This window comes from Phasianus colchicus, chromosome 7 (assembly GCF_987193195.1).
Source record: "Phasianus colchicus chromosome 7, bPhaCol1.hap1.1, whole genome shotgun sequence".
Lineage (NCBI taxonomy): Eukaryota > Metazoa > Chordata > Aves > Galliformes > Phasianidae > Phasianus > Phasianus colchicus.
In genome coordinates this window covers 10,938,036-12,091,468 of record NC_143442.1, presented here as the reverse complement: position 1 = coordinate 12,091,468, position 1,153,433 = coordinate 10,938,036, and the positions used below count along the sequence as shown (strand labels likewise).

Below are 1,153,433 nucleotides of genomic sequence, written 5' to 3'. Positions count from 1 at the left end.
GCCACTAGCAACACCACTGGCAGAAAACTTGACTTCTAGGGTATTCTCTCCAATTATAAATACCCATTTGACTCTTTTATACGAGCTGCTAAGGAGTCAGAAAAGCTTGTAGTTTTGCCTAAGCTATGCTGCTGATTCCTGTTCCTTAAAAAAAAAAAAAAAAAAAAAAAAAAAAAAAGTATTGACTAAAAACCAATATTTTTATCATAGAGCATTAATTAACTGGGGGATTGGAACTAGGCGATCTTTGAGGTTCCTTCCAGCTCAAGCCATTCTATGATTCTAACTGAACAAACTTCACACCACTCCCGAAACAGAGGTATTAATGTTACTTTAAGGAATGTGATGTTTCATGCCTAGAAACCATCTGTTAAATGAAACAGTGAGACTAAAATGAGGAGACCGCAGATAAGGTAGCTCCAGATTGGAAGCTTCCTCGTGCAGTGGGAATGCTAATCAGTGTGGATCCTGACAGCTGTAGGTGTTCCACTCCCAACAACAAGTAGCATGCTCTCATACCTTCTTTTTCCATTTTTTGTCTTTACATTTTCCTTCTAGAGTAAAGAGTAAACTGCAAGTCCTTGATCAACATATTTAGAGAAGAGAAATTTAAGGAGACAGGGAGTTATCTTTGATAGTGTTTTAAATGGCAGACACTGAAGGAAATTAAAAAGTAGCTACTGGCAAGTCATGAGAAAACATTTTGAGACTCCAACTTATGTTGGTTTGGTTTCTAGAATCTAATTTTACATTTCCTACTTTTGTCAGTATTCTTATTTCCACTCCCTTTTCCCACAGCGCGATGAGTTAGAAAGAACCCTTCCTTTGGAAAAGGATTTCTGTGTATCATAGTGTTTTTTGCAAAAGCATACATAGGCAACTAGGTCACAGAACTACAAGCACAGAAGCATCTCAGTAGCGCATGAGAACTGAATCCTGACTGATTCTGAAGGCAAATCATAGCCAGAAAGCTGAAAAAGATGCAGAAGTATTGTAGTTTGATTGTTCCCTTCTTTCATGTTTGATTGATGGCACTGCAGCAAGAAAAAGAAATTTAGACCTTTTAATTGGTCGATTACTTTGAATATCCCACCATGATTATATCATGATGATTACTCTGAAGTCTTAAGATTATTTCTGGCTCTATTGTTTATCATTTTTCTGCATCTTAATTTTTATGTTTTATAATACAGGTAGTAATGCTAAACTTCTGAATAATTGAGATTCTTGTAAAAAAAAAAAAAAAGTGCTAAATAAAAATCTTTTACTGCTGTTGAAATTCTGAGAAGATATTCAACAACTTATGCTAGGCTGAGATCTCAAAAAAGACCTCTGGTCATTTGAATTCACATTGTAATGGTTACAAATGAATAGAAGTCCCATCTAGACTCCTCCTGTAAAGAAATTCAAATATCTTCAGGAAAGCTATAATATCCATTTGTTCAGACAAAGTAAAGAAGATAAAATCTTCTAAAGATTTTTGACCAGTTATTTCCTTTTAGGTTCATTAAGAAGGGCATCAAAACTGCTGCCTTTTTTTCTTACTTTCAGTGACAAGAAGCAAGAAAAAACCCTGGTGACTTTTTTTTATCAGCCAATTCCAATACCAGCACAATCAGATGACATTACTATGATGTGCTTTCACGGTTGCTCTGACTGATTGTGCACACTGCAGTTTCTTAATGCCAACATATCTCTTTAATTAAAATCAAATAACCTACGGAGAAACAAAATGGAACACATACAAGGTAAATAAATCCTTGTGAATATTTCTAAGGTCCATTGAGCCTGAGGAATGTACAAGATACAGGTGGTAAAGAAACTTCCTTATACAGCCCCAATGCTCACTCTTCTCTCATCCTGCAAATGTAGATGCTCACAATGTCTCAGATAAGTAGCCTTTCCAAAAAAATGGCCATGTGAGCAAAGTACTTTTAAAAGTTTTTTCATAGGTGCCAATCCCCAGCGTCTATGTACTACAGCCTGTGTAAACCTTATTCATGCAAAATGCCTCAGAAAACATGGGAGGTAGGGAGTCATGGGCCAAAGAGGGTTGAGAGAGTCCTATTTTGTTTCATCTAGAATTATAGAATCAAAAAGGTTGGAAGAAACCTCTAGGATCATCCAATCCACCTTTCCACCTACTACCACTATTGCCCTCTAAGCCACGCTATTCAGTTCCACGTCTACACATTTCTCGAGTACTTCTGGGGCTGGTGACTCCACTACTTCCTTGGGGTGTCATTTATCTACACCACATCCCACTGGAGGGTAGGAAATAGTTGCTGCATTGTCCTTTTAAATCTGTTCCCCTCCTCCAGTCGTCACTGAGGTTGCAGTTCTGGAATGGCAGTTGTTATGAGTGATTTACAGATGCTGAAGTTCATTGGAGAGAAATCCACAGAAATATTTTATTCACAGCAAAATCCTCCTCTTAGAGGCAGGAAGCCTGTGTATGATGGTCTAAAATGTCAGCAACAAAGAGAAGTTGCACACTGTTAGCAAAACTAAATTACTGAAAACCAGCATAAACACCTTGTAGAGACAATGAATAAGGTAGGATGTCCAAAACTGGCATGAACATTATGAACATATCCCTCATACTTCTTACAAAGAATATATTGTATATTACAAAGTTAAGTGAGTAAATAAACCGATCAACTACCAACAGCAAAAATGGCCCTGGGGATTTAGACCTCATTAGCCTAGAATCAAATCAAAATGATGAATTCCATTCTTAATTGATTCTGCAAAGATTCCTAATGAGGCTATAAAGGGAGGTAACCTGAAGATAATGGATTGCTTTTGGAAAAAATGACGATAAGGGAGAGGGAAGGGCCATTGCTTAAATATGCATGTAAATAAATGAAAAAGACTGGGGATGGAGGTTATGGAAGAAGTCTGTAGGGATGAGTCTCCATTCAGATCTGTGAACTGTGTCACAGTTTGTTTGTTCCTGTATCTCTGAAAGTAGAAAGATATGTAATAGAAAACTAATTGTGGTGGCAAAATTCTGCAAGATTTATTCTTGATCTAATTACTAATATTGTCAAAACTTTACTGATTCCTATCACAAATGGCAGATTCAAACTTAAAAATGTAACCCATTACCTCACTGCAGAATATGAAACAAGAGCAGGCAGTCTCTGACATATCAGAAATTCAACTCTACCTGATAGAATTTCAATTATCTTCAGCAATGTTACCTTCATAATACTAGAATTCCTATGTATCCATTACCATGTAATTAATGGTTTTACATCTGAAAGCCCGTTCCAGTGGCTGCCAGTTACAGCTCTGTAAGTCTTACAGTCCTGTAACTCCAGCAACTAATCTGAGATTGAGACTGTATAAAGTAAAATCCTGTGTCTGCCCATCTCCATGAAGAATTCCTTCTTTATCCTCTTGGAGATGAGCTCCATTTGCGCAGGGAAATTTTTTCCTCATTTCATAGTGGATAGATGAATAGGAAGAAACACTGCTTAGGGTTATTACCCGCTTGAAGAGTAAATTCATTGTTGTATCATCTTAGATTTGTCCAAATTAGATATTGTCAGCCTGACTGTAAGCATACTAAAATTTACTCAACTTGTTTTTATGGGTTAAGAGATATAACAGAAGAACTCTTGGATCTTCATTTTCTAGCTATTCTATGTGTCTTCCAGTCAAACAGAATCACAGAATGGCCCGAGTTGGAAGGGACCTCAAGGATCGTGAATCTCCAAATCCCCTGCCACAGCCAGGGCCACCAGCCTCCCCATTTAAACAATAGGATATCTTCATAGAAACTGTTGCAAAGAACCCAAAAGCTGTCTAAGGCTTCAGGTATCTACCTATACATTAGTATAAGTTATGTGGCAAGCTGAAATCATTTAAGCACCAGCCTATAGATTCTTAAAGAAAGCAAATTCAAAGTGTCTTATCTGCACACTAATAAAGTTACTGAGGATCACTGTCCAAGCAAGAGTCAAGACTAAATCTTCAATAAAAACCCATCTAAATGAATTCCATGAGAAATGCGTGTGAATAATGGGCCCTGATGATCTCTGAAGCAGCTCTGGAGCATTACAGGTTACCTTAGCACAAACATAATTATTATGGTTCCTTCAGTCTGAATTTCTTTATTTTCATTGGTCTCGGTCCCAGAAGAACTAGTTAAAGAGAAGGCACATTTATGTCAACACTGTTAGGAAAATTTGGGAGAAAAAAAGGGAAATGCAAAAACAGGAGAAACACCCAAAGTTGTTTGCTCATGGTAAATGAACAACAGTGTTAAAGAGGAAAGGAAGCTGTTTCAAATACCAAATAATGCTAGGAGTATAATAAGCACTATGAATTTTACGATTGTGTCATTTTTTTTCATTTAAACAATGAAAATCTTGTGTAGGGTAAGAAAATCTAATCTCTTAATAAAATCATTATTATATATTATAATTAGAAAAATCTAATGTCTTAATATAATTGTGCAATCAGAGCACTCAACTGAGCATTGTACTTTTACTTTTTTTGTTCTTTTGGACATCTATAAACTAAATCAGCAGTCAGTGAAGCTTATTAGTGTATAAGAGATGTGGGGGGGCACATAAAATAGTTTGCAAGGTGAATATGGTAAGAAGTGATAGAAGAACGTAGCTGCATTTAAGTTTCAGGGCCTGACAGCACATTCCAGTTACCAAATCAGAATGGGAAATCCAGCCTCGACCAGATTACTAGACCCATAGCTACAGATATTTCACTTTCTTTATCCAGCATTATTTCACAGGGAAAAAAAAAAACAAACAAACACCACCACCACCACCAACAAAAAAAAAAAAACAGATCTGTTTGGTGGCTTAACCATTACAGCACAACCAACCTAATGTGGTGGTAGGGGGAATTCCCAGTTTCAACAGGTGAAAGGGGAAGTTAAAATGTAAATCATCTATTTCCTTTCAGTATAAGTACACCAGGTGAAAGGCAAAGTCAATATCAACTCAGTAGTTTACCTCACAGAGGTATTCAGCTAGTGTAAGTTTAGGGGGGATATAAATCAGGAGGAACTTGGACACCGTTAGGTGCCTGGATTTTGCAGTGATATGTTTTGTGATATGTTTTGTGATATGATTGTATCCAGTCTCCTTGCTTTAATAGAAGACCCCCAAACTGTATTACTGCTACTCAGAATGAAATTCACTAAGAGCAGGGTGCTTGCTTTTTGCTTTTGTTTTTCTATTAACTGAAAAAATGGCAATGATATGAGAGACCTGGAAATGTATGTACCATACACGTGCTTCTGCCATTTCCTTGGCTTATCAGATGGAAACAGTGAGTCCCGCGGAGTTGAGGTAAGGCACAAGAACAAGTTGTTGCAATTTAGCTGACCTTCTGTGAATCTCATGTGCATGTTCTTAGTTCACAGTTCACCTCTTTTGGCCTTCATTCAGTTAAAAAAAATAAAGGTGGAGTATTTGAATATTTAGTATGCATCTTTAATGCTATTCTGAAAGTTAGAATTCAGAGGAAAATGAAGGACATAAAGTTATTGTCTCATCTTAAGATTGTTTTGAGTAATCACCAAGCAAGTTTTTTTTTTTTTTTTTTTTTTTTGTATATGACTGTTTATCTGTGTTTTGAGACTTTATTAACTGAAGATTGTAAAGTGCTTAGTGATCCCTGGACAGAGCATGGTTTATACCACACTAAGCTAAAATATAAATAAGGATAAAGCATAGATATATACCTTATCCAGAGAATGGTCTCCAAAGAGGGGAAATCAGGGGATTGATTTTTATGTTTCTGAAATTCAGTGGGGAGTTCTGTTCTAAAATCAGTGGCACATGGAATGGGCTCATGTGGATGGATGAGGAAGTTAGTGTGCAGATAGCTGTGGATTTACAGCCCATGGGGTATTCTGTAATAACTTGCCATGAGGGTTTTCCTAGCCTACACTGTGAATACCTTTGTGTACAGCAATCTAATAAACTATTTTGCTCTTGTTCTCTATTAGATAGGTTTCTTATGCCAGCTGACACATCAATTTCTACACATTACCTTTTCTGTAATGATAAATCCTGTAACAATGTCTAGATAAGTTACACTTAGGTCTTGTTATATTCCCCAAATATGCCATCAGGCTGGCAGTACAAGCATACGAATTCCAATTCCTCACTGCTATAAAACAGAATGCTTCCTTAGAAGTCAAGGTAGGTCCAGCCATCCAGATCTGCAGCAAATGTGACCTAGTTACCATGGAATGGTCACAAAAGTGCTGAACAGTCTGAGCATCCTGCAGTTTTCTAGGGAAGAGATCTGAACTGTGGGCAGATTTTAGGAAGCTCTTTTGATACCATTGGCTATCATGAGCAGTTTGGGTCACAGAAATACGAAGAAGGTCCTGGCTCTTCCCCCACCATGAGGAAAAGCAAAGCAGCCATAATACATAATCCTTTACCTTAAGGTAAATCTGCCCCAGGAAATTTGACACTGTTTCTCTTCCAGGAGAAGTTTTCCTAAGGGTAAAGGAATTTGTGCAAAGTTATGCTAAATCAGCTGCTGTCAGACTTTCGCCTTGAGGGGTCTGTGGGGCAGCCCAGGTCATAAAAGTTTCATTAAGTTGGACTGCTCTGGTGGTGGTGGGCACATTGCTGCATGCACCGCGCCATCCTCCGGCAGCACTCTGTATAATCCTTGGTGAACTTATTATGCCAAACAAAAAGAAGAGAAATTCCTTATGCCTACTCTTGAAAATAATGCTTTATATAAAAAAAAAAAAAAAAAAAAAGATTTGGCAGCCAAAAGCACCATGCTATTGGAGACACACTGTCTGCACAGCAGCTTCTCTTGGTAACGGATCTTAAAAGCTTCGGCACTGATCTGTTATTCTTACAAGACACAACAAAGCTCCCAGCAGGCAGAGAACAGCAGGATTAATGGATTGGAAAGTGAGAGTCTAATGTATGAGCTTTCAAAAGTCTCCCAAGACTAACAGCCTCACTGTGCATATCCCGTAAGTTACTGCTATTGGTTTTGGGGTGTATGTGATACCATCAGTGGAAAAAAGGCACAAAGGTCAATATAGCTGCAAACCATCTCAGAGCATCTTGTTAATATTTCTATGGAAATCCTTTAACGCTGAGAGAAATAAATCATATTTACACAACAAAGGGCTTAAAAAATACCCAAGTAAGCAAAAGTCGGCTCAGTTCAACTACTTTACAGTTAAATCATTTTTTATTGAATTCAAGTTTCATGGATCATTAGAGAGCCAGAGGCAGAATTCCAAGAGCTGCTTTGGACTAATGAGCTTTCAGCAAATTGTTTTCTTAGGGATATCATGCCCTCTTTCTGGATACTCTGATGTATGCAATTTCTTTTTTTTTTCTTTTAAAAATGACACAAGTTTTTTAACTGGATGTGATTTATAACCAGTGTAATAAGCTACTGATAGGGTACACTTCCTTAATCTTCTGTTGCTGTGAATATAAATGTCCTGATACTGTAGAAAAGGTACTAACACTTTCCTTTATTTTCTTATGGACAAACTATGTACTTTTTTTTAATACTGTGGAAATGGGCTGAAGTCAATTTCCCAATTTCACAAGTCTGTGTAATCTCCAAGAACCTGTGGTTATAAATTAGTACAACCACTGCTCTTAATGTCTTAACCAATTTGGGAAAACAGGAGAGGGTAGTCAGTAACAGATTGGCTTTAATCTGTCAATATCACATAGCTCATATAAATATTCTCCCAAGGGTAAACACTTATTTCAAAATAACTTTATCATTTTAAGAGGGAAATGGAGAGTGAACTGAAAGTTAACACTTCCCATACCAAAGCAAAATTCGACATTGAATTCATCAAAATCCTTTCCAGCATCCTGCCCAGAACTCACTGTTACCTCCAGCCAACAGCACAGAAGGGATTGATTGGGCTGGCAGCACATTTGGCCAGCAAGGACTGTCCAGCTCAGATGCCTGGAATCTTCTTCACAGCTGGGTACACTGTAGGGTATTTTATGGTGCTCAGTTGGGGAGAGACTTGCAGGCATACTTTGATTTTACAGTCAGATATTTTAATTACTCTGCCCAAGAAACCTGTTCAGGCATCAGACAGTCACCCTGAAAAGGACACCAATCTATGCAGAGAGGTATTTCATCAAAAGAAAACTGCCTTACTAGGATGTTACCTCTAGCAGTTGTCTTGGGATTATAATTGAAGTTCTTTTTTCCACACAGAAAAATAATTAATTAAATAAATAAAAGACAAATAAAAAATTGGGAAATAAAAAAAAAAAGAAAGAAAGAAAGAAAAAAAAAGCAAACTCAGTGAGGTTTTTAATACCAGCTTGCTAAATGGACAGGCTGAAATTTGTATGTTTCCAAAAGTGGAACAAGCAGCACAGCAAGAGATATAGCTGCTTGTATTACATTTCATCTACTGTTAATCCAGTCATTTGGTCAGGAAAGTCAATCAGTCTTTGTAGCTCTGATTGTTGTGCAGCTAGAGTTGGCAAAAAAATGTTCTTGTAGTCTTGCCAAACAGTGAGGATTTGAGCAAAGTAGTGATTATTTGTTTGTGGAGTCAGATTTGGTGACTGCTGCCAGCTAGAGAAACAGGAGAGTGAATAATTTCTGAAATAAGCATTACATTTCTCTGCTCTGAACATCTGGTGGCACGCACAAAGTGGACTAGTCTTGCTCTCAGTGTGGTTCCTGTAGCACATCACTAGATCAGGCTGTCCAGGACCCCATCCAGCCTAGCCTTGAACACATCCAGGGATAGACATACACAACTTTTTAGGATGCTTTAGGACTTTGGGGCCCAGTGATCAAGAGTGAAATGTGGGAACAGAAGGAGTACAGCAGCCAAACAATGATGAAAGCATGAGACAAGCAAAAGGAAAGCAGAGTCTCCACAGTGGTTTTAAATAGTCTAGGGCTTTCTCTTGTCTGGAATTTAATCTCAAAAATAGAAGGCTGGGCTCCTTGGGGGGGCTATCAGCTATCAGCTCCAATGTGAGATCATGGAGTTTGCAGCCAGGGGCCATAGGAGATGGCAGAGAGCAGGAAGGGGCTTTTGAGATGCCCATCTCTGGCACCAGATGAAACTGCCATGGGACAGCCAGCTCCCAGGATTACTGGCCATGGTCAGCCTGGTGAGGCATCTTGTGAAGAGCTGAGCTTAAATTAAGTCAAATTCACTGCAGTGCAGCCCTCCAGTGAGAAGTGTGGAAGAGTTTGAGCAAGAGCTAAGTTAAGTACCTTAAGATTTGTCATGTTAAATTTAAGCCTTTTGAAGTAGTTCACAGCTGTCAGTGTCTTGTGTTATTTCGGATTTTAGCTTCCTGAGGAATTGGACAAAACCTGTAAGAACCCTTTTTGAAAATGTTCAACCCAGGAGCCACAATTCTTTTGCATTTTGCACTGTGAAAAGCTTACTGAAACTGCTTAACTACAGAAGGCTGATTGCTGCATATCTTCCATTTCAGACAAATCACAAGATGTTAAAATTGGGACTCAGTGTGATAATGATGACTTTGCCCACTTAGTTCACTACAGGCTTCGAGTACTGTAGTTAGTCTCTCAACATTAAAAGAAAAGTAGCTTTCTCCCCTGCTATTTCTCAGAAAGCAGGGGAATGAAACCCAACCAGCTTGAAACCATTCAGACTTAAATGCAAAATGATGATTTTGGCAGGGAGTGGTTATGTACAGTGGATAAAGTGCAGGAAATTAAAAACCAAGCGCAGAAATAAGCATTAACTGAAAGCGACAGTAAAGCACCTTCCTATATAGCATCCTTAGATAATATAATCCATAGAAAAATCCATCCATAGAAAATGATATGTTGTTTAAAATTAATTATAACATTCTTTTTTGAATTTCATACATGTATATATATATATATGCATGTGTGTACATGAATCCGTGTGTGTACATGCGTATTACAGAAGTAATAAAAGGGGTAGATAAATGACTTCTGTCAGATGAATAAGGAAAAGGAAGGGAAAAAAAAAGCATTTTAAATACACTCAGAGTATATAATTAATCAGAACTTCTCTGATTAATAATTATTGTTATTGTAGTTATTATTGATAAATGTTAGCACTAGACTTTAATGGCTAAGCTACTAAGAATTCAGATTAACTGAAATGCATCTAATTTGCCCGCATGTAGCTATAACCATTTTTATTAACCAATAATTCTTCTCTAATACTGCTGGTTAACATTGCTCTCCTGCTCCTTGTAATATACACAGTGCCTATTCCACTTAAAAATTCTGAGGGACTATGAATCTGTTCTTGCCTCTGCCCCAGGCTGTCTGTTGACATCAATGAAGTGAGGTTAATTCTCTCTACCTCCCTATTCCTGCCTGTGAAATAGAGGAGCAATCCTTCCTGAATTCACAGGGGTAGAAAGGAACAACCCTTATTGCTAGCAAAGGTGGAATAAGAAGGAATTCATGGCTGGGAAACTCCTCTGAATACACCTCTAATAGGTTGGATTGAATTAAGGGAGAACATGATGAAATTACAAATGAGCTCAAACCTAGGGAGTATGGATGTCATTTGGGCATTTTTAAGGGTTGTTTCTGTCTTGATAAGCATGCTCGGTGGAAGGGTAGGTAGTTCTGCAAAAGGAGAGAGGATAGGTGGGAGGTGGGAAATATGTTCATTACTGCCTACCTCAGATAGTGCTATGCCAGAAAATGGAAGATTGTCATCTTCCTACTAGATTGCAGAAATTCCTTGCTTTGTAAGGATAAAGCAGGAACCGAGCTTTTGGCATGGACACACTTCAGCTGGGAATATATTTCTAGGGCAGAGTTAAAGGTAGAGCTTTACCCCATTTGCTATTTCCTTTATTTATACGCTACTGGTGTAAGGGTAGTTTGGGCTCACAATAAATGCATGGCAGTACCAGGATCAAGATCCTTTTAGGTGAGTAATTCAACCATGCACAATTCATGTAGTCAACATGAGAGCTGAGACAAATGCCAGGGTATATTTGAGTTTCCTTGCTCAAGTGTGGTCCAAGTGTTGATTAAATTTTAGTGTCACTTTTCCATATGTTAGTAGGTCAGCCTGATTTGTGTACCAGCTGATAACTGTGCTTTCTTGATGCTCTAGACAGGTTCCCCAAGTTGCAACTGTGCTCTAGTCACTGAAGTAAGGGTAAAACTATACAGATGTGTGTGGGTTCTGTATTGATGAGCAGCATTAAACTCAGCAGTTACACCCACTACTAGTGAATTAATCAAGGAAAGACTTCTATCTGTCATAGGTTTCATTTAAGAGTAAGATTTTATTTATTTATTTATTGTAAACAGTTGTGGTTTTTTTTTCCCCCAAAATGGGAAAGATTATACCTTTTAAAATCTAGTTGCCCTGCTAACAGTGACTAATAGTTAAAACTAAGATGAAAAGGTATCATCAAATTATTCTGTGTGTTGTGCTTCTGCATGAAGAGTATACTATTTTGGCCAGAGACAGCCTTCTCCTATATGCTATAGTTAAATCAACTCCGAAGTGTGAAATGAGACACGACAAAATCTATCACACTTCCTTGCAACTTTTCCAAAGCTTTTTCCATCCTCCTAGAGCAAAACAATCCTTATTTTGAAAGGATGCACTTCTAGGTCATAACCATTTGTTTCTAATTACTTCTGCTTTCCCATAATCTGAAGTGGCAAATGAGAAAAGAAAGTGGTACCCAGTAAATTATGTTCCTTCTTTATCCACATACAAAAATATATTATTATTTCATAGCTATCTCTGGATATGTATGTGCTTCTTTTTTTCTACATTCAGATACAGTGCAAATGGATAAAGTTAGAAGATACGTTCATTTTACCTTTATTGCCACTGCAAGATGTAAAAGAATTCTGTTCTCTGTTCACAGTTGTTTGTTTTCAGAACTGATTCTTTTTTGTTCTCACTATTAAAAACATAAACCTCTCCCTAAAACAAAAGAAGTTAGTTAAGGAGAACTTTGACATATTTGCACGTAAAGTTTGTTGTTGTTTTTTTCCCAGTGCCTTCTTAAAGAATCTATACCTGCTTGAGTCAGAAGTAAGTTTACTCTCGATGTTGTTATTTCAAATTGCCTCGTGTTAAAATTTCCTATACCTGAGAAGACAACAATTTCCTAAAATCTTTGTCAGTCTCTACATGTCACCAAAACTGATTTTTGTCTGCTGTCAGTGAAGTCAAATAAGAAAGAAGCTGCTTCCAGCAGACATAGCCTACAGCTACTGCAGACAATTCAATTTAGAATCTCCATTAATGTCTTATCGAACTAGTTCTTGAATGTGTGCAACAATGATGTCTTGATCACATCCCTTGCAAACAGGTCCAGCTACCCAATTCTTTCTTCCAAGAACCCTACTCTTATTCTCTGTTGTGCACTCTGATCTAATTTTCTCCACTTGATATAATTCCCTTCTGCAGGTAGGATGATCATTTAGAGAAAATACATATTTCCAGATGTAAAGAGGAGATGAAACACTATAAAATTGACTTTAATGTATGCATTTCTTTGTAACATATATCATTACTTTTTTTTTGTTTCCATTCTTTTAGTACAGTGGCTGGTTGAGTAATAAAAAAGTTCAGGAGCCAGTTATGTATCTGCAACTGTATCCTTCTAGATAGAGAATTATGTTTTAACTGGTCAAATGAGATATAAAGTTGAAATTATGTTAAATGATAAAAAATTCCAGAATGACTTCTAAAATGTCTTTTAGAAAGTATAATGGAATTATACGTGCTTAGTTTTTGAAAATATGTGAGATTGTGGCTGCCCCATTCCCATACTAAATTTCATAACCTCTTCTTCTTTTTCTACCATTAAGTACTGCACGCCAGGAAGATAAATAGCTACAAGAGAAAACAAATCTCAAACTTACATCACCCGTTCTTCATATGCTGCTAAAATGTGCTTTTTCTTCAACAGTAGCAAACTAACTGCCTATTTATCTTTGAAGCCAGTCCTATTATTCATACAGTATTTATCAGGTCTTCACCTTATTTTGAAATACAGGGATGTTGAACTCTTCTCAGTGCCTAGAGTATTCAAGGGAAAATCATTACAAAGGCAGCTTCACTGCATAATAAAACTCAAGCTAATAAAGCAACCCCACTGATCCTTTTTCCTGCATTTCAAAGCTGTTTCAAATCATAACTTTTTATTTTTCTAGGAAAAAAAAAAAAAAAGGAAATTTAATAAGCATCCATCACACTGTACTCTTTGATTTTAGTTTTGTTTGATTGTTTAAGATAATGGGAGGAAGAGTAGCAGGGTAATTTTTAGTTTTTCCCTGAAGGACAGGAAGCAGTTTTATCTGTTACTTTTGCTCACAGTTGTGTCTATCAATCATCAACTCTTATCCCTTACTGCCTAGTTGTGCAACAAACACACATTTAGTGAAAGCCTAATAGTTTCTAAAACAGCCTAAACCAGGAGTAAAATACAAGTAGTAAAAGGTCACACTTTGACCTCTACTATTCCATGAGTTCTAGCCTAAAGATTAATATCTTCCAAATTACTGGAAGTATGATGCATCAGTCTTAGCAGGCACATGATGTATGTTAAGGAGCAGGTTTTCATGTGTTGTGTTAGGATATCATTTTTCACCCACCCACATGCCTTGATATATCACAGCTACTCTCTCCACCCATGCAATTTTACACCCAAAGCACAGCTAATGAGTCAAATCTCCAGCTGTGACAGATCTTGTGGTAGGAGGAAAAACCACAGTGCTAGACCACAAATGGATGTGATACACTGATAGAAAAGGGTAACACAAGATGGAGAGAAACTTACATTATAATGCATTGAAGTGGATTGGCATCAGGTGGACTAGTCCAGCTGATGGTCTGCTCTGACTGAAGGGAGATTTTTGTGAGAGGCTGCAGTTATCCAAGTCAAGCATGCTGCCTCTTCTCGTGTTCTTGTAGTTACATTAGCTGACCTAGAGCTTTAAGGGTACATCCTAGTTAGTCTTATCTAGATTACCTTTCAGCCTAGATTTTTGGGTATGAAACTCCCATCCCACAGTAAAAGAATATGGGGAAGTATGAGAGAAACAGGAGCACCAGTCACTTTAACTATAGTAGTACATACATGTTAATCAGAAGAATGCTGCAAAGGCAAACACAGCTGCTCTAGCTATCATCTAAACCTCATTACTGTACTATAATATCACTTGGAGCATCTTTTTTATTTCAGGGCTGCAGAAAAGGATAACACTGGGGAGCTAATCAAGGACTTCTTAACCTAACTGTATCTTTATAGATGCAGCAACAATGTCCATAAATACAATAGTAACAGACCCAGTGCCTCTATGAAGTGCAGAATATTTTGTATTATGCCCTGACCAATAATAGTTCACACAGGATTATGAGGAGCTATTGACAGTATATTGCTCTCTGGTCTAGCTTATCCAGAATTACTGCAATGGAGTAAGCATAAATTAGAGCTTAGTACTCTGGATCCTAACTCTTTTGCATTTCTACAGCATTTTTTATTTTAGATACTCAAAGAAGTGCACATCAGTTAACTAATTCAACCTCACAGTGCCCCTGAGATGTAGGTAAGCAAGTTTATGTATGTTTTACAGCTAGAAAAACTGAATCTAATATTTTTCCCCAAGAAATTTGTTGCTGCCTTCAGCAAGTAATCCAAGTCAGAAGTGGTTATAGGGTGAAACCTACACCAAGAGCCTCACCAACATCCATTGACTTTTGGACCGTAAGGGTAATTTACAGTACTGGGGATATGACCCTCAACTAATTGGCAAAAACCTTGGAATAGCCTCTTCCTAACAAGCAAGAAAAGAGAAGGTTCAGTAAGCTATTTTCTAAATCTAGGTTAGAGGAATATGTTGGCAGAATCAACTTACTTCTGTAGACTCAAACTCTGAAGCAAAGTGGTCAGAGAAGTAGTTAAGTTCTCAGTTTTCCCTCTGCTGAAAGCAAATGCATCATGTTGCACTTGAACTTCCTGAGAATGACTTAATTTGTCTTTTTTATTGCGCAACTGAGATATGGCATGATGTATTCTACTGCAGAAGCAGGTGAGGTACTGGCATTTTTTTTCTTTATTCTCCTCTAAATAGCTGATCTATGGTACAAACATCCATGTCACAGCAATGAAAAGACCATGTGCTCTTGCTTTCCCCTTTCAATGTATCGTGCCTGCACAGGTTAAAGGAGTCAAAAGTAAACACAAGCAGAGAGCTGTTTTATGTAATGAAAGATCCTGATAAATATATGAATCATCAATATATTTTGAACATATCCCATCTGGTTCTTCAAGATAATATTATAACCTTCTCTTCTTTACTGCTGAGGGGTTCTATCAGTTAGAATGATGCTTAAAAATAGCAAAGCAGTAAGACCTATTTCCTGCACTAATAAAAACAAGTTTCACCTTTACTGACTACTTCAGATACTTCAGTACATGTTATTTTGGAGGATTCCTTACAAAATATCATGTTCTACAAAAAATTGAGGGTCTTCCATTTTCATCATAAATATATTGTTATGCTGGAGGAAATAAGAGAACATAGGGGTAATCCTGTGCAATAATTTTCTTGTCTATTAATCTGACAAACACTTAGTGGATTGCAAAATTTTAAATATGATGGTTCAGGAAAAATTATTCCTGCCAGGTAGAGCATGCTGGGGAAAAAAAAAGTGGGAAAATTCTCTTTGTTGTAATCACTGTCCTATTTCAACAGGAGAGGCAGAAGGAAAGAGAACCACAAGGTAGTACTGTTAAACTGCCAAAGGACCTGCAGCATACCTTACTGTTTTTCAATATATTTTCACACTGGGAAGAGAAATCATCTGCTTCTCATTCTATGTTGTTAGTTGGGTTTTATTCTTTCTTTTAAGAGGGGAGCCCATGCAGAATGATTTATCCATTACCTTCACTGAATTATCTTCTTCCTTTCCTCTTGGTCCCAAATTTGACTGTGATTTTAATATGACATAGCTAGCCATTGGCTTGTGAAGGGTTAAACCCTCTCCAAACATTTGGATAAGGTGCAACTAAATAAACAACTTGTGTTTGTTGAAATGAAATATTATTCTGCAAATTCTCCAAGTCACGGGTGATTTTCTACACTGTCAGTCCAAGCTGGGCTTTAATATGATGAAGAGCACTGAAACCACAGGTTGAACACACTACTTAAGTTGTTTTGATCTACTTCTCCTATCTGATAAGCAGCTGGTATTTGGCATGGCTGAGTGGAGGGAGACATTTCTGAACTGACTTGAATGACCTCATAGTACATTTGCAACAGATGAAGACTAGCAGTTAATCATGATTGAACTTGGCACCTGAAACAAAATTCTACCTTGGGTTTGTGTTACAGTGGCAGTGTTATCTTCCAGAGATATCATTTGGAAGCTTTTCCATTCTAATCTCAAAGGAGTACTGGCTCTATAAAATAACTGCTTCAGAATTAATGGATTCATAGCCTATGCTGTATTTGTATAGTTCCAGGTTCACTGTTCATATTTGCATTTTCTTGAGAAGTTCATTGTCAGGCTTTCCAGGTGGCCTTTCTCCCAGTACCCTTCATGGTTTTCAATTGGATCAGACAGAGCAAATTTTTTTAATTGCCTAATTTTATTTTTATATATTATTTTTTTAATTTATTTTTTATTTTTAAGAGAAGGTCCCTTTGTTCTCAAATTTCCAAGCCATAGACTAATTAGGACCCAGGACGTTTTGTCCTATTTCCACTGGTGCTGTTATCCCATCAGTTCAAGCCCCCAGTACAGGATCATGCACTGAGTCTCCTGGGCAGCCTTGTGCTACATAAGGTAATTCTCAGCAGCTGAGCCATCACCTTTGTACATAGTGCACTGCAAAAGGCAAGGAGAATAGAGGGCTGGTGATACCCTAAGGATAGTATAGCCTCTCTACTGTGATTGCCAAGATACATAATACATTGTACAACCCAATGAACTCTTTATAAATGTTCATATCGTCTTCTGAATATTGCAGGCATAAATTCGCTTCCTCTTTGTTAGTGAAGTCTTTGTAATTTACCATAATCTTACTACTTTCCAGAAATTTGCTTTGAAATATCCTTCGCAATTATGAGGTACCTGACTACCATTATTTCATTTTCCATATCCAGACTTTTGAATTTGTTTTAACTCCTTTACAGCCATTTTGAAATACCAGGATAGTATTCTCCCTGCAAAGAAAAAATAAGTGTATAAAATTACAGTCAAACTCCTTACTTAAGCACATTTCCAACTTACTCTGTATAATGAAGTCATATTGCAGGTTTTTTGCAAAAGATTGCACGTTACTATTTATTTTCACTGCTATATTAGCCTTTGCTTCATTTACTCTGAAAGTACAATATACTCCCAAAAAGGTATGTGGCTTTTCTGGAAAAAATATCAACTATTTCATGATGACATGAAAAATCTTTCCTTCTTTCAAACTGGAAAAAAAAAGAAAAAAAAAAAAAGAAAAAAAATATGATAGTACTCTTATTTCACTGGTAGAAAATACTGGGTCCTAGAAGGCTTTTACGTTAACCGAGGAAAACATAAGATGAACTCATAGCTGGATGCTGAAAGGAGAGAAAGTCACTTGGGAGAAAGGTGCACTTTTTAATAGTATGGCTAACTAAATTCTATAAGGATCAAGACACTTACCTCCTACTGTCTCCTGATCAGGCCTGTCTGCCTTGCATTCTTCTGCCTGATTGATTTTTATCTTTTGTATCTACTAATTATGGTTCAGTGGCATGTTATTGAGCTCCCAAATCAAAGCTAATAGTCAGTGATAGATTCATGCAGACAACCACATTTTCTCTTTTTGGTTTAAACTGTATGAACTGAGGACAATTTGTCTTGAATGCTTTTTCTTTAAGGGAATACAGACCATATAAAAGCATTGTAAATGTATTCAAGTATGTAAACTTGGAGGAAGCTCAGAAATAGATTAGACATCTGTAGATTCAGACCAATGGAGCAAGATGAGCAGGAAGAACAGCTTCATCTTCCAGAAGAACGGATAGAACAACTTTTAACTGGCACTGGTGAGAGCTCAGAATTAATAAGAATGTCCAGAAACCTTTGGTTCCCCTGTAGGAAGGTGGCAAAATCCGATGGAAGGTATACATGAGAGCACTTGGCTTTAGAGGTGCAGTTTCTTCCTTTTCAGTTGGACCATTTTTCTGTGACTTTTTCTCTCTGTCTTGCAAACGTGTTCTTTGTTTCCAACAAAAAGGAGATAGAATGAAAAAAAATCTTGCATGCCTTTTTGCTGAGAAGGCTGAAACAAAGCTCAGAGCACTTCGGGATCTTTGCAGAATTAATAAGGAACGTGGAAGAAGGGCAGAGCAGAACAACTGCTATCTGAGCTCTTGATTACACTGACGATAATTGCTTTTATATTTCGTGATATAATGGCTTGCATTTGCCTCTCAGTCAGACACTCACAAAAACAATTACAATTAAGCTTAGAATAGGGATTGTTTCACAGTTAGAGGGGAATGGGGCTGGAGACGGATATTTGCACAAGTCATGGTTTTTACAGAGGTCTTATTTTCTTTCTTTCCCCCTTGTGTAAAGCACATATTTGCCATTTAGCCTCAGGATAGGAAAGAAGGGAAGTAAAACTCTAGGAACTAGGCATGGAAACCAGACAATAGGACACAAACTAGATCTCCCCACAGAGAAAGGATCAAAAGTGTTTGAGCACAGGTAGAAAGGATGAAAGACCTCATGAAAGAAGGAAGGTCTTCTGGCTGCAGAAACAGTGAAAGAATATGTAACCACATGCACAAGTTTCTGCTTTGAAAAAACTGCTTCCTAATCAAAGCAGGAAAAAAATATAAGGCCTGTTTCAAAGGAAACTTTCAACACCATCTCAGCTGCCAAAAGCTATCAATTATTTATCTGCAAGGCACCATTACTAGGGGTCCTTCCCTGTATAGTGCAGGTTGATGTGAGAATCTAACAACCTACTTCTGTTATCAGTCACTCAATTTGTGTAAGTGACAACAGAGATCTGTGTGGTGGATGAAAAGCATCTTGACTGACTGAAGGCAGCTTGCTGTCTTTATTCATCTTGCTTTAAAAATATGCATGCATATATACACACATACTTATATATATATGTACATTTTAATATATATGTGTGATAACAAAATCTAGTTAAAGAACATTATCAACTGACAAATCAGGTACTTATAAATAGCACATTTTAGTGCAAAATTTGTCCGTTTGAATATATTATTCACAGGTTATCCACACAGATTTTAAAGACACTATTTCAAGACTCTGATAGAGTTTTTCAATGTGACCTTGGGCTAAATGCCACAGGAGGAGGAATTCAGGTGCCTAAAGCACCTGAATTGTCTAACTAGTGTAATTTAAGATGCCCTAGCAGATGTGGCACATCTACACAGGGCTGACAGAAATGAAACAAGATTTAAAAGAGACCCACACTCATGTGGCAGCTAGAGGCCAGGTAAGAACACCTTAGAGTGCCTAAAAAGAAATTAGACACCTGTTTCTACACCTCCTTCATTTAACTCTGTATTTTAGCCCACATTTGTAAAGTCCTGACCTCTACCAGCAATTTTCTTGCCAACAGTTCAGAATAATAGTATGTAGTACCACTCAGCCACCACCATGATGTAGGGCCCTTTAGGTACGTTATTCTATTTGTGCACATGAATTCTTTTCTTTAAGTACACAGCCCTGTAGTACTCCTGTTTGCTTTGTTGTTGTTGTTTTGCTTTACTTAAAATGATCTCTCAAACAACTCACTGACATATATACAGAAAAAGAAGATTTTGATCTAGTGGCCATGAATTGTTTGTGAGCAAATATACCATAGTAGGGGTCAGAGGTTTGCTTTGGTGTTTGATGTTGCTTTATCACATGCGGACAGGTCTTGTTTAAAAGAAAGAAAGAAGAGGGAAAAAGCATCTTAAATTCAAAAGGCAAACTGATCTCTAAAGCCAGACATTTTTTTCATACTTATGTTGGCAGAGCATCCACAAATTTTATTCTTTAGAAGAATGAGGGAAAGATGTTTTGTATTTAAATTCATTTTAAAGCAAGATTCAGTTTTCATTTATTTATCATGTCAAAGATACAGAATTATTTTTTTTCCAGTGGTTAGGCTACAATGCCTCCACCTGATTGTAGTGGTCTTACAGCAATGCTTCCCTATGAATCACCATGGAAGAAGATAATAAAATATCTGCTGTTTGGCTCCTGGAACACAGCTGCAGCTGGAGCTCACCAGCTGTGCCAATAGGCTGAGAACAATCCAGCTAAAAATGGATTTTTTTAGAAAGGATAAATGAAAACAGGATCATTATTGCTTTGACTTGTTGTAAAAGACTTGCAGGGATATCCAAGGGAAAAAAAATAAAGAAATTAGAAAATGCTAAGTGGTTAATTAAAGTTCCCTCAAAAAGAGATGTATCTAATTGCAAATGGTAAATGAGAGAGATCTTGAGGAATAAGTGCATACAGAAAGTTTCACTGAGGGCCGTAAAGGCACCAGGAGAGCAGCAGCACTTAACCTTTGCTGAGTGTGTGGGTACTTGCTATAAACAGACCATTCTGTCCGGTTGTACACAGGTCACTCCAAAAGTAATGCCTCTTTCTTTCCATCGAAACTACTACAGATACAAAGAGCACAATAACGCTATTTGATAAAGAAACTTCTCAGCTACAAAGCACCATTTTTCAACCATAATCACCAATTTTTCAACTAATTGTATATTTTCACCAGTGATGAGCAAGAACCTGCACATCACGTTTGTAAAAATCCACATGGCCATATGGAATGTGGCTTGTCTTTCACATTGCTGTCGCTACTTCTGAAACACACCATCCACTACCTTACAGTGTGCTACATCCATTGTGTGATCCCCAATAACATTCAGCAAATGTCCATGAACATCAGTGGAGGCCATTTTTTCCACATGAAGAAATTCAGTTCCACACATTTGCTTCATATGCACTTCCATCTCAGATGTTACTTTGTCAGACTGCCTCTCTGCTGCCATCTATCACTTGGCAAAAAAAAACGTAACAGAAAATTGAAGGGAAGGTTCACCCTCTACTGCCATACCACCAAAGGCTGTGTCTGATGTCATGAGCCAACATCATGAAATTGAAGGCATTACTTTCGGAGCAGCCCTTATAGATGTGATGCCCAGTCGCTCTGCCACATCTAAAGCTGGCTGGAGTCAGGGTGTGATTACTTCTGTATGACATGAGATTCTGGTGAAACCAATGGATTTACTGATTACATAAACCATAATATGAGGAAGATTCCTTCACAAGGAACTTTGTAAAGGAAATGGTTAAAGATGTAAGTCAGGAGGAAGGCCAGTCAAACTCTGGATCTCTGTCCAGAAGTAAATTGTAAAATGCCAGCTGGCATTACAATATAGCATCCTTCTAGAAAATACAACTGGGGTTATTATACTGTGGCACATGACAGCTATTTCAGAAGGGCTGTGTGTCAACAGGGGTGACCCAAGGAGCGTTTTGTCCTTTATAGCCTGTCAAAAGCAGCTGCCTATTCAAGGCAGATCTGTAAATAAGAAAGGAGGATGGAACTATGCCAAGTGGCAGCCAATTGCACATAAAATGCATTTGATTTTTGTTGATTTAAAAGAGCAGTGTTTGGACATCAAGTCAAAATCATTTCTATCATGACAAATATTTTTATTGCAAAGCAGCATAGTTCTTCAATTCATCTCTCTCTCCTTTTTTTTTTTCTCTTTTTTTTCACAGAAAGATATAATTTGCTATTGCTCTCATCCTGATGAAATTCAGCCTCTCTATAGTCAGTAGGTGTTTGCCTTACTCTATGAACACTGAATTTAGCACAAATGTTTGCTGGAGGTATTGGCTTGAATTCAGTTTTGTTGACTTATTGTAATTACATGGGTAATTCTCACTGGATGCAAGATATTTTCTTAAGGTATAATAAGACTTTTCTCCCAGAAGAAGACTCCTGGGAGACCATTCCATAGTCTAAAAAGTGGTAATCAGTTTTTAAGAAAGTTATCACTTCTCTCTCCCTAAAAGGAAAGAAGGTATCTGTCTTATGGCTAAAAATGCCCTGGAACTCTAATCAAGCCACCTTAATTCAGGTTTCTGCTACTATACTCCTAGGTAAGGCATTTAATAGCTAGCTTAGCACAGACTGAAGCAGATTAAGCATGCAAAGAAACTCAACAACATCTCTGAGCTGATGCTGAGTGTAGCCTAAAGTTTGTTTTTCATGTCTTAATGAGAGTAGACAGTGAGACTGTATCCATGCTGATGATGTTGCATGTTTCTAGAAATTCTGACCGTCACACAAAGACTGCAAGAAGCTCTGCAGACACATTATCCATTTGATTCATGCATGAAATAACAAATGCTGGGATAATTTGCAGTGAGGTTTGAATTGAGATTGTTTTCTTTACTGACTTTATAAGATATCTCTTGGGTCATCTCTGAAGTTTATGGATTCTATTATAATTATCTTCATTGATACACATTTGTTGTTCTCAGCCCTAGTCTAATGAATTATCCATATCTTTCTGAATGTATTTTCTCTGATTCTTATTATTCATTCTTTGTTCTCATTTATTATCTACTGCAGTGAAAGTCTAGCTTTCAAATCCCTCCTCAAAATCATTCGTAAGAATAAACTCGTCATCTTTGTAGCAAATCAAGCAGATCTCAGAATTAATGATCAGCATCATTTACTGTATGCTGTGCTATGTTTCTGTTTGTTAACCTTTGGATTTGCCCATGCACCAATGGCTTGATTTTCCAAGCCTGGAAAATGTAGATATGCAGCAACCTTGAAGCTGATAAGACAATGCCACCCCTCCTCAGGAATGGCCTAAAATCAAAATCTGACTCTGGAAGATAAAAGCCTCTATTGGATTTTTGTTGCAAGGGTGTATTTCTCATTCTAGTCAGTTCAGGCATCATGTATCCATTTCTGAAAATATGCCTGTCAATCTGAATTGTCTTCTACATGTCATTTTCTCAGGTTGGAAATACACGAATGATTGATAATAAGAAAATATTTGAAATTCCTCAGCCTTTCTCTCTTCCAATTTGAAACTGAATTTAAAAGATGATCTAATTGAAAAGAACTGAAATAGAAATCCACAGATGAAAATCCAATAATTTGCTCAGTTACACTTCCGATGTGTGACTTCCAGTCGTGTGAACAACGCTCTACCTCAGTTCTCTGCATGGAAAACCCTACCTGGAAAATAAGCAGTAAACCTCAAAGGATCACATGAGGACACAGTGAGTTAGAGTCAGAGTCAGCTGGATACAGGTAGTGCATCTGCTCAATGTCTAAGCCACAGTTACCCTAACTGGCTCTGGCAGAACACTGAGGTGAGATTTACAGCCAGTCAGATAACACACCCTAGGAATGAAATGTGGAAAGAACAAACACTGCTTGACCTGCACATACCTGCTGTGTCCTGACTCCACCAACCTCCTACCTCTGCTCTTGAAACAATTTAACCAAGTTTGGAAGAGTAGAGATCCGGTAATCACTATTAACTTCTTCATGCTTTGAGAACTGTCCTTCTGATTTAGAGATGTTGCAACTTTAGGGATGTAAGAAATTTGCTGAACAAATTACCACTAAGAGAAGGAAAAACAATCCTTAATGCCATTTTGCAACATTCACTCAATCTGGTAAAATGCAGCTGCCAATTTTGGTCAATGTCTTTCCCATAAATCTGTTAAATATTAACGTTCAGCTAGTCTTGTACATTGCCAGATTTGCATCTGAAGTGCAAGGGCATGCAGCAAGGAGACATTAGAAAAGGGCTTACAAATAAAGGTCACTGAAACACTCACAAGCAAGATATGTCTAGGCATTCTCTAGAATAATACAGAATTATCTTCTTTTCATCTTTCATTTGAAGTTATTTCTGCTTTGCATTGGGGAAGTGGGGGAGTGGATCTAGCTGACATATGAAGGTCCTTGTCAAACTAAATTATCCTGCCATTTTTTGATTTGTAACTTTGCTATTAAATTTTAAATTAACACAGCCTGAATGAGTGACATAGTGTACTATTGTTTCACCAATTCAGGCTGTAGCTGCCTAATACTATACTTTGTCAAATATAATAATATACAAATAGAGCTGATGAAAGTTATTCTGTGTTCCTGCTCCCACTATGTGTGATATAGTAGATAACATCGCATGAAATCTGTAATGAGATTTGTCTCTATTTTTCTTCAGAGCAGTCATCAGATTTGTTGAGCCTTTCCTCTCTAGTATATCTTTTTGCTACTGTAATTTATTACAATTTTATATCTTTTTTTTTATGTTTCATCAAAGAACCTCTTTGTGTGTTCTCCTTTTTGCCATAAAAAAATGCCTGACTGATAGTTTTCTACTTGTGCTTATTTTGTTCTCTAGATCTTTCTTTGTTTTACTGTATGCCAGTTTTTTGCAAGAAGCTGTGATCAAGTTAATAATGCATCTTAAGTTTCAAAGATTCTCTCTTTAATATTAAGTCTCTAGATAGGGCATCTTCTGAAAGTAGGGCCAGGTGTCACAATATCACTGAAAACTTGGGTACATGCCTTTTTCTCCTGGTTCTAGAGATCTGTCCTCTGTCTCACAAGGCCCAGGAGCACTGCAAGGTCTGATTTCATTGCATGTGTAGAGTGTTCTGAGTGCCAGTCTGTGTAATTAATGCTCAGAATCATAATCATACATTATAATTCTGAAGCTTAAACAGGTAGACTTTATTCCTTCAAAATGTAAAATATTCCTCTTTTTTTTTTTTTTACACGTTTTCTGTGTCATTTATTGATGTAAAAATTTGTGACATTCTCTCAGTCACTCTTTTTTATCTGAGTTGCAGTGACAAAACCTGCTTGATGATGACAAAGCAATGAGCAAATTCTCTCTGACCTGCAGGTGGTTTATACTGAGCATCTAAGGAGAACATGTAATCATTAGCTTCACTTGAAAAATGTGGCCTTCACATATTTGCAATAAGCCTAACAAAACACTAAAGCTTCATCCACACCAAAGCCTCAAAGGACTTTTTCAACCCTGTCCTTTAATAATAGTATTGCCACTGAAGATCCAGCCTCATTGCAGTCCATGGTCTATGAGACAAAGTCAAATATGCTCCTGGAGGTAGCGTGAAAGAGAAGTCTAGGTAAAAAATAAAAAATAAGAAAAATAGAAGAAAAGAAGAGCTGTTCCTGTTCCAGCAGGCAGATATGTCTGGTAGAGGTCGGAACCAATTTCCTGGCTGAGAGGGCTGTGACTTCGCATGGAACGTTTGTGCTTGGCATATTTCTATAGAGGCTGCCTTTCAACCTAAGAGGCAGATGGAAAGCAAATGCCGCAATGATCACAACCTTTCACCTGTTTTAATTTCCCTGTTGCTGCCACTTTTGTGAGAAACTATTGCCCAATAACAACACAAAGGTCAATTAATTCCACTTGACTTTAATGGAACAGTAGGGGCTGAGAGGTTGAAGGAAGCCTGACATCTATGGTACTACCAACAAACTACTTGATCCAAATCCTCTGATCGCTAACCTCCACTCCATCCCCCAGATCATCACTAGCAACAACTTCAGACTTCCAGCCTCCCTGGAAGCAGTATTAATATTGTAACTACCACTACACTGAGTGATCAGACTGACAGCATTTTCTCAGTAGACAAGGAAACTTAATGTGCGTTGACATATGACAGGCACAAGAGGTGTGGTGCAGCCCTTTGAGTATTGTGTGTGCCATTTTCTGTCTTTCAGAACTGTTGAAACAACAGACTATCATTGCCCAAAATGGACAAGTTTAAACCAAATGCTGTCAGATCCTCTATTCAGTGATAGTGTTTGACAGGGTTGAGCTTTGCTTGATCTTTTTTAGCCTTCCTGACCAAATGGAAATAGCTTTTCTTCTTCAGTTGTTCTTTTCACTCCACACTGCACACAGCTTTTCTAAATGTGCACGATGTATTAGTCCCCATGTGAAATATTGGGAGCAGAGACACATAGCCAAGACGTTGTCGAATTTCTCTCTCTTATCTTTCTACTTAAGACAAGCAGCAAACCCCAGAACAAAATAAAACTCTGTGTGGGCATCTTCAGCTCAGACATGAAATATTCATGTTAATGTAGCAACATGCTGCTGGGTTTTGGAGGGTTAGTTTATTTATGTACTCACTTATCTGTTCTTTTTTATTTGTTAATCCAGTTAATTATGTCTAAACAAAAGCTACCTTGTTTACTTGTAGAAGCCTTATTCTCTGTTATACAAGCATTTTTACTGTGTCCCTATTATTCTTCGTTAGAATTCAAGAAGTTCTCATGAGACAGTGAAGCCAAGTTAGCCTGACAGTCACTAAAATGTTTGCAGACAGTTGGCCAGTCATGTCCTTGAATAGTTGTCACTAACAGCAATTTTAGAGACAAGTAGATGCCTAAAAATAACTCTAAAAAAAAAAAAATTCTTTACAAGAGTTCCAATGATCACTCTTGGAAATTATATTATGCCTGAACTATAGCTCAAGTCTGAAGCTGAGCCAAAGTGAAAGCCTGCGTGCCAAGGTTTAATTAAATATTGGTATGACATGGGAGAAAGTTTACAAAAATTCTCATGGTAAGTATTGTACTCCTCATGAGATCAGCTTGCTACTTTCTCTTTCTTTTGCTAAAAATACCCCAAATGAAAACCATTAGAGAAGAAGAATTAGAAAAATTTTCTTTAGTTAAGAAAATTTGTTGCCATTGGTGCTTCAGACTGTCTCAATTTTCTAGACACAGAGCAGCAAGCATTGGAGCTGAATGACTGGAAAAAGCCTTTTTAGAGCCCTGCCTGGTGAGCAGGATAAGCATTTTTCTGTCTCCCACCTACAAGGAGAAGCAACCCCATGTCTAGTGATGTGTATTATTTATTGTTAATATATCAAAGTGGGGTTTTGGTTTGGTTTGGCTTATTGAGGAGTTAAATCTGGGGATAAGTGAATTCAGGTTGAAGACACATTTGACGGGCCCTTTGCAGAGGTGATCTTGAAGATGGAAGTATCACCTGTAAAGGAGATAATGATCTTTTTGGAGGAAACACCCTTGAAAGCATATTCAATATTAACTCCCATAAAAATCATACTCCAGAAAGAAGTTGTAATCTCAGATTAGTCTTTCACTATAAGCTCTTTTTTGAAGAAATAAGAGGAAGGAGGAAGCAAGCTCCAGATGCAGAAAACCTACCTGGAGAGATGGCATAAGGACTTTAGCCAAAATTATTCGATATTAACAGCATGCTGATTCAGTCAATTGGTCTAAAACATAGCAGTCTTCAAATGGTTGCTTAGTTTCTCTCCATGGATGAAGTGTATAGTTCTCTACCTCACTCAACTTTCTGTGAGGTAGAGTTTTCTGTTTTCTTGCAACACTATTTAAGAAGTTACGTTAGAAGAAACATTTGGGATTGGGATTCTCTGATTCAGTTCTGACCTTGCATAACTCTTGTTCCTTCAGAAACAGCTACATATCTAAGGCTACTCATAACTTTTGCAAGGTTTCTCCTATTTAAAACCAAACTCTTCTCATCTATAGAAGGAATTCTTTCTTGCAAATGCAGTGAATGTGAGCACCTTTTCGGTCTTCCTTTATCTTATAGTCAACATGAGAACATAAGACAAGAATGAAGGATTCAAGACGTTTTTAAAAGCTTCCTTAGCAGGGAGAAGAGAGCCATCTTCTCTTTTGTTCCTCAGTAGCTTCTGACTTTTCATAAACAGTTTTGCTCCTTTGAAGTGCAAGCATTTGTGCTACATAAAGAATGCCTGCATATTTGTGGCATCTGGGTTTAAGCACCTGAAGATACTTCTTGATCTATAAGCTGAGATAATAGCATCTTCTCACTTCAGGAGGCCAGTGTGGGATTTTATCAGCCCAGCTGTAGTGAGAAGTTCATTACTGCCCTCGGGTGTGAAAAAATTGCCATAAAAGACCACAGTAGAAGCAATTAGTGGGTTGGTGGTAGTAAGGAATATCCACTCCTTACAGCTCTAGGGACTGTTAGGTAGGCTGGGAGTGGTGGGAAGGAAGGATAGAAGCTTGTGAGTGCTCTCTCATATTTTATCAGTGCCAGTTTTCTGGGCGAGGATACAAGAAAGAGCCTACAGAAAGGAATGGAGCAAGGAGAAGTATATTTTTGAGTGGAGGAAGGGCCTACCCTAAGTCTGTAGTTCTGGAATTTGGATTAGAAGTTCACTTGTTTGATTGCCTCTGTCATGACAAAAAATAAAATAAAATAAAATAAAATAAAATAAAATAAAATAAAATAAAATAAAATAAGGTGTACTGTGCTTGGCTACAAATGTCCTAAACACATGTAGAGCTTTCTGATGTGCGGTTCAGGTCTAAAACCTACTTTTCTTTTAGTTTACATAGGGCAACTATTTTCTGAGTCCTTCCTGGACTAGTTTGTCTGCCTCATTTTTCCAATAGTCACCTAGGAAAGAGTCATGTTCTTCTCTCGTTTGAAAAGTAAGAATGATTAGATCATTTTCAAGAGCTTCTATAGGATTTCCAAGTGCTCACAGACTGAATGGAACACCTCAAAAACCTACTATAAGTAACTTGTTTACACACACTTATGCCCTTACAGCCAGTGGTTGCTGCATGTCTTGGAAATATCTTAAGTAAATGATCATGAAACTGCTCTGCAATAGAAATAATTATTCCTCTTTCTCTGAATAAGATGCTTGGATATCCTGGCTACCAACAAACCCTGAAGCAAATGATCTGCTTCCTTTGCCAACCATTGCCTCAGTTTCCCAGTCTCAATTACAGTTAATTGAAATGTTATCTGAAAGCCTCAGCTTTATTGTTATCCTTTAGAAAGAAGTGAAACAGTATGATAGTGACTAGAACATTATCATTTAAGTACTCAGTTTATAATTTCAATATGGTAGGGACTAAAATTCAGCAAGAAAAAGTCTCTTTTTAATTTTATCTATTCACTTATTTATTTTGAAAGTAAAATTGCATGTTAACCATTACGTTCCTCTCTTTAAAAGAAAACTTGGTATTTTGCCATCAGATCAGTAGTTTTCAATGGAAGTGTTCTAACAAATGCTTTTGTTGCGGCACAGTACCTATTCAAAAGCACAGTTTTCAGGGGAATCTACCTACATAAACAGAACTGCCAGTTTGGGAATGTGTATTGAGTTCAGAAGAAGAACTGGAAATGATAATCTTAGGGCTGATTCCAGGATAAAAAGAAGATTGAAGGCTCCAATGTCCAACAGCAGTTTTTTATGGCCTTTCAAGTGATCTTATTTTTTATTCAAATACGCTCTTTCCCTGTACTTCTCTGTCAGAACAGTTGCGAAACGCTTTCTTAAAAAATTTTTTTCCTGCAGCAAATGAAAAACACGTATTGTTTCACTTTCACATGAAGTGCTCTTCCATAACAAGTCTGTGTGGTTTTCTTTTTGGTGATCTTGTGTGTTTGTGTATGTATTGTATTGTATTGTATTTTTTTAAAGGAAGGGAGGCATCGTCTGCAACTGTACTGTCACCTACAGCAAACTGGTCTGGAGGTAAATGACCAATCCCTCTCTCCCATCAAAATCCTAAGAGAAGATATGGGATAGCATGGATAGATGTCATTCTACCTTGTCTGTTTGATTCCAGTGTAACATTGTCCTATAAATATTGCTGATCTGCAGGTTAACATTCCCTTGTTGGAAATAAATTATCCAGGCCATGCTGTACATGAAAAGATATATTAAAAAAAAAAAAAAAAAGCCCTAGATATCTGTAAAAATTATAGAGATGTTGTTAACCCAAATTTTCAAGTCATTTCAAGTCAAAAAAATCTGTAATTTTCTTCTTAGGGTTAGCATAAGACCTGACGTGTTCAGTAATTCTTAATGATGAGCTGTTAGAATTAGGACCTATGCAAGAGTAATCTTCCTATTCATATGAAATCACTTCAGATTATTCTAGATATGTGATGTGCCTTTGACTTCTGATAAAAAATAAATGCCCTGTGAGTTTTGCACTGTGCGCTAGCTTCAGTTTCAGTAATCATAGGATTACTGCAGATGTGAAACATTTTCCGTTCCTACAAGCCTCCATGTCAAGAACCAGTATCATTTTAAAATATGTTGTGTGGTTCAGATATGTTACAGGCACTAAAGATCAACAGGCTCTATTGCACTTCTGGAAAAATAAATATATAGATAAATTAAAGTGATATTCTCCTCTAATCTTTATGTCTGTCTATTTATGGTTAGTTAAGAGGAGAAAGAATCTTGGCAATTTGAAAACTGAAAGGTGTAAAAATTGCATTGTCAATGACCTTGAATAACTTGCTGCTTTTTTCATATCCAAATTGTTGTTGCAGCTCTAGAAGGAGACATCAGTAAGTAGCTCTTCTCTTGATGTATAGTTGCAACAACAAATTGTAATTTATTTTTATTTATTTATTTTTTTGCTTTATAACATTTTATCAGTGGAGAATCATTTGCAAAACAAGATTACAATAAATATTTGATTTAGGTTGGGTGTAGTCATCAACTCCCAAAGCAAGCTGCAAAAACAAGCATGTAAATCTAGAGATTTCAAATGTTTTGCATAGAAAATGTGCCAGTTGGTTTGCAGTTTGCTTTGGCCTGGATAATCTGATTAATTTTGCTATTAATCCACCCCTTTATTTTTGCCCTTGAGACTGTGACACAACAGCAAATCTCCAATCTTGGTATGGGAGGTTCACTTCTGCTGTGAAAGGCAGCTCTAGTCAGTGCTGGGATGAAGCCAAAGCCTTCAGAAAGTGAGAGCTGCTGGGTGAAGATTGTGCTGCTGTTACTCCCTCCCCACTGCCTCAAAAGCAGAGGATATAAAATAAATTATCTGCATTCAGATATCATCACACACTACTACCTGTGGAAGAACTGCTGTGCTGGATTGTTATTATAGAATAGTTTTGAGTTGGAAGGGACCCTTAAGAGTCATCTGGTCCAACTCCCCTGCAATGAACAGGGGTACCTACACCTTGATCAAGGTGCTCAGAGCACCATCCAGCGTGTCCTTGAATATCTCCAAGGATGAGGCATCCACTACATCTCATTACTGAGACTGTTTATCTTCAAACTGTACACCAATTCATAAAATGCCTCTATACTTTAGATGGACAAATGTGTTTTTGTGGTCATCATTCATGCTGAAACTTAGGTCTTTGCCCCATTTTGTAGGCAGTCATCATGTCCATTTTATGTTCAGCGTGCCACAAAGGGAGTTTGCAACAGCCGTTCCTATATATCTCACTATTAACTTTTCCAAGTATGCATGAAGAAATTTGTGGGCTTGAAAAGAAATGTCTTTCCCAGCAGCATTTACTGAAGCAACACAATCTTCTTTATTTTTTTTAAGCTGTGCATTCAGTCTTTCATTTTCTGGAAAAGATGTTGCTGGTGGTTTATTCACACCTCAGAAATTACAATTATTCAGTGAGCTGAGATGGACTCTTCCTCCTTGGTTAGGAAGTTGTCTTATAAGTAGAAAATTTACATTGCTGTCACTCACCAGCAACAGTGGGTCAGTCATTGTCTATCTGCATTGAAAGGAAAGTTCTGTTTAGGGGAAGAAAAAGATTTTGAATAGGCCATGCTTTTTTGATAGCACCACACTACCTGTGTGTTGTAACAGTGAAATAAAACCTGGTCCATAGGCTGACAGTCTGCTCTGTTAACATGCGGCTGCTGAAATTGAGCAGTGGGGAGTTTATTGCTTGAAGATTACACTAACAGCAGAAGATGGATCACAGGCTGTTCTCCACTGCCAGGGCGTGCGTGGGGCTGTGAATGGCAGCTTGCTGAGCAAGGGGCAAAGTCAGAATGGGAGACAGCATAGAAATTCTCATTAGAGACACATTCTGCAACAGCAGCACTTGGGGATGCCTCTATAGCCCATCCTCAAGTGAGTGAGAGAAGGAATAAGTAGTTTCTCATAGGAAATAAGGCTTATTTTTACTTAAATGTTCTGGTGACTGTGGGCTCTCTGAAGAAAAAAAAAATTTTAAAGGCTTGTATAGTTTAGGGACTTGCATTATGAAACGCTGAGAGGTTACAAGTCACATTCAGTTAGACCTTGTTGAATAAGGTACTGAATGATTTCTTGTCAGCATGAGATGTACATCACAATGACATGAATCAGTGAAAAGAATTTTAGGAAAAAATCAATTGCTATTAATTCATGCAGGCACAGAATTAAATGATGGCTAATTTAATCTATCTATGGATAAAATCTTAGCTCTATTGACAGTGCAGAGAATTTTGCCATTGACTCCAAAAGGTGTGGAGTGATGAGCATTTTAAGTATATATTCAAGCTAGTTTATGCAAATAAAGCAATTATTTGTCATTCGTATTCTTGGATTAAACTTGCCAGTTAGTTCCCTGAAATATTTGTTGCTATTATACATATACATAATTTATTGCTATATTTGTTTACATGTGCCATGTTGGAAAATGAAGCAGTGTGAGAGCAAAGAACGTTATAGTTTCCCTGTTATAGAAAAGAACAGATTCCAAGGAGGCTTTTTTATTCCTGCTGTATTAAAAGTGATACGTTAAATACTTGGACCAAAGTGCCTTTATAAAAGTATACAGCAAATACAATACTCATTAAAACTCCTAACTAAATATTGATCATTATCTCCCTCATTAAGGACCACTCTGTGTTCATTTACTCCACAGGAAGGAGTCTGTGGGTGGAAGGAGAAGTTAATAGAAAGTTTGTGCCCTTTTTCTCCCACAACTGCCTCCTTGTGCTGACAGAATGAAATACCAGAGGGACGGATGCTTCCTTCAATGATTGCTTCTTAAGGACTTCTGGGTTATAAAACACTGCCAAGGTGGGGACATACTAGAGGCATGAAGAGCCACTTTTGCTAAGGGCTGTAGAAGGACTCTATATAGCCTCTGTACTGGTGTTTTAGCCTTTTCTATACACTGAGCATGGATGAAAATCAGTGCTTCTGTTCTGTGGTCATCAGCTGCAAAGCACCACAGCATGGATGATGATATGGTCAGAGGAAACAGGTCTTTTGCTGAGGTCAATAAAAGTTTCTTGCAGGCAGTTGTAATCAGTGTGTCCCTGGAAACCAGATTTACCCTTCAGCAATGTCAGACTGGTACATGCTGCCTTTCACATAGATGAGCATAAAGAAATAAGCAGAGGGCAGGGAACTAGGAGATGCTGGCACAATCCTAATTCTGCCACTTAGGGCCAAAACACACATTTTTTCCCATCTGTTTCCCCTCAGTGGAGTGGAGGAAGCACTTCTCTCTGAAGGGTGTTGTACTGTTTAATTAGGTAATGTCAGGATGGTGCTTTGACCATATAAACACCACATAAATGCTAAATGCGTGATTCATCCCAGTCCATGTTGCTGTGGTAAGGCAAAAGGGCATCCCTTTAATTTTGCATGCAGGCATCCAGCCCAAATGGCTGTATTGCTTTCCTGGGTGAGTATTCAGGCCCAGTTACTCAAACCCTGAAGCACATCCCATTTGCCTGGCATGTTGATCCTCCTACCCATCTGTCTGCATGGCCCGCTGCTCTCTTGAAGCATTCTGTCTGTTTTAGGAACTCTGAAGTGCCAACAGGAGAAAGGGGTATGTGTGCAAAGCCAGCAGTGCTTTTTCTTGGACAAGATCTCTGTGCAAGGTGACATAGTCTTTCTGTATCACACTGGCCATGATGGGCTGCTTTTCAGTAACAACAAATACGCTCACATGTAATTTCCTCTCTATGAACTAGAATTATAGAATTGTTAAGGTTGTAAAGACCTCTAAGATGATCCAGTATGCAACCCATCTCCACCTGCCCACTAACCACATCCCTCAGTGCCACATCTATTTCTTGAAAACCTCCAGGGACCATGGCTCTACCACCGCCCTGGGAGGAGCAGTATACAAACACTCTGTTGTATTAGTCACAAATTAGGGTCCAGTTACAATAGTCTGGTCTGATCTCCCTTTTAGTATAGAGCTGGGACAGCCTTTACAATTGTATTGTTGCAATGCCTCCTGTGAACGGCAACTGCTACCCAACAGGAGAGATTCAGAGATCAGCTGAACTGACTCAGAATTCCTTTGGCTGATCAAGCTTCAAGGATTGCCAGACAAAATTAAACACACAAAGCTTCAGATTTACTGTGCGAGATTGCTTCGAGCCTGTTAACACAATAAAATAATCCACAAAAGCACAGCGTGGATTTCCATTGAATGTCATTGGTTGGACAACACCGTGATCTTGAGTTTGCTGTGCCCTCAAGCTCTGCAGACAGCCTGTGTCCCAAACAACAGTGACGGTTCCTGGATCAGAGCCTGGAGATAAGGCAGCCAGGGGCCATTGTCATAGTAGTGGCAGAGCTGAAGGAAAATATGGATGAAATGAGCCCAGCCATGGAGCCAAATAGTTGCTTTCTCTGCAGCCTGTAGTCCAGAGCTGACTCCAGCAAGTAATAGTGCCAGCATACAGCAATTGGGTGTTTCTGGCCTGCCTGGTGTTTGTTTTTATGTTCCTCCTTCCACCTGGCTCCAGGCAAGGCCACAGGAAGGACGCCCAAAAGTTGCAAGAGGGCTGGCTGCTAAAACTGCCCAGGGAACCCAGGAGATCCCTGCAGAAATCAGCAGAGAGTGCTGCAGATGCTTTGTGTGATTGTTTACCCTGAGCAAAACATGGGATGCTCAAACTGATTAAATGTTCATAGTTCACCTATTGCTAACAGTAACCAGCACCATGAAAACACAACAGTCAGCACAAGACCTCATTGCCAGCTTAGATAATTTTCCCATACCACCCCTAGTCTTCAGCAATTGTTTTGAGTTTGGAGAACCCAGAGCTGTGTGACTCATGCAAATAAAATCATTTTAATTTTCCAAAAGGGTGCACATCTACGTTTAGTGATTTTGCCAAGATAAAACAGAAAATCTGAATCAAAATATTTTAACGCATAATACAAAATAAGCAAGCAGACTGGTTTCACAGATAGCTTCCAGCCATTCAAAATACATTTACTGCTCCTGCAGCCAGAGCTCTGCTCACTGTGTGCCTGTATCAACGTGGAGAAGTAGATGGTGAAACTCCCCATCTCACTGCATCCTTGTGAACTTGCTCTGTTTTCTGTGTCTGCAGCTAAAAAGCAAAATGAGGCTTAATAATCTTTCTGGACCCTAGAACTGTTTTATGCTAATTCTCTAATGAGAAAAGCAGTAAAATGTAGCCCAGTGGTTTAAAATATATGACATCACATTTCACTGGTGCAAAATCATTATGTTGTCTGCCCATAAATTCTTGTACCAGTCTAAGCTCTTTAACTGGCAAAATATATATCATAAAGCATGAACTTGAGAACTTAATTTTAATATCAGCTCAGCTGAATCTCAGGTGATATTAATCACAGATTAATACTTTTGGGGGATATTGTTCATGCAGAAAGAATCAGTACTCTAATTACCACTTGTCTGATAATGTGCCTTTATCTTTCTTTTAATGGGGCTGCCAGTTTATTTAGATGCTAACATCTAAAGATTTTTACATCCCCAAGAGCAACTGCTCTCTTAAATACTTTCAGTGATACAGTTACTTTAAAGCAATAAGCAGTGAGAGAAGAGCTAGCTCGAAATTATTTTATATCTCCCGAGCTTTGTAGTTATATAAGAACGCTTGGCATATTCCTCTAATTAATGGAATATGTTTACTATGGGTTTTTTGAAGTTATTAATTATTTTTATTAGTTTAAATTTCTTTAACTGTCTGTACTATTTCTATTATTAATTCAAGACAGAGATGTGTGATATCTTATGCATTCTTATATTAACTGAGAGATGAATATAAAACAAGAGAGATGCATTCAGTCAGATGTCACTCCATGTTCCAATTCTGCAAGTGTATATATCTATATATAGAGAGAGAGATAAAATATAAAAGCAATACCCAAAAAGCATGAGAACAAATTAACATTTTATGCCAAACATTTGCTACACTAAAATTAGCAACTTTCCAGGGAAAGTTTGTATTTAAAACACTAATATTTCTAGCTCATATTAGTTTATAAATGTCCTACAATGTCAAACATAGTACGATTAGGGAACGTAGTATTTAAAAGAGAAATCACTCCATTTTCACTTTTTGGAACTGGAATGAGGAAAGTATAATGCAGTTAGCTGAGATTTGTTGTTGTGTTTAAAGGAATGAGAGACAGTGATCTCTCTTACTTTGCATGATTCCTGCTCTGAAAGAGTGGTTGGGCACTGGCACAGGCTGCCCAGGGAAGCATTCAAAAACCATGGAGGTGTGGCACTGAAGGACGTGGTCAGTGGTCATTGTGGGTGTGGGCTGGAGTTGGACTGGATGATTTTTACAGATCTTTTCCAACATAAATTATTCTGAGATTCTATGATTTCAGTTTTCATTATTTCCAACAAAGACCTAATTGCTGTATCTTTTCAGCTGCCTGAAAAATGAATAATAGGTGTGTATAAATGAATAATGTAAAAGGCCTATACTATTTAATCATTTCAGCTTTCCCTTTCTAAGTGTGGGTAGGTCAGGTGTGAAAATACTTTCCTTCAGAGAGGTGTCTGAGAATTGACTCGTTAACAGTCATTAGGCACTCGTAATGAAAGTGATAATGGAATACAAAGAATTGCTATTTTCTTTCTTTACGTTCCTCAGACTAAATTGGATTAATCAGATTGGAAAAAAGTAACAAAATATTGGAGCTTTTTCTTATCTTTTTGTTTCCTCCTATTGGTTATAGAAGCGTACAGTGGAACACTTCGTGTTTCAAGAATGTTTGATGCACTCTGATCTAATTTCTCATTTTGCAGCTGCAAATGATACAGAAAGATCTTATTTTCTCATTGAGCTTCATTGCTGGGCAACAGGAGAGAGGGAGTGACTGTACATCACAGGCATTTTATTTCTTTTATGTCTGTTAAAAATATAGTAGTTGTAGAATACCATAATTCCCTCATAATCTTCAAACCTCTTCTTCAGCCATACACCTGACAGAGGTAAAACATACATCCCAAATTCCTTTGCCTTATGCTGTGTGGAAGAGTTGGCAGCATCATTTGCTCTGCTCTGATGTCTCCCATTTTCAACTCTTGTTTCATCTTGAGGGTGTTAGCACCCTTTCTAATCATGGTGTAATTCTACAATTTTGGCTTTGCCTTAGGGTGCAAAAGAGTATTGTTCTGCAGCCAGAAACAAGTCCGTTTCTTTAGTGAATTTCATAGAATCATAGAATCATAAAGGTTGGAAAGACCACTAAGACCATCTAATCCAGCCATCAGCCCACCACCACAATACCACTATCACTTAGAGTAATATCTACACATTTCTTGAAAACCTCTGGGATGGTGACCCCACCACTTCACTGGGCAGCCTGTTCCAAAGCCTCACCAGGACACCTGAAGACGACTGGTTCTAAAATGAGACCTGAAACTGTTTTTTATGATTTGAACCATCTTTTCTCTGAAGTATCCACTCACAGCAGTAAGAGGTTTCTCTTTATCCTGGCCTTGTGTCCTCTATGGCTGCCCTTTAACAAGTTCTTTTTAAATCAGCTATCTAAAGCAATTCCCATCCAGCTTTTCAGTTTTGTGAGGAAGATTTTCTATAGATTTTCTTTTCATTAAAACTTGATGAGAGAGATGAAACATTTTTAAATGGCTTTTAATCACCGTTTTCTTCACTTCTGTCAAAGATGATCACAAAAGTGTAACACTCCTCTCCAACCAGCTGTTTTCTGCAAGCCAGCTTAGTGATGAAAGGAAGAGGCATGTGAAGGCACACAAAGCACACAAGAGCCAAAAGCACCTCCAGGATCTCAGAAACTCAAGGTTATGTGCAGACAAATTTCTTCAGTAAGGACCTGCAGGACTCTACAGGGCAGTACCCAGAGGCAGTGAACAGGCTGCATTAATGAAGAGGACAAAATAAATCTACATAAGCAAATGTATCTTTGATCATGGAATATTTAGAGCTGAGAATTTTTTCTTCCATTGTCATATCAAAAAATCTAAGTTCAACTTTTCCTCAGGGCTTACAGCGTTGTCAGCACTTCTGTAGCAGCTTTTTCTATCTACTTTACATACATGGCTCCTGTGCTTGGAGCTGCAAACAGGTTCATGCAGCAGTCCATAACTTCTGCATTTTTAAAATCTTGGTGCTCCCTGCCCCTTTTAACATCTCACAGCAGACATTAAGTTCTGTGAGATGGTCAGCAGGAGGACTGAGGTGGTGCGCATAAAGTAAAAAGAGTAATAACAAATATTCTTCCTCTTTATAGGCCTGAATAACTTTGAAGAGGCACAAAAGGCAGTACTTACTTTTAGGTTTTTTATACCTTCACATGTTCATCATGCTTCCCAGGGCACTGATTTGTTCCAAGAATCACTGAAGTCAAATTTGTCCTTTGGTCTGTGCTTAAATGGGATCCAAAGTTTTTAAGAGCCAAGTAAGAGCCATAACTTCACTCATGTGGGGTGGAGTGAGATGAACCAAGCAGACCTTGTTCATAAGCACAGAAATACATTTTCTACTCATAACAAACTGTGAAGTTCTTTCATTTCCCTAGCACCTTCCAAATCCATTTTTGAAGCCAGAAGAGAAGAAATTGGACTCCACCATGCCCCCTTAAAAAAAAACAACAAAACTGCAGAACTAAACCTAATTTATATTTTATCTTTTGGGAGGAGTGAGAATTTTATCTTTTAAGAAATGTTTTTTCTAAAACTTTGGAATATGTCATCTTCAAAACTAATAGGAATTTTTTTTTTTTTTTCCATGATCATCTCTCTCTGCATCCCTCCCCCTGCTCTCAAAACTTTTCCCTCTATGGTGGAGACTGTGGTCCACATTCCTTTCCTTGTGCATAAGTGAACAAAATTATAATGAATTCACTGTAAGGTAGTCTTTCCTAAACTTCAGTTACTTATATACATATAAGTGTACACATATAAATATATATATATACATATATATATGAGTTTTTTTGTTGTTTGATTGGTTTGTTTTTTCCTGAACAACTCCCTCAGTCACCACCGTGCACTCCAATGTACATATAACAGCATTGCAAGTGCTGTATTAGCAATGGGCTCACTAAGCAGTATCAACTCTTTCCCACTGTGTGATTCTGGAAAAACACCAGGGAAGCACAACCCAGCAGCCATGCCAGAAGCACTTGCAGCTCACAGCTCAGGCCCTTCCCCTGCACAACCTACATTCCCTCTGTGATATGATTTCTTGCAGTGAGTCTTACTTGCTGGGAGGGCAGAAACTCAAGATGTCATCGATGCCACACACAGCAGCAATGCTGCTTCTCTGATCTGAGTCACATCCCAGCCGCTCAGGGGCTCCCTGTTCCCTAAGGACTGATGCACCAGCAGCTCAGACTGCCATCTGCCTTAGCCCTCAAGTGATTTGTCATAATGTGAACATCTTGCACATTTTGAAACACAATCTATTCCACTTCTCAGTGTAGACAAAGCCTGTCACTGAGTTCAAGTCAGCCCTCCTTCAGGGAATGAGATCTTCAGAAGAAAATGTCAGCATTAATGTAAAACTGGAGCTGAATTAATATTAATCCTTCCCAGTCTCCTATGTCTTTACATATCTTGTGCATTTTGGCAAATGAGCTCTTCTGTACTGTTGATTTCTGAAAGAGCATTTTCTAATTCTAAAAAACCAGACTTTGGGCAAAGTGTTGGATCATCCTCTCCCACAAACCTTATCACTGGTACCTTGTGCTCTAGAATCTGAGCCTTGGAAGTCCCAAGCACCGACTTTTTTTTTTTTGTCTGTGTAACACATGTTGCATTTTGTTAGAGGAACAAAGGACACACATTTGCTTTTATCTGTGCTACAGAGGCAAAACACCACTGTTCATTGTGATGAGTGTAGTCAGCAATGGTCTCCTGCCAGTTCTCCTCCTCCAGAGTCACATTCATTTGTTAAGTCTAATTAAAGACCCATGCTACAAAGAAGCTTAGGGCTGCTTTACATTCTGGCTCCTCTGCTTTTGACTGATAGTGCACCTTTTGTGTGTAACATTTTAGGATTGTGTAGAAATGACTTACAGTGACAGACTGCTTTTGTACTTGCTGGCTACTGTCCATTTCATTTTCATTATATGTTTCATTGTATACTTCAGACAGAGTTTGCTAAAGGTTTACAACATAGCAAATTTATAGTGGAATTTGAGCTCTCTAGAGATAGATAGGAAAAGCCTGGTCTCTTCTATCAGATTATCCTCAAGGAGCTATGTAGAATTGAGTAGATAAGAATACTATACAAGATACTAGAACTTCCTGTTTCTGCTTGCTTTCCTCCTTTTCTTCTCCAGTATTCCACAAGAGTGTTTGCTGAGAAGGCTGTATATAATTGGAAAGAATTAGGAAATCGGTTTTCATGACACTGTGGAGAAGGACCTGGGGCGTCCTGATGGATGAAAAGCTTAATATGAGCCAGCAGTGTGGTCTTGTAGCTCAGAAGACCAATGGTATCCTGGGCTGCATCAAAAGAGATGTGGCCAGAAGGAAAAAGGAAGTCATTGTCCCACTCTACTCTGCCCTCGTGAGGCCCCATCTGGAGTTCTGCATCCAGGTCTGGGGCCCCCAATACAGGAAGGATGTGGGGCTGTTGGAGAGGGTCCAGAGGAGGGTCACAGAGAAGATCAGAGGGCTAGAGCACCTCTCCTAGAAAGACAGGCTGAGGGAATTGGGCTTGTTCAGCCTGAAGAAGAGAAAGCTGCAGGGTGACCTCATTGCAGCCTTTCACTATTTAATAGAGGATTATAAAAAGGAGAATAGACAGTCTTTTTACTTTTTTTACAAGGGTAGACAGTGTTAGGGAAAGGAGGTTTTAAACTCAAGGAGGCAAGGTTTAGATTAGATGTCAAGGAGAAGTTCTTTACAGAGAGAGTGGCGAGGTGCTGGAACAGGTTGCCCAGAGAGGCTGTGCATGCTGTGTCCCTGGAGGTGTTCAAGACCAGGTAGGATGGGGCCCTGGACAGCCTGGTCTAGTACCAGATCTGGAGGCTGGTGGCTCTGCCTGTAGCAGGGGGGTTGGAGCTTGATGATCCTTGTGAGCCCTTCGAACCCAAGATATTCTATGGTACCTTGATTGTATGGCCTCACCTGAAAATCAAGCAGAGCTCTTTCCAGGTCATCATGTTCTGCAGATTCAGTTAACATCTTTGTTGGGATGCCTCTGTCTGATAACTGAAATTCTGATCGTGGTCAAGGCATCCTAGAAATTGGTCTTCATGTTTCAGTTCTACACAGTTAGTTGGCGTTGAAAATAGTACTCATAAAGGTGGTTAATCAAAGTTTTACATACTGAACTCCTGTGCTGCAAAGAGGTTTTTTTCTCTTGGAAATACGTCTCAATAAAATCACAGCAGTGAAAGTGGGAATCCAAACCCATAGCTTAGGAAGATTTTCCTTTTATCACTTAGTGAGCCCCACTTGGATTGATTTCTACAGAACTGTGATATAAAAAGAAGGCAATTTTTTTCAAGCCTTCAAAAAAAAAAAATCTGTATTTTAACAGGGGCCCAGTTGTCTATCACTGCATTCAACTCCACCTCCTCAGTATCAGAAAGCCAGTAAGAAACTATGGGAATTTGAATGAATGGATGAAATGTTTGGCAGGGCTTAGAGAAGGAAGAAAGAGGATTTTCAGGAAGAGACTTTGTGTTTCCATTTCAGCTGCTTCCATTTCCAGCCTGGCATCTCAGTTTAACCTGCTGATGAATGTGTGAGTTTGTGTTAAGACACTAGACTGCAAACTGAACAGCTAAAGGCAGGCATAAATTCACTTCTGCTGGTTCTGGTCTTCAGCATGGGCTAGGGCATTATATTCCTACATCTTGATTTGAAGATTGACAAAGAATCTTTGTTTCCATAGTAAACTCCCTGAAAAACACCCATATTTTACCCTCAACCATAAGTGTCCATTGCACTCTTGTAGTCATTATTTTGATAAGCATAGACCTTTGTCTATAAGGCAAAGCACAGATGAGATCTAACATACCTCGGCCACAAGAAAAAAACTTACATCTTTTTCTAGGAATAGAAATCTATAATAATTATATGGCAACAGTGCCCTATCTTCTCAGCAAAGCATTAGTACAGTGGTAGCAATAGTATCAGTCCAGGTCTTACCCTAAAGTATTAGCTGAGACCAAGAGTAAGCAACACTGTACCTATGTCCATAATATTTGCCTGGAATACCTCAAAATGGGTAACTGGATAAAGAGCATTGCTTTGCCATTGGAAAGCAAAGCAGATGTGTGCACTATCAGTTGCCAATCCTTGTTATCCCACTTGGGAACATACTCAGGCTTCACCTCTTCCTTTCCAGCTGATGAAGGAATTGCATGGAATATTTCTATTCAGGGAAGGATAGAGTTATTCCCCTGGCTGTTTTGATATCAGACTAAGACCAATTTGTATTCTCCAGTTTGGATCAGCCCTGAAATTTCTCATTCAGAGAACAGTACTTCATCCAGGCAGTTTTGTCTGCATGAGCCCAGATATCAATATGAAGGATTTTATGTTTTTAAACCTTAAAGCTGAAACTATTTCAGCTCTCAAGGTTTCAGATCCCATTCTTATTTCAGTTAGAATGTCATTTGGTATTGTTTTATGGGGATTCTTCTCTGAAAGAACTTCCACCAGTACCACTTGTTCCCTCAGAGGCCGCCAGTGTCTGCTCATTAATTTTGTTGTTAAGTGTTAAATGCATGGTTGACTTTGAAGCAAGCATCTTAAACTAACTGATACAAACAGTTCTTGCTCGTGATAATGTCAGCTCGACTATAAAATCACTTGATTTATTGTAGTAGGCGTGGCGAGGAAACGGTATGTGACGGGGTCAGGTTTCCTATGCTCAGGGCTTGCCAAACGCTGCCCCACAATAGGACAGCAGGTAAGCAAGGGGTGTGGACAAAGCGGGACAAGAATATTTAAGTGCCTACCACATTTTAATAAACGCCATTTTGCCTCACGCACTCTGGGGTCTGTGTGAGCATTTGGCCCCGGCCCGGTTGGGGTCGGTTTCGCTGGCAAGTGGCGCCCTCGGTCGGCAGAGGACGAACGATGAGAGACTACTACAACAAGTGGTGACCCCGACGTGATCTGCCTATCGAGGGTTAACCACCCGGCGTGCCCGTGAAGCGGAGAAGAGCCTGCGGAGTGGCGGCAGGTCGCTCACGGAAGACACATCGCGGAGAAGAGCCTGTGAAGTGGCGGCAGGTCGCGTGTGTAACCATGGAACAGATTATTAAGGTACTTTTGCAGTTTTGTAAGGACTACTGCGGCAAAAATACCCCTTCAAAGAAGGAGGTAGCCGCGGTGCTTTCGGTTTTAAAAAAGGGAGGGGAGCTGGACTCCCCTCAGCAAGTGCTGGATTCGGGTAGGTGGGATTCGCTCACCTCGGCTTTATGCCAACGCACCATGAATAACCAAAAGGCTGCTGAACTTAAAACCTGGGGCTTGATACTTGGAGCCCTTAAGGCGGCTAAAGAGGAGGGTAAGCTTAAGGTGGAAAAAGGGGTGGAAAGGGCTCCGGGGGGCGGGTCTTTGCTACCTTGCAGTACTGACGACCAAAGCGTGGCGGACAAGATGGCGACGGTCGCCGCGGCGAAGGGCGGGGAAGAGGAACTCCCGACCGCATGTCTACCAACCGCTCCGCCCACTCCGCCCGCTCCGCCCCCGCCCTACCCTCCGCGGTCGTTATATCCTTCTTTGGAAGAAGAAAAGGCAAGGGCGGGGCTTCGTCCCAAAGGGGGGAGGGACGGGCGTCTGCTGACTGATTGGGCTAAAGTAAAGGAGGAGGCACAAGACCGGGGCCTTGCGAACCCGGAGGCATTTCCGGTAGTGATTTCCGATGATGATAACCCGATCTGGGTCCCGCTGGACCCGAAAGCGATAGCGAGGGTGCTTGAGGCAGTTGAAAAGAAAGGATTGAAGTCCCCCCTGACAATGAACGCCTTGGAGACATTAATATTGCCGGGACCCCTGTTACCATACGATATTGAGAATCTGATGCGCATGATTTTGAAACCGGTGCAGTATACGCTTTGGAAGGAGGAATGGCAGGCTAGACTTAGACAAATGCTGGTTACAGCCCAGAACGATCAGGGGAATCCGCTTCACGCGTCTAACCTGCAGAGATTGACGGGTAGTACGCCGGGTATGATCACTGCACATGCCCAGCTTGCGGAGCTGAGGCCCGGGGAACTAATAGCCACTACAGACGCTGCCCTTGAGGCGTTCAGAAGGCTCGCAAGAAATGCTGAGCCGTCTACTCCGTGGACGGAGATTGCACAAGGTCCCACTGAATCCTTCCAGGATTTTGCGGATAGGTTGATCAAGGCAGTGGAGGGATCGGAGCTGCCTAGGGCAGTGCACGGCCCCGTGATCCTGGATTGCCTCTATCAAAAGTCGAGCTCGGACGTACGGGCTCTATTACGGGTGGCGCCAGACAGGTTCCACACCCCCGGTGAGGTCCTTAAGTATGTGATGGACAAGCAAAAGTCTCAATCATCAGTGGCAAGCGAGGTTGCTGCAGCGGTAGCTGAGGTGATGCTAGCGCATGGGGTTGCCGGGCGGCAGAGTCCAGATTGCCCGCCTGGGCCATGCTTCAGGTGCGGTCAATTAGGTCATTTTAAGGCACAGTGTAAGAGCAACGGGGGTATAGTGTGCCAAATGTGCGGGAGGAGAGGTCACACTGCACCGCAATGTAGAGCTCGTGGGCTGCGATCTCGAGGTAGGGGGGATGAGGGTCCCTCTTACGATTCACGGGATTCTCAGGAAAGGCGGGCTTTGGATCTAGGCCTGCCACTAGCTGCGCTATCGTTGAGCTGCGGGGAGCGCCCCTTGGTGAAGATTACAGCCGCAATTACGGAGCTTCCCGCTGGCTCCCCAGGGCCGCGATCTATTTTCCTTACCGCCCTGGTGGACTCAGGAGCGGATGTGACGATTTTTGCGGAGTCCGACTGGCCGCCCACGTGGCCAACGGGGGCCACTCAAACTATAGCGGGAGTGGGGGGAACTGCTCCAACGCGGAGGTCAGCCAAGCAGATCGAGATAATCGTGGTCAACAGAGACGGTTCCCTGGAGAAGCCCGTCCTGCTGACCCCGCTGGTAGCGCAGGTACCGGGAACCCTGTTGGGGCGAGATTACCTGCGGGGTGTGTCTGCTCGGATACAACTGCAGGGCTTAATTGCCCGGTGGGCAGGCACAGATCCGCGGCTGAAGCCATACAACGAGACCTCTTGGACTGTGGTCAGTCCTGTGAACACGGAGGCTTTCTCCATTACTTCGGGTTATTGCGGGTATACCAAAAATGAAACACGGGTCTTCACAGGGCGCAATACAACCTGCTTGTCAAAGGGTGGGGTCCTTTCTAAATCTAGCGGTAGATCCTCATTTAATTGTACGGCAGTTTGGGACTTTTATGGGTATGGGTTCACTTTCAAACGGGGGGTCAACGAGGTGCTATGGAATAACAAAACGGCTAAGGCGTTGCCCCCTGGAATCTTCTTGATTTGTGGGGATAGAGCCTGGCAGGGCATCCCGCACAATGCCTTAGGGGGACCCTGTTACCTAGGGGAACTGACATTACTGTCTCCGAATTTCACGACATGGATGCAGTATGGCCCGAGCATCACGGGTCACCATCGTCGCCGAAAGCGTTCGAGCCCTCTCCCGGAGAATTGTAACGATGAGGTAGAGTTATGGAGTGCCACAGCACGGATATTCGCATCATTTTTCGCCCCTGGGGTTGCTGCAGCACAGAGCTTGGCTCAGATAGAACGCCTAGCATGTTGGTCAGCTAAGCAGGCGAATTTAACAACATTAATATTGAATGCGATGCTAGAAGACACAAACAGCATTCGGCATGCGGTGCTGCAAAACAGAGCAGCCATCGACTTCTTGCTCCTGGCACAGGGGCATGGATGTGAAGACCTAGAAGGAATGTGTTGCTTCAATCTTAGCGACCACAGTGTATCCATCCATAAAGCGCTGAAAGCCCTGCGAGACCATACGGAGAAGATCCAAGTGGAGGACGACCCCATCGGGGACTGGCTGAGAAGTGTGTTTGGCAACTTTGGAGGATGGGTTGCGAAAATTATTAAGGTAGTTGCGCTAGTATTGCTCGCAATAATTTGTATTGCGGCCATTTTGCCGTGCATAATCATGTGTTTCCAGAATTGCCTCACAAGGATCATGTGGCAAGTTATGGACCAACGGATTCTGTATCACAAAACGAAGGAACAGTTGTGAGAGATGTACTTGCGTTGCGATCGCGCTGTTACGGGATATTCCTGAGCATAGGGAGGGGGAGATGTAGTAGGCGTGGCGAGGAAACGGTATGTGACGGGGTCAGGTTTCCTATGCTCAGGGCTTGCCAAACGCTGCCCCACAATAGGACAGCAGGTAAGCAAGGGGTGTGGACAAAGCGGGACAAGAATATTTAAGTGCCTACCACATTTTAATAAACGCCATTTTGCCTCACGCACTCTGGGGTCTGTGTGAGCATTTGGCCCCGGCCCGGTTGGGGTCGGTTTCGCTGGCAAGTGGCGCCCTCGGTCGGCAGAGGACGAACAATGAGAGACTACTACAACAATTTATAAAGGTCTCTGCTGTGCAGCCAAATTAAATAAATAATCTACTCAACACCTGTCCATGTTGTAAATGAAGCAGGGTATGATAAGGAAACACTTTTCCTGCCCACATTCCTGCCACATTCCTGCCCACCATTTAATTTTGTATATCTCTTGTGACTTGTCCCATCAAGAAGCTATGGGACAGACCAGTTACTCCAGAAGATTCAGAAAAATTCCATGCATTTTTTTTTAAGACTCAATGTCTTCATAGAGACTCCTAACAGCTGGCAGGATGGCACACTGGCATGAGCTTATCTGCAAGGAAAGCAAAGTGGACCAAACATTGCTGTGAACACCAGTTTGGGCTATCATGCACCCAGGTTAAGCTCCTGATCCTGCCACAGCTTTCCTAGCAGAAAAGGATTGGAAATTAAACTTGCTGCCCTGCAGAAGAGACATAGATTCTTTTTCTCACCTTTTTTGATCTAAGAGTTATTTAAGTTTTTTATAGCAAGTGGAACAATTTCAAATGATTTAATATTCACTAAGGGAAAGAGCCGCTGTAGTGTAATAGCTGGTTTTCTTTCCTGGAAAAAAGGAAGACTTTCATACAAAATCTCCATTCAGTAAATCTTTAATTATTTGAGATAAAGCTGAAGAATTCTGAATTGGTGAAACTAAATGTCTATCCAAGGCAATTCTCTTGCACAAGTACAATACTAGGAAATATCCAGACTTTATTTAAAGTGACAAAGTGAGTGGCTTGCTTGCTCACATTGTTAAAGTGAAAAGAAATGACATACCTATGGCCAACTCATGAATGTATCATTTGCCCAGAACAAGATGATTCAGTTAAGAGTGGCAGAAGTGTCATACTGGCTGAAACCAAAGTCTCACTCTTATCTATTTTGCAAAGCCCTGCAGCTAAAGATTATAACCAGACACATGGAGAGAGAGAAAGGAGGTGGCAAGTGACAACATAACCTTGGATCCCAGCGTGCAGGAAGTTGCCTTTGGGAAATCTAAGAAGGTGGCAGATAAGTTCACAAAGCTTCAGCTCATTCAGCTGGCTTCTGAATTTTTCCTGATGTTCCCAATATGCTGTAATCAAACTAAATGTATTCCCAGCCTGTTTTAATATTAAATGAAGAACAAGTTACAAAAGCAAAGCTTGTTGAAAGCAAGAAAATGCAATCAAGTAAATGCAATGTATTTGAAACCTGCTTGTTCTAATTGAAAATTCTCTCTGCTCATTTAGCATCTGGTGATGCTAATTAGCAGTACCTCACCTACAGCAGTGGAGACGTACAGGAGTAAAAAGAGTGCTCCTGGAGTGGAAAATCAGTCCCTAAAACTAATGCACAGAGGAACAGAGGAACTCTACAAATAAAAGTTTTCTACTCTCTAAAGACACATCTCTAAAACAACTGGCCAATTGCTTTATATCCCCCTTGCAAAGGAATGAATGTTGTCTGCTCAGAATTTGGGAAATAAATACAATACAAACCATATCTGTGTTGACAAGTTGAAAATTACAGGCATCAAGGGTCCTACCTCTGAGATACGTTTTTACAAATCATGGTATTTTTTAAGGTTCAACCAACCATTGACACAGACTGAAGTGGAAGCCATGAATTCTCATCTGAATGGCCTGCTAGCTATTTCAGTTTGCTTTGTTAACCATGTCTTCAGCTCTCAGTAAACAAGAAATCTGAGAAAATAAGCATTTAATTAACAGTATTTTTATTTTCATAATGATAACTCCAGGCTTCCTCATTTTTATCGATGCTAAGGTGGTAAAGGAGACCTTAGAAGTGTGTGTGAGGCAGCCCATAAATCAATCTTTTCCTGTCATTTTCACTTTCATCAAAATGGAAACAAAGCATTCCTTGAAACTTGAAAGATTTACACTCAAAACAATTTAACTGAAATGCCGTGTTGGTGTCTTGCAGTGTGCATTTTTTTTACTGTTTCCTAACTTTTCTTCCAGAAGGCATTATGCCTGTGCTATTCCAAGTGTGCACTGTTACTGAAAAGAAGAAAATATCAGTGGGAAAGAGACATTTCAGTGCTGGAATCCTTCAGATACTTTAACTTCTCAGCACTGACAAAAGGAGATAAACCCTAAAGTGACTTCCAAATCTCTGTTTCTGTTCTCCTGGAATGCAAAGTCCGGAGTTCATGGTCTTGTTCTGCTATATCAGCCAGATTCTGGCTCTTCCAAGTATATGAAGCAAAGCTTTTATATTTACACTGTAAGATATCTTCTTGATGCATTATGCTTTTGTTTTTACAGTATTTCTTCTGAATCAGCACTTAATAAAAGCTTTCCAGTATTCCCCATACAGAAATCACAACCAGAATTCAAATTATTTCTCTGCATATTCCAGTATTGTGACTTGAACTTCGGATTTCTATCTTTTAAAGCTGTAACTGTTAGCTTGCAGGTAACATGACACTTTCTGAGCTGAAGAAAAGTAGCATGCCTCTGGGAAATTTTCAGGTAACTGTACCCACAAGGTCTGATTATGGCTCCTTTCAATCTGACTGCACAGGTCTCCTGTTTTACTGAATTACTGAATGACAGATAAATAGTGTTATTCTGATTGTATTCACATAGTCATATGATAAAATCAATGTAGAAACTTCAAAGCCTGTTTTCCTTCAATTTCATCTTTATTGCTGCATTGAGTAACTTGAGACCCAGATCATAAAAGGTGATGCCAAAGGGATCAGCCAATTAAATCATTTTCTGGACACAATTTCCAGTGCCATCCGACATCACTTTCAAGTTTTGGCGTGTCCACTTTCTTCTTGATGATTGGACCAGATGATCTTAGAGGTCTTTTCCAACTTTAATGATTCTATGATTCTATTGTTCTTATTATCCTATGATTTCATTTACAGAGAAGCCCCTCTTCCTTCTGCCTGATCATTCACTGTCTATAGTAAGCGGGCTGGAAAAAAGTTGCAGAAGTGTTTGTTTCAAAGATCCAATCTGTCTTGAAGGACCTTAAGAGAAGAGTCCAGCTCTTCTCTGTTTAGCCGCTTTTGCACTTCTTCAGTGGTTCTTGTTTTCCTAAATCCTCTATCCTTTCCTTAGAAGAGAAGAAGAAGAGTTTGCAGAAAGAAAGAGTATTTTAATTTTCTGGCAGTAAACCCACTCAGTCAAGTTAATTATAACAGTTGCATCAACCTGTGTAAAGAGGGAAACAAAGATGAAAGAGAAGAACACACAGCCAAGATAAAAAAAGGGACCAGGAGATGAACTTGTCTTCAGCTTGTCACTCATGTGCTTTGATTTGCCATCCTTCTCAGACATTTTAAGTTTTTTAGGCAGCGTGCTCACACATTCTGACAGTCCTGTGGATTCTGCCAACTCGTTGATGTCTGTTTGAAAATTTGATCACCAAGTAGACAGGAGCACCACTTCTTTTAAAATGATTCAGTTGTTAGATCATGTCTTACAGATGCACGCACACAAACATATTTATGTAGCTTGTGTGCTTAAATGCATGCATGCACATGCACACACACATAAATATGGAATTACATAATCATTAAGGCTGGAAAAGATCTCTAAGATCATTTCCATCACCTCCTTGGGCAGTCGACTCCAGTGCCCAATCACTCTTTTGGAGAGTAAATTTCCTAATATCCAACATGAACCTTCCCTGGTACCACATAAGTCCGTTCCCTCTTATCCTATCTCTCGTTACCTGGGAGAGGAAGCCGGGTTTAGTTTCTTTGAAGACAATGAATCTATAAAAGAAGGGTGGTCTTTGCTAAGATTACAGAGAAAAGTACATACTTTGTCTTAGGAAAAATAAAAAATTGTCATGACATTAAAAGAATTGTGAACAGTCAATTTGTACACAGGAGTCCATGTCACCATGTTATGCACAAAAATAAACCAAAATATTTTTACTTGTGTGATAGTAATGCTCTTCACAACAAAAAATAAGGCATTTGTATATCAGTAGGTATCTTGGTGCACAGCTGAGAGGAGGAAACATTGCAATTCTATTTTTTCACATACTGACTCAAAGAAATCCTCTAGGTATATAAGAAAAGGATAATTCTAATATCTGTTAGCTAGATTGGCCTTGTCAGCAAGGCTGACAACAATAAAACAATAAAACTGCTAATATAAAAGCGTCATCAAGCCACCTGCAGTGGGAATACGCACAGATAGCAGGTACTGCCTTGGCTTCTGGTGACTTAGAGTAGTTGCATCAGTAACTCTGACAAAATGTCACAAGTCCATTGTCACATCCACTACATTAGACTTGTTTCCTTACTGTTTAACCCATTTGAAGTCCATAAATTCACTGAGGTGCTATTCCCATGAGTATGGAGAAAAAACATGGTGAATCGAGTTTCTCACATGGGAGAAAACCTTATATTACAAAGGGTAAGAAGCAATGACAGTGACAGCAGAAGCATCCAGGCATGCACAGATAGAAGTGACTGGAAACTCACCAGAGTGATCAGACTTGAGAGACTCTCCATAGCTGTAGCTTTATCTGCCCAAAAAGTAGATGGTGATTTCAGGAACAGTCAGTGAAGTTTAGGGTATCTTTATCCATAGGTGTTTGATAAATGGAATTCCCACTTGACTCCGCTGATCATGGTGACCCAGGAATTTTAATGAATTCCCACTTGACGCTGCTGATTTTCTAAAGATGCAAAATGGAGATGAAGTGTTATAGGCATGCACTCTTTGTCAAATGAAACCTGCATGCAGTATATGTTTTGTTGATATTATAATTTGCACAAAATACCACTTTTCATCTTTTTCTGCTACAAGCTTGTCTACCTCATGCTTTGACAGATCACATCTATTCATAGCAGGTATATAAGCATCTGTTCTGCTCATATCTGTAAGATTTAGACTGTAATTATGAATAAATGTGGTACGTATGCAGCAGCAGTAATTGGAGGTCCCTGAAGTTAAAATGAGAATGTCTGCTCTTCAGTATCCTGTACTCTCACACTGTGTTACATCTCTCATCCTTTTTTAAGATCTTGCCTAACTTGTACAGTGAGCACACGGCTTGTTTACTAATAGAGCTTAAGGGACAGGTTAGATATTCTCCTAGATACATGTTTCTAGATGAAAAAAAAAAAAAGAAAAAGATTGAAATCTAGTTGACAAAAGGGGAGGAAAGATTATTTGTGATTCTGCTAGTTGGATTTCAGTGATGTCTTCCTCTGCTGCAGAGATAGGAATAAAAATGGGTATGGCTTGTCCTCTAAATTTTGTTTCGCACTTGTACTAAAATCAAAACTCTTCTTGCAAACTCACCAAATTAATGGAATGAGAGGTTTAATAAATAAAGTGGACTTAAGAAAATAGTGTAGCACCATCCAATTAATATCTGCTATGCTTCAGAGTCAACATAATTCTTTTTTTCCTTTGCTGTGAGAAGATAACACTTTCCTACCATAACTTATTTTGGGACTCTTATATCAGTAAAGAGCAGCAGAGAAATGCATCTGCAGAAAGAAAGCTCAGCATTATGCAAAGAGTGATAAACTTCTCAGAAGGTGTTTACAAATGCATTCAGTGAAACAGAATTTTAATGAATCATGCCACATAGTCTTGCAGTTAATGAGCTGTAGAAGCCTTTGTCAATTATAGTGACTAGAAACTAACTCTTTTGGTTTCCAGATCAATAATGGGACTCTTCTGCACCATTTTGTTTTGTTTGTTGTTGTTTTTTTTTTAAGGGAAAATTATGATTTAAGAAAAATAAAAGGCATATTTCTCATATTAAGCATCTCAGAAAAGTCCCTCATTATTACAACAGTTACCTCTTGCTTCCTATTGGTAAAATCATCTCCTGGCTGCATTAGAAGAAACAAGATTCCTGAGATCAAATGGGACAGTGGTGTAAAATGTCAGTGGCAAATCCAGAAAAGATTAAATGACTTCAGTAATAAGCAGGGACTCTTTTCCAGGAGTTATATGAAGTTCGACTACTGTGCACAAGCTTTTAGAAAACAAAAGTTATGTAGCTCTTCATTTACCCTCCACCTAATTATTCTGATGTTTAAGAAGTGGACATCTTAGGATACTCTGGAAGTCTGGCTTGGCTGCACAGTTTCCTTTTTGGTCAAGTGAAATCACTGTTCCTGTCTAGAAGTACAGCATTATATCATAATAGAAATATCATAGTTCCCACAGATGTTTAAATATTGCGACTAAGTAGTTCCAGTTACTCTCTACATTGATAGTTAAATATTCATTAAAAAAAAAACACAAAGATTTGCCTCAATATTTTAATGTCTTCGGAATCTAGAGGAGACAGGACCAGCATTTATCAAAGAAAAATATGGAAGACAGTTTTATTGCCTGTAATCTCCGATTTATTATGTCACTTTTTTCCAGTATGAGTCTACTTTTTCCTTCTTGTAAGATTCTCTTCTCTTACGTTCACCTCTGTGTGGAGGATCCATTAGCAGAGGAACCACATAAAAAGTAATTTCAAGGAAAAGCTTTATAAAATCTGAAAAATTAAAGCTGCATTCAGATCCCCATTAAGAAAAGAAATTGCCTGGAGGCCTTCACTAAATATGTGAAATCCATTTCTTCTTCAGAGTTTATTCCTCTCTTACAAATGCAATTTCACAGCACAAGCTGAGCGTTTAAACAATGCAAAGCGAGATCTTTTCCCAGTTAGCATCTCTTTTCCTTGATTGCTGTCAGGTCACCAAGTGCAAATTTACATGAGAAGCTGAGATTATATAAATCTCAATCAAGAGGCATTGAGGGCATTTATGCTGGAGAATACTACAAACCAGGAAATGCTCTCAGCACGGAGGGCTTATTTTATTAGTAGTATTTATTTTGCTTGGTGTTACAACCTAGAGAAGGTTGTGGGCTTAACAACTCCTTACTTTAAGTGGATATTTAAGCTCTACTAAAGGCTCTGATTCAGGGGAATTTCAGAGTAGATATTAGAAAAATTATTACTATGGTGGTGGTCAAAAACTGAATCAGCCTTCCTAGGAAGGTTGTTGATGCCCCACACCCAGCAGTGCCCAAGAGTTATTTCAGCAATGCCCTTAATAACATGCCTCTTCTCTCACATAACAGTGATAGGACAAGAGTTAATGGCCTCAAGTGCCAGGGAGGTTCAGGTTTGATATTAGAAAAGATTTCTTCTCCAGAAGAGTGGTGATATACTGGCACATCAGGGAAGTGATGGAGTTATCACGCACGGAGGTGTTCAAGAACCATGGAGATGTGGCACCATGGAATGTAGTTAGTGGAGATGGTGGTGATGGGCTGATGGTTGAACTAGATGATCTTAGACGTCTTTTCTAACCTTAATGATTCTATGATTCTATGGTTTAAATTTTCGTTAGTTCTGAAGTGACAAAGCAGTTGATGAATTTTTTAGATTCCTTCCAGTTGAATTATTCTAATTCAAATCCTAAATCTAATTCTAATTCTAGTTTTCTTGCTTACTCATGCTTTCAAGACAGTACCTGGAGGGGAGGAGGAACAACATCTCTGAAGGTTATTGGGGATATTCTGCTACGGAATTTAAAAAGCAAAAAGACTGCAAGCCTGATGAAAATTCAGACAGTTTCTAATCCAGCTAAGATGTATGAAAGAGGCCACTAACCTTCTGCATACTTATTATTGGATGCTATTTCTCAAACAGAACTATATAGTAATATTTAAGCTCATTGGCAAAAAGCCTATCCTTCAGGAGCTGTATGCCAAAAATCATGATGTAAACTGCTAAATCGTTTCAAGGTCATGGGTGTTGCCTCTTACCATCCTGCATCCAGTATGAACATGCAAAAGAGACACTTCATTTTACATCTAAAAGGAAATTAAAGGGAAAAGTAATCCTTTGTAGATGCAGTGAAAATAGGTCCAATTGAAAACTGTTAATGCAGTACCACCAATTCAAATCACCAAGCATGAACAAATTATCACTACTAACTCTTCTGCAATATATTACTTGGCTAATATTGTACGGGCTCATATCTTCTGAAGAGTTAATTACAGTGTGGTTCTGTTTATACAATTTCTTAATTTCCTTCTTACTGAAACCACTGGATATCATCTAACAGTCCCCCTGTTTCTGAATTTTGAATGTGTTTCTTGGGTTTTGATTTTTATAGTGTTTATGAAAATGAACAAATATCTACATGCTTTATCTGTCTGCTGAACATCTACTTTTCTTTCCAACAGTTTCTCTGTTCCTTTATCTTTCTTTTTAACAGAAAATGCTGGTAATTTTCATGTTGTTTTTTTTTTTTTATAATAGGAAAAATATTAAGCTCTCAGTAACACTTCTCAAAATATGACATAGCTCTGCAAAATTACTGCAGATTTAATCATTATTAATGGCTTCTGATTCCACAGAGAAATATCATGCTTGATCATTTTTTTTAAGTAAGATGAGTAAATACACTCATTGGATATTACATATAAAATAAATTCTATGACATTAATGAAATGTACATTTTAATTAAACTAAACAAAAATATATGTGAGAGACCTTCATTTTGACATCAGTTACAGATGAGCAATCTTATCAAAGGATATTGAATTCCACTGATGCTACAGATCAAGGTTCATCCCCTAAAATTACAGTCTAAAAATGATGTTAGTTGAAAAATCTAAAATGAGAACTGACATAACACTTCAAACTTCAATTCAGCTTGAGCAGTAAAGTTGAATTCTCTGATGCTTTACGTAGTAACCTATGACTTGAGATTTCCAGCTTCAAGTCTTTATTTCCTCATGAGTTTCTATTTTGTGATCTTCAGTAAATCATTTAATGCCAGTTGCTTTGAGGTGTTGCAGAATATAGAGAATATATGTTCTTGAGGGAAGACAAGATCTGAAAGACTTGAGACATCACCATTCCACATCTCAATTGCCCCACTGTGAAAAGGAAGAATTTTTTAGGTAAGGGCCTTTTCTGCTCAGATATTTCAGAGAGCTGTTAGGCATCACACTGCAATTCTGCTCTGGTTTTACTGAAGTCCAGTAATAAACCTTCAAATATAATTCTATGAAATATAAACATAAGGAATTTAATATATGTCATAACATCTTAAGGCTTTGATGACTTCCTGAAATATGACTTTTATATCACCTTGTTTTCTCCCTTTCCATGAAGAATTAACTTAGAGCAGCAAAAGGCATTACTTTTTGACCAAATAGATTCATTTCTCTTCAGCCATGAAAATTAAATGGTTGAGTCGGGATTTTACTTGCAACTCTTCACCTGGAAAGATTATCTGTCAGTGTTCAAAAGCAATGGTCAACCTTCCCTGTGAGCCGCAGCATTCTTATTCCAACATCTTTCTCCCTTCACTCTCCCATCATCTTTTTCTCTCCCGTGCTTTTTATATCTGTAGCATGTTCTCTCTTTGGCATTTTTACTTCCCCCCCCTTCTCCCACCACCCCAAATCTTTCTTTGTCAGCTCTCATCCTAGATAGGGTCACAAGGAACTTTGGACCAAAATAGAAGACACAATTTCTGCAGACAAATTAAGCTGGCTAAGACTTTTGCTGATAGCCTGAAGAAAATCCCACGTTAGCACTTTTCAGAATTTTTTAATACAGAATAGAATAAAAATGTGCTGGAGTAGTCTCTCTTGCATACTCGGAATAGCCTCCTCTCTTTCATAACTGCCCTTGTTTGGCTGCCAGCCCCATCCCCAGCCATGTTCCCTGCCCTTCACTTCCTTGTTGATCTCCTTCTCTGTTCACCGCAAATCCTCTCTGCTACATGAGCATCTCTCCCTTATGGCCTTTCTCAGCCAACATTATGCACAGTGGACTCCCCCTGTTATTCCCTCCTACTCAGTAAATATACACCATTCTCCTCTTGACAGCCTTCACTGTCAAGTCTAGCTACCTTGCCAATAAAGGAAGCCATCTCGAAAGCAAATCCTTCCTGGAAACACTCTCTGTAAGGATAATAATTAGAAGCCTGCATTTCAGAGGCAAACCCAGTGAAATCAAAGTAACAAAGCTCTGACCAGATTGCTTTTTGAGGAGGTATTGCTGTGCTTTCATCATGGGGTAAACAAAGCCGATACAGGTCCTCTTTTCTCAGTAGCCACACCTTGAAATAAAAACAACTGTAGTAACAGTAATAATGATAAAATAATAGGCTGTGTTAGAAGCTGAATCAGTGACATGAAATGACAGCTGGGATTGTAGTCTGAATGCCTTTGTCCAAAACAGAACAAAGAATGATAGGGCAGTAAAAAAACATGAGATAGAAAGTGACTGCCTCTCAGCTTACTGTTACATCTTCAATCCTTACCTCTTATCTTGGGACTTCTACAAGCATGATATGCAGCCTCTTGTTCATTGCTGCGGAAAATGCATAGCTAATAGTGATGACTGCTGAAAACCTATTTAGTAGCTGGAAATTTGCTCTGAAAAACTATTTAATAGCTGAGAATTTGCTCTATCAAACAGTGTAATTGTGCAAATTGTAATTTGTAGCAGTTGTCATTTCCACAGAAATAAATAGGAGGCATTGCTTTCAGAGCAACCTACATAGTTTCATTTGAAAGAGATTAGGCATTTGCAATTTTGGAAATCAACTTGCGCCCACACACACATACACACAAGAATAGCCTTTTAGGACTATCCTAGAAGCCATATTACATGGAGAACAAATTTGTGGAAGGAATTTGAACATTTTAATGCAAACAAAATCAACACAGCAATTCTTTAAAACTAGTACAGCATAGAATGGAAGAACATTTGAATCCCTCTGTGCTAGAAAGCCCACATACCCAAGGGGACCTACTACAGCTAGGCATTATTCAGTGAATGACTGGGAGATATGCAATTGCAGAAGCCTTTTGCAGAGAAGATGATGGCTAATTTCTATAGACACACTGATAAACACTTTGTAAGTGACATTAAATAGTTATTTTACCATTTTAATTTCCTTTAATAATTCTTACATGTTACAAGTTTTCACAGCATGTCTCATCATATTTGGTTGTGTCAGTAAGAACTCATCAGTCAAATTGGCTGGCTTTTCTTCATTACTGAATGGAAATAGTGCAACATTTGAGAAGTGCCATGGGTTTTAAAACTAATTGAAGGCCCTTAATTGAAATGCACAAAGACAGCGTATTCATTCATCCATATTTTGCTAGAAAAAAAAAAAAATTAAGAGAACATTGAATTAATTTATGGTACTTTGTTTACATCTGAGCATAAATGAATGGGGAAAAGTGAGTGACACGCTTGAGAAACAAGAAAAAAATCTGTATAGAAAAATATAACTGCCTGCCAGTAATCTATTAGTGCAATTTCAGAATCAGATGATTTTCTGAAAATGGAGTGACATATTGCCGACTTACTTCTGTTCTGTATAAGCAAATCACAAAAAGAAATTTTAAAAAATCCAGGATGCTGTTTACAATTCTTGTGGTTTTCACAACACTTAAGGTGGCCTGATTATTCTGAAGTGTATTTCTGTGGCTATGCTTAGGGTTGTGAAATGTGCATGATTTTACACTTTCCTTCCAATGAAAGGAAAAAGGTTTAATCATACGTACACTCTGCATATCTGTCAGTATGGCTCTAAAGAAATATCTGGCCTTTGGACAGTCTCATCCAATGATTTGAACTTCTTCATTAGCGATCACACAGAGAAAAATGGTTTGAAACTAAAATCATCTTAGCACTTTCTACAGGGTATACAATGAAACATAAAACGTTGAGGGAAAGTCTCTGTTTATAATAGCGTGAAATCAAGACCGCTGGCTTTCAGCATGCCTTATTCCTAGAGGCCATGGAATAAGGCCTCCAGAATAGAGTGAGAGGATTCTCTGGTGTGGAAAACAAACATGGCTAGAAGGTGAGGGTGTTAAGTGCTACTAACAACATGAAATGTGCCGAAAGGCTGACAATAAACTGGCAAGAGTGGTAATGGCAATGGCAGCAACAACAGCAATGGTAGTGGCAATGGAAAGCAAGCATGAAAAAAATAAAGAAAAACCATGCATGCATATAGCATTTCAGAGGAAAATCTTCTAAATCTCCTGCTGTTACTTCCTAAATCATGCAACCTCTCACAATCACAGAAGTCTTATTGTGTTCTTTGGTAACATTGATTCTAGAAAAGGAGTCCAAGTTGTTCTTTCCCACCAACCCTCTTGTTCTGGGAGAGTATTTATGGGATGTACTTGCCAGAGCCAGACACTGCAAATGTTCTTAGCAGATTTTAACAGATAAAACTGAACGCTGAAAGGCAAGCTTATTCCTTTACCTATAGAAAAATAGACAAGAAAATAAAAATCTTTTACAGAGCATTTTGGGTTACACACAACCAACATTTGGTAGGGTGTTGCTCTTGTTTAGTTGGTTTGTTTTGGTCAGGGAGAATGGTTTCACTGAGGTGAGTTTTATTGGCTGTGCAAAAATAAAGTCAATGGTACTTGAAAATATTTTGTGTCATCTAATTTATGGGGGATTATTCTAACAGCTAGACATTTGCAATGTGGTGCTTTCAAAAACATGAAGCTTAAAAATCAGAGCATGAGGTTATGAACTCCCAAAAATGGATAAAACTTCGTATATCTGTCATAAATTTATGCAACTTTGGAAAAGCAAGCATGTCAAAAAACGTAACAATTTCAAATATATTCACATAAATCCTCATCTCAAACACCACTGGGAAAGGTTTGGGGACACTCAGTATGCTTGGCAGCTGCCACAAATGTTGGAGAAATCCATCTGTATTAGAAGCCATCCTGCTGCACCGACTCCGACATTGCAAAAATTCAAAATTTGAAATTTTGACTGGCTGAGCAGAATTTCATTTCATTTTTAGTTTGTTGGTTTAACTTCTGAAACATAGGGATATGTCTAATCTGAATTATGTGTCTAAACACTTCACCCAACAAAAGGCTAGGCATCTCTTTAAATGTATTCCTGAAATGTAGTCTTCATCTGTTCCATATGATATACGTGTCACCTCATTATTTTTAAAGACTGTTTTTTTTCTTTATATTCTGTGCAACTAAAACTCCATCTTAAACTGTTAACATAGAATTCAAATATTTCTGTTCTTTTTCCTCCAAAGTGTTTTGCAGTCTCTGTCATAAAGCAACTGACTCCAAACCGCAGAACATCTAATTCAGGTCAGTATTAAAAATTAAGAAAGGTATTTTGGACAGGATGGCCAAATAAAAGCTGCATTCAAAGAAATCCCAGGCCTCCTAATTCCTGGACTTTGATAAGGTCTTTGCTCTGGAAAGCTCAAATAAATAAGTAAACGAGGCCAGGGAATTCATTTGAAATATTAATTAAAATGCAAATTAAATCCAGATTGCATGGGCTTTAAAAAGTGCTCTCTGAAGTTTCCATGAATATAAAGCATGTGACGAGCCACTGTTTTAAACAATCTACATAAACATACATTGTTGAAAAACTGCTTGACTCGAAAATAACCTTACCAACACCGTGAACCGCAGATAATGAAAGAAAATCTTTAGTAGTGACAGCTTTCATTACCGACAGCAGTATCTGGCAGGCTTTGCATGAGGGACAGAGTGTGGATGTGCATGGGCAGCCCTGGCCCAGCACCACACGTGCCCATCTGTGGCAGTGGCCAGCTGCCAGCTTGCAAGGTAGCCCGCCAGCCTCTGCAAGCTGATGGTGCACAGCCACCACTGCCAGGGAGCAAGAACGTCACCTCCTGGCACCACGTTTGCAGCAAGGCCAGCCACACGCAGGGTGGGTGCTCTGATATTGCATGTTTCATCCAGTCCAGAGTAATTGTAAGCAGAAAATACATGATTCTTCATTTTGTCAGTGTTAGGATGCTTAGTAGTTGGCAATTCCCCTCTGAGGACATCGTTCTTCCACCCAGTATTTGAAGGGAGCATAAAAACAGGAGGGAGAGTGACTATTTAAATGGGCAAATAGTGGTAGGACAAAGGGAATGGTTTTAAACTAAAAGAGGGGAGATTTAGCTTAGATGTTAGTAAGAAATTCCTTTCTTAGAGGGCAGTGAGGCAGAGGCAGAGACTGCCCAGAGAGCAGTCCCCATCCCTAGAGGTAGTCAAGGCCAGGTGGGATGGGATTCTGGGCAACCTGATCTGGTGGGTGGCAGCCAGCCCACAGCAGCAGGTTGGAGCTGGATGATCTTTAAGGTCCTTTCCAACCCAAGTCATTGTATGATTCTACGATTCTATGGTTCTGTGAGTTAGTCTGCTTAAAATGCATCCCAGTATTAACAAATTCCTCTTTCTGCTCAGACTCATCTTGCACCACTGTTCAGTGCTGCAAACTTCTGCAAGTGAGAAGAAAGGCAAATGAAACACAGGCATCACCTCAAACAGAAACTAACCCAGGCATCTTTAAATCCCCTCTCCTAATACTATTTTAACACAAAATGAAGCTGTCAACAGATTACATTCTCTCTGTTTAATTTGCTGCTAAGCTCTCTCAATTCCCAGAAGCAAACCTGTGTCACTGGGAAAAGGTCCATCTTAGTTCTGACCAACAGAGTTATCATAGTTTGACTGGGCAATTGCTTCTGACACTCTGCCAAGAAGTGTAACTCTGGGAACAGGCAGTGGGATGACCATGGCTCTGCCAAAATGGCTCCAGCCAAGTCATGCCATTGAGTAATGCAATCTCAAAGCACCTCGTGAGGAAGATAAATGACATTCAAGATACATTATGAAGACAGAAACTAAGTACCTCACCAGAGAATTGAGAAGACCAGATTGTCGGAAGGTTTGCACAGCAAGAGCAACATGAAAGAGTCCATAAGGGAAAGACAGATTCTGCCTTAAGAGCATCATTGAAGCCATAGTAAATAATGCATGGGGCCATATGCTGAATGGCAAAGATAACAAGAAATATCAAACATCTGCACATCATCTGAGCCTCATCCATCCTGCTTGCCAATCAGACAGGTGCTCAGAGAACTTAGAGATTGTGATCATGTACAAGAAGAGCCTATCAAAACGCAAAAACACAAAGCAACTGAGTTAAAGTCACAAGGCTGCCATGTTCTGTCACTCCCTGGCTTCTAAATGTAGGACTTTTAGTAATGGAGAAAGAAATTAATGCAAGTTTGAGGTGAGACAATTCATATATTAAGTTTATACTGTCCTGCTAGAGAGCATATGGGAATACAACTATAATACTACATGTACCTAAAAAAGACCATCTCCCTGCATTTAGCCTGCTAGTCAGCTGAAATAACCTATGTCCTTGGCCATATCTTCATGGCACTGACAAGTATGAGGGATTCCCAGACTCTCAGTGAGTGATTCAGGGCATCTTCATGGTGAAGGAAAGCACAATGGAAAAAAAACTACCAGATGCCTGAAAACACAGCTGAGCTGTAAGTTGCACCAAAGCTAATTAACGCTGTGAAAAGGCCTGGCTCAGTGGGTGATGCTGTTCAGATATGATACTTCTGCCTTTAATTTCTAAGTAGACTTGTTTAAAACAAAGTCGTGTATCTTCACACAGAAGTGCCCTTTGTTTTCAGAGCTATCCGCCTTTAAAAGTATTTTTGTCACTTAATTGAAAATAAAATTTCCCCAGAGTGCTGGAGTCTGCTCTTAATGCATGTGCATAGCTCTAATTAATGTTAATTATTTGGATTCACCAGGGGGAGAAGCATATTGCTTCAGGTGCCTACTTGGAATATGCTACTTTAGCCCTTCATGAAACTCCAAGTGGTGCACTCTATGGTAAGAGTTGCAGCTGCCTCAAAGCCTAGTGTCTATTGCATAGGCATAATCCAAGCCAGGTGTAGGACAGGATGTTCCACACCACAAATAGCACAGACAGCCTGCCTGCACTATGCACTCTGATTCATAGAGATGGCAAAACACCGCAGCACAGAGATCACAGCTACTTCATTTTCCCCTCTGCACATCTGCGCAGGGGAATCGTTTCACTGGATGCCTGTGTGGTATTAAGCCAAATGGGCTAGAGCCTCGGTGTGTGTGTGTGAGTGTGAGTGTGTGCGTGTGTCAGCACAAATAATAAACAAGCAGGGCCCTGCCTGGGACCACATGAGTAGTCAGAGCTGGATCCAGGAACAAACCCTATACCTTGGGAGAGGTAACTCTGGCTTTATCTACTGAGCTACACTTCATTTTGTGGTAGGGCTGAAATCTCCAAGGATGTCTCTTCTAGAGCACTGCTGAAGTAATAAAGCTGGACAGATTTATCCCAGTTGAGGAATTGGGTCCATACTCTTTCATTATAAATAAACAGCAAAACTTGGACATTGTCCATGTTCTTCCCCACACATGCAGGTTCATCCAAATTCATCAACATCACCAGCATCTTTCTAGATGGTTACCCTTTAACTAGGGCTTTATTGGCTAACTGTAACTCAATTTGCTGCAGCTGTGTGACCCCAATTTGCTTTTGGAGCAGAGCAAGCTGCAGGAGGCAGTGCCAAGCGGGAGCCCACCTGCCAGGCAGCCAGTGCAGCCAGAAAGGGCTGCTCTGAATGAGCAAAACCTGGCAGGTGGCAAAGATGTGCTGTTTATTTTTCCTAATGACAAAATTAGCACATTGATAATAATCAAACAGAGCTGTGTGCAATGGGGGCTTATTTAATTAACAAATGTCCTTTTGCAGGTATGAGCAGGACGCAGGCACTGTGCTCATTCACACAAGCTGTTGCTGGAAAGCTCGGATGTAAACTGCCTTCAGCTTCCTTTGTCAGGCTTGCTCTAGGAAGGAGGCTGTTTGCACCCACTTTTTTAATTACATATTCTCTTTCTGCAGAATGTTATATTCTCACTCACATCCTAGAACACAGATAGCATCAAATAGAATAGATTACTCTAATAGGTGCAGTGGAAAAGACTTCTTTCTAATTTTTGCCCACAAACAACAGTGCTGGGAGTGACCCCTTTTGCTTGTTCTAATTACAGAGCATCTTCATATCTCTCAGCTACCTAACTGGATTTGTTTTTGTTTTTGTTTTGTGGTTGATTTTTTTTTCATCAACAGATGTTTGGTTTTTCAGTATTAAATAGGCAGAAACACCTACTGCTTGGTTACCTTTATGTAATACAGCAGTTTGATAGGCATGGCTATGCTTTTTGATAGACCTAGCTCTAGGGATCATACAGACAGCTGAAGCTGATGGACTCCTTCAAGCATGGGTACAGTTAAGATGGGTCTTTTGTTCAGCCTAGTCTGGTAGGTAAGTATCCATGTTGTTCTGACTGACCAAACAATCCTATCACAAGCTAAATTTAACTGCATTACAGTCATCCAAAACTTTTCATTCAGTGAGAGTCAAGTCTTGAAAACATTTATTAGATTTCTGCGACATTACTCCTTCTGTACTTGCAATATTGTCACTTCTGTTTAGTGAGTTTTCGATGCTTTCTGAGAGGGAAGTCCTGGACCAAAGCAGCTTTTCTGATAGAGGTTAAAATCATAGAATCATTAAGGGTGGAGAGACCACAGAGATCATCTAGTTCAACTGTCAACCTATCCCCCCCATGTCCACTAACAGTGACCCTCAGTACCACATTAGCATGATTCTTAGAATCCCAGATTCACCACCAAGATCACTTAGTCCAGCCATTAGCCCATGCCTGTGACTGCTCATCAGTGTGACATCTAATTATATTAGCAAACTTCGTACAGAAAATCTATCCATACACAGCGTGCAATGTCAGTAGTGGGGATATATTATTGTGGTTTTATGTATGTCATTTGTATCAGCCCACCTGTGCCTTACTTGTAAGAGGGAATTTGGTCAGTAGACTGTGATGTTGTTACAATAAATACTGAAGAAATAGAGCCATTCTCTCTTGCCCTTGGATGTGAAGGAAAGGTTGTTTGTTGAGGCTGGGAAGAGCTTCTTTCATGCAGTGTTTCAAAAAGCATCTGCAATGGGTAGTATTTGTTGTCAGTGTAGTGCAAAGGAATAGAGAAGGAAAAGGAATACGAGAGATCCAGAATTGTGCATTTATCTGATTCTGTGGTTCCAGATGTTGTGGAAGACCCCTTCCACTGTACATAAGCTTGAAATTACACACGTAGGCACACATTTGTATAACTTTTAATGCAAAGCACTGAAAATAGTAAATGTTCTGACAGATGGATATCATGGGCTTTGTTTAAGGCATAATCTCTATTGCTTTCCAGTTTATGAAGCAAAAAGAGCTGTTGAAATTGACTGAAAGCCACAGCCAGAGCCTTTAATCAATCTCCAAAGCTGTTTATTGTGAGCATAGTATAAAGCAATAGAGATTAATGTTGGTTTCTATAAATCACAGCAAAAAGCATCTTCTCTTTCATTGCCAGAGGTGTAAATATCTTCCTTCTCTTTTCTCAAGTTTTGCTGTAACAAACTGGCTGCAAAGGTCCTTCAGAGGAGAACACAAGCACAGTGCCATTGGCTTTTAACACAAGTAAATTAAAAATAACTTGAATATTTATTTTCAGAACTTGAAACTGCTGAAGGTTTTAGGCACCTTGCTCTCAATCCATCCACTGAACAAATCATCCAATGAAGTGTACCAGGGTGGAAGGACCATGCACTCCACAGGCAGCTATGTCTCCAGTGCACTTCCCATGGGCTTCAGTCAGTGCATCCAACAAACACATTGCCACTTCCTTTCCTTGCAATGGGCTTGTCTTCTGACTACCTTTTATTTTTTTTCAAATGGGGGGTGGTAGAAAGGGAAGCAAATCTTTCTGTGAGTGATAAATGGTACAAAGTCCGGGGGTGAAGAAGGTCTCTTGTTATTCATATGGCTTCAATCCCGTTTTACATTCATTTGCTGCATTATACTATAAGAGATGGATATAAAGCAGGGAAAACAGAAAGCTGTGAGACGGCTCATGTTGAAAATGTAAGAAGCCAAAGGGGAAATACTAAGCAAAGTGGAAAATTATTGCTGTGTAGCAGAGTCAAAATAGCTTCCCCACTTTTTGTCCTCTCCCATCAGTCCTGCTCTCTCATCATTAGCCGTTGATCCAACATCTCTGCAATGCCTTGCAAGAAAACTCTGACAGCTGCACTTGGCCTCGGTACTTAAATTGTCTAGGGTGCTTAAGGGGAAATGACATGAATGCACAGCAGTGGGCACAGCCTTCATTCTCAAGAGATACTTGAGGAAGACCAAAGTAAAAGATGACATGGTTTAGTCTGACATGGTTTAGTAGGCACAGTGGTGATGTGTTGATAGTTGGGCTAGATGATCTTAGCTGTCTTTTTCAACACTAGTGATTCTCTGATTCTATATGTTCATTCATCTAAAATGCAGAGACAGGTGCCAGTCAAAATACTGCACTGTAACAGACAGAAGGGTGAGCCTCCAGAGAGAGTTTCATATCCGAGATCTCCCTATAGCAGCCTGAACTTTGCATGGCAGGTTGAAGCAGCACACAGATTTTGAGATCTCAGCAAAAGATTTGGAAAAACATCATCACGCTAAAAGACATCTCACAAGATGCTTCCAGATCAAAGTTTGCAAACTTACTTAGCTAAATATAAAGTTGCATGTAGACTGAAAGTAAGAAATACACATTTGAATATTAATGTCATTTTCTGAGTTCAACAGCAGAACAGTGAAGTAAGATTCCATAATTTTATTTGGAGGAGGTTCCTATAAATGCCCCACTGATTTAAATGATTTTTTTTTCCTTCTAATTTATGTTAAATAGTTGAGACCTTTGAAAGTAATTCTCCTTGGAATTCAACTTGGAGGGAAATATTGTATGGATTAAAATCCAGTTTCAAGGCACCTTAAAGCCAAGGCACAATGCTTTAATGGATCTGAAACTAAACTGCAAACTTTATAGTGTTAGAAGATTCAGGCTAGGCTAAAAGATTTTTGCTTTCTAACTTGGGATTGAAAGTTTCAAGGAAAGAATATTTTCATTCCAAAAGTATTTAATAAATGCTAAGCTACTAGCTCCGTTTTAGTTAATTAAACTTAAGGAACATGGAAGTGGATAAAAGTTCATTAAATAGGTACAGGCTGACAGTGAATTAGAATACTAATTGAGCTTTTATGTGCAACAAAAGACATACAAATGGAAATGCAGTGTTATTCTGGTGAATGCCTCACATAAAAGGCCCCAGTGGAGCAGAGAATGCATGAAGGAAATTGGATTGTAAAATCTCTGAGATAAAGATCAGTTCTATGAAACACGATGCCCCATTGCTTGCTTTTCTATTTTGAGAAGATTCTTCTAATAATGCCAACAAATGATGCAGTGACTGCTGTAGGTGCATTTGAAAGGTTCCCAGTCAGAGTCAGAAATGAGGCAGTTACATTCAGGGCTTAGGAAATAGAGAGGGATGTGATGGGACCTTCATTTATTTAACAGTATGTTTGAGTATCACCAACTTAAATAGCGTGAAAATCTTGGTTTTTAAAGAGCCACATATTCCAATGCTGTTTTTTAAGCTTTTGCAATGTGGAGCTTATTTTGCTTGTAAAGCCTTTCGCCAATTCAATTTGTTGCGTAAGTTTGAAATACATGTGAGGTATTCTGTCTCAGTAGAGAAGCTGAAATGTATGAAGGGTTATTTCTGAAGGCTGTTGTGCACAGTTGAACCATGCATTTCTCCCTGGATCTCACCGTGTTACCTACATATAACTTTGTGTCTTCAAGCCAGCTGAGCTATACCTTGGGACCACAACTGTGGTCTGGACTTCTGACTTTTCACTAAGAGCATCACAGAAATTTCCCAGTGATGCTAATGGATTTTTTTGAAAGGCTAGGAAAATGGTATGTGTACATTTCCTACACCATTTGGAAACTGACCTATCTAGGAGTATCAACAGCCAGCAAAGAAAATTACAAGGGAGAATGGCAAGAATCTACATAAAGAAAGTCTGGATTTCAGGGCATCTTTGTCTACCTGAAGCAAACATTCACTGTAGAGCCAATAATCACTTTAAAATGTACTTAATTTTAAGTGAGTATTGAGCTAGAGCTGTTCATATATTAACCTCCATATTGAATTCTTCAGATATTGTTATGTGGTCATACCAGATGTAATTGGAACTGCTCCCAGAGTTCTCAAGAAGATATTGAGTCTGGACTTATGGCCTCTGTGTCCAGACAGCACAGTCTCTATGCATGTAAATTACCATTTAAAAGTCCATCGATCTATTTGAATTCTTCAGCTTTTTTACAAGGTAATTTTGGCTGTACAGAGCCATCTCCAGACAGTCTAATTCCATCTATGTCCCTGTGTCTTCAGTAGTGTCTAGCCAAAGGAACCATTAGACACAGGGACGCTGGTGGGATTTCAGGGGGAAATGTTTATGAATGTGAGGACTGTAGTGCCCTGGTGTGGATTTCCCAAGGAGGGAAGAGAATGCTCATTACTGAAGGTTTTAGAGATGTCTGGTAGGGACATGATGGATACAGGTCCTGGCTTGGGGAAGGAGAGGAACCAGATGACCCCTGAGATCCCTTCCAGCCATGTAAACTTATCATTACATGGTCATGGTGTTTTCTGCCTGCTTTGCTTTAGGGTACCTCACAAAGCAGACAAAATTAAATTCAGCTGTAAACATGAGTCCTGTCAAGTCCAATTTAAACTATGTGTAGATCTTGACTTCCTATTATAAAAAGATAATGAGCCTAAAAATATCAAGTCTAATTATTTAGTTGGCTCACAGATTATTCTTAGACATTTACATTATGGAATTCAACTGCTGTTTATGCAAAGATCCAAAAAAGAAAAAGTGATTCTTTTGGAGAGGATATTTGAACCATGCAACAACATGTTAGAAATGTAGGACAGAAATGCCATGATCCTAGAGAGTGCAAGATGCATGGGTCATCACCCATATGTGAACTGAAGATCTGATCCACATTTTGCATTTGTCCATGACACTCCAACAGAAATCTGACAGAAATGCCTTCAACCTGTGCTAGTCACAGAATCACAGAATGGCCAGGGTTGGAAAGGGACCTCAAGGATCATGAATCTCCAACCCCCCTGCCACAGGCAGGGCTACCAACCTCCCCACTTAATACTAGACAGGCTGCCCAGGGCCCCATCCAACCTGGCCTTGAACACATTCAGGGACAGGGCACCCACAACCACCTCTCTGGGCAGCCTGTTCCAGCACCTCACCATTCTCATAGTAAAGAATTTCCCCCTGACATCCAACCTAAATCTTCCCTCCCTCAACTTAAAACCATTTCCCCTTGTCCTGCTGTTATCACCCTTTCAAAGAGTTCATTCCCCTCCTGTTAGTAGGCTCCCTTTAGGTACTGAAAGGCTGCAATTAGGTCATCCCACAGCCTTTTTTTCTCCGTGCTGAACAAGCCCAGCTCCCTTAGCCTGTCTTCATAAGGGAGGTGTTCCAAACCCCTGATCATCTTTGTCTCGCAGTCTTGCAGATGATGAGCTAAGAAGAAATCCAAAATCAAACACAGAATATTGCAGGTCACAATAATGCATAATGTTCATCTCAATAGATAAACTCATGTGCTTGTTTATCTGCTTGTCCTCTCCAGTAATTTCAGCATAGTGCAGTGCCTTGATTTCTCCATCTGTAGGCAGTAGCACTCCCCTCAGTGAAATTAATTAATAATAATCTACACAAAGAAACCAGAGAAGGAAGGAAAATATACACCTGTACATTCTGGCACTGTTAATTACCACTGTTTGGTAAAAGCCAACTACAGACATAGCCTTAGGTATGAAGGTTATTAGAATTCTTGTTTTGTTCTTTCTGTTCTATTGATGGTTCGCCATCTGTTGCCCTGATAGCAATGCTAAAGGGAGTATTCACACTGTTAAAATGCCCCCTGGTAGCACTGCTCTCCCCATGTGTTTTTCCAGTATTGGTCTTTCCTCCTGTGTCCTCTCTATTGCACTATCTCTAAGCTAAGGTTCTTCCATTTGCCTTGATAATCCTGATGTCTTTTTAATTACATTTGTTTTCACCTCACCAGCAGTCATGTAACCTCTCGCTGTGATCTTATCAGCTCCCTGGGGAAAGCATTTCTGTACCTGCCTATTGAAAGAGTTTCTCCCTGCTCTCTTCAAAGTAGGCAGTCATTGCTAGAAGCAGGACACAGGATTAGGCAGACCATGTCTTTGATCCAGCAGGCATTTTCTCTCAAACCAACCGAAGGTGGCTTTGAGCAGTAATTAAGTGTGGCATGACTAGAGATAAACCAAGGTGTTGCAAGAAGCCTTACTTGATATGGAATAGTTTTCTTTCTGAATCAGCAATGCCCAAGCAAGTTCACATTGACTTACTGCTTCAAAAGCTATACAAGTAAAGAAGAACAGAAAGGATCTCATATGTCTGCCAACAACACACTACTTTAATGTATTGCAGTGTCCAAGATAAGGCTTTGCAGCATGTTTGGGGTTTAAAGCCCAAAATCCGGTGCGTTGCTGTGTAGCAAGATGCTGCCTTTATTGCTACCACCCTTCCTCCCCAGGCTATACGCTGTTTTCCCCAAATACATTTTAATGGAAACCTTTTCATTGCCTTGGATCATTTAAGGACTTTTTCTTTTCTCTAAAGGATAAATCTGAAAATGTCTGTCTATTCCCAAGTCTCTCACGTAACATTGCAGAGTCATTTTCCTTTGTATTTGCAGTGTGTTTTCATGCAGCTCCATCCTATCCCAAATGCCTGCAGTCACTGTTGCTCTGGTCACCCAGGGCTCAGCTCAGCTTTTTGCATGCCCCTGTGCTCAGCTACTCCCAAGGGTTTTGAGTATCTAAATGTGGAGTATCAGTGCCTAAAGTGGGACTCTAAGAAAGAAGAAAACATACTTTTTAGCAGGGTGTGTTGTAATAGAACAACAATTGTTTCAAACTAAAAGAGGAGAGATTTAGATTGAATACAAGGAAGATGTTTACCACAATAAGGGTGGTAAGGCACTAATACAGATTGCCCAGAGAAGTGGTGGATGCCTCAGAGTAAGGAAATTACGTCAGGGCTCAAACTGATGATTGGGCACCTGGTGAAGGAGTGGCTGGCCCAGGAAGCACGGGTGCAAATAATTTACCTGTGCTTCCTTGGGCTTATTTAAGGGCTAGCCTCCAAAGGGAGAATGTCTTCTGAGTGAGGGCTGCTTCCTGAGAAGGAGTGTTTTATAGCAAGAAGAGATTCATCATATGATTATATTCTCAATGATACTTTGCCTAGTATCTCAAAAAAGCATATCAGAAACTGTTTTGCTGCTTGTAAGAGCCAACATCTATTCCTGGAGATATCCAGGAATTCAGACTGGATGAGGCTCTGAGCATCTGATGGAGCTGTAGGTGCCTCTGTTTACTGCAGGGACATTTGAACCAGGAGACCTTTAAGAGTCCCTTCCAGCTCAAACAATTCTGTGAGTGGGATCCTTAGAAATGTAACATTTTTGTGCAAGTAGAACAGCACACAAGGAATGGATGAACTAAATGATTGAGATTTATAGCTATTAGTCCATGAGTTTTTGCAAATAAATAATATCTCTTCAATGGAAGTAAGATCAAGTTATTAAGGGTTGTAACTAGGCACAAACTAAAAGCAAGTAGAATGATCTTTTTGTTGTACTGAAAGCAAGACAAAAATGAGGAAGAAAAGCTAGCATTTGATGAGTAATTTTTTATGAAAATTGATTATAGAGAACAAAAGGCTTGACACAAGTAATTAGCTCACATTTCATACAGATTGGAAAAGCGATGGATTGTTTCTCTTCATTAACACATCCTTTTCCCTGAGTTCCCAGGGAAGATTTGCAAACAACCATCTTTGGTTGTACCCCAGGACAGATTCTGCTTGGGGTTGCTGCCCACAACACAGTATTTTGGAGGTGTTGGGGCTTCCTGAACTGCTGCTGCCAGCAGTGCCTAGGTTCACTTCTACAAGACCAGAAAAGCTTCTATGTCAATATAATTCTTTAGGATTTTTTGTCACATGAGAGAAGTGCAAGTGCTGAAGTGAGCTAAACTAATCCCTCATCTCACCCTTTTGCCCTTCTTTTGACAGTGTGGTAACACTATCTCTACTGAGAATTTTGGGAAGAAGTCAAGTAACTAATGAATGCACTGGGCTGCTCCTTCAGAGGACTGTGCATCCAAGCTGGGAGTTATAGTAATTAACTTCTGGCAGCCCATCATTTAATTTACCTGCTACTGACCCTTTCAGTGCAGCCAGAGGATAATCCAATCCACAACAGCTCTGCTATATCTCGTGTGCAAGAGATCATTGTCCTATTCCCAATTTATCCAATGTAATCACTTCATTGCCTGCTTATAAGAGCTCTATGCCATCAAGAAGCTTTGGAATAATGTAGAGACATTAGAGATTAGAATTTATCGGTCCTGAAGTTCATAAATTTAATGAAAATCATGATTCTCCAAAGGAACTTAATCCTCATTTGTTCTGTCACTGGCAGTATCAAGATTTGGTTTATGATTCATTAACCCATTGATTGCTGCTGCTTCCACGTTCAGTTATTCAAGAAAAAGAAAAATGCCCTGTGTGCATTTACTAACAGTGCCCTCTCTTAACATCTTATGTATAGGAGACAGCAAACTCATTGCAAGTCACTAGTTGTAAAAGGAAATAAAATTTAGTTTCCTACAATTTTTCAGACTGTACATCAGCTGTTCAATTGAATTCATTGGACAGGCACCAGGGTAGTCAGTTCCCAAAATCTCATTGACTTCAGGGGGATGTGGCCTAAGACCTTTCATGAGCACAGCAGAGAAGCTCTCAAAGAGACACTTTCATCCAAGAATGGTGATAATGGAAAAGATTATTTTTTCAGCATTATTCCTAGGTAATAGCTATATATAATATATATATAATGGTAATCCCTACATACTAAGAAATAATTTCTCCAACTCTGCATGATCATTGTCTATTGTTTTACTTTTGCTGCAGAATGGCCTGCACTGCAATTGGGTTGACCTGAGCTGTAATCTCAGACCCACTGAATCGCATCATTCTTGACTCAGGCCCAGTTGTATTGTTATTCTCCGCACTGTTTTCACAGTGTATAAATAGGGTTTCTTTTGAAAACACTTCAAAATTTCATTATGAAAAGCTTTGTCTAACAGCGAGGGGTTGGTGTTGTTGTTGTTTGTTTCTGGTACCTCATGCACAGAAAGATAATCTGATTTAGCTTATTGCCACCAATTCAGCACCTCCAGCAAGCAGATTACCTACTGGTATCCCACTGGATGAACCCTTCCAGCTAAAAAGACAGGTTTTGCAGCTAAGCAGTGCTGGTACCAGAGAGCACACAGTTAAGCTATAGGAACCTACAGGGAAATCAAGATACCACATTCAAGTCTTCAGTATGCTTAATGATGTGTTCCCAAGATAACTCCATGTGTTTCTGTTCCACTACGCACCTAATTAGAAGACTGCACATCACAAAACAAATCTTTTCCCTTCTGAGTGCATGCTATTCTTCCAGCTGATAAAACCTTATGATGAAATCTGTGTTCTTCCTGCTACATTGAGAAGTAGAAATTCATAAGCAATAGAAGAAGGAAAAAAACTATACAGAAAGGAAGTGCAGGGAAGAATTTTCAAAAAATCTGATACTTCTTCCAGAAGTGCTATAATGGATACTGTACATGGGGGGAGGAAGTTTTAAGAAAAAGAGGCTTCATACCAGCAAGGTAATCATGTGATGGTTGTTCCAGTTTGATCACAGGAGTCAATGGGATCCTACTTGATGATTTCAAGAAGCTTTAATACAAACCTTTAATCTCCACTTACCCTGTCTCAGCCCACGTGGCTTTTTTTCTCAGCGCTGATGTAAATATTGCAATGCAAAGCTCATCTTTGTCCTTCCTTCATCCTGCATTTATTTTGCCACCCAACAACACTCTTCAGTCTTGTGTCATGAAAAGTATCTGCTTTTAGACTGCACTATCAAGGCAACCTAGAGTGCTGGGAAGAAAACAGAATACCAGGGGAATATCACAGCCAGGGTTGCCTGAGTTTTAATAACTCAGCCTGCAAATCTATTGCCAACTGTGACAGTGCTACTGCTGCAAACCCCTGGACACATGCAGTGTGTGGTTTAGGCATGACTTCAGGCAGCAGCAGCAAGAGGCTTTTCTGCATCACAGCAATGTAAAATGCATCTGTCATTTGCAGCTCAAGCAGAGCTGGAAGAGCATGAAAGAAGGGTAAGTGCTCTCTTCCTTAGGAAAGCATGACAAGGGAAGCTGCAGCGATGTGACAAATAGCCTCTTTCATTATCTTTCTACTATTCTCCATTAGGCAGCCTCTCAAAGGACAGATCTTTCAGATTAAAACTACAAGCAGAAAATAAGAAAACAGAAAGATGAAAATGGATGAAAATCTAAAAATAAAAAAAAAAAAATACTTTGAATAACAGTAAATACAGAAACTCCTTTCTGAGTAGATTTTGTCTGAATTATCAAACATTGATGCTTCTGGGAGGCCACTCACTGTACTGGGTCACTTAAGAACAACCACAGTACCCTTAAAATTTAGCTTTTGCTTCAGAAATTGACCCCCAAAAATTCTCCTGTTGGGGCAGAATATATGGTTGACTTCACTTTTTCTCACTTTCTTGCCTTTTCTCTGTCTCCAAGTACTTATATTGCTGATAGCCCTCAGCAGTTTCCTCTAAAACTCTGCCTATAGCAAAGTTAAAATGCAGGCATAAAGCCCCAGGCTTATTACACTCTTAAGGTTTTCAGCTTGTATTCTGTTTCTAAACTGATGTGTCCTAGAAGCAGGAGTGGAAACAGTGAACGATTTCAGTTCCTTTACATTCAAACTAATCATGTGCTTCTGCCTGTACCTTTTCCAGAAAATACGATCTGCCCAATGTATTGTTAACCTGGACTGGCTAATCCATACAGATCATGCTAAGCAATGGCTTAGGTTGGAGGACACCTTAAAACCCATCCAGTTCCAATCTCCTGCTGTGGGCTGGTTGTCACCCACCAGCTCAGGCTGCCCGGGGCCCCATCCAACCTAACTAAGCACCTCCAGGGATGGGGCACCACAGCTCTCTGGGCAGCTGTGCCACTACCTCGCAGCCGTCTGAGTAAAGAATTTCTGTCTAACATCTAACCTAAATCTCCCCCCTCATTTAATAAAATGCCATTCCCCCTTTCCCTATCAGATAGTATGCCTTCAGTCCTCCTTGTACCATATTTACCAGTAAAAATGTTTATGCAGTCATTTTTCAGGTCCATCCAGGGACACAAGCATAAGGTAAGGACTTGTTCCCAAATGCCAGAGAAAATTGCAAAGCCCAGATCCTGCAAGGCACTAAAAAAAGGATAGCAGCACTAGAAAAGGGTGTCACCAGTATCTCAGTTCGTATCTTCTTATGGTATCCTCCAAAGGCTGTCAGACAGCGATAAAATGTGGTGCACTGCCTGCCAAAGGTCAAGAGGGCTGAATGGCAACTTAGTATGAGTTAAAAGGGAAAAATGAAAATAAAACACAGTTGAATTTCAACAGGAGATGTGCAATGGAGTAGAGATAACTTATGTTGGGAGAAAAGCCAAGTCTTAAAAATTACTCAGCATGCCTAGCCCCGCTATCTTCCACACTAGCAAAAACTGAGAACTGCTGGCAGCTTTGTGGTTTTAGGTTTTTTTTTTGTTTTTAGCAGGCCAAATGATGCACATCTACGAGAAACAGTTTAGGGATAATGTAATCATCCTGCCACTGTGAATTACTACAGATCCTGTTGACCCAAAGGTCACTAATTCCTCAAACACAGATAACCTGTGTTCTTCCATGGCTGTGTTATTCCATAGGTGTGTGTGTATGTATATGTAATATATATAAAATAACTGCTTGCTTACTGTTAAAGTAAACTACAGTGATCTAATCAGGCTTCACTGGCAGCACAGGCAGCACGACTTCATAAAAGCATACTAAATCATTGCTACTAAAGCTCTGAATAACAGTTTATGGGAGTCCTCAAGAAATTCCTATGACCATTTAAAATGAGTGAAAAGCTGTGTGGTGCACACCATTCTCTTCCCGCAAGAAAAACTTTTAATTTATAAAAGTTGTTCATTGTTCAATATCCATTGTGTTTTCTTCATTAACTCCAAAGTTTTCCTCATTTCATTTTTCCACCAAAGGGGAAAAATATATTGAGCTGTCAGTGATGTTATCTATGAAGGTTTCTACAGGTTTCATATATTGAATCTAAGCTTTACAAATAGTCCAGTAATGGGAAAGGCTTTTGTAATAAAACACAGGTAAAAATAAGCTTGCAAAAATCAAAGGGAACAGAAAAGTCTAAATTGTTTATGTAATCAGTTATATTCCCCTGAGTTGTTGATCATCATCTCCTCTTTGATATTTTTTTTTCCTAGAACTTTACAGAGTTGGTAAATCAGTATTTGAAACCAACTGCAGAAAAACAGCATATCAGTTGCTTCACAGATATCTTTGACTGGTTCTCTCTCGTGAGAGAAAGATCAAGAACGCATGTGTGTATACGCACATGCTCTTTGATCTAAAATTTGGACATGATATGGAACTTTGGGGGAAACTGAAGGAGGAACGGGCCAACACTAATTCTTCAAGGTCAGAGACAGCGTGAAGAAGTTTGTAGGAAGCATTCTGAGCTTGGTCATTTCACCTGATGCTGAGGTCTTTGCTGGGAGCCAACATGTAGGAATGGAGGTATGGGTACAGATAGGCTAGCAGCAGAAAGAGAATGGAATCATTTCAATTAAAACAGCAATGGAACAAATTTAAGAGAGTAGTAGAGCTCTGCTATGGGGAAACACCACAGGAGACTGGAGATATCTCAAAAGACTTGAAAGTGTATCTTTATGGAGGCACTGTCAAAAACAATTGAGAAAATAAAGAACATTAAGATGACCGAAAATCCAGAAATGTGGTCAAAAAGACACTTGAGGCTTTGGGAATAGCCATTTCAACACAGTAAAAAGAGAAAGATTGAATTTACAAAAATAAACCACTTAGATGGTAATAACAGAGGCAGAGATCAGGCAGCCCCAGGAGTTGGAGGCAGTTTGCTGGTGAGATTGATGAAGGGCTTTGAAGAGAAAAGCCACTGAGTAAAATAATTCCTATAGTGTGATGATAAAGTGTCACAAAAGGGATTGCCAAATACTTGAAAGGCTGAACATGGTGGAAGCGAGGTGACAAGCAGCTGACATGCACATGACTCTGGAGTACATAACACTTCTGATAACTGAACAGCAAATGCTGTGATAACTTAACAAGACAATTTTTGCTTCACCCTACCTGCAGCCTTTTCTGCTCTTTAATTTTCTTTCCTTTCTTTTAAACTTCAGTCTCTCGGCAACAGTTCAGTTCTATGTGCTGTATGCTTTCGTTTACTTGCTTGTTTGTCTAGTGAATAATCATCCAAAACCTCTAGAGCATATCCCGTTATAATTTAATGTGAAATGTTAAAAGCTGCTCACCGGCAAATTAGCTCTTGCCAAATTATGTGCACACCAGATCCTACAAGTCAAATAAAATTAAACTGGAGTTTGGTTTCCACTTTGGTCTAGACAGCTTAGAAAATGGCCCTGGGGCACACAGTCAACTGGCTGTCTGGCTTAATAGCTAGAGCAGGTACTGTAATTATGCCAGTCATTTCCTCTTAACCACTTGTTGGTGCAAAATGTGCATTTCAAAGATGTTTATCCGCTTTTTCAGGGACAAAGCACACCATGAAATTCTCCTCCTGGCCTTGACAGAGCTGCAAGTTATGCCTTATCCTTACATATCACTATTTTGGGGGCTGTACTTAAGGAGAAAGAAGAAAGAACTTTTTCAACACTGAAGGACGCAGCCCAACCTCTGATGAAATCCAAGGCCATTTTGCCATCAATCTCTATTCAACCCATACAGATTAAATGCCTAGAGAAAAGTAATGAGCCAAGGTAGAAAGGGGAGTTTTTCCTCAGACAGAAAATCAGCTCATTTGTATATCACCATTCACTCCAGAACGGGAGCCCTCCACAGTGACTGGGAAGAGAAACACCCCGAAAACAAATGAAGACTAAAACACCGAGACATGTTATTATTAGTGGCACTGATCAGTCCACAGACTTGAGATTTGACCTCTGACACCACTATGCAAATGTGAGCATTTATTAAACTGATGTGAATTGGCTCTGACAGACTTTGGATCACAACCATACAATATGTTACCAGCAGCATGTGTGCATTTTTTTTTTTAGTTTATACATTTTTTTTGTAGCACCAACAAGTGCTTCTGATCAGCCAAGGTGATTTCAGAAGGATGGAGCAAATCCATATAACATGTCTTTTCGAAATATAAGTACGTCACCCACAATAAATTGTTTAAAGTTTTTTAATAACTTGAGCTGCTTTCAAATGGATCCTCAAGATATACCAAAAATATCCCTACAGTGCTAAAGCTAATCATAAATCATGATGAAAATTTTCAGCTGGAAAAAAAAAACTTATAAATTTTATTTCTTCTACACTTTTGGGCAAATCATTTTGACTACTAAAATTACAGAGGAGAGTTTCAGAGTGTAAATAGCTATATTTAAAGTGAAAGAAATTTTTATTAACTTGATTTTGGTGTGGATTTTTTTTTCCCTTTGTCCAGAGCTTCATGAGTTTAACTGTTGCAATCCTAAGAGAAAAAATATCCTTCTTAAAAACAAAGTGTTACCAGAATTTTTGCCTAATAAAAAATAAATGTGTCTTCAGGTTATACCTTTAAGACTGCAAGCCTTGTCAGAGATTAATTCAGTCTCTCTGAAGCAGAATGCAAAGCAGATAGCAAGGAAGATAGATAGTAATCAATCAATATTGTAAATCACCACTAAATTCCACAGGCAGCATAAATGTAGAAAAACAGAAGCACTTTTATATGGAATTCATGTCAAAGCAGTACTGCTTTGGCACCCTGGGGTTCAATTATGCCACAACAGCTCTATGTAGGATTAGTCTCATCTCTTGGAGGGTGGAGAGAAAGGGAGAGAAGGAGAATGTCACACAGAACTGCAAAAACTTGGATGAAAAATGTAGGTGTGAGAGCTCTTTCTGGAACTTTAAAGCAAATTTAATTCAAATGAAGCAACCCAATAAATAATACCTTGCAGCTGACTTTGAAATGCTCACACCAGTTCTACTGAATCCTGCAGCTGCAAACTTTCATTCCCATCATAAATGACACACTATAATTACATTTTTACAAGGTTCCCTATATATTTTGATTTATTTTCTTTGATTTCTCTTTCATTAATAGACTTTTTCTTCCTTAGGAAGATAAGGTGATCTGAAAAATGCCCACTGGCTTTTTCAGTGACCCTTTTTTCCTTTGGTGTTACAATACCAATAATAAAAATTAATTTCCTCCTCTGATTTCCTCATCTGCACAAAGCAAAGATTCCTTCCACCTGCATTTGCAATCTACTGGGAATACAAAGGCCACCAAATAATTGGTCTAAAACATACATGCGTTTTTTCATCTTCTCTTTAAGTGCTCATTTTTTAATTTGAGACAATCACAAATAGCAAACCAAGTCATGGGTGGGTTGGATCCCCCCCCACTGCTTCTTGTCACTGCTTTAATTGATTGCCAGTTAACTTGTGTTAGCCAGCCAGTTCAGGAAGCCACAAACATTCATCTCCCAGAATGAATGTTTGCAGACTGTCTATACTAGCATTTACAAATGCGTTATCTTACTGGAGTTAATTCCAGCCATCCTTTAACTCAAATTAAATCTAGTCTAGAGAAGAACTCTGTTATTACTGTGCCTTGTATGTCTGCTTCTTGGATTGTTTGGATGGGATATTTGTTATTGACAGTACTGCATTACTAACTCTTGCTTTAGGGCTTCCCTGGAGCTGGCCTTGTCTGTCTTTCCTCCTTTATTCTGGCTGCCATTACTGCTCTTTTTTCAGCAGTATCTCTTGAGACTTCTTACTAAACCAGTGTGTGGACTGTCTATCCAGCACAAGTTTCTGTTCTGCAAACACAGCGTTGGCCAAAGTAGTGTTCACACCATGATGGACACCTAGTAGATGATTGGAAGTATGTCATGTGGTGTCCTATCTTTATACTTAGCCTAAATGTACTACCTAAATGTACTTCCTCAAAGCACTGATTAAAGAAATGTCACGTAGATGCAAGTTATAGTTCTTTCCTGAAATGGCTTGAGAAGTGCTCAGCTAAGACAGCAGGAAGATCAAGGAAAAAAGACTTCTAAAATGTTTTAAGCTCCTCATTTTGTTTATTAAGGCGGAAAGAAAAATTGGAGGGATACAGGAAATAGAATAAAAGCAGGAAATAGAGGTCCCTAAAGCCATTGGAGGAAAAACAGAAAAAATATTTTCTTAATTAAGACAGTGGCCAACTTGCAGCTCTCAATAGATCAGGGAAGTGGTACTCATACTTCTGTTGCCAGCAAAGCTTCTTTGTAGGCCAAGAAAAGGTTTTCAATGCCATTTTCTTTGCAACTATAGCAAAAAAGCTGTAGGGATGTATGCTTTAATGTTGGGACAAAACGTTCACCAGAGAGCCTCTACTAGAAAGCAAAGGTTATGAAAAGTGGTACTATAAAAGAAAACAACTGCAGGAATGAACAAGGACAATGGACAATCCAATAGGAAGAGGTTTGTAGGAGTGCTGGAAAACCCTGGACATGTACCTTACTTGAAGGAATTTACAGCCCCTTAAAGTAGAATTTGGCCTACCTTTGCTAAAATGCCCCCATATAGGTCCAGGGCTACTTAGGTAAGGGCATAAATGGTTTGCAGTGCTGAGGGTCGTGCTGACAAATTGCCAGGAGGCTGAGTCACACTTCATTTGCATATAAATTGCAACCATTTTTATCAAATATAAATGCACACAATTGTAATAGAGCATTTGCTTATTCTTCCTTCTCCTCTGAGAGAGGAATAAAAATTGTCTGCCTTTAAGTTTAATATTAAACTTTAATATTAAACAGCTGGACCATCTCCTTGCAAAAAGAGTGTGAAACGGGTAAGGAGCTGGCAGTAGAACACAACTTAAGACCTTGAAAAAACAGATCTGGCCAAATGAGCATTTAGTGGATATCCACGAGACCTCCAAGCAAACCAAAACTGAACAAATTCAAGGTGAGGGACTTGCCAGGTTTGCTATACAGCTGCCAAATGTTCAGACCTCAAAAAGATAGTAGCTCTCAAATCCTGGCCAATCTCCTAATCCCTAAAGTAGACATTCGAACCTCAGCCTCCTTCTCAGGTCATTTTATGAACATTATATTTTTTCCATAAGAAGTGGAACTGCCTACAGGAGGGTCTGAGTGAACTTCTATGAGCATGTAAGGAGCTCTGGTGCCAGCTAATACAGAGAGGAACTCCAGTAGGTGTGGAAGAACATCAGTATTTGTCCTTCTGTTGCTGTACCTCTAAGAAATTTCTCCCAGACAACAGGAGAGACATCCAAGATTAAGGAATGGGAAAATTTCTTCAAGGCTTAAACTAGTAGCCAAACTGCTCATGAAGGGCAATAACTGAGATCAATGTCCTGGCAGAAAATGGGAGGTTCCCAGCATTGCTAGAGGGATTAATGAGTGATATCTCAGCTGTTGCAGAAGCAGAAGAGTATTGTCGAGAAATAGTTATGGCGCAGATTTTTACTGCTGGGCAGTTTGAAGTTTGTCTGTACCATGCTATAGCACTTCTGCATTTGGGCAGCAGAAGTAATGAAACAGGAAAGCTGATGCACACAGATGTTCACCTCACTGCTGGTCTGGTCACTTGATCTCACCTCCCACCATTCATGCATTGATGAAATGGGGTTTACAGTGTCAGAGCACTAATGCCTGGCATTCTTATCACTGTTCACAACTTATTCCACTCAGAATGCAGACACTGTATCCATTACTAGCCAGACTTTGGAGTTTATTCCTCTTTATATCTATGATGATATGAGTTAAGAATATTGCTATTAGCTTCTAGTAATACATAGCGTTAATGATCTCTGGCTATACCATGCCAAAGGCTGTGAAAAGCCAGAAGCAAGAAATCACCTTTGTAAGGCCTGAGCAAAGATTGCTGATAGGTAGCACTCAGTGCCTTCTCAAAGATATAGAGAGAAGCAGAACTGTTAGGAAGTAGGGAGGAAGGAGACGCAATCACGACCTAGGATAGAGAAAGTTTTTGTTAGCGCACAGAAAGCTTGGAATTAACTGCATTGATATTCAAAGTTTCTCTGTGCGTGTTGGAAAGACTCCAGTTTTGCTTCCCATGACTGTAACAGGGCAACCAATACATCTGGTACACCTTTTGCTGCTCTGCTTTCTTTCACACTTTGGAAGAAGCTCTTTACTTTTTTAATCCATTAGCTAACATTTCATTCATTTCACATGTTGCAAATACATGTGCTTTCTCATTTTTCACTGCCAGTGCTGTGAACATACCCAAGGATAAAATTCGGCTCTCAGCAGCGTGTCCCAGCATTCTCTTCTAAACTGTGCCAGTATCTTCCCCATGTGAATGGAAAGCTTGTTGAGTTTTTCCACTGGCAACAGTAAATGAAGCTGCAGTGAGCTACCATCATGGTTTACAAAGGATGAATCCATGAACCCAGAGCTCTGGAAAGAGCATCATTTATTTAAGTGCCAACACCCACCCTTTATCCACAAAAGAGTGATTGAGAGAAGAAATTCAGGCTCTGTGGCCTTAGCGTGATCTTCTTCTGTGTCTCCCCCAACCCTTGCTAAGTGGGGTGAAAACAAGTGTCCACAGACACAGTTTCTATGGTAGACAGCAATCATGCAGGGCCAAAGTGAGGCCCCATACACAAATTACTTTGCCAGCTTGTAAGTACCTGAGGTCACCAACAGCACAGAAACTGTCTGCCTTCTTTTTCAGACTACAATATAACTGGTGATTAGGTAAAAGGGCCACGTGCTTTCCAGATGATAAAATTGAAAATGTCTCTTAGGGAATATTCTTTAAAGGCTGCTTTGTAGACACCCTGCTTACTGTACAGCAATTTACATCCAAACTAGCAGTCAACAATGGATCTTGCTACATGCTTCTGGAAGTTCAATATATAAATGATAAAAGACATTTTTTTCAAGCAGCTGTTTGAGAATCAGTATTGCACAAGACAGCTTCATGAGGCCATGACTTCATCTTACGTGGGAGAAATGGGTTGAAGCATAAGCAAAAGGAGATGAGACAAAAACAACAGGAAAGGATAAAGATTGTTGCCCTTCTCCCTTCAAAACTGTGGGAAAACCGTGCACTGTTGAATTTTACACATATATACAGAATAGTCTTAGCCCTTGCTCTCACCATAACTAACATGATTAAATGAAGGTGCTCTACACCTCAAGGAATAGAGATCAATACATAACAACAATGGTTGACAGCCTGACTTTTCATCATTCTGAAGCTGCTCCCTAAAAAATTTAGACATTTATGGTTTATAATTGCAACTTGTTGCTACGTGAACAGTAATTTAGCACTAAAAGGAGGAAAGAAAGCACCGCAAAAAGGTCATTCCTTCAAGAAAGGTCTTCTGTCATAAGTCCTGAGACAATTTGTACCCTGCTAAATTATGTCAAGGTACAGAGCTTATTAAAAAAAATTAAGCCCAGAAGCAGAAACATTAATTACACAAAATGTCCAAATGGAAAATTGAACTGGAAGCCTTCACCAAGAGAGAAAAATGAATCTAACTACAAACAAGCTAAACTATGTATGTCAAGATGTCAACTGTACCCAATAGGCAAAAAGCAGTGCTTTGGGCTCACAAACCCCTGAGTAGGTCCAATCAAAGGGCCTAGCTCTATTGTCTTGCCTGGTCTCTTGCTGATACATTTGAGCAGGAAGGAGAGGAGCTCACGCTGACCCGAACACCACTCTCCAGCAGAGCTGCACAGGGTGATTTGCATTTTACTCGGGGCTGTGTAGCCTTCAGGCGAGGCCAGTGCCCATCCAGCTGCATGGCCTGACAGGAGCTGTCAGCAAGAGCCTCCTGCAGCCCTGCGCTCTCTGCCCTGCAGGGGATCCTGCTGCCAGGCCATCTCCTCATATGCACTTGGGAGACAAAGAAAACTAAAACGTACCCCCGCTGCAGCTGACAGTTTTCTTGGGTAGTCTTTCTCCCTGCCAGAAGCCCTTAAATCCTTCAGAATCTGGGTTAGGCAGATGGATGGAGTTAAACTACCCTTTTAAAACTGATAAAACCTCCAAATTCCTTCTATTTTGCTCCCCATAGGTACAACACCATGAGATGAGATCTCATAGAGCTTCTACCCCAGAGATATGACATTGAGTCCAGTGGAACCAACACACTGTGAACAGCATGCACACACAGACACACACACGACTTTCTTTCTGGGGAATAGGAAAAGCTACTCTATCTTCAAATTAGACAATATCCCAGGCAGTAATCCCATTTCTTAATGACACTGATGTAACCTCATATTACTTTACCATTTGGGGATTTGCTTCTGTTACGTTTTTGTATTTTTCCTAGCTAAATTCAGAAGAAAATTAAGCCTTTCTTATTGTCCTTTTGTGAAAAAGTTCTTAATCCTAAAAGAATAGAAGAACTTTTTCTCCAGTGGTCTGTAATGCATAAATACTCTGAATACGCGCATTGGAGGATAACCTTCAAACATCAGTAAATAAAATCTCTCAAAGCACAGATATTTTCATTGGCATAGTCGACATTAACAATTAATAAACTAATTTTACCTTTTAAAATAATTTTGGAGGTGTGAACAATGCAAAATAATGACTAATGTTAAATCAATAGCAATCTAGTATACTTATAATTCCGGCTTTCTTTCTGATAGCTAGAAATCTTGGCTGCTTTTCTAACATCTATGGAACCTATTATTTTAAGTATGTGTTGTGGTTTAACCCCAGCAGGCAGCTCAGCACCACACAGTGAGCTGCTCACTCACTCTCCCCTGATTGGAAATGGCAAAAAATAGAAAGCTAGAAGTGCAAGAAACCATGAGCTGGAAATGGAGGTGATTAACTATGTAAAACAAAAGCTGTACTGATAAGCAAAGCAAAACAAGTAATTCAGTCACTACTTCCCATCATTAGGCAAACGTTCAGCTACTTCCAGGAAAGCAGGAAGTCATGCAGAATGGTTTCTTGGAAGACAAACGCCATCATGCTGAATGCCCTCCCCTCCTTCTACCCAGTTTTTATTGTTCAGCATGACACCATATGGTACAGGACATCCCTTTGAACAGTCTCGGTTCTTCAGACCACAAAGATCATCTAGACCAACCATCAGCCCATCACCACCATGCCCGCTAACCACATTCCTCAGTGCCACGTCTCCACAGTTCTTGAACACCTCCATGGATGGTGACTCCACCAACTGGGCAGACTCTTCCCATGTGTCACCACTCTTTTGGAGAAAAAAATCTTCCCTAATATCCAATCTGAACTTCCCCTGGCACAACCTGAAGCCATTCCCTCTTGTCCTATTGCTGTCACCTGGGAGACAAGGCCAATGCCACCTTGCTACAACCTCCTTTCAGGGAGCCTGGGAAGGAAAGTCCCTGGCTTTGTGTTTACACTGATTAACTAAACCATCACGTTATCACTGCTTGTATAATCAATGAATATACAGACGTTATAACTAAGAAATACACAGGAAAGTTAAGCTAAACAGGTTATTGCATCAAAGAAGAATGGATGGAAAGCTTGTCCCAGGCTCACTAAGAAGACTCCAAGAAGAGCAGTCTCCAGAAGTGATCCTTCCCCACTGGTAGTCAGCTCTTAAATGGGGTCTAGGAGAGATGTTCACCTGTGTTGCCAGTGCTGACTCTTTGCTCACCTCAGGTGGTCAATCAGAGGTTCAGGCCGTGATTCAGTGGTTCGCATACACCACTATATTCAAAAATGCAATATGCAGCATTATATGACACTGTACAAAGAAAACTGACACTATTCCAGCCAATACCATGATATTCTCTATGTGAAATTTTATTTCAGAACTCTTCAGTAGCCTTGGTTTTTTACTATTGACACACATCACTAATAAATAATTAAACTTGAGAGACTGAACATAGTAAATGCTCTAGTGAGAAGACAGCACATTTTGCCTCACAGGCATGCAATCATAAATGCTCTTTGACCAGCTAAGCAAGAAGCACGCAGAAATAAAATCTTCATAGACTGATCCAAAACTTGCTGCAGTCAATTGAAACAGTACTATTAACTTCATAGGATTTTAGATCAGCTCTTTACTGAATAAATGTGCATTGTTGCAATGATTAGGGGAAAAGGGAATTAGTTGTTACTGAGATGACAGCAATTCAGCCATCTCCACTGTTCTTCCTGCATTGCTGTTGTCTATAGGGATGCTGAGACACACAGGCGTCTCAAAGTCTCCGGATTTCTAATGTTGGATTTCATCTCTTCTCCCTTCAACAAAAATAAATTGGGGTACATTCATACAACATAACAAGGTCATATTTTCTTTGGTTTATTGTTGTGAATCAGTTGACTTTCTCTGCAAGCTGCTCTCCATCTTGTGTTTGACTCAGTGCATTAAGTAGTAAAAATGGAAAAAAAAAAGTGGACTATGTTTCCCTTGAAAAGCAAAATTGAAAGCAGGGGGAAGATCCCCTAATGGAATAACCTGCATCAAAACTGCTATAAAATACCATGCTGGTTATTGTATTCCTCATGCAATTTTTATTGAGAAATAGGCAAAATATACCCCTAACTAAAAGCCTCTGGAACTTCTTGAAATTTATTTTTAATATTGCTTGAGTTAACATTTTAAGTAGTTTATGAGTTTTTTTGTTGTTGTGTTTGTTACTAGTATTTTATATCAGGAGAAAGAGTTTCAATGCATAGTTATGGCCAAATAGATTAGAGTTTTTTCATTCAACTATTCTCCCTTCTCTATGACCTATCAAAGCAACAAAATACTGCATACAAATCAGTTTGCTGCCATTGATATTAGTAGCAGCAAAGATTTAAATGGCATGATTCCACATTACACTGTCTGAAAGATCACACCCTGGATACATCAGATACCACAGCACTAACAAGAGCCATTCTAATTAAGCAAAGATGATCAGGTTACAGGTTTGGGGATTTGTAAGTAGTGACTTGAACTGGTGACCAGCTGAAAGTTTGTAACTGGGAGAGGCCATTTTTACTTTGAGACTATCGTACAGAGAGAGTATAAAATAAAGTGTAAGGTTCCCTTTTTGCTTGAAGCAAGGCTGATTCAGTAGATAGATTTGCGGAGATGATTGCTTGGATTGTCTCTCAATGCTCCATTCGACTTCTAATAGCAGGTATAAAAATTTTATCTGATTTTCTACTTTATTCTTTTGAAATATTAACCATTGATAAATTATTAAACTTAATATAAAATGTTACAAATGTACATACTTTCATGAGAAGATCTACTCAGGCACTGTGTAATGGGAATGCTTCTGCTGCACAAACAGGACAGACAGCAGCTCCTGTCCTCTTTGCTATTTTTTTTACTTTTTTGTGTGTGTGGTTTTTTTTTTTTTTTTTTATCTGTTTGTCTCTGATATTTCTTAGGGGGTTACATGCCTGTGTACATAAAATGCAACAAATCTTTATTTGAACTCATTTTTTGCCTTCTCTCAACTCATCGCTGTCCTGATCATCTCCTTCCCTCTTTTTTTCCCCGATCTCTAAAGCCAGTGCAATCCTTTATGGATTCCTGTGAAACCACTAAATGTGCTTACTGAAAATGAGTTAATAAAACTGCTGATCCTACAGCTGGATCAGAGTACAAACATCTCTTTCCCTTCAGAGGATCTCCAGAGGATACTGCTGCTTCTCAGGCCACAGCTAGAAATTTTAGCAAGATATTCATGCTCAACGCATACTGAAGAGAGCAATGCTTCTTCCTAATCCGAGGATTTAAAATATTTCTTTTGTCTGCAAATCTATTTCAAGTGGAAAGCTCATGCATATCACGATGTTGGTATTTTTATCATTGAAAAATCACACATTCTTTCAGGCTAGAACAGTAACCAGGGTCAAGAAAGGCTTAAATTTCCCAAAGGCTGATGCTGCGCACTTCAGAGCATCTCTGTGTGGTACTAAAGCTTCAACAGTGTTTATACTACAACAAAATCACTGTGAGAAGTAATTTCTAAAGCACTTCAGATGCTTTTCTGCACTTGTATGGGAACTGTCACGGCCTGAACCTCTGATTGACCACCTGAGTCAGCTGCAGGAGCACAGGTGAAGGCAATTCACCTGTGCTACCGGAAGGGGTGGAGCCTGGCTCCACTTCTAGATCCCATTTAAGTGCTGACTGAGGACAGATCTTTTTGTGGAGATCATTTCTTGTGGAGTTTTACTGCAAGCCTGTAACACTAGTGAGTGTTTCTGTTTATTTTGATTATCTTTCTACTGTGATGATCTTACTAAGTTTAATCTTTTATGCCTTTTGGCTATTGAATAGTGTTGTATAAGGAGTCACAGTTTCTTTGGAAAGAAGGGCTAGTTTTGTCCATTTGTACTTTAACTTGTAGAATAATTCAAAAAGTTTAAAATGAGCAGCCACCAATATTGAAATATTTCAGCTGAACACTCTTCAGAGCTTTTAGTTTTCCATTAAGTGGCTAAGAGCTTAAAAGAAAACAGTTCCAATTTCTTCACAAAACTAAAATTAAACCACTCATTTCCGTTTATAAGAGGTATGCTAGAATCCACAATTGTGCTTTATCTACTGTTATTATGGATCGTAATATCAGAACAGTAACAGGCCCCAAGAAGTCTATTTGCCTATCCTAAAGCAGTTTCAGTACAAATTTGTTATGAACTGCTGATATATTAAACCAACTTGTTCTTAAGAGACTTCAATGATAAAGACTACAATATCTGCCCTACTTGTTTCTACTGTAAGAAATTTTGTTCCTTGAGGTCCAGCTAAAAATAATGGGCCAGATATCTGGGGCTGTTCCCATGCCTTTATCTTCAGACTCATGAGAGGAGACAAGGAACATGATGTGTTAAAACTGCAGCTCTTGACCACTGCCCCAGCAAGTAAAACGTTGCCCTTTCATGGCTTGGGAAATGTTGTTCCATTTTTCCCTGAAATCTCAAAAATCCTGTTGCAGGAAGGAAAAAAAATCCCATTTTCTGATCATCACAACTGGGGGAAAAAAAATCAGGAAAGAACAGAAAGAGCGAATGTTCTGTCTGATAGTGTCAGCAAATAGAGCTGTGTGTGTCAGAGAGTGAAACATGCGGTTCTCTCAGTTAGTATTTGAATTACAGACTTCAAAGAGATACTGTGCAAGTCATTTGAGGCAGAATCTAAATGCCACAGTGGGTATTATTTGGCCTTATATAATTCCAGCAGCTTTAGCATTATAAAGAAAAATGTCAAATCTGGCCCTAAGTGTTTGTAACATGGTGTATTATCCTGGATATTAACTGCATTAGGTTACCATGAAAATATAAGCTTTAACAAAAGTAATTAACACTCATACCTTGTTTTACCTTGGCAATGCACTTCATGGATAAGAGCCTAGCAGTGGTGTTAGAGTGAAGTCATGCAGGTTGAGCCATATCACACTGGTGGATTGAAGCCCTTTAGGTTAAAGGGTTCCGAATAATAGAAGAAAATCAATTTGCAAACTGCTACTGCTGTCTTGATCTAATATAAAATCCTTGCATGGTTAGCTGCTACACACGCTTGCTGGATTTCCTATCTGATTGTGATTTCAAGTTGCTATGAGATAAATTGCAGTGCCTTTGCATTTGTTTGCTTGGTTTCATGGGATATGGGTAACATCGAGAATGAAAAAATGTAGGAAGACAGATCAAAACAGTGGTGGCTAGAATCTAGCTAGTTGCCTTTTATTTTCTGCTTTTAAAATAGTGTGTCCAAACTTAAGCCAATAGACACAAGGATTACTGCATGCTAATGTGGAAAACTTCCACCTCCACCTAGCTGTTGCATAGGGCTTATTTCCCTGCCTTTCCATGCTGTATTTAAAGCTCAGAGACAGAGCTGCTGCCCCTCCACTCAGTTCATCATAGTTCATCATAGTTTGTCCTCTTTTGTGTGGTAGGACATCAAGATTTGACAGCTTGATTATTATGACAAAAATGCTACTATGTGACTATGATGGTTGAGCTAATTAAACCAAAATATAACTGGGTTATGAAAAGGTTGAGGAGTTTTCAAAACCGGATCTGAGTTATCTGAATACAACCTTAGAAAATGCAATTTAGCCTCTCTGCCGTACAACACTGCAAAATTACTTCTTGAGTCAATACTCATCTTTACTGCTTCAGCTCAGCTGAACTCCCTAAAAGAATAAAAAATCTGAGGTTATTCGGAGCTCCAGACTCTCCCTGAGGAAGATATTGGATAATAATGCTATCAGCCAAAATCATCTTTGACATTTTACCATATAAAAATTATTTCATTGACCAGCCATATGGTAGATCAGATTTTCTGAAGCATGTAAAATTAAATGAAGGCAAGTTATCTTAATATCTTTAATAGCCTAGCAATTTAAAAATAACCTTCTTATGAGTATGTAGTATATAACAAATATATATTCAAATATTTTTTCTCTTTAAAAAAAAATTGTTAACTTCTTACCAAAAGGAAGGAATTTGCCTATTGATTCACATGTATCTTGGAATTCTTCTACCCAAAAGTCACTAACAGTGCTGTACTGGGGAAAGAATGGACATTTTTTAGGTAAGAAAATTCCTAGATTCTAGAAAATCCTCCGAGAAGAATTTTTTTAAAACCACAGATGTTCTGAAAGATAACTGAACTTTCATGCCTCTAGCTAAAACTCTGCTTCCAACCAGTAGAGGTTAAAGCAACTTCTGTGGGCAACCTCCTCCATAATTAACTACCATGTGGTTTCTTGCACTGTGTTTGCAGGTTGATTCACCCATTGCTGTAGATAGAACATATGAATAATCTGGCATTACAGATTACAGCTCTGATCATATTAATAGTACAGTAGAATTTAGCACTGTTTATAAAGGAAGAGAGATGTTTTAGTTTGGGTATCAAAATCAATTCTAATGTGCTGAAAATAATCATAATGGTTTGATAATTCTCTTAATGCTGTGCACAAAGTCTGACTGCTGAAGTGCAACTCCTGAGGCAGTCCAGCTGGCTCTGTAACAGGACAGTAAGCACACCCAGATCTGGGTTAATGGATCTGGTTAGATGTTAGAAAGAAATTTTTCCCTGAAGGGGTAGTGAAGCCCTGGCACAGGCTGCCCAGAGAAGCTGTGGATGCCCCATCCCTGGAGGTGTTCAAGGCTGGTTGGATGGGGCTCTGGACAGCAGCTGGTGGTGGCAGCCCTGCCCACTGCAATGGGTTGGAAATGGGTGGTGTATAATGTACTCTACAAGCTAAGCTCTTCTATGATTGTGTGATTCTACAATATATCTCAGTATTAGCACTCAAGTTAGACCAGTTCTTATGCAAATAAGTGTGGAAAGGGGACCAGTGCACAGGGAAGTAAGAGGTAATGTGTTGTGGATTTTTTTTCTCAGCTTTACTTCCTGATATAACATTCCTGTATATATACTTTTCCGTAACCAAAATATGCTATCTTCTTATATTGCTGCACTGTAAGTGAAGCAAGAACATTACAGAGAGGAAATCGTAAAATCATGTCAATGGGAAGTAACACATTCCTTTCAGACCTATTATCCTGATGAAGAAGTGTGCTTGGAATTTGCAGAGATTGTCTGGCTCCATGGGTAATTTATCAGTGCCACCAGCTAACATCTAGGAAAGGCTTAAAACTAACAAAAGACAAGTAATCCATTTACAATAAATAAACAAATAGAATTGAAAATGTGTTTCAAAAGCTCATTGGTGCTTCTTGTATTAAACAGCTTACCCTGGTGCATTCCATCTATGGATTTAGACTATTCTTCACATCATTTGCATGAAGAAGCTTACAGCTCTCCCCAGACAGAGTGCGGATTACAAATGTTCATAAGTCAATAGCCTTCACATTTTAAAGTATTTGCTTATTAAAAGATACTTTAGAAAGTTCAGAATCAAAACCTTGCCATTCCTGTTTGACAAGAAAATCTTGGCAGTATTCTAATACTCAGTATGAAAATGATGTTTTACATGTCTTCAGTACTTTCCCCCCTAGGATCTTCAGGTGCTTTGAATAATTAACATAACATAGCCTTGCAAACATCCCTCTACAACAAAGACCTCTTTACACCATCTTCTTGGAAGAATGGGTCAAAAAGCTGGCATCCACAGGCAATCTATTCAGTGGTCGATTTTCTACTCACATAAGATTTTTTGATTGACTGCTCTGGCTGAAGACCCTCTCATGAGCATGCTGCCAGACCTTCACAACTGTGAACAATTATGTTCACTGAATCTTCAGGTCTATTATCCTATGTTCATAACCATATGGCCATACTGTCCTCCTCCTTTCAGCATTGAGTTGCATGCAGTTATTGTTCTGATTTTGTTAAGATTTTAGAGAAGGAAAAGGCAATATGGTCATGCTATGCATCCTACAGCTTGTCCTTCCCCCTCCCAGCGACTCTGAATCTATGAAGAACTGTTAAGAAGTTTTGAGATAACCAAAGAGACTTCACAGAAGGGCCGGAAAATCTTATGGAAAAATGTACATGTCTGAGCACTCAGGATGTAAGACATGAGACCACAACAGACTCTCTTCATTGACTGGGATGTTCCTGGACCAGGTTATTATTATTGGAACAGATAAATTGCAGCAAAGGCATGGAGAAATAGTTATGACTAAGAGAGAAACAAATCCAAGTGATTGTACTTTTCTCTTAATTCTCATTAGAGGCTATAGTACTACAAATATTTAAAATATTTTAAAAGTGAAGGAAAAACATACAAAACCAATAAAGGAAAACTCACAAATGCAAATTGTTGCACAGCTAAGGCAACACGTAGTCCCACTGGTTTGTAAATTATACTTGGAACAAGAAATTACAGCTCTTACTTAACAGGACTGACAAGTGCTTTATAAAAAAGTAAAAAAAAAAAAAAAAAAAAAAAAACCAAACTCAAGATTCAACAAAACTCTCAAGCCTGATCCAAAAGGCAAATATTAGACAAAAAAAAAAAAAGAGAAAATCAGGCAGGGTGCAGGAAGCTGCATCTATTTTATGGTATGACGTTTTCTTTATTGACTCTGGCCTAACTGAAGCACAATGGTTGTGGGGTTTGCTAAACTGATTAAAAGCAGGAAGAGAAAATAATGAGATTGTGGTAAGCTGTCTCAGTGAGTGAAATTTCCACCTGTCTTTAGATAATATAGATTGGTTAAAAGAATGTAGGATATATGTTTAAATAACCCTCTGTTTCACAAATGAACTTGTTAGTGGTTTGGTTTTTCATTCCTAAATATAAAGTTCTAGGAAAAAAGAAATGGAAGTACTAAAATAATCACTTGTTTGAACTTCTGATAGAGCTAAACATAGGTTCAAGATCTCTCATACACCACTCTTTGATCTACCAGAGATATTTTTACCAGTTTCTTGTTTCACTTGCAGGGTCATGATTTTCTACTGCAAGAGTTAAATCAATATTACTTTATAAATTGCATCAGTGTAGAAGTTGTTCATGGCTGGGTCGTATATTGCCCTTTTTGGACAGATATAAGGTGCATTATTACACGCACACTAATACAAATATACATGAATGGCACCATGCCATTTTTATTGCAATAGAATTTTGAAAGCAACTTCATTTTTGTGGTATAAAAAGCCCTTCTAAAGTTATGTAATATTTTTTTCTTCAAATCTTTCCCCCTTTCCTCCAGCATTAGGTTGAGATGACTAATTTTCTTCCACTCACTGCACATCTTACCTTACCAAATATATGATCTCTTTAGGTCAGAGTCTTTGTAGCTAACTGTAATGGAAATTGTCATTTGGATGTTACTTAGCAATGTTGTGATAACAGAATGATTAATACTTGGAAATGCCTTGTATTAATGTAGTCAAGTAATATCTCAGTAGATATCAGTGTAAAGAAACATGGATATAAATGAGAGACAGAGAGAGAGAAAAGCGGGGGGAATAGAACTCGAAGTCCCAAAGTCCCCATTAGTGAAAAAGGGAGCCACAGTGCTGGAGCCCAGTAGGACAGCCTCTGGATGCTAATCAAGCCAAATTAAGCTGCTTCAAAAAATTTCATCTAAAACACAGTGGCTGTTCTAATACTGGTGTGAGTTTGTAGTGCTTGGATTATATGAAAGGGAGAATGACTATTGACTGGCTCAGTGACTGAGTCTGTCCATTTCAGAGGATTGTTAATTATTATCATCTTAACTGAATCACCCTCATGTGCAGCTTATCAGCTCAGTTAAGTAGAAAGTCTGTTAAGAAACTGTATTTACTTTTCATTTTTATATTCATTTGGCAATCTCTCCTTTAAAAACTTCTTGTTATTCATCCTACTTAATTGTTGATTGTGTGGTTGACAACATTAATCTCTCAGAGCTGGCCAAATTTGTTCACGCCATAGATTTTTCATGCTGTTGCCAATACTGGATTTTCTTTATTTACCACAACCATCCTCACTATATCTGCATCCCAGGATAACAAGAAGTGTCTTGTTCTGACTGTGTATCACCAGTGATGGGGAACTTTCAGCTGGGAAGAGAAGGTGGGGTAGGAGAAGTGGATAGCAGGGTGCTGGGGTTGAGTTTTCTTGCCTTGGGTAAAAATGTTTTCTCAGGGCTGATCTGGGAGCCCTTCTATGAAGTATCATTTCATGAATAAAAGCAAATAGATGTGTAAATTCTAGAAGAGAAATTGCACCCATCAAAACATTCATAAAGCTGCATATATTCATACGCAAATCTGAGGAAGTATAAAATTAGTCTAAACCATTTTCCAAATAAGTTCTCTTTAATTGGCACAACGTGTTGAATTATGCAGAACAGATCTCAACAGAGACTTTTTTTTTAATTTAAAGTTAATTACTTTATCTTGGTTTGCATGTGGAAGCACAATACTTTTTGCTCTGACTTTGTATCAGAGACAGCTACTATCCATGTTATTCTGTTCATATAATAAAAATCAAATTGCATCAATTCCTTAACAAAGCACAGCAGAGGCTTCCCCTAATAGAATCTTTATTAGAGAATCAGATAAAACTATCTTCAAATAAAGGATTTTTAAAAAAGATGTTGGGATTTTTCTGTAGTGTATTAGGTTGAGCAACAGTGGAATTTGCTGCTGGGGGAGGTAGGCTTGGAATAAGAACTGCTGGGTAGAAGTAAAGGCAATGAGGATGCTCTGCACTGTTGTCATGATTCAATGGAAATTTTTTATTTTATAAGCCAAGCTGGAAAGGTAAGAGAGTCTTGTGCTATTGGAAATGCTAAGTGCTTCTAGACAGCATTTCAACACTCCATTTCTGTCCACACAATTCTTCCCTTACACCCCAGTTTCACTCCCAGGCAATGCCAGTTTTGCAAACTAAAACTTTCCTCTCTGTAGGTGTTGCTGAAGCCATTGTGTGGAACAAAGGCAAACTCAGAGGACTCTGCTATGATGGGATTCAGCTCAACATTCTTTCTGTGCCCAAAAACTGTATAAATCTTAGCTGGTCCAACCTGAGCTTGACAATGTATAAAGAAGCAGGTGAGTCTTTTGTTTTTGCTGAGAACAGTTTGCTCGGGCTTATTCCTAGCCTGAAATTGTATTCAGTTTGTGTCATGAAGCATGAGGATTGATAGCCCTTGTCATTTGCTCCCAGCCAGTCTAACTGCAGTTATCTTAGCAAAGCACACCCCATTGCCATTGGACTCCTCTGGAGAGCAATTAGTGGAGCTCAGCAGCTTAACGATAGCAGGGCAGGGGCAGTGTGGCTGCAGCCAGCCTGCTCAAGAAGTGAATCTTGCATACTCCATTGCTCTCCATGTCTCCCTGAGCCACAGCTGGTGGCTTTGGTGGTGGCAGGAGGCTGGCAGGGTGCTTTGAGGTGGCGCCTGAGGTAACGTAGCATAACATCATAGTTCCCCCCATAGACTGTCTCCATAGGGAGACAGAGCAAAGATGTAATTATTACTAGTTTTCACATTATGGTTCCTAAAGTACAGAGATGACTGTAATATTGAGTACAAATACCAGATTGGTTTCCTGACCAGTAATTCTATTGTACTGTAAAGCAGTGTTACACAGTACAGTGAAATGATAATCTTGATCCAAGCCCCAGACACAGCAAACAGCACTACAGGGAATGTATAATAAGTAAGGTGCTAAACAATATAGTTCCAAGTAAATCTTCTGAAATAACTCTGAAAATAATAATAAAAAAAGCATTGGGACTAGCAATTATTAAACTACTACAATATTATAACAACTGTTTTAACACATCCTGGTCAGATCTGCTGTTATCTCCACCCTTTGTGCCCCAAGCAGCACACCAGAAAGAACTGTTGTGATTAAACCCAGGCAGATAAGCACTGCACAGCCATTCCCACAACCATCACAAATCCTTTTTGATGTCTTGAGCACTTGAGGATGAAGCTCTGGAAGTCTCTGTTAGGGATATCTTAAATTATTCATGCCAAACACCTCAGCCACTACTGTTTATGTTATGGTACTCCTGGTGTTACATTTCCCCTCATGGCATGCTGCTATGTCAAAGGCTTTCATAGACCTGGATTTCAAAAGGATACAAGTTTTTTCCCCTTCTCCATCAGTAGAATGTCTGAAGAGCGTGAGCAACACCCAAAATATTGATGAGGTTAAAGATCCAGCAAGGTAGAAAGGTCCATGTTTCCACCTTGCCCTTCTTCCTCGTCTTCATTCCCCAGATGGACAAAAGGACCACTCCTTCTCTTGGTTGTATACCAAAACTGAGGCAGGAGCAGCATGGTACCTGGCTGTGATGGAAGCAGAGAGATGTGCTAAGGTTGATGCTGTACTGACAACTGCACTAACAACCAGACTCCAAGAAGAGCACACCCTTCAGTGGCACACAAGATTGCAGCAGCATGACTTTTGGATGGCCTTCACTTGCACAGTCTGCATTACTGGCACAGGGTATTTGGTCCTTGACATGAATTTTCATGCTCTACCTCAGGTGAGTGCCAGGAAGAAGCACAATGTGCTCATCTCCAGCTCACAGAGGCATTTGGAGACAGGAAGCAAGTTTAAGTGGAGTTTGGCAACACGTGGGGCAAACTTTTCCTGACAGCCAAAGCAATGATATTGAGTACTGCCATTCTCTGCTGTACACATCTTTGCCTGACCTTATCCTGGATGCATCCCCTTCAACTTACTTCTTTAAAGAGCCTAATAGATTTCCTTTAGCTTGAGGCAGAGCAAACCTCAGCTGGTTTGAACTAATGTAGAAGTATTAGAAAAGATTGGTGCTGGGAATTTTTTTCCCTCTTCCCCTTTCTGTTCAGTAGGAAGAAAACGTATGACCTAAATCTGCCAAGCACCTTCAAAGGGAAGGAAGAAACACTTGTGGAAAAGCATTAGAAAGCCACCCAGCTTCCTTTAATTATGATGAGAATGCCAACATTGCTAAATGAATAGAAAATAAACGGAATAAGTATTAAATGATTATGGTTTTCCTCACATATTTCTTTTCATCTATTCACCAGCAGATAGCTTTACAACGTAAATAAATCTTTTCAGATGTAAACAAGTCTCCAGCACATACTGCTCGAGTAGGTGATGAGGCCGTTGGCAGCTCGGTGCGGAGGAAACGACGATCTCCAGCACCCCCTGCAGCATCCTCGCCAAAAGGCTCCGAGCCCACTTCAGGTGGGCTCCAGTTCACTTCTGGCTGTTAGTATTTCTTCTGTTAGAGTAATTAGATTTATACGCACACAAAGTTTATGCGAAATGCGTTTATGTGCAGGCTTTAATAGCACCGGTTTCTTGGTTTCATCCCTGCAGCGTGGGAAAAGCAGAATCTGTGGGAGCCCAGTTCCCCACTGAGCACCACATAGAGCTGTGCAGATCTGTGCCAGCCAGGCTCCATCCTGCCCTGCTGTCCACAGAGAGATGTCCCTGGTTTTGTTTCACCACCTTTCAGAGGTCCCCGTGCAGATGGGCAGCAGAGCTGCTGCTGACCCCATTACGTGGCTGAAGCACAGCTGTGAACTTTTACATACTTACCTCAGAATCAGGATGGCCTGAGCTTGCTTTTTTCAAGTGCAAGGGAAAAGAAAATCCACAAATTGTTCTCTCTGCTAAAGTGCCTCACAGGCAGGTTCTGAGCAGCGCTAATTTGGCTCATCCCCATGGACCTCTCCAGTGACAATTACGCAGCCAGAACCCCTCCTGTGTGGGGCATTTCAAGCTGCTCAGGCATAAGTATAGGAAAAGGACTGCTTATACTGTATTTAAATTCTTTGCAGTGCTGTTTTTGAATGCCACAAACACCTGCCCTGCAGCACCTTACTCTTCTCTACTTTTCTGCTAAGTATCCCATGTGACTTTTTTCCTCTGTCCTGCCCTCTTGTCAAGTCATGCTCCTGCAGAGCAGTTGCTGCTGGAGCAGATGTAAAACGGTTCAGTAACACTCACTAATACTAGCTTTGACACCAGTACAGAGACAAAATAAATTCTTTTCTGGGGGAGAAGCACAAATTACTTAATGCAGCAGATGAGAGCACTGTCCGTGACAATGCTGGAAGGGAGCTAGTTTAATATCTGCCTGAACAGAACATGCACGTAAGGCAGAATAGCTCTCCCTTAGCAGCCAGAATGCAGCCTGCCATGACCTGCCCTGCTCAGCCTGGAGCCATTTCTCCTAAGCCTTGTGAGATCCTGGTCGTTAATCTAGGATCTGCTTATCAGTCTATAAAATGCTGCCTCTGAGGGCCTCAGCTTCAAGGTGAGGTGCTTCATGCAGTGAGCTTTCCAGCAATTCCAGCAGGTTCTGGAACCAGCAGGGAAGTGGCCAAAGCTCATTTAGATGGGACAGCTTTTCACTTTGATGCAGGTCAAAGGAAGTGAAGTTGGCTGGGGAGCAGCACCCAAGCATGACCCGTCCCCTCCTATTATGTATTTGGCTGGAAGCATGCCACAACCTGGCTGGTCATTGGCAGGAAGAGAGGTGTCTGCATATATAGTAAAGCTGGATAGAGAATGGAGAGCCTCCTCCAGGGGCATAGAAGAGCTTCGAGGGTGACATGCCAAATCCCCTCAATATTCTGTACTGTGAGGCTTCTACAACCTGCTTTTCCAGCAGCCTGGACAAAGGTGGAATTACACCAGTGCTGTTGTACAGAAATGAACCGCTCCCATCTGCAAGAGCATCTCTGTCCCCTCCTTGCCTGCACAGCTCCTCCCTGGAGGAATGGATTTATTCTGCCCTCACTGACTTTCTGACACAGTATTTTGTTTGGCCAGAGATTAATGGGTCTGTTCTGAAAGAGAATCAAATCTGACTGCCATTTTCCATGTGTACCAGCCCCAGTAGGAGATTTTACCTTCCTCCAAATCTCAGGTAGAAGGGGGATTATTCACTGATGGGATGACCTAGTATGCAAATTATTATGTTCCTGACCTGGAAACTCCTGTTGTTTCTCCTTTGTTCTGCTTTCAGGATGAAAGAACTGAAAGCATTTCAGCAAAGTCAGTACCAGCCACCCCAGTGGGAAATGCCATCAAAGAGTCCCTTTTCGCCAGTGCTACGCTGCTGAACGCAGCTCAGGAAATAAAGAAATGTGGCCGAATTCAGGACCTGCACCCATTGACATCACTGGTAATTGGCCCTTTGCTCCTCTGAGTAGTATGCTGGAGCTGTAATGAAAATCTCTGCCTGCTGTGAAAGTGTTGATCTGTTAATCACTGAGCACGTGCCGGCCCCGGCTGTTAGCTGATTCTGCAGACAGTTTTTGCTTGGCTTATGGATCACTACTGCATGTGCAACACAGAGCATTATATTCAGGCAGAAAGAAAGTAATGAATTCAGCACTGAGAAGTAAGAAACTAAACTGTTTAGATAACCTTAGGCTTTTTCTGCTAAGAAAATCAATACAGCTAGAAGCTTAGAAACTACTGACATTGCCAGCAGAGTTCAGCTACAGAGCCATGGAAAGCCCAATGTAAATGACCAAACCAGTTTACTTTCCATATTTTGGCTTGTATTACTTTGCTGTTTGTTTTTTTTTTTTTTAATTCACAAAATTTCTACACAGTTTGCACATCTCTTAAGATATCTTTGTCTGCAAGGCTTAATTCTTTTTAATCCAAAATATAATTTCACAGTCTGACATATTCTCTTTTGTTGCTATGTTTTTAGTCTAGAGAAACCTGACACGAAAATACTGTGCTAGCTCACAATTTCCAGTATAGGTAGTTTACTCTCTGTATTCTATTCACACGTTGATATTCTTGCTGCAATGGCCAACATGGGTGCTAATTAGCAGCTATGCTCCTCCTGGCAGGTTGTGTGGGCACCCATCAAGCAGCACCTGACTTGAATTTAATTAACATCACCATTTCACTGCTTTAGTATTTGTTTTGCAGTAATACCAAGAGGCCCCAGCCAGCGTTCAGAGCTGAAGGCACAGAAGAGAGAGAGGCAATGATAAATACTACAGGGTGCTGAGAGGACTAATAGACCTCAGTGACTCTGACCACCCACACCTGAGCCCAACAGGTGTATTTAAGTTCAGGCCAGGGAGCTGATCCTTTTCCCTATCTGTCTTGTGAGTTTGTTTGGTCTTAGCCCTGCTTCTGATTTTGTTTTCAGGGCCTGCTTGGTTGTATCTTGTCAATGGTTTCTTTCCAGCCCAGTCTCATGAATGTACGTACCTTGGACTCCTGCTTTTGCCATGCCTCTGGCACTACCTGTTTTTTCTCCTATGTGTGTTCCTTGGATAGCTCATGAACTCCATGACTGGAGCTGTGGAGTTACTTAGCACCCAGCTTGCTTTCTCTTATGGACGGCCTGACTCTTGTTGCTCCTTTGACGTAAGGGCAGAGCTGCCTACACTAGAGGAATTTCCATCAAGGAGAGAGCAAGGAATAAAGACCATCCTTGCTGTCTGCGGTGAAGAAGAGATGTATTCAGTAGTATTCATCCCAGAAGATGAACAGAAGGAAATCATGGAACTACGTGTGGCTTTCTCACCTCTCAGGTAAGAATTCAAGGAGAGTAAAGGTTGTATACAGCCACTTAGCAGTCAGATAAGATAGCCAGGGCATGGAGCTAAGGACAGCAGTACTTGCTGTGCACCAATCTCTGATTGTTATCTCATGACTTTTACTTAGAATCACATTTGTCTTCTCCTGAGCTTGAGCCAAAACTGGAGCACAGACCCTTTCATGGGTGTGTCTCAGACAAGAGCTCTAGAACAACTTGATGTAGGAGTCCCTTTTTGGGTATATCCAGAGATGTCAGAGTGCTAACAGGAGTCGCGTTGAGCTCGCCCCAGATTTTGCCTGGCCTGAAAAGCAAGGCATATGCTCCTTGTTTTTAGTCATTGCTACCTGCTGTGAGGCTGTACCACTGAGCAGTGCAGATATGCCCTTAAGTGTGTGATGACATTCAGAAATAGTTCTCATTAAAGGAGGAAGAAGAGAGAGACCAGAGAAAAAGAGTTCTTTTTAAGTAAATAACAAAGGGCTCTAATCTTTGGAGGCAATTTGTTCCCTGCATGTTTTAAAGCTTACGCTGCAGAAAGATGATGCCAATTGCTGCAAAGTGCTCCTTTTTTTTTTTTTTTTTAATCTTGGGAAGGGATTGAAGACAGAAGTGCTCAGTAGAAGTAGTATCTTCAGGCCCTGAAGAGTCAGAAAGCAGTGAGATCGCTTCCCTTTGCATATTTTATGTGTCAAATGGCTACCAGTCTCTGTCAGCCTTACAAACTATCGGAGCCTGTAGCAGACAGCATGCCTCAGCCATAAGGAGAGCCAGCTGGGCTGCCCCATCAGGCAGTGCTGCTGAGCCAACTCCATCCCCTAGCACGAACAGTAGGTTGGAGGGAGCCAAGCTTGCACCCTTGTGACAAAGTGCAGAGGAGGGAATTCAAATCCCTCCTGGAGCTTTATTGTGTTCCTCTCGCTATGCTTCCAGCCTGGAGCCATCACGAGCTGTGTGAGCCCAGGTGGAAATACTGTGTGAAACAGCTCAGCATGCTGCAGTGAATAAAACTTTAGGAGAGCCTTAGAATTCCCCATGGGGGCTGTGGATGTACGTACTGAGATGCTGGATGACAATATAATCTATAAAGCTCTCATGTTCACAGACGCGTTTCTCTGTAAAGAATGAGGCTATGCTAAACAGTGGGAGATTAATCATACCTCTTTCCCTTTCTTCCCACTTATATTGTGGGTCATTAGGTCTCAGGAAGGTGTTAATTCTGCCTTTTACATGTGTAGATGGAAAAAATAGATGAAAGTTTCACCTGGTTGGTGACTGGGTCACATTAAGATCTATATCAAAATCAACATTCATTGGTCCAAAACAACAAAGAAACAATGCTGCTTCTTGGGAGAGGGGGATATTTATCAGGTTAGGAGGATTTTATGCAGGGATTATCTTGTCAGCTGTGCACACAGCTCTTGCTTCTTTCCGTGGGAGCTACACATGTGAGTAACAGACAGGGAAAGCTGGTGCTCCTAAACATCTTTCTCGTTTCAGTGATCTAAATACAGCTTAGATCATCACAGCTTTGTTCTGGGTTGTTTCTTTCAAGGAGGATTTCCTTCACAGGAGCTGTAGGGTGAGAATTTAGAATGAAGTAATCAAAACTGAACTGATTAGTTCTGAAATACTGTCTTGCTCCAATGCAAATCCCTCACGCAGGCCTGCATTTACTTCAATATGAGCCTGTTCTGTGTCTGGTGTTATTTATTGTGAACCCGTCAGGTCTGGGCATTCACATCCAGAGCAACAAGTTGCAGTTCACCCTCCTTCCTTTCTTTATCAGATTTTGGTTTACTTTTTTTTTCTGACATGCTGCTGAGAAGTATTTTGTTGTTGTTCTTGAGCTGAGGTTAACAGTTGTTAACTGAATTCTGCTCATGCTTCAAGTGACATTCATCTGTGTGAAGGACAGGGCCACTAATACAAGAGTTCAGTGATCAGATAAGCTGAGCAGAAATCAGAAAGGGGAAGGGAGAAGATACAAATAAGTGTTTGAACTGATATAACATTTAGAGACTGGGAACTTGCAACTGAGGGGGAAAAAACTAGGGGAAACTTAAGTGAAAATAGTCCTCTATTTCATACCTATCACATTTTTAAAAACACTTGAATATTTTATTAATTTGGATATTGACTTGTGTTATCAATGTGTACAATTTAGAACTGGTTCTGAATTTAAAATCTTCAGAAGTAGCTTATAAAGACTGAAAGCTTGGGAAGCCTTGTTGCAGAAGTAGTCAATTAGATTATTTCTTTCCAACAGTTTGCAAGAATGGGCACAAAACTTTACTTTTCCTCTACAGATTAAACTGGAAGTTCCATTAAACTGCTTCACTTCATGCCTATTAGGAAGATGGTTCCACTGGCAACTGCTTCCACTGAGGGTTAAGAGACTGTTAAACTCTTTGGCTTTTCTATGACAAATGTTATTGAAGTGTATTGCAAGCTATTTTCAAATTTTAAAACAGATTGTCTCTGGAATTATGGTCTTTTATACCAACTTTCAGCTTAGACTAAACTTTTATAGTCAGGATATAAACTTCTGAATGCTTGTAATAGAAAACTTGGCTGACGGTGGGGTCACGAAGAGCAGTGGTATAATACAGCTCTCAGCCTGGATATACACCTCATCACAGTCCACTATAAAGGAGTAAATATTACAATGACTGTTATTCCTCATATGCAGCTGTGTAAAAGCAGGACATAATAGTCTTAATGTGTAAATGATATTTTCTTAATGGGAGAGCAGGAATAGCTCACATCTTGCACAAGTTTTCTTAGAAGCATAGCCTTTGCAACTGCTACACCTCTTAATCCCAAGCACTTCAGAAACAGAGCACTGGAAATACATCTTCTGGCTAACGTGTGAAATTAGAGGGCAGAAGTACAGGGAAATCAAAGTTTGAGCTCTCTTGAGATAGGCCAAGCTCCCGGGTCTCTGAAAGTTGATAGGAATGGATCAGTGTATTAAAGACTGGAGGAAGGACATTTATCACGGATGGTGCGGGGTTACAGAGATTGGAAAGACAGCCTGCAGGACTCTGGTTCAACCTTCGTGTTCAAAGTAGGGCTAGCAGGAGGGAAAAAAATCTCATTCTATTATGTGGCCATTCAAATAAATGCTACTTCTGCTGAACTGCAAGATTGTAGCAGTGCTTGCTCAGCATCCAGATTGAGTTTGATGGACAGCAAGTCACTCTAATATCACCTCAATACAATTTTTTTCCCTAGATCACAGTGTAAAGTGCATGTAGCAGATGAGTGCAGATTGAGTCCCTTCAGACACCCTGTTTCTATTCTGCTAGCAGAGTAGATATGAATAGCTGCCTTATGACACTTAATATCTATAAAAACACTTTATTCATAGGCTAATTTTGAGGGGGAAAAAAATGACTTAATACAAAATTAGATTTCAGTCTGACTTCATGCATCTCCTCCTGGAGAATGGACAGCTGCCTTTCAGGCTTCAGAGCCATGTATTTTGCCATCTACTTCCCTTTCTCAGAGGATGAATGAAATTAGCAAAAATTAGTGGTATTAGCAAACAAATCTATTCCAGGGTGAGACTAAAGATTTCTAATGTACCAGCTCACTCCTATTGTTGCAACATTATTACATACTTGGTAGCTAGTGCTTAATTGCTCTGCCACCAATGGAGTTAGCAGGAAAACAATAAGATTAAGAATTCTTCAAACACTCTAATTAGCTCCTGGCTGCAAGGAATTTGGTGAACTACTGGTGAACTCTGGCTGAGAGTTAATGCTTGTAATTTCATGCTTTCGAGCAGGTTCACTGGTATTTCCTAATAGTGTTCCTGGCCTTGAAAGTGCTGGATAACCTGTCCACTGGAAGGGGTGTTGATTCTGCCCTATTTGTTACAGAGATGGTCAGGTGGTGGAAGTGGCAGTGCTGAAGGGAACACTCCAAAATGTAGGGAAGAAAAAAAAAATCTCTGGATTACTGTATCAGTCCTTCTCACTCTACTGCTTTCCTTTTCCATGACTTTTCTGCTTCCAGCCTGACTCCCCACAGAACTCTCAATGTGCAAGGTTTGTAACTCCATGATAGTCTTGATGGAGGCATCAAGGGGTTATCAGCATGAAAATAGGTAGAATGAGTGATTAGAAATTTTCTGGAGGATAAGATGACAGGATGAATCTCATGGGCAGGAATTATTTTCCCTCCTATAATCCCAGAGAACCTAGGAGTTTCAATTAGGGCAGATGTGCTCTGCATTTTCACACATCAATCTTTCATTGGCCTCACATCAATCATTCACTGGTTTGTGCAAATAACTTCTCTCAAACAATCTTCCTCCATCAGAAACTGGCACTGTCATCTGCAAACATGCTTGAATATTTCATTGTTGCCAGATGATGTTTTCTTGTTGAGGCTTTTTGTGTGTTTCCTGAATGACATGGGAAGATAGTCCCTAATGAGACTGGAAAGCCAAGGTAAAGCCAGGCAATTGCTGGTGCTGCATCTTAGAAAACCTTTTCTCTGTGATCAGTGAAAGGAGGGACAAGAGGAACTGCAAACAGGGAGCTAGTTTTTCCATTCTTTGACTACTTCAGCCAGGTCCAACCCAGCTGATATCAATAGTGGTTGGGGCAATGACGAGGGCATCTCCAGTAGAATAAACCCCTGTAATTCAAGAAAAATTGTTAGTGACCTGCTACTCCACCTAGACTATCACACGTCTATGGAGCCAGATAGGATCCACCTGAGTGAGCTGATGGATGTGCCTGCCAAGCCACTTTTCATCATTTACCAGCAGTCCTGGCCAATCATGGATGTTCTAGAATACTGGAGGCTTGTCAATGTGATGTCCATCTACAAGAAGATTTGAAAGGAGACTCTGGGGGACTATGGCCCTGTCAGCCTGACCTCGGTATTGGGGAAGGTCATGAAACAGATCATCTAGAGTGCAATCACACAGCATGTACAGAACAACCAGGGGATCAGGACCAGAAAGCATGGTTTCATGAGAGGCAGATGATCCACCTACTAGGTGAAGGAAAGGCTGTAGATGTAGGGAAAAAGTATTAATCTTCCTGAGGGTAGAAAGGGTCTACAGAAGGATCTGGACAGGCTCAAGAAGACAAAGTGCTAGATCCTGCATTATGGTCACAGCAACCCCATGCAAATGCTACAGGCTTAAGGCAGTAGCTGGGAATCTGTGCAGAGGAAAAGGAGTTGTGTTGGATGACAGCCAGCTGAACATGAGCTAGCAGTGTGCCTAGGTGGCCAAGAAGGCCAATGGCATCCTGGCTTGTATCAGCAATAGTGCAGCCAGCAGAACTAGAGAGGTGATAGACTCTATACTTGGCACTCTGTCTGTGAGAAAGGACTTACTGATGTCCAGTTTGGACAACATGTTCACCCCCTTCTCAGAGAAGAATGTAGTTGTAACGCAAGTGCATCTAAGATGTCATTTTTATTCCTAATAATGCAATTATCATCGTGTTCAGTGATAGTAAACAGCTTCTAACACATAGTAGGCTAATTTGATTCAGGCCTTTTTTAAGTACATCAGTAGATGAAAAATACAAATTAACACCATCTTTGCTTCTGTGGTCATAGATGTTTCCCTCTGAAATTGCAACAGTTCCTGAAGACGTATGTTGAATGTCTGTTTTTGCTCTCTGTCTCATCATGTTTCTTCTCAGTCCTATGTTCTTACAGTAGAAAAGGCTTTGAAATCAACTGCTGAAATGTGGTTCCGTTTATGGTTCATAAAGGGCTTTGGGAAACTATTTTGTATAGAATGTGTGATATAAATATAGGCAGCATACTTATTCCCTTTTCTTAGTTTTAAAATGATACTATTAAGTTGCAAACACATCAAATGGGTAACATAGCTTACTAGAGTCCTACCTAACAAAAAGCACTTAAGTGGATGCTTAAAATTAAGCAGGTGATTTAATCCTCTCTTATACGGCTCTTAAACACATGCATAAGTCTCACTGAAGTCAAGGCAGGCACATTAAAGGTAAGTATATGCTAAGCACTTTGTTAAATCAAGACCTAACTCTACCTATACTCATATCCATTTCTAATTCTGAAAAACAAGTATGTTGCAAGAGGCAGTGACATCTCAACTTCTGCCCCGATTAAATAAGTTAAAAAATCATGAATCCTAAAGCAATTACATTGCTATCATATTTCTTTCCCTTTAGATTAATCTGAAGTTTGATATGCCTTTCTATAGGATTAATATCTTAACAGCAAGGTAATAGGTAGTATGACATTTAATCTCTTTGATTAAATTCCATACTAAAACTGTCCTATAAATAAAAGAAACAATTGAGGCAGCCATAAATTATCTTCATTGTTGCAAAGTGATGGATTTAGTGGTAACAGAGGATAAAATCTCATGAGCTCATTAAAAGCTATAAGGGTTTCTTCCTTCTGCAGACCTAAAAGACATGGCCTACGGCAGGTTTTTCCACGTTCCTTTCATTTAATGAGCTGAAACATTAAGAGGAAATAGAAGATTCTGTATGTGCCCACCTATTTCGTTTTCTGCTAGCGATAACCAGATCCAAAAAGGGATCCTCTGCCTCAGGTTTTATCTTGCATACCTCCTGTGGACTCAGCACTATATGCCTAATGAAAGGCAATATACTTTTGGTTAATAGCCAGGATCAAATCATTTGGGGATCTGAGTCTACCGCTGACCTCCACTGTGACCTTGGGCAAGTCGATGATGGCAAATTTTCAAGAGCACAGCATTGACCGTTGCAGTCAGCTCACAATGTATTAGCTATAGCCATAGTGCCAAATTAATAAGGCTTGGATGCAGTCCAGTGGACTGTGCTCTTCAAAGTATTTGCTTAGAAGCTTCAAAAGACGCTTATCTCTGACCTGCTTAAAATCTGCAACCAGAAGGATGTCCCAAACATCTTAAGGCTCTACTGTACCCGAGATGCACCTGGAGGATTCATTTCTCCTTATGCAAAACAAGCAGAAGATTGTGCCCAATCAGAAAAGGTTCACTTAACAAGGCACCACCTCATCCTCTTCAATTAGATAACCATTTTTACTACAGATACTGACATCCTTTTCCTTTCAGTTCAGGAACAGAAGCTTTGACAACTGCCAGAAGGAGAACGTGGACGAGACTTTCATCCGAGTTTCTAGGTCTTTCAATGGCATCTGTCAGCACATTCATTCTTCCTGTAATCAGTGTCCCTTTGACAACTTAGAACAAACTGTCACTGACATGAAACCCATCCTCTAGAAAGGACAGCACAGCTTCGCACACTGTGATTTAGGGTCCTATTGCACTGTCTGCCTATGATGTGTGTGGTCTCTAAGGATGGAGATTGACATTGCTTAAAAAAAATCAGCCTATTTGTGTGGTTAGGGATTCAAATGCATGGCTTTCTGCAAATATGCATTTTTAATATAAAAGGCTGCCAGCAGAGAGGATCCCATGGTGCAGTTTGTAGGATCTTGTAAGAATTTAGTGAGATTAAGTTCCTGTAAATTCCTTGAAGCATCTGTACAACCTACAACGCAGTTCTGCAGTGTGTTTTTTCAACTAAAGAACTGTTAGGTCTTCCTCAAGTACTTGTCAAAACAGCAGGGTCTACAATACCAGGAACATCCAGTTTCCTACTGGGGGTCTATGGGGAAAAGCCTTACTGTGAGTAGTGTGGGTGCTGCTCTGCAGGAACAGGCTGAGTGATCTTCTCTGCCATCAGCAGAGACCAGAAAGCTTGTTTCAGCCTCCTTAAACAAAAGTACGAGTGCATATTGACCAAGGAATTCCTATCACTAATCTCAGGAGTTGTCTACAACCACTCTTCCTTAATTCACACGATGCCTGTCTTTGCAGAGATCCATTGATGGTAGAAGCGTGCTAACAAACCCTGGTAAATCATTCCAATCTTGCACTGTTTTTAAAAACTTAGTTCTGCCTTCCTGAAGTTGATTATTTAAACATGTTCTGTTCTGACCATTTCCCTTCATAATGACCTCTAATACATTTTTGCTGAAGAAGCTATAAGAGGATAGCCAGTGTATTCTTAACTGTCCTGTTCAGTTGTTCATTCTTTGATTAATATTCTGAGAAAAAATCCCACATCAGGTAGCTAAGTACAGTTGCTCAAACCAAAGAAAATGTCTGCTTTAAAATTTGTTTGGAAGGCAATGGTTTAGAATGGATGAACCAGAATACAGTGAGCTGAAACAAGACAAATTTGATTAGTTAAGCTTTGTTTTTGTTGTTGCTTTCTATTTGTTTTAGTTCCTTTTCCTCAAATACAGCACTTCATCACTTACTGGTATGTGCTGATTTGCACCTATAAATGGCATACAACATTTTCTGCCATGGTCTACTTTTCTGTTATCTTCTTTTGATATCTCCGTATACCTTTTAAATCCCCCTGCCATATGGGTTTCAAGCAGTTGGAACTAGTGAATTTACAAGGTTCGTGTAGGTGAGTGTTCAGAGGAGCTTTTTGTTTACCTTCGTTGTTTGTACATCTATTGAGCCAAGTGCCTGAGAGATGCTGCAGACATTAACATTTACTAACATCACTGGCAAAGAAAAATGCTCAGCTTCATGTAGGTCTCAGCCAATTTTTTTTCCCAAAATTTTGCTCCTATAGCTTATTTCATCTAAGAAAACTGCTATAACACCAAAGACTATCACTAGGGTCACCTTGAGGAGGAAGACTTTAGCCTGTAGACGCTCCACTTTTATATTGGTGTTTAGGGTTGTTTTGGAGAATTTTAAGACTTTTTTTTCCTTTAAGCGCTGCATTAGTGTATCTCAGGTTGGCCTGATGAGCTATTCAAAGGATCAGTCTGCATGTTTTCCTTCCAGATCTCCTTTGATTTATTTGTGTAGAGGATTTAGAAAATGAGATACAGAACAGGGACTACAGACATTGCTGGCAGTGGTCTTGGTCTAGCTGGAGGCTTGAAGAATGAGTGAAAGCTCCAGATATACAGCAACATATGTCAAGAGGCAATACAATGGAACTGCAAATTCCGAAGTGGGATTGAGCTACACAGAAAAGGGACTTACTGGATACATTTCAACCAGGATATGTTGGATATATTCAACCAGGAGGTAGAATTTGATGACATCCTAGGGTTGACCCTTTTAGTATAGACAGACTTGAAAAGAAATATTCTGTCTTTTATGTACTGGCAAATACCCGTAAGCAGTAGGATTGTCAAACAGTGATAATCCTTTGTGTTTATTTCCAAGTGAAGAATTAGTGGTGTTGGGACTGGAATGTTTCTGTTTAGCTAATGAGAGAGCAGAAGTACCACTGTATGGCTTCCCTTGCCATTTTCTCCTTCCTCCTCAGGCTAGGAAGCCTGAGTTCCCAATACTCCATTCCACTGTTATGTAGTGTTTATTGTTTGTTTTTTTAATCTATCAAGTTCCTATGATAAACAGGTTTGAGTAATTTTTTTCAGTTCTGTGGATCCCATGAGAGGTGAAAAGAAGGAGGGCTAAATATATAAAATAAATTATTCATTCCAAGTTATTTACCCAGCTCTACTTATTTGTTCTCATTTACTTCCTTTTACTTAAAGTAGATCATTCATCTTCTCCTCTTTCCTTAAGAGATATTTCAAATGTTTTTTTAATCACTCTGTACATATGAAATGTAGTTAAATATTACCATCATTCTGCTGCTTGGGAAGCCCACAACTAGTATTACATACATTGAAGTAAATAAACCTCATTAATTTTGTTAACTCCATTAATCACAGTCAGCCACATTAATGAAGCCTACTTTGCTGTCAGAGTTGGGGAATAATTTTTCTCATTCTTAACTTTTGTGGAATCAGTTCTCTGCAAATTTGTCTTCCAGTACTATTAAATGCCGTACAAGGTCAAAATTTTACTGTGATTTTTTGAAACTTAAGTTTACAGGAATAAAATCTTTTAAAAGTATTTTGAAAGATTATGTGTTTGATCACAGAAGAAACCGAGAATCAGAAAGTGAGTGGGTCAAAACTGAAAGAGGGCAGAGTTAAGCATCTACTTCACTTCAGTTGTCATGCTGTACCTTCCATCTGATGGAGGTGCCTTTGAGTTCTGGGCCCCAAATCCCTAACGGAATTTAGTTGTTGAGTGTGATGTAATGGTCTATACTTGGAGTTCTGAGGAGCTTTCCAGTCTGCAGAATTAGTGTTTTCCGAAACGCTTGAACTTTACTGTAGTGTTTTGTAACAAGATGCTTACTGTACATTTATAGACTAGGATTTCCACATTTGGAGGGTATAGGAGGATGCTATCATAGCAACTATTTTAATGCTATGCTAACATCAGTTTCTGCTTTTGATGCTAATTTTTATTTTCCAAATATCAGACATTCTGTTTTCTGGCATGGGTTAGAATTGGCAGCATCTAAATTATGTCTTCTAATAAAACTTTGCAGCTAAAAACAGGAATAACCAGTGACATGAAAGAGAGAGTTTTGCTTGATACTGGACTATTCACATTAATACACACCAGCTTTCTGTATGTTCCTCTATTTCAGTTCCAATTACAAAATGCTCAGTGTTAAATGTCCATGTTGAGTTTTAGGGCTGATTAATGTGAATATCCTTAAAGAACAAAAACCTGATGCATCTCCTGTGTGGCATTGCTTCAGTCAGGAAGCCTTGAGGTGTTTCCCTGCTCTCCGTCCTTTGCAAAGTAAGATATTCTTCGTTCTTACATAATTGGCTTGTGGTAAGACTCAGGAGGGGGGAAGAATTTTAAAACGGCACTTCAGAGCAGTAATTGCCTGAGCCTTTATGTCACATCCCTTTAAACTGCTCTGTGGCTAACTTCCCAAATTTCTTTCAGCAACTAATTCTGAGTATTAGTTTAATGGGTCATAGTCACTGATTGGGTCATAAATACAGCAATCTCATAAATGAAGCTTAAAACAAAACAGCTATTCAGAAGACTAAAACTAAGCACAGCAACACAAAATAGCATGGATCTCTTGGCCTTCCGTGTAGAGTCAGCCTTTCCTTGGCTTGTTGCTTATCCTTTGCACTGAAAGGAAGAGCTTTTCACCCTTTAAAGACTTTATGAAGTCTTGCACCATTCTTTTTTGCTCCCTTTGTCTTGTTTTGTTTTTTGGTTTGGTTTTTTGAAGCCAGGAGAAGCAGAGTTGAGGGGCTGTCACTGTGGAAGGACTTGAAATTGTTTTTAAATTGTTTTAAAACCACCAGGATCTCGTCCGTTTTGCCAAGTATCAGTGATATTCCTGTTCTACAGCAGTCTGGTTTGTTGCACATTGGCGGGAGTTTCTAAGAGGAAAGGCTACAAATGAAAGCAACTTCATTATTGCAGTGCTTTATTGAAGCCTTTGAGGGGTAACTAAGGAGCTATTTACATTGACCTTTACAGCACTGGCCTGAGGCTCAAAGCAGCACAGCAATATTCATTGCCAGTGAAGCTCTGCTTACAGGTTTGATGCTGGAGGAGGCGGAGGGAAGCAGGTTGTTACAGCAGCGCCCTGAAAGGTTTCCAGGAATTGATGCCTCAGATCTGATATGCACAGGTGAATGGGAGGTTATTTTCAACTCTTTTTGTGTATCTCAGCTCTGCTCTGCATAGATGTCACTTTGCCATATAATAGTGACATCTTATTTAGACTATAACATCTGAAATTGCAAAGCTTTTTTGTATCTTGCAGTCTCCTGAACCAGAGCAGATAAATTCATAACAAGGAAAATGGCATAAAGACAGGGTCTTGAAGGCATCTGAGCCCAGTTCACAGGCAGAATGCAGACATAGCTTTCAGAGTGAGCAAGAGATCAGACTGAGAGATATGTCAGAAAGTGTGACCAACTGCATGCAGATGAATATGATGAATCAAGTCCTGAAGCTCGTGAGATTTTAAAGCAAGTTTTGTTATTTTTATTTTTCTGTCTCAGCAGTTCTCCCAACAGACCTCCTCAGAAAATCAGTCTGTGGTGCTTAAAATAGGATGCTCCTGTCTAGCCCAGAAACAAGATGATCTTGGTCAGTAAATGCAATCTTTTTCATTAAGAAATAATCGATCGCTTTTACTATTTCTGTGTTGGGTGAGTTTTCTTATGCTTTCTGAGTTTTCCCTTTCCACACCTCCTTATCTACCTAAATCTTCCCTGATTGTCACATTCAAGTATGTGACAGTTTCCTACCCAACTCTCATGAAAGCTTTCCAGAATTGATGATCAGTGTAGCCTGAGGAGACAGAGGAAAGAACCTATTGTCTTGGATTTTTTTTGGTGGTTGAAAAGCAGCAGTCCCAGTAATTGTACGAATTCCTGTTATATTCCAAGAAGTCTGTTCTGAGAGAAGCACAGCAAAAAGTAGGAAGGAAACTTTCCCAGCATGTGGTTGGGAAATTAATGCATTGAACCTGACCTGCACAGAACCGTAGAGTGGCTTAGGTTGGAAGGCACTTTAAAGATCGTTGAACTCCAACACACCAGCTCAGGCTGCCCAGGGCCCCATTCCACCTGGCCTTGAATACGTCCAGGGATGAGGCATCCATGCTTTCTCTGGGCAGCCTGTTCCAATTGTTGCTGGTCAAGTTGCTATAGAGTTGTAGAGGTGACAAATCACTTGTTCTTTCATGCAGTGGGGCCAAAGCAATCTCCTGGTTGGCTTCTGGAGATGTGGAAATCAGGTGGGATTGGCCCCTTCCTGCCAAGAACATCAGTTCCCCACAAGTTTTCTCCTCAAGACAGAGCCCTCTTGTTTCTTTTCCTGAGGGATATTCTGTGAGGACACAGTTAAATGACTGGTTTGAAGAGAACTTTTCATAGTGCCTTGGCTGATGCTTCCATATTTGAAGGTGACCTGCTATCTCCAGGTATATGGAAGTCATTACTGAGGATAAGTCCCTTTGGGGATTTGCTTTACCTTATAACTTTTAGGACCATATTCTTTACATCCATGAAAAATGAGTCCTGAAGCTTATTTGTTTATTTGTTTCAAGAGTAGGGATCTTTAAAATAGCAAAATGTTTGAAGAGTTAATGAAATCCAGACTGTGAGCGGTAGAAGCTGAGCTGTATCTCTGATATTGTTTTCCTTTTGTTGTGGATTTGCTCAGGAATGTCAGTAGTATCAGTTTCTTGCATTTTGAGTTTTACCTTCAAGGAAGCGTAACTCTCTTGAAGCATAATTTCCAAGGACAGGTCTCCAAGGCGGGATGTGCCAGAAAGGACAAACCAGAATGTGTATTTCTTATCAGATCTATGGGAACACTGTTCTCAGGTCTGGGGGGCAGAGAGGCAGGAATTGTATCCTAAGAGCCATATATCTGACAGCCTGTGCAAGATTTTCTGCAACAGGGAAAAGAAGCACCTGAAGTATCTGTCTGTGAGATGATGAGCCTCCCATCACACAGCTGGATTCTGCCTTTCTACCAACTGCGGTTTCTATTCTGCATATAGATAGACATCAGAGGCATGCAGTGTAAATAAGCATGCTATCAATCTACTGTAACTTTATTTAAGGCTTCATCATCACGCCAAAATTTCAGGATATTTTTGCTCTATTTCAGACTCTGAGCCAGCCACCTTAGCACTCAGACAGGTCTGGCTTTGCTGAATTTAAGTTGTTTGGATGAGCTTTCATTCCTTTTAACATAATGAAAACCAGAGAGTGAAGCGAGGGGATCAAAGTTAAAATGAGTTCATTGTAGTGCAGATGGAGTAAATTTCAGATTTGGGATGAAAGTCCAATTAGAGTACGGCTTGATGAAGATTTGTTATCTGCACAGAAACGTATGAGTGAAACTTCCTGCATGACAAAGTTTAGTCCTGCTTTATATAATTCCATTCATTTAAAAAAAAAAAAAAAAAGGAATTACTTTAAAGGAACATTTATTAAAAAATAAAAAAGTAGTACATTGGGGCTTAGCAAAGAGGAAAAGACAGGATTGAAAGAAGCTTTTTAGCTAGGCAGATAAGCCTGGAAACAGGAGGCATAATGGCCTTAGAGATCTGTATGAAATCAGGGTCACCAGTGAATTTAAGGAAAACAAGGTGAGAGGATCAGTCACGTGCCCAGCGGAAGCAGATAAGGGCTTTTGTTCTTTTTTACTAACTGGAGAGAAATGCAGGAGGTTTTGTAGGAAAACAGTGTCTGCAGTGATAGAGTAATGTGTAAACCTTGTAATTCTGCGCCTCCTGTGAAGTGTGCCAGAACTGCAGCAAAAGCAGCGCATGACAGACTTGATCGACACTTTGCCAAGGGAGGGCATGAGCACAGGGATGAAAGGGTTGCCGTGCTCTCCTGGCAGCTTGGATGTCATGCAGAGATAAAGGTTACTGCTAGTAACAAGTCTAATTTTCCAGGGAGAGAGCACGCAGCACACGGCTCTTCACATATGGAAAGTTTTAGTGGAGCAGTGAGCCGGGTACATGCAGGCTTCAAGACTAAAAGCAACAACAGAGCCAAGCTCCCTGCTGTCACTGCTCTGCTTGCAGAGATTGCGTGCTGCTTCTATCTGGTAAATGTGTGGGGATGTGGAAGGAAGGTGATGCTCTTTGAAAAGTGATGTACCCTGCAAACAGGGGTCCTCACCTTGTCACTGTAGGGGTGTGACACTGGACTTTGTGGTGCTTTGATGTTGCATCAGGATCAGAACTAATGCTGGCCACTCTCAGGCTCAGAAAGGCTCTGAAGTTGCAAGGTGTTGTGCAGGCAGGGTCACCAGCACTCTTATGCTCTTCAAATCTCAACCTCATGTACCTGCATTATTAGTTTGAAATGTTCAAAGCATAATGAATTTGACTCTCCCAGTTTCACTCCTTATTAGGAGCTGATTCCTTCACAAAGATCATAGCATAAATTGGGGGGAGGGGGAAAGACGTTTCATTAAATTATTAGAAGTTTAATGAGTGGATTGTTACATTGGGCAAAATAGGCAATTCTACATTTTACTCAGTATTAAATATTTCATCTTTAAATTTGCCAGCAAGGCCATCTTTGTGCAAACCTTTGTGCTAATGAGAAGTTAGAAAAACTGGATATGATTTGGTCATCTCTGAGTTTGCGGGAGGTGGGTGAACTCGCTCTTTCCAAACCTTCCTAGCAGTAGATCGATAGGATTAGTTCAATGCTTGACTGATTGCCAGCTGCCAAACCTCCCAGCCTAATCACCTAAACACTCATTTGGGCACCAAATTCTCTCTCAGTTAGAACACGGGAGGGAGGGTGGGATGAAATGGTGATGCACTGGAATGGGCTGTTCCAGGGAGGTGGTGGAGTTACCATCCCTGGAGGTGTTCAAGAACTGTCTGGATGTGACACTGAGGGATATGGTTAATTTTTCTTGGTTTTTTTGTTTGGTTGGTTGGTTGGTGTTTTTTGTTTTTTTTTTTTCAGCTTTCTGCCCTCCCCGCGCTGTAGCAGGAGGGCAGCAGGGATTTTCCCTCCTGTGGTGCCCTGCGGGAGGCTGCAGCCACTCATGGATGACTCGTGCCACCGCGCGGTGCTGCTGCCGCACTGCCGCTGTGCTGAGCCGGTAGCCCGAAGCACCATAAACACTGCCTTCGGGCTGCCGCTGCCTGAGCGGCTTCCCACCTACCGGTGTATTAAGAGCTCTCAAAGCACAAAGTGGCCGAGGAAGGAGGCGATGGGGTCTGCTGAAAAATGGCTTCGAACCCACCCCTGACCCAAGAGGCAGTAAAAACCCAAAATGAGGATACCCCTTTTTGTACTACGGAGCTGATATTTTCATCTGAGGGACATAAGGAAACAGCATTGTTTTCTTAGCAAGCAGTGAGCAATCTTTGCATCCCTGAAATCAGACCAGGGCAATATTCTGCTCAGTTGTCTCCTGCTGTCTGGTTCCTGGCATATGCTGAGTTCTGGAAAACTTTCTCACTATGTAAAATGATGGTAACATTAAGGTGGTTAATGAGGAAATAGATGCTTAATGGCATCCTAACATATTTTCTAAATTGCATTATGTTTTTCAGGGGACTCCACCAGGGAATGATCTGTCTCACAGACTTGAATCCTCACAGTTTTCCCTGGTTTCCTGAAGATGCAGTGTTTGCAGCAGTGTAAGTATCTCTGCCATTCTTTCTCTCTGTTTGACTGTCTTTTGCCCAGTAGAAGTTTCAAAGATTCCAAATTCCCATACATTTTACAAAAATATGAAAAGATCAGAGAGGCACTCCTAGTAATTTACCCAGATTAAAGAGTGGAGCAAGAGCTGACCCTTCATTAGATATCAAAGCATGCTCTTGGGAGGGCAGCTGGAAGACACAAGTCTGCAGAATTACCGTCTCCTTTTGATCTGCTGCTCATAAGATGACACGTTATTCTTCCCTGTGCACACAAAGACAAAGGTGGAAATCACAGGTAGTTCTCACACTTCTGCAGTTTTGTAACCTGAGTCATTTTTGTAAGGTCATGATAATACTCTCAACTTGTTAGGATGGCATCATTAGGGCTGCTTTTTAGGTCTAGATAATTCTGTTATCATTTCTATTTTATGGTTTTTTTGTTGTTGTTGTTGTTGTTGTTTTTTGTTTTTTTGTAACAAGAAATTACCCTGAAAATCTATCATCCAGTGTTTATGTCATAGAATGGCCTGGGTTGAAAAGGACCACAATGATCGCCTAGTTTCAACCCCTCTGCTATGTGCAGGGTCACCAACCACCAGACCAGGCTGCCCAGAGCCACATCCAGCCTGGCCTTGAATGCCTCCAGGGATGGGGCATCCAGAACTTCCTTGGGCAACCTGTGGCTGGCTTAGAAGTAGGGATTTTGAATGACAATCTAAAGAAAGAACTCCTCAAGATAATGAATTTATACATATGACGCCCAAGACTGATCTCCATGTTCCTAATGAAAAATAGCCTACCTAGTGTGTGGTCACAGTCAAGCCAGTCAAATATCTAAATTACCTATAGGTAATAGCTAAATCTTGAAATCAGTTCAGTAAAAAAAAAAATATATCCAAACATGACTGAAAGTATGTACCATAAAAAGAGGTGGATTAGAAGGAGATCAGAAAGGGGGCCAAACAGTATCAAGTCATTCTTAGTTTCTATTTGTTTTTATTAATATTCCGATCTTTTCAATCATAGGTTTTGGAGTTAGGAAATAACAGGTTGAACGCACCTGCACTATGTGTAAGCCAAAATAGAATATTTCTATACAGCCATACACATTCCTCTTGATTCATTTCACCTCCTCTTTCCTGCTCTAATTTTCTTCAGGAAGTCATTTTGGCAATTTATTTTTTTCCAAGTAACGGGGTGAGGGCTTCCATGCTGATTAGCAATTCAGTCAACTCCATCTTCTATTCACTTTTGGTTTTATTTCATCTTCTCAATTTCATCTGCTTTTGACTTCTAGAAACAATTCACTTTGACTTGAAGATTTTTTCTGATTATTAATACAATGCCTCATTAGATAAATCTTTGCTTAGAACACATCCTTCACACTCACCACTCATAGGCAACCACTGAAAAACAGCTGCTCCTGATGTGTATTTGATGGATGATAGTCAATTTCTAAAAGAAAAAGAAAAAATTCCTCCCGTGGAAGTCAAAAGATTCAGGATGGACACATTACCCCCTTCTTTTCACTTATATTTTCTTTCAGTTTGGGGTTGTTGGTTTGTTTTGTTTTTTTTTTTTAATGTTTTGTTTTTTAAATCAATGCTTGCTGGAGTTCAGTGTTTGTTATTCAAACTCTGTGCACCAGTGGGTTGGCAAAGCTGCTGTGCTCTGTCCCTCTGGACTGGAAAAGGAAGCTCCTGTCCAGGCTCCAAAGATCCCCAGTGACATTAAAAGAGATTTTCATGAAGTGGAAGGCAAATGCTATTAAAAGCTGTAATTTTTGCTCTTAAGAAATTATGCATATTTAACAGGATGTCTTTGAACTCATGCCACCTAAGTAGAAAAACAAACAGCTTTGTTGAGAATTTGAGGATTATTTTACACAAGAATTTAATTTCTTTAAATAGAAATGAATATGGATGAGGATATTTGAATAGATTCTGTGTGTTCATCAGTCACAATTGCCAAGCAGGGACTAATCTTAGTGATTAGTAAGGGTAGTGACAAAAATATGCTTGTACCCTGCATGCCTCCTGATTGGCAGTTTATCGCTCGTAGAGAACCAGATGTCAAAAGCCATATGCTAACATTCAACACAGAACAATCCTTTGCTTTACACTCCAAAATGCACCGACGTTGACAGTGTTGAACAGTGAGCAAACAACAGTCTGAAAGAGAATAGAGTGTTCAGGGAAAAGGAGCGTTCGTTGCAGCACTTGGCAGAGGAGGGGAGTAGGGGATTGAGGGGCTGCTCTGGGCTCTGCCCCAACTCCTGACCTCTTGTGACAGCCATCAGTGAAGGGCAGATGCAGCAGTTTACCTAAACTGCACTTTATATTATTTGGCCTAGGAATTATTTTTCCTTTATACAGTGCCTGGCAGTGTCATTCCATCTATTTACTGTGGTGAAGCAATGAGCTTACTAAATAAGAACACAAGAGAAAAAGTATAAAGCAAGAAGTACATTCAAAAAAAAAGAAAGAAAGAAAAGCAGATATCAATTACTTTGTCTTGAGTTTAAATAGGATTTCAGTCCTTGATCCTCCTGAGCTGGGAGAGTTTACTTTTTACTGGACTTGTGAGTTTAGAATACAAAATTAACAGTAGATTTTTTTTTTTTTTTCCTGTTACCACATGCTTTTAAAGACAAATGATAAAGCAGGGAGAAAAAACCCACAAAATAATTCATACAGAGGCAAAGCCAGATTCTACCTTCAGTTAAACCTTCTGTTTCCAGATCAAAGCAGCACTGGGTATGACCAAGGGCAGCGTGAGGCTCCCTTCATTCCAGTACAGTTGCAGTGGAACCACTCCAGCACCATGTGCCCAAAATGTTAATTACAGCAGTTACTACCATCTATAGCGGTAACATGGAGGAGAAAAGTGCCACTGCCATTAGACAAAAGGGGCAAAAAGGGGCTGGCTTTTCTCCCTACAAGCCAGGCAGAAGCAATTCAAAGAACTAGCAAGATTTCCACTCTGCAGTCCCCATCAGCAAGCAATGAATAGACCCACCCAGCTGGTGTGAAAGGCAATGGTGTTCTGCAACATGCTGCTGCAATCTCCCTAGCATTATTTTAATGTTTCAAGTTCTTCTAGTTTCTAAAGAAAAATCTTTTCTCTTTCAAAGATCAGTTGGGATGAATTGCAGTCACTGTAGCTGCTCTTAAAGGCTGTTATTCTAATTTTACATCCCATTTTCTTGTACGGAGACTAAGATGAGCACAATTTTGTGCCTGTATGATTTCATCTGCAATTGCATCTATGGCCATACTGTAAATGAGAAGAGTCTCTTTGATTCATTTCTATTCCAGGCTGTCTTTGATGCAAGACAAGGATAAAAGCCTTATATGAAAGATCACTCAAGTTCTTTTTCTTCAAGATAAAAACTTGGATTTCTGTATCTTGAAAGACACTTGAATTTCCAACTTGTTTTGGGCACTTGCTTTGAGGGTGTTGGTCTGGAACATATTTAAATTTCAAGAGAAGATACACAGCTATGATCCTGCTCTTGGAGAGGTGCTGTGCACCTAGGGTGAGCTTTCCTTTTGTGATGGGGCTTTACAGTGCTCTCTGACTCATTCCTTAGCAGGGCACTTAGGGAGCACACCTTCTGAAGTAAGAGCTGATAATACACTATGGGAGAAAGAGATATTAATCCAGCAGTTAGGGTACCTCCTAACCTCTTTCAAAACAGTAAAATAGTGAGATCATATGTTTCACTGTAGTATTTCTCTAATTTTCACAACTTTTTAAAATTCCTTTCATGAGTTATGTAATCCTACACTAATTAAGGAGGGCTTAATAGATCATCACATCTCCATTAGCTTCACTTTGAGTTACTCTTGGAGGGTGTGTAAAGCACAGGGAAGACTTAAGAGGTAGGAGATTGATAAGGGAAAACAAGCCCTAGGAGAGAAATGGTGCTGCTTTTCTGTATAAGACAGAGGCACTGAAAGACTCAGATATATACTGCGTGATCAGAGTTTTGCCTTTTCTATTACTGTTTTTCCCTCGTTGGATTTGTTTAATTTTGCTGGGATAAAGCTTGGGATGAGCATGTTGAAAGGACGCAGGCTGTAGAGAAGGCTGCTGGAATAACAGGTTTAATCGTTGCTGCGGTGCTTCTTGGGTTGTGATGCTTGGGAAGAGCATAGAGAAAAACTTGTTGAAGCTGCAAGACTCTGAATCAGATCTGGTTGGAGGCCTTCCAACCGAGAAATAAGCAGACAGCGCACTCTGTAAGAGCTCAGCTTTAACATACTTCTTAAGAGCTTGCATAATAGTGCACTAAAAGATTTGTTGAGATAACAATGCATGGAAAGATTTGCCTTAGGCTGGAAAGTTGGCCGTTCTATGGGTTGGTCCAGCATGCTTGTGAGAAATGGTCCTGCACTGCTTGAAGTTTCTGAGCACTGTTTAGTCTGGTAATTCTATTAACTGCTTTTCTATATATTCACCAATTGATTTTGTTCTGGCTGAAATATCAGCTTGATGAATGGTTTTCCACAGTCCTAGTTTTTTAAGGATAGTTGTTAAAGAGTTGATTAAAGAATATTAACAAAATTTGTTTTTTTTTTTTTATGGGCAAGGAGACTTTTTAAAGGTTTTCCTCATGCAATAAGTAGACAGGTCCCTTGAATTCTCGGTTTTCTTTTCTAGCCCCAGAGTATTCTCTATTCTGTTGAGTGAAACCCATTGAACCTGCTGCTAGGAACAGCTACTGCCTCAAAAGAGCTTAGCAAAAGTGGAGTGATCTACCTTTAGTGATGACTGAGATGCACAGTAAGGTGATCAAAATCAATGATTTACAAGGTTCAGAGTGTTCTATTCTGCCCTGGGCAGGCCTCATCTGGAGTGCTGCATCCAGTTCTGGGCTCCATGGTACAAAAAAAAAAAAGACAAGGATCTCCTGGAAAAGAGTCCAGTGGACTACCATTACAAAAATGGTAAAGGGCATGGAGCAGTTGAGTGATCTGGGTCTGTTCAGCCTTGAGAAAAGAAGACTGAGAGGTGATCTTATTAATATTTATAAGTATCTTAAGTGTGGAAGCCAAAGGGACATGGCCAACCTCTCTTCAGTGGTCTGTGGAGACAGGACAAGGGGAAACGGCCACAAACTGGAGCATAGGAAGTTCTTCACCAATATGCAAAGGAACTTCTTCACAGTAAGGGTGACAGAATACTGAAACAGGCTGCCCAGGAAGGTTGTGGATTCTCCTTCTCTGGAGATATTCAAGACCCACCTGGATGCCTATCTGTGTAGCCTGCGGTAAGGGGCCTGGTTTGCAGGGGGGTTGGACTCAATGATCTCTAGACATCCCTTCCAACCTGTACAATTCTGTGATACTGTACCACCACTTGACCTGATCCCTGCAATTTTTTGAAAAGTTACATAAAATCTTGCTGTAAATCATAACTGATTTGCCCCTTTAAGCACATAAATACCTGTAAGAATCCACATGAAAATCATGAGCATCTCAATGTTTGAAGGACTCCAGGATTATCTTACTACTAGTTTGGATCAAACTTTTTAAAGCTGTAGGAATATAGAGAACCATAACTTCACAAAGAGCTAATGATCTCTAGGGATGTTAATTAATTTCTGCCTGCTAAAAATCACTTGACTTTGGATTTAACAAAGATGAGACTTCTCTTTTATTTGTCACAAGGGTATATGTTCCGCAGTGTTAACTCTAGTATAATAGATATGTTCAGCATATACTCTATGAGGTTATTTCATTTTAAAACATCTAATATCTCCAAACATAATGAGTCTTGGGGGAAAAGTCTCTCAGGTTTGGGTCACTGAATCTTACCAAGTAATGCAAACAGTACAAGTCACAGCCTTATAAGCCCTTAGCCTGCAATTCTTTTGAAGTACCTTTTTATATCTGAGTCACTATGCTAGCAAGGGCACTTGTTAAAGGAGAACAGTATTTTCAGAGAGGTTATCTGGGGTCTGTGTGTTAAGCTGACTTAGAATGACCCTGCTACAACTGAGACTTTCTATATTTACTTGAAACCCCATCCTGTATCCTGGTTTGACTCCCAGCTAAACTCAGTCTGCTTCACTATCACAAAAATAATGACCTGGGTCTCTATGGGGGACCCAAAGGAGAACGTTTTTTGAAATGGGAGCTAGGTATTCCTGCTAACTGCAAGATGCATGGGCTGGGACACCTCCAGCTGCTGCAGTGGTTCACTGGGCTGTACCGAACACCCAGGCTCGTGGATGTGCAAGTAGCAGTGAATGAAGACAAATGGGGTGGGAGAAAATGGAGTTTTGTGTGTTTTCATAGCTTTCACAATTTGAAATAGCATCCTGGTGTCTCGAGGGTTGCCTATTCAGGGTAAAATTGAGAGTATGTTTGGGTATTGCTAGGCTTGCTTTCCAAATGGATTGTCCCTAAAAATCAATATTGATTGAGCAAGACATGGGCTCATCTTTCTCCTGACACCCTGCTGGCTCTTTACCTTAAGGCCTTATTTCCTGTTACAGCATCTCTCATGGGGTCTTCTGAGAAGCAGCTGATGCCTATTTTGTTTCCTATCATGGGGGATAGGCAGATGGAAGCTTCAGATTTCTTTTCTTCTTAAATACAATACACGAAGAAATGAAAAGCTTTCATAGACAATGGTAATTTCTAACCACACCAGAGACCTAATCATCTGTTTGTACCATATGTGATCGAAGTGCTAAGCTTTAAGAAAGAGCCAACAGTACAAAGTACAGGAACAGAAAGAGTTTATCTTTACTCAGAATGGTCTGGTGAGATGCTCAGCTGCAGGCAGCAGCAAGAGGATGTGGTAGAGAGAGCTGGCTTCAGTGAATGTTCAGATGTGAACAGCTAGAAAGGTGTTTACTTAATAGAATCATAAAATTGTTTGAGTTGGAATGGACTCTTAAAGGCCATCCAGTTCAACCCCGCTGTAATGAACAGGGAAACCTACAGCTCCATCAGGGTGCTCAGAGCCCCATCCAGCCTGACCTTGAAGGACAGGCATCCACCTGTCCTCTTTGGGCCAAACCATCACACTACAGCTTTAATTCAGAGGTGTAAGAGTTTTTTTCAACTCTACAGCCCTGCAAAGCTGCCTGTATGGCAATTCTTGCAGCTTTGGGGAACCCAGATTTGATCCCAGAATCAAAGCACTGTGCTCCTCTTTCTGAATTTTCTGCCTATAAGGGCAGATACAGGAGCCGGGTAGACAATGAATTAAATTTTAGTGCTTACTGATGCCCTGAGCTTTCTCCAGCTCCAGCCAGGCTGTTTCCTCCCTGCATACAGTGTGAAGTGCTTGAAGTTGAAGCATTTACACATTAGGTGGTGCTACACTCTAATAAATGTAGGTTAAGCAATTACTGGAGCTATTTCCCATCCTATTTGATATACTTGGCAAGGCTCTGCATTCATCTTCAAGCTGTGAATACTGCCCCGCAGCACTGTTAGTCAGTTCAGAGTCTTGCTGGTTTGCAGTTAAACTTGCCATCAAATAATCATAGATAAAAAGTTTCCTATATATGTATTTTTCTAAAGTTACAGCCAATATTTCCAAAAATAGTGACTTGAACTTCACGTTTTAGAACTTGCTTACTCTTAGGACTGCTCTCAGGGTTGGGAATAGTTATATAGGATAGTAGATGTCATCTTCAATTTGTCAAAGTCTAACAACACTCTTCTTCCATCCTAGAAAAGATGGTCATTCTGACTGTTCCACTTAATAAACTGTCACCAATTGCAACTAGAATTGGCCTTGAACTCAAATCCCAGCCAGGCAGTGGTGTTCTAACCCAAGTAAAAGGCAGAGTTCTTACAGAAGGCTCCTATAATTTCCAAAGAAGAAAGTAATTAGGACCTTCTTAAATGTCTTTAAGTCATTACAAAGCTGAAAAAGAAGATTCAGTTACTAACTGAAGGTTTATAATGGGTAAGAATGTTGGGGTGTGAAACCTTATTTAATTAATTGGATTATAAATGTATTTGAGTTGTTGTCATAAAGAATTCTAGTTCAAGAAGCTGCTACGAAGCGAAATCTGCAACTCTCTTTCACAAAACTGTTCTGTATTGACAGTTTTAAACAATCCACTCAGCTGTCTTCAGTGACCAAGAATTGTTGTGGCAGCAGGTAAGTCACAGAAGGTACCTAAGCTTCTAGGTCATTTGCCCACTACTTCTCTCATAAGCAACGAATGTCACTTCTTTGGGAGGAGACCTGGCAGAGCTGTGGACACCACTCTGCAGAGCCTGCAGAGGAGAAGATATTCACAAACTTTCCCTGCACATTGCAGAGCACTGTTGCTTCATGCTCTGTGCATGCAATAGCAGGCTACCTCCAGGCTGCATGACAGGCAATGGCTGGTGTGGAGCACACTGCACTTGCAGCTGCCTATCAGTTTGCTGTTAAAACACTGAAGAATCACAGAAAGGCTCTTTTGAGCTCTGTTGCACGGGGAAGGCTTTGAGTTAGGAGATCGGGACCTTACAGGGTAATCGTGGAGAGCATTAGAAATGAAGGCATATGAAATAGCTGAAGAGATGTCTTTGAAACCAGCTGCCAAATAATGAATAATCAGAGAGAATTTAAATGAGATCCGTAGTACAGCCTTTTGTTTCTTAAGGCACACTACCTCTCTTGGACTTTTTTCTTCCTCTGAGAACAAAAGGCAGAATCAATAAGCCAGTCAATGAGACTACTGGAAACCACTTTGAAGTTTGTGATGAAAGAGAATTTTCCTTCCTGTTTGAAATGCAGATTCCTCAACACAAACCATAGCTGGTTCACTTCCACCTCACCAAATCTGACATCTAAGCTCCTATCCCATCCTAGTGCTCAGCTCTTCTGAGTGCAAACCCACCAAGTGGGTTCAATCAGCTGTAATATGTATCATAGGAATTGATTTTTAAATTGAAGTTCAATCTGTTCCACCTTCCAAGCTTTCACGAAGTTTTGCTGTGGCCATTTTAAAGGCTTTTTGGGCTACCTTGAAAAGAATATGTTTTTCAAGCTCCTTGCCTTTTAGGTTTTTGTTTTTAGTTTGTGTCCAAGCATCAAGAAAGCTGCAGTAGCTCTATAATCATTAGTGGTAAAATAAAATGCAAGTTGGATGTGAATTATCATTTGGCAGCCTCACACAGTTAGAAACTGCAAGGGGAAAAAAAGCCTGATTATTAAATACAAAGAAGCCTGAATGCTGGGAACCATGTCAGCCTTACTTTTAGCTTTGTTACTGCGTACCAGGATAGAGATGGATCTCTTTTGACTTTCCAACTCATACCTGGATGAAAGTATCACTTTGGGTCTGGTAGCAGAGGGAAGTTTAACCACTGCATTATGACGCACAGTTTCTTTTCAGCAACTTCAGAACTAATCAGTGGCACAGCCCCAGTGAAGTAACTAGTTTATGGTTATCTGCAGCTAGTTATGTTTTAATCTTACACAGGGTGGCTCTTCCCCTCTTTTGCTGTCACTATGAGATCTCACCAGACATGGGTGGTTTTTACTTGTGTGGAGTTATGGAATACAAGACTGACTGTGACCAGGGCAGATCTCATTCACAATAGTTGAGATGGGGATAACTTCTGAACTCAGCATGTCTGCAGCTCCTAGCAGTTTCATGCCTGTTGAGGGTTCTTAATACAGTCACTAATTCTTATTTTATCCCTTTTGAAGACAGGTGCCTGAGACATTGGGATAGTTAGTTTTTAATTGGACTAGAAATTAGTGAAACACAATTTAGGGATCTTTTCTTGGTTATAAAATATTATCTTGCTAATACTGGCTGGTCTGAAACTTCTTGCATCTTGCTGCAGTCATTCAGCCTCTGAACCTACCAGGGTCCGCTCTTCTCTGCAATGGTTTGTGTGCTAATTGAGTGTGGCCCAGGAGACCCAGCCACATCCCACCTAGGAATTCCCTGTACAGATCCCAGGTACTTCAACTAACTTCCTTTTTAAAGAGGAAATGCAGAATGACAAAGCTTGGTGCCTTGCCTTACTAGCAGTAAGATGGATGCAGGATGAACAGCATTTTAGAAAGACCCAAGAGCAGACATCTCCCCTTCCCTCAGCCTTTCCCATATGGACACCAAATGACTCAGGTACAACCCAGGCTTCCTTAGAAGACCCTTAGTGTACCTAACATGGATTCATTGCTCACAGAAGTCCAGCACCAGCCTGGAGATTTATGAAGGAAGTTCATCCAACAGAAGTGCCATGCTGCTGTGAGATGCCTTAATTACTCAGGTTTCTAAGCTGAGGTAAAGCAGCAGTGAGTCATCTTCAATTGAGGGTGAGGAAGAAAAGGTTAACCAGCTGGCTGCAAAACTAGTCCCTTTAGCTGAAGGCAGCGAGGCAGACTGCATTTTTTATGGTTTGGGAGAGAAAAGCACACAGCGCGTGACATTAATGCAGAGTAAATGTTTCATGGTCTGGCTTCCTGATGGACGTATCCCTGAAAAGAAGCAGCTGCTGTGGCAGTGACAGCCCCACTGCCTGCATGAGCACACCAGGGAGCCTCTGATAGCTGAGACAGCTTTGTCAGAACCTAGATGGGGAGTTCCCATTGAGCTTCCACTGGTATTTCTTGAATAAAACAGCAGCCCCTTCTTAGCAGAAAGTGCTCTGGCAGATTATGCACTGGCAGATATTGGAGCTGAACAGTATTGGTGATGCCTGGTGGCAAGCCTGCCTGCCCCGTGCTTATGAATATGTGAATAAAAGAATGCTGTCAGACCACACTCCTATTCTTAGTAACCTTGCTGCAAATGCCCTCTGTGCTACAGAGATTTCCCTCTGAAAACCATTGTTTGAAACCTAATTTTAAAATGATTAGTGGAGTTTAAAAACATAGTAAGAGCCTTGGGAGAACTCTCCTTGGGGGAGAGATGAGAAAGACCATTGTGTTCATCAGAAGTTTATTATTCTACCTCTTTACTATGACAGCAGCACAGGTTATAGAAAACTTCTCTCACCCTGTTCACTAGTGAAAGATGAGGCATCTTTTCCCCCAGCTGATGCAGGTGGGAAAGACTGTTCCTAATCCCACCACCAGAAGGTGCTAAAAGATATATTTCCTGACAGCAGCGCAGTAATCCTCTCTGCTTACAAATGAGATGTAGAAGTCCACGCTATTTCTTATCATGCCTCACTGGGGTGACTGAGTGAACAAGCAGAAATACTAAGCTGGCCAGAGCACTGAGTTAGCATGAAGAAAACATGCTTGGAGTACGGAGGGAACGGGGACCTACATGGGTTTTGTCATTTATTCTGTGCCGGACTTGAGCAGGATTTCGGTGTGCTCGTCTGGAGGTCAGCGGTGCTATTGCTGCACTTGTGAGCAACTGTGCGACTGTTTTGCTGTATCTCCCCTGGATTCCTGCCGGAGAGGGGAGCTGCCCTCCCCAGGAGCCACCTGGGATTTGCGGCAGGTAGGAGGCTGCTGTTACGCAGTTCTCCACACAGTGTCCTCACTTGCTTGCTTTTGGCACCAGCTAAGGGAAGTGACGGTTTTGTTTCAAGAACAGGATTTAAAATGCAAGAGGTCCTAAATATCCACTGACTTTAAGTAACGATTTCAGCTTCTATGTTACACACTTTCTAGGCTCTGACTGTGCACCTTGGAGTTGGCAGCATCTCTCCTGATGTCTGAAGTCTGTCAGGTTTGGCTTCAGGATGTGACCCACCTTCCTGGGCTTGTCATAGCTCTTCTGAAGCCTGGGGAGCATTGCAAACTGCTGTCTGTGGGATACGGAGCTGGAAAGTCTGGGAATCTCTCTTGATCCATCATCCCTTGTGACCCTGAACACAGCTTTCCTATCCTGGATAAGCAAATGCTTTCACATCTTATCTGCTAATGACTTAGGAGGCTCAGGGGAGAGACCTTATGACTCTCTTCAACTCCCTGAAAAGAAGTTGTAGTGAGGTGGAGGTCAGCCTCTTCTCTCTGATAAAAGCGATAGGACGAGAGTGAATGGCCTCAAGTTGTGCCAGCAAGGTTTGGGTTGGATATTAGGGGGTAATGATTGAACTAGATGGTATTAGAGGTTTTTTCCAATCTTAATGATTCTATGATTCAATAAATTACTGAATTTACTACCATAAATTTAGTACTGATACTGAATATCTGTATATGCCTTTCATTAAAGGTAATTCCTCCTTCCATGTTTACTGACAACTGAGTGGCCAACTGGGAAACCTCATGTAGTTCTCTAGCTTTATTTCAGACTAGAGGAGAGCTACCCAACTTTATTTTTGTTTTTCTCTCCCAGCTGCCCTTGTTAACCTAATAATAGAGTATCCACCTTTGAACTTCACCTAGCACATTAATAAGAACTCATTTCCTAGATATCTAAAGATGTAAAGACCAGTATCTGTGCTCACTAGCCCATGTACTGCAATCATCTGCACATCACCTTTTCATACCATGCAGAATCATAGAGGATATCTCTTCACACTTACTTCCCCCTCACCAAATTCCTCGAAACTGAAATGAGTCTCTTTGTAATGGAAATTATTTCAATAAATCTAACAAAAGGATTTGTTAGTAATTTGATAACTTCAGTGTGATAACTCTTCCTCCCTCTTCTTTGCAGCGTTTATATATGCAAACAAGGAGGGCACAGAACAATGCCCCTGATCCAAATGTTTTCACCAGCTTGGACAGAGGAGGGATTGAACCAGGGCCCCATGTTTCAGATCAGCCCCAGGCTTTGGCCTACTAATTGTTGTAAGAAATCTTTCTTTTCTGTCCTTGGAACCGTAGAGTTCTGAAAGCTTTATTTCTATAGCTGGGACAAAACAAAAACCTATTTCAAAGCCAGAGTCTTTCATGAAGGAACAACATTGTATTTCAGATGATCCTAATTTTACCAAGTCTCCCTATTTTAAGGTCAAAAACTGTGGGTTTTTTGAGATCTTATACAAAGGCATCTTGTCTCCATAGAAAAGCACAAATGGGAGAAAATCCAGCCCTTCCATCAGGGATTTGTTCCAATGATAAACACTGACTTTGGTTTAGAATACTTTGCCTTATTTCTTTTTTGAAACTTTTTTAGCTTCAGTTTGCAGCAAGTCACTCAAACACTGCCATTCCCTACCAGAATAAACCCCAGAAGGATAAAATTTCCCATTAACAGGGAGTATTTGAATGCATCAGTTTATAAGTTGGACTTTCACCCAACAGTTACACCAGTAGTTCAGTAGCACAGTAAGAGGATTACCTCCTTCTGTTCCCATTTCTGTTCTCCTAACTCAATACTCATCAGTCCAAATTCTTCTAATTATTTTCTAGGACTTCCAACCATGGTCCAATTGAGTATCAACTTGTACACTTGCATCTGAAAACATTTTAAGTCTATTTAAATCCAGCTTAACTTGGTCTTGCTCCTTTGCTATGTAATTCCTGATTTATTTTCTTTGCACAGCCACATCTCAGGACATGGACCTCTAACCCAATATTTTTTCATCCACCAGAATAGATTGCCCAGAGAGGTGGTCAGTGCCCCATCCCTGGAGGCATTTGAAGTCTGGAAGGCTGGACAGGGCTCTGAGCACATGATGGAGCTGTAAGTATCCCTGTTCATTGCAGGAGAGTTGAACACATGTCCATGAAGGGCTTCTTTCAACTCAAATGATTCTATGATTCTGTTCTAGAATTTTGCCAGGGTGTGGTCTGAGAGCAGCTGGAAGGTTTGTCCTGTCACTTGTGCATTAAGTGCTGGATACCTGCTATCTTTAACTAGGTGAATCTCTGACAGCAGAGCCTGTTATTCATGCTCCCAGCAATAGGACTGCATCAGTGGGTCAGTTGTCACTTTAACTGTAAGTCATGCTGCATTTCTTTACAGAAGAGAAAACCCACTGAGAGAACTGATTCTATTTGGGTGAGTTGTACTGAAGAAATATTGCTATTTTAGAAATAACCATTATTGGGTTTGATTTGATGTGAAATACAATAAAGCTCAAGCTAAATTATGCAAGGTTACTATAATTATTTTGAAAGCTCAGCATGGAAAAATTGGTAACAGCTCATGTGCTCACATCAGGGATCGTTTCAATTTTACCCACATGAACAGTTGCTCATTCACTGCTGATTGCAACAATCTTTTAATCAAGAAAACAGTGTGGATATTTTACTCCAGCTGGTAATGGGGGCTGGGGGAAATAGTGAGATGAATTTTACAAACTGAATTTGAGAACTGCATTTCTTCAAAGTAATGATACTTGCTAAAGAGAATGAAGTGGCTATAAAGCTTCTTAAAAAGAAATAGTGTCAGATTCAGCCTTCAAGCAGCATGTTACAAATATGCTCTGATCCTAGGAGCAGTAATGGTAAGGTCTGTGGCACAGACAACCTACAGAGGTGGCTTTTCACATGGTTCTTCATGTGGCAGTAATGGACTGGAGCTCTGGTTTTCTTCCATCGGTGACAAATTATAAATTGCTAAGTGAATGAGCCAGCACATAACAAAACAGCTGGAATTAAAGGTCTCCCCATTCGTTCTCTTTACTGCCCAAATTAGTTCATTCAGTGCTTGCTTTCTTGTGCAAACCCAACTAACTGAGTACCTTAAAGACCGACAACTACAGCTGTAATAACAAAAAAAGCAGGCAGGCACTGCAGTTGGCTCCCCAGACAGGTTGATGTAGGGAGGGGATCAGGTGAGAAGTCTTTTCTGTGTTCTCAAAGTCCAATAAGCAGGGAGAAAAGCAGCTAGGTAGATCTCTTTAATTGCTAAAATGCTGGAGGAAAAAGGTATTGAATATGTTTAGTGACAGCATAAGAATTCTTGATGAAACCTGTTACACACATTTTTCAACAGGAAAATAGCACTTCTGTGCAAAAGAAACTCAGCTTTTCCAACCGCTGTTTCACCAGCTTCAGGGCTACAACTTTAAGTCCTTATTATAGCCTGATACTGTCTCACATCATCCATTTTAAGCAGGACCTATCCAGGTATAAATGACACAAGCAACTGTACTTGCATTGCAGAATGGTTTTGAAGCACACATATGGGAGTCAGCAGTGCCAAACAAGTGTTCAGCTTTGGGTTATTGCATGGCTTAGTTGCCTGCTGTTATTGTGCTCACTCACGCCTGACCCGGCTTGGATATGGACCAGTTTGGATCCATGATTCCTGCTGGGAATGCCATTCTGAGAGTAGGAAACTAGTGAGACTTTGACTCAGGTGGCCTTTCTGAGGGGAGACAAGAGCAAAGGAGAATTTATACCACAAACCTCACAACTGGTGTCATTGGCCAGTTTTGGGAACATGAAAGAAACACCCAAGCTATAAGAATCTGGAATTATTCAGACTAGTGCAAACAGGCAGGTATGGAATAGGAGCAAAGCCCCGTCAAGGTGTGCACATAACTGTCAGGCACTCAGAAGATATGAATAAGTAGTCTGTGCTGAATAGGATGCCTTTGTAAATGTTCTTTGGTGGTGGTGTTTTGTTGGGGGTTTTTTAATCTGCGTTAAAGAGGCACTTTTAGCAGGAGGGAGGAGACACTACTGAATTATGTGTAGTTTAGGAGCATTTCCTTTGAATATGGGCAAGACATTTTTGTCCTTCCTAGGCACAGGTGAAGGGACTCCAGATATCCAAAGTCACAACTGAGAGTTTTCTCTCCCCTCTGCCCCATCTGTTGGTGGTTTCACTGGGAATCTTGCACGCCTGCAGAATTCAGGTTGGGGCACCACTTCTTTCTAACGCAATAAAAAGAGAAAACCCTATTTAGGTATGTGATTACTGCCTGTTTTCCCACCTTAATCTTCAAATATATTGAGTCTGTGAGGACTGTGAGGGCTTTTTTTCCAATATTGTTCCTAGATAAATGCCTAAGGTATTCTCCTGGAGTGTTCATATGGAGTTGAAGACTTGAGTCTATTTAAATAGATTCTTGGCAATTTCTCCTTCATTTGTATATTCAGATCATTCAAAAATGGCAAAACATTTGAATTTGTCATATAAAATCATGCAGCTTTGAAATGCCATGCTTTCTTCTACCCCTTATATTCTACAGAGGGAGTATAAACAGGCCTTTGTAATGGTCACATCCTCCTTATCATTTTAGTGACATAAAAACAGGCAAGCAATCTTCTGTGGAAGCTCCCATCACAAAAATGAAACACAAATATTTAATTCCCATGGAAACAGCTCATCCTGGATGGAGGATTTCCCCTACAATCAGATTGTGAGCTTCCAAGAACACATCCTGGAAATGATGATTTCACATCAAAGTTGAAAAAGGGAGTGGAAGGGGAGAGGAGCTTTTTGGGGTGGAAGGGAAGCCCAACTGCTGGTCTTCACCCACCCTGTGCAGTCTCAGACTCTGAGATATAAATCCTGTGGATTTAGTGTACATGTGAGCACTTCCACAGATTTTAAGCACTGCAGGCAGAAGTGCCATTGTTTGGTATTTAATCTGAAAGCAAAGAGGATCATCTTTCTCCCTTTCAAATCTAAATCTCTTGTTAGCTCAATTTCTTAGAAGAGAAACACAGTCAGATCTTTTCCCTCTGAATATAATTGCTTTATTAATTTCCCCCACTCCTAAGGAAAAATACAGGCCACAGAGGAATGCTTACTTTTTCTTGTAGCTTTTTTTCTCATCGCTGAACTGTACATGATATGTCAGCTCCTTAATTCTCTCTTTGTTCTGTGTTTGAGCCTGTATTCTTTCAAGAATTTTGTTTTCAGTCAGCTAAATCACTTCCTGCTTTCCCAAAAGTTTTTTCTTTTAACTACAACATTTTAAAACTTGAGATCTGCGTATCATCACATCAAGACCATCTTCCCTTAAGTCTTGGAATTCCTATGTTAGTGGATCTCTACTTCCAGGTAACAATGCAGTGCTCTTTATTGCTTATGCCATCTGTCAGATGAGGAGGAAAATCTCTTGTTAATGGCCTTTGGTCACCCTCCAAAACCCACGTAACCAACTATTTATTTTCTTCCTGCAGATGACTGATTATTTCTCACACTTTGTTATGATGTTTCCTCAAATGTCTCAAGACATGACATTTGGACTTCACTTTTCTATAGACTACCTGTTTGAAAAAATGCTGCTCTGGCTCACAAATTGTGTAACTTTTCGTGATCTTTGCATAAGCAAGGGTGATTGGATAGATTCTGGTTAGTAGCCTGCTTTAGAGCCTTTTCTTTCTGTCTCTCCTGGTTTGGATGCTGGCTGGGTCCTGATTAAAAACCAGCATTGTTTAACAGCTTGTTATTAAATATTCTGGCAGCTTCTATCTTTTCTGAAGGGACATGGATTGTACGGAGTATTGGAAATTTTGGTGATGCACCAGAAGAAAATAGGCCAGGGACTGAACTAGCATGCCATCTGAGTTATGGGAACATGCTGAAGCATCTTTTTAGATCAAATTAATTTCTTGTCCATGTAAACAATCTCTGTTTGTTCATTCCAAATGCTATTTAGGTTATTCCTTGGAATCCAGAGTGTCACAGAATTCAAGAAATTATTTTCTTGGATATCGAGACGTGTGCAAGCCACATCCTTTTTTAAAACAGATTTAATTGACAGTAATGCTAGGGTGAAGAGGAGCCTCAGTGCTACAAGCAACTTTGCATGCATCCTTGCAACTGTTATTCAAGCAGAGATTCTGAGAGCTTTGGGAGACTTTCACCAAAGTCTTTTGATCCTCAATATTGTTTCTTGCAAGGAGAAATTCGTAAAGATACACAGCCTTCCATAAATACCACTGAAGCCTGATGAGCAAGCGGCTCAAGGGAGAAGGGTTGAGTCCTTGTTCATTCAGGCAACATAACATTTATTTTGCTTTGAAAACAAATAATTCACTTTTATTAAAAAATGGCAGCAAGCAGAAGAAGAATGAAGAGCAACAAAATCCAAGCAGCATCCCCTAAGGACTCCATGTAGTGCCTGGATGCTGGGAGAGCAGTGACTGCTAAGGATGAAATAATTAGTCTGTCTTTGAAACCATAGCAAAATCAACTCCCCTTCTTAAGGAAGCACCAAAAAAGGAGCTAACTTGTATCAACCACAATGGCAATTTCACTGACTTTCCATTTCAAAGTAGTCTCTTTAGAATAGAAGTCTAAGTTTGCTTGTAATCTGACCTGACACCTAGCAGATGCACTGAGCAGTGAGAAAAATTTGCTGTCCATCAAGATTTCCCTTAGCCACCTTCAAAACTGAGGGGCAAAGAACCTTTGTTTTCCTATTTCTCATACATGAAATGAGGTAATAATTCCTCTGAGGCTTGATTTACTGATGTTTGTAAAGCTCGTGGTAGCTCGGGGATTTCAAAGGGTTGAAGTTCTGTCTAGTGTAAGTACCTTGACTTCAGCAAAGCTATGAACCAGATAAACATCTCCATTTTATGCTAGTAACTCCTAACTAATCTTATTAAAACCTTTCCAGACCAAGATCAATATCTAAATGCACTCTGTCCTGTAATTAATCTGATGAGACATACTATCTATGTTTACAGGTCCCTTCACATTTTTCTTTAGAGTTTTTTATTTTAAAATTAAACAGGTTAAGGAGAAGCAGGGTTATGATCTTTGTTTCTGAGTAGCTTTTTCATGGACTTATTAAATATCCTGTACTAAGTGCACTCAGTAATTCAATGATCCTGCCCTGGTGAATGCAGTTGGATACCAATGTCTAAGAGACTGTGCACAGAGGTAAGTCTGACAGTTTGATGGCTTGTGTGTGAAAGACACCAGTCAGAGCAGACTGGCAGATGCGTGGAGTTGTACCTCAGAGACATAAATGTGTGATGAAGTGTGTGGATTTATAAAAGTTAGGGCTGCAGTATGTCAGCACTCCTGGATCCTACCCTGAACTGTCATATGTGCTCTCCCGTGCTTAGTCTGCTTCAGCTCTTCAGGACCTGACAGGCTGTCTTTTAGGATGATTTTCTGACACCTTACTCTTGGAATAAAGGACTATCTGACAACAACACCACTGATCAGTGATGGACCAAGTTAATACTGGTAGATGAGGACATGAAAACATCAGTCTTAATTTTATATGCCCTCCAGAGGGTGGTTGGACTCTGGAATAGGCTCCCCAGCGCAGTGGTCATGGCACAGAGCTGCCAGAGTTCAAGAAGCATTTGGGCAAAACTGTCAGACATATGGTCTGATTTTTGGGACGTCCTGTGTGAAGCCTGGAGTTGGACTCAAATGATCTCTGTGAGTGCCTTCCAACTTGGGGCATTCTATGGCACTATGATCTCTGACTTCATTATAGTACAGATGAGAAAAATACTTGGATAGAAGTGAGCTGTACGAATAGAAGGAATTAATGGAATAATATTATGACTCAGTTTTGTTGCCATTGTGTGACTAATAATCACACAACTCACACATCGGAGAAACCCTCCTTCTTCTCTTCCTCTTGTCCCATGTTGGGATACAGGGCTCAGCCTGGTGTACCTACTAGCAAGGTGACATAAGCACCTCCATTCCTGCAACTAAATTTTAGGAAAGTGCTCTGCACGGATGGAATATCCCACTGTGGGGTGGGGGACAGGGAGCACCTTTGGGTTTTCTCTCTACTTTCCTCTGCATGGGAATTAAACAGGAGAGCTAAGTGCTTGCTTTTCTGAGGCTATTATTGGTGACCAATACAAAATGTCCCTTTTCATGACAAGTAAATGACCTGCTAAGTACAAGCTATAAAAATTCAGGTCATGTTTTCTGTTTCATTAATATGCTGGCTGACAAAGCCATTGCCTGCTGGGTCTCTTCACTGGGGAATGGGAGTTAGAAAACCCTTAAGGATTTCTTACTGTCATTATGAGGTAGAAAGGCAAACAGGCTTCTAAAGGAAAGAAGGCTCCCAAAAGACAAGCTGCCTTTGTGTCCTGATCTCATGAGCAACCACAGGAGGAGGGAAGTAATGCCATTTACACACACAGTCCCAACAGTGTGGGGTTTGAATGCTTTTATGTTTCACTAATAGCTGGGCCTGACTGTCCCAGAAGTCAATAGAAAGGTTTTCCTTCAGTGAAACAGGCAGTGGACCAAAAATGTTATTCAGCCAGATAAATGTTTGCAAAGTTAGTAAGTAGAGGGAGAAGAGAAATTTGAATCAGAACAAGAATCTAAGGGAGAATTTCTCTGAAATGTTTTTCTACAAAAACATTGACTACTGTAAGTCTTTGTCACAGCGGTAGCAAGAAGTTACTGCAAACTGTTTTTTGCACATAAAACTGCCTTTCAGAAATCTGAGGTGTCTTCCTGCAGGAGACATCCAAGGTGGGTTCAGAGAGTGCACCACTTCTAGATGAATTATATGGCTTCTCCATAAATAATGCAGAGAGGCTGGACTTGGCCAGAGCCGGATGCTGCCATTGTATAATTCTGGCAGATGTTTGAATCCATGGCATTTTTCTCCATGTAGGGAGTCTGGGCTTAAAGGATTTTGAAGAGCACTATCTTCTGCTCTTGACAGGGTTAAGTATATTGCATCCTACCTCCTCCATTGCATTTTCTGGGCTTGTGTGCTGTGCTGTGCTGTGCTGGCAGTGAAGATGCACTGCCCTGCCTGGGGCTGAGGTTTGGCTTTCCTGCTCAAGGTCAGCTCCCATTCCCATCCTGCTTCCTCAGCTACATGCTGATAAAATGAGTTTCACCTGAAGAGTGTGGAGGCTGAGATGCAGCAGACAGATCTGGGATGTGATCTGACAGGTCAGCGCCATTCAGAGAGATATAAATATTTCCTGAAGCCAGCAGGTATTTCGGCATCCCATCCTGTCACAGGTGGGGTTTAGGGATCAGGCTGCTTCATTCCTTCTTCTGTGCTTTTCACCAACATGTACCTTGCTCTTAACAGTGCTCTCACCCAGAATTCCAGTGTTTTGGAGCAACACCACCCAGCTCATTCCAGGGATACTCAGTCTGCAATGAATGCATTGATTCATAGCTTATTTTTAAAGCCAGAAGGAATTGCTATGCTCATCTGCTCTGACCTCGAGCATGCAGTGGGCACAGGAGTATTTATAGCTCTGTTTACAGCATTCTGTTCTGTATACAAGCCAGTGAGGCCAAGCAAAGAGCAGGGTCCCTGCTCCAGTGTAGATCTGACAGCCCTTTCAAGCTCAACTGCTTTATTAAGGTATTGCCCTCAATAAATGGCACCGCATACTAGCCTTGCCAATTCCTGTGTGTGGGCAGAGGGGACTTGTTGTGCATGTGTACATCTGTGGCCCGTTTGCAGCAGGAGCAATAAACTCCAGATGCAAGGACAGATATCTGGGAAATCCTGGGTTTGTGCTTTAGCTTTTCTTAGACTCCATACTGAGTCTGTCATGCATCTTCTTTTAGGGGATCATCTCTCCTATGTTTCAATCACACCAAAAAGATGTATAAGGTCACTGGAAAAGGTGGTTGAAATGAGCTGGGAGAATAATAAATAACTTGTAGGGAGGTGCCTGCGAAGAGCAGGAGAGTCACCACCAACTGCATGCAGCTGCTACAGCTCTCACAGTATGGTATTGCTCGATGTGTTTTCATTACTTTGTACTTAGAGTTGCAGACCAAGATACAGCATGCTCCAAAGTGCCACACTGCTGCACCTCAGCTCTTGAACTGAACTTCCCAAAGCTCAAGCACTTCAAGAAGATAAGGGTGTTACTGAGTCATTAAAACAGGAGTAATGTTAATAAATACTCTACTTCCCATGTGCCATGCTCTGTGTTCACATCTCACAGCATGCAGCCACCATCCAGTCCGCTTGTCTTTCTCCCATGCTGTTCTTATCTCTTGACACGTGATAGGCATCTGACCAGAAATCTGAGCATTAACTAGACAAATTAACTACAGATTAGCCACTTTTGCTTTCTGTTTGTTATTAGATCTCTGCAAGGTAGCACACCACGACTGCTTTTGTGCTGCCAGAGTGATGTAAGAAGCCCTTACAATTCACTTTGCTGTTAAATGCAGTATTTTTAGAAGAATATTTTTTGTAGCTAAGTTTTGTTAGTGTTCTGGTTGACATGTGTCCCTTTAGGTTCAAACTCCAGAGAGACTGCCATTTCCATGACACTGTACTTGTGAGTGCACATGTAACATTGTAAATTGTTTGAAGTTACTAAAAGGGAAAGTAATTGCCTTCTTACGTGCAGAAATGGTAAAGTCAGCTGGAGCTGATGCTTTGATAGTTAAGGGAATCAGTTATTAATGTTTCTGTGTGGAGCCACAGAGGCCCTTGCAACTGTGAATCTCACAATCTTGCTCTTGGGCAAAGTATATGCAGTCATCTCTAATCTGTTCCATCTCTCCCCAAGTAGCTCACCCAGCAGTGTGAACAAATTGCCTGGAAATGTCGTCATCGGGCTTCATCTGGCACTATCTCCCTTTCTGTCTGGGTCATTGATTTCCTTGTCTCCTTTGCCTTAAAACTCACATCATACATCAATTTCTGAGTTTCCAGTACTGAAGCAGCTGCATTATGCCTTTCCTGCTCAACACCAGCAGCTTTCAGCTTCTGAAGTGTCCTTTACTGATGCTCATCTAAAGACCTCCTGAATGTGCCTCAAGTGGCCTCCCTGCCTGCTACATAACAGCCTATGCTCTGCCAGCTTTTGTTTCATCACAAGGTTTAGAGCTGTTCTGCTCTCGGAAATTGGGTAAAATTTGGTCTCCTTCCTACAATGACTCAGTGTGCTGGAGAAATGATTCTTGCCTTGTGCGAGCAGCTATGGCAGGGCACAGAGCTGTGCCAGCCTCTGCTAGCCACGAGCTCCCCTTGGGAGAGCCCCTCAGCCAGCAAGGAGCTGGGGCTGCTCTGCACACGGATCTTATGATGGCTAAATATAGGGTCCATTGATAAATAAAACAAATGCACAAGGAATGCAAGAACCAGCAGTTGTTACAGTGTCATTTTAGCTAATACAGCCTTTTCCTCTGTTCTTTTGCTCTCATCTTTGTGGCCCTTCATCGCAGACTTGTGCAATTTGAATATGTATCTTTGCGCACCCAACTAATACTATCAGTTCTCATGGAAAGAGTTTCCAGGATTAGACCTGCAATGCGCCATTCAACCCTGAGAAATGATTCTGCAAGAGAAAAAAATCTTGTCTTGCTACTCACTGGGGCTTTGGTCGCTCTGTGCTTGCACCAATCAGAGCTTACTCCTGGTCTGCTGCCATCATTTAATGGCCAGGTACCTCCCTGCTCCTGTGTCAGACTTGTTTGCTGAGCTGCAAACTGTTGCCTACTGTAGCTTTGCAAAACTACTCCTGAGGATCCAGTCTGGCCTGCAGAAACGTACTTGAGTTTTGTTAGGAGTAATAAGGTTCCACCTCAACCCTTGCAAACTGAGTGTGGAAATATGTGCAAGAAATAAGGTCTCAAATGTGTACCCCTTACTCCTAGATTAATGGTGATCTTAATGTGAATAATTTCACTCACAAGAAGTGTCAGATAAATTGAGTTTACTTAGGGAAGAGTGTTCTTCCAGAACACAGCTCTGCTGATCTTTGTCCTTCTAGAAAGCAAATTGACAGTCTCTTTGTTTTGCAGCCAAATTCCTCATCCTAGGCCTGGAATATGTATGGAAAAATATTTCCAGAGATTCTCCTGTTATAAATAACCTGGAGGACGTGAAGGACTCTGCAAAGCATGCTGCAAAGAGGATGGAGAAAGAATTCATCTCTTGGAGAGAAAAAAAGAATCTTCATGTTAAAGCTGATGTTTGTAGTGTGTGCTCAGGGTGAGCCACATGAGAGGCAAATGGAGATAAGAGCAGAGTCCTGAAAGAAAATGACTGATTTTAATCTCTGTTTCCCTGTTTACAGGGTCTTTGCTGCAGAAATTAAAAAGCTGTGCTTCCCTGAAAGATTGCCTGTTAAATGGTGCATCATCACCAGCTCCCAATATTTTTTTGCCTATATTCTCCATGTACGTTGTGCATATATTTATACACATATGTACATATATAAAGCTTCTCTGTGTCTTTCTCTTCATGGACTGTTTATAGCGTGTGCTGTACACTCAGCTTCTCACAGCCCTCTTGCAGCTGTTCGAGCCATACCGTATCCCATCTTTAGCCATAGCATCTTCTAAACAGTCACAGATGAACTTTTACCAGGTTTATGTAGTTACATCTGAATATCACTAGATGTCCTCTACTGCTAAGTAGCTTTACCTCAGTCCATGCCAAGCACCACACAGAAATTCAGTGAAATGAACCTCAGCTGTTTAAGCTGTATATTTATAGTTCAATAGTTCCCTGTCCATAGATGCACAATGCTGTTCCTCATTCATAGCCTGAAGGAGTGCTCTAATACCTCTTACCAACTAGAGTTACAGTGTGATTTAGAAAGGTGTTGTATTGGTTTCACACAGATTTGAAGCCATCTGACGTGTCGTAGGTACACTTCAACTATCTCCTTCGCTGCTCATCTGAGACAACCATCAGGTAGGGCTCAGCCTTTTGTTTCCTTGTGCCCGTCTCCACATTTAACACCCAAAGTCCACTCTCCGCCTTCTCTGCTGCAACCACTTACACCTTTAACAAGGAACAATAAACAGTCATGCTGTTTATTTAGCCCTAGTAGTGAAATGTTACACTATGTAGATAATACATCCCCTTAGAGACAGTAGGTCTGAGGTACAGCATGACCTGAATAGTTCAGAGACTGTATGGTCACTTTAATCCTATTGAGTGATGTTGAACCAGGTTGGAAATGTTGCCTGAAACTGTATGGGGAAAATGTGGGCCAACATTTTAAGGTGCTTTTTTTTCTTTGAGTTTTCTATAAAGTTTGAAGTTTTGCACAACCTGCACTTGCATCCTCCCAGGGAGGGCTCTTCCTGACAGTGTGTCTGCTATCAAACCAAACTGAAAGTTTTCTTTGAGGGCTACTTGAGGTGACTCAGCAGGATACAAAAAATGCACTTAAATAGAAGTTGTATTGTGTAAGAGCTCAACCACAGCAACAATTCCCCCGTAGCAATGTTAACTAATATGCACTACAAGACATTTAATGTTGTTCCAGATTCTGGCTGGAATTGAAAGATGAAATGGGGATTTCTGGCTTTCCTTCTTACAAAAGTTCAGTGTTTCACATGGGCAGGAGGACTCTAGAGAATGGAGGGATAGCCAGGAGCCAGGCCATGGGCATTTTCTCTTGAGCGTTGTTAACACTGATATGAAACACAATAAGATTTTCGGATTTGGGTGTCCAAATGTTGGTCTGCTCCTTGTTTGGGAATAGAGGTACCTCCACGTGAGCAGAAATTTACCCACTCTGATCAGAGATCTGTTTAAGATGCCCAAATACAAAGTTGGATGCTCAGATTTAAAGATGTAAACCTAAAACCTCTGGCCTACTGGTGCCAGATCTGCAGTGTCCCAGCATTTAGTGACAAGGTTTGCTCAGAGCTGGGCACCTCTATTGCTGCACTGCACGCTTAACAAGTCCAACAAAAGTCTGTCCTCAGGAAACTGAGAGGATTTTTGTCCAGGAAAGAAAATTTGCAGTCAACAAAAGCGCAGTTTTGCACTGAATTCACATGCAACCCTGAGACTGCTGTTGATAAACCCCCATCCTAAATCCAAGCTGTTGATTCACATGAACAAAATGTCTCAGCCCCATGGTTTAGTCAGAAAAGCCTAGGGGGGTTATTCTGGGCTCATTTTTTTATGTCTTGAGATGGAGCAAGATTAGTGAAGAATTTACAGGCAAAGAAGGCGAGCTTGCCTGCGGAATGCATTCATGGCAGTTCATAACACACCAGTTGGTATGAGGCTGGGCCCTCTTTCAGTGAGATAAGAGGGGCTCACCCAGTCTTGGAAAGCTCAGGCTCTGTACATCTGAGGGCTCAAGAAAGGCCCAGGCCCACTTGCAGGAGCTGAGCTGCCAAGGGTGGCATGGCCAAAAGGCCTGCACACAGCCTGGTGAGGAGCCCTGGTGCTCCACTGAGCCCTGTGGCAGCACAGAGGCAGCTCCAGGCTGACTGTCCCCGTTCATTGCAGGGGAACAGGACTAGATGCCCTCAGAGGTCCCTTCCAACCCTAAGGAATCTATGATTCTATGACTGCCCTCACTCATGAGTTATTCTCAGGCAGCTGTTGCCCACATCCTCTGTATAACAGTGTGTATGCCAATACTGGTGCTTGTGCAAACGCAGGGCTTTGGCTGCCTTCAGCTGCTGCAGAAGGTGCAGGGCTGCGGAGGAAGCTGCAGGTGAGGTGTGCTGTGAAGCACTGCACGGGTTTCACCTCCAGAGCCAAGGGCACAAAGAAGAGGAGAGGACAGCAAGCAGCACCCGTGCATTCCCTCAAGTCTCACCTGGGACTGGTACATAAAAGGCAAATTGTGTTATCACAGTAAGAGGTACATGGCTCCCATGTATTTAGCACAGATGTATAATATACAACACGTGTGCGTACAGCAGAACTGACGCTCGCAGTGCCCTACGGGACCCAGCCCGTTCGCCGCCGCCCGCCGCAGGGACCCGCGCAGCTCCCGGGGGAGCGCCGGACCGGCGCCCCGTCCCCGCGACAGCCCCCGGGCGCCTTAAGGTGCCTCCGCCGCTCCTCGGCCGCGCTCCACCTTAACGCCGGGCCCACTGCCACGCCGGGGCCCTGGGGCCGCGCGCTCCGGTCCACCGCTACACGAGCCCGGAGCGCAACCCATCTCCCATCTCCCACCCCCCGCAGGTGACGCCGGGCCTCCCCGCTGCCCGCAGCGCCCGGCCCGGCCCCCGGCGGCGGGGCGGCTCTATTTATAGCAGCGGCGCGGCGCTATAAGGGATGGCCGGCGGCGGGCGGGGGCCGGCCGGCGCTGCCCGGCGGCGGGCGCCTCTCGGCGGGCATGGGCGGGCTCTGAGGGCGCGGCCCGCGGCGGCGGCGGCCCCGGTGAGCGGCGGGAGGGCGGCGAGGCTCCGTCCGGCTGCCGGGGGACGCGGAGCCGGGGGGTGCGCGGGGCGGCGCTGGGGGCTTTGTGGAGAATCGCGAGCGTGGCCGCGTGAGCGCGCGGAGGTGCCCTCGGAGGGGTGGGAGCCGCGGCCAACTTCGCTCCGTCCCTCTCCCCGCAGCGCTGCGATGCGGAGCGCCGCTCGGGCATGAGCCGCCCCGCCGGGCCCTGCTCGGCAGAGACGGCGTCGGGAAGAAAGGGCCACGGAGGAAGCTCCGCGCTGCTCGGCTCGGGACCGCGGGCTGCCCACGGTAGGGCTGCTTTGTGCGGGCTGTCGGCTTCTCGGGGCTTCCTTGCTTCGTGGCGACGCGAATAAAGGGGCGGGGGGTTCCGCGTCTCTCCGTCCGCAGTGCGCGGTGGGGAGAGGAGGGCGTTCTCCCGAGTTACCCTGTGTCACACGGGGCTTTGTCGGGCGACGGATCGCTGCGTTTGCGGCCGGCTTCTCTCCTTTCCTCCCCGCGGGTTCAGGCGCGCGGCGATCTTTTACTTTCCTCCCTTCTGCCGATCTGCGCGCTGCCTCCGCTCTTATCTTTTGCACCTCTGAGGACTCTGTGAAAGCTTCCAGATTGGTTTGCTCGAGCGTTTGCCGAGCTTCTCGAAGCGAAACGCAGATGCTATCTCTCCTTACAACGAGGAGGAGGTAGTTTTTCTTTTTTGGGGCTTTTTCCTTGCTTTAAGACGGGACTGGGCGTTTTCAGCTCATGTGCGTGGGATCGTTGGTGATTAGAAAGCAAACTCGCAACTTGTTTTTTATTCCCAACGGCTCAAAAACTCTGGAAACAGTGCTCGGAGAGCCTTGACAACCGGGCAGAGGGGTTCTGACAGAGCTGAGCTGGCAGGTGAGGAGCAAGGTAGAATTGTGCTCATTATGGACTGCTCTCAGCATCCTGGGCTGTTCCTGGGACCCGCTGCAGATCGATGACTTTGTGCAACACACTGGGACGCTGTATCGGCGCAGGGTAGAGTCTGAGGCTTGGTTAGAGCAGCTCACAGTGGAGACCTGAGCCCTGAGTGCGGCTGAGCACAGGTAACTGCAGCACCTCCACGCGTACCAGCGGGCATCGCTCTGCTTTAGCTGCTCAGTGTTGTGAAAGTGTGAAAGTCTAAGCCCTCAAAGCCTTGGTTGTCTTATGAGTCAACTCAAGCTGGGATTTTGGTGGCAGGCTTAAAAAGATGCTGCTGTCTGGAAATATCTGTCTCATCTGGAAACTGCCGTTCATGCATTGGTTAGTACTGATGCACCAGCTTGGTGTGCTCCATACCTGGGTGTATCTTTTTGTATTTCTGCAATGAAACTACGCATTTAGCTTCACAAGAGGGACAAATCTCAAAGGCTGAAATTTGCATGGATTAGCTGTCATTTCTTTTCTTTCTCTGTTTCTCCAAGTCTGTTTGGATCATTGTAAAAATGGGGTTCTATTAGTTTAAGAGAAAGTAAAAGAAATGACAAGGGTGTGGCAAGGAAGTAAAGTAGGAGCTTTAGGAAGTTTACCTATGGCTTTGGATTTCCTGTCAGAGACAGGAGTTCTTTCTTCATGTTTATCCTGGCTGCGTCTCTTTAAAAGTAGTGGGTGCACTTCATGTCATCGTTTTGCATCAGTTTGTCTGACTTGCTGTTATTTTGATTCTCCATCCTAGGAAGTATCTCACTCGATACAGACTGCAGTGCAAATTGCAGCGGGCCAAACACCCCGCTAGTGTGGTTCCTGAGTCAGAGCAGCTGCAAGAGGAACGGAGCTGGCCCAACATCTGTGTTCAGGACTAACGTGAAAGACAGTTTCAATTTACTGAAGTTTTGGTGGGTGTTTTCACCCGCTTAAGATTCTTTGTAGAGGAACTAAGAATTGCAGAAACAAAGCTTGCCTTTTTTGTGGGACTTGTGTGTGGTGGATTGGGTGGTATTTTGTTTGCTTATTTCATTTTGGAGTTTTTTCTCCATAAACTAAGACTAAAAATTGAAGGGATAAAACAGATTTTTTCAGACAGACAGACAGAACTTGCTTTCTTTTCTCCACACCTTGATATTGGGAGAGACCCACTTGCATTTCAGGACTGGGAGGAAGAGAACAAGCCCTGTTTCTGAGCTGGTGTTGTCCCTGGCAAAGTAGTAAGTGAGGGCACTGTAAGAGGTGGATGTAGGACAAGTGATGAACCACTCTCACTGTTGACATGATGGTGTGATTCATCAGTGCTCCTCTTTGGCTGTATCCTGTGCTCAAGACCTGTGTGGCCTGCCACTCATACTGTGTGCTGTTTGTGGCTGGTAGGTGATGTTTCATTGCTGGGATCATTGGAGCAGAAACTCTCCTCTGTTCTATTAATAATTTTGGAGGGCACCTTGAGGATAGCTGTTTGGCCTTGCTTATTTCTGCCTTTTTTTTTTTTGTTATCTTTGGGTGTAAAATTACTCTTTGTGGATTCAACACAAGCTAAGAGTCTCCATGTATGTCACCTGTGTGTAAAGCCAGGTCTCCCTGCTGACCTGTTGCATACAAGTTGGGCAGTTTGTTCAGATGAGTTAGTCTATCCTTGAGGGGTTTAGGATGCTGACTTCAACTGGACCTGTCTTAATTTGTCTTTGCCTTGTTTAATTATTTACTTTGCACTGCTCCTGTGGTGCTGTCACTCCTGGTGGCTTCTTGCTCCTGCTGTGCTCAGACTTCACAACCCATGCAGTGCATTAGCCCTGCTTGTGGGAGTTACCCTCATTTTCTCCTAGATATGTAGCTTCCATGCCTTCCTTTACATCTTTTACCTGCATAGGCTGAAGGAGGAAGAAATTTTGCCTTAGTGTGGTAACGTGTAGCTTCTTTGTGCAAAGGGAACATCAGATTCTGGAGATGGAAAATACTAACGTGAATCCACAAGAATGGTATTTGCATAAGCTTCTGCTGTCCTCAATAAGTAGATCAGGGCTGAGGGGACAGATCTAATATGGAAAATATGGAATTCATTTTCAGACTTTCAAGCTAGTCCCTTAGACAGGGCTTAGGAAGAGAAGTAGTCTTAAAAGATATGGAAATGTGCCTTGAAAGTGACCTTTCAAATATCGACAATATTATTCTTGGTGTCTGTGGCATTCAAACTTAATGAAATGTAAAGCAGAAGAAGTTGGGAGGATTTGGTCCAAGTGAAAACAGAATGAGCGTGGGACTGGCAGATGGGAGGAACATTAGCCCACTCTTGGTGGAGTTACTGCTTCTCCTGTTGTTGCCTACAGAAGGGACTCGACAGAAGATAGTGGGAGGAGAGTGCAGACTGCTTGTCCTACTTGAATGTCACTGGATTTTTCTGCGTGGGGACAAATGTCCAATGGTCCAGTGGATCAAATCCTGAATGCTGGTATCTAATATACATCCAGAGCAAGTCCATCAACTTTGTAACATCTGCAGTAAGGAACAAGTGGTTTTTTTTCTGAACAGAGGGGAGGAATGAACAGCTGTTTCTTAGGATGCTGAATTTCTTGGCATACTTTTTTTTTGAGATTTATGACTCTTATTCTCTGTTTGAAAATGTAGTGGAGCAATTGCTGATCCATGCATGTATGCATGAGAAAATGCCAGTGGAGGAGTAATACATATGGAAATCTTGCATAGAGATATGACAAACTGGCCACCTGCTCTTAGATGATGCAATAATTTACAAAAATATATCTTCTGGAATGATGACTGAGGGAAGAGGTGGGGGCAGGTTTGAGGGAAGTTAGCAGTATTTATCTTTTTAAGTAGTTTGCTGTTGTACTTGCTGCTGACCCTCTTGCCAGCTTTACTGCTTCAGAAACAAGAGGTAGTTAATGCAGTAGCAGGTGCATAGGCTTCATCAGAGGGAGGAGTCCACTGGACAGAGCTAGCAGAAGAGATGGGAAACCTATCTCCCAGTGTTTTCTCTGTCACAGACTGCCTTTGTACTGATAGAGTAAGATCAGAAATTCTTGCAGATAAATACCTGTGACTGTGCATCTGCCTCTCATTAGGTTTGCTGGTTGATGCAGTGACTGGTGTTAAGCTACTGAAAACCAAGCATTTACTCCAAGTTTTCATAATCTACAGCAAAAAAAAAGGTAGAACTGCATCAGTGCGCAGCCAGTTTCCCATAAACCTGCTCCCTGGGTATTGGTTAACCTTGCTAAGTGTGTCCTGGGGTCAAATCTATTGCTTTTGTATGTGAAAGTAAGTCTTAGTTTGCATTGTGATTTACTGGAGTGTAAATAAAGCAAGTCTTTCACTTAGAAGCTCACTCATCGGCATATATTAGTAACACTCATCAGTTTTTGACTGGAACTGTGATGGCATAATTACTGTAAAAGGGTAACACGTTCAGAACTACCTGTGTGACTTTGGGAGTTGGATTCCTGAGAGGCTTAGTCATTATTTTAAATAGGAGTCAGCTTTTTAAGTTACACATATTCCTGGAAGTTTTAAGAAAGGACTTCTGTTATCGCATTTTTAAAATGTCAATTTCTAGGACAGCTATGGCAGCTCTTCCACTCTACTTATTTCAGATATTAACTGAGGAGGTTGAAAAAAGATTAGAAAAACCACTGTGGGAAAGTAGATTCTCACGGGTAATCAATCTTACTAGAGAAATCCAAGTTGTGAAAATGTCTATTCTTCTATCACCTGACAGCAGGATGGATATGCACATATGTATTTTCTGCTGTGTCGATGAGGACAGTGAGGAGGATGGCAGATACCTTGGCCATGGCTGTAGACAGACTAAAGCATGTGTTTCTTCAGACACTATTTGGGGCACTGAATTCAAACAGCATGTGATTGGAACAGTTTGAGTCACCAGACCAAACACAATTATCAGAAGAAACAGATTAACTAAGAAAATAGTCTTCTGTACTCTGGTATATGTGTTTGCATAGTTAAGACTTTAAGATTAAAAGCAAATTAGGTTTCTTTTTTAGCAGTGATAGATTACTCTTAGTACTTGTGGTGCAATTTTTTGAAGTATTTCTGGAACACTAATAATGTAAAGTGTATTTTGCAACATACCTATGGGATGGACACCTACTGCTTATCTTCTACAGCTGAGGAACTGGAGTGTTCAATAAAGCAAGATGCTGCACACAAAACTGTGCAGGGAGGACTGCAGCTGGACAGGCAGGAGGATGCTGAGACTGTCTTTCAGTACTGATGAAAGCCATCATTCTCTGCTCCGTATTCTACCCATTAGATTCTTCCTCAATGCTTCTAAGGTATTTTAGTGTATTTCCTCACCTGGACAAGGTGAGATTGGGCTCTTCCAAGGAGTGAATGTCAAGCCTGGTGAGGGAGGGACAAGACAGATGGATGCTGATGTAAGTCTGAGGAAAGGTGAGGAGTGAGGAATATCCTCTAGCTAGATATGCTACTGCTGCTTCTTTAGCAAACCTGGCTTTCCTGATGCTGGTACATCACAGCTATTGAAACTCTGTTCCTCTGGGCAAATACCTGCTTTTCCTGGGTCCAGAGCCAACTCTGCTGATGTCCCCTTTAGGATAGAGCTGATGTAAGTGGCTGGATTGGTCACAGAGCCTTCTGTCCAGTCATTGGCTCCAGAGTTTCTGCCACTGTGCCATGTCCTTGGGCTCTCTGGTGCCAGATGGCTGCCTTCTTTCTGACTTGGCCTTGCGAGGGGCACCAAACTTTTGTTTGGGGAAAAGAAACTTGTAAAGTTGGCAGGAGGAATTCTATTTTGGGGGAGTTGCATGGTGAACAGTAACAATGAGTTTTATTTCTCAGAATGTATCTACATTTATAGGTTGCTATATTTAAAAAGAAGAAAAAAGAGTCACGGGGAGCTATGCTAATGCTCTCGTGAGGCCAAAGGCAACAGGAGTTAAGTAACAGTTTTGTGAAGCATCTAGAGGATTTATGGAGCAGGCTGAAGCCAGCTGTAAGCCATGCAGTGCTTTGTTCTGGGCCCCTCTCATGTACTTGGTGCTGGTTACAGTGAAGTACTCTCCTAGCACCTTGGAAGTGCTCAGTGCTGTCAGCTTCCCTGCCCTTGAACGTGAGTTGCAGAGCTCAGGCTGGAGCTACTGAGCTGCTCCTCTAATGGAAAGTCACAGTGGCAGTCAGTGGTGGCATGTCCCTGTGTGTCTCAGGCCACACTAACTAGTAGCTAGTAGCAAATAACCATTAAAGTGAAATCTTCTAATTTAGTAGGCTTTTTGCTTCACTTTTTAAAAATCTGTCGTATCAGTTTCTTTTTTTTTTTTCTTTTTTTGAATTGTCCTTCCCACTTCAAGGACTACTAAAGCACCCACTGCCATGTGTCTGTAGGTACCCACAGATGCTAAAAGTATTTAGGGACTTATTGATTATAAGTGTGAGTCTGTGATAAAAGCTCCTTTAGCAGTTGGTTGTTGTGGCACAGAAAGACTCTACAAAGGTAGATAATGGGGGAAAAAAAGTGACTGGATCCAGATGGAATTTAATCTTAGGCACTGTTATTGGTCTGTCATCTTTACTTAACATATCCTGATAACTCTCAATATCCTGTTATCTGCCTATGTCTTCATAGGCAGCTGGTAATTCAGTAAGGATTGTGATCTTCAGGAAACATACAACTGATGTCTTGTGTCATGCTTGGTATGGATGTACTAATGCCACCAGTGTAAGTATAAGAATTGCTGGGTGGGGAACATCTACTTATGAAGTATGACCGCTGGGGAAGGTGTTTCAGTAGCAAGTGCTCAATCCCAGGAGGAGTCATTAAGAACCTCTGATGGACCAGGGAGGAGAAATAATCACAGGAATCCTGTTTGCTCAGGAGTGGATGCTACAAAGCTGCGGGCTGGAGGTTGGTTTGATGGCTGCTGGCTTTTGGTGGAAACAAGTTCACAGTGTGCATCAAGGTGAGGCAGATATGCCCCAGTGCTCTGGGAAAACCCCAAGCTGTAGAAAATTGCTTTTGTGCAACAGCAGAGCAACTTCACTACTGAGATTTTTAGCTCTCACAGGTACCTCTGTAACAATGTATCTGTATCTGATCTAATGACCCTTGGAAAACATAACAGGTGTCACCTGAGCCCATCCTGTGCACACAGTGCTTCACTTTCACCTGAGGAGGGCCTGTTGGTAGCTGGTGAGGAATTGTAGTTTGAGAAAGAGTGAGATTAAGGCTCTGAGGACACACAGTTATGAGGTAGACTTGGATGGTACTTGCTGTTCTCCCATCAGAAAATACTTTGTAGTGCAGGGGCAGAATGCTGGGAGAGACTTGTTTCTTTCATGTGCTGTGGATGCTCCTAAACTTAATCTGTAGCAGGCATAAGTGCAGACATGAGGAGCTGAATGGACCATTTGCTTTTCAGGAGTTTGGTGTGGTCTGAGAAGATCCTGGAGGCTCTGGTGAAGGGCTTTGCCTTCCATCATTTCCTTTGTGCTCCATGTGGCACAGATGCTGGCATGGTGCTGCAGCTCTGCAGGAGCATTTGGTTGTGAAATTTACCTACTGAATGTTAAGACCATCATCCAAAGTTTGGCTTTGACTGAATGCGTGTGAAATGTGCCAAGTCTCTCCCGTTAATCAGTGAGATGTGCTCAAGGCATGTGTAATTCTTTTTTTTTTTTTTAACAGTATAGCAAGTCTGTCTAATTAAGCATCTGGGATTTGAATTATTAGATAACAGAACAGTTTCAATCTACTTCTGTGTTAGTAAAGATCACCAGCAACCCATTTTTTTTTTTTTCCTTGGATTTTTCAATTACAGACTTCAGAAACTCTTTGAACCTCAGGAGGGTGACTTACTGGGTCCAGAAGAGCTGAGAAATACAATTCTTTTTCTAAGGCCTCCCAAGCTCAGCAAGTCACTCCCTGTTGTTTACATAGCAGCCTCGCAAGAGTATGGGAATAAGCGTTAAGTTGTCAAAGCAAAGGAGAAAAATCACATTTTCGGGTGTAGGCTGTATGGAAGCATGTGTTTGGATTTGTGCTGTGTCAGAATAAATCCTTTTGCTGTGCGAAACACTGGGAGCAGCTCTCTGGCTCAGAGGTCAGATTGCCTCATCTGTTTCTGGATTGGGAGGGGAAAGTGGCAATATTGGGAGTTGGTGTGGGCTTGGGAAGGCTGGTGAAGAGGTGGAAGGGTGTAGCTTGAGAGTTGGGAAGGGACAAGGCTGAATCAACGTGGCAGAGGGCTTCTGAGCACCAGCAGTGGGTGGAGGTCTGCTGCTTTAGACAGTGCTCTCCAAGCCCTGCTGACCCTAGGCTGACCGATGCACTTCAAAACCTTTCTGCAGTGTGGGTGGGGGGGACACAGTGGGTGGAACTGATGACCCAAAATACAATTTCCCCTTCCTAAGACTGGGTGTGTACCAAGCTGGTGTGGTAAAAGAGTATGAACAAAAAATGCTGAGAGATGCAGTGGTTAAACTGAAACATGCTGTGGCAGGATGAAAGTAATCGTGTCCCTTACCAGCCCTTAAACGCTTTGGGGCTTTTTTTTTTTTCCAAGTGGCTGCAATCCATGCTGTCTCTATCTAGGCTTCTCTGCTTTTAATAGAGAGAATTTTATATGCAGAAACATACCAAGACACCAACAGGGCAACCCATCTTGTGTTATGTTATAGCTCACAGGGTCAAGATAAAATGTAAGGATATCTCCAGTTATCTTTCTGTTCAAGTTTTGGTTTTGTCCTGTGTTTATTTTTTTCTCCAGTCTCCTTGAATGTATCAAAGCATATGAGAAGGACCCTTGTGTGGAGTGAGTGACCCTTTGGGAGAATCCTGCAGCTCTAGAAGGGACAAATCCCAATCTTGTTCTGTCTGTGAGCCTGATATTTAAAGAATGACGTACTTGAGCTGCTAAGGCTGGCATTCTCTTGCCTTGGTTTTTAAAAAAAAAATAGTGGCACTCTGCAGGCATAGAGGTGGCATATGGGACTTTACTGTGAAGTCAGAGCAGCACAATTCTGCATCCCAGGATTTTTGAGAAAATCAGTATCTTGACTGTTGTGATTTTGCAGCTGTACCTCAGCTGAATGGTGGATAGAAGGAAAAATGGCTCCTGCTAGTTGCTGTGAAATTTTGCTTTATGCATGGCTGCACATAGAAACAGTCATAGTTTAAGAAAAAAATGTGTGTCCAGTCCCAGTAAATAATGAGAAATGTGGTGCTATCAGTATTTAACTGATGTTTTATCTTCTCCTCCCATCAGAGGTTCCCTGGTACTAATACCGATTGCTGCATTTGCTCCCTGGGTCCCTATGGAGGGAACGTAGCTCTGTGTATCTCCTCATCCCTCTGGGACAGTGGTTCCATGGGAGGTCTGTTCTGCAGTTTCTGGAAGTGTGTTGCTTCCAGCCCAGTGACTGGACAGAAGGCATCATCTTCTGGCAGGGCTGAGTACCCTCAAGGCTGACTTCTGACATGGGTCTGGTTGTGTGTGGCATGGCATGTTTCTCCCATGTGGATGCTAGAAGCGGCTATAGTGCAGAAGCAAAAGATGTTATTGTTTGTGAGTGAAAGATGCTTAGTGGTGATGACAACTGAGGGTGTGCCACTCCCTTTTCCTTTAGCTACGGAGAAATTCTGCTCTTGGTTTTTTGTTTTGCTTGTTTGTTTTGGTTTAATTTTTTTCATCCAAATAGTAATTGATTTTTGAGGGGGATTATGTTTAAGTTGCAAGTGGATTTCTGATGTGATTGTGCAGAGAGAGCAGTGGTTGGAGCACTGCTCATCCAAGGTACTTCAAGAGAGCGCAAAGCACTCTGGAGGCACAATTTTCCATAACACTAATCCAGTGAAGTGCTGTAGACTTGCTTGCTGGCACTGTTTAAATCCATAATGCAGTGCCACCTGCCAAACCACAGGGCATAATGGAAGTGTTAATGAATGTACATATATACCCTCCCACACAGTGGGAAATTGACTTAAAGCTTGAGGCAGAGGCTTCAGACTGAGTGTAGATGGAACAGGCTTCATGTGTGCCCTGCATCCTCACAGGATGCTTCTCAGGCACTGGCAAGGCAAATGTGCTCAGCAGGAGGGAGGACTTGAGTCAGGCATGGCTGAACTCTGCTGCTTAAGGGTGGTTTGGGCAGTTGCCTTCTGGTTGCTTAGTACCTCCTTCATGTCTGAGCATCGAGTGTGCCTTTGCCACTCAGAGCACAAGAGGGATACAAAGAGGGAGGTGATTGCTGCACAAGAAGAGGCTAAGAGGTGCCAGAGCTTGGATGCTGGAGGTGGAAGTGCTGCATACCTTCAGGCAGGTTCATGGAAAGGTGCAGCTCTGGGTAAATGAGACCACAGCTCTTCTCATTTTCCTGTCTCTGTCCAGAAGACTGGCAGCATCAGCCTGGGATTCTCACATGAAAATACTGTTAACCAGGGACCTTTACAGTCTTAAAGCTATCTAAAGAGACACAAAGTGTGTTTGCCAGGAGGGAAGGGAGTCTTTTAAAAAGCCATTTACATCCCAGAAGACATCTGGTAGTAACAAGAGAGATGTAAAAAAGCAGCTGTGGGTGCCATGAAGTCTGCACCTATGCCCAGTGTGGTGCCCAGAAGGTCACAGCACAGCAGGCGGTGATGGAGCTGATCAGAGCTTGGTGCACGGCCTGGTGGGGGTCAAGCAGCCCTTGTTTTGTTGGGGATGCAGAACCACAATGGCGAATGCAATTTGGAGCAGCAAGGATGTTCCATGCTGGCAGTTTTTGGTCCTGCTCAGGATTCCTACCCAGTTGCATCACCTTGTTTGCTGCAAGCCATGTACAGGCAGTATAGAAACTTAGCAGTGCTGTGCTGCTTTTGCTATGGAAACCTTGCTGCACAGTACAGAAGAGTAGCAAAACTACCCTGGGTAGTGAATTTGGGGTCTTTTTATTGGTGTGTCAGCAGGCTGGGATGTATAAGAGGGAAGCTGCCCATTTCCAGGGATTGTGCTAGCAGGAAGGGCAGCTATTGGAATTCGAGGCTGCTTCCTCCACTGCAAATTTGTTCTTGTTATCTCTGGCTGGGCAGGGCAGGGGAACATCTTGGCTATCTGATTTCTTTTGCTACAGTATGTTTAGGTCAGCTTCACCGTTTCCATGATAACATAAGAGAGGCGTTCCTGGCCTCATTAGCAAAGAATTTTCAAGAGTTGTAGAGGAATCTGTCATTCCACAGTGCCTCCCAGGAGTGTTGGAATTAAATGACTAAGGAAAGGGATGTTGGATCTGAATACACAAGGAAGCAGTGGAAGTAAAAGCAGCTGAGCCATGTACTTTGTCAGGAGATGCTCTCATTTAATGTATTGGCAAAAGGGCTGGAACAACAGCAGGTGGACACCTGTAGACTGGAAACCATATCATGTTAATGCAGGTCTTGGAGATGCAGGAATGGCTTTCTCCTAACCGGTATGAATTTTCCCACAAAACTGATAGCTGTGGTGCTGCAACTCTAGACTTAAGTGTGGGGTGGGTTTTTTGTTTGTTTTAATATAAATCTAACCTCTTCATCTGACTGTAGACTCATTAGGGTGATGAATCTTGTTACATGTTTTGAAAAGGGCACTAAATCACCACAAGAAACATGCTGAAGATGTACAGAGTTGCTAGGGAGGTGGAGGAGGAGCTGCGGTTTGTTTTGGTGACTTTTGTCAGTATGACTGATATGTGCCGTGCTGCATTTAGGTAAAGATCAGAACAACAACAAGGGGTTCTCTCCCCAAGCCCAGCTTCAGCAATAGAGAGATGGTACAGTTCAGTGTTGCTCCAAGAGCTCCTTGCTACTGCCTGAGAATTTACAGGGCAGTGTGAGGGAGAAAAGCAGAGGGGGCTGCCTACAACCCAAGCAATTTCCAGTGATGTGGCTTTTTACATTATTATTTGTTCAGGCTATAATTCCATGTTTCCTAAAATAACCACGACGTATTCATCAGGCAGCTACTGCCTTTAGCTGCCTTTTGTGTGAATCTCAAGTGCTTCATTACTCCCCTGGTGAGTTTTCTTTCTCTTACAGTATCTGAGCTGCATCTGTGCAGTGGGGGAGGTGATGTGATCTTGGGTTGAACGAGAGAAAAGATCTGGTTAGCATAGAACATCAGTGAGGAGTTTAGGGAGCATGGCCTTTGGGATGCATCTTTTAGCACCGGAGGAGATTTTAAGAGGCCACTTTCAAGTCTGCAGCTACATCCTACAAATCAAAACTCAATCAGTGGAGAAGCAGAGGATTTTATTTTCAAACAACAGTAGGTTTATGACTATTCTTTTTTCTCTTCTTCAATAGCAATCTGATAATGCTTTGATCACTGTTCCAAAAGGAAATGCCTATAATTCCCTGTACAGGTCTTGCCAGGTTCTGCTCTCCATCAGACATCCTGGATGCTGAGGGAGTTGAGAGCACTCTCACCTGGCAAGATCCTCCTTAGAAAACCTCTAGGAGTTGGAACTTGGGTTTTGAACAGCTTAATACTAAACGGTGTCAGACTCTGTCTTCCCACACAATTGGTCTCTTCTATATTGATTTCCCACTGGAGACTTTCATGTGGTCAGGCTCAGTGCTCAGTGTATCCTTTTGGAGGCATCAACCAAGCAGGAACGCTGACAGACTGAAGGAAGCCTTGCTAAGAGTTAATCATCTTTATTAAGTAACAGCTGTCAGTGATTATTTGTACACCTGCAGGTCCTTTGGCTCTTGAAGGTTTGGAAGGCAGTCATGCCAACTTGAGGGAGAAATTTCTCCAGTTCACTCAGCATGGCTCTAGGGAGACAGCTCCCTCCAAAAATTGCACATCCCATGTTTCAAGGGTTTTCAGTAGCTTCCAGTCCAAGGGATTGCCTCCAAGATGCAAAGCCAAACTATTTTGGTACCTGGCTAACATCTCTGGGTGTGTCGTGGTAGCAGTGTGGCTGCAGCCAGCAGCCTGCAAGAGAAACAGAGAGGGAAGTGTTCAGATCTTGCAGAGTTTCAGCCCTAGAGGCATCGCAGGGAGCCGCTAACGCTTGCGAAGTGACTGGGTAAAAGGGTGTGAGCAAGTAGGCTGTGGCTAGGGGAAGAGTTATTAATGGCAACTGTAGGAGTAGTTGGCAGCACTGGTGGCTTCCTTGGCCTCAGGTGAGGCTGGTGTCCTCAAGTATGCAGAGCTCTGGCAAGGCATGTGAAAAGCAATCCGTGGACCGAAGCAAACCAGTAATGGCAAATTTGCTTGAGGATGGGCTGATCAACATAAATATGTATGCATAAGCTAATCTTGGCCTATTGCTCTAGCAGCTCCCTAAAGTTGTCATTTGTGAAGAGCTGTAGTGAGGAGAAGGGTGCTGGTTGCTCCCACACAGACCCCACTGCAGCTTTCTTGAGGTTTCATAACAGAATTAAGCAATTTGTCATGTGTTGCCATGGAGACCATAAATCACTGTCATGCTGGGCTTTTCTGTCAGGGAGCTGATGCCTTTAATTGCTATAACCTCAGCTGTGAATCCAGAGCCTGATTCTGAGCTCTTTACCTGAGGTGATGGTTTTGCCCTGGGAGCTCTGCCTCTGGGAGAGTGGAGCTGGAGCCAGGGCAGGAGCGCTCATATTAACTATATACATGTCACACACCTAGGGCAGATCTCGCTGTTGTGGCACAGAGCCCCACCTCTGCTCCAATCAGCATGAGTTATAAAGACTTACACAAACTGATATCTGCCTCATTTATGCTCAGGGCAAGTTTCCCTATGGTGATGTGCACCACATCCATGGTGTGATGACCCATTGGTTGCATTAGCTAAGCTGAATTTCTCCATTATCAGCATTCATTTATTTATCAGCCCCTTCCATTCCACCCATGTCCAGACAGGTAAATGGGGTTTTACTCTGTTCGCTCTGCCTCTGTACTTTAAATCCTTCTTGCTGAGGAGTGCTCAACCTCAGTGGTACTGATGGGCCACTGTTTCTCCTTTTCCTTGCTCTCTCTTAGAAGTGGCCGTGTCTCTGTCTCAGCATTAGGGGTACGTACTGTCAGGACACAGATCTTACCAGCATGTGTGGGGGGGGACTGCATAAATCTGCCTTCAATCAGTGACTTAACCAGAGCTCTGCCAGAGTCTGTTTGCATAGGGTATGCATCGTTCCCTTGGCTGCTTCAAAATAAACAGCTGTATAAATTGTAAGATGATTATCAACACTGCTTATTAGTGTATTACCACATGCTGCTTTGTATTCAGACAATAGATAAAAAATGTCTGTTTTGTTTTTCTCAATCAAATCTACAGCAAATACATTCTTCCTTGCTCCCTTCTGAGAAAGGCTGTGTCAGTACTCCTGCCAAAAACATATGAAAATCAGCCCAACTCTTGTGCACTTGCCCGTGGCGATGTAACCAGCAGCGTGAAGCTCTGCGCACCTTTGTAAGTGGTTAATGCTTTCCAGGAGGTGACATATGTTGTTTTCAAGGGATGATTTATTAGATGGTTGAGATTATAATCTCATCGAGGCATGATCCGTCTTCCTGCTTTGATTGTCAAGGCAGGTGGAGGTGTAGAGATGTGGAAGTACTTGGATTTTGGAGATTTGCATTATGTGCTGGTAGGTTTGGGAGCACTGCTTTCTCTTCTGAGGTGGAAACTTTTTCATGAACACTTCTGGTGTCTGTTGAAACACATGTCTGGCTTTGAACACGTATTCATGTCTAGAGTGCACAGGGGCACTCCTTAGGAAATACTCAAGTGATTTGGGCAGTTTGGCTGTCATTGCCTCAGGGGACCTTCAGCAGTGTGCTGAGGGTGGCACATCTGGGCAGCATGCTGGGGCCCCGCCGCTGCTGGTGGATGCTGACACAGTAGAAACACCCATGCAGAAACATTCATGTGCTGCCTTTTGACACAAGGATAGAAGGTTTTGTCCATTCATGCTGACATCACCTAAATGCAGTTTTTGTACTCAACAAACTAGCTTACAGTGCCTGATTGATCTTTTTTTTCTAATTAATTTTATTTTCCCAGTTATATTCTGGTTGGTTCTCTGCAGGCTCTATGTTGCTCAGTCTGGAACTTAAACATACGGTGTAACGAAGTAACTGCAAGTAAACACTGATTTGACCCCTTTACATGTTGGACAGTCAGTTTGTACAATGGGCTAAATGTTATATTAGTACTTTGGGAAGTGTTCTGTGCAAGATAAGCTCAAGGCTTCTCAGGAGGGAGTTAAAGGGGCTGGTACTTAATGCTGCTGAGCAGTAGCTTGCGGTTTTGTGAGGAGGTCAAAACTGTGCACAAACCAAGTGTGGTTTTCACATCTGTGTCCTGTCCTCTGCATTGCGAGCAACAATCGGTCTTTCATACGGCACATTGGAGACGCACAGGGTGGCTGACTCCTGGGCACTCCAGTGTAAATAAAGCAGGGGTGAAGCTGCGGCCACAGGCAGAGCAAAAAAATTGTTGTCAAATGTGTTGGGAAGTGATTGAGGACAGCTTTTAGACAGAGTCTTAGTTCTAAGGAGCCTCTAAGGATCTTCTGACTCTAGCATGATAATGCTGAAATAAAGCTTGATCTTGTGAGCCAGCATGAGAGAGCTGGTTGAAATTGGTAGATTCCTGCAAACCAAGCATGCTGCCTGTTGATAGCGTGATCTTGTAAAAATGAGAAAAATTGCTTATTCTCAGCAAAACAGAGGTAAGAAACTTTCCCTCAGGACTGTACTGAGGAGTTGAAATCAGAGTGGGTGAGAACAGAGCTGTGTTTCATCCCCTTCTCTCCATACATCTGCTGTTCCTAAAGGTGGAAATGCTGTTTTCAAGAATTTTTCCAGACAGTTTAGAAACAAGTGGGCTTGGTTGTATTTCTCCTTACTCTGAAAACGTTGGCTTGTGTCAAGTGTTTGACAAGAAGTCTTTGCAGTTCCCACCAGCCCCAGCGATCTCACCTCTGTGGTAACCCCTTTTCTTTTTAACAGGGCTTTGTTTTTAGAGGAAAATCTAGGATGGTTCCTATACATTTGGCCCCAGAAGAAGTCTATTACATAGCTTTAGTTAGAGGTCAAGGCACTCAACTTATACCAACATACAGCTTATGCAGATAGCAAGTTATTCTGTATTTTCAGAAGCACCCCTGACACAAGCTGTACTTTATCATATGTAATGTAGTGTTAGGCAGAAAGGAGGAGGGAAGACTCCCTCATTTAAAAATAAACAAATAAACCTTGTTCTTATGCCTGCTTGCAGGCAAAAATGCATATACACAATATGGTGAATCATTTGCATTATCTTTACATTGTCTTTTAGCATTGCTATGACTTGAACAGCATTCTCATAGCATGCTTTGGGGTCACTTGCTGACACCGAATATTTCAGGAGATACATTTTTGATTACAGCTTGGATTCTACAGGCTGCTTTGGCCTGAGAATCTTTTTTCCCATAAGTAAAGCAAACTCAAATTTGAATATTCACATCTGATTTTATTTTGCCTCCTTTCATGTGTTTGCCCGCATGCATGGGAAAGTGGGTGTGTAGTGGGGGTGAGAAGCTGGTTAGAAGAGCTGTGAAAAGCTCTTTGTGGAAGGGTAGGATCTTTGCTATATAATAAGGAATGCAGGACTCCCAAGCACTGTAAGTGAGAAATGCCTTTATGGTTCAATAATCTGCAATAAATTGAAATAGTGGTTTGGGAGAACAGAGCTAGAGAAAGCAAAGACTAAACTTGGAGGGCCATAATCATAGAATGGCTTAGGTTGGAGGGAATTTTCAAGGTCATCTAGTTCCAACCCCTCCTGCTGTGAGTAGCGTTGCCAGCCAGAGTTCCCAATAAAGCTAGGAAGTGCTCTTAGTTGAGAAAAATCCCCGCAGTTAATGAGAACTCCCAACAAGCTTGTGGTAGCTTAATGTGGATACCAATCAGGATGCTGATGGTTTATGGCAGTGTGAAGCACTCCCTCCAGCACAGCCTCTTCACACCCACGTGTGCTGTTGTCCAGTTGCACTCGGTGACTTTGTTTTGTCTCTTGAAAAAATCAATTCTTCTGCTGTCATCTTGGGGGACAGGCCACACACAAGGAGAAGCTCATCTCTTGACTCTCACGGCTGTGTCACAGCCATAAAACCAGCCTTCCTGCCAGGGCAGTTTTTTTCCAAAAGAGCAAAACAAAAAACACCTGTAGTTCCTGGCCTGCTGCCCTCTGTGTGTGTTTCTTGGTTTTCATTTTTCAGACTTGAGGCTGAGAGAGAGAAAAGCAGTTAAGTGTGTTCTTGTCTGCCGGCAGGACATGTGTTTGGTGACAATTAGCCAGCATTACAGACTGGGACCTGTGTAAATGAGCTGCAGCTGGGGTGCTGTCTGCCCATGGAAGTGCTGGGCTTGGGATGTTGGAGGGAGCTGTTGGGAGGGTACACGCTGTGCTGTGGGCCAGAAGGACTTTGAGTGCTAGCATGCAGGGGAGAACCCCTGGTGGAGCTCTTCTTCACTTCTTAGGTACCTGGTCAGAGTTGCCTGGTGCACGTTGCTCTTGTTTTTCACTAACAAGTAACCAGAGATGGTCTCTTTCTCCAGCAGGTTTAACACAGTGGAAGCATGGCTACCAGTGCTGTTCCCAGCGAAAACCTTCCCACGTACAAGCTGGTGGTGGTTGGAGATGGCGGCGTGGGGAAGAGTGCTCTCACCATTCAGTTCTTCCAGAAGATTTTTGTGCCAGACTATGATCCAACCATTGAAGATTCCTATCTGAAGCACACAGAAATAGACGGGCAATGGGCAATTCTTGATGGTGAGCAAGCCACTCTTGTGGTCCCCTTTCTTTTCTTGCTAAACATGAGAACAGGTAGACCTCAGTATCTTCCACAGTATATTGTACTTTTGTGTTCCTCCTGTGCTGTGGGCTGCCAGGGATTTTATTACAAGCTGTCCTGTGAATAGTAGCATGTGGTCTGTAGCTGATCTCCAGAAAAGCTTCTACTTCTGTCTGCGTTGGTTCCAGTTCTGCACAGAGCTGTTTCTTGAAGGAGTGTGAAAATCAGTAGATTGTCTTGAGTGGTGGTTTCCAGGCTGCTTGCGTCTATCTTGTCAGTCTTCAGAATGACCAAAGGGCACCTATTTTCCTCCTCTGCATTTAGCAAGGAGGATTTGTTAGGGTTGTGTGGACAGGCTGTGAGCTACTATGGTGACCTCCTCTAGTAGAGTTGACCTAAAGAGGCTTTAAGGAGCATGCCATGTGCTTCAACAGTGCTACAAGGAAGAAAAAAGCATATAACTTCTAGTTAAATCTATGCTTTCTTCTCATAGGTAATACTGAACTGCTGTACTGTTTTGCTGAGAAACTCTGGACTTTCCCATTAGTATAGTGTCTGTTCTGCTGTTTGCACAGGGAATTGTTGTAGCTGGCTATGTTTCAAAAATGACTACCCCATAGCTCTGCCAACTGTGAACTCCCCAACATGGAACTTTAGGCAGTGTCTATGCATGGTTATACCATGCTGAAAATGACATTTGGGGTAGGTATCCCTGGTAGATAGCTTTTGTCCTGGGAAATACTGGTAAGAGGGCAACTGAATTAGGGTTGTAACTAGAAAGAGCATTTAATCAAAGCTCTCATCCAGTGACAGGGAAGAACTGTAACATCTCTCAACTCCCATCTTTCAGGCATGATGTTCTCATATCTAGTTACCTATATTACTTAAATATGAGTAGCAGTCTAGAGAGCTGCTATAACCAGGGTTTTTCAGTTCTCTGAAGAAAAATTGCTTTTTTTTTTCTTAAGAAAAAAAACAAAAAACAACCACAGAACAAAAAAACCACACCCACCCATCTGATTCTGCAGGTGAGGAAGAAGCAGTGTTTTTACCTAAAACTGTGACCTTTCAGTTTGTGCTGCATAAGACAGACGAGAGCTCTAAGGGCAGTCTTGCTATCAAAATGCTAAAAGTTTTGTTTGGCTTTATATAATAATTAGGTTGTGCATGAAGTAAGCAAATACTTTGAGCCTTAATTACCCAAGTACACTGAACCAAATTTAACCTGCTTGCAGCAGGCTCCTACCTCAGCAGTCTTACCATGAAAGCATTCAAGATGACTGTTTCTTAACATGTGTAAAATTGGTGTACAGGGACAGAGAAACAGGAGATTGGCATTAGTGGTGGAACATGGAGGGTTACACAGCTTACTCTGAAGGCCAATAAATTTCATCTAGTTGAGATCTTAGTTGTACTCTTAAGGGTTTATCAGATGCAATTGTTTGAGTACGGATGGCCCCCATGACCTCCCAAGTGTTAAAGAACAGCCTTAGCTCATTTTTTTTTTTAAATATACCTTAATCTTGCCAACATTTGTTCACTTACATATGTCAGCAGTTGGTCGCTGATGAACATCTACTTCATCAATATTCCTTTGCAAGTACATCTCATGATGTTATTTGCATCAGAGACACCTGCTCTCAGTTGACCATCACATAATGTACTCGTGTAACTTTGTTTTTTAAATGCTAGTGCTGCTTTAAAAAAATAAATAAATAAAAAGATCCTGTTATAAATGAAATCCATTCTCTCATGTATATCTCTTTAGTCCATAATCCAACCCTTTAAAACTAGCTACCTTTATTTTCTCTGCTATAATAATAATATTATTAATATGCTATTATTATTCTATTATTTTGGTATCAGCTACTGTACATGTTGGCATTGACTGAAACAGCCTTTCAGGCATCTTTCACTGAACATTTTTATTCAAGAAAAATCTGACCTGGAGTGGGAGTGTAGAAGGAGGTTGTTTTCCAACAAGCAGAAGCTTAGCCTTTACCATCTGCCCAGTAGAAATAGGGCTGAAGACTGACTATCACATGTCTCCTACCACAGCTCTGTGTCATGGGACTTGGATCTAAGACATTCTCATACACTTGGGCAGCTGCTCTTTTTGTGGTTACATGTGGCTGCATGAATCAATTATGGTATAAAATTAGGGACAAACATGATAGGAAGGGTACAGATGCATCATGATGAATTCTAGACATTCCAGTTGGCTTTATAGCAAGTTCTTTATGGGGAGTGGTTTTTTGTTGTGTTTTTTTTCTCTGAGCTTGTTGTGGGGGAGAAAGGGGGGTAAGAGAGACTTTTGCCTCACCCTGCCCACCTTCAAAATAGGAAATAGTATTAGAAGATAAGACTGCCTAGTGAGGGCATAGTGTGAGGTGTACCATAAGTTTCTAAGTTTGCAGAAATAGTTGATTAAAATATTTATATATTGGCATCCAACAACTTAATAAAAAAACAAAACATACAGCCCATTCTCCTAGGCTGTAGCCTGAGCAGTTCTATACAAAGCATTTCCAGTACTTAATATCTGCACTAGCATTATGTTGGTTAAAAACAAAATAAAACAAAAAATGCACTAAGAAATCCCCACCTTGTGCTATTCAGCTTGTGTAAAGCATTTGGCTTCCCTCTGTGAAGACCTACACCCACATTTATTTGATAGCATTACAGCACCGACTGGCAGCTTGATAAAGTGTTTGACTTGGGTTTTTTGTTTTCTGTTGAAATCTCTCATTGATAGTAGACTTAAATAGAATGGGCTTTTATTTCAGATCTCAGACCTTAGAGACAAGCCTGAGGTGATACTCATCTTTTACACACTTCTTCTCTGGCATAGATGGGTCCATATACTCTTAAGGGAGAAGAATCTGTAATAATTTCATGCCTCCCAGAACACTGAGTGACCTGTACTTGGTGTATTCAAGTCCAGCTTGGCTGCTGAGTGCAGAAATACTTGATTGGTGGCCTTAACATCAGTTTTCTGGGACCATCGATTCACTGTTTGGAGAACAAGTGCCATAGAGTGGAACGAGGCACTTAACTTGCGTAAGAGATGTACAGGCAGTTTGTAGTTATCCCTTGTTTTTAGATTTCTGCATCTCCAACAAGGCTTTGAAATCAGCCTCCAATTTTCTCTGCATATGTTATCCTCATTTATTCCCTGCTGTTCATACTGAAATCAGCATGGTGATGTTCTTGGTTAAATGCATCCGCATGCAGGTGCTATATAGAAGCATCAGGTCAGAATTAAGTGGGGACCAGGGTTAATCTGCTTTGATTAGGTGTTGCTCCAGTTGAGTTGCTATCATTAATTTGGTATGCTCCCTTCTGTGTGCAGGCTGACTTAGCGGAGGATTCTTTTGATATGGCTGTGAAGTGCCAATATGGAATTATTCATCTGGGCATGAAACCAAAAGTGGAGTACAGGAAAATTCCCAATGGTTCCAAATTCCTTGTAGTTCATAAACCAGATGCAGGTAAAAAGGTGATGATGAAGAGAGGAAGTGATGGCCACAGTCAAGTGGCTTGGACGTGGTGATGAATTGGGCTAAACCCTTAGCTGCTCGTAGAGCTGTGCCAGTTGATAGCAGCAGAGCAAGGAGTTGTGCCTGTGTATTGGGTGACTGTGGTCTCTTTCTCCTCTTTCCTCCCACCAGAATCATTAAGGTGAAATTTCCGCTGACTACAAATTGTCTTCCTACTACTTTCTTTAGTTTTCCCTTTTTTCTTTTTTTTTCCTCTCTCTCTTTATACAAGTCCCCATCTCAATCCTTGTGCGTCCTTGCATTGGGCTGGACCTGGTGTGCATGCCCATGGAATAGCAGCAAGCACTGTTCTTTTTCCTGGGTTCTTTCTGCTCTCTCCACCCATGTCACCCATGCATTCCTTTTTGGAGAGGGTTTTTCTGCTAGTCATCTCTGGACAGGCTGTCTGCTTTTCTCTTTGGGAAGCTTGGGAACAATTCAGCCATGAGGCCAGAGGGAGAGCAGAGGTCACTTTAGACTTCCAGGCAGAATGGTTGCTTTGCAGCTCGCTTGTTTTATTTCTTTAAACTTTGGGTAATGTCATTGACAGAATTAAAATTCAAGTGAAGTTTGTGCTTTCATTCTCTTATTTGTGTATACAGTATTTTTCCTCCCTTGATTGCTTGGATTTTGCAACCTTGAAAGAGGGCTTTTTGTCTTGGGTTGTGGGGATTTTTTTTTTTTTTTCCTGCCAGGAAAATTTTGATGTTGCAACATGGAAAACACAAGGCTTTTGAATACTTGCCCTTTGCTAGAAAAGAACTCCTTTAAGGGCTCCCATCTTTATTCTGTACGTTGATGTGGCAGCCTTTCTTCTGAAGGCTCCCCTTTTCTCTTTCCTTAAAGAAAGGGCAAGAATTCAAGTACTCGGGTTTTCCATGTTATAACATCTGTGTATTTAGGGCACAGAAGAAGGGCTTATGAGAGCCCCATTGTTTTTCATCACATGTTTAACCCTGTGGAGGGTTCTCACACCAGAGGCAGTGTGGCTGTATCTCAGCAGACCATTGACAATCAGAGAGACCAAGCAAATCTCTTTGCCTCTCCTTGCTTGTGGCACCTTCCAAATCTCTACAGGGTGATTTGGGGTGCAGGAATACAACATACAAGCTGTGGGGCCCCTCTGCCCTGTCTGCTCAGCACCCAAAATACCAATTTCTCAGCTAAACCAAATGTCCCTGAGGACTACCCTCTACCAGACTACTGCTGATGGGAGGGTGAAGATTGGACATGGCTTTCTTCAGCCTGAAACTGTTAGGTCTGTCTTGTCAGTTCAAGTTAAGTTTTCCCTTGACCAGAGTTACCAAGCCACAGAGTAGCTGGAAATGGAGATTCTCTGGCCCCACCTTTGGAAGCGGAGCTGCTGTGCAAAGAGAAAATCAAGACTCGGAGAGAAGTGCCAAGAAGAGTCTGGCTCTGTAGCCCATGATGACAGCATTCCCCTGATGGTGCCACATTCCTAGTTCTGCTCTTTGCTCCAGGGACTTTTTCTGTATTTTGCATTAAGTTGTTGAAGAGGCAGAAAATGCCTGGAGTCAGACTTCTTGCTGCTGCTCCTATCCCTGGCTCCTGTCTGCCTGCAGACCCATCCGGCCCCTTAAAGGTTTGCACGTATGCTATGTATACGTAGTTGAAGGGACTGCTTGCAAAAATCAGGTCATGCACATTGTAGTTGCCTTTCTGAGCAGGAAATCAATGTGAGCATGAAGAACTGTCCTGCCCCTGAGCTGTGTGGTACACAACCACCTTTCTAGAATACAAGGTGCTCCGAGGGCTGCTTTCAGGTCTGGCCACAGTTATGTGTGGATGCCACTAGTGTATATATGTATTTTTTATTTATTTATTTATTTATTGAATGGAAGATAGGAAAAAGATTTAATGTGCTCTAAGTGCCTGTCTTGTCATCTTTGGCCCTTTGGTGAGGCAGTGGAGGAACTCTCATGTTGGTCTGTATACCTAATTGCCCAGCAATGTACAGTTAAAGACACAGGAGGGAGTGTTGCTTTAGTGTGGAAAAAGAGGAACTCTCCTGCACAACCAGATCTGAGCTGCCTCAAAGCTGGGAATGCCATTTCTTAATCTGAGCTAAATCCAGTGGAAGCTTTGGGAGAAGTAGTGTCATGGCTTGAATTTCATAGTCAGTATGTCTCTGTCCTTGGCTTAGATTTACATGCCTGTATCTTTGGATGGGCACTCAGAGCACTCTGTTATAGGGATTTGCCACACAGAAAACATCCACACCTGGAAGCACTGAGTGCTTCTAATTTTAGGTTTTCTGGGCTCCTACATCTACTCAGATGTACTTTCTCTGAGCAGCCATGCTCTTGTCCAACCCATCAGAACTCACAGGGAAATGATGTGTAAAGCTCTAAGGATTAACGTAGAGTTAATTACAGGTGGAAAGCAGAAAAGGCTATCTCTTTGCTTAGCAACCTTTCACTCACCAAGCAAGAGACCTCATGCTGGGCTCTGAAGGCTAATTGCTCTTAGTTTATTCTCCAGCCAGTTTGCATTAAAGCTCTGTAATAAGACTTTTGCCTACTTCGAATGTCTCTTCCTACTTCAGACTGTTGTTGGTTTCTTACTGCTCACCCATAGGTTTTCATTAGTTTCTCCCTCCTTCCTCTTCAGTGAAGTTTGTGGAAACTAAACCAAACCTGCTGTCAGAAGGCCCTTTCTGCACTGCACAGTCCATGAATTTGATTTCAGTTCTTGGAAGAATGAGCACCTGCTGTGCTTTCCTCCAGCCTTATTTCCACTTTGGCTTTTATGTGTTGCCAGGGTGGCAACTGACAGTCAGAGTACCGAGTGCTGATTTTAAAGAGTACCAAGGGAATAGAGCTCACAATTCTTTTCTACTTATTACTTTTTCTAAGTCTCCTGGCATCCTGTTGCAGAAACCAGGATTTTAAGGGGAAGCGTGCTAGCTGAAGTCCTAAATCTCCTCACCCTGTTGGGAAGTCAGCCAAATATCCTTCCCAGTTTCACCTTCCCAAGATTTCTGCTTGCTGCTTTTCCATTTCAGTGTATTACAGTCCTTAAGGTTTTATGCTACAGCATTACACTAGAGGCAAAGCTGCTTGCCTCTGTCCCTCTTTTGGAGCTGATGCTTTCCAGGATGTGACCGAGTTCTCCCTACAAAAGTATCCCAATTGCACTCTCCACTCTGATTTCTGCACTACACAAATTGTGAAAACCATTAGGATATAGAGGGCTGTCTTTAAGAAGAGCACATCTAAAGCTGAAGCAGGGCCAACTTCTGGCCACATCTATGACCCTTTAGTTTGCGTGAATAGGAAATTAACTTTTACTGCTGCATGTCGTCTTGCCTAAATTTCCAAAGTGCCATTTTCAGTGCTGTCTGGACTTGTTCTCCTTTCCAAGAGTGCTGCAGATGAATTCCCTGTAAATAGTGGCTGCTGACACAGCAGCCCTGTTTGTGTTTAGTGTTAGGAAGGAGGGGGAATGGCAGGAGAGCCCAGCCCACTGCTAGAAGCTGTCCCACTCCTCCACACGTTGGGTGTGTGTGTGTAAGAAGGGAAGGGAGTGTATGTAGGGCTGGCAGTCAGCTCCCATCGCTTCCAGCTGGTTCAAGAGTCAGATGAGGGCAGCCCAACCTCTCCTTACAGGTTGGGTGGATAGGAAGGATTGATTTCCACTTCCATTCCAGCCGCATAGTCTTGGCCTTCTTCCATAGTAGCTCTTCTGCTCAGGGTGTAGAAATTCACCAGTGCATGCAGTGTCTTTGGGTTGTTTTTTTCTTCCTTTTATCTTCTTTTCTTCTTCCTTCCTGTTCTCTTTTTTTCTACAGTCCTTAGAAACAGCCTTGGATGCCTTTGAGCTGAGACCCTTGTTTCCTAGACTTGAGGGAAGTGGGATAAAGAGCTGTGAAAGGATACTCGTGACTTTCCAGCAAGTTCTAGCTACTCAGCAAATAAGCCCCAATCTTGGGTTCTTTATAAGAGCCTGGAAGCCCTTTTTACCCTTCAGGTTTTCAAAGTGAGGGGAGGCAAATGAATACGACTGAGGAGTTTTAAGGGGTCTGCCATTGTCAAGTACCTCCTCCAGCACAGCTGCCTTTCCTCTAGACACAGAGTACTGTGGTGTGCTGCGTAGCATGTTGAGCATGTCCCCACATGGCCACCCTTGCTGATTCAGCATGTAATGCTGGCAGCGAAGTGGGCTTTATCCCAGCCTCATCTGGAAATGAGGGCAGCTGGAGTACTTACCCTGCAGGGAGTGTCTTCCTAGGACTGTGGGCCTGCTTGGACTAGAAAAACTCGCATCAAGCCCTGCTGCTCTGTCAGCAGTACACACCTGACACTGTCTCCATCCACCAGTGCCCAGGGCTTTCCTTGTCACTTGTGGGCAGTAGATGCTAACTCTGCAGCTGTACAGGAAAACAGTTTTCCTGCTCTGTACCATCTTGCTCTGAAAGCGCATAATTGTGTAGAAATAATATCCAGGCAGTGAGAAAGGGAAAAGGCATGCAGCTATCATTCCAGGTTATCTCCCAGCTCTGCTTCATCACAGTCTCTGGGTTGTCCCTGACATTTAAATTGTCACTTACTTGCTCTTTCCTTGTCCATGCAGGGATCAGTGAGAGCAGGAACAGGAAGAGTGTTGGAGGGCGGGGCTGCAGGACACTTTGAGCTATATCTTGCCAGAGAAGCAGTTCCCCAGGTTCCATGGGTAGTGTTTGACACTTGGAAAGATACCAATATGCATATAGCTCTCTTCTCTATCACTTTCTTCCTCCAATTTGCTTTCAATCTTGCACTGAATCTTGCAGCCTTTGGGAGGACCAAGTCCACCAAGATGCAGAAGGGCCATGTGGCACAGCAGCTGCTGTTTCACTCAGTAACTAAACACCTTTCTCTTTTGTCCTAGTTCTGGACACGGCAGGCCAGGAGGAGTTCAGCGCGATGCGGGAGCAGTACATGAGGACTGGAGATGGTTTCCTTATAGTCTACTCTGTGACAGACAAGGCCAGCTTTGAGCATGTGGACCGTTTCCACCAGCTGATCCTCAGAGTCAAAGACAGGTGGGTGCTGCACCACTGGCACTCCCCAGCCCTGCTGCAGACCATGCTGAGGGGTTTCAGGTCCCTGAGACCTCCTGCTTGTTTCAGGGCAACTTCTTGTGTGCTCTTTGTAGGTTTGTAGGTCTGCATGTGGGATAAGAGATACCTTTCTGATAAGCTTTCTGATTTGCTTTTCATGTGGAAAAGTTTGATGGATGGAATCCTATAATGAAGTGAAATGGTTTTGGAAGGGAGAAGCTCCAGCAAGAGTACCTGGTCATGCCAGACAAACCTTAGAAGGTTCTACCTTATATGGGCCTGGGAACAAATATCTGGGAGGGGAAGACGCCTTAGACTGGGAGGCATTGTGTTTCTCAAAAGGGAATAAATTCAGTTAATGCATTGTGCTATGTAGCAACTGTTTTCAATGAATGAAACATCTCAGTGGGGCAGGGGGGGAAAGCAAGACTGGTCGGCTGCTCCACTCCCTGTGTACATGTGGGAGAAATTAGCACTGGAGGATTACTATGGTGAGCAAATCCATCCTGACAGACCTAAAGGAAGCTACCAGGGCCTTATCTTTCAGGTAACTCCCTCTTCCCTTCCCAGTTCAAGGGAGGGTGTCCTTTCGCACTAAGTGGAGTGTGAATTAAGCCCTTATTTGTCTACAGCTTTTAAACATTTAGTTGTTCCGTTCATAATAGCTGTTAATTATGGAAGTCATCAAGAAAAGCCACCGGAGGGTTCGGACCTTGTTGCTGGCTTCCTTTCACAGCTCTGAATAACTTCCCCACAGGAAGGGTGGATGCGTATCATGTGAGGTTCATAGCTGACAGCTCTTCCAGTAAAGCGTCCAGAACAGAGCCCATGAGAGTAGAAAGTAGAGGAAAATCCACCCTTTGATTTCATCTAAATGAACAAAAACGTCAGTCACTCAGTCTGCCTCCCAGATAATGATGGTGTTTCCTTCACTGCTGGCTTAGCTTAGGGCAAGTTCACCCTGTTTCTGAAAGATGAGGAAGACAGCAAAGTGTTTCCTGTAACCTGCCGCAAGCAGATGTTGGTTTTGTCTAACTTAGCTTTGTGAAAATAGGATGCAGCGTTCGTTGTTTTGCTTTGGACTGAAACTTCTAGCCCTCCTTATGCCGTACAAACAAGCAGCAGCATGTGAGAACCAGGAAGTGAAACAGGCTCACGAAACTGCTTGTGTTTCCCCACGCTGGAGTATATAGTGCCAGGAGTGCAATACTTCATGCAGAGATTGTTCCTATTGCAGTGATTTTTCTGAACAGCATGAATAAACCATCCTGCTAGGCCTGTGCTCAGGTTTTCAGGCTAGCAGTCAGTTTTGAGGACTCCAGATCTAAAAGCAATTGCAGGCTACTGCTTAAAACCTCTGTCCCTTTTTTCTTCATAACCTTAATTACAGTAAAGCTTCCAACTGTAGCAGCTTGTCCAAATAGTAGTCACACAAATCACAGCAAAGTTCACACAGAGTTTTATGCCCAATGTAAACAAGGCAAATGAGATGCTGACCAAATGTAATCCTTCTCTTATCAATGTGCCACAAGCCAAAAGGAATCAAATAATCCAAGCAAGTGTTTTGCTCCAGAATAGACAGAGTCAAGATGTGTCAGTGCTCAGGTGTAAATGTTAAATCAAATGCACATTATCTGAATCAATAACTGTAAGACCTATTTAAAATGCAGAGTACAGTACAGTGCATTTCCAGCCAGAGCAATGGGCAACATGCCAGGGAGAAGATGAAGCCCTTATCATCTCAATGAAAAATGACACAGGAACTCTGTTTGAAAATCCAGGGAAATCTTTTATGCAACAGTGACTGCAGCCAGCTGCTCCTTACTCTAATAAAATCAGCTCCGTTACAGCAGAGAACACTGGAATCATTTTAGGAGGGTATGAAGTTAACTATAAGAGAATAATGCTGCAGTAAACATCAGTTATTGGCAGTTACCTCTTCCTTCATAGCAGTGGGTAAAGGCCATGCAGCACAGCTTTGCTCTGTGTATTGCAGCTGAAGGAGAGGCTCTCGTATGGGAGGTGGAGCAGGAAGGAGCCATGCTGCCAGCACCTCCCATAGCATGATCTGGCTCAGTGTAATCCCTGGAGCTACACAGGCCTGTACCATCATCCACGCTTTGTCAGGAAAGCCTCACACAACTCTTCCCTTGTAGTGTCTGAAGACGATCACTCACATGCCTGGTAAAGTTAAAGAAATACTGAGTAATAATACCACGCAAGATGGTTTTGGTACAGAAGAACTGTTGTTCATCATGCTTTTGCTCTATGATGAGAAGCAGAAGATAGTAGATAATAGCATCTGGAAATGTAGCAAGACTGTGTTCTTGCTCCCAGAACAGCCTCCACCCAGCTACCATTGCTGGTCTTGGGGTAATCACAGTATTGCCCCATCATTTTCTTCCCAATTTGATGTCTCCCTAAGTGTGAACTCCAAGTCTGTCTTCTCTTCCCGTATGGCTGCTTTCAGTGGATAAGCATTGTGCTGTTCTCCACAGGACATGAACTGACACCAATTCCTCTGACTTTTTATTACCTTGTAGTGATGAGCAGCTGTAAGGTATGCTGCTATTGAGATGCCTTAACTGTTATAAAAGAGTCCTGTTTCTTTGTTCAAGATTTGCTTCCATGCCTCTGTTAATTTCTTTTTATAGTGGCAGACTAACTCTGTGGTTCACTCCATTACTCAGCATTATGATGGCATTTAATAAGCTCCTGAAATCCCTGTGAAATAAGGGTGGATGTGTGCATGTTGTCAAGGTAAATTTTTATGAATGTGCATGGCAGTTCAGTCTGGGGTCTGATGTATGTTTGTATGATCTATCCTTATATTTCTTTATAATTACATGGTACATCTGTAGTTGAAAATGTTTGATGTCAGTATTAGAAAGTGAAACTTAGTGTTTTGTATTGTAGCCTCCTAATAACTGCTTCATTTTCTTTTTTTCCAGGGAGTCCTTTCCAATGATTTTGGTGGCAAACAAAGTTGATCTAATGCATTTACGGAAAATTACAAGAGAACAGGGAAGAGAAATGGCAACAAAACATAATGTAAGTCTGTAAAATTGTTTAATTGCTTGTTTTAAGTACCATTACAGGCATTCAGAATTGAATTACCTGCTTATATGGAGCTGAATTAAAGTATTTTTCTTAGAATTGAACATTTGCAATTGCATTTTAATCTACCACAAAGCCATAGCTATAGAGTTCCCTCAGAGTAGGGTCAGTTCATTACTGAAACTAGAAGCTCTACTGCATGCCAGGCTACAGCAAATCTGTGGCTGTCATAAAGTCATGTACATAAGCTGTCTGCAAATGGTGAGAAATGTGAATGTTCAAAATGAGGGAAGAAAGCACAACCTCTCGGACTGAAAAAGTGGAGTCAGAAGTTAGGAAGTGTATCCAGGTGTCCATATGAAATAAACTTGTTAAAGATCATGAAGTTAAAGGGTTGTGAAGTCTATATAAATGTGGCCCACCATCCTAGCTCTGCATTATTCACACTAGTTTAGCCTGAGAAGTTGCTCTTGGATTGGTGTAGATCACACGATACTTCACTAATCACCTGTAAATGCCAGAAGTCTTGAATACCCAGAGGGAGGCAACATCTCCCATGGGAGGTGCTTAATCAAGAGGTAAAGATAAAAGCAAACAAGCCTGAGACCTTTTGGCAGCTTGCTGTGCTTAGATGGCAAACTGCTCTGTGTTTCTAAACAAGGCATGATGAGAGTTTGGCAGGGCAGATTCATTCCCTCCCCTACCCAAGAAAACTCACTGCTGTAAGAGCCAGTACACTGAAACTACGCTCAACACGTTGCACCCATCAGTATGTACACACTTTGGAAAAGGATGTGCATGTAAATGCTTCATAAGAGGGCAATTTTATCAATCTGCCAGCATGCTGGACAAGTGCTCTAGGAGGCTCCATCTGTTTGTTAGACTTTGAAGAAGAAGATCATTTTACACCAAAGGGGAATTTTAGTCATGAAATATTCATGCTGCTGTCCTAATAAGATGGGGCAAACAAGAATTTTTGGCAAGTGCTCATCTTTCAATCACCATCAGCAATTGCTGTGTCTACAAACACAACCTAGGAAGAGAGAACATCTGGCTACATGGAGTCTTGTGATCACTCTTCCCTAAATCCAAGTTTTCTTTAAGAGTGAAGATGTTGATAGTAGTGTCATGACAACATTTTGTTTACTGGTACTTCTCTGGTATCTTAAACACCGCATTTCTCCTTCCTGTAGAGTGTTTTTCATTTTGAAACTGGTTTGTTTCCAACGTATAAGCTGATAGTTACCTCTTCTGTGATACACTTCTCTCCCTCAGATTCCGTATATAGAAACTAGTGCCAAGGACCCACCTCTAAATGTTGACAAGGCCTTCCATGATCTTGTAAGGGTAATAAGGTAAGCTGTAAACCTTGGTGCAGTTGGTGCCTGTGGATGAGACATGCAGGAGTCCTGGCTTGGAGAGCCGGGAGCCAACATCTGGGGGGGTGGGGGTGAGATGAGCTGGTTGGGGGTAGTTGATTTCTGGGTTTTAGTAATCTTCCTTGTTCTATACATGCACATGAATGTTACTAACAGGATGTTACCTTTGTGAGATACCAGTGCTAGACAGTTTGAGAACTAGTTGTGACCATGACAAAAAAAAAAGTTAGTCATTGAAGAAAGCAGAGCTTACTACAACAATTCGCTTTAAAAGGCCAATATTAAAAGCTGTGAGCCAGTAATGTGTTTTTTCATGGCTTTCTCATCTCAAGGTCTCATGTTGCCCTAAGTTTAAAGAGCTGCCTATTTTTTTAATCTCATAGGTGAGTTTTACTATTTTCTGCTCACTAAATGGAAAAAAATAAGCCTTTTTGTATGAAAAACAGCATGATCTAATGGCTAAGCCACAGGTTTCCTCCTCAGACAGCAGAGGTTTGTTCCCAGTTCTGGCATGAGCTGCTTTTGTTCGTTTTGGCAAATGCCTGCTCTCTGGGTGAACTCGGCTCCCATTGCTGTTGGCAAGGTACAGCTGTCCAAAATTCTGGCTGCCTCACAGGAAAAGAGCTGCATGCACACCTCAGCATCTCGTTGGTAACTTCAAATCTCTCAGAAGATTTGTTTTTCTGGCAGGGGTTTCTGGACCTTCATTTTTCATGTGTTGGGAGGGTGCTGAGCTGAAATAATGCTCCTCCCCACCATGCAGTCAAAGTGCCTTGCTTGGCAATTAAACCACGAGACATTTATTCACAACATATCTGTACTTGTGAATATCTTAGCGCAGCCTCGAGCCAGCCTCTATCAAAAGCAGATGGTACTGCCCACTCTTCCCACATATCTGAAAAGCAGGGGGCAGAAAATCTTCGGAGAACTACAGAGCAGAGTTGGAAATGTCCCAGGCTGTTTCCCAACTGTTCTGGAACTCAGCATTAGTTGGCTAGATATTACTTTTTGTTACAGCAAGCTCTTACCACAGTCTATTCTACTCTAGGGGAAAAAAAAATGAAACATAACAAAAATAAGATGGTGAGGCTCTGTTTGCTTTCTCTGCATAACGTGACTCCAGACACAGTCTGCATGGAGTACTGTAATGAGACAGCACTAACTTCAAGCCCTGAAAATGGACTTCATAACCTGAAATATAGGTGATCTATCTCATTCCCCAAAGTAGTTACAATGAGGTTATTGCTGCCCATGTGAAATTTTCTGTGGCATCAAAGACAACGTGTGATTTGTCCCCCAGCTTTGTCTCATTCTGGTCCTGATAGCTTGGTCCAAATGCTCAGCTTAATGCCTAGCATGTTGCATAGCAAAGAGGCTGATTTTGAACTGTTCAGGCTCTCGGGTTGGTTATTTAGGCTCTGAGTCAATGGAAGCTGCCTATGTCTGTGTAGTTTATCTTGCAGTAAAACTTAAGTCCACAGGCTGCCTGTCAGGTTTGAACCACACAGTCTTCTGTTGAATTTGCAATTCTGGGCTGATTTGAATGGTTGATGTGATCAGGTACAGCTCCCCTAAAGTTTTTGACACTATTACCGCTTGGCAAGACTGAGTATTACATTTGATGGCACAGGACTGTCAGTGTATCACCTGTTGAGGATCTGATGCAGCATTTCACCATCATTTCTCTTTAAACAGTATGACTGAGCAGTGCCTCATCTTTTAAAGAGAAGGGAGAAGCCACCAGCAGATGAGATGAGGTTGCTCACAGCCCACTTGACTGATGAGGGCTGCTGCAGCATGGCACAGGTGGGCTGGCAGCTGTGTTTTTAACAGCTATGGCTACTACCAGAATCTTCCTGGGGCAAGCAACAGAGAAGGGCACAGGGCGCATTCTGCTCCCAATGCACTGGAGCTCATCACAAGTTCCATGGGAGGCCAGAACCTTGCTGGCAGCAGATGCCATTTCTTTTGTCAGAAAAACAAAACGCAAAACCACATCCACATCAGTGGCTAGGAGACAGTGCCAGCTGAAACCAAATCTTTCCGGGACAGTTTATGTCTTGGGGTGTCCTGTATCATAGAATTGTAGAATGAATCATAGAACCATAGAATGCCTTGAGTTGGCATTCAACTCAAGGGAGTTAAAGGGCAAGGGAGACTTTAAAGAGCACCTAATGCCAACCCCTGCCACAGGCAGGGCTGCTACCCACTAGATCAGGCTGCCCAGGCCCCCATTCAGCCTGGCCTTCAATACCTCCAGGGATGGGGCATCCACAGCTTCTCTGGGTGATGGTTGATGTTGCATTTCTTGGAGCATTCCTGTTTCCCAAGTAAGTTGAGTAGCCCTCTGGTAGAAAAGCAGGTAGTAGTTCTCCCAGGGCAGCTAGAGGCACTGTGCCTTCTTAGGATGTATATTCCTACTCTTAGCCTTGATGTTTCTATATGGTTTCTTTCCTTGAGAACAGAGGTGGTTGTTGTTAGCTGTGTGGTGTGAGAGTCCACGTGTTGGTGGAAGGGCTGTATGGGAGCGTATGTATTTATAGCCCAATCAGATGTCTGACCCAGCCTTGTGGCTGCTGACCTCACCTTATTCCCCTTTCTCCCTCCCTCCCAAAACAGGCAACAGATCCCAGAGAAAAGCCAGAAAAAGAAGAAAAAGACCAAATGGAGGGGGGATCGAGCCACAGGCTCCCACAAACTCCAGTGTGCAATTTTGTGATGGGGGCACCCAGGAGCACCTTGGACATCTCCCTCCTGCTTCCAACCCACCATGACCTGAGGCTCCCAGCAGCTCTGGCTCGGAGGAGGCAGCTCGAGGGATCTGGACCCCAGCAATCAGCTGGAGGGGCTCCTCGTGGGGCTGCATGGAGCAGTGCTAGCAGGAGGTGGAAAGGAGCAGCAGGACTTTGATGCTCGGACGTTCCCAGCTCCTTCCAGAGGCCTCCATGGTGTGTGTTTAAAAGAAAAAAAAATGTGTTGGTTTTATCTGCAAACATTTCTCCTTGTGACCCTTTTATGAGCAGCCATGAATAGACCCATTTGGTACAGTCGTGTGTGTATGTGTGGGAGAAGGGAAAGGGCTTTTTTTTTCCTTGTCCTCTTCTCTTTTTTTTTTTTTTTTTTTTTGGTCGTTTGCTCAGCAAGCGTTGGGTTGCAAAGAAACATGGCTGGGGTTAGACTTTTTGCACTGAACTCTTTCTTATGCAGCAGTGCCAAAACACAACTTCATATGAAAGTGCATAGATTTGAAGGAAGAAAATGAATTCCAGCTGCTCTGGGTGCTCCAGACATTGTGTCAGACTCTGGAGAGCAGCCAGCTCACAGACCATAAACTCCAGCTTAGAAAAGGGGGTTTGGGCTTGGATATATTTTTTTTCCTACCCTTTGTCAAGAGGTTTTATTTCTGTTTTGTAACTTGGGGCATGTCAAAGTTAAGATGTTTTGTTAACCTGGAAGTATTTAAATTAAAGTAATTTACAAATGGAAGGGTATGGCATCTTTAAGGGGTTGAGGGGAAGGAGAGAGGAAGTAAAAAGTGAACTGAGTTTGTTATCTGAGTGTTGAATTTCTGCCTTATAAATGTGTTTAAAGTGGTGTGATCTAAATCCTTCTTTATTATTCCTTAACCTTTCCCTGCAATCCACTCTGGGGTAGATGAATTGTTTTGCTTTTCCCAGGCTCATCTTGCACTCAGACAAAAAAAATCTGTTTATGGGGCTTTGGCTTAATTCTTCTTCTTCTCTTCCCTGAGAGTTGATGACTGGAAAGGAAGAGGTGTTTTAAATGTGGTTCAAGTGGGATGTGTCTCTTCATAAGCTTAGTATATCTAAAATGTTTCACTGAAAACAGCAGAGACTAAATATTTTTGCCTTATGAAAACGCAAGGCAAAAAAACCGCACCCATTCAAGCTGCCAGAAAGATGATTGTGCACATCCTGGAGGGGCCACGTTTTTCTTTCACACCTTTATTGGCAGTCAGGATTGTAGTGGTGATTTTTTTTCTTTAATTTAATGGTTTGTCATCTGCTGGACCGAAGCCATCAGCTCAATTCATGGGGTCACTAACCTCCTTTGAAAGTAACAACTTGCTTTTCATCAGGTTGAATCCTATTCTGATATGCTTTATTGGCATGACTGAAAGTATTGGCAGAGCGTGAATGCTTGAGAGATGTGTGTCTGAGAACAGCAGATCGTGGCACTGGATACTGAAGATTCATAGAAGGTGGTGGATCATCACGAACTTAATTGTTTGTATTTGTCTTTATAACCTGCTGCTGGATTTCACTTTTTGACTCTTTGCCAGGCCACCTTGTAAAGTGGGAGTTGGCTGCTGGTTGTGTTTCAGGTGAGTGCAGCTAATGAAAACATCTTCCTCATTTGTCCAGTCTTTGTTACAGCCAAAAGGCAGCAATTGTCTCAGCAAGCTGCTTAGCATAATTCCGGCTCAGCTGCCTCCATCCTCTTCTGAGCAATGACAGATGCTGGGAATAGATTTAGGACAGAGAAGTGGAAAGAAATACTTTTCATGGACCCTTATTTTGGACAAAGGTCATATGCTTGAGTAAAGCTGCAACATCCAGTGTCAGCTGAGAGCTGGATGCAGCCCGTCCAGCGCTTCTCCCGCCCCAGTTTTCTCCTTGGCTGAAGCACAGTGACTGAAGCATCCGGGTCAAACCCCGGCCCTTGGGACCTGCCAGTGTCTTCTGGGGGTGGATCTCCCTGCAGGCATCACGTTCATTCTGCCTTTGAGAGGTGCTGGATGCTTTACAGCCGAGGCAACTTGATGTGGCCCCGTTGTTGCTTTCCTGTCGGAGTCCCTGTCTAGTCTGAGTACAGGCTTAATTTGTTTAATTACAAACAATTGATCTGTGAGATCCCCCATGCAAGAGGTTGATGGCATTTTCAGGGAGCCCAGCTAATACCCCCTAGAGCCCTTCCACTTAAAAATAACCTGATTTCTGTTGAAACTCCTCATCCTTATTATTTTATCTAGACCCTTGGGAACGCTTGCCTGAAAACAGCATGTATGCATCTCGAGTCACATCTGTAGGGTACTCAGCTCTGCATGTGGGAAATTGTCTGCTTTTTCTGAAGCATCTTAATTGTTCCTTCAGCTTCTTTAGCAACTGACAGCTACTGCAGAGTAGCGTGAGGAGGAGGGGAAAGGAGCAAATTAACAACTGAATAGGTGTAATGATAAGGCTCAGGGGGAGCATGCTCTGATTTATCTACCTTGATCAAATTGTTAGAGCACTAAAGGGATACAAAGCCTATTGCCATGTATGTCACCCTTTTGCATTCTTGGTTGTTGTAGTCCAAGAGTACCCTTCCTCCATCTGCAGCACATGGAACCTGATCGGTCTGATGGTTCAAGTGAGCAGTGTCTCAGCCAAGGCAAAGCTGCTGAGCGAGAGTGTGCTACATCTGAATAAACTGTGTTCAGATGATGGTGCTCAGCAGGAGAGCAGCAGAGATAGGGAACAAGATGACAGCAAGAGCTTAGTGGGAGGCTGGAATTGCTTGGTTTGGATCAGATGCTTGCATTAAACAAGAGGCCGTTGCACTGCATTGCTCTGTTCCTTAATCTGCCATAATTAATTTTGGCTGACTCTTAAAACCTACAGCTGTACTAGAATTTGTAAACTGGGCTAGGCTGAAGGTTTTAGACATACATTGTGTGTCTGGGCTCAAGAAGAAATGAACAGACAGCACTGGTAGGCATGGGGAAGACAGCACTGAAATACTGGCTCGGACTTTTTTGTTTGTTTGTTTTTTTAAATTATTATTACCGTGATGCAGCCAGAACTGAGACTGTCCAGAGCCTTGCTCAGCCTCAGTGATTTTGAGGGATGGTTGCTAAATGCTGATGCAGTGTTTGGGAACTTCAGACAGTTGCCACAGATCTTTAAGAGTGGAGATTGGGATATAGGAGTTTAAGCACAAACGGTAGCTTGAGGAGTGCTGCAGGGCTGGGATTTAGCTCCTTGTGCAGGGATGGGAGCTCTGCTGGGGCCAGCGGTCAGGTAGGCTCCATTCTGTGTCTTGTGTGCGTGTATTTCACATCATTGGAGATGCCACAGGACATCCAAGGCATTTGCTGGGACTTCCACATGGAACAGAGAGGTCTGTACCATTCTGGAGCAGCAGCCAGGTAAGACTGATGAGCAGTGGCTCTATGGGTGTATCTTCAGGCAGCTGTGTGCACTGAGAAAAGTCTGTGGGTGCTCTAGCTTCTCTTCTGTTTTATACAGACTCACCAGTGTATCAGAGCAAAGTCTGAAACAGAAGTCATCAATTTCATGACCTGTATTAGCTGCATCTTGCAGCCCAACTGTTCTCATGGACATCACTTGCACTTGTGAGTAATTCAATGTTTGGCTATCAGGGATTCCACTGATATTATGCAGGCTTTTTTCTTCTTCTTCATGTGAGGGCAATAAATATTTTATAGATGATCCCACAGGCATGCTTTTGCATTGCTGAGATGAGATGGGACTTGCCTGCAGCAGTGTGGAGCAACAGCTCTGGGAGTGCTGGATCCCCAGAGAGGAGAGCCAATGCTGTGGCACAGCAGTGTGCTCTGGGCTGGCTTTTGTTCCCACTGCTGTGACAAATGAACAGCTGAGGGAACTGGGATTGTTCAGTCTGGAGAAGAGGAGGCTCACTGGAGACCTTGTGGCTCTCTACAACTGCCTAAAGGAGGTTGGGGTGAGGGGGGGGTCAGCCTCTTCTCCCAGGTAACAGTGATAGGATGAGAGGGAATAGCCTCAAGAGAGGTTCAGGTTGGATATTAGCAAAAAATAGGCAAAATTTCTCTCAGAGTGGTAGTGCACTGTCCAGAGAGGTGGTAGGGTCACTGTCCACAAGGATGAACCCCACTGATGGTCATGGTTAGCAGGCATGGTGGGGGTGGGATGATGGTTGGACTGGATGATGTTAGACACCTTTTCCAACCTCAGTGATTCTGTGATTTTATGAAATTCCTGCTGCTCCCCTCAGCTCTGCAGGGCCCGCCCACAGGTGGCTGTGGGGTTGGGCAAGAGAAATGCGCAGGTACTGCTGGGGAGAGGCAGGAGGGAAACTCGCTGTCGGCGTGCCAGGAGCTCAGCATGCCTCTTTGCATCTTAAATAGCACACGTCTCCTTAGAGCTGGAGCTTTGGCATTGGGAAGCTGCTGGGCGGCCCGGGCATATGCTGGTAAGGCAGGGCATTCTTCTCTGCGAGCTCCTTAATGAGAGCTGTGTTTCAAACAACACTCCCCAGGATGCGGACTGACGAAAAGCAGGAAATTCAAAGTGAAGGCTGATGCGCCTACTCTGCTCGCACCATTGTGGCGGCCGCACAAAGCACAATGGTGTGAGCTGGGACGGGCGCTGGCCAGCCCTCCCAGGGAGCTTCCTGCCATTCCCTCATCCTGCTTCCCTAAGCTTCCCGAGAGCCCAAGCCATATTCAGGCACTGAGTTTCCCACAGAGCCAGTCACAGAGTTTCATTCCCACGTTCTTGTGCAGGGCTGCCCATCTCTTTTTGGCCAGGGGAACTCTTTGGAAGGGTTCTGTGTGTGGTAGGGGGCCTTGCTGAAGGACACCATTTGTCCAGCACAGCCTGCATCCAGCCCTTAGGGCACGGTTAGCACCAGCCGGACCGGTGCTACGGGGAGGAAGGCAGAGTGTTTTCAATGGCTTTAAGTTGCACCAGGGGAAGCTCAGGATGAGCGCAGACTGCCTATGGAGGAGGTGCACTCACTGTCCATGGAGGTGTTGAAGAGCTGTGGAGATGTGGCACCGAGGAAAGTGGTCAGTGAGCATGGTGGGGTGGGTTGCAGCTGGACTGAGTGATCTTAGAGGTCTTTTCCAACCTTAATGTTTCTATGATTCAATGTTTTACTGCCCAACTGCAGGCTTAGTGAGCCCCAGCAATAGGCTCAGCTGGGTTTCCTTTTACTGTGACCAATGTGGAGTTGTAGCAGTTAAAAATCCCCAGAGAGCCAAACATCAGAAAAGTTGTCTTTAACTCCTCAATCATTTGTGTCCCTTCTGAGAGTGGGAGCAGCACTGTCCAAAAATGCTGGTGGAAAGTTATTGAAAAGGGGGGAATGTTGAAGGGGACCCAAGCACTCTTCATGTGTGTTAGCAAGAGGTGCTCTCTGCTGGTTCTGTGACAGGAGAGAAAAACACGCACACAAAGAAAAAGAAAGGAAAAGTGGAGGAGACAGCTTCTGAGCAAACAGATCTCAAACAGCTCACAATATTTTTCCAAATGCATTAATCTTCCAAATCCGGTTAGTTGGACGCAAACCATGGTGACAGAGACAGTGTAACCAGAACCTTCTGCGAGGTCACGTTTTGTTCTCCGGGAGATCTCTGTAAAACAAAGGGCTGAAAATCTGAGCTTGGACGCGACTCGTTAGCACGGCTGTTTGGAGCACTGCTGCTCTGACATTAATTCGGGCAGATAATCAAAGAAGTATTAAAGCACGCAATTATGCAGAGATAAAATTAGCGCAGAAAGAGCTCAAAGTTAAGCCAAAAGAAAACGGGTTTATAAAAGCCCGTTTAGCATTTCAAACAAAACGAGGATAAAAGGCCGCGGTTACTTTGCATTCGGGATTATGGATGCTGATGGTACCTGGTGAGGGTAGATGGGGTGAGCGGCCCAGGGCCGTGCGGGTGGCAGCTGGAGCTTCCTCCGAGCTGAGGCTTTGGGCAGGCCCCGAGGGCAGCCCCATTCCTTCCAGCTGCTGGAGTTCTGTTCAATCACGCCCTGCCACTAAACTGTAGCTCATGTTCTTCTACCAGATGTCCTGCTGAAATGCTATTAGGAGCCGGCGCTTTTTGTTAATTAAAGGGAAGTTTCGTAATGAATTCTTTTTGCGAGGCAGCAGTGACCTACATCACCTCCCTTGGCTCTGCAGGCTGACAGAACACATTGTGGCCGCAGTGGGACAGGGAAGCTCTCCAAGCAGCAGGACAGCAGGGGGCCTGGCTGTGTGCCCCACAGTGCTGGGAGGAACCAGGGTGCTCCCCAGTGATGCCCCATGCCTGCTCACAGAGAAACCGTGGGGTAGCACCCAACGCTGCCTTGCAGCACAGCACAGTTACACACACATGTTCATCTGTGCCCAAGAGGCTTAGCTGTGTCATTAACATTAATCCATGACAATATAATCCATAACGCGCAGCAGACACGTGCAGCTGGCAGGCTTAAACCCATTCTGTGAGTGTGTTGAAAGAGTAAGCACCACACAGCTCCTATGGGAGGGAGAGGGTGGGCAGAGGGAGCCCTCTGCTCCTGAGAATGTGCTTTTAAGAGAGAAAATATGCCTATGAACCTGCAGATGAATGTTGCTTGGACAGAAAAGCCATGGCCAGCTTCTTCCTTCTTACAGAAGGCAGAGAACGGTGCCTAACTCAGAGCCATTCTTCTCACAAGACAATTTTGATGAAGAGATTGACCTCTTCCAAAATCATTCAGTTCTGCTGCGTAATTCATTCCTATCTGTGCTGGCACCTCTATAAGGCAGAAAGGTGCTTATGTGAGTGAATGGAGCGTACATCAGTCTGTGTACGTCCTTCATTTCTATCCAGCCCTGCTCTGAGCCCCATGGTGCTCTGGGAATTGCCCCGCTCATCTAAGGAGCTCGTGTTCACCAGGGTCAGGGTACAAGGCCACATCACAATCAATTCCTGCCCTTCCACCATGCAAAACTGAAAAGGGATGTATTTAATGCCTAAGGAGCAGTGTGAGTGCTCTCTGCTGAGCCGCTCAGGAAGCTGCTGGGCTGACAGAAGGTCACCAAATGCATGCACTGCAGATAGAATTGCTCTGCAGCACTGGTGCAGTTGGCTTCCAAAACAGAGCACTGGCACTTTGTTCCCCACTGCTTTCTGGTAATAAAGGGCTGAGGCACAACTGGAAGCAAATCCATGGGCCTTCTGGCTAATCCCATCTCAGACATAAAAAAGAAAACCCCTCCTGACAACCGTGGGCTCTCTGAGAAGAGTCGGCTCTTCCCCTCTTTCCCTAACCATAATGTCACTCTGTCACGTGCTGTCATCCTCCAATCCTCCTCCAGCATCACTAGCAAAGATCTGCTGCTGATCACAATGACAATGCACTGCAGATGGCTTTGCAGCAGCGGCTGTGACAAATCCGGGCTGCGTGTGTCCTGGAGAGGAGAGCTTTTAAAATAAAAACCTCATTCTCCTTCCCTAGGGCTTTCTAATGAATTGCCACATGCAGCAGTGCCCTAAATGAAACGTCAGTGATTAGCCGTGTGCCTATCAGACTGCATCTCACTGCAACACAAATCTGCTGGAAGAGCTCTGCTTGAAACAGGCAGGCTGGAAGGCTGTGCAAAGGAAAAGGATGTGAGAGTGTTAGCTGACAGTCACCTGAAGGTGAGCCAGCAGTGTGCCCAGGTGGCCAAGAAGGCCAATGGCAGCCTAGCTTGTATCAGCAATAGTGCAGCCAGTGGGAGCAGGAGGTGATCATTCCTATGTACTTTGAACCAGTGAGGGCACACCTCAGTGCTGTGTTCAGCTCTGAACCCCTCACTATAAGAATGATATTGAGGCCCTGGAGTGTGTCCAGCATGGAAAAGGGCAATGGAGCCATGAAGGGTCTGAAGCACAAGTCGTATGGGAGCAGCTGAGGGAACTGGGATTGTTAAATTTGGAGAAGACAAGGCTCAGGGTAGACCTTATGGCTCTCTACAACTGCCTGAAAGGAGATTGTGGGTGTGGGTCAGCCTCTTCTCCCAGGTAACAGTGATAGGACAAGAGGTGATGGCCTTGAGTTGCACCAGGAAGGTTCAGGTTAGATATTTTGGAAAAATTAGGCAAAATTTCTTCTCAGAAAGAGTTGCAGTGCATTGGAACAGGCTGCCGAGGGAGGTGGTGGAGTCACCATCATAGGAACCAGTACTGAAAGTCATGTTAGTGGGCATGGCAGGGAGGGGTTGGATTAGATGATTTTAGAGGTCTTTTCCAACCTTAATGAATCCAGGATTCTATGATTTTAAGTTCTCTCCCCCTTGCCAAATGCTAGTCTGCCTCAACCAACCCACCATGCCATTATCTTACCCCATATCCTCGGCTCTCCAGTCCCGTTACACCCTGTACACACAAAACTAACAACTTGCATGGGTCCCAAAGTGTGATTACATTCCAAAACAGACTACTCCCAACAGCCTCCATGCAGACAGGGGATGACCAGCACAGCCCAGGGCTGGGTGCCCAGCCACCCACACTGGCTGACATGCAGCCATCACAAGATCAGAGCTGGCAACTCCTCACTGCCTGCCCCCTGGTCATCTCCCATTGCTTTGGCGCTTGCCAGGGTAAATCTGGGTCAGCATCTTCCCAAAGCACTTCTGTTCCCTTCCTGTCTTGGCAGGCAGAAGGAGATGTGCCAGGACAGCACTGAAGGGCCACTGACTGATGAGGACGGACAGGCAGGGAATGACAGGTTTGGGTTTAACAGTGTAGAATCTGAGCACAAACACAGACACAGAGCACGAACCAGCAAATTTCAGTGAAATCAGAACCTGATAGACATGTAGGAATGTGTTTTGTTTCTTCAAAGTATCACACAGGTCAGTGGGAAATCCATTGTTTCCTTTTTTACTGTGGCTAAGAGCCTCTCAGTTTGTCATAATTTTATTATTGCTCATTATGTTATTCTGTATTATTGCTAATACATGTAAGAACGCAGGGATAAAATCATGCTTTCCGGATGGTCCTGTGTGAAGGTGTGGAGCCAGGAGTTGGACTCAATGATTCTTGTGGGTCCCTTCCAGCTTGACACATTTTATGAGTCTGTGATACATGGACCAACACAACTCTGACTGTTGGGACGCTCACAGAAAACAAATAAATGTATCTCAGCTCTATTTCAGTAACCATGCAGAAGGACTGAGGTGAGTAATGGTGCTTGTTAGTTCTCTCACACTTGGCTGTTGGTAATTGGTTGATATCTCGGGGATGGAGTAACGCTGGAAATTGTTTTCTGCAGCATGTGCTCCTATTCTTCTGGTTTCTTAAGATCATTTTGAAATTAGACACAGCTCCTGCAATCAGCCCAGGCGCTGTTTTTCTAGCCAGCAACACTGCATAAGCACCACTGATCCCAAAGCTGGCTCTCTGTGCTACTGTCCAGTCCTTTCTGCCTGAAGTCCCACTCAGCCTCGTGGCACCGCGCACCCTATGGAGAGGCAGGGCTTCTGCAGTTGGGATCTGGCCATTTTCTTGCACACTGCATTTTATCAATGCCTGGAGAAAACAAGCATGGAGCAGTTGGTGGCAGAGTGAGTAAGAGTCGGATGTGGCAGGGTATGAGATGTACAAAGTATGCAGGGCTGGCTCCACTACCAGCAGAGCAGTTGGCCTGGCAGCTGCTGGTGTCATGTGTTTCAGCTCGTGTGCTGTAACACAAGCACATGAGAAGTCATTTGGGCAGCAGCATAGCAGACAATTCAAGAGACAGGAGCAATTTTCTGAGTTCAGTACAGGGGAAGCTCTGAAAAACATGGGTGATTTGTAATGATTTTGATCATTTTTCTCTTGAGCAATGTCAGGAGGATGGGAGCACCCCATGACTGCTGACCCTGGGCACAGGGATGGGAACAGCAGACCCCAGAGTGGCTTGGAGCTGCACCTCCACCTCAGGTGCAGGGTAAGCACAAATAGGAGCTCGGTTCACATGTAATGCATTTATTTCACATTGAGTACATTTATTCCACTGCTTTGCATCCCCTGCAGCCCCCACCCCACTCCCATTAAGCACTCACATATGCTGCTGGAAGCCAGGGCAGCTGCACTCATCTATCAAAGCCTGTCAGCCAGAGAGCATAGGCTCTTCCCATTAATTAAGCAAATGTAATGTGATTAGCTAAGGCTGTAAATGTTTCACTTAGAGAGCTACAAAACACCGAGCAGCACAAGGCCCATTTTCACACCCTTGTGCCATCTCAGATGTTCCTCTGGGCCTGAGAGGTCTGTGCTCAGATTTCTGCCACTGAGAGAAAACAGGGAGCTGTGATAACGTTGGGGATGGCTCTTACTTTGTCGCTTTTAAAGTGCTGTTTGAATTATGGGAGCCTGAAGAAGACATTAATTTCTATGCTTCTAAAAATACCTTCCTGCCTACACCTTTTTAAACCGAGGTAACAAGAACTGCTGAAAACTGAAATTTTGCTAAGAATGTGCACCTCATTTAAGCTTTCTGCATGCTTTGATGGGAAACATGTATTACTTAACATTTAAAGATCTAAATTGGGGTGCTTCAGGCTGTCAAGCTGAAAGCAAATGGAATGTTCATTGAAAGTCAGGCAGAGAATAAGAACATTCTTGGAGTTGATTCAAGTAGCACAAACACGATCTACTTAAGGACTTAGAAATTAAAGTGGGATGGAGGTGCCAAGGTCTAATACAGCTGAGCAGCCCCATGCCAGCCCTCAGCTGACTTTCAGGGTGCATGAACCCCAAAGGCGCTCCCTGTTCCCAGCCCCACAGATGTTCACAGCCATCGTGAACGTCACAGTTGGACTAAATGATCTCAGGGCTCTTTTCCAACCTTAATGATTCTCTGACTGTGACTTCTCACTCCCACCCTCAGCTCGGTGGGATCCAGAAATGCAGCATTCCTTTCTCCAAATCCCTGCAGCAGCTCAGCCCTGTAGGCATGGCTATGAACATCCCAGTTGTGGTGGCTGTGTCCACAGATGAATCTGGCTGCTCCACATCTCCCAGTGGGACTTCCCAGCCACTCACCTCCATGCACAGTTTGCTGGAAGTTAAGCCCAGTGCCCAGTGTCTCACCCTGAGCACTCGGGATCAAAGTCCTGGCACATCCTGTGCTTTCATGTGAATGTGAGAAATAGCCTGGACTTAAATCGTGAGAATAATTTCTTGAAGCCAGATATATTTCAACAAGCCATCTCACCAAGCCCTGACATAGCTTGTGCAATCTTCTAGATGACCCAAATTGCCAATTTTATTTCCAGAAATCTACTGGGTTTTCCCTAATAGAAGAAGACACGACCATCACAGCAGCAAGGCAAGGCAAGGCAGGGATGTTTGCCCATTGAGCACACATGCCCCCCCCACACACACCTTCATGGACACTGGGGTAAGAACATGCTCTCTGCAATTGTTTCCCATCACTCACAGAAACATCCCAAGGGGCACCAGGAGGAAAATGTTGCTTGAAAGCCCTCTACCTCCCTACCTGCAACCAGCCAGTGCCACAGGTAGCTGTGGCTGTGGGCAGGAGAAGGGAATGGCTGCTGTTGGCTCACTGTCCTCCAACAGGAGGAGGTTCTGCTGCAGCTCTGCGCTGCTGATGCTGATGTAGCTTTGTATCTTAACGGTGCTCTGTGAGCCTCAGCCTCTGCCCTGGGAGTGCTTCTGATTACTGAGGTAGATATGGAAAGGGGAAGAGGGTTGTTGCTGTGCTTATCTCATCTACATACGTTGTTCCAAAAGTAATGCCTCCTATTTATTTCCATGGAAACTATGACAGACACAAAGAGCCCCTTTGCTTCATGCACAGTTCCATGTCAGACCCCATTTTGTCAGACTGTCCCTCTGCTGCCATCTGTCACATGGCGACAAAATGTAACAGAATATTGGTGGGAAGGTTCAACCTCTGACGTCATGGGCCAACATCATAAAATAGGAGGCATTGCTCTCAAAGCAGCCCTTGTAGATGAATAATAATGGAAGCCTAGATATTTAGCTCAGAGGGCCCAAGAAACCCATTCTGTACCTCAGTTTGACGCTAGCACTCCATGAGTATTAAGGTAATGGCTCCTTTAAAAAGACTGTAATTATATTTACCAATGCAGTCACTGCAGAGTCCTTTATAACATGTATATATAGTTGCAATTCAGCATGTGCTGTGGGTATTTTATAGGGTTAGTCCTAATATCACAAGCTAATAATACTGAAAGCAGAGAGATGGGTAAATCACAGGGGACAGTGCACTCAGTGTATAGCTAACAGTGATTAAGTAGTTTCTGCTTTCAGGAGAGAGATAAGGGCCCAAAAGAATAGGTCCCTCGATAACATCAGGTAATTCTTATATATGGTCCTCAGCGACACAAGCATAAATCACAATAAAATCCATCTGCAGATCTGAGAGGTGAAACCATAAATCCTGCTTTATAAACGAGACCTGCACATCTGATAGTGTGCACTACTCCAGATTTACAGCGGCTGTAAGCGATGTACCAAGGTTCACAAACCCATCGGCACTCTGGCTGGGAAAAAGAAGGGAGTCAAGATATTGCAAGGGAGGCAGACTTATTTCAAGGTACACTTAGGAATGAGAGGGACCGTGTGTGCGAGTGAGAAATTGATGCTTTGTGTAGACTTTTCACGTCTTGACTTTACACTTGTGCCCCTCTCATCTGGCCCTGGTTCCAATGCAGCCACGGCACCTTGTTGTGCCCTCCCTTTTGCTCGCCAGCCTGATGAGTAGATGCAGAAAGGGATATTAGAAATCTTTTCCAACCTTCATTGCTCTATGTCTGCATATCCTTACAAGCTACTCTCACGTCTGCAGTTAAACCAAGGTACTATTATTGTTTTGTTATTATATTACAGATTATTTCATTTTGTGCTCATTACTGGGACCAAGACCTTTGAAACGCCCTGAATTTCTTGCAGACTTTACATTTGGTATCCATTTGGATGCAGCCATCTAGCACACCCAGCCTGCTTCTTTGGGCAGATCCCCACATGAGCTTTCACTGCAAAATCTCTTCTCACACCTTTCCTTTTAGCAGCTTCACAGCAAATTTCCAGCACATTTTGCAGCTGGGGTTAGAGCAGCCTCACAGAGCTAACTTCTCTTCCTGTTAGGGTGTTTCTGCTAAAGCACATTCACATTTCTATATAACTGAGTCCAGTAGCTTTGTTTCTTTCAAAGCAGTGTGCAGCTCCCAGGCGTGATCTCTGTTTTCAAATGTCATCTATGTAAAGTTCAGCACCTCCCAGGTAATCAGAGGCAGCACTGTGTTTTCCTCTAAAATGCCTCAGGGAATGAGCAGAACTGAAATGTCAGCTCTAGGAAGAAGTGCCTCCCAAAGGGTGAACAAAGCGTGTGGAAATAACACACACTGTTTCTCTAAGGGCATCTACACGAGATCTGGTGATGGGCATCAAACTATTTGCTATCTGCCGTCTCTCCAGAAATATTCCTTTTGAGGTCTGTAAAAATAAATAAATAAATAAATAAAGATTTTTGTATTACCTTTTTGGGTATGCATAAGTACAGAACTCCAGCTGTGTAACAGAAGTCCCTGAGACAACTGTATCTGCACAGTTTCTCCATGTTTCCACCTGTTTCTCTGCCTACCTGAATTTCTTGGCCATAGAAACACATGAGGCAAACAGATGGAGGCCTCTGTGAGAAAAAGCTTTCACAAGCTCAATGCAGAACCCCATGGATGGAGAGAACGCTGTTAATGCTTCTGGTGAGGGAAGGGAGCCTAAAGGGAGCCTACAGAGGGGAGGGGAATCAACTCTTTGAAAGGGTAGAAAACAGGAGGATGAGGGGAAATGGTTTTAAGTTGAGGGAGGGGAGATTTAGGTTGGACGTCAGGGGGAAATTCTTTACGGAGAGAGTGGTGAGGTGCAGGAACAGGCTGCCCAGAGAGGTTGTGGATGCCCCGTCCCTGGAAGTGTTCAAGGCCAGATTGGATGGGGCCCTGGGCAGCCTGGTCTAGCATTAAATGAGGAGATTGGTGGCCCTGCATGTGGCAGAGGGGTTGGAGATTCATGATCCTTGAGGTCCCTTCCAACCCTGACCGTTCTGTGATTCTGTGAAGGAAAAGCTCCATTTGCTTTCAGAGGGTTTGTCTCCTTTTTACACTCCCATACCTTATTTCAGCACAGCCATAGCGTAGCTCATAGCCAGCCCTTGCACCCGAGTCAGCTGAAAGCTATTAACATTGTCAAGCAGCTCAGAACCAGTCAGTGTTACATGCATAGCTGCTTTCTGACTATCTTCTTAATTAGTTTTGCTGGCACTTGCTGCTAAGAGGAACAGAATAAAATAGAGTTTAATGCACTTGTCTTCCATATTTTCAGAGTATCAAATATGGGAGGGCTATTAACAGCTGAATTGCTCCACTCAAACTGTCATTTCATTTTACTTTCTTTTATTGGCAAGTACCGCCAACAGTGCACTCAGGGTCAGTTGTGTGGCCGAGGCAGCCATATTCTAAGCCTGAGCTCTTGTCTCACAAGCCTTTACCCAATGTAACAGCCAGCCTCAGCTTGCTTGCTGCAGCGTCTCTGGAAGTTCCCAATCCCAGTAGCAACTGTAGGGCTTTCTAGACAAGATGTCATCCGCTTGTTTTGCCCATAGCTGTCCAGTGCAGCTTGGCATTTCTGACCCTCTTGATGGACACCTGTGCTCTTCAGCAGTGTAAAGCACGGGTAAGATGAGCTTTGCAGCACCAGGGGGGTCGTTGCTTCCCATGGGCACTCATCAGAAATGTAATGTCTCCAGACATCCACATCCACTGGCCTCTCAACCCATCTGTCCCTCATGGTTTGCTGGCGGTCACACTTTATCTCCCTGGCCAGGAAAGGCTGGTTGGAGGTGGGATACATCATGTTTCAGATTATAATTGATCTTCAAAGAGCACATTTAATGCTGCTAGCCCACTTCAAAGTGAAGCAGTACCTTCCAACCACCCTCCTCCGTACCATCTGATAGCTTTCTTATGTTATTTTCCCCCAAGATTCATTCCACAGCCTTATAGACGTGCTCAGTATCTAAACCCAGCAGGGTCTCCAGAGTCTCCTTTCAGATGGCTTTCAGATGGCTTTCAGATGTCATCTGTCTGGGACCTGTTGACTAGAAAGACCTGGGGGTCCTGATGGCCAAAAAGCTGGACATTAGCCAGCAGTGTGTGCTTGCAGCCTGGAAGGCCAACTGCATCCTGAGCTGCATCAACAGAGGGATGGCAGCAGTGAGAGGGAGAGGATCATTGGATCGTTCTCTCTGCTCTGTGCATGGTGGTTCCTGCTGCTGTTGGAGCTGTCAACTGGGGCACCACGGCTGTGCTCAAAGAAATAAAAACGTTTCTATTCCAGGGGCTGCCAGGCAGGGAAAGGACCCCTCATTCTTTCCCTTCTGCTCCTTAAAAGAATGCGATTCTCCATTTTAAATCTGCAAAGCTCACTATTTCCCACCCCCATCCCCTACAGTGAACGTCTCGAAACTTGAAACAGGCTCCCCTAGCAAATAAAAAGAGGCAGCCCGATTAGTTGCATGGCAGCAAAAGTGGGTTAATCGCAAAAACTGCTTCTTATGCTGTCATGGTTCAGATAAATGGGTTTAGCACAGCAAGCAGCCAAAGGGCACACATTAGTGGTTTGTTCTGCAGCAAAGGGAGAGAGCACGCTCAGAGGACACCCCTTGGAGGCATCTGCCTGCTGCCTGTGGAGCTGGTGGCAGACTTCCTGCTGCCTTCAGCAGAGCTGAGACTGTGCTGTAAATAAATATGTCTGCTTCTGAAGGGTACAAGAGGCAGATCAAGCACAAGCGAGCTTCTCCTGTATCTTCTCAGATCTTTTCCTCTTTTCCCTCCATGGATTTCTACAGCATTGAAGTTTCATTAAAAAGGCAATGGTTTGAACACTGTTTTTACATAGAGCCTCTGTCCATATTGAAGCTGCGCAGGTGTGGCTGGGATTTGTTCACACAACTTTGTTGCATCAGTAAAAGGTGCATCAGTTCTTTGGAATCTCAACAGGTGAAGGAGGGAAATGGGTATCACCTGCCAGGTAGTAGGGATGAGAGCAAGGAGGTATGGAGGAACTGCTGGGGTCTGGGATTTGGCTGGGGCTGTGGGGAAGGAGATACTACAGAATCACAGAATGATCAGAGTTGGAAGGGACCTCAAGGATCATGAAGCTCCAACCCCCTGCCACATGCAGGGCCACCAACCTCCCCATTTAATGCTAGACCAGGCTGCCCAGGGCCCCAAACAATCTGGCCTTGAACACCTCTAGGGATGGGGCATTACAGATACAGAACATGGTGAACTTGTTTAATGGCTCACCTAATGCTGGTGTGAAGTAAAGCTGTAGTATAATGCAGTAGGTTGGTAAATGGCTGGTAACTATTTGAAGAGCTTATATTCCACTTGAACACGGTTATGAGCTCTTCAAGGGTAGTTTTATGGTGTATTGAGTGGTCAGAAAACATAAGGTAATTTTCCATTTCTTGAGTGAACAACTGCACCAGCTTCTCTGGATGCATGGATGGATATAGGATTGGAGTTCTGGTATTTCATGTGCAACAGAGGCATTAATTCCTTCAAAACAGAGTAATTATGAACTATAAATGGAGCAGAAACTCATCATTTTGGTGCTTATTGATTTCAGTTCTGATTTCTATCATGTTCTGTTGTTTATCCATTGCTATGGCAAACTGTCACCTAGAGACAATGAGGATGCGTGAAGTTATTAAGCTGAGATTCTCATTTCTAGCTGACACCCCTGTGCCAGTCACTGCCAGCTCCTCTCCTGTAGCCTCTGCTCTCTCTGGAGGCTTCCAACCAACCAGCTCTGCTCCTGCTTAGCCCCCAGCATCTCACAAAATGAGGACAGGCTGCTGTTGCACAGCCTCCCATTCTTCACAGAAAGCAAGATACAAAGCAGAAAAGCCTTGAGATTTTTTTCTCAATACGGATGTTTTCCTTTCAGCCTCATCATTTGCATTTCTTATTTCTTCATTTGCTGTCTGCTTGAAACACAGCAACACAGCCCAGCAGCCAGCTCAGGAAATGGGTCAGGCCCTATCTCTGTGCTCCCATTTATTGCTGTGTAACTGTATGAGCTCTGAGTCTGCTGCCAGATGTGCCAGGCATGGCACAGACAGGTGACAGCAGCACAGGCAGCCTTGGCAGAGCAGGGCATCCCCGGCAGCTTTTACAAATGCACATGTAGAAACACAGCCGTGCTCTCCTTGGTTGGCAGGACTGGCCAGTTGGCAGTTTCTATGACTGATGTCATAGAAACATAAGGATAGAAAAGACCTCTAATATCACCCAGTCCAACTGTTACCCATCCCCACCATGCCCACTATGTCCCTCAGTGGGCACATCACAGTTCTTGAACAGCTCCAGGGACTCCACCACCAACTTGGGCAGCCTGTTCCAATGCTTTGCCACACTTTCATCATGCCCCAGACTGGCACATAAAATGGAAGCCAGAGAGTTGATATTTATTTCATCCCCTCAAAATGGTGTGGTCCAACTTTTGCGACAGGTTGGGATGTATGTTTATCTTTGGGACCAGTAGCACCAGCCTGCAATTAGTCTGCTTCCTCTTTGGTCAGCATTTGCATCTCTTCAAAAATGTGTGTTCCCTGTAACAGGCTGATGCTTAAATTAATGCTGTGGTCAGGATGTTGAAATCCTCCAGCACAGCTGTACTCCTGCAAGCTGGCTGCCTATGGGACAGTCAGGATTTGGGCACTGCAGGGCCCTCCATGGATGTGGAACGGGCTGCAGAGCACCCAGCTGCTGGCTCAGCTGCAGGCAGTGGGAGCCCAGTTGGCATCTGCTGGGTTCTGTTGCAGGAGGGATGATGTTGCTGCTGTGAATTAGGATTGGTTTTGCTCCTTTGTGATGTGTGCCCTAATTGTGTCCACATTGCTGGTGTTCCCATCTGCTCCTCCACATCCTTGCTTTTCAGGGTCCTTACTCCTTTCTCTCCTTTCATTCCCAGGGTGTAATTATTCTGAATCCATGCTAAAGCTCACACAGTAAATCCGTTCTCTTCAGGCTCCCCCTGTGCTGACTTCCCCCATGCTATCCCTAAGGCAGCTCTGGCCTCTGGATAACCCCTGTGCTGCCTGGACCTCCAGCCTACATGGAACAGTCTGCTTCCAGTAGCCCTCAAGCAATTTGGAGAGGATATGGAGATATTATAGCCCAGAGAAAAGGTTCTTAGCAGAGAATATTTGGGTGGGAGGGTTTTTATTTTTTGAAGGAGAAAATATCAAAACATCACTCCTTCCTAGCCCCGGGAGATCCAGAGATGTCACAGCTCTTTGGGAACAGCGTTATGCCACAGAGACAAACTGCTTTATCTTCTCATTCTAATTTTCTAATGATATTAAATAGCATTCTTTCTCTGTCCTTAGGGTACATGCTGGCAAATTCATATCTCATTGTAAATCAAGAGCACTTGCACTAATCTCAGCTAAGTATGACTATGTAGAGAGTAGGATTTTGGCTAGATAATTAGGACATGAAAAACAGCATGGTCACAAGCCTTAAAAATGTCTCACTGATACTTTCATAGTAATCTCTCCTCAAGGGTGATCGGGTGATCAGGAAGCAATGCAACCTGCTTAAGAATTAACTACAACCATGATCCCTCTGTATGGGAACCCTTGAGTCACAGCCTGAACCACTGATTGAGCACCTGGGGAAAGGACTCAGTCAGCCCTGGGAGCACAGGTGAAGGCAATTCAGCCTGGAAGGTGTTGGAGCCGGGCTGCACCTCTCTTAGACCCCATTGAATGGCTGACTGCCATTAGGGAAGGATTTCTTTCTGGAGGTTCCTCCTTTTGGAGTTTTCTACTGTGAGCCTAGGATGCAGGTGAGCATTTCATTTTTGATTGTCTCTTTCCTCCACGATAATCTTTCTAACTATAGAACACCATTCTAACCACACCACTCTTCTAACTGTACATTTGTTAGTTGTACATCCCTCCTTCATGTAAAACCTTTTTTGATACCCAAGTGAAACAACCTAATGTCACTCTTAGACTTGTTATTTTGTGATGATAAAAATGTGGTCTGCTTTAATGTGTTTTTATGGTACTCTTCATCAGCTGAAGTTTGATGACATCTTCTGATAATTCACACTTTTTTCTGGCAAAAAAAACACCCCAGTTCTCAATTTTTAACCACAATTTAGAAAGCAGGCTTATGCAACAGCACTGTCTCTCAACCATCTCCTCGCAGTCCCACCACTACCACAGCCATCATCCAAATTGGAATCAATTGACAGAGGAGGAAATTACAGGCGTGAAACCTATGGAGGGCCCGCAGATTTCATGAAATGAGTAGAGCAGGAGCTTGTAGGAGCCTCAGGCTGCCACAGAGTTGGAGGGAAGGATGGGGTGAGTGGTGTCTGCGTGGAAATATTAACGTGTCTGTGGTTTTATCAACATTGCTATGTTTGACTTTTTTTGTCACGCTGCTCAACTTCAGCACTTGAGGAGGTATCCTTGTATGTGGACTATAATCTTCATTTTTTTTCCACCAATGGGACAGTTGTTGAGCACATCCCTTTCTCTGGGATGTGTTTTCCTGCTTTCCTCTTACTTGAGAGCAACGGCAACAGTCCTTTCCTCCCTTTCTGCCCCACAAACACATACTATGGGCCTTTCAGGACCTCTTCTTTAATGAGCAAGTGCATTTTAAATGATGCTTATATATGTCAGCACTTCATACTTCCTCCTCAGCCTGCCTCCCATGCATTACTTATCTCTGGTTGGTAATCCACCATTGCTTTGACATCTGGCAGCCCAATCAAAGCAGAATCTCACTCACCAGGGCTGCAACACAAGCAAATCTGTGTTTCCTTACCACTTTGTCATCTCATCCTGTTTCACAGCAGAAAGTTCACAGTACCCCCCATGGCCAGGGCTCTTCTGCTGCTAATGGTATGATTGCATTTTGAGATTTCTCCAGCAGTAAAGCCAGCGTGTGAGGTTTGCTTGAGTTTAGCTCCTACCTATGGCTGGTTCAGCCCTTTCAGGTACACTAATTTAACTATGTCTGTGCCCTTGAACTTTGAAGTTGATTTGCTGCTGGAGAAGCCTCAATAGAGCATGTCACACGCATCCAAATACTCTCGCCAAATGTATAAAAGTATCTTTTACTGCATGTTGTGAAATATTAATGGAAAGAGTGAAAACTGGGCTTCAAACATAATTACAAAAAAAGAAAAAGGAAATGTGATGTAATTTTGCATACTTTTGGATAGAAGAGAAGCTGATCTAGATTATGGCTAAATTAGGGTTCATTCCAATGCCTCCTACTCTATGATGAAATATTTTTATAGGAAAAATTTCTGCTCTGAAAGGGCAGTGAGGTATTGGCACAGGCTGCCCAGGGAGGTGGTGGAGTCACCATCTGTATAATCAAAGAGTATTAAGATGTTATAATTATGAAATAAAAAAGAGAGATAGGCATAGCAGGTTATAATAACACAAAGATAATAGATGGATTGCTTACCCATATCCTGGGCTTGCTTACAAAACTCTAGCAGAGTAGGCCCTGAGATGCATCTGACCATCCAACCCCCAGCTCTCCAGACAGATAACTTGTTGGGATCTGCCTTCACTTTTACTGAAAATGAAATAGTTGTACTTCTGTACTTTGGCTGTAGTTGCTCTAATCAGACTATCCAAAAAAACTTGAAATTACAGTAACGAATGCAAAGCTTGAGAAATTTTAAATTCCCTCCATTATTTCTTGGGGTCTGGATGATTTCATTCCTTCCCCACCCATCAGATATTGAGCAGTATGGTACTCCCACTAACTTTTACATTTCCTCCAAAGCTGTCAGTGCTGGCTCTGTCTATTTCTTGTCTGGCGTTCTATCTGCAGCTCATACTTTGGATTTCTCTTTTCCTCTTTGTTTCCAAATGCTTCAGGAACAAACCGGCTTTCTGTAACCTTACAGTCACTCCTTCATTTATAAAGCAGCCACCAACACATCTCTCAGATCTGTCTGCAGCATCCAAGGAAAAATCAATTCCAGACATACCATATCAATTTCAACACTTTGTAGGAACTGGCAGAGTTCAAATCTCTTAGCTCTGTATGTCTTGAATCAAATTCTTCTTTGTTTTGTGTAGATACAAATGCAGAACAATCCTCCCAACTTGGAGGGAGTTTAATTCAAGTACACATCTGTCTAAAGAAATTAAATAAATGTGTTGCTCCCAATTCGCATACTTCTTCTGAGGGGCAGATGTGACTGCTTGCTTTCAGAGGCCAAATTTTGAGCCTTTTAATAGTCACCAGTTAACTTTTACCCTAATTAACTTTTCCTGTATTCTCCAAGGGAATCATAATTTAGCAAGATCATGTCAGAAAAAAAATTTCCATTGATTTAAATTCTAGCATGAGTGATCCTAAAATATGAGTCAGAATTACACAGTGCAGCTTCCACTGGGTCAAGCTTGAAGGGTCTCTCTTTAACCACAATCTAGTATGTGCTCACCCAAGTTCCCTGCATGCAAAAATATCCTGCCTCATTCCTTCCTTAGCCAAGCTCCCACTGCAGCACTGTAAATATTATCCAGGGAATTTGATTTATCTTTTGCCCCCATCACACCATCACTTTTTTGTCTTCCTTCCCTTCACTGTCTTGTACTCTGCAAGTCCCCACGCTTTACCCTGTGCCTTTACAGAGACAGCAGAAACAATAAACTTTCATTTCCCTCTCCAAACATTATGAAACTGCTTAATTATTAAAGTGACTCTGTTGTTTCACTGAAGGGAAAAAGTCAAGCCCTCTATGTTCTAATTGTTTGTTTTCTTCTCAGTTTCCTTGGCATAGGGTTTTACCGTTGTGTTGTTGTTGTTTTTTTAATCTAAGCTTACACAAATGTTTCATGAGACTCAGCATTCAGAAAGTTCCTGGTGAATGAAACTGGGTGAAGCTCACAAACTTGAATCTTTCAGTGGAGACACGAAGAGGGCAGGTGATCTCATTTTATGGCAACATCTTCACAGAACATCTCCTATGAAACTCTGGGATTGGAAGCATGCAGATTGCCATATAATACCCAGGAGTTATGCTAAAAAAACTTGAGTTTGTAGCTGAGCTATAAGAAATATGTTGCAGAAAGCATTTTCTAATCAAGTGTTGGCTCATGCTCTGGTTCACCAGGTTTTTGTGGTTTCCAGGCCCTAACTGGGTTCCCTGTGTGCAGAGGCTGTGCATGCAGAGCTGTTTCCCCACACCTTCCCACAAGCACGTCATCAACCAGTGATGCAGGACATCAGCCTCTGGGCTGGGGCAGCATCCTTCTGCCAAAGAGCACAGGCTGTTACCCCCTGCTCTAAACCACTTCTGCCCCATGCTGGGAGCTACCCCCAGAAGCTGCTGGCAGGAAAAAGAGATGTGGTCATTGAAATCCGGGCATATACTCTGTTTGGAGGAAGAGAGAAAATTTGTCTGCAAACAGCTTGTAGCTTAATGTCTTCAAAGTGTGCCTGTCCTTTCTCGCTTGTGAGGACTGTGCTGTGGGAGATGAAGCAGAGGATTAATGAAGTGCATCTTCAACACCTCATCGACTTGAGGGTTTGTTAAAGCTAGGTCAGTAAACTCAATTAGCTGGTGGGATGTTCAGGTAGGTTTCATTTTGGGTTTGAGATAGGCTGCTAAAGAAATGCTGGGTGTGCTTCTGTTCTTCTGCTTGGACTGTGAGTTGAGTTTCATGCATGTAGGATGTGGCGTGACCAAGCTGCTAAAGCATAAGGAAAGCTCCCTGTGCTAAGTGGGGTGAGATGGGCTTTTCTCTAAGCTATTCCTCTGTGCTAGTCACATCCTTGAAGGCTAGCACTGAAATAGCAGGGCTGCTGGCAGAAGTCAGATGGTTGCATTCACAGTGGGCACCTCGCTGTTTCATAAGCAATTCACTGGGTAGAAGTTTGCAGAAGGACTTACTGTACCCAGAACGTTCTCAGATAATGATTATGCTTTCAGTTACATGAAGTTCAGTCACACAAAGCACACATAACAGCATGGTGTGGTGATCTCTGTGAGAGAACGTCGCATGCTCTGCCTCAGGATTTCTCCTTACAATGTTCAGTTCCTCCAGACAGAACTGGGAGCTCCTATCTGGGTTCAGTACTCACAGTTACTAAAGGTCCTTCAAAGTGGGTACAAAGCAGGTGCCTGCACTCAGCCATGCAGCCGTACTGTGCAAAGTACTGTAAAACAGCAGCAGGATGGTGGATGGAGGACCTTTTTTCACTTTGGACTTGCTAACCACAAAATCGCAGACGGCTGAGGTTGGAAGGGACCTCTGGAGGCCATGGGCCCAATTCTTCTGCTCAAGCTTCTAAATTCAGTTATTTGTATAACTGTGTTTAGGCAGAACATGGTGATGTTTTGTTTTCCTAAACCAAGTGGCCATTTTTAGGATCTGCCATAACTTTATTTCAGTATTTTACCAGTGGTTGGATGAACCTTCTGATAATGACTACCTGAGTACAGTGCAAAATCAGAAGAATCTCCTGCAACCGATTTGCCCTTTGTCAAATAGAGATGTTTTGCATAAGATCTGGAGGGATCCAGAGCTGTAAAGAACTGATTTATAGTGAACTGGAGGTCTTAGTTGGGCAGGAGAAGCTTTCTGGGTTAGCACAAAGCTTCAGAAAACAGAGTATGGGAACATGGCTTTCTACTCTGACATTTTTCCACAGCATTTCCTGGAGGAAAATACAGTTTGTGAAGCATTAAGCCTGCAAATTAAATGAGATATGTTGTGTCATCTGTGCAGTCAAGAATAGAGTCACTCTTTACATAATACTGCAGGCTGCTCTTACAGAAATAAGTGACGCTCCTGGATCAAAACGGCTCAGGTTCTGCTTTCCAGGTGTTGCTGTTGTGCAAATATTAAAGGATGAAAGAGGAGTGGGAGTTTTGTTGCACGCTACAGAGAAACTCTCTGCAGTCATACAGCTAAGTTTAAATTCAAATGGAAAACAATTTGAGTAGAGAAAAATTAAACATTACAAAAGGTAACAGTTCCCAGACAAAGCTGCTGAAGATAAAGATTTCCTCATCATACTTGGAAGCGGAGGGGCTCTGGGCAAAGGACGAGTGGAAAGGATTCAAGAAAGGTCTGTTCAGCAGCTCTTCCCAGGGAGCTTGACCAGACTCGGCTCTGAGGTGAAAAATGGCTGGGGACAGAGCCCTGAACTCATGTGGCTGCTGTACGAAGCCCTGAGCTACTGTCAAAAGTCCTTCTCCTCAGGGCTGCTCTTCAGGAGTTCATCTTTCAGTCTGTACTCGTATCTGGGATTGCCTCAGCCCAAGTGCCACACCTTGCACTTGGCCTTATAAAAAAACCTCATTAGATTCTCATATACACACTTTTTGAGCATGTCCGGGTCCCTCTGGAGGGTGTCTCTCCCTTCTATTGTGCCAACTGTGCCACTTAGCTTGGCATCATCAAACATCAGGAACCAAATAGCACATGCAATCCTAGTGAGCTCCAGTCAAGAAAAGATTTTGAATTGAAGTTGCTCTATGCACTGTTTATCCAGAACTGATTATGTCAACACAAATGTACTTTGTGGTTTTTTTTCTCCGATGCTTTTCAAAAATCTCCTCTAATTAGCACAGCCTGAGATAGCATTTAACAGCATCTAGCAGCTGAACAACCCTGATGATCACCTCCAATTAAAAGAGATTGGACGAAACCTGAAATTTTGCCTTATTTACTTGAGATGTTTGATTCTTTTTATCTCTGATCCAAAGCCCAATAGCGTCAAATAAATATTTCCATTTCTTTTAGGCTTTTGTTCAACACCTTTGCCAATAACCATTTAGTCACAGGCTGACTGCTAGCATGTGTAATCAAAACAAACCTTGCAACTGGACGCTAAATAGTATTTGTGGGCAGCAGGGACTGAGTAGACTTTCAGGCAAGAGACAGAGGCTCTCTAGATTGCTCCTGAAGTCCCTGGCAGGGTAAAGGCAGTACTCAGCCACTGCTGTCAGTTGGAAAGCTTTTTTTGTCCATTTTAGCCAAGTTTTATTACACCCGTTTATAAATGGATGAACTCCTACAAAGACAAAGTTGGTTGCTCTATTTATTTTTCCCCTATTTCCATGTGTATTAACTTAGTCCCCGCAGTCCTACTGGAAAAGAAATCAATAATCTCCTCGTTAACATTCTGATCTGTTAATTTTGGCATCTGCTGTGCAATGAGCATCTTTTTCTCAGATTGCACACTGCCCACATTTTGCACCATAGGCAGCTTTGCAGGAAAAAAAACCAACAACAAACAAACAAGATATATTGCAGATAATAGCAGGGACAAAGAAAAGACAAAAGGACCAGGATGAACCTTGCAGTGTTGGTTTCCTGAGATGGGGCAGAAGGTGAGCCAGCACTATTTTGTCCCTGTGGTTACTGCTATCGGGGTTTTTAGGTTTGGGGATTTTAGTAGATTTTTTTCTCCTATACTAACAATACTAAACATGCAAGTTTAGCATATACGCTCTTGATCTTTGCTTAAAATGACTAATTAGCCACACATCACATCCTTAGAAATGATTCTTAATGCTTATCGGATATGCATGTTGAAAGGAAACAAAACTGAGGTGGACTGGATCTTGAGAGGAATCACGTAATTACTTTGGGGGAGTCTTAGGGGAGTGAGAGATCTTGTTAGTGAGCCAGACGTCTGCTTTAGAAGAAAGAGAAGACTTGAATCTGCTCCCACACAGAAGCTGCCCTTTTCCTTCAGTTAAATGCACTGTCCAAGAAAAAACTCTGGGTCACAATCCATCTTCTCGTGATTAATTTTTTTGTTTAAGAAAATGTTGGATTTTTAGTGGAAACAGAAAATGATTCCTGCTTTAATAGAATGTATCTTTCACTACTACTATCAGCATGAATTTGATTTCCCTAGATCATACAGATGTGGATCTGTGTTCAGCTACATCTCTGAATGAGACAAGACTTAAATCAAGGGGGTTTCTGTGAACTCAGTATGTTCCAAGGAGCTCCCTCTTTACTGTTACATTGCATTTCCTCTGCATTTAATCCACATACTTCTATTGATAACCCTGCCCCAGAGCTGCGGTGTCGTCTTGGCTGGATTGGGTGGGCTGTGCTTGTGCCAGAAGCACATACTGTTTTTGTAGGCTTCAAATAAAGAATTGTCACAGAAGATATTATGGCATCTCTGATCTGACTTCCTTCATCCAGCTTCTGCTGGTACAATCTGATCTTTACTGTTAGCATAGCATACAGTAATTAAGACTAATCCCCTTCATGGTAGTTCCACAGAAGAGAAATTCTCTGAATTCAGTTATGCTCTGCCTCCCAGTAACAGCAGCAAGAGTCAGGATCAAGTCAGCCCCTGGACTGGGATTATAAACATTTCATAGTTTTGCTCCAAAATGGAATCCAATGACCTAGTCCACAAAGCCTTTGTTCCCCACCCCTCTCCTGCATGAACAGCCTACATCCTGTTTGTACCTTCCACAGTTACTAATGAGATAGGAAAATACACTTGCAGTGATGGGAAGTCACAGTGTTGGTGAAGTCTTTTCAGTGCAGAGCAGTGCCTGGTGACTCCCTGGGCTGACTGACTTACTGACATATTCCCAATTTCTTCTTCCTGTTAAATATCATTGATTTCAGAGTAAGGGTATCAGGAAGGGTAATTATTATGGAGACTAGATAATTATGATTAACTCTGTTAATTATTATAGTATTGCCTTTGAGAAACAGCATCCTTCCCTCCCAAAGATGGGCTGCTTCTAATTCTGAAGGGAAATGGCACTAAGTAGTTGTATTGTGAAGATATGTGACATTCTAATTCACTATAGGTACCTCACTACAGCTAGCTAATTGCAGAACCAGAGCTCTTGAAGATAAAGATTCTATCTGCTACAGACAATGTGCAATTGTCCTGGATACAGCAAGTATGGCTCATATGCACCGACAGGAAATCCCAGGCTAGACAATCAACTTATGTTTCTGAGTTTTGCTCTGATTTTGCCAAATGGTATCATGATGATGTCTGTGACATGACTAGAGCCTAATGCCTTTTAAAATACAATATGGTATAGCATCTGTCTGCACAACGTGGATAGATCTGAAGCAGTTTTAAATAGCAACAGTCTATTTGCAAGACCATGGAGTTCAGCATGAATTGATTTGGCCAGAATCTGCAAGTGGCTTTCCTTCTCAGTTCTCTGCTGCCAGTATCCAAATTTTCCATCAGCAACTATATTTACCTGGATCCATGCCTGTTACCTGCAGCAGAAATTGCAATGTACATTCAGATCAGTTTGGGAGTTTTGATTATGCAGAATACTTTATCATCAACCTTTCTACTTCTGTTAACTACGGTCAGAGCTGAAGGAGCTGGTATGTTTGGTCCCAGAATCTGAAAATGCAGAAGCTAAGCAATAAAAACATGATTATATGCATGTTTTCCCTTTCCCACAAAGAATCTGCCTGAGTTTTAACTAGATCTGGACCAGCAGAGGAATATTTCCAAATATAATGCCAACAGTGTTTGAGTGAAAACAACTCAGTGCCATGTAACTGGCCCAGTGCCTCACAGCCTCTTTGCTGCCTTCTAAAATAGCTTTTGATCCCCAACCAATTCTAAGCTGTTGTATATGGGAGAAAAAGAAATATCTTCCCAGCCCCCCTGAAGACTTGCTGATGTTTTTTGATCTATGTACTTGCCCATTTCAATGACTCCGTCATGTTTTTACTCATTCTTGAATACTGGAGTCTGAAGGCTTTGTGTGAGACTAGAAATGTGATTCTTTATTCTATTCCCACAGTTGTGTTTCTCAGTGCTCCTTTTTTCCTACACATCACTGTCCCTGAGAAGGTAGTACAAGCTACGTATTTATTTTCAAGGAATAAGATAAAGAGTTGGGAATGGATAGTCTTTTTCTACAGGAAAGGCTTAACAAGGAGACAGGGAACTTTTTGTCCAACTACTTTTTGCATGTGGCTTTGATTATCAGCATGACACTGGCAAAGCTTTTGGCATTCCTGCCAATCCTTGATGGAAGAGAAAATGTGGGTTCTAACCTGTGCTATTTGAGCACGTAGCAAAATCCTAGAGTACAGCTGTCTCCTGTCCCCCACATCAGCCAGAGAGTATGAATGCTAAGTTTACCTCATCACTTCAAAGTTATGAATTTTGTTTATTGCTAGGTTAAGCTCAGTTACGAGCTCGCACTAGATCATTTGGGATTTAACTATAAGAGGAACAGTGGGGGTGGGACATGCAAAGACACATCCTCAGCATTGGCTGATATCTTCCTTCTTCACCAACTGAAATTGCTGAGGTCTCCAGAGGAACTGAAACTGCTGAGATCTCTGCAGCTGCACCTTTGTGCTCCTGCTCAACCCTTTGTACACTTCAGTCCCACCATCACTTTGCTATTAGCTACAACATGTGCAGCTTGCTCAGACAGATAGACTGGAAAGCCATTTTGCCACAAGCTTTTCTTTCCCACTAGTGAAATAAGAAGACCATTTAACTATGAAGTCTTGACCTCAACACTTGTCAAGAACCTTAACGTGCACTTAATATGTCAGTTTTCAGTGCACTCTCTGCTGTCTTTTAACTGAAAGTACTTCCAGCATGAGTCATTGTAAGCCACTTCAACACAGGTACAGTCTACATACTTCTTTTGTTTAAGGGCCTTGCACTGCTCCTCGTGTGTCCCCCAAACCATTGCTGAAGCACCACACTTAGTGACGTGGAAAGGCAGGCAAGGTAGCTGCAAAAAAAACCAAGCTGTCATATCACACCCTTCCTCCATGACAAGATCTTCCCCAGATCTTCTACCACATCTCAATGCAGGAACCTCTCGTGCTCTACTGTTTCCTGTGTTATTCATCAAACAATTTCTCCATCTTCCTCTTTATTTTGAAATACAATTTTGTAGAATCCCCTAATGTCCATACTGCCCAGTCCCTTGTTTTTCAAGGCTGGTTCTGTAAATAATTAGCAGATGATGCTTGCTCTGCAAACTCATCTCTCTCTTTCTGCTGTCGATGTTACTCTACTGTCATACTTGCACTACATTTCCCCAGTCCCACAATCCTGCAGTGTGTGCTCCATCTGACAACACCTACAGAAACTGAATTACAGGAAGAAGTGTTTGTGACACACCACATTGCATGAAACTGGGCTAGCATTGCACAGCTCTTCATGTTGCTCCCCATTACAGTTTGTCTGGAGGCAGGATGACCTCAAAGCCTGTATAAGAGGGCAGATAAACAGACTCCAGAAGGGAATAAGGGATTATGGGAAGAAATATCTCTTTCAGATTGGTGGATTCACTGATGGACCATTTTTTTTTACTTTGAAGATCACATATGCAGGGGAGACTGTGAGAGCACACATGCATTAAGAGATACTGAAGTCAGTGGCTTTCAGTTCTGTACTTAAAAAAATCAACCTTTTTGCTAATGCAGCAATAGGGCTTTTCTTACAAAACTGTAAATTATAGAGGCAGATAATGATAGGAGTAGATATTTATTCTGGTAAAACTTCAGGCAGAGCCGCTGTTTGTGAACGACTAACTTAGAACATGTCCTGTAGCACCACCTAGCAGGCTAATTTAAAAGCGGCCTGTATCCCTTACTCCCCGACTTCGAGTTGCTTATACAACAGACGTAGGCTGCATTCCGTTCTTTCATCTCCCATCCTGTCGCAGCTGCTTCTTAAAACCAGAATTGTGTCAGCCTGGTGCTTAGAAAAGCTGCGATCTCTACTCTCCATAATCACGTTTATGATGAAGCATTTAAAAGAACCTACACTATTAATGCAAACTGAACAAATACCGTGTGTATTTGCATGAGAAATCATTGGCCTCTAGACATCAGCTGGGAAAGGCACCTTTCAGAAAGTACAAACCAATCCAAACATTTATCCAAATTCTCCACTAGAGTAAGTGAGTCCTAGCAATAAGCAGGCTTTCAAAATCCATCATCAGTGTGTCTGAATTAGTGTGGAGTACAGTCCAAAGCGGTCCCTCCTCATCCGCACTTTTCCTTTGTACTTCTGCATGGAGGATGAGTGTCAGTACCTATTTACAGATGATAAGTTTTGGCAGATAATGGAATTTCACGCTGAGGCTGCAGACCCACGGCTATTAAAGTTCTCTGCTGATAAAGGGGAAGATGAAGCTCCACTTTCCTTTTTTTGCCGGCTGCCTCTCACTTTATTAGAGCCTTGGCACTCTTCAGACTTTTCCATGATCCCATTCAAGTTAGTAACTAGTAGAAAATGATTGAGGTTGCTTTTTTTGTTTGTTTTCACTATGAGAAGTTTCCTGCTGACAGTGAGTTAAAAGCAGGTCATGAAAAGGTCTGATGAATGCCAGACCTGGCAAAAAGTGAGGTTCAGAGGGAGAAAGATGTGGGGAAGGTAAGATCTTTTCTCTGACTTCTCCCTTTGGGTGGCAGCAAACTGCTAATCTGTCCTGCCATTCTGCATAAAACTATAACCTAAGGCTAGAACAGAGTCCTCTCACAAAGAAGGGTGTTTTCTTAGCAGTTAGCAACTTGCCTAATTGGGAGTTAAAACCAAGGATGCCATCAATAGTCTCTGTTCAGGTAAGGAGATAAGCTGGCTAGGCCTGGGCAGCTGGGTCTGTGTAGCACTAGCATTTCTATAATGCTGGGGACCAGCAGGAGATCACTGAGCAGGAAAAAGATGAGAGTGATATGTTTATTAGGGGACTTTCATAGAAATTGTAGCAGAATATTACAATTCGAATGAAAGCTCTGAAGTTCACAGTCTCAACCCTTTTATCTGAAGATAGATCTCAAGCCAAAATTCAAAATTGGTCTTCTCTGCACTGACCAAACCAGGGGACCTCAGCCCTCATCCTGATCGTCTGCTCTTCCATCACCTTTTGGCCCTGCGTTGTTTCTGCAGCAGCTGGGCTCTGTTAATGGTGTATAAAGAGGGGATTTAAGCAGGATTAACCCATGCAGCTGTAACACTGAAACACAAGGACACATATTAAAACCCCAACGACACACAGTTTTCCCCGTTGCTGTCACAGCACACAGCTGACGTTTCTGAGCTGCAAACCTCAGCTGCCCAAAACTTGAAGAATTCTGCATGAAACGGTGACTTTAATTTCTGAAATGAGGGGAACGTTTCTCTCACACAAAACGCCTCTGCACCGCGTGCTGACACCACACCAGGCTCGGGCCGAGCCGGATGCGGCTGGCACAGCTGTCCCCACGCCTGCAGCTCTTCCAGCTGGCACCGTGGCCCTGCGGCAGCTGCTGCGGGTTTCTGGGCTTCGGGGGGCGGGGAGGCGGCACGACCCGGGGCACGGCGCCTGCGGTAGCCAAGCCATGCAGCACGGCACGCGGCGCAGAGGGGAAGGGGGTGGACGTTCTAGCTTTAAAACGCTCCGTTAAGAAGACGAGCCCCATCGCCCGCCCCTTCCTCTTCCGCCCGTCGGAGCCCCGCCTCGGCTGCGGCCGCGGTGCGGCAGCCCCGGTAGGTGCGGGAGCGGCGGTGCTGCTCTTTCGCTGCCGTCGGGGCGGACTGCCGGCACCAGGGCACCGCTGGAGCTGGGCGCGGAGCGGAGCGGTCACCGGGCTTCTGCGGGACGGGAGGGAGAGGGAACGGCTTCTCGGCCGGCTCCGGCCCCGGCCTGCTTTGCAGCTGAAATCCTCGTTCTCATGAATTTGTCCATACGCGTGCACGCAGTGGCATAGAGTATTTCAGCTCTTGAGGGAGACAGGCCTATAAATCGTGGTGTGGCTTCATCAGAATTCAGGCAGTTAAGTCAGAGTTTGCGGGGTGTGCTCCGCTATAAATCGCCACGTGGCTCCTGCTTGCCTTCCTTACGAGTAAGTTGCACAGAGGTTAAGAATACCACGTGCCTGCGGTGGTGGTGTGCGCTCTGAGCCTGGGGCGGCTGGGTGCTGACAGAGCCTGGGGGTGTTTCTTCCTCTTATCTTCTCATGGACGCTGACCACCACGCAAACTGATTACTGGTTGCACTGGGTGCGTGGCAGGATGGTAGGCTGTCATCCAGCCGGGACTGGCCCTCCCTATAATGGCACAGCCTTCCCACCAGATCCACCTACCAGTCTGCCTTTGCCAAGAGGTCGTTAACTCCCAGGGAATCCTTTGTATTTAATATTACCATTTTCTGCTTTTAGCTCCACTGCCGAGGATGTTTTCTCCCAAAAGTGGGTTTTCAGCCAAGCTTTCAGTGCTTTGGAGTGTTTTTCTTAAATAATTTTGTCAAGCAAATCAGCACCTCCAGTCCTCTGCGGTGTGTTAGAATGCCACTAGTTGTTATACTGAGCACTGCAAGTGTAATGATTGTATACTTACATGCATCGTTGTTTCTGTTAAGCACTCAGTGAGTGAGTGGTGCAGTATAAACATTCAAGGGTTCTTCTGGTGAATTTACGGTTTGAAAAGATTTCACAGGAAGGAGTTGTACTAACCTATCATTAAAACACCGCCTTTAATTTAATCCCTTTCTGCACCCCTATGATTGATACCCATTTGCTGTTGATTATGGCTGCTGTATCCCGGCACATCACACAGTGCTGGTTTGTGATGTTACAGCCCCCACTTGTCCGCTTTACCCTTTGAGGGAGGGTATTGTTCAGCCTGAGTGGAAGAAAAGAGCAAAGTTTCAGCTGCTGCGGTACAAAGCCCAGCAGCTCAGCAAAACCCAGCTTTGTTGGTGCTCTGCACTGAGGCCTCAGTGGTTCCATCCAAACAGTTTTGCCACCTTGGCTTCTCGTGAGGACAGCTGGAAATAGCAGTGTCTGAAACAGCTGCAGCAAGATTCTCCCCAGCACGTGTGTTAAGGCTCTGAGAGATGAAGCATTGCAAAATGCAGATGGGAACGGGCACCCAAGTGTCACTGATATCTTTTGGATTTAGGCACCTAATTCATAGAATCATAGAATGGCTTAGGTTGGAAGGGTCCTTGAAAATCATCTAGTTCCACTCCCTTGCTGCAGGCAGGGTTGGATTAACCAGTAATTAACCACTTATTAACTGTTATGACTTTACAGTCGCATCATTTTAGGAGAGGATTTTGTAGCCACTGGGATTTTTTTAAGAGATTAGAGCTCTCCTAGGTTCTAACCCATCATATGGCTTGGTCCATAAAAGGAGCTGATAGTCCCCAAGGGAAGCAGAACTCTTGAACTGAAGGAGCTTGCAGGTTGGAAAGTCTTTATATTTATCAGCTGATTTGAATAGTCACAACATAGCCATCTGCCCTGAAACAGTTTCTATCTCAGTTTCTGCCCTGAATGGCTTGAATTATTTGTCAGACAAATTATTTCAGACAAATTTTTTTTAAAGTTGCCCCTGAAAGGATGCTGGTGTTTGAAAATAGCTGTTTGCTGAGTAAGACAGAACCACAACCTGGCAGGTGAAATCTGAAAAACTGGAAGAAGGACGTACTGTTCTTTTTCTTTGCATTTTGAAGTTGATTATCCATTAGAAGAAACTCCAAAGGCCAATTCTGTCTCTTGAAATTTCTGAATCAAGATATGATTCCATTTGGGATGTTTTAGTTAAGTTCAAGTTACTGAGTTTAGTTTTGAGGTAACTAAATAAAATTCTTGGAGATATATAGTGGAGGAAGTTAGGGTAGATTCATCTAATTATTTTCTCTTTCTGGCCTTAATATCTGCAGTCTGTTGCCGTAGTGGAATGCAGCAGTAGGACTGTGCTGGCAAGGAGTAGTGCATCGGGTAAATACAGAATGTCTATTGATTGCTGGGGGAGGAGAAAGCGTGGTGGCTTTATTATTGGCTTTACCACAATGAATTGATTTACTGGAGGAGAGGGAGAAGTTAATTCTTTGTTTCAATTATCCTTTGTTATTCAGAGGTCCCGAAATTAATGAGTATTGCCTTCTGTTGAAGTATTCTGTGTTTTGTTGATGTAAATGAAGATTTGTTTCATCGGTTATTGTTCTCTGCTGCTTCTTACGTTGTTTTTAAAACGCTACAGGAATGCAAGACCCATTTAAGCACACTTTAATTCCTGATTTTTGTATTACAAACAGGTTAGGATTTGACTATGGGAGTGCGGTTCCTGTGGAAGACATCTGTCTGGTTAAAGAAGCACAAGATCACCTTGTTGGCTACTTCTTGCGTGGGACTGTTTGGTGCTAACCTTTCCTATCATGCATTTCCTGAGCAGACGTTCAAACTGTTGCACGAGTGCTGGTCAGATGGGCAGCCAGCTGAGCTTTCTCAGAGGCTCCGTGCTGTCTTTCAGGATGTCCTTCAAGATACTGCAGTGAAGTCCACCAATTACCAGGCCTTTGCAGCTTCTGGCTTCCACCCGGTCAGTGCTGGAATCCCCTGGCTGCCTGCGGGTTCTTTGGTGGGCATCCCTCCTAATTTTGATAGCACAATCGAGGATAAAAGAGGAATAGTCAACCACGTTGTTGTGATTGGTGGCAAGAAAGTAGACTGGGAAAGCAATGAAGGTGTTGCTTTGAAGGAAGCTCTGACGTTTTCACTTGAAGCACAGAAGTTTGCACTTGCCAGAGAAGTTGTGTATTTGCAGAATGGCAGCCCGTTAGCAAGTGCAGCCGTGGCTCCAATGTGCTTAGCTGGTACGTGTCTGTGTGGGACAGGTATAAAGATAGCTCTGGGTCTGCATTCTGGCCCCAGGGTACTTCGCAGCATCTGTAACCTCATAATTGCTGCCGCTGGACTAATCCTCTATTACATTTCTTATGATGCTATGACCTATCACCTGGACTGCAAGGCTGACAGAAATGCAGCTAGTGTATCCAAAGACTATGCCAAAGGTGGGGTGGAATTTTATGACAAAATCCTGTCCCGCAACAGGATTCTTCGTGCTCTGATGGGCAAAGAAGGGACAAAAATATATGCCCCAAGTGGTAACCTTTTCCCAAGGCACTGGTTCAGATTAAAGTATACCCCATACACTTACCGAAGAGATTTAATTGTTAATATTTTAAAAGAGCTCCAGGCATAGGAAGGGAGTGCTTGAATTTTAAGCTTGTAAATTATGTATTCTCTTTGGAACACTGCTGTGCTGCTTTTTTTTTTTTTTCTTCCCTGTGTCTTCATTAGAATTTTGGGGTTTATTTTTGCATATAGTTTGGAAGGAGTTATTGCACATTCCGTGAATAAAGAATTCTCTCTTAAAATATTAAAGAGTTGCACACAGAACGGAGCACTTTTGAAGCATCTTAAATCACAAGACCACTGAGGAAGGGAGCTGCTCAGATGCTAATCTGGAACTTGTGCTGTTCTGCTCCCCCTTACTGCCAGTTCCAGGCTGGAAAATGGAAAGGATAAAGTCAAACAGAGGTTGATCATTATCATTTAAACAAGGGTTTAGTTTTTTGCTATTCTTCCTATGTTACAGTCCTAAGATGTTGAAATGACTGGGAGTCTGTGTTATGCAGTTACATAAATACTGAGACACAGCACTTATGTTCTGTGTAAGTTCTTATGCTATGTGAATTCTTACAGTACAATCACTATTCTTCAGTATAGCATGTGAATTACGCTGCCATTTACACAAATACAGCTAGATTACTACAACACCTGGAGCTTAAATCCAGTTTCATCAGGATGTCACTGTGACTGCAGTGAGGATGAGTGTCCCAACAGCAGGAGTATGAAACCAACATCTGCCATAAGTTGGGTGTTTTCTCACAAGTGGGATCGTGCTGTTCAGAAGAGGAATTTCGGTTTGCTTTGGTAGGGCTTTTGTTTCATTTTAAAATACATCTTGATTTTTGTCAACTTTTATGTCAAGGAATAAAGACAAGGTCAAAGAAATAAGTCTCTATCCATCACAATAATAAGTCTTGTCAATGTTTACTCAAAGTATCGCCGAGTTCTGTTTTGCTTTGGATCACGTATTGACATAGAGTTGATATACTGACAGCTGGGGCACTGGTCTTGCTTTACATTGCTTAAGCTGTATCTTTTAAGTTGTTTGGGTTACTGCTGTGTGATGGGTATTTTTCTGAACCATCTCTGATCACTCGTGTTTGTCCTTGAAGCATCAAGTCATGAGATGCTTCTTAGGTTCTTTCTGGCTGTGGGACATAAGTTTATTGTTCTCTTGACCTTTCTGAAAGAGTTTGGCAGAATCTCCTGTTCCATGGAATAAAGAGACTTTACTTTCAGGCTGCAGGTTTTCAAAGCTCCAGGCTAAATTTTATTTGTCTTTTCTTCCAGGTAAATCCAATATAAAAGGTCAAGATAGAGTTTTGCTGGTTTAGTAACGTAGTGGCTCGAGGCTGGAATATAATTCCTGTTTTATGTAGTCTGTGAATTCAATTCATCTTCATGCTACTCCATTAAGTCTGAATTCCATTAAATAACACAGGAGAGAACTTGGCCCACTTGCTTGGCTTAAGGAGTTGCTACTACATAAAGAGTGCAGAGAGGAAATAGAGTCCTTATTTGAGATTTATAGCAGTAGCAATTTAAAGCAAAATTTAGTTTAAAAAATCAACCAGTCCTTGCTGCTTTTCATCAGGGTGCCTGCAGCTTGTGCTGTTATTTGACATTCTCAGGCTGTAAAGCCCCAGTAATGCTAATGGATTTTGCAGTTGTGCTCTTTGCGTTACTCTTCCAGCTGGGTTGTCCAAGCAGCTCCAAGTATCTGTAGGTGCTGTGTCAGATTTAGCCTTCTTTTAACTTGCCATGGCACATTGGTGTCAGCGTGGGATTGCAGGCTAGTTGTTCTGAGATATACTCTCTTGCCTTCTTAAGAGATGTGCTTACGAAGGGCTTGCACATCTGGATCTCTGTATAGTCAAGCTCCTATTCTATAGCCAGCCATGAAATCTGGAAGTGTAGTCCTGTCAACAGAGAAGTGTCCAAATCACAACTGCTAATTAAGAGTTCCCATAATTTTGGGAAGCATGAATTATCCTGCAAACTCAAGTATATGGCCATGAAAATACTCATGCAAAGTCTTACAATATTGCAAAAATAGAAAAATGATGGGGAAAAGCAAGTTTATTCAGTGGCCCAGACTCAGTTTACAGATAATGTCATAGTCTCCAATAGTTCTGAAGCTGAAAATCAGAGGAATTCAGGAAGCATGTTATGTTTGTAACTGGCTTCTCTTACAGTGCTCAGATGAGACAGATGTGGTACAGGTTTTCATGCAGAAAAGCAACATAAAATGTAAAGCAAAGGGAATTGCTAGGAGGCTGATATAAGAAGTTTCAGCCAAGCAAGTATAAAAGCCAGAGTGTGAATGAAATAATGAACTCTCATAAAAGTGAATACTGACTGCAAAAACGAGGCTTTCTTTCTGTCTGGTGCAGTAAATTGATTAGAGCATGAAGTATGAGGAGAAAATGACCACAATGAGTCACTAGTTTAAATGTATACACAATCTTCTTTAAAGAGAGGTTTCCCTGACATGTTTACTTACACTATTATCCTGAATTTCTAGATAACTAGAGAAACTGAAGAGAAAATGGTCTTTGTAACATAATTTTTATATAAATGTTTGCTGATACATAAATCTGTAAAGTATAATGGTGCAGGAGATGAGAGCTCCATGGATGCTTTGCTCAGAATTCCCACTGGCGTGGAGAAATGCAGCTTTTCTTTTCCCATACTAAGAGTGATGGTTACTTGTCAGGGAGGTGCCTTCAGCTTGTTTAATGGTCAGGAAGGTAAAGCTGTCAGAAGCACAGCAGGACTGAGCAGAGCAATTTTCTTATAGCCAGGCAAATAGTAGAAATAATCTGATTTAAAGTCAGTTTTGAATTGCCTCCTTATGTCGCTTACAGGGAGAAGCAGCTTCAGAAGTGGCTGAAGTGAAACCCCTGTCTAGCTTGCGTGTGAATTAGGTTGCCCAGGATATTGCTATGAGGGCTTCAATTGAAGCGCAGTATCAGTTTAGACAACAGCACGTCTTATCACAGCAGAGCACTGTTATCACCTCTTTTCACATTAAAGTGGCTTCCAGAACCTGATGGATAGGACGATGAGTGCTGACTGGAGCCCGCTGCCCTACAGGGTGTGCTGCTGGTGGTGAAGAAAGTGAGGCTGGGAGCCGGGCTCCTGCTCTGCAGTTTCTGTAGCAGTTGTGAAACATCCATTGTGACAAAGTGTGGCTTGGGTGGGAGTGAATTAAAATGTATGAATCGAGTCATCGCCCTCTGACTGAATCACAGGCAGCTTTCATTAAAGGAACAAATGCAGAGAATCTACCCCAGAGTGAGTAGTGCCGTGCACAGCAGTTGTAGGCATCACTAAAACAACTGCAGGCATCTCCACTATGTGGGAATGCAATGCCTGGCAAGCACTGAGGCAAGTATTTGGGCCACATCCTGCAACTGTTATCTGCTCTTGTTCGTTAGAAGCTTCACGGAGCAGGTGTGATGATTTCATTAGTATAAACATGATTCAGTTGCAGACAGCCTGTTGCGTGTGCAGGCACCATGTTCCTCCTTGATTTCATTCATCTCAGCTGGAAATGTGTCTGAGAAAGGCAGAATGCACTGGTAAGTAAAGGGATGCTAATGTAGGAAGGCATCACTAAGATTTCAGGGCAGGGAGAATGCTTGCAGAGAAAGAGAGGAAATGAATTTGGTTGGTGTCACAGCTAGACTTAAAAACAGTGCCCTGATTCTCTAGGAATTGTTAGACAAGTGAAATCTGGAGGAGGTGAAATGTGGATGTTGGTGGATATTAGGTGAACTTCTTTTTCATTGAGTGTGTATCATCAGTTTGTTTAGCAAAACAGAGTACCCTTAAGCTGTTCTATCTGCCACATCTGTAAAGAAAAGAAAATTGTTAAAACATGGCAAGAAATTAGTCTGTGTTTCCCATCTGAAAAGAAAAATTCTTTTTTTCGTTTTTTTTCTTTTTTGGATAAGGCAGCCTGTCTGGCTGTGAAACTGACATCAGAATTCTCCAGAAATGCTCTCAGTTTCCTCAGTCAGACGGAGGTTGCCACGATCACAGAAGCCAGGAGCTTTCTGTGCGCTGCAGCTCACATGTGAACGGGGCATGAGTTTGAAGGGAAGAGCCCTCATCAAATCATGCTTCCTAGTATGTGGGGATCTTTATTCCATCCTCTGGAAGTCAGGCCATTTTTCTATTGTTTGCTGAAACAATTTTCCACTGGGAATGTTGTTGCTGCTGTATTCTGTTCCTTTGCATTTCCTCTTGCCCTGCTGCTCTAATTGCCTCTGCTGACTCACTTTGCAAGCTGCTGCAGCTCATTCATGTAATTTAGGAACTTATTAAGTTCTCTCTTGCTACTTGCACTTTCATTTGCACTACCTACTTGCTCCCATAGTGCTTGCTAGCCAAAGACCACAGCATCTTGAACTTCTCTTTTGTTTAATTGGGTTTAGACTACTTTTTTTTTTTTTTTTTGGCAAGGAAAAATGCCTTTAGCTAACTGAAAAATAAGTAATGTGGTTAAAAACCTTCATGTTTTGGCTATGAAAAAAAAAAATAATAACCTTGCTTTTGAATTTTCCATTTAGCATTACATTTTAAATTTAGCATTATATGTATTTCTTGCTTGCAGTCACTGGCACCTAGTTCACTTTTGATCTTAGTGCCATTTGGCAATTTTTAGATGCTGCTGTCCTCTCTAAGCCCCTAAAAGAGGACACATAAAGCCCTGTTCCTGAAGGTTGCAGGGAATTTCATGCACTGTTGTGGTTGGGTGATAGAACCTGGCTTGAGAAATAATAACTGGTGTTGTGCCATTATGTGCTTGTACTGACGTTGACCAGCTGTGTTGGTGTTACAGCTTGTGTCAGTTCTGTGCCATGCTGGTTCTGCTGGTCCAAACTGGCTGTGCTACTCTTATTTCCAGCCTGAGAAAAATGGAATTTTGCAAAGTCCCTTCACCACAAATAAAACTGTCAATATTGTTGTATTTTGTCTGAGACTGAAGCCTTAATTTGTGATATGAAAACTAGAATGTAACCAGAAGTGAAAATTAGTAAATTACTCCACTGTAACTATAAAGAAATGTGATGAATGAGGAAGTAAAGACAAGGCTATAATCTCCTTTACTATTGCAAAGCTCAATTCATTCTTAACAAATGAATGGGGAGATTGAAAATTAAGATCAAGCTACACTGTAAATAACGATGCCAATTTTTATACTTTTTTTTTCTCCATTTCCTGACTAGACTGGAGGCATCTATAAATATTTTAGAAAACAGAGCAGAGGAAGAGTTACTCTGTAGAAAGTTTTCCTTGTAAGATCTTCTCTCGAATGGGCTGAGCTCTACTGCCTCAGTGGCTGCGTTATAAAAGCGTGTTATATAATTCTCTGTAGATACCAATAGACAGATGTATTTATGGGTTTTGGAAACTTCATGTAATTTAGGCATAAAACTTGAAGTGTGTTTTGTAGTTCCTCATTAATAATAGTTGAGAATTATGCTCATCTAAGGCAGCACACATAAATTCTTAATGTTCAGACATTCATTATATGCCTATGATGGTTAGAAGTTGCCATAAGAAAATAAAAGCCCGTGCTCCCAAAAGTTTATGTGTATATATATATATATATATATATATATATATATATATATATATGTATTCTTCTTAGCAATATGGAAAATTGTGTTCATTCTCTTACACTTCTTTCCTCTCTGCTTCCTTGTTCTTCCACTTCATCTACCAAAGCAGTTCTGAGTATTGGAAAAGTCAAATCAGAAATGAGACAAACATTTTATCAATACAGTTTTCATTGAGCATGTTGTCACCTTATAATAGGAAATGCTGAAGCCATCTTTTTATGGTGGTTATAAATCCAGAGAGTTTTTTGTAATCACAGTTTATTGATCTTAATGTTCCCTTGCATCATGTGCAAAGCTGGCTCTGACATAGTTGTGGGTGGGTAGATGAACACAGCTCTTGCACGTTGGCTTTAAGCCTTCAAAGCAGGTGAAAAGGCAAAAGTCTGTTTTTCCTTACCTTCTTGCACAGTACATAGTTTGTGTTGCAAATCTGAACAGAATAAAAATGGCTATAATATTTTATGGGATTTTTTATGTATTTGAGATTTCTTTAAGTGAGTGTAAAAGGAAAAAATCTTAGCTGAAAGTTAAGAATGGGTGGATCACAAAAGGTAAATTTTCTTCTGGAGTCATGGGATGACCAGGTCTTTTTTTAGGGGAAGAAAGAAAAGCACAAATGTGATGCCACGTTCAGAACAGGCAGTTCAGCTGGGACTTACTGCTCCTTGACCCAGATATACAGAAGTGCTTGTACTGTTGAAGTGTTACATGGAGAGCACAGAGGTAAGTTTTCCTGAAGTGAGAATTTCCCAAATTACATCATGGCTGTCTTTGAAGTCTCTTATTCTGGGACTGGAAACAGGACTGATGCAGCTTTGAACCCTGCGGAATGCTGTGTGTGTGTGTGTTGTGGGAATAGATGTGTCAAAATTCTTTCCCTTTGCACTGAGCATTTTCATCTTGAATTTTCAAAGCTGACATCTGGTATGAAAGAGTTGGTGCTTACCTGGTATTTCGTGGGTATCAGACGGAGGCTGGCTTCAGCTGAAATTGTGGTAGTAAAAAGCCTCTGAGAAAGAAACAGACCTACAATGCTGTCACACTGCTTTTTATCTTGCAGACTTTCACCTTAGATGGTGTAAAATGAGTCAATATTGATGGCTCTAATAGAGGTGCTGGTGTAAAACCAGACGTGGCTCTGTAGTGCTACAAACCTGTGACTGCCAATCAGTGGGCATCACCCAAGCACTCTGTTAGGTATGTGGCTCCAGTGGGCTGCTGCTGGACCTGGGAGGGGGGTCTGTCTGTCTGTCTGCTTTGAGCAGCCCAAAGCTGTGTGGCGAGGATCAAACCCATCCCAAAGGGCAGCTGGTTTGTCCCTTCAGCACATGGCTGGAGGATGTCATGCTGCGCTCATGGTGTGCTTTGTGCATGTCAAGGTGGTCATCTCTTTGGGTTTTTGATTTGTAGGTTTCAACTATGATCTCGGTGAGATTAGTTTGAGAATGGTGTTTTAGGCAAGGATGAGAATCCCCACTTTGTGTCATGGTGTGAAGGAAATGCAGGAACTGTGGGGCTGGAAGGGATAGACATGAAGAGAGTACTGAGATGGGCTCCTGAATGGGGGGAGCCTGGGCTGTCTGTGTCATTCAATCCAAGGAACATTTGCATCATATGCTTGCTAGATCTAATGTGGAAAATGTCCTTGCAAAGTAAGAGACTGAAACCAAGTAATCTCCCAAAGAGCACGACCTAACATAAAGTAGTAACTGACTGCTATTTGGACGGGTTATTTTCTCTGTTCTTTCTGCTTGCTTTTCAAGTCTTACTTTGTCTTGATTTTTTTTTTAAATGTTGGCTTCCTAGAAAAGAAAAGAAAAAAACCAAACCACTCTTATTGCTATTAAAAGAAGCTAAGGAGGGCAAAGAGACTGCTACGTATTTCATTATGATCCAAAAAAATCTTTCCAAGGACTGTAGAAGTATTATCACTTCATGTGTCTTGTACAATTTTCCATCTTTACAACTTTATTTGTTAGCACTTTGTAACTTCCTTTAAGTTAGGCTCTCTCCAGGTTACCACAGAGCATGCAATATACATTTTCAATTGCAAAAACAGGTTGCCTGAAAACTGATGTGTAAAACAAAGATCACGTTGTCACTGTTTTATTTGCTGTCACTTGATGTGAGCATCCATCATGCCATCATGAACTCATCAAGAGCTTTGTAACTCAGCTAGTAAATGTTCTTCTACCTTACAGCTCATGAACTGCTTCACAGGCTGCCAGCCGTAAGCCAGAGATTCCCTAGTTTAGGAAGCAGCCTGTTCTGTTCAGTATCCCTGTGAGTAACTTAGAGAAAGTAATGCAGAGTTTTCTCCATGCCTCCTTGCTGCTGCTAATAGATGACTTTATGTGCCAACGAGCCTTGATCTATCAGGCAGTGAGCATCCTACATAAGAGTCTTAGTGTCAGATGTGAACTTTGTGTGCCTCTTGGCAGGCAGTCACGTGAGCATTGGCAGCAAGTCATGGTGAGCATATGTGCTTGAGTGGTTCCTGCCTAATGGGAGACTGCTTGATGTTCTCTCAGAAAGATAACACTTTTTTTCAGGAATTCAGTAAAGTACATAGGTTTTGAGGACATGGTTGCATTTTGTGGAATTAGCCGGCTGTGTTTCTTTGCAGTCTGGAATTTTGTGGTCCAGCTAGCATTGTGTCTGCTGCTCATAGTCCTTGTTGGCTTGCTGAGTGCCAGGGCCATCCTGGTAGGAAAACCACTGAAGCCAAAGGGCTTTATAAGTGGGAGTCTGACTGAGGAAAAGAGAGATTGACCCGAGTGCTGTTAGCTCTTAGAACAGATTGAAGTTTCCACACTGCCACAACTATGAATTATTTAATTACCACAAAAAGATGGCATGTCATTTGAGTCAGTGGGTTTTGGCCAGATTGGAGGTCTGGCTTTGCTTACAACTGGTGTAAGGCATATGCTGCGGGTATTTCATCAACTGAGACACTTTTCAGTGGACTCTGGCCCTTTAGCAACATCCTGTTTCTCCAGAAAGAACTGAGTCACCTGTTGGTAATAAACACAATTTTCACTTGTGCCAAATCTGCCATTCAAGAAAAAGGCATACAGAGAACTGAGTATAGATCCAAGGTTTCTACTATGCACAGTCTCTGGTCAAGAGGAAAAGCCCCCAAAGGTGCTCTGTTTTATGCCAAGTGACATCCATTTATAGAGAATCCCCTTTGAGCTCATTTTCTCTCTTTTGCAGCATCCCACCAACCTCCTGCATGGCTTCAACCAGGAGCATTTGTAATTTTCATCTACATCTGCCAGTTGGGGGTTAATGCTATCAGCACTATGGCATTCCCATGACAGGAAGATCCAACCCTGATTTGGTGCTGAAATACAAAATTCAGTCCCTCCGGGTCAAGAGCCTCCTTCACTTCTAGTCTTCATTATTCCCCTTCTACTTTATACATACAGGGACAGAAGAAATGCCATGATTATAGCTTATGGAGGTACTGCCCAAGAATCTCACAGGAACAATGTGTTTAACAAAAGCCATATGCTAGCATGTTGTTTCCACTGGATTTCTGTAGAGATACCAGAAAGAGGATTAAATCATTAGAGAAAATAAATAGATCTTGATCTGAAAAGTTTGCGAACCACCACTGAAGCAGATTTGTTGTGTCATTGCTGAAGGTGTTGTCTCCAGAAGTTAAGAGTGTTTGCAGCTTCTCTGCTCTTTCAGCATCACTTTAGGTGATTCTTGTCTAGATTCTTTTATTTTTAATCTGAATAGACGCAGTCTCTCCTGGTAGTCTCAGGTGAAAATACTATTTGTCACTTCTTAGGCTCTGGTGTTGTGAAATGACCATTAAGAATTGCCTGCTGTTGATATAAAGGTATCTTATTTTTAATGTTAACGAAGTGGTTTCTGTCTTTTGTAGGGCGTAGGCTCCTGTCCTTGTCACTGAGAAGATAATGAGAGGTTATCAGATGAAAGAGCCCAGTGTGGCTGGTTTTATCAGATGTAGAGTTGTTGTTGAAGTTACACAAGAGATGCCATACATTTTGTCAAAACTGCTTTTGAACCACGTGTTTACAAGAGAATCCTCATTGGTATGTTTAGAATGAAGTTTGCTTCCATGTGTGCTATCCGTGCTGGAAGTTCTCTCCTTCAGCGTGTCCTAAAATTCAAAGGCTGAAGTTTTAAATCTGTTTTTATTTACTGACCTGAAATTCCATAGCATGTCATTTTCTTCTTGCCTTCATATGGTGAGCACACTGTTGGAGAAGTTATGTGGCAGCTGCCCATAAATTTTGGGTGGGTTTCCATAGACAAAGAATACCTCCAAAAATTTATTTTGCAGTTTGATTTATGCATGCCTCCATTCAGGAACCTGGGAGTGTCCAGCAGGAGCTACCAAGGTGATCAGAGTCCTAGAGCACAAGATGTATAAGTACAGGGATGGGGAGCTGGACTTAGTTGGAGAAGAGGTCTGGGCAAAATGAGAAGTTAAGGATCTGGGGTTGGATCTCGCTTAGAGCAGTTGTATCCAGCTAAGGCTAATTGCCAAATAGTGCTGCTAATATATTCATAGTGAGAATTGGGTCACACATAAGTCATTATTGCAGGTGAATTCCACCCTTCAGTTCTGCAGTAAATTTTCATACACTCCTTCGTGGTGATTTTCATGGGCAGACCCACTCTCTAGTTTTGTCAGACTCCTCCAAAGTATTTTTGTGGATCCCATCTACAGAATTCTGCCTTTTGCTACTCTTGTTACTTATGAATTAATTTAACAAATCAGGCTGGTCTTAGTGTGATACGAAAAACCATATGTGAGAAAGAAAAATGACCAGATGTTTCTATTGTTTGTTTTTTGTCTCTGAGCCAACTTCCCATTGATTGGTATCCCCTGACCTAAAAGAAGCTTTTTGCTAGGAGTGCATCAATTTCCATTAAAATAGCGTTGTTCACTTCTGATCACTATTCTGTTTATCAACTCAAGGAATTGCAAAGAGTACACAAACATCACTTGCTTTGGCAAAGCCGTGTTGTGTAATCCCAGCAGTAAGCTTCAGCTTTTTCAGATCTGATGAAAACTGGCAAAACATTCATGCCCTGTTTTGGGTGACTTGTGTCCAGCGGGAATCTGGATTTTTATTGGCAGTGGCTGTAAATGGGTAGCAGGGGTCCAAGAGCAGATCCAACAAGTGGATCTCGTGTACAATTCTTGACTTTTCTTCACCATTTGAAAAAAAAGATCCACTTTTTCTGAAAGTCTGTCTTGTTTTAACGTGTTCAGTTTCTTTTTGATGCTCTGACAACATCTTTGCATTGGAAAAATAATTTTTTCCTCACACAGTTTCCCAGAGCCAATCAATTATTCAGTATTTGAGAACTTTGAGATTTCTTAAGCAAAAGTGATAGGAGTGAAGATAAGTCACAACACATGATACCACAACTCACGTAAATGCGGGCATGAAAGATTTATTTGGGAGACAGTATTCATCCTTTTAGTTTTATTTTGCATGTTCAGTGGGACTATGTTGGACACAAAGTTATATTTGCTATTAAAATACAGAAAAAAGAACATGTTTCTACCTTTGTGTATGTTAGAAACATGTGATGACTTTGAATAACGGGCTAGAAGCATTGTTGCTATCAATTAAAATTGCTTCTCTGAAAACAGCAGTTACATGAATTTATACTTCCCTGAATTTTAGATCTGTGTATTTTAATAGGTCACCAAGTGGTAGACGGTTTGACTGTCCTGAAAGCAGAGCTATTCTAAACAGAAAGATTTACAAGCTGACAAGGAGCAAATAATGAATATTTTATGCATATATTCCTGTTTCTTGGATTTGTTCTAATCACGATTACACAAGGTGGCTGGCAGCTTTCTATTCAATGCAGTGGCACTTCCAGTAGATGTCCTTTTTTTCTTTTCCAAGCACGGAGTGGTGGCTGTCACTGCAGGATAGCACAGGAGCAGATAAAACATCCACATCTTGACTGCTGCCTGAGGAATTTCAGAGTGCCGTACGTGCCTCACGTGGGATGGGCAGGCAGACAGGCACCAGTATAGCCCCTGGCCTCGGGGCACAAGGGTTTTTGTTATTATCAGCCCAAAGATACCATATTTGGCCTGTTTTGTTTGTTAATTGGCATTAACAAAAATAATTTTTTTAGGAAAAGCATTTTGCCTCATTAGGAGAGGTATCCATCACCCAGCTGGTTGCTACCAATGTCATCTGCTATGTCATCTACCTTCGCTTCTCTGTGAGGATGTCTTAGAATCATAATATCGTTTGAGTTGGAAGGGACCCTTAAAGGCCATCTAGTCCAACTCCCTGCAGTGAGCAAGGACTCCTACAGCTCCATCAGGTGCTTGTTTCTCTGAAGGCTGTCCAGCTTCTGTCATCTTTCTAATTTCACTATTAACAAGGCTTTTGTGGTTTTGATGGGCAGAGTCCACTTTCTTTATTTAAATCTATTATTCTGAGTCATCTTAAAAGAAGGAGAATGGTTGCACTGGGAAAGGGTTAGCTCGAGAGCTCGCTTACGGAAGGTTTTTGCTGCAGAGCAGAGAGAGAGAGAGCTTGAGACTGTCTAAAACTATAATCTTTTAATGTGCTAAATCTCTGTTCCCTAAACACACAGTCTTTTTATATTATGGTAAGGTTGTCATAACTTGCTGATGTAGGCTGGTAAATAATGCATCTTATATTTAGTAAATAGGAAAAAAAAAAAACAACATTAAACCTTCTCTGTAGAATTTTTCCAGCACGGTACTTAAATTTACTGGAAAAATCCAAGATGGCATAAGCTGTCAAGTGCCGAGACACAGCTAATATGGTGCAGGTTTTTCCTGCGGATGAACGTTCAAGGACATTCTAGCCTTTCTGCTTAAATTCCAAAAAAGATGCAGACAAAGTAAATATTAGCTTTGTGCTCAGCCCTTTTCTTTGCACATCAGGTGTCAAAGTCCTTGCCAGTTTTTATTTTGGCAAGCCTGATTACCAGGTTTGCTTGCCAAGGCTGGAGAGAAACATCCTTTGTTGGCAAGATGGTTTGGATGACCTAATGCTAATAGCTGCTCCTTTCTGCAGCTTCTCTGGTTCTGCCGAGGATTGCGGCACTGGGGCACTCCAGTTTTGGCTTACTGAAAGCCTCACGTTGCTCGTACTGCTGGACTGCTGAAGTTCAGAATACTTGCCCAAGTACGTTGTATCTGAAAGAGATGAGGAGAGATTCGGCGTTTATCAAAGCTCTCACAGGGTTTTAGTGTCTGTTAGCCACGTTTTCAAAGGTGCCCAAGGGTGTAATGAGCACCGAGTGAAACTTGTGCGGTGCCCGAGGAGCTGAATGCTGGGCTGCTCCTTGAGCACAATCTGAGTAATGAGTGCTTCTCTATTGAGTGAAAGGACTCGGAGGGACAGATTTCATCTTCTATTTTACTGGCTGAGAAAAATCTATTAATCTCTCTTCCCTTTGCAGGAGAGCTGTAAGTGCAGCAAACTGTGAAGTTAAATGTTTTTTATACCTTGTAATGACAAATTATCCGTGTCACAGTCCTTCCTTTAAAAGCAGGAACTGTGTAAGACACTTCTTCAGGAAATTGGCTTTCTCCTCATTAAGCTAATCTTTTCCCCCAGAACACAAAGTGTTTCACATGTTCACAACTGCTGAAACATGCTCTCGCCATCAAGTTGTTAATGAAGGCAGCTAAGTAAGAGATACCATTAGAATCATTACCTCGTGACAAGATACAAAATTATTCTGACATCCCATCTTGAAGGTGCAGTTCTGCTCTCATTCAGTATTTCGAGATTTCAAGAATTAAAATAATAAAGCCAGGGTTTAGGAAATTTGTTTGTGATTTTGGAGCTATACGATCCTACTGCATGACAACTGCTGCAGTCTTCATGTGAGTGAGGCAAATACACAGCAGAAAAATGGCAGTAAATAGAAATGTGAATACATTCCTATGTTGTTGCCCTAGGCTAGAAGGCAGGAAGCAGATGAACACAATATTGTCCAAGCTGGAAATGGATGAGCACTATTTAACTTGGGCATCCCTGGGCCATGGTATCCGTCTCCAAATCCACTCTCTCTCTGATGACAGCCACTGGGTGCACAAGTCAGGACAAGAGTTCTTTTGCCACCATGTTTTCCTTCTCAAAGCACTTCAATTTTCTTGTTAAAGTAGTTACAAATCAGGGTTTTTTTTGTGTATGAAAACAGCAAGGTCATAATTATCTGACTGTATCTGATCAGAAACCAAGGCAGAGACACCATGGAGCAGGCAGAGTAGACACAGCCCCTGTTTTATGATTTTGCTTTCTTGTTTTTATTTATTTCTCTGTTTTGGGGACTAAGGAAACACATTTAACAGATTATAGCCTGCATTATTTTTAAGCAGTCTGCACATGTTTGATGTGTTTATTTTCTTTCACTTCAGCATCCATAACCAGCAAACACAAGAAGTGGAAAGCAAGGTGAAATTCTGTAGAGACAGGTATATGGTAACGCTTGCTGGGAGCCAGCTGCAAAGCCAGTTTTTAGCAAGAAGCTCTTTTGCAGTATTTTGTTCTGGCAGAAGACAGCTTGATGCACCACAGGAGAAGAACAGCTGTGCACAATACTGAGGGTGCCTCTGCACCAGCACTGGGGCTTTAGCAACCAACCTCCCTGTGCTTTCATGTTCCCATACTTTGGGATGCCTTGCAGCAAGGTCTCCAAACGCGCCAGCTGGTTTCCTAAAGAATGTGCTCTGAGAAGCAGGTTTGTCTGCTGTCCCCTGAGCTCCTTGTCCTGTGCCACCCCCGAGCCTTGCAGCCTGATGTGTGGGGTGGAGCAGCTATTTCACACATCAAATTGAGAAGAAAGCCAGCTTCTTGTTGTCTTATTGATACTAATAACAGTAATGGTATATCACAGCAATAAGGCCCATCATGCAGTGATGGCATGACCTGTCTGAGAAGGAGCTAGCCCTGCTCATTGAGGGCACAAGCCAGCTTTTGCCTGTGGGAACTGGGAAGCATTACCGGGGCACATTTTATTTCACAGTATGTGCACCTATTCTGTAATTTAGAAGAGGAAATGCTTCCTTTGTGACATAAAATGCAGTCCTGCACCACAAGACTATCTCTCTGTAAAATCTTGCACCACTAATTCTCATGATGATGTTCTTTTGGACATTGACATAAAGGTGAATTTTGTTCAGAATGACTGTGTTGAAATTTGAAAATTAAAGAGAATAAGATAAGAGTGGCATTCATGGGCCTTCGATTAGGATCTTGAAGAATATTTGCATAGCTGTAGATTTAATTGTGCATTTTAGAGTCGTGCAAGCACAATGTTTATTCAGAGTTTGAGGATTAATTGCAAATGAATATAAATTAGTCGATCTTTAATGAATAGACTGGGAAAATAATGGGAGTGGATACATTCAGGAATTAAAAGGGGACATGGTCAGTGGGCAGGATGGGGATAGGTTGAGGATTGGACTAGATAATCTTAGTAGTCTTTTCCAACCTAAATGATTGTACTATTCTAAGAGAAGAAAAGCGCAGATCAAAAGCAATGTGAAGCATGGCAGTCAGTGGAATAAGGGCGTTCATATATCAAGAATATATAACAGTAATTTCATTTCTGTCTGTTTCTGTTTTATTCTTTTTTTCCTATGTTGTGTCCATTTTAACCCCAGAAATTCTCTGGTAGCAGAGAAATCCAATTATGTGCTTACATGCCTGAAGCCAAGATTATAAATATTTGGGGGCCAATGCTGTATCTTTTTATTAGCACAGACAGAGCCTAGCTGAGTAGGTAAACAACAGTTGATTCTAAGGAAGTTGATTTGGAAATAACTATTCAGTGGAGGAAAGAACCAATATTTCAGTGCAAAAATTGCATGAAATATTATTTTCAGATTATTATTCAAACATATATTGGGGTACTGAATACAAAAAGCATTTGTCTGTAATAAGTGTTCAACAGAAAAATATTGCCCAGCTTTGCAATGAATAATTCCGTCTGCATTAGAAACGTGGGCATGATTGTGCATATTATTCATATCTTTCTAAATGTTAAGGTAAATTGCTACATGCTAATAGATACTTGCAATCTTTTTTTTTTGTGCAGAATGTCATTAGGTACAGCTTTCCAGAGGAGCAGAGCCACTCAGAAGTTTAAATGTGATGATGAGTTACAGATGCAAAGTGTGTCTATAAATCAGGCCATGGGAGCTAGTCACAGGGAGCTGCAGGAAGGGGTAATGTAGGGTTCTGAAGGTCTCTGTGAATTACCTCGGTACGGATCTCACCTTAAGTACTCTTTCTTCCTCCATAGAAAATGCATGGATACAATTAGATGTTTAAAAGCTGGTTGGATACAGAGCAGATTGCTGATGGAAATAGTAAAAGGTGGATAAGGCTGGTTGCAGGATGAAAGAAGGCAAACATTTATAAGAAAAAGAAGATAGTGATGTAGAGAGCTCACTGCAGAAATATCTCTGCTGTGTATCTACTTCTGTCTCATTATAATTGACATTTAGGCAGGCAGTGGGAGTCAACTAATGTAAATAGCTACGAATCTGGCATCCCGTTGTTAAGCTCTGGACGAGCATTGGGAAAGAAAAAAAACCAGCCATGCTCCAAGCCACAGAGACGCGTATGAGGCACGTCTAAGAGAAAAACAGAATATCAACCAGTAATAACATTTTTTCAGATTTAACTTCTTGCACAGAAAGCTCTCATTCTAAAACAAACTGGAGTTGTTTGATACTGTAAAATGTGTGGTTTGTGAGAGGATTTAAAGCTAAGCTGGTTCAATTATTCACCCTCTGACTTCAAAAAGCTCTCTAGACTGTATCAGCCCATATGTCTGGTTAAAGCTTTGCATATGTTGTTAAGCAATTTTGATAACACAGCAGTACTATTGCCATAAACAACAGATATTAATAACAGGTAGTTACTAAAGCATTATGTCTATTTATTACACTCTTTCTCTGTTTATCTATGTACACATCCTACCAGACCATTACTTCAGTACAGCGGACTGACCAATGGCCCTACAACAGAGATCTCTGCGTTGTTAGATTGTGCCAATAAAATGTTAGCCATATCTTGAAGCCTACTAAGAACAGCAGGAGATATTGCACAGGCACCAGGAGTACCAGCACAAGGTGACAGCAGAGAGATGGAAGGGACAGGCACGAGACTGCCAGAAGCCTTGAGCACAAATCTCAAGTAGTAAATTACTGATCGCGAGAGAAATGCAATCTTGAGACCTGGGCAAGATGAGTTTTCAGGCCTAACTGGGGCATGTGTTGAGTTGTGTAATCACCTATTGCAGTCCACTGGCAGTACAAGTGGAAACACCTTTAGATTGTGCACAAGATTGGAACAAAACCGACTAGTTGCACAGGAACCTTATTTCAGAATTAGCTATGTGAATTGATCTGATATCCCTGTGTGTATGCATACTAAATAATATTTCTTCATCATATTTGCTCTAGTGTTGTATTGCTAGTGTTTGGTTGGGGGCTTCGGTTGTAATTTGGATACAACACAGAAAACTGTACATTTTGGTTTTCTTGTGAAAGGAACATCAACGCTAGTTGCCATGTTTCTTCAAACACCATTGCTTAGCTCTTATACAAAGCTCACAGGCCTTCATCATCGCATCCGTTGCCAGTTTCTCCATCCAATTCTAGCACAATCTTGCATTGTAAGTGTCTGGAAAAGAATTCAAGTAGACAGACAGTATGGGCTTAGAGCCTATACAGCAGAATAGAGATAATGATTTTGTGACTGATCTTTAAGCTAAAGAAAACCTTGCCTTATATGCCTGCTATCATTTTGTGCTGACGTAGGCTGGTAGAACAAATAAATAATGTTTACACAAAGCTCTGCTAGAATCATGTAGGTTTTACAGTGTAGTCACACCTGAGCAGCTTAGTAATATATGTTACGTAAATTAAAGATGTTCCTGGTGCACAGAAAGAGACTGTATGCTGTAAATGGCAGAGCTGAATTAGCTGTACAATCCTGCAACTTGTTAAGCAGCATCCCTCCAGAAAACAGTGGTAAATGTGAATGGTTGGTCACAAATTACACTTAGTGGGTATCCTGTAAGGACAGATTTTGAGCACAGATTTTTTTTTTTTCTTATCTGCAAACAGTTCTGAAAAACAGTATCTGTGAAAAGAGTCCTTAGTGCAGACATTTAGTACAGGGCTTGTGTAGCAGCTTCTGGACCACTTTTATTCTGCTAGGAAGGAATGTGAGTGGGATCCTCATGCACCATGTGCCTATTGGTATATGTCAGCCAGGGGTCAAGCAGGTCTCTGTTGATCTTTGCCACATCAGATCCAACATCTCACTTAAGGACCAAGGGTTTCACATAGGCTTGTCTGTATTCTTTGATATCCTTGCTATGTAGCCTCAGGCTGATGTGTTCTGGCTCGCCACGCTGCCTGCCTTCCCTCCACTCTGTTCATTCTGGAAAGCTTTACTTCGGAGGCGCATGGCTTCCACTCAGCACCAGTAGTGCTCTGCCTTTCCCCTCGCTCTAGGAAAAAATGAGGTGCTACTGGCAGCTCTCAGGAATAAATGGCTGCAGATTTCATGCTGAGTGCCTTCAGATTGCACTGAGCTGAACAGGCTTGAACTCTGATGTGGGCTTGTGTGCTTACCTGGGCCAAGTCACGCTTCTGCATGTGGTTTCACAATTAACACTTCAGTAAGCGATGGTTCAGTTGGCTTGCTTAGATGTTGGTGATTTCAGATGTAGAAGTGACCTGGGTCAGACTTATCTTAGTGGTAGGAGAGGCTGAGAGGGCTGGACTGTTCAGCCTGGAGACGAGGAGGCTGACGGGAATCTCATCAATGTCTATCAGTATCTGAAGGGATATTTGGCAATTCCTTACTTTACTTAAAATGTGGATGAGGTGCTTCACATAGATCCTTGGGGCCATCAGAAAAGACAGCAGAAGGAGCACCCACAGGAACAGCCACCTTTCAAAAGAACAGTGGAAATGTTGGCACAAAGTACAATAGGATTCAGGGAGCTTGTGAGGCAGTGAGTGGCAAGAAGACAGTAAGTGAAAGGCAGTTGAATTGGGAGAGAAAGGGGAGGGCTGGAGGAGATAATGAGATTAGTTGCCACAAAAGCAGTGCAGTGTTTCTTTAATGTGCTACATAGAACAGATGGTGAAAGGCTGTTGGGTTTTTATATCATGGGGTCAAACTTTATAAGAGTATACATTTTCCCCGTGCTTGTTACCTGAAAGTGATATCACTTATCCAGGCCTTCCCAGGATTCATTTGCCTCTGAAATGGCAGGCAGGGGTTTGGGGTTAGTGAGATTTCCCTGGTACCTGTGGCACGTGGCTGTGGGCAGCACCATTCATTGCATGTGAGATGAAGGAATTGGCCCCAAAAGATGTCTTCCTTCCTTCCAGTAATTCTTAATGCTATTCAAATCCAGTGAAGCACTTTTTCTAATGTTGTGACATTTCTTTTTGTTGCTTTTTTCTTGTGTAGCGCTTCTAGCAGATGGTTACTTGGAGCAGAAGTGTCCACGTAACATTTGGGTTTTCTCCTGAAAAATGACAAGAATCAGCTCCCACCCAGTGACCTGTTACAAGTCTGCCAGCAAAATCAGAAGTTAATTTTAATTAATTTATTAAATTAAGGCCCTAGTGATGGGCCCACAACTGGATCTCTGAGGAGCTCAGCAGTGCTCCCGTGTGCCATTCCCAGAGGTGTGCAGAATCCCTCCAATGACACAGCCCTAATTTCCGAGGATCGTTGCAAAGCAAACTCAGTTTCATACAGGTTATGACCTCTTGTTTGAGTGCTCAGAGATTTGTGACCTACTTCATGACTGAGCTTTTTGTTTGCTTTTAGCTCTTTGGATGGAGAAACTAAGAAGTAAGATAAGTACCGATAAGTACAAATGTTTATTTTTAACACTTGCTTCTCAGTGTAACTAACTGCAGTTTTCTTGCTTTTTTTCCTGACCCTCACTAGGTCTCCCATACCTTGCTATGAAGTATTGAGAGGAAATTAAATCTCTGAAACTCAGTCAGTAGTCCGTAGCTTAGAATAATGCTGTGTATTGTCACTGGCTAAACTGATTTAAGCTTTACCATATCTATGGGGAAGAAAGGAGAAAAAAGCAGATATTTTCTCTGCTCTGTCTCTTAATCCACCTTTCTCTATACTAATCTGAAGATGAGCTTATGAATGGCCAGTAAGGAGGCCAGGGCTCAGTGACAGACTGCCGAGCATCTGGTCTCTATCTGCTGTATATCACAAATATTTTGAACCTCATCACAGCAGCATGTTGGGTTCCTAAACTGTAAATAATTATTTCCGTAAGGCCTTGTTTCAGCTTTAACAAAACATCATTTTCTATCCCAACTGTTGTCCTAGAGTAAGCCTAGATAGGCAAATTAAATGCTACAGCAGGATGGGCACTGTTGTGAAGCCATGCTTTGGGGTTATTTTTTGCTAGAAAGAAAGCACAGCACTGCTGTTGTACCAGGTCATAGTGAATTTTCCCCAGATCACATTTTCCCTCTTCCTAAAATCACAGAAGTGCCAGCAATTGAGCTGTAACACACATTGCCTTTAGCGTGTTTTAAGGCAAGGGTAACAGCAAACGGACCTCAAAGAGTCTGGGTAAAAAGGACCTGATGGGAACACAGCCCTGAGACTTCACTGAGACTGTTCTGATGCTCATTTTGCTTTGTCTACATAAAATCTCCAAGACAGACCCTGATGTATTTACTTTGTCATGTGAGAAGGGCTGTGCAGAAGTACTGGTCTGGCTCTCCTGCACCAGAAGGTAAAAGGATGCCAGCTTGTTTACTAGCAGGTGTTGCACAATGCACAACACAGCTTAGGAAAGGGGCTGGCAGGCTCTGTGGGAGCCACGCCATTCAGTGCTTCCCCAGCTGGCTGGGTCAGAGCCTTGCATAACGACAGGATAATAATGCTTATCTGTGATAGTATTTGAACTGTAAATATCATTAAAAATAGGATCTACTGTACTTTTTTTCCAGTTAGGTACACAATTTTTTTTCCCAAGGTACAGTATAAAAGGAAAAAAGACTAATTGCATTGGCGTATATGGTTCACTGATCTTTATATTTCATGGCTCTTGGTAAACCTTTCGTTCATTGGGTAATTACGTGATACAGTTGCACAGGAGTAATAACAGCATAGGAGCAGACTTGCTTTATCCTCTGCCACGCAGCTCCCAGAAGGATGCTGCTTTAAAGTCAGTGCAGTTACTCTAGTGGGAAATGCACTACTCTCATCTGTGCACCACACAGATGTATAGATAGAGCAACACTATCACTGCTTTGTTTTAAAGACTTTGTTTTACGCTGAGTCTTCAAATTTATGTTATTTGACTCAATAAATGTTTGATGGTCTCAGTGTAGCATCTAGTGGAGAAAGGGTAAATAACAGAAAAAAAAAAAAAAAAGAAAGCAGAAACATGCTTTTAACCCTGTGCATTGCAGGATTCGCTGCCACCAATCTTGCTTGTCTTGCATTCGCATTCACTGCTGTCTCCAGTCTAAGGACAGACCCCAAGCTGCTGTACCATGGACTCTGCCCTAACCCCTGCCAGACCAGAGCTGTCAGGGATGTGGGATGTGGCGGAGGACAGTCCTGACAAAAGGTATGTGGGGAGAAAAAGAAAGCTTTATTTTCAATAACGAAGAACTTAGCAGAGTAAAGAACGGGAGGTTTGTTTTACAATTACTTTATTCAGATGTTATTGGGACTTGATTATGTGGATATTGTCTTTAGTATCTTATGGGGAGGTGAACAAAGGAGCACAAATCCATTCACCAAAACCTGCCTCTGGGCACAGCTGATGGTGGAGAGTCCTCTGGAAGCAACACTGCTGCAGAAGGGATCCAGCTAGGAAACTAATAATGGGGTTGCAGAGCCAGTTCCTCATGATATGGAATGGAAATCTGCTGCCTTGGGCAGAAATACAAAGTAGATGGTAAATATATGCCTCATTAAGGGTAGCTCCAGAGAACACTGTGATTAATCCCAAATTATCAGAGACGCAATTTCTTTGCAGAATTCCAAGTGCCACCACTGATCCACATTGGCAAGCTGTTACAGAAGCATCTGTGCCAGCCTAGTGGCACTGACCAGTATGTAGCACAAGATTCGAGTGTTACTGTGTTTGTCCTCACTAAATCTTCTAAGCAAGATGGTGAAGTGTTCAGATATGTTTACTCCTTCATCCCTTGAGTAGGATGCCAGCCAGGAGAGGTAAGGTAGGGGTTCTTATTTTCCTGTCTTGGTGCAGGGAGAGCCTTTGATCAGGGAGGCTCTTGGGATCATCTCTTGCAGTGCCTTTCAGCCTTTCCCTAATTACTCAGTGTTTTCCTGCTGGTGGTCCCACCCTGTGGCTCCAGCACAATCAGGAGGACACTCCTGTTTTCTGAGAACTGAGGAAAGAGCAGCAGGCACCAACAAAAAACTATCTCCCATGGTCAAGTAAGTAGCATGGGTTGAGGCAGGAAGATACAGACCCCAGGTTTTTACTTGGTTATGTGGAAAGGAATTTCTTCTTGTAAACTTTTATCTATCCCAAAGATGACTTGAGAGTTTGGCAACACTCTTGCCAAAGCCAAAATTATTCCCGAATTGTGAAATACAAAATATATTTGCATTTTAATTTGCATTCTGTTTTTTTTTTTTTTTTTTTTTTTTTTTACTTTCGTATTTCGAAGTCCCCACGACTCCTACGACTAGAAACATGAAAATTATTCTTATCATCAGTACTACTGCTGCTCGTAACAATAATACATAAAAGCTAAGATTCTTAGATAATAAACAAATTTCATGAGCTGTGAGCAGCATGAGAGAGATGCTGTAAGAATGGAGAGTTCAGATTGGATAAAAGCCACATTAAAACTGGAACTAATTGGTCGCCTCATTGTTGGTGTTGCTGGAGAGATGAAGCGATGAGCCACCCTGTCCTCAGTGTGTGGTCTCTTTGTGGCTGAGCCAGATAGGTGCAGGTAGAATAGTAGTGTGAGTGCACTACAGTGCTATCTCCACATTTTTTAACTCAGGCTATGATTAGTGGGGCTGACACTCCACCATTGACTTCTCTGTGCCTGTATCCCTGCTAACCCAGAAACTGACATGTGCCTGTGCTGAGGATCTATTCAGGGTGCTATCCAGGTAGCAGCCAGTGGCTCTCTGGTCCTCTTCTCTGCTGGCTGTTTCTGAGACAGGACATCATCTGGTATGCTCTATCCGTACTACTTTCAGGCTACATGTACTTATTAAATCAGAAGGAACACATGCAACCATTTTGCTGTCTTGATTTGCAAACAAGTTTTTTATCCCCTGATTTGAAAATGCAGAGCTGAATTGTGTGTAATTGATGGCACTTTGTATTACAGTTAGTCTGGCTAATTCCCATCCAATCAGCCCAAACCTTCTAGCAAATTTTGTTATTTTATAACATGAACTCTGGGATTACCTCAGTAAGCCAGAAAGTGAGCATTCTGTGAATCAAGAATTCAGAACGAGCTGTACCATTCCTGGAAGAACCGGTCAAAATCTCTCTTGACAATTTTAATTATTTTGCAGTGGGGCCAGCGTGTGGGTGTACCAGGAAGCAGTTTGCACACATTTTGTTTAGCTGAATTGCTGCTGTGCCCTCTTTTGTGTCTTTCTTAGGAAAGGTCAAATTTGGCAGTTTTCTGTACCACAAGGAGATCATTAATGCAAGGTGAAAGCAAACCACAACACTCAATAAACACTTTTATTTTTCTCTTTGGAGATATTAAATTGTAAAAAAACACTTATTTTTGAAATATATCACGCTACACTACAGCAAAGAACAATGCTTTTAGGGCCGGGCTTGCGTGTCTGACTATGTATTACACTGGGGAAAAGCCTTTTGCCAGTGCCTGCTGTTGGCAGACAATGTAGACCTCAAAACCTCAACAGTGGATGTGCTGGGCAGCAAGAGGTGACATATGGTCCCTCTGTGTTTCAGATGAGTGAATTCTGTACAAACTTTTGTAAAGACGCCTGTGAAAGGCCAAAGAAACCAAACACTTCAGTATTTTTTTGTAATCCCTTGCAATAAAAGGTGAAGAAAAGACAGGGCAGCCATTTTCTCTGTCCCTCTTCTATATGTATTCCTGTTTCTCAAAAGGTTCCCTGATGCAACTTGCAACTGAGCTGAAATATGAAAACTGCCCATCTGGAAGCCTGAACTCATTGTGGCACTTTCCTTTCAGAACGAAACCAACAAAAGCAGTTTCTTTACAAAGGTGGAATGTGTGTTCCTTATCTACATGGGCTGCATCGACTTACAGAATATGGTGCAGCCTTTGCTCAGTAAGGGAGATCTTAGCAACAGAAATGTAAATAGCATTGAGTGCAGAACGCTGTGACCTGGGCAAAGGCACTGTCTTCTTTAAAGTCGCTGCTCTGTAACTTCTGGCTCTGAAAGAGAACCGTCTCAAATTCCTGAAAGGTTCTTAGAGTTCAGCCAGATAAAGTGCTGGGGCTTCTCAATAGAGGCACTTACAGAAGGAGGAGAAGAATTAAAAATTAAAGCCTGTAATTGCCATGCTTGAGCTGCTCATTTCAGAATACTCTTTTTTAGTTTATTTGTAACTACAAAAAGAAATCAATAGCAGAATGGAGCTAATTCCTTACAAGTTGAGCCCATCAGTACTTTTCTGCTTTCTCACTCCTTTCCAATATTCCAGACTCCAGGACTACCTGGAAAATAGATGACAAATTCTCATTTATCATATTTTCATTGAAATCATATCTGATGCAGGGAAGATGAACTGGGAACAATTACTCATATCTGATGTGAATTCATGGTAAGAAGTTGTAAAGCAAGAGGCTTCAGTGGCAATTGGTAGCTAGGTTGCTTAATGAGGGACCTAGAAAAGGCAAAAACTATTTTAAAGCACAACATAGCTCAAACCAAAGTTATAGGCTTGCTGCTGAAATTACTGGGTGAGGTTCTTTGGGCTAAATCAAACTAAATGGGCTACATGTAACTAAATGGGCACTTTGGGCTTTAAATCTATGAAAGTGGCTTGCCTAAAATAAGATCATTGCGGATCTCATCTCAAAACTTTGATCCAATGCTTTTTAAGGTTCTAAAAGTGTTTACCTGATGTTTCATTCACTGCGGCTTCTTGTGTCCAATATTCACATTTTAGGGCACAATAGGAAGCAAAAGGCATAAGGCATAAGTTCTGCTCAGGCCATAGTGTGAGGTCATTGCCTGCTGGTTGCTAACGTTCCTTGGCAGTTCTACTGTTTCTATTTGGAAAAGATTTAATGCTTCAAAATATTTTTTGGCCTCTTTTATGATGGTTTTATATTTAACCTGCCAGAGTGTGTGCTGTTCCTGTTTTGGACAGAAGCAGAAAATACCAGTATCACACCAGTGGATGCACAGATGACATTCACAAAAGGCTCAGGTATGTGCAGTGTGTGTATGGAAATGCAGCCTTGTGGTGCTTGGATGCACATTAAGGCAAAGGAGTTTGTTGAGAGCTGGCTGGAGAAAAGAAAAAAAAAGAAGGCTTTGCAAAACATGGTCTAGGTGCTATAGCTACTTATGTTCCCTTCAGCTTTCATTCTCAGTGTATTCCTGGAAAGTTATCTATCTCTTAAATTTATGTTTCAAGAGAAATACAGGCAGCCTCCAAACATGCAGCAAGTTTATTAACACAAATGATTATTACCTTGCACTGTACCAGCTCACGTGGAGCCTTGTTGTACCAGTATTGCACGAACGTGAAGTGAAAGTTGGTCCCTGCCCCAAACAAGAAATGATTCTGTCCCCACAGCTTACACAGCGCTTTGCTGAGCAAGCACTCCGAGTATTTCTGACACTGCTGCATTCTGACAGCAATCCCAAAGCCATGTTCAAGCAGGAGCTTGCCTGCCGCACACACGCCAGCGGCACGCGCCGTGTGGGATCTGGCCAATCTGGCTGCAGGGCTGTGCCTGTGCCCCTCGGGTTTCAGTGAGCAAGGCGTGCGTGCCTCAGTGTTGTGCTGAATCAGGGTCCCACTGTATAGAAAGTGCATCTGCCATTAAACATACATCATACTTGCTTTTAGTGCTAAGATTAAGTGTCTTGTCTCATGCCCCTTTCCCAGCTAAACTCCATTTGTGGTGAGAGTCATTCATCTTGAATTGCTTTAATGCAGTGTTTAAGTGTGTCAGCGTGGCAACAAAGCAGTTTGCATTTGGTGTTTCAGTGAGACATTAAAAATCCCATTCACATTTTTAGTATGCGTTTCTCTCACATAAATTACCACAGCTTGGTTGGCAGGTCCTGAGTGAGTAATAAGGGTTTTGGCACAAACACATACCACAGATCTGCTAAGTAAAGGAAAATCTTTTGTTTGTTCCTACTTTTATACCAGAGTTGTGAGGCTTAACTTCTAGCAAATGTTTTCACTTGTGCTTACTGGCAGTACCTTACTGCTCATTAAGATAACAGATCCCCCCAAAACGTAGCAGTGATGGTACAGATCCATCCCCATGCACCTGTGTGCGTATGAAGATGTGGCCATTTGAACCAGCTATGCAGCAGGCACCTTTTATGGCAGATTGTAGCAAAAAAAAATGTGCTCTTTTATGTGAGAGCAACCCCTGAAAGAGGAGCGAGCTGAATGCAGATCTTACATGTGAAAGGAATGTGTTCTCTTTCTGGTAAACAATGACAGAGTCATGCTGCAGTCTGCTTGCTTTCTTTCATTCATGATTCTGGGACGCGGTCACTCAGTGTTTAACACATAACAAGTCGTAATTCTGCAGTTTTCCTGAGCTGAAGTCCACGTTGCAAGGTGAGTGCAATGTCTGTACACTAGTATCTTGCCTTGCCATTTTGCTCTATTTGTGCTGTAAGGTCATGAACTGGAAAATTAACTTGGTGTCTATTTTTAAAGCACTCAGAACTCTTGCAGTGTAGGCCTGACCTGAGCACTTAGCAGGACTCTTCCACTGACTTTGAATGGAGCCCTCTGTCAGCGATGCATGTCGGGGCTAATCAGGTAATGTGAGGAAACAGCTGCAAAGTGCCCAGCCTTCAGGATCTGTGTGTCTCACCCATTTCGTGTCCCTTTAGCAAAACGTGTCTGTTAGCAACAGCTTGAAGTTACATTTGCTAAGTAAACACTATGCAGTTCTGCAGTTACTTTGAGTGCTTTGGGTTGTTTCTCTGTTACGCTGTATAAAATATTGCTGTTCTCAAACTGAACACTGCAGTACATGTGTCATGATCCAGGTATGAGTAAGGAATTATACAAAAAATGTGAGAGCTGCACTTTGAAGCTTATATGCAAATGGATTAAAACATATCTATGCAACCTGTGAATAAATGCACGATCTGAAGGAGAAATTTCAAGAAACCAAGGCAACTCTGCAGCTAAGGATCCCTAATGCACAGGATAACGTATCCTGCCTGCTGCTGCTGCTGGCAGTATTTCAGAGCTGCAGAATTTGGACACTGGATGTGCCTGGATTCAAACACAATGGGTTTGTCAGTACAACTACGGGCCATGGGGCAATCCTGTGCCTCGGTGCTGGAGAATGGGGGCAGCTGGGAGCTGGGATTATTAGCCGAGTAAAACAAAGGGGTCTGGCTGCTTTCTAGAAATAAATTGGGAGTAAACACCCAGAGAGGAGGGCTACGGAAGCAAAGGAAGAGAACTGGCACAAGAACAAATGGGTGTGAAATGAGCGGGAATAAATTTAGGCTGGAAACATAGAGGTTTCCAAACTTCAAAAGGATGCGATTTTAGAAAGCTTCCTAATTAGAAGAGTGCATGCAAACTCCCATAGCATTATTATGCATTCGCTATTTAGGAATTTAATTGTGAAATCCAACAACTCGTTCCCTACGTGCCCATTACTTGGTCAAGTTGTGAAAGGCTGTGCTTTAATAAATGGAGATTAAAGAGATTTCTAACCAACCCCGTTTACGCGTATTATAAATGATCGCAGCGCTCTGTACAACAGCTGCGGGGTGAGGCCGGGCGGCCAACGCCGCGGTACCCCGTTAGGACGGACCCGCTGCCCCCATCTCCTCCCGCCGTGCGCACCGCCAGGAAGGCAGCCCAGAGCCCCGCGGGCAGCGGGACGCCATCGGGAGCGCCGCGGGCAGCGCAGGGCACTGAGCAGGGACTGAGCTCCGGGCAGCGCAGCACGCCACGGCACACCGCTCGTGACTGACAGCTCCTACGGCCAATCCGCGCTCCAGCACGGAAAAGCCGCACCGCCTACCTCGATTGATGGTAGACTCACCCAATCACTTTGCTGAACAGACACCCAGCCCCGCCCTCCCCCTTACAGATGGAGCAGCTCGGCCAATCACAAAGAGGGTGCGCGACAAACTCTCGCGAGTTTTCGTAGCTTACCCCCTCGTTTCCAACCCCCCCGTCCCACTCTGCCGGCCGCCAGCTAGTGACTGCGCAGCCGCCATGTTGGTTGCTATGCTGCCGCTGCTGGCCGCATGAGGCGGGAGGGCGGCCGCACGGGGAGGCGGCGCCGATCCTCCTCCCGCTCCCCCCTCACTCCCCCGCCCGCTCCCCCACCGGCAGGCAGGGCGCCTCGGCACGGCCCCGCCGCCTGCCCGCCGCATCCCGGCTGCCGCTCCTCGTGAAGCGGCGCCGTGTCCCGTGTGAGGGGCGCTCGGCCGTGAGGAGCGGCGGAGCGAGAGGCCGGACGGGGCTCCGCCGCTTTCCCTCCCTCCCTCTCGGGCTTCCCCGTCCCTCCCCCCGCCCCTCAGCCGGTCCCTCGGCCCAGCCGCCGCAGTACGATGTGGTCCTCGCCGCTGCGGCTGGGCGCGGGGCGGCTGCTGCGGCTGCGGGCGCCGTTGCCGAGGCCGCGGCCGGGCCGGGCGCTGCGGGGGATCTGAAAGCGGTGCGGTGCGGGGCGTGCGCGTCTCAGCGCGTGCCCGGGCGCGCCCCCGCGGCGGGGGTCGCGGGGCAGCGGCGGCGAGCGCAGCCCCCGCGCCTCTCTCCTCCGCGCTCCCGCGGCCGCCCCCTTCCCCGCTCCATCTGCAAGGACGTGGCTGTTATATGAAGGTAAGGCTGGCGGGGGGCCGCGCGACGCCGTCACCCCCAGCGAAATCCGCCTCCCCTCCCTCGCCGTTGCGGCTCCTGCGGCTGGGGGCCCTGCGGGACGGCGGCGGAGCGGCCGCGGCCGATTTACAGCCCGAAAGTTGGCATCGCTGCGCTTTCTAGGCACACGCAGGCACGTTGCTCCGGATAGGGACGGGGAAGCGCGGTCGTCGCGTGGCTCCGGTCCGTTTTGCCGTCTCTCCCTCCAGCAGAAGGGTTGTATAACCAACCGCACGTACCCGGCTGAGGGACGCCGCTCTCCTCCCGCACTCCCCGGCAGCCGCTGCCGGAACGCGGTGCCTGCCGTGTAGGCGAAGCGCTGGCAGCGCCGCTCCGTGCCAAGACGTGCGCGCGGCTCAGCTGTGCGGCACACGCGGCTGAACTTCGCGCTGCCGTCTGCGCCCCGCGAGGCTTCGGGGTGGCCGCGCCGTGGTTGTTTCGGCTGGGACGCGGAAAACATTTGGGTCGCTTGTGTATTACAGAGGTGCTAATGGGTTTCAGCTGGAGGTTCGCTGTCGGAGGGCGGCGTGCGCACGGATTTCTCGTCCGCGGGTATCTGCCGCCCTGAGCTCGACTCGGTGCGCGTGGGGGGGCACCGTGCCGGCCGTGTGCTGGAGGCAGAGCGCTGCTTTCTGCTCCTGCAGCCGCCGCTGCTTTCGCGCACACGCAGACATCCGTGCGTTCGTCACGCCGCCGATGTGTGCTGCAGGGGCACGTGAACGAGATTAGAATTGGCGAAACTGGCCTCTTGTTAGATGTGGATATTGAAGGGAAGTTCTGCGGTTCATTGCCCGAATGTAAAATACTCCGTATCGTAATCTTACGGATGCCGTTTTTTCCACAGTGGATTTCTTGCTTCACTGACCTAAAAAGTTGTTTTTACATCTTGGCAGAACTTGATTTGCGCTGTGTTGATAAAATATGGTTCTGGGTGATGAGCTAACATGCACGTGTTTGTTTGCATTTCCCAGGCACGTTTAGGCTGTGTGAACTCAGAAATGTAAGTGTTGGTCTGATACCTGAAGATAACTTTGTTGTCATTGCAGTTTCTTGTTGGTATAGTTTTTATTTTATGCTTTTATTTGTGGGTTGTTTTTAAACTCAAGTAAGCATTGAAATATAATTGTGTTTTCTTCAAAAGCAGAAGTACGTTAATATTTTACCTCCTTGTACATTTTCCTTGTCTATGCTATGAAGTTTGCTTGCAGTAAGATCCACCTCCTTAGGATTTACTTTGGTGATTATTTCTTGTTCAGTACAGTTTTCCATGTAAAGTGTGGCAACAAATGAGATGTTTAAATTCTGTTGTCCTGCTAAAGCCTAATTTAGGTTGTGCATAGCGATATTGATTGAACACCCCTGCTAAAAATACTGCCAGGGCTGGGTATGCTCATAGTGTTGTCACAGGGGAGCGGAGGCTGTGCTGGGTGTCTGGGAGCAGAACGAAGGGCTGATTGTTTGCAGCTATGTCTGTAAAACACACCGGTAGAAGCAAAATCCTGTAATCTTCCAAGTAATTCTAGCTGCTCTGTTGAGTGGGTGAACTCCCTGTTAATGAGCAGAGTTCATTTGGTACTACTTACATGTCATTTCCATTAATATATTTTGAAAATAAGGTAAGCCAATACCTATGTGCATCACTTGGCTCTGTTCCTGCAGTGACCCCTGGCTGGGCAGAGGGACCAGCAGCAGGAACCAGAGCCTGACCCTGCATTCTGTGGGCATTGCAGCAATGCTTACCAGGAGCACTGGCTGCCTGCGAGTGTCGTGTGCTCTGTTGGTAACCCCATGTGCATGTGGCGTGTCACACTGGCTTCCCTGAATGCAGAGTGCTGTGTAGTTGGCACCACAGCAGCCTGGGACAGGGCTGTTCTGTGAATGTGGGGGGTTTCTGAATGGCTTGTTCCTCTTTCATCCCGATGCTACTAGAAGATTCTGACTATTGTTTGGGGGCTGTGTCTCACTGGGACCTTGTTATCCCTGGTGAGTTATCTTAGAAATGCTTTACTGAGTGTACGCAGAAGTTCTCTGTCACTTTATGCTTGTATTTAGAAAGTGGAATATGTTCTACAAACATCTTCTGGAAAACTGAATGCAAATGGTAGGCTTGAGGAAACTGGAAGGGGTGGCGTGTCAGGATGGATCCCTTGTTCCTCACCTGTACCTGGGAGCAAAGCTGGAATACTTGCTTGCAGCACCCAGAGAGCTCTATGAGGCAGGGGTGCAGTGTCTTTTGAAAATAGGGGTGGATGAAAAGTGTTGCTCCAGCTTCTAAGTTTTTCAAAACAATTAAAACAATTAGTAGACGTGTGCCATTTTTCTTCTGTCACTGTTAGATTATTTCTCTTAAACTAATCGATTTTTGCTCTGTCTCCCTGAACCTTCCTGCTTCCATTGATTAGCTGCCCTGCTCCGCCACTGTTGTGCCCTGTCCTCTGGCAGCTTACCTTTGGTGACCATCACATGAACACGTGCCTTCACATCCTGGTTTTTGTGTCACATCTCTTCCATTCTCACCAATTGTAAGAGTGGTCAAGGAAGATGCTGTCAGCAGATGGTCAACTGTTTGTGTTTTAATACCTTGCTTTCCCTCTGGTGCTGCCACTTTTCTTGAAACGGTCTCACGGGTTTTATTGTGCTTCAGCCTAAACAACCATAAAAATAGTTTTTGTGTGTGCATAACATGGGTTTATTTGGAGTGGACAGAAGGAAGTGTGAAGGTAGTGCAAAAAGGGGAAGGTAGGATGCTGGGGCAGGAGGCAGAACAAAAAGAGCGCAGCAGCCGCTGATGGGTGACAGCAGGTCTCTGCTGTCTGGGCCAGCTGTTCTCATACGCTTATTTGGGTACAGAGCTGGTTTTCCTTTGGGGCTTGTAATCCATCAACACAGCACAAGATAGTTTATGCAGGTTTCTGAAAGCCTCTTGAATTTCCAATATTTTGAAAATTTCTGAAAGTAATCTGATACATTTTATTGTATAATTACATACCAGAATCTCCATTCTTATTTTGGAGAATATCACAATGTTGCTGTTCATCACTTACAATGTAATTACTTCAAGTTTACAGCAGTTACAGTGTTCACAGAAGTTTTATTGGTGTGTTGACATACAGGAACGAGATGCCCAGATGTGGTTGAGGAGGATATGGCTGTTTTGTTGTGGTCTGTGCAGATGGTGTGGGTTCTCCCACTGTGTTCTACAGAATGTTACCACTCACTGTCAGGTAAATCAGACAGGCACAACTAAATGACTTCTTGTCTGATTTGTGAGAATTGAACCAGCTTCTAATTCATCGGCTTTTGCACCTTTAGAAAAGAAATAGTAGGTGATGCAGTGAGACCTCTGTTTGCACGCTTGGCATTTGCAATTACTCCTTGGAGAAGTTGTAAGGTGGCTGTTGAATGACATGCAATTCTTTGTGAGTGGTTCTTGAGATACTGCCATCTCTGCTGCTCTATGAGGAAGGGAGAAGCAGCTGGTATCCATTCATAAATAAGCAGTCTTTTAATTAAGAGTACTTAGGATCTTTAATGAAGAACGCTTTAGGAAAGATTGTCAAACTGGGGAGTGAAACAACAGTTGCCACTGAAGGATTCTCAGGCCATCCATAAGATGGAGGCAATCAATGAAATGGATAATGCACTGTGATGATGTGTGTGCTCCCATTGCTGTTCTGGCCATCCCTCATCTTCTGCAGGGTCAGCTGCTGGGAGGAGGACTGAGCTGTTCTGTGTGACCAAAAGGATCTTCAAATGGAAATCAGTGCCTTGCTGCTTGAGATGAACATTTCCATACTTGAATTCTTTTAGTCTAGAATCGTGTTGGAGAAGATTCTGGTATCTTATCAACTTGGGATTTTTACCTTTAATAGTAAATAGTGATTTTTAATTTGAATGCTGAAAACCTTCTTAAAGCTGATGCTGCTTTTAGGATGTTCTGATGTGGAGGCTCTGCTTGTATGATATTTTGCTATTTTGTGTGATAATTTTCATAAACTGTTACTTAAAAAACAATCCTTTAAACATAGGCTCTTAGCATTCCTTTCATGGTGCTTAGTAGGACTAACGATGTAATACAGTTTGATTTTTGTGTGCGTTAACTGTGTGGGGGTTAAACGTATTTTGTGTCTAAAAGATTAGTAACTTTTAAAGTTGAATTCTGTAACTGCAACAGTGGCACTGCATCACTGTGATTCAAGTTACGCTACAAATATTTTTCTGATGGGAAAGTTGTTCTCAGATATGTCTAATCAATTTTATTTTTCAGTTTGTGTTTGTTATTATCTTCTTAAGATGGCATCAGTCAGGTTTAAAACCAGAAATGGAAGCTGTAGGAGACAGCTCTCCCTGTAAAGCAGAGCTGCTGCTGGGAGCAGATAGAAGCCTGCTGTGATGCTTTGTCTCTGAGACGTGGGAGCGTACTTTGTGTTGGGAGAAGGCTGCCACCAGGATTCCTGTCTTTCCTTTTACCAATGGAAGGTGGCTCTTGCAAGTAGTCAAGCGTGTGGATCTGATGCACTGAATAGCTGCGTTTTATAAAAGAACAGATTCGAGCGTGACATTCAGAAGCTTGTGCTCCCTCTTGTCTGTGCCAGTGGAGATCCAGGCTGGAACGTCATGGAGATTTTGTTACTTCCTCTGGCTCCTGAGGTTGAGAAACAGTTGCTTCCCTAACAGCACACAGAAATACACTGGTCAGTTGGAGTGCAGTTGTGTGTTACCAGCAGTGCTCCCAGGTCTGGATGAACAGATAATTTCCTGATGGTGTTTTGTCAGTATGTTGTCATAAGCCCTGCCAAACATTTGCAAGCCTGAGAAAATCATTGAATGTAACACTAAAAGTTGCTGCTAGAAGAAATAAGTGGTTCCAGTGAGTTGTGATAGTCCAACATGCAATGTTTATCTCAGGGTCAGAGGAAGATGCTTCGCAGATCGTGCAGCTGTGATTCGGTGCATGGCTTGGTGATTTTGCTTTAAGGAACTCAACAAAATCATTTTGGAGGGCAAAAACAGAGGATAAAAATGGGTTTTTGTCACTAGCTTTGTAGAGAAACCAGAAATGTTTGGGGTTTTTTTTTTGGAGGGAAGGACCTGCAGTCTTTCCTGGAAAAAAGTTGGCTTTGGAGGGAGTTAAAATCAATATCTGTCACTTTGTGTCTGTCTGTCTTGACACTTGCAACAAACTCCTTTAGTGTCTTCTGAAAAAGCAGTGTGATGTTTCAGTCTGTGTTATGTATGTGGGACTGAAGCTGGGCAGCACTGAGGGCGATGCCATTGCTGCTCTCAGGTCATCTTCTGCCGTCCAGCGGTGTGTCTGCACTGCTCTGGAGCTCTGTGTTGGATCTCTGAGCTGCATGTAGCCTCAGTGCTGCCCCTAATATGCTTTAGTCAGTTTGTTGCAGTGCCCCTGTTTAGAAAAGATGAAGTTCAGGAGCAAGGAGATGTATTAGTTATTTTTACTTCTTAAAAATGAAATTTTGTAGAAATTGGCATGTGCATTTTGAATCCTCGTAGCCTGTAGCTTCCATGCTGTGTACTTCTATTAAGGCTTTCTTTGAAGAGGTTTGCTGCTTTCTGGGGGAGGAAGGCTGCTGTTGGATTGATGCCTTTGTCTGCTTTACTACTTGCACACAAATGAGAATGTAGGTAGTTTTGGAAACCCTAATCTGCAAATAATACTTCTTGTGTTTAAGGTACACATGTTGCATAAACTGCATGGATGTGTTGGCTTTGTCTGAGCCTGGGTGATGGACCTGGGAAGCTGGGGAAGAAGGAGAATTTCCTTGCAGTGTTTATGAAAGGTAGAAGGTTTAGGAAAGCGCAGTTTCTATTTTTTGTTAAACGTCAACAAACCTCATTATCTCATGGGAGGTTTCTGCTGAAATACTGTGCTATATGCACCCATGGGAGGTGGAAACTAAAATCCAGAAGTGATTGAACAAGGGGGTAGGTCAATCAGCAATACGACAGACTGGTACCTTCCAGTTACTCTAGCATTTCTCTTGTTTCTGTGTTCTTGAATTGCGCTGTGTTTCGGTATGTGAACTTAAGAATTAATTTCATTTCATCAGGAAAGCGTAGCATTGTTTGCTCTGCTTTCCTGTGTGTTCTGACCCGCTTACCATTTCTTTGGTCACTTTTATCAGCTCTGCCAGTGCTTCAGGGGCTCAGGGCTGTGGTGGTGCTGTGCCTTTTTCTCCCTGCTCCTGCTGTGGGTTGCAGGCCTTTGTTGGCAGCCCCAGCTTGGTGTGTGTGCTGGGCAGGGCAGGGTGCAGTGAGTGCCCTCTGCTCCTTTGTAATGGCAGTTCTGGCTTTGCACAGTCCCTGTGCATGGCTGAGGCTGGATTATTTTCTAATTCCTCAACGGTTAAATAAGTTTTGTTGGATAGAATAACTCGTGCAATAAATATATGAATTAACTCTGCTTTCAAGATCATGCCACTGAGAAAGCTAAAAGAGATACAAAGAGAAAATGAGGCACGGGTAATCACTAAGGGTATATAAGGTTACACTTAGAGCACAATTCCTCTGGAGAAGACTGAAAAAATAGACTGAAAATTATCATCTGACAAGAAGTCCTCTAAGAGGAAATTCCTCCAGGAGAACTTAATTCTTGAGATTAATTAAATGAAAGATTAGAAAATCTCTAGATAGCTGTAAGCTATTTAATAAAACTGAAGCAAGCAATTAAAATACTCAGTTTTAGTTACCAGCAGAGGCATTGCCTCCTTCTTGTGGTCTGGTTCTGTCGTTGAACCCCCCAGTGGAACTTCTGTTCTCCCTCCTTTTACAGGAAAGCTGTGTGTGCAGCTCATTATTGCTGGGTGTTTTTGCAGAAGGATTTCAATAAAAAAGCATCCCTCTCTGGGTGAGGATGTTGTGGATAATAACTTGTTTGGCATTGGGAACACACATGTGGTCCTGAGAAAGTAGAAATAAAAGTGCTTTGTAGGAATTATACTAATGAGATGTATGTGAGAATAGCTTGAAAGAGGAACTTGATTAACATCTGAGACTGGAGTTGACATTTAGCCACCTTTGGGCAGACATTACACTGCTGATAAAACTGCTCTTTCTTTCTCAAACCTCTGGTTCCTATTTCTGCAGTATAATGACTTAAGCGTTTTTCAGTCCATCTGTTCAGAAGCGAAGCTGCCACCGTTCAGTGGAGTTGTGGTGCTACAAGTAAAAGGAGGAAGGTAGAAAAAAGGAATCTTTATGTGTTCCAACTACTGCTGTTACATGCGGCTGCTTCAGAATAGGATGTTACTTAAGTCATTAGAGAGGAGAGTGCTCTGAGATTCTTTCAGAGGTGCTCGTTGCCTTCCTCTTGTAGTTCTTGAGAAAATAGATGTGACGTTCAGCAAAAATGAAGGCAGATTAATACAGAAACTTCTGAAGATAAACTTATTTATGCTATTCTATTTTTCAGTTGTAAACATAAAACCACATTCTAAAAATGTGCTTTCCAAACTTAAATGACAATAATTAGTAGTCAGGAAAAGCCATAGTCCACTCTTTTCTTTTGGCAGTGTATAAATATCTTCATAACGTTTAACATTAAAAACACAATCGATTGTCAGGTTTTAACACGGTAATGCTAAAAGGGAAGAGATGCCTTTCCTAATGGCTGTTTATTGAATTAATAGTAATTGTGCATCTTAGTGGGGAAAAAAAAAACACCAAAAAGCAACAACAACAACAACAAAAAAAAAACAAATGTTGACTAATAATTACTAAAACAAACCAGCTTCATTTTTGTTGTAGCTTCCAAAGCATGGAAATAGGTTTCCCCTTTAGCCTGCTTTGCTGTATGCTACATGGAAAACAAACCATGCTTTGAAGGCCTCCCATCTCTGCAGTGAGGGTGGAGTTCCTCATGAGATGGCAGACCCACCTCTTTCCAGTGCCCTGACACTGCCTCAAGGTGCGTTAAGAATTGACAACAAAGGGAATGAATGCATATGAATGAAGGCATTAGGGACCCCAATCTTAAGCTTTTCGTGCATTTCCTGTACTTGCAGATAGTTATTAGGAACACATACATAGTAAACATTGTTATTAACTGTTGTGACCTAACATCACTAGGGAGTTCTGCTTCAGAAGTGTGTTTCTTCAGTGTCTTTGATCTAATTGTTGCGTATTGCGTATTTAGATATATCTGTACACATGCTGAATGAAATAGTTTCATCCTGATCTGTAGTAGATAAAAGGATGGATTGACAACAGTTCAAAATCTTTAATAGCCATTTCATATAGTCAATTCATATCTTACAGCAGAGCGTGTTTCCAAGAGTATGCTAAGAGTTTTAAACAATATTAGACAAACAGATCCCCATGCTCATGCTTCCAATTCGGGAGTGACAGGGAAATGTATCCTGTATGTTGCTGTTGTGTTACAGGTAATCATTTGCACCAAACAGCATCTTACATGCTTGTGCTTCAGAAAAAAAAAGTTGAAAGTTTTGCTGACCTTCTCAAACTTCTTTTGGCAATGCTGAGCTTTCCATTTATTTTGTCCCTTGTTTAACAGTTTTTTTGTGTGTGTTTTCAAAAGCACTTCCATTCACCATTCAAGGGATTCAATAGAATTCTAATAGGAACTGCACATAAATAACTACAGAGATCAATGCTCCAATTCAGCCAAGAGTTTTTTTTTGTGACTTCAAAAGCCACAAGAGCATTTATTATTAGAAACACACAATTGACTTTTCTTGTATTATCATTTTGCATGGTGATTTGGTTTTTACCACCACCACAAGATGTTCAACAGTTTCATTTGAAAATGATGTATTTACATCCTGCGTTCCACAGTGGTTTAATTTTTATCTTTTCTGTGGAGCCACATTCATGTCTGTGTGCATGTTCAGCGCTCTGCAAAGATCCAGCAAAATATTCACTCGGAAATTTTTCCTCAAAGGTCAACCAAATGTTAAGCACAGTGTCCTATTTGTGTATTGTAATGAAAACCGTAAAAGAAATTTTTGAAGTATGAGTTGTTGAATTAATTTTTGCATTTCCGACTGTATTTATGGAACTCATGCAATGTACAGCACACCCAGAACTGTTCCTGAGGCTTTCTCCTGCCCTCAGAGGTTCAGCCCGTGGCTGTCAGGAGGTGCCTTTGCCAGTGCTGGTCTTACTGCACTGGGAGCAGGCTGAGGAAGCTCCCACAGTCCTGGTCCTGAGATACTGGGTAGGCTATAAAAAGCTGGATGGTCTCACTGAGGTACTTTCAGCATTCTAGAAGCTTCAGAAAATTGGTGCTTTTTTCTGTAGGAGCAGTTGGAGATGGCTAACAGGGAAAGTATGGTGTGAAACTCAGCTGTGGCTTCAGTCATGCTGGCTGCCTGGGAATGTGGCTTTTGGGCAGCGCCTGTGTGCCCACTTGGGGCAGGTAATGATATGGTTTTATCACCTTGGGTGGAGTGCATACCCAGGGGGAAATGGAGCTTTGTTCTGGTTGTCAGGAGAGCGTTTGTACATCAGTGGGTGTTTCCTGCATTGATGTTTTGGTTTTCACAGTTGCTAATACTTTGGAAAATGAAATCAAGTTACCAATAGGGGCTTCTAGATGGCAATAGCCTTCGCTAAGCCCTCTGATTACCTGATCCCTGCTCGCCAGACAGTCCTGTGCTACAAGAAGAGGGTGCAGCTGGGGCTAGGAGCTGCTTTTTGAAGTTTCGGTTTTGGAGGAAGCTGGTGCTGACACTTTCCCCACCACTGCCCCAGTGACCTCAAGGCAGTGACCAGCAGTGCGGTCCTCCTACACAAACATGTTTTGACTGAGAAACATTTCTGTCGGGTAGGTGAGGAAGCAGTGTGTCTCTGGTCTTTCTCTCTCCTAACAGTTGGAGTGGTAAGATTACACAGGTGATGCTTTTGATGCACCTTGAGAAAGGCTTTGGTTGTGGTGAGGAGGAAGAGAGGCACCAGTAGGGCATGGTGAGAGCACAACTGGTGACACACAGTGCCATGACTGCAGTTACATTAATGCTCAACAGTTTTGTTATCACATAGAAATACATGCATTTAAGATTTGGGTGCTGTTGTAGTGTTACCTTAAGTGATAAAGGAAGTGAATTCAGACGTGCTCTTAGTTCCTCAAAGATCTTCCCCATTTCCTTTTACCGCTTCAGATTGCATTTGAGTCAGCTGCTTTCTACTTGACACTTATGTCATCCAGACATCTGCAAAGTTAGTGTGCTAATGTCTGCATTTCAGCTGACTGATAGGTACACCAAAGCCTATCTTATTTTGTCACTGCAGCATGAAGCTTCTTTTAATTTCCCTGGCTGTTCAACATTTAAGGAAACAGGGTAATAGAATATTGCTGGCATAATATGTTAGCCTGATATCAGAAGTCTGTTAAACATGGCTTTCTTCCTGAAAATGGCCATTTCATTCTGTAGTCCTTCCTCTATTCTCATAGATACTTAATATTTAACTAGAGACTAAGCTGGAGTCAAAGAAATAAAAATGGGCATCCACAAATATACATATATTCATATATATTCATATTATAAACACACGCATTCTTAGAGAAGCTTGGTTCTGTTAAGGGATTTGATAGGCTTGTTGAATCTTTCTGAAAGAAAGCATTTCGTGTATTTTAGGTTTGTGTGGATCTTCTGCTGCTTTTACTTCAGTGAGCAAGACTTACAAACTGCACACCTCATGTTGTTGAAACCAGGTGTTGTCCGTCCCCTCTTCCATTGCTTCTTTTCTGTAGCCAATCCTAAATGCCTCTGGGGAAAGGACAATAACATCTGGCATTTGTTTTGAATGCAACGAAGAGAAAGGGAAAGAAACATGTAAAAGATGGGGAAGATTGGGAAAGAAACAGTCTTCTTAGCTCTTCTGAGTAATTCCCAGAAAACTTGAGGCATGGAATTATTAAAACTTGTTGCTGGTATGGAGCAATGTAGATTTTATTGCTTGATGCTACATGCTGTTTTAAAGTTTTGCCCAACACATAATGTGTTTTACTGAGCATCGTTTCAAACTGGCTGAGGTTCCTTAACTAAGCCTGTTTATAGAACAGGTGGTTAGAAATTTACTTCAGAGACAAAAATATAGTCCTAAATTTAGACTAAATTCTTCCCTGGCCACTTCATTTACTCTATTTTGTACTTACCGTTCCGTTTGCAGAAGTGCGTTCTTCTGCCTGACGGTTTGTCTGTGGGAGTGCTGCTGTCCTCTGTGTCAATTATTTAAAAAAAAGTAATATCTAATTGATGTTAGATTTGGAGCTTCTTGAAAAACATTGCACCAGCCATCTATGGAGAAGAAACTAATCATGCTTCTGAGTTCTTGCAGACTATTAGACCTTCACTTCAGGTAACATAATCTGATTTTTTTCTATATGATTATATGTTTTTTTCTATATGATTATACTTCATTTTTGTATTTCTTAGTGCTGAAACAATCTCTTGGCTGTTCTTAGTCGATCTGCATATTTTTGGAGGCTTTATCAGCTAATCTGTTTGAGGTTTTGCAGTACGAAGTGACATGAGAGCAGACCTTCATCTACCCTGTGGGCTGTGCGCCTGACTAAGCATCCTCATGCGAGGAATTCCCTCTCTACAACAGTATGATGTAGCTGGTTTATATTTGTATCTTATGACCTGCTGAAAATATTCATTCCTTCCCATTTACCTTCTATGATCCTCTTCAGCAGAATTGATATCTGATCAGTTTGTATGCTACTCTGTATTGTTGTAATTGATTATCCCTGATTGACAAAGCGCATAAATTGTCAGAACTTGCAGAAGAAATGTATGCTTTTCAGAAAATTTTTAAGAATAAATGTTGGTCTTGTGTTCTGAAAGCACTGATGTCACTTCATAAAATGTTTTTTTCCTAAATTTATGTCCGTGTTACTTTGAATGAAGTGGATCTTAGGGTTAGTAAATCAGTAAATATAATAAATCCCTGAATACACTGCCTGTGAGGGGTTATTTAAAGGTGAAAAGTGCTGGAATTAGTAGAGGAAACATAAATTGGATCAGAAGCTGACCATATAGAAGGCTACAAATGGCTATAATGTATGGGCAAGTAACAGGATGGAGAGATTATTTATTAGTCATGCTCTTCAAAAATCAGTCTTGAAATTAATTCTGTCTCATTACATTCACTAATAACCTTGGTGCAAGAATTATGTATGTTCTTATTAGAAGCTGTAGACAACCCAGTTCAGAAAATTGAGTGTTTTGGAGGACTGGATTATCCTGTAAGGAAAATAAGAGGCTCATAGATTTGGACATTCAAAAGTGAGCACGATTTAATAATACAAAATCAAGTATTTAAGACATAAGGATATTTCTTTGGCTTTAGGAGTTGTAGTAATTCAAGTCACCGTTCCCAGTATGAAGAATGAGGAAGGCTCACCTGGCCACTTGTTATCGGTGCTTCGCTGTTATTGTTGCACTCAGTCTGTGCTGGCGGATGGGTTCATGGCTGATTTGGTAACAGCAGAGAATTGGTGAGTTTCATCTACAGCACCAAGAAGGGGTAACTGCAAGTGCATGGAGAGAAAGCTTCAGCACGGAGTTTGTACATGTTGTTTTGTAAACCTGTTGAGATAGAGTATGCTGGAGTACATTACAGCTGGTAGAGCATAGAGTTAGGATGTTTTTTTAAAGTATACTAAAAAAATTATCTTCTAAGAAGTGTACTGATTTTCAGAGAACTTGGTTATCTCATCTAATTGTTTTCCAGGCCTTCCTTAGTGTTGTATGAGAATGTACCTGGAAACAAATATCCTTCTTTGGGAGTTTTGTAATATCTTAATTTTTAAAAGGAGTTACATGAGTGGGATTCTAATTCATAAGACACAATTACAGTTTAAGTATGAATATTAGAAACTTAACAGTGAATACTCTGAATAGGTATACTGGTTTACTGAGATGGTGCCAATAAACTGAAATAATGGCCTCTTAAGTCAGGAGACTTGTGCTGAAATCAGCTGAAGTCATAAGAAAAATTCTGTTGTTTTTTTCCCCATTTCTCACAAAAAAGAATGCTGCTTGTCAGTGCTGTGGTGGTGCGATGGGACAGACGAAAGGGAACGTCTGGATCTGTCAAATAGCCCAACGTAGTAGTTGTAGCTACTTGCATCTTGCTCTTAACCTTTATGTCCTAGTTCAGATTTCCATTGCTCCAGTGGAAAAAAAATGAAGGCAAATACTTTATTTGTCTCTCAGCAACTTATGTAATTTTACTTATTGCGAGACAGGTAATGTCTGTTAAAGACTTAAACATGTTACTCTGTGGGCTGATCTGTCTCTCCTTCAACACATTTTAGTTTTTTTTTAGTGCTACCTGAATCGTTGTTGCAAACTCTAAGCAAGTTTGTAATGCTTTCGATGGTTTGTATATTTGTTGTGTATACCAGTGGGTCTCACATGGATCTTGTACATTTTAATTACTTGCTAAATTGTGTTTTCAGTTTCTGTTCTGCTTGTGTTTTGTCTCATCTGAGCTTGTTTGGCTTAGATCTATTACAGTATACATATAACAAAAAAAATTGTACAGGATTTGCCTGCATAGGAAATTGCTGTAAAACAAAATTCTGCTAACAAGCAAAATCATTATTTCAAGCTTACTCTACTCATGGGCACTCTCATTCACTATCGAATGTCCAGTTCATTTGGTTGAATCCTTTCCTGTGATGAAATAAAATTAACCTTATTATTGAATAAGTGGGTGCTGTTTGGGGTTATGTCAGAGAGGTCAGGAAGAAAAGAGAAAAGATGTGCTAGATTTTCATTGAATGGGACTGAGAACTGAACATCTGCATCGCGAGCTTTCTGGGGAGAAACCTTTCTTTCCTTCACCCAGGAAAAGGATTTTGTGGTTTTCCATGAATCTTGAACATCTTAATAATTAATATGAATGAAAACACAAAAATCAATATATAGACAGCATAAAATTAATGGATACAAAGTTGGTATTTCATAGATTGTTCAAAATTATTTTCATGACTTGAGTTCTTAAGTGCTTACAACAGCTCCAAAGGTAAATTCACGTAGTGCCTAAATGTTTGCTTTTGTTTTAGATGGGAAGCCTAAGTTTCAAAATCAGTTAAGTGGTTTTGAAGACCTCATTTACCATTTGACATGCATCTTAGAACTTGTAACTTAAAGCTAGCTAAGTTGTCAAGGAAATAGATGAAGATACAAATACATATAAGTTTTGATAGTTCTCCCTATCCTCCTTTACAATTTGGCTGCTGTATATAAATGGCTTACTTCTGTAGCAAATTACTGTTCCAAGATCAGTACTAATACCTTGTGTAATGCTTTCCCAAAACACTTTAGCTTAGCCACACAGGGTTCAGTTTATTTCCTCAGTTCTCCCTGAGTGCAGCAGTGTACGTCCAACCCTTCCTTGAGCGCTGATAGCCTTCTGCAGTAAGAGCCTCTGTAGTTGTGCAGGTTCCTAAACGAAATTGATGATTAAGTTGTTCTAAACATTAGTAATGCATTGTCTTTGAAGGGGAACGTATAGATTCATGGACATTGTAAGAGCTATGTTAATATAGCATAACTTGTTCTCAGCAGTAATATCAGTGAAAGCATGTTTGCAGTTTACAGTGTGGCTGATGCAACTCCCTCAACCTGCACTGAGCCCACTGCAGTTCCTAAAGCAGATTTTCCTATATTTCTGTTGCTTTTCCCCTTCCAGTTCCCGTGCCTCCATCAGCATTGGCAGTGACCTATGACTGCAGCCAGGGTAGATTGGGTTGGGTGGGCACTGATACTGTCAGGTGATAATTGTCTAAGTATCTGGTGCGTGGAGAGGTTGGGATGTTGCATTTGAGAAATTGTAAGAAACGACTTCAGAATCCATCTCTCCCTACCATGTGGGATTTCGTGTAGAGGAGTGTGTTTGTTCAGGTGCTTAACAATACACCTTGGATTTGCCTATCCCAGCCTACTCCTGCTGGTTTGTTTCAGTACCATTAGATGCTCTGTCACAAAGAAAAACTCTTTAAAGCAGGATGTTTAATCTTTCATGTATTTTCATACAGCAAAATGCCATGTTTAGTGTTTTCTTGGCAAAAGTAATGATGCGTATTTTCAGTATGCATTAATTTAAAAGGGCTGCACTTCAGCAATGCTCTCATAACTAGTAACGTTGACCGTGCAGTAAGAAAGCTACGTGGAGGCTTCTACTAGAGAGTTGTAATTGTAGGCATGTGTAGGTACCAGTTAAAACAGGAAGGACTGTCTTTCTGGAATGGTCTGCCAGGGTCACTGGTGAAGATAAAATCCAGTCTTTCCTGGGCTGTGTTGTGTGATTGTGTGCCAAAGATGATATGCTGTAGGGATCGTTGTGCCAAGTAATGTGGGATTTAAGGGTTGCTCGTTAACTAAAGGAATTTTTTGTCTTTTAGAGTTGCATAAATGAACCTTTCTTCTGAGAACTTCTTTTGTTTATGTATTGATATTCCTTGTTTATTTGTACTGCCATCATCATTTTTTCTTTTCCTCTCACATATTATTTCATTTTCAAACCTTGAGGAGAAAAAGTCTGCATCAGAATGACTGGTACAGCATGCCTTACAGATAAAGGAGTCCAGTGCTGTGTTGGATCAGGTTAAAAATGCAAGCTCAGTGATGCTGACAGTGGTTAGTGTTATCAGGTGTAAGGAGCTGGCCCTGTTTAAACTGAACCTTACTGGTGCAGATACATAATAACTGGCAATAAATTGGTTTCTGTTTTGCTTGCTTTTTAACACTGTAGATAGGGGTGACTGTAGGTTTTATTTAGTATGACTTGTAACTCATTTTCAGTGCTCTCGGTAAGCCGTGGTGCGTTTCTCCTCTCCTTGAGGTAGTGAAGACAAGGATTGACAAAGGAGGCAGCTGGTGTATTGCAGTGTGTTGTGTAAACTCCACCATTCATTGTCATGGCAAAAGAAAGAATAAGCATAAAACGAGCATAAATTTGAAGTTATGTGAGGATCATGTTGTTATTAATGTACGGCATGTAAGTAACAACCCTTATTCCAATGTCAGTACCTGATAAGAACAGTGAGATGTGTGACCAGTGTGGGCTGCTGCCACTGACTCACCATGCAATGACAGGGAAATTACTCAGTTTTCTGCATCTCCTTCTCCTGTTTCATAAATGAGAAATATTGTTTCCCAGTAAAATATTCGAGATTCTTGGATAAGAGGAGGTTATTTTTCTTGTATGCCTACCGAATACATAAATTTGAAGTGAGAAAGTGCAGCGAATACCAGCTTCTGTGCGTCTCTTTCCAGTACAGACAGAACGATGGAGTCTTGTTATTCATTATGGGTTGTATTAAAGCATCTCATATTCTGGGAAACCTTAGTAAGCACAAGCCAAAAGAGGTGTTTAGGTCTGTTTTGGTACTTGTGTTTGTATTCTGTTCAAGCCTTTTTAGTTTTACTATCTGCCTAGCTAAGCACAGATTCAATAAAATGTCTGATGAGTGCATTATTGACCATCTAGTTTTCTTCTATATGCCAGGCACTGTGCCACCTTCAGATGAAATAGTACAGGGAGCCTTGTAGAGAAGTTTTCTGACAATATTCATCATCTCTTTCACGTTATGTCTTTAGCTGTGTTATTATATCACTCAATTTTCATGATCCTTTGGAATACTTGACCTTTCCAGCACAATCTGCATTAGCTTTATAGTCTTAATCTCTCTCCTGGCACCTCCTGAAACAAAACACAAATTAATGATGCAGATACCACAAAACAAATCACATGCTGCTTGTTTCTTCCCAACTGTTCTTCACTCTCATTGTTTGCTGTATTGTATGCATGTCCTTGTGTACTCAGTGGTGAAAGGGACCTAAATAATGCAGGAATTTTTAAGGGGGACAGTGGCAGATAAGTAGAGAAATGATGCTGAGGATTCAGATATACAGAGGAAGGTTTAGCTAAACATAAAAAGAGCACCAGTATTTCAGCGCTGACAAGTGGATGTTAATTTTTGGCTTTGATGCATGGTTTGGTTTTTAATGAATTCAGGCTTATTTTGTGATAGTCTGTAAATAGCTTTGGAAGTGGTGGAGGATGCATGAGATGTCTGGTCTCCAGCACTGCAGGAGAGAATGTGCTGTTGGCTCTTTCTGTAAATGATTGCCCCTGTATTTCTGCATCTTTATCTCTATCCACTGAATTTATCATCCTTCATCCTGCTTTAATTTACTGAATTTCTTACACTTTCTTTGCAACGAGTGCCTGATCTGACTTCATTGTGATAAATAAAAATAATCCAAATAATCCCATTGATTACTGTGTTTAGCACCCCATTTTACCCAGCTGTCCTGCCCCACACTCAGTGAATACACAATCTGAAACTTCTGTTTTGAGTTTCCTTTTACGTTTTTCCCACATTGTGACTGTTATCTACTCTTATTTTTCTTTTGAAATTGCTTTTGCTGAAATGCATGCAGCCGCGAGAAGATCATTCAATACCTCAACTCCATTTTACCCTTTGGACCATGATTCTGAACGAAGGCGCTGCATCCTCTCTGTTGTGGCCCCTCCTGTGTCTTCCTTGTGCTGCCGTAGTGCTTACACCACACAGTGAACCGTGGTGGGGAGTTGGTCTGACTGAAAAATAATGTTGCCAGAATTGTGTTGTTTCTTAATTCTCCGCTCTGGGTTACCATATGGCTGTGCAAATGGCCGTGTCAGCAGTAGGGAGAGGATGATGCAAGGCTGGAAACAAGTGGCCAGACACAGGAGTAGGTCAGGATTGCTGCTTTAGCTAGCAGTGCCAGGTTATGTCAAATAAAGAGTTCATCAGAGTAATGCTTAATAATCCCTGACATGATCGCGTCTTTTGAAATCCTGGTATCTGTGGCTTTTTTTTCTTAACTTCTTTCCTTCTCCCCCATTTGTTCAATGCATTTTCCAAAGCTGCTTGTTCACTTCATTCTTATCATTAAAAGTGATCAGTAGGGATATCAGTAGAAGAATTACGAAAAAGAAAAATTGGAATCTAATTGTGGAGTGTTGAAATATGTATTTTAATTTAAATTACAAAAACGGACATTTTCAGCTCTGAGCCTAGACTGAGACATGCAAGTAATACAAAATAGCGTCTAAATCGCGTGCTGTTGTCAGGTAAATAGACGTTCTTGCTGGATCTAAGACCGTATGTAATGGTGCATCTGCCTGCATTCGAGTGTCAAAATGTTTCAACTGAAATAAAAATATCTTTTGTTGTTCCTCAAAAGTTCACCAATTATGTTCCTTCTGTTCCTTATTTACTTGTATCTTGGGAAAAATACAAAACAGAAAACTCGATGTTCTTGAGCAGTGTGATATGCTACATTAATACAGGTTTTCTGAAGCTTTGCTTTGGTATTCAGCTGTGCATGCTCTTTCAGGAAGAGATGATATTAATTACCCTCTGGTCAATCACGTGAGTTAGAGTTTATCACATTGTCCTTGCCTTCTTTCTGACTATTGGAATCCTGATTATTGACCTTCAGAATTTCCTTTTGTTTCTAGGACAAAAGCATCAATCTGGTTCTTTTGAAAATTAAACTCTGAAGTAAAACAAAAATCTGAGTTTAATACAGGAACAAATGTGTGTTTGCTCAGTCTATAGGTGATCCTTTGGTGTTATGATTTTTTTATTTCTGGTAAATAGGCCATTCTTACAAGTTTAATATCAGCATCCCATGCGCTATCCTGCTGAGGGTGAATTATTGAATTCTGATGTCTTTAACTCCAAAACAGAAAATGAAAACACTGTTCAGTGGCAGGTAAAATGTAAGTATGTGACTTTTGAGGATTAGTCCTATCGCTTCTACACCATCCTCCAAAATATACCAAGGCCTTATAATATTGTGTGTGCATTCCCCAAGCTGATACTGCTGTCCTGGGCTCACAGTGCTCCCTGTCTCAGAGGTAATGTTGGCTGCTTCCTCCTATTCTTGATGGTTGCATGTTGTCTTTTTGGCCTGTATCCATCCTGTTCTGCTGATACCTCCCAGTAGTATAGATCCTCCTGCAAGCTCCTCTCCATAAGCCATTTCCCTTCTCAAAAGAAGGCATGATCTTCGTTCAGGAATTGTTCTCTAATTCCCGGGATAATATTTTTCTTGACTTTCTACTAACAGAGATGGTAATTTTATTTTCTTTACCTAAATATTACTGTCAAACAGTCAGCTTCATATCTCTCCCTTATTGCTTTGCGTAGATTCTGTGTACTTTCCATAGATGTCATACATTTATCTGCAGCTGTTCTGAAAATGGGCACCTAACTAAAAGCTCTCTAGTTTCCATTAAACCAGATAGTGTTCTACTGCAAAGCAGTTTGTATACTCTGATATTTCTCAATCATATCCAATAGAAAACTGAAAGGGGCATCTTAATGAAGACAGCAGATCAGGAAAGCAAGCTAAGAACAAAAGTGAATTTTAGATAAATGTTCAAACAACTATAATTTTAAAACCTTTCCCATCTCCTGTGGTTAAAAATTGAACAGTCCATGGAATTTCAAGAAGAGACGTGAAAACCAGCTTTGTGGCATTATTAAAACTAGCAATGTAAAGATGACATAGCTACTCCTACTCCATCTTCCCATATTGTGTTTCAGAAGCGTCACAGCAAGCTTACAAAATGGTTTATGAAATATAAAGTGGCAAAAGTATTTCTGGTTGTTGGTAGATGCAAGCTACTTTGCTGTAGTGACCACTATATGCCAGAGATGTATATGCAGCATAACCTATTTTTTTTAAAAGCCTATCACGAAGAATGCATAAGCTGTATGTGTTTGGGTATCTGTCCTCTTCAGTTATTTATTTTAGATTTCTTGAGAGCTAGATGAGATTTTTCTGCACTTCCATGAGCTCTGTCAGCACTTGCTCACTCTACTTGGCACCTCTTCATTTCTCTCCTGTTTTTTCAGCAGATTTTCTTAGAGGAAAGCAGATGATCTAACACTGAACAAATCCTAATTTGTGTTTCTCTTTATATACTTCGAGAGGACAGATGGACATGTCTGTTATTTAATAGTGCTTCTTGAAGAATCAGCACAGCTCCTAGCAGTCTGCCTGCCTGTCACCAGCAGGCACAAGCTTCTTGCTTGTTTTATGTTAAATAACAGGGATTTCTGCTCTTAGGATTCCAGCTGTGACTTAGAGAACAGCACGTTTTTGGATGGACACTGTGGATTCCTCATACTCTTGGCTGGCAAAAAAAGTTATTTTTCTTTGAGAAATTTTTGGGTGACCTTTGGTTGAATAAACATGCTGTGCTGGTCCTTGGAGAGTGGGAGCTACTTTTCAAAGGGATAAGGCTGCAATGGTGGTAAACTCTTCAGCATAGCCTCTGTCTGTCATAGTCATTATTAAGAAATTCCTGATGCCAGCTCCTGAATCTGAAAAGGACAAGCTTTGATTCATTTCTTCTTTAAGTTTTCCTCTCTGAGATGCCTCCACTGACTGGAGGAGCAGTATGTGCCTGTTACAGTCCACCACTGTTTCACTTGTGCTTAGCATCACTGTGCCCAGAGACCAAGGGGTCCAGCTGGAGTCATACCACTTGTGTTCTCTGGCTTCCCAATCTCCAGTTTCTGGCCATGCTGGCGCAGAAGGGAGGGTCCTTTCCAGTGCAGGCCAAAGCTGGGATGACTTAAACATTTATTGGAGTGTGTAAGGACCCATGGAGCTGTGTTTTTGTTACTCTTCATAGCTTCCTGGAGCTGTGCAGTCCTTTCTAGCAATGGGTTACCCTCCTTCCTGAGTTGCAGGGAACAAATTACATGCTGTTGTCACACGTTTCCACAGAAAACGTCAACAATTTCGCAGCAGGCTGGGGTGTTATCAGTATTTACTCAGTTTCCTGACAATTCTGGGGCTGTGGAGCTGATATTGGCAGCCCCATTTCAACAACATCTTTTTGAGATGGCTAGTTGCTACTTACTAATCCCTTGCGACCGATACTTGCTGGTGAGTACTTGTTCTCTAGTCAGGGCTGCTGGGCTAACAGAGCTGGGTAGTGGTTTGCTCCTGACTTACCACTCTTTGAGTCTTTGTGTACCTGTTGTGAAATAATTGGCTTCCAAGCAGAACTGAATCTGGTGATATTCTGGTGAGAACACATTGCTATTTAAGTAGTAATTGCATCTTGTCACTGAGGATGGCCATTTGTGCTGCTAGTGTCTCTGTTTTGGGAAAATGTCTCTTCTGCACATCTACAGGAGTGCAGCAAAGGCCTCATTCCCTCTGCTGAGCAGAGAGAAGCTCCTGCAGCTGCTTCAAAGTCACCTACAGTGCAATGTGTATGTGAACAGAAACTGGAGAGCACAGGGAACCCAGATGGGATGTTACAATTGATGCCTTCCAAAGCACTTCAGCAACATTAGACTGCATGCGTGCTGGAAGATTTGGTTATGGCAGAGATGGAGTTTGTGGCATTGAGATACGGGGGCAGGATGTGCATAGGAGGGCACAACATAAGGAACTCAGATGACTAATGAAAAATGCCTCATGCTCAGAACTAACAAAAAATGTTTTTGAGTAATGTTAGGGCACTGTTACTGCTAATAGAATATGGAAAAATTAATTCATATTAACAAGAAAAAAAAAGCCAGTAAAGCTTATTTTTTTAATTATTATTTTTTTAATTATTATTTTGTAGTAGTATTAGATAAGAGAATCTCATGAGTTGTATTTAAAGCCTGAGAACCTATCTTTACTGCAGTTGGGAGAATTATTTTCTGTAGGCAATATAAATAAGCTGCACTTCTAAGATAATACGCCTTATCTATTGGGTAAATAGTGTTTGGCATAGCCTTTTTTTTTTTCCCCTCTAATAGAGATGTTGAGTTCTAGTTAATGAAACAGCTTTGGAAGAAGCAGTCCATGGCTGCAGTACTGATGCTGCCTTATAATAAAAAGTCTCATAAAAGCATTATTTTTAGGATGTTGTACCTTTGTCCTTCAGGGAAAAAATAATTCCTGTAAGAAGTAGAAGTTTCACTTTATGTCAGAAGATTGCAAATAAATTGAGGAAGCTGAAGGCATGTTTAATTTAACTGTAAGAGTGCCTGTAGAGGTGGGTGTAAGACAGGTTGGCCCTGACTGCGGAGACACAAAATGAAAAGAGTTTCCAAACATAGTGCCCACCTGGAGCAGTGCAGGTGTGCCAACTTTGAGAGCTTGTCTCCTTTTAATGCCATCTTTGTAGATTCGTTTGTATGTGGTTATGCTGTTCCTTCTCCATGTGCTTTCTACAATAGATCACTTTAAAAAATAAATGTAATCTTTTATCTTCTTGGTGTCTCTTGATGCTTATACAAGCTGTAAGTTCTAATCTCTTTTTAGATATCAAAAAACTTAGCTATGGAAAGCTGTATCGTGTCACTGTCAACATCCTTTTTAGATTATGAGTAGACTTGCGATTAATCAGTTTTCCTGCACTGTTTTCTCTCCTGAAGGTTTTATTTTGAAGGAGAATCATCACTAAGCATTACGGGCATTGATTTAGTTCCCTTTGGACAGATAGTAGGGAAATGAAGGAGGATGATGTCCTCATGCCCAGATTCATCTGTCTGTGAGGCAGTTTAAGGGAAGTCATTGAGTATGCAGGTCCTACACTGATTTTTCTGGTGGGGGGGAATCTTTTAAAATCAATTTGCTATTTTCTGTAATGCTATGTAAACAATGATGTTGCATTCATCCTTTCCTTTTACAAGCGTGTGGAAGGCTGTTCCATCTTCTGTGCCCACCTCAGGTGAGTAGGACACAGAACAGCAAAGATAGGGGTGGAACAGGGCAGAGAGAAAAGTTGGAAGGTGGTTAGAGAGGTAGGCATCATGCGGAGAAGGATTTGGGCTGTGAAAGGAATTGAAAGTAGAAAAGGGGATTGTTCAGCCTTGAGAAGCGAAGGAGGGACATGGAAGGGATCAGGAATACTTGAAGAAAGGAGAGAAATGATGTAGAGCTGATGGTTTCAGTAATAATTAGCCTTGTAGCTTCAACGTGGCAACTGCATCAGCTTGTGAATATGTAACGTGCAGGCCCTGTGTTTGTGTCTGCCTTTCCAGGGGAAGCAACACTGGCCAAAAAGAGCCAGCCTATTTTAAGATCTTTTTAAGAATGAAATGTAAGCAAGAATTGTGAGGAGTTTTAGAACTGCATTTTCCTTTAGGTAAAACATAAAATCTCTAGAAGAGCTCTGGGCTTTTGGGAAGTTAAGCTAGATTCTTCATAAAAACTTAGTTCACATACATTGCTTTTGAGTTTACCTACTGACTTGATCTCACAGGTAGGGTTTCTCATTTGTTGTCTTATGTCAGAGCTTTCCTCCATTGCTCCTTTTTGTCTGTTGTATCTGTTGATTTCTTTTTGTTTTTTGTTAATCTTTTTTCTTCTGTACTGTGTTTTGGGTTTATGCAGTTGGTCACCTCTGCACCATGGAGAAGGGGTTAACAAGCAAATGCAGCTTGGTGGTTCTTTGTGATTTCTGTGCACGTTAGTGTTGCTGGATCTGATCACACCTGATTTGATGTTGAATTTTTCCTTAGAGACTCCCTGTGACTCTGGGATGGCTGACACCAGGATGAATTCCAGATGTTCCATCCTCCTGCCACCAGCAGTGTCTTGCCTGTGGCATTATTCAGAGGGAGACACTGCAGTTCTCATGTGTGCTCTATATTTTGAGTTTGTTCTTTCACAGTAGCTTCTGTTCCCTTTTAGAAAAAGGAAATGAATCTGTCCCAGAATGTTGACTGCTTGGCCTTGAGCAGAAAGCGCTCACTGATGGCCTCAAAGGAAAGGTATTCAAGGAAGCGATGACTTTATTTGCTGGCAGCATAGCATCTCTTCCACTACTTCAGTAGAAAACAGTGGAGATTTGAATTCCTACCCATACCAAAGGGACAAGAAGCTGAGAAACTTGAGTTCACTCTGCAAATCTTTCTTCATTAGGGACACTTGCTTTTACCGTCACTGTCAAAGGACTTCAATCCTTTTAGCTTCAGGGAGGCCTGGAGGAGTTTCAGAGTCTGTCAGAGATTCACATCTCTGCATACTGACGTTTGTACTGAGTGCTGATGAGAGGGGCTTTATATGTATGATATATTTCAATTATTTTTACCAGTGCAAGTTCATGTGCAACTAAAAAGTTAATTATGCTCTTCTCCAAAATAGTTTCAAAAGCTGGGTGGAAAAAGAGCAGTCTAATTTTAAGTCCTTCAGTGTGTTTGGGTTGGGCCACAAGCGTGCTTGAGAATGTAGTTACTTCCTCGGTGTACACATTGTAACATCATTTTCTTTCTTGAGTTTTTGCCTTGTCTTTGATAGGGGCTTTGGCTAAATGTCAGCAGTCCCCATGATAGCTTTTACTGAGTTTCCAAACGTTAAATGTTTGGTATTGTAAAAGTATATTGATTTATGGTCAATGAATATGGCTGAATATGGCAAAATGAGGCTTTTTTATTTAAAAAACAAACATTACCTTCTGGTATTTGTAACGTGGCAGCTTTGCTGGAAACATGCTCACCAAGGATAGCATCAGGTCTCCACTGTCAGTTTTCCATAGACTACCATATGCTTCCAGAGCTTGTTCCTTCTGTTATGAGTTTGAAATGGGCACACATTTGCTGGGTACAGTAACTCATTACCTAAAGCTCCTTCTCAGTGGAAATGGTTTGTAAGCCCTTAGAACAGGTCAGGCCAAGCTGTTGTGGTATTGTTCTTCATGGCACCTAGGCTGGCTGTGGGGCAGTGCATTTGTGACTGACTCTTTATTGACAGCCTGGGTATTAGGGCTGCTCTTGGTTGGCTGCAAGAGCGTTTGTTTGACATGTTTCAGTGGAAGGGAAGATCCAAATGTGTTCTTTTTTTGCTAAGCATTTTGTAAATCTTCCATATACTGGAAGGTGAATTAGTGTGGGTTGAAGGTTTTAAACCGATCTGCTGCTTCAATCATTTGACTTTAAGAATACAGCATTGTTTCTCTTTGATTCTTAAACACTGAGAAAAGGCTAAGATAGGCAGTTGAACTGCAAATGTTATGTAACATAGCACATATTCATTTTTTAACATCAAATTTTTACATCTAAGTAGAGCTAACTTCACCACTAAAGCTAAACTTCACATGTAAAGCTAAATTTATCACTTGATTAAGACTTTAGAGATAGACTTTTATGGTTAAATGATTTTTATCATGAAAAAGTAAATGTCAGTTATAAGTAAGGAGTGGCCAGAGCTGCAGCCTGCTGGATGTTTTCTGAAGACAAATAAGAGATTATTTAATTATAGGCAAGGTGTTGTCACAGGTGATGAGCTCTTACCATGTTGGTTTGCTGCCAGAGTATCAGCTCTTTTTTTTTTTTTAATAGTAGCATGATAAATAATAGGGTGGCATAAAGCTTGTCATATCTTTTATAGTTTTGTAGTACTTTCTCCTTTTAATAAGTCATTGCTTTTGAGCTCTGTCACATGCTAATTCCATGTGTGGGTGCTCGCTTGCCCTGCTCAACTGTTTTATTTCAACTGGAGCTGTGATCCATTTATTTTATTGCTTAGTTTTGAGTTAGCTTACTGGTTTGTAGTGTTGTTGTGCTCCTGCTTCTCTGGGACATGAAGCTTCATACTGAGCTGAGCCAATGTGTTGAAGAGGCACTGGGGTCTCTGTTTTGCTGAACATGAGTGCTCTCGAGGAGAAGCTGTTTGCCTTCTCAGAACTCTGTGAATTGTAGAGTAAATGAATGACTGCATTTCAAGCCAGCAGTATCTTTTCTTGAATGGTGCTGGTTTTAGAAGTTTTCAGTTCTCAGCAGAATGCTCAGGTCATTTTTCTCAATAGAATGTTTTACTAAATGCAATGAATAATGCTTAGTGTTTTCATATATGGAAACACGTGTCCCTTACCTGAGAACTAATTCACTGTTATGTTTAATTAGAAGTCAGCTTCTTTTGTATCAATATGTGAAATTTAACTGTCTGGGCTGAGATGAATAGTATATAATTATAAATTTTGCCACTGTGAATTTTATTTTCACTTGGGTAACGTAGCATGACTTCATTTTGATGCTGGTTTGTGTTTAAAAATATCCTCTTTCAAAGTTTTGTGGCAGTTCAAGTTCCATTCCTGCTGTTTTTCCCTTTACTTTTAGAAGGTGGAAATGCAGAGATGTTTTTGTTGCAGTATCTTCACAGTTAGCCTTGGTCATATGCTGCTGCTTTCTGTTCCGTTGGTAACTACTGCAGTTTTTGTTAATTTTGTGGTAACTTCCAAATAATACTATGTAATTCTGCAGAGAACAAAACTACAAGGAAAGAAATACCCATTTTCAGAAATAAAAGAAATAAAACTTGACTATTTTCAAATCTACTCTGATAAGCCCTAAGAATTATAAACCTCTTAAATAAGGTTGGGGCATTGCCATCCTCTTGCATTACCTTTTCTCCCAATACTTTTTTCTTACAGAAGCTTTGTATGCTTCTGTAAGTTTGTCAGTTCACCTTCAAAAGAAGGAAATGCATCCCAAAAGTGAGGGTAATTTTTCTTTCTACTTTTCTATCTACTGAGTTTGTAGAGCTTAAAGCGGTTGAAGAAAAGTGTGTGGAGCCCACAGTCTGAGCCTAGAATTTCAGAAGGTCATAATCCCTGACAGAATGCCGTGGTTGAGGTCAGCATGACACAGCTTTGGAGAACCATTGGGTTGGCTTCATGTTGCACCTCATAAGAAATACAGATGGAATCATGCTGTCTTTTTTTTTTTTTCTGGACAGGATCTATGAAAATGACCCTTTTATAGAGTAGATTTTTATAGTTTACAAATCTGGGAAGCTTAGACCACTTTGAGATCATTTGAGAAGCAAAACTCCCCCCTCCCCAGGTTCTTTTATTTTTATTTCAGGTGAATGATTTTCAGATTTAACTGCTAAGTCACTTGAACACAAGCAATATTGTCACTGCCAGATTCAGTCAAATCTCTGTGAACTTCTAGTCCTTTGGGGTTGGCTTGAAAATAGAAATTGTTTCCTATAAAGAAAAGCTTTCAGAAGAGACAGAGGTGAGTCAGAAAAGTACTTGTCCAACACTGGCTTTAAGTGGCTTTAAGTAGCAAAACTGTGAAATCTCTTAAAAAAAAAACAAAAAACAAAAAACAAAAACAAAAAAAAAGTATTTGAGATGCTCTGAGTTTCTGCACAGGTCCATCACCAAACTTGCTCTTCCCTGGGTAGAGAGGATTGAGCTCTGCTGCAGGGCTGGGCAGTGCAGGATGGAAGCTGAGAGCCAGGGGCATGGCTGGAGTGAGGTCACTGCTCTGGGCAGCGCTGCTGGAAGGCTTTCCTTGGCTTGTTCTTTGTTGGAGGAAGAAGCAAAGTTGACAGGAGTTTTCCAGGCAGGTAGCCAGCCAGCCATTATTTGAATGTTCCCAACAGAAAATCGATGTTTTTTTGGCAAAACTGAAATTTTCCATGTGAAAATTTCTATTTTATGGAAGTGGCATTTCTGATTAAAAACTAAGTTTGATGGAGAGTGTCCAATTAGTTACATTCAGCCTCAGAATTAGCATCTGCTGTGTTTAAGTCTATTGAAGGTAGTTTGGCTTAGGTTTAGTTATTCTGAACAGAATATACGCAGACAACTTTCCTCCCTCATCTAATACTTCAGTTCAAGTGCCAGCCAAAATTCAACTTGAAGTTGGCTATAAGTAGAATAAAAGCTTTTTCTGAATTTTACCAGTTAGTTTTCTGTCTTCAGCTTCAAAGGCTTCATAACACAGCTGTCATGGCTAGAATTAATGCTGCCCATTCAGCCAGCTGCTCTGGATTGATCTATGTGTATTCCAGTGGTTGGTAACCAGATCTGATTTTCTCCATTGCTCCTTTCTGTTAAAGCTGCCTTCTGGTAATTGTGGATGAGGCTTGTTGGGTATGGAGAATGCATGACTTGTACTTTTACAGTCACATCAAGTTATAACATGCAACTTTGTAGCATACAGAGGTGTTTTTCCTCTGTTTTATCTACTTAGTTGTATCCAGTGGTTGAAGGCCAGCAGTTTGTATTTTATTTTTTCTCTTTGAGCTTCTTAAACTATGTTAAAAATGCAGCTTCTGGTTTTAGTTTATCTGAACTTGAAGTGATTTTAGCTTTTTTTTTTTGCTTTTTTTTTTTTTTTTTTTTTAACTTTTGGTGAGCAAATAGTTTAGGCTTCCCAACCTTAAAGTTGCATGGAAACTAGAATTTCTTCTTAATGCAAAATCAATTTAAAACTATTTAACCTATTTTAGGGAACATGTTAAAAAAACTTACTGCAAGTTTATTTTGAGAAGTTCCTATCAAAATGATATTTTGGTAACGTTCCACTATAACCTCCATTTATTAAATCTTATTATAGAATTGAGTCATGAAACCAAAATAAGAGATCCAGCTTTGGGAATGGGAAGTGTTGTATTAGCAATCATCTGTGTTAGGGTAATGGACTGCCATTTTAAAGCATATTTTCAAATAAGGGCAGGTTCTGAGTTTAATCTACTTGAAATCATCAGAGGTGGAAGTGAGTTTGGAAAGCTGTTCTCTTCATTCCTAATAGTCTTTTAAAATAAGAAAAAGCCTCCAAGTATCATAATCTAGCAGCTGCATACTAAGAAATGAGGTGATTTGTTTTATTAATACATTTGCATATTTATTTATAATACTTAAAAAATAGAAGGGTAGTTAAATTCACCATTCTGTGATACTTAATACTCCTCTTCCTCGTTCTCTGTGCAGGCAGCTTTATCCTTTTCTGCCCTTACACAAAGAATGTTGTGTGTGGGAAGGTGCGGTGAGCCGGGCCTCACCCTGGCCTGCAATTGGCTTCGGTCAGCTGTAAAATTTGGTTGTTTTAGTGTTCTGGCCTCCCTGATGGCTGTAATGACCACCGGGGACCCATCCAATAACATCTGGTAATGATCTGTTACTTACTGTGACCTTGTCTCTTCCCTTCTCTGACTTCCTGCAAATTCATAGCATCTGTTTTCATATTACAGGCTTGAAACTACCAGTATACTCAAAGATGTTCCTGGCTTCAGCAGCACGCTCGACTTCCTCTTGCACTGTTATTCTTTTCCTAAAGTGTTCCATAAAGCTGTCACACTATGATCAAGTGACTCCTTGGAGATCAGCTCTAGGTTGTTTACAGAAAGCGATGAATGCAGAATGGCTTAATAGAGAGATAGCAGCTCTGTTTGGGCTCGTTAGGGTGCCTATGGGTACACTGGGTGCAGCAGGTTGCCAGTCATAATGTGATATGGACAGGTATTCTTGGATAATGAATTTGAAACTTAAGATTGGATTCAAAGTGAACCATGTTGAGCTATTTGGAGTCTAGATTTGTAATTCCATTTATTTTCTTTCTATGCAAATTTTCAGTGTCACCTCAGGTCATATCTAATCTGGAGCAGCTTCCAAACTTCCCATACTGTCCTATTTCAGACCCAAAGCCGAGAAAGTGAGCAGCTGAGTTTGAGGCCTTGTTTCAGAGCACTGGGCGTACGGCAGTTCAAGTATAATGAGTATTGATGTTAATTAGTCAGAAGCATCACTTATAATAGGTTGTTCTGTTAGCTGCACTCTTGTTCTTGGGGGAAGGGAGGAGAGCAGGAGGGAACTGTTGAGTTGTAGAAATGATTTAGTTTTCAGATGAAGCAATAGATTGCTGTGGTGCTACTGAACTAACTTTCTGTGTTCTGTCACTCATGCTCCAGCTTTCTCTAACTGATTATCTGCTATCCTGCGTAGGGTGACTGAATACGTATTCATGTTTTTATTTATTCTTTTTATATTGGAAAGAACGCAATGTTGGATGGTGTGATGGAGGAAGACACTTCATCTTATAGTTGCAACTATAAAAATCCCACTTGATATCGTGCAGCAGTTGCTCAGATTTAAAACCCCAATCCCAAGTAGTATTGTAAAGCATTTCCCAAGGAGGGGGTCATTTACAAAAACTGTCTTCAAATAATTTTTGGACTGAGAGTAATTATTGAATTAGTTGTCAAGCCTGTACCAAAACCCACAGCCAATCCCCCAAAAGCTACACATGTAGGATGTTGTAATACGTTGTATAAATCTTCTATATTTTCTTTGCACTTCTTGTAGCTCTTTTCTCCTAATTGAGTTATGTGGATAATGTTAGTAACTGCATCGTCAACTACATTCATGCTACATTATATTACAAGGATTTTCTGTAAGTCTAGCCTACTCTTCCACCTGTTGTATCCAATTTGTGTGACGTGTTGGTCCCAGATCAGCAGATGGGCCGTGCAGTGGCAATAGATGTCTTCTGGGTCACTAGAACACTAGAACCTTTAAACAAATTGAAAAGCGTTTCAGAAGCTTTGCTCTTAATGTGACAGTGCAGTAGGTTCTTTAGATTAGCCATGAAAAAGAAAATTTCTCATGTCCTTGCATGCATATGGGTATACTGCACTATATGAAGGTGGCTGTCTTATGTGCAGTACAGGCTGCTAAGTCTCTTAAAGTACTTTTTACTTTGAGTCAGCAAATCAGTTGCACTCTTGGATAAACTAAATTTCAGTTAATTACTTTCTTAACCAACTGCTTAATTATTAAGCTGCTTAAAATGGGTTAGTTTATTGTAAGCCAAGCAAGTTGTCATTTTACAGTATTGTTTTATATAAAAGAATAGAGAATGCTGAAAATTCACATTGGAAGCTTCTGTATGCTCTGTAATGCCCTAACCAAGCAAGTATCACAGGAATGTTCTGCCCTTTGATAGGGAACACTCCCTAGAATTGCTTCATTGCTTGAAACCTGAGCTCAGGCAGGAACTGCACAGCTTACTCCCTCTGTAGACCTGAGAGGTAAGTGGAGTTTCATTGCACAAGTTCTGTCCTTCTCCAGTTTCTGTAGCAGCACATGCTTTGGATTATTAATTCAAGTGTCTAAGTATTACACCCTTAGCAGAAGGTCCTGAAAAATTATAAGCAGAAACCTTTTTTGCATGCAAAGATTAATCTAAAGGAAATCCAATTTAAGCAATTCACTTGTGTATAAAAGATTTTAGTTAATGTGAGCAGTCATGGTATTGTCCTTGAGATGCATATGCACACATGTAGTACCTTTCTCAAGCTAAGCTTCTGTTTAGACCAGATATTCTGAGACTCTGTGGGTTGAATCTGACCTGCTTACAAAACCCATGTTTCTCCTGGGGCTGCAGATTTTGCTTTGGAACTTGAAGTCAGCCTGAAGTTCTTTATCTGTTTCATGCTGTCTTCTGTGATTCTGTGATATCTGTTGGTGAGGAAGCAAGAGGTTGGGACCAGGCTCTTCTCAACGGTGCCCAGCAACTGGACAAGGGTAAATGGACACAAACTAGAAAATAGGAAGTTGGAGGGTTACAGAGCATTGAATAGGCTGCCTAGAGAGGCTGTAGAGTCTCCTTTTCTGGAGATGGTCAAAATACACTAGGACACCTTCCTACGTTACCTCCTGTGGGTAACCTGCTATTGCAGGGGGTTAAACTAGATGATCTCCAGATGGTCCCTTCCAACCTTTGAGATTCTGTGATTGAGCAGTGCCCAGTGACAGTTGTCTTCATTTCAGAAGAATACACCCAGTGTGATTGTTTTGTTTTTTCTTTTTATATGTCAGAATTTGCTGGGAAATCAAATAGTTAGGATGTATAACCTCACAAGGAATTGGTAGCCATCTGTGTGTTCTTCTGGTATGCTTACAAAATGTCCAGCAAGATCAGTAGTAGCTGCTCAGGAAAAATTGTATTCTCTGTATTCTTGATGTGTCTGTGCTTAACGGCTGTGTCCTTTTTTGTATGTACATATGTTGACAGAGGTTTAAATATGCTTTGTGTTCATATATTTGACCAACAAAGCAGTTACATGTGATAGCCCTGCAGATCTTAGAAGGCAAAGAGTGTTTTTGAGCGTATGGCGATGAAGGCATTTTAAAGTAAATTCTACACACTTGCATAGTTTCTTTACTGACATGTGGAGAAAGGGTACGTTTGAATGTCATCTGCAGAAAATAGTCTGTATTTTGTCACCTTCCTCTCTATTAGTTTTGTGGCTGTTACATTTCTATTTAGTGGAAGCGTTGTAGGATCAGTTATTATACTTAGGCTGTTTTGTAGTTTCCTGGAGGATGGCTGTGTAATACAGAATGGCTGTTGAGGCTACTACATACTGTGTGTTGGCCACACTTCATTGCCTACACTGGAACTTCCAAGATACAGTCTTGACATGAAGAAAGCATGCATGAAAGGCTGTTGTCCACCACAGAATTGCAGACTGTAGAGCTGTTTATAAGGAATATCACTATATGTGTCCTATGCTTGTCTTCATTGCTTAAGAAGAGTGGAAAGGTATTGCCACATAGCTCTCTGTGCTAGATGCACTTCTGTTCTGACCAGCATAGCTATTTGTTTCCTAACAGAACTCGTTTGGATTCTTTGACCTTTTCATTTCTGTGCATTGGAGTAAGAACTGTATCGCTGTCTGCAACTGTTCAGTGTTTGGTTGGACTGAAAATCGTCTGTGCTGGGTCTGCAGACTGTGTCTGTGAAGGGCGCTGAATGTTTGCTTGGTTGTGAAGGATTCTGAGGATCACTGAGGACAGGTTTTCTTCATGCTCAATGGGATGAATTTGCTGTTCTGCTTGAAACCCAGAACATTTCTCTCTGAGTTAAGGCATGGGGAAGGAAGAAACACTGTCAGTTTTAATCAGCAAACAGAACAAAAGTAGGGTGAGAATGGGCAGCAGAGGTGGGATTTGCCTTTTTGTTCCACGGTGTGCCTTTTTGAGGCACGGTGTGGGCTGTTGAGTGAGTGCCCCAGCTCACTCCCCCATGTGTTCTATTCTGTCACATTTTGCTGCTGCGCAACAGATGGCAGCAGAGGGGCATCTGAATGGGAGCGTGTATAGAGCAAAGGGGTGGAACTGAATTCTTCTGTGTGGAAAAAATGGCACCCGTTGACATTCATTAATGCTTCTGAAAATTAGTAGAGACCAAACAGTGCAGTGCACAGTGGTGCATTGCAGCAGTGGGTCAGCTCTGTTGGTGCAGCATGCCAGGCTCTTGTTCATGAATACAGAAGTGCACAGCTAATGGCGGTGACTGTGTTGAAAAGTACTAGTCTGTAGCTAAGAGTTTGCCCTATCAAGTAGTGTTATTGTGCTCTTTATATCTGTTGTAGTTCCAATAGAAAGAAGTAAGGAAAATTACCTTCAGAGTAACATACGTAATAAGCAAACATGCATGACATTTTTCAAGGCTTTTTTTATTTGCAAAATAAGGGAAGCTTTTATAATCAGTTTAGAGAATGTTTTACTATTTTTTAAAGGTATTTATTATTTCAGTGTATTGCCAACTTAAGTTCTGGGACTTTGTTTGCTAACGCCCTTATCAAAGTATGTAGAAATAGTTTGCCAGGTGTGTAATTAAGTGAATTACAGGGCCTGAATCTGGCATGTACTTAAGAATGTAACTAGTGTCATTGGACAGGACTAATAGCATACTGAAAGCATGCATATAAGCACTTTGCTGAACTGGGGTTGCAGGATAATCATTAGAAACTCTGTTTTGAAAACTAAGTCACATTTCAACTCTTGGATTTCATTTACCAGCACGTAGCTCAAGGTATAGGCGTCAGTTGATCCCCATTCCGTATGTGGAAAATAAGAATAGTTTGCGCTTTCAAACTAAATACAGAAATCCAATCAGTTGAAAAAATAGGGAAAAAAAATGACACGTGAAAGATCCAGTAGTTTAACAAACCTTTATCTACTCATATTGTAAGGCTAATTTAGTTATCACTCTTGTCTGATACTTACACAGTGAATACGTGAACCTTGCAGAATAATGCACCGAAGTCTTCATGTGTGTGCTCTGTTCTTTTTGCAGTCATTCTCTATACTTCTGATGTAAGATGTTTTTTTTTGCTTTTTTGCACTGAAATTAATTTTTAATTACCTCTAACAGTGGGAGCTTAGTGTAGCCTTGATGCACAGCAATTAAAAGGCTTTTTGAAGTGAAAATGCAGTTCTGAATCATTTCATAATAATAAACAAGAAAAGAAATAAAATCACCAATCACAAGCAAAACAAAAAACTTAGGGAGGGAGTGGACAATGAACAGCAACTGAAGGACTTAAAGAACTGAGTTTCTTAGAATAAAGTTGTGTTGTAATTTGTAAAACATTTCTTCACTGTTAGATACCGTGAAATTAATATTCATTTTTCTTTTGTATGTGATGGAGATTTTAGCAATAGACTCACTGTGTTGACTTTCTTCAACGTACTACATTCTTAACTTGCATTTTCTGACCTTTTAATTTTATTTTTGTTTTGCCTAAAGACCCTGTGTGGACAGTAATGACCGCACGTTTCCGATTGCCTGCTGGCAGAACCTACAATGTACGAGCATCTGAGCTGGCACGAGACAGGCAGCATACGGAGGTGGTCTGCAACATTCTTCTCCTGGATAACACTGTACAAGCTTTCAGAGTTAATGTAAGTAATCTGATGATAGCAGTGTCACTGAGCTTGCTTTCCTTTGCTTGATTTGTTTAGGTAGAGTTTGACTTCTAGAGTAGTATTAAGTATGGAATAGAAGGGAAAGTTTTGTTCAGACGGACATGCTCGTACTTGTGCACACCGAATCGCTGCAGACTTAGTCATTTTGGCATCCTTTATAATACTATCATCTTAATTTCAAAATGGAATATACAATGTATAGTTTTTCTGGTCGTTTTCTTTATGGACTGAATGTTGTATAATGAAAATGAATTTAGCTTTACCACTCAGTTGAATAAGAAGCAAGGTTTGGTTTGGTTTGCTTTGCTTTTTTGTGTTTTGTGAACCAGTAACACATAATGGCAGATCTTATTTTCACTGTGTTGCTAAGCTAAATATGTTCAATCATGTGGATGGTTATATTTAGTTACTGTTGCCATCTTATAGTACCTCTTTGCTTTTGCTTTCCTCAGATTGTGTTCTTGTTCTGTACCTTCTAATGCACTGAGGATGGCAGGAAGAAAAATAGAAACTTGTTGAATGCTGAGGGCTGTTACTGGGAAAAGTGAATACTTTTCCAAATGAGCTTGGAATACATTATTCATCAGATTTTTTGATTGGTAAAAGAAATAAAAATGAATATGTTCATATTTTGTTCATAGAAGTGCAACCATTTCCTTGAAATACTTCATCCCTTTTCCTCTCCTTCCTCTGTGATATTTCATTGCTCTTCTGTACCTATTAATTCCTCATCCTTGCTAATATAGTTTCCTGGTCTGTGCTACCTGCTAAAAAGCAGGATGGGATTGAAGACAAAGGTCATCAAAGGTACATGGGAAATTGGAAATGTTGTTTTCTTTCTTTCAAGTGCTTGTGTTTGCAAGATGGATATTGGAATGGAAGTTTTTGTGTTGCTTTTTTTTTTTTTTAAATAAAAATTCAGTTATATAAGAAATAGTTACACAACAGTTATGGGCAGTGATGCTTCTTTTTGATGTAGTTGTCCAAAATCTACATCAGCTCTTAAGAGAATGCTAGCACCTGTGTAGCTGTAGCTAGCAAGCTAGACCAGTCTGGGACTGATTGCCTAGAGAACAACCAGTCCTATATAGTCAGGTATCTATTCTGTTTCTCCTGAGAACGTGTATGGTCCCTGAGATTCTAGCTTATTATATTTTTTGGTTACGTGGATCACTGTTTATCGCTTATTTAGACCAGCCTGGCAGTTTAGGGAATAGAAACTTCCTGTGGAGCTCTAACTTTTGGTTCCATGTCTTAGCCTTGATCTGTTTGGTTGGTGGTGATGTTGTTTAGTTGTTTGTTTCAAAAGTAAGGCCATAAGAATACCCTTTAGTTTTCTATCACAGTAACATCCATGGTACGTGGATTTTCAGGGTTTACAGCTGTGTTACTGAATTGCGGTTGGCGCAGTGCTTGACAATAAATATTAATGGCGTTATTTTCAGAATAGGGAGAACAAAGATAATATCAAATAAATTAGCATAGTATTTTTCTCCTGGGGTTTGCTACAGGTATGCTAATGGTTTTAAAGTTTAATTACCTGAAGTATGCAGAGCTATATTAATAAAAACGTACTCAAATGATATTTCTCTTTCAACAGCAGAGTACTGATCACAGACACTGTCTCTTGATAATTTATATGACGTGTTCTAAGTTCAGATTTTAACCAACCTTTTCCATTGATCTGCAAAATAGGTATTTTTTTGTGTGCTCGACATTACAATGTACAGAGCATAACAAATCAAAGTAATCCCTGTGGACTGTAGTTAGCCAAAGGTTCTTTTGAGTTGGAGTTAGCCTGTATGTATGTCTAAGGAGTAGAAATTTTCTCTATAAAATGCTCTGCTTACCAAATGAAGAACTCCTACTTCCACCTCGGAAAGCATACTGTCTAAAGGGCATAGCTGCATGAAGTGAGAGTGGCTATAGTTAGTAACCTAATGACAATGACTTGCATAGACATCCTTCTTCAGGTTCTTATTATTTTTAATTTATTTTGATTTGTTGTTTAAATACCTCAAGTTGTAGCTTTTCCATGCAGGCTGACTTTGCAGTATTCCCTGAAGATTAGTACAGAGTGATCACACCAAACTTGGGGGTAAAACTAAGGCAAGATAGATGGTGTTAAAACTATGTCGTACTACTTAAACTGTATTTAGTGGTGCCTACTGTTGATTTGTTCTGAAAGGCCAGTATTTGTGAGACATTTTGCCGTTCATAATTTCTAAGAGGTATGCATGAAATCCTAATATTTCAGCTCAGCAAAAATGTTGGTGTTTTATATCCAGCTGCTCAGTCATTATTATTCGCTAACTGTTCATTATTCAGTTGTGGAAATAGCTAATTACAGTGAACCATGTTGTGTTAGATGCTGGATCTCGCTCATTGTTTTTATATTTTTCCATTATTCAGTGTTTTAAGAACTATTAGTGTTTACCTCTAAGAATAAAGCACATTTCTTTGTTAAACCCCTACATAAATTTCTATTTTTTTCATTAAAAAAAGGCAAAAATAGGCAGTTATTTTCCTACTTTCTATAGCAGCTGCTCACTGGTTGAGATACTGTTGCAAATATTTTGGACCTTTCACAAGGATCAGAATTGTGACCTTCCCCTGCTCTGGCAAGCTACAAACATCAATGTATAAATATCGAAGACAGGTTGAACTGAGGTCTGGTTTTTCTAGATGCTTATCTTTATTTTGTACTCAGAGCAAAACTTTGTCATCAAAACAAATTCTTCATGTTGAAACTTGTCTCTTCTTAGCAAATTTTGTGCTTTATTTCAGGAGAAATAGCTTTCACTCTTCATTTTGACTTCTAGGGGCACCTCCATTCATGGTGTGGCTTCTTTGCTGCCATGAAATGCCATTCCTGTACTAGCTAATTCACAGTGACCAGCAGGTTCTAAACTTTCAGTATTTTTTAATTAAGAAACAATTGGGGTTAGATACTTTAGAAACACGATAAATTTAGGTTTTTTTTTAAGTACAGAATTGATAGCTGTGTGTTCCTTGGAGAAGTAAATGCAAGTCTGCAGGCTCCAAACATCTCTTTTCTGTTAGTGTCATAACTTCTTAGTTTGAGTCTGATTGAAATCTAAATAGGGAAAAATGCCAAGAAGTAATTAGTGCTGCTATGTAATTTTAAAATTAGTTTAATTTGTTGAAAAAATTGTACTGATTACTGTTTTCAAAGTAAATCAGAAACTCCTAATTTAGTAAAGATGTAACTGTTTTTGGAATTTACATAGAAATTGTCTTGTGCACTTGCATTGTTGTGTATTTGTTATGCTGACATCTGTGAGTTTTTTCTTTGCTTGTTTTCATTTATTGCAGATGAAATTTTTTTGTTAGTGAACTTCTTAATGACATTGATAGTATTGATTGTTGTGTTAAGCATTAAGAAATCTTTATCTGTTTTTTTTTTTTTTTTTTCCTGGCAAGTATAGCACTTAAATCACTTCTACTTAGCTAGATAAATGGATCTGAGATACGTGGCTAGTGTAACTTAAATATCCAGAGCTACAGCTGTGTTTGCCCTGCTGGCATCATTTCAGGCATAATTTGTTGATAACCATTTTCTCTCTCTCTTTTTCTCTTTTTTAAATTATTCTAAAATAAATAGTCTGGCTTCTTGGAATTTTTATCTCCCAAATAAATGGCTTAGGCTGATTACTCAGCTTCAGTGTATTTTCAACGTTATGGGGAAAAAAAAAAAAAGGCTTTGATAGGATGCTCTTTGATGTGAAAAAATGTCTGAATATGACCTGTAGATTTTTCTCATTTATGGATATTAAACCTTCTGCCTTTTTTATTACACAGTTTAGATATAAATGGCTGTGAAAGTAACTGTTTTAGCTCGTCAGGAGCAGGGTTGTTTGATATTAGGACAGGAGTCTTTTCTGTTATTTTTCAAAATACCTTGTTGCCTACAGTAAACAAGGCAAGATGCCTCTGATATCCATTCTAGTATCAGTAATACTTGGTTGGCACCTACAGTGCTGTTAGAAGCTTGCTTGGTGCTGGAGAAGTAGGAAATCTGGGTGGAAAGTGTACCAATCAGAATACTGATTATTTGAATTAGTTAATGTAGGGTAACACTTCTCAGCTAGATATTTGTCTGCTTCATCTGTCTGTGCCATTAAACTGTGGAAGCAAGCACTTCCAATGTGCTGATTCAGGAATAGGTTTTTGGATAAAATAAGAATAACTTGTGCAGTTGAAAAACCTTACTTCAAAATTCAGTGTCCCTAATGAGGATATGAAGTCCTTTGTCAAATCCCAGCCTCTCTTTTCTTTTTCTCTCCAATAATCCTTTTTAAGTATCAAATTTGGTTAATGAGCAGCTTTCAGGAATAACCATGTAGCGAGCTGAGAAGTTAGAAGTTTTCATCATTAGAAAATGAACAAGAAGAAAGGTGATTTCTTACATGTGTTTCAAAAAGAGAGATGGTGCTCTTAAAAGAATGCTGCTGGGATACCCATCATGATGCTTAAAATGTGGCATTGTAGAGCACATCTGAAAGAATGTGTTAGTGCTCTACTAGAATAAAGTTTGTGTGTCTAATTATGTGCTTTTCCATTCAACACACGTACATTTCTTATTTGCAGAAACACGACCAGGGACAAGTTCTGTTGGATATAGTCTTCAAACATCTCGATTTGACAGAGAGGGATTACTTTGGTTTACAGCTGGCGGATGAACCCACCGATAATCCTGTAAGTCAAATCTATTTTATAAATCATGATATTAATTTAATATGTGGGAATCATGTTTTATTCTTTACAAGGTACTTAATTGTAAAATTTTAATTTGTTCCTTTTGATAGGTCAGATTTTCTACAGGAACACTATTGATTTTTGATATGATGGATTTGGTGCATGACATGATGCATTGAAAAGTACTGCATCTTGTGGGATTTTTTTTGTGTGATACACCACACAACTGCTCACTATGCACTGACTGATACCCAGGCTGGCCCTGAGCAGCACTCCTATCCAACTTTCCTCAGTTTTATAGTTTCTGCATGACGTCGTATTGAATGGAATAACCCTTTAGCTGGTTTAGGTCAGCCATTTCTTCCCTCCCCAGCTCCTTGTGCAATCCTAGCCCACCGAGGACAGGACAGTACAGGAAGTTGAAACATGCTTGGCTCTGTGCAGCATTGCTCAGCAACAAATAAAAACATGATTGTGTTATCAATATTTTTTTTTTCCTAAAGCTGAAACATAGCATCATACCAGCCACTACAAAGGAAAAATCAACTCTTTCCAGCTGAAATCAGGACAGTAATGCATCAATTTTCGTATGTGTTTATTTGATGCACTTGAGAATGGTATTTTCATTGATAATTTGGTAGATGAGAGACATGGGAATAGAATAGTATTTTTACAAGAAGGTGGAGCAGAATTAAGAAACTGAATTAGGGAGATATATTGATGGAGGAAAAGAATGAATTAAGTAGAGAAATAGCAGTATGTGTCATAAAGACAATGGAGGCAGGGTCAAATCAGCTGGCATAAACAATAAATCAGATGACGTGAATTAGTTAAATAGCAGTTGTGAAAACTGTCTGACTTAGTAATAGTAATCAACATTCAAAAAACATATTAAAATAGACAAATGTTGAAACTGAAAGAATGAATGATGCCTATATAGCGAGAGCTTAATCAATGTTCAAGCTTTTTACTACCACAATTAGTACATTTGGTGGTGCCTCTTGAGTATGTCATCTTCCTCCAGGGCTAGATGAAGTAACTACCTTAACCAGGAGTTGTCATTGGTACTGCAAAATGAAATGTGTGTTTTTGTTTTTCTTAAGCTGATTTATTTTAGTCTATGACCCGAGGGGAAAAAAATAAATTAACCTTTGCATTCATGGGAATTGCTGTTCATGCTCCCTTGAGCAGCACTTCGGTGAAGAGTTGTTAGCTGTTCTTAAACAAGTAGAAGTACAAAGTTTACTACTTAAGTGTATCTGCAAGAATGGCCATTTTGGAATGAAGTTTGAATAGGAGATATAGGACTCCAGAAGTGATGGGCTTTAGAGGAGCATCACTGTGCTCCTCTATGTGGGTCATTGTAGAGACAGAATTATTTACAGTGTTGTGCATCCTCTCCAATTGTCATTTGAGTTTGGTTAATATCACCAAAAACTGAATGCTGCAAGTTGCAAGTGGAGAGTAAAATCATGAGGCTGTGGTCATTAAATAATTCCTTAAAGGAATATTGCTTGTTTTGTTGCATCTAGTTACTAGATTAAATGATCACCATTAGTTGGAATAAGAAATAAGTTTTTTCTAAAGTTCAGGCCTGTTAAAAAGAAGGAGTGTTTTGGTTGTCCTGTTTTCTTTTCTAGGCCTGGTATTTTCTAGGTGTTTAGATCATGATTCTTACCATTTACTACATGATAAGGGCTGTCAGTTCATCACCATGACAGATAAATGAAGGGGACTCTTTTGAAAAATGAGCATTTGCTACAAGTGTTCTATAGTCCTTAATTCAGTAGGCTGAGTCTCTGATTTACAGGATTGTAATGAAGGACATAGCAGAGGTGATTCTCTGGCAATTGGAAGAGAATCTGTGAGTCAGATCTGGGGTCACTTGATGGATTGCGGAGTTAGAAGAACCTGAACTGGTTTAAGCAAATTAACTTCACACAGGGATAAATTAGCCTCACAGCTTTTTCCTGCCACAGTTAGCTTACCTTAGATGATCAGTTTGAAGTATTGCTAAAATAGTTAAACACACGGAGACTGAGATCTAACCTCTGTTGGGCACAAGTGATGGTCATACTCTGGTATCCTGTTGCAGTAGTGCCAGGCAGATGCCTGGACAGTAGAGTTAAACTCAGATAAAAAGAAGCAACTGTTCATGTTGGTATCTTTCAGTGTCTTGTTACAGACTGTGCTATGCCAGTAGGATATTTTTGCTTTAAAAAAAATATATATATATCAAAAAAATAATTAATTTGGTGCATAAGACTGTAACATAATTTTTGATTTATCTGAAACTGGTATTATAATTTATCTCTTTCCAGAGGTGGTTGGATCCAAACAAACCTATCAGGAAACAATTAAAAAGTGAGTATGTATATGCATTTGGTCATTTCATGCATTATTGTTATTCTGCTTTTCCAAGATACCCTGATTAATTAGAAGCACTTTTCTTGACCACAGGAGGATCTCCTCACAGTTTGAACTTGAGAGTTAAGTTTTTTGTAAGTGACCCAAACAAGCTCCAAGAAGAATATACAAGGTAGGTCTAGTTAATTTATCAATAGAAGATATTTATAGAAGGCTTATGTGTTAAGGAAAAACAGGCTTTTTTTAAGGTTTAACATGTAAATTTTTTAAAAATATTTTTTGTGTAGTATATGTAGGCTTCTAATTTTTGCCTGAGAAGTGCAGGCATAAAATATACATTCAATATAACAAAAACTCTTTATGAAAAAATATAGAAATATATGTGCAAAGTGAAATAACTGCATAAAGAAAATACTATCAAGTAGAAACAAAAAAACAGCAGAAAAGAAAAAGGAAAATATTTAGTCATCATTCAACAGTGAATACAAACTTATTTCTATCCAGTCCTGTGTGATCTGAAAAAAAAAAAATCCTGAGCTTTCTGCATTTTTTAATTGATTTGTTTTTCCAGTTTTCTTCCTGACACTGGTAAAATTTATCTCTGTATGATTGTAGTCCTTGAAACACTGTAAGCTTATTTTGCTAGCAATGTGTTGAAGCTTGTTGAAGAAAATGCTCAATGTGGACCAAGTCAGGAGGTCAGTGAGTTGTGATTAGCTCTTGAAGAAATGCCTCCAATTTTTTCTAGTCCTCATAAAAGTAGCATGATTTGACAGATTGTAAGTTTTGGATGTCAGCCATCCTGAAAACAGGTCAACCCCATAACTACAGTATCTAAGTTATTAAAGATAGCTTTAGAAATTCTGAGCAGCAAAACTGAATATCTGAGTCCATATTTGTTTATAACTTCTGATTTGTCAAATTTTGGACAAAAATGTACAAACATCAATGCAGTCACAACTTACTAAAACAAATCCCAGAAATCCTTGATCAATCTTTGTTTTATGGAAATATTTACTGAGGATTTGGTGTTTTACTCTGTTAGAATAACAAAACAGTGTGATGTTTGAATTAAAGGACAGTATAAGATATTCCTAAGGAGATGGAAACGGCAGTGAATGTGGATGTATATGAAACAAATGAAGAAAAAAGCCAACTGTTTACTTAAATATTGTGCTGTAAATACAGTGCTATAAATACAGCAGCCGTTTAGAAGGCAAGTAATGTATGATTGCTGTATGTAGGTCAACTCTGCCTTTTTTTATAATAAGGGTAATTGCCCTTGAGAAAACTCATTTGTGTTTGGAATTATTGTAAAGAGAATGTTGTTATCTGCAGGGTTTCTGTAGTGAAGTTAGGATGCCTCGTCACTACTGTGTGGTCCTTTCACATAATCAGTATTTCCCCTCTTAGAGCAAAACCAACCTACAAAAACAAAGCAAACAAACAAAGCTGATATTTTTGACTGTTCCCACTCAAGATGAGACTTTTTTAAGACCCTCAGCTTTTATAAATTTCATGAAAACACAGGGGTGAGTCAATATGTGTGTCAGTGTGAATCAGCTGGAAAGGTTTGATACAAGCTTGTGTCTTTAAATTAGACCTCTGAGAATTCATAAGTGGGGGAGGCAGCTTATGAATGCCCTGGGTCAGGAAAAGGTCAGTGGGAGCTCAGCTTGTGATGGAGGGTTTGGCTTTAAGAACTTGTGTTGGTAGGAGACAAAGCTCATTGCAGAAGGATGTGTTTATTAACACTGACTCCAGTTAACAATAATTCTATCTTATCCTTTTCCCTATATGTAAAGTAGAAGAAAACATTGTAATGCAATACGATCTTCGTTGTATTGGTTTTCAGATATACATTAATGAAGCTTCTATTGATTTTCCATTTCACTTAATAATATGCGAGGCTTTTGTGTTGGAGCTGCAGTGGTTAGCTAACAAGTAATTAACTTCTCTGTTTACCAGAAACAGTGGACCAAAAATGAACTCTCCTTAGTGTTCCTTAATGATTAAGTCTCTTGAGTATTATGGGGTGTTTCTAATACAACATTTCACAAAAGTAAGAAATAAAAGCAAGAAGCAAAGGTGCATCTGCACATGCAGAATTTTGTTCCCTATGTTCTTATAGCAGTAGATGTTGGCAGTAGGAAGCTGATTTACATTTTTGTAATTTTGTATGTTTATAGTGAATGAACACGACTGGCTATAGTTTCAAAGCTGAACTGCAAGAGGAAAAATAACTGATTTCTTTAATAATAAAGCAGGGTGTTCCAAAATTGAATCGATTTATAAGAAGGAATTATGTTAATGATTTCCACTCATTGGATTTTATTTATTTATTTATCTTAATTAAAAGGTATCAGAGCCTAAAATGTTTAAGACTGTTTCAGTGCCATGTTACTAAGGAAGGTTTTAGTGGAAATTTAAACTTGTGCTAACATCTTGCCATCGCAGTAAGTGTTACCCAGTTCAGTCTGTTTCAGCTGTGGTTTGTAGCAGGTGTAGTTTGCCTCTTGTTATAAATATTTATACTGTGGAATTCTCTAAAAGCTTTGAGTGAAGTGTGAGGGAACTGAATTGAACTGAATGAACAAAAGATTAATTCTGAACTTCACAAAGCATTTGGGTCTTGCTGGGGAATCGTTACACAGAAATCTGTTTGATCTTTCAGGTTTGTTTGGATATATATATTTTTAATTTACAGTGTTTCTGCTGCCACTGGTTGAAAAACAGTTCTTGATTTAAAGTGTTAGTCTATTTCTTTGCCTCTTTTCATCATCTTCCTTGCTTGAAAGAGTGGGCATGTGAAGAGTAGAACTAAAACAAGCTTTCTCACATCATAATTAAAGAAAAGTTCAGAACAGAAGTTCAAGGGAAGTCAGAAGACTGTCAAAAGGCTTTTATCGTAGTAGAGTCACAACTGCTAATTTAGAATGGAATGCCAAAAAAGTTATAAAACTGAGAGTACTTCATTTAGTTTAAATGAAAACAAAGTAATGGCAAATGCTCAATGAGAATAAACTTAATTCTTTCTGTCTACCTGGAGTACAACTCATCAAGGTACCTTCACACATAGAAACCACCTTCAACTTTTGGCTTGCATATTGAATAGTTGTGCTCTCATTCACTGAACTGAACGTAAATACTGGAAAACAAAATATGTAGGAAATGAGTTTTACAGCATATGGGTGAAATATAATTTATAATTTCATTAAAGAGTGAATATTGTTCAATTTATGAAGTTGTATTATTTCACAATCACTGTTTGATTTCTTTGCCATATGAGTTTAAGAAACAGCATGTCAAATGTAAGTTTTAAGCTTTGCACTAAATGGAGATGCATTGAACTGATGAAAAATAATTAAATGATTTTTTTTAATGATATCTTTTTTTTAAATTAAGGTACCAGTATTTTTTACAAATTAAACAGGACATTCTTACTGGAAGGTAAGACATTTTTGTTCTGTTAAACGTTATATGCTACTTGAGAAAAAGGTGTTGGCTTGATAATGAAGAATTATACTTGCAAAATAAAAGTATTTTAATAATTATGCAAAAATAAACATTAATAATAATTCTGTCCAACTTGTGCCTGAATACATTACGAAACAGTAGGGTTTTCAAAATAACTTCATTTCATATAAAATATGTAATTCTACTTGTTTTTCATCTAAAAATAAAACAGATTGCCCTGTCCATATAATACTGCTGCTCTTCTGGCTTCCTATGCTGTTCAATGTAAGTACTGCTAGTATTCATATAAGTACTGATATGTTTGAAAATGTAGCGATATCTAGTTTCGCTTCTAAAGGATCTAATTCACATTTGTATAATACTATGTATGAGATGTTTGTGGACATGAAGTACCTTTGTTCAAACCTGGTTTTTTTGTTTTTTGTTTTTTTTTCTCAGCACGCTTTGTTAAATTAGATATGGATAAAATACTGGCAAATGTATTTTCCTTCTTTAAACCTCTGCAGTTTAAAAAATAAAATAAGAACCCCTTGTTTTTGTCGGCATTCCAAAGTGTGATTATATGTTATTCTTTTCACTTAGTGAAAAAAATAATACTAAGGCAGTTTTTAGACACATGCATATTTTTAACATACAGTACAGTAGGCATCCAAATAGGTGTGAAATAGTAAGTTCTAGTCATAAGTGGCCAAGCAGTCCCATACCAGTGTTGCCAATTTTATGCCCTTCAGTGCATAATATTTCTTCCTTCCTCTTTATTTTTCTTTCGTAAAACCTGAACTCTTCAATAGAAGAAATCTTAGAAGTTCAGTACAGAAGTTTTGCAAATTGTGATTGTCAGAAAAAAAGAAAAAAGCAAACAAATTTGTATAAAACATCAAACTTCAGGTGCTGGGACATATTTAGTGTAAAAGCTGTCAAAAAACCCCACAAAAATTAAAGTCATGGCTTAGGGCTTTGTCTTGGAAAAGATTAGGTATTCGATAATGAAGCAGACAATATGTAAAGTTTGTAACAGTTAAGCTTGTAAGAATGCAGTATGTTCATTTTTAAAACTACGTAGTGGGCATGCATTGAGCATGTAGTTAGACTTCTTATGCAAAATATTACTGTCCTTATGTTCTTCACTCTGCAGATCTGTCTAATGATTTTCTTTGCATGCCCAGTACTAATTTGGATTCAGGTCTTGGGATTCTTCATGAATAAGTAGGTTGCTCCAAAAGTAGTGCTTCCTTGGAAACTGCAACTAATAGCGCACAATAATGCTATCTGATAGAGCAATTTCTCATCTGCTAAACAATATTTTTCAATACAATCACTACCATTAGCTATGCATTTTCATAAGTAATGCAAGAGCCTGCATGCTGCACTCATCAAAATCTGCACCTCTGGTGGTGACCCATTGTTGCTGTTACCACTGCTGAAACACACCTCCTGCTGCCTCACTGTGCTCACACCACTGTTTCCATGGGCATTCAAGAGGCGATGAGTGTCAGTGGGAGCCGTTTTTTCTGCACGAAGGAGTTCAGTTCCACCTCTTTGCTTCCACGTCAGCGCCATTTTGTCAGACTGCTCCTCTGCTGCCATCTGGCACACAGCAACAGCATGTAATGGAATACTGACAGGAAGGTTCAACCTCTAACTGCCATACTGCCAACATCCACCTCTGATGTCATGGGCCAACGTAATAAAATAGGAGGCATTCTTTTGGAGCCACCCTCGTAAATAGTAACCCCAGGACTCAGACAGCCCTGTATTATTTATAGTCTGTTTTAGCAAGAATTGCACTCTTTATGAAGCTGGTCGCATTTTCCAGGCTTTAACTAACTTTAAATAACATCTGTTTCTTGTGCTGCAAGTGCCCCAGATGCCTTTTCTGCCTTTCACTTCCCTTACTTACCCTCTCATTCCCTGTGTACCTTCATCCACCCTACAGTCGTTTCCTCCATGCCCTATAGAAGTGTCTGTAGACCTTCCCAGAACCCCACACCATGCTACCTTGCTGTGAACTTTCCAATTTTCACGTTATGTTACTTAGTACTGTAAATCTTTTATATGCATCACAGATATTTAAAATTGCTTTTGGGTTACAGCTAAAAAGTCTCAATGCTTGTATTCTTAGCAAATTCTTTGGTTATTTCTTTTTTTCTGACAGTAAATGAGATTTTGATTTTTTTATGATTTTGAGGAAGTATTGAAAGCTAGAAAATGCACTTTTTAGTAGTTTCGTGTAAGCAGTGTAGGTGTATGTATGCATACTTTTTCTGCACACATGCAGTTGTGCACAGAAACAGTTTTCTAATGTTTATGAATGTATCTTGGTGCAGAATGAACTGGTTGTTTTTGCAGGTATTGCAAAGTAAAGAAATAACAGTTGTAGTGCTTAAATATTGTATGTAAGTAAGCAAGGGTTAAAAAAAAAAAAAGAGGGAGAAAAATCTAGTACCTCAATGCATATTACTTAGTACTAGTTGTTAGGACGGCATTTATGAATTAATTTGTGCATAAGAACTTAAACAGTTAATAAACTTCCTTCATAAACACCCACTCAAAGCTCATAGTAAATGATTTCCACAGTACTTGCTGAGAATGTGGTGGTTTATTCAAAAGGGTAAAGGGGAATTCAAATGTCACTACTTCTGTTTGCTGTAGATCGTGATATGTGGTATCAGACTCATGTGAATTTGAATGTGTTGCGCAATGCCAACTAATCACTGATAAACAATAACCTCTCTTTGTAATGTTTTAGCTGAGCTGGGAGACTACAGTCATTCAGAAAACCTGCCAGGCTACCTCTCAGACTATTCTTTCATCCCTGGCCAGCCTCAAGACTTTGAAAAAGAGATAGCAAAGTTACATCAGCAGCACATGTAAGTGAAAAACGTTGACTGACTTTGTCAAATCCTGATTGCTGGTGCAGTCCTATTGTATAAAGACTGAGTATTTTGTCTTAAAGTTTTCTGCTGATAAATGATGTATGTGTAAATGTGTTGGTTTGGTTTTGTTTTTTTTTTTGTAGAATATCTGTGTAAGTACGATTGGTACTCTGCATGGATAGAATGTGTATGTTAGAATGAGAGGGAATATTGGTGAATTAATGAACTTGATAAAGGTGTGCGGAAAACAGTGCTTGTATTTATTAGGTACTATATGAACTTAACAGGATATTAGTTAATTTGTTTCATTCATTCCTTGACAATACATAAAGGCCTTGTTTTCACGGTACTTTTACCAGAAGGCAAGAGTCACTTTAAATGTAACAAAGTCCTTTTCTTTGGTATCTAGTCTTTCCTGTTTGCAGTTATATGACCTTTCATTAAAGAAGAAAAGGTGGCGAAGCAATGGATGCTCTTTTTTTTTTTAGTAAATGTTTTTTTTAAGTAAATGTTTTTCATTGATAGCTCCTTGACATTTTAGAACTTCAATACTGCGCTGTTAGAGTAAAATTTAACAAAACATAGGCTGAATTTGTGATGACATTTGTACACTTCAGTCAGTGACTTAGGAAATCCACTTAAGTAGGGTAAATAAAATTGAAGTGAGTTGATAATTTAAACTTCGAGGGTCTTGGAGAGAGATTGCTATTATGAATAGAAAATTCAGTATTTCAAAAGTAATTTCCAGTTTTCACAGCTTCAAAGCCATTTAAATGTTGCAGTACATTAGAAATAGTACAAAATGTACATTTGTAAGCTGTTGTTTGGTTCAAGACTGTAAGCACAATATAAAATTTTTGAATGAGGGCGTTTTACAGTGAGAAAAGAAATTCAGATTTTGGGGTGAGGGAAGAAGGAGGACAGGTCAATGCAGATTTTCTCTTTGGGCTCAGTAAAGAGACTATTGGGGTATTGCATTTGAATGTTTCTTATGTAGCTTCTTTCTTTCAGAGGGTTGTCTCCTGCAGAAGCAGAGTTCAATTATCTCAATACAGCACGTACCTTAGAACTCTATGGAGTTGAATTGCACTATGCAAGGGTAAGTTCGGATGAACTAATACTTTAATGTAAAAGTGGATTCCTCTGATATTTGTGGGATACTAAACTTCGTTGTTGTTGTGAGCCTTTCTAGTCACTTTTTTCGGGAGAAAAGGTTGATAATAATAAGTTCATCTTATAAGCTGCCTAGATGCAATTTACCATTATCAAAGGTCACTATTTTACTCAATCATCTTAAAGGTCTTTTCTAACATAAACAATTTGATTATTCTATTTGCTTACTTTAATTTCTGCTTAGTTTATGTATGCTAGTCGAGTTCAGCTGCATTGGCCTGAATGTCAGTTTGGCTGACTACTGCTGGAAAAGAAAAATGTCAATGTTGAATGCATTCTTGATATTTAGGGATCTGTTTTCTTTTAAACGTATTTTATTTGGTTCAGATTAGAACTATTACGTAAGGTGAACACACTGTATTTTGATAAAATATGTAGTGTATGGTGAATATAGTGTGAAAATAAATACACAACCTTCCACTGTAAACTCAGAAGTATGGATTAAAATCATGAAGGCTATAGATTTTGAAAAGAGAGATTCTAAATGAAAAGTTCTGATCATGAAGAGTTATTAAGCATATATAGAAATCTAGCATTTTACTTCTCCCTGGTAAGTAAAGTGGAATAGTTTTATCTAATAAATCTGGTAGCTTGAGGTCTTGACTCAACTTGTCATTACAGTGCTACCATTTCTTCAAAGACTGAGTGTAATTATTTTTAGCAAGACATTTCTGTTTCTAATATTTCTGTTTCACTCTCTAATGTTAAAGAAATGTGCAACAGAATTTCAGAAGTACCCTGCTTCACTATTATGTCTATTCTCCTATTTTTACTCAAGAATTGAGAGGTCTGTAGCAGATATTTGATAAGAGTGCATAAATATTTCAGGAAAAGCATGCTATTTAAATATGCTTACAGTCTTGTTTGTTTTAGAATTTCTTCTCTCTGTGTTCTGAGATTGCAATTTCCTTTCAGGTAGGAATTTAAGTTGCTGGTTGCTTTTAATGTAGCATACACTGAGCCAGTGTTGTTATTCATAATAAACTGCTAGACTGCTCTGTTTGCTTGAATATCATGGAAGATCTAATTAGTAAGCTACCATAGAATTTAATTTTCTAAATGATTCAGAGCAAACATTTAGTCTCCTCCGAAACAGGAGAGGAAAAAGTGAATTCCTGTTTGTCTTGCTAAAACACGTTTCCTTCCATGTAATTTGAGTTCTAATTTACTATTGTTTGTGTGTTAGGAGGAAGATTGGTGAGCTTCCAAGATATTTATATTGGTTTTTTACTTCACTGTCTCTTTTCTTTTTTGAAGGATCAGAGTAACAATGAAATAATGATTGGAGTGATGTCAGGTGGAATACTGATCTTTAAGAACAGAGTACGAATTAATACCTTCCCATGGTAAGGACAGCTGCTAAGGCTAATCATTTTATTTGGTATTTCAGAACATATTTTCTACTATTACCAGTGTCATGTGCTTTAAAAAAAAAAAAAAGTCTAAAATTTTAGTATGTGAAGTTGAAATGATTTACCTTGTACCAGGTAATGGATAGTTTTATGAAGGGTTTTTTCTCCTGTTCTGGATGCTGTGCTGTTAAGTGATTTTGGTGTGAAATATAATTAATTTTAATATAATTTTTCTTCCGGAACCTGTAAGCATACTTTGTGTAATTGACTGTTTAGCAAGGGCTAGCATTATGGAAATGCTGATTTTATTCTAGTTCAGTCTTTATAGGGACCACTGAACTTAAAAATATTAAATACAAAAATAATTGCTGTCATCTTTGTTTGTAATTTAATTGTATTATGTGTTACATTTAGGTCTTGAGGCTAAGTGAGGTGTAGTATTCAGGGATATTGTCATCTCTTCATCTGTAGATAGCTGTTTTCATGATGATCAAAAAAGTGCATTTATTGAAGGAAAGGTTGTCATTTATTTCTCCTCTTATCTAAAATAGATTGTAAAGCTGTTCTGTTAAGTAATCATGGAATTGCCCTCAGTAATCTTATTGTTCTGGTGATCATCAGATTTTCTTTAATTGGGATTATCTTTTTACCTATTCATATCAGAAATGGAAAAGTCCAAGAGAAATAGTGTTTTGTTGCATCATTCTGATGCTGTACACAACTATGTCACCTTCACCAAAGCTTTTTTGTGTCCATCTGAAGTAGTTTTATTTGGTTTCCTTTGTCTTCTTCAAATCCACTCTGACAATCATTCTTACTACGTACTTTGTGTATACTATAATCAAGTTCTGAGTGGGCAAAGTCATCCATCTAAAATTATTGTAACAGACATTAAGTTACCAGGCACAAAAAGCTTTTCACATTAGAAAAATGCTGACTTTCACATTTTTGTTTGCTGCTGGTTTGTGTTCTTGGGCAATACAGCATTGAAATTTTCTGAAGTTCATTTTCATATAAATGGATTAAATTCATTACCTCAACTGAAACTGGAAGAACTACTTTTCTGAATTCCAACTGATACAGTAACTGAAATTCTTGGGGTTTTGTTGTTTTTTGTTAGTCATAGGGTGAAATCAACTATGTGTAATCAGTGATCTGTTTTTGCTTCAGTATGTTCTCTTTCACTTGGTGAGATTCAAGATGTTAATGACATCTTTCCTTCAACCCACTGAATTTGAGACATTTTAGTTTGCATTGCAAAGCTTAATCCCTAGTTTTTTTGTAAGATGTTATATAATTTGTGGTTTACCATGTTGAGAAGTATGAATGATCAAATTGGAGCAGATTTTTGCAGAGAAAGAAATATAGAAAGCTATGACAAAAACATTATCTACACCCAGATGTAATTGAACACACAAACATATTGCCTGGAAGCATTTAAAGAAAAGCAAGCCTGAGGCAAACACAGAACATCTAAATTTTCAGTCTTCATGGTTAGTCTGGTAAATGAAAACTTGATCTTGCTATGGTCAGTCTGAAACTACTGTAATATTCAGGCCTACCTTTCTAATAGCAACTTGCTCTAAGAAAGAAACCTTTCATCTCCAAGAGTTTTGAAATGTTTGAACCGTTTCTGGATTAAAGCTGCTTAATAAATGTAGCACTGTAATAATCAGGATGGTTTTAATCCAGGCTGCTTTTACTGCTGTTTTTTTTTCTTTTTCTGTTTGTTCGTTGCTTTTCATTGCTTTTTTGTTTTGTTTTGGTGGTTTTTTTTTTTTTTTTTTTTTGGAGAAAACAGTAATAATAGAAATACGTTCTATAAAACACCAGTAAATTACTGGGTGCATACAATGTAAGTCATAATTAAGCTGCAAGTCCCTACTGGAAGTTAGAGGTTTCTGTGAACTCTGTTTCATATCATTTGCGTGCCAGGGATGCTGATCTAAATTCTTACTGTGGTTTGTATGTGTGTGTAATTACCTAAACAGTTCTTCTTTGTGTTCAACAATATCAGCTGACATCAGGGTTATTAATTTCTTCCTGTGAAGATTGTAGTACCACAATAATTGGTCTTTACAAAATAACTTAAAACAACAGCAAACAAAGAACCCCACCTCCACTCATGTGCACACACTGTTTCCTCCAACCATAGCCTTTCTTTGGCTAAGAGTAAAGCAATAGACCTCTTTTATCTTTAGTCCTACAGCTGTTCTAGTGACATCAGATCTGACACTTCTTCTGCTTGCTCCTGTGTAACTGGACCTGTGCAAAATGTCTTTTCAGTGCTTGGCAATTATATGGCTACAAGTAAATGTTTAGGTACCCTATTTTCAGTACTCTTGTGCTGACTTTGAGACGTGACAGGATAGACTTGCATGCATGTGGGGAGAAATAGATGTAGAAATAGATTCACCTGTAATCAAGTAAATTGTCCTTTATTGCTGATCTTAATTGGGTTGAAATTTTTGTCGAAAGTTACATAATGTAGTCTTTGTTATCAGAGATCATAGGGAGAGAAGGAAGAGGGGGAAGGCTAGGCAGGCTCAAGGCAAAATGCAGAGTGCATCTTTTATGTAGTGTATCCTAATTACTTTTCCTGTATTAGATGTAGTATCTGTTTTCCACACGCTGCACTACCTGTCACAGAGAATCGGTGGGGTCTGATCCTTCGATTCTTGGAGACCAAGAGACAAAGCTATTGAGTACCTGAGCATGTCATTTGTCACTGGATCACCTTCTCAGGAGCAGAGACGCACTTTCCTTTGCCTCTCTTTTACTGTTGATGTTCCCCTGGAAATCTTTGCCTTTCACAGCATGACTGCTTTCAACTCCAGTTGAGCTGTGGTAGCAGTACTAGTGGTAGCTAGGTAGTATTTCTCTATTCCTTCTCGGTGGTCTGATCTTGCTTCTACCTCCTGCATATTTCCCATTTGTTTGAGCTCAGTCAGAAGTTCCAGGTTTGTCCAAGCTGGCCTCTTTCTATGCTGGCTTGCTTTATGTAGCACATGAAGATTATTCTGAATTGGGATTGTCCTTGAAGATTGACCACCACTCTTCAGTTGCCAGGCCCTGCAAAGTTTATCCAAAGGATTTTGTGTACCAGAGTTCTGAGCAGACTGAAGTTTCTTCTCCCTAGGTTGTTGAGTCTGCTGCTTTCTCTCCTCAGTATCATTAAATCTACCATCTCACAACTGCTGGAGCCAAATGTGCCCTTTACTATTAATCTGAACAATCTTTCCATGTTTGTGAGTGGTGGTACCAAGAGCATCTTCCCTAGCTGGTCAGTACAAAACCTTTGTAATAGAAATCTTGGTCAAGTCTGCTGGATTGCTCACATCCTGCATTGTCATCCTCTCAGCCAAGTTTGGAAGTGGTAAAGTTGTCAGTGAGCACCACAGCCACATGTTTGAATACAGGCTTCACTTTAGATTAGGACTTGTAAATATCTCTTCATTTACAAAGATACATTATATGGTTTAGGATGTCTGAGATAATTGGAGTCTGGAAAATCATACCAGGAAAATATTACAGGTGCCTGTTCTTAACCTTTTCCTTGGCTATGCATCATTGGCAACAGAGAAGGGAAACTTAGATAGATGCACCTTTTGCTTTAGCCAAGTATAGATTTTCTTAATGCCTAGTGGGTTATTAGCAGTGCATATGGAATCTCACTGCTATATTTTTCAGAAATGGATGAAGTTCAGGTGACTCTTATGGCTTGAGTTAGACCTTACTGACTAATAGAACAGTTTTGAGTCTGTTCCAGTTGAGTGGTTTCAGTCTTAATTCACCCCTGACTTTGCTCTGCCTAAATTATGGGGTAGGATTAAAAAAAAGTTATTGTTATTGTTTGTTATTGTTGGGAGAATTTCTCTTCACAAATTAATTATATCCAGGTTTGGTTCCTGCTGCAAATACTGCTCTGGAGAAAATGGCTCCATTTGATTTGGTTAAGATAATTTGTATTGGATATAAATATATGGTGTTGTGTGTGTGTGTGTGTGTGTGTCCATCCAACAGAAGTGTTTGTTAATACTTTGCTCCTTATCTTTCCAAGTGTTAGAGGGATTTTTATTCAACAAGGTGATTAATATGCAAGCAGTAATTTCAGTCATTTCTGAGGTTCCTGTATATTCTTAATGAGTCAGTTAATCTTAAAAACTGTAGTGTTATCTTCACTGTCACAATTTGTCTTGCCTTGGTAGCTTTAGTAAGCCAGTACAGTAACTTGAAGTAGTGGGACCGTAAGAGATGACAGTTCAGATTAGTGACAGAGTTCTGTGTAAACAGGCAGAGTAAGAGATTAATTGTAACCCCTGAGGAGTTTGCTTTATGATTTACCAAAAGTTAACTCGTATTGAGATTTCCTTTGAGCTTCATTGGCAGTGAAATTATGTTTGTGTGAGATAACACTTGAATTTAGCATTCTGTATTTTTTTTTAGTATCACATAGATTTTCCTTTTCATGTTCACAGAATTTGCTGTGGTTTTTCACATTACAGTTACTTTTGTGATGGAAATATCACTTGTCTTTTTCCTATTTAGAACAACTATCATTTAACTGAACATCTCAAATTATCCGGAATTGCTGTAGTGTCTTATATGCCTTATAGATAAGCTGCAAAATAGAGCTATCTGTAGGCTGGTTTTTTTCCTGTGATGTGATGTTTTAAATGACTTTTTCTGCTTGAAATGTGGAGGGTTTTTCACATTATTTGCTCACTTTTTTTTTTTTTTTTTTTTTTTTACTCAATTTATAAATATCAATGTTATAAGTATGGAGATGAACACTTATGTATTGTCTCAGATTTTGCTATTTAAAAACGTCGGGTAATACCTAGAGTTGAGTAAGAGCATAGTGAATGTCTTTTGGGAATTGCGTGGAGGTGAAAGTATTTCTTAGATAGTCCAAGGGATAATGAAAACAGTCTCAAAAGAGAAGGCTTCAGATTAGGATGAATAGGTCCTTGAATTTGGATCTGAGCATATAAGTAATTTAGCAACAGCCCTAAATTAGAATAGAAACAAGTGAATTTCATTCGTAATATATACATAGCTTACAGATTTTAAATTATACAAACTGTTTTATATAATCTCTATATTATTTTCTACCTATATAAATGAAATCTATGCTCTGAAAAGTGTACTTTCATAGAAATATTTAAGTTATTAACAATGGTTATACTAAGTGTTTAAATGGTCTGGTTTTATTTTTCATTTAGGTTGAAGATTGTAAAAATTTCTTTTAAATGCAAACAGTTTTTTGTTCAACTTAGGAAAGAGTTGGTGAGTACTATTTTAAATTTGATATAAAAAACTTCTCTGTACTAGATGTCTGCATTATACTTTAATATCACATTGATTCTTGTCTTAAGTCCAGTTTCATCAATTTTCTATTTATTTCAGTTGCCAAACAGCCATTGCAATGTTTAATAAGACTTATTTCACTTGATTTGCCTTATATAAAAAAGACTTCTAGTTTTACGTGTGCATGCAGGAAATAAAAATTGTTTATATAATGCAAATATTGAAGGTTGAAAGTAAATCAATATGAAATTTGAATTTCAGAAGAAACCAAGTTAAAATGAAAGGTAATGCTTAATGCTGATTCACTTGCATGTGTGCTGTGATTAAAATATGCTGGTAAGTATTATTCAAATTTAGTAATACAAAGTGACTTTATTACTTAAATAGAAGAGATAAGAATGCCTTTGCAGTTTTAAAGTTGTACGGTAGTTGGTTTATGCATACTTCCATATTTCTTGGGAGAAAACTGAAGCTTTATATGAAAAATAAATATACTTCTCCTCTTGTGATATTTGTTTCCTACCCTGTGAAGCACCACAGGAGCAGTGAGCAGTTAATTCAGCAAGAAATTGATTGTTTTGTGCCTCCAAGTGATAGGAATCTAAACCCTTACAGACTGGGAAAAGAATTAATTAAAATCTGGGTATGTGATTAACTCATTAGATTAGTTTAAAGGTTTTGTGCAGTTCTTATTTACAGCTGAAAGGATTTAAAGACCTAAGTATAGACTTACTAACCAGAGAGAAAGAAAATATATATTTTAGACAGAAATACATTCTTAATATTATAGAACTACTCCAGATTCAGAGACAAATATGGTTAAACAACAAAAACGTAGGAGAGAACTCCTGTTACATCAGAACAGGCCAGTGGTTTGTGACCCAGCAACAGCAAGTTGAACGAGCAAGTTCAGTTGAAACTGAACAAGGATTTTGGAGAAATTGTGTGGGAAGAAATGAACTTTGGCTATTATGTGAAATGAACAAGTTTACCTATTGATACAGGCAGAAAAATGGTAATAAGTTTTGTATCTTGTATTTTCTGTTATTTTTTAATACCCCACATGTTACTTGCACCAGGGTGGAATTTATGTATGTAACTAATGTTATTTCTCCTCTGAGATGAGTTATCTAAAGCAACAAATTAAGAAGACTCATTCTGTTTTTCTTTAAACTCTATGTATCAGATGAAAACTGACAGGAAGAACTTCATTTTCATTTATTTCAAGTCATGAATACCTTAAGATCAAAGCAGAAATTTGGCTTCCAAAGAAGGCATACTTTAACTTTTTAATCAAATCTAATATTAAAACTGTTATTTCCAAAGTAATTTTCCCTGGGTAGACTCTTAGGAAGAGATTCATCTCACCTACATTCAGCTTCAGTTAAGTTTTATGATATTTTCTGTTTCATGATGGTTAATGAACCAATTGCTATTTAATTAGCTAATCGCTGATAGATTCCTCTGTGTAACCAAGACACTTGAAGACTGAAACTTTCTGCATAAATTGGAAGTGTGTTTTAGAAGTTCTCTGGTAGCTTGCTTTTAGTTTCCTTCTTCTTTAACAATAGTGGGAACCTAAATGGCTTCTTTTCAGTAGTAGAAGCCAGGTGAAACGACTTTGTTTGCACATTCCATATGTGAAATATCTCTAGTGCTTTGAGTGTATGTTGAGAAGCATAGTTATACAATATGATAGTGAATATGTATTCATGGTATGTTGACGTGTGTTCCAAAGTGTAAGTACATAAGGAATGTTACAGCTGAATGACCATATTTTTTTCCAATGGAAAGCTGAGATACTCTAGGATATTAAATTGGTGAACTTGGGAGAGAAATTTTGCAGTGTTTCTTCCAGACTCTTCCATGTGCACTTTTTAAGTGGTTCAAAACAGATATTTTTCAAATACTGCTAATGAATATTGAGAGCTTTTAATTGCAGTTGTCCTTAAAAATGCAAGTGCCTTATCTTTTGATCTCCTATTAAATTATTTCTTTATCTTGGCATTGCTTAGAGGCATCAACATAAGTAAAAGAATTATTTGACTGCTTTTTAGTAGATTATATCTGGCTTGTAAATTAATCATATAAGGGAAGCCAGATGAAGCAGTTTTATGTCAAAGTGATTTTCCACTGGTATCATAATATATTCTTGAATGAAAGTTAGTTGTATAGTCTGTCAATTATATAACTTGAATAGATTTTCTTTTCATTCTTTATTTAGAGTTTGGGGGGTAAGGAGAAAGAATAATGTACAATTTCTTCATACAGCATTGCAAATCTTCTGAACTGTAACTTCAGTTGCTGTATTCTTCACTAGATTTTGCATTCCCATGTTTTTGCTTATTCAGGCTGTTCCATATGCTGCTTCCCTTGCACATTTTGAAGTGCTTCCAGAATTAATCAGTATATATTCATTTCTCTATATGCTTCCCTAAGCATTGTGGGTTGTGGTTGGTTGCAACCTTAACTGCTGTTATGTCACAGAATCATAGGAGTTGGAAAGGACCTCTGGAGATCATCTAGTCTAACTCTTGCTAAAGCAGGTTCCCTAAAGTAGGTTACACAGGAAAAGCACTCAGGCAGGTTTTAAATATTTCTGGAAGTGACTCCACAACCTCTCTGAGCAGCCTGTTCCTGTGTTCTGTCACTGTCAAAGTAAAGAATTTTTTCCTCATTCATATGGAACTTCCTGTGTTCAGTTTGTGCCTGTTGCCTCTTGTTCTGTTGCTGGGCACTGCTGAAAAGAGCCTGGCCCCATCCACTTGATTTGAGATATTTGTAAGCATTGCTAAGACCCCATCTCAGTGTTTTCTTCTCCAGGCTGAACAGTCCCAAGTGTCTCAGTTTTTCTTCATAAGGGAGATGCCCCAGGCTTCTAATCATCTTTGTAGTCCTCTGCTGGACTCTCTAAAAGTCCCTGGTCTTTCTTGAACCGAGAAGCCCACATTTGGCCTCACCCATGCTCTTTTTAATGCACCCCAGGATACCATTGGCTTTCTTGGCCTTAGGAAGGCTGGCTTATGGCCAACACGTTATCCACCAGGATTCCTAAGTTCTTCTCTGCAAAGCTCCTTTCCAGCATGTCAGCCCCTAACCTGTACTGATGCATGCAGTTGTTCCTCCCTAGCTGTAGGACTGTTCCTTGCCCTTGTTGAACCTCATCAGGTTCCTCTTCACCCAGCCCTCAGCATCAGATTCCCAATCATAGAATGGCTTGGGTTGAAAAGAACCACAATGATCACGCAGTTTCAACCCCCCTGCTGTGTGCGGGGTCACCAACCACCAGACCAGGCTGCCCAGAGCCACATCCAGCCTGGCCTTGAATACCTCCAGGGATGGGGCATCCACAGCCTCCTTGGGTAACCTGTTCCAGTGCCTCACCACTGTGATGCTGTGTCACTGTGTGAAAAACTTCCTACTAATATCTAACCTAAACCTCCCCTGTCTCAGTTTAAAACCATTCCTCCTTGTCCCATCACTATCCACCCAATCTGACAGAGACCTGCCTTCAGTGTTTGAGCAAAAATTTTATTTTAAATAATGTATCTGAAACTTTTTTTTAATTATTATTCTTACTGACTTGCAGAAAGAGCTTAAGCTAGATTTGTAATGTGCTGTATGGGTTAATCTGCCAAAGTACATACTTGATCTTAAGTAGCACCAGCATTCATTAGGTACCTACGCAATTGTTTCCTAATCCTACCTATGTTTCTGCCTCTTTTTTAATTAATATCTGATGTGTCTAGCACAATCTTCATTATATTTTAAGCTTCCAAAGGACTTCTGTCCACTATCTGTGGAAGAAGTTGAGTCTCTGGTGCATCTGTTTATAGTGTTAGTCTTTGTTCTCTCAGAGATGGGGGTGGGGAGTTTTTGCTTTGTTCTGGGGTTTTTCTTTGTTTAGGCAAAGTGAAGGAGACTCACTAGAGAATGTTTTTAATCCGATTTTTCTCCTGAGCAGAGTGAGATCTGCTTTTAAGTCTCTACTTCAAAATAAGCAAAGTGGATTTGAATGAATGTTGCTACCCAAGGCAAATATCCAAGGGCTAAGCTGTTGTGTGCAAGAGGGACTCTAATATCCTTTTTTTTTTGTTTATATTTTTTTGTCCTTAATAAAAGGCATCACAAACATAACTTACATTTCACTTTGCAGTTTTCCTTCCAGTGTTTCTTTTTAGATTCTGTAGGTAACCTGTCACGTACTGCGCATTTTAAAGGTTGTGATTTAAATTAATTTACATGCTTTTTGGCTCCCCAGTGGTTTCACCCTCAGGCTCCAAGCCTCTGATCACCTCTATTGCATCCCAGCTGCTTCCCTCTTCCCCTTCTGCAGCAAGCAAACTGGTTTACTCTCTCTAACAAGAGCCATGGGCACAATTAGTGAGAAAATCATTTCAGAACAGAATCCAACTGTGACTCCCTGAGGAAGTCTTCTAACACTGTCTCAACAGACTTAAAACCTTGAAATACCTGTATGTCATACCATAGAGCATTCAGCATCTTCCCTGAGCTTTGTGCTATGAAAATGTTCTCATAGGCTCCAGCATAACCTTTATGATATTTTACATGCTTTTGCCTGAAATATTGTAGGTATTTACAAGTATTGCCTCTGGACCTTATGGTGAGCCCAAATTGATCGAGGCCTGTTGTTCTTAATGGAAAAGAGGGGCAATCTGCTCTAAACCCTGCTACCTATCAGCAGCAGAACTAGGGCTTGCACCACAGAAGCACCAGCAAAGATAAGTTGCAAGATGTTTGGATTTTACAGAACCTAGAAGGGCAGATAGGAAGAGGACTGGTGCACTTTACGCCCGTGTCTTACACCCTTCTTCACACTAAAGATTGATTCCTGGCTGTAACTGAGATGAAGGGCAGGGTTTGATAATCTGTTCTCGCTACACTGCAATGAAAGTCATAGCAGCTATGAATAGAACTATTGTTGAAGTACCTTTAAAGCTCTAAAACCCCAAGTTCCTGTGAAAGTGCTGTTTCGCATTACAATTAAGCTGATATCACCACAGCTCCTTCTCATCATGCTTACCAACTCCTCCTTCATGCTTCATGTCTGATCTGGTGATGATGGTGACACGAAAATCAGCTCAGCTCATTCTCTAGAATATAAACTAAGGGAAGCAACATGTTGCTTTGTTTTTTTTTTTTCTCTAACCCATAATTATAATGCTTCAAGAGTGACAAGAAAATGCACGGTCATCAGTTCATATAACTTCATATCCTTTATACCGAGCTGAGGCAGTCTGTAATTTTACAAAATTGTTCACATGTAGGGTAGAAATGCATTTTGTTTACAATGCTAGTATACATTTTCATTTTTGGAAAAGTTTTTTTAAGCTGAATAGGGAATGATCAATTTCTGTTAACTAGTTTATCGCTTAATTTCTTAGTGATGGTTAACACATCTAGAAAATACCAGGGCAGTTGGTGATAAGTGGAAATTAGGAAGAGCTATCTGTGTAACAATTTACTGAATGTCATCAATAGGTAATCAGAATTTGCTGTTCAATTTCAAAATCCAGTTAATTCTTTGATCTAAGTTCATCACATGAGTAAAAGTGCAGTGTTTTTCTGAGCCATTAGTCATAATGCTCCAGTATCTTGACAGATTTGAAGAGCAGTCCAGCAAAAGCTTACCTTGGAAAAAGAGTTTGCTGTTAAGAAAAAGCAGTGAAAGGCACACTGGCTTTTGAGTTCTTCAGTCACAGGAATTTATTAATATATTTTGGGTCATGTCTTTTGGTCCATTTCTTCCCATCTAGACTTGTTTAACATGCCTGTGAACGATCTCACTTGAAAAAATAAGAACAAAATGGCTGTAGCCTTTAAAATGCCTTTAAAGAAAAAGTCTTAATGGTGTTTTTAAAAGATTTTCTAATACATACAGTCACTGTAAAATTACCACATCAAAAGGCATAATTTTGGGGGAAAAAGATTGCAAAGGCTGCAGTATTTATCTTGATTTCAAATGTGGCTGGGAATAATCTTCATCTCAATTCCGTTTTTCTCACTTTTAGCATGAATCCAGAGAAACATTATTGGGCTTCAATATGGTGAATTACCGAGCATGTAAGAACCTGTGGAAAGCCTGTGTTGAACATCACACGTTCTTCCGTTTGGACCGACCGCTCCCCCCTCAGAAGAACTTTTTTGCACATTATTTCACTTTGGGTTCAAAGTTCCGGTACTGGTAAGTGCTGACTTGAAATATATAGGGAAGAACATAAATGAATGGACAACACATTAGTAAAGATAGTCAGTTACCTAGAATTTATGTTCAAAGGTGTGTCAATTCAAATGGGATTTGAATCCTGTCTTCCTTCACCTTCCTTCTTGGGGTAGGTTTCAAATATAAGTCATTTTCTGGAGGAGTTTGGAAATATAATTACTATATTATTAACAGTCATTATTGAACTAACACCTGATATCTGTCTCACAGGCTGTGTTTCTTTGCCTGCTTACCTGCAGGATTATGTTTGTTTGTTTATTTTAGAAGTCTTAAATTCTAAGTATTTTATCTGTGTTTTGGAAAAGTGATGGATCTCAGGCATTGCATGCAGCAACTAAACAGACCTTAATAAAGATCAAATAAAAATCAGCCAAGAGAAACTTGTGCAAGTAAAGCCTACTTAAGCTAGATGCATACAAATAAGGTACTATATGAAGACAAAAGGCATATAAGTTCTGCTCAAAGGACAGAAGTTTAGAAAGGATGGAATTTGTATAATTAGAAATTATCAATTTAATAAGCAAAAAGCTTGGAAGTCCAGAGAATGACAGTGGTATAACTGTGATCCCTAAGTATAATTTGTATTGTAACAACTGAGTGGGTGGCATTGTTTTTTTTTTAAGTGTTTTATGCTTGAAATGAAAGAAAAGTAAAGTAACTGAGTTAACTGTCACTTCAAATGAGGCAGAATGCCTGTGGTTTAAATTGTGCCTAAAGTAGAGAATAATGGAGCTACTACTAATCATCTGTCTAGAATGGCAACAGTATCTGTGACGTACAAAGGGAGATGATGAAAAAGCTAGAAAGCACAATAACGGGCTATTTCTGTTTCACTTGTGAATTGCATAAATGTATAAAAAGGAAAGTAATTCACAGGCTGAATTTTTATACCATCTGTTTCTTTGACTAACATTCACAGCGTCCATTTGAGAAACACCATTCTGCGATTCCAAACAGTGTTTGAGACTTGGTTCAATGTTACTGTCATGAATTTGGGGAAGCTTTTTCATTTCTGAGCAGATTTTGAATCATTGTGGTTGCTATAACAGAATAGCTCTTTGATGGTGACATTCAAATTATGGTAATGTAAGCTGAAAAGGGAAACTATAAAAATGAGGAAGGTCATTAAAGTTAATGAAGCAGCCAAAAGGCTAGAATTTGTGCAAGTAGTTTGAGAGCTTGTTTAGAGACTGCATAATAGCAGTAACGTGGCATACAAGGAGAGGTTAAGGGCGCTGGGCTTGATTAATCTGAAAAGGAAGCTAAGGTGGTGGGGGCTTCAGAAGCAAGCCTAAAGCTACTGCTAGATCAGATTCAGAAATGGTGGAGCCAAACTTTTGTGGGTGATGGCAAGTGTAGAACAAGGGGCAACAGCCACACATTTACCTTCAAGAGTCAAGCTGGACACTGGGTTTTGTTTATTTTTTAAGGAGAGTAGTTCTTTACTAGAACAAGTTACCCAGAAAGGTTGTGGAATCTATCCTTTTGGATAGATTCAAAACTTGGCTAGACTAAAGCCATGGCCAGACAGGATTTAGTGTTAGCAGGCAGTTGGATAGGAGCCTCCTAGCCAACATTTCTATGTTTAAAATGAAGTAACAAAAAAAGTTTTAAACTACCAGGGCAAGACAGAATTATCTCGGTTTCTGAAAGAAGCCATGTGTACAAAATTGGTCAACTATTGAATATTCAATATTCAATCTGTTACTGAACTAAAAGCTTCTAATGAAGCAAATTTCAGAGCAAGTTAAAAAAAAAAAAAAAAAGTTGCTACAAAGAATGGGGAAAGGTACTCGTGAAAATATCAAACTTCTGTAAGCTATCTGTGGGTTTTCAAAGTGGTGCTTACAGCATTCCTCACTAAAGCCTCAAATCCAGTGGCCAAAACACTAGGAGTTTTACTGAATATTATTGTAAGTCCAGTCTTCATATTGAAGGGAAGTTACCAGTGAAACTGTATACATTGTTGTAGTAAAAAACTGAGTTGACTACAGAGAGTTTTGGTGGTATTTGAGTGATGAATGAGTAGGTAATAAAATGGCAGCGGAAGCTGAATGTTCAAAAATGCAATGTGTGTGTTTAGAGTGAAAAGAGGAACATAATTATAACTCATCTGTCACTGTCTTGGAGCTTTTAGGTAATTCTATGAAAACATCATTATTAGTAGGGGTCAATGCAAATAGTTTTACAGTTACTTGAAAGGAATTAAGAAAAATACAAATGGCTTACTGCATGTCAAAGTTAAAAATGCAAAACCCCAAGAAGTTACCAGGCAGGAGCTTTGAAAAGAAAGACTTTTTTTTAGTGTTATAGAATTGCAGTATCATAGAGTTCAGGAAGGCAGCTGCAGACTTTGTCCAACACACTGCTCAGAGCAGGGTCTGCTTTAGCAGGTGGCCTAGTACTGCACCCAGTCAGGTTTTAAATATTCTCTATTATTCTCTATTCTGTTTCTGTAATTCTGCTTAAGTTGAATTTCCTGTGTTTCAATTTGTGTTTGCTACCTCTTATCCTGTCACTGAGCTCTCCTGAGAAGAATCTGGCTGTCTTTTTGATGCACTCTAGCAGACAACTATTTATACAGGCTGATTTGATTCCCCTAAGTCTTTTCTTCATGAGGCTGAAATCAGATACCGTGTCTCAGCTCTGTCTGCCGCTCCACCACATGCACCAGATTTGTAAACGTTTTCACAGCTCCTTTGCTTGACTTGCTCCAGTATGGCCATGTGTTTTGGGCTGTCCAGAACTGGACACAGCACCCCCAATGTACTCTTGTGAAGTTGAGTAAACCTTTCCATCCACTTGGCCCCCAGCCTGTCACTGGGGCTGTTCCTCCTCAGAGGCAGGTCTTTGCATTTCCCTTCACTGAATTTCTGTTGGTGCATTTCTACAGCATTTACACATTCAGTAGTCAAATGGTGAAATTCCTTTCTAAAAGGATATTGTAAAGCCTAGAAATCTACCTTAACTCCAAAAAACAGATTTAGTCTTGAGCCACTGGTCACAACTTGGACCGGTATTGGTCCCTGGTCTGACCTACTGTAAGCTGCAGTTATGTATGGAGTTTTAAATGGAGACAAGAATTTTTGAAGTCATACTTTATAATCTTCTCTAAAAACAGCTACTATTGGGCATTATTTGGAATAAATGAATATTTCCCTCTAGTTCCAATTTCTTATTCTGAGTTTTCTAACTGACAGAGATTATTCAAACATAAATTACTCACCATCTGATTTTCTAATTATGTTGTATTTAGTGTTGTATTTATTCTGTAATATGGATATGAAAACAACTAATTATTTTTCGATTTTATATCACTGTATATGTTCCCTGTAAGGGACAGAAAAGAGCAGAAAAGTATCAATGTCTTTGTAGGACATGCATGCATGTGAAGTAATAAAAAGAGGGAGTTCTGCTGGTATCTAGGCACCAATTCTTAACTTCTGATAAGCATTCTAAAAAACATTGTATTGTTTTTCAAAACAAATTATGAAATATTGTAATCATAGAATAAAGGATCTTTACTTTGACACAGGAGATGTGGTCTTAAAGGAAGAGTTGTGTTTGAGAGAGCAGAGTGTAATTGTGATGTGTTGATCTGTATTTCTTAATGATAATTTGCTGAAGTAAGAAGCAGTTAAGTTTTTTTTTAACATTTCAGGGAATATTTTAGGAGGAGTACAGTGGAGATGCATTACTTTTAATTGTGTGTCTGTGACAGAAAAGATGGTGGTTTAGAGAATTATCTAGAAGATACAAGCAGTACTTGCTTGTTGCTTTGGATAAAAGAAAAAGGGAGGAAAGAGCTTTGTTATGTTTCATGTTAATTGGACTTTTTTAAACTTTGTGAAAAAAGACTTACGCTTACCTAGTAATGTCTAAGGTTATATTATACTGAAGCTAGTGCAATTGCTTGAGCAGTAGAATTTTTCTTGAGATGGTTCAGTTCCAAGCAAGAAATTATTATCTTGAGATGATTGCATTTAATGGATTTTGGTCTGTTTTCCAGTGGGAGAACAGAGGTCCAGTCTGTGCAGTATGGCAAAGAAAGAGCAAACAAAGACAGGGTATTTGCAAGGTAAGCAATTTACATTTGTACTGGATCAATAAGTGTTCTGTTTGTATATCCTAAGATGCTATGGGGTCATTGTTTTCTGTTTGTAAACTTGCAAAACAGGGAGTCTTTTGTTCACTGTTGCTGGTGGCATGACTTGATTGTATCAAGGAGCTAAATTTTGATGTGGGAAGGTGCCTTATTCATGCAGCCGGAAGTGGAAGAGAATCAGAATTGCCTTAATAGTTGTATGTATTTGCCCTCTTTGTGCTGTTTTTATTGCAGAGAATGTTTTTTTAGCCATTAACTCAATATTTGAATGTTTAAACCCTGATAACAACCTTTGACTGTACACATGTACTTTCATTAGAGTAAGTAATGGTGAGTGTCTGACTGAATGAGAACAGTTTTACCACTGTGGCCTCAGTAAGGTGTTGGAATAATGAAAAAATTTGACTGTAAGTATGCCGTTGCTATAGATACTGGGGGGAGAGGGGATGAAAAGTCCTTAGAAGCAGGGAGCATCCTCTGCACTTTTTATCTGTTTAAACTTTTTTTGAGCTGAGGAATGTCTTTTAACATGGTTAGCCATTAAGGAACTCGAGTTCCAGTTCATCAGGTTTTTCTGTATTTATGTAAGGGACAGTTATGAATCAGCTAAAAGCTATATAATATATGCTGCACTCTAAATTTCGTGCGAAGAAGTAGGATGAAAAAGGGCCAGTACTTGGTTTTGAGGAGCATTTGCTTCATTTTAGAAATTCTTATTCAGTAGATGGCACTCTCTTCCCTTCAAATCAAAGCTAAACAAGTGTTGCTGGAGTTGTTTGTCTTTTATAGTATAGACTCTGGTTAAAATTGAAACCTGTGGCTAGTGCCGAATGGTATTTTTTCAAGTCTTTTTTTCTTAATAAAATACTTGACTTCCCTGTATTCTCTAGTTGCACTTCTCACTTGCTTTTAGATAAAGCAATACATCACAGTAACCTTTTGGTCTGATTAGTGAAGTGGATGACTGATAAATGTCTGATTGTGTATGGATCTGTTACAGAGTGGACTGAATTTAATGGTGTATTGTAACAAATACACCTTTGGAAGGCTTTTAATAGATCATCTACTTTTACCTCCTGTCTTCCCTGAATTTTCCATTATGAAAATTTTTAGTATTTTAAAGGATGAAAAGAGCAAGAAATGTGAAGTGTTTGTAGAATAAAGTGTGGTTCAAAAAGCTTAAGCTGAGAGCATTATCCTTAATTCCTTGTCTACTAAACATTTAAGTTTCAGGCTGAAATACCATTCAGCCCCTCTGAATTCATACAGAAAGAAAATGTTGCGTTTTAAGGTTTTCCATGTATGACATGGGTTTTGTTCCTGGAACCTCCCTTTTTCATTCTGAGCGTTTTTCTCAAAATAACTGCATTGTTGAACAGCTTTTTAACTTCTCAAGCAGCAGGTTTGCTTCAGTTGCTTCAGGTTTTGAAAGTTCTTTTTGGTGTTATTTTCCTTTTGTTATGAAACTATAAACATCTGAGCTTCGCAGTCAGGATTTTCTTAAGAATGAGGTGGCCACTTAAAAGCAACAGTAATTATTTTTTAAATTATTATTACCACATAAGAAGACTTATTAAAGATCAGTTATGGTCTTTAGAAAAAACTAGATGTTTTTTCTAAAGTTGTCTACATTTACCCTCTGTTTGAGCTAACACTCTCTAAGCAAAATTTTAAGTTCTTTTGTTGTACGAAAATGATGCTTAGAGTTAAACTGAGATGTAATTTGAACATTCTCTTTGTTCTGAGATGGGAAATGGTGACTGCCATTGCAGCATTCAGCTGGCCTTCACATACCCAGCAGAATAGAAAGAGCATCAGGTATGGAAATAAAATTTCCTGACACCCATTTGAATAAATCAAGCTTTTTTAACCTACAGCTATCAGGCTTATCTCTTTTTCCTCAGGATTTTAATTAAAATTAACTGATGCAGTATTCATGGATTTATTTTTTTATCATAAAAACGTTTTAAAATCAATTTTAAAATGGAGCCGTTACTGCAAAGGAAGTAGTATGTGATATGATAAATACTTTTGTTTGGAGGCAGCTACGCAGTTTCATGCTGCACTAACTGCAGCATTTAGACGACTGTTGTTGCAGTTGTTGAAATTTTTTCTCATCTCCATTACAGCTATTTTCTTGGCCTCATTTGTTGTAGGATGTTTGCAATCCATAAAAACCCATCAGAATTCTCAGGAGCATAATAAAAGTGAAAGTAGATAATAGAAGTGAAAAACTTTTATCAAGTCGTGAATTGAGTTATTCCTTAAAGAACATTGCTCTCTATCTAAAGGTCCTTGCAAATATTCTGATTTTATTCAGCTCTGGTGGGAGCTGTTGGATATGAGAAGAGGTTGTAAATATGTGTTATGTGGTAGTGTGTGGGCATCAGTTGGTCTGCATTTCTAAACTCTTCATCATAAACTTACGATCTCCATTTCCAGCAACCCAATCCAATTGTTTCAATCATCCCATCATTCAGAACATTTAAATTCCTCTTTCTTTAAACTGCACGTCATTTTGTGGTATTTCTGCAGATTTTATGTAGTTTTGGTCTCTGAAGTTGCAGTCACCAGGTTTGCTGAGAAATTCATTCCCTGTGCTCCTTGTCAAAATACAAAGGAAGGCAGTGGCTCTACCTGATTACTTTTGGGGACAGAAATGATTTAAGATTTCTACTTGTGTTCCCCAAATCACATTCTCTGTGCCACCTCATGTGAGAATTTAGCACTTCAGCTATTGGACCCAGAACCAAATTTTGTCTTTGAAAGCATGAGCTTTGTTTATTTATTTAGCATTAGCCAATACCACTTGTGTCATGCATTTTTAGTTGTGTTACATAATTTCATCCCACCTGCTGTGTTATTGTATTTGGTGTAGTATTGCAGCTCCAAAGACTATTTCTGATTTTGGGGGGCAGGTGGAGTTTTTGGTTTCTGTCCCTTCTCAGATAGGCAGGACTTCTTCCGATGTTTTTAGGTGTGTCTCTGTAGATAAACCAAAATTAACATGAAATTAGAAAGCAGCTTTCTCAGCTAAGTAGCAGCCCCTTGTGATGGGGCTCAGTGGAAGCATCCAGAGTGAGCAGACAGATGCAGAATTTAAAATTTCAAAGCTTATTAAAGCATTTCAAAAGTTTTTTTCTGGCTTCTTTCCCTTCTCCCATCTCCTGATCTGCACAGCGTTTTAAGGAAGTTATTGGAATATTGTAAGGAATGAGTAATAGAAGAGAAACTTGCAGGAATATTTTGCAATGTATCTTAAATGTTAATTAAAAAACCTCAAAACTTATTGTTAGATTTCTAAGTATTGGTAAGGGAACTAGTATGAAAAAGCCACAGCACTGAGAAGTTTAGTGCCGCACTGTGGTAACTTTTTCTTTGAAATTTCTGCAAAGACAGGAAATAGAGGCAACAAACATGAGTGGGTGGGACTCTGAGGTTAGAGCTGTTAATAAAATAATTGAAACGAACTTTTGCTGATAAACGTTGCAGTTGTTTGTCATGATATTTAATTTCTGAAAGATCAGACCCTATCCACAGTAAAAGGTGAGTTTTCCTAACATTGGATTAAATTGATACGAAAGTGATGCTTTTCTCATTTCAAATGTGTACTTGTTTTTTGCGTAGATTGAGGAAGTTTACTCAACTTGTAGTTACAGACTGAAGATACAGTGGAGTGAGCTGTTTTTGAAGCAGTCAGAAATTACATTTTTTGTGGAAACACGTTTCTTCCTTGTCCTCATGCTTCTATGTCTTTCTTCATAGTTTGTTTTCTATATTATTCAGGAAATAAAAGTGCCTTTCAATGTTTGTGTGCATTTAGAAACAAAACAAAAACAAAAACGACACAAAATTTCTCTGTAGTCCACTGTTTTTTGTTTTTTTTTTTTTCACTGAAGGGATGAATAATGTTCCATAAGTGCCTTTACATGTCTGTCAGAAAATACTGTATTTTCAGCCCTGGGTTTACTTAGTTATATTATGTTCATCTGCATTTTCCCCTTGACGGTTCTCTAATCCATAGAATTTACCTCTTAGTAGAGCTGGTGGAGCTGTCTTTTGGTTCTAGTTTGCTGACTACAAACATACTTTGCAAAAGTCTAGCTAATTGTAGCCTTTCATTAGTAAAAGACTAATGATAATATTAGATATGACTTACAATTTTGCTGGTTTCATTTTAACTGTTCAGATTTTGAAAGTGGTTTGAGTTGCTCATGTTTGGAGCAAATTATGTAAATGAGAATGTCTACTGCTCTAGTTCCAAACAGTGTTGGCATTAATAAGATTTGTGTTTCTGTGTGTGAAGCTAGATTATTCAACATATTTGGTAGCTTTTGGGTTTAGACTCTTGGTAATTCTGAGGATAGTCTACTTAAATTCAATGCAGGCCAACACCTTAAGTTCTATGAGAAGTAAAAATGTAATCATAACTGAAGTTCTTGTTTCCAGTAAGATGTAATTTTGTGTGTCAGTAGTTCCTTATTTTCTCAAGGTTCCTTCTTTCTGGACTTGCACTTTCAGTAAATCTGAAAGGTGATAATGCGAAGATGAAGATAAAGAGGAACAGTTACTATCATCCAGAGGACAAGAAAGGCAGAAGTTATTTTTTGATACGGGTGTAAGGAGTGAGGGAAAGAAATGATGGAGGGCATAATGCTGATCTAAGAATATGTTTTCACCTTATTATGCTGAGTTGGAGAGTAGAGGAAAATGTGGTGATATAAATATATAAAGGTGAATGAAATGATCACAACATGAAAGACTTGTGAAATTGAGGTATATTTTGAATAAAAGGGATTTGGGTAATAATTGAGAAACTGAGTTGCATCAGAGCAGTAGAAGTAAATGCAAGGACATCTATTTGTGGATTGCTTAAAAGAATTTTTGGTGTTGGCTGAAGAATTCAGGTATGTTTAGGTACAGGATCACTAAACCATCAAATGTGATGCCACTAAGAAAAAGGCAGCCACAGTTCTTGGATGATTCATTTGGCAGTGCTTGATATAAAAGGGAGATGTTCTATTTCATGAAGTGTTGCATGTCTGCTCTCATCTGTACTCAGGAAATGTAAGGAGTAGCAGAAGAGGGGAAAGTGTGTATTCTGGTATGATCAGAGAATGAGAAGAAAAGGTTTGCTTTCTTCTAAGAAACTCTGGGGAGAACAACCTTTAACCTGAAGGATGTTTCTAGTACATAACCAAACAGAGCCTAAAAGTTGCACAGAAACAACTTGAAAGAGGATGATTATATCTGCTTTATTGTTACTGTGGTGATGATTGCCTTGCTTTCTGTTCTTTATGGTCATTGGGAGGTTTTTGGTTTTGGACAGATACTTCCACTATTTTATTTTTCTGAGATGAATGGACAGTTTTGTTACTTAGAGCTTTTCCACTTCTCATGTTCATATCTTTCAGTAAATATTCTGTTTGTATCAGATTCTCTTTGAGGCACTGGAATTGACTGGTAAAGTTTTAACACCTTGCCTGCCTCCCTCCTAGCCAGCAGTATTGTATGACTATTTCACTAATGTTCTTGTACAAAGTAGACAAAGTGAAAACAATATTGAGGAAAATAAAGCACTGCATATCTAAATATAGTTTTGTATTATTACATTTCCTTTCTTCCATATAGTTTTGGTTACCTGTGATTGAATATCCAAAGTTTCATTGTGGGGAAATTTATATGATCTTGTTCTCACCTCTTATAATTTCTGATCGATCATTTTTCTTTTTTCTTCCAAGATCCCCCAGTAAACCCTTGGCACGGAAATTAATGAGTGGGATGGACTGGGAAGTAGTGAGTAGGAACTCACTGTCTGACGATAGGTTAGAAACCCAAAGCCTACCATCACGGTCTCCACCTGGAACCCCAAATCAGTGAGTAGCATCATGTCTCTCCCTGGAAGTGACTGTCTTCCTCTGAAGTGAGGAATACATTTATGTAATGAGAGGAATAATGCTTTATGGAGATCAAAAGAACTTCACAAAATTATGCGCTGAATAGTTCTTTGGAACATTTAACACTACATGAGAAAATGTCTGTGGGGTGAATTTGAAGTACTTTTCACTCAACCTATAGAAAGTGTAAAGGATAGCATGCTACTTAAAGAGCTTGAGCTTTATCAAGCTTAGTTAAAACCAAATTATTCATTGGGCTAAGGAAAAAAAATAATGAAATCTGTACTATATTCTAGAAGTAATTGGTTTGTAAAGTTTTTGGGGAAATGACTTGATCAGATATACTTGCGGATCTATTTCCATCAGTTTTTCCCCTTTTCTTTTATTCCTTTCAAAGCTCACTTCTCACATGTTAGAGCTTTCTGGCTTGTGTTCAGGAAAAAATCCGTATTTCTTTTGGAAAATAACCATATATACATGTATATAAAAATATAATGCTTCTTTCTAGTAGCAAGTGTGAGTGATGAAATGTTCCTCTTGAAAGAACTTAATGAACTCTCACTGAATGGACTGTCCTTCTTGTAGCCTATTCATTGAAAGCGTTATCTTTCCAAGACATTTAGTAGAATTTATGGAAATAATTTCTGAACACTTTCAACAAGAAAGTTATGAAGCATATTATTTTAACTGACAACATAAATGTTTTGGTGTTTTTTCTTTGAAACGTGAAGTTATTTCATAGAATTATGTATATGAACATATATGCTCACACCGAGAAGAAAAAGTGTTATTCTAGATTCCCCTAACTTATTCTTTTGTATTGATGTAAGAAGTGTAGGTTAATAATTAAATTATTTTCACATTGCACTACTATGTTTCCCCTTTTAGTCGCAATTCCGCCTTCACTCAAGAAGGAGCTCGGTTACGACCCTCCTCGGTTGGACATTTAGTGGACCATGTAGTTCACACTTCACCAAGTGAAGTGTTTGTGAACCACAGATCTCCATCTTCCACCCAGGCTAACAGCATAATACTGGAATCATCACCGTAAGTTCTATTGATTGCCATGGGTCTTTGCCATAAAGAATTTAGTTGTAGATGTTTGGGTTCGGGGAGTGACAGAAAATCTGATAAAAAGGCGCCTGCTGTTAGAGACTGCTGGTGTAAGCCATGTTAAAAATGAAATGATACAGGAGGTGCAGACCTCTATCTGACATATTCCTGATGCAGGGTTGTTGTACCTTTCCCCTGGCCATACTTCTGCCTTGCTGTAATGTGGCCATCAGTGTTTGGATGTGGATGCAAAAGTTGGTTTTGGTAGAACCTGAAGTATGTTGTTCTATGATACAAGTTTTGAATTCTCATGAGTTTGGAAATCTTGTTTTGTCAAGGAGTAGAAGTCTGAGCTCTGCAAGTTAGCCAGAATGCCACCTTAGCACCCCAGTCTTCTGAAGGTCTCAGTGTACTTTCCTACATTGTATGTAATTTATGATGTTATATTGCCTATTGCTACAGAATATCTGTTTGTTTTTAAGATTGCACTGTTGTCTGTTTTTTCCTGGTAAGCTGAATATGCACCATTTAGTAATTATCAAAATGAAGAGTTGTATGTTAAATTCAGAAGTGTAATTTAGATCTTCCTTTTTCATGCAGCAGCTTTTCTTGATGGAAAAGTTGTCATCTAACTGACTATAAACTAAATTAATTATTATACCAGGTTACAAAGAAAAGTTTTTGTTCCTTTAAAAAAAAAAAACCCACAAAAAACAAACAAACAAAAAAAGACACTTGAAGGAAAGGAATCTTGTGGGAAATAATATTTTTCAAGCAAACAAAGAAAAGTTGCTCAAAGGTTTGAAATACTCAGAAAAAACTAGGAAGGAGAGATGAACTGGGGAAAAGAGCTGTGTGCCGTAGGCCATATGAACACTGCTGCTGTGTCTTACACATATATATGCATATAATTCTAAGTTTATCTTTCTAATTTTGTAGAATCTCTGTAAGAGAGTATATTTTGCAGATTGTTTTAAAATCATTTGAGAAGTACAAATCAATGCATGCCCAAAAGAAAACTGGTATATCTCAGTAAAAAAGAATCTGGGAATGTATTCAGGGCTTTTAGAACCGTCAGTGGACCATACCTTCCTTTTCAAAGCTTGGCAGAACTTTGGGTAGGGGGTAGAATAAAAATTTTATTAAGGTTTTGTAAAATGAGACTTTTTAAAAAGATGCAATGATTACGACTTTGACTATCATTTGTTTGCTGTAGGCTAAAATATTTTTTCTAATAACAGAAATTTTCCCTTTCTTGGTGGGATTTTGAAACCTGTTTGTGTGACGAGGGAGTCTCAAAAATTGGAACACTTGTAAATCCTGTTTCATGCTTGAATTTGGCTGACTGAATCCATGCTGTCATGTCCATTCCCTTCTAAGACAGTCAAGTTAGTTAAGAGAAAATCTTGAGTGATAGAGTTACACAGGAAAATAAGCAATATTCCAAAATGCTCCTTTATTCATATGCCTTTATTCTAAATTAAGTTCTAGAATATGTTCCTGAATGTCCTTTGGTTTTATTAAATTAATACCTGACTACTTGTGCGAGTCACCATAGAAATGAGCCTTAAAAAGAGAGGAAGTGTTTTTGCAAATTAGTTATGCAGCTACGGGTGTTCTTTTTCATGGTTTGCACTTTTTTATTCCCCAATAGAAAAAAGTATTGCTTTTTCTATTCAAAAGTTCAAAAGTGGAATTGAATCTCCCACTGTAATTACTTAGCATGAGGTGTTTTTTAGAATAAGGATATTGACTGTCAAAATACGAATCTTCAAAGAGTCTTCTGGAAGTTTCAGGTGATGGTGTTGAGTAAAGCTTTTATATTTATGAATAAAAGTAGTAGAGTAATGAAATGTATATTAACCATATAATTAAAAATGATATTGTTTCAACGTCCAAAAATCGACTACTGAAACATTTTGGCCCTTCTGAGTTAGAAAGTTCAAGCAGTCCATCTGCTAAGTTGTTGGGAATTGGTATATCAAATTTGTATACAAAAGAAAGAAAGAGGTGCTATTTTGACTCATGAAATTTGGAGTCAATATAGCAAAAGAAATCAGAGCTCCAGGAGTATTAGGAGACTTTTGCTTAGATAATCCAGTCGTTAATTCTGCTTTTTGTCTTCAACTGCATGTGTTGTTCGGAGCTCAACTGAGATTTTTCTGCTCACAGGACACAGGGTTAATTATAACCTTAACTTCGCAAGGCACATGATATATAGTTTAATAACCTTATGGGTATAAGTACGAAATGTTTGCTTAATATATTGAAAGGTCAGACCGGATATCTGTAACAAAAATACACAGAGGTTGTCAGTGTGAGGTTTTATGGGTTATCGTATTATTATGTAAATGCATGAATGCAGTAACAGAGAGCTCCTTTGCCTGCCAAGCAGGCTGCTTTCATGGCCATTGTCTGAGCATTCATAAGGAGATTCAAAGCTGACTGGGCAAATACAAAGCAATGAAGTTTTTGCCCAAGGCTTGATTGTTAGTTCTCACAATTCATTATGCTAATACATTACAGCGCTTGTCTTGCTCCTACTGAAATGCTCATCTGAGTAACTTTTTCAAATCTTTTCTATAAGTTTGTATTTTCTTTGGGAATTTTTTTGTGTTTGCTGACACACGTACAGGCATCTAGTCAAACATAGGATTCTATCTTTTACTTTTATCTGGACGCTTTTGTGTCTTCACAAAGGTTTTTCTCTTTCATTCCGTTTAGAACTCTCAGGAGTAATTGTTTTCAGGCAGATATGTAACTGTGTTGCCCTTGTCTTGAAAAGGATGAATAACCTGTGCCGCCCGGACCTGAATGTATAAACACATGGGCAGTGAAAAGCTCTGGGTGACCTTTGCAAGTGAATGTCTAAATAATTTATAGTAGCCTTGAAAAATTCATTTTGCAGATGTTGACAATCATATTTTTCTCTTTCCAATAAACAATCTTTAGAAAAGCTACTTATTCTGAGGGGAAAAAAAGCAACTTTTTAGTCAATTCCCCAAGATTGTTGTGTTGCAAAATACATTTATTTTCTAAAAGTTGAGGTTAAGCAAAAACATCTAACACAATATTAGGATTTGTTTCCAAAAGAACCCTATCAGTATTTTTGTTTTCTAAAAAACAGCCTAAATTTTTAACAAATGAAATGGAAAATGAATGTATTTTTTTATAGTGCTTGCATTCTGAAGCATGGAATTTCATGCATTACTGCCTTAGGTTTTACTACTTGCAGCAACTTGAAATGCTGTACTCTCTTCTAATGAGTCTCCCTCTGCTACCAATTTACTGCAGCAAGCCCAGTAGAAACTAAGGTAGCACTCCTCACTGGACAGGGCTCTCAGGTATGAGTCAGTGCTACAGCTTGCTGATAAGGAAGGAACGCTGTCCTATGTCTGGCCTGCAGGAGTGTCATTCCTTCCCTCCACCTGGAGATTAGTCACCTTGTTGAACCAGCAGCAAGCTACCCAGGCTTGTCCAAAAAGTCACTGTTTCTGCTTCTTTGGTAAGCTGGGTTGGCTGAGGGAGGAGCACTGGAGCAATTCAGGGAAGGGGGCAGAAGGAGCAGATGGAAGAAGAGCAGCACCCACTTTTGGTGGTAGCGTTCTCGTAGGTTTAGCTGTAACCTGTAACTTCATTCCTTGAGGTTTTTGGATTTGCCACTAGTATCAGTGAGCTGTTGTCATAAGTAGTGAAATTACTTAATAATATCTTTTAATGTGGTTCATGGGGAGGAAGGCAGTATCCGTGTTGGCAGTTAGAAACTGGCATTCAGACAAGGTTAATGGGAGCTCTGTGCTAACTGCCCTTTTGAGCCTCTAAAAACGTACAGTGCCATGTAATGAAAGATGAATCATAAATTTACGTAATACAAATTATACAGTTAAGCTTTTACTTCAAAGGGACTAATAAAGGAAATTATCCATATTGCATGTAAACACAGGACTTCTTTGTTAATCTACAGTACAGTGCTTGCAGAGCTAAACAGAAATAGAAGTTTCTGCCATTTCATCTTCAGTAATGGTGTTAAAACTCAACTGAAAAATGCATGTGTTCAAGAAAAGAATAAAACCAGATATCCCATGAAATATCTGTGTGTATATGTAATTTTAAAGGGAAAAACTTAACACTGTTGTTTCTAGTCAGCTTTTCAAAGAACTGTGGATGGACAATTGAATTGTTTTAAATTGTTACGTGTATTTTTACATGGACAGCTGAAAACTATCGTGGGAGCACTTCATTCTAATGCTGTTGTCTGTTTTTAAGATGTAAATTTCAGTCATTAATTTGTGTGGGGGGGGGGAAATTCTTATTGGGGAAAATACTTTGTCTTATGTATTTTAGATACGTATTTTTTGGCTGGAGTGTACAGCATAAATGTGGTGAATTTTATTGTTTGTAAACAGAAAAGGTGCTAGGACCTCAGGTTTAAAAAAAAAAAACAAAAAACAACACAACAGCCACGTAAAAGTGAAACTTACTGGTTCACTTGCTTACAGTTGCTTTTCAAGAAAAAAATTACTAACGCTGCTAAACCTACACTTCCAATCTATTCTACTACAGCAGTAAATTTTTTTTATTCTAAAAACATATATATGTTTTTTCAGGTCTCCAGCTCATAGTTTCTCCAAGCAGTTTGTTTTGTTTACTTGGAATCCTTAAAGCACTGTCAGTATCTAATAATTGTTCCACTTCGTACTTTCTGTATTTTGGTGTTTAGATCTCAAGAAACTCCTATAGATGGGCAGCCTCCTGCATTACCACCCAAACAATTTAAAAAGAACAGTTGGAACCAAATTCATCATTCACACTCACAGCAAGAACTGGATAACCACATCAATGAAACATTTGATGTCCTTCCTGCATCTCCTGAAAAGTCCACAGTAAGTTTTTTAGATCCAGTTTAATTATTCTGCTTTTTGTCTGATTGATTCTACACCTTGTAAGCTTGATTCTGATTTCAGGGATGTGCCACATTTGTGCATTACGTTGCAGCATTTCATAGAGGTGAAGAATGGTTTAGGTTGGAAGTTCCAACCCCCATTTTACGTACCATCTCTTTGCTAGCTGCTACCATTTTTCACCTGCTGGAGTGGTCCTTTGTCTTTTGTCACCAAATGACTACATTGAGATGGGTGTGCAAAACGTTTTAATCTTTATTATAATGCTCAAATTTTCTCCACTTGTATATGCTTCTATTATTTGATTTATTTGGAAAGTCACTTACTGTCAGTTTTAAAGAAGACGCTGAACTGAGCTACTGCTAGTTTGAAAAATTGTTTCATCTAGCTTTTATCAGAAAGCTGACACTAAAACTTCCTACCAGCTTCTAGAGTAGTTCTGTTAGGAGAGGATTTCTGAATCTGTAGTAGTATTTCTGATCAGCATTTACAAGAAAGGAATACATTACCAAGGCACTAAGGGCAAGGGATGTGAAGATGTACACAAATCTTTTTTTCTTGGGCATGTGTTAGATGATTAAAATGATCAGTTGATTATTGTCTGTCTTAACCATTTCTGTGATTTAAAAAAAAAATTTTTTTTGTCCTAACAGAAGTTTACAAGTGGCTTTTGGTTTTATACTGATATGGGACAAGAAACATTTTGCAGTATGGGAAAACTGTTTAGCATTCAGATGTAATAAATACTTCATAAACAGTTTCACCAACCTTAAGTGCAATTATGCCAGCTCTCAAAATTGATATTTTAGAAATGCCTTTAGTTAGTTTTATATTGTATTGTGAACTCCAAGCCTAGGATGTTCTTTCAGGCCTTGTTATAAAAGTTAAGATTCCCATAAAATCCATACTTAATTTCATAGAGTTTTAATAAAACACACAGAAGTGAAACTTAAAAGTTATGAGCATTTTTGGAATGTCATGAAAAGTTTGCTTTAATTAAATCATGAAATAGTTTCTAACAAGTTCATCTCTTTTTCACACTGACCTGAGTCATGGTGAAGTTGTGTTTTGAAAAACTACTACTCATCAAGTCATCTTGTATTCAGTTATCTGTACCAAATTGACAAAAATAACTTTCAGTAGTGTTTTTTTGGAACACCGTTCAGTTCTCCCACAGCTGTGTTGGTTTTGCAGAATGAGATTGCTTTTTCCATGTGCCTTGTCACTGTGATTGTTTGCTAAGGTCCAACAAGTTACATTCCTGCTGCTTTTCTTAAGGCAGCACACTGTTGTAATTGAAGATATAATTTAGTCTGATGGCTGCTTTCTTATTTTGGGTCCTAGAGAAGGAGGAACATGGCACGACTCTTGTATTTTGTGAAATTAGAAATGTAGGATTTAGAGTGTGCGGTTTTTGTTCTGACCAGAATGCACCTCAGGTTCTTGTACCACTGAAATCCCTTCTGTTGCTCTATCTCAAATGTTTCAAGGATAAACCTCACCATTTTGACTTCATTAAGCTGTCAGATTTCCTTTGCCTATTTTAATAGGGAGAGCCCATACATTAGCAGGACAGGTATGGAAATGACGGCTTTTTCTTCTACCAGCAGTCCTTAAGCATCCAGTCTGAGAATATGCAGACGTGTTTTCAAGCAGGTGTGGTCAGGAGTCTCTTCAATTAGACAATTTAATGATGATATGTAGTGTTCTCTCTGATTTTTCATTATAAAATGCTCCACAAAATTGCTTGTTAAAGTGGGGAGTAATTGTTCTTTTTCCTTCTGAGGAATGGAATGGCACAGATCTTGCCACACCTTGGTTCTTGTACAGAATGAACAATAACCTTCTCATCAACATATCTTAGCTGTTACTTTCCTCTCCTTCCCCAAATTTGTATCTTTTCAATGTTATGAATGTGTTAGGAGAAGGTGTGGGGTGGTTTTACTTTAACCAAAAGCACAAGATGTGTGAAACCAAATCGGTTTTTTGGTTGTTGTTGTTTTGAACTTTCATGCCATTTAGGAATACTTGCTTTCCTTTAATAAATTGATGATTTTTCTCCTTCCTGAGTATGAATCATACACTTTGTGCAGTCAATACTGTTAAATGTCAATGAAGCTTATGTCATCGAATCATAGAATCACAAGGTTGGAAAGGACCTACAAGATCATCTAGTCCAAACCAGTGTCATTATGGTTTGGATGTGAAATATTATTAAAAATACTGGGTGGTATTCAGCTTGTGAAATAAACAGTAATGTGGAACAAGGAATCATTTCAATGACAATAATTTGATTTTGCCAGGTTACACAAGTAGTATCCCCAGTATATTAGTGGATCCCATGACAAAGTTTTTCTGATAAAATAACCAAAAAACCCTACTCAAGTTGTCAGAGCTTGACAAAACTAACACTGCACCATGGAGGAAACAGGACAGGGGATATAGAACCAAGGTTTTGTTTCTGAACTTATTCCTGCTTACTACCATCATATTGCTATTGTTAGGAGGGGAAAAAAAACACCTCAATTTTCCTCTCACTTTTTTGTAATAATATATCACATTTTTACTGCAGGCTTTTCTCTGCAGTCTTAAGTAAAATGAATTTAAATTATTTCCACTCAGTAATTTGTTTGTCTTAGGACTGTTTGAAGCCTGTTTGCCTGTTTTAGTATGATTTCTTATTTGAGTTTGCTTTGACAGAACAGACTCATAATTTGTGTCCAAGATTTCAGATGTCTAATTCTTTTTTCTTTCTATGCAAAACTCAAGCAAGATATTTGTGTTATTTGATGTTTTCTCAAGTGTCTAATAGCAATTACTTTATGAAAAATAGGAAAAATTATTCTATACAATATCATCAAAGACTATGCTAACTTTGAGCACAGAACATAGTAATAGATATATATGTTGTTTGCTTTTTCTAGCCCAATGGTGGTGTTCCCCATGACAATCTTGTTATGATCAGAATGAAACCAGATGAAAATGGAAGGTTTGGCTTCAATGTAAAGGTACAGTCACCTATTTTTGTTTTATGTTTCTTAAGTTCATTTTCTGATTTCTTTAATGATTTATAACAAAGTTTAATTTGTTTTTAAAGGGTGGATATGATCAGAAGATGCCAGTAATAGTGTCCAGGGTAGCTCCAGGAACACCCGTAAGTTACCGAAATTCCAACTAGTTGTTACGTCTGTTTTTGAAGTACAAGCTCAAAACTGGTAGTTATTTCTTAGGTCTGTGTAACATATTTAATAAATAAAATAAAATGTCTTTAATCCTCAGAAAAATTGCTTATTTTGCTGCCAGCAAATTGGATCTGCAGATGTTCAGTATGCATTGCTTCTTGAGCTGTCATCCTAAAAATGCCTACACTTGCTGATTTTTAGTATAGGCATTAATATAACTCCATAGAAATGACATGTGGACTTCTGTGTTAAAAATAACTAAAACACAAACACTTCCTATTACAGTGACAGAGCTGAATAAAACCAAGACTTAGCTTAAAATTGGGCATCATGAATCATTCGTCAGGTCTGACTGTTGTTACTGGTGTTTGGTGACAATCAGTAGTGTCCTTCAAAGTAGGCACAATGTTCTGTCAGTTGATTGCCAGAAATACTGACCTGGTATTCAGCTGATTGAAACCAGCTCTGGCTTATACCTTTTTGAGTAAAGCAGACCATATCTTTGCTGACATTTAAAAAATATGTTCTTACATTTCATGGTAAAACTGTGGTGGTATTATTATTATTATTTTTATTAGTTTGTTCATCTTTCTGGGATTATTTAAACTTGTGCATTGTCTTTGGTCATTGCCTTAGTTTTGTCATTACAACGGTAGTATTTCATAACTGGAGCATTTAAGCCTATGAAATTGATTTGGACAATTTACTCTCTTCCTTTCTAAGATAAGAAGATCCTGCTTTTTTGGTTGTCTATATGAAATTTAGAAAGGGAAGCTCAACTAAGCCTTCTACTTTAATGGGAGGAGCAGAGTAACAGCTACTGAAGATATGTTAAAATGACAGTTTCTTCCCAGTGACAAATCAGAGTGTTTGAATGAATGACACCATCTCATGTATTGGGCAACACTCCGATTTGTTTTCTGAATACAATGTAGCAACCATAGCAACTCGGCTGTAGGATTCAAGTTAGATGAATATAGATAAAGTTGCTATTTTAAGGTGGTAACTTAGAAACAGCTCACTTTACACACATTTTTTTTTTAACATTGCAGGCTGATCTTTGTGTCCCTCGATTGAATGAAGGAGACCAGGTTGTACTGATCAATGGCAGGGATATAGCAGAACATACCCATGATCAAGTTGTTATGTTTATTAAAGCTAGCTGTGAGAGGCACTCAGGGGAACTTGTGCTCCTCGTTCGACCCAATGGTGAGTGATTTGTACATAAAGCAAAAAGCAAACAAAAAAGGCATCTTGTCTTATTTTGCTAATCTTCATTTTGTGTCCTAAGATAGAATGCTTCTCTCTTAGCAAAAACTAATTTCCCTTGTCAATGATCTGCAGCAACACAATCTACTGTACAAATTTTAATTGATCCCATGCTCTGAGGAGCTGTGCATAACTAGGTATAGCTGATTTAAATCCTACTGTAATTGTCACTGATGTTAAACAAAATAAAAGTTGAAGAAACTATATGTATATTGAATGCAGTTTCTGAGGCTACCCTCAGAACCCTTATTCCCTTGAGGAAAAAAAAGAAAAACAAAACCACAAAAAAACAGTAACCTAGTGTTTGAATGTCTCTGGAGTTCCATATATGCAAAATCCCTCCATATGTTCTTAAAACAATTCAGAACAACTGATTAGATTTCTGCTTGATGAGACTTAATAGAAGAAACTGCTAAAGTCTTGTGCAATATATTCATGACATACACTCTTGGAGTGCTGCCAGCAGGTGGTCACTGGGTTTAATTCTACTTGGCATTCCAATTATAATACAATTACACAAGAAAGGCAAAATGAAAAACAATGATGCTCAATTAAAATAATTAAACTTAGATGAGTATATAATATAACGTTCTAAACAATTTTTCCTGTATTCACTGATCAATGCTTCCCAGTTAGGTGTGCTCCTGTTCTGCATGCAGGTTCTTGCAGTTTTTGTATGTTTACTTTCTTTTTCAGATCAAATCATTAGTTTTGTTTACCAGCTTATTAAATCAGTATCCTCTTATGTTGGTTATCTTTGTATTCCGGATAAAAATACTCAAGTTGTAGAGGTGAGGAGTTGCCAGATCTCTCCTCCAAGGTCATGTGATTTTGGTTAAAGAGAAACTTTATGACAGTGTATGTTTGTTATGTACAGTAGATGATTCATATTGTTTTTCAATTTGTTTATAGACCAAGCAAGTGTATAGCGTTGATGGTGTTATTATGGCATGTAGCAGTGCCATTTTTTCTGGTAATGATCTACATGTCTTGCCCTATTTAGCCTAAAAGAATAAATTGGTCAAACTGAAAAAATATAAATACAACTGTAATAACTATAGAGGTGTAATGTGTGGATATGGGATTAAGGAATGCACCAGATAAGGTAGCAGGTAACAGGAGGTTTGATCAAAATTTCAACAGTCAATGAAGCACTTCTACTTAAAATGACAATTAAACCACAATAGTTATGTCCTGGGTAGTAGTAGTCAGTAAAGCCTGTTTGGCTGTGCTAATGGGGCTTAAAATCACTGTGTTAATAAATGCAATTTTTTCTACAGGAGGAATGTGTCTATTTTGATGATTTAATTAAATGGTCTAATTTTAATTGTATTATAATTTTATTAAAACACATCTATCTAAAACCTCCGTAACTTTATTTGTTACAGCTGTCTATGATGTTGTGGAAGAGAAGCTGGAAAGCGAACCTGACTTCCAATACATCCCTGAGAAATCTCCACTTGATGGTGTCCATCAAGATGATAATGCTCTGAGAGAATCCATGATTCAGCTAGCAGAGGGGCTTATCACTGGAACAGTTTTAGCTCAATTTGATGTGAGTACTCATCACATACAACAGCGTTACCTGAAGCTAGCTGTGTGCATGTTCCAAGTCTTTTGGGATAGGTAATTATTTTAAACAAAGAAATTGTCAGTCAAATTTCAGTATAGCCAGCATCTTTTAGGAAAATATTTGATTTAACACTTTCAGAGAAAAAAAGTTAAAAAATCGAGCCTTGTAGAGAAACACAGTAGAGTTACAGCATTGAAAAACTGATCCAAATACACTTCAAAATTGTTTCAGTTTTTATATCTTTATTGATTACTTGCATCTTTTTATGATTGTCAGGACTTATGCTTATATAATATTTCTATAGGGGTGAAGACTGAAAAATGCATACCAAAAATCCTGTTCCGTACTCAGACCTTCATTCTTTCCAAAGTCAGTGTAGAGGCTGTGACAGCTGAACTTTTGACATTTAATGGACAATTTCAATGAGCAAATATAAAATTAGCAATGGAAAATACAGCCCTAATCTTATGTGTAATAAGATACACATAGATTACATAACTATTCATGTCTTCATGAATAGTTAATTTTTTAACATATTTGAAAAGAGCAGTGCCCTTTCTGTGGTCTCCTAAGGCATTGATACTTGTAGTTTTTCTTTAACACTAACTTGTGCTTTGATAATATTCCATCTTCTTCAAAACATGAGGTCATATGACTAAAAGCAGGAAGAATTAAGTTTATAAAACACTGCAGCATGAATTTCTTACCAGAGACCTAAAGTTATGTATTACAATGTATATTGATAAGGCTTTTGGTAACATGTTCTTCTTACACCTGGAATCCATTTTGCATTATATATGCCTCTTATATTACATTGCATAGGTTTAGGCAGGAAGCTCCTCCAGTGGGTAATTACAGTTTGGCAAAACAGTGTTCTATAAATGGCTTCAGTGTATAGCTTTGAGTCAAGAAATGCATGGATGTGGTGAAATGATCCCATAGAATAATTCATAGCGCTGTGTTTTGAAAAATGTTTCCATGTTTCTTAAAGCTGTCTTTGTTCAATAATTTATGTTCTAAAAAGTATTTCAAGGCACATACTGACAGGTATTTTGCATCTCTTATGATCTTGTCTTTTTTCTTTTTTCTTTCTTCTTTTTCTTTTTTTTTTTTGTCTTCAGCAACTGTATAGGAAAAAGCCTGGAATGACAATGTCTTGTGCCAGATTACCTCAAAACATTTCCAAAAATAGATACAGAGACATTTCGCCTTGTAAGTATTTGTGTGTTTGTGTTCTAAAGGTATTTTACTGCAGTTAGTAAATAAGTAACGTTTTTCTAAATTTTTTTCAGATGATGCTACACGGGTTATTTTAAAAAGTAATGAAGATTACATCAATGCAAATTATATAAATGTGAGTAATGCTTCTAAAAATTGCTTCTGACATAAAGTAATTTTCAACTTTTCAGTGAAGGACTTTAAAATAAATTTTCTGTAAATCTAGCTCAGGCTAGAATAATAAACCAGTAATCAAATGGTTAGAAATGTACTGTAGGTTTACTTATTTACTAATGCTTGGTGGCAAATACTTTCTAAATAAAAATAAACATGCAAGAAAACCCTCGGAAGAAGTAGCTGTCTATTGGAGTAATACGTTCTTCATAATGGATTGCTAATGTGGCAGTAGTGGTCAACACCAGAAAAGTCTGATCTAGAAGCGCGTATTAACATTTGTTTATTTACTTATTGTCAGTAGCAACAAAAAAGTACTTTCCTCTTCCTACTTCACTTTCCTCTGTGTAAGAAAACAAAAACAAACAAAAAAACCCACAAAAACACCACCACCAAAAAAACCACAGATGTTAAATTCTAAAATCACTGTTTAAAAACTATTGTGTCAGAAAGTCAAAGAGTGACATTTTCTTACCTTTTAATTTTCAACCATTAACTGTCAGTGAATTTACTTACTCTCCCAAACACGTGTATGGTTCCTTGCATTAATTTCGTGTGAAACACTTCAGTTGATAAATACTCTTTTAAATGACTAACTTAAAATAAATATATTTCATGTAGTGATACTTCTTTTAATGTATTAGTCACTGAACACCAATGCCTGACAGATATTCATTCTCATGGCAAATGCAAGAATTAAAACAATCATTTTATCTTTTAGATGGAAATCCCTTCTTCCACAATAATAAACCAGTACATTGCCTGTCAAGGTCCATTGCCGAACACTTGTCCTGATTTTTGGCAGATGACTTGGGAACAAGGCTCATCTATGGTTGTAATGTTAACAACTCAAGTTGAACGGGGCAGGGTAAGTAAAAGATTCTCTTAAATACCACTTGCATAATAAAAATCTGATGATGATTGCTCTGTAAAAGATTAGTGGAAGATAATATTATGATGTACTACAACCCTTTTCATAAGGGCAGTGCATTCTTAATAGTGTTGTGATAATTAATATTACTTTTTAAACCTTTTGACATCATTAAAATAGCTTAATGAAAATTTTGTTTGGTGCTGAGATGTACTGAAGTCCAAGTATTTCTTAATTTTTTTTTTACTTACTGCTTTGATTCTATTTTTAAAATAGTCTTTTTCTCTCATCTTTGAATGAGGAAACTAAGAAATGTCATCATTTTTTGTAATTAATTCTTTCATATGTAGAGATGAATTTTAATGCAGCCCAATGGAGCTTTGTACTGTTGAGAGCACGTCTGAATGGCTGTGCTTAAGGGAATCCTTAATAAGGCTGAAAAAAAATAAAAAATCGTACATTGAGAAGAGTTGAACATCTGTTTACTTGTGCAAAGGAATCGTTGTCCTTTAGGTCTTTTTCATTAAAAAAAAAAAAAGTAGAAATGGAGACTTACAGATTACTAGAAATAATTACAAATGGCTCTGTATAAAACCTTAAGGTGTTTTTATTTTGTTTTTAAAGCTTTAGCTTTCTCTTTGTAGTCTCATTTGTTATACAGCTTTGTCTCTTAGAGATGAGCAAAACAACAAATATAGCAATTCACAGAGTATAATTCCAGAGTTAGCAGGTTTATAGTCTGCTGCATTCACAGTAGCACTGAATGGTTGTGTGTGGACAGAAATTGACAGGCTAGAGTAATAGTTTAGTGGAATTTCTTTTTAGCATTTCTTTTGAAGGTGGATTTATGGAAAGTGATGGGTGTTCTGATCAGCTCAGACTGTAGTTCAGTTGTCGGTATATATCCTAACTTATTAATAGCCATGTATTTGCTGGGAGATCAGGCCTCTAAATGCAATTAAAGTAATTGGATGGGAATTGCAGTGTTTTTGAGTCATTTTTCAACAACTCCGTGTTAGCACGGTGCTGCCTCCTCCCAAATGAACATGATTAGAGGGAATTTCAGTACAAGTGCCCTTTTAATTTGAATTTTCTTTGCAGATCTGCTAAGAACAGACTTGCATTAGCAGTTCTCTGAGGTTTCCCCACTCCCTCAATAATGACATTTGTGGAGCTCTTCGGAGAGCTGCTAAATAATGAAATAAAAGGACTTATCTGTCTTATACCCATAGGCAGACTCCCTGCTCTAAAGCTGATCATGAGGCTTCTGACATCACTATCCCACTGCATGCCGGGATGTCTCAGTGGAGCAGGAAGTCTGCAAATCTGGCTGCTCTTAAAGAATCGCCAGGTGGGTTGGAAAAACAAAAGTACACTTGAGCTGAAATGACCTCTTGAGTTCAGCAGTTAAGCGATTTATCTAAAAATCTTCGGTTTTGAACTTTTTATTCACATTTAGAGGTTTTTTTCCAAAAATCTTTGAAGTCCGCATCCCCCTAATTACTGCAGCAACATTTTTGTTACTTACTTTCTTTTTTCATATGTTCTTTTCCCATATAAATGTGTTTTGAGAAGACTGTGAGATTGTATGAGGTTTCTAGAGGTCAGAAATATTTATAAAGCAGCATCTGTGTCCCTCAAGTGTTAACATGAGAAGTTATTGATGCATTAAAAAAAGTTGTAATGAAAGGGAAAGGCATTCATCCACAATTACACTAAGGTCAATAGCTGGTTCATATGTCCTAAAGAGAAGCAGCAGGAGATCTCCACAATAACTTATTTTATATGCAATAGTTAAATAGTGTAGTCTATTTGGTAAGTAAATCAATAGTAGTGACAAAATTGTTAAAATATTTTTTACTGAGCAGTGGCATAAGGAATTAGCAGGAATGAAAATAATCTGGATTTAAACACAGACATCTTTAAACATATGTTGGCTTTAGGTTAAATGCCATCAATACTGGCCAGAGCCATCAGGAAGCTCATCGTATGGGAATTTCCAGATTACCTGCCATTCAGAGGAAGGAAATCCTGCTTACGTCTTTCGAGAAATGACATTGACTAATCTGGAGGTAAAGTCATAATGTATATTTTTAAGTATAAATCTATGAAATCCTCACAGACTAGAAAAAACTATCTAATTAGACATTTTACATTTGATGTCATATATGCATAAATAGAATTCGTTATTTCTAATAACCTTTAGAAAACTAATCTTATTGCCATGTACTTACTGTGAATAAGTTCTGCTATATAATAACAAACCTTTAGCAAAATATTACAAGGATTCGATTTCCATAATGGTATTAATTGGTCTGAGTCAGATTAAATAATGTGATTAAATCATTTCTCATGAAGACTATTACTCGTGTCTTACATGGCCTGACCAAATAAAAACAGTAATTAAAGAAGTTGAGAAATGTGCTATTCCCTTGACATTTTCAAAGCATCAGATACTAGCAGTATTTCAGTATCACTGCTGAAAATCAGCCTTTTTAGTGGTAAATAGTTCTTAACTCTGGCTTAGAGACTGCTGAGATTCATTAATTGATATCAGCATTGAGATGTAAACTGGGACTTTCTAGACAGAACAGGCATAGCATTAGTTTCAGGGGATGTATAGCTTCCAGAACTTCACCAGCTATCATTTTGGTCTCAGAAATTTTTGGAAATCTTTTTCTGGAATTTAGTTCAGGTACTCATTTCTCACTGCTTGGGTTTCCAGATGAGATGCCAGGTTTAAAGAACTGCCTTTTATTCAGTTTTCAGTTAACTTTTTGTTCCTGGGTGCTGTTGAGACAATTGCTCATTTATTATCAATAGTGGCATCTCTGCAAATGATTCCATGCTGAAAAGTAATTTGGTGTATGGTAGCTTCTATTATTTGAAATGATGCTTTTACTCTGTGCGTCCTGCCCTCTCCATTAAGCAGAGGCATGTGATAAATGTTGGTGACATTAGAGCAGGGGGACGTGGGAGAGAGTGGAAAACCTCTTGCGTCTTGTGGAGTATGCTAAATAAAATTAGAGGTGCAGATAAATCCAAAACCATACTGGTGTTCACATAGTCTGAACAAAGGTTTGGAAGTCCAGTCTTTCCCCTCTGCACCCCTGTTCTGTCATTTGATAGAACCATAGTGAAACTAACTCAACAGAAAGATGCTAAAGATTTGGCTACTTGCTTATACATCTGGTGCTTAGAGCATTTGTACCCTTAAACTGTTTTCCTGTTAGATGGAGTGGCTTTTTTTTTTTACTTGCTTTTTTGTTTTTAATTAAAAAATGTAATTATAAAATCCAGGATGAGTAGTAATTAACACTTATAGAGATTGATAGCTTCCAGAAGCTACTTTTATTACAGGTGCAAGTTAATGTTAAATGTACCTCTTTTTTTCTTTCCGTGAAATCTGAACTAACCTTAAATCCTATGCTTCTGATAGAAAGAGGAAAGCCGCCAGCTGACCCAAATTCAGTACATAGCATGGCCTGACCACGGGGTTCCTGATGATTCCAGTGATTTCCTAGATTTTGTGTGCCTCGTGAGAAAGAAGCGGGCTGGCAGAGAAGAACCTGTTGTTGTTCACTGCAGGTACTCCTCACTTTTTTCTTTTCAACTTCACTTGATCACACAGTTGAAATTGTTTATTGTCAAATAGTTTTTCTTTGCTTTGTTGTTCAAATAGAAGTGTAACTATAATGTGCTTTGCGGGTGACAGGAGAACTCAACTTTTATATTAAGCAATTTTTATCAAAATCGTAATGATTTTTAATAAGCAGAAGTTGGGGTATCTACATTCATGAATCTGTATGGAGGTCTTGTCTGTTTAATTTAAATGCTTATGCTAATAGTTTACATAATAAATTCAAGGAGATAGTGAAATACACTTATGAAACTTTTGATAACTACTGTGCAAAGGTCCGGAATAGCTGTACAAATATCCATAGCAGACAGTATGGAAAGTAAATGCAGTGAAATAACACTCTCAAGTCTGCAGATGTTTTAGGCTACATGTTGTTATGATTAATACATTAGGATAACAGGTTTTTTTCTTGCAACAAGTCACTTTTGTTGTGAATTAAAGTAAGTTATTCAGATTTCTATCAAATTTAATGTGTGCTTTTCTTACGAAATAGTTTTCAAGATAATGTAAAGCAACAAAAAGCTGAAGTTTCTGTTACATTGAATTTGAATGTAATTTGAGATTACATTTACTTCAGTACTACTCATATGAAATGTAAGTCAACTCAGAGTAGTTAAACATTTTGTAATACATGGCAGTCTGAACACAGAGCTGTCGAAATGACACTTTAATCTTTATCCTGTTTACAAATCCGTAACTTCATGCTAAATCAGTGTTTTTTCCTGTTTTATCATTGCAGGGCAGTATGAAGTTGAGTCACTTTGAAGTTAAATTAAGATTATCTATAAGCATTCATCAGTTTTATTTTTAGGGCACCTTTTTCACTTGTCTTTAAAGGAAATAGTATAGCAAAGAATGTACTTAAGGAAGAACTGTTGTTATTCAAATAAGGCTGAATGTATTCTGTTCTTATAAGTGATCATAAGCAGATGCTTCAGGGAAAATACAAGCAGAACAAGGCTTTATGGTGCTTGTGGCCTCTTACTTGCCCAGCTTACAAATCACTTCATATTCAAGTTCCAGTACCTGTTAGGTTTGTCTGTAACAACCCCAGTGCCTTTCTTCTCCAAATGCATTCCTGTTTTTCTTTCTGAGCTCTTGAATTCCTGTGTTCCTGTCCTTTGGCAAAAGGTTCTGCAAATTTGCACCTACACCTTCATTTTTCTTTTGATTTTTATTTTAACAAGGTTCCTTATAGTTTAGCTGAACGGTTTCCAATTCTTATTCTGGAAGAGATGGTGAGCCCCCCCACCCTGTTCCTGCCATTCGCGATTTTCTTGCCTTCTGCTATGTCACAGTGTTCCACTCCATCAGTCAGTGGTTTCTTTCACCAAGCTAACAAGTCATAGCTTACCTGATATGTATCATATGGAAACTGTATTATACTTTCCATCATTGCTGTTGCCATTCTCTGAATCTTTTGAGGTAAAATGAATCATTAGGGTTCTGACAGATACTGTTCTTGTTTGCATTTAATGTAACATTCTACATATAAATTTCACGTGTGTAAGTTCTAGAGATGTAAAATGCCACTGAATTTTATGTAACTGGTACCTTTACATCTTGTCCTGAAATGTTCATGACATCACTGAAACACACAGTAGCTTTGATGCCACCTTCTGGACAAAGATTAAAGTACTAACTCGGCCAGATTTAATTTGAAGTTATGCTTCAAAATCTGAACAATTAAGCTTCAAACAGAGAGTTTATGTAAACTAAGTTATTTAAAAGCATGAAACGATAGCTGTACAATCTGAGTTAATGGTGATGTTTGAAAATATGGATTTGGTCTTGTACTCAAATACAAGAGAACATTGGCTTTCTACTTTAAAACTGCAGCACAAATTTCTTGGTTGTGAAAAATTTGAATTTGAAACAAACCATTGATGTTCACGGTTAAATATTCAGTTTTTAAGGATTTCTACTCAGTTGTAAATATGGACTTGAATAAATGTTTGTAAATTGTTCATGGCTGGGTTCAAGTTCCTCTTCACAGTACTGACAGTTCCACGCTAATTTTCGCTCTTCTCAAGCAGGATGGAAGCTTCCAGTGACAGGTGGCTCGTCTAACCCTTGTCCTCATAGTATGGGATCATACAGATCAGTCATGAGAATCCTTAAGGAGGAAGGACCATACCGCTCTTTAATGTGAGCTACATTCCAAACACTTTTTTTATTAGGGTTTTTTCTTTTATTTGACAGTGCTGGGATTGGACGGACAGGAGTTCTTATCACTATGGAGACGGCAATGTGTCTCATTGAGTGCAATCAGCCTGTTTATCCATTAGACATTGTACGAACCATGAGAGATCAAAGAGCCATGATGATCCAAACACCTGTGAGTACTGTGTTGAGGAAGAGTCTTCATGCATTTGAAAATGTTAGAATTTCCCCTGGATTGATGATGTTTGTTTGTTTTTTGAGATAACTGCTCTGCTTCCTGAATATTCTATTTCTGAATTCTAACAGGTTTAGAATGGAGTTAGAACAGATTTAGATTTTTTTTAACCTGTATCAGTCAGATGATGCTTCATTCTGAAAGCTGTTTGCTTTAATTTTTTAAAAATGCATAAAAAGGGTCAAAATACTCAGCTGTGCTCTTTTTCATAGAAAGTCTTAGAGTTCTAGTTATTCCATTTTTTTTGACCAATTAGTTTTATTCTTTTTTTGATTCAACCATTGGTTGTATACTTTTACTCATTATATTTAATATTTAAAGGGAAAATATTCTGAAGGAAAAAAGTCACTAGGTTCAGTGTCAAATCTCTTCCACAGTTACCTGAAGCTAGTTAGTCATTGCAGTAATTTAAACGTGCCTGTTGCTGTTCCTCTAACTAAATTTGAAGAAACTTCAGTGTTCCTTGTAGGGTATTCAGGTTGAGAAAAATACTTCCATTTCTCAGTCATCTGTAGTATGGCACTGTCTAGTATTCATACTCCACTAAAAAAAAAAATTATTCAGAACGGTGAGGAAACATGAGAAACAATAGAAGATGGCCCTTGCTTTTTGTGATGGCTATATTATGAATTTGTACATCTCTACGGCATACTTTGAGAGGAAGAGACCTTTATTAGTAAGAGAGGGGAGGTGCGGGGGTAAGAGTTATCTATGACAACTTCTTTTGCTGTTTTTTCCTGATTTTTGCATTTTCTGAAGTATTCCCTCAGAGTCCACAAGGTGGCTCTATGCGTGGTTCTCTTCTATGCTCTATGAAGAGAGTTCATAAAGGTTCATTTAGGGAGCACTGGAGGCAAAATGTGTATTCTACATGAATATGTCTAACTTTAAGTATTTTAATTTAGATGCAACAATACAGCACATAATGATTGCATTGTTAGATCTATTGTTGTGCCCATTTAAGATCTGAAATCAACAATTACTGCATTGAAAATGAAAAGGCAGGAATGCTTTTTGCTGTATTTAATGACTGGGGTTGTTTTGTTTGTTTTTTTTTGGAACTACTATTCATTTAAAACAAGGTGTCTTCCATGCATGCCAGTGCTAGACTTGAATATATTGCAGTTAGAGAAATTGGGTATGGGCTTTCTAAAACATTAAAGTGTTTTTCCTCATTCTGAGAGAGAGGTGCCAGTTACATGCCAAAATTAGTGCAAGCATGAAGAAGTGCTTTGCTGTAGTTTCTAAATTCAAGTATGTGGAAACTTTGAGTCAGTGAAACTTCAGCAGTGAAATGAAGGGTAGAAAATAACTAAATAGGAGATGATGTAAGAACAGGATAGGCGGGTGTGACTTCTGGTATATATTTCTAAGTGCTGTTCATTCCACTGTTCTGCTGAGAAACAAGATGTTCTAATACACAGTTTTCACTGTTCTATGTTTCCTAAGCTAACTTTGAAGTTCTTGGCCTGTTAAGAAAATAGGATAGGAGATACTGGAAGCTTTTCCTGCTTTCAAATGACCTACGGTTTAAATTTGTTTCTTTTCAATTAATTGAATCTACTTTCCTTTTCAGAGTCAATACAGATTTGTATGTGAAGCTATTCTGAAGGTGTATGAAGAAGGATTTATTAAACCTTTACAAGCATCACCACATAAATAAAGAGCAAAAAACCTAGGATATAAATTGAGGAACCCTGTCCTCTAAATAATGAACTGGCAGCATTCTTTGTGCCATAATACTGCTTGCAGGAAATGATAGTGAAGTACAGCAAAGAATTGACAAAGGACTTTGAAAACTTCAGCACTGTTGCACTTTACATTGAAACAAAATCAGTCTCTGAAACTCTTCTAATCTTCATCTGTTTGAAGACTTTATTTTCGTGCTTTGCTCCGAACAAACCATAAACTGAAAGAACTAATTGTGTTCAGGGTAATCTACGAGATTTCATTGTAGTGCCATATACTGCGCTTCTGGTTGAATTGCTACAAACAAGGCTTGGAATTATTTCACTCTGTTTTACACCCATGTCTCTTAAAAATGAAAAAACAAACGAAAAAATACACTAAGCCATGGTCTTTCTCCAGTGCTAGGTTTATTTACTATGTACAGACTCTCACTGTTTTGTTTTTTACAACATTAGCAATATTGCCGATACTAGATAGATACACACTGCCTACTGATGCAGCACACTTTGTCCTACACCCTTCTTAGAGACCAGCTGGTTGTTAGAGGAGAGCTGGCGTCCGTGTTAACCCAGCAGTAGCTGCATAATGCCCACTTACCAGCATCTTGTTTAAAAAAAAAAAAAAAAAAGAAAGAAAAAAAAAAGGAAAAAGGAAAAAAAAAGAAAAAAGAAAACAATAATAATAAAAACTTAAAAAAAAAATAAACAGCATTTCTTTGACACAGCTTGTGTGTCATACACTGGTGTATTCTGATTCATGTGACTTAAGATTACGTGATGGGAGCTAGTGCATGCATTATGTCTTAACCCCTTAAGTGCCTTGAGACTTACAGCGTACATCCAGTGAAAGGCACTCATGATTCTGTGGGGGTGGTCTTGTCCTGTTGTGTTTATCTTAATGGGTTCAGATTTTAAAAACGGCCCTTGGTGCTTGGAGTATGTTACTGCAAGGGGTCATGGAAATACCATTCCCTCTTTCCTTATACAATTACCTGCGTGCTATGCTCAGTAGCAAAAGCACCTCTGCCAACTTAATGAATGAGCATTGTTTGCTGCTGTGTTGTAATTTACGTGAAAAATCTGACACATTCCTTTATTCCTTACGACTAGTAACTTACTAGCAGCCTACTATGAAATGCTAGTAGGTCATTAGAAGCTGACACTTTGTTTTATCCTTTTATTGAGAATAGCTGTCTTACTCAATTAGAACATAACTCTTTAATAGCACTGATAATTAAGTTGAACTTACAATCAGATGTGATTTAATTCCATTATTTGCTAACCAAGTATTTTTTTAAAATCCTCATAGTTGATTTCAAGCCATTTTCGTACAGTCTGCCTTTTATTTTTCTAATTGTTTGGGGAGGGTGGGAAGGGAGGCAAACACTATAATGCTGTCCCACAACTCCTTTAATTCCGTGATGGTCCCAGTCACCCTCTGTCATGCTTGTGCAAAGTTGTTCCAGTTGGTATGGGTTGCCTCTTATTTAAGTAGGTATAAGATTTGTAACAAATGTCTGATACAGTATCTGAGCTCACTTTAAAGACATAGGTCCCAGTTTTTAATGTTTTTCCAATACAGGAGAAACCCAAGTCAGAAGCAAGGTGTCCGGTGTAATATACTGTAAGAAAACAAAATCAGTCACTTCTTTGACTGCCCTGCAACAACGTAACTCTGTGTCCTCTATTTAAAAACCTTAATTTATTGGTTTCCTGAAAATGTCTATCCAGTAATTTTTGTTATAAGCTATATAAAGCATAGAGCTGGAATGGAAATTTCTACACTAAAGTTTTAAACTATTGAATAATTATATAATATACGGTGTTCTGTGGACATCTGAATGAGATCAGCTATGAAATATTAAGTGAAAAGGGATTCAGGCTAAGTGAAATCCTGGCTTACAACTTAGTAATTACACATGAACCACAATGCCAAATGGAAAATATAGTTTTAATTATTTTTAGAATACAAAATAATACTAGGTGGCCTGTGGCCCTGTTACTTATATTTCTAGATTTGATGCCTAAATCAATGTTTTTCCTCAGTGAAAAATGAATCTTCCAAGTATCTCTGGATCTGATAAATGGGAAAAGAGTGATAAAGTAGCTTTAATCTCAGTTTCATTTTAAGCCATTTGCAACAACAACAACAAAATCTTCTGTATTAAATTTAAAGCTTTAACTTTCGTATGGTGAGATTATTAGCTGAGATGCCAGCTAACTGGAAGCTTATTTTAAAGTCAGCACTTAATATCTAAAATGTAAAATAATTCATCCATTATATTGAAGTACACTTTTTTCACAAATTGTAAAGAAAAGTATCATTTGCCCCATTTTTTCCTGAGGGGAATGAGAAACTAAGTTTATAGCAGCGTGAATAGTGTTGGTATGTCACATATTTAATTATTGTTATGTGAAGCTGCCAAAGCAGTTTGAGTTCAAAATACCCATTTATACCACAATTACACGTGGTCGACTGTTGTTACTGTTCTGATTACAAATACAGGCAAGAATACAAACTTACGATCTTCCTCTGCATTGACTTAAGCTGATCTGCTGTTGTGTATTAACTAGCTGCACTGGAAAAAGAAAACAAAACAAAAAAAAAGCAAACTCAGCTAATTGATCATCAGTTAATCAATGGCTTTTTGGCTTCTGGAAAGCCAGTAGAATGGGAACCAAAAGCTGCTTGGGAAAGAGAAGGCTGAAGCCTTCCTGCACCAGAAATCACTCACTCAGATGTTTGTACTTGTTGTGGTATAAATGGCCTTCACAATATTTTTATATGGCCAAAAAAAAAAAAAGCTAAATATTTAACTTTGGGTTATGAAGATCTGTATCATCATTCAGACTTTCTGAAGAAGTTTTTGTATGTTTCATGCTGTACAAAACATGAATGTATCTTTCAGACGAAATGAACTGGATGTGATTGGTGTTACGACTGTTGGACTTGATGAACAATTATTTTCATACCAATTGATTAGGAAAAAATACTGGGTGGGTGGAGAAAGAGTATGTTTGTAATGCTTCCATGATATACAGGTCCAGCTTAAAAAAAAAAAGAAATAATGAAGTTTCCATTGTAAATAAGAGCAATATTATGAGAGTTTTTGCCAATGTACAACATCGAGACTTTTTCCTTTTCAGTTCAAATTCAAAACTACCACAACCATCTCTTGTTTAAAGTGGATGTGAAGGTTTTTCTGTTAGCAGAAAAATATGAGGTTCTTGAGAAGGCTTTGCGTGTTTTGGGGGGCATTTTTAACTTTTGCTAAATATGAAATAACATGCAGGTAAATCACCGACAGATTGTCAGCCAATTCCTTCTGAGAAATGCTGCTTTAGATATACCAGAATGCTGAAAATTTATCCTGAATTTGAAAGCATTTGGTGACAGTGTGCACATCTGAATCAGTAAGTCACTGTTTTTCTGTTTTTAGCTATTCTCTCCTACTTCTGAATAACAGTCTGGTTTTATTACACCACATTTAATGCTAACTAAAGGTTCTTCTGCATTTCTCTGTTAAATCTTGAAAGCTTACATCTCATATAGGTAAAATATATCTAGAATAACTGATTGTGTCCTGGTGCACCACCCGAGAGAGAAGGGGTGAGAAAGCAGTAGGGAGATGAAGGTATGTGAGGAGTTTGTTGTGGAACCTGGCAGCTTTCCTTGGAGAGCTTCTGAAAAGCTCTGTGGTACCCATGGAGGCCAAGACCCAGCAGTACTGCCCAGGGAGATGGGAAGTAGAGAAGGTCCTGCATAGTGATGCCAGACCTCCAGGCGTGCTGTGGAGCTGAACTATGTGATATCTTTGTTTGTGTAGGTGTGTGGGCAATGGGTGGTGGCTCAGGGAATTAGTACGAGCGTGAAAAATACTCTACAGATGCACCATCCACAAATCTCCACGCAAAAGCAGGTTGTCCCATACTTACAGTATAGTTGTGACTGTAGAGCTGTTACTGCAGGCCATCTGAAGGACCCTCAGCCCTGAGGATAAAGGGAGGAATTGGAGTATTGTCCAAATTCAAGATTTATTTATTAGGATTTTCACACAGGACAGGAATGGTGCCTTCTTATGGCATTTGCGGTCGTCTTGTACTGTGCAAGTCCCCAGCAGGCTAGGTGTGTTTGCTAATTTTAGAACCCACCTTTTATCTTGAGATTGGAAAAGCTGTTTTCCATTGCTATCTTCAGTGCTGGGGTCAAATATCAAATTCTGATAAAAAGATGTTCATTGATTAAATGTCGATCTTGCATGAAATTGCACGGATTGTAATTAGTGGTGATTGGGGAAGCTGTTACAAGGAGAAAAGAGTCCTTTTTTTCTTAATGCAATGTTTTGTCCAATCTCATTTATCTCTATCACTGCTGCACTCCAGCTCTGTGCTAGCTGCTACCACAAGTGTGCATCTTCAGTTTGTTGAGCTTCTCCAGCTACAAACTGCAGCAGTGCATAACCTGAGCATCATTTGCTCATTGAGAGCTCAGTTGGTAAGAATTTCAGGAGAAAAAAACGCACCTTTTTCAATAAAAACTACATCCTCTTTGTTTTCTCTAAGCGATGTAGCCTAATAAATGTACTAAAATATCCATCATTCCTATATTCTGTAAGATGAAGTTTGGTTTCATGGGCTGGCTGACAGTTTGCTGGTGGTGGTATTTCATATTTAGCAAGCTCACGTGTTTTAAAGGATGATTTTTCTCAAAGTGTTTTGATGTTTGAATAGTAGCACTTTATCTCATGCTTACTACTGACTGAACTATCGGAGAAAAATAAATTGGGTTTGGAGAGAGATGCGCAATGGGTTTCTGTGCAGAGATGATTTGGGTTACACCCCGATACAAATGCTTTCAGCTGCTCCAGCCGTGTCTGCATTATTGTTCATATATTTGAGGGCTCTTCAGAAAATTATTAACAACTAAAGGTTTCGATTTTCCTGTTGTAAGAACATAAAAGCTTGCATTTCCAAAAAGTGCAAATAGAAATACAGGGTACTGGTACACTGCTCTGTGATCTCTCTCAGCTGCAGATTAGCTATGTTTACTGTAGATGTTTCTGCTAAGCCTTGTTTTTAACATTAGAGCAATTGCCTGGAAATCTTTTTGTTTGTTTGTTTTACTTTGGATTTTGATAACCAAAATTAATGCACAACAAAGTTTAAAGATGATGTCATCCTCTTCTGCCTGAGCCGGGCAGCTGAGACAAAAGCGAAAGGCTTTCAACTGTTTACATTAAGCTGTTTTCTCTAAGGAGAGTATATCCACAAAGAGTAGACCATAAACTGTCCAGTGCAGTGATCACAGTACGTTGGGGCACCACAGTAACAACCCATCACAGGAAAAGTAAGGTAAGAAAACAGTTTTTTCTTGCATCTGGTGTACTCAGAAGTTGGTCTGTTTGGTTTGGGTCATCTGCCAGTGATCCCATTTTCACCAGTCAGTTTGGCAGAGCTCTCTGTGTAAGGTTTGGGTTGTTTTTCTTTGTTTGTTTTGTTTCTGTAACAGGTGCTACATACTCTCTGTAAATCCAAAGGGAAGAATATGACCTAGATCACTATTAACAATCAGATAGTGGCAATATCTTTTGCTAGTTCCTTCTGCTAATTAGCTTCCACTTCAGCTGTGGCTCTCAGCATCTCCGTGTCATCATCCCAACGAGGGATGGCTGTGAATAGGGCACCGCGGAGCTGGACAGCTTCAGCTGTAAGGCTGCCTGCTGCCCCATTAGCACGGCAGAAGGGTCCGTTCCCCTGAGCAGATTTCTGCCTATAGACAGAATAGAAGGCCCGTGGTGGGCTGGGGGATGCTAAAACGCCCAGTCGTTGGCTGCAACAGATTGAAAACGATAGAAACTTGAAATGGGTCAACACTGGACGAAGTGAAAAGGATTCAGCTTTTGTCACTGCAGCTGCTGTGTGCGTTAAGGGCATTGGGCGTTTGTCCTCGGTTTGATAAAATGAAATTCCTTGCCATTAAGTGACACGGTGACGTCCTACCGAAAAACCAGCAGTTCCCAGCATCGATATGCGAGTTAACAGTAACAGGTCTTGTTTCACTCTTAAGTAAAATCTCATTTTATTATGTGAAGAAAAAAAAAAAGTTGTTATGCATATTTTGTGGATATATTTAATTTCAGTTGACAAATAGTTGTCTGGGTACAGACTTGAAAATATATATATAGTTTACTTGTGAATCTTAATTGTTTAATTGCAAAATAAAGACGTGCTTTAGTAATTTCACTCTCCGGCCCCTTTCTCGCCCTCCCCGGGCGCCTCTTGGGCCGCCCCGCAGCGCCGCGCCCCGCCGGCCGCTACCACCTGGCGGCTCGGGGCGGGGGCGGCCCCGGCTCCACCCCGCCAAGGGGCGGTGGCCTCGTCCGTCCCCTCCGCGCGTCGCTTCCCGCCGCGGTCGCCGCGTCGTCCCTTCCCCGGTCCGGAGCCGCCGCCGGCAGCCCGCAGGTGAGTGAGCAACGCGGCCGGGCGCGGCGGGCGCCTTCCCGCCGGAGGTCCTCCTGCGTTCCTCCGCCATGTTGCCGGGCCCGCCCCCCCGCTCCCGGCCCGCCCCGTGCAGCCGCCGTGCCGCGCGGCCCGGGCGCGACGCCGCCGCCAGGTGAGGGGTCCGGCGCCGAGGGGAGGCGGCGGGCGCCGGGCCGCGGGGTGAGCGCCGGGAGCGGCCTCGTACGGAGGTGGGCGCTATGGCCGCGGGTGGGAGCTCGAGCATCCGGCCGCCCGGCCGGGGGGAGGCTTCTGCGATAAAGTCTGTGTAAAACCCTTTGGTCTGCGGGCACGACGCCGCTGCGAGCTCCGAGGTCAGGCTGCTGGCTCGGAGGGCAGCGCCGCGTCTCGTTAAGAAGGCGTCTGGTGTCAGCCGCGGGCTGCGCGGCGCCGGGCTGCGCCCTGCACGGCTGCACGTCCTCCGGGAGTCGCCGGCAGTCGCTGGAAGCCTGAGCTCCCCGAGCGGCGGGGTGCGCGGCTCCTCGGGCGCCCCGTTGGTGCTTCGTTAGAAGCGCTTGAGGGGACCTTTACGGAGTCATCTAGCCCAGCTTCCCACAGCCAACAAGGAATTTTCAATCCCTGGCGCCGTTTTATTTCCGACCCTGTTTTAGCAGTTTGAATTCGACAACCTAACCTAAGCCTTTTCTCGCGTTTCCCAGCCGAGATGCTGAGCTTCTTCCGCCGGACGCTGGGGCGCCGCTCCATGCGCAGGCACGCGGAGCGGGAGCGGCTGCGTGAAGCCCAGAGGGCTGCGACCCACATCCCGGCAGCCGGAGATGCCAGGTCGGTCATCACCTGCCGCGTGGCTCTGCTGGATGGCACCGACGTCAGCGTGGACCTGCCGGTACGACCCTGGGACGGTTCTGCTGATGGCTCGTGTTGAGCTGATGGAGCCTTTTGCTGTTTTGTGGGTTAGATGGGGGTATCTGTTTGTTACTGTATTGGCTTTGAGTTCTGCTAAGTCACTGGGCACAAAAACAATCACTGAATGTCCCAAGTCGGAAGAGCACTGTAAAGACCATTGGGTCTAACTCCTGGTTCTTTACTGAACCACCTGAAAGTGCTGAGAAACTGCTGCTGTCTTTACTCACCACAGCTCGTGTTGCCAGGTGTCGTTGTGCCTTCAGTCAGTACTTTCTGGCCTGTTCATGAACTACAGGAAAGGCATGTAGGTCCTGCAATGCATCCAGAGAAGGGCAGTGAAACTGTGAGTGGTCTGGAGCTACAGTCTTACAGGGTGCTGCTGAGGGAACTGGGATTTTACAGTCTGGAGAAGAGGAGGCTCAGGGGAGATCTTACAGCTCCCTGCAACTCCCTGAAAGGAGGCTGTGACAAGTGGGGTTGGTCTCTTCTCTCAGATAACAGCAATGAGATGAGAGGCGATTGCCTCAAGTTGTGCCTGTGAGGTTCAGGTTGGGTTTTAGGAAACTTTTCTTCTCAGGAAGGTTAGAGAGGTATTGGCACAGGCTGCACAGGGAGATGGTGGAGGCACTATCCGTAGAGGTGTTCAATAAGAACCGTGGAGATGTGGCACTGAGGGTTGTGGTTACGGTGGGGATGGGCTGACAGTTGAACAAGATGATCTGAGAGGTCTTTTTGAACCATAATGATTCTGTGATCTTTAGAAGGCATTCAGTGGTTTTTGACTGGATGTGCGCATAGCCAGCCACTGCTGACGCACAGCAGAATATCAGGAATTATTTGTTGGGCTGTTTTTGTGTATTTCAGGATGTAGATCTTATCTTTAGCATGGGAAGGGACAAGAATAATTCTATTTCCTTCTCCTCCTCAGGGCAGATTGCTATGAGACTGCCCTTGCTGTATGTAGTGCTTTGTTGGGAGTGAGGTGTTAGCCGCTGCTTTGCATTTCTAAGGATCTTTTAATGTGCACGTGTCTGTGTTTAATGATAGGGTTAGTCCACAGGACAAGCAGTGGCAACAGGAGCCTTGTGCTCAGGTTTTCCATGTCCACATGTTGGTGACTTGTGCAGAGCTCGCATAGCATAGTTAGGAAGTCTGCGAGGCCCTCTGAGCAGTTCTGTAGGATTTTGCCTTTAACAGCAGTGGTGCTGGTGTTGGAACTGCTGGCTGGAAAGATTGTGCAGAGCAGCCATTCTTAACATGATTTTTCTTTCCTTCCTTCCTTAATTCAAGCACGTTTCTAGAATTGAGTGCTAGGCAGCCTAAGGAAAGCCCAAAAGGGTGCTGAACTGAGCAGCGTTGTGTCCTGTATCCAAAAACCTGAGTAACACAGTATGGAAGGAATAGTTGGGCATCTCTTGTTTGCCAAGTGGCCATATGGACAGGCATTTAGAGGGTAATAAAACTAATGTGTACATCTCTGAAACAGCGTAATGGACGTGTCCAGTGCTGCCTAGTGCCTAGGATGTTTGATTGGAGGCCAGGAATGCCCACAAACACTTTATAGAAAGAGTTGCACTTAAAAAGTACTCGGGTTTAAATGAGTGTCGCCACGTAACCAGAGTAGGAATCTTTGGGGCTGAAGTTGGCTCTGTTAGGTGCCTGTAACAACATTTCTGAGGCTCCGAGGAGCATAAATTGAGCCTGAAGAGGAGTCATGACCTCCCATCTGGGCTATAGACTTAGGTCTGGGTGTAGTAGTAACTATTCTTTTTTGCAGGAAACAGTCACCTTTTTTGTACGGCTGTTTTTTTCTTTGTAAGCCAAAAGAAAGCTTGTCCAGGAACATCCAGGTTCATGAGTAACAGTAAACAAACAAGCTAAATCTGCATAGTAAGGTGCCATAATTACAGCCCACTGTCAGTGGCTGACACACTAGTTCCTTTGGTGATTAAAATACACTAAATTAGAAGTAAATTAATTGTTTAATTTCAGACTGTGTCTCACACTGCTCGTATTTGGAGGTTGAATTGGTAGCAGGAAGAGGAAGGAGTGGAGGGTAGAAAATCCTGAAGAAACGGTGTTTCTGAAATCTAAAGCTAAATGAAAAGCCCACATGTGCACATGGAGGTGGTTTTTTTCCCCTTACGAGAACTTTCTGTGAGAATAATCGGCCCCTTTGAGCTGAGGCATTTTCCAGGACTGGTTCTGTTACTTTGGCAGTAGGTTTGGTTTAGAATGGGCTCTTGTTTTCTCAGGCTCCCTGGGATCTGCCAGTTCAGTCGTGCGTAGTGCTATTGTCTAACTCAGTTCTGCAAAACCATCTTACCCAAAAAAATAAATAACAGAAAGTGTTTCCTAAGACTGAATCATTCAGCAAACAAGTTAGTTCACAGCTGGAGAAAGAGCTGGCTTGGCAGGACAGAGAGAGCAAAAGCCAGTGCTTCACCTTTGTTAACCCACAGTACAGAAAGACTTGATGCTGGCATGACTCGCTGCTGCCACAAATGTTGCTTTCTGCAATGAAAGAAGATGTTGCTTTCCATATTGCGTTTGTCCTTGTTTCCTTGTGCCCTTTGGCAGAACAAACGTGTGGTTTTTTGGCAGTCAGAAAGTAAGTTCAGGCAAGAAAACGCTGTGAAAAATAGTCAACGTGATTTTGTTCTGCTTCCAGCTGGAGCCATTCTCCAATCTGGTTCCCCGTGTGCCTCCCCAAATGTGGTGAAGAAGCACTTAGAGACAGCCTAAGATTTATGCTGGCTTGTTAAGTTGTAGCTTTGTGAAGAATGTGCCAGTGAAAGAACAGTATTCCAGAACTGTGGCCATTCTTAGGGCTGACTATGTTGGTGATTGCTGAATTTCTGTTTCAGTAATGTTCCCTGTGGCCTCTTGTGTAAGCCAAGCATGTTTCGGAGCCTTTTTAAGGAGCAAGGCTGATGTTTTGGCAAATACTGACAATGAAACAGAAGGGTCGTGTTGTAAATGAAGCAGTTAAGCTTATTTTATTAAACAGAGCCAGGGCTTGAGCAGTAACCCTGCTTTTTGTCCTCTGATCTTATCTGTGGTGCCTGTCAAGCCCCTTCATCTGTCCGCTTTTCTATTTCTTCTGTTCTTTCTAATTACAAAACTGCCTAACTTGAACTATTCCTCAAGGCTACAGCCGTGTGCAGTACACAGACTGAATTCTTTGTGAAGAATCTACGTATTTTGCAGCTGTGTCAATGATTAAAGAGTCTCAGTGCTATGTGTGCTATTTCCTGTCACCTCGGTGCGTTCGGAAAGGGGACTGTGAGCTTCACACAACTTATCACTGTCCTCTGGGGCAGATGGAAGGAGTTCCTTTTTTTCCCATCTTCATTTCGGATTCTAAGGTTGTGTTGGGACCTGGTGGTTCTCTCTGTCTGTTGTGGCTTGTTTTTATTATACTTTTTGAAGCCTGATGTTTGTCCAAAGGCATTCAATGATTTTAGTCTGACCGTCATGTTTAGTAAAACATGGAGGTGTTGATTTTGAGGTTTGGTTTTGCTTTGTTTTAAAAGTGTGTGGATGGATTTACATGGAGAACAAGTGCAGCCCTGCAGCAGCAGGCTTATGGGAAATCCATGCTCTGTGGAAACCAAGGACTTTGTTTAAAAACAAAAAACAAGCAAACAAAAAAAAACCCTGACCCCATTTAACTTATTACTCCACAGTTTGCATAATCTTCTGGTGGATGATGGAGCATTAATGATGTTCCAGTTGCTGTGCATCCAACCTGAGTTTGAGGCAGAAGTTACCTATAGGCAGCTGCTTGAGGTGTGAGCCCCAGGGAGGGAGGATGGCTCAGTCAGACCACCAGCAGCTTTCTGCCCTAAATATTCCTTCCTTCCACCTGCATGCCGTTCAGCATGGGGGTGGTCCTTGTCCTTGTTTTCATGAAGCATGGTTAAAACAAGGTCTTACGTAAACCAGCTGCAGAGCGCAGTACAATCGTAGGATTTAGCCAAGCTGTTCATGGTTTTGGAGTAATGCTTACAAAATAAGATTAAAAGGGCTGTGCTTGTGGTGATTATTTAAAATTGAGGAATCATAGAATCATAGAATGGCCTGGGTTGAAAAGGACCACAATGATCACGCAGTTTCAACCCCCTGCTATGTGCAGGGTCACCAACCACCAGACCAGGCTGCCCAGAGCCACATCCAGCCTGGCCTTGAATGCCTCCAGAGATGGGGCATCCACAGCCTCCTTGAGCAACCTGTTCCAGTGCTTCACCACGATCTATGTGAATAAATTCCTCCTAATATCTAACCTAAACCTCCCCTGTCTCAGTTTAATACCATTTCCTCTTGTCCTATCACTATCCACCCTTGTAAGCAGTTGAATCTGTGTGGAACACCACAGCATGTGGCAGCAAACCATTAGCAGTGCTGCTGGCTTTTTGTGAGGAGGGAAATGATCTGTGCTGATCTGCTGCGAGATCAGAGATGTGTTGTGCTAGTTGTTTTTACTTAATAATCCAGTCTGGTTTTCTAAGCACGTAAAATACTTGTGGCTCCTTGCTTGAGTATTTGTGGTTGTGAATATGAAATCCAGACTGCTTTCTGTAACACTGCTTAAGGAGAAAATCTAGTAATGCTAGAGATGTTGGAAAGCTTAGTTTTGTAGCAGGCTAGATTTTAAATTTTCAAACTATATCTCAGCTGGCAAAAAACTGTGAGTGGTGAATAAATAACGTTTGTTTGTGTGTGTATTCAGACCGTGACATTTTGGATGCTCAGGGTTAGCCCCTCCAGTCAGCATTTGGGGCTTGCTGTGCTGCAGGATGCTCAATTGTCCTCAAGGTTTAGCATTCCTGACTTGCTGCATAACAGTGTGTTTTGGCCCAAGCACTGCTTTCTGCTGAACTGCCCCGTGATGTGTTCAGGGCAATTGCACAGACCTTGGTGTGCTCTTAACCGAGCTGAGAACCCTGCAGTGCAATGCCAGCCCTAAGTGTTTGGGGCAGATGTTTAGCTGCTAAGGCTTAATGCTGGGCTAGCAATTCCGAAATGTTTATATCAGAAAAAAATGTTAGGACAGACAGAAATGGATTAAATCAAATATGTGACCATAAATTGGTCTCTGGTGGGGATTAGGTAAGAGTTCTGCCAAAACAAGCTGGCAGGTAGGAGTGTTTTGAGTCTTTACTCTTCTCCTTCTAGACTCAGTAAGCCTGAGCACAGTGCACTGAAACCCTTCTGTATGGTATTCTAATGGACTTAGGGTTACGGTGGGTATTGAAATCAGCTCCCTTGGTTGCACTGCCCGTGAGCAGAGTGGTTAGTAGTAGTTCATTGGCAACTATTAAGCAGGCTGAAAATACTTGTCCTGCGAGAGCAACCCGAGCCCTGCTGCAAGGAGGGGAGAAAAGGAAAGAGCAGAAGGTAACAGCCAGGTGAAAATGTCATTTACATTGAGTATAGCCACTGGAGAATTAGGGGAACTTCACTAGATCACTCAGTGGAAGTGTATCTTTGAAAATGGAATAAGGAAGGAGGACTTCAGTAAGCCCTGAAGAATTTGAACTTAACACTGGAGAGCGTGTGAAACTTCTGCTGACCTACACCGAATACACAGCTGAGGGTTTCAGTCACATGCAAAGTGCTGCATAATTAATTCTGTGCTGACAACTCGGTGATTTAAGTCAGAAGGCAGCCAGCGGCCCTGGAAACCTCCCCCCGCTGCTTCGGTGCATTGCTCACTCTGAGCCCGCTCCCAGTGAACCTTCGGTGTGCTGCTGAGACTGGCGTCCTGCTGAGCTGCAGCAGGGAATCCACCTGCGTGCGGGCGGGCGTTTCACTTGTTGCTGCCTGAGATGGTGTGTGCCGGAACTCCAGCTCTGAGTTAAGCTGCTCCATTGCCTGTCCCCAGGAGGGCTATCAGCCTTGGCATTTGGCTGGAATAAGTGGTTAATGACAGTCCTAAGGAGTGACTTCTTGCAGAATTGAGAAGAATCTGAAATATTCTGCAGAATAAGGTGGAAATGTCCCTTTAGTTTTAAATCAGGTGCAGAATGCTTTGTGCAAGATGAAGCCTTCTTCTAGTTTTGCGGTTGCAAATGATGATTTAATTTTACTTCCATCTGTATAGTGTGTGCTTAAGAACAAAATACAGTGCGCCAGGAACATCTCAATAGACCGGTGCCTTGCCCTTTGCAGATAGACATCAGTGACTCAAATCGCAGATGAGATGTCTTTACATGCAGGTGATTTGCCTTAAGGCTGCTGCTGAAAGACTCTCGCTGCTGTCTAGCAAATCTGCTGCTGTCCAAAAAGCACTTTATCTCATGTCCAAAAAGCTCTTTATTTCACGTCAACAGGTAAAATTGCCCGGGATGAGTTTGGTGAGGTGTACATCTCTACATAGTCATTGTACCTTTTTTTTCCAGTGTGTTATTACCAAGGAGTTCTTACCATGAAAAATGCATGTGGTATCGAACCTGCTTAGTGTTATTTACATGCTTTCTCTTTAAAAGACTTAATTAATTTTTGATTTTTTAGATCATCACATTAAAAGCAGTGTTTACATGGGACTGGAGCTAAGGTTTTGTCATCAATTATGTATGAGCATATGCAGTGGCTTTTTGCAGCTACAAGTCGAGCTTTATGTAAATGCCTTATCTTAAGTACTGTTTGTTGAAGTTCCTTGCCCCAGACTGTTTCCTGGCAGTCACTAGAAGCACTTGCTAATGGAATGCTATATCCTAATTCAGCCTGCTTTTCTGTCCACTTCAGAACTTGTGAGTTGCCTAGACAGCAAACTGGTAATTTCTTCAGCAACTTCTCCTGTACTTCACTCTGAAAATGTTTCATCGTGTTAGATATTGGCAGTGATGCTAGTTGTGTTTCCCATTCCTTATCAATGGATAAGGAAAGCCTAAAAGGGACGGTGATTAAATGACATTCTGACACTGTCAGCCTTGTCGAGTCCATGTGAATACTTTCCAAAAAAGGGCATAACCACACAATCACAGAATGGCCAGGGTTGGAAGGGACCTCAAGGATCATGAATCTCCAACCCCCCTGCCACAGGCAGGGCCACCAACTTCCCCACTTAATACTAGACCAGGCTGCCCAGGGCTCCATCCAACCTGGCCTTGAACACTTCCAGAGACGGGGCATCCACAACCTCTCTGTGCTGCCTGTTCCAGCACCTCACCATTCTCTCTGTGAAGAACTTCCCCCTGACATCCAACCTAAATCTTCCCTCCCTGATTATGCATGGCATATAAGGATGTTACAGATGCTTCTTGTGGGGTGTGTGTTTGGCATTCAGAAAAATAGGCATCACAAAATGTGAGAGAGAAATCTTTTCCGGATTATAGTCTGGGAAGCTTAATTTTTGAGTCATCTTACTTTTGTAATTACAATACAAAACATACTTAGATAAGAGGGTAGACTGTGCAGTAGATATTAAATCTTTCTGTCTTTTCAGAAAAAAGCCAAAGGCCAGCTCCTGTTTGAGCAGATCATGTATCATCTGGACCTTATAGAAAGCGATTATTTTGGATTGAGGTTCATGGATTCTGCACAAGTGGCGGTGAGTAGCAGTCAATCTCAATGTTAAATTGCAATATTGACCAAAAAGCCGAAAGAAAACTGAAGCTGTGTGTTGTCTGTTAGGAGGGATATGGTCGTTTATGTACCAGATAGTTTGCACGGAGACCTCTTGGAAGCTCAAGTTTGTAAAAATGAGCTGCTTTTGAAAACAGCAGCAGAGCATTGCTTGTCATGAGCACCCACCCTTCTTTCACATGCACTTGCATGGTTTTATGTAGGTGCTTCTCGTGGCTTAGCCTGCAAGGATAGCTCCTTATGTTCTTCCTTATTATTTTTTCTTTTGTGTTTAAGTGGAATGTTAGGATATCTTAGTGCACCTGTGTGTGTTTGTAAGCCTGATGGCTTCTGTTTAGAATTACTGAGATCAAGTTTTGTGTTCAACCTGTAATTGTGCATTCCTCTTTTGAGGAGAAAGCATTTGACTCTTCAGCACCCGAAGCAAACTCCATGACCAGAAGGACTGGCTGCTGCTGGGTGTCAGCTTCTCGCAGAGCAGGGAGGTGTAGCTTTGAGGAGGAAAAAACTGTTGTGCTGAGGAGGGGGGATGTTATTTAGAACCATGCATACCTCCTGTCAACAGAAATTAGAAGGCACACCTCTTTTTATTTATAAAAGTCTTGTTAGCTGTGTTAAGCATGCAGTCAGAGGTGATGATAGTAGGTATTGTTAGTGAATGGCTCCATTGCATCTATTTATCCGCTTCAGAAAAGATGTAATTTGCTTTAGATATTCTGACTTGTGGCATCTGAAGCATTTCTGTGAGCTCCTAGGATCCTGTGAGGCGTTACTTGTAACTGATGGCACAACCTGTGTGCTAAGCTGTTGGCCCGTACTGTTTTACTGTCACACAATATCAGTTCGTCCTGAAACTGTGAAAGTTTTCTGTCTGAGGAGTGGCTTATGGCTCACTTTTGTCCAGCGAATTGTTGCTTCCTGTCCAGACGGCCCTGATGAGTACCTGATAGCGCGCCCTGTACCAGGTACAAAGCGGTTTTGAAGTTTTGTTTACTTTTCTTAGCTATGTATGAGGCACGGTAGAAGCTACGGTCTGTTTAAACTGAGCATCGAGGATACTTTCTTTGTAACGAAGCAGGAAGGATTGCTTTGTGCCAGGAGAGCTGAGCACCACCGCCGGAGACAGCTGCTTTACGAACTGAGCAGCCATTGTGATGGCAGCTTTCTTGCAAAGAGGAGCTGGCACGTTCTGGCAGAAACACGGCTGGTGCACAGAGAAAACCTCCTGGAAACAAAGGCAGGGTCTACCGAGTGACTTATCAACAACTATTTAGCAGACCTGCTAAATCAACAGCACAAGAGTCCAGTCTCATAGTGAACAGGACTGTCCGCTCTGAAGGAAGAAATCATTTCTGCTATCCAATTGAAATCTGATTATATTGCTTCACTGCCTGGTTGCACGTGAAGGTATTAAAAAAAAAAAAAACAGTAACAACCGTGAAAATCTAGCAACATGTAGGTAGCTGGAAAAAAAAATCTGAGAGAATCTGCTTGTTTTGATTAAAAATGAATGTTCAGTAAATCACACCTATACAAAGGATACTATTCCAAATACGTAGATGCCTTTTATTGATTCTTTTGAACTTCAGTGACTGGTAGTAGGTCAGTGTTCGAATTTATGATGTGCTGAGAAAAACAAAATGTAAGACAAGCTCTTCCTGATATTTTGCACTTGAGAGTTCAGATAGTTGTTGAAAGAATTTGTGAAGTGCAAAAAACTGTCTTTTTCATGTGATTTCCGTGTTAACTGCTGGTCTGGGGGTTAAGGATAGTCACAGTAAGAGGCAAAGGAGGTATTTACACGTTTGTTCACAGCGTGCCAGGCTTGATCTGAGTGCTGCTGAAGCCAAAGGAACAGGCTATTGTGAATTTGAGCAGCTTTGGTTCAGGCTAATGCTGAGCAGCACAGCGTGCCCAGTGATGGCACCTAGAAAGATTGGGGATAACTTGCTGGGTTTTTTGCTTTCCCCTTAGCCATATGGAAAATAAGTTTCTTGTAAGGAAGTACTGACTGCTGAACTTAGGAATTTACCAACTGTTTAAGTTGCAAGCATCAAAGGCTTGCTGTTCTTAATGGAGTGATAGTGCACAGCTCTGTTCCTTTAGCAGCTGTTTTGCCTTCTGTATCATGCAGTGCTGGAAATGGCCGTACGGCATTGCACCAGGTATGCATGAACTATGAGGTTCACAAACAGGCACAGGTTTTAACCTCAACATCTTAATTAAGAACAAAACAGCAACAAAAACTTATTTGCCCTACCTTCTTGAATTGTTGCTGTTTTTTAAAATTACAATTTCTGAAGAAGCAGACTGTTTCAGTAATGACTCCCAGTACTTTGTTCCATATGCTGCCTGTTGTTTAGGGAGCTTTATCTCTGGATTTTAGCAGGAGGCTGTGATGTACAAACTCTTGTCAGAGTGTGAACTTAAAGGATCTTTTTGCCAGGTCCACCTGAATTCCATTTTAATCACTTGGAGTAAATCTTAAGTTTGCTGATGTCTGTGTGCACCCATGCACATGGTGGGTTTCTTCCTTCCTTCCCCTCCATTGGAAAGCAGTTGTTTCCCTTCTGCCATGCAGCCCCATCCCAAGCAGGATCTGCAGGCAGCAGCCCTGCTGAGCACACTTGGACACTCAGTGCCTGTCTTGGGCCTCCCAGGGCCTGCACTGGAATGTGGAGGAGATGAGAGTAAGCAGAAGGGCAGTGAGGTGGGCACACAGCTGCAGAGGCTCTCTTAGCCCATCCTGTGTCTAAATCACCTGCAAGCATCAGGTGGAGAGTGTGTGTTGTTAGGGTGGAGGGAAGGAGTAAGTCATTTCTCTCAGAGCAAGTGAGTTTGTGGAATAGGAAGAGAGATCATAGCATTTTCTTAAAAAAAAAAACAAAACAATCAAAAACTCCATTTTACTGGCTCTGTAAGCAGAGCTGACAAATACTTACTTCATTCCTCTTTGAGGTTCCTGCTTTATTTTAGAAATACTAGATAACATTTTAAATAGCTTTCTGTAGCTACTCTGTTCAAATGACTTTTAAGGGCATGTGCAGCTGTGCACAGCGCAGCAGTTGGTGGTGTTCTGATCTCCAGCTGACCCATTAGTCCCTGCATCCTGGCTGTGTCACAGCCCTGCTCTGAGTGCAGGAACAGGTTTGCACTTGGCATCACAACCTGGCAATACCGGTTCTGTCTCATAGCCCTGTTGCTTTCCTGCCCTCCTTGGGGCCCGCTCCAAATTTCATGGCACAAAGCTGAACTGAAGGCGTGCTGCTAGTTATGGAGCTTGTCTGTATGAGTTGTGAGGTGCCATTTGGGCTTGGTGTGGTGATGCAGTGTTACCTGGGCACTGTGAGCACCCAGGACATGGGGTGCAGGACAGCTTCTTCAGCCCATGCCATTACATTGCATGGGGTGCTAGGATTCCTGCTGCACTGAGTCACCTCTTAGGTGCTGCAAGCTAAGCTGTCCAGGGTGTTGATGGCCCTCCAAAGCAGGTCTCTTCTGCTAGCTGGGTGCTGGTTTCCCAACTTTAATTTCTGGTGTAAACACTTCAGCAGTGGAAGTTTGTGCAGTTATGTTAAGAAGCATGGCATATACATATAGGAGTTTCTCTTGGCCTGCTATTTACAGCTTACTTTTCACATGCTCTTATGTGCAGTATAAATTAAACCATTATTTTGGCTTCGGATAATCAGCCTTTATGTCTAGTATGGAGCTTAGAATTAGCATTAGTAAACGAGGCACTAACTTCTGTACTCCCATGTAATGATTGCTGAAATGTCAGCTGCAAATAGGCTGGAGAATCGTGGGAGCTGACTGTTTTGTTCAGACATCCACAGCTCTGCTGGTATTTGCTGCACTCGAGTGATCTAAAAAGAAGGACCAAAAGACAACAATATTGACTTTGTTTGTCCTCTCCACATCGAAGTGATCACAGCTGAGTCAGAAAGTTGGGTTCTGGCTTCTGCCTCCCTGGATTGCTCTGCCTGATTATTGATGTGTGGGGTCAGTTTTTGGTTGGATAGGGTGAATTTTTTAGTAGTTGAAAAAAGAAATAGTGGCAGAATACTTTTAAATGGATGATACGTTCTTGACAATTGGATTTAAACAAGGTACGTCAAGATGTTTCTGTTACTAACATTTGCATTATAAATTTTGACTGAAAGTATCTTCAATGGGCACTGAGAACTGTGAATTGTAAAAGATTTGGATTAGACTATTTTAATAGACTAGTTGTTTTTACAACATAGTCTTTGCTAAAATACAGGGGTTTTTTGTTTGTCTTCTGTGAGATCTTATTGATGAATGCATTTATTTTTCAGCACTGGTTGGACAACACAAAAAGCATCAAAAAGCAAGTTAAAAGTAAGTGTCCTTCCCATTTTCTCTTTGAATCACACACTGAGCAGGAGGCACAGAGTTAAACTGTGTGAGGTGGGAAAGGGGCTGTGCTCAGGGAGGAAAACACAGGGACAAAACTCAGTGTGTAGCTGCTCACTGCTTAATGACCTCTTCCCTCTACAGCTCATATTACTTTCATCTAATGTCCTTAATTAAACATGTTAGAGGCTCATTAATTATAGTTTAAATAGAGACAAGGCAGCTGAAGGTGCTTTAGCACCACAGATCTTTATCCTGTCTATAGGAAAACTTGTCTTGGAGCCTCCATCCCCTGCAGTAGCCCAGAATGCCTCAGACTGTTTGAGTCCATCTCTCCAGTCATTACCCGCTGCATAACTCTCACTGGGGCCTGCTTGAGTCTGTAGTCCACGTTTGGGTAATCTGGGACATGAGCTGATTTCAGCTGATTTAGTCCAGCAGCTTCCTCTCTGTCTGATGGAGGAAGTCTCTGGGGATTTGTAGTGCTCTTATTAGTAAAACAAACATTTTGGAAGCACCAACAGAAAATTCCTACTGTCAGATACAGGAATGTACAGAGGGCTGTGCATTTTTAAAGAACTGTTAAACCATCCTTGTGCTGGATTAACTCTTCAGTTTCCAGAGATGATGATTCTTCCACGGAAGGGTCTCTTATATCTCCCCTCAAATATGTCAGAAATTTAGTGGAATATACAGATCAAAATCGTCAGTAGTGTGTGTTTCCCAGAGCTATGGAAAGTCACCGGAGAGGCTCACTGTACAGTGTAGGGATTGGATTGACCACACAGCCAAGATCCACAGCTTTCTTGGCAATGGATGGAGCCCTTAAATATGGGGATTAACCTAGATTTTCACATGCTTGGCAGAACACATCAACTTAATGTGATATGACTCCTGGATTGATGTGTAACACATACAACCTTTTTGTGTGTATATTTAAGTGTACTTTCACCCTGCACTTCCCTGTCACAGAGAAATTCCTACCTTAAGACTTTGTGGTAGGACAGTGCTGATTTCAGTCAGTGTTTAAGATGTGATTCTGTGTAATAAAAAAAAAGTCTCACCTGGTACATGTTAACTCTGTCTTGAATGAATTCTCCTTTGCAGTCGGCCCGCCATACTGTCTGCATTTTCGTGTCAAGTTTTACTCATCAGAGCCCAACAATCTGCGTGAGGAGCTAACAAGGTGGGATGGATTTTGTGAAGGGGACAGCCATGAGAGCCTAAAAAAGGCCAGGAAAGTGTGGCTTTTGGCTAGTTCTTTGAACGATTGTGCAGTGCTTTGGAGAACTGCTTAAAGCTGATGGCTTACCTGGCTGTTGGTAAATGTATCAGTATTTGCTGTATTAGTTTATGCACTGTTTTTCATTATGCATCTCCAGCAGCCAGTCTGTTTATATGGAATGGACAGACGTTTTTACTGATGTGCTATCGTTTGTCTGTATTCTACTGAATGCATTTAGTTTTAGCTGCCTGGGTTTTTTTTAGGCAGAAAAGCACTGAACTGCAGGCTTTTCTTTGGTAGAAATAAAGTTGGTTATGTTTCATTGCGTCTATAATCTTTGCAGTGGTTATGCAGAGAGAAAATGCTGCTTTACACTGTTTTGAGGTGGGCTGACAGTACTGCCTGTGGAGGATTGTACTGTCAGGTGAGCAGATAATTCTCTTGTTGAAAGCATTTTATATGCTCGTTCACAGTGCTGCATTTCATGTTGGACTGAGACGTATTTGGGGTGCTTTGAAAGGGAACACAATTTACCATCTGTCAGCTGTATAAATCTGTTGTGAAAGTGTTACTTCGCATTGTTGTCACCACTGCTGATGATCCATTTTGGAGAGAAAACAAAGTTGTTATGTTTTCTTGACAGCTGCAGACACTTCATACCCGCAGCCATTTTTATGAATGCAAGTGGGTGTGCTTGGTGTTGGTGTTTATCTCTGTGTGAATCTTCGATCTGCACTCCAGCCAAATCCCTCGCAGTGCCACCAGGAAGATTACAGTAGCATTACCCTTTGCAACCATATGTACTCTGTGCAGCTTCTTACTCACATCTGTTAGCTTCATGTTAGAATTGTTTAAATTTCTTCTTGGTAACCTGGGAGGAACGTTTTACTTCCTGATTTATGTTCCCAGATCAACAGATAGTTATCTTTAAAAATCATAGTAATAGGAAAAGTTCAGACCAGTATCTGTCTACCAATCTGAAACATTTTCATCTGTCTTGACTAAGTTCTGCCAGTCAGACCTCGCTGTACAGGTTTTAGCATGACAGAACTGAAACCTGAGGGCTCTTAAACCCTGTCTATCTGCTTAGCTAATCCCCCAGACCAGGAGTGCAGCATGCCTGTCTTCTGTCTTGCGACTGTTTCATGAAGCAGTATTGGGAAGAGGAGCTCTGCTCTGGGTTACAGGTGATACTGTGGCTTTCCAGAAGTTCCACTCTTATCTTACGATAGGACACACAGCTGGAGACTGTTGTCATCAGCTTCCACAGGTGCAGCTTGGTCACATTTTCTGCTGGTTTCCTGCTAGATGCCACCAGCCAGAGGTCATGTAACACAGCCTGAGCATGGGAAGTGTGATTGAATTGTTTGCAAGTGTTATGTGGCAGATAAGCACAGGTTGGTCACACCCACTGCATACTGGGAGTCTGTGCTCATTCTTTGGATATCCAGGGTCAATACTAAACAAATGCATTCCTTATGTAGAGGCCAGCTTTGGATAATGAGTGCTTTGTCAAAGTACTTGTGGATTTCCAAGGGACCTGCAGAAAAACTGCGTGCATCAGTTTCACATCCATGTATGCGGGTATGAGCAGACATAAGGCACAAATGCTCTTCGTGAACATCAGGGCTGAAACAGAAGCATCGTCTTTGGCTTTGTGTAAGGCTTCTGTTCAACTGCAGTGGAATTCAATCTGGATGCCATTGCTGAAGTCATCCTTTCAGCTGGTGAGACTGCTTCTTCGGTTGTTAACGTAAAGCTGTGCCATAATACAGAAAGAAGGCTGTGGGTGTTGGATTGGAAGATGGGTGCTGCACACTGGAGCGGGTAAACGCTTTTCATTGAATGCCTGCCCAGTTTACACAAGAAGGAGAAGACTAAATAAGCAAGGCAGTGATGTAAAATCTACCAACACTAAATATAGTGGGAGAATCACCTCTTTTGACCATCTGGTTGTGATGTATTGAATGAATACACTCCAAAATGCAGTTTTGGCTGACAGGAAAGCTGCTGACTCACACTGAGCCTGATGTCACCTGCATCCCCATCCTTTTCTGCTGATCCTGATGAGAATTATTTAGGTACTCCGTTTTGTTTTTCCATGCAGGTGTATAGTTCAGCTTCTGACAACTTCCAGTTTGGGGTTTGTGTCATTTGAAATGTGTGCTACACTAACCCAATTGATGAAGCACATTTAGTGCAATTTCTTCTGTCTTGAAAAAGCTATGTAAGGAGTAGAAGACTTAAGTTTTTCAGGCTCTAACTGCTTTCTCTTGACTGAGTGACACATTAGAACTGTTAATCAGTGACTTCTCATTTAATCCTGCAGGTATTTATTTGTTCTGCAGCTAAAACTGGATATTCTGAGTGGAAAGTAAGTATTCCTGATAAACAATCTTTTGAACAACTACACAGTGATTAGCATAGAATTTATTAAACTTCCATATTTGGATAACTAGTAAGTTTTGCTAAGTAATGAATTCTTCTTTAGAACTGTGCTTTTGTTGCATGAGTAGTGCTCATTTAGTTTAGTACTTGTCTCATTAATTTGGTGAAAATCTACTAATCCTTTTTCACTTTCATACTAACTGTTTGTAGTTTCTCATTGTCAGGTGTATGAGTTGTCTGCTAAATAGTGCCAGAAGAGGGTTTTAATGAGGCATTTCTTTTCTTGCAGGTTGGAATGTCCTTTTGACACAGCCGTCCAATTGGCAGCTTATAATATGCAAGGTGAGTGGGTGTGAGGGGGAAGGATAAAGTTGCCTGAACAGCTTTGTGTGTGTGTGTGTGTGTGTGTGTGTATATATATATTTTTATATACTCACCTCTTTTAGTCTGTCCTTCTGGTATGCAGTGAACAGGTTCTGTGCAAATATTAGCAATCCAGTGTGAAACAGAGCTGCTGTCGAGTGTAATTTTGATGATTGTGTGTATAAAAAGTTACTGATTCCTTAGAAAACAGAACAAGGAGGTTCTGAACATAAACAGCTTTGTTCTCAATTTGTTTTCTAATGTACTTTTGTGCTAACCGTATTAATTGCCTTTGACTTCTGATTCCAGCTGGGAACTCCCTAATCCATGGTTTCCCTGAGAGCTGTGGTGTGTCCTTTACCTACTTGTGTAGGGTGTGCATTATTGATCTTTGTGGCTGGCGTTACTTGAGGATGTGATCTTAACAAACGTGAAGCTTGCTGTAGTTTCAGAGAAACCCACAAAAGAGGGAAGGCTTGAAGTTCCAGATATATCTGGGTTATATCCTTTTTGGAGGATATAGCAATGTGGCCTCATTCAATCCAGTTTGAGTCTACAAAAGCATCCCAGAATTTGTTGTGAAGCTGTGGTACGGAAAAGGGAATTTGGAGATGTGCCATGTGTTTGTGCAGCACAAATTCTCTGTGCAGCATTCATCTTGTAAAGCAGCGTACTGTTGCACTTGGTGAGCAGGAGTTAGGTAACAGGGCCAGGTCACTGAAATTCTTCCTCTTACAGATATTTTCCAAAACATGTTTTGCCCTTAAGGGGAGGAGCTACTAATAGCCCTGATCACGTGTAGGTATAGAGAGCTGGTGTTAAGCTGTAAAGAAACCTGTCTTTTTCCCCTGTTCTTCTGAATGGAAGAAAAACAGTTAGAATACAATCTGTAGTTAAAAAAATTAGCATTGTTAGAGCCTAAAGATATGGGTTCAGTGTGTAACTTTTTGGAAAATCTAAGTGATCTAATTGGGCCATACACAAATTTCTTTTTGTGCTGGTCTTTTCTTTCCTCCCTCCGCAGTGAGGCCTGCAGCAGGGCTTTCATCTTGCTGTCTGACAGCTGTGTACTTTTATTTAAATCAGCTGGAACCCAAGCTGGCTTTGACAGCATTCCTTTCAACAGAGGCAGGCGTTTTAGTGGGAGTAAATTATTATAGAACTGCAGACTTCCTCTGTCAGCATTTAAAAAAAAATAATCAAAAAGGAAAGAAGAGAGAAGGAGGGGAGCGAAAAAGCTATTGATATACCCACTGTGTTCAGAAATCCAAGGCACATCATTGTATCGTGCGTAGTTTGTGCACCTGTGGAATACTTTATAGGTTTGACTTTTCCGTGTCTTTTCAAATACGTTCCTTTCTTTCTTTTTCCTCTATAACATACGTAGTTTCTTTTTGCAGACAGAATAATTATTGGCATTTATTGGAAGATTAAGTTCCAAGTTAGAATTACTTCTGAATTTTTGGATAGAAGTTGAACATCAAGAAGCCACTTGAAATCAGTGGGAGGAGCAAATACGTAGTGACTCTGGAAATCAGGACTTCCTTGTAAAAGTTTCTTAACTGAATGTCAGCATTTTAGGCATACATCAATCTTTCCAGCAGGACTTATTAGCATTTGTGGAAAAAGAGGGCTGCACTTTGACATAGCACACTGACTGATTAGTATGTTCCAGTACGCTCTCTAAGTAGCATCATTTCTTGCCCCTGCTGAGCATGCAGCAGTGTACTAGATAAGCCATTTGGTATTGACATTGCAGTCCTTGAGAAAGGGAAAGAGAACAACCACCACCTGTATGATGACACCCTGATAGAGAGTAAATTTAGCAGGACGGATTTATAGTCACAAAACCAAAAATTAATCTTTAGAGCAGGACAGATAATTCACGGAAAGCTAAAAGCTGTTTTTGCACTTCACAAATTGGAATATATTTTAATAATTTAATACAGAATTCCATTGTAACTTGAGTCAGCTGTTGGCTCAGTGGAGGCATCAATGACAAAAAGGTTGAAAATTTTCTACAAGAACAATTGTTTCAAGGACATTGATAACTTCAACTTATAAGAAGATTTTATACTGCTTTATCAACAACACGTTGTAAAATTAATGCAAAACTTTTGTGTAGACAGTAAAATAATTTTTTTGTGTGTGTCCCTAACTTCTTTGTCAAAAAAGGTGGCACTGCAATTACAGGGAGGTCTGAGAAGAGGAGGGGGAGCACAGAAAGAAGCATAATATCTAAACTAGAAAAGGACACAACAGTTCCTGTTCATATTTTCTGTCTCTGTGGTGAACACTGTTTGATAATGCTGTTCTGTTACAGCTGAACTTGGAGACTACGATCCTGCTGAGCACGTCCCTGAGCTGGTATCTGAGTTCAGATTTGTGCCTACTCAGACCGAAGAGATGGAGCTGGCCATCTTTGAGAAGTGGAAGGAATGCAGGTACAAGATTTTCCAGTGCATGCCATCCAAGTGTTTGCACTCATTTTTCAATGAAGTGAACATATTAAGAAGATACTGCTGATGCTTTTTTCTTGTTCTTATAGAAAAATGTAATCCTAATGCGTTTCTGTCATATTTTGTAAAAGGATGTAATGTGAAAAATGTATGTTTCCAAAGGTCTGAGTAAAACGATGCGGTTGCAGAATCTTAAAATACAACAATTTTTGCTGCAAAGATTTCAAGTTAAAAATTTCAAAAGTGGCCTTCATATTAGTGAAGGTGAAGGAGGTTCAGCAGTGCTTAGGTTTTTCACTACCTCTCATGCTTTCTTCTCTTTCCTCATATGCCAGTTTTTTCTTTCTGTGCTTCTTCAGGCATCAACCTAACGGCAAAAAATGTATTTCAGGGGGCAAACACCAGCACAGGCTGAAACTAACTACTTAAACAAAGCTAAGTGGCTGGAAATGTATGGTGTAGACATGCACATAGTCAAGGTATGTTTAACCACAGCATGGTGACCTTTTGAAATGATCATGTTAGCTTTGTCCAGCGTTTAAACACAGGTTTTGCTCTGAGGGAGAAAAATGGAGTGCAGTACTTACCTGAAGTATGTAACAAGTGATGTGACTTTCTATCAACATTCCGCCTTACATTGTGCTTTTGTAAAAGATAGAAATCCAAGGATATTTGCTCTGTATGAAATGTGCACTTAGTGTGGCATTCTGTTGTTTGTGCTTTGACTGAGAGCTAAGTGCAGATCATAGCAATTAAATTAAAAGTGGCCAGAGTCCAGTTGGTTACCTCTTGAAAAACTGCACGTAAAAATAGATCTTCTGTGGAGAGGGACTGCACAAAGGCAGTCCTCATAACAAAGACAAATCAAGAAACATGAGTTTTCCACTTTGTCTTATTGAATGCCATCTAGATGCCATCTAGAAAAATCCGTTGCATAAGATCATTGAATGCAGAAACACATAGGACATCCTTGTTGCACTAAATAACCAGATACATGTTTAACTGTAACACTGGGCAAATAATCTATATTAATCACTGGATAATGTGGATATGTAGTCAAACACTGGAATGAGCATGATTTTTGTTTTGTGGCACTTAGGCAAGAGACGGCAATGATTACAGCCTGGGACTAACCCCTACAGGAGTTCTTGTCTTTGAAGGAGACACAAAGATTGGTTTGTTTTTCTGGTAAGCTTTCCAATTGTGCATTGAGATACAATTTATATCTTCACTCTTTCATTTCTTTTGCACTACCCAATTTTTATTTTTTCTTTTTAACATGAGAGAAGTGGGAATACTGGGTACCTGCAAGGCTTGTGAAGCATTTTTACAGTATTCAAAAACAATTTTTTTTTTTAAATCATGTACAGAGAATGAGCAGGCAGATGGTGAGTGGAATTTCATCATACAAATAGTTACTTTAACTTAGTCCAGTCCTATAAATTTTGCAGAGAAACACTCACTTTGTGGCAAAAATACTATTTGCGTGTCCTGTCAACTCAGTACAGGAGTCCCTCCATCTTTGTCTAGGTATTTTTTTGCTGGTTGAGTAGGAAAGTGGTTACATTTATGTCATACTGTATTATCTGCATTTGAAATTTTCTGAAACGAAGCCAACATTGGAAATGATCTATGATATACTCTACAGGCTTTTTGTTTTTTTTTTTAATAATGCATTTAATAATGCATTAGAAAGGTTTCATCTGCCTTTGTATCCTTATGAGTTCAGTTTTGTGTGCTTGTGGAAGATGAGGCATGCAGAGGTATTTAGGGGAAGCTTGAGTTCCACTTAAGTAATTATTATTTTAATTCTGATAGATCAAACTGTTTGGAAGTTGCTTTTTACTTTAAAGTTTCTATTGAAGTGTTAAATTTGAAAGTAATGTATTGCCATCCACAGTATAACGAAGCTCTGCTGCCTGAACTTAAAGGACCCACAAAAAAGGGAGCAGGGAGGGGAGGTAGAAGAACTTGGATCATCACGTCTAACCTAGCTCTCACTGAGCTGCTATTGAGAGAGCTGAACATAACCTGTTTTTTCTGTTCATCTTGCAGGCCAAAGATAACAAGACTTGACTTCAAGAAGAACAAACTCACTCTTGTTGTTGTTGAAGATGATGAACAGGTAGATAACAATCTGTTTAGCTACATCTCTGTCTTGATTATATAGTACTTGTTTATATGTTCCTGATCTGTAAGTTTTGAGAATTAACATGGATGCCTTCCGAGATTTTTGGTTGTGACTTTTTGTGGGGAATAAAGGGAGTTAAATGTGAAATAAAAAAGCTAAATTACTTTTTTTCTCACCCTGTTTTTAAAAGAGGAATACCTCATTAAACTACTGAAGATCAGATAATTTGGCAACCGTGTATTGGTTTTGTGCATTGTGCAAGAAAGTTTTTCAAAAGTCCAGGTAGCACTTCTAGTGGATTGAATTCTTTGGACAGATTCCAGAGTTGTTCCCGTGGGAAGAAATTGCTCAGAGCTGAGAAGATAAAAATGTGAGCATTGTTAATTCTAAGAGATCAGATTTGGAAGTGAAACCAAATTAGCCTCATAGACTTTACCCTTTCTATAATAATAATGTCTCTAATTTGTAAAGTCAAGATTTGCTTTGTGAAATTTATGGGTGCTGACCATTCCCATCTTAAGACATTGGAGCAGTTGTTCATTAAATCTTCCAAAAAGGTCAATTTTTCTGCCTTAAATATTTCTCTTTTACCACAAATTTTAGTATCTATTAAAAAAAGTATTTTACTTGGCCTGCATTTAATTGTGTCTCTGATTTGTTCAAGCCTCTTACAAATCATTAGCATACTTTGTGTGTTTTAAGGGGAAGGAGCAGGAGCATACTTTTGTCTTTAGACTGGATCACCCCAAGGCTTGCAAGCACTTATGGAAATGTGCAGTAGAACATCACGCCTTCTTCCGGCTCCGAGGTCCTGTCCAAAAAAGCTCAAGCAGATCAGGCTTCATTCGGCTGGGCTCCCGGTTCCGGTACAGGTCTGTTGGGTCCATCAGTTTTCACTCTGAACTTGGTGGGTAGTGTGAGACCAGTAAGAATTATGAGATAACTGCAACTAGCAATCTCCCTGGTAACGCACACTACAGGGGAAAAAAAAAAAAAAAAATTAAAAAAAACAAAACCAAACCCTTTTCTTACAGAGTTCTGAGGAAAACAGTGTACTGAAAATGCTTATGGAAAATAATCCTTGAAGAAAGAAGACTTGCCTGGGAATTAGAATGTCTAGTTGTTATCGTTTTATCTTTGTTACTTTCTTTTTCTGTGAACTTTGGCAAGCTACGTAAAGTTTTATTTTCTACTAGAATTTTCAGCCTCTGTCTGTCTGTATATGTACCACCTCTGAGAAATGAGCAAAGTGCTCTCTCAGCAACTTAATGTTTAAGAAGTCTTTCCTTCAGCTTTTTGTTTTGGGAAAATGGACAAAGGGTAGGATGTCACAGAATTCCTTTTTTTGTGACTTTCTGAAGTGCTAAGTTTGGGACTTTTTTAATAGAACCGAGCTCTGATTATTAAAGTATGAATTTAAATTAGAAATGTAATGTTTTTGTGCACAGAGTCTCTTTTCCATCATGAAAAGTGATTTAACATGTTGTTTTTTACTTGGCACTGTTAGTGGGAAAACAGAATACCAAACCACCAAGACCAACAAAGCCAGGAGATCAGCATCCTTTGAAAGGAGGCCCAGCAAAAGATACTCAAGACGGACACTACAAATGAAAGGTGAGCTAGTGACATTTCTTTTTGAGATGTACAGTCCACTGTGATGACCTCCTCTAAAGCTGATCATATCCTTAAAAGGTTTGGTATAGGCATTTTCCGATAGCTTCCCCTGAATTTTCAAAATTAGGTTTCTTTTTACTTATTCGGGAGGTAATGTCTATTTGTCAGAAAATGTTTGTGTCCGAAGCACAACATGCTGCCTAGGAGCACCTGGTGCTCACCTTCTCTCTTATTCCTCCCTCTTGCAAAGTGACCTCCAGGCAGATCTTTGCTTAAATCCACATCTTTGGTTTACTCTTGAGTTTATTTATTTTTATAATTTAAAACTTTATTTTTAACACGTTATACATGGAATACATGCAGCGCTTGGTCTTTAGTTGCCTACTTTTAGTCAGTGCTTGACTATGTTAATAATACACTGCAATATTTAACTGACAGGTTAATTACAAATTTTTTAATTAACACTTTATGTGTACTTTTGCAGCACATGTTGCTAAACTTGAAGAAACGAGGTAAGATGCACTCTAAACCTTTCTCTTTGATGTTTGTCAGCTATATTTGAATGCATGTCTGCAGGTAGTTATAAGATTGGTTGAATGTAAACAGCATTAACCTCTTAAATGTAGTTTTGCTGCGGATTTTCTGTTTGTTTGCTTTAAACAAATCCTACTATTTGAAGCAGAGCTGCTGTATTGCTGTCACATTGAAGATTTTGCTTACTAGAGGGCAATGTTATTTGTTTATGACTAGCTATGATTATAAGCTACTGATAACTTGCAGATTATAAACTGTAGTTCCCTGTGCCACCATGTAAAAAAATCAGCTGAAAACATGAGGTTCTTGCTGAGATCTGCCTATTCTGGCAATGTGATTGAGATATTTAAGTGTTTGAAGTGCTTTTATCTTTATATTCTGTACTGTACTTATATTTATTTGTACATTCTTTGAGAATGTTCTTATATACTGATAGTTATGAATTAGTCATAACCAGCACTGAGAAGCCTTTAGATGCTTCATTTCTATGCCTGGAGTCTTTCTGAATGTGGAAGTTCATACTGTAGTTGCAGTATGAAATGAAATCAGATCATTGGGTTTTACAATGCTCCCTCTGGGAAGAGAGAAACCAGGCTAAAAGAATTCCCTGGTAGTGGTGGAACCAAGTTTTGCTTTCAGTGCAGGCTGCTTCTTACGTGAGAGAGGGGGAAGCCTAGGAAAGGTGAGGCCAATTCTGCAGTTGCTTTAGTGGAGGTCTCTTTGATTTCAGGACTTTATAGGCAAGTCTCTTCCTTTGCTGGCTTTCCTTTTCATGACACTGGAAAGTTCTCTTTAATGCTGGTTATCATTAGAGTGCTTGAATATACTCTGCACGAAACGTGTGACGGCCTGATTAATTAGTGCTCTTGTCATGCTGTTGTTGTTACACCCTCCCATGAGTTTCATGCTGCTTAGGTCATTGTGAGAGTGGGAGGAGAAACTCCATATGCAGTTTTGCTTCTGATAAGAGCAGCCTTCTGATCTCCACATAGGTGTGGCATTGTTATGTTGGTCTCCAGAGCAATCAATGCCATTGCTGAAACTCTACACTCCAGCGTTGCTAATTGAAATGCATCATGAAAGATGTATGTTGTTCCATTCTTTGGCATTACCTCAGCACTGGGGAATGTGCTGCCCAGAAGGCATTCTTAAATATTTCTGCTCTCTTCTGTGGTAACTTCCACCTTCTCTCAGTATAGAAGGTGCGAAGTCGGGAAGCAGGCACGGAACAGCTTAGATAGAGATCTGTTTAAATTGTCAGTTTGCCAGGTTGGTGTGCTGTTGTCCAGATCATCAATCAAAAGAATAATTAGTGGTAAGATCCTGGAACCATTAGGGGAAAAAAAAAAAAAATTAGGAAAAAAAAAAGCCTTAAGTCTTTTCTTGAGCACTTAGCTTTGCATAAGATTTACAACACATAATTATTGTACAGGATGTTCGTGCTTTTAAATCTCTCAAAAACATGAACATTTGAATATGCAGAATAACAAAAAGCATAAAATTGTTGATGCTGTGCTGAACTTCTGTGCGTAAAACTTTGAATAACTGCTTTTAAGACCGAAGTAGTAATTCAGTCTATTAGAGCCTGTATACAGAAGAAGCTCATGATTTTTTTTTCTGACAAACTATGGCATGGAACTTAAATCAGAGGCGTGTTAGTTATGGAACAGACAGAAATGTACAGCATGTAAGTGAGGTTTTGACAATGTTGTGTTTTATTGAGCATTTAGCTAAAAATTTTTGCATTTAAAGTGCCCTGCCTTACTGCTGAATCAGAAGGGTTTATCTGAGTCAGGAAAGGTAGAGGAAATAACAAAACAAAGATGAATTACAGATGAAACAAAAACAGCAAAACAAACCAACATGGTACCCTTACTCTTCTAAAATGAGGCAGTTGACCCAGAACATAAGTTTTCAAACTTTTTGTTGAGAATGTTTAAGTAATGTTGGAAGCTCTTCATTAAATCTTGTTTCTTTTTGAAAATTCTTACAGTTTTGCCAGACTTCAATAATTTGTTGATCTGATTGTGATGTAAATTCTTTTTTATCTTTCAGTTTTCCAAACAATGCTGTTATTACTCAGACCAATGGATCACAAGTAAGGCCTCTCTCTTTCATTCTTTTAAAGGCAGTTTTCATGCATTTCAACAGATCTGAGGATGTCATTATTTCCTTATCTGGCCAGCTGTATCAAAAGTTACATGCAGTTAACCAAACTGCAAGCAAAGAAGTAGCTACTTATTTAAAGCAAGATAGCTGGTTACCTTTACTACAGTGAAGAGGATATAACATATCTCAGTGTTATATAAATTACTCTACTTATAAATGCAGGTTTTCATAGGTACAGAAAGTACTTCTGTGTACAAGATTTTAGCATCTAAAGCACATTAATTCCACGTGCTAAGTAATACAAAAGATCTGGAATAATCCATCAGCACCAGTGTTGATTCCTGGTTCCAGTACCTCCTTAGCATAGAAGGCCTTGTTTCACTGAAAACAGTAAGATAACTCTCATTCTGAGTACCAAAAAGTAGGACTTGGAGTTTGGAAAGACCCTGTCATGCTTTCTGGAGCATTTCAGTCACTGCGGGATCGCAGACTGGTGGGAATTGAAAATCCGGTTTATTTGAACGTTGAACACAGTCTCAGCTAGAAGCAAACAGATAGTTGGTGCTCTGCCCAGCTTTTGCTTTTATGCAAACTGAGCTTTTTGAGCAGCCTTCAATTCAATCCAATCCTGGTGTTTTGTGTACTGCTGGAAAAGACTGGGCATAGGAGTCCAGTGCTGTGGAAGTAATGCAAGAAAACAGCCCTGTTTTAGCTTTGTATTTAAGGAAAAGTGGTCGTATGTTTTCTTACATAAAACGTGTCATTGCCTAATTGAAGTGTGTATGGCAACTTACTTGTTTACGTTCTGTCTCCAAAGAGTTGGAATGTGAAGCCAAACTTACCTGTCCTAACAGCAGCAGTTCCTTCTGCCCCAGTCCTAGTGGAAATAGAGAACCTCCCAAGGAGCCCAGGAGGTAACCAGCAAGACAAGAAATGGTACGTCCTGCTTTGCTGGGAAATGATTTTTGCTTGCTTAGGCATGATCCAAGTGCCTGTTTCTTTATCCATGCTTAAGTGAACTGCCTACTTTGTATCTTTAACGTAAATTGAGAGTCAAGTTTGTGGTGATAGAGCTGATTTGTTGCTGTGAGTGTAGTCTGGGTCTGGGGAGCTGAAGGCAACGTGCATAATCACTGCCAACCAAAAGACAGTTTCTCCAGGGCTGCAGTGACTGCATCCAGAACAGCATTTTCAGGTCTTGGAAAGAGCTGGGTTCTTCTCTTTTGTCCTAGTATTTCTTTTAACCTTTTGCTTGGTATCGTGGAGCCCAAAGACTTAGCTCTGTCCTTAATAAAATGCAGAATCTTGTAAATCATTGCATTTGTTGAATCTCTTGGAAAAATCTTACTAAATGGACAAGCTGATCCTTTCTTTGTCTTAGGGAGAATGGGAGCTTGAGGAAAATGACACAAGCTAAAGATAAGAGCTTTGAGTTTACGTAATCTGAGCATTGTTTTAAGGAATTGATGCATCTCAAAACCAGCTTGATTTGTTTGAAGGTAAACTTCTGTATCATTCATCATCTTAAAAGAAATTTTATATTGCAGAGGTATTTCAAAACCAAAACTGATGTGTGCACACTTCTGACCTTCTTCAGCCTGTTATGGCTGATCCTAGAAAGGTAGTTCTGATTTCTGTGAGACTTCTGAGGAGCAGCTGTGGTGGAGTGGATGGACAGTAAAGCTCTTATCCTAAGCTGTTCCTGCCTTCAAGAGAAAAGATCCTTCTCCCATTGACTGGTGTATGAATCTGATTTGCTTCAGCACCTCTTAAGAATAAATCGTGCAGTGACAAATGTGCTCAAGTTCTGCAAATCACACTGATGAGTTTCAATACTATGGATTTTGAATTACAAGAGGGAGGATAATTTTGCTTTGTCTGTTGCATTATATTGACGATTCAGTGAGAATATATGATCAATGCTGTTTTTCTTTCTTTTGCCCTTGATTTATCTAGTAGCTGAAATCTGTGCTTGTGCTGAGATCCTGTTCATCACTTGATTCCCTCCGTGGTGGCGGGTGAAAGGTGGTGGTTTCTTTGTTCTTCAGCCTTCTCAAAATGGTTTTGTTTTTTGTTTGTTGGTCTAATTGCAAGCAGTGTGCTACAGCCATTATTTCTTCTGGTGAAAATGTCTGACTCTTGCTCCAAACAACTCTTTCTGGGTATCTGATTCAGGTGGACATTTGTGCTAGTATTCGTAAGGCTTCTGCTTCTCTTTGAGATCCTACTGCTTTTGTTCAGAAGCAGAGAGGACTCTGTAGCCAGTCTGTTTCAGGTTTGATCTTGGTATGCCTCCTCTAGGATTTAGAACCTGAGTTTGTCACTCTTAATGCTGTCTGAGGATCTCAACTTCTGTCCCAGCTGCTGCATTGTGTAGCCTTTCTATGGAAGTATACAAACTGTATCTGCATGAAACCCAAAGCAATATTCCATAAAGAAAACACGCTGCCTGGCAATTACTGTGTTTTAATCAGCAGAATAATACTTGTACTGGGTACGTGTTAGGTTTCTAAGAGCCATAGCACGATTACTGGAGGCAGTTCTGCCTGTAATGAAGGACAAATCCAGCTATGAGAAGAGAGCGGTTTGGAGCTGAGTCAGCAGATGAGCTACTTGCTGTTTCATAGCTGGGCAGTGGGGTTAGGTTTGCAGTGTCTGGAACACAGCTACCTGGTGCGGGGGCTGCAGCTTGGGTACTGCCTTCAAGCCTTGCTGTCTGCTACTAACAAGTTCTCTTGTCAGCTGCCGCTGTCTTTAATTGGCCTGTTTCTGCATGGATTATCTTTGCTTCCTGTCAGAAAAATAGTCTTCTTTTAGAGAGAGCTTGCCAAGGACTGGTGAGAGCACTGAAATATTTCGGACTGGGGATTTTGTTGATGGTTGGATTGAAGGGGTTTAGAAGTGAGGTCTCGACCCTGTGCATTTCCGTACTTTTCTTGGCAGGTGCCCATGCTGGCTGCGTTGCAGATTAGATCCCTTCCTAATGGCAACATTTCCTTTAATTTGAAATGTTAATGTTGCAGCTGCCAACAGCACTTGTGCCAGATCAGAGAAAGTACTCTGCCACACAGGAAAGATTCTGCTGTTTTTATTTTCTTTTTTCCATTCATATAACATTGTCAGTACAGGAAAATGATACTGGTCTGGATGGTCTTAAAATGGCCAGAAATGTTGGCTGCAAGGCTGCGAAGTCTAAAACATAATGTGTATCTTTCCAACTTTGACCTTTTCTCAAGAATTTATCTGGAGCTAGGATAGAAGACAAATGATTACTGACTGCTTATGTATTGTGAATACACAGGGGATTTTTTCCTTCCTAGTGGATGCAGTTTTCTCTGCTTAACCTGAAGAAACTGGAAGATAATTTAATGAACTGTTGAGGAGTGGTGCATTTGATGTTCATGGGTCATTTCTTCAGAATGTTTTAGAAAAACTGAAACTCTGAGTTTACCCATGGCTGAGCTTTACCCAAATCCTCTCCGTTTTCAAAAGGAGGACTATCGCTGCACATTAATCATTTACCACTTGTGAATCCCACATGCTTTTCTGCTTCCCTGCCTTAGCACATGTGATCTCCCAATGCATGCACTGGCTGCTTGGCTGGGCTGGCAGGGCTGGGAAGAGGAAAAGATGGAATTTAAACTCAGGGGCTGTCCCAGATGCCCTCTAAATGAACAGCAGCGAAGTTTGGGTCACTAAATAGAGAATTTTACATGAAAATGAAAGAGAATGTTTGTTTCGGGAATTTCTTGAGTAGTTTGAGAGTTCCCTTTTTTTCAAGCTCTTTTTTGGTATCTGATAGTAACTTTCAGCAGCATGTTTTGAAACACTGCAGGGAAGGATCCTAGTACAAGATAGACAATGCTTAGCAGATATGTTTTTTAAAATGTTCTGAAATTCAATAGTTGGAATAAATTCTTTATCCCTGCTGCTTTGGAGATACTTGTGCCCAAAGCCTTATTGTTCTGTCTATTGGCACCTGCATAAAAGTGTTTTTCTAAACAGCATTCAAAGTGCTGAGCATTCTCTCCTGCTCCTCTAACTAGCTTTTGGAGAGCTTTGTTCCAACAGGAGGAGGCAGGCGTGTCACTGCTGTGATTTTGATTTTATGAATTGAGCATTTAACATTTATGTACCATTATGCCTTCACATGCAAAACTAGAAAGCAGGGTCTCAGTGCTGGTCTCGGCTGCGCAGTTAGAGCTGCCACCTGAACCCTTTCAGCTCTGGGAGGCCTCTGTCGCATTTGCAGTGCTTGGTTCTCGCTCAGCTTTGTGAAGTGCTTTGAAATATGAAGTGCTTTTCCTTCTGATAAGTGTAGACAGTACCTACAGGAGGTAGCTCAACTTCTCGTGTCAGGCTTCTGCAAAAACATGCATGATGCTGAGCAGTAAAAGGCTTTATTTGACTCCGCCTTAATATGCACATATTCTTGCATGCCTTTGTCTTTCAATATTTACCTTCCAGCAATACCATTTTTCCTTGGCTTTTTCTGTCAATCTCCTTTGCTTTACTCCTGCTGTGCTCTGTCCCCCCCTCCATAGCCAGTGACTAATTGTGCCCCTCCCGCTCCCCAATGATCCAGGCCCTTTGACGCTGCCGACCGCTGCCATCGTGGTGGAAGCCTGTGGGACGCGCGGGCCCCGCCGAGGACCCACCCTGCAGATGGACAGTACTCTGCTTTTGTTCATGAGCACAATGTGAAGAATGCAGGAATGCATAGCGGTGCTGTCACCTATGCTGTCCAAGCCACCATGACCAGTCTGTGAGATGCCGGCCCTTTGGGAGCTTGAGGCTGCTTGGTAGCAGAGGCTGGAAAGTTGCATTCAGAACTGTCTGTGATACAAGGCCACCGGTCCCAAAGATGATTAGGAAAGGAAAAAAGCATTTCTTATGAAGGCTCTGCATATTGTGCTGTTGGTGTTTACTCTTTACAGAAAAATAACACGTAGGCTGAAGGTCACCCATCGCTCTTACATCTTACAATATGTATCTCCTTAATTGTGCTAAGATTTTTTCTTAATGATAGCAAGAATTTTAGCTGTTTTTAACTCTGCGAGCTGCACACGTTAGTAACAGCTGCACATGCGACCAGTGGCTTTTAATGTGGTTTCAAACATCTTGAAGAAATTGATGCAACTGCCCCTTCGTTTGTACCGTGATTATTTAAGCATATGTAAGATAGGTAGCTGATCTGAAAACTTTTTTTTTTTTTTTAAAGAAGTCCACTTCTGAAACACATTGTTTGAAAATGGTATAGATTTAATTATTTTAATTTTTTAAGAATAAAATTAGCAGAACTCCTGAAAAGGCAAAGAGTAATATTTCTGGGGAGGGGTTCCCCTCTAGGGAATGTCTTAATTGCTTTCCAGGAAGCGTTCTGTCATTCTTGCTGCTGTGCTGTGCTGAAACAAAACAGAACTGTTTCCTGCCACACACACCAGTCCTGCTGGGTGGTTCATTGGCTTTGTTGGGAAGTCAAAGACTCCACCGTGGTGGCTCCTCCCTGTTCTTGTGGCTCTTCAACAACACAGGCTTCTTTACCCTTGAACTCTATGTGTTCTCATCTGTTTTCTGAAATAAGTTGCTCTTAAATTGCAGTAATGTTTTTCTTACTGAAAAAAAGAAGAAGGAAAATGATGATGAAGGGCTTGTCAAATTCACTTCTATTTGTCTTTTAGGATGAAGAAGGTGTTTGAATAATTTTAAAATTGCCAGCTGTTGACAGAGTCCAGAAATACAAAAACACTGTTTTCCTGTATCCAACCCTGAAGAACTAAACCCATAAGTCTGAGCTAGCACAGAGCTGCATGTTGCCTGAGGTATTTTGGTCTCCTCCCCCTTGCACCTAAGGAGACTGCTAATGAAATAGAAGGCTCTACTTCCAACCCTGCTGTGGAAATGCAGCCTTCACACAAAAGATGTGTGGGACCTACAGTGGTGATGAGAGCAGCCCTCTGTCCGAATTTTGGTTTTAGATGTATGATGTGGATTTGTTTATTTATGAAGCAAAGCCAACTAATTGTTTTTTTCTACATTATTTATGTAGTTGCATAGCTTATTGTAGTGCAGCATCATAGGCTTCAGGAGCATTAGCCTGGTTTCCACCAAGATGACAACTCCCAGCAGCAAACTGAGAAATGGTACCCAATGAGCACATGCTGACACCTGCAGTACTTAGCTGCATTTTTAATGGACCAGGTCCTGTGCTTCAGGAGTGGCATGGGTGTCTTTCTAAGCAGTATGGTGGTGGCAGAGCTTTGTTTAATATCCATAAGGTTTCTGTGCTTTTCCTGAATATTGTGCATATTTGCGTAGGGAAAGAAAATTTCTGTGTTGTAATTCTTCATATGATTTGAACTGCTGGTATTATTTGTCAGCTTTGCTTCATATACGCTGGCAACATACACACTGCAGACATCAAGCATCATGATGTTGGGGGCCTCAACCACTGCAGTGTTCTTTGGGGATCTCATCATTTTGACTTTCCTCTTGTATCTGCTTTCTCCCTGTCGTGCTGCAGTACTCAGACAAGCATTACAAGATGACAGCATTACTGGTGCTCTGCACCACTTCCCTTGCATGGAGTTCGTAGGAGCTTATGTACACATTGTTCTTTCAACGTCATGTCCTCAGCACCTCTGAATATGCTGCTGACAAAATCCCATGCTGGATGTCCTATTAAACATGTTAAACATACTTATAAAAATCTGTCAGAAAATGGGAAGAAAAGCGTTAGAAAACATTCTCACTTCCATGTGTAGTTATCCTCTCTGATAATGAGGTCCAGGATTTGGTCTTGCTTCCTTTGTTGCCTTAATTGGAAGAACATCTCTTCCTACCTTTTAGCTCAGTTCTAATAAGTTCTTTCTGTCTGTCATTCTACTCTTGGTAAACAGCCTTGAGCTTCTTCCCATCAGTGATGCACACAGAGGCTATACATTTTCCTCTTGAAATGATTATTTTCCTACTCTGTGCTTTGCTAGCAGCTTTTCCTTCCAGTGCTTAGAGAATCAAGCAAGTGACCTCAGTTTGCCTTGGAGCAATTAATTGGCTTAAGGTGATTCAGACATTTTGAGCACCGAAATGGTGGTATCCTACAGTCTGTTCCAGAGGTGTGTGTTTAACATTGGAAGGATTCTTTTGGGTGCTTCAGCTGAAGAGAGTTTGTTTTCCTGAAGCCTCTGGTGGCAGCACTGGACTGCTTCCAAATTCCAGGGTCTGGAGGGAAAGGGGCATAAACCTATTAGTGAGAAGCTGATCTGAACAGTCCTGTAGGAGTCTGTCCCTGCTCATGGTAAGTTCTGTGGTGGGTACTTGCTTGGTTTCATTGTTTTCCTCTTTCAGACTGGTCCATCAAAAATGATAGATTTTCTTATATCAGTATTACAGGCATGCTGTATGTAAATGTGATTGTTGACTGAAAGGAGTGACAATCAAACTGCAGTTGTATCCAAAGGTTGTCTGGTTAACCATTACATTACACAGCAGCTGCTGTGTCTGTATGTGTCAGTTTTCTGTTAAAATAGATTTCCTCAACTTCCAAGAGATGAATGAGATTCCTGGCTGTTGGCACAGCATAAGCATCATAATACGGTTTCTGTTTCTGTTCTTGGTGGGGTTTTTTTGTTTGTTTTGGACCTTGCTATTTGCATTGTAAATACAGATGGTAGGACAAAATGAAAAGGAGCCATTTCCTTTAGAAAGCAGAAAAGATGAAAGCAAGCAATCAGAAGGGATACAGAGTAGGTGCTGTGGTTCCCTTACATATGGTGACTGCTGAGGTTTCATTCATTTCTCTGCCCAAGTTAGTAAAACTTAAACCAGCTGTAGATGTGTCTGACTATAGCACTGCATTGGTGCAGCAGGCCTGTGCAGTGGACCCTCCTGCCCTCTCCTTTCTACGACTGCACCAAGAAATAGCATTTTGTGAAGAATATCAGCTGTCTTCCCCTGCACTTTTGTTTTTCTCATGTAAAAATGCTAAAATGTGGTTTGAGTCTGCTAGAAAATCTCCAAACACTTATTTCAAATGAAAGCATTTACTGGGTAAGAACTTTCCTGTTTCTTAAAACAACTGGAGTTACTTGCAGGAGAGCTAACGTGGTATGTCGTGGTGCATCTTTGCCTCCAGAAGGAGTGAGTATGTGCTTTGGGTAGGGCTTAGCTCAATATGCTGGGCGATTCGCTTTCTCAAAATTAATTGCTGTGTTTATACATCGTGGAGAGGTTTTCACTGCAGCTTCTTTGTTTAAAATCCCTGCAGAGCTGCTAATGTTTACTTCAGATACTTTTTCCGGAATGTGTCTGGTTCCCCAAAAGGAGCTAGAAGAAAAAAAGACTGCGTGTTAAAGGGGGGTTTTTTTGTGTAGAAAGATTGGTAATGGAATTGTGCCTCTCTCTGCCCACCTTTGTGCCTTCGCAGCATACCCCTTGTTGATCTCCTCGACAGTGTGGATTTGCCAGAGACCTGTGTGGATGATGCTGTAGGCCATCCCATCGTTGCCCTGGTAACAGGAGATTCGGGAGAGGCTGTTGGTTGCCCTCATCCTGGCACTAAGGAAGCTGCAGTTGAGAAAGCAGACTCTGACCGTAAGTAAACTTAGAGATTTCTTCCTATTATTGTGTTGTGCAGGGTCAGAGTTAACTGGTGAAATACTCAAGAGGCTGCTTCCTTACAAGAATCCAGAACTGTCCTAGAAAGCTCTCCTAGATCACAGGCATAAGGATGGTTTTGCCTGCCAGTGGAATGCAGCCCTCCTACAATATGGAGCAGTGCATTTAGGAGTTGAGCTAAAGTCCTGTAACAAACACTCGACCTTACAATTAGTGCAAGTTAGCTCCACAGTGACATTAGTAAAGCTGTCAACTTCTCTGTCTTTTTCAGCATTTGAAGATGCATTCCTAAAACTGAAGCAGCTGGAGGCAGAATGCAGCAGCCCTGTGCTCACTGAGTGTCCCAACATAAACATAAACGTGCAGGTAGGTGGGCATTGTGCCTCATGGCAGAGTTGCTCCGTTCTGTTCAGATAATGCTGTGCAGCATAGTCTTATAAGATTTTTAAGAATAGGCATGAGTAATATGTGGGAATAGGAAAGCAGATAGAAATGTTTTATGTATAAACCTGTGCATGATAGGAAGTGAGATACATATGATGGGGCAGAGGTGAACCTGCAGATATGCACACTGCAGCCTGCTGAAATCTTCTAATATGTGCGGGAGCAAAAAGTTTAAACACTTGCAACGTTCCTCTGTTGCCTTTATCTGTAGGTTGCCAGCTGTACAGCACTGTATCATCCACTCTCTTGTTCTGAGGAGGTGAGCTTTTCCCTTAGCATTTTCCAGTTGCATTCCATAACCCTCCCAGAAGTTTGTTTGGACATTCTGCTCCAAGAAGTGTTCTGGTGGTCAGTTCCTCCTGTCAGTAACTGGTTCTCACCAGCTCTCTGGGCTTGGTGGGAGCAGAGGTTTCCATGTGTGTTTACACAGAGGGGAGCGGTGGAGTTTGATTTATTTAGTACTTTGCTCCTTTGGAGCAAGTCAGGCCGCATTTCTGGAGGCAGCTGAGCCAAAATAACAGCTTCAGTTCCCTGACCAGGGAGAAGGCTCTCTTCTCCCATGCTCCTCATTGCTTGTCCTTCACTGATATCCCTCATTCCTTTGTCACCTCCCGTAGCTGTTGGATGTTGTAGTGAACCGATGCATTCTACAAAGCGACAAAAGTCAAAACTTTTTCTGTTTTTAACTTTTTTACTAGTAGTTTTGTGTTGGTGTGTGAAGTAATTAGGCTCATGAGAGGATCAAAGAGCCATAGTGAAAATAAGTAGTGTTATTAGAAGGGATGGAGAGGACAGGATCCTTCCTTATGATAGCAGAGAGCTTTGCACCAGGAGTTCACTGGTTATTGGACAGCTGCACTCGTGCAGGATGTTCTTTGCCATCTTGCCCAGGCATGCAGCTACACTTCAGAATATAGAGTGCAGAGGTGCTTAAAATGAACAGATTCTGGACTGAACATTTTTGAATTCAGATTTTATTTAGTTTTCCCTTCGGATTTGACAGTGAACAAAGCATATGTTTAAAGGGGGAAAAAAAAGCAACCTATGTTAAGGCTTTAAGTGCTTTATTGCATTTTGTACAGACTAAAATAATCTGCAGCATTCGACCTGTTGGCACTGCCCTGTGTTGTGGGGAGGCTCAAGAGTCTTTGTGCCTTTTAGTGAAGTTGGTCAGATTTTCTTGTGGAGGGCCTGCTGTGTGTGTGTGTGCTGCTGCTGTGTGCTCGATGCTGCAGGCTGCTGTGCTCTGTCCCCTTTAAGGGCTGTTGTAGGGATGCTTTGTGTACCTTTCTGCTGGGTGACTGCATTACAAAGATTACCGAGTCTTTAAGAAGATTAGCCTGTAGCCTATAGGTCTTGTTATGCCAAAACGCTGCCTCTGCATAAACTAAAGAAAAGAACACAGCTTAATGCAGAATACTTTTGCCTGTTGAGCTCTGTATTAGTTCAAACAGAGAGAAAAAAACATCTAGTTGGTTAAATGGAGAGAACAGAGCAAAATTAGTGCTTCTTAAATCATTACTGAAATATAATAAGGAAGATAAGGTTCCTGTGTCAAGCTGATCTTACAGATGCCAATATAGGACAGTCACAGCTATCTAGCTGTGTGAGATGCTGAGGGGTTGGGTTATCACAGTTACAGATGTGGGGGGGGGATATATGGCCCTGATGAGAATGCAGAAACATTGGCTTAGCTGAGAAATAGGTGTTCTGGATCAACAGTGTGCAGTTGGAGTCTTTCTTTGTGAAACAAAGCCTTAGGAGCTTTCTGGAAGTATGTGAGAATTGTACTGTGAAAACTTAAGAGTGTACCCTAAGTGGTTTTCCTCAGGTGGAAAAGATGAAATAGAGCTTTTTAGTCTGTGATGCAGGAGACTAAGGCACCACCTTGCCAGGAGGTGACTTGAGAATGTTTGTTTAACGAGGTGGACAGATTAAAGACTGTATGCTTCAGGCTGCAAAGGCAAGGAGGTGACAGTGGCACCGAATGAGCGCCTCCAGCTGTGCTTGGAGATGAAGGATGAATAGTTTGGAAATGTGTCCTGAAAAGAGTGACCTAAGCATAACTACTGAAAAACAACCAAGGATGCAGCTTCCTAACTTTCCCTAGCTGCTTTTTGTCTTCCCTTTTTACATTGCTGCTTAGCTCTCTGTAATTTGGCTGAAGGATGAAGTACACACATGGTTCACCCAGTGTATGGAAACAATACACAGTTGTGGTAAGCGACAGTATTGACAAACTCTAGCCTTAATGTTTTATATGGACAACTAAATGTTTGGTAAGGTGTACGTCTTGAGGCCCTCCTACCACTTGCCAAGTGCTTTCCCCTTTAGCTGCAAGTGCTTTCTGTAGAAAACTGCAAAACAGAAATGGTTAAGAAAAATCTCAGAATCTTCAGTGCTGATGGAAACTTTTTCTTGGTGTTATAGAACTTACATTTGATGACATTAAAGTATTTCTGAATAATACTCAACTTTTCAAAGTTGGGAATTTAATTGCTAGCAGGTTACTGTGAACTCGAGCTATTTGTGCAGGTGGAGGAGAGGGAGGGGAAGTTAAACCACTAATATTTAGTGACTAAATGGTGTTTAAAGCATTGCTCTGCTGATGTTCTCAGTTAAAATAATCAAGTCCACTGTTTTGCTGCTACTGGAGGAATGCATTAAGAGTTCTGCTCTGAGGCTCTTGTGTACAGCATCCAGTTCAGGGAGGTGCAGTGTAAGGATTTAAGGTTTCTCGCAGCTTGGTTCCTCAATTGTACAGAAAATAATTCCATTTTAATTGTTCCAGGTTTGTGCCAGTAGCTTCTATAAAATAAAATAAAAAGACTTGCATTCAATAAACTGATGATCTCTGTGAATTAGGTGAATGTGCAGAGTTTAATATTTGCTAGCAGAAGTGGTTTTTAATGCAGTTCATGCAAGTCGGGGTACAGCAGGGTTGTTGCTGCTCCACTGAGCATTGCAGGAGCATGGCACTGCGTGGCATATGGGGGAAGACTGGGCTCTGTCTCCCCCTGCTGAGTCCTACCCTGAGAAGAGAGGTCACCAGGTTTAGTTTCCACTCAGTTAATTAGCTTCTGTCACTAATCAAATAGCAATTAGTAGGTGGAATATTTAATGAATTAACATTTTGTAATTAAGAAATGCAATTCACAGAACGAAATATACTGTGTTGAAAAGGTATTTTTAATTGTCCTCATCAAACGTCTGGCTGCCAGTTTCTTCTGATATAATTAGTGATGGGAGTGGGAGCTAACACATTAAACTTCATAATTTATGAGCAGTTTTAGGGCAAAAATCTTCCCGTGTCATTTTTGAGAGTGAGTTATTGACTTATTGTTGTATCAGTTTATATGATAGTTGCTGTATTAATCTCATATCAGTAAGCTCAACTACATACGCAGAATCCACTGCTGTTCAGTTCTTTCACACTACTTTCAGCACAGCTGTTTGCTTCTCTACTTTTAAGCTTTGTGCTTTTTTCTGTATTTATTCTATTTATTCCTTTTTTTTTTTTTAGTTTTAGTTTTTAACTTCTGCTGCTGTGATTTTAGAACTGAGTTCCAAAGCAAAGAGATTGCTTTCTCTTTTTGGTATAACCACTGCTTTTCTTCTCACTCAGAGCTTTGTTGTTCTTCGGAGATGTTAACTAATTTCAGCCTGGAGTTTTTGTGTGGGAACTGCTTCTGATGAATATTTTTCTTGTCTAGGATGAAGTGGTGAAGCTCACAGATAAATGTCTTAACAATGCAATTGAGAGCCCGATAGCAGCAGCAACATGGCTTCCAGCAGACATGAAAAGCAATATCCTGAAAGCCCAGGTGGAAGCAGGGCACAAGGTAAATACTCAGCTGATGAGGGCTACAGTGTTCTCAGATGGCTTTTTAGAACTGGTTGTGAGGAGGCTCCACATTCAGGAGGTGTCCGTTTTCCCTGTTTTGTGCAGTGTTGGAGAAGGGGCTTTGCAAATAGGGGTGCTTCAGGAGCTGAGATCCAAAGAGTGGCAGAATAAGGAAGCCTGCCAGCCTTTCACTGTCACAGGGTGCAGTTTGCCCAGGGAGGAATTGTCATCCCTTTTGGTGCTGGAGAAAGCCCTGCACAATCTAATGAGCTTTGCGCTTGGCCATGATTTGAGTGGCAATTCAATCAGATAACCCCAAAAGGATCCCTTCTAACCAAATATTTGTTCCATAGTTCTATCACTAAGGCCATGCTTCTGGCACATTCCACTACATTCTGTAGCAAATAATGGTATTTTATTTGACTACATTAGCAAGTTATCTGCACTGAAATTTTCACACGGAGTTTGGTGGTTGAAGGCCTTGAGCAGTAAATGAGCAGCACAGTTTCATGCTGGGAGGGAGGTGCTCAGCTTTTCTGTGAATCCCTGAACTGATACAAAATGGAAACAGGAATCAGATATGCTTGTTCTGTTTTGGTTTATTTCTTTTATCATAGGTTGTAAGAGAAGACAGCCTGACAGGTAGCAAGAATTCCAGCATTCAGGATGCTGCTGCCAGGTACTGTCTTGATTTGGAAGAAAAGCACAATATTTTCCCAAGTACAGCACTGAGAACCTGTATTTCTGGAGTCTCAGTGCTCAGTGTCGGTGATTGTTGCATTTTACCTTGTAGTAGTGTTGTTTAACATGATAAGCATGGTGTGTTTTGAGAATGAAAAACACTAAAAACTGTGTTTACAAAGTTTTGATACATTAAAGTAATTCAGGTACTCTTACTGTATTCTCCCATACTGGCAGCTGATTTTCTAGAATTACTGAATCTTACATGAGCTTTAGTTCTAGCTGAGTTCCAGGCACTGGGAAAGGTACAGTTACATGTTTTAGCTGTGTAATTTTTTGAAGGAGATGAACATGTGTCAAATTTCAAAGGGCATGTGGTAATAATATATGGAACAAAAAGAGTAGCCAGCAATTTGAAAAACATGCTATAACAGGTAGTCTGTGAAGAGCTTTCAGTGTTTGTTTTTATTTTGTTGTCACTGTACAGGAACATTCTCCCATCAGGAAAAACCCAGAGTAGTCCCCCAGCAAGCAGTCCAGTATTTCAAAACAACCTGAAAACAACCTCTGCCTCAAACACATTCATTCCGTAAGTGATTCAGTGAAAAAGTGTTCCTAGGATAAGAGAGCCACACTAAGATTACATGAAACCAACTTGAAAAGATGAGGAGCAGTTGCTGAGCAGTTAGGCTGTGTCTAACTAAACAGGTTTACAGATGCTTCTTTAATTAGCATTGCACCAGTTAGTCAGTGTAGGCCGTGCCTCAGGGTCAGTGTCTTATCAAGTAGTAAGAGATCTCTCTCATCTTTTGAACTGACTGAAATATTTGACATCCTGCTGCCCCAGGCCCTACCTGGGGAGATAAGAGGCTTGCAGGGAAGACTCCAGTTCTGTGTATGTGAGTTAGAAATAAGTGCTGAAAATGCTGCTGATACTGTTGGGTCTTTTTGAACACTGGCTACATCCACTGATGAGAATGTTTTCTCCTTCCAGTAATGCATTAAATGAGGATAATGCTGCCTCTAACCATGAAGAGTTGCTGATTCCAGCTAATCTGCCACCAGCTGAGGAGGCTGCTGTTTCAAAGGTATCACCACCACCTGTCAGCCTGAAAGGTTTCTGTGTCACACTCTTAGCTACTGATGCCTTCAGGCAACCACAGCAGACCTTACTGCATGCCTGCCATAACAAAGTGAATGCCAGTCACTGCTGAATGCCAGAGACTGCTTTCTGAAGCAGAGGCCTGATGTATGCATCACTCTTGAAGTACATTTCTGACTCTTCTGTCAGGTTCTGTGCCTGATGCTCATTTTTCTAAACTGGTTGGTCATTTTTCACACGTTGAATTTGGTGCTCTGGGGAAGATGATACGAGGATGAAATTTTGACACATGTAGTTTCCATCAAAATAATGACAGAGGAAAAAGTTTGAATTGTAATGTCTAATTGTTGTATTTTGGTTGCCTTAAGGTTAAGGTAGTTTTTTTTATTGGACTCATGAAATGCACAAAGCAGTCTTTGTGATGCACTCAGGGGTCAGTTTTCCTTTGTCCCTCTCCAAAACAAAACATGAATCCAACATTGTACTTGGCTGTTGTTTCAGCAGGCTGAGGGGTTAAGCTGGATGACTAAAACAACACGCCCTTTATCTGTCATCCCTCTAAACCAGTATTATATAGTTCATTCCACTGAATAATTATCACCTTCATCTTTTCAGTTCAGATGCTCAGCTTCTAGACCTTGCTGACCTTCTTGTCAAATGGTGCAATATCTCAGCTTTGCACTGGAGAACAGGGCAGTTCTGCAACTTATGTGGCAATGATGTTCTTTCCAGTTTGCTACTGGGAAACAGAGAAATGAAAAGGCTGTTGAAAAAGATGATACAAAAAGATTTGAGGAAACGGTCCTAATGAATGGCGGTGTTCGTTGTGGACACTGGTCTGTAACGTGGGAAGCCACTGTAGTGTTCAGCAAATCTATTTACTGTTGGAATTCAATTCAAAACTGATTTATTCCATAGAGTGCTCCAGATGGCCAGGACGTTTTCCTATCATCATTGACAGAGAATCTAATTGACTTTACAGAAGCAACACCTCGGGTAAATGTATTTCAAAACCAAACTTCTTCCTTCCCAAGTACAATGGTTTTTACTCACAAACTCTGTTCTGGTTTTGGCATCCATCCACCATGCTCGGATCTGCTGCAGTAGAGTGAACTGGTGATACATCTGGGGCACCTCTAAACTACTCACAGAAGAGTGCTCTCAGTTAACTTCATCTGCAAAGCAGAAAATAGCAGTGGGTTTGGGTGCCTTTTGAAAGGGAAAGCTATGCTGAAACTGTTGCCAGTGAGTTTCTGTGAGTGAGCATGTATTAGCTTTGTGACTGTGAGTTACCTGCTTGTGTGAAGTCATTTCACCTGTAGCTGTTCACTAACATGGTTCAAAGGCTTCTTATACTGTGAGGCAGATTCTGGGTAGCGACTGACAAATACCTGGTATTGTTTTAGGTGGGCAGTATTATGTCATATCTGTTCATTTCTTCCAGCTGTTTCTAATGAGCTTTTCTTTGCTTTTTGTAGGTGTCTTCCCAGCCCACAATAACACCGAGGTGGTTAGTGCCAGTGAGTTACTGAACCATTACTTAGCAGTTTGAGATGGAGCGTGTGAAAGGCAACTTCAGGGGAAAAGAAAGGGGGGGAAGGGAGGGAGAAGAGAGCTTTGGTCATGATTCACAAACAAAAACATGAGAAAAATATAAGTTTGTATTAGTTTGAAAGCCCATACAACAGTGCATCAGACCAAAACTAAAGCAAACCAATTCAAGCTGAGTTAAACTATAAATTTATATTAATATTAAAGTATATATTTAAAGCTCCATTTTTGTTGTGTTTGTCGGTAAATGCCATGAAGTTTAAGAACTTGCATTTAGTTCAAACTTGATGGATCTTAATCTTAATTGTAAATAACCGCATTGAATAATTCGTGTGTCTTGTGCTAGCAGGTTTCTATTTCAGTTTCCTTTTTCTTTCTTCCCAATTCAGACTGGACTGATGTCCAATGGGCCTTTGGGAAATGATGTTGCCTTATCTCTGAAAGCAGTGAAAGGCAGCACAGAGGCTCTGTTGTCATCAGCTGGATTGCCACCATGCCATCAGACAGCTGAAGTCCTTGCAAGGTAAACTCTAAGCACACATTCCAAAAGTATGTGTATAGGATGGAGAGGAAGTGTGCACTCTTCCTCCTTCCACTTCAGTAGTTACAGTGGTCATTTAGATACACTGCCTAATTTTGCTTTGTTTTATAAACTGTAGTTGTGTCTCACTTCACAGCACTTGAAATTTGGTAAGTCAGTAGAGCTGCTGATGTTTAGTATGGGTATTTTAGATAAAGGTAAGAGAACTTTTAAATTCAAGTTGGTAGAGAAACAAAGAATACAATCAACTGAAACTGAATGTAAAGCTGTTGTCATTCTAACTACTGTAAACTAGATTCATTCTTTTGAATTATCGTTTTGCTTTGGTTCCCTTATCTGGCTCCCTATCTTTTTAGTACTGGACTAAGATTACAGTACGGATGCATTTTCTGAAAAATCTCTTCCCAGTACTTGTGATTCTTTTTTTTCCTGGTGATTCTTTTTTTCTTCCAAACTGTAAGGAAGTCAGAGATTAGAGTTTGTAGGAATGTTTTCTCTTGCTATTCCATTCTGTTGTACTGGTGAGGCACAGTTAGCTGCAATGACCAATTCTTTTATTGAACCTCTTAAGAAAGGGAAAGCATTGGTGGGCAGAAAGTGGATGGCAGTGATGTGTTACTGGAAGTCAGTTCTGTTTGCCCTTCTGCAGGTTGTCCATTGGAAAGGTTTGTTCTTTGGGCTTGTTAGATTGAGGCAGCAGTTATTGCTCCTCTTTGGAATAATATTTAGTTTTGCTCCCGTCAATACCTTTCACTTTATAAATCTTTCATGGCAGATCTGTTTGTAGAAGTGTATTCATGAGGCCCCACTTTTTTCCCCTTTTAGCCCAGTTGCTGAGGATGCTACAGTAAGGACGAAATGTTTACTCACCACTGAACTGTAGAAGATGGAGCTATTGTACTTCTCACCTAGTAAAAACTCCAACTCAAATCTTCTGACATCTACAAGGAATCCTTCTGAAAGACTTGCATGGGATGAAACTCTTGCTGAATGGGAGTGAAACAGCCAGCTGGTTTGCTAGAATCCAGGAAGAGACTTTCACATTTATTGCGATCTAACTGGAGTTACAGTCTGAGCCGAAATGTAAAACCACGTGGAATTTTGATCTTCTCCCTCAAGAGAAGTGAAGTATCACACTGGAGCTAATTCTGAACACGAGGAACAAAATCTAGTTGTGTTCCACTCACACTTGGTTTAGTCTCATGCCTCTCAAATGTCACGGGCGAGTGATCACTGATGTTAGCTCTGCAGTATTTGAACACCACATCCCTGTCCTTTATAGAATAATATTGGGAAGATTAGGCGAACTTCTAGGGCCACCTTGTGGCCACTCTGTGTATGGTGGCTCACAGTAGCAATGACTGTTTCATGTGGCCAAGATCATTTTCTTCTGTGTGATTAGTCACTGAGTTTCCTGTTTTACTGCCACACATGCTCCTTTTGGCCTTAAAGCCCTCGGTAATCTTTGCACCTCTTCTTACAGGACAAACTATTGTGACGGACTACTTTGACTGGATTTGAGCTGCTCATTGCAACCAGGAAAGTTAACCTGCCAAACTCTTATAGCATTAGCAGATTGCAGCAGAGGTCCCACATTTTGACACTGGTTATTTCATTTCCTCTGTGACTCAAATACAGATGTGTACTTAGGCTATAGGTGTATTTTTTTGTTTTCAGCATTGAAGTAGTGAAGTTGTGAGTACAGCTTACTTCAGGAACTGCTTTTTGGTTAGTTCTCTTATCGTTCAAGGCTAGGAAAGACAGGATTTTCATTTTTTCTATTCACATTGTTGCTAGGTGTTAATTTGAGGTCTTGTGCTTTGGAGAATACTTAACACACAGGATAAGGCATGAGGGTACAACTAGGTCAGTTCTTAACACCGCCTTGAATCCTGTTCCAATTGTGCATGGAACAAAATACAGAGTAAGGTGAAAATGGGGAAAAGAGATGAAACATTCCCAAAAGCAGTTCACCTGCTTCTAGGAAAAAGGTAGGAGCACTTGCAAGAATGTGCTCCGCAGTGCTGGTAAAGACCTTTTGGTGCTCAGGTAAAGTACAGGATACAGCACATACAGTTTGAAGAGTGTCCTGGGCATCAGGATCCCTGTGTAGAGGTGAGAACATGGACCCTGGGAATATATCCTGTGAAAATACCAGTGCAGAGTCAGAGGAAGGAGAAGTGTAGAAGCCCAGTGATGAATTCCACATCTCCAAACAGGGAAGCGCAGTTGAAGCTATCGGGATCCTTCTCAGGAAGAGATTTGTACATATGTCTGGGCTTGGAGGATGTTTTCTGCACAGTGCTGCTCTTTATAACTATTTATATACATGGGATTCTTAGGAACAATTTTAAATGTGAAAGTGAGTTAGAAACCTGTATGCACAACTTTCTTTGTGCATGCCTGCTGCATGAACATAACTCCGTGTGGACAGAGAGTTGGACCAAACCACTGTGGGTTGTGCAAGGTAAGCTGGTGTCCTGTTAGGCTGCTGCTTTCAGATTAGGGTATGTTTTGGGTGTTCTTATGGCTGTTCTCATTACTTTTTATAAGATGCTGACTGAGAGTTTTAAGGAAAAAACCACTTGGCATTTACACAACCCACTGCCAGTCCTCAAAACCTCAGAGGCCTTAATAGAAAAACATAGGGACCATTGGGAGCAATTATGACTGACATATGCTACAGAGAGTGATCTGCAGCCTTTGCCTATGTAATCTACAGTTGAAATGGATGACAGGAGCTTCAGCCACACTGCCCCACTCACAGCGCTACCAGCCAAAGGGGAGCTGCTCTTTAGGCCTATGTGGTGCACTTCTGCTAGCCAGCATTCACCTCCCATTGTTGCTTCCAGCAGAGCATTGGCTTTTATACTTTGTCTGAGCTTTATTACATATTAAAACATGAAAGATACCCGATTCAATTATCAAATGTCTTAGTGTGGAGTAACAGAGTTGCCAGAAAAGTTCCTGCAGCAAAAAAGGGAAGCTATGGCTGCGACAGTCTGCTTCCTGCACAAAGCCAGGACTGTGTGGGGAAACTTGGCACTCACTATCGATCTGTTTGCTCAGCAGCTGAGCTGGCATTCACCAACTACATGTGTTGGTTTTGTAAATAGACAGAATGCAGAAGCATTTTCTTTAAGGCATGTTTGATATTTGACTCTTCCCATTGGGTTCAGGAGCTCTGTGAACTGTTAGCTTGAATTTCTCCCAGAAGTAAAATAACAGAAGTTTACAGTTTTAAAGTAGTGAGTGCTAAATATCATCATTAGATTCCTTCTGGGCAATCACATATAGCAAAAAAAAACCACCAACAAAAAACAACAACAACAAAAAACCACCAACAACCACAAAAACAAAAAAACAACAACAGAAAGCAACCAAACCCAAAACCAAAAAACAAGTAAGTAACACATGGTGGATATGGCCTCCTAAAGTCTAAATGGTTCCAAGTCCCTATTGTTACACTGCCAGTGTGGCTGGGAAGGTGGTGATAGAGGGAATGTTGCATTTAAACTCCCCCATGGGAGAATTTCATAGAGGCAAGGTTTTTTCTCCATTTCCAGTAGCCAAATACTTGAAATTTTACTTAAAAATTCAAAATCTTCAGCTTCTAGTTAGAGATGTGCAATTTCCAGTAGAATTGAGGCTGCAAACATAGCTCTTCCCAGCAGTGTCCTGGTAGCTGAAGGAAATACACAGTCCATTTAACTCATCGTAGCTTATTTAGCTATTCCATTTGTTTGTATGGGGAGCCTGAAGGGACTGAGACACCACAGTTACATGATCTGAACAGGGACATAATCCAGTGTCTGAACGTCCTGTAGCTTTGCATTACTGGTTTGCTTTAAAACTACAGGCCTCGTGTTGTGTTGTGACTGGCTATCAGGTAACATAGCATTACTTATTGCTTGTGTACTTCATCGAATGTAAGTAGACACGTGGTTCCTGCAATTAATGCTATAGAATATCAATGAGCCTCAGTATGCTACTGAGAAGGAGGAGTTTTCCTAACGTGGCTGTTTTATTGGTTGATTGGCTGGAAGGTTCAGTCACCCTCTAAAAGGTTTATTTTATTTGTATATGTTCAAAGAGATTGATAAATGAAACCTCAGTGTTAATCTGATGTTGGGATGCTCGCAGATCTGCCAACCACTTCAAAGCTTTGAGAGCTGAAAGGAAGGAAGAAACAGCTACATGCTGCGTTGCAGTCATTTGGAAAAGGCCAGATCCTTTAAAAAATTATATATACATATATATATATCATTTTTCAGGTTGGAATGCACTCCAGTTTAAACTGCAGTTCCATGCATAGCTTGTCAGAGACAGCCAGCTGTACCAGAGGTATGTATTGGACAGCCCTTTGGCCACAACATGGCAAGAAAATGTGCTACACCAAATGAGGGTCTCAGGTGGAAGGTTCGGTTCCATTTGGGTCTCCCCACACGCTGTTTTCAGCCCATGCACCCAATTTTTACTTTTGTTTCTCAAAGCAAAGCCGTACTGTTCAGATCTGCCACAAACAGCACTGGATGTATTTTCCACATCTTGAATGTGTTCAGGTACAACCTGACTCTCCCACAGGTGAAGCACAGAGTGTTTGTTAGTTAGAAAGCGGCAGTAAAATTACATAGCTATTAGATGCATTAATGTTACAGCTAGACAATCGTAGCTTTTATACCAAAAAAACAGAACTCCATGCTAATGGCCTTCCAGAGATGCAGGTGTAATCCACGTGTGTTTGGTCCAAGTGTCAGCACTATAGAAGGAACAGGCTGTGCCCATCTGCTGGGACGAGGAGTGGGCATTGCTAGGTGTGCTGTGTCACAGCAAGGAGCCACGGGGCTTCTCCTGCTAAGTGCACCTCCTTTGTATTGTTGGGCTTGAGCACTTTGCTTCCTGAACACACACACACCCCTTCCTATAACTGGAGAAACCTATTTTTGAAGTATGTAAGAGTATTTTTTTAGCTAGATTTTTTTTGTTAAAGCCACACTAACTACTGTATTTTTACCTTTTTATATGTAAAGCTCGGCGGTAGCTCTCAGTGTATAATTTATTTGGATTTTTTTATAAAACAAAGTGCACCCTCTTGCTTCTGTTTCACAGTAGTGATGTATGAGCAGCTTTGGGCACTGCACTGCCATCTTTATAGAAACTGTACACGGGAACGAGGAACTGTGATTTTGTAGTCCACAACCCGATCTCGAAATGTTTATGCTGTAGTTGTGTCTGAAATACACCACGTCCGTGCAAATGTCTTGTGGAGTCATTCTTAAGCACTTCTGTGCTCTATTGTGGCAGGCAGGCGGGTGGCTGAGACCTGGGACAGGAGTGGGTCACCGGTGCTGGCAGCGCTGCTCCCTGAGCTCAGAGCCCCAGGTATGTGGCCAACAAATGCTTTGCCACTGAGCTTGCCAGTTAAAGTGTCAGATAACATCTACACTTGCATATGGTAAAGAGTTAAGTGCTGTGTTTTCCAATGAGATGAGATTTTCCAAGGAGACTGTAGGGGTTTTTTTGGAAAAAAAAAAAAAAAAAAAAAAAGGCACAGCACAGGGTGTGGTGCCCAGGAGGAAGGTTGGAATGTCCATGTGTAGTTCCACAAAGTGCAGTCAGAAACAGTGCCACCTGGCTTTTATTTTCAGTGTTCAGGGGATCATGTTATGCTTCCAGGTACAGTGGTGCTACTCATGGGTTAAAGGAAAATTTATTTTTACTTAAGGCAGCAAAGGACAACCAAGCCATTTGATCATCTTGATTTCTCAAAGATGTATCACAAGGAAGTAATTTCACTCAGGGTGGTGACGCACTGGAACAGGTTGCTCAAGGAGGCTGTGGATGCCCCATCCCTGGAGGCATTCAAGGCCAGGCTGGATGTGGCTCTGGGCAGCCTGGTCTGGTGGTTGGTGACCCTGCACATAGCAGAGGGGTTGGAACTGGATGATTCTTGTGGTCCTTTTCAACCCAGGCCATCCTATGATTCTATGAAGTGAAATAGTTCCAACTTAATAGCTAAGCTCCTAGAAAGTCATTTCCCTTGTGGCATGTTTTCTGTGTAGGTCAAACTTAAGACCCCACTGGTAAGTGACTCAATTGTTCTTCAAATGCATTTATAAGGAAATATATTGAAAATAGATTGGCTTTTTTTTTTATTATTTGAAAGCCACCCTGTTTATTGTCTATATTTTAAAAGAAGATCCTTCTACTGTTCATGCATTTTGATGTTCAGAAAGCAAACAGTAATTAAAGACAGTGAGTTTGAGATAATTAAGGCTGATAGAATTGTTCTCTTGTGATATGTGATTTGCAAACTTTCCTTTATCAGAGACACTTTGAACAACTCACTTCAATGACAGCCCCTCTACTCCATGTCCAGCCAGAAATCAGTGCTGGTTTGTTACTAAGTAGCTGCCATCAGCTGGACTAATTCCATTCATTATTTCATGCAGGCCACTTTAGAGCATTCAGATGGCTGTAGCTTTTGGTCACTGGCTTGGGCCCAGCATGAATTCTCACAAACTGCTGCAGGCATGGAGAAATAGCAGAAGCACACTCACAAAGCCTCTGCTGTTCCTCTGCATCAAATGACAAATGTACTGCACCAGGAAAGCAGGAGTGGAACTACCTGGGGTGAGGAGAACACTGATGTGCATAGCTGGTGGCACTGAGTTCTGAAACAGGACGTCTCAGGGAGTATCAGACCATGGTATGAGCAAGGATTATGTGTGTAGCTCCTGGATACCGTGTGCAGGTTTGGGATAGGGCCTGAAATACAAGTCCTGCATGACCAGCAAGACTGAGGTACCAGGCAGAGGCATGCTCGTGCTACAGAGGGGCTGTGGGATGCAGTCCCTTTCCATCTCAGCTCCATCCCAAGCTCTGGGGCACAGGGGCTGGGGTCCAGCAGGGCCCCGCGGGCTGAGGTGGATGTTTGGGATTTCCTGGGGAAGAAGCTGGAGCTGCATCATAAGTGTTGATGCAGCCCCAACTCGGCTCACCTTCTGGGGGGGGAGGACATGGAGGAGATGGGCACATCCTGCAAGCTGCTTTTTGGTCCCTATGCCACGCCTTTTCCTTAGAGCTGGCTCGTGTCCTGCCTGCATTGCCTCCAAGTAAATGCTACACCCTCTGTGGGACTGTCAAAGGGAAGGAAGGCTGGGGGGAGCGCGAAAGGAATGGCAAAGGCTGGATGGCATCCTCCTGGGCTGTTGTGCATCTCCAGGATACAGGGATGTGCCAGGAGACCTTCTCATTACTTGGCAAATCACTGGTTTATTGTTACACTTTCCAGATAAATTGTATTCCCTCATCAATCCTAGACAGAAGTCTGTATATTACAGCACTTCTCTGGATAATGCCAGACGTCATTGGCCAACGTCAGCCAGCGAAAGAAATGCTTGCTGCTGAGTTAAGGCTGCAGTGCCCTGCATGTGCTCAGCCTGGTTGCTGTAAGAAGTTCTCAAACGTGCCTCCTCCAAGTGGGCGATTCATGATCCTGGAAAAGAAATCCAAAACCTGAGCAGCAATAAGGCCTGCAGGATTGTTTGTGAGATGGCTGGTGCTTGTAGGAGTGCGCTCTTTGTTCCAAGAGGCAAGTTCTTTGCTATTTGGAAAGCGTAAATATATATTTTAAATTCATGAAAGCACAGAAAACAAGTACACACTGATGGGAAGTGCAGCATGCTTTACTTATACAGCAGCATACAATTTCCAAAGGTCACTGAAGATCCAAGTAGTTCCTAAATAGCTTTTTGCAACCCCATCTGTAATTTTTGTACTGATTTCATGGGACAGCAACTTGTGAAAAGATGAAGAAAGTATCTGTAAATACTTCCACTTAAAATTCATAATTCCTGTGAAACTCTTGAGAACTGTTTTTTTTTTTTAAAAAAAATGGAAATATTAAATATTTCTTTCAAACATTGTAATTTCTTCATAGAGGATGCTGAATTCAATCAGAAGGCCAATACCTTGAAGGCAAATACCTCAGTAACTTACACAGAAATACCTGAAATGCTGGACAATGTTCTCTCTCCAAAAAACATCTTTCTTGGTGAATCTGAATGCTCATGACATTTTAAACAAAGAAAATAAACCACACAAAGGCTCACGTACTCAATGCAATATGCCATCTGCTGTTATAGACACATTGTGCAAAGAGGGTTCTCTGAAGAAAAAGCCATTAGGATTCATCAGATCCCTCATAGGCAAATGTGACAGTAACATGCCCGAACTGGATTACACTGCAGTTTTAGAGGTGTGTATCTATTACTTGGCACATCACAAGATGAGCAAACATTTCAAATGGCAGTTATGGAGTCAGTAGGGGTTACTGCAGATCTGATTTTCAATGCAGCATCAGCCACAGTGATTTTAGGATGTTAGGTGATCAAAAGTGAAAAGTAACAATGGCAGCAAAGTTCCAACAAGCTCCCTTGGGAACTGTATTTCTTATGTCAGTTGTGGCTTACGTGTATAGAGAGGTTTTTGTTCACATTGTAAAAAAATCTGTGCATAGCATGTGTGGGAAGGTTTTGTTCTTTTCCCAGTGAGCTGACAGAAAACTGAAAACACTGGTTGGTTGGTTGGTTCGTTGCCTCCTAGCACATTGGTGGGGATTTGTCCTTTTGCTTTGAATTCAAAGGGATGACAAGCTATCAAACCCCACTTGACAGAATGAGATTTCAGAGAAGCTGGACAAAGGTTTGCCTCCAATGAGCAGCAGCACATTGGCATCGCTGCTAACTTCATCTCCTGCAGCTGCATGCTGACAGTTGGTTCCCTCCTCTTGTTCCACAAGCGCAGCAGCAGCAAAAGTCTCTTTTTCAGAAGAGAGAAACAGAGGAGCAGACCTGTCCTTTGTCAAAATGCTTGTTGCTCTCTTTGGGTCTACTTCCACCTCTGAAGAGGTTTGAAATGCACAAAAGCCCACTGGCTCCAGAGGGAAGCTAAAGGTTTTCATTTCAATGGCACCACTGTCCTCGTTGCTGAACGCTCGGTATGCAGGCTGCTGGCGGAAGTAGCTGCAGAAGTGGGAGTGCTTTGGGATGGTCACCAGCTGGTGGTGCACCTTCTTACTCTTCCAGTGACTGGAGAATGTATTAGTGAAATCTGAGGTAGTTTGAAAGCCAACGCCAATTCCTAGCATGCAGTGATATGTTTTAGGAGAAAAGTTTGCCTTCGTAATGTCACTTAGCTTCTTCCATGTCTGCGTATGGAAATGGTACTTCCAGAAGTCTTCATTAGGACTGGAGTTGGAAATCCCTCCACCAAAAACCAGCATTGAATCTTTGAAGACTACTGAAGCATGACCTACTGCTGGAGGAGGTCCTTGGCTAAATATAAGAAAAAACAGCAATTATGGGGAGACCAACAAGAATCTAACGATGACTTTAGCCTCTATTTTTCTTTTGACTCAAGAGAATGACCACTGAACAGCTGCAATGGGGCATCAAAACGATATTGCTGACAGCTGCACCAATGTGCTGCCAACAGCTCTCCCCAGCAAAGCCAACTGGAGCCTCAGGGATGGCAGTGGTACCAGATCTTAATCTGACTAATTCCTATCTTCCCTGAAAGGGAAACATTTTCTTCTCTGCTTGCATGCAGTATCATATGGTAAGATTAATTCTCTTTCTGTGTCAATATAGTTTAACAAAAAATATTCTGTACCTTGCTCTGATGTTATGCCAGCTGCTGTTTCCAAAGTCCCACTTCCATAAATCTTTCTGTTCACTCAGCCCCACCAGTCCTCCAAAGAGGTACATGGCTGTACGATAAACTACTGCAGAATGACCGTGCCGAGGTCCTGGGCCAGTGTTGTGAGATAGGTTGGAAACATATAACCATTTTCTTGTATCTGAAAAGAGAGTATTAATTCATAAATTTACCAGTTTTATCCTGATATTTGAGAATGGGTTTATTTCAATAACAAAGAAACTACTTTATTGGAGAACATGGATGTTCTGCTCTAACCTTTCTAAGGTAGAAGTTAACAGTTTAATTTCTGACACTGAAAAAGTGCATAAACTTATAATGAAAATATCACATGCTGTATGGCAGATGCCATGGAGATTTTATTTACAGAGCAGTTTTTTCTTCAGCTTAGGTAATTTGTTAGCTCTGTCATGGAAAGATAATTTCCTACGTAGAAGAAGGAAAATCAATCAACTAAAACATTCTTTCATTAATGTCTCTGTTCATTCTTCCTGAGAGGGAATGAAGGATAAGATTCATTTCAACACAGCTCCTGAATGGCCATCAGATAACAAAAGCTTTCCATTTTAGAAAGTCTCTGGGAATCGTCGGGTTTGCAGCCACCAGACTGATGATGAATATGCCAATGAAACCATCTCCTGCCAGGTTGAGCTCTCTGTGGTCTGTTCTAGACTTGAGATTCTGAAGATGGCATCAGTAGGCCGAAGTCATGGAAGGTCTCTGCTGCAACTGGAAGTTTTTGGTAAACCTTGAAGAATTTAGTGAATAGAACCATCTTCCCTGATTTCTCAGTTCTAAAACTGGCAAATACTGCAGAACTTCCTCCAATATAATTCAGTCCAACTCATTTCAGCTGGGGATTAGTTTAATTGACAGAATTCGTAATTAAATGCTGCTGAATAGAAGCCAAATCTAACTTGCAACATTACTGCTGATAGGAATTTTCTTCACAGAGTAAGCCATGCTATTCCACAGCAGTCATCATTTTTCACTGATTGCACTGGATCAAAAGGTATCAAACTTTTAAACTTACCAAAATGGAAAGTCCAAAATTCCTGTGAAATGCCTCTGATGCCAACATATCCCCCATAGATGTACATGCTGGCACGGTACACTACTGCACTGTGGCCTTTTCTGTTAGTAGGTGCCAAACTCTGAAATAGTTTAGTAATAAAACAAAAAGAAACGTTAACAGACAGAGTCATATCAATCTGCCTTGGGAATATTTCCAAGTAATGAAAACCACTGCTTTGGGTTGTGTTAAAATTCTTTGAAAATACAGAATAAACCCACAACTGAAGCAACCCCATGAGTCGTTCTTTATGCACACTGATATAAAACCAATCCATTAGACCATTACCTCAATGCTTACACTGAGGTTTCATTTAAAAGCAGCAATATCTCAAGGAGTCAATGTGCTCAGACTACAGAAATAAAAAATGCTGCAGCACTTCACATTTCAAAATGTATTAGTGTGACTACCCATCTGTTTTCAGACCCGTTTTAAAAGCATTCATGCTAGCAATGTATCATTTAAAATTGGTTTTCTTTATAAGGATTTTAGAAAAACAGAAAAAGTGGTAGAGGGCTTAAAATTTCAGTGCTATATAGAAAGTTAAGAGCAGCAATTTTAAAGAAGGAAAAAGCCTTAATTATTGCAAGTGCAAAGAAATAAAGTGTAGCCACATGTCTCTGAAGAGATTAGTTTGGAACTGTTTGGGGGAACATATTTCAAAGCAATCTGTTTAATCAACAAAGCAACAGGCATTTGATTCACACATTCACCACTTCCTGGCTCCTTACCTCCATCTCTGCTGGTACGTCGTGGCCCTCTGTCCATCTTGCAGAATCTGGGGGATTATTTTAATAAAGTGCAGTTTATATCACAGACCACAAGAGGACACTCCTCCAACATCAGTGCTTCAAATTACAAATCTAATTTTCAAGTGAATTTCATCTTGGTGTTTTTCACTGACAAGGATGAGGAAATCTGCTTCCCCTAACACAGCAGTGCTGGGGAGCTGACAGTTTGATAGCTTTCCTGTATCCTTATCTGCTATCAAAGCACCGAGATGCCATATTGGATTTTCTGTTTCCTGAAGCTAAATTTTACAATGCAAAAAATAACTGTGATTTTCTGGACTTGAAGAATCTCCATGTTTTCCAGTGAAAGTATGGCTCCTGTTATTTATTATGTAGACCTTAGAACCACAGCCTTATTTCTCATTCCTTTTCAGAGATCGCTTAAAAACAGTCCTTGGATAGCAGTCAAAGACCACTGATCTGAAGGACCAGAGGTACCAGATACTCAGCTTCCGGTAAGAATAAGGAAGAATTACAAGTCCATGTTATTAAAAGCTATACTTGCAAGGAAACACTGAAATAATGAGCACAAAAAAAAAGGCACAAAACTTCTGAATAACTCATTCACAATTTTCACTGCTAAGTACTGTGAGTAACAAGATACTTTCTCCTATTAAATGTATGGTACACAGAAGCTTCTACCTGAGAATCTCTGCTGTTTTTCCATGTTGGAAAATAAAGGCTAAAACAAACCCACTGACTTAAGGTTACGTAGTGAAGTAGCAAAGAGGCCACAATGAGATCAAATAGAAAATATGGGGCAGGGAGGAGGAATGAAAAAAGAGACATGAAAATACATTAAGTTTTCCTAAATAATAATACTAATAACCTTGTGATCAAAGGAAGAGCTGATTCCTTTGAAAGCTTAACAGCCTGATTTCAGAGGAAAACTATGTCCTCAGTTTTACGCACATTTCTTCTTGTAAAACCTAGGGAAGGTTTGTTACAAGCAGCAGAAAGCAGCTTGGTTCTTACTATTTATTAGCACCTATGGTTTTGGAATGTCCCAAGGAAGAGACTGGCTATTGTGTATCATACCTGTGTCATATATCCAGAGAGGGGTTTTTGCTTGCGTAAAAGCAGAATCCACCATTCCACCAAAAATATACAGGGCGCCCTGCAAAATGGAAAAATATTTGCCATGTACAAGTAGGCACATAGCATGAAAATGATTGCAAAAATAATTTTGAAATTAAAAGGCTGACAGCATCAAAATATAATTAACAATAATGCATGGGATAACTTATTAAGAATTCTTGAGGCAACTGCAAGCCACCAACTTTTAGCCATGTTTTTATCCTCCCCAGTAGGAAACTCAGCTGAACATCGTGATGTTTGAACAGGGACAGCGTTCCAGAAGCACACACTTCCTCATCATGTGGGAAAACCTGGAGCTCTCTGAGACATTGCTCAGGTAATAATACTAGGTTTCGTGTAATTGTAGGAGGATTGCATTGCACTGCAGCTCCTGATATCCTAAATTCTGATTCCCCTTCACAAGTAAAGCTGTAATTCTTATTTGTCTTCACTCCCCCGTTCCTTTTCTATGCTAGTTCCTAAATGAATGTTTTCATGCTGTTGCTTATCATGCAAATGAATTCAGAGCAACTGTTACAACTGTACAGCTAAGTCAAAGAATGTGCTGCCAAGGTCTGTATTTTGTATTACTATTATGTTAAGTGAGTGTTAAGTGAGGAAATCAGGGAGCTGCACATGGCTGCTAAGCTGAAATTCTGGTACTTGATACGGAAACAATCCAGAACTATGTACAGCTACATCCAGAATGGCACTGACATAGAGTCTAGTATTCCAGTACATAATAATAGATGGCATTTTATTTTACTGTACATTAGGAAAATAAATGTTAGGATATGAACAATGTAAATTTTTCTTTGCTACCTTATAAGCCACCATTGAATGTTCTTCCAGTTCTTCTGGTCCATCTCCTGAGCACTCCAGCATTTCCCATTCATTCCTCGCTATAAACCAAAGCTCAGGTTAAGACAGAGATGAACCCAACATTTAGACAAAAAGAAAAAAGTGAAAGGATCAGCTCTGGATGTGGCTGCACACCCAGAGTCAAAGAGGCATGAAGGTTAAGAAGCACTTCCTCATTTTCCTGCTTTGCTATTGAGACGAGTGAAAAACTGCTGCTCTGATGCAGGCCATCTTAAAATAAAGCCTTGGGTCATCTTTCCCTGTTAGTTCAGAAGGCTGAGGCACCTCCCCCACAATTCCACAAGTAAGTACATTTTTCTATATAGCAAATATATGCAGAATGGCAGTTTGTTTTTTATTTTAATGCTATACAGGATTTAGCTACACCAAAACCCAGCTATTCCATGAATACAGTTCTGAGTTTTATCTACTAACAACAATTGAACAGGAAACACTATACATTAAATCTCAGAAAATGTCATATTTGATGGTGCATTACTAATGCAGTCTTACAAGGTATTGTATTCATGCACTCCTTTTGTGCACTCTTCCATGAATAAACTATTCCCATGTTAAAGATTCAATAAATCTCTGTCACATCCTTAGCTAGAAATAGGACGTTGTAAATGAATCAGTATTTTTGGCCAAACAAAAGAGCTCAAATCTAAGCTTTCTGGGACACCTACAACAGGAACAATCCCACCATTTGCCCAATGATCATAATGTAGTTCATGCATCCTTTGATCTCTGAAAACATTTACAAAGCTTAGGTAGCTGCTTGAGGTAGAACATTATTTTGATAGAGACCAGAGAAGCTGTCAGCTCTGGAGTGTCCCCTGTTTCAGGATGACTGGATACATTTTTCTCTTTTATCTTGACCAATAAGTGAAGGGGCAAACTTACCTATATTGTATCGCCAAAAATCTCTGAGACTGGCGGTGTTTCGCCCTCCATAGAGATAAACAAATCCTCTGCAGACAACACAGGCGTGTTTGTATCGATCGCAGGGAGAGGCCTTCCTCTGGGCTGCACATTTCCAGTCGCAGTGTGCAGCTTGTCCTTTCATGCTGACAAGTAGGATCCTATCCAAGTATCAACTGCAAAGAATGCCAGGGGAGGGTCCCACAGCATCACAGACAGGGGTTAGACCCTCTTTGGTCTGTAAAAAGACAAATATATATACATAAATTAAGAAAAAAAAAAAAAACCTAGATATAAAAATAAGATGATGGGAGGGAAAAAAAAGCTTCTGCTTTACGATAAAAGATTCCAACATTTTCTTTTCATTCCCATCAATCACAACCTGATCATTTTGGCTGTCTATGATAACCAGAGAAAAGCATGTGCAGTGCTGTTTCAGAGCCTTATATCAGCTAGCCTGGGACAGCCGTGTTCTTGGAGCTGTTTTCCAAACCATGTTGGTGAGCAGAAGCCACAAACTACAATGTTCTGCACCTGCAGTAGGTAGAAACCAAGGTTCTGTTTGTTTTCTCTGTGAGTTCCAGGTAAGCTGTACTTGAAAAAAAATTGGGAAAGAGCAAATACACAGATAAAAATAATTTATTAGCACTTGTCCAGATTTTTCTTGACTTTCATCCCTGAAACAGCTGAAATTAGGATCTGGGGAAAAAAAGGAACTATCCCTTAATTTGCCACAAGATGTCACTATGCTCTGTGAAGATGGGAACACCAGGACTATAACTCATCTCTCAGCCCCTTCAAAATGTACCATGCCCAGTGTTTTAAAGTACATTTTCCTATGAAGCATTACAGATCAACACTAGATCAAATTCTGGGATTTGTGTCGGTGACATCACCAAATGAGATTACAAGGACTCCCTATTTCAAGGCTGTTTCAATGAGAGCTGGATTCTCCCCTTTGGGATCCAGGACTGGAAAAGGACAGATAAGGATCTGTTGGTACAGACACACCCTGTGCATAGCATCCCTGTGCATAAACTCTAAGCTCAGTGTAATGAATGTGCAGTAATCCATTCTTTTGATTTTAGACTAGTTGCAAGGGAAATGCAATGAACCTAAAGCTACTTAGCCCAATTATTTCTAATAATAATAATTAAAAAAAGCATACCAAATTTGTCCCAGATGTACAACAATAAATCCATTTACATCCACAGAGAAAAGTTATTGCTTCTGCTGCGCACAGCCTTCCTGCATACAGAAGAAGTCACAATGGAGAGTTTCCTCTGGGAGAGCAGCAAAGCTCTGACAACACCCTCTAGTCATATCAGAGCAAAAATGTAAGCAGGTGCTTGGGGTGCTGGGTCTTCAGATTGTGTGTGTGCTGAGTGCGGCTGCTGTGTGGAGCTCAAAGGCTCTTCTCTTTGGGGAGAGGCCTTGAATTAAAACTTGTTTTCCAGGTTAATTCACCAGGAAATGGCAAAAAAAGCAGAAATGCTTCTTGTCTGATCAGAAACCACACCTGGGTACAGTTTCCTGCAAACGGTAATTTAAACTTTCTTTTGGCCTTCTTCTTCCCTTCTTATGGGAGCATTTTGTTTCCAAGAATTTTCAGTCTTCTGCCTCTATTCCCACACACCTTGTTTCAGGAGGTACTTACACAAAGGAGCACAAATGCATATCCCTTCTTCAAATGCTTTCTCCTACGCTCAAAGGTTCTCTTGTTTTCCAAAGCCTGAAGTTCTTGAAAACTGATCCCGGCAAAGTTAGTTGTGCCTCTCTCAGTTGAGTCCTTTGTCAAAAGCAAGCTCCCGTTTAAAACAGCAGCAGCCTCCTGTGCTCGCAGAAGAGGCCAGCGTGGTACCTGCTGAGCTGCCTCCTTAAAATGGGATTGAGTCCATCAGGGTGCGCTGAGCTCAGCTGTCCCCAGGCAGCGCAGGGAAGCACTTTCTGCAGCACGCATATTATCCCAGGTCCTTCAGTTTTCCTACAGCCCAGCATCCCTCTGATGCCACTGACTGCTCCTCAGAGATATCTGTAGCAAGTTTAAGCTGTTTGTACTTTATAAAGCCTGTGTCTGAACTGTTACTTTGACTCCTGAAACCCCAATGCTAAAATTAGACAGCGTGCTACAAGTGAGAAGCTTCAGGAATTAATTATTCCATTTGCAAAAACTGTATCTTCACTGCTGATGAAATTTGCACTTAACAATCCCAGTGTCAGTGACAGGAAGGTGCACGGGTCCCTGCAGGACAGGCTGTACGTAATCAGAGGAAAAGAAAGATTACGGTAAAACAAGCTACAGAAAACAGCTACAGCGTATTAATAAGGAATGCATCTAATCCTATCTAATTTTGTTTCATTTATTATAAAGTTTAGCTCTAAGATTTACCACTTGTAAGACTGGGATAGATTCAGTGACAAAAACATTGCAAGACAATCCCTTGCAGCCATTCTGTTAAGGCGAGCTATTCAAATTGAGCTAAATTCATTTTATGACATTAATTTTTTTTTTTCTTTTAGCATTTTATCTGAAAGAAGACAAGATTGGCAGCATTTACAATGGTGTGTGTCTCTTTATTTTTTTCCCCAGGCAAATTAGCAGTTGTGAATCAATGATGCATTATATGTGCCTAAGTCCACAATGCTTTATGGCATGCCACTGAAAAGGGAAAAGGCTGAAGCCATGAAATACAGCTCCTCTCTGACTCGACCAAACCTATGCAGCCATACCCAGTTAATCTGTTTTTCAGCTACTTCCAGAGAAATGGGGACAAAGACACCTCAGTGGTAAAGCACTGTAAGTTTGCTGATGTTATTGCTACTTCTGATATAATTTAATAGGAAAGAAAAAGATGATAGGTCTCTGCTGTTAATACTTAACAAAGGTAAAAAGGGCTTGTCCCCTTGACTTTTATTTGTTCCCAGTTAAAACTGGTTATTCCTCTTCCTAAATATTTCTCACTATTACACAAACCTTGAACTCCCCTTATATAAACATCCACAGAAGATGCTCCTGATTTCATACAGTAGATCAGCAACAAAATGCAATCCATGTGTTTGCCAACCCTGACTGAACTCCATGTAGGGCAGGCGAGCAGGACACAGGACAGAAGGCCAACCTGGCTTTAGGGGTCTCCTCCTATTCACATTTGAATGGGAGGAGACCCCTAAAGGTCTCCTGAGCATCAGCATAGAGCACATGGACGCAGACCCGCAATCACTAAACACAGCAATTAACAAATTGCTTCATTCCACAATTTGGATATGTTAACCAGCTCGAATCTTACCCTTCATCAATTGTATCTTTAATTATAAACTTGACTCCTAGATTGCCTTTGTAAAGAGCCAGACTCATAAAGTTCACCAACTGCCCCCGTTACAAGTCCTGCTTCCAGAGCAAATCTGCTACTCTTTTGAAACTAATGCCACTGAGCTGTACTCTGTGCTTCAACTTTGGAAAAGCAAGATTAATTATCCAATAGGAAGCAGGATTTAAAAAATTCAGCAGGATTTAAAAAACAAAACAAAACAAAAAAACCCCCATAAAACAAAAAGACAACTCGGGACATTTCTGTACAACTTTTCCCAAGCCAGCTGTAATGCACAAGAAATGGCTGCTGCTCTCCAAACTCCTCTGCCGTTTCCTACTAAAAATAACCCCCATGCAATCAATCCCGATTGTCAGACGGTGGAGACGAGGACCTCGAGAGCTGCAATTAGCACAGCAACTACAGCACAGAGCGCTCATCAATTAATGGTGCCACATTACTGCTTCATAATGAAAATAATTCAGGAAATGTGGAAAGACAGAAATGACTTCAGGAAATGTAGTTTATATGCTCATTAGATAATTATTTATATTTCTATTAGATGTGGTTTCTCAGACGAATGGTTTATTTAAGTATTTCTTAAATACATGCTCATTAAAGCTTTTCTTCTACCTGGGTCCCCCGATTCATTTCCATCTGTTTTCAATAGACAGAAAAGTTTCAGATTTAAGAGAATTGAGCCTTTTGGAACACTCTGAGAAATGGAATCACTCATTGGGGGAAAAAAGGAATTTCTGCTGTTAATGGCTCAGCCCTCAGCACCTTTCCGTGCACAGTACTTTATTTTCTTCTGGATGCCTCCGTGCTCTTCAAAAATAATTAAAATCTGAGCAGGTCTTCCTGATTCTACTTATCATCAACCCTTTGCTTTAGTCCTGGCCTTATTCTAACAGCTGCTCCAACATGACTGCACAAATAAGAAAAATCTTTGAGCAAAAACTTGTAAGGAAGTTATGAAAGCCTGCTTTGAACAAAACCACTTGTTTTGTTTGTTTGGAATAGTTCAGAACGAAGGGTCTGTGGATTTTTTTTCAACATATCACACGTACTGCCATTGCCTTAACGTGTGTGCTAACTCTCAGAAACTCAAGGTTTGCTGTTTTGTTATTTCCTAAATTGGAGTAGTTAGGAACTGTCTCCGGTTTAAAAATAAAATAAAAATAATACAGACACTAATTCTCAGAGACACTCAGCCTCAAGATTTCAGCATTTCAACAAGCGGGGGGCGGCTCTGGGAATACAGAATAACAGTAATGTTCCCATATTAGTTAGAATTCTGAGGGCCTTGCTTTGTGCTGTAAATGTGCAGTTCCTGAGTGACTGAGCATGCAGCTGGAGGAGCCGGGCTGCAGGGAAGGAGATGGAAGCTGGCAGCTGAAGGACTGGGCAACGTGAGACACACGGCGGTGCACTTTGGGGTAAAACAGTACCATCCCTGTTCTCCTCATAAAGCTGACTGCACAGACCTGAAAATGTACAGAACATCAGAAGGGCTTTCATGTTAAACAGCTCTTATTTGAATTCATACAAGTGAATTCAGGGTGGCATTCTTATCATTGTCACATTTCAGTGCTCCCAAATGCGTTCTGTAGTGAAGAGAGATTCTGAATGAAGCGGCTACTCCAAAGCAGCCACAAGTAATTAGCACTTCTATATAACATATCTTCTGTTCTCTGGCACTCAGCTACTATTCCTGGAGTGTACCTGGAGCACCGAGGGCAACGCACCCTTAAGGCAAAGCAGATGAGATTGCAGTATCTGTCCCTGAGAACAGCGGCTGCCTGCCTGCTTCTGGAGCGCTGCGGGTAAGCCGTCATCTTCCTTTAACTCAGATCCCAGTTATGTTAAAGCTCAGCACTGCAGATTTATCATCTTTTTTCTTCCCTTTTTTGTGGTGTTTTTCTTTTGTTAACTGACCTTATTGTTATCTTCTTTCTGTACTTTTTCCAGAAGAAATCTGTTGTCTTCATTAGCATGTAGCGCTACTGCCTATTATAAAGCAAGTCCTTAAGTAGTAATACATATAATAATGTAAAATAAAGCAGTATAAATATATTTATAATACCTTTATAAAAATACATTTTCTGTGTGCTAGGTATATTGCCTATTTTTAATAAAACAATCACAGCTCAGTTTGGGATAGTGCAGTAAATGTTTCATCTATTTTCCAAACATTGTGGACAGAGTGGTATCTGGAAAAAATAATTCACTAAAATATTTCTGGAATTGTTACATCTTTGTTTATAGAAGAAATCACCTTTTTCACTCAATTGAAATAAGTCTTCTGGTACAGATGAAACATAAATACTTATATTTCTCCTTATTTTCTGTTTATTTTCCTTAATAAATTAGAATCTGATTTTTTTATAAATGAAAAAAAAAAAATAGACTATTTAATTTTGAGTAGTAGATCTCCCCAGATAAGCTGTTAAATCTGTTTTCCCACAACTGCAATTAACCACTTGACTGCAAACCAATTTTTGAGTTAAGTTTTTGGGTAAGAGCTTCCAGAAACAGGCATCAGTAGGTAAAGCAGATTTGGCTCTTAATGGAAATATGAATGCAATGCCCCAGTCATCCCTGATCAAAAGTTTATGCTGGCAATAAACGTGAGTATATATGGGTTTTATTTACTTCTGGACCTAAATGGCATGCTAACTTTAGAAGTCTTATCTTTTTTATTTTTATTTAAGGTCGTGCTGCTGACTTCATCTGCAGGGATGGCAAGTGCTCATTCTGTCTTGTGACAATGTACCCAGGATAGATGGCCTGACTGTCAAGTGTCACGCCAAAAAGATGATCCTTTGGACATCAGCTGAGACAAACAGGTAATTCTTCATGTTCTAGATAAGGCACAGGGAGAAAATACAGTTCCTGGTTCTCATACAGTTCCTTTCATCCACACAGATGAAACTCCCACCACAAAGGGCAGACTAATAGGGATTTGGCTTTTACTCTTTCCTTGGAAGCAACTTGTACTCTCACCAGTGCAAGTAGGTCATTTCAAAGCAAAGGTCATCACCCAACCACTCAGAAACAGCAGCTTTCAAAATTCCTAGAAGGTGTCTTTTGGGGATTTCACAAGAACTTTACTGGCTGGATTCCTTCAAGATAGAGTAGGTAGACGCCTGGAGGTTCAATGTAATACATCTGTACTCAGGTGTAACCGAATGTATCTTCTTGACAACTCGTGAACTGCCATTAAAACAGTTTCCAGATAATTTATCTCCTATGGACAACTCTACTTGCACTGAATAACAAAATGTTCTACGTTAGGAAGAAAAGATGCAGTTGAGATGAGTTGGTGGCTGCACTGTCTGCCTATTATCCTCGGGCATGAATTACAGTATTATGGTATAAAATGCACAGCTGAGAGTACATCAGCTAAAAAGTGTTAACTTTAGTAATAAAACGTATGCACGTAATTTTACTTGCTTATTGTTTATAGTCTCTGATGGAGGAAAAGAAACATCTAAGGTTACACTTGGTTATGAACTCAATGTAACACCATACTTTATGGAAGACAGACAATGTGCTTTTCCTGTCCCAGAATCATTTTGCCCTTAAGACAAGCACAGAACAATGGGACAGGGACAATATACAAGGCTGCGAGAACTGCAGAAGCTGTAGCTTGAAGAAAGCTGAAAGAGAGGGCATTTGACGATGAGAATAATAAAATATTCCAGCTGGCAAATATTAAAACATTCAGATATGATGGTAGAATTGCAATGAATTTAGATGATGCATTGTAGTAGAATTCATAAAAGACATCATGACTTCTTTGTTGAAAAAGAATCAGATGGCACAACTGGAAAGACTGTCAGTACAGAAAGAATCTTTTATAGAGAAAATGAATTTAAGCACTCACATGAAAGATGGTTGCATAAAAACAAGATATGATTGCATAGCTGGAATAGATCACACACAAAGGAGTAGTCAGCTTGTAGTTTGGCGAGGAAAGAAAAGGTGTCAGGCACGCAAAGTCAGAATGGCTGTGCTGCCTCACAATAACCTTGATGCCAACAGCTACTGGGCTGCACCAGGAAATGGAAGAAGTACAAACCCACATAATTTCAATATATAAAGAAGACAGAAAGCATATGAGTAACTTTACACATGCACGTCGTCGGTCCAAATTCAAATGGAATTACTCATGTGAATAAAACCAGTGATAGGCGTGAGCATGCACAATGTAGCCTAGATACCAGAGCAAAAGAAAGACCAACTCTTTTGTTACAAAGCCTGAAAAAATGTTTTGCAAGCTGTTTTCATATTCAGACTCAGAATGACAGGGTCCATTTTTGCCCGGCTCCTGGCTTTCTGAGAAATCCCACTCCCGGCTACTGCGGTCCAGCATTCATCCCAGGCCAGACACACTCTGGCTTGAGATCTGGATGGGTGCGTTTCTTTGTCTTTTGCTGGGTGGAAGGCATTCTGTCACTTTACGCTTTTTGAGCGTGGAAAAGTGAATGTGCGAAAGGAGGGATGTGGGGGAACGTCCCAGAGCGGAAGGGAGCGCGGAGCCGGCCCCGCTGCTGGCCTCCTGTGATGGAAGCCGCCTCCTTCCTCTCGCACTTAACCTTTCGTTTCGTACCTTCTGGCTGACGGCTGCGTGCACTGAGGCGTTTGCTGAGCATCGCTGCCCTAACCGCCGGCCCCGTTCCCGCATCCCTCTGGGCACGGCCCCTCACCGTGTCGTCTGGATTTGGGCACAAAACAAAAGCAAAACCGCAGCATCACCGCCCCGCTTTGGCTCGGGAGCGAATCCTGCCCGGCCGGCCCGCTCTGCCTCCCCCGGAGCGTGCCCAGGGTCGGCCGTCCCTCAGCCCCCAGGCCCGGCCGGCCGCACGTCGCCCCGGCCCCGCAGCGGGAGCGGAGCCCCGGCTCGCGCCCGCCCGCAGCGGAAAGCGCTCCGCGCCGCCGCCCGGCCCCGTCCCGCCCGGCCGCGAGCCTCCTGCCGTCCCCCCCCGGCCCACCTCCCTCTCACCTCCCGAGCCGCGGCCGGAGGGAGGGCGGGAGGCGCGGCCCGGCCCGAGCCTGCGCGGCTGCGGCGCGGTGCGGGACATTCGGCCCGACGGGCGCGGCCTGGTGGCGGCTCGGGGCGGGCGGTGCGTGGTTGCGGCCGGGAATTAAGTGTTAGGGTGGGAAGGGAGGGAGAGGAGAGCGGCGGCTTTTTTCTGTTCTCAGCTCCCGGCTCTTTAAGGCAGCGTTTAGCCCGGAGCCTCTCTATAGCTTCAGAGCCGCAGAGCAGTCCTGCTGCTCGCTGGGGCTCGCGCCCTGGGCTTTCTATCTACTGCAGCCCCTGTAGTATTTTTTTTTCTCTCCACTTCTCCTTTACAGCTACGCGAGGCTCCATAACACCGGCAGCAGTGAAACTCCCCACCCACACGGCCTCTCCTTGCCGTGTTGACGTGTTTTCCTGCCCTGCGGCGGACGCCGCTGCCTCTTCGTTAGTGCTGTGCCCAGAAAATAGAAGTGCAAGTGCTTTTTCAAGTTACCGTAAGTGGACACCAATCAATACACCCAGCCCGGAGCGATGCAAAGCGTATGGTCTGGACTGGGTGAATAATATGAGCATCTTCAACTGCAATTTCATAGAATCGTAGAAACGGTTGAGTTGAAGGCCATCCAGTCCAGCTCCTCTGCAGTGAACAGGGACACCTACAGCTGAGTCAGGGTGCTCAGAGCCCATGTATCCCAGTATCGGAGCATTATGCTTCTCAGGTTTTTTTTATGCTATCAGGTTGTAGGAGCTGTGGAGAGGCTGATCCAGTGCTTCAGTACAGAACTTTCCCCACAGCCTCTTAATTGCCTCCTGCTAGGGATTGAGAACAAAGAAAACAACAAAAACAAACTCCAAAACATACCCACACATCTTTCATAAAAAGAAGCCTGAGATCATTAGCTAACATTTGGAAGTCCCTCAAATTAACATGCGTGAAGGACTGTGGCCAAACTCCCACTGGCTCTCATAAAAGCAGCAATCAGTCCTTCAAGCAAGATTCTCTACAGAATAACACCCAGAAGCCCCTGCAGAAGGGATTTGCCAATCTCACCATCTGACTAGATTAAAAACAGCAGTAACAATGTGATAATTGACAGGAGAAACTTCCCTGACAAGGAATGAATCAGTGTTTATTTTTAGCCTTTTCCCCCAATGCTTTATTTAAACTAAAGATTAGCTAATTATTTCCGTCATTATAGCGTCCTCACTAGCAACAGAAGGTGGCAGATCCTTCTGTCTGCTGGTTTTCTGCAGTTCTGTTGCTTCGTGTTGGCTCATCCCTTGAGGTCTGTGAGCACCCAGGATGATGCGGTTGTGCTGGTATTGAGTTTTCGCTTGGCCTCACCCCTAGATGTAGTACCCCCATGACCACTGTTTTTGTTTCCTAAGCAGTAAGTTTCCAAAAAGGCGTCTGAGAATGGAAACTGATTTTCCACGTGTCCCACCTTTGCTCCTAAGCTTTTCTTGAAAAACGAGTCAGCGGTAATCCTGTCACCGCATCTGCCCACTGCAGCCTTTTGCAATTGCAGAGCACTCCCATCCCAAAAGATAAAGTGTACAGGAGCCAGCAGTAAAACCTTATCTAGGGAAGGACAGCTCACCTGAGAAAAGAGTGGCAAAAGATTTGTCACAGGATAAATACAGGGAAGCTGGTCACACTGCCAGTGACACCATGTAATGCCTCAGTCTGCTCATAAGCTTTTAGCTCCTGCTTTGTTTCAAAGCTGGAGGCTTGATTTTTTTCTTAAAAGTTGAATTGTTCATGTTGGTTTCACTATCAGAAAACGAACCACATTTTGAATATCACTGAGGGTTATTTCACTTTTGTCTACTGTGGAACAAAGAAACATAAATGGCACCTTGTTTCATTTTTTTGCATATCTATAGTGTGAGGATCACTACAAGAACATTTATGTTTTAGTGGTCTTTCACAGTCTCAGAGCAATTGTACCACACTAAAATCTTAGATAAACTTGTATCAGTTTTGAATGTAAAGAATGAATATGATTGGCAGCATTCAAGAGCTTGTTCTCCAGTGGAAGGTGTTTGTACATAATTTCTTTTTCATACTTCTTACTATTCCAAATAATCTTGGATCTGACTACTGGCCGTAAGCCAATTCTAGGTAAAATAGTTTATTTTTACTCTTTTACTGCATACCTGATCGTTCTTAACCAGAGTAAAATGTCCTCAGAAGTGGAAGATGATAGAAGTCATGACAAAATACCAGCTTTATATGCAAGGTACTGGGCTCTTGCAGGGTTTAGAGGAAGGTCTTCAGCTGCTGTATTGCTCGTAGGGGTAAATTGGATCTTTGGTATCTGATCACAGATAGTAGTCCACGAGATGCCTCAGAATGGAACTATATCCAGAAATAAAATATCTTTCCTCTTATTTCTGCATCTCCTGAGAAGACTATTGCAGAAATGGCTGCTTGTTGGGATGAGCTCTCTGTCTTGCAGGTATTACCTGCAATGGTGACCACAGATCCCCAGATAATTTAATTTATGTTTAGAGGCAAGATGAATGTAGAAGACAAACAGGAACACTGTACAAAATGATTTAATCTGAGGGCCATCAGGCCAATCAAATCCGTGAATCATTCACAATCTTTCATTTGCATCTGCATTGCAGGAGATACAGCTAACTATAAAGGGAAACATTACAGATGGGGAGTAGGTGAGATGGTTAATAAGGTAGGTTAGTAAAATCTGCATCAAATACATGTTTGTTAAACCAGAATTTATTTTACTGGCTAGGGGCCAAGCCTAAAAAGTAAGGGTTCAGGGCAGAACTTGAACGTCTAAATCTAAACCAGAAATGGTGGAAAACCCCAGTGAGCTGAGCCTGACCTCGCACCAGGCCTCAATTCCCAAGCCAGCTAACATTTTTGTCAGGTAAACTATTCAGCCGTAGAGAGCTTCTCTGCAAGTGCCTGGATCTGCTCTGGTTCAGCAGGGCCAAGCAGCTTGGAACTGACATGGATCTCAACTCAATCAGGAACTAAAAATGATGTGTCACTCTGTGCAGGTCCCCAGAGCAGCTCAATTCAAGAAGATAATCTTCAAATCTCTCTAATGTATGCCAGTGGGACCGGGTCTTCACAAAAGTAGCTGTGCCTGTTTCCTCTAGAAGGAGTTTTTCTGTGATACAGTACAGTGGATAAAACATTTATCTGGGAGGTGGAAGGTCTGAGTTCAGGGCCCGTTCTTTGCAGATCAGAGATCTGTTGTCACACTGATGTCTGGGTGCATCAGTATTCGCCTGAAACCGGCTTCAAAGCTCCATCACTCTCATTTGTGAGCCTGGTGAGGCTCTGTACAAGAACACTCACATTAGCACTGTTCACAGCGGGGTAATGGCATGGCTTCAGAGAGGGCTGACAAGCAGCAGGTTATTGGCTGCAGTCAGCGTGCGTTGTGATGGTGGTGGTACCTCTGAGCCCAGCTGCTCACCTTCAGCACGTTCCTGCTTTGAAGCAAGCACAACTCTCGACAAAGTTACTAATTTTTAACAAAAGTGCTCATCGCAGGCCAGCAGTACTGTTTGGCAGTTGGGATGTGCTGCCATCAGGTCAGTGCATACAACCCATACCAGTCACTTGCCTACTCACTGAGGATTTCACCCATGAGTACACATTTAGGAGTATCCGCTGGATGGCACTCTTGTGCCATCGAGTATGTAAGCATTTGTGATTTTATTTGGCTGCAAATACAGACGTCTTTCAAAGACAAAGAACTGAGTTCACTTCTGTACGCTGTCATAAATTTGGAGTGACTTCATGTAAAGCATTCAATTTAATTTAGAATTGCAGCGTACCTGAGAGAAGAATGCGAACCAGATGTTGAGAAGCAGTATTTTGGTTATTGATTCTGCCGGTAAAGTTTTGAACAATTTATGAAACTTAAATTCAAAGAGCAAGCAAAGAGGTTGTGGTCAGAAAAGACCAAGGGCACACAGCTTCTTCTGTGTTGCTGGAGGCTGCACTGAGTTCTAATAACTGACCCCGTTGCTTTTACATGCCAGTGGTTTTTACTCTTAAACCTGCTGTATCATACGCACCATTCCATAAAGATGGAAGAAAAATCTTTTATGGCTGGCTGTAAAACAAGAAGCTACCTTAATTCCAAAAGTCAACATTTTAAATCGTTGTTTTAAAGTTTCTAGTTTCTGTTTGGAGAATCTTTCAATATTTTCTAATCCTAAATACTAGGGTTTTATTTTGAAACATTTAAAAAATGTCTTGATTATTTTCACATTATTATTTTTTTTAATTAAAAATAAATTCTAGCTTAACAAGAATTCAAATTTTGGATTAAATCTGCATTTTTTAAAAGTTGTGATTATCACAGAACTCCGGTGAAATAGAGTCATAGCCACAAGAACTCTTTAATAAAAAAGATAACACGTTTGGCTTAGCTTACTGTACATGTGTTGTGTATCAATGCAGGGCACGGAAGAATACCAGGCATTTTCTCTAAATGAAACATTTGAAGATCAGGGAAATGTCTTCATGAAATTTGTGCTTCTGCTTCTTTTCTCTTGATCCTCTCTTTCCCCTATAAAGATTTCCAGTTCTCCCAAATCTGAATCTGTACACCACTCTAAATATCAGGAATTCTGGTAAGTTCAAGTGCTCTTTCAGCAAAGTCACTTTCTCCACTTCCGTTTCCTCTAGAACCAGTGAAAGACCAGTATTTAACATCAGTTGGACCACTTTCCATTTTGGAGCTGGTAGCATCTCTCTGCTTTTGGTAAGGGAAGGAAGTGCCAAGGAGGCGTTGAGTCACCATCCCTGGATGTGTTTAAAAACCATTTGGGTGTGGTGCTCAGGGACATGATTTAGCAGAGGATTGTTAGGGTAGTATGGTTAGGTTGCAGTTGGACTTCTGATCTTCAAGATCTTTTCCAACCTGAGGAATTCTATGATTCCATTTGTAGCACAAGAATAATACCACGCTAATTTTGTGGTGCTTGGCAGATTTCCCTTGCCTGTGCTGAGTGTGCTCAGAGGGAAACCTGGCAGGATTCAGGTAAGCATATTGAAGGACACCTATCCTGCCCTCTCTAGTTTTGGCTTGTTCTGGGAGTCTCCATGGTCCTAGCACAATTTGGTCAGTCTGGGAAGATACTATAAATTAAGGAATGGCTTTTATGGCTGAACAACTCAGCAACCTGAATCTGTTCAGAGAACAGGATGGAAACTTCCAACACTTCTGCCCTTCCATCTCTCCACTTAATGCTGGGACATGCATCATCCACAGTTGATAGGGTGATCTACAATTACCCTATAAAGAAAATGCATCTCCCCTCACTTTCTTTATGTTCTGTTTCCATTTATTGAAGAGCTGGTAGTTAGCTTTTTTTAAAAAGATTTTTTTTTTTTAATGGTAATACCGTAGGGTTATGTTCTTATTTATGGTTTCTTTGCACTAGATATTGTAGATACTGGTAGCTGAGAGAGATGCTCTGTCACAGAGAGCTTACAAGTTCCAGGTAGCACAAGTGGAGGACTGGGGGACAGAGAAATCAAGCAGTTTGCCCAAGGTCACATGCTAAATCCGTGGCAGTGCTAATCTACCCAATCGGATTATCTAATGCATGTAGGCACCAAGGCATGTTCTGGTGTATGTGTGAACCACAGGAATGCTGAAACTGGGGAAGTTCATTTCAGGTTAAAAAAAAAAAAAAAAGAGAGAGAGAGAGTAATAAAGAAAGAAAGGATAAGAAAGGGATGCTTGGCACTACTGGAAGACTTGCAAGAAATTTTCACTTTTCCATTCTTTGAATACTTTGGAAATGCATAAACTCTTGGGATCTGCATTTTAAAATGTTGTTGCAAACTGGAATAACATCTGTTAAATGCAGCCAAGAAACATCTGGTTTTCCCTTCCCAGAACCCTGTGCTGAGGCAGCCGTTTTCCTGTCAGCTATGACGAGGAGTGAAATCAGTTCAATAGGTCAGTCTGTTCTCTCTATTGCTGAGTGCTACGTTTCCTAATAAAACAATGGCCAATAATGAGAGTGGTAAAGGGAAAAAGATTCTCTGTAATGTACATATTAGTCTACAAAGCCAAACAACAAACAAACCAAAGTAATGTTTAGCTTCAGACTGAGTTAAATAACTGGTAAGAGCAGAGCCATCAAGCATTAGAAAGAGCACCAATGTTTGTATGGAACTGCAAGATTTATTAATCAAGTGATGGTCTATCATTCATCAGTGGGAATAATAGTGTGAAAATCTCACACTGGTAGTTGCTGGGCTTTGGATTTGGCTCTCTCCAGTGCAATGGCTTAGGGGAAGCTGGTCACCAGCATGCAGTGTATTCATTGCAAAGCTGTCGTAACTCTCAACTCTTGTCTGAGAGGTGCTGGCAGAGCAGTAGCTGCAGAGTCAGAGATGGTCAATGCCTTGTATCACCGTGCCTTCAAGAACTGCTCATTTCAGTGGAATCAAACTGAGTACAGCTGAGGGGCAAAACACAAGAGGAGTTCAAAGGCATCAAGTAGAGAGGACCCTAAGCGTTTATGTAGGCAGCAGTTCTTACATAATTCAGCTCTTCGTGCTTTGACACCTTGGACAAACAAATGTTACTGAGAATTGCATCATTTCCCCCTTCATCTTTAAAAATTGAACCAAGACTCATAAAGGCATTTAGATGCTTGAGCTTACCCTGAAATCTTCAGACATTAAGAGCGTAAATAATTTTGAAAGCATGTGCTGAGATCTGATATTTAATTTCCAAGGAAAATCTGTATCATTCAGCTATTAGATGAGGTGGCAGAACCCTCTGTATTCTTACTGAGAATTCTTGAAAAGCTGGAAAAAGAAATTCTGTGACCTTCTGCTATGAGCATTTTGGTGAGGCGAAATGTCAATGCTTTTGGTCACTGGAGCCATATTTCTTGTAATGTAATTTGCTACCACTCACTTGTCTGAAAACTAGTTGGGAATAGATTTTTTTTATTTTTTCTTTTTTTCTCTCAATTGTGACTTTTTCCCTTCATTGTCTCTGTAATTATAATACCAAGGAAATGAGTCCTAATCTGAGTTTCCAAAATGGAATTAGAGATGCAGTGCTTTCTGTGGCAGGGCCTTGCAAAGTGCTGATGGTGTGAATTAGCTCCTGGGGTCAGGCTTGTGTGCATAGAGGAAACTTGCTAAAGGCCGATAGAGTGCAGGAAGGGAAAAGGGAGTTGTACAGCCTGTGGGCAGTTGCTAGCAGCTTCCTGATACTATTTACTTGGGGAAACCTTTTGTTTCCTTTAGAGCATTGTTTGTCTTTGCTCTCTCCATCACCAGGGTTGAGTGTCTGCATTGTTCTTGTGTCTGTTGTACATTGCCCTGCACTCTGATTCAGTCTGATACTGAAGTGACTGTTCCCCAGCCAGTCTGTTGTTATCTAAAATCACACAGTGATATGGCCCACTCATACCCCAACTAAACTGCAGCCAAATGCATTCTTTAATTAAATTAAAATCTGGTCTGACTGCCAAGACTGCTGTTGTACTTCATGAATAGCAAGAAAGGGCTACAATACATGCATATGGAAAATACTGTTGACAATGAATAAGTGGGAATGGAATGTACCAGTTTACTCTGTGATCCATGGGTTTGTAGCCTGTTTTGCTCAATGTTGTCTCCATCTGTTCTCTTTAGCCTCACCTGATTTTTGTATTTTGTATTCAGCACACATGCATGTATCTCAGCACAGTTAGGGTTGTGTGCTTGGCATATCAGTGTTCAGAATTGCTGTGTTTTATAGAATCACACTCGACGTTTATTGAAGAACCAGTGTTAATTACAGAAGAAATCTTACATGCTGTGAATGTTTCTACACAGCCTGTGTTCCAACTTAGTCACGCTGGTTGATTTCGGATTTTCTCTTATCTGGAGCTTTATGTAGGAACGAGGGACATCTAGTGGCTCAGTGGAATACAGCAAATGTAGATGGGCTCATGAAGGTGTGTCGGCAAAGCAGTCAATACAGCGAATATCGAAGATCTTCCCAGTGCTCGAAGTGCAATTTGAATATATTAAATGACTTTATCTTAGATTATAATATTATAGGATTCGTTTTATTTTTGGGTTTCTGTCTTCTTGTGAAAAGATGAGCAGATTCTGAAATGTATGTAGGTTAAAATGTATTTGCTACCTATTTTGAGGAGGACACATTTTCATTCACTAAAAGAAGCTGGGTAATGGGATGGATGAACAACAGACCCTACATAACTTTTTTTCTTTTTTAAAACAAATGAACATGATCAATTTATGCATGGTAATTCAGGATGTGATTAATTAGACCAGGTGATAACTGATCTCTTACAATGACCAAGAACTGCCAGAAAACTGGCTAAATGGATAATTTTTCTTTTTCTGCAATGCTTTGTCTGTTTTAATATGTAATTAATTATTTACTTTAGCAGGAAGCCCAGTCTGACTCATGTTTTTCTTTTCCCTCCTTTATCTTTAATCAGTAACTATTTGTTATTTAATTACTTTTGTTGCAAAAGATGAGATGCACATCTTTAGAGAAGCAAGAATATCTATATCATGTTATAAGCTCTTTTTGTATTGTGAGCCTCTTTGTTTTAGGTTTATTATTCTGTCTTTTTGTATTGAGTGCTGAAAGTCCACACTGACCTGAATGATGTCAATCTGTTTTATGGCTCAGTCCAGGAACAGTTCTTGACCTTTCCTGAAATAACTAAAATTGAGAGACCAACATCCAATAGTCAAGGGCTGTTGGCTCAGAACGTCTCTCACTCCTATCCCACCCTCACAAAACAACCAGTTTAATTTACACAAGAGGAGGTTAGAGTTGGCAGCAACATGACAAAAAGATGCAGCCTGTATATAAAGAGGGAAGCTTCTCTACAGATGAGAGCAAATGATTGCCAAATGTTAAGACAAATAGTCTGGAGAGAGCAACAGGAGGCATTCTGTCTCACCTGAAATGCTGATAAAACCTGGAAGCCATAGGAGTGTGATCAGACTAAAAAAACCTAAACTAATCACTAGCTATTTTGCAAAGATGTGTAACTCAAGAGGCTTTTTCTAAGGATAAGAAGTGATGACTAAGAAAATCTGTTGCTAAACAAGTGGTTTTTGTTTTTGTCTTCCCTTTTTGCTCTGAACAGGCAATGTAGAAGCTTGTAGGCCATGGTAAAACTAAGAAAATCAGCATGAAGCAAGCAGAGAATTCTCCCATTCTGATGGCCCACATCTTACACTGAGGTTCAGAAAAGGATTCCCGACCCATCTATGTGTCTTTAAAATGATACAGGGGCAGTTATCTAAGCACTGCTCAAGATTGTGTCAGGACCTTGGAACCCAGAGACGAGTCCACTGATTCAGGCTGATGTGGAATAGGGTTGAGTTTATGGAATTCATTGGTTCATCAAGGCTCACTGGAAGTGAGGACTTTATTTTTGGGATTAACAAGTAGCAAACATACCAAGAAATTGATAGCTTCTGCATTATTAAGATTAATGGGGGCATTTCTTTGGACAAAGGTGTAAGCAACCTTCATTATTGTGATACAAATCCTAGCTTTAAACTCCTGAGGCAGTAGTGCACTAGAATGTACAAGGTTACATTGCTGGGGTCCCACTTGTCTCCAGATTTTTCAACAATACTTAATTGGGCAGAGACACCACAATGAAAAGAGCTTCTAGAAAGATTTTACTGTTTGGGCCTTTAGCAATTGCTGTATTTTGGATGTGACCATAGATATACCAAAACCCTACTTCTGGCAACATTCAGACTGCATTTACCAGTATTAGGGAAAATTTAACCAAATTCATTCTAGCTGACAAATCATTCTGTCTTTCTATTCCAGACATTTCTGGGAAAGAATGGCAAAGCTGAAATATACTTGACCAAATGAAATACCTGATGCAAGTGGGATCTATTATCAGAGTGAAGAAAAAGAAGCGGGCTGGTGTTTTAATGAATGTTTGTTGAATGGGAAGGTAAGGGCTTCTTAAATCTCTACCTTTGCCACTGCAAGGTTGTGGTTACAATCTTACCACTTTGTTGATTGATCGGGCAGTACAAAAAAAAGTAAATCTGAAGTTACATAAAATTCTGCCTGGGTAATTTTGCTTGTGAAGAGATTTTGGAAAATTTAACAATCCTGTACTGGCCCAGGCTTAGGTGAAAAGAGAGTGTACTTTTGGGATAGGTTAGAATTTGCCTTTCATGGACTGTGAGTGAAAATGGTAAATGGGAGAGCTGAGATCCAAGACCTGACATCCCTCAAGCATAAGATCTCTTACTGTGCTGGAAATCAGCCTGGAATTCCTCTGCTTTTGCTTCTGCTTTTGTTGGAGTGCCAACAGCAAAAAAAAAACTGTGGCTGCTAAACTCAGGTTTCCCCTCCTGCTGCCCTACTGCTTTGACTTAGGCAGTGATGGGTACATATTTCTAACTAGTACAGACAAATACAAATTTCCTTTAACTAATCTTCCTCTGGCAAGGTGAGTCATCATACAGAAAAAGCTGTTTCTGCTTGTTCTCTGTTCCGATCACAGTCCAGTCCAAGCTCCAAAAAAGGCCAAGCCAGTAGCAACAATTCTGACCCTCTTTGTTCTCTCATAGTACCTGGGGGAAAGCTGGAGAGGCGTCTGTAGCTGCAAGCTTTCTGCAGGGAATGATCTTCCTTGGAAATTACTTTGAAAGAAGCTGGCAAGGATCCTGGCAAGAACTTGGTCTTTTCTGTCCATGTTTCCCCATCTGTCAAAACATGGCATAAGCCTTCCCTCATTCACAACATTATTGTGAGGATTCATCAGTTAACATGTTTACATCACTGAATGGGATTTCCTGTTCCAAATCACCTAGACTTTAGTTCCTAGGAACACAAATGCATCTCACCATTCTTAAAGACCTTTTCTCATACCCAAATTCTTCTTTGCTTTCTGCTACTGCGAAATGCAGTTGATGCTAAAGTTGAACTTGGACACCTGAAAGTAATTTCTACAGTCAGACTGAATTTTCCTGAGCAATGAAGTAATCAGCAAAGGAAAAGTAATGCTTCAATTTCTGATTTTCCTTTTCATTACTGTTGGAAATGATTTATTCATCACTATGCTTGTGACTAAAATTTCTCAGGACTTTTCTGACTCCTTGGTGTTATCATGAGAAACAATCTTAATGTATGTCATGAGGAACAATCTTAGCATATATTTATGAAACACATTTCATTTGAGAGATCTCTCAGAGGATTAATTGTGATCTAAAGTGAAGTTATCTATAAATATAACTCCACTGCAAATACCAAATGTGTCTGTTTTGTATGCTGCTGGAGTCCTACCACTTGCCACAAAAAGGCAACTGTGTCTGGAACAGAACAGAGCAGAAGACCAAAATATTTCCAGTACCTCAGATACAAAGTGTTCTATGCAACTGAAATTGCACAGGCAACCTAAGAAAGCAAAATGATCTGCAAGCATCTGTAATTAACTTCATGACATAGCTATCAGTGTATTTTTGGTAAATTTATTTTAGAATGTCAGCTACCCAAATCTGGGGGTGATGACAAAAGTTGTAGTCTTGTTGCTTTCTGATCACCCAAGTTATCCTCTCACACACATCCTACCCTGGCCTGTGAAACATGCCATTATTTTCTCTTTCCCTGCCACGATCCCTCTGCATCTTACTTTCTCTCTTACTGCCTTCTATAAAACTAAACTCCTGTTTTGTTTTGTTTTTTTTTTCATTTCCACACATTGTAATTTCTTCCCATCTTTTTTCCCAAACTCTGAGCTACTTCTCCATCCAACTATCAAGCACTGTATGTTAACATAGGGGAAAACCCACAGTCTCACATAGGCAAAGAGAAACATGAATTATACTTCATATGAACTTTACAGAGAAAGTTCTCAAACCCTTCAACAAGGTGCCCAGTGAAACTGGAAGTTTCTGCCCTAGAGAGATTCACAGGCAGACTGAACAAGGCCCTTTGCAACCTGATCTAACTCCAAAGTTAGTCCTGTTTCAAGCAGGGAAAGGATTAGATGATCTGCAAAGGGTCCTTCTCATCAAAATTATTTTGTGATTCCATAATTCTAACTTGAAGGAAAATAGGGAAAAGAAGTAAAAATTTAAGAGAAAGATGGTTTTCTGGCAAGAGAAAAAAGAAATACCACAAAACAAAACAGAACCACGCAGAGTTGGTCTGCTTTTCATTTTGCTTGCACTGAAGTAATTCAGGATGAAATCAGATGAATGTTAAAATTAGCAGAGAACCAAGAAGAGAATCAATACCAACATACCTGTGGTTACTTAAGGCTTGCTTTATCTGCCTGAACTTTAGGCCATGGGAGCAGAGCAGGGGAATTCTCAAACTCTGCAGAAGTAAATGTATTAGTGATTTTAATCCTCACCCCTCGATCTCCTAAATAAGAAGTCATTATGACTGCAATTTTCGATGTACCCCATCTTCACTGTGCAGGACAACGAAGGATGATTAAAACTTTAATCAGAACTAGCACTAATTAGAAAAGTTCCTGGATTCTTGATGAAGAAAACAGTTTTGTGTTCCCGTTTATTTCCCTATTACTGTTTCTAAAACATAGAACCCCCAAAGGTAAGCTGTTAAACCAAAAGCCATTGCAGGAGCTTGAAAATGACAGTGACCTACAGTGGGTGATCTTAATGCTGAATATGGAATTAATTGCATGAAAATATCACAGGAATTTTTAAACACAAAAAAGGAAATCTGAAAGGCAAGTGAAATGGCCTAACAGAATATCTAGCAATTCCACACACAACTTAAAAATGTTGTGTACTTAAGAATGTAGTAAATTTTTCCCTGATAGTGTGTTGTGAGGCTATAACAGAAAGAAAAGTATCCTGGCAACATGTGAAAATAATTCTATATTAGTCACTTGATAAAACTGGACAAAACAGATAAGTTTTCAGGCATGCAGGTGCTTCTTTAGGTCTGAACTAGAAACTGCTTATTTCAAAGATAAATTAAGCTTAAGAACAATTGTGTCAAGGTAGGACATCTGCTTTGCTTTGAGTGTTTACTAATTTCTTTTTTAAAGGCTTGGGAAGTAAATGACCTGGGAAATAAATTAATAGCAATACGGTCCTGTAGATGGGTAATTATTTCTGAAGTAAGCTTGCAATTAGAAAGGGACCTAAGGAGTAAAACTTATCCCAGCATATCTGCATAAAATCACATTGACTTCCCATGAGATTTGCAAGCCTTTTTGCTTACATTCCTTTAGAAAATGTTAGTTGGAGTCCTAAGTCACTTAAGTGCTTTAGATGATATTATTTTCACTGGAAAAGGCAATAAAGAAGTCAGGGTAGTGCCTAGGAGTGGATGCTCTTGAGTCTGCTGGTTATGCAATCCAAGCAGTGGCTGTGGGAGCTGACTGTGTGCAAATCTTTGTGTTTAGCAAGGTCAGGGCTTGAGATGTCATATACACACAGACCATAGAGGGAACTGAGCAGTGCTCTAAGGTGGCTCATCTGTAAAGCCTCTTTCAGGCTACTCCTAGTAATGAGGTAAACATTGTTTTTCTAATTTCTCACTTCTATTTACTGAAACTGTTTTGAGAGAGCGGGTTGGAAAGGCAAAGCAGGAATGTAATTCTCTGTTATTGGCCATTCAGGGGTTTTGAAGGTGTTACTTTTTCAATCACATACAACAGTTTCCTTGTTTTCACAATGAGTACATGATATCATATCCTGAGCCCTTCCCTTTTCGTGCAGCTCTGCAAAGCAAGAGGAGGAGTCCAGCCCTGGCCAGCGTTGCCCTGCTCAGAACACTGGAGCTGCTGCTGCCATCCCCTGCCTGCTGCTCCCCGGGGAACCACGGCTCTGGGACAGGCTTCCTTGGCACCGTGAGTATCAGCTATGAAAGCAGACAGTCTAAGTAGCTTGTGAGGTGGCACTGTAGAATGATCACCTCTCTGTTTGTGTATGTGTGCAGTCAGTGACACAAACACACGTGAAACGAGAAGGAAAAGCTGTTTCCTGGCCCAGCTGGAGTGAGAAAAAGGAGAGCAGAAATGGGGACGGTTCTTGGGGTACAGGGACTGGCTTACAATAGGGGCAGGGTGCAGGAATAGGACGAGGTGCATGCACCCTGTGAGCCAGCCTGCCAGCCTGGTGTAGGCAGACAAGAAAAAACAGCTGCTGAAATTTATGCAGAAGAAGCTTCAGAGTGAGCACGTGGCATTGTGTTAGTGCTAGATGACAAGCACCTCTTGTTTATTCTTAATCTGGTTTGCCTTAATGAATGCAGTAGAGGTAGCTAGTAATAAATGATATATGAAGAGAATAAACGAACCAGTTTTCTGTACTGGTCTCCACTCATCCTTAGGGCATACAGGCCAAGTAAACGTATGAATAGTGAGTCATTGATTCCTTTTAATACAGCTTCATAAGCCTTGTTGTTGTGGTTACTTCGGCACTTCTCCATCTTGGCCTTTTAGCTCTGCTATGCAGAAAGAATGGAAGACTAAATGGAAAGGTTCTGCCACTCCTGGTGGAGGGCCCAAGGCTTTGTCTGGATGTCTCTGCTGTGCTGAGTAGAGATGTATTAGCTATATTAAGTATATATTTATGATTACAGTGTATGAGTAGCTTGGTATGTTCTGGAATTTACATTGTAGAGATGTTATAAGAAAAGCAAATGATCCACTTACATTTATATTTACTAAATGATCTTGTACAAGTTATTTCTTAATCTGGAAGATTGCTTTTAAAGGGATGGAAACCCCAAGGGGCACTCGTCCGTACCAGAGTAACAAAACAGTGTCATTCCAGAGCTTGGTGAGAAGCTTAAGATAATGGTTTACCTACAGGCCTCGGTCTGTTTTGACTGGAACCTACAGAGAGCATCAGTGATGTTTAGTAATATAAAAAATAATAACAACTAGCTTTAGAAAAGTGCAAATGAGCTGCATCCTTTCCCCAAACAGTCTTTGGTACAAGCAGCCTTATGAGAAATGTGTATCTTGTGAATATATCGTTGATTGCACTACACTATCCGTTTCTCCTTTGCTCATTGTGGGTTTGACTGGTTCATTTCTGGGGTCACAGAACAACAATTGTTGCCTTGCATCACCTCAGCTGCATTGAGCTTGCTGGGAATGGAAGGTATACAGTTCTCTTCAGTTAGAAGTTGCTGGATCCTCTTCTGTTGCAGACATATTTAATTTTGGAACAGAACAAACTTGCCTTTTTCTCACGATAGTCATTGTAAGAGTAAAAGGTTGTTAGGGTCATGATGCCCTGGGACTGCAATACACAACGCGCTTTGAGCTCCCTGCCTGTAGAATGGCCTGTGCCAGGTGCAGTTAAACCCAGCTCAGCTGCCCAACAGACTTCACATCACATTTTGTTAATGCTTACCAGCTAGTAGTTGGCTTGTGCTCCTCAACACAGAGGTTTCTTAACTCTTTTGTTTCAAAAAACATCACAGCAGATACTCACATCGCCATATAATTGTTTTTTTCTTGAATTCACTGAAACTTTCATTTCAATGTTTTGTGGCAGTGGATTCAGCAACAATGTGTTTTCTCTAAGAAACGTGACTTCCTTTCTCTAGATTTAAATCTTCTGCCTTTTGCTTCCATTAATGCAAATCTACTTCTGGATCATAAGAGAAAAAAGCCACCTTTGTCTTTAATTGAAGAGAGAATCATATATTTTTCTTCTTAGTTGTAGTTTAGTCAGTGTCTAGTTTGTTTGCATGCTTTTTATTTTCAATTTATAAACTTTTCAAGGGCTTCACCCACAGTTTTTCCTGTTGCTAATTATTTTGTTGTCATGCTTAAAAAATTCAGAGATGAAAGAGAAGTTGAGCTTCCTTTATAGAAACCACCCAGCTCTGCTCCTGTATCCTGTTTATAAATGTGTTTAATAATAAATTTTCCACCACCTTACATCCAAGAACTTTTAGGTGTGCAGCAAACATTTAATTAATCTCACAAAGAACGTGTGAGGTAGGTTCCCTCATTTTACAGGTGAGATGGAGAGTGAGGTAGTTAAATTAAGTGACTTGACTAATATCACACTGTGAGTCAGTGCTAATGCTGAAAATAGAATTTATGTCTTCAGGTTCCCTGCCCCATGCTTTAATCATCATACCAGACTTGACTCTAAAGTTGAACAAATTCCTTGAATGATTAAAATAAATATTCTCAGTTCCATGTGGGATTATTATGTTTTACTTCATGTAAACAACTGAAACATTTGCAAAAGTCTTCCATGCTTAGGACTCTTTTAGTCTTTTTTGTTCAGATGTCGCTTCAGCTATCAGCTGCATATATTTTGCCAAAAAAAAAAAAAAAGATAAGGAACACACTTAAACACACTCATTGATGTGAATGCAGCAGTGCTGTTGTTCATACTCTCAACAGCAGATCCACTTAATAATATCTATATCTTCAGTAAATGCAGCATTGTAAAGGTATTGCCCCACAGAAAGAAGAGTGACTGCTACTTATGCTGTCACGGGTGAATGAAAATGTAGCCTGAAGCACAAAATAGCAACTGCATCTACAGAAAAACCTGCTTAGACACGCAATTCTGAACTGTATCATCTCTGAATAAACTGGTGCATAAAGATGTACAATTCTTGAAAACTTGTTTGAACAAATAGTACCCATGTTCAGGCTAATCTCATGCTCCAACAACTTTATAGCTTTTTGAGTGTAGTCCATGCTTTTGTTTATGTTGATGGGACATAAAATATTTTTTTCCAATCCTCACTGTCTTATCTGTTTGATGGTATTCTTTGGTACAGGGAGGAATAAGCTGCCCAGGAATATGTACCTGGGCATAAGGCAGAGGCCCAGAAGAGGTAACAGAGCAATACTGTCACCATCCCTTGTTCCCTATTAAACCTAAGTATGGACACAGCTGACTTTTACACAGACTTACAGAGTACTTTGTATCACGTATTACTTTTGCTACATGTGAGACAAGCAGCAGAAGGCTGTGGCCATCTCCTAGATTTCTGTAGGGACTTTTGCTGTGTGTAGCAAGTGGGGCATTGCTGGGCAAAGAGCCTTTCAACTTAACTGCAATTTAACAACAAAATACCTTAAAAATTCAACCACTTAATTTTTGAATGCAAATTACATTCCTAGGTGTTAAATCAGCTGTATTTATAGGTGTTGTGCTGTATTTATAGAAACAACTCCAAAGTAGTGTGATGTATTGTGAAGAAGTGAGAGTCACTTCCTGACTACTTGGCTGGAGTTAAGCAGAAGGTTCCAGGTAACAAGCCATGGGAATATGTTCCAGAAGGCCATCCTGTCTCCTCTCCAGGGTCATGTTGTGTTCCCTTTGGGTTTACCCTCTCTTATCATTTGGGCTCTGCTACCAGTGGCCAGGTGTCACTAGTCAGTATTGCTCCACTTTTGCTTTCCATTTCTGTTTGAAAAAAAAAGGTGTTTTTCTTACAGACTTTGTAAAACAGCCTGGTGGAAAGGGATGAGCAGTTTGTGAAAGTACTGTGCCCATCTACCAGGTCTCAGAGATGGCGCCTTTCCAAGGGGTTGTTGAAAACTAGGTATGCATTGCCTGAACTGTCTGGTAGAAGAGACCTCTGTGACTTTCATAGACTTTGAAACCAAACTTAAAAAAGCAACCCAAACTATTGAAAATATTTATCTGGCTGCTCACTCGTGTTCCCTTTTATCGATAGTTCCTATGACTAAACCACCAAGTGTAATGGTAATAATGTCTGAGGAACTGCAAATGCAAACGAAACACTAGCTAATATTTGGGGAAAATGAGGCTTGAAACTGCAGTGTGCCTAGGTGTTCTCTTCCAGGTTGGGAATAGAAAGAAGTCTTTGTGGTGTGTCTGAGCAAAACAAAACCAGCTGAAATTAAATACATGACTTTAGACAGCAAGCCAGCCTGTATGACTGAGTGGACATCATGGCATTTTGCATGTTAAGTTCACGGATCTGCTTTCAGTGAAAACCTCCTTGTGCCCTGCCTATCTCAGTAATCTCATCCCTGCTCTTTAATAGACCGATCAGCCTCCTTCTGCTGATTCAGCACAGAAAGGAAACATGTTAGGAATGTCAGTTCTTTGCAGTGGTGGGGATTATACTCATGGCAACAGGCTATGTTTATGAAAAATATATAACTTCTTTCTTCATTGCCCATAAAGCAGTGAGAAGGAAACTGAGGCACAGCCATACAGCTACTCTGAAGAGTTAATACCATAAATACCTTATGTACACTTACAGAACTGAGAAAGAATTTGTGACAGTATGTTTCTTACACATTAGAACCAGCAAATGGAAAGAAAGTGAAAAGAAATGCATACTGAGGGGGTTAACCCATTTAATCACATTATAGAAATAAAATGAATGGTACAAGGCCAAAGAATGCCACAAGTGACAGAAAAAAATCCAGTATCAGTTACCTTAATTGGACTAATTATAAAAGGTGGAGTTAGCAATGCAGGCAAGGTACATTTTTCCAACATTCCTTATTATGTGTTAATCATGGCACTGTAAAGATCCAAATATCTTGGATCGTGTAACTTATTAAATACCACTTGCATGTTTCTTGCTGGAGCTCGGTGCAGCGAGGCAAGTACAAGCTGAAACAGTACAAATGGGGAAGGACTTCTTTCTTTATTAAAACAAGCAGTTTCTGCTGAAACTAGTATTGCTTGAGGACCAGCTCGTGGTTCCAAGTGTCTTTCAGTGCTGACAGCTGAAGACAGTAGCTCTGGGCCAGGAGTTAATGTTTGCTCCTTGCTCTAATGGGCGGATGTGTTTAATTAACCTTTGTTTCTGCAGAAGCAGACTTTCTGGCAAGCTGTAGGAATGCTAAAGAAGGGAAATCTAAACAGCAGCAAACCCAGGCATATTCTATACATCTAGCGCTAGGTAAAGAATGCTAATGCAGACAAGTACTTACTGTTTCCTAGGAGATAGGTTTGTACAAGCAATTTTTGCGAAATAAACTTAATATGGCGTTTCCTTTGGGACTTGCTCCCATTACTTTCACAAGACCTGGCTATGGTGCAGTGGCTGTGGGACTTGTCTCCAGTGTCTGGTTAAAGACTGGGCACAGTTCTTCAACTGGGGGGTCACAAAAGTCTATATTCAAGGAGGAAATATTCAGCTTAGTATCTCTTCCTGAGAGCAGGACCCGATAGCCGTGCTGCTTGTGCCATGTCCAGAGTTGGTTTCTACTACAGCTCAAACAGATCCTTCCCAGAGTTTCCAGCAAAGGGCACTTCTTCAGGTTTATAGCTAATTTTTCAGGAGGAGTATGCTAAATCTAATGCAAAGCAAATATGCTTTGCATAAAGTTGCTGGAGGCACTGCTTTTCATTTGTAAAACTAAAGCACAGTAGATTACAATCCGTACTAATATACCACACTACCTGGACACAATGTCCCTAGGCCCAACTCTTTGTTTTCCTAAAAATCCCCAACTTTGTGTGTTTTGCAATTGGGCAAAATAGAGCTTATCTTCTCTGACCTTCACCAGCTCCAGTGTCACAATAGCATCATTGTTTCCTACCTCCTCCCCTTAATAAGCAGTACCTTCCATTCTTCTCACTTCCTTTCTGGCCCAAAGCTTTCCCTCTGAGTGACTTTTTAAAGCTCTGCTTTGTCATCTATTCTTGTTAGTACTGTGATCTAAATTCCAGCCTCCTTCAGTCCTGCTTGTCTCAGTGTCAGCAGCCAGGACTCTAGCTGGTTTTCCTCAAAAAGTGTCTTTTGAAGTTGAATGATGGACATACTCTCCACTGTAGAGGCCTTACAAACAAAGTACATTCCCAGTTGACATAAACATTTAAAAGACAGTATTTTTCTCACTAAAACTGAACAGTAGCATCACATTATCATTACAATCATGAAAGTTCTGCCTTCATTCCTTGCTTGTCATGGGAGGAGTAGGGAAGAAGAGCCAGTGGAGCTCCTCTGCAACCTAATGCTCTACCCAAGCTCCCACAGAACCTATAAGTATAGATGTGTGCATGGTGGGAGGGATGGAATTCTAGTCTTGAGTGTTATTGTCATCTCAGTGGCCTGTCCTTGCTCTGGGATCTGACTCATGCAGCCTGTAGGGCTTAGCTACCCTATTAATATACTTTGTGTTGCTGCAGGTAGCACTTGCTGAGATGGAATGTATGACAATACATGCACTGGATTTTGTCTTTTTCTTTTTTTTTTTTTTTGGTCATCTGTGTGTGATGCATGTACTCAATTTTTCTGAACAACTGCAGGAATTGTAAGTTACTTGAAATTGAGAAAATAATTACAGTATGTTTGAATTCTGTATGCATACAAGCTACAGGATCTGTGGATTCATCCTGCAGGCTTTTTATTCAAGTTAACATATCCAACAGGTTCTGGGTCCTGTTTTCCTTCAGTGGAGGAGGCACAGTGGTGAAGGGAGTTGCTGACCTCGGAGCTGATAGCAAAGCTCCTTCGCTAGTGGGAACAGGTACCATTCTGAGATAGTCTAAAGAATAAAAACCAGTGGGAAGAATTATAGTATCAGTTTAGTTTTAACATGACCAAAGTATGAATTACAAAAACAAAAACCCCTAGCTTAAATACAAGTTGAAACAATTTATCTTCAAGGAAACTCTCGAAGTAAGGGACGGAAATGTAGATTCCAGCTGAAATTTTGCTTGAAGAAAAGTGCTACTGGATGTGTCCATGGCTCAGTTTCTGCACACGCAGCCAGTTAAGGTGCAGTGGAAAGGTACATTAACTTCCAGTTGTGCTAAACACTTACCTCCTAATTTTGATGGATAGCAGTTAATTACATTTTTCCTCTTTGGAAGAAGTATGCATTTCTTTCTTTTGTTAATGTGTCTGATAATGGCAGGGGATTTTTTCGAGGGTAGTTTTGCAACAAAACAGTAGCTTCAGGCACTCTGTAAGAAGCCAAACACAGGGGAAGGGTGGAGTGAAGTTGCCATTTGATAGTGGGAATGATCTACCAGAAAGTTTCCTTATCTGTCCTCAGTACTTGTTTTTCTGAAAGAAACTGTGATGAAAAGGCAGAAGCTATTCTTCTCTGCTGTAAATTCTTTTCTGATAAGACTTCTGGATGAAATCACAATGCTATCTTCATTCAAATCCTTCATAAGATGCATTTTTTCCATAAAGTGTTTCTATGCTAATCCACTAGGCGTTGCTATTTACAGCTTTAAAAGAAACAACGTACTTAACCTGAATTGATTGTAGATTAAGAATTACCGAGTGCACGTCACATAGAAAAGCACAGTCTATGGAAGAAGATCTATTTCCTCCTGGCAGTCGTTCATTATACTGTGTTTTAATTTCTTACTATTGATTGTAATCTCTACAGGAAAGGGGTGTTTGTTTTTATGTACTTTTAAGGCATCATATATGTCTAACTTTTGGTAAATCAATGAAAATCAAGAAGGAAACGAGCTAATTTTATAATACAAATTAGCCTTGCCTTGAATAGCAGTCAAACTCTACTGTCATCCCAGTGTAAGTCCAGATTTGATGCTGAAGTCACTGGAATGGAGCATGATCATGGCTCTTAGCAAAGAAGCAGCTACAGGGGCAGGAGGTCAGAAATGATGCCTCTAACAGATTAATTCCTCTTGTCTTAGAACATGCATATCTTAGAATATGCAAAGGTTAAATAACCCAGATCTTGTATTGAGGCCATGTTGCTTTGCACTTTAAGGTAGTAATATAATTCATGATTACATGGTATAATACATAATAATATATACATATTATATATATATATTACATAATATATACATAATACAGGTATGCTCTTTAACAGCATATAAAGCAATGACAGCCAAATCAGGCACTGCTATAACTAGTGAGGACACAGCAATTTCAAATAGGGTCCCAAGGTAAATGGAATCCATTCTAATCATGTATTTATGCCAGTATTTGGGGTTGCTTTAAATTCTTGCTCTACCATCTCTGTAATTTTCTGCTGTGAGAAATTTGTGGAACTACAATTCTGTCAAAGACTGGGTGGGTGGAGACTCTATTTCCTCTGAGTCATCAGAGGGAAAAGTCCATTGTTGCAGGAGTGATACATGTGAACATGACAGCTAGAATTGAAAAAATCCTCACAGCTCAGAACACATTCAATCTGTTGATATAACCTATTTCAAGTTTAACAGTATCAGCACCATTGCCTTTTAAATTTGTAATTAATCTATATTCCCAAAATATTATGTTGCTATAATCATTCTCACTACTAGGTAACCTGGCAGTAATTTATGCACGATATACATGCATATAGATTAGAAGAAAGGAATAAGATGTTTACTTCAATCAGGAATAACTGGATCAACTTTTATTATTTTTATTTTTAGCAGAGCGTGCAGGAATCTGGCAAGGAAGCCCAACTGTACAGGCAGAGGATGTTGCAGAGGCAGCAAGCTGGGAGCAGGGAAGGAAGGCAGTGCTTCCTGCTGCCCGTTAGCAAACTTGGAGGAAGGAAATCATCCTGCCTCATCATGCTAAATCAGCTAGAGAATCCCTCAAACTCACAGTAAATTCATTGCTCTACCTTTTTCAAGCAGAAGGACATTCAAATTTGTCTAGGAAAGAGAAGCTGTGATTTTGTATATAGGTGTGCAAAGCACTCCCTGAACTTCAGTCCTCTGTACTGCAACTTGCTAATCTGCTCAGGAAAGCAGTGAAAGTAAAAACCTGAGAACTTATCTGTCTTTGTTTTGTTTCCCTTTATCAAGCACTCTTGATCCGTTTTCACCTCCATATGTTACATAAGTATTTTTATCACACCCAGTAAAATCCCTCCAGCTGAAAATTATTTTCTTTTAAGCCGAATGACTGCTATGTTCCATTTGTTAATTGGTGAAATTCAGCCACATCTAGTGTGGTGATCACCCTATATAGCACAGTTTAAACAATGGCCTGTCTTCTTACACAGAATCACCATATCCCCTAAGCCAAAGCCACTGAACTGAAGGGGAACATCCCAGTTCAGTCACTTGCATCTTGTCCAGAAGCTGTCAGTTCCACAGGCAGTTTTTGAAATAACCAGAGTCTGTTGTTTTAAATGCTTATTAGTAGATTATGTTGTCTTACAGCATTTAAACAAATTTACTCAAATGACAGCTTAAACAGATTTAAAGTTGTCATCCCCAAGGGGCAGCTCTACACACAAACTATTAGCAGTAATGTTAAATTACAAAAACACTTGTACAAGTTTAGTTAAATAATGTTACATTTGAATTTGCTCAAAACAATGTATATAATGAAGTCATACAGACTAGAGTAAATTAAAACAAGAACAAAACCAACAAAACAAAACTTTAGAAAGGAAAAAAATACAAAAAAGAATGCTGATGTTAGGCTGAATTCTCAGCCTGTTTCATTACTATTACTATTATTATTACTATTCATCAAGGAATTTCCAGACAAATTTCTCTCTCTTTTGTGTTTATAACTCCAACCATTACATTCTTAATTCTCATTTTCTTTACTAAAGTTTTCCCTCTTAAAACTTTCTTAGGCCATGCTATTTCTGCTCAGATTTGAATCAGCAAAGCAGAATGTTTCCTGTCCTTGGAGGGATGAATCCACACTGGATATTAGGAGCCTGTGTCAGCAGTAACAGGATGCAGACCAGGAAGCTATGAACAACTAGAACAAGAGTGGTGATGTTTTGGCAGAATTGGAATGAAATGTTTGTACATAGGACAGAATAAGTACTGGAACTAAAATATTCTCTATATAACAAAAATAAGGCTGCCAGCAAACTAATTTGGTAGATATGGAAGTAATCAGAAGCTTAGGAGAAAAAGGTTAAGAATTGAGAATATGAAGAGTTACATCCTGCAATAGCACACCACTGGTACTGGCAAATCAATGGTCAAAAGTCTGGAGTCTAGCAAAAATGGAGCTAGAATTAATATTGGTCAATTAGAATACAGATGGACTTGAACTCTACTGGAACGCAAAGCGTTACTCTCAGGGAGCTAACAGTGCATATTGACCAAAATACAAGTAGGAACTCACCCTGCAGTGTGGATCTAAATAAGACCAGAGGTAGTCACAAGTGTGGTGCCATCTAATGTACAGTGGCTCTGAAAGCTGCTCACCATATCCTAGGTCTGGACTAGCATGCATTCCTATCTCTTCTAGCAACTGATAGTATTTAAAAATGGTTGCTTTTATATATAATATAATATATATCTATATATATATTCTCTCTCTCTCTCTCTCTCTGTCTGTCTATATATATATATATCAATTAATATCATATTAAAAAAGGAGGAAAATACAAATCAGGTAAGTGTAAGGTGAACTGAATTTTACGATCTCTTCCTGAACTAAAAGCTTCTCAAATTATCCCCAGAAAACCCCTGGTTTAAGAAAAGCCACAAGGAAACTGTTGCTGAGCCTTCAGTGCTGAGAAGTCTAGGGAACCCAGCTGATCCAAACAAAGAATTCTTTACATGCTAATCAAAAGAGAGATTCAGCAGGTGTCCACATTGCTTAGGCTCTGTGAAAAGAAACTGAAAAGTGAGAACTACATAAAACTGAATGTAACATGGACGTGACATGACTATTGCGTTTTGCATTCGACATAATGGATATCTTCAGGCACAACGGCCAAATCCATAATATTTTTGCTTTCCAAAGAACATGAAAGGCTGCCTTTTCTTGAAAGGAAAGTCTCATCTGCCATGAGACTACAATAATATGTCAGGCTTACTCTATATAAAGATCTTTTCTAAATTTACAAGAAAATAACTTGTTTGATTAAAACACTTGCAAAAAAAAAAAAAAAAAAAAAGACAAATCATTACACATTTAGTTTGTGTGTTCACAGCATTTAACAATAACTGTTAGAGCACAAACATTAGCTAAAATTCTCTTGGGAGAAACAACCAAGCAAAAGGACTTTGGGGCTTGTAGCACCTTAAGCCTTTACAGTCAGATTCAATAAGACTCTCAGACCCCTTCTCTTGATGTAATCTGTGCTAGCTATCACATTCAGTGGGAAGCTGATAGGAAATAATTCATGAACTGGGCATTTTGTAAATCCTGCTCTTCTCCATAAATTGAAAGAGGGATGGAAGGAGAGAGTAGCAGACTTTTCTTCCAAATCACAGGAAGAAGGCACATCCCTTCTATCAGAGGTCTCAAGGGATATGGTATCTATACAGCATGTTGGAAGCCGGATATCAGTTGCCTTCTCCTTTGAGGTGGTTGGAGTTCTTATCAAGGAGGAAAATATCCCAAGCATCTAAGCCAAGACCAAAGATCTTGCCAAAGCCTGTGCTAGGCAAGGGATGTATTTAGTCCTTCTTGTTGAAGCTGACCCAGTTTGCATGAAATAATATTCACTAAACCAGAGAGAATACAAGCAAGAATGATTTAATCTTATCTAATGATTAGAGCACACACTGAATAGTCCCTGCTCTCATAAGAGCATAGAAATTTATACTGCACTGCACTGCTGGCATCTGCACCTGCACAGTTCTAGTTTAAATGGCCAGGCTTAGATTATCTGCTTGCATTGCCCATCTTTAATTAACTTACAGTGACCCATATGAGAGTCTATGCTCAAAACTTGCAGACTTAAGCCTTCTATTGATCTGCAGAAAGGAAAAAACATTATTTTCCCCCCTATATTTATATGCATATACAATGTATAATTCAATTACCATTTGGTACCTACAGAAACCAGTTCTTGAAGGGATCTGACCTTACTTCCTTTTTTTTTTTTTCTCCTCAATTTAAGTGACGATGATCACAATGATTCAATATGAAGTTGATTTTTACACTGGAGAAACTGTCCTGAGAACAACAAACCGACCATTTCCGTAACAGTTTATATCTGAATCAAATATCATTTGGCATTTTGCAGATGTTTTCACAGGCACGAATTCCTATGGTAGAAGAAAAAAAATAGAGAAAAGCAGGCTTTGTATATCTTATGACCTGGCTATAATTCCATTTTAAATGTTAGAGAACATTGCATAGAAAGAGGAAATCTTATAAAGGGACAAGGGTTATAAAGGGAATAAAGTGATGTGAGTTGGATCAAATTCATTTTCTTTTGCTTAAAGTCTAATTAGAAAAAAAATGAAACTAAAGGTCTACTGTTGCCCTTCAAGAAATTCAACATGAGGTTGAAATTCATGCCTGAATGAAGAGAAGCAATTTTGAAAAGTCAGATGTTTGATTTAATGTTCTCTGCAAGGTTGTGTAAAGCTTTTTACTGAAGATATCAAAGTTATACAAAAGTGTTCTGTATGATTAAGGGCAATCATGATTCTCAAAGCCTCTTAGAAGATATAGACACTGTTTGGGCTTGTTCCTTATTTACTGTAAATTTCATTTTTTTTTTCAGTCTGAATAGATGGAGCTTCTTAAAAGAATTTGTTCAAGATTTGCATTACAGATTCACACAGTCTGTACAGCCGTAGCACAGATGCAGATTTTCAGTGTATGATATACGTGGATTCTGCTGTCATATATGATAATGTCAAATCAAGCAAACAAGATTTGAGAAAGCCAAAATACAACACTGTTCAATAAACTGTAACTGATCAAAAAAAACAGCCAAAAGAGCCGTTCGTTCACCATTCTGCTTTAGGGCAGAAAGCTTGTAACACAGCTTGTAAAGTCTTAAAACACAGCCCTGTAATGTGAAAAAACACACAACAACGAGAGAACAACAAAAAAACAAGTTTGAGCAAATGTTCACTGCTGTACAGCAGTAAATATCAGATGAATGAAGGATTCCAGTCATTTCAAGACTAGATTAGGTAGAAGGTTGGGCAGATTTGCTTGTGAATTCACAATGCAGTTCTCTGTGCTGTAAATCACTGGAGCTCCAATGACATTTGGAAAAAAGCAGGATTTCTGGCCATAAACGTGACTTTAGATGTGTGTGATCACAGTGGCTTCAACTTTTAAATTATATATATTTTTTGACTGCAAAGTTCTTTTCTCCTTATATTGTGCCTTCCCTTGCACACACATTATCTACAGTATCAAATGTTTTAAATCAGAACTTCCAGGCTCTCGCTAATTGTTTCAGGTTTTAATTTAATGTGATGCTTTTGCTTTATTTTCATGCTTTTCCAGAGATAAATCATAATGCAATCACAAACCAGGAGAATGAAGAAATCCTTCAACTGTGGCCTTACAGTGGTCCCACACTTATACGTTGGCCAATGTACATTTCTATGGCAGACTCAGTGCCCCAGCTCCTCCCAAGCTTTTTCAAAGGAATATGAGGCTTAACACAAATGGCATCAGAAGATTAAGACATCAATAATGCATTACTTGCAATTTATTCATTTTTGTTTCACAATGTACTTATTAATAAGTTAAAAGACTGCATATCAATTGAACCATTAATTAGTTGAAGGGTAAATTGTTACTACTGACTTAATTAGTTTCTAGCAAATAGTCTTTTCTTAAAAAGTTAATATCTGATTCTTTTGACAGATCCTAAACATGCAGCAATGTTGACTGAAAAGATAAAAGACAATACAGGAGCCAGGAGGTTATCCAGATGAGATATAGGGTATGCTTATTTTGAAATTACTTTCCTTGATCTTCTAATGTAAAGCACATAGTACTCTGATCAAAGATGAGGAAAAAAAAAAAAAAGGAGAGGCTGTTTGTAGACTGTATTAGGTTATAAGCCACAAGGAATTTATCTTTCCTAGAAGAGAGGAATGCTGTGTAAAGTAATATACAAACATTCAGCTCAACAGGGAGAACTTTATTCACTGTAGCAATATTATCGCATTACTGCTTTATGTTCTTAGCAAGCCATACAACTGAGAATCAAGTAATGCATAGCAATATGATACTTACACTATCATATTTGTAGGACACAAAAATGTCCTTAGAACGTCTGCTGACTGAACAGATTCATGCAAGTTTCCTACAATAACCACTGCATCCATTTTTTTGAGACTTTTACTTTTGGGTATAAATACAACAGCTAATGAACAGTGCAGTGTTATAATGTGTATTTTTATGAATAAGGAATCTGTAGCAGAGTGCAGCTAAAGAGAAATTTTGGTAGGCAAGATCTGTAGCCTTTTGTTTCACCATTAAAACTATTTTGAACAGTACTTGGATTTCCAAAAGAGATTTCCCATTCAAGTTCACATTCAGACCTTCTTTAACTTGACAAAGTTATGCTGTAGGTGCAAGAAACTTGGTCACAGTTGGTTAATTCCATAAAGGATAGCACAGATGCATGGATAAAATGCAATCATAACAGTAACTATATTAAAAATTCAGGTCTCATAGATTGTAAGTGGTTTGGGAAACAAAAATTCTAGTGCCATTTAAGTAGAGAGGTGGCATTGAGACTCCTGAATATTTACAGTAGATGTTCCAAGTAAACACTGAAAGGAGAAAGCTGCATTAATAAGAACAAGGATAGCAGATTAATTATTAAAGACCTTTATTGCATAAGAATACATTTTGTTTTAATTCATAGAAGAACACTTTAACCTCATTCTAAGTTTGGTAAATTAAATTAGAGACTGCAGACAGAAGCAAGTACTTAAGAAAAAAACCCAACCTTTTTCATTGACAGCATTTTCTGAAGTATTGATCCCATCCTGGCAGAATATTGGTTGCTATGAAAGCCAGTAACTTGCATTATTTATTTGATATATTTGTCAATAATTCGATGTGAAAATTTGATTAAAAAAGAAGTGACACGAGATCTGTTAACTTGATTTGTTTTTCATGACTGCTGAAATCACTTCCTAACAGCAGTTACTCAATTAGGTAGCAATGCTAAACTCAGCAAAATTTTCAGTGTTAGTTGCCTTATTATTCTGGCCTGCCTTGCTTTGTTCCAGAATAATTTCTGTTTTTACACAGTTGGCTTTAGTATGATCATCACATCCAACTTTACCAGTAAAACACTAAAGTATGTGTTCTATCTGGTGAAACCTTAATGCATCTGTTTCAGCAGTGCACTTAAGGAAATATGGGCTAGTTGGAGAAAGGCCAAAGAAGGAGAGTGACTGGCAATTAGGAAACATGGCCTACAGGGAATGACTGAAAAAATAGGTGTTATTTTGTAGAAAAAAAAAAGAATCTGAGGAGTGAAAAAATAATGATTTTTCTTGCAAAAGGAAAAGAAAAATCTGTCCAGTATGCAATTAATTAACAGGCTGTAACTGTAATGAGTGACATTCAAAGTAATTTAAGGTAAATATTGTTAAAATGTTTCTTATGATAAAGTAATCCAATATTCTAAAGAAATTACTACGATACTGCAATCTTTTTTACATTAAACAAATAAGTGCCAGAAATGATACATGCATAGCTGATCTTGCCTTGGGCCATGGAGAAGGACTACCTGAGCTTTTATGACTCTTCTGTATTGTTTTCTCTTTCTTTGAGGTTATCAATATCTACAATAAAGTTTGTTCCTTCTGTAAAGTCTCCAAAGTCAAGCCCGAAATCTTTCATGCTGACGATAATCATGATGATAGAAACATAACACCTGTAACAATGGAATGTGAAATTCCTTACCTCACAAAATTTCAGTAAGAATCTCCTTAAAAATGACCATGTGCTTTGATCCTGACAAAATCTCAGCTGCACCTGAAATTGCAAGGAGATCTTGTAGTGAATGGTAGCATGGTGACTTCCTTCTGTTGGCAACAAAAACAAAGTGCACAATACAATCAAAACACCATAAACTCCAACAAAGCCAAAGCCACAGTCATATTTCATTTTCTATCATTTATTTCTGTTACATTTTGGTTTATTGCTTTATGGTATTTGAATGCTGAAATTGATAAATTGTGCCGAGGTCACTTTCATTCTCCTAAGTGTACAAATAATCTGTATATTGTAGTTCTTGTTAAATGATCCATGCCTGAAGAGAAAATGGTCTTTGACTAAATTCTTTTCATTTAAGTACAAGCTCTGAGCGTACACTATGTACATGTATCACTCCTGACAATTTATCTAAGCCTAGATTAACTCCGACAGCTGAACTCTCAGATACAAAAAATGTTGTCTTTTGAGAACAAAAAGAACATGGCAGCATTCTAACTAATGCAATTGTTTTTTCCTCCTCTTTCTAATCAGTTTTCTTTTGTTCTTTCCAGCTTTATGTTAGCATTCATTTTGATTGAAGAGTGGTCCCAAGAGTAGGATAAAAATAATACAGTAGCTTTGGAATTAATATGTCAAGAAGACTTGCAGGTCCGGTTACCTTTGCTGAGCTATTGCTTTGTGCTGCACGGGGCTACAGGCACTGGCTGTGTATAACTAAGAGTTTCTTCAGAGAGGGACAAAACCTTCCTGCTGCTTTAACCTGTTCAAAACAACTGCCAGCCCCATCCAGCACGTGGTTATCTGACTGGCCTCTCTCAATAGAGGGTATAACAATCTGCTCCCTAGATCTGTATGCTGCTCTACTCATCCCTGCCTCTCTCCAGCTAAATTTGGGATCTACAACATTCCCATTTAATTCCTTATTTACTTCTCCTTGATTTTCTTTGCTAATTACTTCCACAATAAATAAATGATTCAATTGAATAGAGCTGTCTCCCTGGGTTTTATATCATTTTCATCACTAGTTTCTAGAACTACTTTCAGCTAATTCATTCTTCAGATAACCAACCTTCTAGAGTACCTTTCTACTTACAAAATAGTATTGCTCAGAAAAGAAGTATGCATCCTAATCTTTGCAAAGTAGAAACATTTGCTGCTCAGTTACTCACCACACTTAATGTTCATAATGACCAAACAGTGCTCAGAGTGCCTCGTTACGTCCTCAGTGGGCTAGAAAATGAATACATGCATCGAAAATGATGTCCCCATCTTGAAGAATTTGCAGTCTAAAGCATTAGGTCAGGAAGAAGCAACAGCGAGAGATACATTTTTCCATCTCTGCTGAAATCTTACTTGTTTAGAGAGTGAACATTTATTGTCTGCAAAGCACTTAGAATAAAATAAACGCAATATGAATGATAATGAAAAGGAATTTTGTTCCCTAAATTGTTCGATAGAAATTTTCTTCTTAAGTATCGAAGCAAAAATATATCTGTAACACCTATGGTTACCATGGAGATTATACCAGGCAATATGCATAATGCTTTCAAACACAGCCTCAGATAAATGTTCTTCGTCATGACTGGATTACTACAGAGAAGTAGATTTCCCCTAGACAATTTGCAGAAGCAGGATAAAGGTGGTTTATTTCTCAAGCCTTTGCAACGAAGCAAGGGGAAGTGTCAGCACTGTGGTGTGGGCAGCAGGCACGCTGTGTCTGCATGACAAGACCTGGCTCCTCAGGTGCGTGGTATTTTCAGCTCGTAGGTAGGGCTTCATCCCAAATTAATCTCTTTTGTGTGCTCACATCAGAGCAACTGGTCCCACCACACTGCCTGCGTGGTGTGGAAGACGGCCATGGAGACATGCAGAATAACTGGGAAACAATTCTAAATAATTGCACTTGGCTTCCTTCGAGACAGGAGGAAACTATTCCACGTACAACTTCACCCTGCCATTAGCAGACAGAGGTGGAAGGTCATTCTGTCTTCCTCCTCTGTCGCAGGCTGCATGGAAGCCCAAGGAGAAGGCAGGAGCTGCCACAACCGCTCACACTGTTCCTTCTTCCACATTTCCCCCCGAGATCTCAGCCCGCGGAGGTCAGGGGAAGGAACGGCTTTTCCCACTTCCCGAGTGGGCATCGCCACACAGACCGCTGATGTGGAGGAGGACTAGGTCTGCTGTGCGACTGCTTGGTAACGTCAGGGCTGAGCAGCCAGGATTCGTGGACTGACAGAAGTTTTGAAGGAAGAAGAGCAGTAAATACACCAGCAGTCCTCTCCGGGCGCCGAAGACCCGCGCTCAGCCACAGCCCCCCGGCCAACGCCACACGGACCACCCCCGCCCTGCCCCGCGCAAAGCCCCGCCCACCGCAGCTATCTCCCCCGCCGATTGGCCCCAGCTCGTCACGTGACGGCGGGGCGGGAGCGCGCTCGCGGGGAGCCGGCCCCGGCGGGAGCGGCGCGCCGACGAGGGCGGAAGTGCGCGGCGGGGGCGCGCGGGCGGCGGCGGCGCCCCAATGAGAGCGCGAGGGGCGGCGGCGGCGGCGGTTAAAGCGGAGCCGGGCGGCGGGCGGGAGCCGCAGCGCGGAGCCGGGTCGTAGTTCCTAGGTGAGAGCGTGGCCTCGGTTGACTCGTCCCAGTTCCGCTCGCGAGGAGGGCTGTGGGGGAAGGGGTCGGTCACCGCGTCCCTGGGGCCTGCGCTGGGCCGGGGCTGGGGCCGCCCCTCGGGTGGGCTGCGGGCTGGGCTGGGAGGCGCCGGCACGGAGCGGGGCTGCCGTGCTGTGCCGGGCCGAGGTGAGCGGTTGCGCTGTGTAAGGGACGCGGGAGGGCCGAGGGGTGAGCAGGGGCTGCGTGCGGGGTTCCGTGCTGCCCGCCCTGCGCTGCGCTGCGCCCCGTCCGGGCAGCTCCCGCGGGAGGAGCGCGGCGGTGCCGGCCGTGACCTTTCCGCAGCGGGGTGGGGAGCGGCACGGCCGCCCTTCCGCACGGTGCTGCGGCTGATCGGGCTCCTGCCGGGTCGGCCGCGTCCCGGTGGTGCTTTCCTGAGAGGGAGAGGGCTGAACTCTGTAGTCCGGGCAGCATTGCTGTCCCGACGCTGCTTTCCTCGTCCTGGGACTCGGTTTCTTGTGGCAGAGGGAGAGAGCTGCTGCGCTGTTGAAGAGCACCTTGGAGGCTCCTCAGCAGTCCGTCTAATGCAAACTTGTTACCTGTACTTCTCAAAGCCGAGAGGAAGGACTGACAGCTGGGCCACACGTGTGGTAGTTCATGCCAGCAGCTTGCTTGGTGGCTGGAAGTAACTTCCTTATGATAGGAAAATGAGTACCAGTGACTTGAGTTCACTTGGCAGTAGTGTCTTTGCAGCTTGTTCATTTGTTAGCGTACCTCTTATCTACTGCTCTAGCCACCTTTTGCTGCTGTACTCTGAACTTAATGTTTTTGTTTGTGATTAAAATTATATTAGCTTACCAGTAGTAGGGCTTTTTGCATTCACCTTCAGTATTAAATGACTTTTACTTATGGGGAGTAGTCTGAAAGGTTTTCCTGCTCCTTAAGCGAGTTTGCTGTATTAGGCTGTATCAGTAGTGTATTGTTTGTTATATACCCCTCTTGAGAGGGTTGACTTGATTCTGTTTTGCATGCATAGCAAAAGGTGAAGCTGACCTATTTTCACTGGGGTTATGTGTATGCTGCAGGGAAGTGTGTAGTTTAAAGACTTAGTTGGAATGCTTTATAAAAATTCTTGCCTGAAAGCTTAATTTGACCCGACAGTGCCCCTTCTCAGGCACTCTCCAAAACTCTATGCTTGTCTCTAATTGTCAGTGCAGTGGTGCTGGATGTCTGGGGAGAAGATCAGTTGAGGCATTTTGAGAAAATGAAGGCAGTAATGATGGGATGATGCCCATACAGCTGACCTCCTGGGTGGTGTGAGGATTCTCCAGCCTAATGTCTCTTCTGTGCTTTAAACTTTCTTTTGTTAAGTCTGTACTGAATAAGTGCCAACTGATGTGACTGAATGCTGTATAAAGCAGCTCATTTCCCTTTGAAGTGTCAGTGTCCAGGCCTCACCAACAACTCTATGAGCAGAGCCCATGTGATTGTAGCAGAGCAGCCCTCCTGTCAGACTCAGAAACCTGGTTTGTAGTTTGATCTTGTCCTGTTGCTTTGTAAACTGTTTGCTTTCTACTTAGTGGATACTCGATAATTTTATACTAGATAGTAATAACTAGATCCAGACCCCATGCAGCTGACTGATTAAATTATGTTCTGTTACACAGTGAATTCATCTGAATGGCCTCTGCTAACAGAGGTACTGAAGAAGCCAATTTCTCATGTCTCCTGTGCAGACAATAAGTGTTCAGGGAGTGCAAGTATGTAGTGGTATGAGAACAATTAAGTGGCCCTGAAGGCCAGCAGGTGTGTTGTGCCTGGAGCACTCAGCTGAGGCTGAAGGTCTGTGGGAGTTGGACTCTCCTCCTGTGTTTGGAGGAGGTGCCACTGAAATGGATGAGCACTGCTCCAGTGCTTGCCTCCTATGCCCTGTGTGCATTGCTTCCCCTAACCTTTGCATGTTTGATTTATGAAAGGTGCTGATCCCAGTTGTAAGCCAGGTTAGATGGCAGCTCTGTTCTCAAACTCTTCCTATCTTGATGTCCTATTCCTCTGTTAGAAAAATGATGTTCTTCAGGCTTTATGCTCTTTCCACTTTCTCCATCTTCAGAAACTTCTCTGCCAACATCACTGGCAGGTGGTGATAAGGTTCCCGTGCTGCTTATCTGCTGTTGCATGGAGTGGGAATGTCAGCAAACAGCCTTGGCTCTTTCTTTGGTAATCATCAATTTTATAGTCTTTATTCTGTGATAAAACTGATACCTAGCTCTTCCAGATGCCAGGGAGCAGATGTCTAAGAAGTACTTGCTAATAGTTTCCAGAGTGATCACTTTATCAGTAGCTCCTTGTAGCCCACTGAACAGGACTAAGTAATTTCCATCACTGCCTGTCCTAGAAATATCATGTCTTGTTAGTTAGGCAAGTCAAGCCTATAGAACTTCTGCTTTGTCTGTATTCTGAATACTGCTTCAATAATGTTAATAGAGGATCTGTTCTGTCTGTTGGGCTTGAGATATGCACATGTTTCTTTAAGACCTGTCAAAATGAAAGCCGTAAGTTACATAATGTGAGAATGCTGTTTAGGTGCTGTGTTGGTAGGTTCTTGGATTGCTTTACAGTGGTAGCTGCTTACCTACAGCTCTCTTGTATGTGAACCTTGACCCAGCAGCCTTTCTGATGGCTGCAGAAGCGGCCCAGAAAGGTGCAAATAGTGGTTGATTACTGAAATGTGAGACTTAATAGAAACACAGTAGCTACTAATAGCTTTGCTCAAATGGAATCACAAATCAAATACTGAAAAAAAAAAATCAGTTCTGGGATTAGAAGCATTTGTTAAAGCTTTAAGCCTGTCAGATGTTACTTCTTGAATTAGTGTTGCTGTCAGTTGATGTGATTAATATGAAATACTTCAGGCTGCTAAGTGTATTGGTGAAGCTGGAGACTTAATATATTCTTAAATTAGGAATGTGGTGGAACTAATCAGTGTTGGGCTGGAAAGCTGAAAGCATGCTGAGTTCTGTTGATGGTGCCATTGCTTTGGGTTATGGCATTTCCTATATGTCTTCACCTGGATTAAAGGTTACTTCTCAGAAGAATACTGCATGCTCAGCCATACTCTGACTTTGGGCATGGTTTTATCATCCTTTAGATGGCCAAGTGAGGGGATGTTATTTTTAGAGCTAGTGACACAGGTTTTTGTAAGCCAGGGGTTGCTGACAATATAGCATTACTAAAAACATGAGTGCCTAAAAAAAGACTGTAGGGGCCACCTGAGCTTTGGACTCCATATTGCAGAGCATCAGCTAAATAGAGTGGATTTCTTAAGGTTAGTGCCACTGCTCTGTCCTGTACTGTGTGTGCTTGGAACTGGTGCCATTCCTCATTCATTTTCATTTTCAAAATGGTTTAAGAACCAATCTATTTTCTAACAACTCTGCAAGCTCAGTGGGAATTCTTCTTCTTTATAAGACAACCTAAAATTTAAGTAGGCTTTATGGGCTGAAGCTGGAAAGAAAAGAACCTTACTTAATTTAAAATGTTCTTAGATGTAGGTTGGTGGTGATGCTGTACATCTTCATTCATTTTGTTTGTAGGACAGGGATCGGGCAGTGGGTTAGTCCAGCTACACTCCTGGAGTGTTCTCAACTGTCTTCTGATAACTATGTGGTGAGCATGCCTGCTTTTACCTCTTGTGAAGAAAAATCATATGAGGGTCTGAATTAAGTGTTAGTTGAGAAGGACTTGCTGTAATTTTTAAGCTCTGCTGTACTTTCACTAGTTATGAAATAGATGTTTGGTTTGAAAAAGCTTCCCAGAGATAAAATGTGTGGGAAGTGTATTGCAGGAGCACAGATTCAAATTGTAACTGCTGAGGCTGGAAGAAGCTTCAGGAGATTTTCTGTCCAGCCTTCTACTGCCTGCACTAATCCTGACCCCAGAGCTCTCCACTAGCCTAGCATCCATCTGTAGGCATTCCTGCTGCCCTGATGGAGGGGCAGTTCTTCACCTTGCCTTTCTGGCAGAACTCTAGCTATCCATGGCTGCACTCTTGTCATGAGATCCCAGCTCATCTGTGCTCCTAGCAGGACTGCAGTCCCTGTGACCACATGTAGACTTCCCCCAGCATCTCTTGCTTGTTTCTCACCCTGTGTGCTTTGGTGTATAGAAGCAGCCCATTGCACTGATTTCCGAGGAAAGACATAAGAGCAGGAGGTGAGCTGGCATCTATCAGGATAATAGCTTTCTGCTCTGAGAAGGAAGCAAATGCCTCAAAGAGCAGGCAAGGATAAATGTATGGATTATACTACTCTTGTTCTGTGGTTTTCATGTGACTTGTCACTTGCTAGGTCTTAAAAGGAGGTGTTCTGAACACTGTATGTGAAGTTCTGTGTTGAAATCAGCTGGTTCCTGTTGAAGTTGGGAAGGAGTTGCATGTAGCCCCATGCTGTTGTGACAGTCCAGTTCCCATTTAAAGATGGCTGTTGGCTTTGAGGCAAAGCATGTGAGCACAGTATGCTCGAGGGCATGTGCCTATGTGCATGCCTAAGATGTCTCTTTAGGTCAGTAGAAAGGTAGCTTCTGGGTGTGGAATTTGCTGTTCCTATCAGGGAGACTTGATATTTCTGTTCAGATGAGTCTTAACACAGCATCTGAATTGCAGATAAATACTAATTGTCTGAGGTAACCAGTGTGGCTGTTGTTGCTTTGTGTGGTGGAAATGTGTTGATTGAAAGATGGGAAACTGGCTGCTTGGAGCAGAAGTTCAGTGTGTCTGAAGAGAGCTCTGACTCTGTGAGCCCTACAGTGGTTCAAGTAGTGTGAATGCTTTCAGAGGCTGCAGGAAGATGGTTCTCCTGTGCCCCTGAGGAGGAGGGTGTCAATGATTAGAGTAAGGGGTTATTACCCACCTACATCCATTTATGTCAGCAGTTATTTAAGTATTTTACGCATCCACAGAGTCGTGAGTGCTGCTCTCCAATTTCAGTTCAGGAGCAAGGAATACTTGACACTCAGTGCATGGGTAGGACCAGTTGCTGCTGCTGGTAGTACTTAAGCCATGGTGTTTGGGCTTCTGCATTCCCCTGGGTGCCCAGTCACTAGGGAACCTCGAAGGTAGTTCCTATGGCATGGCTGCCATTCTGAGTGAGCAGCTTGCTGACTGCTGTGCTGCGTTTGCAAGGCCAGTGGGCTGGCTTGGACAGGGAACTTGGGTTAGTAACACTTCCTGAGGCTGAAGAAGTTGATCCTGTGACTGTGTAGCAGCCTCATGACTGAATGTGTTTTTGCAGCGGTTTAGTAGATCTGTTTCCTTCTGGGTTACACTGCTGCAGGTTATCCATTGAAAAGGTACTGTAATCTTATACTGACGTAAGATTTGTTGTATTATTTTTGAAATCTCATGTGCTATTTAAGATATACCCCAGCCAAATTTTCTGCTTGTGCAGGAATTTTCTGCTTGTCCAGAGGTCTGATTAAAAGTCAGTATTAGATTAACATCTGAAACATGTCATTATGCCTAGCAGTGCTCTGGCAGACCCAGTGTGTGCTGTGTCTCAAAGGTGAGTATGCTCTTACACTGAGAAACTTTCCAAGGAAGTGAAGCTGAAACACTTGCAAGTCAGTGCGGGGGTTGAGGCTGTTGTACAACTCTGCAGTGTCATTTATCAGGTATGAGCCTCGTTGACTCATGTGAGAGATACTGTCCTTAATTCACTGTAGGTAATTAGGCAACCAGACAGTTACCACTATAGTGGCAAACTTTGCATAGCAATTCTGAGCGAATTAGCTCAGTCTTTATGCTTGCAGGAGACTTGTATCTGTGTCCTTGCTAGGATAAGGGCAGCAAAGTGGATCAGTCTCGTCTATAGTCTGTCTAAAGTGTCTTCTGGGCACTGGTGCTAGACCTGTTGGCATCCTGAAAGCATGTGGAGAAGACTGGATGGGTAACTCCTACATTTTGCCTAGCTGTAATGGCATTAGTGTCTTCAGGTTCTTACTTCAGGTAATGCTTTACCTTTTAAAAGCAAAGAGAATATCTTACTGGTTACTCAGAACAGCAGTGTAGAAAATAAGGTAGTGGTCTCTGGCTTTCTGAAACAAATAATCTTGCTTCTGTGGTGCCATCTGTAAAACAGTCAGACAATCTCAAGAATTAATAAAGGCATTGCACTGCCAGTAGGTATATAATTCTAAGGGTTTTATGATAGAGCTGAGGTGTTCTGATAAACCAGAACCTTTCTCTTTGGGTGCTGCCATTCAGGACCAACCTCGCTCCAGGATGATGTGTGTCCCTGTTGGTGTGTATGTAATCCTGATGTACCTGCTGTCTCTTCTGGGGAAAAATAATCCCACTTGTTAAGAATGGGAAGCAGTGTGTTCTGTGCTTATCTCCTTCCTCATTGACTTGGGATGGATGCCATGTGGCAGGCAGGTGCAGTTGTAGGCAGGTTGAACCATGTGGAGCAAGAAGGATGCAGAGCTGTTACTAGAATCTAAAAGGGCAAGTATAATGTTAAAACAGCAATTCTTGCATTAGATTAAAATAGAAGGTGCATACCAATGGGAGAAAACGTCGCTAAAAGCCTCTAACCACTAGAACATACAAGAAGCTTACCAGGTGTGGCTCTAGTTGCTGTGAGGAGGACGTTTCCCCTTTGATTAGAAAGGAATACAACAATGAATGGCTGTAGCAGACAGATTATTCTATAATGATTGTATATAATGATTTCTGTGTTTGTACTTAACTGCCAGCATTGTGGGGACCAAGCAGCTCATGCATCTGTCAGGAGTGAGACTCCAGGTCTTCCTGTCTTTTTGCTGTCTCCTTGTATTTCAGTGCCCCTGGAGCACTGCAGCCAGGGCAGAAGTTCCAGCTCCCAAATAGCAGTGTCCCTTGAAGACGTAGGGTTGTGTTAGGTCTGTGCTGCTTGCGGGAGTCAGGAGCTGTGCTTTCACACTCTGTTGTATATGACCTAAGCAGTGCTGCTGTTGGCTTGCTGACAGACTTGTTGGTGCTTTTCCCTGGGAAACTGATGTGTGCTGGAGTTCTGGCAGGCTTCCATCATGACATTGTTTGTTTTCATTCTGACCCCCCATCAAGAGCTGTGGGGAGGACTGTAGAGGAAACTGTTAGTTTATGTCCTGGCTTTATGAGGAAGACTGGGTAGAGATGACTCATCTGAGTGCTGTGGGGCTCTGCTCTCTGGACTGCTCTTGTGCATCAGATCCCAGAGGAGTTCACCTTCAGGTAGCGTGGTCCAATAGATGAAGTGAAACAGTGGAAACAACTATTAACTTCTGTTCTTACATGCATTTTTCACTGTGTGCATTCAGTATACATAAATTAAGTAGTAAAAACATTAATGGCTTTTGTCTGCAGAGAACCACTAGCATGACTGGGAAGCTGCAGTTTACGAGTGCAGCACTGTACAACTAAGTAGCTGCACGTCCTTTAAAAAGCTCAGTTTTGAGATGAGCTGTGTACTTAGAGCAGGAATGAACCTGGTATCATAGCTAGTTCTAGCTTGGTGCCGAGTTGGAAGTGCTCTGTATATCTCTGTCCTCAAACAGTGTCTTTTAATGCTACTTTCACTGATCCCTCTTTGTTGGCTGAGTGGTTTTAGTATTTATGAAGGCTGATGGGAGAAAAACAGGCACTGCTTTATTAAGCTGGGAAATAGAGATGCCTACCTCAAATCTGTGACAAAAATAGAATAATTACAATAGTGATTTCCATACAGATCTGAATAAAGACATTCTCAGACCAAAATGAAGCAGTAGAACTAAGGCTTGCTTTCCAGTATTTGCATTCAAGCTCTAATTAAAATGATTTGCAGTGCTTTATGAACATTTGACTGCAGAACAGCACTGTTAAGATGACTGACTACATGCAGTGATAGCATGCTGCATTATCAGGCTGTTAGGTCATATCTTGACCTTTGCAGTCTTATTTAGCTTATCACAGATTTAAGCAGTTCTCTAGATGTGCAGCAGTTTAGAGGCACTACCTATGGGCAGTCTTTTCTTCACTTAACAAGAGTAACTTGTCCCTAGTCAATACCCTTTTTTTACCTCAATGCAGGAACTTCTTGTTTGAATTTTAGATAGAGATACCTGTGCAATTCTCGTTTTAGTACAGCATAAGATAAAGTTATTTTAAACTGTTGCCCTTCTGACAGACTGATCCAATACACAGCACTGCTGCAGGGTGGGATGCCTTGGAGTTCATGTGAGTTTTCCTCAGATGTCAGAACTGTTGTAAACAAAGCTATCTTTAAGTTACTGCTGATATGCAGAGGCATTGTCTCATTGTTATTAATGAGTTATCTGGAAGAGTCATCTGAATACTATGAGAGGACTTCATATAGTAAGTGCTGCTTTCAGACTTGCTTTCTAAGCTGTGGGGATGCATCTTTCTTCAGAAAACTTGCGGGTGAAGCTGGGCTGTGCTTGACAGGGATGATGGGAGCAGCGTGCTGAGAAATAGTGATCTGTTTTAATCCGAGTACCTGGTGCTCCAGATCTGAGGATAACCTTAAGAGGTGGCATTGCCCAAGCCTAGCTAGTACTTGGTGCAGAGAATAGGGGGCTGGACTTGTAGATTGCTCTTGTGGTCAGGTAAAGGAACAATGAGTAGGACTCACCCAGCTACAAGTTCTTGTGTACACCTGAAGCAGTTCTACAGAACACTTGAGAAAAATACTTACAGTCCTTGTATAGCAAATTAACACTAAAAGATTGCTTTATTAAATTATTTTACTTCAGTGGAAAGTTGAGGCTTTCTGCATGCAAATATGTTGAGCAGTGCAGAGCACAGTAAGATTTAAACTATATATATGTGGTCTGTGTACAGCTGTTGCTGGAAGATGCTGACCATCGCAGCCACTCAAACTAATTATGTATATATTTCTGACTCTTAGTTGTAACTACTGTAATAAGCTTGTAGCTTTCAGTGTGTCAAATAATGTATTTAATAGCTTTTTCTCAAACTCTCAAGTGTTGTGGTGTTTCTAATTCTTCCAGCAGTGATCCAGTCTGTATAAATTCTTGTTTGGAGGGAATTTGTAGGGCATGGGACTACCTTGCTTTTCCTTTGGTCCTTAAGTATTGTTTTCTAAATCTGTTTTTAGCTTCTCATCTGGTGTCATTAATTGAATAACAACAAAACTGCTAATAGATCTTTTACAGATAAGAAAATGTCTAATTACTAAAAGGAGATCTCAGGCTAGGATTTCTGCTCTAGTGCTCAGCCCCTGTGCTGCAGCAGAGTTTTGGCTACACCAGCACACCTCGAGGGAGTGTGGGGTGGACAGGATTGTGACGTTTCCCTGCTTGTTCAGTGGTGTGTATAATCCTCTGACTGCTATGGTTGGCTTTACTTCTGCAAATGTGCTCCCCATCACATCAGTACTCAGTACTGAGGTGTGAGGTCTTGCTGATGGCTGTCTTGCAGGAGGTGGGCTTGTACAGCTGGTGTGAGGGAGATGGGATGGGGAGAGAGGCAGGGTGGTATAAATGGCAACTGTGAAACTGCTGCCCCAGCCTTCTCTGCAAGACATCTCGAGCCAGAAGAGGTCCTTGATCTGATAAAAACATGGCCTGGAAAATCCATAGCCATGACTGAAGATGGAGCACCCAGCAGTAAGTGGGGAGGGATGCAGGGATTTCCTGAGAAGGGATTTGTGCTGAACACTTCGTAATCTTTTTAGTATGAAAACCAATAACTGGAGACACTCCAAGAGGTAAGATATTAGCACAGCCCAAAAAAAAAAGCAGCATTTTTATTTTTAGCATGCATATCCTAAAATTCTTAGTAGCATTAAACACGCCGCTTGAGATTAAGTGAACTTGTTTTTATAGTTGAGCTACCAGTTGGAGCATTTACAGTCCATTGAAAGCTAATGGAATTCTAGTGCTTAAAGATTTTCTGGATAACCTCAGAACAGCTGAGGAGCTCTTACAGTTCATAGCTCAGTGAGATTGTTAATTAGTTTTGTGATCCAGGGAATTTCTGTGACTGCATTCTTGCAGGCGTATCACAGAACCAAACACCCCAAAGCCTCTAATTCGCATTCTGATAAATGAGGATCGCTAAAACACTGTTGTGGAACTTTGTCCTTTCTGTGCTTGCTTTGGATGACATCACATTTAAGCCTTTTTAATAGGGTGAATACCCAGATTTTCCTTTAAAACTAGGTGTCTGAAGGGTTTAACAAAGCTCTTCTGTCAAGCTATTGGATGAAGTGTTTCTAGAATCCCACTTTGAAATCTAAAGAATGGCTGCTTTCAGTGGTGGGGTAGCAATGAAAAGAAACGTCCAAGGATATCAGCTGCATTGCAGAACAAGGGCTGGTCTCAGCAACTCTGTGCTTAGGGCTCTATTTCAGTTTTTAAACCTCAAATGGAGTTGGAAAAATTAGAAGTGATTCTAATTAACACCTCAGTATGGCTCTAGAATTTCTTACTGTTATAATAGAATATCTCCTGGAAGACAACTGGACTTATTGCCTTTTCTCATGTTTTTCTGTCTATGTTTTGTGTGTGCAGTAGTAAAGTGGGTTCCTTTCTTGTGAAGTGATGAGTGCTGTTTCCTTTAAGTGACTGCAACTGTGGAGGCTCAGTGTGGTTGGAGTGTGTAACCTGGCTCAAACCATTCAGTAGTCATCCGTGTATCAGGGCATAGAGTGAACCAGTCCTGTATGTTAATAGTGTTCTGGAGCAGGGTGACTGCTTAGGTTGAAGAGAAGAGTAGAAAAAGTAGCAGTGCTACATTTACATTTGGACTTCATGAAGCTGTAAATGAATGCTTGCTGTGAAGTACTCTGGTTTGCAGATGCCTGCCAAGAATGAAACACTGTGCAGGTTACCCTATGGTAGGAGGCCTTAGTTAACCTGGAGGAATTGCAGTCTGAGCTGGTAAGATGAGGGAAGGCTGAAACAGTTGAGTTTAGGGCTAAATTTTGAGGGTGGCACAGTTTGATTGCAAAAGCTTCTGGTAGGATTAGGTCTGTGGTGCAGGGGGGATCTTCAGAAGTCTAAATAAAACCAGCTTCTTGGTAACCATTGTGGCTTGATTTACAACTCTTGCTGTGTTTCATGTGGCCAGCCTGTCTGTTAGAGCCTTCATTTGTTGGTCTAAAGATCCATTTTCAATAGCACCACAGAACTGCTGTGTATATAGTTTTGTGTTGCCCATTATCAAAAACCCAGTTACTCAGTCCTTTTCTTTTAAAGCAGATGAAGCAGGTAATTGCTTCTAATTTCTGAAATGTAAAAGGCTGCCTGGAAAAATCTGTGTTCTGGTATGGGCTCTGTCATCCACAGCAGGGTGAAAAGTAGCCTGAAGAAACTCAAAAGGTGTTTCAAAAGGCTTTATTCTTACAGGTCGTAGCATTTTCCACACCAAGTTCAGTATTACCTACCTGAAGGTAGGTAAAAGAAATGTCTAAGTCATTTACCTACCTAAGAAGGTAGGTAAAAAAAAAAAAAAAGAAGTCTAGTCACTGACTGGATCATTTTCCTTGCCAGAAGAAGGTAAACTGTTTCTTGGGCTATAGAGGTGAAAAAGAAACTGAACAGTTGATCTCAGTGAGTTTTGTTTGCTTTATTACAGTATTCCTATTTAAAATCTCACTGTGCCCTTTCTGAAACAGTGATGTACTACTGGCCTGATCCTGCCTGCCACACTGACACTGTTGGAGGATCAGTCCTGTGCTGCATGGTTTCAGCCTTGTCTTGCTCTGTTCTGCCTGGCTTTTCTGTGGTTCTGCTTCCTCACCACAGGTCATGGCTGCTCCCTTTCACCTCAGAAAGGACTGGGTGAGCTCCCTCCTCTGCTTTAAACTGCCTATGCCTTATACCAAACCTGCAATCCTCCTGGTTTGGAACCTCAAGGGTAATGGCTAAATTCAGTGTCCCCAAAATGGGTGTAGCAGACAGATAAGAGTAGCTCTGTGTGGGGATGGTACTGTAACTCAGATGCTTGAAAAAGCATTTCTGGGAGTGCTTCTTCACTGTTGGGGTGTTTGCTCTTGTATGGCACATGCTAGTCAACAACAACTTAGTCTGAGGTGTTACCTTTCAAACCATAGTCATGCCAAGGGGGAAGAATTCTTTGCCATTGGTGTCTACCAGAATGGGTCACCCAGTCTGGTGATGGAATTACTGACCTCAAATCTCAGTGCACGTAGTAACGTGGCTTGCTTGGAGCCAACTGCTTTTGAGTGAGGAATTTGAACTAAACAATATTCAGTGGTCCTTCCCAGCCTATCTAATCCTAGAATGTTTGGAGCTTGGCAAGTTGTTAGTCTCTAGTTAGTTTTGTTTAGGACTGCCTGTTATGTGAAAACCTTTTCCAGGGTAGTCCTTATATAATTTCTGTTGTAGGCATTACTCTTGTCTGGCAGAATTTTGATGGTATGATGGGTGGATTGTCTGCATGGGCTGATCACAGTTCAGGCTACCTTGAGACTCCTGGTAGGCCTGTTCATATTTCCTGTTCTGTGATAATGGAACTATCATAAATCAGGGCAGGTATAGCTACTCTTTGTAGCAGTGTTCTCTGCATGATCTACTGTCCTGTTCTTCCTGCAGCACTCAGCCAGGGTAGGAATAGCTGGGGTCTTCAGCTGTCCTGCTGCGTGTGGACAGAGGTATTGCTATCCTTGCATCTCCCATATAGCATTTGTGTCTGGAGCATGCATCTTTTATTCTCCTCACTATGGGGATCATGTCTAGTGACAACTTCTGTCAGTTGCTTCATCTTTTGTTCCTCGTTTCCCAGCATGCTGTTCTTACAGCTACTGTTCTATGCTAATCAGGGTCTGGCACTGCTACATCCAGCTGCTGGTAAATGCTGGAGACCTCCTAAACGAACAAAAAGCAACAAAAACCACTACTACACTTAAGTACTTAATTTGCATGACACATAACAAAAGCTTGTAAAGAAATACTCATTTATTGAACTTGCTCTTTCTGGATTTGCAACATCAGGAGAAGAGCAGGTACTGAGTATTTCTTGCAGTAAAGCAGGATGTTTTCAAAAGCAAATTGTAGCATCAAAGGCAAGAATATCAAAATAAATGCTAATGCCATGTTATAAGGCTTTCTGCTGGAAGCTTTTGCAATTTGTTCCTGCCAGAATTTACTATGAATCTCTGCTTTTCTTATTAGCCTACATAGAGAAAAGATCAAAAGTAATTTTCATAAGCAGATCTAAGGTATAGCTCTGTTAGTAGGTTGAAACTAAGCTGTATCAACTTTAAATAAATATTTTAGAAAGGTGTAAAGCCTTATAATGAGAGAGAGAAAAATACAACTTCCTGTTAGTACAAGTGTAGCTTCCTTTAGAAACTTCTCTAGCTGGCAGTCACATAGGAAGGGTTTACAAACAAAAGCAGCTTGTTCAGTTAGTATGTGGCTGTGAGAAACCTTTGACTTTTCCATTATTCCTGACACAGGGAAGGCATTTGTCCTAATACAAGATATTAGGACAAATACTTCTGTTCTAGACATCAGTCTAGACTTGATTTCCAATGCATGGGAATGACCTGTTCTTCCGGCTTCCTGGATAGGGTTTTAATCTGGTCTTTCCATAACAGTGAAATGCTTTCCCTGCATGGTACCGCTATACCACTGTTGTTTTGTTTTTCTGTCAGCAGGTCTGATCAGTTGTCTGGTACTTCAGCAGTAGCAGACAGGACAATGGCTGCCAGCAAGGGCAAGAACCAGAGTTCCTTGGCACTCCATAAAGTAATCATGGTTGGTAGTGGAGGTGTAGGCAAATCTGCGCTCACGCTCCAGTTCATGTATGATGAGGTAAGTAGCTTTGGCTTAGCTTTTCTGAGTCCAAATGGGTACAACTTACTAAATGCTTGTGGTGGGGGCAAAGGGACTAAATCTAAGTTGGGAAAGGTCTAGTGACTGGCTAAAGAATAAATAGGAATCTGTGAAGGGTGCCCTGTAGAAGCACTTCTGGCCAAAAGTGATGGGATCGATGCTTTCTGGTGAAAGAAAGGCTTCAAAATGTGACAGCAATTGAGTGTGTGCAGAGCCTGTTAAAATTGATTTGATTGTTATTTATTTTAGGCCAGGTAAGGTTGAAGTCAAATGTAAGCATTCTGTCTTTCTCTGAACCAGATGGAGCAGTATGCATGCTTAGAGTTCTTCCATACTGATATATGGAAAGCTAGATCAGGCAGTCCGGATTAACATAATTGAACTCATGATCTGCTAGTTTAGAAATTGGCCATTATTTGCAGACTGTCCAAACGTACTGTAGTGATGTATCTGAACAGGCCCCATTGTTGAGGGGAGATGGCATAGGTACTGTTGTGGTACCAATGCTGAGATAACTCAGTGCATCAGCTGGCTTGAGTTTGGCATAAGGAAATCAGTGGCAATGCCAGCTTGAAAGCATGAACTTCTGCTACGCCTCCTCTAGTATGGCTGATAGAGGAACTCAGTCAGCTTAATCAGGCTCATGGCACAACCTTCTGTTAGTCTTTAAGACTGAGAGAAGAGATTGAAAGGTAAGGAGCCCACGCTGGGTGTGTGCTGTCAGCACAGAATTACAAATGGAATTGTCAGTGGCCTTGTGTGTCTGGTCACTATTGAATGTGTTTAACTACATGCCTGTGTAATTATGGAGCAACTTTTTTATGTTCAATGACTGGCTGCCGTCATCTGGGCTTGTTGGAACTATGGATAGTTGTGACTGAAGTACACTCAGAAATGCTTTGTTCTTGAGGTGGGAGATCTAGATAATGCAACCAGTTCATGAACTGGTAGCTTACACTATGTCCCTTAAATTGTGCTGAAATTGCTGAACAGTATTTTATTTAGGAAGGCAGTTTCTCTTGAGTAGGCAGATTGGCTCTTTGATGTATTAAGTACTTAAATAGCTTGCTTTTTATAGTAAAAAAAAAAAGTGGTGGAACTTAGTAACTGACTGAATTATGATGAGGCTTTCAGGAATTTAAGTGTCATTGAAGTAGAAGAGAATGGATATAAGCAAATACTGAGGCCTTCTGACAGTAATTCTAAGCACTAATTTCTATCTTCAGTTTGTAGAAGACTATGAACCTACCAAGGCTGACAGCTACAGAAAGAAAGTAGTTCTAGATGGTGAAGAAGTTCAAATAGACATTCTGGACACAGCAGGACAAGAGGATTATGCAGCAATCAGAGATAACTATTTCCGCAGTGGGGAAGGATTTCTTCTAGTCTTCTCAATAACAGAGCATGAATCCTTCACAGCTACAGCAGAATTTCGGTAAGTGTTCTTCCCACAGGTGAGGGGATATGTTTGATTTCTATTCTACTCTGACAATTCTTCATAAAAGCTACAGCTCTTTCTCCTTTATCATTACCGTTGGGTCCATAAAAGTGACAATACAACCATTTTGTTCTTGGTAACTAAAACCACTGTACCATGCCTCTGGCTAGTTGTCTTCATGTCTTCAGCTTGTGAGTACATTACGCCATCAGCAACTTCAGGCAAATAACAGATTCTTGGACTCTTAGAACTTACGTATTCAAGCCAGTTTTCAGTCTTCGTGAATGTGGAGTTTAATTATCTGAGAGCAGTACTTCTGGAATTAAGTCTGCCTCTTGGCCAGGTTTCAGACACTGTTGCTTACTGCTAGAAGCAGGTGCTCTAAGGGAGGGAAGGATTAGCCTCCACACTCAGGTATGGATTGGTGCCAAGCAAGGGTTGGCAGCTAAGCAGCACTATTGTAGGCAGACATGTTCCTAGAAAGACACACAGTGGTGGTAAATGCTTCTGTTTTTTGTTCTCAGGATTAGTAATTTTAATGTAAAAATAAGTACCAGACTGAGCACAAATTACTGTAAAAGAGAAGAGCTTTAACCAACTGTTCTGGTCCCAGAGCTTTTGTATTCAGGTTCTTCAGGACAAATGTTTTGGCTTTTTCTGGCTAATAGCTGTTGCCTCAGTGTAGAAGACAATCCAGAGATTCCTTAAGAGTTCTGTCTGCTCTTTATCAGTCTGATTTGTTTTCACTTTGCTTTCTTGGAACAAGATTAACAGACAATCAGCACTTAAATTTCTGCTACTGAGCAAGGCAGACACTTACTTCCAGGGTATTATAATAGCTATGACATGTCCTTCACATTTCTAGAACTTTTGTCCAAGTTCTTAATGTATTTCACTATTCCAACAGTAATAGGGAACTGCATAGTTACTTAAGAGTGTGTTTGTCACGTGATGAAAGGGTGATAGTCACAGGGGACACAACAGGAGCTGTTTTATTTGGTATGCTCTGTTTGGAGCATTAAAGGAATGAAACAGCTGAAGTGGTGTTGAGCTGAAAGTGGGTGCGAAGACTTACCATAATGGAAGATGGGGGGGGGGGGAAGTCAATACCAATCAAGCAGGTATAAAACTAGATACACATCTGACTCTTGGCTTGGATGCTTAAGTGAAATAAGGTTAAACCCAAGGCTTAAGGCTTTGGATGAGAAGGTGTAATTGTATATTTCTTGTTGGTGTTTCTTATTAGACTTCTGTAACATTAACAGTGTGTTGGTTGGAGATTCCAGCACATCCAGAGGAATGAAAAAGCTGTGCTAATCTTCAAGGTGAACAAAAAATGAGAGCCTTGAGATGGAGAATGTTTTTTCTGAATGATTCTGAATTAAACAATATGAAAATAAGTTAAATAGGGTATTTAGTTAAGAGGATATGTAAGAATTGGTGGTTTGAAAGAACACTTTCAGGAAGAAGGGAGAATGGATAGCCTAAAAATAACTGCATGCTGGTATGACACTTACAGAATTCTAGATGGACAGCAGCATGTGTCAGTCTAGTTTCAACCTGTTTTATTCCAGTAATAGCACAGGCTCTAGACTTGCATACGGCATTGTGCTCACAGTCTCCTTTCTCAGTTGCTGATATTTCCTTCTTGAATGGGAAAAGGATAGCAAGGTTAATATTGATCAATTCATTTTTTTTCTAGAAGGCTTTGAAGGAGGAAGACTTGCTAGCCCTTCAGTGTAGTGTCAAGCTAGTAACTAATGACTGACATAGCCATTAAAAATAACCTTTGCCAGTGACTTCTCCTGTTCTTAACCTACTACCTTGGCAAAGTCTTGATGCTGCCTGGACCTGTGTTGCGATGGGGTGAAGACTTGAAATTGAGGGTGGTAACTAAACATGGGGCTGGAATCTGACAAACATCGTACTTGTGCTTTTTCACGTTTGAATTTGAACTCTTAATAAGTTGTTCTGCAACGTTACTTTTTGCTACCCTGGCTCTAGAATAAATTTCTAACTAAATGGTGAAATAGCTTTCCTTTAAAAATGTGAGCTCCTACTTAGTTTGAAGCCCATAGTGTCAAACTTGGAACCACTTCAACTATATTTGGCTGTTTGGGGACTGACTTAAGTAGTGTGCAGAACACTAGTAGTGTGCAGACCACTTGATGTATTCATCTTAAGAGTAGGGTTTTTGTTAGTATCACTAACATGTGCTTATTTTTAATACCCAATGCATTAGGGAACAGATCCTGCGTGTGAAGGCTGAAGAAGATAAAATACCTTTATTGGTAGTAGGAAACAAATCTGACTTGGAAGAGCGCCGACAAGTGCCTGTAGAAGAGGCTAGAAGTAAGGCAGAAGAGTGGGGTGTGCAGTATGTAGAGACCTCTGCCAAAACTAGAGCAAATGTAGATAAGGTAAGACAAATAATTTGTTTTTACTGCAGTTAAACTGGTAAAACTGCTTGCTTAATGGCTGAGTGAATTCTTGCCTCTTGCTGGAACAGAAGCAAATCCATGTTTGGACTTCTGAAAGAATAGGTTATGAAAAGAAGTAACTTAGTGGAATGTGTGCACTGAATAAATACATAGCTTGGGCAAGCCTAGAGATCAGTACAAGTTAACAGTATTGTTCTGTTTGTACCTGAACTAGCTTTTCAATAAAGCCTGTTAGCTATAGTTGAACTGTTTCCATCTTTCCTTGCATAGCTGTATAACATGGTTGATGTTAAAAACTTGACTCTTGCATTTTTGTAAAGATTGTTCTGAATTGATCAGAAAGTCTTGTGGGTGTTCCTGTCCTGTTTTGATTGCACATGCTGGTCTAGGACAATTGTTCTTAGAGTGTTTCTGCTGCTACTTTGACTAAATATTGATGGGGTATTCCTAATGAGAAATAAACTCACCCAGTAGGAGAAACCAATAGTTTCAAATCTCCCTTTGATGTGTAGTTAAGCAGTTTATTGATGAGAGTACCCTTTTACTTCCATATTTTTAGAAGATGCCCCTAGGCTTAGTGTTGGTCCCTCTTAAGGATTACAGAGATGTAGTTGAGTAAAATGTGCATTTGTTTTCAGATTACAAATTGTAAGCTGCTTTTTCCTTGGCCAAAGGATGCATGTAGCATGTTAAGCTCTAAAGGTAGCAGTGTTATAGACAGTTTCTTGATCTTTTAGTCCGTTAGCTCACTAATAGAGGTGTAATTGACCCATAAGTTACCTAATAGAAGCTTATTTATCATAGTATTGATATAAAGGAGTGTATAGAACTCTCTTGAGTTGAGACCTTTTCTTTGTAGATTACATAGAATCTCAGAATTGCAGGAATGATCAAGAGATCATTCAATCCAACACCCTGCTAAAGCAGGATCCCTGCAATAGGCCACGCAGGTGGGTGTCTACATGGATGTTTAATTTCCATAGAAGGAGACTCTACATCCTATCTAGGCAGCCTGTTGCAGTGCTCTGTCACCCTTACCATAAAGATGTTTTTCTGCGTGTTTGTATGGAACTTCTTATGTTCAAATCTTAGGCCACCACTCCTTGTCTTATGCTGCACGCCACTTAAAGGAGGCTTGTTTCTAAGTATCTCAGATCTACATAGCTCTCTGTTTAAGAAGCATAACTACATGAGGGAGAACAAAGTTGTTTTATAAAACTGACTTTTTTTCCTAGAAACTCTGTGAAATAGCTATTCCATCTGATGTCTAGTTGAACACTAGATCTGGGTAAAGTTATCTAGGATTTTGGGTGAAGGCATCAGAATAATGACTTCCTGAGAATCTTCTGTGCAACAGGACTTCCTGTACCTGATACTGCCACTCTGAATGCTGCAGCTTTTTTTAATTATAAAATAGAATATTATGCAGCAGGATATGTGCTAGTAACCACATGGGAAGGACCAAACTAAATACTTTGGTTAATGAGAGTTATTTGCTGGGAAATGCTTGCTAAGCACAGAAATATTATCTTGAGCTCTGAATGCTACTCTTGTGCAAGAACAATATTCAACAAAAAGCTCTTGAAATAGAGCTGCTGAGTGACTTAAGTTATGATAGAGTCATGGAATAGTCTTGCTTCTTGCCACTGCTTCAGGTACCATAATTCTAATGTTGAGTTTGTTGCTGGGATGTGTGTCCAGATTTGATTCTGCTGCTAGGTACCTTGTTTTGCTATGTCACTTATGTGCCTAATACAGTAGTCTGTATCTGTTTTCAGGTGCCAGAACTTGTGTAATCTTTTTGTTTTTCCCCTCTAGGTATTCTTTGATTTAATGAGAGAAATCAGAGCAAAGAAAATGTCTGAAAACAAAGACAAGAATGGCAAGAAAAGTGGAAAGAACAAGAAAAGCTTTAAAGAAAGATGTTGCTTACTGTGATGCTTGGGGACTGTGTATATCTATCTACAAATGGCATGGATAAGATACCACTAAGGATATAGGGCTGGATTCATGAAAGGAAGTCTGTATTGACTCCCTTATCTTTTGCTTTGCATATCATACCTTCAAAATGTGAAAACAACTTTGAAACCATTTCTGGTATCCAACAAAACCTATGCCTACTTAAACTGAATTGTCTGTCTTCCCAGTGTCTTTCAAAACTAGAAACTATTGAGGTTTCAGAACTACAATCACTTTATTTGGTTATACAGAGTTCTTTCATATTAACTTCCTGGATTAATGTTTCAGAATATGTTTTTTGAACCTCTACTGGCCTTAACAAGCACAGCTGTTCAGGTTCAAACAGTTTTTCACTGTTGCCCTTATTAATGTTGCAAACTGCAGAAAAGCTAGGTGACAACTAGTCAGAGTTTGTCTCTGTCTTCTGTTAGTGGTTACTGAGTTGTTAGATTGAAATTTGCTGGTTTCCTTCTTACACTCCACTTAAATAGCAACTGACACTTAAGTCAACTTGAAACAAACTTCCTTCCGTATTCTGCTCAGTCAATATGGCATTCATGAATCAAGCCTCAATTTGGACTTATTTAGGTAATACAGAAAATATATTTAAATATTGGCATTCCCTGATGTTCTGTCTTCTCATCCCATAACTCTAATTTAAGGATGAGAAGACGCCTAAGCATTTCATCAGAAGGAGTAGTTGCCACAGTCTCCTAGAAGTGCTATCCTGAATTTCTTCCATGTATTGTGGCTATTACACTCATTCTTCATTGGTCATTCATCCCCTTCCTGGTACTGGAACAGTGAAAATCAGTGTTCATCAGTTTTGTTTATATTGGAGAATGTGTAATATGTTGGAAAAATGGGAACATCTGCATCCATTTCCTGCTAAAAATGAAAGCTGAGTAAGGATGGTTCACATCACAATCATGTCTTGGAATAGGTGAGGTGTACATGCTACCTCTCTGATAAATTGGCTAGTCAGTCGTGTTTGCAAAAAGTGAATGAAGGTAAGCAGTTGCCATGTCTGTTACTCACTGTTAATTCTATATGTACTGCTTCTGATGCATAGCAACCTAGCACATGGAGATGCATGTTGAGTTTTGCTGTCAGTTATGGTGGTCATGTTTTAAGCAACAAAAACCAGCCTAGAAATGGAAGAGAAGTCAGTACTTAGCAGGTCTTGTCAGCTGACTGAACTGTTTTCTGATGCAGTTTAAACTAAGTGCAGTTGCCAAAAAAAAAAAAACTTCTGTTGCTGTTGTAGAATGTAACTGTCTCTTCTGTTTGTGGAGTCTCTCAATGAATTATGGATATCTTCTATTTCAAAGGAGTAGACAGACTTGAAGTAGTGACTGTACCTTGCTTTTTAACCAGATGCTTAAAGCACTGTTGGTGAAAAGATGATGCTATGTGGTTGTTCAGTGAAGCACACTGCAGCACTAAATTAACAAATATTGTTTCTTGAGGTGAAGGAGTAGCAAATACTGTTCAGTACTTAGTATTGTAATTTGAGGATGAAAAACATTTTTAACATGTACTAGATTGCTCTTGTGCATTCCACCTCTGAATTTTGGGGAGAAAAAATGTTAGATATCAGAGCCTCTGTTGGTCTGAGGTTTTACAGGGATTTATCATGCTCATTGTCTTCCATAACTAGTTTAACTTGTCAGGCAACTCATTGGACTGGGGAAACTGTACTAAATAAAAGGTGCTGTAATCTTCATTCATGTCAAGTTTAGTTCATTCTCTGTTAATGTTCTGTGCACAGAAAGAATGGTTCACTAAGTCTGGAAATAACCTGTTGAATAATATAATTAATTGGTATAAAAAACCAACTGAGTGTAGTTTTTGAGGCAGAGGCTGGGAGCCTGATGGCATATAGAACTGCATGAACTGTACCACCTGTGTCTCAAGCCTAAACACCCAGTGGGACATATAAAGCTGTCTAAAGCTTCTAACAAAACTTCCTCTTGAACTTAGATTCCATTTTTGTGTGCACGCTGTATCTACAGCACATGAATGTCCACTTCTGGAGGCGGACCACTCACTTAGGTTTAGCTTTAGTTGAGACCTAAAGGTTAAGTCCTTAATTAACCTAAAGGATAAACAATGGCTGAGTTCACATTACAAGCTTACCTAGGTCAAGCCCCTCTGAGGCGGATTGTAAGATGTGAGTAACAAAACTGAATAAGCTTTCCTTGCTATGTGAATAGTGAACTCAGCAAAGCTTACAATGAGTGCCTCAACTGTTAGCTCATGCTTTGACCTTTGACCTCTCTAATCATAGCATACCTGACAGTATTAGATAGGACAGATGAACTTCAGAACAGTCACTCTCCCACTGGTGTTTTTACTTTGTGCTGGTTTCATTCAGATCACTTTTTCTCAACAGATAAAGGCCTAGTGCTGAGGTGGACTTGCTTGGAAGAAGCTGTTTGCTGTTTCATGGCTTGGTACCACATTTCTTCAGTGTTCTGGTCTTGTCACTCTTACAAGAAGTGCTAGGCCTAGAGGCTAAATTCAGCAGCTCTTCAGTATCCTATGTGCTTCTGAAAAGCTTCAGTTTAACTTTCCAGATACAGCTGAAAACATGGTAAACAGGGTGGCTACTCTGGCTGCTTTGTAACAGTGGGCAACAAGCTTTGACTTGCACCAGGAAATCAATGAAGCTGTTCCCCTGAACTGGAATCCTGCTGCCTCCACCTCATATGGTGGATGTGCCTGAATGCATGTTCTTATAAAAGTGCATTGCCCCAGTGTGGGTTCCTGAATTACTTCCAGGTGTGTTTCAGTGGACATCAGTATGAGGTGGGTTGACTGGAATGAATGTGAAGTGGTACAGAAATGCTTCCTTTGGATTTGGGGGTTTCCTGTGAACAGAACAAAGGTATCTTTTGGCTTCTAATCTAAACAAATATTTACAGATCAGATACATGGAACAAGGAGGTCTTCAGCAAGAGCTGTGTGTGTATAGCTGTCTACTAGTCTTGCTGCCTAGCTGAAGAAATGTAAGGCTCCGAAGCTGGTACATTCTAGTAGCCTTTGCATGTTAGGTAATTAAAGGCTAAGTTTTCACTTCATCAGTGTAATCTGCCTTGAATCTTCCTTGAAAATGGCTGTAGGCAAGTAACTGGATATTTGAGGCTGGAGGTCATGCAGAGTTGCTTGCCTAAATGCAAGCACACAGCCAAGTGTTTTTCTTGAATAATGACTTGACATAAAGTCAGGGCACTGTTTACTGCGGTGTGTAATCTCTTGTATTTGGTGTAGCTGTGAGTATTGAAGTGTTCCAGTCTTCAGATATGGGTAAGCATGTATGAGACAAGCCTCCCATTCAAACAGAGGCAAGTCACTATGAAGTGTAACTTCAAAAAGCAGGTTGAACTCAGGAATATGAAAGCTGAGTTTTCCTGACTAGAAAGGCTGTCTTTAGATGAGAGTACAGACCATGAAGAACGTCCACAGTGACATCATACAGTGTGTTAGAAACATTGGCCTGTATATTTACTGCAGTTTCTTGGCAAACCTTTGGCTTGGTGAAGAAAGATGTACACACATTTACTGGGTATTAAACTTCAGCAAAACTTTAGTACCTTCCCAAAGTTCCTGTTGAAATCTATCTGGCTTATACTTTAGGTCTAAGGCATAAAGCTGCTGTTAGAATGCAGTGGGGGAGGAATGAGTTGAAGTAAATGCTCACCATGAATATATATATTTTTTTAAAACTTTCCAAAGTGTTAATCCCGTGCTTGGGGCTGACAGGTCTATCAATTTTTCAAAAAGAAGATGCTGTTTATCAATTCATCTCGCTTAAAGCAAAACTTATATAGACAGAAGCTTTTAAATTGCTATAAGCATATGTTGCTATATTCACCTCCTGTTAACTTTATAGATGGGAGATTGAAGGAAGAACAACAGAAAAAACTGATTTTTTTCACTATGGTCTCCACACTTCATGGGAATGGCAGGTGTTCCTCTTGGGAGGGGAAGGTGTTATCTCTAACACCAAGAGAGAGGTTTAGCAAAGAGGAAGTGATTGTGATGGCAAGATTTAATAAGACTGCTTTGAGATCATGTACATTGCCAACTTTTTTTCTTACGTAGCTTCAAAGCTTTGTCTCTAATGCACACAAACGTTTCTAATGTCTATAAAAGAGATCACTCCATTATCATGCTAATACAACTGATTTTTATTACTATTGATAATAAAAAGAAAAATAGGCACCACATTTGTTCGTTATTGGTTTTTACAATAATTCCTAAATTCTTGAACCAAATAACCACTGACTTTCAGTTTCTGGAACTAATGTTCTTTTTGAATGAAAGTTGTAGCATGGCTGTATTACAGGCTGTGAGGAAGGAGGAAAGGAAGAAGTGACTGAAGACTCTCACGTAAGTGTGAAATAGCTTATGTATGTTTCAGAACTCAGCTGCTGCAATGGCTTGTTCACTTCCATAGCTCCCTTTCTGCAACCTAACTGGATCAGATGGCTTGCATCAACTGTCTAAACAGCTTTTTCACCTTACTTGATCGATCTTGATCAGCAAATAACAAAATAAGCAGTGTTGTGCAGAAGAGTTGGTACCTAGTCTGAGTATGAAGCTATTGTGTTGGTTTGTAATGAACAAACTTAAGTAGAGAAGCTGAGATGCCTCGTAGACAGGATGGTCTGGGACAGACTCACTGTGCTGTCATGCCACTTAATGCTGAAAGGGTTTTACAGTAAATCTGCTGATGGGTGCACTTTCTGTTGACATGGCTCAGTAAGTTGGAAGTAGAACATTCCTTTGACTTCTGGACAAGGATTACAGCTGTTTACATAATCTTGCTAATGTGGTGCTTGTGTAGTGTTTGCCCTGTGTTTTGGATTGATGTGGTTTTATGTAGCTCTCCTTTCCAATTAACTCTATTTTTAAAATACTTTTCAGCAGAGAAGGGGTAACATGAAGAATCATAGGAGGCAGGATGCTGCTGCCTCGCTGTGCCCTAAACCCAGAGCAAGCCCTGTCAGGTTGGTGTTCAAGGTGCTTGTAAGGAGGTGGCCTTCCTCAAGTTAAAGCAGTGTGAAACTGGTGAGTGTCTGCACATACGTAAGCACAAAGGCTGTAGGCAAGTTGTCTGTGCTCTGTCTTAATCAGAACAGTTAACTGGTGTGGTTTCTTCTGTGTGCAAGTGCTCCACCTGCTTGAGTGGCACAGGCACCTCTTCCTGAGAACTGCTGGCTCCATCTTGTGGCTTTCAGAGTTAGCAGCTCTACCATGGAGAGGGCTGTTCTACGTGCTCAGATGAGTGTACATGTAGCTGTTGTTTATCTGCTATCTGAATTATATGTAGAAATCCCTGTGAACTAGAATCTTCTTTGCTATTATTTTCTTGAACAGTAGGAGGCCTTGCTCTAAGTTCAAGCTTTTCTTTTGTATGCAGATGTGAAGAGTCAACTCTTGTCTAAGTGTTCTAGTGTGCAACAGAATATCCAGTTTCTCAAAAGGATAGTAGCTTTGTGATTTCTATAGCATTAAGCTTGTTTGCACTGCAAATGTTAGTATGTTCTGCTCACTGAGTAGTAATTTGTATGCCAAGAAGAATCCAGAGGATTGTGCAGTACTTAACAAAACACTTTGTGTCTATCATCAAGTGAAGATGGTAATTCTTTCTTCTCAGTATAAAGCCTCAATTTGGAGGTGGGAATATCAGGATAAAAAGACTTATTCTCATGTCCCTTAGTTTTCCTTCCCAACTGCAAACTCACTGTCTGCTGTGGGAATGGGTTCTAAGGGGGAGATACCAGCAGCTCCCTAAGCCTTGTAATTCCTAAGGGGCTGGAGATAAAACACAGAGGTATGACTGAGACCATGTGCTTTGCAGTTGCCTTCCAGATAAGGTTGATTAATTTTCAGAGTTTACAGAAAGTTCCCTTCAGTGAGCTTTGTTATTTGGCTTTGAGGCAGGATCGTGTTTTTGATATAATCAGGATTTATAGGATTTGTTTAAGGTCTAGTGTTCAGGATATCGGAGGCTTTATGCATGCTGGCTTCATAGGCCAAATACTCAAATTTAAGGACAAACTTGTATGTACATGCAGCACGGAGAGACAAGGAAAGTAACTCCCTACTGCTTAATCGTGCTGTTTTTTATTTGAAAGGAAAACATACAATAAACTGAACTTGCTGTTTAGATGAGTGTTTCTCAACCTGTGGTCTCGCAGTCCTCTGTAACATGATTACCCTTCCCACAAAATGATGCCATTACACTGCTATACATGTAAACAAGGAAAACAACTGTGGACTGGGGGAAGGAGTAATTATCTTGAAAATAACCAAATTCTTGCTTCTAAATGAAAACCATCATTGCAACACTGCTGAAGACAGCCAGCACTTCTAGAACTGAAGAGCCAAAGTTCTAGGAGTAGCAGTGTTGAAGAAAACCTGAGACAAATGAATTAAGTCAGATGTAAATGTGACAAAAGGATCCTTATGCAGAATGGAAGCATTCTGAAGCTTAAACTTTGCTTCCTGCTGGGAGGTGGAGCTATGAGAACTGAGACCTGTTCAGTTGCTGAACAGATGCCTGCAGGGTGGAGTAAGTGGTTTTAAATCTAGCAATTCTAGCTACCACCCTAAGCAGGGCTGTGGGGGAGAACCTATTCCATTTCCAGGCCTCAAATTTTATTTCTTTATAGAGATGCTTATTCTTTGTCCATGGAAGTTAATCTTTACTTTTAGGGTTTCAAATCTTCCTGATTCTACTTGGGTTGAGGTAGCTTAGCTAGACATGAGCCCTTCTTTCCTTTTCTTTTGCTGCTGGTGACTGTGCTCCAACTAGGTACTGAACAGTGCCACCAGACTGTGGACACTTGTTTCCCAGGCACTGCCAGCTGCCCAGTTCCAGCTCTGATGGATGACTCCAGTAGGATGGAGAATAACTCAGATTTTTGAGAAGAACTACCCACAGAAGGATTACCAGTGTTGGGAGGGCCAGACACCTCAGACTTCAGAACTGTTTCCTACCTGAGGAGCAGTAGCAGAGCAGGTGATCTGCCAGTTCCTGCAGCCAGATTACAGTGTTCTTATGGGATACTTTGAGTAAATCCATGTGAGTGAGGGTAGCACAGCAAATGCTTGTGGAAAAGAGGGTAACACTGTGACTGGTTGAGTTTGGTTTTGTAGTTTTCCTCTCCCCTGAGCAGCATGGAGAGAGGAATGCAGGCAGAGCTGCTCCTGTGTGGGAATGAAGGCCACACTTGCAGCTTTGCCTCAGGAGTCTGAAAACCATAAGTCAGGCCTCCAAAACTATACTTGGTTTAAAAATAATGAGGTGCTTTAGAAAATGAACTTGGAGTTCTCTTTCATGGTCTTTTGTTTCCAAGCCTTTTGAGTGCACTTGCTTCATGTCTGCAAGCTTGCTTTCTGCAAGCAGTGATGGTAGAAGTATTTTTTTTTTAATGCAAACAAAGATGTTCTTATGCTTGCTGATTCCAGCACCTGGGGCATAAATCTTCCAAATATTGTGGCATTTGGGGAGGACTGGAGGCAGGACTCACAACGCTCAACTTTAAGCCCTGTTTCTGCTGGGTCTTCATCCTTTGCACTTGGAGGCTGAAGGCTTGCAAAAGGTGAAGCATAAGGGACCCCCCGTTGGTGGTCCTAGTGCCTGCCTTGGCAGCATGCCAGGAGCCCAAGGGATGCACTTAATTTTCTTTATTCATTAGCATATTTTTAATCAAACGCATCAAACCACAATGTTTCCACATGTCTCTCCCATGGCAGATGAACAAAAATAGGTCAGTGCTCAAATGCACCTCTTAATGTTCTGCAGTTCCCTCATCTTCTGCAGCTGTGGTTGGAGGACAGCGGATGATGTGCCCTCTGCACTTTGGGGAAACTGGTGGTGAATAGGGATTTGCTTCCCTGCTAAAGGAAGAGATTTGTTATGTGTCCATGACACCTCTTCCCAGCCACTGCCTAGTCAGAGCAGGGAGAGATGCATCTGAATCTTCAACTTAGCTTCAACTTTACAGCATTTGTTTAATGTTAATTTTCAGAGAGCAATCAAGCAGGTGCAATGTCCAGGGTTGAGTTCCCTGGCCCTAATGAAGCTTCAGGACTGCTTACACCTAGCTCAATAACAGGCTTTTTACCTTCTTGTCACCTGTAACCTACCTTCATTTACCTCATGCTGCCAACCCATCTCTAGCTGGGCAAGGAAAATGTTGCAGTGTTGAGATCATGTTCACACTTGCAGCTGAGACGTGTCTTGCCTTGTTTCTTATCTCTGAATTGTTCATAACAAGAGCTAAGTAAAAAATTACTCTTCATGTTTTTTACATGAGCTTTCAAAGTTGGTTACACTGTTCTGGGTGGGGTGAATATTGCATCAACACCAAGTTAAAACTTATCTTTTGTTCTTTTTTGGAAAGAAAAAGGGAAATACGCTCCAGAGGGAATAGTTTTTAACATGAGACAAATCCAGTGAAGTGCAAGGTATTAAATAGGCTTGGAGCATTTGAAAAGTGGGTCTGTGATGAAGGGATGCATGCTTTACTGTTTTTTTTGTTTTGTTTAGGAAGTCTGGCTAGGACCCTGTGTTAAACATATCTGTGAGGATCTATCTTGAACTTAGAAATTCGATAGAGTTGTCTTTGTGCACCAGGTTGTCCTGTTCTTCACACTGCCTCCTTGGGCTGCATGAGGTTGTATGAAGAGATGTGGTTTAGTGTACTGGTGGTAGGTGGATGGCTTTCAACCTTGGTACTTGTGAGAATCCAAAGCATGTAACTTGCAATTGGTCACCAATTGGCCTCTGCTTCATTTTGTTTTTTCCAGGTTTGGCTGTGAGGATTAAATCTGAGCAGTGGCTTTTCCCCAGAAGTTGAGGCACTTCTTTAAGGAATATTCTACTGTTGCTACAGCAATTCAGAGCTGTCAGGTGCCTGAGAGGCCTGAGCTGGAGGCCTGAAGGAGGTGGCAGCTTTGCTCTGGGACTGTAGCTGGTATAGAAACCCTTCTTACCCTTTCAAAGAGCAGAAAAGATAAGAACCTGCTTATTCCTTCCTTGTTCTATGTTGGTTCATAGCTGCCATCCCACTACAAGCAAACTCTCTGCTTCTACCCACTGATTCTTCTATTCAGCTATTCTATTTTTGCTGCAAGAATGATTTCCGTAAACTATCAATCACTTGTTTACTGTCAATCCTTAATACATAGTTGAATGTACACTCTGCATTCCAGCCTTACGTCTGTTTATTTTAATAGCTACTGTAAAACAGAACAAATTCAGCCTTATAACTTATCTATGTAATGGTGGGAGCAGTTTGCCCACAGTAATAATCCAGCAGATTGGTGCCCTGTTAGAGATGGGGAAGACCACCAGCTACTACCATGTAGTCCTTGAGCAGGTGATTCCTAGTCTGCTGTAATGCTCAAAGCAGTCTGCATGTTGTGTGTGTCATGCAGTAATTTGGACTCTGGGGCAGTTCTACCTACTCTTGTTTTGGGGGCTGCTAGCATGGCAACTGCAGTGATGGTTTGGTGAGAGGGAGCACACTGTCTTGCAGTGTTAAAGAGGCAAACTTAATGGACTTGGGAGCTTGCTTGTACTGCAATGCCTATTCTCAACAGCCACCACAAATGCCAAATCTCTACCTTTTGTGGTGGAGCTGACTGTGCCATGCACCCCCTCAAAATGGCAGCCATGGTACCCACTAAGGCAGCCTTGCTGCTGCAGCAGGTGCTGGGGAATGCAGCCTCTTAAACCTGCCTTGCTGGAGGGCTGAGCATCCCTTGGGCATCACAATTTCAGCTCCTGGCTTTCCTCCAGGAACAGAGCATGGACCCATTCTTGTCAGGGAAAAGCAGGGTGGTTGGCAGCACTGCCATGTTCTGCGTATACTACGCTCCTCGCTCAAGAGGTGAGGGTCAAGCACGGGATTTCACATGGCTCCATTCCTCGCTCCCAGGGAGAGTCAGTACATCTCTTCCAGCAGTGTGCTCACCAGGGAGCAGCCTGCTTCCCTCCTCTGAGGATGAGGTACTGTCAGATGTTTTGGCTGGTGGGCTGCAAAGCCTGAGTCCTGGCCTTGTGCCTCTTGGAGCAGCCTGCCTGGAGCACTGCTGGTGACATTGTGTGCCCTTGGTGTCTGCACAGACCCAGGGGCTTCTGAGTACCCCTGTCTCCATACTACCTCATGGCCTGCTCCTTCCTGGACTCCTGTCAGGCAGAGGAGGGGGATCAAACCTCCCCTCTCCGTGAAATGTTGGACTCCTGGCTAAATGAAGGTATGATCAAAAATAGCCTGCTGCTGTACTCTCCACCCACCTTGAGCTCTTCTAGGAAAAAAAAAAAAAGGAAGAAAAAATTATATTTACTGCTGTGATTTTGAACACCTGATCTGGAAGGTAGGCAGGCTGAAAGCACCTGCTGTGTTGAGTCCATCAGGGAAAAGAGTCAGAGCTCTGCTCATTCAGTCATGACAAGATGCTTAAAACCTGCAGCATCCATCCTGGGCTTCTGAGACTCAGAGGCTGCAGGTCTGCTGCTGAAGCATTGAACAGACACCTCAACATCCCAGATATATCCTCATGGGAATCACCACTACACTACGTGCTTGATGTTCCTTCATCTTTTGCTGTAAAATCTCTCGATTTTGACCTATAAATTCAATTAACTAATACTGAATACTCCTCTTATTTAAGAGCACAGATTTTACAGGTGTTGAATGCAGGCAAAGCACTTCTGTTTTCTCTTCTGTGTTCCTGACCTGTGTGCACAATGTGGTTTCTACTGGGAGTGTCAGGGAGTGGACATTCAACAAACACTTCCCCAATGTGCAAACAGTATACAGCCACCTCATTTCTTGTGACATTTGTCCAAGTCATTCACCAGTCTTCAGTCCATTTAATTTGTTACCATCCAGGAGATGTGTTCATGCTGGTGCTATTGAATAAAATAGTGCTTGCCATCACGGCTGCATGCCGCTGGCATCTTCAGCATCCAGTTTGTGGTAGAGGAAGTGCTCTGATTCAGGAACACCTCAGATGTGAAGGAGAGCCTTTAAAAATAGGATTGGAGCTGTCCTACCTCCTGTTTCCTTTTTATGCCGTTTTAAGGAGACCTCTTTTATTTTGGCAAACATACGTTAGTGACCATAAGTGACTCCCCTGACAACTGGAAGATGCTGTGGCTGTGCAGGGTACCACCCAGTGCTAATTCCTCACTTAATGCTAGCATCTCTTATGCAGGAGGTGCAGACCCTGAACTATGCCCCATGACTGCTTTCCCATTTCCCCCAAAAGGCTGCAGTAAATGAGGTCTTCCTCGAGCAGTCCAGCTGTGTGACGGCAGCTGCTGCCTTATGCTCTCCCAAAGGAGAGCAGGGCCTGTTCTGGGCTGTCACTGTGACCCACAAGCTGCATGCCTTGCATTTGCTGTCTCAGTGTCCTCTGCTGCTCCTGGAGCTGCGGGCCTGCAGGAGAGGGCCCTGGAGGACAAGCAGCAGCGGAATGTCACTCTACTGAGGGGGGTTGTGTGACTCAGAGCGAGTACCACTTGTCTCTAGTAAAGAGAAGCTGGGGAGAATGAAATGACTAATTGGGTCCATGCTGGGATGCTGTGGTACCCTCATTGAGACCTAGCCTAGGAAATGAAGCTCATACCTTTCACCGTTACCCGCAAACAAGCCAGTGGTTTCAGGGGATCTTTCACGATCAGCAGTGGGTGACGAACTGTTATGCACAACATCCAAACCTGAGCGCATCTGGCTCTGGTGTGGGATCATTGGTTGTGTTGGTTTTTTTTTTGTTTAATATTCCATTTTCAGCTGGAAATTACTGATGTGACCAAAGTCCGATTTCTTTCAGCAGTTTCTCCCTTTCTCCCCCCACCTTTTCGCACTCCCTGAGGTCTGACCATCTGGAAATCCTCCTCCACCTCTTCATCATGTGTGAATTTCCACCTAGGGCTGAAAGTGTCACTGTACTAAAGTGTGATGCATTAACACATTGAGGCAGAAAGCAGAGGGGAGTTGGGGATTATAACACTTCATGACCCGCTCCACAGTTGCTCTATGATTTAATCATCTTTATCAGCTTGTATCCTTTCCTTTGCATCCCATATCCTTTATTAAAATATTTGTGTAATTAAAACAAACAAAAAACCATCACGCAAACAAACTGTGGAACCTTGCTGTCAGCCTAGAATCGGCCGAGAGGAGACCTATCTCAAGGAGAACACGCCTTGTTCACCAGAACAAGCTGGAGGGCCTGGGAAGCTCTTTCACAGGGATGGTACTGAATGATCTCCATATCTCCTATTACAGATTGCAAACTTGGGCCTCTCTCTTGCCAACCCTCATGCACGTGATCTGAGCAATTGTGATTCATATAATTCATATATATACATTACATTTTATATAGATATATGTATGTATTTAAATAGAGGCAGTAATAATGCTATCCTGCACAGGAGTGAAACCAAGCCCTGCAAAGTATGTATGGTGTTGGTTTATCCTTTCAGCGCAGCAGAACGCAGAGTTCTCTAGTTTGGAAGTCAGCTGCCTAGCTTTCTCCCAACTAAATATTGAGGCTTATTATGCTTCAAATAAATAAATATATATATATTTCTTTTGTGGCTTGGTTGCTGTAATCATCTTGGTTGTAATAATGTTACTAGCCTCAGGGCTATATTTATTAAGATTTTAATTTAAAATCTTTCTGTCCTTCAGCATTTAAACAGAGGAAAACCCCACCTGGAGTAGCCAAAAAAAAAAAAAAAGAAAAAAAAGAAAGGCTCATCCTTTTCTTTTTCATGCGTTCCCCTCCCCTAGGCCCTCTCTCTCATCTTTTAAGCAGAAAAAACCCTAAAACAAGACACCTTCCTGTTGCTTCTTTGCACCCCCCCTGATGTCTCAGTATCCGTGTCTCTTGCAGGCCAGTTTCTGCTTAATGTGATCCATGTGCTTCTGTTCTTGCAGTCTTCAGAGCAGCACTTTGTCATCTTACCCTTGTATAGTGTATTTCACAGTAATATTTCAACATACTGTGATTTATTCTTAATAGCGTTGCAGTCAGGACCGAAACCACAGCAATAAATGTTGCTCAGAAATGGCAAAAGGCTGTGGAGAAGTGCATTACTGAAGAGAGAGGGGTAAGGGAGGCAGCAGAACAAAACCTGCTTGTGAATGGTGGGGTTGGAAAGCTCCCGTGTTCTTACAACATCTTTGAGGAACATCTCAGTGGTCTGAGAGCGACAGCCTGAGCCATGGTCTTTAATTCCAAGGCGTTCTAGAAGAATCACAGAAATGTGTAGGTTGGAGAAGACCTTCTGGATGATCAAGTCAACCATCAGCCTGACCTGAGCTCCATCCCTAAGCCCCGCCTCTCAGCACCATGAAAGCAAATGTTAGAGAATCATAGAATCATGAATGTTGGAAAAGACCACCAAGATCACATAGTCCAACCAGCAGCCCATCCCCACCATGCTCACTGGATAGCCACACTGTATGGGTGTGTTTGGGTTTGGTGCAGCAAAAAGCACACAGAAAGCAAACTCTCGCAAGCGTGAATAGATTGAAAATGACTTTTAACAGATAGCACCATGGCCATGCAGTGAACATCACTCTGAAAGGTGAAGTCTTGTACACTGCTTGGTTTTACAGCTACTTACAAAGGTTGAATGCTATTATCTTCAGTGTAGGGCTTGTGAAAATGGGGCGCGGAGAAGGAAATCAGCCTGAGTGCAGGGCTTCTGGCTTCCTTCAAATTGTGCTTGGTTCTTGCCAAGTGCCACCAATGGTCCACCAGGCAGCTGAGCTGCTGTACCCCATCTCCCACAGCACTGCAAAGAGCCAGGCATCTTTTGCTTCTGAACTCTATTTAAAACCAGTGCGAAGCCTCTCCATCCCACCCCTGCTCCCTGCTTTTGTCAGGACAGCCGATGTTAGCACAGCTCTTTCTGGGTACTCACGTCCCTCATCTGCTCCACGTACCACAGCTGGGTGCACGGATGAAATACACCGGTTGCCTTTGAAATGCATTGCCTCGGTGTGCAGTGCTCGCATTATGAGAAGTTTTAACTGTTTTGTTTACCACTTAAATGCAGATTTTATTTTCTCTGTCTTCGCTCCTTTGCAAGGCTTTTGGTGTGAACTTAAACATGAAAATCGTGTTCTTTAACAATATGTTAAAAGTGCTTATATGTTAAAAGCGCTCACCACAAAGCAGACACTTCTTTGTTGGGCAACCAGCATGGCTTTTTCATCTCGTCTGTGTGTCCTCACCCGCCCCAACCTATTTAGGTCAATACAAGCAACTTCAGAGGAAGTCACTGCTTGGCTATAAGAGTACAGCTTTGGGCTGCTGAGGACAAAGCGCGTGAGGAAAACAGGAGTGCTCTTGGGCCATCCTAAAGCTGTGGATACAATCTGAATGCCATAAGGGATATCCACCTGATGGTGTTTGGTCCTTCTTTGGACACCGAAGCCACCGTTTGGCTGGAGGGCGCTGCCTTGTGCTCTAGGACAAGGATCTGCATTTTGTGTCCTGGGGCAGCAGTGTGGATCCAAACCTTCACGAGGGGTGGAGAAGAGGCCGAGACGCTGCCCTGCGTCCCACAGGTAATGGGGCCCAGCAGTGGGATGGGCTGGGGCTGTCGGGGCCCCTGGAGTCCTGTCCTCTCTCTGGCCTCCATGTCCCCTTCTTGCCTGACACCTGGGCTGGGCTGTGCTGGGTGCTCTTCCAGACACTTTTGTTCTTAAAGGAGTGCAGGGAAGCCAGGGAACCTCTTGCTGTTTTTTTTTTCTCATGAGTTGGGCCTGCCTTTGCCAATTCAGAAAACATCCCGATCCTTTCAGAATGACATTTACCTATTTGACTTCCAATAGGACTTCTCCTTCCACAAATCTAAGGTGCTTCTGAAACTTCCAGTGTTTTTTTGCAGTTGTTTTAAAAGCATTTGGTGATTGGGGTTAAATCCAGCTGGTGACTGGTCACTACTGGTGCTCCCCAGGGGTCAGTACTGGGGTCAGTCACCATCCCCGGAGGTGTTCAAGAACTGTGTAGATGTGGCATTGAGGGATGTGGGTAGTGAGCATGGTGGGGACGGGCTGATGGTTGGACTGGGTGATCTTAGTGGTCCTTTCCAACCTTAATGATTCCCTGACTTGTTTATGGGTAGTGAAGAATCACTTTCTTACGAAGCAAAAGAAGGGCATGAATAGAAATCTCACACGGAGCGCTGCCCTCACACATCTGTAACCACATCTCCCTGCAGTTAAAGCACGATGACAGTGGTCACCCTGCACAGAGCTCTTCCACACGTGGGGCAGCAGTGCATGATCCAAGGTCTACCCTTGAATTCCTGCAGGAGAGCAGTGCTCTTCTGAAGTGCCATTTCAAACAGATTGCGCTCCACTACGCCCAACCTCCCCCATGTAGATGCAGCTATAAGAGCAGAAAAAGTGCTTTTGCCAGTATAGCCTATGTTATTTTGGGGAAATGCTTGCAGAATAAGATGCCTGTGGTAGTAGAACTTGTGTCTGCTGGTATCAAAGGGGAAGTGTTCATAGTGCAAACCAGGCCTCTTATATATGAGAAGCTTTAGGCAGTTCAGCCATCGGTAAAGAAAATCCTTCCTCGGAGGGATTAGGAAGGTTACCTAACAGATATTGCTGCTGGTTTAAGAGCACAAAAGGTGCTGGAGCAATCATAGTGGGGGCCAGAGCCTTGGCCGTGCAAATTGTTATAGCCCCACTGATGGCATTGTAAAGATACAGCCTGGGGGGAGCAGCCCCATGCCACAGCCACGTCTCTGCTTCAGCACATCCTTCTGGTCCGGGGGATGCAGACCTGCCCCCAGAGCAGCATCTGCACTGTCTGCCTTGGGAAGATAGCAAAGGGCTGTGGGAAGAACTGTAGCAGTGCGATGTGTTGGAGCACACCGCTTTGCACAGGATGAGACACGGCATGCATCCCCATCTCATTACACCAGCAGCTTTAATGAGAATCAGACTTCAGCCAGGAGACTTGGACATTTCTGCAGGAAATGCCCTCAGTGCTGCACCTCGCACAGCAGCATCCCGGCTGCGTGGCGCTGCCCACCCAGCACACATCCCGGCCCTTCCCTTCCCGGCTTCCCCTGCATTTAACTCATGGAGACGCGTGACCCTGAGTCAGATGGTGAGCAGCCGGTTAGAGAGGTGCGTGTGAACGCAGATGAGCTCAGAGCAAACAGAGGACAGGGGGAGGTGGGGGGTGGCGGGGGGAAGCTACCACCTCCGTGCTGCTCCTTCAGCTGCAGTGTCCCAGCAACAGGTCTGTGGCCAGGGGATAGAACTGAGAGCTGAGGAGAGCTGAAAATGAACAGAGTGCTATGGCTCCATCACCAAGCTGTGCTCTCTGAGCGAAGCACAGAGCCAACCCTGCTGCCTTCATTGCTTGGGAGAGAGCCTCAGAGCAAACCCTGGGCGCACTGTCAATAAGGAGAGGTTAATCAGTGCGTTCATTTGTTGGCAGCTGATGGAGAAGATGCATCTTCCCCAAGTCTGAATATGCAAAATGCCCGTAGTTTGCTGAAAGAGGAGGAAAAAAAGGCAAAGCAGCAGCAGCAGGGATGGGCCAAAATGGCCATGTTTACCCTCAGCTTTCGTGTGACAGTGACCTCTACGCACCACTCACCGTTGCTCTGCTGTTGTTTTCTTGTTAGCTCTTTGCTGTCAAATTAATTACTGTGAAGCACTAAGCCTGCCGCCTTCACGTGCTCTTATTAGCTTACAGGATGTCTGATTGATTGGATTTTTAGCATTATTTCTTTTTTTACATTCTGGGTTTTCCATTCACAACCTGTTAGCAGGAGGCACGAAATGCAGGCATTAATTCTGAGCCCCTTATGCAGTGTAGGTGCGTTACACTGCCCTTAATATCACTGTGATCAGACTGAGATTGCGATGCGATGGTGCTCCACAGCGCTGTTTGTCTCTCCACAGAGACAGAGAAAAGATCGGCGGTGGTGCGCGGATAGCAATTCTGCCTTTAGCTGATCCCTCACTGACCCTCTTTATGCCCCGGGTGGCTACTATTAGTGACAACTGACAGCAGCCCGTGCAGCGCACACGCACACACGGCCCAAGTTTTATTTTCCTTCTTAAAACAGCGGCTGCTCCTTGAAAACGCGCTCCTGCCCTCTGCAAAGCCAGCGCTGGGCTCCGCGGCGGAGACGACGGCCCCGCGCTGCCTCCCCCCGCCCGCCCCGCTGCCCCCCGCCCCGCCGCTTCCCGGCGCGGCCCCGCGGGGGCGCCCTCGGCCCGGCCATGCCCGCGGCGGTGCGGGACCGCGCGGCCTCGGGGTGCGCCCGCAGCTCGGCGGGGCGGAGGCTGCGTGCACCTGGCCGGCTAGCCTCGGCCGCTGGAGGCCCGCCCGCCCTCCCTCGGGCTTGGCTGCGGGGTAGCCGGATGGGAACCGGAGCCTTACCCCACTCTCGAGGCTCACCCGCAAAGGGAAACCCGCTCGCAGGGCTCGGGGTCCCGTTATGTCCCCCTCCCCGCACCGCGCTGCCCAGGAGAGCCCCCGTCCCGCTGCACCAAACACACGCTCGCACTCGCCCCGTCGCAAAACCAACCCGACGGTAAACTTTCTAATGCCTTCTCCTTTCAAGCGCTTAAAAGGCACAGGAAGAGCCCGGGGGGGGCACCCAACTCCCGACCGGGGTCGGCCCTTGCGGCGCGGTGCGGTGGGTGTGTGCGGGAACCGGGAGGAACGGGGGGAGTTAAAGGAACAGCGCAGTTAATAGCTCCGCATAAGGAAGTTACTGTAATAGCCCGGGGGGCAAAAAACTTAATCTCCCAAATAGTGAGGAACCCACGGCGGCTCTGTTATAGGTTGGAGTTCCCACGTGGTTTTAACTCCTGTATAAAAGTTTCAGTAGAAAGTGCCACAATGTCGTGATTTTGCAGGGGGGGGGGAATTAGCAGGAGGAGACGCGCGGCCGATAAGCGAGGAGCGAGCCGCTTCCCCGAGCCCTTCCACTGCGGAGCCGCGAGGGAACATCAGACGCGTTAAAAAAAGCCCCAACCAAACCAAAACAAAACGCGGCGTTGGAGCCGGCGCACGGCGAGCGGAGATCAAACAGACGCGGAGAGAGAGAGAGAGACGAGGGAGAAAGGGAGAGACAGATTAACTGGAGCAGCAGCGGCGGCGGCAACAACAACAACAACAAAAAATCATACTTATAATAATAATAATAATAATAAAAACCCAAACCACCAACAAGGAGATATTGTTTAAAAAGAGCGAGCGAGGCAGCGAGCCGCAGCGCCGGGCTGACCGAGTGGATCCGCGCAGCACTCCCGGGACCGCCGGCACCGCGCTGAGTCCCCGCGGAGCGGCCGCGCAGCGCTGCGGAACCGCGCGGGGACCGCCGCCGCCGCATCCTCCGGAGCCTCCGCGCGGATCTCCCGATCCCGCCGTCGCGGGGAGACGCCTCGGCACCGTGGAGCCGTCGGCCGCGCACCCGCCGCCCGCGGCCCCCGCCCCGGCGGTGCTCCGCGTCAACTTTGGCGGCGCGTCGGGAAGCGGCGGGCGCTGAAGGAAGGAGCGAGCGGAGCGCGGCGGAGCGGCTCAGAGACCCGCACCCACGGCCTGTGGATTGTTGTCTTGCGGGGGCGGAGTGGGCGGGGGGGTACAAGTGGCATCTCTCCCCCCCACCCCCCCTCCTCCTTCCAGGCTATAAATTGGATTGTATATAAATCTGCTTCGGTTATCTCCCTGACCCCCCTCAATGACGCCGGACTAAAGAGCTCTCTCCGCGGCCCGCCCGGACCCTGCCGAAGCGAGCGATGGACCACGAGCGGCGGCGCCCGGGGATGCCCCTCTGAAGCGCCGCGGGGCCCCGGGGCAGCGCGGCGCCGCCTCCCCCAGCTCCCCGGCTCCCCTCGCACCTCCGGCCCCGCTCCCCCTCCCTCCTTCCCCGGGCTGCGCGGCCACCCCCTCACCTGCTGCCGTCCCCCTCCCCCGCGGAGCCGGGCGCTCGGTGCGTTCAGCCCCGCCGCCCCCCCCCCTGCTCCCCCCTTTTCTCCCTCCCTCCCCAACTTCGGTTGCCTGCGCGGGCGGCCTCCCCCCTCCGCCTCCCCGGCGGCACACGCCGCTTCCCCGGGCCCCCCTCCTTCCCTCCCCGCGCGGAGCGGTTGCGGCCCCCGGCTTGGCTGCCGCCGCCCCCTCCGCGCCGCGGAGCGCTCGGAGCGGCGCTGCCTGCAGACGGGCTCCCTGCGGCGCTCCGGGCCGGCCCCAGCTCGGCCCCCCGCTCCTCCGCCATGGACGGGGCGGCTCGCCGGGGGGTGCTGGCCGCGCTGCTGGCCTGCGGGCTGCTGCTGCTGGGAGCCGCCGCCACCCCGACCCCGCCGGCTCCCGCCGGGGGCTCCCCGCAGGACACATGCACCTCCTGCGGCTTCCGGCGGCCCGAGGAGCCGGGCAAGGTGGACGGGGATTTCCTGGAGGCGGTGAAGAGGCACATCCTGAGCCGGCTGCAGATGCGGGACCGGCCCAACATCACGCACGCCGTGCCCAAGGCGGCCATGGTCACGGCGCTGCGCAAGCTGCACGCCGGCAAGGTGCGGGAGGACGGCCGCGTCGAGATCCCCAGCCTGGACGGGCAGGCGAGCGCCGGGCCCCCGGCCCACGACCCCGTCTCCGAGATCATCAGCTTCGCCGAGACAGGTGGGCGCCGCCCGGCCCCGAGCCGCTGCCCTCTGCCCTGCCTGCCCCGAGCCCCGCAGCCCGTCCCCTGCCCGTCCCCTGCCTGCCCCTGCTGCCCATCCCTTGCCCGCCGTGGGCCCTTGGTTCTGGGCTCGTCGGCCCGTCCTTAGCCTCTCCCCCTTCCGCCCCGGCCCCCAGCCCCTCGCTGTCCCGTGCCCCTGTGCCCGGTCTGCCCCGCCAGCCCCCTCGCCGGGTCCCCCTGCGGGTCTCATTGCAGCGCTCCTTCCAGCCGCTCGCCTCTGTCCCCTGCATCCTGCTGTCCCTTCTCCTCCTGTCCCACTCCATCCCTCGCATCCTTCACCGCAGCTGATGCCCTTCTAATTCCTCTGCTCCGCATTATGCATCCCTGTGTTGAGGTCTGCTTGCCCTCCCTGTCTGTTCCATCCCCACGAATTTAGCCTTCATTCATGGTGTTGGCCTTGTCTGCCTCCTACCGCTGCTGTTTGTCTCCCCTCTGTCCGTCTGTCCCTGTACTGATCGTGCCATCCCCATCATCTATCCCCGCCGTCCCGGCTGCCTCAATCCCACGCAGCCCCTGCGGCCGCACGGCACTGAGTCCCTTTGCGGAGCTTCCCAGCAGTTCACCCGGGCTGCCGCTGTGCCGGTGAACTTTGCACATCTGCAGCGCTCTGTGCACTGCTGCCTGCTGTCTATCTGCCCATCTCTCCTTGGCCTCATTGCTCTTTCACTCGGTTCATTTCTCTGCCTCTCTATCACATTTGTCCACAAAATAAATCTCTTTCTAGCCTGGATGCTGCCTACTCATCTTCTTTATCTACCCTCCCACTTAGCAAAGCATATACATTTACAGTATCTATGGGATCTGTTGTGTTATACATATGCTTGTTATATTCACATACAAAATTGATGGGCGCACACAATCTCGTGCAACACGAGCGATGGGGATCGGTGCAGCAAGGCTGTACTGTTCTTTTTCTGTCACTGTCACCACAGTTTATTAAGAAGTTGTGTATTTATTAGCGTGCAGAAGGTGTTCTCAGCACACAGCGCTGGTGTTGTTATTTGTTGGTGGGCTGTTGGTGGGAGGTGTGGGGTGGGCTTCTTCCACTTGCTTTTCAATGAACACTTTGAATATCGCTTCGATGTAAGATGTACAGAAACACAGTGACAATTCCTTGTCCCTGAAATATTACAGGGTGAGGAATGGGCCCTGCAGGCGAATTAGGAAGGAAGGCATCTAGGGTAACAAATAGAGACACTGACTGTGCAAAAAACCATTGACAAAAATTACAGAGATTCGTAGGAAAACAAAAGGAAGAGAAATCTTCATTTGGCTGTGTACAGAAAGAAGTCAAACAGATAAGGACAGATGAGAAAATGCCTCTCCAGCAGTAATTTAAACAGCAACTGCAAGGCTGTGATTCAAGCACCAGCATTACCGTCCCCGCTGCAAAGGCACATTCATCACCTACGCCAGATTTGGTTGGGACTTACAGTGCAGAACGGCAGCGGGGACACCGGTGTTTCTGCAGCAATGCATGCAGCAGCGCCTATGTTTACAAATAACGGGTTATGTCAGACATTTGGTGACATTTGGTTTTCTGGGATAATGTCACTGCTGGAATTCTGATGTTATTGAGTAGTTAGCGGAGAGCAGTCAGCGGTGGTGGTGCAGTGAGAGCGACTGCTTCGTTTGGTCGCCTCTAGGCGAGTTGTCGCTGCGAGGGGAAAGGCAGAGGTTGGGATGGTGAATGGCAGATATTGTACCAGGCTAGGAGGGCTTTGCTTCATTTGTAGGAGATGTAGGGACGTTACTGAAATATTTTTCCCCCTATCTTGTGGATCCTCTCTGCTAAACGGCTGTGAGAGTATGTGAAAATCGAAACAAAATCCCCGGTTTGGCATTGATGTTTCAGTGGTTGCTGAAAGGGCTCTCGCTGTGAGAATCGGCCAAGAGCTGAAAGTTAAAACTATTCTTAAACCAGCGAGATAGGGCAGTGCAAGCGCCAGTCCTTCCAAGATGCTGTCGTGGTGTCCGTGCAGCTCTCCAGCTGCAGAAACCCAGTACTGGGAGAGCCCTGGCTGGTGGCTGTGCATCCGACCCATTCGGCTGCAGCCCGGCAGTTTGTTTCGATTGCAGATCAGGGCTCTCAGATTCAGTGCATGCCTTCTGGCTGATGCAGCCCCATCGCCCTTTCGATCAGCTGTCTTCCGGCGTTGCCGCTGAACCCAGAATCGCACAAAAGATACGTTTTCTTTTTGACTTAATCTTGCTGATCTCTCCTTATCTTGCAGACGATCTGGCCTCATCTAGAGTCCGCCTCTATTTCTTCATCTCGAATGAAGGGAACCAGAACTTGTTTGTCGTTCAAGCCAGCCTGTGGCTTTACTTGAAGCTGCTTCCATATGTCTTAGAGAAAGGCAGCAGGCGAAAAGTAAGAGTCAAAGTCTATTTCCAAGACCCGGACACTAGCAACAAGTGGAATGTGGTTGAAAAGAAAGTCGATCTCAAAAGAAGTGGTTGGCACACTTTTCCCATGACAGAGGCGATCCAGGCTCTGTTTGAGAGAGGAGAAAGGAGACTGAACTTGGATGTTCAATGTGAGGGCTGTGAAGAGTATTCAGTGCTGCCAATTTATGTGGACCCCGGGGAGGAATCCCACCGGCCTTTTTTAGTGGTGCAAGCCCGCCTCGCTGATAACAAACACAGGATCCGGAAAAGAGGCCTGGAGTGCGATGGCAGGACCAATCTATGTTGCAGGCAACAGTTTTACATTGACTTTAGACTCATTGGGTGGAATGACTGGATCATAGCACCATCAGGTTACTATGGGAATTACTGTGAAGGGAGCTGCCCGGCCTACTTGGCTGGCGTCCCGGGGTCGGCTTCCTCCTTTCACACCGCCGTCGTGAATCAGTACCGAATGCGGGGGCTGAACCCGGGCACCGTGAACTCCTGTTGCATTCCAACCAAACTTAGCACAATGTCAATGCTGTACTTTGATGATGAATACAACATTGTGAAAAGGGACGTTCCCAATATGATTGTGGAAGAATGTGGTTGTGCTTGATTTGAGGTGTGTTTTTTGGGGGGGAGAGAGAGAGAGAACATTCCCGTACGAGATGGTGTTGGAGGAAGTTTCACTGTGTATCCAGGCATCAGTGTTGAAAAGTCACTGTGGAAAAGTTTGACGACAAAAAAAAAAAAAAAAAAAAAAAGAAGTCATTTCACTTTGGTGTCAGGACAGTGGCAGTTTGTGGATCTTGGACACTTATATATCCTACCACTTATAAGTTAATGCTATGAGATATCTTAAAGACACACACACACACACACACGCACACACACCGTGCGCACACACAACCACGCGCTCGTGCACACACAGACACACACACAGACACGAGGCAGCTTGGGAAAGGGACGTGAGCGCAGGAAGTCAGTGACCAGTGACGACGTACCTACATGCCTGCCAGTACGAGTGGACGGCTGCGCAGCTGTATCCCCGCCTGCCAGCAAAGCCAGACCGAAATGAGCTCCCTTTGCTCAGGCAAAAGCACAGACTGCGAGAGCACAACGTATTCTTGCACGCAGGTGTCGAAATGACCAAACTTAGAGAGAAAACAAAAAAAAAAAAAAAAAAGAAAGAAAAAAAAGTCGACTGTCACCTCTTAGGTCTAGTGGGAAGCTGAAGGACACCTGCCTTTGTAGGTGATCACTTCCTCTTAATTTAAATTTATCTAAATATAAGCATCACAGAAAACCGTATCTTCCTACAGCACTTCCAGTAAGCACTTCCACTTCGGTAACATCTGAGAGAGAGAAGGAAACAGACACATACGCAGCTGCTGTGTTTCTGACATCGGACTGTTGGGGGTCTGATGCTGTAACTGACCACTAGCAACCCGCGGATGGCTGTACCTGTTTGTGTCTTGGATAAGGGAATCTGACGCCGTATCTCAGCATCTCTCACTGTTCCGAGAGCAAAGAGTCAGAGTTGCATTCTGTGTTCTTTGACGGGGGACTCGGCGAGGAGCTGTCGTGTGGGGAGCGAGCAAACGAGAGGCCGCGACCACGGCTAAAACCAATGAACCCTGCAGAGGAGCGACAGTGCCGCAGTGGAGACGTTCTGAAAAATGCAGTGCATTTAGTAACGGGCAAGGAACATTTTAACGAGTCCTGGAAAGGAGGAGAGAGGAGAGTGCTTTCAATTTCCTTACCGGGAGGTGTCAAGAATGGCCATAAAGATCAGAAAATAATGATACAGCATAGCACTTGCAAACTGCTTGAATGCACGTATAATAGCACTTGCAAATTTCAATGCCTTGAAAAGTGGTACTTGATAGTGCACTTATCTTTGCTCACTATCTAGGTAAACAGGTGCCGCATGAGCTATGCAATTTAAAGTGTTGACCCATACTAGACAAAACTGGACTTATGATATGACTTTTTTATATTTTTTTATACTTGAAATTAAATCTTTTGCTTCTTTTTTAAAGCGAATGATTGCTTTTAATGTTTGCACTGATTTAGTTGCATGATTAGTCAAAAAACTGCCATTTGAAAAAAATGTTATTTTTATAGCAGCAAAAAATGAATACAGTTAAATGTATTATACATAAATTTTGGAACCAAAGAGGCCAACATATTAGTTATAATTTTTATGAGATGGCAAAGCCATCATATATCATGTAGTCATGCTGAGCAATCCCTCACGAGGCCTACCAATTGTTTCAGGGTACAAAATGGATTCTGTTTGTTCTATTCAGTGTCTTTTCTATACCATACGCACATGGAACGTAGAGTGAAAAGAAATGACTATTGTAGAGTACATTACAAGATGTGCATCCTTTAAATCCAATTTTTATGTTTATTTAATAAAGTTCCTTTTAGGTTCTGTTCCATAATAATTTAAACCAAACAATTTTCACTTAGATTTGCTGTTGAAGTATTTTACATTTGTGTACAGTTTAAATAAATAAAAAGATGGAAAACTGGACATCCTTTTTTTTTTTTTTTTAGTTGTTTAATTTTGGTGCAGCGTGCAACAGCATCTGGAGAAACGCAGTTGCTTTTGGGGCTGAGTGCAGGCGGTGAGCCGTCACGTCAGGATGCACACATATTAGGCACTGCAGAAAGCTGTGTCTGAGAGCTCAGCTGCCATCCTGAAATGCCATGCTCTCACTTCATGGCCGACTGTACCTGCAAGCATCTGCTCCTTGCTGCATGCACTGGTGTGGGTCTGTGGGGTGCGGGTAGGGCTGCGTTCCGCATACCTGCTGGGCGCTGGGAGCGAGTTCCTGGTTCACCTGCTGTGTAGGAATGTGACTTCTTGCCTGGGTCACTCCCCAGCACAGCACTTACTAGAAGTGAGAAATAAGGGGAAAAGCGCTTCCAGGAAAAACAGGCCCATGCTAACGCTGATCAACTTTTGTTTCTCAAATTCACTGCCAGCCAGGAGATGTTTTCGGAGTAAAACACATCCTATTTACTAACTTAAACAAAAAATGTTGACAGACACTCACAGGAATCCATGTCAGCTGCACGTATATTCAGATATTGATTTCGCTGATCTCCATAGACAGCCCCTTCCTGCCGGAGGCCTGACCAAACGCCAGCTAATGCTGACAGAAGGACTTCTGTTGACTTAGCAAATGTTAGCTCTGACCCCGAGACCTGGGAAGTGTTGAAGAAGCAAGTTTGTGCAGCTAATGACAGGTTCTGGTTACAATTCCAATTCAAGCACAAGTCTGCCCACCCCCTCCCAAAGCCAGGCTTGGGGGCTAGACCACTTTGCTTTGGAAGACCCTATGAGCAACTTGCTGTGGCCATGCCAACAACTTGCTGCACAGAACTTTGTCCTCAGTACAAATTTTTTCAATATTTCCTTGCTCTTTTTTTGCCACTGCTCCCTGCACACCTCTTGTCAGAACCATTTCTCCTGCTCCATTTTGTGGCAACGGGGCGACACGGCTCCATGGCGACCTGCTGCATCTGCCGCCTCGCTGTCGAGTGCGGCAAATTCCCCTTGCAATCAGTTGGAAGTACACGTGCCTACAGTCTGAAGGCATGTTTAACCTCAAATGACACAGTCTTTGTAAATAAGAGTGGGCAGCGCTGTTAGAAATGGGATATATTAAGAAATGTCTTCAGTCAATGTGCAGGGCCCTGCAGGCAGGGCTTGCTGAGACCTCATTCCCAATGGAAGGTGGTTGGTTTCTGGGCTGAACCCAGGCCCTGTGTTGGGCACAGGGACTTATGTGCTCTGTCACAAGGAGAGCAGGTTGTCTCGGGGTGAGACAGGAACCTGCTCCCCTGGGGAGCTGTGGAAAGCCCAAATGGCAGCAAAATGGGGCTGGCCGGGATGGATATGGGGTGTGGGCTGCACTCCGCATCCCACAGCAAACCCACAGCCAAGCCTGGGATCCTGAACAGTCTCACAGAAGCTGTCAAACAAAAACCCTTCGCTTGGTAAAAAGAATTGCAGCGCTCTTCCCTTGTTGTCCCTGCACCTCTATTTGAAGCTCGGGATCTGCCATTCATGGGGCAGAAATGGAAATAAAAAGATCATAAATAATTATGGTGTGAGAGGTATCACCTTGCAAGGGAAGAGTTGTTCCAGGCTCCCAAATCCTTTTATTTGAGGTGCAACAGTCTCTGGAAATAGATCTGGATGGGATGTGCTCTGGATTTGGAAAGATGTGGAGTCACCCACTGCTTCGAGCACAGAATGGGAGCAAGGTGCTTCCAACACACAGATTTCTAAGGCTAAAAGGAAATAAAATTTTAAAACTCTTAATTTGGAGGAGGGGAAGGCAGCAATCTGAGACAGTTTTGGCTTTGTTTTTCATGAAGGTGACAAGGCTACTGCTCTCATTATTTTTTTGCAGGGGCTGCAGGTACTGCACGTTTTGCAGCTGCCACCTCCTGCCTTTCTGAAATTAGGCAGGCTGAAAAACGAGATGCCCAAACTTGATGGTTGCTTTTTGAAATGTTGGGTTTTTGTTTTCCTGCCTCTCATTCTGAGCCTTAAAAAGCTGAGCTCCAGTTTCCTTGCCTTGTGCTGCATGAGATACTGTATCTAAAAAAACCCATTTGGGTCAGGTCCAGAATCATCCCAATAAGCTGAATCGCTCATCTCCTACAGGCTTTGAGTTTGACCCTGTAAATGCTAAGTCACTGTACTCCTTTTGTGCAGTGAAATCAACCACTGGAGATGGAAAATCTCCATCCTTTAGAATAGGCAAAACCCCTGTGCTGGTGCCTGGAACTCCTGCTGGCATTACTGAGGGCTGTGTGAACAGGGTGACTGTCATGACGTGGTGCAACAGAGCACTTGGTGGATGAACTCTGCATACATCATGTATTTCTGCACGTAACAGACACCTGCTGCAAAATTGCCAGGTCTCACATCCTTTGCTTTGCTACTTATGAGAGATGCAGCCAGCAGATGAACATAATTGCTGCATTCCCCCCTGCCATGGGAGAAGGGGGAAACCCCTCACTGAATGAATCCTTCTTAATAACAATTTTGGTTTGGAGTGGTTTCTGCTGTGAGGCGTTGAAAAGCGTTATGCAAAGTGGATCAGGAATATAAATTTCTGTCTAAGAGGAAAGCCTATTTCTGTTAGTACTGATGCCAGTCTACTTTAACTCCCTTAACGTCTGCAGATTTAATTCAGGCTAGCAACAATAAATCTAAGGACACACTACAGCCTGGTTTTCTTGAAATCCTAAGCAAGTCCAGCTCATTCTCCGTATTTCTAAACAAATCCCTGTTTTCTTTAGAATTAGCAGCTAAAAGATTTAGCGAAAGCCACAGATACAACTCACCTGGTAATAAACTCATGGAGACTCTCCCTGCACATGCTGGAATTTGGCCAGGAATTAGCAATCTGCTTCAGTATGGAATATCCCAATAGCTTTCATTTGCTTGCACAGTCAGTACCCCTGAACCAAAAGCTGGGTCTACCTGGCTTCTTGTGATGTGAGGGGCCAATTTTATTTGGGTAACTTCATTGATTTCAGGAGAATTGTTTCTGATTTGTACTAGAATAAGTGGGAGCAGATTTAAGTTCTTTAATGTTCTTCCAGTTTAGCTCTTGGAATAACTTATATTTCATTATTATGTGTTTATGTAATTAGTGCAATTATATCAAATTATATAATTGGTACAATTACTTGGACTCATGTAACCACTGCATGTAGCATTCCATGCTGTAAAATCTTTTACTCCTGGGAAAAAAAAAAAAAAAAAAAGTCAATATTGCATGGGAATCTTAATTTGTTTTTAAATTCCAGTATCAAATTTAGGGCCTGACCACATGCAAGGAACTTCTGGTTCACATCAGTGGAACTTCTCTGAGCAGGCAGCGTGCAGCCTTCATCATAGATATTGGGCTTTTAATCTGATTTGGCCAATACTATTCAACAGAGGCCCTCCTTGGATGTGTGCAGCCCTAACCAGTACTGAGCAGAAAAGCCAAGTTTCTACACACACGCTGTATAACCTGAGAGACCTGTGAAGCCATCAGAGATGTATGCAGAGTACAGCTTCCTTATACTCAGTCAGGTTTACTCTGCTTGTGATCTGCTGCTGAGAAGTTTAAGTTGCTACTTTTACTACATTCATAGGCTCCCTCTTTTTGATGCTGGGTTTATTTTCTCTTGCACTGTAATTGGTTTCCACGATACATTTTTATAAAAGAATGGGAATAGAGGAGTTGTAGCCTGAATCTAAACATGACACTGAAGGAAACCTTTGTGAGTACAGTCAAAGTAGAGACATCCAACAAAACAAGGCCACAAGAAGAAAATTCAAGAAGTGGAGAAATGCACTGATTTCTTTGGGCCACACCTGCCACAAAGAAAAAGGCAGAATGAAAGCTGGGTTGTTGGGCACCTGGTAGGAAGGAACGAGCCCTCTCACCTACTAAGCACTCCATGCTCTTACTTTGGCCTGCATACAGTCACTGAACCCAGCTGCAAAGCACCCAGGCTCACACCTGAGCTACATCTTTACCTAATGTGTCCTGCCCAGAGTCAGGGCAAGCCCAGCTGAGCCTGCTCACTACATGATTGTGGAGGGACCCCACCTCCTTGTACGACCTCCTGCAGACCAGTCCTTGCAGTTAGGCTGGAAGATGCAGCTGCATCCCTAAAATGGCTGCACTGTGGAAGACTGCAGATCGTGCTGCTTTTCCCCAGCTGGTAAGTGTGCTTGTTGCCTGTTATTTTTATCTTGAGCTTTTGTTTTGTTTTTGAGGATAATTGCACATTATTGCTGCAATATGTTATAATAAATGCTATGAAGATGACTATTGTATCCAAGAGGAAAGGAGATGTGGCTGGGGAGTGAACTTAAACCTATGTGTCAGCAAAACAAACATGCAGTGTTTGGGCTGTATCAGTCAAGTGGCACCAAAGTGGCATTTAGGTTCTGCCCAAGCTGAGTCTGCAGGGTTGATCGCATCCCTCTGTGCTTTGTTGGATGGAGGTTTTTTTTGCCCTGTAGTAGAGTGTGCCGTGAGCTGTGGAAGTGCAGCAGTGGTTGTGCTCTCCTGTGGCTGAAGCTTAGGCCCTGTGGGTGAAGGGGAAGCTGGTCCTGGCCATTGCAGCAGCTGCAAGGTAGGAGAGGTAGATGCTGATGCTCTGTCTATTAAAGGATTAAAAGGTGTAAATACTGCCTGGAAACCATTGATTCATGCCTCTCTGTACAGCAGAGGCTGTAGTCTCTTGAATTCTGGGTCTCTCTGTCTTGTCTTCTGTTCACTCTGTTGGCAGTGCTTGAGCCATGAGAGACTAAATTCATTCTTAGGTCTCGTTCTTAAACTGGCCTGCAGCTTTTCGTTAAGAAATGAAGTAAAACATCTTTGTAGATTAAGGTCTTAAGCTCCTGTGGAAGGAAACAAACAGCACTTATCTGTCTTAATGAGAATTGTAGATATGTATTTTGTGTCCAATTGTGCAAATTATCTTTAGCAATGATACTTGTAAGGCTGTGTAACTCATGAGGTGGTTATTGGTGACTCATAAGTATTTATTTATGTCTTATGTATTGTGTATGCTTTTCTTGATTGGGGCGGCATGTTTGCATGGATGTGTATTTTCTATGTAAACACACACACAAGAAATGTAAGGCTTTCTTTAAGTGACTCACCTTTTGCCATACTAATGTCTCCCAAATGTATTTTGGGCCATCAGAAGTGTAGCTACTCAGAGCAAATTTCTTGACTTCTGCGTGCTGTAACTTAAGTATGTCTTCTTGCGTTATGTGCGTGATACGTGTGTACCCTTGTGATAGCTGAAGAGAAGGCAGCCTGTGCTCAGATGTGGCTGTGCTCCAGGCAGCTCCACAAATTGTTTTTGCTCAACACATGTTTTGAAATTGTTCAGAAGCTGGTTTGGTCTTTAGCACAGTTTGGAGCAACCTTGAGGCTGCTCAGAGATCTGTAGTGCTGCTGTCAAAGCTGAGAAATAGCCAGAATATCATAGCACCTTAGTTGTGCGTTCTGCACTGAGCTCTGCTGCCTGCACCAGGAGCTCTGGGTAGTGCTTGGGCAGCGTGGATCCCCCCCTAAGCCTTTGCACTGTGTGTTTCATACTTGCCATGAGGTAGGCAGAGAGACTTAGGATTGAAGCCGACTCTGTTTATGTTAGGTGCATGCAGCAGTGGTCAAATCAGAAAGTTAACTGTAGGACAATGAATTGAGCCCCACGTTTCATTTTATAGGCGGCTTCTCTTCGCATTGTTCTCATTCCACTCCCAAACTGACAATTGAAGCCATGTGGAGCGTGGAGAACATTGCTTTTCCTGCTTGATGCGTTTCAAGGAGATATGGTCTGGAAGCAAAGCTATGTTTAAGTTTTATACCAAATGAAAGCTTTCGCTATGACATGTGCCACAAATAGACTTTAATTTACGGGAAGTGCATACTGTAAGTGTACCCCAGGATTTTATTCTGTGCTCTGCCTGTTGGGCTTGTGAATGTGCCAGCTCTTACAGTTTTCCTTCAGTATCCCCAGCTGCAGTCCACAATTACCAGACATAACAACAAAAAGAGTGGTAAACCAGTCCACGTGCTGATGGCTGCCTGTTTTCTATATCTGGCAAACTTTCTTGTGACAGTGCTGAACATTACAACAATTCAGATGTGCTCTGCGTTTTGCTAGGCTTAAAATAGTGTTAATGTAGGGCCAGGGTCAGTTATTCACACCTGCAGAAAGCGGATTCCAAATCGTACCAAATTGGAATTCCCCTGTCGATTACAGTCATAAACAGGCTGCAAGACTGCACAGAGCAAAGCTCATAGGACTTTTGGTGCAGTATCAGAGCCTTGCTGAGGATGCTGCAGTGCCATTAGACTCACGTTAGTTGCACCTGTTTGTACCAGATGTGAATTTATCCTGTTGGCTTTCAGACAAAGATGTTGCTGTAGATCAGCCAGCAGTCAGGCTCCTGGTATTGTGCCCTCTGTATCTCTGTAGATGGTGATAACAGCTATTGTTCTTTCTTGCAATATGCTCATGGCATCAGGCGTTGTGACTCGCGTCACGATACCATTGTGAGCTGTTTGTTTAATAATGCAACATCCGTATCGTGTCATTCTAGCAATTTTCTTAATTCTTTCTATTGTTAACTTCTGTTTTGAAGTGTTCATAGTTGTAATTTAGCTTTTCAAGTTCTCCCTGAGTGTAAGCTGGTGTAAGAGGAAAAGGTTTGTAAATGCACCTGGAAGACTGTGACAAATCATTTATTGGCCACGTCTGATCAGAACAGTGAGCAGAAGTGTATTTGTGCAGGGTCTTTTTCTGGTTAGCAATCACTGGTAGTACAGATTTCTTTAACATTTGGAAATGGAATGAAATGCTGACGCTTCCTTTTTTCCTCCTTGCTCTTGTAGGACTAGTTAGATTCATGCATCAGTGGTATCATTTGGCCTGACAAAAGAGGATGCTGGAAAATGGTAGCTTGTCTTTTTTCCTGACAACCAATTTAGTAATTTGTTAGAGCGGTTGTTCTTCTAGGCAGGGGTGTATCTACCTCCAATCTAGAGGTCTTTGAAGTTATCTGTACATCTTGGGCATCGTTGAGAAAATGAAGGACTTCCTTGGGTCTTGCTTTCTGCCTGCTGGCAGAAGAGAAGCAGGATCCAGCAAACCCTTGGGCAGCAGGTTCTTTATCTGTATCTGTTGGACTAAGAATCCTTAACTTATAAACAGTTTGGGGTCAGGGAACTTCTGAAAAAGTTTTTTTGTTGTTGCTATTGCTTTGGTGATGGTGGCTTTTTTTTTTTTCTTCTTTGTCTGATCAACTTGGCTTCCAGTAGTGTTATGTAGTGACAAACTGGAGGTATCTTTGTGAAAATCAGAAGAGTTTTGGAACAAATGTAGCTCTGTTCTATTGTACTGGAATGTCTGTGGTGACCCTTTATTGGGGCTCTGAGTAAATCTTGCCATAATTGATAGAAACAGCTTTAAAAGAAAAGCAAAACAGATCGTGAAGGAAAGAAAGAGCTGATAAAGCTCCCAGCATCAAGAGCGTGCATGTTGAAACACTCTCTAATTACATATTTATCCAATCCAGTTAATACTACAGAGCTTGCAAAAAAAAAAAAAAAAAAAAAAGCCCCATAATTAGGGGTTATGAAAATGTCTACATAGCAATAATATGGCACCTAAATATAGCATCTTTCCTCCTGAAGCACTTTACATCATTTGAGAACCATGAACTTGATTCACAGCTGGCATTCACAGGTGCAACCTTATTGATTTTGATGGAATAGTGCCATTTTATAAGGGATGAATTATGTCATAAATGAAAGTTTGGTCTATCTTCTGAGCTTGTAGGGTTGCCTATTGCAGCCTGCATGTCTTTCACATCAAATTAGCTGGTGACAGCAAAACCTCTAACAGGCTTTATAGGATCTTTGCCACATCTTCCTTCTCTTGCTGCAGAAATCTTTGCATAGGCATCAGAAGAGTTGATTTTCGTGGGGTTGGACTAAATTCTGCAAGCACTGGGGAAAGGATGGGTAGGATTTGTTTTGTTTTCTGTGACCGCATGTTATTTAAGGTCATTAAATGAAGTAAAACCAGACTCTTGCTTTGGATGCTAAAGGCTTGTGAGGGTTGAGGGGATGGCTGGACAAGTTTGTGTAAAGAAATGCATGGAAGATTACTTAGTAGTTAGAAACTGCATCTGGCATAGGGAATCCCTTGATCTGAGACCAGCTGAGGGCTAGCAGAAATTTGAGGGAACTAGTATAAGTGTTCAGTCTGTCTCTTCTGCTTTCTGGTGTCTGACCACTCTGCATCTGAGACCATTCTTCTGCTTGTACTCCACATGGCAGTGCTGCTGTGCAGAGTGCTGCAGCAGGTGGGCATGAAGTATCACCCCAGCAGTGTCATGCACATCAGTTCTCTGCTCTCAACTGGGGACTTGGTCTCCTGTTGCTTGTGAAGGTCTGGATTCATATCCTCTATGAAAAGCATCTGAATATTTTTTTGTGTGCTGGAATACAGCTTAATATGAATGGAGAGGAGAGACTGTGTAATGCTGAAAATCAGCCCTCTTTCCTGTAATAACTGGTTTTCCTTTGAGGCCTTTTCTCCAAAAGCTTTACTAGACAGACCTTGCATAGCTTTAGAGCTCTGAAAGGATCGAGGCGCTGTAAAGTCTAATAGAGAGAATAAATTATATTGAGCAACTCCTACACACACATACAGGAAAAAGAATTTCACCTCCTCCCATAATATCAGATTGTTGATATTCCTTGTATAGAACTGTAGGGAATAAACAAATGTGTTCATTAACATTTACCCAGTAAGGTGAACTGAGGACAGAATATCAGTCCAGATATCCAGGCTTATCCTTGAATTTCCTGGATTTTATGGGGTTTAAGTCTGACTCTGAACAGGTCTTAAGGGCGTTTTCTTGGTGGATTAGAAGGGTCTGTGTTTGGACAGTCCCATCTATAGTACCTATGGGACTGCATAAAACCCCAGTTTTACTATTTGTATCTGTTTTAAAATCCTGCTATTCATTTGTCTGAGTCAGGCAGCTTTTAAACTTGAATTAGTGTTGGGTACGTAGCATGAGGAGAGTACACATCTGGAAGGAGCTCAGAAGATGCAACCAATGTTTCACAGAAAGTGTCGGAAAACAAACAACCCCTCTAAAAACATGGTTTGCAGATGGATCTTCATATTCCCTTCTCCCATTATTTTAGCAGGGACAATTCATCTTTAACAGATACTTGGCACAGTAACAGCAGGAAAGTGACTGAATGAGAGTAATTTCCTGGGACATCTTTCTGTCTGGGTCAGAGCACAACATCTTCTGTGCTGAAAGACCCTGTTCTTCATGTGGTGGCTGCGGTGTCAGAAATGCCATCACCTTCATTGATGTTGTCAGCTGAGACAGCACATGACAAAGCTTTAAATTTACTAGGGATATTTCTCCTGCAACAATTGCCAGTATGGGGCTCTCCTGTGGGCTTGTCCCATTGACTACGGGAAGTGTCGTGTGGCTTGGGTGGCCAATCCCAGCTCCAAAGATGGAGTGCTTGTTGCAAGCTCATGCCAAGCCATCTGTAAGATTTGTCAGATAAATGTGACTAGCGAAGTGGCACTCGTGAGCAGATGAAGGGAAATTCCCTAGGGGATTCTTTATTCGCTCGTCATTAGCAGGAGAGGCAGTGGGAAAATTCATTGTTCAGCTGTTCAAAACACTGGTGAACGCTTGACACTGAATAATCTTTAAATGAAGAGGGATGTCTAACATGTCTTGGGCAGTCCAGACACTGTGCCGGAGGCAGAATATCATGTTTTGCACATGGTGCTTACCTTGATGAAGGATAAAGATTTTGAGTTCTGAGTCGTGTATTTAGCCTCAAACACCTCCTCTCCCTGGGGTATCCTTATGCATTTATCCCTGATTTTTAAATGGGGAAATAAAATCTCCCCCTGTTGTGAGAAGGTGTTGCGAGCTCACCGTGTGTATTCAGCTCGTGGGCTCTTTGGTGGCAGATTGGCAGTGAGGATTGTGCTCTAGTCGTGAGGCTGGCTTAGAAATGATGACTTATAGAGCAAACTCTCTATCCTCAAAGAAGTGTGGGAGCTTTGACAACAGGTGATTGCTGTGTGAGATCAGGTGAGCCCGCAGTCCGTGCTGGTGAGGAACAGCTCGCCCTCCAGTCTCACATTCCACAGAACACCTCTGGTGCAACTCACTTTGCTGAACCAAAGGGAGCTTTTAGTCCTGAAAATGAATAATTCAAGTTCCTGTGAGCAAGATGCTTTAAGGAAAGCTTTGGGTTGTTCTTTTAGTTTTGTGGTGAGTCATGGAGGTTTTATGGCATTTCCTCTTACATGCTGACATGAGCATTGTGGGTATCTGCAGGCAGTGGATATCCTACTGTTGTTTCTACCAGGCCTATTGCTTATTAAAGTTTCCCTTATGCTTAGTTTTAAACTGGAGCTTGCAGGTGAAAAAAGGCATCGTTTTGAAAGCAACCATGTTCTAGTTGCACTAGCTTTTTTTTTTTCTTTCTTCTTGTCCAGGGGAGGGTTAGGGTGAGGGAACTGGGCTGACATTTGGGGAAGTGGAGTGAGGGCAGTTTGCTGTATTCTGAGTTTTCCAGACTCCACGATAGGCTCAAGACCAACGCAGGTCCCAGTCTTCAGCAAGGCTGATGCAGAATGCCGATGAAGGGAACAGATTTATCTCTCACTCGCTCCAATGAGTCCATCCAAAGGGATTACTGGTGTAGGGTACTGTAGGAAAAAAATCAGATTTATCTCCCATCACTTACTCAAGTGGATCAAAATCAAACCAACCAATTCAGAAAACCATTGTCCTAAATCCACATTTAAGTTTCAGTAAATGGGCAGACTTCAAAAAGCTGGGCTCCTCTTCAGCCCTGCTAAGTATGAGGGAGATATGAAGCAATATCTGATTTCAGATAGTAGTATGTGAAATGTTCACTGAAAGATTCACTAACACAGTTTACAGGTCACTTGCTAGATGCAGCAGCTTTTGCTGGTGAAAAAGTATTTTGAATTTGAGTTGAAAGCACTGGATAGCTGGAAAAATGAGGATATTCCAACAACAGCTCCAAAACTTGCTTCAGCTTTCATGTAAATAGATGAACTTCTGTTGACTCCAGTACAGTACTGCTTGTTCACATGAGACCTGTCCTTTTTGTACATGGAAGAAGTCATGTCACGAGAGATCTTTGATGCTTTAATGTGCCCTGGCATATCGATGGATACATCCAGTGGAGAAGAACAATCTGGGACACTTGGTCTGCATTTGTGCTTTGCTGGAGATTTGCTATGTAACCTCGAGCAAATCTATTAATCTCCCAGTACCTCAATTCCCCAAATGCAAAATGGAGATAATAAAACATAAGTCCCTTAGCAAGGGTAAACACATTTAAAAAATGCACTTAAAAGCAGTTGGGTACTAGATTAATGGAGACCTATATCTTGTGGGGAAGATTTGTTGTATTATAAATAATACATCTTCACAATTATTCCATTTAGTCTGCCTTGAAGCCTTCAAAGACATACCACGCAAATGTTTACTGGCAGCGTGTTTCCCCCCTTTTATTGGCCAACTACATGTTTAGACCAGACTTTGCTGTGGCAAAGTATTTCAGCACATTACACATGGCGAATGACTCTTTTACTGCAAAAGTAGTTTTTTTTGTTGTTGTTGTTGTTGTTAAGAGAACACCCCAAATAATGCTGTACTCAGCAGAAGCCTGTGCACCTGGAATAGCTGTCTCCGAGCAGATTTTCTTAGACGGTGTTCAGTATGCTTCAGCCTGGAGCTTCGAAAGAAATGGGGGATGGAGGAAATCTGGTGGGCATCAAGGACAAACCCCTTAGGGATGAGTTAACTTTGCAAATCACCTGAAAGAACCTTGATATGTCTCGAGTCAGCCAAGCAATGATAGTGATGAGTTGTCCAGAAAAAGGCTTGGTATTCCAGAGCATGGTTGAGTTGCTCAAGGTATAAAGTGGGGGTCTGGGGGACTCTCACAACAACAGAAGTGCACAGGAGCTATTGAAGCCATTAGATTGCCCACTATTTCAGCAGTGTTAGCTAGCTTTCCTGAACTCTGTAATTATCCTTGTCGTATTACTGAGGATACACCAGAAATATTGCAGGTGTTTGCCTTGAACCTGGAGAGGGAACTGATACAACGTGGGGAAAAAGGACTACATAGAAACTAAAAGGGTGTGATTCTTTACCTACTTTGTGCTTGTTTTACTCTGCTTTTGCCTCTGATGGAGTAATTCCTCTTTGACATTGATGTAATGAGTTGGGAGCAGGCCTGAAACGTGTGTGTGGAAATATCTTACCTGCCTAAAAGAGGTGTTTATGAGGGCATTTTGGGGAAAGCAGGAGCCTGGAATGGGCCTTTACTTAGTTCAGGTTAGAATGCTTTTTTTTTTTTTTGTACAGTAAAAGCAAGTATGATGTGGAGAAGAGTGAAAGCTTTGTTCCTGCGATCAGAGTATCAAATAGAGAATTGCATCTGCTCACATGCCCTTCCCAAGGGGATGTGCCTCAAGAACTGATGATGGCAGAGGTGAGCTGTCGTATTCTGCAGCAAGCCGCTGGAGAGGGAGAGCTGGGTTGGGGGGACTTATTAGAGTACGAGACCTTTCATGCTCTTGCCTTCAGGAATGGGAAAAAATGTAATAAACCTCTGGTAATTCTGGTGACAGATGGACATCCCTGATCTGCTTTTTTCTGCACAGCTCAAGAGGTCTTGTAGCCAACTATAAAGGGTTGGGTATCAGGAGGATATGCTCTTAACCTTTGCCCTGCAGCACAGGAACTATTGAATTGATGATTTTCTTAGTGTGCCTCTTCAACTGTAACACAATATCTTTGGGTGGAAGGCACTGAGGAATATCAGCAGTGGCACAAAAGCATAAAAAAACCTTAAGAAAAATACCTTGAGACTAAGGTGAAGTAGCCTTGCAGACAGACTTCTATGTCAAGCAGTAGCACCTGACAGCCCTCCTGATTTTGATGCTAATGCAAAACCACAGCAATGTTTACTTTTGTCTCTGACAAACATCTATGCATTGGGCAAGAATGAAAAGTTGAGCTCATGCTTGGGAGGAGCTTGGAAGTGTGAGTACGTGCTACTCAGCTGTACTCCTGGCTGTGCTGGCCAGTTGCTCCTGTAGGCAGCACTGGGCATGGTGGGAGAGCTTATGGCCTTTTGTTGTGAGCTCAGCTCTGATCTTGTCTGTGGTCTGCATGAGCTGTGCTAGAGGAGCCTATCAGGGCCAGTAGGCTGAGGTTTACTTCTCTCTGATCTGCAGATAGGATATTGTTATCAATATGAATGTGGCCTCACCTTGTGGGTGCCTGTATGTGCTGCTGGGATGGCAGTACTGATGATAAGTTCATTAGTGTCTATTCCACAATAAAGCTAAGAATTATCCTCTAAGGCAAGAGGAACACTTGTGTTCTTTACGCAGTCCATTGTAGAGAGGGTCTGGAGGTCTTTTTAGGTAGGAGCAGATACTTCAAGCTGAGGCAGTTATCTTGCATTGGTGGTAAACTGATCAAGTGTTTTTTAGTCTTCTTTTTTGTATGTTGTGACTGTTCCTGTTGCTGCTGTATAACTCAATGAAAAGCATTTTTGCTTCCATATTGGGGTATATCACTGTATGGGAACTGTTAAGTCACAGCCTGAACCACTAATCACCTGGGGAAAAAATCTGGTCAGCACTGGGAGCATGGATGAAGGCAATTCAGCTGTGTGACTGGAAGGGGTGGAGCCTGGTTGCACCTCTCTGAGACCCCATTTAAGGGCTGACTGCCACTGGGGAAAGATCTCTTTCTGGAGATCCCTCCTTTGTGAAGCTTTCCCCTGCAAAACTGGAATCTTCTAATATGGGTAAGCAATCTTCTTCCCTTCCTTTATGGCACATTTCTGTTGTGCCAGTCCTTTTGTCATCACATCTCTGTTGTAACAATTTTCCCATCGTATTGATCTGTCTAGTTGCTACAATCACCATGAGTTAATGCAGAATATAGTTTGCAGGTTAACAGTCTTCTAATTGAAAATATTACAAATTAATATATGAAAGTCACTTCCAGAATGATGCTTCCCATACTATTACATTGGCCCACAATGTCAGATGCAGATGTTGGTGATATGGTAGTTGAGGTTGAACCTTCCCACCAATATTCCATTACATGCTGTTGCTGTGTGACAGGTGGCAGCAGACAGGCAGTCTGAACAAATGGTGTCCAACATGGAAGCACGTATGAAACAAAGGTGTGGAATTGAATTCCTCCGTGAAGTAGAAATGGCACCCATTGACATTTATAGATGCTTGCTGAAGACCAATCTGAGGATGTTAGCATAGGGGGGCAGGTGGGTGGCATGTTTCATCAGTGGTGACAGTGATGTGAAAGACAAGCCATGTTCTGGTTGGCGAGACAGATTTTTGAGTGTGACATGCAGGCTCTTGTTCATCACTGGTGAAAATGCATAGCTAATGGAGGTGACTATGTACAAAACCAATGTTTTGTAGCTGAGAATTTGCTTTATCAAGTGATTTTTTTTTTTTTGTATCTGTCATAGTTTCCATGGGAATAAATAGGAGGTATTATATTCAGACCAACATATGTAGATATTCCTTTAAATGTATTGTTCCTGTACTTTGACATCACGGTCAAAATTGGCTCTGCTGGTAGTGCATCACTTGTTTTCTAGTCAAATAATTTCAAAGCATGTTGGTTTTAACTGTTTGGGGCATACAACCATATAATGCAGGGTCACTTATTCTCCCACCTTGTTCTTGTCTCTTACCTATACTAGGTTAGTAGGCAACAAAGGAAAAAGTGGCAGCACCAATCTCCTACATGTCAGTATATATATGTAAAGTGCCTAGCACAGTTGGGATTATAAGTTTTTTGACACTGCTGAAGTGTGAAGGGACCTTACTGCTCTAGGGACCACACAGGCAGACAGAAAAATGTGGTGCCTTCCCAAAGAGCTTACAAACAAAACGTAGTTAATGATCAGTTGTTCTTTGCAGCTGAATCTTGTAGAAAGACTAGTGAAGCAAAACCATCTCTATTAAAATATACTATGGTATTGGCAAACTTTATCCTACTGAAATAATAGGGGGACATGTTGGGCTTTTACTTGTGCAGGGGTTGTTTTTCATAGTATTTCACAGGAATCTGCAAGGAGTACCTAGTCTGAATAGTGAACTTAGTGAAGTGAACCTGAAATGATGAAGATAAGACCTACCTAAAGGCCAAAGGATTGTACAGGAAGGGTGGCCTAAAGGTGGTTGGAAAGCGGTCACTTGAAAGAAGAATAAAAGGGTGTTTCCACCTGTACTGAGCTTTCTTATCCATAAAAACAAGTGAGAGATTTTTGAGACCCCAATCTACTGTAGGAGAGGAAGTTACTTTACTAGGTTGACGTTATGGAAGGGTTAGGGTTGGAAGGGACTTTTTGAAGGCTATCTGGTCCAACTCAGTTCAAGCAGGGCCACTCAGAGCAGGTGTGCAATGTTATGTCATCACCCTGCCGCAGAAGGAGAAGTGAAGAAGTCCCAGACAATCCTCCTTCCTAGAAAATGGAGCTATGTTGTGTTTTGTTCTGTTTTCTTTGGGAAGAAACAGGTGCCATGCCACATGAAGTAATGCGTGGAGGGGATGTGCTGAGCAAACATGAAAGAAATCACAGAAAAAATCAGAAATTGTGAAAAATAAGGCTCATTTACCCTTGTAGTCAAGAGTTATCTATCAAGGTATGAAGACAAAACCTAAAAATCCTTGTACCCTGACAAGAACAGGCAGTGGAGGTGCCTGGAAGGAATTGGGTGATGGAATCACTGCAAAGAGACTGAGTTGATGAAGAGAACATAGCTTGTGATTAAAATGAATATTTTATTCTTTTTCTTTTCCTTTCACATACTTCATGTACAGCTTTTTTGGGGGCTGTGAAGTATTTTGGAAAGCAATGTTGAGAGAGAATAGTAATTTTAATAGGCAGGAGAACAGTTCAATGTGTCTGGTGATAATTATTATTTGTCTGTTTCATGGCAGAATTTGGGGAAGAGCTGTGAAAGCTGAACCAACCTGCCCATCTCATTTTAGCAGGAATATGTGATTTTCTTCATATGAGTTGGGCAGAGCTTAATTCTTAAATAGTGACAGAAAGCAGGGAATGGATACTAAAAAATGCAGATTAAATAGATTCAATATGAATCAAATGGATTCAGATGTGAAATCTGCAAATACAATCTACTGCAGTGTAAATCAGGTTTATTTCAAGTTCCCAAGTTTGAACTGCACCTGAAAGAGCTTAGACTAAACTGAAATATGCATCTGTACAAAGCTTCTTGCCAGAGTTTAAAAACTAATTTTGGGTTAAATTAGTGCAGCTTTAGTTCTAGCCAATGATATATATTAGAGTGGAAACTGAGTTCAGATTTCTGAACTTTCAGTAGAGTGCATGTACCACAAGCTCAGCTTTCGCAGTATCAAAATTACTGCAATAATGGGAGATGCAGAGCACAGTGGCATAGGATGGTGTTAATTTTTGGTCGCTGTTATGGGATATCCTAATGTAAGAACTGAGGTTCTCATGAAAGCAAAGAGAAAACTGTCTCTAGCCCTTGGAGTTCAGAGGCCTGGTGGTGAAATATTTATATCGTGCTTTGGGGAACTGAGCTTTCAATACCTTGCAGATTGTTGGTCTATAAACGGAAGAGTTTCCTTGTTATTCTTTCCCTTCCTCACGGTGTGAAACAGCATGACTGGAAACATCACCTGCATCTAAGAACTGCCTCTTTTTTTCCCTCCCTCCAGGCTGTGGAGGCTCAGATCTTTCTACTGCAAAGCAGGGAGCTGATAATCCTCTGCAGGGTCATCCAAGCTGCTGAAGTGCCAGGCTTTGGCTGCTCTCTTGGTTCCCATGAGTGCGGGTGCCCATTCTTCTTGCTTTAGGGGATGCTCTATTTGCTGCGTTAATCAGCAGCATGTTATGGTTTTGGCCAGTGCATTTTATGATGGTGACATAGTATATTTAATTTTAATGTGGAATTGGCCTGTGCCTGATTGAACAATATACAAATAAAAGATATGGAAATCAAAACTGGTTTGGCTTGCTGGCCAGCACAGGCAAGAATTAAAAAAAAAAAAAAAAAAAAACAGCTGAACAATTCCAGCACGTAATCTTGGTCTTTGGGTGCTTAATTTAAACTTCCCTGTATCAGAGGAAAGAGAGAGACTTTTCCTAGTAGTATTGCACGTGGTTTGGGAATGATGATTATGACTTGGAAGCGTTAATTCTCATACAAGATGTTCTTCATTCACATTCTGGTTTTGTGAATATTAAAATCTTTATCATCTGGTCAACAACTCCTGGTACTCATTTCAGGGGGAGAAAAAAATTCTGATATTTTCATTTTGCTTTGTCGGTGGGGATTAGAGTGATTGCAGGATGGTTTAACAGTTTAGAGCAGGAGTATGGACAAAATAGGAAGCTGGATGTAGTCTTCTGCTGTGACTGATCTTAGTCCAAACTTCAGAGGAAATTAAAGGACCATGACAGCCACCTTCTCAAGTCTGACCCTGTTGCAAAGTCTCTGGAAAAAAAATAAGTATCTTGCCATTTTGTGCTACGTGGGCAGGTTGCTTTCAGTATCTATCTCGGAGAAAGATTTCACTCGATGACAGAATTATTATTAAATCATGTATTTGGTTGCTGGGAGTTACCACAATCTTGAAATTTAATATATAATAGATCTTAAGTTGTAGATAAAGTAACTAAATCTGCATATACCATGACTGAAGTAAATCAAACAAGCCAAGGGGATCTCTAGTAAACTTTTTAAAGATTTTTTTTTTTGCTTTGTTTTACTTCTGGAAACAATTGAAAAATGAAACATCTCCCAGTGCTTGGCTGAGCACAATGGCATCATGCACCTTAAAGGGCTTAGCTGTAGCAAAATGTGGTTCAACTGCCTTTCAACTGCTTTGTCTCTAGGGGGTAAAGAACTGTCAGGTCTGATGTTGGGAACAGCACCCACGGGATACTCAAGGGATTCTGAACTAAAACAGATTTTGGGCACAAATCTGGAAAGAATAGAATCATTTCAATTTCAGAGCTATCTTCTGTCTCAAAGATGCCTAATAATGTGGTATGTTGGAGCATGGGGCAGATCTTGCTACTCCAAGGAGGGCCGGGGGGGAAATCCAGACATAAGGGTATTAATGATATTAGTCTTAGCAGAGGGCAGTTATCTTCCCTGGTATTCTTTCCATGACATACATAATTGTTCTGGGTGTCTTTTCAAGCGGGATTAAGAAGTCTGATGCAAAAGAGCAAAGAAGATATGGATATTTTGATTTTGTCTTTACTACTTTTACTCCCAGCCAAGATAAAAATTTTAGCAGTAAATTTATCTCTGTTATGTCTTCCCTCCACGTCAGCCTGGGTCTGTGCTTCAGACTGTCCACTATTTGATAATTCTCATTTACGACAAAGCTCCATTTAGTTTCTGACTGTGGTAGCTGTCAGGATGTAAAGCGTGCAGCTTCTGTGTGAGCACTGTTTAATGGCCATCACAGCTGAAAGCCTATGCCATGAATTAAAGTCAGACCGACAACTTGGGAAATTGCTGCAATGAACGCTGAGCAGTCATTAGCTCTCAAAACCAGTGTGTCTTGCTAGAGGGGAGTGTGGCAGGAGGAAGACTCTGGCCAAGCCAAATCCATTGCAGAATTTAAGTGAATTTTTAAGGAATTTATTAGTTGTTTTGTTTTTCCAGGAGTTACTGTAATGGATTTTGTCTCAGAATAGAAAATGGAGGTCATACTGAGGAAAGGAAAATGTTTTCCTTTTATGTGGTCAGAAGTGGAAGCCTTCCAAATTTGGGAGAATACAGTAATAAATCTGCAGCCACCTAGAATTATGTGGTGTTACAAGTGAAGACAGCTCCAAACTTCGTTCCTGCAAAAGGAATGAGGCTTGGGTTCCCCTACCTTGAATCTGGCCCTGCCTGAGCTCATCTCTGTTGGCTGTTTGCTGTACCAGCTCCCTGAGCAGAGCTGGGCAGCCTTGGCAGCTGGTCTTCCTGGCCATTGCCATGCACAATGTGTGTTTTTCATAGTTACCCTGGGATCTTTATGAACAGGTATTGCTTGTGTAGTAACTAACATTTCTGACATTCAGACTCAGAGGTTGCACAGGTCTGGGTGGCAACTTGTGGGCTCCAGGATCTCTAGTTATGGCTGGCAACCATCTTGAATTCAAGAAAGGAACTGGTATTGCAGTCAGTCTGATCTCTGCATTCTGTGACTCCAGAGAAGCTGTTCAGATGCCTCTGTCATTGCTGCTGCTTCCCTCACATTATTGTGGTATTCAGGCCTGGGAAAGGCACACACTTTTGCTCCCTGGCAGTTTTCCTGCTTTACTCTTGCGTCTGTAACGCTGTCAAATATGTTAGGTTTTTTTTTTGTTTTGTTTTTTCTTCTCTTCTTGCTTGGGATTTTTCTGCCCATTTTCTCTGTGTTGCCAAGTGGTTCTGTGTTGTAGCTTGTTAACTGCCAGTGTGTTGGTGTTGCATATGGTAAAAAAGCGTAGTTGGCAATGTAGTATCACCTCCGCAAAATAAAATTAAAAAAAAAAAAAAAAAAAGCAAAGCCCCACTGAATTCAGCACTGAAGCTCCCAGACCGCTGCTCTTGTTGGGCTGGTTCAGGGCAGGAGTCCTAACTGGTATTGATGAATTAGGGATGCCTCGTAGTGGGGGTCTGAGATTAAGCGAACGTTGAATGTCGTGTGGGATTTTAAACACTGACACTAAATATTATCACCGGGAACCCTCAGGAGAGAAAAACAGGTGAGGAGGGCTGAAAGCAAACCGGTGTTAAAGGCAAGAGGGCATTGCTCACCGGCCAAGAGGAGGCAGGCTCCCAAGCAGGGCCCAGCCTGGCAGGCAGTGGTGGATATGCCAGAGCCTCCGGTTGTCATTTGCGCTTCGGTCACGTGTGTACAAAACATTGCTGCTGTTGTAGCCGGGTATCACTCACTGTGTGTGGGTGCAAATGGCAATGCGAGATGTGGGACGGAGCAGAGCTGGGCACAGCTGCTTCTCTTTACGCTCCATGGGAGAGAAGCAGATGCACAGAGCGGCTGTAGCTTGCTGGAAGTCAGTCAGGGATGGTGGCCGTGGGGAGGGTGGCATGGCTCCAGGCCAATCGGAAGATGTTCTCCCCACCTGCAGTCCTGTCCTGATGCTCAGCCATGGGTTTCATTCTGTTTGCACTTTGCTGTTTGCTTTCATCCCCAGCTGCTCAGCCCTCATCCCTTCTTGCTCTGCTCTGAAGACCTGGCAGAGTTTGGTTTTACTTCTCTTCTGTCTTGAAAACAATAGTAAAATTCCTGAAAAGGAGGAGAGCGTGTACGTGCATGCAGGTGTGCCTGGGGAAGGAGACAGCTGAAGCTGTGAAGCTGGGATAAAGGGAGGCAGACCAGGGCTCGCTGAGCTCCTTGGCATGGTTGAGGTGCAACGGCCTTCTGCTTGTGGTGTGGTTGCAAATGCTGGTTTGACTCTGGTTCAGTTTTTAAGAGTTTCTCTTTATTCTCAAATACCAATAACCTGTAAGAAAACAAAACATCCAACATGTCTGTGGATCTGGAATCTGGTGGAGAATCGCAGCAGAAGCGCGGAGTACCTTGGATGGACGTGCAAGAAAAGTGGGAAAGACCCAATCTCTCTTGGTTCTGCACCTCTTTTTCAAATGTGAGGAGGACACGTGGCTCCTGACACGTTGTCTAACCAGCTTGGTTTTATGTGCTACTTCAGTCAGGAAATTAATCAGGAAAAAAAGATAAGGGAACATTATGCTATTCAGAGTAAATCACCGTGTTACACAATGCTGCTCCCATTGCCTAGGTACAGCTGTTTAAGAAAATGGGCTGGCTTGAGGGCTTCCTTCTGATTGTCTAATTAAACTTCCAACCTTTGCAATTATGAAAATAACTGTGTGGTTAGAACTACTTGTATATGCTATAGGTAACTCCTGAATTAGCTAGAAAGAGAATAAGACATTTGCCTCGAGATCTTACTCTGAGATTTCACTTATGCACTCTGTGCTACTCTGCATTGAAATAGTATCTCTAGGAAAAAAATCTGAACTTATAAATGCAACTACTGTGATAGCTGAAACTAGAGGTCCATTTGTTGCAACATCCCATTTGCAGCAATGCCCAGTTAAAAAATGTCTCTGAGGAACGTGCAAGCGAGCAGATAAGGCACAAACCAGTTGGGGTTTTGCATCCTCAACGATTAGCTTCTGCTTTAAAATCTCTTCTTCAAACACAGCCTAGCAATTGGAACATAATGCTTTGTGTCACATAGTTCCACTTGTTAACTGTGCTCTGTGTTAATGTTTTCTTCTAATTATTTTCATGTTCTCTGGCTTGCACGTATACATTTTCAGCTATTATATGAGAATATAAACACGGCTTTTTCTTAAGTCTGGGAGCATTGTGGCTATTATTCACTATTTATTTCACTTCAGAGTCAACAAAGTCCCTCTTGAAAGGTAAGGGTCCTTGTCTCACATCACTTTTTCTTTTTTCTACTAGACCTGTTAATAGTGTCAGCTGCTTTCTGCCTTATCTCTTGAAGTGCAGTCCTTCTCAGGTGAACGTGATGACTCCATCTTTCACAGCATGTGTGTGTTCTACCCAAGTGCTGCACTCTGTCATAACCTCAAAGGTTTTAATTGCAGAAAGGTTGCAGATGGAAGTATCGAAATCTGACCTTTGAAATAATTGCCACTTCAGTCCTAACCCCTGGCTCATCGCTGCGGATGAGTTAGTTGAAGGGCAGGTTGCAGAGGCTATTTTGCCCTCTCGTGCAACAGAAACGGACTTCTCGTGCCACCCAAAGTGTTCATTATCAGCCTCTGTTAGCACCTTATCCTCATCTTTTGTTGTTGTGAACACATCCCTTTGTTAGTTTGCTTGTGGCTTATAATGTCATCCTTTTCTATCTTGTTTTATCTGATCCTTCTTATAAAAACAGAGCTAAGTGATGCACAGCTGGATGCACTCTGAGAAATCTGCTGCTGCCTGAGTGCTACCTGTTAGCGTGCTCAGAAGGGAGTGCTGAGCCTGAAGAATAGAATATGTCTTTTGTGATTGATCTGTCAGGCGGGTTTGATAGTGCGGAAAAAGTAGTAGGTGTTGTACGTACAGAAACGTTTGGGCTTGGACTCTGTTTTCAGTCTGAAATATGAAGTGTGGTTGAAATTTGAAGGGCGAGAAGGGACTTTGCATAAGCAAGTGATGTGAGCAGCTGAGCGGCTTGCCTGGTGTGTTTGAGTGATTTTTTTTATTTTTTTTTTTTTGGGTTTCTAATGGCGCTGGTTGCAGTGGGGATTGCAGTGGGGTAGCCCATGGAGGTACTGACAGAAGCAGGGATCTGGTGGTGAAGGTGTGATACATGTGGTATTCAGCCATCACTCAATGCTTCACATTCTTGTGAGAAATCTGCTTTAATCTGGGTCTGATTCCAACTGGCAGTGCATAACAACAAGGCTTTCCAGCCTTCTCCTCCCCCGGGGTTTCAGTCCTTAAAGATGCAGGTTCTGATAGCATGTTTTTCTTTCCAAGCCAAAATTTCATTTAAAAAATTGACAAGCACTTACATCCAGCGAAATATTTAACCTTGCTGCCAGGCTGGAATTAGCCTTTGAGTCGCTTTCTGCTATTCCATGGCTAGCAACACCACAGAGATCAGGAAATGACATAGCTACTTCTCTCCTTTCTCTTCGCATCCGGGAGCTCCGTGAGGTCGCTCTGTTGTCACTGCAGCTTTTCTTACTTCTTTCTCCAGGAAGATGGCAGGTCTGCTTTTCCTTTTCCTTGAAACTTGTGGGGCACCTTCCCGTGAGGCCCTGGAAGGGAATAGATGAGGGACTGCAGTCTCCTGGGACTCAGGTGTGCTCCTTTCTTCCCTTTGTCAAGATGCGTGGCTGTCAGACAGAGGTGGTGGCTGACAGGACTGAGCAGGGCTACCTATGGATCACCATATGCCTACTCTGATTTGTTTCAGGTGATCTTCATTTTTGACACCATTTTCTCATATCTAGAGGACTGAAGATGATGTAGACTAGTGATTGTGCCTGGATGTATGCTGTGACCCAAACTGTTTGTGTTCGTAGCCACTGAAGTGGCCTCTTGTCAGATTTGATCACGTGAAAAGTAGGTGATATTGGGTAAAAATAAGTTTGTTATGCAAAGTCAATCTCTCAGGCTCCATATCTTTAAATGAGGCTATCTCAGGGAAAATGACTTTCTTTCTAGCCATAGCAACCAACCCAGGCTCACATGAAAAAGGCCAGTTTTTCATGTGCTCTTCAGCTGATGTGGTCTATGGTTTTTGCCCTACAAAAGAAGCTTTGGCAGTTCTCTTATGGGTTTTTATTTTTATTTTTTTTTTGTGGCAAGTATAAAATAACTTTTGCTGTACTCTGAAGCCTTCTGAGTTGCCACTGACTTTACAAGTCTTCCTAAAGATATTTCTTCATATCACTATGAGAAATGTGGTCTCAGCTGGCAGCATTTTACTTAAAAAGACACTATCACAGAGCTGACCACAGGACAGTCCTGTGCCAGTAGATCTGGTAGCAGTGATGCTGACCATCACAACCCAGATAATCCAAGATGGGCTTCTGGAAGCTTCTACAGGACCCCTTCACTTCCAGCCTTGTGTTGTGGAGCTGCAATAAGCATTGCAATGCTCTGTCTGCATGGCCTTGTGAGCAAAGGTGCTGAATACAGCTCCTGATGTCAGATGTCTGCCTCTGTCTAACTGGATTCTGATACTGAAGAATGGGTATTTTGCTGTTTGAGAATTGCACCTATGCTCAGTTCTTCACTGGAGTGGGATCTAAGAAAAATTGTGATGGGCTCACTTCCTAGGCAGAGACTAAAGTTGACCTCTGCAGTCCTTGCGAGCCTCTAGATATATTATTCATGTGCTGCTAGGCTTTCTCTAGTGAGAAACCATAGGCACCAACTGTCTAAAGCATACTTGATTTAGGTTATTTTTTCCATTTACTTTTATCGTATTCTCAACCCATTTAGCAGTCAGACAAATGTGTAATGCTTGGGGCAGACCCAGTTTGCCTGTGGGAGAAATAGTTATTTAAAATAAGTCTTTTTTTTCCTTCTCGAGGTGATGAATACCCGCAATTCTGATTGACTAGTTCACCAATAGATAAAAATCAAAATATCGTCAAACTTATCTATTTACAAATTGTCCAGGAGCAGATTGTGAAATTGTCAGGTTTGTCATGTAAAGTTATTCACTAATTTCTTCAGGGAATAATTAGATCATTAGACAAATATGCCATAGGCAATCTGTGTGGGAACTTGTGTAATTAACCAATCCAAAATGAGTGATAAATTGTATATCGGTAATTTTCACACTTAGCAATTTAAGATGTGTTAAGTAGTTTTGTCATCAAGTTAAGGAACAGAAACAATACATTGTGACTTATATAACTAATTAGCATTCCCAATTTTACAAACACAAACAATTTGGAATTTACCTTGGGTGACAGTTTGCTCATGTGAGGTAGGAGAATATTCATGAGCATAGAACTTTGCACTCACTTCTTGCAAATGCTCGAACGTTAAGGAGGTCATAAATCTGGTTAATCAGAAATTTGCCTTTCAATTCTAACAAATGTTCATGGTATGTTACTAAGGGGAAAAAAAATAAATCTTTTCTTTCCCTCAGTTGCTGGCTCAGTTTCTTGACAGCGTGCACCAAATCAGAATCGCATGCTGAGAAATGGGCCTATGCTTGTTCTGTACAGTGCTGGGTGATTACTTTGTTCACCAAATTGCTGAATTTATGGTGCAGTGTCAGATTATGACTTTCACTGCTAATGGACTAAGAAGGGGGTGAGCTGGAAACAGAGCATGCAGTAAGTTGCAGGAGTTAAATGGAGAATGTGTGGAGCTATCGAGGAGGTAAACCCTTGCTGCAAGTAGAGAGGGGGCATAAATCTGGGATGCCATGTGGGAAGGCAGTGATCAGTGCGGTGTGGGCAAGTCATCACTCTGTAAGTGGTGGAGATCTGGGATGAGTGTCAAAGAAAAAACCTTTGAATGCTGTAGTCCATTAAAAACCTTGGCATGACCACCTAAGAAAATAGCATGCTCAGTGCTAGATGGAGGAAAAGAAAGGAAGGTTTCTATGTGTATAATGCGTGTGTGTGTATATATGTATTTTTAAATTATGCATGTATATAAGCATACTGTGTGAAGGAGGATGGAGCAGGTGACTTAACAGTCCTCTTGCGATCCTGAATTTGAAGTCCATCAATTCCACAAATCTTACAAGTGATCCAGGCGTGGATTTGGCAGGTCCTCTCATCTTTCTGCAAGTCTCTCGTTCTCTCCTTCTATGCAATGTCTTTTAGGTACAAAGTGACCTCATCACTATAATATTAGGTCAAGCACTGTGCAATGCTATTTGTATATATGACGAGGCTGTAGTGTGTGCAATCCAGGGCTACTGATGATATCAAGGTCTCTGGGAAGAACAAGCAGCTGCCTGCTTTCATGCTTTGTGCTGATACCACAAGAACTGTGAATGGTCTCTGGTTTGCTCAGAACACGCAATTAAACACAGACAAATCAGTGATACTGTCCAGTTGCATCAAATCAACAAAAGAACCCATCCAACCCGCAAACTGACTGGGACCTTTCAAAGATCAGCAGATTGGGTTCTCCTTTCCCACTTGAAAAAGATGTGCGAGTGCCAGGATGCTTTTAAAATGAATAGTGTCATGTACAGAACATTTAAAATAGAAATTAAAAAAAAATCCACAGCGCCACTGGAGCATCAGCATGGGGTGCATGAGGTAGGAAGCCTTTCTTCTGGTATCTGAATGGCTGCAGTGTAGAAAGAGGAAAGGAAACAGACGTGAGCTGGAATTGTGGGAAAGAAATAGACTTAAAATCTCAGTGGTAGAGTTAAGGTGACAGCAACAACACTCCTTGATGAAAGTTGTGATATCCTTGCCCTTGGAGGCATATAAGCTTTATTGGATACATGTTAGAAAGTGTAATAACTTCTCATACGGCTGCCTGAGCACTTCCAAGTCCTATAATTTTAATTATTCTTGCAATATTTTGTGTTCACACCCTCCAGTCCATCAAATCACATTTGCATTAAAGTCTTTACTTTTTTATATTTTGACTCTTCAGTCTCTACTGAAATGTTATGGAGCCTCAGTATCACTGAGGCAGCTACGGAGTTGAGCTTAAAATTCACTCAGATCACAATTTATGTGTGAAAAAGCCATAAGGCAAATAACAAGATTTTCAGGGCTTGAAAAGTCATGATGGTGCTTAAACGCTTTGAGCTGGCAGTGTTAGCAGTTCTTAAAATGTCATTTAATGAGCCTGCGTTTCTGGGGAAGTCCATGGAATCTATTTCATCTCTGCATCTTGTAGGGTTTTTCTTTCCCGTTACACAGAGACATGTCACAAAAAAAAAAAGTTTGAAATGTTATTTTTGCATTTGTTTGTTTAATTCATCTGTTCTAAGAATTCATGCTTTTATTCCATAGAGCTGTACTTGATTATTTTTGTGTGCGTGTACATGTAGTTCAAATTTCTGCTGTGGCTGTAGCCCATCCAATTTGAGACAAAGCATTCTTCTGGCTGTTTTGGAAGGGTGACCAGGACTGGCCTTAAAGTTTTAACTCGCTTTAGTTTTTGCTAAGGGAGAAGATTCTGTTGCTCAATCCTAGAGGTAATAAGCAATGCTATTAGCTGGATGATATATTAAATAACTCAGTGTGGTTTTTGTCTTGTCTGGTAATTCAGAAATACACAGCATGACCTTATTTTTTTTAACTTCCCAACAAACCTGCAAGTATGTTGAAGATGAAGAATGAAGATAAGTGGTTATATGGGAGATACTTGTGGGCTACTTATATTTTTGCTCAGTTTTGAATGCTGTTCTTTATCAGTACAGTAATTTCCTTTGAAGTACATACTCACAAATAAACGCTTGCAGTGATCAAGGAGGAAATGATGCTGAAAATCTTTTTTCTTGAAAAACAGCGAAAAACCCACCCCAAACACAGCATGTGGAAAAAACAACCAGCAAAGCTGTTTGAAGGCTGCTGTTTCTTTGGCTGCTAAAGGTCACTCCTTGTTGGGCACAGAAGTGTGGTCTTTAGCTATATCTGTATCACTTTGGGGCTATTACACTGGTAACTCATGCATTTTCCATTTGTTTCTATCCAGTATTATGTTACCCAGTTTATTTTCAGTGTTTTTCCCCCCTTCTCCCCTTCCTAAACTTCTGTCAATGTGTTATGGTAATGCAGCTCTGCTTTCCACTCATGAGGTGCCTGCATTCATTGGTGGGTGATACGAATAAGTAAAACCTGTCTCTTAGTGCGCATTCACAAGAGTGTTGAACTGAGATTACACTGACATCTGAAATTCTGGCAGTTTGTAACTCCAAGTGCTTACACTTTGTAAATCTCAATCGCGTCCTTAATGTAGATTTTGTTTCGTTTCTTGCTAAAGAGTAAAAAATGTAAATTTAGAAAAGACTGTCACTCTCCCCCTTGGTCTTTGAGTGATTTAAGTCATTCCTTTGTCAACTGATCCAATGTGTTTTTACAGCGATAATGCCTGGTTAGTTTTCAACATCTGTGCACTGGACAGAAACTGAAACTCCTAGATGCGTCTCGGGTACATCACATCTTCACCACAGCACAAGGGCAGGTAGGCAAAACACGTGGCTTAAAGCAGCAAGTACAAATGGGGCTAATTTCAACCAGGCATTGTTTGAAAGCTGTGATGAAAGAAGCTAGCAATGGGCTCAGGTTTATTTGATTGTATCAAAACTGACCTCTTATCTGAAGAAACTGGAAGCAGAATCAGCGCACGGTGCCATAACTGTCTGTGGTGCTGCTGACTGCTGGGGAAGGTCAGCTCTGGGTGACAGCAGTGTGACTCAGGGCTTTTTTCGCTTGGGCTGAGCTGCAGAGCCATGTTCATTTGCCTTCTGTTGCTTGCAAAATCCAAAATCTGTGATTTTGGCCTTCCTTGAAAAGGGACTGAATCATGTCCCAAATGACTAGATCTGAGATCTGCAAGGAACAGGACTGTGATCTGTCTAAGCAGATGTCTCTTGCTAGTGGGCATTGCTGTTAGAACATTCCAGGTTTGTTCATGACTGAGTAGTTTAGCTCTCAAAACTGAGCATGATCTGTTTCCTTATATTCATCCCTTCTTTGCACATATCTGCTTCTTTCTTGCCCACCCCTACAAGCACATGCTTTATATTAGTTGAAGTAGCCTTGATGATTCTGTGGCTGTCTATGAATATGGCTTTTTTATTTAGGGCAGAGGGAACCAGAGAGAGAGAACTCCATGCCTCTGACCCTGAAAGCACCCAAAACTAAGCACAGGTACCTGAGATACACTTGTACTACTGAGAGTGCACAGAAGGTAGCTTTTTCTGCCTTGTTTACTGAGGTTTGGGTTAAAATTGCCGTGAGGGTCTCTCTCTGGTCTAGACCTTGGAAACAAAGACTGTTCCCCAGCAGAGAGCTGATGAGCCTCAACATGTCAGACTGACAACTATCTTTTACCCTCATACAGCATCACCTGCTAAATAACGAAGGGAAAGTTCTAGCTACAAAATTATATGGTTATACAAATACAAAGTACTTACAAAATGAGAATAACATGCCAAAATAAACCACCACTCTCTGTAGCGGAGAAATAGAGCAGCTGCTCTTGGGCAAGAAGGGTGTAACTGCAGATGCTTCTTGCTGAGGAGCAGTGGTGGAGTAAGATGGCTTGCGGCTCCTGGTTTCTGTTGCGCAAGTTGTATGGTCTTGAAGTAAGTATAGAGCTCTGCTACCAGACCTCATGCCTTCCTGAGGAGAGGTGGTGAGATGTGGCCATGCTTGCTCTGGGCTCTCTGGGTTGGTCAATTTCATGACATTGGTGCACTTGGTAGCCCCTGGATGGAGGAAGGAGAGGAAGTGGTTGTGACGGGGTCCAACCTCTGCCTGCAGTGGCATTTTGCGGGATTACAGACAGGAGCATCTGGGAGATGTGGTGCAGGAGCTGTGATGGACCTTACCATCCACCAAAGTCCAAGGCTTTATACTTGTTGGAATAGGGCATGGCCTCAGAACATCTCCAGCCAGTCTTTGCTGCTGCCTCTCAGTGACTGTCCATCCCTGCTTGGTTATTTTAGTAGGTGTTCTTTTTCATATGGGGAATAAAGGTAGTGATGCTGATGTCTTAAATGCAGCAGCTGCAGACACTTTGACTGAAACAAAATGAATCAAACAACAACCAAGAAAACCCAGCCCCAATACTAACAACAAAAAGCATCTTCTGGCCTGGCTGGCTGTATCTTCCATTTCTTCTTATCTGAGCCTTTTGTCATTTCTATTTTTAAAAGTGACATTTTGAATTTGACCGCCTTTTACTTTTGAACCTCTCCCCAGAAAACTCAGAACTTATTTTAAAGCTTGAAGAAAAGAGTTTAACTTCAAGTCATTCTCAGTTCTTACAACGTGCAGTTCCAAGTTTGACGTGCAGTATTAAACCTTGTTGATCTGAAATAGATTGATAAATAAAATAGTTGTCAAAAGTGTTGCCAAGCCTTCCTTGTGTAGGCTTCTGATTGCCAGCTGCATTTGGTTCTTATTTTTAGGATTTCTTTTCATTGTAGCAGGTTGAAGACTTGAAAATGAGGTCTAACATCTTGAAGACCAAGATCATCTTCGAAGTGTTGTCCAAAAGGTGCTATAGTTGCAAGTTCACTGACTTGTGTAACGATACATTTTCTTGTATACGAGTAACAAGGCTGCAATTGGCTTTCTTCATAGTCAATTGAATAATTTCTTTTTACTATTAAGCAAACCAAACTTTCGAGGATGCTGTTCTATTCTCTCTTGAATGAGAAGTTGAGTGTGCCAGCAGAATTTTGGTTAATTGGCAGCATTTTGCTCCTACACTACTGCTGGTCACCTTACTGGCCAGACCTTGTTGTTGCATTTGGAGCAGGCAGTAGCCTCATCCTCCAGACCAGGGGCGCTCTCTTGGTGGTGCCACCAGCATGCCCTCAGCAGGCACTACATCTCCTTCCAAAGAAGACTAGCTGGAAAGTGTGTTCCTGTGCATATTTTTCAGCTTGCAGCCAGAGCAAAGACACGTGGGCTGTGTTCTAAGTCATACTGCGCGTGTTTGAAGTAGTACCCAAGTGGTAGAGCCTACTGTATCTTCAAATTATGCTTTATCTTCTGTCTTGGTTCCATTTTTCAACCAGATCACGCAAACCATGTTTTATGGTTTTGAGTGTAACACTGAGAAGCACAAGAGGAGATACCAATGGCAAACTATTTGGCCAGTTTGGACAATAGAACATTGTGTTTGCTGCATATGTGGTACAATTTTGAGCTCTGCCCTTGGCTGAGCAAGCAGGATAGTCTTTGGAAAGTGGATTTAGAAACCCCACTGGTGTCATCACCCACGGAATTGTAAATTCTTTGCCAGTGTGGTCTCTTTTTACTGTACAAAGCTGAGAGGGGAGTTGGTGTTGCGATGTAGGTGCATCAGCACTCTCTGCTGCTTGCAGTGAAGAAAACTTCCTGCAGTTTACTGTAGCAGGAGTGATCTGTGGGGCGCCAGCTGGGGGCATATGTCTTTGTCTGTCATCTTTACCCACCAACTCTTATTTTTCTAAAAATCCACAAGCTCTTCCTCTGTGGGTTCAGAAGGGATAAGTTTGTGGTTTTATATACTTTCTGGATAAGTGCAGGTAAAACTCTAGGTAAAGCATTTAGCCTGTCTGAAACATCAGCCTCAAGGACCATGGCAAAGGTTGAAAATAAATCAAGTAACTATATACTCTATGTAAAGACTCTTAAAAAGAAGTGGGGGTGGGGGGACCCCACCCTTGTCTTTGTTTACTTTTTGGCAGTTCTTTCAGTCTGAGTTGGACCAGTGCTGCTTCGTTGATCCATATGAAGCTTGCTGAGCTGTATAAAGACCCTGCTGTCATATTCCTGTCAGATACTCTGTCATGTGTTTCTGCCCAACTAGTAAAATGTCATGCACAACAGAGCCTTTTCTACATGGAATAGCCTTGGGCAAATGCACTCTACTAGTGCATAGCAGCCCATGGGATCTAATCTCTGCTCCCTTACTGACTGTTTGTAACCTTTCTATGCACTTCAAGACTCTTCAGATTAATCCTTTCTCATACAATCATAGCAAATGAGAACTTGAAGAGAGCACCAGCCAGGGCTGGGCCTGGGGACTCAAGTGTCTGCTATGATAAACCTACATTTCACTCACTTTTCCACGTTGTTTTGAGGAAGCAATGTGTCTGCGATGACTGAACCATGGGGAAAGGCTTAATGTGCTGTTGCTTTTTTGCCGGTGAGAATAACCCTTTAGTTTAACTTGCTCTAGTATGTAATTCTAGACTTGGAAAGACCCTGTTTTGATCCCTGCTTGTGACAGCAATGGAGCTGTCTTGCTGCTTTGTCCTTGTTGGCTGCACACTGAGATTCAAGGAGAAGCTAGGGAAGGGATACCTAATGCTCAGTGTTAATGCATTGGTTTCCAAATAACTGTGGATATCTGCATCCTGCCAGCATTGGTTGATAGACTCAGTACAGCATGTCTTTTCTGAGCTGCAGCAGTAGAGGTTTGTTCTATGGACAAGATTCAGCATTTCCCCTCGGGATGGTCTACTTGGGACATGTTTGCCCAAAGTCATGTGAGGCCTTGGAATAGTTACTACGTATTATGGAGATCACCTTATGGTGAAGCAAATGCTGAGAGGTGATGTTTGAGGTTGGGTGGAGTTGAGATGCCTGATTAATTGCTATAGTTAATTAAGTTTACTTCTCTCAGTAGAGAGAGGAAGGGATGCTAGTTGAGGGAGACATGCAACTGCAGCAACTCCTTGAAGAGCTCCAAGATGCTGGAGCTTGATGTTGGTGAGTCCTTCTGGAGGTGAATCTCTCTCAGATTTCAATGGTTATTGGGCCTGGATTGTTCAAGGAATTGCATTAAGCTTCTCTTCTTTCACATTAATCCAGTCCAATTTAGTAATAGCTGTAAGAAAAAGGAAGTGAGATCAATGGTGGTGGCAGCTCCCTCCCTTGTGGCACCCACCCCACGAAATCAACTCACTGCTGTCAGCAGACTCTGAACTTCTGCTCGTTTCCTCTAAGAAATCCATCCCTGCAGGTCAGGGATGGGTTGAGATGGCCTGGCAGCCAAGGTGCCTGTAGATAGAGATCACATTTTTCATCACAGCTCTGCTAAAATGATTCCTTTCACCTTGTGATAATTCTCTGAAGTATTTTTACAGCTCCACTTTAGAGAGATGCAAATCAGTTGATTTGTGTGTGTGTCTGCAGCTGATGACCTTTGCACTGAAGTCATACCAGGAGCAGTGCAGCTACCATCAGCTTTGCTGCTGATCTGAATGCATTTTGTTGGTGGCAGGAGCCCAGTGTTGTGCCTACTCTTTCTCAGGGAAGGAAGAGCCCCAGTGTGTGATTAGGGCGATGCTGACCCAGGAGTTCAGTCAGTGCTGCCCTGGACTTCCTCTCTGCCCTTGGGGTGAATGCTCAGAGAAACAACATGCTGGTGCTGCTGCTCCTGGACATAGCTCAGGTGAGCTGTGGTAGTTGAAAGCACTGGTTGGTGATGGGAGGCGTTGGAGGTGGACCTGGGGTGCCAGTGGTTTGTTCTGAACTGGAGTGAGATGAGATGGCTGGAGGCAGGTAGAGGCACAGCTGGGCTGGGAGGACTGAGGGTCACATCTGCATATGAGAGGATGCTGTTTCTTTCTCTTCCCTTCAGTAAGCAAACAAGCTCCCAGAGCTGCTGGTTGTTCCAATGACTTGCACCTGAGATGAGTCTCTGCTGTTGGATCCACTTATTTTTGTGCAAGGCAGAAACATCCTAGGAGCCAGCAATGAAGGATTGCTCTGTGGCATGCTCCAGAAGCAACAAAGGAAAAACATTTGTGTAGAAATAACAGTAGTAGAAAAGCACCAAGAAGCGTGCCCTGGTTTCTTTGTAGGCTGAGACCCTGTGGAGGTGTCTGATAGCAACTGTGGCTGTGTGGTACCTCTGACCTCTGCAGATCACAGTGCTGGAACAGATTCAGCTCTGGGTGGCTCTGCTGGCAGAGGGGAGATGTCAGACAGCCTGGGGACAGGGAGAAAAAACTCACTGGGACAACTGGCATCTGGACTGATATGCTTTCTGTAGTCTTGGAAAAGGTTCAGCAGACTTAGCTTCTCTTGAGACAAACACTCCTTAGAAAAATAAGTTCAACCACGGGAAAGTGCCCAGACATCACATTTTCAAAACAGAATGTTTCCATTTGCTTTCATGCATTCACAACGTTTTAGTCAGTCTGTCTGAAACTTACTGTGCTGTTGCAGCAGGAGACTCGGGGCTCTCTATCTGGCTGCATAATCCCTGTGTTTGCTCTTGGTATATCTTAGGAAACAGCCAGAGGCTGGGTGCCTTTCATGAATTGCTTGCTGGCCTAAATGGCAGATGTGATAAATGAGGATATAACTGACAGCAGAAAAGGGCGGAGCAGGATATTACAGCTCGTGGATTCATGGTTTGAGTTTAGATGGACCTATATTTTATTTGCTCCTTCATTTATACCAACATGGGAGGCCAGATTCTCATGCCGTGTGAACGACGAGCTCAGCACGAGGCATGCTCTTTGATGTCTGTAGGCAAAGGGATTTCTCAGGAGCAGTTTGAATGAGGTGAGGGGCTGATGCGTGCTGACTAGAGCTTGGAAAGCTGTTCCAAGCATGAGAGAAGGTGTGGGAGATGGTGCAGAAATGCCTCTGCGATGAGGGAATGAAGGGGAATGCAAGGTCAGTGCTGCAGGACGTGCTAGGGGTGGGTCAGGTCGCATGTGGGACCATGGGCAAATCCATTAGCTGCTCTGTGCTTAAGCTTTGCTGCTGCACAGCAGTGCTGGTAATGCAGTGTGCTTGGCTCCTCTGGTAACTCACAGTTGATAACAGAGATGTCCAAAATAAACACAGCTAAGCCTGGATCTGGGTATGCATTTGGGTTTGTGCTGTTCTTTCTTTTTGATGCCTTCAGAAACCTTGCCAGAGTCAAGCAGCTATGGGAAACAGGGCTTTCTATCAGCAAGCAGAGGCTCAAATCCCAGCAGAAGACCTGTCACCATATTATTTGTGTTCATTAAGTACCTCCTTCAGGGGTTAAAGTAGCCTGTGAATATGTGTTATCACAAGCAGTGGAGTGTCTTAGAGCCTCTGGGGAGGACAAAAGATACGCTATCAACTTCAAGATCCGTTCACAGTGGCAGCCATGCAGAGTGCCTCCCTTCCCCCAGTTTTCCTCTCATTGCACTACCTGGGCACTATAGATACTGCAGTTAACACTATCCATAGCATTGCTTTCCAAAGAGTTCAGGCTTGCTGCTGACTTGGAGAGAGCTTTGCCTACGGTAGCTTGTATTTTAGCTTTGGACTTACATAGGTCAAAAATTGGATGCTGATCCAACAGGAGTAGGTATTCTGTTGCCTACGTAACCATAGAGAGAACAATCATTTAATATGTCACATTTGTGAAGAAAACTATTTCTTGTACTGATGGCTTTGTGGCTGCTGGGATGCAGGCTCCATCTTCCCACCAGTTCCTGCCCTGAAGCAAATGTTGTTTCAGGCTGCCATTCTGTGTGGAGGTCCAAGCAGTAAATGCTGGGAGCATTTGGGGATGGCAGAAAGTTTAAATGTGTGTTCAGGAACTTGTAGGGTAATAGATCCTATCCTGTCAGATTCAAAACCAGAAGGTATGAAATTTGACAGAAGATTAGCCAGCTGTGGGATTAGATAACATGACTTAAAGTGCAATTTTGCTGAGAAACCTGCATTAAGACAGGAGCAATGCTTTTACTGAATACCACGCTAAATACCATGTAGCAACATGTCGTTGTCTTTTCTAGAACAATAGCAGAATAAGCAAACATCAAAATGGATAAGTCTTTTCACATATTCCTAGAGATGATCATGTAATTTATGGCAGGATCTACCTTTATTTTTTTCCACTTCTAAATCTCTCATAATCCAGTCTTTTTTTCTATTTGTAACTTGTTAGTGTTTGCCAAATTGCTTCTGAACAATTTTCAGCTGATTTGCTCGTGAGGCCTCTGCTCTGTAGCTAGCCAGTATTTGTTCATGATGTGCCTGACTGGCTGCTGAAGTCAGGCTGCACTTTCTTTTCAAGTTAATGGCTTAAACATTTTAAGGAGAGAAAATAATGGAGTGATATGCCCTCAGCTGCATCATTTGACAATTTATATCATTCATGAAATTTTTGGGTTTGAGAATGCTTTCCTAGGCAGTGATCCAGAAAACCCAAAAAGTGATGAGTATGACTGGCCTAATTGCAGCGGACAGATTTCTTTGGCTTTTATTGTACCTTCCCAAGTTGTTCATATTATTTAAGTTGGAACCAACAGCTCAAGCGCTTTTTACACCTGTTCTTAGTGGGGTGTGAGGTGTCCTTGTGTGGTGTCTAACTTTCCTGATGGGTTCCTGAGGGGTTCAGTTTGTGCCTGTCTTCCTGCCTTGTGCCACACTGCCTCATCTGCTTTGGCTGTAGGGCTGGGTCCCTCATTCCCAATTTACCTTGAATGGAGTGGAGTTGGCCTGAAATGTGATGAACTAACACCAGAGTCAAGGCAGTAGTTGGGACTCCAGTGCTTGAATTTGGTCCTTGGCCTATTTTGACTTTGTAAGGGTAACATCTAACTCATTTTCAGTGTATGAAAAAAGGGCTGATTCCTTCCTATTTTAGAGAAGTATAAGTGCTCCTTTATTTGGGAGTTGGTTTGGTAACAGATTCCCTTCAATTGTCAAAAGCAATAGGGTAAAACAAAATGCTGTATGTGAACTAAGGGTAGCCTTTGTCATGCCCAATGTTGCCATGCTCCCAAAAGTAGAAGCAGAATAACTGGAATGGGAAATGCAACCTCTGGGTTTGTAGAAACCTTGAGATGGTTCGAGGAGAGAAGGGCATAGGATGATCTCTTAGCCTGTAGGTCACTCCTGTGCTGTCATGAGTGGCAGAGTAATGCGTGTAAAGGATATGCTTATTTGTATCTATGGTTTTACCAGAGGGAATTGTCAGATTCTACTTGATAAAGCTTGAAGATGTTTCTGCCTTTATGGCACTCTTGAGTTGCTGAAAGGAACGACTAAGCAAATAACTGATGACTGACTTTTGCCACCCTATGCAAAAATAAGTCTAAATGCATGATTTTAGCAGATACCTTACTATTGGAAGTGAGATCAACATGAGTAATGCAGACTTCTGGAATGAGAGAGTAAGAGGAAGAAGGAAAACTATCACTGTAAATATATTTTAAAAGGATATCACTGTATCCACATGTATTTTATCTTCAGTTTGTACTGACTCGTGTCCTTTTCTTTGTTTATCTTTGGTCTAATAGGAACAAGGCAGTGGTTCATCAATATGCAGAGATACCTTACTTTGCATGGTGCTGTCTGTCCAGTGCTTCAAATACCACTTATGAACTTCAAGGGCTATGCCTTCAGCTGGTCTGGCTGACGCCACCTGAAAAGCTGCTTCTGTCTCAATTTTCTTTTAGTTTGTGTATGGTCAGCTGACATCCTGTAATATTAAAAATGCATACAGAAAAAGAAATAACAACAAAAAGAGAAACAAACACACAACACAATTTATTTATGAGTGACTTTTCTTGCATCAACTGTTAGCACCATGGGAGCACCTGTTTCCCCATTCTATAGAGGTCCTTGTTCATGTAATTTTGCATGTCTGAGCTGAAATGCATTGTGTGAATGAGTCCAGGTTAGCTTCTGGATGGCTCAGAAACCCTTCTGCAGTTACTTTCTCTGCCATTTCTAATTATATGTTGGTTGGGGATGCGTGTACTACTGATTGTTATACTGTTACAGCCTTCTGGAGTCACAGTGTTGTGTTTGACCAAATGTTGGAAAAAAGCGTAGTCCAAAAGCAGCTGCACTGATCTTGTCACCTCTACAAAGAAATTTATGTATTTCATAGTTACAATTTATGTCTCCCTCAAATCATATTGGATAGCATTGATTCAAATCCAAACTTGATTCTTGTTGGATGTACTTAGATCAGATTTACTGGGTTTTTGATCACGTTCTGGCTGTCTAATTCTTAGTATTCTGGTTTCATTAAGTATTTGTATTTTGAATACTTATTTTTTTTAACCTCCCAGAAATTGCCTGTTTTTCTAAAGTCTAAGAATAACATAAAAATTAAGAAAATATGTATTTTTTCAGGTTAATGTTTTTAGTTACAAGTTGTCTGGATAAGGATAAATATTTTTCATTGCTAGTAGAGTTAACAGGGGTTAGGTGTTATGGGGAAATGGTGAAATTCAGTAACACCACAGAAATGGCAGAAATAGTTTCCTCCTGTACTTAGGAGGAAGCATTGGTTTTTACTGCCTCACAAAGAACTTCAATTTTTTTTTTTTTTTTTTTGCATCAGGCTTTTCCTCCCACTCATTTTTGCAGAAGGTGAGACAATTGCTGATTAATACTGCCTGCACCTAAGCTGGATGTGTTTGGGTCAAAGCCATTCCTTTTGGTGCCTGCCGGTAGGCAGTTTGGTAAACGAGTTCATTTTGTACCCTCCAAATAAAAGTAAATACAAAATTGAGATTCCTCATATAAAGGCTCCTGCGTGCACAAAAGCGTTGTGTTAAAAATTGCCTCTAATTTTCAGAGAGGTCTCATTACAAACAGTGGGGGCTTCCAGCAAACTAGAGTCACGTGTAATGCAGTCTTTATTTCTGCACGTTAAACAAGTGTTCAAGGATTAACTCATCCTGCTCCCTGATGTGACTTGGTGGCCTAAAACAAACACAGGCTAATGTTCCCCCATCTGGGCTTTTACATTTCCCTGAAGTCTTATATAACCGTGTAGTACAATGGGATGCTGTGTCACTTATTCCAAAGGTATCATCACTGGTGGAGGCTTGCCAGGTGACTTCATCCTCCCACTCAGTTTTGCCTCTGTCTCATGGTTGTTGTTTTTGGGGAGGAGCTTAGCAGCCTGTTGTCTGTGTGTAAAGGAAATTCAGTGAGGTGCGCGTCTCCTACTGTGGAGTCTTCAGGATTACTGGCCCTTTTAGGAAAGCTGAAAGCCCTTCTTTCATAGCTGTTAAACTCCTATTGTAAAAACACCTATTTGCTGGTACCCCTCTTCTCTCTTCCCTGAAGAAGGATTCCTCGGTATTTGCTTTGCTAAATACTGGATATTTCTAGCTGGGTAGAAATGTCTCCTGATTCTTTCCTTGTGGTCACAAATCTGTTTCTTCTATCTCCAGTTCTTGTACCATCTGTCCTTCCCCCTGCAGCATGTGTGGCTGTAATTTGGGTAACTTATTGTCCAAGAAGCCTTTGTTTTCTTGGATACTGTGCATTAGTGACATTCAAGTTTTACACTTTGTGCATCTCATTTCTTTTAATGGATCAGCAGCGCATTTGAGCCACTCAGACTGGAAAACCTGAGCGGAGATATGACAGTACCAAAAACTTTCCTGTGCTCATCTGCTGTTCCTTAAAGGAAGCAGCGAGCCCCAAATCAGTGGTCAGCTGCAGCCCCTTCCCCACAAACCCCAACAAGTTTCATTTCAAAGGCTGTGACATCACTTTTTCAGAAATGGTGGGTGAAGCATAAGTTCATTTCCCTTGACACCCCTTCTTAATGTATTTTTGTTCATCAATGCGTACAACTAATGTGAAGAGGCAATTCAGTCTCAGCAGTCCTTCTGCTGAGGGTGAAATACTGATAGGTACTTCATTTAATAAAATAGTAATGCTGTGCAGCTGTACGCTGCCTCTCCCACAAGGATCTCTAGGTACCTGAAAGAGTATTAAATAATTAAGCTTGACAATAGCCCTGCATTTCATTAGTTCCATTGCACAGGTGGATTAACAGAGGTTAAGTGTCTTGACCAAGGTCGGAATCGGACCTCGTTCCTGCGAGGAAGGCAGTTGGGGGATAGTCTGTGCGTGGGTGGATCCGCTGGTCCCGTGTCGGGTCTCTGTGACAGCCCGGGTTCTCTGCGCAGAGGCAGAGCCAAAGCCTGTGCCAGAGCAGGGAGGGAGCCGGGGAATCCTGGCTCTGCTTGCTGAATTCATTTCCAAATGTCGAGGCCGAGGATAATCCATACTAAATGCGGTGACAGGACTGAAGGGTTTGATTTGCTGAAGCCATAGAAATATGTAACCTGGTGCCCAAGAGACCTGTAAGCATTTGTTTCATATCCACTGACATCTCCTGTCCAGTCAGCTGAGCAAGTCGTCTTTTTGCAAAATTATTTTGCACCATCTGTATCGAGAATGGCAACCTGGCCCATTACAACGGATTTTAGGTTTATTCTGTGTGAGAGTTTTAAAACTGAAAGAATCCAGAAGTGAACTGGGGGGAGGAAATGCTGCATCTTTCCCAAGGAAAGCCGAGGCTTGATGCTGCATGCAGCTGAAATGTGTGGAGTTAGGGGGGTGCTGAAGGTTCCGCACCTTCTCCGAGATTCTCAGGACTTTGCCGAGTCAAAGCACTGAGCTATAAGGTTAAGCATGAACATTAATGAAATGTTATCTCTCTACCAGATGGAACTAAGTGACAAGTACTCTGGCTGTCAAGCACAGAAAATTGTGAATCTGTCGCACATCCCCTGACAACAGCGAGGCAATCTAAGAGCTGACTTATGCAATAGGAATCACACTGCAACGGAGCATCTCGCATGGTCAGAAAGCTGACCCTCGGTGCCACTGTTGTTTTCCTAGGGTGCATCTAGCTTTCTGATCAGCTGCCACCTTGCAAATAATCCACTAAAGAGGATGTTTGTCAATGCTAAAATAGCTACAAGTGAAGGCTCAACTTGCATAAAAATTACATGTATACTTGAAATCTTTACAGCTGATGTTTCCAGATAAGAGCAGATACTCTATTCTGATCAGCCTTCGGCTGAAAGGTGTAACCACTACGAGGCTTCTGCTGTCAATGGAACATCTTCCCCGTCTATCAGGATACAGCAAAAACATGATGTTGCTGTATCAGAGCATAGCAGTAGAACTTCCCTGGAGCCTTAAGGGATTGCCTCATATTTTACAGGCTTAACTGCTGATAAATGAAGGTCTTTTTTTATAAATGCATACTCTGCAAGAGTGATCATGTAGTATCATCATTTCATCCACATGTGAAACACCACCTTTTCAGAATTGGAATGCAGAGCTTAAAGGGAATGCAAACATATCTGGGATGGAAGTTCAGATGGAGAGGGGAGTTATGAACAAGCTTTCAATGTTGATCGTAGTCTGAATGCATCTCTGGTCTTATCTTCTTACCTTGTAGCTGAGCTGTAAGGTGGTATCAAATAAAATGAAATAGTTCATAGGAAACTGGAGTTCCTTGAGCTGTTGTTTTAGGAATAAATTTACCTTTGCTTAACAAACTTGCTGCTTCTCAGAAAATGCCCTTGCTTCTACTCTTTTTAAGAAGGGCTCATTTTCTTATGAAGTTTAGATGAATGGTTGGAGCGGATTTTCTTGTGTAAAATATTCATTATGAACAAACTGTGAATTTGTGAATATGCATGATTCCCCTTTAATCTGTTTTATTTTTTGAGAAACATTTCCTTTCAAAAAAAAAAAAAAGACAAATGGGTCTGTTCAAACTGACCAAAAAGACTTAAGTATCAAGTGTCTAGCAATCTGTGCACAAGCTGCCTACTGGTGTGATTATTTTTCACATAAAGAATTTGCTGAGTGACTTTAAAGAAAGCCACAAATGTGACTGCGGACGACTCATGAAGGACTGAAACTTGTAAGTTAATGCATTTCACTCTAACAACAAAACAGTAATGGATGTCAAGTTACTATGGTAAGAGAAAAAAGCTTGAGAAGGAGTGTTAGAAAACTTGAGGATAGACTGGAACACCACCTGTTGTACCTGGGAAGCACTGTTCGTTTGTTTCCTTTCCTCACAGTGGAAAGTGATCATCAGACTAATGCTTGAACAGGTATTTAATTGTTGGTAGAGGTCAGCTACTTGAGATGTAGCTTCATCAGGTGGCTTCAGTGAATCGTTAAGTTTAGAAAAGACCACTATGATCATCCAGTCCAGCTGTTAGCCCATCCCTACCATGCCCAGTAACTGTGTCCTGAAGTGCCACGTTTTGTTGAACAGACTGTTGAATGCCTCTAGAGATGGTGATTCCACCACATCCTTGGGCAGCTTGTTCCAATGTCTCCCCACTCTTTTCTGGGACTTTTTCCATAGATTGTTATAGCATGAAATACTAGCTGCCTATGGGATTCCTCTGCTGCCATCCCAGGTGTTCAGGAAACAATCTCAAAGCGCTGTGTAATGGACCCCTTTTTCTGTCTCCTTGTCTGGACTGTGCTACTTGCTGTACCTCCTTAGTTGGTTACTCCTCTTTCCTTGTGGTAGATCTGCTTGGAATGCTTGTGTGGGAAATGGCTGTAGGGAGAGAGGGGAACCTACAAATCTCTCCTATTGAGAAACTTGTCCCAAACTCAACTCACGACACTTTTTATCTAGATAGCAGTTATAACAATGATGGTTTTCTAGGGGCTTAACTAAGACAAGTGTTTTGTGCTTTGTAGAATCTCAAGCATCTGTCTGAGGTGGCCAAGCCTTGGAGATGTTGGACTTCAAGTTGGCTACAGCATTCTGGGGTCCTAAGCAAGTAGATGCGTGGCAACTCTGGTGATAGAAAAAGTGGGAGAGGTGTTTGTGAATGTCTTCTGAAAATGATCTCCACATGTTGTTTGATTTTTTTTTTCCCTCTAATGTGTATTTTACTGTATGATGAAGGTATGGTGCTTCTCTAGCCATTGGTCTGCTGGAAATGATTTCTCATTTCTTTAGGCAGTTTCAGTAGAGGCAGTGGAATATTCTGCTTATGTAATTGCTGCTGGTAATAAAAGCTATGGTTCCAGATGCATGCATTCACAGTAATGAAAGAAGGTTGCATTGCAAGTAGTGGCAGCTTCCACATCGGTCATAACTCACCACACTCCCAGTTCAGCAAGTTTTAATTGGTGAGATTTTCAGCTTTCTCACAGGCAGCTTCCAAACCATCTCATTAATTTTGGTAGATGTTTATGCTGTCAAGAGATATTGAGCTCTCAAGGAGGTACTACTCTGAACCAAACAGTGTTCTGAATGTATAGCTTGCAGCTTAGGTAAGCACAGGGTAAGAGATAAGTGCTCTGATGTGATAGGACCACAGATGTGAGAACAAACTCTTGTTTTCCTTTTCCGCTGTAAATATGTAATTAAAAAAGACAAATCAGCTGACAAAAGTCAGTGACTGTAGGCAGCATGAATTGAGTGAATTATATGGGAAACATGAAAGTTTCTTCGACTTCTGAGTGCTGGGCAGCACTGTCTCATTTCTGAAAAGGCCTAAAGGCCTTCTGTAATGAAGTCCTCTGTAGCACGAGAAAAGGATCACAGGAGCTGGTCTACATCGTGCTTGCCAGATTCAGAGTGTGCCTCTTGTCCCCACCACACCCATGTGCTCCTGCCTTCAACTTGTGTGTCATGCTTGTGATAAAGTGAGTGTCAGGGCTGGGGGAGGTAGGGATGTGCTGTATGAGAGTGTAAAGGGATAAGACGACTCAAATAGGAAGGGAGAAATGAGGAAGCCTAGTGTGTGCAAGGGCAGTTTAGAGGAAAGGAGGAGTTTAACCTCCAGTTTGTCCTCTCTTTCCCAGAGCGGGACCCCCGCAGCCTCATATTCAAAAGCTCTCCAAAAGCAAAAGCTGTCAAGGGCTGCTAATGCTTCCCATTACCCAGCTTTGAAATGGCTGCCATTGCTGTGTGTTGAAATGTAGCCAGTGCTGGGGTAGGTCGTGCAGTTGCAACATGCACATCATTTTTGAGCAGAATATCAACTGTGCTAGAGAAATCTAGGCAGAATGGGAGCTGGCTTGGGCATCCGTACTTGCATCTCTGGGCTTGTGGAAGTGAAAAATGAAATATTTGCCTATTGCAAACAGCTCCAACACAGTGATCTTCAAAAACGTGTTACAGGAGCATTGCTTTGCTGCTGGCTGTGGGAAAGGGAGGCTGCACTTCTGGAAGCACACCAACCTTCCCTTCCTCTGCCACTTGTATATTGACCCAGCTTAACTCTCTCTGGCGGGGTCAGGAAGCACATAAGTTCAGAAAGGCTACCTGCCAACTTTCATTTTTCATAGTTAGTCATTCATGGCTTTTTGTGGAAGAAACGCCCTGTTTGGTTAGGAGGTAAACTTATTTTGGCAGGGAGGTAAATTCGCGATTCTCACTGTCAAATTATGGCTAAAAAGAAAGAGAAACCATTTTGGCATTCCAAGAATTAAACTCGTTAATGTATGTAGCATTACATTTTAGCAAAGTAATCACAGCTGAACATCCAAAATGTTGTCTTGAATGCTTGGAAAAATTACTGAAAGTAGAAACTGAAAGGGTTCTGCAGTGTCCTTTGTGAGAGGAGCTGCAAGTAATTCTGATATTGGGTCAGCAATTCAAGATGTTAACAAATTTTATTTATGTATAATAGATGCATGAATATGCATGTGTGCGTAAGTAAAAAAGAAATTGTGATAAAAATTCAGGTTTTGGCATTTCAATCCATATTACTGCCTCAAGCTGTGCATTTGTAATATCCATTATTTGAAGCTTAGGCTTTTGAAGTACATGTATATACATATGCAGACACACAGGTATATGTATATATGTTAAAAAATACACAAGTAATGTGTCTCAGAGAAAAAAAAAATGGTGGTGGAAAGCACAGCTGGTTCTTGCATTGTATTTTGAGTTACTCTGTGACTCCACAAGCTCTTACATTGTAAAGGTCTCAACTTTTGAGCCCTGAAATCTTTGGAAGCAAGCCATGGTATGTTGTAGGGGTGCTTGAAATCTGAAATAGAAATGTCTTAGAAGCAGCACACAAATTAGTAGATGTGAAAGGTGATTTTCAAAGGATTTCTCAAGAATATTAAAGTTATTTCTATTGCAGAGGAGTTTTCTCATTGGTACTTGGTATTTTTGCTCTAGAAATGGACCTGAGTGTCTTGTTTAAATAGTACTTTTGAGCAGTTGTTTGAATAGAGGTATGTGAGAACTCCTAGAAAGAGAGAAGTGAATTATTTATTAGGGAAGCTGAAATGGATGCTTCATTTTTGTTTAGTGTAATTAAGCCCCTAATATTAATATATAATCAAACATACTGCTTAGGGGTTTACTCTTCTGATTCTCAGCCTGCAGATAGCGTCGTCTTTTCCTCCTTTTTACTCATTAGTAGCTTAGATAGGCATGAAAAATCTTTTGAGCTTAAATAAGAGATCTTTGTTGTTGTTGTTCTTGTATAGTTCAAAAGCAGTTAATTTTTAAGACCTCAAACTTGGCACATGGCCACTCTCAGCTGGCAAATGCACCCTTGCTATTTTTGCTGTGTGCGATTTTTAGTTCTTCTGGAAGCTGCTGCCAAACAACTTCAGACTAATTCTCCTGCCCCTTGCCTCTTCCTATCGCTCTCCAAGTGCTCTCGTGTGCTTCCACCCAGTTAATGAACCATCTGTAAAATGAAGGAGTAGCTCAGTCCTTGATTTCTCTGCTGAATCCCTGGGCTGTGGTGGCGGTGGCTGGTGGCTTGCATGGTGATAACTGTCAGCTGGGCTGGAAATGTTGTGCCTTATCTAAACCATCATTCCATGGGTAGCAAATTGCTAGGCACTGCGATTCTAGTCCGTATGGGAGCTGTGGTGCAGGGTGCTCTGTCCCCTTGCTGTTCTTCCTGCCACCCTTTGGGATGGGCAATTGTATCATTATAACCACACTATTTAATTGGTGTTGGATATGCACTTGGGAGAAGATTCTGATAGCTGCAGGTGTGTGAAAATAGGAGCTGGAGTATTTTGGGAATGGCAAGTGAAAGTTGTTTGGTGGGAAGGATAAATAGGATGGCAGTTGGGGAGAGACTTCAGGCTAGTTAATGAAGGCTAGGAAGGTTCAGTGCATTTTCTTTTTTTTTTTTTTATAGCAGTTCATGAAATTGAAGTCAATGCCATACCAAATGTGAAATCAGAATATAGGAGTGAGCTATCTGGAGGCAGAGGGTAAATACCATAGTCTGGCTTGGACAGTAAAAACAAGCAGTTCTTCCGAAAAATTTCATCTTTTAAAGCTAAAATCTCTTTAAATTTTTTTTTTATTAGATTTAGTGAAATGCTTTATTTATTGCTGTAAATTTTCCAAATTGAACTTCTAAGGAAATGTGAAAAGCTTGCAAATCTTTTCTCATTTTCTATTCCACTTTATCAGCAACAAACAGAAAATCTGTCTGGGAAAAGATGCAGAGAAATACAAAACAGTGTTTTTTCCATCTGTAAAAAGAATCAGTGCATTTCTGAAACGCTTCAAATGGCATCTCTCCTCCTCTACCATCCCTGACATTTATTGCGTTACAATAGTATTTTGATATATAATATAGCTGAAGAATGCAGCGTACCCCAAGCTTTCTAGTTGCACCAGCAGGAGTTTGGTTCATAACTGATTCATGGCTGCGTGTGCATTGCTAAAGCTTCCTTTTCCAGAGCTGGGTAATATCAGTGCATGGTCCACCCACGTTTCCTGGCATGCTTGGTGATGCTTAAAGGTAGCAGGAAAGCCCAAGTCCCTCTGGGAAGGAAAAACTGTACAAGTGAGAGAAGCAATTAATCAGGAGAGGTAGGGAAGTAGCCATTGACAGACAGCATCTATTTAAAAAAAATAGTAATATTTGGACAAGCGTGGCTGGATGTTGATATTTTTGATTCTTTGGAGTTGTGGAAGCCCTAGACTGGCCGGAGGAGTATGGAAATACTGCGCTTTTGTGTTACGTAGGTTACGCGTTTCTCCCAAACACAGAAGGGTGAATTTGTAGTGGAATTAAGCAGACAGCGCTGGCAGCGTAGCCATAACTTGCTGAGAGTGACAAAACTGAAATTGGCAACTGAAAATTAAACACACCAAGGTTTTTGATATCATTTCGTTTTAGATAGCGAGCGAGACATCTGCAGAAACCAATGTGAATTGTCTAGATTCCCAGACACTTCTTGCACCAGTCAGAGTTCAGGAGTGTGTCTGTCTGCACATGTGATCTTTGCTACGAGTGTCTGGCACAACGTGATCCTCGGAAGCCATTTCTGCTCCATCTGCACTAGGGTCTTTGCTGCTGTAATTAATTAGGAGGATAATTCAGTTTTAACAAGATGCTGTGGAAAGGATGGAGTTGAATCTTGCCACATGTAAATCCCAAAGACTGCAAATTCTTCATCCTTCCCTGCATCCAAGATGGGAGGTTATGAAAATGATGTGGGTTGCAGTATCACTGAAGCTTGGTTGATACTTGTATCTCTAATCTTCTTCTCATTGGATCTGTGCTCGAGTGTTCCTCTGCTTCCCTAGCTCTTGGCAGATGCAGTAATGAGCTGGTTGCAGCTCGGTGCCGAGCAGGTGATAACAATGAGGATTGTTCAGGAAGGATGGGTGGGACTTTCTGCCTGCCTCAGCTTGTGTGATATATGTCCTGCTCTACTATTATGTGGCCTAAAGGCTTTCTCTCAGTCTGGAGGCGAGGCATCGAGCCATTTGAAATCAGCTATGTACTCAGCTACTTGCTTTTAGGCATGCGTGTATCTGTGGATCTCTCGGCTTTCTTGAAATATGTCTATGAACAGAAAATACAGACACAAAATAAAAAGTGGAGGCAGAAATCACAGCAAATCACAGATGCTTTCACATTTTGAAAGATAACTCGGGTCCATTTCTTGCTTGCTATTAGTGAAAGAAAATCTTAATCAGAAGTTACTGAATGGGGAAAAATAATTAGCAAGTGACTGATCAGAAAATGGGATGGATGGGAACAAGGAGAAGAGGAAGTGTGGGTTGTTTTTGTCTTGGGATTTTTCTGCTCTGTGCTATGTTTCATATGGTCTGAGTAAGTTTGAATGAATTTTCAGTTAGGATTGTTGGACTTGGCAGTGTGGGCTGCACGTTCAGCAGGACAGATTTATGAATCTAACTCACGTACGAGGTTGGACCTGCGTGCTCTTGGCAATACAGGAATCTGTAATTTTGGGATGAACCCCTCCGCACCTGCTCAGCTGAAGGTCATGATGTGATAGAAAACACAACACTCCTCATCCCCTAAGAACCTATGTCTCTCTAGGAGAAACATAACTACTACTACTTAACACAGGCATCATCTTTGCATTCAGCCTCAAGGACCATCTGGAACCCACCCTTGGCTGTGGATTGTGTGTAGTGCATATGGTTTTGGTCAGTCTTTTGAGGGCTTTTACAGGTGCTAGCAGGATCAGGGATTGTGATTTGCTTTGTGTCTTTCTTCATTCAGTCTGCCTTACTGAAGTTCCTAGTATGAAAATTTGGTCAGATTTATTAAAATCATAGAATCGTTAAGGTTGGAAGGACTAATGAGATCATCCTGTCCAGCTACTAACCCATACCTGTGGCTGCTCCAGGCTCATTGGACATTTCCCCCACCCCCCCCTTTTCTTGAAGACCTCCTGGGACGGTGACTCCACAGCCTCCCTGGAGAGCCTGTTCCAACCCCTCACCACTCTTTCTGAGAAGAAATTGTGCCTAATATCTGACCTGAACCTCCCCTGGTGCAGCTTGAGGCCATTACCTCTTGTCCTAACCTATGTGTTAGGCTGATGTCCTGAGCTTTAGGATTAGTGATGATTTTTTGGGTCATTACACAAGGTGCTTTGTTTGCTAGTATCACGGAGCTTCTGTCTTTCCTGTATGCATTATGCTGTTGTAATTCTTTAAAACAAACAGTTATCATTCTTCCGGTCTTATCTTTGAGAGCGAATCTCCTCCTTGTGGATCAGAGGGAGATCTTTTTCATTTCACAGTGAAAAGAACACATTTTTCCCCTTTTAATGCACTATGGCTAAGCTGATAACCTCATGCAAGGCTTTAGTATTTGGAATCATGTTATATACATTAAAACCTGCAAAATTCCAATCAAGTTAGTATTTTTTTCCCACATTGTACAGATGAAGAAACACAGTCAAAGTAGTTAAGCTACTTGCCAAACCACACGGTGAGTTAAAGACAGAGAGATGATTGGACTTTGTGGTTCCCAATCCGTGTTCAGACTAGTAAAGTATATTGAACCTCTAAGTTCTTTTTGTATGTAATATCCAAAAGCTCTCTTTGATTTCTTCATGCAGAGGGAAAATGTCATTGACAGAAAGACCATTTGATTTTTCTCAGCCTCCAGGAGAATGTGAATTTTTTTTTTTTAGAACTGAATTTTTCATCAGAAAGTTGTATGCTGACTTTTATACGTCACAAATGCCATATGGACTCCTAAATATGGAGAGAGAATAATTATGAGACCCTTTGTACTGACTCACTTCTCTGAATTTTTTTTAACTGCATTTTAAGGATTTGAAAGCTGATTGCTAATGTGATGTACTGCTTCTGTTAGATGGTCTTAGCATTTTAACTGAGTACAGCCGTGGAGTACCTTATGATTAATTACATGTACAACAGGTGTTGATCTTGTTGGACTGAGATTATGAAGTTCTCTGCTATCCAGGTGGTCTGTTTTAATATAAAAAGACCAGTAGCATAATGAGCAAGAAATTGAACTAACAAGCGGGGGGGAAAAATACTTGAATGCATTAATCACCTTTAATAAGCTTAGCCAGCTCAGCACAGCTAATCAGCTGGGAAGTCCTTGCTTTGAAGAAGCATCAATTGTTGTATACCCAGTAGGGTAAATAAAAGATAAGCCAAGAGTGGTGGGAAGGGTGTTTGTACATCTAAAAGCTTTCAAGATTTTCCAAATATAAGGCACCTGGTATGATGGTTTTTAAAGCTGTATTAGGCAAAATGAAGATGCAGTTACCTTTGGAGAGTGAAGAGAGATGTCATTCAGATATTTTTGGATGCAGTAGGGTGGCAGTAATCACTGGAAAGTGCTGGTTATTTACGGTAGAGCTCACTTTAATTTTCACATGTTGAAGGGAGAAATGGGCCTAATTTTAAGCCTCCTAATGCCTGATGTTTATCCATTTTCAGCTAAGAAATTTGGGGCTAAGCTGACACTCTTAAGATGATGTGCTGGTTAGTCCTATCTCTGCACCCTATTTTTCCATTTCATACGCATCAAATCTTTGTGTTTGAAAAATTGACAGTGAATGAAGCCTGTCTAATGCTAAATTAACAACTTGAGCATGGCTTGTTTTTATCCCTATCTCCAGAAATACAATTTGTTCTTCTTTTAACTCCTGGTTTTGAAACTTCTAAACTTTTATCCATGCAGTAGCAATGACTGCACTCACGCTGTTGTAATGCTGAACTTAGAAACATCAGAAATGCACAGAACTTCATGATGGATGTTTTTTTTTTGACTTCAGGAGTACTTCTCTGCTGCTGCTATTAGGAAAAACTTCTGATTCTGGCAGCTGCAGGTTAAGGCTGAGTGTATTTCAATATTTCAATCTTTTGTGCGTATTCTCTTAGCAGCTTCTCCCAGGCTGGAAAGGGAAGAGAGGCAGATTCCCTGAGTACCTGCAGCACTTGGGATATGACTTTAAGACTGTTCATGTGATTCTGTTTTCCCCTTAATGGCCTAATGCTGCCCTTCCCTTACTCCTTCTCTCTGAGTTTTCTTTGGCAACTGAGAGGCCTACTGAGCTTGGAGGGTTTTTCTTCTATTCTGCTGGGTTTTCTTACTGCTCAGCAAACTAGCTTCAACTTTGTTGTTATTTAAAAACATTTTCCCTGCTTTCCTATAACTCTCCAACAAGTGAAAGAATCTTCCAGTGACTTGCCAGACCAACTTATCCTTGGGTTGAGACTGAGAAGCTAAATTTCAGTGTTTATGAGGAAGTGAAAATGTAGGATTGCCAGGGAAGTTGAACAGTACTTCAGATATCACCTGATGCAGAAATTCTCTAGTGTAGAGGTGTTTCCAGCCTGTTTGTAAGGCTTTCTTAGAAGGAAGTAGTATCACATGACTTTTAGATATAATATGCTGAGTTAGAATGAGGTGTTTTCTAAATTGGGGCTGCAGCTGTATAGAGGCACTTGGTTGCAGCAAGCAGTTTGTCCTCACCTGGTATCTTTGTTTGGCATTTCCCCTGCAGTAGAAATATAACAGTCTATAACAGCATTGAGGCAAAGCATTTGCTTTTAAATTTTCTGCCTTCCATGCAGTTACTAATGGTGGTTATATTAAACTTCATGTCTATGTAAGCAATTCAGCACAGATGGAGCAGGACATTGATGCTATAGTTGGGTGCTTGTGCATAGCCTTTCTGCAGCTAGTGATGTTCTGATGCTATTGTAAATACAGGGTAGGTGAGACCTAAAGCATTGGCAGCACGCGGGCATGTTCAGTTGCCAGTTTACACGTAAAACTCCTGAGATTTTCACAGCTGCCTGGCACACACTTTGGCATGCTGAGCTGACTGAGGAGAGGGTGATCTCACCTTTGTGGTATGTTCATGTTGATGTACCTAATTCTTTAGTAATGTTGTGATCAGACTGAGGTTGTCACATATTCCTTGACATGTTCAGACGAACATGCTCAGAGTTGGCATGCAAGGGAGAGATACGCAGCCAGGATGCTGGAGGGTGAGGAAAACCTCCAGAAGTTGGATATCTGCTGGAATGTCCGTAATGTTACTTGTCTGAAATGAAGTTCTTGCAAAGCTCCCTTTTTAGTAACGCTCACTGCGTGCAGCACAGTCCTGAGTACACAGGAAGCATGACTGTCTTAGCTAGGGCTCTCAGCCTAACGACTTCAACCAAAGTGAGAGCAAAACTGAAGTGAGAGGAGCGGCCCTGTCCATGTGTCGATGCATCTGTGCTAATGTTTCTGCAAGAGGTGACCTGGATGCAGTGACTGCAGATGTTGCCTTCTTCAATTAGGAGGGTTGGATGGTGTCCAAGCTGCTGATAAATATTGAGTTTGCAAATGGTTGGTTCTTATTTTGGGATTTCACCATCAAAGTCCTTCATATATAATTATGATCCTCGAGGCTGGAGTGTAGCAATTTGCTTTTCCGCTATGGGAGTGGGAAGGTAGGGGGAACAGCTGCTTTCCCCTTCCCTGCTCCTATCCCAAAGGCTAAAAACTCACAACAGTTCTGGGTGCTGTAAGATAAATGTGCAACCCATGTGCGTGTTAGTCTTAACAGTACTTGGATCAAACATTCCTTTTCCCTGAATGTTGTTTCATGTCACCTTGCAATGGGAAATGGATGCTTTGAAGTCACATCAACTTATGTTGAACTGCCAGCCTGTATCAATGACTCCCACATTTGTTTGTGCACTATACAGGTAGCTGTGAACAAAGGTGCTAATAAACTGCACACGGGTATCTTCTATCAGAAATCTCTGTCTAAGTCTGAAGTCCAACCCTTATGAAATGTTTTTTTGCTCCAAGACTTGACTCTGGTTAGGATAATGAAGGACAAGCTGTTCATCCCTTAGTTTTACAGGGACGGCTGGGTATGAAAGAATCAGCAAGTATTCCCACAGATCTTCTGGTCCTATTTGTTCAGTAACGCAATAAAACAAAGCTTTATTCATCCTAAATGACTGCAAATGAGAAAAAAAGTGTATGGGGATGGAGTAACCCCACAATCCTTAAGCTCAGAAATCTCAGGAGTATTTGTGGATATAATTTCACCTTGTATCTCCCTGAGCAATGCTGTAATAATGAGTGACGTATGTTAAGGGAGTCAGCCCTAAAAGCTACCTCCCTCACAGATTACTTTGCTTCCTACAAGCTTGCAGTGCTTCTGAGCATATGTGCATGCTGTCAAAGCACGATTTCAAGAGGGAAAATAAGGTTCTAATGATAATTTAGGACTTGGCTGCACTCAGCTTGCAGTGAATCCTTTTCATACTTGCTTTTCATTAGACTTTTTAATGTCCTTTTAGATAACTAAATTGTCATCTAAATTCTACAGAGTAGACACAATTTTAGAGAACTGGCAGTGTTTTCCTGAGATTTTTTTTTTTTTTTTTTTTTTTTTTTTTTTTTTTTGCGGTGTACTACAGTAATCCCTTCTTCCATGTGTTCTGCCAAACCTAAAAGTTCTGCAGCTCGGTCAATATATAAATGAATAAAACAGATTACTGAAAAATTTCTTGAGCCACTGCGCTGCCTTCAGGGTTTCTAGAGGTCAAGTTGACTTCATCTTTGCAAAGGAAGTTACCAGGTAAAAATTTCTTTAGCCATACAAATAAAACAGAACAAGGAACGAGGAAGTGAGGTTGCTTCTCAGTGATGCAATTGAAGTTTGTAGTCTCCCAATAAACAAGCTGATACTTTGTCTCTAGTTTTTACACGAGGGTGATAATTGGAAGTGTGAAGGTGAAACCAAAACACCTAATAAGAGTGAGTGCATACAGTGAGAACTGGCACATCTGAGGTGGAAGCATGACTGAAGAACTTATTGCACTCAGGATGCAGGTCTGCATTCCAAAAAAAGAAGAAAAGAAAGAAAAAAAAAGTTGAAAAATCTGGCAATGCACTGTGGAATTCCAACAGTGAGGATTTTTAATGCATTTGTCAAACTGATGTTGTGACTGTGGAATAACAAATGCTTTACCCATAGACTTAAGGAAATGTGGAAAAATTATCTGGGCAACTACAAACTTGTTAGTCTGGTCTGAGAGGAGGTATGAAGCTTTTTGGAACAAATTTAGAGGGAAAGTATTATTAGACAATGCAGTAAGTAGAGAATGTGATAAAATGTAGTATACATTTAACAAAGGATGTTCATGCCAAATGTGATAACTGATCTTTTAGGCAAGGCTACTGTGATAGATTTAATGTATTTTTCTTTTTTTTTTTTTTTTTGTGTGAAGCATTTAGTGCAGTACTCCCTAGGAAAGTATTAGTTATGGTGAAGAAGGTAGGGTTTAGTATTGCAATACAGACAATGAAGGGAACTGAAGGGAAGAAAATATTGTTGGATCCAAGGAGATAAATAGCAGAGAATTTCAAGGACGGCAGCACAAAAAGTGTGGCACTGTGCTGATGAGATATGCTGCTGTCAAGAATGTTGGAGGCACAGATGTGTGTAGCATTGTAATATCTGGGATAGCCTGGGTTTTGGGTGAATAAGAGTTTAACATTGTGTGGTACAAAGAGTGAGGTCATGACTTTGGGAATACCAGCAGCAGTTCTTGATGTAAACTGGGAGCTTATCAACCAGAAAGCGAGTAAGAGAAGTAATAGTTGTACTGCCAGGTTGTACAGCTACCACTGCAGGGCACAGCAGCGGAACAGAGGATCATTGTGAGCTACCTTGTGATCTGACCACGAAAAAGGCAAACAGAGTGCATGCAAGCTATTTACAGTAGATGTGAGCTCTTAATGCTTGTAAATAAGGCTTTGTATATACAAAATAAGATGCAACTTCTTCTCACTCGTATTCAAGAGAGAATGGTTTACTGGAGCAGCTTCAAAGAAAGGTTAGTGTAGAAGTGTGGGGAAATGGAGAGTGTTTCGTTAGTGGAGCCAAAAAACTTTTGGCTCTTTATGTACAGTGAAGGCAAAGAAGGGGGGAGCCTAATTATTGCCTATAAAGAAATTACAGTGATAAATAAAGATGGGGGGAGGGCAGGAATCCAAAGAACAATGTTGACAGAAAAGCAGAAGGAGGGGGGAGGTAGGTTGGTCGTGATTATGGTTGAGATGGAAATTATCAGCAAAGCAGAACTCTGAAAAACATTTCCAAAAGGACAAGTCAGCCAACTCCTAAGATGCAGTGAGATGAGTCTACGAGATCATATGTTGTAGCTGTCCAGTTGGGAAGAGTTGTGTTAGGTGTACCTTGTATTCCATGCCTAAAGCTTGTTCTGTGGGTCTGCCATGAAACTGAGCTGCAACGTGGTCTTACGTGTAGCCCTAGCACACTCCAGAGTAATTGCTGGTTGTGATTATCACTATAGAAATGTAGTATTTGCTGATGTTTTATAAATATGAAGCAGAGCTGAATGTCCATTGCTTAGATAGCTTCAGCTGCATGAAACAAATTGAAGCACAAAACCAAAAATGGTCTGTGAAAGTGCCTAAAATGAGACACTGATCTGTGAAGACAGATGAAGACTTAGGTAAATATAAATTAAGGCTCAGAAAACCTTTTCTGAAAACACGAGGCAAAGTTGTAGGCTGGTATATAGCAGCAGACTGGAATCAGTAGTGTTACATCAGTTCCCTTGTTTTAAGCTTGTTGGTATGGCAACCTATGGCTGAAGTTGTCCAAAAGGAGTTTTCTTAGCACGTGGCTCTTTGTCTCCATACCTATCAATGCTTGCTGCTACTTTTCACCATGTCAGCAAAATTGAGGGTTTCACCGTTACCCTTGGTTTCTTTCAGAATCATTTAGTCCCTGAAGTGTTGCATCTTTATAGGTAGAGCTTGTTTTCAAAGAACTTTATATAGGCATAAAGGAATATATATAAATATATATATATTCTGCTTAATTATAGCTCCTGCATTAGGTCACCAAGTTGAATTTCAATTTTTACCTCCCAGCAGATGTGAGCTGTTTAGGAGTGACTCCATAGAAACTACCCTGTCCTCCAACATGAGCGTAACCTTTGAAGAGTCACCTCAACACTGGGTTTCTGACATGGGTTTGATTGCACTGATTCAGCTATCGTAGCTTCCCGTTACTCCCAACTGGACACAGCTGGGAGGACTAGGGCGAGACCTGTGGATCTGCATTATGCAAATTCTCTTCCCCAATTCCTGCAGTAGCACTGCATTAATTTCCAATGTGGCTGTTAGGCTCGGCCAGGCTGAGCCCAGCCTCCCTGGCGTCATCGCTTTTTTTCCATCCCCAAATAGGTGATGAGTAATTACTTACTCTTGATTTATTATTCAGACCATAGTAGTTCTCTTACAAAATAAACATTTTCGTTGGCTGTGTCCTAATGCAAAGACCGTTTCACAACCACCTCTTATTTTAGGTTTTAATTGCTTTGCTTTGCTGTCAACCGATGTCCCCCTCCCCCATGCCTGGAGCCCCTTCCCCACTCCTCCCCCTTCACGCTATGGATTTTTTCCTGTTCCCACACTGCTAATGTGATGAGCAACAGTTGCAATATCACAAGGCCCTTTCTGAAGCAAAGGGAAGAAAAAAAATCCCAAACGTCACCTTGTTTGCTTTTGGAGCTCTCCCGCCTTTTCAGTAGGGGCTGTGTTAATCCTCGCACTATGAAGGGAAACTCCTATGTAAATCAAACCAGTGCTCCATGCTCTCCTCCTTCCCCCACCAGCTCCCCTATATGAAACAATTGTTTTCCTCCTGTAGAAATGACAAATGATTGGTTGCCTTCTGCTTGGATTTCAGTGTTTTTTTCCCTCTTACAGCCCTGGATTCTGGGGTTGCATCTTGTTTCTTTCTGTTCATGCATCTGGTTGCTAAAAAAAAAAATAATCTATTTTAAAAAAATGTGTGTTAACATTATATTGAGCACATGACTTTGTTTCTGTTCCCTTGGATTCTGCCATGCATTCTTGTGAAACTTTTTCCAGCAAGATGCTCAGAATAAACCAGAGCATTTCTAGGCTTGAAGATGCAAAAGCTAATGCAACCCAACATGGAACAGACTGCATTTTTTCGCTGCTAATGCTGTTTCTTTTTCTGTTCTGCATAGCCTTTTCTGGTCTAGCCTGCACTCCAAGGCTGGATTTTGATGTCAATGATTAGTATTTCTAATCGGTTGAACAAGGACAATGTCCCTTCTGCTGCGCAGAGGGCACAAAGGCCCAGGGACTGATTCTGATCCCTGTTGCGGCGTTTTGGCTTTTGTGGGCCCTTTCCCCATGGCAGTAAATCAGGGGAAATTCCACCCATCCCCTGGGTGAACATGGTGAGGATCAGAGCTGGAGCTGCCTGAGGCAGAGCGCGATATGGGATGAATCCATGTAGCTCTTTGCTGTGGCTGGGGGTCTGGTGGTGTCCTCTCAGTGCAGGGTCAGCAGCTGCAAATTTGTGCCTTAGTGGGAAATGGCTCCAGATTTCCACTCGTAAAACAAATTCCAAGGCTTCGTTCTGCCCTAATGAGAAGAAGGCTACTGCTGGCAGCCTGTGCCCACCTGGGTCCTTGTAGCATCTGAGAGCCTGGCCCAACTTTTTGATATCAGTGGGAGTTTTCAGTTTTTCTGTGTGCCTGGGATGAATCCCTGAAGTGGCTGTACAGGTTCGAACCTCACTTCTTTTATTTTTCCTATTACAGTTGGTAAGTTAATTTACATGAGATGTGCACCCTGGCAAATGCCATCTCGTAGCTATTGTTTCAGCTAAGCAGCTGTCATTTGCGTAACATTATGCATCCTTCATTGTACCATGCTAATTTTTTGAGGGGCAATTTTTCTACAATGAGCACTGCGGCTTCTAACAGAAACCTCTTTATGGCATTGGCCCCGGGGAGCTGCGAGCCCTGCCAAAGCAAACAAAGGCTTATTGCTCCAACTGGGCATGTCTGTGCCTTTAATACAGCGTGAAGTTCACAGAACACTGCATCCAATCTGCACATAGTTAACACCTGGTCCAATGCCTTCTGGCAATTAATCAAGATATCAATCAGTGATGACAAAAATTAATAAATAACCCAAGCTTGCATATTGCACATTCTCAGAATGGGAGAATTTGCATTGACACTTACAGCCCATTTACATTTTTTGGCTGCTCTCAGTGTGGGATACTGTACAATACAATAACTATTGATGCATGTAAATAAGTGGTACCTTGAGCGCTTCTGAAAGAGTACAGGAAGCCCCATTAGTCTATCTTGGCAATAAGGCTTTGACCTCATTGAGTTACAGACCCAAACTTTGATGTAGAGTCTCAAAACTCCTGTATTGCTAGCAAATACTAGGTTAGTCTAACATTGTATTCTTTGAAAAGTAGTGGAGTGGTTTGAGGAGCTGAACGTGGCTTATTCTTATCTTGCTAATTAACGTGAATGTTTTCCTATACCTTAAGCCAAATTCCACTGTTATACCTTTGTTAACCCTAAGCAAGTACCCAAACTTCTTCCCTTTTGAAGTAACTTGGAAGATAGCCACAACTTCAAAGGAAGGAAGATCTGCTCCCTTCTTCATTTGGAATCCATGAAAGTACTCTGGACCATGTTTAGTTTATCAAAACACTAGTAACAGTTTGCAAATGTAGGTGTACAGTCATTTCTGCTGGCCACACGAAGGAGTTGTCAAAGGAGTGGCTTATCTGCCCTGAAAATAGAAATCCCTTGGTCAGATATGAACAAAGGTATCCTTTCTTTTGTAAGTGTTGATACTTGTTTTATAGTGATGCAAACAAAATATTCCTGACAAAGAATGAAGCGGGTATTTGTTAACCTACACAGTCCTCATTACAGTTGTCAGAAACGGTAATTATGAATCAACATCACAAATGGTTGTTCTCCTTTGCAGTCCAGAGGCCGTGGTTGCGTGGCCCTGGAGTTCAGCATCTGCTGCTCCTGCTTTTAGGCCAGGGTTGAAGCTCATTAGCGACGCGGGGGTGGGAGGTTTCTCATGCCTCCACAGCGTGTTTCTGTCCTACCTGCTCTGTGAATGAGCAGCGCCCTCCCTGGGTGTCAACTAGTGTAATTAGACCAACAGACAGATGCCATGGCTTTGACAGACAGGGTCACACGTGGTCAGGTGGAGCCAGGAGAAGGTGAGGAGGAGTGGTACCCTGTCCTGACATCCTGCACACTGCGCTCTTGAGCAAAGTTTTGGCAGTCTTACCAGCTGACCATTGGTTTCTGACATGGATAAATATAACCTTGGAGATAGATTGAGACCACCAAGACTACTAGTGTGGAAATTGTGCCAGGACCTATCAGAACTGGATTTGCGCAGCAGTTTTGCAATGGTCTGGCACAGGAAACAAGAATGTAGTTCTGCCACCTGAACCCAAACACCAGTATCTGCAAAAGGTGACTTCTAAATTACTTGTCTTTTGGCTCCTGAATTATTTGGAGTATAACAGTTCCTATGAACGTCACAATTTAAATACTTTACAGAACAAGGAGACAAGAACATTTAAACTAGCTTAGTAGAGAGGCATTTAACATAAAGAGAGCAATAAAAATACATCACCTGTCACATGTGATCTTTATATGACCTTAGCCACAGAACAATAAATATTACATAACCACACTAAAAGCAATTTTTAACATCAGATATTTATATTTAATAAGTAGTGATTTTTCTTTCCTTCAAGATGCAATTTTGATGAGACACTTTAAGTGTGATCCAAAGGCAAAAACTTTGTGACTGGTTATGTAATGCTTCTAGTGGGGCATCGTTTAAAGATTATTTCAATGCAAATGCATGCTCCTCTTTGTTTTACTCCTTTTCTTACCAGTCCCACAAAGCAGCAACTATGCAGTATTTCTTTACAGAATTTCCTGTTTCCTACCATTTTGTGTCTGACTGGGCAACTCTTCTCCTCGATGTATAAAATTAAACTTGCTGATTAAGGCATAGGACAAGTGCTCATTCACTGTCCCCGGTTACCAGTTTAACAGTTAGATTAGCACTTGGAGTATATAAAAGAAAAATTACTGCAAGCTAATTAGACTGTGTCTCTTTTAAATTAATTATGTGCAGATTGCAGTGTAGAAAGACAACAAAAGAAGTCAAAGTCTCTGGCTTTAAATTGTTTTTTAATTATGTTACAGAGCCAAATATTACAACTATATCTATTTTCATTGGAGGAAGGCTCTGACATTTGTTATCCTGTTTTACTGGAGTTTTAGGTGGGGGCTGGGCAGTATTTGTGCTGAAGAATTTGTGTGGAGGAAAAGCTAGCATTCTTTTCTATATGAATATGAGGATTGTTCAGTAATAGTCAGATTTCCTTTCTTTTGTTCATGTGTTTCTGTACACTTCTAGAGTTGTATACTGGCTGTTCTTCGATTCATATGTTGCCTACTCTCCAGTCATCAGATAAGGCCCCTAAATGTGACAACAATTCACGAATCCAACTCAAGGGAAGATGAACTCTGCCCTTTCTTCCTGCAAGTTAAAGCTGCACGATCAGCCTTTAGGTGCTAGTCAGCTGAAATGGAAAATATTTAATAGCAAAAGCTCAGTAGCCTGAAGATCTCTGAAGTCTGGAGATGACTTCAACTCTCATGATGAGCTATGCTTAATGTAAGATATATGATTTAATTCCACTTCAAAAGCATACTCAAATATTTGTTATAAGATCTGTGGTCTATTAATCCCAGCCTACCCTTTTAAAGGAGAAGTTTCTTGTTTAAAATCCAACATATGGATTTGTGGGTTACAGCCTCAATGAAAAGCATTTAAACGTGTGTTTTACTTAAGTGCTTCAATTGTCTCATTGACTTCAGTCAAGATATTTCTTTCTTGCCTATTGGGAAGCATTGACCTCAAGCTTGCTCCTTGCATTGGAGTTCCCCGATTGACTTTGGAGGATCAGTTACTCAAATGAAGTTCTCTGAAGTATGCTTGCTAGAGGGGGTTGAATATAATAAACCTGGATGTGGCTGAATTAAGCTTTTAGCCATTTATTGCAGTCAAGTGTAAAGAAAAGCACAGTAGCTATGCCAGAGGGTGTAAGCACTCTAGAAAGAGTAATGGGAGGAAAAGTATTCAGTACACAGGCCAGGCAATCAATAAGAAGAAGGGTGTGCTTTGAGTGAGGGATATAGATATTTTTTTTATATACTGAAGCTCCCTTCCTTTATCTTTAAAGTAGTACAACTCTGAAGGATTGGAAGAGACATTCTGCATTTCTGGATTCAGCTCATTATTTTAGAGGTAGCCACATCTGTATATATCATAATTAAAAACAACAACAACAGGAAAAAAAAAAACAGCAAAAAGGAAACACAAAAAGCCCTTAGTCCTTTCCTTTTCTCATACCTCTTACTGAGGGACTGTCAGACATGGTAGAGAGACCTTGCTTCAACTCCCAGTGTTACCTTCATTCATGACAAGGTCACACCCAGTTGTCCATGTGCCAGCTCTTTCATTTGTCTAAATAACACTTCTTCCCAGATTCTTATCCTTTATCTCATCTATAGAGAGCAATTGTAACCCTTTATCCACCTTTCCAGTGTCCTGCATGGACAAGGCTTCATCCTCCAGCCATCTGTGCAGTTGTTCTTTAAAGCTTTTCTGGCAACTTGAGGCTAATGAGCACAAGGAAGCAGTTGTGTAGTTGTGCAGGCTCACTTGACTCCTTATCTTCTTGATCCAAAATGGCTGTAAGGTGAAGTAATCTGACAAGTTCCTTCACAACTCTTATATGGTATGAAGGTCATTTCAGAGATTGTAATTACACAGGAATGGGAGATTTTATCATCAGGCTTGTAGTTACAGATGATTATGTGGTGACCTCAAAACTGCTCAGCAGCTCTTGGCTGGGTAAAAAAGCCTATTTGATGACAGCTAAGAAAAAACTTTTGGTCATGGTGTATGTTGGCATTGGTGTAGGGAAGAGTTTTGGAAAGTTAACTTCTGAGTACTTCAACAAAAGGCCTCTAGTGGTTTTCTATGGATGCTTTCCAGCATTGTGCAGGGAGGTCAAGGCAATCTCAGGTTCTCCAGTGTGTGGCTAAATAGGTGTGTTAGGGTGGAGAGGGTTAAACTTGGCTTGGTGTTTGTAAACATGGAAGGGAGGGTAGTGCAGGAAAGATGGGTGATGCATCAATCAAAATGGAACCATACTTCAGGGCATACAGGAGAAACATAATGCAGAGTATTAATTAATCTAGTGAAACCAATGGGAAATCAGATAATCGCAGGTCAGAGACATTTGTGAAGGACATAGGTAAAGCAAAGAATTACAACAGAGGGTGGGATACAAACCGTAATTGAATTACAGAGAAAAAGGGATGTGGCAATACGTTGTGTGAAGTCAGCAGTGTGTGAGGTTCAAGTAAGTGAGAACCAGGCACAGCTGGAGAGGTTGGGAAGCAAAGTTGTTCTTGATGATTTTCCACAAAGATTAATAAGATGAAAGGTATTGAAGCAGGAAGAAAGTGGATTATGTATGGAAAAAATCCTAACTTAGGACTTGTATAAAATAAAGCTTTGCTTTCTTACTTGCTAGATCAAGAAAAGGAGAGTGGGCACCTACTAGGTCAGGAAGGCAGCACAATGCAATGCGATTAAATGATAGGATGAGGTGTAAGACAAGCTATTGAAACCTGTGAGAGTTTACAGAATTACTTCAGCTGAAGGAGGCAATTTCTTGATGTTATATGTATGTTTTTGGAACAGCACATTTCAGTGAACCTAAGTGGTTGTTCATTCAACCTTTAGAGAAATGCTAGAGTTTACTCACAAAGTGATGATAGCTGAACAGCAAGTAACAACTTTATTGAGTTAGCTTTGGTGTGTTGTGGAAAATAAGACTAGTGGGGAGTGAGACAGTGATGCGGAAGTGGAGAAAAGCTTTATCAGTTAAATGAAGTTGAGCCAAAATCATACCTTTTAAAAAGTAAAATGAATGAAATCCTTTCAGATAATATGAGAAAATTTTTAAAACTTCTGACAAGAAAGGTTCTTTCTTGGCTCCAAGGTTGGTTGGAGGAGGGAAAACAGAGACCTATGTTTGAGGTCACATTGCATCAAGGCTAAGCGGTGGAATAAAGGCGCCTTGAGTTTGTTTTAGTTCCGGTGTTACTCACCATGCTTGCGGTCTGCAATGTGTGCTGGGAAAGAGGGAGGTAACAGCATTTCCTAGCTGGCAAAATACGGTGAATACTTTATTTAAGTCAAGCATTGAGGCAGAAAAGGTGGGCAGCAATATTTATATGTAAATTTTTCTGCAATTTTTCTGCTTGGTACCTAAGACTTCCAGAGAAGTTTCTGCAGAACAAAGCTAAGCTGTCTCCTGACACAGCAGGTAAAATGTAATGCTCACTTGGATAAGTCTTGTATTGATTTCTGTTAGTGCTGGATAGGTTATATTTCTTGTCTAGAATCCAGTTTATTTTCTTAGGAAAAGTGTCATCAGTTGAAACATTCTTGTGTCCCACTGGGGCAGAAAGTTCCATATAAGTTAAGATTTATAACATCCAATTTATATAGAGACTTATTCTTCTACCAGTAATGATTAGGCAAAATTTCCTTCAGTCATAAACAGCAATAGGTTTAAGACCTTTTATTAGTTACCTTTTAACCCAATTGATGTGGTTAGAAATTGCATGAACGTTTTTTCTTTTTCTTTCAAACAAGTAACAAAAGCTGAGTTAGGCTGCAGTGATGAAATCTGAATCATTTCCTTCTCAGACCAAACTTGCTAAACTGGTACAATCTGGAGAATGATGTAATAAGGAAAAAACCTGTTGTTTGTCTCTTGATACTGTTCTTGAAAAAATCGTTGCTACGTAATACAAATATAGTCATCACCTTTTATATCCTTTCACCATTGCTGACGCTGGAATTGTTCCAAATAAGTAGCATTCCAAAATTGGCTGTAGACCTCTTCATAGCTTTACCTACTTAACTATAGATTGAAAGCACTATTTTTTCCCTCTCCTGGTTTTAGATAAAGCAATAGGGCTTAAATGATTTTTTCAATGAGTTTATATAATGATATTTTCATTAATTGCTGTCATAGGTATTTCTATCTTTACTCTCATTTTCAGATCGACATAGAGCTCCATAGGATCTTGGCTAGACTTTCTTTAGTCACGTATCACTACCCTTTTGATGCTAAAATAAGAAACTGAGGAACTTGAATTATTCATGGGAAACTCCATTTAGGACTCACAGCTAAAACACATGGGTGTAAAAGTTTGGAGGTAGCAATTTTTTATTTTTTTAATAATAATAATAGAAAAAGAAATAAAAATTGAACCAGCTGAGTAACCTGTGGTAAGCTATAAATTGTAGACGTTTTTGACAAAGATGATAGAGATGAGCCAATGTTGTATAAACTGAACGCTCGAGTTCTTTAATTGCCTGGCACACATACTTTCCCAGAAATGTAATCAACTTAAGGAATGCATTCTTTATTTCTCTTTGACAATTCCACCACAGTTGCCAGACTTAGTTATTAGAAAATGAAGGAGATCTTGGGGCAAGATAAGTTATATTATTTTCAAACATGAACCCCAAATGAAAATCTTATATATGTCTCACACAAGGACAATTTAACTTTGTTATGTACATTTGTTATGTAACACCGGCCTTTCAAAGGCATCGTGTTGCAGAAGTGATGAATTGCTGCAAAGGAGGAAAGATAGTCTCCTGCATTTGGAGCCCAGCAGCAGGGGTCAGGAGATGCTAGTTCTGTTTCTTATTCTGCCTCTGATTTGATATATCACCATGGGAAAGTTTTTGAAAAAGACACTGGCCTTGATCCTGGAATAGGTGCTTTATGGGTAATCCTCTGAACAAACACTTCTTCTGTGCCTTTCTGACTCTAACAGAAGCTCCTATTCAAATGGAGCTCATTGGATGGGTAGGGCGATGGTGAAGATGCCCTCCTTGAAGATGCAGGCAAAACCACGATAATTCCTTATGTATCAGGGGAATTTCTTCTACAGTGTTTTGAGCTCTTGAATGGGAGTGACAGTAATAGATTTTAACTGAAGAGCAATCTCTGGTGTTGGAAATGTGAATAGACCTTACCAGGGTGCATGAAATACTGTGCAGGAATTTAAATGCAAAAATCTTCAGAGTGAAATATTTCTCAAGTATAGGTCATGTTAGATACCTGGAATATTGTATAGAGCCGGGACAGTATAAAAGAGAAATGAACGATTAACTAGAACAAGTAAAGTGAGTAGAATGAAGAGGCTGTTGTGGTTAAAGGGTTGAGTATCAACCTCTGCTGCAATAGAGAAAAAGCAACTTGTCATTTGATGACAAAACAGATGGAATATTTGGCGGGTGAATCCAGGACTTGATTTGGTGGCACACATGGCTTTTTTTTTTTCCTTATGGAATGCTCAATGTCTTATAAAGGGAGAGTTTTCACTGAAAGAATAAATCTTGGACCTGTGAAAATCTTAGAGCTTATGGTCAAGTCATTTGAAACAGATGCAGATTGGAAGCATAAATATTGATTCTAAGAAACACTTTGTGTTGAGCTAGGAGAGTATCACTGAAGGTGCTTTAGCTCCTGAAAATCTGACTCATTCTAGCAGCAGCAAGTTCAAGCTGCAGATGTTCTATGTATACCTGGATCACATGGTTGAGCATGCAGCTCAAATCCGTGTCATTGCTTCATACAACAGGAAAGAACTCTGCTTGTTCAGTCAGGAATATCAAATATGCAAAATCCCATTTTGAGAAAGAGTGGCTAATTAAAATTTTTACATGAAGCAACCAGTAATAATATACTCAACGTTAGGCTAGTAGGCTACTAGTAACCATTGCATGGTTTGGTTGCACTGGAGCACATTTAGATTTTGGAAGTGGCTTTTCGTGCTGATGAAATATTGAAGGTATTAATTTTCAGGAAATTCTGGAAAAAGGAGAGGAAAAGGTAGTATAATAAAAGTAGATGCCTCATCTTTTCTTCTTACTCTCAGTCATCCGTGGTGAGTAAACAGCTCGGTGACTTGGACAGAGACCCACGATTTGCTACTCTCTACCGAGTAAGAATTAGAAGAGGAATTTAGAACTTGATCTTTTCCCACTGATTGCAATCTTCAGGCCACTGGCTACTGGGGCACAATGGTGTAGTATTAGACTGTTCTCTGTATGTTTTAGGGGAAAGCAAACAAGCAACAACAAAAAACCACAACAACATAAAATCAGTTTCCTGAGCGACCCAACAGCATATTAGCAACAACAAATTTGCTCTGCTCTAGAATATCTCACTAATGTGTTCAGCATCTTTTAAACAATCTTTTCTGGTTAACTTTTTTGAAAGGAGGGAAGGGTGGGAGGGAAGGAAAAAGTATTGTTATCATTACTGCTGCATTTCCCATGGCCCCAAAACCCAGCTAATGACCAGCCTTGACAAGTTCATTTCTGTGGAAGACATTCTCTTACTTCCAATTCACTACCACCCACAGATGACACTTAACAAAATGTCACTGTTACATAATTGATAATCACTCAACAACTGAGAAAATGGAACTTGGAAAGAGGCAGCATTTCTGTGTCCAGAGTGGAAATTCTTTCAGCTACTCCATCCCAGTGTGGATAAGGTGAGTGTGCTTCTACAAGTCGGAAAAAAGATCACTTTTGGATAGATGGATAGATAAACTGATGACTGTTTAACAACAAACAAACAAACAAACAAAAACAAAAAAAAAACCACCTGAAAAACAACAACAACAAAAAAAAACAAAAAAAACACCACCAACTTCTTTAGCACTTGTTTAATAAAGTGATCATCTTAAATGCATTGTGGAGAACAAAGACCTTAAGAAAATCCAGTCAGAGCACTCCCTCACATGGGATGCAGTATGCTGAAGGGGGATCTTGACAGAATTTAATGGTATATTAAAGCTGGGACATTGGAGACAGGAAGTGTGAAAGATATGTTTTCCCCTCATATATTATATCTGGGTAATCCCACTGTAACTGGACAGTCATTGTGTTTGCACAATCAATCCTATTAGATTCCTAGGTGAAGGATGCAGTTCTTCATAACTCCGTTCCTTAATGCTCCATCTTCTATTTGTTGCATGGAACACCACATCTGGCTTTTTTCTCTATCTCTGGGTAGGACTGTTAAAAACATGTTCGAATGGAAAATGTCATGTATTTCATTTGATATATACACCTGATACCAATTAAATTGGTGATTCACATTCTGGCAGTCAGAGAATGTCTGGTAGCTTGCAAAGTCACCAATACTTACACACAGAAGCTGGCATGTATGAATATCTCTAATTGCCCTAAAAGTAAGTCATTCACCAGTGTGCAGCAGAAGTGGAAGAATCCCAGTTAGCACCCCAGAAGTACAAGAGACAAGTAATACTGTGTTTAAGCAAGATAGCTGCTGAGCATTTTTACGTGGATATTTCAAAACTGGCATTCAGGAGCATTTCCAATTCCTCTCATTTATTATTGAGGCTTCTCACAGCAGTGTACAGATTCCTTCTACTTCCCTCTGTGCTTGCATTCGTCGTGTACGTGACACCTTGGAACGGGTGTATGCATCCGTGATTTGTGCTGTGATTAACACATTATCAGCTTCCCCATTTCTCGTTAGCTAAAAATAGTCCTGGCGATCCCTGCTAGTCTGTCGCTCAGGTGGTGGAGATGGAGACTGCAGGAGCCTTCTGTAGCATTTGGCTACCAGGACCATCTCTCTTGTATTTCCCAAACCTTTTCTTGATCTCATGGTACAGGTAAAGGTTCAATGATATTTTTTTTTACGTCTCTTGCTCAGAGAATTGGAAGAATTTATAAACTACAGCTGATGTTATCTTCCCTTTCAGCTGCTCTCATGAATGATAGAAGTCTTTTATGTCCCTGTTCCTGCTGGCAGTGATGCCTGTGTTAGACATGGGAAGCTCAGTCCCTTCTTCCTGCAATGACAGCTGTTGTGGCTCTATCACCCAAGCACTGTAAAAGCAGAATTCAGGAATACCTACAAGAGTGCTCTGTCATCTTTTATGACTTAAAAATGTCCACCAGTGCTCTTCTGAAACTGTTTGGGGAGTTCAGCTCTGGGATGTAAGCAAGCAAAGGACTATTTCTGAGAAGGGAAGTATTTGTATTTTTATTCACGTTTTGAGGAACTTCAGGTTGGTGCATATTTAGAGATCACATTAGTCTCAGAATTAAAATCTGCATATGTACATCTCTTTCCTTATCTCCAGGCACTCCCCTCTTGAAGCTCCAAAATCTTGCACTATTTGCAGAGCACTATAGGCAGCACAAAAGTACAAATTCCTGCCACTTCTCTCTTCCATGTTGCTTGCTGTCTCCAGAGGAAAAGCTTCTATTTCAGAGCTGTGTCAAGAACCATGAAGCGTTATAGCCTGACCAAGCAGCGACCTAGCACTAAGCAAACTCCTAAACCCTGGAGACAAGTCAGTGGAGAAACTAGAGACAATGAAATTTATTTAAGAACCTGTAACAGTTGCAAATTCTGTCATTTCTTGGTCTTCCATTTCTGATATATTTCAACTTTGCTGATTTTTTTTTTTTTAGCTATTTGGGGCCCATTTTATTGTTTCAGTGTCTGCATAAAGAATTATATGCAGACATACTAACACACAATTATGTGTTAGTACTTCTAAATCTTCTCAAAATCTTTTTTTTCCATCCTTGGACACTGTGTTCTATTCCCTTATCTACTCCACCCTAGATCTCCTTGTACCTATTTTAGCAAGACCCCTTTTTGAAGCCTGTAGGAATAGTACCTGAGTATGGATAAATCAGTCAACTAACTTGTCACTGATGAATAGAATGCTAGGTATCTATTTCTCAATGTACATGAAACCATGAGTCTGTGTTCCAGGTGGTTGTGCTTTGAGAAGTGCAGTAGCTGTAGTGATTTCCAGGTGCTCTAGAAGTTGGAGAGTTAGAAATGCATAAGTTGGAGTGCTTCAGCAGGAGCTAGTTCAGTATTGTTCTAGCTGAGTTATCTGAACTGCTTCGGGCAGAATGTTCAAGAAGAGGTAAAGATGGAGTGGATTTGATTTTTTCAGAGGAGATAGGTAGTTATTCTCCCTTTTTTTCTTCTTTTTCAAATTCTTCACCTGGTGCTTGCAGATCGATGGTGGTCATACTATTGTAGCAGGAAACAGCTTATGTTTTCAACATGGAGAAATTTTAAGGTTGTAAAATGTCACTGTCATTGAGTGCTGTGCCCTCTTATAGTCAGAGAATCATTAAGGTTGGGAAAGACCTTGAAGGTCATCAAGTACACTTGTCAGCTAATCATCACTAGCTGTCTCTCTCCATGACACAAATCTCTGTGAAGGCCACAGGATTGCAGCTAGTTCAATAGTTAGAACCTCAGTTTTGGAAAAGCACTTATCTCTGGAGAGAGAAGCTGCCTTGCTAAACTTGCTCTAATGTCTGGTGTTTTGCATGGATGATTTGGGAAAATATCTGTGCTGTTGAAGTCCCTGGCACAATGAAGTGTAGAGTAGGGTAGGAGGGGGTAAGCCTGGAGCTGCTGCTGAATGTGGGGGTAGAGCTGAGGAAGGTCCACAGCCCTATCAGAGCTGGTGTGGGGAGACAAGATGCTGACAAGGGAAGTGAATTTTCCCGTACACGCTAATTCTTCCCAACCTCTTGGCATACACTGTGAATACACATCTGAAAGGTGTTTCGGATGTTTCAGTCCCTTTGCTCCTCTTTGTCTTTAGGTTCAATCCTCATTTCCCTTTGTCAGCACAGCATCTAGAATAGTTCCAGGCATCCACCAGGAAGCATGGCTGTTATGTTGCGTGCAGTTTCCTTCTCATCTTTCTCTAGAAGGACAGTAGAAGTTTCCATGCATAATTCATCTGTTTAGGGGTATTCTGCTTCCTTTGTTATTTAAAGGAAGATCAGCAGACAACACCTTGTGCCTGACCTAGTGGTGTGATTTTCAAGTTTTCTCAAGATGTGGAAGTGGCAGATGCATGTATGTATAGCAAGGAAGGTAAATTCCAGGTTTGGGAATGGATTTCAAAGAGACATTATGTACGGACTGAGCCTTGGAATGGTGTTTTTATGTCTGTGCTTTCTTTGGGGTCTAGCTTAAAGAGATGCACAAGGTCCTGAAACTTTGAAGTAAGACCAAATGTGTGTGATTGTATGGCCTGGGGCAGAGGGGAATTAGTTGCATCAGTAGTTTTTCTTAGCCACGTGTGGATTATGTAGTGTTTGGTGTAACTCACTGTGCTAGAGGGATGTTCAAAGTCAGGATGTGCAGCGTGTCCATGAGCCAGATCATCCCTTAGACTCAGCACAGCAGGGCAGAGCTGGCTCCTGCTGAGAAATCAGGGTCCAGATAAGTGATCCAGCTGCTTTCCATACCTGGTGTGTGCCTGCCAGCTAGAGAAGTTCATTGTGTACCAGCTCATTAATGACCCCTGGAGATTAATCCTTACTACTGAAACACATTCGGTGTCCAACTTTAGGCATCCAAGTGTTCAGTTTTGTTACGGAAATGAAAGGTTTAAAATCTATTGAATGAGTCTCTACACTCTCTGCTATGGAGAACAACCTCGATAACTCCATGTGGCATAACTTGGCTTTTGGAGACAGGGGAGGACCATTCTCTGTGGCTCTGGACACCAAAAAGCAGTACATAGCACACGGGAAACCAGTTAATCCCAGGCAGATCCCACTGCAGAACCTCTTACTATCTGGATAATCAGGATAAGTGCTGAAAAGCTCTGAGTGCGATGTCAGATTTATTTCACGATGAGCAGGGAAGATCTCTTGATCCTCAAACACTTCAAGTAAAAGTTAAGGGGGGGGGGGTGTGAGGTGCGGGGGAGGAGGCGGAAAAAAGATATTGCGCTTTTTTCTTTTTTTTTTTTTTCCCCAAGTGTGATGAACTGTTTTCTCCTCTAAGTGTTTTAAATAGCGGCAGTGTGAAAATTGCATTTGCTTTGAATAATTGCTGGCATTTTTTCCCATTGCAGCCCTATCTGGGAGCTCTGTATCTAATATTGCTCTTGCACGATGCATGGAGGAGCAGTGTGAATGGAGCGACAGGTCTATCTTAAAATATTTTATAATATTTTATTTGCTCAACAGTTCTATGCTGTGGCAACACAGGCTTACGCAGCACTTTATAAGTGTAGGCCCTGATCCAACAGAGGCTTATAGTACGTATGTTTAACTTTACGCTGACTCCAAAGGGAATATCGTGTGTGATACGGACTGTAGGTAAGGCCCATTTCCTGCCTAGTGAAATAAGATGAGACCCAGGACAACCGTGCGTGAATAAGAATCTTGAATGGGAAGAAAGATCTGAGGGGGAAGATGTTTAACACTGCAGGTCTGGAGCAGCAGGAGGGACGTGCCAAGGGTGGCAGGGGACCTTGTGATGGGAGCACGAGGCAATGGCTGATGGACAGGAGGCTCTCCTGGCTATGAGTCAGTAAAGACCTTATTGCAGTCTCTTGATTTTTATCTGTTGACTAAATAATACTGGTTGACACTTCAGGGCATTCATTTTTATTCAATCTAATGAATACTGTCAAATCCTGAGAACAGCTTGTGGAATTCATGCATAATTGTTTCACTGATGAAGAAACAGAGGCAGGGAGGCTAATGATTTTCTCAAAGCCACAGAATGAACATCATAATTAAGAAAAAAAAAAAAAAAACAAAACACACAAACCAACAAAACTCTTTCCCAGGCCTGGGCTGAACCACTAATTCATCTCTGAATGGAGGCAAGCATTTTCAGAGGTGCTGCAATTTCATTTTTGGGTCATTTGGGCACCCTTAGGATCTTAAGTGTCATTGGGAGGCAGTGCTATGCAGGCTCCTAAATGTCTAGATCAACTTTCAAGCAGAGCTTTATACTCCTAACTCACTTGAAAGTACTTGAAAAGATTATCTGATATCTGCAAAGAATATCTGAAAGGATATTATAAACAGCTTTCTATGATGTACTTTGTAGGTGATGTTCATTATAGACGTGTATATCTATATAGAACTATATACATAAAATACCATTGGTCTGCATTGTGCTCTGCTGGAGGCAAATGGATCTGGTCTGGTACAACTGGCTGGAAATAATTCCAGTTGGTTCCCAGCCTGGCAGTGGTATGTCACTTCTAGTAAGGGTCCTGCTTTGTCTGAGGAACCAAGTTACCAAGGCTTGTCTTTATATGCAGTGCCTGAGTAATCCTTTCTTTCCCCACTACCCATCATTTTAGGAGCTGTATTCTAGTTGGCAGCATCTTCCTCTTGTGTGGGTAATAAAGGAAAAAACGAAGTGATTAGGGAAGCAGAATCCCTTCCCAAGGTTGGAATGTTACATTCCAACTTAGTCATGTGAGCATCCAAGCCTGTGCATGAACTGTTTCTGTTGCATGATACTAAGCTATGTGCTTTCCCTTCCCATTCAGGTGGAGTCCTTGTAATGCCAAATAATATCCATTTCTGCCTCTTTGATGAATGATGTTCAGGATCATGTGCTATTCAGTAATGTATCCAATCTGCAAACAAATTCACAGATGAGTACCTACAGGAGCTGAAAGCAGCAGATGGGAAAAACAGGGAAAGTGTCCTCCAAACAACTTGAGTAGGAAGTTTGCCTGCACAATGTGTGCTCCACGTGGCTGTATCCTGCTCCAAGCTGCCTGCAGGCAGCTGCAGGGTTTGCTCTTCGCTGTGACCAAGTGCAGCATTTCATGTGGTGCAGGAGCTGAAGTAGAAAGGGGTTTGGTGTTGGGAAGACCTTGTATTAGCATGAGTACCTTCCCCTGGTTAGGGAAAGCACCGACTTGTCCCTGGCTGTCACCATGCCTAAATTTGACATTTCCTGAATTGGAATTATTGGCTAATTGCCACTTTGCTCATAAATGTGAGTTGAAAAATGGATGGGATACGTTCAGATCAGAAGAGCCGTGGTGTGTCCTGCTGCCTGCATTCATGGTATACGTGTCCCGCAGATCTGATCTTAGACCTGCACGTGCATCTCATGCTGGGATGTATGGAAGCTCTAACTGGGTGTACCCTGTGAGCTGGGCTCAAAACATTTCAGTGCAACCTCACCTTATGAAAGATTCCTTTGTAGTATCTTTAGAAAAAACTTAGTGTGCTTATTTGCATCTTTATACTCATTTCTAGCTCACTGCTGTTCCTTAGCTGGTGTCAGTGCTACAGAGCAGCTGAAAATGGCTCGGTGTGCTTCTGGATGCTGTTGTTTCTCCTACAGAGCAAAAGAAAGGATGTTTGTTTGGATTCTGGGAATGAGGAAAACCACCCCATCTTTTCCCATGGCACAGGTAACACCCAAAAAAAGCCGAGCAAGAACTGCAACAAGGGCACATAGTGGTACCTAGAAGCTGATACTGCCTGTGAAATATCACTATGCTCCCAGGCAGGGAGGCAACAGTGTGAAATCATGAACCTTTGCTGTGATCCCACCTTCATGTCACAGACAGTATGTGGCAGCTGGGAGCAGCGCTGGGGGCTGGAGATGTGAAATGTGTATGCTATAGGAAAGAGCAGCCAGCAGACTGCACTGAAACATCAATTGTGATGTGAGCAAGTTGATTAATGTTAAATGCAATGGGGTCAGGTGTGAGCACTGCAGAACTCAAGCCCCAGTGGACTGGAGCCCAATGAGAGGCTATCTATTCCCCTTGTGATAGGTTGGGACTAAGCCCTGTGGTGAATATGCAGTGAGTGGCATATCCCTGAGTGCTCAGCATGCAGTGATTTGTACGTTGTAGCCAGAATAACTTGGAGGAAGCACTACATAAATGCCAAGGTTGCACTTAATATACTGATGGTGGTACTTTTTCAAGGAATTTTCACCAAGGCAAAATTAACATGCAAAAGATATGGCAAATCCACTAGCAAATTATGTAAATATTTTGCAAGGGGCAAACTTTCAGTGCCAGGCGTGAAAATTGGGTCACAATTCCCATTAACAATTACACAGCCTGCGTGCCTAATTTTCCAGGCACCATGCTGAAAATTCACCCCACGTTATGGAAGCAATTAATGGCTTAAAATTCTTTTTAGGCCGGTAAATGTGTAGAAGTGTCAATAGCCTTTTTCTGTGTGGCGTTTAATGAGCTATAATCTGATAACTAGATTAGATTGTTCACTCATGATATTGACAAAGATTGCTTTATATCATTATTATTGCTATTTAAGCAGCAGAGCGCTGCCAGATGCACGGATCAGAGCCCTGTTGCGCTAGGTGCTGTACAAATATCTGCGAACATGTGGTCTCTTTGCTGAAGACAGATATAATAACTACTTTGCTATTCTGGTCTGCTAAGGCACCAGGGGAATGCTGAAGGTTCCCACACAGTATGAATCTATTAAAAAGATAATCTGAAGCTATTTTGGTTTCTCATATAGAGGATTCTTTTCCTTTTCAGTGCTTACACATGACTTCCATTAGCATTAAATGTGTGCGGAGGGAGCGTCGCTCTTAACGTTTGTAGCTCTGTACCTATCCCTTTCATATCAGTTAAATCCCAGAGAATATAACTGTTTAGTAATTGTCTGGTATTTAATTAAAATACAATAACCCCTTTCCAGAGACGCCAGTTGTGAATCTGGTAGCCCAGTCATAAAGATGCTAATTCAATGAATATTCATAAATCATGAATATTCATAGAGTGTCAGGGATGTTCTTTTGTACCCTGCTGCTATGCCAGGTCTCGCTGGCACAGCAGACAGCACATGTTGAAGGAGCTTTGCTCCTAGAGGAGAGGAGAAATCTCTGTGCCTGAGCAGGATGTGCCTTGAAGCAGCTCTGAGGTGTATATGGGTAACTGAAGGCACTGGCAAAGATGGGACCATAAAGCATCCTCAAATGCCCAGTTCTGCTCTGCCCATCCTGTGGGCTTCACATAGGAAAACCTGTCATAGCACAGAATCATAGAATTGTTAAGGTAGAAAAGACCAGTAAGATCACCCGGTCCAACCATCAACCCATACCTGTGACTGTTTCAGACCATATAGCTCAGTGTGACATCCCCATGTTTCTTGAGCACCTCCAACATGGTGACCTGGGCAGCCTGTTCCAATTCCTCACCACTCTTTTGGAGAATAAATTTTTCCTAATATCCCACATGAATCTCCCTGGTGCAATTTGAGCACACAAACTCTTGTCCTATTGCTGTTACATGGGAGAAAAGGCTGACCCCCACCTCACTACATCCCCCTTTCATGCAGTTGCAGAGAGCGATAAGGTCTAGGGCTGCTGCAAACTGCCCAAGGTGGTGGGATCTTGCTCTGAGGTTCTGAAGGGCTCAGCAGCCCCCTCAGGTCAGCTGGGCTCTCTCTATGTGTGCTGCACAGGCTGGTCTCCTTCCTGTGCCCCATCACATGGTCACCTGTGGGGTGATCCTGCTGCAGTGCTTGGTACTGCTGTCAGAACTAAGTGTGCCTTAAATTAATTTTGAGGTTTGTGAGGGAATTTAGTGCCATATTTCTTGCTGCCATATTACCTTAAGCATAATAACTGATTGATCTTGTCTCCTGAAGAAACAGTTGAACATCATCATCCATAAGTAAGAGGGAAATCAACGTTTTAGATAGGTGGATAGTGATAGCACAAGGGGAAATATTTTTAAATAAAAGAGGGGAGACTTTAGATTAGATGTTAGGGGAAGTTTTTCACTGAGAGTGTGGTGAGGTGGTGGAACAAGTTGCAAAGAGAAGCTGTGGATGTCCCATCCCTGGAGGGGTTCAAGGCCAGTCTGGATGGACCCTGGGCAATCTGGGCTGATGCCTGATTTGATGGTTGGCAGCGTAGGGGCTGAAACTAGATGATTTCTGAGGTCCCTTCCAATCCTGACCATTCAGTCATTCCTCCACAACTCTCCTTGCTTTCCTCATGACATGTTGTGAAGAAAGTAGGCATGTGTCATTCCTAAGAATCTCTCGTATGCCTTTTGTGGAGCAGACAAGAGAGCAAGCCTTATGACTGTTGCTCCTACAGGTTTAAATTGTTTCCAGCCCTCTAGGTTGATGGCTGGAATTGTTCTTGACTGCAAGCACTAGTGTCTGCTGCATGGTATTCTCCTTGGCACAGAGTGAGAGTGCTCTGCAGTGCCTGTGGTCCAGCTCTGTGCAAGGGATGCTCTCAGCCTCTGGCACAGCACTTGCAGCATGCTCATAGGCAGAAACGGTGCAAGGAGAAGTGGAGAAGGGCTGTGCGCCTTACCCTAAAGAGCTCTGTTTTCCCTGGTGATTTATTTCAGCTAATACACTTTGCCCATAGTTGCCGGCTCCAATCTTTGCTTACATAAAAGCTTATTTAGAGCTCTTACGATCAAATCATTCATCTGGACTCAAACTCGCTTCTAAATTTGTGCATGCAAATTTTATTCATGGGCCCAGCTGTGTTCGTGCAGAATTTGCATTTGTGCATATGAATGTGTTGTTTTTCCCCTCTGTCAGCATACAACCATAGGCTGCAGCTGAAAATATGGACCTAGATTTCAAAAATTTTAATGACCGTACATTGAAAGTTTTAGTGCCTTTCCCTGAAGCTGGCAAACTTATGGATAAGCCTTATCTTTGCCATTTGCTTTAGGGAGCTCACAAGTGTACGTTTCTGAAGACTTGCTCACGCATGGCTTTCAAATAGAAAATGAAATGTTGTTTTGCCAATATGGGCATTGACATGAAAGGGCAGTTAGCTTTTTGTATTGCTTTTTATGCCACTAATCCTTCCTTCCTTTCTCTGTGCTACCTCAGTTTACTCTGCCTTCTGAGAAGAATAAAAATTGATTTTTTTCTGGGGGCTGGCATGGCAAGAAATCATGGGAGGCTGGGAAGAGAAATACCTTTCTGCCTCTGTAAGCAGAGCCAGATTGGAGTGTAAATAAATACCTTCCAGAGAAGGAAACAGTAAATCAGTCTTGCAGAACAATTTGGATAGCTGATGCGTGCAGTACGAGCAACTTCACTTAGCACACTACCAGGAGCGGTGCTGTAAGTTCCCATTCCTCTTAATCAGAAGGATCTTGCAGCACCCACTGATGTCAGAAATCACATTGTGGCCAGCATTTACTTTCTGCATCCCCTGTTCCTTATGATGCATCTGGCTGTAGCCTCTGAGAGAGGACTACATCAAAATCAGGCTAAGTCAGGAGCTGGGAAAAAGTCCTGCCAATAAACTTGCAATCATTTCTGAACTTTAGAATCATAGAATCATAACAGTTGGAAAAGACCTCTGTGAGAATCTAGTCCAATTGTCACCAGTCCCCATCATACCCACTAACCACGTCTCTCAGTGCCACATCTCCACTGTTCTTGAACACCTCCAAGGGACGGTGATCCCACACCTCCCTGGGCAGCCAGTGCCAAAGCATTACCACTCTTTCTGAGAAGAAAGTTAACCTAATGTGTACCTGTGTACTTGTTTAAAAAAAAGAAAAAAAAAAAGTCAAGAGCCTTGCAGTTTCTTGGGCACGAATGCATTGCACAGCATATTATTTCCCAATACTAAAACTCAAGAACGTTTGAAATATGTTGTCTAAATAGGTAACCCAAAATGCTGAGAAGAGCAGAGAGCGTGTCAGAAGAATTCCAAGCATTTGGCATGTCAGGATTCTTCTGAGAGATTCCTTTTTGAAAATGGCTTCCTTAGTATTTCTTGTGGCACTCACTGTTTGTACGAGGATGGGCTTTGGGTAACAGCATAGCCTTCACCCTGCCCTTTAGTGGGCATGGTGGTGATGGATTCACAGTCAGACTGGATGTTTAAGGAGGACTTTTCCAATCTTAATTATTCTATGATGCTGTGAAATGCAGTTATAAATTAGAGATCATTCTAGAGAAGGGAATGTGCTTGTGCTGCTTCTCATTTTCAGTGCTGCTCCAGAGCTGTGGGCAGTCCCTGGACGTGAGAGGCGCAGAGGCAAATGCTCCACGTGATCTGTCATTGTGGATGTTTCTTTCTGCTAAGGAGAAGTATTGGACACTCTTGTTTTTTGCTAGGGGGTTAGGATATTGGAGAGGAAGCTAGAGGTGATTGCTGATATTGTGAGAGACTGGGGGTTTGACCTTCCTTTGGTGCCATACAAGACTGTGTGAACTTTGGATCGTTGGTAATGTTGCAGGTTTGTGCTGGAAATGAGCCTTCGCCTCCAATTGCAGAGTTGGAAAGCTGTGGCTAACCAAGCGGTTAGGCTAAGGCTGAGCGGTGACTAAGTGACAAATCTGGACATGATCCTAACGCTGCTCTGCCTCTATGCGACATATGTAATCGTGTCAGAAACATGGTAGGAAAGTGAACCATTCCAAACTCTGAAGAAAAGTTTTGCATTTAGGATGCAATTTTGTTGTTGCTGCTGCATCCCCTGCTGTAGCCTGCTTATGTGCTACAAATGAGGGACAGCAGAGAGCTACAGTGCCTGTGTTCTGGCATATCTCCTACCTTATGCTTTTGAGCCTTCAAGATTTGAGGTGAATGAGTTATTCCTCGAAATAAGATTGCTTATCTCTTCAGCGTGGACTTTTTCAAACAAACTCAGGTCCCAGCCCTGTTAACTTTGCTCCTCTGAGTTGTCCCTTATACAACTATTTAAAAATTTGCCAGCATAAATAACAGGGGTTGTAAACTTACAATATTAAAGCTTAAATGAAAAAAAAAAAAAAAAAAACCCTCCATTTTTTTTTTTTTTAAGTATAGACTGTTTGTATTGTCTTGCTTAATCTAAAAACAAATTTTTTTTTTAGTAAGGATAAAATGGGTATTAATTCAATCTTCGTCCCGTATCTAAGGATTTCAGTATGGTACATTCACCTACAATTTTGTCCAATATGGCAAACATTTTGCTCCTATATGAAGAACAAAAGGTGATCAAAAAAAAAAAAAAAAAAAATCACACTTCTCCTTTTTAATCCAGTAGTGCTTGTTTGAAGAAATAGTAGATACAGAAGGGAAAATGACAGTCTCTTTAACATATACTTAAGTATGGTAAGTGCAACGATGAAAGCAGACATAAGGAGTGAGAAAGATATAAATGGAAAGATTAATGACAGCATTAATTGATTTGCATCTATCACAGAGAAGTATTTGCAACATAAAAAGTAGCAGTTTGTGAAAGGCAGTGTAGTAACCTAATTCTCATCTGGGTATTAAACTTAATACATGTAATATTTCTATGGTTTTACCTGACTCCCTTCCTTGTTTTGTTCTCTGCCTTGGAATTTACAATGCCCTTTTGTGTTCTTATTCATGGAGTGGTGAGCAATGCTGTGACCTCTTTCGCACTTTAGACACGAAGCATGTGCCTTACCTTGTCTGATGACTGCAGCTGCCTTTGCACCATTTAAAGAACAAAAAAAAAAAAAAAAGCCATTTCTGCAATCTGGTAATGTAAATTATTTCTTGGAAAGTATTGCATAACACAGAGATTGTTGGATATTCCGATTTAAGTACATCAGAGCTCCTTATTGCTCAGTATCCAGATGCCCTGGATCAGGGCTGTGGCTGAGGCTTGTGCTGCCCTTTCCTTTGCAAGATCCAGATTTTCAGTTTCAGGTAGAAAACCTGTAGCAAAGATTAGCTCGATGCCAACTGATGTGCAGAAGAAAAATTGTGCCTTTTTGAGGCTGTGAGGGCTGAGCAAGAGGAGCAGAGGAGTTCTGAGGCTGACACGGAGTAATTGCTGGGAGTGGAATCTGGCCAAGCCTCTTGGTTCATGCTGGGAGCACCTTATGCAGTCTGTATTACAGCTATAGATTTCCTTGTGAAATCACTTACCTTAAATGACCATTGTCTGAAAGACAGTATATAATGAGATAATGTAGATCCTGACACCTTCCTGGATAATGACTCAGTGTTCACCTGGTAAGAAAAATTCTCCTGGCTGAATTGCCTTTACAACAACTTGGTGCCGTTTTTCTTTTTCTTTCTCTCTCTTTTTTTTTTTTTCTTTCTTTTTCTTTTTCGTTTTTTTTGAAGGCTCATATCCAAATACTGTCCAAACTTTAGGAAATCTCCATACTCGCAGTCGGATTGAATGGTTTGCGATGAGAGACAGCCAATGAAATAAGTGCACAAGATTAATTTATATTCTTGCAAATGTTGTCTTGGCTCTGTATTTATTCATTGTTCTAAAATTTTAACCAACAGAGGTTCTATTGCTCAGGAAAGAGATGCTCTTTATGATAAATAATAGCTTTTCCTTTAAAAAGCAGGAAAAAAAAAAAAAGGTGAACTTGAGTATGAATTCCAGAAGACCAAACTGTTATGGCAGTAAGGCCATTAGGCTGCAATTTGTCTTCCAACAGATGTTGTAGAGTCCTGTCACTTCGAATGCTAAAACAGATGGGATGTATGCTTGAAAACGTACGAGAAGTATTTAATTTCCTTTCCAGTATGGGACATTTCTTCTCTCTGAGCTCTTTGATGCTCTTTGCCTGCTTGTTAAATCCTGTTGTGTTAGTTGGTGTGGTTTAATACGCTATTAAGCTGGATTCTTAAGAAAAAAAGACTGTTTGATTAGAACAGTCTTTGATAAAGACTGGCCTTAAACTTTCTATAGCTGACTTTGGTTGTGAAAAGATCTCCTTGGAAAGCTGTTTCTGTTTTTTCTGATGTAATCAATCTTGAGTTTCTTTAGTTTTGCTGAATGGGATGTGATTCCATTTCGAGCTGACCTTTTATTAACCTCTTTTGAGATCCCCTGTAAAACTCTCTATTATCACATAATACAAGACTGTAGAGATGATGATATAAGATCTGGTCCTTCACCAGTTTTCCTTTCCACCAGTTATGGGTAACATCAACTAAAAGCATAATATATATGTTTATATATTAAAAAAATAAAATCCCGGGTAATCTATAATACTTATATCCAAATTAGACTAAAAGGCTACTATAAGTTATAAAGTTGCAGTTATTTACCATAACTGCGATTTCTCATCATCTGCAGGAAGGCTCAGCTGACTTCATTGGACTCCATATCAGGTTTTCTAATCCAATGCAGCTGCTTTTTCAAAGTCTGGGGATTATCAAGTCAATCCCCAGATGAACTGGGAAGTTGTTAAGTGAAAATGACAGTCCTTTAGCACTGGAGTTAAAGTGGTTTAAAAACTTCGGATGATTCTCCCCAAGCCGTGTGGTGGGAGACTGGGAGAGTGAGTATTAGCTTTCATGAGGCAGACTTGGGCATTCAGCCTGTGAACACCAATACCGTGTATTACAGACAGATCCATGTCTGTGTTTACAGTTCATACCATATAATCCCATTTCTCCCTTTTTAACTGGCTCTTCATGCAACACTTGCTCGTCTTCTGAAGTCAGTGGAAAAGCCCCAATACCACCAATGTTGATATAATTATTTCTCTGCTGTAGGATATGTAATATTCTGATAAAATTAGTTTTGTAATAACGCATTGTTTAGATAGCTAGCACAAAGTTCAGCACCTTTTAAGCTGTCTGTACTGGGCTCATCTCAGGTGCCCAGTAAAGTAGGGAAAAGCATTGAGTGTGTCAAGTGACAATCTTATTTTCAGCTCTTAAGAGATTTGGGTTGCACAAACTTCAAGTCTAAAAGGAAAGGTCACCATGAGTGCCAGTGACTTGGCATTGTCCTGGGCTTTGCAGCTTCAGTGCCTGAGCCCTTCAAGGGTAGGAACAACCATCAATGTAGTAGTCTGTAAATGTTTTTTTATGTTAATCCTTCTCTTTCTGGGCTATTTATTCCAGTTTTGGGAATCAGTAAGTAAAAGCTTTTTATATTTCTTTTTCTTCCTGACTTTAATGTTTTATGTTCTCTGGAGAGCAGATGATGAAGCCCATGTGAATGATTCCTTTTGTTGGAATAATGAACGTTATTCCATTTTTACTTATGTATCGCTAGTTTCTTTTACAGTATTTTTATTGTATTATTTATTTTAGGTTGAGGATAAAAATCAGCTATTGTAGGCCTGTTTTGGACTTGTATTTATATCTTACAGTGGATTTCTTTACTGTAATACTAAAGTTCAATACAGTTGTCCAATATAATCAGAACTAAGCATAAAGGACTAACACAAGCTTCAGAAAGTATTTCTTAAGTCTGAAGTCTATTTTTCAAATAGTTGTTTTCCAGAAACAGGAAATTCCAGGTGCTCCAATTCACTGAGCTTTTTGGTGAAAATGCAAGAGAATAAGAGTTCAGAAGCTACCATAAAGATGGAGGAGATGAACAACATGTGTTATGTTTAGATTTTGTGATGCCTTCATGTACCTGTTCTGATTACTTGTTCTTTGTTGGCTGGTCTGGTTACTTGTTTCGTGGTCTTCACGCTCTTGGGGGCTTGGTAGTTTGTGAAGCAAAATATTACTATTTCATAAATAACAGCTGCTTACCAATATTGCTTCCTCCTCCAGTTGCATATATTGGGAATTATGATACCGTTCTTTAAAGTTCACCTTCATTATTACTCAAAAGAGTAATGCAACTTGAAGTAATAAATGAACTCCAAGTTTGTATTTATCTACCTTTTCTCTGAAGTTTACGCAAGTAGAAAGAGATTTTACAGCCTTGGGACACTCACCCATGCTCAAGTAATTTAAGTAAACATTAGACTTTTTTTAATGAAGATTTTTATTGTCCATTCTATTCCAGTGAATTTTTTTAAAAATGAGTCAAGCAGTGAGTCAAGCAGTAATTCAGCTGTTAAAGCTTCACATGGCTAAAAAGTTATGTTAAGAATTTATTAGCAGCTTAAAATGAGTGTTGCAAAGACACCAGGTATTTTAAGCTGGTGTGATTTGTGTACCATAAAAACTACGTCAAGAGTAAAATTGCGTAAGGTTACTAGTCAAGTGAAGAGGATGAGGATTTTTTTTACATGAAAAAGATTGATAGGGCCTCTTTTCTTGGCTAAATTGCTTAAACAGTTTAAACACTAAATTTAAATTAAAGTAATTAGAGGGGGAAAAAAGCTGAATGTGATAGTTGGACACCTGAAGTCAGGTTCAATAGAAGCCATTTCCCAAGAAATCATTATCTTGCCAGAATGTGACAAAATACATACCTTAGAATTGAAGCACAATGGGAGTGCGGTTTGCTGGATTTTTTATATTGCCTGCATAGCAAGAATACAAAAGCAACTACGTGCATAAAACACTTCTCTGCATTCTAAATATAGCAGCGCCCACTTGAATGAATATTTCATAGAAGAATAACCTATAAAAAAGAATAAATGCAGGCAGCGATGGTGGTGGTAGGATATTGTTTTTAAACGGAGCAGCTTTTAAGTGAGTAAATGAATATCTAATAAAAGTGCTAATTTCTTGTATGAAAGAAGATCTGATAGCTACTTCATTGGTTCCCAGCTAAGGAAAGTTTAATAACAGGGAGAGTGTGCATAGATATTAGCTGAATTAAAAAGGAAACTAAAAACTTGTATGTGTTTCTGTAGCTTAGACTTGTTCAAGGTAACCAGCTCACCTGAGGTGTGATGCAGTAAGAGAAAAACACAAGCATTGCCCTGTTGTGCATTGAGCCCTGCAAGGAGCGGGCAGTAGGGGCCAGGGAGAGCCACATGGTCAGCTGCCTCGGCTGAAGGGAATGGAATGTACTTCAGTGGTTTTGGTCTACAACTCTTTGAGGAAATATCCAGGGTCATGTTAGGCAACTGCTTTTCTTCCCAGAGGTTCATGCACATGGAGTTCTGCAAGGCTTCAAGCTGCCCCACTGACACACATTCCACTGGGAGGGGATTACTGAGTGGGTACGACGTGCTCAGTGCAAACTGACACAGACTTTACCATTTTTACCACCACCCAGTCTGGGTGCTCCAGATATGCCTCAGAGGATGCTCAGAACATAAATCTGAAGATGCTGGCAGGACCTGAATCCAGCTTAATGGAGTATATTTCAGGTTCAGGCCAAAGTGATGACAAACACCTGAACCAGCCCTTAGAGATGGACCACAGTTCAGCAGCTGTGTGTAAGCTGGGGACAGTGGTGCAAGTAGTAGAGTACAGAGTGTGCTGCTGTGAGAGCTCTGCATGTGTAGGGCAGATGAGGAAGGCACTGCTATGTGAGAATGAATAAAAGCTTAAAGCTTGCAAAATTTTGGTCAAGCATCTTGAGTTTGATAGTGTACCTTAAAACAAGGGGTATGAAGGAGAAATTTAGCAGGGATTGACGAAGATTGCTGTATAAAGAATACAGAAGAAAATAAATAACGTATCTTAATCTCTAAAACATAGAGGGGAAGAGATTTGATGAAAATATATCAGAATTAATGAGGCTATGATGTACTGTAAGCCACTGTCCAAGGAAGATCAAATGGGTTAGGTGTTTTGTTTGTTTGTTTGTTTTAATTGTTTTTGTTTTTGAAATTCATAGAAATTTCATTTTCATATGAAGTTCTATCTGTCTGCAGATTTCTCCTAGGGACAAAAAAAAAAACACACATAGAAAAAGGACATTTCTACAAGTTCTAAGGAGGCATTTTTGTTTTAGTCTTGGTTTTTATTACTTTTTATCTAACAGAATGTAAAGAGCACACAGGAAAAGCTATTTTATATCTGATTTTAGACAATAATGGGGAGTAGCTAAAAGCATGAAGGTAATAGGCAAGTTGGGATGAAATTGAGCATGAAATGAGATTTCATAATCTTTGTGAGGAGATGGAAGAGAAAAAACGTATAATAAAAATGGACTTGAGAGAATGATAGCTAAGATCTCTCTGAGGTTGACAGTAAAGATAAATGAGCTGCCAGATCCTCAAAGACATGAGATAATGATGGAAGCACAGATGAACCTACTATAAAGATCAGCTTGGCCAAAGAGTAGGCTCTGCACAGGTAAAAAGGAAACATATCAAAGTGGAATTCTGTCAGACTACCAAGGATGAACACTCAAAAACAAGATAAGTAGAGCCAAAATTGGGAAGGGAAAGACACTGAGGTGCGACTAGTTGGAGACTTCAAAGTAAGGAGGAATCATCCTCAAAGTATATTAAGAGGGCAGTTGGAAGGCGATTGCTGCTTTGCTTAGTGAAAAGAAAGCAAGCTGCTAATGGAAGATTCCAGAGTATTTTTTTTTTCTTTCAATTGAACCTCCACTAAAAATCTGATTGTTTTCACATTGCTAAAACTATTAAAAACAATGGAAAAGAGACAAAATCTTGGCCAAAAATAGAAAAGAACAGGTTAGGGACTTAGAGATGAATTAGATGTTTTCAGTTGTCTGGTTGTGATGGACTTCATTCTGTGACTTCATTCCAAGATATTTAAAGTTTTGCCTAAAGCAGTCTCAGAGCTATTAGTGTTATCTTTGAGAGCTCATGTGAGATAGATGAGGTACCAGAGGCTGGAAAAGAGCAAACACAGTGTCTTTTTGAAGAAGTGGGAAAACAGAGCAGCCAGCAAATTACAAGACCAATCAGTATTAACTTCAGTCCACAGCAAAATTCTAGAACAAAAATATCAGACTAAAGAAAAGCAGCTGAAGGATAGCAAGGAAATGAATAGCTGCCAGCTTGAATTTGTCAAGAATGAATTGTCAAACCTCTTGAATTTCATTGTGTAGCAGGGTAACGGACTTCATGGGAAGGGAAGAAACAATTGACATAATGTCTCCTGAGTGTAGTGAGGTCTTTAAAATGGGCTTGTATGACATTCTGTGTGTCAAGGGAAACCTAGACTAGATGAAAATGCTGTTAGGTAGAGACAGAACTGGCTGGAAAAACAGTTTTTGAGAATAATTTTTGGTTGTGTGAAGGAGTATCAAAACAGAAGGATATACTGAATGAGGTTCTGTGGAGTTGTGGCTTGGCTCTCATCAGACTGTGATCTGAGTGATGCAATACATATTATGTTCTTTAAATTTATAGAAGACTGAAAGTGAAAGGGACTGCAAAGCCTTCTGAGTTCAGAACAGCCTTGAAAAATCAGAAGAAGGGTCTGGAGGAACAGGGTGAAGCTGTAAAGTAAGAACAGAGTAATGACAGATTAGCAAAAATAATAAACTGCAGGAACGCAAAATGAGGATCAACCGTTTGGGCAGCAGTTCTTCAGAAAAATCTCTGAGGATTATAGTGGATTGGAAACTGAACATGAGGCAATGTCATGCTGTTGCAAAAATGGCAAATAACAATGAAATGAGTATAATTAGCAATGTAATCTGAAAGATAAGTGGCGTAACAGCTCTGCTTGGTGCCTGCAGTCTCTTCATGAAAGAATGTCTGGTTTGGGGTACATTCATGCTTCTAAAAGGATGTTAGCCACAGGGAGAATCCAGACAGGAGTGATGCACGTGGTCCCGTTTCATCAAGAAGTTAGAGCTGCCATGGAGAAGTTGTGGGGATGGATAGTTTTTGGCATAGCTTAGGGAAGACACTTGCAGAGTCCTGGTGGTAGTACTACTAGTTCTTGGAGCAAGAAGTCCTACAGGTAGTCTCTCCAGGTTGTCTTCATTCTGCTTTCTCCCATTCCCCAGATTTTCTGCTTATGATAGCAATCTCTCTTCTATAAATACTTGAGAAGGGGTGATATCATTCTGGCGCTTCTGTTCCAGGACTTAACACTCAAGTGTTTCAACTGCACTTGGCATGGCTGTCAATATCAAAGCAAGATGGGATGTACTTTCTTTGGGCGGAGTGCTGCAGCTCAAGCCTGTCACAGGCAGCACAAAGCAATAGGTTTTCCTGCTGTTCTGAAACTCCTCACTGTATATTTACAGATAATTAGTCTGCCTGTCTGTGTCTTTCACGTACTGTGTTGGTGGAACTTCTGAGCTGTGCAACTAAATGATTAGAAAATTGTTGAGTTCAATCCTAGTGTGTTGAGTTTTACTGCAGGCTAAATTGTATTCTTGTCTCGTTATCCTAATCAATCTGTTTGCGCCTCTTTCAAATTCCTTCACTCTGATTTTGATTCTCAGTGCCCCAGATTAAAGCTCTTTATCCATACCTATGTGCTTTCTCTTTTGTAATTCCAACACAGATTTGCATAGCAAAGGGGATATTTGTGTTTCTTCTGACCTCATCAATATTCTGGTGCGCAGTGTGCACTTATATGACGGTTTATTTCATGATGATGAACAGATGCAAAAGTGTCTTCAATTGTCTTTGGAAATTAGCAATGGTCAATACATCCTGCAAACACAATGCTGGATGCTGTGGCGCATGCAAAGCATGTGTGGCAGGCAAAGCATATAGCCTTTTCCTGCCTCCAGCACACTTCATTTAATTTTAATAGTGGAAGGAGATGTGGTATCTTTTGAACATAGATATCCTTGTGGGCTAATGTAAGAATTAGACAATGAGCGTTTTGCATAGGAGAATTTGGCTTAAACTGTCAGTCTTCCAGAGATTAACAACTTCATCAACCACTGTTGATATTGACAGTCAGTTGCTAGGCTACATGTTTACTGCTAAATGAATAGGCGACTTGGGGCCGGTGTGAATATTCAACAGATTGGCAAATAAGTAAAACGTGCTGTGACTTGATTTGTTAATTATAGTCAAAATAAATGGCTGTATTGATGACTATGATTTTACACAGCATTAGTCCTCTGAAAACAGCAATTAAGTCTGCCATGTAAACATATATCTTGCCTGTGACAAAAAAAAAAAAAAAAAAAAAAGCCTTAAACAACTGAATACACCACTCCAAGCAGTTTCACTAGGAGTCCTGAAGTGCTTACATTAGTTAAATTATGTCCTTGGGTGTTTTTACACCTCTGACTGAAGCACAACATTCAGGCGGGGTCTGGATTTTGAAAAGCTTTCTTGTTGTCTGCATGCAGTGCTACTTATGGTAGAATTTGTCAAAAGGAGCATGATCATATATAAGGAAGAAAACACAAATAATAGGATTTGGAAGATGCATTTATTTTTTTCCTAACACTACATCTATTTTCCTGCTGTCAGGAAGCTGAGCATTAATATATTATGCTGTATACCTTCTTTAGTGAGCCTTGTGAATGTGTTCTATACTGTATTGTTTCATTCTAGTGCAAGTGATATCAATTCAGTTAACTGGAGATCACTTTTCTTGATCCATACTATTCTCTTAAAATATTTTAACATTAGCATATTAATTTACTCATTCTATAGTTCAAGACTAGAATACATTGTCTGTGAGGTTCACTAAGTGTTCAGCATCACTATTTGTTCAGTGTAGTGCTGTTTTGGGGATACACAGTGTCTTTTGTATGATGTGTGGTATAAACATCTGTTCTGCTCTCATTTATGTTACCAATGTCTGCTGTGGTACTGGTCAAGTTCCTCTCTCAAGATCTGTCTCAGTTTTGCTATCTGTAGTATGTAGCTGTTATTTCCTTCTCCATAAATAACCACTGACCTAAAGAGCACTGAAGCTGCCAAATGTGCCCCAAGTATCACAGAACAGAAAGAGGTTGTTTTAAGCTTGAGAACAGCAAGTGTGTTTTTACGTAGAAAAACACTACTTTCTCTGAATAGGTCTGTGTTACCAAGGCATGCTTGGGTTTGGGTTGATTTGGGGCCAGTCATTATTTTTTCCTTGAGGAGTGGTAGAAAGGAGCTCTCTTGTGGTAAGCCTTATTTTTGTCTTTACAGACATCTGTCCTTTGAATGCTCTTGAGTAGTTGTCTTCTGTAGTCTTTCTCCCAAGATCAGAGCATCAAAAGCCAAGCCATGCTGACACGCATGGACTGCAGCTGGTCTGAAGTAGATTGGCACCAAATCCTAGAGCTGAGAGTGGAGAGGGGATTCTGGCTTTTCCTTCAGTTTGTCACTGAGAGAGGAACTGCCCAATGCAAGTGCTTAGTAGACAGGATCTTGCTGAAAATTGAAGTGAAAATGTGTGAGGAAACAAGAAATGTAGTACAACTGGGGAAGACTGGGTCTGGAGGTTGAGCTGAGGAACTGGAAGGCAGAAAATAAGAATTGCTTGCTATAAAAAGGTCTCCAAAACCAATAAAAGTCCTGGGGGAGAGATAGGAGAACTGAGATCAGTTTGAAAAAAAGTAAGGTTGCAGAAGACAACAAAGAAGCAGGTAATCAGCTGCAAGTATTGGCTGGTAGCCTTGATCTTTGCTTGAGGATATGAGATCAGTGTTCTCTGTTAGTACATTGTGATGCAGCTGTGTGGCATTCATCACCTCTGATACCAGTGCAAGTTATATAAAAAACTTACACAAAAAAAAATACAAACACCAAAAACAAATAACCCAGAACCCCCCACCCTCCCCAGAGATAATGACAGGATGTAGGAACAGAGCTGACTGTTACAATGAAGGAGCGAGGTGCTGAGAACATGACAGCTCTGTGAAATCTTCAGTGCTTCACAATGATTAAAGAAATGTTAATAGATACCAGGGAAAGAATTGAGGACAACACAAAGAATATCAAGGTTCACCTTGAATGCACTCACGTTTTGGACCTTTCGTTTCTGAATGCTTTTGTAGGATAGGAAAAAACTTCAAAGGAGGGCAAGGAGACTGAAGTGTTGAATGGCTTCACTAAGTGGGTGGTAGACCAGCGGAGCTCACTGCCAAATGACATTGAGGATGTGACACGTTTGCACAATTTGAGTTCATGAAAGACAAAATCATTGAGAATTACCAACTGCATGTAAACTATATATGGGTCAGGAAACCTCAGAGCTGGAATCAGTTGGAAGCAGAAAGTGTGACTGGGAAATAACAAATTGCATTGCTCTGTTCTTCCTCATCCCCCAGCATCTAATTGTGGCCACCAAAGCAGACAAAAGCTCTCCAGATGCATGGAGTTTTGACCTATCCTTCATCTCTTACTCCCTTTTTCTGTTGCCCGCATTCTAGTTCATCTCCAACTCAGCGTGGTGTTTCAAGGAATTTCTCTCCCTAGGGCTACGCTTACCAAATTAGTTTTATGTCATATATTATGCCATCTTCTTGGGAAAGATGACAAATGCTTTTTCAATGGGTGCAGCAGGAACATTTGTTCCTCTGCAGCTCATGGGAAAAGGGGAAATAATGGTGCTTCCCAAGAGATTATTAGCACTGTAATGATCCCATGGGCCAGGCACCAGGAGGCACTGCCCTGGATGATTATGAACCTATAGAGGGCTGCCTTTCTGGTTATCTCAGGGTTCCCAAAACATGATCCATTTTCCTAATGCACTCAGTGGTTGTGCAATACTGAAAAATACGTTGATAGTCCCATAAAAAGAAAAAATGTCCTCCCAAAGCCAGCCTATATCCAGCACAAGGGTAGCTGCTGAGCTCTGGGCAGCTTCTCCCAGTCCAAGGAAATCTTGCTTCCTTCTTTACTGGCTTTGCCCAAGGTGAATTACCTCTTTTTGAAACAAACTACCAGCATTTCTTTTCAGTTTCAGACTAACAGCCTTAAGCTAATTACAAGCCATTTGTAAACGTATCAGTTCTTGTTCCAACACTTTAGCACGCACCAGGATATCATCTAGGTATAACAAACAGGCTGAGAGAGGCATGCCATGTAATACTCTCTTCGTTAGACTTTTAAATGTAGCTGAGGTATTGCAGTAGCCAAAAGCCATCATTTTAAATTGCCACAGTCCTTGTCCTACTATGAAAGCACTTTTTTTCCTTGTTCCTCTGGACACACTTCTACTTGCCAATAGCCACTTCTTTTAACATTCAGGGTAGTAAACCAGATCGGGCTTTCACCAGCATCTAGAACACTTTTTTTCTTACGGTAGTAGACCAGCACATGCTAAACAACTTTGTGTTGTTTTCTACAATCTGATGCTGTCACTTTTTTTTGTTGTTCTTAGCTGGACTCAGAATCTGAGCCGAAGGATCTCTTATAACTTTATGACATGCTTCTTCCATGTCTCATATTGCTTCTTTACCACTTTGCTGTGGAAAAGAAAGGTGCTAGTTGGGTAGCCGTCTTCCCCAGCATCACTTGTGTTTTGAAACAGGAAAGTACAGAATAAGAATAATTTCTAGCAAAACAAAATCACTTTCTAGTTTCTGTTTGAATTCTTGGTAGGGTGCCAGATTAAAAGTCAATGTGTTTTCCGAGAGTTCACATGCTCACCCCTTCTTAGTTTTCCTATAGTTAATATTTATCTATCAGCTCTACATTTTGCCACTGCATTCACCCTTTCCCCATTTCACTCTGTCTATTGTCAGAAGCCTTCAAATGAATAGAGACTTACTCTTGTTCCATATCCAGAGGAACTTCAGCAGCTGAAGTTCTCCAGAGATTTAGGATCTCAAAGCAAAATTCAAACACGCCTCATCTTTTATTTGCTGGAAAGCAGCCACAGACTAATTTCTAGTGGTTTTTCTGCCTCTAAAGGCAGGACTTGAGCACTGCAAAAAATAACTAAATTAAAAAAAAAAAAAAATCTTACCTATTCCCTTGTCTTTCTTCTATTTCTGTTATCATAACTAAGGTCTGACTCAGAGAGTTCATGATGCTTGTGCATTTCACATCATGTCTTACTATGTGCTAAGTATCCCATTCCTATTGTTTTAAGGTACCTGTTAAGATCTATAGGAACTACAAGCTAGTGCCTGAGTCTCCTGAGTTGGATCAGCTTGGGATTCCCCTCCCGCCTGTCTTGTGGTTGGATCTGGTTTGGAACACGTAGTAAAATCCTCTTTTCTTAAAGCCCTGCATTTATAATCATTCTCCTTTATTTATTTTCCTTCAGGATCAGTAATGACCTCAACTGCATTTCTTCAGTGTTGACACTGTTGCCAATTTCTGTTTATAATTTATAAGCTTGGGTTAGTCCTCACTTTTCTACAAATTGTAACAATGGCATTAACCATATTAGAACTTCTGATCTGAATTTGAGATACAGAGCTGTGCTTTAGAGATCTTGGCAAATTGTGGGTGTTGTCTTCTCTTTGCAGCAGCTGTTTCCTTTCGTGATATGCAGCTGTGAAAAACTTCAGGATCTATAGTAAATTCTGCAGAGTACAGTATCTTTTTGTCTTTTGCTGATCTTTATTTCTGAGTCTACCTGAGTGTCTGCAAAACTGGATCATAGCCAATTTGCCCTTGAGGTCCTTGCTGATATTTGAGTGTATCAGGGAAGGCTTTGTTCCCACTCAACTCAAATAGAGTTCTTTCTCTCTCTTCTTTTTGGAGTGTTACAGTTGTTGCCGCTGGTTCATTTTCATTCTCCAGTACGTTTTTCAGTTTCCCAAGCCCTTTCTGCAGCTTATCAGATAGCAACTTCCAAGTTGGTCAGACCTTTTGTAAGCCCTTTCCAATGTTATTTCAAACCACAACTGTTCCAACTGCACCTCCTAGTCTCTTTGGTAGCCTTGCCATTGACTTTCTAATAAGGTTATGTCTTTACCAGTAAGTTTTCAGATGCTATTTTAACTCCTCTTGTGATTTACATGTTTGAATTGTGTGCTTCCTTTTATTCTGCCCTGATACAAGAGAAAGATACCAACTCATAGGCTTTGTTCTTGGAAACCAGAACAAGGGGGCTTTCTCTCTTTAGTCCTGCCGTAGGAAGCGCACAGTTTGAATGTTACGAAGAGTAATTGATGATTGAGTCACCTGTCTTTGATGCAATCCTGTTTGTTTACAAAGTCCTGATCTCTGTATCTCCAGGTAGAATCAAACAAGAGATAATTCCCTCACAACTACCAATCTCTCCCAGTCAGCAGCCGTCCAAATAGCTTTCTTAGGGTTTATCTTTAAGCCAAGTTGTTGATGCTTTTGTGGCTCTTTTTGATGCTTCATTCTGGCTTTAGGTTTGTGATTCTCCCACAAACATCCAAAACAAGCATTCTGTTACCAATCAAGGTCCTAACTATCCAGGCTCCAGGGTTTATTTTCATTCCAGACTTACCATATGTTTATGCTTTGGTTGTTCTCCCATTGTTTTGGTTATTTGGCTCAATAGAGGATCCTAATGTTTATTTGTACTTAGCAGAAATAAAAAGCAGTTCTTAAATGCAATGATTTCAGTACGTTTTTGTCAACCTCTCTGTGATGTCGTCTTACTGCCATATGGATGCAGGCTCCTATGGTGTGTGTGTATGCTGCAGGGAGAGGTGGGAAGCCATATGCAGTGTTTAAGAAGAGTTCTAAAGTCAACGTAGCTGAAATCCTCAAGTGGCCCTCTGGTTGCTGTTTGTCCCTCCATCTTTGTCCTAAAGGACTCATAGTGAACTTTGGCTGGAGAACACGAAGTCTCTAAAACGGAGGGCTTAATACGTTTTTCTTTGCTGTAGATCATAGGCAGCAGGAGCAAGAAGTCTTATTTTTTTACTTTACTAAAACACATCAGTTCAGAAAAACTTACAGATTCTTTCTTCCTACCTGGCATCAATTAGGTGTGGAAAAGACTGAAGTGGATTCTACTTAAAACGGGAGAAAATGCTCACTTTAGACATTGTTTCCAACCTACATTTTTTCCTTTCTTTTTTTTTTCTTAACCATGTCTTAGGGAAACTGTGAAGTCAAACTTCAAATTCTTCTCAACAAATATGGGTAAATATTTTACTTCCAGTAGGCTGTTAAAATCTGAACTGTCAAAAGCACTCATGAACTAAGCTGAGCCAGACATGGGGCATAATTCAGTGCTTCATTCTCCTGTGCAATATTGTCATCATGTGTAATGATACAAACACCTTTTGGAGGTACTCAAGTAACTGGTCTCAGTATCTATTGGTTTGGAGGTGTTGCATGATAGCTAATCCTTACCTTTACACAGATGACAGCTCCTTCTTGACTAAAGGGAAAGGTTTAGCGTTCCCACTGTAATATTTAGCTGCGTAAATGTAGTCCTTAACCTGTGCTCTTAAACCTGATCAAAACTACCTTTGGACCAGGAGTTCCTGGGATTAGAAATGATGCATCTGTGGAGTTGCTGCTTTGGTGTTATGGTAATAATAAAAGAAAGAACTAACTGGTGAGCATACAGAATACCAGGCCTGTGGAATGTGGCAAGGACACTGTTTTGAGATTTTTTCACAAACTCCAGGAATTCAGTAAAGAATGGAAATGGCCATGGCTAGGTGCCAGGTTCAGAGTATCCTGAAAATGAAAATTTGTTAGGTGAAAGTGTTGGTTTGCAATTTCCTGTCGTACTTTACTTTGCTCTCCTCCCTACCATCTTCTTCAGCTTCCATACTGCTGATAGGTAACCTCATGGGCCAAAGGTGCCTCCAGGAAATCATTCAGTTTTGCTCCATGTTTAGATGGATAGCAGAGAAGCTCAAACAAGGGCAGTTGAATCTTCTAGATTTCAGGGAGATCCACAGCCAGCACTGCTGTGTTTGTGCCAAGACAAAATGCCACATTGCACAGAATCCAGCCTTTAATTCTATCAATTTCTTGTTCGACACAGGAAAACAGAGCGTGATTAAAGAAATTGTGTCTTAACTGACTGCTCCATATTGTCATGCCAGAAACAATTAGCTTAACTAGAAAGTTAATTTAATTGCAAATGTGGATGGGCAAACTGTGCCAGCCACTTCATTATCATTATTCTATGTTATTCCTAATGCTTAGTGCTGTTTAATATGTTCTTATGGTATATGGTGATGTAATTAAAAGATTGACTATCTCTACAGAGGTTAAGGTTGCCGCTAAAAATAATTTTCACTCTGTCTTCCTTGCCTTTTTCTGTGGAGTTTAGTTTCAATACATCCTTTAAGAGCATTTTTGATCAAATTTCTTAGGTTATCACTCTCATAAATGAAAAAGATCTGCTGGAAACTTATGTGGCAGGAAGAATCAACCACTGACATTTTGTAGTAAAAATACTCTGTAGTTTCTTGAAGAAATTCTTCCTGTTCAAATTCTATTTTCGTGCGTTTTGAGATGCTATATTTAGTTTGTCAGTTTTACAAATAAAAAGTTGCTTAGACTGAACCCAAGGGTAAACACTTGCAAGTGGCGATTACAATGATGAAACATAATGTCCCCACTTGCTGGCACACAAGCGCTTGATGATGGACTTTTTGCAGTGGGCAGTTCTTAAGAATGAAATCCTTTGGAGTGAGGAAAAAGTCAGTCTGGTAGGAAAACATTGAAATTGTTATGTCTTGTGAAATTACACTGATTGGCAGTAGTAGGGACTCAGTCACCTTTTCTCTGAAGACAGTGCTGCTCTTTCTATTATTTTGCCTCACTGTGTTATTTTACCTTTGTATCCCATAATATTTTGTGTTTTGTGTATCATGTTGCTGGTTTTATATTAGATTAGATTTTAAGATGGCTATGTAATAAGTATACAACACTGACTGACTTAATTGCTGTCCTCTTTGATTAGCTAATTGAATTAAAAAAAAAAAAAAAGAAAATCCTTGCCCTGGTAAAAAAATTTGTACATATATTTCTAAGCAGTATTTTATAAAGAAGAAAATAATGTCTTTATTAGTCTTCAGAATGTCATAATGCATAATATTCAAGATTGTTTGTTATGTTCTTTATTAAAAAAAAAAAAAATTGGATCAAATTTTGACATTAAACCACCCACCCTTTGGCACATTCCCCTGCCTGGAAAACTCAGCTTGAGAAAGGAGTGTTACCAAGGTTGAGTGATTAAAAAAATAATAATCAAATGGAAATTGTTCTAGCAATATTGCCAGTAATTTTTCTCATATTCCAAATACAATCTCAGCCCACCTGCCTCAGAGAGCTTCATCTCAGCTTTGCTCTTGAACTAAGCTGCCCTACCTGTGTTTTCTAGGGTTTTGGTGGCAGGTGTTTGATATGGGTCTCTAAACCTTCACATGCTGCAGTATGCAATATTAGTTGACAATATCTTGGACTAAACAGGCCACTCGTCTGATCCAATATGTCATTTTTCACGTTCCCATAGAAACTTAAATTAATCAGTCATTCCTGATGCATTTCTTGTACAATATTGTCATTTTGATGCTCTTTTGCTGCTAGTTTTGAAGGAAGCTTCAAATTTGTTCGAGGAAATCGAGCCAAGTTTGTGTTGCTTTTTAGCAGCAGGTACTTTGCCTATAATAAGGAAAATGTGATTTTACAGAATTCTTGCAAGGTAAAGAAAACTTTGCTTCATATTGTTAATGAGAGCATTCTTATTCAAGAGCGCTTGACTGTAGTTATAAAGGGTACTATCCACAATGGTTAGTGTGGAGAGGAAACCTTAAGTAGAACATGCTATTGTGGCCTTTGAGCAGTTCCCATCTCCTCTATTCAGAGAGCAGAGTTAACTGAGGATAGCAAGAACAAACTGTACATGCGCTTGAGAAAAAGAACTTGACTTGGCAAGTTGGCATAAGTGTAACACAATATATTACCACTTTCTGCTGGGCTTATTCTCTTACTGTCATTGACCAGATCTGTTCAACGGCTGCCATTTTCGGTTGCAAGTAGAAGAAATCCCAATTCCACCCCACCCCCCCACCACACACATGCTTTACTTTCCAAGAAAGTCAGTTTATGTAATCGATACCAGGTCTGTCTAGGAAGCTGTTCTGAAATTTGGGGGAGGGCAGGGGGAAAAGGGGAGGGCCGAAGGATGAAGAAGGAGCAAACATTAGACTTGACAAAGCTTGAAATATAAAACAAAAAAGCATCTGCGAGGCATAATAAAACAAAGTGTATATACGTGTTGTTCTCACAGAGTATTTGGCTGAGCCCAGGCAACGGGAAAGCATGCATAGCTAACGCTCCTGACTGTGTGAAACCCTTTGTATACTCCAGAGTCTCTGCAAGAGACCTTGATTACAGAGTTTGGCATGATACCCAATACATTTTTTGGAATGGTTTCTTGTCCATCACTGACACTCGTAATGAGAAATTTATACACCATCCAAAGCGGATAAATTAATTTCAAACACTTTTGACTTGGGTCAACAATGGCTATTGGCAGTGCCTATTATTTGCCTTTTTATTAAAAAGAAAAAAAAAAAGAGGAGAAATTGCTCTTCTTCATGGTGATAGCATGGTAAAGACACTGAGTATAGTGGAGATAGAATCTTGGCAAGCACATATATAGGTCAAGATAGAGTATTTCACTTTTCAATGTAAATGAAAGTAATTTCTTCAGTATGAACGGTTTAATAAATTCCCAGGATGGTTTTCATTAAGAAATTTGCATATTGGCTGGTGTAAGATTTTCTGAAATCAATCAGTTGGCAAAAATAATTTGGTTTTACTTCTATTTTCCCAATCCAGTTAACAGTCAAGGAATGAAGTATAAATTAGCTATCCCTTTGAGAGCTGCATTTAAAACTCAGAAGCTTAAGTTAGCCTTTTAAAGATGATAATTGTACATATTCTCATGCAGATATGTACACCAGAAATGGGAAAAGGCATTAAAACACACCTACACAAAAAACCTGTGGATTGGAAGCAAACAAGAAAATTGCTGCAGTCTTCTTGGGAGATACTGAAATTATGGGGACATGTGTGTAAATTACTAGTAGGTTCCCATTATGTGCAGCCCAAATTACTACATTCTCTAATTGAATGTATATTCTGTTTTTTGGCTGATCTTTAACTTTTCCTATGTGTTCTATTTTGTACATGCAAGGCACGAGAATTTATTGAAGACAAAACCCTATTTATATACCCGAGCTATCCAAATGCCAGTATTTCTGCCAGATTTTTAAATATAACTACAGAGCTTTATGTAAACAAATTATTTAGGTTTTCAAAGTCATATGATAACAGCAAAATGTAGCATAAGAAATAAAAGGTGAAAAATAGAAATAAGATTTTAAAATGGAAATATAAAATATGGCAAGAAATTGTAGATTATGGAGTGTGAACACAGGTAATATTGGACATGTATTTTTATTTTGTTGTATTTCAGTTAGCTTCTTTGTCCAGGAGTTGTTTGAGTTTTTGATTTTCTTTTGTCCCTTAAATTTAGGCTGTTTCAATAGGGATGACACAAAGGGAATATGTGATTTTCTGAGAGCTGCTTTGGAGACTTTCTGAAATGACCAGCCTTGCTCTTATCTCCCTTCTTACCTGCCTGCTTCTTTGTGCTTTTCTCTGCCTGAGGAAAGTGAGGGTTGCTGGGTGCCCTGGTGGTTGGAAGGATGCTTTGTGCAGCTGATACGCTGGCTGCACTGTGCATAGTGACAACTGAAATACGGATCCTGGGATGCTGTGCTGGTAGGTCCTGATGGCATCGCATGGACACCCATTATTAGGGAAGAACCAGAGCAGGTTTTCAGATGAGCTCAGACTAGATGATCTAATGGTCCCATCTGGCCTTAAAATCTGTGAGTGTATGAAAGACAGTCCTGCAGTTACAAGCATTTTAGAACTGTCAATTCCAGATTTGTAAAAAGCAATTGCTTCCATGCTGAAATGCTCAGATATGCTTTATGTGCAGTGTTGTAAATGCTCTATAAAATAGAGATATGGCTCAAGTAACACACAGCAAGGGAGAGTAGCTCAATCTAATAAGCACAAGGAGAGTTGATGTTAAGGTCTTTAGAGGATGACTGTTTGGAAGAGATTTGAGAAGGGAGAAGAGGGTATTTGGGAAAGAAAGGAAATACTCCCCAAATATGTGGGAGACTGAAGCTGCAAAGCCAAGGAAGAGAGAAAGAAGCAGGAAGGAGGGGAAGAAGGGGGAGTGAGAGCAGGAAATAAGGAAGGACCAAGAGCAGCAGAGAGCAAAGCTTTAGGATGTGAGCAATTAATACAACAAACATATACCCCCTTTATCACTCTAGGACTGTGTCTGCGTGGCTGTCATTCAGCATCCTTTTGCTTTGCTTTCTTTATCTTTTCTGCCTGAAAAAAAAAATAAAGGGAGACAACTGAGAGAGGGGGAAGAGGTGTGTGACATGGGAAATGGTTGGTTTTGTCCCTCTACATGTTAGTGGGAGGGGATGCTGGACGTGTAGGGTCCTCAGACTGAGAGTGACCCTGGCTCATAATTAGCCCATCAGGAAAAGGCAGAGAGGTGGGAGGGGAAAGGAGGGAATAGTGGCAGCAGCTCCACACCCAAAACCTCAGCACTGTCAGGGAGGGGCATCACAAGCACCATTGTACAGCAGTCTCATAGTGGCATTACAGTTACACTGAGTTATTTTATTATTTCAATTATTTAATAATTCAAAATGAATACTTGAGTTTCTTCTCACCCCTGGATATCTTAGTTGGTTTTTTTGTTGGTTTTTTTTTATTATTTTTTTTGATTTTATTTTTTATAGTATGTGGTAAGTTTACATATGCTGAAGGGTGGTATGACAGGGCAGATTCCAAACAAAGCATCTACCCAAACAGATCATCACCATTTGTCCTTCTGCTGCATCATGGCAAAGTATATGCTGGACTTAGCTTCAAGGAAGAATGCAACAGGACGGTCTCATGATAGGCAAATACAGAATTTCTTTCTGTAATCCCAACGCTTTTGGTGATTTGTAGGTTTCCATAGTCCAGGATGGATTTTTGAGGTAATGGGTAGATTTTAGGTTGCCAACAGCTTTCACCTGAGAAGATGGAGCTGACAGTTGAAGTCAGTTACGCCTTTAAACTCACAAAACCTTAAGACTTGCTTCTTGAGCTACTCAAAGCAGTGTGATAAGCAGCTGGCTTTTATCTGTGACAAGGTATCTTGCTTCTTTTTCCCACAATAATAGTGAAATGACCAGTCAAATATTTGTGCTTTTTGTTGATTTTCGAAAACAGCATCCTTATTTTTCATTGATGCCAAACTTGTATCTTTCTGTTTACTTCAAGTAATAGGAAAATGGACTCAATAAGGTGTGGCAAGGGTTTGACTGTGATTTTATTAAAGTTTTCCCTGGAGTAAAGGGAGGAGGAAGTTGATTATCTTGTAATTGGTATCTCTCTGGGGTGCTGCACTTGTTAAATCCGTATATGTGATAGGACTATCTGGTTACACTGAGGAGATTACCTGCTGATTGCTGCTTCTGGGATTTAGTGATAGTGCTGAATGCCAAAATCTTTCTGAACTGTGAGTGGAAGAAATAATTTCAACTGCCTTTGTTTACTTTCTAATGACAGCTAATGCTCTATCTAGTTTTCACTGTCTCCCAGCATAGATACAAGGAAATCTCTTCTGAACGGAGCAGATGAGATTTTCTGGCATTTCTACCTGTTGCTTCAATGGATGGGAAATTATTTGATTCCAGGCTGTGTCTTTGCCTTGCTGTTTGCTTTTAATGAAGTAGCTGGGTTCTGCCTTTAGAGACACATTCCCTTCTATGTTTGGAGATGGGTGTCACTCCTGAGATCAAAACCAAGAGATTTCTTTCCTTCAGCACTGTGAAAGATGTTAATCATAGACTCATAGAACCTTTAAAGGTCTCCTAGTCTAACTCCCCTTCAGTGAACAGGGACACCCACAGCTCAGCGAGGTGCTCAGAGCCTCATCCAGCCTGACTTTGACGTCTCTAGGAATGAGGCATCCACCACCTCTCTGTGCAAACTTTGCCAGTGCCTCGCCACCATTATTGTAAAACACTTTTTACTTATATCCAATTTAAATCTCCCCTTCTTCCTCTGGAACCATTTCCCCTTGTCCTATCCCAGCAGACACTGCTGAAGAGTCTGTCCCCTTCTTTCTTATAGCCCTCTTTAGGTACTGGGAGGCTGCTTTAGGGTTTCCCTGCAACCTTCTCTTCCTCAGCTCTCTCAGCCTGTCGATCCCTAATCCTGGGATTTTTTTTTCTCAGTCTTTCTTTGATACATAACTGGTAAAGCATTCTTGGTTCTTCCGGGATGATCTGCAACATGCCTTACACCAACATTTCCAGACATTTATTTAAACACGGTATAACAGAGTGTGATAGGGAGAAGCACTCAGACCCGATAGAAGCAGCAGAGTGCAATTATTTCCAGGAGAGCGGCGGCAGAGCTGAAACAGACCCAAAAAACTCCCTCTGGCGCGTTGGCTCCCTGGCAGACCAGGCCCGCGGTCGGTGCAGTGCTGGCTGTGCTCAGCAGAGCTGCTGGTGGGGAGCAAGCAGCGCGTGGCCAGGCTGAATGGGGCTGGGGCTGAGAGGCGAGCTAGGGATGTATTCTTGCCGCCGGGAAGCAAACCGGAACCGGGCACAGGTCTAATTGCATAACAGATGATGTATTGTACAGCCTGTACCCTCTCCTAAAGAGCAGAGGTGAGCACGCCAAGGCAGGCTCAGGCCTGGCTCCCGGTGAAGGCTTGGCCCACGGCCACCAGGAACGGCGAGTGGAAGGGTCTGCGAGGAGAAGGCCCAGCATTGCTGTGCTCCCGGCACAGGCTGCTGTGAGGTGACACAGCTTCATTGCAGGGCATCCTCCATCATGCCGCTGCCGTGTGAGGAGCTCTCCTGCCATCCCTGTGAGGGAAATGGGGACCCACCGTCTTTTCCCCTCAGGAGCCCCACAAACTGTGGGTACCACTTTGTTACATTGTATCCAGGCTCCAGTGGATACTGTTGGAGACCGGCTGTTTTTTACAGGGTCTGGTAATGATAGGGCTGGGGGAAATGGTTTTAAACTAAAAGAGGGGAGATGTGTGTTAAATGTTATAAGAAATTCTTCACTCACAGGGCGGTGAGGCTCTGGCACAGCTGCCCAGAGGAGCTGTGGTGCCCCATCCCTGGAGGTGCTCAAAGCAAGGTTGGATGGGGCCCTGGGCAGCCTGAGCTGGTGGGTGGCAACCAGCCCGTGGCAGGGATTGGGACTGGGTGGGCATTAATGTCCCTCCAACCTAAGCCAATCCATGCTGTGGGTCAGCAGCTGCTCCTGCTCAGACCATAGTTCTCTCTGGGTTAGCAAAAATGCAGTTTATCTTCAGCCTTCAAACACTTGGCAGTGAACTGAAAACGGGCTTGTTTAAAAAAAGAAAAAAAAGTCCCCACAAAATACAATACATAGGGTTGTCTTTTCCCACTTTGTGGCAGATCAAACACATTTATCTAGGGTTTTAATTTCTTTTCCTTTCACATCATAGTGAGGATCTTCAGCAGAGAACGGAACAGCCGGGTGATGTATTTTTGGGTTATAACTTGAGAACAAAAGCTCATTAGGACTCAAAGATTTTATATGGATAACACCACCCACGGTTACTTTAGTTAGGGTAGAAATGTTTTTATGGTTTAGGGCACAAACTAGCTATTAAATTACTAGGGAACTACAAATATCTACTAGACACATCGATGGGAGCGCAACCAGAACACAGAGTACTACATAAAATAATTGCATACATCACAGCTAATATTAGATCACATGAAAGTACATGACTGTTCTATAACTTTATTTTTTTTATTTTTTATTTTTATTTTTTGCATTTTTCTGAATTGGACTGTGAGAGGGGGTGGAATTGGATGTTGTGATGCTGACTTTGCTGTCAAAGGTTGAAAACCTCACAGCCTCTCCCAGAGGTTTTGCTGCTGGTACCGTCGGAGGAGCTGAGTTTCCTGAGCTAGCAAAAAGTCCTCTGTTTCATGCTTAGCTGGAATGTGGGAGCTCAAATGAGAGGGGATGGATTACCCGTCGTGCCGAGGCTCCACTGAGCAAGCATGTCCTTGACGTGTGAGCCCAAATTGGGGTCGATGACAAGGACAGCTCTGACATCATATGAGTCATGTGAGGAAGGAAGGGTGTTGCTGCCTCCTGAAGGGGGGACGCATCTGTTCCACGCTTGCTCGTGCGACGTGAAGAGGTTGCAGTGCTAAGATGCACATAGGGAGAGTGGGAGTGTGCCGCTTAGCAGGGCTTTTTTGAGTTTGGGAATCTCATAGGAGCTGCCTCTCTTCTGCTCTGTAATTTCCAGCCCTTAGGCACAGGCAGTGGTCAGATATGAGATGGTTCTGCCATGGGATGAAGGTGCCCTGGGAATGACAGCACTGGGTTCCCTACCTCTGGGATCTGCAGAGATCTACCTTTGTTATCCAGGTGCACCAAATGGAGAAAAGCTTGAAATAAGTGTTACAGGATGTACTTCTATTAATTAGAGGGCATATAGGTGCAGTTGAACTTGCTGCCTCCTGTTCCCATTAGAGAGGCATGCTTTGAGTCACTAACAACTTTGCCAAGCAGAGATGCCAGGGTGCTTGTACATGTGAAATTTTCTGAGCTACTGTATTTTCCTCTTTGTTCATCAGTGTTGTGAGCTCCATAAGGAAATGTTTATCTGGAGGGAAAAAAAAAAAGTGTGTGAACATGTAATTAAGACCATCAAAAGGTATGCACACATGAGGGGTCACTTCTAGCTACAGAGCTATAAATATTTCACTTTCTGTCTTTTTTTTTTTTTTTTTTTTTTTCCAACTTCACAGCTTAACCATCAGATTCTTAATGAAGGAAGCTCTTGCCTGCGCTCCACAACCCTTGTGAATGCTATTTAGGAGCTACAAGCATAGCTCTAGGTTCTGTACAAAGATAGTGAAATCAAGGCTGTTCCCTAGCTAGGAATTACTGTTACAGATCTGCTCTTGTAGAGAATTGAAAAAACCTGAGCCTGGAGCTTTGGGTGCTTGCCCACTGGAAAAATTGGCTTCAGTGCTGGACTGGTGACCAGCATAGCCATGTAGCTGCCGAATGGAGCAGGTTGGGTCATCGCAGAAAAAAACCTTTGCCCCTCAGCCTGGAGGTGATTTAGAGGTGCTGTGTGAGAGGGCAGCCACATGCGCGTCCTTCCCAGTGGTCTTCTGCCTTGTTTACAGCCTGAGAAGACTGCTTCAAGGAACAATCCAAACCTGGTCCAATCCAGCTACGTTCCCTGCAGTATCTGCTTCTGCTTTGCCATAGTAAACTAACACCTAACAATTATTCTTACATTTTATTATTATGTCATTTTTCTGCCAAATATTCCTCAGGAGTGTAAGCTGGAAAAAGTTTTGGGTAAAACTCAATAGTACAAATCTTATAATTTATATCTTATCTAAATGCTGAAGAAAGCAATCAGAAAAACATGTGCAAGGCTGGGACTTCACTTCAACGAAATTTCAGAGGTTGCATATCAACATGAATGTGACAGCACTGTGAATGACTAGCAGTCTCAGCATTGCATTCTGAAGGTCTTTCTGAACTTCACTACCATGAAACCTTCATGATAATTACTTCTGCTGTGCAAACAGCCAGTGGTCCAACTTGTGTTGTGACTTTGTTTTCAGCATATGTCATGCAAGGTGAGAAATAAAAACTTGATAGATTACAGACAGCATGGATGAATGAGTGCTGCTGAGATTTCCTAGTTCAAAGTACAAGAGAATGGCAGTGCCAGTGACTTCAAATGCACCTGATACCACTATCTTTTTAATTTGTATCTTGGGATGTTGTGCTTAAGCTCAGGTGTAGACGTTGTGCATATTTCTCCCACTTTGCCAGATGCCCTGTTACGTACCTCTGTGCACAGTAAGAGACATGGCACCACAAGCTCAGCCTTCTACTGCTTGGCAAGGGCCATTGTTCAGGCTGTCAAATACAGTTTCCACCTCTTTGGGGCCTGTCACTGACTTCTTTGACCTATTTTGGCTGATTTGCACAAAATACTTTACAAGGATTTAATGCTGATAACACTTGTCACTATTTTCTTTTGGTTTTCTTTGCTTTACCTTTTTTTTTTTTTTCTTAAAGGGAATCTTCCAGTCAGTGCTCATGGTGGCCTTTGTAGGTTTCCTCTTTTTCTATTCCCGTTTCCACTCATTTCCCTCTCTAGGTATCCTCATTCTCCTAGGCAACAAACAGGACCTGAGGAAATGGCCGCGAGTCATTCCAGAGGAGGTTTAGGTTAGATGTAAGGAAGAACTTTTTCTCTCAGAGAGTGGTCAGACACTGGAATGGCTGCCTAGGGAGGTGGTGGAGTTGACATCCCTGGCAGTGTTCAAAAGGCATCTGGATGAGGAGCTATAAGATATGGTTTAATAGCTTGTGGTAGCAGTGGTAATGGGAGGGCGGTTGGACTAGATCTTGCAGGTCATTTCCAACCTTGTGATTCTATGATTCAATGTCTGGACCAGATTCTTGCACATGAGAGTGTTCTGGGAGCATCACCTCCCAGAGGTCACAGACCACAGTAAAAGAATAGAGGGGTCAATGAAGGAGCTTTATACCTGTTCCTGCTCTTATACAAAAAGCCGTCATATGAATACCCTGGAGAATTTTTGTACTTCAGGCCTGTACAGAGTCCTACGTTAACCCCCAGAAAAAATAGAGCTTTTGCTTTAGTGGCTCTCCCCAGTACTGATTTCTTTTTTATTAATCTCCTTAGTAATACTTTTAAAAATGCTTGACTGTGGTTATGCAGATTGTCTCATGTGATCACTAGCAATTATGCTAATCACAGTCTTCTCACAGTTCTTTCCCATCTGTTTAATCCACCTATGGATACTTTCAGTAATATAAATGATATAAAGGTTCCAAACCCATCAGGCTCACATTTGCGGTCACTGTATTAGCAAAGGTTTTGCAGATCAGAGAGTTTACAGCCTATGCAGGGAAGGTGAGGAATGAGAGGAAGAGGTAAAGCGTTCCCATTATTATGGAAGGCAACACACAGGGCTAAAGAACTTCCCAAAGATGCCAGTAGCAGAGCTGGAGATTAGTCATTAGGCTGTGGAAAGCCTTGTCTGTATGAAACTGCATAGGCTGAGCATCACGTGGGGGAAAAGCAAAACAAAAACAAACAAAAAATCCCTCTCTACTGCCATTTACTGGAACTAGAGAAAGAGGAATGAGAGGGCAAGGAGCAGATTTTGTTTGCTTGCCCTGTTGATGTCATTAGCTGTGGGTGGGAGGACAATAAAACATTGTTTTCTTTGCTGTGTGCTTGAAGAACTGCAGTTTGCCAAGTGCAACTCTGTTAGTAAGGATACGCTATCCAAAACGCCAGCTTTGCACAGAGAGGCAGAGCTGCTGGCATCTACCACTGGAAGTGAGGGAACAGTGTCCCTTGTCCTGTGGATGGGGTATTCCCGGTGACGTGGGCTCATCTCTGTGTTTCTCTGTGTTAGTACATATTTTTCTGCTGCTCTGTGATGCATCCAAAATCGATGCTAATGGGGCAGTAAAGGCTTTCCTGGGGAGGACGCTTGGGACCCCACACTGATACTATGGTGAGAAGCCTTATTCTGGTGAGCGGCCAGAGGCCGTGAATGTAGTAAATCTGGTGACACTCAGTGATTAGGTGAGAGAGTGCCATAGGTAGTTTTGGTGAAGAACCTCCTTTCAGAATCTGTTGGCAGATGAGAAGGATTTCAGGCTTCTGACACTTCAGGAATTCCCTGCTCCAAACTACATATGAATAAAGGAGATTGCAAAGTGTATGTTCATAGGATATTTACTGTTTCAGGAAACTGAAGCAAAGGTTTATTGCGTACGTTACATTACTCTGATGGAGGCCAGTAACTTGCTTGGAAGACTAATGCTTTTCCCCCTCATAAAGTTTTCTTCTTTTTATATGGGGACTTAGAGCTTGGGAGAAAGGAATTGGGGCAAGTAAAGACTGCACAAGAAAACTGCTAAGTTCTCCAGGCTGGCAGTGATGAGGTCACTGACGGAAGCCTGAGAACTATGAAAAATGACTTCAGGAGACTGGGGAGGTTAGTTGAAGGAACAGGCGTACAGGTAGTATTTGCCTGTATTCCTACAGTGGCAGGGAAGGACGCTGAGACGACCAGAAGAACACACCTTATAAACACATGGCTGAAAGGATGGTGCAAAAGTAAGAATTTTGGGTTCTTTGATCATGGGGCGGTCTACTCGGCTCCTGGCCTGGGGTCTGCTGATGGGTCTCACCTGTCTCGAAGGGGGAAACGGATCCTTGCCCAAGAGCTGGCAGGACTTGTAGAGAGGGCTTTAAACTAGATATGAAGGGGGTAGGGGATAAAACCAGGCCTGCTAGAGATGAGCCTGGGGGAGCGGCAATGGGATTAGGGATGAGGCGAGGGGCTCGGCTGAAGTGCATCTACACCAATGCACGCAGCATGGGCAACAAACAAGAAGAGTTGGAAGCCATGGTGCGGCAGGCAAACTATGACCTAGTCGCCATTACGGAAACATGGTGGGACTGCTCCCATGACTGGAGTGCTGCAATGGATGGCTACAAGCTCTTCAGGAAGGATAGGCAAGAAAGAAGGGGTGGTGGTGTGGCTCTGTATGTTAGGGAGTGTTTTGATGTTACTGAGCTTGTGGCTGGGGATGATAAGGTTGAATCCCTATGGGTAAAGATCAGGGGAAGGGCTGACAAGGCAGATGTATTGGTGGGTGTCTGCTATAGACCGCCGAACCAGGATGAGGAGACAGATGAGGTGTTCTATGAGCAGCTGGCAGAAGCTGCGAGGTCGCCAGCCCTTGTCCTCATGGGGGACTTCAACTTCCCTGACATATGCTGGGAATTCAACGCAGCGCAGAAGAAGCAGTCTAGGAGGTTTCTGGAGTGTATAGAGGATAACTTTCTGATGCAGCTGGTGAGAGAGCCTACGAGAGGAGCTGCCCCGCTAGACCTGCTGTTCACAAACAGAGAAGGTCTGGTGGAAGATGTGGAGGTTGGGGGCTGTCTTGGACAGAGTGACCATGAGATGGTAGAGTTCTCAATTCTTGGTGGAGCCAGGAGGAAGAACAGCAAAACTGTTACCTTGGACTTCCGGAGGGCGGACTTTGAACTGTTTAGAAGACTAGTAGGGGGAGTCCCCTGGGATTCAGTCTTAGAGGGTAAAGGGGTCCAAGACAACTGGTTGCTCTTCAAGAAGGTAGTCTTACAGGCGCAGGAGCGGGCTGTCCCCCTGAGCTGCAAAATGAGCCGGCGGGGAAGGAGACCGGCGTGGATGAATAAGCAACTATTCTTGAAGCTCCGGGAGAAAAAGAGAATCTACCTCCTGTGGAAGAAGGGACGGGCAACTCAGAAAGAATACAGAGAAGTTGTTAAGATATGCAGGGAGAAAATCAGAAAGGCGAAAGCCCAGCTCGAGCTCGACCTGGCCACTGGAATAAAAAGAAACAAGAAATCCTTTTACAAATATATCAACAGTAAGAGGAGGACTAAGGAGAATCTCCATTCTTTACTGGATGAAGCCGGGAATGTGACTACTGAGGATAAAGAAAAGGCAGAGGTCCTGAATGCCTTCTTTACGTCTGTCTTTAAAGGTCAGACCAGTTATCCTCAGGATATTCCACTTTTCGACCAGGTGGTCTCGGCTGGAGACCAGACTAAACCACCCATGATTCAGAAGGAAACGGTCAGAGACCTTCTACTCCAACTGGACTGTCACAAGTCCATGGGGCCGGATGAGATTCACCCGAGAGTGCTGAGGGAACTGGCGGAGGTGATAGCCGAGCCGCTTTCCATCATCTATCAGCGCTCCTTGTTGACTGGTGAGGTACCAGAAGACTGGAGGCTTGCCAATGTGACTCCCATCTACAAGAAGGGCTGTAAGGAGGACCCGGGGAACTACAGGCCTGTTAGCCTGACCTCGGTGCCAGGGAAGGTTATGGAGCAGATTGTCTTGAGGGAGATCACGCGGCAAGTGCGGGACAACTGGAGCATCAGGTCTAGCCAGCATGGGTTCACGAAGGGTAGGTCTTGCTTGACCAACCTGATCTCCTTCTATGATCTAGTGACCCGCCTGGTGGATGAGGGAAAGGCTGTTGATGTAGTCTACCTAGACTTCAGCAAGGCCTTTGACACTGTCTCCCACAGTATTCTCCTGCAGAAGCTGGCAGCCCGTGGCTTGGACAGGTACACTCTTGACTGGGTAAGGAACTGGCTGGAGGGTCGAGCCCAGAGAGTGGTGGTCAATGGAGCTAAATCCAGCTGGCGACCGGTCACGAGTGGTGTTCCCCAGGGGTCGGTGCTGGGGCCTGTCCTTTTCAATATTTTTATTGATGACCTGGATGAGGGCATTGAGTGCACCCTCAGTAAGTTTGCAGATGACACCAAGTTGGCTGGAAGTGTCGATCTGCCTGGGGGTAGCGAGGCCCTACAGAGAGATCTGGACAGGCTGGAGAGCTGGGCTGAAGCCAATGGGATGAGGTTTAATAAGACCAAATGCCGGGTTCTACACTTTGGCCACAGCAACCCCAAGCAACGCTACAGGCTTGGGGTGGAATGGCTTGACGACTGTGTAGAGGAAATGGACCTGGGGGTGTTGGTTGACGCTCGGCTAAACATGAGCCAGCAGTGTGCCCGGGTGGCCAAGAAGGCCAATGGCATTCTGGCTTGTATCAGAAGCAGTGTGACCAGCAGGAGTAGGGAAGTAATTGTTCCCCTGTACTCAGCTCTGGTGAGGCCGCACCTTGAGTATTGTGTCCAGTTCTGGGCCCCTCACTGCAAGAAAGACATTGAGGCCCTGGAGCGTGTTCAAAGAAGGGCAACAAAGCTGGTGAGGGGTCTGGAGCACAGGCCTTATGAGGAGCGGCTGAGGGAGCTGGGATTGTTCAGTCTGGAGAAGAGGAGGCTCAGGGGAGACCTTATTGCTCTCTATAACTACCTGAAGGGAGGTTGTAACGAGCTGGGGGTCGGCCTCTTCTCTCGTGTAACTGGTGATAGGACTAGAGGGAATGGTTTCAAGCTTCGCCAGGGAAGATTCAGGCTGGATATTAGGAAATACTACTTCTCTGAAAGGGTGGTCAGGCACTGGAATGGGCTGCCCAGGGAGGTGGTGGAGTCACCGACCCTGGAGGTGTTCAAAGAACGTTTGGATGTTGTGTTGAGGGATATGGTTTAATGAGAACCATTGGTGACAGGTGGATGGTTGGACTGGATGATCTTATAGGTCTTTTCCAACCTTAGTGATTCTGTGATTCTGTGATTCTGTGATTCTGTGATTCTAAGGTTTCCAGGTGGATATGGAGTCTACTGCTTGGTGGAATCCCTCATTTGACAGAAGCGTCCTGAATCTATGAAAAATGCTCTAACACCTCTTTTTCTTAATGCATTACTATACACAAACAATGAATTTGTTGAAACAGGAAATGTGTTTTCATTCTGTGTATGGACATACTTATCAGAGCAGGGCCCCAGTTCTGACCTGAGGGTGTAGATGCTACCTTGATAAATGGCAATTACTTTTCCAAAAAGCTTGGATTAATCTTGTACGTTAAAAAAAAAAAAAGCACAGCACTGTTCACTTGGAGACTATTTGTGGCCATTGGAGAGAAGATGATGCTTTGTTGGAATATTACCTGTCAGAAAGAATCCTTGGACCAAGAATCTTTCAGGGCGTTGTATGACATTCAGCACAACCATATCCGCTAGGAGATGCTTTCCTGCACCAGATCCAGTGCAGTTTCCCATTTCTGGCTAACATAACACACGATGGGACTACAGATTTCTAAGGAAATAAATCCTTTCCAAGCAGTTGTCGAAACTATCGAGTCTGGGGAAATATATAGAGATGGATGGGATATGTCATTCTTAGAGGGATGAGTTATTTAAAGCTAGTCTGGGGTATGCTGTTCTTAAAGGGATGAGATATTTATTAACAGGCTTATATATTCCTGTGATGATTCCAGTGAGAACAATGAAATTGTGACTGAGTCAACATAAATTTAGAGTTAACTTTTAACTTTGGAATTTTCAAAGGCATTTAGTGTTGACCTAACTCTGGTCTCTTCAATGGAAGTTTTATGACTTACGTCAGTAGAGAGAAAATTACTCTGATAATAAATGCTTCTAAAATCACACCCTAAATTGATAAGTTTATACTTTCATCATATATCTGATAAAATCCTGATAAATGCATATTATCCTAACATGGAAGGGTAGTTTCAAATGAGTTGCATGTGTCCCTTCATAACAGAATATTAAAAAACAAATCAAAGAAAAAAAAATCCCAGATGAACAAATCTGTAAAACTTAAATTTCTTTATGGTAGGGAATATGTCTTCTGCATCTTGCACAGAGTTTATTGCACCAAAGCTTTAATACATAATAAATAAAGAAGACATAATAAATAAAGAAGTTGTTGCAAATGCATTTGTTAGATGCATAATGAAATTACTAAGTCACCGATTATCATTTATGTTCTTAAAGTGGTGCCCAGGTGCATACAGCAAGTCTTAAGGCACACAGCTGATACACAGTTAAATACATAACATATGCCCCACCTGGAAAATATGGCCCTGAAATAGCTATTCCAAATTAAATTTCCATGTGAAGTTTTGCTGAAGTTTTGCCTACTTTGGACCTCATCTCCAGCTGGAGAACTAAGATTAGTTTCCTTGGGAGTTAACCCCAGCTGAGCATTGCATCAATTTTTATTTTTTATTTTATTTATTTATTTATTCGTTTTGGTCATCTTGGTTAGCTGTGATCTGCAAGGCTTGTTTGTGCTTGGTTGATGTACACCAGGGAATGCACGAGATACAGAGCAAACCCAATGTGGCATTAAGGGGAAACTTGGGTGAAATCTTAATCCCTGTAAAGTCAGTTGGAGTTTTGCCACTGATTTATATGGGGTCAGGATGTTATCCCTAAATTCTCTGATGTTTTACGTTTGATGACCTGCTATGTCAGCCTTTACGATACATTAATGCTAGTTTATATGTTCTGACGATGCAATGTCTGGTAAAACATATGATGCAATGTTAGTATAAACCTTCTGTGTGTTTCTGTTCTGTCTTCTCCAGGCATTAAAGGATGTGTCTTTTTGGCTACTGCTCTGCTGGAGCTGAAACTTTCCCAAAACTCACAGCTAAGCAGTTCAGTGTGTGTTGCGTGGGACAGCTACAGAATTCCAATTACTGCAACGGTGAGTAGTACTGAGACATGTAATCCTCAAAGTCAATAAGGAGGTTGTAAATGCACCCAGGAGCATTCAGATGATAACACAAACGCATTTAAATATATATGTGTATAAAAAGGTCTTCTGGCTATAACACTCTGTCAGAAGGTATTTGATATTTGTTTGGTGTATCAGAATGATTTGCAAAATAAGAATAAGAGCCTTGTTTCATTAGGCATTATAAAATTCTTGCTGAAAGACTCACATGTCTAAGATATGCATTCTAATAAAGCAACTGCATTAAGTGTGATATGGGAGGGACAGAAGAATGCAATGCTGTCCACGTATATACATGTCTGTATTTTTATTATGAACTAGTAAAACAAAGATCAGACATCGTGATTTATCCTTTAACCTGCTTTTTGATGGACTAATTTACTGTAGACATAGTAGTGGAAATGAGTCTTGAGAAGGGATTTGGGAAAAAAATTAAAGAGGGATTTGAAATGTATGGCTACTAGTTGATTGTGTTTTCTATTAATGATATTTGATCCGTGACTTCTAAATCTTGTGCTTATCTCAGGTTTTGGTCAGATAGTGTTTCTTGAACATGAAGGACATCTATGGCTTTGGATGTTGTATGTGTCATACAGTACCAGTTAATCACAGAATCACGGAATGGCCAGGGTTGGAAGGGACCTCAAGGATCACGAATCCCCAGCCCCCCTGCCACAGGCAGGGCCACCAACCTCCCCATTTAATACTAGACCAGGCTGCCCAGGGCCCCATCCAACCTGGCCTTGAACACCTCCAGAACACCTTAAGATTTGTACCAACAAATGGTAGGCTGTGAACATGAATTCAAATGCAGCTTATTATATATTTGATATGCCATTCAATCTCCTCAGTGATAAAACAGTGGTGTGCACAAAACGTAGGTGTGCAGATACATAGGTTTAATTGTTTGGTTAGGCATTGTATTGTTATGCAATTGCGTCTACGGAAATCATATAGTAAACAAGAAAATGTTTGCCCTTCTTGATACCATCACAGCATTTTTCTAGGAAAAGCATTTTATCAGTTAAAATAATAGAATACTTGAAGTCATAAGCTGTGCTGTGCTGTTACTTGTATCACAGCTTTAGCCAGAATTCTTCACAAGTATTCTTTCTGGATGAGAGGAATTGTGAGAAACTGGGTATGTTTGTTTAGAAAGGTTTATGAACATTTCAATCATTGTGCAGTACACTTTTGCAGTTTTTCCTTATGTTTACTGAATATGTCTTTTATGTGGTTTGCTGTGATAGTGCCTTGATTGTACTTTAAGATTTTCAATTGCAGCTGCATTTAACACTTCAGAATCCTAAATTCACCTTTCTTATTTTCATGCTTATGGTTCAAGTTGTCTTGCTTTATAAGCCAGAATATTGAGGCCTAGAATCTGGCCTAGGCCAGATCTATTAGAACCTTCATAGGGATGCCAAGTGATAGGAGCAGCTTGCAACCAGTAAATACATGGTCCTAGAATCACTCAGCATTAGGCACAGAGGTATTTATTGTTCTGTAGCTAACGGCATATATAACCAGTCACACATTCAGTACCCACGCTTTTTGCCTTCAAACCAGAAAGAGGCTATCATGTAATTTGTCTTCTAGACATGTTTCCCCTCCATTTCCAAACTAACCTTACTCAAAGACAAACCTTAAAGAAAAGAGGAACATAAACACGGGCTTCATTATATGCTCTGCCCATAGCAGGCAAGTGAATAAGCAGGGTTCAGATTGTTTCTTTCAGCTGAAAACCGTATGTGCTGATTGCAGCTTTGTTAAATACATAAATAACTGGAGCCCTTCCAATCAGAGGCAGCCAAACCTTTTAATCATATACAGAAGTGTTCCTCGTGACATAATTATGCTATCCAGACTCCTTCCTTCATTGGGAAATATTCTGTCAAACAGTAAAATAATTAGCATGGATTTTAAAATCGGCATTGACATTCTAATGTCTAATTAGGTAATTGTCATTGGCACAGCAATACCTATTAGGAGCATGCAATTTGTGGAAGGGGTTTTGATGGAACAGACTGCAGGTGCAGATGGTCTAACAGCAGGACTCTTACCCGATGTAAACAAAGGTATTTTAATTAGCCATGTGACCCTGATCATTGTTAAAAGGTAAGGGCTACACATTCATCTTCCCACCATGCACTTCCTGGTACTTCCAAGGGTAGTGTTGAAATACCTCGACCTGTGGTAAATTGCGTAGAGACCTGATTGAAATTCTGTTCAAATCTAATTATTGTTTCATTTGGCTGTTGGCAACATTAGTGTGATACTGTAGTTGGCTCGGAAGTCTTACCTAGTTCTCGGGCTATTTTTGGTTTGCAGATCTCAATTGCTAATCTACACAAAGATAGCAACTTTTGTTTAGTGTGTCAGGGAGGAATTCTGAGATGCTGAACTTGATGTTCAGAGAGTGTCTCTCCATTCCTGCTGGGGAATATTTTTACAAAAATGCAGAGGGCTCAAATTTTAGAAAATTACAAAAATCCATTGCTAGTGATGTTACGCTAACACAGCACAGATCTTCATTAAATTTAGCTTTAATTGAGAGAACAGGATTGAACACATGGTCCTGGTAGCTATGAATAACTTTAAGTTAGAAATGTCTGAGACCTGGTAGGCTCTGTACCAGTTGTGGAAGTACTGCATGTGAGAGATGTTCTAGAGCAGATGTTGCACCTGGTAGTTGAAGCCAAACTTCATGGAAACTATGCATTTTATTTTTCTTATTACGGAAAGATATTCAAACAAGCAAAGAAAAAAAGTACACTTGTAATTTTGTTCAGGAGGCTCCTTTATTGATGTCACAATTACATTAAAGTTCTTTAATTATAAGAAGAGTATTTTTTATTTGTACAGTTTGGCCTTAATCATATTTATTTTTTTATCAATCAGGCACATAAAAGCAAATACACATACTTCATTTTAAGGATATAGAACAATTTAATATGTTGGAATTGTTTTTCAATCAAAAAATAAAGTATTTATAGAGTTGGGACATCAAGCCTTACAGTGCTTAGTGCAAGGCCTCTCTGTGTGGTGTGTTTTCTTCAGTATTTGCCTCAGTAAGTTACAAGTTACTGATCTGCAGAGCTGATATTCAAGTAGGATGAAAGAAAGGTATCTATGTATTTTTTTCCCATTTCTTTTCTGAACTTGTTGGAGCTGCTACGTAACACAGGACTACAGCTCTCCAACCTGCAAGTGGTTATGTTGTAAATATTTACAGACATACCTTATCAAGTCCAGAATAGTTCCACTAGCCTGAGAGCAAATCCTGAAACAGTTTCATGTCCAGTCCAAGTGCAAGTGCTGAATCAGCATCTAAGTTACACGAACAGATCTCAGCTTCCCAGATGGCTACAAAAGTGGAATTCGGAGCTCTGATGCTTCTCATTGTTGATAATACCTGAATTGAGTATAATAGGCTTTGAAAGTTCAGATTTTTGGCTAGTTCAGAAGGGGGAAACAAGGCTGGGTTCAGCCAAAGTTAGGGACTGAATGTAGGTGCCTACAGAAGAAGCCAAGCTATATCTCTCCTTTGCAGAAGAAGAGAGCAGGTACCACCAAAGATAGATAAATCCTCTCGGAGAATTGTCAAGATATCTGCAGTGGCTGGAAAGAAACTGATTTCTGGCTGACAAAGCTCCTCATGTGGCTTCTTGATAAGTGTTGGATAAGAGTTTAGTAGGATGGAGTCTGTGCCAATGTGAGACCTGTTTTAAAGTGGTGGAGTTTTTTTGCGTAACATTTCTGAAATCACAGTACTGAAATCAGTGAGTAAATATGCATAATGTCCTGCTGGATTAAATTTTGTAGTCAACATTAAGACAAAATGTTAACTATAAATCATATGCTTACAAATACTTAATTATTTCTTAAAATTCTGGAGTGGTTGAAGTACATAAGAGCTCAGTAGAGCTCGTTTCTTTGAAGACAGTTGCAATGGCTGCAACTAGGAGAAGCCAAACAATTTTGTTTTGGTAATTTGCCACTCAAGAGGGAGGATCTATTGGGTACTGGAGCACTTGGTCAGGCTTGGTAATGTCACATGGGACTGTTTTGCATTATGATTCTTTGAACATTGCTGATTTTCTAATGAAATGCTGCTCTTTTGACTTTGGATTCAAGTCTATTCAGTGCTCTGTAATGAAGAATCTGTAACCCTAATGGAGATCTTACAGGCTATGTCCTGTATGTTCTGCTGGGTTGGGTTGATTGTTTTTTTTGTTTGTTTGTTTGTTTTGAAGTTGTCTAATCTAAACACATTTATCTAGTCAATGGTGAATGATAAACTTCTTTTCTCATCTGATTAAATAAGTTTGGCAAAACATTTTGTTTTGAGGAATGTGTGGCTTATGTCGCTGCTTTCTGATGAATGCGTTTCTCCACTTCTGTCTGACGAGTACTATAGAGACCTTATTGTTCCAGGGAAATAATGTATACTTACTTGTTAATGAGTTCAACCACCATGAGATAATCCTCAAGTGACATGATGCCTGTCTGTGCTTAATATAAATAAATAAAAGCCGGAAGGAATACAAATGATAAACACATATATCTCTCCTACTGATGCTGGTGTTTAATTATGGGGGACAATTACCTACCATAGTCAAAGGATTCGCACATTAATAACATTATATGGGGATAATGTCTTTCTAAGCTGCTATAGCATTTAAAAGCTGGTACTTATGTTGCAATCCAGATTCCGTCTACCCGTCAGTCCTGTCTGGATTATTGCTACATTATGTAATGTGGTCTCTTGTGTTTTTTCACTATGTAATTAACATGTGGGTCTGACTTATCCAGTCCGTTCTAATAAACCACTCTTAATGAGTGAAATAAGTATAATAATAATAAATCCTACCTGATTTCTGAACTTCTCTATTACTCTATGGCATCTGTATTCAAGTAATATGAAGACTCATTTAAACATGAATATACACACAAATCAAATTCTATTCAGTTTGCATGCAGGCATCTTCTGAGAACTTTCCTCTGGTTTTATACTGGAAAAAGAACATTAAGAGGACACACTGAATAGACAAACTTTCTAACTCTGCATTCCCTGTCACTCCTCAGTTGCACTTTCATAGTGGAGAGCTACACCAAAACCTGTCAAAACTTAATCTCTTGCATATCCTTCTTAAATACTGTTTCATGCTTTTTCTCGCTATAAAAAAACTTGTTACTGACATCTCCTAAGAAAGAGTAGAGGATTTGTAACAATATTTACAGGTGTTTAGGAAGTCACAGGAATATTACTGGCTTCGAGTTTTTGCAAAATATGCTGTTTTTGTTGATGTTTTTTTTTTTTTTTTTTTTTTTTTTTTTTTTTTTTTACCCTTTTAATGCACTTATTTAAGGCATGGAGTTTTTACTACAAATAATACTTCTTTAAGTATCAACTCTGGGGAATTGGATAGGAATTTTCTGTGGAGGATGCCGAATCATGGTCTGATTCAGTTGCTAATTCTCAGAAGTTAGAGAAAAAAAATGGTACATATTATAAAGTAAATAATGGATTTAGTGCTTTATTTTGTGCTTCATATTGGTCACTAATTGCAGTTGTTGTGTGTCTGTGATGTGAAGAGTGCTACAACTATACCTGATTTACATTGTATCTGCTTTTTGGTGAAAATGTCTTTTTTCCTTGGTGTTTGGTAGCTGCTTATCCAGTTGTTTGGTTTTGTTTTTTTTTTCCCCCTGTGCTGATACACTAATAACTCAACTAGATAAAGATGTGCTTCCATTTTGCTTTACTTCACCTCTTAAAGCTCAGGGGTACTGGAAAACTCTTGTTGGCTTATCACAGAGTTAAAATTGCAAATATAAACATAATGTACTGTTTCATGGATTGGGAAAGTTCCATGGCACAGAACAATGCAATTCAGGTTGATTTCAGTGGGGATTATTAATGTATGGCAGCTCTACATCTTGTCCGGGATTTTAGGGGGCTTATTTTATTGCTGCTTGTTCTCTTCAGCGTCTTTAGAATCTGCCCATTCTCCATAAATGTCAGTGTACAATTGAAAGTACAGCTTTCAAGATGATAATTTCCAATTCGAGAAGTTTTTTCAGGAAACTTGCATCTACCTGCGTAAAATAATCCACGAGCTAACGTAATAACTTCCTAATATAGCTGCACTTGAAATTAAAGGATGCTATAGCATGTAATCTCCTTTTACATTAAGTATAGCCTATGTAGTAATGTAATACCTTCTCTCAGGAAATGCTTTCCTTTTCCTTTCTTTCCTTTTTTTTTTTTTTTTTTTTAATTAAAGCCATTTTTAGGCTTCATAAATATGTTAGTAAAATATTATATCAATCAACCTGAAAATGAATGGAGGTGAAACAGTATACTTTTATCCAAAGTACTTTAGAGACTGTGTGCTATCTTTATATAGCAAAGTTTGTAGGAAATGTCTTATCAGAGCATCAGAAATAGCTGGAAGAAAGGGACGTTGTCTTAAACAGAAGTACCAAACTTTGCTGAAGAACACTTGGGGAACAGTTGTTTTAGTTTAATTTCATGTTATTTTATTAGGAAGCTTGAGGAAGAGATGTAGTTAGCACACACGGAGCAGAGTGGTGGTCTTGCTGAGCGAGAGGTGATATCCCCAGGATCTCTTAGGACAGAGAGATGGCCAGCAGCTTTGGATCAACAAGGTGTAAAAGGGCCGCATACCTTAAAAAGAATGTCTGAATTAAATTCAGCAATTTTTCTAGCTAGTATATCCTCTTAGTGCTTTGGGGTGAAGGTACGGCAGTGATTGTCCCAGGCATTACTTCTCCTCACTGACGCACAGTTATACTCAAGTTCCTCAGAGTTTGTCAGAGACAAATTTTTTCTACCACAAAACATAGTGTGTATCTTAATCATAGGAAAAACTGCAACGCGCCCCTCAAAGATAAGATTGGGAACTCAGATTCCTGACTCAACTGGACACCACGAGGCATAGGCTCAATAGAGATATTTATTTTATTTATTTTATAGTGTTATAACTTCCTTCATTAACCTCTCCACATTTCACAGACTTTAAAGTACCTGTTTCTTTCCTTCTGCTGAGAGAGAACTGCTTTATCATCTCTTTCCTCCTTCCCCTTTCTTTCTCTCTCCTCCCTGTGAACATCCCTTCTGTTTCACTGATGCCAACTACCTTTTCTTTCAGAGATGGTCTTATAAATACTTGTCTTAATTACACTCTAAGCAACTGTTCTCAATTTGTTTTTAGCTTTGAAGTCTGCTGTTTCTATTTCAAACAAGAAATAGAGGAGGACTTGTATGGCCGAAAGTTTGTGTTTTCTTAAGTATATTGGTTGGTTTAACAAGAGATGTTGCCTCCAACTACTAACTTGTCATACCTAGTTTCCATAGAGCCTCCCTGGATAAACTGGGAATTGAGTTCTTTCTTTATGATTGACACTTCCCCACATGTAACTGAATGTTTCTAACCCTTACCGAGTTACTTTCCAATATATACTGCCTGTTTGTCCTTGCTGCTGTACCTGCTGCGATGGTGTAGGGAAGTGGGATGCTGCATATTCCATTCTGAGCTGTGTTTTATGGATGGGATGCTGGAACTAGGCTTCTGGCTTAAAAACATTTACTCTTAAGGTTGGGAAGATGTACTGGTGATATATTTGCAGCACTGGTTTGTCTAATTTCATCAAAGATTTGCTGATAGCTTGCTTCTGATGACTTTGGTGGAAGTCAAGGAGTGTTGGAAAGCTGGAGAGGAAGCTCAGCTCAAGGAATATTGCAGAAGAAATGATCAGGGGCTATGACTTCAATAGCTTCTATGGTGGGATGACTTACCACTGTCAGGAATTGCTGGACAGGGGACTTTCATTTTGTATTGTAGTTACTAAGAACAACGTTAACACTGCTCGTTCTGAGATAAACAGTTTCTCTGGAAAGTATTCTTACCGTGCACAGTTCATATTTAGATTGATGAGATGGGTCTCATAATTGTTCTTCTCATTATAGACGAGTTGTTGCTTAAGGGTTTGCCTATGTAGCTTGGCTTTTTAGATGTGTTTTGGATGATTGCGGACTATAACATAGGTCTCTGTTTTCAGTAACAGTAGGTTGTAGACTATGTTTTCTTAGGCTGATCTGATTGCATATCTGCAGTGGTATGTCTCTGATACTCTCTAGAAAGCAGATATTTCACAAGTTCTCTAGACTCGCTTTCATGGAGGAACAGCTGTTGCGGTTGAACCCTGACAATAAAAACAAAATCTTTTAGCCATTTTTGAATGTTAGGTTTAATTGGTGGAACCTCTTCCATATGTGGTATGTTGCATGACTGTTTCAATGTTAGTTTACCGGGGTTAGAGAAAGTCGGCTGTGGTTTCTGAAGATAAAATGGTTAGGTGTCACCTTGTAGGTGCACAGGAGAATCGGATGTCAGGGGAGTAGTTTGTTAGAGTACTTAGAAGATAAAGTACTGGAATAAGCCAGCTTATAAAAGGCTGTAGGATGTTTCTGTGAATTTTGTTAACTTCACAACAAAGATATTGAGTATGCCTGTAAGTCTCCAGAATGTTCTTGCTTGTACATCATGAGGACTGTATTAAAAGTTTGCGGAGTGAGAGACTTAGAGCACCAGTTTTCTCAGGAGCAGTGGTATTTGTTTGTGATCTGAAATCAAGAATGGGGAGTAAGGTCTTAAGTTCCTTATAGGAAGTAATATCTGTTAGTCTTCTTCATGCAGTTTTTTCAGATTAGCATGACAGCAACTTCATCTTTGTCTGCTCTTTGATGAATCATAAGGATTCTAGCTAAATAAAATAAAATAAAATCCTTTAGAATTAACAACTAATGGCCAAATCTGCTCATTAATGTTTCCTTGCTTTCTTTCTGAAGCAACTGAGGTAATGATGATGGGTGGGGAGAAAAGAGGTAAGGTATCCAAAAGTTGCTTCAACTTGACTCTGAAAAAAATCTTGGAGATGCAGTTGTTGTTTTTTTTTTTAAATAAAAATCCTCCAATGTCTCATGTATTTGTGATCTGTTGAGTATTTTCTCTGTGCAGAAATGTAGATCTGTGGGAGAGGTTTACTTGCTGTACTACCTTATCAGCAACCCCAACTTAATGTAAGATATCAAGAAGGTGCTCTGTGGTCATGGATGTTAGAGCTTTGGGTGAAGTTGTCTTGCCAGGCTGAGGGCTTATGTGGTTTATTCCATCTGCTCTTGCTATAGTGGTATTTAGAACAGCAGCAGCAATTCTTGATACATTTCTTATTTTAATACTGTGATTAAATTTAATTGACTAGAGATCAGTTAATTGTGCAGATACATAATTATTTTATTTACCACAGTAATAGTTGAGGATTTGCCAAGACTTAGGGCTCTGTGGTTCTTGGCTAAGTGGCAAATAATCCTTTTGTGAAAGAGACATTGCTCTGATCTCTCCTATTCTTGTTCCTCAATATTGTCTCTTTAGTTATTGCACCCACTTTGTGTATATTGACCTGTATTAAAAATAAAACTTATCAGGGAATGGCTTGTTTATTACTTTGTGTAATAGTATTTACTGTGGTGGAAATTTTGCTTGCCAAGATCTCTGAGGACATCATGCATACAAACAATAATAGTACTGAATCATGAAAAGTTACGCTTTCATCTGTTTGATATTTACATTCTTTGTGAGGGAGAGACTCGGCTCATGCTCATATTTTTGTATTGTGTGCAAACATGCTTTTACTGGCGTTCTGGCATGTTCCTTTACTGTTTTGCTCCATGCATTGCCCCCTGCTCTTACACTGACTGCTCTGATAAAACCTGCAACAGCTCACATCTGCTGTTAGGCAAAGAAAAAGATACTAAGCTAAAAGGAAGCAGAGAAATACGGACTAGGGATGAAGCTGTTGTGGACCCACTTGACTTAGTCTTGTACTAGTGCTGCAGGGGGGCTGATTTGCCTAGAGATGATGGGAGCTGTGATGCAGCCCCTATTGCCATCCATCAAGTACCAGCTCTGGGAGAAGATGGCATCCTCCATGTGCCAGCTTTGCCTTTCCTTCTTTCTTGAAGGCATTTGTGCTTACACCTGACTTTCAAATAATATTTCTCAAACTTCTGCTTGTGAAGCAGAAATGAAACAGTCCGGAGTTCTCTTCCAAGATAGCCATATGTTAAATTATGAAACTATGAAAATTATGAAATTATGAAAGTATTTTATCCCTTCCATAGACTTTATAGTCTTCTCTGTGCATCTTTTGCTCACTTTATAATCATGAAAACATGGCAGAAGGAGTCTGCATGAATTTGAGGTAGTGGAGTTTTGTTTGTCTTTTCCCCGTAGGGACTGTTTTCTTGCAAATTTGTGTGGGCGCACAGTCATGAGGTAAGGCCTTTGATTTTTTCAACTTTACCTCTCGTTTATGTCCAACTTATCAGTACATTCACAGTGCTTTGCTTCTCAGAGTTCTGCTGTGCTGAATGTACCATTAGGTGTAAACAAACAATAGTAATAGTGGCACAGAAAGCCAACTATGAGTCTTTGTGCCAAACGAGGAGAAAATTCATGGCAAGTGCAACAGCAAAAATCATGCAAGTTACCAACCGTAGCCTCCTAAAGATGTAATTACGGACCAAACTGCCAAATTTTCAGTCCTCCTCTTCTGATCAGTTGTTGGAGCAATGAGTTATCCTAAGATTGCTTGTTATTCACTTGTTAATATTGGCAAATCAACAGCTGCTATTCTTCAGTATAATAATATCACTGAATTCTGTGATTGTCATGTGTCTAGTTTTACATCAGATATGATTATGCCCATTAGGATTAAAGTCATTACATGGTAGGATTGGAACTGAGCATGATTTTGGATAATGACAGTGTTAGTGTCACCATAGATTTCAAATTATATTAATTTCTGTCAATGTGGAAAAATACACTGGAAAATATTTTCTCAGGGACTTGAAATTGTTTTTAGCTCCTGGTATTGCATTGATAGGTTATCCAAGCTATAAATGGAGAGGGTCACAGAATTTACTACCTGTTAAAAAGAATGTGTACTGTTTCCTCAGAAATTCAAGTGCTGTAGAAATGATCCCATCTTTGAGCAAATGCTGCAATTACCTCAAGCTGTTGAAACTCTGCTTCTTTTGAACAGAAGTGTCCAGAGCAAATACTGCAACAATGAATCTTTTTATCATTCTGCAATCCCATTTGTGATAAGAGGAATTCCTTGGGGATTACTGTAAATTCTGTACATTAGCAGCAGTTCCGTGGGTTAAATCAGATAAAATAGGCTCTTATCAGATTATTAGTCACATTAGGCAATTACATTCTTATCTCTTAGAAATAATTCTTGCAGCCGTGGTGCTTATTTCTCCTCATTAGAAGAGGCTAATTCCTGATTAAGATCTTTTGCCTTCCGTACAATAAACCTTTATATTGGATTTGCAACATAAATTGAAAAATACCTTGCAGCAGAGGGGGACAGCTGCAATTCCCCTTTAAAAAATATACCTCACTTATAGTTTAAGCATCAGTCACACAGATCTGCTGCCTGCAGTTTGGGATTTAAGACAACACCATATTTCTTCTCCTGCATCAAATATAAAAGGCTTCTAAGCAACAATGGTTTCACAGGGAAGGGAAAGAAAGCATGTCTTCATTTTTTTCTTATTGAATTTCATTTAAATTGTGTGAAAATCAGAGTAATGAAAGGGTGTTTTGCACCATATGTGTAATTGCCATAAATGCATTGCTGCCACAAGCAAGCCCACCTGAGGGTTGCTTTCACAGGGTGATTCCTGTGCAGCGTACGTGGGGAGGGATGGCACAGGAACAGACCCTAATCCCTGCCACATCTGGCTCTTCTGGAAAGTTTTTCTGCAAATAGTGTCACATGTGGAGCCATGCTTGCTGTCAGGTTTGTCTAAAAGAAAAGACAGGCTTGTTTTTACTGTAGGAATTGGATCAAAGTTCTTTTGCTCTTTCATGCCATTAACTCAACCTGAAAGAAATATCCAGTAAAGCAGTTTACTTAGGATAAGCAAGGCACTTGGGAAAAGCAAGTATTTCAGGAAATGATACCTGGGAAAAAGTGAATCGCATTGTTTTACAGGTCTGTTGTGTGTGTGTTACCAACATTCATTTCTGGATGCTGAAGCAGATACTTCATCCTTCCCGTGCTTCCAGGAGATTTGCCCTTGTGATTGCTCAATGCTGTACCATCTCTATGCTTTTCTCTGTGTGCCCTTCTGTATAAATCTGTGCTATAGCATGTGGGGGTGTGTGCTTGCATGAGAAACAAGCACAGTCAGTGTTACTTCAATATTTTTGTTGAGGATTAGCAGAAATTTTTCCTTATTAGAAGTGAGATGATGGGAAGTTTTCAAAGGCAAAAATGGCAAACACCTAGCTCCTAATAAAAATAAATGGAAATTAAGTGTCTGCCAATTAGGACTATGAAAACCTTTCTGGTGGTCTTTAGGATTGAACCAAATTACAGTGAAAACCAGATGGGAATGTGTTAAGGATGAAGTGATTGCCTGAGACAAAGTGTGGCCTGTTAGAGGTGGTCCTGAGTGAAGTTTTTGGTGTCTGTGAGTATGTGATGTATGTCAAATTATGTTTACAGAGTGCTTTTCTAAAACCTTTAATGCATTGACTATACAAATATTGCTATGTGCATTGCTTTTATTCAGTTTTCATATCTCACAAATGATGTTAAAAATTCATGACCCAAAGATGTTGTGTTCAGGCATCTATCCAGAGGATTGCCTGGAAAAGGCTAGCAATTACTTCATGTATTCTTAGAGCTCTTGGAAGCTAGATGTGAGGCAAAATTTGAAGCCTACAGGGCTGTAGCCTTTTGAAATAGGAAATAAGGACTGCATTATGTTAAGAAACTGATGATGTGGAAGAGATGCGAGCAGTCTCTTTACTAAATTGCAGGACAGCAGTTAAGGTCTAGTGGGCATAACCTTAAACCACTGTCACGCTATGACTAGAGCATGTTGAGTTCTCCTTTCTCACTCTCCTTCTCTCTCTCCCTCTTTCTCTGTTCCTTTAAAGCTGTCCCCAGGAAATGTTCTCACTTTGAAAGAGTTTCTTTAGGCAAAAGTATTTGACCAAACAAGCCCAGAAGCATTGGAGCAGGTGTTAGATTACATCACTTAAATAGATCAGAAGTGAGAAGAGGGAAGCTTTTGACTCTGAGGTATAAAAACAGAGTGACTTACACAAATCTTGGGAAGCCTGACGTAGATCAGAAAAATCTGAACCCACATCTGCTACTTCCAGTGTGGCACTACAGATCAGCTCCTGGCTGAGATCTGCTGATGTCCCACCTCCGCGTGTTGGGCCAACACAGTTAAAGGTCTGTAGTAATGGTACATCTCGAGTGATGTGAGATTTTGCTGAGAATAGTGAACTGAGTCTAGCTGCCTCTTGGGCTGTCTTTTCCCTTAATCATGAGCTGGAAAGCAGAATAGGGCTGGGGTCTCAGCTGCTCAGTGTAATTCCCAGTTGCACAAGTCTATGAGAAATGGCTAGAGTATCAAAGTATTGATGGAATGCACATGAATTTTTTTCTTACGCTACTGTCAGAGGGTTGACAAGTGACTGCCTTTTGTGCCCTGCAATCACTTATTTTATCCCTCTAGATGTGTGAGGGACCACAGTATACTGCCTACAAACAAATGGCTGCAGTGCATGAAATTGTCCAGGGACATTATCCTACACTGGAAGGAAAGTGTATGCAGGTAAGGTTCCTGAGATCAGAAGTATTCACTAGTGTGGAAAATGATTTGGCTGCTATCTAACCTACACTCAAAGCACTTCTGTACCACCAGAGTAGTGCAAAAAATCTTGGCTGTTTGTTTACTGTTATCCTTCTATTTCTCTGGGTAAACTTGGCTGTTCACTCATATTTATTTTGCTATAAAACAGATAAACAGATTCTGTTTATGAAATATATTTTTATCATGATTATTATTATTGAGACTTCTACGTTGGCCAGGTTCCATTTATGAGGAAAGTCTTGAGCAAAACTAGCCTGGTGGGGTAAAGAGGTCTTGACCAAGCTCCTGTGCTAAAGCTAAATTCTTGGCTTTTACTCAAGAGTTAAGTGTGAAATGTTAGATTGCCTGAGGTGTGATAGACTAACCTCTTTTTCCTTTTCTATTGCTATACCATTTTTCACTACTGTGATGTTACACAAGATCTATTTTGCTGTCCATTTAAGAATTCTGTTGTGGGTAGCTGAATTACTTGAGTCCATCAATCTTCTCCGGCTTCTTATAGATCACCATTGGCCAATAAATTGCAAACCTCGTTTTGACTTGGGCTGATGGAAAAACTAAGTCTCCAAAATGCTTTGGTGCGTGTGTGTGTGTATATATTTCAACCAAAAGAAAAAATTCAGAGAGCTGCTACTTTCCTGGAAAGCCTGTAAATTTTTATTGGAAAAATCCCAAGCTAAAACATTTCAATAGGAAATACACATATTTCTTTTTTTGGGTTTTCTCCCCTACCTCCCCCATTCTCAAGTAGCTAGACTCAAATTGTTCTTTTATATGTGTATAAAAATGAAGTTTCCTACCAATGAGATGCTGCTAGCTTCTGTGCAGGCACTCATAGAGGTGTTGGACCTGAATTTCTAGCAGCTATGTGAGGGTAACAAGGAGCTCAATTAAAGTAGCCATAAATTTTGAACAGATATGAGCTCTATCTCTTCTTTCTGAGAGTAGTAAGTCTTTTCTAAACACAAGTATTCTTAAAATGTGCTTAAAAAAATTATTTTTGTTCTCTGGTCTTTTCTCAAGGTTTGATGCTGAACGAAAAATGGGCAGCTCTCTAGGAACAGTATGCTGTAACAGTTGCTTTGCTGCAGAGGGATTTGTGAATTTTATGCGTGCGGTTACTTGGTTTTAACAAAGTTGGTCTCTCTGGGACCTGTGTTCTTACAATCAGCGTAATGAGCACTTATGACACAGGGAAAATTTATAACAACACTAAGAAGCTGCTCATGGTTCTTGTAATAGCCTATGAGACTGTATAATGAGACCTGCATTTGAAATTACATCAGATGTGGACTCAGCCCTCACATATACAGATTACAGTGACCACTCCTTCTAGTTGTTATCTCTGTGATGTCACAGAGGAGACATGGGTGTATCACGTCTCCAGGGCACTAACTTGGTTTGATCTATAGTCTGTGAATCTAGGAGAAGTTGACTACTTCCCAAATGCTTTACATGAGATGGAAACAGGTGCTTTTCATTGCCTTAAGTCTGTTCCATGACCAAAGACAAGAAGACACTAAATAAACATTGTTGAGTTTGCAGATAAGTAGTTAAAAACAGTATAGGTCCTAGTGACTCCAAGGAAAGTTGGCTGGTGATTCCCAATTTCCATTTCCTATGACCTTACTGCACAGATTTTTCTTCTTCTCATTTCTGTCCACAAGATCACTGCCTGTTAATCATGAAATAGAGTCTGTGTATTCCCTGCAATTCTTTACTCTTGGAAAAAGTGTTGCCACATGGAATTTTTCCAAAGCTTTAATTTCCCCAAGGATTGCCAAAATGTAAGTTAATAAGAAAACAGAAACATAACAATGTTTTGTTTTTCCTTTCAATCTAATTCTTTGTTGTTATTTTTAAATCTAGAGCTTTTAGTCCTGAGCCTATCACCACAGATAGAAATAATTGCCAAAATGCAAAATTGCTAGATTAAAATGAAGACAGTGTAAATTCAGTGGCAAACCACAGCGACCTGTGGGCTAACTTGGGAGGGTCTTGAAAATCATGGAGAAAAACAACTTTATAATTGGTAGCCTTATGTTTACCCCATAGGGATTTGCAAATCAAAAAGATGAAGGAAAAAAAAAACCAACACAACACACACAAACACAAATCACCAAGTTTGCTATTGGGCACAGGGGTGAGATCATCTTTTAAACAAGCTTCTCACCAAATTTTTTGAGAGTTAACATTGCACAATGTTTTGTAGTAAAAAATGCTTGCTCCTCAAAGGTCCTCAATCTGTTACAGTTGAAATAATATTTCATATATATTACTATCATGTTCTCACTTGTTATGACGTACTTATTAATATAGATTTCCTCAACACGTCAACATTTCTCCTAGGAATTTTGTATATTAAAACAGTAGTTTTTAGGAATATTAGGCTTGGTGGCTGAAGAAAAGTTGCCAAGCCCTGGGTTATGAAGACTAAGGTAAGAGTAGTTCACGTATATGTTGAGTTGTCTGAGGTGATAATGGCCTCTGGCTTATCTTAGAGTAGCAATAGCAAACCCACAAGACATGACAATAGTTTACTTTCCTTGCTGATTTTAAATTAATCAACCAAAAGAGGAATGAAAGAAAGCTTCAGGAAGAAAAGCTGGGAGAACAAACGATCTTTTTACTTCCTGAAGCACTGCACATTTAAAATATCATTACTTATATTCAGTTGGATCTTTTCCAATATCACTCACAGAAAATGGAAAAAGTCCAACTGACTTCACTAGAGTTTGGCTTGAGGCCTGATACTGAGAAGTGGACTGAGCTTCGTTCTGTAGAGCTTTAGAAGAGGCTGTCTGAGCCTAGGCAGTGCTTTGTCCACCCTCCCTAAAACAACCACTGCATGGAAGCTGGCTTACCAATCCTCAGCTGGATTCTGTGCCGCTTGTTGATTTTTAGCTTCTTTGCTCTTAGCCTGTATATATTCAGCAAGGCTGTGCTGGATGTATATTGGGTTTTAGGGCAAAACCTCAGTGTCGAGGTGCGTGCGGTGAGCGCTGATTTGTAAGGATAGTAACTTGCATATAAAGCTCTGTTCAAGTCGAACATTGCAGCAGAAGTGATAATTGTTTTTATAGCCAGCCTAACAAAGATTTTAGTGCCTTTAAACTTTTATTTGCTTAAACATAACAAAAGTTCAGTTGTAGTCACTGCTGTTTATTTTACAAGGCAGTTATAGGTGGATTTTGCTGCTGGTCAGGTTTGTAACAAACACGTGCTTTTCTGAAGCAAGGTAAAAATCACTCCAGGATCTCTGACAACCTTGGCTATTGTGTTGAGCAGAACAGTTTTTTCTTGTTGGACTGTCCTATTGTGTGTTTGTTCCTGTTAGCACAATAATATAAAGAACGGGTTTTATACAGCTTTATTATGAATGGGTGCTGATTCATAAATTCCATTGTAATTGAAAAGAAGTTTATAGTAAGTGTTTTCAAAATATTTGTTTAAGTATAATCTGTTAAAGAACAAAAAAAGGGAAATATGTGGATGGTTTAAAGTCTCAGTGATGACTGTCCAAAACATTAGAATTTGGACTTTGTTATGTTTAACTTCCAAAATCTGTTGGAAGGAGACTTCCAATGCAATGATGAAGCTGCAAATCTGTTCCAGTTGTATTTTCACATCAACGACTTGTGGGAAATGCATGAAGAACCTTAACTCTGAAATCAGCAGAAAACCATAAATAAGTCTTAAGAAAATCCATGCAGTTGGCTGATTTGAACAGTGGGACATTGCTCAAGTATGTTTCAATGGATAATTGGGTAGGAAAGAGTTAAGATGACAAATGTGAGTCCTCTTTACAGAGTGGATGCTGCCTTGGATTATATATGGCAAAACAGTTAAATATCAGTAGTATAGAACAGATTCCCTTGCCCTCCAGAAGACAAATGGGTTCATTTTTTATAAATGATGTTAAAGTAGTGGAGCCCTCTGCTTGCTGTTCTTGTTACCTGTGGTCTCGCATGTTTAAACTGTTCCGCAGCTTCATAGCAGCAAACACATCCTAGAGCTTCATTTGCAGTTCTGCAATACAGCAAGGAGCCTTGAATACAAGCCATGTTTATATAACAGTAGTTATTTGCTTATTTATTTACCCCCCACACCCCCATCGTACTCTGGAACCTTTTGTGAAGGGAGGCAAAGATTTAACCAAAAGGAAAAGTATTTTTACCCTTTACCCTTCCTTTGGAAGGAGATAAAAATGAAATCTAACTGGAGGAAAGTTTTATTGAAAGGGTGAGTGGAACACAAAAAGACTCAATTATATTGTTTGGATCAAGATATTAGTATGTGAGATCCGGTTTCACATAGACTTCAAAAACAAACAAAGACAACTCCTTTTGAGCCTCTGGCAATGTGACTGGCTCCATAAGATCAGAGCTCAAATTTACATGGATTTGTATTAGTTCAGGTATGAAGAGTTTCATTTTGCTGATCTTTTGAAGCAAATTCCACATAGCAGCACAAGAAAGGGCTGCCACATCGGATTTGACACCCTCCAACTGTGCCTTATGCCAATGTTTTCCTTGGTTCCCTCCTTACAAAATAGCTCTTTGCCAGTTTTCTGAGGACTCCATCCTTTCTTTCTTTCTTTCTTTTTCTTTCTTTTTTCTTTTTTTCTTTTTTTTTTTTTTTTTGCCCCCTGTTTGGGAATGGTTTAGTTTCAGATTGTTAAAGTATGTATAGAATTAGCCATGAAGTACAGGGAAAGGAAGAACTGGCTTGGAAGCCCTAGTGTTTTATCTGGAAAAAAAAAACCAAAACAAAACAAAAACAAAAAAACCGTTGGAAAGTGATCCATTGTTTTATTTTTGTCTGTAAACATTTCTTACACTGTGTGTGTTTATTAGCAAAACAGACACAGCTATTGGCTTTTCAGTTTCTAAGATCTGCACTCATAACATGTGAAATACATTGAACTTTGCTCAGCTCCCAGCTCACTTTGCTTCTCAGGCTCTCCCACACTCTGCTCTTGCATTAACCACCTCTGTACCCCATTTGTTTCAACCTTCTCTGCACTGGCTACAGGCTTCCTATCCTCTGGCCACGAGACAAACCAGAGACATGTGGCTGCTTGCTCAAACCTCTACCAGAATCCTTTCTTCAAATAAAGCATTGTACAAACTATTGCTGGATACAAAACTTCCCATGGAGCTCTACAGGTAAATTAAGATATGGCAGCCCAAAACAGAGCTCCTTGGTCCTGCTGTGATGCTGCCTACACCTTTGCCTACTATTTGCAAGCTTGTGCACAAACAACGAAAATGTGACCTTATTTACCATGCTAATTCAATTACTGTTAAAATAACACTGCTAAGGCAACATAGAGCGCTCTCTGTATTGCTGCTGTGGCTCAAAAGCTGCTCTGAGCAAATGGTAGCAACTGACAGCTCCTTTATTATGCTGTATATGTGCTGTACCAGTCTCTTACAGGCTTATCTTTTGAAAGATGGAGAATATGCTTACATCCTGAACTCTGCAATTTTACAAGAAGTAACAGTTAGCTTGCAGGCATGACACACTAGAACAGGCTCAGCGATTTTCAGACTTTGGTTTGTAAAAGTCTGTGCCACACAAGCCAACCCTCAGTGGGTGGGAAGTGGTTGGTGATCTAAGGTTTGCAAAGAGAAACAGGCAGGGTGACCTCATGGCGTTTGATACAGGCTGTTCCTACCCCACAGAGATGTTAGGTTAAACAGCCACACTTCAGATGGACATCCTGGTTTATAAGCAAACTCTTGATGATTTAAAGTTTGGAAAGGGAGAGGTGTTTTGCATATTTGCTGATTCTTAGGTCTTCATTTATGAGGCTTTGAAGTTGGTGCCCATTTAGAAATTCTCTGCAAGTTTTAGAAATAACATTTCTGTGAAAATGTAACACAAAATCTAGTGGCATATGGTTGCATTTAGGTGACTAATACTTGCTTGGGGCCACCTTCATTTACTGCTGGCTTCACCATTCATGAGTAATGCATCCACTCCTTGTTCATGCCAATAAAGCTTTATGCCACCACACATGAAATACTTCACTACGTGCATCGCCTTCCCCACTGCTATGGCATTTTTGTGGTTTCTGTTAACAAATAATCACCAACATGAATAGCTTGATAAAATTATGTAACCTGTAATTGACTTTACCAATTAAGAAGCCTAACAGTAGACTTTTTATGGCCAAGGCTCTAAAGACTCCATTATCTCAAGGTGTTCGTTTTCAGATTGCAGTAATAACAAAGGGAGTTGTTCTGAAGAGATGCTCTAAAAATAGTTTATGGATTTTTATTTATTTATTTATGTTAAGAAGCAGCTGATTAATTGGACCATAGCAAAACATTTACTTTTCTCTCTGAAAAGTTATGAATGTTGCCAATGCCATATTTACTTCTCATCATCCTGGGTTCTGGATATCAGCATGAAATATCATAGAATACTCTAGTGCCTTCTTTCCCCCACATCCTGGACTTATTTGCTTTCAACAAAATCTTCTCCAGGCTTTTTTTAAGTGACTTATACATATGGGAGAGTCTCATCTGCATCTGAGACTTGGTTGTCAAATCTTTTACAGATGATATAAACTGGCACATCATCATGTTCCTGGAATGGGGATGAAGGCGAAAATAGTTTTTGATGTTGTGATGTTTGTTGATTTTTGTGTGTGGTGGGTGGTTTTTTTCTTTCTTTCTTTTTTTTTTTTTTTCCTAATTATTTTTTTCGAAGTCAACACTGGGATGACCATTCTCCAGGATGAAAACTAGAGAATCAGGTCACAGACCAAGATACAGGAAATGGGAACTATTTTTAGTGCAAACAGGTTCGTGAGTGGAAGGAGGGGAGATTTAAGATGACAAAGAAAAGAAACTTACCTGTCCCCCCATGTGCAGTGTGCTCTTGCCCTGACTTTCAGTTCACCCGCATATAAGCATAATTCATGATGGGGTCACAGATGCATTCTTTCTATTGTCTGGAAGCTGTAGGTCACATAAAGAACATCTCCTCTTCAGGACCTGACAAAATATTTTAGAGAGAAGACATCATTTTTTAATTCTTCAAAGGACAAGTTAAATGTATTCATTGCATAAGAAATCTATAATTTAACAGCAGCTGTGCAGCAGCCTTTCCATGCTATAGTGCAGTCTACTATATTGATGATTTCAAATATTTATACCATCATCCCACATTCATGAAAAATATTTAAATTAAACATGCATAGGAACAGATGCCATTCTGTTCTGGCAAGAAAACCTAGTCATAAACTTCTGCTTATGAAATGTGATTTCACTTGACCCCTATCAGTTTAGGAAATCATGAAAATTAAACTGGAAATGCAGAAATAGTTTATGTGAGTTCTTCTTTCAGTAGATATGTGAAGACAAGATGTTTCTATTAATGGCAGGGCAGAGCTTGGTAACACTATCTGCTTTAACCTCTAATGCAGGAGCTTGTGCCCAGTTAAAAGTTTCTTTGTACATGCAGAAGGAGCTTGTTAAAGAAGCTTTATAGCTCAAATAACGGGTAATTCATTTCAGTAGTTAGTACTTCTATTAACTGTTAGAGACCATCTAAGACAACTGCCTTTAGTTTTGTACTAGAACGTACAGCTTCACTGTTATTCTTGCTATGCTAACGAAATGCAGAGAGGCTGTTTCTTGATGATTCCAGCTAACACTGTGTTATGGAACAGTGAAAAGAGAAGGGAAATGCCATGTAAAGATTGCAGACTATGGACATCATCAGCCCAACTCTATTCATGTTAAGCATTTACATCTCTCTGCATGTAGTCCATACTGGACTACGTTTGTCTAACATATTTGTAGCAAGGACTGAACAAACAATTGATTCTGTCTATTGTACCTAATCTATCTTGGCATTTATACAATCCTTTGAATCCTGTTATCTGGTGGAAGTTACAAAAATAAGTAGGTGATTTCATGGTTCTCTCCATTTCTAATAGATCCTGTTTCAGATATTAGTCTTGGATTTTTTTTCTTCTCCTTTTGGTCTCAGATTTTAGCAGTTTTAACAGATTTTATTGTGTTTGTCATCCCTTCCCCCTCCCCAGTAGCTGAATTAAAAAAAAAAAAAAAAGACGAGACTCAATGGCACTGCAATAGTTATAATGCATGTTATTTATAATGTGTGTCGGTTTTTTATCTTACCCCTGTTGTAGTTCACAAAAGTTCTGCGAAAAGGTGAATTTCAGATTTATTTACTAGGTCTGTTCTTCTGTATGATGCTGTCCTGGGAATCAGAGCTGCACTGATGGAAGGGTTTGATCATTGCAGGGGCTGAAATAAGCTCACGACACTGAGCTTCATTGCACCTGTCTAGGGCACAAACAAAGTTCTTCCATGCTTCAGGTGACAGTCTTGTGAGGAAAGGTCTCTCTTGCTTAGAGGAAGTTTGTTGGCCATGCTGGGATACAGCTAGGAGGAGAGCTGTATTGCAGCATCTTGGCTGAGAGAGAAAAGTTGTCAGGAATAAAAAGTGACTAAATGAATGTACATGCCTGAGCACAGTATTCTCCAGCTGACAGAAACCCAAATAAGTATGAATTAGTGAATCACAGCCTGCTAGCTGGGGAGAAATAGGCTTATTCTGCAAACATGATAAAGTTTCTGGTAGCGTTTGCCTCTCTTTCTTATTAATATGAAATCAGATAAGAAATTTTGCAGAAATAAATAAGAATATCAAGATTTCAGGGTTAGGAAGCCAGTGGATTCCTTCTCCACAGCTTTCTGTGAAATGAGAAAAGCGGTGTTGGAAGCTACAACTGGTGATGTGACAGGAGAGTGCCTTTAGTTTTATCCTACAGCCATGTACAAACACTGTTCTTTTCATGGCCACTGTCCTTGCCTTTAAACTTGATACTGTGTGAGTCAGAAGTAACAGGCATGCCCGGCAAAGCAAGACGCATGACCTGGGCTGTGCAGACAAACGCTAACCCAGCTCCCACGGTGTACTTATTGCTCTGCTCTTTTTGTTCCTTCTTCACTTCTTTTTCTTTTTAACTCCAAATAATTCTCGAGGACCTGAGAGGAAATAATAGCTATTTTTGATTGCAGAGATTCAGTAATGAGAGAGAATGGCTCAGATAGATATACTTTACAATTGTAGCCTACTTAAGCATTTAATAGTTGTTGAAGTATTTGTGATATATTTGTATTTACAATGTTTTCAGAATAGGTAGTATAAATTCTCTGGGGCTGTGATATTTTTCTATTGACATCATCTTCTTCTCTGCCACTTACTTCCACTATCCACGTTCCCTGTCACGAAATAAATAAATCCCAGGTTTTGAAAGCTGCCAGGATGTCACAACAGAAAAATGAAAGGCCTTTCCAGTAATGTCCTCAGGCACTCTGGGGTCAAAACAGTCAATGATTAAAGAATTTATAAAAATTAAAAAAAAAAAAAAAAGTCTACCAAGAAATCTGCCCTATGGGAAAGTTACTTGAATTTCTGCAAATGTGATATAATTTACAAAACAGATAAATATTTACCATAGCACAGTATGTTTTTATTAGGATCAAAAAAATTAGACCCTATTCTCTGTGCATTGTTGCTGGAACATTTGTGTGTCTTCACTGTTGTTTTAACAGAGTGACTCTGATGTGTCATTAGTGTAAATTCTTTGAATTTAAGTAGTAAGTGGATCAGTTGAACTGAATATTTGTAGAAGGTCCAGGATTGATAGTCTTAAAAGCCTATAAACCTCTGTTTACATATAGTTTACACGCAGCACGGTTAGAGCACAGGCAGTGCAGCAATCCTCTCATGGGGAAATACCATGGTTAAGGAGTTGGTTGCTTGGGCTCCTGGTCCAGCCCTGGGCTCTCCAAAAAGTGTCACCAGAGTGGCTTGCTAAAGGCCTCTGAATGATAGACGGGACCTCTTCTGGGACCCTCCAAAGCACTTGTAAGCAAACCAGTCGTGGGAAAATGCTATTGAGATGCAGATAGCATCTTCATAGCTGCTTGCATCAGTGAGAATTAATAAGATATCATAACCATTAAGGTTAGGTATACTGGCTGAAAATGTGCCCTCAGCCATTCGGGTGGTAATCTGGAATAATTGCCTTGATTATGACAGAGTTGCTACAAGTTTAAAGAAATGTAACTGAGGAAAGAATGGGCTTTATCTCTGGTCTTTTGGATAACCGGTATTTTACTAATATAATGTGTACACACCAATATCCTGTGAAATTCCTGCACGTCACCAGCGGTTTTTATTCGTGCCCATTAAAATGCATTACAGTGTGGAGGTTGCTGAAATGTAAATTAAAGGCTACGGCGCTCGTAGTTTAACAGCTGCCATGTAGATTGACAGCCTTTGTGCGCCCAGCTGGCAGTGTCAGGTTAGTGGGTCTCTAGTCACAACATTAATCAGCTTTATTAGTGCCACTAATACCAATTTGTAAGCAGACTGCAAGGATCAGACGGCCCAGCTGTCAGGCACTGCACATAGATTATTACAGGATTTCTTTTTATTGTTTAAGATTGGAATTATAATTTAATTAGGGAATTTAACTATTTTTTACACTCACTGAAAACTAGCAAAGATTTAACCAAATAAAACGTTAACTTCTTTATCCCTCTGTTCTACCATCCTTTCCATGCCCCTATTCCTCATCCTCCTCCCTTCTTCCCCCCCGGCATGCACAGGAGAGAAAATGAATTCACTTCACAAAACCTGTTGTAGTGTATCACTTGCTGAGATGAAGAACTTCTTGCACTGCAGCAACAGCTCATATTGTGCTAGTCAGGATTTCCAACTGATTTCAACAGATTTTCCTTACCGTGTTGATGTGCTGTACCCAGTGCACCGGAGGACCAAGAAATACTGAGATTGTGTTTATGATTTGCTCAAAACCTGCTGGCTGCCTGCATGGTTCCTCATTTCTTCATACTAATTACTGTTTTTCAGTCAAAATGCACACACATGCTGTTAGAATCTGAGGTCTATACTAAACTTGGTCAAGTTATACAGTGAATTCTGACTCAAGAAAAGCAGAGCAAAGTTGAAAGCATGGACATCTTGTGATTTTTATTTATTTATTTATTTATTTTGTATGGGACCTCTTGTTTTTATTACATTGCACATCAGTTTCAGCTTAGTTTTAATTAATGATTTTAAATTAGGCTAAGAGGATATTAGCTTGTAAAGCCTGGCGACGAGGAATGGATGTTGTGGCTCAGACACAACCTTCCAAAATCTCTGCGGCTCACATCTTATAACACTTTCTTGTCGGCCATACAGATTACATTTCCTGCAACACTAAAGCAGCTTTTCTACTGGGTCAGAAACATGATAGGTTTATCCTTCAGCGTGGCCTGAAAATAAAACTGAGGGGGTGGGGAGAAATGTCCTTAGCATCTACTTAATGCATTGAAATAAGGGAATGTAAAGATGAAATTTCATGGACTTAAGAGACCTACGCAGGAGATATTTTTGAAAAGTGTCACAGAGCTTTTCCAATGCTCCAGAATTCAGGGAAATGGTAATTCCAGTTAAGATATCTTTGCAACCCCTCATCTCATACCTGGACCTGATGTGCTGCCCGTGCAATGCTCAGGTTTGCACCTCTGAATTGTGGCCCCAGCTGCTGGCTGTCCTCTGTGCCATAGAGTCCTGTGCCTCATGTGGAAGCTCATGGGATGTCCAATTTCTTGTTTTGTTTGACTTCTTTTTGTTTGACTGAAAATTGAGCTTATCTGATATATTGCCCGTGCTGGGCAGGAGCAAAAATGCATCGTTTCTTTAGAAAGGTTCTGAGTTTTAACATATGAATCCTAACAGCCAAAAGTAACACATAAAATCTGATCTCTTATCTTTCAGCCAAAGTGCTGTGAGTGTGAGTAAGTTCAGATTAAAATAGGACTTCTTTTAAAATGCATCTGATTACTTTTAGTTGAGGTTTTGGATTTTTAAGGAAGCGTGCGGGAATTCTGGGCAATCTTTTGATCTGAGAAGGCAGGTGTGAGCAGCAAGAATAGTGTAAACACAAGAAAAGAATAAAATCATGGTACACAGAGAGTAGAGACTTCTCATGAACATTAAGGGTGACCTGATGGACCTTGGATGATCAGAGTATTAAGAAGATGATCAAGAATGACCACAACAGAGGCACGTTAGTGGCAGATGAAATTGTAAAGATTATAGTGCTTACTGCACTTCTGGCAGTAAGCCTCTTCTTCACCAAAAGTGCCAGCTTGGTCACTCTCATCATAAGTAATCCCACTTCCACATGGGCAAGTCCTCATCTTCTAGTAAGTAATAAATAAATAAATAAATAAAAATTTAGAGAATATTTAATTAGGAGCTGTTCTTCTCAGAATTTACACATGATGGGAAAAGTAACGGACTGCTGGAAGCTGGCAGCCTAGTGCATATATTTAAACAAGTAAAAGTATAAGGAGGAGCTGCTGAATTTCATTGGAAATACTGTAAAAAGAAATTAAGGAGACTATGCATATGTATGTGGAAACAAGAAACACCATAGAGCTAACAGCAAATTTTACCAAACATATCTAGCTTCCTTCTGCAGCAGAACAATAGGCCTTTTGAAGAGGAGGGAAATGGTATTCGTTGTGTCTGTTCATTTGGGTAAGGTTTTTGATTATTTCACAGTACTTTCTCACAAACTATAGAAGTGTATTTCTGATGAAACTACTGTGAACTTGTTGCCACTTTGACAGGAAAGCTGTAATAGCAGATTAAAAGGAGGAGGTTTCACAGACCAGGCAGAACGGTCACAGATTCAGAAATCAAGATGAGAAGAATGAATAAATGATCTGTCTTTTGAAGAAGGGATTGAGGGAAGACAAAGAAGGCCTTAAATACATAAAAGGGAGAAAATCAACTGTTTACTTTGCATAAGACAAAAGTAATAGGTTCAAATAGCAAACAGAGGTTAGTCATTAGAAAAAAAAAAAACATCTTCATAATGGTAAGAATAGTTAAGACTTGCTGGGGAGATTAAATAGCTTTCAATATTGGGAGGCTTAATGAACAAGTTGGGTGAGCATCTGTCAAAATGACGCAAGCATTGCTGATCTTGTGTTTGGACAGAGAGGTGAGCTAGATTTCCTCCTGAGGTTCCTTCCAGCTGCTTTCTCCCATAAAATTTGATTCTTTAAAATCAGCAACATAATGTGTGAGCTGGCTGTGGGCCTTACTTAGCTGAGCCCTTTCCTCTACAACTACTTTGTAGGAGGTTGTAGCAAGGTTGGTATGGTATCGGCCTCTTCTCCCACGTAACAGCAACAGGACAAGAGGCAATGGCTTCAAGTTGCACTAGGGCAGATTCAGGTTGGATATTAGGAAAATAAGTGAACAACAAGTTGAGACATACTACAGTGTCTAGAATGGAGGAGATGACCCACAACTGAAGTAGTATTACTGCTGTTATTACTATAGGAATAGTAATAGCTGATAAATTGCCTTGAAATTGTGTGGTATCAAAAGCAAATACACTTCCAGGCAATCGAAGCAGAGGTTTCAAGTAACTTGAAAATACTGAAGAGTTTAAACCAATAAAGATTGCAGAGTTTTTCTGTAAGCCAGTGAGGCTGAATGGAAAGGTCATCAGGTCTTTACAGGCTCATTTAGATAATTAAGTGTATCTATGCCAAGTCTTTTTTTGAATTTAACTATTTACTGATAAACCTCTAGAACTCGTTCTAAAATGAACGTTTAGATCACTAAATGTGCATGTTCAGTATTTGAGGACTTAAATATTTTATAGAAATGTTGGAGAAACAGAGGAAAGTTACTAGAATGTGTATGTTCTACTTATAGACCCTCTGGAAATTTTCTGAGTTTATTAAACTTACGGAGACTCAGATAACTAAACCGTTATAATTAAATGTAAACAACTTTGTAATAACAGTCCTGATGTGTCTTCCCAGAGAGTGAACCTAGAGGCCCAGTGCACTTAGAAATACCAAGGAGTTGCATTACAACCTGCTGAGACACTGCTGTACTGTCAAAATGATGTGGCAGCGAACGCATTTTGAACAGTCCTAACCCGATGTTTTGAGTCTCAGTCAGCTTTAAAAATGTATTGTTTCCTTCCAGCTTTATTAGTTTCACATCTCTGTGTAAAGGGCAAACTTTCCAAGGACTGGATGTCAAATTCAAAGTTTTATACTTGTTAGTTCTGAATTCAGTAGGTATGAATAGAACAGGAATGTTTTGATACTTTTGCTAGTTTTATAGGACATTGATCCTAGTCTAGGGTGCACTGAGGATCCCTGCAGTTTGTGCAGGGTCAGTTGGCATCTTCTTTCATCACAGTTTGCAGAATTATGACCATACCCAGCATGGGTCCCTCTGCAGCCCTCAGAGCAGCAGAGGCATCTTGCATGACCTTGCTGCAGATGATATGTCACAGCAAGGATGTAGGGAGGAAGGTTGGCTTTGTAGGTGCATCTTGCTCTGGGCTTCAATGCACAGCTCTCACTGTGGAAGAATATAGAGTTAATGAATGCACTGTTATCCTATAGTATATTTGGTATGCAAAGAAATGATCCTTTCTGGATCCAAAACTTGGCTGTTCCTTTTGGTCTTAAAATGTTGTCTTGCCCTTTCATAGAATCATTAAGGGTGGAAAAGTCTTCTAAGATCGTCTAGTCCAACCACCAACCCATCCCCAGTGTGCCTACTAACCATGTCCCTCAGTGCCACTTCTCCATGTTTCTTAAATGCCTCCGGGGTGGTGACTCTACCACCTCCCTTTGCAGCCTTGTGCCAGTGCCTTACCATTCTTTCTGAGAATAATTTTTTCCTAATATCCAATCTTCTTTGACTTGCTTCCTTCACAGCAACCATAAATGATATTAACACACATACTTCTTATTGAATAAGTTATATTTTATGTGTCTCTGCCAGAAGCTGAGAGGGATCAGTTATTAAGATGGTAAGTGTTATAAGTTCAGTGCTTAGCAAGATTGACTGAAGCCATTTGATTTTTGTTAACAAACAAGAAAGGGAATTGTGGGAGTGAAGGGAATTGTTCATTCAGATGGGTTAAAAAAAAAAAAAAAAAAAAGCTCTTCTTTTCTATTCTTGAATTTCACAACTGACAGATGCTTTTGCCACTGTGGGTGCCTTTTGGCAATGCAATAACATGGCAGCCAACCAAGCAAGCAGCACTGAGCCTGCCTGTTCTGCAAAGGGGACAGCCCTGCAGCAGTTGGGGCTGAGAGTCTGCTCTCTGAGGTGGGCTGAGAAGCTCCCATCAAGATTTGTGAGGAGCAGGCAAGAAGCAGTTCCCATGGGTAAGGTGAACGGGAACATAAAAACATCTGAGGAAGAAGTACCACTGTTCTGGAGAGGGATGAAACTCAGTAAAAAAGTAGAGGAGAATGAAGTGAATGATGCCTTGCATGTTTATGACAGAGCCCTGATCTCAGGGGTCCCTTCTGTCCTGGCAATGACGTGTCTCTTGTTGGACCTAGATGGGGAAGCTGATCCTTTGGGGTGTGTGTATAGAAAAAGGCCATCCTGAAGTAGGTCAGAATGGTGAGTCAGGAAGGGCTGAGCGTCACTACAGAGACGGGCACTTTTGTGGGCACCATGAACACACTGATAATTTTAGAAAAGAGAAAAATTTACCTAGGGAGCTAGCACTGCAGTCAGGTTTCTTTTAAATGTCAGCTGCTTAGCATGTTACTATAGTCGAGTTCAGTCTACAATAAGTGGTATTTATCAAGGCAATCTGTTTATTTTTTTTTTTTAACATCTCACTTATGGTGATTTTAAGTTCTTTACATTGGACTATAGAAAATCCTCTTACAGATTCTGAAATTATCCCCCATATATTTATATAAACAAAGCTTAGGAATGGGAAATCTAAATTGTTAATCACTTGTGCTGTTTTCTCCATGGAAATATCAAGCAGCTTTCTTTTGAGAGGGTAAAATACCCTCTTTGCACTCCATACAAAAAGGTTTTCTTTGTTACACCTGCCAGCATGAAAAAGGATTAATTTTAACAGAGCTTAACCTAGCCATCTAGGGGAAATCATTTAAATGACTCCATGTCTTGGTTGCTTTTAATGGCACTGCTCTGGTGACTTCATTTGGTTTCACAAAATATAAGAGAATTTTTTTGACCTGTGCCACTCAAGTTTGTTGGATTTCTCTACAACTGTTATGGATAATGTAGGCAAGGCTCAGCTGTACTTCACCATGGAAAAAATATATGTATTTCTTTAGGATTTTTCTATGGCATTCATCAGGGAGAGCAAATAAAAACTTCCAAATGTGCCTTATTTACCATTACTTCATTTTATAAAGCAATGAATCCTAATCTCATGATGAAGTCTGGCAAGTGTTTGCAGAAGGCTTTCATACTGTGTTTTACAGTAAGTAGAGAAAAGTTGAGCATTGTTTCTGGGTCAGATTACTGGCATTTTCTTCTCTTTTAAGGTATTTTAAAACGAACCTGTCTTTTGTAGAAAATGCAAGCCGAGAATTTCTGCCCAAAGGGACAGAGTACTGGAAAGAAAAATGTTAATTAAAGCAGGAGTTTAACAATAGACATGGAGTGGCTTTTTATTATCTTGACAACTTCCCTAGCTATTAATGTTAGCAAAGAGAAAGGTATAGTACTACAGAGAGCACTAGTGTCATGCATTCAAGCCAAATGAAGTTACTCATCAGTGCCAACGTGCTGTGGGAGTGCTCTGAGGAAGGTGCTGTAGATCTGCTCACTCAGGAACCATATTGAACACTGATGTGAAGCTGCTCCCCTATTCAAGGTCCAAGAGGCTGTGGGCATCTGGGGCACAGGTATGGAGACACAAATGAGAAGCTAATAGAATGCTTAACTCCTTGAGATTTTGTGGTTTTACTGTCCTTAATGTGCTCGTGAAGTTTTCAGTGTACGTAATGTGTTTTCAGCTTTAAATTCTGGGAGTCAGCCTACAGGAAAAAATATAAGTAAGTGATATGAATCAAGGAAGTGTGGGCTCCCCTAGTACTGAGGCAGAACCAGTACCTCTCTTGCCTACTTAAGAAAAATGTCATAGAATCATTAAGATTAGAAATGATCTCTAATATCACCAAGTCCAACCATCAGCCCATCCCCACCATGCCCACTGACCATGTCCCTCAGTGCCACTCCACATTCCTTGAAGTCTCCACGTTCCTTGAACACCTCCAGGGACAGTGACTCCACCACCTCCCTGGACAGGCTGTGCCAGTGCCTGACACTCTTTCAGAGAATAATTTTTTCCTGACACACAGCCTGATCTTCCTCTAGCACAACTTGAGGACATTGGCTCTTGTCCAATCGCTGTTACCTGGGAGAAGGGGGCTGACCCCCATATGTCAAATTCAACAAAATAAGTGTTTTCCACTGGGAATTATTCAGAGTTCTAGGACTCTCTAAAATATCTTAAGTACAGTAGGTCTGCCTAATTTCCAAACATAATCTGAATATTCAAACTGTACTGCTGTATGTAGAATTTGGCAAAAAAACGTGAAAGTTTTTTTCTGCTGTTAAATTCTGTTTGGTTTCTCTTCTTTATTCTTGATGTTAGCACTGGTAATGAATAGCTGATTTAGTTTCCTTTAAACTATTTATAGTGAGTAATGTCACTAAGCTGAAAAGTAAATTTGTGTGAAGGTCCAGGTGACATCAGCTTCTGCAAATACACTGGAACAGATCAGTGAACAGGAAGTAATTGAATCATTTAAAGGAAACAAGTCTCACAAATTAATGAGATGAACAAAAAATTCTGGACTTTATATATTGAATATTTCAGTAAGAAACACTATGCTGTATTTATAGTCACATTTTTAGTGATTCTCAGATTTAATCAACTTTTCATAGAATCATTATGTTTGAAAAAGACCTCTAAGATCATCTGGTCCAACTGTTCACCTACCACCAACACTGCCCACTAAACCATGTCCCTGAGCACTACATCTACACTTTCCATGAACACTTCCAGGGATGGTGATTCCACCACTTCACTGAGCAGAGTGTTTGATGCGTCACCACTCTTTCTGAGAAGAAATTCCTCCTTTCAATCTGCACATACACAAAATCCCCTGAATGTAATGAAAAGTGTCATCTTAAAACTAGGTTTTAAACTAGATTCAAAATTATTAATAGAGTGTACATTTGAAGAAAAAAGCAGTTATATCAAGTATTATATACTTGTGGTATTAGCAAACTATTTTGCATTCTACTTTTATATTTCCCAGATATGTATTTGCACAGAAAACACTACTTACTCAAGAAGGGTTTCCAAGAGGAATTGAAAAATTTTTGAAGGCGTAAACCTTTATATATATGGTATGCCCTTTCTCTTACAATGGTATCCGCCACTTTCTTTATCATAACAAATGTAATTTTTCGCCTTTGGGAAGGTATAAGGCAGAGTAACTGCCTCTAGCAACTTGTTCTCTAATCATTGGCACTGATGACTAAGTTCCTGATGGACACTTAAGGCACAAAGACAAATTTCCCCCTCACAATGAGTGCTTCATCTTCAAGCTTGTGTTATGCAATTTTTGCTTCCCATTCCCTGGTCAGAGAGCTTGATGGCTTTTAATTTGTAGGTTTACCTGAAGAAGCAGCAACTTTCGTGAGGGAGCTGGGAACCTTGAGCTGTATTTTCCTTGGGGAATATGTGGGTGTCTTCATGAGTTTTGTCACACTATCTGAGTTCTGTGATAAGGTAAGAATTTCCAGGCATCTATTTGGTTACATAAATGACACAAACAGCCTTATTGTTTGAAAAGCACAGTAACCCTCAACAATCCACTAATTATGTTCACAACTTTCTGAAATGAACTATTCTGCAATTATGGGTTATATTTAATGTTTCTATGAGAACACTTTGCTATATTCTTTTCAGCCCTCTCCAACTCCTTTCTGCTCTCCGATATGACATATTCATTTCTACACAAAAGTAAACATTGATCTGAAGGTGATTTGGGGCAAAACACTGAGGCCAAAATGCATAAAAGGCATCAACTGGAAAGGAGGTGACACGATGGCAGTCAGGAATTTAGTTGTCTGTCTAAATCCAGAGCTTTTTCTCATTCTTGGTTGTTGCTAGCACAGAAATAAGAATACTGCCTCACCTCAGGCATATTTCTAAGGCTAGTATGTGAAAGATTGAGAGGTGCTCTGATGTGATGGTGCTGGAGAACTTACAATAGATTACCATATATCACTGTCTTTTCACAGTTAAGAAATGGGTTTAGCATATCTCATGCTTGAGAGCCTCCATTTGCAGGTATGTCTGGTACCTGTGGCAACTGTGCCTTGGAGTGTTGTGCCATCATTGTGTATTTTTAGGTGCAGTGAGGCATTCTGGCCTCTCTGAAAGGATCTTGTACAATAATTTCAGTGGCCCATGTATTTTCAAAGTGTTGCTTGCCTAGTGAATAGTGCGCTAAAGATTCCAAGTGTAGTTCAATAAGTGTGCATGCAATCTGACAAAAACTTGTCAATACATCCAAAATGCCAAAGACCTTGTTCTCCTTTCACCTCAAGAGTAATCTTATTGTGGTGAAAAGGGCATGTGCAATTTGTGGCTGTTTTTGCTTCTGTTTTCTTCCTCTGTCATTCAACTTTCTGGAGAATAAGCAAAGCCTTTTCTTTTTCTTCTCCACAGTTTTCTTTTTCTTCTTTTTCTTCTCCACGTTTTTTGAAGAAATAAACCCAATGCAAATGTAGTTTTTGAAAGTAACATAAATGTTTTTGTAATCATCTGTTTTAAAAGTCTTATGGATTTTCATATGGCATTCAGTGCGTTCTGAACCCTAGCCAGTTTTTTTTCACTGTTGTCCTTCAGGAATAATAGATACATAGCACCGAAGTTTATTAAATAGGTACGATGACCCTAAATTTGGCAGTTTATGTAGCCTGGTTACGGTTTGCCCGTAAACACAACCTTTGAAATATCAGTTTAGAGTAACTTTATAGTGGGACAACAACTAACATAGCAGGGCCTGACCTATAATAGTTTGCATTTCAAGTACTTAACAAATGAGATTCAGAACATCTCCCTGACTGATGTTTACATGTTTCTTTTCCTTGAGATGATGACTATGATTTTCCATCCCTGGCTGATGACAAATGAAGAATTTGGAAAGTCCCTATCTCCCATCTGGGAAAGGCGATTGCATGATTAGTTAACTCTCCTCTCCCTCCTCTCTTCATCTATTAGATGTGCGGGATTCTGCCTCATCCTTTTCTCAGGAATCTTCTCCATTTCCATTGATCTTGACTCAACAGAACTGACTGGTCCATTTTATCTTATGTCTTGTCTGAGAATCAGAAGCACTATTTCTGCTTACCTGCCATCTGCAATTCTGCAGTGATAGCTCAGGGAGGGAGGGAAAGGGCAGATGAAAAATGTCATTCTAACCCTCAATGATGCTCCAGTCATGCTCTGAAGACTGATGAGTCTTTGAAATCATTATTCAGACCACTGTGGTTTATCTGCAGCAGGGGGCTACTTCTATTTCCTCTAACTGTAGGCTTAAAAAAAAAAAGGAAGAGAGAGAAAGGAAAGAAATAAAGGAAATAATAAAAAGGAAAAGCAAGGAAGGGAAATGAGAAAAAACACCCCACCATAAAGCATCTAGCATCTTCAAGATTAGATGCTCGCTTGAGCAATGTGGACTGAAATGCTTATCCATGCTTTTGTGATTAACAGGCTGGATTATTATGTAACCCGGCATTAATGGGTCTCCCCACTTCAACTCTCTCTCAACCTCTTTGCATCAAGTTCCCACTGCAATGGAAAGGCTGTGGCGAAAACTGAACTTTAATATCCTTATGTTGACTTAAACAAGGCTTTACGTGGCCTTGGTTCATCTTACAGCTCTGATCTGACTTCATCCTCTTCTCTAAGGATGTCCTTGTGCTCTGCTAAAGCTGCCATGGATTAGGTCATGAGGTGCGTGAATGAGCATTTCCTTGCCGGAGATTCCCGTGGAAATCTCCCTCTGGCATGTGGGGAGGATTTCCAGCAGCTGAAATCAATGGCAAAGGTCTCAATGATTCCAGAGAAAGCAGGATTGGACCCAACAAATGCTATGATTTTTCCATATATTAATCAAACCCTACAATTTAGATACAATCTCAGTTGTCCATATTTTCCTTTAAGCGCAATCTCAGAGAGATTATTAATGATGTAGTTCAAAACTCATTGCAGCCAAAGGGGATTTTTCATTGACTTCGGTGGGATTTGAATCAGGCTCTGAAATTACATTTTGACTGTTTTGACTGTTTTCTTTTCTAACCTTTCACATACTGCTGAGGATTAGAACAGAAGAGAAGTGTCTTTTTTTTTTTTTTTTTTTTTTTTTTTTTTGCCTTCTCTCCTCTTGTGGTTTTCATTGCTGTACATTCTTCAAATAACCTATCTCAGTGTTGCATACTTTGTGTTATAATCACCCGGCAAAAACCCACACCCTACTCAGATACACAAACAGGCACTCATCACCTTCCCCACATCCTATCAATGCAAAAACATCGATACGCTTAAACTATCTTTATGCAACAAAAATATACAGTCTGTTCCTATACAACGTACCACAAAGGCAGCAGACCCAACTAATTGTCAGGGACTGATAATTAAGGACGTGGTCCTACTTCCATTATCAGATGTCACCAGTGCTGAACTGAGAAGGGTGGGTGAAAGGGTCCCTTCTGGAAGAAGTTATGTCAGCTAAATTTGCTCCTTGTCTTGTCATTTCCAAACTAGGAGAAAGCAGCCAACAGCCTCAGACGGGGGCAGCAAGCATCTACCCAAATATAGGATGGAGAACATGGTTAGGCAGCAGTTTTTCTTAAAAATGTTGTACTTAAGGATAAAAAATGGAACATGAGTTAAAATAGCACTGAAGGACTCCCCCTCCTAGAAAGGGAAATACCATTTGTGAACGTTGAATGGCTAAACAGGAATGAATCTGACCTTAGCATGAGGCAGAACCTGTGCAAAATATGAAGTAGAAATATTGATAAATTTGATCTGTAAGCTCTGTTGCGAAAAGCTAAGGTGAGATACGTAATTGGATTTCAGTTCATGGATTTCTTAGAGGATTTTTTTAAAGGAATTAAATACAGGCAAATGAAAACTTCTGGGATGGAGCTGAGAGAAAGGTAGATGTTTAATTTCCAGGAAGCTTTTCAAATGATTCCATGATGGCTTTAACAAAACAGCTATCATAAAGCAAGGGAGGAGAGACTCTTAGGAGTTAACAACTAGTTAAAAGATGGAGGTAAAAATAAGTGAGAATACATGGTCAGCTTGCATGATATAGGGAACTTAGTAGTATCCAGCTGGTATCTGTGCTGTTTCAACATACTCATAAATGAACTTAGATATTAGATTGAATAATGAGAGCATTTGGTGATACAAAATTATTCTGGGTAATGAAATCCAAACTTAAAGAGTTGCAGAAGAATCTCAGAAGAGTGAGTGACAGCATGCTAAAATAAATGGCAGACAATGTTTACTGTCGATAGATGAAAGGGAAAATGTAGATGAGGAAACAACAATGATACAACAATGAATAACATTTTAATAGATATGGCAAGTTTCCCTTATATTTTTAGATTTGGTGTACCTGTGGCTAAAGGAGTTGTCTCTGATTTAGAGACTTTTGGAATTGTGGTACATGGAGAAGTCTCAAGAGAACTAAGAGAACTAACTTCAACAAAAAACAAAATTGACTTTAACCAATATAAAACATAAATGGATGAAAGACACTTTTATTGCAGTTTGTGTTAATGCAGCCTCAGCTGCATTCTCTGAAGACAAAATGCCCCTGAAGAAATCAGTGGCTGATTGGAGTGTGTCCAGATGAGAAAAACAAGGATGATTCCAGCTCTAGATAACATGCAGGACAAACAAAGAAAAGTATGTTATTGTAGTATCGGGGACTCTTCTAGAGTGGTTCTTTTTTTTTTTTCTTTTTTTTTTTTCTCAGAATAGGACAGGGGAAGAATCAGTGTGCACCTGAACAGCAGTTCCTGGGCCTTTGTCTCCAGTACAGCTTGTTAGACACCAGTTCAGCAGTCATGTAGCACTGCAACTTCATCGTAATGTGAGCCAGCCTCATAGACCTGTGAAGTATTACCTGGAATTTGTTTTCTACCCTGACATAGAGGGCATTTGCTCCTTCTTAAACTTTACGATTTGAAATCCTTGTCACTAGGAAGGGGAAATCACAAAAGTTAAAGGGAAGGCCTTTTTGTGTGTTTAAAAAAAAGAGTAGAGAATAAGTTGTCTATTACATTTTTTTCACATATAGTTCAATAAGAATTCACTTGCCGCTTTGATAACTAAAAAAAAAGACAGGTCAAAGTAGTTTTATCTTTGTGTTGTGTTTTTGACACAAAAGGCTGAGATGTTGCGTCTCAAAGTTCAACTAGAAAGTATAGGGAAGAATTTCATTAGAGTACTCATAAACCTACGGAGTAACTCAGTTTCTATTTGAAAATGTCTTTGGTCTGAGACTAAAAATGAAATGCAACAACTCTCAAACCTGAATTTCATGTGGAGGTTAAAAAAAAACCATAAAGATGGAGAAGTCTGAACTGAAGATCGGTGGCATTTGTTCAGTTTTTGTCAGAAGAGGTAATGTGCACAATAGATGCTTTCATAACCCAGTGTGGTATAAATGCAGAAGATGTGTTGAGTCAAATCTTGATTTTAATATGGTGGAGTCATTTCTGTATTTTGTGAACAGAGTAGTCGGTTTACAGACACGTTATTTGCTTATACAACATGGCTTAATTTGACTGTTGACGTGAAATTTCAAAATGTAAATGAAAGTAATACATACTCTTATTTTTCCCTTCTGACTAACATGAAACAAACTCGAAATATCTCATTATAATGTCTGTTTCTTGGGTTTACTGTGTTCCACAAGCTCTAAAATAGTCATTGACTTAATTTTCTTGTTGAATTTTCAGTTGATTTTGAATTTGTTGAAATTTTCTAGAAGTTGAGTGGAATCATCTGTGATTTATATTGCTTTAAAAGTCAGTAGCAGTATTAAATGTCTTAGTAATGTCCAAACAAAGCTACCTCTAGCGCTGGTATGGGTTAGCATAGCTGAGAAGGAAAACTGCTGTTTGAAAAGTCCCTGGGATGTAAAAACAGAGAACTGCAGCACAGAGCTGTGCAAGGTTGTGATGGGTTGGTGGTTGGACTAGATGATCTTAGTGGTTTGTTCCAAACCTAGTGATGCTTTGATTTTATGTCCAGAGAGATGATCATGCTTTACTGGGGGACTGAGTAGCTAGTCTGACACTTAAACCTGCTAGATGATGAATGGAATGATGTTCTTTAAAATGACAATATTGCACTAATGTAAGTGAAATATTTGTAGGCAGTGCTGTGCTGACCATCTAGCAATAACTACCTGTAAACAGAAGGAAGCAAATTTAATTTTTTCCCAAGCGGAAAAAATCTCCCAAATTCTCTGGGAATTGTTATCTATTGCAAAATGAACAGCACTATGTGGACAAAATGCCTTCAGCCTGGAAATCCAAATACTTGTAGCAGAGGATGTGATTTGCCTAAATTCTGATGTGTCCAGGCGATGGCTGAGAAGCTGCTGGCCCCAACTCTGAGGGCAGAGTTTGGCCCAGCAACTTTATGAAAGAAATCTGATTTGTATGTTTCTTCTTTCTGTAGAGATCAAAGGCCGTTTACTCAGCTAAATAGTGAAGGCTCATGTAGATTTATGGAACCAATTTAGAGAATTAATAAACCACACCATAAATCTAGTTAAGGTCACACTGTATGTGATTGTGCCTATATGCAGACGTGGAAATTTGGTATCCTTCCAAGTGAGAAGGCTAACTTTCTTGAGCTTAGTTACAGTAAGTAATTAAATTCATGCCCCTTAAATAATGGATCATTGAAGAGAGTGTTGTGTGGTTTTTTGTTTGTTTTTTGTTGTTGTTGTTGTTGTTGTTTGTTTTTTTACAGAGATTTCTAAATTATGTGCCCAACCCTTCAAAGCACAGAGAGCTTTCAATTGCCTTGGACTTGGGTGGGAGCTAAAAGCTCTTTGCATCCTGCAAAGCCAAGGCCTTTAAATGGGCTTGAATCAAAAGACCGATGATCCTGGAGAAGTTTGTGTCTGGAGGCACAAACTAAACCCTGTGACTCAGGCTTGTCTTTATTACAAGCCAATATTTACAGTTTGCATGGTCTTAAAGTATAGTAGCTCAGCAAGTATGGTCTGTATAATAGAAGAAGCATGAATAAAAGAAGAATCATCTCATGAATAGAGAGGTTTAAAATAGATGGTATAAAAATAGCTTGTTACTTAGGAAATTTTCTCATCTTTAAATCTTACAGAGAGCCAGAGACTTGATCTTCACTTCTTTTTCTGTGTTGTCTTTCGTTAGGTCAAACCCTGCCCTGACAAGTAAAGCCATTCTGTCTGTTTTACAGGCATAATTTGTTTCCACACAGCTTTTGGCCTGCTAATTCCCCGTAATTAACCTTTGATACGTTCTGCATTTGCAGATTTCTCAGTTGAAAAACATTTTGTGAGCCTCAATAAGGTGAATCTTTTGGTTCAACTCAGATGCATGAGGACAGGGCAGGGATACAGCTGCAAACCCAGACTTCCTTTGTAACTTATGGATCAGAGACCATTTTTAGCCAAATTGCACACATGATAAGGGGGAATCTCTCCAGCCTCAAAGACATGAAGTATCTACCACAGAATGACAGCTGCATGGGAGAGTTTGTTAATTGGGAAGAAGTGATGCTCAAGAGACTGCAGGTACTGCATTAAGAGTGGTTCTGCATCTTACCCCCAGTGCAAGGGTTAGCAGAGTTTGTAAAAAATATTAGAAAATGTAAGAAAATCCTCCTTTGTAGCAGGTCTGAACATTTCCTTTTTTAAAATTCTGCCTGGGAGAACAGCCTTCCTTCCATGATCCATTGCTAACTCCAGCTCTTGGTTTGAAAAGCTGCTTTGAATGGGACATGAAAAAGAGACGGCAGTGTGTAGGAAGAGGAGGAAATACAGTGGGAGGAGAGAGAGACAGCAGTGGAGCTGTATTGTCATCCATATTGGTTATTGTTCCAAAAAGCTCTGTGTGTAGTTACCTGCTTTGGTGTGATTTAGTCTGAAGACATTGAGGTCTGGCCCTGCTGATTGAGGCTGCTGGGGCAGCTTTGCGGAGTATTTTTTCTCACCTTCTCTCAGCCAGATTGTGTGTGGGGAATTCTGCCTGGCCAGAAGAGGTGGCTGCAAGCTCAGCCACATGAGTGTGAAAATCTGACGTGCCCTTCAGGTGTCTCTGGGACTCTTGGATTGATCCCGAGGCTCAAGTTCCCTTCCTCAGAGTGGCACTGCTTGTGCTGCACCACAGTCCCTGCTCCTGGAGTGAACCAGTGTTTACAAAGTTGGTGGACTAAGACACTAAAGACATCTGAGACCTGTTGAGGGCATTTCATCTGTCTGCCCAGTTGCATATTAATAGGGTGCACTGTAAACCAAGGCTTGCAGCTGAAGGGCAGGCAGCTTAGCTCAGTTCTTTCAGACTGCTGTGAATGTAATTACACCTAACAAATCAGCCTTTGAATGATGCCCACCAAAAACGAAGCACACACAGATTTATTGCCTGCTCTGTGTGTGAGAAAGGCAGAGAATGCGATCTGAAAAGGAAAGAATAAAAAATTAAAGGATCCAATGGAGCGCAGATGCCTAAATTGGAAAAGAGCAGTAAGCTTTCGGTTTTCTTTTAAAGACATCATCAGGCGTTTTGCCTCTCGGAATATGTCATATCAAATCAGTGGCCACCAAGGGGGCACGCAGCAGGGTGCAGAACTGCACACTGCAGCAAATGGGAAATGCACGGTGACAGCTCTGTCACTGGGAGCTGTGCAGGCTGGCCCATACAGGAGCCAGCTCCGACTGCCTTCCTTGAAGTGCAGCACTAAACATATGCGCGAGCTTGTTTGTGACAGGGGAATGGCAGTTACATCACTGACTCCAAGGATCTGCAGTGATTTATTTTTCCTAAGCATTCCTGATAGGATATTATTATATGTTGGCTTATTTCCAGTAGTCGTGGTGACATCCAGTATCTGAACATTATATTCAAAATACAGACACGTATGAGAAAAAGGTTTCTAGCTTAAAAAAAAAAAAAAAGAGAGAGAGAAAAAGTGACATGAAAACCTTACACTTTCTGAATGCTATGCACATACTCATCAACCAGGGATAATTAGGCCTGTTGAAGCCAGTGAATACTGAAAATGTACAGAGGGTTTATTTGTTGCTCTGAAGGGGTGCAATAACAGGTTTGGTTTCTTTTGCTGTTTGCCTGTCAATCATACTTTTAATTACCTAATTGTTAGATCTGTTAACAGCCAAGACTGGTTGACAACTTTGGGGTAAAGGGCCTAATAATTTTACTGTCAACAGTACTCCAGTTTTTTCAGTACAAGGAAAGAAAACAAATGCAGCCTTCAACACAAACAAATGGAAAAAACTGCTCCAAAAGCAGTACGAAGTGAACGACAATCGAGCTGTAGCACACTCACATGGTCAAGCTCCTGGAAGTGGATAAGCATTGTGCACCAGGTTGTTTGGTTTGGGATTGTTGTTTGCATTTGCCTAAAGTCTGAATTGGACCCTAATTTGTGCTAAGTGAATGGAAAGTTTGATACGTTCATTTTTAGTTAAGAAGTAAGGAATTTTGGGCAGTGATTTCTACCTGCCTAAAGCTTTTGTTGATCGTTTTTTTTTTTCTTCCTACTGACACTTTTGATGGTACGAAGGAACAAATCTTGACAGCAAAGCACAAAGCAGACACGCCTGTCGGAAACATAATGTACAATGTGTGGTCTTTCTGGAAACTGAACTTCAAATGACTGTGCATCAGTATCTGCACAGCTGACACACAGGGCTGCATTAAAGGAACTGAGAAACTTCTCAAAAGTCCACCAGTGCATTCTGAGCCTTTCAGATCAGTGTGTGATTCAGATAACTTTGTTCCAGGAAGGGAACAGAGCTTTAAAATCATTTCTTCTTTCATGCACCATATATACTTTGTGGCTGATAGACTGACATACTGTAACGTGACTTGCTAGCTGTTTGAAAATGGGCATGCATCACATTTCTGTTATTACTACCTTAAGGTATGGTAGTGCATAGAGGCCAGAACTATGAGGGATGTCTCCCTATGCTCGACTGTGTACAAGTGTTTTGAAAGGCATAGTCTAGCCTAAAGATATCACACTCTATTTTAAAAACAATTCATTTTGTGTTCGCATTTTATCTCTGTCTTCACTCTGTGGGATAAAACCAGAGATTGTTTCTCTACTAGGAGCCAAATATTTCTCCAGCTATGGAGCATTTGACGTTACCGAAGCTTTATTCGTATCTCAGGAGTCAGTAGTTCAGTTTTCTCCTTTTGGATCAGTGTTTAGGCTATGGAAGTTTTTGTCGCGATGAGGTAATGCTTCTATTTTGTCTTTTATTGATTAACTCTTTTCCCACATTCTTCTGGCAGAGTGCAAAGGTTTGTAAAGCACAGGAGGCTTTGTCTTGAACTGTTTAGATAGCATTACTCTTAGTAAACATAGTTACTTTTACTAATTCCCTGGCAGACTCTTAAATGCTGTTACTACAAAACCAACAGCATGAAATATCCTTGTGCAAACCCTACACCAACCTGTAACCAGCATCTTCCTCAAATAATGGCCAATATGAATAATGTCAGCTTACACTACGTTTTGGTTCCACCATGGTTACAGTCTACTGCTTGTATTATTTAGTTGTAATGCACAAACAAAATAAAAAGCAATCTGTCCAAGAGGCAGGCTAGTTACAGCTTATTTCCTGGCTTGTTTGTGGAGAAGAGTATGTGCTTTCTAAGGGATGTAAATTTGTTACTCCAGACATGTTTCTAATTAAAAGTTCTTATTCAAAGATCATTGAAACCCATTATTAGACTTTTACTAATCTAAAGAGATTTAGATCAGACCCTAACAGGCAACCTCTCAGTACTTCTGCATAAGCTGTGGGATTGCAAAAAAGCATTTCATAAAACCTTTACTTGCTACTGCTGTTGACATCCCACTGACAAGTCCAATGTCATAATCTCACTGTTTCCAGCTGGCATTAGGTTTTGGAGCAGAATTATGGCTCTATTCCTCAGTGTGTTCACTCGTCCTGTAGCTGAAGTCAACATAACAGAAGCCAACAGAGACAAACTTACAGCACCCTGGTACAGTATGCAGGAATGTATGCAGGGAGATATGAAACAGTTATAAGCCTGACATGTAGAGACAAGAAAATTAATGGGAGTTCTAGTAAACTACCCTGAAGTTAAGAGTATTATGCTTTTCCTTGTATTTGTTTTTTCCTCTTCAATCAATATCTCCATACGCTTTATATACAGATGGTTAGTGGCTCAGATGTTAACAAAGTAGGGGTGGTTGTTTCATAATAACGAAGCAGGTAGAGTGACTGGTACGAGGTCATCCCCTTGGGGGCCATGAAGCTGTTGTTAATTTTCCCTAGCAATAAAATGAACTTCAGTGGGACTTGGTGTAGCGGTGAGATTCATCCCTCAGAGATAAGGAAAATCACTCCTCATGAAGGGAAAGTAATGAAGATGTGATGGTTGCTCTAAGCATGACTATCACCCACATTCCCACTCTTTTTTTTTTTTTTTTGTACCTTTACTGCTGGATAAGAGTGCTTGTAAAATTCAATTGCTTTGTCCCTTGGTAGATCTGATGTAAATATACCTATCTGAAATGATAGCCAGTGTGCTGCCTACAAATCCAGGGCTCTTTCTCGGTGCCTCTGGCAGCTGAGATCCCGCTCTCACTGCTCATGATGCCTTTCTCCTGCTTCTCTCCAGCCCCATCCTTGCCTCTGCCAGTGATTCTTGTATTTGGGGCTGTTCTGGATAATTCTGAGAGCTGGACTGAGGTGGATTTTCCTACTGGAGCCCCAAGTCCTTTCCTTCTCTGCTGCAGAGGACAAATTTATTTCTTCTATTTTATTTTTTCTATGTTACAGTGCCAGGCTAACACACATTTTTTCATGGAGATTTTCAGTGTCATTTTTTGGTTGCATGGAGGTGTGTTCAGCTCTTATCTTTCATCTTGCTTTCCATGGCACAGTGCCTATGCTTTTAACAGGTTTATGTTTGTCTCACCTTCTGGATTCCTTTTGCTCAAGTCCCTGCTATACTTATTCTTCACTGATAGTTCTTCTTGCTCTGGTGCCTTTTTTCAGCAGTTCTGTGCTTTCTGTTCAGAGGCATTTGTGTTTATGTTTGAGCTGTTTCTCTCAATCAATGTTTCAATTGTTTCAGTCATTCATATCATGAATGATCTCATCTGTGTTTAGCGAATCCTTCATGCCTGTGAGGTAGGTGTGTATACCAAGCTTCACAGCAATGCATTGCAAACACAGATTTTCTTTAGAGATTCCTGAAATATTATTCACCAGTCAAAATCAGTATTTATCAAATGCACTTGTTGTCTATTCATCAATTATTTTAGGCATCTTTGTCTCATTCTTTGTGTGTGTGTGTAATTCAAGCTAGGAGGACATCAAAGTGTTCATCTTTAAAGCATTTCCTTATTTTTATAGTTTCGATAATGATGATCTACTCTGATCCTGGCCAGAATTCTTCCTTCCATGTTTAGTCAGGGTTTGAGGTCTTAATGTTGAACTTTTCTGTTGTCCGGAGTTCCTTCTTTGCTTTGTGCTCTGTAATGTTCTTATTTTCTTGATGTCAATCATAATGCCTCTCACTGGGTTGAAAGATATTGTCAACTTTGTCATTTTATTGTCAATTTTGTATTTGCCAACTAAAATAATATGACTCCAGCTTTGCTAAATGTGTATGGCTAAATGTGTATCATCAGGTGGATGAGAGCCATAGGTTCTTGGCCCCAAGGCCACCCTCTGAAAGTGAATAATCAATATTTTTGTGTTTTCAAGTGAAGAAAACATCCTATACAATGCAAACTAAAGAAGAAATGCAGTCCTGTCTTTGAAAGAATGTATTTTCAAGACGTTGCAGGGGAAATGGTACAGAAAAAGGCAGGTTTTTATTGGGTCAGGTTTCTCATAGGCTGGATGTGTTGTGCACTGCTCTATTTGATTTGGTGCATTGTTTCATAATGTTACAGTTTTGATTTGATTATCTGCATTATCCTAAACTCTAAAATTCTAATTTAGAGGAATTCCACTGTGCACAGACAAAACAAAACAAAAAAACAGCTCTACCTTCTGAGTTTACTTTCTAAGTAGGAACTTAGAGAACACATCCTGCCTGATATGCCTTCATATTAGACATGTGGTCTGTGACGAATGAAATTCACTAAGAAGAATTTACAAACTTACGGAGTTGCACACATCCTTATCAGAACTGTGCAAAAGTAATGAAATCTTGAACTAACAGCACATAAATCATTTCACTCAAGCTGTAAATTTGAAGGAATAGAAGTGTAGTATCATAATAAAGGTTGTATTCAGAGGTTGGGTTGGTGGCGGTGTTTTTTTTTTAATATCTTCACAGGAGCTGTGCCCAACTCCTCAGCTGGTGTATCCCCAATCTCTGACTGTGCATTCATTAATGTAAAACTCACTTCATGCACTTTGAGCATGAAATAAAACAGAAATTTAATACTGTACTCATTTTAGATCTCTATTTCAAGTTGTTTATACAAAAAAAAAAAGGAAGTTGATTTTTTTTTTCTTTAAGGAAAATTGACAAGCTGCTCTGAAGAGTTGCTTTGAGGCTAAGTTATTAGTTTTGCTGTGGTTTTAAGGAAAAGGTGAAGACAGAAGATGAAATTAGATCAGCAATAGGCTGAAGTCCTTTCCCAGAACACCTGGAGAGGTTAAATAAACTGCATATGACCCACATTGGATTTCCACATTGTTAAGACTTTGAGGAGTTAAGGAAAAAGTAGGTAGACTGCTAACTTGCCATGTTAAGGAAAAAACATCTGTGGGAACTATTATCACAGTTTAAAATAAACGTAATATATAATAAGATATCTATCAGGATTATAAAAGCCAAAACTTTAATCTGACTGAAGTGTCAGTGAGTCTAGTGACTGTCCCGCATGCAAAATCCTGAAAGCTAACTCATACAAGGTGAACTTTTTGTTTGGTTTTACTTGCAGTGTGGGGAAATTGTGGGTTTTCTTATGCTGGGGGGACAACATGTTTGTTTGTTTTTTTTGCTAAATTACAAATGCCCTGACTCCCTATGGGCTTGCAACAACATCGGAGCTTGCTGGTGCCTTGAAATAAATGGCAATCATGGTATGCTTTCACTCAGGCATTCAGGGCATCGCAGTTGGCTCACTGAAGTACCATTTGATGCTATACACTGACAATGTGCTTTTGTTTGTAACAAACTCTGAAGCCACAATCCTCACCCTTCTAGTGTTAATCCAAGATCTTGGCTTGCTTTCAGGCTATAGAATTAACTGGGAAAAGTTGGAACTGATTGAGGTCTCCCAGCTGCCTTGCACAACGGCTTTTCTTCTCGTTCAACTCCTGAAGGCAGTCAGAGGCAGTTAAATGTTTGAGGAATTAAATACTAAGGAATTTTGAAAAACTTGCAGAGGTAAATTTAAAACCCACTATCCTTCATTGCTAGATGACAACAAATGGTAGCAAATGATTTATTTTTTCTTCTGGGGAAAATTGACGTAGCTACAATTTGCTTAGATAATTTTTGTATATTTCAAGCTGGTTAGTTTCCTCCATATTACAATCTTGGGGTGATTTTTTTCAACTATTCTGGAGTAAGTGTAGACTTCCTACTGCTGGAAATAGTTGCTGAGTATGTAGAGCTTTTACTTTGCAGATCGCATATTGGGCCCTTCACCGATCCCACCAAACATATAACAGCAACCCACAGGAAAGGAGTCAAAAGAGCATTAAAGCAGATTTTCATTCAAAAATTCTAGGATCTTCATCTGTGCAGAGAGTCTAAATTGTTCTTGCTAATGGATTGCATCTGATATTATGCAAAACTGTTTTTGAAAGTAATTTTTCCATATGATGTTCACTGTCAACATTTATGGAAGGAACTGGTTGAAGAGAATATCTTCATTCCAGGTTGTGTCTTATAGCTCCCAGCTATATATAGTATAGGTGCATCTGAAACATTTATTATCTTTGACCTTTAAGTATACAGTATGTCTGCAGCTCCAAGTTTGTCTTGAGTTTAGCCATCCTGTGCTCTAATGACAGAAAAAATATTTCTGACTTCTGTAAGAAGTAGAAGTGTGAATACTTGGAAAACAAGCTCACGATTTTGTGCAGTGTGTCCAGATTAGCCTTAAAGTATGCATGTCTGATAGTTGTGTAACGGAGTGTATTTTTTAAATGAACTCTAGGCAGCGAAAGCAAAGCAGTAAAGACACATGATGGCTTATGTGATATAATTGCATCAGAGTACTAAAAGACATTGAAGAAGCAGCCCAACGTAAGGGTAGCTGTGTGAATGGCACATGGGGGAGCCTAGTGAAGAGGGAGCATTCAAGAACTCCTACCAGGAGTGGAGGCCTGTTGTATTAAGACAGCACATAGCCAGGACCACTGACTACCCAAAACTCTGAAGAGTTAAGGGAGGCACAAAACTATAGCAGAAACAAGCACTCTGAAAGAATGCAACCAAATACGAAGTCCCATATCTATGAGCAAAGAATGTAGGTCAAACTTAAAAGTGGAGGCCTTTGTCGTGAATGCAATGACATGAAAAGGAGGTTGAGGTGATGATAGAAGCCTATGTGACTCTGGGCTGCCAAATAGATGCTGACTTGTAAAATGACCAGTATGATTATTGACTATCTAGGGAGAGACAGGAAGACAATTCTTGGTATACTGGAACTCAACTTTACAATATGTGTGGAAAAAAATAGAAACAGAGTTCAGGACAGAGCTACTGGAATGAGCTGAGGATTGGAAAGATGTTTTTATCAGTGAGAAAAGTGGCAAAGTGGTGTTTTGTTACCAGTGGAGATGTGGCATAAATCTTACTGATAGACTTCTAAAGGACACAAAACTCTTGAGTTCCCAGTCTGATGCATTTCATGTGGTTAGATAGTATCTTTCCTTCATGGACAATGCTGGGGAGGATTAGGGTATGTACTCTTGCACAAGATTTCCCTCATATGTTTTGTTTTTCAGCTTAATGAGAAGATGCCAATTTGAGCTTTGTGTGGAGGTTAAATCCAGATTTTAGCTTTGAAATCTTAACCTTTCTCAACTATATATGGAAGAGAATATGAATCTCAATGTTCTAGTTTCTTATACAAAATCAGTGGTAGCTAGCACTTAGGTTCTCAAAAAGAGGTGCTTAAAAAAATTCTCAAAAGTCAAAGCTTTCTATTGTGTTTCCAGATAGAATAATAGATGAAAGCTAAGAAGATATGCCAAGTAATTCCAAAATCAACTTTAAAGCACACGATCATGTCTTGGCAATCTGAAAGCAGTGTGTGGAGAAGAGAAAAGGGTTGGCAGAGGAATGAAGAAAAGAAGTATTCTACAAAAAAGAAATGGCATGTCTTGGCAGAGAGACAATGTTTGCTAACCTGTTGAAGGGTTCAGTCGTAAAAGAACTGTGTTCATGAGAACTGAAATAGAGCAGAAACCATTTACCACTTGATGTTTTAAAGCAAACTGCCAAATAAAATTCTGAAAGGTTTCACTTTGCAGATCAACTCGACCTTATCATGTGATAACAGAGCAGGAAAATCTGTGTTCTCACTAGGTTTCTTAATAATGCATCTGAGAAGACGACAAGTCACATTCTGCTCTCAATTACAGTGGAGTAAGCCATAATATATCTGCTGAATTCATATTTATTTTGGCGAAATTGAAGAGGAGGTAATCCAAAGGTGCAGAAGGAACAAAATCAATCACTTGGGTGACAAATTAGGATTATAAATCAGGAGCCAGATGTTGAGAAGCGCAAGTATCAATCTATGGTGGGTGTGGTTGATTTTAAAAGTGCAGAAGATGTTTAAATTCAGATCTGGTCTTGCTCATCGACTTCTGAAGTGTTTTTTTTTTTCAGACCTAGACTATTAGTTTGCCTCTTCTTTTTGTCAATTTCTAGACCATTTTCTATACAAATGTGTTGCATGCAACTAGACAGACTCGAGAGAAAAGGGAACCTCTATGTAGCAGCAAAGGTGGTGAAAACCACCTGAAAGACTCCTGAAATGACCATGGCCAGAAATGTGTGGGGAATTTGAGTCTCCAGCAGCCTGGCAGACTCGCTGTGTGGTGGCAGTGGCTGTGGCTATCTCGTGCAGACGCTGGCACAGCGGGCAGTGCGGCTGCGTTTCTGCTGCACCAGCAGGAATGCCAGAACATACTGCCACTCACCTCTGATAGGTTTTAAAAATATATTATTTAGACTAAGGATTTACTAATCAAGCAGAGTGCAGCTGAACTTTACCCATGCAGACAGAAGCACTCTTACCCCCATCTGATGACAGATAGCTCAACTTTTTGCTCGCCCAAGCAGCGTGCAGGCAGGCACTGATGCAGTGTTCGGATACGCCAGGCTTTTGGCTGACTCGAAAGATGCCTGCAACTGGGCACAGCAATTAACTTTGCTGTTATCTGTGCTGGGTGTACAGCTTGGCTGTGAGTGTCCTCGGGAGGGCTCCGCTTGGAGAACGCAGCAAGGATGTAGGCGGGATGTATGCAGTGAGGCTGCCTCATATAGACTGGTGTTGGTGTGCAAGGTGTTTCTTCAATGACCCACGTTTCTGCATAGCAGAAAAGATAAAAGAAGGGTTAACGTGAGCTCTAAATCATTGCTCTCTTCTCCGAGCTCCAAGACTGAGAGTTACACATAGGACCTCTGTAGCTGCACAGTGCCACGCTATTCTGAACAAGATGCTGAAGGCATTTGAGTTTCTTTTGCTCTCCCCTCCCCTCCGCCCCAGATTTAACCTAGTTTTATGGCATGAACAGCCCCAAAGAAAGTCGGAGAGAAAAGAGATGAAGGCCAGAGAGCAGAGGAGGACCAATGAAAGAAGCAGTAACCATTCTGTCATTCCTTTGGAGAGCAACACTAGACACCTTTAAATGCAGAGAGTGTCCTCTGCCTTTTTGCCAAAGCCCTTTTATCTGTATGAATAAAAAGGGAGGCAGGTCAGCCTAGTTTCTGTTGCCAAATAAAAGCATGAATAAATTAGGCTATTCTTAGTAGGCAAGTGAAAGGGGAGGGGGGGTGGGGGGGGGAGTCAGTATCTATTTCTAAAGCAATTTCATATTCTGCCCCAACTGTTTGCACATGATAGAAAGGGGCTGGAGCTGCCTACTATTATGATTAGTACTATTGTTATCCCTGAAGGGCCTCATTGTTCTAGAAGATGTTAGGTTTGCATGATTCACAATCCGTCTCTATTCATCCAGGAAAGGTTAGGAGAGAGGATCTGATATTCTGCAAAGGGTTTTCTCCCCCTTCCCTCCCCCTGGCTTCTCCTTCACTGGCTTAAGGCAGAAAGCAGGCAGAAGGTCTCCTATTAACTAGAATTAGGAAACAGGGATCTAGGTGCCTGGGAACAGCCGCTCCGTAGCTCTAATCCCAGTGAGGACCTTAATTGTATCTGGTTTAACAGTTATTCATGCAGTTTTACTGCAGGCAGGCACGGTGATTAGGGACATTGGTGGAAAAATCTGTTCATTAGCTTAATAAAGGCTGCCTAAGCCTGCTTGTTCAGCCACTAATAATCCAACTATTAGTGCCATGCTAGAAGCCGTGGTATTAATATATGTAGTTTGCTAGTGTCACAACTGCAATATGGGTCAGTTTAGTCGTTCCTTGGTTTCACAGTAAGGCACCCTGTGCTGTGAGGGTGAGAGAAACTGAATGAAGGAATTAGTCTGACAAAACAGATTGCACCCTATAGCGAACCCCCAATAAGTTTTTGTCTTCAGTTCAGGAGCCTTAGGAACAGGGTTGTCTGAGGACAAGGAAATCAGCCCCTTATGGTGATGGATGTTCTTGAAAAGCAGTTCATTTTTTTTCATAGGTGGCTCGCTGCTTTTCTGCACAGAGGCGCTTTGGCTGTATATCAAATATTAACAGAGGGCAATTGTTGGGGGAGCAGGCGTTCGCCGTTCCAACGGCATCGCGCAGTGCACAGGCACATACACCTCCTGGCATGCTCTGAGACCAACTCCCAGCTTGGGGATACCCAGATTGTCCTTGGAGGAGAGGAGGTATAATTGTCTTTTTCTCTGCTTCCTTCATTTCCCTCGGCTGACCAAAACTTTTCCTTTCCTGATAGAAAGAGGGAAAAACGCTACTCACACTTTAGGGATTCATCCGCCCTAAGCATAATCCTTGGGTTGCTAATTAGAGTGTCAGTGGCTCCTTCAGTAATAAAATCTTGTCATTCGTCTTTCTCTTTTATTTATGGAAATTAGGCATTGCAGTTCCAATGGAAGATGAAAAAGACATTAATTTATAAGTAAATTGTTGTCAGATGTGTTTCCAAGAGAACTCTTTCTAAGGAAGAATTTAGTATGAAATTAGAAAAGGAATGAAGGTATATTAATGCTGTTTCCTTCTATGTATGATCTTTCACCTGCTTGCTTTCAATACGTTTTCCTATGAGGCACTCTGTAACCAAAATCTGCCTTGACTTTGAAATAAACTAGGTTCCTAGCAACAAACAGAAGGTACAGAATTGAGCAGGTGTACATGTGGGTCTGTTAATAGCAAAGACATCTATAATAAAACGCCATAAATAAAAAAACAGGTAGGTGACCTGTCAGTATGCGTAGATACCCACCAAAACCAAAGGGTGTGCATTCCACTGCCTTCTTATAAATATCTCTTAAAACAGAAATGGTAAAATAAAACCAAAAAACATTTAAATGGAGAAAAAGCACACTCCTTTAGCTTCATTGTCCCTCACCTGCTTTCCTCCAAATACAGAAAAAACTAACTCAAACCTTTTGGCAAGAGCCAGAATTTGTCTTTGTTGAGTGCTGGTCTATCTCTGTAAGAATGATCCTGTGTAATAACAGCAGTGAGATATTGCTTGATACCTTTAGAATAGGCAAATACTGCATATCTTAATGCATCCCTTTTCAGCTAACATTATTTCCTAATCCAGGAGTTAATGTTAATTGCAATTGCTTCATGTCTGCTTATAAAAAGATTTTTTTTAATCCACTTGATTAGTGACTCAGGGGTTGTGTGTTAACTCTATCCATTATTTTTTGATACTATTGCATGAGAACTGTTTGTTTAGTGAGGTTAAGGGAGAACATAGAGGACAGATATAGGTATGTACTGTTCACCACTGTGTCCATGTGTAACAAAAGTCTACGCATGGGATGGTGGTGGTATGCTAAGTGGTGCTATGCATTTCATAAATTTCAGTCAAGTGAATAAGAGTATTTTTCACGCTTCTGTGAACTTCAGCTTCAATTCTGTGTTCTGAAATGCTGCTTCCAGAACTACTGCTGCAGGTACCACATAGATGCAGGCAGGTTTGAGGGATGTGTTCTTCCTTGCCCACAATAACTTGATTTGGAAAACAGGTAAATATTATTATTCCCCAATGAAAGATATTGGTGGTGGGTTTTATGTATGGTGTCCTCTAATATTATGACTGGAATTTGAAGTTTTTTAGTCTTAAATCTGGACTATTTCCAGGACTTTGCTGAGAAAAATAGTATGTACCCATAATTCAAAAATGACAGATTTGATCTTTTTAGGCAATTGTCATAGTCATAGTAATTTGGAAAATATTATTATTAAAATAATTTCCTCCTCCATACAGAATTAGACGCTGACAGTTGTTTAATAGTAGTGAAACTTCAGGAGTAGAAATAGCCTGTCTTTGTATAATTCCTGCTGTCTCCCTGCCTGGGGGATATTTTATTTTGTAATACGTTCTACTATATTTTATATAACTTCAGAAGTAATCAAGTTGATTTGATGTGGCTGAAGGGCAAGACTGTTGAAGAAACTGCTTCTGAGATTGAGATACTCAGAGGCTTGGACTTCAGCTATTGCCAGAAATTTGGTTTTGTTCTTTGACAGTTAGCTCTGTCAGACCTACATTAAAAATAAAAAAATAAAAATAAAAATAAAAAATCAGCAATGATCAACATAACAGTATATCCTAGAGACTAAGTAGAAATAGAATCTGGAAAGAAGTCTAACCACGTTTTTACATAAAGGTAAAGTAGAAATGTTGCTACAGATGTTGCTCTTGCTGGAAATAATTCTGTAGTGAGGACTGGAAAGGCAGCTGTCTTGTACTTTGCTTCCAATGCTGACAGTGCTTGTGAAAAGTCTGGCAAGAAAAATGACCTTTTCATTACTAGCTTCCAGAATCTGTAGAGTGATTATAATGACACTTGCAGTCCCCTCAGGATCTCATAAGACCAAAATATCTCAGGAACTCTGGATGAAATGATTGCGTAAAACAATTTTTTTTTTTTTTTTTACTGGTCACTTCCCTTGGGAAACTGATATCTTTATTTCATGAACAAACCAGTTTGTTACTGCTTAATGAGGTGGCTGTATTTGAGATGTGGGGATGCAGGAACTGTATGGGACAGCCCTGCTGCTTTTTAGCAAAGTGAAAATAAATTGATCTATTAAAGAACTCAGGGAATTAATGTGACAAAGTCTTTCAGCTAGTGTTAGAGCTTTTGCAATTAATACTGTAGACTCTTAAATGAATTTAAGCCACTGAGGATATGGTTTCTGCATTGCATATTGTCACTTCTCAGGAGTCATTTGGTGGAGAAAGGGCATGCCTCTAGGCCTTCTATGGGGACTGCATAGAGATCTTGGTGCTCAGAATTGAGGAGGAAGGAGGTTTTGGAGCGGTGAAGCCTTGGCTGCTCCTTCTTGTCCAAAGAAGGACAACGAAGCTGTGTAGGGTCTGGAGCACAAGTATTACGAGGAGTGGCTGAGGGATTGTTTAGTCTGGAGAAGAAAAGGCTTATGGGATACCTTATCACTCTCTACAACCACCTGAAAGGAGGCTGTAGGGGGATGAGTGTTGATATCTTTTCCCAAGTAACTAGTGATAGGATGAGAGATAACAGCCTCAGGTTGTGTCAGAGGAAGGTTCAGATTGCATAATAGGAAAAACTTCTCAGAAAAAGTGGTGAGCCACTGGAACAGGATTCCCCAGGAGGTGGTGGAGTCACTGTCCCTGAAGGCGCTCAAGAAGACAGTAGATGTGGCACTGAGGGACATGGTTTAGTGAGCATGGTGGTGATTGATTGATGGTTGCACCAGATGATCTTAGAGGTCTTTTCCAACCTTAATGATTCTATGATCCCGTTGAATAACACAAACAGAACTTCTCTGGCACCTAACTTTTGCTGATGGTTGACAGTCTGCTGCATTAGTGACTTCTCTTAGGAATACAATAAATGCACAGCAGTAGGAACAATTAGCCATGGTAGCACATGGTAGAGATAATAAATTTCTGATTATTGAAGACTGTATGGTAGAATGAACCACGACTTGTTCTGTTTCAAACCTGCTTCTTGTAGGATGCAAGACTAGGATAGAGTAGCTAAAATAAAGGAAAAAGCCTAAATTTTGGAGGAACGTTAGCCAGATTAGAAAGCTACACAGACCATGGCGGTTTAAGAGGACAGTTCTGATGTCCTTTTAGTTCTTCAGCAAATAACATCAGTATTCACTAATGGAACTGAGAAACTCGTGTCTTTATTAGGACAACCATTATGAATGTGGATATTCAAGCAAGGAAGGGATACCAACTGCAACAATAGTTAGATAATAGGAAAAAAAAAAACAACAGTTGTCTTTCAGTTGTATTGTGTTTATGAACATTAAATGTTACTTCAAAAAGTGAAATCTAAATCATTTCACCAGCAATAGATACTTTCAATGCATCTTTCAGGTATTAATTCTTGCTACCAATAGTTCATGAAAAGATAATTCACTAGACTTTGGTACAGTTTTAATTGGATTCTGTGGATTTCAGATAAGCTTATGTCTGGAAGCCTAATTCTAAGAGCCCTTAAGGAGCAGGAAATGGTAACTTTTATTTCGACACCTGCTAAAGAATGCTTATGGAGATGTCCAAAATTAACTTACACATGTGCCTTCCACATGCATCTGGTTGGAGGTAAAAAAAAAAAATAATAATAATCACTTTGCTGTTGGGTTTGAAGTTTGGAAATGTATGGCAATCTCCATGATATTTTTCTGGAGCAACTCTTGTCCACTAAATTTTTTGCTGTCGAGGTGATTATAAATTCAGGCCTCGAGACAAAAATTCACAGACCAAAACCATTTGTGTGAACTTATTCTATGACTGTATTCTGCTTCTAATAAATGAGGAAGGAATGGACATAATTTTACCTGTTAGTAGCTTAAGATTGGCTGCTATTTCTTAGCCACTTTTACCATGGATGAAATCTTTCAGGCTTTCTACGCACTACCAGTAATTATCTTCTCCAGTATATAAGGACACAGGCATCTAGAGTGAGGAATGTAACTTGCAGCAGGCTGCTGAAAGAGCATACAAACAGAGAGTTACTGTGAAGGACTGTACTATCTGATGGTGAGGACAGGCATCCAGGAGACCTGCCGTCTATTCCCAGTTCTGTCTTGTGCCTGTTGAATGACCTTCAGCAAGTCACTTTCTCTCTCTTGTCTCAGCTATCATTTTACCTGTTAAAATGTGATAATGAAACACTTTTTTTTTTTTTTTATAAACTGCCAGGTGCTGATGAACAGCACTGATGAAAAGTGCTGTACAAAAGCTAAGTGGTATTGAATACTTGATTGCACTTGGCTTCATTGAATTGCCTGTATTATTGGCTAATAATACAGATATTGATCAGCAAGTAGCTTTATTGGTTCAGTAGATATTATTATATGTGCGATTATATAATAGTCAAAGTTTCTATTTGTTGTTGTTGTTGCTTTTTTGATCCTAAGATTATTGCTTTATTGATGGCACTGATTTTGCTTTTTGTGCTGTAGCCTCTCAGAGAAGCTAAAATCTTGAGATTTTTTTTTCCTTAGCCTTTATTCTGTTACAAACCTTTAGAGAGAATGGAGCTCAAGCTGCCTCACATGGTTAGCTAATTTAGTATTAGTTGGTAGTTGGCTGAGGAGTCCAGAACTCTCATCAGCAATGATGTATTTAGGCAGGAACAATTTTTTGTGCAAACATCAGACATGCAGTTTCTTCTAGCTGTTAAGGAAATTTCTCAGTTGCTCTGCCTGAGCCACCAACTGCCCCCAGGTTGAAGGATGGCAGAGCTGTTCACGTGTGACGCTCCTGCTTAGAAAGAAAGACAGTTTCTTATGCACCTTTCTATAGCTCTGTGACCACGCAGAGGCAGCTAAATTCTAGAAACTAGTGACATGAAGGCAGCTTGCATGATTTTCCAGAAATTTGTGCAGAAATAGATCTTGCTAACATCTAAGGGAATATTGTAGACCAAGGATGTCACTAAACAAAAATATTACTTCTAACCTCAAAAGCTTTTTGTTTGCATGAAGCACCAACCTGACACAATTTTTCTTTGACGTTTAGCATATTTTCATACCAATTTTCTCAGCCGTGGGTACATTGAAACTCTTCTTTTTCCTTACAATATCTCAAGGTTTGGTTAAAAAAAAAAAAAAAATCATTCTAAAATACGAGCTACCTGCTAGTGTTTCTTATTCCCAACAGATAGTAATATCTTCAGCATTAACATGCCCCATTTACTTCAGGGGGAATTATTTCAGAAACCTAGAAAAGAAAAAACTTCATGTATTCTTTGGTGTAAAATTTGTACTGTTGTATTTTGAGTTTACTTGCTGCATTACAGGGTTAATATCTCCCTTCAAGTTATTTTGAAAACCACTTCTTTACTTGTCTTTATTTCTCTAGAGCAGATAGCTTGAATTCTTGAATCCTATTGCTTGATTGGATGGTCAGCATCATAACTTTGATGGCTTTTGGACACGATACAATAGAGACATACAAACTACCAAATCACAGACAAATGATAAGACTACCCTGAAAAAAGGTCCAATACCTTTGAAATTACAGAGTCGTAAACCTTACATAAAAGAGATACTCAAAAGCACAAAAGGGGAGTTGGTGATGAGTCCATCTGTTCTCAGTGGCAGGTAGATGTTTGTCACTCATCATGTCTTTGAAAGTCTTCTTTCAGTCTTAGAAATAAAGGTTTTCCTAAGGGATGTGAATTTTAGAATTTCTGTCACATAGAAAAGATGAACTTTCCTCCATAGTTATACAGTGTGCTGCAAGAACTAAAGAAATAGAGACATTTGACATAATAATAGTGGACCAATAAAATATGAGGCTCTGTTCATGCTGGCTCAACTGCCAGAAAAAGAAAATTCCATAAAATGTGCTCATATATCTATGGGCTTGAAAGCTGCAATTTAAAAATATTTGTCACCTATGCCCGAATGGTGAAAATTACCAGAATCAAGGACTGTCTTATTACCTGTCTTTCAAACGTGAAGTATCCTTAGTAACACAAAGGGAGAATTGAGATCAACTCTGTTCTTTCAGGTTTGGAATGTATATATACACACACACACACACATATATATATATATATATATATATATATATATATATATATACATTTGTCCCCCCCAGCATAAAAACGTGAAATTTGTTCCCTAAATTTATTGCTTACCAATGGGCAGAAAAATCTATCCCTCTGAGAGTGATAGCCCAAATAATTCAGAAAATGAATGACAGCTGGACACCTAATTCCCTTGGGCTCCTCTGAGCTTTTGTTGTTTTAGTTTAATTTCCGAGCTTCAGAGGGATTCATTCAGAAGCTGAACTCCTTTACTTTTGTACTTCCCCATAAAAATTCTTATTTGCTTTGTAGTCACTGCCAGCTGGTGAACTTCATAGCAAGTAAGAATCCAATAAAGTAGAGAGTGATTCATCCTCAGCTGAGTTGGACTTGAAGCTATTGCTAAAAGGTATTATTTTTAACAACTACTATTATGCAGTGGCATTATAGTAACAAGTGAAAACTCTGTCCAAGACTGGAAGGCCATGGAAGTAAGCTTCCTATCAGCACTTAAAAGGAGATGATCCCTGGCCTCAAGAATCAACAAAAACAGTACAATGATTAAATGAAATTTGAAAAATGCTGGCACTAGGACTACTTTTAAAGAAGAGCAGGTTCTGTGTTACTTTTCACTTTTTCACATATCTCTTGCACCTCCTTTTTAATGTTGTATGTAAACTTTAAGCAACATACGTTTTGCATACTGCTGTTTGGATTTGTGCATTTGTTTAGAGGCCATACTAATTTTGTGGATAAAGTCTTTTTGGGGGGCAGAGCCATGGCAATGCTTCTTGCTCACACCTTGTGTTCCTCAGGCCTTGCACTGCAAACCTCTTACCTTGATGCACCAGGAGTCTTGTGATTGCAGACCCAGGTGCTCACACTGGTGAAATCAGAGCTGCTGTAGGTCCTTCACCACTTTTTCCAGTAGGATGAACAGAAGCTAAATGAAGCTGAGCATTAATCAGTGAACAGACTTCTGTTCCTTTAGATGTGCTATTGCTTCAATCTTCTTGCTTTGAGCAGAGAGCATTTTATGAAATAGTTGTATTTTTCTCTGGAGTCTCTTTTATTTACTTTTCACCCTCAAAGTGTTAAAAGAAGCTGAACTGATATCTGCTAAGATTTCCTTACCTCAACAGAACAGATGCACTTGGAGCAGAGTGCAGCAAAAAAAGTTTTAGCTTCATTACTTACCAAAGCAGAGCTAATCTCTTGATTAAAACATCTCTGCAATAAGACTTAATTAATTTCTTTCGTAGCTGTTCCCCAAAGGTCTCCCTGCTTTCTCTGTTCTTTGTTCCCCCAAATGCCTTACTTGTAGACACGGTCACGACGCACATCAGTCGTGGTGCTGCTACAACACATGTGACGTCAACTCTCTCAGGCTCCATTACCACGAGGCTGCTGCCAGTTCCAATTCATCTTAGAGAGATAAGGACTCAAATTAGTACAAGATGACAGAAGAAGTGAGAGGAGGAATGATGGTTTTGATTTATACGTTGTTGGGTTATGACCTAGTCTATATTACTGGCTGGATGATCTGACTCACAAAGGTCATGCATGGCTGTATGCCTTCAGGAGAGCTGCTGCAGGGGGTGATATGGGATAAAACCAAGAATGGAAGAGGGCTTTACTGGCTATCTTACCTCCGTTGGGGTGGCCAAGAAGGGCTTGAAGACACTGCGTGCAGGAATAAGTTTTGGCAGGGGATTTTGGGAAGAGCAGTGCTGTGAATGCAGTGGGTGTTGGTAAGATGTTGCTGAGAGTTTCCAACCACTTGGAAGATTCTTGGAATTGTTTAAATTCATCTGTAGTGTTCTGTTGATTTTTGGAATAGTTCTCTTTCTCCTAAGATTTGGGTTATTAGAAGAAAATATAATTTTCTGGCATAGAAATGCATGTGTTAATACTGGTATATGACAGACAATCCTACAGAGGAGAGGAGACACACTTCTTTCCCAGAGGTCAAAGAGCCAACCAACATTGTTGTTACACATTTGGTTTCTGTAAGCAAAGCAAGTACTATTTTTGAAAGCAAATACCATAAAAAATTATTGCCGGGTTAGGAAATTTTGAATTGTTCCCACTGAAAGCATAAACACAAGTAATTCTGTCACTAGGATTATCTCATTTTGAAAAAGAAGTTTTTCACATCTAGGGAGATATTAATAAGGTCCAATTAACTAAAGCCTCTAGATCCAACAATAAAAGTAATGATTTCTGAAAATATCTAGTAAACAAAAAGCATGAAGTTAACTCTATTCAAATAAATTTATAGATTGTAATTCAGAAAGATTAGGAATAAATTGAGAGATCCTGGACATTAGCTAAGTTAGGCAAAGGGAATTACAACAGCAGAAAGATCTTTTCAGCCCTTGAAATAAAAAGACCAAGGAAAGAAGCAGGTGAAGCGTGGCTGGGCATCCTTCCCCCAGCTAGACAGGCATGCATCCCTCCCATGTTCCATTCTGCTTTTCTGCTGCAGCCAGTACCAAATGCCTCAAAGCAAAACAGGGAGAGAATAAGGAGCCTGAACTACAAAAAGTTAGCAAGCTGGGCTTACAGCATCCCCAGCTTCAGTTCATGAAAACAGCTTCGGTTTCATGAAGCATTTGCTCTACATCAGTGTACCATGAGAGCGTGCCAGACAGAGGTAAGAAGGGAAACTGAAGGACAGTACCGGCTAAGAGTGAACGAGTAAAGAAGTGGCCATAAACAAAATAAATAAGGCTTATAAATAAGCTTTTCTTACTTTTCTATTGTGATATTATGATAATGACAGTCTTACAACTTCCCTCCTCTAATAAAAATTAGAGCCTTACTTATTATGAGCTGGAAGCCTACACTTTTTTAAAATAGGCTCTCAGTCGTGGCTGTTAGTGGTGGCAAGGTACAGACCTGTGACCCAGACTGCTCCTTCTGTGTCTGCACAGAGCCTTATCCAGCAGTAAAAGTGCAAGCCCGTAATATTGATTTTTTACTAACTGGTAGTCAGAATGAAACTGGGAAATGAGCTGATTGATGTCTGACCTGTCTCTGAATATCCGAATAAAGTAAGTTAAGCTTCTTAATGTTGACATAGATATTATAGGAGGTTGGTAGGTCCTTGCTGCAGTTGACCACGTGGAGCAAAAAGTAGAATTCTAGGGTTTTTTTGAGCTGCTCTGCCCCCAGTTCTAGCTCGTTTCACCTCTCAATAGGCCTGTGACTCTCTCTAGATTATGTATTTCTTACTCCATTTTCTCTTTACTTTCAAAAGTCAGGAGTTGAATAACCAGACTTGTCGTTTTATCTTTATTATTTTGACTATTTAAAAAAAAAATAATAGCAAGCTTCCATGTGCAAACAAAGGAGCTAAATAGACTTTGTCATCCTCTTCACATAAAAGCATACGCTTCACTTGTTCAATAACATTTATTTTCAGTACAAGCTCTGGATCATCAGACTGACATAGAGTAATTTGTTTTCACTTTCTTCCATATTCTGAAATTTGACTTCAGTGTCAGCTGTGGTCTTTTGAAAAAAAAAAAGCAAGCAACTTCACCTTGAGTAGTATGTGCTTGTTACACCAAGAAATCAGAATTATGGCATTGCCATGATTTCAGTCACAGCCTCTGCTTTGAAACATCTTTCCTGTCTACCTCCATAATACTGCCATGCTAAATGCCAGCTAAATTACCCAGCTAAATTACAGAATGTTTACGGGAATCTGTCATCACTGGTGAAAAATGTTACCTTTCCCATTTCTCAGTGATGAGCAGTCACGATGTATAATCCATTAGGCAATTTTTAAATGATGTTTTTGGAGCACAAAAACATCTAATGAAATTAGACAGTAATCTTTGTGGAGATCTGCTTCCTGTTGCCCTGAGTTTCTGTCTTGGTACTTTGGGTTCAGGCAGGACCCTCGGCGTATTCAGCAAACAGGAGGATTTGTGTTTTAGACCGCAGCAAATAACACTGCTGCAAAAGTTAGAAACATATAATTCTTTAACCAACTGTTGGAATTGCGGGGTCACGATGGAAGTTCATTAATTCTGTTGCTTACTTACATTCAAATGGTATCTATAGACACAAGGAAGTAATTTGAAGGCACAGGCCAAATATGATGTTTTATAAAACAGAACTGCGATTCAGTGAATCACAAGCTCTGTGTAATATTTCAATCTTCAAGATTTTGCTTGTAGGGCCCCAGAGCATTTCCTTATGCAGGCTGATCACCTCCTCAGGGCAAAAACTGAAGGTCTGGTTGTAGTTCATCTTCCTTTATCAGTTTTTTTATCAATTGGTTGTACTTTCCTTTTTCTTCTTTTCTGCTTTTATGATTCATTCATTTTAGGGAACTGACTAGCCTGTGTTCAGTATCTTACTAGCCATATCTGCATCTCTGTCAGAGACCCCGTATCAATTACACATGCAGCAGAAATGTGCAAAGACCAGAGGTTTTGAATTGCCTACAGTCCACTGTATCTGAGTAGTTAGCTGGGATTTCACTCACCAGAAAAGGTTGGTGTTGGACTAAAAGTATACTTGAGGTTCCAGAGAGAACAGTGTTTCCTATGAAAAGGCAGATAAGGACAGAGGAAGCAGAGTCTTGATATATCGAAAGAATTTGGTGAATATCTCAGCGTGGAAGTATTTGATTTTATAATTTTTGTCTTACCAAAAGTTCAAATGTCTTACTGAAAGTCTGAACAGCCCCAGTCCCTGGGCTAAGCACAAGGCTAACTTTAGTTACAGGATTCTGCTTTTAATCACAATCAACTTGTTCGTCACCACCATGTCCTGCAGACCAATTTCCAGTTCTGGAAGATTGCTGTAGTCAGTTCATAAATATCTGCATTTGTCAGAGAAACTGAATGATGATATCTGAAGTGGTGAAGACTAAAAATTAACATCTTCATCGCTTCTGACAGCATCTGGTATTTAGTAACAGCTACTAATAATTTCTAAAGGTAAGGACTATCAACAAATAATACTGTAATTGGACATAATTTCCGTGCTCTGTTTTCCACTGCAGTTCAAAACAAGACTGTCACTGCTGATTTTGCATGTAACCATAAACTTAGGAAAAGTGCTGAAACAAATCATTTAAAGAAAACTAATGTTACAAATGAATTAATTTCAAGTGATTTTATAATTAACAACCTCGGATTTTTTTTATTTTTCCAAATACGTTGAGTCATTCATTGCTCTTTAAAAACTTGCTTTGTACTATGACTAATTTTCTCCAGTTTTGTTGAAATGAAATAAGTCAGCTTCTGTTACCTGCTTAACGTTTCCTTTATTTATGCAATTGCTAACTGTTTCTGGAGGGGCCCCTTTCTAGCCCTGATGAACAGAGGTTTTGAAGCAGCTGAGAGCTGCTTTGCACAGATTGATCGAGGTAATGATTTTATCTTTTAAATGCACCTTTGTACATGCTCTTTCTCAACAAATATTTCTCCACTATAAGGAGAGTATCATATGCTGCTATGCCTTCTGAAGTCATCTTTATCTCAGCTATTCTATTCTCTTCATACATTTGGCTTCCCCAACTGTTATCCTGGGACACTGCAAATCAAACATTCGTTCCTTTGTGTCTTATATTCCAGTTTCCGCATCTTCCAGTAAAGACAGACCAAGTTTGATGGCAGTGGCAGTGTTGTGTAATCTACTGCATGCCAGGAATATCTTACATACAGTTCTCTAGAAGGACAATCTGGTAATACATGTCACCACAATGTATTTTAAAGATGATTAATGGGCTTTTAAATGATTCCTCAGGTGAGCTGTAGATCTTCATTATCTTCTCTGAGGACATTGCATTGGATTTATTTGGAGAAAATGAAATTAGGGTCATGAACCTTTCTCATAGGCTAATTTATATCTTCTGAAATATTGAAAAGCATTACGCTCTAATGATGCGATATGGTTGTTGATACCATAAAGACAACTGTCAATAATGTCCAGAAGATTAATGCCATTTCTTATTTAACAACTTGGGAAATTGCTGCTGTCTTCAAAGCTATTTTTAATAGTTGCTGTTCCTGCTTCAGTTTCCCCTGGATGCGCTTGAATTTTATCTGACTACCCAATAATTACCTGCTGTCAATCCAATCAGTTAAGATTGGCTAAGCTCTTTTTTTTTCTAAAATGCAAAAGTTGTCACAACACTACTTGACAATATTATGTCATGATGACGTTAGGTACTTGGCCACCTCACCCACTGCTTAATGGCTAATTTGAGTAATATTAATTAAACGATAGGATTTGGGATTTTGATGAGACAGAATTTGCCTGAATAAGACTTGGCACATAGAATATTTGTGTGTAATTTACTGGGATGAAGAACGTCACAAGGAAAAAATGCTGTCATTTCCTATTGATGTATGTATTTATATATAAACCTTTCCAAGTAAAGCACAACATCTAGATCTGAAAATAGCAGCTCTGAGTTATTGCCTATGTTGTGAGCTCCTCATTAGTTGGCTGGGAGTTCATACAGCTAGAAATCCTGTACCTGTTTTTTTGATGCTCTGCTGCTCTATGTGATCATGTTTAATTCTGTCAGAGGTGTAGAGAAAACAGCGGCTGCCTTGTGCCTCCTCAACGTTTGGGAAGGGGATCTTTTTGGGAAGCACCATAATCTTTGAACTTTTCCACTGATCTTTGGTTTCTCTATGATTTCCTGTGCTACAACTGCCTAAACACTTCCAACAAATTCTGTTAGCTTGAAGTGGTCTTTAGTGGACTTCAGGGTTCTCTGTGGTGTGAGGAAGCTTTGCTGTTTGGATTGAGATCTTTTTAAAACTCGGTATTTGTTATCGTACAACTGAGATTACAGAGGACTTTAGCTGCAGAGTGCTGTTGTAATCTCATGGCTGGAGTGAGTGCCTGTACCATATACGCAGCATGGATATCATCTCTGTTTTAGAGGCTGGCAGCTCTGGCTGTGTTTCTGTAATGGGACTGTCAACCCCATAATAAACATCATCGCACTAATGTTTGGGGCGAGAACATCCATTGTGTGAGCACAATGTCTGCTCGAGGTAAAAAGTTCTCAGTGCAATGGCTGTCAGAAGAATAAGTGTTATGTCTCAGATATTGCCAAGCCCTCAAAGGTCAGGTTTCAGGTCCACAATGGTATCTTGCGAAGTACAGACTGTCCAAGCGTGTAACACTTTTTGCCCACCCTCTCTGAAGAGAGCTTGTAACTCTCCACACACTGAGTAAATCCATGTCCTCACACAGCAGCTTTTTAGGGTCTGCTCCAGGCACACATCTTCACTGCAGTCCCATACAGGACTGAGCAGACTGAGGCCACAACTGTGCTAGAGCCAATTAACGTCCCGTTCCCTTTGTACGCCTCTGTGTTTGGTTATAAAGTCCTCCAAAATGTTAAAATCTCACCTCTTCCTCTCTGACATTTCTTTTGAAATGAAATGCAGTATATTACCCCAAATTATACCATTGTCTAATTTAAAAAAATAGAGTACAGCAGCATATATTTTTTTCACCCGAGGTCTTGCCAACAGCCCTTGGGAAGGGGATTTACTGTAGTGAGTCTCAAGGTAGTTAAAATGAAAAATAGAAACAAATTTTGTATAGCACCGCAGAGTAATTCTGGTAGGACAAGCACTGAGCAGTTCCCCCATATGTTGCTGGGAGGCCACTGTGTGTAATTTAAAGCTCTAGAAGAAATGTTCCTCTTTTTGCTGAATAATGCAGCAGCAATGGTTAAAATACCCCTCTGCTGCACTATCACTTTCCTTTTTAAAAGTCAAAACAGGTCAGTGACGGTAACAGAAAGTTCTTTCTCCTGCTTGCCTTCATTAAGCTTTTGCTTAAAAAAGAAGAGAGAAGGGACTGAAGCATGCAGCAATCGCTTCAATAACCTTGCAGCAAACTGCCAGAAAGTTTTCCAAGGCTCTCATGCAATTGAACCTGGTGAAAGGAACCTATTCCCCTACTCCAGCCCACAGCCCTCTATAATAAACTTGCTGGAAGCTGGGTGCTTTTTTTTTTTTTTTTTTTTCCCTCCCCTACACTCTTAATTACACAGGTCTCCCAATAAATCAGTGCCAGCCCAAGAAAATTGGAGCTGAGGTTGCTAATGGGGAAGGGAAAGGGCTGAGCCGAAGGAAGGCGCAAAGCAGTGTGTGGGAGGGTGGGAATCCACAATCTCTGCTTTCCATTGTCGGTCGCGCACAGAAGTCACAAGTTACGATTGGGTTACAGCTCCTGACTATTTAGACTTGGACATGGACTTGAAGCCACTTGATGTCAGTACAAAGGGAGGAATGTAACACTGTCTCTCCAGTGCCAGTGGAGAGAGATTTGTAGGTTGGTATGTGACCTTCACTGCTGGCCCATGCAGGTGCTGTTCAAAGGCCCTCCCCATTCAGCTCTTGATACTGATACTAGATTAAAAAGAGAGAATGAAAAAAAAATGTTGTTAAAAATGTTCCTCTCTGTGTTTTCCCTTTATCTCCGTGAACAAGTTGTCTTTTGATTTGCTTGGGTTTGTGGGTCTAGGAGGCTGTTTTCATTTCAAGGACTTACTCTTCTAACTATGTACTTTTTCCTCTAGTGAGTAACATTTAATTTGGTGAAAGATTTCCCCTCAGGCAATTCTTGGGAAGTTCTAAAAATTTATTTTTGTTTGTGAAAATGCTATTTTGTCATACAACATTTTTTACACTTGAATTGTAGCTGCTTAGTTTAGACCCGGATTTCTGTGTGTGTGCTAAAAGAATCAAATCAAGGAGTAGAGAAGCGTGCAAAGCTAGCCAGCACACCTGCTCCACTCAGGACAATTAAAGAAATAGCTGATACCATCACCAGATCTTACTGGCTGATCAGAGAAGGGGCCAGGACCCCTTCTTGTTTCTGGCATCATTTTCTTAGTGTCAGTTATATTTCTGAACAGCTCATTCTTCTGTGCACTCAGTTAATTCACTGTATTTAAGATGTCTTCAGAGATGTCATATTCAAAAACTGTTTGGCAAATGTGCCACGCTGTTCTTTAGATGAAACTAGACCTGACCAGCTTTTCCCACCATGTGAAGCAAAACTGCATATATCAGGCCATGAAGACTAGGTTCAGTGTAGATGTTCAGGACTGACTTTTTGGCTAGAAAGATCACAGGGTTTCTAATGAGCTGAAGTGTTCAGTGGAATAACATTTGTGTAGATGTCTTCTGCTAATATGTGTTCAGGTCAAATTTCTTCTCGGGCCCTCTTTGGAAGACTGCAGAATTATGATGCTCCTATTTAAAAAAATATTTGTTCTTTTCCTGTATGCTTTCTAAAAAGACCAAAATATGTTGCGCTGAATTTCTCCATCTGCTTCCAAACTCCCTCCCTGGAATACTATGCAGCAGAGCAAGCCTGCCCAGCCCAAACAGCAGTTTTTACCTAACTCTTATGGGGTTTTCCTATTGAAGTGGTTGGTATAGTTAAGAAGTGACTAGGCTGCTGATGATTCTTTTTGTTTTTTGGTTACTGGAGAAAACCACCGGGTTGTTGATCTGTGAGTGTTATGTTATTATTCAATTACGTTGAGGGACAATCTTGCATTTTGGCCAATTTATTTTGAATGCTGCATGTTCCAGGGCCTCATTTAGTTCTACTATTAATCCCTTTTCCTTCACAGGAGTTTGCATATTGCTTTGGATTATTTATACTTCACTGTGCTTCCAAATCCATTATTAATCACACAGGTATTGAAATACATTTCACAGATAATACTGGACATACTGCCGTATTGTTTGCTCGCATAATAGTCATGCTTTCACTCGGCAGGTTTCTCATACATCAAATTATCATTAGATAAGAAAAAATGTTACAGTGAAGAGTTGCCAACAACTTAATGCTGAATGCTCAAGCAAAACCCTGATGTTCCCAATTCCAGGTGATGACTCCCGGGGACAATAAAGGAGCAGATGCTCTGGTTAGATGAGAGCATATCACCTTCAGGGATGTGAACATTGCAAGGTTCTGCTCAGTGGACTTAAAGGAAACCTCTCATTCATTTTTTGTCCGGCAGCAGTCCAGATAACTAAACAAGAGAGACTTCTTTTATGGTTGCATTTTGATTAATAGGAAAAAAAAAAAAAAAAAAAAAGGAAACGTTTTAGTTTTGAGACTATCCCACAGCCACCAGTGACTATAAGAATGCACAGTTGGAGAGGACCATTTGAGGCATGGAGTTCCATTTTTGGCTCACCCAGACTCCTACCAGCCCATGGGCATGTTTCTCCAAGCTCGTTTTCATCATTACTGACTCAGAGCAAAAAAATGTAAAAGCTTAACTGAAGGGAATGGTGAATCAAGGAGGAAAACAAAGAGTGATCAAAGTTTTAGCAATACTTCATGCCCATTGAAAGGGCATAAGCTATTGGCTAAAGCTCTCTGGTACTCCCAGCTGATAGTTGGCATCATAAAGGCCAACTACTTGTCCCCTGCTTTGCTGGCAGGTCTTTCCACCCTGATCTCTTTTATAAAAAGAGATAAATTGGTTTAACCCTGAGTGTTTGAGCAAGTGCACCAGCCAAGCTCTAGGAGATTCTAGCACACCTTGGAGCCCCAAATACCTCTGTGTTTCCATTTCCACAACTATAATTAAGCAAAGCGATAGCAGTTTGACACAAAGTCATTTTTCTGGTGCTTGAATGGATGGCTGGTGCTGTCACTAAGATAGAAATTTGTTGAATCTAAGGATTGGTTAAATAAGTCAAATATTGTTGGTACAGCATCTCTCTTAGCTGTTCAAAAATGACATTTTTTTCCTTTTATCGAGTGAAACGAGTAATTCTTTTGTCTGCCCACGCTGTCAGGCACACGCTAAGTCCTCTGGGCTTATCAGGCTTCATAATGGAGCAGAGGACATCCACAGTGTCATCCTCCTTAATTTCTGCAGTGTCTGCCACTTTTCAGCTCAGTAAAAGGTCGGCTTCTGTAGACAACAACAGAAACAGTGTCTACATCACTTAAATTCCATCTCTTATCTGGAGTTCAGGAGAATAGCAACGCAGGTTTACAGAATTTTGTTCCAGAGATCTTAAAGGACTCTGCAAATGAAAAAAAACCTCAACGCTTTCCACTCCCCCTCAAACCCCACTCCAACCCAGCCATTGGACCCCCCCAAAAAATGTGACCGTTTTGCAGGTGGCAAGGACATGTCACAAGTGAGAAGTGACTCATGAGTTATACACAGGAGAGCTGGGGCACAGCAAAGAGCAAAAGAACTTGACTGTTGCCTGCCTGTGCTAACAGCTAATCTTAAAAAATGCATGAATGCATAAAATAAAAGTCAGTTTCTGCTTCTGCTGCCCTTTGAATTTCAATTTAAGTCATGTACAAATGACTCTGCATCCTTCCCTCTAGTGTAATTTCAGCTCTAACTTGGCCTAGCCTTCTAGAAAGAGGTTTGACTCAGAGAAGGAAGCTCTATCCACACTAAAATCTGCTGAAACCATTTTAAAGATTGGCTTAAGTTCAGCTGACGGGGGAGGGACTTGTAAATGTTCCTTATATAGTTGTGCTTATAATTTATGTGGAATAATCTTAATCTTCATAATTTATGTAATTACAATGTATTAACATTAGACAGATTCTTCTGCAGAAAAGCACCACGTGTACAGAATCACAGCTGGGCTGGGGTAGCATCCCCTAACCTGTCACACACTTCTACTAACTCAACCATAGCCTTGAAAGTGACAACTCCAGCTTGCCTATATGAGATTCCTGCTCATAATTTCTCCTCATAGAACACACTTTGAATTCTCCTTGTTTTGTTTGGTATTTTGAAAGCCTTCATGCTGCCTGCTCCTGGTCTGTTAGTTCTGGGCTCAAAATAATGAAACTGCACAGAGGAATGAAGGGGATTTCATGGGCTGGAGCAGTGTCTTCAAGACACCAGTTGAATGGAGAACTCTCTGGGACAGGACCATCTTCCTGATTTGTCTGCTGAGTTCTTAGAGGGGTCTGCCCTAGGGCAAAATCTTCTTAAAAGACAACTGGGTGCACTGCAAGGGAGATTCACAGTAAAAGACCTCAAGTGTTTGTTTTTCCCTTTTCTTGTAGGTTATCAAATGGAAATGAACGTTTTATTTGTGGGAAACGGATTGCTGGGTTTACTTATTTATTTTGAAAATAGCGACATCGTGACCCTTTCTGCATTTGTGTGTCATTACTTCTGTGAATATTCAAACTCTCTTGTAAGTGCTCAGCTTTGCAACATCAAAGGAGCATAGAACAGTCTTCTTTGATGTTAAACTTTTCTGCTGATGCTGTCTGTGGTCAGGTAATACCACATGATTAATGTGAAAAGAATTGACCTTTACTGATTTTCTCATGTTCACTAGGGAGACAAAGATGTAATGCATCAGTGGGATACAAGATACAGTCATCAAGAAATTCCTCACTATTAGAGAACAGATCTTTACCTTCCCAAAATCAACCGCGATGCGTTTCCTTTGCATTTAATTTCTTTTGTGTGTTTGTGTAATTATTTAATATTAGAGAAAGAGAAGTGTGGTTTGGTCATTTAGTTAGTAAAATCACGCCTTGGGACTACGAGGCCTGGGAAGAACTGGCTCCTCTCACTCAGCTATTGGCCAGCCTAAGCAAGTCGCTTTGCCTCTTTATAAAATAAGGATAATGGTTCCTCCATTGTAAAGATGTGAGATCTACTGCTGAAAAGCAGTACATGAGAGTTAGGTAATATTATTTCTGGCTCTCCTACAGATGTGCTTAGTGTTCAGTTTTCCCATCTGTAATGTGGGGATGTTAGAACTAATCTACCTCCCAGGGTTGTTTTGCTTAATTCCATAAAGTACTTGAAAACCTCACATGGAAAGAGTTATAGGAGCACAAGGTTTCTTAATAAAGCTCATTCATGAGTAATGTATTTTTGAAGTAAGTGACTTGAACCTTCACCCATAGTTGGAAACCAACATGAGCCAAGTTGTCTTTGTTGTTCAGCAAAGGTCGGTTGATATTTTTTTCCTTACATATTTAGTTCTCATAAGTCTTCACATTTCTGGTTTCTGGCTATGATTGAAAGCAGAAATGCCAAAATACCACAAGAGAAGACTGGGTTGTTGGCTTTCTTTTTTTGTTGTTTTGGTTTTATTTATTTTTTTATTTTATTTTATTTTATTTTATTTATTTATTTATTTATTTATTTATTCCTGACCCTCCCAGAAGATGGAAGTTCTAAAATGCACAAGAATCTTCCCCTACATCCCCAGTTCTCAGTTTCCCCCCTGGTAAGATAGATGTCTGAATGTGGAGATTTACCCAAGCACAGCCAGTGCCAGGAATCTTTTGAGATCTGCCCTGCTATGCTCAACACGATGTGCAAGCAACTCTTGGGTGCACCGGGGCTGCTCTGCTGAGATAACCACTAGGTGCTTTATCAGTACTTATCTACCATGCCTTGAGCTATACAAGACCACATTCAGCCTCACCACTGTGCAATTATTGTTGCTGATTATTGCACATCGCATGGTAAGCAACTTCTGAGATGCCGCTCAAATACAGAGGCTGACACGGTCTTTACATCAAAGGGCTGTAAGAGAAAATTAGCCAAAACTCATTTATCTCGATGTCAAAATCCCTGCTAGCTGGGGAGGAAGCGAAGTTGGACCAATGTGGAAGGCTTTTAGGAATCCTGGCCTTAACACTGCGGGATGCATTACAAACCCGGATTTGTGGGAACTCTGCCGGCAAATAATCCAAAGTCGAACCGCTCTGCGCGTATCTGATGTGTGTAAAAGAGGGATGGTGCCAGGAGCAGAGCAGCGAACCTGGAGATGGGGAAGATTGCAGCCGGGGTTTCCTCTCGCGGGGAGGCGAGGACGGCTTGCTCCTGCCCCCTCCTGGTGCGGCCCTAAAAGGCAAGGGATTGCGAACATGGCACCTTCCGTCCTCAGGGCTTTGCACCTGGGCCGAATGGCAAACACTGTCCGTTTCCATGGCTCAAAGAGGTGCTGCCATTGCTTCTTTGCTTCTTGTCACTCTAAGTCCAGCTGAGCTCTGTACAAATAAGAGCCTTCTTCCACTTCTTCATGGGAGTGTGTTGTTTTAGGAAATACGCTTCTTAGTTCCGTGGAAGTTGGCCTGATGCTTTGCCAGCTGTGAAACAGGCAATGCAAATCATTTAAAGAAGAGGTAGAGAAAGACATGCAGCCCTCTAGGCAATGTAGGGACTTCACTCTAGCAGATAGCGGGAAGCCCAAGTTTAATTTTAAGAATAAATCTTGGCAGTTTGTAATATGTCACCATCATGACTTTGAAGAAAGGACAGCCCGTAGGGACTGCATCACAAGGAGAGCTGCAGTCCCTGGCAGGTATTTCAGACAGCTGGGTGGGCAGGAAGCTGCAGTGCACACTGTGTGGTGTTTGCCCACAGAAACAATCCAAATGTAGTAAGTTGGGGCAGCTACTGAGCATGGATCTATGGTTCCAGACTTGAATCCTTCCACCTTTCAGATTCAGCACAGGTTGAATACCATTGAGCACAAACTAAACTTCAGGTAACACCCTAAATCTGAACTATCTGTCTCTCTCAACTCTTCATTAAGCTATTCCACTTTTTAAAATGATCATCATTCAACAGAGCAGAAGAGGACCACACAATAACTCTGGCCGTTTGGCTATAGTATTGGCTTAGAATAAGGCTGAAAATTCATGTCATTGGCATGACTATAAAATTGATTCCAGTTGTGATGCAACTTTCCTTGACATCACCATATTGCTTTAAAACAAAAATCCCCAAAAACTTGCTGTCTCAAATTTTATGTTTCCAAACACGGTAAAAAGAGCTGATGAGGTATTGTTAAATATCTATTGCCATTGTTAAATATCCATTCCCATAAAATACGGTTAGTGCCAAGATTGAGTCTTCTCCATTTTTGAACCGTTTTGTGATATCTATCTTCTTCCAGATTTTGTACTAAGTTTCAGCCAGCATTTTCAGAGGCCGTTTGCATTTCAGGAGATGGTGTTGAACTTTGCCTGAACTGGTGGGAGCACTCTTTCTGCACAGCCTGAACTGAAGCGGTAGGTACTCGCTAAGGTCTTACTTTTCTTCAACATGTTTGAAAGACACACTGTGCAGCACTATATGGGCAAGCTTGATGATGTAGATTCCTCTCCATGTAAAATAGCTTCTTTTTACTTCATGTGTTTTGGTTGATGATAAATTTCTGTACAAAGGTTTGCAACACAGCTATGTTTGGGTACCAGGTTTTCTGACCAGTAGCTGGAGAAAGGTGCATAGCAGACTTCATGGTCCTGGTGGATGTATAGCTGTTGGAGGAAAAGATTGAATACCAGGAAATTCCTGCTAAATGGACAATATCAAAGGGAAGAAGAAAGAAAAGGAAAGACTTTGCTTTCTTCTAGTTGTGTCTGCAGTTTCAGGGAAGTCTGGCTGCCCTGCCTTTTTTCCACCTAACAATTTTTTTTTTTTTTCCCAGGGAAATTTCCACATATTAGTTCTTTTCATTGAACTCCTCTGGGCTTTTCCTTTGCAGTGTGGGGCTGGATGATTTGACAGTCAGTGACTCTCTGATGCATTTCGAGAATATTTGTACCCAACAGCACGGGTGAAATGCTGATATGCACAGAAATCTCTGAACAGAGCCACAAAAATTTGAGGGGGTGAATCATTTGTTCACCACCCAAAAAATCAGTTCTGGGTTTGACATTTCAAGAAAACTTCGTGTAAACTTATGTTTATATGTGACAGACCACAAAGACAAAACAATTTCAAATCAAAGAAACTGTTTAGTTAGCCTGATCTAAATATATTGTTGGTTTTTTTTTTTCCATCGTTCTTGCCATCAAGAAACACACATGCACTTCACTTCAGGGCAGTGTTTTTCTTCCTTTGGGAAGAAAGTTCACCTGGCAAACTGAAAAATTAGTTATTTGTACAGGCCTGGTTGTGAATCATCCTGACTTCTGCTGTGTCTCTGCTAAGGAGGACATGTTAGCCCCTGCCACCTTTGTGTGGTGCTTTTGATTTTTCTGCTTTCAAGTTCACCATGATCCAGTTTGGCCTCAGATAGTCTGAAAAACACCATTTCTCAAAGAGCACTTGAACTGCTTCAGGGCAGGTAAGTACTGAGATAGGTATTAGATAACTGGAACCTCAATTTCTGATCTTTCCCAGACTTTAGCAGATCCAAATAAACAAAACAATACAAAAGAATAATAATTAAAAACAAGAAAAATGGAGAGATTTACCTCCCTTTCTGATCACAGGAATTGAGATACTGAAGTTTTCTATAACTACATAATCTTATGTTCAATTTATCATCCATTCATGACATCATGGAGGACCTCTCCCCCCCCACCAAGAGTTTTAGCATCACACTCCTGACTTTTAAACAAAGTGTAAACCAGCAGTGATAGAAGTAGATGGGGCCTTGAGGACAGTCAGCCCTATCGTTGCCCTGGATGTAAAGTAAGCAGTGCTTTAGCACCTTCAGTATTTAATTAGAGTCACTGAAATGCTTTTAGCTCATTTCTAGGAAGATTGTTTTCAAGTTTTCTTGTATTGTCTTTTTTTCCTAATGAGCTGCATTGCTGTATCACACTGTAGGTCTCTCTCTCATGAACATCCAGAACTTCTGTCCTCAGATGGGACCACGCACTATCACGTTTTTTTTTCCTCTCAGTCACAGACTTTATATTTCATGCTGTTACTCAGTACTTTACATTTGAATTAAACATAGCTTGTTCTTCTTATTTCCTTTTTTCTTTTTGGAATAAAATATATATTCTGGAAAAGTATCTAATTTTGATATGAATACATCAGGAAATGGATAATCAATCATTTCCTTTAGAAGTTTGTTCCAGTGGTTAATCGCCGTCACTGCTTGAAAAATTGTGACCGTTTTGAATTTCTGATTTCAACTTCCAGTCACCGGTTCTCATTATGCCTTTCTCTGCCAGATGTAAGAACCCTTTAGTATCCAGTATGTTCTCGTCTGGAAGTAACTACGCAGTGTAATTAAGACATCACTCATTTTTTTCTTCCCAATAAACTCAGTAGATGGGTCTCTAAATCTCCCCCGGTCAGGTGTCCATTTGTCAGTTCAGTCTAATGCTCTCTGTTGCCTTTTGGATTGTAATGGTGGTTGGTAAAAACTGAGCTCCAGACTTCTGTGAGGTGTTCTGCTGTGTGGGAGTAAAATCCCATTGCTGCTCACCATTCCTAATTTGTACGTGTGTGGATCGTGTGAACAACTTCTTCGTTTGTAGTTTGTTTGGTTTTATGTCCTTCTGAATTTGGAATTTCATTGTGTTTTATGTGCCCACCAGGTTCCCTAAATCTTTCTCTAGAATCACAGCTTTCCAGGGTCCCATTGGGTTCTGTTTTCTTCTTGGCCTTACATATCACCTTTGCACTGACTGCAGTAATGTCATCTTCAGTTCAAATGGGATCCTTTTAACAAGTGACCCGAGATACTCTGAGATATGAGTATTTTCATTTCATCATTATTTACCAGGCTGCTAATATTTGTGTCAGCCATCTGTCTGTCAGTGCTGACTTTATATTCCCTTGCAGAACATCAGTGAAAATGCTGAGCAGTATGGAGTACACTTCAAAGCCCTGCGGAAAGCCACTATAGCATCCTCATTTGATGATGGTCTGATTGACGCAGCTGGGTTTTGAGTTATGTTAAATAGCCATGTCTTAGCCATTTAACATAAGTTTCCTTGATGTTATATGGTGTTTATCTAGTAAGTATGTCAAGCACTAAGTCTAAAGCCTTGAGAAAGTCTGCTACATCTGTGCAGTTAGCTTTTGTGCAGGCAGAACATGAAACCAGTTTTATTTGAGGAGAGCTATTTTCCATAAACCCACTTTGACTGGCAGTAATTAAAATCTTGTTCTTTCATGTTTCAGCAGTTCAGTCCTGTCTCAGATTTTCAGCTGTTTTACCTGGAATTGATGTGAGGTTAACTGCTCAATAGTTTCTCCGTAATTGCATTTGATTTCCTCTTTCTCCCTCCCTCCTTCTTTATCTCTCTTCCCTCTGCTTTCCAGGCTACTACGCCGCTTCCAGTCACTTGGGATTCCTCTGATATTAGAATTTATTAAAAATTAACATTAGCAAGCCAGAGTTCTCCTCTGTCAAATATTTTAGGACCCCTGAGTGTGATTTATCCAGTTCTGCTGATTTAAAAATGTTTATCTCTATGAGACGATGTTTAACATCCTGCTTATTTCCTAATGGGTTGGAAAGGACGTGTTTGACTTTAGTCTCACATAAATAACATCTCTCTATTACTTCCCAAATACCAAACAAATAGTTATTGAATGACTCTGGCTTTTCTGTATTATTATTATTTGAAATTTTACGTTGGCAATATGTCTATGTAACGGTATTCAAGAAATCCTGCTCAGAATTGCCATGGATCAATGTTTCATAGAACCATACAATTGTTTTAGTTGGAAGGGGCCTTTAAAAGACATCTAGTCCAACCCTCCTGCAGTGAACAAGACAGATCCCGCCTGACCTTGAATGCCTTCAGGGATGGGGCATACAGCACCTCTCCGGGCAGCCTGCAATCTCACAATCCTTACCATAAAAAATTTCTTCCTTACATACCTTCCTATATGAGTTTCTTCTTCATTCTGTACTTCAGAGCATTGCTATATTTTTGCCATTCGTTAAGTCTTCAAAATACTTCTGATTTACCAATGAAGTAGTTGGGCCTTAGCCAGTCTGTCCTTGATGATGCTGATGGACTGACTCTGTTCTGAAAGAACTTCTGATTTTCATTCATTTTTTCCTCTCTGAATTTTTCCTCCCACTCGCTCTTCTTGTAATTTTCCTCAGCTGGAGGATATTAGCCTTTGGGAAGCACCGGCTACAATTGTCTTCATTTTGTCCACTTTTAATTACAAGCTCTTAGGATGATGTCGCTTTCCAGCTGTATGACTGATATGTTCTTTGTTAATCAGGATGAGTTACAAAATGAGTTAATTCAAGTTGGATGCAGTACTTTTTCCTTATGTGAATGAGTAAGCACATCTTGTCATCAGATCTCTCTCTCACTCTCATCTGGGTGAACTGCATTGTACCCAGCAATAATGAGATTAAGCTTTCTTCAGAAACACAGGTGAGACCTGGGAATCTCTGTGCTTCATCCAGGCCTGAAATTCAGCTTCTCCAGGGGATAACAGGCATCAGACTTTGCTGCTCATATTTAGCCTCATCTCACATTTGGTTTATTGCTCTGCCTAAGTTGCTCCATATTCTAATGACTTCCTCAGAACTCACTGCTGCAGATGGTGTATTTATATTAACTTAAAGATTGCATTCCATCTTTCAAATGAGATTAATAAATTTTCAGGCCATTGTGGTTACCCGAGCTGACCTCCTATAAACACAGCCTATAATTCTTCACCTAGATTCCAGCATCTGGCCCCATAACTCATACTTGAAACACAGTGTATCTTTTTTAGAAATATCTTTTTTAAACAAACATGTAAGGGCTTTGTCACATGAAAATATTTCCATATTGAGAAAGAAATCTTAATGTCTTGGTGATTGCATGGGTGTCACAGTACCTATGTCTGTTTCTAACTATGTGTGACAGTGGCATAGCCCTACCTGGCACTGAAGTACCTGTCTTCTCTTTACCTAAAATGCTTTTCTTAGTCTCTTTCGAGTCGATATTGTTCTAGAAATGGACGCGATCTGAAAACCACACTTAAAGATGGTTAATGAAAGATGCATGCTAAAAACCAAAATAATCAGATTACCTACAATGACATCCCACACTGACACATATGCATGCATATGTTGACTTTCCATACTTTTTATTGCTATGATTTACTTTTCTGTAATTTTTCTCAAATGAGGATGGAGCATTGCTGCTGGAATAGGGATGACGTTATTATTTGCTGTATGAAACTTCTAGTGTCTGAGATTAGCAACAGAAAGCAAGGACTAGAACTAAGCCTTCAACCTCTTACTAGTACTCCTGGGTTTTACACTTATTTTTTTATTTAATTTCATTTCTTTTTCTGTGGCGAGCTTTTACACTGAAGCCTAATATACTCTTGCAGAATGGCATTCTCCTGGGCCTATTTGAAATTCTTGATCTTTTCTGCATCTGTTTAAATCCTGCGTTCATGCACGTACAGTACAAGGTCAACCTTTTTGTTTGTTACTTTTATGGAGTTTAAATAAAGTCCAAATACCTGACCGAGATACCTGTCTGGTGCAGCCTTGTGACGGTTGCAAAATCTTCAGACTCAGAGTGTCACATGATTAACTGTTTCATGAGGAATACGAGAAACCGTAAAATCGTGGATTTTGCCATAGGAAAAATGCTTTGGAACTGAGAACTATCTAAAGGCTTAGATATCTATACTAATATATATGCAGTATATATATATATACTATATGAATCAGAATATGCAGTGTGGTGAACCATGCTCAAAGGAAGAAAAAAAAAACCAAGCAGAATGTTGCTGACTTGTCCTCCAAACAGAGCCTTGTGGACAAGGAAGGCTGATAGCTCACAAACAAACCACAAAGCTCGGCCTTTTCTTAGACTTGCTATCTTAAAATTTGGTCTTACCCACAGCATGGCTAATCAACTTCAGAGATCTATGAGTATACAAGTAGAGATGATCTGCTGCCAGGGATGTCTTTGTTTATTTCTATGCAAGTTAACATACTTGAGTCCATTACTGGTACTTTCCAAACCAAGGAACCAGTTTGGCGTTTAGAGGCATTACACTCTAAGGGGTTCTTGTTCATCTCAAATACAGATCTGGACTGCTTCTTGCAGTCTTATTGCCCTGCTAAAATCTCAAGAAATTGCTCATGAAAGGTGTTGTTTTGGAATGTCTACGCTTAGCCCTGAAATTATAATTACTTTCATTTTCTATCTTCTTTTTTTTTTTTTTTTCCCAAAAGATAAACTCCCTCTAGACTTTTGAAAGGATTATTTTATATTTCTGCTACATTTTATTGGTGTGAATCTTTAGGGAGAGGCTGATGTGTAAAGGAAATTTATTATTAAGAACTAGTTATGCTGTTTCCCAGCAGTGAGCTTGTTACTGCCACATCTTTGTCAAAACTCCATAATTCGTAATTATGTTTGTCTGACCTACATTCTTTTGGGTAATTGTAGCAAGATATGGTATTTTTCAATTCCAAAGTAAAAATGTCCACAACAACTGTGGAGTGTTGCCGGGCAGAAGCTTTCACTCACAAAAGGTGATAGCATTTTTGTGATGGAGGATGCATTTTTTTTTAAATGTTTATAGCACTAGGATCCTGTGGGGGTAAAATGCAGTATAGAAATAAGTTAGATATAATGACATGATTTTTCAGAACCTAGGAAACTAATGGTCAATTAAATCCCATTGGAGGGTGCACATTAGCTTCCTGGTTTGTTTTGGACCCATGACTGGAATGTGTATGCACATGCTATTCAGTCTGGAGCGTTCATGTGAAAGATCCTTTGGGTAACTTAACAGCTACAAATGGCACTTCCATCTCAAATTGTTGTTATGCTGTTTTTCTACACCAGTTGTGTCTTCAGGAATAGATCTGATGATCAGGTTTGAAAATTCTCTTTCTCTCGTTTTAACTTTTAGAAAAGAAAGAAGAATCAGATTCCTTCTGAGATTCTTCAGAGGTTGGAATGTCTTCCTTTCCGCTTAACAAATCGTATTTTTATTTCCCATAAATAACCTGAGAAATATCTTCCCTACTGCTTCAGCTGAGAAGTTTTCAAAGTTTTGCACCCCATGAAGCTTGGAAGATCGTTAGCATTTCCGAGTACATGGACTAGATAACACAACCACAAACCTGGGTTTCTGAGCCTTTCACTCTCTGGCTTATTGACCCAAAAGTTTTTCATCTGTTCCTTTGAGGCTACTGAGAATTCTGATATTTTCTCCATCTGTTTCTTGAAATTTCCCCTGTGAGCACTCGGCATGTTTCCCCATTCCTTCCAGATGACCCTCTCTTGCTGTTCCCACTGGGTGTCATAAACTCCATGACTACTTCCAAGAAACGTTAAGGTGAGTCGCATTTTATTTATTGTGCTGAGTAATGCCATTAACACATTCCAAATTGATCCATCAAAGAAGTCAGCGTGGAGAGGCTGCTTAGTGGCAGCTTCAGGTCAAATATTTAGGTGGGGCACTGTCGTTCACCTGAGCGCTATGTGAAGCTGTTATAGGAGAATATTGCCTAAAATACCCCTCTGGGCTCTGCTGGAGTTGCTGGCCTATTCCACGAAGTCAACCAGCTGCTCCTTTTAGAGCCCCCCTCTGAAATGTGAACACAGGACAGTGAAATTGCTGTCCTGCCAGATCATTCGTCTGGAAGAGACATTATTAATAAGGAGCGATAGACTTCCCGTTGAATTGGGATGAAGGTATGTTTATTTTATCAGCGTTTTATTTTCTGAGTGCAGTGCTGAGCCTCTGAGCGCAGCTTGGCTGAGAGTGAGTCTTGCTTTAGGGGAAGCTCACAATATTGACACTTCCAACGGCTGCAGTGAATGTTGGCAAAAGTAACCCCTTCGTCTGAGGGAGACCAAAGTAGGCAAAAATAACAGAATCAGATATCTCTAATGCAGAACAGGAAATTATGAGGGGTGCGGTCAGGAATTTGTCCTCCCAAAGTTGTCTGTGGGAGATAAGGGGCAGCTGTTTGTTTCCTAAGAAAAATCCAAACTATATATATGTATTTTAAATTAGCTTGTTCTGAAACTGTATTTCTGTTCATATATTTTGCTTCATGCTTCTCTGTAACTGCGCTGTGAGTTCCTCTAGATCCTGTTCTCTCCCAGCTGTGCTTCCTCTTCGGGCTGCATGTACTGTGATGTTTCATGGCCCACAATCTGGGAGAAGGGAAAACAGCCTCTAAAGGGAGTCCCAGCTACATCAGGGCTGGGCATGCTGGATTCAGGGAAGCCTGAATCGTGGGGGAGAATGGGAAGAACAGGACCACAGAATGACAGTGTCCCTGGTTACCAGGGCAACACTCTTAAATGGGAGTATTTTTTTTTTATTATTTCAATCACAATATTTGTTTTCATTTGACATATTTTGATACAGGTTTTGTTGTTTTCTGGATCTTTCTCATAAGAAAATAGATTTTTAAGGGGGAGGAATTCAGGTGCTTTTTCTTTTAGTGAACCTTTTTTGTTTTTTTTTAATCAGTCTTCATAACACACCCATTTGATATGGAAAAAAAAAATAGCATGGACTATCACCATCTTTTTATTAACCTCTAATCTTGTGCATAACTTTGTAGAAATACAAACATTATCGATAGAGGCCAGAGAGACTTAGAGAAGTCCTCTTCTACAGAACAGGGTCAGCTACACCTAAGTTTCACCCAATAGGTATTTATGTAATATGTTTGTAGAGAAGTTCCAATTGTGGGGATTCCTCAGTCATTTTAAGTGACCTTACAGTTTTCTTTCCTATCCCTACAGTAAGCATTCTTTTATATCAATCTAATCTTTGCCACAATTTTAAAGCGATTAAATAGAAATTTTGACTTTACTCTGTACAGTAACCTTCCGTATATTTGCAGACAGTTGTATCTCCCCAGCTTTTTCCAAATCCTGTAATGCCAGCTTTACTTTCTTGGTCAGAGGTCTATAAACCATGACCTTCATGCTTACTCTCTTCAGATTGTCTCTTTCTTAAGTGCCATGTCCGTAGTTCCCATGAGTAGTCTTATCCCAGCATGCACGTGTATAACTGCAGAAAGGATCCTACTTTTTTAGCAATAGCTGCATCTTTTACTTTGAGCTGAACAGATATCTCACTATATCCCAAACTGTGTGTTTAAACATATTTTACCCTTCATGCCTATATACCAACAATATTTTGACAATGTAATTCGTCAGTAGCGTCCTCCTGTTAAAAGCTATCATCTTTAATCTGAACAAGTGATACAAATCTTAAGTACTCATAACCTTCTTGACTTCTTCATCGAAGATGATCTTACGTAGCCTTCACACCTGCCATTTTTCTGGCATTTTCCTCCACAGTATCCATTTGATGCTCATTAGGTTTTCAAGTTATTTTCCCAGCTTTTTAACTGTGTGTGCAATCTTGTATTCTAAATAAGGTTGTTTATCCCCCATGTGTTTCAGTGAGTATTTTGGTAACAGTACACATGCAGGCGATATATTTGTCCTACACATCTTTGTCCCAGCATTCTGCAGTTCCTTCCCACTCGTGCCTGAAAATTGGAGTACACAGTTTTTTTTTCCCTTCATCTCATCATTGTTGTTGTATTTTTTTTTACCCTCTAGCATTTTTAGAACATAACATATTTTCAAGTAAGTAGTGTTAATTATGTAACAGCAATTTATCTCAGATAAGATCTTTTATTTTTGTTGCAATTTTGCAATTAGAATCCAGAAAATTTCAGGCTTTGAACCCTGCCTTTTATGTCAAGTTGTCTGCCCACAGCTGATGAGTCTAAGTATCTTATTTGCCTCAGAAAAGGAAGTGAAAAAAGTGCCATCTGCAAATTTATTGGGAATTCAAATGTCTTGGAAGTATGACTGAAAGAATAGATCATGGAAAAGTTGAAATATTAGAGTTCAAGAGTTGCTCTGTAATGGTAACTGCAGATATTTCAACTCAACATCCTAAGAAACATTAACAAAGGACATTAAAACTGAAAGCAGGTCTTTTTTTAGATACATCAAAATAAAGCAACTGTCCGGTGTCAGATGGGCAGAGAGCTGTATGGGTGTATATATATATAGGAAACTATATACATTTTTTTTACTCAAGCATCAAAATCTGTTGAGGTTTTTTGAAGGGTCAGCAAGCATGCGGATAAGGGAAAGCCATTTCATATATAGTACTTGGAGATCTAAAAAGCCCTTACAATGTTTTTATGAGAACTGAGCAACAGTGGGAGAAAAGAGAAGGTTTCTGCATGAATTAAAATAGTAGAGGAGGCATAAAAGATAAGAGTAAATGGCAAGTCTTGCAATGAACCACTACAGGAATCTATTCTGGGATTTGTGCTGCTCAAAATGCTGATGATGTACCTGGAAGAAGAGAATTTTTAGGTGACAAAGATTGCTGGTAAAATAGAAGTGGAATAGATTTCAAAAAGGACAATGAGAATCACCAGATAAACAGAATGGCTTCTGTACAAAGTGGTTCTTCATATAGTGTGTAATTACACAGAAATCCTTGCTGCAGGATGTTGTGGATGAGTTCAAGGACAGGCTAGGCAAGTTCAAGGAACTGAAATTAATTGAAGCTTATTAACAGAAACAACCTCTAGTTGAGCTTCTGTAAACTAGAAATGACTGGAGTTTACTTTTTCCTCGATGTCTTCATTTTTGGCTGCGCAGGGCACAAGGGACTTGATTAAATGCAACCTTGATCTTACAACCATTTTTATGCTCTAATTTAGTTAAAGGACTTGATCTAGGTCTCTGAGTGAATAGTAGGACTTCACGTCTCCTAATTGCATTGCATGCACTCCAATTCCTTCTTTAAAGGGACTTTTCCTGGATTACTTTTTGTAGTGAATGAAAATAATGAGGATTAGGTGCTCAATTGTTTCAAAAGAAGGGCTCAATTTCTAACCTCTGTTGCAATTATGCTTTAGCATTGAACACACAGGAAAATTTAATTCTGTATTTCCTATGTCTTCCTACCAACATGGATGTTGTATATTGTTTGGTGGTACTATGGCAGAGGCATAGAGCAAGAATGCTAGGCTTCTCAGTACTGCTACTATTTCCATAAGAAGAGCTGCTGGCCTCTGCTTTATGCTTTCAGTCTTATGGAAATTACCTCTTTACATGTTCCTCTGTGTCTCACTATAACTTAGGATACCTTAGTGAAACTGTTACCACAACTGCAGATCCTGATTTAGGTTTTTGTTCACCTTGGTAGAACACCATAACTACAATTTGCTTTATGAACTGCCACTGATGGACTATGGAGGATATTCTTTCCTCCTCTGGATCTATCACTGTCAGAGTAGGCCAGTTTTCTAGCTAGGTCTAACTACTGAGCATATGCAGGAGCCAGAATAGAAGTTGCCTGCCTTTATTTAATCCTCCTCCACTGACAAAGCTAAACTGGTTGATTGTTCCCTGCCCAACAGGATCTTTCAGGCCTTTTAGCATCCTCTGTTCAAACAGCTTCTAACTCTGAAAAAGGAATTGTAGTCCCTAGAAACCTGCTGGGGTGATAGTGGAGAGGACGTACCCCAGGTGGGTAGATATTTGCCACATCCACTCAAAGGACACCACATATTAATAAGATGTATATCTTCTAGACATGTTCATTCTCCTAACACCAGGCATTCATAGATCAGTGTTTTAGTGGCACTGTATGTCTAAAAACAAGTGTAACTTCATCACCATGAACTACCAAAGATTCTATTCTCTGCTGATCTGCAGCAGAGCTTCCAAGAGAAAAGAAAGCCCAAATGGCAATAGGTCCTGCTGGTCTTTACTTGCAGACTGGCAGTAGCAGATCCTGCTTAGCATGACAAGAAGGGATAGGTTTTGTTTTGGGATCTGCACTACTCAGGGAGAGGGAGATTTCTCAGGGATGTACAGTGCCAAAGGATGTGAATGCGTATTTAGCAGGTACTGTAGAGCTATGGAGAAAACAGGTGCATACCTGGGATGTGTTCCTCATGCCATCAGCTTTAAATCTGTCACCAGATCTGGGCTGAGGAGAGACAATTTCGACAGAAGGTAGCAGGGTTTCTCTCTGCTTCCTATGGTTTTGCCATCTTCTGCTGCATGGCACACAGTCCATTGCCTAAGGACTGCATGTCCCAAAGCTAGTATACTGTATCCACCTATTTTAGCTGGCCTAGTAACAGTTATCAGCATTACTTATCTCGGGTCACCCACACAGTTTCACCCACAAATCTCCATGAGTCACAGCTCCCCACCACCACTGGTGATAGTAATTAATGACCTATTGCATGGTCAGGTTGCTGAGGCTTTTGATCTTTGATGTTGAAAGTTTCAAATGGGTGGTGAGAGCTGTTTTGTGATGAGAGAGGTCTGGCCTGGTGGGAGGAGGAGGAAAAGCAAGAGGAGAATATGTATTTCTTTCCCTGTTAAATGGTCAGATGTGGTGGTAGGGACTGCAGAGACCTGGTCCTGATGACCTAACTAGACTGCTCCAATTCTGTTTTTCCTTCCTCTTGAAGGACTATGGTTCTTCAACAAAAGGTAAATAAGCCTGTTTTCTCTGACCCAGAAATACTTACATGAGTCATAATGTTCTAAATGTGCCCGTCGGTGTAAAACTACATGCTGATGTGAAATCCTTCCTCAGGTTTCAAGGTTGTTTCAGAACAAAGTGGATTTTAATTCTTTGCAAATGTTTTACTTTATTGTTCTTAGAAAAGGGGGTGAAGGAATCTATGTGTGATTTTATTAACACAAAGCAAATATATGACTGTTTACTTATGATCTCATAATTGTGCCTTAGCAAGGAAAGAACAGAAAAAGGGAGTGCAGAGATTTAAGCAATTCTGACAGAGGCAGAAAAGAAAACTACTTCTAGTGAGTCTCTGTCTCTCTGGTAGTGTCTACTGGACCATCCACAGTCCCCATGGAGCTGGATTTTCAGAACCATTGGAGAGATCACAGAGACTCAAGACCTTTTATAATTTGTTTTCCTGAGCCAAAGAGATTCCCCTCTATTACTGTAAGGTTATTCAGCATAAGGTTATTCTGACTCAGTTAAGCAAACGGAGCTCACCTTGTAATGAACGCAAATGGACATGAATAAAACCATAAATAAAGCTTGCTCTTAAAATTTAAAGTTCCTTGAAACAAACTCCTTTAGGAGTGGAAGAAGTGTAGGAGAGAAGGGGGCAGAACAAACTGAAAAACTGCTGGGAAAATGAGAATTATGCAGGGCCAATAATGAGTTTATGAAAAAGAAGAGCTGGCTAAAAGCTGTAGGAGGACAGTGACAGCTTTGCCAGTTTTTCTTGTTTTTTTAATCACTACTTTGATGTTTCACAAAAGTGATCTGTTCTATAGAAATAATGCTTTCAAGTATATGGTAACCAGAAAAGTCTCTTGTAACTCCAGAGGAGGAGTTCTTTCTGCCTCTAGAGAAACTGTGCTGGTCTCAAGTGAAATCCCTTGTAAGTTTATTTGATTGGCAGTACAAATTGTTGGTCTAACATGGACATTACTGAGCTAGGACATGCTTAGATAGTTATGGCAGTCTACATATGAACCTTGGGCAACTGTGGAAGAGGGGGAGTAAGGGCAGTGAATGAAACTGTTGTAGCCAGAAAGTATTTAAAACAATTTATTGAAATGTGATTCTATTGCTTTACACTCATTTTTGTATACAAAGCTTGAAGACCTCATCCTACTGCAGATCTGAAGTCAAATTTTGAGTATGGGGCTGAAAAGGGCAAGGCAGTTTCTGGTGCACTAAAAAATCAGGACTGAATGACCAGCAGGATCATGATAGACCACAGAAATCTTGGGCAACATTGTAAGATATGTCAGGCTTAGACATCCACATCATGAGTCAAAAAACACTGTAGAAAACATAAGGTCGGGAATAAATGGTGAGGAACTGAAACTATAAGATATAGCAGGATAAGAAGAAGTAAGGGAGACAGCTCTGCTTATGTCCAAAGTCCCTGTGATATTGATTCTAGGCTTCTAGGAAGAGATTGTAATCCACGGTACAGAGAAGGGGAAAAAAACAACCCACTCAACTCCAAGGTTCCCTCTAAATACAAATCTGGTTGTCAGCTTGGAATTAGGTGTACACATGGATACCCTGACTGAGCACCAGATTGAGCAGGTGGGAAAATGGACACAGGACGTCAGCGGTCTGCTTCAGGCCTGTGGCACAGTGGTGAGGAGAGCACAATTCCTATCCTTTGTGCTATTTTTTTTACAATGGTAAACACAAGAAAGAAACAGCAATAAAAAAAGCATTCTTCAGAGAGGGCTGTGATTGTGGTTACATTTGAAGGTGTTGGGATCTGGGTTTTACTATGAGGAAGCAATCATTAGCAAAGATGTTTTTGAGCTCAGATAAGGTCAAACAGAAGGGCCGGACGAGGCGACAGCAATGTGAAGTATTTTTTGCATTGTGGTGCTCACTTTAACTGCTGTACATTGGTGCCATCTACTGCCTGGCTTGTGGCTCTCCCTGAGTGGGTCTCCAATGCTGACACTGAGCAAAACTGCAACACGAGTTGGAAAAACTCTACGATTTTCCGTTGATGCCTTGACATAAAAATAACACTCATAACACTGTGTCATGGTGATAGTAGCACTGATCTAAAGAGAAAAGGCCTGCTGATCAGCAGTGCAACTTCATGGCTTTGGAGGTAGAACAGAAACAAAGAGTGAGCATATCTTTGGTTTGGAGGACCAAGAAGGAATAAGTTGGACTCCTTAACTATGTCCAAGTGCCATGGCACAATAAGTCCCCTCTTCTGGCTGCTCCAGAAAACTTTGTATGCAGGGAAGGACAGGGGTGTTGAAGATGTAAAAGAGCTTCTGACTGTATATAGACTTACATTATCAGGGGTCTGAATAGTGAATAGGCAGCTCATACAAGTGTCAGATGATGACCCCCTGAATAACAATAGAAATTGTGAAAGCTCTCTTTAATCTAGCACAGTTATTTAGATTAAAATGCATGGATATTGAGATAACCCACAGGATCCCTTATTAAGAGTTTGTATGCTACCACAAATTCATCAGTAGTGGTGTTCTGAAATAGCAGTGGAATCTGACAGAAGTCCAAAAAAAAAAAAAAGATATAACGAGGATAGAGGGAAGTAGAAAGAATAGTTAAAACTCCTCAGGAGAAGAAGCATCGGACCTAAGCAAGTAAAAATTCAATGGGATATAATTTATGTTTTGGATCTTTAGAAAATCATGAGGGACACTTCATAAAATTACAGGACAGTGCATTTAAAAAGTGAAGAGAGATGTTTGCATCGTGTATTTTTTGTGTAATTCCCTGTTCAGAGAAACAGCTGAGAGGGAGAGGATATGACTGAAGGCCAAATGACTTTGTCACTTGGGATTGCACTGCATCCAGCTCCTAAGGAATTTGCTTAGACTGCCAGTGGTGCTCCCTTGAGTGGGACAGCTGCAGGGATCAGAAAGCAACCTGGTGACCATCCGCTGTGCTACAGGTTTCCCTCAAAATGTTCCTCTCAGTCTGTGGCATTTGTTGTTCTTCAGAGCTGTCAAAATAGACATTTTAGGGTCTTTATCACCACTGTAGTCAAGGATTTCATCACGTTCAATAACTATACTCTCTTTATAAATGTACTATCCTTATTTTACAGGTAATAGAAGCCAATATCCTGAATCCCAGGCTTGTGACCAGCCACTAAACCAGTACCCAAAGGACAGGAGTGCTCCAAGCAGCAGTAGCGAATGTCATCTCCCAGTAAACCTGCCCAGAGGAAAATGGAAAAGTACACTCAAAGATAGCGATTGCCTAACTCACAGTGCAAAGCCTCAATGACACAACTCCACATTTTTATTTTGCACTTAAGATTGTCTCTAATATTTCCAGTTGATAGGTAAATGCTGCCTTTTGTAACAAGCTCTCCTGAAGCCTTACTTGATCATCATTGATTACAAGGTAAATCTCATAATCAGAGACTCTTCTAAATGCTGAAGGATTGCTGGGGTTCAGAAGGGTCTATCTCGCTTTATATGTGACTCAATTTCAAATGAAGTTCAATATTCTTCATAAATATCCTAAAACTTATTCCTGTCAGTGGATAAAACTTTTCTGAAGAAGAAGGTATATTTTTGTTGTTATAGAATTTAAAGAAGAACATGAACTTAGAAGGGTTTCAGTCCCCTTTTGAGAGGGAATTTCTTTAGAAATTATGGAAAATAGACTTTCTTGAAAATACATTTCTATACAAAAGGAAATTCAATGTGAGAATAAAGAAAGAGAACATTTTCCCAGAGCTGCAAATCACTGGGGGCTGCCTTCCAGGAGAAGAAACTTGATGTTCCCACTGGGAGCTGACCCCACATATGACTCTCGGCAGGACCAAGCATGGCCACCAACAGATACGCGGTCAGAGCCAAACACAAGCCTGCAGGGGAATGCGATGCGATGAGCAGCTGCCACTGCTGAAAACTTTCTTTGTAGACCCTGACACCTGGCTTCCTTCACTGCAAAGCCTGACCTCCTCCTCCAGGTCGCCACGGGAGACGCATCAGTGTGGCAGGTAGGAAACCAGGAGGACAGAGATCATCATCTGACATGACTGGAAGGAAGGGGAAGGGCTGGCTGGATGTAAGGCACTGATTTGTAAGTTCTTTGTGAGTCCTTTTGTTTTTTACTGCTTTGCTCTTGGCTTTGCATCTCTAGGTGCATAAATTACGGTAGTGGAAGAAGGGAAAAGTGAAGGAAAGCACTGAGATGTTTTGCACTAAAACTTTTAATCTGGGTTTGTTTATTCAGAAGCCTGGGATAATTTGATGTGGTTTCAAAGCTTCAAACCCAAGTGCCCCACTACATCTGAAAAGAATGTGCACATCAATATTGAGAGCAACAGCAGGAAGAAGTGAGATGGAGCAAGTAATTGTGCATGAATGAGCACCGGACAGCGGGGATGGAAATGAAGGCTGACAGAGTGGTGGGCTGTTGAACAACCCTTGTATTGTGGATCTCGTAACTAGAGACTCACCTGGGAGGAGGGCAGGGTGAAGGGAAGTTCATGGTGCTATGCACCGTGTGGCTGCATCGTCACAGGGAAATCAAGGCGTTTGTTTTCTGTGCCTTGCCAACTACTGGCTCTGCAAGGAGGGAGGAAAAGACTGAGGCAACTCTTTGAAAGCAGAGTTTCTTACTTCTTCCTCTGAAATATCTGGTCCCAGAGTGGGCGGCAGGCTAGGTCACTCATTTCAGTGAGGACAGCAGTTTGTGTTGCCTCTTGGCACACTGCAAATATCTGTTGTCCAAAAAGTTTAAATGGTTCTTTGCTTTATAATAATTTTTGCATATAATTGACTGAACCGCTTTGTTTAAAACTTGGCTCTTGCATAGACCTCAGTGAGGAGGAAAAGAAATTGCTTGAGTTTAAATGCTCCCCTGTTTATAATCCAGGCGCTGCAGCGTGGAGGCATTGCGTGAGAACCGGGAAGAGAACCTGACTGCAAGCCAGCTCTGCGCAAATGTGAAACAAATGTCAGCCTTTCAATAGCTGAGGTAAAAATATAAAGCAAATAACTACCGAGAAAATCCCCCCTTTATTCCATCTAATTGAAATATGGAAATATCCCTATAAATGCAGAAGGGTGTCTTTCCTGTAAATATTTTAGCTTATGGAACTTCAGCAGAAATCTTCCTATCCTGCATATACAGCTAACTCACTGATTACGTTAAGTAGAACCTTTTAAAAGTTACCACGAGGTGGCAGAGTTGGACTTGCAACAATTACCTGTGTCTGTAAACTTAGGACTGAAACTTTGTATTGTAGGTATGTCTTTGCGTCCCATAGCAAACAAACAAGATCCAATCGTTGAACACATCTTTGCACGGCATGGAATCGTCCATCTGTTTAAAACCAACAGCAGCAAACAGGCCAACCAGCTCTGTCTAGGCCAAAATCCGGATACTGAATAGTATCTGGATCCTACCTATGCTCCCTTTTGAATGCCCCAGGCCACGGTGGAGGGAATTACCTGGATCAAGACGTGTAGGACAATTCAGAAGTGATTTAGTAGTACTTCTGTTTTTTCAGGGTCAGGCAAAGCAGCAGAAGCAAGCTGGATTCAAATCGTGATGGCCCTCTGATAATAGGTACTGTACTCATTAAAATTCTGTGAATGTATTTACTGTAAAAAGAAAGCATCATACTTCTTGGGAAGCGCTGACCCTTAGTGATAGTCTGTGCTAAGCAGGTCCCTGCAAAAATAACATCTTCCCACAGCTACTGTAGTGTCTTCCACCCAGTGAAGTTGCTGTCTTGAGGACTTTCCTGGCAATCAGTGTTACTGGACTTCAAAATGGTCATGGGATGCTAATCACCAACACAATATACACCAGGCCTCTGTGGCTCCAGGGACTTCTGGTTTGCTACACTTTAAACATTCATGAATGCACGCACATGTAATGTTATGAGCATATGTACATGTCTGTAAATTTCTGTGCAGATACACTGCCCTCAGAGATTAAAATGCCAGCCTGAGTTTGTTTACCAATGGAGAGCCTTGTACGTGCAAGGTACGTAGCTTTTTTCACTCCTTGCAGATTTGAGAGTAATTTTTTTAGCACCTCTAGTGACTGGTTGAGATGTGTTCTCCACTTTTCCACTAGATGGCAGCTTGTCATAGTTTTAATACTCCTTCTGGTCCGTTAATGAGCATCATCTCATCTCATTGCCAGATTTGCAGCTGAACCTTCATGTACAAACAAAACATTAAAAGCAGAATGAATATGGTGATGCACTGTTCACCAATTTGTTTACAATTCATTGAGCTAATTTTCTTATTTATAGCACTTATTTTGCATCAATCTGGCATTTCACTACGTATGCAGTATGACACATGGTTCCTAAAAGCATGAGGGGTAGAGCAGTTTGCATCTTCACAGCACCTACACAAGTACTTTGTGACTCTTCAAGGAGTGTATTGGCTAAGTCTAGGACATCCATGTAGTTCTCTAGGATTTCTGGACATGTGGCATCTCAAAAAGACCAGTACTACTGCACAAAATATTTTCCTTTTTCCTCTCTGGATTCTGAAGGAACTGAACCTACTTTCTAAGAGTTAAGAGTTCTCTTGATTGTGTGTTGAAGTGTTTTCCAGTACTGTATCCTTTCTAAATGGGACGTTCCTTCCCTAGAGCAGGCCCAGGTCTTCTGAAAGTCTTAGCAACGAACTCAGCAGTCAGATGCTCCTGCGACTGCATTGGGTTCTGCTGGTTCTCTGGATTCAAAATGCAAAGCAAACTCCAACACAGCTGCCAGAATTTTCCTGTTTCCTTTCAGCCCATAAATTGTTAAGGGCCCCTTGAAAGATGGCTGTGAGTCACAGAGCTGTTCAGGTGGGCCCAGGTTTTCTCTTCTGGAATTCATTATTGTAAAGTTAAGAAATTCTTCCAGGGACAGGCTTGTGTTTGTGTCATTCATGGGGTGTAATGGGATTTTTCCTGCTGTACTTCGGTGTAAAGAGAGATCAGAGTCAGTAGTGTGGACTTCTCCCCTCTCAATCAGTAAGTTTCCTACAGTGCTCTCCTGCCTAGGCGGTCTGTGCTAAGAAAGTAAATCAGCTGTTTAAAAGTCAAGGTCTCTCCACCTAAAACCACAGTGCAGCTGATTTCAAACGCACAGATCAAACAGTGATGGGGATTTGAGCTCTGTCAAGCACACGGCAGCCCCTGGCACCTGAAATTGCACTTCTAGAGGGTGAGCTCCACATAGAAAGACAAATCAGCAATTACTCTTCTGGAAGTGTCAGCTTTGCCATGTGCTGTTCCCTCAGCAGTGGGGGCCTTTTAACAGCCACAGTAAGGTGTGATGTACTCACACCTCTCCCTATGTTTTCCTAAGTCTGTTGCAAGTCTTTTCAACTTTCACTTAGGAGGATCAATGCTTCCTAATAGGCTTTCAAAGTCACAGAACGATCTCCCACTTTTCTGTGACCTTGGCGAGGACCTGCGTATCTTGCAGTGCTAATTGGAGCCGGTTACAGCTGGGCTGACCCCTCGGACAGCAGCAAGCAGGCACACAAAGGTTACCTAGCCACTGGTGTTGTGAATGGTGCCCAGAGCCAGCTGCATCCTGGATTTCGCTTCTCCTCACATCTGATGTCAGTGACTCCTGTCGTCATGGATTAGCGCTGGCTGGACACACTAATCAGGAAAATCCCACTGCCCCATGCTGCTGGGAGATCCCTCACCCCAGTGACAGGCGGATCTTTGCTGCAGACTGTGGAAGATGTCAGGCTTCTAAAGCAGTTCTCCTGGTTTCGTTATTTGTTCTTCGCAGGATCCTTCTGGTTTGCTAACGTAAAGTATGCATTTGCAGATTCATCTCTCAGTGAGGGCTTTGCTCTTCAGGGATTCGTACAAGTCCAGCCAATGCAGCCGGGTGGAAATATCTCATTTTCCCCAGACACAGCCTTTCCTCCAGGCTCTCAGCCTGCTTTGAGCCCAGTCCCATTTGTGTCCATCTGTAATTTGCTGCACCAATCATTTGTTGCCAAATATTGTTTTGACTACACACAAACAGAAGGTCCCTAGAAACTATCTGAATTAATCTAATGAAAATCTGAAGACCTGTGACAATGAAAAGGCCAGTCATAAGGCAGTGACAGGTTTTCTGAGCATAAAAAGCTTATGACTTAAAGTCCGATCCTTTATAGACTGCTGAAGTGGGAGCTTTATATCATTTCCAGCTCACTAATAGTGTTGCCAACTCTCATGATTTTATCATGAGTCTCATGATATTCTTCTTAAAAGCTCGGTTTCTGGAGTCAAGCAATTACATGAGAATCATTTTCTCTCTCTCTTTTTTTTTTTTTTCTTTTTTCTTTTCTTAGCAGCAAGTTCCTAGGCCTGCTCCTGCCAAAGAGGAAGAAAGTAAATCACACAAAATCCTTTAAAACATCACCAGAGTTGTCCTGAACACTCAAAAAAAACCCCCAAACCCTCAGAAATGCAAACCAAAAAAGCTCCATTGACATTATTGCTCTTCTTTTTTGTTGTTTTTTTTTTGTTGTTGTTGTTGTTTTAAACCTTGTGGGTATTTTAAAGCCAATCTCATGCACAACTCGTGATTTTTGAATTCTTGGGATTGGCAACACTATTTCAACAGACCTGATACGTATGTGTAGCGCTGGAAGTCTTGTTGTGGCATTTATTTTTAGAACAGCTATTTTAGCTCATTTGGTGTATTCTTTATAGCTCCATCTACCTTATGTAGTTAGACTCATGGGGCCGGATCCTTTGCTGGTGCAAATTAGAGCAAGGCTGATGATTTAAACCATCTGGAGATCCAGCCCATGGTGCAGTCATCTGGCTTTACTGGCAAAGGGATACAAAATATAGTCCCAATAACATTTTTTAAAACTCCATAAAATGTGCCTAAAATAGACCTTCGTCTTTCTGAAGCAGATGTGGTATGTGCAGAGAACACAGCATGGAAAGCTTCAGAGGTATCCCCATAGCTCACTCCGTCAGACCTGCCTCTTGTGGGTTTTGCTCTCTTTCCATGCACTGCACCACAACTGTGTCTGTGCTGCATGCTGTAAAATAGTCTTCATGTATGTGATTTCCAACCCAGGGAGTTACCTACAGCTTCCTTTCTTCATAACCTTCATGCAGTGAAACCATGCCGCTTAGCACACATAGAAGAGCCCTGCAGATAGCAGCCTACACTTAGCTCCTGTTGTAATGGACTCTCAAAAGTCTCCTAAGTAATAGTGACAGTATGAGAGGTGATGGCCTCAAGTTGCACCAGGGGAGGTTCAGCTTGGATATTAGGAAAAAATTCTTCTCCAAAAGAGTGTTCAGGCACTGGAATGGGTTATCCAGGGAGGTGGTTGAGTCTCTGTACCTGGAGGTGTTCAAGAGCTGTGGAGATTCTGTGCTGGGAAAGATCATGGAGCAGATCCTCCTGGAAGTTATGCTAATGCACATGGAAGACAGGGAAGTGATACAGAAGAACCAACAAAGCTTCACCAATGGCAAATCGTGTTTGACCAACCCAGATGGCCTTTTATGATGGTGTCACTGCATCAGTGGACAAGGGAAGAGCCACGGGTGTCATCTATCAGGACTTCAGTCAGGCCTTTGACACAGTAACCAATAACATCCTTCTCTTCAAATTGGAAAGATATGGATTTGATGGGTGAACTATTCAGTGGACAAAGAACTGGCTGCAGGATTGAGTCCAGAGAGCAGTGGTCAAAAGCTCAGTGTCTGGATGGAGATTGGTGACAATTGGCGTCCCACCGAAGTCAGTTCTGGGACAGATACTCTTGAAGATCTTCATCGGTGACACTGACAGTGGGATTGAGTGCACCCTCAGCAAGTTTGCTTATGACACCAAGCTGTGGGGTGCTGTCAACACACCAGAGGGATGAGATGCTATCCAGAGGGACCCAGATAGGCTTGAGCAGTGGGCCCAGGTGAACCTCGTGAGATTTAACAAATCCAAATGCAAGATCTTGCACCTGGGTTGAGGCAACCCTCACTATACTGGCTGGGGGATGAAAGGACTGAGTGCAGCCCTGCCAAAAAAGACCTGGGGTACTAGTGAATGGGATGCTGGACATAAGCCAGCAATGTGCCCTTGCAGTCCAGAAGGAAAAGTTTTATATTGGGCTGCATCAAAAGAAGTGCGGCCAGCAGGTCGAGGGAGGTGATCCTGCCCCTCTGCTCTGCTCTGGTGAGGCCTCACCTGCAGTACTGCATCCAGATGTGAGTCCTCAGGACAGGAGAGACAGAGACCTGCTGGAATGCATCCAGAGAAGGGCCACAAAAGTGATCAAAGGGATGGAACACCTCTCCCAAGAGAATGGGCTGAGAGAGCTGAGGCTGTTCAGCCTGGAGAAAAGAAGGCTGCAAGGTGACCTGATAGAGGCCTTTCAATATCTAAAGGTGGGCTACAGGAAAGTGGACAGACTCTTTAGCAGGGTCTGTGGTGATAGAACAAGAGGAAATGGCTTCAAGCTTGAAGAGGGTAGAATTAGGTTGAATATAAGGAAAAAGTCTTTTACAGTGAGGGTGGTGAGGCACTGGCACCAGTTGCCCAGAAATGTGGTTGATGCCTCGTCCCTGGAAACTTTCAAGGCAAGGCTGGATTAAGGTCTGGTGTCCCTGTTCACTGCAGGGGAGTTGAACTAGATGACCTCTAGAGAGGTCCCTTACAACTCTAAGGATTCTGTGATTTGATGAGATATAGTACTTGAGGACATGGGTTAGTGGGCAATACAGGTGATAGGTGGAAAGTTGGAGATGATCTTAGAGGTCTTTTCCTTTATGTTCCTTTGATTCTGAAGCCAGGTCTAGTCAGTGCCCCTCAGGTCTGGATACACCAGGGACCACACTGGTGGTGCTGTAGGATCAAAAATGGGAGCATCTCTTCTGGAGTCTGATGTGGTCAAAGAAATGTTACTACTAATTAAAATCTAGAGAAATGTGTTTTTAAAAAAATTCTTCCCAGCTTTTCCTCCAGACTTTCTGCAGTAAAAGTCCTCACCACATCATGTGGAGGTCCTGAGCATCACCAAACCATTCCCCTTTGCTGGCTCCACTTCAGGAGGTGCAGTTACACTCACTGACCTGCTAGCAGAACTAGTTAGATCTATTCAGAATTGCAGCAACTGAGTTCTTCTCCTGCTTTCTACCTTCTGACTATAATGCATATGGTGTCTCATGTTGCATCATCTCTACCCTTTTTCTATATTCATTTTGGGTTTTCTCTGAACTCATCAGAAACCTGGATTTTAATCTTTGTCTTCAACAGTTAGTTCTTCAAATAAGATGGAGAAAGTGGATGCTCACCGAGAACATTTGGAAAGAAACACAGAGATTGGGCTGTCTGTATCACCCAGGAGGGGAAAAGTATTACTGCAGCGTAAGAAAACGTTTGCTAGGTTAAATATATTGATATCAGAATACTGCACGTTTTTCAGCTATGTTGTGGGAGGCCTGTGGGAGAAGCCCCAGGATGGAATAAGCTGCTGGGTTGCACCAGGATGCCGTGAGCTACCAGTTCTGCTCTGTGGGGGCCCTGCTGCTGGTTGGGGCACAGGGACAGAATGATGGAAGGACCTTAATGGCTTTAATTTTCTTCTTTCTGATATTTAAGATTTATCCGTAAGTAAGGAGTACTTGGCCATATTTAGTGTTTGTCAGTACCTTGAGATGATCTTTGCAGAGAGGAATGTTGCTCTTTATATTGATAGCAATCTGCACAGTCAGTATGGGGGTGTTCATGCTGTACTTTCCCCAATAATCTACTTGGGTTGGGGCTGGGGGAAAACACAGCTTCCCCCAGAAGGGGTTCACAGTAGCAGCTGAATTTACGTGACACAGCCTGTGTTTGACTCTCTCTGTATGCTGGAAACTGAGAGCAACAGTTCCCAGATGAGATGTCCAATGCAGTGCCCAAGTCCTCTGTCATTCTCACCATGCTGCAGTTAGTATGTAGGTTATGTTGTACTGGCTCTGCCAGCTGGAATTGAGGATTGTTCAGTGATACTAGAAGATTAATTAGAATATTAATAGGTCATATTACTACAGAGCCAGCTCTATCCTACATTTTGTATCAACGTTTTATCACTTTTTTTTGTGATTGCTGATGCTGAGGAAATGAAGGATTAGTAAGCTGCATATTGGTAACGTGATCATTCTCTCCTTCATGAGAGCTTATTACTACTGTATGTTTTCTAGAGTTTGTCCACTCTGAATTTGGAAGTCCCGGGTTGTAATTTCTTCGGTCTTGCTTTTTTTATAGGTAGAAATGTGATTTTTATGCTGCTAGAAATGCATTTCAGTCTTTCAGTGAAAGTTTATGTTGTTCTTGCTGGTCACCTTCTAGTGATGTCTTTGTTCTATAAGCACATTAACAGATTCTCTTGGGTTATTAAATAGGTACTGCACTTATGCTGACGACACACTGTGGTTGTGCTCAGTAAGATTCTGATTTATAGAAGCTGCACATTTATCTTGTGTAAAGGTACATAATCTAGCATATTATCTATCACTGAGAACAATATCCCATCTGCTTAGCCCAGGAGACATACACAGATCATCTCCCGTGTATGAAGGGAACAGTATTTAGGCTCTGCTCTGTAAATGTTTGGGATTTCTCAGGAGGAGTCTCTACTTATTATCCTAAAAAGTAATACTGGAGAGAAGAGAGAGAGAAATGGTTAAGTTCTGTGGAAAGGTTTGATGCTGTGAATTTTAATGGAAATAACTTCTGTCTCTGTGGATGTGTAACTTTATAGCATCCATTCCCCAAGTATACGTAAAACGTATTCTGTCAGTGCATTGTTGCTTGGGTAGTCAATATGCATATTTATTTGTAAAACACAAGCAAACTGTCATATGTCAGATGTTTTACATGTCACCAAGTTTCAAATGAGTGCAATAAACTAATTCTGCATTGGGTTGCAGTATGTTGGTAAAAGTATCTGTTCTCTCATCATAAGAAGTTCTGAACCTAAATAGTGACGGTGGTTCGTAACACCAAACCCTATCAAAGAAAGTATAAAATCTTTCTGTGATGGCAGTTTTGGTTGTGCTCCCTTCACAAGGAACACTGAGCAGCACCTTAGTTCAGTAGAGGATGTACAGGAAGGGGTATCCAAGCATTAATCATTCATTGCAAGGCTTCATAAGAGAAAATCTCACTGAAAACAAGAGAAGGAAACCCAACTATTCCGAGAAGTACTTTAAAGTAGCACTAGTTTCAGCTACCAGGTATTTGCACTATCAATCAAAATATATTTATTTATCTGTTGCATCATATATTAAAGCTCTGGGCTATGCAGAATAAGAGGCAGAAGAGAAATATTGGAGGTATACATATGAAAATACTAAAGCCTACACTTCCTGGAAATAATACATAAATGTCATTTGCTGACAGAAAAACAGATTGTTGTAAAAGGAACTCCAGAAATGACCTGACATCAGAATCACAATTTCCTGTGTCACAGGTTAGTGAGAAATTGCTTCTTTACAGCCTAACAATTCAAGGAATAATGACCTAACATTGTTCCACTGTGAATTGGGGCCAAGAGATATATTTTTGCAGGTAGCAACAAATAAGAACAAACCTTGCAAAGAAGTAGAGTGCATAAATCCTAAAGCACACTGGAGAATTCACTGGTTTTGACATAAGCAATCTATAAACAATATAACTGATTTGAAATATATTAGGCATGATTGCAAACATTACTTGTATCTTCAGCAAAAATAGTCTGGACCTCTGTGGGCAGTAGCATATGAGGGCTATTATTTAGGGATTCAAGGCCCTTCTGATTTCAAGTGTTGATATCACTCGTTTTCTCACCAAATGTAATGGAAATTCACATCAGTTTGATAGAATTTCCAGACATCTCATGCTATTCATCAGTTTCATAGAACTGTGTCTGCATTTTTTTTGCTCATCATCATCAACATTAGTTAAGATTTACAGAGAAGGATGGGTATGTTGGTTGCCTGAGTTGAGATAACTCACAGACATCTGATTTTCAAAGAATGCAGACTATCTCTGTCTGAAAAATTGAGTACAGAATAATAGGAGCCCTGTCAAAAATCTTAGCATGTACGTATCCAACTTTACCTCTTGCTCTGCAACCCTTAGAGGAGTCTGGAGAGAGGATCCCTCAGCACACAAGAACTCTGAGATATGGATAACATGGTCACATTCTTGTTTCTAAACTTTTTATTCCTTTACAGCCTCCATTTTTTTGCTGAAACATCTTCTAGAAGATTTGTAATTCCTCTGAAAGACTTAGAAAAAGTAAAAAAAAAGTGACTTACGAAAGCAGATAACGTGAGCTATTTTCAAACACTTTATATCCTCTGAAAGTGAAGGTGAAGAAAGAACTCTGAGCTCTGACAAAACAGTTCTTCTTAAGACAGCACTATCTAGTTGCCTGAATTTTGGTCTAAGAATTAGGATTTGTTTTCCAGCTTTATCAGGGACTCTTTATCTGGCCTTGCCTGAGATAAGTGTGAGGCACTCTAATTAAATTTATGGAACTGTAAAGGTTAAATGGATAAAGATTTTTGGTGATGAGAAAGTCCAAACTAAGTTTTTTCCTTTTTCTATAGTCACTGGCCACCATAGATAATGTTTTAATGGCCCTAAAATCATGGCAATTTAATGAAAATTATCACTGTATTTACGCTGATAGAGTGTGTACTACAATATAGGATAATGTATAAATCCCAGAATATCTCAAGTTGGAAGGGACCCAAAAGGATTACTGTGTTCAACTCCTTTCTCCACACTCACCATTTTCTGGAGGACCAGACTCACCATTTTCTCTTGATAGAGATTTCTGTTTTTCTGCAAAATTCAACAGATTTTCTCTTCCATCTCTGAAGTGAATGAAAAAGTCATTTGCAGTTCCCCGATGAATTCAAGTACAGATTTCAAGAAGCTTAGTACTTATGAACTTCTTATGAAGTTTTCTTTCTGTACCTTGCCTAACTCCAGCTGTTTACAGCTCTTCATTTAATGCCACATACAGGAACCAGCTACCATTTTGTACGTCCCACTCATCTCCTGCTATGGACACAACACACTGACTAGCCCTGGGGAAGAAACTTGTCAATCACAGCGTGCCACTGCTGGAAGCTCTGTGAGAGGCACAGACCCAGACCTGAACTTTTCATCTTGAACTTTCTATAGTTTGGTAGCTGGATCTTTGAGTTCCTTCTCTTAGGGAAAATCTGATTTTCTGTTTCAGATCTGAACCAGAGAAAGAATTCCTCACCCTCTGTGAGCAAGCCAGGTCTGACTTTTCTTGAAAGCTGCGGGGAACACACAGGCTCTCTGCATTTTGAAGAAGCTTTTGTCCTTCAGTCAAGACAGGTAGGGGATGGTATCTATGTTTCTCATTTGTGGAGAATGCACATTCAGATGGTTTACTTTTACCATTTTACAAGCAGTACTTTCCGTGTCTGTAGTCACGTGAATCAAGTCCTGTTTTAGTAAGGCAAAGCAGTTTGTTTAAGATTTAATAAGCTCTTGCACGCTCTTTGTAATGAAAGGCAGGCTTCCAGGCTGGTTTTGTAGCAAATAAAAGTACTGCCTCATTTGCTGATGTAGCATGGAAGTAACCTTTCATAACCACAGAAAAACTTGACAAAAGTTTATGGTATCAGTTCTGCATTTCTGATGCAGCAGAGATTAAACCTGGCAAGAATTGACCTCCAGTGGAAGGAAAAAGAGAGAAAAAGCTATCAGAAAATTAACAGTGATTACTCTCTTGGATAGATTTTGGAGAGAGAGAGGAAAAAAAAAAAAGTATAGGGCTTAATCAAAATGTACAATGCAGGAAAATGGTATCTGCCTCAAGGAACTTCCCACTGAAGCTTTAAACAAGAGACAACACATACACTGAGGCAGATAGGAATCAAAGCTGCATATCAACCCGATGAGTATTGTCTCACTGCACAAAGTTACGATTTCCCCCAGGTAAGAGGGCTACTTTGAAAAAAAAAATGAAGGCAATGTGTTGTGCCAAAAAATATTCCCCATTCTCCTAGCGAATTCTGAGCCAGCATTGTACATGGAGTTCTTAATTTATTGAATATCATTCAAATTAGTTATATTCTAAAGTCATGAAGATGCATTCAGACTCTGTGCTATGTCACTGACCCCAGAGCTGATACAGCTATTTAAATCAGGGCAGAACTGATCAAGTGCTACTTTCCACTTGGACTTAAACCAGATGCCATAAAGATACGAACTGCATGAAATGTAGTTTTAGTCCTCTAGCTCCTAGTGATCATCCTATACATCATTATTGTCTTCTTTCTAAAAAAGATACGTATTTAAAGCAGTTTTTTTTTTCTGGTAGCTTCTATCTATGTATATCCTTTGGAATACTCATTGAATTTTTAATTTATTAGGAGGATCTATGAAGATATATAGAAATAAATCTTATAGATATGAGCAGAACCAAGCAGAACATCCCCCACTGTTTTTTTGGCTGTTTTCTTTAAATATCTTCTTTAATTTAAAAAGAAAAAATTACAATCTTTCTTCATAACCAAACCAAACATTTTAAAAGCCCCATTTGTTCCCCATTTTGAGCTGGTCTCACTTCCCCCATATCATATTAATCGTTAATCATATTCATGCCACTGACCTAACAGAAGTGGGACAAACCTCAGATTAGCAATCGTGGAGCTGGCGGTACGTCAATCTTTTCTTATTGAGAGAGCTTTTTCTTTTTTTTTCTTCTTTTTTTTTTTTTTTTAAATTATGATTAAAAACCTATCTCCTTAGTCCAGAACTTTTCTGAATGTATCCTCCATACTCACACACTCATGCTACAGCAAGGTATAGTAACTGTGCATTGTCACATATCTTCAAATCCCTACTTGGTTTCACCCCCATCAAGCTGTACAAGAGCAGAGAGAAGACCAGAGGGAAGAGCTGCACTTTGACCCCTTGTTCATATTTTGATTCTTTTATGTATACCAAATGTCAGTCATTCTGTCATCTATTTAATCTCAGACACCTATGGAAGATTAAGAGAGGGCAGTTCAATGAGCAGAGCAGGAGAGGGAAGGACGGATGAGCTACAGCGATCAGATAATGTAAAAGCCAACTGGAGGTTCTCAAAGAGCCCCAGCCGTCACCCGCCATCATCCTGCTACAAAAAGGAGGAGCTTCCCCCAGGCTTAAGAATCATCTTTTTCTAAAGGATTTGCGCATGTGAATTCTAGAAAGAATAACAGTCTTTCTCAACTATAAAACTGCTCTGAATTAATCCATTATTTCCTTCTTTTGATTTTAAAAAAATTCTTGGCCAACATTCTAGATGTGTATATATTCTAATAACTGCAGCAAGAATTTAAGACATATCTCACATAGCTTTATTCTCCAGTAGTTTCTGATTGATCCAGAAACCTCTTATTCTGTTCCACCCCCCTTGGCTGGTAGGTCATCCTCCCCCAGTGAAGTACCTGGGTGCACAAGTGCGCTTTGTTTGCTGAAATCAAAGGCTTGGTTTGTTCCTACTCCTGGTAACCAAAACCCCTCTCTTTCTGTAATGGAGTGCTCTTCAGCAATGAAACCCCCTGCAGCACAAAATCCTCCATCCACATGGGGAAAGGTTGCATTTCTGGCCCAACAAAGGCTGCATGTGTGCCATGGTAGGAAGAAGGAACTTCCATGAGATAGTGGGTGCATGCTGGTGCTAGTCTTGGATCAAAAAAGAGTTGTAATGCTGGTGACTGGTGAAATAACCTGTTGCTTTGTCTCCCTGGGATATCTGCATGGTATAAATGGTGTTTTGGGTTACATGGGAAGCCAGTTGTCACTCTCAAATGTTAGCCTTCTAATGCCATACAACAGAATGATGTTCGGACTAGATGATGTAGTCTTTTCCAACCTTAATGATTCTATGAGAAAAAAGGTGTGCAAGCATTCAAACCAAAGGCACTATAATTAGTAGCAGGTTTTAGAATTTAAATTGAGGTATCGAGCGCAGGGTCCAGTCAGATTGTATTTTATACAGAAAGGTTTCCAAGGGGCATAAAGCTCATTCTCTTCTTGCCCAGACCTGGGCTGTGCGTTGGGCAAATCTGCTGGCAAATGTTAACAGTGCCCAAGGGACTGAAAGCGAAGCTGGGGGCTGATGTGGCATGCGGTTGCCATGGAACTGGACATAACCCTGCTGGAGTCGGATACCCCGATGGTCCGGTGAGTTTCAGCTTGCTGTAGGGTACAGCATGGTGACTCTCCCCAGCAGCATCTGGTTGTGTTTTAAACTTTTGATAAATTCCATAGTCAAAGAAATCAAAACAAATCAAGTAACGAGCGCCGTCTGGCCAAGGTCCAAGTTAAAACTGCTGCATTCCTCGTTGGTATTAACGTTAATGCACCAGATCAGTGCAAAAGTGAAGATATTTGGGGTGGGAGAGGGGTAGGTTTGGGGGATATTTTCCTCTCCTTGTAGCCCTGCTCCCAAAAGACAAGGATTAAACAGAGTAATGTGCTCTGGCCAGGTTAGTCACTGTGCTTAGGGAGCAATTTTTAACGAACGCTTCTCCCGGGGAGGACGTTCCAAGGGCCAGGCCCAGGTTACAGCCGTGGAGATGTTCGGAACACAGAGTGGAGGAGGAAAAAAGAGCTGGAGAAATGCACCCCGAGCTCCATCCCGCCCCTGCACGGGTGCGTCCACATGAGGCCAAAGTTTTGTTGTTTGGGGTTGCGTGTGTGTTTTTTTCGGTCAGCTTTCCCCGAAGAAGAGCGATTTGGGGGTTTTGCTGTAGATGTCCTCCAGCTGAGCGGGGGTGGGATAATCCCGCACCGAACCGCTGCGCTTTGCCCGGGGGAGGGGGCATGGAAGGTAGGGGAGAAGAGGGGGAAAGACAGAGAGAGGATCAGGAGAGGTCCTCTGCTACCACACCGAAAGGGTGCGAAGCTTTTTATTCTCCTTTATTATTTTTAAAAGGAGGAGGGAGAAAACACAAACCCTGCAGCCAGTCTTTCCTCCCTCGAAAGCTCTCCAGCCTCTTCCCCGCAAGCCGCCGAACTTCAGCCTGCGTGTGTGTATATATATTTATTTATATACGTGCGAGTGTGCGCGCCGCGTCCCGCGATGGGCTGATGGGCAGCGGGAGCTCCGCGGGCCGCCCCCGGCCTCCCCGCACGGCTCCGCGGGGCCGCTCCGCATCAGCGCCGCGCTGCGCTCCGCCGCAGCTTTTGGCGAGGAGCAAAGAGAGGGGAGAGGCACAAAAGGGAAGGACGGAGGGAAAGTCCCTCCCACGCCCCCCTCCCCCAAGTTTATGATGGGGGTCCGGAGGAGTAGCTCTGCTCCGCAGCAACCGCTCGCCTGCTGAAAACTTGCTGCTCCGCTTTTTGGGTAAAGTTGATGCTTATTGTGTCTTTTCATTGTGCTTTTTTAGGTTTTGTTGTTGGGTTGGTGTGGTTTTTTTTTTTTTTTGTCTTTTTTCTTTTTCTTTCTTTCTTTCTTTTTTTTTTCTTCTCCTTTTCCGCCTCTCCTCCCGCTTTTGGCGGAGATGCTCCGCGCCGGAGCGGGCTGGGGGGGGGGGGGGGGGGGGGGGGGGGGAGGGGAGGGAGGGTGACAATTTGGTGGGGGGCTCCTCTTTGTGTGGGGGTCGCACCCGTGCCTGTTTCTCTCTCTCCCCTGCCCCCCCCCCCCCCCCTTCCCCTCCCGGGGAGCGGAGCGCTGCGGCGCGGTGCGTGTCCGTCTGTCCGCTGTGCCCCCCCTCGGGGGAACCGCTGTCTCCAGGATCATTGTTTTTCCCCGGGGCTGCGGGGACCGTCCCCACACCGGGGACCGCCTGGCCCGGCCCCGGAGCAACCCGTGGCCATCACTGAGTTCGCCCTTTCGTTATTTTAATTTTATTAACTTATCCCCCCTCCCCCCCTTCCCCCTCCTTGTCAACCCCCCCCCCGGGAGGGGCAATCTTTCGACAAGTATATTTGCCGAGGAATTTAAAAAATTCCCTGCTGCAACTTGATCCCTGTGTGATGAGGAGCGGCTCGGAGTAGACCCGGACTCCAATCCTATTAAGGACTTAGGGAGTTGAGAGTTTTTCCCCGGGACTCGGTGGCTTTAAAACAATCGGGAAGGAAGGGAGGGAGATGGGCTCATTTAGATGCCTTTTCTGCCTCAAGTGATTGCCATCATTTCCTGGGAAACCTGACTTGTGGAGGGTAAGGGCTCGGGATGGTTTAGCAGCGGTCCTGCCGCTCCTTTTGCGATGGGTACGGGATTTTATTTTATTTTTTTGCTCGTTGCAGCCGGGCCTTAGAAACTTAATGGGAGGTTCTGCGCTGCGCTCTGCCCGCCCGGGAGCTGTGCGCAGCCCAACACGACCCGGCTCGGCCTTTGGTACCCGGGTGTGAGCGAGCCAATGTCCCGGAGTGGCAGAACCGTGGAGCTGCCCCCGAACTCGCTCCTTCCTGTAAACAGCCACGTGGTCCATGCGGTTCCATCACTTGTGTGCCCACCTCTGTGCTCGGATAAATCAGCATCTCACCGGCGCGTCGCGTTGGTTGCTTTTACAGATAAAGGGAGGAGTTGTAAAACTTTGTCTGCCCTCCTGCCCTACCCGTTATTAATTATTTATTGCAACTGAGGTTCTCGGGATGCACGGGGCTGTGGAAGTAGATGTGTGACCAGCATGCTCCATAAAAGAGCATTTCAACAGATATCACATTGGCATGCACTGTGGAGTTGGTGCCAAAAAAGTAGAGTAAATAAGTCCTGAAATTCAAAATACACAGAAGTGGGGTAGGGCGATTGGTTGTAAGATTGATTTCATCTGTTTGTTGTAGCTACCTGCCTTTCAAAAAGGAAGAAAAAAAAAAGAAAAAAAGTTTTAAGGTCTAAACCTAACTCACTTCACTAAAAAAGGAGCCTTAAGTGCAATCTGTGCTGCACACCAACCTGGAAAAGATGATCTGCTGAATAACTGCTGCTGCTGGGATGTTTGCGTTGCGCTGCTTACGGTGCACAGCAGCTGCCGCTGGTGAACTGGTTTGGGTCGGCGTCCCTGAGGGGTGGATATGGTGATTTGTGTTTTGGCTGGGACTGCAGGAAATGTTGTCACCTGTCAACCTTTGAATTGCAGTAAAAATGCCATACTGAAGGTTATGGCAAAACTGACAACTTTTAAGAAGTGAATGAAATTCATTATGTTTTTTTCACTCTGAATAACTCTTGGAAATGGGTTTGACTGAAAACGTGACCCATCCGTAGTAGTAAACGTGCCTGATCCACTGAAGATGAACTGATCTCTGTGTCTGTGTACGTCCTGGCCTCTATGTATGTTTGTGGAAGAGCTAATCTGTAAAGCAAGGTGAGGTAGGATTCACTTGAGCTTAAATGTTGTTATTGCTTCAAGTATGTGGCTTTGAAGTGCCCAGAAATGCAACTGCTGTTCTTCAGAGAAAAACAGATCTCGAGGACTGTTTCCAACTTCCTTTCAATGTCTTTTTTTTTTTTTCAGTGTGTCAGAGGGGATGTATACAGATGGACAAATACTGTTTGTGTTAGGTCATTCATTTAGAGAAAAATTAGAGCCGTAGAGGAATTTGAGCTGGAGGCATATGCCAGTATAAATCTGGCATAATTTCAATGAAGCTACTCCAGTTTATACTTGTGTAAAAGAAAACAGAACTTGACCTCAGATATCCAATACACAGCAGCCTGCATTCCCCGGCATCACGCGGAATACTGCAGTCACACTGGGATAGGAACTGTTTTTGCGGCACAATGGTATATAGCGATCAGGATTTGGTGTTGTTTTAAAAGCAGTTGGAACTTTTGTGGCAAAAGATCATTTTTTTCCTCTGGCTTCTGTGGTTTTAATGCCATTAAAGGCTCACACCGTGATGTACCTTACAGTCATGTATTTTCAGAGGGCTGTAGAGGCTCTGGGACAATAGGACCAGCTGTACAGGGGAAGGGTTATGGATCACTTTGTTACATAAGTTCAAAATGTTTGGGTTTTTTTGGTGCGTGTGTGATCCTGATAAATTCCTGTTTAGATCAAATTTGACTTTTTAAGGGACTTTTCTGGTCTTCTGTCCCCATTTTTCTTTGTTTAAGGACACGGTAGAGCATCTGCCCAGATCTCATGAGCATTACCCTCATTCCATGCTTGTAAGGAGGACACCCGGTCAGCTGCCTCCCTTGGGGCTGGTGGCCTACTGTACGGCAGTTGTTTGCCCTGTAGTCTGAAAGGTACACAAATACTTCATGCTTTTGTACTCTGAGAAGTGCTCTGTTCAGAGGGAAGTTTCCAGTGCAGATTAGCGGAGGCAGTGGATTCAATGAGCAATCACCAAAATCTGTATGTATTTGTGCAGCAAACACCTATCTATTGCTTTGCCACAAAGCCTCCACTTAATAATCTGGCCAAGGATTTCAAGGCAGCCAGATTTTTTCAAAGCAGCTACTTAGAGACATTAGATGTGACTATAGCATCAAACTAATTAGTTGCCACTCCATTCCTATGAAGCTTCCAGGGCTTTATAGAAATGCAATATTTGCACTTCTCACTTGCTGCTGAGACATTGAGGTTAAGCAGCCTCTGCTTTTTGTCTGCTCTCATACTGATGGGAAAGATTCCAGTGCATTGTTCGAGTGCTGCACAACCCCCTTGTATACCTGGGTAAATATTTTAAACAGTTGCGCATTTGGACAACTTGCCACAAAGCATGAAGTGGTATTTAGGGTTTGCTGCTGTTTGCTCCAGCGCTGTTCCCAAGGCCTTTTCAAAGAAAAGGGAAACAACAGGAGGTATTCAGGAATTAATGAAAACAACGCTAAATGAAATGATAGCAATGAACAACAAATCCTGGTATGAGGAACTTGGAGAAGGCGTTGTGTTAGAGGCAAGCACTGCACGTGTGCATGTGTGTGTATATGTACATGTCTGCCAGTGCATGCAGAGTGCACAGTGCTTGACCCACGTGTACAGCTGATCCTATACAAGAAATCTTAGAGAAATTCACTGATGTTTGGTGCCTGAGTGGTGAGGATCGGATCTTGCATGGCAGCCTTGAGAGGTGGAGAGGCCACAGCTTTGTAGCTTTTCCTACTGGGATGACTGCGAACAAGTGACATCACTAGGTCCAATTTTCTGCAGGCCAAGCTCCAGTTGGAAGCAAATACTTATGAGATAATGCATAGTGTGGGAGAGGCCACTGCACTTTTCTTCATTCATGCTCTACTACTACTAAACCACACTCCATTCTCTTTGAGTTCTAAAAAAAACCCAGATTCTCAAACGGTAAAATGTGCTACAGGAAAGTTGTTATCCTGTCATTCAAAAATTTGGAGTGTTAAAAGTTATCTTGGATTTCTGAATCTTCAGTAGCACTGAAAGGAGGTCTCTGTGCTTGGAAGTGGACGCCCAAATTAGAAAACATACTTGAAAATGGATTCCTTTGGGTCCCCGTTGTGCTCAGGGGAAGCATCTGCAGCACTGTCACTGGGCACGGCTGCCCAAACACACCAGCGCATCCTTTTCCGTCCTTCTGCAGTTATTTGAGCCTGGCTGTCACCTCACTGCAATTATAAATATTCCAAGAGAAAACAATACAAATTAGAACTGTAGGTGCCAGGGTCTTTGTACTGGATGTATTTCTTTTTACTTTCTAAGTGTTCTTTTTCATATGAAAAGAGTTTAGCAGCTTTATCCTTATTCAAGGCTTTTCTTTTTGTATCTGCTGGGGAGAAAACCATTAATTTTGTGGAATGGTGAGAGTAAGCCTTAAGCTGTCTTTGACATTTTAGTTTAACTTGAATAGGTTAATTTTTTTTTTTTTTTTTAAAGAAAACAAGTTGGTGGGAAGTGTGTTTTAACTGTGAGCGCCCGATTTCGACCATTAGCATGAGAAAAAAAGTTTTAGTGCATTTACTATTGTATTGAATGAAGAGTTCCAACAGTCAGGAAAAAGAAAGTAAAAGGCTGTAAAGAAATGATGGTCTATTCAGATTATTCAGCAGCCCAGAGCTCTGGTCATCTGCCTCTGAAATCTGGGATCGGGATATCACTTTTATCTTCCTGTGCCTTTCTCTCGCCTTTTTCACATGTTCACTTTTGTCAAGGTTTATTGATCACGTTTTCTTCTCCGCAAATCTGTGGAAAATTTAATGAACCAAAAACAACAGAGAAATAAAGGGAACTTTTTATTCACTAGCACTAGATTGAATGTAGTTCTATAGCTGGCACCTCTCGCCTCCCATGCGCATCTTTGTGCCGCTCCTGCGGCGCTTACAGTACGTTACAGTGGGGATGGCCGTGCTATTAATTCTGTTCGGGGGAAAAGTTTGTTTAATGTGTGTGAGATGTTGCAGCAAATCCATCCCCTCTGTTTGTCTCTTCTCTGCCCTCCTGGTTTTCGGATTCTTGACTGCGTTGCTTCTACCGCTAAATACCTCAGAATGTCTATTCCGCAGAGCGTTTCCCTCTGCAAGAATGAAATGTATTTGCTGCCTAGCAATTAAACCCAAATTTAAATGATTGCAGATTAGTAGCAGTTATTTACAATCCCGATTGTTTTGGTGCTATGATCCTTGTTCATTACACATCTGCTTCGCCATGGTGCTGCCCCAGAGCGCTTTGTGATGCAAATGCTTTTGTTAACTTACAAATAGTTTCAGTATCTAGATCATCTCAGGTGACATACTTCAGTCTCTTCTGTTTCTCCCAGATGGACTTAAAAAGCTGTAATTAAATGTGGCTTCCAGTATGATTAAGCATTGCTAACATTTTCCCTGGCATGATTTACTTGAACTCTGCCACTTTCTGATCCTGTCACTGGAAGAGTTTTCAATAACGACCTTCTTAACATGAATTAGTGTAGGGAAATGAGTTAAAACTGAGCATGTATCTGCCTGAGAGATTTTTTGCATGTTTGGACTCCAAACAACTTCACTACCACTCTAAATTAAAGTTTCAGGGGAAGGAAAACCACAGAGTTCTGCACAGTAGTCCCAAACACTTCAATAGTAAGTAGTGTCATCAATGCTGATGCTTCTAAGGGATGAGCTGAAAGGTACAGAAGGGCATCTGTGTCAGAGCTTGCAATTTCAGATGCGGGGATGGCACACCTGTGACTGCATCTGCTTTTTCTATGCAGAAAGTGTCAGTCCCTCCTGTAGGAATGTGCACCTGCAATCTCAGACTTCCTCTAAATCCACCAAAAGGACTTTGTGCCCAGCAGGATGCGTCCTACTGGGAAAATCTGGGCTCCTGTTTGTAAAAAAGAGCAATAAAAAAGACTTATATGCACTGTGAAATGTGGGATTTTGCTGTAGATAATTCATTCAGATGAAACTAATGAAATCTCCTTGGAGGAACAGGCCTTCTTTGGGATGTAGTGCTGCAAAGTGGAACATGGTGTGGGTTCAGTCCCCTGGTAATGGGCTCTATGCGGTCACCGTCCTTCACCCATGCCACATAGTGACAAACATCCCTGGTGCGGGGCTGCCTGGTGCCCCCCATGCTCCGGAAGGGATGCTCAGCTGCACAGCTGAATGCCTGCAAGAGCAGGGGAAAAAACATCCAGTGTTACAAATGCCATTCAGATGCATAGGAGATGCCGTAATATCACAGCTTGGTGACTTGTATTCATTACTGGGAACTTTAAATATTCTGCCTCTGGAAATTCAATCCTTTTTCCTTTAAACACCCAAAATATTTAATGATCGTGTTCTTTTGTAGCAAGGAGATCACCTAGAATTTGTCAAGCTCTATGTGAAGCACACTGATTCAGTTACTAAAATTAATTGAAAAAGCCTTGAAAACATCTCACCAAATTTCTTTTCAGTTTGGGAAGCAGCATCCCTATCTGAACTCAGTCTGCTTCGTACTGACTTGTGGAGTCCTTCTATTAGAGCCCCTTGTATCAAGCCTCCCTAAAAGCAAGGTCTGTTGATTGCTCCAGTGTTAAAAGAGCATCAGCTCCCAGCGCTAAGATAGCGCCTTTCAGAGCAGTCCTTAGCAGTGCTTCATTGTGCAGTGGACAATGCCATAAGTCAGACAGGACTTTCTGAGCCACCTCTGTAAGGGACTGTAAGGGCTACTGAAGTACACTTGTGTTAAGTTGAATTGATTGAAATTTAATGGCTGTTAGTAGCTATGAATGGTAATGATTTCCTAGAGTATCTTCACCATGCTTGACATTAATAACGGGAGAGTGTGTTCATGTGACGCCAGCGCGTTACTCATTTTTCAAGATGCTTTCTCCCAGCCTTCTTTCACATAATTTAGTTGTTTTGATGCTTTAAAAAAAAAAAAAAAAAAGAGGAAAAAAAAAAAAAAAGAACCACCTTGGGCTTCGAGGAGCACAGAGGAGCACGTACATCTTGTCAACATAATTTTGTGCCCATGATTTTTATTTTTTCCAATTCCGACATAAATCAGACCACAATACAGTGAGGGTGATGAATTTGTTTTACACGCCATCATGAATTAATGCTATGCAAATTGAAGCTTTGCAGGTGCCATGATTTACTTAATAATTTCAAGTTGTAATGTTTAAGCTCATTCATTATGTTTGAGTAAAAAAACGGCGTGTTCATATTTTTGAACGTGAAATGTGAGATTTGTGTGCATTTGCTCTGTGTAGTTGCTGTGTAAGCACATTTGATGGCTAAGAAAGAATCAATCAGTGTTTGCATTCAGCATCTTATTCGTGTAGATGTTACCGAGACATTTCAAAGAGAATAATCAAATATTTGTGTGTAAGGGAGAGGAAGATGCTGGTAAAACATCTTTCAAGGCTTATAGAAAAGCAAAAAAATGCCAGAGCAAAGTTTTTTGGTTTTTTTTTCTGCCTAAAAAAAATACATATATAAATATATAAAAGCAGATTGGTATGGCTTTCCTATGCAAAGTGGCCTCTATTTGATCCTGTGGGGCTTGCTGTGAGCTGCTCCCCGATCTGCATTTTGCGCCGTGCGGTGGGGATGAGCCGGGGAGGTGGTGGGAGCTATGGGCGTCCCGGGTCAGAGGTGAACACAAATGGGATCGCAGGATTTTCAGGCTTTGATATCATTCTTAGTGCGCTTCCCAAAGGCTAAGGACAAGGGGGAGAAAGTTTGACACATAAATACATCTTGAATCTCTGAAGATAAGAATAGATTTTGACTTTATTTCTCAAAAAATTGAGGTCACTGTGGTCTGATGACAGGCTGAAAAGCCCATCACTCAATTTTTTTCCCATTTTTTTGTCCTTTTTTTTTTTTTTCCAGATGAGCAGAGGGAGCTGATTTTTGATACATTATATGTGTTAAGTTAGTGACAGCATATTCAGGTTTGGAAATCTGTGGCCCTGAGGTCAAGGCTCAGCATCAACTTCAGGTCCTCCCTGTCCAGGTAGTAAGAATATTATCAATTCTGCCATAAAAGAATGAAATCTTAAATTTCCTAACACATGTAAACCGAAAGTGAAACATTTTGAAAAGTGTTTGCTCTATGCAACTGGACTGTGAGTTTCCATGACTTCTACAGCCATTTGTGATGCAAGTTGATTCACAACAAGATTGTCCCCAGAACCGTTGGCCAGGAGCAGAGGGCTGCTTTTAGCTCCCGGTAATTCTGAAAACTTTTCCTTTTGCTGGGTGTGTTCTTAAAGAACTTAGAGGAGAAATAAATCCTGATGTGCCATTCCAGACATTGCCATTAGTTGGGTGTTAAAGGGCCTTTTGGGAAGCGGTGCACGGTGTACGTACCGTGATCAAGTTAATTATGTTGCTTTGGCAACCATAGCTTTGGTATTTCCTGACTAGAGCTTGCTGATGGAGTCATATTCCAGTACCTGGCATCATCAGTGCTAAAATCTCTTGCAAAATCAGGTCATATTTGCAAAAGAAATGGGCAGAAAAAAAGAGAAATGGGTCTTTTTTTTGACAGTGCTCAGGGTCACTATTTTGCACTTAAATGAAGGTTTTCTGTTGAAATAAGTTTTTAGTCAGAATTTAGAAATATATATTGATTGCAAGGAATGCTGTTGCAGTACAGCTGTTTTTTCAGTAGACTCCAAGTGATTGTTTTAGAATTCCTTTTGTAGAGAATTTCAGTATTTAGAGGTTTTGCTCCAATTCACAACAAGTCAGATTGGGAAATTTAGAATTCCTTTGTAGACTGTAGTAACTATGCTCCAAGCTTCGCTCTTCCTTTCTCAAAACTGTGATGGAATATAGGGCTGAGTACATCATGTGTGTTCCTAAACCATGAATAATTGTTAGGTCTTTGTTTTATTGTGTTTGTTGTTGGGGTCTTTTCACCACTTAAAGAAAGGAGAATTAAGGGGAAACCATTGCACAAATTGTGGTTGCATTGTCTCGGTAAACCTAAGAAACTTCCTTGCTGTTGCACTCTTAGTCTCTGTTCTGTGTTCAAGAAAAAGTCCTTTCTTCTGCATTTTACTCCCAGGCCTCTGGCAGGGTTTGCTAAAATTTAAACTATGCATTGGGCTTACTCTGAGAACTTTGCTGGTGCTGGAGCTGAGTTCACCTGTCTGGGACAAAGAACACTGGGTGGTGGGCGGTGAATGGCAGGTCTGGATCTGCACCGAAGGGACGGATGGGGATGGAGCGTGCGAGGTGAGAGATCCTCCTCCTTTACTTTCCAGAGGGCATTTCCAGTGGTGCAGGTGGCAGAGGGATCTCTGCCAAGGCATTCACTTCCTTTAATCTCTTCCCAGGGTAGAGATACCCAAAAGCAAGATGCCATCCAAGCCGTTGGAGAGGGGAGATCACAGGATCACAGAATGGCTTAGGTTGGGGAGGACCGTAAAGATCATCCAGTTTCAACCTCCCTGCTGTTGGCAGAGTTGCCAGCTACTAGATCAGGCCATCCAGGGCCCCATCCGACATGAGACTGAGCACCTCCAGGGATGGGCAGGGCCTTTTTGGTGGAGGGACCTGCTGAAAGTGAGCCGGAGCCTTGTTGGGCTGCCCTTTCTGGGCTGGTTTCTCTCTGATCCCCACAGGTAAATCTACACCACATGATGACATGCTGGGGAGGCACAGCCTCAGATGTGGCTGGAAATATGTAGTGCATTGGGCATGGTCAGAAGCTGACATGCTCCAGCTGTCAGGCTGAAGGACAGAGATGCAGTAATGTGGGACCCATAGCCCTGTCCATCTTGGTGTCCTTGTCTGCTGCTGAAGATTCAACTTTGCAGCCTAGGGGAGACATGCTGGCCTCAACCCCCTTCATATTGCTACGTGTGGAATTACAGGCAGGTTCATGGGGTTTACCAGGAGTTCCGTGGAGACTAAGTGAAAAAGTGGACTAGTCAAGGTGTCCTCTTCTAGGTGAGTTTTCCATCCTTTGGCTACTCTCTCCTGGCATGGTGTGCCTGGATTTTGTGCCTCCTGTAGGGAAGGTGGGGCAGCTGCGTTTTTTTGCGTGTTATTTTTCCCCTTTTGTTATATGCCGTTCTGGGTGGGATGAGGTCTGTGCTTCCCACAAGTCAGGCAGCATGTCTTCTGGGAGCACAACATCACATGGCCCTGCAGCTTCCCTCGCAGGCTAGACCATGAACAGTAAGTGCAGTGGTTCAAGTCAAGTGCTCAGGTACTCTTCCTCTGTCTGACTGCTGTGGATGTCACACCTCAACTCAACGTCTAATTTGTTTCAACACTTCCTGTGAGCTAATGGAATTTAGACATCATCCATTTCTCCCTCGCTCTCTGTGGGCTGCAGATTTCTGCACATCCTTAAAGTGGAGTTTTAAGGTCATTGGTGGTGTTTTTTGGTCACAGAACTGCAGTGCCCTGCCTTCTCGCCAGCTGATCAAATGACTAATTAGCTCTTATATCGCTGTGGTTATCTTTTGCTCTAGCTTTGGTTCAGCTCTGTGGGGTGAAGCCTGCTAAGAGAAAACACCAGAGGATTATTTGACTGGAAACTTAGAGATGGATGTGGTCAGGAGCCTCCACCATATGGACAATTGCTTGTGTCCATCCTCATCTGTGTACCTAATTCATCCGTGTATATTAAGGCATTCATTGCAGCAAAAAGACAGCTCTTATCATGCCCCTCCAACATGTTCAGAAGTGGAAACTTGGACAGCACAAATCTCTGTATGCATCACAGCAACATTAACCCACTTTATTTCCCACTTTTCTCAGGTGTTGGTGGCATCTGGTTGTGACAGATGCTCTATGATAAAGCCTTCAGATCAACATGCCTTTGGAGATATCAGTGCTCTGTGTTGGTACTTGCAGACTGCCGTATCCAAATACTCTTCTTTAATTGTCTTATTAAGGAGAGAATTAAGCTCTGTGCTTTGACTGTTTTGGTGCCAGTGATCCTTATTGCAGACTTTGGCACAGCACCGCATTGTGTTTTAAAGAGACAGCATCACTTAATGATGTGGGAATTGAGTTGGAGGATAAAATCCGCTGAGAACAATGGCTGAGTACGGTACGTAAAATCTGATTTTATGTTCTTCCCTCCAGACTGTTAGGTGGGGGGTTCAACTCACATGCCTGTGATGATTTCAGAAATAAAAAGCAGAAATTCTCACTGCTGCCAGACCACAGGCTCCTCAGCGCCAGACTTGCAGACGAATGTCACATGTTGCTGTATGTTTTGAAAGCATACCATGTGTTATTCTTTAGCTGTCTCAGTCCTCCTTCCAGCTATATAATCTTCTCCCCAGTCAACCTCACAGAATAACTTCTAATGAAATGAGCGTTCCTCTCTCCCCCTCCCGTGCAGACTCGGGCTCTGTTCTCCATACCTATCACCTCACATGAAGGTCTTTCCCTGCAAACTCGCAGCAGTGATTTTAACTGGACTCAGTGTAAGTGCCCTTCATGCTTTAAATCAGGCACTTTAGACGCTGATATTTCAGCTTACGTTGTGTGTTACGATCAGGAGCTCACCAGTGCTTCAACATATGGTTAAAAATGTTGTGTGTGGAGTATAATGTGTTTCAGTTTTACTCAGCTGTGGGTCTAGATAACAAACACTTGCCATTAGAATTGCTGTTTCCAGAAACAATTTTTTATACTCCTCCTTTTCTACTGTCTTGGATTAATGTTTCCTCCAGCTAATGACAGGACTGGACACGCAAACTAGATTAGAGCATAGTGTGAATAGTACAAGCTGAAAATGCTGGCGTCTCTCATTGTGGTCTGCGAGGCTGCTAGAAGCAAACTGAAAGCCACCAGAAAAATTAACCCAAGACCCTTGGGTCCCTCCTATTGTGAGGGTGGCTCCCACAGAGTTTGCATCTGAAAGGTCCTTACTGTTTGGTAAAACCAGGAAGTATCATGGCCGTGCCACCTGTGAAAGTGGGACATCCCTCCTTCTGCTGCCTTTGGTGCTGGGGTCCTGGTGGCAGAAGAGGTGAGACTGCAGCCTGGCACTGTGCTGCTGTGGGTGACAAAGGTGAGGGTGCTTGCTGTGGGAGCAGCTCCTGGGGCTGCCAGCTGCAGGAGGGCTGCTCCTGATTCCGGCAGAGACAGGAGGCAGACAGTGCTTTTGCTCAACAACTCTATTAAGTTTGGCTTACACTGCCAGGAGCAGGTATTCCACAGCTCCCACATCCAGTAGTTCTCTGAGCCTCACTGCTGTAGGCGGTGCTCCTGCAGCCACCTTTGGTGCAGGCTGTGCCAACTGATATCCCAGCCTGCAGGCATGCCAGCCATGCTGTGCACTGGATAAGTTCCCATTCTTATTCTTCTAAAACCCTAGATTTCAGTCCTTGTTGAAAGGCTGGATCCCAGCCGGTGTCTTGGGTGTCAGGCTTGGAATTCTCTCTTCTGGAGAAAGGAGTGATTTATTAGCTTCCTCTGAAAACTGGATGAGAATAGAAAGTTCATGTTTCATGTTTAGGTGTAATTGCGAATGCAATGGTTGAATGATGAGGTGCACAGTGTTCAGAAGGAAAGCTGACACCATTCCATCCAAGTGCAGGGTTTGGAGAGTTGTGGCTCTGTCGGATCAATCTGATGAGTCCCGCTGTAACCAGGACCTCATTTCTCACTGCTTCCTTGGGTTTGCTGGGGACTCAAACTGGGCACAGCAGCTAGGTGTGTCGTAGTGGCAGAAATAGTGGTGCGATGTAGCAAGGGCTAGCACTGGACACATCAGCCTAAGGGATAGCAAGCAGAGTATCCTGCCCAGCTGAGATGTTTAGCTTGTGTCTGTGGTGAAGAAGATCCTGATCTCCCTTTGGGGATATTGCAGAAGAGACCACCAGAGAACAGGGGAGAGGTTGGTCTATGGTGGTGAGGGAGAGAGGGCCATGTAGTATTGAGTTAAAGAGGCAAAAGAAAACCTTGAGAAAAGAGCCATAATCAGTTCCTCTACTTTCAAAACAAGTTGTTAATTATATGTTCATTTATGTTATAAATGACATTTTTCTGTTCAGGTCTGAGCATTATTGATTGGAGCAAGGCTCTTATACTGCTCAGTCTTAGGCTAGTGCTGCTCACTGGGACAAGATAGGTAGGAGTTCATGCCATACCTGTAAATTAAAGGAATCTCAAGGTAAGTTTCCTCTCTGCTAGCAACTGAATGCAGCTTTCCTCCCTTGAGAGAGTTTGTAGATCAGTGTTGTGGGTACAATTCCCAGGCATCTAAAAAACTCAGAGCTGTGGTTTTAAGATGAGAAGTTGGAGCAGAAAATTGTTGTTTGTCTGGACAGGTCACCTACACCTGGTAGGGAAGTTTGGTGATGGGTCAGTGCAGCCACTTTAGCACTAACTTGCCCTTAGTGTCTCACAGAACGGGTCTGAACTCTCTGAGTTCCCAAGAGCTCTGTCTTATCTTCTGGAGAAACCCCAGAGATATAGATTTCCAGATGCTTTAAGGTGCAGTGCTGCAGCTTGCCCTCTCCTCCCTGCTCCCCTGGGCAGCTGTGGGTACAGGTGTTGTATAGGGCTGTTTGGAGCATGTTTGCAGGGCTGAAGACATGACGTCCTGAATTGGCATTGAACACCTTTTTCTAGGGGCAGGGAAGTAGGTGACCAAGTATTTTCACATAATAGGTATATGCCAGAGGGTAGCATGATTTAGACCCTTGGAAATATATGTAAATGTTGTGGCTTTGACACCCTCATCAAGAGAGGATGTTTGCTCTTCTCAACACAGGTTCATAACAAAAGCAAGGGCTGCTTTGGGAGGTCAAGTGTGGCTAAGAGGGCTTTCTTTCAGCCCCAAGTATTTTACTGTTTCCCACCCATGTGGACCACTGTGAGCTGTTTATGCTAATATGTTCAACAAGGAGTTATGCTTTAAAACCATCCAGAGCTTTTGCTACAGAAAAGAGGCAGCTTACTCTGCAGCTATGTAAAGACAAGTGGTATGTTTGATGCATTGTGCTTTGTTTGCATTCCAGTATGTAGGGGCTGTTGAAGGCAATTGCTATAAACCAGAAATCTTTAATGGGTTTGGGACTTGCACTGCTGTGATGAACCTTACTTTTGTGGTGTTGTTATAGGAGGACATGAGAAGATACTTGAAGCACATCTCCTTGATTTAAGAAAGAAGTGGTTGTGAGTTTGGTTATTTCCTAGGGGGCTTTTCAGAAAGCAGTGCTTTTCCTGCCCTTTCCTTATCTGAAAGAGCCTTTCCTGGGGTCTGCAAAGCTCATCTTATCTTCTAGGGCACTTGGGGGATGTAGATGTGTTACAGCTGTGGTTATTAGCAACGCCAGTGCAGATAATCATAGAAAGCAAAACCATTGCATTGTCACGTAGGGAGATCATAGATCGTTCACAATCTGTTTTTTGCCTTAAAGTCGTTGGTCTTCAGTGGGCCAGCCAGTGCCCTAGAGAAGAGAAAGCTGGAATGTAAAATCAGCAGCTCTCTGCTCTGCCAGACCTGCGGCGAGTGCAAAAGCACATTGAGCTCACAGCCATGCACTCCGTCTTGGCTCCCATAGGCTTAAGGGACATGAAGAAGACTCAGAAACAGCCTCACAGACAGCCCATTGGGGGCTGGGATAAATTCTGTTGAAAGAAGGGGGATCAGATACCAAACCTGTAGGAAACCCGTCTTCATTTGTTCTGCAACCAGTTGGACAACTGGTGTTGTTTTATTAACTTTTTATTACAGCAAAAGTGACTAGAATAAAAATAGTCTAGGTGCCAAGGGGATAAACAGTGAATTAAAAGGATTAAGGTCTGAAAGTTTTATTGCTTTTAGAATGATGTTATTAGATTTACTAGCTTAAGTTAAATTTACATGGCTGAATTACTTCTTAACCTAGTAAGGAGTTTTGTGGAGAAAAATACATCTGTTTAGGTGTTTTAAAGGACTTCATCCAGAGTATGTCACAACTCTTTAGGCTGTTATGGAGGTGTAGAGCAGCTATCCTTTCTGTCATGAGCTAAATGGTTGCTGACTTGCCATTTGATTCTTCTTCTGGAAGTCAGAGGGATCTGCACATAGTAGAAGAATTGAAAGCAGCTCTGGTCGTTAAGATAGCAAGATAATAATTCACAGTGCTATTTTAGTTGTATCACCAACTGCAATGGTTTAGAAAATTTTAGTGTTCTTAAACTCTTGAGAAGTTTTAAGATATATATATATAACCTATTAAAGCTCTTTGTATTCTGAAGACATCTCATGGCAAACTGATGACTGAAAATGACAGAGGCAATTCCGATTTGAGCTCACCTACAATAAACTTCTCTCCTGACACCTGGTGACACAGTCAAGTCAGTAAATAACCATCGTGTTCCTGCCCACTGAAAGGTCTGGGGTTTGCTGGAGTATGTGTGCTGGCTTCTTCTGAACCCACAATGCTTGTGTGTGGCTCTTTCCCCCACAGCTCCTCGCACAGTGCATTTGAATGTTGGACAGAGTCCAGATTTCCTCCCTCCTGGGGATTCCTTTGCTGCTAATTTAAGTGATGGCAAATGCAAACTTCTTGCCAGAGCTTGCTGTGTGTTTTTGGATGCTTTCTTTAGCTATTCCCTGAGGGGTCAGCTTTTGTCCTTCCTCACTGTTCTGTTCTGCTTTGGGGAGAGAGGCCGTGAGCTGGAGCTGATAGGTCCCACCTGTCTTTGATAATGCCTCTGACATGGCTTCAGAACACAAGTGCCTGTCACAGTTTTCAGAGACTTTTACTTTGTTGTTATCTGTACAAAGCTGGGCTTATAGGCGTGTGTGTATGCAATTTTTATCTTAACAGCAGACCAAATCATTCCTGCCTGTAATAGTGTCTAGTTCATATTAGATGATGTGCAGCAGAGTAACTTTGTAATTTTAAAAAAGCTATTTTGTGTAGCTATTAAAAAGTGATTTTCTCTTTTAAAGTCCTGTGTAGAAAATGTGGGACAGAGTGAACGTGTTGAGAAGAATCAAGTGCCCAGCTGCCCAGAGGTTTACAGGTTATCGCCTCAAAATGGAGATAGCTTAGACCGTGGTGTCACACACTGGCCAGCACTTGGTGACCACAGTCCCCTTGCAGACAGACCAGCAGTAGCCATGAGCGTACATGGGCTGGGAAGGTCAGGGGGCCGCTCCTCTGTTTGAAGCTGCCACCTCCCTCTGAGGGTCCTGCCCTTGTCACCGGAGCAGGATTTGACGCCTGCCCCAGCGCCAAGCTCTGCTCCCCACGGTTATTCTCCGGAGCCTCCAGCCTGCTGCGAGGCCTGTGCTTGCACAGCCGGGAGTCGGTTCAGTAGTGGTTTTACCCCTGTCAGCTATTTTCAGCAGTGCTCCTCTTATTTGTCCAGATGACTTTTCTGGAGGAAATGTGCAGTCGGATGTGTTCACAGGATGGGAAAGAACAGCGGCGGCTTTATGAAGACGCAGGTGTTGGAGGAATGTCATCCATTTGTGCTTCGTTTGCATTGGGTTTCTGCAGGGCCCCGTGTTTTCTGTAACCATCCAAGGTGTTTTTAAAAGCAAAGAATTTGGCTTAGCACAGGAGTATGCAAGCCCAGCCGGTGCGTAGGTGTGAAGGCCCTGGTGTGGTCTTCCATTTCCTGGTGGGTTGAAAGTCTCTGGGAAGGGCACCTTGTAGGCAACTGGAACAGATGGTGAGGAAGGGCTCCAGCGTGGCCTCCCAGATGGAGAGAAAGACTCGTGTGAGGGTGGGAGCAGAGTGGCAGGTAGACTTGGCATTTGGTGAAGTTAGTGGATGACTTGTGGAAAGCACTCAAACAGCAGCACAGCATTTCAAAATAGGATTTGAGTAAGCAAAAGATCTTAGACTGCCTGGGGGAATAAACAAGAGAAGGAGAGATCTAGGAAGAGCCTTTACCCAGGGTCCCGGGGTCCAGGAATCAATAGGTGAGTATAAGAATGCTGCAAATCTGTTTCTTCTGGTAACCTAAAAAAAGTGTGTTTGGGTGTTTGTTCTATAGAGAATAAGCAGCAGGGACTCAAAACATATCGCTGGTAACCACAGTAAGTGTAATGCATTCAGGTCTGCTTCACCCCATTACAACAGAGATTGACAAATTGGAGAGTGTTCAAGGGAAAAAAAAAAAAGTAACAAGAGAGCTTGAGGGATTGACTTATGAGAGAAGACCAAAAGAGCTGAATATGGATAACTTGGCTAAAGGATGACAAATGGGGTGGTTGAGATATAAATCTACAAATATCTGAAGGGTGTAAACACCAAGGCTATGAAGAATTATTTAGAGTGGTACAATGGGGTGTAACTAGAAGTAATGGGATGAAATTTAAGAGAAGGCAAATTTCAATTGAATAATGGGAGAAGGTTTTTGACAGTGTGATGTATTAGGCCATGGGTTGCTCTTCCAGCAGTAGTCCTGTTGCTCACTACTTAGGGCACAACCCTGTTCATTAAGAAGCCAGAGATTTTCAGTCTCTATTAAGGACAGTTTCAAATTGTGCCTTGTGGGTTTTATCTGTTTGACACAGATGTGCAAGCTCTACACAGAAATCCTTGTGCCATTCCTTATATGTGCATCTTGATACTGCATCCTGGTATCTCGATGTCAAGTGGCTCTTGACATTGCAGCAGTGGACATGAGCCTGAGCAGCTTCTCGAGCCACAGCTCAGCCCAGACAGCCCTGTTGGTATGGAAAGTTGGGTCATGTCTGCTCTTTGATAAGGGCCTCCTCTTACCTCTCGCACTTCTCCCCAGCTGAGGGTTGTACTATTACCATTTGGGGGTGAGTTCAGTTATGGTCTCTGGAATCACCATCAAAGCTATACTGCACCTGTGTGTAGAAACCAAAAACTCTTCCACTTTTCTTCAGAGAAATCAAACAAGATCCCGTCGATGCACATGATCTATGGTCTTTTAAAAATCTACAATACTGCACCTTAACTTTTTCTTCAGAAACTCCCATTTCTTCTGCTGCTTTTCACTTCACTTGAAATGCAAAGTAAGGTCAAAGGATCACTTTCCTACTGGCAGAACACACTGCATTGTCTGTCATTTAAAATGTCCTCCACAGTAACTGAGGAAGGGTTCATTTATCTGCTCATTATGCCTAAGCATGACTCTCTTGAATGCATCTTGCCTTTCCTTATCTTGTAGGGCTAAATTGGAAAATTAGGTAAACTAGCTGCGTAAATCAAGTTAGAACATCTCAACTAAAATGATAGTTTATCTTCAGCATAGGGAAGATGGCAGAGATTCGTGTAATTAGAGAACCAAATGCGGCTGTAGCACTCAACATACACCAGCAACTCAGCTATTCTTTTGGAGAAAGAGGACAGAAAACTTTAAAGTATTGGTGTGCTCGGAGCATAAATGAAACGAGCTGGAAGTCTTTTATAATTGTTCTTAAATGTGTTTTGTATTGCTTGTGCTGGCCCCGAAGAGGTCTGTGTCTGTATACTTCAGGGAAATTTCTGAATTATATCCTTTCTCAGCCTGTGGGAAGAAAGAACCACTAAAGGGTTTCATTCTACTCTGCATGAGGATATTTTCTTTGCTGAAAAATGCAGTTTTGTTCAACTCAGAACTGGATTAATTTGGCGAATGCTTTTAATAGGGAATTTTGCTGCAGGGGGGAGGGAAATGTCTAAATAATTGTGTCTTCATTGCAGCCCTTCCTGTCACTGAGGGGGCTGTGGTGAGAGTGCACTTCTGGATAGGAGAGCTTTGCTTTGAGCCACTTTTCATACCCAGATCAAGGGTGGATGTGTGCTAAAGGCCACTTGTCTCAGGAGAGCGGAATAACCACTAAGCTGCCTCAAGTTTGCCACCTTAAACTAAGTGGTTTCCATTCAGCAGAAATAAATCATTCATGTCAGAATGACTCCAGAATTATTTTTAAAAATTTGTTTGGTTTCCTTGCTGCATGGGAGTATCAATAATTCTCCTTACCTTATTGCTGAGGCTACTTTAAAAAGGAATTTAAATTATACAGCTGGTGGTCATTAGTAGCATTTACAGGAGACACTGGTTTTACTTTCTGGAGTTTGATTCATGATACTTTAGCAGCTCCGTTTGTAATTGGGGCCCTACCAGTTTACAACACAGCCTGTCCAGCGATGCTCCCCTCATGGAGAGGACGGGGCAGTGTGGTCAGGTTTCTTTCCAGTTGTGTTGCTAATTCGTCCAAATCTAATTAGTGTGGTATGTCATTGCTAAGCAGTGGCATGGAGCAGGCAGAGAGAATCGTGGAATCACTGATGTTGGAAAAGACCTCTAAGATCATCCAGTCCAACCGTCCACTTACCATCAATATTGCCTGTCCCTGTTATTAGCCATGACACTAAGTACCACCTCTCCACATTTCTTGAAGACTTCCAGGGAGAAAGTTTGGAATCATGAAGAAAGGACTTTGAGAAAGGGTACCTCAGACTAATGTGAGTTTTGGGGTCACTGCAGCACTCCAGGCCACTTTCTTTGATGACAGAGGTCTTAGGATACCTTGGCACAATGTAGATGTGTTCCTGCAGCTTTCTGCTCTCCATGTCAGGTGTGTCTGTGCCACCCAGTTCCCTAGAGGAAGCAGAGGTGCAGCTGGCCTGAATTGCTTGGACCATTTGGATGTATTCCATTTCTGAGCCAATAATCTGCCTCTGAAGGGCTGGGGAGATGGTGGGAGGTTAGGGCCAGGCCATCGCAGCAGGAGTGCAGAAATTGAGCTCCTGGAGACCCAGTGTGCAGGAACTGAGCTGGGCGGTGCGCAGACCTGCAAAAAAGTGTGCGTTTATCAGGGAAAGAAAGAAGATTGCACTCTCTTTTAATCTGCTGTCAGGAGTGCAAAGTCTAGAGTCAGCTTGCGCAGCAAAAGGATTAATTTGCTAATGATGTTGGACCTGCGTGAATGTCTGAACTACTAGTATATTGAATAGTAGTAGTTTGTCTTTTTACATTTCCCCATAGCAACTGCAAAAGAGTTTCAGATGTCTGTGGCCCTTCCTGCTCTACTTCTACTATGAACCAGATGTTTTGCTGCCTGACTCCAAGGGATGGAGAGCCCGGAACCCACCTTCTGGCAGGAAATGAGGAGAAGGCCAAGCAGAGGGATCAGCCCAAGTGCAGGGAACACACCTTTCTTTTTCTTCCACCATATGGGAAAACACACAAATGTGTGCATGGAAGCCACACCGTGGAAGCAGATTATTTTGTTTTGAAATACTCTGTTCACTTTCTTTAGTGGCATTTTAGGGCTGGACAGCTAATTTCACTCGAGGGCTACATAGTTTCTCTGTTGTCTTGGGTCTTTTCTTACGCTTTTACTCTCTCTCTTTCCTTTACTAATTCCTTTCTTTTATCTCCTGCAATTCCTCTTTCTCTGCTCAACACTGAGCACCTGTGAGAGTAAATGTTTATAATGCTTCTTCAGCTTTGGGTGAAATCTCTTCCAGCTTTCAAAGAAAGCTCTTTCTTTTGGTCTGCACTGATGTAAACTTTTAACAGGAGGAATTCCTTGGATTCAAGAACGGCTTCGGGAGTCCAAGCGCTGTGATGCTCTGCAGTGCTGTGTCCTTGTGAGTTGGTGTAGAAACTGCCATCATGTGTTGCCTTCTACCTCTGCTTTTGAGTTTAAGAGTGGATTTAGACCTTCTATACTTGCAGCATATAGTAACAGTGCTTCTTTTTGTTTATGTCTAAATAAGCTGTCTTTCCGCAAGATCTGTCAGAGGCCAAGCTTGGGTTTTATGAAGGAGTAAATAAGCTATGAAAGAGTTATTCTGTGCATTGTGTCAACAGAAGTTTATTTACCTGTTGGAGGAGGAAGTGCCCCGACTTGTGGCAGTTTGTTATTGTTTTCTATTTTGTTGGGTGCTAACATGGTTCTCAGTCAATTTTATATTCTGTTTTTCCACAGAAAAAAAAATGATATCGGCTTTTTTGTTGTTGTTATTTTCCTTGGCAAAACTTAATACTTTATTTATTGTTAGCTGCCATAGGCTGTATTTGAAGTAGCTGATCCTTGGAGATATATAATTCACACATTTACTTTGCACATCCATTTAAAAATACTGAGGAGCTTAACCAGCCTTAGGTGATGGAAACTTTTTCCTTGTTACATACTCATTTTACAACAAATGCAGATCAGCAGTGACTGAAGGTTATGATAAGTAATGGCTACTTGCCCTGCTCATCTGTACTCACACAGTTAGTTTCCATTCATGCTTCTCAGTGTGCTTTAAAAAAAATTACGCCGATGCAAGTAGAAAGAAGCTGAATCACAGACAAATGGACAATCAGGAGGTCTCTTGACATCTGGTGACTGTCTGGAAATGAGGAGCCTTGGCTCCCTGTCCCAGGAACAGGACCACAGCTACACAGTGCATCAAGGCTCCTCTGAGGCTGGTTTCTCAGTGAGTGATGGTCCCCCCCTGTGTCGCCCTGTGTCCTGCAGAACTTGGAGGTGCGTGTTTCTTAAGGTCTCAGCTAACTGCTAGCTTTGCAGGATGCTGTCTTGTAATGCAGAACAAATTATACAGGATTTATTGGGATGTCCAGAGAAATCAGCTGTCTTTGCAGTATGTCCACCTTGGATGAATAATTTCTTGTCATTTTTCTCTGACAAGACAGGAAACTGGCCGTGACTCTGAGCAGTGTCCTCAACATCTCTTGTGAGGGCTGAGAGCAGGGGCAGCACAGGAACTGTGCTCAGTTGGGCTGCACCATGACGTGTGGCCTCAGCACCTCTAAGTTACTTCCAGATAAGTGAGCCATAAAGCCACGTATAAAGCAGGGACCAAGTGGTCTCACCAAAGAGATCATGTGCTGGTTGTGCTGGTTCATACAGTCCCAGCCTGGAGGTGTCTTAACAGACTTCATTCACTGCATGGTCACATCTGCAAATGACTTCCTGAGCTGGCAGCTTGGAGTCTTTTATCAGTGATAAATTCTCTTGGAGATGTAGAAATGAAACTGGAATAATTAGTAACCAACTAGTCTTTATGCCCTGAATTGCTCTTCTCAGAATTTTTTTCTTTCTTACGGTCTGTGCTTATAGATCCTGATAACTATTGCAAGGGAGTGTGTGTGTATGTGAATGGGGAAAGGAGAAGGGGCAGACTGCTAGTATTGATCAAACTGAGTCTTAAACTCTGTGTTAAGCTGGGATTTCGTCATATATATTTAACGTGCACTGGAAAGCAGTGTGGGACTCGGGGAAACCAAGCGTGTGACTGGGATGACTGAGAGCTGCCAACCAGTCTTGGGATTCAGATGCTGAATTGTGCTGATGTCCCTAAACTTTCCTGGTTTTGAATATCGTTTTTCTAGCTGAGGTTTTGCAAGTATGGAGCCTGAAGCCAGTTTAAGGAAACTTTATGATGTGAAAATTAAGTTTTCTCTAGTAAGCTGCAGTTTGTCAAAACAACAGCACACATTCCAGTTGGACTGCAATTTGGCAGGATGCAAAGATTTCATCTCTCCCTTTGAATATCCGAAGAAAATGGAAACCTGGCATCTTAGCACTGCGTGGATTTCTACACAGTCCTTTCAACAGCTGGGATAAGCTACTCTGCTTTATCACACATTTCCCCTGCGTTATGAATCACCACCTTTTCTCTAGGCAGTTCACAGGCAAGCTTCTTCAGTTTTTGGAAGCTTGTATGTTTGGTTAAAGGGACAAAGAAAGGGTTTTAAAGGGACTTGCTTAAGGATAAGATTGATCTCAAACTGGTTGTCTGATGGGAAAGGAATTGTTATATAATTGGAGCTGGTGCTAACTGACATTTCTGCTTTTGGGGAAAATACTTTGTGAAAATTCATTCCATTTCCCAACAAAGCTCTTAAAAGTGTCTCACGGAAAGGAAATTCCATACGTTTTTCTGCTCTGGAAGGAAAAAAAAAACTGCTTTAGCTGATGATTCCAAAGTGAGGGAGAGCAGCTGTCTTCACAGATTCCCAGAGCAGGGGGCTTAAAATCCCCCCCAAGCTTCATCTCAACCTTGTACTCATGGAGTTCCCAGCTTTCTGCTTCTGCCAGCATCCAGGGATGAGCATCCAGATTCCCAGCTATAAAAGGCAGCCCATGAGGTGGGGCTGCCTGGGAATAGTAGAAGCTGAAGGCTTCGACTGTCTGCCCAGACAGCTGGCGAGAAATTAGGCAGATTTCTGACCCACCCCACCTGCGGTTAGCTTGAACTGGTGCACAGCCACAGACGTTTCCAGTTTGGACAACCTGACAACTCTCATTGGAAGCCTCTCACGACAGGAGGCTCCTGACCACCATGGTGGCATGTCAGTGCGTATGTGATGTCATATTATTATTTACTGCTAATAAGGTTTTGTAAAGGTGTTGAGATTTGGAGCCTTGCTGAAGCAGAGCAACCAAAACCTTGTGAACATGGGCTTTAACATGGGCTTTTCTGTAGGTCACCAGTTGGATAGGGCCTAAATGAAGGTGCCCAAACAGCTGTCAGCAGGTAGTCAATAAACCAAAAATGTCTGAGCTGTTTTCTTTCTGCTTTGTGACCTCAGTAGCTTAGAGGTTTTCCTTTTATAAAATTCACCCTTATATGAATTTACTAACAGCTGTAAGAACGATTTAGTTCCACTCATTAGTGATGAAGCAAAGGTACATAATAAAAAAGAAAGAGTAATACATCACCTGATGTATTTTGTTCCTGGACTGGATGCAAACAGGGTACTTTAAAGTATTGGTTGTTTCCAGGTATAGTGGACCTGCTATTGTGTGTTTTGGAAAACATAGCCGTCTAAGTAATAGGAGATCTCAGCCATCTACACTACCATTAAATCTTTGCTGAAAAGTATGGAGAAATGGTTTGCTTGCGAGTATTTGTGTGAATTATGGCCTGTGTAGATGAGCACAGTGCAAATTTTGCAGTCTTCTACTATACTGTCATATCGGTACTCACAAGAGCCAAGTTCAGAAGTTCATTGCTTGGAAGGGGGAAAAAAAAGTTAGGAAAGTTTGCTCTGTCTTATTTGTGCTTTTATGAAGGCTGTCTGGAGCTGAATAACCCCTCGTGAACTTGCATCGTCCACCCCAGCTGCAGCCTTTCAGCTCCAACAAAGACCACTCACTAAATCCAGGAAATAGAGCCGTGTGTGGGTGAGTTACTGACTCCACATTCACACCCTGCCTGCTGTCCGGGGGGAAAGTCGCTCCTCCCTGACCGCTGCACCGCGAGCCTGCAAGCACAGCCCTGCACATGTGTGCATGGAAAAACAGTCCTTTGCCATCCACTGAAAACTGCATTTTCCATTGGATTTTTCCAGTGGTGCAGCTCGTTAGAAACCACAATAAAAACTCCAGGCTGCAGGATTTGTATTCCTTGCATACCTCGCTGCACAAAAAGGGGAGCCAAATGGTTTTCTGGAAGCAGGATTTCAGCCACGAGCTGTGATTTAAGAGAATGAGAATATCGGCTTCCAAGAATGTTTCATTTGGAAAACTTTGAGATATGCTTGAGACACCACTACTGTATTTCCTTTGCTTTGATTGCTCTGCCTCTATATATGTAGCCACTGGCTGTTGTTCTTTTACCCTCCAAAAATCTGTTTTGATGCCCTAAACATCATTTTCTTTGTTATGCTAACGCAGGAGATGGAGGGCATGCAGAGAAAGAGATAAAAGCAGTGTTGTTTTATGGATCCTACGCAGTGTACTTCACAGAAAGTTTTAAATACTGCACAGTGCTCCATAGTGGGATAAATGCTCTTTAAGACCATTTAAAAAACATGAACAAAAGAATATTAACAAAGATGAGTAAGCATGGATTTCCTTATTTCACAGGTGCAGAAACAAAGCTCTGTAAAGCTGTATTGTCAGTATAGGATCTGGCAGGCATAAATGGTGAGGCTCAGCCTTCAGAGCCCTCATGTCTGTGTGTTGTGGTGACCTCGGTTGGAAGGGGACAGAAATTTAAAGTGACTAAGGAGCATATTGGATATTTAATAGCTTAGTTCACATCAGCTTTGGCCACTTGTGGGGTGTGACATGTTTAGGAGATGTAGGTGACATGAATTTCTATCGCTGGGGGAAAAAACAGCTCAGAACTTCAGCTGCCTCCCCAAGAAGCTGTTACATTTTGGATAAGAGAACTTAAATTTTAAACTAAAATTTAGATGTTATGATACTCAAAGCCCAGAACTTTCCTTCCCATCATGCTGACAGTTCCCTCCTACTCTTCTAGAGAAGAGGAGGCTCAGGGGAGACCTTATCGCTCTCTACAACTCCCTGAAGGGAGGTTGTGATGAGGTGGGAGTTGGTCTTCTCCCAGGTAATAGCAATAGGACAAGAGGTGATAGCCTTAAGTTGCATAGAGGAGGTTCAGGTTGGATATTAGGAAACATTTATTCTCCAGAAGAGTGGTGAGATGTTGGCACAGGCTGCCCAGGGAGGCAGTGGAGTTGCTGTCCCTAGAGATGTTCGACAACTGTGGAGATGTGGCACTGAGGGACGTGGTTAGTGGGCATGGTGGGGATGGGCTGCCAATTATACTAGAGGGTCTTAGAGATATTTCCAACCTTAGTGATTCTGTGATTCTGTGAAATGAAGCAGATGGACGGTTGGACTTAGAGTAAGAGGATACCCAAATACCCAAAAGAGCAGTTATTGAGGAGGAGTGCCTTACAGGGCCCCTGCGTTCCTGCAGCGCAGCTCCATCTGAAATCTCACTACCTGGTTTGCATTTTTTTTAAATCAGTAATTAGTGGTGTAAAAATAGTTTAAAACAACAAAAAAAAACTCCACTAAAAACAAGAGCCTTTGAGGAGATGTTAATGGATTAATGCAGAGTGGTTTGAGCCTTGCACTTCTGCTGGCCGAGGTGTTCTCTGGCTGCTCTATCCACTGTGTTTGGGGATGCTCTTTGTCAGCACATGCTCAGGAACTTTTTCAGAATGAGATTTTTGGCTGGATCCGTTCCTTGAATATATTGATACTGTGGTTGCATTAATGTGAATGCAAGTGAAAGAAGGGAAGATGGGGACAGGAGGTGAGATGGGATCGTAGCATCCCAGGCTTAGCTTGGTGTAAGCTGCTTCCTTGGTTGCTGAGACAGGCTGCGTTTGGGATGGACGGTGGGGCATGAAGTTGAACATAATCTTTGTGAGAGTACAGCAGAAACATTTGCTGATTGACCTGCAGGCCTCTGGAGGTAATCCTGGACATCAGCTACTACACAGCCTAAATATTATCATCTCTGGGGCTTTATTTATTTAAATCAGTTGGCCTTGCAGTGGTTTTATCCGCCCTTAGTCTTGTTTCTGTAGCGTGATTCTGCTGCTTATCAGTCACTGGGATTACGCTGCAGCTGGAACCACAGCGCGCAGAAGAGCTGCTCCTCTGGGGCTGCTCTGAGCAGATGTGCACCAAGAGCTCTGCCATCTGCAAATGTCAGCCTGTTTTCTCTCTTCAGACTGGAAGTTTCTATGTCTTCACAACTGTACTTACAGCTGCTTTTTTTTTTTTTTTTTCGTCTAAAGTTTCTCTCAGCATCAGGACACAAACTGCTTTTGGTCTTCACTGCCTGCAGCTGGTTGTTTCCTCCCTGCCATTTGTGCTGGTGCCCAGGGACACGAGCTGACCAGCCCGGTCCAAGCTGCTTGTGAGCTGCTCCCTGCATGCCTTTAACTGTGGTTCAGTCGTCTCCCAACAGGCTTGCCAGTAAACTGGAATCATCTGTCTTGCAAATGGCCTTGTCTTTAATTAGAAAATCTTTAATGTCTGCTAAGTCACACGTGGGTGCCAGAGTTTGCAGCTCTGTGATGAAAGTTTGCAGTTCTGTTGCCTTGCTCCTTCTGGGGTGTAATGTTTTAAACAGTAATTTCTCAAGACTCTGGATAACTGTATCTGTTGAGCCCTGTTAGTAAGTGTTCCACGGGTTAATTCCAGCAAAATAAACAAATAAATAAATAGGAATCTCCTGTTTATTTATTTTTGCCAGTGAAACAGTAGAAAAAGATTTTCAATTCATTTTCTCCTCTTTATCCCCCATGGCCAGCTGTATGAACAGATTATTTTTGTTTGCCCGGTCTGTGTGCAAGTGCTAATGTTTTTTTTTTCTGTTTTTGTTTTGTCCCGCAGTCCAGTACACTGAGCCCTGTTTGCTCTGCGTCAAGCATTAGGTTGTTTCTCTGTTAATCACATGTTCTTCCTGGCAGTAACTTCACTGCCTGGCTGCTGCCACCAAGTTTTGTCTATGTTGTGTACACAGTTTTTTTTAATTGCGTACGCTTCCACACTACAAGCTCTTTCTGATAAAAGTGCTCTGCAGGAATGCTGTAACTGCAGCCAGTTCAGAAACCATGTAGGCTTCTTGGTACATCTTCCACATCTCATTTTTCCATGTCAGTGTTGCGTTACAGGAACTTACTTTGCTCCAGAGCTGGAAGGAGCTTTATGCAAAGGAAGGACCTTGAGCTAGTTCTCTACAGAAACCCTTGGAACTTTTTCTGATGTAGTAACCAGCAGAGCATGACCATGGTTCAACTCATGGAGCTGTGGAGAAGGCAGAGTCTTTCCGCTGAGATTAGAAGGAGCTGCTGTGGGTGAGAGATGTAGCCTGAGACCAGATGGACCACAGGTCCCAAATTCCCCATGTCATTCCTGTAAGTTGTAGGATCAGGAATGGATGCTGCTTCTTTCCAGAGACTAAAACCCCAACTCTGAGGAAAAAAATTGTGGACAAAGCTCATTGAGTTGCACAGAGAAGACTATTAATGAAATAAAACAGCTTCTTGAGAAGCAGCACGTTGTGCTTTGTCTGCAAAGGAATCACTCTTTCATGAAAGACTTCGTGTTCCTTGGATTTATTTATTTATCTTTGCCCATTGAATGAGCAAGGTTGTTTAAAAAGTGTGGTGGGGAAAAAGGGCGCTGGGGAAAAACCCCCTCCTATACTCACTCATCAATTCTTATAGCATTAAGAAAAATTAATTTAAATTGCCACTTTCTTCAGAAGGAAGTGTAAAGCTTTCATAGTTCTGTTATTTAATTTCCCAACTGGATATGAAATTAAGGAAATTGTAATTGTTTGACCTCTCGCATCAGGGAGTCTAGGTATTTTTCTTCTTTTTCACAGGAGTACATCTGTATGAGGATAATGGCTTCCCCAGAGGCTCTGCTTCTTGTAAAATACAATCTAATGGATTAAAATATATCTCCTCGTGCTGGTGCTTTTGCACGCTGTGACCTGCCTTGGGTTTGAGTTTGGGGTGGCTCCTATTGAGCTGTCTGAAGACTCTCAGCACACTTCCTCCTGGTGAATTGTTCTCCCTGAATTTATCCATTGACTAAATCCTCTGGATTTGGTCGGTTGTCTTCCTTACACAGTTCAGTAATTTTTCCTCACTAAGCATTGCTAATGTGTCTTCCATGAACTCTCAGCTTTTTGAGCTTTGATCCAGAAGCCTTTCCAAATTCAGCAAAAACAACCAAAGAAGTGAGACTTCTTTTCCCCTCTTTTCTTTGTGTCCTTTGTTACTGAAAAGGGCTGAAAATATTTAATACTATTTAAAGCCAGACAAATCCTTCTTTTGGTGATTTCTTCAAAACACCCGTTGATTGTTGTTGGCAGGGACATCACACGGGAAAGGACTAGTTGTTCTGCGTGGTTTTGAGGCCAGAATACTGCTGAGATCACCCCTGGTGGCCGGGTGGAGCTCACTGGGTACCTGCCCAGGAGCCATAGGGTCCTCACACAGCCGATGGATCTCTCTTGAGGAGAGGAAATAGGTTGATCCCAAAGAACAAGGGGCAAAAAAACCCCACGCTGAATGACACTGAGGAAGCAAAAAATGTTGATCTTGAGATCTCTGTGCCCTGTGTGCCCACAGCAGAGATTGGAACTAAATTATCTTTAAGGTCCCTTCCAACCCAAGCCATTCTATGATTCTGTGTGTCTGACCAGCTGCATATGTGGTTTCAGGGAACCTGATGTACTGCCCCAGTGAACAGAAAGGTCACATTGTGGGGGTGAGGATGCATTTATTTTGAGGGCTCTTGAGGATAACGTTATGTCCTGAAGTCAGCACATGGAGAGACTTTCCAAGTCACAGGAAGGGGAGCTGCAGAAATGCCACCAGAGTGAGAATATTGTGCTCAGAGAAACAAAAACTGAGTGAACACCAACCTCACCAATACGTTTAGCACTAGTGATAGTAGTGATGAGTTCAGCTCCTTCATCCAGCCCCCGCTGCCCAAAAGGGCCACACAAGTGGCCTTATGCACACCCATAGCAGCTGGTAAGCCAGCTCAGCTTGCGCAATGGGAAGGAATTGGCAGGAGAGGACTGCTGGAATGGCTTTGGGAGTTCACAGTAGGGAGAGGTGACTTTGGCAAGGCCAGGGAAGAAATTGCATCTAGATCTGCTCAGCTGTTGAGAACTGCTGTTTTGCATCTTTGGATATTAGAATCTGTGGCTTATGTAGCATACATTCTTCGGTTTTTAATACGTAAAAATCTTCATATTTCTTTCCCTTTCTCCAGTCCCAGCTGATCTAAGAGTGAGGAAGTTTCCCACCTTGCCGCAAACAAGCAAGCAGAGTGTTCACCATGCTGCGGGTCCCCCCAGCCCTGTGCAGCCAGAGAGGCACCCATGGGAGCACTGTGGGGCTGCCCCGTGCTGCCTGGCTGTGTCAGAACGCTGCTGGAGCTGTGCTTGCACCGGGCAGGCAGCTGCACGGCAGCAGCAGCAGCAGCCAGCTTGCTGACAGCGCAGCTCCGGCACCGCGAAGAATCGAGCCCTTTGTATTTAACTATCCAGACCTAACGCACTGACATGGTCGTCATCAGATACAGTTGACACATGTTTAAATGGTGTATCTGGCTGCTTTGAACAAGTGGGAATGTGTTCTTGGACCGGTCTGCTCTCTGCATTTCTACAGAGTTTCCCACTGTCCATTTTCCATAGTTACTTACAGCAATTACGTGGAATCCAGGGCTGCGGCGGCTGCATGCACGGACTCTAAAACCACACCTGTGGCTTTTTAGTGTCGCGTATAATTCATTACTGAGTGATGCTTCCTGCCCTGTCTTCTTTGCTCCTCGATGAATGAGCTATGCAGCCAAATCAGCTTAGCGCTAACTAAAGCGGCGGCTTGCGTTCAGCTGTGGCTCCGCCGTGAGTCGTGCAGGGACGTATTTGTGTTGGTACGGCTGGGTGCTCACGGGAGGCTCCAGCTCTTTTGATATCGGATCCTCTCACAGCTTGCATGTCCTGCCTCAGCTTTCTTTTCCCTTCCAGAGGCATGAATCACTGCGTCTTTGCAGAGCTTCCAATGTGCAAAGGTATTTGTGCTGAAGCCTCACCAGGCTGTAATTAATCTGTAGACGAAAGGAAATGTTTTTGTGACAGCTAAATGAAGACCAAATAATGTGATGTGCTGAAAGGTATGCTCAGCAGTCTGATTTGGGGTCTGAAGTTTATATGCATTTAGCTTTACGGTGTGCTGGAAAGCGTTTGAAACTAGAACTGCCTCTAGTTCCACTTTGTCTCAGACAGAAGTATATGGAGAAAAACCAGCACATCACTGTATTCCACTAATCAGAAAGTAGAGCAGAGGTTTTTAAAAATGGCACTCTGTTATTCAGAGAATTTGAAAATATCGGGCAGTATAAACATATAAGTAAGTTGCAGAGGAGTGCTTTGCACAGAGAGACACGTGCTTTGTGCATTGGGCCTGTACAATCAGAGCACATTCCAGTGAAGGAGGCTGTCTCTTTTGGTTTTAGTTATGCTGAGATAGAAAACATCTGATAACTTAAAAAATTGCAGTCTTTTGTAAATCAAGCTGGTTTTTTTGTTTGTTTTTTTGTGTTTTTTTTTTTTAAATCCAGATTTAGATTGTCTTGCAGAAGGAAAGGAATTACTTATCATCTTGTTTGAAAGTTTCTCATTTTTTTTAAAGTAGTTTTTTCTTTTTTTTTTAAAGTATGCAGCAATACTCTGAATTCATGTTTCAGCTTATTCATTATCAGTTTTACATTTTGATGCAAGCTCTCTCACACTATTTAATATGTAGTTGAGACTATTGTGGCAAAAAGACACACTGATTTTAGGCCATGACACTGGGTCTTTAGGTAATAGTATGATCTTACAGAGCACTGAGACCCCAGCTTCATTTGAATAGAATCACAGAATCCTGGGAGTTCTGGGTGGAAGTGACCTTTGAGGGTCCACAGTCCAGCCTCCAGTGGGGATTGGTGGGGATTGTCATCAACACCACACTGAGTTGGTCATGGCTTGTCTGGCAGGGTCTGGAGAACCTCCAGTGCCACACTCTCTTGCTGTGGCCTGTTCCAACAATGCAGGACCCAGCTGAGAAAAAGCTTTCTGAATGTCCTGCCTGAACTTCTCAAGCTGTGACATGAAGCCCATGCCCTCTGTCTTATCATTGCTGCTACCAGGAATGATTTGGCTCAGTTGCAGGTGCTTTCAGGCAGCAATGGACCAGTACTAGAGCACATTAGCCAAATCTTCATCAATCCATTAACTACAAGGAAGTCTGCATCTGAACATTTCATCATGGCTATATCATACCTATAACTTAGTATCGTTACAAGACTGTGACAATACTGCTATTATTGCTACTATTATTATCATCATCAGTTTATATGTAACATGAATCTACCATTTCAGCTTGTTATCCCTATTTTTGTCAGCAGAAAGGTATATTTTCATAGAGTGGGCAGAGTCACATACTGGTATGAGAGTGAGTTGGATTCTGTTATGACTTTAGCATCATCAACAAAATGATCAAGTACTGTAAATTTACATTATAATTATAATGTCAGTCAGAAACAATATGACTTGATTTTTAGGTTGGCAGAGAATACACCCTGGGAATTTGAAGGGAATATATTTGCTTCATTTGGAAGCTGGATAAGTCCTAAAAGAAATGTTTTAAGAATATGTATGTAGTTCAGTGATATTACATTCAGCATGTATTTTCCAATTAGCCCAAGTTTTAAGACCAGGACATTTTTTGCTCCTGTTTTATGTACTTACCACAAATGAAGCCAGCATTCTGAACCATGTTTTTGGCAGTATAATTTACACCTTGCACACCAATGGCAATGCTTTTTTGCTTTGTTTTCTTTTTGTCTGAGATGTGAATTATTCATTCAAGTAAACAAGTTGTAGACAGTTTAAATCCTGAGAAATGAATGATGCAGGAAATGTACTTTGGTAAAGGCAGAGGTCGGTATCTTTAAGATTGTGGTGAATTGGCCATTGAACTCAAGAAGCCCTTTATACTATGGGCATGAGAGATGGCTTGAGTACCCAGCTCTTTTTGGCTATGTAATTTTCTTTAAAGCATCTTGAAATGATGTATAAATCTTCCACATTTGAATGATGGTGTTACTTATGTCATACTTCTCTGTTGTGGAAGTTTTCCAATGTCATTTGGAAGAATGGCTGCTTTTCACTGTCACCTGCAGGGGATTATTTCTCTTCAAAACACACCTTTGTGCCTCTAGTGTCTTACAGCTCCAGAAGGACTTTGGTTCCACTTCAAGCAGAGCCCCCACTCAGAGCTTTGGGAGTTCCCCAGGGTGACTTCAGGGAGGCACTGAATCCAAAGGGCACATAGCACAGAGCACAGCGCTGGCTGTGATGCACAGTGGGTGTGTGCTCATGTGCTCACATGTGTGATGTGAAGGAGCACCTCTTCCGACAGCAGCTGGCTTTATTTCCCTTTGTGCTCGTGTCCAGTACCAGCCAGTCACTTTATGAATGAGCAGCACCCGGTGCCTCTGAGCGCCGTGGCTGTGCAGCAGCTTTCAGAATTTGCTTTCTTACCTTCCTGCCTCTCTTCCCCTTCCCCCCTCAGTTTCTACTACACTTTCTCTTTCGACGGCAATATAGGATCGGACTGCTTTTCATTTCCATCACTTTTCCCTGCTGTGACTGAATCTGTGGCAATTAAATTTTAATTGAGATGCACACTGCTTAAATAGACACAAGACAGCTACAGCTATTGCTAATTAATTTTCTTCCAAAATGACAACATTTAATAATTATATTCCATGTCACTTACATTATTTATACAAGCCTAACTCTGGGAATTTTTTTAAAGGCACGTCAGCTGTGAAAGTGCTTTATGGTGTTAATCTCCTGTAAGGCAATTGTGATTAACTTGAAAAGGGAAAGGATGTTTATGGTGCATTTAGTAAATCAGCATGTAGTTCTGCAAGTTTCGGTAGAAAAACACTGAAACAATTGTATGAATACATAAGAGTATTTCTGGTTGTAGCATTCAAATCCAGAAAAGCCCTAATGATAAGAATTTGTGCTCTTGTGTCATCTTTCGTCTGAGGATCCCAGGGTACTTTTAACCTATGAATGAACAAGCTCCTGTTTTGGGACAGAGATTCTCACTTCACCTTTTGTAGCACAAAGAGATTGCCTGCTGCCCCAGCCTGCAAAATTCCACGCCCTCTGCTCCCTTGCTGTAATAGCAGGCAATGAAAATGACCTTTTTGTATTTTAGTATGAAGAATCCATCAGTGGTTGCTGTCAGACAAGGTGTTGGATGAGTGGGACCATTTGTCTGTTGCAGCATGACAGTCCTTATGCAGCACTGTGACAGTGTGGGGAGTCTGCCTGCAGGAGAACATCTAATTGCTATATCATGGCATGACTGGGTGCTTGTAGAGCAGCAGAACTATCAGCTCTGAGCTTCCAGTGTTTGCCTAACAGGTGGCAGCTTCTCAGGACAGCTGTGAGGTGAATTCGCCCAGCCTTTCCCACAGGGCACATTACAGAAGCTCCCTGCACAGAACAAAGGAGCTGGATGTCGAGGTGAGATGCATCAGCCTCAGGGATTTACCAGCAGATCACAGAACTTCAGGAAGTCTGGAGAATCGAAGTGTGTTTTTTTCCCACTGTCAGGGTTCTGCTCGAGGTGAAACTTATACCTGGGAGCTACAGTTGAGGGATTTTGTGGGTTAGGGAAATAAACTTGGGAGGGTGGAGCAGATTAAGACTGTGATCCCTTGGAGGACCAAAGACCTACAAAAGTCAAAATGAGATGAAAAAAGTGACTGCAAGCAGCTGGTTGTGTATGTTTCCTCTGCTAGCATAAGGTAACTGTTTAAAAATCTCTGTGCCTTTATTGATTGCTGTGATGTGTCATTCTGGAAGTAGTGCATGTTTGTGTTTACGTAGGGGTGCTGGGGATTAATATTGGTAATGCATTGGATTAGTGTTGGTAATGTGCTGGATGAACTAATTCCCTTCCAACAAGGCTCAACAGTTTGTGTTGAGGAGTGTTCCAGAGATGGCAAGAAATGCAACTGTACTGCATGCTGACAAGATCAGAGGAGATCAGGGTGTTGTGGACAGGGCCAGCGGGCAATTGAGTATCTTGGAAAAAGGAGATTTGACCAAGCATGTTAAATAGGGGGATAGTGAAACTCTCTTGTTGGGTATATGGGGCTATCATATGCTCTTTGCCATGTAAATTTAGGTGTCCTCTTGAAGTGAATTGTTTTAGTTTACTTCATAGTGAATGTATTGCAAAAATATTTCCAGAACTGTTTTACTCAGTGTTAAGATGGATTTGAATGAATGACTGTCTGACTTGTCATCCATTTATCTTTGTGCCCAACCTTACGTTCGATCGTGAAAGCAGAAATGAATTTAAAAAGCCCTTCTTCCTCCTTTATTTTTCCCTCAACTTTGACAATAGCAATATAGATTCAGACATATTTCCTTCTATTTTAGCATCTGCTTGTTTCTTTTGCATTACTGCAGGATGCATGGCTTGGTACTTCAAAAAAGAAACCCAACAAGGTACAGTTTTGTAAGTAATGGAAAGCTTTGGGGGCCTTTATTTTAATGCTATTCTCAGTAGATTGTAGCTTATTCTACTTTTCTGCTGTGCAGGTACTAGAGTTAATTATATGCAGATTGCTGTGCTTATCCGTCATACAGTCACAATTCTTGGCAGAGATGGTTGGTAGCACCGAGGGTGAGATGCTGGTGTGTGCGGTCCCCTGTCTTCATTGTCCTGGGAACTGAGAGCTGCTCCACTGCACCTGACCAGACAGGAATCATTTACTTTTGTAGCAAACAGACCTCTTCCTCCGTGTGTTTTCCCTAGAGTAATTTACACATGATGCTGTTTGCTTTGAGGTCTTGCAAACACTGTGATTTGCATCTGGTGCCGGAGTGACTGACGGTTTGTTCCTTTGATTGCTGATTCTCACGGTTCTGAAATACGCCTTTAACTGCCAAGGCTGTTGTGTAGCTGTAGGGGCTGCGACCAGGAAGGCCACGGGTCTGGTGAAAGCTGGTAGGGATGCATGGTAAGAGTGGTCCTGTCCAGGTCCCAGACAGAAGACAGGGCAGTGGCTGCGTGACTTTGGGGCTGTTCTTACCATTGAACGGACCACTTCCCCCAGAGGGAAAGTTTAAACATTAATGAATGTTTACTGCTACCAGTTCTCTTCTTTAAAAATCCCAATGGGGTGCAGAGATGAAAAGCCAACCCTGTGCGTGCCGCAGGTCCGGTTTTCTGAAGGCATTTGCCTGGATGTATTCACACAAATACTCATCTTCTGTTACAGGAGCACTCAAGAAAGGTATCTAATGTTTTCTCAGTACATTGCTAGTGATCTGGGGACGGCACGACAGTTTTTGTTCTCAAAAGATACATTTTTTCAGTTACTTCTGTGAACATTTTATAAGCTAGTAATAAATCTGTGCGCATCTGAGTTTGCAGTGGAAATACTGGCTCCAAAATAGAAAACATATTGAGTTGTCTCTCTTGCAGTGAAAGGCTGGGAAAAGCCCAAGGGGGAAGGGTGGTACAGATGTTGGGTAGCCACGGACAGAGTTTAAAGACAAGAAGTTGTGCGGGCATCTAAAACTGGTGACATCTCTCCACTTCTATAAAAATTCAGGCTCAGATGAATGAGTGTAGAAACAGGAGATTGTCGGTGTTTCATTTCTTCAGTAGATAAAAACCTAGCTTGCTTTTCAGTCAAGTGCTAGGTTATGACAGCAATTAGGATGAATACTTGGAGAGATGTTTCAGTATTTCTGGTGTATAATTTTGAATGTCAAGGTGCTCTGACACTGTGTGTGATACAGGACAAGTTAGTTATGAAAAAAGAGTTATAAAAAGGATTGTTCTCTTCCCTGGGGAAAGATACAGTGCAAAGAGAGTTAACTGAAGCACTCTAGTATTTCTACTAAAATCAGAACGATGTATCCTGAGGGGGTGCATTAACTGGTTCGTGATTTTCTAGGTAGATCTGATTCTAATCTTGGACACAAGCATAAGATGGTCAAAGTCAATAGTTTCACTGGTGAAAATAGGTATGAATGAGATTAGAAATAGATTGATATCCCTGGTCCATATGACCAAAGTGACTCAAATGGCACATACAGCAGCCCTGATTGAAGGAAGTGCATATGCATTTGCTGCAGTCTCCCTGAAGCCAATGAAAGCTCAGTGTGGTAAGCTTTGGAGGGCTTTGAAAGAGGAGACAATGGCTGAGGCAAAACAAAAGAGCAAGCCATCAAAGGATGTAAAGTAAAATGACAGGAACAAAGTGACAAGCTAGAAAAATGCTCTTTGCTCCCACATTCTGAATGGCTGTAAAATCAGCTTTGTACTCATTAGAGCCAATGTAAAAGAACTTGCTGTAAATGAAAATGAATGGCTTAGAGGCTGGTGTTTTGAGTTCAGGCATGTAGGTGAGTGCAAGAGGCACAAGGAAATGCCAAACTCTTGAAGCCATTCTGCAGAAGGAAGGAGCAGGAGTCAGAGGTGGCCTAGAGGCAAAAAATTTGCAGCGAGGTTGGAAGAAAGTGAGGACTGTCTCAGGTTTCAGATTTGAGTAACAAACAAGATGCTCTCCACCTCTACAGCATTTGGCACCCTTTGCCACCTCTCATCCACAGTTAGAGTGCTGTGCAGAGCTACCGGAGAGCAGGCTGATGTTTGCATGTTGATGGGGGGAATCGAGTCTGTGAGTGAAATGTAGGAAAGATCTAGGGGAGAGAAATCCCAGAAGTAGCTGTGAAGGGAAGAGGAAGATGGAGTGAGAGTTACAGACACAAATGGGATTTTGCTTTGAGTGAGGCAGACTGTGTTTCTGAGGAAAAAGAGAAGAAAAAAGACAGATATGGAATAAAGAGCAAGAAATGGCTATGAGGGTTTAGGAGATAGTTGTGGAGGAATGAAGTGATTAGAGGAGAAGGGCAGATTAAATATTAGGAGCTGTAGATGTGAGGTGAAAGACATGGTTGTTTCTCTAGGAAGAACTTGAGAAGGTTGTATGCAGAAAAAAAAGATACAGGCATAGAAGATAATTACAGTATGCACTAATATACAATAAGTAATGTATGATAACTCCAAGACAAATAAGTAATTACTACTACTGGTAGAACTAAAAAGCCTAGATATCTAACTTTGGTTTTATATTTGTTTAAGGGCTCTGCCTTGAAGAATTTAGGCTTATCCTTTATATTATGTCTTAAATTAAATAGTATCAAGCGAAAAAAGTAAACAGGATAGAAGTAACTAGAGGATATTCTCAGGACAGTATGATTTCAGTCTCTTGTTTAAGGAAAGGATGAAAAACATTGTTTTTATGTGCTGTCAAGTGGCCACAGCAGTCCTTGTGCCTGAGTCTGGCACAGCATCTGAAATAGCAGTGGGGATGTCCAGGAAGAACGAATGCTCTCTCCGCTGCTCAATCTCTGGCCTGATCACCACAAAACACACTTTTGCTTCACTTGCTTTGACTGTTGGGTTGTGTGCACACAACATGGTTCCTGAACCATTCCTTTGAGCCATAGCAACCTGCTGACATTTGCTAAAAGTTTACTATTAGCCTGGTTTTTGTTTCAGTGAGTTTTGTGGATGTGAGATGTACTGGCATGTCAGCTCTGCTCATCGTATATGTGAAAGAGATACTACAGAGCTGCAGAGGATGAGACTTCCCCACTCTTCCATTCTTCTTGAGATTGTGGAGACGCTGCTGCTTAGGGAGAGAAAGGTAGACTTTCCCTTTTATAACAAGAAAATGAATTGAATTATAATGTTCTTTTTTTTTCTTTCTTTCTCTTTTCTTCCTTTTGATGCTGACAGGAACTCGCCAGACCAAGAAACCAAGTCAGTTCTTGTAGGCTACCAAGCAAAGATTGCATGATACTCTGCTGGTGAACAGTTGTGTATCTGTCTCAATCATCAAAATACTTGTAGCACAATAGACATAACTGCATAGTAAAGGAATGTGAGCTCGGCAACATTGCCACTGGCAGGATATAAACACCTTAAAGTTTATCAGGACTTTGGGAGATGTTTATTACTTTAGTCTTACTAAGCCCTTATCGCAAAAGGAAAAACACAGAAATTGGAAGGTGGGCATTTTGCTTATCAGCAGAGATAGGCATGGTAAGATTGCAAAGGCAGATGTTTTGATCTGTGAAAGTATGACAAATCAGCCATTTATAACACAGATTCATACGTATGTAAGATCAAAGAGTATTGGGGTGCTCATGTAGTCTTTCTGTAACACCATCAGAGGACTTTCCTGTTCTTAAGCCCATGTATGTCCAGCGATGAGTCGTTGACTACACAGATCTTCTGGCAAAGTTCTCCGAACAAAGTGTCAGCTCTGCAGTTTAGAGAGTCCATCAACATCCCAAATCCAGTGCTCTTCTCTGCTGAAGCCAGGAGCCTTGTTTCGTTCTGAATTTCTCATTTTACTTTTAGCTTTCAGTTCCTATACTTGGTATTAGGCAACTGTATTGGTTTAGCAATAGGTTCTTGTAATGTCCCCTATCTCTGGGTCAAAGAGCATCTATTAGCAAATTTCTTTTGGCTAAAGGTATGTATTAATAACACCGATAAGTCATCCCAAAACACCTGCCTTTTAAGCTCACTCTCATTATGGTTGTGGATCGCACTGAAGTCTGCAATTTTCATCTTTCTGCTTGAAGCCTGAGGGTTGTGTTCAATTAGCAGCCAATTCAGGGTTAAACAGAGAGATGTTACAAACTTTGCTTGGACAAACACATACTGCTTTAGCTGCTCTGATACCAGCAGCCTCCATAGAACTTGTCACTCACTATTTGCTCACCATAAACTTGAAATCATCTTCAGTCAGTGTTTCTCAAAACTCAGTCTTCATTTTAATTATTTTCCCTGTGTATGGCCTTATATGTGTGGCCTTTTATGTGTTTGCTTTAAAATAGATAATCTTTGTATCCAGCCCATCTGGTAGAGATAGAGAAGCCAGGCATTGGTACAAAGCAATCATCTTTATTTGCTGCAGTCATTTGTCATTGACAAACTTCATCACTCTGTATTTGTTTCCAGTTACTGGTATTCAATTCTGACTCTCTGATCACATGCATGTTACCACCAGACTCAGCAATACTGGTCATAAGTAATTGGTGTATTAAATGGACTATTCCACTTCTTGTTTATTACTTGAGTTCACAACATTAGAGTCTACACAATTAGAGAATCTCTTCTCTTTGAGTCCCTTGGTACTTTGATTAATTTTAATCTTGACATCTTGATTTCTGGCTAAATGAGTGCTCATTTTCACCCTTGTCTTTTGTCATTAGCTTAATACCCTCCTGAATACTGTAGCTTGTCTCCTGAAAGACTTATTCCCTTCCACTGAAATGATAACCAGCCCCGCTGTGCACTCATTTTTCTGTGTAGAAGATGGACTTACGCTGCTGAAAATTGAGACGCTGCCTTTCCTACTTAGCTGATAATTTCTGGAATTGCAAAGAATGCAAAGAACACTTTCACCTGTATTGCAGCTTGCAGAAACGAACGCTGTTTTCATTCAGAGTATTCTGTTCATTTTCCCGCATATAAAATTCCTTTCAGTGACTCTTGGTGGTTTCAGAATCTTTCTGCACTGATGCACTTGGTCTCCTTGTGAACTGCTGCATTATAGTTCATGGGTATGTCCCACATAACTCTTTTCTGTCCTACTAGTTGGATGGTCAATATTTTGACAGTTTGAGAGTCAGCAAATGTCAGTGATTGGCTCCTTGTTACTTGTGAAGTTGGTCCAGATCACCTCCAGAGGTTCCATCCGACCCCAGATAGTCTATGGTTCTGTCAGAAATTCTTCTCCCAACCCCATCTGGAGCAGTTTTCTCCGTTCTCCAGTTAATGAACTGCCAACCATTTTATGTGGTCTGCATCCTGCCTTCAGCAGGCAACTGTAGTCTTATAAAGACAATATGTGTTTCTACCCAGCGTGGAATAACAGCTTTTGTGGTGTGTGTTCAGTAGAGGAAAACGAGCCAATTGAAGTGTTGCTTTTTTGTTTTTAATTACATTCTTGTTTCCTTCCCAGGCTTCTATCTTCTACGTACTTACACATGTGCCTCTGGAGGAAAGATTCAATAGACCAAAGAAGTTAACTGGAATGTATAAAAATAAACCAAAATTTTGTAATGTTGCATGTTCTGCAAGAACCCAGTTGCTATAGGGATTTTTGCAGCCTTCATCTTTCATTTCTCAAAGCAGAGGTTTTACATTCCTTGAGCCAAATGATAGTTTTCTTGCCCAAGCTTTGGAGACCGTTCAGTGTCATGTAGATGGACTAGTTTCTACAGGGCAGCATTACTCATCCCATCTGTACATAAAAGAACCCATTATACTTCACTGCATGTGGTTTGTATTCAGGGTTTCATTCATGATAATTGAAAGTATCCAAACTGCTGCAGTGCAGAAGTGAAACCCTGAGAAGATTCTCCTTCAGTCATTACCAGCCAATAAAACATTCGCTTCCACCTTCTCAGGAACTTGCCCTAATCTCTCTGATTTCAAGGCAGCTCTTTTTCTCCTGGCCAAACCTGCATCAGCCCTCACTTGCTCTGTGGAACCTGTGTGAACATCTCTGTTTGGAATCAGACTTGCAGTTCTACTTTAATATACACAATTTATTTTCTTTATATCTCTTACTCATATACCTGCTGAAAAGTCAATAGGTTAATTATTACCGATTTGGAATTATAGGCTAATTTTGTTATAAAGAGCTTAACTGCTGGTTTTAATGCAATCCGTGTTCAGCTGCTACCCACCCAGGTAAACCTGCCAGGCACCATAGATGGTTTATCTGACATGTTAGCTATTAACAGTTTCTGCTCTTGTTAGAGCATGAAGTCTTGATCGAGTTCTTCCTGTTTGTTTTGCTTTTTTTTTTTTCCCCCCTCATACTTTTTTTGTGTAAAGGCTTCCTAAAATTAGAACAACACTTTTTCATTAAATACATGCAAACACTCACATACAGAATATTTCTCTTTTTTTCCTCCCTTTTCTGGGAGGGGCAAAAAAAATCTACAAAAAACAACAGAAAATTCCCTTACAGGAAACTGAAAACTTCTTAGGATTTACATCAAAAATACAGACAATTCTTTTGCCAAAATTCTCCCTCCACTGCAACAACAACGCAAACAAAAGTAAAATCAAGTGAAGATTCATGGACTAATTCTAATGGTGACGCATCACTTTTGAACAATTTTTGTTTACCTGGTGGCATCCTCCCATATTTTTGCAGCAAGTTAACACAGAGTCTGAATGCAGGAGTGTCTTGCTTATCTTCTTTGACAGTTTTTCACAGGTTGGAATTTGTGTAATAAAAAATTTCTCATGATAAGACAAGTAGGATTGGCTTAGAAAAAGTACAACTTTGTTTTCCTGTTCCACCACAAAAGATTCTTCCCTCCAGCCCCCACTCCTCCATCTTCTCGGTTCTTCCAAAGAAAAAAACAAAGATAACTTCTGAGAGAAAGGAAAGTCGTGTACCCCCAGCCTGCATGTCTCAGCATGGACCAGTGCCGAATCTGCGTCTGGTTTTGAGCTTTTATGTCTGCTCCTATGTTTTGATGATGTATTATAGTTGTTTTTAACCCAGCATCTAAAAGATAATTTCTGTTCAAGGCTCCAAGGTTGGCAGCTTGAAAATCTGCTTGAAGTGGGGAAATGATTCAAGTTTATCTGATACTTTATAAATCGGTCTTATTTGTAAGGAAACAGCAACATTAAAGCGACAGTGTTCATGAAAAACACCAAATCAGCAGATTAAACCCAAAGAAGTGTGAGTTCCTTTATTCCATGCTGTATCCTATCCAGTAACCACAGCCTGTAAAGTAGATGGCTTTAGTAAGGGAAAAAAACATTTATATTTCAATTCTGTGGCCTCGCTGTTGGCATCTGGTGCCCATGAGCGTCCTAGGATAACCTGGCCTCTGGCTGTCGTTCCTGAAAAGCACAAAGCTCCCATAGGTCCTGTGCCACTTCTGCCAGCCCCGTGCAGGATTTGTGTTGCAAGGCACTGGGTGCTGTAGTGCAGACCCCTGCTTTGCACCCGTGCAGCCCAGTGACTGCTTGGCGTCTGCTTGCTGCTGGAAAGCCTCCAAGGAGCACCCTGTTGGGGAGGTAGCTGAATACCTCAATTCCTTGCAGATGGTGGTCTTTTCTGACCATTGCCACAAGCTGTGCTGACCATATATGATACAAGCGGAAGGCCACTGCAGTCAATGCAAGTAGGGACAGCAACTGGGGCTTGTTCTCAGGTGTATTTCAGATTGCCTCCCATCACACACATGGCACCACATGAAGTAGCGCATCTTTGCATCTTGCTGGAGATGGAGCACACCAGCAGGCTGCATTCCTTGGAGCTCTATGCAGGGTACAACTCTTTCACCAAATACTTTTATTTCTCCATTTTGCTTCCTTGCAGGTTCTCTGGACATTTTGTGCTTCTCTTCCTTCTATGCTGTGCCTCCCTTCCAAACTAGATACCACGTCATGGCATGTCTTCATCTCCTCGGAAAGAGACAGCACCTGTTCTTGCAGTCTCTCTCCCTCTCTTTCCCATGCCACTATTTTCTGTCTTTGTCATCTGATCCAACATCCGATGCAGCGAATACGGACACCTACAGCTCAATCAGGTGCTCAGAGCCTGGTCCAGTCTGACTTTGAATGTCTCCATGGACGAGGCATCCACCATCTCCTTGGGCAACCTGTTCCTTTAGGAACCTGTTAATCATTCTACATCCCACAGTCATCTGTGCCAACATCTCCCTTTATGTTTCCTTCCCATTGTGCATTTCCCATACCTCACCTATTTTCTTTAGCTCAATAGGCAGAGTTGTGCTCAGTGGGGCCTGGAACATCCCCTGATGTTCTGGAATTGGTTGGAAGTGATATTCAGAGGTGATCACATTACAGAGGAATGCTGCCAAGATCCAGGCAGTCCCGGCTGCACCCTGACCCCTCACAGCAAGGCAGGAGCGCTCCTTCCCCGTGCTCTTGCTTTGCCGTTGCCATATGGAAAAGACAGATGGTGTTGATCAGGAAGTTCATCTAGAAGCATATCTGTTTCATGCCGTACGTGTAAGATTTGTTCATTAAACTTAGAACTCTCATTTAAAGCCAATTAACAGAGTGATTTGAAGAGACTTGTTGTTTTTGAAGTTCAAAAGAGATGCTAAGTCTCTGATTTCAGTCTTTGTACATTCCAGAGCCTGTATAACTATTGCAGTGTTGCCAGTTCTCTGGGTTGGGGTTTTGGGTGTTTTTTTTTGTCACCCCTCAACACCCCTTTCCCCACACACGCTTTTTGGAATAATGTGATTCTTGCCACGGGCTGGAACCACTTGGTGAAGCCTTATGAGCCACCAGCTGTCTGGCCAGTTTTAGCCCTCCATTTGGAGGAGGGCTGGCAGAATTTGTTTTTCTTTCTGTTCCCTTTGCTGAAAGCTCCTTCCTTTCTTCCTTCTCGTATTGCTGTCCACTAAGTAGTAACTGGGGAAGAAGATAGAAAAAGCCCTCAGCTGCACTGTCCCCTCTTATGCCACTTCAGTCAACATCTTTGCTTCCTTTGTACCTTCCTCACAGCTGCTCCCAGAGAAGCCTTCTGAAGATTGGAAGAATCATAGAATCACAGAATGGCTGGGAGTGGAAGAGACCTCAAAAATCATCCAGTTCCAACCCCCTGCTGCGGGCAGTGCTGCCAACAGCTAAAGCAGGCACCAACTCAGACTGCCCAGGGTCTCATCCAACCTGGCCTTGAACACTTCTAGGGGACAGCAGAGGCTTCCAAGCAGATAGCCATCACTTTGCATATTTCTCCTCCCCCCCAGCACATAGCACTAATTTCCAGGTGTTACCAACCCGGAGGAGCCCAGAAGTGATTATTTCTGAATTAACATTTATTCTACCTGAGATTGCTGTTCTGTGAACACTTTGTAGATCCTTCAGCACCAGGCAGCATGTTTGGATAGTCCCAGCACTGAGTAGAGGCATGTAGGCAGAGTAAATGTTCTTTAGTAATTTGAAGCTGTTGCTGATATAAAAGAAAATAGAGGGGTCAGGTTTTGCTCTGGTATAGAGCTTATGACTTCACTGGGTTAACTGCTGCTACTTCCGTGTAACTGAGAACATAATTTGGCTCAAACCCTGGGAGACCAAAAAGGATCACAGCAGCCACAGTATTAAGGTAGCATTTAAAACGGTTGGCTCGTGCTGAATTTCATAAGCAGATTGTGTATTCAGAAGGCTTTAGCTCTACAATACAGTCCCCTGCAAAGGAGGAGCTGGTGGGACCATCTCTTTGTTTATCCTAACTAAAAAGCTACCAGGAGAAGCTGCCAAATGCTGCATTGTGTCAGTGTAGGGGTGGTGGGCAGAACCCACAGGTGCTCAAGGACAGGTCTTGGTGGAATTGTCATAGCTGCCACAGGTCGCACTAGGAGCCATCAGTGGTGAGGCTTTGTCCCAGCTGTGCGGTGTGGACACGGTGCTGGGGGTCAGCAGTGGGCATGCCCCAACCCTGTTCTTTTGTGGGTGGTGGTGAGGGTCACCCTTGCTCTGGTGCCTAATCTTTGAGGAGTCATGGCTAAAATCGGTGATTGGTATTTGACAGAAAAGCCTGGGGGAGATGTCCGCTTTCTGCTCTGTCCAGGGGAGGAAGAGGGGAGTTCCTGCTGAAAGAGGAATCCCGAAGAAGGAAATGTCTTTTCAAGAAAAGGATGTGCAGGGTGGGGGTATGTCTGATGAGGATCTGTTTATTCCCAAAGTTGCTAGCAGCCCTTTTCAGGCTGATGCTCTGCAAGACACAGGCATTTTAGGACAGCGCTTTCGACTATTGCCCAAGCGCTTAGCAGGAGGGATTGTTTTATTAGGAAAGTTTATGGCTCCTGGTTTTCCCTCAAAGGCAAATGTGACTTTGTTGTTTTTAATTCTGCTGGGATTTCTCCCTTTTAATATACAACGCAGCTGTTAAAATAGCTGGGGTTGTCCAGGGCAAATCATATAGCACTTTCCTTGTTCAGATCTCAGATGGCTGCCTTTTTAGTGCTGCTGCAGAATTATATTACAGGGCATATGAATAGTGCCGGTATTAGTGTCAAAATCAATTACCCAACCCTCCTCCTGCAGAGAAAGCTACAAACCTTAGGAACAATCTGAGTAATCCATTTTGGGTTTCTAATTCTGAGTAATGACGGAGGGCAGGGACTTGTGCTTGAATAAGTGCACGGGGTCTTTCTCCGTACAGTCACTCCTAAATGCATGCTCTTTACAGGAAAATGCGGGCTCCCTGTGAAACCTTTTTTCATGCCAAATGTCTCACTGCTAAGATTAATCTGTCATTGAATTTATAAGTTCTGTGCGGCACAGAGCAGTGAGAAAAGTTTAGCATTGAACAGAAAGCAAACTGTACATTGCTTAAAAACGAATGCTGAGCTCCTGGATGGTGTGGATTGAGTGCCTCCATCCTTATATCTCCTCGTTCCAGTAATAAAAATACTTCCATAGGATTGTGCCTCCATTATCTCAGAGTACCTTGCAGACAGGGCAGATATGGTTACCGGTGCCCCTTTGCTCTCTGGTCCCTGACCTGGTCTGTGGGTGTTGCTGTGAGCAGGATGGCTGGGGATGTGTGTGTCCCCTGGGCTGGGACAGTCAGTTCTGGTATGGGTGGCTGTTGGAGGAGAGCAGCTTCTGGGAACCTCTGGACAGCCCTGCCCTGAGTGCCTTCACAACACAAAAATGATTACAGGCTTATTATCCTAAATCCTGGAAGATTAGAGTTGGTGCTGCTTTTTTTTTTTTCTTTTTTCTTTTTGCTAATCTGGTATTAGAGAAGAATTTACCTGTTTAATACAACCATTTACTTGAATCACTGGATTTTACTTTTTTTAATTCCAAATTCATATGACAGGAGAGCATACAGCTACAGATGCCAGATTTTAGACATGGGCTTGATCTATTGTCAAATTTGCGTTGGATGAATGACGCATCTGAAAAGCTGGATCCCTACTGAGGTGTCTATGGCAGGGGTTTAGAGATGCCACTTGAGGCACCTCTCTGGAAAAGAAAACATGGCTCTGAACTGCACACTTTGCTGGAGAGCAATTTGTTTCCAGTTTCCCCCTCCCCTCCACTGCCCCCCAAGGAAGCCTCCCATGGGGTCAGGGCAGCCTGAGGGTGCAAGGGCGAGTGGCTGGTTTCAAACGGGAGCGCAAAGCCCCGAAAGCAGGGACTAAGAAGAAACAGGTGGGGGCTTGTAAGGCAGCCTCTGAGGTTTGTTTGCTTAACGAACAGAAGCCAAGGCTGTCAGGCTAGGTCAAATGCTCTTCCAGTTTGAGTATATTTATTTCATGCATGATCTGTAACCCAACCTGGTTTCTGGATTAACTGGCTGTAATGTCCTGGCCCCCAGGAACCCATCCCATGTTTGCCACCAAACCCAGCACATGCCGGGACAGGACCTCAGGGCCGCCTCAGTGCTTGCTGGAGCATCACTAAAGCCTGTAATTGCATGGGTGTCATCATTTCCAATGTGAGCTTTGCTGTTTACAGTTGCAAATTGTGACCGCAGAGCCGTCGCTTAGTGGTGCTGTCAACAGGGGCTGTGCCTGCAAGGCACCTGTGCTCACCATCCTGCTGAAGTTGTGGTGCTGGAGGGGTGCCGTAGGAGTGGCAGTGCATTCATGGAATGGCCAGCATGATAAGACAGCTAGCAGAGGCAGTAGATAAGCCAGTAGAGGAGGAAGGGGTTTAGGACAGCTGGTCTTAAGGAGTGGAGAAATGCAGAGGGTGTTGAACAGCAGAGGAATCTGGAAGAACACAGCTGTGTGTTGCCTGTGCAAAGCTGGGGAGGGCTGGAGCTTAGAGCTCAGCAATAAGGAACAATGATAGCAATGCTGTGTTTGTTTGTCATTTTGTTCCCCTGTTGGAAAAGTCTGAGTTGATACGATGGCAGTAAGACTACCTGTACACAAAAAGAATTTTCTGGTTTTCCAGCATCTTCTGGCTGGTCTGTGGAAGTCCAAAACAGCTAGGATTCTCCAGAGCATCTCAGGAGCTGAAAAATTTGCATTTCAGAATCTGCATCCGAAAAATTGTGGGTCTGCATTAAAAATAGAAAGGAAAGGAAGAATTAGCAGTGGATCTTCCCAGGCCCAGCCTGAGGCCAGGAGTGCCAGGTGGCTGTGGGTTCTGTGAAAACAGGAGTCAACTGGAGGCGCTGGAAATAAAACAAGTTAAAATGAGGGAAGTGGAAGTGTTTGTATGCCTGTTCATTTAATAGAAATGCCAATTATGTGGAATTATATTATGTATTATATTTTCTTTGGGAGACAAAAAAAGTTTAAGACATGAACAAATGGTCAAGCCAGCAAGAGGTTGAGAGCTGTTGTTTTTTTAAATGTTGCTTGTGCTTGGATACCTTTTGTTTTGTGGAGCTTTCACCTGTGCTTAATTTGCCATTTGTAAGGGGGTAAAGCTGCAGCTGGTTTTCCCCTGGTCAGGAGAGAAAAATCTGTTTGGGAGAGAGAGGAATCAATGGACGTTGGTCCTAACAGCCCTGGTCTTCTCCAGACCTGCTGTGGTTTGCCCCTAATTACCACTGAAAAGGTGAGGGTATGGGTTCAGCACCAAGAAACAGAATAAACACCAGTTGGGAAAACAAATAAACCCAACTTTACATGTATTTTTATCTGCGTTACTACTACTGGAAACATTTTAACTGGTTCTTTTTTGTTGTTGTTATGATGGTCTTGGTCTTGTGAAGGATGAACAAAATGGTTTTTCACATGCTAAGCTCTAGCAGCTCACCTGTCCCCCAGTCTTGGAAGGCCTTTTAGACCCATGTGCTTTATGATACTGAGTCTAAAAGAGGCTAAAATGTGTGTTGGTCCTGATCTCTTCAGGTCTTCAGCTGCTTGAAGCCACTCACAGCCTCGTGGGGCTGAGCCCTTGTTGGCTGTGACTGGCTGCCGTATTGGCTGAGTCTCTGCAGCTAGGAACCCAGGACATCTTTGCTGCTTGCAGGTTACTTTTGAGCTCTGCTACTTCCTTTTTGTCTGTTTTGTGAGTGACCAGAATCTGGCTTTGTTCTATGTCCCGCAGGGTTGCTGAGCTGGAAGATGAACGTCTAAGATGGAAACTTCTGCTTCAACTGCTGCTGGGAAAAAAGAAGGAAAAGGTGCGGTTCTGGAGGGGGATGGCTTTACGGAGACGGGGAAGAAACCCACTCCTTTAGCAGCTGCAGGAGCAGCAGTGGCACAAGGAGGTACTTTATGTTTTCCACACTTTGAAAGCAGCAGGGGTGTTTTTCATTAGACTGTAAGAATTTAATAAGCACAGTGGCATCTGTCCTCCTGTGAACATGCTGAGTTTATTGGGGTTCTCGGCCGTTGGAGGTCATGGGAGGGAGAAGCTGTGTCACCACGTGGTATTGGAACGTCAGTGCCCCATGACTGCCACTCCTTGTGCACTGTCCTGTGGCTGGGTGGTAGGATGTACCCATCAGAGAGCCCATTGCCATGGCTGCTGGGTAACTGATGCTGCGTGGTGGAGGGCTGTGGTGTCAGCTGCTCCTCCGTGGAGGGGGGTTAAAGCACGGCTGACCCTGTTATCGGGGTTGGGGAGGGTGTTGTGCAGAGGCTGTGATCAGTCTAATGAGTTAAACAGACTGCGTTGTCTTCATCTGTCACTGCTGAGATTCACAGTTAGGGAGGAATTTGGGTCCTACTTCTGTGCAAGAGCTTTAGAGATAAAGACCCTTCCATCTGTGCTGTGCTGTTCTGGTGACATCAGAAAGAGATCAGGTCTTGGCTCTTTTTTTTTTTTTTTTTTTTTTTTTTACATAGGATTTCTGGCGAGGTTATGGTCTTGCTGGTGTTGGAGTCCATTAGGGAGCTCTCGCATGTGATTTCAGGCACAGTTTTGGAGCGTGTGATGCTAATGTTCTGGCGATACACAGGCTTGGAGCAGGCAAGATTCTGCCCTACAAAGCCACATCCCATGCTGACACATGTGCATGAAGCCAGTTGTTCTGCAGGGTTGTGCCAGGGCCCTTCCTGGTGGCTCCTGCTGTGGGATGGCTGTGCCTGGTGGGGACCAGGACAGGGCATCTTTTTTTGTGCAGGGCATAAGGAGACAAACTTAGAAGGGGCTGCACCAATTTGGATTTGACAAGGAACATCCCAGCTGTGTAAACTTTGCAGGCAGCTTTTTGGTTGTTGTTTAAAATATAGTTTATTGCTAGTCAGATTCTACCCCAAAATGAAGCCTTCCCCACCCCTTCCTTCACCACTCCGTGGTTTTTCAGCAGAGCAGGACAATCCCTCTGCTGCCTCCTCTGCCTCTTACAGAGCTCATCTGGAGAGTTTGTGTTTTCTGTTGGCAGACTCTGGCCCAGAATGCTTAAATCTTTGTCTCTCTTTTCTATTCAACACCTTTGCTATCAGGTTTTCCTTTACACTTTAACTTGGGAAGACTTGATTGTGCAGAATGAAGCAGCTCTTCTATATTCTATCAAATCAGTTCACAACTTTGATAAACTTTGATAGCTAAAGAAAAGTGTTTCTTTATCATGTGCTAAAACTCAAAGCTATTGCAAATAAATACCATCTTCCTATCTGGCACATGCACTGGGAATGCCTCTGCCGAGGATGCAGGCTGTGCCATGTTCACAGAGATGTGATGGAAATCAGAGTCCCCCCAGGTTGGGGTGTCTGTCAGCCTACTTGGTACCCCAGAGACTGGGTTAGTTTTTAAGCATCCAGTTTTATGTGTCACGTTAGCAGTGTGCTCTTTGGAAAGAATGATTTACGGGCTCAATATTTCGCCTTTTATTAAGAGGAAGTGAAGAAGTGAGCGGAGGATTGTTTGAAGATGTCAGGAGAAGCATGATGAAAGCATTGTGTAATGAGATGTAAAGAGCGAAATCTATATCACGCTGGGAAGAGAAGTGCTAATAAATGACCTGAAGTGGCCAGCAGTGAAGTAGCTGGTGATGGGCTCCAGGCGCCAGGCTCTGCAGGTAATACACGTGTGTTGGGGCTCGGGGGCTTCTGTCTGAACTCTGCCCAGTGGTAACACTTGCTCCTGAAAGGGCACAGTGCTGTGCTTTTAAGTAGAGAAATTAATCCAAAGTCGTATTCTAACATCATTTAACTGCAAGATGTGATGTAGCAGATAATAACAAAAAGGCTGTGTAGCGGTACTTACATACTATTCATACTAATATAACATATTTGCTTCACTAAACTAGTGTAATTACTCACAACAGGCCAGGGGTATACATATTTATGCTCATATCCTTACAGAAGAAAGCAAACGAGGCATGGAGATTAATTATGTTGTTCAGCTCAAGGAGGGAACAGCAGCAGACAGGCTTTAAAGGGAGAGCCGCCACCCTGCTTCGTGGACATACCAGCATGTCTTTATTCCCCTCCAACACCAACTCTTGGTTTTGTTTTTTTTTTCATTGTAGAGGTTTTACTCTTTGTACTAGCATGTGAGAAAGTGGCAGCAAAGCTCAGCTTGTGCTGCAGATCTCCAAGCTGTGCTCTGGAGGCAAAAAGACATAATTTGCAACACATTTCTCCTTTCTTCCACTGAGTCACACAGATGGAGTGCCAACATGGCATGTTTCTCTGATCACAGGGCCTTCTTTTTTTCCTTGTAGAAATGAATAGATTTATAAGGGTTTGTTTACGATTAAGCTAATTGAAGCAATAAAGTGAGCATTAGTTAGATAATTGAAAAATAGCTTTTTAATTATATTATTTTTTAGACTGTATTTCCGCACTGCAATAATATGTCCAGTCCCCATTAGCAGTTCTCTTGCTTAAGGTATTCATCCCAAATGTTTGCAGCTTTGAACAAGTTAAGTTCTACCTGTAGAAAAAGAGATCAGCACTGTTGATGCTGTCAGTGGAGAAGAGTCCTTTCAAGCTTACAACCCGTGTGGTATTTTTAGTGTCTTAAAGCTACCATTTTAGAGTTATTCTTTGCATTTTTATGTAGTATCTAATTGATCAGATGATCAGAAACTGGCCTCTCACAGAGGGCATAAGGAATTTTTCCCATAAATCATGCCAGCCAAGGAGTCAACACTTTTCTGTTTCAGTATGCGTACGTGTTTGTGTGACTGAGATGGAAGCTTGTGTAATGACTGCGTGTAGGGGTGATAGTCCAATCTGCAAAAGAGACTCTCACTTTTGGTGCCTCCAGATCTGGAAGAGCAACTCAAGGCAGGTCATGTTTAGAAAACACTTCTGCTGAGTGCAGAATTGCATAGTGCTCCAAAGGGGAAAGAGGTTTTAGGGCAGAGCAGCACATGAGTGAGAATAGGTTGGGTCCTTCAGGCCAGTGCTGCAATAGCAGTGGCACACGTGAGGAAGCCCAGGTGTGTGGTTCTGGGAGAAACTGAACCGAGCCACTCTTTTAAAGACAGAGATATTTAGGAAGATGAGTTTCTCACTTTGTAGTAAAAATTAAATACAAACTCTCCTAAATGCTAAGTGTCTGACTTTAACAAGACCCAGAATGCACCTTTCCCTCTCCACCCCACCCTAAACGTGACACAAACAGCGAGTTCCCAAATTGATGGTGTTTATGTTTGAAACATTTTTCTGATGTCTGGCTCTGTCAAGACTAATTTTAGCATTTCTAAAGCTGGGTAAAAATACAGCCTCATTACTTTGATGTCAGAGCATAGTTTACTATTAGTATATTCTGGGGTTTATCATTTTAGTCATGTTTAACACGGCTGCAGCAGGCATGCACTATTAAATCTGGTTTATTTTACATTCCTGTCCGAGATTATTTATTTGGAACAATTTCCTCTCTATCAAAAGACACAGCTAATGCTGAGTTTTAATGTGTTATTTACACACAAAATAACCTATTTACAACTCAGTATCTGCCGCGGGGAGAATGAATGGGGCAGTGCTCCCTTCATCCTGTTGTATCTGAGTTTAACAATCTGGATTGCTAATAGAACCATTTATCATGGGGCGGTAATTTATTTTACGTTAGCTGCACAGGTCTCCCTGCCTCTGATCTATGGAAATACTTTGTATATAATGAAGTTCAACAAGTCATTTGGTGTAAACATGGGGAAACCAAGCTCCAGAACCAGTATGACTCTGGCTACGCTTTTTTCCAGGAGGTAACGCCTCTCCTCTGATATTATGGCTTCAGTTGAAATACGCTTTATCATCCCACGTGTGCTGTAAGGGCAGAGCATTGGGCTTTTCTGCACTGAATCAGAGGTTGGGACAGGGTCTGGTCACTTGATTTATGGGCTGGCGGGAATGCTTAGCGCTGCAAAAGCAACACACTCAGCCCTTTCATAGGCAGAGAAGGGCAGGGGGCACCTCCCATCACTCTCCAGAGGTCTTCTGTAAGCAAGCCCGAGTGGAGCTGGCAGGGAGACCTTGTGCAGTTCAGCTTGTCTCAGTGCTGGATTATGGGAAGACCATGTAAATGAGGAGGAGGAAATGCCAGCGTCCCAGCAGACCTCACTGTACTGAAAAAATATATAGTTTGTGTGGCCCGAGACTCAGACAAATTAGAAGGAGAACAGCCCCTATGAAGTCATCTCCTCCATCCACCAGGAGGGGCAGGGATCTCCAAAGTATGTTTTTTGTTCTGTTGCTTACATTTTCCAGGAAAAGGGATCTAACCAGCATAAGCACATTCTTAGCTTCCCTGCCCTGTATTGCTTTGCTTTGTGCAACTTAAAAATGCCTGGGTTGGCTGCAGGAGGAAAGGGGCAAATGGTCAAGCAGGATGATGGGAAAAGACAATCATTCAGACTACAAAATGTGCCTGATGGCCTCTTCCTCCACGTGTATCTGCTGCACGTAGCCACTGGCTCCCAGCTCTGGTGGGGCTTCAGTGCAAAACTGCCATAGGAGTGATGGCAACCAAGAATTGTATTTTTTCCTGAACCCTTCTGTCAGTATTAAAAGGTGTAATTTCACTGGGTCTGAAAGTGGGCTTCTTTGTCACCATAATACCCTTGGCTGACCAGGTCCCTTGTGTGACCAGGTCTCTCTTGTGGACCTAATTGTTTCCCCCTGGGAAGCCCAGATACTCACGCTCTTGCGTTGCTAATACACCGATACCATGCTTTGTGGCACACTGGCCATGTGAAATCTGCTCTTAGGGTAGCTTAGAGGAATCCATGTAATGATGGTTGAAATGGAACGCATGCCATGCCATTTTTGTGCATTTAGGCATGTTGGAGAGCGCTCTGGTAGGAGAAGGTTGATTTCTTCAGTTACATGTGACAGTATTTTAGTAGTTAAAATTGCCATAAGTCAAGCCACAGAGCCACATATTTTCTTCTCCCTTTTCCAAACTTCTAGCGTTGACTCACAGTCAGCAGTGCGTCTTTTGTTGGGTAACCCTTCATTCAATCAAGTGATTGGAGTCCTACTACTTGTTCACTTGCTTTTTTACCTCATGGGGGAAATCCCTTTCCCAAAACCCTGCACTGGGTTTCTCCGTATGGCAGCCAACCTTGTGGGCAAAGGTACAGCCTCACAGTGAGGAGCCAGGAGCCATCCATATTACAGACTTTGTAGTTCACATTGCATAGCCATCATGCAAGATGCTTGAATCTGAATCACCCAAGCATTTGATGATTCAGCATTTTCACATCAACCATATTTTACTGATTGCATGCAGCTCCCCCAGATTGTCACCAAGAATTCCTACCACTTCAGCCCATTACAGGTGCTGAGGTACTCTGAAGATAGAGCAATTTAATCTCACCCCTAACCACGCTGCAGGATTGCACGCCAGCTTGAAAAGCTTTTGTGGGTTAAAAATGGAAAAACATACTCATCATAGCTGGTTCTGGCACTGGTGATCCCAGCCACTCAGCACCACCTGAAAGACTTGTGTATGTTGTGTTCACTTTTAATAATAATCATAATAATGTCTTCTACTTTTCTATCACTTTGTAAGATTCAAAAGCTTATGGCAAGTGCTGATGTATCTTCTTTTTCAGTTTAGACTTCAGTGAAAGGCCATTCAGAGGGTACTTAAATACAACCCTTTTAAGCAACAATAAACTTATCTATTTTGGGATTGACTTGTAGTCAAATAAGAAAATGAGTGGTGATAATGGATTATATTTATGATGATGTTTTCCTAGACTGTCTTTTCTGTGCTGCCGTGTTTTGTCACAGTGTGTATTTCTAGTCTTCATGTCAGCTTTTTACCTCCGTGTCTTAGAATTTGCTCTGGTTTGGTCAGTTAACTCTCTCAACAGGCATTTGAACCTGCCACTACCATCAGGGACCAGGCATGGGAATTCTTTTGTCAGAGGTTGGCTGCCTAAATGTTAGGTGCCCTGTTTGGGCTCGCTTTACATGAGAGTGAAGTAAGTAACGTTGAGGAAATGCATGCTTTTTTCCCTTGAGGCATTCATGTCTGATTTAGGGTGGCTAATATCAGGTGGGAAGATCCAAGTCTTCATGGCTTGGTCAAATTTATGCAGAGTAAAGTTAAAGCAAGGAACCAAGGTGGGAAATTAACGCTTTAAAGGTCATCATTCACATTCATCAGCCCATAGCCATGTGAGTGGGCTGAGAGCCCAGCCTGCCAGCTCTGAACTGAAAACTCACCCCATGGCTTCCTAGTTTGGAGTCAAAGTCAGTCCCAGGTATTAACATAGCTTGGGGAGCAGCTTCCCAGAACTGCTCCAGCTTCACACCAGCATTGACAGGAGAAGTGTTTGAACAGAAAGATAGGCAATATAAAATCCCTACTAAACAGACGAGGAAAGAACAGTAAATTCTAAAAGCTACAAAGAGCTCCTAAAAATAACCCAAGTGGAGGAAAGTTATTAATGCAAAAGTAAATAATTATGTTAAGGGAAGCGACCAGAGAGGCTGGTTGTGTAAATCACTTTAAGGAGAACAAGCCTTAGATAAAATCCGTTCTTTTATCGCACAGATTAAGTCTTCCTTTTGACGCTAAATAATTGATAGGGTTTGGCAGAGCGTTCCACAGCTGCCTGTGCAGAGCAGTGGGACTGCTCCCGAGGTCAGATGAGTGGCAGAGAAAAATGTTCCTAGAATTGCTGTGCATCCTATAGCAGCAGTAAGAAGTGGGTTCGTATTCCCCACGCTTCCTAAAGAATTCTGCGTGGCCTTGAGAAGACAGCTGCACACCTCAAAGTGAAAGAAGGACTTGGTATTTCTTGTCTCTTCCTTAAATTGTGTGATGTCATGTGCTGGTGAGCATGCACCGTGTTTTGCTTTTCTTAGTAAGGCAGCAGGAACTGTGCTGTCTGGGAGCCCAGATCCGGTGGGTTCTTTTCTTACTTTGTTCAGCCTCGGTATTGCCTGAATAGTTAAGCCTCTTATGTATGAACATCCTGGCACGATAGGGAGATAACATTGCTGCCATGCTGCAGACAGGGAACTAGAGAGGCAGGGAAGGATTTTCCAAAGCCAAGGTGGCTGTAGGGTGCTCAGATGTTTCAGAGACATTTTGAAAATCAGTTGTCTCTCTGACTTTGAAAGTTCATAGGTGGTGCACCTGTACCATCCATGGTGATAGAGAGAGCTGAACCCTTGTTCCTTTGGTCACCGTATCCACAAACAAGTTCTCTGTATCTCATTGGTGTGCCACCTGCTTGGTGCTGGATGACTCAAATTCTCACATCCGTCTGCTGAACTGAGGAGCTCTTTCTCTTCCCTCAGGGGAGTTGGACTTAAGTTTTCTACAGATCGTATATACTGCCTTTGAGAACATCTGCTTTCAGAAGCCAATACTATTCCTGTAGAATGCTATGAAAGTGCTTAGTAGCATTTACAGTATTTTACTGAGTTTAAACTCATTTATGGCAGAAGGCTTATAATTAGAGAACAACAACAAATAATATTTTCAGAACCAAATGGCTAAGAAACAGCAAAAACCTTGAATTCTGAAATAAATCAAGATCCGAACAGGCTGTTCTGACAGAATGAGTTCTTTGACCCTCACAGTAATGGCAGAGAATAAATAATAGAATCATAGAATGGCTTAAGTTGGAAGGGACCTTAAAGGTTATTGAGCTGCAACCCCCTCCCATGGGCTGGTTGCCCTCCACCAGCTCAGGCTGCCAAACACCCCATTCCACCTGGACTTGAGTACCTCCAGGGATAGGACATCTACAGCTCTCTGGGCAGCCTGTGCCACTGCCTTTTGAGTAAAGAATTTCTTCCTAACATCTAACTAAAATCTCTCCTCTTTCAGTTTAAAGCCACCCCTATTAGACTGCGTAAAAGTTCCCCTTCCTTCTTGTAAGCTCCCCTCAAGTACTGTAAGGCCGTTGTGAGGTCTCCCCATAGCCTTTTTTTCTCCAAGCTAAATAAGCACAAGTCAGGATCATAAGGTGAACTCTATCATGAAGAAACTGTATTGGTACAGTCTTTTCACACAAACTGGTCTAGGTTTATGTTAAAATTGAGAGTTTATGTGTGTTTCAAACAAATCTACACTGGCTGTTTTGTGGCTCCTGTAATGGTTCTGATTTGAAATCAGGCAAGTTTTGGTTGAAAGAAATGAGCGGCATTTTTTCTCCTTTTTTTTTTTTTTTTTTTTTTTTTTTTTAGATTTCTTTTCTTCTTTTGGAATCTCAACTACTTTTAGGAATCTATTCCACTGAAAATGCTTCCAATTTTAAGTACAATGTAAATAAGAGCAGGAGTAGAGCAAGAAAAATATTTATGTTTTCTGTCGCTAATATCTGATCTTTAAGACAGAACATTTGTAGGCATTGAACGGTACTGTTTGGGCCTGAAAGCTGTTCTTGCATGGATCAGCTCCTGACTGTGACAGATTTTCAAAAAGAAATAATCACAGCTTGCAACAGATGCATCCCTAAGTAAACAGTTAATGTTGATGTTTTAATAAGTTCGGTTGTATTGATATAAAAGTTCAGTGCCTGAGCATTCCTGAAAACCATCCAACAAAAAAGATATCTGCCCGTAAGCCTTGGCTCTGTGTGTGCTACTTTAGTGTAGTTGTTTAAACCAGCGCAGAGATACTTCTGGATCTAATGAGATGCTCCAACCCTGGAGACAGTGGTAAGGACTGGCTCTGAAGTCTTGGGAAGCATTTCAGTTTTCCCCTAGTGACTTTTTTTTGGTGATATTTCTCTGATCTGCGGTTTGTGTCTGAGCCTTCCCTTGGTTTCTGGCTGCTCTTAGTGGGAAGGGCCAGCTGCGATGGGGGGAACCAGGCAGCTGCCACTTCTGCATGCTTACTGGGGTGACATTGGTGTTCTGCATGAATGAGTGAAGTGCTTTGCTGCACTGAGGTTGAGCTGAATCCTGTTTGTAGCAGTTTGCAGCTAGAGCTGATGATGTTCTTTCTGAGGCATTTATAGCCACACTTCAAAGGAAAAACAGAAACACGAAGGTGAGGACTTCAGGCATTGGCTTGCACGTCTCATTTTAATGAGAGAAATTATTATGTGTTGTGGGAAGCTGACCCGACTCCCAGAGGCTGCTTGTGTGAAGATACCCAATCTTTCGGTGGCTCCCTATGGTGAAGGCACAGAGCTGAGCCTGGGGAAAATTAGTTTCAGTTCCTGATCCAGCCCCAAACTTCCTTCATGATTTTGGGAAGGCTGCTTGACTTCCTTCACTCCCGTTTACATAATGAACTCGCATTGTTCTTTGGGCCTCAAGGCCCATCAATCAGCATCTGGTTAGCATGTTTATGGCATTGGTCATGCTGAAGCACTTAACAGGTCAGAATGCATGGAAGCTGCCATTCCCCTCCCTGCTGCATGCAGGAGGGTGCTGCTGCCCCGGAGCGCAGCCTGGCGGGGTGACCTCGTTCATATTTCTGAAGCGTCAACCTGCTGTTGTCAAAGGGGCTCAATAAAACAGATTTGCAGGGTTAGGGAAGGTGAGGTTAAGTTCTGAAGACATTTTCAGTGTGTGTAGTGGAGAGACCGAGTGTATTCCAAGGAGCTAAGTTACATTGTGATCTGAAGCAAGAGAACTTTCCAAGCAGTCTAGCCTGGGAAGCTCAGTTGGAGAACACAGTGTTATTTGTGGTTGTGTAAATCTCTTGTAATGAAACAAAATAAAGTATTTTATTTTAATTTTTTTTTTTCCTCCAGCTTAGTGGTGTTTTCTACATATGTAATCTCTGGGTGAGGTTTATCAATTCTTTTTGCTGAGGTTCAAGTACTTGAACAAAGTCTTGGGTAGACTGGGATGAATTTACAGAACTTGCAGTACTTTAGGATTTCACCTTAATCCGACCTGCAGATCACTGTTGTTTTTTTTTTTTATCAAAGTCCTCTGTAATTTGACTCTTAGGAAAAGTGTTGTTCTGGAGACCAGCTGATGGCAAAAGGGGAAAATCACTGACTTGGGATGACAGCTTCAGAGAAAAGCTGAGTTTCAGCTTTGTTTCCCGTTAGCCTGCTGTGCACGTGCACACTAATACTGTAGTCAGCTGCAGAGAAGCCGTCAGTGCTATTGTTTGATCTGGTGCAAGTTTTCCCCCTTGGAAAACTCCCGAGGAACCTTTGTGTGCTGTTACAAAGATGGCCTGAAAACATCCAAGGTCCTGTATTTCAGATGGTGGAGCAGTGACTCTTAAGTAGATATGAGCCGGCTGAACACGTAAAAAACACTTGCACCTCTTTTCCTGAGCTCTGTGCATGCTGCACTTCTGTGAGTGTGCTTAAGGGGTTGGGAGGAAAAAAGGAGTTTTGCACCCCTCTGTGCTCCTTTTAGTTTTCATTCCACTCAAAACAATGTCTTAGCAGCTGAAATAAGATCCAAGGCTGTCTTTTGGCCATATAGAGTCACTGACACTTGAAACAGGCTGGATTTATATGTGGTTACTAAAAAATATATAGCAAAATGAAAGTCTCAGACACTGAGTTCATGTGCATTGCCCATTGTAAAGATAAGTAACGGCTGTTATAAGATCACTTAAATGGTTACCTTTGGGACATAAAAGGGATCTTTGAAGACAGTAAGTCTTAATACAGAAATGTTTACTCATAAAAAATACATTTGGAAGGGGGGGAGGGGAACACATTTCCTATTAATGTAGTTTTTGCCTTTTATGGCAGGTTGTAGCGGGTCTTTAACCTCTGTAGCACTTGTGCAAGGACAGAAAAGAGCTTTCTCTAAGTATCAGCCCAAAGGGCCTTTCCTTACTGCCAGTGTCTGCAATGTCTCTTGTAAAGATGGTTTTAGTTTATTCTTCCTTGCTGTGACCTAAGTGAAAAACTATTCCTTTCGAACTTCAAAACCCTTTAAGAGGCAGGCTAGAAATGTACCCCTGAATTTGATTTGCTTAACCTGTGTTTTGTGAGGTATGGGTCTGGTGGCCCAGTGTGTGCACAGACACATGGGAATTTGAAGGCTAGCGCAGCCAGCACTGGCACAAGAATGGAAAATGAGAGTTTTGGCCCTTGAAGGCTGTGATCATGGGTACCAGGAAGGAAGGACAATATCTCATCAGATATGGAGGGTTCAGACGTGCAAGCCCAGTGTTGCCCATCAGCCTCTGAGTGCATGTGAAGTGGTGGTGGCTTACAATGAACCACATAGTCCATGATATGCAGAGCTGGCCATGCCACTTGTGAGTTTTCTGATAAATATTCTGCGGGTAGTTTTGAATCACTTCTTCTAGACAATTACTTTGCTCCTAAATAAAACAAAAGTCAGTGTTAGCAGCATTTGATCAGTGCTCTGTGAACTTACAGCTAGAGAGGACATGGATTCTGCTTCAAAACTTTGCAAAACTACTACCAGATGGGGTAAGCCACAAGGTCACAGCAGTCTCAGAACAGCAGAGAGAGGTTTAAAATTTCTTATGAAAACTGTGGTGGATTATGGTCAAAACTCTTTACTTAGATAAGATGATTTATGTAGCGGCAGACATAGTCTGGACCAGAGGTGCAGGAGGGTGGCTGAGTTGTGCAGAGGGATGGGAAGGCCTTTAACCAGCCATTGGCCAGAGGTATAAGGAGCAAGACTGTAACAGCAGGGTTTCTGCCAGAAGACACCATTTTGTGGGATCTTCAAGTGGAGAGCTTGGCAGCAAAGGGAAAAGTCGTGAAAATATTTGTGTGTGAAAGTTACATGCTCATAGAAGCTTAACAGAAATTGGCTTGGTGCAGAAAAACACAAAAGGTAGAGAAGGCAGAAGAATCCAAGTTGTTTGTGACGATGAGGTTACCGCACTGAGATGACTGGACTTCTGATGAAACTGTCGTCTAAGCCCACGATCCAGTGCAAAAGTACCTCTCCATGTGCCAGTGATAGGGTAGGACTGACAGGGGTCATTGTCACTGTTACTCCACGACCCAATGCTGTTTTTAACAATAATCCCTTAGGTAAGTTACAAAAACTAATTTTTGAGTTGCTTATCAGCCTGTTTTTGTAGTTGGTACAGCATGTTCTTGTCGCATAATAAGACAGAAAACAGATAAAAGAGGCAGGATTTCATTCAGGAAATTTGTATGATAATGACAGAAACAAGGTCTTGGCATGTTTTAGAGAAGCATCATCTGGCCTCTTCAGGTAGCAGATACAAGTATGGCTCTCCCTTATATTCACCCAGACAAGCATGAGGAGGTAACAGGTTCTCCAGGGAGGGTGATATTTAATATCTGCTGGAAGCCTGGCAGAGAATACTAACACAGATCCCAGGCTTAAGCTGCCCTGGGAATGCTGATGGTTGGTAGCAAAGTGGCCCCGTGTCCTCATTTTCCTTAACTCCATGACAGAGCTGTCTGGATTTTCATCTCTTTCTACACAGATCACAAAGCGATGGCTTGTTTAGATAGCAGTTTGCGTTAGCAGACTCCTTGGGAATATGGAGAGTTTCTGAAAGGTTGGTAGAGAAGAGGAGAGAGGCAGGGCTTCTGACTGGGGAAGTGGTGACACTGGTTGCCCTGAGCTTCCCTTGACCATCTTCTCAGGCAGAACTGGAGATCCTACAGGATCTACTGAAGATCTTCTGGCTGGAATGGCAAAACGGCTTCTATGTATTGTGCATTCTTATGGAAGAAAAGAAAAAATAAAAAGGACCCCTGCAAGATTCTGTATAAATCAGGGCAATAAAATTCCCTATGGCTATGATCAAACGATATGATTCAAATCAATACAAAAGAGGTGGAGTGGATTCAATCCAGTGCTAGCATCTTCCTCACTGTATGCAGCGAGCAGAGCCAAGCAGAGGGAGCAGGGCAGCGCTGGGCCTGTGGCACCAATGGGGAAACAATTTGCTGAGGTGGTTGAAGTATATGTTTCCAAAATCTGTTTGTGTCCGTAAGGGTTTTAGAGGAGGATGTCGTCTGCTTACTCGGTAACTTCTGTGTGGCCCTGTGAGTGGTTTCAGATGCTCAGCCAAAACCAAATAATCTCTCCTTTTAGGAAATTCAAAAAGCATGCCTGCGTCCCAAAAAAGAAGGGAGATGTGAAGTGAGGTCCTGTGCTCCTGCCACAGCCCTGAGTGCAATCACCGCTCGCCCGCAGGGGGACAGCGGCCTGCACTGGTATAAATGAGACCAGAAATTGTGATTTGGATTTGGATGAGACCTTCCGTTAGCAGATTGCTTTTAACAGGAGAGAAGACTACTGGGTTGTGTCATATATCTCCATAATTCAGCTGAATGTTGCAAAAATGTCCATATTAGGGCATGGTACTTACGAGAAGCAAAATAACAGAACTAGTGAACTTTCATAATGAGAAGAACTTGCAGATAAAGTTGAAATTTATGGAAGTGTAGGAGATTTTAAACTGAAGATTTTGGCTTCTTTTCTGGGTAGCCTGGCCACGCTGACAAGTTTATAAATCTCTGCACTATTTGGCTGATATCCTGGGGCTCTGCACTGCCCTTCTCAAAAATGGTAGCTGCCTCCAGTATCAGTTAAGGGCTGTCTTAGGAAAGAGTGGTGGGAGCGAAGGACATGAGGAAGAGGCTGCATATGCTCAGCCCAGAGCCAGTGGGACCCCTGTGTCTGCGCAGCAGCTGTGCAGCAGCTAGAAGGTGCACAGTGCTCATTGGCTGGGGCAACAACTAATTCCCCTGGGAAACTAAAAGCAGTAGCAGATTTAGGCACAAACTACCACAGATGAAGGAAAAGGCACCAAGAAATTTAATAACCTGTTATATTTATGTAGCACACTTCATCCTCAAAGCGTTTTACGAACTTAATGATGTGCAAACTACGCGCGCACGTCTCCTTTCATCTGCCACCAACTGCAGCGGCCTTTGGTGCGAAGGCTGGTGATGGCTGTTTTGCAGCATCACAGCGGTGTCAGGCAATAAGTGGGAAACACCATGACTGACTGAATTGGGAGCAGGAGACTTTGCACAGGGAAGACTTCACCTTTGGGTCAGACACAAGGATTGGGAACGGCTGTGTTGGCAAAAGGCATTTGAAGCAATATGCAGGCTGACCTTGAATGTCTCCAGGGATGGGGTGTCCACTACCTCTCAGTTATGGGGTGTCCACTACCACTCAAAGAACCATGGAAGTTCTGTATGTCCAGGAGTGATAGTTCTCAATGTCATCCTCCCTATAAGAGTTTTGGTGTGCCGTCTAATCCCCCAATGTAATGAGTTCTGCAGGGATGCACCACGATAGCTAAAGATCATTTACCTGAATTGCTTTTTAATTTCTGGAATGGAAAGCTGCTTCTGCAGCAGGATAATTACATTATAATTTACAGCAATCCAAAATCAATAAATTTAGTCATATTGGGATAGAGAAGGAGGGCGAACACCCCCCTCTTCTTCCCCTACCATTAAATTACTTCACATTCTGTACTTGATGTTCCAAGAGCTCAAAAATAAACCCAGGGGGGATGGGAGGGCCAGGAGCAGAGTTGCTGCCTTCCCGAGTCTGATCAGTAAATCAGCATCTCCCAGTGAAGCAAGGTGTGTGCTTGCAGAAGAGGAGGGCAAGTACACTGGATAACGTTCTCTATTTTTTTTTATTTCAGTTTTGGAGAATTAGAGGAGAGAAAAGGCTTTGTACTTTCCAGGCTCTCACCCCATTAGGGAAAAGCCAATGACCCGCTAGCAGCCGGGAGCTAAACTGGCATGTCCACCTGAGCTTTGTTCCTGTCTGCACCTAGACACTACTGCACCTGCAGTAGAGTTGAAGATGTAGTGGGATAAGCTGCCGTGGGAGCTGGGAGGGTTTTCAGGCTCTGTATGTATTCAGGTGATTCTGGATGCATTTTTTTCGAGTTACAATTTTTGCCCTGCATGAGCTGTTGAACTCACTGCAAGGAGAAATTAATGACACCCCTGAAATGCATTGCAAGGAGAGCAGGCTACTTGCTCTAATGTTTCCTCAGCTTTAAAGCCTCTTTCCCCCCTGCGCTGTTGGTGTTGTGTTTTATTCTCTAGTTGTGTAGAATCTCACCCGTGTCTTCACTGAGGTGCAGCCTACTAAACTCATCTTACAGGAAGAGATGTTGGGCATTTGTTGGCTTACTCTTCTCAGGCTGACTCGATTTCATTTCTCCTTTGAAACCACAGAAAAGCTGTCGGTGCTGCACCCAAAAAAAATGGATGTTGTATGAAAGGAAATCACTTTGTCTCTGTATTTGAGGAGGATTATGATCTGGCATGACCTCATTATTGGTTAGGCGAGGATATTTCTGGAAATACTAATTAAATACTTTTTCCATCCCTTGTGCCCTTGTAGCATGTAGACTTTATAACAAGAAAAAGAGGGAAAAAAAACCTGTCTGCAAGGAATTTTTAAGCTCTTTCTGCAGTGAAGTGAAGGAAGTACAGCTACAGAATGGTAGCAAGATTAGAAACATATTAAACAAAGTTTTCTGAGTTGTGATGAACTAGAGGAAAATAATTATCTGAAAGAAGAGAGTAAAACAGTTTCTCCAGGCACTTGTGTATACGCTTGACTTCAAGAATGTGAGGATTTCTTGCAATTTCACTTTGGATTATTGAAAACGTTCTCCCTCTCTTCATTTTTTCCTTTTAATTCTTAATCTACACTCAGGTTGGCATGCCCAAGCATTAGTGCACAGCCCCGCAGACCAGGTCTTTTGCAGAAGCTGGAGGTGGGCCATGGCACAGGGGTGCAAATCTGTTACACTGGTGCAGCCACAGAAGGAATTACATGGCCATGTATCCTAATATACTTATTAATGGATAACACTGTCATTTCCTATGGCGGTGACCATCTTCTGGGCTTACTGAAAGCTCTTACAGTCCAAGAATTGTTTCTTCAACTTGTGCAGCTTAGAATCCAGCCCGGACCGTCTGAGCTGTTTCCTATTGAGGTCAGTGGGAATCTTCCAGTTCACTTCAATGGGAGCTGGACTTGGCCACTGACAAAATGTCTTTAAAAATTGCCTTCAGCAAATAAGCTTGTAAACGCTAGCACTAAAATAGCAGTTTGCAGGCCCAAATATGTCTGTATTGAAAACACATGCTGTCAGATAGATAAAAATGTGTTCTCACAAAGTCTTCAAGTATCATCCTGTGGATCTGTAAGGATGGCAGTGATGTATTTAGCATTTAGGGCTGCTCTTGCGTGGTACCTCACATGGGGTTGGGTCTAACGAGGCGAACCCCTGGCTTGTTTGGAGGAACAGTCAATGGTTTTCATTTTCTGTTATTGTTCTAAATCCAGGGATATGGTTATTTTTTTCTGTGAATGTAAGATTTCCTCTAAATTGTGATATCCCACTGCTTCTTAACAATATCCAGTCCTGCATTTTATTTAAGGTCTCACTGACACAAAAGGAGACTGCAGCTAAGAGAGGGAAATGGCCATTCCTTTATGTGATGACTTCAGAAGTTGCATTTTGATCTGCAAGTGGCCAACCTTACATTGTAACAGCACAAATGGAAAGGCCTGGGGGAATTGCCCAGGTATTTAAGGATTTTTTTCTCTCTCTTTCCTTCCCACTGGCTGCAGTAAATGGAAGTTCTGCATGGGGTGGCTCTGGGCAGCCATGGGCAGGCCATGGCTGGTGGCTCACTGTGCAGTGATGGAGCAGTTTGTCTGTCATCGGTGTCCTCAAGTGCTGCACTTGAGAGAGATGTTTAAAGCAAATGAAGCCGGGCAATGGGCTTAAATGCCTGTTGTAAATCATCAAGCCCCATGAGTGGGTTGATAGCAGATAGCTGAATTTGAGGTGGGAGCAGTCACTCCGGGAGCAGCCCCAAGCTGCGCTGCACGTGCCCGTCCATGAGCCCATAGCTCCTGGCTCTTGGCAGAGGGGTTGAAAGGATTTTACTGGGACTCATTCGAGATGACTTGTGGAACCGTCTCAGTGCTCAAGGTGATAGTATTTGAATACTCTTTCCAGCCACATGGGTGCTGCAAAAGCTGTTGCCTTTGTTTCTGTTTCTCTCATCACAAGTACTTCTTTGCAGGGGTCAGAATCAAAGCTTTTCCTATGAAGTCCATTAAAATGAACTGAGCCTGACTGACTGGAACAGGGAACAGGAAGATCTTTGGCAGGGCAAACCCTCTTGGGGAGCTATTGGAAGCTGGAGCTCAGTGGATAAAACACTGAGACGGGCTGGAGGCTGCCAAGACAAACAGTGGGGCTTTTCCAGAACATGTCCTCGCCTCCTGTGGGACACACCAGGGGTAATGCTGGTCCCTGAGGGCAGTGGCAGAAGCACAGATTTGGTGCTGTTAGTTTGGTTGGTGTAACCCCCTTTCCTCCTGCAGGCTGGAAGAAAATCTCCTATCAGTTGGAGCTTGGCATTTACTTTATCTCAGAGAGGTTTCTCCAGCCTCCTCTGCATCAACAAACTCCTCCAGTACCGCTTAGACCAGCAGAAGTGTTCCTTCTGGAGCTGAAACTCATTCCCTAGACCAACAAAGCCAACACAGGAAACTGATGTTTTCTCACTCTCTTTTTAAACTTTTTTCTTTGGCCAGTACATCTGTCTCTGCTCAGAACTTCAGGAGCCAGGAGGACGGAGGGGCTGCGAGGGCGAAGGGATCAGGATCCGTCTCCTTTTGAAGGAGCTTTCTTTGGTCAAGGAGTGTACTGAGAAGCTCAGACCTTCCTCCTCTCCAGCTCTGAAGCTGGAAGAGGTGCATACCTTCAGCAGTTGTAGGATAGAGGTGCACATGAATCACTGGTCTCTGCAGTTGTAAAACACAGTGAGACTGAAGCACAGCTCAGCACAGACCCTGAGTCCAGGCTGATTATGTGAAAAAGTAACGTGAGCAAATTCAGGGTGAGGAAGAAGAACAGTCTGGGGTTTAGAAATCTCAGTCCTACTATTAATTTCTCCAGGAAAAAGTGGACTGATAATTCTGCTTTTAATTCATGAGTATTCAAGCTAAAAATATGTTGGCTCAGAAGGAAAATGATAAGAGTTAAGGGAAGATGTAATAAAATCTCCATCCTCTTCTTTTAAAAAAATGTGTTTTGCACAAAGCAAAGACAATTTACTGATTAGAAATGAAAGTTGTACTCCCATGGGACTGGGGTGGAATTACTGCATACCACTTGCCTTTGAAATCAAGGCCTCCAACCTTCTTAATGTCCAGGTGGGGAATTCCGGTGGCTTTACTCTAATCCAGGCAAATCTGAAATCCAACCCTGTTGGGAGGAAACAATGTGGGAAACAGATTCATCTTGATCTCGGCTTTGTGCCTTGGAAAACGATTAAGACCAACTGTTAAGCAGCTCCCGATAGAGTTCACAAACCTGCTGGCCTCTGTGTGACACAAATTTCTCAGTTCAGGCTTCACCCCTTAAAATAACAGATGGAACCGATCCAGTTAAGTACAAGCTAGGCTTCCCTTATTCCCCAGTTGTTAAAATATTATTTCTCTAGTTGCAAATGATTTTTAAACTGATTGCTTTCCTGCAAAAATATGTATTTTTTTCACTTTCTGTTGTTCATTTAAAAACCTGAAACAAACCAACGTAGTGATGCTGAGAGCGCTTCTTTGAGCCTGATGCTCCTATGCAGTGTGGTGGTTGCACATGTGGTCCTGTCAAACTCACCTGACAGAGTTCCTTCTCTACTCTTTTTCCTGTCCCAATTTCCATCAAGATAACTGGTTTGATAGTAGTTTTTGTGGAGTTCAGAGTGATTTAGAAAATCAAGAGGTAGGGAAGTGTTCATGGTCTGCAAATAAATAAGGGGGGGAGGCAGAAAAGTTGTTCTTTGTAAAAGTTGATTTGGGCCAGTCACTGAGGAAAACTGAGGCCTCACAAGTCCATCTACCAATATGGTCGGTATCATTTCCTCGGCTGTTACATAAGATCTCAGACCTGGTGAATGCTGGAAAGATGTCCCTCACTGCCTTGCAGGAGCTTCCTGAAAATGAACAGTAGAAAATGTTGAGGTCTTTGTGTTCCTACAACACCGGTTAAGGGAAGGGAGTAAGAAAGGAATGATTAAACATTCACACAGTTTTTGATATTCTGATTTTTATTACTTATGTTAATTGTACATGTTTACAATCAACAGCCACAGGTAGCAAAACTTGTTGCTGGTTTGATTATCAGGTAATTTTGCAAGTGCTTACTAGGAGGCATTTGAAGTTTGGCACCTACTATAGTACACAAGGGCTGGATTGCAAAAGCTTCCAGAGGAATTCGGAACACAGATACCTCCATTTCTCCCTTGCAAACTGCCCTTTTATTCTCTGCAGTGCATTTATCCTGCAGGCCTGGCAAAGACATAACAGCAAATTTTACTTAACAACATTCTTCAGCATCCTGTTACTTAAGAGGCACGGGTAGCTTTCTCTTTCAAAATTTTCCCTATTCTTGGTAATCAGTATGTCCAATATGTGGTTTTCAAAAGTGAATTAAATGCACAGCATTGTTGACATCTTCAGTACTACGTCAGGGACAGAGGAACGAGTTCTGCATTTTTTTCTGCAGCTCTTTGCATCTTTGTCTGAAGCTCTACATGCTCAGTGGTCACCAGTCCTGCTTTGTTCTGTGTCTTCAATATGGGGGATGTGGGAATGTTTTTGCCATTAGTGAGTTGGGTTTGCTTCCCAGAGCTGACATTCTCCACAAGCACAATGCCAGCACTGCCCAGGCAGGGCAGAGGCTGAAGCCTGATTCCCCTTGCTCTTGTCTGCAGGGCTCCACAGAGCTGTGTTCCTAACCCTGTAAGCATCAGTGCTCTGCTCCTGTGTGTGCTTTGCTGGGTTCCCCGCTGAGTTCAGCGATACTTAGACGTGGACTCAAAGTTGAATTTGAGAGCAAGAGTTGGGCTGAATGAGTGAGCGAATGGAAAAAAGAAATGCAGTGAGGTTGTAACTGATTTTGCACGTCACCTTTGCAATTTCCTAGAGTTGCTGGCAGTTAAGTGTGGGCGTTTCCTCCTTTTTACACGTGGGGAATGCAGTAAATAAATGGAGAGTGTGAAAGCAGGCTCTGTTAGCAGCATGCCAGACGTCCAGTCAGAAAGTTGAGAAGCTGGAAAGCGCTTGGGAGAAATTCATGTCTGTAGATGACTGGGTTTTTATGTAGCAATATGCATATTAAATTTATGCTTGCAGCCATAGCAGTTGCATACGCAAAAGCAGGCATGCAGCTACATGTGTGCTTCTGGTTGGGGATTCCAGGCCTTAAGAAAGAAGCGATTATCATCATAGATGAGTTATACTGTAACGGCTCTTCATATTGTATAAGGAGCATCTGTGTGCCATATTATGCACATGTGAAACTATTTTTATTATATTCATTTGATTTCCACGGGAGATTGCATAGTAATCACTTGCATTTAATGGCTGCGTAGAAACATGTCTTGCAAAGAGTTCACAGTGTGTCTACGTGGCTCTGGTGGGGCAGAATGTACCTGGCTGGTGGACACTGAAGTACGTACAGTAAGTATTGTTACAGTGAAAATCCATTTTGTTTTCCCCAGTGGAGGTGACTTGTGAGATTTTCATTGTAACTACAATTGTTCGTGAGTCACCAATTCTTCTACTCTGTATATTTCTTAACAAAGTTTCTTGATGATGAGAGAATGATTGGAAGCACGTGGCTGTGAAGAAGCTCTTGCAGTTGCCAATATTAGTTCTCCGCTTTTGTTTATTTATTTATTTGACTATTTTGAACTGTGATTTCCTCTTAGGCTTCTTTCTGCCTGTGATGGGACTCCTCACTTTTGACAAGATGTGATTTCCTCATTGTCCTATTTCTTCTGTGGCTTAGGAATTCATGGCTCAGCAGTTCAGCCTGCTCCTTAAGAAAAGAGATGCACAAGACCTTGCCTCAGAGCAAGCAAAGTAAGCTTTTCCCTTTCCCAAGTTTATCCTTCAATGGAGACATTCAAGACCTGTCTGGACACCTACCTGTGCAACCTATTGTAGGGAGGCTGATTTAGCAGGGGGTTTGGGCTCAGTGATGTCTCTTCCAACTTTTAACTTGGTTATTTATTGTTTGATAAAGTAGGCATATATGTATACATACAGATGCTGAGATCTTTTATGTCTTCTGCTAATTTCTTGTCTGCAGTAATTTCTCATGGCTAAGGGTCCCACAGTTTCCAGTTTTCAGATTGCTTCTGTCACAGCCCAGAATTTTTTTTTTAACTTCAATAAAAAACAAACTCAGGAGGAGGGGAGGGTGCACGGCTGATCAGTTCTTCATGGTTTTCATTCTTTGCAACACAATAGCAGGATAAAGAAATTACATGCGGAGAGATGGATTCTAAATAATTATGTTGATTCAGTACACACATGCCAAGCCTTGCCACAAAGATACTGCTGCTGTGTTTTATGTGGCTTTTACGTAACACAGAGCCCTCCGAGCGCCACATCAGCCTGGAGAAAAGAAGGCTGCAGGGTGACCTCATCACAGCATTTCAGTACCTAAAGGGAGCCTACAGAGGGGAGGGGAACCAACTCTTTGAAAGGATAGATAACTGCAGGACTAGGGGAAATGGTTTTAAGTTGAGGGAGGGGAGATTTAGGTTGGACGCCAGGGAGAAATTCTTTACAGAGAGAGTGGTGAGGTGCTGGAACAGGCTGCCCAGAGAGGTTGTGGATGCCCTGTCCCTGGAAGTGTTCAAGGCCAGATTGTTTGGGGCCATGGACAGCCTGGTCTAGCATTAAATGAGGAGGTTGGTGGCCCTGCATGTGGCAGAGGGGTTGGAGATTCATGATCCTTGAGGTCCCTTCCAACCCTGGCCATTCTGTGATTCTGTGATCAGACTTTCAGAGTATTTCAAGGGGTGATCCAATATGCTACTGGTCCTCTTACACTCAGGGTGCTCAATGGGAGGGGAGGAGGACGGGAGGATGCCAAGTTCTGCAAAGAAAATCCATATGCATTAACAGGAAGAGAATTTTTGGTACTGAGCTTCAAGTTATTTTTGGCACTGGTAAAGCAAATGTTCATCTATGAGTTTTGTTAACTGAGTATTTAAACCATAGGGGTAGTCTAGTGATGATGTGTATGCTTTAGTGGGGCTTTTCCAATTCCTCTTCAGGCTCTGGGTTTAATAAAAGTAATGTTCTCATCATTTATTTTAGATTATGGTTATCATATTGCCTGTCTCTGTAGAGACACTATGAAAATTAATTAGCCAGTGTTTATAAAGGAGAACATTCATATCCCCTTACTCTGGCTAATTACCTGTATTGATTTAGCAAGAGTGGTTCCAGTATGGAAAGATGGTTTGCTGGGTGAAGAGTGCCCAAGCCTGGCCTGAGGTGCCTCAGGGAGACAAGCACCTGGTACTTCAGTGTGTCACCTTCCCTCTCCAGCTTCTGCAGAATGCGTTTATTGCAGCTGATGATCATGTTTCGCAGTTTGTTAGACCAAATAAATCAAGACTTGAGGAGGAAATCCTCAACTTTCAGGGTCTGAATGCAGAGGAAAGCAGGATATGTATTGCAGGATAATGTATGTATGCATGCGTGTGTTTGGGTGCATAGATAATGTCTGTACTTGTCAGATCAGGAGAAATGTATTCCAATACGTATGTTTTTTCCTGATCTAACAGGTACAAACTTCATCTGGTGGTAGAAGCACCAGTTTATAATTGTATTTAATAAGGCGATGGCCCGCAGCCAAACACCCAGAGATCCCAGCACCACTGGATGTGGGGATGAGTCAGATCTTGGTTGGGCTCTTGTGGGGCAGATGCATCCCTTTCAAGTGCTGTGTCCTGGAAGGGACTGATGCTCTGTGAGATTACATATCCAGCAGCTTGGACTCGATGTACCGACCAGCTAGACTGGGACTTCAGGCTAAAACCAGACCAGAAGATCACAAGCTGGAAGGAAAAATCCAATGACTAAGCAACCACCAGGTAACACAGAAATCTTTGAGCTTAGCTTTAAACCCATTGTTCAGATAAGGGCTGCAGCAGAACTGCAGCAGCCCAGGGCCATGCATGGGTTGCAAAACCCACTGCAGCTGTGTGGAGAATTCCCTGTCCCATGCCTGAACCAGCTCAGCTTTTCTGCTTGCACCAAGGGCAGCTCACCTCCATCATCCCATGGGTGTCGGGTATGGCTTTACTGAGCAAATCATGGGAGCGATGGGAACAATTAATGGTGTAAAGAATGGGCTGGGAGGTCGCCAGCTCCGCCACCCGGCTTCAGAAGTCTCCTATCTCATCCCTTCCCTATCAGGAGCCTCTGAACTGCAGGAAAGTTTATCCCAGGGCAGGTACAGAGTGGAGAATATGCACTTCTGCCTGCTATGACTCATAGGCAAAGCAGCAGCTTTGGTCTGGCGGAGGTGGAGCTGGGTATATGTTGCATCCCAAGCATAATAAAGGTCTGGAGGCTATAAGTGGGGAAAACCATTCACAGTCCTGACTTGGCAAAGCTTGTTAAAATGAGCTCTTTGCCCCAAGCCACAGAGCCTCCCAAATCTCAGTTGGTTCCCAGAATTGAGACACCAGTGTTCCTACGAGAAATGAACACACACAGTTCGTTTTAATAAGGATCAAACTGGCAGCTGCGTCGGGTATTAGTTATTATAACAGACGTGGTAGAGGGAATCTTTAAGCTGTTAAAAGTGACTACAGAGATCTCCTGTCATCCTGCATTTTTTTTTCTTTTGGCTTCTTCCGAACAGTTGTGCAGCCAAAATGTACCATTTGGGCGGGTAACCACGTGGATGTCATTTTGGTGGGACAGTGCTGCTCTTGAAGGTTTCCCAGCTTCCTAGATTGCATTAGGGGTTGGGCTCTGCTGCAGCTTTCCAGGATTTCTCTGTTTGTGGTCCTTTCTCTTTACTGCTCAAGTCCTCATGTGTCCTGAGCATTGTGACCTGACAGCACGGTGTGTACTTCTTGTCTGACTCATCATAAATCATCACAGAATGGCTTAAGTTGGAAGAGACCTTAAAGATCATTAGGCGCCAACCTCCTGCCATGGGCAGGATTGCAAGCCACTAGATCAGGCCACCCAAAGCCCCATGAAGCTCTAGCATTTTTGCCTCATTTATCAGTGATGTGGCAGCATCTCAGCATACCAGGCTGAAGGGTTAGATGCTGTGATAGCTGAGTTGTGCTGCTCACTGCTGTAAAGGCTTTTCCCCACAGAAAATGTGTGTGCATACATGTGTTTTCATGGTTTATCCTTCTTTAAGTAGCCTGAAATCTGTGGATCTCTGACTCGTTTTAGGGAGTGTACACGTGACTTGACTCTAATTTTCGTTAGGACTTTTGCCTGTTGGAGCAAGATGATGTATATTGTAGTAGAAAAACCTTAGATGAGATAGTATTTCTATGCAGCTGAGCATGAGAGCTTTCCAGAAACCACATAAAGCCAGTTTGGGTCATGCTGCTGGTGGTGTACAAATGGGCATCCTGGAGCTCAGAGAGGCTGAGGTCATGGCATCAGAGGAAGAACCTGGAAACTCGTGAGTATCAGTTCCTTCACTGGCATGGAAGAGATGAATCTGAGGTTGTTGGTTGTCCCTAGTTGGCAGCTGAACATGGTTGCTCCTTCTGTGTTGCTGCAGCAAAATGTCTTCATCGGAGGTGGTCCCCTACATAGCCAGGATAAACCACTGAGGATTAAACCACAACAAAATATCCTCGTCACTAAGTCTGCAGATCTGGAGGGGAAAGAAATGAGGGGTAGAAACAATGGATGTTTTTTGCTGGTTGCCAAGATTTATAATGATGATTACGATGATGATGAGTAACTGAAGGAATGTAGCTCACATTGTAAACCACTGATCTCCTGACGCTCATCAGCAGAATTTCAGCTCTCAGATGTTTTTAGCACTGGAGTGTTGTCTCCCCTTACCCAAGTGCTTTATTTGATACAGCTGCAGCCCGAGCCCTGTGTGGCAGCTTCCAGCTGCAGAGCCTGTGAGCCCCCTCCCAGACCCCCCTAGAGGAGGAGAGGCAGCTGATGTCACTTGTATCTTGTTTGCCTGATATTTACGGCAGGTATTGGTGCAGGTCAGGGCTCTGCACTCCCGGCTTGCAGCTTTGCACCAGCAGCACCATGCTTGCCAGGCAGAGGCAGGAAGGGAAGGGCATGAATAATGCAGTACAACGTATTTATCAATGTTGTCAAGTGGAGCCTCAGATCAAGTTTAGTGGGTAAAGAAGGGGCTTTGAATTCCCTCTGTACAGCACATTGAGATTCGCATACTTGATTTCGTAAAATAAACGAGTCCAAGAGGCTGAAACCCTCTGCGTACAAAATGCAACTCTTTTCTTTCTTTCTTTCTTTCTTTTTTTTTTCCCCTTCTTTTGTCACCAGTGTAGGATTTGAAATAGGTTGGGGAATGGCCTGAAATAAAAGAGCTGGTCAAGAACACATTTCTCTCCTTCCTTTACCATATGTCTCTCCCACACTCTGAGACTGCTGCCTGCGCAATGAAGGGTTCTTCCCATACTTCTCCAAACTTCATGCAACTGTTGGCGTTTCTTTGATGAGCCCCTTCATTTATAATGGTTGTAGCAGGAGTAACAGGTCTGGACAGCCAGGCAGGATAGTATTTGAACCTCTCAGTGGCTCTGCTGACTTCCAGGAGCACCAGCCTGATACAGTGGGACAGTGAGCTGAGGGCCATTTTGATGCTCTATAAGAACCTTGAGGCTGTGTTTGATGGTGCTGGACACTGCTGAGCAATGTGGGGGCCCTTGTGGCACCCAGACATCACTCCTGTCTCAACCTGCATGGAGGGGCAGAGCCTGGTGGACATGAGCGACCTCAGAGTAAGTCCTCCCTGTTTTTTCCCCTGGGTTTTGTGTGGTCCTTTCCCTATTGCTTGTGGTGTGACCTGCGTGTCAGCACCTCACCAACTTCTTCATTGCCATGTGCAGAGTATGGGGTGGTTCACTGGGGGCCATCATATCCAGTGACATGCAAGCGTGGTCTTCCCAAGCTGCCCTGATGAGCTGCAGGAACCAAGTGATCTGCTTTGGCTTTGGGAAAAAGTGTGATTTTTTATTTTTTTTAATTTTTTAAGCATTTGTTTAGGATTCAGGAATTGTGGTCTGTCCCAAGCTAATCATGTTTTGAGCAAGTCATCACAACTGGGATTTTCTAATGCACACTGAAATGGTTCAACTCTTACTGGTGGGAAAAAATGACAGTGAAAGTCCCAGATAACAGCACAGGGAGGGAAGAAGTGAAGCGCGAGTTGAATTAGCACTGAGTGCTTCAGATACACCCACACTTCATGTTCCTGTTTGCTGCTTTGTGCAATGGGAGTGATGTGTAGTGAGCCTTCAAACTTAGACCACCTACAGCTGCAGTGACATTGTAACACTGTGGACTTGAAAAACTTCTTTCTGCAAAAAGTCAGTAAGTCTTAGCATACAAGAAGTTGGAGTTCGTCATTGCCTGAACGGTCTGTGTGATTTGCACTGTGGATGCCAAAGTCCCCGTATATCATTTCCAGATGTTAAGCCTTGGTATGTGTGAGACAGGGGTTTCTCCTGGGCTCTGGTGCTGGGAGCTCACCCATAGCTGCATGCCCAGGGAGAGCTCCTCATTTAAGGTAGGATTCAGGTGGTGTTTATTTGCTCGTATCACTTTTGGCAGACATATAAAGCTGGGAAAGCTAGGTAGAAGTCAGTCTGCCTGGTACGGTACAGTAGTGGTCTGTAGCCACTGGTTTGCAGATGTGCAAAGACACCCTGAACACGCATGAAATTAAAACAGAATTGTTACTTGGTCTGCATTTGAAGGGCCTAACCCTCCCCATTTTGAAGACATCCCGTGCTTTGTGGGAAAGCTCATGCTTCGTAAATTGGGGGTGGGAGTGTGTGTGTGGAGGGGGTCCGCAGGGAGTTTGGCAGGCAGATCACACTGCCAATTCAGCATTTCTGCACACTCAAAAAACGTAAATCTTCTCAGTCAAAAAAAAAAAAAAAAAAAAAAAAAAAGCCCCTTGAGAGATGATCTTAATTCTTAGAGATTTTTTTTTATTTAAATGTGAAGGGTCGAGGCTGCTTCTTTTTCTTTTTTCTTCTTTTTCTTCCTTTTTTTTTTTTTTTTTTTTTTTGCCTCAAATGAATAAATATTTTCCAGAAAGCAAACACAATTTCCCTCTGTGTACAGCACACAAGGGAGAGAGAGAGAAAAGAATACTTGACCCCGGGACAACGCACTGCTCTTTTTTCCGTTGTCTGGTCGTGGTGCAGGAATGTGCAATCTGCAGTCTCAACTGGCAGATGCACAACTTTTGTTTGCAGAGCTGACTTCATTATTCCTGCTGTAGGGGTGGGCTGGCTGGAGATGTTTGGGATACAGGCGGTTCCTGGTCTTCCTGTTGAATCATCCATGTTTTTGGCCTGGTCCGAACTAGCAGTAGCATCGCTAAGCTCAGACCCAGCTTTGGGGAATGACAGAACAGCTGGCACGTTTTAACCATAGCTTTTTAGCACCAGCCCTCATTATCTCAGCCTTATCGTGATTTTACTCCACCCCGATCCCTGTTTTTTGTGTTTTGTCATCTGCTGTGACTACAGCCTCTCTGGACCTGGGTCATCTCTTCACAAACAGTGGGGCAGAGATGGTTTTTACTGGAGCTTTAGATAGCACTATCGCATTACAAATAGCTATGAGCTAATGTTATATATCACCCCAGAGCTAAAAATCCCAGCTGCCTACCAGTACTTAGCCATATTTTACTTTTGAAGGCTGGTGTAGTGCTGCACCCCCTCCTTGTATCACCCTAACGACTGTCTTCCCTTATTTACCTCCTAGTGCATCTGCCCTGGTCAGCTGATTCCCTTGAGGTTAAGGCAAAGGCTCTGGGGATGAAAATGATGTGTCACTATGTAATTAATTCTGTGTTTCTGTATGCAGCCCAAACGTTTGCGTTTTCTTTGGAACTCTTGAATTGATCTTCTCATTTGTCTAGTACGAGAAAACTTTTTTCCCCCCTGATTTTCCAAAGTGAAATTTCTTTGTTTTCTTAATAGAAAACCCCAGTTCTACTATACCCAAATATGATATTTCTATTTCGCTTGCAACCACCCGTGGGGTTTTGAACCACAGACCTACAGCACTGTAACAGACTCCATCATGTGCAAATTAAAAGGATTAAAACCAAAACTCGGCAGAAAGGGAAGGCTGCAACTCAGCACCGACTTTAGAAGTGAGGTTGATGCAGGGAGACATTGCACCCTGTTTACAGGTGGGTTGCCTCTCGCGTCATTCGTTGCTGATCAGACTGCTGACCTCCCCATCCATCTCCTGTCCCTTCCACAACTCAGAGGGAAAGTTTCCCTTCCTGACGCTATCAGTCTGCTTCTCTTCTCATCCCCTTTCTGTGTTATTTATCTTGCTAATTCTGTAAAACATTCATGAGAAACATAGTTTCCATGAAGGATGCTAGGCAGAATGAAGTTGGTGCTGTATATGTGAAATTGTGATCTGTAATCTGTATGTTCTTCATTGTGTAGCTCAAGATTATTAAATAAGGATGTTGCTGGATGTAGTTACTAATATCAAATAGACAATGCAACTTGTTTTTACCATTTTTTTCTGTTGATCCCTCATCTCACTTGGAAATGAGGAAACATGGTGGCAGTGAGTTGGAGATGCAGGAGATGAAGGAGAGGTGAAGAGGAAAGACTGAAGTGTCTGTGACCAGAAAACTCCCCAGAGGGAGTTTGGTGTCTTCAGATCTCATTAGGTTGCTTATCTTATCTTACTTTCCTAGTATTTGGTTTTTGTTAATGCTTAGAAATCTTGCAATTCTGAATTAACGTTGGCTCATCTTGGATCTGAAGCAAGGATCAGCTCATTACTATGGCAGAGCTCAACTTCTTTGTCTCATGACACTCCTACAACTCACTGACCTGGGTGGTGGCTCTACCAAGGCCTCTGATCCTGCCTTCTAGTTAGTATAGATTAAAAAAAAAAAAAAAAGGCATTAAAATTTAAGTCATATGACTGTAATGAGAAGGTTATTTCCCCTTCCCTCATGAGTTAAGTTCTGTTGCAATTGCAGCTCACTTTGTCCTGTCCATCTCATAGTCTCATTAGCTGCTGGGCCACAGAGGAATTGAGGAGAGAGAGTTGGGGGTTTTATCTGCATGCCGTTCCAGCGTGGAGGATTCAATGAGACGATGACTTGTCATTTTTTATTAATGAGCTGGAGCCTGATTCATTATAGATGTGTGGAATGAGCTCCGGGTGGCTGCAGGGGGAGGGCTGCCATTGAAGATGCACCTTCCTACATGAGTTTTCTTCTGCTTGGTCCTAGCAAATTGGCTGAGCGCATTGCCAGCATGCTACCAGACAGCTGAGTAGCACGTAGCTCCTGTTTCCCACTGCCCAAGCTTGGGTGTTTCAGCTTCTGATGAGCAGCCTCAGAGGAGGAATGAATATTCATTGATGTTCAGCAATTAGCCAATTAGCCATCGTGAGGAGGTTTCTAAGGGACTATCCCATAGGGCCTGGCTGGCTGACAAACTGGTGGCTGAGAAAAAGGTTTCCATATTTCTTGAGCTATTTCTGTGGGCCAGAGGAACACAAATAAATAGCCAAGCTTTAGGAGGTGTCAGTGACAGTAATCTAGCCTTTTGGAAAGTCACAAATTGCAGCTAGAGGCAGAATGGGCATCACTGAACTCGGCTGTTGTACCATGTATATTATGTGTTTAAATTTGTAAGCTCTTTGCTCCTTACAGAGGTTGGTAACCGTTTAGCATTAATCTCAGCGCAGACTGTCAGAGAAAGACATGCAATTGGAGTAGTCCTTCGTGTTCTTCTTAATCTAAAGGGAAGGTCATTCAGATTGAAGTTATCTGGCTGCTCTTTCTGTACAGAAGAGTATAAATTCCGTGTGTTTGGCAGTGGTCTCCCAGCAGGAATGTGTGGTGTGTACCTCTGTGCCATGCTGCTGCGCTGACCGGTGCACAAGGTTCTTCTTAACATCAAACCACCAACTGGGAGTGATTAAGGAGGTATTCTGGAGAGACTTAGGGAATCGTTAATTTAATATCTATTATTGAATAAGGGAAAACTTTCCTACTTTGTATTTATGCTTGCCCTGAGATAAATTCTGGCCGAAGTTATGTTCTGGTGATGTGCAGAGGACAGAACATGCTGTTTTCCACTGTTGTTATTTATAATCTTGCAGTGTGGCTCAAATGTCTTCAAGGTAGCTGTACAATTGTATACAGACAGAAATAAAGATGTGCTGCTCCTGCCTTTGCTGAAAACTTCCTTTTCGAACATTTTCCAGGTCCTCAAGTCTTTTCACATGATTGGGTACCATACAGAAACTTAAATAAGAACTCTGAGTGCTGCTTGGTATTCTCTGCTTGCAGGGAAACAAAAGATCAAACTGTCCTTGCAGGAAAAGTGCATGCTTGAAAGGGTTAATGCAACAAACAGACCTAAAGGAATCTTTTCCCCTTGTAAAATATGCAGCCAGCGTGACAGCAGTATTCCCAGAGTCAAGTTATCTTTTACATTAGTGAATGTTGTTCCTAAAGCTTTAGCTGAAGTAATAAATGATTCATGGTAACCACACCTTTGTGCACAGCCGTCCACTTGATGTTCAGTCCGTATGCTACATCAAGAAGCCTTGTGCAGGAGCTCTATGGCTCCAGTTCAGCAGCTTTCCCCCAGTAACTGACAGGGTGAAAGGCATTCGAGTAACAAATGGTAAGTCGAAGAGAAAGGTTTCTCTTCTGCCTCTTAAAGTGTAAATTAGCAGTGTGTGTTTGTGCTTTCTGTGCAACCCAAGTTTGATGCACGCTCCTGGGAGTCTGGATGGGGAGAGGAGGCTGAAGAAGAGACGACTGAGTTTATTCTCTTTGGGAAAGAAGAAAATAGGAAGAGAAGTTTAAAAGTTGTGCGTGTCAGTCCTTCAAGCTCTTCCCCACCATGCAACTAATGAGACCTCACAAAATGTGTATGCTGCCAGGGAGCGAGGCAGACCCCCTAACAGAAGGGCTCCGAATCAGATGGCATTCAAGGTAGGGCTGCAGGGCAGGTCTGCCCCAACCCCAGCTGTCTGCTAACGCTGCTAAGTGCCCACCTGGGGACTGAGATTAGCCCACACCTTTCCCAACCCAGTGTGACTGTGGACCCAGATCCATTCTTCTGTAAGAAGGCAACTGGCCCAGGTGGGAGCTCTGCTCCAGATTTGGGAAGGCCAAGGTTCAGTTCTGCTGCTTCTGTCGTGGTGGGACCTGTGGCTCTGCTGGTACTTCTACACTGGAAATGACTGTGGGGATAACTGCTAGAGATCAAGACCCCGTAATTGCTGAAGATAGATTTGTCTGAGCACTCAAATTTGTGGAAGATTAAAAAATCTAGAAGGGAATCGTCAGACTGGGACAACCAAGGTAGATACAAGGTTTAACCCAATTAGAGAGTGAACATTTCATTTGTAGCAGGGTATTAGACCAGGACACTGAATGATGATTTAAAACCTTCAGTGTATTTTGAGATTCAGTGAGGAGTGGGAAGGGAAGACTTGGACTAGCCTGAGAAGTTTCTTGGCAATTTGGAGAGGAATCCAGAACAAATCAGGACAGCATACAACCATTTTTAAGACAAACAGTATAAAAAGGAATTTGACTTAATTCATTTGCTTCTCTCCAGAGAGTTAAGCAGGGCACACTTTTTGGTTTTGATCTAGAGTCAGCTTCCAAAGAGCCCCATATCACTCCCTTTATGAATATTCCCCATGAGAGTGTGAAGCATTATGCCAGGTGTTCAGCTGACTTTCCCAAAGTCTGGTTTCCGAGTGTCACAGCTCTGCAGAGCAGCAGGCATAATGTATTGGTGCCCTGCCTTTTACGTATCTCCCTCCAGCGGTTCATGAATAGTAAGCACAGTGGGTTTTACAAGGACAGATATGGAATAGTCTCCATTGCATTTGAGTAGAAAATGCAGCGTACAATTGACATAGCACAGTCTTGGGTGTTTGCTGGTTTAAAAGAAAAAATGATTTCCAACAATTGAGGCTTTTTTCTTACCAGACCAATCACAAACTTTTGAAGCATGAAATGAATTTCAGTGGTCCTTGCCAATAAACTTCTTTCTCTGATATTGGTTTTTATGAAATGGCTATAATCTTTGCAGGTAATGAATGAAAGCTACACTATGAAGACCCACCTAACATTCTTCTTCTTGATTTATGGTGTATTGGTTAAAATAGTAAACTGATAATGATCACAAAATAGCGATAAATCACTATGGGCTGATGTATCTGAAACAATAGAAAATGTTCTGGAGGAAGAAACTTGGAGCTAGTCGGGAACAGCTGGGTGTTCTGCAGATATGAATGATACCAGGGAGTCCACAAAAATACAAACTAAAAGACTCTTTCTCTTTGTTTCTGTCAGGGTTGGGCTGTTCCTCGCTTCTGAGTGAAATAAACTTTAGACAGTTATGATAAATTAATGTTCCCACGCCCCCAGTGTATCAAATCTAATTAGAAAGTGCTGGTGGAAATCCATTGAAGCCAAAATCAAGTCTGGATGTGATCATTTCATTTTGCACAGTTCTTCAGAAAACTGGTATTTAGATCTCATTCCAGCCCCCAAAAATCACCCTTGTGGATAAATTTATGCGTGTGCGCAGTCTGCTAAAGGTGAAACAAAGTCCTGTTGGTATCTGGTGTTGCCTCAGTTCCTAGGTAACACAACTTCTCTCTGTCCATCGGATGTGTTTTCAAACCATCTGTATTTTTGGTTGTAGTCAGGTAATGCTAATACATTCTGACTCAGATATGCTGTGGACTCTAAGATGCCAGCAGATAACAGAAAAAGGATGGAGCAAAAGGCACTCCAACCGAAAAGTAGTTTGAAGAGACCGTGATGTCTCCTAAAGTGTCCTGAGAACTGAAAACTTCTCTGATCTTTAGTGGAGTTGACCTATCCCAAAATGATCTTCCTAGAAAGGTTTTGGGTTAAATTCTCGCTCTTCTCTTGTCTTATAATAGTAACTTTCTTTGGACTTGGTGCTAATCATACCAATGAGCCAGTTCTGATTGGTACTAGCTTGCAAAAGGCCTCTTTTGTTCTTGTTAGAGTATCTAACCTCTAAATCTATTTAATACCCTTTCCCTGGTTGTCCATCATTATGACACATGATTTTCCAAAGGATTTACTATTAGTTAGCAGCACAGGGCTTTCTCCCTGGGGTAGCAGCTACTTGCAGTGAAGAAAATGCATGTTCAATGTAGCAATTTGTCTTTTTTTATATATTTATTATAAGAGTAAATGAGTTATTGTGGGGGACTTCAATATTATTGCAAATTAGGTGCTACAAGCCAAGCCGTGCACATTTGTTATGTTTCTAGGCATACACAGCATGCATAGCAGTTCAAAAATCAGCAGTCATATTATATCTAGGCCTTTTCCTGGGCAGCTGCTACTTTGCAGGTATTTTTGTAGCGTGGCTGTTCCATAACTCTGCTTACTTCAAATGAAGGAAGGGGGGAATCTGTCAGAAAAGTGATTGCTATAAAAAAGGTTTTGATGAGCATAAGGGCATGAATTATAAAATCTCTCAAGATTTAGTTTCCAAAGTAGGCATGGGCTAATGAATATACAGAGAGCATTGCTTGTCGTATATTCCTTCTATAATAGTAATTTATGAGCTGTTGTGTATTTTTTCACTTGCACCTTTCTGGATATACTTGCAGGCTGAAAACTTATCGAAATTATAAATTGCTCTTTTATTCAGAAAAGTGTGCAGAATCAGGCAAAGCACACAGAACTGAAACCTTCACGACCTCCACTTCAACAAGGGACTTAAATTAACTGCTGAAATTTCAGTCAGCAGAATTAGTCAAATGTTTTGGTTTAAGGGAGCGCTTAAGCAGCACACTGGAGCCAGAGTCTCTCAGTGCTGGGATTTCTGTCCCAGGTCAATCTGCTGAGTTTCTGGTTCTGATCAAACCAGGCTCTTGACAGAACAAGCTCTTATCATGTAATTTCATCTCACAAGGATGCAGGAATGGACAGCAGGGCAGGAGTACCCTGCTCAGGTCTGCTGCTTCCCCAGTTGAGTCCTTTTCTGTAGTTTAGCCATCAGCCTAATCCTGGGTTTAGAGACTAATCTGGATTAAAGCTCTGTTTCTTTTGATGTTCCTGCAGGACAGGTGGTGTCTGGTGGGAGGAAGAGAGCATCCTGAGTACAAAACATTAAGGAAAAAATTTCTGAAAAGTCTCCTTGGCTGTGTCAGCTTTTAGAAGAGAAGAACAGATAAGAAAGTGAAGCCCTTCTGCATCTCTGCTCTCCTACTTCTCCTTTTCTTTTTTTCTTCCAAGAAGAGGGAGCCCATGTGTCATGTTTCATGTAATACTGCTTATATTCATCATAGGTGACCTGCATCATTTGTACTTGTTTTTTTATAGTCTCTCGACATACATTGTTTTCTCTGGCTTGAAATATAGCACATTAATGAGGAATGTATCTGTTCAGATGTATGCAGTCAGCTCATGAAAGATGCTCTGGTAGCACTTCGGCTAGTTTGTCAACAGCTAACATTTTGGCAGACGCGGAGGAAAAAGCATCCCCAGTTCATATGAAAGACCAAGAAAACCTGTTAAGCTATAGGGAGCCATGTTTATGTATTCTGGAGCTCACGATGCAATTAGATGCATAGTAATCTCCCCAGTCCAAACTCCAGTGAAGCAGCTATTGCTTCACAATTAATGTACATCTGTTTCTGATAGCACTACCTTGATGTTTCTCTTTCCTCTTTGCTGGTAATGGGTTGGAGCCATTGTGGCCAGCAGCCTGACATTTCACCTGAGTTTTCCTGTTGCGTGTGAGTAGCTGGTGCTCAGCAGTGCCCATTTGGGTGCTTTGCTGCAGGAGGCCCCTAGTTGCTGGTCGCTCACTTGTCCTGATACTCCTCATCTGCTGCGGTGATGCATTACTATGAAAAGGGGTTATTTTCAACTATTACCCTATATAAGATCTGGAGTTGCTAATTTTTAGAACAGCATGACGAAGAAGTGCTGGAGATCGTAAGTTTCGCTGCTTGTTTGGCCACTGGTTACAGTTTTGTGCTTACGTGATCTGGGAGTGCCCTGAAAAGTTCTTAGAATGTAAGTTTATAGCTGCTACTGACTTACAGCTGCTTCCATAAGCATTGTGCTAGGATCTATTTGCAATACTATATTAGATGTAGAGGAGTACTGGGAACAATTAGGGTTGTGTTGGCAAGCTGGAAAGACCTTTTGGACAAATTTGGGGAGGAAAAAAATCATTTCTATTTCTCCATCAGAAATAAGAGAAAGTATGCACTTACTGAGCATTTGTGAGACGTAAGCAGTTGTGGAGTGCAGTCATATCGCTGCATGAATGCAACTTCTTAATATACAGTCATCCAGAAAGCTGTCTCACTGTTGCAAAAATAACTTTATTTGCATGTTAGTAAATGTTCCGTATCAATGGATTATGGGTGCTGATCTGGAATGGCATTCTAAGGACAAAGAATATGAAAAACTGTGTCCTGAAATCCATCTAAACTTGAATAGTTTCAGTCTCAAGGGGCAAAAGTGTGTTACAAGTATCTTGTTGAGTAGTAACGAGTAGTCCCATTAAATAGCAGCTAGAAATCAGCATGCCTCCAGGACAGCTCAGCAGCTGCTTGTGAGTGAGATGAGCAGCGGTGTCATTGTACCTTCAACAGAAATACTTATCCCCCAACATCCCTGTGAGCTGCTGTGTTTCCAGAGTCTGGGGATGCCTCTTGATCCTTATTTGTATTCACATTTTGGAGATGAGATTGTTTTCCAATTGCCGTGCTTTTTAAATGACTAGTGGTAAATTCTCATCCAGAGACTGAGCCAGTTGTTTGGTTTAACTGAATTGGTTGTGTATATGCAGGGGCTTTCTGCTTCACAGGATTTTGTGTGTATATGTTCTTAGGAGAATCTTTGCTGTTAAGCGTGCTTTTCCCTTGTGTACAAACTCTTTATCAGAGCTCACATGATATGCTTTATAAGAGCTGAGAAACATAAGAAGTTCTCTCAGCTGTATGAAGTCTTTATTGCCTTTAATTGTTTAGTATTGCAAAGAGGTAGTTTTGTCATCTTCTTTCCATGCATCACTCCAATATAAATGCATCTTTTATGTTAGCAGATTTGACCAAGCCAGTATGTTATTTCACCTACTTTTCATTAACAACTTGGGGTATTTTAGCTGTGCAGTAGCTTTTCCTTTGTGTTTCTATGCTACTTTGCTATTGAATGAAATTTAATACATTGCTTATAATTAGCATTGAGGAATGCTACCCTATCATCAGTTCACTGCTATGAGACTCACTCGAAGATTTCAACAAAGAAAATATTCTTTGCTCTTGAAATGCTTTGCAGTTCCGCCTAGGCTGCTCAAAATAAACATTGTTTTTGAACCAAAGTTCCCCCCCAGCTCCCCTCCCAGCAACCTTCCAAAACAAACAAAATATTTTCAGTGGCCATCAGATAGAAATTTGACCCTAATTACATACTTTGTCTATTCATGGCGTGTAGTAGGGGTCTAGAGAACGATAGTTTGCAACTGAATGCATTTTAACTTAGCATCAGGTGTGGGCAGAAATACACAGCATGCAGCATGTGTGTTGAATAGTATAATGGGAATTATATGCTCTTGTAAGCTACAATTTGCATATGTGAAATGAGATGGGATTTTTTTTCCATGGTGATTAGCAGTTCTGAGACAAGCCCAGAAGCCCTTACTCAGCTGTAACTCCTGATGCTCAGTCATTGTTCATATATTCATCATATAAATGCACTGACACACTATTTTAGTAAATATTGATATTTAGTGAATATTGATAGCAGCAAATATATTAACTTAGATATGGTTTTCCTTACACCTGTGCACACCTGACTGGAGTCACTTGGTGGCTCTGAAGGTTGAGATTTGTTGGTGGCACCTGGAAGGTGCTCCAGATTGGTGCTGGTATAGAAGAGTACTTGTGGAGAGGCGACTCGTTCAGCAGAAGGGCTTTGTACTCTTTGACTCTTCTCTGGTTGTTGTGGCCGTGTTGTACTGGCTTGGTTCTCATACCACAACTTCTTTTCCTAAGCGCAGTGTGACACATTAAGGTGGCATCCTTCCCCAGGTCAATGCCTCTTCTGAAACCCAAATTAGGAATAATAACAGTACCTTTGTTTTATTTCCCTTCAGCGGTTCCTTTCTGTTTATTTCCTTGTTTTGAATTCAGTTTACTACTTTGGTTTCTCGAAAGTGTAGGAAAATTTTGTGGTACTTCTGCACAGACATTGGTCCTAGGCAGCAACTTAAAATAAGGGAGAGAGAGAGAGAGAAAGAGGAAATGGTTTCTTAGTTACAGGGCTGCTAGTTTGTTTGTACTGAAAAACAGACTAACTCTGAAAGAATGCGCTGTAATTTGGATCACAGATCTAATTTGCCTGAGTCTTAAGTGCAGCCATGCGTTAGAATGTTTGCAAAAATTAAAACTTTGAGATGTGGGAAGAGATTGACTTTCAGTGGTAATTTGTGCAAACATTTTCATCTCCTTCACAGAAGACTTGTGAAGTCTCTTGAAGCCCAGGTTAGAAATTCAGACTGAGTTTTCCTAGGGTCCCAAAGTAAGTAGGGACAAACTTCCAAATGCAAATCACATCCATGGCCTCTGTTCCTGTTCTGATTAAAACCTGTGCTTCCCAATTCTGCCAGATGAGCTACAAGAAATGTACTGTGGTGGGTCCTGTGGCCTCACCTCAAGCACTGTGTGCAGTTTTGGGCTTTACGATATAAGAAGGATATAAAACTATGAGAGAGCATTCAAAGGAGAGCTATGAAAATGGTGCAGGGTCTAGAGGGCAAGATGTCTGAGGAGCAGCTGAGGTCCCTAGGTTTGCTCAGCCCAGAACGGAGGAGCTGAGTGGAGGCCTCGTGGTGGCTGCTGAGCTCTGCTGTCTGTGGGCATGGAGCTGTGTCAGGAGAGGGGCATTTGGGGTTAGGGGAAGGATCTGCACTAGAAGGCAGTGGGCATGGAACAGGCTGCCCAGGGCTGTGGGCATGACCTCGAGTGGCAGAGTTCAAGGACTGTCTGAACAGTGCTCTCAGACACAGGGTTTGGTTTTTGGGTACTCCTGTGTGCAGCCCGCAGTTGGACTTGATGATCCTTGTGGGTCCTTTACAACTTTGGATATTCTATCAACCTGTGATTTTTTTAGCCAAAAAGTGAAATGTAAACGAAGCACCAATTTGTTGAATGCTTCCCGGTCTGAAATGACAATGCTGGTGATGACAGTGGCATCTCAGCAACAGAGGCTTTTGTGTCAGAGACGTTAAAAAAAAATGAACCAAACTAAACAGAAAAGCTGCTATTTTAATACATTTATATTACTGTAGGTTGTCTGGCTTGAAGCAGATATGCTGAACATTTCAGTAGCATGAGAATTTTGTGCAGGCTATCTGGAAACAGCACAACAGTCAGGTTGGACTTTCAAGATGTCTTAAAATGCTCTTGATAGATTTTCTTGAGTGTGGTGAGGCTTACACCCTCTTCAACCTGCTCTATATAGGGTACAGGTTTGGAGTGTGGCTTCCCTCTGAGGCACTCTCCCAGACATTTGGATGCTGTGCTCCTCTACTAGTGAATGGCATGCCATAAACAGGCTATTTTATGTTTTGCACACACCCATTCATCAATGGCTTCCTGCTTGGGAACTGTGGTATTCAGACACATTAGTGGAAGCAAAGACATGTAAACACATTTACACCCATTAAGTCAAGGCCAGGAAAACGTTGGCCCATTCCCACTAGAACTTGTTCCTTGCTCACTAAGGTCCAGCTCGTGCTGGGCTGGTTTCTGCGTCCCAAGGAAACTGGGTGACATTCTGGTTGACTGAAGTTTGAGCCAAGAGCAAAGCTGTGGTTGTTCTCTTCTTGCTTTTGCTCTGTTGAGTGTTTGAGGGATGATGCTCGTGTTGGTCATATTTTATTTCTGGCAGAGTGTTTCCCAAAGTCACCAACAGGTTGCCAGTTTTACTGTTTGTGATGTAAATGATGTTGAAACCCACCCTCAGGATCTGTTTTGGCAAAGCCCTGCTATTTCATAATGAGCTCTGATGCTTTTGGCCCAGCTGCTTAGAAATCAGCTCAAATTATTCTGTGATGCCAAATTTCTTTCTTTTCTTTTCTTCTTTTTTTTTTTTTTTTCTTTTTCTTGGCTTGAGCAGTACCCCTGCAGCAACATTATGCTTACAGTGAGTGTGTATGACTGAGTGGTCAGGATGACCCATCACCAACTACATTTAAACAAAAGCTTTGGTGAAATACGTTGCTTTTTTGTCTGACAAGACATGGTGACAGCTCTCTGGCTGCATTGTGTCCACCTTGCACTTTATCAGAGTTGATATTTTTGCACCATCACATCTGTGGGTGCCAACAGGTGCCACTTCATAGGCAACTGACTACTGTAGAGTAAGTGCTAGCCACTAAAGATTTCCAAAGTGCTTAAGGATGAGCTCCAAATGGCTGAGAAGATGGGGGAATCAAAGTAGATTCGGATGTACCTGCTGATTTGCTTATTCATTTTTCTACTAATGGCTTTTTAATCTGTTTGGGTGTGTTTTTTGCCTTAGACTCCTACACATGTTTTGGAATGAATCTTTGAAGGCAATGATTCAAACATGGGTTTGGTCTGACTCCACAGAAAAAATGGTTTTGATGCTCTCCAATCAGGGATACTACTGCCAGTGCATATCAGCCAGCACACATTCTGTTCTTCTTCATATATTGATATTGCTCATGAGCCCACAACAAATCTCAGCATGTGTGTGGCAATGTTTTTCCTTTCTAAACTAAAAAAAATCCAGTAGCAACGGTACAAGTGAGGTGAAACCTAAGCACTTAGATACTTTGGTAATGATCCCATTATAACAGGTAGGAAAACATCCATTGTACAGAAGAGATTTTGCAAATCCAAGTGAAAAGCCATGAATGGAAAGCTCATTAGAATATAGTCATTAATTCTTGAGTTAAATTAACAAGGTTAAATATAATTCAGTGAGTTTTTCAACGTAGGTCTGCTCAATCCATTAAGAGGATTTTAAAACAAACACTCTGTAATAACCACATTTATTAAGAGCTACACTGAAAGTGCTTTTGCAGAAGGTCAGCCCTTGCTCTGTGATGTTTTGGGCTACCCCACACTCTTGGGACCACTTTCAGTGTTTAACGCACAACATATAAATAAGCCCTTTTTCCTTCTTTCCTCCTCTTTTGTTCTTCCCCCACATGTAATAGCTTTGAGAAAGAGAGCAACGTTTTAGGCAGCAGGCATACCTTGTGCAGATGGGAAGAAAACTCTCTCTGACTCGAGCTGACTCCCACTAATTACATGGCTGGAGGTGGACCTTTAAGGAAGCTGCCCCATGGCTTTGTCCTGGGTGATCCCCACCAAATTAGGCCCAGTCAGGCCGAATGTGGAGAGAGTAGTGATTACCGAGATTATTTTCTTTTCAAACATGCTCCTTAGCTCTCCTTTGCTGGGTGTTGGTTTTCAAAAGGGCCATATAATAAACGTGGACTATCTATATATAGCCCAACTTTTGTTCGTTTGCACAGTTCAGAAAGCCTACTGTTTGAGGTTAGCCTTGAGTAAACTTGTACCATTTACTTTGGAGCATTTCAAAGGGAACAAAAACACAAATCATGATGAGGCTAATAAGAAGTTTGGGTGTTTAGTTTAAATGTGTACACAGCAATCATTGTAGAGGAAGTCCTTCTCTTTGGGAGTACATTATTATTAAGCAGCATTGCTGTTTGCCTGGTTTTGTCTGGTCCACAATTTGCATTCACTTGATGGATTGCCAGGGTCGGAGGTGCACTACTTGGGAAACACTGAAGTGCCGTCTCAGCAAACTCTTAAGAGGAGGGGAACACTAATACAAGCATTTGCCCAAACTCCTTGAGTCTTCTTAGGCTTCCTTAGGCTGTGCTAGATCAATATGACAGTTTGCTAAGAAGCTTTGGACAAGCATTCACAAACTCTCTCTATTGGCTTTCTTGGCATGTTATTCAGGAGGTAGTTGCTAGTGAAACATGTCTTCTACCAGCACAGAAGATTTATACATGCATTTTCTTCTCCTGCTAAGTGATTTATTTACTAGCAATAATGCCTTGCAGAGCTGCTTGGTCCAGTTTGCAGAACTCATTATGTCGACCCTCAACAATCTATAGATGAATGGGATCGCTTGCTCTCGCTCTTTTTTTTTCCTTCCTCCCTCTCTATCCCCTTTTTTAAAATGTGGTCACATGGCTCCAATCCTCCTGTTTGTTCAGTGGAATGAGATGATCCCAAGCTGATGAACGTTTTCCATGTTATACACAGAGGTAAGTCCTCTCGTGTCACCCATCTCAGAACGATGGCGGGACTTGCTTACTTTAATTGTAATCATTTGCTTCATGTTTGCTGACTTTGAGTTGTTTGCAGATTGGTGGGCTTGTATGGGAGTCAGTTTACACAGCTTATTTCCCACGAGCTACACATTCTGCAACACAGAGCTAAAAATGCAATAGTAGGAAAGTTTATAACAGTAGGAAGTTTTTGATGTTTTTTTTTCTGGGGGGCTGGGGACCCCAGTTCAGGTCTTCCCAATTCTCCAAGCCTTTTTTTAGGGAGCTCCCTGGCACATTTGTCATTGTCCCCTTCCGCAAATGCCTGCACAGATATATGGCTCTTTGGACGCGTGATTTAAAAATGTTCCAGGGAATCTTAAACTGTTTCACGTTTTATTGGCCAAGTTCTAAGCACACCTTGAATAAATTCATAGTTGGTGGTTGTGGCGTATGTACCTTGGCTATCGTGGGTGGATAAAAAATGTTTCATACCCCCGAGGAGCAGCAAAGGAGCGAGCGAGCTCTGTGCAGCAAGAGGAGTGAAAAAGTTGGATTAAATCATGTCTGTCTGCCTGTGGTTGAGCTAGCAATGAGGCATTTTCAACCAGAGGTCAGGGCTGTGGTCACATTTCTGCTTCGCTTTTTGCTCGCCATAATTTTCCCTCATACCAGATTCTCTGTGAAACTCCAGAAGGACCGAGACACTCTCTGTGTCTGACCTTTCGGGGCAGGATTTTTCAGACAGCCCTGTTTCAATTGAACTCGCTGCCAGAGCATGCAGGAAGGAAGCGACATGTGTTAGTCATACACCCCGGTGTGTGTTTAGCATCCAGCTTGTGTATAGTCCAGGAATAACCCGGCAGAACTCTGCAGCGCTGGACTCACACTCAGATGTTTTGATGTTTGGGCTAGGAGGGGATTTCTCCATACATGAAACAGGCTTTTAGTGCTTGCTGAGGATCAATGCATCTCCCCAGGGAGCTCAGGCAATGAAAATATTTTTGCAATAGATGCTCAACCTGTGCACAGGGGTCGGGGCTGAGCAAGCACGTTTCCAAGCCAGGCTTTTTCCCACACAAGCAGACCCATGGATGCACATAGGCAGCATTGCCCAGCCCTGGGGATGGCCCCATGTGGGGCACGTAGGGCTGGAACGAGCTGATGCTGCGAGCCCGCCCTTGGAGACAGTGCTGAGGGCAGCAGCGCCGGGCTTGACATCTTGAAACAACATTAATTAAAAGTAACTTTTTAATCCTTGAGGGAAGAGAAACCAGAAGTGACAGTCTCCTGGCTACAGCCGCTTGGTTTCAATCCCAGTTTTGACTTTTTGCCTGGGATCGACAAGCCGCAGAGAACAAAAACGCATTTAAAAAAGTTTCTTTCAAAGCAGATGAATGTTAATCATGGGGGTGGGGTTTTTTGTCGGTGGTTTGGTGGTTGTGGGGTTTTTTTTGTTGGTTTTTTTTTTTTTTTTTTGACTGCTGCTGGTCTGAAGGAACTGTAATAGCAGACTACTTTGCTTCAAGTGAGTATCAGTCTGCTTTAAAAGGGCATCTTTCTGTGCAGCTGGCCCAATACTGATGATGGTATTTCTGCTCTTACAGCCCAGCTGTACCTTGTGCCTGGTGCTTTATGGAGGTCGGGCTGCTGTGCACACCCACCTGTCCTGTGTATTGTGTGAGTGTGGCTCTGGGATGCACTCTGCGGAGGTCCTGGATGTGGTGCTTCATGGCAGGAGGGACTGGGATAAGTGAGATGAGCCATCTGCATCCGTGCATTGGATATCCTTGGAAATTAGCTTTTTGAAACTGGACTGGAAGGCAACTGGGCTACCCAGAGAAGTTGTGGATGGCTCATCCACCTTGAGATGCTCGAGGCCAGGTTAGATGGGATCCTGGGCAGCCTGATCTGGTGGGGGGCAACCAGCCCATGGGAGGGGGTTGGAGCTTGATGATCTTTAAGGTCCATTCCAACCTAAGCCATTTTCTCATTCTGTTAAAATGATACAAGGGTGATGGGGAGTGCTGTTTCTGATCTTGTTGCGAAATTCCACTGTCTTCTCTCTGGCACCATGTACTCATAATCACATCCTCTCCCTCGCAAAGACTTGGCCTGTTGGCAGTTGGGAACACTTTAGCAGACCTCCTCTTCTCTGCTACCTGTCAGAACAGCAAGCCCGGGCTTTCCAAACAGCCCGCTGATCCAAAAATCTGTGTGTGCCGCTCTGCAATTAACATTCCTTCTGAGCGCCTTGTGTTAAGCATCTCTATATGTGTCTTGAAGGAAGCCTCTGAGACATTGTCTTTTATGGAGGAGTTATAAGAGATTTCTTATGGCTGAGTTCACCTATAGAAAATACAGAATTGTAAGTCTATGTAGTTCAAGAAAGAAACTGAATTAGCCAGACCCAGACAAGAATAAGTTAACAGTACTCACTAAGGAGCCTTGAGTGGAATTAGAAAAGAAAAAACACAGCCTGCTGATAAAAACAAAAGCCTAAAAACTGGACGAAACCCTTCCCCCATCCTCATCAGAGCAGGGATGGTGAGGATGCCTGATCTACTTGATGCCAGCGGTGCATCTCCTCCTTCCCTTCTTTATTTGACCCCCTTTTAGAGGAATGTTTAGCAAAGTTGTTTATTTTGCATAAACCCAAGTAATAATGTGGCCTCGGGTGACGGGTCCTGAATGAAGATGACAGCAGTTTGATTTAACGATTAGCCACCTGACCTGATAGCACCTCTGGAATCTTAACTGCAGAATAAATTCCCATTCTTCCCGCATGGGCTGCATGTTAATTGCGGGAAGAAAAGCAAAGGGTGGCTGCAATAGGGCCATTGTTCATGGGGGTGAAGGCTTGAAAAGAAACTGCCCGTCCCTGCCTGCTTTGTGCTGGCTTCACGCTGAGTCTTGGACACTCAAGTTTCTTTTACTGCTTCTGTATAACCCCCAATGAAATACAGCTTTCCAATGGGGCACATTCGGCTGAGTTCATTCATTGAGGGGCTTGCCTTCGCCCTGAATTATCACCATGTAGCTTCTAATATTTGTTTCCACTGGAAGTCGGCACTTGCAGCAAAGGACTGTATTTGCAGAGTGAGCGGAGCAAGTTGCCGAGGGAGCTCTGCTTCTTCCAAATGCTCCCTAAAGCGGCTTAGCAGAGTGGTAGGGCTTTGTTTTGAGGGAAAGCAATTTGGGGAAAATCTTGCTGTGCTTTGTGTTTCCTCCCTCCACTCCTCCCCACCTCCCAGAGCCTTTCAAAGTGCCTGCATTATCGGTGCAAGCATCGCCTTCGCGGGCTAATATTCACTTACAGTTCAGCCTTCCAGCTTAGGAGCACAGGGAGCGATGTGGCAAAGGGGAATTAAAAAATGATTGCAAAGTCAATGGTTTAAAGAGTAATTACAGAGTCATTAAAGGTTATTACGGGGAAATGTTCAGCCGAGCAGCGATTAGCATTCCTGGTGCCTCAAGTTCACGGTGGTTGGAGGGCACGAATGGGATGAGTGCAGAGGTCTCTGCCCCTGGGGCTGGCAGTGGCCCCAGCATGGTCCCATAGGGACGGTGGGATGGAGACCACATCCAGTGGCATGTGGTGGGGAGTACTGGTGCTGCCAGCGGTTCAGAGAGCCTTCAGTGCAGCCCTGCCCTCTCCGTATATGAAAGCCTTTGGGTGCAGCCAGGATTTAGCTCTCTCAACACAGGTGGTAGAGGGCTGCACGTTGCCATTTGCACCTGCAGGTAATTTCAGAGCTTAAAACTCTCCCTGGGCAAATTCCACTGGCCTTAAAGCTAGCATGTCAGCATCGTCCTTGCACAGTCTCTCCAGTGCACTTGCACAACCGTGTCACCTCCATGCTAGAGTTCTTGTCATCTGCAGCTCTGCCCTGTGCCACAGCTCAAACTTGCTCAGCTCCAGATGGGAGCTGTGAAAGCCTGGTGTGCCTCTCTGCTGCAGTTACCAGAGTCCTGAAGACCAGCAGGAGCACAGAGACTCTTGTGTTTTCATTTGTCCATGTGCAGTGAGAAAAAAGCCAGCAATATCAGTGCAAGAGGAGCAAAACATTGGCTGGATGTTCTAACGATGAAGGCCAAGTAAGTACTTAAACAGATAAAACACATAGGTAAAATAAAACCGAATATTAATGACAGTATTAGCAAGTTATAAATATTTAGGTACAAGGCAGGTACCGCTCTCATTGCTAAGGCATTTGGCTGCTGATCGTGTGCTGCTGGTTGGATTTTCTATTCAGCATTGAAAAGGGCATTAATACGCTGCCAGGAAATATTATTTCCAAGGTAAATTGAAAAAAAAAAAAAAAAAAAAAGAAAATTTCTTTGCCAGCAGAGGTTGAATGCAGCAGAACGGGAATGCTTTGCTTGAGCCACAGCCACAGGTGGGCACATCACAGGCAAGTCCTGGGGTTGGTGACTGTCCTCAAGAGGCATCCTTCCTGGGTGACACAGGGCTGGTAACGCAGGTAAACAGAGGCTTATTTAGAAAAATCAGGGAAGATAAAAAGCTACTTTTTTTTTTTTTTTTTCTTCTGAGGACCAGACACACTTAGTGTGCTTACAAGCTGACACGTCAATGTGAAACACTGCTGTCTTTTCACTGAGCAGCTCCCGAGTGTCTCTCCCAGACAGACAGACAGGCAGACACTCGGCCCCGCCAGGCAGGCTGCCCTTCAGCTCACAGCCCTGCCCAGGAGGCAGACAGTGCTGGGAGTGGGTCCGGCAGCTGCTATTCGTTTACGTTTTACAAGAAAGCAAATAGCTTTTGCAGAGCTCTAAGATGTCAGAGCAACATGGGAAGGGAGGCCACCTTTTGGGCTGCACGGGTTTGCTTAGCTTTGATGCTGACCTCCATTTTCCCCTCATACAGCCTGCAGCAGGGCCTGCACACCAGCATGGCTGAGCACATCCAAATGCAGCTGGCTCCATTGTTTTAATTATTCTTGTAGGCTGCCTCCAGCCCCTCTTCATATATCTTGTGACACCCAACATGGGGAGAGGTGAAGGCGAGATCTTGTAGCCTGGGCTTTTGGGGCTAGGCAAGAGTAGAGAGATAGGTAGCTTGCAGGTCTTGTATGGGAAAAGATTGAGCTATTAGCCTGTATCATCTCCATTGCAGACACAACAGGCTGAACCTTCATCATTTGTTTCTTTGTAGGCCAGTGAGCTCAGGTCTGCTCACTCTGCATGGAGCCTTATCACAGGAGCTAAGCTCTGCTTTCGGTACCTAGGGCTCCTTGCTTTTAAGTATCTCAAGTAAGGAATGGCCATCTCCAGGCCTCCTGAGTAGTCAGAGGAAAGAAATGATCTCTCAGGCAAGAGAGCCAGGCTACCCAGCCTGATCCCCTCCTCTCATTTTTTGGCTTCTTTATGCAGAGAGGCTGTGCAGGTGGAAGAGGTGTGATCTCTTCATGGCTTTCTTGAAGAGGAGCTCCTCTTCATGGCTTTCAGAAGGTCTGAATGATTGGGATTTGCTCAGGTTCTGGAATATTTCTTCCCCCCTAGGATAGGATGATGCTGTTTGCTTGTTTTATTTTGCTTTGTTTATTGTGTTGGTTTTTTTTGTTTCTTCCTTAATGAATGAGTTCAGGATGCGTCTTAGAAACTGTTTTTTTCCCCCTCACTTATCTCCCCTGAAGATTTGGACTGTGCTGTCTTTTCTGTGTGCTGTGAATGCTACACAGTCCTATAATCACAGCAAGCCAAATATATTGCTTCGTGGTGGGAATCCCTTTTGCATCACTTGCCCTTTCTGTTTGTGTTTTGCTTGTGTGCCTCCCCTGGCCGTATCCCCCAAGGAGCAGTATGTTTTCCCCTAGAAATGAGATGTAAACATGGAGGTATGCTCCTTGTGTAGTCAGCCCTGATGGTGCTCGGCACGCTGCCTCGGGCTGTACAGAAGGGCTTTGTGCAGCCCTGTGCCCCGATGGCTGCCTGCTTTTCCTGTATGATACAGCCTTGTGTGTGTGTGATGGCTCTTGGGAAGACAGAGGGCTCAAGAGAAGCGCTGGGGCCTGGTAAATTCAGGCAGGTACCTAGGCTTCCACCTCTGCCTGCTCAATCCCATTACCTGGCAGCAGCAGAGCTATGGGGCAGGGGGCAGGCAGGCATGGTGGGAACCTGCAGCCCATCTTTGAGCGGGACCCGAGTGGGTGCTGAGTGTGGGTCTCCATGGGTGAGTGATCATCGTGCCCAACAATCACCTCGTGCTCTCCCAGCATCTAATTACCAGGACAAAGCCTTCCATGATAATGGATATTGCAGAATAGCTTATTCTCCTCGAGGATTTGATCCCAAACCCAATGAAGTCGGTGGAAAGACTCCCATTGATTTCAATAGAGTTTACATCAGGCTGCTAGCATGTTGGTGGTGGCTTTGCCTTTAGCCACAGTATGCTTTTTCAAAACTTCTTCTGTAAAATAAGAACTCAAAATCTCAAATGATTTGCTCAGAGTAAAGAAGTTGCCTCCTTTTCTGAATACCCCTTCCTGTATCAGTTACTGTGATGTTGATTGGTAGGAAAATAGTGTTACTGCTGAATATTGCCTAGTTTAACTTTAATAGTGACAATTGATAATTGCTTACATTTTTATATTTTCCAAGATGTCCATCTGGACTGGGGTTTGTTCTACCATCGAACCGTCTCAGGAGCCTGGCAAAATATTTTATTTGCTTCCTCTGTTGAAAGCACACACCAGGGCTGACATATACACTGCAGCACTGTTCTCCTCTGCCTCCGCTGCTTGTGGCTACAGTCTCATTAGCATCGCTGCATGTAAAAGATTCCTAAGACTTGTTTTTTCTACAGACTGAAGGTTTTCTCATCTGATATTTGCGTGAGGCTCGGGGAGGCGTTTTGATATAAACTGCTGGAGGATGATTGAAAACTTTCAGAATTTATATTATACATTTACCGTAAAAAAAAACCAAAAAACAAATCATGATGCTTTAAACTTTTACGGTCTTGGAGGATTCAGTGTCACTGGGGGAAAAAAAAAAAGCTTTTGTCCAGCTAACACAGTCCTTTGGGCAGCAAAAATTTAAGAAGCTGATGACATTTCTGTGCTGCTTCTTGGTTTGATCCTGTTAGCAAGAGGACATGAGATGATACCTTGTTGAGGCTGTTGGCTGAAGGTCACAAATGCAAGGACTGAGCTGTAAAAGTGCTGGGGAAGTGCAGCCTTGATATATAGGGAAAGGTGCTGGAAGGATGGCGTATGGCCAGGAGAAGAGCACCTCGGGGTGCCCGAGAGTGCTGTCTGAGAGGTGGAGGAAGGGGCTCAGTGGGTGCACTGGTGACTGCTAGCACTCTGCAAGCTAGGAATCCTCTAAAGGAAGAAACTGAGGAGGAACCTGGAGATGAAGGAGAGCGTCCTCCATCATTATGATCAGTGAGCTGCACACGTCTGTGTGTGAGAGCAGGCAGTGCTGGAGGGATGAGCGGCACCCAGCGCTGTGCTCAGCCTGGCGTGCTGAGTCCAAAAAAAACAGTGTGCTTTGCCACCAAGGAAGTGACAACTAAATTTGTCTCCTGCAAGAACCTGGAGCAGGATCCCTGCAAGGGGAAGCTGGTTCGTCACGGTTCAGAAGATCATTCGAAATGCATGAAATTTGCGTGGAATTTCCTTAATCTGCCTTTACAGGAAAATTCCTTCCCCACTTCCTGAGGGCAAGCCTATATTGTTGAAGGGAGCATTCTTGAACTGAGGGATATCATTTATTATAAAGGATCACAGGTCAGAGTATCTTAACCCAGATCAAGGGCGAGGTCCGTGGAGAACGCCTGGAGCCTTTTGCGGTGGCTCACAATAAAGGAGCAATTACAGAGCAAGCGGGCCCATGTAGGGGCTGCAGGCAGCGAGCACGTCTCCGTGGGTTGTGCATCACGTAAGGGGAGACGTTTCTGTAGGTTCAAGTTCTTCAAGTGGGTGACTGGTGCTAGCAGGCTAATGATGCCTTTCCAAAGTGAAATCCAAGTTGCTTAACACTCCCTGTGTTTTTCTTAGCAGTTTAACCTCGATATCTTTCCTGGGATTAGAGAGTGATGAAAGGTTGAATTATTTGTCTCTGAACTCCCACCACGAGCGGTCTGACTGCATCTGTTGAAGTTCCCAGTTTCTCAATATTGGTGTGGCATGTGATGCTTCGAGGGTGTTAGGTTCTAAGATTGTATCTCTGTAAACTACTGTTACTCATGTGGGATGCAATTTGCTGGGATGTAAGAGACGGCATTTCCAGAATAGGCAAGTAGGGAATCCCATGTGATTACGAACAGTTAAAAATTAAGAATTTTACGTACGCATGCATTTCTGTGGAAGCTTTGTTTTAAAGCAGTTTGCAAGCGTTGTTATAGTTGCTGCAAGATTTTTGTTAAAACTGACAGCAGCTTTTTTCTCCATTTTGCTGCTGGGCAAACTGAGGCATTGCAAAGGAAATCTGTCTGAGTTTAATTAAATACACATCTCTGTCTCCAGACCTGGGCTGTAACTGCAGCCCTGGAGCATGAGGAGCAGAGCAGGGGAGTGGAGGCTGAGGGAGGAGGCAATGTGGGGGCTGCTCCCACTGCCAGGCTCTGCTGGGAGGCATTCGAACCTCTCCGCGTCATTACGGCTTATCATTGCCACAGACAGTGATTGGAAAAGGCTTTTTGCAAGGCTGAACTGTGAGCAATAAAAGTTGCATTCTGATACATGCGTAGTGCACTTAGCTAATAAAAATAGCCTTGGTGTCAAAAGGTTTCACTAAATGTGGCTAAACATACTAGCAGCACAGCACTTGCCTTTCACTTCGTGGACCGAAGATGAGGTGAGGTGCTAAAAATGACCTTCTTGTTTCCACTTTTGTTTCCACTGGGAGCTGAAATTGCAAAACTTTACTTAGCAGTCATCCCAACCTTTCCCAGAGCAGGTCAGCACTGTGCTCCTCTCCCTGCTCAGCAAGCCCAGAGATGATCCTGGATACATGGGACAGGGCTTAGATCTTGGTGCAGGCAGGAGAGCAACCCATATAGCCATGGGAGAAGAGCTGGAGTGTGGGTGATGTACCCAGTGTGGATGGATGGAGACCTCGCCCTGCAGGTCCAGGGCTGGGACATTTGCGTGGCATTACTGAGAAGTTTAGACTGCAAAAAGAGTGGGATAACTGCATGGGGTGGAAGCAAGGGTGCACAGCATTGCTTTTGTGAATTGAGGGCTGTTGTTCATAAGCCCAAATCTGCCATCCAGCACCATCTAGAGTGCCATTAATCCCATGGAACTGTTTGCAAAGTATAGTATTACCAGACGTGTAGCATAAGTGTAGCAAAACTGGACTTACAGTTAATGAATTGAGTTGCCTGGCCCCAGATGCTGATTTAAAAAAAAATAGAAATTTTGTGTACTTGAAGGTGAATGTTGATTTGATAACAGAGCGGTTAATGTCCTTTATTTGCCCAAATACTAACAGATTTCTGTTATATGATCACATAGTTTTTGAATGCTGTATTTGAGTTGAGGAAACTGCGCTAACCAATCTGCCTGCATTTCCCAGCCATATGTCAGCCTGTGGTGTCTGCCAGCAGAGAGCCTGCTCAGGGTGCCTGGAGATTTGGGTTGTATTGCAGAGGTCCCTGCTTAGTGCATGGTGGCTGGGAGCTGTGGTTCCAGCACTCTAATAATGATGATAAGAAGCCCTTCCATGCACTGGTAAAGCTGTGTTTGACAGCTCTGGGGGACTATGGATGTGGCTTGTGTTGATAGTAGATAGAGAATGACAAAGGGAAATAAGACAGGAACGTGCTTTGAAAAAGAGTGAAAACCCAGTGATTTAGAAAATTGTGGCCACATACTTCTTTGCTGACCAACTGAAAATCTCACAGGAATGTGTGTGAATAATTAAACATAGCAACAGCAATTTGTAGCCATTATGGTTCCATAAATAATTTAGAATGTTCTCCACAAAACTCTTGTCTTCCCCTTCCTTGATACCCTGGCTGCCCCAGTCCAGTTTCTTCCTCCTCTTCTTCTTCCCCATCTTTTCCTAAATGCATACTGCAGGATATGTTCTGCTGGCTGATTTCTGGAGAAATGTGACAGGATGCTGGAAACCCACCTCTGTGATTACACACACTGTCATCTTCATCAGCACTATGCTGACGTGGGTTAGTCTGGTGCTTCTCTTCCCTTCTTCCTCAGAAGCCCTGGTGAGGTTTCATATTGGTGTGTACTTGGTGCATGCAGTTCCCAAGGAACAACGTCATTCCTTGTGAAATGGGATTTCTTTGTGTTCCTCCATGGTGCTGATCCCTTCTCCTCTTAGGACATATTTACCCACAGATGAAGAGCTGTGAAATCAGGTTCGATAGTGTGAAAATGCACACTCTTCTGTTCAGAGGCACGTGTCACTGACCCTTTGTGAAGATGTGGGTGCCCATGCCCCAGGGACATGTCCAGTGCCTTGTCGGGATGGGCAAATGAACCTGGACCTCCCCAAGAAAATAAGGACTGCCACTTCCTCACCTGTCAGTGCAGCTTCAGTCAGAAGTAGTAAAAAAATCACTTCTGATTTCCAGAAGGAAATGTAATGAGAGTGCTGCAGGCTCAGAAGACTCACGTAGCCTGGATTTGAGCTATCAAGCAGCTGGAGGCAAATGCCAGCTGATCAGAACTGCTCTGTAAACAGGAATCATTCTATAATCTCTTGTCTCACGGATCACATCCAGATGACAGCTCAGGAATCCTGCTAGCAGCTGCCAACACAACTCCACATCAGGCAGGTTCCACACACAAGGGGAGCCCTCAGCAGGGCAACAGCAATGAGTCACTGGAAAGCAGAAGACCTGCACGGGATTTTCTCATGGGAAAAACCTAGATCTGCCATCACCAAGGATGAAAACCCGGATTCCTTTATGAAAATATCACACGTGATAAAAGCAGGGCGCACAAAGAGGGTGCATATACCCACAGCACTCTGGATTGGCACGTTGCAGTCTGAGCTGTGCAGAGTAGGACATGGGGAAGGTAATTTACAGAAATAACCAGAGCCAAAGAAATACCGGAGTCAGGAGAGAAACTGCAAGAATTACAGCTGATACTTCAAAGTGAAGTGCTTGTACTAACAGCCTGATAGCAGACTCTGTTTCGGAGTTAGAAGCACGTTGTCAGTGAAGCAGTGTGTTTTGATCTGCCCGTGCTGTGTTTATGAAGAACTCAATCTGCCCAGTCGTGCCTTTGCCCTACTTCAGGGGCCCAGCGAAACGGCTCTGCATCTCCACCTGCCCCCATTTTGAATTCGTCAGACAAGTACACAAGTGGTTATGCTCTTCCCATCCTGAAATGGCCCCAAAGCAGTGGGTGAAAGCAAATCCCAGGATCTCTCTCGAGCCTCTCGTACCAGGCTGGATACTTTGCTTGTTGGCCTCTACAGGTATTGCTACGTTGCTGTTGGTGATTTTATGCCAGAATAAGACTAAAAATCAGAGAAAAATCCAACACAGTGCCATATCCATTACATGTCATAGAATCGCCAAGGTTGGAAAACACCTCCAAGATCATCTTGTCCAACCAAGCAGTGGCTTTACAACTCAAAACTAGTGCTAATATTGCTTCAGCAAGCAGTGACAGTGAATCAGTAAATAAAACCAGAAATGGTATCTGCAGCCGTTTACCATCGGAGGCTTCCCGTACTGCAGCTCTCCCAGGTGAGCTTGAAGCTATCTATTGTCACACATCAGTCAGGCTCTGATCTGAGGGGGAAGCAGCTCCTTCTGTTCAGTGGAGGCAAGTGCTGCACAATCTGCAAACCTGGGTTGTTGAACGTGGTCTTTTAAAGTGAAGAACTTGTCAGTACTAGATTAGCCGCAAATTAACAAAACCATCCCAATTTACACAAAAAAATGAGGTTGCAGGGACCTGTTTCAGAGTCCCTTATGTCATTAAAAATAATCCCGCTGCCACAAAGCTCTTTTGATTGGAGCCACGTTTTGAAGTCATTTGTTTTTGTACATCCTTTAAAATCAGACAGGTTTGAATAAGAAGAGCGTCTCCGAAGTTGCTGCCAATCTACTCAGGAAAATAGTAATCATTTGCTTCTGAATTTTAGAGGCAACTGTGGTAATCATAGACTCATTAAGATTGGAAAAGACTGCTAAGATCATCTAGTCCATCCATCAGCCCGTCCCCACCATGCCTCTGACTGTGTCCCTCACTGCCACATCTCCACTGTTCTTGAACCCCTGCATGGATGGTGACCCCTCCACCTCCCTGGGCAGCCTGTGCCAATAATCATTACATTGTCTCCCAGCAGATGTCTTTTGGGTTATTGTACCTTAAGCCTGTGGTAAACTGTAGTCCCCCAGAGTGTCACTTTTAACTTAAGAGAAAGGGCTGTATGTCATATGACACAGTGCACGTAAATGAAATGGTCTCTGTTCTATGTTTTGGTGTGGCCAAAGTAATCTGCTTCCTTTCCCAAAGTTATGGGATGGATTGACTGACTGAATTAATATGGGGAGTGATACAGGATATTTGAACTCTTGTCAGTTTTTTGATTCTGCTTTTTCCCAGCAGTAAAATGGATTTGTTCTGAAACCTGGAAAAGAAAGAAATAAACTTGGCAGATGTAGCCAGTTTATGATTTATTCTGAATTTGCAGCCTGATCCAAACGCCACTGAAGTCTGCAGAAATCATTTGGGGGATTTCAAAAGGAATCTCATCAGGCTCTTGATTAATATGCCGGGGAGCAGGGGTGTGCATGGTGGGGGCCAAGGGAGCCTTGCAGAGCTCATCCTCTTTTTCTTTAGGGTTTGCATTCTCTCAGTGCACATCCTTTCATGCAAGCCTCTCACTACTCCCTGAACCATCTGTATTTGGATTAATAGGTAATAGCAGAGGCACTGGGGAAAGCTGGAGCCAAGTTCAATTTTATTGTCTCAAAGTGATGCGAGGAGGGACTGTGCTGCTGGCACGGGGCTGTGGGAACACACGAGGTCGGGACCAGGGCTGCTGCCCATCCCAGCACCTCATGCCTCAGCCCTTCAAACACGTGCTGTGCTCTGGTGCCACCCTCCAGATAAAGGGCACTTGCGATCTCAGCATCATGGGGCAGTGTAAGCGTGTGATCAAGCTGATTAACCTTGAAACAGCAATAAGTGCAGAATTTTCAGCATGTGGCATCTTTTAACTTCACATGTATTTGCGTTGTTTTCTAGACTGGAAGATTTCCAGATTTTTCTAGGATGGGAAAGGCCACTGAGTTTATATATAAAACCAAAACAGGCTTTGCATCTTGATTTATTCCTAATCTTATTGCTGTGTGACAGGATCGGTTATCTCTCAAGGGGTGGTATTAATTAAGGTTTACAAAACATTTTGCAATTCTTGGGAAAAAATGCATCACAGAGCTCTGCTATTACTTGAGCTATTTATTACGTGGCAGCCGATACTGCCTGTAAATGTCTGTGATCGTGTTTCAGTGTAAATCGTGAACTTCCAAACTCCTTTGGAAAAGCTGGTCTTCAAAAATCTTATTTTTCTTTCCCCTCTCCCCCTTTAAGTGGGAGGGAATTGCAGATGATCTTTCACATGGTTCTTCCAACACCCAGTCATTCATCAGCAGAGACTTAAAGATAATAAACTTTTTGTTTCAGGCAATTACTTAATCTCGACAAACTCCTGTGTTAAGCAGGGCTATTAACTGAGCAGGCCATAAATCAGCGTGCTGCCAGGTGGGTGAGTCTCCTGAACTGCAATCACTCTTCAGGACCTTCCAGAGACCCCTTCCGTCTTAAGCACCCTCATTACACAAGCAGCATGCTAACAACCCGCACTTTGCATGAGCTGCCCAGAGAATCCACTGCAAGCTGCACTGGGACCATTTTTAACACCAGTTGGAACATCTTCAGACCGAGGCAGGATGATGCATGGTGGTTATTAGCCTGCACCCAAACCACAGCTGGGTGAAACAGATAACTTTCTCACCCCCTGTTCTTCAGCCCTTGTGCTCGGCTGGGAGCAGAGTGCTGCTGCAAGCATGGAGAAAAGCAGCTTCGTGTGCTGTCTTCTCTGTCTTTATGCACTAGGACTGCTTTGGGGACTGATGTAAGTGAGCATGGAACCTCCCCAAATTCCTTTTTGTAGGCCACCAAGATGCTGAACACCTGGGTGTAAGTGCAAACAAAATACCCAGGTTCGTTTTTTCATGTCCCTAGCATAAAGCAGACTTGCTTCTTTGCTTTCGTTTCCAGAAGGTACTTCGGTCGCAATGCACAGCAGGCTCTATATGGGGTTTTTCCAGACTTGACTTGTTCGATTTTACAAATGGTATTAACAGACCGTTCATATGCAGGGGAAATTTTTCAAGCTATTGCCTATAGGAACAGTTTGATTTCGGTTTGTTTTAGTGCTTAGAGGAGCATATGCATAAAGAAAGCAAACTTACTTCTGTGGTTTGGTTTGGAGAGGCTAGAAATGCCAGCTCTGAGTTTGAAGCACAGCTTGCTCCTGGAAGACCAAGGAGGGCTTTGTTGCAGGATGGTGCCAGGTGACCCTGCAATGGCAGTGGGCAGCCCTACAATGGCAGGGACCGTGCAGGTAGGTCTGTGCCCAGGGCAGGCTGGCATGCCCGCTCTTGTTGGCAGAGCACCTGTGCTTGCACAGCATTTAAGCATGTGCCTGGGAGTGCTTCTCTAAGGCTGCTTTCCAGATCCTGCAAGTTGTGCCGGCTGCTTGTGCCAACAGCTCCTGGTGCACTGTCACACCTGGGCAAATCCATCCGTCCTGATGGATGTGGAGATGTACAGTGTGCACGTACTGCAGTGGGCACAGACTGCAGCACGGGGGGGTTCTATCTGAACATTAGGATAAAATTCTGTGCTGTGTGAGTGGTTAAGCAATAGCACGGGTTGCCCACAGAGGCTGTGGAGTCTCCTTGGAGAGTTTCAGAATGTGGGCCTGGGCAACCTGCTTGTGGTAGCCCTGTTTGAGTAGCGGCTGAACCTGATGGCTTCCAAAGGTCCCTTCCAACCTCAGCCTTTCTGTGATTCTGTGATTTAGTTTTAGCTCAGCTTTACCATACACATCTTTTGGCCATCACTGGAGGCACTTGAGGTCTGTGCCATGAGCTGGAGCTCACTCAGCTGACCACCAGCCTTCAGGAAGGGCACACTGCGTTTCAGCTGCACGGCTACACAAAAGCAGCCTGTCCAAAGTAACAGTGGCTTGATGTAGGCATGGGTGGCCAAGGGAAGTCAAGACAGCTGCTTTCAGCAGTAGTGGGGCTGGAAGTGATGGCTGGACTGCAATCTGTGTGCCTTCTTTGCTCATTCTCGCACCAGCATCTCCAGGTAAACTGGTTCAGGGAGTCAATCCAGCCAAAAACCCATGCAATACAATTTCAGGTGGTTAGTTTTCGGCTGGATGATCTCCCTGAGCTGGCTGGGTGTGGGATTGCCATTGTCACCTCCAGGCAGGGGTGTGGGTGCGTGGCTGGGGGTGAGGCAGGCTCCATCTGTGTACTGAAGGCATCCCCTCAGTAGTCCTGCTAGCAGGGATTCAATTGGGATGACACTCATGAGTAAGCTTTAATTTGCATGAGCGAAAGGTCCAGCCAGGGCTCCACTAGACTTTCTGTCAGATATGAAGTGTAATTCAGAGAAGTGTAATTCCTCCTTTTTCATTTACCATTTTTGCTCTCTGGTTCTCATGGAATTGTGATGGACAACAGACTGAGGCTGTTGAACCACTCCATCCTTTCTCATGTTGCCTGTGGAGATTCTGGGCTTCGGTGCAATCAAGGTGTGCAATGATGTGTCTTCTGGAGCTACTGCTCCTTCTGGTTACTAATGCTAGATAGTGCTTTCTCCATAACACCTCCATCTAATGGCAGATCACAATCTATCTTCGTATATGGATGATCAGAAGCAATTGCACTTTTGAGAGCTGAGGAAAAAAGTTTTTCTTGGATGCAAAGTCAAGCCCAGAGCAGTTGAGCTGTACAGAGCAGCACCGCTGCCTCCACAAAACGCATTAAGGGGTGCGGTTACTGCTGTGATGTGAGCCTTAATGTAAAGATGCAGTGAAAGAGTTTGCTATTCATTGGCCCAATCCTAGGGCTCTCAGTGGCAAACTCCATTGGTCCATCTTTTTTGGAAATAGCCGCATCAACTTCAGGCCCAAGTAGTCATTAGGATGCTTCTGGCTTCTATGGGGCCAGGATGACAACAACATGGAGAAAACTTCTCCCTAACCTCATAGGCACGCTTTCTTCTCTAGACATGTGTTTTTGAGGGATCAATGTGTTTGCATAGATGCTCCCGAGGTGCTGATTTTTCCCCTGCAGTGGGCACACAGGCCGTCCCCAGGCAGGCTGGCACAGCTAAGCTACCAGCTGCTCAGCTCCTGCGCCCCGGGTGCCTTCCTGCCTGCTGGGGTCGGGTTTTGTTCTTCTCCCATTCTCTCACAGCAGCTGCTGGAGAACAAGCCCCAAGGACCCATCTGGCCCTCCGAGCTTCCCGGGCCACGTGCTTTCTCGACAAAGCAGTGGTGGTTGTGCTGTAATACAAGAGTTACATTATAAAACTGCGACTTGCTAGCAAAGCAAACTGTCTTTTATTCGCTGGTACTGCCTTTCTCCCTTTAGAATTGCAGCCGCGGCAGCTCCACAATGTAGCCTCAGATCGAGTCAGTCTAGAGGGCTGCTTTTTTCTTTCCCTTTTTTCTTTTTTTTTTTTTTTTTTTTTTTTCCTTTCCCCTCCTCTGCTTTCTGGAGGAGTTGGCACAGTCTGGTGTTATTAGGACATAAGCCAGCTTGTTCTAGTGGAATTTCCTGTCTGATTTTAATTTCCCCCTCATTTTTTTTTCTCCCCTCAAAGTGAGGCAGAAAAACTTTTTAATTGCACTGCCGTAGGTTGGCCTTTCGGGATATTATTATTCTTATTAAGTACTTCCTGTTGGGACGCGGCACATGAGAAGTACCCAGGATCTCGGTGCAGTCAGGGCTTGCGGCCGCCTTGTTTGTTAATAACCGTCAGATTGGCAGCATCCTCAGGATACATCTTGGCATGGCAGCCGGGCAATTAAGTGATTTTCAAGACTCTCAACATTTGCAGCTCAAGACCTGTGGAATTAATAAGCTGCATTAAGCCTTCTCAGTTTTGTTTTCTGCTGTTCAGTAGCTGCAGCTCCTCGTTCATCTAACAGAAAGCCAGCCTCAGTGGGAAACACTCTGGAAATCAGCATGGAGGTAGAAACGTGCTGTCACACTGCCGACAGTGCATTTTGTCCCAGAGAAGAATCCAAGGTGTTTTTTCAGCAGAAAAAGTCTTATAAAATGATTTGAAAGTGAAAATTCTCAGCGATCAGTTTCGGAAGCTTCAATAGGATGAGAAGGAGTGGCCTCAAGTTGCACCAGAGGAAGTTCAGGTTGGATATTAGGAAACATTTCTCACAAAGAGTGGTGAGGTATTGGCACAGGCTGTCCAGGGAGGTGGTGGAGTCACCGTCCCTGGAGGTGTACAAGAACCATGGAGATGTGGAACTGAGGGATGTGGTTAGCGGGCAATATCACTGGTGGGTGGACAGCTGGACTAGGTGACCTTAGAGGTCTTTTCTAACCTTAGTGATTCTATGATTCTGTGTTGGCAGATACCGCTGTATTAATGTCACTTTGCTAGCTCGTCACTTCCACATTCTTTTTGTTTTCTTGAATAGAATAGATCATTGCCCATTCTGGGCTCTTCTGGGGCATTTCCAACAGCAGCCACAGTTTGCTGAAAGATATTTTCTGACTAAAAACCATTTTGTTCCCAACCTTCTGCCAGCTCAGGCTGTTTAGGTCTGAGGATGATGGCTGGTGGCAGCAATGCTGCTCTGGAGACATCTCTGATTACGGCACTTTGGAATACCAGAGGAGCCTCAGTGCCAGGCAGATCTGGGCATCCTGCTGTGGGATTCCCCAGCTTTCACCTTACTCATCCTTCCCAGATGGATAAAGAAAGTAAATTTGTCCCTGCAGGGCTGCCACATAGCAGTAACCTAAAAACTCCAGGAATCTTTGTAGAATAATAAATAATACATCACTTTGATTCACAGATGCCCTCCTTAATGTCTTAAAATACTTTCACGTAGCTGTCTGCAGGCTTCAGAAAGTCTCTATTTTCTCACCAAGAGGCCGAGTGTCCCAGAACTGAACGGTTTGGGTCGCACCTGAGGCTGCTTGCTAAGCCAGCTCCCTGCTGATGGCACCTCACTGAGGTCCCGCTGTTGTCGCATCCCTGCCATGCCCTGGCCAGGAGGTGCCCCGAGGGAACAGTGGTGACCCAGGCAGGAGACAGCAGCTGAGGGATTTCAGGGTTTGATTTCTTAATGATAAGAGTCATCTTTGCTGTAGAAAATGTCAATGAACTCTTACATTTTTAATCTGAATTTTCCATGGAGAGAGAAAGGCCATTTTTAGCCTCGCTGTAATTGTTCTGACTCTTTTGCCCGGGAAAGGACTGACAGGTTTAATGTCCCTAATGACAGCTTTGCAGTACAGAGGAGGAAGCTGAAGAGCCCTGCTGGGAGCTTCAGGAAAGGGCAGACGTGGACTTGAACAAGACTATCTTACTTCCACTCGTGCCTCTTGAGTTCTTGAGCTGGGTAAGAAATAAATGTATGTGCGATTGAGCCACTGGGCTGGCCACCTGAGACCTCCCGAGGGCTCCTGGGAGTGGTTTGCTGTCTTACAGCTTTTATGACAGTGTTTATTATGCAGGCAAACCTAGAAATGTGCTTTCTTCTGTGTAAGGTAAGCATGGCATCCCCATGGGTACCCAAAGCCCTCATCCATGGCTTTGTACTCCCCTCTTCTCCATGCCCACTCCTCAGTTCCTCTGAGTGGAAAGTCATAAGTTGCATGGACTCTGTCCTGCAGGTCCTTTGAGGTGTTGGTGATGCCATTCTTGATTTGAGGCTTTTTTGTGTGGTTTTATGGATGAAGACAAGCAAGTCAGTTTTTTTTATCAGACACATGGTCTGATTGCTGGGTAGTTCCGTTTGGAGACAGAAGTTGGACTCAATGGTCTTTAAAGATCCCCTCCAACTCAGGATATTCTGTGATTCTATTATTTGTTGTTTTCTTAGCACATATCTGCATCCCAGTCTCCTCCCAGCACCCCTACGAGGCAGTTCATTACTTGAGCTAGTGGTTTTCTTAGCAGCATAGGCTGTTTTTCTCTTTATTGCTCACCTGAATGGGAAACTTGGCTTTTGCTGTGCCCATGGTTACACTAAGCACGTTACCTCCTCCAGCATGCTAAGGTGTTGTCTAAAATATGATTTTGTAAATCAGGCTACCACCACCTTTCTTCATTACATGTGTTAGAAGGAGAAAACTGATTCTAGGTTCTGCTGGATGAGAACAGCAGGTTGGATGTGCTTCAAAATGGTGCTTAATGGGACAGGAGAGGGCTCTCCCTCAGGTGCACTGGTTGGAATCTGCCTCCCATTTGTCCTTCCCTTAATGTTTATAGCACACCAGAATTAATCTTCTCTATTATTTTACCCGTGAAGTTCCTCTTTCATTGTTTCCAAAGCCGCTGAGCAGGTAATAATAAATAAAACAGTGTAATAATTAACCAATATTAATTGAAGTATGCTGTATGGAAACCAAACCAAATACTAACAAGCCAAACAAAAGAAAAGTATGCACCGTGCAGCCTTGTTTACAGTGCTGTCTGCTGGAGTCATTATACACGTTGATATAATAATACTGAGCACTTAATTACCACATCATTTTTAAAGCGCTGTATAAACATTAACCAAACCTCTGAGGTAGGGAGGTATTATTATCTCCATTTTAAAGAGGGGAAATTCTGACACGGCGAGGTTAGTTGGTAATTGGGCAGGCTGGAGTGAAGGCTGCTGCCTCCTGGACGCTCCAGACCACGCTGTGATTTTGGAGGCTGCAGCAGCACCAGGGATGGCTCTACCTGGAACACGGCGCTGCCACCTGAGGAGGGCAGCTGTCCCTCAGCACAGCTCTGCACTTTGCAGACGTGCAGACTGGAATAGCCAGCAGCCACGTGGTTATCTCTTCTGGGAGGTAAGCGCACGCTCGGCTCCTTTTGCGAAGCAGCAGAACGTGGAGGCTCAGCTCTACGGCAGCACTTGGTGGGGCTGGGAGGCAGCGGCTGCTGTGTGGTGGCGGTGGGAATGTCTGTCCCTGCAGAGCAGTCACTGTTCGGCAGCAGCACATGACTTCATCAGAGGAGAATCCCACAGGCTCACCAGTGTGATCTGCTCCGTCATGTTTCTGTGACCCAATTTTCCCCATTCTTTGTCTCGGACCTTCCCTGACCCCAACCCTATTATCTCTTCCAATAATTCACCCGGGCCATTATTAATGGTGCATTAACTTCGGCTGTGCTTTCAGCAGAGATGTTTTTCTTGCGCTTATTCATTCGCTCAACTCACTTAAACAGCGAGATCATTATTCCGGGGATGTCACATAAACACAAAACCATCTCCCTCACTGACACCTATGGCCTGAGGCACTTTGCTGGATCCAAGCACAACACCGGACGACCCAAGGGGCTCCGGGAGCCACCCACATGCTCAGGGATGGAAGGTTCCCCTCCCCATCCAGAGTCCACCAAGCCCAGTGCGGCTCCAGTGGGAGAAAGATCACAGAATGAAGGCTGTGGAGCAGAGCACATTTTGCAGTTTGCTGTTTCAGAATGAACGTGACGTTTGCCAACACAGAGTTGTTGGATGCCAAAATGCATCTTTTAAGTTAGGGGCTTTAAAAAAACATCTTCTAGGACATCCCCTTCTTTTTTCTGGGTCAGCTGCTTGTGCAAAGCTGCTAATGACACTGTAGCGACAGGATCACATGAGCTGTTGTCTGGAGTTTTTCTCCCATTAATCCAAATCAATCCAATGCCGCAGGGCTCTGAAGCCTTTTTCAGATCGAGTTGCGTTTTCTACCTGCTGTGGTTGAGGTTTGCTCTGGAACCTGCTGTTTGTTTGACTGTGGGCAAGTTGTGTTACTTTATCCTGTACCAGCCCTCATTGAGTGAAAAAGGGCTGGGACTCAGTGTATGTGAGCGTTTGATTCTATTCCTGAGGAGCTTTGTGAGTCTTGGCAATGCAGCTTGTCATCCCTGTATGAAACCTGTGTTCCACGCATCATAAATATCACAAGAAATCAAGCCGAGAGGGTTCTCAAGAGATCAGCATTGGTTTTTACCACTTTCTAAGACAGGTGGCTTTGCAAAATTGTTGGGAAAAGTATTATAAGTAGTGAATTATTCTATCAGCAGTCTTTTATGTTTTTCTTCAACTAATGACTTTCCCTTTAGGTAAGCCTCCAGGAGCTCTGCATGTATTGGATGGCAGAGGAGATGTGGGGGGCTTCTGGGTCTCCAAACCCTGGTTGTGCCGCAGCACTCGGTTGCAGGTGGGAACTGATGATGTCCTTTAAGTGCATGCATGCTTAGGATTACCTCATCTGAGTCTGTCCCTGCCGCTAGGGACTGCACTTAGATTTCAGGAGGAAGGGCTTTGCAGATTATTTTTTACAAAGTTAGACTCAATGATCCTTTTGGGTCTCTTCCAACTCAGGATATTCTATGATTCTGTGAAAGTGAACCACGAATGAAACGCGATTCAGTGGTACGGGGTCTGATTTCTTTTCTTCTGCTGCCTTTTTTTAAGTGGTTACATGTGGAGGTTGAAGTATTTGGAATATAAAAAGTTTGTTTGACCCTTCCCAACTCTTCTTTTTGGGTTTAAAAAGAGGAGCTTCCGTGGGTGCTGTTAGAACGTCTCCTTTGCTCTCTGCACAAACCCCTGCATGCCGTGTGTGTTTTTCTTGAAGCACAGGTTTATCTGCAGAGATAATCAAAAGCCTGCATCATCCTCAAAAAATGCCTGTTTCTGCTGCCTCCCTCCCTGAGTCCTGGGATTTTCGGCAAAGGGACATCCCCTTTAAACGTATATTTCTGCTTCATATCTCTCCCCTTTGAAGCCAGAGGGCTGGCTGGCTGGCCTTTGAATAGGCAAGGATGAGAATAGAACAGTGGGAGGTCCGTGTCTTGCTCATAAACCTTGGCCAGAAAATCAGCCCTGACAAGTGGGGACAGGTAGCAGCGTCTCCCCCTAATCGAGCGATGCGGCAGAGCAGACGCGTTCCTGCAGGAGCTGGGGGCAGGTGGGGCCTCCCAGCCTCATCGGCGTGCGTTCACCCCAGAGCTGCATGCCACAGCTTAATGAGGAGTCATATTATTTCAGTGTGAAACACCCTGTTTTTCCATTGGCCCTGCCCTTTGTGTGCTGCTTTGATTTCTTCACAGAATCACTGAATGGCTTAGATTGGAAGGGACTTTAAAAATCACCCAGTTCCAGCCCCCTGGCTGCAGGAAGGGTTGCTGAGCACTAGGTCAGGCTGCAGAGCCTCATCCAAACCTGATCTTGAATACTTCCAGTGTTCCAAAGACACTTTTTTGGTTTTCTCTTCCTTTCTCGAGTTTTTTTTCTGTTGTCCCAGAGCTATGGGACATGGAGGGGGGATGTCACTTTGTGCCTTCCCTCAGTGGTGCACACTACCAAGGGGTTTGGCATGGCCCTGCTTCTTCTTGTGGGAAAGCTTTCTCCTGCTAAAAGCTTGCTCGCACTGTATAAAACAATCATCATTAGTACTAATTGGGCAGCTTTGGGGTTAAATCTGCAAAGATTGCTTGGGTTTAGTAAATCCTCTGCCACCACAAAGCAGATAATACTAAACAAAAGATTGCCTTGATTAGATTAAAATTGGCAAATTCATTGCCCTAATCATCGTATTGCCCTTCTCATGGCTATTCAGGAATACATCAACATGACTTACTTGAAGTAATTGAATATAATTGTCTCTTTAACTCCTACATGTAAAGCATCCATCTTTGTTAGCGACATGCGCTGCTGTCCTGCTGCCAGCTCGCCTTCCTCATCAGGAGGAGTGGGAATGAGAAGCAAGGCAGGGATGATGTTCATGAATTGGAAGCTGATTGCCTGTAAAACCATTCATTATTCCTGACCAAGCACCTGGAAGAGGAGAAAAAGGAGCAGCGCTGCTGGTGGTTGGTTTTGTTGCTACTCCCAGGGTGGGTAGCAGAGGAGGGACCCAAAGTGGGACAGCCCAAAGACAGGTCACCCAGAGCAACCCATCACTGGAAGGAAGTGGAATTGCTGACTGCCACCGTTCAAATAAGTTGAAACACCAAAAACAAACCAACCATGCACGTGGGAGGCAGGAAATTTGTGGAAATTTTTCTTCCATTAATAGTCAGATGTGCAAGGACGGAGGAATTCTTTTCAGATGTTGTTGTACCAACAGATAGCTAGGAACAGAGGCCAAACAACAGACACCCTATGTTTTCTTATTCCCAGCTCTCCTGAGTGACTGGGAGATGTTTTTGTACTATATTTTTGATGTTACTACAGCAATCGGTCATTTAGTAGTAGGTACTTACAAAACTAATTACTGAAAGTATCTAAAGGCAGGCTATGAAAAAGAAGCGGACAGACTCTTTATCAGGATCTGTTGTGATAGGATACAGGGAGATGGTTTCAAACTAAAAGAGGGGAGATTTACACTGGATATAAGGAAGAAGTGTTTTACAGTAAGGGTGGTGAGGCGCTAGCACAAGTTGCCAAGAGAGGTTGTGGATGCCCTGTCCTTGGAGACATTCAAGGTCAGGCTGAATGGGGCTCTGAGCACCTGATGGAACTGCAGGTGTCTCTTCATTGCAGAGAGGTTGAACTAGATGACCTTTAAGGGCTGCTTCCAGCTTAAACAATTGTGCGGTTCTATGACTATATGAAAACAACTTGCCTTGTTTGAGATTCAGTATTTGACCCGTTGCTGTTAATGGCTTTGCCGTTACTGGTGAGTTAAATTGGTCAAGATAAGGACTGTGCCACTGAAACACCACTGCAATGCCCAGCAGCGTCACCTTGCACCTCCCTGCATTTTGTGTCTACTCAGCCCTGGACCTGCCCCATCCAGGCAGTGTCACCACCCTGTTTTGAGAAGATGCCAAACCTGACCCATAGGCACTCCAGCAGAACTATGCAGGTAGGCATTGGGAATGCAGGAGAGTCCTTGCTCCTTTGGGTTTATTTTCATGAGCTCTCTATGGAATGAGTGCTGCAGGAAGCCCAGCTCTGGCTGGTGAAGATGTTTGTGGTGTCTGGTGAGTGGCTGTGCTGGGACAGTTTATGACCATGCTAGGAATAAAACCCCTGTCCTGAGAACAGAGCAGGGATGCCCTGGCACTACAGAGGGTGCCCTGGGTATCAAGACCTCCCTTGCCCCTTTTCTCTCATCCCATGCACTGTGTCCAGAGGACAGCGGTGCCTCTGAGGAGGAGGAGGGAAGCAGCTCCTGGTCCCTGCCAGCCTGGGCAGTGGTTTGGGCTGAGTGCGGTTTGGTGAGAGCAGGCACTGCTGTGCTTCTGACCTGGAAAAACACTGGCTGCCCTTTAAAGTGAAGTGTCCTCATGTAAGGGATCATCCTTGCCTGGGACGAAGAAAGAGTGAATCTCCCTCCTGCCAAAGCAAATCCTAAAGGATGCGAGTTTATTCTCTGCCTGAGCTGCTTTTGGGGGAGGAGGGGAAGGGAGCAGAAGGGGGGAAGCAGCTAACAGTTACCCTACTGTGTCCTGACATCAGGCGAGCTGCAAAAATGCTCCCAGTGTATCGGGGCGTGCACGGTGCCAGCCCTGCGCCGGAGCACGGAGCGCGAGGCTGCTGCGGAGCCTTAAATACTTTCCAGCCCGACTGCCTTAGCCTAACGCCTTTCAGCGCTGTTGGCAGGAGGCTTGTTTGTGTGCCTGCTCTCACCTCTCCCACTGCCGCGCCTGTGCCGCGTGTGCTTGGGGACTGAGCGCTGCGATGGGGGCAGGAGCTGCAGAGCTGGGAGCTGACACGCAGGGAAGGACGTGCGTGGGGATCTCTCCCAGGGGAATTATAAGAGGAGCGCAGCCTCGCTGGATGGGGTCAGCGTAGCTCCACAGCAGCTGGACTCACGGGGGTAAAAGGCTGAATTTGAAGGCTGATAGAAAAAGAGTTGGGCGCTGCTGGAGTTTGCTCAGCGTCAGCGAGAGATTCAGCCCAAGCTTTGGCGCTTGGCTTACGGATGGTGCTCTGCAGAGAGATGCTACCTGTCACAGAGGCAAGTCGTGGTTCAATACCAACGGGGGCTGAGCCTCTGTTAATGGTGTTTCTTTGGCTTCAGTAATTTTTACAGGAAAGGCCCGGTGTAGTTGGGGGTGGTGGGAGAAATAACCCGATGAATTTTCCATCGGCTCAACTCACTCAAGTATTCTCGCCGTTAACTTTTGGGGTCAATAATAAATATTAAAACCTGTAGATTTAATAAGTCAATGTAGGTGTTCTCTGCCTTTTGAGACCACTTTATCTTTCCATCAGAGATGAAACAAGCTTCTCAAATGAATAAAAAATAGGGCCTCAAGTGATTACAAGCGCAAGCAATTTGGGCTCCTCTCTTAGAAGCTGGCAGTAGGCATTTCTGAGCCACTTCTGAATGCCTTCATGGTTTGCATTAGCACTGCTCTCACTGTTGGTTTTTAGGTAAATGTTTCCAGACCTTCAGCAGAGGTGCTTGCTGCCACTGCGGGCGCGGGGGACGGCGTGGGTCCGGGTCCCGCCAGGCTCCGTTGAGTCTGATTTGCGCTGCAAGTCTAGTTTTCCTTGGTGCTTCCTATAATCTCCTCGAGTTCAAAGAGCGCTTAGCTGCTTGTCTTTGTCAAAAACCCTGTTGGAGATCTTTTATGTCGAAGATGTAGGATTTCTCCGCATGACTTTGATTATTTATTCATTCCACTTCTCTGGTGTATGATAGCGCTGATATCATGAAGACCCCTTGTCTTGCACTGCTCTTGCTCTGAAATTCATGGAGATTTAGTGCCTTTGAAATTGTTTTAAAAGGAAAGGAAAAGTTTTTGAAGTCCCTTTTTTCTTCTTCTTCTTCTATTCCCCTCCACAGTGCCGCAGCACATTTTTCCGGCCTTCCACGCTCCTTTGCCCATTGACATGCGCCACCAGGAAGGACGATACCATTACGAACCTCACTCTATCCACGCTATCCACGGGTAAGTCTCACACCTCCGCTCCTGAGCCTTGCTATGGCCCCGTCCGCCCACCCTGTATCAAATTCCATTCCTGAAGCATGAGGCACTCACTGCCCTTCGGGTCATACAGCTCTGTTAAACCTGGAGATGGGGCTGGCTTGTGGTTTTGCACCCGTAGTGTTTCTCATGTCATAGTGTGCCTTCCTGACACCATCTTGGTGAAACCCAAACACTGCTCCCTCAGTACTGCTTCAGGAAAAGGGTAAAAAACAGCCAGGTGTTCCATAAATCAGTTTTATTTCATGGGGCTTTAGCATGGACAGGCTGAGTGACTCTGGTGTCTACATGCGGTCTAGAGGGGCAGGATCATGGGTTTCGATGGGGTCCTCCTCATGAGATCTTACAAATGCTGCTAAGGTCTGTGCCCAGGCTGGGAGAATCACACTGGTCTCCTAGTCCATGTCTCCTAGTCTCCTAGACATGGCAACCCAGTGGTCTTGGAGAGTGGTGAGGACACGTTTATAGAGAGATTTGGGTTCACCTCCTATGAATTTTGAGCGGGCAGGAAAGGAGCCAGCAGGGAAGTGAGTGGGAGGATGTGGTGGCCATGCGGCCAGTGGGTTTTCTCCTCATCCCTGAAACACACCATCCTCATGGGAGGTGAGGGACAGCCTGATGGGTTGGCGGTCTCACAGCTCCCAGAAGTCCTTCACCCTTGATGGCAGCCTGAGGGCAGGTCTCAGGGCATTCAGCATAGGAGAGCCCACAAGGGTTAAAAACAATTTGTGGGAAGGGAAAGCGAAGCAGGTCTCATCACTTAAAGGCTCTCATTTGTTCCCTCTGTTATCCCCAAAGATTAGATGACCTTCCATCCCCTATGATTTTATGATTCTCTGCTCTGCGGCTTTGCAGAGCTGTTTGCAGAGCCGTTTGCAGAGCCATGCTTTTTCTGGATGGGTGCAAGTGGGGGAACAGCCTCTGGGAGGCAAGAAAGGAGACGGCAGCAGCCACAAGATCTGTGGAGTCCCACAGCTGCAAGGGCTTTATTCCATTTCCAAAACGCTGCAGGAAAAAGTGATAGGGCATTCCCCTGGATGCTAGCAGGAGACAAGTTGTCTTTTTGGCTGGCAGTCAGCTTGACGAGATGTTTAAAGGGGCAGAGAAGCTCCTTCCATGCTGTGTGCAAAGGGGAAAAAAACAGAATGGGTCGCTAATGCGAATAGGCAAAACTGGGGGGGGTCTGCGGAGATTAATGAAGCAGTTCTGAGCTTGCCTTCACATACATGCAGAAATTGCAGAAAAAAAGAACACAGGTTAATTAAAAAATGTACTAGGAGACAGATAATAAGCTAGAGCTATAGCTAAGACAGCACACGCTAACTTCTGAAAGGGACATCTTCCAAACTGCGTTTAGGAAAGAGGATAGCAGATGCTGAGATGTCTGGCATGGGTTACTCATGCACCCCAAAAAGCTGGATAAAGTCAGTGCTGCTGCAGCATGGCTAGTTCTGTCTTCTCCCCAGGCTGGCACTTTGGGAACCATGCTGAGACTGTGCTTCCCTTCAGTCCTGGTGCTGCATCTTTCCTGGGGCACCACAGCAGTGATTTTGGTGGAGTCGTGGAACAGGATTTTCTCCAAAATGCAACGCAGAGCTCACCAGCTGCCCTGTGAATTATATCCTCTGGCAGGTCAGGTGTTCAGCTCACCTGCACTAATGTTAATACTCTGCTGTCCTAGCAGTGGCTGAGTTAGTCTGTCAGGGAACCAAGAGTATCCTGCATAGGATTTGAGAAGAGTTGTTGGTATATTCCTACTGTCCTTATTTGGAATCCTTCACCTTCCCAGGAGCAGCTTTCACGAAAAAGAATTCTGAGTTACTGAAGGTAAAACTTGGTTGTTGGTCTTGGAAGAGGAAATGTAGCTTTCTTGGAAACTTTATATAAGATGAACCTTATTGCTTAGACAGTGTGTTGAAGGGTGCTGGTGTGAATAGTGAATCAGCAAAGCAGAGCAGCTGACTGTTTCTTGGCCATGTATTTTTGTGCAGTTTTCAGTGACATTTCTGGAGCTACAGAAGGTAGCAGGCTTGTTGAAAACAACTTAGACTGAAATATCAGTTGCAGCTTTTGTGAGCGTGCAAGTGCATACATGTGTCAGTCTTGTCCTGGGCCTTTCTGTCAGTTAGAGAGGGCTTTCCTGCAGTAAAGCAAAGCCTGTGCTTTAGAATCAGGGGAATGCGACTTCAACTTGGCTTTCTTTCCCAAGTGCATAACCACACTGGGAAAATCCTCACTAGCTGTGGAGTTAGTCTCTTGTCCATTTTTTCTTTTCCAGTTTTATCAGCAAACATTTCAACCTGATCTCCTGCCCTTTCCTTTTTTAGATTTTGTTCTACTTCTCTTTTGTCTTCCCCTTCTATCTCCTCCAGTTTCTGTTTCAGATACCACAAAACAGTACTCACCCTCCTCACTGGAGGATATCCAGTGTGAAATCAATCAGAACGTGGTAATGGAGCTGGGCTAGGGCAGACATAGCAGTTCTGTGCCCCTGCCTGGATAGGCTGGGCAGGCTCTGTGGATACATATCTGTTAATTTGTATCCCTTCCCTGTGGTGCAGAAACCCATTCTCTTTAAATTAAATAACGTTGAGAAATAATGTATATTTTTACTCTAGAAAATTGTGGTAAATGTTTGGAAGACAATTTGTGTCACTGAGTTTTGGCTTCATGATTAATTTGATCAGTGTTTGACAGAGCCCCCAATTCATCAAGCCCGTATTCTAGCTGTCTGCTGTCTTGCTGGTACCAAATTTATCTAATTACATGAACATTGCACAGCAAATTAAGTGTAGTCTCATTTGTTGCTAACTATGGGGTCTTGTTACTTGCCTGCTGCATTATGTCAAAGGTTTGTTTCCTGATTGCCTGATGTGGTGCGGCTGCGTTCCCCCACATCACTGTTTGCTTTTGGCCTAATGAGAACATAAGTTGTTTTATCCTAACTGGAGGGAACTCGTTTGCAAAGTTCTCCTGAGCAGGACAAGCTTTGGTACCCTTTTCTTGAGAATATGGATGGGAATATGGAAAACACAAGCAATAAAAGATCCACATGCAAAGATGGGTCTGAAAAATGTTCTGCATTTCTGCTCACTGTTGTTGTTCTGTCTCAGTCAGTTCCTTGTTAAGCGCCATGACAAATAGTTTTCAGAGTTTGAGTCTTCCCCACCGAGCATTTAGTATATCTGTGCAGTTGCTGATTATGTTGATAGTACCCTGAAATATATTTCCTAGAGAACTTTATCTGGATAAAATAGTGTTTCTTCAGTCAATAGGACGCTTCAGTTTTCTACGTAACCTGTTATTTTTGCTTATTTGGTGATATACTTCTTTTTCATTTTATCAAGTGATCTCATCTTTAGCATTAAGAAAAATTTGTCGGAATCGTGATGCTTTCTTGGCTAGTTTGGAAAAATGAAATATTTCATTCAGTTGATCCTTGAGCTCTGCAGTGCAAGCCATTAGAAATATTGTGGAGTTAAGACATTAATTGGATTTTGATCCAGTTGTGGACTCAGTGATCATATAGAGGATGGAAGGAGAGGCAGGATTGGAGCCCAGCAGACACTGCAAAAATGTGTAGTGAGGAATGAATTAAAACCAAGTGTGGGAGGAAATCTCTTCCAGGACTACAGAGTTAGAGCAGAATGAGTGAAAGAAAGCATATTGGTCCATGTAAATTGTATGAGACGCTTTTTCTCCAAAACAGCATTTGTTTGACGTTAAGGTCACCAAATACAGCGCTCAAAAGCTAAGAAATGACAGAAATATGTTTGCAGGTTCTGACCTCTTTTGTGTATCATCGTCATAGAGCTTTAACTTGCACAGCCATGCTCCGTGAATGGGTAATGGTGGGTGCTGGATGCATCTCCTGCATGCAGCTTTTATTCATTTGTCAGAATTTCACTCTGTACTATTAGCTGTAGGCAGAACATAGATCAGTGTCACCTGAGTGGAAGTCCTCAGAGGTTAACAGCTGAACCAAATTCACTTCATATGTTAAAACAGGTTCTTTTTTAGTGAAAGAGATAGTTTGTGTTTTAGTGAACTTCCTCGTGAAAACTCACACTGCTAGAGCTCTGTCTCTGCAAAATCTCTCTCATCTGTAAACCAAGGGGACTCCTGGAGCCAGCTTTACAAGATCAAGCTCTCAACTGCAGAGTGAAGCGGCAGGTGAGGAAGGCAGGTGAGCACTGATAGCTCCCTTGCACTCCCCCCTTTAGGTGTGCTTAGCTACTCTCAACTATTTTTTTTTCCAAACTATAAGAAAAATAACAGAAAACCTCTTAGCTCAGCTTAAAAGTACCTGCCAATGCAAGAGCCTTCTGGGCTAGCCCTTGTAAACAGCATGTCTAGGCTTGACTCAGCAAGAAGCTTTTTAACAGTAGTTCCTAAACTGTGGTTAAAACTCATCAGGCATTATGCAGTGCAACAAACAAAAGCAGCCTTGTTTTTCTACTGACATCCCGGTGATGTTTCAGGTTGCAGTCCTGACATTATTTATTAACAAAATATTGTTGTTCTTTTATCCACATTTAGAAATAATTTTAGAAAGTAAAAAAACAACCTGAGCTCATAATCATGAGACAAATTCTGTGGCTTTTGAGAAGAGTGGATCCTCACAAAGACCTACTGACAGAGAATGTTCCATCACCATGATAATGTGGAGTTGCCCTTAATTTCCCTTTGCTAGGGCTTTTATCTGTATTAATCATGGATCTTCCTCCATTTCCCTGAGATCTTAATATATTACAGATTTTTCCTGATATTCAGCCTACACAGTTTTCCTTTATCTGATCATATTACCCCTCCTTGTTGAAGTTTGTTTTCCTTTTGCTATGTTAAAAATTGGAGAACGCCTTTTCAGGATTGGCTCCCAGTGTGCCTGAGCAGCTTAGGTGGGTAATTCACAGATGGGCAAGGTGACTGACTGTTCATCAAAAGGCTGTGGCTCAAGTGTTTACAGATTCTCCAGATTTAACCTTTATCCATGGTTTTCCATTTTGGGTATGTTTCAGGATGATTTTCTCTTTCCTTTGTTTTTGTGAGATTCAGCCAACAGAGGCCAAGTAGGGTTAAGGGAAAGTATGTTGTTCAGCCATACAAAAAATAATCATCCTCATCTTATCACGGTGTTCTGAGAAATACCAGTGTTTTTTGCTTTAGAATTGGAATTTGCTACTGTCACAGATGTGTCTTTTGCTGTTCCTAATAAAAACAAAAACAAACAAACAAAAACATCAACAACAAAACACAAACCCTCCTCAGTTTTGCAGGATAGAAATCTTTTGAAAAATCTCCCTTCAGACACGCTCAGTGGAGAGGTGTTAGAGGTTGGCAGTGAATTTTTTTGTGTGGCACTGACCACGCTCCAGCCCAACCAATGGGGGCTTTCCCACCAGCGCTCCTTGTTTTCTGGCAGGGCTCTCATTTGTCCCCCCAGCATTGGCTGAGGGGCGCTGGCCCCGTGCGTTACCGGGTGTGCGGTTATCTTTGTAGGACGGTCTCTTATGAGGCTCCAGCTTTGATCCCACCAGGTTGCTTGGGATGGGACCAGGTAACATTCATTCCTGCAGCAAAGACGCCGCCAGGCTGCACCGCAGAATGTACGCACCAATAAAACATGTGTGTTTTCATGTTTACTTTGCTACCAGCGGAGAAAATCTTTGGCAGGTCTTGATTGATGGTACTGTGCTGCCTTGGAGATACAGTGAGCTCCCTCCGGAGTCAAAGCAAACAGCTGCTTAGAGAGACCTTCTTATGTGTTTTGCAAATTTTTACGACTTTCACCAAATAGACACATCGCTCATTTGGGAAACAGGTTTGGGGGCTCCCACATCCAATTTACTCTGTCCCCTTCTTTCCCACATGCTTCTTTTATTTACTTAGGAAAATAAGAATGTGTGAGTGCACGCTAGTTTGCAGAGGCTGGTCCCCTCCGCAAGGCTGGTTCAGACCTCTCCCCGCTCTGTAATTAGTAGGAGTGTGTTGTTTGTAAGTGGCTCTTTGGTAACCTGCAGGAGGCACTTTGGGGAACTATCAATACTGCTCTCACTGTAAAACTACCAGGTCTGATGTTCGCTGGTCACTTGATCCACCTCCAGTAGACCACAGATGAAATTTTGGACTACTGCTCCTTTTTCTGGAGGACTGGAGAAAAAAAGAACTTTCATTCCACGTGTGCTTTCTCCTTAATTTTTGAGAACTGAGAAGTGAAGGCTAACTAACTGTGACTCGGTTCAGAAGGGGCTCGTGGCATGTATTCAGGCATCAGAAAAGAAGTACACAGTTCTGCCTGTCTCTGCAGAAGCTGGGAAGGTGTATGCTTCACGTTTTCTAACTTCAGTAGGATGACAGGCTGAGATGTGGTCTTCCAGAAAAGGAGCAAGCATAATCTGAAATGGTCTTACAGGCCTGAATGCTTCTGTAGGTTTTTCAATCTGCATACCATTCTGGGGGAAAAAATGGGTAAAAATTTCCAAGTGTTCTTTATTCTAAGAAATATTTGCACATCTATGCTGTCTTAAAATTGGGAACGTAGATTGATCCTGTGTATTTGATTGAAACTGTCAGAATACTCTGAAAAAATCAGACCTGAAGTCCAGACGGACCTCAAGGTGTGCAGTTTCAGAGTCACTGAACCATGCAGTCAGATACAAGGTCCTGCAGATCAGGCTTATAAACGTTTGAATTGGCTCTTCAGCTGCTGTGTGTTGGCATCATCACAGTGAAGTGAGGGGCTCAGTGAGCTCAGATGAAGCCGTGCCCATTAGCACTCAGAAGATTTGGGCCACCAAACTGCTGGGGCTGTGACACCACAATGTACAGAATGAAAAACTGCAGCTCTAATTTAGCCTGATCACGGCCAAAAGTGTAAAAATGGCTAGGAGGTTTTACTGTTGAGAATAAGAGCCTGATCTCTGAGGTCTTTTATGTAAACCTTTGGCATGTGTTCGTTTAATATGATGTCACTCTGTAATCCACCATTGCTTTTAAATGTCATTCTCAGAGCTTCATGTCAGCGAGTCTTAAGTGATAATCCCTTTGCTTACCTCACTTTATAGTAGATTAAAAGTGACTTCATGCTTCCACCTTATCCGCTGCTAAGCTTGTGCTTTAGGAAAAAATTTATTTGAACTCTCTTCTCCCACTGCTTTTTAAAGAGTTTCTAAGCAGTGAAGGTCTTTTAGAAGCTATCTCAATGGTATAGCCCACTTTTCCTTTGCTTTCAGCATCCTGTGAAAATGGATCAATGTTCAGTGCCGATCTCCTACCCTGTCAAACTCCAATGTCACATATTTGTTTCCCAGGTTTTCTCAGCTAAATGCGGAGCACCGCCTCTCCTGGCTTTTCCTTTTTATCAATCCTCAATAAATCCCCTCTCTGGATGGTGTTTCTCCTCTCACCAGCTTCTTATAATCATGAGGACAGGAGGCAGTGAAGACTTTTTTGCACCAGGGCTGCTCCTGTCCAGCACTGGGCTCACCATTTCTGCTTTTGTAGCTCCTGTAGCAAATCCTTTCTCAGTCTACAGAGCTCTCCATGCTGTTCATCTCCTCAGTTTGCCCTCCTTCTTTTCTGCCTGAATATCACCCTCCTACACCTAATACACCTCCCACGTAACACCCCCTTCCAGATACTTGCTGCATGTTGTCATATCCTTCCTCCTGCGATAATGAACTGACCAGGCTGCAGTCTGTAACGTATACTCAAATATCAGCCTGTTCAGCCTCTTCGTTTTCATTGTTCTCTGAAATCCTTCCAGTGCATGGAGAAAAAATGGACAAAACCCATCCATCCCATTGGCTTGCAAAATGAAGGTTGCAGCACATCGCTTTTCAGGTGCTGTTAATCTGGGTTTTCAGATACAGTGGCCAGGGGAAGCAAACAACATAAGGTGCTGAGAGAGAAAAAACAGATAGCAGGAATGCTGGCTTGTGATATTGGAAGAAAAAATGCAGGGTTTGTAATGTACATGCGGAGCGGAAATTTTAAAATCTCATCCAAAATTTCCCCCCACGCAATAAAGTGCAGCGAAGTCAATTTACCCTGGAAGGATAAAGGACTGAGTCAACTCTGCTGGGATTAGAACATGTGGTTCGAGGGATCCTAGGTATTTCAGGGCTGGTTCCCGGACCACCCAGATGGCTGGGGGGAAAGGAATAAAAAATAATAATAACAAAAAAAAGGACCCTATTTGGCAAAACGGCGGTTGTGGATACCCTGCTTGCAGCTAACGCCGTGTGCTCACATCTGCACAAATGAAAGGGCAGAGGTAGGTGCTGTTACTGTGACAAATCTCAGATCTGCAGTGTGCTCCTGTGGGAATATGTGCATTTAAGTGGGCTTCCTAGATCCCTGAATTTGACAATACCACATACGTATGCTTTTCTTTCATGTGCCAGACCGTTTTGAGAATTTGTGATATTGCACAATTTTCCAGCGTAGGATTTTCATGTCTGTTCTTTAATGTTTCACCATTGGTATTACGTAGACGACTAACAGGGCTAAAGTGTAGGTCATTACTTGGGTCAGTTTTTAAAAGTATTATTTAAGATTGTAAGTCCCACTTTACTAGGTCTGGCTAACAGTGTTATTTTCAAAGTGGGTATTGTGGGTTTCAACATAATGGAGGGCCAGCTTGTCAACTGCTAGAAATGAAAGGCATCATGGGTTTTTCAAACATGCTGTACTCCAGTTAATGCGAAACTTCCCCAGCTTCCATTGAAACTCTGGATCCCCAGGCCAGCCCTGATGGAGGTGTTAAGCTCGTAGAAATTAAGAAAATGACTGGAATGAATGTATATTAACGTGTATGTTTGGGGTCCAAGGTGTTCTGCCAAGTTATATGGTTCTTGTGTTTCTGGAGTGCTGATAGGGATGTTTTCTGACCTGCCTCCTCTCTATGGTAGGCCAATGCATGAGGTCAAGCTTATGGAGAATCAAGGTTTATATGGTATCAGTAGATCAGACTCCACTTTAAGAGCAAATTTACTGCATGCTCCACACTCACTTTATTGGCTTGTATGGAATTGAGTTGTGATATGATTGCTGGCAGTAGTCAGTAGTCAAAGGAGATGTGACCCATTTATGACTTTTTCAAGCTGATGTTGGGGAGAGCACCTTGCAGCATGGTGGGAGGCAGAGAAGTAGCCTTCTGCCCTCACAGTAGAGGGATTTCTTTCTGCCTCAGCCTATTTTATCTACCCCCAACCCCTTGCTATCTAAGGCACTCATAACAGCACCTGGTTGCACTTGGGCATGCCTGAAAAAATATGCTGGGCTTGTGTGTGTAACTGAAGTGCGGTTGCATTGAGCTTTCTATCGCTTTCAGTCTCTCTGAAAAATAAACCTGTTCCTAAATCCTGTAAGGGCCTTTGAAGTGTTTTCCTTTTGATCCTGTAAAAGCATCCTGAAGAAGAATTTGTCTCATTCCTCCTTTTGTTTCTTCATGAGAGGCTTTCCTAGTTTGGTTCTGGAGCAACTTAGATGGCTTTTGATTTGCAGACCAGCTACAGAACGTGTTACCTGCTGGCTGAGCGTTTCATCTGAAAGCCTCTTAAGATCCCACAGGGTAACCACACATCCCAAATTACCACTGGTAGTAGAAGGACTACCAGATTGTGGTTAGTACATGACCAGTAGGAAAGCTTCAGGCTTACAGCTGCGTTAAAGCGATGCTCCTGCATGTGTATTCTTGTTTGTGACTATTTGTGTGAGTTCTGAGATACAACATTTGATTTCATATACTTTTTCATATATCTTTTATGCTAGATTAAGTGAAGCACAATATCTTACAAGAGAAAACTGTGCATTGTGGATGACAAAATAGCAGAATGTAGAAAGATAAGGGAGAGAAGGAATTAAAGCATTCTGTCATCAAATCAGTAAATGAAAGGAAGTTGAGTCTACTGGGGAATAGGAAAGAAAGAGATACTTGCAGGAGAGATTTGATAAGAAATGATGAGCTGATGAGGCAGAAGAACCTACCAGAAGCAATCCAGGCTACAGAACTGGTTTCAAGGCTGTCTCAGTTCAGGAAAAACCTGGCTATATGCTTAATTAGAAATGCATGCTTAAATGTTGACTTTAGAGGAGCTTATCACATACTGGCCTGGATAGAGGTGTTCTTCTGAAGGCACCATAAAATAGGAATCTTTACTAAACACTCCTGTGTAGTCATGCTGGAAAAACAGTTAATGTTGGAGATTTTTCATGTGACAATATAAACTTGGCAGCTGGCTTCAGACCTGTTACAGTAACGGATTATTTGTTGGTATTCTCGTGAAGGGTTTCACTTCTGTAATGTTTCTTTTAATAATTTTGACAAAGTACAAGTTAAGCTTTAATGAAAAGAGACTTCAGCTCCATGGTATACAGCAGGGCCCAGATTGGGGTGGATTCTAATATCTGCAGACCAGAGAGGATATTGAAGTTAGTTCCCAGAGGATAAATTATGCAAAAGTTATTTCTAGCTTTCTCCCTTTTTTCATAGTTCTCCAGCCCAACTGTTCCTGTGTAAGAAGTAATGCCATGAACATATGAAAAGCAAGGTGTCTACAGACTTTTGTCCAGTACTGTTGAATGCTTAAGTACAATTATTACCTGTTTGTCTCTCATTCCCTGTAAAAGTCTTTGAACAGAGAGCTGATCACGGTTTTACTTTTCATGGTGAAACCAGTGTCAACAGCTCCCAAATCTTTTTAGTCACTTGTTAAAAAACAAACTTCCAAATTCCAACTGAATTTCCAGCCATCGTTGTGAAAGGAATCATTTACACACACATAACCAAACCAAATGTCAGCTTAGGTCAGGAAAGTTCAATCCATCCCTCAGGACCAGCAGTGAGGAGATGTCCAGAATGTAAGAGTCTAACAAGGAACCGAGTCAGCTTAGATATTTTGCAAGCCATGTCTTTCTAAGAGAGTCCCATGGGACCTTTGTTGAGGATGAATACACTGAATTTTGGGACTGTTGTGAATGAGAATGACAGCCGCTTCATGTTCCTCACCAGTGTCATCATGCGGCATTGCCTGGTGAGTCAGAGGGAAAGGCCTGCTCTCACCAACACCACTTCCTCCATGTCCTGGGATTTTCTTTGCAAGTCATCTATTCAAGGCTTGGCTGGGTCTTGACCTCTCTTGGCATTTGAGAGCTAAACCTGGTATGACTCCAGATTTCCCACAACCGCGTCTGGTTTGAATCCTGTCAGTGCCGAGATGAGTGTTACCGCAAGAATAAGAAATCTTCAAATAGTTGTTTGTTTGTTTGTTTAAGAGACAGCTTCTGCCAAATGAGAGGAAGGTGAGAGGTGAGAGCACTGGGGGCTATAGCTTCTTTTCCTTCGGGTCCAGGATCCTATCAGCTTGCTTTCTCTACGCTTGATATCTGCAGAGCAGGGTTTGCATTTCTGTTGAAGCATGCGATGGGTTTTGATAGGAATGACGCTGAGCAGAGCAGGGACTTGAGCTTTGTTTCCATACAGAGATTGCCTTGCTTCGGGTATATCAAACTGGTGCAGCATATTGGTTGTGTGACCTGCCCCAACGTAACTCAGTGAGTAAATGGGAAGACGAGGTCAGAAAATTCCTCGAGGTGCCCTGCTCTGAAGAGCAGATCATGCTTTCTCCCATTAAAATTGCACTGAGTTCAGTGGTTTCCTGTCCCTTCATTTGGTTTCTGACTGCATTGCCAAACTGGCCTTTATCCAGATTCTGGTTGCTGTGATTGATTTCATTGCTTTGCCTTTCCTAAACCCAACCCCACCCCTACCATCTCTGTGTTCAGTGGTGGCTTTTGTCCCAGGAAGGGCAATTTTGTGGTTCACACATTCACCAGCGAAATTACTGCAATCCGTAAACTTCCAGTGCAGTAAAGATTTGTGTGTTCGTGTGTTTGTGTCTGTGCATTTTCTGTGTGTCCTCCTCCATCTGTTACCATCCTCAGTGGGTGAAAACCACACTGATAACCTCTCTGCATATGATTCATTGTGGTCTGTGCTCCTCTGAATGCTTTTGAATTTCAAATGAAAGAGCCTCCAGGATCTGGGAGCAAATCTCAGCACAGTGGAGCTAGAGATTGAACTGAAACTGGAGACTTTTAGGTGGCCCTATTGGTGGGTGAGGGTAGAAGATAGAGAGGGCATTGCTGGCAGTGTTGACTGTACGTGCTCTTGCTCTGTCCCTCAAATGGCTGAGCATAGAAAATGAACTGTGTTTCCTTGTGCCTTTTTTTTGGCTGGAAGCTTTTACAGCAGGTGTGAATGGTTGTGTTAATCTTCACAGTGTTCATTAGTATCAAATACGTACTGAGCACTGAGCAAGAGTAAGTATTTTGCCATTAAATTGTGAATGACTTTAAAACTTGCACTGTTATGTGATGCACATAAAATGAATTGTTAATAGTAGAAGTTTGCTTCTGGACAGTTGCATTTCCTTGGTTTCTAATAATGCTATAGATTATTTAAACCATAAAACATTTTTAGAACCTGATTTACTTTCATGCATGGTGCCCTTTGCTTACTTCAGCAAATTAAGTGGAAGATGCAACAAAAGCAAAATCCAAAACATACGAAGTGCGATTCCAGTGTAAACTCATAGACATCCAGTCCAGTGGACATTTATTTAGACATCCAGCTCCCATCAGCAGCTGGCTTCTTCTTGAATGCTCACAAAAGCTCACACCCCAGTGCAAGCAGCGTGGGCTGCATGAGATACTTGAAGGTGCTAAGGGAAGACTAATGGGATTTTCAAAGGCTGCTACCACATGGAAAGCCTTGCTGCCAGGATTTTGGCATGGCTTCGATTTCCAGGGTTGGTTTGTTTGTCACTGATGTCTAAGTAGGTTAAATAATCCACTGCACCTGAGCAAGTCTCTTTTCTCATTCCCAGACCGCAGTGCAATGGCCCTATGTTTGCCTTTTCCAAAACTGGAGATAAATGTTTAAATTAAATTTTGTTCTGAATTATTAAAGCTATTGCAAATGTTTTCATTAAAATATGATTATGTTTAATAGCCCTTCTTTTGAATTTTAAATAGAATCAATATTTTGTGACTTAATTACTCAGCAATAGCTCTTTTTTAAAAATCATTTTTACCTTATGGTAATAAAATTATTGTATTTACATAGTCCCAACCTAAGCACATCTCATTTTACCAACTAAGTCCATCATTTAAAGGGCACACAACGTTAACATCTTTTTGGCTCACATGAGACTTTACATCATGCTTTTCCCAAAGAGAGCACTTTGGGAATCTGACATCTGAGGCTGGGATGGGCTCATTCAAGGCTCAGCTGAGTACTGGAGGCATTGAATTTCCTGTCTTTTCACAGCTGAGCTTAATGCCCTGCTTTTGACTGACCTGAAGGTATGGGGCATCACAAATTGGTGTGGGGCATCACACACGTGAAAGTCATGTGAGAGTGGTGGCTGGGAGAAGTGAGGCCATGACATGTGAATGGAGGTCTCTGGCACATGGTGGCATGGTGATGAGCTGTGCTGTGCTCATATGTCCTCTCCTCCTTGGCTGGTACATGTTGTGTCTACTGGACCCTGACATAGACATGATGGATGCATGATGGCGGGCTCTTCCTTCCTCCTCAAAAGCGTGCGTATATAGCTCTCCAGCTAAAACAGCAATCAGTGATGACTCTTTGAATGTTTTTCTGCATTTGCATTTACAAAAGCTGGATAAGCCTTTAAAAAAAATCTGATAAGTAGCAGGCAATTGAATTAACCACTGTTGACTGTATTGCTGTCTCTTAACAAACTCCATCTGTATGGTCTCCCTTTGTAGACACAATTTTATAACTTAATTTCCCTACCAAAACATCAGTGTTTACTTAGTAAGAAATCTGTTCTTTGTCAGCTTAAAACAGTGATTTCTTTATTACCACTCTGCGCAGGGAATGACAGCACAGAGTTGGCACTGGAGCAAGTCTGGTTGAGTCTACAGCGTTGTAATGGAAACAGGGTGAACTGAGGGTCAAGTATAATGGGATTTGTATACAGAAATGTGTCTGCATAAGGAATAGCTGCATGAGATAAGAGAATGAAAGATGAGGCCCTCAGGTCTCCCTTTGCGTGGCGGTGAGCTGCTGGCGGCAGGAGGGAGGTGTTGCAGTAGGTACTTAGAGCTGCTGACTTGGGGAGATGTGGTTACCTGGTGCTGGCAGAGTAGAGATGACTCCATCTGTTCATGCCTGTTCTGGTACTAGCTGGTGGAGGGAGTTGGTGGATGGATGGGGTGGCAGTTGGTGATTACTCTGTGAATGTCTTCTGTGTAATTTTTATTGCTATCAGGAAGCACGGGGTCAATGAGGGGTTTTCAAGCTATTACAGTCTGTGGCCTCCCTGAAAATTTTCAGTGGGGCTGTCAAGCATGGTATAGTGAATTTAGCCTGAATGATAGGAGGCTTGCAGGGCTTTTTTGCTGTCTTTCACATCACCTATAGAAGTTCTTCGTGATTCCCAAAGGTTTTGCAAACCACAGGTTGAAAAGCACTGGTGTAACTTTTCAGCAGTAAATAGATGAGGAACATCAGCTCCCTGCTCCTTAACTGAGAAAAATGTAAGAATTTCCTTTGTCATTGTTAACTGAAAGAACAGGAGAGCAGCTGTTGAGAATGACACAAATGGATTTTGAGGCAGTACGTGGTTGATGATACAAAACACCGCATCCCTTCTTATCATGGGTTGATGATCTCCGGGGGCAGCCTGGCTCCTTTGAAGTCTGTATGAGTTGTACAACTCTGCTACCAGTGCTGAGGTTTTACTATAGGACTGGGCTTTGGCTTATCACATTTAATTTCCCTTGCAGTAGAGCCTTCCTCAGTGTCACACTGCGAGCTGGAGATGATAGAGAAAAGCCAGGTGTTTAACACAGTCAATTGGAATGAGGTCCTGCTTTCTCTGAATTGTGTTCATCTTTTCCCTGTGGAAAATTAACTGCTGAGTATTGACCTTTTTTTTTTAAACATGCATGTTTCATTCTGCTTCACCTTTTTTTTCCTAATGATTATTAAAAAAATAATTAAAAAAAAGAGATAGATTAAAAAGAAGAAATTAAAATGGAAGAGAAGGCTACTGTTAATTCTCTTACTTTGCACAGAAAACACAGGGCATTTCAGAGAGAAAATCTCACTAGAAATAAAAAGGCTTTCCTCCTTGTAGTCGTTTTATCAGTAGAAAACTTTTGCCTAGTTCTGCTTTTCAGCATGTAATTACTAGCTGTTCCACATCCTCATAGCAAAGGAAAGGATGGTTAGATCAGCCAGCCCGCTGGATCAGATCTTACATTACATCTTGAGCTCTTTGAGTGCCATTAGCATTTCCTTTTAGAAGCGAAGAAATATTGACAGTTTGGTAGGTTATCTTGCATTTTACTGCACGTTAGGGCACTTCAAAGTCTTTATGTAGTGATGGGAACTGTCATGAAGTAGATGTGAAAGGGGCCTTTGGTCCAACTAAACCTGTCAGCAAGAAGATTTAGGGCAGATGGTTATTATTAGAAATCAATGTATTTATTATATATTGTTCGTGAATATTTCCCTTTGGAGGTTTCTGTGAGTGCTGTTGCTGTTTAAAATGTGTCAAATGGCAATAAAATTAATTCCTACTGAAAACCCGTCAGGCTCCAACCCAAAGCTTTGCTATTATAGGAATGTGTGTCTTTTACTTCTTTGTGCTGTGATGCACCAGAGACAGGTACACGCGGCACAGCAGCAGCGTATCTGGGGTGTGCGTGCGTGAGATATTTCTGTGTGGCTATCACAATCACCTGTTCCTACAGAACTCCTCTGACTGCTGTGTCTAAAAAGGCTTTGTAGAGATCTGTGGTGTACCTGTTCCTGTTCCTTTTTATTCCCCTTTGTTAACCATTTTTCTGGTACTTCCAGTTGGTTACAGCAGCTTACTGCTGTCTAGAGCAAGCGTGGCATCTTTCTAAAGCATGAAGTCCAGTGGTTTTCCCATGTACTTTGGAAGAGAGAAATAAGAAATTTCAGGCATTTTATAATTAATTGGGTGTAGGTTTTCCTTCCTCAGTGTCTTGCTTAGTTATAGGATTTCAGGAGGGTTATGGGAAGAGAACATTCCCAATAGAAAAGGAGGGTGTTAGCAGCAATATTAATGCTGGAAGACACTGCCTTGGAACAAAGATTCATTTTCCATTCACCCCATGATTTACAGCACATTCCAACCAAGTGATTTGGCTATGGTCTTCTGGCATAACATTGTTTGCCCTTTCCCTGACATTTTGCATATAAAGAAAAGTTATGAGCTTCTTGGGCATTCAAGGTACCAGGAAATGCAGGAGTCTACCTAATTTGTTAACATGAAATTATAGATGTCTGACATAGACTCCGTTAGTTAACATTGGTTAGAGTAATGCTGCAGCCAGTTGATTGTATTACAGTCATGATGAAGAGGAATGGTCCCTTTTTGCCTTTCTGGGATATGACGGGTATGGAGCCAAGGCAGATTTAAAGTGTAATGAATGAATAAGCATTTTCCTCAGTTTGCTTGACTCCTCCATGAGCTCCACTGCTACACTGTTGCTGCCACTGATGTACTATCTCCAGGACAGGTCAATGCCAGCATAACATGGAAAAGGACTTTTCAGAAATACTGTAGGTACAGTCTTTAAAATGTCAAGCTGCTCCATAGCATGTGAATTTTCTTTTAAGGCAGAAAAGCAACACCCAAAAGTAGCATGGTAAGGAGGCACTAGACAGGGATGAAAAATTCAGATTTCCTCCCCTCACACATACACTTCCCATTTGTTTTTCCAAGCCCACTATCTTCACAGCTATGAGCAAAATACTCACTCAAAAGTGCTTATATCCTTACCATGTGTCCCAAGGGAAATCAGTCAGATGCAGATAAACAGCTGTGTCACATCCAGCACATCTTTCTAGCATCCATTTCCCACACTCTCCCTGGTTGAACATCTCTTCAGATCTCCCTCATCCTCCTGCTTAGCTCTGCCTTTGAGATTCGGTCTGTCTCTCCACCTGGCACCATCTCACTCCTTACTGCTTCCCACTTTGCTAGCCCCCTGCAATCTGCAGTTGCTTCCAAGCCCTCATCCCCTCCCTGCCATGAACTCACAGCATCTTTACCCCCCAGCTTTCTTATCTTGTGGCTTTCAGAACCAGATTCTCATGTCTGGTGGCTTGAACCAGAAATTCACACACCTCCAGGCTTGCATCACTCCTTCAGTCTGTCACTAGATTGCTTTCATTGGCTCTTCCATGCCAGTGACTTCCATGACTTCTATCCATGCTTGCTTTCAAGCCTTTTCTCCCACCCTCCATTTCTCTCTTCCCCTCAGCCACCTTCCTTGAAGTTCCCCTTCTTAAAATATTCTTTTTCTCTGAAGGCTTTCATCATTAATCTCTCAAGAAACTATCTTGGAGTCTCATCTGCCATGCTTTGATTTATTCATTGTGTTGTGTTTTTTTTGGCGGATATCTCACAAGAACTGAGGTGGTCATCCTTCTACCTCCACTGCTAAAGGAAGGCTTGTGTGAAAAGGTGGGCTTTCAGAACGTAAATTAAAAGATCATGTAAGTAAGGTAATTGGATAAAAAAGGATATTAGGATCTGAAACAGAATGTTTACTCTCTTTGATGTGTTTTGGGAACATATGTCTGCACAGTGGGCTGCGTGGCTGATTAAGTACAAAACAACCCAGGAAAAAATCACCACTGTTAAGCTTAAATCAAAGATCTCTCCTCAAGACACTAATTTGATTTGGGTTTGAAGGTCCCATATCAACTCTGATTTCTACCTTTGATGTCTGACTTCTTTGTCTGTTGCATAATGGAGGGCAATCTTAGTTATTTAAAATATACCCTTTTTTTTCCATTTTAAAGTAAATATTGTTGTATTGTGTTGCAGTTGTGCCTTTAAGTGTCAGTCAAGGCTAGACCCTCATTGTGCTAAATGTTATGTAAATAGAATAAAAATCTGTCTGTAGATAGGACAGTTTCTATTCTGAGGACCACTTCCTATTCAGGGTTACTTCTGCTGCCAGCTTTGCTCCTTCCAAGCGATGCTGTGGTCCCCATGTGCTGTGAGCAACCCGTGAGCTCAAGAAGACTGCTAACTTCTGGTGGTCCTTACATTTAAAAAAAAAAAATTGAAGTTCTAAACAAAAACATTTTTTATTTCATTGATTAAAAATATTAATACAGCCACATTAAGTGGATTTAAAACCTTTGTTACATTTGTTCTTGGTTCTAGATATTTTGAGCTATGGATTAAGTCAGGTGTGTCTGAGAACAGAATGGTCTTTCATAAGGAAAAATGAAAGATGTTTGGCTTTATCTTAAGCTTTAAAGCTAAAAAAAACCCAAAATATTTTTCTTACTTGGAACAAATATATAATTGACTTCATGGTATAGAAGTTGCATAAAGTCCTGAATGCCTTTTTGCTAAGGAATGGAAAAAAATTTACTAAGAAACTGTACCCACCATAGTTTACTATGCTGTTTCCATGGTGTGGCTGGAAAACAGAGTAATCAACCAGTTAGAGGCCTATTCTTGTTCCCCCAGCCAAAGTCAGTGGCAGAGTTTCCTTTGACTTCAGTGGTACAAGATTACACTTCAAGGCATAATTTGTAAAGGCATTTAGACAACTACCATTGCCAATGGATGTGCAGTGGGATTTTTCATAATGTCTAAATAAATCCTTCTAAAAGCAGGGCCCTAACCACAAATCCACAAATAAGGGTTTTTATATTCAGAGATTTTTGTGTGTGAAGACCCGCAGCAGCTACCACAGTTATCTGATCTAACATCTGTGACACCAACCATAGAATTCCTTCCCCTTTCATTTCTACACTGGGATAAATTACTCTTTCCTACTATTAAAACTCCAAACCTCCAAACACTTAGAACACATCTTTTAGAAAAACATCCAGTTTTGCCATAAAGTATTGCAGCAGTGCTGTATTTACCACTTCCCTTCATTAACTGTAATAATGAGAATTTGCCCTCACTGTTTAAATATCTTTTTTTTTTTTTTTTTAATTATTTTTCTAGTTTTCAATGCCTCAAAGCCATATTTGAGGGGAAAGAAGAAAATAGGAACTGCTCAAAGCATGCCCCTTACATTTCTGCAGAGAAGCTGTAGAAATTTTTATCCAGCTTCACAGCGAGAGCATTAGTTGCTGAATTGGTAAAGGTAACCTTGATTTTCTGTAATATCCATTTTTGTGAGTATAAAGAAATAATGTATTGATCTCATTTTAAAGCTGAGAAAATACAGGGAAAAACAACGAAACATCCCAGCAGGGGAGGGCTGGGAGTTAGCAATGATTTGTCTTGGGTCTCGTTCTTCCCAGTGGGCCATGAAGCTGGCATCCTCAGACTTCCAGCTCCATCACGGAGCATTGGTTTGCTTTATTGGACTGTTAGAACTTTGCTGTGGTGCTGGGAGAGCTGGGAAGCAGGGAAGATTCTCTTTCACATCATTGTCAGGCTCTCAGGCAGGCATATAAGGTCAGGACAACTTCCTCCTGGCACACCATGATCTGCACATCCTTTGCTTTCCAAGAGGAAAAAAATGGGAGGGGGGCAATCTTTGTGAATGATGAAATACCACATGAATTATATCATTGTGGCCCAGGTTTGACCTCTTGAAAGGTACCTTGTTTTGAGGGTTTCATCCTGAGGGTACCGCTCAAGTCGCGACCTTTCGCCCTTCCTGCTGTAATGGACCTTAAATCAGAAATAAACAGAGGTGAAGTCAAGGGGCTAGCAAGGGCTGTTTAGACTGAGCCATTTAACTGGGGCACTGTCGGTTTCCTACTGTGCAAAACTGTAGCATCCCATACATAGAGTGTCTATCATCAGCTTGGTCCCTTTCTGGGTATCCCCATGGTTCTTCTACATCTCCTGCGGACCTGGAGAGGTGTTCTGGGTACTAAGGGCTTGTGAACATGAGGCCAAGATGTTTGATTTATCTTAAGAAACAAAACCAAGGATTTTTATGTGGAGTTTGGATGTGATCATTGGTTTGAAAAGCATTTTTCTTTTTTCTTTTCTCATAGCAAAACTCTACCAGGCAGTGTTACCCCCACAAGAGCAGTTCTGTTCCTAGCTTCCATTCCTGGGTAGCCACTATGCAGTTTTTTTATTGCACACCAAAAGAATTGCCTGTAACTGTCCTTATTCCATTAAGCGTATGGAAAAGTATTCAGCTCTTTGTTTTCTGCTGAATGAATACATTTGGCATGTAAACATTAATTTAGACTAGTCATGGGATGTCAGTGTTGGTTAATTGTCCCCATTTTTCTGGGTTTTGTTTAAATGATGGAGATTATTTCAGAAATGTGCAACTTCTTCATTGCTGGGTGTGCTTTGTGGAGGCTCCAGACCCACAGTGAGATGGTTCAAGGTTTGGGGATGGCTGGTACATGGCAAGTAAATAGCACAAAGCTGTGTGCTCTCTGGGGAGTGCTACCCATTGCCCTGGAAAAGCTCAGTAAAGCATTAAGCATAGCATACTTCCAACAGCATTACCCCGCAGCCCTTAGATGGGGTCAGTTAATATCTCCCCAGTATCAGTGTGAGCAGAGAAGGGAGAGCCTCTTCTGGTGGTTGGAGAAATTAATCAGAGCTTGTGCACTTCGTTAGAGATGCAGTTTTCTGTATGAGTCCTGAGCATTGATTATCAAACATGGGCATCTTGCCACTGCTGTGGGGAAAACAAGTCCCCGGCTCCTATTAAATTTAACGGCATTTGGACACGTGATTTCCTTAGCCTGTTTGAAAACCAGAATCCCAGTTCAGAAATCCATTGGAAGAGTGGTAACGGGATGGCATGATCTCGGACTGGGAGTTGGACAAGAAATAATGCCAGAGAGACAACCAGAAAGAGAGGAAAAGACAAGTTCTTAGGGAATTAGGTACAGAAGAGTCATGGTTCTGGCCTATTCCTGTAGGACACTACTAGAAGACGCATTGTTTTGGGATATGCTCTGGTGGAGTTGTACGTGTATCACAGCAAGACGTGATCACTGCCTGATCTCATTCAGAGCCAGGCCTGAATGAGAGCGTGATTATCCTGACGCACAGGTGGGCAGATGTGGCAAGCAGAGGCTTTATGCAGAGCCATCAGGAGGAACTTGCTCTCCAACCTGGTCTGTAGATGCAGGGCCAACCTCCTGTTGAAATACTGCCCGGGTCTCCAGCTGCATGTGTTTTGGTGAATTCTTGATCTTTTTCCCAGTGTTACCTTTTTGGCCAGGGTGGAGTTTTCCTGTTCTGAGGGACTCCAGAGTTTCTGCCCAATTTAGCACGGAGAAAATGAACAGCAAACCCTTCATATTGTTATATACATTTTAGATGTGGGCCTCACAGTTTGATCCACAGAGGCTCGAAAGGCTCGTAAACCTGGTAATACATAGTTCCAAGCCTGCATCAAAGAAGTTCACAGCCCTTTTGGGAGAAGCTGTGAGTACTGATGAAAGAGGGAACTTATTGTATATGTAAGAAAACTTCTTTCATGGCTTATGTATTAAGGCAGTCTCTGTGGCCCAGGGAAGATTGGGGCTGCTTTTAATTTACATCCCCCCTCACTTATATTAAGACTTCGTCAGAATAAAAATTAGTCAGATGTTTTCTTAATGACATCATTTTTTTTTTTAATCCTGTTTCATTTTTTCCAGATGAGGCAGTGGAGATTATTAGAAATGAATTGAAACTAAATCTGGAACAGAGACTTTGATTCACTTCTCCCTCCTCCCCGGTAGAAATAAATTGGTCGGCTCTGTGCTCGGCTGCCGTTATTAGAAGCCTTGGCAGAAAGCAGCCCACAGGCTGCAGCCAGGCTCTCCTGACGTCATGGTGAGAGGTGCTGAGCAACAGCTCACCTCGGCACTTTCAGAGGCCGGCGTCAGTCGCCCTGTAAATTGGGTAACAAAATGCCATAACAGCGCAGGTGGGGAAGTTATGAGATCTGAAATAGCAATGCCATCATAAATTTGTCTTCTGGTGCTGTGAAAGAAACCAGGCTGGGTCCCACTGGGGATCCAACTACCTGAAAGAAGTTGTAGCGAGGTGGAGGTCAGCCTCTTAGGTAACAAGAGATAGGACAAGAGTAATGGCCTTAAGTTGAGTCAGGGGACGTTCAGGTTAAATATTAGGAAAAATTTATTCCTTGAAAGAGTGGTGAGGTATTGGCACAGGCTGCCCAGGGTGGTGGAGGAGTCACCGTCCCTGGCACTGTATAAGAACTGTGGCTGTATAAGAACTGGGTGATGTGGTCTGGAGCAGTCACAGATATGGGTTGATGGTTGGACTGGGTCATATTATTGGTCTTTCCAGCCGTAATGATTCTATGGTTCTATTATTCCTCCAGTGGAACCCAGGTCTTGATGTGAGGAGCGCTCATGTTGGCTGCGCATCACCGCAAGGCCATTGCTGAGCTTTGCTTCACTGCCTTCTATTTCACACCAGCAAGCCATGGTGTGCAGTGCTACAGAGGAGTACTTTGAACTATAAATATTTTAAAAGACATTTAATTTACTACACATCAGCAGAAAGTGTTCAAAAAGCCACAAGGTTTACTAATTTATCAGAAAGACAGAGAAACGCACAGAAGATCAAACAAAGACAAACACGCTCATAAACTGCTGAATAGGTCTGCAAAGCTCGTATTACATTTCTGTGTGGTTTTGTTGATATGCAAGCATTATAAATAAATTATAGTGCACCTGAGCTGTTGATAAGGAGGGTGGGACCTGAGGTGCAGGTGGTGTACCTGAACTTCTCAGGCACCAGCACCAGCCCCGTGTCTGAGCGGCTCCACTCCCAGTAGCCTGCTAGTACAGCAAAGTCTAACGCAAAACAGATTTAGCTCTTTCATTTAGCCTGCCTGTTTTGGTGTCTAGCTCAAATTCTCCATTTCTCAGGTCAAGACGTGTAGCTTTTCTCCTCTCCTTGCACCCTCTGTGGTTTGTGTAAGAGGATGGAAGATGTGGCGGGGAGATATCTGTGTGCTTTCTATTCCACCCTTGCCCACCCTATGAAAACCACTCAAGTGCCAAAATGTGCTTCTGCCTTTCTGTTACCTGTTGACTCCCCAGCATTTACTGACTGCTTTCTCAGGTAACACTTTGCCTGGGGAAGATCTGCGGCATTTAGCAGTGGTGGCCCCCAGAAAGCATGCAATAAAACCTCTCCTGAACTTTTGCCCTCTGAACTGTAAGGCCAACCTGTCAAGGAGGTTTGTGCAAGCCCTGATTGACGCGAGTGGGAGGGCTATGTGCCCAGGGCTGCCGAGACAGAGCCATTTATGCGGCCAAGCAGCAAGCTGGAGGCCTTGGATGTCCCTGCATCCTAATTCCTCCCCACACAGGTGCTGGGTTGGCTCCCTGCACACAGGAGCTGCTCTAGCCCCAGACAGCCCCAGCACAAGGCACACCATGCAATGTTTAACCCACTCCTTAACCTCCTATCTTGTGAGTCCAACCAGTAGGGTTGGAGGAAGGACAGACAGCCACAGGTGATTGCATCTCTTTGTTTCCTCTCCAGGCCTCCTCCCCTGAGCGGCAGCCCTGTCATCTCTGACATCTCCCTCATCCGTCTGTCTCCTCACCCTGCCGGGCCTGGTGAATCACCCTTCAGCCCACCGCACCCCTATGTGACGCCCCACATGGAGCACTACCTCCGCTCTGTCCATGGCAGCCCCACGCTCTCCGTCATCTCCGCTGCCAGAGGGCTCAGCCCCGCTGATGGTAAGAGACCTGCCCCACCACATCCTGCCCGTCCCACCATGAACGGGATGCCTACATCGTGCTGTTTGTATTGCAGTGATTTTGTAGCTCACCAGCACTGATGTGCAGCTCAGAGATTTACAGCTGTGAAGGCTCCACAGCTGCTCTCTGAAGTGGGAAAGCTGTCTCCTTTTCTTCTGCATTTTTTTTTCTTCTCTTCCTCCCCTTTAACTACACATTTGTTTTGCATCACTGCGCTGAGAAAGCAGAGCGTGAGAATAGCTATTACCACTAGATCGTATTATAAATATTTTGCTTAAAGTATGTTCCTTTCTGCAGAGCTCTCTGCTCTCTTATGAGCTGCCTCACTCTGATGTCTCTACCAGGAACCTTGCTCCTCTCCAACAGGGTCATGATTGCCTGGGTGCTGCCTGGGATATCTCCCCTTGGCTTCATTTCCTGGGATGTGCAGAGCTCCAAGGCAGAGGAGAGGGCTGTGCTTTTTTCCTCCTTGCTCCTGAGCTGCTTTGCTGAAGCTCTCAGGAGAAGGCGAAGGTGTGTGGAGGTAGTGGTACCCACCCAGTCCAGACAGACCACACCATGGTCAGTGTGGACACCAGGTTCCCTGTATCTGGGACCAGAGGATGAGAATGGCCAAGCAGGGAAAGGGGAAAACACAAAGCTTTCCTGGGAGAGTTCCAGGACCTCTTTTAAGAGGTTTGCTTTTTAATAACTGAGATAGGTCTTCAAATCCTACCATTCATCAGCTCCTGAGCCACCACAGGGACAAACAAGGCACACTAGAATGAAGCAAGACCCTGCTTTACTGTCTGAAACTAGTAAACCATTTTCTGTGGATAAAAAACATTGCTACAGCAATGAGGAGATAGATGAGAAGCCTCCCTCCCTTTCCCAGAATGAGGTCATGATGTAGGGTGCTTCCTCTCCATGGCCTCACCATGATGAGCGCCTGAGTTCCCTGCTGCACTGAGCTGTGAGCGCGTGTGCTCTGCACCATCCTCCCCCATCAAAGCTGGTTTTGTTATTTGCTATGAAAAAGAGGCATTGTGTTTTGGGTTCCTTTTCTTTTCCATTTTTATTTTTTTTAAGGCTGCAGTAAATAAGTTAATGGGGCAAGCGGGTGGGAAGGCAGGTTTGAAAAATTACAGCTGGAAGAAAGTGAGCGTAATTGGCTTTGGCAGCCAAAATGGTTTTATGCTGCCAAACACTAAACCTAGCTCTATGCATTAGACCTTGGCTTTAATTTCCTCACACTGCTATCGGGAACTGTGTTGCATTTGTCTTTCCTCCCTAATAAGCAGAGATGTGGATGCTGACAGGGTTACTGCTGCCGACGGCCAGGCCCTCTCCCCCCTTCCCGGGGCGACGGCTGCGTCCAAACGGGAGGATTATTAAAAGGGGGAACGAGAGATTGTTTATAAATTTGCGGAAATAGAGGAATGCAGAGGCCCCAGCTTAGTTTCTTTTGTCCACAAAAAACACGCCCAAGCACACGTCACAACCACGCTGAGCAGGGCTGTGCAGAGAGGGCTGGTGGGGGCGCGGGGGGAATGCGGCCGCCCACCTCGGCGCCGAGGTCTAACGTCCTCTGGGAACCTTCTCCCCATGTTCTCCTCTTCGCTCTCGGCTTCAGCAGTGGCTCATGAGCATCTGAAGGAGCGAGGCCTCTTCGGGCTGCCCCCACCGCCACCGGGAGCCAACCCAACCGACTACTACCACCAAATGACACTGATGGCCGGCCACCCCAACCCCTACGGGGACATCCTGATGCAGAGCGGCGGAGCAGCCAGCACGGCCCACCTCCATGAGTACCTCAGCCCTGTTGATGGTGAGTAGCAAACCACGCCACCGGAATCTGGGGCATTCAGGTGGGACTGTCCTCCAGGTGGAAGTTGCTGGATGAGGTCACCCTACCCTGCTGAAACCCATAGGCATTACACTGATTGTTGGCTTGAAACATTATTTTGTTCCATACGTTTATATATAGAATATACCTAATTTAAAGCAGATAAGCTGCAGGGCTTTTGGAAGGGCTGCTGCACAGGCAGGAGGTAGCTGATTGTTGCCGTCCCGCTGCCTTGGCCATGGGCAACCACTGTGTGCCCCAGGCTGTGCTCCAGCTCCCACTTCCTATCCCACCATTTGGTCTGGCCAGTGTCTGGGCTGTGGGCTGGTGATGTCCCCTTATTGCCATGTTCAGCACAATCTCCTCTGAGTTTGGGGCCTGTCGGGGTGGCTGTAAAACAAACCCCCCAAGGAGGAAAATTATGTTAACAGGGAGCCACGGTGGGGAGGATTGTGTTCGTATTTTGTGGGAGAAAAAAATTGCTGGAATGCTGTATTTATACTACTATAAGTCATTAGAAACCCAGAAAGTTCTGGCTCATTGCTAAATGAAGAAGTAAAATGATGTTAGGGACAGCAGTGCTGAGTCACCCCCAGCCTGGCCGCTGCCCTGACATGATGGGTAATGTTTATGTGGAAGGCTGTCTGAAGGCTTTTTTCATCTGAGATTTTTAGAGCTGCTAGAAATTTCTTTCCCTTTATGCTATCTCTCATAAGAACTGGGGTTGCACAGATACGGAGATTGGGGATTATTTCTGCTGCAGGAGAGAGAACGCTCAGCTTTCAGCTCCCAGCTTCTGTCTGCTGGGCTGCCTTTGGATTTGCCTGTGGACCATTATAATTTTTGGAGTGGAGTTCTGCATCATTTCATTACCGCTTCAAAGTTTCTGTTGTTGAGCTTTTAAGATGAAAGACTGTGGTCTTGCTGCTTTGTAAAGTGACTGGTTTAGAATGATAAAAGCTGCTCTTGGCTGTTCAGTGATAGCGGCTTTATGGATATTTCTAACTAAAAAAATCCAGTTTCTCGTCTGCAGCTGCTGCCAAAGTTTTACCTGAATAGTCCTTTTCTGTTCCTAGACTGATTAGGAAATTGTGTCCTGGGTTGAATGGGAAAGCACATGCTCCTTGATGCCATCCTGCTTCTAACACCCAAAATATGTTCATAGTTTCTCTTCCATGAAGCAGCTTGTCAGTAAAGTTGCTCGCTGTCTTCCATCTGAGGGGTTAATCTCTGTGGTTATAGCAGATGGGTGCAAATCGGCTCTGCCAAGTTCTCTTTGGGCCCTTGAACAAGACTCCTTCCTCCTTGCCTCCTTATTAGTCCATCTCTGACCAGCAGTGCCTTGCTGAAGCGCCAGATAAACAGCCAGTAAGAGAAGCAAACACAATTGTTTTCATGCTAGCGCAGGCTCAGTACATCAAAATGCCCATCCTCTGAGTTTGCTGAAAATCCATCTTTATCTGAAGTCATCTGAGCTGCTCCCCTGAAGGAAGACTCTCTTCCTTCCTGGCTTCTGAAAATGGCTCTAGAGTAAATCACGTAACAGAGGTCTTGATTTCATGCAGCCATGCTCATAACCGTGACTCTTCAGAAAGCCATAGCTTGCCAGGCATTATTTTGATCTTTCACTAAAGCTTTGTTAATCAGTAACTGGTAAGGTTTTTCTGGACCTTCATGCACTCTGAACGAGATGAAATCTTTCATACATCATAAGGATGTAACATGAAATATGGGAAGGCTACTTTTTAAGAATGTGAGTAGGAGCAACAGCTCAGTACCACATTCTACACATTCAGCTTCACCCATCAGCCCAGAGAGGTTCCTGCTTTGGTTTATCCTCCCTCACTGCCCCTACGCGTGGTGCTGTTGCGGGTACTGGGATCACCTGTGGCCCATTGAGGCATATAAAAGCATGTTGGAAGTCAGAGGAACTTAAAGTCATAAAACCATTAAGATTGGAAAAGACCTCTAAGATCATCTAGTCCAACTATTCATCTACCGCCACTAAACCACATCCCAGGTACCACAACTTAAATACTTCTGTTTCCCATTTTAGCATTTCTTATCATCAAATCTGCATCCTGAGACATCGGGGTGCCTTACATAGGTTGGCATTTTGTTGGTGGGCTTAATGCGTTATCCCCAGTGAACTGTTCTGTCTGATGATGGAGGCTCAATGCCAGCATGAAGAGAGAATTGTGCATTACTAAGAATGTTAAATGAATTGCTATGAAGTTCTGTCTGAAGAGCTGGAATATCCCTCTTTGTTTAGAAAGCTATTTCAAAAATCCAAATCAGTAGGGAGTAAAAAAAATAGTTGAACAGATAATTTAATAAGGCATCCTCTTATGGTTTTTTTCTGAGATGGGAATACGGGTAGCATGCATAAAACCCAGTGAGTCACTGTCCTGCAGCATCTTTCATTGAGAGAGCTCTTTTCTTCCTAGAGTCCTAGAACGTAAGAACTTTATAATCATTATTTTGCTAGTTGCTGAAATGCAGCTACTTCCTGTTAGACCCCATGCAGCACATCTGTGACAACTCTGGCACCTGCAACAGCAAAAGAGCAGATAAGTGTATCAGAATAATAATTAAAAAGCCTGTTCATTGTCACATCACCTCCAAACATCTGCAAGTATGTGGAAGTCCACGATACTGAGCATGATCCTTCTACAGACCTGAGCCCTTCATATTACTCTTATCACACTTCTTGGAGAATCTCTCTTCTCACAGCTGATGCTGTGTGTTTTCACTGCATCAGGTGTGCAAAAAGATCAGAAAAGTAATTGGGCATCAGTGTCAGCTGCAGCCTGTTGCAACTGACCAACTGTCTGTTGAGTGTTTACATGGCGACTGAGCGAGGATGCCCCAGAATTGCATCTCTTAGCAGGTCTTTACTGTGCCACTGCATCAGTAGTCAAACCACTAAAGTAAACCAAACCTAAGTGTTACGCACCAGACTGCTTCAGTCTGCTGGCCAGTGCCAGTGAAAATTAATAACCCTCCAGTTAGCTGTCCTGTTGCATTCTGTCCATCCAAGCAGGGACTCTAAATCCAAGAGCAGAGCTTGACTCCACTCTTAAATCCAGTTGTCAGAAAGCCTGCATTTTCAAATCAAATGTTAACTCCTCTCCAGTGTCACAGCATTCCTGGTGGGACACTTTTAAAACTAACTGGCAGCATCTGCTCACCAGAGCAGATCTCTTTTCTAGACATGGGTGCCATGCAGTGGATTATTCCAGGTAATGGGGTACGGAAGGCACCCATGGGGCAGGAAAGTCTGAATGGAGAGCTCTCATCGTTACCTGCAAACCTTCAGGAAATGCCATTTCCTCTAGACTGACTTGATGCTTGTACTCTTATAGCTCTGTACATCAGAAGATCTGTGAATATTGTACAAAGCAAAGCTGTTTCACCATTGGAGACCCTGCAGAGAAAGAAGACAATATGATCATTGCATATTGCATTAGCTGCTCCAGGAGCAAGATCTAGGTCTTTGGAATAAGGATTCTCATGGCCAGAGAGGGAAGAAGAGTTTATCTTTAAAGCCATCACTTCTGTTAGCCACAGTGTTGGAAGTGTGTTTGGATTGTCCTTACTGATTATGGGAATGGTAAAAAAGTGTCCAGAATCCACCTTATGTCCAGGTGGCACTGTACAGAGACAGTCATTCAAGTCACAGGGGCTGCATAGGCATCTTTGTGCAACCTAGCAAGCTGTAATGGCATTTCATCCCTCTTTGAAGGCAGGGATGGACTCCTGCTCTGATTCTTGCTGGCTAGTGCATGCAGTCACAAATGTCTTGGCTTGATAAAATCAGTTTAATTGGGAAAAGGCTTTGTTGAGCACAGGACAGCCACTGGGACGGCAGCTGGAACAGTCGCCTGGGATGTGGGCAGATGTTCAAGCAGGACTTCGTTCCCCCAAGTCAAACAGTGATTCAGCCTACGCTGTCTTCCATCAGTCACTGTTGTTGGAACCTTTCTACTACAAGCAAATGACTTAATAGTCATCAGGGTAAGGAGCTGGGCTGGCAGTGCAGTCAGGCGGTCACTGCAGTTAGCAGTGTGAGAGGTGGGTTCAGGACTCCCCTCCAACAGATTCACACAATGTGACTGCTCCATCCGGAGGTTTGGAGCCTGACGGTGACCTGGGAAAAGTGCCTTGTGTGGCCGAGGGCCCAGCACACGGGATTTGCAGGCTGAGCCTTCTGCATCGCAGATGCCATCTCAACCCAGCCAGCTGCCGGCTACTCGGGCAGACGGCCCGCCCTGCGGTCGCTTCCTTAACCACTCTGAGAGATCTTTTTTTGTTGTTTTCTTTGTCCCAGCACAGAATGGAAACTTGCTGAAGTCTCAGAAAAGGTTCAGAGAATGTGAAACGTTTTCCCACCCAGTTCTAGCCAGTGATCCTGTTTTCCTCCCTAGAAAAATATGTGCAGAAGAGAGGAAAAAGTCCCAGAGCATCCCATAAGCACTCTGTCTGGAGTTCTGCTGCACTCTGGTTTCTAAAGAATTCAATTTACATATGCAAGTTGGGTCGTCTAAACAGTTACCTTGTGGATTGGGAGTAGAAGAATGCAGCCTTGTCTTTCAGCGAGGATTTGAGGGAAGCATTAGTATTCCTTGAACTGTGAAGCTGATCAGGCCCTGGGGAGGGCAGAAAGGAGGGTCCCAGGACAGCATCTGGTGCCAGAACAAATGTCCAGCATCTGCTGCAGTCTGAGTGAGACGTGTGCTGCCGCTGCCCAAGGGGAGAGGGGAATAAGGAACTGGCTGTGCACAGAGCGTTAGTCGCTTCTTGCTGCTGTCTGTTGATGAAAGGACCATCCGTGGATTTACTCTCATGATGGGAGGAGGAGGTATTTCTGAATTCTTTGGGTGGACTAGGGCTCGGGCAGGGAAGCGGTGGCCATGGTTGTGTTTTAGCAAGGAATTGGTGAGCATTTGCAGCCCATGTGCTTTGTGGGCTCAGCCACTTGGAAGGAAATTTCCCCAGTGTCCTTCTCTGATCAACACCACGTGTTGCTGTAGTGTCCTTTGGATGGCCCACAGCCCTCATGAATGCTCCCAACCACATGAGGCTGCCCCTCGTGTGAAAATGTGAGGTGTGCCCTATGGCTTGTCACTGGTCCCCTGTGATTTACCCTGTGTCACTGGGTAAATCAAAATTTGGGAAGAAAATCAGTTTCTGACTAATTTGTGAATGTGATAATTCACAGACCCAGTACCAAGTGTGGGCTGTGGCCCATAACTTCCTTCTGAGCCTTGGTGAGAAAAACTGGCATTCAGGGGAAAGCAACTGAAGGTTAAAAGGTCTCTGAGATGGAGAGGCACAGAAAAGTTTGTTTTAATTGTGGAAATTCTGGCAGATTAATGAACTTTTAAATCATTCCTTATTTTCGTTTCAACTTCTGAAACAAAGCTTCTGAACAAACCTTCTTTCAGAACAACAGCAGCCAAATTCATATTTTTGTTTGTTTGCTTCAAGAGTGGTGAAGGGGTGCTCTGACCACCCTGGTGCTAAACACTCTGAGGCACTCTGTCTCCATCCCTCCGTCTGAAAATTCTCCTTCTCTGTGCATTCACTGCTGGAAAAGTTTTGTGCAGTTTTTCCTTTGAAACATCACTGGATCTCAGATAGTACAGGATTTTGCTCATGTATTCAAATGACTGTCTGTCAGCTCACTCTGAGCAGCTTGTCTGTGAGTGCAGCTCCCTTAACATTTGTCTTTGCTGCTGCCTGTTTCCACTTGATGTTCATGTTTCATGTCCTCAGATCAGGAGAGTAGGCCAATTTTATTAAGAATGATCCTAGTGCTGTTAATCTGCTTTGGAGTAATAATTGTGAAAAGATTCCCCTTTTTAACACAGTCATGAGTGCTTCCCTGTGTGGTTCAGTTCCTTTTACGTTTCACAGATGCTTCTCTTCCTGGGTGCATCTATTGAGAGGAGACGAATTGTTCATCTGTAGCACGATTTTAGGTCACAGGTTTTTTTCTCTGAAAACTTGCAAGATCTCAGAGGCTTTTATGTAAAGCGTGAACCCAACCTACTGGATCTACTGTCAAACATTCTGTATAGCCCAACAGTGCTTGCAGGAGCAAAATGAGAGCAGACACTAATACAATGGATATTACTGGTTTGGGGCAGGAGAAGTTCCAGGCCAGCTTGCCAATCTGACAGCTTTCAGCAGAGCTTTACATGGGGAAAGAAGGACTTTGCCTGTGTGCAGCCAGGAGGGTGCCCATGCTGGTTGCACCAGTGAAAGCAGGGATTCTGTTGGATGTCAGGACTTCTTCCCTCTGCAAATTAACAGTGACCAATGGCTGAACCAGCACTGTGGACATAAATCATTGGAAGGAGCAGCGAGAAATGAGTACAAGGCTTTTCTTTCTATTTAGTAATTTATCAAGGGAAGTGGCACATTAATAAACAGATCTCCCTTGAGGTGTGGGAGTAACAGAGATAAATATGACTGTCAAATCTGGCCTGCTTCCTTCTGTTAGAGAAGGAGAAGACTGTGGGAATGCAAATGCAGAAAGCAATAACTATATCTGGAAAGATGCATATTATTTGTAGGACAGAAACATTGACAACTCAGCCGAGATGGAGCCCCATTGCATTTGGTAGATGCAACAGATAGGAAATAAAGCACAAACCCTATCTAAAGGAGTTCATCTGAATGTATGGCGCCGGGAAATAGGGATGCAGAAAGATGGAGCAATCTGCCCATGGAGATGTAGCTGGGGAGGGCTGGGAACAGCACCCAGGTCGTCCAGGGTATGTAATGAATGAGGATACCTTATTGCCAAGAGAATAAATTAATGAGTTCTCATCAGTGATAGTAAATGCATTATTATGTTGTGGACAAAGTACTGTTTTCACCTTTACAACTTGGACCCAAGCAACCCTTGTGGTTGTTGTTCTGGGGCCCTGTCAGAGCCTGCATTTCATGGACAAAGTGTGAAATTTGGGTATTCTCCAATCCCAGTCTTTACAAAGGAACTTTGTTTACTCATTTTGGTTTTGCTTCCATAGCACCTCAGCACAGTGGTGTCTGCTTTTCCAGCTCCTGAGGGAAGCACCACTCACTGTGTCAGAACGGGGCAGGGCAGGGCTGGCCACAAGCATTCAGAAAGTTTGAGTCTGGTCCCACCAGATCGTGGGACAGCCTTAACAGTCAGGAGGTTATAGATTACCGTGTGCTCTTTGTGTTTGCTACCTGGTCCTTTAATTGAGTTTCCAAGCTTCTTCCCCACCCCTTGAGGCTGCAAAGCTGCAGTGAAGGAATCGCAGCCGGCAACTCTTGAAGCTTCCCAGGTGTAGGACAGAAGTCACAAGAGTGCTTGGTCCAACTTAACCTTATATTTCCAGAGTAACCTCATGCAAATCACTTACCGTGTGCAGAGAGGGACATTATGAGTAGCAGGGAAGCAGTGGCACTAAACCCTGGGCACAGCAAGGATGGAGCTACTTGGGTAAATGAGTCACTCACTCATTCCAAGTTCCAGGAGATTGAAGCCCATCCACTGGTCTCAGGAAAATGTTGACAAAAACTTTTGTGAGCCAGTACAAATCAAGGAACACCTTGTTCTTACTGCCAGGTTGTATTTTACCACCTTGTATGTCCCATTCACTCCTCTCATACCAGCACTTGTGTGCAGGGCAGAAAAATTTGTGCTCTTGCAAAGTGCCAGCTTTGTATTTGGTGAGATGCAACTGAAATCTGTCCCTCTGACTGTCTAAAGGAAAATAGTTTTCATTGCCTGTCTGGGCGAGTTACTGCTTCCTTCACAGCCTTTAAAAGGATGTAGCCACAGCAAGCCTGAATGGCAACTTCCCAGGAGACTACCACTGGAAAAAACAGGTAGTAACGCAGCACTGTGCTCACTTGAGTGGATTACCACTGGACCCTGTAGCATATTTCACCCTTAAAAGTCATTTTTAAATAATAGTCAACTCTTGGAAGCAGCTCTCCTTGCTTTGGAGGAACAAGCCCATCCAGGCAGGGCTGAGGCTTGGCGGCTTGGCCAGGCATTGGAGCCCATACCTGGTTATCGGGAGCTGCTGTGATGTTGCCCAGCCCCGGCTCCCATCTGCACCACCCTGTGACTTGCAGGTCGTTTAGTCTTGGGCAGAGCTTCCTCAGGATGAAGTCAGTTGTTCCAGTTAGCAATACCGAAACGCTGGGGGAGGCCAAATTAGTACAGTAGTAACTCACTGTGTGTTGCAGATCCACAAATGGGACTGGCAGGGTTGGAAGTGACTTCATGCCTGAATGATTGACAATTGCTAATAGGGTCCAGGCCCTGGCAGATCTCCTTGGAGGAGGAGAGCTTGAACTTTTGTGCCTGAGCTGCCAAATTGGTTTTCTTAAAACTCCTAATTTACTTGTGAGGCTCCCAGAGTCTCTCACCCTGTGTTAATTGGATGGTCAGCATTGTGCTCACTTTCATTCCTGCTCCCTCTGCGCACCACTGCATGCATCACATCCAAGGGCTGCCTGGGTTCTGACGTGGTTCCGCTGGCCTCTGTTCTTCACTGAGTCAATGGGGTGGCTGTGCTCATAGAAATCCTTTGGGACCTTTTCCCTTTTAATTTCAAGTTAATTTAGTACCAATGAAAAACGATGACTGACAGGCTTCTGTTTACCCTCTGAGGAGGACACAGCATGCCGTGCTGCCTGCCCCATGTCACTCAGCACTGAGCAGAGGGGAAGCCTCAGCTGCTGCCTGCTCTGCTTCTTGTACATCCCACAGCAGTCCTGAGCCAGCAGGTCTCAGCTCCTGCTCGTTGCCCTTCCTAAACACCCCTCTGTTCCCAGCACACTGATGACCACACCAGCGGTGGGCTGAGCTGGCCATTTGCATCTCCAAGTGATGGTGAGAGTGTGCTGGGAGGTCCCCCCACACCTCCTGAAACCCATCCTCAGCCACCAGGCATCTCCTTCCCCTCACCTGGCTGAAGGAAGGAGCAGCCTGCTGGTTTTGGCTGACAAAGTCTGTGCTTCATTCGCCCCTCCTCTCTCTTTTCTGCAGTGTCCCGGTTTTCAAGCCCACGGGTGACTCCGAGATTAAGCCGAAAACGAGCCCTGTCAATCTCCCCACTGTCTGATGCCAGCATTGATCTGCAGACGATGATCAGGACCTCCCCAAACTCCCTTGTGGCATATATTAACAACTCCAGAAGCAGCTCAGCAGCAAGTGGCTCCTATGGCCATTTATCTGCTGGGACAATAAGGTAATGCTTTGGGGGCAGAGCTATCTAACTGTGTAACCACCCTCAAAAGGACGAAGGGTGTCCTCTGACAAGGGAGATTCATTGTGCCCTTCCAGTACTTGAAGAGAGATTATAAACAGGAGGGGGACTGACTTTTTCACAGTGTAATAGTGATAGAATGGAAGGAATGGCTTTAAACTAGAGGGGAGATTTAGGTTAGATGTCAGGAAGAAATTCTTTGGTCAGAAGGCAGGGAGTCACTGGAGGAGTCTGCCCCATCTCTGGAGGTGCTGAAGGCCAGATGGGATGGGCTCTGGGCAGCCTGAGCTGGTGTGGGGCAACCAGCCCACGGCAGGGGGTTGGCATTGGGCAGATGTTACAATCCCTTCCAACCCAAATCATTCCATGATTCTGCGAGACCCTCTGTTTGGAGAAATTGCCCCCAAAGTATTCTCAAAATTATTGGCCCACGTTCTTAAACAAATGTTGCCTGGGTGGATTTAAGAGCCTGATTCTAAAAACATATCTGAAAAAAAATCTAAGCCCTTGAGTAAAGTTTTGCTCAAATCTTAATTAAAAAGCACTTACGCTAGGCAGCTTACTGTTGTCAATTCCTGCCGTGATTGCTTAACCCAAGTTTCACAATGTTGTTATTCTTTTTATTACTTAACTGTTAAATATGCTAGTTCTAATTAACATTGTTGTTGCAAAGCAAGGGTTTATAAAGATCCTGTGCTTTTAAACTTGTAGGGGAACACTGCCATTAGTAACCGTTACATTAATTTTATCAGTTACTTTATCTGACTGTCATTTAGAAATTGTAGAATGTAACATACTGCTAGCTTAGAAAAACAGTGATAGTCATTTTTGGACTTTGCTGTAACACAACAGTGCTGTGCAGCAGCCTGCCATCACACCTCATTTACTGCAGCACGCATTTGACTCCTAGAGCTCTATAACACTGCAGTGATTTTTGCCCATTATTCTTGTGGTCAAGTTGTCATTAACTAGTTTGGAAGAGAAATACTAATTGTGTGATCACCAGCAGTGCATATTTTCTCTAAAAACAAAACTGGAAATGAAGTCTGTTGCTAAGTCATTGCTAATTATGACCCTGTTCCCTGAGCACTTGCACCAGGGATAGTTTTAGTGACATGAGAAAAAGTACCATGAGGGGTGAGGACTCAGGGCAGCTGTATTTTAAAGTTGCCAAATAATTGATTTGGGGCTGAGAGTCTACACTTTGTGCATCCCTCACCTGGAGTAAAGGGAGCAGAGGATACTCACTGCACCTCCCGTGTTCCTCCATCTCTATCAACAGAATCGTAGAATCATAGAATCATTTGAGTTGGAGGGATCTTTAAAGGTCGTCTGGTCCAGCTCCCTGCAATGAACACCTACATTTTGATCAGGGAATGTCTCCAAGGACAGGGCATCCACCACAGATGCATCCCTGGGGTATGAAACCCTTGTTTCCAGAAGCAGAGCTTCATTTTTAATGCCTCTGTCTGCTGCACCTTGGCTCCAGCCTGTTGCCTCTACCTAGCCCCAGGGAGTTGGTGGGGTTTCTGATCACTGCTGACCTAGATTGGGGCTGAACCAGTGACCTACATATAAAGGGTGACATACTTCAGCAATCCCCTGAGCCAGCATGTCCCTCACCTGAGTGCAAAGTAAACTACGTGTTCTGGACTATGCTAAATGGCTTGTGATTCACCCTGGCTGTGATCTCTGCCAGGTGAGCCAGGTGATGCTGGGGTTTCACAGCCCAGGCGGCTTAACCCTGAGCTTGCAAGCCTGCAGAATAGAATTGGGAAAAGCTGAGGGACATGGGGCTGCAAAGCCAGATGTGTTCTGAGTTCCCTGCCAAGGGCTTTGGCTGTTTTTAAACATAAGAAGCAAAGGAATTACGGTCAGTCTGATACATGGGCCAGAAAGTTTGCTGAGGTTCACACGAGACAAAGCTTGTTTTTGCAGCAAAGCACAATAGCAAAGCTTATTGTTGCATTGAAGCATCTACCTGTGACACTGCATCCTCTAAGATGTCCTGGCCAAACTCAGTCAGTCACTAGCCAAAGTGCTAAACGCTGTTTGGAATAATTCCTCATCGTTTCTTCTCCTCCCTCCACTGCAGCCCTGCATTCAGCTTCCCCCACCCCATCAACCCTGTGACGTACCAGCAGATCCTGACCCAGCAGCGAGGTCTGAGCTCGGCTTTCGGGCACACTCCTCCCCTCATCCAGCCGTCTCCCACCTTTCCCCCTCGGCAGCACATGGCCGTCATCTCCGTCAACCCACCTCCAGCACAGATCAGCAGCAACAGCAACTGCATCTCCGACTCCAGTCAGGTAGGGGTGGCTCTCACCTTCCAGCACTCTTTATTCCTACTGACAAAGCATTTCTGGACTTGTCACAGTCAGATTCTTCACCCACCCCCCTACTTGAACACCCACACACTCACATACCAGTGCAGGAGCCAATGGCCTTGATCCAGCGAAGCACTGAACGTGACACACAGGGCCATCTCAGGCAGCAATTCTCCTTGAGCACCTGTCACATGCTGCTGAAATCAGTGGGATTTGGCACATGCTGAAGTGTTTTGCCACATAAGCACATGAATGCTGTGAATCAAGCTTTGTTGGTCTTTCACCTGTCCCTCCTTCCTTTTTTTCTACTGATGTGGATCATGCAGATAGTTTTAAAGCACGACTCCTTCCCTCACAAGCAGGTAAGTGCATCCTGTGTAGGACCTCTCACCATTTTAGATATTGTTCCCTTTTTTCAGTTGTCACTTTCTCTCTCGTGTCTCTGCTGTTGATTTTAAATTTTACAGAATCAAAGGCCACATTTTGAGAATTAGGAATGCTGCAGTGTATATGAAGTCATACACCTCACCTGGTCCATACCGATATCTGTGCACTCACACACACGTCTCTGTGTGCACATGTCCTCCCTACACACATATGCAGTGAATATGCGTAGCACATTTTTTAACATTTTTTTTTCTCCTTTTCATTCCTTTGAAGTTTAAACTGCAATTGCTTTTCTCCCCAGAGATTTACTTCACCTCATTTCACACCCATTTCAAATTGTTGTTTTAGTTGCACTATACTGAACTTCTTAGACTGGTTTATTGTTTTAGGATTTCTTATGGCTGCTGAACTGCAAACTCTGTTTGTTATTGAAGGTTATTTGATTGATTGGTTTTGTTTTCTTCTCACAAACCGGCTACCAAAATAATGTGGCTGATAGGAGTTATGCCTCTGTTTAATAACTTGCATGACCAATCTTGAGCAATTAGCAAGAGTAGTGTATTTAAAATGTTAATGTTCCAATTTTATGAACATACAATGGGATTTTTTTTCTCATGAAGTTGTTTTCATTTTTTAAGAGCTTAGCAAAATATACACTCTGCCTTTCATGCACCCGGCATGAAGGAGCCCTCACATGTAACCAGAGGCCCCCACTCTTCCTGGGAATTCATTTTCTCAACAAGTCATTTCATCACATTGAGAAATAAAATCATGACTTGGGTGGGTCTTACATAACATTTTCATGGATCTGACAGGGATTGCATCGTTCTGAAAGAGCCAGGCTTGTTGATGAGCTTGCAGAAGCTGATGGTGCCCTTTTATTTTCCCCTCTCTCTGCCTTGCAGAACCCACACAGGCTAGTTTTCACATGAAGCCCATGGCAGCAGGGCAGCATGCCATTGTCCCCATCCACTCTTGACGTTCAACTTTGATTTTTTAGTTAACTTTGAACAACGCTGTGGCTGCACTGAGTCTCTCATCCCAAACCCTGTACCACATCTTGCCTGGTTTTCCTTCCTAGAGCAAGCAGAGCAGCGAGTCAGCCGTGAGCAGCACCGTCAATCCTGTAATTAACAAGCGCACCAAAGTCAAGACCGAAGTCGAGGGCTTGCCCCCAGTGTCCCCAACCACGCAGGTAACCTCCTTGGTGCGAGACGTGTTGGGGCCCGAGGCAGCAATGCTGCTGGGTCTTCTTGCCTCTGGGAACGATGCTGTTGGCATGTTTTGATGCAGTGACTGAGTGAAGCATTCAGTGGGTGCTTAGGACTCAGCATGCAGCTGCTGTGGTTGGATGCAGACAGAGGAGGGAGGGAATATCTGAAGCATGATAACTTTAAAAAATAGCATTGGAGTTTTCTGTGCTGCAAAGCAAGCAGTATTGGTGTTTCAGAGCAAACATAGATTACAGGGGATTCTTGCATGTAGGTAGAAAGCTTGCGAAAAAAAGGACTCCTTGATTCAACAAGGAATTGCTCCTAGCAACATCCTTTACACCAGTGTCACATTTGACACCAAGAAGGGTCCAAAGCCCCTTGCTTTTTTCCCAGAGCTCTGTGATTGCAAACTGTTTAATGGCTGACAGTATCCATCTGACCATCCTTTATCACAACTGTAAACTATCAGGAGTGCTCTGGGCACTTCATTTTCATGAAATATTAGGCCATGTTATTGTCAAGCGAATGGAAGAGTTGATGACAAATTTCTCCTCCTGCCCTGGTTCAGGAGCAGGTCTCAGCATGATGCATGGGGACAGCAATGTGTGCAGTCATCAGGGGGCTGGTAAAATTGATGAAGATAGCATATCAGGGAAAGATAAACATGCTGTAGTCAGCACGATTAGGGCAAAGAGGCATCTCTCTGGAGCTTTGAGTTTAGGAGCGCATCCACACACTGCTGGAAAAGCACATGCCCCAAAAAACCAATCTGGCCAACACCTAGGCTAATAGACAACATGTTTCTTTCCTGCAGCAAATGAAAAAAGATTTGAAAGCCGTCACCAGCTTTCTAAAGCATCTGTAGCAGAGGAGCTGTGGGACAGACAGCTACTTCCTTGATGGCTGTCGTTGACAGCAAGGAGTGCCTGTAAAGCACCAGCCTTCTCTCCCTGCAGCTCTGCCCCAGTGCTTCATCCACTGAGTCCCACGTGAAATAAGCACTGCAAGAAGGGAGGGAATTGTTTAAAGTGGTGCACAGAGGCTTGATTAGAAGAACAAGGTGAAATTAAGAGAAAGAAAATGTGTTCTGGTTATCTAATGGTTCCTAATGAGGAAATGTGTGGAGTAATAGCCCAAGGGAAATGTAGGTTTCACATCTTGCAGCATTTCAGTATTGACTGAGAGATTATTGGAAAACGCCTTGTGAGAGACAGTCCATTCCTGGCAGGGAGATCAGGTTAGAAGATTGAATGTCACGGGTGTCTCCTTTTAAGCTGGTCTAAGCAACAACCAGCTTTTGAAATTTGGGGATTTCCATTCTGCAGGAGACTCTGCTGAAAACCTGATTACTGAGGAACAGCCATCCCAAAAAAAGCATCCATATGTGTGTTTTGTTTTGGAAATGCTGCATTAGAAAAACCTCATATGAGTTGTGGTTCGGGTGTCTAAACTCCTTGTCCAGACAGTATCTCCCATGCTGGTGTGTGCTATAAAAAATGTGATCCAGACAAGATCCATGGAACACAGTGAAGCATCAGGCAAGACAGATCTGAGTTATTGTGCTCTTATGATACCACAGTAGCTCCAATGCAGGCTCAGATTAATGTTGAACTAGCCAGACATGAAACGTGTCAATCCTCTTCAACAAATTAAAAAGGTTTCTGTTCAGTTTTTTCAGCAGAAAGTAGAAACTTTTTGGCAAAATGATATTTTTAGGAAAAAATTTCACTTTTTCAGAGACAGCTTTTTGTGGAAAGAAACATCTCAATAAAAGTATTGTTCACAGCTCAACCAAATAGAGCTGCTGGAAAAAGAAAGTTTGAACTCTCTGAGACTATTGCTCAGATATACTTTAAATTTCTAGAAATCTTTCTGTGAATTTCTACAGTTTCCTTTCCCAGGAGCTACCTTGCAATACATATATATATACACACACGCATATATATATATACATATATATATATATGTATTTAGATGAAGAGCTAATTAAAACAAATCTCTTCCTTTCCATATCTAAACCATTGAACTGAAAAGTCACAGCTGGCATGTATGTCATGAGCTAGTTAATGAAAATGGTTGAACTCTCATACAGCAGATCTTACTTTCCAAGCCATAGAATGCCGTTAAGTCATTAATCATCGCAGCCTCTCGGTAGGCTTTGCAAAAATGTTGATGGAGAAGGAGATGGCAGCCAAATAGGTCCGGACCATCTGCGCAGGTCAGAGACAATTTGAGATGGGTGGCCAAATACTTATGGGGCCAAGCGGAGCATCAGATCACAACAAACAATGTCTGATGGAGTCAGTCACCCCAGGTGCTCCTGTGCCCTAGAGGTGGGATGATCTGTGCTGGGCAGAGGTAGTAATTGGGAGGAAAGGGAATGAAGGGGATCAAAACCAACAGGGTTTGTTTTGCATTGCTAAATTCCAGAGTCAACACTGGCTGCTGGTTGCCTTGTCTGTAGTGCAAGTAGCTGTGGCTCACACTGTGTGACTGTTGTCCCTCTGACTTGTAGTAATTTGCATTCATGTTCTGTGTTACACTGTTACGTAGGTGTCGATGTTTTAATCCTTGCAGCAGCCATATAAAATATCTTCTGTGATTCATTTAGCTCTGAGGAGTTGGGTAGACAGAGAGGTTGAGGAGAGAGCTCACAGTGTGCCTAGGATTAGATTAACTCATTTATGAAGACTCCATACTGGAGCCAGAGCCCCTGGATCTCTGTTCTGCAATCCACTCATCACGGGGTCTTGCTCAAGATTCTTACATTTGCCAGTCCCAGAAAGTTCTGAAGGCTCAACACTTTTTCCCTGTGGAGTGTTCTGCTGCCATAAATTTTTGGGTAACAGTTAAGCATCATTTTCTGATCTACTGAAAGATAAAATATATGCCTCTCCGCAGCCCATGTCAGGTGAGACTGGTAACTATAAACTTCGGCTACTTTCTTCATGCTTGTATTTCCCTCACCTCCACAGATCAGAAGTGTTGCAAAGGACAAAAACAAACATCAAAAGCTTTTTCCTTTCTCCAGCCTTTCCTGCAGCTGCTCCTGACCTGACTGGAGCCAGCACCACTGCAACCATGGCTTTGAGGTGTTTTGTGTATTGTCATTAACTCTGATCCATTTCTGCCAAAACTCTGTAACTCATTATTTCTCTGTAATCAAGGATGCTGTGTTGCTACAATGAGCTCACCTTAGTGATCAGTTGGTACCTGCCCTGTAATCTATGAGTGACAGAGGAATTCAGATGAAAGAAGTTCACCTTATACAATACACTGTTGTGTCTTGCAGGAGCATCTGACAGACCTGAAAGAAGATCTAGATAAGGATGAATGTAAACAGGAGCCTGAGGTTATTTATGAGACGAACTGTCACTGGGAAGGGTGCACAAAGGAATATGACACTCAAGAGCAGCTCGTCCATGTGAGTAATGGCTGGGAGGAAACTCCAGTGATAAATTTGGGTTTCTGTGCACTTGTCCTCATTTTTTATCACTAGCTGCTGTACAGCCAGAGCCCACTCTGGGAGCTACTAAAGGTGCAAATCAGAGATACGATGTGTAAACACTGCCAAAGCAGGTTGCTGCTCCCTGAGGAGTTTAGCTGCAAGAAGCGCCTCATAGATTATTTGATGTTGCTCTCTCCCCAGCTGCTGAGGCTGCAGTTTTGGTCTCCCTCGTGCACAGTGTAGTAAAAGAAGATCCATGCATAGGACCTGATCAGAAAATGGGGAGAAGGACTGAGTCCTCTCAGGCTGTATTCACTGAGTCTCCTTGTACAGCTACACTAGTGTGCCAGGATGATCTATACCATCCACAGACCTTGGCCAGTGGCACAAGCTGTGGGGCTGTGTCACTTAGGGACTCTTGACATGCCCAGCTCATTCCTCTCACCTTCCTGCCCATAAGCAGAAATAGAGCACTTCCAGAGTGTGGAGACATGCTACAGTGTCTCCCTCAGGGTCTGAAATAAAGGAAGTGGGCTGATTTTTTAAAAATTGGGAAATAAGGCTTCAGTAATCACAGTGATATCCCCAAACTAATGTCAAAGCTGCTCACTGAAGGATCTCCAAACCAAGTCATTTGAACCAAATTTTCAGTTCTAATTAATTCCAAGAACCTTTTGTGTGCTTTGCTTCGTGTGGGAATCCACTGTTTGGTTTTTCTTTGGCTTCTGACAAATTCCTCAAACTCCAAGCAAGTCCCTAAGAAATCTGTGTCTGAGCCCCATCCTGCCCTCAGCCCAGCAACCTCCCAGTCCTCATTTGGGCCTGTGGTGTGAGCCCTGCTTGTTGGACACTAGCCCGAGCCTGCTGGGAATTCATCAGCCTCAGCAACCATGCTGCAACCCTTTTTTGTAGGTCTTCATTATTCTGTAGTCATGTTTAGATGCCACCAAGTAAGAATTAGTCTCTATCCCTCAAGTTCTGCACACAGATGTAACCTTAGCTCAGAGAGACTGTGCTCCAAATGATCATTTGGGGCATCTACTCTTCTTTAACCTAAGGCTAAACACCTGCCCAACCAACCAGATGTCACCCATTCAGAACAACAAGTCCTTGAGGACAGACAGATCTGGAAATTGTTTTCAAGGGCCAAATGAGCAATATGTGTTTCTGTTTAATGGATTGCACATTGTGTCTCAGGGTGGTGCTTTACTGTAGTTAAACCACAAGGGCCATGTCGGATGGGCTGGTCTCACTTTTGTCCAGCAGTATTTGTGTACTTCCCTCTCAAACGTAAGAAAAACCCTTTAACTCTGCCCAGTGCAGGGCAGATCCAGGCAGCTCAGCACAATTTATTTCCAGAGAAAAGCCAAAGAAAAATATTTGACAGAATGTCCAAGATTTTCCTAAATTTGGATGGTTATAAAAATGGATACTTCTGTGCTGTGATTACTAGCAATGTGGGGTTGTGGATTTGGGATGCCCAAAATACACATGTAAATGAAATACAGATGTCATGGGCCAACTTCTGAGAAGGTGGCATCCCACCATGCATGGAAAAAATCCTGCTTGTGTGCAGAGCAAAGTACTTGGGCATGCAGGGTCTGTTTTGCACACGCAGTGGGCAGTGTGCTTGTGGGAGCAGTGCGTGTCAAAGAGGAGCAGCAGGAATGAGAGTGTATTTTTTCAAGCACTGTTACTGCTTCCAGCCTAGAAGGCTGCACACATCTCAGAGAAGTCCAAGGAAAGCCATAGGCTTTCCTTAGGGGTTTAGTGGGGGCTGCAGAGCAGTGTAGTTAAGTGTGGTAAGTCGTGTGACTGTTCCTGCACGGTGTGATGGGAAGCAGATGTTGCCCAGACAGTGAGTTCATAAGCCTTAAGGGGGGCTGCAGTCCTCCACCAATAAAAGTATCTTCCTCTGGCCCAAGGGGAACCCAACAGGAGAGCCCACACGCTTCCTGCTAGCACTGCTTTGCATAGTCTTGGTTGCGAGTCAGATTCCCACGCAAACAGAGCCAGGAGACATCTTTGCAGTCCGGTCTGGATATGGTTTAATGTGTCCATAGGTCTCCCAGGGGGCTAACCAGATCTCTGCCAAAATATCACCCCAGTGTTGTGTTATAAAATCAGAACCATAGGCAGCTGTGCTGCAGTCCCACCCAAAACCTAACCCAAACCTGTCTGCCACAGCTTCCCTTTGTCATCAAGGCGTGTGGCAGGTCTTTGTCCCCAGGCCTGGGTCATGCATACGGAATGCCAGGCTTGAGTCAGCCGGGGCCATGAAAGCACACTGCTCTGTTTCCCTGAGTTTCTGTGTCCTCACACTGCCCCGTCACCCCAACAAATCTCATCCCAAGCCGCAACATGTGTGCCTGGCCTTGGCCAGGGGGTGGAGACGGGGACTGGAAAAAAATCTCAGCACAAAAAAACAAAACCCAAACCCAAAGTGGTTTATTTTAGGATTTCCTGTCAGTGAATGTCTGCTGAAAACACGGGAGCAAGGACAGGCATTATTTTTGGCAGCAAGACCCCATTCAGAGAGACAAGGCTGCTGCTGCAGCCGAGCTGCCAATGGACCAGTCTCCGACTCTGTTTATTTTCATCAGGACTTCATCTGCCTCTGAACGGTAAAAAGCAACCCTCATCTTCCTCTCAGGGAAGATGAAGGCATTGTTCTGGGGCTGACTTTTCAGCACCCAGAAGGAGGATTTTAGTGACCCAAGAAATTAGGAGTCACCAGGGCCGCCAGGCTCTACCTAGCACATAGCTCTCAGCTGCTGTCATTTCCTGCCAGCCCCACTCTGAGGCAAGTGGAGGTTTCAGGGCCAGCACTGCCTGGCTCATCTCCTCTACCCCCTCTTTTGGCAACTCTCCACAAAGGGGTCCTGACTGCGTGGTGTGGTGTGGGAGGTTTCAGCAGACGGAAATGACACTGTCATAGAATCATAGAATATTCTGAGTTGGAAGGGACCCATAAGGATCATTGAGTCCAACTCCTGTCAACTATGGTCCACTAGCATCATCCTCCCTTCACCCATTAGCACTGGCACTGGGCACCCCCAGGAGACACCAAGAGGGCTCCTTGCTCCCTGGCACTGCATGTCTCCATTGCTTTTGCAGCACTTATGGCAAACCTCTGATTTATAGCTGCTTTGGACCCAGCACCCAGCTGGACATGCCAGACCACAGCACTGGTCCCTGTGTCCCTGTGGACAGAGGGGTTATTGGGGTTATCTGTGCACCTGGCACCCAGGTGCAATGCCCAATGACAAGAACTGGAGAGGGCACGGCTGGTTTTGAGAGCACCATCTGTGCTTTGCTGGCATCAGCTCTTCCAGAAGTGACCTGTTTCTCCCTTTTCTCCCACCAGCACATCAACAATGATCATATCCATGGGGAGAAGAAGGAGTTTGTCTGCCGCTGGCAGGACTGCACACGGGAGCAGAAGCCCTTCAAAGCTCAGTACATGCTGGTGGTGCACATGCGAAGGCACACTGGAGAGAAGCCCCACAAGTGCACGGTGAGCTGGTGGGGGCGTGCAGAACTTCTCAGCTTGTCAAGTGGGACAATGGATTTTGGGTCACACAAATGTGTGCAGACAGGGTCATCACTGCTTGCAGGTCACACTCTGGGGACAGTGCAGCTGCAACAGGAGGGGGGCAATTGAGAGGCTGGTGGGCAAAACTGTATTTCTGTGGAGAAGGTCGGTTCAGCTCTACCACAGAGATACAGAGTGACTCCAGACAGGTCACTTAATGTGCAAAAAAGGCAACTTAGTGCTTGTGTCCAAGAAGAAAACTCAGGAACCTCACACTATAGGGAAACAGTACAGCCTTGGTTGTATGTAATTCAGCATCACATTCAGCATTGCCCAGCACTACTGCTGGGGGCTGCAAGTTTCCTGCACACATGTACCTGGGCATGCACGCAAGCCAGCACCTCCTGCCTCCCCTGTCTTAATTCAGAGGTGATGTAAACCCTAGGGTGCTTAAACGTCAGGAGGAGCTCTGTTCCCAAACCTTCTGCATGCACACAGCATGGCACCTAGCATTAATCGCTCGCTGAGGAAGAGTGTAGGGTGCTGTTTTGTATCTCAGTCCTGTGGGTATAGACTCACCTCTTCCTCAGCCTTGAGGGATTGAAGCCCATGTCTCCCATCCCATGTGGAGTCTCTCATCAAGCCACTGGCTGATGTGGGGCAGCCAAGGACACATGAGAGAGGACACTGGAAAGAAGTGAGCCATGGAGTTCAGTGGCTGCGCCCAGCTGGTAGGAGAGGAGCTCATCATCTCTTCTCACATATACTTCAGCCATAATGGTCCAGCCATATCTTTTGCTATCTTCTGCTCCCACCCTTTTTCTCTTGCCAGTACCTCTTCCACTGGCAGCATTATGCTGTTCCTCTCCCCAGGGTCTCCAGGATGAGCCTCTCTTTCTGCTTGGCAGATGTCTGAGCCCTCCTCCAGTATCTTCCCCCTCTTCTGCTGCATTAGTCACTTCCAGCCCTGCTCCCCCCAGCTATGTCCCAGCTCCTGCTTACAAATACTAGGATATGTATTATTTGCTTGCTGCACAACTCTTTTATGAGTCTTCCAGCTTTGTGTTCATTTAATTTAGAGCCTAAGCTCCCCAGGGCATGGCACCGTGTCTTTTGTTTTAATCTTCTAAAGCACCTTGCCCAGTTCTCTTGCTTTACCAATCTTACTTTTGAAAGTATCAAGGAGTATTGATCTGTGGTGTGCTGCAAAGTAAGCAAGAAGGGAAGACTAGCCCTGCCCTTGCAGGTGGAAGGACTGAGAAGGTGAAAAGTAGCAGGGACTTTTTCAGTACTGAGATGGAGCAGGAAAATCGTCTGCTCAATCCCACCTCGCTCCAGTCTTGATTTTCTCTCACTGGAGCAATGACAGGGCTGTGGGAGTTTGCAGTCTTGAGCCATCCTCTGCCTGCAGGAGAACTGTGGTCTTTCTGCGTGTGATGTGTCAGAGCAGCTCTCTCTGAAGAGGACTGCTGACCATTTCCAATTGCCTGAGATACACGGAAGCTCTGCAGATGGTGCCTTTCTTTGGCAGAGCATTCCTTGCCCGAGTCTGGTAGTGATTTTTCCAAGTGCCATTCATTTCAGACAAGAAGTTTGTGGTGTACATAAAGCTACAGATGAACCCCATTGCAGCTTGAGATCCAGTAAAGAATTGTTTCAACAGATGACAGCCAGAACTCCCACTGACATAATCAAATCCACGCCTGAGAGTGGGAACAACCTTTTTGAACAAACACAGGATGCTTTGCTGAGAAGATCTTATTTGAAAATGGGACCTCAGAATTTTTCTTCTTTAAATGCATTTTTTGTGTCAGTATCCAGCAAAACCAGAATGGACACTTGAGTTGAACTCATGCTGAGTTCCTTTTGTTTTTCAGTGAGTGGAATGATGTGTTTCAATAACCATAAATGACTCCAGTTATAAAGGATTGTCTGCCTATGCTAAGGGAAGGAAATGCTATACTGTGCTTCTTCACAGTTACAGCATGTTTCGTGAGTCTAACGGGCTGAGCAAGGTTGTCTTAGGAAGGTGAACCAGATTCATCCCATCCAAACATACCTACAGAAGGAATCATCTCTTGAAGGATGTTCCTTGAGGAGATCTGGGTATCAGAAGATCACAGAGTCCTTATTTCCATCATTCCCATGCAAGACCATAAAGGAATACCTGAATAACTCTGTGTCTTTTTCCAGCACAGCGAAGCTGTGCCCATGTGCCAGGATCCTAGATAACAAGGAATGGGAGAACCTAGTTAGAGGAGCCCTATCTGTGCAGAGCCAGGACAGTGGCACCTGAACTGAACTACTGCACCTAAGTTCACCCTATGGTTGGTGTGAGGGCTGCATTCAGACAGAATTTGGAAGGAAGCCCTGCATTTCTTAAAATTTTTAAGTTCCCACATGCTTCATCAAAGAGTGTTTAAGACAACTTCTTGGATTTGAGTGACTGGTGAGATCCTTCATGCTGCAGATGGGGCAGGTGCAGGGAGAAACTTCCAAGCAGAGCAGAGGGTGGCAGGACTGCGTCTCCTGAAGCCTGACTGTATCTCCCAAGCTGCTCCTTCTCGTTGTGTGGGCAGCTGGTTTCCTTCCAGGAGCAAGGCTTCTGGCCTGTACTCTCGTCCAAGAATCCATCTGTCTTCAAGATTGAGAGCCTTGTTTTTTAAACTGGTAATGTCAGACAGCCTGACCACAGCATCTTCCGAGAGTAGACCCAAGCTGTAATTTGGGAAACTTCAAAGCTTGCTAGATTTTTACTTGTGTGTTAGAGAATGGTCTGATCTTTCCAACTCTGGAGCTAGGGAAGCTGCAAGGCTGGTCAAGCTGTCAAGAAGCCATCAATTCTCTGGGTGAGAGAAAGGACCTCCATCTCTGAGTATGATAGTTGCAAGGAATGGCTAAGAGAATGGAGTCCTATTCAGCCCCGCTGGAAAAATCATTTTCTTGTTGAAATGTCAGGTGTGTACCCAACAAGGAGCAGCACCTTAAGTGTGAGTCACCGCTGAAACTCTCAGCCTGCCTAGGGAGGGGAATTCTCCCAACAAAGTGGATGTTGTTCCCTAAAACACAAGCCCTTTAAAGGGAAGGGAAAAAAAAAAAAAAAAAAAAAGAAAGAATGAGAAACAGATGAGAAGGGTTTAGGCAGGAGGGAAATCAATTTTTTCTGGTTAATTAATCACCCCTCTTGTGTTGGTTTTTTTTGGTTTTGTTTTGTTTTTAGTTTGAGGGTTGCTCCAAGGCTTACTCCCGCCTGGAGAACTTAAAGACACACCTGAGGTCCCACACTGGAGAAAAACCTTACGTCTGTGAACACGAAGGCTGCAATAAAGCCTTTTCCAATGCCTCGGATAGAGCCAAGCACCAGAACAGGACGCATTCCAATGAGGTAAGCCTGGGATCACTGCAGCTCAACGGAGGGCTTTTTTTTAATTTTGCTGACAATAAACATGCACTTTACATGCTGGACTCATGTAAAAAGAAACCTACTGTAATGAGAGGTTTTTCTTATTTTTTAATGGGATTTATTTTGTTGAAGAGTCAGACCACATTAGCTTTATATTTATAAAAGCCATGTTTGAAATCATAAACAGATGTTAAAGTATGCAAACTTCTTAATCGGCTTTGGAAATTAAAGTGAGCATTTTCCAAATTCATAATTTTTAATAGTGTGAATAGGATTGTACGTTTGTGCATGTGGAGTTTCATATTAGTGTGGCACAGACTCTCAGTAGTATAACAGCTACCCGGGATTCTGACACTCTGGAAATAATACTTCCTCCATCGTTTGATGTACAATGATAGAGCACAATGCAATGCTTTGTTAACCTTGCCTAATTAAGACCCACTATTAGTACTAGGGGAGCAGAGGAAATTGCCTTTATTGTAACGCATGTGATGGTCTGTTGCAATCAACCATAGCTGACGATTGAAATTTATATTACCACTAATTAGCTGACGGGGGGAGAAAAAACAACACTCTGAAGTTCTAATAATGTTTGTAGCCATGAAGAATTCAGTCTGCAGCCTAATTTGCAACTGTTAAATATAGACTATTGGAGAATGGAACGCAAGTGCCATGGACGAGAGCTTTTTAAAGCGATGCTGTGTCTACAACGGGCTTTTGGGGAGTATTTCTATCTCCGGTATCATAATATCTGCCAGTAATAACTGCAGCTTGGTTGAAGCTCTTCTGTTGAAGTCAGAATAAGGATTCAGACTCTAGGGTACCCTTTTGTTCTGTGTGATGCTGAGACCTGGATCCCAGTACTATTTTAATTTGTTTGGGTATGATCCCAAATGCCAGGTTTGTCCTTTGCCTGTGAGCTATTTCCTCAGCAAGATGAAGGTTAAAATTAACCTATGTCTGCACTGGGTTTAGTTCAAGGCTGTGCAGACCCTGAGGTCAGAAGTGACCAACAGGATGTGCAGCTTCCCACTTGCTGAGCACGCTAGTCTGCATTCTCAATAGCTGGTGTTTGGTTAAAACAAAATTTGTTTTCTGTTAAAGTTTCTCTATTGGGTGGTAGATAGGGTGATTTACTCTCACTGATAAAATTTCATGTGTTAGAAATAGCTTGTTTTCCAACACTGGAAGCTTCCTGTGCCTTCCTCCAGAGTTGGATGCAATGTCTCTTTCACTTTTGCAATTTCCCTTCCACAGCACCATATTGCTAAGCCACTCTTCTTTCAAGTTAAGTGTGTCACTCAAGGCACTGAAGTCTCCCGCTAGTACAGCACTGTTTCCCGTCTTAAATCAATTTTGTGTGCCTCTTCCATCCCTAAGGATCCTTATTTGAATGAACCAAGACTTCTTGTACAACGTTCAGTACTGGATACAGACTTTCTGACCAGTTTGTGTGCATTGAAGCACATGTGAACTAATTTTATTACATGAATTATTTTTTGCCCGTAGATCACTTGAACTCTGATCCCTAGAGCTTTTCCAGGATCCCTCCTGGGCATGCCAGAGTCTTCCCTTCTATTTGTCTGAGAGATGTCCCATATTCCTACATATGGAATTTTGCCTTTGGCTGTATTATTGCATTACATTTCTTCAAATGGGTTCACCTTCCCAAGTGATCCAGATCAGGAGCTGCACAAGGTCTGTGATGACTCAACTCTTCATGTGAGCAAAGCTGGAATGCAAGGTGCCTGCTCCTCTACATTCCCATTTTGCACAAAGGTGAAGCTGTAGGGCAGAAACATCCAGCTCCTTGTGGACCCTGACTTAATGTGCTGGTACCCTACACAGGCTGCATCCAACAATACAAATTAAAGATTCAGATAACAGATAGGAATTCTTCCCTCTTCTGTTGCTTTCTGTAGCATTGAACTGTTTAGTGTTGCTTTTTTAGCATGGGGTGGTATCTGCACTTCAGAATGAGTTTTAGTAGCAGTAATAATATTTCTATAATGCCTCATAGGAGGAATTGCATGAGATTCATAAACAAACTGTTTTACTTTTTGTGCTTTGGCTTACCCAGCGTTAAAATATATTAAATATTTACCTCAGTGTGGTGTTACAAGCATTTAGTTTATTCAAATGATCTGCCAAGATCAGCCAGGAAGCATGCTTTTGAATAAGAAACAGATTTTTGGTGATTTTCATGTGATTATAGTTGTGATTATAGTACACACTCCTTTGTATTTTTTTACTCAAGCTTCTGGATAACATTGGAAAACAGATTAAAAAAAAAGAGCAAGAATGGTCATTTTGGGAAGCCTTCAAACAGCATCAATAGGAGTGGTTTTTTTGTGGATCTATTCCAGTGCATTGGCAGAAAAATACTTAGAGTAGCTGTGAGGCTGAAAGTGGAACTTGTGATGAATTCAGAGCTTCCAGCACAGCAGCACCAAGCTCAAACAGCTGTGGTGCTAATGCTCTTCAGATTGGAAGCTCAATAAAAAAAAAAAAGAAAGAAAGAAAAAGTTAAAAGAAGAAAAAGAAGAAAAGTATCCGTTTGCTGACTTCTGTTTTCAGAAGCATGGCTTCATACTTGTTTTCCTGTGGCAATCAATGATTCATGAATTCAGGACTAGAGCGCTATCGTATGAAAAAACATTGCATGTCTGTGGTTTGTTTTGCACAATAACAGATTGCAAGGTGACAGGTGCTGGAGTGGTATGATAGATTGTGTAGGGTTACTCTGGTCCAGCTTGGTTTTGCTGGAATTCCATCAGCCAGGTCTCAGGCATTTTCACGGTGCAGACCCCACCTTAGCAGAGAGAACGTGCTATGGCCAGTCCTCTACATCACCTCCCACCCATTTGTAATCAGGAAACATTCCTGTGGCCACCCAAGCAAATACATACATGGGAAAGTAATATTAGGAAAGTATTTCATGAATTCTTAGCTGTCTTTTAATCCAACAACTGAAAACAAGGAGTTTAGCCAACATCAAATGATTGGCCAGGTCTGTGTGGATCAGCAGCAGTCCGTCTATCACATCTGGAGTATCTTGGTCTTGGAAAACCCTGTGGAGCAGATGCCCCACATTTTGTTGTTGCCAGCAGCCATATTTACTATATTCTTTTGGCCCATACAATGCACCTGGAATATTTGGGCTTGCTCTAAATATAACACAGTATCTGCTTTTATTTACAGAAACCCTATGTCTGTAAAATCCCTGGCTGCACAAAGAGGTACACAGACCCTAGTTCCCTCAGGAAACATGTCAAGACTGTACACGGACCTGATGCCCACGTCACAAAGAAACAGCGCAACGATGTGCACCCAAGGCCACCTCCGCTCAAGGAAAATGGGGACAATGAGGCGAGCGCCAAGCAGAGCAGTAAGGTGTCAGAGGAGAGCCCCGAGGCCAACAGTACCACGAGGAGCATGGAGGATTGCTTGCAAGTCAAGACGATAAAGACAGAGAATTCTGTGGTAAGAGCAGTTGCTCTTAGTAGAACTCACACGGTTCTTAATTTCTCCAGTACAGTGGGGGCGTGAAGCATTGCATGCCATTTACAGTTGCTCTTCAGCTGCCCACACCCTAGAGTTCAAGTCCAGAGATGAGATTGCAGGTCAGGGCACACTCCAGAACATTTTGTACTTTCCTACCCAGCAGCACAAATTTCCTTCCATGGAGTCACGGGGGCTATGTGATATCATGCTTGGCCTGTCTGTGTTGTGCACTTGCGTAAAACGTGGCAATATCACAGATTTGCAGTACCCTCCACACCAATTTAAACTGCGCAAGAGATGCAGGACACAGATTGATGAATGTGTCTTTAAGCAGAAGTCCATCCCTTTTCTCCCTCCTCCTTCCCCACCTCCCTCACTGTTCTTCTTTCACTGGAGTTAACAGGGGCCTCTTGAGATCATCTAGTCCAGCTCTCTGTCCCAGCTAGAGCTAATTGCTCAGGGGTACACCAGTTCACTGCAGGACCCCCATCTGCAAGGAAGGATTGTGGTGGGATGACAGGGTGGGAAAGTGATGCTTGCAATAATCAGGTGAGCTGGAATGAACAGTCCTTCTAATTTGGCTCACAGAATATGAGCTTGCAGTCAACCATGATCATACTTTACAGCCCCATGAGTTGCCACAAGCTGAAACAAAGACTATTTAACAACGTTCCAGCCATTACAGCAACTCCACAGTAGGCAGTAGCATGGTCAGTGATGCTAACAAAGTACATACAGTGATGGGCCCAAGTGCATTCAAAACTCATCCAGCACATGCAGGGAGCCCACCTGCTCCTCTGCATACTGCTGCTGGTGAAGGAGATGGGGCACTGAATGCATAGGAGCATTTTTGCCTTTTGATTGTTCTCTTCACCTTCATTCCCGAAGTCCTGGTCTCCTGCACCAGCTCAGAGTGTGGCAGAATATGGGCTGGATGTGGCAGAAATGGCCTTTGCCTTTGAAGGAGGATGAAAATACAGTCCCCAGACTTCTTGGGAGAGCTGGAAGGACTTTGAACTCCAAATTATATATTTTCTTGACTTGTATCCAGGCTAAAAGATTACTGTTCCAACCAAACAACATACCCTGAAAGAACAAAGATTTTCTGAAAAAGGCTAAGGGATGTAATTTTTAACAATTAGTAATGAGTTTCATGTTTTGGTTATGAGGGATTTGAGCATTTTCACATCCAAAATGTCTCTGACTAAAAGAACAGTTTTACCTTAATAATACTCTGCACTGGGTTATGGTCCGTGAGAACCGGTGAACAGAATGACCTCTCTCCAGTACTTTTCCTCTGTTTTTTTTAATTATGAAAAAAAAAACCAAAACGCACAATCACAGCTCCCCACCCGGTTTCTTCAGAAGGTGTGGACTTGTTTTCCCAGCTCTCTGTGCTCCCAGGGCTGCATCCAAGATGTCTTACTGACAGCAGGACCCATGTGTCCGCTGGTCCTCTACACTTTCCCTGTCCAGTACCTCACCCATGCATGAATACTGAGCAGCATCTATCCTGGAGGATCATCTGATGTTTTGTGGTTAAAATCAGTGGTGAGAGGGGTGAGATGTTTCACTACTTCCCTTAATTCTGAGGCCCTGTGTGTCGATCCAGCTTTGATCTAGTCCTAACCCACAGAAACTGGTGGGGTGGCTTTCCAAGGTGCTTTTGTCTGGGCCCAAAAACTGAAAAGGGGCATTTAAGAATGGTGGAGAGAGAAGTTTTACCAGGGTCTGTAGTGATAGGACTAGGAGTAATGGGTTTACACTAAAAGAGGGGAGATTTAGATTAGATATATCCAAGAAAATCTTTCCTCAGGAGGTGATGAGGTGCAGGAACAGGCTGTCTAGAGATGCTGTGGATGCCCCATCCCTGGAAGCATTCAGTACCAGGTTGGGTGGGACTTTGGGCTGTCTGATGTGGTGGAAGGTATGCTCATGGAGGGGTGTTGGACTAGATGACTTTTGAGTTTCTTTCCAAACCAAGCCATTCTGTGATACTATGGCAAGGAAGGCAGGGTATGGAATGAGGAAATATTAGCAATTTGTGTTGTATCCTATACTCCCCTCTTCCTCCATATACTAACATGGTCTTTTCTGTTGTTGCTGTCTTTGTCCTAACAACCTGTTCTTTATTCCTGCTTACCCTTCCTTACTCTACCTTCCTAAGGACAGTCGGTACTAAGGTGAGCAAAGAAATCCTTTGTATTAAAATTGCTGAATAAAGTAAGGTCTCTAGCAGACCTCCTGTCTCCAGCTAACCCTGCAGAGAGGAGGTGGAGGCATGCAGACTGAAGTGATGGTGGGGAACAGAGGATATTTGTTCAAACACAGAAAAAAAGAACATAACAATGTCTCAGGACCCTCACTATCCCGTTGTTCTGAGTATCACAACTCACCACTAAGTCCCAGGATTGCAGTCTCTGTCATCTTGATTGAAGGGCTATGAGGCCATCAGAGCCAGTCAGACCTGCCAGTGAGAGCTGCTGTAAAACAGTAAAACATCACCCTGCACTCCCACCTTGGTCTCAGGCAAAGTTTGTTGTCTTTTCAGCGCTTCCACTTTCTGATAGTTGCTGAAGCATGGACTTCAAGCAGAGGAGCTATGCGTGCTGTCGGGTAGCACCAGTGCTACCTCAGAGAAAGTTCAGACCTTTTAGTGTCTACTGCAAATAAACTACCCAATTCTAATGCAATTTCTAATGTAAATAAATTAAGTATTTATGCTGCTTATCTGTCTTATCTGTAAGTAGGAGCTTGCAAACAGTGAACGAGGTTTTTACCTAGGTGGGAAATTTGTCAGCTAATCCAATTATATGATAGACTTTGATCCTATGTTAGATAAGCCAGTGCTTGCTGCCATGTGCCTTGTACCAGATAGCATATGCTACTTTCCTTCAAAAAGCATCTGCTCCTTAATATTTTACTGGAACATTGTTTTGTTCCTCTCCATTCTTCACTTGAACACACTGTAGTTTCTCCAGCTGTAGATGATGCCCTGCTCTCCTTCCCAGGGAAGCTGTCCATGTTTTCTGGTAGAGCTGAGATCCTATGGCAGAGAAGGGTAACATGAGGGGAAACATGGGATAGGGCCAAACGTGGAACCCATTGAGGGTACTGAGCTCCTGGTTTCTTTTCACTTTGTCCAACTCCTCCTCTGTTCCTTCCCAAGATGTGTCAGTCCAGTCCTGGTGGCCAGTCATCATGCAGCAGTGAGCCGTCACCCCTGGGCAGCACCAACAACAATGACAGTGGAGTAGAAATGAACATGCACAGCGGGGGAAGTCTGGGGGATCTGACGGCGTTGGATGACAACGCTCCTGTTGTGGACTCAACGGTCTCATCTGGTAATTTGACAGTCAGCCTGCAGCTGAGGAAACACATGACGACAATGCAACGACTTGAACAGCTCAAGAAAGAGAAACTCAAGACAGTTAAGGATTCTTGCTCATGGGTGAACCCAGCTCCACAAGGCAGAAACACCAAGCTGCCTCCCATCTCAGGAAATGGTAAGCCATGGGCCTAGGCCTTGTCCTATAGGAATGCTCCAGAACTTGTCTCAGGTCTCATAACTAAGAGTCTGCCCTGTAGGATTGTTTCTTATGACCTCTGAGTCAGTCCTTGCTGAATAGAGATGATAGGTAAAATGGAGAGCTGGAGTGGAAGCACAGCTGTCTGGTTATGTGCAAAAGAAACCTGGACTGCAGAGCTATGAAGGGAAGCAGAGGAATCTTATTTCTGGGCTTGTCCAGAACCCAATTACAGAAGTGGGTGGCATCCTAGTGGCAGCCACAAGACTACCTGGATTTGTTCCAACAGTAATAGTTCTCCAAGGGCTGGTGTGTTTCCAAAGAGACTGCTGGAGCACAGCAGCAAACCAGCCAAGCCCTCCATACTTTTTCTTGCCCCAGCAGGCCTTTTGTTACTTCAAGAGTAATAGCCAATAGCAATAATGGCTATTGCCTACAGCTTCGTGTACTAGATTTCCGCCGGCTGGGGATTCTTGATAACGGTATCTTTATGATCCCTTTTGTGCTCCTCAAATTTCTTTGCCAAAAAATCTCAAGGTCCTTATTTGCACTAAACCTCAGGCTTAGTATATTGAAGTTTCTTGGTTTAGTCTGGGAAGAACCCTTGACTGTCAGCTTTTGGTCTGGCAGCCTCCTGTGCCTGACTGTTGTGTTTCTGTTCCAGTAAGCAGCTGCGACTGTAGCTACTCATTTGCCCTGTGCTACAGTTCACACCAGTCCTACTTTTGCCCCACTAAGAGAAGCTCGTGTGAGGACACTTCCTAAGCAGCTGGGCTTAGGGGTGCCTTAGTGTGTCTCTGTTTTGGAACCAAGAACATTATCAACTGGAATTTCTCAACTGACTAAATCTTTTCCTTCCCCACAATCTTTCTTTTAGGCTCTATTCTAGAAAACAGTGGTGGTTCTTCTGCTACGCTGCCTAATCCGAGAATAATGGAGCTGTCTGTCAATGAGGTTACGATGCTGAATCAAATCAATGAGCGCCGTGATAGTACAACAAGCACCATCAGCTCTGCCTACACCGTGAGCCGCAGATCATCAGGGATTTCCCCATACTTCTCCAGCCGCCGCTCCAGCGAGGCTTCCCAGCTCGGGCACCGTCCCAATAACACGAGCTCTGCTGACTCTTACGACCCGATTTCAACGGATGCTTCCCGCCGGTCAAGTGAGGCGAGCCAGTGCAGTGGGATGCCGGGCCTGCTCAACCTCACACCAGCTCAGCACTACAGGCTGAAAGCCAAGTACGCTGCTGCCACAGGGGGCCCTCCTCCAACACCTCTTCCGAACATGGAGAGGATGACCTTGAAGAACAGAATCTCACTTATGGATGGACCAGAGCCCACCTTGCCCTCCATTCGCCTCCCACCAGGACCCAGGCGTTGCAGTGATGGCAACACCTATGGCTATACATCCGCTGCAGCATTTCCCCATGAGGTTCCGGGCAACTGCACCAGACGGGCGAGCGACCCAGTGAGGAGACCTGCTGGAGAGCCCCAGGCCCTCCCAAGAGTTCACCGCTTCAACAGCACCAACAGCATGAACCCCTTCCATCCTCCACATCCTGCAGACAGGAGGAATTTCAGCATGCAGAGCTATGGGCGCTCTGACGGGAGTCTTGCTCGGCACAACTACTCACCCCGGCCACTGAGCATCAGTGAAAACATCGCCATGGAAGCCATGTCTGGGGAGGCAGAGGTGCCTGTTGGAGATGATGACATTATGCTGCCAGATGATGTGGTACAGTACATCAAATCTCAGAACAACAGTACAGCAGCTGAGAGCACTTCCATGGGGTACAGCAACGAGATGCAGAGCTTCCAGGGAGGCGGGAAGCTGCAGCCCCCAGCCTTTCCCAGCCAGCGCAGGATGGCGGTGGCCGAGGCGAGCATGAGTCATTTGGGGCCCATGATGGCAGAGTGTCCCATGAACTTTGACACGGCCTCAGACATGAATAAAAATAACATGCCTGTCCAGTGGAACGAAGTAAGCTCGGGTACAGTTGATCTCATGTCCAGTCAATCAAAGCAGCAGTTTTCACAAGGGAACTTAGCAGTGGTCCAGCAGAAGCAGAACTTTGGTCAGTACCAGAGCTACAGCCAGCAGCAGATGCAGTTACCAGAGAACAACATGAATGTAACACAGCAGAGCTTTATGCAAAGAAATGTGGGCATGGATGGGCAGAGGCTAAACTGTATGCAGCTGCGGCAGCAGCCAATGAGCCTAGGCCCAGGGATGAACCCTGATCTGGGCTCGCAGGCAGGGTATAACCAAGCTCATCAGATGCTGAGCCCTGGTGCAATCAACGGAAACCCAAATCAGCTCTCTCCTTCTTGTAGCAATATGGCGACAAAGCCTGGGCCCCACCTCCACCCTCAGCAAATGGACATGGTGACCGACCCGTCCTTAATGGTCAGCAGCAACAGCGAGCGCACAATGCTGAACCAGGTCATGCACGAACCGAGCCAGCAGAACTACTCATCTCAGCCAACCCACATGAACTTCCCCATGGCTCAGGAGGCTTTCCATCAGCCCATCATGCCCTCCAACCAGCAGAGCTTTGAGCCCCAGCAGAGCATGATGGGTTCGGCGGCGCAGACATATCCACCCAGCATGGTCCAACCTCGTCCCCCCGCTGAGCCCAGCCCGGCCAACAGGCCTCGAGGCCTCCGCACTGTGCAGCAGCTGGGCTACATGAGAACTCCCCACTCTACAAACACCATGAGCCCAGGCCAGGAGGCGGTGGAGGCTGTGCATAAAAGAACCAGCGACATGTTGCCAGCATCGACCCAACAGTGTGCGGATGGCACGAGGGAAAATAATTTGATGTACTATTATGGTCAAATCCACATGTACGAACAAAACAGCGGCTTTGATAATCACTCGGACTGCAGGGTCAGGCAGCAGCAGTGCGCACTGAGCGGCAAACCGGCCGCTCTGCCATCCCCGGGCACCAACCAGGTGTCCAGCACGGTGGACTCGCAAGGTCTTGAGCCGCCCCAGATAGATTTTGATGCCATCATGGACGATGGGGACCACTCGAGCCTGATGTCAGGAACCCTGAGCCCCAGCATCCTGCAGAACCTCTCCCAGAACTCCTCTCGCCTGACGACTCCACGAAACTCTCTGACTCTGCCCACCATACCCACGGGGATAAGCAATATGGCAATAGGAGATATGAGCTCCATGCTGACCACCCTGGCAGAAGAGAGTAAATTTCTCAACATGATGTCCTAACAGTAAAGCACAAGGCCTGAGCGCTATCCAAGGGGTCTGTGTAAAGCAGGTTTATCAGTGTGCTTTTGAAAAATAATCTGTTCCAATAGAGTAGACTTATTTTTTTCTTTCTTTTTTTTTTTTTTTTTTTTTGTAAGTATTAAATACCTTAAAGGGATTCAAAGTTAAAAAAAAAAAAGTAAGTCTCTGTACGGAGTTATGTAAGCTACATCCAGGCAGATCAGCACCACAGAGGTGCACCTCTAGTATTACTTTTGGCTTTGTTCCCCAGAGCACTGAACAGTATCACCACCAGGCTAGGAGACTGCATGATTAAAGACGAAACCTCCCTTCCTCCATCCCTGTAGACAGCACTCCCCATCATTTCCCATTAGTTATGTTTGCAAAAATTCCAGTTTCAGCCCACCCCAGAAAAAAAAAGGGAGGACGTGATTTTGATCAGAATTAAAGCCATACTACGTATGCCACTCTGATGAGAGCAGTGGTTAGTTACGTCTCCAAACAAGACCTCTGCCAGCAGTATTGTTTTGTACCATAAATACCTTTGTACCTTGCAAAGAACATGGATTCCAAATGGCTTCTCAGCAAAGTGCCTTACCGTGCTTTCGTGTTTAATAGCTAAGGCCTCTCTTCCTTTAAAAATCAAATATAGTGTATTGCCAGAAGCGTATATGAAATGTACATTTATAAAAACATAGCGGTGTTTCTGAGAAAACATTGGAAAGACGCATTGATGAGACACTTGAAAGGTGAATGCACTCTTTGATCAGATGTGTTTACAACGTAGTTTATATCAAGTGCTGAGTGGAGCAGAGGCCCGGGAACAGCAATCACTGGGAAATAATCCCCTGTGGCAGGAAGGCTGCAGTGTGCAGGCTGACACATGCACAGCTGTGCCCTCTGAGCGGTGCTGGGACTTCTGTAGGGTCCTGAATACCTTTTTAAGGTTGTGTTTCTGAAGCATGCATTACCATATCCCCGTGCAGCTTTGCCACAGCTTTGCTTTCCTTTGGGTTTTCTAAGATAAAGTGCTCACACATTGAAAAGTGGTAGCAGTGGAGGGTTTTTGGTTGTTTCAGCCCAGTCTGCACTGTAGGAGCTAGTCGGTCTGGCCAGGGTTCAGCTGGGTGATGCACTCCATGCAGGGCTCTTCCGAGGCCCCGTGCATGCATCAGGCACGTGACAGCACTAACAGGAGGCCAACCATGAGCTAATGCACGCTGCCCTGCAAGGAGGCTCGTTGGCACCCACTCAGTGCTGCGTTAACCTGTCTCCTAGCTTTGGTCAGCATGAAAAGAGCTGCTGTATTCAAAAAGAACACCCTGGCCGACCCACAGACTGCTCTTTGTACCCAGACTGGTTGAGTTCAGCACTGCACCTGCAGTCTGCAGTGTAGGCAAACATCTGGATAGTCTCAAAACAGATACTTGGATCAAAATAGTGGCTCTGTCTGGGAGAATATCTTGCAAACGTTCTTGGGGAAGAGGTGGGAGGAGCAGGGCTTCCCAAAACCAAATCCTCCACCAAAATATAACTGCTTCTAGTAAGGACTAGCTGTTTCCAGGCCAGACTCACCTGGCACTGAAGCCAATCCTGGTAAAATTATTTATTTTTGTTGTTGCCAGACAAAAGGGTAGAAGTGGTGGGTGCATGTAGGCAGGAGGCCCTGCTTAAATCCTGACTGTGTAGGACAAGATGATTCTCCTCATACTGCTCTCATAGCCCCCCATATGTTGAAGGGAACAAGCATGGCATCCTCCCTAGGTTGACCAAATGCATCTTCAGGGCCTCACTCTCCCCTTCCCACCTCCCCTCCATGCCTCTGTCTCCATCCCCTGCATAAGACGGTGACAGCTCTGTAAGGTGCTTTCTGGCTTCCCAGCATCCCTGCTCTCCTTTTGCACAAGCTGATGTGTCAGGCTCACTGTTCCCAGGTGTGAAAACATCACATGCTATCTCCACAAAAACTTTGTGCTGTTTCGTACCCTAGCAGTTGGGGTTGGCAGTGGTGGCTGGGACAGCCCTGCTGCCCGATAGCCCTGAGCACAGCCAGTGCAGGGAGGTGCTGCTCAGCATCTTGCGATCCCATCCAACCTCATCCCAAATGCAAAGGGTGTGCACAGGATGCTCTCACCTTGAGGTCCCACTTAGGTGCATGAGGCAGGAAAGCAAAGCAAGGTGTCTGGCTGTTGGTTTGTGTCTCTCGTGAAAGGTATGTGTAAGGCGATTGTTTTATAGTCTGCTGTATATATTCTGCAATTGCTGACCTTGCCCTTGCCTTTGCATTTATGAAAAGAGGGCAGAACGTATTTTAGGATGTTGTATGTTGTCCTGGACACTTGGAGTGCAACTGCGCATCCCATGTGCTGAGTCAAATCAGGCCTTCGTGTGTCCTTTGACTGCTAATCTGATTTTTTTCAACAGCTGCATGGGGCAGTGGTGTCTGCTGAGTCCCTCTTCACAGATGTCTCATTAACAAAAGATCAAACACAAAAGCAAAACCAAATCTCCAATGACTTGAGATTTCTCAGACTTTCCAGACATGGTCTTCCTTCATTTACTGAAAAAGTATTATAATAACCATTCCAGCACTGTATATATTATGTATAGAAGACATCATTACTAAAAATACTGTAGGTGAATTGTTCTGTCAAATTTATATCTTAAGAACATTTTTAGCTGTTTTCTACATCGTAAGAACAGAGGTAACATGCTGAAACTGTATATAAACCTTTTGTACATTAAAAAGTAATTTTTTTTCGTAACTCCTTGTGCCTGTTATCGCCTCTTATTGATAACAGTGGCTGGCATCCATCTGTCATCGCCACAGTTGGACTCTGGTGGTGCCTAGGAATGGATGATAAGGAGCTGGATGGGCCTGGTGTGTACCACTGTATGGATGTGCAACGGTTCTGCCTTGAAGAGCTTCCAGTCAGCAGTGCTGTGGAGGAGGCAGATAGAGATGGTGAGGCTGGGGACCTGCAGAGAGTACAGCCACGTTGCCCAAGTCTCAGAAGAGGTGGTTTGATGGAGCTTGAGGTAATGCAGCTCAGAGTGAGCTCTGGAAAAATTTAGCAACTGGAACATTCATGGCAAAACAGTTCATTAGCTATCTTGATTTGTGTCCAAAAGGAGGCAGATCAGTAAAGCTGTGATGGACATTGACACTGACTAGTTGAAATTTGGCTTTGGAGAGACAAGAAATTAATTTGTCTTCTATATACATGATGGGAAGTGATACAGAGAAGAACAGATACATCAGTCATGAACCACTTAGAGCCTGGTCTGGCCAATTGATGAGAAGGCTCCATTTAACAGCAGCAGGAGTTAGCTCAGCCACTCAAGGCACTGATTTTTCAATTTAATTGTATAGAGTTGGGTAGATGTGGGCAAGGCTAAAACTTTGGAGTTGGGAGGGGGCAGTTAGCTGGTCGTAGACTTTGAATTAAGTTGGCTCTTTAGTAAAGCAGTTGGCCCATGAATCAGTTATGGCACTGCACAAAGGAACCAAAAGTTTCATGCAGAAGCATGAATGTCCTTATTTTCCTTCAGGCAGGATCCCTGGTAAGTTTGGGGCACATCCTCCCCCCTTCATCTGGGTTGCCTCATAGTGACAGGAGATTGGCATATCCTAAAATGCAATTAATTTTGCTTGTTCTGGATACTCAGTGTAATGTTAATCATCCTCTAGAAGACACCTCTCATTCTCTTCATTGAGGTGAGACCCTTCACTGATTACACAGGTACTTCCACAGTAGGGTGAGATGAATCCTCTGATTCCTCCTGTGATCCCAATCTGGGCATCCTCAGCACATTCTGAGGTTGAGCCAAGGAACAAGATGTTGATTAATGCGTTAATGATCCTGCTAGTCTGCTAATCCACTGGATAAATATCATACCCTTTTGTACTGTCCAAGAACTACAGAAATCACATTTTAAAAATGCAGTAATATTATTAAAGGGAAATTGTTCAGAGCTTTTTTATCGACAAAAGGCTTTGGAGACTTAGATCAGCTCCTACTGCTTTTCTACTTCAAACATTTAAAGTGGGTTTCTAATCTAGATCAAATGCTGATATTTCACTTTAGAGTTTGATCAGGGCACACCTCTGCCTATGTAAGAACATCTTTATTACTTAAACTGGGCCAATATTTCCTAGGAGCCTACCCGAGGTCAGGTACCAGCACACACATTTTTACTGCCTAGCCATCCTGGAATAAACAGAGATGGAAAGGCTCATTGCTTCAACTATAAGAAGGCAATAAACCTTCTGCAACAACTGTTGTTTATAAGCCAGACCTCTGGTGTTTATACTACTGTGAAAGCATCACAGTATTCAATTAACTCTATTTTTAATCAAGCTATCATCCTCTTTATGAAAATGAACCATCCTAAGAGGGCTGATTTTGACCCTCTGACGAGCGTTACTTCACTCCATTCCCTAAACCTTGGGGGCACAGGAGGACTAAGATCCCACCCTGGGTAAGACCATCACAGCTCCTTGAAATTGCACTTATACTGAAGGTTTTCCTGGAGGGGAGAAAAAAGCCATAAAAGCTACTGTTGCTGGATCTGATTGCACTTACTGAGTACGGAGTCATTCCAATGGCTCTTTATTGCAGTGGTCTCGGTAGGGATGACATAGGAGCTCTCGTGCTTTACGAGCTGTTGGATCTACTTGGAAGAGCATACGTGTTGTAAATAAATGGTGTGTTTTATATTATTGGAAGGACAATTTATGACCAATCGAGGCCTCTTGCAGACAGCTATTTAACTTGTAAGTAAAATGACCTAACACTTAAGAAATTTAGAAGCTACAAAACAACCTGTGTTGTGGCTAATATACTTATTTCTCCCCCTTGATTTATGCTTCATGTAAAACTTGAAATGGCTATATTAAATATGTTTGCTGTAAAAAGAAAATTAAAAAAAAAAAAGAGCAAACTGGTGCTTCCACACATGCTGAAGGTACTGTAGCTTCTTCCAATTGCACTAGCATCCATTATTAATTGCACAGGACCCTTGCCCTCCCTATTTCCATTTTCCCCTCGCTGACATGTCAGGCAAAAAGCTACGCAGGGGGCACAGTGGCCCACTAGTTGTCAACTTTGAAAGAGCTGCTGCATTCAAATACAGTGCGCTTGCTGGAAATGTCTACGTATGGATGCTTACAGAAAAGCAAACAGTGGCCACCACTTCCATGGGCCTTGTGGACACTTCTGTCCATCAGAGAGGCCATTCTGCAATCATAACTCTATGATCACTTGAAGCAAGCAGCAGCAGGCATGGCAACCAACACCAAAGGGAGTTCCTGCATCAGGAAACAGGGCATAAAGCGACCTAAATCTTTGGTCCAGTCTTGACTCAGTAAGCACAGCCCAGGCCAATCTTCACAGAGAAAGAACCATTGACCCCTATGGGTTCCTTCCAACTACGGAAGTTCTGTCATTTTTAAGGAAGGACTCAAAGCAGAACCTTGGTCTGATGTTTTTAACACCTAAAATAATCTTTATTATTCACTTTGCCTTTTCTTACCCTCTTCCCTTTCTTCCTTTCTCTCTCTCCTTTTTTCTCTCTGTTAGCTATACAGAAAGACTTCAGACTTTAAAGACAACCTCCACAAATACCCATTTCTCAGTCAGTGTGCCTCTTCTGTTCCTCTCCAGGAAGGACCCCCAAGGCTCTGCCCATACAACCATCCTCTCTGCCAATGTTTGACAGACAGACATGAAGAACAGCCTGCAGAGGGAATCATGCAGAAGAAGAGCATATATTGCACAGCTGGATGTTGGCTGAAGCACCAGATTTGTGCTACAGTGGTTAAAATAGATTGAACTAAATGAGGGCAGCAGGGAAGGAAGACAAACTCATGTCAAAGCAGGGATAGTTTTCTACCTCAGCTGTAACGTGACTGCAGAGCACAGCTGGGACTGACTCATGGCAGCTTGGAATGGCGATGCTGCCCCAGGCCTGCAGTCTGTAGGTGGCCTGCTCCACCCTTGGCAAAGCCATCATCCTGCCCTTGGCTGCAACCCTCAGAGCAGAGGCACTCCCAGCCCCAGCATCTCAGCCAAGCTGTAGGAAACAAACTTGCTGCTCATTTCTGACACAGTTATTGTATAACAAGAACCTGATAATCTCCAGGTGAGTTAATTGGCCCCATTTCCCAGCTGGCAACACAGTCCTCCAAGAGTGTACCTGGCATCTGAGCAAAGTGTCTCAGCTGACTGATAAGTGATGTGTTACTGGTAAGAGATGTATTAATTTTTCTTTTTTTTCCCATCTTTTATGAGGAAAATGTCCTGATGCAAATCATTTGGCCTCTGTGTCACTCATCAGTAATGACAGTAAATGAAAGTCAATTGTGTTCCATGAAATGTACAGAGGATTAAACTTCACTTCAGGCATGCTAAAAATGGGCAACACTGTTGTTTCTGGGAGATTTAAGGAGGAAGAAAACATGGGTTCCATAGAATCATAGAATCATTAAGGTGGGAAAAGACCTGGAAGATCATCCAGTCCAACTGTCAACCCGTCACCATCATGCCCACTAACCATGTCCCCCAGTGTCATATCTACCCTTTTCTTGAACACCTGGGCTGGTGATTCCACCACCTCCCTGGGCAGTCTGTTCTGGTTTTGCGATGTGTACAAAGAGTCTGCACCTGTGTTACATCAATACTGATGAGGAAGGTGCACCAGGCTGTGATCCTCATGGCTTTCTGCAGGACATTGACTTTCCCAGGTAAACAGCCATCCAGGAACCCAACAAGTCTCACCTTGCTGGAGGAAATGATTGCTTGTCGTAGCAATGTCTGGAGATGTGTCAGTGAAAATGAAAAATGTTTTCAGGGAACAGGAGTTGGGTGTGAGCCAGGTGAATGTTTCTACTTAATTGGAAGAAAAAAAAAAAAAAAAAACAACTAGATTCTAGCATTTCTATCACTAACTGGAAGCAAATGGGAGTGTTGTGAACAGTGGTTCAGCAGTCATCTTACGTACTGAAAGCACCAATAAGACCTAAGCATCTAAGAAGGCTTTTCTTAGAAGAGAGTTAGCTTTGTGGCTGCTGAACTTCAAAAAATGGTTTGCAAATGCCCAAATTAAAGATAACTTTAAATGTTGATCCTACTCAAAAACTCTTCCCAAAACTCAACACATACAACAGAGCATTAACAAGTTTAGCCTAAAAACCTTCCAGATGTAAACCTTGGATTTAGAACATGGGGTTGAGACACGACTTCAAAGTAGTCTTGAAAGGATTTTCAGCTAAAATATTAGCATTGCTGTATGGGATCGGTTGAGTTCCAGCCTGAACCACTGATTGAACACCTGAGAAAAGAGCAGGGCGGTCAGCCCTGGGAGCAAAGGTGAAGGCAATTGTGTGATTGGAAGGGGTGGAGCCTGGTTGCACCTCTCTTAGAGCACATTTAAGGGCTGACTGTGAGTGGGTAATGATCTTCTGGAGGTCTTTCCTTGGTGAAGCTTTTCTCTGCAAACCTGGAATCTTCTGAGACAGGTGAGCAATTTTCCTCCCTTCTTTTATAGCACCTTTCTATTATGCTGATCCTTCTGCTATCGTATCTTTGTTGTGATGCCTTTCCAACCATGTTGATTTGTTGTATTGATACAGTTACATTCTTTTCAATACTGTGTATCTGTGTATGTGTCTGCTGTTTATCTAAAGAAAATATAGTTGTATGCAGAGAGCTGGGCTGGGTTAACCATCATGGGTGACTCAGTACTAGAAAATCACATCTCAAGGGACCACAAGGAGCTGTTTCCTACCCTTGCTCTTCCTTTGAAGTTCTTTCATGTGAGATGCTGGGACCAAGCAGAACTCACAGAATGTGAAGGTGCAGAATAAAGTCATGGACTGAGGACCTTTTAGGTTACCATCTTTCTTCCTTATAACAGGAAAAAAACCATTGTTAATGTTGCTCAAAATTATTCTGGCTGACACACAAAGTATTGTGGTACAGTTAGATAAGCTTTCCCAGCCCTCATTTCAGTACTGACATGAGACCTCAGGCAAAGTGCTAGTCCACAGATATTTGAGCAGATTCAGCAGGACTTAATAATGACTTGTCTGGTAATGCAACTTGTGAACAAAGAAAGTCTTATCTCTCCTTGGAATAAGATCCATAGACAGTTCAGAGGAGGTTTTTTAAGATGTTTCAAATGCCTTTACTACTACTAAAAAAAAAAAAGGGGGGGGGTGCATCTGATATTTCTTAAATAAAAATAACTGCAGAACAATCAGGAGGATGTAACAGTAAACTTGGTCTCGTCAACATGTCTCAGTGCTCTCTATTAGGCTGAACTAAAACTGCTCAAATTAGAAAAATCAATCCTCAAATGAACCCAACTGTCTATCATACCAAAGAAGATTGTCTTCTAGCATAAATAGCACAAGCAGGGCCCAACATAATTTATCTTGCTTGGTATGTAACCACAGGAACACCCTGTGACATGTGAGGACCCAGGGGGAGTGTTTTGATTGGGTAAGATGGCAAAATATGTGAAATCTGGAAAGAACGTATTTTGACAGCATTACAAAGGAGGAATGTGAGTACAAGGATGGAGGGAGAGCTCCAACCACTGCCAACTGGTGCACTGAGGTTCCCATTCCCTGTGTAAGCATGTCTTTGCATCTTCCCCGGAGTGGGCAGTGGTCCATGGCAGGTTGACTGTGTGCTCCCTGTGGTTTGGTTTAAGACATTTTCCACAGCCTCAGAGATATGGCACTGACAGGTAATATTAACTGGAAGGTGGAAACTATAGCCAAGAAATAGCTCGCTTTCCTCAAGAAAGGCTTTGAGCTGCTTCTGTACTTGGGGGACTTTTTGCTGGAGGCAGATGAGCATAGCAGTTTAGCAGAGCTGTAAGATGAGGTTGTGTTGTGCTTTACCTGAGTGTGGCCAGCTATATAAGAGCCAAAATGCTTCTGTAGACAAGCAGTAGAGATGTTGATATGGCATTGAAGGAGGAGGACAAGCCCACAGGGCTGTGGTTTGTCCTCACTGGTTGCGATTGCCCTGTATTCCTGGGGCTTTGAAGGTGTTCCGTCTGGACAGAACATGCCACTTCACAAGCAAAACTTGTCCTGTTTGATATCTGCAATTCCCAGCTCCAAGTAAGGCATGAGGCTGCTCGCTGCAGGTCTACACTGAAAGATGTGGGGCTGAGCTGGTCCGAGTGATATGAATGGGCTACTTGCTTTTTAAAATGATTTCCTCAATGTCTAGGCCCAAACATCTGCTGTTTGAAACAGGCCATTTGCTTTTTCTAATTGCCTTACCTGGAAAAGTCTCATGGAGCACCATGCTGCTTCAGTGAAGAGTGTGTTAGAAGTTTGAGTTTTCCCGCTGTATTCTGGAGACGTTTTGGGGTGTTTGGTGGACAAAATCGCCAACAATGTTGCTTTCCTTCCAAGCTACTGAGGAAAAAGGCTTCTCCTTCAGTGGAGAAGCCAGAGCTTTTCATCTTTGCAAACTAAACTCAGCTCTACAGCCTTGAACATGAAATTTCTGTGAGGAACAATGTGAATGTTATTGAGAAAATTATTAGTGGCTGAAAGTCACAGTGCAAGAGCCCATCACATTAAGCATAGCAGTAAGCAGGTAACAAGCAGGAGTAGATGTGAGCTGAGAGACACAGAAGCAAAAAGCTACTTTGCACAGGTGGGATGGCCAACTAAGAACACTAGTGTGTTCAGTACTGCAGGTGATAGTAGTGTGCTTGAGGTCACATGCAGTGAAGCACAGCTTGGTCTGCGCTCCGTGTGTCAGGAAGCAGTGATGGAGCAGGTCACGGTGTGTTCCAGTTATGTGAGATATCTGAAAGACCATATGGAAACACTGGGTGCACACTGACTCCTTGCATAGTGTTCTCTGGCAGCCATGCAAGCTCTGTTCTATTTTGTTTTGCAGTGTATAGGATGAGACTATGTTGGTACCATCAATGCTTCAATCAAGAGGCAAATACCTCATTTAAAAGTTTATTTTAATGAAGGTCTCCAGCTGGAAAGGTTATTTATTAACCTCTTATTTGCAAATTGAGCCCTGATTTGAAAATTAAGGCATTGTAATTTAATATTAACCCACATGTCAGAAAATAATGAGACAAACTACAGGGAAAATTGCATTCCATATTGCAAAAGACCCATTTTATTTATAATGACCAGGATTACAAGTCATGCCAACATTGATGGATCGTACTTTAAAAATCTTGATAGCTCATTCATTTCTATAATTATATTTATTACAAATTAAATAAGTTGTGGACACCCTTGATATACAAAGAGACAAAATTAATTTGTGAATCAGTATTAATCTGTCGTCAAACTTAATGAACTCTCTTTCTGGCAGCCTACTGAAAGTAATGTACTGTACCAGGTTTTCCATGATCCTTAGGACATGAAGTTGTTCGAAGGGCAAACATGATGTGTTGAAGAAACACGTCTTCACTTACTTAGATACATGTCATTTCTCAGTATGTCTTTTAAAAGCAAGAGCTGAGATGGCAACAGAAAGCATTGTTGGCCATAGAAATCAGAACTGCAGTGGCAGCAGTGTGATGCTGTGTGCAAGGGGAGGCACACTCATGCTTGTCAGTAGAGGGAGAAGCAAAAGCAGCTGCTGGGATGTTCCTGGATGAGATGACAGACCCTAATACTCAATAACTGCTGCTGTGCTTAGCCAAAATCTGTGCCCATCTGCTCTGGGGTTTTGCGCTTGTTGACAAGGAGTCCTGCCAGCTTCAGGAGGACTCAGGCTTTCCTCCAATTTAGTACATTTGGAGTCGGGGAAAAAAAAAAAAACAACAACTTCATGCTGCAGGTTAGAGTGCATCTTCTCCACAGATTAAAGCAAAGTGATATATAGGAAGGGTGGGTGGCTCTGTGGTCATCTATTCCCTTGCCAGCAGCATCTCCAGCACCAGCCTAAGTCATGGAATCATGGAATGGCTTAGGTGGGAGGGGATGTTAAAGCCCACCCGGTCCCAACTCCCTGCCACAGGCTGGCTGCCACCCACCAGCTCAGGCTGCCCAGGGCCCCATCCAACCTGGCCTTGAGCACCTCCAGGGATAGGGCACCCACAGCTTTCTGGGCAGCTGTGCCATTGCCTCACCACCCTTTGAGTAAGTCAGTGATGACGAGCTGGCTTTTCCTCTCCTGAACAGTACACAGCTCAGTGCACACAGAGCTCTCTCGGGAGCAGGGAAGTAACCCAGAGTTTACACTTTCGTTTTTAATTCTTCACCAGTCCTTTTTGCTTTCTGGCTTCACTGCCCTCCCCGAGGGAGGTGCACAAGCTCATCATCTCAGAGGCAAATTTCCAACTCCAGAAGGTTGGATCCCATCCAAAATTAGCCAAAACACACTCAACTCCCCCGCCATACTCTGCTGCGCTCTCTGTGTAATTTAACAGCTAGGATCAACTAATAAAGTGCAAGATGTAGAAATGTCATTTAGAGTTACCTACCCGTAACTAAATAACTTTGTAATGAAAGAAAGGCCATTTTGAGCTGATGCCTTAAAGACTAACTTCATCTGCATAAAGAAAGAAATATGACTCAAACTGAGGCAGCCTGCATGTGGTGTCAACAAACCCTCTTTTTGTTTCCACAAGAAAGACTGACACCAAGTGAGCTGTGTCCTTGCATCATCTTATTTTTGCTCTAATTGTTGCGACTCCACCTCAGAATAGTCCTGCAGCTTCAGGTCAGCTCACAGGGAGCTCTTAGGTCTCTTCTCCAGGAAACGGAGCTGGAAGGGTGGGTGTTTCTGTGGTGAAAACTTTTGTCTTGGGTTAACTGCAGTTAAAGAGGAAGAATGGTACCTGTTTTAGTACTAAAACAGTAATTAATTCCAGCCATTCATAAAGGAAACCTCAGTAAGCCAGAAGAAATTATTTACACATCTTTGTATTAAAGTGTTTTTCCATTCACCTTTTTTTGGAGAGTTTCCTTCAAAAGACGTTCAGTCCATACATTACTATTTAAAGAGTCTAATTCGACCCAGGCAATAATGACCTATAAATATTCATGATTTTGTTTAAACATTAAAATAACATCTGTTTCAGAACATCTGCAATCTGTTTTCAATGCTTCAGTAACATTTAAATTAACTGTAACTAATACAATAAACCACTATTAGGGATAATGATAATGAAGGATCCTCTATTAAGAGACATGAATAACATGGAATTGAATGAAAAACCAAATGGGGTTGTGGGGGAAGGAGAAAAACCCAATAGCCAGATCTCAAAGTTCCTTGGAACTCTGATTTGCCATTATCGGAGAGTTTCCTGTGTGTAGAACTATTGTTTAAGGGTCTCAGCTGTTGCCTCTTAGCTCCACTTGGGTCTTGTTCCAATTTTCACTGTGAGAGCAGTGATTTATGGCCCCTACAGTGGGGCTTTGAAGGCAGGGGGAGGCTCTTGCTTTCCAGCTGAAGGGCCCCACAAAGTATTTCTGAGCTGGAGAGGCTGGTGCAGCCCATGCAGTTGTGGTTAATGAGCCCAATAACCTTGCTGCCCACCAGGCAGCCCTGCTGGGCCATGGTGCCCAGTGACTGAGTTCATGGTGCCCACCACAGTTAACTTACTCCCAAAGAAGGGCTTTTGTTTCATGCTATGAAGTTCTCTCTCTTTTTCTCACAGTTGCCAGGAGGAATGACATCATGTACATCTGCATAGTGCAGTACGAGAGGGGAAGGTGAAGGTCAGGGAGGAAGGTTCACACCAGCCCACTGTGGGCTGACAGCAGGCACCCCCCTCCACCAGACATGTGGCAGGGAAGCTGTGCCCACATGGAAACTCCTGGTGGGTCAGACCATAAATCATAAATCAATTTGCTCAAAAATTAGACTTAGTGTTCTGTGGTTTGCTTGGGTTTTTTAAATCAGTTCTCCCTTTTTCCTTCTCCCACTCTCTGACAAAAATCCAGGAGGTGGTTCTGAGTCGCCCAGACCAAATGCAAACAGCCAGAACAACAAGAAGTGAGGATTACAGCAGCTGGGTTTACTCTTCTCTGTTTTATTTGTTTTGTTCTGTTTTTTTTTTTTAAGAAAAGTCTAAAGTCTAATTCAAATATGTTTTCCAGTTGAAACCAAGTTGGGATCCAGTGTATGCCTGTGTGTTCTCAAGTCCGTATGAGCAGCTCCTCACCAGTGGCACAAAGCTGGAGGATGGGATCCTGGCAGGCTACCACCTTCCCTTCCCAGCAGCTATAGGAGCCTGTGGAAAGCAGAGCATAAATTCAAACCATTTAAAGAGTGATTAAGACTTCCCCTGATTACTGCTCTGCATGGTATTGAATGCTTTGGATGGTGGTGATTTATTGAAGTAATATATAATACGCTGCGTTCGGTTAACGGTCCCCATCAAGCACAATCCAGATGAATAAAAAATAAAAAGAGGGAGAGAGTGTGCTCTAAGAGGAAATCTCCCTGGATTTAAGAGAAATTGAAATATGCACATGGTAATCTGTGTCCAAAGCTTTTAGCACTTCAGAAAGTGCCAGTTGCTAATACCTCTGGCTAAAGGCAGCGTTGCATGGATGGCTGACAATCCCAGGGCCTTCCTCCCTCCTTCCCTCCACCCCTGACACCTGGCTCCTCCACCTGGCCTACTTTGAGGCAGATGCTTGGTTTTTTGTTAAAATCTGTTTTATTCTATGATGCTGGATGAAGTTCTTCAAGGAAGGGCATGGCCACCTGTAATGGAAATGCTGAGTCATGGCTTGAAGCAGTGATAGAGCAGCTGGTGGGAAGGCAGGGCCATACCAGGGGAGCTCAGGTACATGCAGACCTCATTTAATGGTTGACAGTGGAGGTAAGGGTATCTTGCTAGAGATCCCTGCCTACCAGAGGCCTTTTAAAGGTAAGTAGTGTTTTTTTCTTTGTTCCTATGTCCACAGCTGCTGCATTTGGCTTTGTTCTCATTTACTGCAGCCTAGGATTGTGCCACCCTATTACTATTGCTGCACTTTCCATCACATAGTATTACAGCATTACACCAGCTCCAAGTCAGCCCCACAACAGCTAAACAGGTGAAAACACTGGGAATTGCAACCTGAAGAGGAAAAAGCTGGAGCTTGCAGGTATAGAAAGGAAAAAACAGCAATAGAAGAAGTGCTCAGACTAGCTCCAACACTTTTAACACTTCAGCTTTAATAGTAGAAGCAGCTTTTACTTATGTTAGGCGGAGGTTTATTTATTTTCATATATGGCATTTGATATATTATCACGCCTTTAGGATCTGAGTCAATGAGATACCTCCACCGTGGGCTAATTTTAAGGCATCATCTTCAATTAACACTGATCTCAATCACAGGATTTCCAATATAAGGTAGCTGGGTTAGAAATGATAAGATTATTAATCAAATGTTTCATCTCAAGTTTGCTTTTAAGGATCCGTGCCTCCAAGTTGGTTTTGTATTCCCCTGAAGGCATGAGAATTGGAAATAACTTTTACAAGCCAGCAACAAGGAGAGCAGAAACTCTATCACAATACCTCTGTGCTCCACAACTCTGGGCTTTTGTGAAACCTGGACAAGATAGCCAGAGATTACAAAAGCTTTTGAACTTCTCCAGCTCACTAAAAAGAGCACAGATGAGGATTGGTTTCATTTTCTAAAATTGGTGAAATTAGATTGAATTCCAAACCTGATAAGAACAACTCTTCTTCAGATCTGATGTTTTTTCATGAATGTTGCGGAGTTGCTCTTCTTCAAGAAGGCAGAAAATTGAATTGTGGTTGGTATGTGATGGACATTGTGTGCCTGTGCATTTCTCGTTTGCTCTGAGCAAATGTTCAGCAAACAAGGAAATGTTCTTGCAACATCTTGGCTCAAAGAGCTCATGTCTCCAGTCATTCTTCATCCCTTTAATGCCATACAGATGTCCTCCACATTGGCTGAAGGGACACATAACCCTTTGTGTAGTGCTTGGAGCACAGACTGAGTTTCTGGAGATGCAGAGTTGGGCTTTTGAGCTCTAATGTATCTAAAGTAGAACCATAGCATCATTAAGGTTGGAAAAGATCTCTAAGATCAGCTAGTTCAGCCATCTACCTATCACCCATGTTGCTCACTAAACCACATCCCTCAATACCACATCTCCACAGTTCTTAAACACCTCCAGGGACAGTGACTTCATCACCTCCCTGGGCAGCCTGTTTCAATGCATCACCCATCTACTGGAGAAGTTTTTCCTAAAAAACAGAAAAGTGCACACCGACAAAGATACATATGTATATACATACACATATTGTACACACGTATATACACACAGACAGACATATTCCCTTTAATTGATAACTTGGCTCCATGTGAGTATATTTTGATAGGAGCAGTCTCATGCTTGTCCCTTGGCTCAGGGCAGGCACATGCCAGCTGTAGAGGTCTTGCTCCAAGGCCCAGAGGCACTAGTGCTTCTCTGGAAAATGTCTGTCAGAATATTTTAGCCTGGGCTTCTTATTTTCCCTTATTCTCACTCTCAGAAATGACAGCACCACATTAGCTGTAACTTTCCAAATCAAATTCAGCCTGATGTACGGAAAAAACCTGCACTGACAGTCACAAGCCTGGCAGAGCTGTAGGCTGCAGGGTCTTCCATGGGGACTACTGAGATAGTCATATAGAATCATGGAATGATTGGGTTGGAAGTAACCTTGAAGCACATTCAGATCCAACCCCCTGCCATGGGCTGGTTGCCACCCACGAGTTCAGGCTGCCCAGGGTCCCATCCAACCCAGCCTTGAACACCTCTAGGGATGGGGAATACACAGCTTCTCCTGGACAGCTGTGCCATCATACCCTTAGTGAAAATTTTTCACTGCCATCGATGGTGGCAGCCCCAACACTGCAGAAGAGCTGCGTGCACCTCCTGAAAGCCAGAGCAGCTTCACCAGCCCAGAGTCCTCACACCACAAACCTCAGTGCTGCAGGTGCAAAACTACTGCTACTTTTCAGCACAATAATACAAAAGAATGCATATGCAAGAAACTGCCTTTTTTGTTGTTTTCTTTTCCTACAGTTTGATTATCCGTCATGATAAGACATTACTTAAAGCAGCAGTGACACTGTCTAATCATTCTTGTGAAATATAGAGTTCTCTCTCCACTTCAGACAGAGCAGACATTAATACACATTTATGCAAAGCAGAGCTGGAGCTGTCAGGGGCTAATCTTTACAAGTATGATAAATGATGTTTATTTTCAGTGATGGAACGAAACACCCGGGCTGACAATAATTGTAATAAAAAGGACAGATCAACTTCTATAAAGTGATTGAATTACCAGTCTATTGCATTAATGCCTGGTCTTGGCTCTGTCATAAACCCGCTTTAGGTTACCAACAACCGTGTATTAGGAAACATCCACCTTCAGCCAGATATCCTGCCCTTGACCTGTGGGGGCATGCTGGATGCAGGTTTTGGCCAGGCTTACCTTCACTCACTCACAGGAAAGCAGCATTTCCTCTTATCAAGCCAACAGTGAAGCATCCCACGTCTCCTAAGCCTTGCAGAGGAGTTAGAGAGCTACAGCTCAATGGCCACTTGTGCCTCCTTGGTACAGATGCAATGCCTGAGCTCCATACCCAGGGATATCACTGCTGAATCTGTTGCTCATGGCTGCAACCCATGTCAGCTAGGTCACTCTGAAAGTCTGTAACAGAAGGAAAAATACTTTTTTGGTTTTCAGAATGGAATAGCTGTTGTGGGAAGAGAGAAAGGCAGGCAAATAGTTATACAGCACAGTTATATTTATGTGCATCTATAAACATGTCCATACGTCTATCGTCCTGTGGCAAGTTGGTCAGCATGAGTGCTGCCCTTCAGCTGGGAATTCTGACATAAAAATAAAAACTGAATGCAAAAGGGAAAATGGAATTTGTGACCGATCCCTCACACTTTGAAAAACACTTTGGTTCAGGTCAATTGAAACAACTGTTTTTACATTCTTTTTTATTACTTCTTTTATAGGTTTTCCATTCCATTATGTTTATATTTAGTATATATTTCTTATTTAGAGCATCCCAAGTTTCCTTTTCAGTCCATACTTGCATAGTAGCATTCTGTCCCATGATTTATTTTGTATGTTTCATACAATGACTTACCCTGCAGTACACATTAGTGCACAGTGGTGCCAAGAGAAGCCATTCCAGACTGAGAACTTGCACTGCCTATCCTGACAGCCAGCTGCTGACTGCTCTGAGTTCCCTGAAATGCGTTATTCCCATTTTTGTCACCCTAAAACTTCACTCCATCCGAATTGACACGCTCCCATGAGAACGCTCAATTTTGGCAGAGCAGCATTTTCTGACAGCAGAGGTTCAGCAGGAAATCTTTCAGCCTTTCTAAGAAATGTGTGTACGTCTGTACACACGCGTGTGTGGCAGCACAGTGCAGGGACCAGGGGCTGATGAGCATGGCATAGATTGGGCAGCAGGAGGACTGCTCACAGCCAAGCCATGCTGTCACCATTATTGCCAGAAATAATCCCACTCCTCAAGACTGGGGGCTTCTGTGCCATTTTGGGTGGGCAGCTCCCTGCCTGATTCGCTCTCACCTGGACCAAACGTGCCTTCTGGGCTGTGCTGGAAGGGCCAGACCTGCTTGTTCAGCAGGGACTGTGCATGAGTTCAAGCCTGGAGGCACTCCTGCCCAAAGGATCATGAAAAAAAGATGAGTGCATCTCCTCCTCACCCCTGCAAAGGGCAAGGAGAGGTCCTACCCCCTCTGTTTCTCTCCTCCTCATTCCCTACTTTGAGCCCTGAGATTTTCTAAATTATAGAACCATTAAGGTTGGAAAGACCAATAAGATCATGCAGTCCAACCACCAACCATTCTAGACCATGTAACTCAGTGTCACATCCACCCTCTTCTCAGACATCAAGTCTCCACCACCTCCTTGTGCAGCCCATTCCAATGCCTCACCATTCTTTCTGAAAATAAATTTTTCCTAATATCCAACTGGAAAACCTTTAGCAACCTGAGGCCACTACGTCTCTATATCCTTCTGTAGCCTGTTAAAAGGGGCTGTGTCTATAGGATGTGCATCACCAAAGAGGGTAAAAACTTCTAAATTACATTACACCCAAATATAGCAGCTCCCTTAATGCTCTACACTCTCCAGGCTGAGCTATTTCTGGAATGAACATTAACCTCACTGACAACTAAAGACTGTTTTCCCATTCAGCAGTGAAGAAAGATGCAGCACAAACTGATCACCCAGCAGTCCCTGTGCCCACATCTGGATGGCAGAGGTGAGAAGAGAGCAAAGATCCAGCACTGGGGGAGATCCCTGAAATGGCAGCAGGTTGAGCTGGGGCCATATCAAGCAGGGATTGTGCTGGTACTGCCAGACAGGGAAGGGGCTTCCAATGCTGGAGAATATAAGAAAGGCAGCACCATGATAAAAACTGTGCAAATAATTTTTGCACAGGGGGAACGCTCCTTTAATAAGTCTCCAGCCAGATAAATCACAGCTTAAGGAGAGATTGCGGTGCTATTTATTAGTCATTTGTGCATGATTTGCTCCCACCATGGGTAGTGGAATTCCTTTATCAGGTATTTAATTTTGTCAGAAATGATTTGCTCACTGCACAGCCATTTGTACCAACACCACCGCCCTGCAGTGCTGGAGCACCTGTTGCTGTACAAGAACAGCACTGACAGTGACCTCCTAGAGGAGATACCCTTCTGGTTCAAGGATTCAACCTTTGTATGCAGCTCTCCTATAGCTATTTTTCAGTACTAAACTCAAGAAGTATTATCAGATAGCCTCATTGCAAGGCTTAACAGTTGCCTTGGCTGCATGTTCATTGCTGGACAATTTTTTGCATCTCCACTAGCAGAACACAGACAAACAAGGTCTTTCATAGTATAATTGGAAATGGCTACTAAGATCATCTAGTCCACCAACCCATCAATGCCATGGTAGCCTGAAGCTTTCAAGCTCTCTAAGATTAGCACTAGCAACAGCAAAGGCTGACTGCTTGGAATATTTTACAAATTGAAAATCATTTCCATCTCTTGCTTTTGTATTAGTCCAAGAAACATTCACTTCACTGTTCAGAGCCCCACTTGCCAAAAGTAGCCAAAACCAAAGGGTTTCGGCTTTGGAAGTAGTTATCTGAGAAGTGCTATGAATCCCTGATGGTGATTCTGCTACTATGTACAATCCATTTTTTACCTTATTCAGACACACTGAGAAATTCAGTCCCCAGATGACTGCCTGCCCAAGTCCTTGAACTTGCAAGAAACAACTGGCAGATGTTCGTTAGTGCACTGGTAACTAGAGAATTGGAGGCACTTGTCGAATCCGTCTGCAATGAATAAATGTTGGAGAGCTTCTGCTGGGGAATAACACTTTTGGGTTGGGGCCAAGTAGCCATGTTCAAAGAACCTTTCTGAGGAGCAGGGGGAGTTACGGCCAGCAGTTCAGGTTTGTTCCTTTTATTATTAAATAGAAATGTAACCTGAGTGTATCTACTCCCTACCTAAGCATAACAAATAGCAAATATTTGGATGAGATTAATGGTTTTGGAGGTTTCAATACAGATTTGACAATTGAAAGTGGTAGATGGTGTCCTACAGCTGCCCTATTTCCTGGAGCACCGCACACACACAAGCATCCCCCTGCAGCCCTGTGCTCAGAGCATCCCTGATCCTCAGCCCACCACCATGCCCTGATGAATCCAAGTAACATTTGATGACAGAGGCTACTGACACCATCACTCACCACTTTGCTTTGGCAAGGCCTCGCCCAGTATCTCCTGTACTCATTGGGAAATCTGCTGAGAGGCTCCGGGTCAGGAGTTTGCTGTGGCTCTCCTTGGAGAACTGACACCAAAATCCTCGCCAACATTGCATGAGCCACGGGAAGCAGCTTGGGCACTCATGAGCAGCCATGTGATGTCCTCCTGCTACCTTGTGGCATGGGCTTCACAACCATCTGATGAGAAGAACAGAGCTGCACAAGGAACATCAGCATCATTTGGTGCAACAAAACATCTCCTAACCCCATCCTCTGCCTCGCACTTACCTGGCAAACTCAGGATCTCTTCCTTCCCTGCAAATGCCTCTCCAGAGCCTGAGTTTGCCACCTCTAAAATTCAGCAAAAATCTCCTTGCTTACACCATTCAGCCCCTTAGCAGAAAGCTTCTAATCTGATTCATGTGCTTCCCAGGGTGACGTGGGACAGTGAGCAAGGTAATAACACTGCAAGGAAAACTGTGCAAGAAAGCAAAGGCAAGAACCAGCTTGTTTGTGAAGCAATTGCTTCAATTTGCAAAACTCAAGCACTTAAGCACTTCTTGTTAAAGTCATTCAGAAATGCAGCACTTGCCCACCAGGAGGAAAGCCAATGCTTCTCCCAGCGCAGCTGTCTGGGCCGGAGCGCTCACTGAATGTGGGAGTGAGTTCAGTTCCTCATCTGTGAGCAGAAAAATAGCCGAAAGTGATCTGCTGGCAACTTTCTTCATACACGCAGACACACACACACACACAGCTTTGATATGTGGGTCTGACTTAATTATATCTGGCAAATGTGAAGGCGAGATACGCTGGAGAAAGATGCCTGACAAATCTGCACTTCACAAAGGAGAACCTGGTTTCCCAGAATCCAGTAAAGCAGATAGGGGCCACGTCTGGATTTTTCTTGCTCTCTCATCACTCTGTATTTCCTGGTCAGAGCAGGGATCTCCCCAAGAGAGGCTTTTCTTGTAGTATTTCTGGCTGGGAATGGACACACCACAAATCTCATGAGAAGGTCTTTCCTTCCAAGATTCATGAACCTCCAGCACAGATAATTCAGGGAAGGAACTGACCGTGCAGACGCTTTCCAAACTCTCAGCCTTTTGGGGGGTCCAGTAGCTCTCACAGTGATGATGTAGAGCCTCATCCTCCTCCCTTCCCACCAACACGGACACTTGATGTCACAGTTGTCTGGGAAACTCCTTGCTTTTTAAGAAAGAAAAAACGGGAAGAGTTTTCTGCCCCAAACCCTCAGGCCAACACAGAGGGCTCACCCTGGTTGAGACTGCGTAATCCATCTCTGTAACACATTCCTTTGGAGCTCTGCTTCATCCTCGCTCACATCCATCCATGGTCTGCCTCTAGATCCTTTGAAAAGGTAGAAAGAAAAGCACTTTGGAAGCTGTGGGACACCTATGACCTCTGTCCTGCCTTGCCATGGGTAGTCAGCTTAGCTGATCTGTGCCTCAGTTCCATACCCATACAAACAGGGGGGGGAAGAGCACAGCACTTCCTGGCTTTGCTGGTCTGTTGTCAAGATTAATACATTAAAGAGCAAAGTACTTTGAGATGGTCCAAAAGAAAAGCAAGTTGGAAGGCAACCACAGTGCTGAGAAGAGCGTTTCAATACAAGTTTTGTTTATTCCTTATTGCTCCTATCCAAAGGAGATTCAGAGCCTAAAATTAGAGCAGAATAAATGCATCCCTTGCTGTACTGAGGGGACTGCTCCATGTGTGGCACGCAGGAAAGCTCTCAGGAGTAAGAGGTTTAGAAACTATTGTGAAAATAGAGGTCACGAAGGATTGATACCAACCGAATCTCCCGAAGCACCTTAACTCACATAGGGCTCCCAATGGCCACCACTTTGCACAAACCCACTGTAGGGCCAGGGTTAGAAACCTCCTTGCAATGCAGTTCTCTTCCTCAAGCACACAACCCTTCTTCCTTTCACTTCATCATCCTTCAAACCCAAAGGCTTGCAGATCTACCTCTCCTGGAGGAAATCTTACTCTAACACTGCTCACGAGTACTGTGGGATCATGTTTCAGCACAAGGTGATAGGGCTTCCAGCACCTTCCCTTTTCACACAAGACAGTCACTGTGTAGGAATTATGGAGCAAACTGAGACCTGAGTACCCTGAGCTGTGGCCACAAAGCTCATTTGCTTCCAGGACCCATGAGAGTCATATTCCTGAGAGCGGACCTTTCTCTCCAGAAAAGCTAACACCATGTATTCAGGCCTTCTTGAACTGAAAAGAAAAAAAAAAAAAAAAAAAGAAAAAAAATTCAGGCCTGCTGTCTCCAATAGCCTATTATGAGATGACTACCATTACCACAAGCCTCTCTGAAAAATACAATAAGAGAACCATAGAACGACTTGGGTTGAAAGGAACCTGAAAGATCACCTAGCTTCAACATTCATTATCTAGTTCCAGAACCCAAAATGAAAACGTTCCTACTCAAGCATCCAACTTTGATGTCTGAGAGCAGGACATGATGCCTCTGAATCCTCATCATGCAATGGAGATCTCTGCCTCAGGGCTGCAGGGACCTTCTGAAGTAGCTCCAAAGACCTTCAGTTCCAAACATCCTCGCAGTTAGGTTAGATCATCATCACACTTTTCTCTAATCCAGCTACTGTTTCTAGGATCCCAGCCCACATCCTGCATCCCAGCCTGGTGCTGGGACCATGAGCTCTCCAGCCCTACCTGCACAGCTGCACAGCTCCTGCTCATCCAGTTTGCCCAGGGGAATTTGAGAGAGCCCCAGGTTTTGTGTCACCATGTGCAGCTGATCCACTTTCGGCTTTGAATTATCTTAAGGTCTCGCTCTGAACCCACGGAGGGGTGCAATGAGCATGAACTAAAGTGAGCACAGGGGGAAAGCTCCAGGTAGTCTTTGGTCTGGTAGGAGCCAAAGGCCCTCAGTACTGACCCATGGTGGCATCTCCTGCTTGGCTCATCCCTACCAAGCCTGCACTTCAGGGAAGCTTTGGGTGATGGCAAAGGGCATACAGAAGATAAGCGTGAAGGATCAGAACACAGGATTGATCAGGGAATAGAAATTTCCAGAGTGACGTAATAGGCTTCAGATAGGCAATAAACTCCAGGAAGAAGGAAAAGGACAGTTTTTTGTGCCCTTCTTTGCACAAGAAGTCAAAGGCTTCCAGCGCACCCATAAAGATAAAGGTTAGACAGCAAGAATATCTTGCCAACCATAAGGATAACGTAGACTGTGATAAAGCTGCAGAATTCCTCCCATTAGAGATCTCCTCGAACCGGTTAGACCAATACACATATGTCAGGCAGGAGATGGGTTGATTTGATCCCGCCTTTGGGCCAAGGAATGGTTTAGGTGGGACCTCACCAGATCTGTGCCACTTTTCTCCTCTCCCTGGGAGCACTGGAGGACTCAGTGGGAAACATGATCTCCCTGAGGTGGCAAAGCTCTTGCTGTCAGCTTCCACCTCTCTCCATTCGTGCTGTCCATGTCCTACCTTAGATTAAGGGAGCTGCCAGTGCATCTGAGTTTGACCTGTAGGAGGGGAGAAAGTGGAGATATAGAGCATTAACGTCAGTGGAAAATACTAAAGGTGCTGAAGCATGGTGAGCAGGCAGCAGAGATGTGTGACAAAGCTCTACGATGGGATACAGAGAGACACTATGCTCCCTTGTGATCAGTGTGAACACTCTCCACCCCCACTTCCTATTCTTTTTAATAGCTGCAGACCATTCCATACCATATTTCCAAACACCAACTGTTAAAGTGTCATAAAACACCCACAGGTGACAAAAATGTTGTGCCTTCACAGCGGAGCCAGTAGCAAGCAGGACCTCCCCACTGCCTTCCCTCCGGCTCCTGCACCAGTACCCGTGGTGGATTGGGCTCTACTGGAATTTGAGATGAAACAGCCGGGTTTAATTTTATGCAAGCCCCCCTTCCTTTGTGCTCAGCTGTGGGGAAGCAGGAGGGTTTTCAGTCAAGCTCTCCTCCACCACCTAGTGGGAAACCAGATTTTTCCCACCTTGGCGAGTGTTGAGATGAGCAGGATCTCTTGTGGGGTGCTGGGACAAGCCCTGTGCAGCCATTCAGGAGACTTCCTACATCTCCCAAAGAGCAAGGCAACACCAGGTCAGCAAGCTGGGCGAAGATGCCTTTTCCAATATGTAGTACTTCTAGTGCACACAGAGACAGCTAAGTCCATTTTCTGATCCATCACAGACTAAAAGAGCACTTAAGGATAAACAAAACCAAAACAAAATAATGAACAGTATTTCCCATTTGTGCTCAAGCTTTTCCTGCTGCCCACCACCCCGGCCACATACGAGACACAGCCCCACAGCACCTGCACCCTGGCCGTCAGCGTCCGGCCCCACGGCAGCTCTTGGAGGAACGGAGCTCTGGCCAAGCTCCTGCACAGGTAATTGCTGTCTGCTGGCCTCACTCCCCCTGCAGATACAGCCGCCTTCATTTCCTGTCCTAAACTGCAGGGCAGCGTCACTGTGTGCTGTTAAACAGCTGCCAGGCGCTACCCAGAGGGGCTCACATTTTGGAGGTGGATAGGACAAGAAAGGAAGCAAGAGGAGCTCTGAGCCAGGCTACAGCTTGCCTCTCCCCATGGCACAATTTGGGCACCACCAGCTCACCACACTTTCGCAAGTGCCCAAAATCTGAATGCACACACCCCATCCCCTTCCTCACAGCTCTTTTCTCCATTCCCACTGAGGGGGGAGGGAGCAAAGGGTTAATGGGGTTTTCTTTCTCCTCGCAAACTGGGACCCCTGTGAGTTTTATGGGGAGGGCTGATGGAGGCGGAGGGACGGGGCGGGGGAGGAGAATTTGCTTTATGGCTTTGACAGGAACTCCCATCATGGTATAATTATGGAAGTGAGAAGTCTGCGTGTAATGAAGACCATATGCCGCGTTAAAACACACACGCACAAATATTAGGCCCCTGTGAGGCAGGCGGGGGGAGCAGGAAGGGGTGGGGGACACAGGCCCAGCCCTCCCTGAAATGCATGGGCTCAGATTTTCCAGCCTGGAGTGTGCAGCAGGGCCTGGGCACTGGGACAGCACAGCCTGAGCCTGCTTTGGGGTGAAAAACATCCAGTTCGAATAACGCATTAAGTGAAAGGGTGGGCCACTGATGCCAGAAAAAGGGCTTTTGCCCCTTTGGTGGCCAGAGGACCCCAAGGAAGGGGAGCAGGTTGTCCCCCCTGCAGTGCTTTTCCTTTGGTTCCAGCAGGAACTGGGCTGGAAATGACTTCAGTGACTGCCAGGGCCACCCAGTTGATGCTTGAAGCCCCTGTGCTATCCTCCTCATCACCCAGCCTGCTCTTATAACGAACAGCTTTCCTGGCTACAGCACAGTCATCTCTTCTCAATGCATCCCACGTCTGCTGCTCTGCAGCTCCAACTCACCATAGGGCCTTGGAGCTGCTTTGGGGCCCCACACAGCTCTCACTCAGGGTTATCCCATCTCACTTCTGGGGGTCACAGTTCCATCCATCCCCTTCCTCTCTGACCAGAAACAGACCCCACTTATTACCCTCTGGATCACTTTCTCTCACCTGGTGATAACTCTCCATTAAATTCTTCTTTTTCCTGCATTTATATACGTACCACTGTGTGTCTTCCGAAACAAACAGCTGCCTTCCACCACCCTGACTTGCTGCCTTGGACTCACTGTGGACACAACAGTTGGGAGGTTGTAGCGAGGTGGGGGTTGGCCGCTTCTCCTGGGCAGATGCGAGAAGATGAGAGGGAATGGCCTCGAGTCATGCCAGGGGAGGTTCAGGATGAACGTTAGCAAACATTTCTTCTCCAAAAGAGCGGTGATGTGCTGGAAGAGGCTGCCCAAGGAAGCTTTGCAGCCCCTTTTGGAGGACAACGCTGTCGCACGGAGGGGAAGTGCAGGTGTGGTGCAAGCAGGGCGCATGCGGTGAGGAGCGACCTCGTCCTCTCCTGCTCCTCGGCTGTGATCCACGATTCCCGTCATGCACAGTGTGTCATTTCCCATGAGTACCTGCCTGTTTCTGCCATCTGCCACGATTTATAGAAAATGGGCAGTGATTAATAGCCCAGTCAATGCCGAGTGAAGCCATTTTCTTTCATTTACCTGCTCCCTGACCTCCCTGCACAGCCCCAGACAGGAGCTGGGGAAGTGTATTAATCATGCACTTAAAAAATATTTAAAAGGGGAGATTGGCCGGGAGCTCGGTTGTTTTTATGGAGTCGTTTTCAACAGAGGGTGCAAGCTAATTGCCAGATAAAACAAACGGGTTCTTTGAAATGGAAATGAGCCACTTGGAGGTACTCTGTGCTTGAGGATGCCCTAACCCCACGATCCCCCATCAACTACCTAAGACCAAGCACAGCAGTGGCAACAGCCCTCAGGCACCAGCTCCAAGTCCTGGGGATGTTGAGAAGTCCATCACAGTGAGGTCTGTGCTCCTGAGGTGGTGGCACCAGGATAGAACAGAGGGCAATGCAATAGAACCCAAAGTAATACAGTGCAACCCTAACCCTAGCCCAAACCCAATGCAAACAGAATGAAACACAACCTTAAATCTGACCCTAACCTTCACCCTCACCCTAGCCTTACTGTAACCCTAAGCATGCAATGCATCCATGCCCAGGTGGTGAACATGAGATCCTACAACTGGATAAGGATATTGAGGGAAAAGATCTTGACTTCCTGTGACATAGGAGGAAGAAAGCGTTCCAGAGGACATAGTTGTGGGGCTTCTGAGTGTAAATCTGACATTTCCTTTCCTTGGAATACAGCCCCAGCGGCACCATGGATACCACGTACAGTTACATAAGCACCTGGAAAATACCTTTCTGACATGTACCCCTACCAACAGCCAGGGCTGACAGCAATAAAACGAAAATCCCCCATCAAGCCAAACAAAATTATTGAGTTATTCTCACCCACTGGAGACCAAAGCTTTGTTGACAACTTAATTAACTGTGTTTGTAATGAATTTTTTTGGCCACATGCAACAGACTAATTATCAAAGCAAACCTTAATCTCTTTCCAGGCACATCAAAGTAGCAAGAGCAAAAAATATTTACATCAGTCTCAGATAAAATTCTTTGCACTAATTCTAACATAATTAAAATTATGTTAGGGCTAAGGTAATTATGCAAGGTGCTTATACAGCATAACAATGTAATAGGAGCTTGTGCTTTTTTTTTTTCCCCCCACCTGTATTCAATCAGCAAAGTCCTCAAACATGTTTAATGTCTATCGAGTGCTGTCCAGAAGAGGGCCACGAAGATGATCAAAGGGCTGGAGCACTTCTCCTATGAAGACAGGTTGAGGGAGCTTGGAGAAGAAAAGGCTCCAGGGAGATCTCACTGTGGCTTTCCAGTACTAGAGGGGAGCTTACAGGCAGGAGAGGAACTGACTTTTTACACAGTTTGGTAGAGACAGGACAAGGGAGAATAGCTTTAAATGAAAAGAGGGGAGATTTAGCTTAGATGTTAGGAAGAAGTCCTGTATTCAGAGAGTGGTGAGGCACTGAAGCAGAGAAGCTGTGAATGCCCCATCCCTGGAGGAGTTCAAGGCCAGATTGGATGGGGCCTTGGGCAGCCTGATCTAGTGGTTGGCAACCCTGCCCATGGCAGGGGTTCTAGAACCAGATGGCCTTTCAGGACCGTCCCAACCTAAGCCATTCTGTGACTAAAATTTTTAAACCTTCCTGATAAGGAAGTAATGTAAAACCTTAAATATTTTATGCAAAGATGAAAAGGACCGTGCCCATTCCAAGGGATGTCCACCCAAGAAAAGGGTGTATGATAGTGAGAGAGAAGACAGCAGGAGAGCGCCAAAGGACTGGGCTGAATCCACCTGAACCCAGCCCACGTCCTCCTCCCTGTGGCTCACAAAGGCTGGGACACAGACAGGAGTTCTTGTAACAGCTCTGGCCATTGCATCAACTACAAACCACTCTGGACTCAGACCAAAGTTTCATTTTTGGAGCAGACAATACCTATAATCTCATGTTTTCTTGTCTTAGCAAAGCACAGGTATCAAACTGAATGCAAGCACAGACTAAGAGATGGGTGAATGAGCTCTCAAGAGCCAATAGCTCTGCCTCTTCTTAGATTCAGCAAGAGGGTTTATGAGAAGACATCCCATTAAGCACAACATCCCATCAAGGCAGATGAGAAGTTCCTCGCAGGTAGAACAAAACAGCTTTCCCATTGCCAACAAGAGTTGTCTGGTGTTACTATCACACCATGACTGGCCTTACCCTAAGGACAAAGGGCACTGTCACATCCCAGTTTCCTCATACAGTGAGTGAGCTACTAAGGACAACTCCTACATTCCTCGGGTTGCTGAGCAGCTTGATACTTCTTTTTTAAACCTTCAAAGTTCCTGTGGGATTAGGGCTCGGTCTGACCTCTGACAGAGCTGACTGATGCTTTAGGAGCCGGAAAGATCGTTAGAGCTCTTTGTCCTTGGCCTTTCAGCGAAGGCCAGGACATTTACACTGCTGCCAGCTCAGAGGAGGAGGAGAGGTGCTGGTGGTGCTCCCTAGTGGCAGCCTGCGCATGGAGACAGCATGCAGATGTTACCTGAACATCTTGAGCAGCAGTAGGATGGCAGAGAAGAAACACAGCTGGAAGGCAGCTGTGGCAGGGGGCTTGGAGATTCATGATCCTTGAGGTCCCTTCCAACCCTGGCAATTCTGTGATTCTGTGAACAGCCAAGATCAAGCAGGGGAAGGGACAGGCTGCTGGCTTGTGCGAGCACCCTTCACCCAGGTTAGCCTCGATTAAAAAATATAGCACTTACCATTAGCTATTAGGGGGTTTTGAGGTTTCTGTTCAATGAACTGATGCTTTGCTGTTTACAAATGGAATGCTGCAGTACCTGAATCACTCCAGCTCTTTGTTGATTTCATCCTGAACAAACCGTTTTGAGATCAGGAGATATTATCCTCAATCTGGGAAATGTAGGCAGAAGAGCTAGCTTAAAAAAGAATTCAGTAAATCCATAGACGTTTTCTACTTCCCAACTGATTCAGGGCAAAGATTACATACACCCACCCAGCAAGGTTAGGAAATCCACAGCCTTATTTCTTAGAATAAAACAACAATCTTGCACTATTCACAAGTTACCTCTCTTCTCATCCTAAACATCTTTTCTATTTGGTTAAAAACTGTCCAAGAGTTGTTTGGGATGCCAGGACCTTCACCTTCCCCCAAAACTGTAACTCAGCCCCAAAACTGACGCCAGCATCACCCCCAAAGGAAATTGCTTTGGCTTCTCCTTCAATTTTTCCTAGTATAAAACAAAAATACGAGTCTTTCTTCACAAGTATACTGCAAGTAAATCTACCCCAGCCCTTGTTCCAAGGAAGGAAAACACCCAGTGAGGGCACACCGTGCCCTTTTTGGGATGCGCACATCACCAGCAGATGGAGCTGCGAGATCAGGAGTGGGGTGACAGGTCCTGGAGCAGCTCTCGGAAAGAAACGTTGAGTTGACGCGGGAGCTGGAAAATCGCTGCTCACGTAGCCTTTTGGAGCTTCCTTTCCTTAATCTGTAGCAGTGAGGGAAGTATGTGCATCCAGCACTGGAGGAAAACCTGGGAGGACAGAGCATGAGGGATACTCCGAGGTGGGGATTTTGAACAGCATTCAGCTCCCAGCCCCTTTCTTGTATTGCTCGAGGACACATCTGAATCCATGTTTATGGAACTCAGGCAGTTTCCAAACAAACAGACTCAACAGCATCCTTTCGTCCTTGTTCCCTCTCTTCCCCAGGCAGTCCCCTGAAATACCCTCTGTCCTAAAGCCTCCTGCTAAAGCCCTCAGGGATAGCTAATATTCTGCTGTTTGCAGCCAAAAGGCAGAGACACAGCTTACCTAAGGATTTTTAAAATTCCTCAGGTCACTTCCCAGGATAAAACCAAGGTTTTTTCAGGCCACTCTGCCCAGGGAACCAGCAGCGACCCCAGAGGTAGTGCTTTACACTGCATTATGAAACGCCCATACAAAGTCAGTGATTATGGTTAATGTCAGTTTTACAGACGTGGAGCACTCTTCAGTGATGTTTGAGCATGTGGTGGGAGCTGGAGGAGCTCCCATCAGTCACAAGATCAGCCCAATGCCTCTTTCCTACACAAGATTTTATAGAAGAAATAAAGCAATAACTTCAGCACAGTAGGCCTTCAACACAGTCCTACTCAGCTTAATTTTTAACTGTGCAGGTGACAACGGATAATGCCATTCTGCAGGCCAGATCCACACTATCCAAACTGTCATCTCACTGATGGGCCCCGGACAGCTTAAACAGGAGGAATATTTGGCTTTCAGGAAGCCAACATGACTAACAGCTCCTCTTTGCTTCCACATCTCTGGAGTGCTTCTGTCATGTTTTAAGAGTAGGGCACGAGCTATTTGCTTCACAGGCATCACCACTCATCTCATAACCACCATTCATCTCATGGCAATTTCTGAGGGAGCTGAAATCTTTGTGGTTTCTTGAATTTCAGGGGGACAAAATAAGGTCAAAGCACAACTGCCTCTGAGATCTGACCTGAGTAACATTGTCCCCAGATCACTGAGTGGCTTGTGACATTCTAGCCTGCCCAAGGAACTGGTGAAGTCCCCATCCCTGGAGATGTTTAAGAGAGATGTGATGGGACACAGTAGGTGAGGCTGATGGTTGGATAGTGATCTTGAAGGTCTTTTCTAACCCAAAAGTTTTTGCTACAATAAAAAGCTCTTAAAGTCTTTTAAGTTCACAAGGATGGAGCCCAAAAAGCAAAACACAGCCCCTGGCAGCCTCAGATGTAATGCAGAACTTTAAGCCTGGGAACTTTGGTTCCTTTGGTGAATAAATAGGCAGGAATTGGGAGACAGCAGAAAGAGTCCTTTAATATCCTGGTTGCCCATAAAAAAGAAAGAATAGGTTGTACTTTTAATAACTTTACATGTTTTATGACATTATTGTCTGTAAACCTATTTAGTTGCCTTAGCAATCAGAAAACTGACTCCTTTAATAGAAAACACGGTGTACTCACCACAAGAGCTGAGAAGGAAAATTGGTCTCTTATGCAAATAGTTCAATTATAATCAAACGCAAACACAGAAAAAGGTCAGGTTCCCAAAAGGATGTCTATTTACATTATAAATAAGGAACTGGGAAACAGGAACAATATGACAGTTTTACTGCTTTTGAGCCATGACTTGCTAAATGGCAGTTTCACAAGGAGCTGAGCACTCCTGGGAGAGGAAGCTGGAGGCAGCATGGACAACTGACCATTTGTCTGAATCATCCTCCTGTGGCACCCTCCTGCCACGTCCATGCCACTGGGTCCCCATAGCAGAGCAGGGTCTGCTCCCTGATGCAAATCCAGATCCTCATGGACAATAAAATAATAAAAAGAAACTGATTTTAGTTCCCAGTCATAGACTGTTAGTACAGTCTGACTTTAGGACACAGCAACTTTTTTGAAAGAAGAAAACCAAAAACCACAAAGTATTTTACTATTTATAAGTAATCTGTTACTGGCAAGTAATGGAGTCCTACTATAGCTTTGAATTAATGTATAACTTAAATAATGGCTAGTCTAGTGCTGTTATGATGGTTTACATCCGGGAAGGCTTCAGGCAAAAGTAAGACCTGGTGGGGATGATAGAATAATAGAATATAAAAAGAGTCTAATGCTAGGAAGAGAGCAAGCCCAGTACAGGGAAATACAAATAAAGGACAGGAGATATATATGTAAGAACACTTCCTTATAGGAAGGGAGAAGTTTCCCTCTGTCACTTCCTAAGAGGTGCTCTGAGATTTTGGGGCTGCAGGCTGAGCCCATAATGCACATCCTGACCCCAACCTTCAGGAAGAGGTCAAGGCAGAAAATTATCTACAACAAATACTGTCCAGCTACGAAACTTGCCACCAAGAAACATTAAAAGGAAACTAAGATCGCTCACCAACCAGCCAAGACTGCTACACCACTGCAAGTGTGCGAACGCCACTCTGCCTTAGCCTGCATCTCACCCACAGGGAAAGGATGGCCCAGACAGAAAGTGCCTGTAATTTTGTGCCTTGAGGCTCAATGCTGACAACCTCAGCCTTCAGCTACACATTCAACAGCATACAAAGTCACATCCATACACGGAAAAACTGTCATACAAATGCATATAATCAGTGGCAAAAGGAACCCACAGCGGTCTGTGCCTTTAGCACTTGAATCAACTGCCTTATCCCCAAGTAATCAGGATAAGTTGCAGGTTTCTAGTTCATTAAAATCACATCAACTATTGCAAATTTTTCTGAGCACTGCCAAAGGTTAACATAATTTCCACTTCCAAATGAGCACAAGAAGAAATGCTGTACTCTTACCTACAAACAAGCTTCTGTTAGTGCTGTTCTTTTTCACCTGCCCTGAATAACTGGGTTTTTTAGGCTGGAGGGAAAGCTCATCCCAGATCTGTCCCTGCTGCCAAATGCACGTTCGGCTTGTAGCCTGAAGTGACTGCAAAGGCAAAAGGGCAGGAGCAGCCACACAGCAGCCAGATTCCTCTGCCACAGTTACACACCAGTGAGGCTCCTGCTCTGCCCCTGGTACATTGAACCACTCTGGGTCTTGGCCCAGATGCAGACTTCACGAAGAAGGAAAGCACACACAGCCCAAGAGTGATCCATTGGGATTGTGAGGTGATGGGAAGGATCAACAAGTACAGGAAAATCCAAGCCCTGAAAGACTCTGGAACAAAGCCTCAAAAGCTGAGTAGAAATGTCTTTGAGTCTAAAGGAAATCAAACAATCAGAGGTGAAGAACCATTGTTCAAGCCAAAGCAGGATTGTCTCTGGGGAGAATGGCCAACCAATGAACTCAAAGCTAAGATTAAGCAAGAATTGTGGAGGCAGGTTTAAGTGACAGCAGTTACCTACCATGCATTCATAAAGACTTCAGCAGAACTGTTTTCCTCCTCTTCTGCATGTTACCTACTGTTGCCATGCAGCATTTAGCAGCTACTGCAGGGGTGACTGCACACCAGCAGATGAACATACACATACAGCACATTATTAAATGCATACATCCTCCAGGCTGGGCTATGTGCATTAGCCATTGATCTAGGCTGGCTGCAGAACAGCATCTGTGAGACACTTGGTGTCAGTGCTGCACAACCATTTTAGAAGCCAGAGCAAAGAAAAGCACAGACGCTTCCCAAAATCCTGCAGGGTATTTTCACCACTGCCAACAGCTGGACAGGCTTTTGCATGGTAACATGCCAGTAGTTTGCATAGCTGAAGAAAAGGAAGAACTGGGGTCTGAGCTGAGCAGCCAGCATTCCAGTACAATACATTATTCCAATAAGAGGCAGATGCTATTTCTGAGCAGAGCAGAATCCCTTCCTACCCATGCCTACTGTGGGTCCTTAGTCTCCTTGGTAGTGGGAAGTCCACAGCCCGTGATCCACCATCCATCCTGGTTGAGCTGTTGAAGTCAGGATCTACAGGGAAACCCATAAAGAGGAACCCACTGCATGTGCATTACAATTATAGGTACTTTCAAGCAGCAAAGGTACTGTGCAAGTGCTGTTTTCACATACACTCTACCTCTCTTCAGCACAAAAGTAAAGGCTTGCCAGGATCAGTGTAATTGCTAAAATGAATCAAAGACAGAAAGCTTCCCTCCAGGTACACAATACTAGCAGAACAGAAGTCACCTCTCTCAATTTGGTCTTCAATATTCAGAGAAACCCACAACATTTTGTCATACCATTTGAACAAATTTGTTTCAGAAGATGTGCGGGGGAGGAAGAGACAGTTATTAATGGGCTTAACTCACTCCACAGAGAAGTATAATTAAAGAACGAAGGCCAAAGCATAACTTATAATATCACGTATTAACACAGGGTCTATCTTGGTGCAAATATTCATATTTTTCATCTCCATACCACAACAGGACATACAGGCAGTGACCTCCCTGCAATAGGTGCTACACTAATATGGAAGCAAAAACTAAACCCTGACCAGTTCTGAAGTAAAATCTGTTCAATAGGAAAGGTTCTGGAGGGCCAATCACTTCCTATACAGCATGGTCCTAAATAAACTGTATTCCTTATCTCTAATTCCTAGTGGAGACATCCATAGTCAGAGCATAAAGATCCACCCACAGAGCTGCTTCTCTGTCCACACCGCATCTCCTGGAAATTTGGCCCACTGTCCAAAGTGCTTCTACTCTCTCCTTTAAGTGAGGAAAAGGCAGAGAATGCCTCAGGCTCCACTTGTTCCAACCTGCAAAGCGATTTAGTTATCGTTTAACTCCTGCTTGAAAATGAGGTCAAGAGGTGAGGCATGCAAGCTAAAAAGAAGTCCTCTGGCAGGCATGTGGTTATTGGGTGCACTGCATAAAACCAGCTACTCCATCTCCGTGTATAACTGTATGAGTCATCATGCACAGAAGGCCTTTAGAGACCATTGAGGACAACCGCTGTCCCTAGAAATACCAGATAAACTGGGTAAAGATGAAGACTTTTCTACTCATTGGGTGCTTTCCCAATGTTGTGGCACTGAGCAGCCCAATTCTTTCCCCAAAAAGAGGCTGAACTGGCAACTCAAAGCTTTCAAGAATCTTTATGCCGTCAGCTCCAAGATATTGCATGTTCTCTGCCATGGCTTCTAGGACTCTAAATAATCTTTTTAGGTATTTAAGATACAATTTTACAGACTGTGGCAGCCCTCTCCACATTCATGCAGGAAAAACCCTGCCATGTAGGTCACAGTATGTTTTTGGAACCCTAAAATGCACTTAAGAAATTGGAAAAATGGGGGCTTAAGCAATGAGCCTCCTGCTCATGTGATCCACAAGCCATGTCTCCCAAAGCAGAGTGCTTTTCAAAGAAACACACAGCACCTAATACATGGCAAGCAACCTGGGGAAAAGCAGGGCAGACAGGTTCAGTGGTTCTGCCAAAGGATACCTTCCACCAAAGGACACATGCTGCCCACACTCAGCCAGAGCTAAGGATGGGACATCAGAATTCCTGAAGCTGTGAGCTTCAAGGCTTCATTCTTTATCTGACCTCTCATTCCCATCACCTTGATATCTCAGCTCAATCTCAAGCTTTTCTAAGTAAACATTTCCACAGAGCAGCAATGGTATGTGTTAATGCTTTCCATTTGGCTTTAGTATTTCCCAGTGCTGCATGCAATTTCCCATTCAGTAAGACTGAAGAGGCTTTGGTGCCGAGGCAAGGGTAAGCTCCTCAGAAGATATGACCACGTATAGTACATTCTTCTCTCCCCTTTTCCCTGCAGCAGTGGTTATACCCTTCCTTTCCCTCAGCCCACTTCACAAGTCAGTCTCTATAGTTGGATGTAATTCTGCACCCCTTATTCCTCCATGTTACTTGCTAACATCATGGCATGAGAAAAATTCACATCCCCAGACAAAACTCTCTACCTGACCCAACCTGCCCAGGGATCCTTCTCAGATTCTCTTTTCAGAAATGGTTTCCTATAAATCATAGAATCATTGAGATTTGAAAGACCAATAAGATCATCTAACCAAGCAAACGTAGGTATCTCAGAAGGCTTAGAAGCTTTCATGTGGCATTCATCCACATCATTGCAGAATTAGCCTACAATTCTTTCTGCTTCCTGGGATCAGTGGAAAATAAAGGGGATTTGACATTTACATATGGATAGCTTACAAGATACTTCTGCATCTCTGAAGAGCTATTGAGCTCAGGAAGCAATTGTCAATGTAAATTACGTCTATCTGGAAGATTTCTCCATCCACCCTTCTCTGAACATCTGGGCAGATCTTCAGCTGGTGTAAATCAGCATAGCTGCACTCAGTTACTCCAGCTGAGTATCTGGCACATACGTCTTACAGCTCTTCCAATATTAAAAACACATTCTCTTCTTATGCGAGCTCAAGTATTTATATAATAATCTTTGGACAATTTTACTTATTGGTGCAGATTTATTTCCTACACAGAGATGGGTGTAAATTAAATGGCTGCAGCATAGTGAATCTATTTGGCCTTTACTCAGACCTTGGTTTCTGTCTCCCTTCTGATTACAGTTTCCATTGCTGTTTTTATGATGTGATGCATCCATGAAAAAAATCCACAAGACAGAACTGATGGAGGACCTGAAGCTACTCACAGATAAAGCTCAAACTAGTGGAGTCAATACACTGCTAACTCAAATGGGACTATTCGAGATACACAGGTGCCATTCTAGAGTTGAAGAGTAGAATCTCTGCGCCCCATTTTCATTATTACCAATAATGGATCTATGCTCATTTACAGGAGAGGATATAATCTACATATGCAAGTGTATTAATCTGAAACGATCCCCAGAATTCATCTTTAGTCTTAGGTTGTATGAAAATCAGTGTAAAGCTGTTTCATCATAATGAGCTTCTCAAAGGTGAAAGCCCAATTTCTGATGGTCTCCTGCCCTCAAAGAAAAGTAGGGAAATCTGGGGAAGACTTCTTCCCTAGCTGTGAACTTCTGTATCAGATATTTCTCCTGACTTCCACTGCTTTCTACAGTATTTGTTGGCCATCCCTTGAGTACTAGGGCAGACTTGCTTGTTGGCTTCTGAATCTCAACTGCAGTTCATCACTGTTTTTCACAGTGATTGCTGAAACAGCTCCATGTTAACTGCTACATAAATCTTCCATTTCCCCCAAACACAGACAGTTTGGAATCCTCTGCTGTGTGAGTATAGAATTCTTTCTTTCCATCAGTCACACTACAAAAGTTATTAAAAATGGAGTTTTTAATGAACCCCAGAAAGTCATACATTTCCTGTACACGTCTGGCTAGCAGAAGAGACTTCTTTTCAAAAGTGCCAAATGCAAAGTTTGTATCATCTGCCAAGGGAGCAATACCTGAACTCAGAGCAGCAGAAGTCAACAAAAAGAAGAACCTGTGAATATTTCCTTTACTAACCAACCTCCAGCTGTTTCAGACAACTGAGTAGGAATGAGATTTCTGCACATCTTTGAAGCCCGCGGGATTCCTCTGTCAGCACTAGAAAGAATCCTATTGCAAAAACCCTCTCCATCTTGAATTGGCTGCCTACAGAATGAGCTGGCGAAGAAACATGGCTTTCTTGGTCTGTCACAACATCTGGAAGTCATATTGACACATCCAAGCAGATGAGAGCCAGAGACCAGCGACTCATGCAGAGAATGAACATGTCTTCCCAACCCTCACCCAGACATCGCATTATCATAGAGAGATAAATGCAGCCCAATGGGGAAATGCAGGTGCAATAGAAGGATGATATAGAAATGTGTGCCAGTGCCATCTTCCTCATGATAAACACCCTTTCCTTAATTTGTGCTCAGAAGGACAGCTGAAAGTTCATACTTCTCAGCGTGTCAGTTCCCCTGCAGCAAGCCAGGGGAGGTATAGAAAAATGCAATTATGAACAACTAGTGGGGCAATGCCTTCTAAACTTTATTTTTAGCTCAGCAGCTGAAATAAAGGATGGTCTACTTTATGGAGAGACTTCACTACCCCGATAGCAATGGTCATGCTGAAGTTGCAAGTGATAGCATCGTTCCTTACAGTAAAGTATTGTCTGGACATAGTATTTCTTCTATAATGTCTACTGACTATCAGAGTTCCTATATTTTCCATATTGCTGATTTTCATCATGGTACAAAGAGGAGCTCCAACATGAACTGCTAGGCACCATCATGAATCATTTGTTATGAGCAGTTCTCACTAGGTGCCATTAGTATCTCATCCTTTACGTCACCAAAGAAGCATTCCTGGGCTAGTTATTGCCTGTGTTTTAAGGCTTCTAATCTGGTCACAGCAGCCAAGCTTGGGCCTCTGACATGCTCTGAAATATCCCGTAAATTCTAGCCCACCATCTGACATGCAGTTTGATGAACAGATGGCTCTGATGAAACATATCTTTAAGGCATCAAGTATTCATCAATAGAAATCCCATGCCTCAGAGCCATCCAACGACTTGAATTACACCATTGCTTTGTTGACTTTTAATTGGCATGAAGATGAATGCCACATAATTCCAAACACTGTGTGATAACCACTAAAAAGACATGATGTGTTTGCTACTGCCGTTTTGCAGCTTTTCACTAAATACTCCATTTGACACTGCCTTGTCACCTAGTAATGACATCTCTGGAGGTGGGTGGCTGCTGGGGGCAAGCACAGTTGGTTGGTGAAGGCAGGAAATGCCACTCCGGTCACTTGTGTCACATCTCCACTGGCATAATGGAGGTGGTAAAGATCTCTAAGGCACACACCCCACAGAATCAGCCACAAAGAAGAGCTTTGCCTGGGAACAAGACTGGGCACTTATGCCCTGGCACTGCAGTTCTGAGTACACATGAGAGCACTGAAACAAGTAAATCCACAGCTTTGTCCTTGACAATTAAACATAAATTAAGAAAAAGAAATAGAAACCCTACATTATAGTTGTATTATTCAGAACATTGTTTTCTGGCTAAGCATAACTCATGGTTCAACTTAGGGGATTGGTGGGAAATAACATGCAAGTTTAGGATTAGAGAACACATTCCACCCCAAAATATTATTTCTGAAGCATAAATGGGAGCAGCATTTGGACTACATTGCAGCTGTCCCTTCTGTGGTCTATCCTCAGAAAAAGCACATTAATTGATTTACAGTGCTAAGTTATTTCTCCATACAGCTGCAGTCACAGAATAGGAAAGTACCTAATTCCTGAAGGTCTCACAGACAAGTGATTGTGCAGGACTCATGCAGTTCTTTCTGCCCATTAGTATTTGGGGTGATCCCACATTTGACCAAGACTGCAATGATCTAGTAGGGAATAATACAAACCTTCCTATTTGGAAGAAGCAAGGAGTTACTATAAGGGCAGATTCAGGCCCCAGCACACGAACCAAAACTGCAAAGTGAAGAACTTTTCAAGGTATCACTCAGTGGCAACTGCCCACATGTTATTAGTGCACAGGACTCAGCTCAGGAGCCCACCTCAAAGGAATGAGGGCCAGAGCTTCAACCCATACCTTAAAGATCAGAGATCAAAGAGCAACCGCTTCATAAAACACAGTAAATTCCTTCAGACAGATGAGGGACAGGCTGGTCTTTACTTGACACAAACAGTTGTGGAGTTTTGTTGCAAACTACAACCACACAGGTATTTCATTTGCTTTTACCCTTGGCTGTTATCTTCTCCCTGGAGCTGGCTCAGGCAGAACCAGGTCAGTTGGTTCCAGTCAAACCTCTGGGGAGGGGAGGAAGGAGGGATCACTTATTTGCACTGCTAAGCAAAGCCAATCTTTCTATCACCATCTGCCCTGTTCTTTTGCTAGATGGGTTAAAGAAAAAAAGAGCATAGCTAAGAAGAACAAAAATACATACCCCACCTAGCCTCCCTACACCATATAGCTGCCCTAACCAAAGGTTAAAAATGAACTCGAGCCAATGAGATGGAAATAGAGAATAAACATGCAGAAGCACCTGAGATTTACTACTCAGATATGACTATTTTCCATGGGATTTGACTGAGAATTCCTGGTGGAGGAACAGAAGGCAAATCTCACTCTGTCCTTTGAATGGAATGGAGATTTTCAGGTCTTTCTCTGGCTGAGTAAATGCAGGCATGTGCAGCTTTCTGTGGATGTTAGCAGATGTAAGTATCACGTTCAGCAGTCAAAGATCTGGTGTAAGCTTGCTGCTTTCAGAGGTTCTGATTTTTAGGAAATGCCTCTAAAAACAGAAGTCTGCGAAGAACATCGGTATGAAAGTCACAAGCTTCCCCTCTTCCCCTTTGTTCCAGCTACGCAGCTCCAAGCCCCACTGAATTTCAGCTCTGTAGCCCAAACACACAGCTCTCAGTGGTCGTAAATGCGTATAGCTTTCAGAATACGCCAAATCTATTTTTATGCAGGAACTGTTGGTTAGAACAATAAGCCTTTTCCAGTTTGGAAACATCACCATATCCTAACTGACATGTCACAGACAGGACATCCTTAATTAAACTTCATAATGAACTGTGCTTCACATTGCTCTCCTGGCACCAAAGTGGGTATCTCTGCAAGATGCTACACTAAGACACATGGATGTCTCCAGAAAGCCCTGCCCAGCACAGCCAACCCCAATTCCACCTGCCTTCAGAGAGAAGAGGTATCCCATTGACTCCACCAGCCACAGCCACCACAAGTTCTCATGGTTTCTAAGCACCCACAGAGCTGTCTTATGCAGAGAGAGAAACTCCATCTTAATGCAGGGCAAAAAGTGCCTTTCCCCATCCCCTTTATGACCCCACAAGGAACAACATAACATTTCCTGCAAGGACCTGTGGGCACTGTACTGATGATGTGCTTAACTAATTTGGTTTTGGAAGCGTAGTTCCCAGTGCCTGCACTAACATTGCCTGTATAGGTGAACTCCCATCTAGAAGTAAGAGATCAGGGCTTCCTATCTGCTAAACAATGTCTTCAAAATAACAACCCCATACTGAGTCCGGCAGCAGGCACAACACAAAAACCAAATTAGAAACTGCCTGTCACGCTAAGCAGCCCATGCAACCTAAAAAAATAAATGACAGAATAAGGTCTGTCCTCCGCCAGTCATTCCTCTGTCTTCAGCTTCTAGCCTTCATTAAATTGTGTGGTCAAACACTGATATCTCTTGTGGAGTATTGGCTCGGGGACACTGCTCAACATCCCCCCTTCCCAACAGTGCTGCTTTTAGTGCAATCCTTCTGCTTTCCCCTGAGCCCTTCTGCACCCTCATGGCAGGGGAAGAGGGCTTCTACAGAAGATGAGGACACAAGTATTGGTGTGGGACAGCACCTCCATTCTTGGGTCAAGGTTGGGTGCTGAGATTACCTCAATTCCCATCTCTCCTTGTTTTGCATCTCTGCAAATAATCCAGGTTGCTTTGTTACATTAAGAAGAATAAAGGAGCAAAACCTGGAGTAGGAAAGCCAGGCTGCAGTATTTCCAAGAGAAAGTGCTGCATCTTAAGCTTACTTCATTCTCCCTGAAGCACAAAGACCAACCTCCTCAGCTGGTGTGAACCAGTGAGGTCCAGTTACATCATCCATCTATCTAACCAAATTCAGTATATTCCCTGGGACTGCATCGTGCTTGGCAATAACCTCCTGTTCTATATGTGCTCTCAGCTAGCACAACCCACGTCCAAAGGAGGAAATTTCCAGCCAGAGCATTGTTTGAAGGTTGGGGTTTGGAGGTGGCTCAGCAAACGAAGCATCCCGTATGACTTCAGATCACAGCAGTGGTCAGAAGCAGAGCCACACATGCTGGCTGCGCCTGAGGAAATCCAGAGCAAGCAAGCCAGACCTTGCTGAGATCAGCAAAGTGGGGCTGCAACTTGGTCACTAACAGAACACTTACTACGTGGCCATCTGGGTACTTCAGTAAGGAGAGGGAGGGAAGGGAGAGTTAGTCTGCCTCTGCTCGAGCCATGAGAAATCCACTCTTATTACTCTCCTCAAGTTTTAATCCTTAATATGGCCATTCCCACCTGTTTTCAGGACAGCTACATTGAAGATTCACAACGTGATCCTGAGACTGTTCAAGTTTTTATCCCATTTCAAAACCTAAAAAGCATTGTGAAATTTATTCCAAATTAATCATTTTCAGATCTGTTCAGCCAAACCCACAGGCTGAGGTCAGGTAGGGTATGGCCTGGGAGCAACTGAGATTCAAAACTTTTAGAAATCATCCAGACATAGGACTCAAATGCATTCTAAGTAATACTCAGGTCTGTGCTCTCAGGGACACCCCTGTGTTGCTCTGCAGCATGTTTACCCTGCAGTTAGGAACTTTTGTCCTCCTTCATCTGCTGTGCCCAATAATAATCTTCCAACACTGCTTACTTTCTGATGTTTCCAACAGAAACCTAGCATCAGTGGGTATCTTGAAAACAAACATGGGTAAGAACAAAGATGCAAGAAGCACTAGAATTACAGGTACTATGAGAAAACAATACCCGGAGAATCTCTTTTTCGATTATAATGTTGCATAAATCCGTAAGTTTTTACGCACAAGACAGCAATGCTTTAGAGTAGCCTAGTACAGGTGGAGTATGGACACAGTTGTGGTGTACCACTGTCTGCGACTGCTGCTCCATATTCACACCATGACCTCAATCACTCCATAATATTTATCTCCTGCTAAGACTGCAAGCATTTGAATGGACAGAGCCCATCCTTTTGGATGAAAAGAACAAAATGACTGGGATTCCTGATTTAGATTTTTCTGTATGTCAAAATCCCTAATATGGGATGTCAGTGTCATACACACCATTTAACAGATGGAAAAACTGAGAAAGGAGACTCATGTTCATCCAGGTTTGAGCAGCACAGGCTCCCACATGCTTGCCTGTGCTACCTGCAGAAAGCCCAGGTAGCCTACAAGAAGGCTGCTGTGTGCCTGGGCAGAAAGGAACATGCATGCCTTGGAGGATGCCTCAGGCATGTGTAACCAGCTGGATGTGCAGCAAATAAGGATGGCCTCAAGGCACAGATTGCAAAGCAGATAGCCCATAGGCATTTGATGGGCCAGTCTTCAGAGCTGAGAGAGGCACTGCACTACCCTGGCCCTGTTCTGTCTGTATCCTTCTGTCTTCCATTTCACAGGCAATTAAAGGTATGCCCCCAGCTAATCTAGTGCTTGTGTTTTTAAGATACTGATACTCAATCTGAGGGTAATAGCTCTTTATCAGCTATGAGGTGGGTCAGAGTACCCACTGTCTGTGATAGCAATGTGTTCAACTATTAGTTGAATGACATACAGAAAGCAAAACAAGGGATGGATGCAGAGAGGAAAAGTAATCCTTACAGAAGGTCTCAATTGCTATAAAACACTTCTCCCCCTCCCCCCCTACCCCCCCCCCCCCCGTAATAACCACGTTGTAGAACAGCAGGATTTAGAGAAAAAAGGTAGGATTTATCATGTCACAATGCATTTTAAAGTCAGGAAAAGAACATTATTTCTTGTTTTCTAATGATGTTGTATCTAACACTGTGGTATACACTAACATTACAAGATGGCAAAAACTGGGTTACATTACAGGATAAAGTGCTCTACATGCTTCACACTGTTTTAGTCTGTAAAATGCAAAGATTAGAAGACATAGGGCTCTGGTTGGTGTACAATATGTTCCATTAGTCAGATAGAAAATCCTAAGTCCTAATTCAGAAAGGTTCATTGACATCAAGCTTCAAGTAGCACCCAGTGCCAAGTTTCAATGAAATCCGTAGGTTTTCTACACAAAGTAGGGACAAAGATGGAGGAAATCTATGACAATTGTCATTTGCTTGCAGAGCTGTACTACACAACGGATCTACTCATAGATAATGAAGATGGTTCTTATACCTGTCATGAACAGGTTGGGATAAACAGAACTGTACACCTCTGCGCTCACAGCTCATCCCCTGTTGGGCTTTATTACATTCACTGTTTTTGAAGCTGCTAAAGATGGTCACCATCTGAACATAAGTCACTTCAGAAAGACTGTGTATTAAAGTGCCAGCTAACAGGAGCAAGGACATCTGTTAAATATAGAGACTGATGTTTAAACAACAAAATTTCTCGTCTAAGTGTTCTGAAAGGAATTCCACTTGCGGAGAAGAGAGTCAAATAACATACTCATTTCAGCTCCAAGCAATGCTCTTTACGTAAGTCCCGGCTGGATATGCTACAAGGAATTGCTCATAATGACTATGGGTTTGTTCTGGAGATTTTGAAGGCACACAAGAAATTAGACTTTACCAGACTTCAGGCTTATCTGTTTTCTAGATTTACATAGATTGTAGTGCTGCTAAGAAACTAACACTACTGAGGAGCAGACATTTAACACAAGCCGCCAGTACTATTTCCTCGATATAAAGTGCTAGAAATCTGTTCATAACACAGATGTCAAATGTGCTACAGGGCTTGAAAGTTCATCTAGTGTCAACAACTCTCATTCCTTGGATAGGATCTCTCCTTGGATGAATCATCCTGGACATAGAGTTCTAATTATCCACCCCAAATCAGATAATGTTCTTCACCTGGCCACAACCGCATACTAGCTCTTTCCCACACTAAACTCAAATTAGAAGTGATCACCCACTACTGTATCTGGTGTAAGTCCAAGTGTAGAGGCTACTCTGAATCAATTCAATATTCAAGAAAATTAAGGAAGAAAATTATTGCTGATTTGGAATGTTATCACAAAAATACTCCTTTAATCAGGACAAAAACAGTTGAGTTTTTCTGCAATAAGTTAGTCCTCTTGCTCCTTCACATGTTTCACCAGCATTCCCTTCAGTATCTCATCCACAAAGATTTCAGCTTTTTAATATCACTTTGGGTTAGTTTTAGAAGGTTAAAAATCCAAAATCTGGAAAGCTTGAGCAAACTGCGTGACCTTCTTAAGTCTGCAACATTTTGTACTAAGTACTTAGTCATTAACATTTCCAGCCAAGAGCAGAAGAGCACTGACCAAAAACCAAGGTGAAGGAGAATGCAGCACTCAAAGGAATTGATTACAACCAACTGCCACCACCATTATGTGACAATTGAAGTGAGACACAAGAGTGACTGCTACCAAAGTCAAAGAGCTTTTCCAACTGTTATTTTGCCCCAGCTTTCTTTTCCAAGTCAACTCCTCCTTTTTTGGAAATAGCTTACAACTTTCTTCAAGGACTCCTTTGAGAGATGAAGTTTTCTAGGCTAACATTCAACTCAAAAGGTTTTAATTTTAGCCAAATTGATTTGACCATTTTTGAGTGGTGAAGGAATGGAAGAAAATACTTTTCCCATATGTTCAAGCTAGCAGAGAACGTCTGCAGGGAAGAAAGAATCCTTGAGGAGACAGAGGGGAAGAGGGGCTAAATATCTCTAAAGGATAAAAATATTCCCAGACACAACATCACCATGAGCTAAGCCCCAACCTTACGTCAAAGAGCACAGCAGAAATGGCATTTGCATTTACACCAGTGGAGTATCTGGCCCATAGGAATAGAGAAGAAAGCTTCCTATTAATATTTTGGATGTACTCATCAGAATCCAAACAACATCTCCAGTGTTAACTCCCTTCTTGTTTTTTCTTTCAAGATCAAGAGACAGCATAACCCAATGCATGGGGAAGACAATCTTCTGCAAGCCCTACCTGGATAGAGTCACCTCAGTAAGACACCCCTGCAGTGAAATTCAGGACCCCTCCAATGATTTGGGCTAATTAACCATGAGGGCTCACAGATGGCTGCACACACCTGCATACTGCTTCTAGAAGCTCAGCTGTTCAACCTTTATGGGTCAGACTAAGCCTTTCCACCTGTAAAGGCTGCTTTACCTCTTAGCTATACTGAAAAAAATACGAAATCCAGGAAGAAAATTTGTTGGTAGCAAACAATATTCAAAACTAAAGTTGCCCAAATCTCAGCAATCCCAATACCTGAGAAAGAAAGGCCCACAGATGAAAGCTTCCTTTCCTGACCATGGAAGCTCATGGAATTTTGCTGAAAGATAAACTGCTCCCAGTGCTGCTTCAGGCAGAGTTCATAAGGCTTAAGGCATCACACAGCAAAGAAGAGATGCAGGTCTCCAAGAGCTTGGCTGCACAGCATGAAACCCAAGAACTCAAAACAATATAGTAGGATTTCTTAACTTACTTTTTGTGGATCCTCCAAGGTTTTCCAGATTCTTGATTTCATACACCAGGCTCAAAATGCTCCAATTTCTTCAGCTTCCAGGAGATTATCATCATTACATTACACTGGAGCTTTGGATAAAAGAGCCCTGGAGTTGTGAGCAGCACACTCATTTTCATTTAATATTATTATTATTATATACCCTTATCATAAGTGCATGCAGAAGATCTCACGAAGACTGATAGGCAAACAAGTCTAAGTTATCTGCTTTAGACAACTTACAATACATAGAGGTGAACATCACATAGAGGACAAACTAGACAAGGATGTAAGCAGAGTTAAATCATTTGACACCAGTTCACAGTGCAAACAGATATATATATGCTTGCTATTAGTTACAAATAAATTCCTTCAATACCTCCATTTGGCTACTTCTAATCTGCTGGTTCTTCATCTCATTATTCATTGCAGATACAGACCTCTGAAGGAAAATAACTCTTTTCATATTCCACTCCTTACACTGTCTTTTGAGTATCTGCAGTTGAGTTCTAGTGCATATAGGCTCCTTATAAGTGCTTGAGCACACCTGGAGCACAGCAAGAATGACTGGTAAGCATTTGATAGGACACAGGTGAGCTGCCTGGAGAAGGGGTGGGGGGAAGCAGCAAGCAAGTTGTGAAGGACTGAAAAGCAAGCCTGAGACTCTCAGACTTGGTACAGATACACACAGATGAGCAATAAAAGGAAAGAAATGCAAATGTCTGTAACACCAACACCATAAATCAGCAGATCTTTCTAGTGGTGAACCAGCTTCCACATCTTTAGTAGGAGCTGTATGTGGGAAGCTAGATGAGAAAAGGAAAGATAGCAGGAAGCTGAAAAGGAAGAGGAAGGTGAAAAATCACAAAAAGAGGGAAATCTCATTGGGGAAAAAGCTGTGAAATTTTTTTTGGAGATTATATGAGAGTCTGTAGAAAAATGAGATTAGTGTGTATTTAAAAAAGAAAGTCTTTGATGTTACTATATCTGTAATGAGAAAATAATTTTGAGAGTTTACAAAGAAATAAAAATAAATCCTCTTGCTGGAACAGTCTAGCCTGAGTGATATGACCTATGCAATCAAGAGGCTTGTTTACCATCTTGCTTTTTACACAACAGCATTTACCATCTCAGCTCCACTGGATATGAACATCTTACCCCTTCTGTCAAATTCTTGTTATTGGTCTACGACATAAGTAGGTTCTTGCAAGACAAACCTGTCTCAGGTTCCAGCCCTGCAACTAGATCAGCAAATGGTCACTCTAGGAAAAGTTTTCTGCACTGCAACCCGCTAAGCGCCCTGCTGCTGTCAAATCTCAGTGATCAAAGACAGGAGTCACACACTGCAAAAACTGCATGTTTAGGTTAAACATGATGGGGTTTAAAACAATGTTAGGTAATTAACATTGGGCAGAGCTCCACCCAGCCAGGTTTGTGCACAGGATTAGCTCTGCTCAGCCCTGGAGAAAAGAGGTACTGCAATGTGCACAGATGGCAGGAACTGCAGCCTCTCAACCAGACATCCTTCCAGATCCAGCCTCTGGCTGGGACAGTGGTACTGGCCATATGAAAATTCTAGCTACCATGAAGCTTTGTGGATTTACCCCTAAAAAGGAAGGAGAAATGGAACCCACAAATGGGTTCACTCAGCCTGCCCTCCATTCCTTATACCATCATGTATCAAATATTTTGTTGACCATATTGCTTCTGAGAACAATCCTAATACAAAACAGATGCAGAAAACATCTTTTCTGGTTCAGATTTCAAGACTTCACCAGAAGGGAGCAGGAGAGACTTGCAGAAAAGCTCCACTTAACATATGTACTGTGCACAGTGCTGTCCTGCACAGAGCCTGATCACAGTCAGGCTCCCAAGAGATACAACTGCAAGAATAAGAAATCTCATCAACAAGCTCTTGTGACCTGGGAAATTGTACTTTTGCATGTGTCACAGTATGTATTATGTGGGAATACGGGAAAAACTGTTCAGAGCAGAAGCTGTGGAGCAAGATAAACAGCATGAGAACCAAGAAGAAGAAAGAACGTCTCCCTGCTCTGACTGGATAAGCGCCCGTGTGAACGGTTGAAGAGTGTTTTGTAGAATGCTCTGTTGACATGTAAAGGTGCATGGGAAAGTTGTAGGGATGGATGGGAAAGCTAGAAAAAGAAAACTTGTGAAGCTATATAAGTGATGTGAGAACTTGTAATAAACGATTTGGATCATTCGCATCTGAGTCCATGCATCAGACGCTGCAGTATCAAGTATCACCATGTATCTATCACCATGAAAAGAATAATAAGAAGGAATCTAGTTTTAATCATGCCTAGATAGGAAAAATATTTCAGGACTTGCTCAACAAAGAAAATAAAACATACAACAAATGAAAAAAAAAAAAAAAGAAAAGAAAGAAAAGGAAAAAAAAAAAAAACAATAGGTAGAGAAAATGAAGCTTTTCCCCATGCTGAACAGATTCCTGGACAGAAGTTCATGAGCCCTGTCCTGGACACAAGAATCCAGCTGCTGGCTGGCACACAGTTGCAGAGGCAGCCCTGCAGCAAATTGTACAACTGTTTTTCTGGAAGACCAACATTAGCAAAGTGTTGTAAATATATCAGAATGTAAATAAAGTGGTCCTTAATTGCTTGGACTCCTGCTCTTACGTACTCTTTTCTGGCAGCAGCTCCCCTCATGGGCAGGGCTCTGGAGTGTCAGTGCTGTACACGTGGCCTTGACAAGAAAAGAAGGGCAGAAAGGTCTGCGATTTCACATCTGGACAAAATTGAGGGTCACAGGCTTTGGGAAGGCTTAGGACTAGGCCCTTGTCCCAGAATTCTCAGACTGCCTATGCTTACAACTAGTGGATGTGGTAGCTGAGAAACATTGGACACCCAACCCAATGCTTTTGGTTGCACATAGTCTACCCACACCTGAAGGAAGCCTGGCACAATGGTTGCAAAGTATGTGTTAAGCCTATCTTCTTCATAAGTGAAAATTCAGATTTATAAGCTATCCTGAATGATGTGACTCAACACTTGGCTTTGCAGGACATTCGCTCATTTGCAAGCTGATTAAAGAGTTAAGCAGGTGAAATGGATGCAGGTTCCTTCTCAAGTCCAAGAACAACTCTCCTTGCTTGGTCTAGCAGTGATGGCCTTGGACATTTACTGCCTGCCTTTCACTCCCTGGCTGAGTACTGGTGTTGCCAGAGTTCATCTGGCAGACAATGCCTTCGGAGAGGAGCAGCTGGCACTTTCAGGCACACACTGCTGTCCATCTGCCAGAACTTGCTGTGAGAACTAACTTGGATTAAATAGTTTCAGTGTTGGCTCTGAGTCATCCCAGCTAATTTTGCTCTGTGTGAAGGAGGGAAGAATCACACCTGCTGCTAAGAAGGTGGAAGACAACAAGGATTCAACAGACAGTGGTAGGCAGGTGGTACCCAGACTGATGTCCATCCTCAGCCATGAGAGCTGACTTTGGCCCACAGTGGCTGAGGAATGCTCAGAAGGTCCAGGTTCTGGGTGGCAATGGGGTTCCCCAACAAAGCTGCAGAAGGGCACAGGCAGTGCCCAAAACCTATCCAGATATCTACGGGAATGTGGAGAGGAGTTCAGTGGGCTGAGGAATTGACACTGTTTGTCCCCTAAACACAAAGCAGAGTCAAAACTGGTCAAGCTTTCCTAGCAGCTGGTTTATATACACAAAACACTGGGGGTTCATGTTTACAAGACACAGAGCTCATTTCTGTTTCTTTCTATGAGGAAAGAACAAAACATATAGGTACTTTCTATCTAAAATAACATTGCTCTTGTCCTTTTGCCTCAGCCATCCAAGAATGAGGCTGTGTGTGACTGGAGAAGGGAAATGCTTAGAAATCCTTCTTTTTCGACTGCGGCTGTTCCTTGCTGACATTTAGCCCAGACAATGTGAGCACCACCCTCAGCTACACCCAGCTGGGCTCACTGACTTCACATGATACAGCGCAGCTATAAGCAACAGCATGAACAGCCCAAATATTTCTGAGCAGAGCATGACACTGTTTTCTTTGCTCGGTGTAGTTTGGGTGCTATGTAAGTTGTTTTAACCTTGCTGCACTGATCCTGAATCACAGAATCACAGAATGGCCAGGGTTGGAAGGGACCTCAAGGATCATGGAATCTCCAACCCTCCTGCCACATGCAGGGCCACCAACCTCCTCATTTAATGCTAGACCAGGCTGCCCAGGGCCCCATCCAAACTGGCCTTGAACACCTCCAGGCATCCACAACCTCTCTGGGCAGCCTGTTCCAGCACCTCACCACTCTCTCTGTAAAGAATTTCCCCCTGACGTCCCCTCCCTCAACTTAAAACCATTTCCCCTCCTCCTGCTGTTATCTACCCTTTCAAAGAGTTGATTCCCCTCCCTTTAGGTACTGAAATGCTGCAATGAGGTCCCCCTGCAGCCTTCTTTTCTCCAGGCTGAACAAGCCCAGCTCCCTCAGCCTGTCTTCATACTGCTCCTAGAGGTAACAGGATTGGATATAAGAAAGAAGTGTTTTACAATAAGAGTGGCAAGGCACTGGCACAGGTTGCCTCAAGAGGTGGTGGATGCCTGGAGACATTCAAGGTCAGGCTAGATGGGGCTTTATGCACCTGATAGAGTGTAGGTGTCCCTGTTCATTGCAGGGGGGTGGACCAGATGGCCTTTAAATGTCTCTTTCAACTCAGGTGATTCTATGACAGGGCAGAAGAGCCAGGGACCTGGATTCTCCTCCTGGCCTTGCTCTGAGGACAGCTGTCACCTCTGTTCCTACCTTCTCCTTGGGAGGAGACTTTCACACTGGTATATAGGGCTCTGCAGGTTGGAGATCAAAGTGTAGGCTGAAAAGCTGGCAGCTGTTGTAGTTGCTTTCACAAGCAACTTTCAAAATACCCGCTGAAAAAGGCAATGGTGGGTCACTGAGGGGTGTTTATGGGGACATGTGGGGTCTGATGAAAGGAGCAAGGACTTGGACTGCTGCTCTGCTGATGAATTCAAATCTCAGCCATTGCTGTGTGGCAAATCTTGTCTCTGAGATTAATCGGGATAGCTGAAATATTGAACCAAACATAGAATCATTAAAGTCAGAAAAGCCCTCTAATATCACCAACCATCAACCAGTCTCCACCAATCTCCACCATGTTCAACCATCAACCCATCTCCACCATGCCTACTAGCCATGTCCCTCAATGCCACATCTCCACAGTTCTTGAACACCTCCAGGAACGGTGACTCCACCACCTCCCTGGGCAGCTCTTTTTGAGTGTAAATTTTTCCTCCTATCCAACCTGAACCTCCCAAGATGTGCTGAATAGTGATACCCTAAGTGAGAAATGAATGTGGAGGCAGGAATCATCTCCCTGACAGCTCCTTCTAGGCAGGCCCAGGCTTAAGGGGACTCTGAGCCAGGGAGCACAAGCCACCAACCTGTGTGTGGCAGGAAGAAAATCCCATTGCAAAGGCTGGCTCTTCACTGAGTGCCACCAGGGCCCACACGCCATCGCACACAATACCAAGCACAGAGCAGGTCTCAGCCAGCATCTTCAGACAGCAAAGCTGGAGCTCCATCTGAGAAGCAGCTCATTTCACTCACTTCGGTCACCACAGCATTGTTTTCTGTTCTGGGCAGCCCTCAGCTTTGTGGATGCGAGAAAATACGTGCTGCAAACAGAAGGCAAGGATCAGCCTGAGATACATGCCTGAGCACCAGATCTCTGCGTGCATCCCAGCTGCCCCATCCACACCTCCCCTCCCATAATACAGAAATAAATTTAAAAAAAAATAGCATCCAGAATGTCCCAGTTAATGATTAAGTGGTGACAGTTGCACAACTTTCCCTGGAACGTCTGTTCTGATGGCTGCGGTACATTGGCGAGCAGGAATGGTGAAAACAGGCAGATGGTGAAAAGAGAATGGGACCGGATGTCACAGTGGACACAGCAAGTCTTGCAGGGACAGGCCTGTCCTTGCATGGCGGGGGAACAGTCACCACTAGTATGGCTCATCTCCAGGCTTTGGAGGAATGCTGGAGTCCCACCGACATGGTGAGCTCTGTGCAGCTGGGTCACTCGCAGGCACAGATCAGTGCAAAGCAAATGCAAAGCTGATGCCTCAACGCCCTTCTTTCAAAAACATGCAGTGAGCTCATAAGAGGGCCAAATCTTCAAGGCTAACTTACAAGCACCAGACAAAAATCCATCAAGATTGATGAGTCCTTTTTTCAATATGGCGTTTGGCACGTCTGACATTTTAGTGGGCTTTAAAAAGCACGGCAGGAACTAGGGCCATTAAACATCTAGGATAAATACAATCACATAGAAATGCAGGCGCCCAGCTGTTCGTTTGCTTGGGCATGTCCTCTACTTGGAAATATGGTAAGCTTTCAAGTTAAATTCCAGGAAAGATCAGCCTAATGCACAGCATCCAGATCCCACAGCTCATTAGAAGAGACAATAATGCAACACCATCTGAGCAGCCCACGCGTGCACCATGCTGCAAGGCAGCTTCTTGCAACAGCTGTTGGAGACAAAATCTGCCTGGCTGGTAAGAGATGTCATCCAGCCACACGCAGCACCTGCCCAGAGCTCCAGGGTGACCCAACAGCATGTCAGTGTGGGAACATCCTGTCAGGATCTTGCAAACCTCCCTTGCATCTTCCTTTATATTTATTTGGCTTGCTAAGATGAGCAATGTCAGGGAAAGTCTTGGGCCGAGACCTCCATTTCTGAACACACGCTGCCCAAAATCTCCCTCCTACTGCTGCCTCCTGGCTCACAGAGTTGATCTGGTTTATCTGGGAACCTGAGCTGGGAATCCCAACAGCTTGTCACAGGGAGTCAGAAGTGCTGTTCGTGTGCAGTTACAGGGAGGGAGGGGGCCAGATGTGACACTGCTTCCAGGCACAGGCAGTGTTATGGGTGTGCACAATGATCCCTGAGTTTCCCAGCCCTTCATACCCAGTGCTTTCCTAGCAGCATGGCTGCATTCATCTACGTTTGTGGCCTTTACTTGCAGCACTGGCAGATGTGCACACCCATTTCTGGATATGCCTGCCATTGTTCCAAGGGTTTTACCTACCAGTATAAATCAATTATTTACATCTCTGCTGAAAATGCTTCTCAAGATACTGTTCATGATGCATTTAGTTTTCTGATTTTCTGAGTATGATCCACTAACACCCTTTTAAGCTTTCACATCAATTAATCTTACAGCAAAACTTTTTCTGCTCTCCAGACATCCAGTAAAGGGCTTCAGACGTCAGAGAAGCAACATCTTAGAAAGCCCCATATTTGCAGATGCACCAGTTTTGCATGCACTGCTTGCCTTTCTAACCCAGGAAAGCACTACTTCTAATAGCAGCACTGATGTCCATGCTGCCACTTGCCCCTCACTGGGGGCAGAGCCACTCTGACATCAAAAGGGCTTGTAGAAGTTGGTGTCTACCACGAGATAGTAGCATGCTCCATATATCCCAGTGATAGGCCTAAGCACTCCCATTTCCACTTCATCTCAGGAATACCTGAGAACTAACAAAACTAGGATTTTGTTTCCATTCTTGTGAGTTCAGGGTTTACTGTGCAGTAAAACAATGCAGTATGACTCATCCAAGTGTTTAAAGAGCACTTTTCACATGTCTGTGTTTCTTTCCCGTGTTTTGAGTATCAAGAAAAAGGGTTTTCCCTGTCATTTTTTCCTACCAGCGCATTTGTGGATTTTCTTTTTTCTTCTTTTTTTTTTCTTCCTTTTTTTCCTTTTTTTTTTTAGCCAAAAGGACTACTTAGTACGTTTGCCAAGAGGCTGTGTACAAAAGCTCAGTATATCTACAGTGTTAATCCCAAAGTTTTCATTTTTGGGAAATATTCAGCCTAGTATATGCAGTGGGCTGATGTCTCATCGAAAGCTCAGGGGGCAGATCTCCATCACACACCCCATCCTCACTGCGAGGCGCACGCCTCTCCAAAAGAGGGGAGAAAAAAGCAGAACACACCTATGCAGCTCTCTCCCAGAAAGGATCCAGGGACCACTTTCTGGCTGAAAAAAAGGACCATAAAGAGCATAGAGAAGTATAGTGCAACATAACATAATACAGTATAGTTACTAGAATTGCAGAGATTAATATCCCCACGTTCAGAAGAAGTGCCCTTTTTAATCTCTGAGAGCCATCGCTCAGCCCTTTAACAAGCATTTAACTTTATGGTAGTGCCAGTATATCTATGCTACTGCATGTGCTTTAGTCTCTCATACAAGAGATTATGTTTTGGTTAAATTTTAACTGAAGTAAGAATACCAGTCATGCAGCTGTTTCATATTTGGTAGAGTCTCATTTGTGCAGTGTAATCAAAGTGGCCCCGGAGAGCTCACAGTTGTGTTAGAGATGGCTTTGATGAGTTCTGTAGAACTGGACTACTGGTAACAAAGCAGCTAATAAAACCAGTGCGGAGGTCCATAATGCAAACTGCATGAGATCACAGAATGCCAAGAACAATCATTTTTAGGTGACGGATAAATACATTTGAGATGACTGTTGGTGCTACCCTCAAAAATCTCTGTGAATTCCTGAAGCATCTCATCAAGTCTGTATTTCTGACTGCTCTGGAAGAGACTTCACATCTAAACTTCATATCATCCCTGAGGAGTACATAAAGACATACTTACAAATGGAATTATGCTCAGCCATACAGAGTACAATCCCAAATGCATTCCATTTTTTCCATGAGTACAGTATTGGAAATCAAGGCAAGCAGCACAGTCTGACTGTCATATTGGGAAGGCTTCTCTGAAAGAACCTGCAGGAACATGCATTATTCCAGAAATTCCCTGCAGAACTCCAGCTTTTGGCCAGGTGTATCATCCTTAAGTGTAAAAACTGCTGCATGCATGCATCATGTTGAATATTAGGAAAAAATTCTTCTTGATAGAATGGTCAGGTACTGGCACAGGCTGCCCAGAGAGGTGGTGGGCTCATTAATTCCCTGGAGGTGTTCAAGAAACATGAAGAAGTGGCCCTGAGGGAGATGGCTTGTGGGTAATATTGGTGGTAGATGGACAGTTGGACTAGATGATCTTAGAGGTCTTTTCCAACCTTGGTGATTCCATGATTCTATGGTCAGTGATCAGAAGTCAAGAACACCAAACTTACAGACCACGGTTATTGGAGCTATGAGAAAACTGGTCAGCTCTGTAACCAGCTGCTACCCACGGCTTCTCTAAACAATCTGGAGTCTCTTTATCTGCAACATGTGAAATTCTGTTCATGGGTGCTTAGAAGCTTAAAACTGGGGCTGAGGAAATCTGTTTCACAGATTTCTGATAATGATTTTATATTTCTGAATACACTGATTTTCAAGTGTAGATACTCTGAAATCTTTCAAGAATGGGTACCAGCCCTTTGCACACTACATAAGCTCACTGGAAAAAAAACAGGATTCTTTCTCAGTGAAAGGATCCTAGCAGCAAATCTCAGATTACCATATCTATGTCAGAATAATTTTCAACTTGTCCCTGAAAGATCAAAAATTGATGCAACACCAATCAAACATTCAAAACATTAAAATGCAAAATTTCTATAGATTTTTTTTTTTACTCTTGTCAAAATGAATTAATATTATTATTAATATTATGCAGAGATCAGTGTAAATGAAAGTAATATATATGTGCATACGTATGTGCGTGATGTTCATTATGCAGAGTCAGAATTTCCCCAGCCAAGTCAGTTTGAATGTATGCCTTTCCCATCTCACCACCTTTTCTAAAGAGCATTCTTTGGTTTGAAAACTGCAATATGTTTTATGGAGAACTAGCTCCAACCAGTTCAAACTGGTAGAAAATTACGTTCTTTCTATCAGCAATCAGTCTCTTGCAAGGAAAGCTAAAGGGAAATGATCCTTGAAACATCACTGCGAGTGGCTATGGAAATCCTTTTAATTGCACACAACTCCCAGCAGTGACAATAAGCAGATATGACTGCCACTAACGTTGATTGCCATCAGTTTGAGCTGCTATGCTTTCACACATACAAACTGCATCTCAGAAAGCCTGTATATAAAAGTATGACTGATAGTAAACTTGTCCTCAGCTAACCTCAGCCACAGACACTCCCACAGAGCTGGAGGTGGAGGCGGGCACTCATCAAAGTGGGCTGGGCTGGTGGGGCGCAGCCAGTGCTACTGTGAACACAAGTGTGCATGTCATCTCTCCTACTGCAAAATCATGGGTGTTCTACTACAGGTGATGTGTAGATGTATAGGCACGAAACCACTGTAATCAATCTGCTGGAGAATTTTAGTTTTAACAAGTGTGTACTCCATTTTATTTCTACTAGAACATCGCTACCTTGAAATACTGGTAGGAGAAGAATGAGGATGCCTGATACCATAATTCAAGCTGGGCACCCAAAAATCCTCAAAATCCTCAGACAACTGTCAGTTTAGACACTTCAGCCAAGTAACCACTCTCCAAAGATCACAGAGACACAGAAGCAAACAACTACATTCTGGCTTAGATGGACACCGGTCACCTACTGTCACCACCATCCAGCAGGCAGGGGGTACAGAAGCCACAGCAATGTGCCAAAATGTCATTCCAAAAGCAAACCCTAATCTCCACAGGACAGCCCAGAGCCTGGCAGAAATCACACAAGTGTTACCAGGACCCAAGGAGAATACCATATGCCTGCATGGCTTACAAGAACACTAATTAAAGTTAGAAATTAAAGTTAGAAATGAGACCTGCTAGGTCAAGTCAGTCCTGCACCCACTATTTCCGACAGCTGCATGAAACGAAACTGAGGGGACAGTCAGTCACATCCACTCCTGTCCTTTGCTAATTCACTTGGTTTGTTTGTACATTATTGCTATATTGAGCAAAGTTCTTTCACCTCTCCCATGCAAAACAGCCCTTTGTTATTTTGGTTCTCTGCTTCTCTGACTCTGTGCTGCTCTCAGTCTGTTTTCCCTGACTGGAAGTCACCACAGTTGCAAACCACAACTACAGAGGATGCCTCTGGAAGTTTCTCTATACAATGTTTATAAATGAGATTGGAAATATCTGTCCTATAACAACATCAAGCTTTTGAGAAGTCTCTTCCTCTTCTTTCACTACACTGAGGAACTGTCTCCTATTTCATTATTACTGCCTTCATACCTACAATATTTCTAGATGTAATGTTGTATCCCCACTTATTTCGGCATGTAAGAGAAGCAAAGCACATTGAACAAGGTAGTGTCTTTTACTAAGCCAGAAAATGAAGTCCATATTCCCAAGAATTTCATTGCTCTTCTCTTGTACAGCCAAAATAGCTCCCTCTATTTATTTTGCTTTCGCTTGCAAAATCCAGCTTGGCTTGACTTTTGACAGTTCCCCCATTATCCATTGGCCTTCTGACCTCTGCCATATGTCTTACCCAATCCATCCTTCCAGTCCTTGCAGGCTTTCTATTTACTGCCATGTAACTTGATTAGAATAACCAAGGTGACAAACAATAAACCAATATGTTTACTTAGACTTGTAGCTTGTATATCATGACATATTTTTTCCTAGCATGAGTGCAAGAGCCAGCTCTTCTGAAGGAAAGATTAAGAGGTCAAGGCAAAGCAAAATAAGAGGAAACAAATGACTAACAGATTCATGCTGAAAATCCAGTAAGTTCTGGTTCTCTTAGTGTCAGGTTTCACTAGACTGACAGCAAAGGTTGGATAGAGTCTAGAGGAAGTATTGCAGAGAATAACTAATTTTAACAGCTGACTACAGAAAGGGGACCCAAAGTATCTTGTTAGTAGTGCAGTGTCTGAGAACACCCCTTTTAGGAATACCTTGATGCTCCAACTCTACGCATACAGTTCAGACCAGGTAAGATTAGTCACGTTCCCACTTCCCTCTTCACTGTTATTTATTTGAGCCTCTCAACACACTGATGCCAAGTGACAAGCACTATCAGAAGAGCTTCACTCCAGTGGAAAAACTTGATTCTATGTTTCAAATCAAAGATTCCTGCAAGATATCTTTGATTTTTAGCCTGTCAGATTAATTGAAGAACAGAGAAAAATGTTTTGTTTTTTTTTACCATGAAGGTAGCACAAACTGTACTGCTCCCCTCTTTCTTCAAGAAAGATTGCATTGAAGTATGTTCACCACAAGCCTCGGTACATCTGTCAGCTCTAGTGATCTGCTGAGTTAGAAACACAGAACTGAGTTGGAAGGGACCTTTAAAGCCAAACTAGTCCAACCTCCCTGCAGAGACAGGGACACCTACAGCTCGATCAGGTGCTCAGAGTTCAGTCCAGCCTGTCCTTGAATGTCTCCAGGGATGGGACATCTGCCACCTTCCTGTGCTACCTGTCTCGCTGTAGCCTTCTATTCTCCAGGCTGAACAGCCCCAGCTCTCAGCCTTTCCCTGTAGGAGAGGAGTTCCATCCCCAGGATCATTTTTGTGACACTCCTCTGGGTGCATTCCAGCAGCTCCATGTCTCTCCTGTACTGAGGACTCCACATCTAGATGCAGCGCTCCAGGTGAGCTCTCACAGAACAGAGCAGAGGTGCAGGATCCCCTCCCTCACTCACCCTGCTGGCCACTCTGCTTTGGATGCAGCCCAGGATACAGTTGGCTTTCTAGACTATGAGGGAACACTGCTGGCTCACGTCCAGCTGCCATCCAGCTGTACCCCCAAGTGTCTACTTACAGGTTCACAGAGGATGAAGCTTCAGAACATGATAAGGATGTAAGCAGGAATTAACAAAGACCTGTCCCTGCAGTGGTGGCTGGTGATAGGGCTGTCACGCTGGGACAGCTCTGCTGAGCAAGAGACACCCCAGCACAGGGGCACCTTCTGTACCCATGTGTTAATCCTTGCAATAAACCATCTCTTCTCATCAGAGGTTTTACTGGAGAATGCTTCTGTTTATGAGGCAATAACCATCTTCAGGCCCAAGTAAATTTGATAACCATAGGCAGAGGAGATTAATGGATAATGCTATTACTGAGCAAACAGAGAGAATGCCAGTCATTGTGGCTGGCGCTAGATAGCAAAAATATAATTTGTTCTGGCCTCAAACTATACATACATACAGGTTAAAGAAAAAGAAAACTACCCAAGAAACAAAAGAGGCAGTGACACCTCCAGGTATTAGGAGGTTTTCTCTTCCCAAGCCTCGGGACATGCAGCACAAAGGTTTCTTCTGTTCGAAGGAGGCACTGCTCCAAGATCTGCCCTGACACTTCTGCAGCCATCTCAGGTGTTTGCCAGCCTTTGCTCCTCAGCTGGGGCTGAGCATGGGCACAGCTCACTGAGGTGTGCCCACACCTGCTGCAGGCTGCTGCTTGGCTCAAGCTTAGCTTTTGATGGGCTTCACCAGAAGAGGGATATTGGCAGCCACGGAAGTGATAAATAATATAGGGAAATTGTGAGTCCAGAGCAGAAGACTGAAGTCTGCTTTGTAAGCATCTGGCAAAATGGAGAGGCAAATCTGGAAAAGCCAAAGAGCTGACCAAGCACCAGCCTTCCAATAGTAAGCAAGAGCATGCAACCAAGATGTTTCCAAGACACACTGAAATGAAACAATAGTTCAGTCCCCTTGGAGCAGCAGCAAGAACAGACACAAGCGGTTTGTGTGCCCACACTAATAGAAACAGTACCAAGGCACTGAAATACAGAAAGCAGCTTTGGTTTAAGGGTTAAACTATTACATTCTCATGTACAGTACAGTTTGCTATGAGGTATCTTGCCAAATATTGCCCCTAGTTCAGAACTTCGTGCTCTACAAATGTGGGAAAAGAGTGAGGGACTGAAGAAATTTTCTTTACAGCGTTTAACAAAAACATAGAGCAACAGAAGCCATAGAGAAAGTAATGGTTATGTCAACAAAAGACTTGTCTGATCTCAGAACAAATGGTGACTGTAATTGTCAGAGCTACTGCTGAGAATTAGACAGTAATTAAAACACAGTTGGATCAGGATACCATATTCCCTACAGTCCAAGGTAGAGGTCACAATTACATGCAATATTTTGTTGAAAAGCATCAACAAAATGCTCAATAACACTTTACAGTAAAATAGTGATTGACTCAGCTAATTCAGTTTCCATCAGCACAAGCTGGATATCTTGGCCTCTTCTGCATATTTACAGATGATTCAACAATACAGGTTGATATATTACAACCTGTAGTTACTCCATTCTACCTGAGCATAGTGGAGTACAGTATCACTGGCTTAGATAAATCATTTGACTTCAGAGTACCTACAGATGAACTCTAGCCACAGTTTGCCATTTTACCTGAAAAGGTCTCAGTACCAGGCAGCAAGCAGTGCAGCACAGACATAAGACCTAATGCTGTGTGATCTACTGATCTTATTTTCTCCATAGAGTTCAAGAATGAAGTAGACCTTCAAATCCAAGCAGCTGTAGAGATAACTGAGCCTTAGTAACTCCGGTTAAAATTTAAATTGTTGTTTCCAGGCCATGGAAACAGCAGTATTCTGGAAAACAGAGAACCACAGGGAGCTACATTACTGAATACGGAGGGCTTCTTTCAGTCAATTCTGCCACAGTTACTCCTGAGCTCCATTCAGCTTAGTGAAAGTTATCATCTGACTACCTCCAAAATATCTTAAATTCTCCCTTGAGGAAGGATTTATTCTCAATGCTGACAGTCTCTATCTGATAAATTTGTCGTAGAATATTGTAAATAGCCTCATAAATATAAAAGTTATGGATATTTAACAAGTCTGAACTTAAGTCAGCATGCTTAGTAACATTAAGCTGTCACATCCAAGTAAATACCGGGACACACAAAAAGCACCGTCTATATTTCTGAGTCAAAGGATTGGCAAATACTGCTTTCTGAAGGCTACTGTCTCATCCTTCCCAGCAACCACAAATGGCTTCCCTAACGTTAGAAGGCATCTTATTCCTTTTGCACATCAGGCTCTCTCTCTTACTTCCTCCTCAGGAAGGTTTAGCTCCTTCTGCCCATTTCCTTCCTTAATTTCCATTCACAACAACAGCACATAACTAGTTAATTTCATACTAATAACTCAGAATCTGTTCACTGTTTTTGCCTACAGTATTGCTACAACATTTGGTTTCAGTGCTCAGGTCCTGCAATCAGTTTTACTGCTGATAGATTTTCCTTTTCTTATTTTCTATGTGTTTGTGACGTCTTCTATTCCATCGGTCTCTGGAAGAAGAGAGGTTTCTGGCTCACAAATTTTCCATCCTTGGAACCTCTCCAACTAATATTTTGCTAGTTCTTGATGTGTCCTTGCGACTATGTTGAGCTGCCATTCCTAAAGCAATTTTACTGTATTTATTTCTTCCTCTCCCAGGACGAGAACACACAGTTCTTGTTCACATTGTCTTCAATTCAGTCTTCACAGCACTACACACATTTTCAGCAGTTTCCTTCATTGTAGCTCACTTGAGTTGTCTGAGGATACATCCCAGAACACTACACATTTTCTCTTCCTTTGTTGGTAGCTGCAGTAAACCCATGAGACCAGAACTGGCATCCTAACTGTTGCTCGCCATACTCCATGCAAAGAGACAATTTATTACGCTAATGGATTTAACATTCTGCGGCTGAAGATTTACATTCTCAGCCATTCCTGGCACGCAGGGTTGGCAGCTCTGATTACATACCAGATTAGCAGACCTGAATGGCACAGCACATTCTCAGATCTAAACAAAGACCTCTCTAAGCCCCCCCAAAAGGAAGCTGTCAGAGGGAGTAAATAATCGTGGCTCGTGGAAGACAGTGGTACAGTTTCACCAGCCAGAGTTCAAGCTAACTTCATCAATTCCTGAGGCAACTAATCCATGCAGTCATCTCTTTCTGAAGCATTTCTATCACTTGTTTTTTAATTTCTGCCTGCAATTCTGGTCCTAACGTTGATCTTCAAGCTGTCAGCTGAACAGTTCTCACTTCTCTCAATATCATTGACAAACCATCTTTGGTAACAGTAATGATTTTTGTCTTCTGGTCTAGGTACTTGGCTTGTATTCTTTCACTATAACCAAATTTAGCTTTGCTGTTATGTTGCAATTGTTGGTTAATGCCATATGTTACCATTCCTTTCCAATTAGCTTCTCTTCTAAACACGTGTGATGGAGAAACTTTTTATTTTCTAAGCACACACTGCCAGACAAAATTAACATACAGCATGGCCTTTGTCCCTCAAGTGAGAGCGGTGTATTTATGGCCAAAACACCAATAAAGTTATGACAACACAACCCAGGAGACTATAACTCAAAAGCTGCCTATTGGCAACACAGGTTGTATTTTCTTTAACATAGAATTCCTCTTGCCCCTGAAAAACAAAAACAAGAAGATAGAGGAAAACAAAGAAAAAGGTAAAGGCAATTGAAAAATAGATGGAGAAAAGGCAGATGTTCTACAGTCTAACACAGGTAGAGCCTCTGACTCTGCACATTCTCATCCTTTGTTTAGCTAAAATGAGATTGAAGGTCAAGGATGTCCTTCCCAACAGTCAGACAATCAAATGAGCCAGCATCAGATGCCTGTGAGAATCACAGAGAGGACAGCTCATATATTTTGCTAAAGCCCAGGTTACACCCAGCTCCTTGGCCTCATCTGACCCCAACACAGAGAAAGATAAGAAAAGTCACAGCATCATAAAGAAAACTTCCTTCTCCACCCGCTTTTCAGCTCTGGAGTCCTGTAAGTTGACATTGTCCCTTTACAGTAGAAAGCCTTAAAAAAATTAAGTCTTTCCTTAGGAATGTCAGAGCTTTCATATAACAAGAAAATGTTTATTTTTGCAGAAATAATTTGTGCATCTTTAAACTGGAACCTCCTGTCCCAGAGTATAAGTTATAGCTGATCATAACTCTCTTCATGTATAAAGCTTTGTAAATGAGGAAACTGCTCAGAGGCCTTCAAGTTAACAAGTTTCAGTGCATCCATGTACTTTGCACATGTATATTTTCCCTGCAGAACTGCATATGTAGGAGCAGGGCACCACTATTACTATCTTTAATTAAATGTAGCGTCAAAGTGCATTAGACTCAGTCTCAGCACATGCAGCAGTCAGTGCACCTGTGAGGTGCATGGCCCTTTTCTCTACCCAAACAGCAGGAGGATGGAGAAAGACCCTGGAGCAAGTAACTACTTAGGTCAAGGAAGTCCTTCAAAGGGTGAACATTTCTGGTATCATGTAAAAGATTTTCACCAGAGCTTAAAGCATGAGTAAACTATTACTGAAATAATACAAGGCTTTATGATTCTTTACCATGATAAACCTGACCTGTTAAATCCCACCCAAACTACAATTAAGACACTCTGTAGAGATTGCTTCTCTGTCTCCTGCCCCTAATGTAATAACACTTTACAGAGATGAGAGCTGAGCTTTCAAATTGCAGAACTGGCTTTTAAGAGGAGCCATTGCAAACTCACAGGGCAACAGGTCAGTGCCTCTCCAGCAATTTTTTAATTTGCTTAATGAAAGCTCATAACTAATTTAAGTCATCCAAGCCATAATTTAGAGTAGCTGTTCATGACAATGAGAATTTAAAATTCAACTTTGTATAAAGTTAGAGGAAAGGAATTTAGAGAATGAATAGAAGTCCTCCTGCACTGTGGCTGAAGCAGATGAGATATCTTGATGTTTTGTTTACAGTTACCAAATGTCAGACAGCACTCAGTATGCAAAGCTGTCATACACACAGGATCGTGTTTTGCTGCGTGACTCTATAGCTGTCAGTGAGAAGGAGGCTGCTGGCTTTCCCTCTGACTTTCAGAGCTCAGCTTCTCACCAGTGATGAGTTCTGTTAGCTAAGGACTCCCAGAAAGCAGGGAGGACTCAGCCTGGGTGGAGATGGACTTGAGCCGTGAAATCTGGATGCAATCCCATGCTGTCAATGTCTCTCGTGGATGTATGTCTTTTATTAGGAATCACATAAGGTGGCTAGACAACAGTCTGTTTCCCACCTTTTCCATGTCCCACAATAGCTTCTTTGAGGCCTCGTCACTGCTGCCTCTTGCACAACACATGCTTCTCGTGCTTCTCTCCAGTTGTGTAGGGCCAGGCCATCCTTATGCAATGCTGTTGGCATGGCTCTGGCTTGCTCTCTGCTCCTGCCCCCTGTTCACAGACAGTGTCTTATATATTTCAGCCCAAATCTTGACCCATAGCCAAGGAAGCCATGAACACTATGCTCTGCCCACACCATGGCCAATGTAGCAGCCTGGGCCCACCTGCTGGCCCCCTGCCCTAACTGCCAATAAAGGGTGAAGTGGAGGCACAAAGGTTAAATAGTTCCTTCAAGCTATGGAGCAGAGCCTAGTTAGGAATCTTAGAACTGGGCTTCAGTTAGACCATTAAATTTCAAATAATCATTCCCACAAACTTCTTCTGTGGTGATATTTCTAAACAATACCAGGGAACATTCCTTCATAAATTGTGCTGTGTTCCAGTTTCCACATTATAGCTATGATGTAACTCAGTAACACTTTGTCCCATCAAGCCCAGCAACAATAGATTTAATCAGCGCATTTGTCTCAGAGAGACAATGGGGAGTTTTGACTAATCTGGCACCTAATTCTGGCAGTTGCCTATGAGGGATTTTTTAAAATTAATTATTTATTTAACTGGGTGCCCTTGATGGCTCTTCAGTGTGCAGCGTGCCAAGACTGAGGGCTGCCAGGAGAGCTGCAAAAATGTCTTATGCCATTTGACATGCAAAGAACATACTTCATTTCGAAAATACATTATTTCTGCAGGAGCACGAGGAGGAAGATGCTCTTCCCCACGTCTCCCATCATCCAATCAAATGATCATCAAGAACATCACAGTCAACCACAAAGGCTGATCAATCCTCTAAGACCTCACTGGTGGAAACCCCACTGCAGTGACTGAAGGGGAGTAGACAAGGGTAGTACTCCATCACTGCTCTGCAGTGGGCTGATTGGTCCTTTTCACACTTCCACAACTTTTCAAGCAACTCAGACCATGAAGATCATATAGGTTGCTGCAGAGTTTAGACACCTCTGCACACTGAGTAGGTGTGGTTGAGATTCCAGCTCAGAAGCCATAGCTTGTCCTTGGATATGGTGACTGACAAACATCGAAGACACAGGAGCACAAGCTACAGGCTGGTGTGACTGCAAAAAAAGGATTGGTGTTGTGACAGGACAGAATAACCAAGATGGTGGTGGACCTAACAACCTGCAAGGCTCTTGATATTTCTGTCAGCAAGCAGTGCCTAGAATTTCCCTCAGGCCTGCAGGGTGGGATGACATATTTTTCAACTGAGACTTATTGTATCCTCCCACAGTCCCCTCCGGTCAATACCAAGCAGTCCTGGCAGTCCTGCTCCCTAGCTCACATGCCAACAGCCTCCCCATGTCACCTCTTCAGCCATTTGCATGCACTGTGCTCACCACCAGTCACTTCTCACTACCCACAGCCAGGCTGGATCCCTGCAGCCACCTACCTCCCTAGCAACATAGTCTCAAAAAGCTTTTCTGTGACAGGTCAGGATATATAAAAATTAAGGTTCAAGTTTATTCTTAAAGTGGATTATTGCCAGACAGTAATGCTTAAACATTAATGCTTAAGAGCATCAACACTTATGAGCTGAAAATTTAATGGGAGTTTCTTTCTCAAATCAGCCTCTGGCATTTGCAATCTAAGAATAATTGGCACGAGGTGGGGAGATGATGATAAAACAAACAAACACAAACCCCAGTGAATAAGACAGAAGAAATATAGTAACAAAAACATGCAATCAGGTCCCAATGCAGCTATTAGCCTGCAACTAACTCTCACTACATCCACAAGACCCTTCCACCTCCTATTGTCACTACTCTCACTGCAGAAAAATGACTACTTCTGGTGTGGGGTTCAGAGAAAGACAGGGAGCTTCTCCAGCAGTCCCCATTAGAGAAATGGTATGTAGCAGGAGATGCCATACTAATATGTGGAAATCGTCCTCCTTTGGCCAACAACAACTTTTCCTTTTTTATTTTTTTAAATAAAAAAGCAGCTTTCCCAATATTTTGAGACCCAGTAAAATTCCATGTTTTCCATCAATACCTTCTTCTGCTCTCATCTTTTTGCCATGTTTACACACTGCAAAGTACTCCTGCTCTTGCAAAAGACTTTCTACATGTTGATGCTGGAGATGGAGACAATTCTCTGGATCAATGTAGTCAGCCAGAGAAGGAGCTTGAGAGTTACTATCAGCATATTACTCATCTAGGCCAAGCCCCGCCTCCTGTTCATTTCAATAAAATATGTTCATTTTGTCATAAATCTTGGTTTGATTTGTCAGGAAGTAAAATGCCCGCCCCTGGCAAGATAATATGGTACATTGTACATGTCACTACTATATCTTCTATTTCTTAAGAGGTAGAAGTTGTGAAAGATCAACTTATATTAATTCCAGATTTTTATCAGATCAAGTCTTTGCAGTAGAAGGAATTTTGTGTATGGAAAAATATATTTAAAATGTTACCAAAAAACTACCAAAAAAAAAATTGTCTCTGCTCAAAGCATATAAGCCATCCCCTTGTTTAGTATGTAATTTATCCAAAAACCCCTAGCCTTCTCATGATACCTTCTGCTCTATTTGTTTTGTTTTTAGAGCTTTAAGATAACAAGTAGAAACCAGCCTGGTTTCTTAAAAGCCTGGTTCATCTCCTACCTTGGAGATATAGACATGCTTCTCTAAGCAGATACTGCTCCCAGAAATTATTATATGGTAACTGTACCCACAGTTAGTCAATGCTTATCTGATCAGACACCAGCTACAGAAAACAAGGGTTGAAAGCCAGTGATCCCCAGGTGAGTTCATCATCTGATAATGTTATTCATTCACCCTTCACTCTCTTTAATATAAGGCATTTGATGTGTGTATCTGGATTTCTCGTTTGAATTTCTCATTTCTTTTAGAGTCTAGTAAGTTTAATTATTTCCAGATTTTACAGCAAAAATTAGAATGCTGAGAGAAACTTAAAACTTATGATTTGAGCTTTTTTTTTTTTCCTTAAAACATGATGAATAATCCATGACAATTATTTATGTCTTTGGACTGAGTCAAAGTAAGAAAACAACTGTGACATAAATGACATCTTGATATATTTTGGTATACCACTGAATTGCGTCAATGAAATGACTTTTAGCTTGTTCAGTTTAGGTTCCTGAGAAATCTTATCATGATTATTGTTGAACACAAGCCAAAGTTGATGTTGTTTGCTTTTTTTTATTCAAAGCAGCAAATTAAGGGAAAAAGCAATTTGTTTAAGGTAACTCTGAAGGATAACTCAAACAATGGTTGACTTTGGGAAAGCAGCAATGGCTGCAATGATATAAAGACATGGGCAATGAGGTACTTGCAGGGAGAAGACAGTATCCCCAAAGTTGTTCTTTTGTGCATGAAACAAGACACTTTTTCCAACAGTCAGTCAAACAGAAGATGGGGCCTCAACCCACAGACCTTCCCTTCCAGTAATCCAGTTGCTTTATGTCAGGTGGGACATGAATGCAATCAGCTGATTACTTGTTTTGCCTTAAGATGCACAATCAAAGAGTAATCGACAGATATGTAGATGCCTTGAGAGACGTGACATTGAAGAGCATCATATAGCATGTATCTTTCATCCTTTCTTAGTCAGAAGACAGTGAATTGACTTGTTTTGATTTCAGTTTTCAATTTGCCATCCTGTTATAGCAAAATCCACTTTTTTCTCTTCTGATGAAAAGCTTGATGATAGAGCACTCTCCTAAGTGAAAGCTGGTTCCTAATCAATTTTCATAGAATCGTAGAGTTGCTCAGGTTGGAAAAGACCTTAAAGATCATCAAGTCCATCCACAACCTAACTATACTACCCTAACTAACAAACCTCTTCTAAATCATGTCCCTGAGCACCACATCCAAACAGTTTTTAAACACATCCAGGGATGGTGACTCAACCACCTCTCTGGAGAACCTATTCCAGTGCTAAACAACCCTTTCTGTAAAGAAGTTTTTACTGATATCCAACATAAACCTCCTCATGTATAATTCCTCTTCCAGGAAAACATTTGTTACATTTAGTAAGCAATGCTGTTATGCTAGCAAGAAGATCAGGGTACACCTTTCAGCTCTGAGAGGTAATTTCCCAGATCTAATCTGATTAGCAGTTTTCTCCTCTGAAAACCTACAGGTTCTCCATCACTACCCTTATTTTGTTCACCATTTATGTGGATGAGCTTCCAGTTGCAATCAGCATTTGGGCTTTCAATGGCCTGTGAGTAGACTAGAGGAAGCTCGTCCATTCATTCATCAGAATTGGTCAGCACAGAAAGGACAAAAACCACAAAGGAGAACTTGCACCACGCTGAGTTCAAAGCAAGTTTGTCTTCTTACACATAACCTCTCTCTCTCAAGGAAAATGGGGACGCTCCATTTTGCTGAACAAAACAGGCAAACGGGAATGCAGAAATAGGGTTTAAATAGAATTATCCACACTGCCTTATAGAATGACAGGTACACTGCACTGATTTTTTGCTTTTCTCCAGTTAATGCTGCTCAAAGAAATAAAACAGTGCAAGGATTTGGCACCAATTCCTTCACTTCTGCCAGGTCACCATATCTCCCAGATTGTATTTGTGCACTGCCAGTGCCATGTGGGAGCAGTTTTGCCACAGCAGGGCTACCTGTGATGATTAAAAAACATGTGCACTGAGTCTCTTCTGCGGTCATGCTGCTTTGCTAGAACTTCGTGCTGCCATAAGTCATCTTGAAAGACCAGCTCTGATTTGAACCTTATGGAAGAAGACTCACAAAAGAAATGAAGCAAAATTAGTGGTGCTAGCATCTGTGTGTCGCTGCAGGTAAACGATCTTATGACCAATCTACGCACTCCATGAACTTTACTAAAACGACACATCTTGAATTCTTTAATGCAGTGTTATGGTTAAAAGAAAAAGCCACATCAAGCTGTTTTCCATCTTTACTTTTAAAAACGAATGACACAATGTCTGTTGTTGCAGATAAAAATGAGAGCAGTGTGCGTGAGGTTTTCTGGTTTGAGCAGTCCTAACTCTTTACATGGTATGACAATTCGAAGGCTCTCACAAAGTCATTGAGAGACACTAAGGGCTTTGCTTTTTTTTTTTTCTCCCCCCCAGTTTTCTCTTGAGGGAAAACAAGAGTAAAAGAAAGCGTGGGTTTGTTTTAAAGTAAGTGCAAGAGGTGTGGAGCTATAGAAAAACCAAAGAGTTTAAGAAGGGAGCAGCAAAGGTTGTCATGGCTTCTTGTTCTTCAGCCATAAACGCTGCAGTAGCACAACAGCACAGGAGAGGGCCAAAAGGACTACCTCCACCCAACAGCTCTTCTGCTCAAGAAGTACCTTGAGGTTCTGTGATCCTCTGGACAGTCACTCTCGGCACAGCTTGCCTCTTACTCAGCACCTCTCCACCATGCTGTAGCAGTGTATTAGGGTACTTCAGATCTTCCTACTGGGACAAGCCCTTTAATTTTACTGTGTCCTGCAATAGCAGGTACAAGACTCGATAAGCCAGGAGCTTCCTATTTTTCAAACATCAGTTTGAACAGATCCACTATTTTTCAGCTAATGATTGCAACACACTTCATAAAGTAGTAAGAAACAGGTTTTCTCAGCTTCTCTTATCAGCTGCATCACAACAATCTGATTTTTACTCTGACTTCCAAGTCTTGTAGAGCCAGACACTGGCCTGCCCACCTTTACATAGCTAGGGGAAGAACTAGATGAGGAAATTCTCCCAGGTCAAAGCCAGTCATTTATTTGTAACCTAGAGCAGTCGCTGCATGTGTGCTGGCAAACAGTGCAGGCAGCACACCACAGCCCAGGCTGCAGCAGGTCATGGGGCAAAAACATATTGTGGGTCACTGCAGCAGCTGAACATCCCCTGATGCAAAAGCCCATGCCCTGGCAGCCCCTTAACATCTTATCCTGAAACAGGACCAATAGACCAATAGTGGGAATGAAGCAAACCACAGGTATGAAAGCTGAATGGAATAGAGAATGGGGGAAAAAAAAAAAAAAAAAAAAAAGATAAACGTACTGTGAAAGAGAAAACCACTTTGGCAAGCTTTCTTTGGTCTTAGTGAGAAGTATGTAGTGATGCATTGCATTGATGGTGAGTGTGCAGCAATACAAAAGCTTTGTTGTTAGTATTTACATCAATCATTGGTTCTGTCTGGCCAGATCACACCTTAACCAAGACAGTGTGATAATGTCTGCAAGAGCAGGGAAGTGGAAGGGTTTACTCAGATCTGTTAAGAGTGCAGAGGAGGTCCACCATAATGTCTACATGAGGATCTTGCCTCTTGGCAGGTCATAAGCTTGCAAAGCCTCTGAAAACGAGGGTGGCCCAGGCTGGAAATGTCACCAGCAGGTGCTCCAACTGTCCACAACTCCTGCCATACCCATGCAGAAAGATGAAAAGCTGCCCAGGGCAAGGAGTCCCACCTCCAAGCCCTAAATTTCTGGTGACAGTGGGAACTGGTACAGCCTCAGCTCCCATCCCTTTGTCCCACGGCTCTCCCTGGCTCCATTTTCCCATGTGGAGGGCCCACTCTGTATGGCATGATACACTATAGCTGCTTGGTGCTCATCCAGCATTTGTATGGCTTCTCTTCCAGGGCACTAACCTCTAGGCATGACTGCCATCCAAATACATTCTCTCTCCACCACACTTTTTATCTCTCTAGTCAGTAATTGCACCTAAGGAGGCTCTCAGATAGAGATCAGTAGTAACACTTTCTCCCTCAATGCCATTGTTCTTCCACAGCTCAAACAGTTTCAAGTGACAGGTTTGAAAAACAGCCAGGGCTTGTAAAGTGTGGGAATGGAAAGTTTCTGAATGCTGGCAAGCGCTTATCAACCCCCGCATTGTAATATCAGCAACCAAGTGGCACTAGAGCTGTGCCAAATTAGGTGGAAAAGGAGTGCATACAAAGAAAGATTGATAGATTTCAAGGCAGAATTGCTATGAACGCAAATGCTCCTGGATAATTTCACCCACTATTTGCTGCAGCAGGTGTTCCTCTTTGGTAGCATCCCTAACAATTGTTCCCTTATGGAAGGGGACAGAAACATCCAAGCTTTCCAGATACAGGACAGTACCTACTGTACCTAATTTTGCAGCTTTTAATCCAATACTCTCATTCATAGTTACTTGAGGGAAATACTTTACTAATTTATGACTCGTGTATCAACTTAAGAACAGAGTGCTCAGGCTGACCTTCAAAGAGAAACATTAATGGGTATCAGTTCCTTCATGATGCTAAAGAAGATGCCCTTGCTCAAGAATATGCACTGAGTGTGTTGGTGCAAGTGCACTCTGGCCAATTCTGCCACAGATGGTGTAATCTCACTGATTCGCATTTGGTGCCCAGGTTACAGCACATGGGAACATCAAACACTTCGTAGTCATACAACGCACAACTTTTCCCTGCTACTTTGATGTGACTGAATTTCTATAAGAAATTTTCTGTGGACGAAAACCAAACACAAAGACTAAAAAATAACAACTCATTCAGTAGCATCACAGAATTGCTTAGTTTGGGAGGGACTTTAGAAATCATCCAGTTTCAACCCTCTGCTATGGGCTGGTTGCCACCCCCAGATCAGGCTGCCCACAGCACCGTCCAACCTGGCCTTGAACACCTCCAGGGATGGGGCATCTACAACTTCTCTGGCAGCCTGTGCCAGTGCCTCACCACTCACTCAATGAAAAATTTTCCCATGACAACTAATCTAAACCCCAACCCTCCCCCCCAAAAAAAATCAGCTTTAAACCATTCCCCCTTGTCCTATCACTATCTACCCACATAAAAAGTTGGTTTCCCACCTGTTTATACAAAATCCAACTAGTTAATAGTCTGGGTTGAAAACTAAGGCTACAGTTACTATTAGCTCTACAGAACTCACAGGAAATCTCAACTGATGTTTTCCCAAGGATGCTGGATGTCCCCACAGCCAGGGGACATTTAGACATATTTAGCATAATTATTCTTCCTTGAGAGATGGGGAGTAATCACATTGTGGTTTGTTGGTAGAGCAACTAAGGAGCTATTTTACCATGAAGGACACGTGAAGAGCCAAGACAGAAAAACCCAAAAAGACAGCTTGCCCAAGTTCTACGCAATACAGTGAGTGATGCTTGTTCTGTAGCCTTCCTTTGCTGAAGGCACAAGAGACATAACATTCACTCACCCCATCTGAAAATACACCCTGCCTAAGCCAAGCCTGTGGCACATACAGCTGTAATGTGCCAGGAGGTGCTTCAGCCAAGTCACCAGGTCAGGTGCTTTTTAAAAGACAGCCTGCATACTCCAGGCAGTGAGAACAAAGCGTACAGGCTAAATGACTTAATAAGAAAAAATGTACCTTCGGCAATTGGGGTTCTACCCTCCTCTGCTGCACTTCATTTGCTGAGGTAAACAATGAATTAAATTACACTTAGCCAAGGGGGGAAAAAAAAAAGTCTGGTGAGTTATGTGAGAATATCCCATTTTGGAAATGAGGCAGGAGAGTTTTGAATAGCAACGCCTAAATTTACCATTGGTTGAGTCACAGTTTGGAAGTGCTGCTTTCACCCTAAGTATAGATTACTCAAGGGGGTGGAAAGGATTTCACCACAGCTTAAAGAAGTTGCCAGAGCACCTGCTAGAATTTCCAGGGGTCAGGGTAATGCCACCACTGTGCTTATATGCCCACGAGGTGAAACTGAGGTTCTCAGACTTCCCATGACTTCATGACACTAAGTCCTGCATATTGTAGCCTCTCTCTTCAAATTAACATGCACTCAAGGGAAGATTTGCATCTTCATTGATTATAAGCCTATGGTTTAAGCATTGGTGTCTCTTATCCACCAACTGCAGTCATTTCTCTTGTGAATGAATATCCTTTCCTAAATACAAGAAAAGGTAAGTTAGCACACTTCCTCACAGCTACACAGGACATGGAATCATTAAGGTTGGAAAAGACCTCTAAGATCATCTAGTCAATCAATCCGCCCACCACCAATCTTGCAGCAATTCTATTTCCATCCATTCCATGGATGATTTACTTGCTATTGATATGTATTCAGCTCTATTGTGACTACTTGGCAACCATATCTCCCCCAAGAACTTCCAGACTTAGAAGAAAGCAATTACCAAGTTAGATACTTTTTATTTTTATTATTTATTTGCTGGGAAAAAATATTGAGTAAAAAAAAAAATACTCCCTAGTTCAATTTTTAAATTGCCTTTTTTCATGGATGAGCTGAAAGATGATTATGGCTTTGGCTTGGTGTGCCTGTGTTATTTTACCTTCCTCCCACCCAACACTGGAAAGACAAAAGCTTTACTTAGTGGGTGTATTAATAGATAACTGAGATAAGAACCAGGCATTATGATCTCTAGTAGGATCCCCCAGCAAGCACTGGGGAAGGCTTCCCCTTGCTGACCCCATAGGATGCTGAGCAGCCTCTGGGCTAGCCCTGCACATAGCAGGTGGGGTTGAAACAAGATGATCATTGCGGTCCTTTTCAACCCAGGCCATTCTACGATTCTGTGATTCTATGAAGTCTGGGCCAGGTGACTTTCAGAAATTCCTTCCGCCCTAAATTATTTTACAAGTCTATAATTTTATAGCCTTCATCACAATCACAGGTTGACATCAGTCATGCAACCTGGCAAGGGGATGAAACATGAAGCAAATTTCATCCATATTGCCTGTTTTCAGGAGCAATTAAGTACAAAATCACCAGTCTGTAATCAGCTTAATCTCATCATTATGCCTCTCCCATCACCACCAAAAGCCACACAACCAGCACTGGGCTGGTGATAGATCAGAGACTCAAAGGTGAACCAGACCATAAGAGGCCAGCTCAGCACAGGGCTGCAGCAGCACTCTTGGGCATCCCAAGACTTTGGCTTTATGGTTTGGGTTCTGAAACCTAATGGCCCGCATGACTATTTTCCAACCCTTAAACAATCTAGAGAAGATGCATTTTGCTCTGACTTGCTCAGGAGTTGTCTCATTTATGTCACTGGATAGGCAAAACCCCTGTTCACACAGACCCTGAAGAACAAGCAGATGGCCTATCACTCGTTATATAAAGACCATCAGGATTACTAGATGATCCCATCACAAATTTTCTCCAAACTAAGCTTTTAGTTTTGTTTCTAAGGAGGTAACACAAGTTACTATTGACACAAATCCCCATTGCAGAGTCAGCACAGACCAGGCATGCTAATCTCCAGAGGAAGGAGGAAAGAGAGAATAGATAGGTGAGAAAACAGAAGTGGAGTGAAAAGGAGAAACAAAGTTTTCTATGTCGTGAGACCCTAGTATAAGCAAGAGCTAAATACAACCCAGAATGAAATATGAAATGCAGTACACACCAGTGGTTAAGCACATACAACTCCAGCCACTCACCTAGAACAGTCCCAGCACAGCCTCCCCTTACAGCCATCAAGGAGGGGAGGGCAGCTGGTTTATAAAGCCTTGACCTGGTGCAGGGAGGGCTCCTGCTCTGTGGCAGCAAGGCTGACCCCATCACAGACCAATCTGTGAATCAAGAACTCCTGGGGATGCTTGGCAACTTGTTTGCATCTCTGAGTATTTATTCTACCAGCTGGAAAAGGGATTTCCAGACCTGGCTTCCTTACAAGACCTCCTCAATATTCAAATGTGTAGAGAAAGAAATGTCATTCTTAACTAAGGGCCATTATTTTTTTTTTCTCCAGTGCTTACTAATAAAGGGTTTCTTGCCCCCAGCCCACCTGGCACCCTGATGATGTCGTCAGGGACAGGTGTGATTCTGAGCCTCGGGGTTCCGAGCAGTGCAGGGATGGGGTTTAGAGTCCTTGCACTCCTGGCTACCAAAATGCCCTGTTAATTTTTTACTTAATGGCCTCTCCTGGCTTCAGCTATAAATCTCCACGAAAAGAATCAAGTTAAAAATTGCCTTATGCACAGGGACACGCCCTAAATAGACACTGCAGACAACACATGTACAGTTACAATGGATCTGTATATTCAGGTCAATTATTAACTCAGTGATGCACATGAAGTTTAAGACCTTACCATTCTGTGCTTAATGAGTGCCAAAAAAAAGATTGCGTTTCTTATTTCAACGTACGAATTTTACGATCTTTTATTCCACACCTGAACTCACCCCCACGTACATATCCGTATATTCATTCAACTGGGATGGGTGGCAACCCATCAGGACTTCATCACAAGTTGGCTGCTTTGGGGCTGAGTTCTACCACTTCAAGATTTTATTTTAAATGCAAGAAAGGCCTCTGACAGCCCCCCCCTCCTGTTGGGGGACCTTTCCCACGGGGCCTGGTGGACACAGGCAGTTGGGCTTCTAAGCCCTAAAGAACACATACATCTCTTCAGGCCATATCCTTGGTTTCAGCTCCTGATCCTCATCTTTGCACCATTGGGGCTCAGAGGCATTACATTTAACTATTGCCTTTAAGAACTTCCTCACTGAGAGAGAGCAAGAGGAACATCACCCTAGAGCCTAAAAGGTCATAGATTACTGTTACTTGGTGGTGCTCATCACATCCACCTCCTGGTATGTGTGGCTTTCCATGGCTGCTCTGCAAATTGGCATCACGCTGCCTCAGAGGCAACACAAGAGGGGCAATGCCTGTTTTCCTCTCAGGTTGCTTAACAAGTCATGTGCTACCAGCCAGATGACTCTGCAGTGAGTCAACAGCATATTGCCACTTTGTCCCCGTGGCACTAAAAGTGATTCATGCTGTGTTATGAGTGAAAGCTAAGTTGCTTCACTGCCTTAGTCGCTGTCAACTAATAGTGGTGAGTTTGCTTAAATTTGCCATGGTGGACAGGCTGGGGACCATTTTTTAATGTGGGCTTCAGCTCCAGTCTATCCAGTGATGGCAGCACAGGCTGCCCAGGGAGGTGGGGGGGGGGTCACTGTCCCTGTCCTTAATGTATGCCGCCTCCATGCTTTCATGCTGAGCTTTCTTTCCTTGGCCTCCACTGCCTCTTGTTTTTTACTCAACTTTTCCCTGATTTTAATCCAGTGAGTTAAGCTACTGGGTGATGTCATGGAGATCTTAATTCCCAAAGTAGTGCCAATCATCCAGAAATTTTTCCTTGGGGAAGATGATAGACTTTGATAACTCTTTCATGAAGAAACTCCTCCCAGCATTGCATGTGCTCAAGGCCATCCAACGTAAGGTTTCTAGCACCTCTCTTCTTACAGTCCTTGCTGTAATATACTAAAAATAGATGCAGAAATCATTGCAGAACCAAGTATTTCCTACACAGGTAAGCCTGGAAGCATTCAGCTCCTTTCGAAGAATGAGAATGAGGAATGCTACTCTTCTGCCTGCTCCATAGTTGGGACTAAGACTTTTAACTGAAAGACTGCATTGTCTTATAAATTGGAAAATTAATTTTGAAATGTTTGCTTGCTGTTGAGGATTTATATGAGATTAAGCCACAGCTTTGGCTTAGGAGCTCTCCTCACCCACGACCAGCTCTTTTCAGCTCCCGTCCAGTTAACCACAGCTTCTAGGCGCATTCCCAAGGAGGTCTTTTTCTTATAAGCTTCCCTCCCAGCGTCTGCATTTAGCAGGCCTCATAGATTATACATGATCTTGTTTCTGCATTGTATCGCTGAGAAATGAAGCCAGTCCCAGTAAGAAGAGATGGCTGCAGGACATTTTGCTATGGTCAACCCTCTTTTCGCAGCACTGTGCAGACTTCTCTCCTGTTGATTTTGAGAAGGCACTTAGCACCACATGGCTGCAATGCATGGCTCTCCTGCACACATCCACGCCAAGCAGAGCAGAAACGAAACACAGGCTTCTTACAAACAGGTTTATTTGCATTTTGACTGGAGCACAGATTCTAGATACACATTTCTTCTGCACAACAGTACAATAGCCAGTGCAAAATATGCTTTTTTTTTTTTTTTTTTTTAATTCATGTACAAAAAACCCAAACAAACTATAAGACAAAAAGTGTGGCAGTATTTACTCACAACTGGTACGCTTCAGCCTCCAACCCATCCTCCTCTATTCGCCCTCACCCTTCACGCCAACTCTGGGGTCAGCATCGCCCATCTCCAATGGCTGCATTGTCAGTGACGAGAAGTAACTCCCATAGCCCTTTGAAAGACAAACACTTGCCCCAAGCAAACTGGGAAAAAACAGCAGGCTACTTAAGGAAAAAAAGTAGGCACACTGGCTGTTTACCTGCTCTACTCACACAGAGCAGAAGTATTTTGAGGGATGGCAAAGAAAAAAAAAAAAAGGTACAAATCAGAAATGCACAAAAAATTAGGTACCAGCTTAACCTATTTTTAAACAGAGGCAAAGATACTGAAATACACCTCCAGTCTGCCTTCTGATATTCACCCATAGGAGGAATGATCACACCGAATGCACACTCCCCACTTGGAGCAGTACCCTGTGCTGTCAAGCAGATTATAATCTTAAGAAAATATGTGCACTACTAGCATAGGGTAAAACCATTTCATAACTGAAGAAGAAAGGCAAGCCACAGTCTGAATACAACTATTTTTCTGAGAACAGTCAAAAAATGAGAACAGAGACAAAAAGAACTGTCCCAGTCATCCACCAGGCAGTTGCTAGAAATACAGCCAATGCTTAAGCAATATAACATCAAGGTAGGAAAGTCACTGTACAGCTGTTCTGCTTAGGGAGTAACTCTTACTAACTTAAAAGCACTGGGCCACCAATTTATCCTTAACTAATTTTCAGAAGCTGTAATATAAAGCTGCAGTGTTAGCTCAAGAACGTACTCATCTTCACCAAGGCTTGGAATTTATATTGCAGAAATTCATAAAATTTACATAACTCCAAGTGTCCCATGCCCAAATCACCCAGAGCTTCTATTGTAGACTCTTTCTACCCAAAAATGACTGGACTTCGAAGCTTGATCAACAAGAGTTCTTTACGTCGAACTGCAGTTAAACAAAGTAGAGAACCACTTAAAGGACACAAGTACTCAGTACAGATATGTGTGAAACAATACAGCATGTATGTGTATATTTCTATATGCATAAATATGTATATGTTACATTATAAGGAGACTGCCATTCAGAACTTCTCAACTGCAAGAATCTTTTTACCACCTGCAAATCCTGAAAGTTCAGTTCAGCACATTTCAGACCAAGATGATGAAAACTTCAGTATTTTCTAAATTGAATTATTTTTTATATTTTATTCAATTCACCTATCTTTCATCCCCAGCAGGACAACTTTTACTCATAGGCTTACATTCAAGGAGAGTCCACTGAGAAGTGGACAGGCTGGGACATCACACTACTTGTTAAAACTTGTACCACCCAGAGCATCTGCAGAGCAAAAAAAAAGTCTCATTTAAATTACTTTGAGCGGGAGGTTTCAATTCCTACTTTTGAACAAAGAATTAGGGACTGAAAAAAAATCAAAAAGACTGTGCTTAAGAGCAGTGTAAATGCAAAACCCCATTAGTCGCGGGGAAAGCAACTCATCTCCCATACCTTTAAACTATGTAGAATTTAGACATTTAGCCCAGATTATTTGTGCTTCTTTTATTCTTGAAGAGAAGGTTTTCCTAACACCCAGAGATGAAACAAGTAGAAGTAACTTGTGATTCTTCTAAATGACTGATCTAGTTGGTGTCTAGACCTTTATGGATGTGTATGCTACTGGAACACAAGCCTCCAAGTTTCTGCTGGGACAAAAGCTCAGCAAGGACTAGGTTCAACTCTGTCAAGTAAGCCTAAGCCTTACATACACATTAGTCAGACAGCTTAACAAACAAGCTAACATAAATAAAAACAGTAGAGCCCACCTAGTAAGACAGTATTCCTATTCTATATAATTGTTTACTCTGGAATACCTTCTTACAGTATGGAAAGGACAACAAGATACATTGTCAAATTTATCCTTACATCAGTATAAAATTATTTGATTTAAAGAATCTAAGTGTAACGAAGCCCTAACAGAGTTATTTGTGTTCAGAATTAATCAAGCAAGTGCTACTGAAATAGCATTAGGACTTCTGCATATACTTCCTTGTAGCAAGATTTGTTTCTGAAATAACTAAGAACAAGTTATACTCTTCAAAAATAAGTGAACAGTCCTTAGTTCCTAACCTTGAGAGAAACGCTGTTTCTGTCCTTCCTTTGCACTGCTGTGTTTCAGTACTGCCATGTCCCCAGAATTTCAGGGCCATCATGTGCAAGTGAATCAGCGACTGACTACACTCTTCCTACCTACTCCAATGAATCTTTTAAATTGTTCTCATCAGGTCAGATTCATCTCTGTGAGTTGTATACACAAGCAGCTATGCCAGCTATACAGTACTGGGCCAATATTACAAGAAAGCATGAAAAAACATAGCCAATCTTCTGAAGCATCTTCCGTAAAAGAAACGAGGTAACAGCCCTGGTACACAACGGCATGTATGTAATGGCATGCAGAGCAGGCTGCAGTGCCTGGTGACACGTATGCCTTGCAGACAGAATAAGGAACATCTACAACATCATTCAGTCCAGGTCAATAACCACAACTTCTATCATTTATGTACTTTACTTTCCTCAGAGCAGTGACAGAAAAGGGATAGATGATGATGATGAAGGAAACACAGATGTATCTATAGTGCCTACATCACTTGGCAGCAAGTGCATACTGGAAGAAATGAAACTGCCTTCCTTCTTTAGGGGAGTTTTGAGCTGAGAGGGCAGCTGCAGGGGAGGTCTGCCTTCCACTGTGGGTCGCCTTGGGACAAAACTCCTACCTGCTTAAGTGACACAACAGCCAGCAAGAACTGCCCAATCAGGGTGAGAAGACAGAAAGGAATAGAATAGTTCACTTGAAAAGGACCTTCTAAGATCACCTAGTCCAGCTGCCTGCCCACTGCAGGCTAGTCAATAGTTAAAGTCTGTTACTGAGGGCATTGTCTAAATGTCCACTCACAGGCATAGGGAAACAACCACCTCTCTAAGAAGCCTGTTCCAGTGTTTTATCAGAAATAAAGGTTTTGGTCACACATGGGCTCCCCTTCAGCTGCAATCTCACTTCAATGCAAGGGTCAAGTTTCATGTGGCCTCAGCTTTCTCTCAGAAAGATGATGTTTTCCATCTTCCAAAAGGGCACTTCTTCCCCCAAAGACTCCCCCAGCCACTGTTTGGCCGCACCTCACTCCATGAAACCACTTGCAACCTCCTCACCTACACCGCCTGGTCCTTAACAAAGCAGCCTCAAGTTCCTTCACTTACTTCAAGGGGTGGAATTGCCATGTCCCAAAGCCTGAGAGTCCCTTCAGATAAATGCTACAATTCATGGAGCATCAGGACAGCCAGTTGTGCAAGATCGTGCCTAAGTATGCAATTAGAGAAGTTGGCTGAAGCTCTTCCCATTGTAACATAGTTTTCTATTCTAGTATTATTTTTGGTGTAAAGAAACTGGTAGGGATGGGTGGTTGTTTGTGCACAAAACTTGATGTTTTTAATGAAAAAAACTGTTGCTTTTCTCAGTATTTTGCTCTTTATTTCTGTAGGGAAAATTTGAAACGCATCATTTCTGTCAGAAAAAAATATCCATCCGTGTCTGTCCGAATTCCTCCAGTGTCAGCTGGGAGCTGTAATTCACAGTCTGCACGTCCCCTTCTCTCCCAGAAGGCTGAGCTCCCGGGCACCCCTCCAGCCTTCGTGACGCATTCTCCCTTTGATGAACCCGCAGTAAGCACATCATGGGATCTGACATCCAGCCAAAAAGTTCAACCCCAAGGGAGACATGGCGCTCAAGGCACTTGAATGGTAATTTCTGAGGTCTGAACCAGTAGCTGAAACCCATGCTGCATTAAGGGTCAAATGGATTTAATTAAATATTTCCATTTCAAAACGCTAGAGCATTTTATTTAGCGTTTTCCAACTGATTATTTCTCATTAAAAAAATAAAAAATAAAAAAATTCCATTCCAGGAAAGTTTTTGGTATTTCAGCTTTCAACCTAGGTGAAATGAAAGATTCAAGTAGAACAGTTTGATGCTAGATGGCCATTTGGTTTGGGAGACAGCCTTATTAATTACCTGCCAAAAAACCAAAAGACTCACTCCATGCAAGAAGGGTGTGATTCAGTTTGCCTTTGGACATCAGTGGAAGCCACTTTTTTTAGCTACTGGAGCCTGGATGGTTTCCCAAAAGACCACGAGAGGGTGGGGTTGAGAATAGTTGAGAATATTTGAAACAGGAGACAAGAGTGAAAAAACAAGAATACAAGAAGCAGCAACTAAGATGATCCATTACCCACGCTCAATCTGAACACTGTTTTACATACTGTACTAATTTTCTCCTCCTAACTACTCACTAGGATCAAAAAAACTAATTCCCAGTCACAGTTAAAGATAGCAGTTAATTAACACTTTGTAGCGTGGAATAAGCCCATGGTATGAATTTGTCAACAGCTCTGTAGCTTTCAATATTCAAAACATTTCCGCGGTAAATTCTCGTACACTCAATTCAAGGAGATTATTTTAAGGCTCAAGATAGAATACACTACTGAACTGCTCGCCTCAGGTTGTACGTTCCCCCGTGAACCCTGTAAAACTGTTCTGTTGGATGGATGTTAAAGAAGCTCTGTCAGGTCAGACCAAGGTCTATTGACTTTAAGCATATCTACAGGTGGAAAGCAGCTAATTTCAAGATTCCAGGATTGACACTCTGAGTAGGGACTGGGCATCAATTCTATTCTCTGCATTGCTCAGTCTGATGCAGGATTAAGCCCCGAGCCTTCCACCTCAAAGAGTAAAAGAGGATCCCCAGGGAGCCTATGTTCATCTGCAATGGGGTGTGTGGTGAAAGCAAAAAAAAAAAAACCAACAAAAACAAGCCACATTCAGAACTGTAAATAAATCAATTCACCCAACCATGAGGGGTCTAGAGAATGTTTTTTTGTTTATCTTTCCCTTTAGTACAAGGCAGATGTTTCTAAGCAATATGCAGAAACCTCAGTTTTTAAGACCGTAGAGGAAGGGAGGGAGGAAGAAACATGTACAAGCTTTGAGAGTGTTCTCAACTTCAGGTTCAAAACAAAGAAAAAAAAAGAAAAAAAAGAATATCTGCAAAAGCAAGTTTTTCCTTAAGCTGTTTGGTAATTCTTAGTTCATAGGAGCATTTTATCCAGAAGGTTCTTCATGTTTCCAGTCTAGGTTGTAGCAATCTCAGTGAGGCACTAAATTTTAGGCTGTCAAAGTCTTTCTGTGCAGCAGGGTCATTTTAAAATGATGTGGTAGCCATCATTGCTTTCAGCTGTAACAAAGAAAATGCAAAGCATTTTTTTCATCAATTTTAGAAAACAACACAGATGAATAACTCCAGATTTTCGTAGTTTTCACTAGTTTGCATTCTTGTTCCACAATCCATTCATGACATTCAATGCTGAACATCTAGGTCAAAGCATTTACATCATTTACATTTAAAAAACCCAAAACAATAACATACTAGCATTCCTCTTTGCTTTAAGACTTTCTGCTCATTTATGTCAGAGGTGCTGGTGGAATTACGGAAATCTTGTAACAGTGTAAGAAAGGAAAATACATATCAGTCTATCAGTAAATTGATGCAACTTCTTGACTTACTTCAAAAATTACATTAATTTTTGCCCTCTTCAGGACACTAGCAAAAGTTTAGTTCCATTGAACAGAGAAAGTATCTTTAGAATCATGTAATAAGAGCACCAATAGTTACCTTTCAATGTGCTGATAACGAAACAAGATTCATCCTGGAAGTTTTGCACCATCTGAAGGGAAGAAGAAAAAAACCACAATGTTTTTAGCCATTTAATTCAAGTTTTTTTCAGTGTCAATACTAAATTTAAAGAAAAAGTTCTTAAACAAAACCTAGTGTCTATATATTTCTCAGTAATCCTGTCCATAGATTATTAGAAGTACATGAGGTCCTTGCAGGTGCTAATGTGCTTAAGAGAAACTTACATTGAAGTGCTTTGCCTGGAACTATCTGGCTGGTTCAGCATTTTACCCATCCTATTTGCAGCTCCTGATCCTGCAATTTCTTTCAACACTCCAGCTAATCTATTAAGTCCGTTAAGAGACATAATCTTTAAATGATGCTACACCATTTCAGTCTGAAGACAGGCCCTCTCCTAAAAGCCAGCAAGCGTAATACACACATACACACAGGTGTTTGTATACATGCACACATTCAGCAGAACAATAAAACTCAGTTGTGTTTACATTAGGCTCTGGGACAATACCTAGAGGTGTCCTGCCCTGAGAAATATGCTCCTTGCTGAGTACAGAAATATTGTTAATATGAAGTCATTTCAGAAGTGTCCAACCAGTTATTTTGACCAGACAGTAGCTAGAAATGCTGTGACTCAGTGGTTAATGGAGATTATCAGAACCACTCTATGATCAGCCAGAAAATCCAGCTTTATTCAAAACCTTTCTCCTAACTACTGAACAATATTCAGTATATAGAGTAGAGCACTTTCCAGCTGCAAGCTCTCACAATAAACACCCTCTTCACCTAATCCTGCAAATCAAACTTCACTGGCCAGTCTGTGTGCCTGCATCTAATGATGCATGAAGTACATTCATACAGAGCCTCACTCTTGCCACTACACTACCAGAACAAGGAAAAAAAAAACAAACAACCCAAACTCACAAAAATAAAGCAATAGGCATTGTTAATAATTGACTTAAGTAAATAGTTAGAGCCTTATACCTAAGCTAGTTCAGGCAATTCCCCTACCAAGAGTTGCCTTCAAGCACTTCACGTCCATAAAGCATTAAGGTTTCAGATTTAATCAGGCTGAAATAGCAAGGAGACTTCAGGAATAAGCATTACGCCCTTCATTTTAGGCTCCTGTTGAGACCTATGCTCTGCTTCATTTGTTTTAAAAATGTTTCTTACATATGAAGCTCCCTAAGTGATTCTGGCGCATTAATAAGCAAGTCAGTTAAGGGGGGGAAAAGAGGAAGAAGGGCAACTCGCTATTAACCTACAAGTTAATGGAATGGACTAAATTAAGCCATCATATAATGGGACACAAGCAGTTAGCAGAGGTTCATGAAATCATAGTGTGCATTTACACAGCACTAACTCTGACCTGGTAGTCAGTCAGTCATTACTTGGCTCTAATGACTGGCCAAGATGTAAGATTAATTGCCCTAAAGATTTGCAAACTTGTCTTCTCCAGAAAACTTTCCTATTCATTTCTAAAGTATCTCACTTCATTTAGGAATTTGTGTAAGCGGCCAAAATGAAAAGGAAATATATGTTCTATAACACAAAAACTTTAAAATCACACCAAAGTCAACGTTATGCATGAATGATATAAGTTACTTGCTTTAACTTTTTGGGATTAATTATCTTGCAAAGTTTCCTTGAAAATTCATTCCATAATTTAAAAGCCCATTCTTAGTTCAAGAAGTCAGACAGCTGTTACAGCCCTGATAGTTTGCTTTAAACCCTTACCTCATTGCTCACTAATACATGGATCCCTGTCGGTCCCTGACGATAGATTCGATTTATCTGCTGTGGAGAAATGCTGTACAAGTTTGCAATCTTCTCCATTAATTCCAAGGTGGTCAGCTCTTCCAAGAAGATTGCATGATATACTGCAACAAGTTGAAAGTAATTATAGAGTAACTGTAGAGTAATAATTACAGATAACACCAAGAAGTTCACTATCAACAACCAAAGGGTTTAAGATCAAGGTTCAAATCCTGACAGTAAATAAGCAAGCTTAATATATTCAAAGATGATCCAAATAAGCTGCTTGATGATTTGTAGAATACTTAATATTTGGGTTCATCAGGCAAATAAAGCCAATGTCAAATTTGCCCAGAGAAAATCACAGGGACTAATGAAAACAAATATCATAGGGCACAAGAAAAGAATAATCTTACAGGGATGTTAGTATTGTTGGATAATCTACTTTTAAATTTTGACATTTTAAGCTTCTGATAAGTAGAAAAATACATTATGAGATGTTTTATATAAGTATTATTTTATTAGATGTTATATATTAGATGTTAGGTATAACCTAACAGTATCAAAACTGGGATAAACGGGGCCTCTTTAAACACATAGGATACCAAGCTGTACCGTGCAACAGAGCTCAGGCAGAAAGTAGTCTTTTCAGCAAACAAAATCCATACATAAAAGCTTACCACAAAGACTGCCATCTCCATTCTCTCTTTTTTGGTGGAGATGGGATCTGTTTTGCTCTGGTTCTTGACAGACATAAATTGTCATCTTGGGCCTTACATTTCTATGGATTATTAAAAGATAGTAATGAGTTACTAAGATCTAAAATTGTTCCACTCAGGTCCAAACATTGATAGACAGAATCATCCAGACTGTGCATAAATAACCAACTAAGAAGAATAGCCTTGATTCTGGTGGCTAAACAATGTAGGAGGCCCTTTGGGAGGTGGTGGCAAACTGCAGAGCACCTTAACCTCCTTCAGGGATGGAGAAGAATAAACAGTATTCAGCATTTGCAAAGCAGTTCATCAAACCCTTCTTTATTGATTTAAATTCTGACCAGATGAAGAATTTAAGATGTTGTTGCCATTTAAATTAAATTTTAGAGACATTTATTTTTTTGTTTGTTTGTTATATGTGATGGAGATGCAAGATGGAGTATTATAGGCTGTGTCACATATGAAGGAGATGCAAACTATCAGCTGATAGCAAATAAACCACTGGAGATCCACATTATACTCCTTCATTTTTAACCCGGGTGAGAGTTTGGTAGCATTTCTGATCTCTGCTTGGATTTGAATACCATTGTCATCTCCAGCCTTTAAAACTACCTTTTGAGGTGTTAAAAGGAGGTCTAAGTGCTACAGCTCTAGGATTAACTTATAATTAACACTAGAAGTGTATCAAATGGTGCTGCCATAACAAGGAAAGTAGGAAGGAAGAAGTACAAACCTTCCTTTGATTGCATTAAACAGCCGAATTCCATCAGCAGGCCCACAGATTTGAACAAAATCTTCTTTGGACATCTTCAGTAAGTCAGCACCTACATATTTCAAATTGATTTTTTTTCAGAAGTTAAACAAATCTTAGCTTCCAAATTGCATGTATGGGCAACAGGAGAGGGAAGGGAAAGGGAATCCACAAAATTAAATTAGACAGATTGGACAGGCTGCAAACTCAGAGAGTTGTACGCTACAAATCAATCATTGAGAAACAGAGTGTGAGAAGCCATCAAAAGAGCAGTGGTCCACAGGAAGATATTCAAGCCAACACAGAAACCAGCTTCATTAAATGTCTCAATTTTTTTTGACTGCCACATTCACCAGACTGCCTCAGAGAAAGGCCCCTCAAGGCTTCAATGTCTTTAATACTACCCCATTCCACCATCTTACTGATGTGTACAACTACCTAATGGAAGGGTACAGCAAAGATGGAGCCAGATTCTTCTGAAAGGTGCACAATGACAGGGCAAGAGACAGTGAACAGAAGTTGGAAGATGGCAAAAATACAGATCAAGTAATAGGGAATTTTTTTTTCGCTAATCAAGTATTTGAAGAGATTATACAGATCACAGAATCATGGAATGATTTAGGTTGGAAGGGACTTTTAAGATCTTCTAGTTCCAACCGCCTGCTATAGGCAGAGACACCTCCCTCTAGACCAGGTTGCTCACAGCCCCATCCAGCCTGGTCTTGAATGTGTCCAGGGAGGGGGCATCCACAGCCTCACTGGGCAACCTGTTCCAGTGTCTCACCAACCCTCACAGTACAGAATTTCTTCCTGATACCTAGTCTAAATCATGGATTGCCCAGCCTTGGAGATACTAGGAATGCAACTGCACGTGGCCCTAAGCAATTTGATCTAACTGGACTTCCTTCAAGCAATGTGTTGGAGCTAAAGAACTCAAGAAGTCCCTTCCAACTTCACTTCCTTTATTTCTACAGTGTGTGTTTTAGCAAATGCTAAGCAATCTAAGAACAAAAGAACAAGTATACTGGATCAGATCAGTGAACCCACCAATACTGGCCAGCAGCAGATGCTACTGATAGGGAGCATGAGCTGGACTTAAAAGAGAGAATAAAGACAAAATAATTAGATTATTTAAACTCACCCGAAAAACTTGAGAAGAGTCTACAGAATGGAGAGAACCTATTACGATGAAGCCACTGCTGGGCATCTTGAATAGAAGCAGAAGGAAGGAGATGCTACATTGCAAAAAGAATAAGAAGGTCTTGAAATGAACTGTGTTCACCAGTGTCCTAAAAAAGAAAAGCACCACATTAACATGATCTCAAATACTTACATCATTGCTGGGAGGCAGGAGCTCCACTTGGTGGGTTGGAGAACTGTTGCTAAAAAAAATTGCATGAAGTTGGAAGAGAAGAAAAAAAAAAGAAAAACAACATTATTTTAAATTTTGCATTGCAGTGCTCAACCTCCTCCCCCTTCTCTATTTGGCTCAACTGTTACAAGTCACATACCAACTTGGCTTTCACTTCTACCAGATTTTTAAAAAGGTGCCCAAAATCCAGACCAAGGACAAAAAAGAACTAATTGAATATCTGCTTGAGCTTTTTGTTGCTCAGTTGAGCTCCTACGCAACATTGAGAGAAAAACCTCAGTTCAGTGATCTCATTCAAGGTATTCCATACAAGTAACATGATCCCATCTAATTACGCAAGTTGTGACCCACCAGCATGGCTGAACTCAACCATTCTATCAGCAAGAAACCCTCTAACATTGTCTAATACAAATTCTTACTAAATTTGAATAATAAAGAGTTTTCTAATTCAGCCCTGGTGTTATTTTAATCATAGTAATCTGCAAGTTAACTGGATTAGACAAAAACACATTTCTAATAGTCTCTCAAAATATTGATAAGATTTTCATAGAATCATAAAGGATAAAAAAGACCACTAAGATCACCTAGTCCAGCCATCAACCCATCACCCATGCCCACTAAATCCTCAGTGCCACATCTACCCTTTTCTTGAACACCTCCAGGGACAACATCTCTGGGCAGCCTGTTCCAATACTTCACCACTCTTTCAGAGAATAAATTTTTCCTTATATCCAATCTGAGCATTTTCCCATAGGATTAACAATCTACCACTGGCTAAAAAATGCTCAGGAGTTCTCTGTGCTAACACTGCTTTCTGCCATTTCAGTGCCCAACTTTATTCATAGGTTGAAGTTGCTCACTGAAAATCTGTGGCAAGAAATCAATTAATTAACAACTTATATGGGAATCTAACAAAGTTGAAGAGTCCGGAAGGAGGAATGGAAAGGGCTACACCAACGTACAAAGGGAAAATGTGTTGCAGAGATGACTGAGAATTTCACTGCTGTGTATTTCAGTCATCAACAATCATCTTGCATATTTTAGAACCATCAAAATTATTTCTTTATGATGGCAATATCAATGAATTAAACATGTCTCCTTTTTTATCCTTCATTCTTGAATGGTTTCTTAGAATTCAAGCTGTTTTACTCCTCCATACAGCTTCTTGAAATCACATTCAATTGGGAATGCAGCACACCATCTAAAGATAAAAGGGGAGTAATACCAGCTCTGAAGAGATGCTGAATGCCCCTCACACTATTGTTGGAAGATAGCAGGAATTGCTGGAACAGTGCATAGTGTGTTTCCTGACTTCCACAGAAAAGTAAGAGAGGAAATTCATGGCAGGAATTGCCCTGGTGGTTCTCTGTAGATCTATTCCCAGACATCACACAAGCAGTGGGAATACAAACAGGCCTCTGCATTATGGGGAATTTTTGCCTGCAAGGTCTTAAAATCTTTGTGAAGAATCTCTCTCCCTTTCTAAGAAGGGTGCTCAGAAGCTAAACTGCTCCTTGAACTCTTCCAGGATACGAAATGCCTGGATACATGAAACATACCCAAAGGCTACCAAATCAACAGAGAAGATAAAGCATTTATTTGTTACATACCCATCTCCAAGGTTGAAACTGTTTGGAGAACTGTTGTAGCTTGGAGATGGAGCACTGTTCATTTGATAAGGCAGATCGGGCCAGGGAGAGCACTGTTGGAAGAAAGGCAGCGGGGATACTTTCATGAGGTTGGAAATAAAGGATTCGATTCTCCTCTCATACCACATTCATGCTGTTGCCACACCACTAACTTCAGCTCATCGCTCCTGCTGGGAGGAGGAGACGGGCCATGGATCCTACGCTGCACTCCAAGCAGGCTGTCAGGGGGCCAGATTGATTCCAGTTGTGCATTCCACATTTCTCCCATTTCACAAAGCCTGTCCCCAAATAACACTGGGCCAAAGTGTGCACAGCTGTAAGTCAGAGCAACGCCAGTAAGTCAACTCAGACTGAAAGCAGCAATGATACAGAAATACCACTGGTCTCAATTATGTATCCCTAATTAAATCCAGACAAGAGTGACAAATACGCTCCAGTGGCATTGCTTCAGGTTTATACCAGTGAAAAAGCAGAATTTGAACCAGCCTGTTAAAACCTTTGGCTATTAGTTGAAAAGCTCAAGATATAAATGCTTATTACATAGGAAAAAGTTTAAGATAAAACAGACACAAAGCTACTAAAAGCCTTCACAAACTTAGGACAAATTCTATACTTCATCATAAAGCCAGAGCAACCAGCTAGACCTGGTGACTCTGCTCTGTATTTATGCCACAGTAATCAGTAGGAGAAATCTAGCCCTGTAGAAACCCCTGCCATCAAGAGCTCAAGAAAATGCTCTGCAGGATCCTTGTTTGTAATGATAAAAAGAAGACAAGCTGGAGTTTTGGAGTTTTATTATCTCCACATACAGCACTAGCAAATATTTAACTCTTTAGCAACCCACATTTCCCTGTGCAATATGTCAAAGTGTATCAGAGCTAACAGCAAGAGTTTAGGATCTGCCAACTCAGTAGAATTAAGTCTGTGTACACAACAGCCTCATTAACAATCACCATGGTGAGCTAGAAAACACCCTGGTTGCTTCTGGCAACTTGAGGAAAATTGAGTGGGAAGGGCTGGATCTCACAGGAAGTTTACATAAATTAAGAAAAAAATCCTCAATTTCAGAAGTCCAGCAAGCTACTTCAAGATAAAAATAATAATAATAATAATAAAAGAATTAAATCAAACTACAAAACATTCCCACAGAGAGATGGAACAGTGCTTTTAAACTTATTGTTTTGAGCCCCTTTGCTTAGTAATCCTGCAGCCTGGGATGAGCTTATACGTACATCTTTGCAATGAGGGGACGGGGGTTAACACGTTAATCTCTATCCTGGAAGACAGTCACATCCAGAGAACATACGACATTCAGATATTCCTAGAGAGCGAGCCAGAATCTAAGAGCTGGTATTTGACAGTAGCCTCCAAGGAACAATAACAGAAAAGCAGATTGATAATTTAATCAGTCAGGCTATTCATGTGTTCAGTGGCCCCATGTCCAACACGAGCCTGTGCCAGACAGTTCTGAAGAAAATACCTCATACAGTTGGCATCTGTGTGCCATAACAAGTGCCCAGAAGCATGGCAGAGGATAGAGAAAATGTTTCTTTTAAACACAGGCTGTAAAGGGCTGGTTTATACCCTGAAACACAGGAAAGTTTGACATCTTTTATAAACTTCAGCAGTGAGAGACATGTTATAATTTCACCAAGCTCTCTGGTTCCATCAGATCTTGGTGTAACAGTTCCCACAAGAATCTCCAAGGCTCAGTTAGACTGCATTTGCTCTGAAATCTGTTTCCCAATATGCTGAAGTAGTACGACATATGTTTAAAACATTTTACCTCTGTGAGAATAGTTGTCTCATAAGAAGGCTGATACTTCTCCTTCTCTTGGGTGGTCTTCTTCTCCATTTTTTCCCTGTCAGTCTTCTGTTTTCTGTCTGCTCCTTTAGGCTATAAGCACAAGCACAAGCTTTGCCTTATGCCAAGTATTACAAGTTTGGAAACAGAAGCCAACAGATTTTTTCTGATCTGTTCACAGAAGACTCCTTAAGATTTATGGGGGCTCCACATACGGAGCAAGACCAGATCTGCATTTTCCAGTCAGAAAAAGTAATCTAACATCTCAACTGTTTCTATAACACCATCACCTCCCAATTAACTCCTACTGCAATTCCAAAATAAAATGATCACAATCTTGAGATTTGATAACTATTTCAGATCACGAACCCTCTAAGTTATGCACTTCAACTGCTTTTGCACCATCTCTTCAGGAACAGGAAAGACATTGCTTGTAGGAGAAGTGGAGCACAGACCCTTCAAGCAAACAGGGCTACAAAAATCTTGTTAAGTGGCTCCATGTTTGCCATGTCCATTTAGGAGCTTCGGAGATGTACACAATCATCTTTCTCTCCTCCAAGTAGCAATGAGATGAATTGTGTGGCAAAAAGCAAAGGGTACTTAAGATCTCGAAGTTACACTTTCATTGTTTATGGAAGATTGAATCAAAGAAACTGGCGATGCCCATGCTTTCTTAATTGCCTGGAGACATTCAAACACAATGGATATATCCTGAAAATTGTCAGCATAATATGTTGACTCAAAATGACTTAAAACAGTATCATCTATATTCCTTAGAATCTGGACTATGTCTTGTATCACTGATGATACACAGAATCACAGAATCATAGAATGGTTTGGGTTGGAAGGGACCTTTAAGACCATCTAGTCCCAATCTCCCTGCATAGCAGAGATACCTACCTATACATCACTGTCAGAACAAGAACTAGAAAAAGGCAATGCTTCTAGACACTACTCAACTGTATTACACAGAGATTTATTTTGTGCACCGACACCCATCTGATGGGTTTTCATTTCAATTAGTCAAGGTTTGAGTTCTTGGTTTTCATTCAGTATAATTTAAGACAGCTGCACAGCCCAGATCTCCATGTGCGTACTGTTCAAGGCACAGTGGACTGGCACCAGTGTCAGCATGACACTCAGGTTATTCAAATTTAACTAGAATTGCTGTGTAGTTCAGGGCTTATGTTGTTTTGTGTGCAAGAGTTCTGTTTAAGATTTTAAGCATATCCAGTTGAAAGTCTCTGTTTTTTTACTGTGCTATTGGCACTACTCCTTCACAGTTTACAATCTGAATTTAACTGTTAACTTTTCTTTAATGTAGTTGATGACAAAGACAAAGCCAAAATTACTTCTCACCTTGAACACCTTGATCTGGCAGCTGGCAGAATGCAAATGTTCTGTGTATTCACCATTTTCATTCTGCTTAAAGGTGTCGATTTGCACCCGGAAAGGCACTCCCTTCTCTCCTCCATGTTTCCGTGGAGTAAATTCTGTGCTGATACAATGCACCTGGGAAAACAAAAGCTGTGCTCATCTCTGGAGAGTGTTCAAAGCTGTAAAAAAATGAGTTTTAGACTCCCTGAACTTGCAGGGTTGCCTGAACATGAGGTTTTGACTCCTCCTTAGAAACTAAGACACAGAAGGGTTCAAAATATTTTCATTTCTGTTCCTCAAGTAAAAAAAAAGAATAGAAGAATAAGAATCCTAGAGGGAAACAGGGCACCAGAAAAAGCATCCTTTGACTTAAGTAAATCCCACATACAGATTAAAAACAGACAGTTTGCATTTCAGATGAGAAATACTCATGAACAAGGACAGCAAGCAAAACTAACAGGCTGTGAACAGCTTCCTCCAGACAGAACTCATGCTCAGAAAGCAACATCAATGTGGATTTCTTTTTTTTCATTTCTTCTAAATAGCCCAGCTAGAGCAGATACTACTTCAAAACTAGCAAGTAACTAGAAAGTATCCTATTGTTAGCACCTTTCTCTCTTCTTCGTGTGCTGGCTATTTTAACCCTCCAGGTCTTTGTAAATACCCCATCGCTGTATTTACAACGAATATCACTTCTCTCTTACCTGAATGAATGCTGAGGCTCTCTTTGATGGATCCCACAGAAATTCAACGGTGTTCAACTGCGTGGGGCTGGCCCTGGGATCCAAGATTCCAACTGACAGCGGAATATCTGTAGAAGAAAACCCCTAAAATTTTAAAAATATTACACTGAAGAAGAGAAAGCATTTCTATACAATTACGAGATGCATGTGAAAAGCCAAGCCATCCATGATATATCTATTTGTGACCTACAGTCCTGGATCTATTTCCCACCCAAAGCATATAGGTTTCCTAAGAGAGGAGTATATTTAAAAAAAACCAAACAAACAACACATAAAAACACGTGGTACAGCATTCAGCACTTCACTTCCCAACTCTGCAAAAGAACTAAAATGAAATAGTCTCACCTATATCAAGGATGCGGTCCCCAGGCCGACTCCACCTCCAACCCTCCAGCTGCTGATGCTCTGTGTATTGCAGGCGTCGGTCATGGAAAACGACACGAATTATACTCTGTTAAGAGAAGATGGCAAGGTGAACAACATGATCTAGAGGCCCTTCTCTTGAGATGACTCTGGTTTTCCAGTGTAGGAGTAGAAGCTGATCTGTTACTTCTACGTGTTTTTAACCCCCATTCACGATGAGAGCAGAGGTTTCCCCTAAAAGACCCATTTTCACGTTTCCCACATTCCTAAGAGACCCATGGAGCAAGAAAGCAACATAATTTCCCTCTCAAAGGGCACACTTGCATTGAATAACACAGCCCTACATAGCTCTCCGGGCTTTGGTCTGGAAGCACTATAGCAGTGTCCACCTAATGGTAGGTGTCATGCCATGTAAACATCACTATACTGCCTCCACATCCAAAATGGCTCACATGGAATTTGCATTTAAGGTGTCTGTAACATACCCCATGCCCTGTATGTCCCACCCTGATCAGAACATCTGAAAGCCAGTGCACTTGTCCCTGCACCGGTGGAGCTGACCTGCCCAGACACCCTGTCAGTGGGAAATAAACTTGATTCCAGCCATTAACCACCAGTTGTTGACAATGAATTTGCCCAGTGTAGTTAAAGGAGTACAGAATAGGAAAGCTACTGCAAGAGGGGAAGTTTCAGCTCTGGCCTGCAATGGTGCATCCTCGTCAACAATTGGAGACAAAGGGCTGGAACAAGGGCAATCTCCAGGGCAGACATGTCCAAAGTATCCCTAAATGATAAATCCTTTTGGACACTCAGAGTGCTATACTAGCATGAGATAATGGCCCCTTACCTCCCAGTTTCTCAATTCCCTGCTCCTACTGGGGCCCTGCATATCGAATGAATGAGCAAATTTTGCCAGTGAACCTGAAAAAGGCCCAAATCAAACCCAAGCTACAAAGCAAGCAAGCCACACTGGGAATGCCTGCAAAATTGGAATCCAAATCCATATGCTTCCTGAAATGGGCCAAAAGCCAAGTGCGGACCTGCCTAAACTTGGACAATTGAAGTCTAGATTGGAATTCAAATTTTGCAATTAGTCCCAACTTCTCGTAAGAAATCCTGAGGCAGAACAGCCAAGAATTTGGGAGAGGAAGGCTTGAAGGTTGGATCCAGAAACAGGATCCGGAGCCAACTTTTTGAATTTGAACAGAAACAACCAAGTTCTATATGTTCAAAATCATGCTCGTTACTGAAGTATATTGGAGCTATGCAGAATCTGTGTGGCAGAACGGTGTGAAGGCCAGGGTCTTCTGCATGACATGGAATGGAACAACACAGGTGTGCTGCTCGGGGTAAGAAGGGAGAAAGGCCTGCGGTTTTGACCATGTTCACCTCTGAACTTTGGGATTCCCCTGAACCCAATATTCACAGTGAAACTCTAGGGTCATGATCACAGACAGAACAGAGATTCCCCTGAAGCCTCATAAAGCCAAGCTGCATAGTCCCGTGAAACTCCAGCACTCAGAATAACTCCATCAGCCCTGCTCCCATTAAAAACAATGGCAAAGTATCTTCCATTGTCTCAGTGTGAGCAAGGTCAGGCCCTTCATTAGAGGCTGTATGTAGTAGCAGGAAGAAAAGAAATCTATGTTTCTCCTTACCTTTACATATTTTGTGTTTAAATCTTGAAACTCTCCCAATTTCCTATTCTCAAGTAGACGGATTTCATAAGACTGACCTAGAGTTTAAGGAAACATTTCCAAGGTGTTTAATATGTTGTAGCAATGAGAGAGTCATGCTGGCATTTACGTGGCTAATAAAGCATACGTTTGATCAGGGAAAGCTCATTTTTGTTAACATAATGCATTTGCCCCAGTAATAGAGTAGGAACTAAAGCACAGCAGAAATCTGAGGGGAAGGTTTGTCTGTTGACTGCTCAAAGCACTCAGGCACCAATTGCACTCTGTCTTCCAGGCCTGTTACAGCCCTCTGGTCATCCTCCACAAAGCCACCACAGTGCTTGAGACCTCGTTTCCCTCTACAATGGTGTTGCCTTCATCTGCCCCTTCTACTGAAGCAAAGTTGTGTGAAGAGCTGCTGCACACCAGGTCTAGTCACTGTTCTGCTAAAGACAGCAAGGTCAAGGCTGCAATGTGTTTCAATGAACCAGAAAGACAAGATTTGTTCCATATGGCCACAGATGTGCTGCCCAGTGCACAAATCCTCCTTCAGACACGTGTGAAAGCAACATTGCAAATTACAGTAGGTGCAAGGACCAATCCCTTTGAAGTCCCTACTGAAAGGGAGTTAGACCTCACCACCACCACTCCTTAGCATAACAGACTCAGACAGTTCAGTTGAGTTCCTCTAGCTGGTTCATGAAATACCATCACTCTCCAAGGCTGACAGCAGGCCAAGAAGACTGGCATTCCAAAAACTTATGCACAAATGGTAAAGGCATTACAAAAGCTTACAGTATCAGACTAACTGCACAACAAACCTATAGCTGATAAAGAGGCAGGGCAGGAACATATAATGTATACACATCCTCAGTACCTAGTTTTTCTTGCTCAACGTGATATCCTCCCTTTTACTGAAAAAACGCGCAGTTACAACAAGGCAGGCACCAAGAAGGAGAGCAGTTTGGTTCTTCTGGTTCGACCAGCTTCTCCTCTGAACCGGCCCTGCAGAAAACTGCAAAGCAGATAGATCTCCCTCTGAGCAGTTGCTACCAGCAGAGAGAAGAATGCAACACTTCTGGCTCTAGAAATTGAAGACTTACACGTCAAAAGGGCACTGCATTTCAGCCAGGTTCCTTTTTGGGAATTCTGGCTCTCCTATTTGCCCTTGTGAGCACAGACCCTATCACCAGAGCAAAGATAGAAGGCTGGGGCAGGGGGTGGAGGACAAGAGGGGCCATATTGGAGCCTCAAATGTTTGCACAGCACTCCTACTGATGTCAATAGAGGTTCTGCAAACAGGAAGTGACCCTTGAATCCAACACGTGGCTTAAGGGATGCAGAAGGGGAAGAATAAACCATCTGAAGTGCCAAATTAAGCACTGGAAACACACACATATCTTAACCCATCTCTTTGCACATAAGTAAACTGACTTAGGAAGAGTGACCTCCCTTTAGAGATCACTGGACAGCAAAAGCGGACATTGTAAATTACAGTGCTGAAATTGAGGTCTCCCTTGCTAACACAAGAGACTCTCTAGTGTTCCCACTGATACAGGTTATTATTATTCACTTGGCAGTTTTATGAGAGATGTACAATATCTCTCCACATAACCAATACCACTGTATTAATATAAAAAATCAGGCTCAGGTTCACAAAATCAGAGTGATGCAGTTCACCATCTGAAATGAACTTACACAGCCAAGCATCTCTAGCATTTGCAATTCACTCCCAAGCAAATATCAGTCTAATCATTACAGAAAATTAGCTTAGAATTTGAGATCATAAGCTTCTGCGAGACAGTAGAATATGTCTATGACTGTACTCAGATGTTGTTACAGAGACACAGAAGTGACACGACCTGTGCTACAGAGGAAGGCAATGGCTGAGCCACAAGCACTTCCATTTAGCAAGTATTGCAGTCCTTAGTTTGTGACACCTTTACATTCTGATATATACCCCACTCTTTTGGCAGCCCGGTTTGCATTTCCTATGAGATGAAAGAAATTAATCTGCATGAAAACGCTGACTATGTTCCTTTCAAACTGATATCAAGCACTTAAGAACTGCGCAGCATGCATCTTCCAAGCAGTTGTGTGGGACAGGAGCCATCCTGCAACCCAGTGGATAACTTGCACCATGCACCTCATCCTGATGGGAGGGATTCTGCTTGGATCGAGTCAGAAACATATTCTGCCCGCTGGTAAGACAGAAAACTGTTGCGGAGACAGAGTTAATGATAAATGGAAAGTCAAATAAGAAGTAAAATGCTTTGATGAAAGATATACGGGTCATCTGATGTAAGACACGGTACTCAGTTCATGCCACAAAATGCCTCATTCAGAATAGTATTTCATGCTAACTACTTTCCCCTTAGTGTTTTCCAAGTGTTCAACTCCAGTTACTACACAGAGCAGTTATCAAAACAAGATGGCTTCCAGCCAAAATTCAAGCAATTTATTTCCCTCTGTGGAACTCTCAGTGAGAATTTGGCCCCAATTCCTCCCATTGGCACTGAAGAGCCAAAAGCTAAGAAGTAGCTCAAGGCTCTGGCACACAGAATCCCATACCAGTGACTCTCCAGCCCTATCACACATGGGTTGTCAATGTTCTAACTATATCATTGTTACTCCAGTATCTAAATCTGTAGAGAAATACAGTTGCAAGTGTGACTAAAACAAACCATACTCCCAGTGACAAACCAGTTCCCATGACAGGCTGCAACTGGCGAAGCCCAAAACATACAACTGAAATAGAGTGAGTTTGCCAGTACTGTCTTTCTGTTTCTTCATTAATATAGGCTACACTAGATAGCTAGAAGTCAATGCTTGGCAATAAAGCCAGAGAGAGTTACTGAATGTACTGATGCTGAGACTTTGTGATGATATATATGATCAAACAGTCTGATCTTAACCTGGGCAGTAGCTATTCCTCAGCTGATGAAGGTTTAACATATGCTGGGCTTAGAGGGAAGGAAAAACCCTATGGAAATATCTGTGGCAATGGAGAGCAGCGGTGACAGGTTCAACCTGCTGAAACCTTCTCCCTATCATGCTCTCAACACTGCCTGTACCTGCACCACACCAAGGCAGCAAGGGGCTCACAACAGCCTCAGAGCTGTCAACCTACTTGGTCTCAGGTTATGCTGCAGTATGGTACGCACACAGACAAGGGCACCTGAAGCCAGCTATCAGTGCTTTTACCACTATCCGGCATGAAGAAAGCATTTTGAACACCAAATCCCCAGAAGAGCTGATGCCAGTGCACAACCCGGTGCTCCTCGCGCAGAGCTTGCCACAAGCCTTCTTCCTTACCTCAGGCAGGGAACAGAATGGCAATAAATATCTGAATAACCACATTAAATTCCTGAGATGCAATTTGTCTCCCAGCTTCATTGGAAGCTTTTGGGGCACCAATAAAAACCTGGGCGGGTGATGATACAGTGCAATTTGTATTTTGAGCAGACAGTCCCTGAGCAACAGCAAATTTATGCAATCACCTCCTAGGCTAGGGTTTGAGCAACTCTGCTTTACAAACAAGAGTAATATCCAGCAAAGTAGTAACCACCCAAGTCCACAGAGTTCCTACTTGGTGATTCATAAAGCCATTGCGTCTACCCTAAAGAGAATTTATAGACTGTTTACTCTTTTCATTTTTACTGCTTTGGCCATTAATGCATATTAAATGCAGGTATGAACACTTAGTTTGGGAACAAAAGAACTGACAGTCAACAATTTGTTATAGCTGATGAAAAATTTGGTTCAAGAAAGGAATGCTTTCACATACTCAGAAGGCACAAGCCATCTCAGTTCCAGCCACCAGTAACTCTTGAGAGCTTCCGATTTCAAAAGATAATCCTAAACTCAAAAGTTACATTTTGCTTTATGTTTGTTTGCTACACAATCACAATATCCAGCTTTCATTTTTGAGTGTTTTGGTGTTACATTTCAGGGGCCACTTCCACTATGCATTCTGTGGTTTTCTGCACAATGCATTGATACGATACACTGACTTTCTATTAGGCTGCTGCTGTTCCAGACCAATCTGAGTCTTACTTAATCTAGCCAAGTTGTCTGCTTGCCTTTCCAGCAATTAATTAAAACCTAACCTTACACTGAGCAATATCTGTGATGGAAGTCAGTAGACAAGAAAAAAATAATAATAATTGCAAGTTCTCTTTCACAGAATGGATCCACACAGCACTAGACAGAACCAGCCTGGAAACTGTTTGATTATTAAGCCAAGCTGGCCAATAAAAATTCCATTTAGCAACTTTATATGGACATCCTAAATAGCGCAAAGATAAAGACAAAGGAATGCTGACAGATGAATGCAGCATGCAGAAGGAGGGGGGAAGAAAAAGAAACAGCTTTTACCCCCCAGCCCAAGGCACATCCAGCAGGCAGGAGGATCACCTTTGAAGCAACCAATACAACTATTTAGGCCATCAGGCACACACACACATTTATCTGACAAGATTAATGGGTCCACAGAGTAAACAGGCAAGACTGACAGAGCTGGCATCTCAACTTGCATGCTTGATTGCCCACACCTTTTTAGACAGACAAAAGCAGAAGTATAGCTTAGCATAACACCTGCCAAAGTGTCCCATGTGCAGACACTCTCAAGACAAGGAACAAGGGCGGAATCCTCCCGCCACAAAGATGGATACGCAATAATGCTGGATATGCTGGATATTCTGCAGTTGCTTATTGCATCCTCCTTTGACAAGATGCTCTAGGAGATGTTTATCCAGAGGATATTGTGAATTCAGCTGCTACACAATAGGCCACCCTGAAAGCTCCCGCTATGCTAAGAGCATGGAAATCCTGCAGAGGAGGACCAACTGTGGGCCAGGCAAAGCAAAGGGAACATAAGAGTCATCCTGACACACCAAATCCATCATGTCCCACATCTCATCTTCAAGAGCAGCCAGTTATAAGTGGCCAGGGAGGGGGCAGGGCGAAGACAGTCGACCCTTCCCTAGCCACAGCTTCCCAGCAGCTGGTATTCAGTGTCCAGGCTGCATCCATATCAAGCTGTCCAGTCAGACCAATGCTCATAAACTCCTCTTTTGCAGTATCTCTCTCTGAACATGGCTACACCAACCACGCTGCACACATGCCTTACTTCAGTATCTGCAGCCTCACCCATCCCTCCACCTATTTCCTGCCTGTTTCTCTTTGCAGCAAAGCTATCTTGGTCCCACTGTTTGGAGCCACTTCCAATGGAGTTCGCTACTCATCTGATTGCAATACCAAAAATTCCTGCCCTATTTGCCATTACCACCAGAGGAACCTAATGGACCAGTTCCATGACCAGTTCTTCCACCATGCCATAGAGTTGCACTGTCATCATGCCTCTTCCTGGGCTTCTCCTCCTATTACAATATCCTCAGAGCTCTGGGGGGGGTTTCTTTGTCCCCTTCTTTCTCTTTTTCTGCCTCTTTCTTGTGGAAAGCCAAACACATGCCTCAGAGCAAAGTTTGCTGGAAGAAAACTCCAGTGCTCATTTACTATATGAACATTTGGCTAAACACTCATCTTCCCAGACTTCTGAGGATAGTTCATTTTACAGTGGTGACACTTCATAGCTAACAGGCATAAAATAAATACTCTTCATTTGCAGTGCTTTCCACTCAACAGAGCGGGACGTATATGTAACTCCTCCCAAGACTATAGCCTAACTTTGAATCAAGGATACAAAAACAGCTAACAGACTCAGAAACACTCTCCGTTGCTACTGTCACTGTGTGCACTTGTTCTTCTCTTGCACACACCTTGTCTACTGTCCTGAACCCTACCAACTAATCTGCAGGAAACCTGCTTTAGCAGGGGGGCTGGACTTGATGGTCCCCAGAGGTCTCTTCCAACCCCTACAACTCCACGATTCTATAATCCCACCTAATTGAAGACATGGCATAAGTTTTGATTTTTAAAACCAAATCACTGAAGAAATGATGGACTTCTAATGGAAAACAGGGAAAAAAAAAATCTGACTTGAGAAAATAATTTCTTCCTGTATTTCCACCTCTCTAGCATGTCCACCCAGGACTATCTGGGTCACATCTGCCTAGCTCAGAAAAGCTTAGCCCCCTCTGTGTAATTAAATCAGGCAGGCTTTTTCTGGTTTCAACCTGTACTGAGTCAATTTGGACAACAGGTTTTATAGCTCTGCAAGACTAGCTTGGTGTGTAATATTTACTTGAGCTTCAGATAACTAAGAAGAATGATCTGTGGTGAGGGTGCTGAAGAGGGATGCAGAAGGGCCGAATGTGACTGCTGACCCCAATCAGCCCTCAGGGAAATCACCCCCTCCACCACATTTCTGCAGTAATGTGGAGAAATGTGTTAGAGAAAGGAAGCCCCACTCGTGTACCTGGCTACTCCAACTGACAAACGCCCCATCACAGCAAGCACAGCTCAGAAATACGACAGCAAACCAGGACAAGAGAAATCCCACTGCTCAAGTATGTGCTGTATAGTTTCAGAAACATAAAATAAACGCTTGGTTGGAGGCAAAAACGTTTTTTTTTTTTTTTTCCAGCCTCCTTAGAGATAAGGTATCATACATAATTCCCATAGAAACAGTTAACCTTGTCAAAAGGACAGTGTTTCCTAAGTTTCTTACTGCTAACATATATCTTATAGGAAGGATACTGCAAGTTGGGAAAAAGTGACTGGAAAATTGAAATATCACTTCAGATTGACAAGTTCATTGATACAGTCCAAGTGTAGAAATGTAGGCAAAAGTTTCTCTCAAAATTACAGAAATCTCAAAGGAGATATGGATAATGGAAAAAAGTTTAAAAAAAAAAAATGACAGGGAAAGAAAAAAAATCTTGTAGATATTCTGACTTTTCACTATACTCATAGCAACTTCTGAGCACTTCCTTCCTTCACAGATATGGAAGATTTATGGAAGTGGGAGAATAAAATGCAGTCTAGGGGCTTCCAGTAGGAGTTGTGCACAGGCTATGATCCAGCAAGTTCACAATCCCATTTGAATTTCATCCAGATGTTAACAGCAGTATTACCAAATGAATAGAAAACAGGCTCTTGGTTAAAAGACAACTGAGATTCTAGCTTCCTAAGGGCAACAGAAGTCAGATGCTCTACTTATGCAGAGGTGCCCTGTCATCTGAAGCAAGATTCATAGTGAGTTTAGGGATGGTGTGGTTTGGAGACAGGGTTGTTTATCCTGGGCTGCCAAGCAAAGACAGAGCTGCCAAGCATATGGGGAAATCGCTGCTAGCACGAATAACGGCTTCAGCCGAGACATCAGAGTTGTCTTCAGAGTAAGGTAGGAGACAAATGCCTTCTCCAAAAACAATGGAGTGCAGCACAAGAACCAAAAATAAAAAAAACATCCTCAGAAACAGAAAAGACAGCCTTTGACAGGCACTTCTTGAAGCTACCCAAAGCCAGGAAAGGAGGTGAGGACCAGAACGGCGTGTCACACTGCGTGCCATAGGGATGATGGATGCACAGGTGGGCAGCCACCAGGAAGCACCTGATATTCACAGCCACAGTTTCACTCAGGCAAAGGTAGAGGGCATGTTCACAAGGGACAGCCACCAGCAGCATGAAACACCCAAGAGCTGGCCAGTGGCAGCAGCAATTTATAGGGAGAGTTGGTTCTTCTGATGGGACAAAGCAAAAGTCTCCCCACAAGCAGAGCTATAATTAAACCAGAAGCACACCCAGTCAGAGCTGGTCAATCAGCCTTCTCTACACTTCATTTAGGCAAATAAAGAACTGTTCCAGGAAAACTACAAACATTCCGACAGTTGTGACCCCATAAAAACCCAATTACGTATGAGTTAACGTCAACAGAAAACAGCTTTTTTCATTTACTGTAAATCTCAGTATTTAAAACTGAGTTCCTTGCCTGTAGAAGATTAGCCAACTGTATGAACTTTAAATGTTTTAAGGGAGGCAAAGGTTTTGTTGTAAGCAATGACATCTACCCAAGCAACCACCTTCCATTCGTCCTCTGCGCTTTCCGCGCCTTTCCTTGGAAGGGAAACCACAACATGTCTCCAGTGAGCTGAGGCAGGACAACAGCCAAAAAATCTACAACAGCAGTTTCAAGCGTACAAGTTGACACACACACATCTTGGATCTGGATCCACTCCTGAGGACCCAATATCTGGAGCTTTTGTTGGTGCGTGACAGAACCCAACTCAGTCCGTCCTTAGCTTTGTGAGGCATCTGTTGCTTATGCACCACAACGGCTATGCTCCCAATAACATCACAGGTCTTCTCGGATGTTCGTGGTTTTCTCTCATGGTTTGGGTTTTTGGCTTGTTTGTTTTCCGAACTGTCTAGGACTGGCAATAAAACTAACTAACTCTTGGAAGACCCTGCGAAGCAGAGGGGTGGCCAGCCTTCCTAACCCCAACAGGCTGGATGTGAAAATCCTCACATGGCTGAGGACCACAAGTCATAAACCACAGACCTGGAGAGCAGGAAAACTTCACAGGCAGGTGATGGCCTGTTACTCCCAAGCACAGCTAAGGGACAGGGCTGGGTCTGGCACACAGCTGGGTCTCAGTGACTCCTGCCATCAGCCCGACCCACCCTCTATTCCGAGCAATTTAGATCTCTGGCTCTGAGCCAAGCCAACACTGGTCATGAAACAAAATCATGACTGGAACAGCTCACGCTCCACATGTGGTTCTGGCACTACAAGCCAAGTCCCTTGGGCAACGAGTTTTGCTTTGTGTTGTTTGTTGGCCTTTTTTGTGTGTTGTGTGTGCCCCTTTTTAATTTTTTTTTTTTTAATGATTTTATTTCCTCACATTTATTAGCATTCAGATCTGCTGTAGAGTGCTTGTTTCCTCTGCATTCCTCCTGGTGCAGTTTCTGGAACCACCTTCATTACTCCCATTTCTGTCCATGTCTGAAACTAGTTTCAACCAGCCCTGCTCAAACCACACCCCATATGACTGCAGACCATGGAACATGCAACTGCACCAAGACCTCTTGCTAAAGCAGTGGTTTGTAATATGGTTGCTGGTTGACTGTTTGTCTGAAAAATCCCTATCCACAAGAGACACTGCAATAGTGCTAAAAGGCAGGCTAGTTCCAAATAACGTTAGGTGATGTTGTGCTGCAGACTTCTGGACAGCGTAGCTCTGTCAACAGAAGTGCTCCCTCACCAAGGGAGCAGTGCCAGCAGCAGCTCCTTGTGTGAGGACACACCTTTACCAGCTTCATGGACCAAAGGAGAAGCGTTGAATTGAGACTAACAGGGCTCTGGCTCCAATTTCTCAAGGAATGTGGGACACAGAAGGGAAGAGATCGGGAAAGACAAGTGTAATGAGTCAGTCTTTGGAAAGCAAGCTGAGGATTTGACTCTAGATGCTTGATTTACTGGCTAGTTCTAGAGCTGTGGCCAGTGAGCATTTGTGGTTTCAGACCAGAGCAGACAAGCTTGGGAGCCTGCCACTGGCGAACGTCCCCAAGTCAACTTCACACAACCTTGCCCTTTGCACCCTCACCCTTGCTAAGAACAGCCCCTCCAGATCAGGACTCCACTTGGATTTTTCCCTCACCTCTGTGGGAGCCAGGGCTAAAGTCCTCTTCCTCCACAGAGCCACTGACCAATTCCCCAGGGCCACCCAAGGCTCAGCAGAAGCCATCATGCTCTGTAAGACCAGACCTTTTGTCTACCTATTTCTGTACATGGGCTATCTACTGAGCTGGTCACTCACCAACACTGAACTGGTCCTAAGTGAGCATCCCAAGGCAGGGAGTGTAGCTGCTGCACAGTGACAGACGGTCTGCTACTGAATAGTGAAGAGCTCCAGCCAGAGAAGCATGTTTGGATAACACACTGCAAGAGTCAGACAGCCAAATAGTGAAGCAGCCAAAAACCCCCAAACCAGTCTTCGTAGTCTGGATGTGTCACTGCACTGGAGGTGAATGGGTTTGTTGGAACTGGGACAGCCACTCTTTCTTTGTATCTTTATTACTAGGAGCCAGCTGTGACTGAAGCTCTCAGCACAGACAGGGTAGAAGGACACATTAATGAAGTTAGCCATTTGCTAAGGTCATCTGACCCAAAACTCAAGCACACACGCAAGAAGGAAGTTTTGTGTAACAGCGTTTAGCCAGACCACAATAAGCACAGAAAGAGGGTAAGGTGCAAGAAGTGTCTCTTCGCTTATGGTCAGTGTGAGGCAATAAGGAGTAGGGAATGGTCTATGCTGCTTTATGGAATGGCACACAGACACAGCATGCTGAGGTCAGTCAGCTCTTCTGCTGTGCTACGGCTTCCAAGACCTGAGCTGCCCTGAGGTTCCCTCCATGTCCCACCTCAGCTCACACAGCGTAGCTCTTCTAATATGATGATGAACTTTCTGTTAGTCTTACCTTAGCTTGTACTCAGAGCAATTCAGAACTGCATGGCAGCACCTGGGTGGGATTCCCTGGCTTCTGTTGAACAGGTTTCAACCCGTGAGGAGTTGCAGCACTTTCCTCTGACTTTGGAGCAGCGAGAGGAAAATAACTGCACAGTAGGTAACCTCTGGGAAACTATTCAGCTCAAAAAAAATCAAAAGTAGTTTCCACAGAAGTGTTTCTCTTCTGCCTCAAGAATTTTCATTTCTGCTGTTACTTTTTATTCACGAGTTCAACAGAAAAAGAACAAGTTTTTAAACACAGATGTTAATAGAAAATAAACCTTCTCTTACATAGGCATTCCTAAGCATAAAAACCTATTGCAAGACAAATCCTCATAACTTTTTAATCCCAAGCAACATCTCCACTAATATTACATCAGAGAAATATCTGTTGGTTCTGACCACAGCTGACGGAAACGTGTGCTTAGTATCCTCTTATCGTATACACAACTACCCTCAGTGACTATGCAAGCTCCTCACAGCAGGTCGTATCCCTAAAGGAGCAGACTCCAGTCCCTTTTTCCTAACTAGCAGAGGCAAGGGATTTTAGTCTAAATGACAGAGCATAGAGGAAGAGGATTTTAGGGCCAATGCCTGCCCTTCCTACTAGAAAGAGTCAATGCTGGGAACAGGAGTGCAGCTGCTGGTGTTGATTCTGAAGCAACTTGCCAAGTATGGCAGAATGGCTTTTAAGGCAGGCATACTGCATAGCCTTGAATGTCAATAGGATCTCAAAGAAACTAAGAGGAGCACAGTGTAAGGTGGAAGACAAATTGTTTAGGAACTTAAAGAAGTGAGGTAAGAATGCTGCTAAGAAGGCGGCAGGAAGATGTGAAGTTTCTGTCAAGAATAGAAGGCAATGAGCTCTTCAACTTAGAAGGGAGGCGATGTAGCATCTTTTACAGCTAATTACCTTGAAGATCCCGTAACAAAATATGCTGTTTCCATCTTTCATGGCAAAGCAATAGCATTACAGTTCTTCCCCAAGCCCCTTCTCAGTTCTTGCCTACTGCACGGCTTCTGCCAGTCTCACCCCTGCTTTGTTCCTCCAAAATGTCCAGCCTCACTCCCCAGGGCACATCCCCAACTCTCCCCTTGGGAGATGGAAGACAGCTGCAGAAGATACCTGACAACTGGTGGCAGGTCAGTTAAGTCAGTACTGTGTCAAGATGGAGCAGGAGACAACTATTCATGACAGTAAGCAGAACACAGTCCATGCTCATCTCACCCTTGACATGCCCCATGTCACCTGCTGGGATTTTGCTGTATTTGAGTGGATAAACTGGGAATACAATCACAAATCTTAAGCACCCTCCAATCTACATGGCATCTGAGCTTCTTGGGTAAAGCCTGCAGCACTTAGCAGGTCTTTCTAGCAGTGCTCTCCAGGCCTACCAGAAAAACAGATCCAACAGCCAGACAGACCCAGAGGGTGTCAGAGCTCAGAGGGCTCTGTTTTGCACTGAGAGAAATCCAGAGAGATACTATAGTGAGCTTTACACTCAATGCACAGAGCTTGAGGAGCTGGGGTAGTGCTCAGAAGCCAGAGGGGACACCAGTAACACATGGCAGACAGCCCTCAGGCTGATGCTATTGTAATGCCCGTGTTATCAAACTGGCAGAAATTAAGTGCAGTATGTTTTTGCATAGTCTGTGCCTAGAGATGTCTGATCCCTCTGGGATCGATATGCAGGAGGCAGCCAACCTCCAACCACAGATGTGTATGCACAAATTCTGACACAGGAAAAAAAAAATGCCTAGGAAAACTCAGGGTCTTGCATAAAAATTATGCTGTGAACCCCATAAGCTTGTCAAGTCAGGGACTCAGCAGAGCAGAGCCACATCACGCAGCCAGTGGGAGCAACACCATCCTCTGCTGAGAGCACTGAGAAACCCACAGGTACTTGCTATCTCATCCACTGCAGCAATGATGCTCTCCCAGGGGCCTGCAATGTCAAGGTCCCTCCCCAAGTCCAAAGCTTGCCCACCTGCTGAATTCACCTGGCCTTTCAAGATGAAGGTAGGAGGCTGTAGTTCAGACTGTTGGAGATCAAGCCAGTACCTGGCTACATGAAACTGTGCATGATGTTTTAAGTCAACAATTAATCAGCGGTACTTCATCATTTTGTATCAGTTGAGGAATCTTTAATTTTTTACACTTACATGCCACACTGTCCTTTCCTCCATCCCCTTCCCATCTCTTTCCCTCTTTTCCCCTTCCCACTGCCCTCCCAGTGAGGCACCAGTATGGAATTCAATCTCTCTGTCATGAATCATTCCCAGGATATGTGCCCTCCTCCACGCAGTACAAACCCTACCTTGGTTGAGGTAGGTCAGGGTTTCTTCGTGCAGTTTCACAGCAGGGGATGTGGCTGTGCAGAGGACGTACTGAAAGGGAGGCAGTTTGGCTTCATTCTCAGGAGACAGCTGTGGTTCCTCCTGCTTGAAGATCGGCAGTGCAAGGACATCTCTGAAACACACAATTCACGCGCATTTATTTACAAAGACTCTATGGAATATTCTGCTCTCAATCTGGATTTGATCCATATGCTCTGAGATAATGGAGATGATCTCCAGAGGAACGCTGAGTTATGACAGCTAAGAATAAATTTAGCCTCCATAATGTGACAAGGCAACTTCTGCCTTCATGGAAGCACACAGGTGCTCAGCAGCAGCTTCACGAGGAGCTGGGTGCAGTCCCAGATCTCGCTCCTTTACAAGACGTTTGCACTGACCTGCATGCTGACTCGCAGCCAGACTGCTCCCGGCCCACGCTAACCCCAAGCAGAACAGATGTCAGCAATGCTGAGAGCACAACAGAGCCATTAGCACAAAGAGATGCCAGGAACAAGCATCCTTATCTTCGCACATCTAATGCTGGATAGCCAAATTAGCCTTTCCCACACCTCTAACTTCTCTGGCTGTTGTGTCCACCTACTTAAGACACTGTATCCTTCCCAATTAGAAAGATTATGCTGAACACAGAGACAATTCAGTGTAAGTAATTAGATCTTCCCCCCCTCCACCCCGTCCATTCTCTCCGTATGCGTGAAGACCCAAGATTCCCAGCAGAGGCTGCACGCAGTTCTGTTCCCCCTGGAATTCCCACACACAAGAAGCTCTAATAAGAACCGTTCAGGAGCATGCCCATGCATACAGGCACATGGAAAGGCCATTACGAATTTTCCTTGCCTGTTCTGTTAATGATCCACCTTGCACCGAATCCTAACACCCACAACCTTGAAGGCTGCCCAGGTCACCAGTGGAATGGGGCAGCAGTTTGCAGCAGAGCTGAAGTACCCAGCTCACACACGGAGCTCCTGTTCCTGGAGAACAAAGCCAGAGAGCAAACCGTGCCACTCCGCTTATAAGCGGGGACAAAGGAACACCCCTCTGTTTCCATTCTCCCCCCTAGCTGCACACCTCTGCACTACCACCAACTCCAAGGCACCCAGCCCCATTTACTTGCTGGCATCACTGACGTAACCACCGCATGCTCTTACCCAACTGTGGCCATAGAGAGGGTTTTTTCCTCTCAGTGCTAATGATTTACCATGGTAATGAAGTGAGAGAAATGCCTCAGAAGATGTCTGAAATAGATACCACAACTTTGGATCAACCCCCTATGAAACATTTCACCTTGCCAGAAGTGCTCGCAACACAGAAAGAAGATGAGAACAAGGGGCTGAAAGAAGCCCTAAGACTCAACTCTTAGCTCAAGGCTGCAAACCAAGTCTTGAGAAAAGCAGGTGGGTGAGATCCTCAAACTGTCCCAGTGTTCACCTCTATGCTGAAGCACTGGGGTTCTGCCATTAACCAAGGATTGGTTAATGTACTGGAATGTACTGGGGAAGGGAGAAAGGTGTCTGAGGCAGGGCTCAGGCAGATGGAGGTACAGAACGAGATACAGGCAGAGTTCCCGTGACAATGAATGAAGATCTACAGGGTTACTCTGCAGCACTGTCTTACTGTCATAACAAATACACACCACGCTGAGGTACATCAGAACTTACACAGATGTTGCAAAGGCTTTGACTGTACAGAAGTACGATCCACAGGAAGGGGACTGCACAACTTCAGCTTGCTCGGTGCAGTCTCAGGCTGTCTGTGGGCACAGGCAGCCCTGGGAAGCACAGCTCAGAGCAGAGGGCTCTCTCTAGAAACGTGCGTCTCAACAAGCTCCCAGGAATTGGCCAGAATTACAGCTCTCCACAAGAACTGGGTGTTTAACCCAGCTGACCTTCCCCAAAGCATCTGAAGCCATTACTTAACATTCTAATAAATGTGAGTTGAGGACTTTGAGCCCCAGCTCAAGAACCCCCATAGCTACAGCAGCAAACATTCAGTATGCTGAACGGCATGGTCAAGCCTGACCCAAACAGGATGATCCTGCAACACTGTGATACTGCAAACCCACAGAGCACCCCGCGACAGCAGGAACCCATAAGGACCATCAAGTCCAACTCCTGGCTCCACACAGGGCCAACCAATAACCAAACCCTATGTCTGAGAGCGGTGTTCCAGCACTCCCTGAGCTTCAGCAGCTCAGGGCTGTGCCCACCACCCTGGGCAGCCCATCCAATGCCCACTGTCCTCTGGGACAGAACCCCTTCCTGCTGTCCAACCTGGCGCTGCTGGACTCAGCGTGCTCCTGCAGCAGCCTTGGGGATGCTTGCAGGGTGCCACAACTGAGCACAACTGCAGCCACCGGCACCCTCTGAGATTCCAGCCTTAGATATTCATAAAAAAATAATTCATAAGCGCTCAGCAGAAAGGAAACTCCCAAAGTTGCCTGCTTTGTTGTCTTCTGTGGGGAGGAAACACGGGTTTGCGCTACACATGTTGCAGACTATTGTTTCGCAGCTCTTTAGAGCTTAAATTAGGAACACTTAATTAAACGCGACTGTGCAGAGGCAGGAAAAAGCTGGTTTAGGCGAGTCGAGAAAGTGAAATTGTGAGCTGCTCGCCCATCGTCCTCAAAGGAAGAGGCAGCTCCGCTGCGAGCAGGGCAGGCAGCAGCCGGCAGCGGGGGCACCGCCGAGCCCCGCTAATAGAGAAGGACGAGAAAAAGAAGCCCGCGGCTCCCAGCGAGAAGCGCTGCCCCGGGCCGATCCCGTTGCGTTACCCCGCGGGGACTCACCGCAGGTAGCTGCCGGTCGAGTGCTGGTTGTAGTGCTCCGGCTGCGTGTGCCAAAACAGCATCTTGGGGACAGCGGGGAGGGGGGGAGCCCGGCGCGGTCGCTGGGAGCGGGGACGAGAAGTGTCCCAGCCGGGCTGCCCACCCCGAAGCGCGTAGGGCACCGCTACCACCACCTCCCACCAGCTCCAGTCGCGGCCCCGACGGCTCCCGGCGCTTTTATGGCCCAACCCCGGCGGGCGCGGGTTGGCTGCGCTGCGGAGCACCGGGACCTCCCCCGCCCCGCCCCGCACAGCCGCGCCGCCGCCGGGGCGCAGGTGGTTCGGTGCGGGCGGGGCGGTGCTGAGCGGGGCTGCCTGACCCGGGACGGCTTTTGTGCCGGTGGCCGATAACGTCCTTCCACGGTTTGTAGCCGCTGGAGGCCAGCGTGAGGATAAGTGGTCGTACGGTACCAAACCTGAGGTGGTGGCGAGGGGGGTCAGCCAATGCTCCCGCGATGGGACGAGAGGGAACGGCTTCAAGTAGTGCCGGATGAGGGTCAAGTTGGGTATTAGGAAACATTTTTTTCTCTGAAAGAGTGGTGATGCGCTGGCACAGACTGCCCAGGGAGGTGGTGGAGGCACTGTCTTCACCATCTTTGGAGGTGTTCAAGAGCCGTGGAGATGTGGCACTGAGGGACGTGGGCAGCGGGCGCGGTGGGGATGGGTTGGACTGCATGATTCTAGAGGTGTTTTCCAACTTTCCTGAGCTGTGATCAGGTACCCCCTTCAAATCTACCACACTGTGCTGCCCACCTCTCTGCTCCCCATGGGGCACCCAGCTCTGCTCTTCCACTCTCACTGCCACAGCCCTAACGCAGTGAAATCTCACAGCGCCATGATGGTTAGATCAAGATGATATAAACAGGAGTTAGATCTCTAAGCATATAGCCTTCTGATAAAAAAAAATCAAAAAAAAATCAAGCAAAACCCACCCTTCAAGCATCAATATATGTACTTTGATTTCTGTGTGCTATTGTTCTTGCACCCAAAAGTTTGTTCTACTGCTAAACTGGTCAATACAGTCCCCGCAGCTGAGCACTGAGCAGAAAACATGCATGCCCTCTATCTGCTTCATTAGGTCAGTTTCTCAGCACTTTGAGACCAGACTTTGCACTGAAGCAACTGAGGTAAAGGCACATTCTGCTCCTTTTTTCCCCTCTGCAAAAGGAGGAAAAAAAAAGAAAAACAAAAAACCCTACAAAAAAAAGCCCAGTTTCCTTTTAGCCAAGAGACTGAAGGGATGTGAGGACGGGAGTGTCATAACCCTGCAGGGCTCAGAACTGCAAAAGCAATTGGGCACTTCACTTCCACCAAATTAAAAGGAAACAAAGCATCCAATTCTCTTTGCGGATTCTACCACAAGTATTTAAATTGCTTCTGAAAATCTAACACGAGCTCCTACGTCAGGTGAGCAATTTTGTTTTCATGAAGCCGAAAATAAACTGAGTTCAAGGATCAAGGTTGAACATTACCCTGTACTGAAGAGCTTCCAAAAGCTGCAATTAGCTCATTATGGCATTAGTCAAGGTTATTTATTCGGGGATTACTCCAACTCTCTCCTGTTGTATGGGCCAAAGCATCTGCTTCTGCACCAGCCTGTGTGTTCTAATATAATATCATACTTGAAGAGGAAGAGCATTCCCTCTCCTCTCATTGTCCTGTGGATCTCTGTATGACCAAACCTTTGTATGCATCCTTAATAGCTTTGTCCCTGGCGAAGAGCCTGGAAGGCAACGCTACGGAGTTGAGGAATGGGGCAAAGAGTTAATCCAGTCCTGTGTCTTGCCAAAGGAAAGTAAAAAGGAAAATCTGGCCATGTTCTTGCCCACATCTGATCCACCAGATCAGGCCTTAGCGTTACAGTCTGACTGGATGATCTGCAGGGAGCTGTGATCAGCAGAGACCTGGGGAGGCTTGCTGGGTGGTCACCCAAGTGCTACGTACTCCTGAAGGAAAGAAATAGCTTGATCCCTTTTGTGTTGCTTCTGTACTTCAGCTCCTAGGTTTCCATCTGCTCCTCTGGGTAGTCCTGGAGGAGCTACGTCTACACTCTGCAAGATAACCAAGAAGAGTGTCAGTACTGTGCCTGGGTAGCTTGGTCTGCTTTTCCTGGAAAACACTGAAGGCACCAGAAACTAGAAAAGAGTGAAAACCTACAGTTCTAACAGCTGTGATATTACACACAAAAATTTTAGCAGTCATTGGGATGAGCAATGTAGGGCACCACTAGAGAAAGAAGTCATTTCCCTCCCCTCTGCAGAAAGGTAAGGATTGTCCTGGGCTGTATGCCTTAAGAAAACAACAGCTTTTATATGGCCATTTTCATTCTAAAAGCTGGCAAAATCATTGCCATGCCTTTAAATTTGGGACAGCTTTCGGTGGCAAGTGCTGGCTTTTCCTGGTAGCCCACCACCCCAGGTAGGTTCCCATTGACTTCTACTGAGCAGCACTTCCAGGCCTGCAGTCTGGGGCAGTGGCTACCACCAGAAGTGCAAATGTAGGACACTGGGTTGGGAAGGGCCTTATTCATTCAGTGAGAATGAATTTGGTCTTGAAAACGTGGCAAGAAACAAGGAGCTCAGTTTGGTTTTATCCAGCCAAAAATTAACAGGTGACTCAACCACTGTCTGTAAATACTCGCATGGGAAATCAACATTTCATAACCCGTGCTTCTAAACCTCACAGCAAAGATGCAAGAGCCAAGGAATAAACATTGCACGTTAAGAAACTGAGACTAAGATCAGACCACATAGTTCAGCAGGGAAGGTTATCAAACATACAAACAGCTTTGCCAAAGTCTGTGAATAAAGGCCTCTTTCCCTATGGCCATTTTCTGGACCTAAACAAACTAGACTTTCCTCCCTAAAAAAATACATTCTAGCCCAAAGAAGAAGGACTGCATGAAGTCCTATGGCATATGTTACAAGGGAGAGCAAAATGCTCAGCAGGATCCTTTCTATTTCTATGACAGACTCACAAAAGGCTTCCCAGCTCCTTGCTATGACAGCCACCTCCCTGTTCTACCTCACGTGTCCAAGGTGATGCTGAACACCCAGAGGTGCTCATGTGCCCTGATGCTTTGTCAACACAAACGTCACGACACAATGAAAATGCCACTAACTGAACTTAATAGCAAAACAAATATCAGAATTAATACCACATGGAGTGACTTATTTATTTTCTTATTCAAGTCATTCATTAAAACCCTCGCTGTTTTCTCACTTATCAGAGGTCACCATCAAACTTCCAGCTGACACTGAATTTCCAGGCACAACCAAGTACTGATGAACCCGTGAGGTGGTGGTTGGGTTTTTCTTTGCCACAGAAATTAAAGCTTGTTTGCAAGCTTTCATCAGTGTCACATTCATCATTTTGACTGTCCTGATTTTATCAACGGGATCAAAAGTTTGTTCTTCCTGGTGAACATTTCTCTTCAAGTCATTTTGTTGTGGAAACAGAAATATTTGCACAATGAGAATGATAGATGATTGGATGACAAATAAGTGCTTTTTAAACGCTCATTATACATCTTATTGGCATTGGCTTTCTCATTGTGAGCTGCAGGCTGCAGTTACCAGACCTGGCACTCACTTCATCCCAGCAGATGCAGGAGCTGTGCTGGCAAGGCGAGGGGATGTCACTGCCTGATGCCATGCAGGGGTGTGAATCGCCTTCACCTATGGCAGACAGCAGCCTGGCTGTGCTTACAGCTTTACTGTCAGAGTCATTCTGCTTCACAGCAAAAAAAACCCCAGTATCTGCAGCCGGGACAAAAATATCTGTGAGGGCTGCATGTATCCCACATCCGCCCACCAATCTGGTTTGCCAGCCTGCCCCCAAACAGCTGTGTCAGCACAAGTGGGGAGGGAAAGGGAGGAAGCCTGCAGCAGGGACTGCTTAAAACAGCTTTGCCAGAGAGAAGAGTGTGTGAAAGTGCAGGAAATGGTGCCAGGAGATGTCTAGTGGTGGAACCCACAGAAGGCAGAAGCACCCTCTACAAATGTGCAGACAACAGCAGATGAGGTGGTTGGCGGAGTGAGCACCAATGCTTCCATTGAGCAGGACTTGGACAGTGTCAGGAGGACAGAAACATCCTGGAGTTGAGCAGAGATGTGGGTTGGAGTGGCCCCATGTGCCAGTTTGGGCTGGGAAGCAGCTGGCTGAGGAGTAGGACCTGTGGAGAAGGACCCATGGATTACCTTGAAAGCAGTAAGATTACCTTAAGCAGCTGACAGCAGTTCCACCAGTAAGTGCAACAGTGGGATGGGTGACCAGATTGGTGGTGGCATGGAGGTATTCAAGATTCAACGAGACAGAACCACAATGGACTCAATCCAGTGCACACCCCAGCCTTGTTCCAAGGTGCCGGTTGGGTCAGAGGCACGCAGAGGTTCCTTCCCATCAACAATTCAACGAGTGTGTGAAACCCAGCCGCAAGGGATACTGTGCTCCAGGCAAGTTTTACTGCTTGTGCCCTACTGCGCTGTTCCCACTGAAGGCAATATCCAGATTCAGCACACCACTAATGGCCAGGCACATGAGCTCTCTGCAGCTTCCTAGCTTTTGAGGAGTCTCATACTGAAAGGTCTTGCTCTACTGCATGTGCTTTCCTGCCCCATTGAGACTTCTAAGCAAAAAACATCTGAAAAGTGGTTATTTTTAACTCTGGAGGAGAGGCATTATTATAATTTCAACCTGGCAAAGCAACAGCAACAAGCAGACACATCCTCTCCAAAGTAAACTCCTCAAATATGAAATAGTTCCAGGACAATAATTAGACACAGTTGAGCATGTAGAAGGATCCGAAATGCTCCACCCCAGGGCATGTATCTGTTGTAGGGCAGCATTAAGCCTGGAAAAGTATGTTACAGAGCCTTTCGTCTCCCCCAAAACATTTTACAGGCAGTTTTGGTTCCTTGAAAGAAAAATATTAAGACCCTCCATGTACTTAAAATGTCCTCTGTGGCGCTCTTGGGAGACACTTTGTGCCACAGCAGAATCATAACTCACAGTTCACATGACCACCAGTCCTCCACAAATACTATAACCTGTAAAAACTCAAAATGCAAGCAAATAATGAGCATCATCATTATTATTATTATATTTGATCTTCACTTCAAAGTGCTCTTCCATTAAATGAGGTTTTCTATACAGAAATACTCTAATTAGATGATTCATGAAAGAAATTTATAACCAAGAAGATAAACTGGAAAAGGAAGTGTGGTTTTCATGTCTTACCTACGTGTAGTCTGACTGTGATTATTCCCAGCTGGTGTGCCCACCCATAAGAGCAGTTTTGCAATGACAGTAATTTGTACAGTTATTCTAATAACATGTTATTCCTTTATTTTTTGTAAGCTCATTTTAAGACTCTTACTTTTTTTGCACAGCGATTTTGAAGTCTGAGCAGTGGCACCTCCTCAGTCCTTGCGCATCTGCTTGCTCAGTTCCTTTCTCGTTCCAACATCCCAGACACCAGTCTGCCCAACGTGTCAGATCTCATCTCTGCAAACACTGTGGGGAAGGTTAATGCATTTGTATGAAGTTCATCTGATATTACACAGTGTGGATCTTGGCCATGCAGTAACCCTGATGAGATCAGCAGAAATTAGCTTGACGAAGATGCAACCAATTTAACTTGTTCCCACTGAACCTGGGGCGGGCGTGCTTGTGGGTGAAGGTGTTGTTATTCCCAAATCAGTTAAGATAAATCAGCATCGATTCCAGATCACTTCAATATACACATCACCTCATTGCTGAGGTTCCCCTCTGGTGTTCATGAGGACTTCCAGGAGCGGGGTGGGATGGCAGTTTGAGGGCATGAACCACAACGATTACCCTCAGATAAGAAGATGCAAGCAATCCAAGCTCAGATCTGCCCCAAACCAGGGCTTACTATTTGTTTTCATAGTGAAAAACCCAGCCTTGCTGCTGAACCCTCCCATGGTGTAGTTAGGCAGGGGCAGCAGCTGTTCAGCTGCGCAGTGTTCAGTACCGATAACTCCATCGTGGCACACTGAGGGTGTAACCAAGGCAGGGTTTGCCAAGCAGGAACCACTGACTTTGAGCTCCAGTGCACCCTTATTTCGCAGTAAAGGCAAGCCTAGAATTTCAGAGGATGTTTTCCTGTGTTCTACATTAATCGATAAGTGACAATTGACCAACATTTAGGTTGAGCTTGAGGAAGGAAAGGCAAAAATGGTTGTGTCCTGAGACAGACATCTCGTCAGCTTCTCCAGACCTTTTAAACACTTCAGATGAATTGGTGATCAATTAACTGAGATTAAGAAGAGAGACATCTAGTGCACAAACCACCTGCTTTACTCCCATCCTCTAGAACAGGCGACTACCCAACCTCCTCCGTATGTGATCATATAACATTACTTGGCCCATAAAACAATTTTGGTGGTTCACTGCAGGACATGGACTGCTCTGACACTGAAACACACCATGGATTTGTTCCAGGCTGTCCCTGACCTGGAAACAGTAAGCCACTTCTTAGATGTCTGTTTGTATGGCATCAGCTGTATAGCTCCATGGTCGCAGCAAAGTGCATTCAAGTGTGCCATAGGTTCAGGTTGCCCACTGTAAAAGAAACGTGCAGTTCTAAAGACTGCACATTGTAGGTGGAGTGAATAATCAGAGATGTGAAAAAATACTGGTGTGAGATGGGAGGATAAGCTTATCTCACCCAGCTTTAGAGAAAGGCAAACCTACAGCTTGTAAGCGTCTATTTAGACCAGGGTGCTGAGTCCTGGACTCCCTGCACTGTGCTACTGAGATCCCACTGTCTATAAACACTGGAGATAATCAGATCAATCCTTCCAAACATCTGCTTTCATTTATCAAAACAAGGTTAAGACACTTGATGTCAGTTTATAAACATCTCCTGGAGAAGGAACTCACCATAACACAAACAGAAGAGGCGGTGACAGTGAGCTGGGAGCTGCCCCAGCCTGCAGGCGGTCCAGTCCAGAACACCTGGTGTGAGCAGCAGCAATCATGGAGATTATTATGTGAGACAGTGCCGTCATCTCTCTCATGAATAAATAGGACAAACCCCAAGTGACAGTACATATTTGGCAGTGTCGAAAGGTCAGATTTGTATCCTGTTCTCATAGCTGTTCTCCACTTTTTTGGAGTGCCCAGCATTCTGGTTCTGTCTGTATCACCCATGGTTTTTTTCTTCAAATACTCAAATGGTTTTTAAGTCTGGGCTTCAAGTATCTTCTACTCTTAGAAGTGGACTCTTCTACCCTTACAAGAGAATAAGATTGCACCTTTTTGATCTTGCAGATTTAAGCACTGATGTGCTGATGAGCACTCTGCAATACTGGTGACTGCGTTCTGGGTGACACAGGACCTGTGGGGAATTCCAGAAGAAAATACATTGCAATAATATTTACAAAAGAGGAAGAGGAGGAAGCTAGATGGGAATAGCTGATATAGGACTTAAACGATGCGACAGCAGAAGCAAAGCAATCAGTTTTGAATCATAGGACAACAAATCAGGTTTAACCAAAAGCATTTTAAAAATGAGATCGTAATTCCAACTGCCCAGAGTCATAGCACTGGTGTAATGTACTTTTATAAGAGATTTAACTTCTGGTCTAGGTGCTGGGGAAAGTACCGGAGCATAGGAGGAATACTGCATGTAACACACACAGACTTACGCTGCAGAGCCCTCAGCTGAGAGGCAATCATCACCAGTAGCACTTAGAAAAGTCTAAATCATTATGTTTACAGAAGATCCAAAGATGGCCTAAATGGAAGAGACATGAGTGATACCAAGTCTCCTAGTTTGGAGTAGAAGATCAGATACAGCCAGGCAGGAAAGCAGGAGATGCGTAGGGGCAGAGAGCATCAGCCACACTCCCAGGGCAATCTGCAGAGGAGGGCATAGGAAACACTTCTCTGTTGGGTAACAATGATAGAAGTATATCTCAAGATAAGACTTTGGAGGAGGAGAGGGGTTTTATTTTAAAAGAAAGCCTGCTTTCATGCTTTCGCTCACCTCTTGTACCCGCATACTCACAGTCAGTACAGGTGTTCATCAACCACGGGCTGCTCAGGATCCCTCACAATGACACAGCACAAGGGACATGGCTATGCACTCCTCACCCTGACTCCCGTGGCTAGTGGTCACTCTGGGACATGTTCTGGGAAGGCTGGGACTGACACCAGCTGCTCTCTTTCATCTCCCCATCCTGTCTTATGCTGTAGGCCATTGGATCCAGCTCACTGCACTTTCTCTCCTCCCTGAATGCCCCAAGGCTCCATTCCAGCCCTTATCTATCACCCTCCATGATCTCAGGCTTGTCTCAGCCTAGAGTAGGTTGTCTTTTGCTGCAGGCCATCCTTTCTTTGTCTGATCCACCCTGAAAAGCTGCGTGTAGATGCGCTATGATCTTGACAATTTGCTGATGAGCGTGCCACTAAGCCATGCTTGTCTTGTATGCCCTATCTGCTGCTCCTGGTGCTTTCTAGCCAGCCACTCCCATCCAAACCTGTGTTTATACAACTGTTTCAGATCACTACCAAGTGAAGTTACCAGGAACACCTCTCGAACATGCATGGCCAGAACTGCTGTGAGCTTTCCCTCCAGTCCTCCTGCCGTGTCATAGGTGTGCTATTGCCAGCCCCAGCCCAGGGGGTGCTGCTGTACCACCTGTAGTGATTGAGAGCAGCAATTACAGCTGTGATCCCTTGCCATCAAACTACAGTGAACTTCACTCAGTGACTCTTTGAGAGTCTCCTTGGGGTTCTGTGGAAGGTGACTGTACCAAGCTGGCCAGCAGGCTGCAGATCTGACTTCTTAGGGATCCCCATCTCTGCTGGAAATTAAAACAAAATGTGTTGGAAGACATAGAACTAGATAATGCAAGAGGCTTCCAGTAGCATTGAATGTGATATTCACTGCAGTCAGAAAGTGCTATGGAATTTTTCAGTGCATGATTGGATCTCTGCAGCCTCAGCTCTGAAGGTGGAGGGAAGGAGCCCAGGAGCCAGTGGCAGTGGGCCCTGGGGGTAGGAAAAGAGTGTTCTGATGGTGTTTGGCAGAGATGTTGACCAATTCCCGCATGGTACAACAGCTCGCTGGTAGCATTGTACAGCTGGAAACATGACGTCAGGTGAGCTGCCTGAAAGGCCAAAGTTGTGCCCTGTGGTGTGCTCATGTTTGGTCACGGTCTCCATGCCACATCCCTACAGCTGCAGTCAGGCTTCTGTGGCACAACACAAACATCACCTCAATAGCAGGAAGGCATCGCCCGACAGCAGCTTGCAAGGCCTGATGGTGCCATTAGGAAATGAGCCCTAAGGAATCAGAATCAAAGAGATGGCAGAAAATCATTTAAACATGCCTTAGCAGAATGCCATGTCTGAGCACGTGTTCCATTGCCCTACAGGCACAGCTGCAGAGGGCATGGAGAGCACAGGGGCACAAAGGCCTTGTCACCTCCATGGTGACAGAGCACCCCTGAATGGCTCTGGGCAGCACTGGGCCCCATGTGTGTGCACCTGCACTGAGCACAGGCCTCAGCTATGGGGAGGGGAGCAAAGCCTTCGGGATGGCTCAGGTTCCACCGTGTCCTCTATGGGTGTCCCCTGTGCTGCCTCCACAAGTCTTTGTGGCAGCACAATGCCAGTATTTTTTACCTTACTTACTTGTCTTTTTTGATAGAGCTTGCTTGCCCACATGGGCAAGAGGTACATGAAGGGTCCTACCTCAGTTTCCCCACCTGCCCAACCCAGGAGCTGACCAACCCCACAGGAGCACTGGGAAGATGGATCGGTTAATATTTACTCCATGCTCTGGAGATAGCACTGTTTACATCTAATTACATTTCGTGCCCTCATGTGATAATGTCATCTTGGATTAGAGGGGATTAGTTGTTAATGACATTCCTGTACATACCAGTCCCTTCCAGGGCTTTGATTTCTGCTGAGGTTTTTCTCTCTGTGTTCAAATCAGCAAACTGCCCCTAGTTGCATTAACCACGAAATCAAGGCTTTTGTGTAGCTTGAACCAAAGCTGGATGGTACCTGGGTATGTCCCAGCCAAGCATAGGTGGATGTAGGAATGATGGAGGGCTCTGGCACAAACTTGGAACCACATTGCTACATGCCTCAGCATCCCTAAACCTTCAGCAGGGCTGGGAGATGCAAGCTGGGCACATCTCCTACTTGTGTGCTGGGCTCCAATGCGATGTTGCCAAGTTATTAAGTGCAAATTTCAGTTAATATTTAGCACTAGTCCAAATGGTGCAGATTACAGAATTCCAAAGGAAATGGAGTGAAAACTCATGCTGGGCAAAATACTAGAGACAACAATCCCAATGTCCCAACTACCACATCCCCAGCCTGCTGCAGTTTTCTAAAGTGGGAGCCTCTGCAACCAGGTATAAAATATGCACCTTCAACAAAAATTCAGTGGGAACAGGTCAACTGGGACCTCTGCAAAACAGCCAGGGCCGTGTAGACATCCCTAAGGCATGAAATGGGCAGTCAGCACAGCTGCATGGGGATGGCAGGCAAACCCTATCAGCAAGTGTTGCTGGAACTGAGTGAAACACAGCAACTGAGTGAAACACAGCAAAGTGCCAGGAGGAGATGGCCTTCCCTGACATTGCAGCTGGGAGCAGAGGCTCATGGCCTTACCTTGGCACAGCACCAGCATCCATCCGAGGGGGAAGATGCTCATAGATCAAGGTGGGTCACATCACATCAGAAACTGAAAATATCAGATGGAGTTTTTTGGAGAATGCTTTGCATCAGTAAACTGAGGGTACAGCAGCTCTGGAAAGTGAGTGGCAGGAAAGTGAATTTTTACTGAAAAAGGGAAAACCCAGAACAAGAAGATTATAAAGAAAAGAGGCTTGGATCAGCATCAGAAATTGGAGGTATTTGCTAGAAGCTGACCTGTGGCACAGCAAGCACCAGGAAGATACAAAGCAGGATTCTGGGGTCATGGAAGCCACCAGGGTGGCTCCCTCCTCCATTTCTGGCTATTCATTTTAAATAGGAATGGTTGTGGAAGTGCTGACAAACAGCTAGTGCCATGAATGGGCCTTTCCAGCTGCGTTTAGGGCACAGCAGGGCCAACAGCTGCCTGGGGCTGCAGGTACCTCCCTGCAGGAAAAAGCAGGAAAAAACTGGTGGGGAGTGGAGAGCAGTGGGAGCAGATTAAGAAAGCAGCTCCTATTTATAGAGCAGCAGCAAGAAACTGCCCCAAGAGCAGGGCTGCTGCATAACCCTTCCAGTACCAAGCACTGATGCAGCAGGCTCAGCTGGTGCTGGGCATGGACAAAGCAGAGGAGATGCTGCACCAGGGTGCCCTTCAGGACAGGGGCAGGAGACTGGGCCTTACCAAGGCCCCACCCCAGCAAGGAGCACAGTGTCCAAGGGCTGTGCTTCTCCAGGAACAGAAAAGGGATCGGGGTGTAACCGGATCATCACTGGGACAGAGGACTGCTTCTGGAAGAGACCATCCCAGTGGTGGCTGGGGCAAGGAGCATGCAGCCCTCACCACAGGGAACTTCCCCCAGGGACCCCACAGATATAGGTCTCAGCCGGCCACTGCCTCTTCCCAGCAAGATGTTCCAGCTGTTCTCCCACTAGCTTGTGGCTATAGCTGTTTTTACAAGATTTTCTTTACCTCTTAATTGATCTAAATCCTTTCCCTTGTTAAAGGTGGATTTAAAGAGGAGTTCATTATCTCAGCCATTTTTGAGTCGTTATTAATTTCATCCCTCTCCTCATTAATTACTTGTTACCCCTCTCTACACCCTGTAATCCCCCCGATCCCATGTCAGCTCATTCTGGTTCTCACTGCCCTCATGCTCCCTTGGCTGCTCTCGGGCGATGTTTTTCCTTCTCCCAGCTCCTGAGCAGTTCCTTCCTGCTGCCCCTTGTCTTGCTCACACATGGCACTGAGCTCCTGGCCCAAGGAGATGGGTTCACTCTTGGTATGCTTTCCCAGCAGCTTTAAGCCCAAACATCTCATTCTTTAACTGGAGAAAATGAAGATGAGGCCCTTAGTCTGTATGTGCTTAGCAGCTCCTTGGTATATCCCCTATAGCAGGGACGTGGTTGCACGGTGCCAGCATGCAGGGAGACCAGCTGTCAGAGCCTGCAGGGCAGGGTGAGATATACCAGGAACACACTCGTGGCCTTTCACTGCCAGCAGCAATTTTGCAGTGCAGGAGAGCCCAGCAAGAACATCCCCAGCAGCAATCAGTCATCCCTCATCCCCCATCTGAGAAGCAGTCAGGTAGTTTAGGGGCACTTTGGACAAAAAAGCTGCAAGGAGAGATATTGCGAGATTGTTTGGTGAACAAACATCCCCTTGTCAAAGCGCTCTGTCTCCCTCCACAACACACTTTGGCATGTGCAGGAGTCACAGACAGGAACCAAGAGGCAAATTGTTCTTCTGCTCCTGTAATCCATTTGGAGAAATTGCTACAGGACGCTCCAGTTGGGCTCCTCACTTGCTGTAGCTGCATCTCAGAGAGCCACGTCTCCATCTTAGTGTTCACTCTGAGTGACAGAACAAGGAGCCAGTGAAAGCCAGGCATGGTACACAGATGCTTTGCATCTGCAGGATGGTCCCCTACTAAGCCCTCCCAGAGGGTTTTCCAAGGACTGACCCTTTAAACACTGTTAGTGACATCCAACTGTCCAGGCTGCTCATCTCAAACCACATTTGTGATGCCTCAGACTTCAGAGCTTTTCCAAAGCCCCCACAGCTCTAAGGCAAAATTAAGCCCACATCCAGAGCTACAAAACACTGACAAGAGCGCTCTGTCATCTGTCCTCTTTCTAAGAGCCACAGGTGCCTGGCACTGCAGTCCCATGGCTGCTCCACCAGGACAGAGCTCCATCTCCAAGATGTGCCAAGTCCCCACTCCCAGAGCTGCGGTCTGGCCCCTGTTCCTGCACACACCACAGGAGGTCCATCTGCACGAGGCACCAGCAGCCCTTTGACAAAAGGTTCAGTGTATTTTTCAACACAGACAGCGAATCCTTGAGAAGCAAAAGGTTCACAGAGAGCAAATCTTTTACAAGCAAAGGCTGCTGGAGTGGGAGACGTGCTGGATAACGTGCCTCCATTAGCGCTCCTCCCCTGAAAACAACCTAAATTCCACTTGCTCTAGGGCAAACTCAAAAGGTTTTATTTTATTTTATTTTTTTTTTTAGCAAATTCTATCACGTAAATGTTAACAAAAAACATCTGTACAATTGCCATGATACACTCAAAAGTGAAACAAACAAGATATAAATACAGATATGGATGAAACATGACAAAAGCAGAAAAAATTGAAAAAAAAATACATGCGCATGAACACGGTGCCAACAAAGTCATTTCTCAAGGCTGGCGTTTTTAGAGAGGTTTTAATTCCCATTTCAAACATTGTTAGCAACATTGTTCTGCTGTATTCTACAAAGGTCTATTTTCCTGTCCCTTAGCATGTAATATTATGCTTGATAAATAAAGGGGTGGGGAGAAAAGGTCGGATGACAAAGTTGTGAGTTAGGTTACTTATAGAGGTTATTGGAAAGCTAGTAGTAAGCGATAAAAAAAGACAGTCTCGTATTGTAATCCAGGCAAGCACACATAGTGTACCTTAAGAAAGCCACATGCCTCAATAATTCTGCACTACATGAGAACTACGGTACGCAGACCAGGGGGCAGATGGATCCATATTCGCCCATGCCCACGGAGCACCGGCGCAGCCAATGGCAGAAAAACACATCTGAGATATTTCTGCAACCTTGCAGGCAGGAGCCGCTGTCTGCTGAGAGTTCTCTCCCATTCAGACTTAAAGCATGGTGGGCAAGAAAAAAAAAAAAACATACACTTTTTTTTTTTTTGAAGTATGAAAAGTTGAAGCCCTGCATAATGGGCAGCAAGGAAAAAAAGGCAGCTGCAGTAGGTGGCTACTGCTGGGAGAGGGTGAACACAAGCTTCACCGGTGCGGTGAGGCACTGCCTGCATGCAGATTGTTCTCTGCAACCATGCATGGACACTGCGGTCTGTAGCCAGAGACCTTTATGCTTGCTGAAGAGAGAACAAAACGATTGTACAGCTGTTTGAAGTCAGAATGTTGGAGATCAGAGAGGTGACATTCAGAGCTAGCCCTTTGAGTACTTCAAAGGAAAAAAAAGATCATGTTCAACATACTAAACAACCCTACTATGTACATTATACGCAATGATTTATAAATACCTAAGCAGAATGCCCCCTACTGTATACAGGTATAACATACTTCTAGAGTACTCAAAGGATGAACAGTCCTCGACTGACTCACATAATGAAAGAAAGGAACACAATGAGCATCTGTTGACAAACGGAACGGAATCTGATTACGAAAGTAAGGCCTGGTTCTACTACTTTGCAGCCCCAAGTGTGCCAATGGTATCTGAGAAACAGGCGCTCACCTCTGCAGCCACAGAACGTGGCAGATTTCACACCTATTTCCACAGGACGAGCTGTTAACTCCTCCTTTAGTGTCAGCGCAGGCGCCAGGGTCAGTTCAGGGACATTACAGTGCGTTCACTCTCAGTGCATACTAACAGGATTTTATAAAACACAAAATCATTTGAGAAGGAATTCAATTCCCGGAGGTTTGCTACAGTGTGCCATTCAAAAAACAAAACAAAAAAACAAACCCCAAAAGCTCCATCACAGCTGGGAGGAACTAAGCGCCATGTGGTCAGCTATGCTGACTGCTGAACCCCAGGACTGGAACAGAAGATGGTGAACTGAGATGGGGAGAAAGAGAGGCGTAAATAGTAAGCAGGTAGGAGTAAAAATTGAAAAAAAAAAAAAGAAAAAAAAAAAGGAACCTCCCCAAACCCACTACTAATATTCAAACAAGACAGCTAACTGCTGCCAACAAGTTGGCTGAACATTTCCTCAAAAGGGAAAATAAATTCACATTAAACTAAAATAATTTGAATCATTCAAAAAATTAAAAAAAAAAAAAAACAAGCACAAAACTCTAACAAGCATACTGAAAGGTGTTGAAAAGGAATGGTCCACGGACAGGGAAACACCAACCATGGAGCAGCCAATCCTCTCCAAAGCAAGGATGGCTCTTCTGAGCCAGCAGACAGGGCCTGGAGGAATCCCACTACCAGACCACAAGGTTCCCCTCCTGCCACAGCACTGGGGGACAAGAGGGATCAGCCCTGCAGCCAGCCCAAGCCTAGACTCATCCTGATGACCTCAGGAACAGGTCACCTCCGCTCCCACGGCAGCCAGGTGAGAGGCTGGAAAAGCTTTGCAGCCCAGCCCCAAACAGCCCTCACAAACCTCAGCCCTTCTGGAGCTGCACCAATCAGCACCTCCCAGCACAGCTCCTCATGGCTGGGGCTGAGCCACAGGAGCACAAACTGATGAAGAGGGAGGGCTGCAAGGCTTGCTGTGCTCCCCTTGCTGCAGTTTCAGCAATGCTCACATGCTGCCACTGAGTCTGCTACCAAGGTGTCCCTTCAGCTCCTCAAAGGGGAAATGAAGTGGGCTGCAGAGAGACCAAGGCACTGAGAGCAGCCAGGGAACACACACTGCAGTCACGCTCCTGCAATCACTGCCACTGGGGGAAAAAACCCAGTTCTCATCCATGGCAGGTTGGGGTGGGCCTGTCTGTCAGCCAGGATCCAGCCTAGGGCCAAACGCAGCACAAGCATCCTCCTGCTCCCCTCAGACACAGGCAGCAGGAACTCAGCCACTGCCAACAGAACTCTGGAGCAGGACGATGTTGTGGGGTACCTGCTGCTGCTGGTTTGGCTCTTACCTGGTCTGTGTCACAGTCTAGCACATCCCTCCAAAATGCAAAGCACCCAGTAGGGCTGTGCGTGGGGCTGGCTGGGAAGAAGGTTTCTAAAGGGAGAAGACAGCACTGCAGGCTCTTCGGGCACAAGACAGAAACAGCAGCAGGTGAGCAGCACTATCCCAGCCAACCCTCAGCTTCCACAGGGTTGTTTTGTCCAGCTTCAGATTCCCTTTCTGTCCTCTTGGATGAACAGTCTGCCCAAAGCACACTGGATTTGTGTGGATATAGCCATTTACCATCAACATCAATAGGTCCTGGTCAAAGTGGCAGATCAGTCCTTTGACACTACAGACTTTAGGAAAAACACAGCCAGCCTCACAAGGCAGCACTGCAATACAGCCTTGCCAGCTCTGACTGTCCACTCAAGGATGCACCCAAGCCCAATTCAACACCCACTGAGCTCATGTCCGAATGCAGGCACCAGTCTCAGAACAGTATCTGAGGTTCCCTTTGGGGAGTAACAAGTAACCTGAAAAGTCTCGAGCACATGAAAGAGCCAAATGGGTTGGGAGAGGGGAAATATTTACACAGTCAACGAAGGTAGTGAGAGCCCAGTTGCTCTACAAAGCACAGCTGGCTGGAGAGCAGTTAGAGAGATCAGCCATCAGAGGTCTGTGAGAAGAACTATATACAAAAAACTCAGATATTTAAAAAGAACCTACTTTTTCATTACTCACTTGATATCTCAGTATTAAAGCATTAGAGGCTGGAACCACAGCCACATCAGCAAAGATCCCCTCATGGAGAACCCTGCACATTAGGCAAGCTGCGATAGGAAGTACAAAACAGGACCACAGGACTTGGTAAGAGGAGATCCTAGCCAGAAAGGCTGCAGCCACAGGGAAAGAGCAGTAACTAGCGCACAGAAACCAAAACTGGGTATGAACTAAACCAAGATTTGTTTAACTTTTACGCATGTCCAGGTTTTTTTTTGACTCTTTTGGAATGCTAACCTAAACATATTTCCAAGATTTCAGCAGGCTATACAATATGTTTAAGTATGGCTTTCTGTTGTTCACTTTTAATGAAGACTGCAACACAGACCTTGCTTCCTTTACATTCAATACCAGTAAGGTTTTACATAAAAGCTTTAAGGGACTAGAATACTGATTGCAATAAATAACTGCATGGCCTCCTTTAGCTGATGAAGTGCGCCAGTGAAGAGTAGCAGAAAGGTCTCTGAGAGGCACCGTTGATTGCTTCTAAGTCTACACATGTCCACATATCTCCATTAACTGTGCGTTGAAACATCTGAAGAGGAGCTGCTGTTGCTGTTGGTAGTTTGGGCCCTCTTTATGTACAAGTTTAGTAGCTTCATCTGAAAGAAACAACAAATATCAGGAGAAGATGCCAGGAAAAACAGATGGACAAAAGCTGACTGCGAGTCTTAACTACAGATTCAGTGAACACTGTTAGAGCAAGTTGGCACCAGGCTCTCTGAGGAAAAGCAGAAGCAAAGCTGAGTGCATTTCAGAACATGCATGTGGCAGGGGGTTGGAGATTCACAATCCTTGAGGTCTCTTCCACCCTGACCATTCTGTGAACATGCAGAACCAGGAGAGGAAGCCTGGTCCCACTGAGTTTTAATAGTATTTAAACTGCATATAAAAAAACATTTGTGTTTCACTTCAGCAGTCATCCATTCACAGCCCTCAGCCCTGCAGATTGCTCTAGGTGAGCAGGATCCCACAGAGGTCAGTGGAGCTGCAGTCAGGTACAGAATTTGCTCACACTGCAGTAATCCAAGAGCTGTGGTACCTCCTAGGAAACACCCTGAACTCACTATGCTTGGAGAAGAGAGGTGGGATGGGCTTTGTTCTTTACAAAACATTCATTTTTAATGATATTTAAGTATCTTCACTACTTGGGTCCTCTAGTGAAAATGCAGCTGTTATGACTACGCATTTCCTTTGCAAGGGGTTGTTTTCTTATTCTGCCTTACCACCTTAGGCCCAGATCCTGTAATGACTCATGCATGTATTTAACTTTAAACACGTAGGCAGCCTGCATAAACTCGGAAGAATTACTCACATGTTTACAGTTAGTTATGTGGTGGAGTATGTCCATGGCACCTAGGATACTGGGATTATAAAGCTTCTACAGCATTTTATAGGGGAATCTCCCAACCGCCTAAACATAAATGAGGTAAGTCTCAGCATCCATAGCTCTTTTTCCAGAGCAAATGGGAGGTGAAAGTAACTTAAGGACAAATCAACACAATTCAGAAATAAAGTCCAAGTGTCTTAAATCTCAGATTCTGTTTCAGCCTAAACCATGCTTCCTACCCATTAAAGAAACCACTGGTTCAAAACATCCAGATGAAGCCCTCTGAACTAAGTAGCTTTTCACATTCAGAGACAACAATGCAGAATTGATCTAAAAATGGCAAAGAAATCTCAGGTATTATGACTTCAATCAGGAGAAGCCTTGTGACATCTTCCTGAATGCCAGCTCTTGTCTGAAGGACAGAGCTGAACCGAAGACTGATTTCATCTACAGCATCAGGTCAGAATTCGAGTTTTGCTTCTAACATAAGCATGGTTAGAAAAGTGTTTGAGAAGTCATTCAAATTTGCTGGTGCCCCAGAAAGAAAAGGACACATCTGCAATGCTATTAAGAGCAAAGTTCCACCTGCTTTTCTACCAGCCCTAATTACGACCTGCTGCTGAAAGGAGCAATCTTGCTCTCCAACCCATCCCAACCATGCACTCTCACAACTCTTTGCATTAGATTAACTGTCAAGCCATAGAGTGAGCTACAAACTAATTAATTTAATATTTCAGATTTGTTTTTTTTTCAAACAGTGAAGCCAGCTGATGCAACTGACTGCATTTTCACCTAACGATGCAATGCAGAAGAGCTAAGGAAAGCATGACTGTCATGGGAACAACCAGCTCAGTAGCAGCTTGCAGTTACACAGGATCAAATGCATCAAGAAACTAATCCCTGAATCCCCTTCAAAAATTGCTCTGCAGGGTCCAAAATGCTCACGCTGCTGGACAAGATCTGTGTTGCTCTAGTGGTGTTGGCAGGACCAGTTAGTCTAATGCATCAGGATTTAACACAGTACAGAGAATTTGACCCAGAGCTACCATGAATGCATTGGCTGCTGTCATAATACCAAAGGCATTATACTCCCATACCTTGCTTCCTGTGAGTTGTGCGAGATGAGGTTTCAGTTCTTCACCAATTACTGAATAAATTGCCACCAGGCAAAATACACTAGCTTTACGGACACTGCTCTCTGTATTATCATAACCCTAGGAAACAAGAAAAAATGGTCACATCAAACAGCATGCACCAACATCCTTACCAATCAAGACACTGAAGAGTTGTTTAGGCTACCAGATTAATAGAAAGGCTCTTGTGATATGAACACTCAAAGAGCAAGAGAATACAATCATCCAGCACATTCTATTTATACTATATAATATCCTTTCTGCAATGTCCTCATATTAGGCTATTAGTTTACAAGTTATTAATGCCTTAGGTTTTATGTCATTAAGCAAGAACAGTTTTCAATCAAGCAGATTCTATCAGTTACACACATTCCTGTGTCCAGGTCAGATGACCTTATGCCATATATGATCATCAGGACATCTTGGACACAGTGCTATGAGCGTGCCCATAGACAAGACTTTCCTGACCCAAACCCAACCACCTAAAGGAAATACGTGAGCAAAAGACAGATAAAATTTTCAGCAAAATGGCCTAATGGTTATATCATTTAAAATATGAAACACAAAGCATTGTTTGGTGAATAGATGTTCTATCTACATAGGAATTTGGATAGAATAGCTGTACTCAAGCATTCAAAATTGCAGAAGTCATCATCATTATGGATTATTTCTCCGCTGGGAAAGCCATGAGGAGTGATGCTGCAGGGTTGGGGCTGCCCACTAGCAGGGCTGATGTTCTAGCTGCAAGGCCAAAATGCAGTCTGACATTACAGCCTGCAAACTCAAAGAGCACTAAATCCCAAAGAGCAGGAGTTGGTCTGGAAGCAGCTGTGAAGTTAAAGGCCACAGTCACACACACAAAAACTATCTTTGTCAGCACACCAGCTGTGGGTTGGGATGCCTCATTTTCTACAACACAGCGAGGCCTCTACTGCAGGCATATCAGTGTCCCATCTTTACCCTCACCAGGCAGCCTAACCACCGCTAACACAGCCAGGCCTCTTCTTGCTCTCCTCCATTAATGGTGCATTCCTTTCTCTAAACAATCAAGGCCTGCTTCAACAGGAGATGTGGACAGTGCCTCATCCCACAGCAGCCTGGTATGTGGCTAGGGCATGTCCTTGTGCAAAGAGCAGGAGTGCTGTGACTGCCAGCCTCAGATCACTATGACAGCTGCACCCATCTCCGTGACTACAAGGGCCTGCCAGGTTGGGCTTTGTCTCTCACCAGTAGGAGATGCCTATGGGCTGCTGCTCTATAGGGTGGGACCCAAAAGAACAACAACTGAGACTGAGGGACCTGCAAGCACTGCAAGTACTCCCCACAAATCCCTCTAAGAGCTCTGCACTGCAATTTGCACCCAAACCCAGGTGCTCAACAGAAGCACAGCCAAGACTGTTTTATATACTGAGATCCCTATCTGTTCACATGGGCCATGGGCATCCTGCTGTGGGCTGCTGAACTGTACACCTGTATTCACATGAGCACTGTTAAACACACCTTGCCTTTTCACTACTGCTGTTACCCTCACCAAGATAAACAGCCACAGTGCGTATCCCCACATAATTTCTAAATATGAGGAGTAGATTCCTTTGATCATTATGAATTCCTAATTTAAGAAAATAACACTGGCAGCCCCAAAGTGAAAAATCACAAAGACATGGAAGCCATTTAATCAAGCAAATATATCTTTCTGTGTTTTTAAAGGCACGATGTTCCCAAGCATTGCACTGAAGCTCCCTCGTCTAGACTGTTGTCACCAACAACGATGGCTAAAAGTTTCTTCACATCAGTACAGAATTGCCTGATTCCCAGAGTTTAAGAAAAGAATTGCAAGAGCTTACGTGACAAAGCTGGGACAAACACTAGGATGCATCAGGGAAAATCCTGACTTTGCTCTTGTCCTTCTGCTCTTTATGCTCACAAAAAGGAGGCTTCTTTATCCTAATTCTCCTCTGAAGTTTTACTCACCTACAGGTATGAACCTTTTCACAAGGACCAATTTGTTCTTGCCACAATTCCCCCCAGTAAACATACTGGTTCTCTCCTTTGTTATTGTCATCATGCTTTGTCTCACTTCAAAAGCTTAGTCCTGCCAGCTGCTTGTGCAAGGGGACTGAATACAACCCCACTACAGCCAGCACTGAAAGATAAATTCACAATGGGAGATCAAGTCGTAGTGCTGGCAAAAACACAACTCCCCACCCAGGGTTATGAAAGAGACTGAATGAAGACTGAGCAGTTTAGTCTTGATTTCAGAGAGGAAATAGTCCTTCCTATCTGGCCTGCTGTGCTTCAAATTCATGCGCAAAGTACACTCAAAGTGCAGAACATCTCAGTGTTGGTTTGTGCTCAAGGAGCATTTGTGATGTGAGATTCTATACCTGTAACAATCCAGGAATAATATCAGGAAGGAGCTGATGCAATGATTCCTTGGAAATCCTCTCAATAACCTTTGTCTGCATCTTGATGGCAGCTAAATTAATTGGATAATCTGCAGTCTGAATGATAGGACAAAGCACCTTGATGCACTGCTCAGGGTGGATGGAGCTTGCCAGGGTAGAAGCAGCTTCCTCAGCAGCTCTGACGACCTGAAACGAAAGCAAAGCAAAACCTTACATTAACGAGGCTGCACAGCCGAAAACACCTGCGCATACTAGGAATGAATGCCAGGAAATACTTGGGGATATTTGTTAATAAAACAGCAAGAGGCTCGTCTGAGAGAAGATCAAGCATAAGAATTCACATTCTTCACCTCCAGAGACATGTTTGCTCCAGCCAGATAGTGGTACATAGTTCCTCCTGCCTGAAGTAACCATGTCAAAGTTTGAGAGTCATCCACCACCCAAGAAGGATAGGCACTGCTGCCCTGCTAGGACAGCACTCTAGTCACTGTCAGGGAACATAAACCCAACAGTTTAACTTAATACGAAATACAATTCCTTAATACTACAATGAATGACATTGTACTCTTTAATATGCATCTGCCTTGCTGAATGGTTGTGTGCCCAGGCTGAGAAAACCATGCCTGCACACGTGTGTCCTGCCAAGTCCCAGCTAAGCACTGCTGTGCTCAAATCCAGGCTACGGAGCCAAGCAAGAATCAGGATAATCTATAACCAGGCAAAGGCTCTGAGCATATTTAATACATGAAGGCAGTGCTGGGACACTATAAAACATGAGAGGAAGAACAAGTGGAAACAGTGGCAGCACTGACCTTTTGTAGATACTTCACTCTGTAAAGCAGACACACAGGATGAGGGAGGTCCTAAACTCAGTACTACCCTTCACCCGAGGAAAGGCAAATCCATATATTTCACACTTTTCCCCAGTGGATAGGACAACTAGATGAAAGAGGAAGGACCTGATTTTCTTCTCCTATGAGAATTTTACATTCTGCAGTAATTGGATTAAAAAAAAAAACACAGGATGGGAAGCAGGTTTTCTTTCTTCAAGTGTATGTGCTAATTGCCAGGCAACAAACTCAAGGAAAATGTGTCCCAGACAATAAGAAAAAAAGAAAAGACACCAAAACAAGTGAAGCCACAGATCAATCACTTAGACTGAAGCCATAGCTACTGAATTCTCTTCAATCCCTTCTTCCACACAAAATGGAATAAAACTTGGGGGGTTTCTCTTTGACTCAGACTACCCATAAACGGATACAGCTCTATCAAAGCCCCAAAAGATGAACTTTTTGAAAGGAACTAATGTGGATAATGTATGTAGCAGGAGTATCTGGAAGTTTAACCCAGTCCTCACTAGGAAAGAATATCTCTCTGCCTGGACTACAAAACATTTTCCAGAAAGGACTAATTGATTTTAAGACAGAAGCAATGAAGAGTGACCAGCCCAGATAGACTACTGATTTAACAGAAGAGATTATCCCTGCCTACAAAACCTGCTTCACCCACAGCTTTAACTCATCATGGCTACAACACAATCACTGATCCTCCACTCGTGCTGACAGCCGCCTCCCTGAAACAGGAATGGCCAAAGGTTACTGGTGCACCTGCGAAACATCCAACAATAAAAGCGATTTTAGATATTTCACGTGGTACAAACATTCTATTTAGGCAAGGCACAGGCAGGAGCCAATCTGAGACTCTGATTGCTGAAGTTGTCTGCATACTCATCTATCTCAGGCTTTTCTCAGCAATTAAACAGTGTTAAAACACATTCCAAAAATGGCAATCCACAATGTGCTCAGCGTTCAAAAGATTTCATCCTGCAAGATCTGTGAATGAGTAACCAAGCAGAACAGAATGCTTGTTTAGCTCTTCCAGATATTCCTTTGCTAATTCCTTTTTCAATTTCACACATGAGAAGCATGAAAGTTAACATATTTCCATGCTAGCTAGCTTAGGAGGAAGTACTATTTTTTGAGAGGAAGGGGAAGAGAGAAATATCTGAATACTCAAGGAAACCTAATGCCAAGGTTTGGTACTGTGGCACTGAATTGCTGGAATGGCTGCAGTCAGAGGCTCTTGAAAGGTCTCTGTGGAACGTAAGGAAGTTTCTTTAAAGAAATTCACTTCTTGGCACTGCAGCTTTTGATGATGTCTCTCCTAGCACTGAAATACTGCTGACATCAAGCTCTCTACGAAAAACAGTGCAATTACAGAAGCTACGAATACCTCATAATCAGCCCAACAATGTTCATGGGCAAGTCATTTTAGCTAAATAAACATACAGAGCTTTTAATAAATATATGTAACTGACTAGACATTGGCCACTTGGAATTTTGCTTTTTAGCAACTCCAAATCCTTTTTGTAAAAGGAAAGCTTAGACATACATTATACACATTATCACAAATTACTAAAAACAATCTTTTTTATTTTTTTCCCTTTTTCAGATCTTCATGGTCTTTTACAAGTAATAGCATCTCAGTATGTACTTACAGATGGACTTCATCTAATACACTTCCATGAATATGGATTAGGTAACAATTTCAGTGAGTAATTCTGAGATAGAGCTCTACAACTACTTGCACAGTTATGAGGAGAGTGTATGAGACAAAAACCTCTGTTTTAAAAGCTTATTACTATTTCCAAGCACCAAGCTTGAAATACGGTTGCAATTCTTCACAAAATGAGCCAGAAGTCAAAGCACAAAGAAGGTCACATGTATTTTGCACATCATAGGGTAGGCGAGAAAAACTATACAGACATAAGAAGTCTTGCACCTTCACAAGTCCTTCTTTCAGCAAAGCTGGCCATTTCTAGCATGTATCTGGCTGTATTTGCACAGCAGTTGGGTATTTCACATCACATCTCCATGCAGTGTGCATCCTTTGAATACAGAAGGGCAAATTACTCATGTCCAGAAGGCTTCCTGCTGATCCTTTGCTTGTAAACGTGACAACACCAGAGACATTTCCAAGCCTTTCAAGAGCACATGACAGCATCTGCATGCAAGCCACACTTCAGCATCCCCCTTAAGCATATATTTGGCTTTAATAACATACTTGAGTCTTACTGACGTCAATGGGACTCAAGCGTGTGCTTACATGCTTGCTTGATTCAGAGGCTCTGCAGGTAACTAGCTGCCTTGGAAAGAACAGCAGGAAACAGGGCACAGATGAAGGTGCAGGGCAGTACCAGCTGTGAGAGAACCCAGAGGACAAGCTCTTCCCTCCTTCATCTCCACTGACATAGAAAGCCAAAAAACCACCACTCTGCAATGCAAATAGTAGTCCTGCCCAGAAGGTCTTTGATTCTGGCTTTGACAGAGTAAAGCATTTAGTCATCCAGACCAACCCGTGAGGGAAAGCTTGTCTCCGAATACTTGCACAGCCCTGCCAGAGTTGCATTCCCAGTAATGCCAAAGAAAGGTAGCAACATTCCTGCAGAGAGGGAAACACATTATCAAAAGCTATGAGCTGCCAGGTTGTTTGGCAATGAGGGTACGCAATTATAGCTGAGTTTAGTGAAGATATTTTGCCGTGAGGCACAACAACCGTGTCTTGCAAATTATACATAACATACAAAGTCAAATATCTTTTTAAATCAGGGTTTAATCTGACCAGAGTGAAACAAACTTAAAGAGTGGAAGAAATGAGCAAACATCAAACAACAGCTCTTCCTCCCATCTTTGGGGGGAAGATTGGAAGATAAGACACTGGGAAGCAATAGGAATGGCCCCATTAGGTTCAAACTAGCAGCAGATACCACAATAACTATATCCATAAAATGCACACTCTTTGAATGTGGGGAAAAAACAGTGCTGTTCACTATACGCTCAGATTGAGGAGCTCATTGTCACAGAAGGATGCAGATAATAGATGAAAAAAAGATAAGGTCACTGAAGAGCCATTAAAGGTCAGCAGACAGAACTTTCAGCTTGGGACAGCTCTGAGGAGCTCCCTGCACGTGGCAGGGGGAAGAGATTCATGATCCTTGAGGTCCCTTCCAACCCTGGCCATTCTGTGATAAGGAGGGAGGAAGTCTTTGATGAAGAATCACTGCATGCTTGCTAGTCATTGTCTAAAGTAGGATATGGAGCAGAGTTTTTGTCTAATCTAATGCTATTATATTCAATTATTTCAAAAACACAAAAGAAAACTAGTAGAGTGTTCAAATGATGATAACAGCTGGAAGAAACAAGTTCCAAGTTTCTGTAAGACCAGGGAGAGCCTGCAGTGCTTTAAAAATACTGACACTAAGCTGTGTCTAAGGTATGTCACAAACATGACTTTACCTCCTAGTAAAAGCTTAAAGCAAACCATGTCTGGAACTGGATAGTTTGATGCCATTCAACACAAGGCAGGTAGGCCAGGAATGCAGATCTAAACGATAGCACTTAGAAGCAGGTTTTTCTCCTTTCCAAAGGCTTACCTTTTGCTCTACACACTACAGACTAGATTGAGCCCCACTTCTGCTGGCATAACAGAAGCTGCGTTTCCTGGTGGACTCATTGAAAGAATAAAATGCCCACTTCATAGGCTATGTAGGGCATCAATGTAACACATTGAGATCTGAGTAGAGCAGCACCCAAATACCTTGATGGGAGTTGTATGGGAGTACATATTACACTGCAAGCTGGAGTACAAATATTAGCTGCACCACCTCTATAAAACAGACGGAATTAAGGAGCGTGTGTTTTTGTTGTTGTTTTTAAGATAAAAAAAAAAAAGCACTAAAAAACCTTAAGAGGCTTTTTACTCCATTATAAAACAAGTAAAGCACCAGAAGTTTACTGAGCAGAAAAACAAGGTTTTGCTTTTGGGCTTACAAGGCACACAACTTTGTTTTTAGAACCAACTTTTGGCATTTAAAGGTGGTTACTTAAAGCCTGCACAATCTAAGCTGGAGGGAATGGAGGCTTACCACTGCCCAGCCAGGCAAACTCCCATCCCTGAAGGGTATACAGTCTGATCCAGACAGGAACAAACAATTAAGCACTGAGTTTCAAAGCAGGAAGTGGACTCAGCAATGGGGAGCGCTGAGCAGATGAAAAAAAATTAAGGGATTCAGAGGAGGTGAAGTAGATTAGACTGCTTCTCCTGGGTGCTAAATATTTCATGTGTTGGGAATTAGAGGAAGCACAGACACTTATACAATAAAACATCAACTGCCAAACTGCAGTGCTGGCAGCTTCCAACATGGGCTACGAGTTAACTAATCTTAAAAATTGATCACTTAGCATTTTTCTCTAGTAGGCTATGTTTTACAGAAAATGATACAGAGTGTATCATCATTGGAGGACATTTGCAAATAATTTTATAAATGTCAAGGGTTAGTCTAAAAGCACCTCAAGCCAGTAACAAAGTTAATGGATAGCCGTGATTTGCTCTTTTCACCTTCCTTTAGATCATTACAACAAGGAGTGTTACATCCCAATTATGCCTGTGGATTTCCTGGATGGTAAAAGACCAAAGTTAGGTTCCTCATACATGGCTCAAAGTCTTTTCCTTAAACAGAGAAAGTACCAATCAGCTAGGTCTACAGGCTTTGCTACAGAGAAAAACAGAGCAACAGAAACAAAACAAAGAATGAGCTGTCCAATGATTATCAATGGTGAAGATATTCCTTAACAGTTTCACAAGATAACTGTTTCTATTTTACTGTAGTAAAGAATAAGAACTTGCACTCATTTTGCTGCTATGAATCTGAAGCAATGTCATATCAATGGTACTGGGTCAGCACACAGCATCTCTCCTTAGTTATGGGTGAGTAAGTACACTGGAACAAATGAGTTAATATTAACCAATTGGCAACAGAAAGACAGCTCTCTTCCAAGTAACTCCAAACAAAGAGTGATAAAAATCAACAAGATTTAATACCATCCACAACTTCAATTACATTCTAATGCTCTAAAAGTAAGTGAAAGGCATTTACATGTCAACTCCCATAAATATTTACAGTTCTGACTGAAGCAGGCTTGACTCTTCACATCATCCCATTTAATTAACAGTACTGAACAGACTATTATACAACAAACAGCATAAAAAGAGGCTAGCATTAAAAAGTGCAAACTAAACATGAATCCCAACTCAGAGTCTCCTAGTCTGTAGCCCAGGGTTACGTTAATTTTGGACCTGCATTGAGGTCAGTGCTCTGATCTCCTTTACTTGCACCCACACGACAACTCTCAGCATCCACTCCTCATACCAAGTTTTCTTCTCTGGTGTCCCTTAGTTGTGCTGCTTCATTGATGCTACACTTTGCCTTCAACAACAGAAGGCAGAAGAGTTCTTGCCATAGCAAAGATTCAACCGCTGAAAGGCTTCAGCTTGATTTGGCAAAACACATTCAGGCATCCAAACACATCCAACCACGCTAACAACACTGATGCTTCCAGCTATAATAAAACCACAGCCTCTTTTGTTCCAGATACTTTTAGCTAGATACTGGCACTCAAATGGAGGAAGATATGGTATTTCACAGAATTGTAGGGGCTGAAAGGGTCCTATGGAGATCATTTATGTCCAAACCCCCAGCTAAAGCAGGTTCCCTAGGTGCCTGCTGGGTTCTGAAAGTGATGATAGCCATGCTGAACAGAAGTAATATTGCATTTGTGAAGACAAATTAACTTTCTTACTGATTTTCAAAGAACCGCCTCTAAGTGCAATGACTTCTTGGAGCCATCTGAGGTTAATGGCCCTGCACTGCGCTCCTTTTCAAACTCCTCTCTCTTTGCTTGGTCATTTTACACTGATTGCCCATTAGCCCAAACATTACAGAAAATGGCAGCAATAACACACAGGCAATTAACAGTTCCTGTGCTGAAGGGGAAAGTCAGGTAAGCAAAAGTGAAGTAGGTACAGATCTCTCCAAACAGTAATTTTCTGCTGATTCATGCAGCCTGTCTGAAATGATCTCAAACCACAAACCAGTTTTGTTTTCTAATACAAAGGTAGAAACAAACCCTAGTGAGACGTCCCTGTCAGGGCATTACATTGCTCAGGAATTAGCACTTTCCTAACTTTACTGTACAGCAGCTTTCCTCCAAATAGTTTTTACAGTATGAAGGAAGATGTTATTTATCTAAGGAGAGTATATCCACTGCTCTTAATATTATGCAGTTTCAGTGAAAAATAAAACTATAAGACAGACAACTAAGATCTTTCCATTCTTTCTTCAGCTATTCTAAAAGCCTTTCAAACTAGTGAATTTTCACTTAATCTCTCACTGAGTGGGATCAAGTCAAAGGGCAGCTCCTCCACAACCCCAGGAGATAGCAGTGCTGCAAAGTCAGCAGTGAGTGGGAGCTGGAGGGCCTCTGTTGGATGGGAATCTGACATTCTGGACCAGGGCTATAAGTTTGATCAACTGAGCCATACTCAAATGGACTCGGTTAATTTTTTTTTTTTTTCCCCCCAGACTTAATGGAATCAACCAATCCCAGCTACAGGTAAAAAAATACCTACAGCATTTTCACAGGTGTATAATTAGCCTAGTTCATGTAGACACACAAGAGAAGATTGAGAAACTTTTCTTAACTTCATGAATGCTGATGTCTTGAAACTGACAGAGAGTTGCCAGCTTTCGTGAGTTGCATTTTGGTTCTGAGAGCCCCATTTACACAGGGATGAGAAAATACACATACATAGACTGAAAAATACTATGTTCCAATGGCAACATCCTCAAACTCCATGGATAAAGTGGGTGGGACACAAATATCATGTACTTGGGTTGTTTCTAGAGTGCTTTTTTTTCTTAATATCAGCACATGCCTCCTTCAGCATAAGCCAGATAACACCAAACACCCATTCTTCAGGCTGTTCACTCCTGTTACACCACCAGTACCACTACTTAATACAGCTGAACAAACAATTGCTTAGGGATAGAAAAATGGAACTACACCTGCAATGTCCTGCTATGACAGTCATAACCCAAAGGTCTCACTGGAGCAGTTGTAAATGTGATCTTTTTTAATGATAACAATACAATGCAAAACCAAAAAAATAAAATCAAAGGAATGCTACGTGCAGAACAGTGGCTACTTGCTGAGAGCAATACAGCTCACACTTACTCTTCTATAAAGAAGTGCCAGAACTCATGACTCTTCGTTCCTGGCTTGAGTTTTACTCTGTTACAAAAGCCAATCCTTCTCTGCTCTTCCTCAGAAGGCATCTCACATGCAAATCCTAAAAAAAACCTGTCCATACTACAAACACGAAGAACATTGTGTGGGGGAGTACAGAGACATGAAATGTCATGTTTTCAACATTACACCTAATTTCAGTAAAAACTGTCAGTCATACAAGGACAGAGAGCTCTGAAGGGCATTAAAAACATCAGAGACCATCTGAAAGGTGCTGCAAGTTTGGAAGATTTTGTGGGGGAAAAAAAGGGCACTGAGTCAAGGTGAGATGAGAAGTATGTAACCAGGAAAACTTGCCAATAAAAGGCACTCCTTTAGAACACAATGTTTTGTCTGACTACTTTATCAGGAAATCAATTTACAACTGCTTCTTATTACTCTGAACTGAGAATGACAGGAGTGCAAAAGCTCTAAATCGAGGAGGATAGGCAGATTGTGGTAGTCTTCATTCACTAAAGGATTAAACATTTTCTGCTTTTGTATTTAAGGGATATCCAGCCTGTTAGGTTCCTTCTTCCCTGAGGGGTGTATTTGGTTTTGTTTTGATTTTTAAACAGTACAGTTTTGCTATGCACAGCTAATGCAGCTTTGTGTCAGTTATGCAATGCTCTGGAAGCAGCCTGATCTATACAATGATCTTTTCCGTGGCCAAAAACAGAGATACCTAGTATTGCTAGTTTAGGGCAAGCCTTTTGCAGGGAAGATGAAGAGCTTTAAATTTCAAAGGAAGGAGTTTGGTAACTAAGTCATTGCAGACTTAGAAATTCAGAAAACAGAAATTCATGTGCTGTTTTTCAGGGTTTAGTTCAAACTTGCAACACGCAGAAGATAGAAAAGAACATCTATCTTGGAAACCAATTTGCAAAAACTGACCTTTAATATACTTTGATCTGCTTCCAATGTAACCATCACGTCCCTGTATTTTTTAGTCCAGAATACTTTTAATTTTGCATGAGTTCTCTCACAAGAGGAAAATGCAGTTCACCTTCCCTTGGCTTCCTCCTCACTGCCTCAGCTTCTTTTTAGCAGCATGCCCTCTTTGTTCATTTTCAGCTGGTATTCCACAGTTCAAATTCTCAACCTGTGGCTCAAGTTCATAATTTTCACACAGCTCTGCTTGAGTACAGCCTTTGTGTTCTTCAATACATTTCCCAGCCTTCCCTGTGCAGACTGAAGGACCACAGTGCCCTTAATGAGCTCCACTAACTTAAGAAAAATGCACCCTCCTACCTCTCCCAGAATAACCAAGCCCTGGAAAACCAATAAACAGTGGCCTACAACTCCAGATAGTTCCAAATACACTAAAAATGAGTCTGTTGGTCTCAACATTTTTCTTCTTGCTTCAGCAAGTATACATCTTCAGTACTTAGGTGACTTCATATTGTCCTTTTCTACTGTCAAGATGGGTCAGCATGGTTGCTTTCACATTTCCTCAATATTATTTTCCCAGTAGCAGTGCCAAAAGGCTCACTCACCTCCTTGTGGGAATCCTTGTGTGCTTCCAGTGTCTTCATGATGGTCAATTCTGCGTAGTTTTTGAATCTTGCTGGCTGATTCCGTAGGATTTCTCTAAGGACTCGCAGTGCCAATGCTCTTATTGAATGCTGTGTCAAGAGAAATTGATGTTAGAAAAAGTAATTTCTCATCAAAATTGCATTTTGAAGCAAATTCTCATGGCTCTCTAGCAGTAGAAATCTTACGTAGCTCTACCAGCTCCAGTGGATCAAGCAGTGAGATCATTAGCTGAAAACAAGAATTGGTCTGCTTGCTTTCTGTTGCAGAAACATTTACATAAAATGACTGTTCCCACTGACAGAATCGGAATGATTCTACGTTTTTAAATTCCATATTCTTCAGGCAACTTAGTATAAATTCATAACCAAAACAGCATAACTGCATTACATGAAAATATAAAGACATTCAGATTGTATTTGTTCTGCTCTTCCTCTTCTGCTTAGCTCTGCAGATATCAGATTGGGCTCCATTCATGCAACAAAACTGTTTCTCATGTACTATTACAGGAGCAGCATTGATTTACTGCAGCTCCTCTGGAAATTACTTTCAAGAACAGTCAATTTTTGTAGTCACTACTGACCTATGTGTTAATCCTTTATATATCAAAAGATCCTTAGGAGCAGGGATTTATAACACCTGCTTTACTTACACAACTGTTACATGAAGTTTTTGGCCAGTAGCCACTCCAAATACATCTATCATTTTAGTAGAGGAATACTTAACTCTATACTCAGCCTTCAAATTACGCCCTTTGTTATCCATTTGCAGGACTCTCACAGAATAGCAAACTTACTTGTACTTAAAGCCACCAGACCTTCATACATACATGATGCTATGATTAAATATGTAGGACTACCAAAACTCACAGTGATACTAAGAAAAATGATTGTGAGAAAATATCAGCCATATACACTGCCTTAGAAAATAACTTTATTTCTGATTCTAGTTCAATTTCCTAGTTGTTACTAAACATTCAGAAGGGAGCAGAGAACAGACACTACAGAGAACCTTGAAATTTGTCATCAAGTACACTAATAATGAAAGCAGAATCAATAACCTTAACAGAAAAAAAGAAAACAAGTAGTGCAGCATCACTGATGAGATGCCATACAAATGTAACAAATTTCAGTTGAATTAATTCACAAAACCTATCACCCTAAATAAAGCAATGCTACTGGAGAATTAAGAAAAATGTGCATCTCACATCTTTGTCTCCAAGTGTTTCCAGGAGCAAGAGCAGAATGGTTTTAAAATGTTCCTCCCAAACTCCAAGATTATCCTCCCTTGTGATTTTCAGCAGTTCCAGGAGAGCTCCTTTCCGCTCCTCCACCCGCTCATTGTGATTAGAGAGCTCTTTCAGAAGATCAGCCACCAAATCTGAATGGTCAATGGGTACTTCTAGGACAAATGGAAGTGAGTCACTTGGGGAAGTGGGGGAAAAAGTCAAATATGTCCATATTACAAATCTTCCATAAAATGAAGTGCACGGAAAAAAAAAAGACCATTCCCAAAAAGGCATCAAATCCCAAGAGGACTCTGTCAAGAGGGAAAGAGGATCTGAGTAGCCCTAATTTCACCTAAGTTTCTAATGCTGCTCATGAATCTGCACGTGGCTTCTAACAAATAAAGAAGAGATGACGACTGGATTTTATCCAGTTCCAATAATTACTTCTACAAGAGGAGAATCGCCAGTTTGTCCCAGACACACACCCAAAACTAGTGATCACATGCGTAACCTTTAGATCAAAGTACTATGAGTCATCAATATAATGCAAAGGAATAAACTAAGGGGTGCAGCATCGTCTAAATGAAGCAAAACACTCAATAACAAGCTAATGAGTCATTTGGGTTTTAGAGTAGAACATCCCTAAATAAGTGTCCCTTGAAGATATACTTACTTTAAATTTTAAAGGGACTAATTTGAGGAAAACTCCAAAGGAGAAAGTAAGAGAGAACAATAACAAGAAAACATTAAAATCGCAGTGTAGCCTTTTCTCCATATCCATAAATCAAGTTCTGCTGTCACACATCAGAACAGAAAATATTTCATGCCAAGCCTTAACTCACTCGCAAAGTAATACACAACATATACATGGACAGGTATGTTTCTCTGTACTGCAAATATACAAATATATTAGGAACAGAACAAGCTGCCAACAATTTTAAAACATATGCAAATACAAACCATCCCGAAGCTGATCCATGTCATCATCAAAAACTGCTTCCTTGAGGGCAGTCTTGTCATAAGTGTTAATTGTGTCGGAATAAGGATAGGGGTTATACTCTCGAGCTCGTGGCCCTGAAAAGGCGCGGGGTGGCTGTGTGTTAAGTAGGGAGGTTTTGTTATCTAGAGCCATCCTTCCTCCTTCTACAGTATCACTACCTCCTCGGACATCACTGGTAGGTACAGCAAGGCCACCATCTCGAGATACCTGGAGATCAAATACAGAAAAGGCCTAAGAACACTAAAAGGCTACATCTTCCACAGAATTTGAGTTCACTCACCAACAGGATCACACCCGTTAGTTTTGTGTAGAATTCTTTACATACACATAATACTTAGAACCACCTGTTTCCCTAATTTAGGTAACAAAAGTATCTCATGATCATAGGGCAAAAAGCTATGCTAACATTTCTACACAGAAATATTTCTAAAACTGCACAGGCTAGGAAAAAAAAAAAAACAAGCAAGGTACAGGACCAATCTGCTAATAAGCCAAAGAAAGGAAATAAAAGCAACATCGTTCTCACAAAATCTCACAAATGATGCTTAGAACACTAATGAAATAGACAACAGAAGAGTCCCAAAGAAAAACATCAAATCACCAAGAATTCTAGCTTTTGAGACTAACAGTCTACTATAACATACACTTGTTTGTCCACACAGGAAGCAAAAATACTGCTTAATTCACAGATCTTGAATTTCACGTACTTAACTAAAACAAATGGCATCTCACATGTCACAACAACCTCTAGGACCTCAGTATCTTTCTTGTAGTGAGAGGTTCAAAGGGTGAAGTGTTAGAAAAAATTGAGAATAAGGAAAAATCCGTTACCGACAGCAACTGGATTTTGTACTGGTTAACAAACCAAAGCCAGGCCTGAAAACGATAAAGATTTCACATATCTCCAAGTGTTAATCAAATCAAACACTTACCATGTCACAGTCTTTCTTCCCATCACGTTTGATTGGTTCATTCAGGTCCTCTTGACTACGGAAACTGAACTTTTCAATTGCTTCTGTGACTCCACGAAGAGAGCTGTAGATTTCATCAGAATTTAGGTTCTCCGTGTCATAATCCAGCATACTAAAGATGAAACGTATATGAAATGTTACACACAAAATTGGAATCAACTTTTGACCCAACAAATATATATGTCAAGTTAGAAACAGATGATTTGGTGCATCCTTTCTAACAGAGACTGTTAACGAAACATGAATGGAATTCAAAGTAGACTTCAAGTCTGAGTCTCCTAGATTTATCCCAGTCTGAGAGGAGGAGCTCAACTGAATGAAGTGGTACTACATTGCTGCAATTGAGGAGAAATCAGGTCCACTGTTTATAACATTCCAAAGCAGTGAATGTGGTAGCTTCTATCAACAAAATATCCTGCCCCCATAAAGTTAATGGTGTTCATACAAACAAAAAATAATCATTATGAGAACTCAAAGGGTTCTGACAGCTAGTGGATGTGAAATAAACAAAATTTAAGCTCCATAATATATAAAACACATTCTGTCAATGAATTGAAATGCAGATTTAAACAGAAATGAAAATGTATCTTGACATAAAGCTTAGTCTACCATATTTCAGTTTTCGTTTATAGAGTAGTAAAATAGTAAAAACAAAACCACTTGCAAGAAGCCTTGAAAAAAAGATGCATTTCAGTAATGAGCCTTAATTTGAGAATTCTCTCACTCAAATCAAATGCTTTCTTGCACTCAGTCTGTTTTTCAGAAATTCTTCAGAAGTATAAAACCAAAGAGTTCTCCAAAATTAAGTACCATGAGAAAAATGACCAGCAGGCAAGGGCAGATGATAGAAGGGGGAAAAAAAAAGATAAAAAGACGTGGGCTAGGACAAGAAGGTCCTGAATGCCTCAAGGAAATTAAAAGACAGTCTTGGCAAGACTTTGCCCTATCCAGACAGAAGTTGAGTCTTCATGACAGTTTTCCAAGACAGATTTAAAGAAGAGACCCAGCAACTGAGAGAAATTTCTCTGGAGGAGTCTCAGATCTTAGCAGAGCCAGAAGCAAAAAACTCAAAAGAATTTAAGATATTTACATCAAGTTGTTAGTCAATAAATGATAAGAAGCAGCTCCCTTCAGTTATCAATTTCTATTGCTTAACAGTTTGGGAAGGATGACAGGATGGCCTTGGAGGAAGATGGCTGAACAAAGAGTTGTGTTGCTTTCCTACAAAAGAACAATTGTTTATGAGGTGTAAGAAAAATAATACAGTAAAAATAGAAAATCTCTTTTGAATCCTGGGTACACAGTCAGTACAACTGTAGGATGTTCACTATCTGGAACTACCACTTCTCAGGAAGAAACTTGAGAACTTCAGACAAAGGATAAAATTTGTATTGTCCAAATCTTTTGGGATTAACACACTGAAAATAGCCATAATCCCTGGCTCCAAGCAACGCTACCACCCTGCAGGCACACAAGCACCAGCACAATGCATTCTGGCAAAGAAAACAAAGCATAGCTCCCCGACTTTAAATGGTGTCCATCCAGCCAGGCCTGGCTAAAAAGAAAGTCACCACTGAAACAACAGATCTAAACTAGGAAACAAAAGCTGTGCATAAACCTATAAAAGACAGAGTATTTAGGATCTTCCAGATAACTGAATGACATCACTGCTTTCCAGACTCCCCAGAAAAGTAAATGCAGTTTTAAAATTCTTTATAAGAATCAATAACAGAGAAGACAACCTTTGCTTCATACCATCTTGAAAGTATTAGTCTTGTGTTCAAGCATTATTAATCCATACATCTTAGAAGCTTCTTCAAGTGAGCAATGGAAGAGCCATTCTAGACAGTATATTGATCATAACTGTGTACACCAAGAGGTGAAATGACTTACCAAAGGTCACACAATGAAATCCGTGGAGAAGGAAAACTAAGAAAAAAAAAATCTAGACACAGTCCCAGATATATTGACACTAAATCTGCCCAAATCTCTGGTTCTTTCCTCAGGAATGAATTTTGACCAATGCTGCTCCCAAAGAACAGATCAGTGCACATATTTTGCACTGCAAAATGACTACAGCCATTTATGAACAAAGAACCACTAAAACTGAGGTGTTTTTCAAAACACAAAACCACCTTTTACTAAAATCTAGAGAATCCAGTGATTTCATATGTCAAGAGTAAGCTAGTGTAAGAAACCACATTATGGTTGTGACAAAACTTTACATGTAAACACACATATCTACTGACAGTATGTGTGCTGGAATAATTCACAGACAACGTGATGGAGAAAATAAAATAAAATGAAGCTAAACCCACCTTTGAGGGAAAAAAAACAGCACAAAAAAAAGCAACCGATCAAAAACAAGAGGAAAGTCACAGGATGAAATAGGAGTAGAGATGAGCAGTGTTTAGGGATGTCACAGCATTATTTTCCATCTTCCGCTGCACTGAAACAATACAGCCCTCCACAAGCTTATCAAAATAAAATTTGGCTGTTTTGCAGTCTGTCACAAAAGATTTTGTTTTCATGAACTTTTATTCATTTTCCAATCCAAACAATGTGTAAGTAACAGTTGAGCATCCTCAAGCAGTACACAGTTAGGGTTTCTTGCACTTTCATGCTCTGTGCTGGAATTATTTCAAACCTCAATGCTGACTAATGAAAGGAGGAAAAAATTGTTCTTAACTAGCATAAGCCCCCTGCCCCAGTCCAAATCAACATTAACCTCTTCCACAGATTTGTCACAGATGGTCCTAGAACAGAAACTGAATATTGATCTCATGTTTTACATCTTCTGGTATTCACAGGGACACAGAATGTGTGATTCTATTTCCTATCTCAGTTGTCACAGACTCCCAGATTTCCAGCTTTCCAAGAACTGTTTGTTTGGTTTGGCTTCAACATCTTCCAGTTAGGAACTTCTTTCTTTGAGGGAAGATGATATAGCCCTTCCTCAAGTGAGACTCACATTAAAGTCCAAATAAATCACATCCACAGAAAGCCTTCTGATAGGGTTTAAACTTTCTAATAATCCAAGCAATCTAACAGACATCTGGCAAATTAAATTTGGTTTTTGATCAAAACAAGTATCGAGTTTTAGTTTTGTACATAGGTTCAGTATCTACAAACAGACGGGAATAAAATGTGAGTGTACAAGAGGAGGAACAGTGATCAAAATTAACTGTCAATCCCTTAAATCTTGTGGGAAGGGCACATAGTACAACTAATTTCCATACTACACAGTTCCAAGATGTTCCACAATCATCACGCAAACAGCTGGTGAATCACATACACATCACCCTCACTGGCCGCCAGATACCACTGCAGATGGGAAACTGCCATCACAACAAGTGCATACAGAAAGTGCTCAACAATTGTGTTCTGCATTCAGGAAACCCAGCAAGGAGAAATTCATTTGGAAGAAATCACTTTGTTTTTCCACTGGCATGCCACATCTCCCTCACAAAGAGAGCAAGTGGCTGATTCATCTCCCCAGTCTGAGAACTAACATCATCCCAATTTCTTTTTCAATCGAAGCCTTTGGAAATCAGTTCCTATGCTTGAACAAATTATAAAGTATGAAAGGTAAATAGTACTGTGACATCTCAGACAAGTTGGTTTAACAGGTAGCTTGTTACCTGGGAGAATAAGAGCGTCTGAAAGTCTTGTGGGAAGGAGCGGTGGGGATGGAGTTAGGCTGAGAAAGGGGAGGGGGGTGCTTCGACAGCCCATCTGCACTCCAACCCCAGAACCGACTGCAGTGATCAGAGAAACGAAAGAGAAAAACAGAGAAAGGAGAGGGAGAAAAAAAAAGAAACTATAATCTGAGTGGCTTAGTGCTGTCATGCTGCCTTGAAGAGAGAAAAAAATTAATAGAAACGAAATTAAACAAGAATACTCCACTGAGCCCCTTAAGTCATTGCTTTGGCCTTTATTTTCACTTTTTTTTTTTCTACCATAAAGATACGGCTCACACAAAATAGTCCCTCTTAAATTGCATAAATAGATACAGTCTCTACAAACACCACTTAAAATGTTTTAAGTGAACAATCCCTGACCAAACATCTGTATTCAAATTCTATGCAGGTATTTGCAAGCAACGGAATTTCCTGAAAGATAGGAGAGCTGAAACTGAACTTCATAAAATAAATGAAAATCAGTCTAGAGCACAGATGTGTCACAGGTAAACCAGGAGTTTGTTTGTCTCTGCAGACAACTTGGAAAGAGTGAATGAAACCCAGACTCAAACTCTCTCAAAACCTCTACAGGGGCCTCTTGGTTACCATCTGGCACTGCACCTTTGGTCAAGGCAACCAAATTTGTCTGAATATGTTTAGTTTTTACTTTTGCTTTGTTCCCTGTGTCACAGGAATTATCAAAATCATCTTCTAAACAATACAAATGTTTGAGCTCGTGGAATATTCAGCATGCCAGTTTGTTTCTATTAAAATTAAGCATAGTCGTCTCAGAAAGTCACGAGTATACACAAGTGAAAGATGCTACAAGATCAGATGTGGCAAACAGGTTGAGAGTTGCTTCAGCACAAACAGCAACAATGCCAGTTGAAAACTCATCTAAGTGTGATGTCAAGTTCACATGTTAACCAGCAATTAAAACCATAGCTTTTACATTCAACTACTACAGAAATGCACCAGACATTCAGAATGCTGATTAGAAATCTCACAGCTCAAGATCACACCTACCTGCAAATGGGCCGCTGAATAATGCAGGTTTGTCTTTTTTTTTGGATAAGGTGGGTGGTTTATTTTAATTCTTTTTCCATGTCCTGCCTTGCTCAATTTAATATAGATGTCATTAAACTTTATTTTAATGGTATTTTTTATTTTCAGTGAAAAAGCAAGCGTATACAGCTTTCATGGCCAAATAAAACCATCAGCTTTTTTTTTTTTCCCCAACTATGCACAAGTTTCTGGGCTGCTAATAAAGGCAAACCTATCCATTTGATATAATTCCTTCAAATATTCCTAATGGATTGTAAGTGAAAATTCACAACCTGTATGTGACTTCTTAGCTCACCGAGGACGTTTTCTTATTCAAAACAGCATTCACACACTGGAGGAATTCTTAGCTTAGTATTTTTCCTCTTGTACCACATTACTAAATCTGCAATGTTCTGCATCCAACACAAACACAAGCCATTCACCTGTGCATTGCCCAGGAAACATTCATTATTCTTCCTCAGAAATATGGTTTTTTTTCCCTATCATTTCAGTTTTCCCATGCATCTTCCTTGCTTTTCTTCTCCAGAAGGATCTCTCTTGCTCTGTAACTTCCCTCCCAAAAAGCTATCTGGACAACAAAAGTAGGTACAATTGCAGAAACAACCTACAGATGTGGTGGATATATTCTAGTCATTATGAAAGCAGAACAGGATGGAGCAAATGAAAGCATAAGGAAGGGCTCTGTCCAAAGCCCCACGTTAACCTTCTGAAGACACTAATATACATATGTATATTTCTAGGCAACCCAAACTATCCTTTTTACATGGAAGATTAGATATCCAACCCAAAAATACACATGGCTCTAAATACGACTCTTCCAATCTGTGTATCAAGAGAAAGTTCAAAGGAAAATAAAACCTTCAAGCCAATGCTGGCACTAAGAACTGGAGATAATCTTTCAACTGGACTGCACTCAAGTTGCCTATACAAGGCAGAGGCATGGACAGGGCAAGCAGGCAACAGAACACTGCACAGACAACCTTGCTACATTTTGGGAATGGGTCCTATAGAAGGTATGATCAAAACCTGGTTCAAAGAAGGGCTATACAGAGAAACAGTGATAACTTCATCCTTTTAGATTGCTACCATAATGACTTGGGTCTGCTAGTTCTTCAAGTTCACAGATAGAAAATTCACATTCTATACCGTAAGCTGAATTGCAAACCACAAGTTCTTATAATGGAAAGATGACATAGAAACATCTATACCAACATCATGTTGGTATACCACAACGTACCCTACTCACAACATCTATTCGTCAGCACATCTTCCAAGGCCTTTTTTTCTTAAAGAACCACCATACAGTTTCCAAAAACAGAACTAAGTTCTCCCTTGTTCAGTAAGTCATGACCTCAAAGTGTGCTGCACAAGACACAGTGATGCAATCCAACAGAATGTCATAAACTACTGCCACTGATTTGTAATACTTGCCACCGCCTTTTCTACAACTGGTAAAAATCCGCAGCTATTGCTATTGCCTACAGGTTACAAAAAAGGTGGAAGTTCTTCCTGATTAGTTTAAATGGCTTTTAAAGCAACTTCCACCTTTACCTACAGTAATTATTACGTAGTCTTAACTAAATCCAGCAACAAATCAAGACACGCTAATTGAAAAGACACCTAAACTTTGGGGTCAACAACTTCAAGAATTCCATAGAAAATCAAAGGAATTATTGATTTTGAAAGGACATTCCTGGATCAGTATACCAGTAACAACTGGTCTTCACAACTTAATGGCAGAACGTTCTAGAATTAAATGTCCTCTCTAACCATTCCTTTATAACATATCCCATGTAATAAACTCTCCAGTTGCTAACCCCCAAAGGCTTGGAAAGAGCAACACTAAATTGTGTAGATAATGAAAGCTTTAATCTGCATCTTGATATATATAACCTGACATCAAGACATAATAAAAACATAAAGCTAAACAGAATAGCAGTGAGTTAAAACAAGTCATGTCACAGTGGCAAAACCCAAAAAGCATGGCAAAAGATCATAAATTTACAAAAAAGATGCCATTTGCAAAAGTGGCTCACAAAGTTTCAACGTAACCATCAGGAGATATAATCTGTTTGTAATTCCAGTGACAAATATCAATCAGGAGAGAAACAATACTCAAGCTAGTAGAAAAGGAAGCAACATTGTTGGAACCATTGCCCTGAAACTCTATCACTTAATTTCTTAATGAAACCATTGTTGAAAAGCCTCATAATAGGCAACTCGACCTTGACTTGCAAACTTTCAATCTGGTTTTGGATTACATCAGATTTAGGATTACAAAGATTTATTCAGATACACAGAATTTCCTCAGGAAACTTTATGTCCTCCCCATACATTGCTGGAATAGTCTAACTACTTCATTAAAAGCAAACAACCTGCATTTTTCTGACACATGGAAGTCAAGTGCTAAGCATCCCCTATGGATACTGTTTAGCAAGTCATGACAGGGCTGATTAACAGATTTCAGTGTAAATTACTAAACTGGACTATGAATTGCCATTCTTGCCAGTATGTTTCCTTCTGTTTCTGCTTCAGCCACAGCAAAGTGACTTTTCATAATGAGGCAGGGCATTTAAGCTTTCCCAGCATAAATCATCAAAGCATGACCAGGGAACAACCTAATACATCCCATATTTCTAAGGTCCCAGAGCACACTGTTTAAATCCATATAATCTCTGCTCTAAGATTTTCTGATACCAAAAAAAAATAAAATCATACTCTCAGCATGCAGGAGCTCATGTTTACAGAATAAAAGGTTTTGGAGAGGACTAATATATTCTAGGGTAGCACCTGCAGCTTCAGTAAGACACCTGATTGCAAGAGACATACTGCCCAAAGGATCAGGATGCTACTCTGCTGGTGACCAAGGGGGGAGGAGATTTGTGAGGTGGTCAGCACTGAAATACAGTCATGACCTGTATTTTACATCCTCAACAAAACATGAAAGAGGAACAAGGGAAGTTCAGCATTTCTCTCTGCAGTACAAGCACTGCAATAGTGAAGTAAATTACTGAACATAACAGCACACCCAAAAACCAGCAACTGAAACTCATGACTTGAAAGTCTTACATACTTTGTGATATTTGCAACCTACACAACACCTCATCACTAATGCTGCCATTTAGTATTACCTTTATTAAATCCACAAATGTGATTCTGGAGAAGGCCTGGTTATGAAAGAATTAATATGAGAACCGACACTGAGATTACGCAGATCAACATGAGGACTCAAACAATGAAGTCAATCACCAACCATGTACTATCATGTTTAAAGCCTGCTCCTTTGGAACAGTTTACCGTAAACTTCTGATCTCTCGTTTGTTTTCAAAGTGAGTCATATTTTGCATCATGCATGCTCTGTGTTGAAATCCTTTAACATTTAAGTGGTTTAATTAACCTGCCACATTACCTTGGGGACAGCCCACCATGGGAACAGTTGGTAGGTGAAGTCAAGGGGCTGGTTCTACTGCTGGAGTGCCGAGAGGGAGTCCTACCAAGAGTATTGCTGGGGGAACCCTGGTACAGAAACAGGAAAACAGGGATTAGCAACATGTTGCAACACACAAACAGCAGCACACAACAGCAGCAACAGCTTCAAACACTGCCTTTGTGGTAGACAAGCTTGGTGCAGTTTTTTTTACTCTTGTTCTTAACCCAAAAATCTGCAGCCATGGTTCATCATGTCAGTAATGTATTCTTAATGATACTGTGCTCAGAGGACGAAGAAGCACATGTGTACCTCTCCATTATTCACAGAACCAGCGGTTTTAACTTTGCAGCATGTATGGCCTGCAAATACTGCCAGGAAAATGGTTTATCAATTCACCAAACTACCCAGTTTCTCAGACACTATTTTTTCAGCTTCAGATTATGCAGACCATTACTCTGTCAATTTAGCAACTTAATTATACAGCTATTTTACACATTGTCTAAAGCATTTTGATTGCTTATGATCTTAACAAGCACAATCAATTAACTTATTTTTCCACTGGCCTGCATAATAATTTATAGCACAGGAAAAATGAGTAGAAACCATTCCCAAATCTGACTCACTCCACAGAAGAGGAAGATAAATGAGGTGGAAGGGACTAGAGAATCCAGTCCTTCCCCTTGGAAGCCTAATGCTGCAATTCGAGTTTACACAAAGGACTATTGTCCCTATGGAAGGGCAAAGATGAGAGGGTTCAAATTCCAGCACACTTTACAAGATTTCCATGCACAAAAAAAAGGCAAAAAATCCACGCCCCTAAAAACTCCTTGTTGCTGAGGGGAAAAAAAATATCTGGAAGCAAATTAATTCTCCATTAACATTCTCTAAAATTATATAAGCAAGCACTATATTAAAAATAACTGAATTATTTGTTTTAACAGACTCATTAAAGTAACATCAAACAGAAGCCTCTGCTGATACACTACTTCAAGACAACAGCTACTGATAGTGCATGCTATTGGACATCTGCAATAGCTTTTCAGTGAGCTGCAGTTTTTGAGGCTCTGCTGTTTGCAAGAACATGGGCCTCTCACCACACTGGTGTTACTGGAGTTCTTGAGGTGGTTATGCAGGAGCTTGGTAGCACCATCCTGGAATGTTTTTGGCAAGGCACCAAGTAACATGGTAAACTCAGGAGTGTTCAGTTCAAAGAGAGAAATCAGGACTATTTGCGCTGCCTGAAAAGAAGAAAATAATGTTAGTTTCTATTTCAAGTACACAATTTGTTGGTAACAATTCTTATGGCAAATTATACAAGTTTTAGTTCAGAAGATTCCCATGTTCAGCTTCTGACGTACCTTGCAGTGTGTCACAAGAAATTACTGTTAGAGTTACACCTTCTGAGCTTCAAGCTTACAATACACCTCTACATTTATTCCATTTCTCAGATCTGTACAGTGTACTCAGGTGTACTATCTCACAGCAAGTGAGAAAATCTAACCATTCTCCCATCCAGCACATACTTCCATTGAAAAGTTACTGCAAAAAATTTCAAGAATCAAAAACCAAGAGTTCAGATAACAAAGAATTTGGGACTACAATTTGTCGTTCCCATACTTCCTACCTTCAAGTGAAAAAGAGACTAGCCCCTTTCCCACACAACCTCTCCTCCACTTAAGGATCCAATAAATTCGTTTCATCAGACAATCCCTGCTCCTGCTTTCTCACTTCTTCCTGCTTCACTGCTGTGTGGCTGTTTCAACAGCTCAAGCTTCTGGCTTAACTGGAAGACCTACCAGGATGGTGAGAAGAATCCTTCCCTAATCCTTGTACAGGTTAAAGCCAACCAGATTCCTGAATTCAGTAAGTAAAATCAAACAACTGACCATTTCACCAGAAAATGTTTTAACCTATCTACCTGGAAGATTGGCTGCCAGAACAGGTTCTCCACTAACTCCATTAGTAAATGTACACTATATTGAGAAGATACGAAGATACAACATAAAAACTCATTCTAAGAACAGTCAAAATAAAACAACAGTGAAGGACCTCTGATGATTTGCAGCACCATCTTCTCCAGCTCATGTCAGTGGCTACATCCCAATTTCTAGAATACTTATCTGAATACAAAAGCAGTAGCTTAGACTAACAAAGAAATGAAGCTATGTGAGTTTTTATTTTGGAACAGCATACACGCTTAGGAAGAGCAGACACTCGTGTCTCACCCTTTTGGGAATTTTCCAAGACTCCTTAAGAATAAAAAATAATTTTAAAGAGGGCAAAAATATAATTCACTATTGTGGTAATAACTGTATGCTCATTGTTCTCATCAACTCAAAGGAAAAGGAGCTTTTAGTAAATAATGCATCTATAAAGTTGTGATAATTAAGTGTATCTGCAGCTCCCTGTGAAGTGGAATCCATTATCAGATGATGAACTTGGGTACACAGAAACCCTTTCAGGGTGGAGAAGCATCAAAGTACCTCATTGTTTCAGTATGCAAATTGCAGTTTGAGCTACAATGATCCTTTTACTCATCTGGTCAATTTGCAATAACACAGCTTTGCTTATAAAAAAAAAAAACATTTTCCACCTGTAGATTTCAAAGTTTATTAATATCCTTTCATATAGCCAACAAAGAAACTGAGGCACACAACACCTAACGAGCTTTCTTTCCATGGACTGCAATGAACAGGTCTTCAGACTCTTCGTTTCATACAGATCATGCTGCATTCTACCAAAACCCCTTTGACTTGAACAGAAACACAGCATATCATTATTCACTTTACACTTTATTCTAAGGATGAGAAGTTGGGAGATAATTTTCCCCCATGGCTTAGCTTAGCTTCTCAGACTCAACTGTCCTTTGGCCTGAGTTTTGGGCAATTCTGTCATGAAGTTTGCAAGGTATCCAACAGGCATCTGTATTTCTGTCAAGTTTTGATCCAGTAAGTTTTCACCAACACAGTATTTTCTGTAATGAAAATATTACTACAGACAAGATCTCAGATCAGCATGTTGAACTGAATGCAAAGTGACAAGTCATGCCAAAGTACATTCCCACTTGTGAATGCCATGCACATCCTGGACTGTTAGGAAATGGACATGCAGATCTTCTGTGTCAGAACAAGCAGATCACATGTTCACAAGGATCAGAAAAACAGGAAAACTGATCAAGAAGGTTCCCAGGTTTAAAGATTGCTCAAAAACTAGAATATCTGGAGATATTCTAGCAGTCGGGTGCTGCCCAAGGTACAGTGAGGCAGGAAAGAATTCAAGATACCTTTGGTTCCACACATCTCTCATCGATGGGTTAAAAAAAGATCATCCTTGGAAAACTCCTGTGTAAAAACAGCAAAAAAGGCACAAAAGTATGTGCACTCCAACACATGTTATTTCTGAAGTTATCTTTCTTGTCGTTTGCCAGAGGTATAAGCGCATCTCATCTCTGAGCAAATCCTTCACCAAAGCTCCATCAGGGACTATGTGACACCCTGAGGCTTCACTTTGAAGCAGAGCATTACCTAAAACTTACAGCTGAACACTGATAGCTCAGCTGCTGTACTGCAGGAGTATCTGGAAGAAGTACTGGCTCCCTGAAATCACTTCAGTTCCATTTTAGTTTTTTGTGCTGGCTTTAATGTAAGCAGAACTCTGTCCACACTCCCTCTTTGCACAAACTACAGTTTGTTTTTAGAAATGTTTGCTCGTCTGCCAGTATTTTGTGTATACTGTGCTCTTCAGCTTTGTTACTGCCTGCAAGTAGGTCACTGGGCTTTGAATGAAGGATTGAGCAGCAGCTCACAATGCTGGTACTCTTATGTGGCCCAAAAGAAAGCAGACCTACAGTCTACATTTTTTGAAAAAAAGCCAAGTATTACTTACAGCCTGAGTGATGCTCCAGCAAAGCTCTCAAAAGCAGCACTAGAGTTATGTGGGTTAATCTTGGCTGTGTTGCTTTTAAGTAGTCCTCATCTAGTATATACTTAGTCAAAGGATTTTTTTTTTTCCCTAACACTTTTGAGCTTTAAAATCTGTGGATTTTCAGCCTGTGACAGACTATAGAATGTATTTATAACCACTGGTTACTTCCAAAAATCTTGCTGCTTGTTTCTTTACATTACTAAAGAGGTAGAGAGAAACAGGCAATAACAAAACCCTCATTTCTGTACACAACATCCTCCATGCAGCACGCGTGCCTGATGATATATAATTAGAAGAGAGCAGTAACAGAATTTTCCTCTGCCTTTGTATCCCCACACCATTAGTGTGGAATGCTAATCCATCTCCTATCAGTGACAAATAACACAGACTCTATAGGTGACCTAATCTTAACCAGGCAGTTCTCTGCTAGCTTGAGCTAGAGGAACTCCAGTCAATTCAGAGCCTGTCTGTGCTAGTGAGGGGGTCTGGCTCCATGTCAGTTTGCCAAATCATTTGCGAAGGGCTGCTTATGTAACTCTGTTATTTTCCTTAGAACAATGCAGCAGGGGATCAGGTTCCACCAGCTGGCAACAGCTCCCCAGATTTCATACTTATGCCAACGCAGAAGTCATGCTGTCTAACCGCCAGCTGCTCAATGGACACAAGTGCTTTAGCAACTTGATGGGGGTGGTTTTTTGATTTGTTTATCAGAATCTAGTAACCTCTGCAAATTAGTTGAAACATTAAAGACTCTTTGAAGCAATTTGGGCTCATTAAGCAAAAGGATCGGGCTAACTGGAGAAATGTGAAGGGAAAATACAATCAGTGACCTAAACTTAATTAATACCAGAGCCTGGTGATTGCTGCTGCAGCTGGTCTGCTAACAACCAAGCAGAATAAGCAGCCACCTGCCTGAACTATCTGAACACAGTTTTCAAGTTACTCAAACCTATAGCGGTGATGAGCTCACTACATTGTGACCTCCATAAATGAAGAGAACCCCAAATTCTGTTTCTGAGATACAAAAACAGGGGTTAACAGAAAAGCAGAAAGCCAAAAATTATTTCACACACGGACACTTTTTCAGGCCCCCAGTCAAGGCCTCTTTACACAGCTAGACAGTGGCAACTGCAAACAAGATTAGTGTGATTAGTGCACACAGCTTTTAGTCTACCTGTTTACATTTTTCTTCCAAGTTTCCTTCACCGGGCCCTGAAGAAGCTGTAGTTGTCCTAGCTGGCAAATCCTCACCTACCCAACTATGCATGGTCTGGGTTTGATAAACAGGAAAGGTGGTATTAAGAGAAGGCATAGGTTTCAACTAAATCATTTAAACAGTACACATGCTATCTTTTTGCAGATGAGTTTAACCAGTGGCTTGCCTTATTTGAAAATGCAAAAAGCATCAATATTTGATTCAACCAAAAATGCATTTCTTTCAGCAGAGGGCAGCGCTGGCTGAAAATTAAATTCAGCCACAACTCTCATCCATACGTATCATCCCTCAGTGCTCCTGCGAGGCTTTGTTTTAGCACCTTGCTGATGACCTCCACAACCACCAGAAGTGCAGAGCCCCAGCAAAACGCTGGACTGAGATGCCAGCTCCCATGTCATCTTGGTGCCATCTGCCCACAACTATCCTTGTGGATGCATCTCTCAGGAGGAAGAAAGAGAGGAAGAAACAGCTGAGAACTTGCAAGCTCCTGGACTCCAGTTTGGTAATTTGTCTAATAGACCATCATTAGCTACAGATGCCTTTTATGATGTGATTGGTCTGGGAAAGTTTCAAAGCCAACTTCCGACAATTATAATCACACTCTATATGCATTATTAATTTCACCATCCAGTCCAAGGCAGATGCATTAATAAGGCAGACTGGAACAGAGAAACACTCTCTCACACGTCCCTTGGAATTATACTGAACTGCAGACCCAGTACAGATCCACAGAGATGGGGAGGCATCAGTGACATTAAGCAGCTTGCATTAGCACACACTGGCATAGGACAATGTTTCAATTCTCCGATGAGCACAGCTGATGCTAAGTGAGTTAATTCACATCCACAGAGTGTTTACAGGCTCTAAACAAGTGTTATTCTGTGTATTTTCCAGCAGACATTTAAGTGTTAGCTGGCATTAAACAAACAAGCTATCTGCCAAACCAAACCTCCTCCTGGTTCTTTTGTGAGACTATAATCTAGACATCCACATCACTGATAGAGTACTATGATACAATGGCTTCATCAATTCGTACATAACTCAATTTTCCCATGATTTATATTAGAATATGCTCTCTACATCTGCATCCTAAAAGGGAAGAAATTGTTTTTAATCAGATTTACATATAGAATTCATATACAGACTAAGTCCACATTGTTATTGTTTTATACAGTATTTTATACATGAGAAGTTTTTGCAAGTCCTGGATGGTTGTATTACATGTGTCAAAGACATCTCAAACAGATGCCAGATAAAACTGCACAGCACTGAATCATTACATTCTGATTACAAATCTATAATAGATTAAGAATCCTTATGTTCTCTGTTGTCACCTGATCATAGCAAAGACTTTGACAAAAACGTTCATTACTTCTGCAGAGCCAGATGCTATCCCAGAAGTCAGGCTGTTGAAGACTAGCCTGATTATCTTTGCTCCATATAACGTGGCATTTACAGCAGAAAAAGATTTGAGAAACTGTTAAAGTCAGTCTGGCACGATGCAATTCTGAACTCTGAGGGGGAGATTCCCACATATAAGTTAAAGAGGAAGAGGAGTTTCTGAAGTTCTGCTTGCAACAAAAACACACCCTTTAAGCTGCAAGAAGTTTCAAATCCTGGTTTTCCAAACAGACCTGTCGCTTATAACCACACAGGTGTGCATATATTTCTATATACATGGCATGTACACAAACATGTTATGCCCAGACACATAATATAAGCATGAGTATACACATCCTATGAAGCAATTTCTTATCTCCTATTATCAGACAGTAGGCTCTTATTGTTTGAAGCAAATTGAGAAAAGATAGCTACTCATACTAAAACTGCTTCCAGCTCAAAGGATGCTAATGAAGCTGTGAAAATCCAAGAGATTCACTTTAAGAAAACCTACCCCTGATACCATGTTTCCAACAAAGCATGTGATGATTTTCTGGCAACTGATGCTTGGAAAAACAATTTGCCTTACACTAAGTACACTAAAAATATTTGGGTTCTCATAGCTTTGTAGCATCAAATTCAAAACAAACAAAATGAGGGCTACTGTTTTGGAAACATAGTTAGGACACCAAGATCCTTTCTGTTCTAACAGCATTCAGTTAAGTAAACACTGAAGTCCACCAAGTGGCACTTACAATGCATTACTCTATTTTCCTTAACTCCAACTATTAAAATGCCTAAACGAAGCTCCTTTTTGCACTGAGATCTAATTTGACTTCTTTAGGAACATCTGCTGACAAAAAGGTTGAACTCAGAATACGGGCACAGTTCTTCCATAAGCTTAAGGTCTCATTCTCTCTGGTAAATCAGCTACTTGTGGGGGTCAGTGAGACATTACATGCTGTAAGGATATTGCAAGAATTTTGGAGAGCTCTCCAAACCAGAAAGGCAAGGCCCAGCCCACTGGCGAATACTGAAATGATCTGCCATTCAAAAGCATTCCTGCAAATGCCCTTTGTGTCACTATTACTGTAACAGGCAAATAACGCCATTTGAGCTCAATGGGAGGCTTTGGGCATGCTTTCACGCAAACTTCTGTCTCAGAACTGCTTGACACCACTAAAAGATTACAGCTCCAGCAGAGGCTTTAGAGGCTTCATGACATCAAGCTGCAAAGGAGTCCAATTTCACTCCCTTAGCAGTGTCTGCCAATCTATTGCTGGTCCTGGTGCAGACACCACAGCAGCACCTAAATGATCTATGCTATCTAAAACTTTCTTCATGTTTTAGACATCATCTCCTTTTTAAAGTGATAATACCAATATTTCTTGAGAAATGATATTGAGGACTACTGGTTAAAGAAATTTTATCTTCATTAGCTGTTTGAGCATATGAATAATTTGTTGACCTGCAGCTTCTTCTCTGAAGTCTTCCTCATCTTCTGCTATATCTCAGAAACAATCCTTCAGTTAATCAGCCAGAGTCCAATTAGAGGCCTCAATCTAATTTCCATTCTTAAACTGATGGGCTCTTCTCCAAGAACAAAGTATTTTCCCACACAAAGTCCAATAACGTTACTCCAATTCAGAATTTCACCTACGTGAAGAATGTACAATAACTTCACCAGCAACATTAGTGGATGCACGGTGGTTACTGACAATGTCCTCAAACCATCCATTACTACCAGCGTCACGTCACCATTTTGAGTTGTTTTTCCTATGCCATGCCCAGTGGTGCATCCTTGCTTGGGGAAAAAGCAGGATTCAGCTGAACGTGCAGAGAAGGGCAACACTTGAACTGCATCTCAGTTTCCCATGCAATGCAGCATATTCTGCTTCTACCTTTTGTTCAGCACAAAGTACAAATGTATTTCACCTTTCTTCTACTGTTTGCAGGAAGTAAATCTTAACTTTAATGCAAGGTAAACATCCAGAAGTATTAACAATCTTTAAAACAAAACAAATATTTACCCGTAGCACATTGCAGATCACCTCAGTTTAAACATAATGCCTGACAGTAATTTCGACCATATATTCATTGCTACTGTCAACAGCTTAAATGGTTTCTACCCTGAGAGGGGATCATGACTTTTGGTCCATATCAACTCTGCTTTTCACAAAGTACTTCATAGTTTTTTTGTGTGATAACAGAGGTTATTGTTCCATACGAGAACAAGCTGACTTCTGCACAACAGCATTTCCTCTGACTTTGTTTCTTTATGATTTCACTTGCTATAAAACATGATCTGGAGTTCAAGTCAGACAGGTTAAGTTGGCTCATTAAGTGTGCTTAAGTAGTCATCATAAGAATATGCAAGGTTTTATTAATAGAATATGTACTGTTCAGTTAAAAATGGTCTTTGGACTGGATGCCACTTTCTGTTCTAATTTTCTCCGGTGCCTTAACACTATAGGGTTGGGACCTCCATGATCATCACATACACAACTGTTTCCTCCTGAGCACTTGAGTCAGTTGCAAGGATTATCTGAAAGCTAGATTTGACTGAAAAAGTGCCTTTTTGCATTTGTTACACACCTCTTGCAGCACCTAATCGTTTGGAGTCTGAATTGTCCCTCCTACTCCATAAACTCAACTGCTGCCTCCAAGGTTATATTTTGACAAGAGTTTCAACTGCACAGCCTGCTCTGCATTTAGAGAACTTCAAACCTTGAAAGTGTTCTATAGCGATACCTTCCACAAGGAAAAAAGTTATGACCCACCCCCTAAATGAATCTTCTTGATATAAAAAGTGGTACCTTTCGCTCCAGTTATAGTCTTCAAAAATTGAGGACTTTTTTTTTTTTGAATGTTCTTTATGAACGTTTCACCTGTCTGGGTTGGTCCTTGATAATCCAGTTTGTTACTGCATAATGAATTTATTAGTGTGTTAACTATAGTCATGACAGAGATTATGGCCAATGATCGCTTATAAATCCTTTGCCGCATTGTTTCTTCTAAAGCCTGTAGTTTGCAAGATGTTCTTAATAAAATCATAGTACAGCAACTGTATGATGTAATAAAGATCACCTGTGCATTCCTTTTTAGTACCCTAAGTTAGCTTAACTGCACTATAATTAAAAAGCTACAGGCAGAGACAAATCTAAGTCACACGCAGATTTAATAAAGAGAATTTAGATTTGGCCATCTCTTATCACTTCCAAGGCACCTGCCCAGGTCCCACTCGCGTGGAGCTTGCTGCAGGTCTTTGAGGCAGACAGAAGGACAGTCACTGCACTGTGAACACATACACCCCACATCCCACAGATTCACAACTGACATTCAAAATTTCAGCTGCTGCAGAGACACTCTTTACTCAATTTTTCATGCAGCAATGATGACCCCTAATGGTGGAATATTTCTTCCACTGAGCAATATGCAGAAATTTACTTTCCAAAGTGTCACTCTAGTTAGTTTACAGCTCCCTCTTGCCTGCAACTACCAGAGTAAACTGCCTAGGGTTTACTTGAACTGTAACAAAAGTGGTCTCTTCCCTTTTAATTCTGACTTCATATACAAAAGTATCGTAATAGAAATACACATTCCAAATTTAATTCTAAGACTTAATGTCACTTTATTTTCTAAGTTGGATTACCTTGAAACAAATTTCAGTCATGCTAGTGCAAGTAAACCTGCAAAACGTCTTCTAAAAGCAGATAAGACATATAGTCAAGTGTACCAGAAAGCAGTTTGCACTCAAAAACCTTCTCTGAATTCTTGGGTGAGCTATGACAACACTGCAGCTTCAGCAGCTTTGATACTCAGTGATCATTTCATTAGAACTGAATAATCAACAAAAATAATTTCATTTCCAAAGTTATAAAATAGTACTATTCTAGCATTAAATCAGTACTACGTGCATGTAGAACATAAAAACTTCATACAGTTTTTATACTCTGATATCATTAAGTTGTTTGGGATTTTTTTTAATTAAACTCAAGAACATTTCAAAGCCTACAACTCCTACTGGAATCTTTCCTACATCTGGGCTGGGAATTGGAGTTAATTTTAAACTGTGTTACAGATGCCAGGTACATAAAACAAAGTTTCACTTTTCTCTTGGGAGAGATGAGTATCACTATCTGCTCCATTTTAGCTTACTTGGCACTTGCATCTATAGCAAGAAAAGGAAGAAGTTAACTGCATTATCTAAGCCTGACCTAAATGTGCCATTATTTTTCCAGGTTGAGAAAAACATGCAGTTTTTAAAAGAAAAAAGCTGAGAGCCCTTGGCAGCTTACTGATTTGTTTACTTTCTTTTAACAATATTGCAAGACAAAAGTTGTGCAGATTTCATTTGAGTCTACAAAGCAAGCAAACAAACAAGAACCTACAGATATTTTCAGACTGCTCATAAAAAGTATATTTTCAAACTCTCTTCCCTTTTTGCACAGAAATAGTAGCTGAAGTTACATGGCTGAGTCTATTTAATTGGCAATTCAGTTTGGAAGTTAAGGTATGTAAAAATCTAACTAATTAATTTTTAATTACCTCTATGATCAGTTAACTTGTGGGGGGTTCTTTGTTGTAGTTTTTATTTGTTTTTCCTTTTTTGGAAGAATAAGGACTGCAAATACTTCATTATTCTGGATTACCTTTCTCACATCTGAGCTCTTTGGTTCTGTTGTCCAAGTTATAATTCTAGACACAGCAAGTCTTGTCTCACTAGAGTTCACAAAGTCTGTTGGATCCATCTGTCTTGCCAAGGATTCAATATATTTCAGGATAGCTACTTTCACCTGAGAAATGAAAAGGTATCCATTAATCCCACAAGCTAGCAAAAATAGAATTATCCTATAATAAACAGATATTGCTACAGATTGACAAGACCTGTATCACACTGGGGAAAAAAAAAACATTCCCCTGCTGCATCTCTATGTCAGTTATCAAAAACAAATACAACTTCCTACACAAAAAAAATTTTGTCTGGAATGGTCCATCAAAATAGGCTCAAAATATGTACATGCCTGCTTGTGCATTAGTGTGAGCATGTGAGCACTCCACCACACTGTTTCCAACAGTATGGAACATTTTCAAGTGCTGCAGTTTCATATGATTTCCAGAGTTTATGGTGTTCCCATAGCCTTGAAACAGCAGCCTCCTGAAAAACAATCTGCACAGCAATACCCTCTTAAAAGGATTCATTAACAGAAAGCTCTGCATCTTCTCCAAATTCTACGTGGACTCCATGGGTTCTGTCCAACAAGCGTTTTCAAGCCTATCACTGTCCAGAGGGACCCTGGTCTTTGCTGTCCTGCACAGGCAGGTTTCTCATCAAGATCAGGATAAGAATTGCCAATTTCAAAACTTCAATACTTTTTAGTGTGCCTAAAGCCCAACACTTACTGATTTGTGATAAGTGAGAAAGCCTTATTTTTCAAAAATTTAGATTTATTAATATAGGAAACTAGAGAGTGCAATTTTCAGAAGTATACTGATAGCCTACTCCTGCTGAAGTAACAAAAACAACTCTTTTCTAAATCTCACCATGGCTATCTTTATAGATTTAGATATTTAAGAAAAATACAGACAACCTCAGTATCACCAAAAGTCATCTGAGGATATGGTCAGGTTTCTGGAAACTATGTTTCTTCTTTGACAAGGTATGCAAATTACTGCAAAAATTTAAACAAAGCTGCTGATATCATCTTTAGTAGCATAAGATGCTGACAATTAGTCATCTTGTCACAAATTGTGTTTTCATTATACCTGACAAGGTAAACTAAGATGACCATGCTTGCACTTCATTGAAAAGGTTTGATATTTGATACAGACCTTGAGGTTTGGTGTTTGGGTCTGATCCACAATAAACCTCATCAAAATGTTAAATTGTTGATCAAATGGAAAAGAATCCCTGTCCAAAGAAAAACAAAGCAAAAATGTGATGCAACATACACTCCCAAGACCAAATTAACTGTATACATAAGAAGGTACATAGCCAAGTTCAGCATCTACCACACTTTTGTTCTGGTTTACCATCAACCATTCAGAAAACTCCAAGTTTAAGAATCAGCTGATTATTGTTTCACTAAAACGCTGCTAAATCAATACCCACTATACATTGTTAGTCAGTCTGCCTTCTGTACACTTCACCAGTTTTTGGCATACCTGGCATCCCCTCTTCATTTCAGGCAGTGCTTTTTTTTTTTTCTTTTCGTTTTGCCTCACCTCTAGTAAGAAACTGGTTTTTCTTTCCCTAGAGTTCATATCTGGCTTTCATTTCTCTTTTCTATCCTATTTTCTCCTGGATAACTACTACTGTTATTTTGTTTGTTTGCTTTTAAGTTATCCTTTTCCATGGCAAGCTGAACTTCATTGTAACTATGTCCTGGATGTCTTTAGATGTAGAAGGGACTACAGAATTGGTGTGCAAAGCAAGTTTTTAATCAAAATGAAAACTGATGCCCAAACACACGCAAAACAAAAAATGTAACTGATCAGTTACCTGAAACATTAATACTTTGGGTACTGTGACATAGTTTTGTTTCATTTATGCTGGTGTTCCTCAGGATTGAGGCCTTAAAATACATGGTACCATGGAGTTTCTAAAACACCCATCACATGCCTTACCGTAACCCTGTAAAAACCTGCAGAGTGTTGCCATTTAAATACTTTACCTGGTGACATCCAGAGCTTTCTGAACTTTTGCCTGCACAGACCCCAGCAAATCTGCTCCCATTTTCTTCAGCAACTGTGTCAGGAGAACAAAAAGCCAATCCTGCAAGTCATCTTTGTGAATGATGATGAAATCAACCAGGGTTTCCAGAAACATGCTGAAGACCTATAAGCACAAAATAAGCGTGACAAGAAGGAAGGCTGTGCTTCAGATAAAAACTAATGAAAGTGGAGAGTTTTAAAAACCTGAGTTTCAGAATTACTGTTACAGACAGTTTCATGAATGGATGATTTTAGTGACCTCATTGCTTTGAAAATAAAAATCAGACAGACATATATAGTGTGCAGTATTAAAATACCACATGAAACAAATGAAGGAAGAGGAACAGAATACACTTACTCTCTGTTGTGAATTCCACAGCAAAGCAGGCCATGCAACAAAACAAACAACTTGTTAGCACACAGTGATCAAACATGATTGTTCATATGCAGTTTGTCAACATTAAAGATGCATTCATTCCAAGTTTACATTTTCTTAATACAAAATACCTTCTCACTAAAGTTATTTAAAACATTATATACCTTGCATCAGATTCAGCTAATGAAAAGCAATACCCTTAAAGTCAACAAGTCAAGATAACTTGATGATTTTATATTGTTGTATAACATTCTCCAACCCTTACCAAGTTTTTTTCCACACTTCCCCCAGTTTATCCTATGTGTTGTCCTAAGCAGTGTTTAGTAACTAGTAACAGCAAGGGCAGTAGGTAGAAAAATCCCTGATTTTGCAATAAAGAACTGAAGTCTGACTTCAGTTATACTGTAGCAATTTTGTGATTATAATTTGCACTTCAAACTGATTAGTTTTTGGCAATAATTCTATAAAAGCAGTGAGAAAGAGAGAATCACTGTCATGGAGAACATACTTTGGTTAAGCACATAATAAGCCTTCACCTTATTTATGCATTGGAAATATTTGCAAACATATAACTATATCTATGCCTTTTCTACAAGGGACTGAATTTTTGAGAGTCAAAACATTAGCACCTTACAGGTAGGAACTGTCACGCTTCATGTGACCTGTTGGCCAGCTGGTCCAGACTACAATTACTTGAGGAGTCAACAGCCAGAAGGCATTCAGTTTCTTGGGAAGTACAAGGTAACCAGTTCCTAGCATCAGCAGACAGGTTGGGATCCATACTTCCACAGTAAAACAGATTTGAGGTTTATAAATGCCAGCTTTCCCCAGCAGATGGCAGGGGTAGAAATACAAAACATTCATCTTTGAAGAATATACAGATGTAGTCATATGGTAATTCAAGAGAATGATACAGTCTTTGTGATCTTACCTTGCTGTGAGGGTCAGCAAACATGCGAGTAAATATTTCACACAGCCTTTTTAATTCCACTCGGCTAGAATGTATAATAAAAAACAGTATTAATGTACATCTCCTGTTGACAAAAAAAAAAAAGTAAAACAGCACCACCTGAAAGAGATTCAGCTTTCTTTTAAACATTCTTAAAGACACACTTCTGAAAACTCCTATGTACTCTAGGCAAAGCCTTGACTGGCACTCCAGCTCTTGGTGCCAAAGCTCTTAATTTGCAAAATATTGAAAAACACAAGTTCTAGTTTTGTTCTAAAGTGCCAAAGAGTGTAAAAGTTTTGCTTGTTTATCATGCTAATGAAAACAGAGTGATTATTGGGTAACATTTCCTGCATACTATGGATGCAATTAGATATTTTTTGCAATTACTACAAAACCAGAGCAACTATTAAAATGCACATCAATTGCTAAGGCAACAGCCATTTAGATCACAATTACAGGTACCCCTTTCCATAAAGATGTAAATTCTACACTGCAGTTATATATACAGCTAGAATTTGCCAGTAGCATATAACTGCTTTCTGTTAGCTTGTAAGAAGAGATTTTTTCTCCAATAGATCTGTTTGTTTAAGCTTTAAAACAGCACAAAGACAACAGTCTGCCTATGAGTTGGATATAGAGAAAAAAGTACTTATAATGATGCCAACGAAAGCTGACATTCATTTGGGATGAAACTGCATTCTCTCAAAACATTCTCTTGACTTAATGCAGATTGCTGTTTTCTGAATAAAGCTCTATTTATTATTCTAATGAAATCTGTGTGCAAGGATTATGTGGAAACAGAACATGTAGGCAATCTGTTTTTCCAGAATCTTGCTGTCCCTAGGTGACAGTGCAAGAGAAACTGACAAGCAGTGGAAGGTCATTTCCTTATCAGATTTGTTGGTCCTGTGTCATTCAGACACATGAAGTTGCAGGAAACAATGAGGAATGTTAAGTTCCATACCACTTTGCATGCACATCTTTCTGGATATGTAATTCACCACTAATGTAAGATTAGATGTCTTTCTATTCAGAATACTAAAGAAAACATATTAACATTATTGCTGTATATTAAACTTGTTACGCCTGAACAGAAGATAGCAGATTTCACTAGAAGACAGGCTTTCCCCTTCTACTAATGGCCTTGATGATGTTTTTCATGATGCCGTGAGAACAGGATGAAGAAATCTGATCACTAGTACAGGCACCAGAACAAGCCTGAACTAAGGTGCAAGCAGACCAAAAGCAATCTGAAAGGAAATATAATCTAAAGAACTAAAACCAATGTCAATTTTTTTTTTTTTTTAAAAAGAACCTCTGCAAGGGTGTACTTTCTGGGTAAGGTTTATAAACTATTCAGAATCAGAGCCAAGGAAACTTGCTAGCTCAAGAGACTACTGACATCAGTACTGTTCATATACTGCAATCAGAAGGAATGAAAACAGCAGCACCTCTGCTAAAAGTTACTATGGGGGCAAATAGTCTGTCACCCCAATCCTCTCAGCACGTCCTGCCTTGAAACATTTGCCCACGGCATTCAAAGCCGTGGTGATGATCCTCACACAGCTTCTGTGGGAAAATCAAAATCTCACCCAAACTTCTCATACAAGTATGCTAGGTGTCAAGAGTTTTCTCAGAAAATTTGCTAAAATAGAGAAAGAAAATGACATCATTCACATGGGAAGAATCTTTTAAAATACTTGTAAATGGACTACATAAAAAGCCATTGCTGACCTAGGGACTACACTATATTAAAAACCTGTAGCACCTTCCCACCTCAGGACTGCAACATACCATGTGAAGTGCTGAGTATTTTTACGATGGCAAGAGGATGAGCTGTCAGTACATATTTATCCAGACTGTTAATGAGGACTGACAAACACTTGCAGTCAGTATAAAGACCTTTTAAAAGCAAAATAACTGCACAAATAGAAACGGGTAGGAACTAAACTATACAACAACCACTTATATATCTAGCCATAATTTAACTTCATAATATTCATAACATGAAAATAAGAATGTCATGACTATTAGTAAATGCCATCTTCAAAGGAGTCAGAAGAAACAACTTATTTCCAAATACATTCACCATAAACCAATGGCAAAAAGCCTGAAGCACAGGAGTCAGTGAATGTGATTTACTCTATAGTTAATGTGACACGTGGCCAAGCGAAGCTTCCCCGCGACTGTTGTGTAATTCTAAGACCTGGTTTTATGTGTGACATGCCAAGGATGTTGGATGAGTTTATTTGGCTTTCAACAAGGGGAAAACATCTCTCTCCTAGCACACAATCTGAGTTTGCACATCTACTTCATTGCCTTATTAAACTTCCCTCTATATTACCAATTACACCATTTATAGGACACTCAGGCTTTTGATATTTTTCAAGAGTTACAAATAATTATATTTGATGTGTTAGAAAGAGTCATGAGTAATTATGCCTAACACAGCCTTCACAAAGAGTCAAAGTATACCCAACGCAGGGCACATCACTTGATCTCATCTTTTTGAAACACACACACCCTGAGGTTTTAGAATAAACAGTCAGTGTTTGCTTCCAAGACGCTGAGAAAAAAAAAGTACTGAAGGCTCAAATGGACTAATGTAAAAATGGTATCACCCTTGGAACGCCTTTTCATTACCATCACTGTGGGAAATCTCACTGTGCTGCAACAAGATAGTATGCTTGAATGCTATGTTAATACTAAAAATTTCACACAAACAATAGTGATGACAGCAGAATCTCTTATGAAAGTAATTAAGTCCCACATTGTGGAGACAAAGCTTTCACAGCTGTGAAAAGTACTGCGTACATGAGGGAAGTACGTATTACTGACTTCTGACAAGAGCCACCTCCCATGAATGACCAACACTACAGAGCTATGAGGGTCACCTCAGCGTCCGCTGGCTTTTCAGTAAGTTCTGGAGACCTATGAGGCCCTCCTTCCTTTCAGACCAGTTGGAGCTGGCACAGTGGTTCAGGACCTCGGCCACATCTTCGGTCTGCCGCAGATAGTGTGGAATGCCTCCGTTCCTGGAACCGTAGGAGCGCTCTGAGCAAGCGCTTGATGCATCACTGTTAGCGTCATCGTCAGAGTACATCCCATAGGGTTCATATCTTCTTCTCACTGGCTTTTTCTGGGAAAGGGGAAACTGAGACTGAATAAATTATATACAGTGACATCACTTCTAAAAGAAAAATGTTCTACCCATAATCATTAATCAAGGAAGATTCATGCTATTGTTACAGTGACATGTTTTAAAAGAAATCACTAAGCACTGCCTGCTTGTCTCTCTCAGCAGAGTGAGACAGATCTCATTGATTGCAATGAGCATGAGTGGCTAGGGAGAGCAGGACCTGTCTTTCCCAGCATGAAAGCTCAATACTTATGCCCAGTGGAATTAGCTATAACTAATGAAATCATAAGTTTTATTGTAAATAATAGTCAGTTCCATTGTTATATGTTCTGTGATGAAATAGCCTCTATTTCAAGAAAAAATAAAGAGAAGGAAGAAAGAACTGTAGGAATCTGTGCTGGCACGTACAGCCATTTTGATACTGTTAATGGAGCAACTCTAGAAATGCACTGAGATACAGGACAGTCTAATTTCTGTTAGTTTGATTTTTTTTTACATTTAGAGAAGTTCCTAAAGGAGATGAGTAATCAAATCCCTCTAATTTTCCATAGCATGGGATAAATAGAGCACATACTTGACAACCTCAGTCTTTACAGAAAGGACATTACAATAATTTTGATAGCTCTACAAATTGTGTACTACAAAGTAAACTTTTAAATGAATTTTAACAGAACAAAATAAGACAATGTATCAGAAAAGATTGCCTAAATTCTAAAATATTTGATCCAGAATTCCTTCCAGAGTCCAGTCCTGCAGTTCTCAGACTTGTGAAGCCAATAGTTTTTCTTTGAAGTGAAGAAATTAACTCAAGTGCGGTATCATGGGTGTTAGCAATAAGGTAGGGAAAGTTGAAAGTAGAAATAAAAAGTCAAGAAAGCACTAGTACCTTGCTCCTGGAGTCTCCTAACAGCTGTAGAGGCAGGAAAATATTGAAGGGTGGGAAAAAGCATAGAGAATTATGTCAGAAGCTTATGTAGGGTCTTTGTTTTTGCAACAAAAATGTATAGCAAATGCATCTTAGCAAATTAAAAAAACACAACAGTTTATGCAAAGCAAAAGTGGGTATAATAATACCTGGCTTTATTTCCTATCTGCTGAACTTGTATATCTTACACTTTCTATTAGAGATCTTGGAAGTGAAATCATCTGTTATCTTTTTGATGACATCTATATATGCAGCGTCTCTGCCTGCTTCTCAGAAATGCTGTTTCTGGAAGATACCAGTTTTTGGTAGTGATTTTTCTCCACGCATTCTCAGTAGCTTTTGATTTCTCGAGTCTTAAAGAGATTCTGATGTCAGGAAACCGCTATCTACAGTACAACACATTTAATCAACTTCACTTAACCAGGTTTTCTTTCAACACATAGTTCTCATGCTGAATTTTTTTTTTGAAGCTTAACTTCTTTAAAGACAAGCTGGCGCCATCACTTCAAGGCCTTCACACCAAAGATTCCATCACCCTTTGAGCTTTCCTGACAGATCCAAGCACTGATTCACAGTACAGACTGTGTTCTTAGGCCAAGTTCAGCTCTCAGACAGAAGCAGTGGATCCAATGAGAATTATACACATGAGCAAAGGTTACAGAATGACCCACTGAGTTTTGTTTAAACTTGGCTAAAGCCATCACTATAGCGGCTTTTTTTTTTATTTTATTTCTTATTACAGGAAAAAGAGCACTTGTTTGAGAACAAGGTTGCTGTGTAAAAGCTGGCATCACACTAATCTTTCAAAATGAGCCCAGAGTTTGTAAATTGCTTGTCAAGAGGAAGCAACTAAAAAAAAAAAAAAAGAACAGAGGAGGTGAGAAAGAAGGGACAACGAGATCACATTACATCCATTAAAGTCATACAAGTTCAGATTGATTATCTTACACCAACCAAGGTAGCTAAAATACTTTCCACCTAGACTTACAGATTTCCCTTTTAAATGTTTAACTCTTTAAATAAGATTTTAATATTCCAGTATAAAGCTACTTAGTTTAAAAGAGTGAAATATTTAGAAGTGAACTCCTAAGTCTAAGCTGAAGTCACACCAAGAAATCTTAAGTGATCAACAGTGAACTGGAATACCACTGCTACTCTCTCCACCTTCGTCAGGTAACCAGTGTTCACAGCTCACATTCAGGGATACAGAGTGACTTCATTTACACAGGCAAGCTATCACCTATAACTATGCTGTGAACTACTATGGTGGCAAATTTGAGGTGCTGGGAGCAAAACCTGGCTCATGATCTGCTGAATTTGGTAATGAAAACTACCACTAAATGCAACAGTACCATTATATACTGTTCAAACTCAGTATGATTCATAAGAAATTATTTAAAAAAAAAAAAAGAAAAAACACTTTTTTAGGAGTACTCTAATAATACTCTAGAAATGAAGGTGAGCTACATGATGATTGAATACAAAAAGGAAAATGATGTTAGCCAGTATTAGAGAAAGTAAACTAGGAAAAATGGAAAAAAAAACCCAAATCTTTCATAAACTCCGAGGATGTTATTTGTTCTCCAAGACAGACAAACAGATAACAGCTTCAGATATATCAGGAAATCCTCATCTCAGCTTAGGTCTAGAGATGAGGCAGACCCAAGGTACACTGCGGTACCCAAATAATACTTCAGAGTAAATGCTCCTGCCTCTTTAACACCCTGTCTCCTCAAGCCCCAAAGTAAATCCAAAAGTTTATGACAGCACTCAACTTCTGAAGAGCAGAAAACATCTTCTGTATTCTACCCAAGAGATTTTATATTACTGTATTATATATATTATATTATATTATATAATATTATATTCTTATATAAGAAATACATTTTTAATAATGACAAATTTACTCAAATGCATTTAATATTTAGAAAATAATGGCAGTATGATAAGCAAACACTTCAGTTTAACTGCATGAATTGATATCAATTACAGAAAAGCCAAGCTATGAGCTGATCTAAATACCTAGCTAGGTACAAATAACAGAGCAGGACATGACAGAGTTCTCAGTTCTTTCCTAAACAAAATCCTCATACAGCAAGTGGAATCAATGGAATTCCCTCACACTGCAGGTAGTGATCACCTATAAAGTGCAGCAAACAGCTTCCAACAGCAAAACGTGAGACAAACAGCTCATTCAGCTTCTCCTGCAGCTCCAGTATCGAGCCTCATCAGTCTAATTGTGGAGAACTAACATGGAACGAGGAAAAAAATGCTGCTGCTCATATACTCACGCACAGCACAAGGTAACTAACTCTACGACATCAGACACTCGGCACAATCAGAACAAAGCTACTTAGAAAGAGAACGTACGTACAGGTAACTTTAAGCCACTTTCCGGTGTTGGAAGCATTTTGTATTTTTCCTCTTACCAGTGCATCAGCCACAGCGGCCTCCAGGTCTGTGCTTGTGCTCAGGACTCGCATGGCATTCACAGAAGCAGGCATCCTGCCTGACTGTCCGAGTCCAAACCGGTCTGCACAAAAGACAACATTGAAAGGGATTGTTAAGTAAATTCACATTCACTTGGAATCCTAATCAGGTGTCTGAACAGTCCTCCCCAAAGGATCTGGGAACTCTCAGTGCTTTTTCATTAAAGATTCTTTTATCCACAACTCTACAAGAGTTTGCCATGACATTAAGAAATAAACTATTGTTTGTTGGGTCCTCAAGACAATTTCAGACCCTCAGGGCATGTCTTTTTTGTTTTTGTTGGGTTTTGGTTTTGTTTTTAAGATGGGAAGAAGGATATCTAATTTGTGTTTATTTTTAATAGAAATTGTTTGGGGTTTTATTTTAATGTCAGAGGCAGACATGCAGGTCCCAGTCTGGCTCTCTCAGGAATTAACTGAAGACTTCTCATTAACTTCTGAGAAACAGAGTTGTGCCCAGTGTCAAAGCATGTTAATAGCAGAGCACTCATCTTGTAGCTTGTTCTCAGACAAGTACGTGAGATCATCAGCAGCAGCACATTAGCTCTTTTATGTTGCAAGGCTTGATTAACCAGAATATCTCCCTATGCCTCAAAGAACAAAAATAAGGTTTATTATTTGTTTGTGAAGTTACTCCAGTTTTGTTTTATTGTTGTTCTTGAGAAGCAGCTTAAATGTACACTGAACTGAAATGTCATTTAAAAGTTTCATCATAAAACAGATCTTTTTTGGGGGCAGGATCATACAATATCATGTCTCCCTATGAATTGATGGCAAAGCTCTCAACAGCATCCAAACTAACAGGATTGAGTCCCAATGCCACTTACATCTACAATAATCACTAGCTTACTTTATCATTTGCCCTGAGTCCGAGAAAAACATTGCAGAATGAATTTCTTTGAGCAAAAGTCACATTTGGAAAGCTATCTCTAGCAGCGATACAGCAGAATCAGCAACTGGGGCCACGAGCCAGGCTCCAATAGCACAGCCCCTCCAGATCAGAGATCTATTTCTGCAATCCTGGCTCCAGTCAATAACCAGAAAGAGCCTGGTTTCAACATTTCAAGTTTTGTTTCCACCTGGGGCTGTCTTTGCTCCACAAGGGCTGGGAAAGATTGCCTTGGGACACATATTACACCATGTGTGCCAATAAGAGCTCTGCCAGCATTTCAGAGGTGCACAAATGAAGCTGCACAAACAGATCATCAGCTGACCCACACTGCACGCAGCCACGGATCTTTCAGTAGTTCATCTATATTTAATTTAACAAAGGAAGACGACTGCTTATTCAAATATGTGTTTCCATCATGGATTTCCACAAAACTGAATGTTACATTCAGCAGTTTACTGTATTTATTTTTAAAAACTCTGCTTATCACAAAGTTTTGCTGCTTTTCTCTTCAGAAGCCTATTGCACTGAAATCTCTTTTAAGGAATTTGCTCACACTGCCCTGCATAATTGAAATCAGTGTCTGAAGCCTGCCAGTCTGTCATCCTAATTTTAAAGCTTTACCTGAGCAAGGACTAAGCTACTGAGAGGAGAATAAAGACAACTTTTTAAAACCTAAAATATTTTTGAGAAAAAAGATGAAGATTAGCATTTATTTCAAAGTGTTACCACAACTTGCTCTTTCCCAGTTATGCAACCAGACGAGACGTTTCTGATTTACAACAAAAGCACAATTTCTACAAAACACATTACAAGAGGGAAAAAAAACAACAAAAACAAACATCTTAGAACTACTGCCAAAAAGTAATCAAATGATATTTCACAAAGAAATAAAAGTTGTATGTGTTATTACTATCCCCTTTTTTAATGCACTTGGGTTGAAGAATCATTTCAAATATGTAGCTGAAGCCACACTTGATCCCTAAAATGGAAAGATCTGTTTACTTTTAATGGAAGCACAGAAGATGATAAAGCATTGAGCCAGACTGAAGTTGAAGTCACTGTTACAGAGATAGATACTAAAAGATGAACAAAAGACGAGTATTTTTCTAAGTGCAAATGAGACCTGGTACAACACAAGGGCTGTAAATGTTGAGACAAGTTCTGGACTCAGTTATATTTAAATCTACTAACTTGACGATGTTACTCGAGTCTTACTGAGATCAGAATTTGGCTTTATAGCTTTCAAATGGCACAATATCATATAATATCACTGTTACGTGTTTTCATGTTAATTTAGTATCACATTAGAAAAGGGAAGATAGTTTTGTTTTTATTTTTAAAAAAAATGAAGAACAAAATGACAAAGTAATTCAACTGTAGGTCAGTTTAAATACCCAGCATAAAAAGAAAAAAAAACAAAACAGGGCTTTTTAATCAAATTGAGTAAGTACAAGGTGGCATGCTGTCTTTTATCCATCCCCAAAGCTATCAGGAAATCTTTAGAACACTTCTTGCAGTGACCATTAAACCCATAACATCCATATCAATGTGGGCTTTTCCCACACTGCTGCCACACCTCAATGCACACATTTGATCTTAGAAGGAAGCTCAGCATATCTCTACCATAGGGCTGGGAATGCATGTGGCTCCAAGAATATCCCTTAGAGACAAGCCCAATGTTACTGTCAATAAATAAGCTGATCAGGAGGTGCTCTGGTCACACTCACTTTTCCTTCTGGCTATTTTAATTATGGTCATTGCTTGGTGAAAAATTTCAGCAAATTCCAGCAAAATTCCTTGATTTTGCCACTTCTTTGGCCTTCTTTAGAATAAGGATAAGCATATATAGTCTCATTATGCTTTGTATCAAACCACTGGAGCAAAGCATGAATTGACTATCATGCAAAGTTGAAGGAAAAAAGCTTAAGCTTAGATCTGAATTAGATTTAAGGGCCCCTTTTGTTCTTGACAATTTTGTTCAATACAAATTCAGACTGCTGCTTTGAAACATGCCAGAATCAAATCTGCTTGCATCATTTCTGCAGTAGCTTGATAGGGGGAATGTTTTGAGTTTAACTTAAGTGACAGCAATTTAACTGCACTTAAGAGGAACAGAACATTTTTCACTGCCTACCTGAAGAAACTTAGTTAACTAACTTTTAGTGTCATTAATTCCTTATGCAGTTTTAGCCTCCAATCAAACACTGAAGCTCTAATTCATCTTCTACATTATCTTCGTACCCACATTTGAGTTTCTGCTGACCTAACACCAGCAGCACTCATTTGTTTTTGCTTAAGACTCCTAGTGAAATATCCTGTTTTCGAAGGGAGTTGCAGGTATTCCACAACTGCAAATCCAGCACAGGAGAGGAGAAGGCAACTGGAATCTAAAGGTTTTCCTCGCTGTTTTCTACTGATGCAAAGCCCACTGAAATTAAAGGAATTATTTTTCCAACAACTTCCACGTGCTTTGCATAAGGTATTCAGTAGTATACGAAGGATGGATCATCACATTATGCTCCAAAGTTCATTTTGAAAGCTAATCAGATACTTAATTCTTGCTGCTTTTGTGAATATCAGACAGGATCCCACAGTGCACTTTCATTAACAGACAGGAGTCTGAAAAGCTTATTAATAAATGCAATGAGACCCACTGGGATCCTGCCTTAGACATCAGAAACTGCTACACTGCTGAAGAGGAAACAGGCATGAATTGCAAGGACTCTGCATTGTTCAGGATCTAGCTGGTCCAACTGATCCAATTTACAAGAGAATTGAGAAAGCCCTGGATCACCCTTTGTTTAAACACTGCTCACAACATTCCTGAAGTACATAAAATAAAATAAAAACATCCAATAAATGAAATTTTCGAAAAGAAAAAGCCACTTTGAACAAAACAGAACAAAAAGCCTCGCAGTGGTGAGAAGCACATGCCAAGTGCTGGCTGATGCACATGACAGCAAATGTTAAAATGGTGTAAAACAAGACTACATATAAGAAGCAGATTCATGCAGTTAGCGCTTGTTCACCTGACTGCCCAACAGAATCAGCAGTGGAGAGAGCACTAGTGGACCTGGAATGACGTCGAGAAGCTGCAAGTAGAAGGAATGGCAACACCCACAGGATTAACACACATTTAACCCAAGACAGAAAATGCCACAATCCAAAGGGGATGCACGTGAACATTACCAGTAAACGTGTTTCATAGCGACAGGGAAATGACGTTGTATATGAATGCACAACAGATACAGTGCAAGCCCCACAGTGTCATCTCCATCTGTAGCTTCTCCTCCCCTTCCCTCATGACCATAAACATGATGCAAGACAAAACTCATTTGTAACACTTGCAAACCCAGTGCAGTTTCAGCAAAGAAAACCGGTGTGCGTCAGTTCCATTCCAGAACCACAGATCTGGAAGACGGCCATCATGACAACGTGGAGCACATAACCATAGAGCAGGATTTAGATGTGTCTGATCTAAACCCCAATGGGAAGCCATGATAAATGGTTAGAAACTGTGCTGCAGGTCTTTTTCCAAAACATTCTAGCCTATGCAAAAAAAACAACGCTCACAAAAAGAATGAATAACCACAGAAGTTGAAAGAGTACAAGGAGTCATACAGGGAGGTCAGCCAACAACTGCTTATAGTCTTTTGGTTTTGATGTAATTTTCTTGTTTCAAATAAAGACACATACTGGAGCTGTTGCCACTATCAAAAGTTTTTTGCTCTAACAAATTTTGCATACATGCTTTTTGAATCTAATTCGTGTGTAATGTGAATATGCACATACATTTATCTAGAACTGTATCATACATATACAAACAAATTGTTAATAGCAACAGAACAGACAGTAGCAGAAGAGCTGAAGCCAAATACAGCTCCCACTCCAATTCTCAGCTGTCAGCAGCACACGAATCACAAAATGCCTTTGGAGAGATTTTCAATTATTGGATTGAGCATAAAGGTGAGTTAGTTCTTTATGAAGGCAAATGGAAAGCCAGCCCAGACATTTCTGAATTACAGAAATTTAACTTTTCTGGAGAGGATTTTCCTGTGTCCAGCAATGGTATGTTCACTTAACTTAAAAAAACAACTGACCCAAACACTGATTGCCTGTGTGAGCAATTTGTCACCAGACTCACCAAAGGCCTTGTTGATGCAACATCATAACTAATACTGTCAAGAAATTGAAAAAAAACATTGCTATCCAAAACAAAGAAGCTTTGTCAGTTGTGTGTTTGTGTGAGCAATAGAAAAATCCTATCTCCACTTAAGCATTAATAAACAAACGCTAGTAATGTAAAAAAAGAAGTGTGCAAAATGAGAAAAAGTTCAGATTTCCTCCCAGTTGTGACAACTTGGCCAAAGCTCCACACAATATGCAATGTGGTCTTTAAATATGTAGAACACATGCATTTATTCAGGAGAACAATCCCACTGATGCCATAAGTAAGCCATGACAGATTTGCAGGATCAATACAGGATTACGGTCTGAACCCTCAACTAAAATTCTGAGCTTGCAAATGTTTTCCTCTGAGCCATCCATTGTGTCTCTATAGATTTCATTGCAAGATCAAGGCCCAAGACAAAACAGCAATAGAAATAATAAAAATCACTTATCTTCAATAATGTTTTTTAAATAAATCATATAATCAATGCTTCCAGGAAGGCAGGGAGGGGACATTCACATCCTCGCTGGGCAGCCTGTTCTGGTGTCTCACCACTCTCACAGTAAAGAATTTCTTTCTAATACCTACTCTAAATCTACCCTCTTCCAGTTTAAAACCATTTCCCTTGAGCTCACTCAAGCCTCCTAACTTGGAAAGAAAGACATTTTGGTGCACAGACACACATCTGCAGGGAAGCTTTGAAAATAACCAACTTGCAAGGCCAGGATGTCAGTGCTGACACTGATCATTAATACTGCTAAATGCAGGAATCCTGTCATTTACATATAGCTATATGTATATATAGCTAGCTTAAGTAAAATTCACTAATATAAAGTTAATCTTCACGAGCAAAAATGGACTACGTTATTTAGGGATTAATGTAAGATTAACTGAATTCTAAAAATACAGTAATGGAACTATCTTGGCTTAAATTGCTATATATATAGGCACACACAGAGCTTACTTTCAAATGAGTTACAAGCTACAGAATGAAGTTTGTGAACTTAAGCTGTGTTCCAGCTTACAGCATTCAGTGAAAACACAAGAATAGCAACTATATTAGGTTACCATTACACTGATACTTTCCCCCCCACCTTCCATCTTCCCTTTCCTGACTGTATAACAATTGTATCCCTAGAAATGAACTAAACTTCATTAAAATGAAACACTCCTCCTCCCCACTATGAGATTTGTTACAACCACTGTAATACATATCTGTAATTGAAATTTCATATTCAGTGTATAAGTCAGATATGGTGGTGGTGCACAGAATTCATACCAGCTGTGATACTGAAATGCTGCATTTAATTTTTTAGATCAAAGGCTCAAGATGGTATCTCAATGTATGTTCACTATAATAGAAGAAACAGAGCAAAAAGACAGAATACAAACAAGTTAACCCTGACACGCAGCATGCTCAAAACATTTTGGCTGGAGAAAACAGCCTCATACAAAACTGAAGCTACACAGTTAACTACAAAAATAAGCTACAGTTGGATATTTACCATCCCTTTATGGCTCTGGTATCAAATCAGCTTCATTTAACCGATAAAAAGCCTCTTTGAATTATCTAAAATATCTGAATGCTAAATTGAACTCCAGCCATTTCTCAGTAAATCTGATACTACAGACAGATTATTTCATAAATGAATTAAATAATGAATTTCTGAACCCAAAACCTTCTTGAAGATTCCACTCTACATTACTGAAATCAATGGGAATTTTGGCAATGATATGAAGACAATGACACTCCCTCCTCAGACAGCATTTGAAGTCGGTATGAGTAAATGAATCAATACTGACAATAGCTATATAGGTTTAAAAGTTTGTGCAAAGTATTAACTATGTATACATTAACAATGTATTAACAATGTATTAACTATGAGAACCAAACTGGAAGATTATGCCCATTTATCCTTTCTTTTTTAAATAACCTTTTTTTACTATTTGATTTGAAGCATAAAGTCCAAAATGTTACATTCTACTTACATAGTATTTCTTACAGCTGTATTTTGTCACTTACATCCAAAACAAATCTTAAAATAACATTCTTCAACCCTAAGTATGTAAGAGCTTCCTTCTCACTTTTACTACACAGGCACAACTGTTAAATTACTATATATGGGAAAGGGGCCTGGAGATAAACTACACTTAATTATGTCTGAGATGACATTTTTCATACAACAAACAATGTAGTTGGTTGAATACGTATGACATGATATTTGATCAGAAACATTAACTATGCTGTTTTTAGCCTCGTGCAGAAGAACATCCTGCATGTGGTAAGTGTAATGAGATTTCCTATTTATACTCTGCACCCAAGCTGTATGATAGTGATGCTCCTTTAAAACTTTAGCTTTTTCATTTCTGTCTGCTTGAAAGTCTTCTATGAAATGGCACGTGCAACATGTTAACTCATGATTAAGAGTTCTGAATAAAACCTGTACAAAAAGAACTCTCTCCATTGCAGGATTTAAAATAGAAATGACATTGTATCTACTTGCAAGAAAATCAGATCATGAATAGATTTAATCAACAACAGACTACAGTGGTACTGACTACTTCACTGTGACCTAGAAAACACAAGCTAGCTCTCCCACAAATTTCCAGTGCTGTAAAGCACAGCAGCCCCACAGAAGCTGATTTAATGAAACTGAAAAACAACAAAATTCAGGCTACACTGTTTTCATACTAATAATGAAATGCTGAGAATCAGATTTGAAGCATGCAGAAGAAAACAGAAGGGAAACAGGGTTGGAAATAGGGAGTGTGTCAGGAATCTAACAGAAGACAGGAAACAAGCTCATTTCACCTGGCAGTGTCTTGAAGGGGCAATCAGAACAAGGATAAAGGGGGAAAAAAATTGATCCTTAAAACTCCAATGCCTACAAAGTACTCACCAAGTGGAGGAAAGCCCCGAGCAGGGCTTGTATCTCGACTGCTCTCACGGCTGGTATCACGGCTGCACCCCTGACTCATGCTGGGTCGGGGGATACGACTGCTCCGTGCTAGCATGCAGCATGGAGAGTTTCAGAGAAGGTGAACAAGTTTAATGAGGACAGAAAAGCTCAAAGTCAAGTCACATTTCTGTTAGTTAAGGTAATTATTGCATTAGTAATCATCAGTTCCAGCAGCCAGCTCAGGCTCTTACAAACCAACTATGCTACGTGCTAAGCTGCATTTGTGAAGTGAAATTTCATCAGTATTAAATGTCTGGCTGATAGTATCCTCGTTTCTTAAGCAATCCAAGTTTTGTCATTCAAGTGGAGTAGGACATCTTCAATCATTTAGGGAAGCTCTACAATTACAAAGCATGCAAAACAGATGAAGCTACAAAAAACTCATGAAAGATTTTTTCCTTAATTAAAAGATAAACACCCTTCTGGAACAAAGAAGAAGCATTTTTAATCAGATTAGGTGTTTTAAAAGTCTGTCTCAATACCAGTGTAATATCTTTGAATAGATTTAGTTTTTAACAAGGATAACTTCATCCTGAACAAATAACCTAAGGAAAAGAAAAAAAACAGTACATACTAAAGGAATTTTCTCTAACAACTGATACTTGGAAAAATCATTCAGACCCTAAATACCTGAAAGACAGCTTTGAAAATGGTTTGAATTTTAAGATAACAGCAGCTTATTTTAATTTTTTAAAACAACAGCTGTCCTCAACATTTCCAAAACCTTACACTTATGGATGAGACACATGCACACATAAGGAGAGCCTTTAACTACAATCTTTACTTTGACAAAGCCCTGCATCAAGGAGACTTATCTGTGGTCTGGCAGCTATAAAGTGTTCAGTTTCCCCTAGCAGACTTCTATCTATCAGCCATGTCAAAGCAACTCATCATATGCAGCCTTCACTGCCAAATGCACAACAGAAGATGCAGTGGCTTTCTTTGTAACAAGCAATCCCACTTTACTTCATTTGAAGTTTTGTCCATGGAGGAGAAACAGAACTAGTGCTTTCAGAAAGTTACGTAATATTATGGATTTGAATTTTAGTTTTTTAAGGAGAACAATTTACTCCTATGTAAATTCTTTGCCATTGATATGAAAGATGATAGCAACATGTTATTAAAAAGAGCTCTATGCCCAGTAGAGAATAAAACATTTTTGGATGCAAAAATGGCAACTAATTGACATGAATTTATTTTGAAGAACTTAAGTGCTTCTGTGAGCTCACCAAGAAAGCAGATCACACATTTATGCAGCTCCTCTTTTTGATGAGGAGATTTATATATACAAGAAAAACCTTGCCAGAAAATAATGCCTGATTTTGAATGGTTACTCATGCCTTGGGTGAATTAGTACCTTTCAAGCAAAACAGTACACAATAGAAACTTTAATATTTAAGCTTTAAAATATAAACTACTGCCACATTCTTGGTTTGCAATACCCCTTCCAAATTTCTTAACCCCAACTAATATCTTTTAGATGAATTAATGGTTCTGATGCTTGAACTTTGATGTCAGACAATACAAGATGAGATAGTGACCAAGCTGATTTGATCATGTCTAAAAAGCCTACGTGAATTAGATGGTCTTGTAATAAATAAGGCAGATTAAATAATAAAGAGGTTAAAATTGGGGTCCACAAGTACAGTGATCCCGTGTCAGGCTTATAGGAATAAAGCTGTAGGGTGAACTACAGACAGAGGTAATAATCTGAAGTCTCTGCACAAATACTTGCTTCAAACTGCAGGCTCTCTAGAAGCTAGTTCCTCATTCTTGGGTCTCATGCTTCTATGTAGATAATGGCAGCCTTCACATCATGTTTGCACAAGCAGTCATTTCTCTCAAAAGAGATCTGTCAGTCTTTTCTATAATGCAACCCTAAATCCAGCAGTCTCTTCAAAAAGAGGGAGTTGTGAATGATTAAAAAAATTAATTGATGTACACAGTACATCCTTCTTCCATTACTGATAATCACAGCAGCATGAAGTATGAAGACAAAGCGCTTTAAATTGCATTAAAGCAGTCTAATAAGACAAAGTTAAAGATGAACCACAATACTGACCGCACAGAGAAAGCCGAAACGCAAACAGTGTATTTCATGAGCAATGGTCCAAAGATTAACATGTTACTGAATAGAGAAATGTAACCAAAAAAAAGAATGGATTGAAAAGAACAAAATGATGAGTCTGTTGTGGACTCCCAGGCATCTGCCCCACCCTTTTTTTTTTCTTCTGTTTTGTGCAGAGAAGATTGAATATCAGTTATTCAAGAGTGTTTTCTTCAGGCACTCCCCAAATCAAGGGCCAGAAGCATTGTCAAGACAAGCTTTTTATATACCCAAATATACCCTGATCGTCTTTTCAGAAGACAAGAATTTCAGAATTCCCAAACTCCACCAGCAGAACTCAATCATTCCCTTGCTTATCAATTTACCACTTGGGAGCTTACATTTCATTAAGGTGTGGTTTTTAATGTTTTCTAACTAAGTCTGTAAAGTCTGTAAATGCCACCAAAGCAGCCAATGCCAAGCACAGTAGTAGGGTACACCCAGCAGAGACAAAGAGCTGCCTTTCATTTTCCAATAAGCACACACAGCATAACTACTGATGGAAAAACTGAATGCTATGTGTTAACTAATTGTACCTGCATCACTTTCTGAAGAACAACATTATCTCAAATCTCTTACTTCTTTAAATCCAACTGGCAATCAAAGATCTAGCTCCTCACCTTCTAAGCTCAGAATCTGGGAGGTGCCATGGAAGCTATGTCCCCACTCTGATGATGGGCTCAAGAGGAGGAGCAGGTAGCTGGCCTTCGGCACACACCCACACTGCAGTACCTGCAGGAAGCACAGCCTACTGAACATCCATTTCCAAGGCTTCCAGCAAACAAGAGAAATATAAGAGTATAATGCATGGATACCTGCTGTCAGCAATGAAATTAATCTAGCAACAAGCTACTGATGCTTACAGGCATCCATGTGCAAGGCTCTATTAGCTTATCACTGTCTTTACTTTCCAAAAGGCCTGATAAACTCCAGGGGGTGGCTGTTGTGTAAAGCCCCACCCCATGCACACACCTGTACTGTATGCTTACTCTTGCACACAACTGTAACTTCTAGTCGCCCTTGCAAAATACTACACATCAACTCAATGGATGAGTTATGAACAGGACCCAGCAATTACTCATTTCTAACAGCTTGATCTGCGGGATTATTCAACAGCCTCTGCACTACAACATGACATGTAAGTTAAGAGACGCTTCAGTCCATGGGTTAAGAACATGCTTGTCAAACATACATAATCCCACAGAGCTTGAAGGATTGCATGCACATTTGATGCTGCACTTGAGCTCAAGTATTTGAATTAAACTGTGAAGTTTATTGGCATACTTAGGATCAAGGTGAATGGGAGTCCATTTAATGAAATGAGTGAAAAAGATGTGTCACAGAAAGAGACTGAAGCAACACAATAGCAAACAAAAACTGTAGCTACTTGTAAGTAATAAATACAATGGGATAATGGTATAAAGATGACAGATCAAAGTTACCTTCCTTCAAACCAATCTTATCATATTCAAAATTCAATAGAGACCATTTCTGCAACTGAAAGCTGAAGCCAACACAAGTGTTGAACTACTGCTCTTATGAGAGCCTGAAAGAACAGGCTTTGGTCAGTCATCAACTTGGAGATGGGTGGAAAACATACATCTGATAGATGAGAGTTCTCTCACTCTCAAACACTGACTGTTCACAGACAGCACATCAGAGCAGTGAGAGACATGTTACACTTCCAAAGGATTTCACGGCTCCCATAATATACCTGAAAGCAGGCAACCCAAGAGTGAGGATTTTACGAAGTTAATTCACATGCTAAACACTGTTTCAAATCAGACCACATAACACGATGATAAACTTAAGCATAATTGATGGTGCTATCCATCATTCTTCATTTACTTTCAAAAACTATGTTCTTTTGCAGAGTGATAGCACAACTGTATTTGGAAAACACCACATTTTGAAAGTAATGAACAGAAGAGCACAATGCATTCATACAGCAGTCATAAAATAGATCAGACTAAGAACACTACTAAAACTGGAAAAGTAATCACAGTAACCATGCAGTACTTTTTATGACTCCTAACAGCATGTACACTCAGGTGCTTTAAGTGCATTTCAGTATACTTGAAGAAGGCACTTCTCTAGAAATGCTCTAAACAGAAATGCAGCTTACATTTAAAATATAGTTGCGAATGTAATAGTTAAAAAATTGATTGCCCGCACTAAGTCATTATTTCAATTTAATCTACCAATAAATTTTTTGAAGATACAAAATATAGTAACAGTTATTTAAAACTACGTGAACTTCAAGCTTCTGAAAACATTTTCATTTCAGAAATGAAAACAATATTTACTTGCTTAGCCCATGAATATCTTTTTTTTTTTTAATCTCAATTCAGGTACGCAAATATTTCTATACAATGATGCTTACCTGCCTGTTTATTAAAAAAATGAGTCTGCTGATAGATTTGAAAATAGAAATTATTATGGATTATTTCCACAATAGTCACTAAGCCAAGAACTTTGGAAGCAGAATAATTAAAGTGTAAGTTTAAAACACCATCTAAAAAAGTAGCTCCAAGATATTCCAGACAAGAAGCAAACATTTAAGCTGCAAAAATTGTTAAATAATCACAGAAGGTGCTTCACCACCCTTAATTCCAGCTAACTGTAAAATTGCTCAGCTGGTCCTAGGACTAAGCCACTCATGTAAATGAGGTATTTTTGCTTTGATAGTTATTCATGGCAACTGTTTTTGCTGCCTGACCTAAAAACATCACTCATGTTGTATTTCAAACAGGAGATATAAATATCTTTAGGAATTTTGAAACTATGCCTCAACCTGGAAAATTAGAATTACTTTCCTACAAACCATAATAAATAACAGTTCATTTCTGGAAATAAAACATTAACTTGCCAGTTGAGGAATTCAGAAGACAGACAACATGTACACGTTTCCTGTTCAACAGGAAAGCCCATCCTTTGAGCATGCTGGCCAATGTGTCACTGCAGTGACTACTCTTACCTAGTCCTATTCTGTTGGGACTCGTCTCTCGACTGCATCCCTGGCTCCGGGGGATCTTGCTGCGCTTCTCTGAAGATGATGGCACAGGTTGAACTCTGGATGTTCCACTGCTCAAGCCACCATAGGTGCTTCCTAACAGCTTACCCGGAGAACTAGACCGACTACCAGCTGGAAGAGAACCAGAAATGAGGAATACAAATAGTTAAAAAAAAAAAAGCATAACCAAAAAACCCAACATCTTAAATGCTCTGATGGCAAAACTGAAACAATCAGCTCTAGCAGTATGACCCAAAGCACACAGAAAATTAATGGGACTGCTTCCCACGGGCTTTAAGAGGATGACTGAAGAAAGCCCGTGGACAGTAAACACTGACATTAGCAATTCTGTACATATGAGTGGTGCTACCCAATCAAGATCAAGACCAAAACAGACACCACAGTGCATGAATAGCCTAAGCTGAATTTCAGTGAGCTTGTGGAGATGCCAGGAGCAACCTTGCAGCAGCAACATTGGGTCTATAGGCTGCTCTGCCTCAACAAGCAGCAACAAAAATTAGCTCATGTGGAGTGCTGTGCAGCAGATAACCAGCTTTTGGCACAGGTAAGCTGCTGCAAGGTAGTTCAGCCCCATCTTCACATTATGCTACAGTGGTAACATTGTATTCCTACAGTAATTCAGGGAACAAAAAACATTACCAACAAAAAAAGAATACTGTCTCAACAGTAGCAAACCAGCATGTTGAAGGATAAACCTACTAACCTGTCACATTTGTAGAGATGTTGGTTTATTTCGGTCTGACTAATTAGTTATTTTTCAGCTGGAAAAAGAATATTCAGCAAGCTAAATAGTTGGCTGGGTTTATTTTTCCTTGTCAGTTTGAATTGTTCAAGGCAAGTTTACATCTTTTCTAAGCCATGATATCTAGTACGCTGACCAAGATTTATTTGTAATATTTACATTCCAGTTGCAACAGACATTTGTCTGAAATATTCATGCTGTCAAACTCAATAGGTTGAACAATATAATTATTTTTATCCAGGGGATCTTATTTTTGTAGCATGTTTCTGCTGAAAATTAAGTAATGTTTAAGGTAGCCAAGAAACTATGAAACTAATGGATTTAAGACCCTTTTTTGTTTCTTTAGGTATACAAATGACACAATGAACATTTGATATTACCATCCCTAATATCCAACATTTTGTTGTTGTTGCTAGAATAGGAAGGAAAATAACATCTAAAAAAGGTTGCAAAAATATTCTCTGGCAAATTCACATTTTGTACAAATATTCAAGTTGCTTGCTTTCTAAAAAGTATCTACACATCTCAAATATTTAAGTGCCAAACTCTGTTATGATTACTAAGAGTTAAGAGATAAAGGGTGTTCTTAATTTAGAGAAGGTATGCAGTTTTACTCATCTGATGGACAAAAACAAAAGCATGTAATACTTTAACTTGCTTGCTCCCCTCACTTCTTGGGTAAAGCCATTTTGAATCAAATTATGTATTCCAATATCCCCTCCCAGAAGTGAAAGCAGTTGTGAAAGATGCCAGTTTCTCTCACAACATCCACACCCTGAAAGCCAATGCTCCTACCAGTTACACTGCTGCACTCATTGATGTCAGTGGAGTCTCACCAAAATAACTGGAATAAGAGGAATTTTGTGCATGAACTTTAAGCTCCAGGAGCTTTTCTGCAATGCCTATATCAATGAGCCAGCTTTAATATATAATTTATGCTTACCGTATTTGATTACTATGAGAAATCTAGGTCATTTGCCATAGATATTGGTTTTCTAATTTTAGGAAAATGCTTTTTAAGCCTTGATAACCAGGAGAGAATGAAGGAAGCTAAAAGCTTAGCAGTTAAAAAACTGAAGGAAATAACATGAGAAAGCAAGAAAGGGAAAATGTTTCTTACCACCAGCAGGATTAGCTGATCTGGATCCTTGATTATGAGGGCAGACCAAAGGACAGGCAAAAAGTGGATTAAAAGACATGAAGACAGTACAGCGTTCAGCATGCAGTTTATGCTATACACAGACAGATATATTCACAAGTGTGCCACTCCAAGAGCCCCTGCAGAATGCAGTGAGTTAATGTGCAAATGCAAGTGATTTAATTTCCAAAGGCTTAACAGCTTCTCAGCAATATCAACCCACACTGAGACCCAAGTTCTGCTTAAATTATACCCCAAGCCCATGCTGTAAAACTGAAACAAAGCTACAAATGCATACAAGTTTGTTCCTGTGAACATGTTATACATTAATTCATTATTTACTTCATGTAATGCTTGGATTAGGAGACTAAAGATCACATCTAGTTGTGCTGAGCTGGAATCAAGATTCAACAAAGTAGACCAACAACAGGTACAGATGTGACTATCCTACAGCCTCATAAGTACATTGCATGAAAAAAATTAAACCCATAATCTTTGAACCATTCCACACTTCCTTAAATATATCTGAAACTTGTCTCATCTGATCGTTTCTCACTAAAGTAAAAAAAAATTTAAAAAATTTTAAAGATAGTTTATGGCTTTTAATCAAGTTTTAAGTTCTAACCAATAAGAACTAAGATCAGAATACCAAAGCTCCAATTCCTTCATGACTTCAATGTAAAGACTTCCATTCAGCCCCCTCCTAGTTATAATGCTTCTCTCTTCAGCTATCCCTGGTTATCATAATGCTATAAACTGCTTACCCATATCTACAGCATGACAGAGCAAAGCAATGATGGCACGAACAAAGCAGAGCTTTTGAATAAGGTGAAACAACTTGAGAGGTTCTCTCCCCCCCCCGTTTCTTCTGAAGTTTGAGTGACAAAATTCTCTTTAGACACATGACAAATAAGCAGCAACACTGTTTGCATGGCTCCTGGGAGAAACCACAGCTTGTAAGGAAGTCAGGGAGCATGGATGCATCATGTGAATAAAGAGAGCAGAACCACCTCCCTCATATCTACTGAAAATAGGTAGCATTCTATTCTAAACTGATGCTAAAGCACACATTAACTTTAGACAGTTCACATTACACATACAGAAATATTGTAACATAAGCAGGAGAAGCTTGACAGGGCAAGAACCCAGGACAGCAATTAGCTACAGACACAGAGGGCATCTCAGTGGGACCCAGTACAAGTTTAGTCTAGCATGTCACAAAAATCTGCAATTCTGCTGCACAACAGCAGCAACTAAATATTCTCATTTGGTGCCCTGTGTCAGTAAGAGCATACACTGAAAGCTAGCTAAGCGGGGATTCATTATGTTACATGTCCAAGTGTTATTCACCAAAAACGAGCCCAATTCTCAGCTGATGCTACCTCAATTCAAGAGAAATGTATTAATAACTTTTTCCACCTCCCCCAGAAATAAAACACTTCTTACGCTGGGACTGGGAAACCACTTTAGCCCGGCTGCGGCCTCGGGTATCAGCAGGTGTTGAGGTGACACTGGTGGCACTGCCAGAGCTCTGCCTCCTTGTACGAATCCGACCTGGAGGAATGCAAAGACAAACTGTTAACAGGTTTCTTCCAAAGGCAACAGCCATTTTTAAAGCACCATCTGTTCTAGGCTCGCAGAGTTGCTATGCACACAACTAACCAGGACTCAGAAGGCAAATTTTACAGGGAGACGCGATGAGGAACGAGGGGATATACAGTGATGGTCTACACATCCAAAACTCTTTTTGCTTTCAGTAAAGCTATCAGCTGGCTCAATTAAAAAAACTGATCTTTAGTGCCTGTGCTTCTGTTCTGTAGTACCTACTTTACTAAAGAAAATTCGGTTACCTACACACGAGTCCCTACATAATTACTTTCTGATAAGGCGATCCCCCTTTCGCAGACAGGCACAGCAGCTGCAGCCACAAATTCCATTGCTGGGACTTGCAGACCACAGCTCAGTGCTTTCTGTCCAGCTCTCCATCTGCACCCAGCACGCACTGCAGTGTGTCTGCCAATGCTGCCCAGCCACGCTTTTATTTCAGCCTTGTTCACATCTCCCTGCTGTTTACTGATCCCTTGTATTTATACTGAGATCAATGTAACTTCACTAGTAACGGTGATTCCCCTTTAACACAATCAGCATAGTGGAAAAAACATTCCATGTGTCTGCCCTTTATTTAGGCAGAGAATGGATACAAAGTCTCAAAGTGTTCTTGGTCCTTTTTCTGTCCTTTCCTCATGAAAAAGCCACAGTAATTTGAGCTAGAACAGCTTACGAGGTCATCAGTTCACCCCCTTCCTGGAGCAGGGCTGTTCCCCTCAGACTGTTCTTTCCAGTGCTAAGGTTCAATTATCAGTCTCTAGCTAATGGGAAAGAAATGATAATTAAGAGTAACACAAAGAAAGCCTCCACCAGCACTTTCAACAACTCTGTTCTCTGCCAAATCTGAAGCTGTTTCTCAGGACCAATGCCAAAGCTATCCTGCATTCAGAGGATGATTTCAAGTTGCAGGCATAATAATAAAAGGAAAAACACAACAGGTAAGATAACAGCCTTGACAACTGCGTCCACCAATTAGATATTTATCTCCCACCCCATGTGTCCACCACAAGCAAAGAAACACAAACGAGGAGATGTATACCTCCCACCCAAAAACCAGGGAATATTCACATGCAGAACAGGGCAGTGGCACACAGCCCCAGGCTGAACAGAATGGGAGCTCTGTTCCTCTGCCTGAGCACTCAAAATACTCATAGCACGGGCTGCATCTTTCTGATAGACAAAGCGACAAGGAAAACTTTGAGAAGAAAACCTAGATTTGTTTTCAGGGAGAAAAAAAAAAGGTATCTGTACTTCACAACACACCTCATTTTAAAATCAAATTGGCAGGCTTACAGAGCTATTCTAAAACCAGCTAAGATGGACTGAGCAAAGATGAAGCACGCCGAGAAAGAAAACTATATTCAAATCATTATTTATAAATGTGAAAGAAAAAATGAGTGGCACAAAACTGAAAAGACACAAACAAACTGGAGTACAAAGCAAACAAGAAGTTAAACTCGAGCAGTTTAAGGAACCACTAATGGAACTGACCATCCATCCTTCCACAATGCCAGCAGAAAGCCTGTAACACAAATTGGAATTCAAGGCCATGTAACAGGCAGCACTGGCAAGCACACTGATGTGTATGGGCCATGGATAGGTGAGAAGGGACTGATGCTTCCTTCTATGTGTAGTCCACTATTCTCATAATTACCTGTTCTTCCTGCATCTACAAGATCAGGGTGGGAGGTTTTTTTTTTGTTTGTTTTTTTGCTTCATCAAGTAGTAACTAAGAACAAGATTGGGACAAAATACAGTAAGTGACTGCTTCTGATGTGAATTTTTTGGACTTCAACAAAAAAAACTGAACCAAAGACTCAAACTAAATTAACATGCAAATACTAGCAAGATTAGAAAGTACTCAGACTGATTTTGAAACCCCTAAAGGTCAGCAGATAGACTCCTACCAAGTTCATCTGTTTCTGAAAGAACGCTCATGAGCAAGATGCTGCTTTGTTATTAGCTAGTAGATTTTGGCTTGAACTCTGATGTGGCCCAGAATGTGTCAGGGAGAAGACTGGGATAAAAAGTCCTCTTGAGAAGTTATAAAGTTTCATTAATTTACACAAATCCATATGAGACAAAGATGGAGAGGGACCTGGGGTATTTCACAAGTTAACTGATCTCCACACACTGACCTAACACACACACGCACAGTCCTTAACTTAGTCTAACAATATCCAAAACCTACTTTGCTTTTATAATAAGGCAAGATGAATCAGTAACTGCCTGAGTGGAAAAATCAAGGTTTTAAAGTTAATTTTTCCAAGTAAAATACGTGTTAAAGTGTTCATTTACACAACACAAATGTCTCTATTACATTTCCTTAAGCATTCCATCTGCAAACAAGAGTCTGCATTCATATCTACATTTGTACATAGGACTGTGTTATTTAATCCCTATCATTCTACCATTGACAAAACATTTCAAGACCAGAAATAACATAGTAAAAGTTAGGCAGACATTTTATTCTTGTTGTTTAATGCAAACAAATCCAACTCTTGAACACTTCTTTGCTTTCAAAGAGGTTTGTTTCCATATCCAGCTCAAACTGCAGATGCAGCAATTCATATTTTATAGCTGTTATTTTTCTGCTCTTCTTAAAAGAATTACTTTAATCTGAGAGCAACAGCACAGCAAGTGAACAGATAAAGTCTGCCCCAACTAGTTTCCAAAAAGCATTAAAGTACTGCCATTTAGAAAAGTCTTTAATCTAAGTTTGACATGCAAATGTGACACTGCTGGTACAGAAAGTATTTTGGAAGACTCCATATATATGTTTTCTGTTAAGAAATCATTTGTAGGCTTTTTGTTTGTTGGCCTTTTTTGTTTGGTTGGTTTTTTTTTTGTTGTTGTTTGTTTTTAAGTTACTGCCATTTTTACAACAATTAATGGATCAGAATCAACTTTGAGATGTCTAACAGATGCCTAAATCTAGGAGGGGTCTTAAAAAAAGACAACAACAAAGGAGCAAGTAAAGTAACTTTCTGTGATTAGGAGCAGCTTCACTCAGCAGCACTATTCTGAACTCCTCTGGGTGGATACTACTGCATCACCACCCCATGACTCAGAACAAACACAGGCTTCGTGAGATTCAGCCTGTAAAGAAACTGCTTTTCTAACACTCCAGAAATCACAGATGGCATATAACAGACCCACAACTAAGTTTAATCAGATCTGTGCTGTGAATAATGATGCTTACAATCACACAAATTATAAGCAGAAGCACTGGAATGGTAAGGGTATCATCATGGATCAGTTCATGCATTCCTTGGGTTTTTTCCCAACTTGGAAGAAGAAAAAAATCCTGAAAGAGCCCCTGGGATCCCCACGTGGTGATACATTTGTTAAGAATACACAGTTATTTGATTTGTATGTAAACCTGTAAAAATATATCCTTCTTACAGTATGCAAGGTACAGGTTTCATACATAGCACAAGTCCAACATTACCAGTACACGACCTAACTTCACAGCACAATTTCCCCTGATACACACTCTACCCCTACCATAAACCATCAGTATACACTATCACTTGGTTTTGTATAAGATCTTCTGACAGTGCAAAAGCTGCACTGCGCTGCTCTACACCAGTATGCGCAGGTAACTCATGCCAGCACTTGCAAAGGGATCAACCAAGAGAAGAGAGAAACCTGCTACCTGAGCATTTCAGCTTAAGCTACCATGTTCAGTCATATCATCGAGTTAAACCTTGTTGCTGAGGACAATGAAGAGCTTTAAAGCAGAGAAGAAAACAAGAATAGTCATTTCTTGAAACCTGTTATCCAAAGCCTTGGTTAAGGCTCAAGATGCTCGATTTTTTTTAAGTCTAAATTATTTGAGAACAATGATAAAATCTTTCTAGAATATAATAAATATTATTAGGAATTGTGCCACCAAGTCTGGAAACTGCCAATTGTTTGTTATAAACTTGTCAGTTTGGGGACAGACTTGAAAACTTCCATGATAAAACAAGCAGAAACTTCTCTGAAGTTTCTCTTTAGTCATATACAACAACAAGGATTTAGAGCACAACTGTTACTTGGATGGCACAAGCTGTAAAACCCCCATCAAGACTGAAAAGGCTTTCTGCCTACTGAACTCCTCACGACATTGTGGAGACACACATACACAAAGGGTCTGGGTTTTCAAAACATACCCTCTGCATGAACACACAGACCCACAGCACACAGGCAGAAGATCTGTCCAGATTAAAGTTGTATATAGATTCATGATAGCTTTTCACACAGAAGAGCACTTTCGCAGCATTTGCTAGCTGAGGTGACACTACTTAAAACCAAAGAACCAATACTCTCCTCTCAGCTTGCCATGGTACAAGCCACTTTTATCTTGCTCCTCTTTAAAGATGTCTGGCTCAAAACCAAAACACTGAGGAGAACTGAGGGCAGAGTAGATGGGAACTGCCAAGTTTGCACAATGCTGGCTCCCAGCTGAGGGCAAGGTGGCAAAAATTCTACACTGCAGCTACAAAAAGCCATGATGGGAGCCAGACTGCAGATTAAACACAATGCTGAATGATGTGCACATGCACACACACACAGAGGAAAAGAAAAAGATTTGCTCTTGTAGTAGATACTACTAACCTGCAACAAAACAGAGGCATACATGCAGAAGGAACTTTTGCTTTCTGTTCAAAGTTCATCTCCTGCCCACACAGCTATTTCCAGATAAATGTCACACTTGGATCTGCTAATTTTCATTTCTAAGAATGAAAATTCTCTACACTCTGCAAGATCACAGTTGGCAAAAAAACCCTCTCCCCACTCTCATCTGAAGGAGGCAACAAATTGCCACTGAAGGCTGTTTTTTGCTGTGACAAAGAGAAACAAAGATGACAATGAGTTTCCACCACTGCTTAAACTCATCCTTCGAGGGCTCTGGCTGTGGTGTGCCACAATGCTACAATCCTTCATGATCCCTGCTCCCCTCACCGAAAAAGAATCCTACAGCAAAAGAGATGAGATCTTGTATTTAACACAAAGGCAACAAAAAGCAATTTTTGAAAGTTCATCCTCCCAAACTTCCCCTCCAGCAAGTGACTGGCTGGTTTCTATTACAGATTTATTATTATTATTTTTTTTTTTTTTTTTACCAAACCACATCTGCATCCAGTGTAGTCAAATTGGAGGAAAACAGCCCTAAAGAAGTATTTTGCATAATGACAATAGAGCATTTAATAAACTAAAAGCGAGGGCATACTGGAGGACAGCTCCTGGAACAGACCTCCACAAACACCATTACTGTCCAGGAGAGGATCTGTACATTACATAGGCTATTTCGTAAATTTACATAAAACATTCAATGTTTCTACATTAGGGGAAAAAAAAGAGAATTTTGAAAACTATGGAGAAGAAAAGAAATGAAAAAGAAGGATGAGCAAATTTAAAAAAAGCTAAGGATTAAAACAGCTTGGAACTTTCATTTAATCTGACAGTGACTTCAATACAGGCGTTTAGGCCAACTTCATATTCCTGATCAGTGAGAGATCACGAAGGGTAAACAGCTGTTCATGATTCTGAACCAGTTAACCTTCCAACCATAAGTTTAAGAGCCAGTTCTAAAGATGGTAGACACTTCTCCCACTAGATATTAAATCAATGCATCAGTAATAGGAAGGAAAGAAAATGTGATAACAGCACAGCGGCACTTCTCAGAACACCACATCCAAATACAAGCACTCATCAAGGATACTAAACACAGTCCCGTCAAACAGTAATAGATCCCTTGAAAAGAGACTTTAACAGGAAAAAATTGGTTGGGCTGGGAGGAAGTGTCTTCATTATGTGTAGAAGGCCTTGTTTTCAATCCCTGTCTGCCTCAAAAAAAAAAAAAAAAAAAAAGATTTCCCAGTGATTTTGTTTTGCGTGAGAAGAAGAAAATAAGCTTTGACAAAAAGCCAGATAGCCAACCAGACTGCAGGCCTTCCCAAACTAGCAGGCTCAGTGTTCTTGAAAGAAAAAACTTTCCTCCAACTGCTTTAGATGTAAGCCATCTCAGTTAACAATAAAGAGAGAGAGCTCAGGTTTAAAGAGGTTGACTAAATACTCCTTCCCTAGAGATCGTTGTTTACTGTCCTCATTTTTCTGCCATGTGATCATCTCATTCAATTCTCCTGCTGCCCAGTCTCTTCCTGAAAGCATTTGGCAGTTGTGACCTGAGCTTTGGATGGAAAAACACAGCAAACCTTTACACAACATAGAGTAAGAAAACACAAGCCCTGCTTTTGTAATCTGTGCTCAGGTCACCGTCAACCAAAAGCGCTGCTGGAAATAGGAAGACACACATGCAATTCTGTGATTAGAAATCAGTCATGAAACCAGAATAGTGCCATTAGCAGGGAGCAGCTTGAAGAGAAAATGAAGAACACCCCATGGCATCAAAATGAGCAGGACAACCATGCAACACTTCATGCAGGTCACCAGTGAACATGGATGAGAATCAGTAACACTTTGAGAACAGACCAGGTAGAGTGGTACGACTGTAGACACATCTCAGTTACACAGAGAGACTGCTTACCCTCAGTTTTAGTGGTAGTACCATCTTTAAGCAAATTAAAAAAAAATAAGGCAAGGATTAATAGGGAAGAATTATTAATATCAACAGAAATGGGCACTATAGATTAGCTAGAGAAGTATGTAAAACAAATTAACACAAACAAATGCAAGAAGTTTGAGCAATAAATCAAAGCTTGATGAATCCGTAGAACAAGGTTACAAGTTTTTCTTTCCACATACATCTAATGTTTGTCAAACCCCATTTTCTTTGTTTGCCTCACCATTTCTCTCATTGAGACGCAAAGATAGCAGATGTCCCTGCTAGCTCAAAAGGAAACAGACAGACTCCTTTAGGAGTAGCCATGCCTGCATAACTTGAAGAAACAGTACATTTCCTGGTTTTCTCCTTTAGTATCTTAAGAACAACAGTAACACTATACTCAGTTTCCAGGCTTCAAGGACAAAACCAGCTTTTAGATTTTCTTCCCCACTTTCTGTTTGCCTTTGTGACATAAGAGTGCAAAAGCATATTTGCCACTGAAGCCAGTGCACCGTGCATCTAAAGGGTGGCTGTGTCCTTAAGTTCTGAAAGCACACTCTTCAGCAATCAACTCCACGGATCTGTATTAAGTGCTCACTGCAGTGCATGTAAATCTTGAACTAAATATGAACAAGCGATATAAATCAGAATAAAACATGAACTTCTGAAGCAAATACAACCAGTACATTAAAGACGCTATAAAGGACTTCAGATATAGAAGAAATATATCTACAAAGGGAATCTATAAAAAGCATCCTTATTTAATCTGAAATAAGATCAAATGCTCAACACTAAGGAAAAACTACATTTCAGCTGACTCAAGGAAGGAATGAAGGCTATCAGCACGGCTCAAATCAAGACCACTGACTTTGACACTCACTAGGCATCCAATTTTTCTCCCTCTTGTAAAGGTAAAAATCAATAAAAACCTCAGGAATTAGATTACTATGCAATCTGCAGAATGTGGAATTATTTGGTGCTGGTCACTGCCTTGCACTTCCTACTTCAGCAAATTAGCAGCATCATGTCCAGGAGAGAAAGATCAAATGCAAACTTTGCTGTAAGAAACACTGGTGGATACCTGACAGTGATACACAATGCTTGGACAAAATAGCACAGTGTGGCTATAATCCAAGAAGAGTCAGCAGTATCTTACATCCCAATTGTGTGGTGAAAAGAGAAGGCCTGCTTTTCTTTGCTTCTGTATCTTTTACAAAATAATCAAACTCAAAGATGTACTCCTCAAAGCACAGAACAATTCATGGAAAACAAGTGTCAAGGAAAGAGGAAGGAAGGAAGAGGAAGAGAAGGGAGAGAGACAGAAGGAATATCAGAAGTAATAGAGCACTAAGCATTTTCCTCAACAGCATCATGGAACCAGAATATGATCTACTTTTCCCCAGAAAGAAGGCTGAGACTATCAAAACAATTCACAAAAATGGAAGGTTGTTCCAAGTCAGTTCCTTTGCAAATTTTTTGCTTAATTCCAAAAAGCAAGAGATCACACATTTATGCCCAAGAACTGTTAGGCACCTCAGAGAAATGTTCTTCCAGTTACAGAGTTTGACATTCAAATCAAGTTATCTAGGCACTTCCTGAGAGTAAAGAAAGCTGACTGCGACAGTAGAACATAAAGATTTACCTAGTGATGCATATGAGCCTGGGGGCAGGGCTGCAGCAGAACTGAAGGGGGTGGATGCTCCAGAAGATGTCACTTTTGACTTGGCACTAGCTGCTGCATTCACATCAACGTCACTGCGGGATCGCTGCAGAGATCCTGGTGTTGACACAGATTTTGTACTTACTGTAGATGCTGCAGATGGGAGTGGGAGACCCAGAATAAAGAAGATTAATTTTTTGAGCTGTGTGCTTCAAAGAGCACAGCAAGCAGTTTAACGTACTATTTTTAACACTCTCTAATTGCAGTGAAATACTTAAAGAATGTCTTATCAGGGTTATGTGGGTTTCCCCACAGTGACTGAAAAGATATTTCAAGAACTTCATCGGACACTAAACCTAAATGCCAAGAAAAGAATACCAGGCCAGCAATACAGCAAAACTCAGGTAGAGTACCCATCACCAGCTTGTGAGCTGCCATCTAAAAAAGGCCCACACAGATCCTTCAACCCAGGTTTTATACATTGCTGGAAGTCTTCCTACCTTCCTTCTCAAAGCATTTTCTCATGATGATCACTGTTCCCACCACTCCATGTTGTTTACCCTCTGAAGCAAAAAATTTGTCTATTAAGCTGCAAGCATGCATGCATTTGTGGGCACAATAAAGCAGGCGCCACACAGAATTCTCCTTGTATTCAAGGTATCAGCAAAGTATACTGATAGGGGTAGAAGTTGTCTCTGTTATGCTCTGTATTCAGATGTACTACTTAGGCTACCATATGCATTTGCTTATGATAGGAAGGCTGCCTGTACTTGTCAACAGGAAAGTACAGAAGCATACAGGCTTGGGTTGGGTACATGAATGAAGAAAACAAACACGCCTATTGAATAAGGAAGCATTTTTTCCTTATGTATTCCTTTGCTGCTGCACTTATAAAGCAAAATCAGCAACTCTTGGTCACACCCAAATATTCTACTGGTAAAAATAGATTAATCAGAAGATGGAATTTAACACTGGAGGAATTCTGTGCAGACAGTGCCTCCAATAAGTGCTGAAACCATAAAAAACAAGTGAGAGAAATGCGTAACAGTGAACGCACCAGTAGACCACCTAGCTGTATGTACTGGCATCAGTAGGAGTTAATTCCAGCTATTTCACCCCCTAAACTTACCTTAGCTACAATTTTTAAAGCACTTTAACCTGCCTTCAGGTGCAAGCAGTAACAAAATACCAGCTTTTAAAGGCACCAGTGCATCAGATGCTGATGTACAAAAATGGGTGCACAACCCAGAGCTGATTAAAGATTACATAATAAGGTGCCATTTTTAAGGAGTAGTAAACAGAAAAGTTGTCCTTTGCACACTACAGTATCAAAATACTCATTCTACTTCATCACAATTCCTCAGCAACATCTCACTGCATTTTCAGCTCCTATTCTCACCTCTTGATGTAGTACTTCCAGTAGGACTTCTTTTGGCAGACAGTGGACGGCTGGAAGTTAATATAAGTATTTATTAAAACAAAACTGATATATCACAGACAGCAGTAACAGTGCTTCTCTGTTCCCTCAGTACATAACTGAGTTAACAGGAAGTTATTTATATTCAGGAATAGACTAACAAAGCTTACTTTTTAAAAATATAAATACAGCATCATTATGAAATTATGAAAAAGCACTTAAAAAAGACTTATGCATGTTAATTGAGAAGTGATCATTAACAACAGTATGTAGGTTTAAAGGGTTGTATCAACATTATGGGTATTTTTCAGGTATCTTCAGTTGCAGATGTTTGCAGCCTAAGTTGATCATCTCTTTAAGAGAAGCAAGAATTTATCAGAATAATGCATCTTATTTTAATGTAATGTTAGCTAGATTTTAGTATAATGAAGTGTTGAGGCCACCGATAACCAGATGAGACAAGCAAAGCACGGAGTACCCAAAGCAGCTCCTGTGAATTTGAGGAAGCAATCACATTATCTCTGCAGTTGCTTAAACCAAGAGAAGTAATGATGCCCAGTGACTCACTTGAGACTCTCCTGGGAGCTGGAGGAGGAACGATCTGACTGTGGCAAGGACACAATGCTGTCAGAGTTCTTCAAATGCGACTGCAGGGCCTTCTGGTAGGAGGACTCCAAGGTGTGGTACAAATGGTCTGCCTCTCTGCTGAAGTGACTGTGGAAACCCCAGTAACACCTGGGAACAAGGCACGATGCTGTTAATATTTCCTTGTCACATTTTAAAGGTCAGTGAAGCACAGGTACAGTCAGAGCCTTCTTCCCTAATTGCATTAGTGGGCTGCTTAGCCCAGACATTTCAATCATCTGCAGCCCCCATGCACTTAAGACATACCACTGAGTAACAAGCAAGAATGACAGCCCCACAGAAGACGAAGCAAACAAAAATAACAGAAGGGGAACATACCACCTGGGGCTCTGTACAAACATAAGTTACCAAAAAGGCTTTGTCACGAAGGAATTTCTCATATCCCTCCAGCTGTCTACCACATATAAGAGACAGACCCAGACTAGAACCATAACCAGAATGACATTTGCTTAGGACTAGCTAATCAACAGATAGTTCAAAAACAAGCCAAAGGCAGAATACACATGCATGGCTTGATTCAGGAAATCACCAGCAGGTGTTTTCTTCCTCAAGTTTAACAAATAGCTCTCATACATTGCCGCAGAGAGAAATCTTTTGTAGAGCTAAGGCTGCTGACTATCTCTTGGGAAAACTAAAGAATAAGACGCTTCAATACACTTCCAATCAGTACCATGCTGAAAGTAAGAGAGCATTTAAAGAAGTAGGAATTCCTCTCTGGTCTTCATCTCCTGACTGATGCTAAAACACCATTCACTCTCATCACAAAGGAGATGAAGTCTCTCAGCACTTTTCAAGGGGCAACTAAGGGGCAGTTTAAGAGCAAGACCATTAGCTCAAATGAATCAAGAATTGTTTGTATTAGACAGTCAGTTCTCAGAGAAGTCACATGCATTCTCACAGCAGTAAAAGGAAACAAATTTCTGTCTTACACACAGTAATGCTTAATTAAGAAACATGGGAAAAGAGAATTAAGTTTGTTTTCTAAAGTTTTATTCCATTTTCCTTGCTGCCTTTTCAGCTTAACCAGTCACCAGCTGTGAAACCTCAGTGGATGCTGCATTTTTCCAGTGATGCAAACTTTCCCTTTCAAAAGGATTTAAACAGTCTTACTGTAAAACACCTCTGCTTGTAATATAGCATTTAGATTAACAAAATATATTGTTTAGTGATTTCTTATTTAACAGCATCTTCTTTCTGAAGATGTCCCAATTGTCTTCTGAACAGAAGATCATGATCCCAGTATAAAAGTACACTATCCTAAATACAGACATTATGAAAAATGCAAGGGATCTTCAACAGAAAAAAACTAATTACATTTTCTGTAGATATATTCTACAAAGATATTGTTTCACTGTCAAAAATAATTCCTCTACTTAGGTAATATTTAGCAGCATACCAGCATAGTGACTTTTATTTCAAGAATAATAAATACCACAGTATCGCATGTAGGTAAAAAGAAGAGAAAAGACAACAGAATAGCTTTCTCACAATCACTTCATATGACATCTTCTACTACCGATTCCCTTTGAAAGGGAAGAAGTGCTAGCCTCAGTTGCCAGAACATTACTTGTCTTTCAGAGTCTCCAACATGTAATACCTTAACTCACAACATAAAGAAAGGGAAGAAGAAAAGGCAACAATAGCTTCTACTTACTTTCTTGCTTCTATCCTGGCTTCAGAGTCTGCATCATGAATTCCCTTCTTTATTGTTTCAGCTAACACTGATATGTGTCTGAAAAAATAAAGATACACAGTCCAGCAATCCAGAACAGCGCACTACCTTTACAAACAACTAATTTGGCTTTCCTTAGTGTCCCTGAACAGAGTTCTTCCCATTTCCACACCAAACATTTTGTAGCTCCTGCTCTTCTAAGTCAGTTTAATTTCATTCACACTGCTGAGTAGAAAAAGGCAAGCAGCAGTCTTCATTGGTCCATCTTTAGTCAGGTAGTTGAAACTGCCTGGGTCTGAAAATACTTTTCTCAACCCTTACAAAGTCTTGGTCAGCCCAAAGCTATGGAAATTGGGTCCCAATAGGTATCCCACAATTTCTTCTACTGTTCATTAGTTTGAACTACTTTACAAGCCTCAGATGCTCCTGTTAGATGTGCAGCAGCCCTCACCTCATCTTCTCACTTTAAGGTGCAAAAGGAAAGAAGATCTATCAAGTTCAGAGATTTGTTCAGACAGGTTTTCTAGGGCTGGCATAAGAAACAGACTTGCTGAACTTGGCTGCCAGAACTGCATGGATGAACTGTAAACATGCACACACATAGATGCTCTTCTTGCCACAAAAATATCTTCACTAGAACTATGTGAATCTCACCTCTAAGACTATCCTTTCTACAGACCTCACCTAGCAGACATTAATAGGCTAGAATTAACCAACTTCTTTGTTTTCAAAAATTCTTTGTTTTCAGAGCTTACCTTTCTAGAGAGTGGGTTTGCCATTCTTGCAGCAGCAGGTCTAAAAATTCAAAACAGCGCCTGAGAAGAAAAATAGAAATGTTGAGTTCTCAAAGAGGCACACTGACTTCATCATACCTGCCTCTGCACAGTAGTCACCTTTTGTTATGATGGTTCTCAGGATATTAGAATTCAGGAAGAGCCACAATAGAAACATCAAGAACTCTACAAATACTGTCAATAAAAACTGCAAAGTAACTGAATTAATCTCTCTAGAGAGTCTCAATAGAGAGATGTAAAACAAACCAAAAGGCACCCTTAGATACCGGCAAAGATACAAATTAGAACCACCCTGCACTCACAAGAGTTCAAACTTCACAAGGAAACTTCGCATCTTGCTTCTTTTCAGCTTCATTCTTCATCATTTACAGAAAGGAAGGCATTTGTGTGATGTGATTTTTTTCAAGGTTTGTCACAAAATTCATCAACTACAAAGACCTTCTTTTCATTTAACTAGAGAAAAAAAAAAATCAATCTGTATGGCACAGGCAAGAGTCTCCCAGCGAGGCTGACAGAACAAACCACACCTCGATTTTAAATGTAGAGGGAGCATGTATTGCCCAGCAATACCACAGAGCAGCATTTCTGCTGACTGGCTCAAAGAAAACACACCACTGCAAAGATTAGTAGTGGGGAAGAAAAGCACATCTGAGAAAAAAATAATTTAAAAAGCTAATATGACATTGTAGGTAAGCACAGAGATTAAAGAACAGGTTTCTTTCAGATAAACTGCCTTTTCTTCTCAGCAATGCTGCATCTTTTATATAATAGCTGATTCTGAATTTGTTCCCAGCACATGGGGGAGAATAAGATGATTGCTCTGGAGCAGTGTCTACAACAGCTCTTTCCACAAATAAAAACAAATATGATTTTTATCACAAGTATACACAATTCTATTTACTGGTAAACAACAGCAGAACTTCAAACTAAATGCTCACCTTCTAACCGCAACAGACTTGGAGGTACAATTACTGGTTATGATGGGTATTAGTCGAGGGATGTGTGTATGCTAGAACAAAAGAAAGAACAAAAACAGGAAGAAAACTTCATAGTTCTGTGCAATGAAAAGTAATTTGCAATAGCAACCTGAGCTCTGTATGCTTTTTTTTCCAAGTCTTAAAAATAGAATTGCTAAATAAGGAAACACTACTGAATATAGACAGATTCTTAAATACATATATTTTAACAGTAAAAATACCTTTAACAGATTTTATTTTTTTTCTGCCAAAGAGCTGAAGTCATTTCAAGAAGATCTCAACAGTCAGTGGTTACAGCTTAAGAGTTGTCAGGCTATCTGCAGCTTCCCTAGCAGAAGCCACCTCTGCAACCTCACAGTTTTAGGCAACATATGCTATGCCTGGGGTGATTTATAGCATACTAAGTCTGTATTGCAAGTCAAGATTTAAAGCCAATTAAAAAAATTTGCTCATCTCTGAGGGATAGAAATACCTTACTCTGAAAAGAAACATTTTTCCTATCACTTCTGCCACTTTTTCCTACTATTTAAGAATGGCTTACCTATCATCATCTACCTATACAAGGCTTTATTACAGCTGGAGACAGACAAGCCCAGCACAATCAGAAGAGTAGATTTGACATTTAATCAAATTTTCATGGCAGCAACATCCATATTTTCTGAGAAACATCACGGCATTTGGAAACAATAAAACGTTTTTCTCTTTTGACTGATACTTACTCGAATGATTAATCTAACTGCTACAACACCAGAAGTGGCCATGACTTTGGCACTATTTGGAATTAGATTAAAGATTGTTGGCATAATGGCTTCTGCCCCATGATCAAACTTGTTTCCCAGAACTGATGATAAATGTCTGTAAAACACAGTGAAGTCATACTGTTAAGCGTGCTGAGGATTAAGCAAATCAGACTTCTACAGAACATAACATCAACACATGTAATATCAGACTCTTCACAACTGTCACCTCCTCTCCAACTCTAAAGGACAGAGCAATTTGTTTTTGAAATAGTTCCTTTCATTTCAAGTTCATCTTTGTTGAACTGAACCGTGAGAAATATTTACTAACAAACAAGTGTGACAGTAATAAAAGTATTTCTCCAGACTTGTTAGTTTCTCTGAAAGTGATCAGTTTTGCATTCATATGCATGAATTTCCACAAAAAAATACTGTTAGAAACACTACAGGCTCTTTTCTTAAATCATTTCACTAAGAATAAAAAAATCAAAAATATAGCTCAGTCTGAAGTAGAACAAAACACATTTTTGCATCTTTCAATCATTAACGTTTAAAACTCAACAATATGTGTTTGTTCAACTACAGTTAGCAGCCTACATGAACATGGTTTTAAATAGCCATAGCAAAATTTCAATCTATTAGTTAATTCATGCGTGTCTTCTAACCATCATCTGCTCCACGTTCCTACAACCCATTTCAAGCATGTTTGGAAAGTGAACTTACCCCAACGTGATACAAGCTTCCCGCACTACCTGAGATCGCAGGTCTTTAGCAGACAATTTAAATGCTCCATCCAGGAGTCGCAAGTGTTGGAAGAAGTTATCGTATTCTGCAGCTCCAGCCAACAGTAAGGAGCGGATCTTTTTCAACTGTTGGTATGACAAAACAAAGCAGTGACTGTTAATAAGCAACGTACAGAAGGACTGTTAGGTTCAGAGCTCATACGTTGCTCCCAGGGCCTCTGTACAACACGCTTCTTAAAATATACCAAGCAATTTTATTTCAGACCTTACATACAACTCACAGGTTAACATACTAAGAATATAAAGTAATATAAACATGGTAGCTAACTGTTACAGCAATCCACAAGTATTACATATGGCTTCTACAACTGTATTGTTAATGACCCAAACTTTACTTCTTAAGCCAAAAGTTGTCAAAGGTTCGTTTTCATTCCTCTTAATATCCATCTACTTACAATAGTTTCTAAAAGCATAGAACCTCACATAGCTAGCTAGCATCTTTGAAAGATGCATTAACTTGAAAAGCTTGACTTACACTCAGATCTGAGTTGTACTGACTTATATCTAGAATCTGTTCATTTACTTTGTTTAAGTAAATAATTATACGGGTCTACTAGAAGTGCAACCCTGACCTTTCTAAAATAGCATATTTTCTAGTGATACTGGGACCGCAATTTCTTCATAAAGACTTTATTTTGGATATCTCCATGTGACCTCATGAGTACAGTCCCTCTATTTAAGCTTACTACTCTCACTACAGCAAAGAAAAATGAAGCAAGCTGAATCAGCACAAGCTGATGCTTTCCTGTAATAGATGACTTGACAGACATGTCATAGCTGCTGTACCAGTGATCAAAGTCTACTGTATAGAAAAGTGTATGCATCTATTTGTATTATGCAAATACTGCTCATCTCAGAAAACAGGACAACCTTGGTATGCACACAACGCCCACTTTTCCACTAATGCATTTCCTACATTTATAACCATTTATTTAAAATTCCAGTGTTTAAATTTTCTGAATTGTTTGCTTTTATTTCCTTTTTGCAAAACTATAAGTGAGCTCTCTACAGGCAAAATGACTTTCTGCCTCAACAGGAGGTGTTTTAAGAGATTCTGGATATCATTTTTGATATTTCCATCTCAGCATTTCAGCATCTGCTAGCTAGCAAACTTCTAGCTTTACATCTAGATTCCCTGCATGACTTCCATTTCAACCTGATGTTGGCTTACCAGATGCCTTTATATAAAAAATAGTATCTCCCTCCACAGACATGGTTTAAACTCAGTCTCATAAGGAAATGCTTCCCCTAAGCACGGGGAAATACAACAAATGTTCACCACTTAAACTGCACTTCAGCCTTACTCTGAGATTCTCTCAGCAAATTCTTTCATAAGATAAGCTCAGTGAAGGAAAACCTTATATTAATTGAGTTCATGACAAAGTTAACTACTTACAGCAGATACTCTCTGTTCCCAGTCATGTTTATCATCAGATAGTATCTCTCTTATTTTGTTTATGGATTCTTCAAGATCCCGGCTAGAATAAATCTGTAAATTTAAATACAAAGTAGAATCATAACATGGGATTTGCATAATGCAAAGAATTTACAGAGATCTCCTTCAAAAATTATAACATGATCAGAGAATAACTAAAGGATTGTCAGCTACTATTTTACTATAGTTTCAGAATTTTAAGCAGTATTACTGTACTGTATTCAGCAAAAAAGTTAATGATAAAAGTTAAAGTCAAATATATTAACTGGCATTTACAATAAAACAGTCAGTAAAATGCTAAAATTCCTGCTTTATGGAAGAGAGAACTGGATATGCTTTATGGAGCTAGTCAACAGTCACTGTGCATACCCAGGGAAAACTCATTCCCACATAGAAGTGAGACCTTAAAAGCTTGGTTATTAAAACTCGCAGGTGCTAAAAACGTTTATACAATTGAATAGTAACCCTGCCTTGGAGCACAGAAGAAAGCTATCAAAAGAATGAAGTCAGTCAGTTTGAAAGCAGATTCACTAAAAATACACAAGTGTATTAAAAGAGTAAGGCTAACTAAGTCACCATCCTACACTTCAGCCCAGGTTAGGTTCAAGACTGAGCTAGTAAAAATCATGAGCACACCTGTGTGGTCTTCTTGCCCCAGCAGGTAAACTCTGAAGGAGAAGTGATGCACCACACATATCAGCTACCTGACTAAGACTGCCAGCAAACATGCACTATTCCATCATAGCACTCAAAACAGCAGAGATCCTGGAGGCACAGATCACCTTTATTGCTTTCAGTTTCCACATAACACAAATGAAACAGAGACTTCTGGAGACTTGACGTTTTGTTTGATCACACAGCATCGTTCAACAGGCCCCATCCAATGCCAGCTCCAGTATCTTCTCCTATGATACCTCTATCACAGATCCTCTGCCTTCCTTCCCTCCACTTCTGAGCACTATACACCAGTCTAATGGCATCTACCACCATTTTAAAGTTCAATCCCTACAACCTTCAACCTACCTTTCCCTTAAGGGAGACTCACCAGCATTCAAGCAAAGTGCAATTTATCAGCGATAAGAATTAGATTCTACACCTATCTTTTGCTGTTCTTTGTTTTGTACTTTAGTTTATAACGCTACTTACTTGAACTGTTGGGACATCTTCAAATGCCTTAATGAAATCTTCTTCATCCACAGCACCTGCTCCCTCTTTGCCTGCTGACAAACAACAAAAAAGTCTTTTCAATCTTCTTATCAACAAGAGAATCGATTAAGAAACCACCAGCTATCTATCCTATCTATCAAGGCACCTAATCAGGAGAAAGTTCACTATCCACACACAACCTCAGAGTGCTGCAAATGTAATAAAAATAGAGGCAGGAAAACTCAGTGCCAGGCATGAACTGCACGTTTGTAGCATCCTTCAGCTCCAAGGCACAGAGGGCAAACTAGGGAAGTCATTATACTAGTCACTCAACAGTTAGGGGCATTGTCTGAAAGATGAAAGGGAATATTTACTTTCATTACATGGGAGATTTTATTTTAAAGGATTTAATCCTATCTATAATAGATGAAGGTGCAGATCTTCTGACACCTGCACAAGCAGACAAACGATAAGGAAGATAAACAGTCTCTGGAATATTAATCACATTAGAAACCATGAAAGACAACTTCCTCCATTTCTCTAGATCTTTTGTAATGACATTTAGAATTGATCACATTCCAAATTATCATTCCTTTCTCCTCTTTCACCTTCACAACTCACAATGCCTAAAGGACTCAAAAGAAAGTCAACATGTTTTAGGCCTGAAGTTTTATCACGTAGCTGTAAGCAGCCTGCATCAGTCCAGCTGAAGAGTCTCAGCCATAAAAACAAAAATTCAAATTATGCATCACTGACACGTTTCACCCAAAGCTCTCACTGCACAATGACACAGTTCCAACCTTACACAAAGGCAGTGTATGCTAGAGGGATGTGAGCAGTGTTTGCAGACTCACGCACATTGTACAGACTCACTCCCATTCAGGCAAACATACCTGTAACAATCTCACATGGGAAACAACTGCTTCTGGGTACAGGGAAAATGATATAGCCTGAAAATTCTGGAAATAAGCTCAAACAGAAAGACCACAAATATTCCATGTAATCAGCTTACTTGAGGACTTGGATCCCAGAGCTGCAGACCCAAGTCTGCGAGTAGTCCCCATTCCAACTCTACGTGAGTTTGCAGGGGCCTTTGAAGACGTAGAGGAGTTAGCTGAGGAAGGTCTGTTCCCATCCACAGAGTCTTCATCATCAAAATTTTTATCTGCCAAAAAAAGAAAAAGCATAGTCAACTATATCAGGGATTTCTAAAGGAACATGCCAATGTGATGGCAAACACATTGCCTGGTCTGCTGAAACTTGAGCTGGATCTGCTCTGCCAGTTCCATCTAAGCAGCTTCTTCATGATGGCAATTCGGTTATTCAGGAATGACCACCAGCCAACGAGATCATTTCTACATTACTGCAGCCACTACTTTACAACCCTTTCAATGAGTGTGTTGTGACAGAAGAAACCACAAAACAACAAAAAAAGATAAAAGCACAGCTAATACTTGAGCTGCCTACAATCTATATCTCCAATTTATTTATTTATTGCATGTAGTTTAACATGAGTTTTAACAACAAAAAAAAAACAACAAACATGAGCAAATCCATGTGTGGAAAGGATCAGGAAGAGCCAGCTGCCCTTTCACACCATGCTAACTGCCTGCACAACATTAAGAACAAACAACAGACTAATCCAGGAAAGATCACATGGCAACACCTATGCTGCTGATAAGCAACAGACGTTTCCCTTTGGGACCATTAATCACAGACTCAACCTAATGCTGTACATCCACTTCTATGTTTTTAAGTTATCAGCAGAGGTTCCCTGCAACAAAGCAAGGAAACAGCAAAGGATTATCTAAAATTAAAAAAAATAATAATAATTAAGGTGAACTGAAACTTATGGAATCCTTTGTATCCAAAGGTCCTACTTCCAAACATAACATAAATTAACTTCAAATGAATTACCGTCAGTTTGATTTCCAGTGAAGGTCAATTCAATTCCCAAAGAGTGCTTATATTGCAGTTCTATACAAATTAGCTAATCCACTTTAAAAAACGGCCTTAGGTTGAGAGGTGACAAAACATTTGGACAGCTGATATAGACCAAGTGCATAATTTATTGAGGGTAGAAAAAGCCCCTCAGTCCCCCATCACTTAGCTTTTCCACACTAACATTTCATTCAGGATTTGAGACATGATCCACACCCATCTCAATCCAATGATTCATGGTATGGCCCAATCTCACTGTTTCCTTTGTGAAATTTCACTCAACAAACACCACAAGCAGGAGCTTTAATCCATCCCCACTCAGGAAAGCACCTGGGAGTATCAAGTAACCAATACAGGCTCCTATTGGACACTAATGAGAAAAACTCAATATATGTTGAGCTTTTTGTAAGAAAAACTGGTAACAGTAGAGACATGTTCTAGTGAAAGTTAAAAAAAAAAAAAAGAGAGAAAAAAAGACCACATTGTCCTTAGCCTTACTTTTCCCCCCCAAAAAAGGCTCCTAACAGCTACATAGAGCTGTCACAGATTATCTAAAAACCTAAAAACTACATTTGCAACCTGTACATTTTTGCAGGATGGCACACTCCAATCATGGCACTGAAACAATATCAAGACAGCATCCAAAAAGTTAAGGAAGGTGGCCAAAGATAGCTGTCCCATTAATTTCAACATTCAAAAAGCCTCGGATTATGGCAAAGGAAAAAAGAGTAACTTGTAAAGGGAAGCAGGGGCAATAACAGCTATTTCAGTTGCTGCTCAGGCAGAAGTGAACAAGACAAAAACACAGAAACTTTATGATTAAGAAATTTAAAGTCACATCAAGAAATTTGATGTCAACTTAAGGATAAGAGCAACCGTTACATTTAGGACATGGGATCCATCACACAGCACCCTAAGGCAGCCATGGAGATTGTACTACTCCCCATTGACACCTGCTGTTTTGTTCTGACATACATAATTAAAAATATGACATTCTTGAAAAGAGCTCAGAGAAAAGCCATGAGAATGGCTGGAAAATACTTTTTTAATTAATTTAAATGAAAGTTCATTGCAGGGAATTGTTTACACTGATCAGATGCTTAACAAGTTGCTTGACTGTGTTAACACAGCAACTGAAGACTGCACGTAGTTTTCCAGTGTGATTTATTAGTGTTGTTTCACCATCTAATAGAAAAGGTGCCTTACTTGGCAAGTTCCACTACAGGAATATATTAAAAACATTGAATTTTGTAGATTGTTTTTCCTTTTGCTTTTTTTTTTTTTTTTGTCGTTGTTTGTTTGTTTTGTTTCCCCTGAAAGATACAGTCTAGTTCAAACAGGAATTTTATTTCAAAAACATTATTGGTCAGAGTTGCACAGAAGGTCATGGTAGATGAAAATAAGACTCTAAAATGTGTGATCTCTGAAGCCTACAGAAGGGGGTTTAAGTGAGGATGATAAACTCATACAGACCTTGAATACACCCAGGCCAAATTCACCCCATTTACATTTATTTCAAATGCCCATATTTAGATATTAAGCAGATATTATAATATATATTACCAGCCAAGAGAGAGAAAGTCATTCTCAGAAAGTACTTTATTACTTCAAACCACTTTCATCTGGTAATGCAATTCTCCATCAGTTGCATTATAGGCTAAACACTATTATTTAACTTACTTCCTCTATCTGTACTCCTAAAACCCCTCCAAAAGGGCTTGAGGGTGTGGTTTGCTATTTTATAATGCATGCAAATTCAGAAAAACATTATGAAGACTGCAGTCCTGTTGTTTATTTAATTGCTAAAATGCTATGTAAAACAGGCTTCTCTGAGCATTAGCTATAATCAACACACATACACACAAAAGGAAAAAAAATACAAAAAACAACAGTTTTGGAGACGTTTAGGTTACAATCCCATCACCCTGTTCATTTAGCATACAAAAAATACATATACATAGTTATCAGAATAGTCCTCAACAGCCAAACAGCATTTTCTAATCTGAACAGTGAAGAGTAACAGAGCCCAATTCAGAACTGCACACTAAGTCTTCCAGCAGCACGTGTGCAGGACAGAAAGAGAAACAAAGAACAGAAAGAAACCTGAGCACATGAGATCAGAAAATAAGAGAAAAATAAGCAATTATGCATTACCATGAAAAAGCCTTTTCCCCCCATCCATCGACTGGGATCACAACAATCATTTCAACTAGGATCGTTGTGGTTTTTTTTTTGTTTTTTTTTTCAGTCCATCTGCAAACCACGAGGTGCCAAATTCAGCATAGGTGTAACTCATCACGCTGTCAGAGGTGCACCAAAGCAGAATGGGTACCAGGCTGTAACATTAAATAACTGCTGATATTTTCCCACCCTAAGAACCCCCCGGTGCTCATTTACCAGGGACACAGCCACAGACATGCCCTGATAAAAGAGACCTTTGTCTGCTCACCACTCGCTGTCTCAGGGAAACAACACAGCTGGCTTTAAATTTTTCAATTCCTTTACATTATTTAAGAAGAAAAGAATTGCTTACAAGTACATATCCTTCTGCAAATAAGCTTCCTCAACATTCCTTCATATTTTCCATAGCGCGCCCAGATGTAAGAGTGCTTCGCAGAGAGCCGCGGCTTTCAGTCCAGAGCATAATCAATCATTGCCCCCGTATTCATTAAGCATGCTGTCTTCGCACATGGATTTAAACAGCTACGGCCTCAGTCCTCTCAGCAGCTCTGTGGGATTCTCAGGAACATCCATTTCAGCCTGGGGAACTGCGGTGCACTTGAGGAAGGGAGCAAGGGGAATGAGCAGCACACGCTGCAGCTGAGCTGCTCTGCCCGGCTGGGCTGGCTTGCACCAGGATCCAGCCTGGCTTTATCCCCTGGGAAGCGCTAACAGGAGCATCTCAACAGCTGTCATCATTTGGCCATGACGAATAAATTTAGTCATTATTCATTTTAGACTGTAACCCCTTCATGGCCTGGCCAAGGTGTAAAACAGGGCAAAGAGAGCACTGGTTGGTCAGGAACCGCAGCAGATAAGGGCCAGAGCTTTCTCTGCCTGAACCATCAGCTGGGATCTTTTAAAGCCAAGTGTCTGGGGTTCAGACTCCCTCCCTGATGAAGTGAGATGCTTTCTGGCTTTTAAAATAGAAATGACCTCTGTTCATTCTGAAGATGCTCTGCCACAGCCTGCATGCCTGACCACAGGGCTCTGCAACTGTCCTCGCCCTGCTGCACTCATTTACCACATGCCCCAAGTCCAAGCCTTGGTGCAGAAGGGGGCTGGCAACTTGTACACATCTCCTTTGACAGCACAACATCTCCCTTCTCTCTTCACTTGTACAATGAAACATAAGCAGCTAGATCTTTATGTTGGTACCTAAGTGGAGTGGGCCTGGAGAAGCGCTGCCTGCCCTGCTCTGGAGGTTTTCCACTTGGTTCTCAGTTCCTGACAGCAAGCTCAAAGGAAAACACTGATTTATATCAGAAAATATTATCGAACAGCATGCAAAACAATAACTGCAAAAAAATCAAAACTCAGACATTTTCACCTGTAAATCACTCATTTCAAGACAGCAGTCAGCTGGCTGTACAAAAGCACTGCCGCTCAGCACTCTGGTACTGCCTGCGAGCAGAAATCAGCCCACACATCTCACATTTTACCACAGCTGCATGTCTCTGACAGCAGTCTCCCCCTGAGGTACAGGTGAAGGCCAGTCCTGGATGAGTCCTCCTTCCGTCCCTCCCTAATACACAGGGATATCATCACTTGCTGATGGTGAAGCACATCATCCCATGCTCAAGCCCTGCTAGCAGTTAAAGCTCAATTTCCTGAACACCCAAGGGCCCAAGCGTCCTACAGAGGACACACAGAATGCAAAGCCTCCAATAGCAAAGGCTACAGAATGTTTCCAAGTCCCTCCTTACTCCTCCTGAGGAACAAAACCCAGCCTGCATTTAGCCAATGTTTTTCAAGCAGCCCCCTTGGGCAACACATCCTCATGTGAGCCTCATCCTCATGTTCACAATACAGCGATGATCATCAACCTGAGATAAGGTGGTACTCAGTGCCAGCCCAAGGATATCATGCCAGGCCAGTGGATAAATGTTTGGTTTTTATTTTTTAACAATCCTTCTAGTATCAGCATGCTGTACATTAATCCAAAAAGTTGCTAGAAAATGAGATTCATCTTTTTAGCTGCTGCCTCATTCTGTCTATTATGAGCAAATGAAGGTGCTCATAACCTAATGAGTCAACTGCCATCACAAAGGTAAATAAGATTCCTGACAGAAGTAACATTTGGAATTGCTTTCTGCTCCAAATATATCACACTTACAGACAAGCAATTGTTTTGATATAGATTCTGCTCAGTCTGCAAGCTGACATTTCACAGCGTATTGCTTTCTGCCATCCCTCTAAGCAGAAAAACAATTGGATACTAATGGCAATAATAAACAAGTCACATTTCTGCTAGTGCATTTATTACACCAATTCCAGTATAATGAAGTTAACCAAGGACATGTACATAGACCCTGACATGACATCCAACAGCAGACTAGGCAGACACATGCAGACTACTAAGGAAAGTAATTACCAACTTTGTTCTACCAGAGAACATCAGAAATAGCCCCAGCAAAATGTAAAACCTGCTCTCAAGTACCAGCCTGATAAACCGGACAAAATCTGTGGGTAGAAAACCAGTCTAAAATCGTGCAACTCACAACTGATTCAAATTATTTTTCTGAGGGATTTCATAATTTTCAATTCAAGTTTCACTCATGATGACTGTGGGGAAGAGTGAAAACGAGCCTTAAAGATTTGAAAACTAGAGACAAATTAAAAGGACCTAATACTTATCACTTCTGAATATGGTCTTTAAAATCATAAGGTTGACAGTGTTACGCCTTTAGGCTAACAAGTCACACAGTGCACTCTCTATAGTGTAGGGGTATTAATGTGACTAAGAATACAGCAGCCAAAGCATTTTTCAGAATCTTGCTTGTGAAACTAAACAAAAGAATATGGGAATTAAGTTAAACTTCCAGAGTTTTCAACACTGTGACAGTTCTCGTAATCTTTTAGGAGACCTGAAAGAGAAGCAGTGAAGGATTCATATTCCTTTAAGTATTGTAAAAATAACAATAGAACAAGACAGCTAAGCTACTGAGCAACAACACACACAAACCTTACTGCTCAAAGAATTCACAGAAGGACCAGAAGTTAAGATGAAGCCACAAAAAAAGCAAGAATCAATTAGTTCTAGTGATTATTTTAGTGCAGTTTATGCAGACAGCTAAACAAGGATCACAAACCCGTGTGTTAGAGGCTGCACAGATACGGATTTTGCTCCATAAAGATTAAAAATATGTGAGACAGACAGATGTGTTCACAAGACAGAATGCAAAAGGAGAAAAAGATTTCTTTTTCCCAAAGTTGTCCTTGGGAACCTAATACTGTCACAGTGCCCCTTCCAAGCAGCCACACAACAGCTTTCCACCAGACCGCAACCACAACACACACCTTGCAAAAAAAAAAAAACAAAAACAACAACAACAAACAAACCAGCACTCACTCAAAAGCTCAGGTTTGCATATAGTTTCACCTTCAAGAGCCAAATCAGCCCTGCCTACACTCCCTGTCAGCTGGGCTTGCTGGTTGGCCTTTCAGCCTGCCCACACAAAGATACGACTATCTCTGAATGCAGCCTTCTGCAACCACACCACTGATTTCCGAGTCTATCACATGCTCCACAACAGGGAGTTAGTTCTGTATTTCACTGCTGCAGCTTTCCTTGCTGCCTTCACTTTTTTTTTTCTTCTGAACCCTGGAAAACACCCATTAAATACAGCAGCAGTAGCTGCAAGCAAAATGCACCTCCTCACAGCAGCCTCGTTAGCATAATCTTCACAGATAAAAACACAAAGTGGGTCACATAACCTGAGCCCCAGAGATACCAATCAATGAGAAAGGCTATTTATACAGGAAGGAGCAGGGGGATTTTTAGAGTCAGGAAATATCCTTTTCCAGAAGCACAGGAATTAATTGCCTTATTGAAGGACTGGGATAGCTGCAGGAAAGCGTTCCTCAATTTCCAAACAGCAGATAAAGCACAAAGCTTTCCATTTTAACTAATATTAATCTTCAGTGCTCCAGTGCTGATGTTAGGGTTTCTCTATGTTCTTAACAAATACTAAAATATTGAGGCAAAAAATTTAAGATAGGAAGTGAATTATTCTGACTTTGTTCACAAGACATTAAAAATTCAATTCTGCAGCAGCAAAGGGGTTCCCTCTGGAACCACCTCCCCATGCACACACAAGCAGTGAAGCTCACACCTCTGATCTTTAGTATTTAACTTCCTTTCCACTCACAAAGAAGTGCACACAGCGAGCCCCGGTTCTGCTGGGAAGTCAGGCAGGGAGAGATACAGGCAGTGACATCTTTCAGCTACTGGTCATTCACACAGATTGCTGTGCCTGCAGCCAGCCTGGCACAGCACTTCTCCTGAAGTGATACAAATATGATTAAAAAGCACAACCACCCTACTGCGGTGAGAAGTGCTTGGTATAACTCAACACAAACTCACTGAGATATTCTCAGGGGCAAGGAAATTTTAGGGCATTGCCAGAATCCAGATGAAGTTCAATTTCTAAGCATACATTTTGTTCCTAAAACATTTTTTCTCATTCCTACAAAGGATTAGTGTAGTGTTCTAAATATGTTTGCTTACTTTCTTAATATAATCGTTAAAACTGGTTTGTGCATATTCAAAAAGAACACCTGTGAGTGGCTCAGCAAAAGCAGAAATCACATCCCAAGGTATTAAAGTTTTAATTTAGCTCTCCTCAAACCATTACTTGAAGTTAATCCATAGCGCTCTCTGTATCTTGCAGGGCTGGTTCACAGTAATGCTGCACAGGAGCTGCTCAGCTGAGCTCCCAGGGAGACATCTGCTGGTGAGGGGTTGATTTTTACTTGCCAAATCCCATCTGAAAATGCAGATTACCAGAGAATCAAAGGGCGGCTTTGTTTAACCTGAACCGTCTACATTCTATTTGAATAAACTGAATCAAGAGGCACACCAGGAATGGAAGCCTTTAAACGGACAGATGCTTTTCAGCTAGGAAGGACGTGAGCACGGCATGCAGACTGACCAGGTGCCTCCAACCCACAGACCATGGTCAGGTTTCCAGCTATTAGCACCATCTGTTGCCATGACATCATACAAAAAGGCTTCTTTTTCTGCCTGCACAAATCCTAGCCTAGCCCAGTAATTATCACTCAGTTTAGCCTACCTAGATGCTGACTGTTCTGTAACTCACATCATTGTCAACAAAAGAAAACTGCATTTTCTATTGCTCCTGCATATTGCTTCCTGAAGGGCTGCTTATTTTATGTAACACAGCACTTGGAGTTGTGAAGTGTTGACAACAAATACACAGAAACGTATTAGGTAGGAAAGAGCAGCCTGACATTTTTAGGACAAACCACTGTTAAAAAAAGGCCATAAGCATCTTATTGCCTTGGGTTTCCCAGAGCACACTGGAGTGTGGGGAAGGCAGAAATACAGCAACAGTAAGCTTTCTAAAAATACCTAGCGATAAACATGCCAAACTGTAACCCTGTCTCCTTCTGTGGTAAGTCTCAGGATAGCTGGGTTTGTGAAGTTACCCCAGGAAGATGTGCAAAGAGCCCTATTGAAGATACAGGCCTGGCCCTGTCTAAGACCTTTGTTTTCTCCTACAAGATGTTGGGGCATCTCAGAACTTCCCAAGCAGGCCCCTCCAAGCCAACAAACACCAAAGAGAGTAGTTACTGACATCCAAGGAGAAAACCAAGGCTGTCAGTCTGCATCCCCTGGAGCCACAGACAAGAGGAGCCAAGGCTTCTGTCCTGAGGCATTCATCTGCCTGGCTAAAGGCTAATGCAAGAACAGATACTGCAGCTGCAGACATTGGATGGTGTTATGCACATTACACATCAATGATTTCCACCCCGAATGCCTGGCCTGATGCATAATTAATACACTTTAATTAGTTAACCATTTAAAATACTGTAAAATGCTCACTGGGCCAATAAGCATGAGATTAGACTGTCTAAGACCACAGGTGGTTGAGATAAAAGAATCACCATAAAAGGAACAATAAGACAGCATTTCTACAACCCACGCACATCTTGAGAAAGACTTAAGTACAACAGGTACGATCAGCACACCACCAGGAGTTTATAACATAAGGAAATGCATAATAATGAAGCACACTGCTACTGCCTGTGAAGGCCCATAAGCAAACACTGAAGTATACAGTTGAATTCTGGTTTATTTAAAAATGAGTCAAAGTTGGATTTCATGATGAAGGCTATACTACAAGTGGTTACCAGACATGGTTTGAGATGCTTCTGCTGATGGCAGATGTGGCTGGCAACAGCATCAGGAGCTCCAGAGACAACCACTAGTGGAGATGAAGAGTTGGCTCTATGCTCTCTGTAGCAGCCAACAGCAAGAGAAAGAACTGAGGGACCTGCCTTGATGCTGATTCTTGCTCCAGGATATTTGTGGCAGCAACCAGTAGCTTGCCACTCCATCACCTCAACCAGCTTGTGTATTTGCAATCACAGTCTGGCTTGGATAAGCCACATGCACACTGGATCTTACAAATGGTGCTTTAAAACCATTATGCCTAAGCTTGCATGCTGCATCAGCATTTGTAATGCCTACAAAGGCATATTCAATAGCAACCTGAGCTTACTTAAGCATCCTCTTTAAGCCGGAGGTAAATATGTATTACACAGAAGCACAATACCTTTTTTTGGTATCCAGTGGCAGAGAGCAGCAATGGTTAGCCATAATCTAGCCATCTTTGTTCACTCTCTTTTGAGACACTGGGAATAACAAAACACCAACTGAATAATCACCATTTTGCATTTCCCAGAAGTATTGTAGAGGAAAACAGTGAAAGCAGGTTTCAGTAGAGTACATGGTTTCATAACACAACTGAAGAGAACCAAGTTCATTTTCAATAGGACTTTCAATATAAGCACAGACTGAATTCCTCATTTACAAATGTAAAGCTCCAAACCCAGACACCAGTTTCATAAGTCTTCTTCACTTACCTTCAAAGCTGCATTTTAAGTAAATCACTGCCTCAAGGAAAGAAGTCTTAGCGAAAAAGGCTCAAAAGCCAAAAATATGTCAGAGCTTATAAAATATTAACAGTCTGCACAGCGCCTGTTTCCCAAAGCATTCTTCCCCCCCTCAACTCCTTTAAAACAAAAGATATATTAAGCTCCTTCCCTTCAGAGTTCTTCCCCATACACAAACATCATCATTAGGCACAGAAAATAAAACCATCACAGAAAATAAAACCATCTGGGGGAAAAAGATACAGGGGTTGAGTCAAGATCTTGCTGCAACTTTCTTTCCCTTTTGTCATTAATGACGTTACACTATTGAATTTATATTCATATTTCGGAGGGACTGTTAAACCCTGAGCAAGCAAGGGACTCTAATGTGCTGCAAAGAAAACATCTTTCTCAAAGAGCTTACAATATAGCTGAAGAGAATTACTGCTAATCAGTCTTCATTTTATAATAACGATAAGCATAAAGCCTTTCTTTTAAAATAAAAAAGGCAGTTAAAGAAATTCAAGTCCTTATGTCCTCATCAGTTATCCTGCCTAACTCATTCTACCTCTAACCATGGCACCGCTCACTTTCTCTTCATGGCTCAGTGCCCATTTTCAAACCTTCTCAGGTCTCTGTGCCCAGGTAAAATGCAAACCTATCACCCAACTGTTCCAAAGTTTCCACCATAATTGAAGGATGATCCCCAAGTGGAACTTAGTAATTCACTTTGATGTCACGCAACTGATCATTTCAGTTCTGGTAGCCTCCCATAGATTTTGGGTGTAGTAGAAGACTGTTCCACAGCTGTTATATCCTTGATGAAACAAGTCAGTTTCCCCACACAAAGCTCCTTTCTGTATTGTGGGAGACAGATTAAGTTACAAAATCAGAACTAGAAGGATATTATGACAAACAAGTTAAGTTTTGATTATTCTGAGCTGAATTGCAGCAGTTCCCCTACCATATCACTACCACTTGACTCTAATCCTGAGACAAGAAAAGCAAAACCAAGGGACTAAGATAGAATTATTGGTAGACTCATTTTGACATTAGTCACCTGCTTTAGACTGAAGATCAGAACTTGGTAAGAGGTGGTGGAAGCTATGCATAAACATTTTACAACCAGGCAGATCTCCTCTGGTACAAGGACAAAATCTGCTGGGTAAAATGAAGGATGAATTTGCCTCTGGACTCAGACCCACAATCAAATTATTGCAGCTTAACAAGTTATAAGACACAGCTGAGCTGCAGAAACAGCCCTTGTGCTGCTCTTAAGCTACAGCAAATACAAGGTAATATAATTTAACCTTCTTTCTTGAGGGCTAAGTTAAGCCAAGCAGAATCACCCACATTTACCACAGACAAAGAATATAAGCATCAAGCACAATCAAGCTAAACCAAGCTAAATTTTACCCTGCATACAGCCATTACAGTCTTCATAAAGCAAACATGGATGTAAGTGGAATTCAAGAGCCTAAAACCCAGAGAGGCTTACATATCAGAGCAAGGAACACTGACTGCAGAACCTGCCTTACCCATTCTCATTGCTGTTGGGGGAAAAAATAAAATAAAATCCTCTTTCACTGTAACAGTTCCACAGACTACTCTAATAACCTGCAGCAGCTGATGTGGAATGAAATGCAGGAACAGTGGTGAGCACTGCTGGATTCCATCCTGCCATCCTCACTGCTTCAGAAAAACCACTGAAATCACCAGGTGGGGGCAATAGCAACTATTTGCATTCAGGAAGCTAAACATTCCAGATCTGAACAGCTGTGAAGAATTCCAGATCTATGCTGATGCAAAGAAAATCTTAAGCCCAGTCTCACAGAGATGGGGATTTTCTTACACTAAACAAAACTGATCTACATCTATATAGATTTCTAGTTTCATACTGGCATACTTGCCTCCTTGTAAGACTTGAAAGGAATGAAGTCAAAAATAAAAAGAAAATGTCACTTTATGAATGTAAGGAACCATTTTGTAAACAGCTTGAGGTAGCTTCTCTCCCTTAGGCAAGTCTGGATTCCATTGCCATTTTGTACAGCTGTGACCCTGAAAGATCACTGCACTGATAATACAAACAGACATTAGATAGCAGCTTCTTCCCCCCTGCACTGTGAGAGCTATTTCCCATTATATATGACATTTACTTTTTTTTTTTTTTTTTTTTTTTTTTTAGTATATTGCAAACTGTGAAGTGTACTCCATATCAAGAGCTGGGTCCTAGAAACAAGCTTTGCCCTTTTTAGCACGCTATTCATGCTGAAAAAAGAACTACTGCAGACTCCATTACACCACTGTGTTTCTGCTTTGTAAAATACTGGGTCAAGCAGCAAATAAAGCCATAAATGTGTGTTGGCAAGAAACATCTTATTTCAGTTTTAGGATGTACAGTCCACCCTAAAGCTTATACTTACAAAGCTCAAAAATTACAGGGATTTTTACTACGTACCTCAAACACGGATTAGCCAACACCGTATCTTGCTCTACAAGCAACAACCTGTTCCAGCAACACCTACGCAGACCCCACACCCTGACAACTTTTCCTGCCAAGTGTAAGGAGTGAGGAAATTAAATTTAGGAGATTATTCTCTCCACTTAGCCATTAGGCACCATCCATCCATATTTTCAGTTCACTGGCTAATTCAGAGTGGGGTGGGGGATTTTTTGAAAAATACTGGATTCAATGATCCTTATGCATCCCTTCCAACTCGGGATATTCTGTGATGATTTTAGGTGAAAACAAAGGCAAAACACTCAACTAGGAGATTTCTACTGTCAGCAAAGTGGGTATTTTTGGTCTTGCTGGGAGGGGAGAGCAGTCAAGCAGTGCACATAATTGATGGGAGTGCAGTCAAGCAGTGCACAACATTCAATGTGATACCTGATATATGTTGCCTGAGTTAAAGTTCTTGGAGATAGAAACAATCTCTGGGAAGTACCAAGGAGAGACAAAGATGAAGTTTTTATAACACACAGGGTAAGCGGGATGGTTGACAGAAGGAAAAACATGGAAATCACTGCCAAAAACAAAAGGAAAACAGACTTCATTACCTGTGCAAAGCTTTGTGAGACATCCTGAGAAATTACACATATGTGCCTCCTTATTTTGTCTGATCAACTCTCATGCTCAGAAAGGAAGATGCAGGAATCATTTTCAGTTCAGTAATTCAATTAAACACTTCCTAGCAAGTGAAATCACGATTTTGTACCTTCTGTTATAAGAGTCTTTACAGGGTTTGACATTTAAAGAAAAAAAGTGACATTATCCTTTCTATCATACCCAAGCGATAATTGGGTATGATATAATTGTCTAAAAGTCCTACCAAGAATGTCATTTGGATGCATTTTTCTAAACTGTTAAACACGTATGTTCAATTCCCAGGATAACTACCTAGGATGAATCAAGGTCCAGTTTAAATCTTGTTTAGGTTCAGATACTTGTGGTGTGTTGTTTAATACATGAAGACCTTCTGGTCAGGTCACCAAAACATCAGGTCTACCTCCTCTCTGTGACCTGCAAGATTTTGAGGCATCTTGGTATTGGGAGAGAGACAGTAGGACTGAGAAATCAAGATGAAGTGGGTTCATAACATTATAATAACAGTAAGAGAACAGAGCATGTGAGCAAACAACTACAAAACATTTGAGCGTAAATCTTAATTAGGACTGTCAATAAAAATTAATAGGTTTCCTTTTTTTCCAGGCTTTTTCAAAGTTACTCAGCAAACTAAAATAAATAAGCAAGGCTGAAGTTTTAGACACTTCTATAATGGAAACTCCAGAATGGCAACTAGAATGGGAATGTTCACTACAAAGAGTCACCCCCAGGTACGTATCTGCAGCCAGCAGACAAGAGATGACAGGGGAGAGCTGAGGCAAGAAAACTCCTTCCAAACACCTACTGAAAACAAAAACATAGGAGACTGTTTCCTCACATTTGTATCATTTCCTGTAGCCCCATTTTTACCAAGTCTTTATTTTTAGATTATTGTGTTGTCATCTCCCCCTCACGCTGCATTCTTACATAGGAGAAAATGCATGACTCAGAAGAGAACAAAACAGCACCCTCTCTGCTTTGCAAAAGGCTAAATTAATTATTTTCTTTATAAGTTGAGCTCACACAGTGAGCTCCCTGCAGCTTCCCACTCAAGTATACAACGTTCTGTAATACACCTGTGTACTAAAAAGTATCAGTTCAAGCTTATTAAAGACACTTTGCATCTTGGGCACTGGAAGGTCCTTCGGACATACCTAAACTCTACATTCCAGATAAGAAAGAATAGAAGCACAGTATCACAGAATTGCAGGGGTTGGAATGGACCTCAAGAGATCAAGTCCAACTCCCCTGCTGAAGCAGGCTCCCTGCAATAAGTCACTCAGATGGGCATCCAGGTGGGCCTTGAATATCTCCACAGAAGGAGACTCCACCACCTCTCCTGGCAACCTGTTCCAGTGCTCCGTCACCCTCACCATAAAGAAGTTCTTCCACACATTAGTACAGAACTTCCTGTGTTCACGTTTTAGACCATTACTCCTTGTCCTATCACTACAGAGAACAAGAGATGCTGGAACAACACGTATTTTATTTTAAACATTTCATTTCTGATTCAGAGGCAAACCTACGGCTAGAGGAACAACATTATGTGGACTCACTGAGACTGAGCTGACATACTTTCTAGCATTAATACTTAAAAATTCATATGAAAGACCTTTTAGAATATGACTGTTCCTTTTATACATACCCATAAGGAGTATATGAGGTGGAGAGAACTAAAAAAAAAAAGAGTTTAAGTTGTTTAAAATGAAATGTTTTATATGTCAAAACCTAATGAGGAAAGAGACAGCATTTGTATGCCATTCATTTCACAGTAGCCTCTCACTTGGGTGTGCACAAACCTGTGCATTCGCTTTATTCACTGTTCCATTGTTATTTGTACTGCAGCAACACCAAGAATCAAGATGAGGGCAACGCCTTCCTCCTACTCCCTCAGAGAGGGCAAAATGAATTTTCAAGTTACAGCAGTCAGCTACAGAATTAATCCAACCACATCATTCCTCAACTTCGAGCTTTTGGGTTTATTCACATGGGTTTTTGTACTGGCCCACAGTTCTACAAGTGCGTTTGTCCCAAAGCATACACAGCTTCAGCAAGATGTGTTTGAGAGCAGAACCTCACTATTTCCACTTATTTACTGATCAAAAGTAGCTTAACCAGCAAGTAACATTTAGTTAAATATATATTTCAGTTACAATACTGTTTAAGAGCAAAAGCCAGGATTCCAGACTCTTATGAATTTGCTTTTTTTTCCTGCAGATCAGAGCAGGATAAGTAACCATGTCAGTGCTGTGCTCTATGCAACTAAGCGTTAATAATCACTGTGGCAGGCAGGATCACTATCAGTAGGCACATGAAATAACACTCAAACTCTATGACTCAAACACTATCAGGCATAGAAGTGGTAATAGCACAGAGGAGGTGTGAAAGTGGAGATAGAGCTGACGACCAAATTAGCAAGTTTTTATTATTAGCAGCTGTTTCCAGGCATTGCTTACTTAGAGTATCTAAAGTCTCAGTATGAAGAACTAACATTAAAATAAATTTGCATAAATGATTGACTGTAGTCTGTAAAGATGTGAACTGAAGGAAAACAGAGAAGAATACAAGTAGTAGCGGATCAGAAAATGTCAGACTGAGTCAAAGAAGAAAACCCAGTAAATTGTTCTCCAACCAATTCAGTTATTGCCAGCACGCAATAACAGGCTGCTGGTACCCCAGCTACAACAGGGAGTGTTCCAAGGGCACTGTCTTCCATCAACAGCTGTGCCCAAAACTGAACAGTTAGCAAGCAGCTAACAGCACACTGCTTCCAGCAGCAGTCAAAACTCAGAAGAAAAAGGACTAATATTTGTGGGAAAATGTCATCTCAAACCCTGAAAACCAAATTCCACACTTGAAGTATAAGTTGACCTTCAGTGCTTCTTGAGAATCAAAATGTTGGTTACAGTTTGGGGCCCCGCCAGACTGAGTTGCTCCTTTGGCAAGCACATAGCATAAAGCCCCGGGAGCTCACAGGGACCCCATAAGAGGTTTCACCTGTGGTCAATCATTCCTCACACAGGGCTTATCTGCTTTACCAGCTATCAGTCTTCACAGAGACGATCCACCAGGACACAACAGCAGGATGAGCCTGGCTCACTTGAGGCTCATGAGTAAATCACTTGGGTCTCCTGAGACACTCGAATCATCCACCTCAATCACCCAGCACTTAACTCCCAGGCAGCAATAACTACTATTTTGCAGAGGCAGAAGATGAGTAGTGCAGTTACACAGAGGCTGTTTGCTGACTCCACTGCTGCAGCAGCACAAAGCTGTGATCAGTATCTGCTCCATGTGCACAAACAGCCAGGGCCTAAAAACTTTTAGCCTACCTGAAAGTTTTTGAAGCAGCAGCACCGTTCCCACAGAAGGACAACCCATTGTTAATGAAAGGATTAGGGCTTCTGTAGGCACAGGCAACAAAGCCATGATGTTGAGCAAGGGGCAACTGAAGGACAAAGCTCAGGACAGTAAGCACAGATAGCTTTTTGTCCTGCTAAGCTTCAGTTAATCTCTAAATATGAAACCATGTTGCTGCTACCCAAGTGAGGTTTTCTTCTTGGCATCATTTAGACTGAATGATACAGACTGTTAAGGGATGAGAAAATCTTTGCCTCCTGACTCTACAGCTGAAGTAAGCCATGCCCTACATTTGAACTTCTCCATCCAAGTCCTGTTCTCATTTAGGCTCTGCATTTAGAAAGAACAGTTCATTGACAAGGATGACCAAAAGGTCAACAAGCACCTTTTTCAGAATGGAAAAACCCAAAATAAATCCCCCTCAAACTAAAAATAAAGTAACAAATGAGGAATTTCAACTCTTTAAACGAAGAACCAAAAGTACTGACATCAAAGCGGCCTCAAGCCACTCCAAGGCTCACTCCTACAAGCACACCACCATCCTGGCAAATTGTCTGGTTCTTTTTAGCAGCCATCTGTGCTCGTCTTCACTCACAAAAGAAACAGCAAACAGAGGAACAGGCACACGAAGTACAGCACGTGACAGACAACTACATTTACACTGCTTGCACTCCAGGCTCTGAAAACAAGTTCAGGTGTTTTAATTGGCAAACATGACAATACCACCTTCACATACTGCCATTAATAAGAAGTCAGTAGTTAAGTAAGTGGCCTCATCAAAGCTGTTTGCTTTGCCTTCTTTCTCATGCAAAGCTTGGTTGTGGGTCCCTACTACCACACAACTCCACTTAAATTGGAGATAAAACCAATCAAGTTTCCACCAAAAGGCAGAACACAGGGAGGGAATGGAAGTTCACTGGCAGATAGCCCATGTTCTGTTAGTTTTTGTTCAGTTATTATTTTTAATATTAAAAAAACAGGATCCTAGTAATCCCTCCTGACCTCTGAAAACCCCTTCCCATTCACATACAGAACCACTGAAGATTACTTTGTTTGGGGAATGTTTGGTTTTTTTTTGGTCACAGTTCATATTACAACAAATATTACTTTGGTTTCTTTTGTAAACATCATGACTGAAGACTGTCAAAAATGAGTTAAAAAGGATTCACTTTTCCTACACAGGAAACTGCAGCAGAATTCAGCCACCAAAATATCTTGCCATTGAAAATAAGGGTTCAGAAGAGCTGAAAAGGGCATTTTTCAGTATGATACTAAGATTTAATGAAATGAAACATAGCTTCATCCATAACAAGCAAATCTTCTGAAACAACTGGAATATATCTATGCTAAATACCCAACTTCTGGGTTTCCACATTAAAATCAAAGAGTAATCAGCACCTTAATTCTTTATTGAAATACTCATGTACATCTTGACAGTCATAGTGATGACAGATCAATAAAATTAGAATATTCTCATCAATTCTATTCTAACTTCAAATTACCAGAGGTTAAACAGCATCCATGCACGCTGCCTTTAAGAGGTGCCTCTCTTGCAACTTGTAGGTGTTTTATGCTGACATCAGGCTGTGCTGTTGGCAGAGGTCACATTTTCTCCTGCCTTTAGCACTGTTATCACTTTGGATAAACCAGTGTTCAGTAACAGGCAAACATGCTGTATCAAGTGACACCAGCAATCTCTGCAGCTTACTAACACAAACAGCTATGGAAGTGCCTAGCCAAAAGCAGCTGATGATTTTGGAGATCTTACATAACTCCTGTCTCCTAATGAATGAAAAAAAGGAATTCAGGTCAAAAAGGAACTCTAGAGGTCAAGCAGTTCAACGTCCCGCTTTAAGGAGGGCTCAGAGCTGTACCAGGTTGCTCAGAGCCTCATCAGCCCAGGATTTACAAGTCTCCAAGGATGGGAGATTCCCAAGGCAACCTGTTACAGTGACTGACCATTCACATACCAAAAAATTTTCAGCTCATGGAGGAAGTAAGCATAAAGCTGTCCTGGCAGTCCCAATGGTAAACAAGCGACTAGAATTCGCATAAAAGCAAGTTAAAATCTCTTGCTGGAGGTCTTACTTTTCAATTCAGTGTTCTCTGGTATATGGATTAAAGGTACAGAAAATGAATATCCTAACCCAAAAATTAAGAGATGCTAGCCAGAATCTCCTTGCATTGATATTTGTACTCTCTCATCTTCCAACAAGGGAAGGGAACAGAGACCACCTGCCTTCTGATGGGATCATCAGCTGCACAGAGCACTATCAGACACTGCTCAGGTAAATGCCCACCTCCATATGCCAGTATGAAGCACCTCCGAGGGAAGGTAAGGTGCTGCTTTAAATGGCTCTGTGCTGCAGTCTTCTGGGATGGAAGCTAGCAGAAAGAACCAAACTGTTTTCCTCCTACACTCCGGAGGCCCACAGGGAATTTCCCACTGCAGCTGATGGCGCACCATGCCTGCTCATGCTAAACAGCTGTTCCCCATGGACCTTTTCCCCACCAAGAGTTTCAAACAAAATCCTAAGTTTCGAAACTTTATTTTTAAAGCAGACCAGCTGGATAAAAGGAAGGCTTCATGTTTATCTTTAACTGCTCTGCAACATCTAGCACAGCTCAGTCACAGAACTCCCCCAGAGCCCAGGATCCTACCAGATCTCCCACACGGTCAGGCAACAGCACATGCAGGGCTGCTTATACCACCTTGCTACGAAGAAGGAACGACTTGGACAAAAACAGGGAAAAAACTGCTTTAGAACTCATAATAATAAACAGGTGTCAGGAAACAACATGGAGAGGAACAGCAAGCAAGGAGCACACTGTTCATGTGCATAAGCAAGAACTTAGATTCTTGGAAAATGCCTAGAATGCAGCATATTACAAAAACCAGACATTTGAGGAAAGCACCAGATGAGTATGAAGCTTAAGGGGTTGGCGGGCTAGAGAATAAGTTTCAGGGAGCTGGTGCATGAACATTTTGCCTGTGGAAGTTCAGGATCAGGTCTTATTTAGGTCTCATGTGAAGAAGAGCGTGATTGTCTCTCCACATCATAAAAGCTGCGTGTGATAAGAAATCTCTGCAGACTCAGCTCAGCCCAGCCCAGAGCTCAAACAGCAGGACTGTAAATCAGAGCTGAAATGCACTGGCACAGCTACAGAGGAAGAGATGCATCCCCAGCCACTGCCTCTGCAGCTCTGGCTCCTGGACTGCCCTGTTCTCACATTCACAAGCAATATTTTGGGGGAGGGGGGAGCAGAGGGTGGAGAAGGAGGGTAGTGGAAGAAATCAAATAATCTAAAACAAAGTCAGATCCATTCTTCACAAAGTGCTCCTAATTAGAACTGTCAGGTCTCTATGAGCCAGAGCCCCACTAGATTGGAAACCTATTACTCAGGAGAGATGGATATGGAAGGCGTGCATCATTCCTTGAGAAGATGAATGCACCTTTCCTCCCCCCTCATCACAGCCACGGAGTCCAATCTCATTAAGTGGGATAGCTGCAGAAAGGAAACATTAGGAAATGTAGTGTCAACACCATTTCATATACGCAAGTGCGACTCTCCCCTCCCAAAGACCTGATACAATCATGCCTACCACACAAGTCTATTACAACACAGTCAAGTAGCATTTTACAAAGCACCCTGTTCATTTCCCACTAAAATCCTCAGTCAGCTCCATTAACATCAAAGAGCAGATCTGGAGTAAAGAAAAAAGTGTGAATTTGTCTTTCCCACGTCTGCACATAAATGCTCAATGCTGTCAAATCACCATTCAGCCTGGCCTCCAGAGAAATCCCAGGATGTTTCATATTTGTTGGACATGAGCACTAGTACCTGCACCTATACCAGGCACCTCCTTGTGAGCACCCACTGGTGTTCATTGCAGCTCTGAAGAAAGGTGGGCCAGGGCTCTGAAGAAAGCAGGTGAGGAAAGGGAGCTGGGCTGGAAATCCAACCACTATAGTCTTTGCCACTCAGGTGACATTCATAGTGAATGAAAAAGTTTACCTCTTCTTCTACAGTGTATTGTGTGCACTGACGTTCACCTGGCTTCACTCTGAAGGCCAAGTGCAATGAAAGAGTCATCAGCATTCTTTCTCAGGGCCTTGGCTGCAGTGAGCTCCCTGCAGGCTGCATGTGCATGTAAACCAAATGCAGATTATTCAGGGCTGTCCGTGGTCTTGGGCTTCAGAGGAATTAAGAAAGACATTCAAACTGCTTTGCACAACACAACAAAAGGATTCCTTTGTCAGAGCAGCAAGGCAGAATTAATTCCCTCAGAGGGCAAAAGAAACCCAGTCATTACACAGTATTTGCTGTCTTAATGCTAGGCTACAAAAATAGGACGCTCACTTATTACAGTTGGGTTGTGCTCTATTTCACATCACTATATCTGAACAGCAAACATAATGAAGGAGGAACATAATGTAATGCTAGAACAGGGCCAAGTACAGACAACGTGTTAACTGTACTTCATACTGGAGTAACAAACCAATGCCTGTGTTTAGAGAAAATGGCCTCTTCGTGCCCTGACTTACAGGGCTGTAACTGCAGTGACTTGCTCTACAGCTGTATGTTAAAACCAGACAGATACACTATCTGTATTAGTATGTCTATGTCTCAGAAAGGCACTTGAAAACATAATCAATCTAGTCTAAGATAAGATCAATTATTTGAATATGCAAAATGACAAGATTTAAGGCTACCCTTAGGCTTGCAAAAGCATTCTTTAAAGATCTTTAATAAACAAGCATGTGCTCTTTAGTCTAGATACTGGAATAAATGATTAAAATCTCAAGCTTACGGAAACAGCAGCTGCAGAGGGTACATTATAAACACCATGTTCATCCACAAGTGCAAGGATGCTCTTCATCATGCAGGGACCCATGTCTCATGCTCTTTTATTAAAATCCTATCCTGTAGGTTCACCAGTTACTTTGGGATGAAAGCTGTCCTCTTCAGAAGCTGATGGCTGCAGCAGCCAATCTCAGTTAACTTGTTACATGCTTAACCCAAAAACAGATCTCATCAAATGAATGAGCTGTCACACAAGAATTTGAAGCTACACACAAGAGATACAAGAAATTTATCTCCCCCCAAGCAGCTTACGGCCACTGCTGAGGCTGCTGATTAAGGACAGCAGTTTAATTCTAACTGGAACAGTGATTCTATATAAAAACAGCTCAGCACATCAGCTTACAAGAACTATCAGGAGACTACTTTTAAGCACCCAATATTCAGGCTGAGCTGCAGAATCATGAAAGGAAAAAGGAAAAAAAAAAAAAAAGAGAACAGAGCAACAATCCTGTTTCCAAAAGCTGCTTTTTGAGGAGGCTAAACTATTCATGGACATCATGCAAAGTTATCTGTATCACAAACACTTTTGTAATCCTTACCCTGGCAGCAGAGAGGATGTGATACCATCATTTTGCTCAGTGAAATACTTTCCTGTGTTTTCCCAACAAGCACTGAAGCCAAAGTATGTAAAACACATAAACACAAGTCCAACCAGCTTCAATTCCGATGCCAACCTTCTTTTAGGATATGTGAGTAATTTGTACTCCTGCCTCTTTGAGAATCATTGAGAACTGAAAGCCTGGCTTACATCAGTGCTACACTCAAAGTGATGTGTGCACACGCGTGTGTCATCCCATTGACAAATTTACCCCCTTATGTAATAAATGTCAAAGCTAACAGATCAGGATCACAAGATGTAGTCAGTCCTTTTATATGAAAGCGTCACTGGAGTTGATACTGCTCCAGCCTTAACCCCTAATTCTCTAGCAGAAGTGTTAGGGGTGCAGGCAAAGCAGCACAGAAGATACGAGCACACTGGCTCAGAGACTGTAGAGGCAATAGCAGCAAACTTCAGGAACTATGACACATATGAAAAAATTGAGACAAAAGTCCATATTAGGGAACACAGCAATGTAACCATCTCCACAGCTCTATCAGATATTACTGCAGTTTCCATGGGAAAAGTATGGTAGCTTTGGTAATTCATCCTAATTTTTGTTATTGACACTGGATTGTAGTGACAATAGTTGAGAAGGTAAATATCAACACCCAGCACCCATGCAATTCAGGTACTGGCCCTCTCGAACTTCCTAAATTTCATCTGCTGAATCCACAGTGCAATAGGCATTTCAACAGGACACCAGAACACTGAATGGAGAAAAAGGAAGAAAAAAGATACAGGTTTTGCAAACATGGTTAATAGAAAGCACCTCCTCTCAAAGGAAAGAGAAGAGGCACGGGTTTCTGATATACCAAAAATAAATGCAATACATATTTTCACTCTATAAATTAATTTGTCACAAGTGTCTTATATCCAGAGCTCCATCCCATTCCAGAGCCTTTCCATTTCCCCGTTCCCTCCTGCCTCTCTGACTTCCACAGCCAGCCTGTCACAGAAATGTGGCTAAAACAAAACCACAGAAAGATGGTGGTATCTCAGTTCAGCACAATATTAGCACTACAATTCAGCGTTACCTCAGAAGGAGCTGCAAATTAAATGAACTTCCCAACTGATAATTGCAAAAAGCAACAATAAAAATGCCTTAGCAACAGCTCAAAAACATCACAAAGCAGTCTGAAAACAGCTCCCCTTCACCCCAATGTGTTCTGTGTCCTTATGAACACATGCTTTCCCTTTACCCTTGTCAATCATATGATCATAAGTGATCAATCATTTATCATATTTTATAGCAGCTTACCCTGAACACGATGCTACAGATGCTTGCAGGCTATTTGTTGAAGTCTCACTTTTACTGCGAGCTGCCTCAATCTCTTCACAATATTACAAAGAAAATTAACAGGAGAATGTTGAGAGGCTAACAAATACACCCACCAGCCCCATGGCACATTCATTAGCACTTACCTTTGCCTGTGGTCATTATCTGCAGTGCTCCCAAACTGCTGGGAAGAGCTCTGAGCTCTGCAGTGCACATCTCTGTAACTTACCCACCAGCAAACTCTCCACCTCCCAAACGATTTCTCCCTATGACCGAGCAGACTGCCACCCCTCCTCCAAAATAAAAGCCTGCTCCGCACTCAGCTGAGCACTGCTCGTCCTCCTCTGCCTGTTGGCTCACATCACTCCACTTTAAATGTAAGGGTTTAAAATCTAGAGGGCAGTAACATGCTTATTTACAGTGTTGTGTAATAGAAAAGAAAGAGCCAGTCTGGCCCATTTCTATCCTCCACAAGGAGCTTATAGTACCGATCCAAAAATCACAGTACCACTTTCCCAACCCCTGTGCATGTGAAGGAGTATTTCCTTGCTTTTTTATACACTGCTTTCTATTTCAATGTGAAAACAACATTCAAAGAGAACTCATAACAGAAAATTAATTTGCACAGTGAGGCACAACTGCATGAAGCTTCAGCACAATGTCAGATCTAAACCTGTGTTATCGTAGCCACTCCTCCCAGTCTAATTCTGGTGCTGGGATGCATGTTGACAAATCATATCCCACCCACAGACACGTGGCAACATCCCACATATGTAGGTTAGTTTTCTCCTTATAATAAACAGGAAAACAGCATCCAGTGATCCAGCTTTACTATCAGCATAGCATGGAAATCCAGAATTACTCATTTCCAGCTAATTGCCTCTAATCTGTCAGCTTCATCATCAACCAAAGAACAGAACAAACTGAAACAGCTTATTTACCTTAAACAATACCTCAAATACAGAAGTAGCTCTGTATTCCATCTTCACAGACTTCTGGCAGTTGAAAACACCTTCGCTATTTCAACACTGTTTAAATCTGATTACTCTTAGAACTCTCACAAAACCAGGCAACTACTAAAACTGCAGCCTTCCCTCACCTTACTCTGCATAAGGATATCAGGGCAGAGATTTCTGCTCCAGACATCTGGGTTTAGATCTGCTTTGAGTTCCCTGCATGCAGCCAAAGACCACTACCACCTTTTGAGCAGAGTCAAAATTCCATGTAAACAAGGAAGTTTAATTTCCTCCAGACTGACTAAACCAGCATAGAGGCACACCACCACACTAAAGGATTTGCAGAAATTATGTCACCTACGTAAAAATAAAATTAAAAAAGAAGTTTTACATTAAGGCCCTGTATTATGATATCATAATGAAAAAGAGCACAAAAATGCACTACAACGTTTTAGTTGCTATAGCTTTGGTTTGGGTCACTTCCTATCAGTCTATATCTGTCAGCAGATCTCTTTCTGCATTCCTAATCTGTCCTGGAACTTCTTCCAGAGTCCTGGTCAGACTCACGATAATTCAAACCCACAGAAAGATGGCAAGCTTTATGCTCAGCTCCTTCCAGACATGAGGTTGAAGAAACATGTGCTGCATGGATTTCTTGCAATAAGTAGAACTGTTTATGTCCAGCAGCACCTCTCCATATCACAGCCAATTAGAGACCATCATGCAATGCCACACGAAGACAGCAGCAGACTAGCAGGCAATTATTGGCTCTTTCATGCTGAAAACGTATTTGTCCCAGGGGAATAAGGCATCTACATAATTAGCAAGAGCAGTTACACAAAAAATAATTAGCCTGCTGAAAGCTTGAAGGAAGAAAAACTGTAATTTTTGTTTCAAGAGGCTGACTAATTACATGCCAAATAACAAAACAGAGATGCACTAAGAATCATCGAGAAACCAACATGGATTTTAACTTCATATTCTAGACAGAGAAAGGTCCTCTGGTAGCCTAGCAACAAGCAATACTTCAGCATACCAAAGCCTTCCTGCCTTGATGAAACACTGCACGCACCGTGCAAACCTCCCCCATCCCACTGCTCATTTGATTCCTATATTATCAAACAGTGAAAACAAGATCTGGCCAAAAAAAAAAAAAAACAAAATAATTCAAGATAAACTCAAAGCAGCAGCACTAATGGTTCATGGTATAGAAAGGTAAATAAATGTCTGAAAATAATTCATATTTTATGCGTAACAAAACTCATTCTGACTAGAAATTATTCATTATTCCCATACATGGGATATGGATGTGACCTGTTCTTTTAAGGACCTTTACTAGTAAAGGTGAATGAATTTTTGTTCACCTGGTAATCTGTCTTTCAGGAAGCATGAGTTAAGAGAGATCTTTAACCAGCAACACCAGCACCCATCCCACCCATCACTGGGAGCAGTCCAGAAAGCTTATCACAAACAAATCTCAGAGCTAGAAGATGGTTTTAATTGTAATTCTCCTCTGACAACTTATTGTGACATGTTTCATCACTTCAGAAACAATTCTTGCCATCCCAACCTGCCCAGCTCTGCAAGAAGTCAGGTCTGGCAATCACCAGTCACCACTACTGTCTTTACTCCATCTTGCTCTGACTTCTCTACCCAAGAAGTAGGGATTTCACACGTACTCAAAAGATCACACAGACTGACACTTTGCTAGTAATCCAGGAAGTCCAGACACCACTTCAGCTAGTTTTACCATCTCAGAGGCATACCTAAACCCTGACTGCCATGAAGCCCTTATCCTAAGAGGGGAATCTGAGAAAAAACGTGTTAATTTTCAGACAGGTCTGTTCCATGGCCTGATCTCTGGCAGCAGCACCAGCCCCTGTCCCACCTAAGATGTGGGAGCCATCAAAGGCAGAAAATCAGAGCAAGCAGATGCATCTTCTGCAATGCCATATTGTGCTGACAGGTGCTTACGGAACTGAAATCTGCACAAACATTTGCCCATCTGCCTTCCCAAACCTCTGGGAGACATGCAGCCTGTGTGGACTAGAAACTGCACAATCTGGCTACAGAGAGGCACTTACGTGAGCTTTTCAGACATAACACCAGTTTACCATATTTCCTGAACTCATCCATTCCACACTGTATAATATCAACCATCACATGCTGGTAGTGTGCTCACACTGCTGCTATGGACAAGGCCTGGTACGGTTACAAACTAAAAGGAGTGGCAGCAATGGCATCAGGTAGGCACCCATAATCAATACTGTACTCTGCCAGATACAAAGGATTAACAAGACAAAGCTGTTTCCTGACAAAGGCTTATCTTTTGGTTGTGCAATATTTACCATTTTCCCTAATGACTGACAGATACTGAAAATGTCACCTTTGTTCAAAAGCAGCAGGAGGTTTATGAAACTCTACAAACTTAGCTTGCCTTTAAGTCATAATAAGCTTAACAAAGTGAAAGTAAGCCTTGTCCACCAGCTGAAGCAATCTCAACAATTTAAACTGGAAGCTGGACAGAGCTGTGGACACGTTAGACATGTGAGCAAGCATGCCATACTTGTGCTGCTCTTGGAAGACAAGGAAGAAGCAAGGAATTTGCCTACAGGACTATGGAAAACAGAGCTCTACTTCAAATGCGTATTAAAAATATGTATTAAAAACTAATGTTCTCATTATTAATATCACAAATGAGAACTACTTCAATAACTCACGCAACTACAGATTTTTTTCATTCTTAGAAGACCAAAAAAAAAAATCCTGTTAGACCAACGGGAGATTCTTCCATTCCTACATCATGCTCTGACCCTATAAGCACTCCACACTCCTCTACTTATTTCCTAGAGAGATGGCACTCTAAGAATCAACTGCCTATAAGGGATCATCCCTATCAAACCTCCTTGCTTCTTTTGACATCTTCAGCAGTGCCTGCACCTACAAATCACACCACAGTGTGTGCTGGGATGGTCAGCAGGCTGGGGACCAGAACCACATCTGAAGCCAATATTTAGCAAGCAGTGGCTCTGATACTGCTCAGGATCATGCACATCTGCACTATAACTGCATAATAACTGATAGCTACACAGCTAAAACTTGCACTGCAAATCTCAATTAACTTCAGTCTCTCACTTGGTTGAAGTTCAGTTTTTACACACATCTATTAACATTCTTTTTATCAGTTGTGACATACATGATTTTCAACAAAGAACACCTTCATTTGAGTTAGAAAAACCCCACATAAACTTAATTTAGCCAATGCCACAACCAACTCCTAAAGCTTTTCCCTCCTTCCAGAGAATAAACCCAACAAAAATCCCACCCTCAGTCATCATCCCAGCACATTATTTGTTTAAAATGATACCACAGCAACATGTCTCACCACAAGGCACGCAGTCTATCTCCTCAAGCTCCAGAGAACAGCAATCTACATAGTACAGTACATCAAAGTGACTTCCTCTGTTTTGAAAATCCAGTCTATTCCACAAAGTAAATGAAGTTCACAGAAATTCTACCTTAGCCTACCCAAGTGGAAAGCAGAGAAATTGGATCAAGCATATGCTTGTTTCAGTTTGAGCTAGGATCTCAGAAGAACATCTATGTGTTGTACATATTAAGATGCTTGTTAACAATTAGATATTTGCACCCTCCTTTTACAAGGACATTTGCTTCTCAACTGTACTCAGATGAGCATACCATAAACCATAAGCATCACCTACCTACACAGACTACTTTCCTACTTTCTACAAAATCACAGAAATGTTTTTATCCCATTCCATCACAGAGGAACCTGCAATAGGTTTTCATCATTCCCAGATGCAGAAGGTAACATCACACAACATTTTAGAATAACCCAAAATATTACTTAATTATCAAATAAATCTATTTTATTATTTCCTGCAGGAATTAAGTCTATTGTACTTTAAAAATGAGTATGGCAAGAAGAAGGGCACCTTGGAAGTGAAAATGCACATTCTTCCCCCCCCCACCCCGCCACTGTAGAAGAGCAAAGACCTCTGCTCTCTTGGCTTTTAAGACAGCTGTGGAAAAGAATGGAGACATCATTTTCCCTGCTCTCAGCTTTGCAGAGGGCACAAATCTGAGAGGCACCTGCAGCACTGAACTCATGTTTTTCATCTCTGCTCTTGGCAGAATGATGAATTCCCTTCTTTGAACCAGAAATTCACTCAAAAACATTTCCAAAAGTAAGCAGTACATGAAAAGCAGCAACAGACTCTTGTATAAAAGCAAGCAAAATCCTGGTCTCAGACAAGAAAACAGAATAAACCTCTGTTGAGAGCTTTGACCCATTACCAATCATACACATACAAAGTAAATGAACTTAGAAACTGCAAAATACAATTCCCAAGCAACATAGTAGTGTTTGATGTTCATATGTACACTCTGTGCTTTGTAAACTATTAAAACTGAAAAGGCTGCTTCTGTTACTTGTTACCTTATTGACAATTTAAAGAAACATGCACAGAGACTTGAAAACAGAAGTTCCATTTCCCTAATGACAGTCAAGGAAAAAGAAGACAGTTAGCAACACCTTCTGTTCTCAGAATTCTTCTTAGTACTGCTAGGAATGCAGAACTGACCAACTAAACATCAATTTTGTTTTCTGCAAAAGTGATGCGGACATTTCTGAGTTATTCATACTTGTTTCTCTTAGCAGAATACTGGTTTTGCATCTATTTGAATATCTCACCAATTGAAAACTACTGAAGATACCAAAAAGAATACAGGTACTTTTACTCACCACTTGAGCTCTGGATCATGTTTCCAGATTTTTGGACCTCATCAAATTTTGTGAAAATTACATTCAATCTGTTTGTAAGTTAAAGAAATAAATCCACAATCAATAAATGAATTTAATCTTTAGGAACCTTCTAATTTAAGATGTTACAGGACAAATTTTGCTTCAACTCAGGTCATTGAGAACACTATCAGAAACATCGAGGGGGAGGGGAGTTACTGCAAAATTAAAAAAAATCACAACATGCAATAACTGATAAAAACAGAAGAGGGATACTACAGAGATGAAAGAAATATGACTGGAACTACAACACTACTGAAGATGTGGCAGATCTCATTGTAAATACATTTCCAGTTCATGATTGCTTTGCCTATTTTTAACAATCTGCAGAAAAAATAGACAAAAATGCAAACTTTGCACAACACTCTTGTTTGGCCCTGACATTTCTTTCCTAAGCATGTCACAGGCCCAGTGGAGCATAAGATCTTTGCAGCATCTCATTACTCTTTCCTAGAGATCATACTCCTCGAGGCCACGCTACAGCAGATGTTTCCACTGGAAAACAAGAGACAGCAGCATTCCTTCCATCTGTGTGCACCCCGCCTCTGAAACAACCTCTCCCCTTGCTCCCCCTGTGCACAGTCTGTCATCTATGGAAGTCTCATCCTCAGGTCTAATTATGTTCTGTCCTGCATTTTAGAGACTAACTGCATGTAGGATGGAAGAAAAACTGACCCCGGGAAAAGGTTCAACCATGCAGCATATGAAGCCTTGGAAAGGAAATTAAAAAAAAACCCAAATAGTTAAAATATAGGGACATTCTCAACATACCGAGATTGGGGTAATCCTTTTTTGCTGAGATCAGCCCTTACACGTTCACCAACATGTCTGTAAATTTCCACAAGGCTGTTTATTGCTGCATCTCGAACCTGAAAGAGAGATGTGAGAGAAGTCAATCATCCATGCAGTTCATAGAAATACATCCCTGCCCTACCTTGGAGAAAGAAATTTGTGTATTTCTCAGCAACAACAGTTGCCACTATATGCACAACCACAGCATTCACAAGAGCCTCCATTCCTTCATTTCAGATATTAGCAGGATCAGTAGGTCTAGCTTTACCCAAACTTCCGCACTGATGATAAATGTATATCAAAGGGGTAATCAGTCACCCGAGTCACCACGTGGACAACTGACTCAGGCTCAGTACTCAGCTGGCCTGCTACAAACAAAGCAATTTCCCAATCAAAACTGCCCAAAGTATGCCTGCAGTAAAGCTCATTCTAACCCAGATGACATTACCTAGCACAAGAAAAACAATGCATAGAAATACATGCGACAGAAGAATAAAGGCACAACAACCCTTGTAGTCTTACTGTACTCCTAGTCCTTAGTCACATACTTGCACTGAAGCCCAGACAACAGTCAAAGAAGAAAAAAAACCCCAACCACATAGGACAAGCACTAAAAATTCCCAACTCTCTGACCAGTCTTTATCTGATCATTAATCAAACTCACTGTATCACAACAAAAGAGCTGTATCACTAATGGCTGGTTGCTTACTTTTGAGTGCCCCAGGCTTTAGCTGCAACGCTAGGTATCTCACTAGCACCAGGAGCAAAGGTGTATGAACAAATGTGATTTCACATATTTTCCAAGCTGATTTGCAAAACTGACTGCTGGAAATCCCAACGCAGTGACACATTTACATACCAACCATCCTCCCTCTGGGGGGCAGACAGGTAAGCTATCTGCTCTGTCTGCTGGAATACCAGCAAGCCCTGCACTTCTGCTTGCTTCCAACATTAACTTTCCCCTCCACACACCCTCACTCAACAAAGGGGGTTCCCAAAGCTAAGGCTGGTGGCTGAGTACACTGAAACCACCAGTGCTGGAGCAGAGCTGCAAAGCAAATGAAAGAAAGCATGGTAGCACAACAGCACTGGGCCTGATCGCATCAGGGATAGATACAAGGCATTTCTGTGGGGCCAAACTAAAATTAGCTTTGTGTGGCAATGAAGGACAGACAGGCACACCCTACTTCCTAGGGAAAAATTACTAAGACTCTACTTTCACCCTGTTCTCCCCCACACTACACCATTTCCATCCAGAATGTTCTGAACTGCCACCTTCATGTGCTTCAGCCCTCGTCTGCTAGTATTGCCTCTCTGCCCCTCAGCCCCACAGTCCAGCGCTGCAGCACAGCATACAGCCTTCCAGGTGCCAACAGGGCAGCTTTCATCACTGACAGGAGGAACTAGGGAGGCCAGCACACGCAGACTGTTTCTCCACAGAAATGAAGGCATGCTGCAGCTGGTCAGAGGGAGGACACACTGCTCCTCAGCAGTGACTACACTGCACATATCTGCAATGAATCAATCACCATGGGCTGCAAGGCAACACACCAGCCACAGCAGCCAGGGGCTACGACTACCCAACACAGCAGCAACAGCCCCAAACACAGCAGGCCACAGGCTGCCTAGCAGGGAAAACCTGGAAGGCTCGTAAGGCTTTGTGAAGCTGAAAGGGCAATAAGAACTCAGCTTCTGATACCCACAACAAAAGGGGAAAATGCCACACTTGATGGGGACCTTTGTTTCTCCATCATGTTTCACCAAGAGAGGGCAGCACTGACCCAGCAAATGGCCCAGATGTCCCAGAGCTCAGAAGGCACGCTGCTGCTGACAGACTGGTGTTCAACAGTTCAGGTATGAACTTTGTGCAGATGAGGTGGAGCAGGTCCCCAAGAGATGAGTCATTAAAATCAGCCTCATTTCCCACTTCGTTCTGGGAGCTGAGATTGGGCTGTGCCAGGCACATAAAAGGTAGCAGTGAGGGAACACATTTCAGTCCCCTCACCAGCTTTCTGGTTTCAGCAACAAGCTCACTGATGCCAGGACCACAATGTCTCTGTGCAGCAACAACTCAGCATCCTGAACCCAGCATCCCCACAGAGTAACAGCTTGCTCAGCCACAGCTCAGGAACAGGGAGGACCCTGAATCTTCCACTTCCTTAGAAGCCTTCATGGAGGAACCAGCTTATCCTCCCTGTGTTGGCAAAAGCAGGAGAAGCTGCTTCCCACTTGGCCCTCCCCTTTAGCAAGGGGAGGCTCCAGAGCCAGTACAAACCCATTCCCTAGTTGCCCACCTCACACTTCTCTCCAGATACATTCCCACTCTAAACCTGGATCATGAGCACTACCCATGTTGAACGGAGATTTGAAATATTCAGAACCTGCAGGTACCTGTACTACCTAACATTAATCTGAACTCTGCTTCCTCATCCCCTTCTCCTCTCACTAGCCTCGCTCACTTCCAAATTCAGATTAGGTTACAAGCTCTCCTTGGCAAGAGAGCTCTCTCCTATGCAACAGATCTGGGACAACCCCAACTTAGAATGTTGAAACTGTTAACAAAGCTGGTATCTTCCAATTTCATCTCCCAAAGCAGGATAGAAAGCACCAAGAAGCAACAGATACTTCTTGCAGTATGCACTGCTGATAATAATTTCCAATACAACTTATCTTCTCTCTGCCCCTCGTTCAGAATCTCCCCATACAAGCTCTGGCAGTGGATGTGGTCTGGCTGTCAGTCTGGTCCCATTTGCCCTCCCTGCCCAAACTGGTTCTTATCTGAAGGTACAGATGCTTCACTGAACCTGAAGGGATGCCTGCAGCTTCCCATGCACTCAGCTGTAAGGTACAGGAGCAGCTCTCTTCCCACAAAGATTTTTTGTTCTGTTCCATATCATCGGCAGATTGATGCTGTTCTGTTGAACTTCTGACGCTACTGTAGGCATACTTCAACTCTGACCCACACAAAATCAACCAAGAGCTTTTCATAAACATCATTCACCAACAGCAGCACATTTTTCAGCTAATTTATCAGCCAGAACACAGAGCCCCACCTACTGACAATGGCACTCCATGCTACTTTCAGAAGCAACTCACAGCAAAAGCTTACCTGGCTGTTTGGATCTCCAAGTAAGTTACATATATGCGGCACTATCTTACTCAGAGTTAAACTCTGAGCTCCAGATCTGGGAATGAAGAACAAAAAGGGGATTGGTGTGAACCACAGAGCAAGTTTGCAAGCGTAACTTAGCGCTGCAGGAGGTTCTGACTTACGCATTGAGTGTTGCAATAAGGCAGAGACAGATCCCTTCTCTTGTCCGGAAATTCTTGTGTTTGAATCCTCCTAACATCCTATCCCACACGTACTGTGGGAGACAGAAAAGAAAGTGAGACAAAACAGGAGGCCAGGCAAGAGAGATTCATTCTTTCAGCAGACGTGCACTGTAACATTTTTGTATGACAAACTTTACATCCATCCAAGCAGAAAAAGACAACAAGCAGTGAAACATTTTTAAGTATGACTATTCTTTGCTGAATTCATACTAACTTGCCACAAACTAAAATAACATGCACTATACAAAGCGAGTGCCTTTCCAGCACCCAGAACAATTACACTGACTGCCCCTTGATAAATCCAAGCAACATTCACACACTCCCATGCAGACCCTGACCACCCAGCCATCCAATAGCATTATCACATAACAGGAACCATTCATAACAGAAGCATAGGGAGATTAGAGATGGCCATAGGAGAACGCTTTCTGATAGAAGAGAAAGTGAGGAAAAGTTAACATCTATACAGAGTACCAGGATATCAACAACAGAAATACTCAAGAGCTCCTCTCTCACACACCACAAAGGGCTGTGAAGCATACCTGAGGATTAGCAGCCTGTTCCATGATTTTCAGCAGCAAGGACTGATCCTGCTCCCGCACAGAGTCCTTGGAGTCCCCCAGCCTATCCAGCAAGCTGGGCAGCACTGCAGTAAGAGAACAGCAGCATCCAAATCTTTCAGAAGGAAACCACCACAGCTGCACAGCCCCTCCGCCCCTCAGAGGAGGGTGAGACATCACAAGCTGTGCCACGGGTGGGACGGAGGGGAGAGGCAGCATTACACCCAGCCCTTACCTGTGCCGATCTGAGCCTTGAAGCGGTCCTGCAGGCGGGACACCAGTGCGGAGATGATGTCGATCCCCAGCAGCACCACCTGGAAGCAGAGGACAGGTGTCAGCATGAGGGCCAGGCGGGCAGCAGACCCCGTGGGCTCGCTCCACGGGGCTTCCAGGAGCCTGGAGAGCACCGAGCTGTGGTGCAAAACCCACATTGCTGTACACGGGGTGCACGTGTGCTGTATGCATAGAGACCATAGCATGTGGGAACAAACACAATTAATTGCTATTACATTTGTAATCGGGAAACGGCGTGCACTGACATCCGTCTCACCATTCGCCTGCAGAAATTAAACGCAGCTTTGAGGAGGTAACCAGGATCTGAGGAGGGCGGTTCAGGCGGCGCGACTTCGCTGAGGCGAGGCCGGGTGCTGCCGGCAGGGGGCGCTCTCCGCCGCACTCCTGCCGCGCGGCCCTGCCCCCTATGCAAATCGCCCGGCGGACGGCGCGGAGCACGCTGGGTAGCGCCCCTCCGGCCGACAGAACGCCTTCAACCGGGGCCGCGAGGGGGGAATAAGCGCGGCCCGGCGGACCTACGACCCGCGGAGCGCGTCCCCGAGCCGGCGGGGCGCGCGAGCAGCGCCGAGAGCGCGCGTCCCCTCACCCTGACCCGCGGGGCGCTCGGCTCAGGCTTAGGGCGGGCGGGCGACAGCCGCCGCCAACCGTCCTTATCTTGGGGTTGCGCGGCCGCTCGATGAACGCGTGGTGAGAGCGGCACTGCTAACGCCTGAGCAACACACGTAGCGCCCGCGTGCGCGCGCGGCGCAATTTTTGGAACCTCGCACCGGCGCGTGAGCCCGGCGCGTTTCTCACACGGCTGCTCGCGGGCTGACCGGCCGTGCGCGTGCACGGCGGCCGCCACGTTCCTTCATGGGCTGCGGCCCTTTGTCCTGAGCTGCGCCCCGCCCCCACCGCTGCAGGTGATGTCAGCGCTGGGGGCGGTAGGAAAAAGGTCGCGCAGCAGCCGGCTGTGAGCTGGTGGGAGACAAACAGGCTGCACGCGAGAGCTTTGGGGCTCTCAAAGCAATTTAAGGACACACAGAGCACGAAGTCAGCGCTGTGGGACATTCAGTGAGAAAAGTGCACGCGTGCTACCAGTGGCTCTTCCCAACACTGTCTCGGTCACAAACACTGCCGCTACCCCGTGCACAACTGCTGCCAGCTGAGCATTACACAGCCAGGTCCTCAGCCAGGAAAATGCAGCTGGCCCTGCAAGCACTGACATCGCACCTGTGACAGATGGAGCACGAGCTGCAGATCTGCAGATAAGGCACATCTCAGGTGCTGAAGGCAGCACGAAGCATCACACAGAACCACAATAGCCGTAGCAGCTCAAAGCTCCTAGCATAGAAGTGCTGACCCCAACTCCATCTGCAACACGTACAGGAACAGAAAATGCTGAGCACGCAGTGGATGGCAGCAAAGTGCTTGTGAGGGGTTGGCTAGCACCTGGAAGAACAAGGCAGCCCAGTAGAGAAGCAGCCAGGGGTCTGCTGGGGGGCTGAGCGGGTGCTGCTGTGAGGCACCCACAGACCAGAATGAACAAGGCAGAGGGCATGTACCAGGTGTTAATGTCCCTTGCAGATCACAGCCAGTAACGGTTTTTCTTGCCTTGTTTGGGAAGAGCACTTATTGTAAGCATGCAGTAGCATTTTTGGCAGCCATTAGTTTTGCAAAGCTCTGGAAAGACCCTAAGAACTGAAGCTTCCCCAGCAATTCCCAGCCCCGCCAGCAGAACGCCTGCGCAGGATCTACACACATCTCTCCAGACACTGCCATAAACCTGTAACACCCTAACCATCCCACAGCAGCAAGCTCCATTGAGAAAGGAAGCACTCGAGACACTTTGCTAACTGCAAAAAGAAAAACTGCATAGGCAATAACCCAAGAGATGGATGTAAGGTACAGAAAGGAGCCACAGCAAGCAAGAGGAAACGTAATCCACAGAGGAAGGCATCACTTCAGCAGGAGCCTTACTCCTGTGAAGCTGCTCCTTTAGCACCCTGAAGTCTTTCTGCCAGCTTGAGCAGGCTGCACAGCAGGGTCCCTGCCAGCAGGTGTGAGGTCTTCCCAGAGATGAGCTGAAACACCCATCAGTCAACCACAAAGGAAGCCTGTAATAACGAAAGGACAATGGCCTAAATTCTGGTAAATTCCACCTTTGATTATTACAAAACCCTGCCTGGAATTCCCCCTTGGTTTCTGCCAGAGTCACTTTTTGTTGCTGAAGGCTGCTGGAGAGTGCTGCTAGCATCGCAGCATTCCAACTGCCAAGAGAAAAAGCACTAAGTATTCTTCTGGGCAGTGGAGATGGAGGAAAAGGTGGGAGCAAGCAGGCACAGCTCCTGGCTCAGCATTCGACCAGCACAGAGCTCCAACCAGTCTGTAACCCATGCAGGTCTATTCCAGCTCTCAGCACAGTTTTTCATCAGCTCAGGCACAATCATTACAACTTTAGCATCTGGCAAGTAGATATCTTCCAAGAATTTGAAATATCTGGTCTAGAAAACGGCCATCAAAATAAAAACTCATTCAAAAAGTAGTGTTAACTGATGACAATGCTTTCTACATGCTCCAGATCCAGACACCACAGCCACAAACACACAGGAAATCAGCATTCTTCTGCTTCTGAATGCTTTCCCTCTCTTCAACTCCCACTGACCCCTGAGTCTGTCCCTTTGCTTTTCTGGCTGTCACTGGTGAGATTTGGAGCAACAGCTGAAGCGTTGCTCCACTGAGCTCCCACACAAGAATAGAACATCTGTTTTCCTCCCTCAGACTGCAAACAGACAGCCTTTTCGTTGCTTCCACCAGATACTCAGTTATATGACAGAATAGCAAAGCATACTGCATCTACATTAGGGCACACCCCTGGGCCACTCTGGCGTACAGCATGCAGTCAGAAACCCAAAAGGGGTTTCTCAAGCAGGCTACCTGCCCCCAGCTGTTGGGGGCTGAGCCAGCCACCCACAGGCAGAGGCAGACTTCTCACCAGGGCACCAGAGCAGCAGGTGCCTGCAGAACAGCTCTGGAGCAGAACACATTCACTCAGCACTACACACTTGCATTGCAATTCAGTTATGTACTTACAGCTTTTCTAACAAGCTATCTAGAAAATCCAGCTACATACAGGCAATATTCCACACCATCCTATACACCTGATATGCCAAGTCTGAAGTGGGTGATGATCATCACCACAGGGCAGCTATTCAACAGAAGGTACCTGGAAGGAGTTAAGATTGCCTTACTGCAGCCCTGCTGGAAGTCTACCACTACAGCACTCTCCCCCACGCCTGCAGCCTGGCAATATCTGGGTCAGGGTCCAGTTGAGACACACAGATGGGCTGATGCTGGTAAGGCACACCCATTCCTGCAGCTGAAGCATTCCAGTTTCCAGGGCTGCTAAACCAGTGAGAAATTTCACAAAAGTCACTGAATTCCTACAGAACAAAATGAAACAGAAGTGCCTCAAGAGAAGAGGATGGAATGTTTCATACCATGCTGCTTGAAGGAACCAGCATTTTCCTAAGGGAAACAAACATGCCCAGATAAAACAGCTGATAGCACAAGACGAAAATCAGTTGGAAAATTTTAGGGACAAGCCACATACATTTACTTCCAGAAATACATGTAAACATGTGAGGCAAATGCTTCCTATCAGTGCTCCAAGGTCTATGCAACACTGAAAAAAAAAGCACTCTTAGGCTGGAGATGCACAAGCAAGCGTCCCTCAGTTCTTGTGGATTAATATAAGAAGGGAATTAATTCAATGTTTAACTGAACCGTTAGCTCTTGGATTAATTATTTCAAATGGAACTTTTAAGAAACAGAAATGCTTCAGAGGAGCAAAAGCTGCAAGCACAATACAAGAATCCACTCAGCTCAGCGCAGGCTGTGCACAATGCTGGCACTCTGGGAAAGCACCAAAGTCTGCAAAGGAATCACCACAATTCCAAAGAGACAGAAGCTTTTCAAGCCTTGGAGCCAGAGTGGAGCTCAACAATAAAATTAGATTGTGGAGGTCTCCAGGGGCTAATCAGTTCAACACGCTCCCATCCCACTGCTCAAATTTAGATCACGTTGTTCAAAGTTACACTAAGCATTTTGTTTTGTTTGAGCCTTAACATTAGGCCTTCAAATGGCAGTGATTTTAAACATTCATTAACACTTGAAACAGTTTTATGTATTCTAGTTAGAAGCAGCCCTGTCCATTTATGAATGGATTTAATGAGCTCCTCTGTCACCAACACCAAGACTTTGCTAGCAGACTGTGAAACAGATTTGTTTTAAGCCTTCTGTAGGCACAGAAACACATAACAGACAACTCTTTGTAGTCCCCCAAGACTCCAGCTATGCGATCCAATCCATAACAATCTTGGATTTCTAGTTTTCTGTAGGTACCAATGACCTAAGACATGGACCAAGCAGCAAGAGCAGGTGTGTGTGTATCAAGTTCACGCCAGCCACAACAGGCACTGGTACATTCCTCACAGTAATGAAAAGGCACAGCACTTTTAGTTTATTTACCTAGGAGGTTTTGTTTAACTTGACAACATCTGATAAAAGTAAGAAGTTCAAAGCCGTACACAGCAATAGGCTCCAATTACTGCTCCTCTCTATCAGTCTGTGTCAAAGCAGCCTGGCTCAGGAAGGATGTCGCTGCCTGCCAGCTCCTTGCAGTATGCGGCACTGAGAATAGGAGGTTGAGTTTCACAGATAGCAACTATGTCAGGCTAGGAAACAGCACTTAGAGAAGCAGGAGTTCAGATAAGGCGATGCCCAAAGATAGTGCCAACACACACAAAATGTTTTCCTGATAACACTGCTCCTGCTGCTCATTTAGAGATCCAGCAGCAGCTTTTTCTTCAGTAGAGGCACTGTAAGAAAAGCCATACACCTTAGTTGCTAAGTCTTACACAAAAAGAATGACATCAACTGATTAAGGAGGGAACCCAACAACAGCTGCGTCTCCATGCCCTTCATCTATTTCCTCCTGTAACGCAGGGCTAAGAGCAACCTGGCAGGATGGGGGGGAATATAAACTGATGTTTTCCAAGAGCTTTCATATCCTCATCTGGAATTACAGAGCATTATTACTACCATAAACTTGTCATGGTGAGATCTAGCAGTCCTGTCTGTATGTTGGAAGAAGTGTTGTTTGGCTATTCCATATACATCTGCCTGCAGTGCTGGGGCTGTGCCAGCATGCAGCCCAGTTATAAAGTTCAGCCTAAGATCTATACGTGCAGGGAGAAAAAAACCATGCAGAGCTACTCTGTACACTCACATCACCATTTAAAGAGATTTCTCCTCTCTCCTTCAAAGGACTTAAAATGTTTTGAGAGCATATATACATTCTGTTCCTTGTCTTCAAATTCATACATCAAAGAAGATGCTACAAACACAAAGCACCATGGAAGCAAAGCACAGATTTTTTCATTAACTCTTTCTTTAAAAAAAAGCTGCAAGAGACACAGATCCTGCATTCTTCTGGTACTTTTTGACTTTTTGTCAACCAAATGGTAAGGAGTTGCCTACTCCAGCAAACCTGCTTTAGCAGGGGGCTGAACTAGATGATCATCAGAGGCCCCTTCCAGCCCCTAGTATTCCATGCTGGGGCATGCTGCTGCAGGCCTGATTCTGACCCACAGGAACAAACCCAGAGCATGAGGTGCAGTTGCCTGCACCCACATTGTTCTCCCCAGAAACGGAAGGGCACAGCAATCTGCAATCACTGCACATTTCTTACCTGTAGATGACTTCACTCAGACCTTTAAGACTACCTAAATGTTACTAGGAGGGAGAAAAATAGTTGCAAAAACACATTTTTGGATCCTAAGCTACCCGAGTCCGCTGGGCAGCCTGTACACTCTTTGAAGAGTCACCCAATTATGTGCTGTCCTCACATATGCCTTGCTGGTTTCTTGGATGAAGTGACTCATTAAATAACCCAAGAGAGTGAAAGCTTTTTACTTTGTAAGACAGATTAATTCAGTTGCATTGTTTTACCACAAAATCCCTCTGGTTCACTAAATAATTTGGACTAGAAGTCAGGATATGGCAGCACCAGCGCCTCTGGTGCCATTTATATCCAGCAAGAAACAACATCATGGCAAAGCAGTCTCACTCCCTGCTCCACCTTAAGCTGAAATCCCTTCTTAAAAGGGTTTGAGAAAGGCTGTAATACCAATCAACACCAGCACTAATTGTATTGTTCCTTTTGCCTGTGTGAGGCAGCATGCAGGCAAAATAACATGCAGGCCAGTAACACTCTTCCAGTTGACAATGCCTCTGTGAGGACGTGAAGAGATGCTGTTTTACTCCTTGTCAGGAACCAGGAGGCTGCCAGCAGACTTGCATGCAGCACAGCCAGGGCTCAGCTCCAATCCTTTGGCAAGGCCTCAGTCCCTCCACAGGAGACACAACTTCAAGCAGCCCCAGCAACAGCCACACTGCATTACGCCTGGCAGGGGGCAAGCGGCAACATCAGGGAAGATCTTAATGGCCCCCCTGGGCCAGGAACCCATGTGCTTGCCCACATAGCAACTGGTAGAAAACAGCCTGGTACAACATAACCTACTGGCTGGCAGATTCTGAACTTTGAGCCTCTGCTGCCTGTGCTCCTGGAGCTGTCACACCGAGCACTATGCAAAGAGCCAGCCCAGCACATGCCCCACTGATCACACTGCAGCTCTCCTTTTCCACAAAGTTTTATCAGGAGAGCCCAAACCAAACGAGTTTTCTGCTCAAAGGAGATGCTCAGAAACTTCTGGAACAGACTTAAAAGCCATCAATTGCTCCTCTCAAGCACTCGCTATGTTTTTCTGGCCTCTATCAATATAACTTTCCAGGTTGTATAGGCAAGAATTTCAGACTGCCTTGGGCCCTTCTGTCTCTGAGAATTATGTACCAGTTGCCTCATCTTTCACAAAAATGCCTTGAATTCATATCATCACATTCAGTTGTAGCACAAGTTCCTACACCCAGGGTGACAAATCAACATTGTGACCCATTTGTCTGCCACAGCACAAAAGCTTCACCACGTTGTCTCCTTGGTACGACTGGAGCTGTGCTCACCCCATCTGCCAGCCTGCTCTTTTCCCTGCCACATGCTGTGCCTTTCCAGAGATTAGAAGCATCTCTGCCCACGGGGATGCTGTTAGAGCTCCATCCCACATCTCCCTCCACCTCCTCTTTGTTAATGACACTGCTATAGAGCTAGAGCAGAAACCTGGAGAGCATGAAAACCAGAGCAGCAAGCATAAAACAAAGACTTCGCTAGAGGATCTTTTTTAAATGGTGATGTCACACCTTCAAGGGCGTGCAAACCATTAGAGGAAGGCATCAGCAAGGACCCTGCCTTTGTGCAGCTCTACCTGCAGGCAGGAGAGGTTCTTTGTTCCCTTTGGTTATTCAACAGCTTTCTAGTACGTGAAGAAAAGTGCCCTGATCTCAGAACCTCACCAAATGCAGCAGTTAGAGATGTCTCAGCACAGACAAAACACTGCCTATGCACTGCACAACGAAGTACAAACTGCCAGCTTCAGCTGACAAGCACATGGAAGAGATTTTGCTAGCATGGACTTCAAGAAGGGTGGCAATCAACTTTTCCCTGTAAAAGAAGGATAAAGATAAATCCTCTTAGATTAGCTGGAAAGGAAATTAGCATAAAGAGCAGGAGGACACTGAAACCAAGTAATTCAGAAGGCTTGTAAATCATCACATCATGTATCTTAAGTGTAGGTTGAGCAACTGTCTGACAGAAGACATTAAGGCTGAGGTAAGCCTTACACTCCCTTTTCCCATGTCTGAAACTCAAACTACATCCTTTCTTCCTTCCCTCCCCTGCAGGACTCCTTCAACTCTACACCAGTGACTCCAACTTAAACAGAAAGACTTTTTTTTTTTTTTTTTTTCCATCACAGAACTATTGTGGCCCCAGCTCTGAGAAGCATGTGTGCCGTGACATTTCTTGGCAGGACAGCCAAGGGAAGCTCTTCTGAGAAACACTTCTTTCTTGCTGCAAGACAGAAGGAGGCATTTGGATTCCATCACAGAGCTGCTCCGAGACCCAATAAAACTCCTCATACTTGTGACATTCATTATTTAACAGCAAACAATAGGTCATAATACACTTCTGGCTATTCAGAAGAGCTTTCTGAACACCCATGCATCCAACTTCACAGACCACACATGCTGGATACTGTACGAAAAAAATCTACATTAGCATATTCAGCATGCTCTAGACTGGTTTCCTTTGCAATACAACCCAGTTGTGCTGCTTTGCCACAGCAAGACCTGCTTCTGAAGCCAGACTAACGCAAACCAAACCTCTGCCAGTTAATTGAACTCTTTTCTGCAACACTACCAGTGAGCTAAAACATTTAGGAAGTCTCCATGCCACCCAAATCAATATAAAAGTCACCTTAGGCTTGCAATGTTTTAGTTCATTAAGGACATTTCAATTCCACTGTACTAAATTGTGTCAAATGAAATGAAGAATGTATTTTTAAAAGGTCTCATGAGTTTGTTGTTCTTCTACAGGTAGGCACCAAACCCTCCATTCATCATTAATGACACTACAAATAAGCTGGCTGGCTCTTCTGTCTACACAGCACAGCTCAGCTGCAGTGCAGGCCTATGGTCTGCAAACCTGGAATACATCATCACCACCTCTGTTTTATGGCCTCACAACTGAAGTGCAGTAAAGCTTTTGCCCAGCAGCAGAGAATAGGGTTGGCTGCAAGCAAAGGATCAACAGGAGGCTCCTCAGTATTGAGTGCTCTTCAACATCACTCTCCTCTCATTCATACACCTGAAATGAAATCCACACAGCTCATTTCAGGTCTGGCTGTCAGCAGTCCTCGCCAACTAACAGAGCTGCAATCTAAGTTTCATTATGGCATATTCTACATTTGCAAGATGTTGAGGGCATGAGTGGGGAACAGCAAGGCTCTCCCTCCAGTCATTTCCTAAGAGCCCCAAGGTGCCAGAGGCAGCACCCACCAGGAACCGCTGCTACAGCCACCAGCTCAGCAAGAGCCAAGCCCTTCCTGCAGCTCCTGAGCAAATTCACACGGGTGGTTTTAGGAACAAGGCCAACAGAGCAGCCCGGGTGCCTGAATCCTGCCAACACACTTCTCCCCTCTTTAAGCATGCTCCTCAAGACCTTGGGGAACAAAGCATCATTAACTTGGAATGAGAAGCAGCTGCACGTGGTATTAGCTCCAACACCTGTGCGCCTAAGCAAGAGAAAACACCTTCTCCCCTCAGAGCTAATCCCTGTAAGGGTACTGCCTTCCCAGCAAGCATTTACTCCAGGAGAAATTCACTTCCCACTCAGTTCATCACAATCCAGCAACCCAGACAGATGGTCTCTAATCTGTAACTGGAATCTTCAAAGATGCACACAAAACCCAGTCTGCAGTATTTCAGACAGAGCTAGCAAGTGATCCACCGAGACTTCTCCACACTGCTAAAAGTCTTTACCACAGAAACCTATGGAGAGGCCTTCATTCTTTTGGGACTAGACTTAAAACTTCAGAGAAACTATGCAGAAAAAGAGCGTAAGAATTGACCAGGAGTTTCTTCCCCGCTGCAGCATCACTCAGCCCAACAGCCTCCGTGATGCAGATGGAGGAGGGCTCTCCCACCACTGCTTTGCTCCAGGAATTTACTCTCAGTCACATCACAGCAGGACAGTGAGGTTCCATAATAACCTGGAAGGGAAAACTCTGGGTTCTATGGTGAGCAGAGCAGCAGTGACAAGCCCCAGGAACTACACAGCCTAACGCATCTGCTGACAAAGCAAAAAAGGGAAGAAGTGTCCCTACGCCAAGTAGGTAATACAAAGAACCTGTATGTTATTTGCAAGTGCTTCTACATCTTCAGGGCAAGTATCCTGCACTGCTTTCCAGTCAAACCGACAAAATCTAAGTTTTGTAGCTCAGAAAAAGACTGGGGAAGAGAAATCTTAGAGGATAAAGTCAGAGAAAGCAGAAGCAGCAGCCTGTTACCTCCTGCCTAGCTCAGGTGCACGAGCAGAGCACACACCCTGCAGGACAAGGGGATGATGTCAGCTTGAGAAGTCGCATCTTCCTGTGCTCTGGGATGACACACAGCAAGCCAAGCTGCGGGGCCTGTGCCTCATTGATTTCCCAGCAAGCAGCTGGGGCCAGAGAGAGCAGAAGTTCATTGGCCCATTTCCAAATTTTTCTGTAGGACTGCACTGCTGCTTCACTTGCAACTACATGCAGCCTCCCCATCAGTGCCTGGTGACTAAAGACCATCCCATCAATATTTAAAGCAATCCAATTTCCTTGACAGAAGAAAGTACATTTGTGCCAAGTCTATCATTAAGTCAAGTGAAAAGCTGCATGCTTAAGTGATGGGTTTAGCCATTTTGCTGGTTTGAAAATACTACCAGATCCTTTTGGATGAAAAGCAGAACTGAAAAAAAAAAAATTAATCTCATCCTTCCAAAACTATTTTATTTTCTTTCTTTTGATCTAGCATCAAAGGCTTTCAGGTTGTGCCTATCATTAACTATGGCAGTCAGAAACACAGTGCATCTCCAACTTCTTTCAGGATATGTAAGGGAAATGAACATGCATTAAGTATTTCCACATCAGATCTTGCAAGGAGAAGCAGAGGCTCCTCTTACCAGGCAAGGGGTTTTTGTTTGCTTAAGTACTGAACAGCTCTGGTGAAGGCCTGAGCTCTCAGACATCATTCAGCCCCAGGGCTCCAGGCAGGCAGACACAGTTCATACCACCTTAGACCACTATACAAGGCATGGCCCATCATCACAGTCTGAGACCCACCAAGTCTAGCAAACTATGCATAGATGAACATATGAGGCTCAAACGTCCTTCTTTTAGTGCAGACAGACCACATACTGTTCTTTACTAACAAAAGAGCATCAACAAAACTGGGAGACCAACAGATACTCTGCAAAAGGAGCATTTACCTTCTCTTGGCTCTTCCCTGAGTGCAGACACAAGTCTGCTTTCAGCAGAAAGCCAGAGCTCAGTGCATTAAGGAGGAAAGTAGCTGTGCAAGTCAAATGAAGAAAGTATGCTCCTTTTTAAGCTTCTTTTTAATCTTTTGATACCAGATAAAAGAAAAATAAGATCCATCTTGCATATCTTGCAGGTATTCAAGTGTTACTAAAATGAACACTGAACAACAGAGGTTCAAAACCCAGACACAAACAAAAACAATATCCAAATACAGCCTAAGTGCGTCAACTGTAAACACAGGGAACCCATCAGAGAGCACAGTGATCCTGTGGCTAAGGACACTCCTCAGCCTCACCTGGGGGCAGCGCCCACCTCCCACCTGCTAAGCCTCAGCCCTTGATTGCAAGGGACACAACGCACCTCCAACCCTGCAAGGGTGAGGACATACCATGGGTCCTGGGGCAATCCACACATTCCCTCAGCTCTTACATCTGCTACACAGCACAACTGCCCTTTGCAATCGAAGGCACAATTCCAAATGACAATCCAGTTAGCCAGCCACTCTTTTCCCCGCTAGTTACACCTATACTGATTCTATTCAAGTTGAAGGAGATTCTCAATTTTCTCCAAAATAACCAAGAACAGAATACAGGATGTCAAAACAGCATTGTTTGGAAGCAAGGGAACAGCCTTCTCACACCACTGATCTGGGAAGGGCAAAGGAAACAGCAAGGACATGGGAACAAAAACTCATTTGAAACAGTGTTATCTCTCATCAAGCTATATTAAAGAACAGAGCCAGCAAAGACCATGACCTCTTTACTCCTCTATTATTTGCACCAAAATCTGATTTTTAGAGGCAGAACGGACTCATTAGGTCAGTTAATCTGACAGCCTACACAGTACAGTTCATGGAATCCCAACCAGTTCCCTCTGCTCCAACACCAATTACATTCTGTGAACAGAGCATTTCTTCTGGAACAGCATCGGGACTTAACCTGATTTAGGATCTTCAAATCAAATAAAGGAAGATGAGAACTAAGAATTCTGTACAGTGATTTATTTTTTGTTAACAATACAAACATTGCATATACCTCAGAAAAACAGACATGAGGATCCTCCACCCCACTGACATTCACATGCAGCAGTTTCCAAAGTTCTGAAGGGTACATTACCTTCACACCTCTCTGATATGGCTATGGATTACTCCAGAGCAAATGCAAGCAAGCAGTGATCTCACTTCTAATTATCTTCTATAGCCCCCTAAACGAGGATCTGAGCTCCACAGGCACCACAGGTGTCAAAGCTGCAGCACTCCACACAGCCTGCACACACACCAAGAGGGCTCACACTGTCCCCATGTCAATTCCCATGGCAGTGTCCTTCCTCCCCCCCCAAAAAAGCTGAACACAGAACAGGAACAGCCACAAGTTTTCCCCATCTTTTGTTCTGTAAAAGCTTTATACAGAACACAGCATCTTTTACAAACATATTACATTCACAGTGCCACAGTAATTGGCATAAAAGATGATTTCTGATAAGCCCACATTTAACTGGCCATAAAAAACACTTTAAAAAAGCAATGTGTTTTTACTTCAAAACCACCAGGAGTATAATAAGGAAATACAGACTTGCAAGCTTCAAAAGAAAGTGGGAAAATCTTAATTTTCAATCACACATACTGATTTCTGTAACAAAGAAGCAAATAGGATTTGATAACCCCAATTACTTATTATTAAAGGTTAGCCTGGAAAAAAGCATCACCTAGAAAAAAAAAGCCATAAGAAACAAAATTCAGACAAATTATCCTTATTAATAGATATTACTTCAAGGCACAGATGTTATTTCAAGCATTTCATGTGTTAGCTGTGTTATTTACCCAAAGTGATGTCCCATCTCCAAGCAGGCAGCACATCCAAAAGCAGCTGCTGGGGTCACTTTGAGTTTTGCCTGACTTCAGAGGCAGTAGAAGCTGGCTGTCAATGAAGCAGCAGCTTTCCCATTGTCCCAGCCTTACCACACCTTTCCTGAATACAGAAGACAGCTCTAGAGAATTTTCAGTTGCTGCTCAGACAACTTTGGCTGCAGAGCTGTTTTCTGCATACACTCTATTATCACACGGCTGCTCTCACAATCTGAAGTGCCTGCCTAATTCCCGGTGAGCAGCCCACAGCAATGCCTCCTTTTCCCCTTAGCTTACAGATGCCACTCATCTACAGCTGCTGATAGCTTTTCAGTAAGTAGGAAGATAAACAGGCTGGAGTAATCTCCCTGCCCTCCCCAAACTATTTGCTGGCCCACTTCTCATCCCAGTGAGCACCATCCCAAAGTCCTCCCTCAGCTCTCTTTGCCCATGTGCTTACCTCCCTCCTCAATTAAAAAAGGCACACGACAACCTGTCCTTCTCCTGCTCTTTTCTCCCAGAGGATATATGCCATGGGGAAGGCAGGTATCCACCCTCATCTTTTGCCACAACTCCACCATTTCTCAGACCAGCAGCACCCCTCTTCCCAGTATGCACAACCTCCTAGTTCATTCACTCTCCCCACATTCCCCATAGGGCTTTCTCTGAGACTTCAGAGCTGCCAACACCACTTAGCCTGTGCGACAGCCAGTTCTGTGACACGACCACATAGACCAGTCCCCACACTGTCTCAGTAGGTGTCACTTCCTTCAAAGCACAGCCAGGGCTCAACACTGTATTGGAGCTGCAGCAGCACCAAATGAGGATGAGAACAGCAGGACCACCTCAGTCCCTCATCCAATAACCACGCTGATATAGGACCAACAACCCTGAGACCACCATAAAACACATTCCTGAAAAATCGTTGGGATAGATTTGGACTCAGATTTTAAAAAAGAAATAAAAAGGCACATCGCAGCAACTAGTCCTAACTCTCTTACACTCCTTTCCCTTCATCTTGTTTCCCTCCTTTACAGTCACTCAAATGCTTGGGGAACCCATGAGATCTGCATGCCCAAAATGATCATTAGGCATGGCAAGCAGCCTTCTTTTCAGACAGAAGTCATTAAGACACCTTTCTTCTGACCTCATAACAGAGCCACCACCTACAAAAGCATTCCCAAGTGATCTTCCAGCTACACCACACTCCTCTGCTACAATTCCCATGCACTAATTCCTCCTGAAAGATGCCTGAAAGAGCTGTTAAATACCAACAGCCAGCATACTTCAGCAGCAGCACATTGAAGGGTAAGCATCTGGGATAAGATCACTCTGCTTCCTAATATTCACCTCCTTCTCAACGCATGCACAGCCAAACCTTTGCAGGCCATGAACTACTCCAATTCTGTCTCAAGAAATTTCTTAAGTGCTGGAGACTGAAGGCTCTTGATAGATCTATACCACATCATTCCATTGCCTGAAGTCCAACGCAGCCTAAAAAGGCACACTTCCCCAGAAACACTTTAATTCTTTCACCAAGGACCCTTAGGAGAAGGATCAGAAGTGACACATCCAACTGATGCACTCTGCACCCAGGCACATTGAACTGCCTGCTCAGAGGTATTACAGCTGCCAAAAGAACACATTTCTTAAATCCTCTCAATTTCTGCCTACCACAGTGAACAAACCAATACCAAGAAGTTTCCAAGTCACAGAAATTACTGTAGAAATTGCTCTTTATAAGAATAATTTTCCTTATAAGAATAATTTCCCTAAGTTTTCCTCAAAAAGAACAGAAGTTAATGCTCATCAATTCACACACATTTACATCAAAAAGGCAGTGGTGTGGAGAACACATACTTGTCCATCCCAACTCACAACACTGGAAGAAGAACAAAGCTGCCGGGTAGCTCAGCAGGTAGCTGATGTGGGTGCAGGCACAAGGAGATGCTAACAGCCCAGCCCTGCAGGCACCACCTAACACCAGCTCTGCCCCAGTTCAGGTGTGCTGAGCCCAGTCACACACACTTCAGCTAGCCCCCCAGAAAGCCAGCTCCCCTGCTGAGCTCTATTTCCCAGCCTTAGTTCCTCCAGCCTTACTTCTTAGCCTTGCCCCTTTTCTCACATGGCTCCGCACTCCCTCTGCTCCTCCAGCCCCAAGTCACCCAATTCTTCCAACATTCTAGACAATTTCTCTTCCCATTCTCCTTTCAGCCAGCTTAACCTCAGAGACTACATTAGTCTCCTCACAGTCACTAAAAAGCAACAGTAACACACTCAAGAGTTAGCACAAGAGGAACAAACAGAGATTTCAGCCTTGGCACTGCCAATGTGGACCAGCACCAGTGTCAGGACAGAAGAAGCCACCACCCCACCTGAAACATGCTGGGAAAGAGGCTTTCAAACTCAGGGGTGGGGATAACAGGCCTTGTACTAAACAAACTAATCTTGTATGTGGGAAATAGTGATCCTGCCATGCTTACACTGCTACTTCTGCAGAGGGAAAAAATTCTTACTCTAGAATATTGACTAGGGTGAGCCTTCATGTCACACCTTCATCTTACTCCAGTATTTCAACACGTTGATGTTCTCATCTCTGAGATGTCTGCTCTTACTTCCCCATTCACCTGCACTGCATTTCTTACCATCCCCACCTTTAGGCAGAGGTTTTCAAAGAAGCACTGCTGCACTTTCTGCCTTCCTCACATGTGCATTCCTGCTTGGGAAAAGCACCTCTCTCATTTTCATTAAGCTTCCAGAAGACAGATGCAATCACCTGGAGACAACAGGACCTGCACAATATGAAAGCAGCAGTTCTCTTCAAGACCAATGAGAAAGCTCAGGTTCTGATGGGGGCTAGAGCTTGTGGAGGCTTTCACAAACACTGATACCTTATTCACAGCATAATCAATGAATATGCAGGTGTTATAATTAAGAAATATACAAGAGAGTTTGGCTAAGCAGGTTATTACACCAAAAAGAATAGACTGGGGCTTACCCTTGTCCTGGGCTCACTAGAAAACTTCAGAAGGAGGGACCTTCAGAAAGAGACTCTTCCCCACTGGTAGTCAGCTCTTAAATGGGGTCTAGGAAACATGCAGCCAGGCTCCACCCCTTCCAGCAGCCCAGGTGAATTGCCTTCACCTCTGCTCCCAGGGCTGACTCATGGCTCACCTCAGCAATCAATCAGAGGTTCAGGCCATGATTCAGCAGTTCCTATACAACAACCCACAACATAATACAATCACTTTCTAAAGACTCTTAGGGGCAAGTAAGGTAGAAGAGGTGGATGATATAGAAGAAGTGGATGATACACTACCTGAAAGGCCACCAATGCACACCTGGAAGAGAATCTCTCTCCAGACAGAAAAAAAAGAAGAATAAACACTGCAATCTGTAAGAGCAGGTACCTTCTAAAACCTGTGCATAGGTACAACTTTCCACACAACATCCAGAGAAGAGAAATTCCTTTTGGAGGCCAAGCAGCTCAGGCACACACACCAAGCAGCACATCAGTGGCACCCTCCATTCCTTAGGGCACAGCACTGCTACATTCCCTTGCATTTCTCAGCTAAATAAGCCACACAGCCATCTTCTCCAGAGCCTTCTTCAATAAGCCAGAAGTACACTGCAGCACCCACCCAAGGACTGTTCTGTCCACAGCACTCTAATTAAAAAGACATAGGAATGTGTCCAGATATGCTGTGTACCAGAGAACAGGAGTATAAGCAGTAAGGTGCAATGGGACCAACTGCATCAACTGTGAGCAAACAGGATTCTCTCCAAAACTTCAGTGTGCTTTATTTCCAATGTGAAAGCCACAGAGTCATCTGTATTTATAACAGAAATACAGGAATTGCAATCTTGAAAGTTAGGTTATATATAAAGCTGGTGGTAGGTAAGCATCAGGAAAAACCTCTAAAATTTAGCTATAAATCGCACCAAACAAGTGACATCTCTAAATGTAAGCGCTGAATAAGCAAAGACCTCCTAACTGTTAAAAGCAGGTATTTGTTACACATCACTGCACAGACCATAACTTACACCATGTGCAGTAAGGCTTCCAATCAGAGCCAGCATGACTGTCACCTGCTATTAGTCAAAGAGGGAGCCACGAGAATACAAGGCAAGAATCACTACCTTCCAGTGGAATACAATTGTAACAAAGAACTGCTATAATTAGTAGTAAGAGCTGATTTCTAACATGCAAATTACACTAACTACACAGACATCTCAAAGGTGCAACAACAAAACACACTGAGTAGAAGCAACTGGAGGTTTTCCATTTGCTGTTACCCAATTCTCAGCTACTCAGCCAGGCACAAACACACCCCAAGCAAAGCGGTACCATCAAGGTTAACCCTGCACTGCTTTCACTTCCCAGAGGAGATGCTGCCAGCCCACAGCCTGTATGCCGTGCCCACCCTGCACTACAACAATGGCACAACAGGACAGGGCTCTACCACCTCTTTTCACATTGTCTCACCAAGTTCTCTCCAAGTAGCTACTTTTGGAAATGAAAAAGCACCATTAGGTAAGAAAATTCTTACACTTACAATTCAGGGCCTGATCCTACGGACTCCTTCCTCTACCTAAACTGCCAGCCATGCTATTATCAAGAAACGATCTTGCTTTCTTCCATGCTCTGATAACTGGGACTCTGCTCTGGATCATGAATACTCAAATGCTGCTTTGTTTTAAAGTTTCGCATTTGGCAACAAACGCAGTACCAAATGAGGAACAACAGAGCAGTCTCGTTAAAAAATGAGATCTGATCTAGGAAGTAAGTAATGAACAATTTGTAGGTGGCAGCATTCACTTGGAGAAAACCAGAGCCTACTTGTCTGCACTGTGCTCCACACCTCCCCTCCTGTGCTGCGGGGTCTGGCCCCAGAGCACACAGGATACAAGCAGAGGCAAATTATCCTGCAGTCCTACAAGTCCGTCCCTGTGCCCTGCAGGAAATCTTACCTTTCAGGCTCAAAGGAAGCTGTTGCCAAAGGAAGGCTGAGCCAGAATCACTTATCTGAAAGGGAAAGCATCCCTGCTACACACCATGGAGTCCAGAGGGCTGCTGATCCAAGAACCAACATAGCAGCACTTAGAGCCATGGACACTGAAATTTTTTTTTAATTAAGTGCCAGGATGAAATAAATGTATCCATTTGCATTACTACACATCAATGCTTTTTCAGTCAAACTATTAAGGAAGAGACATCAATGTAATTGTCCCATGCATTTATCATTCATACGCTTGACACTCTCCCCATAACTTGGAAATTCTTTAATAAATTTAAACAAACATCAGGACAATCACAGCATCAGATAACAAACTTGCATAGAGAAAAATAAAAGGAAATGAGGCTTAATGAAGACAACTCTGCTTGTAAAGAACTAAAATCAGACAGAGGCAGATAGATCCCACTGCCAGTGGGATTACTAGCAGGCAGTTCTTCATACTGAGGTTCAAAGCAGGAGACAAGAACGGCTTTCAAGAAGAGTTTGAGGAACATTTCACAGAGAAGACAGACTGCAAGTAGGTTCTTTCATCTGAGAAATGAAGTGGCAGGTAATACTGGTGTTGGTGAGGAGACTCTTGATAAATATTTCTTTCAGCATCAAAAGGACAGAAGAATTCCACTGAGCCATTTTAAAGGCCCTGCTCACATCACCCAGCTTGCCAAAAATCAGGATGCCAGTAAATCCCACCCTGGCAACCAACCTCCAGTTCAGGTTACAGCCCCCAGGCACCAGTCCCAGCAGCAGGGAAAGCAAGGGATCACAGTGCCTATGGAACACCAGGGGAGCCTGATCACGTACACACCTAAGTGACCGCTCCTCCATAAAGGCATTTCCATAGGGGCACTCAGGCACAGTATGAACAGTCTCTGTGAATCTCTGTGGGATTTCTAAGGACCAAAGCCAGCACACATTTTAAAATATTCATGCTTTTTCCAAAGCGTTAGCAGATTCACGTTCTGTTCTACCAGAGAGACAAAGGACTGCAGTGGGCTTTCCCTGTAGCCATGGATAATCCTGTTATTCTATGATTTATTCTATAAACTTACACTACTTATAAACTACTCCAAATCATTACAGGAACAATCCTAAAACCAAATACATGTCTTACCCTCACCCATTCCTCTTTAAGAGTTTTCCAGTCCCTCATCTCACATCCAGCCTAAATTTACTCTGGCCCATCCATACCCATCTGTTCTTGTGCTAACCTTGCCCTTTAGCTCCAACAGTTTGCCCCCACCCCACGTCCACCCCTCTGATGTGTATTTATAGACAGCCATCACACTCCCTCTCAGCCTTCACTTCACAAGCTAAGCAAGCCAAGCCCTCAGCCTCCTCAGGCCAGCCATGCTCTCCAGCCCCCTGAGCACTGCACTGGCCCTTCCCTGCACCTGTTCCAGCCCGAATTCCTTCCCCGAGCACACAGCCAGCACCGCACAGCACATTCCACAACAGGGCCCAATAACGCCCAGCACAATAGCATTAGTGCACCCTTATCACCAAGGGACTAAATCCCCAATAATCTGCCTTTTCCACACAGGCATCAGCTGTGACCCTCAGGCTGCAGCCAGCTAATATACCCCCGGCTTCCCGGGGGACAGCAAATCGTGCTAGACCTCTGAAAAAGCCACAGTGACAAGCACCACAGCACTGCAGCTGATACACTACACCAGCATTAAAGGAATAGCTTTGTCCTCTCAATTTAGTAACCGTGATGGTGGCGAGACCCCGGGAGGGCTGGCTCTGTCTGCCCTAACAACCCAGCACCCCAAAGCTAAGGGCAGGTCATCACACAGCCTGCACGGCAGCTGCTGCAGTGCACATCCAGCACTAAAACCCAAAGTGAAAAGGGACCGGAGTAGAAACCAGAAGAGGGGGCTCAGATCCACAATGAATCCAGATGGATTTACAAGTGAGGACACTCAATGACCACCCAGTGTGAGCCCCAGAGAGAAGAGACACGAAGCGACACAGACCTTTGAACTGACCCTACCCAAATTCATGCCATTACAAGAACAAAATCCCTCCTATTTATTTCAACACGGGGGCTCTTCACACTCCCTAGGGATTTCTGTGGGTTCTCACTATTTATATTCCATTTCATAACATCTTGGTGAGTAACTGAAAGATCCTCTTGTCTGCTCCGCTTGGGATCACAGGCTTATTTGTTGCTGCTTTACCCTACCAGAAGCACAAACACACTACCAGTCAGAAAAATATTACCACCCCACTGTCCAGTTCCTCCCACTCCAGCTGCCAGAGGACAATCCATAGCCACTGCTACCTGGGGAGAGGGGAAGATAAATCCATAGGAAAGTTCTCAGTGCTGATTTTGCTACAGCTGCCACACAGAGAGTGAGGGTTAGAAAGGCAGCCACAGATACTGCACACACACAGAGGAAAAACAGCCCTTCAGCTGGCCTAGGAGCTGCAGGGAAATAACTTCAATGCCTACAGGAAAATGGATATCCTGGAGCCAAGCCTCTGCTCTTTTCTAGGTTTCAGGCAGGAAAACCCACCTATTAGCAGCTTGCCAACACCAGAGTCCTAAAATCAGGGCCATATTCCACAAATACAGTAGAAGCCCAATGATTTTTTATCCCTTGCTAAGGTAGCTTTTCTCCCCACACAAGAGTTGGAGTCAGAGTTCATTTCTGCAATATGAGTGTATACATTCTGGTACAGATCTCAAAACCACTCTTGGTGGCCCATTTTCTCATGTCTGTTGGACATCAGAATAATTCTAGTTCATCTTCCTTTCTATTAGGAGTTACCTCTCCATAGTAAAAAGGTTTTCTAGGGAGAAACCATTAAACAAATGCAGCTCTCACTGATGTTCACATACCCCTCAGCATCCCCAAACTCACCAGCTAACAGCTGTCTGGAAACCATTTAACTCTCTTCTTTTTCCCCAGATGCCAAAGACTCCTTTCTCTATGCATTAAGTATTCAACAAAGCCCACCTACCAAATTACCACCTTAGCCCATAACCATGCTTGATAACTGCTTCCTTCAATCAGGACTTTTTCCACTGAATTTCTTCTAAAATAAACGTGTTATAGAGAACAACTGTATGCCTACAGAGAACAACCATTCATCAGCTTAAGTAACTCTAATGGATGCCACTTTAAACTAAGCCTGCACCATCTGTTCTACCCCTCAATTAGAGAAACCAAAAACATTATTCAATACAGAGTTTAAGAAAGCCAGCTAATTTATGTAAGTTTTCCTTCTCCTCAGCTCAGTGAAGCATGCTCTTGTAACATCTGATATGCAGACACAGATAAGAAAGGAAGGCTGCCTTCTCTAACATGATTATGAGTTCTGTCAGGGGAAATAAAATTTCCCTGCAATACTTCACCACGTGTTTCATTTTGCTCTCTCTGTAAGTAACGAAAGCCATCAGGAGGCAGAAGAATCAAATCAGGAGTCCCACACACAGCTCACAACCTGACAGACTTGGTCTATGCACCAGGTTCACCTGGGAGACCTCTGAGAGGAAACATCTTCAGCCACTGGGCTGCGTTACCGGAGTCAGTTCCTCATGTCTCCTACAGGTCAACCTGCTGGGTACAGAGCATCACTCAGACCAAGCTGATCTGGAGCAAAGGGATTGTCCCATGCAAGGGTAAGAGGATCCTCCCCCTGGCAAGTGCACTGAGTACAGCAGCACCAAAATAATGATTACTTGATTAGAATAAAAAGCAACAAATCTCACAAAGTTCTTTACCTATTTTCACTTTGAACTGCCCTCTCCTACCATTTTTCAATGAGAACATGCCACAAGAAGGTCACTGCCAAACACCCTCAGTCCCCTTCCAGAAGCATGAACACCACTTTAAGATCCTAGATGCATTCCTCTGCATCCCACCACAAAACATCACTGGTTCATCAGTCTGGACACAGAGGAAGTCACACTGGCCACAAAGGTATGCATCAGGAGATCCTGCACCTACCTGACAAGAGTATACAAGAGTATATGCTGCTGCAAGCAGCTCAAAGTAAGGTGGTCTATCAATGACTTCTGCTGATTTCACCACCCTCCCCTTGCTATAGGATTGGGAAGGTAAGACAATACGCTGAAGCCCCTAGTATCACCACAAGTCTCACAGTACATGCCTCAGTGCAGGCTTTAGTTATTCTCAAGTGAAAGAGAAGATGGTATCGTCTCCTGTCTCAGCGCTTCACAAAATACTGTCAGGTTAAATAAAAACAGCCTACGAAAACACCAAAGTCTCAAACTGTCTGTGATGGTCATGACTTACACAGCTCAAACCAATGACAAAGACAACTCAAGCCCTCCCTGTAAATGCACAGCCGCAGCAGCTGAAGCTCCCTTTAGCACAAACTGAGCTGAATTGTGCCAAAGATGTCACATTTCACAGCAGTCTGGAGGAAAGTTACTAGGAATATAAATACAGGCACTAAAACAAAAAAGAGAGTGGCATATTGAGATGAAACGTTGGCTGGATATTAAAAGCAGTATCACTTAACTCCAGGTAGTCTGCTTGTCCCACTTAAAAGCTTCACATACTCGATTACACCCATTTACAGAGAAAACAGCCTCCAGAAACTTGAGATAAGTCCATATTATGCTTACTAGAACTTATTAAATGAAACCAAATGCCACCTATAGAACATGAGTGGAATCACTCCAGTGCAGAAGTACCACTGGTTTGTTCCTGGATAATGAACACCGCAGTGGACGTGGTGGGCTGTAGTTCAATGGACAAAAGAAAAAAAAACAACCTAAGTGTGATGCCAGAAGTGCAAAGTACTGCACAGTTCTGCAGTTCACATCAGTTCGTAACGTCTAAGCAAATGGCACATCACACAATTGCTGTGTGTAATGTTTACTCTGTTTGTGTTGGCAAGAACAGTTTCCACCAAGAAACAGGGAAAGAAAGGCAGGTAGCAAGAAAAAAGGGGAATGAAAACTCTTAGGACATTGCACAAACACAACTTGTTAATGACAGCAGATTTCTTCTGGCTCAGCCAGAATGGATCCACTGGCTTTGGGTTTTTGGGTTCCTGGATGCCAAACAGCTTTCACCACAGTAGTTTGTTGGCAAACAAGAAAAGCACAAACGCAGCCCTGCAGAACACGCTGGCCAAGACGCATCACCCTCACAGCTACTTTTCAATCAAAATTTCTATTAAAAAGTTTAAATGAATCTGAGGATGTTCTGCTCCAAAGCACTCACAACCCACACAGTCAGTCTCTCCTTCACTTCTTATGTGCAAGGACTCCAGTATAGCTCTGTTAATGAGCTTCACCATCAGGTCTGTAGGAGGTTTTACTCCCAGATTTTTCTGGATTTACCAGAAAATACCAAAACCTCTTCCCTGTAACAACAGCCTAAGTATCCCACCAGCCTTGTCAGCGTGCCTTGGGAAATGACCAGGACACGACTCTTCCAAAGCACAGCTGCAAACCTCTCCTCAGTAAGGAAACTGCAGACAAGAAATCAGAAGCAGCATGACAGGGATAACAAGGCAGCTGAGTTCCAAATCCCACTGCTCATCCACTGCAAGGTTGTTCAATTCAAGAGAACATACACACGCTCATTACCTTTCCTGAGCTAACTGCAGTAGATCAGTAGTACTTAAATTATCTCCAAATAGTAAGAAAAAACATCTAGCAAGAATTAAGGACAGTATGAAAAAGCAAAGGCTGCATACATGCACACACACACGTATATATATATGCTTTTTGCCATTTTTATTTGGCAAGAAATCACCCACACTGTCAATTAATGGGATGATCAAAGCATCCCACAGACAAACAAGGCATACAAAGAAATCAGGATATCAGAGTACAAACACACAAAATAAATCTGATTTGCTGAAGTATAACTGCCACGAATCCTTAATATCATATCAGCAATTGGCTACCAAGAAATGGGACCAGGATGGTTGACTCAGCGTAATGATCAGCTTACAGAACAGCATATTAAGTACAGAACAGCATATTAAGAAGCATACAACACAAGTTCCACTTGGATCAAGCATCACTTAGAATTCAATTACAACCAAAATCTTCATTGTAATTTGACAAGTCTTACCTTATAATTGCTGGAATTCACCCAGGAGGTGGCCAGTCCATCAACCATTTTATCCAGCATCGTCTGATCATGTTCCAGATCAGCTGACTTCTGTTTATCTGAGAAGTAATCTATCAATTCCTGGCCAACCTGAAGTCTCTTCCCAACATCCTTCTGCAGCACCTGTGCTAAGCAGTACTCCATACTGGGCTCCATAGTGTCTCAGAAACACAGCACTAACAAGAAAGCTAGAGGGCAGACAGTCCAAAAAATCCCTCTATGAATGTATGCAGGAGGTCACTTCTTTGTTCAGTGAAGGTTACTGAGGGCCTGGGTTTCAAAGATGCAATTCTGAGAATGGCAACAATGCACCATGTGTGTGTGAACAGCAGCTGGCAGGATATTAAAAGTCCAATTTAAATAACTAGTGATAGATGAAGCAATGAGCAGTGCTGTACTGTTGGGTCTGCAATAATTCTCAATTCAGCAGTCCATTCTGAAAGAAAAAGAACAGTATTATAGGTTAAATTAAGAACAGAGCAAAAAAAAAGATTGAAAGCATGTCACTAAATAGGTTATTCACATACAGCTGCAAGGCTGCGATAAGCTGGATACGAGCATTGTTCTATTTTAAGGAATCAGACAAGGTAGGTCAAGACAAAAATCTCTGGTTATTCTTCACAACAGCAGTTAGCCAGCAGATCCCCAGCAGCAGCTTTAGTGACAGACAGCAAATCTGGGCCTTAAGTAAGGATTAATAATCAATATTCTTCCAACTACCACCATCACCACTCACACACAAAAGAAGAGACAAAAGCCTTATGCAGGCCATCAGGAAAACACATCTGTTTTAAGGAGTGAAAGCAGGAAGGCATCTGGATCCTGTTTGGACCACTGGCCATCAGCAGTCAGTGCCACCAGCTGCCTGCAGGATTCAGCCCTAATGCTGGGCTCCAGGAACCTCAAGCAAGCAGTTTTCAAATAGCCAGTGCTCAAGCTGCTTCCAGGCTGAATCCTGATACATCCCAAAGCACAGACCTAGGAAAAAGCACAGTCTGCTGCAATAGCATAACCAGGGCTCAGCCAGCAGGGCCTGTGGCTTCCTGGGAACCACAGCCATGGAGAAGAAAGGCCAGGACAAATTTTGCTGCCACTCACAGGCACAGCATCTTTTGTGAAAAGAAAGTAATTGCACATCTGAATTTGGCTATGCTCCCCAACATCTGAAGCTCTCTTCTCCAGGGACTGCATTTAAGCTTTTTTTTTTTTTTTCTCTTTAGGGTTTTTCCCAACCTGCAGCCAAACCATCCCCTCCAGGCACAGACCTCCCAGCTGTCCTCCACCAGCCCAGGGCTCCCATTGCAGCCATGCTGCTTCCGAAGCACTTCCTCTTCCAAGTTAGCACTTTTAGTTAGAAGATGACAAAAACCCTGTATACTTTTTTGTTTCCAGCCTAATAATAACCAAAGCTTGACGTCTGCTCTACTTTCTGCACCACAACAAGGAAAGCAGGCCAAGCTCAGTATGAGGCAAGAGGCTGTGGAGCAGACACCTGGTTCAATACCCAACTGGGGGGAAGCAGGAGGCGCGCTTTCACTAATTGGAAGCATGGGTCTGCAATTCTAAATACCTTCCATTTGAGCAAACAAGGCCTTCACTAAAGTTAATAAAAAGCAAAGCAGGTCTGAAAGCAGATGAGATGCTCACAAAATCCCTCGTCTGGAAGCAAAAGCACACTTGCACAGCACGCTGTATCAGTTCATTATCTCACCTCCATCTTCCCTGGCCACACTTGCACACTGCTGCATCCCACAAATGCCACTCACAGCTCCAGAGGCAACAACGAAGTTTGGGATCTAGAGCCTGCAGCTCTACTGCGGCTGCCCACACCAGCTGCACCACTATTCACCAGGCAGGAAGAGCCCCAGAGCACGGAACCCCCCCTGCCCAGCCCTGCAGCTCAAATCCCCAGTGGCTGACAGCGATCCAAACTGGTTCTGTACAGCCAGAGACACAACTGAGCCAACTGTCTGGCAATCCCTGCCATCAACCAGAAAGGTTGCTTCATGCCCTTAGACTGAAATCTCTTCTCACCAGCAAAACCTGACCCTCTGGAGCAGCAAGGAAGCATCAGCTGCACCTGCACAACGCTTGGGGCTTTGTCAGTGCCATAGGAAATGACCAGAACACAGCTTCTGCTTGCCTCTGACCAGTACACCTACCTGAGCCGCCCAGAGAGCATATCAAAGTCTTATTGTTTTATAAAACCTATTTATGTACCTATTAAGTAGGAAACACAATCATGTCTTCTATTACTAGCTTCTCTGTCAGACCATAGGTAAGACCTCAACTTCCAGTTCTGAAATTATCAACAACAGCTCAATCAGCACTCAAAGTCAGAGCAACCCTTATTTTTTCCTTTCTAAATGAGACTCTGGTTCCAAACTAGCAGAAAGCCATACCTCTCCTTACTATTGGAGCTGCAGTTTCTCCATTATGTCAGTTCAGCACCAACCAAAATGCTCTGATCTCTCCCATCCTCACAGAACATATTTCTGGCAGCCAACTACAACAAGAAGTGATAGTTTAAAACTGATCTTGACAAAAAAAAACCAAAACCAAAAACACTCCCCAAAATGGTACAGGTGAAAAACTGCCACTTCAATCACAAAAGCATAGAAGTCTTCCACTGAGTCTCCTCATCTGTGCCTCTGAATACGGGCCCATCCCTGCCCTTCAGGATGGGCTGGCCCTGCTGCTCCTTGTTGAAGGCACTCCTTACAAGAGAGGGTCCATCACACCCTGCACTGCCTATCTGAAACATCCCAAGTTAGCTGTGTGACTTGCTTCTGGATTCCACAAGCTGCCCACTTTCAACAGGAGACCTCTGTTAAAATTGGGTCAGGGTGGCGAGGAAAGGCCCCTAACTGCTCTTAACATGGAAATGTGGAACCTGCTTAAACCTGAAAATTAATTCAGATTCCAGGAGGGTGTGAATGACTGCGACTTACCACAGAATAGCCATTTCTGATTAACTTCACACCAACAAGTCCCAACACATCCAACAAGCCATTAGGTGCCCACAGGGCCGTGAGAAAGAAACAGCCAAACTTTGAAGCCTCTCTTCTTGTGGTTTTCATTTAGGAGTAAGTAAGTCTGTGCCTACAAGCAGAGAGCAATCTCTTAAGTGAACTAATTTAAGCAAATTTCATTAAGAGCTCCTAATTTTTTAAGACACTTGACGGAAAACATGGGACCAAGATTACAGAGCACTGCAGAAGAACAGATGCATGCTATGGACTCAAGGGCTGTACACTACAGAAAACCCACTGCACATGATGGCACCACTTCATCACATGCAGGAGAAAAGAGCCACAAACACCTTTGAATCCTGGGGCAAACCTGTGCAGTAAGCCAGAAGAATAGGCTGGTGGCTGCCTAGCATCTACCAGCCAACAGGTGCTTAATTTGCACCTTAAAAAAAAAAAAAAAAAAAAAGCTTTTCTATACATGAGGAAGCCTGCTAATTACCTCCCTTTCCTCACAGAGGAAGAGGAAAAAGTACCCCATGAGAAAACCAAGATCCAAACTCAAAAATACGAACTTCTCAGGCAGCAAAGAACATGGCTGCTGCATCTCAACACACCTGAAATTGATCTGGCAGATGCTCCACACATAACAAACTCTGGAAAACACAAACCCACAATCTCAGCTACAGGAGGCCACTTCTTTTCCTGCAGAATCTCATCACCACTGGTTGCGGGTAGCCATTGTTACAGGATACAACCATTTCAGACTAGGATTTCAAGTACCACCTCTTCCACTGAAGCAGGGTCACACAGGTTTGGAAACCAGCAACTCAGTGGCACAGATCACGTGCTTGGAGCTCCTCCATGTTTCAGAAGAGCTGTGAATGCAGGCTCTGGAGCATGGTGCTGTCCTGGTCCTCCAGCTATGCTTGCAGCTTGTAACAAGACTGACAATGTCAGGATGGAGGTTAAATAATGCAAGGTGGGGAGGGGGAATATCCCAACCACCCCAACTCTGCCACTGCAAAAACACAGCTCCTTCTTTCACTATTAAGCCATGAAAACTATGTGCTTAGCCACAGACCCTGCCAGCAACACCTACATTTTCCATCAAGAGCTATCCAGCAGAAAATCATTAGAGAGGCTTAAGAGTAATGCCAGCTTGGAGCTCAGAACGGTGAGTTAAAGGAGAAAGCTGGCAGCCTGAACAGTTGTATCAAAGCTAAGTAACTTCAGGCTATCACCATAACTTCACCAAAGCTGCTACAACTCACAGCAAAGCAATTGGAATAAGTCAATTCAAAAGAGCAAAAAGGAAATACTTGTTACCCAAGATGCACTCACTTTCATGCCACCACATAAGCCAACAAAGTCTTTTCAGTGCATAGCAGAATCCCACTCACTCCAGACTAACCCCTCTGCTCTAATCACCACGTTGAGTTGGCACCTTCCAATTATGTGGGCACCTTCACACACAAACACCAGTGCAGGTTACAAGCTCCCACTGAGCCCCTAACACAGCCACCCAGGGGCTCACAGCCAGCAATGCTCCTCTTGTTCTCACAGGTCTTTCCAGCGCTTCCTGAAGGTTCCCCTGCCTGCTTCCAGCTGTATGCTGGTCTTCTCAACAACTCCCAGACCAGACAGCCCTTCTTTGGTGCAATGTTTTGTAGATTGTGAGGTATAGCAGAGCAGCTGTATGAGTAACACAGCAACACAGGAGCGCCAACCAAGCTCCTTCACAGGTCTCAGGACATAACTGCATGCAAGATTCAGCTTAAATTTAGTTCAAGGTACATGAGACTGCCTTGAACCTTGACTTTCCACAGCAAAGAACAACTCCTCCCAATCTCCACCCCAGTCAAATGCAGTAACTCTTCAGGTAGCTTTTATCAGCTCCAGCAGCTGAGCACTGCAGGAGGGCAGTGCCCGGTCTCAGCAGCCAGAGCCCTGGGCATGCTGTGTGCAGAGGCACCTGGAAACCATGCCCTGCAAAGGCCAGACAGGGCCCATCAGCATGGCAGCTCAAAACCCAGGCTCTGCATGAAGGGAGGTCCTCTTCAGTCCTCCATGTCCTCTTTCTCCTTATGGCCTTCTCCATGCCCTGCCCAGGGGGCTTTGATATCAGCCCTTCACAAAGCAGGACACTCACTAAGCACCCAACTGGACCTGTTCCTCCCCAGATATGCAAAAAGCAGCAGTTTGCAGGAGACGCCCACCCAGCACTTGGCACAGAGGGGCTCTCCCTTCTCTTCACCTGGCTCCATATGTAGAAGATAATGTTTATTTAGTGCCCAGGGCTATTTCACAATCACTGACTGCTTTAAATCAGTAATTAGTGCTGCCTTGTACTTAAACCTCCCCCTAATCCAGTGATCCTTAGAGTTCCAGCCTAACAACTCCTGCTCCTCTAAGCAGGAGCTGGTCACCAATGGAAGAGGCAGCTCCTCTTACCTTGGTGTAGTGCCTGCCAGGTTCCCCTGGACCCAAACAGCACCAGCTGCACTCTGCTGCTGGGCTCACCTGCAGAACCACCTCTGGCTGAAGGCTGCTGGGGCCCTGCTATGTACCAGCTGTTCTTCAGGCTTGCTTAGAGTCTATGAAGGGGCTTTGTCTTTGAAGAACAGACAGCAACCAACCCACACCAGCACACAAATTCACTGCCACAAGGAAAAACTAGTCAGATTTCCAGAATGAACATGTCTGAAAGATTTCCAGGGCTTAAGCTAAGACGCTGCAGCCCCCCCTGCAATCCTTCCAGGACAGATGCTAGCCGTGAAAGTTGCATTACCCTGCCCTGGGTCAGATAAGCTTTTAGACAGCAGGCCCTCTTGTATGCCTCCATAAACGTTTGCACTGCTGCCTCAGCAGTGGGACAGCTCGCAAAAGTGCTGATTTCAGTGAGGCCTCATCAATCTCCAAAAACATCTCTGCAGCAAGCCCAGTCTCAGTGTGCTCCCAGTGCCTGGCACTACGGAAACCACTGCACTGAGCAGGAGCCACTCCTCCAGAGTGCGGCAGGAAAACACACGAGTTCCAACAGCCTTTGTTTTCCAAATACAGATTTCCCCTAATTTCCCCTCTTCAAAATCAGCACTGACTCTGGATGACATCCAGCCATACAGTTACAGTACTTTAAGATGGAGGTGTCTGGCTCCCTTCCTACCACAATCAAAAGCAGGGCAATTTCCCAGCACCAGGCTCTAAAGCTCTCTCCGTTCTCCGGCAGCAATGGGATCTGTTGGAGGAACCTGGGAAGAAGAGAACACTTCCACCTGAAGCCTTGCTGGACTGTGAAGCTTAGCAGCAAGGTGTGGAAGTAAAACATCACTAAAAATGAGTGGTGTCCCATTCATTCCCTGCTCACCAGCAGGAGCAGGGGCTTCCAGCACACATCTGAGTCCTGCAGTCCCTATCTGCACTGCAATAAATGAAGTCTCATAGGCTCAGACCACTAATTTACATGATCTCACAGATGAAAAGCATTTCTTAATGTAAATGAGAGAAAAGATGGGAGAATACCAAGAGCCTACTTTGCAGGCAGGAATGGGGCAGAAACTCATTGCCTTTCCCAGAGTCACTGGAACAAAGTCCGCAGCAGCAGTAGGAAGCAAGGGCCAGATAGCACCGTGGGGAAATAAAAACCCACAGTACCACATGCTGGGTACAAGATCCGGATAATCTAGTTCTAGGAGATCAGTGGGGTTGTGGTAGAAATGCCATATTCCCCAATCCTCCAGGAGCCTGCTATCCTCAGCAATACATAACTGGTTAGAGGCACAGAACACAAAGGTAGGCTTTTGTGTGCCAGCCCAAGCCAGAATCACCCTGGCAGCAAATAACAGAGAGGGAAGTGCCAGTGCTCAAGTGCCTGCTTGTGAAAACCATCATTCCAAGGCACTACTGCTATGAACACACACACTTCAAACTGAATGAGACTTCACTCCAGCAGGCCTAGAGAGAGCCTTCTACACTGTGAATGAGACACAAGCAGATCCTAAGTCAGTCACTTTGAAAAGTTTATTTTTGTCCCGGGCTCCAGAGGCAGCTCAGTGACTGCTGCTCTAAGAAGCCACCTGCAGAGGAACAGACACACCCGTGAATCCTCCCTGCTGCTCAGCATCACCCTGAAATACAGGTCAGAACCAGACTCCAGCTGGACCAGATCCCTGCTTCAGCAAATCACCGTTGGTTCAATGCAGATTTCTGAAAGCTCCTGGAATGGAAAGCACCTGCAGGCAGAGCTGAGAGAAAATCCCAGCCCAGACCTGAAACACAAACGCTGCTGTTTAAACTATCAGTCTGCTGGCAGGGCAGACGCTGTAAGATCTGCTGACTTCCAATCAGCTACTGATGATGATGCTTTTCTAACATGCCTATGACAGAGCCGGGTATTTAACAACACAAAATGCCAAGGAACTTGTTGATTCTTAGATATCCAGCTGTGCAAAAACTCTTAATTAGCTCACATTAGTGGTTCAGACAGCTTTGAAGACTGCTAACAGGTTGGCCTGACAGACAATACCCAAAATACCGAAAGAGCTGTAAAGAAACACGCTCTAAACTTCTGCATAGGCTGATGAGAACGAAGAGCAATGTGAGGGGTAAAGCTGAGGCTGTTCTGCATGAGGCTGTCACAATCAGTAACTATTCATCAAGACAGAACTGAACCCCTTTCCTCACATGCAGACTGTTTGTTTACGATTTAGTAGAGTTTGAAGAAATCAATAAACAAATTGGTTTCATCTATTAACTCAGCTGCGCAACCTTTTGATACTTGCCAGCATTTTTAACACACCGACAAGAGCTGCTGCAAAGGTGCCCTGGCCCCATTAAGATCCAGGAGGGAGCTTCAATTCTGCACAGTTGAGGCTGTGGACGCCCCATCCCTGGAGGCATTCAAGGCCAGGCTGGATGTGGCTCTGAGCAGCCTGGTCTAGTGGTTGGTGACCCTGCACATAGCAGGGGTGTTGAAACTAGATGATCACTGTGGTCCTTTTCTACCCAGGCCATTCTATGATTCCATGAAGACTGCAAGCCACAGCCATGGCCAAGCCACTATGATGAGAGGCTCGGAGTGACACATGTGCCTGATCCAAGTAACCTGAGGCCAGACAGGTACCCAAATGGCAGCTCTCTTCAAAGCCACATCGCTCTGCCATCTGCCCGTACAATGGAGTGGGGAGGTGTGTGGGTGCCCTTACTGCATCCATCAGAATATTTTTATGCCCAGCCTGTTTCACACTTTCTATTGCAGTACATCACGACAAGCTAACACCAAAGGTTGTGAAGGACAAGATTTACCCCACTTTGTAAGTCACCACAGCACCTGGACCTGCTGTCACCACCCACCCTCTGACAACCCACAGCCCCACAGATAGGGAAGAACTAAGGAACACGTGGAAAAAGGAATACAACATTTCCACTTCGTTCTTTAAATATCTGACGATCCTAGCGCTTCAGCTACAGCTCAGATTTAAGGTTCTAACAGGACTTCAGAGATGAAGTGTTTCGAGGACCAGCTCACTTGTTCACATGCATTCTCTGCAAGCGTCCCTCTAGGGAATGTTACGCGAATAGAGAAACCCCTCCCGGCCCACAAGCACACTGTTGTCTCACTTTCAGCACTGTACGCTGCCAGCCAAGTGAGGCAAGGACTGAGTGTTCTTCTTGGAACACAGACATTTTTGAATCTGCCTAATCAATTGTGAGCACTTCATAGGAACGCTGCACACATCACTATAGAAAAGAGATCCCATTTGTGCTGGCAGTCATTTAAAGAATAAAAAGCATGACTATGAAATAGAGGCTCACGGTGACACAGTCATCACCAGGTCCCTCTGGTAACTTCCAGGCTTTCGTCCCACTAACTGATGGGATTCCACAGTGAAAAGAGGCAGGAGCTGGACTTGGCCAAGCACAGCACTGCAGCACAAAGGCTCATCCCATACAGCGGGCAATGCTGCTGCGATAAGGAATACCCTGAACGTTGCCGTGCCGTGATTCCATCCTGCTCGTGGTTCACTCCTCGACTCTGTCAAAAACTCCACTTTTGGAAGTTCCCAAAGCCATCCCTCCCAGACCGCTCCAGCAAACCCTCATTAAACCCAGGTCAGGACCCTGGATGAACAGCTGTGCTTCTGAGGCCTTTGGGAACGACTGTTTGAACGCTGGACTCGCGCTACGGAGCATCAAGCAACGACACTCGGCTTCCTCTCCCACCAGCGCCCACCGGACGCCGCCAACAGAGACAAACGACGGAGACAACTCGTCAAAAGGCGCAGAAGAACGTTACGGACCATTAGGCTCCGATAACAAAATGGACTCCACCGCATCTGCACGAGACGCTGGCACGGCACCGGGGCGGAGACCGCGCCTCTGCCCCACCGGCACCCGCTCCTCTTACGGGCTCCCGCCTTCGCCGCAGCGCTCCGAGCGACGCGCGCAGCCCGCCGTGCCGTGGCGCTGCCGGGGCCTTCAGCTCCCGCCCGGCGCCGGCGGAGCGGCCCGGCCCGGCCCTTCCCTGCTCTTCCCTTCCCTTCCCCAGCGCTGCCGGGGGCGCGCGGACAGCGCCTCACGCAGACGGCGCGGGGCCGCGCGCAGCGACAAACAGCCGCGGGTGACCCTGCCCACAGCCCGCGCCGCCGAGCAGCCCGCGCGGGATGCGCCTAACGACGGCGGAGCTCTTAGCGCCGATCCCCGGTACGAGCCCACCTCCCGAAGGCGCTCGATTCAATTCGATAGGGCGCCGCGCACACAAAAGGGACGCCAGAAGCCCCGACCGCCGCCGCCGCCCCCCCGCTCCCCGGCCCTCCGCGCCCCCCGGCGCTGCCCTCCCACGAAGCCCCCGAGGGAGCCCGGCCCCGGCGACCGCCGCCCCGCTCCCCTCGTGCCCGCGCTCCGCTCGCGGCCGTTACCTGGCGGGTACGGCGGGGCGGGGGCCGGGCGGGCTCAGTGCCGGCGGCGGCGCCCGCTGCGCTGCATGGCTGCGCCCGCCCCGCTGCCACGGGAAGAATGGGAGGCGGCGCGCATGCGCCAGCCTCGCCTCACGGCGCAGGCGCGGCGCCGCCCCGCGCCTCTAGAAGGCTCCCGGACGGGCAGCGCGCACGCGCGAGGGGGAGCGCGCGTCCATCCCTCACGCGCCTCTACCGCGGAGCGCGAGCCGGGGGGAACGCGCCCGTCGCCGGTCTCTATGGTAAGGCGGGGCGGCGGTGAGATCAGCGCGCGCAGTGCGCATGCGCAAGGCCGGCGTTCTAGCGGCGGCCGCGGAGGGCCGGAGTCGGAACGACCCCGCCGCGGTGCCGCATCCACTTCCGGAGCGGCGGGCCCCGTTTCGGCGGGAGGGAGCTCGCCCCGCCCCCGCGGCCGTTACACACGGGGCCCTGCCCCGCCGCCCTGCCCGGTTGCCGCGGCGACGACGCCTGCGCGGTGCGCGACATGCGGGGCTCCCCGTGGGTGCGGTCCCGCCCCGCGCCCTCCGAACGCGGCTCCGCACGGCCGGAGCGGCTCTCAAAGAGACTGAATTCTCCTGACAGAATCAGATCAGTATCTCAAAAAGATGTCTCCAGAGTTATTGCTAGATAACGGCATGCTTTTCCTGCCAGTCCTTGAGCATTCCAAGTGAAGGAAACAGCAGTGCCTCGTCCAGAGGAGCTATGAACAGCACGTGCTTGACAAGGGCTTCAGCTAGTGGTTTAACAGCAGGTAGTATTGCCCTTATAACAAACGTACCTAAATAAAGGTATTTGCTTTTACTATGCTCTCATTTCTGAAATCTCTGCATTTACTTATGCACCTCACACATGGATCTCCTGCACAGACAGGACTAGCACAGCACGAAGGCAGCAACATCCACCAACAAAGCAGCACGGATTTTTCTCACCCACCTGCAAAATGCACCACTTCCAGCTTGCTGAGAAGAGTTCTGTTCTGTGCTAAGGAGGTATGTGCAAATATACATATATATACACAGTGCATTTGGAAGGCGAAACATAAGCTTAGAGATTTCTGCATTTAGGGCCCAGAATGCTGGAAGTAGGGGCAAAGTCAAAAAGTGTTTTTTTTTTTTTTTAATATAAAGGAATATATGGATATAGTAGCTTTTATTTAAAAACAGTGCTCTTTCAAACAAAACACATCAGTGAAACAGAACTAGTGGGAAGCAGAAGAAAGAGCTGGGAGGGAAAGGGGCTCTTATTTGATAGAATCACAGAATGGTTGGGTTGGAAGGGACCTTAAAGCCTAACCAGTTCCAACCCTCTGTCATGGGCTGGTTGCCACCTATCAGATCAGGTTGCCCAGAGTCCATTCAGGTGTGGCCTTGAGCATCTCCAGGGATGGGGCATCCACAGTAGAAACAACTCACTGCACCTGAACAACCTGCTCCTCCCTTTTCCTTTAGGGCTCTTTTGCACAACGTCTGCACAGGAATCTGAGGGCTGAGCGCTCCAAGGTGAAACATTCATTTACAAGTAACATGAGGATACTTTGCTGCCCATGAGAGCACAGGACTGGAGCCAAAGCCTGCCTGGCCCTGGGTTGTTTTCCTAGAGTTGAACATACACTCATGCAGACTTGGAAAGCCACATTTCTTTTATGTGCTGTAACAGCTCCACTGCTTGCATAAATAAGGGATGGCACAACTTTGCCCGATTCTTTAACTCTGGATCTTTCCCTTTGCCCTAACCCTGGCAATAACATCTCATGCACTGTTCACCTGAACGCACCCATGCTGTGCTAAGGAAAAGGCAGCACTGCTCTTGGCACAAGGATAAATAGCACTAATGCAAAGTGCTGACCAAGCTTCCGAGTGGTGTCTATTTGCTCTAGCAACATCCCTGAGCAACTCACCTTCTCTACTCCTCGCCTCTGAAACAGGGAACAAACTCCTTGCTTGTACCTTGACAGAACACTTGAAACAGAGAAAGCACTACCTAGCCTGGATCAGTTACAAATGTAGTAATTCCTCATTCTTTCCCTTGCAAGACAGTTGTCATAGCTCCAGATTTGAGCACTTTCAGCTCAGACAATATGCTACCTTTAATCGGTTCTTTCCTGCCAAGCCTTAGTGTTCTGCATCAGGCTCTTTCCACGTGAGAGCTGCCACTAACAAAACAGCACGCTGACCCACTTAGCTCCCATGCAAAGGCACATGAAGCTGTGCTTCAGTCACCAAACAGAAAGGAAAATCTGATAGCAGTAGGCTTTGATTAAAGGGAAGTGAGCAAATGGCTTCTAGGCTAACAGTGTGTATGTGGGCACATCTGTGTGTGCCTACAAGCTCACAGTAATTTGGCCACCCAAGGAGAAAGATCCCACATAAAGGTCACCCCCACACAGTGTGAACTGAGTTTGATTCAAGATTTCCCATTGGCAACGAGGTCCCACAGGCCATGCACACATCTCCTGGGCCTCCTGCATTGACCTGCAGCCCCTGGAGGCAGACAATGGTCACCTGGCCACAACATCAAGGCAGCGTTAATTGTGGTGCTTTTTTGTTTTGTAACTCAAGCTGAAACCCCCCAAAAACTGGCTGTTGGCTACTGGAAAGCTGGTGCTTCCAACCCTTTCTGACCTGAGATGGACTGAATGCAGCGGCCTGGGAGACATGGTGTCTCGCCTTGGACAGCCATAGGCAGTGGGTCTCGTGGTTGTGTTGCAGTGTACGTGTGCCCCTGCTCTTCCTGGCAGCCCTCAGGCCTCTGGGAAAACACATTTACAGGTCAAACTAACAAGCATTCTATTTTTGTCTTACATTTAAATTGACATTCAACAACATTTCAGCCCCATTTCCTCTTCCGTCATAACATCCCATTTACACATTCAGATGGATTTTTCCCTTCCTGTTCTTGTTCTGTTTCATCATCTGCTGTTTTCATTTTACCTTTTTTTCCATCATCCAAACATTTATAATTACGCTCACATCTCCTGTTTTATACATACACATCACACACCACGTACCTTACCAGCATGGATCTCTTTAATCTTTGAAAAACATTTCCTTTTTATCCTCACCCAAATATTAAACCAACTGGAAAGTGACATATCAAGGTTAGGAATGCAGCTTGCTCTTGACAAGGGAAAAACGCTGAGCTTTGCAAGAGGCTAAATAAGTGGATTAAGAT

The 1,153,433-nt window shown here is 42.0% G+C and overlaps 11 protein-coding genes, 6 long non-coding RNA genes and 1 other non-coding gene across 79 annotated transcripts; 12 read left to right on the top strand and 6 right to left on the bottom strand.

The window, feature by feature from the left end:
- The first annotated feature begins 42,940 nt into the window (after nucleotides 1-42,940).
- LOC149917223 (uncharacterized) lies at nucleotides 42,941-46,606 on the top strand. Its single transcript, XM_090143719.1, has one exon. It carries the CDS (start codon nucleotides 43,351-43,353, stop codon nucleotides 46,369-46,371), a length of 3,021 nt encoding a protein of 1,006 aa, XP_089999845.1. The 5' UTR covers nucleotides 42,941-43,350; the 3' UTR covers nucleotides 46,372-46,606.
- Nucleotides 46,607-90,307: 43,701 nt separating this feature from the next.
- Nucleotides 90,308-97,303, top strand: LOC149917222 (uncharacterized). 2 transcript variants are annotated; one of them, XR_016468003.1, is made up of 4 exons: nucleotides 90,308-90,382; nucleotides 91,550-91,648; nucleotides 95,168-95,311; nucleotides 96,490-97,303. It is a non-coding gene; the product is annotated as an uncharacterized LOC149917222 (long non-coding RNA). The 2 variants fall into 2 exon arrangements; XR_016468004.1 differs by lacking the exon at nucleotides 91,550-91,648 and having other exon boundaries at nucleotides 90,314-90,382.
- Nucleotides 97,304-143,605: 46,302 nt separating this feature from the next.
- MRAS (muscle RAS oncogene homolog) lies at nucleotides 143,606-178,088 on the top strand. Of its 11 annotated transcripts, none has more exons than XM_090143713.1 (7): nucleotides 143,696-143,712; nucleotides 143,892-144,021; nucleotides 161,211-161,424; nucleotides 169,876-170,029; nucleotides 172,999-173,098; nucleotides 174,380-174,459; nucleotides 177,103-178,088. In XM_090143713.1, exons 3-7 carry the CDS (start codon nucleotides 161,232-161,234, stop codon nucleotides 177,200-177,202), a joined length of 627 nt encoding a protein of 208 aa, XP_089999839.1. In that variant the 5' UTR covers nucleotides 143,696-143,712; nucleotides 143,892-144,021; nucleotides 161,211-161,231; the 3' UTR covers nucleotides 177,203-178,088. The 11 variants fall into 11 exon arrangements, with proteins under 11 accessions (XP_031446457.1, XP_031446458.1, XP_089999839.1 ...); XM_090143714.1 differs by lacking the exon at nucleotides 143,696-143,712 and adding an exon at nucleotides 145,409-145,568 and having other exon boundaries at nucleotides 143,745-144,021; XM_090143716.1 differs by lacking the exons at nucleotides 143,696-143,712; nucleotides 143,892-144,021 and adding exons at nucleotides 144,626-144,797; nucleotides 145,409-145,568.
- Nucleotides 178,089-208,560: 30,472 nt separating this feature from the next.
- On the top strand, nucleotides 208,561-216,652 carry TMEM177 (transmembrane protein 177). Its single transcript, XM_031590600.2, has 2 exons — nucleotides 208,561-209,141; nucleotides 211,340-216,652. The coding sequence occupies exon 2, from the start codon at nucleotides 211,354-211,356 to the stop codon at nucleotides 212,284-212,286; it is 933 nt and encodes a 310-aa protein (XP_031446460.1). The 5' UTR covers nucleotides 208,561-209,141; nucleotides 211,340-211,353; the 3' UTR covers nucleotides 212,287-216,652.
- A 23,641-nt stretch (nucleotides 216,653-240,293) lies between these two features.
- On the top strand, nucleotides 240,294-335,639 carry PTPN4 (protein tyrosine phosphatase non-receptor type 4). Of its 7 annotated transcripts, XM_090143703.1 has the most exons (28): nucleotides 267,938-268,011; nucleotides 271,729-271,813; nucleotides 275,323-275,477; nucleotides 280,113-280,220; nucleotides 282,542-282,584; nucleotides 282,681-282,759; nucleotides 285,993-286,037; nucleotides 286,276-286,328; nucleotides 288,814-288,934; nucleotides 289,952-290,039; nucleotides 291,371-291,459; nucleotides 296,691-296,754; nucleotides 302,808-302,980; nucleotides 307,029-307,097; nucleotides 312,866-313,000; nucleotides 313,910-314,068; nucleotides 318,795-318,957; nucleotides 321,900-321,983; nucleotides 322,073-322,129; nucleotides 323,210-323,366; nucleotides 324,815-324,981; nucleotides 326,121-326,211; nucleotides 326,292-326,353; nucleotides 327,113-327,259; nucleotides 329,206-329,334; nucleotides 330,702-330,850; nucleotides 333,105-333,240; nucleotides 334,877-335,639. In XM_090143703.1, exons 3-28 carry the CDS (start codon nucleotides 275,340-275,342, stop codon nucleotides 334,961-334,963), a joined length of 2,793 nt encoding a protein of 930 aa, XP_089999829.1. In that variant the 5' UTR covers nucleotides 267,938-268,011; nucleotides 271,729-271,813; nucleotides 275,323-275,339; the 3' UTR covers nucleotides 334,964-335,639. The 7 variants fall into 7 exon arrangements, 6 of the variants coding, with proteins under 6 accessions (XP_031446465.1, XP_089999830.1, XP_089999831.1 ...); XM_031590605.2 differs by lacking the exons at nucleotides 267,938-268,011; nucleotides 271,729-271,813 and adding an exon at nucleotides 240,299-240,941; XM_090143704.1 differs by lacking the exons at nucleotides 267,938-268,011; nucleotides 271,729-271,813 and adding an exon at nucleotides 241,541-241,977.
- Nucleotides 335,640-341,290: 5,651 nt separating this feature from the next.
- On the top strand, nucleotides 341,291-420,516 carry EPB41L5 (erythrocyte membrane protein band 4.1 like 5). 12 transcript variants are annotated; one of them, XR_016468173.1, is made up of 37 exons: nucleotides 341,291-341,450; nucleotides 342,146-342,330; nucleotides 349,801-349,905; nucleotides 354,260-354,302; nucleotides 355,425-355,503; nucleotides 357,872-357,916; nucleotides 358,220-358,272; nucleotides 360,617-360,737; nucleotides 361,144-361,231; nucleotides 361,852-361,940; nucleotides 362,808-362,877; nucleotides 363,586-363,755; nucleotides 364,391-364,497; nucleotides 364,982-365,009; nucleotides 367,087-367,129; nucleotides 367,958-368,076; nucleotides 375,566-375,732; nucleotides 376,028-376,122; nucleotides 379,914-380,042; nucleotides 380,662-380,723; nucleotides 381,213-381,314; nucleotides 381,720-381,813; nucleotides 382,746-382,823; nucleotides 383,306-383,347; nucleotides 383,768-383,901; nucleotides 384,745-386,386; nucleotides 388,194-388,263; nucleotides 389,224-389,301; nucleotides 395,877-395,957; nucleotides 396,810-396,916; nucleotides 399,576-399,698; nucleotides 399,819-399,903; nucleotides 400,952-401,158; nucleotides 403,375-403,495; nucleotides 404,384-404,518; nucleotides 407,031-407,189; nucleotides 416,538-416,639. XR_016468173.1 is itself a non-coding variant. In XM_090143707.1 (26 exons), the coding sequence occupies exons 2-26, from the start codon at nucleotides 342,151-342,153 to the stop codon at nucleotides 384,800-384,802; spliced, it is 2,301 nt and encodes a 766-aa protein (XP_089999833.1). In that variant the 5' UTR covers nucleotides 341,291-341,450; nucleotides 342,146-342,150; the 3' UTR covers nucleotides 384,803-389,197. The 12 variants fall into 12 exon arrangements, 1 of the variants encoding a protein (XP_089999833.1); XR_016468171.1 differs by adding an exon at nucleotides 412,593-412,655 and having other exon boundaries at nucleotides 384,745-388,263; nucleotides 416,538-416,623; XR_016468172.1 differs by adding an exon at nucleotides 415,837-416,112 and having other exon boundaries at nucleotides 384,745-388,263; nucleotides 416,538-416,595.
- On the bottom strand, nucleotides 391,812-406,797 carry LOC116227356 (kelch domain-containing protein 1-like). 5 transcript variants are annotated; one of them, XM_090143709.1, is made up of 10 exons: nucleotides 406,678-406,797; nucleotides 406,285-406,389; nucleotides 399,530-400,615; nucleotides 398,344-398,599; nucleotides 397,402-397,481; nucleotides 396,541-396,619; nucleotides 395,443-395,489; nucleotides 394,673-394,793; nucleotides 393,595-393,781; nucleotides 391,812-393,257 (listed from the first exon to the last, which is right to left on the bottom strand). In XM_090143709.1, the coding sequence occupies exons 4-10, from the start codon at nucleotides 398,504-398,506 to the stop codon at nucleotides 392,561-392,563; spliced, it is 1,374 nt and encodes a 457-aa protein (XP_089999835.1). In that variant the 5' UTR covers nucleotides 398,507-398,599; nucleotides 399,530-400,615; nucleotides 406,285-406,389; nucleotides 406,678-406,797; the 3' UTR covers nucleotides 391,812-392,560. The 5 variants fall into 5 exon arrangements, with proteins under 5 accessions (XP_089999835.1, XP_089999836.1, XP_089999837.1 ...); XM_090143710.1 differs by lacking the exon at nucleotides 399,530-400,615; XM_090143711.1 differs by lacking the exons at nucleotides 399,530-400,615; nucleotides 406,285-406,389 and having other exon boundaries at nucleotides 406,678-406,792.
- On the top strand, nucleotides 420,449-460,262 carry RALB (RAS like proto-oncogene B). 3 transcript variants are annotated; one of them, XM_031590613.2, is made up of 5 exons: nucleotides 420,449-420,558; nucleotides 452,521-452,677; nucleotides 453,925-454,133; nucleotides 456,379-456,556; nucleotides 458,396-460,262. In XM_031590613.2, exons 2-5 carry the CDS (start codon nucleotides 452,564-452,566, stop codon nucleotides 458,513-458,515), a joined length of 621 nt encoding a protein of 206 aa, XP_031446473.1. In that variant the 5' UTR covers nucleotides 420,449-420,558; nucleotides 452,521-452,563; the 3' UTR covers nucleotides 458,516-460,262. The 3 variants fall into 3 exon arrangements, with proteins under 3 accessions (XP_031446473.1, XP_031446472.1, XP_031446474.1); XM_031590612.2 differs by lacking the exon at nucleotides 420,449-420,558 and adding an exon at nucleotides 438,709-438,865; XM_031590614.2 differs by lacking the exon at nucleotides 420,449-420,558 and adding an exon at nucleotides 438,725-438,865 and having other exon boundaries at nucleotides 452,518-452,677.
- Nucleotides 460,263-477,823: 17,561 nt separating this feature from the next.
- Nucleotides 477,824-483,223, top strand: INHBB (inhibin subunit beta B). The gene is made up of 2 exons (XM_031590615.2): nucleotides 477,824-478,240; nucleotides 480,536-483,223. Exons 1-2 carry the CDS (start codon nucleotides 477,838-477,840, stop codon nucleotides 481,309-481,311), a joined length of 1,179 nt encoding a protein of 392 aa, XP_031446475.1. The 5' UTR covers nucleotides 477,824-477,837; the 3' UTR covers nucleotides 481,312-483,223.
- A 4,029-nt stretch (nucleotides 483,224-487,252) lies between these two features.
- GLI2 (GLI family zinc finger 2) lies at nucleotides 487,253-875,278 on the top strand. Of its 13 annotated transcripts, none has more exons than XM_090143691.1 (21): nucleotides 487,253-487,448; nucleotides 593,537-593,658; nucleotides 666,053-666,117; nucleotides 681,420-681,721; nucleotides 682,143-682,325; nucleotides 683,207-683,308; nucleotides 683,844-683,902; nucleotides 693,538-693,662; nucleotides 746,059-746,221; nucleotides 813,732-813,837; nucleotides 837,420-837,622; nucleotides 839,256-839,450; nucleotides 848,509-848,710; nucleotides 850,824-851,037; nucleotides 852,524-852,637; nucleotides 855,949-856,080; nucleotides 859,472-859,621; nucleotides 862,860-863,024; nucleotides 866,244-866,525; nucleotides 869,716-870,052; nucleotides 870,951-875,278. In XM_090143691.1, exons 9-21 carry the CDS (start codon nucleotides 746,089-746,091, stop codon nucleotides 873,305-873,307), a joined length of 4,590 nt encoding a protein of 1,529 aa, XP_089999817.1. In that variant the 5' UTR covers nucleotides 487,253-487,448; nucleotides 593,537-593,658; nucleotides 666,053-666,117; nucleotides 681,420-681,721; nucleotides 682,143-682,325; nucleotides 683,207-683,308; nucleotides 683,844-683,902; nucleotides 693,538-693,662; nucleotides 746,059-746,088; the 3' UTR covers nucleotides 873,308-875,278. The 13 variants fall into 13 exon arrangements, with proteins under 13 accessions (XP_089999817.1, XP_089999816.1, XP_089999818.1 ...); XM_090143690.1 differs by having other exon boundaries at nucleotides 682,143-682,408; XM_090143692.1 differs by lacking the exon at nucleotides 487,253-487,448 and adding an exon at nucleotides 487,718-487,865 and having other exon boundaries at nucleotides 682,143-682,408.
- Nucleotides 841,783-850,196, bottom strand: LOC116227361 (uncharacterized). The gene is made up of 3 exons (XR_004166547.2): nucleotides 849,948-850,196; nucleotides 842,774-842,895; nucleotides 841,783-842,018 (listed from the first exon to the last, which is right to left on the bottom strand). It is a non-coding gene; the product is annotated as an uncharacterized LOC116227361 (long non-coding RNA).
- Nucleotides 875,279-886,040: 10,762 nt separating the features above from the next.
- LOC149917221 (uncharacterized) lies at nucleotides 886,041-886,504 on the top strand. The gene is made up of 3 exons (XR_016468002.1): nucleotides 886,041-886,135; nucleotides 886,260-886,311; nucleotides 886,416-886,504. It is a non-coding gene; the product is annotated as an uncharacterized LOC149917221 (long non-coding RNA).
- Nucleotides 886,422-895,279, bottom strand: LOC149917220 (uncharacterized). 3 transcript variants are annotated; one of them, XR_016467999.1, is made up of 6 exons: nucleotides 894,148-895,279; nucleotides 893,363-894,055; nucleotides 893,060-893,290; nucleotides 890,885-890,975; nucleotides 889,763-889,981; nucleotides 886,422-886,549 (listed from the first exon to the last, which is right to left on the bottom strand). It is a non-coding gene; the product is annotated as an uncharacterized LOC149917220 (long non-coding RNA). The 3 variants fall into 3 exon arrangements; XR_016468001.1 differs by having other exon boundaries at nucleotides 893,060-893,272; XR_016468000.1 differs by lacking the exon at nucleotides 890,885-890,975.
- Nucleotides 895,280-902,440: 7,161 nt separating this feature from the next.
- LOC149917219 (uncharacterized) lies at nucleotides 902,441-919,207 on the bottom strand. Its single transcript, XR_016467998.1, has 3 exons — nucleotides 919,121-919,207; nucleotides 918,724-918,833; nucleotides 902,441-902,676 (listed from the first exon to the last, which is right to left on the bottom strand). It is a non-coding gene; the product is annotated as an uncharacterized LOC149917219 (long non-coding RNA).
- Nucleotides 919,208-953,682: 34,475 nt separating this feature from the next.
- Nucleotides 953,683-983,450, bottom strand: TFCP2L1 (transcription factor CP2 like 1). Its single transcript, XM_031590619.2, has 15 exons — nucleotides 983,252-983,450; nucleotides 980,430-980,581; nucleotides 967,685-967,761; nucleotides 966,009-966,114; nucleotides 965,625-965,731; nucleotides 964,903-965,055; nucleotides 963,526-963,636; nucleotides 961,701-961,792; nucleotides 960,052-960,100; nucleotides 959,860-959,953; nucleotides 958,701-958,791; nucleotides 957,932-958,032; nucleotides 957,234-957,376; nucleotides 955,482-955,533; nucleotides 953,683-955,043 (listed from the first exon to the last, which is right to left on the bottom strand). The coding sequence occupies exons 1-15, from the start codon at nucleotides 983,311-983,313 to the stop codon at nucleotides 955,006-955,008; spliced, it is 1,428 nt and encodes a 475-aa protein (XP_031446479.1). The 5' UTR covers nucleotides 983,314-983,450; the 3' UTR covers nucleotides 953,683-955,005.
- Nucleotides 983,451-995,748: 12,298 nt separating this feature from the next.
- On the bottom strand, nucleotides 995,749-1,150,339 carry CLASP1 (cytoplasmic linker associated protein 1). Of its 13 annotated transcripts, XM_090143682.1 has the most exons (42): nucleotides 1,150,227-1,150,339; nucleotides 1,140,302-1,140,776; nucleotides 1,116,314-1,116,392; nucleotides 1,116,061-1,116,164; nucleotides 1,115,459-1,115,550; nucleotides 1,115,295-1,115,370; nucleotides 1,112,165-1,112,262; nucleotides 1,111,337-1,111,404; nucleotides 1,082,358-1,082,510; nucleotides 1,081,346-1,081,419; nucleotides 1,080,161-1,080,253; nucleotides 1,078,685-1,078,830; nucleotides 1,077,944-1,078,079; nucleotides 1,077,186-1,077,256; nucleotides 1,076,209-1,076,268; nucleotides 1,075,436-1,075,513; nucleotides 1,073,704-1,073,871; nucleotides 1,073,119-1,073,168; nucleotides 1,071,702-1,071,872; nucleotides 1,070,042-1,070,065; nucleotides 1,063,345-1,063,452; nucleotides 1,061,881-1,061,907; nucleotides 1,059,962-1,060,129; nucleotides 1,054,818-1,054,925; nucleotides 1,046,795-1,046,898; nucleotides 1,044,327-1,044,350; nucleotides 1,043,196-1,043,440; nucleotides 1,040,281-1,040,344; nucleotides 1,038,934-1,039,097; nucleotides 1,038,092-1,038,170; nucleotides 1,036,912-1,037,055; nucleotides 1,030,838-1,030,933; nucleotides 1,026,834-1,026,977; nucleotides 1,025,719-1,025,825; nucleotides 1,021,206-1,021,322; nucleotides 1,017,526-1,017,676; nucleotides 1,016,554-1,016,800; nucleotides 1,015,573-1,015,766; nucleotides 1,014,329-1,014,457; nucleotides 1,004,689-1,004,895; nucleotides 1,002,269-1,002,385; nucleotides 995,749-1,000,443 (listed from the first exon to the last, which is right to left on the bottom strand). In XM_090143682.1, the coding sequence occupies exons 2-42, from the start codon at nucleotides 1,140,494-1,140,496 to the stop codon at nucleotides 1,000,357-1,000,359; spliced, it is 4,767 nt and encodes a 1,588-aa protein (XP_089999808.1). In that variant the 5' UTR covers nucleotides 1,140,497-1,140,776; nucleotides 1,150,227-1,150,339; the 3' UTR covers nucleotides 995,749-1,000,356. The 13 variants fall into 13 exon arrangements, with proteins under 13 accessions (XP_089999808.1, XP_089999804.1, XP_089999802.1 ...); XM_090143676.1 differs by lacking the exons at nucleotides 1,021,206-1,021,322; nucleotides 1,030,838-1,030,933 and having other exon boundaries at nucleotides 996,054-1,000,443; nucleotides 1,150,227-1,150,332; XM_090143677.1 differs by lacking the exons at nucleotides 1,021,206-1,021,322; nucleotides 1,030,838-1,030,933 and having other exon boundaries at nucleotides 996,055-1,000,443; nucleotides 1,015,573-1,015,763; nucleotides 1,150,227-1,150,332.
- On the top strand, nucleotides 1,117,016-1,117,133 carry LOC116227491 (U4atac minor spliceosomal RNA). Its single transcript, XR_004166575.1, has one exon. It is a non-coding gene; the product is annotated as a U4atac minor spliceosomal RNA (small nuclear RNA).
- Nucleotides 1,150,340-1,150,386: 47 nt separating the features above from the next.
- On the top strand, nucleotides 1,150,387-1,151,799 carry LOC116227368 (uncharacterized). 2 transcript variants are annotated; one of them, XR_016468169.1, is made up of 4 exons: nucleotides 1,150,387-1,150,504; nucleotides 1,150,845-1,151,013; nucleotides 1,151,129-1,151,251; nucleotides 1,151,711-1,151,799. It is a non-coding gene; the product is annotated as an uncharacterized LOC116227368 (long non-coding RNA). The 2 variants fall into 2 exon arrangements; XR_004166549.2 differs by lacking the exon at nucleotides 1,150,387-1,150,504 and having other exon boundaries at nucleotides 1,150,525-1,151,013.
- The last annotated feature ends 1,634 nt before the right edge of the window (nucleotides 1,151,800-1,153,433 follow it).

What these genes read in the sequence shown, in the direction of transcription:
- RALB (XM_031590613.2), top strand. Translation starts at nt 452,564, where the DNA reads ATGGCTGCCAGCAAGGGCAAGAACCAGAGTTCCTTGGCACTCCATAAA. An exon ending in TCCAGTTCATGTATGATGAG is followed by an intron (nt 452,678 to 453,924) that starts GTAAGTAGCTTT and finishes TTCTATCTTCAG; the next exon opens with TTTGTAGAAGACTATGAACC. An exon ending in CTAGAGCAAATGTAGATAAG is followed by an intron (nt 456,557 to 458,395) that starts GTAAGACAAATA and finishes TTTCCCCTCTAG; the next exon opens with GTATTCTTTGATTTAATGAG.
- EPB41L5 (XM_090143707.1), top strand. Translation starts at nt 342,151, where the DNA reads ATGCTGAGCTTCTTCCGCCGGACGCTGGGGCGCCGCTCCATGCGCAGG. An exon ending in GGCAGCTTATAATATGCAAG is followed by an intron (nt 358,273 to 360,616) that starts GTGAGTGGGTGT and finishes GTTCTGTTACAG; the next exon opens with CTGAACTTGGAGACTACGAT. An exon ending in ACGGACACTACAAATGAAAG is followed by an intron (nt 364,498 to 364,981) that starts GTGAGCTAGTGA and finishes GTACTTTTGCAG; the next exon opens with CACATGTTGCTAAACTTGAA.
- PTPN4 (XM_031590605.2), top strand. Translation starts at nt 275,340, where the DNA reads ATGACCGCACGTTTCCGATTGCCTGCTGGCAGAACCTACAATGTACGA. An exon ending in CGAATTAATACCTTCCCATG is followed by an intron (nt 291,460 to 296,690) that starts GTAAGGACAGCT and finishes TTTTTCATTTAG; the next exon opens with GTTGAAGATTGTAAAAATTT. An exon ending in GGTTCAAAGTTCCGGTACTG is followed by an intron (nt 302,981 to 307,028) that starts GTAAGTGCTGAC and finishes TCTGTTTTCCAG; the next exon opens with TGGGAGAACAGAGGTCCAGT.
- TMEM177 (XM_031590600.2), top strand. Translation starts at nt 211,354, where the DNA reads ATGGGAGTGCGGTTCCTGTGGAAGACATCTGTCTGGTTAAAGAAGCAC.
- GLI2 (XM_090143691.1), top strand. Translation starts at nt 746,089, where the DNA reads ATGGAAACTTCTGCTTCAACTGCTGCTGGGAAAAAAGAAGGAAAAGGT. An exon ending in AGGGCTCAGCCCCGCTGATG is followed by an intron (nt 837,623 to 839,255) that starts GTAAGAGACCTG and finishes TCTCGGCTTCAG; the next exon opens with CAGTGGCTCATGAGCATCTG. An exon ending in GTACCTCAGCCCTGTTGATG is followed by an intron (nt 839,451 to 848,508) that starts GTGAGTAGCAAA and finishes TCTTTTCTGCAG; the next exon opens with TGTCCCGGTTTTCAAGCCCA.
- LOC149917223 (XM_090143719.1), top strand. Translation starts at nt 43,351, where the DNA reads ATGGAACAGATTATTAAGGTACTTTTGCAGTTTTGTAAGGACTACTGC.
- CLASP1 (XM_090143682.1), bottom strand. Translation starts at nt 1,140,496, where the DNA reads ATGGAGCCCAGTATGGAGTACTGCTTAGCACAGGTGCTGCAGAAGGAT. An exon ending in CAAACCCACTCTCTAGAAAG is followed by an intron (nt 1,075,514 to 1,076,208) that starts GTAAGCTCTGAA and finishes TTATTTTTTCAG; the next exon opens with ACACATATCAGTGTTAGCTG. An exon ending in CCGCTGTGGCTGATGCACTG is followed by an intron (nt 1,044,351 to 1,046,794) that starts GTAAGAGGAAAA and finishes CTGCCTCTACAG; the next exon opens with CTGTTAGGAGACTCCAGGAG.
- MRAS (XM_031590597.2), top strand. Translation starts at nt 161,232, where the DNA reads ATGGCTACCAGTGCTGTTCCCAGCGAAAACCTTCCCACGTACAAGCTG. An exon ending in GCAATGGGCAATTCTTGATG is followed by an intron (nt 161,425 to 169,875) that starts GTGAGCAAGCCA and finishes CTTTTGTCCTAG; the next exon opens with TTCTGGACACGGCAGGCCAG. An exon ending in ATCCTCAGAGTCAAAGACAG is followed by an intron (nt 170,030 to 172,998) that starts GTGGGTGCTGCA and finishes CTTTTTTTCCAG; the next exon opens with GGAGTCCTTTCCAATGATTT.
- LOC116227356 (XM_090143709.1), bottom strand. Translation starts at nt 398,506, where the DNA reads ATGAAAGGACAAGCTGCACACTGCGACTGGAAATGTGCAGCCCAGAGG. An exon ending in TTTTTGGCGATACAATATAG is followed by an intron (nt 397,482 to 398,343) that starts GTAAGTTTGCCC and finishes TTTGGTTTATAG; the next exon opens with CGAGGAATGAATGGGAAATG. An exon ending in TCTCTGGATATATGACACAG is followed by an intron (nt 395,490 to 396,540) that starts GTATGATACACA and finishes ATAATCCCCCAG; the next exon opens with ATTCTGCAAGATGGACAGAG.
- INHBB (XM_031590615.2), top strand. Translation starts at nt 477,838, where the DNA reads ATGGACGGGGCGGCTCGCCGGGGGGTGCTGGCCGCGCTGCTGGCCTGC. An exon ending in CATCAGCTTCGCCGAGACAG is followed by an intron (nt 478,241 to 480,535) that starts GTGGGCGCCGCC and finishes CTTATCTTGCAG; the next exon opens with ACGATCTGGCCTCATCTAGA.
- TFCP2L1 (XM_031590619.2), bottom strand. Translation starts at nt 983,313, where the DNA reads ATGCTGTTTTGGCACACGCAGCCGGAGCACTACAACCAGCACTCGACC. An exon ending in CCTGACCTACCTCAACCAAG is followed by an intron (nt 967,762 to 980,429) that starts GTAGGGTTTGTA and finishes CTTAAACTCTAG; the next exon opens with GTCAGTCTTATGAAATCCGT. An exon ending in TCCTGCCTCCCAGCAATGAT is followed by an intron (nt 959,954 to 960,051) that starts GTAAGTATTTGA and finishes TTTGCAATGTAG; the next exon opens with CATCTCCTTCCTTCTGCTTC.